This window comes from Schistocerca serialis, chromosome 4, assembly GCF_023864345.2.
Source record: "Schistocerca serialis cubense isolate TAMUIC-IGC-003099 chromosome 4, iqSchSeri2.2, whole genome shotgun sequence".
NCBI classification, from domain to species: domain Eukaryota; kingdom Metazoa; phylum Arthropoda; class Insecta; order Orthoptera; family Acrididae; genus Schistocerca; species Schistocerca serialis.
In genome coordinates, this window is record NC_064641.1 from 468,186,623 (window position 1) to 469,264,681 (window position 1,078,059).

Below are 1,078,059 nucleotides of genomic sequence, written 5' to 3' on the forward strand. Positions count from 1 at the left end.
ATTGTAAAGAAATACTTGCTACGTAAATACATATGTGCCAGATGAGACTTTCTGCTAACTTGTCCAACACACATTCTTACGCACTACCGAGTCACTACGTAGGAGATGAAACGAAATACGTCCCTGTGATATTTTACGTCTTCGAAACGAACGCTGAACTTAAAGTGTTTTATTTATACCCGGATATTATCGTCTCTCCAGTCTGTCTCACAATCATGCAGAATGCCAACTGGAATGCAGAATTCATAGCTCCGTGACTGCATGTGGAGCTGTGTTGCATCCATAGACTTTGGTAAGTTCCTCATCCAGGAGGTCACATTTTCATCCTCTTTGAAATATCACACTTTGTTCCATCCTTCTAGAGCAGAAAATGATGGGGGAGAGTCCCACAGTACCAACCATCTTACAATACCGGGCATATCTACTTCTTATTTCTTATACTTGGTTGCAACACATACAAGGAGTGAGCTGAAAGACGCCATGATCCCTCTCATGATGTCTGGCATTTTGTACTGCGTTCGGTTGTGTGTGAGTTGTGAGCTTTTTATGTTATTTCTGTGGGAGGAGCGCGCAAGACGTTCATCTCAAGACTGTCGTTTACTTTTATAAGGTAATTGAACTTATGCATACATTTATTCTAATTGTATTATTTAAGGACACTGTAGCTGTAAAACTTTCAAGACATCGTGTTTTAAAAAATACGCAATCGGTATCGTTTTTATCGTTTGTATCGGCCGGGCGGTTGTCTTCCAGTACCGACCAGGCAGCACGTTAGGGGAAAAATAATAATAACTCTTTCTCTTTACTTTTCAGAGTATAATGGCCGAGAATAAGGGACTGAAGAATATTTGAGGATGGGAATAAATAAAGTTATATCGGGGAATGTGACAGAAAGGAAGGCAGCTGGTTCTTTTCATATCCTAAGGAGCACTTTCGGTGATCAAATGAAAGACAAAGAGAAGAGAAAAGGATGTCAACAGAGGAATGCCAGACGCATCTAACAGAAGCAAACAAGTAAATAGTTCAAATAGTGATGCAGCAAATGCCAAAAGAAGCTGAAATTTAGTGGGGAAATTTTAACAACGGACGAGAGCACAATTTGTGTAATATGCTGTGAATCATTTGAAGAAGAATGGGTACAATGTACGAAATCTAAAGAGTGTGTACATTTTGGTTGTGTAGACCAAGAAAGTATATTGTATTTTATTTGTGATCGTTGCAGTAAGTGAACAATGGCATTTGAAATTAGTGAATTTTGTTCGTATAACAATGTGTTTCATGGTTTTCTTAGTTGTGTGATTTATCAGTTAGGCCTGAAAATCATCCTGTAGAGGCACTGTTCAGTAATTGAAGACAATTTTTGTACTGACTGTAAAAGCACCTGTTTTTACATTCACATGAACTGTTCATTTTGTAAAATTTCAGAAAAATCGTTCATGTATATCCATAAGGCATTAGCGCAAGTACCAGATTACAGTATTAAATTCCCCAAATTTTAAAATATTTATCATTTTACGAGTGAAAATGTTAAGGTTGCCGGTACTATAGGGCTCTCTCGTATATCTTTTTTTTTTGACCTGACATGCTTTGGATTAAGTATACAATACACCGTGGTGAGTGCACTAAAATAGCTCTGTCGTATAAAATTGATTGCAGAATCTGCAAACCAAGAGTGGTTTTCTTTTTGCACAGACAAATGGTAAAATACTGTAGTGTTTGGCTGTGTATATAGAAGAGGTGGCGTCCTTATGGGAATTTCAGACGGAAAACTGGCACATACTGCCCAACCACAATATTTCTGCCTCCCGTGGCTGTTGTCAGAAACACGCAGTGATATTACAGTAAACAAGTACAGTGGTAACGAAGAAAAACGCATCTCACTGTCTATACTTTCACGTCATGCACTGTGTTGACGAAAGTTATGGGATACCTCCTAATTGCGTCTCTTGGCGTAGTGCAGCAACTCAACGTGGCATGGACTCATAAAAACATTGGAGGGTCTCCTGTAGAAACAGTGAGTCATGCTGACTTTGTTGTCATCCATAATTGGGAATGTGTTGCCGTTGCGGAATTTTCTGCACCTCTCTATTATGTCTCAGAAATATTCGATGGGATACATGTTTGGCTATATGGATGGCCAAATCATTTGCTCGAATTGTCCAGATATTCTTCAAACCAATCGCTAACACTTGTGGCCCAGTGACGTTGCGCATTGTCATTCGTAAAAATTCCATCGTTGCTTGGAAACAACAAATCCATGAATGGCTGCAAACGGTCTCCAGTAGCCGAACATAACCATTTACAGTCAATGATCGTTCAATTGGATCATAGGAACCAGTCCATTTCCTGCAAAAACAGCCCACACCAGCTTGCGCAGTGCCTTGTTGACAAGTTGCGTCCATGGCTTCGTGGGATCTGTGCTACACTCGAGTACTAGCATCAGCAACTGAAATCGTGACTCATTCGAGCAGGTATCGGTTTTCCTGTCGCCTCGGGTACAAGGGATCAAGCGATATGGTCGCTAACCCAGGAGAAGTCGTGCTATTAGCACATGCACTCGCGTTGGTCGTCTTCTGCCATAACCCATTAACCCTAATTTCAGTGCACTGTCCTAACGAATGTGTTTGTTGTACGTCCCACATTGATTTCTGCGGCTATTCCCACAATGTTGCTTGTCTGTTAGCACTGACAACTGTATGCAAACGCCACTGCTCTCCGTCATTACGTGAAAGCCGTCAACCACTGCGATGTCTATGGCGAGAGGTAATGTCTGAAATTTGGTTTCGACAGCACTCTCTTGCCACTGTAGATATCGTAACATTGAATTCACTAAAGGTTTCTGATATGGAATGTCCCACGTGTGTAGCTCCAATTACCATTCGGCGTTCAAAGTCTGTTAATTCTCATTGTGCGGCCATAATCATATCGGGAATCTTTTCACATGATTCACCTGAGTACAATTGACAGTTCCGCCAAAGCACTGCTCTTTTACACCTTGTATGCTCGATTCTACCACCATCTGTATAATTACATATCGCTGTCTATCGCTTCCGTCATCTCAGTTTATACTGTCCGCAGCTCTTGGTCTTGCGGTAGCGTTCTCGCTTCCTGCGCGCGGGTTCCCGGGTTCGATTCCTGGCGGGGTCAGGGATTTTCTCTGCCTCGTGATGACTGGGTGTTGTGTGTTCTTCATCATCATTTTACCATCATTGACCGGCAAGTCGCGTCAACTAAAAAGGACTTGCAATACGGTGGCCAAACTTCCCCGCATGGGGCCTCCCGGCCAACAATGCCATACGATCACAGTATATACTGTCAAGTGGTTTAGCGTGTCGTCGTGAAATGTTGTCAGCAGTGAAGTGCAGTGTTATCCACAGTCATGAATATTTCTGAGAACGGAAAACAGATGAAAATGTCACGAAAAGGGCCACATTCAAGTAAAATAAAGTTTAAATTCAAGTTTTGCCAGGCTGAATAAGAGCAGAACCAGATAATGATACATCTACATAAAGCAATCTTGTCGACAGCAAAAATGATAGGAAAGTCGGAAAGAACAGTAAAAGATATTTTGAAAGCCTTTAAGAAAGCAGAAGGAACCGGGGTAAAGTTAAAAGTCCTAGATAACAAACACATTCCCGAAAAGTACGAGTAGCTTCTCTAGCTGACTTTGATAAAGCAATTTAGAAAACTTTGGGAGCATTACAAGAGGAGGAAGGAAATTGAAACACTGAGAAAGCTGCTTATATTTTCAAAATCTGAGGTAAATTGTCAAGCGGGTTGGGAAACATTTGGCAAAATTTTGATAGGTATGAGATTTCACACAAAAACGTGCAAAAATAAAAGAGCCATCCAAACAGATTGTTCTGACATTGTTGCAAAGCGTGCAGGATACTTCAGAGCAATCGGGAAATATAAAAAATAAACCAGTGGTGTTCACTGACGAAACGCAGGTGGATACACATTACAGCATGAAAAAGTTCTGGCAGCATGAAGAAGTTCCTAGTGTAATGACTAACAGCACTGCAGGCGAAAGAGCTATTGTCCACGGTGGAGGAGCAATGGGTTTCATAGAGGGAGTATAGTTAATTTATGATCCGAAATCTAAATACAAAGATTATCACGATGATATTGAGAAGGGATAAAGAAAGAGCGTAATTGAATGACTCAGTCAGTGTCACAGAAATGGACATGGCGGATGAAGTTGGAATGGACTCCAGTATAGCAGAGAAGAACTTGGCGTCTACGTCTCGTGTGATGGACCATCCACCATGGTTAGAGAAGTTTTCATTGCATGATTGTAGCTGTACCACCCTTCCTTCCCTCAGCAAACCCAATTACGTGCTGTCTCATGATAAGAAGCCGACTGAAGCGTCCCCAGTGCCTGGTGCAATAATTCACTGAGGCGACAAAGTCATCGGATAGCGATATGCACATATACAGCAGATAGTAGTATCGCGTGCACAAGGTATAAAAGAACACTGCATTGACGGATATTCAGATGATTCCTGTGAAAAGGTTTCGAAGTAATTATGGCCGCATGACGGTAGTTAACTTTTAACGCGGATTGGTAGTTGAAGCTAAATGCACGGAACATTCCATTTCGAAAATCGTTAGGGAATTCAGTAATCCGAGATACACAGGGGCAAGAGTGTGCCGAGAATACCACATTTCAGGCATTACCTCTCACCACGAACACTGCACTGGCCGACGGACTAGAGTTGTCAGTGCTAACAGACAAGCAACGCTGCCTGAAATAACCACATATCGGTGTGGGACGTTCGACGAACAATCTGTAACTACAATGTGGTGAAATTTTACGTTAATGAACTATTGATATGGAAAGGAGCCTAGGAGATGCGCATACGAACGACGCAAGGGCCTTTGCTAACAGCAGGATGTCGTATGTAGCACCTATCTGGGGTTCCTGTCCATATCAGTTCTACCCTAGACAACTGGATAACCGTGGCCTGGCCAGTGAGTCCCAGCTGTCAACTAGGCACCGTGAAAGTTGGTGGTGGCTCTATAAGGTGTGGGCAGTGTTTACATAGAATGGACTTGGTCTTCTGGTCCAACTGAACCGATCATTGACTCGAAATGGTTATATTCGGTTACTTGGAGATCATTTGCAGTCATTCATGGACTTCCTGTTCCCAAACAACGATGGAATTTTTATGGATGACAGTGCGCCATGCTACCGGGCCACAATTGTCCGCAGTTAGTTTGAAGAATATTTTGAACAGTTCGAGCGAAAGGTTCAGCCACTCATATCGTCCGACATGAATTCCACCGAACATTTATGGCGCGTACTTGGGGCATTAGCAGTGAATGGTTTAATACAGACCCAAGGCTGGTACAGGCAGTGCAAGATTTTCCAGTCTCTAGGAATAGTGAGGAGTTGCAATCTTGTTCAGGTTTAGTAAATTATTACAGGAAATTGGTATAAGGGTTCATAGATGTGGCAAGACCAATTACGCAGGCATTAAAGACAGGTGTAAAGTTCAGGTGGGCAAAGGAATGTCAGGCCACGTTTGACAAATTGAAAGAGCGTTAACATCGAGTACGGTGTTAGTTTTTTTCCAGACTGTGATAAAAAGTTTATGCTTTCATGTGACACTACAAGTCAGACATTGGGGTTTATTCAGAGTCAGGTTGTAAATGCTGAAGAACATCCTGTAGCATAGACTTCTCAGCAAGTGAACAGAGTGGAGAGAAACTACTTGACAGCGAAAAATGAAATGCTCAGTTTGATACATGGGATTACATATTTTCGATGTTATTTGTATGAGAAGAAATTTAAGATGGTAACCAATGATGCAGTTCTTAAATGATTATTAGGGATAAAGGACCCTTCTAGTAGGCTCATGAGATGGGCATTAAGATTGAGTTTGAATATGAAATTCTACGTAAGAATGGCAAGAAACTAGGAAACGCCAGCCTTGCACAATGCCAAGCAACACAGCACACTAAAGCTGGCTGATGCTGTATGTGATGCAGCTGTAGTTCATTGTATGTGACAGGTCGTTGTGAAAGACAACTACAGTGGAGTCATGTGTGATGTGTGGTAGTGCCAGATAAACTGAAGGAAGAAGTTCTGAAGAAAGTACACAATCCCATCTTGCCTGCGAATGGATGTTGTAGAACAACAAATGGAAGAGTAGTGGAGCGTTATCACTAGAAGACAAGGAAGGAAGATGTGACCAGTATGTAAGAAATTTTGCATAATGTGTGCAACGAGTGGATATGAACAATAAGCTGATACCATTGCAAAGGTTGTCAGAGGCGACTGAATCTTTTCAAATGTTTGGATGGATATTCTTGGACTGTTTAACCTGATTCCTACAGGGAACCGTTTACTATTAACTATTACTGATCATTTTTATCAGTATTTAGAAATGAGCAGCATCCCTAATCAAGAAGCAGCAACAGTGGTGCAACCGTTGGTCAACAGCTGTTTCCTCAAATTCAGTGTGCTGGAAACCATAATTGTGAACCAAGGGTCGAATTTTATGATGCATTTGATAAAACAACCACGACATTCGCTGTAGATTCAGAAATTAAGAACTAGTCCGCTTCCTCAAACAAATGTGCAGTTTACTATTGGTAGGAAGTTGAGTCACTACGTAAACTTGCACCATAATGGCTGGATCACTTAATTGTCATTTACTGTGAAGCATGTAATTCGAAGGTCCGTACTAGGACTGGGCTATCTCTGTATGGAACTGTTATTGAAGGAAGATGCCTTCGCCCCTTCACACTGTCAGACGCAAAATAAGAAAGACGGTGAGCCTGTTAAGAATTTTGCCAAACCATTGAGGCAGATATGGAGGCTTGTTCGGCGAGCAAACACTAAAGCCCTGGAACGCCAAGAGCAGATAGAAAATCGCTTGGGGAAATTACCACAATATAGGGTAGGGCAATGGGTAATGTTACCGAACCTTTATATCCTAGCCGCCCGCTGTGGCCGAGCTGTTCTAGGCGCTTCAGTGCGGAACCGCGCTGCTGCTAAGGTCGCAAGTTCGAATCCTGCCTCAGGCATGGCTGTTTGTGATGTCCTTAGGTTAGTTAGGTTTAAATAGTTCTACGTCTAGGGGACTGATGACCTCAGATGTTAAGTCCCATAGTGCTTAGAGCCATTTGAACCTTGTATCATGAAGGTTAATACCTAAAATTTTGTTACCAGGTACCTTATCAGATAACTGCAACAATGCCATCAGTTAACGACAAACTGCTGTTACCGACCCATTTAAAAATAGTTCATTTTGGACGCCTGTGACCGTCTCCAGGTGCCCCAAATGTAATAGCGTAATTATTGCCATCCAACAGGGAGAAAGTGAGGGGCAGAAGGAAGAAGATCGAGTGCGAAATCTTGCATGTCCTGCACATTCAAATTACATTCGTGTTGAGGTCAAAAAAGTAGGAAAGTATATTTGGTAAGGTGTTGTGCTCCATTAGGGAGTTAAGTTCAATTGTTTTTGGTTTTTTTCATAGCTATCCTGCCTTGGAATCCTTTCATTTTCAATACTTTTTCCCAAAAGGCTTCTCTGTTCTTTATGTCTTCTATTTTTGTAGTGTTTCTTTCAAAGTCCGTTTTTTTTCTTCTTTGACCCAGCTTGTTGTGGAATTCTTAGCCCACAAATATTTAACAATCTTATTACTTAATCTACTGTCTTGCATTCGAAATAGATGTCCAAATTACATGATTCTTCATTTTCTCATTACGTTTGAAAAATTGTCTATATACTTCAGCATGAATTCGTAGTTTCCAAGCTTGTGCTGTGTTTTGTGGTCCTAATATTTTCCTTAAAATTCGCCTTTCTACTACTTCTAATTTATCTAAATTAAAGTTTAAAGCCACGCATTTGGTTGAATATAGGCATTCTGGCTTCACTATTGTGCTGTGATGCCTTATTTTAGCATTTTTGGATAGACTTTCCTCTATTGTAGATTTTTCTAAAGCATTTTCTTGGATTATCTCCCCTAGATATTTGAATTTTCTTGCTCTCTCGATTTGTCCAATATCTGCTTCGAGAAATTTTGGAGCATCCTTAACGTTTGTTACAAATTTTGTTTTTCTGCAGAAATTCTTAAGCCAGTTCTGTTGCCTGTTTCTTCCAGGAGATTTGTTTGTGTTATAGCAGATGCCACATTTTCAGGAAGTATAGCAAAATCATCTGCAAATGCTAGACAGTTCGCTTCGATCTTTCTGCTTCCTCCTCTTACCCTTGTAGGTGAGATGTTGTGTTCAATAAGTTTTTCGTTCCAAAGTCTTACTATTTTCTCTAACACACTATAAAGAAGGATTTGGGATAGGCCGTCACCTTGTCATACACCTGTTTTTATTTTGAAAGGCTGAGAAACCTCATTCATAAATTTAATTTTACAGACTGTATCTGTAAGTGTTTCACAGATAAGGTTTGCCAGTTTGGACTTTGCACCAAATGCTCGAATTATTTTATCTATAGTTTCTCTGTCAGCAGAATTAAAAGCCTTTTTGAAATTCACAAGCATGAGCAAAATATCCTTTGAATTACGTAATCTGTGGTGAATTACTGACTTGCTATTAAATATTTGTTATAAGCATGCTAAAACCACCTTGACATTCACCTGAATTACTGTCTAGTGTTGTTTCTGTTCTGTTCATAAAATCTTGGAAAATACTTTATATACTACTGGCAGTAAGGAGGTTCATCTGTAGTTGTTTACATCCTGTTTATTACCTTTTTTGTGGAGTGGGTGTATCAAGGCAGCTTTCCATTCCTCTGGAATTTTTTCTGTTTTCCAGATTTCTCCAGAGAATAAATATAGCTCCTTTTCTATGTTTGGCAAGGATCACTTCAGAAGTTCAGCTGTAATAGAATTTTCTCCATTAGCTTTGTTGTTTTTGACGCTCTTAATTATTTCTTGAATTTCTTCTGTAGCTGGTAGTAAATTTCTTCCAGATTTTCATTAATATCTGAGAATTCAAATTTATGACTTGGTTCAGGGCAGTTCATAAGCTGATGAAAATATCTTGCTAGTAATTCACAATTTTCTGTATTGATTAACCCAATTTTGCTGTTTTCATTTCTGAAACAGACATTTGGAGTTTGGTACCCCTTTAATTTGTGCTTAAAAGTTTGATAAAAGTTACGAGTACTATATTTTACAAAATTTTTGTCTATATCCAAAAGTTTCTCCTTTTCAGAGGCTCACTTGGTATTTCTGTGTAACATATCTGTTCCCTTTCTTTGTTGTTTAAATTGATCATAATCTTCAATTTTCTTTGAGCATTTTCAGTTTTGCCACTTTTTAGTTCTAGTTCCTTGCATATTTCATTCCAATATTTTTCCTTTTATTTTTTATTGACCCAAATATTTTCTCTGCGGCATCATTAATAGCTTTGAATATTTCTTGCCAGTTGCTACGTTTAGTCACTTTAATTTCGTCTTGATAGTCATAAACTGATTCTTTTATTATAGCAAGTCTTGTCTGCATTATACTTTATTAACCTTTGTGATTTTCTTTGTTCTTTATAGGAGTTTGACTTTAATTTTAGAAAGTTAATGATCAGAATCAAATTCATCATTCCTTACTACTTTTAAATTCATAATTTCCATTGAACTTTTCTTGCGAAATAGCCACATGATCTAACTGAAATTCTCCAAACATTGGGTTGGGTGATGTCCACGTTTCAGCTTTTCTTGGGAGTTTCCTAAAGAAGATTGATTCTATTTGAGAGATTTGACACAAGTTGATTAGTTTCATACCACTTGTGCTGGTTCTTCTATGGGGTGGGTAGTGTCCTACTACATTTCTAAATTTCTTTTTTGTGCCTAATCGTGCGTTGAAGTCGCCTAGTAGTAATATGGTGTTCATTATTTGGGATTTTAGATATTTCAGTTTCTAAAAAGATTCCAGAATTCGTCTGTTTTTTGTGGATTTTTCCCGTTGTCTTCATTGTTGGTGCATGGCAATTAATAAGTGTGTATATCTTGTTTTTGCATTTAACTGATAGGAAACATACTCTGTCTGAGTTGAATTTAAATTCTGTAACATACTTTCATGAAGATAGAAAGCTGTACCCAAGAATGACATCTGATTCATAATTTTGATTTGATTGTCTGCCTTTGAAGATTCTGTACTTACAAGTATCTACTACATTTTCATCTGGGAACCTTGTTTCTTGAACTGCTACAGTTTGAATTTTGTTTTTCTCTAAAAATATTTCAAGTTCTTTTTGTTTACCAGTCTTGATTAGAGAATTTACATTTAAAGTGCTCAGAAAGAATTTCTTTTTGAATTTTAATTTAGAAGAATTAAAGGTTGCTCCGATTCAACCTTTTGATCACAGTTGTTGGGACCTCCCAGAACCCGTGGTCCCAATGCATTGTGCGACGCACTGGTAGATTTCTCTCTCGAGTTACCACCTGGGTTAGTGCTTTCATTTTGCGGTTTTTCCATACTGCAATTGATATTGTTTTACATTCAAAGTAAGGAATTGAATTCCAAGATAAGATCGTATTGTAGGTACGAAATCTGATTTGTTATTCATGGTTCATTCCACTAGGCTCTTCCGTTATCTCCACCGTTGGGAATTAAATCAGACCATTGACTGGGTTTCACCTGTAACCCTAGGAAGGGTACCTCACAGGATACTACCATCGGGAGCCAGATGGACCCAGGTTTTTTACCAAGGTTGCTACTCCTTTTCCTCCTCCTTCCCTGTCGCTTGCTAGACAGGGCCCCAGGCTTGGGACCGCTAGTAGCACAGTTGTTGAATTGTAATATTGATTGGGGTATGAAAATGTGTGTCACGAAGGTAACATGGGGTTGTGTGACAGAATTTGGTTGTGAAGGCTTAGGTAATAAAATTTTTTGTGGTGTGAGTACATCATTGCAGTTTTTTGTTTGGTGTATATTATTTTGGTTTCTGAGTGTTTAATTCTCGTAAATGGCAGACTTTTCGAAAGGTGGGAGAGAGTGTGATTACAGCTCCACGTTGTTGCAGAGCAGGGATGGAGATGAGAGGAATCCTAGTCATGATGGTGCTGAAAGGCGGCATTCAATCCCAACTTTCATGTGATTCGGAACCCTCCCCCGTCCCCTTGCCAGTCCACCAACTGAGCAACGCAGTGCGCTTGAATACGTGTGGCTCAGGTTGGACCGTCATTTAGACGGAAATTGGGACATCGTGCTCCTTCTTTCGATGTCAAGTTGAAGGTATTACCACAATTTCGCGACAGAGGATGCGTCTATCTTGAAAGAATAGGACGCGCTGGGAAATAAAATGAAGTGAAGATAGAGGCGATAAAGACCGCGTTACTGCTTCCATTGGAGCCTGTAGAAATCAGAGGAGAGAGCAGTTTCAGCATTTACATGAACTGTGAGAGATTCTACAATACCAGCAATCATTGCTCTGAACCCGATGCAGACTATCATGATCTCATAAAGCGGCATGTATATGTATTGGTATGGGAATATACCAAAAACCAGAAGAGAGTTTTTGCAACGAAATGGCAGTATGTTTTCTAGTTAGCACTCACCTTCTTCATGAAATACAAAACAAATGTAATGCTTATTACACTGTTTTCATCCAGACACTGAGCTGTTTTTCTTATAATTTTTGTTAAAGTACTTTTTTTTTGGTAGTTGACAGAGTATTCTCTAATCGAACTGCACAAATGAACTTGTTGCTGACGACGAAAGAGACTGTTTCTAGTTTTAAAAATGCTTGTTTTTTCCTCCCAGCTGATTTCTTAACATACATTTCGCCAATTAAATATTCGACACCAAGGCTGATTACTTTGATAAGGCTTATTTCTGTGATGCCTGCCAACAGATGTTCTCTTGGTCAGTTCGAGATGTCACCTTTTCCAAAAATACTTGAGATGAAAAGTATGACTGAACGATTTTGCTTAAGTTCCGAGCTCTGGTTTTGTGAGTAAAAACTATATATTTTCCGATGAAAAACGTTCTGAGGTTTCACTGTTCCAAGGCCGAATTAATGTTTAGGTCCTCGTGTTACTGTAATAACTGAATTCACTATGGCTAAGCAAATGTTGATTACTGGAAATATGCCAGCATTAATAAAACGGACAAACTGCAGGGACGAGTCCCTGTCTGTAAATAGAGGAAAAAAGGCCCTATGAACATGTGTCCAGAAATGAATGGTGTGCGTGCAGTGACTACAAATCGTCCCTGAACTTAATAGAGAGTTGCAGTGCATCAACGTCGCAGTAGATACTCAAAGTGGTATCCATCGGGTGCAGTGCATGAGATCACACGTCGCATCATGAATTGCTGTACTCTTTTCTACGTTCTTGCCTCTCTCTGAATAGCCTCAAGGGCGTCGTAAATAACCTGTTGAAGGGTCTGCACATAAGAAACTGGTTCATATGCCCCCAGAGGTAAAAATTAAAGGTGTTTAAGTCTGGTGATCTAGCATGCCTCTGCATCCTATCCAAGGTCTGAGGAAGATGTTGAGGTGTCATGCCGAGACCACGTAACCTATCGTATTGCCAAAGGCACGATCTCAAGCAGCCCAGGCAGAGTGTTCTGCAGTAAGTCAAGGTGCGTTCCTCCATCGAGGTGTTGTGAAATATAAAGCGGTCCAAGTATGTGGTCGCCAAGAATCCCAGCCCACTCACTGATGTTGAACTGATGGTGATGAGACACCTCATCATTTGCGGGGATTGTCTGTGGCCCATAGATGACGTTTAAGCGGATTAATGATGCCAGTTTTGGTCAAGATTGCTTCTTCAGTAAAGATGACTAATGACAGAAATCCCACAGTTGTATTGGTCCGGTGCAAAAACCATCGACAAAATCCTACCGTTAGAGGGAAATTCGCTGCTGATAATCCTTGCACTCGTTGCAGGTGATAGGGACAGTAGCGGTTCTCATGCAGGATACACTTAATCGTACTTTGGCTTACACAGTGTTGGCGGGCCATTTACCTGGAACTTTCACTAGGGTTCGTATCAATGTCCTGTAGAACTCGGACCTTCAAATCTGGTGTACGCACAATCCGCCGACTCTCTCTGCCTGAAAGGATCCGTGATCACACAAACGCCCAAAAAGGGCTTGAAATGTTGTGTAGTGTGGTTGATGTCTGTGAGGGTACTTCTTTTGCTATAGCAATGCTGCCTCTCGACCATTTCCAGCTGCTTGGCAGTACACAAACACAATCTCGGTTTGTTCCCGATATAAATATCGAACCATTCGGCTGCTTACAGTACGTTGCGTCCATCACACAACTTAAACATACAAGGAACACACGACAGAGCCATCTACCATGGCAACGATGCATTTCCGGACACATGTTCATAGGACCTTTTTTCGTCCATTTCCAGTCAGGAATCCCCACCTGTAGTTTGTCGGTTTCATTAATGTTCAAGCTGCCCAATAGAGATTATTTTATTTTCTTATTTATTATTAGGCTAGTAGCTGGTGCAAGCCGGTCATCAGAGGAACCTACATTAGAGAAGACAAAATAACTTACAAAATACATTTATCTCTAGTATATAGCATATTGTATTACTTATTGTGATTGAAGTTGTAATAAACTTACGGATGTATTTTATGAGGGAATTGAGATCTGTGAAAAGAAGGGAATAAGCAGTTATGATATGTTAATGAGTTTTAATTATTTAAAAGTCAATATGTACAAAATATTTCAAAGCAAGGCTTGATATATATGACATTTTGCCGTGGCTAGTGTGATATTAGTTCTTATCTCTTCCTTTAGTGTATACTATGTTGTCTCCTTCACCTTCTTGGCTCTCTACCAGGAGAAGCCTTGGACTGGGTTTACTTCCCAATGCTGCTGTCGATCAGTGGCGCTTGATGCTGCTAGGCAGCTGTTGACTCGGCGCGATCTTGATGAAGATTATTGACATTTACAGTTCTGAGTGTTCGATCATGAATGTCATTACAGGGTCAATTTCATGTTGCATTGTTTTGACGACAAACTGCTCATCCAAGTCAATGCCATGATGTGACGACATAGGTGGCCTTGTCCTTTATTGGTGTAGTTGCAATTGAGGTTGATGAATGTAGCCCCTCTTCAATTGCTGCAGTTAGATGTCCCCATTATGCATACTCTGATGATTTGACTGCCTTTGGTTGGTTTGATGGTTTGAATGAAATAACTGCCATAGTTTTGTTGGATATTGCTTTCAGTTGATTCTGCCAAATTTCATACTGGTTTAAGGTATAATATTTAGAAAGGAATCTTGCTGTAGTCTGCCCTTATCTTGGGACCCCTTCTTCTCTTCGTTTCTTGCTGTGTCTTCATGACTTCTTTCTTGGAACTTGGAACTTCTCGGGCATAGGGATAGGATATGTTATTCAGAGTAAGTTATCCCTTCTTCTCTTCGTTTCTTGCTGTGTCTTCATGTCTTCTTTCTTGGAACTTGGAACTTCTCGGGCATAGGGATAGGATATGTTATTCAGAGTAAGTTATTCAGAAGGATCACCAGTTATGTTGTCATGAGATATGGTCAAGTCTAAATAGATAATTTCGGAAGTGATATGTCTGTTTCAGTTATCAGCTTCTCAATTTGGTATTGAGAGAATTATTCCGAGTTTATTTTTTCAGGCGCTTGCACTATGGAGCTATTACCAAGGCCTTGCTATTGTCAGTCGCTTTTATTGTGTCGCCGCTAATGGGGTCGCTTCGCTTTCCTTGCAGGTGTGCGTCCTTTGTCCTTTGCTGCTGCTGCTCGTTTTCCCTGTCCTCTCGCTATTGAGGTGAGCTGTGGGACAATATTCTTCAAAATACACCTGGCTCGCTCTCCGCACTAATGTGAAGCATGAGTCAGTAAATTCCTTGTCGCCAATGCCCTACTGTGCAATCATATAAACTCTCACACTCAGGCTGTAGCTTCCTGTCGACTTTCCGTCTCTGTTGTTAGCTTGTATTCCTCCACCAGACGATTGTAGTGACGTGGCGCTGTGTCTATTTCACCTCATTACCACTACTTACAAGTTTCTTTATCTAAATTTACAATGAACTTTACTTTGAATATTTACATGAAAAATACAATGAATATGTAAATAGTTTTTTTCTAGCACTTTACAGACATTTATTATTCACTCCTCAAGTTATTCTATTTTATAACGATTCCTTTACTTCGTGAATGAGCATGGATTGATGATATGTAGGTTAGTTAGTATATCACGCCATTAGTTCTCGTTAATTTTTTTCTGACCTACTTTAACGATTTAAATGATTAGTATTATTGTACTTATATTTGAATATTTATATGTTTGTGGCTCATCCTATCTGTCTCTTGAAATCTGCTACTACCAGAAACATATCTATATTGGTTTGCTGTATCATCTGCAATCCAGTTATATTTTTGTTTTCATGGCTAATTGCTGTATGACCACTGCAAGAATTCCTATCCAATGTGCCTGTAGAACAACACATAATTCTTCAGCAAATAATGCTGACGAATGTCAACTGAGTTCTTGTCTTTCCACTTATGTTTGACCTTTAACACCTCTGGATCTTTGTTCTGTTCGAATAAGTCATTGTCATCATTGCAACGATTGAATAGAGGCTCTGATATCGCCATTCACTCACTCCCACTATCTACTATTGTGTCAATGACAATACCCTTGATTATTACATGCAGTATCGGACTTATCTCTGAAGTACTCTCGTCTTAGACTTCCTCTATTAGCATGTCCACAATTACTTCCTAATTTAACCGATGTATGTGTGCTTGTTCTCTCACTACTGGATGTTTATGGGCATCCACAGTTGCATCATCTTCCATCAACATTTGATGTTCTTTATCGAGAGTTTGACGAGAAGTATTTCCCTTTTTTAAATTGTTCTACTGTATTCTCGCTGCTTCTAGATCAGATTCTACCGTAACAAATCTAGGTTTTAAATCTTCATTTTCCTTTAAGTTTGTCTCCTTGTCACACATCTGGGTAATTGTGTTTAGTTTGGATTTTAGAGCCTGGCAAGTATTCTTTAAGTATGACAGTATTTCACACATAGATTCTGGGGAGTTATCAGATTCTACATTAGTGGGGACTGTACTCGCACCCTGATTCAACTCGTTATCATATTTGTTATCTGCCACTGAGAGTTTCGGATTGAAATTTTCGTCTGTGTCGTCATTTATTATGACGCTGTTTTCTGTGTCTGGGGTGATGATTATATAGTCTCGGTCATACTGCCGTAGTATGTCCTCATATGTGCCAAAATTGTATACCTTTGAATCTGATTTATCAAACTGTTCACATACTTTATAATCTGGTTCGTTTTCCGATCCAGACGGGATATTAGCCCTGTCATTTTCCTCTCTATTATCGACCTGTTCATCCCGATTTTGTTCGATTCCCGCTATCCACAACGTCTCAGACTCTTTCTGCTTTTCTTCCAATTTTTCGTGGAAGGATTTTAGTAGATCTTGTAGCGTGTCGAACTTTGATCAGGTGTACTTATCCGTACTTGCCTCTTTTTTCTATGACCTGTATTAGCCGTATTTTGTCGGTTAATCCTATCATCTTGATCAATCGTAGCGTTACAGGGTACAGTATTATTTGTATTATCCTGCTGAAAATCATTTTTCGTCTGTGCAGAATGAATCATCTGCACCATATATATTAATACTTCGTCACAATCAAATGGTTCATTACTAGGTAATGCTGGGAGTTCATCCTCATAGTCAGTGTCAATCCACTCTATCTCGTCCCAACATTTCAGTTGTGACTTCCTTCCTATTTGTAGTATCTGTACGGATACTTTTGATATCTTTCTGTTGCTTCTGTTCTCAATTCCAATTCTTGTACGTCACACGTTAACCGATTTATTGCTGTAGTCGCCTTGTCATCCGTTTCTGCAGAAAGTGTATTATCAGCTTGTACTCCTGCAATACCTAACGTCAGTCAATCCTCGCGTTTCCCAGGATTTGTTGGTCGTAATTCAACCTCCAACTGTCGTTCGTTTTTCTGGTAATTACCCAAAGTATTCGCCTGTGGCTGCGTTCTCGCACCACCTCCCCATCTGCTTCTCTCCATGGACCTGGCGATGTCTGATTAAAATCAGTCTGTCGGTTATCCCGAGTTCTCCAGTTTCCATTCCTATTTTCGTTTATATTCTGCCTGTTCCAACCACTATTAAAATCATATGCGTTACGCTGTGGTCTCGTGTTTCCACTACTCCCATTTCCGTAATTATTCCCATTTCGTCAAGAATTCAATGCCACAACCGGCCTACCATTGCTACCATTATTATTATTATTCTTACTATTACATGTTCTTTCAAAATTATTCTGCCCTGAATCACGAAGTCTTTGAGCGTCGTTTTCATACATGAATTCCACTTCTCTCAAAACACCTTTGAAAGTTTCTACATTATCGCCCCCACGTCCTATCAAGGCTTGTTGATACTTCATTGGCAGTTTCGTTTTGCATATTTGAATCAATTCTCTATCGCTGTATGGGTTATCTAAGTATTGGTTCCTTTTAGCCATAGTCTCAAAGACTTTGACTGCAGTTTTGTCACGCGAATTTTCGAATGAGACGTTTTGTAACAATCCATACTTTATTCTCATCTGAGCCTCTGGTGACCAATATCTTGCTATAAAGGCATCTCTAAAAGAATCATACGAATCGCAAGTTTCTGCTATCTCCTGCATAGTTCCAGCAACACTTCCCTCCATATGTGCGCAAATGAAATATAACTTATGTTTCAATGGCAAATGTGTCGGTATTCCTACTTTAAATTGGTCAATAAATGTACAGGGGTGGAGAATGTTTGCATTTTCCTTATAGTGCTTGTATTTTCGCACTGTAAGAAAGAATTTATCATCAAAACCTCTCGCTTCTCTCTGTGATGTAACTTCTGGGTTTTGAAGACTGGAATTCTGTCCTTGGTTTGCATCAAATCTACCCAAATGTGTGTAACTTGGTTCATTCTGTGATATTTCTGCCGTAGAACCACTTGCAGATCTCATTGCGCAATATGCCTGCATAACGCCCGCTACCGGCTCTATATCTTGACGCGTAAGCAATTCTGGATCGTTAGACGGCGTACTGTAACCCGTCGGTATTCGTCCTACATGTTGTGGCGTTGCGTAACGCGTCTGTATGGTTTGATCAGCGTTAAGTCACGCGTTGTGCTTGACGTACAGAACCTTGCTGCAAACCACACTCTTGCATTCCTGATTGACTTGTTATTCTTTCTTGAGCAAGTGGTCACAATCCACACTGTTCCCTACGGTTAGCATGATGTTCTGGCATACGCTGGTTTGGACTAATTTCCTGTTCGCTCTTTGCGGTTTCTGACTGACATCCACATGTGCCTTTCCGTCTTACGTCACACGTAACATCCGTACTCTCTCTGTTGTATTATCGGCAACTGTTGATTTTGCAGTCTTCACGATAATCTCTACCGACGCTAAAGTGGATTCGGTCGTCGTCTGCGACTCTTCACTAACGCTTTCTACGTCACCTCGGCTTTCGATCGAACGTAAAACTTCTGATCCCAGCCGTTGAAATTGCTGTCCGTTTCTCTCTTGTGTGTTTAAAATATGAGCATCAAATTTCTCTAATGCTGCTTTTGTCGCTCTTTTGTGAGATGTCGTCTCAGCAATAACACGTTTCACTTCCGTCGTCACTTTGATGGCAAAAGCTTCGACCTGTTGTTTAACCATTTTGACACTTTGTTGCGTAACTTCACGCAATGTAACCATGTGTTTTTGGACAGTGTCAGTGTCTGTTCTCAGTTGTTTGTGCCCTGTAACGAGCGTCTGAAGCGTGATTTGCGCTACCTTAGCTTCAGTTCGCTTTGATCTAATTGGCCTTGAATATTATCACTCGTTTTTTGTATTTTCTTGTTAGTTTCTTTCAACCCCAGTGTTATGCGCCCTTCTATACTATGATTCCTAAGATTGTTGTAATAAACGCCGCAACATTCCAAATATGTTGGCGTTTTCATCTACACCATTTTCGCCTGTTGCCATCTGATGTAACCGTTCCCTATCTCGTTTTTCGTGAACCATTTCCTTCATCTCCAAACATAGTGTAGGAGAACTAACACTCGTTCTTTCATGCAATTACAAACCTTCCTGATTCAATACGATTAAGTTTGGTTCAATATGCTGAAAATTACTATCTACAGACTCAGCGTCTGATTCATTAGCAACGCTGTTCTCATGTCCATTGTATGGACCATTTTAAACATCATGTGTTGCATTTTCGGTCTCATTCGGTATTTCTACGTGTTCTGACACGTGTTGTTCACGCTGATCTACATGTTGTGTGTCCAACTCGATCCTATCAAGATCTCCCATGACTTCTCTTTGTCTTAATATATTAATTTCTGTCATTTTTGAGCGTTTCACTAAGCGTTGCTGTTCGCGAATTTTCCGAACCTGACTACGCGTTAACATCTCAACATATGACTTGATTCTACCTCAAAATATCATCCACGGTCCTATATTCAATATTTGAACTCGTTTCCTCGTCTTTTACATAGCCTTTTGGTTACTGCAGTTGAGTCAGAACTCAACAAAACCCAATTCAACGCTGTGTTGCGCCAGCAAATAAGAAACACATGAATACAATTTTATCTACACTTACTACACAGTTGAGTCACATTTACATTTACATTTTTTTTCACTTTGCGTCAGCTTTTTATTTGGGGGGATTATGTGTTTTGTACCTTTCAAAAGCAAACGTTCAATCTATCAGAATGCTATTTGTGAGATGCGCAAATGAACAAAACGTCTGAACTGTCTTCTCAAGCCCAGGCTATTAAACAGACATTCTAAATAAATATAAACCTGGCCCATTAATACAACTAATATTAGGCGCAATTACACTCCTGGAAATGGAAAAAAGAACACATTGACACCGGTGTGTCAGACCCACCATACTTGCTCCGGACACTGCGAGAGGGCTGTACAAGCAATGATCACACGCACGGCACAGCGGACACACCAGGAACCGCGGTGTTGGCCGTCTAATGGCGCTAGCTGCGCAGCATTTATGCACCGCCGCCGTCAGTGTCAGCCAGTTTGCCGTGGCATACGGAGCTCCATCGCAGTCTTTAACACTGGTAGCATGCCGCGACAGCGTGGACGTGAACCGTATGTGCAGTTGACGGACTTTGAGCGAGGGCGTATAGTGGGCATGCGGGAGACCGGGTGGACGTACCGCCGAATTGCTCAACACGTGGGGCGTGAGGTCTCCACAGTACATCGATGTTGTCGCCAGTGGTCGGCGGAAGGTGCACGTGCCCGTCGACCTGGGACCGGACCGCAGCGACGCACGGATGCACGCCAAGACCGTAGGATCCTACGCAGTGCCGTAGGGGACCGCACCGCCACTTCCCAGCAAATTAGGGACACTGTTGCTCCTGGGGTATCGGCGAGGACCATTCGCAACCGTCTCCATGAAGCTGGGCTACGGTCCCGCACACCGTTAGGCCGTCTTCCGCTCACGCCCCAACATCGTGCAGCCCGCCTTCAGTGGTGTCGCGACAGGCGTGAATGGAGGGACGAATGGAGACGTGTCGTCTTCAGCGATGAGAGTCGCTTCTGCCTTGGTGCCAATGATGGTCGTATGCGTGTTTGTCGCCGTGCAGGTGAGCGCCACAATCAGGACTGCATACGACCGAGGCACACAGGGCCAACACCTGGCATCATGGTGTGGGGAGCGATCTCCTACACTGGCCGTACACCACTGGTGATCGTCGAGGGGACACTGAATAGTGCACGGTACATCCAAACCGTCATCGAACCCATCGTTCTACCATTCCTAGACCGGCAAGGGAACTTGCTGTTCCAACAGGACAATGCACGTCCGCATGTATCCCGTGCCACCCAACGTGCTCTAGAAGGTGTAAGTCAACTACCCTGGCCAGCAAGATCTCCGGATCTGTCCCCCATTGAGCATGTTTGGGACTGGATGAAGCGTCGTCTCACGCGGTCTGCACGTCCATCACGAACGCTGGTCCAACTGAGGCGCCAGGTGGAAATGGCATGGCAAGCCGTTCCACAGGACTACATCCAGCATCTCTACGATCGTCTCCATGGGAGAATAGCAGCCTGCATTGCTGCGAAAGGTGGATATACACTGTACTAGTGCCGACATTGTGCATGCTCTGTTGCCTGTGTCTATGTGCCTGTGGGTCTGTCAGTGTGATCATGTGATGTATCTGACCCCAGGAATGTGTCAATAAAGTTTCCCCTTCCTGGGACAATGAATTCACGGTGTTCTTATTTCAATTTCCAGGAGTGTAGAAGTGGTGCTGTCACGTAACTAGAAGGCATAAATTAATAAAAGTGAAAGGTTAGAATCCATTCTAGAAAGCCAAATAGCTATTCACTTTTACATTCTACATAAAATTTATCACTGTGCTTTCAGGGGTCAAGTCATACACAACAATCATATTCAATTACTTCTCACACTCAATAACAAAATATTTAACTCTTGTACATATTAAATTGGCGATTATTAAATCCGTTATCTCTACATATGAAAATTTTTATCACAGGCAAGAATGATTAAAAATCTTCATCAGCCAACTAACATCTATGATGGTGAAGCTGGTCAATGGACTGAGTTGGTGGAGGGTAATTTTACTTTTTAAACCAATGAAAAACTCTCAGATAATGTGAGGGTGGGTTAGTATCCTAGCTTTTGATAATCAATGGTCAAAGTGTATGCAAGTTCGAATGAGCAGAATCTCAGCTCAACATTTGCTGTGGCCTGATGGATTGGATTTTTTGGGGGGAGGAGACCAGACAGCGAGGTCATCGGTCTCATTGGATTAGGGAAGGACGGGGAAGGAAGCCAGCCGTGCCCTTTCAAAGGATCCATTACGGCATTTGCCTGGAGTGATTTAGGGAAATCACGGAAAACCTAAATCAGGATGGCCAGACGCGGGATTGAACCGTTGTCCTCCCGAATGCGAGTCTAGTGTGTAAGCCACTACGCCACCTCGCTCGGTGTGGCCTAATGCATGATGGTACTTTACCAATCGGGATCTGCAACGGCGTTGTATCCGTGCTGGATCTGAAATGCTAATTCCCTACTTTGGCCTTGTCTGAACTCACTCAGTCTCAACTTTCCTACGTTCCGTAGAATGTTAATTTTTCTCTAGTCGAAATAATGGCTATTGCACACTCACTAAGGGTTGGAGCGACGTGCACAATTTCTTTGCCCTCAAACGTTCCTGCAGGAATAATTAACTACCTCTTTGCTGTCGGTCTTCATGATACGTGAAGCATATCATCCACAATTCACAGAAGAAAAGCTCTCAATGCCCTCACTATTTTCCACACATTTGTGTGGTCCACCACGAGACGAGAGAGACCTTTTAGAAATTTTAGTTCTCAAAATGCTTTTATACAATGGGGATCTCCCCACGGTGTTGCTTCTGTGTCACCCAGTATGACTTCAGAAAATCGCTGTCTCCTTACAGTTGAATTTTATTTTTCTTGCCATGTCGCTACCTGGCCCTTTTAAAGCCGTCCAGCCACTTACCCTTGGTCCCAGCCATATTTACATTAAAGGGAATAATGTATTGTTCTGGCCTTATCCCTTTCTGCGCTGAAGCTCGCCATTCTCTTGTTAAGTGAGGTTTTCCCATGCCATTAACCACCTGCTCAGTTCGTCCCCAAAATGTGTTCATTTTATTTTACTTATGCATAACCCTGTCCTTATATTGGTAGATATTGTTCTGTTAGTTTTTGGTACATGAGATTACTGCAATTGCTTTTTGTTGATATAATTATTATTTTCTGAGGATGTCATACTGTATCGTACTATTTTTATGGCTCAAGCTCATGTAAGGTCTGAAAAATCGAGACACCTTACAGTTCACTAACGAGACAATTAGCAGGAAATAAAAAAAAATGTCAGCGCCATATATTTGTGACCAACACATATGTTCATCCAGAGAAAAGAAAATAGCTCACATACACATGTTCGTTAAGTGGTATGTAAGGCCTTAATTTCAAACATATATAAATGATTGAAAGCTGAATTCCTCCACACACACACACACACGCTGGCTGTAAGGAAAAACCTTAAAACCACTTGTAAAGTGTAATTTATCACTGTACATGTGTGTTGAATGGAATAGAGGGAGGCTTTTCAATATGTACAGAAAATCAGATGACATATAGATAACGCAAGGAATCGATAATTTATGAATCATTCTATACCAAAACCAGTGTTTACGGCATAATGAAGAAGCGCAAAATGAATGTGATCTTCCACTCATCGGCCAAGGTAGTTGCTCCTCTGGGATCTATAAAAGATGATATGTTATTACGAAAGGCAGCTATTTATTTTATTCTTAGTCAGTGTAGTAACATTACGTAGGAGAAACTGTACAAGACGGGTGTATCGTACACCAGTGACACACTCCCTTCCACAGCTCAAAAAATGTGCAGTGGGTGAGCATCGTATTTCCACTGGCCATTCCATGGATAGCGGGCAAGTCAAGACACCAGCCACAGCCTCGTCCTACTGGCATTCATGGGTAAAAGAAACTGTGGAAATAAAGGTAGCAGAGAACTTGCTGAACTGAGGCAAGGCATTCCAGCTTAACAAATCATGGAAACCACTCATTTTACATGTGCACTCTCAGAAAAATTGTTGTTCTGAGCCTTAGCTGCTTGGCATTGCAACACATGCTATCCATTTTGGTAGTCATCCACATTATTCATAAACACTGTGGATTTGCTCACTCAGCACTTGCTGTGTTTTATTCATTGGAGGGTAAAGTTTTATCTGTGAATAACACTCTTGTTGTCGAATGTTTTATATCTGAAGCACACACGTTTACACCACAGTATTTCACAGTCTAACATAAGTCATGATACTCTGGCTCTCTTTTGTTACCCACAGCGATAGCAGCGCGCCAAGCGGCCAGCAAGCGACACTTCTAAATACGATATCAGATGAATGCAGCTACCATCGCTTGTATTGATTTGTAACTTAATTTAAATAATAGGTAGTGTGTCTACTGCCATAAAAACCGACGATAACTAAAAAATTATCCCAAATGTGTCATTCTTAAGTTTCCTAAGCGCCCTAGGAGCCATGATACGGAACATTGCAGGACCTATTTACGATTATCTAATAAGGTATAGATATTTACTGAAGAATATCGTTTTTCTTTAGTAACAAAAATTGCTAGTAAACGCCGGAAGACCTGACCTTTCGCAGGACCTTCCCAACAACGCGAAGTTTTGTTAGCTTTGGCTCCAGCCAAATCAGTGAACGTGTAACGTAAAAAACACATTCACTGATTGTGATGATAAAGCGTCAAAGCAATAAAACTGCTTCTGAACGCAGAAGAAACCAATTCAACAACTGTTCTTCCATCTGAGCTACAAATGGCAAGAATCTACAACACACTTTTAAAGCAAAAGTAATTACATTTACAGAACTATTTGCGTATTGGAAAAATTGAGTGAAGTGAAAGAATGGGCGAATTATTAGACTCCATTAAATTTCTTTGCGTGGTAAAGAAAATATCTGTCATAACACAAACATACAACAACTGAAATATGTTCTTCTCATTCCTGAAATATATGTTTATATTCTCTTGCTATCAGCAGACTAAGCTGAAATTATACACATGTTCGTAAATATTTCTTTATGAGTAACTTGTATTTTATATAATTGAGTCAGTGAGATTCGAAATTTCCTACATTTATTTCGGAATCATTAATTTCTTCTGATTTTACAGAAGCACGTGGAGGCAAATCGGGATATGTATTTCGTAAATCACGTAAAAAAATGATTAAGAAGAAACTTTTCCATATGGTGCATGTGATTGTGCTTTCTCGCCGTTTGGAGCTTTGATGTCTTTCCTGTTGTCAAGTGGTAGCAAATTCCACAGAGTGTGTCGTGACTGTACATATTAGACTGTGGTATAGTGTCGATGGAGGTAAAAAAAAAGAAGGGAGATGGCGCTATAGATACGACACATTCGGCCTCGTTAATGTAACTTGTTTTTTGTTGATACATTTCGAATAACCAAGAAGAGAAGTATATGATGTGAAAAGATTCGTTTCATAATCTACACTCCTGGAAATTGAAATAAGAACACCGTGAATTCATTGTCCCAGGAAGGGGAAACTTTATTGACACATTTCTGGCGTCAGATACATCACATGATCACACTGACAGAACCACAGGCACATAGACACAGGCAACAGAGCATGCACAATGTCGGCACTAGTACAGTGTATATCCACCTTTCGCAGCAATGCAGGCTGCTATTCTCCCATGGAGACGATCGTAGAGATGCTGGATGTAGTCCTGTGGAACGGCTTGCCATGCCATTTCCACCTGGCGCCTCAGTTGGACCAGCGTTCGTGCTGGACGTGCAGACCGCGTGAGACGACGCTTCATCCAGTCCCAAACATGCTCAATGGGGGACAGATCCGGAGATCTTGCTGGCCAGGGTAGTTGACTTAAACCTTCTAGAGCACGTTGGGTGGCACGGGATACATGCGGACGTGCATTGTCCTGTTGGAACAGCAAGTTCCCTTGCCGGTCTAGGAATGGTAGAACGATGGGTTCGATGACGGTTTGGATGTACCGTGCACTATTCAGTGTCCCCTCGACGATCACCAGTGGTGTACGGCCAGTGTAGGAGATCACTCCCCACACCATGATGCCGGGTGTTGGCCTTGGGTGCCTCGGTCGTATGCAGTCCTGATTGTGGCGCTCACCTGCACGGCGACAAACACGCATACGACCATCATTGGCACCAAGGCAGAAGCGACTCTCATCGCTGAAGACGACACGTCTCCATTCGTCCCTCCATTCACGCCTGTCGCGACACCACTGGAGGAGGGCTGCACGATGTTGGGGCGTGAGCGGAAGACGGCCTAACGGTGTGCGGGACCGTAGCCCAGCTTCATGGAGACGGTTGCGAATGGTCCTCGCCGATACCCCAGGAGCAACAGTGTCCCTAATTTGCTGGGAAGTGGCGGTGCGGTCCCCTACGGCACTGCGTAGGATCCTACGGTCTTGGCGTGCATCCGTGCGTCGCTGCGGTCCGGTCCCAGGTCGACGGGCACGTGCACCTTCCGCCGACCACTGGCGACAACATCGATGTACTGTGGAGACCTCACGCCCCACGTGTTGAGAAATTCGGCGGTACGTCCACCCGGCCTCCCGCATGCCCACTATACGGCCTCGCTCAAAGTCCGTCAACTGCACATACGGTTCACGTCCACGCTCTCGCGGCATGCTACCAGTGTTAAAGACTGCGATGGAGCTCCGTATGCCATGGCAAACTGGCTGACACTGACGGCGGCGGTGCACAAATGCTGCGCAGCTAGCGCCATTCGACGGCCAACACCGCGGTTCCTGGTGTGTCCGCTGTGCCGTGCGTGTGATCATTGCTTGTACAGCCCTCTCGCAGTGTCCGGAGCAAGTATGGTGGGTCTGACACACCGGTGTCAATGTGTTCTTTTTTCCATTTCCAGGAGTGTATTTAACTCTACTTTTACTGTATTTGTATTGATATCAAATGAAGCTGGAACTCCAAAACCGATGATTCTTTGCTTACTGATATTGCTTCTTGTTCATTACATTTTCATAAATGTTCAAATATGTGTGAATTCTTCAGGGACCAAACTGCTGAGGTCATCGGTCCATAGCCTTACTCGCTGCTTAAACTAACTTATGATAAGAACAACACACACTCACCCAAGCCCAAGGAAGGACTCGAACCTCCCGTGGGAGTGGCCGCGTAACCCGTGACATGGCGCCTGAGACTCCGCCACTCCGCGCGGCTATATTTTCATCTTTCAGCTCGTATGAACAATATTTTTACTACTGACATTTCCAGAAAACTTACCAACGTGTTCTTTGTTAGCCCACACACGTGTGCAATGAGGAAAGAAGCAATGCATGCTATCTTATCTTGTGCATGTCAACAAAATGAACTATTATTGAAGTGTCAAACAAACAAAACAGCTTAGAAGCTTACCTCCATGCGGTATAGAGTTCTTGTTTTGTTAGATTGTCAGTGCATTAATCTCGATGTAGTTTACACATGTTCTCACTCTAAAATCTTATCTACGATACTTCAGTCAGTGTTTGGCCAATAATAGCAATTTACAGGGAAAAACACGATGTAATTATTTAAAACATGTTTCAGCATTGTGCAATATTACAAACGTGATTAAGAAAATGGTCTCAAAAGCTTAGACCCCGTAAAATATTGCTTGAACGGCTCCACGAATGAAATGTGATTCCTTTAGATTACAATCGGATGAATTACTATATACTGATAAAAGACTTAAATCTTGATAACCTGCTATTGCAGCAACAGTAACCGATATAACAACTGTGCCAGACACTTGTCTTATAGAGGCGTTGCCGACCGCAGCACCGTATTCTGCCTGTTTACATATTTCTGTATTTGATAATGCATGCCTCTACGAATTTCTTTGGCCTTCAGTGTGGAACAGTCTTAGCTAATTTACTTTTGAACATGAGCATAACTATGTAAATTACTTGCTGTGTGCGAAATACCAATTAATCTAAATTATATCTATTGGTAAACGAGATTGAATATAAAGAATGGTTAGCAGTGACGCTCGGAATGGCTTCCTTATAAAACAACCACACACAATGGCTAACTGTAGCGTAACGAAACTGTGCGCGGTTATAAAATGTGTCTACTGATTTATAAATGTTGCTATTGGTTATTGGTCCTAATTTACCCAAAAGCTTAACGCAGACCCTACAATTGTTTCTTACCTTGGAACGGATGACTCGACTCTACTCTGTCTGCACTCTGCAAGAATGTGAAGTTCTGAAATGCATGACCTGGAATAAACCGCTGCGCAACAAACTGCCTTATTTTATTTTTACTTTCGTAAGTTTAACTTTTGTTATGTGTCATAAAAGTACGATTCCATGTCCACGCAATAGTGCAAAGCGAGAAAGTGCTGGTTTTTCCAAATCTAATATGCGAGGACAATCCTCATAAAATAGTTATAAATAACAGAAGGAAAGTATTCTGAAATTATACTGAATCCTTTTAATGAAACAGAAATGAAACTCGAACTAGCATAAACAATAACTTTTTGTAATTGCCATATAACATAAAAACGACCTTTACACAGAAAATTTAAATTACGTAAAATTTACGCTTGCCTTTTAAAAGAAATACTTTTAACTAACGATAATGGGAGGAAAGTAGAACACTGAACACGTGACTGATAATTCACCCTGGATACCAACACGTAGACACTGTCAAACACAATGAAATCTTTACGCTACAGTACTTCGCTGTTAGTGCATGCTACCTTCTTCCAGAAATGTTGTGTCTCTGTAATGTCCTCTTAAAAATAATTCTTTTCCTCAGTTATACATCAGGGAGCATGTCAAATACAATTCCATTCTCTATGCGGTACGTCCGTCATCCAGGCTCCTAACTCCTCTGTGAAACAGTTTTAGAAAAGGACGTTTAGCACTTCGGCTTTTTCTGTGTAGTTCTCCGTTTCATTGCCATTATTGTGACAGAGTGTCCGGACAGATGATTTCGATCCATTTGCTGATTCTTACACCGAAATTTCTTAGGATTTTCTGTCACGTTGGTAGACAGAATTTTACTTTGGAATCCGTTGCTAGCTCCTCACACGGCTCTCCTTACACTAACTTTGGCTTTGTTTAGTTTTTGCTTAACTATGAGGCTTTGGCTACGTTTAAATCTACAGCGAAGCTCTCTTTGCTTTCGTAACAGCTTTATAACATGGCTGTTCCCATTCTTCACAACTTTTCTCGGCACACACTTGTCTAAATGTATTGCACATTGCTCTTGAGCTATGTCCAGTTAGAACTGGAGATGAAGTTTTCATGCTGACCGCTCAGATAGTATGAACCCCAACAAAACCGCACAGAATTGGACATTCTTGCCACAGTGACCACTGGGGATTAAGTATGTTGGTGGGATACACATATTACACTTGTCAAAAAAAGGGCTCATTAGTGTCAGTTATACTAGGCACGAATCGAGAACTGAAATACTCGTACGTAGCAAAGTTTAGCGTTTTGTGCGTTGTTTTACTTTCACTATAAAGTGATAATAAGTTTGGTGTGAAGCTAGAAGTGCGATAGCATTAGATTTGTGGTGAAGCAGTATCTTTCTATTAAACTATATCGTTTCGGCCTGCTATTGACCACGAACATTTTTATCTCTTCCCTGACTGTGTTTTTCTCTTTTGCCAGTAGATTTTCATTTTGGCTGACTGTGATTCTTTTCCCTGTGTTGACCATTTGCAGGCAGGACGTGGAACTGGCGTAGTAACCGAAATAAGGTTTTTAGTAATTTTGACTTTTTCTCTGAAAACTTCTCGATCCTGAATGTCATCAAATGAAATTCCAGTCTCCTGTAAATCCTTTTTAAGGTGGCTTACCAATTTTGAATACGATTTTGTTTTTGAAATTGATGAATGTATGCGATGAGTAAATCTTTGCGGGTTCATTCTTTCCAGATGACCAACAAATATCATTCTCCGCTTCCTCATGTTGGTAACAATGTCTTCTGTATGTTCGTATAATTCACAGTTGTGTCTTCGGTGGAAATCTCCGTTTTCTTTGATAGGGCCAAGGATTTTTCTCAAAATTTTGCTGTCCTTTATTTCAATTTTTCGTAGTGGTCCTTTCTTCGTCATATTTAAACATTCTGATGCATACAAAGCTGACGGTCAAATTACGGTGTTATAAAGACAAAGTTTAGGTTTAATGACAGGCTTTTGCTTTTGTATAAGTCTTTGCACAGATGAAAAACACCTTCTAGTATAGAACACCTACTTTCTACAGCTGCATCTTCTGAACCGTCAGGTGTAATTATTTCTCCAAGATATTTAAATTTCTTCGACTGCTTGATTTTCTCTTGTTCTATTTCAATATGAGGAGGAGCGTGTTTGATGTTTGTGATGAATTCAGTTTTGTTAAATGCTATTTTCAGGCCAGTCTTAGCAGCAATTGATTGTAAGTTGGACACTTGAACATTAGCTTCGTCAATATTATTTGCAATGAGTACCAGATCACCAGCAAAAGCCAAACAGTTTTCACTGAGGCCAAATCTTTTGTGGCCAATTTGAATCCCATAACCTGGCAGCACGGTTGTTTTCCACCTTCTGACTATCTTTTTCAGGACACAGTTGAAAAGCAATTAATTATTAAACAATATACAAAACAAATGTGTATTTGAAGATAATATTTATAATACAAAGGTTAATTTTATACGTTTGATTTATATAATTGATTACACTGATGGTTTTGATAGTTACTTTTACAGTTACATTACGTAGGAAGACAATGTTTCGTTTCCACTGCTCCACGAGTACTCTCATGGCTTCGCATTTGTCCATTACTCAATACCGAATACAGTTCAATTTCCCTGGAGCACAGACACTATGTACTCTTAAAGCAACGATCTTTTGAAAAATGATACTTTCGTGGCTACGACAGCTTATTTGCAGCTTTCTTACCGAGGCGATATGAAGAGCAGCGATTTTAATTACCACACTGTTATTTAATTTCAAGGATAAGTAAATATCGGAGCTAAAATGAGTGTTATACTCTGAGTTTATCGCTTGCTTCAGTACTGTGTATTTCAGGCTTCTGTATCAATATTTCAATTTTCCGTTTAACTGGAATGTGAACCAATCGACTTGCCGCAAATCGGATTCGTATATCTAAAACATCTCATTGCTTACAAAATGAAGCATCTCATTCCGAGCGGAGCGAACGGGGAAATGAATCTCCCCGAAACAGTGAAACGAGAAATGAACCTATGTCTCTGGTAGTGTTAACGTCGACTGATTGCGGAGAGCAAATTCCTTACAGACATATAGAGGCAGGAAGAAAAAGAAATAAAGCAAAAGTGTGGGGAGGGTTATTTTGAAGCTATGTTTCGTATTTTACTCTTATTATTTCTCCCAGTGGTGCTATTTCGGCATGCTTAACTTGTTAGTCAGTGGAAGTTAGAGAAGTGACAGAGTTTAACTCAGTGGACTTGTGTTCCAGAGTAGCAAGTGCAGACATCCCAAAACACCTCAAGCGAATGCTGCATTGCTTCAAGCAGTTTACAACCCCAGAACGAGTAGTGGGTGATTTAGTTAAATACAATCCCTCTGTCTGCATAAACTCGCGCCGCACTAGACTAGCCTTGTTTAGTGACCTCGGGTTTAATGGCATTGCAGCACCCTGTAGGCGACACTCTCGCCAACGAATCTACGTAGTCTGAAGTGCTACTCTTCATTTTAATGCTTTCCTAGAACTGTGTTACTGCATAGCTTACAACTGTTATCTTTTTGTTTACTTTATTACTGAACTAACTTAGACTGAGAATATTTTCGCCATTGCTGTACTATGTTTAATTTCCATTACTGCCCTCTCGTCTGAAGGCCATTCTCAAGCGACAATCTACAACACCAAAAGGAATCGTAAAAATGCTCCTACCTACATGAAAACAAAAGCTGTACAAGGTACCACTGAAATAATACAGCAAACCGTAAATACTCAGACGCACAATCAGATCATCGGCATTTGTCAACGAATGTGAGCAGCGTAAAGGCGTGGGCGTAAAGAAATGAAATGACTGTGTGGCGTTGTTGGAGGGTGGCCCCATTCAGGGAAGTTCGGAAGTCTTATTTCAGGCGACGCCACATTGGACGACTTGCACGTCGGTGACGATGAAATGATGATAACAACAGTCCAACACCACGAGCGGAGAAAAATCTCCAACTCGGCCTGGAATCGAACCCAGACCCGATGCATAGTAGGCAAATATGTCACCACTCAGCTAAGCAGTTGGGCGGCGTAACCGTAATTTGTTCCTGTTGGCACCGGCGACGGAAACCACGTGTATACTGAGGTGACAAAAGTAATGGGATAGCGTCCCCTCCCTTCCCCAATTTCGGACACCTTTGCTGAGAAACGAAAACAAACGCAATTATAAATGAACTGTGTTTCTTTTTTAACGGAACAATATGCATCTTTAACGGGATTAGGTTGCTCTTTGTGCACTGATATGCAACAATCAAATTCGCCAAAAATTTCAAAACACATGTGAAACTATAGTTTCTGCATCTACATCAATACTCTGCGAAACACTGTGAAGCGCATGGCAGAGGGTACTTTCCATTGCACCAGTTATTAGGGTTTCTTCCCGGTTCCATTCGCAATGGAGCGCGGGAAGAATTATTGCTTGAATGCCTATGTGAGTGCTGTAATTAGTCTAATCTTGTCCTCGTGAGCCCTGTGGCAGCGATGTGTAGGGGGGTTATAGTACACTGCTAGGGTCATCACTTAAAGTTGGTTCTAGGAACTTTCTAAGTAGGATTGCATGCGATAGTTTGCGTTTATTACCAAGTTCTTTCGTGACGCTCTCGCATAGGTCAAACAAACCTGTAACCATTCATGCTGTCCTTGTTCGTATACGTTCAATATTCCTTGTTAGCCCCATTTAGTATGAGTCCCACACACCTGGCAATGTTCTAGACTGGGTCGCATGAGTGTCTGTCATGGTCTCCTTTGTAGACTGACTGCATTTTCCTGGTAATCTACCAATGAAACGTAATCTGCTGCCTGTTTCATCTACGACTGAGCCTATGTGATCGTTCTATTTAATGTTCCCAAAAATTGTTACATGTAGATATTTGTTTGAGCAGGCCGATTTTGTGACTTACTGGCATTGTTTTTGTAATGCAAAATTTTACATTTTTTGAACCTCTGAAGCAAGTCTATCTTTGCACCACTTTGAAATGCTATAAAGATCTGAATGAGTATTTATGCAGCTCTTTCAGACACTTTACTTCATTATATACAAAGTGTCTGTTTTAACTTGAAACAACTAAATATCTAGAAAATGACGCGTTGTACGAAAGATAAAAGTTCTACGTGAAAAGTTAATATTAGCAAAGGGGACACCTGTCTGTGCTACAGTTAGCTGCCTCCTAAGCACCCTTCCCCCTCCCCCCGTGGGCGGAGTCGGCTTTGTATGAGGGTTGTCTAGAAAGTACCAATCGGTCGCTGAATGGAAACCACAGCGAAAATCAGAAACATTTTATTTGCAAGAGTTAGCTACACTTTCCTGATACTTCTCTACATAGTCACCGATACGACTTGGACATTTGTCGGGGTGTTATACCAAATTTCCAACACCATTGTCATAGAAGGCAGCCGCCAATGCTTTCCGATAATTCTCTACGCTCGTCTATAGCGCGCAGTATGCGCCCAAGTGTTGTCTTCGTATCCAGCGTTTCATGTGAATAGAGAGGATACCCAGGACGAGCCAATTAGGGCTGTGTTGTGGGTGATCGAACGCTTCCCATCGAAAAGGCTGCAGGAGCGTCTTCAGTGCCCCTGCAGAGTGCGGCTGAGAACTGCCATGAAGAAGGAAGTGCGTGGCAGCTGTGTTAGGTGGGCTGCATTCATTAAGGCGAAGCCTCTCAGCGGGCCCTCCTACTTGACGGGAGACATCGTTCTTCTAGGCACCTTTACTCGCTCACAGTGCGCTCACAACTGAAAAGAGCGTCAGATACTATCGACAGTCATACTAGAGACACTACCCAACACATCTGTGCAAAGCTCCATCAGGTTGTCACTGTGGTGTCCATTTCGCGACTGATCGGAACTTACTTTCTGGACAACACTCGTATTTTCGGATGGGAACCCTGCTGTCCTTGTGTGTTGCACGTTCAATATTCCTTGTTAGCCCCATTTAGTATGAGTCCCACACACCTGGCAATGTTATAGACTGGGTCGCACAAGTGTCTGTCGTGCAGTCTCCTCTCTAGACTGACTGCATTTTCCTGGTAATCTACCAATGAAACGCACCCTCCCATCTACTACGAATGGGAAACAATGTTTTAAGCAAACCATGTGTATTTTTTGATGTAGAATCCGAATATGTTACAAAAGGGTGTTCCCATTTGAAAATACAAAGTTGGTCCCTTCCACGCAGGAGGGGTGGTTAGGAGGTGGCCAGTTGTAGCACAGACAAGATATCCCCTTTATTAGTATTAACATTTCAACATTTCACCTACAGCTTTTTTTTCGTACTATGCATCTTCCCCGAAATATTTAGTCACCCAATATATAACCGTGTCATATGTGAAAGTCTACTATTAATATTCTCTGCAAGATCAGTAATATACATGATCAGCGATGGTCCCAACATACTAGACAAGTATAGATTTTAACCTTGACAACTACACATTTTAACTAAGTATTTCTAGAGATAAACGTGAATCAGGAAAATCTACTTAATACAGTATGTGCATATTCAATGTAACAAATGTACCAGACGCCACCTGTCGGTAATAGTTTTATAATTAATATAAATGACGTGCATTCTGCCAACCATTTTAATGTGACGCAGCATATGAAGGTTGCTGTGTGTGGACGGGTTACTCCTGTAATCGAAATTGCAGGTACGTTCTGGTACATTTGATGTTGATCGGATAGGAGGAAAAAGATTTACATTTGTGAAATAGTAAGTTAGTGTCATTGTCGTTTCAGATGTGAAGATGGTTCTAAAGGAACCGAAACCGGTCATGTGAATAAACATTTTTTCAATCAAGACGAATTATAAGTAACATTGTATCTCCATCCTGTGTTCCTCTTCCCACCAAGAAATCCTGAATCCAGTCATCAATCTCGCTCGACAACCCGTACGATCGTAATTTCTATAATAAGCGTATGTGTGGTACTGAGACAAATGTCTTTCGGAAGCTAAGAATTACTGAATTACTGTATCCACCTGACTACCTTGATCCATTACTTTCAGTGTGTTACGTCACAGAAGCGGGAGTTGGGTTTCAAATGATGGATGTTTTCGGAACCCATGCTGGTTGGCATGGAGAAAGTCATTCTGTTCGACATATCTCGTTACATCTGAACTCGGAATAAGTTTCAAGATTCTTCAACAAATGGATGTCTAGGATATTGGACAATAGTTTTGTAATTCATTTCTATTGCTCTATTGTAGATGAGAGTGACCTGTGCTTTCATCGAACTACTGGGTATAGTTTTGTGTTCGAGGAGTCTTCGGTATATTGTGGTTGAAATAGATGCTAGCTCTGCTACCAATTCGACATAGAATCTGATATAGATTCCACCAGTCCCTGGATTTTCGTTTCTGGAATATCTCGGTTCGTAAAAATGTTGGACTCATCAGCAGCACTTGCAAGTAGTTATCCGTTTACCTACCATGTCAACTGGTAAATCAGACCATTTCATTTGTTTATGAAATATTATGGATGCCCACCTTAATTTTTAACGCCGGGTAGAGACCGTTAATGGGCCTGCGAGTGTAGGCATAAACTTTGAATTATCACCGAGAAAAAATAAATATTGGTAATTTATTTTTTGTTTGCCTGCAGCACTATTTCACATTGAAATCCTCTCGTCGTAGTTCAGTAGTCCGTCGGTAGGGGAGCCAAAACAAAATGGCGAGTCTTATTGATAAAGTGTATCAGGTAGGAGGCTTTCTATCCTGTGTTCTTCTTCCCACCAAGAAATCCTCAATCCAGTCACCAATCTCGCTTCACATCCCGTCAGATCGTACTTTCTATAATAAGCGTGTGTATGGTACTGAGACAAATGTCTTTCGAAAGTTAAGAATTACTGGCATCCAGGACATGGTACCTGAGTGTTCCAAATAGCCGCGCGTGGAAATTTGATTTTTCGGCAGATCATGTCTCGGGTCCTATTGATCACAGAGATAACGGGTCACGTGTTTTGGATAGCCCTTGGAATAACGACAATTGTGTATGCTTATCGGAAGAACCGCCACAGTTTAGCTGTCCTACAGTGCTGGGTCAAAATTTAACATCCGACACTTCCCCCAGCCCAGGCAAAGTGAGAAAGTCGGTTGGTTCCTTTGCTTTAGGTGTGCTCTAAGATGGACCTTAGACGTTCGTTCATGGACGATTCCTGGGAAAACCACGAAAACCCTTGATTTTTGGGTACCAAAAGTACCAGTCGTGGGGATGGCCACTTCTATAATTTTTACTCGTGGCAAATCGTCGAAATGTGTACTATACGTTCTTAAGATGTCTTTGGGGAACCGTGAAACTTTTTTCGATATCATTATGCGTTACCTAGCTCCAGAGGTTCAATATTACTGTGCTTATGTACGTGAAATACGGTCGTAATATACGGTGTGAAGCGCACATATAGTTTTCACTGGCGTGGTGAACACACGGCAATGGTTATGGGGTCATCGCAAGGGCTCTGAGGTCACCAAACTATATTTTAGTCGCCATTTTTTCACCAGTAAAAGTTTATGACGTGCTGTCTCTGTGTAATGGACACTTCACACATACACAGGCAGTCTAGACCTGGAAATCATTCGATGGTGCCACCTGGCACCGTAAGAAGCTTACGAATAATTATTTTGTCATACGAAATTCTTTGCACTTGCAGAAGAAAGACTTCGTTTTTTTTAATATACTGTAGGTGTAGTGTAAAATGCTGTGCATTTTTGTGTAAAGTAGTGTAAAGTGAACTTGGTTTGGATGGGAGACCATTTTGTGTTAATTTTATAAACAGCCGGAACAAAATGAGTACACCCATTTAGAAGTTTCCTGTTCGCTCAAGATTTATTGTTGTAACAGTGCATACGGAGTACGTGAAATGATTACATTTACAAATGAATAGCACAGTTGTTCTTAGGTACGGGGTGTCGTCTCTTCCTGAAATACCCGTATTAGTACGTAGTGTAGCCTTTCACAGGCGGCACTGCAGGTGCTGAATCTGGCATCCAGTCAGTCGCATAGATGGCGGATACTGTAGTGGGATACGTTAGGCCGGGCCTGCTCGATCTGCTCACGTAGTTCTGTAAGAGTTGCTGGCTGACGAGTCACACGAGTCATTTCTCGTCTCATCATATCCCACACGTGCTAGACTGGAGACAGGTCCGGAGATATTTCTGGCCAGGGAAGTTGCTGCACGTTTTGCAGAGCACTTTGAGTTTCACGGGCAGTGTGTGGGCGAACATTATCCTGTTGCAACAACACACTACGTTTCTGGTGCAAGAACGGCAAAAGAACGGGTATAAAAAACATTCTGTATGTGCCGAGCGCTGTACAGAGTCTCCTCCATAAACACCAAAGGTGAACGAGAGCTGCAGCTTAATCGCACTTCACATCATAAGGACTGGGATGTGGCCAGTGTGCTCAAAACTGGTTCGCAAAAGTTCGTGTTGGCACCTGTGGCCTCTAAAGCCCATTTATCTGTGCAGTGGTAGCTGTCAGGTCTGCCACTACTTTCCTTATACAGGGTGGTCCATTAATGGTGACCGGACCAAATATCTCACGAAATAAGCATCAAATGAAAAAACTACAAACAACGAAACTCGTCTAGCTTGAAGTGAGAAACCAGATGGCGCTACGGTTGGTCCGCTAGATGGCGCTGCCATAGGTCAAACGGATATCAACTGTGTTTTTTAAAAAATAGGAACCCCCGTTTGTTATTACATATTCGTGTGGTACGTAAAGAAATGTGAATGTTTTAGCTGGACCACTTTTTTCGCTTTGTGATAGATGGCGCTGTAATAGTCACAAACATATGGCTCACAATTATTGACGAACAGTTGGTAACAGGTAGGTTTTTAAAATTAAAATACAGAACGTAGGTACGTTTGAACATTTGCACATGCATTGACAATGCGCTGACGCATGTTGTCAGGCGTTGTCGGTCAATCACGATAGCAAATATCCTTCAACTTTCCCCACAGAAAGAAATCCGGGGACGTCAGATCCGGTGAACGTGCGGGCCATGGTATGGTGCTTCGACGACCAATCCACCTGTCATGAAATATGCTATTCAATACCCTTTCAACCGCACGCGAGCTATGTGTCGGACATCCATCATGTTGGAAGTACATCGCCGTTCTGTCATGCAGTGAAACATCTTGTAGTAACATCGGCAGAACATTACGTAGGAAATTAGCATACACTGCACCACTTAGATTGCCATCGATAAAATGGGGGCCAATTATCCTCCCTCCCATAATGCCGCACCATACATTAACCCGCCAAGGTCGCTGATGTTCCAGTTGTCGCAGCCATCGTGGATTTTTCGTTGCCCAATAGTGCATATTAGGTCGCTTTACGATACCGCTGTTGGTGAATGACGCTTCGTCGCTAAATAGAACGCGTGCAAAAAATCTGCCATCGTCAAGTAATTTCTCTTGTGCCCAGTGGCAGAGCTGTACATGACGTTCAAAGTCGTCGCCATGCAATTCTTGGTGCATAGAAATATGGTACGGGCGCAATCGATGTTGATGTAGCATTCTCAACACCGACGTTTTTGAGATTGCCGATTCTCGCGCAGTTTGTCTGCTACTGATGTGCGGATTAGCCGGCGACAGTAGCTAAAACACCTACTTTGGCATCATCATTTGTTACAGGTCGTGGTTGACGTTTCACATGTGGCTGAACACTTCCTGTTTCCCTAAATAACATTACTATCCGGCGAACGGTCCGGACACTTGGATGACGTCGTCCAGGATACTGAGCAGCATACATAGCGCACGCCCGTTCGGCATTTTGATCACAACAGCCATACATCAACACGATATCGACCTTTTCCGCAATTGGTAAACGGTCCATTTTAACACGGATAATGTATCACGAAGCAAATACCGTCCGCACTGGCGGAATGTCACGTGATACCACGTACTTATACGTCCAGAAACTCGTCTATAAGTGTGAGAATGTTTACATGACCACTGATACCAGCATCGTGGGACACCTGACGCATCACGTCCAACTTGTCCGGCAGTTCTCCGAAAGGACCACCCCGCCACCCGGAGGGCCCTAATTCGACCCCTGTCAAACTTGTTCACTTGGCTATAGGATGCACAAGTGTGTCTCCAGGGCGTGGTTGCCTGCCTGCTTCACACTTTTGCACCACACTGAGCCTTCTGGCTGTGAACTTTCCCTATGAAAGAGTAGACACGGACGGTGCTCTGGTAGATATTCCACTATGCTATCTGTTGGCGGTCGACATTATCAGTACCCCTGCTATCCCCCAGGTAGCATATGCCGTCACCGGATTGAAATAGACGTTGTCTTTCCAGATGTACTAATTTTTTTCCCAATAGTGTATCATCTTTCCTTATTTATTGTTTATATGTTTAAAAGTGTGTAATTGAGTAGAAGTATAAATAAAATGTCAACATTTTACTGCTTTACAAATTTAGTTTCATACAAGCAGCGCACCCTACTGTATTGGGTAAAAAAGGAAACCAGCCTCAAAAATGCTCCCGTCAGAACACAAAAAATGGAAATATGCTCTTTTTAAAAGACTCTGAGAGTAAAGTAAAGAACCAGATGCTTCAATCGTCATTGCGCCTTCCTCATAAAAAATTATGGCATGCGAGTATATTAGCCCTTTTTTATGCTGAAAGAGAGTAGCACAGTGGAAAAGAGAGGGCACAGTGCGAAGGGGAGAGAAAGCGGGAGGAGACAGTGATGTGAGAGAGAAAGTGGCTGTGAAAGTGAAAGAGATGGATGAAGACAATAGCAGTGGGAGCCAAAGAGACGGGAGATAGTTATGGTCACTGAGAGACAGTGGACAGTAGGAATAAAAGAGAAAGAGAGATGGATAGAGACTGTAGCAGTGGTAAAAAAATAGAGAGGAGACAATGAAAATTAAAAATCAGATAGGTGGAGACCATGCATAGACCAGCGAACTTTAACACGAAAACATTTGCCTACTTTCTCCTATACCCTACACCCTTGTGTTTAAGTTTCCCAGTCTGGGGATCAAACCTGCAACCAAACCATACACAAGGGCATGTGTGGAGAGGAAACAAGGGTGGCTGAAGAGAAAGACAGTAGGCTGTAACCGAGAAAGACAGACAGTGCAATGGGACAGAAAAAGAATGGGACAAAGACAGTGGCAGTGGGACAGAGATACAGTGAAGGTAGAAGAGAAGGAAGCAGGGGTAAGGAAGAGTGAGAGAAAGGGATGGAGATAGTGACAGTGGGAGAGACACACAGGAGAAATAGGAGACAATGGAAGAGTGACTCATATAGACAGTGGCAGTGAGAGGGAGATGCTAAGTATGAATGCTTCACTACAAAGAGAGACTGGGTAGAAGGGTTTGGACATCGTGTGGTAAAAGAGTGCGAATGCATTCACATGTCTAACTTTTTGGTGAGAACACATAATGAGGATTGAAGCAGCTGGTTCCCCACTTTTCTGACAGAATCTTTTAACGGGGTAATATTCGCCTTTTTTTGCTCCGACAGAAGCATTTTTCAGGCGGTAGCCTAATCAAATTTTTTAAAGTACCACATTGGAAAAATGAAACTACATAATTATTTTTTGTTTGTTTGCAGTTCTGGTTCACAGCGAAATTACAGCCTCTACATATCGTAGCATGCCGCTAGAGACAGCAAAACAAATTGTCTCATACTATAGCCACTTTATTAATGTGCTGTGCCATGTTGTCCTCTGACGCCGTGCTACATTACTGACACACTGGAATTTCTCTGTGTGCCGGAAATACAGAAAAACAAAATTTTAATTACGTAAATTTTCTTTTTAGAAGGGATAATTAAAATTTAATGACAGCCCCTCGATTGATAGCGTTTTATTGCCTAGCACACAGCTATCAGCTGACCCACTCACAAGGGACCCTGCACTTTTGTAAGGCACAAGACGCCACTGTCTGTTCACATTAATAACAGAGCGTGAGACTTGAACTATCTGCTTCACATTCAGTCTATTGTTTTCTGAAGGCGCAAGTCATGGGTGTTCTCGTACGCGGCTAATGTGTGCGGACGACAATGTCCTCAGCAATGACGCTGAGTGGCCCGAGTACATATCTCTGTTTACTAGGTAAATCCTGTGTGTTATTGTCAAAGGATGTATAATTATTTTGACTAGGAGAAAGACAGATAGGACCAACGCCTACAGGAAAATTAAAAAGGCCTTTGGAGAAAAGAGGAGCAGCTGTTTGAATATCAAGAGATCAGCTGGAGAACCAGTACTAAGCAAAGAAGGGAAAGCTGAATGGTGAAAGGAGCATATAGAGGGTCTACAATAGGGAGATGAACTTGAAGGCTGTATTACAGATAGGGAAGAGGACGTAGATGAAGATGAGACGGAAGATATGAAAATGCGCCTAGAATTGCCGGAGCGCTGAAATACTTAAGTAGAATCAAGGCTGCTAGAGTAAACGAATTCCTGATGGCCTTTAGAGAGCCAGCCATGACAAAACTGATCCTTCTGGTGTGCAAGATGTATCAGATAGGCGAAATACCTTAGATTTCAAGAAGAATAAAGTGATTTTATTTCTGACGAGGGTGAATATTACCGAACAATCAGTTTAATAAGTCATCGTTGCAAAATACTAACACGAATTTGTTACAGAGAAGTAGCAAAACTGGTAGAAGTGGACCTCGGGGAAGGTCAGTTTGGATTCCAGAGAAACGCAGGAACACGCGAGGCAGTACTGACCCTACGAGAGAGCGAAAAGCTATTTACAACTTGCACAGAAACCAGACGGCAGTTATGAGTCGAGGGGCATGAAAGGAAGTGAGACGGGGTTGCGATTAGGAATTAAAGTTCAAGGAGCAGAAATAAAAACTTTGTTTGCCAACGACACTGTAATTATGTCAGAGACAAAGGATTTGGAAGAGCAGTTGAACTAAATGGATAGTAAACGAAAAGCACCAGTTTGCTTTTGTTCTACAATATTAGTTTAATTGTTAACCAGTTTTCGGCTTACAAGGCCATCTTCAGACAACCGGTTAACAATAAAAGTAATATTGTAGAACAAAAGCAAACTGGTGCTTTTCATTTATTATAATGTTGTTCTACCTAGAACCGACGGAAGATTCTGTTAATATGAAATGGATAGTGTCATGAATGAAGGATACAACACGAATATCAACAAAAGCTATCAAGGATAATGGAAAGTAGTCGAATTAAATCAGGTGTTGCTGAGGGAATTAGATTAGCAAACGAGACACTAAATGTATGGATGAGGTTTGCTATTTGGGCAGCAAAATAAGTGACGATGCTGACATAGAAAAGATGTGAAATGTTGACCTGCAATGTCGTGGGAAGCATTTCGGAAGAAGAGAAATTTGTTAACATCGAATATAAGTGTTGGAAAATATTTTCTGAAGGTACTTGTCTGGAGTGTTGCCATGTATGGGAGTGAAGCATGGACGGTAAACTTTCTAGACAAGAAGAGATTAGAGGTTTTTGAAATGTTGTGCTACAGAAGAATCTGAAGATTAGATGGGTAACTAATGAGGAGGTACTGAATAGAATTGGAGAAAGAAGAAATCTGTGGTATAACTTGATTAAAAGAAGGGATCAGTTGACAGAACACGTTCTGAGTCATCAAGGAATCACCAGTTTAGTACTGGAGGTAAGTGTGGGTGGTGAGAATCTTAGAGAAAGAGCATGAGGTGGATACAGTAAGCAGATTCAGAAGGATGTAGGTTGCAGTAATTATTCGGAGATGAAGTGGCTTGAACAGGATAGAGCAGCATGAGAGCTGCATCAAATCGTTCTTCGGACTCAACAACAACAACAACAACAACAACAGCATCGCCAAACCTTACAACATTCATAGTGGCGGTGTTTCTATTATCAGCGCAACAGTTTTAAACATCGCTGCAATGTAAGGTCTCCAGAGTCAACATAGCCTTTTACGTCCTACAGTGCACTGAATTGCAAATTTGCGCAGTTCATAGTACATAGATGCACTTTCGGTAAAGTTCTTCTGAGTGTGTAATGACTTCAGGATGTGAAATAAAAACCAATGTTTCGTATACCACTGCAAATGACTTCATCAAGCTGACCATGTATGCCACCGGTACTAGTGGCCGAAACGTTGAATCTTTTAATTTAAGCGTGCTTCCTTTAGAATAAGAAATCTGGGGTCTGTCTTCATCGTTATGTAAATGATACGTGTTGTGATTTATTTGTTGTTTCCTTTAATTCCTGATTTCACAAGCGTTACTAGCACAAGGGTATAAAAATGTAGGACATGTCACAGTCACTCTTTTTTGTAAAGTAAGAGTGGATGTAGTGTAACTTATGTCGGAATGGCTTATTGAATGAATTTCCACTGCCAGCGAACAAATGTCTCGTTGCATCTAACACTAATAATTTCACCGGACCAAAAATTAGTCACTCCTACAGAAATCATTACAAGTAGCTTTTAGTACCGTGTAATTATGTCGCTGGACTTGATAACTGCCTGGATTCAGTTAGGAAGTGAATCCATAAGATTCGCAGGTACGTCGCATCCAGGTTTAGCGACTCGCTGACAGCTTGATCGCACAGTTCCACTTAACTGCGGCGTACCCGCTGTTCCATGTTCCACAGATTTTCTACGAGGTTCAAGTCAGGTGATTTTGCAGATCAGTCGAGATGTAATAAGGGTGAGGGAATGTTCAGATAACCAGTCACATATTTAAACCAATCACATATTCTGCCAGCCCTGTGAACTTCTCTGTTGTCATCTTGAAAAATAGAGGTATCAATAGCATACTCATTCAAATGTTGACTGAAAGGCAATGCCTGCTCAATCACAACGTTTAAATAAACATGCTGGTTCACGTTAGTGGTCACCTTAGTGAGCGAGCCTAATTCATGATTAAAAAAAAAAAAAACACCCCAGAAACTCACAGATCCACCTTCGGCTTTAAATGACCTCGCTCACGTTCAGAGTGGAATGCTTCATTTAGCCTTCGGTGCGCCCGACGATATGCTTCGTTTGAATATAGGCAAAAACGTGTTTCTTCAAGCCACATTACGTTCCGCCAGTCAGCTACTGTCCATGTTCGATGATTTCTAGCCCATTGAAGATGCGCAGCTTTATGTACCTGTGTGAGCAATGCCCTCTTGCGAGATGATTTACTCAAAGTGTTCTTTGTCTGCAATTCCTGTAGGAATAACGTCTCACTAACAATTGGGGATGGACTCTCATTCACTGCCTGCAGCAATTCCTGTTGGGTTTCGACTTTCGAAGCGGTTTTGGTTCACAATCCGTGAAATGCATTTCATATCCCTCTCATCCACGATATTTTTCGGACCATAATTCTGACGTCGTATTTCGTGGTCACGTGTGTTACACCATTCCTTGTAGATACTTTGAAAGGTCTGCCGCGAAATACCAACAAACCTAGCAACTTCACACACAGTATGGCCATCGGTACGGCCAGACACGATTGCCCCGTTTTGCCACTCTCTTGTCCTTACATTTATCCGTGTTTACATACAGAGTCTCACTGATCGCCACTGCCTTGTGCTCACGTAGAGGGCCCATGTTTACGTACAAGATCCGCTTGAAAGACGTGTCTCAGTGGTCGCTACTACTTTATGCTTGGATAGAGGCATTGCGCACGCGGTCGAATACGTGGCTCAGTCACTGTGTCATCAGTAAAGGCTTGACGATTCGTCTGTGAGTGTGCACTAGGGTGGCTAATTTTTGGTCCGGTCAGCTTCTGGTGTACACATTTCTGGAGATGCTATCTTTTTTTCAGGCCTTACTGTTTCTCAGTGCTGACGTGATAAAGCAAAGCACACAACCTGGGAAATAAATGGGCTATGTACTTAATAACCCGACATCCGCTTCAAGTTCGTAAGCTTTATAGTTGCAGTGTGTCAAATGAGGCTACGAGGCAAGAGGAATCCGAATTTGAGATATACGCAATCCAGAGATCCCATTTCGAGTTCATGTCCATCTGATATTTTAATCTGTCACGAGAATTCATTTCGGCTAACACTCTACACGAGGGTGATAAGTGCCGTTTTTGATATCATGATCGTTTGATAATCTCACATGTTGTTCTCCATTCAAAAATGGTTCAAATGGCTCTAAGCACTATGGGGCTTAACATGTGAGGTCATCTGTCCCCTAGACTTAGAACTACTTTAACCTAACCAACCTAAGGACATCACACACACCCAGGCCCGAGGCAGGATTCGAACCTGCGACGGTAGCAGCAGCGCGGTTCCGGACTGAAGTTCCTAGAACCGCTCGGCCACAGTGGCCGACCTGTTCTTCATTACTAGAGTGCATGCACAAAGACACTTTTCAAGCAGTGAGCTGCTAACGAACAAAAAACGGCTAATACATAATTTAACAAATTCAATACACTGAAATGAAATGAACGGATCAATAGAGATAAAATAAATGAGGATGAAACTTCCTGGCAGGTTAAAACTGTGTACCCGACCGAGACTCGAACTCGGGACCTTTGCCTTTCGCGGGCAAGTGCTCTACCAACTGAGCTACCGAAGCACGACTCACGTCCGGTACTCACAGCTTTACTTCTGCCAGTACCTCGTCTCCTACCTTCCAAACTTTACAGAAACTCTCCTGCGAACCTTGCAGAACTAGCACTCATGAAAGAAAGGATATTGCGGAGACATGGCTTAGCCACAGCCTGGGGAATGTTTCCAGAATGAGATTTTCACTCTGCAGCGGAGTGTGCGCTGATATGAAACTTCCTGGCAGATTAAAACTGTGTGCCCGACCGAGACTCGAACTCGGGACCTTTGCCTTTCGCGGGCAAGTGCTCTGGAAGGTAGGAGACGAGGTACTGGCAGAAGTAAAGATGTGAGTACCGGGCGTGAGTCGTGCTTCGGTACCTCAGTTGGCAGAGCATTTGCCCGCGAAAGGCAAAGGTCCCGAGTTCGAGTCTCGGTCGGGCACACAGTTTTAATCTGCCAGGAAGTTTCAAATCAGCGCACACTCCGCTGCAGAGTGAAAATCTCATTCTAAATGAGGATGCATTGACATGAAATAATATCAGATCAAACTCTTCGGATATGTTGAACCAGTAATGTGATGAATATTTAGTGATAACCTATAATTTGTTCTTAACTTGAATTAGAACCTGGATTTCGTAGTTGTCGCCAGCAGCCACCTTAGCATTAGGCTATCTTGTTTTTACCTCTAGACTACAACTTTTACTTACGTTTTCGGTTTGTTTTGTTTATTTTATTTTTGAAACAAAAAATTTGTATTTGTTTGTCCTCTCAGAATTTTTCGTTGCTGAACAAAAACGCTGTAAAGTACATGAGTCCTCCAAAAGTGAACTTTCTGTGGTTGAAGTTTCGTAGTGGAAATTTCTGTAACTTGACGCTTAGAATTTTTTGATCTTCAGAATCTTCTTCACAATTCTTGACGTTTCAGCTGCTGTTGTGAAAATAAAATGGTTGGCCAAATAAACTCTTGTTAACCGCAAAACCTTACGATGAATTGTGATCGTCGCATGAAACACATATTATTCTTCTATCAACTGTTCGCTCTAATGTCATCATTTAAGCTGAAATGTTCTGAAGAAATAAATTTTCGATTAACTGATACTTCTGGTAAGGCCACATTTTATTTCATTTCATTTGGGTCTTGCAACCTAAATTTTCTTCAACATAACCCTTTAAATGAACAGTCATGGAGTTCAACAGCATACATTACGGATAAAATTAGTTTTGCGATCTACCTGAGTTCGCCTTCAGTCCTGGCTCAAACTTTCATAGTCACTTACGTTTCTATTATCCATTACATTGCAGTTTCTACGTACCTGAGTGGCTTGCGCTTATATTATGTCATACAGTCAAATATCATCGATTTCATCTGAATCTATCCATTGATTTCATTACATTGCATTTAATTAAGTTCAAGTACATACACAAGGTGAACCACCTCAGACTTATAACGCATATGCAGGGTAGTCCATTGATAGTGACCGCCGGCCGGTGTGGGAAAGCGGTTCTAGGCGCTACAGTTTGGAACCGCGCCACCGCTACGGTCGCAGGTTCGAATCCTGCCTCGGGCATGGATGTATGTGATGTCCTTAGGTTAGTTAGGTTTAAGTAACTCTAAGTTCTAGGGACTGATGACCTCAGATGTTGAGTCCCATAGTGCTCAGAGCCATTTGAACCATTTGATAGTGACCGGGCAAAATATCTCACGAAATAAGCATCAAATGAAAAAAACTACAAAGAACGAAACTTATTTAGCTTGGAGGGGGAAACCAGTTGGCGCTATGGTTGGCGCGCTAGATGGCGCTGCCATAGGTCAAACGGATATCAATTGCTTTTTTTAAAAATAGGAACCCCCATTTTTTATTACGTATTCATGTAGTACGTAAAGAAATATGAATGTTTTAGTTGGACCACTTTTTTAGCTTTGGGATAGATGGCGCTGTAATAGTCACAAACGTATAAGTACGTGGTATCACGTAACATTCCGCCAGTGCGGACGGTATTTGCTTCGTGATACATTACCCGTGTTAAAATGGACCGTTTACCAATTGCGGAAAAGATCAATATCGTGTTGATGTATGGCAATTGTGATCAAAATGCCCAACGGGCGTGAGCTATGTGTGCTGCTCGGTATCCTGGACGACCTCATCCAAGTGTCCAGACCGTTCGCCGAATAGTTACGTTATTTAAGGCAACAGGAAGCGTTTAGCCACGTGTGAAACGTCAAACACGACCTGCAACAAATGATGATGCCCAAGTAGGTGTTTTAGCTGCTGTCGCAGACAAATTGCGTGAGAATCGGGAATCTCAAAAACGTCGGTGTTGAGAATGCTACATCAACATCGATTGCATACGTACCATATGGCAATCTATATGGTGCAATGTATGCTGATTTCCTACGTAATGTTCTACCGATGTTACTAAAAGATGTTTCATTGCATGAAAGAATGGCGATGTACTTCCAACATGATGGATGTCCGGCACATAGCTCGCGTGCGGTTGAAGCGGTACTGAATAGCATATTTCATGACAGGTGGATTGGTAGTCGAAGCACCATCAATGGTCCGCACGTACACTGGATCTGATGTCCCCGGATTTCTTTCTGTGGGGAAAGATGAAGGATATTTGCTATCGTGATTGACCGACAACGCCTGACAACATGCGTCAGCGCATTGTCAATGCATGTGCGAACATTACGGAAGGCGAACTACTCGCTGTTGAGAGGAATGTCGTTACACGTATTGCCAAATGCATTGAGGTTGACGGACATCATTTTGAGCATTTATTGCATTAATGTGGTATTTATAGGTAATCACGCTGTAACAGCATGCGTTCTCAGAAATGATAAGTTCACAAAAGTACATGTATCACATTGGAACAACCGAAATAAAATGTTCAAACGTATCTACGTTCTGTATTTTAATTTACCTGTTACCAACTGTTCGTCTAAAATTGTGAGACATATGTTTGTGACTATTTCAGCGCCATCTATCACAAAGCGGAAAAAGTGGTCCAAGTAGAACATTCATATTTCTTTACGTACTACACGAATATGTAATAAAAATGGGGGTTCCTATTTAAAAAAACGCAGCTGATATCCGTTTGACCTATGGCAGCGCCATCTAGCGCGCCAACCATAGCGCCATCTGGTTTCCCCCTTCAAGCTAGACAAGTTTCGTTCTTTGTAGTTTTTTCGTTTGACGCTTATTTCGTGAGATATTTGGCCCTGGCATGATCAATGGACCACCGTGTATTGAGTAAATGGAAAGTGCTATTGATGTGCGGCTTTGACAGATTGGGTTGGTTGTCGGAGACTCATACTGTTAGCCAATAAACATATTGTAATAATACTTAGAAAGTGTATTTTTTGTGCAAACATACACTTTTTTAAATGGAGCAATGACTATTGACACTAACAAACAAAAGTAGGGTAAATTAGAGTATGAGTGGTGTATGTTGCAGGATTATAGTGGGAATCGCTTACATCATATTTTGAAATGTTTCCACACCGACACTTGTTTGTACCATTCAACCTGCTTAGCTGCTAGGTACCGTGTTGTTGTGTTTGCTTACGGTGTGCTTGTGCGTACCTTGAGTGCATTGCTACTTGTTAGTCAATTAGCGTGTGTAAATTGAAGCAGTAACTAGTGACAGGACGATGGGATTTGCCAATGCAGAAAAAGCTGCTATGCTCATGGTGTACGGAGAGGGGGGTTGGGATGTTTGTGGGAAGAGACCAAACTGCGAGGTCATTGGTCTCGTCGGATCAGGGAAGGAAGTCGGCCGTGCCCTTTCAAAGGAACCAAGCCGGCATTTGCCTGGAGCGATTTAGGGAAATCACGGAAAACCTAAATCAGGGTGGCTGGACGCGGGATTGAACCGTCGTCCTCCTGAATGCGAGTCCAGTGTGCTAACCACTGCGCCTCCTCGCTCGGTGGTGCACGGAGAGTGCAGGAAGAATGCAGTTCGTTCTTGTACGAGATGTGCGGTAAGATATCCCAATAGACGTCAACCATCTCGGCAGTTATTTATCAACGTCTTCACCCAGTTACATGGAAGTAGTAATGTAACACCTGGACAGTGTAACAGAAGGAAACAAGTGACGATAGAAGAGGAGGAAATTTATGTTCTTGCTGCTCTTGCAGTTGATCCACACGTTAGCTCCCGCGAAATCGCACGAGAAAGTGGCATGAATCAGACAAGTTACCCATGTATTCTCCATCGACGTACGGTAGATTCCATCTCCATCCCATCTCTCACCATGAAGAGCTGTATGGAAACAATTACGAGAATCGAGTTAAATTATGTGCATGTACATTAAGACAGGATACTCCAGATGTACCCCGTATCTTATTTAGTGAAGAAGCCACATTTACCAGTCATGGCCAGATAAACCGCCGAAACATGCACTATTGGTCTGCTGACAATCCCCTTTGGTTTAGTCAGGTGGAACGTCAGCGTCAACGGAATATAAACGTGTGATGTGGCATCGGAACCCTGAACGCGCACATGTATCACAGCCTTCTAACAGACCGTCTTCCCCAGATGCTATACGACGTTCTTCAGGGGGCTAACACGAACCTGTGGTACCAACATGTTGGCTGCTTAGCCCACAGTGCACGAAATACTACGTTGCATATCTTCACCAACTGTTTACAAATCGTTGGATTGGCCCGTTCCCTGGATTTGACGCCTATAGACCTTTTTCTGTGGGGAAAGCTGAAAAACTCTGTCTACAAGGACATACCAACTACACGCAACGACGTGTTACTATAGTCTGCTCGGACATCTCCGTTGAAATGCTAGCTTGTGTGCAACAGTTATTCAGTACCAGACTGGAAGCGTATTGCCGCTGCCGGTGATCATTTTGAAAACCACCTGTGATGGTCAATTGTCTCGTTACTGGTCAGAATACACAAACCAGTGTTTGCACTTGTGTTGTTCTTTAGTGTGTGCTACCATAAGTATTGCACAAGTGTCACTGTGGGAACTTTTCAAAACACGATATCTGGTAAACGACTAGCAATAGAATCCTGCAACAAACACCATTGACATTACAATTTACCCTACTTTTAGTTTGTTAATGTCAATAGGCATTGATCCATTTAAAAAGTGTGTGTTTGCGCAAAAAATACTCTTTCTATTATTACAGTCTGTTTATTGACTAACAAGACGAGCCCCTGACTACCAATCCATTCTGTGCTAACTGCAAGTGAATAGCACTTTCCGTTTCAGAAATTTTGCAGTGTAAGCTTTGGGTGATTCGCCCCGTGTACTGTATATACTTTGTGGCAGGATAAGCCACGAACCTTCAGCGGCTCCGATCCTCAGTAGTGCTATTCCAATGCATCCCGCGGGAAAAGTTCTGGTAGTAATGTTCGGAATGGCATATAGAAACAACAGTGAGAATAGAAGTTCGAATCACGCCTGGGGACATGTTGGTATAGCCCCAGGACATAGCCGGCCGAAGTGGCCGTGCGGTTAAAGGCGCTGCAGTCTGGAACCGCAAGACCGCTACGGTCGCAGGTTCGAATCCTGCCTCGGGCATGGATGTTTGTGATGTCCTTAGGTTAGTTAGGTTTAACTAGTTCTAAGTTCTAGGGGACTAATGACCTCAGCAGTTGAGTCCCATAGTGCTCAGAGCCATTTGAACCCAGGACATAGTGCAATAACATACTAACTGAAGATATCTTGGTATCAGGAGAAGACAATGCATTTGCTTAGATGATGGAGCCTTGACCCTAAATACGCTGTAGGTGAAATTGCTCGACTGCATTAACCAGCACGAACGGATAATTTTTAACAAGTGCGGGAATAACAGTTCATTAGTTCACCGCTACTGCCTTTGTATTAGCAGAGTTCCAACATGAAACAGCAAGGAGCTCATCAAAAACATGAGATCGAAATTACGCTATTACGGCAGATATTTCTCGATGCAGTGGATACATAGAGACTTGTGAACGAGTGCAGGTGTGACGAAAAGAAAATTCCGGGTTATGAATTATTGAGTTGGTGATCGTTCTAGATGATTCGGACAATATGGGAGCGAACCTATACATAAATCGTTAATTTAGAGCTGAATTTCCAGTTTATGAAGAGGCTCTTAATATGTGTTTTAGTTGTGTGACATGAACTTTTTCGAATCGAGGAATTTTATTTACCAGTAGAGGATTCACGTCGCGGATTGCTATTGGCCAATACACGGATAGGTGGCCACGGGAGCCTGATGTCCATTTTAAAGCCTTTAGCTAAAATTTTAGTTTTCAGAATCGCTTTAGCAAATACCTTTCTCTGATTTCGTGACAAAGTATTAGCGTCCAGTAAGGTTTAGTTGTTCAAAGGCAGCAGTGGCAGAAAGCTTCTTTTTACGAATGAGTGCGGTTGAGACTGTGAGAATTTTATGAAAATTTCGCTATTCTAGTACATTTTATTTTCAGGATGAATTTCGTTTCTGAAGTCTTGCTATTAAATAGAATTAGCACAAGAAGCTTTCAGTTGCCAAGAGATTCTGAATTCCTTTTGTCAAAAAAAAAAAAAAAAAAAAAAAAAAAAAAGACAGTTACTCATTGAGCAGCAGTAAATCATCAAGAACGAAGAACCTGTTCTACTCCAACTTAGCTTTTTTTCTGTTCTGTTCCACGGAGAAAGTCTGAATACGTATGAGGCACAAGACAAAATTATCTCTGAACGTAAAAACGTCCCTCCGAGGTGCCCCAAGCTAATTGACCGAGTGACAAGTAAAATTACACTAATTGAATATTTATAGAGGTCTCGGCGTTAAACAATGCGTATAACATTTTCTCACATGTGAAGATGTTTACGAGCGTGACGCAAGTGAACTGGGGGCCGGTCAAGGACGACGCCGTCTGTCACGTAAGCCGCAACACGAACAGGTACGCGAAAAATGAGGACGGACCGCGCACCCATACTGGGTGAGGAATCCACCACGTCTGGGACATGCACTACGTCACCAATCTTATGCAGCGTTCCGTGACACCCACTGGACGTACCGAGTGAGGTGGCGCAGCGCTGAAAATACTGGGCTCGCATCCGGAAGTTCCTAAAATCATTTTGAACGGATACCGCAATGGTTATTCCTGAAATTGGATGATTTTCTGCCCTATCGTAGCCCATTCAGAACTCAATCCGAAAAGCAACTGACTCAGGCGCACAAGAATGCGTATTAGTGAAGGAAATATCATATGGGGTATAAAGTGAGATTTTTGTGTGTCTTTGATTTTGATAAGGAAGCCACATTATTTTATCGCGGATAGAGAGTAGTAAATATATTGGGTTGGTGCATAAGTCCGTAACGTTTTCCCATAATGTTAATAACCACATAATGAAGACTTTACTCGTCAGTAATACACTACTGGCCATTAAAATTGCTACACGAAGGAGAAATGCAGATGATAAACAGGTATTCATTGGATAAATATATTATACTAGAACTGACATGTGGTTACATTTTCACGCAATTTGGGTGCATAGATCCTGAGAAATCACTACACAGAACAACCACCTCTGGCCGTAATAACGGCATTGATACGCCTGGACAAACAGAGCTTGGATGGCGTGTACAGGTACAGCTGCCCATGCAGCCTCAACACGATACCAAAGTTCATCAAGAGTAGTGACTAGCGTATTGTGACGAGCCGGTTGCTCGGCCACCATTGACCAGACGTTTTCACTTGGTGAGAGATCTGGAGAATGCGCTGGGCAGGGCAGCAGTCGAACATTTTCTGTATCCAGAAACGCCCGAACAGGACTTCAAACATGCGGTCGTGCATTATCCTGCTGAAATGTATGGTTTCGCAGGGATCGAATGAAGGGTAGAGCCACGGGTCGTAACACATCTAAAATGTAACGTCCACTGTTCAAAGTGCCGTCGATGTGAACGAGAGTTGACCGAGACGTGTAACCAATAGCACCCCATACCATCACGGCGGGTGATACGCCAGTATGGCGATGACGAATACACGCTTCCAATGTGCGTTCACCGTGATGTCGCCAAACACGGATGCGACCATCATGATGCTGTAAACAGAACCTCGATTCATCCAAAAAATGACGTTTTGCCATTCGTGCACCCAGATTCGTCGTCGAGTACACCATCGCAGGCGCTCCTGTCTGTGATGCAGCGTCAAGGGTAACCGCAGCCTTGGTCTCCGAGCTGATAGTCCATGCTGCTGCAAACGTTGTCAAACTGTTCGTGCAAATGGTTGTTGTATTGCAAACGTCCCCGTCTGTTGACTCAGGGATCGAGAGGTGACTGCACGATCCGTTACAGCCATGCGGATAAGATGCCTGTCATCTCGACTGCTAGTGATACGAGGCCGTTGGGATCCAGCGCGGCGTTCTGTATTACACTCCTGAACCCACCGATTCCATATTCTGCTAACAGTCATTGAATCTCGACCAAAGCGAACAGAAATGTCACCATACGATAAACCGCAATCGCGATACGCTACAATCCGACCTTTATCAAAGTCAGAAACATGATGGTACGCATTTCTCCTTCTTACACGAGGCATCACAACAACGTTTCACCAGGCAACGCCGGTGAACTGCTGTTTGTGTATGAGAGATCGGTTGGAAACTTTCCTTATGTTAGCACTTTGTAGGTGTCGCCACCGGCGCCAACCTTGTGTGAATGCTCTGAAAAGCATATCACAGCATCTTCTTCCTGTCGGTTAAATTTCGCGTCTGTAGCACGTCATCTTCGTGGTGTAGCAATTTTAATGGCCAGTAGTGTATATTCTGCTTCACTGTTTACAACGATCTGCCAAAGCTGGGGTAACTTTTCGATTCCGCGACTCTAGAAATCACGTGGTTCTCAAGCGAAGATTCGCCGAGCCATATTGCGAGAGCATTTTCGTCAGGAAAGGAAGGTCCTTTAAATCTGTTCGATATAGATCTGAAAAGGTGAAAATCTGAGGGCGCAAGATCAGGTGAATAAGGTCGAAATGATTTCCGAACCCAACTACTGTGCAGTGTTTTTTGTCAGTCTAGCTGGATGCGGACGGACTTTATGGACTAGCATCAGTTCACACAGTCTTAGTGGTCGTTGTTTTTGGATTGCCTCTGAAAGACGTCTGAGTTGTTGACGATAAATCCCAGCAGTGATGGGTATACCTCTGGGAAGCGGTTCGTTGTCAACAAGATCGGCGATGTTCCCCAGATGCATGACATTATTTTTTATGGATACGCACAGGTCATTTCAGTGGGAACTGTCGCTTTGTTTCGACTCAACCATCCCCTCTTTTACTTATGTTAGCGTAACGACACCATTTCTCGTCATCAGGATGGGTGTGGTCAGCGTTGTTGACTAGCCAGGCGGTGACGAGCGAGCAGAGATGCACGTATTGCCACCCGCTGATTTTTGTAATTTTGGCTTAGAGTATGCGGTACCCATACAACCGATTTTTGAACGTTCCCCATTGCATCGCATTTTCCAGTTCTCGAGTTCACTCATGTGGACCACTGTGCATTTAAACGATCTTCGTAAAACTCCGATGGTCTGCTTGAACGTGAAGAGTTACTAATGTCAAAACGATGTTACTTTAAACGAGAGAACAATTTTCTTGCCGTGCTCTGTCCAGTCGCAATATCCCCACACACGGCGCAAACGTTTCTGGCAGCCTCCGCTGCTGTCACCCCTCTACGGAAGTCAGAATAAAACATCGGAAATGTTCCGATTTCTCCACTTGGTACTCCATTTTCTAGCGTCCACAGCTCCACTCACTACCTTCAAATGACAAAATGATAATATGTGAACTCAAGTAACAACAATGAATAACAAATAAAAAATGACCGTGATACCAACATGCAAAACAAAAACGCCATATTCTCAGGCACCAACCTAATATGTAGAAGTAACTTCAGGCGTGCCCTAGGACACCTAAAGCAGTTGGGAACCTTCTATATGTTAGTAGGGCAATGGGAAACGGTATTGTTGACAAACGTAATTGCTTAAAAAGCACTCGTGCATATTATATTAAATCACTGTTTTAGTGTGTGGGATCCGCACTAAATAGATCATGGGATACTGAACGTGTACAAAGTAAGGCAGCACATATGGTCACACGTTGTGTGATCCACGGGAAAGCATCACAGAGACGCAGAGAAATTTGAAATGACTGACACTTGAAGATGGACGCCAATTGTTCAGTGTAAGCCTATTGTTCCGAAAAACTTCCAAGACTCAGCATTAAATGAGCCATCTAGGAATATACGACAAACATCTAAGTGTTGCTGCCGAAACGTGAGGACAGTAGTACACTAATTAGAGCACGAACTGAAGCATTTAAGCAATCATTCTTCCCGGGCTGAATTCATGAATGGGACAGAAACAAGTCCTAATAACTAAAACAACGGCAAGTACCCTCCGTCATACGCTTCACAGCGGTATCGGGTGCAGGTGCTAGCAGTGAGCAGCCATCCAACCGCCACAAGGTTAAACTATTGAATGAATTTGTTTATACCATGTTCGAAAAAAGGATTACTTCCTACAGCAGGAAGTATGGTCAAAACTAAAAGATAAGTTCCTATAACGATATGTCAGGAAACCAATACCCCTCGAGATACGGACCAATCTGTCCTTTCATTCCCATGTGTCTGTTACATAGAAGCAGACCCTATAGGCACTGCTACTAGCGGTTATCGCGTACCCTAACACATCCTTCAGCCCTCCTTCCCATTGAATCACGCACTCTTTCAAATACATTAGGCTCTGTTCGGATTGTTTTGCTTACATGCTACTCTACCGTCTCCTCATTGTGGATGGGCTGGGAATACATCAGTGATTTTTAATGTTTCCGCAGCCAGAAATCCAACGTATTCTGGCCTGGCGAGCGGGCAGGTCATGCTACTGGATCAACTCGATCAATTCATCGCCCACGAAACGCTGTGAAGTACTGTGACTTGATACATAGAAAACTGCGTGGTGCCCCATCGTGCATAAACCACAGTCGTCTCTCTGCGGGAGTGACATTTCACAGTAGCACAGGTAATTCATCGCACAGAACTCGGTGGTGCAAAGCACGTTTCTGTTTCCTAAAGTGTATGGTCTTATAAGTCTGTCATTGACTGTTCTTGCGCATACAGTGGTACTGAAGCTAAGCTGATCGCTCGAGCATTTGCACTTACAATCTTACACATAAAATTCGGCCGCCCGCTGGCTACTGAATAGGCTAAGTCGGAGTTGTTCACTTAAGGCAGCCAGTATAACCGGCCGCCCCTCAAAATCGTAGGCCCGGCAATATGCACAATCTGGTAGCACTCCGGGATGCGGAAATGTCTGGAGGGAGATGTGCCATTCTTCGCGAGGTGTTACGGAGCCATATCTGCACGTCGCGTCGCCTAGTGGCAGTGGGGCTTCAGCAGATGAGCAGAGCGGACGTGCGGTATGTTTCCGCCTGTAGAGCGCGAGCACGCTCGCCTTGTTTACTTCCTCTGGCCGACAACGACGCGACACCGTAACGCGGCAAGATCATGGCGAATCAACAACGAAAATCAACATTGAAATTCGGCTTCAGAAACGATTTTACTGGACCAAAAGCACTCGACGTCGAGCGCTTTTTAAAGGAGGGACAAAGATCCCGACTGTCGTGTCATATTATGCTTCTGAACACTAAAATTTTTAACTTCACCCTTAATACTAAAACAAGTCCTATGGCATGAGAAGAGGAAAGTATGTATATGATTCTGAGAAAAAATTAATTACTAGTGATCTACTACGTAGTACGGGAAAGCCCTTTAGTTCTTTTTGTGTGGTGTGTACATTTTGGTATCAGTTCATCTTACTTTCTGAGAAGTATTTTTTCCCTGGGATCAAAAGCGAGTAGACAAACTGTCACTGGTTAGTATTCTGATTACAAATGACGCGATACTGGTTCTACTTGCTCCATCGAATCTGTGAATAGGATTGCAAAATAGTTCGAATGGTTCTAAGCACTATGGGACTTAACATCTGAGGTCATCAGTGCCCTAGACTTAGAACCACTTAAACCTAGCTAACCTAAGGTGATCACACGCATCCATGCCCGAGGCAGGATTCGAACCTGCGAACCGAGGGAGGTGGCGCAGTGGTTAGACACTGAACTCGCATTCGGGAGGACGATGGTTCAATCCTGCGTCCGGCCATCCTGATTTAGGTTTTCCGTGATTTCCCTAAATCGCTCCAGGCGAATGCCGGGATGGTTCCTTTGAAAGGGCACGGCTGACTTCCTTCCCCATCCTTCCCTAATCCGATGAGACCGATGACCTCGCTGTCTGGTCCCCTTCCCCAAAACAACCCAACCCAACTCGAACCTGCGACCGTAGCAGCAGCCCAGTTCCGGACTGAAGTGTCTAGAACCGCTCGGCCACAGCGGCCTGCTGAATAGGGTTTCACATTGGGTATTCGACGAACGTGCCGATAGTGATATCTGCGCCGGCCGAACACACACACACACACACACACACACACACACACAGTGTTTGTGTCCGGTGTGGGAGATGAACATTGTCTGTTCGAACAACATATGCACCAATCCGTCCCTTCGTTGCCGTCAACTGGACGAGATTTCTCAGTTTTCTGGCAACGCAAGAACTGTGAGAAGGAGATTGAAATATAAAGGACGTTTATTCCGATGAGCAGCTTAAAGCAATGCTTGACTGATTGTCAGACGATCGACCGTATGGCTTTTACAGAAGAGTATTGTATCTCACTTATTTTGTTTGCGTCACATTGAAACGTCCCCTATAAAAAATTACGAGTATGTATGACTGTGCTATTAAACTTCTACGTTATTTGATTTTCAAACAGTTGAGAAAAACTGAACGTACTCAAGCATTTCTCTCTTTACTTATTCTGATCATCACTAAGCTGACACACATTATTTTCAGCGCAACGCAATCTGACTGTCAATAATCCCTACAAAATAATGGCCCTGACTAACAATAGCCTATACCTTTCATGAATCACTTACCTCACAAAAATCTTTGTTACTCGAACTACTGCAATACAGCGAGCGCCAATACTGCCAGCTAAATAAAAGATTCTAACTACTGAAGGTACTAACTACTGATAGTCATAGTTAGCAAATGAAAGATATTGATCGAGGACAAACAACGTATTTACCTTAATAGTGTTCAAAAGTCATAATATATATATATTAGTTCATGACATCCAGTCTTTACAAATTTCCTTTTTCTGACGGACACACGTCCAGTTCGTCCACTTGTAGCAACCTCTCAAAACTCGGGCATCTCTCTCTCCACATCCAGCACTGCTGGCGGCTCACCTCCAACTGCGCATTTCTATGCGCTGTTCCCATCCAAATGCCCAACACTACAATAGCGAATATTCCAACAATGCCAACCAGCCACAGACTGCACACAGCACAGTCAGTGATTTTCATACAGAACGCTACGTCGCGTTACCAACATATAAACCTAAAAAGCCTACTTACATAGCCCCCATGCTCCTCACAAAAAATTTTACAAATCGTTTTGGGCAGTGACCAACAATTATTTGTTAAATTTTTTTATATTACCGCTAACAAATATATCAAATGCACACACTTATTGATACAATGTTGGTCAAAAACAAAAATTTTTTGAGAGGGCATAAAGACAGTCCTGATAATTCATCACAGTATTAATTGCAGTTTTTTTTTCTCAAAGTGTGAGCAGTAAAAGAAAATGCACACGGATGTAGTAGATTTACATGCAGTCTTGAAGAAGTAGTGTTGTTCTTCCAACGGAAAGATAGTGCTGACTGTTGACATGCAGATAGGTAATGGGCCACAACACAGCAAATCCACAGCAGAGTTTTGAAGAACATTGGTAGGTAGGTCATCACAGAGCAGATCCACTGTAGTCCTGGTAGAGATTATGGTACTGGTGGGCCACCAAAGGTGCAGACCCTCTGTAGTCCTGGTAGAGATAATGGTACTGGTGGGCCAAAAAAGGTGCACACCCAATGCAGTCGTTGTAGAGGTGATGGTATTGGTGGGCCACCAAAGATGCAGACCCTCTGTAGTCCTTGTAGAGATGGCCAGCAGCCATCTGTTGCGACTGCGTCATATGAACCGTCCCCTTTGAAAAATTATGAATGACTGTGGTGGTAAGCCGGCCGCGGTGGTCTAGTGGTTCTGGCGCTGCAGTCCGGAACCGCGGAACTGCTACGGTCGCAGGTTCGAATCCTGCCTCGGGCATGGGTGTGTGTGATGTCCTTAGGTTAGTTAGGTTTAAGTAGTTCTAAGTTCTAGGGGACTTATGACCTAAGATGTTGAGTCCCATAGTGCTCAGAGCCATTTTTTGAACTGTGGTGGTAAACTTCTACGTTATTTGATTTTCAAACAGCTGAGAAAAACTGAACGTACTCAGGCATTTCTCTCTTTACTTATTCTGACCATCACTAAACTGACACACAATATTTTCAGCGCAACGCAATCTGACTTTCAATAATCCCTACAAAAGAATGGCCCTGACTAGTCAAAATTCATCTCTAGTAGAGGGCTTCAAGACATGGTTATTGCCTCTTGAAATTGATCCAGTCACATACGTCTATTTCTCAACCAAGAAGAAATGATAATGAATATCATTCTCGTCTAAGTTGGCCAACGTCTCTGCTTTGTTTCATCTAATATGCACCGGTGCCTGGCATAGTTGACACAGTCTTTCCTCTAACACTCTGATCGGTACAAATGCGGTTGTTTCCTGTGCTGAATCAAGCATTTATACCATTGCTTACCATATTTTGTTGCACTCTGTGGCCTGTTAAAGTTCACGCAACGATTCCCCGTCCCTTCTTTTTATCTGTCTGATTGTGTTTAAGTTGTAACAGCGACTGGACTTCCACACTGTCACTCACGGCAAAGGATCAGGTGCGATTAGAGTCGTCGTCCGTGCGGGTTATTCAGTGACAGTGCTTGGCAACTCCTCCCTATTCTAAACTTTTACTACCTTCTCTCCTCGTTGCTTTAATGCTTCATTATTCTACAGAATTTGCTGAAAGACGTTCTGTAGCAATTCAGTCTTGTAATATCATTTATGGCTTCCCACATTTGTGTCCAGTTCACTGGCGCAGCAGTTTTGCAGAGCATGTGTAAATTGTTATGCAGCTTGACTCTCAGTAAGTGAACATGGGGACTAGCATGGAGTACAGTTTACATGAGTGTTAATGTAGTAAATTAAGGGGGAAAATTTTATTTCAATATTCGATGTGAGTTTTGCCATTTTATTACTTTTCTGTTTGGATACGTACAGATGCACTCCGTCTGTAGATAAAAGCTACTCCAAAATGAACCATGTGTGTGGAGAAAATGCGGGTAGGAACATTATTGATAATGGTGTGGAGACTTTTTCTCAGAACGAGATAGTTCTTTCGGTGGACACTATGCAGTTAAGAGGATCTGGACGGAAGTTTGAACACCGACTTAACCACTACACATACTTAAGACTCCCCCTTGGTAGTTTTATAGGCCCTTTACTGTTCCGTATCTATATAAACGATTTGGGAGACAATCTGAGCCGCCGTCTTAGGTTGTTTGCAGATGACGCTGTCGTTTATCGACCAATTAAGTCATCAGAAGATTAAAACAAATTGCAAAACGATTTAGAAAAGATATCTTTATGGTGCGAAAATTGACACTTTAGGCGGGCGTTGTGGCCCAGCGGTTCTAGGCGCTTCACTCTGGAACTGCGCGACTGCTACGGTCGCAGGTTCGAATCCTACCTCGGGCATGGATGTGTATGATGTCCTTAGGTTAGTTAGGTTTAAGTAGTTCTAAGTTCTAGGGGACTGATGACCTCAGATGTTAAGTCTCATAGTGCTCAAAGCCATTTTTTGGCACTTTACCCTAAACAACGAAAAGTGTGAGGTGATCCACATGAGTGCAAAGGAATCCGTTATATTTCGATTACACGATAAATCAGTCAAATCTAAAGGACGTAAATTCAACTAAATACCTAAGAATTACAATTACGAACAACTTAAATTGAAAGGAACACATAGAAAATGTTGTGGGGAAGGCTAGCCAAAGGCTGCATTTTATTGGCAGGACGCTTAGAAAATGTAACAGATCTAGTAAGGAGACTGCCTACACTACGCTTGTCCGTCCTCTTTTAGAATACTGCTGCGCGGTGTGGGATCCTTACCAGATAGGGTTGACGGAGTACATAAAAAAAGTTCAAAGAAGGGCAGCACGTCTTGTATTATCGCGAAATAGGGGAGAGTGTGTCACTGAAATGATACAGGTTTAGGGTGGACATCATTAAAACAAAGGCATTTTTCATTGCCGCAGAATCTTCTCACGAAATTCCAATCACCAACTTTCTCCTCCGAATGCGAAAGTATTTGGTTGAAACCGATCTATATAGGGAGAAACGATCACCATGATAAAATAAGGAAAATCAGAGCTCGTACGGAAAGATAGGGGTGTTCGTTCTTTCCGCGCGCTATACGAGATTGGAATAATAGAGTTGTGAAGGTGCTTCGATGAACCCTTTGCCAGGCACTTAAATGTGATTTGCAGAGTATCCATGTAGATATAGATGTAGAGGGAGACGGCCCACATACAGTAGCGGCACCTGTCGGTCCCACGGAGCAAGCACAGGGCGAGTTCCATGAACCAAAAAACACACTCAGGGACGGCGTCGAGAGTAGCCTGGGCTATTAGGACTGTGTTTGACTGCAGCACTCCTAACAATCTAATTATACAGAAATCCAAGTTACAGAACGTGAATCTAGGAAGGAAAATTGAAGTGCAGAGTAAGTGCTCCTACTCGCACACAAGGTTCATTTTGGAACAGCTTTTAGTTTCAGACTGAGTGTATCCGTGCATACCCCAACAGAAAAATAAGAAAATGACAAAACTCACGTGGAATACTCAAGTAAAATTGTTTGCCTTTAATTTACTACATTAACACTCACGAAAACTATACTTAACGCCAGTCCCTATGTTCAGTTACTGAGATTCAAGCTGCATAAAAATTTACACACGCATAAAACAAACCTCCAAAATGCACAAGGAAAATACTACTATCATGTTATACAATGTCGTACCTCAACATTGTTTTACGCGAGTAAAATTTTACGGATTAGAGGCTTCACTGAATTAAACAGTTGCTCAAAAGTTCCTCGATATCTCAACTTCAAGGCAGGTGTTGCCATATAAAAGATGCCCATTAATATTTTTGTAATATTTACAGAATGCATCTTTTACCACATACCATCGTCTTTATGAAACCACTGTGCTTCTTAGCATGAGCATGCAACGTCTTTCTACTTGCAAGTTCCATTAAGTGCAGTGTTGTCTGAAGTCCTCCATAGAATTTAATAGAATATGGCACAGTGATTTATTTGTAATGTGTAACGGTATCTAACTAAACGACTTTAGCTTGACTGATTAAGAAAAGAATTTCATTAAATATTGGGAAAGACATCTCTGAAGCAGGGCAGCTATTGTCAGCAATCAAGGAGGTGGAAGGGAGTGGTGGAATGCAGGTGTGGGAAAACACTAACGAACTATATTCCACGGAGAGGACGTTTATTATCGAAAGGTGACTGCTCCTAGATTTTAGCAATCATTTAGTAAAGGAAGGTCATCTTGATAATATGGTTCCTTAAGGGTGGGAGGGGACAGGGCAAGGTTCTCAACAAATTCTCTCGACGTAATTCTCTTTGCAAAGGATCGTGTCATCGAAAGATGGGATATGAGTGTTCTTGAGAAGGCTTTATACTGAAACATTCACTACAGCTGGGACAGAAAGTTACTAGAAGGTACGTTCACTATACTAAAGAAAATGCTAGTAATTCCTACGAATTTCAAGCTGTTGCCGTTAAACCTGGCTGTGATAATTCATTATACTTAAGAAATATTGCATAGTACAAAGAAAAAATCCTAACATGAGTGGATAGTGAAATTAAGTCCCCCTTCCGAAAACTGAGTTGAAATCGATAAAACTGACACACCCAAAATTTAGCCACATAACTCCATTGATAACTGAAACTAATTACTACAGGGGTATGAAACGAAACGACTAACCTAAATCTGGAACAAAATGTTTTGTACTAAGTGTGTTCAAGAGCAGCACTACTTACTCACCACACTGTCAATCCACGACTAACTAACTCGGAAAATCTCCAAAATTTCCTAGACGCTATGGCCTGGTGCGGCGGACAGCCAGTCATCAAGAAATGTACAGCAGCGCCAGGCGCTTTGTCCCATAGGGTGGATGCTAAAATCTCCAGTGCCGATTGCTCAAGCTTCCCACCAGTCTACCGTGCAAAATTTGACAAGATTTCAGTGGAAATTTCCAAGGCTTCTGCATCACTCTATCGGACCAACTATAAGACGACCTTTTTGAAAAGAGTTGAACTACTGGGTCGAGCCCGGTCACGTCAGAAGCCAATTGTGAAAACTAAACTCAACAGACGTTCCCATACCTCTGCAACGACAAACAAGAAAGCTATTTTGACTCTGTGATTGCACAAGCACCTCAATCATTCACGTATTTATACATCACAGAACTATCTATGTTTAGAATTACGGATAACGGAAATATAAATTGCTGATAAGAAATAAAAAGGAAATAAAATCAATGAAGTTGGTTCCCTATGCAGTTGTAAGGTAACGGGAGATAATATGGAGCTCTTCCAAGTAGTTCATAATTTAAAGCACAGCAGCAAAAATAATATGTTGGGCTGGTGTACTTCAATCAAAATATTTCATTGTAGAATGAAGTTATAAAGATGTTTAGAACGACTCCAAAGTAAGTCGTTATTTTATTATGAAGACACCACTCACTTTCGATCTTTGTAGTGCCAAACAAGTATTTGTATATCTCATATTTCGTGCAAAGACGTCATTAAATGAAGGGAGAGGGTGACACTGTGCCAAAACATGGAGTTATTTCTAATTATGTAAATCTGACAGCATGTCATAAAGTAGTTCTGATTTTAATTTTCTGTGCTTAAGAATAAAATTATGTATTAAATGCAGAGTGAAAATAGTGTAATGCAAAATGGACATGAAAATAATTTTGTGTTTTGATGAACGTCGTAGTTCCGTTGCATAGTGTTTTTTTTTTTTTAAATTGCAACGAATTATAAAATTATGTGGTGATAAATGTGTGTAAAATTATATAATGTATTTAGGTTTAAGTATTTATATCTTATAAAAATTGTAAACGAATTGTGGCCATGTTTAGGAATTATTTTGATTAATGTAGTGTCACGTAACCCGACTCAGGACTGTGAATATCAGCAGGAAAATCGAGGTCTTTGGTCGTTGTCCGTTGTGGTGGTAAGTTCGGAGCGGCAAAGTGCCGCGAGTGTAAGCATGGACGCCAGTGTATGTGAACAAACTGTAAAGGAACAACGTGAAAGTGCGTAGGTCCCTGGCAGTAAACCATGTGTACGAATTGCACCGAATATTAATTATCCAGATCGGATCTATTTGTAAATTTAAAACTGCATGACCACAAAGTTAGAAGTGTTTTTTTTAAATAAATAAGTTTCAATCTGGACTTGTATAGTGTCCCTCATTTTGCGCAAGTCTGTGGTATAGACAACTGTGTATTCAATTCAGTGCTGTTCAAAGGCTATCCAATATATGACTCAGTATTAATGGCGCAAATGCAACCGTTCACTACCAACTCCCTTTACAGATGAGCCACGTGAAAAATAGTGAACGAGTCCGAGTACAGTTGCACAGTCCTTCTCCCAGGTATGATTATATGTCATGCAAGTAGCAGACAAGCAATCTGCTGAACTAAATGGAGCCAAGTTAATCCATAACAAGTAATAATTTCTTGAAAGGGGCCTGAAGCACAGGACTTTCAATAAATAATACATTTTGTGATCCGACATTAACTGTCATCAATTAAACCGTTTTATAATATGTTATTAAAGGAATATGTGTGATTGTCTGAATAGAGAAACTGATGCGGCAAGGAGTAATGTAGTACTGTCACTGCTAATATCTTCGTGGGAGGATTATAAGGCTGTACTTGTTGTTTATTTCTCTTGTTTATATTGTTTTTAATTTTGTTATATATGAAGTCAGTATTTCAGTATCATATTCATAGTACAAGCGACCTGTGGACCATCTGATATCTCGATATATTTTATTGTCACATCACCTGAAATAGTTAACATCGTACATAACGAAATTAAAAAGTATATAAAGAACAGAAATAAACCACATAAACAACCTGCATCCGATACGGTTAAGTACGCTCTACGAAAAGATATATGTAAAACACCAGATAATATTGAGCACATACTCAGGAGAAATGGGCTTAAAATTCCCTTCAGGACGTCAGATAATACAAATACACGAGTGCGTCGTAATAGAAGAATAGCGAATAAGAAAAATCTATGGTCTGTAAAATGTAATGTCGTGACTGTGAAAATAAGAGGACGACAGCTGAAAACGTCATTACAAAACTGAATGTCACATTCGCGAAACCTGTCAGCACCAAAATAACATGCAGGAAGCTGCATAAGCAGGGATTACAGGGCGGGCCGGAATTCCAAAACCATCACGGGACAAAGGACAGTCGTTTAATGAACGAAGCAAGAGCATGTGGACTATCAGACCAACTGTGTGATTGGATTGAAGAGTTCCTAGATAACAGAACGCAGAATGTCATTCTCAATGGAGAGAAGTCTTCTCACGTAAGAGTGATTTCAGGTGTGCCGCAGGGGTGTATCGTAGGACCGTTGCTATTCACAATATATATATAAATGACCTTGTGGATAACATCAGAAGTTCACTGAGGCTTTTTGCGGATGATGCTGCAGTATATCGAGAGGTTTTAACAGTGGAAAATTGTTCTGAAATGCAGGAGGATCAGCAACGAATTGACGCATGGTGCAGGGAATGGCAACTTAATCTCAACATAGACAAGTGTAATGTGCTGCAAATACACAGAAAGAAAGATCCTTTATCATTTAGCTACAATATAGCAGGTGAGCAACTGGAAGCAGTTAATTCCATAAATTATCTGGGAGTAGGCATAAGGAGTGATCTAAAATGGAATGACCATATAAAATAAATCGTCGGTAAAGCAGATGCCAGTCTGAGATTCATTGGAAGAATCCTAAGGAAATGCAGTCCGTAAACAAAGGAAGTAGGTTACAGTACACTTTATCGCCCACTGCTTGAATACTGTTCACCGGTGTGGGATCCGTACCAGATAAGGTTGATAGAAGAAATAGAGAAGATCCAACGGACAGCAGCGCGCGTCGTTACAGGATCATTTGGTAATCGCGAAAGTGTTACGGAGATGATAGACTCCAGTGGAAGACTGCAAGAGAGACGCTCAGTAGCTCGGTATGGGCTTTTGTTGAAGTTTCGAGAACATACCTTCACTGAGGAGTCAAGCAGTATATTGCTCCCTCCTCATATATCTCGCGAAGAGATCACGAGTATAAAATCAGAGACATTAGAACCTACAAGAGGCATACCGACAATATTTCTTTCCACGAACAATACGAGACTGGAATAGAAGGGAGAACCGATAGAGGTAGTCAAGGTAACCTCCGCCACATACCGTCAGGTGGCTCGCGGAGTATAGATGTAGATGTAGATGTAGATGCCATAAATCTGGACTGTGGAGCAATGGAAGAAAGTCATTTGATCGGATGGGTCTTGTTTCACACTGTTTCCAACTTATGGCCGAGATTTCGTACCTAGAGCAAAACATAGTGGTGGTCGGGTGATGTTTGAGCAGCCATATAGTGGTAATCCATGAGCTCATGGTTGCTCTGCAAGATTGCATTGCTGCCGAGGATTATGTGACGATTTTGGCTGATCAGGTGCATCCGATGGTGGAGAGTTTCTTCACCAATGGTGATGTTGTTCCAAGACGGCAGGGCTCCTGATCACACTGCTCGCATCGTCCATGACTGGTTGTATGAGCACCAGGATGAACTGTCGCATTTTCCTTGGCCACCACAGTCACCAGATCTCCATATTGTCGGTCCTTTGTGGTTCACTTTGGAGAGAAATGTGTGTGACCGTTATTCGCCTCGTTAACCGTTACCTGAACTTGTCACTATTTTCAGGAGGATTTCCTCGGGTATTCATTCCGAGACGACCGGAGGCTGTTTCGAATGCCAAAGGTTTCCTACGGCGTATGAGACATAGCAATGTGTTGCGTTTTTGGTGCTTCCATATTTTTGTCCATCTCCTGCATTTTTCATCAGTTTTTCACGCTCACGTTTCAGTTGGAAGTACTAGTGGTTTTCGGAGATACAGATAAACAGTACACACTTTTGTAGCATCGAAACGCAAGAGTGATGTAAATCAGTCGAGAAGGTGGCAGATAAAAGACCAGAGTATCTTCAAGATGGCAAAGAAACTTTCTAAAAGACCAAGTGAACATGTTTAAGTACATTTTCGATTTATGTACTCTTTCAGCAGTCTCTTTTCTTGTTTGTGAAATCTATGGACATGGGTTAATCAGAAATGCAAACAAAAATGATAAAATTTTATAGAAAATCCAACTGTTAAAGTATTTACATGTCTCTTTTTTGTATAATTATTTTTACCTCATTAAAAGCAATAATTTCGAACAGGTTTGATCACTAAATGGCACCACAGGCGGTGGGACCTGTGTGCATATCACTCCTCACATGTCAGTCTGGAACCGCTCGACCGCTTCAGTCGCAGGTTCGAATCCTGCCTCGGGCATGGATGTGTGTGATGTCCTTAGGTTAGTTAGGTTTAAGTAGTTCTAAGTTCTAGGGGACTGATGACCTCAGCAGTTAAGTCCCATAGTGCTCAGAGCCATTTGAACTCCTCACATGTATGTTTATTTCCTTTAAAATGATATCGAGCAGTATGTACTGAATGATATTATGCGGGTGTCGTTCAGGACTTATTTATTTCCATCTGGTTAACCTAAAACTAAATCCATTACATTCATACTGTTCGTTGGTGAACATGTTACGTGACCACTAGCAACTGCGGCTAATCCTAAATACCTGAATAAGCAGCGAAATATATAGAGCCACAAGAAACGAGACTGACGAGTTTGTGTAAAGCACCATCAGTATATTACTCAGATCTGCAAAATCGTCCATACATCTCGCGAAACGTACGGAAGCCTCATCTACAGCTACGTGACTACTCCAAAATTCACAGTTAAGTGCTTGGCAGAGAGTATCGAATCACCTTCAAACAATTTCTCTTGCGTTGCATTCTCGAACAGCGCTTTGAAAAACCCTTTAATCTGTCAGAGCTATCTCTGATTTCCCTTATTATACAATGACCATTTCTCTTATTATACAACGATCATTTCTCCAAATATAGGAGAACGACAACAAAATATTTATATATTCGGTGGAGATAACTGGTTACTGAAATATCGTGAAAACACCTTTGTTTTAATGATTGGCAACCTAGCTCGCGTATCATATCTGTGACGCTCTCTTCCCAACTGCGCGATCAGACAAAATGAGCCCTTCTTTGAACTTTTTCGACATGTTCTGTCAGTGCTGTCTCTTAACGATCCCATACCTCGAAGCACTATTCCAGAAGACGACGGACAAGCGTCTCTAGTAGACCTGTTGAATCTTCTAGGTGTTCTGCCAATAAAACACAGACTTCGGTTTGCCTTTCCTGCAACATTATCTATTTCATTGTTCTAGTTTAAGTACTTCGTAATTGTAATTCCCAGGTATTTAATTGCACTGACAGCCTTAAGATTTGTGTGATTTATCGTGTAACCGAATATTAATTCATTTCTTTTAGTACTCACATTTCGTTATTTAGTGGCGATTGCCAATTTTCGCATCGTACAGATATCCTGAGTGAATTATTTTGCAATTGGTTTTGCTCTTCTGAATGATTTTTCTAGACTGTAAATGACGGCATCGTCTGCAAACAATCAGCCAGCCATACTGGCCGAGCGGTTCTAGGCGCTTCAGTCTGGAACCGCGCTGCTGCTACGGTCGCAGGTTCGAAACCTGCTTCGGGCATGGATGTGTGTGATGTCCTTAGGTTAGTTAGGTTTAAGTAGTTCTAAGTCTAGGGGACTGATGACCCCAAATGTTAAGTCCCGTAGTGCTTAGAGCCATTTTTTGCAGACCATCTAAGAGAGTTCCTTAAATTGTCTCCTAAATCGTTTACATACATTAGGAACAGCAGAGAGCCTATAACACTGCCAGATATTACTTTGTCTCACTCAGCTTTTTCTGTCCCAGAGGACGCGGTGGACTCCCTGCGGACACAGTGCTATTCTTTGCAAATGTGCGTGGTGCGAATCGAAAGAAACCGGCTGTCTTTTGTCTCGTATGACGCCATGTCGGAGACAGCAGAATCACGTGACGGAATACTACACACGTATTACTCACATGTGATTCTTCAGTTTCTCCCGGCGGATTTGTTTTTCGCCAGTCCACTGTTGCACTGCCGGTTCACAGTGTCCGAAGTATTGTGCCTGTTGGACACTATGAACCGGCAGTACACCAGTGGACTGTTCGATCAACATATTACTCAAGACCCTCCAACAATAAGAATTCCATTCCTTACATTCTCTTATGTTTCACATTCTTGTCCTCACACAGTCAATAGCTGAGAAATAATTGTAACATTCCGGAGGAATGGGACATAACTACCCATCCAGCCAACCTGATTTTCTGTGATTTCCCCATTCGTCTCCACAGTTTTTGTCGCTAACAGACAACTATGAGATGAGGCTCGACTCGGAGCTAGTAGGATCAAATCTTGGTGCTGAGTGACTTTTTCATCGCTACTACACACATTAAAAAAAGTTTTGTATCACCTCGGTTCCCAGAGTTCCGGAACCTGTAGAGAAAATTGGAATATAGATCAACATAAACATCACTTACGCCCTTTTTATTGCTCACGAAAACCACACATTGCATGTTGTACCACCATACAGCGAGACCTTCAGAGGTGGTGGTCCAGATTGCTGTACACACCAGTACCTCAAATACCCAATAGCACGTCCTCTAGCAACGATGCATGCCTGTATTCGTCGTGGCATGCTATCCACAAGTTCATCAAGGCACTGTTGGTCCAGATTGTCCCACTCGTAGATCCCTCAGAGTGGTTGGTGGGTTACGTCGTCCATAAACAGCCCTTTTCAATCTATCCCAGGCATTTCGATAGGGTTCATGTCTGGAGAACATGGTGGCCACTCTAGTCGAGCGATGTCGTTATCCTGAAGGAAGTCATTCACAAGATGTGCCGATGGGGGCGCGACTGTAGTCCATGAACGAGGGTGCCTCGCCAATATGCTGCCGATGTGGTCGCACTATCGGACGGAGGACGGTATTTACGTATGAACCGTGATTTATTTTCAAAGAATATTCTTAAGAATTTATTTTATTTACTAGCGATTCATCAAGAACATTAACACATTTAATCACGCTATGGAAGCATGGAAGTAGTTGCCAGGGAGTAACTGATGAAATCATAACCAAATTCCTTTTAACAAATGGGAATTTTATTCACTTTAATAGTGCCTAAAAGCATTTTTTAAAAGAAACAGATTTAAAATTATAATCAGAAAGCACCCTCTAAATATCAAAGTTACTATTTATTCAGAGGCATAAAGAAACAAGTTTTGACTGTATGAGCTTTCGGGAACAGAACCTTGCCGCTCCCTTTTGACACGGCCGTAGTTACGTTCGCTCACAACAGCCTCTGAAAGACCAGACTAGTGCAAATCTGCAACACACCAGATAACTTTAAACTAAGAGTTTTAACAATTTACACAAGCACACAAATTATGCATCCCCCGTAGGAGGGATGGAAATGGTACAAAACACTAACAATTAAAAAATTAACCTTGCCATCGAAGGTGCAACTTGATTTTAACTTCTAAGAAAAGTTTTACGTTGAAAGGGTGGCAACTTTATATACTAAAATGATCACTTAAATAAAAGCCCATGAAATGCAATCTTGACAAACTGCCTACTGGCTTCTGTCTCGGGTTCTTCGGCCGACGTTCATCTAATGATTTTCTGACGTTTCGCCAGCACGAGTGGCTGGCATTGTCAAAGCTTCACCCTCCATTGCCGGTGGTAAACTGGAGCCAAGGTCACGGGCGCAGACTATATGTACCTGCCGCGCCAACGTCCGAGGGCTTCTCCGCAGTCATTTCCGGTGCAGTTCTCCTCTCGCTACCTGCGACGGTCGTTCGCTGCAGTACTGGCAGCCAGGATCCGTTTACCTTAAGGCTTTCCTCTTTCTTGTTCAAACTGTTCGCGTGTTTTTGTATTTCCACAGCTTCTCTGAACAAGCGCGTGTGATAGTGCTTCTCTACAGCCAGAACTTCCGTGTCGGCGAATTTTATTACGTGGTCGGTCTCATTCAGTGCGTGCTCTGCCACGGCCGATTTCTCCACCTGCCCCAACCTGCAATGTCGCTTATGCTCTTTGATCCTGGTGTTAATGGATCGTCCAGTCATTCCGACATAAACTTTTCCGCATGTGCATGGTATACGGTATATTCCCGAAATTGCAAGTGGGTCTCTTTTCTCCTTCGCCGATCTAAGACACACTTTGATCTTCCTTGTCGGTTTGAAAATCGTCTTTACGCCACGTTTGCGCAATATACGGCCGATTCTGTCCGTCACTCTGGGAATGTAGGGCAGAAAGGCCGTACCCGACATTTCTTTTTCTGGTTCCTTACTTCGCCGAGTGTTTGGCTCTGTTACACTTCTAATATAATTTGTGGAGTACCCATTGCTCCTCAGGACAGTTTCCAGGTGTATCATTTCTCGTTTGAGGTGTTGCGGCTCACATATTCATCCTGCTCTCGTTACGAGCGTACTAATCATGCCTCTTTTCTGGCTCGGGTGGTGGTTTGACAGTTTGTGCAGGTATCGGTCCGTGTGTGTCGGTTTTCGATACACACTGTGTCCCAGGTTTTCGCCGTCCTTTGTGACCAACACATCTAGAAATGACAGTTTCTTGTCCTTTTCTACTTCCATGATAAATGTTATGTTGGCATGGAGGCTGTTCAAGTGTCTTAGGAAGTCACCGAGCTGTTCTTCACCATGGCTCCACACCACGAAAGTATCATCGACGTACCTGTACCACACCTTAGGTTTGCAAGTCGCCGAGTCCAGTGCCTGTGCTTCGAATTGTTCCATGAAGAAGTTGGCCACCACTGGACTGAGAGGACTACCCATGGCGACGCCTTCCAGCTGTTCGTAGAAATCGCCATTCCACGTGAAATAGCTCGTGGTGAGACATGCATGGAAGAGCTTTCTGATGTCTTGCGGGAAAATGGAACCGAGGTGCTCCAGAGCGTCACTGAGTGGCACTTTCGTAAATAACGAAACAACATCAAAGCTGACCAGGATGTCGTTTGGTGCAAGTTTCAGTTTCTTAAGCTTCTCAATGAAATGTCCTGAGTCCTTAATGTATGTGTCGGTCTTCCCCACGTGTGGCTGGAGCAGAGAGGCCAAGTGTTTTGCCAGTTTTATATGACGGTGATCCAGAAGCGCTAACGATCGGTCTCAGTGGAACGTTGTTCTTATGGATCTTGGGTAATCCATATAGCCGAGGTGGTAGGGCTTCTGTGTTGCGCAGGTTTCTCTGTATGTCCGCCGGCAGAGAAGACACCTTGATTAATGGATTCGTATTCCGTGTGATACGCTGCGTCGGATCTGCGCTTAGTTTTCGGTACGTCGTCGGATCTAATAGGTCTCGGATCTTTTGCTCATAATCTTCGGTCTTCATTACGACGGTCGCATTCCCCTTATCGGCAGGCAGTACCAATATACTCTTGTCGGCGTTGAGATTCTTAATGGCTTGTACCTCTTCTCTCTTCAGGTTGCAAGCTGGTGGTTTTGCTCGGCGCAGTATCCTGGCTTTTTCAGTGCGTATTTCCTCTGCCCTTTCACAGGGAAGGGTCCGAATGGCTGCTTCGGTGTTGGTAATGATGTCCTCCATAGGTATAGTTCTCGGGATGATAGCGAAATTCCCTCCTTTTTGAAGAACAGACACTACCTGTTCGGTCAGTTGTCGTTCAGTGAGGTTGATCACTGTGTGTGACATGTCGAGAATCGCCTTGTCGGTCTGTTTCCTGCATCTTTCAAACTTTTTCTTCTGTCGCTCGGTGCAGCGCTCGAGTTCGTTCTGCATGCTCCTGTGAGTGATGCTGTCGATCTTGTCCCAGTCGTCTCGCAGCATTCTGCTCCTTAGTTGGCAAGAACGGATCAGGAACTACTGGACATTTTCTACCAACTAAGTAGCAGACCATTCGTATCTGATTCAGCCGATTGGTGTTAATGTGGCTCCCAGGAGGCTACGATTCTCATCATGTAATTGACTCGGTAAGCCACGTTCCTAATCGGACTCGTTCAACTAGGTGTCTCAACTACGACAGGACTTGAATTCCCAAATGCTATAGGAGATATATATACATTGTGCCAGTTACAAATATGTTTTTTAAAATACAAATAGATGAAATAAATAGACAACAATTTATTTACAGGCCCACAGTTCCATTTATCAAAGCAGAACTCTTCAGTATTGGTTTCAGGTCCAAGACACAGTAAACTTAACGGCGTTCGTTCCACGTTCGCCCGACCTATCCGGTAGAGAATATGTGGGCAGCGGTATCGACACAGGAAGACATAGACATACTGTAATTGTATGGATGGCGACTGAGCGAATACGAAGAGACACAGAGAGACGGAAAGCAAATGAGAAGAGTACACTTCTTGATCTGCTCGTACGTTTGACGAAGGGGACAAGGTGTTAGTTAAAGCTCAACATTTATCCAGGAAGCAAAAGTTCTTATGTAATAATTTCTTATAGTGGATCTTTCAGATCCGCAGAGTCCTTCACCAAAATGTGGTTGAATTGGAGACACGTGGCATATATCATGCATCAAGTCCCATGAGTATCTTGACGAGCTAGAATCTGGTAGGTAAATATCTAAGATGTGTACATCATTTACATTCTATTGATGCAGTGTCCATCGCCCTTTCATGACCTGTTGGAAAGTTATTAGTTGTCTTTTTTAAATATGTGAACACTAATTTGGCTTGATCCCAGGGATTCGTCGTTTTCATCTTTGTGATGGACTGATTCGGTCATGAAGAGGATTTTGTTAAAGGTAAAAGAAGGACACCTGAAACGAAGATATGAACTAGTCTATAGACGTGAAGAAAACGTTCCATTGATTTTAAGTGGCAGTTACAAGCGAGACCATTGTGCTAAATATTTGAGGTGAATGCCTGCTAATAGGTGCAGAGGTGAGCAGAATTGCTTAGATGTAGTAATAAATTTCCGGGCAGAGCAGGGATGAATCATACGACCGAAGCAGACACTGAAAACTTGTGACTAATATTCATGCTTTTTCTAGAGCTATATAGAGTGACCATGTGCGATAGAACCCATGAAAAGATCACCGGGACCACAACGTCGAAGATAAGAGATTCGGTAATAATCAAGAAACAGAATTAATCCCTGAAATGATAATGAGAGCCGGCCGGAGTGGCCGAGCGGTTCTAGGCGCTGCAGTCTGGACCCGCGAGACCGCTACGGTCGCAGGTTCGATCCTGTCTCGGGCATGGATGTGTGTGTTGTTCTTAGGTTAGTTGGGTTTAAGTAGTTCTAAGTTCTAGGGGACTGATGACCTCAGAAGTTAAGTCCCATAGTGCTCAGAGCCATTTTAATTATGAGAAACTCGCAAAATGTGAGCATACGCCGATCTGTTGAGAAGGGATCAAGAAGGGAAACGAATATCTATTAAAGGAAAAAGTATAATACAAGTAAAGAAGATGCATGTTAACAATGCTTATATCAGTTGTGGAATTGAGTGCAGTTTTCTATGAGTGCTCACAGATCTGAGAGCAAAAATAGGCCTGGTAATGATAGATCAAGCCAGGAAGAGTCTCGACAATGGATAGAATATTTTTCTTACATTTTTTGGTGTAATTTTTAGTACTACTCAGTACCAGTAGCTTTGATTGTTTTTGAGTAATTTGTAGATTTGACTCACCATGTGTAATTAGGTCAACGTCTTAGTTATTGACTTTGTGCAGCTATTAGAGGGAAAGGAATGAATAACAATAGCGACGACTACATAGCGTATTGTAAAGTTGGTAGTGTAGTCTGTGATTATGGTTTAGTGTGAAAGGTACAAGCAAAATGATGACACACTCCTGTACCACTGAAAGTCAGGTACAATGCAGTTACACAATATGTAGGTGTTTGTGACATCTGGATTTTTTTAATGATAAGTTGCATGTTAGTGGTGTTACGGTTTTGGTTTTATAAGTTTAAATTTCCGATCCTTTGTCCTAAGAGAGGCCCCACCATTCTGAGTACTGAATGTTTTTTATATACAAATATAGTTCAGGAATATAATTGAAAGCTGCACTTCTGAAGTAAATATGGAAGAAGAGATATTAGGGCACTAAGAAACAGATTGTGAAAATTTTTGTAACGATGCAGTCTGGTTTCAATATCATGTGTAGACAGAGCTTTCTTATATGTAGACTAGGTATTGAATTTTTATGTTAAGATGTGTTTCATGATGCGATGGGTAAGTGACGCCAGTATATGGGAGAAATAGAGGCTCCTGTAGAGGAGGCTACTCACACTCCGCCCCTGAGTCGCTTTTGCTGTTCTTAACGCTACGAGGGCGGGCCTAGTTGCAGTCAACTGACTCTGGGCGGTCCTAGCAGGCAACCTGCCAACTGCCCGAGGCCAATGCTTGCAGCTTTGACATGCTGAAGCTCTACCCCACCCCCCTCCCCACCCCCCGTTCCCATCTCCACAGGCGCACTTCACAATGGGCACTCTCCCTAACAGAACAACTTATAACGTCGTTGTCCATTAGAGTCACAATGAAATGTCGTTATCTGCAAATGCAGATGGATCTGCGATGCTAGTCGCACTGAGAAAAACTAGCCTACAAGTGATTTGTTGTGATGGGACAGTGCACTGGTGTCGAGTTATGAACTTTATGTAAACGCACACTGACGTTGATAATAAGAACACTGACTGACTGTGACCTCGCTTCATTAAAAAGACGTTCGCACAAATCGAGAATGTTAATGAATGTAATCCAATGCCTATCACGAAGGAGTAGTGTTTAGACAGTTAATGAACTTTCGAACTGTGGGAGTCATGGACACGATTTTATCGAGTGGTGGCAGCGTGTAGCCTCCAAGGACATTCTTCCTAGAGAAGATGGGGGTGGCCCACTGTAAACTGCAAAACTGAAGAGTTTTTTGACCATTTATTAATGAGACAATGTCATGTAGTGGTAGAAACAGCTGGTTTACAAAAGAAAGCTTTCAATCTGTGGTGGCCTGGAACTGATTTTATATGGGCCAAATGAGACTGCGTGAAACCTCCCAGTTATTCACTGTAAGAAGAGACGTCAACCTTTATGAACCTTCTCAGTGCCCTACCACATTCCAGTTCTGTGGTAGACATGTGAAAGGTGATGTGATATAAAAAGACTAGAAAATAAATATGATCAGAATGCCTTTGGAAATTGCATTGATTTCATAATGTTTTCTTTTTAGGTTAAATCAAGGAATTTAATTATTTGCTTTGTTATCTGTTTTTATGTGTTTTTCCTTATAATATGATCCAGATGAGGATGATTATTTGAGCACACACAACTAATAGTAATTCTGTGTTAAATTTTGCATAATGATCATCTTAACGATATAATTCATTTACAGAGAAGCATAGTTCTCTCTGCCGACCAATTTTTGTATAATGACACAGGTTAACATTTTCAGAGACACATTGAAACTTAGTGTGTTTATCTAATCTCTTGAATGCTGTTGTGAATGACCATAACAATTACTATACAGCAGTTAATTTAAAGTAAAATTTGTCTATCTTTTCTGACTATTAAGTTTTGTTAGTTTCTCTTCTATACTACAGTGAAATCAAAGGATAATGTACAGTGCCAGTAAACACATCTTTTACAGTGTATGTAAACATATATATGTAAACATAAGACATTGATATATGATCCATTATCTAGCCTTTTGTACATAATCAGTTTACTTGCTTTTGAACTTATATATCAAGGTACATTTTATTAGTTGGAATAAAGAACCCTTGTTTTGAATTGACATATCAAGCATTTTTCTAGTGAGAATGATGACTGAACTTTTGCTTTGTGAAATTATGAAATTAGTAGTATTTTATTTTCTTTCTGGACTGTGTACGTCCTAAGTGGGTGCAAGTGTAAATATCTTTTAGAAGATTATTCATGTAAAAATTTCATAAGGTATTCTGGTTCTGTTTGACAATATTATCAATATTAAAAAATAACTGAGAGTTTTTGTGTTGACCATAAGGAGTAAAGAAATGTGCTGCATGCTGTGGGTTAAAAAATGCATTTGGTTTTATTAAAATCAACATAACTACACCATTTATACATTTTATATTTCAACATACATTCATAAACTCTGTGGATAACAATACTTTCAACAAATATGTACACTATTGTATCATCAATCATCAGACTCTTCTTCGCCATTATTGCCCCATCAGATCTCTCTTTAACAACGATCTGCAAAACTTACTTTTCCAATCACCTTTTACATCCTCTTGATGCTCATATGTCATTAAGTGGCTAGAGTTCAAGATAGAAATGAAAGATTAACTATGTCTTGTGTCAATAATTTATCTGACTAATATCACATGGACAGTGCACAATCAGTGATATTTAATACTTGTAATCATTTCTTACGATATGTCTGACAAATGCATCAAAGATGCTGTTTTTATGAATTTTTAATTAGTAAAAAATATCTAAAGGAGGTTTAATGTTCAGGTATCTCACAATTTATTCACACACTACACAGAAAAAGTTTTTGTGCAGTGGTCATATATTATCCAATTTCAACTGCATGGACATATAAATTTTAATATGTAAATGTGACAGAGAAAGATAGAGTTTATGGTACAGTATAATAGTTGATCTTGTGATGCTGCAAATGATGCACTGCATATTTTAATCACATAGTCCTTCATCTTATGCAGAATTACGTTTCAGTAGAAACAATTAAAGGCGAGTAAATCTGATTGTTTATTATATTATTTTCTTGTAATTAATTGGAAAGTTTGTCACACACAAGTACTGAGGATGACAAAAATTCTATAACAGGATAGAATACTGTTTGTGAGATGTGTGAAAACGTTTACAAGGACATTATAATCAAACCATAGATAGTCCATATAATTTCACACAGCTATTTTTATTTGTGGTGCAAGCTGTCATCCTCTAATAAATTATTCTAACCTCAATTCTTTAAGCTTCACAGAAAAATAGAAAATGAGAGAAGGTATTTTCCAATTTGTACTATGTTTAAGACTGTCTCTCTATTAGATGATGTACTTGTATGTGTATTTTTTGTGTCTTAAGCCAGTCACAAGCTAATAGTATTATGATGAAATCAGAAAAATAGCTTTCACTTTGTATCATGCTGTGACCACAGCTACAGCTATGCTTAAATTTTAAGGATATTGATAAAAATAGAACTAATTTTCTTAGTGTTTCAAAATCTTTTCTGTTTGCCACATAAAAATTTATATTATATTTAAAATAACCTCTGTCTTGGTTCAGTGTATTCTACATATGCAAATAAAGATAGGAGGGAAGGTCAACAGAAGTTTGCAGTTGCTGTACAAATTGTTGACTACAAAATTTAAAAAGTAATTTATCCCTAATTATATAAACACTTTAATACAAAACACAAATAATTATATTTATTAAATTAGTCATACAATAATTCTCCAAGCAATGTGGAAGTCAAAAATAAATTATCTGAACTCTATAAGTTCATGAACCATCCTAGGATCATATAGCGAAACTTCATTTACATGAAACTTGTTGGTCGATTAAAATAGTTCGGTGGAGTGGGATTCGAACTCAGAACCTCGCATTTCTGTGGGAAAGTTGTCATCCACACATTACTTATAACCTGTTCTAACAGCATTGCTTTCGCTAGTACATCTCTCCTACATTCCAAGTGGAACTAAAGCTGTGAGGGCAGGCTGCGACTCATGTATGGATAGTTCTATTAGTAAGAGCATTTTCTATTATAGACAAGGTTCTGGTTTTGAGTCATGGTCATGCAGACAGGTTTAATCTTCCAGGTAGTTTTAAGAACTGTCCACAGTCGACTTCATAGTGAAAGATCCATCCTGGATTATTGACATGTCTCCAAGGTCTTGACAGTTATATCATATAACATTTAATGTTGCACTTTCTTCTTTCCTTTTCATTTAATAGAGATGAGGAGTATTTAGTAAATAACAGTAGCAGATAACATTATTGAAGGAACTAGGTAGAGGGAGCTTTCATTACACGAATTTAAGATGTTTCCCATAACCTCATAAACATGACAACAGTCAATAATTAATTATAGTAATGGAAGTAATTCTTTTTATGGTAGGTTGCTATTTGTTAGTCGATCTGATTTTCTTTAAGCAACCATAGAAGATATGTAACTGGAAATTTTTCAAGAATACGTGGAAATCTGTTTGAACATGTAAGTTAGATGTTTCCTACTGACATGATAGGTATTATATGTTTATTTTCCTTACATTCCTAAGGAAAACAAATTGTCAGCGAGTAACTGATGACTAAGAAAGCAAAGAGATTAAGCTCATTAAAGCTATAAAATTTAATATTCATTATTTGGTTTAGTTGTTCTTGTATTGGCCATGTTTACAGATAAAAAGTGCTGGATGTAAGATCTGGCTGTGTAAATAAAAATTTATGTTTTCCAAAATGAAATATTCACTCTGCAGAGGAGCACCTCACACAATAAAATTGTGTGCCATGAACAGACTTGAAATCAGTACCTTTGAAAAGACAAAGCTCTTGAATTTGAATCTCAGTCTGGCACACAGTTTTAATCAGGTAGGAAGTTCCAAAAATTATACTAATGATAACAACAAACAAAAAAAGTTTTAGATTTAGTTTTTGTGGATTAATTATCAGCTAAAACATCTTCAGGTTTTAGAGATTTAAATAAGGAAAACCCCACTGTAGTCAGCAAAAATGTGGTGATGAAACATGTTTGGTTTTATATGAAAAAACAGCGTTTTGCGTAACAGGTGGACTTCATATCCAATAATTATGAATAAAATGTAAGTTTCATAAAATTATATCAGTCACCATCTAAGGGTAAGTGTGTCATTGTATAAATGACATTTTCATACATAATACCATTTCTTTAATTAGTGCTGAAATATCTGATAAACAGCAGATTACTGCTTTCTGCCTGATAATTGAGTACCACTGTGAGTTTAGGATTATGTTTATCATCACATGAAAACATTAGTGTAAAACTGAATAGCTCTATCAACTGTACATTAGCTGACTATCTTGTGCCTATTATAGATTGCAACTGAAACATTTCATTTAGTAGACTGATGCACTCTTTTGTTACTATGAGAACATTAGAATATTTTGTTATACATAGTATTTGAAACTAACTCATGTTTTATATGAGAGGGATTAGCTTAATAACAGGGAAGCTAGTCATTAGAAGGCTCTGTGTTCTGAACAGGTGTCAACATTAAAGGAGATATTTTTGTTATGTAGCAGTGTGTAACAGTAATAACATTATTGATTTTGTATCATTGCTTTCCACAGGAACATATATTAATCTGAAATCTTGGAATTAAAAGTTAATAAAAGTTTTAAATATAAAGCATTGTTAACAAAATTCTTGATACCAAATTAAATATTGTATAAAATAATATTGATTATTAGCAAATTTATTGCATCAGTAGGTCTTTATGAGGGAAATTCAGATACCGCTTTGAAGAAAGTATTTGTAATACCTGACACACAGTGGAGGCAACACTGTGAAGGAGTTTGGAGCTTATCACATTTAACATTTTGCAATGATCAAAATTAAAAAAATTGTATTCTTGCAAACTCAGGAAAGAAGACAAATGAACTACTGAAAAATGAGACAGAAAATGCCAGTATTATTACAACAATGTATGCAAAAAAGCAATATAAATGTAAAAAAAAGTGTTTGATAAATGTTTCTTGCCTCTCATCAGAACATTAGTTTACCATCATGCTATCTGCAACACAGTAGTCCCTGAATATAAGCACAGTTTGAGTATATTCCTAACCCCCAGATAGAAAAAAATATCTGTGGGGGTCAGTTTGACATTTCTTCGCACTCAAGTTGTAGCTGTAGCCAAATAAGTAGAGATAAAAGAATATTTAAATACATACTGATATTCAGTGGTGTCTATGCACAATGAAAATATTGCTGTATGATGGTTTAATTGTTGAGATGTAGAAAAATATTGGATTATAGCAAAATCGAGTAAACAAGGAATTGTGATTAGTATCAGTAGTTGATTTTTCCCCATGATTTAACTGTAGGGCAGTTACATTTGCTTAGTTTTTTGAGGTTCAAATAGATATAGCAAAACACAAAAGCTCTGGAAATTCCTGCTTACTTCTTGTTTTGTCAATCAGACAAAAGATGTTCTCATCACATACTGAAATTGAATAGTGGCAATTGCCAGCAAGAGGATCTAACTTCTATTCTGTGGACATGGGATTTATTATTCATGTAAACAAATCCCCAAGTAGTAACCAAAATGTTTGTGTATATTATGAATCTTCTATCATACAACTGCAAAATAATTCAAGTTATACATGTAATATTGACTAAACATGGACCACTTCATAGAAGATGGTCACAAACTAAGTCAGGCGAAGCATAGTGTTTGTAAGAACGTGAGTTGATAACAATTCTACTTCTGTATCACTTTAGAGCAAATATCTGGTCCTGCACAACTCTGGAGCAGCCAGTTATGTTCATTTTCAACAATAGCTTCCATATTGTAAGATACACTTTCTTGTATACAGATTCAGATTTTCTCTATTCTATATAATTTACATCATCAGTAACAATACAGTATCTACCTCTCTGTAAGCTATCATCATTACTGTAACACCATTTTATATTTTTCTTCAAATGTTTTCTTTTGCTCCCTCTGATCATACGTTTCATTTTCTTTTTCTTTTTGCACTGTAGCTTTGATTAATTTCACCATATTATGATATCAAATATATATCACTATTTGATATGGTACAAAAATACACAATATTATATATTTGAATGTCTGTTAATGATGTTTGGTAGTACAGTAGTTTTAAATCAGATTTGTGAAGTTATTTCAATACATTCTATGGAAACTTTTATTTCATCACAGGTCACCAGGTCTTCAACGATAAAATTTTGGATTTAAATAAACTTTTCTATTAAAATGAATAAAAATCATAACAAATCTGTCATAACCACTTAACATGCTTTTATAAAAGGATAGCACTACCAATAAATCCTGAATGGCTTTTTAAGAAGAAATTTTCTGCATTTTCCTTCTGTCATGCAAAAAGCTTTCACTTTAACAGTTTATCACAATGATTCCTCCCATTAGTAATAGAATGTTCAGATGCAGTCCAGGTACTATATATTTAATATTCCTTTCCCTCAATACCTTTCTTTGTCATCAACATTTTATTCTTCTTTATATTTAATGGCATTCAATTGATGGAGCTGGATGTTTCAGAGATCCATCTTCTTTATTTTTTTCTTGTGATAACATCTCCTGAAAGAATATGGAATTCAATCTTTATTCTGAATCTATCATATTACACAAGGCATAGTGTCTCACAGAGATAGTCAAAAACCATATACTTTAATGTATTAAAATTTTGAATTCAATTTATTGTGGTCTGAGTGTAATTTTTGAATCTTTTTGCACTAATAGTCTCAATTTTAGAATTCTTTTATTCACTAAATATCATGTATGAGTAATAAATTTTATGTATTGTATGATCAGTGTTCAAAAGTATGATAAATCAACAAAACAACAGCTGTTCAAGGATACTGGAAAATTTGAACACATAGTGACTCAGGAGAAAAGGTGTTTCATCAAATTGTTGCAAAGAAAGGTTCAATGACTTTCATATCCCAAAAAAGTAGCAAAAGAATTTTTTGATGGCCATACAACATTCTTAAGGAGCATGTTATATATGCTTTTCATATGAGTCATTTATTTATCCCAGAACATTTTGTGAAACTGGGTATATAGTGATCATGGATGGTCCATACTGTGTAACCAGTGGAGAACTGGAATTTCTTTACCATAAAGGAATATTCAATCATTTGCGAGGTACCTATTAGGCAGGAGTTTTATTTCAGCTTTGATCTAATATCTGTCTTTTTATGCACATTTTTGTCTGTTCCTGCTGCCAACTTTGCTACCATATATCATAAGAATTTATCAGATTGTTGACAAAGCTGAAAACCAGAGCAGAATAGTCTGAATTCATGGAATTTCACCAGTCTTGTGTTTCCATTTATCATCATCAATATGTTTTTTCAGCACTAACAGAATATTTAGTAAAGGGACGCAACATTTATAAAAATAAGGAGGTACTGTTTCTGTTTAAACATAAATTTTCGTTCAAAATCCAACTGTCTTCCTTACGCTTTCTTTCTGAATTGATCACTGTTAAATCTTTATCTACATTTGATTCTAAGAGGTCAAATTTGTAGCTTTGGTGGCTACATAGCACTACAAGTTGTTAAGTCTGCAAAAGAAATATGGATATATGTGATGAACTGCTTCATCAGTATCTGGAATTTGCTGCACACAAAAGAACGTAAGGATAGCCTAACGTTTTTAACAATGCAGTCTGTTATTCCAGTTAGTTCTACTGATTACACCAGTAGAACGTCAGACTGTCGTAGATCAATTATTAGTTTACGATTTAATCAGAAAAAGTTGTGGGATATCTCCCAAAGATTTATAATAGTGAAGATACATCATGCAAAACTAAAGTTCGGCAGCTACACATGTTAAAATTTTATAAATAATTTCTTCAGTTGAGTGGTATGGGCTTTCTTCTTGGAGCAGCGAGGCTTATGCAGGCATGACTGACACAGCCTGAATAACATTTTATTTATTTGGCACTAAGAGTCTGGACGGACGCCAAAAAACCCATTCAAGCACGGGAGTTATTTATTTACAGGGTTTCTATTAATGTTACACCCGAGTATTTGTTTGAAATTGCTTGGATCAAAACAGCTTCGGCATCTAGGGGCTTATCTGCTGATTAAAATCCTCTCTTTTGTTAAGTGGAGAGCCTTTACGAAAGTGAGCGCTGAGCTTTAAAGAATAACTTTTCTAATGTCGTGACAAGTCGACAACATGGTTTGTAAGGTTTGTAATATACATGTGATCTAACGAGCTGTAGGATAACCAAAGAACACTGATGTTGCAGCTTACGCTACAGATTGCATTACAATCCGCTACCTTCGACGGAAACACGAGAATGATCTGTACTAAAAAGTAATATGACGTTTTATTAAGTTTGACGTGCTCTGCCAAAGCTGAAGTGTCAGATATAGCTGGCTTACTCTTCTCTGAGGTTCTCCAGAATGTGGTGTAATACTGTGAAAGTGCAACTGTGTGCAAACAGACCGCTTGACAGAAAAATGAGATAAGTATGAATTAAATTGAAAAGGATAGTTACATCAGCAATCTTGCTTTAAATTTCCTGGAGCCGGCATTCACATTAACAGGAGCATCAAATCTGTCCTTATGTTACTAAATGAACTGCTATTTAAAAATGCTGTAAATTTACAACATTCGTTTTTATCTATAAAGCTTTTGTACAGTGGAATACGATAGCTGGTGCACTGAAGTCGACTGACAACGTCATACAAGAGGGGCAACAAAGTATCACAGTTTATCATAACATCACTTTAACTACTGCAAACGTGCAACTGCTTGCAGCTAGTGAATGGCCTACATTTGTGTTTCTGAAACAAAAATTCTAAGATTTCGTGGACAGTACTGCTACTTTAGCTGAGCACCTGAAGGGCTTACAAGAATTATAGAACTAAACACATTAAGTAGTACACGATTCAGAGAAAAATGGCACTAGGGAGTGAATCAGAATCAAAGAAGCCATATGAGAAGATTGGAAATGTCGGTAAAAAGCCAGATCGAAGACAATAAATCTGTCAATGCTAGAGCGAACAAATTTGTGAAGCCGAGCAAATGTTGGTCAACGCGCATTAAAATAGAGTCGTAAGAAAGTAAAAGGGACTAGTGTCACCAGAAGGTTAAGTTCAGTGAGAAGAGTTGGAAATTAGGAAGAAAATTTGAAATTACATTATTTAAAATGTCTGTATGATCGCAGAGCACCTGAAATTGTCAGTTTTATTTGCAGTCACCGTTGCAAACAAATTCAACACTCGTTGCTGGTTTCGATAGTTATGTCAGAATGCCTGCCTTAATATTCACCTCTTGAACCTCAAGAACCGTTTAAGTATGTCGTCTTCAGTAATCTTCTGCAGCTGACCAGCATCACCGTGTTCAATTGGGTAAGGTTACTGATGACCACATCCCCAGAGAGATCAAGAACCACAACAGTTGGTTATGAAGATGGGATATCCAAAGATGATATAACCACCGTACTCGATAACACCTGTTGAAGTTGTTTGCGACTGTAACTGCAAATCTGATACAGTTTTTTCTTCGAAATTACGTTCGTAAGTCACAGTATTTTGAAACTAAAATGGGCAACTTCTGTAAAACAGAAAAAAGGTTGAATGGCCGTGACCTCGAATTCTAAACTCTGCAACGCGATTGAAGGGTCAGTTTTTCGAAATTCCGTAACTGTCTCCCATTGCAACGTAGAAGTTTGACATTTGGCGCAGAGATGCCTACGACCTACCTTCGTAATGGCGCAAAAGCAAGGCGCCCTGGAACGTCAACCTCGGTCTCGTCGACGCATCAAACCGGAAAGTGTCGATCCAAAAAAGAAAAAGCCAGAGCTCAGAAGTTCTTGTAGCGTGCAGGGTGAGTCAATGATGTCGCATTGGCACCAAATTTCGCTACAAATCTTCTCAACTCCACTGTGAACGTATCATACGTTGGGACGTTCCCCGTCTTGCCCACATTTCGCCTCTCTTTTTGACGCCTCTGCGATGGTGAGAACCACGAGCCCAACGTAGAATCACGTGGTTTTCTTATGAACGACCATGGAAAAAATTTCAGATACACCGCCTCAGGGATGGCGTAAAAGGCGTCAGTGAAACCTTCAGGCGTTGATACGTCAATTTGCAGTGTGAAGAGCAACAGCACAATTTTCTTGACAACCTGACTCCCCCAGGTCGATTAAACCCTTGTCTAAGAACATCGTGGGCCTGCACTCCATTGAATGTTATCACATATCTATGGAGTACGGCGCAAGTAAAATTTTTGCTCTGGTGTACAGTGTGGAACCACTAGGGACCATTTAAACTATTTGATGAAGTTTGAACATGATATGAAGCAGCAAAGGGTACTTATGCTTAGTAATGCTCCTGTTTCAGGCTGTCCTGTGGCGTAATCACTGGGGAGGGAGAAGGGCTGTGACATTGACACAGGCGTTAACAAAATGGCATTAGATAAGGTTCAAACCCCCTGCCCCTCTCCCCACCCACTTGCTCGCTAACACCTTTGGTGGCACCTGCCCACATTTATTGAGAATTTTAAAAATGTGCCTTTAATGAGACAGCCTGTTAAGTAGTCCTAGGCGCCTGCAAGCAGACGACCCCTCGACATCCCCTCCGATACCAAATACATGTTAGCAGGTGCCTAGGACCCTATCACGGTTTGTCTCTGTACAGGCGCACTTTCAAACTGCTCAACAAAGCAGCACAGGTGACACTGAGCATGGTGCCGAACTGGCGGATGTTAGAGTGGCACTTCATTGTTTTATAGACGTATGTGTCAATGTCGAACCCCCCTACCCCCTTTCCCCTCGTGATCACACCACAAGAGTGCGCAAAACAATACGGCTGGAAAGGCGTAAGCACCGTTTGCTGCTTCGGATCACGGTTCCTAGTGGTTCCGGCTTGTACAACAGAGCGAAGACTGCAGATTCAATACACTCGAAAGGGATCGCCATGGGGGTTTCAGCAATGTCAAAGGTTGTCAAGAATGTCGTTCTGTTGCTCATCCCTCTGCGAACTGTCGTTAATGAGCTCGAAATGCGTTAGAAACAACGCCTAAAGGAAAGGGGAAGTTTTATTGAAACCCTTCATGCCACCCCCTGAGAGGGCTTTTCGCGTCTATTCTGAGCTGCATCTGAAATGTTTTACAGGATGGCCGAATGGCCGATAGAATATTCATGCACCTTAAGTTAGGCAGTCTAACTTACGTCATCTCCACCCGGGGCGAATGACTAACATTCGCCCACTGTGTAGATGACGTAAGTTTGATTGACTATCTTAAGGTGCATGAATATTCTATCGGCCAGTTTTGTTGTTGTCCATACTGTACTATTGTTTTGCAAAAGAACGGCTGTATTTATTGAAGTATGTGACCCCACAGAGCTATCGATGTTGGAGTTCTGAAAATCCTCATCAGTTAGGTCAAGAGTTGCTGCTAAAATACATGCACAACCTGCAGCAATCCGCGAAACGGACCGGAGCGAATGCGGCGATCGGAACCTGCCTCTGTGGTATTAGTTCCTGCACAACGGCTGACAAAGTACTGGCGTAGCATGTGAAACACCCTGTACTACTGTGTGTAAAAGAGGGGAGTAATAGAAGCCTTTACGATGAGAACTGACAAAATAATATTTCTGCTAGGCAACCAGCTACCAGCAAAACACACTTCAGCCATTGTAGCGTTTTTCATCCATCCTAAAGCAACAGACTAAATAAGAAAAAGGAATGATGGGAAACAGAGGGAAAAGGTGTCAAACTTCACAAGAAAATATTTTAATAGCTAAGAACAAGTGAGACATTGGCAGAAGAACGGAAATCGGCCGCAATATGTCCTATATACTAGGGCTATCCGGAAAGTAAGTTCCAATTGATCGCGAAATGGTTTGAAAATCAGAAATATTTTATGTGCAACAGTTATCTACAGCTTCTAGCCACTGCTCTACATAGTCATCACTCCGACTTAGACATTTGTCGTTAGTGTTGTACCAATTTAGCAATACCTTCGTCATAGAAGGCAGCCGCCTGTGCTTCCCGCCAATTCTCTACGCTCATCTATAGCTAGTTGTCTGTGAGAAAATGTTGTCTTCATAGCCAATAGTTAATGTGAACAGAGATGAAACACAGAGGGAGCCAATTACGGGCTGTAGTGCGGGTGATCAAACACCTCCGATCGAAAAAGCTGCAGGAGCATTTTCATTGCCTCTGCAGATTGCGACCGAGAATTGTTGCGAAGTAGGAACCGTATGGCAGTTCTGTAACGCGAGCTGCATAACATCAGGCGAAATCTCTCACCAGGACCTCATGCTTGGCGGGAGACACTATTTGTACACATCTTTATGTGGTCACCATGCGCTCGGAACTGAAAAGAACGAAGTGATATAACCGACAGGCATACTAGAGACACTGTCGAACACATATGTGCAAAGCTTTATTAGATTTTCACAGTGGTTTCCATTTCTTGACCGATCGGAACTTACTTTACGAATATCCCTCATACAAGCAGGGAAGCATAATTGAATGTGTTAACAACAGAGACTTAGCTTGCTGAATGAAACCTGCAGTATACTCTCTGTCATTAGCCTTAGAAAAATAAAAAAAATACAAACAGGAATGTCAAAATGGTATTCGTTCAAACTGCTCGATAATAGATCACATTTTCATCCTAAAACAATTATTTGCAAAACACTGGGAATATGTTAAAGATATCTATAGTCTATTAGTTGACTATCAGCGTGCATATGAAATGATCCACAGGAATAGCCTATACAACGCACTACGTGACTTCAGAGTCCCTGAGACGCTAGTGAGAATGGTGGAAAGTTGTGTGGACGGGTCAAGTCACAGCAGAAACGTTCCAGACTGACACAGGTCTCAGACAACGGGATACTCTCTCATGTGTTCAGTTCAATGTCAGCTTGGAGAAAGTAATAAGGGAATGTAGGAAACAGGGATGGACTGGAGTGCAGACGAACGGTAACGTCAACTATCTCGCATAAGCGGATGATACAGTACTGCTAAACGAATCAAACCATGAATGAAAAAAATGTACCAGAAAATGGACAGCTATGCACAGAAGGTTGGGCTAAAGATGCATCAAGACAAAACGGAGTTCATGCAATTAGGATGAAGACAACAGCACCAGATAAATGGCGTGAGTTTCAACAGAGTTCACCACTTCAAATAGTTGGGATCTTGGTTTATCAGCAACAACAACATAGAAATGAACATCAAGGAAAGAATAGCAACGGGAACGAAGTGCATGTATTCCCTGAGGGAAACGCTCAGCTCAAAAACAATATTAGCGAACGCTAAGATGAAAATATATAACACATATATACGCCCAGCAGTCATGCAAAGATCAGAAACCTGGGGCATGAATAATCGACCAAAGGTAAAAACTACTAGTATTTGAAAGAAGAGTAATACGGAACATATGAGAACCGATCTCAGATAAAGAAGAATGATGGAGGTGGAAGAATGAGTAAATCTACCTCTTGATGCAACAACCAACAATCCTACAGACGTTGAAGAGCAAAAGAAACCAGTGGGCGTGTCATCTGGCCTGTACGCCAGAAAAAAGACTGGTGAAGAAAGCACTTGCTGGATGGAAGGCACTGCGGGCGAAGGACCAGGCAGTGCTGGGGACTGTAGACATCTGGAGGAAGCGAGCAGGAAACAGAAAGGAATGGAGGCAGTTTGTGGAAGCAGCGCGTGATTTGCAGGGCTTGTGATCACTATTAAGGAAGGAATGAAGATTGGCTTTAACATTCCGTTGACATCGAAGTCATTAGAGACAGAGCAAAAGATCGGATTATGTCACGGATGGGGAAAGAAATCGAGCGTGTCCTTTCGAAGGGATCATCCTTGCATTTGCCTGGAGCGATTTAGGTAAATCACGTGAATCAGGATATGTATTTTATACGTAACAACATTAATCAAAATTAGTATTTTTCTTTGTGACCTTTGACGGAATGTGATGTGATGTGCACGAGAGGATGAGGGGCGGGGAGGGGGGGAGGAAGGCGGGGGTGTTAGTCGACAAAGTTTTCTGAGTAGGGCCCCGCGTCGTAATGTAAAAAATTATACTAGAGAAACCAACGTTTCGGACATGGTTACAGTGACCTTCTTCTGGGTGTACTGATGTTCAGTAGATCCAGAAGAAGTTCACTGTAACCGTGGCCGAAACGTTGGTTTCTCCAGTAAAGTTTTTTTTATATTATTATGGGATACAGTATTCAGGAAACGTCTATGTCAGTGACTGGGTGGTTGTTAATGCATCGGTATTGGTTAGTGGAAATGGTAAAATGATGCACGTAATGTAAAGGTTGCCCATAGTGGTTCTATCTTAGCTGATTGTGGACGATGGTGTCGAGAAACAAAGGAAAAAGCGCGGGACCGTAGACGACAGGATCCAGATTATATTAAATTCTCTTATGAGAAACATTACGGAAGAAAGGAAATAAACACTCTTTGTTGCTGATGGAACTATTCTTTTCGGAATGATCATCTATGTAGAAATATTCCCAGTAACGAGTTCTCAAAACGCGTATAAAAAGCTAAGTGAGCAAGGACTGCAGCGGGGGTTCCCCACGGCAGCGGGGAAGAGACGGGCGGCGACGAGAGATGTCGCAGCGTGCAGTGGCGAGCGGAGGTAACGGGACGGCAGCGCCGCGCCGTGGCCGCCAGCTGTACTACGCAGTCCTACTGTGCACGGCGGCGGCAGCGGCGGAGGCGGCGGTGGCCGCGGCGGGCAGGGCGGGCGTCGGCGTCGGCGGCGGAGACGCGTGGCTGGCTACGGGCGACGGCGGCGACGAGCGGCGAGGCCAGTGGTGCGGCGAGGCGGGCGCCGACAGCACGACGGTGCCGCCCATGGCCGAGATGTCGAGGCGCGAGCCGGCGCGCGACGCGGGCGCCGACGTGTACGAGTGCAGGCCGGCCGGGCCGGAGCGCGGCCGCCGGCCGCAGCCAGACAGCGAAGACGTGCTGCGCGTGACGGCGGCCGGCGTGGGCGGCAGCATGCGCGGCGAGGGCGGCGGCGTGGGCCCGCGCGACCCGCTCACCGGGCCCGGGCCTGCCGACTTCCGCCGCAGCACGCTCCTGCGCAGGGAGCGGGAACTACGTTGGAAAAGGCGGGAGCTACACGAAACAAAATAAATGTCCACGTGATATGGTCACAGAATAGAGAGTATACGGAAAGGAAACTCGGCTGCAATCCGTGCGCCAACATTTAGTGCGCATGCGCGGTGTCTGCCGCATTGAAACCGACTGCTGTATCTAAAGCCAAAGGCTAACGGATACGTTTCGTTTTTTTTTTTTTTTTTTTTTTATTAATTGTACATTTCAGCCGCTGGGATTAACTACAAGTAAAGAGCTGTTTGATGTACTATTAAAAGTTAGAAATATATAATGAGCAGTAGGAAGACAAATGCCCATAAACGAAAGTAGTGTCTCCCCAATATCCTTTCTTTCAGTAGTGCTACTTCTACAAGGTTCGCAGAAGAGCTTCTGTAAAGTTTGGAAGGTAGGAGATGAAGTACTGGCAGATGTAAGGCTGTGAGGACGGGGCGTGAGTCGTGCTTGGGTAGCTCAGTTTGTAGAGCACTTGCCCGCGAAAAGCAAAGGTCCCGAGTTCGAGTCTCGGTGCGGCACACAGTTTTAATCTGCCAGGAAGTTACAAGTAGTGAGCGGTTCCCACGAAGCGGCTCATAGCCGAGTTTTCCGATTTTCTTGCTGGAAACAATAAAAGCGCATTAACCTGTAAAAAATACAGTATGTAAAAGAAGCGAAGCTACGTCAACTCCCGTAGTTAGTTTTTCGGTAGAGATTTTACTTTTCTTTTAAAAAATTAAAAGCGACTTGTTTCGTGTTTGTGCATTTTCTTCACTACTGTATATATCTCTCGTTCGATTTTTCGTATCACAACTCAATGACGAAGTCTTTATTTTTTCGATATTTCTGATTGTTATTGTCATACATAATTTACTAGGGCTCTGCAGCATAAAATTTGAAGGTTTTGCTGTGCAAAATGTGATCGTTGGCTTCTTTACGTTGGGTTCTTTTAATTGCTGTGTATTAAATGTAGCTAACATACAGATATCGTTTTTAGAGTTGGAAGGCAATCCACAGCTCACTACAGTATGGAGAAAATAGAAGTTCAAGTATTTTGTTTGAGTACACTAGAATTAAGCAGTCTGCTCCTCAATTGATTCATAGAACCAGATCCCTCTAAGCAATGGGTGATGGGTGATACAGAAAAAAATGAATGGTAGTTCATCTGCTTTAAAAATGTGTCTCTGGTGGCTGTACTGAGTGGAATGAAAATTCTGGAGTAGGCTGCTGCAGCGGCGCTTGGCGCCACATCCTTAAGAAAACGTTTCCCAAACTACAAAAAATGTTTTATAAACCATGTGCACATGTGGATTTGAACACTTTAGAAGCACTTCAAGCATATCTCTTCCATGAAAACAGCAGAAAATAAAGAAAGTTCCCTTTTTTTCAATTTATTTGATATCAGGCCGCTTCCACTCAGTCATCTCAATAGTAATGCCACTTACGATGGTACGGAAGTAAGCACAACACGACACCCAGTCTTCAAGTGGAAAAAAGAACTTCAAGAACTTCAACCCAGCTAACAATCGAACTGAGGACCATTTTACTTCGTAATCTGCCACGTTGAACACACAGCTACGTAGGCTAACGAGTAATTGTCGGTTTATAACGTTGCAGTAGCTTAGAAAACACTTCCAACATCATGTTTCCGCTCTTCATATTGAAAGAAAACCTCAAATTTCAGGGCTCAATAACCGTTTATATAATTTAGAGAAAGTTTTCATTTCTTATTCTTTGATTTAGCATCGTACACAGAATGTGTTGTCAGCGCTCATATAAGCTGCGGTCTTCAGTCACTGCGTGGCTGGAGCATATAGCAAAGTGACCCAGCCGTCACTCCCCTGCCAATAGCTTGGTGCTCCCACCACTCTCACAGATCGGACCATGAGCCATCTCACTAGCTCACTGATCCCTGCCACCTTGAGGAATCGGATCAGAAGGTAGCTCACTAGCTCCCTGCTCCCCACCACTTTTATGGATCGAACTGCAAGGTAGCTCGCTGCCCCCACCACTCTCACGGATGAGATCACACAGAGCAGATGACATGGCGACTTGAGGTGTCAGTTTGTTCTCTGCACTTTTGGCCTAACGATACAGCTTGCAGCTCACTTTCCTGAATAATGTTATGTCTAACAAATAATTTTATTTTAATATATATGTCCATATACACAGGTGCCTCAGGAAAAATGATCAATATTCAGGGATATGACAGGAACGATAATTTCAAGCAGAAAACTAGATACTGTCACTAGCCCTATCCCAAATTGTTTCTCAGATGGAACACATTTAAAGTTACTTTTGTATGTTTTTCTTGAATAACACTAAATCCACGGCCCCAAGCGAAAACATGTCGCGCTACAAAATTAAACAACATTAAATTTCCCATAAAAAGGCCCAATTAGTTTGTCTCTAATACTGCTAGTTTGCGTCAAGGAAACGAGAAAATAAAAAAAATCCTCCGCGACGTGCAAGCGCTGAGATGTAGGTGGGTTTTGTAAGTCAGATTGAGGTAGTTTTCTGACGTGATAGACCATGTTCTATATCAAATTATTCATCTAGACTTTGTGTACATTACAGTGGTACGTTGTAAACACTGACAATGCGCTGAATAATAAAGAAAATAAATAACAATGTAAATTAAATGTATTCTGTCCCTGAAACCAACCAGAATAGTGCATATGTCCACATGAAGTCTTGTGCTTCAAGTGCTCCTACCTGTCATCCCAGAATATTGACCTTTCATCCTGAGACAACTTGTATGTTATGTTTAATTTTTTAAATATTCATTTAACCTGGACAGATTAATGCCTTTAGGATCAGACCAGAGTTTTATATGTAATTACAAGACTTTTTAAAATCACAGTTAAGTAAAAAGTCGTAATACTTTTAATATGATATCTCTTCTTCTTCTCTCTGCGTCTATGATGTATTTGTCTGTTATGCCCTCTTGGTTGAAACTGTTGAATTTCTTCAATCTTCCTATATACATCCTGCGCTATGGGTGATAATATCAAGAATGTACCCTCTTACTCTTCTTAGCAATAGGAGCTCTAGTGCTTGTATTCCTATGGGAATGACTGTTTTTGCTGTATTGTCCAGGCAAGAGCGTTAAGATGCAGGGAGCAGCAGTTATAGCGAGCTGCGGTGGGTCACCAACAAGCTTGATCGTTTGGGCTGCAACGCCGTCCTGTACAGTAAATGTTGATTTGAAGGATTTTTCGATGGCGTCATCACCCCAGGACAGAATTTTACGTGACTACCGTCACTTACACTACAGGTCATTAAAATTGCTACACCACGAAGATGACGTGCTACAGACACGAAATTTAACAGACAGGAAGGAGATGCTGTGATATGCAAATGATTAGCTTTACAGAGTATTCACACAAGGTTGGCGCCAGTGCCTACACCTACAACGTGCTGACATGAGGAATATTTCCAACCGATTACTCATACACAAACAGCAGTTGACCGGCGTTGCCTGGTGAAACGTTGTTGTGATGCCTCGTGTAAGGAGGAGAAATGCGTGCCGTCACGTTTGCGACTTTGATAAAGGTCGGATTGTAGCCTATCGCTATTGCGGTTTATCGTATCGCGACACTGCTGATCGCGTTGGTCGAGATCCAATGACTGTTAGCAGAATATGGAATCGGTGGGTTCAGGGGGGTAATACGGAACGCCGTGCTGGATCCCAACGGCCTCGTATCACTAGCAGTCGAGATGACACGCATCTTATCCACATGGCTGTAATGGATCGTGCAGCGACGTCTCGATCCCTGAGTCAACAGATTGGGACGTTTTAAGACAACAACCGTCTGCACGAACAGTTCGACGACGTTTGGAGCAGCATGAACTATCAGCTTGGAGACCATGGCTGTGGCTACACTTGACGCTGCATCACAGACAGGAGCGCCTGCGATGGTGTACTCAACGACGAACCTGGGTGCACGAATGGCAAAACGCCATTTTTTCGGATGAATCCAGGTTTTGTTTATAGCATCATGATAGTCGCATCCGTGTCTGGCGACATCACGGTCAACGCACATTGGAAGCGTGTATTCGTCATCGCCATATTGGCGTGTCACCCGGCGTGATGGTATGGGGTGCCATTGGTTACACGTCTCGGTCACTCTTGTTCGCATTGACGGCACTTTGTACAGTGGACGTTACATTTCAGATGTGTTACGACCCGTGGCTCTACCCTTCATTCGATCCCTGTGAAACCCTACATTTGAGGAGGATAATGCACGACCGCATGTTGCAGGTCCTGTACGGGTATTTCTGGATACAGAAAATGTTCGACTGCTGCCCTGCCCAGCGCATTCTCCAGATCTCTCACCAATTGAAAACGTCTGGTCAATGGTGGCCGAGCAACTGGCTCGTCACAATACGCCAGCCACTACTCTTGATGAAATGTGGTATTGTGTTGACGGTGCATGGGCAGCTGTACCTGTACACGCCATCCAGGCTCTGTTTGACTCAATGCCCAGGCGTATCAAGGCCGTTATTACGACCAGAGGAGGTTGTTCTGGGTACTTATTTCTCAGGATCTATACACCCAAATTGCGTGAAAAAGTAATCACATGTCAGTTCTAGTATAATACATTTGTCCAATGAATACCCGTTTATCATCTGCATTTCTTCTTGGTGTAGCAATTTTAATGGCCAGTAGTGTACTTCCGTGAAATAATCAGTAAGTCTATGTTTTATTTACGATTGAATGACGGTTATCGCTGAAGTGAAGTACTGGTCTAGTTCCTTGGTTGGGACAAAGGGATCAGCTACAGCCTCTACTTCGCCTATACTTCTCTAGATCACAAAAGCTTTTCCATGGAGCATCTGGTCTTCATATTTTAGATTAATGTATTGGCATGCCTTAATTATCGTTTCTCTCAGATTGATTGAGTCTGTTTGCTTTCTGCTTGTAATCAGTTTCATTTTCAGTGGTAGGAGGTCGTTTGTAAGTCCGATATGCAATGTCTCCGAGATTCGTGAACTGCTTTTGCTCTTCCGTTAAACAAGGAGTAGGTTTTCCGTTCAGGTTCCCGGTCTTTGGGGTAGCACATTTAGTGTGTTATCGAGTTAGTTTGATAGTAAATCCATGGAGTTTGTCTTTCAAGTTCAGGAATGAAACGGAATGTAAGTCGTCTCCCAAATTATCTCTTGTGCCCCCACTACAAGTTCAGGTACAATGATACACTTAAAGTCTCAGTATGTTGTCAGTTATAGCTTATTACTAGGATATTTTAGAGAGTAAGTTACGAAAATGATGTTGTGAGCTGATTCCAGGTACGAATTTCTTTGCTTGTGGATTTTGTGGCAAATATACGTATGACATTGTGAATACAGGATGCATTATGGGCAGACGCAAACTGAAATACTGTCACATTTGAAAAAGAACCTACACACTTGAATTTCAAAGTGAAGGGGAAGAATATTTACGACTTGCATTATTTGTATGCTCGTGAGTCGAACCGAATTTTTAAAGGTCAGTTTTGAAACAGGCTATCCCGCCTCCTTACGGAGGCTATAGAGGACGCAGATTAGGCAGATTTTGTTAAGGGATGTGATATTTACGAACATATATTCGACTTGTTTGTCTTCATTACTATTGGGTGTAAGTAGCACAAGCCGGTATTAAGCCAAAGCTTTTGTATGCCGCTACTCCACCTCCTCATCTGTTACTTCTGTGGTGTCTTAGCAAAATGGAGTCTATATTTACGGAACTGGAGAGCATGCTTGGTTTGAGCAAAGTGTCCACGTTCATTAGAAGAAAGATACGCTGAAATATATGGCGGAGTTCGTCTAAATGAGTTGAAAGTGATGACCAATTATGTTCTACATAACAATACAGACCCACTGGTAGAGCTTGTCGCTTCATGAGTAGGCAAGTTCCCAGCTCCTAAAGCACAGGTTTTAGAATTCATTTGCACTGTTTTTTTTTCAGCCTTTTTCCGCACAATTGTCCTGTCATCTCTTACTCATACGCTATGGAGCCCTAATTCGGATATCACATCCAAAATTTCTATCTTTTCGCGTTTTATCAGACTTGTCTTCGCGAGTTCCTCAGTGACTATGACTGTTTCAGATCTTTTCGTATATTATACAGACTTCACGATTGAGAGTCTAGGTTTCGCAGATCATAACGCCCTACATCCTACTCTATAACTTCTGTTTGTAGAATGTGCTGCATGTATATTTATTTTCACTTTGGCTTTTACAATTTAAAATTTCTAAGTTAAGAGTGAATATTTTAATTTTTCCAGCATACTTTCCAATTCAGCACAATATGTTAACCACATTGGGCTTTGACTTGAAGAATTACGAGTGATGTACGGTACCGTTTCACTAAAATGGAAGAAAAATCAGCAGATAATTTCTATGACTTCTGGCTCAGCATCAAACCTGAAGAGACATCTAAAATCGAAGCATCCTACGGTACCTCTGGACCGATGTGGTTCAGAAAGCCGATCAAGATCGCCATCAATTGATGCAGGAATTAGAGAAATCATTTTTCGTGAACCGTCCTCAATCACGTCTAATTTCACCCCAGGTGGAGATATCCTCTCAGGAAGAAAAATTGAGTCTCAAGCTGCATACAGCACATCAGTGTCGTCAGGTTCAGGAATAAATTCTGTTTTATTTCCTTTTGTGATGCCCTGACTTCCAACTTCTTTCCAGTCATAACAACCAATAACTAAATATTTTGATATTCTAAAGCCTTTTGCATTAAATAAAAGTGTGGCATTATATGTACAGCCTTTAAAAATAATTTGCAGAGACATTCCTCCTTGCCCAAATTACGATTTACCAAGTCGAAAAACATTGTCAAAGTCTCTGATTCATAGTTTGTATCATGAGGTATTCGATAAAATTAAAAATGAATCGTTCACTGTAAAGGTAGTCTGTCTTACGTCTGATTCGTGGACGAGTGTAATAGTAACATTAGTTTCTATGCTCTCACTTCACATTTGATAGATGAGAGGAGTGAACTAAAATAATACCTTTTACAGTGCTCACAATTCGAGGACAGACGTACTGGAGATAACATCTCAAAGTGGGTGAAGTCTGTTATTGGCAAATACGATATAAATTTTTAAATAACATCCGTAATAACAGATAATGCGTCAGATATGAAATTATCTGCCATTCTTCTCAAACTCCCACATATCCCATGCTTTACTCATTCTTTAAACCTCACTGTGCAACACACAATTCAGAAGTCTATACACATAACTGTTGACGAGGTCAAAAGAGTTGTGTTCTTTAAGGAGAGACTCTTTGCTTTAAGCAGATTTGCTGAAATGCAAGAAAATTTAAAAAAGGACCGACTGAAACTGAAACAAGATATCCCAATCAGATCGAACTCCACTTACGAAATGTTGCAAAGATTTACTTTAAAGATGCCATAACTTCATGCCTCGCTATTTTAGGTGGAAAATCGATCAAATTAAATTTAAAAGATACAGACAGGAAGATAACGCAACAGGCTTTACAGATTTTGAAAGTTATTGAAGAGATAATCAAGTGGTGGCCTCAGAGAGAACAGTCTCACTTTCAAAAATGAACATCTTTCCAAAATTAATGGAATGGCAAATAAATCTTTTAAAGAGAGAAAAAAAAGAATTTCCTCAATATATAGTCATTGGTCTACAATTCACTTAAAGGGTTATCAGTGTGGTTTGGTATGATGTCTACGAACGGATTGATTGGTCAGGCAACGTTACCGGAACCCCGACTCAAAAGGCAAGGATTTTCAGCACACGAAACATTTCAGGATTGCTATATGAAGTCTATTGCAGAAATGAAAGCGTTTGTTGTTCAACAGAACAAAGACAGCTCATTTTTCAACCAGTTACCACCATAATGTATGAGACTTCTTCAACTTGGAAAGAGTTTATGAAACTATTGGTCAGCTTCAAGCAACTCTCGGCCTAGAAAGTGTCGCAAATGTCGAATTGGACAGATATTCAGAGGACGCGTATTTTCCTAGAAACAACGACACTTTAACTAGTGTGAAACAAGAAAATAACTGTGGGCAACGTTGTATCAATTGGATCTAAAAGTATCATGTATCACAGCAACATCAGTGACCTGTGAACGAATATTTTTACAAGCAGGACAAAGATGCACTGAGAAGAGAAACGGACTCACATAGGCCCAAATGGGTCAAATGTTATTGATAAATGACAATACTGATTAATTTTTTCCTCTTCAAACTTCAATTAAAGTTATGTTACAATTCTTATATTGTATTTTTTCCAGCAAAATCATCAAAATATAGCAAGAATCAGTCTTTACGCTTAAAATTTTTCCGCTTCAAATAAATATTAAGGATGTTGTTGTAATGTTTATAATTTTTACAGCAAAAGATATTTTAAATTACTTGGGACATAACACAAAATTATTACTCCTCTTTATACAGGGTGTTACAAAAAGGTACGGCCAAACTTTCAGGAAACATTCCTCACACACAAAGAAAGAAAATATGTTATGTGGACATGTGTCCGGAAACGCTTACTTTCCATGTTAGACCTCATTTTATTACTTCTCTTCAAATCACATTAATCATGGAATGGAAACACACAGCAACAGAACGTACCAGCGTGACTTCAAACACTTTGTTACAGGAAATGTTCCAAATGTCCTCCGTTAGCAAGTACACATGCATCCACCCTCCGTCGCATGGAGTCCCTGATGCGCTGATGCAGGCCTGGAGAATGGCGTAATGTATCACAGCCGTCCACAATACGAGCACGAAGAGTCTCTACATTTGGTACCGGGGTTGCGTAGACAAGAGCTTTCAAATGCCCCCATAAATGAAAGTCAGGAGCGTTGAGGTCAGGAGAGCGTGGAGGCCATGGAATTGGTCCGCCTCTACCAATCCATTGATCACCGAATCTGTTGTGGAGAACCGTACGAACACTTCGACTGAAATGTGCAGGAGCTCCATCGTGCATGAACCACATGTTGTGTCGTACTTGTAAAGGCACATGTTCTTGCAGCACAGGTAGAGTATCCCGTAAGAAATCATGATAATGTGCTCCGTTGAGCGTAGGTGGAAGAACATGGGGCCCAATCAAGACATCACCAACAATGCGTGCCCAAACGTTCACAGAAAATCTGTGTTGATTACGTGATTGCTCAATTGCGTGCGGATTCTCGTCAGCCCACACATGTTGATTATGAAAATTTACTATTTGATGACGTTGGAATGAAGCTTCATCCGTAAAGAGAACATTTGCACTGAAATGAGGATTGACACATTGTTGGATGAACCATTCGCAGAAGTGTACCCGTGGAGGCCAATCACCTGCTGATAGTGCATGCACACGCTATACATGGTACGTAAACAACTGGTTCTCCCGTAGCACTCTCCATACAGTTACGTGGTCAACGTTACCTTGTACAGCAGCAGCTTCTCTGACGCTGACATTAGGGTTATTGTCAACTGCACGAAGAATTGCCTCGTCCATTGCAGGTGTCCTCGTCGTTCTAGGTCTTCCCCAGTCGCGAGTCATAGGCTGTAATGTTCCGTGCTCCCTAAGACGCCGATCAATTGCTTCGAACATCTTCCTGTAGGGACACCTTCGTTCTGGAAATCTGTCTCGATACAAACGTACCGCGCCACGGCTATTGCCCCCTTCCTAATCCATACATCAAATGGGCATCTGCCAACTCCGCATTTGTAAACATTGCACTGACTGCAAAACCACGTTCGTGATGAACACTAACCTTTTGATGTGCTTCATGCTAGTACTGTAGAGCAATGAGTCGCAAGTCAACACAAGCACCGAAGTCAACATTACCTTCCTTCAATTGGGCCAACTGGCGGTGAATCGAGGAAGTACAGTACATACTGACGAAACTAAAATGAGCTCTAACATGGAAAGTAAGCGTTTCCGGACACATGTCCACATAACATCTTTTCTTTATGTGTGTGTGAGGAATGTTTCCTGAAAGTTTGGCCATACCTTTTTGTAACACCCTGTATATTCTTCCAAAATAGGATCAAACCAGACAAAAATACAGATCTAGCGACCTGAATTAAAAAGGCAGTGTGCCTTCCTGTTAATTATTTTTATGAGTGAGTCATGAAAAAGAACTAGTTCATTCCAATGAGTGACAGATTCTGATCTGATCTTTGAAAATAACAGTTTTGCCCATCGCTAGAGGACACAGCTTAATGGTGCCACATGCAAGTAGCCTGTAACTGTGTCATGAACAGTTTGTGCAAGTAATGCACGTTTCTCAAATTAATAGTTGCAAATAATTGTCGTGTTTATTGCTGGAAAAGAATGATGAAGAAAAAGATATTTCAGACCAACAGTTACATAATGAAAAAGCTGAAACATATCTCATAATTCTGACATAACTTGATAAAAGTGTCTTTGCGACACTTATCAATCGTCATTTATTGTACAAATATGATTCATATTACATAATATGTTAGTGCGAACTTACAGGTTTTGACCCAATTCTGAACATTTGTATACAATCAGTTCCACCAGAAACTATACGCCATCATTTTAAATACACTCCTGGAAATGGAAAAAAGAACACATTGACACCGGTGTGTCAGACCCACCATACTTGCTCCGGACACTGCGAGAGGGTTGTACAAGCAATGATCACACGCACGGCACAGCGGACACACCAGGAAACGCGGTGTTGGCCGTCGAATGGCGCTAGCTGCGCAGCATTTGTGCACCGCCGCCGTCAGTGTCAGCCAGTTTGCCGTGGCATACGGAGCTCCATCGCAGTCTTTAACACTGGTAGCATGCCGCGACAGCGTGGACGTGAACCGTATGTGCAGTTGACGGACTTTGAGCGAGGGCGTATAGTGGGCATGCGGGAGGCCGGGTGGACGTACCGCCGAATTGCTCAACACGTGGGGCGTGAGGTCTCCACAGTACATCGATGTTGTCGCCAGTGGTCGGCGGAAGGTGCACGTGCCCGTCGACCTGGGACCGGACCGCAGCGACGCACGGATGCACGCCAAGACCGTAGGATCCTACGCAGTGCCGTAGGGGACCGCACCGCCACTTCCCAGCAAATTAGGGACACTGTTGCTCCTGGGGTATCGGCGAGGACCATTCGCAACCGTCTCCATGAAGCTGGGCTACGGTCCCGCACACCGTTAGGCCGTCTTCCGCTCACGCCCCAACATCGTGCAGCCCGCCTCCAGTGGTGTCGCGACAGGCGTGAATGGAGGGACGAATGGAGGCGTGTCGTCTTCAGCGATGAGAGTCGCTTCAGCCTTGGTGCCAATGATGGTCGTATGCGTGTTTGGCGCCGTGCAGGTGAGCGCCACAATCAGGACTGCATACGACCGAGGCACACAGGGCCAACACCCGGCATCATGGTGTGGGGAGCGATCTCCTACACTGGCCGTACACCACTGGTGATCGTCGAGGGGACACTGAATAGCGCACGGTACATCCAAACCGTCATCGAACCCATCGTTCTACCATTCCTAGACCGGCAAGGGAACTTGCTGTTCCAACAGGACAATGCACGTCCGCATGTATCCCGTGCCACCCAACGTGCTCTAGAAGGTGTAAGTCAACTACCCTGGCCAGCAAGATCTCCGGATCTGTCCCCCATTGAGCATGTTTGGGACTGGATGAAGCGTCGTCTCACGCGGTCTGCACGTCCAGCACGAACGCTGGTCCAACTGAGGCGCCAGGTGGAAATGGCATGGCAAGCCGTTCCACAGGACTACATCCAGCATCTCTACGATCGTCTCCATGGGAGAATAGCAGCCTGCATTGCTGCGAAAGGTGGATATACACTGTACTAGTGCCGACATTGTGCATGCTCTGTTGCCTGTGTCTGTGCGCCTGTGGTTCTGTCAGTGTGATCATGTGATGTATCTGACTCCAGGAATGTGTCAATAAAGTTTCCCCTTCCTGGGACAATGAATTCACGGTGTTCTTATTTCAATTTCCAGGAGTGTATAACGTCCGCAGCGACAGCAGTGGTAGTGGTCTCGAATCTGTAACCAATGCGCCTTTGCATGGTCAACAGATAAACAGTGTGAGAGTTGAATGTTTCGTTTTGTCGATTGCAGTTTAAAATGGGTGCAAAATATCTGAAGCGTCACGAGGCAGTGTTCCTTGTAAATCATTCAAAAGAACCAAAGCTTTCTTATAGAAATTCGAAGACATTTGTTGCGAAGTGCGTCAAACGATTATTAGAGCTTGGAAGCGTGGATGATTTACCGGAGAGAGGGCTAAGGTGACAAGTTAAATCATTAATGGTGGCGATTAGATTAACTATGTGGTGACTGTGCAATTAGTAATAACATGTATTTTCATGCAAACATATATTTATAACAGTGTCTTTTATTTCATGCAGATAACGGCGTACACTTTCTTGTGGAACTGACTGTAAATTAAATTTTAATACACTCTACTGTCTCCGTCTAAAGTAATGCCTATGTTAAATCGAAATGAATTCGCTGACTGCGAATATCTTGGCATCTGCTGTGTTAGGTATAGATGTACTACCAGTTAGCGATGTATGAAAATTTGTGTTTAGGTGGAACTTCACGCCGGATTTCCCGCTTATCGCAAGCGGCCGCCTTAACCACTACGGCTATTCGTGCACGTCATTTCGAATTTTTGTCAGTCATCATTAATGACTGTTGATCCAGACATGCAATTAAGTAACACAGGGCTGTAAACACGAAGAAAAACTCCGGAACAGATAGGAACACTGAAACTCCTTCCAAGTTTCCCACAGAAGCTGTCTCCGTTGGAAGCGAAGTTGATTTATCAGCTCAAAGTGCCAGGAAAGAAAAATTAGAAAGTAAAATAATATTGCTGCAAGGATAAAACCGATATTTACAAAACAAAGAAGCTTAATTGTCATCCGAAGCCGAAAGCAGTGGCAGTTCACAGCTTGCACATGTGAACAGTAATGAATATACGTAAAAGCTTGTCTAATAAATTTTTAATTAGAGATTTATCATAATTAAATTCGTTTCATTAGCCTTTCCTTTCGTAAAAGTTTTCATTTAGTCGGTTAGATTACTTCCGTCTCGTACGAGCGTCCATTACACGCCGCAGTAGTAAGCAGCTATCGTTTCGCATTTACTCGATTGAGGTTGATTACCTACTGAGCGGTAAAAACAAAAGGGTTTGATTGTTCTTTTTTGTCACAAATCTAAATTATTTTTAACAGAGCGTTAAGATTATCCCTGCTCTCTAAGACTTTTATACTGTTAACATACGTTATCAATAACTATATATATTTTTTCAAATACTAGTATTAAAGGGGGACGCTATATGGTGGAGGTTATAGCTTGTGAAATGAATGTATGGACATCTTCTTCACATAGCCCGCCTATCACATGCATACTTTGTACGACACGTCTATGACAGTAAAACTGAGAAACATGCACAGCATGTTCTTGCAATATAGCCAGAAAACGCATCAAGCGTATTAGCATCTACTGGACATGATAGCATCACGGTCCAAATGATGAAACCTATTATTGACCCTCTTCTGCCGGCCGAAATGGCCGAGCGGTTCTAGGCGCTTCAGTCTGGAACCGCGCGACCGCTACGGTTGCAGGTTCGACTCCTGCCTCGTGCATGGATGTGTGTGTGATGTCCTTAGGTTAGTTAGGTTTAAGTAGTTCTAAGTACTAGGGAACTGATGACCTAAGATGTTAAGTCCCATAGTGCTCAGAGCCATTTGAACCATTTTTTGACCCTCTTCTCAATTACACGTGTGGCGTCTGTTCACTTGGACCAAGAAAACAGACATCAAACATGTAATTGTATAGATACGCCTTGAGGGGCATACGATTATTTCAATGTGGATGGATACCATCATTCGTCTCCTTGCAGGGATGTAGTGAGGCAGCGAGCAAGGGAGAGAGTGTGCAAAGTCACAACATTATTGGTGAGCAGCTCTTGGTAATCTAATGTGGACGAGAATCGTGCCCGGCTGACGAAGGAAGTTAAGGCAACCGTTCTAGAGAAGTAGAGCGTCCAAGTTCTTGTTCCGGTCTGGTCACAAATTTTCAAATGTAGCTGTTGAATTATTTCAACTCCCAAAGCTGCTACATCATACAAACTTCCCTTTAGTTACGACCAACTACTGCCCACTACAACAGATATCTTGAACCACTCCTTAAGCGCAAGTGTTTTTTCTGAGGCTGGAAACTGACTATTTAAGACACAGCACCCTCTGATTTCAGACCTATTTGCATTCTTCTTACATTGTCAGGTCTAAGAATATATAGTCCTGACCCAGCTAATAGCTACCTAACCACAAACAACCTACTAGATGAATACCGTTCAGGATTCCATAAACATCACAGCGCAACTTCTGCCTTAATAAAGGTGCCGACATGAAGCTTGCCATGGATGCACAAGAGGTAAACACCATGTGCTTCCTAGACTTCAGCACAGCCTTTGACGTTGTCGACTTCGACATTTTGTGTTATTCTTTGACATGGGGGGAAATATAGGATATGTTGATTTAAAACATGTGGATAAAATGCCATGTCAAGACCGCAAATTTTCTGTACTGATTACCGGTTTCGGCTCTTGGCCGAGACATCTTCAGATCGATCTAAAATGTTGTTCAGTGTGTGACATTCATTAAACGTCGTATTTTTAGTGCTAAGTCAGCCTATGTAAATAAAGTACTAAAGTAAAAATCTTAGTTGGTTATGTAAATTTTAGATTGAGCTGAAAATGGCTTGGTAATCAGTCGAAATCGGTAATCAGTAAAGAAAAGGTTTCGACATTTTACTTGCCAAACTTAGCAGCCTAAATTTCTCGCCCATACCCGACGTCTCGCCAGCAATCCGACACCGTAAAGTCACAATGCTGACAGGTAGTATCTGGCTTCCCCCAGGGTTCGATATTAGGTCCTATACTCTTTTCATTGGATGTCTATGATGCGTCATCAGTTTCTTCCTACTGCAAATACCACATGTATGCTGATGACCTTCAGTTGTGTCTAAGTAAAAAACCAATAAACCTGAAGACAGCTATCGAGAATCTCAGTACCGACATGTGTGCATTAACAAAATATGCGCAGAGTGTAGGTTTAAAGCTCATCCCATCCGAAACTTTAGCGGTGTTGGTTGATCATTCTAGGCTCATTAGCCTGAATCTCCAGGTTCAGAATTACAGTCAACTGCGTATTTACTAAAGCAGCAATAGAGATTACCATTGTCCCTGTACGCAGTTGTTATCCTTTTACACCATTATTTCCAACCAGACCTTCCTCGCTTCTCAGTATTCTTAGCTAGTCCAGTCTTCTGAAATTCCCTTTCTCCAGAACCAACTATGTCAGAAAAGATCTATTCTGTACACCAATAAATTCTTTTTGTATCTGCCACTGTCATTACTATTACTATTATTATTATTGTTATTATTATCAGCTGTAGCAGGCGATGCTTTGCTGTAGCTCAGTCTGCTTAAATAGAGAAGAAACAAAAGAGAAAGCACACGTTTCTAATATATATGGGAACTGGACGTACGTCCTTATCTCCTTCTCTCCCCTGTCTCTCTCCGTCTCCTGCTGCCTCCTCTCTTTCCACGCTCTCTGTCCATCACTTCCTTCCCCCTTTCCTGTCTATCTGCTCCATCCCCCCTCCCGTCTTTCTCTGTCTCCTCCTGCTCCCTTTCTCTATCCTTCTCGTTTTCTATGTCCATTTCCTCTCCTGCTTGAAGCTGACCAAATGAGATCAGCTGCAACGGGACTGTATACGGAATCAGTGGCTATGAGTGAAAATGTGCGCCAGACCCGAACTCGAACTTGGGATCTCCTGTTTATTAGGCAGTTGCATTAACCACTGTGCCCCCCCCCCCTTCCCGGACAGAATGTTAATCTTAATGCACGGACTCTTTCGGCATGCTTTTCAGCCGACCCACATTCCCAACTAGCGTCACCACATATCCACAGTCGCCGACCGCGTCCTCCATGCTTGTTAATTTTAGATTCCGGCTAGAGGTGGAACGTAGAAGTGTATCTCCTCTGGCAGCTGTAGATTCATAGCCAATTGAGGCGTATCAATTACATGAATGCATAGTGTCTGTAATATCAGACATGTTCAAAAGAAGAGACACCATATATTCATATAATTGTTTATTCCCGGCTGGGTAGGGGATTTTCTCCGTTCAGGGACTGGGTGTTGTGTTGTTTTTATCGTCATTGCATCCCCATCCGGCGTGCAGGTCGCCCAATGCGGCGTCGAATGTAATAAGACCTGCACCAAGGCGGCCCCGCAAGGGGCCTGCCTCCCGGCCAATGACGCCAAACGCTCATTTCCATTTCCATTGTTATGCAAAGACAGATTTTGTAGTAATATTCTGATCATAAACCAAAAAGCTGAAAAAACAACTTTCGTGTGTGCTAGCAATGTTTCACTATTGTACTTTTTATAAATGTATTTATATATTGAAAGGAGTCTAAGCGTTTATTACAGTAACGTGCAAAAATTTGAAGTAAATCGGAAAGGTACATTTTGAGATTTTCGATAACCACGTTTTCCCTTTATATATTAAAGAAATAGATAGCAAAAACGCGCCTGTATTAGAACGCAACGTTGTGCCAAAATTTCAAAGGACTCAGTTAAGAAATTTTGGAGATACACGATTCTGAACGAACGAACATTTACGTTTTTGTTTGTATAGATTATTGTTGTTATTATTACTGTCATTATCATTATTATTAGCAGCAGCAGTAGAAGTACTGCCAGTATTAACTCTATAAGTTCATAGCAAATATGTTAATATTTTTACTGACACTCTCAATACACATACTCAAATTATTTTAATAATATTTGTCATATTAAAATTGTTATTTCTTAGATTGGCGTAAAAAGGTACTGTATATGTGAAACCCTGGTCTGATGTAAGAGAGGGCATGATGGACCTAATCAGATCAGGTTAAATAAACAAAAAATTATCTAAAGAAAATGCCTTCTCCGAGTTGCAGGTAGTTCCGGCAATGGATCAGAAATAGATTCATTTGTAAGGGAACGGGTGAAGTAGGCAAGCGATCGTTCACCCTCCAGCGCGGTACACATATTTCCGCCACTGCTGATTCCGCTTTGCCGGTTCGCTGCCGCGCGAGTCAGCTAGCAACGCAAAATAAAAGTGGGTCTTTCTGCCGGCCGGGCGGCTGTTGTCACCAGACACGCTGCTGCGTCGTCAGACACCGGGCTTCCGCGTCGCGTTCGGGTCGGTAGGCTGCGAGGACACTGACCGCTTCTGAGTATGTATGTAATGAGTTTTTAATAAAAGTTAAAGTGAATTATTCGACCGCGTTCAAATGCTGATCACCGGCTCGCCCTAAGACCCTCACGCCCACTCGCCATCATCCTGACCAGTCAAATACCTTATACATTATTCACTTCACAACAGATAAACGAATTAATTGACAACACAGCGTAACAAATAACTACATATTGGCAACTACACTGCTGTAGGGCCTACACTGTATTATTATTATCATTATTAGTGGCAGTGGCCATACGCAAAACATTTGCAGCAGGGAGTCTTCCAATTTCTACCAGTTCAGAAGGAAACAGTTCAGCAATCAAGTGATTTACGAACAGTAAGTATAGTACACACATTTTCACTTGATTGATTTCAAATGGGACTGCGAGGGTGTGGGTGAAGTAAGGGTCCCTAAGGGGAGGAATGGTGCAGAGGAAGCACGTTTTGTAACACGTGTCTGCCCTCAGTGTGGTTCGTTAGATTTCTTCTCTGAGGGGGTTGTAGGTAGCATTGGCGATGCATTGAGAATTACTTCATCATTCTGTAAAAAAGAGTTGTGGGAAATAAGCAGTCCCAATTGTCTCACTGCCAAGGTAATTCGTGGTTGAATAAAACATCTTATAAATGTAATAACATTTAACTTTCGTCATTTTAAAAATAAAATTTTTTGGAGAAAATTGTTGTCCATTTTTGTTCATTTTAAAGCTTAGTTAGGCTATAATATTGATAAGGTGGGGAGAGGCGAGGAGGTACTAGCTAATATCTGATTGTACTCTGAGATAATGGTCTCAGAAAGTCTTGGAATCACAGGCCCAGAGGCATAAGGCATGCCTGGTAGCGGAAACAGTCTGAGTCCCGAAGCAGACCGGTGTGATATAACACAATTGCTCGAATGAAAGTGCAATAGTTTCTTGGCGTTTATATTCACATCTCACACCTCACGGCTGCGGCGCATGATACTTGGTGTACCAGTCTCACTGACCCCCTTTCTTGTCCCAGTGATGAGTGGCGCCCTGTAAAACGGCAGAGGTAAGCCTCCGTGTGGGCTCGGTGTGCAGACATTTGCCACGGCGGACATTTGCCACGATTTTACCTGCTCCGAAGGATTGGGTCCCTTGTCTCCCCCTCCTTCCCCCTCCTCACCATCGCTCACTGAGCCTTTCCGCTGGTTTACTTAACATAGGACCAGAATCTCTTTGGATTTTCCGCCACATTTCTAGAGAGACTTTCGTTGTGGAAACTATTAAATGCATCTCGAATTGAAATCCGCACCAAATTTCGGGTCTCAGTAAAACTTCGCCAATCTTGGAGATTTTGCGTTCGTCTAAATTATACGTGCCTTTTTCGGTGCTCCTGCGGCAGAGGGGGGATCAGTTCCGTCTCTTATTAATTTATTTGATATGAATCTTTCGAGTGCTCTTGATACTATTTCTTTGAACTTAAGCCACATATGGTCTTCACTTACATAGTTTGGAAGGATTGGAGACTGTCTCTTAGAAAGACGTCAACCGAATTTTTAGCTGCTTTTATAAATAGATATATTTCGCGTTTAGTTTTGGTGAATTTCTTTGTTACGGAATTGAGCCTCGCTCGATTGTGTGTTCACTAATCCCTGTATCCGTCGTGATGCTTAGGATTATTTGTGGCTAAGAGGTCAAGTGTGTTTTCGTAACCATTTACAATTTGAATGTCCTCGTGAACTAATTGTTAAAAATAATTTAAAAAAAGCATTTAGAACAATTACGGAAGTTGTTTTCTATCTACAATAGGGTCTGAAAATGTATTTTGTCAACATACGGAAGGCAGATTGAATTCACTGCCAACTGTCATTGTATGAGTAGCGTACCTATTTGTGATGAGACTCAAGTTTTCTTTGAACTGTTCAGCAACTGTTTCATCTGAGACCGGGGGTCGGTTAAAAAGAGCCAGTTATTAATTTATTCCGGTTGCCGAATATAAAGTCACAGGAAGTATCTGCTTCAATGTCGCTTATGAGTTCAAACACACATTACATTATTTTTCCTTAAGTTGTGCTCCTTGTTTCTGTTGTGGTGCAGATCATTACAATTACAGCTTTTCCCTCCAAAACCTAGGATGCTTTCTCTGCAACCCTGTAAATACCAGAGCTAAACGATGTAGAACAACAACGTACGTTACAAGCACAGCATTCTGTATTACTTCATTTCCTTATTTCTAACATTTTAAAATTGTACGTCGACTTTAGATGACGTGTCAGTCATAGATGTTCTTATCTCTATTTAGTGAACGTATTTTCAGTCATGTTTTGAACATTGTCCCGCTACACTTTATTAACTAATGTTTGGCCGCAAGGGATATCGGATTTTAGAGAGTAAATTAATATGGAGTATGTCGTTCTTCTTTCCAAACATTCACATTCCCATTTCTTCTTTCCTTATTGTCTTTTGGGCATGCAGTTTTAGTAATTAAAGTAGGCACAAATGCAGTGATCAAAAAGGAATGATTAGCGTACATTCGCACTCTCTTTACATCGTCCCTTTCTTGTTGTTCCCCTGCCGATGGACTATTTCTATCGCAATCAGTAAGCGTGAAAGGAAGCTGCCGTACAGACAGAGGGATCTATATTTTTAATTGGGAGAACTAATTACATACTGACATAATCGTCGATATTGCTTTCGTTTCCTAAAAGTTATAAATATTTCGATTTCGGGAAAGAAGCTCTGTATTTCGCCAAGATGTCGAAGAAGAAGGTCCCTTACGTACTGGTTGTATCGAGTAAAATGTGGAGACTGCGGTTTGAAAGCTGACAGAAGAAATACGAGGAAGGGCGTCCCTTACCTGAGGGATCGCTATTCAAGCTACCTGGCGAAGGGGCAAGTGTGGCAAATGTCCGGCGTGGCAAATGTCCGGCGTGGCAAATGTTCGGCATTCGTGGGTTCGAAGCTCTTTAATTTTGCCTTCATGGTCTCTTCGCGCGATATACGTAGGATGCTGCAATATATCGACTAATCTTCTAGGAAAGTACACTCTCAGAATTTTAACAGTAAACCACATCGTGAAGCACCACGGACCTCTTTTTGCGTCTACCACTGCAGTTTCTTGGTGTCTCTGTGAAGCTTTTGCGCCTGCTAAACGAACCTGTGACGAAACACGCTGCTCTTCTTAGGATCTTCTTTATTTCCTGTACCAGTTTTATTTGGTAAAGATCTCACAGTGACGAGCAATACTGAATTATTGCCTGTATGAAAGTTACGTGGATTACACTTCATTGGATTTCTTTCAGTGAATCTCAGTCCAGCATTACGATTAGTTTTATGTCGTCGTTCCACTCTAAATCGCTCCGTAAGAATACTCCCAGATATTTCATGGTTGCAACTGCTTTCAGTGATTATTCGGAATCGTATATGTTGTGACTAGACGAAATTACTCTCGTCCAGCAATAACCGTGAGTTCTTTGATTGCTCAGTGAGTTGGCACGTCAGAACTGTAAGTCAAGAAATGTCAATCCACTTTATTATATAAATGAGAAAAAGTTTCACGTAACTGTGACACACTGCTTTGGTGCAGATGTACTGGATAATTTACAGCTGTCATTTACCAGTAAAGCATCACTTGATGAACTAATTAGCAAAATGTTCTCGTAAGGTACAATACTCAATATTTACTAAAGCACATCAGAAACTTTAAATCACTCGTTAGTTCTAATCGATGATATTGGCTGCTTCCGCTGATGTCAGAAACTGGAGTGAGTTCTCGCATGCTTGGCACTATACTGACATCAGCTAGAGGGCGGTGCTATGCTGAAAAGGAGGCGTGGTCTTCTGGAGTGCCTCCTATTGGTTGTTGCGGACTGCAGCGAGCCCTCGTTAATGTCTGTGGTAACGATTTGCGTTGCCGGCTTTGGTGTGCCACCACAACCTTTGGGTGAGGCCACAATGTGTTAATTAAAAAACAGCACTTTCATTTATTTACTAGCAATACGTTAAGTTTGTTTATGTGGAGAGTCAGCTGCCAATCTCTGCACCTACAGATGCTGCAGGAGGGTATTCAATAACCCACATTACAACTGCTTAATAACATCCAGGGAAGATGTGCTATTTTATTTTCATGGTAATGGATCCAGCATTGCACGTTTACAGTCGTATGAATGGTGCATTGTGATCTTGAAAAATGCAATTCCTTGTTGTGCCACTGAAACAGCCAAGTCAATAATATCGTTTCTGTTCTGGCGTAGCCACAAGTGCCGGGACGAGGATGACGGACGCAAGACCAGAGAAGGCGGCGAGTAAACGTCAGCCAATAGCCCGCTGAGAAGGACCGCGATGCACCAGGAGCGCCCTCAGCAAGAAGTGAATATAAGCGCCGGTGCTGCCAGCCTCGGCCGCTCAGATCAGCTCCGTATACGGACATCAGTGGACGGTTGTAGACCAGCACTCGCAGAACAGATTGTAGCGATCCGTATCAAGTGCTTACTTGGACTTTGTCTATAGTGAAGACTGTTACTGTTTGCATGTCACTTGCGACACCGATGTAACTCCAAAGTTAAGTATTGTCAATTCTGCTTTATACAAATAAAACTACTAATGTTATTTCCTTGAACTGTTGTATAGCATTCCAAGGACGCTGCATCCCTTAGGCACCTTGTACGTGACAAGTGGGCAAGATCCAACAGTTTCATACACATTACCAGTTATGTTTTCTTCCAGAGTCGATACCCCTCACAAAATAGCATATCGTTACTGCTCAAACTATTCATACAACATGAAGACAGTCCATATTATACGATTTCTCTGGTCGTCTTTGTATGCAAATACATCCTGCAGTTCAGAACCGATTACAAATACACTCAAGTATTAAGGCAGTGTCAGTCCTGACATTGTTGAATATATCATACAGGACGCCAAGATTGCATTGGCAACTCTCTAGAAATTACGAAAGGTTATAGAGGTAGCATGACTCAGTATTTCTGCAGGGGACACCCAACGACTTGCTGAGTCCATGCCACGTCGAGTTTCTGCACTACGCTAAGAAAAAGGAGGTCAGAGGCGATATCAGGAGGTATCCCACGACAGTTTTCGCCTCAGTGTAAAAGGCCGTTCTGAGTCTATCACCAGTACCTGAATTTGCTGCCCCTTTGTTCTCACAATTTTATGTATCTTTGCTGAATACTTGCTAGCTTACAGGTTGTATCTTCACTCCAGATAAAAGTAATACCGAACCTCTGTTTGCCGAGACAAGACGATCCTGTCTATTTGAAAACGCCGTACGTTACATTTGTGTTTACGTTGAATTATATGGGGCATGAAGAGTTTCGATAACAGCGCCATCCACGTTTATTTTCAGATTTGCTTGTTTCCTGTGGAAATTATTCACATGTGTATGTCTTTCAGTAACCTAAGTATGTGAACAGATACAGTAACTCTCAGGCGCAGAAGGCCTAAAAGACAAGCAAAATTTATTCGCTTTGTCGGAAGTGTACGTCATCCCTTATTGCTATGAAGAAGTGGTTGTCTTCCTGATCAAACGTTCTGTGAACATTACCATCTCGCTCCAGGAAAGACAACACAGAAGGCAATAAACGGAAATCCTGCAGTGGCTTAATATATATTAGAAATGATCACTTTATTCATGAAATAAGGCATAAGTTCCAGAAAAATTGACTTGTTGTTAATGATGAAAGTTATAATGTTTTATTCGTTTACTTCGGAAGTTATTCACAATATGTATAGCAATATAAACTGGTGCGCAAAACATAGGGATGAGGTTGATAATGTAACGTAACATATAAACTACTCGGTGGAAAAGGATGAAACTGCAGGAATACGTTGGCCGAAGTCTCCCAATCGTGCACTGAAAGTTGGACCAACATGAGGACAGCGTGACTATAACGCAAAATGGGGCTGGTCCTACAACTCACGGCAGTTGAAGGAACGGAAGATGATAGTATGTGTCAATCACGGAACGGTTACAGTGCGCTGCAATGGCGTTCTCCATTACATCTGGGTCCGGTGACAACATTTGGATGACTACACACGGTGAAGAATGATTGGAAAGATGGAAGAAGGACGAAGTGTGACGAGTGTAGCCCAAGAGTTTGGTGTTGTTCATAGCATTCTGTGCGCTCCATTACAATAATTCGAACAAAAGGCACTGATGCCCGAAGAAGAGGAGGTGGTTGGCCACAGTTTACTACAGCAGCAGACGCCCGCTGCGCTGTGCAGCAGGCAAGGAAGGACCCAAGTCAAATACGAGGTGCATTCAAGTTCTAAGGCCTCCGATTTTTTTTCTCCGAACTGGAAAGAGATAGAAACATGCGCATTGTTTTAAAATGAGGCCGCGTTCATTGTCAATACGTCCCAGAGATGGCAGCACCGTACGGCAGATGGAATTTTACCGCCAGCGGCGAGAATGAGAACTGTTTTAAATACTTAAAATGGCGACGTTTTCCTTACTTGAACAGTGTACAATCATTCGTTTTCTGAATTTGCGTGGTGTGAAACCAATTGAAATTCATCGACAGTTGAAGGAGACATGTGGTGATGGAGTTATGGATGTGTCGAAAGTGCGTTTGTGGGTGCGACAGTTTAATGAAGGCAGAACATCATGTGACAACAAACCGAAACAACCTCGGGCTCGCACAAGCCGGTCTGACGACATGATCGAGAAAGTGGAGAGAATTGTTTTGGGGGATCGCCGAATGACTGTTGAACAGATCGCCTCCAGAGTTGGCACTTCTGTGGGTTCTGTGCACACAATCCTGCATGACGAAATGAAAATGCGAAAAGTGGCATCCAGGTGGGTGCCACGAATGCTGACGGATGACCACATGGCTGCCCGTGTGGCATGTTGCCAAGCAATGTTGATGTGCAATAACAGCATGAATGGGACTTTCTTTTCGTCGGTTGTGACAATTGATGAGACGTGGATGCCATTTTTCAATCCAGAAACAAAGCGCCAGTCAGCTCAATGGAAGCACACAGATTCACCACCACCAAAAAAATTTCGGGTAACCGCCAGTGCTGAAAAAATGATGGTGTCCATGTTCTGGGACAGCAAGGGCGTAATCCTTACCGATTGCATTCTGAAGGGCACTACGGTAACAGGTGCATCCTACGAAAATGTTTTGAAGAACAAATTCCTTCCTGCACTGCAACAAAAACGTCCGGGAAGGGCTGTGCGTGTGCTGTTTCACCAAGACAACGCACCCGCACATCGAGCTAACGTTACGCAACAGTTTGTTCGTGATAACAACTTTGAAGTGATTCCTGATGCTCCCTACTCACCTGACCTGGCTCCTAGTGACTTTTGGCTTATTCCAACAATGAAAGACACTCTCCGTGGCCGCACATTCACCAGCCGTGCTGCTATTGCCTCAGCGATTTTCCAGTGGTCAAAACAGACTCCTAAAGAAGCCTTCGCCGCTGCCATGGAATCATGGCGTCAGCGTTGTGAAAAATGTGTACGTCTGCAGGGCGATTACGTCGAGAAGTAACGCCAGTTTCATCGATTTCAGGTGAGTAGTTAATTAGAAAAAAAATCGGAGGCCTTAGAACTTGAATGCACCTCGTAGCTTGCAGTCACATCTAACAGGACTACAGCGCGCTAAATCTCCTACTCCATAGTAGCACGGCGACTGCATGGCTGCGGTCTCTTTGCCTGACGATCAGTATGTTACGTTCCGTCGACACTTCGGCGGCACCGTTCACAATGTTGCCAACGAAGAGGATGGTCGTGTGCTCTTCTCGAATCAGAGTAGTTTCAGTCTGAGTAGTTATTCTGGATGTACGCTCATACTGCGAGAGGTATGCATCCAGGAACATTGTCGAATATGATCGTTCTGGTGATCCAGATGTTATCGTGAGGGGAGGCATAATTTGCATGGGCGTACTGACCTTCAAACCTAACATGGTACACTCACTGATCAAGATTGTTGTGTGGCTGTACAGAATTTATAAAATGTCAGTTGTATTAAAATTGTATTAAGTAATTTCCTTCTTACGTTCTCGGCGAATGTAACATCTAACAAAAGGAATCAATGTGGAAAAGGATCTGACTGGTCAGAGGAAGACCGAGAAAATGGAAGGGTGAAAACAGAAAGAGAGACGGATGAAAAAAGCGTGGATTGTGTAAAAAATGATAGATATAATTTTAGACGTTGGGGTAACACTATCTGGCAATAAGCACTAACAGTAGGAAAGACCATAGGCATGAGAAGAGTTGAAGCATACTTTTATTCAAGTAATCTACAAAACAAGAGGATCCAGAAAATAGAAGAAATGGATACAGACAGAACTGACGAAAAAAAACACGTAAAATGTTAAAGCTTTTTTTAATGTTTAATCTACTAAACAAGAGGATCCAGAAAATAGAAGAAACGGATACAGACAGAATTGACGAAAAAAATACGTAAAATGTTCAAGTTTTTTTAATGTTTGATCTACAAAACAAAAGAATGCAGAAAATAGAAGAAACGGATACAGACAGATCTGACAAAAAACGTAAAATGTTAGAGTTTTTTATGTTTTGAACAAGGCTGCGTGGTCAGCGACCATTTACAAAGTAAAATTAACAGCAATATCAGCCCTTGGACGTAAAAAAGAAGCCTTTTGACACAGATTTCGGCTCTGCTATGAGTTCCTTCATAAGAAATAAAACTCTCAAATTGACATGCCACGTATTAAACTAAAAATACGTGACATGCTATTTTGAGAGTTTTATTTCTGATGAAGACACTCACAGCAGTGCCGAAACCTGGGTCAAAAGACTCCTTTTTTACGACCGAGGGCTGCTATTGCTGTTAATTTTACTATGTAAAATGTTGTTGGTATAGGAAGTTGTGCGTAACTTAAGACGTTCAGTAGTAGGTTATTCGATATTCGGTGGAACCATTTGAATGTAAAATATGCAGCGAAGGCGATGTTTTGCGCTGACATATCCCAAGATATTGGCTACAGCACATACAGAAGAATGCAGATGATGGTACAGTACATCAGGAACTCAATATCTCAATAAACCTGCTGCAAGATCAATATAAGACAAAATTCAGAAAATGTTTCCACCCAGCACTCGTGTTTGTCAACGTCGTGTCAAAATGTAATCATAGTTAACTGCGCTGATTTACACAAAAAGGAACAATCAGAAACTAAGATGTCCTCCGCTTAAAACTTGAACTATGAAAATAAATAAATTGTTCAAAGCAGAAATTTTCTCAATAAACTGGCGCAAGTATCTAAGATGGATTACTTTAGATTAATAATTGTTACATAAAGAAACATTTAAATGGCACTCGTTCCAGGACGAACAGGGGATTCGAAATTGTTACTTATCACAGGTACCGGTATTAGTGTTAGAGTAATAAAATAGGTTGAGTATTTATGGGAATACGGAAAATACGCGGGCGAAGTAGGGTGCCACACGTTGGGACTCACTGTGAGCTGAAAATGATAAATTAAATACCTGGACGTCATACTATATGATAACAATACTAATAACAATATGATGACAGTACTCGTCACGTAAGTACTTGCAAGATATGCTTTTGCACTCTGGAAATGCGTATTCCGAAAACTTATCAAATTAAATTCCGTCAATGAGGGTCGAATGTTTCCAACTCATATGAACGTCTTGAATGGAATAAATTAGGGACTACATATAGCAAACGTTGTGGTTTAGGAATAACCACAAATTCAAACTACTCAAGGTACGTCGAAAAGTCAAATCCGAGTTTTTGTGAATGAACTGGAAATTACGGGAAGTTGTTGTCTAGAAATACATCACTAACGTACACCTAAGTAGTTGTTTTTGTCTTGTACCACACTATTTTAAGTATGTTCTGGTATACGAAAGGACATTATAGTAATATGTCGTTACATCAATTTTTTAAATGTAAGCAATAAAAATTAGTTTAAACCGAGAAAAAAATCTGCCCTTAAATCTCGACGAATTTTCCTCCCCTAAATAGTTGAAAAATTAGAAATACGCTCCACATAAAGTGTTCTTTGGTTTTATGCTTCTCTAGTGGCTAGTACTACTCTAATCGGTACAATATTATTAGCTTTTATTGGACACATAACATGGCACGTATCTAACAAAGTGTACAAATGTAGGTATTAACAGTGTAGACAATCTTCTATTACTTATGATGGAACTGACGCGCACGAACAGTAACTTCTTCATCCGAAATTTGTTCTGATCTCTGAAGTGAACTTTTTGCAGTTGCTAAGTTCTCAAGCTTGTTGATAATGTCCAGGTAAGAGAGTTCCCATCTGTTATTGGAAAGCAAAGTTATGGGACCGGGTGTCGACTGACGTTACCGTGTCTTTCGAAATGCAAGTGGCTCTTGTTTATGGATGAGGTGTTTCATAACGCCACAGCACTGCGTGAGGCGCCAATTCTGCTATTGTCTGGCGATTGATTTGTCCGCTGCGCAGTCCCTACTGCCGGCTCGACGCAGTAAAAGTGCCCGTCACTCGCGCCTAGCGGCTCATCAACGGGAAACTACTCTCTCGCTTTACCGTGAAGTGCTACTGATTGCTGATCACGTCTGCCTGTGATTGTATATGCAGCAAAAGAGCTTAATGAAACACTTTTACGTCACTCTGACGCAGTTTTTATGCTTATTGTATTATACCCACCATAATTTATTCCGATCTGCGCTTTTGCCCCAGTGACTAAATTTAACGCCAACGCCAACTGATGACTAAAATTTCTCCATAATTAACTGTTTAAGCTCCTTAATGCACATACAAAGCACACACCTGTAAGTAAGTACGGCATTCTCAGTCGCTAGACATTTCTGTACTCAACAGTATAACCGGCTTCCTGTCCACGCTACCCTTCACTGCTGCCGTATGTGAACTTCTTTACATAATTTTGCGTAAATGAGAGAGAAACTTGAATAAGAAAGCGTATTAAGCTACAAAATTTATCTAGCGGAGGAATAATGTCACTAAGAACAGAAGGGACCAATACGGCACAAATTTGTGTTTGAATCTGAACTGTGTGTATAGTTTACAGTCGTATAAACTGTACTAATATCTATCGCCTTAAAAACGTTTTTGTCATAGTCTCATAGTTTTTTATTGCGCGAAACATGCAGATATACACTACTGGTCATTAAAATTGCTACACCAAGGAGAAATGCAGATGATAAAGGGGTATTCATTTGACAAATATACAGGGTGTTACAAAAAGGTACGGCCAAACTTTCAGGAAACATTCCTCACACACAAATAAAGAAAAGATGTTATGTGGACACGTGTCCGGAAACGCTTAATTTCCATGTTAGAGCTCATTTTAGTTTCGTCAGTATGTACTGTTCTTCCTCGATTCACCGCCGGTTGGCCCAATTGAAGGAAGGTAATGTTGACTTCGGTGCTTGTGTTGACATGCGACTCATTGCTCTACAGTACTAGCATCAAGCACATCAGTACGTAGCATCAACAGGTTAGTGTTCATCACGAACGTGGTTTTGCAGTCAGGCAATGTTTACAAATGCGGAGTTGGCAGATGCCCATTTGATGTATGGATTAGCACGGGGCAATAGCCGTGGCGCGGTACGTTTGTATCGAGACAGATTTCCAGAACGAAGGTGTCCCGACAGGAAGACGTCCGAAGCAATTGATCGGCGTCTTCGGGAGTACGGAACATCCCAGCCTATGACTCGCGACTGGGGAAGACCTAGAACGACGAGGACACCTGCAATGGACGAGGCAATTCTTCGTGCAGTTGACGATAACCCTAATGTCAGCGTCAGAGAAGTTGCTGCTGTACAAGGTAACGTTGACCACGTCACTGTATGGAGAGTGCTACGGGAGAACCAGTTGTTTCCGTACCATGTACAGCGTGTGCAGGCACTATCAGCAGCTGATTGACCTCCACGGGTACACTTCTGCGAATGGTTCATCCAACAATGCGTCAATCCTCAATTCAGTGCAAATGTTCTCTTTACGGATGAGGCTTCATTCCAACGTAATCAAATTGTAAATTTTCACAATCAACATGTGTGGGCTGACGAGAATCCGCACGCAATTGTGCAATCACGTCATCAACACAGATTTTCTACCGAGCGAGGTGGCGCAGTGGTTAGACACTGGACTCGCATTCGGGAGGACGACGGTTCAATCCCGCGTCCGGCCATCCTGATTTAGGTTTTCCGTGATTTCCCTAAATCGCTCCAGGCAAATGCCGGGATGGTGGTTCCTTTCAAAGGGCACGGCCGACTTCCTTCCCCATCCTTCCCTAATCCGATGAGACCGATGACCTCGCTGTCTGGTCTCCTTCCCCCAAACCAACCAACCAACCAACCAGATTTTCTGTGAACGTTTGGGCAGGCGTTGTTGGTTATGTGTTGATTGGGCCCCATGTTCTGCCACCTACGCTCAATGGAGCACGTTACCATGATTTCATACGGCATACTCTATTTGTGCTGCTAGAACATGTGCCTTTACAAGTACGACACAACATTTGGTTCACGCTCGATGGAGCTCCTGCGCATTCCAGTCGAAGTGTTCGTACGCTTCTCAACAACAGATTCGGTGACCGTTGGATTGGTAGAGGCGGACCAATTCCATGGCCTCCACGCTCTCCTGACCTCAACGCTCTTGACTTTCATTTATGGGGGCATTTGAAAGCTCTTGTCTACGCAACCCCGGTACCAAATGTAGAGTCTCTTCGAGCTCGTATTGTGGACGGCTGTGATACATTACGCCATTCTCCAGGACTGCATCAGCGCATCAGGCATTCCATGCGACGGAGGGTGGATGCATGTATCCTCGCTAACGGAGGACATTTTGAACATTTCCTGTAACAAAGTGTTTGAAGTCACGCTGGTACGTTCTGTTGCTGTGTGTTTCCATTCCATGATTAATGTGAAGAGAAATAATAGAATTAGGTCTAACATGGAAAGTAAGCGTTTCCGGACACATGTCCACATAACATATTTTCTTTCTTTGTGTGTGAGGAATGTTTCCTGAAACTTTGGCCGTACCTTTTTGTAACGCCCTGTATTATACTAGAACTGGCATGTGATTACATTTTCACGCAATTTGGTTGCATAGATCCTTAGAAATCAGTACCCAGAACTACCACCTCTGGCCGAAATAACGGCCTTGATAGGCCAGAGCATTGAGTCAAGCAGAGCTTGGATCGAGTGTACAGGTACAGCTGCCCATGCAGCTTCAACATGATATCACAGTTCATCAAGGGTAGTGACTGGCGTATTGTGACGAGCCAGTGGCTCGGCCACCATTGACCAGACGTTTTCAATTGGTGAGAGATCTCAAGAAAGTGCTAGCCAGAGCAGCAGTCGAACATTTTCTGTATCCAGAAATGCCCGTACAGGACCTGCAACATGCGGTCGTGCATTATCGTGCTGAAATGTAGAGTTTTGCAGGGATCGAATGAAGGGTAGAGCCACGGGTCGTAACACTTCTGAAATGTAACGTCCACTGTTCAAAGTGCCGTCAATGCGAACAAGAGGTGACCGAGACGTGTAACCAATGGCACCCCATACCATCACGCTGGGTGATACGCCAGTATGGCGATGACGAATACACGCCTCCAATGTGCGTTCACCGCGATGTCCCCAAACACGGATGCGACCATCATGATGGTGTAAACAGAACCTGGATTCATCCGAAAAAATGGCGTTTTGCCATTCGTGCATCCAGGTTCGTCGTTGAGTACACTATCGCAGGCGCTCCTGTCTGTGATGCAGCGTCAAGGGTAACCGCAGCCATGGTCTCCGAGCTGATAGTCCATCTTGCTGCTAGCGTCCTCGAACTGTTCGTGCAGTTGGTAGTTGTCTTGCTAACGTCCCCATCTGTTGACTCAAGGATCGAGACGTGGTTGCACGATCCGTTACATCCATGCGGATAAGATGCCTGTCATCTCGACTGCTAGTGATACGAGGCCGTTGGGACCCAGTACGGCGTTCCGTATTACCCTCCTGAACCCACTGATTCCATATTCTGCTAACAGTCATTGGATCTCGACGAACGCGAGCAGCAATGTCGCGGTACGAGAAACCGCAATCGCGATAGGCTAAAATCCGACCTTTATCAAAGTCGGAAACGTGATGGTACGCATTTCTCCTCCTTATACGTGGCATCACAACAGCGTTTAACCAGCCAACGCCGGTCAACTGCTGTTTGTATACGAGAAAATCAGCTGGAAACTTTCCTCATGTCAGCACGTTGTAGGTGTCGCCACCGGCGCCAACCTTGTGTGAGTGCTCTGAAAAGCTAGTCATTTGCAAATCACAGCATCTTCTTCCTGTCGGTTAAATTTGGCGCCTGTAGCACGTCATCTTCGTGGTTTAGCAATTTTAATGGCCAGTAGTGTAGGAGAAATCTCGCCAGAGGCCGTGACTGTATGAAACTTACGGTGATGGAGCTATTTAAAGGGTATTATAAGTGATACATGTAAAAGGTCAAGTGGCATAAATCGTCTGGTAGCTCGAAAATGTCAAAGCATGTGCTACGCAAAGAGTGCGTTAGATATTCGTCATAAGAGAGCACCTGAATTCCATGACAAACATATTGCAAGGTTGCTGTTTACGATTAGAGGCAAGTAAAGCATTTAAAAGCACTCTACATGCTTATAATTACTGTGGTGAGAATGGGATGGTGACTACTTGATAGAATGCCACCGCTCTTTTTTCACTTGCATCAATATCTTAGAAAATTCCATGAAACAGGCGCATTACCTGACAACAACTGGGCAGACAAATATCAAGAAACATTGATAACATTTATAGATGTTTTAGAAAAATTCGATTTCCGCCCTGAATTTTACTGATAGTCGTTGTTCCCGCACACCATTCGCGAAATCAGAAATCTCCTACGCCCTACAACCTGAGGTGATTAGTGGAGTGTACACGTGCAGAGGTTGGACAATTTGGAAACACGGCGAGAAATGCGTGCTTGAACATAGAAGCAGATGCCAGCTAAGCCCGCAGGTTATGCTGTTGTGTTTGACCACGAACGGCGCCTACATAGTGTCCTCAGTACGTTGCTAATGGTAGTCGTGTCAGAGCAGTGTTCTGTGTAGCCGTGAGTGCATTCATTATGTTGGGGCTGAGTGCATTCGAATGTGGGCAAATTGTTGGTGCAGGTATGATGGGTGCTTCCGTAACCTAGGTATCTGAAGTGTTTGGTGTTTCAAGACCCATCGTAACCAAAATTTATACTGCATACAAGGGAAGCGGAAAAACGTCATCATCTGCGCCACAACACGAACGAAAGTGTGTGCAGAGTGACAGTGATGTATGGTCATTGAAGAGGATTTTGACGAAAAATAAGTGGATGACAGCCGTAAAACTCACTGCGGAACTGAATGTCGAACTCGCTCACTGTGTCAGCACCAAACCAACACGAGGGGAGCTCCAGGAATAGGGAACTGCAGGACGACCTTGAATTTAAACACCACTCATCAGTGATGCAAATGCCCGTAACAGGAAAACTTGGTGTTGAAGCCATAAAATCTGGACGCTGTAGCAGTGGGAGAAAGTAATTTGATCGGATGAGTCTTCTTTCACGCTGTTTCCAACCTTGGCCGAGTTTCCGTCCCACGAGTGAAACATGGTGGGGTTCGGTGATGGTTAGGGCAGCCGTACATTGGTATTCCACAGGCCCCATGGTTACTGTGAAATGTCGCATTACTGCCAAGGAGTATGTGACCATTTTGGCTTATCAGCTCCATACCATAGTAGAATGTTTGTTTCGCAATGGTGATGGTATCTTCCAAGACGGCACGGTCCCTGTTGACGGAGATCACATCGTCCACGAATGGTTTACTGAGCACGAGGATGAACCGTCGCATCTTCCGTGGCCACCACAGTCGACAGATCTCAGTATGGTCGAATCTTTGGAGTCTAATTTGGAATGAAGGGTGCATGATCGCTACCCTCCTCCATCATCGTTAACTTAAAGTGGCATTATTTTGCAGCAAGAATGGATACAGGAGCTGTGCTTATCAATTCTGAGACGACTGGAAGCTGTTTTGAATGCCAATGGTTTTCCTACACCGTGTTTGGAACGGTAATGTGTTGAGTTTTAGATTTTCCCGTATGTTCTTCCAGCTCAAAATGGCTCAAATGGCTCTGAGCACTATGGGACTCAACTGCTGAGGTCATTAGTCCCCTAGAACTTAGAACTAGTTAAACCTAACTAACCTAAGGACATCACAAACATCCATGCCCGAGGCAGGATTCGAACCTGCGACCGTAGCGGTCTTGCGGTTCCAGACTGCAGCGCCTTTAATCGCACGGCCACTTCGGCCGGCTGTTCTTCCAGCCCCTGGAGGTGTAAATATAATAGTATTATTTACTGAAAAAAGGTTAAGTACCAAGAGATCTGAAGAAAATTCTGCAGCGCTACTTATCCTCCTCCAAGTAGAGAAGATAATGGCAGTCAACATTTCGAAGCGATAATGAAGTCTTTCCTAAGAACGCTAAAAACAAATGCTGACGTAGTATGACCACTTCAGCATTTGGAAGAAAGAGCGACGCACAATCTTGCCGACAAGCACCTCCGAAGATGTCCAGGGCAGCTCTGGACGAAACGTCAGGAACCGAAAAGTTTCTTCGACCACGGCCATACAGCCCGGAAGACTCATCAGCAACTAAGTATCCTGCACTGTTTAGTGTTTCCAAAACAAATATCTTATCTGTACGGTCATTATAGGCTATGAAATCTCTCAACAAGATGAACGGGTTCTTCCTGTACGCTTCCGCTTGAGACACCAAGGTAGATGCCACTCTCCCAATACCGGCGTTCAGGTATCGATGACAGGAAAAGTATACTCTCATTACTAAACTCAGTTCTGCACGATCCATATGTCCATGAATTTGTTCGAAACAGCTTTCAAGCCTGCGGATGGTCAATTTTTATCCTTTGATGTAGTAAATCTATTCAAGACCGTAGCAGCAAAAGAATCTTCTACAGTAAGAATAAAAAAATAATGTAAATTAAATTTTAAAAGCGGAAAGCAATTTTTTAACAGTTCGTACTCAAATTGGCAACGGACTCATCAGGATCCACTAGGCGAGCAGTATATTCTCATTTAATTCCTTCAGTTGCGTCTTACGCTACACCATGTGGTGTGTGAGAGGAATCGCGTCGAGAGATATCCAAGATAATGCTCAACACAGACATAGTCTTTCAGAAAGTCAGGTCATGGATTGAGTATTTGTGCTCAATATGACGCTAGCCAGTTTTCAGAAACCATCATTCTGTGCGCCTTCACCGATTAAGGAAACTAAAATCAAAATCTAACTTGCTAACGTGCTCGTAACGACGACGGGTCTTACGCGTCGTCACACCACAGACAGGACAGCGCGAAGTGGAAGACTTTTTTTTTAACAGCGTAAGTAATTGCATTTGGTAGAAAGCATGTGACAATAACCCACGTGAAATATGAAATCTGGAAGCCATGGGATGGTTCTTTCAACAATGGCGTGCACAAAATCTTAATTAAATTCATGAAAGCTGTGTTAGTGCATCATATCCAATAACATTCTTGTCGGTTGCTCCTTTTTTAACCATAATGTACCGTAGATGCCTCGAACAAAAAACAATGCCCAGCAGTCGGAAGAAAATATAGGTCACGCCCGTCTACAAGAAGTGCAGCAGAAGTGAACCGTAAAACTACCGTCCAAGAACCTTGACATTTATTTGTTGCAGAACTTTGGAACATACGAGGGGAAGTCAAATGAAAACTTCAAAAGTGTAATTAAAAATAGACATGTCACGCCAATGCTCTATAAGTTAGTAGTACTGTTACCGACGATGTAAGGTATGCCCTACTGGCGGAAATATACTACATACAAGCGAAACGCAGTGACAATACCAGCTCAAAATGGCTGCCCCGCTTGCAACATGCACCAAGGAAGAACAGTGATCTGTCACACGTTTTCTGAGCAGTAAAGGTGCGAAATCTATTGAAATACACCAGCGAATGGATTTTCAGTACGGTGATGCTTGTCCATGACTGCTGCAGGTGTATGAGTGGAGTAGGAAGTTCTGTGACAGGCGGTGAGCGCACGTATCAGGCACACTGCGTTGTGACACCAGAATCTGCCGCAGCAGTTGAAACCACTGTCGTGAAAAATCGTCGAGCGATAGTGGATGAAATAGCCACAAATCTGAACATTAGTCATGGCTCAGCACATCGCGTCATTCATGAAGTGCCTCAGTTTCGCAAATTGTCTGCAAGATGGGCGCCACAACGACTCCCTCTAGAACTGACACCTGTGAGGAACTTCTGTGTGACTATGAACCAGAAGGTGGTGACTTTTTTGCGAGGATCGTTACAGGAGATGACACCTGAGCACACTATGACGAATCCGAAACAAAAAGAGTAAGCAGGGAATGGCGCCATTCCTCATCGACAGAACCCAAGAAGTTCCGGACGCAGCCAGCTGCGGGGAAAGTTTTGCTGAGTCGCTTTTGGGATGAACAAGGCGTTATCTTCGAACACTACACAACTAGAAGAAATACCATCAGCAATGCGACATATTGTAATATGTTAAAAAATCTACTTCGGCCTGCAGTAAGATCAAAGCGACGTGGCCTTCTGACAACAGGTGTCATTTTGCAACATCGGACTGCTCGGTCTCATTCTGCCCGTGCAACACTAGCAACGATCGATGACCTACACTCTTGATAATCTGCCGCATTCGCCATGCTCATCAGACCTCTCACCGAGTGATTATCACATGTCTGAACAACTGACAAGGCGATGACGGAAATTTCGTTTCGATGAAATGGTTCAGAAGGCGGTGCACGAATGGCTGCGCACACGACCAAAAGATTTTTTTTTTTTTCAGAGGAACCTGTACACTTTCTTCATAGTAAAGACAGTGTGTTGAACGACGGGAAGACTAAGTCGAGAAATGATACACCTGTGTTCCACTTTTGTTCAATAAAAAAGCAAAAAGTATTTAAGGTTTCCATTTGACTCCACCACGTATTCTGAGATTAAATGTAATGAGGTAGATCGGAATGGTCTCCTCCATGCCAGCCAGCATGGATTCCGAAAACATGGATCCTGAGAAACCCAGCTCGCTCTCTTCTGACATGACATCCTAAAAATGATTCAAGGCAGTTTCGTGGATTCAGTATTTGTTGACTTACGAAAGTGATCTGTTGTTGTTGTTGTGGTCTTCAGTCCTGAGACTGGTTTGATGCAGCTCTCCATGCTACTCTATCCTGTGCAAGCTTCTTCATCTCCCAGTACCTACTGCAACCTACATCCTTCTGAATCTGCTTAGCGTATTGATCTCTTGGTCTCCCTCTACGATTTTTACCCTCCACGCTGCCCTCCAATGCTAAATTTGTGATCTCTTGATGTCTCAAAACATGTCCTACCAACCGATCCCTTCTTCTAGTCAAGTTGTGCCACAAACTTCTCTTCTCCCCAATCCTATTCAATACCTCCTCATTAGTTACGTGATCTACCCACCTTATCTTCAGCATTCTTCTGTAGCACCACATTTCGAAAGCTTCTATTCTCTTCTTGTCCAAACTGGTTATCGTCCATGTTTCACTTCCATACATGGCTACACTCCATACAAATACTTTCATAAACGACTTCCTGACACTTAAATCTATACTCGATGTTAACAAATTTCTCTTCTTCAGAAACGTTTCCCTTGCCATTGCCAGTCTACATTTTATATCCTCTCTACATCGACCATCATCAGTTATTTTACTCCCTAAATAGCAAAACTCCTTTACGACTTTAAGTGTCTCATTTCCTAATCTAATCCCCTCAGCATCACCCGATTTAATTTGACTACATTCCATTATCCTCGTTTTGCTTTTGTTGATGTTCAACTTATATCCTCCTTTCAAGACACTGTCCATTCCGTTCAACTGCTCTTCCAAGTCCTTTGCTGTCTCTGACAGAATTACAATGTCATCGGCGAACCTCAAAGTTTTTACTTCTTCTCCATGAATTTTAATACCTACTCCGAATTTTTCTTTTGTTTCTTTTACTGCTTGCTCAATATACAGATTGAATAACATCGGGGAGAGGCTACAACCCTGTCTCACTCCTTTCCCAACCACTGCTTCCATTTCATGCCCCTCGACTCTTATAACTGCCATCCGGTTTCTGTACAAATTGTAAATAGCCTTTCGCTCCCTGTATTTGACCCCTGCCACCTTCAGAATTTGAAAGAGAGTATTCCAGTTAACGTTGTCAAAAGCTTTCTCTAAGTCTACAAATGCTAGAAACGTAGGTTTGCCCTTTCTTAATCTTTCTTCTAAGATAAGTCGTAAGGTTAGTATTGCCTCACGTGTTCCAACATTTCTACGGAATCCAAACTGATCTTCCCCGAGGTCCGCTTCTACTAGTTGTTCCATTCGTCTGTAAGGAATTCGCGTTAGTAGTTTGCAGCTGTGACTTATTAAACTGATAGTTCGGTAATTTTCACATCTGTCAACACCTGCTTTCTTTGGGATTGGAATTATCATATTCTTCTTGAAGTCTGTGGGTATTTCGCCTTTCTCATACATCTTGCTCCCCAGATGGTAGAGTTTTGTCATGACTGGCTCTCCCAAGGCCATCAGTAGTTCTAATGGATTGTTGTCTACTCCCGGGGCCTTGTTTCGACCCAGGTCTTTCAGTACTCTGTGAAACTCTTCACGCAGTATCTTATCTCCCATTTCATCTTCATCTACATCCTCTTCCATTTCCATAACATTGTCCTCAAGTACATCGCCCTTGTATAAACCCTCTATATACTCCTTCCACCTTTCTGCTTTCCCTTCTTTGCTTAGAACTGGGTTGCCATCTGAGCTCTTGATATTCATACAAGTGGTTCTCTTGTCTCCAAAGGTCTCTTTAATTTTCCTGTAGGCAGTATCTATCTTACCCCTAGTGAGACAAGCCTCTACATCCTTACATTTGTCCTCTAGTGATCTATATAAAGTTAAATCCAGGAACTTAGAAACATAATTTTATGCGCACAACATTTCATTCCATTTGGAAGTTGTTTTCACTGATGGGGGTGGATATTAGGTGATGTATCGTTGAATGAAAGGCAGCATGTTTATGGATCAATGAATGTTGAGAATTGGCAAGTATTACAATATCTGTGGTAATATGTTTCCTACAAATCTTGGAAGTATGAATATTATCACATTATCACTGATGTCTATGGTTAGATCTAAATAATTTATGCAGCTACCCCCCAAATTCTATGGTGAATTTTATACAGTTGTGTTTAGAATTTAGCTGCTTCAGGAATTATTTTAAGTTGTCTGGTAGTAAGAGTACCAGTCCATAACCACAACCCATTTGTTGTGCTCTTGAAGTGGTGAGTAAAGTACAGGATCAAGAAGAGAGTGCACGTGTAGTTTCCGCTTTTTGTGGGACATTACCCGATTCCGCACTTAATACTGGTTTTTGAAACTTTTTAACTAGGCTTTTGTGAGATATATGGCTTCTATCCTCAGGTGTCTCCCAATTTAGTTTGTTCAGCACCTCCGTGAGGCTCTCACACGCATCAAACAAACCTGTGACCACTCGTGCTGCGCTTCCATCACCTTTTAGTTATATTAGGTATTGGTTGCACACGCACCGTCAATATTCTAGGATGTTTCGCACGAGTGATTTGTGAGCAATCTCCTTTATAAACTTAATGCGTTTCCCTATTATTCCACCAATAAATCTGTCTGCCACCTGGTCTAATACTACTAAGGCTGTGTACTAGCAGCATTTCATATTCCTACAAACTGTTACACCCAGGTAGCATTATGAGTTGGCTTATTCCAAGTGTGACTCTTTGATATTGTAGTTGCAGGTTACTATGGTTTTTTCGTATTGTGGTGTGCACATTTTTGTCTGACCTTGTAAACGCGATTCCTACGGGAGCGATAAGTAGGGGGTTGTTCATGAAGATTTCAGCTAGGACAGGACTGAGATCAGATAGGTAGATCATGCAACTGCCATTGAAACGGAAATAATTTTGTGTTAGGCACGATTGTGCAGTTAACCAAGTGTCATCTGAGATGCCCGATTTATCAGCTAGGTCTGTGAGAATGTTTAGACACTCCTGATCAGGCGGGCAATAAATGGTGCACAGTTCCCTATTTAAAAAAAAAAGTTTCATTGAATGTAGCCAGGTAGCTTAAATCCAGGAACTTAAAAACATCATTTTTTGTGCACAACACTGTTGGACACATTTTGCCCAGTAGTAACGACAGCACTCCAGTGTTAGAAAAGAGTGGAATATATAAAGTCACTTGTAATTCCGGCCAACTCTGTGTAGGTCAGTCTGGCATGGCAATATGTACCCTCCTGAAGGAACACCACAGAAGTTGGAAACTTAGAAATGAATATTCTGCTTTTGCAGGCTATCTGCTTAAAGAAGCTCATAGTTGAAAGGTGCAACATCAACTATTACTTCACATCCACAAAGCATGCGAGATGAAGTATTTCGAAATAATGGAAATTAATAAACGTACGTCCATCTGCCCAATATTAGTACTGACTGACCAGACTCTGTTCCTTTACTCGCCACTTCTAACGGCAGGTACTAGTCATAATTCCATCTAGGCCCCATGTTGTAAATTACACCTCTTACTGATATGACCCATTTTTCAGTTATTTCACTTACTATAATTTCTCTTGTGATGAAAAAATTTACTTTATTTAATCACAGCTGCTTCACTTACCTGTTTAATCTCACTAGTATATCTTATATGTTTGTAATTTATGTCCTATTAAATACGAGATTATTTTGTTCAGCCACATCCTTGGAACATGTCACCAAAGTTTATAGTTCAAGTTATGTTCTTCTATGGACTATTGCTGTAACTTGTGTTTAGCTCATTAGTTAATTTGCCACATACTGTATCTTAGTTAAATGATCTCTCATTGCATCTACACTGAAATAATTCCTCTCGTTTTATTCCTCAATCTAACATTAACGTTCTTCATATCTGGTATCGGAGATACTCTGTAAATGCACTAGTTATAATTTTGATCCTACAAAATTTCACTGCACCATATATTTATCTTTGTACCTGATATGGCGTAACAGCCGAAAACCGGTTTGTGAAACAAATAATAAATATTGTTGAATATTACACCAGTGTTGTGTGTGTTTTCATTCTAAATGTATAAAATATTGTACGAAGAACCGGCGGAACAGTGAATCAATGCATGTAACTTATTCTATTCGTCCTAATAATTTTACCGTGAGAACTGAGGTAAATAAAACACGAACTTCTGGAATCTACGACTGTGAAATCAGGCTATGATATGAGCATATTCAAACAAAGACTGCCTGTGTACTTTGGGAGAGCAGTTAACCTTAAGGACTTGGCAAGGAAATCAAGGGAAATAATAATTGACATTGAAAGTGACAGGATTTGAAAATGATTCAAATGACTCTAAGCACTATCGGACTTAATATCTGAGGCCTTCAGTCCCCTACACTTAGATCTACTTAAACCTAAGTAACCTAAGGACATGACACACATCCATGCCCGAGACAGGATTCGAACCTGAGACCGTAGCAGCAGCTCGGTTCCGGACTGAAGCGCCTAGAACCGCTCGTTCACAGAAGCCAGCTGACAGGATTTGACAGAGGTTTGTTGTGGTAATAGAACTACTCCTGAGAACTGGAAAATGTATTACCAGCTCAGTATTTTAGTATCAAAATATTGGAAAGAATGGGACTACTTCGAAATTACTGCTATGCTATCGGAACAAAAAGATGGATTTTTGTGGACTCAGTGACACTGCTTTATGACAACATGTTTTTAGTGGATCGTTTTTAGCTTGTCTGAATCATACGAAGATAAATATATTTCAAGAACAGGAATGAAACTGAAAAGGAAATGGTACAAAGAAAGCTTAAGAGGAGTGCCGACTGGAATGATCAGGTTGTGTGATAAATGTAGTGAGTCGCTAGAAGAACAGGTCTGATTATAGACAGCGCTTAAAGCCATCCTAGGTGTGGCAGGTTCAGCGATGATGGACGATGGAAAAGCTTTAGAACAAGACGTCTTGTGATCTACTATGCACTAAGCTTGCAGATTCTGGGTTAGACGTCGATACAGATCCGCCAATAAAATAAGCGTTATTCCAGAATGATTTAGAAGAAACGTTCTTCTTGGAGAATGTGTGCGATTTTTTTAGCTATGGGAAATAGCTGTTTAATCAAGAGCAACAAACATTGCTAACTTACATGTCGTCCATAATGGACTGTAGCTGATTAGATACAAACAATTATTGATGTACAATGCTTCACTCGCTTTAATTTTAACACCACTACGCTTTTCGATGATTGTGCCATCATATTCAGGTGAAACTTCCTGGCAGATTAAAACTGTGTGCCCGACCGAGACTCGAACCCGGGACCTTTGCCTTTCGCGGGCAAGTGCTCTACCAACTGAGCTACCGAAGCACGACTCACGCCCGGTACTCACAGCTTTACTTCTGCCAGTACCTCGTCTCCTACCTTCCAAACTTTACAGAAGCTCTCCTGCGAACCTTGCAGAACTAGCACTCCTGAAAGAAAGGATATTGCGGAGACATGGCTTAGCCACAGCCTGGGGGATGTTGCCAGAATGAGATTTTCACTCTGCAGCGGAGTGTGCGCTGATATGAATATTCAGGTGGATTATTTTATTTTTCTCGTCGTTGAATTCGTTGCGGCAGGGAAGTTGTGTATCATGTGCCACTGGTGGAGAAACGTGTGCGTTATTTAAATCACTGAAATTTTTTATACACTTTTGCATACATGTGCAGGGGGTTTATTTTCTAGTCCAGTGGTCTTTTCTCAGAATCTCACTGGATGAAGTTCGCTAGTCCCGATAGTTAATTATTGGTTTTTCAGCAGTCATAAGTTTAAGGGATGCAGCCTACTTTTATTTAGGTTTCAGTAATATTGCCGTGTTGAGAATTAATACAGATCCGCCAATAAACCTTTCCTTTTATGTCTCCTGAACACACGTAGTCTAATTTGTTCCGCGCGCCTTACAGATTCCTGAAACGTGTGGATCCCGGCCACAACCGCAAGGTAGGCTTTTCGCGATGCCACGGAAGCTTCGAGAAACAGACGAGTAGTAACATTTCAAATGGCAGAAACTATGTTCAGTCGACACAGCACAGTATCTCTGATCTGACTGAGGAGCTATTTGTTCGTGGTGCGCATGCAGAAATGGGAAGAAAAGAATAAGACGACAGGGACAGTCTCGAAGAAGTCAGATAATATACAGGGTCGTCCATTGATTGCGACCGGGCCAAATATCTTACGAAATAAGCATCAAACGAAAAATCTACAAAGAACGAAACTCGTCTAGCTTGAAGGGGGAAACCAGATGGCGCTATGGTTGGCCCGACAGATGGCGCTACCATAGGTCAAACGGATATCAACTGCGTTTTTTAAAATAGGAACCCCTATTTTTTATTACATATTCGTGTAGTACGTAAAGAAATATGAATGTTTTAGTTGGACCACTTTTTTCGCTTTGTGATAGATGGCGCTGTAATAGTCACAAACGTGTAAGTACGTGGTATCACGTAACATTCCGCCAGTGCGGACGGTATTTGCTTCGTGATACATTACCTGTGTTAAAATGGACCGTTTACCAATTGCGGAAAAGGACGATATCGTGTTGATGTATGCCTATTGTGATCAAAATGCCTAACGGGCGTTTGCTATGTACGCTGCTCGGTATCCTGGGCGACATCATCCAAGCGTCCGGATAGTTCGCCGGATAGTTACGTTATTTAAGGAAACAGGAAGTGTTCAGCCACATCCCACGACCTGCAACAAATGATGATGCCCAAGTAGGTGTTTTAGCTGCAATCGCTGCTATTCCGCACATCAGTAGCAGAAAAATTGCGCGAGAATCGGGAATCTCAAAAACGTCGGTGTTGAGATGCTACATCAACATCGATTGCACCCGTACCATATTTCTATGCACCAGGAATTGCATGGCGGCGACTTTGAACGTCGTGTACAGTTCTGCCACTGGGCACAAGAGAAATTACCGGACGTTCAAAAAATGGCTCTGAGCACTATGGGACTTAATTTCTGAGATCATTAGTCCCCTAGAACTTAGAACTACTTCAACCTAACTAACTTAAGGACATCACGCACATCCATGCCCGAAATTACGGGACAATGAGAGATTTTTTGCACGCGTTCTGTTTAGCGACGAAGCGTCATTCACCAACAGCGGTAACGCAAAACGGCATGATATGCACTATTAGGCAACGGAAAATCCGCGATGGCTGCGACAAGTGGAACATCAGCGACCCTGGCGGGTTAATGTATGGTGCGGCATTATGGGAGGAACGATAATTGGCCCTATTTTATCGATGGCAATCTAAATGGTGCAATGTGGGCTGATTTCCTACGTAATGTTCTACCGATGTTACTTTAAGATGTTTCACTGCATGACAGAATGGCTATGTACTTCCAACATGACGGATGTCCGGCACATAGATCGCTTGCGGTTGAAGCGGTATTGAATTGCATATTTCATGACTGGTGGATTGGTCGTCGAAGCACCATACGTTGGCCCGCACGTTCACCGGATCTGACATCCCCGGATTTCTTTCTGTGGGGAAAGTTGAAGGATATTTGCTATCTTGATCGACCGACAACGCCTGACAACATGCGTCAGCGCATTGTCAATGCATGTGCGAACATTACGGAAGGCAAACTACTCGCTGTTGAGAGGAATGTCGTTACCCGTATTGCCAAATGCATTGAGGTTGACGGACATCATCTTGAGCATTTATTGCATTAATGTGGTATTTACAGGCAATCACACTGAAACAGCATGAATTCTCAGAAATGATAAGTTCACAAAGGTACATGTATCACATTGGATCAACCGAAATAAAATGTTAAAAACGTACCTACGTTCTGTATTTTAATTTAAAAAACCTACCTGTTACCAACTTTTCGTCTAAAATTGTGAGCCATATGTTTGTGACTATTACAGCGCCATCTATCACAAAGCGAAAAAAGTGGTCCAACTAAAACATTCATATTTCTTCACGTACTACACGAATATGTAATAAAAAATGGGGGTTCCTATTAAAAAAAAACGCAGTTGATATCCGTGTGACCTATGGGAGCGCCATCTAGCGGGCCAATCATAGCGCCATCTGGTTTCCTCCTTCAATCTAGACAAGTTTCGTTCTTTGTAGTTTTTCGTTTGACGCTTATTTTGTGAGATATTTCGCCCGGTCACGATCAATGGACCACACTGTATATATGTGTGTATGTGAATGTGTGTGTGTGTGTGTGTGTGTGTGTGTGTGTGTGTGAAAGAGAGAGAGAGAGAGAGAGAGAGAGAGAGAGAGAGAGAGAGAGAGAGAGAGAGAGTGTTTGTGTGTGTGTGTGCATGTGTGTCGTAATTTATGCGTTATACTGTATATCATGATTAATAGAGAACATGAACACAGCTCAAAGAATATGTTAACGGAAGCAAAATAAAAAATCCAGTAAAATTATTAAAGGAGGCATTTTCGAGATAACTACGAATGTGCTGTAGTACGAAATACTGTCCTAGTTAGTACAGACGTATGTGAAATATAAGCTTCCCGTTTTAGCCCCCATCTAATTTGTGCCAAATTGTATCCTGGGCCCTCGGTAGGGAAATAATGCAGATGCATGACAGAACATGTTGTTGCTGATGTGCGTTAGACTCCAAGATCACTTGATATGGATCCTCAACATTTTTCTCTCTCGAATCAGTTTAAAAGTGTACTGTGCATCACGCTCGTTGATACAGTTGAAGAACTGAAGTAACGAAGTTTATTGGCTTGTCAGAATCTACGCGATGATCTGGGGGTGTCTGAAAGAATTCGAAACTCAGTGGAGAGACGAGTGCATCTAAATGTGAGAACGACATGTGAAATACTTCCATTAATAGTAAATTACAACACGGGACGGCGCCGAAACAATATTGTGTTTCTTACTAGGATAGCCCATCAGTAAACTAAAGCTTAATTGTGACCGGTTTCAATCTAAAATTTCACATTTTGTGTATATTTGCAATAACTAGGACACTATTTCAGAGTCAAGTCACGGGCTGCTCGAAACCACGCTTTCGTAAATAAATCTTGAGCGGCTCGTCTGTGTTTACTGGAACGTTTTTGCTCATACGCTGGCGGGAAAAAAATCATAATACCGAGAAGGATAGGCATCTTCCTACATCCGAAAGGTGATGTCTATTCAGATTTCTCGCCAGACGCCTAAAACTGGTGTTGGTAGCGCCACTACGAGGATATAAGTCAGGTTTGCTTGCTGTAACGGTCGTGAGCGTTAGTTGCGTTTGAGAGCGGACGTGGTGATTTGTGTTAGGCAAGAATGCCTTTAAGGCGACAATGGCGCTATTATCACCGGTAACAGGGCTACGAGAAGCTGGATGTTGCTTCTTCGATATTGCAGAAAGACTCGACAAGAATGTAGCCATTGTACATAATTTCTGGTAGCGCTGATCACGAGAATCAGAAGGGCGCAAGAGGACCGGGCTACTGACGGCCACGTGGCGCCACCGAGAGGGATGGCCATCGTGCCTGGCGTATGGCTCTGGCGCATCTTACTGCGTCTGCAGCTGCAGTTCGAGCAGTAGTTGGCACCACAACGGAACAGCCAACTGTTACAAATCGGTTACTTCAAAGACGGCTCCAATACAGATCCCGTGTAGTGTGTATTCCACCGACCCCAAACCGCCGCCATTTACGACGTAAGTACACTCATGCTCATAAATTAAGGAGAAAGTTGATACGTGGTGTGCGGTTTGCGGGTTTAAATCACCTCGGGGTATGACCAGACGGTGCATTTGACCTGCGGTCGTCGCACGGTGGCGCTGGCAGCAGTCCACATTCGCAGAGGTGTGTTCGTGCATGTCAGAGTACGGTGCAGCGAGTAAGTGTGCAGACGTTTCCAGATGTGCTAATGGTGACTGTGTGTTGAAAATGGCTCAAAGAACACATATTGATGACGTTATGAGGGGTGGAATACTAGGGCGACTGGAGGCTGGTCAAACACAGCAGGTGGTAGCACGGGCCCTCCGTGTGCCACAAAGTGTGGTCTCAAGATTATGGCAACGATTCCAGCAGACGGGAAACGTGTCCAGGCGCTACAGTACAGGACGTACACAGTGTACAACACCACATGAAGACCGATATAACCACCATCAGTGCCCGCAGACGGCCACGGAGTACTGCAGGTAGCCTTGCTCGGGACCTTTCGCAGCCACTGGAACAGTTGTTTCCAGACACGCACTCTACAGACGACTGCAAGGTGCATTCCACTGACCCCTGGTCACAGGAGAGCCCGTAAAGCCTGGTGTCAAGAACACAGTACATTGTCATTGGAACAGTGGTCCCAGGTTATGTTCACGGACGAGTCCAGATATAGTCTGAACAGTGATTCTCGCCGGGTGTTCATCTGGCGTGAACCGGGAACCAGATACCAACCCCCTTAATATCCTTGAAAGAGACCTGTATGGAGGTCGTGGTTTGATGGCGTGGGGTGGGATTATGATTGATGCACGTACACTTCTGCATGTCTTTGACAGAGGAACTGTAACAGGTCAGGTGTATCGGGACGTGGTTTTGCACCAGTATGTCTGCCTTTTCAGGGGTGCCAACTTCCTTCTGATGGATGATAACGCACGGCCCCACCGAGCTGCAGTCGTGGAGGAATACCTTGAAGCAGAAGATATCAGGCGAATGGAGTGACCTGCCTGTTCTCCAGACCTAAACCCCATCGAGCACGTCTGGACGCTCTCGGTCGATGTATCGCTGCACGTTTTCAAACCCCTACGACACTTCAGGACCTCCGACAGGCACTGGTGCAAGAATGGGAGGCTATACTCCAGCAGCTGCTCGACCACCTGATCCAGAGTATGCCAACCCGTTGTGCGGCCTGTGTACGTGTGCATGGTGATCATATATCATATTGATGTCGGAGTACATGCGCAAGAAACAGTGGCGTTTTGTAGCACATGTGTTTCGGGACGGTTTTCTCAACCTATCACTAATACCGTGGACTTACAGATCTGTGTCTTGTGTGTTCCCTATGTGCCTATGCTATTAGCGCCAGTTTTGTGTAGTGCCACGTTGTGTGGCACCACATTCTGCAATTATCCTTAATTTATGAGTATGAATGTAGTATCAAGCGAGAGCTCACTGGAGAACAGGGTGGGGGTCGGTTGCATTTTCTGATGAAAGCTGGGTCTGCCTCGGTGCCAGTGATGGCACGTTTCTTAGAGGGAAGTCAGCTGAGAGCCTGGAATCGACCTATCTGCTTGCTAGACACGCAGGTCCCACCAGGAACTATGGTCTGTGGTGCGATTTAGTATGACAGCAGGTGCAATCTCGTGGTTATGGAGTGTACCCTGAGCGCAAATCTGTATGTCAGTCTGGTGATTCGATCTGTTGTGCTTCCACTCATGTACAGCATCCTGAGGGTATTTTCCAACAAGATAACACTCGCCCAAAAACCGCTGTTGTAACCCAAAACGCTCTACTGAGTGCCGACATGTTGCCTTGGCCTCAGACACCAAATGTGTCTCCAATTGAGTGCATATGGGACATCAAAGGACGACGACTCCAGCGTTATCCACAAACAGCTTTAACCGTCGCTGTGTTGAGCGAGCAAGTGCAACAAGCATAGAACCACATCCCACAAACTCACATCCGGCACCTGTACAACACAACGGATGCACGTTTGCACGTTTGCGTTCAACATTCCGGCGGTTGCGCCGGTTATTAATGTACCAGCATTTTAAATTTGCAATGACATATCTTTCACTTACGTAAAACGGTGATCTTGAAATGTTTTTCACTTGAATATGTTACCTAGGCAAACGTATTTCCAAAATTTCATTTCTGTACATTAATTATTTTTTGGTATTGCGATTTTTTTCTGTCAGTATATTATCGTATAATTACACCTATGTCATTTTTCGCTATTATTCAGGATACACTTTGTATGTGCTCTCTTGTTAGCGCAGTGGCAAAAAAGGGATGAGTATTGGGATTACAATACTGGTAGACCATTAATAATGTAAACACGAAGATTAATTACACACAAAGCATGAGTTAGAGAAAAAGTTCAGCCAAACGCAGAGAGAAAGTAATAACAATAATAGTACTAGGATTAATATTTACAGCAAGAATTTATAAAATACAGAGAGGAAAGTAAAAAAAAATAAACAGTAAAATAACTCTATCCATTTTTTTACGAAAATCCCAGTATTCGGTGGTTTTGACTGCTGTTTTGTATCTGCAGCAAGAATAATAGTAGTAAAGGTATCCTGAATGTTCCTGCAGATTAGCAGTTGTTGTTGGTCCTGCAGGTCATCACACTGATAAATTTCGTCACCATTACTGGGAAGCCCTGTTTCCTGAGTTTGACTTTGCATCAGGACACCTCAGTGCCCAGTCTGTTCAGCGTCCTCCATTTCATGTAAGGCAACTGTGAACCTGCGGCTGGTTCCTCTCCGCGATCCGTGCGGTGTGCGTCAAGCAAAGAATCTCGCTAATGTGCCACTCGGAACTTTCCACGAGATGAAGTAATTATTGTACATATCTACGTGAAGTTCTTTTTCGATCTCAGTCTCGGTCGTTGGTGCTTGTGTCCTAACAATGGATGTCTGCGATCAGTTTCCTGTTTATTCTTCTCTACTTATTACGAATATTTGGTGGTGCTATACCCGTAATTTGGTACAGGTTACTGGCTGGAGTTAGTTGCAGACAGCCTGTCACGACGCGCCCAGTCTCGTTCAAAGCTGTAGCAATCAGTGTGGCATGTACAGAATTTTGAGAAGCTGGTGCAGAATATTCTGCTGCGGAGAAACAGTGTCAGAGCAGACATACGAAACACTTTTGTTTGAGTGCCCCAGATGGTTCCTGTAAGTCTGCGGCTAGTGGATTTCCATGTAGATTGAATTTGTTTCCTCAAAGTCGTTTTGAATATAAGGAAACGACCCATCTTCAGCCAAGGTATTTGGAAGTATTGCAGTGGAACAGTTGTTCTCCTCTGCTAGTGATGTCCAGCTTCCATTTAGCTTTCCTATTTCTTTAGATGAAATGCAAAAGTCTGTGTCTTTCGAGGATTTTCCTTAAGATATTTAGCCGGCCACAGTGGCTGAGCGGTTCTAGGAGCTACACACTGGAACTGCGCGACTGCTACGGTAGCAGGTTTGAATCCTGCCTCGGGCATGGATGTGTGCGATGTCCTTAGGTTAGTTAGGTTCAAGTAGTTCTAAGTTCTCGGGGACTGATGACCTCAGATGTTAAGTGTGGTGTCACCGCCAGACACCACACTTGCTAGGTGGTAGCCTTTAAATCGGCCGCGGTCCGTTAGTATACGTCGGACCCGCGTGTCGCCACTATCAGTGATTGCAGACCGAGCGCCGCCACACGGCAGGTCTAGAGAGACTTCCTAGCATTTGCCCCAGTTGTACAGCCGACTTTGCTAGCGATGGTTCACTGACAAATTACGCTGTCATTTGCCGAGACGATAGTTAGCATAGCCTTCAGCTACGTCATTTGCTACGACCTAGCAAGGCGCCATTACCAGTTACTATTGATGCTGTAAAACATGTACCGTCAAGAGCGATGTTCACCAATTATGGATTAAAGTTAAGTATTCCAGAAGCTACGTACCTTTTTTACTAGTCTCATTTCCGTGTCCTGTTCCAGACCTCACGCCAGCCTGCGTGAGCTTAAACGCGTGCCTTTCGGCTTCCTGTGATAGTGGATTGGCTGTCTTGCCGGTCCACAACATTAAGTTCGATAGTGCTCAGAGCCAGCCTTAAGATATTTATCATCGTAATTCTTGGCCAGGTCTTCGAGAGCTATCGTCACATCCATTTCTACCTTCTCAAAGATTTTACCTCGGGCATCAGTCGCTGTATCATCAGCACAAATAAACGCTTCTGTTCCACTATTAATTCCTTGGTCGTTTGTGTAAATGTTATACAACAGAGGGGAAAGCACAGTTCCCTGATGGAGGCCATCTTTGCAAGTCCTCCACCGGCTTTTCTTAATTTGCAGGCCTGCTATTTTGCATCGGACACTAGGTGAACTGGGTTAAGAGGCTCTCCTTTGTGACTGGAGATACTTTTATAAACAGATTTTAGCATCTGACTGTATCATAAGCTACTATGGGATCAATGACAGCCACATCGATAACTTGACCTCTTTCATACCGATCCTCAATGCCAAACTGTTCCAATCCTCATTCCGCCTTCCTCACTAAAAAGGTTGCCGAGCGAACGTACTCGCGCTCTTTTAACACAGAACATTCTAAATCCATCTACACAGTCTCTCTTCGTAGTAAAGGCTTCTCACTATCTTCCACTCAATGCCAATTTCTATATACACTGAGCAGCTGAAACATTACGATCACCAACGTAGTGTCGATACAAACCCGTCCAGGCGATTGCAGTGTCACATGGATAGGAATGATTGCTGGTCAGAAACACGCACGATGCATGTAGTGTACTATCAGTGAGCGAGCTATCCGTATGTAGAATTGGAAAGGCGAGCGGTCTATCTGAGTTTGACCGAGGGCAGATTGTGATGGCCCGGAGGCTCGGCACGAGCATTTCGGAAACTGCACGATTCGTCAGATGTGCTAGGAGACCTGTGGTAATTGTCTTCAACGCGTGTCGAAACCAAGGTGAAACCATGCCCAACGTCGTCGGGTTGTGCGCCACCCCTCATTATAGATGTCGACCGTCGTGGGCTGGGAGACTGGTGAAACAGAACAGGCGGCGAACTGTGGCGGAACTAACATCAGACTTTAATGCTGGGCAGAGTACGTCGAGCACTCCTAACGACGGTTCTCTGCTACCAGCTACCAATGCATGTGCCAATGTTAATACCACGACATCGACACCTATGACTAAAATGGGCACGTGACCATGCGCAGTGGACGTTGGAACGGTGGCGGAGCGAAGCAAGATCTGATGAATCCCGATATCTTCTTCATCACGCCGATGGGAGAGCGCGAATCCCTCATCTCCCAGGGGAACAGCTCTTTGACACCTCTACTGCGGGACGGAGACCAGCTGGTGAGAGCTCCGGTATGCTCTGGGGAACATACGCGTGAGCATCCATGGGTCCAGTGGAGCTCGTGGAAGGCACTGCGACGGCCAAGGAGTGTCGTACACTGGTTGCACACCACGTACACCCCTTCATGACGATCATGTTTCCTGGCGGCAGTGTCATTTTTCATCGAAATAATGCACCATGTCACAAGACCCCCCCCCCCCCCCCACACACACACCTCGCCAGATCTGAATCTGATCTAACAAATGTCGGATGTGGTTGAATGTGGCGACGTACCAGGGCCTCATTGCCTCCATACCACGACGCGTCTCCAATGTTATCCGTGCCAGAGATGGACAAACCGGCTATTAGATAGGTGGACATAATGTAATGTCTGATTAGTGTGCGTCTCTATTCCACTGTCACCTTTTTTCCCATTGATTTGCCGAATATCCCATTACCATTGTCCCCTCTCTCACTCTCAGTCTCTTTTTGTTTTTCTTTCCCAGTGCCACTGTCTCCACCATACTTCGGCAGCTCAAAAATTCTGGGATGTCCAACTTACTTTTGCCTCTATAGCCAGGTGTTTAAAATGCGCCCTCAATTTTTTTTTTTTTTTGGTCTTCCTCTACAGTTTTTGCCCTCTACAGCTCCCGCTAGTACCATGGAAGTCATTCCCTCACATCTTAGCAGATTTCCTATCATCCTGTCCCTTCTCCTTATCAGTGTTTTCCACATATTCCTTTCCTCTCCGATTCTGCGTAGAACCTCCTCATTCCTTACCTTATCAGTCCACCTAATTTTCAACATTCATCTATAGCACCACATCTCAAATGCTTCGATTCTCTTCTGTTCCGGTTTTCCCACAGTCCATGTTTCACTACCATACAATGCTGTACTCCAGACGTACATCCTCAGAAATTTCTTCCTCAAATTAAGGCCGGTATTTGATATTAGTAGACTTCTCTTGGCCAGAAATGCCTTTTTTGCCATAGCGAGTCTGCTTTTGATGTCCTCCTTGCTCCGTCAGTCATTGGTTATTTTACTGCCTAGGTAGCAGAATTCCTTAACTTCATTGACTTCGTGACCATCAATCCTGATGTTAAGTTTCTTGTTGTCCTCATTTCTACTATTTCTCATTACCTTCGTCTTTCTCCGATTTACTCTCAAACCATACTGTGTACTCATTAGACTGTTCATTCCGTTCAGCAGATCATTTAATTCTTCTTCACTTTCACTCAGGATAGCAATGTCATCAGGAATCGTATCATTGATATCCTTTCACCTTGTATTTTAATTCCACTCCTGAACCTTTCTTTTATTTCCATCATTGCTTCCTCGATGTACAGATTGAAGAGTAGGGGCGAAAGGCTACAGCCTTGTCGTACACCCTTCTTAATACGAGCACTTCGTTCTTGATCGTCCACTCTTATTATTCCCTCTTGGTTGTTGTACATATTGTATATGACCCGTCTCTCCCTATAGCTTACCCCTACTTTTTTCAGAATCTCGAACAGCTTGCAGCATTTTATATTGTCGAACGCTTTTTCCAGGTCGACAAATCCTATAAAAGTGTCTTGATTTTTCTTTAGCCTTGCTTCCATTATTAGCCGTAATGTCAGAATTGCCTCTCTCGTCCCTTTACTTTTCTTAAAGCCAAACTGATCGTCACCTAGCGCATTCTCAATTTTATTTTCCATTCTTCTGTATATTATTCTTGTAAGCAGCTTCGATGCATGAGCTGTTAAGCTGATTGTGCGATAATTCTCGCACTTGTCAGCTCTTGCCGTCTTCGGAATTGTGTGGATGATGCTTTTCCGAAAGTCAGATGGTATGTCGCCAGACTCATATATTCCACACACCAACGTGAATAGGCGTTTTGTTGCCACTTCCCCCAATGATTTTAGAAATTCTGATGGAATGTTATCTATCCCTTCTGCCTTATTTGACCGTAAGTCCTCCAAAGCTCTTTTAAATTCCGATTCTGATACTGGATCCCCTATCTCTTCTAAATCGACTCCTGTTTCTTCTTCTATCACATCAGACAAATCTTCACCCTCATAGAGGCTTTCAATGTATTCTTTCCACCTATCTGCTCTCTCCTCTGCATTTAACAGTGGAATTCCCGTTGCACTCTTAATGTTACCACCGTTGCTTTTAATGTCACCAATGGTTGTTTTGACTTTCCTGTATGCTGAGTCTGTCCTTCCGACAATCATATCTTTTTCGATGTCTTCACATTTTTCCTGCAGCCATTTCGTCTTAGCTTCCCTGCACTTCCTGTTTATTTCATTCCTCAGCGACTTGTATTTCAGTATTCATGATTTTCCCGGAACATGTTTATACTTCCAACTTTCATCAATCAACTGAAGTATTTCTTCTGTTACCCATGGTTTCTTCGCAGCTACCTTCTTTGTACCTATGTTTTCCTTGCCAACTTCTGTGATGGCCTGTTTTAGAGATGTCCATTCCTCTTCAACTGTACTGCCTACTGCGCTATTCCTTATTGCTGTATCTATAGCGTTAGAGAACTTCAAACGTATCTCGTCATTCCTTAGTACTTCGGTATCCCACTTCTTTGCGTATTGATTCTTCCTGACTAATGTCTTGAACTTCAGCCTACTCTTCATCACTACTATATTGTGATCTGAGTCTATATCTGCTCCTGGGTACGCCTTACAATCCTGTATCTGATTTCGGAATCTCTGTCTGACCATGATGTAATCTAATTGAAATCTTCCCGTATCTCCCGGTATTTTCCAAGTATACCTCCTCCTCTTGTGATTCTTGAACAGGCTATTACTAGCTGAAACTTGTTACAGAACTCAATTAGTCTTTCTCCTCTTTCATTCCTTGTCCCAAGCCCATATTCTCCTGTAACCTTTTCTTCTACTCCTTCCCCTACAACTGCATTCCAGTCGCCCATGACTATTAGATTTTCTTCCCCCTTTACATACTGCATTACCCTTTCAATATCCTCATACGCTTTCTCTATCTGTTCATCTTCAGCTTGCGACGTCGGCATGTATACCTGAACTATCGTTGTCGATGTTGGTCTGCTGTCGATTCTGATTAGAACAACCCGGTCACTGAACTGTTCACAGTAACACACCCTCTGCCCTACCTTCCTATTCATAACGAATCCTACACCTGTTATACCATTTTCTGCTGCTGTTGATATTACCCGATACTCATCTGACCAGAAATCCTTGTCTTCCTTCCACTTTACTTCACTAATCCCTACTATATCTAGATTGAGCCTTTGCATTTTCCTTTTCAGATTTTCTAGTTTCCCTACCACGTACAAGCTTCTGACATTCCACGCCCCGACTCGTAGAACGTTATCCTTTCGTTGATTATTCAATCTTTTTCTCATGGTAACCTCCCCCTTGGCAGTCCCCTCCCGGAGATCCGAAGGGGGGACTATTCTGGAATCTTTTGCCAATGGAGAGATCATCATGATACTTCTTCAATTACAGGCCACATGTCCTGTGGATACACGTTACGTGTCTTTAATGCAGTGGTTTCCATTGCCTTCTGCATCCTCATGTCGTTGATCATTGCTGATTCTTCCGCCTTTAGGGGCAATTTCCCACCCCTAGGACAAGAGAGTGCCCTGAACCTCTATTCGCTCCTCCGCCCTCTTTGACAAGGCCGTTGGCATAATGAGGCTGACTTCTTATGCCGGAAGTCTTCGGCCGCCAATGCTGATTACTTATTAAAATTTAGGCAGTGGCGGGGATCGAACCCATGACCGAAGACGTTTTGATTATGAATCCAAGACGCTAACCCCCCTTTTTTTTTAATCTCATTTTGTTCACTTTCCTTCGTTGCATCTGCTCGGGGCGGACGTCGTAAGACATCCGTTTAAGTTCGTTGTTGACCGATTAACTCAGTTTTTTATTACAGAGGGCAACTAACCCTCTCACCGAACACGCTGAGCTACCGTGCCGGCGACCCCTAGACCACGGGTTATCATGTACCAGCGTGTTAAAGTTTGCCGGTCTTAGACTGTACATCCCCTACCCCTCCTATGTTTGGTCTCCTATTATACGAATTTTTCATTTCTCTCTCGTCTCCTTCCTCTTTTGCTCCCACTGTTCCTGTCTCCGTTCATCTCTCTCTCTCTCTCTTTCTCTTTGTGATTTGCACTGCTACTATCTTCATATGTTTCCCTTTATTTTTCACTGTCCCTTTTTCTCTCCCACCATCACGGTCTCCTCTCTCTTTCGCCCTCAGCCTCTCTGCTACTGCTACTGTCTCTCAGCACAAAAAAGCGAGAATATGTTCGCTGGCCAAACGTTCCCACTAGTCTTTCAGAATCTTTTAAGGAGGGACATATCCACTCTTTTTTGTGCTCCGACAGCAGCATTTGTCCGCCGATTCCCTGCTTTTCCCTGCTACAGCATGGTGTGCTGCTTACGTAAAACAAATTCTGTAGGTTCAAATGGCTCTGAGCACTATGGGACAACATCTATGGTCATCAGTCCCCTAGAACTTAGAACTACTTAAACCTAACTAACCTAAGGACATCACACAACACCCAGTCATCACGAGGCAGAGAAAATCCCTGACCCCGCCTGGAATCGAACCCGGGAACCCGGGCGTGGGAAGCGAGAACGCTACCGCACGACCACGAGCTGCGGACCATTCTGTAGGTCAGCAAAGATTTGACGGTTTATTTATATATTTCGAGACATTTACATACTTTGACACAAAGAAACAACAAAAAGTACGCATAATATCAAGCTGACACAAAATCGTTTGCTTTAGATTTTTCCGGGATACTTTTGCTCTTTGATCGCAGTTCATCGAGAACGCCCGGCTTATGATTTTTTTTATTTTAAAAGAGTGAAAAGTTATTAGCAATATTTTACTAAAATTGCAGTGTTTCCAATTTTACATATTTTTTGGCATTCATTTTAAGTTCTTTTCATGCATATTAAGACACTTTTTAGCCAATTTTGTCACTGCAGTACCACTTTGGGCATATTTGTATAGGCGTGAAGTACCCATAATAAAGAAACAGCGAGTTACAGTTTTATTGGTGAAGAAATGCTGACTAAAAAGATAGTTTGTTGATTTTAGAACCCTCGCGATGACCGTAGAACCCTTGCCATGTGTTCACTAGGTCTGTTAAAAAGCATTTACGCATAAGCCTGAATATTACGAGTACATGTTAGATGTATAAGTTGAGTAGCTTGGAACCTCTGGATCTCGGTAACGGATACTGATAGCGAAAAAAGTTTCAAGTATCAGCGAAACATCATCTTCAGTTTTTTCTTCTTTTTTAGGCCATCAATCTTCTGGCTGGTTTGCTACGGGGCGCCACGAATTATTCTCCTGGACGAAACTCTTCATCTCGGAGTAGCATTTGCAACCTACGTCCTCAATTATTTGATGGATGTATTCCAAATCTCTGTCTTCCTCTACCGTTTTTGCCCTTTACGGCACCCTCTAGTACCAGGGGGGTCATTCCCTGGTGTCTTAACAGATGTCCTACCATCCTGTCCCTTCTCCTTGTTGGTGTTTTCCACATATTCCTTTCCTCTCAGATTTTGCACAGAACCTCTTCATTGCCTACCTTATCAGTCCACCTAATTTTCAACATTCGTCTATAGCACCACATCTCAAATGCTTCGATTCTCTTCTGTTCCGGTTTTCCCACAGTCCATGTTTCACTACCATACAATGTTGTGCTCCAGACGTACATTTTTAGAAATTTCTTCCTCAAATTAAGGCCTATGTTGATACTAGTGGACTTCTCTTGGCCAGAAATGCCCTTTTTGCCACAGCTAGTCTGCTTTTGATGTCCGTCCATCGTTGATTATTTTGCTGCCTAGGTAGCAGGATTCCTTAACTTCATCTACTTCGTGACCATCAATCGCGATGTTAAATTTCTCGCTTATTCTGCTACTTCTCATTACTTTCGGCTTTCTTTGACTTACTCTCAGTTTATTTTCTGTACTCACTGGATTCTTCGTTCCATTCAGTAGATCATACAATTTTTCTTCAATGTCACTCAGGATAGCAATGTCATCAGCGAATCGTGTCACTGAGATTCTTTTACCATGAATTTTAATTCCACTCCTGAACCTTTCTTTTATTTCCATCATTGCTTCTTCGATGTACCGATTGAACAGTAGGGGGGATAGGCTAAATCCCTGTCTTAACCCTGTTTAATCCAAGTGCTTCGTTCTTGGTCGTCCACTCTTATTATTCCCTCTTGGCTCTGGTACATATTGTATATTACCTGTGGCGTCAACAGTTACGATGCCACAACGTAGGTGCACGCTCTCGTAAGTTGGCACTACGAGAGAAGACTAATTACGCCGACCACAGCGCCCTCTGGCCGACGCTGTGGAGCTCAGGGAGTGCCGTCTTGATTTTGGCCCATTTCGTCAAGAGGAGACGGCCTGGAAATATCGCTTCTACTACCGAGTGGCTAGCTTGATATTGAGACTTTGTATTAGTTACGTTCAGTTAAAGTTTGGACAGTAACGAGTATTTGTTAGTTTTGAGATAAGACAGAACATTCATCCTAACTTCACAGGATTAGACATGGACTACGGCTTAACGCCTACGTGCTCGTCCTAGCCAAAGTTATGTATGCATTTGATATTTACATGTGTTTTTTTACTTTATTAAACGTGTTAAAGTTACATACAGTCCCGAAGTGCTTCACCTCTCCTGCTCCTACTCGCTTCTCCTGTATATTATTCTTGTCAACGACTTGGATGCATGAACTGTTAAACTGACTGTACGATAATTTCGCACTTGTCAACTCTTGCGGTCTTCGGAATTGTGTGATGATATTTTTTCGAAAGTCAGATGATATGTTGCCAAACTCACACACTCACACACTCACACACCATCGTGAATAGTCGATTTGTTGCCACTTTTCCTAATGATTTTAGAAATTCTGATGGAAAAGCTCTTTTAAAATCTGATTCCAATACTGGATCCTCTATCTCTTCTAAATCGACTCCTGTTTCTTCTTCTTTCCCATCAGACAAACCTTCTTCCTCATAGAGGCCTTCAGTTTACTCTTTCCATATATCCGCTCTCTCCTCTGCATTTAACAGTGGAATTCCCGTTGGATTCTTAATGTTACCACCGTTGCTTTTAACGCCACCGAAGGTCGTTTTGATTTTCCTGAATGCTGAGTATGTCCGTTGGCCCTTTCCCAGGCTTTCGAAGTGCTACTACTTTGACTTTGCACCAAATCTTGGGAATCTGCGATTTGGCAATACAGATTTCATATCCACTACTTTGTAGCAGCACCTTTTTTTCAGAGGTGTCATTTAATATTGAGGTATAGCTGTCGATATTAACCGCGGAGGTGTAGGCCATCCATCAAGCTGCATTTTACATAGTCGACTTACAAGACGACAAGGTGCTAGTACGTACTGAATCGATGAGTGCCCTATAGTTTCTTATGAGGGCAGTCGAAGAAAAAGGTGTTAATCCTTTGGCACACGATATACGGCTAAGTCTCAGTCGAGGAATGGAATTGCGTCAGTGGGTTCATCTTGAGACATGTTGGAATTAGATCAACTGGGGAAAGTGGTGCAGCATCTACTTCCCATCGACATAGGCCTACCATAAAGTGATTTTCGTAGTAGATTCACCAGACGAGCAAAACCGGATTGGACAAAGTTAGAAAACACTTACAACATCAAAGCCACATGCTGTTAGGCGATTCAACAACAGATTCCAAGCTACTCTTGACTTCTCAACTTAGCTCTCACGAAAAGAGAAACTATTGATCTTAACAGACTAAGAGCAGGTCATATGAATACCAATAAAACGAGACAAGTGTTTAAAATTCATTCCTTCTTCAAACTGTGATTGCTGCCTCATTGACGATGCTGTTGTACATGTATTCATACAATGCGATAAATACCATTATCCAAGAACAATTACTCAGTACAATATTTTAAAAATTAAGAACTGTTTTTCTGTCAGGGTAACTCTTGGTTCCACAAATAGATCCGCAGCCAAAAGCATTTGACATTTCATTCATCTTTGTGAAAGGGAACTTTAAATTTTGATGATGTCTTTAATGTTTCATTACGTACGTATAAAATTGGGTTTTGTGATAAAATTTCTTGCATTTTTATTGTAATGATGCAATCAAACTAATGTACTGTGTTGACTCCTTAAAAGCACTCCGTCTCCAGGCCACAAGTGATCCACCGGGATCATCCGACCGCCGTGCCATCCTCAGCTGAGGATGCGGATAGGAGGGCTCAAAGGGCTCTGAGCACTATGCGACTCAACTGCTGAGGTCATCAGTCGCCTAGAACTTAGAACTAATTAAACCTAACTAACCTAAGGACAGCACACAACACCCAGACATCACGAGGCAGAGAAAATCCCTGACCCCGCCGGGAATCGAACCCGGGAACCCGGGCGTGGTCGCGGATAGGAGGGACGTGTGGTGAACATACTGCTCTCCCGGTCGTTATGATGGTTGTCTTTGACCGGAGCCGCTACTATTCGGTCGAGTAGCTCCTCAATTAGCATCACGAGGCTGAGTGCACCCCGAAAAATGGCAACAGCGCATGGCGGCCCGGATGGTCACCCATCCAAGTGCCGGCCACGCCCGACAGCGCTTAACTTCGGTGATCTGACGGGAACCGGTGTATCCACTGCGGCAAGGTGTTGACTTCTTATCAATTGTATACTATATTTTGTAAGGAAATCAGACCAATGTCCTGTTTGTAGCATTATGTGGAATAATTGTACCTGGTGGAAAGGGCTCTGCCTGAAACCAAATAAAGTAAAATAAAAGTACGGCTCGGCGTTACCTCTTGGTGGGCGTGTTGCAGAGGCCGGTGGGACAGACGGTTCCGCGCGGGCAGTCGCCCTCGCAGATGTCCCTGGAGAGCACCAGCGACTGGTAGGAGCGCAGCATGGCCCGGCACTGCTGCTCGTCCTGCGCCACCAGCGCCAGGCTGGGAAAGCGCTCCTTCAGCCGGCGGCGCTCCTGGAACAGCACGCCAAGAGGCCGGATAATTTCTTGCTACCAGCGTTTTCAAAAATCGTGGCGAACAAAAGTATATAGGAGTGTAGGGGCACAGCCTAATACACGCAGTTTGCTGTCAGGCACGCAGGTTGGCTCGAGGAAAGAAGTATCCACAGAAAACGCTATGTTTTCTTTTGTGTGTGTGGCATTAGCTGGTCTAAACGATAGCTTGAGGGCAGCAGGTGTTTCCTTTGATTTAATAAAAGCATTGACTGTGCAGACCACACAATACGTCCCCATAAGTTTTAACAGTGTTGGATTGTCGAAAAAGCTCAACAATAGTTTACGTCATATGTGGAAAGGATGAAGCAGAGGGTTGTCCTCCAGTATCAGTCATTAGGGAAGAGGTTTGAATGTGACTGCAGTCATGTAAAGTGTGGATTACCATAGGGTTCTGTTCTGGGTCCACTGATTTTCTTGATACATATTAATACTCTGCCGCTTAACACACATACAAATAACAAAAAATTTTTGGTGAAATCGATCATTTTGAATGTCTAGGACTGAGGGTAGATGGAAGGCTTTCTTTGAAGTATCGTGTACAAGACGTTGTGCAGGAACTGGATGCTGCTATCTTCACAATAAAATTACATCGTCTCTGAAACTGGAGTGAGAAGTCTTTTATTACTTTCTCTCTATTATCTCGTTTGATATCATATTTGGAGGTATCTCTGTGTGTCCAAATAGAATATTTTTAATCCAGAAATGGGCGGTCAGACAGATCTGCTTTTACCTTTCGCGAACCTTGTGCAGGGCTTTAGTTAGGTGTCTCAGAATTCTAGCTCCCCTGTACATAGGGGTGTTAGAGGTGTAAGAGAAGAAATAATGATCTTGGTACCTGAATATGTACCCACGTCAATGTGATAATTATTTATTCTCTGCTGAAAAAAAAAATAATAAAAATGGTTCAAATGGCTCTGAGCACTACGGGACTTAACTTCTGAGGTCATCAGTCCCCTAGAACTTAGAACTAATTAAACCTAACTAATCTAAGGACATCAGACACATCCATGCCCGAGGTAGGATTCGAACCTGCGACCGTAGCGCTCGCGCGGTTCCAAACTGTAGCGCCCAGAACCGCTCGGCAACTCCGGCCGGCTCTTGCTGCAAACATTTCACATCATTTACTACCTGATGTTTTCTTCATGGACATAACTACACCTCTAAGTCAGTACAGATTCACCGTTTTGCGCCCACACTTTAAGACGTTTCCTCCTTTCCAGGAGAAAATAAGTATTAATGCGTTGCTCTTGCCACACGTGCTTGTAGGTACTAACTAACCTCAGAACATATTATTCCTAATATCTGTAATTATTAGTCTGCAAAAGAAGTAAATACTGATGTACCGTTGTTCAGTACACTGTCCTCAGCCACCAATCAAAATATTTGTAATTATACCCGCTAACACCCGCTTCCAATCATGGGAATATTTTTCACATTCAAGAGTCATTCAGAAGGAGCAGCAACATTCATTCAGTGCACTCTAGATGGAGAAAATTCACCTGGATAACAGTTTGTTACGCTTTGTACACAAAAGCTGTGCACTGTTCAGCGGTTTTCATTTTCAATAGGCTTCCAATAGAACTGAAAAACTTGAGTGGCAAACCACAAGCGTTCAAATCCAAGTTGGAAGATGTTCTTGTGACACATTCCTTCTATTCTGTACATGAGTCCCTTGCAGTAGTTGAGAAACTTTCGCAGTAATGTCGTTTTAATTTCTACAGTCTCTCACAATTTTTTTGTGTTTCTTTAATTTTAATTCTTTTGTTTATAAATTTTCTAATTAGCATTCCGTAAACTATGTACTGACTCGTTCCATGACCAAGTAGCTGGAGCTCTCATGGTCCCGCGCAACCTGATAAATAAATAAATAAATAAACATACAGCGCGCCATATTACACTACTGGCCATTATAATTGCTACACCACGAAGGTGACGTGCTACAGATGCGAAATTTAACCGACAGGAAGAAGATGCTGTGGTTTGCAAATGATTAGCTTTTCAGAGCATTCACACAAGGTTGGCGCCGGTGGCGACACCTACAGCGTGCTGACATGAGGAAAGTTCCCAACCGATTTCTCATTCAGAAACAGCAGTTAACCGGCGTTGCCTGGTGAAACGTTTTTGTGATGCCTTGTGTAAGGAGGTGAAATGGGTACCATCACGATTCCGACTTTGATAAAGGTCGGATTGTAGCCTACCGCGATTGCGGTTTATCGTATCGCGACATTGCTGCTCGCGTTCGTCGAGATCCAATGACTGTTAGCAGAATCGTGGGTTTAGGAGGGTAATACGGAACGCCGTGCTGGAGCCCAACGGCTTCGTATCACTAGCAGTCGACATGACAGGCATCCGCATGGCTCTAACGGATCGGGCAGCCACGCCTCGATCCCTGAGTCAACACATCGGGACGTTTGCAAGACAACAACCATCTGCACGAACAGTTCGACGACGTTGACAGCAGCATGGACTATCAGCTCGGAGACCATGGCTGCGGTTACCCTTGAAGCTGCATCACAGACAGGAGCGCCTGCGATGGTGTACTCAACGACGAACCTGGGTGCACGAATGGCAAAACGTCATTTTTTCGGATGAATCCAGGTTCTGTTTACAGCATCATGATGGTCGCATCCGTGTTTGGCGACATCGCAGTAAACGCACATTGGAAGCGTGTATCCGTCATCGCCATACTGGCGTATCACCCGGCGTGATGGTATGGGGTGCCATTGGTTACACGTCTCGGTCACCTCTTGTTCGCATTGACGGCACTTTGAACAGTGGATTTACATTTCAGATGTGTTACGACCCGTGGCTCTACCCTTCATTCGATCCCTGTGAAACCCTACATTTGAGGAGGATAATGCACGACCGCATGTTGCAGGTCCTGTACGGGTATTTCTGGATACAGAAAATGTTCGACTGCTGCCCTGCCCAGCGCATTCTCCAGATCTCTCACCAATTGAAAACGTCTGGGCAATGGTGGCCGAACAACTGGCTCGTTACCATACGCCAGTCACTATTCTTGATGAACTGCGGTATCGTGTTGAAGCTGCGTGGCCAGCTGTACCTGTACACGTTATCCAAGCTGTGTTTGACTCAATGCCCAGGCGTATCAAGGCCGTTATTACGGCCGGAGGTGGTTATTCTGGGTACTGATTTCTCACGATCTATGCACCCAAATTGCGTGAAAATGTAATCTCATGTCAGTTCCAGTATATTATATCTGTCCAATTAATACCCGTTTATCATCTGCATTCCTTCTTTTTGTAGCAATTTTAATGGCCAGTAGTGTACATACAGCTCTTAGCACGACATCCAGTGTCTCAGCACAGCACAGATTAACTCGGCACAACAAATAGCATCTCAGTACGAGATACATTGTACCGTCGCCACTTTCCAGTATCTAATTAAAAGTATCAGGAAATAGTGTATGTTACCACGGAAGGTGGTGTTTGCAAACTAGGCGGCCGCTGTGGTCGAGCGGTTCACGCCTGCACCGTAGCTCAGCGTGTTCACTCAGAGGGTTCGCTACCCTCTGTAATAAAAAAACTGAGTGAACGGATCAACGATCAACATGAACGGGTGTCATGAAACGTCCGCCCCGGACATATACAACGATCAAAATATAATAAAATGAGATCAACAAAGAATTAAAAAAAGCGGTTGTAGGCGCTTTAATCCGGAACCGCGCGGCGCTAAGTCGCAGGTTTGAATCCTGCCTCGGCCATGGATGTGTGTGTTGTCCTTAGGCTAGTTAGGTTTAATTTGTTCTAAGTCTAGGGGACTGATGACCTCGGATGTTAAGTCCCACAGTGCTTAGAGCCATTTGAACCATTTTGTTGGCAAACTACATAACTTAAAGAATTTAATCCCCTTAAGTGACGAAGTGTCTTTTCCATCCTAACAATGAAATACGTTGCAGCATGTGCTCTTTGGGAATAGCAATGAGTAAAACTGCTGCATTTATTTCCAGCATGAATTTTCACTCGCATCTCCTACCTTCCAAACTTTATTTTTTATTTCGAAGCCCATCATGAGACATGGGGCGGTAAATATTCATACCAATGAATCAGCATAAAAAATATACATGGTAATGTATCTAGAGTGCACTGAATGAATGTTGCTGCTCCTTCTGAATGACTCTTGAATGTGAAAAATATTCCCATGATTGGAAGCGGGTGTTAGCGGGTATATACACAGCCGCTAGTATGCTCTTAACAGCTCAACAGAATCTAATGGGATTTAAGGTGTCTGTGGAAGTTCCCACTGTTGCCGCAAGCGGCGACACTGGCCGACTGTTCGTAGAGAGCCTGTGTAGGGAGAGAGTGGCCAATTAGCCCATGGCCGCCATGTTTTTACCAGATTGCGCGGGACGTGCAATTAGGTAACGATGCAAGCAGAAAGCTAGCCACTTCACGAGAAAAATAAGGCATGTCTTTGACGCATGAGACCTAAGCAGATCTTCTAGCTTAATAGTCGGTACATGATTAAAACAAATGCCATTCGTCTATGTTTATATATGCCTAATAAATTTGAGAGCAAATGGAAGTATCGTGAAGCAATGTGTATGTCTTCCGAATTTCAACAGCTGTATTTTTTGACAACTGATTAATAAGAAAAAGAAGTTTCATTTAATGTATCTCAGAGTACATGGTGCTATTTCAGATTTTTCCGTGCGGATATTCATTGCTGAAATTGGTAAACTCTTGTCTCTTTCCGTCCCCACATAATGCATTTTAAGTGTGTGTCGATCTTATTTTCTTATGCTGGCAAAAAACGTCATTCTGTACACGCTTTTAGGAACTCTATACCACAGAAAAGTGGAAAAATGTCAACAATTAGGTACTATACTGAAACAGCAGAAAGTAATTGGTTCAAATGGCTCTGAGCACTAAGGGACTCAACTGCTGTGGTCATCAGTCCCCTAGAACTTAGAACTAATTAAACCTAACTAACCTAAGGACATCACACACATCCATGCCCGATGCAGGATTCGAACCCAGAAAGTAATTGAAAATAGTTAATTGAATATCCACACGATAATTATAATTTACAGGAATGTGAACAACCAAGACTACAGAGCCATTGCAAGTCGCCAGAGTTTTTGCAACCAACAGCGTAGCAACCAGGCATCCCTCTTGACTGTCCTTGATGATTTTGTAATTCATACTATTAGTGACGCTAAGTAAATCACTTTAAATAAAAATTTTGCCTCTAAAATTGCTGTGAAGTTCTAAAAGTATCGTCATAGATCCGAGACCAACAGAGTGACTGTAAGGTAATTTACGTAAATAGAACCGACAGAGGACATCCAAAAGTCCTTCAATACCTACCGTATTACAACCTGTACATAACTGTACAATGGAATTGGCGTTCCAAGCGTCGAAGAGAACCAATAGTACAGAACCACACACAATATCTATTTATACTCGTACCAAGTCAGCGTCAGTTTGGTAAAAACATGGCGTCCTCGGCTCTCAGCCAATCAGCGACGCTATCACCATTGGCCACTCTCTCCCTCTGGCTCTCTAACTGTTCCCAGCCTAATAGTATGCTACACGAAGGCATTATCGGACCGTATTGAGGAATTGTTATTGTTGGAATTACTTGTGCTTGTGCAGGACGTGAACAGTGGGTGATCTTATCTGTCTGTGAACAGTGATTTGCTGCATATTTGTTTTCGAGGATTATGATCTACCTGAAGTCATCTTTTAACGAAGATACAGTAACTGATACAGAAAGCATATACTATTAAAAATGTTGTAGTATTTCCAGTCGTACCGCAGTTCTACATGTTGCTGATAGGTAGAAATATGTGAAATAAAAGTACGTACCTACTACGCTTCTGCGACGTATAATAGTCTGAAAAGCACTAATTTCTTACAGATGCCATACTGCTGTGTACCGTTCTGCAAAAACGAAGGAGGAAAAACGGTTGGCATAAGTTACCACGAGTTTCAAACGTGGTTGAGACTGATTTCTCGAGATAACTTCATACCTAATACACTGTCAAACTCATCAGTAGTTTGCAATGAACATTTTACGGAGGCAGATTATAAATCAAGCTCCAAGACAAAGATTCTCAAAACAGGTAGCATTCCTAGCTGATTTCCTGATTATCCTTCCCATAAAATTCCCGTAGCAGTAATATCGAGACGAGAAACTGAAAAGGAGCGTCCAAATAGTGAGCTATCCCGTAAACGCAAAAGAAATTCAGACTCTGGGCAAGCAACCTGCACAAATGTTCCATCAAATGAAGCCACGTCAGCTGGAGTTCAGACAGAAGACGACGCGCTTACCAGACTGAACCTGTTAGAAAAATAACTAAGGTCACAGAAAACTAAAGCATGGAGACTAACAAGCAGACTGAAGAGGCAGGAACCTAACATCCGCGTGCTGTCAGAACGACTTTCACACTATGAAAATAATGAGTATCATAAATCCCTGGGGTCGTTAATATCGCAAGAAAGTAAGACTTTTAAAACAGAATTTTTGCTAGAGCAATGCAGGTGAAAAGTAGTCGCTCTGGGGCGAGAATGTAGTAATACAGTGCGTCATTTGTCAATACTGCTCTCCTAAAGGTTACAAATATGCCAGAGATTTTGTGCTAAAATTGCCCAGTAACCGCACTCTTTCTCGGTTTCTTGGTGGCATTTCACAGGAGACAGGAGTTACGCCTCTGATAAATTCGAGTTTGGAAGCAGAAGCTACCTGCCTAAACAAGGCGGAGTTGCTGTGTAGCTTAGTAGTTGATGAAATGTCAATTAAGCAACAACTCCAGCACGACAGAGAATTAGATCCATTTTTCTGAGAACGAGATGCAATGCAGGCGCAGTGGCTTGAAAATGGTAGCGAGTCAAAATAATATGGGCAAAGAAAATGACCAGTTCTGGCTAATCGCTTGTTATGTTTCATAATAAGTGGACTTACATCTAAATTCAGGTTTCCAGCAGCGTATTTTTTCACCAAACAGCTTTCTGGTGCAGAGCTGCATAAACTTACGTTGTCTGTGATTCAATGTGGCTTTTTTGTGCTTCGCGTCGTAACAGATAACCATAAAACAAACGTCGCAATGATGGAAAAGTTGTGTGGAAGTAAATCATTGTCTCGTAGAGTGCCACATCCAGAAAACTGTGAACGGCCGCTGTTTCTAGCTTTCTATCAGTGTCACGTTTTAAGAATCTGAGAGCTCTTTCTTTCGAAAGAGCTGTGTCTGATGGTGAGGGAGTGATTTCTGGGAAATACGTGAAACAGTTGTACGAACTACAGAAATTACAAAACCTATCAGTTTTCTTTCTAGGAAGCACGTTGATCCTACTAACTTCGAACAAATGAGCGTTAAGCGTTCCAAGCAGATATTTTCGCCAGAAATAGCTTCTGCACTAAAGCTTCTGAAAGACAATAGTCACATTTACGAGAAAGCTTCGGATTTCATTTCTTCGAGAGCTATGATAAAATACGTGGAGCACGTGTTAAAACGGCATACACTTCAAGATGTTAGCAGTACATCACATCATACACTTACTCGTAATGATGACGAAATGAAATACCTTGCAATTGATGATGAAACGCTAGAATGGCTACAAAATCAATTTGTGCCGTATCTAGACACTATTAAAAATGAAAGCACTAGAACTGAGAAGCAATGCCTAAGTAATGAAACATATGAAGCAGTAAAACTAACGACCATCTCAACAGTCGAATGCATCAAATATTTATTAAGTAATGGCTTTCACTTGTTCTCAGTCGCAGTTTTAACAGCGACTGTGTGGAAATGTTCTTCAGTGGGCTGCAACTAACAGCCGACAGTAACGACATGTTGGATTGCAGAGCAAAACAGCGGTGTTATCGGTACCTTCGTGTACCAACACAGACACGGACAAAAAAGCACTACCAGTATGGAGAAATTCACAAGCAAAACCATCAACATCCAACAGTCGCCGGCCTGTGTGGCCGAGCGGAGGCGCTTCAGTGTGGAACCGCGCGACCGCTACGGTCGCAGTCCCGAATCCTGCCTCTGGCATGGATGTGCGTGATGTCCTTAGGTTAGTTAGGTTTAAGTAGTTCTAAGTTCTAGGGGACTGATGACCTCAGGTCTTAAGTCCCATAGTGCTCAGAGCCATTTGAACCATTTTCCAATAGTCAAGAGAGAGACAAGGAGAAAGAACAGCTGCGTGGTCATATTATCCAGATACTAGCTGCCACGCGCTAAATGCAACGTAAGTCTTTGTGTGTATTAAGATTCTCTTATGCTCCTACCGTCATTAGAGCAATCTAGTACAACCTTCTTAGAAAGTAAAATTTCCTGCCTGCGATCACTTTTGCTAAGATTGATTTTTTACCTAAGCGTGCTAATAATGAATTTTATATTTTTCTAGATACACAGCTTAATACTGTTAAATTATCATAAATGGCGTGTGGACATAGGTGGACATGTCGTAAAGAAAGTATTAAATGAAATATTCTGTACGTCCTGCGAACTTTGTATTTCAGCGAGTTCGCAAAAATCTTCCTTATTCGCTTTAATATATTCTCGTGGCGTCACAGGAATTCTTAGTGACTCTGCTAAATACTGTGTCAGATTTTGTGGCAAGTGCTCTACCGTATTTGGGAACTAATGGTGTGAGAAAACATTTGGAAATGTATAAAGTGCCACAACTAGGAAAAAGCGGCTTGTTTATGTCGTAACAGTGGGGAAAATCATTCGAAACTTTATGTGTAAATATTTTTTACCAATTGTGCTGAAGCAGATAGCATCATTTACCACAGAAGCATACGAAAAACCAAAGTTCTTGAATTCCAAACCACTTAACCGAAAGGTGCTGTGTGTATAACACCATACAATATGACATGTAGAAAATTAGTGTCACACACATATATGTAGAATACCAGTAAAAACTGATTTAAACTGTTTTATAGAGAAGTTGTAATTTTTTTCGCCAATAAACAGAATTGGCGAAGCCATCCGTTACTTCTTTGTGCTCTAGTGTGTAAATGGTTGTGTGCCAGTTTCACTGAAGCAGGTACCTTCTTCTGCTAAAACACCTGACGCGAAATGTGCGGCGTGTTTAACACATAGAGTCATAGACGCTCCACACAGTAGAAGCTGGGAACAGTTAGAGAGCCTGTAAGAACAGTCGGCAGGCAGCACTCGGCGGCGGCCGACTGAACTACACGGTGTAACAAGCGAGAGATACGGAGTGCGAGGCTGTTACGAGCATACTAGCGGGCTTTAGTAAAAAGTATTTCAGGAATCAGAATTCAACGACAAGTTCGTGTAAATATGTGTCCAATTTACAATGGGTGTAATGGTACAGCTGTTTGAATTTAATATATTCAGTCCTAATGTGGACTGATCTGACATCATATACAGTAAATGCTTCTGTATTTGTATCGGAAGCGACTTGTGTACCGATACAAAGATCAGTAGGCATTACTGAATACAAATTCACCGTGACGCTCCATCGTTCACGTGTACCATCAAAGTCATCAGCGCTTGTGCGTCGTGTCAACAGTTTGTAGTGTGGATTGTCATCGAGTGTGAACGGCTTCATGTTTTTTATGTTCGTGTGTCTACTGTTTTTTCCCCGCCGTTTTGTTCCAACTCATGTGTCTTCTCTGTTTTACCATTGTAATATCTTTGGCTGAAATCACAATAAGGAAACAAAACTGAATACAAAAGAAAGACTAACCTATTCAGTCGAAGTCTACATAATAACGAAATCTCAACAATTAATTTTAAACTGCAGTTAAGAATTACACCAAAGGCCATACGTGTTTAACCCAATCATCATCGTTGTTGTGACACTGTATCAGATCATCTGCAAAGTACGTTCATGGGCACTTACAGAGGTGTTCCATTGTCTACGTTTCCTGCTTTCACAGAAACCATCTTATTCTGAAAACAGCCAGTTTCGAAGATATGCAGTGCATCTTCCAACGCCACAAAAGAGTTCATTGAGAGCCCTCCAACGCTCCCAGTTCGTATCTATACCAGAAGGGAGATTTTCCTTAAATTTGAAACATTCACTGTGTGCTGTAAATTGTCCAAGATGTGACTACGTAGGCTTTCCCGGTGTAATAAGTCTTGAAAGTCTTTTCGGGTTTGCTGCCGGCTCCTAAAATCAACTTGACTCGATATTTCGGCGATCCAACTGTTCGCCATCTTCAGGAAATGCTGCTTCTGCTGATGAGTCCCGCTGAGAACTGACGCAAGATTGCAATTCGACGTCCTATATAGGCCACCGTTCAGTACACGGCGCATGCGCCGCCCATCACGGTTTCTGACTTCCAAAACAGGGAGGTGGCGCCGCCCTAAGTGAAACACTGCTGGCAACGATATATCGCAATCAAGGCCGCACCGAAGAACGTTCAGTTTTGATGCGAGATAATACAGGATTCTACGTTTTGCTAAGAGGAAACCCATTGTCCCTGTTGATTAAATTATCAGCCAACCTAATTTCGATCGCCTCTTTATACACACTATTCCAAAAACCGGAAATGTTGGCAATTACAACAGTTTCCTCAAATTTCCTCAAAATTCAGTTCTCAGCGTGACTCATCAGCAGAAGCAGCATTTCCTGAAGATGGCGAACAGTTGGATCGCCGAAATACCGAGTCAAGTTGATTTTAGGATCCGGCAGCAAACCCGAAAAGACTTTCATGTCCAAGATGCAGTCTGGCCACTCTTTGGCTAATGGTTGTTGAGAAGTCTTCTTAAAGCTCTTCTGGGATTATAGTTGTGTCCTTAGATGTTCATGTCTAAAAAGATGTGCCTGGCTGTTCATTGCCTTGCTATATTAATATTGAGACGTATGATTATAACACACACAAGATGGCACTATGCTGGCCTTATAACAAAGTGTGTATGCGGATTTAGCTTTCAGACATCCATTTATAAATCCGCGTGAATCATATGATGCAAAATTACCCTGGTGTGCGTGTACAAGCTGATGCCTCATAGGGTTGAGATGTTTACTTGCTGAATAGCATAAGGATAAATGTATTTCCAAACTCTGAGGATGTGCACCCCAAATGGTCACCGACAGCACTAGATGAATTTTTTTAATTGCAACCTTTTCTTTGTGTTCAGGCAGAATGTCTTGTAGGCCAGGAATATGCCCAGATACTTTGGGGAAAATTATGTTCTGACTCACCTTAATACGAATTATTTTCCAGTCTCCTTACAACATACCCGTTTTTCAGATGGGAAGCAAAAACTAACTTCTGTGTGGCGTTCACTGGAAGTTGATTCTTTTTACAGTATTCGCACTGGTTTTTCAAAGCAACAAAAAGTAAATGAAATAATGTACTATACCGTATGCGGTCGGTATGTCAACGAAGACAGCTCCTCCTATATTTTTGGTTTTCAATCCATTTTCGAATACTAGGCTAAACTCAGTGCCTGTGATGCACACCAGTTCCCTGGCCTAAATTAATCTGTTCTCAAATAAGAAGTGCATAATTTCTAGCAGTTATTCCGTTGAAGGATGTATGTGGATGACAAAGCAACGAAATTGGCCGTAGGTCCCAGGATCAGCCAAGTCTCTTGGGTTTTCGGGAAGCTACAATTTCCGCTTTCCTCCATACTTCATGTATATTCTTGAGGTGCTGGTATTTGTTAAAGGGGCCGAGACAACTTTTTCATGATTTGCCAAAGCGTTAAAAACTAAAACTTTGAGACGTAGTGGTGTGGCTAAATTGATCAAATGACAAGAAAACAACATGGCCATGCATAAGACTTATAAAAAACATTGGCACAGCTGCCTGTCTTACTCGAATCTGCAAATTAAATTAATTTTCTGCAGCAATGGAACCATTTAAAGCATTGCATACGAGGAATTTGGCCACAATCAATGTTCACGATGAAAAATATGGCAAGGATTAGTTAACAGTAATTGTATCCTTGCATCTTTGGCGGTTAAAACACCTTTGTGTATGTCACGAAGTTCGACGATAGTAACTTTGTAACTCACTAATCGTCCATGAATTTCATTCATGCTATGCACTTATCAAACTACTTTCGCTCTAGGCGGCAACAAGACGCAAAGCGTCTCTGTGAGTATAAAGGGGTGTCAAATGAAAACGAAAGAGGTGGAAAAGAAACAAGGAAACTGTTTCTTCCATCTAAAGTAATCACCATAACGGTTAATACCTGGGTACAGTCATGGTTCCCCATGCAGCCGCAAAACATTTTTCCATCTTGCCTCACAGTTGGATAAATGTATGTAAAATTAAGGAGATTACGTTTAATGTAATAAACGGTTTACTTACTTTTTTCCATGTGTCTCCTTTTCATTTGGCTGCCCCTTATATGTGTAGTACGGACTAACCGATAGACAGATCATTTGACCTACTGCCTTATCGAATGCTCCAAAAGGGCTCTCATACATGGAGATTTACTGCAAACTGTGCTATTACTGCTACAGGAAGGTGTTACTTTGGCTGTGTATGATACGATATGGTTCAGGATAACAAAGAATCCGTCTATCCTATTCGTCAAATAACACATCATTTAAATTTTACATTCTCTATCCGACAGATCGACTGCACGTAATTATCTGAAGTGCTTATGGTAATCTTCCCAAGAGGATTGTAAACTGCAGTGAAGCTAGTGACGACATTTTTCAAAAATTCAATTTAAGCTACTGAATATTATTCATGCGTTTTTGCCATAATAAACTGCTTCATTTCACCAGTTTTATGAGATTTGCTTAATACGTAACATTCAAACAGTTGTAATACGGCCCCCCACTGGAAAATTAAAGCAGTGCAGAAATGTTCCTCTGAGAATAAAGGGCTTCTTGTTCCCATTATCAGCAAGAGAAAGGTAATGGACAGGGCCGGCCGGTGTGGCCGAGCGGTTCTAGGCGCTTCAGTCTGGAACCGCGCGACTGCTACGGTCGCAGGTTCGAATCCTGCCTCGGGCATGGATGTGTGTGATGTTCTTAGGTTAGTTAGGTTTAAGTAATTCTAAGTTCCAGGGGACTGATGACCTCAGATGTTAAGTCCCATAGTGCTCAGAGCCATTTTTTAAAGGACGGGCTTCAATGCCATCCTCTGTGTGGCAGATGCGTGACTTATCTTCAAGATCAGGTGTCAATGTTCTCCTCTGTCAGTGTCCTCCAACGCACAGGGGTCCACTGTTCTCTGCAAGCGACTCACTTGACCTATAACTTTTTTAACTCCCTGTCATAATTTATTGTCTAATTAGTGTAATTAATGACATATCACGTTTATCAGCGTTATTTATTACCCAATTACATCGATTTTTGTTCCAAAAACGCACACCTATAATTTTAGACCAGTTGTGTTAGTCTCATCACTTGTATTCTGTCCACCATAGCGCCGGGTTTCCGACTAACCTTCAGATGGACTCCCCTCTAATGTTCTATCTGGATATTTGTTTCACTTTTTTTCATCAGAGTGTCGTTCCCCGTGACATTTGTACAAGCACCTCACAACTTCCTTTCGTTGGTAGCTACTGTTTCGGAGCTATTTGTTACAGCTTCACTGATGTTACCAAAAATAAAATTTTTTGAAATCGCAAATGCAACGTTTACAATTCCTTCTCACTCTTGTTGTCTCTACAAAAACCCATCTGCACTCCCGACACGGGCCTCAGCGTTCTGTACATTATTTAGACCTTGAAAAAGGGTGCTGCCCCTCTTCCAGTTTTTTCCTTTTCTTCTCTCTCACTGTTTTTCTTTTCTTTAAAGCTGACAATTGTGTCCAAAAGCATTTCTGCACGCGTACCGACTTATGATCTTGCTATTTACAGTTTTTGGGGCTGTTTGTTATAATTTTGCTGTTTTTTTCCAAAGTGCACACGTTTTGAGGTCTTAAATACGAGAGTTTAAATGTTTACGAATTACCTCGGTGCGTTGTTGAACAATTTACTCTGACAATCTAGGTTTGAACAGTTGGCAGCCTTATTGGAGTCTCTTACAGTTTTGTTAACTTTTTTTCAAAATACACTACTGGCCATTACAATTGCTACACCAAGAAGAAATGCAGATGACAAACGGGTATTCAATGAACAAATATATTATACTAGAACTGACATGTGATTACATTTTCACGCAGTTTGGGTGCATAGATCCTGAGAAATCGGTACCCAGAACAACCACCTCTGGCCGTAATAACGGCCGTGATACGCCTGGGCATTGAGGCAAAACAGAGCTCGGATGGCGTGTACAGGTAAAGCTACCCATGCAGCTTCAACACGATACCACAGCTCATCAAGAGTAGTAACTGGCGTATTGTGACGAGCCAGTTGCTCGGCCACCACTGACCAGGCGTCTTCAATTGGCGAGAGATATGGAGAATGTGCTGGCCAGGGCAGCAGTCGAACATTTTCTGTATCCAGAAACGTCCGTACAGGACCTGCAACATGCGCTGGTGCATTATCCTGCTGAAATGTAGGGTTTCGTAGGGATCGAATGAAGGGTCGTAACACATCTGAAATGTAACGTCCATTGTTCAAAGTGCCGTCAATGCGAACAAGAGGTGACCGAGACGTGTAACCAATGGCACCCCATACCATCACACCGGGTGATACGCCAGTATGGCGATGGCGAATACACGCTTCCGATGTGCGTTCACTGCGATGTCGCCAAACACGGATGCGACCTTCATAATGCTGTAAACAGAACCTGGATTCATCCGAAAAAATGACGTTTTGCCATTCGTGCACCCAGGTTCGTCGTTGAGTACACTATCGCAGGCGCTCCTGTCTGTGATGCAACGTCGAGGGTAACCGCAGCCGTGGTCTCCGAACTGATAGTCCATGCCTGGTGCAAACGTCGTCGAACTGTTCGTGCAGACGGTTGTTGTCTTGCAAACATCCCCATATGTTGACTCAGGGATTGAGACATGGCTGCACGATCCGTTACAGCCATGCGGATAAGATGCTTGTCATGTCGACTATTAGTGATACGAGGCCGTTGGGATCCAGCACGGCGTTCCGTATTACCCTCCTGAACCCACCGATTCCATATTCTGCTAACAGTCATATGATCTCGACCAACGCGAGCAGCAATGTCGCGATACGATAAACCGCAATCGCGATGCGCTACAATCCGACCTTTATCAAAGTCGGAAACGTGATGGTACGCATTTCTCCTCCTTACACGAGGCATCACAACAACGTTTCTACAGGCAACGCCGGTCAACTGCTGTTTGTGTATGAGAAATCGGTTGGAAACTTTCCACATGTCAGCACGTTGTAGGTGTCGCCACCGGCGCCAACCTTGTGTGAATGCTCTGAAAAGCTAATCATTTGCATATCACAGCATCTTCTTCTTGTCGGCTAATTTTCGCGTCTGTAGCACGTCATCTTCGTGGTGAAGCAATTTTAATGGCCAGTAGTGTACAAACTTCCGTAGATCGTAAATGTAGCAGTTTAAATGTTTAATGGTTATCACACTGCATTATTTTAAGAATTTACACTGGTATCCTACGTTCACACAGTTCACAGCCTACTCCCATCTCCAATAGAGACCAGAGCAGTTTACATCTAAACATAATTTTCGGCTGCTTTTTCAACGTCATACAACTACACACTTTTTAGTGATGAAGCAAGAATTTTTTAAAATGGTAGGAACGACTGTGCGCGCTAGAAAACATTACTTGCACTTGTGATATCTATTTTAAATTTTTTAACAATTTCCCCTACTGTTCGGATAACATAGGAGTAATAGCAACGTCTTTATTTAATCAAACACCATACCGTGGAGTTCGCCGGCCTGAGTGGCCGAGCGGTTCTAGGCGCTACAGTCTGGAACAGCGCGACCGCTACGGTCGCAAGTTCGAATCCTGCCTCGGGCATGGATGTGTGTGATGTCCTTAGGTTAGTTAGGTTTAAGTAGTTCTAAGTTCTAGGGGACTTATGACCTCAGCAGTTAAGTCCCATAGTGCTCAGAGCCATTTGAACCATTTTGAACCGTGGAGTTCCGATGGCGGCTGTAGTCTCACAGCGCTGCTTCTGCTGCTGCTAATTGACGCCGTTATGACGAGTTTATGTGACATGAAGTCGTGCCTCCTGCCTCTCTGCCCGAAGCAGGCGCATTGTTGTCGTTCCTCGGCCCTGTGACACCCAGCTTAATTACGACGTTTAACTGCAACGGATCGCAAACCCCTAACACTTTTTTCCATATATTTTGCAGATGCTCTCTGATCAAAAGTATGAGGACATCGCTAAGAATGATACTGCTTCTGTATTTGCGATCGGATAATAGTAAAATAATAATAATAATAGTAACGCAAGATACATCTATGACACTCAATATCATTTCGTCTTTCACCTGTTAACGAACTGTATTACTTCTACTTGCACGTCTTTAACATGACCACGCGCCTACACGTCCATACTCCGGTCCCGGAATACACACTGTCGAGGCCAGCTTATGCCACATTAGGCGATTTTCACGGTTAGACAATATTTGCGGCTGAAATTGAAAAGTGCCATACTTGAAAGTATTATAATTGCAAAATTGCGGCTGGTAGGATAGCGCTAAATTGAAAATTGGACGTCACACTTTCGACAAAAGTTTGAGCCTTTAGCAGTTGTGCTATAATCAATGTGCGACACGCATCTTGCAATTTGAGCTCCATTCTCGAGTTAAATGGCTCTGAGCACTATGCGATTTAACTTCTAAGGTCACCAATCGCCTATAACTTAGAACTAATTAAACCTAACTAACCTAAGGACATCACACACATCCGCGCCCGAGGCAGGATTCGAACCTGCGACCGTAACGGTCGCTCGATTCCAGACTGTAGCGCCTAGAACCGCACGGCCACTCCGGCCGGCTCTCGACTTAAATACTTACCTACAGTAGCTTTATACGTTGTTCGCCGTTGCAGAAGACATAATCGTCTACGAAAACTGTGGATTCATAGAGTTGTTATGAATCGTCTGGGTAAAGGAAAGTATGTGTTGCCAGAGAAGAATGTTAGGGACTAAGCGCATAAATTCTTTGATATCAATGTATGTCTGTAGCACCTTTCGGCTTACTGTTATCCAATATTAAAAGTAACAAAAGAAAGAAAACTAAGTTATGTGATTATGTTGGTGCAGAAGAAACACTTGCAGTAATATTGAGGCAAGTTTTTGTTTCTAAGCAGAGACGTAATTTTTTTTTTTATTTCGTTACAGGCCAACTAAGGACCTCAAAAAGATAACTATTTTTTCTATTTTTCACCATCCTGCTACAACGCTGTCTCATTTTCTCAGCCTCAGCTCTCTTCCTTTCATCTAGCCATCTGACGCCAGCTACTTTTCTGTTTGTTTTATCGTAATGAAAACTTTTGAATATCTTTGCTTCTAATCTGAATGTGTCTGTGTTGACTAAGGTCTCCAATACAATCTACACTTCCTCTACGTCCTTTTCGTCTTGCTTCCCCACCCACTATCTTTGCCTGTTTTGGATGAAGGTGTGGATCTCCTTTGTTGATCTGTCTTCCTTCATTCTATCTAGATGGCCATTTTGTAACACGTCTTTTCCTGATCGCGTCTATTATTTTAGGGCAAAATTAGTATATTTCCTCATTTCAAAACCCAAGTGTCAAATAGGTGTTAAGAAGACGTAAAGTTAAAGTAATCTTTCGTCCTCCTTCCAAAATATTGCCACTTTTTGGCACCGTCAAATACGATTTAAAAGAGTTGCACAAGGCACGCATTTACAGTATTCCGTGCGAATGAGGCACATCATTTATAGAAAACACGGCGCGCACCGCGCAGGGCCGCTTTGTAGATCATCAACGGCATACTCGTCTCCTTCAATTCAACAAGTCCGCCATTACCAAACATTGCATTTCCACTGATCATTTGAAGAAATACAATGCAACAGAAAGTCTGGCCATATGTCAAACTTTTGGAGCTCCATCATCAATGAATCAGGGGAAATACGACTGTCTGAGTGCCGTATCAATCGGGACGGCGACTTACTGTTAAATTCTGCATGGGTTCATGTCATGCTCTGAGTTGCCACCGTCGTTCTGTGATTTTATCGTACGAAGACAATCGAGCTGGTATCGATACGGCAATAGTTGCCCACGGAGGGCGCCCAGTGCAGCTCACAGATCTGCAGTAGAAACGCATGCGCTCTAGTAGCACATGCGAAATGCCAACTGAACACACCACACACGTGCTGGCGGGGTCTTAAATACGTGAGATCAGAGGTCATAATTCCTGCGCATATTCCTCTTACTCTCTCCCACTCTGTACTACTTGTGCAACTACCCCACCAGCCTACCATTTGTGGTCACCCCTGGTGTCCCTCCAGTCTCTGAATTCTGCGCAGTGCTTAGTCATAATCCACCTCTGAACTGTTTCTAAGATATCCGGTTTCCTTCCTGAAAACAAGGAGCAGCTAGAAACATGCGATATGGCTTAAAATATGCGGGCATTCTTTGTATACGCGTGACACTGAGGCAAAGCCTTACTCATTAAGAACTGTAGCGACTCTGGCGAGAGTGATGAGTGATTTTGATACCACGAATGATGACCGTTTCAGTACAAGAGTAAACGTTAGTCTTCTCTACATTCGTTGCAAGTTGCGTTGTGATTGCGTTATTAACGTGAAAGCGTGCGTTCGTGGATGCGACAATTCAAAGGAGGCCGAACGTAATGAGACAACGAATCAAAACAATCTCCCAGTCCCCATCAAACACCATCAAGTCTGACGACACACGCTGTAAAAAAAAAAAAAAGAACTTTAGAAAAATTTGATGGTTTATTCAAGAGAAAGAGCTTCACCAGTTAAGCAAATCAGTAACGCTTTGCTCCACCTCTGGCCCTTATGCAAGCAATTATTCGGTCTGGCATTGATTGACAGGGTTTTTGGATGTCCTCCTGAAGATTAAAACATCAAATTCTGTCCAATTGGCACGTTAGATCGTCAAAATCCCAAGCTGGTTTGTGGACCCTGTCTATAATGCTCCAAACGCTCTCAATCGGGGAAAGATCCGGCGACCTTGCTAGCCAAAGTAGTGTTTGACAAGCACGAAGACAACCAGTAGAAACTCTCGCCGTGTGTGGGCGGGCATTATCTTGCTGAAATGTGTGACCAGGGTGCTTTACCATGAAGGGTGTAGGTGTACGTTTTAGTAACACAAAATCCTGCATGTCGACCCGAAAACACTGAAAGGGTACTACAAATGTGGGCCACGAATCCTGATAGACAACTTGACGGCTGCATGTGTGTAAATTTGCGAGATGATGTTGACCGTGAATGTGATTTTCTTTTCAACAATTGTGACTATGTATGAGACATGGATGCCGTTTCTGAAACCTGAACATAGGCGCCAGCGTATGTACACCTATCGCACCACCACCAAAAAAATTTCGGGCTAACACTAATGCCCAAAAAAGGGTTGGAACACTGGCGTAATCCTTAGTCAACTGTACTTCAAGGGGCATGCAGTGACAGGTGCGATTCCCACGATGATTTTATGAACAAGGACTTTGCCGGCACTGCGTAAAAAGGCTGCAAATGTGATCTTTGGTCAAGACAACGCACTGACGCATCAGGCGGACGCGACGCAGGAGTTTCTTCGTGAAAACAACTCTGGAACTGTCTCTCACGCTCCTTGTTCAACCTGACCTGGCTCACATAGATTTATGACTTTTTCGAATGATGACTGACACATTCTGTGGTGGAACATCCTCCAGTCGTGCTGCTATTCCATCAACGATATTCTAGTGGTGGTCAAGACAGACGTCTCGGGAAGCGATCTCAGTGCCAACTGAATCGTGGTGTCGATGTTGTGAATATTGTACACGGTTACAGGAAGGCTATATAGAGAAATGACAGATTTCAAATTTTGTGTGTGACTGTTTTGTGAGAAATGAAGTAAGGACTTTAGAATTAGAAGCTGCATTCATTTGTAAACCGTTTTTTTGTATCGTCTTCAACAACACATGATTCTAGATTCCTATGCACAGTGTGACCCAAAAGTCTGTTAACATTTGAAAATGTTCTAATTCACGGAATAATGTACGTAGAGAGGTAAAAGTTGAAAAACATGCCTGAAACGATATGAGGTTTTATTGAAACCAAAATCGAGTGCAAAACCGGCCAACAGGTGGTGCTGGACAGCAACAGTTCAATCATGCTGTATGAGAATCGCCTATAAAGTCACCTGCAGTGAGAGAGGGAGTCAGATGCACCAGCAATCGTGGCATGTTGATTTTACCAAAAAAAAGCACTATTAGCGAAGCTTTACTATCAGAATCGACAGTCCGATACTGCACCTTTACGATGTCGCCATAAAAAGGGTATTCGAGCGCATAAAGGTCTTGTGACAACCGTCACTGTAAAGAAAATGATTACAAGGTTCGAAGCCAAGGGTTGTTTAGTCGATTGGCTCCTTACTGAGTGACCAGACACAAGTGCTACTTCTGCTCGGACAGTTCAGGAAGCAATGGAGCCTTTAACGGGGGCAGCGTAGCGTGATGACGTCAGCGCTCGTGAAGTCGCACGTCGCAGCGGCATTCCACGCACTATTGTTTGGAGAGCGCTAAGACATTGCCTCGAACGATATCCGCACAAAATCCAGCGTCATCTTGAACCATTAGCCACCGAATTTGTGACGCGGAGAGCATTTGCGGCGTGGCACTTCAAAAAATTGGGGAAGATGACGATTGTTTGTCTAACGCGTTGTGGCCCGAATAGCCATTCACACTCCGATGGTCAGTCAACACCAACAACTGCAGGATTTGGGGTACCGAAAATCCTAGTACAGTCGTGGAAACGCCGTTGCATGACGAGAAAGTCACGGTGTAGCGCAGAATTATCAAATCAATTGTGACAGAACACCTTTTCTTCGAAGGAATGCGGCGTGGTGTTTTTCGAACTGTCAGTGTGGCTGGTGCGAGGTCCGCCGAAATTTTACAGAATTACATTGTCCCTAGCCTGGCTGATAAACACCTGCTGGAAGGTATGACCTTAACGTAGGATGGCTCTCCACCTCATATTGCTACACGTGTACAAGGTATCTTGCGCACATCGTTTGGTGAGGATCACATGCTGAGTCGCCACTTCCTTTGTGCCTGGCCTCCCAGGTCCCTAGACCTCAGTCTGTGCGATTATTGGCTGTGGGGTTACGTGAAGTAGCAAGTCTACCGCGAACGTCCGACTTCATTAGGGATGCGAAAAGACAAAATCCCACGGCAATTTCTCACCATACCTACAGTGCTACTCACAACATTGTCCCTCGACTGCAGGTGTTGTTGATATATATCTGTGTGGCGAGGTCCTCCCGTCGGGTAGACCGTTAGCCTGGTGCAAGTCTTTCGAGTTGACGCCACTTCGGCGACTTGCGTGTCGATGAGGATGAAATGACGATGATAAGGACAACACAACACCCAGTCCCTGAGAGGAGAAAATCTCCGACACAGCCGGGACCCGAACACGGGCCGTTAGGTATGACATTCCGTCACGCTGACCACTCAGCTACCAGGGGCGGACGGTGTTGTCATGAATGACTGCCGACACGTTGAACATTTGTTATCAAGAACATCGTCTTTGTTAAAAATCAACTGTTATACTCTTATGATAATTACTACTTCTGTAATGTTGTGCACTTTTTTTGATTTCAATAAAACCTCACATCATTTCCGTGAAGTATTGAATTTTCCAGTTTTAAAAGACTTTTAGGTGACATTGTACTATTTTGTTTTTAAACTGTGCTGGCAGTGTCTATCAAACACAAATATTCGCGAAAAAAGGAATTTCAAGTCTACAGAGTGAAACTTTCACACAACATAACACAAGCATGAAACTATTTAGTTCAGAGAAGGAATAAAAAGTCGCCAACTTTAGGCTAGCACTGGTGCCGGACTGCGGACTTACTGTGTGTGTTGGGAACCCAGTATAGTGACGGACCAAACGCACCCTCAGCCGGTCGAGACGAGGCCGGACTGCGCTTACCTCGGCCAGCCGGTAGGACTCGAACTCCTGCAGCTGGTGCTGGAAGCCGAAGTTGGGGTTGGCGACGGCGCGCCCGACACGCACCACCTTGAGCGCCTCCTTCCAGGAGAGTGACGTCACGCTCATGATGTACGCTACGGCCACCGTCACAGACCGCGACATGCCGGCCAGGCTGCAACACGGCAGACGCAAACATGTTACACCCAACTGTGTACTTTAGAAAGATACATGTACAGTCACCTCACACCATAAAACATGACACCCCCTTAACTCAGAACACTGGTCATTTTGGAGCGCCGTAGATTATGTAGAATCGTTCGTGTGACCCTACACTGCTGGAAAAACAGCTGTGAAATGGTTTGAATGTGCCAGCCGATTACATGGAATCGGTACAGTAAGATGGATCAACCTGGAGACATGACAGAATGCCAGAAAAGAACTATTCTGCTTGAACGTGTCCATGGCTACACAGCAAATAAAGCTGCTTAGCTTGTTGGCCTATCATTGCACACTGTCCAACAGGTGTACAATGCTACGGCAGGCGGGAAGGGAGAGGGAGTGGGGAGCAGCAGCGCCTAAGTGTTTCATGATGTCCACTTCTGACTCCAGAGTGGCGTGTGCGGGAAGCTGTGGGTATTGCGGCAAGAACTGGGTCAAAAATGTTTACTCAACAACAACATTCTTTATCATTCGATGCTCCCATAAGTGAGGTAGATGGCTGCGAACTAGGTGCTATCGGTAGCTAGGTAGCAATGATTAAATTATGCTGCAACAACTTAGCAGCTGGCGTTGACAGCGCCCTTCCAGGTGCAAGTTGGGTTCAAAATGGCTCTGAGCGCTATGGGACTTAACTGCTGAGGTCATCAGTCCCCTAGAACTTAGAAATACTTAAACCTAATTATCATAAGGACATCACACACATCCATGCCCGAGGCAGGATTCGAACCTGCGACCGTAGTGGTCGCGCGGTTCCAGACTGTAGCGCCTAGAACCACACGGCCAAATCGGCCGGCTGCAAGTTGGGTATTGCATGTTAGTAGAAACAGTCGACTTGCTGACACTTCCAGATCTATTACACACCATTTTTAATCAACATCTAATGTTTCAAAAAACCATTGTGATCTATTTTAATGGTACATATTTCAGTTAGTAATGGTAATTTACAGTGGCATGGAGTACACTGATTCGTAGCGACTGTAACGACTATGACAAGCTCCTTCTTTTTTGTAGTTTATTTACAGCTGTTTATTTTTTAACAATATAACTCTACTTCCTATCTTTTGTTGCATGTATTTAGCACAATGGCTAGTCGTGGTTGTCCTGACAGTTTGTTAAGTTTACAATGAGTTTCCTATTAAGAAAAGACAGAGGAATATTACATATTTGGTATAGAAAGTATAATTTCGTCACTTTAGAAATAAACTTAGTGATCGGGATAAGCTGTGGGTACCAGATCACGACGTGTGTACAGAAGATCGCAGAAAATGACGAAGGAAACAAACCTTTTGATTTACTGCTCCAATAATATGGAGAGAAACAGAAAAACCATACCAGTGATTAACTACTTTTGCAGCGTTAATGATACAGGTTTTACAACTCAGAAAACAAAGAGAAAGTAACAAGGTACCCAAATCTCTCGACTGCCATTTGGCTTGCGGGTAATGGTATACGTAATCCTGTTCCTAAAGCACTACAAGTTCTTGACAGCGATAGCTTGTGTAACTATAGCGGCATCCAACTTCATGCAGGTGAACAAGCTCATAAGTAGTTGACTTCCACTTCTGACATTTTAAAACCAAAGCTATATACATTTAACTATCCTAGACTAAGGAATTCGGACGTAATGAGGGGAAAAGCTCGACAACTCGGTTCCAGACTCGAAGAAAAATATTTGTTGTTGGAACATTTATATTCACAGAAAAAAAGCAGACTTTTGTCAATGTTTCAAAGAAGATTTGGTGCATAGTTCAGATATTATCGGTTTAATGAATGACTTTGCAACTGAATATAATAAAAGGAATGGGGACTGTTTCTGGATTCTTCTAAATGTTGTCTAAAGGCTGTTATATTTCACAGTGGTAATATATACGTGTATGAATTAGTAGTATTGCACATGCTGTAAATATGAAGGAAAATTACTAAAATCTATTTATAGTTAAAATAAATTAGTCTGCTCACACTTGGAATGTTTCTGGTAATTTAAAATTGCCCTATTTACTCCTTGACCAGAAAAGTGGCTATACTAACTGCCTTCCTTTGTTGCAAAAAAAATGGGATAGTAGGGATCAACATTGGTTTAGAGAAAACCGGCTTGCGAAATACAAAAAAATCTGTTAAGAGAGAGAATATTTGAAGTTATCCTGTGCTGTTCTGTCAGAAGCGAAATTGAAAGAGGGCGTGTTTGTTGGACCTGAAATTAAAAAAATAGTTCAATTCAAAATTATAGTAAAAGATGACAGTGACAGAAGGGTCTTTGGTATCATTCAAGGAGGTGAAGTTCTTAGGACGCAAGAGGGACCCATGTTATATTTCTGTTGTAGTCAACAGACAGTCTAATGAGCTTCGAGATACACACTTAAACAGCTACCTTCGATTTATTACCTGAAGATCAAGTGATGTCAGCGAGGAGCGTGGTGAACGCTTTCACAGACACATTAAAGTGGTGGTGAGACCTTGCTGCGGCGTGTGAGTGCAGACACGACATCTGAACAGTTCGCTACAAATCGATGTTTAGTGAACGCGGCAGTAGGTTGTGAGCTAATCGACTTTGAACGTGTGATGATAATTGGTGCGTGTCGCAAAGGCCAGTGCTTGTGGAATTAGGATTGTACAGGTCAACACTGTTCACGGTGGATCTACAACATCGCAGAGAGAATGTTGCTTCTCACATAAACCGCCGCACGTAAGGGACATCACGTCGCCACCACAGAGCCTAATGGACGTAAGACGGTCTACTGTGACTCAGATAGCCGCCCATCTCATTGTGGGGTGTCAGGAGAGTATTTCCACCAGGACTGTGTGGAGACAGATGAAACGCATAGATTTCAGCAGCAGTCGACCGACATCACATCCAATGCCTCCCATGACCTTTCTACATTCGCCGTAAATCAGTTGAATTACTTTCCCTTAGTTTTGCTATTCCGACACACTAGATGTTTCCAACTCATAGCTGGAAACATCAGCGGAGGAGTCCGGCGTGGAGGCATTCTCGGATAGCCTAATGATTAAGACAACAACTCATGAAAAGCAGCAGTCTTGATTTTGAGCCCTGGTCTGGTACAAATTTTCATTTATATGTGTACATCTGCATCTACATCTATACACGTACTTCGCAAAAAAAGCGTAGGTTTCCTTGTATCACTCGTAGCATTTCTTTCGCTGTTCCAACCGCAAACAGAGCGATACAAAAACGACTGTCTATATGCCTCCGTACGTGCCATAATTTCTGTCACCTTCCTGTTCTTACACGAAATGTACGTTGGCGGCGTTAGAATTGTTCTACAGTCAATTTCAAATGCCATTTCTCCAAATTTTCTCACTAGTGCTTCGCGAAAAGAACGTCGTCTTCCCTCCAGGGATTTGCATTTGAGTTCACAATTCATCTCCTTAATATTCGCATGTTGATCGAAACTCCGGATAACAAATCTAGCAGCCTACCTATCAATTGCTTCAAAGTCTTCCTTTAATCTGACGTGGTGGGGATTCAAAACACCTGAGCAGTACTCAAGAATGGGTCGCACTAGTTTCCTATATGCGGTCTCCATTAAAGATGAAATACAATTTCCTAAAATTCTCCGAATAAACTGAAACCTCCCATTCACCTTCCTTATGTGCTCGTTCCATTTCGTAACGCTCTGCAATGGCATGCCTAGCTATTTAATCGATGTATCTGTGTGAAGCAGCAAACTGATAATGTTGTATTCGAACATTATGGGATTGATCTTGCTATTCATCTGTACTACCTTACGTTCTTCTACATTTAGAGCAAGCTGCCGCTCGTCACAACAACCAGAAACATTGTCTAAATCATCTTGTGTCCTCCCACAGTCACTCAACGATGCACTTCCCCGTACACCACAGCGTCATCAGCAAACAGCCGCAGATAGCATTCCGTGCGTCAGATCACGTCTTATTTACATAGAGGACAAGAACAGTCCTATCACACGTCACTGGCGTGCTTCTGACGATTCCCTTTTCTGTGATGAAGACTCGCCCTCGCGAACAAAGTACTGCGTCCTGCTACTTACGAAGTCTTAGAACCACTCACTTACCTGCGTTAACAGTTTTCAGTGGGACACCTTGTCAAACGCTTTCCGGAAACCTAGTAATATGGAACCTGTCTGTTGCTCTTCATCCATGGTTTCCACGACACGTTCGTAACATTATAAATCACGTACCTCCATACAGAAAAGGAACGAAGTAGTCATTTGTATGGAACGATAACTTATATTTTGTTGTAAATAAGCGGCACAAGCTGTTTAAAGTTAATGTTTTACCTTTCTGCAACCAGTTTCAACCATTGGAATCGTTTTGATGGTGATCTCAAGATTGAAACAGGTTGCAAATTAGTAAAACAATACTTTTTAGCAGCTTGTCCCTATTGTTTACAACAAAATGTCTTTTATGTGAGGAACGACGCATGATTTTAGGAAAATTCTTTGGAACAACAACTTATCTATGCACAGTCTACACGGCAATTGTATCTTCCAGTTAGCAGATAGTGACTCATTTGCGCAAAAAGCCAATGACAGAAGGCAAAAAATATAGAAAATGTGACGGGTAAATACCAAAACAACAGGTGGAGAAGAAGCGATACCCCTATCACTGACAAAGCCATAGAGCAGACGCTGTAGTCTGTCGGGTAGCGTTTGTAAGACGTCTTACGTTTCACGAAAAGCGCCGTGCGTGTTGGCAACCATGTGCGCGTGGAAGAATGGCTGGAAGTCACGCAGCTAACTAAGGGCAGTGAGGTCGATGCACGGGACGTTAGGCGCATGTTCCGTAATTATCGCCTTCACGCGGCAAGCGTGGCGGGCAACAGCGGCAGTGACAGCCGCAGAACTGGTGACGCTGATGCCAGACAACAGCGATAGCACACGCGGCGGAATGAATACTACCGTCAGATATTTGCGTCTCACTGATGGCCGCAGGACTCGCCTTCCAACGCCCTCCTCGCAATGCCTACGCGTTGAGTAGACACAGACATCTCCAAAGATCGTAATGATCATTGACAGTGACCTTCCATCCTTTGTTCTATATCTTCTTCTCTTTTGTATACCTCCTACAATTATTTTGACGTGATGTCCGTCTTTCTGGCGGAACTTCCTGCCTTTCATTTAAAATAACGCCTTTAAGTTTCCCGTTAATTAATTGCTTACTGCGATTCCATCTTTTAAAAATTGCAGAAATGAAACAGTGGTATATAGTTCCCGTGAGTTACTATGGGTAGTGGCTGTACTTGACAACCGGAATAAATTAATGATTGGTTCGTTTTACCGACCCCCTGGCTCAAATGATTCAGTCGCTGAACAGTTCAAAGAAAACTTAAGTCTCATTTCAAATAGGTGCCCCACTGATAGTGATAATTTCCATCTATCCCCATATGTCGGCAATAATATACAGGGTGTCCATAATGTTCGGGAACACTTCCAATAATTTATTGCAGAAGAACCAAACATTGCACAGATATCATACATATTTCATTTTGAAGAGAAACCCTGAAAGTTTTTTCCATGTATACCGCCACAGCGTAGTTCGATAATTTGCCGATAGTCAGCGATAGTCACAAACATGGCGAGTTCAGGTGCGGAGCGAGCTTCCTGAGTGTTGGCGTTCGACACAAACAAGTGTGCTACATCTGTTCAGCGGATGTTTAGAACAAAGTACGGTAAGAAGTCACCTACAAGGAAGGCCATTTACCACTGGCACAACAAATTCGTTACGACGGGTTGCTTGTGCCCGGCAAAGAGAAGCGGACGTTCCAGTGTGCGTGAAGTGAATGTGGAGCGCGTACGAGAGACATTCATAAGGAGTCCAAAGAAATGGGAGCGTCGTGTATCCCGTGAACTCGAAATGGCTCCAATGATAGAGTGGAAAGTCCTACGACAGAAGCTGTTTATGAAACCATTCAAATTGTAGCTAGTGCAGAAGCACAATGGCGACGACAAAGACAAGCGTTTTGAGTTTTTTCGCAGTTGCAACAAGTGAATGAGAATGGGGATGACGTTGCTGATCGCTTAATTTTTAGCGACGAAGCCACTTTTCACACTAATGGGAAAATGAACAGGCATAACTGTCGAATCTGGGGTACAAAGCATCCACACGAATGCATTGAATTTGATGGTGATTCCCCAAAGGTAAACGTTTTTTGTGCCTTGTTGTTGTTGTGGTCTTCAGTCCTGAGACTGGTTTGATGCAGCTCTCCATGCTACTCTATCCTGTGCAAGCTTCTTCATCTCCCAGTACCTACTGCAACCTACATCCTTCTGAATCTGCTTAGTGCATTCACCTCTTGGTCTCCCTCTACGATTTTTACCCTCTACGCTGCCCTCCAATGCTAAATTTGTGATCCCTTGATGCCTCAAAACATGTCCTACCAACCGATCCCTTCTTCTAGTCAAGTTGTGCCACAAACTTCTCTTCTCCCCAATCCTATTCAATACCTCCTCATTAGTTACGTGATCTACCCACCTCATCTTCAGCATTCTTCTGTAGCACCACATTTCAAAAGCTTCTATTCTCTTCTTGTCCAAACTGGTTATCGTCCATGTTTCACTTCCATACATGGCTACACTCCATACAAGTACTTTCAGAAACGACTTCCTGACACTTAAATCTATACTCGATGTTAACAAATTTCTCTTCTTCAGAAACGATTTCCTTGCCATTGCCAGTCTACATTTTATATCCTCTCTACTTCGACTATCATCAGTAATTTTACTCCCTAAATAGCAAAACTCCTTTACTACTTTAAGTGTCTCATTTCCTAATCTAATCCCCTCAGCATCACCCGATTTATTTTGACTACATTCCATTATCCTCGTTTTGCTTTTGTTGATGTTCATCTTATATCCTCCTTTCAAGACACTGTCCATTCCGTTCAACTGCTCTTCCAAGTCATTTGCTGTCTCTGACAGAATTACAATGTCATCGGCGAACCTCAAAGTTTTTACTTCTTCTCCATGAATTTTAATACCTACTCCGAATTTTTCTTTTGTTTCCTTTACTGCTTGCTCAATATACAGCCTTTTACCTTGTGCCTTGTCACGTCGAAAAATGTACGAACCATCCTTCTTCGCCGACAGCACTGTCACTGGATATTCCTACTTGGACATGTTGCAGCAATGGCTGATGTCTCAAATGCAATCGGACTCTCCGTTCATCTCTCAGCAGGATGGGGCTCCACCCCATTTTCATCGTGAAGTTCGTGGGTACACGGAGCTGCCGCATCGATGGATCGGCAGTGCTACAGAAGGGGACAGTTGTTTCATGAAATGGCCTCGCCGATCACCAGATCTCACTCCGTGTGACTTTTTTCTGTGGGGACACATTAAAGACCTGGTGTATGCACCGCCTCTACCACGTGATGTAGCAGAGCTCCGGGAGAGAATACGGGAAGCCGGGAAGCGACTGCCACAGTCGGCGATGCCGTGCTGGAACGGGTATGGCAAGAATTCGATTACCGCATTGACGTCTGCCGGGTCACTAGTGGTTCGCATATCGAAAGTTTGAAAAAAAAAAAAAATAACTTTCAGGGATTCTATTCAAAATGCAATATATATGACATCTGTACAATGTTTAGTTCTTGTGAAATAAATAATTGAAAGTGTTCCCGGACTTTATGTACACCCTGTATGTTTAAAATCTGTGGTAGGCATAAAATGTTGTTGTTGTTGTGGTCTTCAGTCCTGAGACTGGTTTGATGCAGCTCTCCATGCTACTCTATCCTGTGCAAGCTTTTTCATCTCCCAGTACCTACTGCAACCTACATCCATCTGAATCTGCTTAGTGTATTCATCTCTTGGTCTCCCTCTACGATTTTTACCCTCCACGCTGCCCTCCAATACTAAATTGGTGATCCCTTGATGCCTCAGAACATGTCCTACCAACCGATCCCTTCTTCTGGTCAAGTTGTGCCACAAACTTCTCTTCTCCCCAATCCTATTCAATACTTCCTCATTAGTTATGTGATCTACCCATCTAATCTTCAGCATTCTTCTGTAGCACCACATTTCGAAAGCTTCTATTCTCTTCTTGTCCAAACTATTTATCGTCCATGTTTCACTTCCATACATGGCTACACTCCATACGAATACTTTCAGAAATGACTTCCTGACATTTAAATCAATACTGGATGTTAACAAATTTCTCTTCTTCAGAAACGCTTTCCTTGCCATTGCCAGTCTACATTTTATATCCTCTCTACTTCGACCATCATCAGTTATTTTGCTCCCCAAATAGCAAAACTCCTTTACTACTTTAAGTGCCTCATTTCCTAATCTAATTCCCTCAGCATCACCCGACTTAATTAGACTACATTCCATTATCCTTGTTTTGCTTTTGTTGATGTTCATCTTATATCCTCCTTTCAAGACACTGTCCATTCCATTCAACTGCTCTTCCAAGTCCTTTGCTGTCTCTGACAGAATTACAATGTCATCGGCGAACCTCAAAGTTTTTATTTCTTCTCCATGAATTTTAATACCTACTGCGAATTTTTCTTTTGTTTCCTTTACTGCTTGCTCAATATACAGATTGAACAACATCGGGGAGAGGCTACAACCCTGTCTTACTGCCTTCCCAACCACTGCTTCCCTTTCATGTCCCTCGACTCTTATAACTGCCATCTGGTTTCTGTACAAATTGTAAATCGCCTTTCGCTCCCTGTATTTGACCCCTGCCACCTTTAGAATTTGAAATATGTCCGAAATTATCCTGAACGATTTCACAGAAAATTATTTAGAACATTAGTTTAGGAGCCCACTCGAAGATTAAGGGATTGGGAAAACATACTTGACCTGTTACCTTCAAACAATCTTGAGCTAATAGAGAGCACAGGTATTAGTGACCACAAAACAGTTGTAGCGAGACTGAATACCGTAATATCCAAACTCACCAAAATTAAACGCAAAGTATGTCCGTTTAAAAGAGCAGGTAAAAATTCTCTTGACGCCTTTCTATCTTCCGATCTGGCTGTGTAGGCGTATATAGATATGGTTTAAATTCAAAGACATTGTATCGGCGGGATACACTGAAGCGCCAAAGAAACTTGTATAGACATACGTATTCAGAGATTTGTAGACAGGCAGGACACGGTGCTCCGGTCGGCAACGCTTACATAAGACAACAAGTGTCTGGCGCAGTTGTTAGATCGGTTACTGCTGCAACAATGGCAAGTTATCAAGATTTAATTGAGTTTGAATGTGGTATTACAGTCGGTGCAAGTGCGATGGGACACAGCTTCTCCGAGGTAGCGATGAAGGGGGGATTTTCCAGTACGACCATTTCACGAGTGTACCGTGAATATCAGGGATTCGGTAAAACATCAAATACACGACATCGCTGCGACTGGAAAAAGATCCTGCAAGAACGGGATCAACGACGACTGAAGAGAATCATTGAACGAGACAGAAGTGCACCCCTTCCACAAATTGCTAAATATTTCAATGCTGGACCATCAGCAAGTGTCAGCGTGCGAACAATTCAACGAAACATCATCGATATGGGCTTTCGGATCCGAAGGCTCGCTCGTGTACCCTAGAAGACTGCACGACACAAAGCTTTACGCCTCACCTGAGCCAGTCAACATCAACATTGGACTGTTGATGGCTGGAAACATGTTGCCTGATCGGACGAGTCTCGTTGCACATTGTATTGAGCGGATGGACGTTTACGGGTGTGGAGACAACCTTATGAATCCATGGATCCTGCATGTCAGCAGGTGAATGTTCAAGCTGGTGGAGGCTCTGTAATTGTGTGGGCCGTGCGCAGTTGGAGTGATATGGAACCCTTGATAGTCTAGATTCGACTCTGAGAAGTGACACACACGTAAGCATCCTGTAGGATCATCTTCATTGATTCGTGTTCATTGTGCATTCCGACGTACTTGGGCAATTGCAGCAGGGCAATGCGACAACCCACACGCCCAGAATTGCTACAGAGTGGTTCCAAGAGCACTCTTCTGAGTTTAAACACTTCCGCTGGCCGCCAAATTCCCCAGACATGAACATTATTGAGCAATTCTGGATACCTTGCAACGTGCTGTTCGGAAGAGATCTCCACCCATTCGTACTCTTACAGATTTATGGACAGCCCTGCAGGATTCATGGTGTCAGTTCGTTCCTGAACTATTTCAGATATTAGTCGAGTCCATGCCACGACATGTTGCGGCACTACTGCGTGCTCGCAGGGTTACTACACGATATTAGGCAGGTGTACCAGTTTCTTTGGCTCTTCAGTGTGTATAGCAAGTAAATCAATAAGCAATGGTACTGATCACCCCCGGTACACAAGCAGGTTGGAACACTGATTCAGAAGCAATGAAAAAAGATTTCCAGATTTAAAAGAACGCAAAAACCGCGAGATTGGGGAAGTTTTACAGAAACTCGAAATTTAGCGAGAACTTCACTGCGAAGTGCTTTTAATAGTTTCCATAACGAAACTCTGTCTCGAAATATGGCAGAAAACCGAAAGAGATCCTGGCAATATGTAAACTACACCAGCAACAAGACGCAATCACAATGCGCGATAACAATGATGATGTCACTAAACAATACCACTATGCAGAGTTAATAAACACCGTTTGCCGAAGTAAATATTTTAAATTCGACTCAAAGTATCACGATGAGTAACACAGAAATAGATAACCTAGGTGTGACAAGGCCTCCAGTCCAGACTGTATACCAGTCAGGTTCCTTTCAGAGTATGTTGATATAACAGCTCCATATTTAGCAATTATATACAACCATTCGCTCGTCGAAAGATCCGTACCTAAATACTGGAAAGTTGACTATGTCATACCCAGCGACCAAGGAAAGGAAACGGGTGTATTCCCTTGAATTACGGACCTATATAACTGACGTCGATTTGCACTAAGATTTTGTAACATGTGCTGTCTTCTAACGTTATGAATTCCCTCGAAGAAAGCGATTTATTGACAAATAGTCAGCACGGATTCAGAAAATATCGTTCTTGTGTCACACAAATAGTTATTTATTCTCGCAAAGTAATGATTGCTATCGACAGGGGATCTCAAATTGATTCCATATTTTTAGGTTTCCAGAGGCCTTTTGACACCGTTCCTCAAAAACATCTACTAATGGAATTGAGTGCCTATGGAGCATCGCCTCAAACGTGTGATTGGATTCGCGAGTTCCTGGCAGTCGCAGTTCATATTAACTGACGGAAAGTCATCGAGTAAAACCGAAGTAATAACTGGCGTTGCCCAAGGGAAATGTTGATCCTGTCACTTATCATCTTGTGAAGTCATCAGATAAGCGAAACCAATTGCAACTTGATTTATGCTAGATATCTGTGTGGTGCGAAGAGTGGCAGTTGATTCTAAATAATGAAAAGTGTGAAGACATCCACATGAGTACTAAAAGAAGCCACTAAATTTCGGTCTCACTATAAATCACACAAATCCAATAGCCGTAAATTTGAAAAAACTACTTAGGGATTATAATTACATAGATAATGCAGTGGGGAAAGCAAGCCAGAGACAGAGATTTATTGGCAGAACACTTAGAAAATGCAACAAATCTATTAAAGAGACTGCTTACGCCACGCTTGTTCGTCCTCTGCTAGAGTATTTCTGTGCGGCGTGGGATGCGCAATAGATTGGACTGACGGAGGACATCGATAAAGTTCAAAGAACGGCAGCTCGTTTTGTATTATTGCAAAATAGGGGAGAGAGTTCTACGGATATGATACGTGAATTAGGGTGGTAGTCATTAAAACAAAGGCGTTTTTCGCTATGGCAGGACCTTCTCATGAAATTTCAGTCGCTGACTCTCTCCTCAGAGGGTGCAAATATTTCGTGTGTGTGTTTTGAGGTTTTCGGGTGCTAAACAGCGCGGTCATCAGCGCCCAGCAAATATTTCGTTGGTGTCCACCCACATAAGTAGAAATGATAGGTGGAAATGATCATCATAATAAAATAAGAGAAATCAGAGGGCCCACGGAAAGATTTAAGTTCTTGATTTCCCTCGCGCCGTTCGAGAGTGGAATGGTAGAGAAATAGCTTGAAGGTGATTCGATGAGTCCCTTGTCAGGCATATAAATGTGAATTGATGAATAAATGTAGAAAAATGTAGATGTAGGCATTTTCCGCTGTACTTCTATAGCCATCTAAGGTCCACAAACTTCTAGTAGAACATATTCTGTGTGACTGAACTCCAGATTTGGAGTTGCTGTGACAGCACGAATTTTGAGCGAGGGAGACAGAAAGGACGTAAATAACGTGACGCTGTGGTACCACGGGGCTTTGTTACTACACACTTGAGGTTTTGCTATCTTCATCTACGTAGCATTTTAATTTACTTTATACAGTACTGATCGGTGCAAACTAACTGGTCCAACTAATTACTGGTCTACCATGAATTGTTGATTTGTGAAAGGATCATTTAGCTTGTCAACAATTATATCCAAGGACCGAAGACAATTATATAATGGCATCATAAGTAAATTACGTCTTTGGCAGTTAGGTTTTTATTGCCTGTAACAAGATATGTGGCATAGGAATTTCACTAATTGTCACAGGTTTACGAACAGGAAACAGAATCTTTATTCTCTGATGGAATAGTAGGAATAGCTAAAGTAATCTGTTTTAGTAAGCCAGACATTTTTAAGCTCTGGATTATACGCTAATAACTTGTAGACCTGGACAGCCATAGCTTTTCCGAGGCCAACATATTTCTATTAAAGGTTATAAAGCACTACCTTAGCACCCACTGCTTCGCTCGTGAAGACTAAATGGTCTGCACAGATTTTTTTAGTAGTTGTTTAATTGAATATGTATTTTTTGGCTCTAAGTGAGCGCTGTTCTACTTTTCCAATTTGAGTAGATGTTCAAACGTAGTGTCGTCAACTTCAATACACTTAGCCATCCGCTTTTCAAATGACCATACACAGGATAGAAGTATCTCCGGGAACGTCAGCACAGGCGTTTCTGATGCTGTCGACAACGTCTTCTCAGCTTTTTGGCACTTGCTTTTGCCTATTGTTTTAAATATCCCCACAGAAAAAAAGTCCGACGACGGCAAATCCGCGACCATGCGGGCCAATTAATTGGGCCACCTCTGCCGATCCAATGCCAAAAACGCCGGCTGCTGTGGCAGAGCGGTTCTAGGCGCTACAGAGCGCTCTGCTGCTACGGTCGCAGGTTCGAATCCTGCCTCGGGCATGGATGTCTATGATGTCCTTAGGTCAGTTAGGTTTAGGTAGTTCTAAGTGAAGGGACTGATGACCTCAGATGTTAAGTCCCATTTAAGCCATTTGAACCCTTTCTCTTACATCCTCCGTAAATCAGGATCATTTCAATATTTTCTTCTGTTGATAGAATTTATCGTCCATTTGCGCGTTTGTTCCCCAAATGATAGGTACGTATGAAAGCAATAAACTCTGCGCACGTTTTGTAATGTTTAGAGCGGCTATTTTCTCTACGTCTGCACGACACATGAGCTCGGGTGGCAGTGTACTGCCTGTTATGATACGTCGTAGTTCGCTACACGGCAACAGTGGCACGTTGATATATTAGAGGAATAGTCTTGCGAATAGAGTTTCCAATTAGACGTTATGAACCACTAGCCGGCCCTAACCTCGCAGAAGGGAGGTGAGGTCCCACGTGCCATTGGATATTCACGGACCATCGAGTAACAAGCATGTCGTTAAGTTGTTATTAGGGTATCCATTTAAGTTGCCACCCACTATCCACGCACAGGTTGAGGTGGGGGTCGAGTATGGTATTACTGGATGTCCCACTCCGAGACAAACCAATTGGAATTGTTACTTTTTTCATCGGATGTGTAGTTTTCTATGTCTTGAGTTAAAATGAACACCCTGTAATAGAGATGGAAAATTAAGAGTACTCTGCAGAGATTGTTTCATTATCCTCAAAAAAGGATAAACGAGGATGATGGGAAAGAGTAGGGAAGTTCCGAAAAGAAATAAAGAGAAAAGAGGCGAGATGTTAAATACATAAATACATACTCAGTCTGTTCAGACTGACAGAAAATGATCTAGAAAACTTTTCTTCCGCAGTTCAAGCTAGCCGTTTAGCCAAACATCCGTAAAGCTACGAAGGCAGATATATATTGAATCTCTTCAACATATTCATCAAATTGCTCTCACGAAGTACACAAAAGATGCTGAAACATCAATTTATATGTATAACCCGGCGTCGACCGTCGCATAAATGACTGTGACTCCTAATAAGAAAAACATCGATTGCTGCTAGTTCCATTCACTTGATATTATCTTAAGCAACAGTAATGAAGTTTCAGTGAGCGAAATAAGGAATTAAAAATCACCCATTCAATAGCAAAAGTATTCATTTTTAAATATTTTGCACTACAATTATTTCGTTAGATATAGTAATCTCAGTGATAATGACATCGATTCCGTATCACTGGAAAGTTAAAAAGCCGTCCGAGCTTATGTAACTACGATTCCGATCGCATAAAATTACAAGATTTGTTTTGCCATTTACGACTTGGGACCATCAAAAAACAGTTTGATGGACATTGCTGAATCACTGAACGAAAGAGAATGATTATGTTGCAATACCAATCATAGCTGTACGCCCCTATAAACATCAACAGAACATAGCAACAAACAGTCACCGCCGACTAGTCCGTCATAGAACTAATGAAGGAGAAAAATAACAGCACCGCGCAGCAGTACACGATCGCGTGAAGGGCAGTGCACTGTTGATAAATGCACTGCTTGCGACAGACGTATTCTGTTTATTGTAGTCTTGTTACGCCCATCCTTGATGGTTACCTTCATTGGCTGCCACGTGTTGTACAGGAATAAACGGATCAGCCAAAACATTATTACCACCGTCAATCCGAGACTCAATGTCGCTTAGTGGCGCTGCAGGCATATGACGCGGCACGGAAAATACGTTAGCGGAGCAGAGACAAATGAGGCACTCGGTCGTAAAACATGGTGTCTAACAATTTTTGCCAATTGGCGTTTTTGGCAACGTCGGACTCCTTACAGGTGATTTCATAGGTTGGTGAAGGAATCTGCGGGAGATGTGTACGTTGTAAGAAATTATGTTGGTATTATGTTATGGTAAGTGACAGCTGGCTGCAGGTAAAACATTGCAAGAAACAAACATGGCGGCCCGACACAGTCTGTTCCGTAGTGATGAGGAACTTGAATCGAAAGTTTCGAGCGCTAACAATAATTCTGACTACAGTTCTTCCTGTAATGACGAAGATGAAAGCCCAGAGTATTATCCTGTTTGTGAGTGCAAACAAATCGGATGCAAATTACTCCTTAAAAAGGTAAGAACAGATGCCTTTATTTCTTAATCTGTTTGAAGTAAAAGATGGTATGTACTGCACTTACCAAAAAAATGGCTCTGAGCACTATGGGACTTAACAGCTGTGGTCATCAGTCCCCTAGAACTTAGAACTACTTAAACCTAACTAACCTAAGGGTGTAACGACAACTGTACATATAATAATTTTTTTCTTTATGAATTTAGATAAATTAATGTAAGCAATGTTTTGAACTTTTTTTTCGGTTCGTATCGTTATGTTAAAGAGACTGTGAGCAACTTTTGAAATGAATATTATTATTTATGTTGGATTGCAAATAATGTGGTAATCAAAGGAAAGTGTATTTAATGTTAAAACTATTGTAAAATGTGAAAATTGTAATTTATACACTTGGTCCATACGTAGGTAATGCATTAGGATATGTGTAGTAGAAAACCTGTGGTGAATACCCTACCTGTAGGGGGAGCGGGAAAGGGTGGAGGCAGGCGAGGCGGGAAAACGCACACTGGCGCGGTTCGGTACAACGGGCACAGTATGACAGTCGGAGGCGAGCAACAGTCGGAAGTACACGTACTGTACCGAGGAGGCTACCCAGGAAAAGTGGATTCCATTGAGCCTCGGATGAACCGATTCCGACGACTACTTGGCATGGCTATATTCTGAGGCACAAAATTGGAAAGATTACGACGCTAAGAAGATGGAAAGTGCCGATGTTGTGTGAGCCTTAGCCGGGCTTGTATGTGTGCCGTGCTGCCCGCTATCTCGCTGCCCGCCAACCGTCGCACCGACTTGCACAGGTCAAACATTTATTTCATCTTTAGAAGTGTATCTGTGTGGACCAGTGTCGAAATTGTTTCTAACTGTTCAATAATAACGTGACTTTTACCAGAATTGCTTTAGCCATGACTTATCCTGATCACTGACCTAGACAGGATCCTTACCTCGTATTGTGCAACCCGAGTATCATAAACTGAAAGTTTAATGTTAGTGTTAATGAAAATTATCAGCATATTAATCTATGCCATAAAGGAATCTAAAGTGCTGTGTGTTATTGCAAATGTTGGTAAAGAACAAAAGCATGACTAAATTGGAAGAGAGTTTTTTTGAATTGAGTTAGCGATGTTATTTAATTAATTTGAGACAGAAATAATGACAGTTAAATTATTCAGAAGTAAGACAAAAGAGTAGTTATCCATAGATTGCTAAATTTGAGTGTAAATTTGCCTTCAGTACTTAATAGTTTCAGTATAACGACCATAACAGTTTCAGGCCCCCCCCCCCCTTTCTCTTGTCCATTCTTTCAAACCTTGAAATGTGTTGATCAGATTTGACCAGTAAAGCTAAATTCTATATTAATCCTAAGTGTATTAGTGTTTTTCCATCATTAATAGTGATATTGTGTGTGTACTTTCAAGATTGTCGATGCTAGGGCAATCTATGCCCGATTTCAGTCTGCCCAACATACAAAATGCAGTTCGTAGTAATCATTATTGTGTGGTGTTATGTAAATTTAGCTCGTCCAAATTAGTACAAAAAGAGAAAACTTTAGTTCAGTGGATCTTTCTGGTTCTAAACTTTGCCATATAACGCAACGTTATTACGTGTAGTTATGCTTGTACATGCACCCACTTGTACAAGGAAAAACTCACTCATTGCCTAAGTAGGCTGGCGACCGAATTATTAATTATAGGTAGCATCTACTGTGTGTACTTCTTGTCCATGCGAACGAGTAGTTATACTTCACATTTGCTTGATGCATCACTGTAGTTATTGACTGAGTATAAGTCCGATCTTGCTTCTATTAGGTACACGCGGTCAACTTATGTACTAAAATCCTTGTTTATAAGGTGAAGCCCGTGAACTTATTACAGTACAGGCTTTATAGAGCTAACGTACGACCAATGAGGGCGGTAGCGTTACAAGTGGCTTCCCGGTGACAGGACATCCAGCTGTTGTCGGTTACAAATTAATGTAAATACCGAACAGTGGATGTTCAGTGGCACGAATTGCAATAAAAGTCAGTAAAATAAACTGCAGTGTGAGTCAAGTACGGTAGTGTGGTGTAGCGTACATTCAGTATGGACGAGAAAGTAGACGGGGTAGATGTGCCGAGCGTAATGGAAGAGGCGCATGGCAGTAGCCGGAGGTTACGCGGCCAGATAACAGATGGCGTTAGCGAAAGACAGTTGGCGTACATACAATACCACGAACATGTCAATGAACAGATTGAAAGGTTGAGATCGCCGCGGACACAGCAAGGAATAAAACAGGAAGTAGAAGGTGACTTTGTAGATGATAGTGGTTATGTGAATGAATCCACTGACATGTTTGATTCTCCACAAATAAAGAAAGAACCGAAAGAAACTTTTGAAGTAGGATCGGAATACACCGATTCCGTAGAACAAAACAGTGTGAAAATTTTAAGCATAAACGATTTATTTGAACAATTAACCAAACAAATTTCAGGACAGAGTGAGCAGATCAAAACACAGAATGATCAGCTTAAAACACATGTTGATCAGCAGCTCAAAATACAGAACGAGCAGCTCAAAACACAGAATGAGCAGCTTAAAACACACGTTGACGAGCAACTCAAAACACAGGTGGATCAAATTAAAGCACAGGTCGAAGGACAGGGAATTAAAATTAGTAAAAAATAGTACAGGTAGAACAAAAAGTGGGTAATTTAAGTTCTGTGGTAAATACACTGAAACTAGAAATTGTTACCATTAACAAAAATATGGATACTATGCAGGAGGAAATTGGAAACATTAATAGTAGATTCGATGTTGAAATTCTCAACATCCAAGAGAAAGTAGAACCTCTGGTTGAAACTAAGGTAGACGAAAAAGTTTGCGGTCTCAAAACTGAGATCGTAAACGAATGTCAACATGGGATATCACAATTGAAAAAGGTAGTTTTAGACACTGAAAGGGATTTAAGTAAAAAAGTAACCGGATGTGTTCAAAATTGTGAACAAAATACTACGAAAATTCAAGGCAGAATTTTCGATCTGGAGAGCAAAATTAAAGATAGGCCTGGTGTTGTCTGTAATGGCACACCAATTACGAAGCTGTTAGAAGGCGAGGAACGCTTCGATCCAGCCAAGAAACATAACGGGTGGCATCCGTTAGATTTTATTAAAAATTGCGAGAGAGTATTTCCTGAGCACTTGTCTAATCAGGAAAAGATGAACGTTGTAATTAGCGCCTTAGCGGGTGATGCTAAGCGCTGGGGGATAAATTTAAATACCGAACGAATGACGTTCGAAGAATTTAGGCAGAGATTTACGGAAGAATATTGGTCTGAACAAAAGCAGTACCATTTATGGTGGGAGTTCATCATGGCCAAACAGCATGATAACAGGGGCAGGAATTCTTTGAAAGATTTCTGCGAGCATTGGTACCGGAAATTGACGCATTTAAAAGGACGAAGATCAGATTCAGAAATTATCTGCGAGCTATATAAAAAGCTTCCGGAGGATTCAAAGAGGTATGTAGGAAGCAATCATCGCAGCTTCCAAACATTTCTCGAACGAGTCGAAGACGAAGATCATTGGCGCGAAAGTCGTGCCAATTATCAAAATTTTGGTAACCATAATAACCGACGCAATGACGGACGAAATGACGGCGATGGATTTCGCGTCAATGTAATACAGAGAGGTAGAGGCAGAGGAAGAGGCAGAGTAAATTATCCAGGTCGCGGTCGAGAGTATACCGCGCAAAATAATAACGACACGGGAAACTAATTTCCGCGAACGTTGCGGGCCAAACGGAAGCGGACAACACATACAGGCCCCGATTTAAGAAAAGATATCGGACCGACCGTAATGTAATGAGACAGGATAGGGACAGTTATGGAACGCCGCAAAGTATTGTGGTGAAACAAGTGTCAGGTGCGAGCCAGAATGAGTCATCTCTGCCGCACAGAGCGCTACATGTTAACAGGCGAGTGGAGCATCAGAGGGCAACGGCCCTGCCTAGCAGAACATCTGTTCGGAAAGAAGCCGCTAGCAATACGGCAGCAGTAGGTACGAACGTAGCCGTAAGAGCTGAGGAAAATTTTACGAGTGATAATTCCGTGGCAAAGGAAACAATAAATGAAACTGTGAATACACAGAGAGGTGCGGTTAGCAGTGTTTGCAATGAGATAAAAGGCGAGGATAAATTAGCAGAAGTAACTGATTGGCGTGTGCAGATCGATGATCTGTACAAGGGCCTAAAGCAATGTGAGTGGGAGGATTTTAAAAGGGAGTATGAGGCGAAGAAATTAGTTGGTGGAAAGAGAGATAATAGGGACGTCCATAAAGTGACGTGGCCCAAATTTGAAGAGGGGAGCATAAATAGCGCCGCGCAAAGTACGCGTGCTGCCGATAGGGGGAAAGTTAATGATAGGAAGGATTTGGAGGATGAAATCCTCAGCATTGACGAAGAAATAACTTCTGCTAGCAGTCCGCCAATAGTACAAACTGCTACCAAGAGGTACCGTGGAGAAGGGGTAGATGATTGCCTGAAAGTAATTAAAGTCCACGAGGATTACACTAAATATGAAGTCACAGTAGATGTAAATAAAGCGGATGATGAGGCCGTTTTGCCAAAAGAGGAGATTGAATTAAAATCCAAGCCTGACGACAATACAGAGGAAGAACTTAGTGCCTGTCTCAGAAAAGCCTTTATGTTAGAACCTGAAAGCGATCAGGAATGGTCGGATTCCGACGATAGTTCAGATGATGAAAGGTACGAAAATACAAACAAAATTGAATATTCTAACTCTCCCTATTGTGCAAAAGTAGCGTACTTAAGTGAATCTGATGTTGAGGATGAGAGTAGTGGTGATTCTAGTGAAGATGAATTTTCAAGTGTAAAAGAAAGTGAATATACTTTTACTGAAAGAGGGTATGAGAAAATCAGTGAAAATAAAGGGGATGCAGTTAATTGCGATATTGTAACTAATGATGAAGAAACTTCAAAACAAAATCCAGACATTGAGACTGAACAAAGAAAGAAAGAGCCACCTGATGACTCAGTGTTTATTTTGCAAAGAGTTCAAGTAAGCAAAGACTTTGAACTCCAGAAACCGAAAAAGCCGCCAGATATAAAAGGTTCACAGGTCAGGAACGTATCTTGGGACGATGTCACAGTCGACCAAGGTGCGTTGCGGAAAAAAGAGGAAGGGGCATGATTTAGAGTCTGGGGCAGATTTATATCGGATTTTGAGAATGTCATGAACACATTACATCATGAAACTACAGGATTTCCACCAGAAGATATTTTGTTAGGCAGAAGTAGTAAAAGTTTAATTGAAGAAAAACTAGAGTTTCCACCTTGTACAAGTTTGGGATTGGATCAAAAGAAAGAATTGGTGATAAAAAGGGCAAAGCAAAAAGCTGAATCTAGATCTAAAAGACACAATAAAAATTTAAAAGTTTCAAAATTTAAAATTGGAGATTATGTTCTTTTAAAAACCCACGAAAAGTCTAGTGAACTAAACCATGAAATTTCAAAATTTAAATATATTTATAATGGACTATATATAATACAGAATATTCCACACGACAATGCTTACTACCTGATCTACCCAAAATCCAAAAGACCTTTAGGTGTAAGAAATATTGTGGACCTGAAACTGTATGTTCCTAGGAACGAGTAAATGTGCTGTATCTTATGCTGAACCCAAGTTATTCTAAATGTATCTAATCTTTGTAAATGTCTGTATACCCTTGAAAGTGTGCTAATGTAGTTATGTGAGTTTCAGATTACCAATTGTACTGTAACTGTAAAAATGTATGGAGAAAAGGACTGAAAAGAAAGGATAAATGCTATCAGCCAGATAAAAGATGGGACTGTCAAAAATGAAAATGGGCAGTGTATGAACCATAATATGAAGGACTGCCAAATACCAATGAAGGCAGATAAATAATCGATGGAAAATTGTAAATGTGATCCAGGAGATGTGACAATATGAAGTGAAAAGGACTGCCCAAATCCGCATAATAGGCAGCAAATATGTGTAGTTAATTTTCTGAATATATGTGTGTGTGTTTTGTTTAGTAAGTAAGAAAATGGACTGCTATTCAAAGCAAGCAGCGACAAATTATCTTATAGTGTATACAAAATATGCAATTGTTGTTGTAGTTAAATGTTTGTATTCCAGAATTTTAAATTATTTCTTTGAGAAATTTAGAAAAAATAATTAAATTGCTATTTTAGTGATGTTATGATAGGAAGTTGGACTGTGCAAAAGGCACTTGAGTAAATGACAAGTAATTATTCTTGATGTGTTAAAAAAAGTGTAAACCTATATACAGTGAGTAAAAGGAAATATGTAGTGTAAATCTTTTTGGACAATTAAGTAAGGATTCGGAACCACTGTATAATTGTAAGATTTAGTGTTCCCATAAAATTTGGACTTAAGAAAATTTTCTGGAAACAGGGGCATGTGTAACGACAACTGTACATATAATAATTTTTTTCTTTATGAATTTAGATAAATTAATGTAAGCAATGTTTTGAACTTTTTTTTCGGTTCGTATCGTTATGTTAAAGAGACTGTGAGCAACTTTTGAAATGAATATTATTATTTATGTTGGATTGCAAATAATGTGGTAATCAAAGGAAAGTGTATTTAATGTTAAAACTATTGTAAAATGTGAAAATTGTAATTTATACACTTGGTCCTTACGTAGGTAATGCATTAGGATATGTGTAGTAGAAAACCTGTGGTGAATACCCTACCTGTAGGGGGAGCGGGAAAGGGTGGAGGCAGGCGAGGCGGGAAAACGCACACTGGCGCGGTTCGGTACAACGGGCACAGTATGACAGTCGGAGGCGAGCAACAGTCGGAAGTACACGTACTGTACCGAGGAGGCTACCCAGGAAAAGTGGATTCCATTGAGCCTCGGATGAACCGATTCCGACGACTACTTGGCATGGCTATATTCTGAGGCACAAAATTGGAAAGATTACGACGCTAAGAAGATGGAAAGTGCCGATGTTGTGTGAGCCTTAGCCGGGCTTGTATGTGTGCCGTGCTGCCCGCTATCTCGCTGCCCGCCAACCGTCGCACCGACTTGCACAAGTCAAACATTTATTTCATCTTTAGAAGTGTATCTGTGTGGACCAGTGTCGAAACTGTTTCTAACTGTTCAATAATAACGTGACTTTTACCAGAATTGCTTTAGCCATGACTTATCCTGATCACTGACCTAGACAGGATCCTTACCTCGTATTGTGCAACCCGAGTATCATAAACTGAAAGTTTAATGTTAGTGTTAATGAAAATTATCAGCATATTAATCTATGCCATAAAGGAATCTAAAGTGCTGTGTGTTATTGCAAATGTTGGTAAAGAACAAAAGCATGACTAAATTGGAAGAGAGTTTTTTTGAATTGAGTTAGCGATGTTATTTAATTAATTTGAGACAGAAATAATGACAGTTAAATTATTCAGAAGTAAGACAAAAGAGTAGTTATCCATAGATTGCTAAATTTGAGTGTAAATTTGCCTTCAGTACTTAATAGTTTCAGTATAACGACCATAACAGTTTCAGCCCCCCCCGCCCCCCCCCCCCCTTCTCTTGTCCATTCTTTCAATCCTTGAAATGTGTTGATCAGATTTGACCAGTAAAGCTAAATTCTATATTAATCCTAAGTGTATTAGTGTTTTTCCATCATTAATAGTGATATTGTGTGTGTACTTTCAAGATTGTCGATGCTAGGGCAATCTATGCCCGATTTCAGTCTGTCCAACATACAAAATGCAGTTCGTAGTAATCATTATTGTGTGGTGTTATGTAAATTTAGCTCGTCCAAATTAGTACAAAAAGAGAAAACTTTAGTTCAGTGGATCTTTCTGGTTCCAAACTTTGCCATATAACGCAACGTTATTACGTGTAGTTATGCTTGTACATGCACCCACTTGTACAAGGAAAAACTCACTCATTGCCTAAGTAGGCTGGCGACCGAATTATTAATTATAGGTAGCATCTACTGTGTGTACTTCTTGTCCATGCGAACGAGTAGTTATACTTCACATTTGCTTGATGCATCACTGTAGTTATTGACTGAGTATAAGTCCGATCTTGCTTCTATTAGGTACACGCGGTCAACTTATGTACTAAAATCCTTGTTTATAAGGTGAAGCCCGTGAACTTATTACAGTACAGGCTTTATAGAGCTAACGTACGACCAATGAGGGCGGTAGCGTTACAATCAGTCCCCTAGAACTTAGAACTACTTAAACCTAACTAACCTAAGGACATCACACACATCCATGCCCGAGGCAGGATTCGAACCTACGACCGTAGCAGTCGCACGGTTCCGGACTGGGCGCCTAGAACCGCGAGACCACCGCGGCCGCACTTACCAAGTTTTACTGCCTGTTCCGTATTGAAAGTTTTCAAAAAACGGAAATTCTGAACGTTCCTTTCATCAAATATGAACTGAGTATGTGGTAACAAAACTTCGTAAAACATAAACACAATGCATTATATAGAAATAACCGAAACAGGTTTCATTTTGACTCGCAAATTATAAATATGTGCGAAGGTGACCATGGTATCTACTAGAGTTACCATGTTTTACACCCACTAGGTTAAATCACTCAGGATTTTTTTTATTACCATGGTGTAACTCGGCTCTTCAGAAGAAATGTCCACCTGAAACGTAAACACAACACTTTTACCTTACGTGTAGCGACTTAAGCGCTTGACTACCAAGCCAAAGGTCACGAGATTGAATCCTGCTCGGATCACGAAGCGTTTTCAGTTAATCTTCGGACCGATCGTTTTCAGTAAGATATGAATTACGCCAGATACAGCCGCGGTTCGGCTTCCGCGATAGACTAGCAACAGAATCGGGAGACACACGAGATTTTTATTACTATCCCTTGAGTTTTTCGATACAAGTATTCCTTGTTTTGTTTCAGAAATCGACCGCGCTCAATGTCAACCAGGATTGTGAATCGGAACCATGTACCAGTAGGTCTACAACCAACAGTCATGATGAAAACAAGGTCACCTACTGCTTCTGGAAAATCTAATCCGCCTAGTAGAGTCTGTTATGCAGCATCGTCGGTACCTCGTGAACAAAAGGATACTGTAGATGATCAGGAAAAATCAAACAAAAAAGGTAGAAAAAGGAAACGTGGGGTAAACCAACAGGAAAAAAAATAAAAAAATTAAGAAATTTAGGTAAAAGCTATTTGTCTTATCGAGGAAAAGGAAATCCACAAGCACCTCGAGAAGCAGGCCCAGATTGCCTTTGTAAGAAAAAATGTTTTTCAAAGATTGATGCTCACGAACGACACTCGGTGTTTGAAGAGTTCAATAGAATGGGAAACTACAACATCCAAAACCTTATCTATTTGGTTTAATAGATGTTAAAAAAACTAACAGAAGTACGAAAAAGAGTGGAAGTCCCTCTCGAAGAAAACTTACCATTACTTACAATATCTTGGTTGAAGGGCAAAAAGTAGAAGTATGTAAAACTGCCTTCCTCAACATCCACGGACTGCAAAAAAGTGGGGGGAGAGTCGAAATTTTGGTTTAAAAAAAAACACCAATGGCGCTCATACTCCACCATCAGATAAAAGAGGTGCACATGGACACCACAAGAAAAAGTATTCAGAAGACGATATAAAAAATGTGCATACTTTTATATCAAAACTTCCCAAATACGAAAGTCACTACACCAGCCGCAAAAATCCTTGTAAGATATTTATGTCCATGGAATACACAGTTGAACGTTGTTTTGAAGAATATACTCAGTTCTGTTCAGAAAGTGGTAGCAGTCCTGTATCTTCAGACAAGTTTAGAAGAATATTTACGGAAGAATTTAATATAGGATTCAAGTCCCCTAAGACAGACACATGTAAGGACTGCGACTCAATGACAATTGAACTGCAACAAGCCGAAGACGATAAAAATGACGCCAAAGTCCAATTTGGACACAAAATCGAGAGACTTATCCTACATGCTGCTGCCGGCCAAAAATTTTTGCAAGTTACCCCAAAGGACAAAGAAGCCCTTGTTCTAACATTTGATCTCCAACAGACGTTGCCCATTCCATAATTATCTACTGGACCTGCATTTCACAAAAGAAAATTGTTTTGCTACAACCTCAGCATTCATGATTGCTCCAATAACGTAGGGTACTTTTATTACTGGGACGAGGCTACTGCTAGGAGAGGAAGTGATGAAATTGCAAGTTGCATATTGAAACACTTCGACGGGAATGACATACAGTGCAAGAAACTGATAGTAATATCAGATAACTGCTGTGTTCAAAATAAAAACTGGACAATAGTCGCTCTCTGGCTTAAATTATTGGCAAATGGCCGTGTAAAACGTGTTGAACATGTTTTTCCAATAGTTGGACATACTATGTTGCCATCAGATAGAGATTTCGGCCGAGTAGAGCAGTATGTGACGGATCACATTCAGTATGTGTACTGCCCGGAGGAATGGGGACAGATCTTGAAAAACGCCCAACGTTCACCTTCCTTTAATGTGTACAGAATGCAGCAGGGAGATTTCTTTCAAGTTTCTTCACTGAATGCATTGTTTAGAGCACTCAAGAATGTAATTGCTGCGTCTGTCAAACTTCTGTTGGCCCACGGAGAACCAGATTCTCTGACTGTTTATAAATCATATTTCGGATCTGGTGAAGAAATATCATTGAAGCTGAAAGGTCGTCCTCTTACAGAAGACTTTCTGGGGAAATTTAACGTACCTCTTCCACTGCTGTATAATACACCAATACCAGTCAATAAGGAAAAATTGCGCGATGTCCACAGCCTGTTCAAGTATATTCCAAAGGCATATCACGGATATTACATGATCTTAGTGCCTGAGCATTAGATGTAAAATTATTGTACCTAAAAACTACTAATAAAACAATTGGTAATGCAACTTTTGGCTATTTCATTTTATTTCCAATGTTATTATCATGTTTGCACCACTGCACTGTAAACGTCCTGGTAAGGTTCCATCTATGTGGTAACTGCCACGTACCAGAAGTAACATTTAACGTCAGGTGAAACATAGTATCTGGCAGATAACAAGGTAGCAATGTCTCACACGTGAATGAAAAATATGGTATCTACGGGCATCTTTCCTCTGATTTTAGTTCTTATATTCGCAAACAAAATGTTATGAGGAGCAGCTAAGACGAATTTTACTTTTCAGTACACATAGAATATCTGAGCAACATAATTATGTGAGTTTTGTTAGGGCAAATTACTTGGTATTTTCCTCAAAACTTAACATCCGATTTCCCGTAAGTTTTCATTTTGTTGGTTACCATGTTTTACGACCGGACGCCTCAAATGGAAAAGCATTAGAGCTGTAAAACTAGCGTATGGTACCGCAGACTATCATAAGTAAGTGTAGACTACGGCAGTTTTCCTGGTAGCCTTGATCAGTTAAAATCATAACCGTGTTAGCTGTATGTTACTATGTTGCATACTAATCGTGCGTTACCTCATTTCGATCGCTTTATTTGCGTATGCGATCATCGTCTTATAGATGACCATAGAAACCACGAGCGTAGAACCGTCTAGAAACTGAGTTAGGATATACATACAAAGGGCTACGTAACCTAAGGAACATTTTTGTTCTACATAGTTATCCTCATATCTGTTTCTTAATATAGTTAAACTGAAATTGTGAATGTATATTCGAAAATTATTGATTTGGAACGTGAAACAGAGGGATGTTGTAGTAAAAACTAAAAAAGCACATATTTATCATATAGCCATACAGACCGATAAATCGTTTAAAAGAATACTTAAGAATCATTGCTTTAATAATTCATCGAGCTCATTTGAAACGTGTTTTTGTTATTTACAAACAACGTTCGCATTTATCAATAATAGCGGGTAACACACGCTTTTCGTCACTATGAAAAAGCTCTACTGACTACAGAATAACAACAATAATTATATAAAGATTTTACGTTTATGCACGTAAACTGTCCTTGCATCAAAAGTAACTGTTTTGGTTACATGGAAACGCAGAAGTTACACTGGCAGCTAATTTTTATTACTTATAGGATGCAATTTATATTTTGTAAGGATATAAAATACACAATGGATTAACACTGAATGATATGCAATTTTAATTATGTCCGAAACAATCAGACAAAGAGAAATCGTCGGCTCCCAGTTTATGTCTCACAAAGTAATTAATGTTTCGTCGGCTCCCAGTTTATGTATCACAAAGTAATTTATGTTTCTTTGCCTACCGATGCTACCACTACCACTGGTAATATACCGTTTACTAGGTGATTTATGAACTGTACAAAAACTACCGAACAATAGTGCGAAACCCCTAGGAGTCATTCATTCAAGTTAGCGATGCGGAAACGGGCAGAGGTTAGCGTGAGCGCGGATTCTCCGTTAGTGTGGCACTGAGTTACTAATATTTTCGGAGAGTGTTTCGGGGTTTTTGTCTTCACTGTCAACAGCCAGTGGCTATGGAAAGATGGTGTACTAATTGGTCATCCGAAGACGTTGTAAGAGCTACGTCTTTATGTTACGTATCTTATAAGTCATTGTGTTTTTCAATAAAGGAAAATCCATTTGTTTATTTAGCTAATAAATAAGTAAATTGTAATAATAATAACAATATGCCATAACACGAAAATTCCGGTTGTATTCACAGCTATGTATTTGTTATAAATATGTGTGCACTGTATGTCTGCTATTCGGTGCAATGAGGCTGGCCGTGTCTCGCGCCAGTAAAACGCCTGGCGGCGCTTACTTTTCAGACCGGAAATTAACATCACATGACCGTACCCACTTGGCACCAGAGAAAACCTAGCTCTCTGTGTTCTACCATTCTGAAAGTAGCTGCTAAGACCTGTGCTACGCTCGCCTACTCTCATGAAGCTTGTTTATTCTCATTTCGCTTGCCTTCTTTGTTATTTTTTTGTTTTTGTTTCTGCTGTTTTGTATTTGCGGCTGGAATCTACTTATTTCTTACAACTGACAAGGATGTAGGTTGCACTAGTTATTTGGAGATGAAGAGGCTAGCATGGGGTAGAGTAGCGTGTAGAGCTGCATGAAACCAGTCTTCGTACGGAAGTAACAACAACAACAACATTGTTATGGTGTTGATTGTCACTGTTTAAATAGTCTGTTATGCATTGCCCATTACGTTAGTTTTTAAAAAAACGAGAGTCTCCATAATGTAAATACACGGTAAGGATAGAGCACCTAAACACTTAAGCAGGGGCTTACAGGAGTTTCTATGCTTAACATTCTTTATGGTTTTAATGGTCTTTTTTGTATTCTGAAAACTCGCTTAACTGCTGTCAAATCACCCCAGAAATCGATCCATATTTAAAGTGGGAAAGAAAGGAGGCAAAGCATTGAAGCTGATGCAATATACATTTTCCATCACAAACTCAGTAACTCAGTTAATAAGTATGCTCAGTCAGACGGCTAATCATACACCTAGATCTCAAACTGAAATGGTAAGCACACACTCACTAGGTACACTGTAAGCTATTAAAAGTGGTTTCATCCTTAGTAAAAAACGGTTGCTTACATGTTTCACTTTCTTCTGTTAACATTTTCTCGTTTGTATTAGTCTCTGTAGGAACTATACTGCACACTGACAGCATTCCCGTGGCAAAAAAAGAGCTATCAAAGGATTGTTTAATATCGTACGTGACTGAATCATATTCGTCGCCCAGCTCAATGATTTACAATATTAATTGTGTTACCACTGTACGGTAAAAAATGCCTCGTTCCGAGAATGAACAAAAGTTGTTTGAGTCATTATGACAAAGACGTGAAAAGATCTTAATAGTTTTAAGTTCGTTGGGATGAAGTTGTCAATGAACTATCATTACCAGCGATACAGATGCCTAGAAAAATATGAGGATTTCGTGTCATACATGAAGCACTAAGAGTGGAGGGTTTATGAAATTTGAAGGTTTTTTACTTGGTGTAGACAAACAGTTATACAACATGAAAGTAATTTATGGGCTTAGGATCCTAATTACATTTAAATACCTGTATAAATGTATTTAAGGTAATATCCAATGTTCCAGTAGCGTATGGTATGGTCTTGTATTGATTTTGCGGGAAAATCTGCAGTATTTATCAGGCCGGAGTGGCTGAGCGGTTCTAGGCGCTGCAGTCTGGAACCGGGTGACCCCTACGGTCGCAGGTTCGAATCCTGCCTCGGGTATGGATGTGTGTGATGTCCTTAGGTTAGTTAGGTTTAAGTAATTCTAAGTTCTAGGGGACTGATGATCTCAGAAGTTAAGTCCCATAGTGCTCAAAGCCATTTGAACCATTTTTGCAGTATTTAATGCGCAATGATAATTTACTTGATTATGTACTTCACAACGAACGTTGACTACTGTTTAATCTTGAGTCTACTTCTACAACGGAGCCACACTGTATGTTACAAAAATAACAATCACGTGCTTTCTTCCTGCCAGGCGAAAGTTTTTAAGCACAGCCGAAATGTAATAGGCACAATATTTTCCCCTTTACTAGAAGTAAGCCGTTTAATGTGGTTGCTGATTTGTTTAGTGCATGTTGATAACTGAGGATCAAAATGAGGAAAAGTATTCGAAGTTTATAGCTACGAATATACAAGAGCTCCACACCATCTGTTCATCTGTCATTACAGCCAGGAGTGTACAGCAGCAAGTCACGTGATGCTGATACGTGAACGCAGCCAGGCATTTTACTGGTGCGAGACGCTCCCCAGGGAGACGAAATGGTCAGCGGTGACGTCAACTCTCACAGCACATGTGCGCGTGATACCTAGGTATGTGGTATGTTCGAACCTCTGTAAACCGAGTTGTTGTTATCGGACGCGTGTTGCGTACAAGTCCAGAGTACTTGTATTGTAAAGCTTATAGAGCTGTTATTTGGGATGCTTGTTAATATTACTCCCTTCAATCACCGACTGCCGAAGTCATCGATCGACAATCGAAATCCAATTGGCTATTAAACTGCAGTAACAACCGACTGAAATACGAGACTGGCGGAGCAAGACTTACGGGGCATAAAAGTCGAAACTGATGTGAGCTCTCGTCATTCTCACCGTAGTTAAGGATTACGCAGATGATCGATATTATTTACGTAAAATGGAAAAACTGTATGACGTACAGGAGAAGTCAACTGAGTCACTACAGTAATTACTCCGTTAAAAAAAGAGCCAGTATCTGCTTTTGTACTTTGGATCATATGTCAATATCTGATCTTGTTTGAAACCAACTCATGAACGGGGTTTTGTTTCAGTTCTGGCCGAGTTCGCCGGGGCCCATCCCCGAACTCGGACATGCCAGAAGTTCCGTTATGAACAGCTGGTGTCAACGAAACTGATAGCACAGCTGCGGACGAAAATACTATTGTAATATAGAGCGATTTCGTTAGTCGTGATATGACCTCGAAGTTATCCAATCACGACGTAGAACATCGAAAATCTGTGATCACATCTACACATTGACAGGAAGCTGACGAAAGCATATAAGGAACCGCGATATTTTGTTTTTGTTTTTTATTTTTTTTCAGTTTTAGGTATGTCATCAAGTATTAACAAATTTTAAAAGTGATTCAGTATAATGAGCAGATGGGTAGAGTCCGCAGCTCGTGGTCGTACGGTAGCGTTCTCGCTTTCCACGCCCGGGTTCCCGGGTTCGATTCCCGGCGGGGTCAGGGATTTTCTCTGCCTCGTGATGACTGAGTGTTGTGTGATGTCCTTAGGTTAGTTAGGTTTAAGTAGTTCTAAGTCCTAGGGGACTGATGACCATAGATGTTAAGTCCCATAGTGCTCAGAGCCATTTGAACCCAGAAGGGTAGAGGTTTGCAATGAATTTCAAACAGTAATAAATTTGAAGTGTTATGTGACAGAGCTCCTCGCAGTTCATTTAATAAGTTGTGAAAACTTTACAGGGACCACTGAGGGTGACTAATTTAATATTCAGGAAACATTAACGTGAAAACCATGTTCAGTCATCTACGATTATTATAAATTTTTTTTGGTACTCAAGTTTTTTGGTTTTGAAGTTCCTCCGGGTATTTGCCCTAATAAGCTCTCCGAGTGATGCATTCGGACTTTGACATGTTTGTTTATCACGTGAGTACGAATCTTTTTAAACACAAGCTACGTATGTCTAAAGAAGTTGAATATGAAGCGCGAAACGTTTTTGGGTATTTAGACTTACATGGCTCGATGGTTGTGTGCAGGCAAATTATTTAAAAAGCGTTTGCGAACTTTATAGTCGAGCCTACAAAGAGCGTTCCCAGACCGATGTTTTGTCTTTGACGTGCGCGTATCTATTGAGAATGTACTACAACAGAATTGTAGGTGGTCAGAGACATTATCCAACTACAAACGACGTAATAGATTGGATTATGAAATCCAAAATAAGAGTGAGGTTGATCACAAAGCCTAACGACCGATTGCTGCCTCACAGCTTGAAGCGATAAGGCGTTTGTGTGTCAAAAAATCGTAGGTAAATGTGAAGTACGTTCCATTCCTGTTATATCAGCACCCTTTCCCTACACAACATTTAAAGCAGAAAAATATAACACTCCGAACATTTATAGTATATACACAAGTACTGTTGCACAATGAAAATAGTCCGCTGCTTAAAAAATCCTGTTATTTCACGTAATACACGCTGTGCTACTGAGGACTGAGACCACGTGAGAAAAAACAGCCGCTGGAAATTCCAGTCATACTACTGGTTAGCAGAACGGTTAAACACTGCAGATGTTTTTAACTTAAATTACCCAAACGTAAATACTTCTTTCCATCGTTATACTCTACTGGACGACAGAGAAATTAACTACTCACTTTTCAGTTAGGAAGTGCGCAGCTTTAACGACGAATATAGGACTTAAAATAAGTCAGTTAGGCTGTGGTGAAATGCAGGGAACGGTCAGAGTAAATAAGCTGGTATATTTGTATCTACGAACTCGCGCAGGCGACAAAACATTTTTTCATAGGACTGAAAAGGTTTAACGTTAAAAATTAGAAAAAATTAAATTGACCCTTACGACAAAATCGGCACAAAAGTAGGGACTGTGACCATTTAGAACTTTTGCTATATACAGAGCCATTTAAAACACACCAGGGTAGCAGGTTTCGAGAGTATCATCTGACATGTGACAAAAAAAAAAGAAAATACAGACAAGACTACAGCACCAGCAGAGACAGTGTGAGCGAGAAGAAAATGAAAAGTAGAAACAAAGTAGAAACTGCTGCTCACAAAAACTAGTCAGCACTTTTAATGAAGCTCATACTGCTAAGGTTATTTACTATTCAGTTCAGTACGTTGTGGCATTTCAAAATTTCAAGTCGTAATGATAGCATATTGAGAACTAGTTCTGCAGCTGCTAAGAATTTAAGTAATGATAGATCGTCAGTTCAGGGTGTCCAGAGACTGAAATAGCAAATACATCTGGACTTTCAGATGTAACCACGAGGCTAACTAAACTAAGAGTGCCGCATGATAATGCTATTTTTACAGGTAACATGGTCATTATTGTTGCTGAGGTTAATTTTTGTTCTGTAATTTGCTCGAACGTCGTTTGAGGAAGCACACCTCCTGTTATAAATTACACTTTCTGAAGAGAATGCCCCTACATGCTCCATGTGTACTCATTATCATTTTGCCATCCGTTCAAGTCACTTACTGCACTATCCAGTTGTGGGCCACTTCATTGTTACTGTATATTAGACACACTAAGTGTTTCAAAGAAACAATGATAATATTTGTATTTCAGTAGTTATAATGATGTCTATGTAGTATATTCACACTTATATGGGAAAAGTGAACCTGCAGGTATGATTGTTAATAGTTTTGTGAATCAATACTTTTTATACAAAAGAAAAATTTCATTTCCGACTAAACGAAATCAAAGCAGTGATTCGCGTGCGGTATCGGCGCACCGATCTCGCCAGTTCTGAGAGTAAACAAGTGCATAGTGTGCGTGACATATCCCGTGTCAACGATGTACTGGTGATATTTGTTATGTCTACGGTTGCGTGGTCACAGCGATCGAAGACCGACCGTGCCAGCCTAGTATGACGGTATCATTAAGACCAAACAAAACCAAACTATGTGCACCCACTGTACTCCTATTCTACAAGTAAGGCAGATAATGTTGGTATTATGCTATTGTACCGAAGCAGAGTCAGTACAGTTTCTTCTTCTTTATCTTTACTTCAGATATTAGACGGATAACTCGTCTGGCTTTACGCCTTGATCCATTTTCTGCGTAGTATCCATGCATTGCTCTTCCTCTAATGAAAGTTAATGCATACTGGGTTAGCTTGTAACGAATCAGAATTAGGGGATCTTTGATCAATAGTAGATTACATTACTAAGCATGTATTACGAAATGTGAGATCCCATTCTTTTTTCAGCTACGTTTTACCTAAAACTGCAAATCTGAAGTATAAGAGAGGGTTGGGTTGTTCTGGCGGGAGAGACCATACTGCGACGTCATCGGTCTCATCGGATTAGGGAAGAACGGGGAAGGAAGTCGGCCGTGTCCTTTCAAAGGAACCATCCCGGCATTTGCCTGGAGCGATTTAGGGAAATCACGGAAAACCTAAATCAGGATGGCCGGACGCGGGATTGAACCGTCGTCCTCCCGAATGCGAGTCCAGTGTGCTAACCACTGCGCCACCTCTCTCGGTTCTATAAGAAAGGAGCCTGTGATGTCGGTGTATTATATGGAAATATTTATTTAAATTTCACGCTTTTCCAAGTTTTTCTGAAATTCTTTGGAGTATAATTTTGATTTTTTATTTTAAAAGAAGTTAATTATTCTATAAATTCCATTTGTTTTTTCAGTACATATTGCATATATTTTGAACTTTATAATATTTTGGTTACGAAATTTCTCATAACATTTTATTATCTATTAAATCAAGGACTAGTTTATCAACAGCAAACCCAATTTTTCATAAAAAAAAATAGTCATATGAGAGCAAATATAAAATGTTTATTATATTGGCGATGTGGCATACAAGATCCATTACAAAATTATGTATAATAACATACAATTAATTTTATTTTTATAAATTTTAATAACTTTAAGAGGCGCATATTCTTTGTAACTGTTCACTCATGTATGCAGAAAAATATGCACAAAAGCAATTTAACCAACTACCGGTTCTAGAACAATCTAGAACTCCATGATGTAACATGCCGTAGTCGTAAGTTAGATTTTGTGCTGTCGACAGAATGTGCGCCAAATACGATTTTTAATGTTCTGCACTGTAATTTGTATTTAAAATACATTCGGAATGTCTCACGAACCTGTTGACTGAGGACAGTATTCATTATGATTTCTGTGTATGCTCGAAAGAAGAATTTATTTAGCGATATGCAGAAAACTGATGCAGAAATTTCATTGTTGTCCCATGTCTGGATGGGAGAGAAAGAAAATGCGATGAAAATGAGAATAAAGTATCATCACTAATGTTCGACAAAACTGGATCTTTACATCATCCCCTAGAGAAGAAGTATGGAGCCACAAATACGTTCACGAAATAAGATTAGTGTTATAATTTTTGCTGATTCCATCATCCAATTTAGAAATGTTTTTTAACATTGCTGTTTCCCGTACTATAAAACTTGGCACTTACGTAGCTATATGACTAGTTGAAAAAATTTAATTAATTATCACCGAATATCGTAACAATGAGTTTTAAATTGCGATGCAGTGCAGCAGTGTTAGAAGGTGATCAGTCTTCATCTATTAGCTTTGCAGGGCTGTCAAACTTCCCGCTCTCTACCTTAGTCCCAATGCTTTACTTTCGTCTGTCTTGTCATTACGGCTACTGCATATGCTGGACAGGATACTGTCTGATCTATAGCCAGAATTCGTGACTGAACATTTTATTTCCCGAGGTCTGTTATTTCCCGTCCTGGATACGACAGGTACATTGCCCATTTCGCAGTGTATCGCTGAAGTTTTACAATGAAGTCCACCGAAGGTTTTTTAAGTTGCTTGTTGACTCCTCAACAAAGGCCAAGAAATGTTCATAGTAAGATCTTGTACTCACTTTCTTTTCAGAAGGCGTCGTCGCAGCTCCGGTCCTTTTACCACTCCATTCTCACTTTGTACGAGGTACTTTCACGGTCAGCCATGTAGCTGACCAATCACTTTACCTGTGGTCTGTACTGATTCTAGTAAAACTGCTCTGGTTGATATTTTGCACAGGGGCCGCTGTTTACATAAAGTACTTATGTGCCTGTCGTCTATATGGTTTCTGCAACATACTTACAGATGCTGGAACAGATGACAACTATGCCTGTTTATGGGAAGAGTAATTTTCTGCCATTCAACTGTAGAGCTGCTTGCATTCCTTACTCCTTAAGATGTTATAACTCGTGTACAAACTTAATATTTTTGTAATAAACGGCTGAAAATATATAAAACGCCCATTACAGTGTGACGAGAACCGTCACACTAGCGCCTACACCGCTCTCCCCAGAGGACCTCCCACATTGCAACACGCCAGGCGCATCAGTTGCGGACATTTAATCTAAAGCCATAATTCCTCTGTTTCTCCGCCTATTTAGCGGAGTGAATCCTTTCACTTGCTGTTGGAATTTCATTACAGCTGCCTTCTTTTTTTCCGAACCATAAGAAGTACCAGCACAATAATAAAACTCCACGCACATCGCACTTCAGCCGCAGACACTCAAAACTAATCAATGACTGATGAAACTCACGTGGCTGACATTTTCAAAGAATGGTATTCTGAGGTATGACTAATTATTAGGCAAATTCGAGAGCAGTTATATCAACATCTTGTTATTTAGTGGTGGTCAAATAATCTTTTGTGAAGATGATGTTCAGAGGGCACTCTCTCAACTATTGAATACTGATTCATATTTCATGGAACCATAACTATCAACATCTTATAATTTTCAGTACTCTGCATATTTCATTATGCTCACCCCATGTTGATCATTTCTTACACAGTTCTTGTTCCTTATGAACTAAATAATTAATTATCCGTTGTTAATGAGGATAATGCAACAAACTACTAAACTTTGACAAAACCTGGGTTGCAGTAAGACTTCCTCAGGTGAGACACTGGAGGAAATATTATCTACAAATACGTGTTTCATACAAGGAGTTATTGCTATAAACTGGACATGACTATACAGCAGTCTACAACACTTCGAGATTTTCACGCTACTTCCATTACCTTCTGTAACTTCGTCAGCATTCAGAAAAGTCTTGGGTAATGTATATAATGTAAATATTCATGATGTGCGCTATATTGAAAAATCTGACATGATGAGAGTATGGCTGTATGAAAATACAGTTTGATTCTTACAAAAACGTGAAAACACCACTCACCTATTGTTAATAATTCTGTTTATTAAACCAAAGAGCGCAGTTACAGGCTTCGGCTTCACAAGTTCATCCTCAAACAGCCTTCCACAATGGGACGCAATATTTAGGTGTGTGTGTGTGTGTGTGTGTGTTGTAAGACATCGTGGTCTCCTGACCTTCATTGCTTACATATTCCACCCTCACAATCATATTCCGCACATCAAGACGCTTTATTCGAACCCATACTCGATAAGATAAAGTAAATGTTGTATGAATTCATGTAAACGATATGCAAATAACAAGTAAATCGCAAGTGCACATCGAGATTGAAATACTCGAGGCTGGCATACACACACACATTCAATACACGACGGTCACAAAAGCTTTTAGTTCGGGAGAGGCAAACCACATCCGAGGTGGCCGGTCCCTTCAGAGGACAACTCAAACTATCTACGTCGGCTGGCGACCGCCCGTAGAGCAGACAGCATTTGCCCGAGTGAAAGGGAGAATGACCCCGTGTTTGGCTTAAAAGCAAATTCCGCTACATTGTGTGGGAGCACCGAGCCTACGCATTCTTTACAAATATAGCACGCAGTTTAGAGGTATTCACAGGGAGACAGCAAACGCCAAATGCCGATGCTACAGATTTCTGGATTGGTCGCCTTAAACAAAACGTCGTTCTCCTGTTTTAGAAGAGCAATGCTGATTGGCAGATGATATTCCTGACGCCTTGAGCTTAAGGAGTAATGGAAGAGACCAAAAGATATACCCCTTCATGTCTGGCATGGAGAGGGGCAGTTCCGTTGTCGCTCTTGGAGCGAGAACACGTAACAAGAGCGTGTGCACTTGTACGTGTACTCAAAGAGCGAGGAACAAGTCTCTCCTCAGTACTTCACTGGGAGAGCACCTTTGTTGAGAGCGAATCGGAGTGCAATTCTATACTGAGTCCTTGCGATTAAGTGTTGTTCACTGTGTTGGCCACCACACTTATTGTGCGGTGTGAATGGGCAGAGTTATAGTTAAGCACCTGCGAGTGAATGTTTGAGTGGCATCGTGGTGGACTGGTTATCTGACCAGTGTACCACGCCAGTAGTTAGACTAAGGGCGAATAGGAGTCCTTGACTTCATCAAGGCATAGGGAGAGTTTGATTGGCGAAGGTCAATCCAGATAGAACCAGAGTTATCTTATTTGTCAGCAGCGAACGGCGCAGACAGCAGTCATCGCATCTTATGGTATTGTTCGCTACAGCTCTTGCAAGCCCCATATTTCCTCCACAACAGTACACTTCACTGCATTTCACACACGACAGCCTCGACCGTACCTAGCAACATTCTAACGGATAATTATTCAAGTTGAGTAGGCGCGGCTCTCAGCCATTTTGCCAAGTCAATAACAATCTTAAACTTTGCATAGAAATTTCATTAGCGAATCCTATTCTTAAGAGGTAACTTCACATTCCGAAAATAACCTGGAAATAACTTGTTCAGTTCATAACTAAAAGTGTCATGGTGATTTCTCAGAATTTCTGCAAAAAAAAAAAATAAATATATATATATGTATATATATATATATATATATATATATATATATATATATATAATAATTTTCGTTAGTTTCATGTTTTTCTTACACTAACTAGCACTACTCCAGTACCCAAGTATCCCACTAGTTACGTAAGAAGTTTTGTGAAGTTTTGTGTCATTTTCTTACAGTGGACGACTCCAGAAGATATTTATTGCTGAAAGTTTTTCAGGCATTTCTCTTCAGAACGTTAGGAGCGTCTGTCTGACTTCTGTAGTAGTTTGGGGGTGGAAATTGCATCTTGCAGGAGCCACAGGGTAAAGGGTACATCTCAGATTAATCCGTTGTGCAGAATGACAGAATAGTACCCACACGTTCACCACAGTGTGTGTGTGTGTGTGTGTGTGTGTGTGTGTGTGTGTGGTGCTCAGCCCTGTCAGTAACTACAAATTAAAAAGAAAAAAATAGTGTTTATCAATAGTTACAATTGCGTGAAATAAGAATTTTTTCAACTGCAGTCTATAGAGCTACAAAACGACGCAGGATTTTCGAGTTCAATAACATAAATGTAACATAGAAAGATATTGTTTTATTAATTGTTAGATTCAAGCTCAGTAAAGCAGTTCGCCATCACGAATAACAGTCAACGTCAACAGTCAACTTTAGCACCACAATGAATATTAGACGAAACTAGCAACAAAAATATGCACAACAGTTTCCTTACGCGAGTTCTCTAAAGAGGCAGTCGTCAAACGTGTTTCCTATGTGCCTCGTCAGTTACGTGCTAGAACCAAATAAGATGAATAACGATATCCGTAGAGATAGGAAATAAAGGAAAGCCATGATAGCCGAAAAGTTACCATAATGCGAACGTTTATCGTGGAAGATCACGCGACTTCCCGGTATGCGGCTCTGCCTGGCTCCACCGTCGACGTTGAGGGCTTTTTATAACTTTTATGGTGTTGCGAGCTTCATCATGCTCACTGTACACTATTTAATCAAAAGTATCCGGATACAATTGAAAGAAAACAGCCCTCGGTCACTAATTTTTAACGATTTAACCGGGTTTTAACACTACTAGAAGTGTCTTCCTCAGATTTTAAATTAAAGAATGGTCTATAACATGATCACAGAATTATTACTAAAAATGTATGATACAGAGTATAATAAGTACGGGATCATCGTGAAAGACTGGCAGTACTTATATGTCATTTATAAAATAATAAATATGCCAAAAGGGCCTTAGTCACAAATATATTTAAGATAAAAAAAACTGTGATGGCGAGCCACTAAGGGCTGCTCGTTACTAGTGTGGTGCAGGTTGTAAACGGACGTTGTAAACGGACTGAAGTGCCCGCGTTAACAAAAAATAAATAAAAAATAAAACATATAGGGGTAATCCAGGAGTAATTCTAATAATAATAAGAAAATAGGAGTGCTGGTAAGCTGCTATTAACAGCATAGTGAACACACTATCATAGCCAAGACAAACGCGAAGCCAACACAGCAGTACAGGTGTATATGTAAACTATCTCCGTAGCTGATGATGAGACAGAAGATTTTCATGATGAGATAAAATAAATTATTCAGATAGTTAAGGGAGAAGACATTTTAATTGTGAATGGAGACTGGAATTCGATAATAGGAAAAGGAAGAGAAGGAAAATAGTTGCTAAAAATGGACTGTTGGAAAGGAATGAAAGAGAAATCCCCCCAGTACAGTTTTGCACAAAGTACAATTAATCATCGCCAACTGTTTAAGAATCACCAAAGAAGAGACTTGGAGATACCAGAAAGTTTCACATTGATTATATAACGGTAAGACGGAGATTTCGGAAACAAATTTTAAACTGTAAGGCATTTCCAGGGCAAGATGTGGACCACAATTTGTCAGTTATGAACTGTAGATTAAAACTGAAGAAATTGCAAAAAGGTAGGAAACTAAGGAGATAAGACCTGGATAAGTTGAAAGAACCAGAGGCTGTTGAGAGTCTGAAAGGTAGCTTCAGGCAACGAGTGACTGGAACGTGGGAAAGGAATACAATACAGACCGAATGGGTAGTTTTGAGAGATGAAATAGTGAAGTCAACACAGGATCAAATAGATAAAATCACAAGGCCTAGTAGAAGCCCTTGGATATTACAGGAGATACTTAATTTAAATGATAAAAGAGATAATATATAAATGTAGCATATGCAGCATGTGAAAGGCAATGCAAACGTCGTGAGCATCTACAGGCATGTGTCACTAGGGGAAAGATAGCTACCGCCTACAGTAAAAGACCTTAGAAGAAAAGAGAAATAGATATATGAACATCAATAGCTCAGATTGAAAACCAGTACTAAGAAAAGAAGGAAAGGTGGAAGGAATATATAGAGGGGCTGTGCAAAGAAAAAGCGAAGCAGACACGGATGGAGGATCACCCTAGAGATGATGTGGGCTGCAAATGGGGACATTCATTGAGATAAGCGACTTTGACAAAGGACAGATTATTATCATGCAAAGCCTGTGAAAGAGTACAAAAACGGCGAAGGTGGTAGAATGTTCACGTGCTACTGTCGTGAGCATCTACTGAAAGACGTAGGACAGTGAAACTACCTAAACTAAAACTAAACTAAACTCCTCCCGAACAGGTCATGAAGGCCCAAAGGCTCCGACCGGCCACCGTGTCATCCTCAGCCAACAGGCAAAGCTGGATGCGGATATGGAGGGGCATGTGGTCAGTAGACCGCTCTCCCGGCCGTATGTCAGTTTCCGAGACCGGAGCCGCTACTTCTCAATCAAGTAGCTTCTCAGTTTGCTTCACAAGAGCTGAGTGCACCCCACTTGCCAACAGCGCTCGGCAGACCGGATGGTCACCCATGCAAGTGCTAGCCCAACGCGACTGCGCTTAACTTCGGTGATCTGACGGGATCCGGTGTTACCACTGCGGCAAGGCCGTTGTCATAGTGAAACTACCACTAGGCGCTAAATGGTTGCACGTCCACGACTCTTCACAGAACGTGGTGTTTGGAGGCTTTACGGCTCTGTAATGTGGGATTGATGGTGATCTGCAACGTCTCTATCGAAAGAGCACAATGCTGGTGCACGAACAAGTATTTCGGAGCACACCGTTCATCGTACATTGTTGAACAGGGAGCTCCGCAGCAGACCACCCCTACGTGTTCACACGTTGACCCAACGAAACCGTCCATTACGGTAGGAGTGGACAAGGGACCATCGGTATTCGACTGTCGATCAATGGAAACGTGTCCGCTCTTCCGGTGGATCACATTTTTACTGCACTAGGTCGATGGTCGTCTCCTCAAATGCCGTCACCGAGGTGAATGGCGGCTCGAAACTTGCAGCGCGCCACGGACGCAGGTTGGTGGGAACAGTATTATGTTATGGGGGATATTATCTCGCTCTTTCAAGGGACCTATGGTAGTAAACGAAGACACGCTGACAGCTGCGAACCACCTGCATTCCTTCATGCTCGATACCTTCCCGGATGGCGATGTCGTCTTTCAGCAGTATAAGTGTCCGTGTCTCGGAGCTATAACCGTGCTACAATGATTTGAGGAGCATTGTAGTGAGCTCGCGTTGATGTCTCAGAAACCATCTGGGTCGCTATCTGGCGCTATCAACGCGTACGCAAATCAGCAGCCCGTTATTTAAGCGAATTACATGACCTGTGCGCAGATATCTAATGACACATACCTCCACAAACCTACCAAAAAACTGCCGAATCTCTGGTACGCAGTATCAGTGATGTATTTCGTTCCAAAGGCGGACAAACAAGCTGTTAAGCAAGTGGTCATGATGTTTTAGCTCATCAATGTGCATCTTGTCGTAGCTACAACTTTAAAGAATATTTTAAGCAATTTCATTATCCTATAGTATTTATATTTATCGTCTTTAAGTCGTTTAAACTCATAACGTCAGAAAGATTCTTATATGATATCATATCGTCGTAGCGTACCAGAAATATCACTATTTTTTTCAGTTTGAAGAACCATTGTCGTCTTTGCTAATTTTGTACCATGACCCCATCTGAAATTTTAAATCATAACCGAAAAACCTTTTTCGAGAAAAAGGGCTGGTGCAGTATTTTTGGAATGCTTGGTATGAGGCTAACATTGGGTCACTCTACTTGTACTCTCTCGTATACTTATACAATACAAAGTGCTGTTACTCATAAATGTACAAAATTCAAAAAGGTCATACTGCAGATGGTAATACCCCAAATTGGATCGCAAGTAAGACAGTTTCGTGTGCATATCCGCTGTATGTTTTGTGACTTCTCCCGACTGAGAACTATAGGAACACAGGGACAAAGAACCAGAGGAAGGTTACAATGGGAAGGTGAATCCGGCCGTCACCTCAGCAGTAGTAGCGGCCAACAATGGCGGTTTACGGCGGCGCCGGAGAGACAAAGGGACGCCGCGGGGGGACGAGGAGGCGGCAGCCGCCGCCCAGCAAACCGCCCCGGGCGCCCACCGAGCCCTGCCCGCCAGCCCTGCGCGGCCCGCTCTGGCTGCTGGAAGCAGAGCCTTGCTTCAGCAACTAAGCACTCCTCGAGCAATGGAAGTAATTTAGTTTGCCGTCAGTCCCACTTTCAATGTGCCATGTTTGAACGTGATTACATTAACAATAACAATAATAATAATAATAATAATGACATATGGGCGCCGGTGTGGCCGAGCGGTTCTAGGCGCTTCAGTCTGGAACCGCGCGACCGCTACGGTCGCAGGTTCGAATCCTGCCTCGGGCATGGATGTGTGTGAGGTCCTTAGGTTAGTTAGGTTTAAGTAGTTCTAAGTTCTAGGGGACTGATGACCTCAGATGTTAAGTCCCATAGTGCTCAGAGCCATTTGAGCCAATGACTTATGTACAGGGTGAGCGTTAATAAAACTGATAAACTGCATGGATGGATTTCTGACTGCAGAAGGAGCGAAAAAGGTCCTATGAACAGATTTTGGAAGTCAGGTTTATGGCTCAGCGGTTCCCTCCACTCTGGAAATACTTGATCCTATTCACCATTGTGGGGTACATCTGGCTATTGGTGCCTTTCGCACTAGTCCCATTGACAGTTTCCTCACAGAAGCGGGGAGTCCCCTCTGAAAATATGACGAAGCTTACTCCTGTTCCTTAGGCAATCGCCATTTGCAGATTTCTTGACCATCCCGTGAACCCTGTCCTCTTTGCAAGCGAGGGACGTCTCTTTCCTGATCATTCCCCAAGGATGGGGGTGCCGGTTGGGATGCGCCTCACTTCCCTATGTCAGTACCTCCACCTCCATTCACTGGAATTCATTCCGTGTATTTCGTCCCATACACCCCCTGGAAATGCATCAGTTTCATTGTTGACGGCGCCGACAAATGATAGTTCCTCTGAGCACGTGTATTGTGTTCCTTTTGCGTTTCTGGCTGTCTAATTGACGCAGCATACTGTAATCACCAGAATGGTTCGGTATTCATGTCGGAAACAAGCCGAGATGGTGTTTGTGTACGATAGAGAGGCAGGGAATCTTGGTGACCAGATACTTGGACCGGTTATTATTCCACAAAGCCTCGTCGGAGGTACGTACTTGAACCTCCTGCGGAATACTCTGCCTGGGCAGTTAGAGAATGTGCCTTTGGCAATACGACAGGTTATGTGGCTTCTGCATGACGGAGCAGCATCCCATTTCCGCATTACAGTTCGTCGACACCTCAACAAAATTTTCCCTGGGCGTTGAATAGAACGCGGTAGCCCTGTAGCAGCCTGCTAGATCACCGAACCTAGATCCCTGGATTTTTACCTTGCTGCGGGGGGTGGGGGATGAAAAGCATTACGTATGGTGAACTAGTTCCTGATGTGCTGACCCTTCAACTGGTTGTTCATGGTGCCTTTGGCGCTATTGGGAAAGAGACTGGAACGTGCAAAAGATTGCGGCGATCTATAACTCGAAGTGTAAACACGTGCATTGCATCCCTTGCAGGCCACTTAGAGCACTTGTTGTGACGTGGACGCAGTGTAGCTCTGTACTGTGTTACGGGACTATTTGTTGTCGTTTCATGCTCTGTCCATACCCGTTCCTAGACATTTTTCCCACATTTCCAGTCAGAAATCTGTCTTTGGAGTTTGTTGATTTTATTAATCTTCACCCTGTATAAAACGTATCAATCTGTTGAGTACAATAATCACAATAAATTGTTTACATCACTGCTTAGTACATTTCTTTAGCGTAGCTTGGAAGAAGTTTACACTCAGGGTATGATCGCTTTTGGAAAGTGTTTGGCCGTCGCCAAGGTAGCCGCTGCAAGCCGGCAACACATCTAACACGACACAGGGCCGAGGTTGCCTATTCCCAAAGGCGTAAGCAATGGTAAACATCGGCTGTTTTGGAAACAGACATTCCGTGTACTACTTCCTGCAGAGAGAGGTCGAGATGGCCTGCAGGACGTATTACTACACCAACATCCGATTGGCTGGCGAATACTATTTAAAGGCTAGAACCAGCACCGGACGTCAGTTCACGCCGAACACTGACCTCTAGGACGTCTCCACGGAAAACTACGTCTTAAACATCGGATTAGGACTCGGAATTAAGTGTATGTGTTACAACGGACTCTTGTGGGAAACTTAGAAGTTATCTTTTGTTGCCTCTAGTAGGAAATTATTACTGGCTTTGTGATTGTGACTTTTCGTTGTTATTCAGTCATTTCCATGTAGACTCACGTAAATAAAAGTTGTGTTGTCAAAAACGTTCGAATTGTCAGTCACAACAGAAAGCATTCGTCCGAACCTGTTAGAAGTACTTATTTCATGAAATTATTTTGAGAGTTACTTTACTCTTTCTGAAAATTACAACACCAAGATGGAGACATATGATTACAATGAAATTTATTCCACAGATTATGGACAACAATACACATATGACTGTAATTTCAGAACTGGGCGTGTATAAGCTGCTGGGATACACTCTGCCATGCGGTTTGTAAGCACATCGACAAAGCATCAGTAGTGTTTGCAGGGGGATCAGAACAAAACATGTTGCCGACCGACCATATGCTATATATGTTCCATCGGTGACATGTGAGGCGAACGTGCAGATCAGAATAGCAGAGGTTCCCGTCATTCCTCGCTACTTGTGGGCATGCATTGTCCTGCTGAAATACGGCATATGGAGATACCTACTGGAGCGGTGCTACCTGGTGGTCTAAGACTTCTCTGACGTAGCGGTTGCTGTTCAGATTGCTCGTACGTATGAGGTGAGATAGCACATAATAGACAATGGCACCCCAAACCATCACACTTTGTGTCTGTCAGCTACACCACTCAAAATGTAGTCTGCCCAATAGCTGTCACCACGGTCTCATCTAACACGTATGCTGGCATCACTTTAGGACGAGATGAAGCGGGACACGGGTGAAAGCACTATGTTTTGTTACTCAGCACACCAGTGACGGCGTTCACATGCCCATAGCAGTCTGAGGCGTTGGTCTCTCCGGACAATGAAAGCCGTTTCCTTGGCATACGTAGGACCTGTCTAGTCTTCAGCAGAAGCAATCCAACCGTCGACAAAGACATGTCTATACCCTTTGCCGTGCTCCATCGTCGAATCAACGCTGCAGATTAGGCTGTTCTTCTGGTTACGGCCACGCGGACGAGATGGCGGTCATACCTCCCTGTGGTCACGTTGTTTCTGGCCACTGGTTCGACACACACGTCGCTGTCAGAGCAGCGTGTCCTGTCAAGATACGACAAACTCGTTCCCGGAAATTAATCATTCTGTCCTGTTCTAACTCATTGACGTCGACCAATCATACCGGCACTTACTTGGTCGTTTCCACTTGGTTTCATTGCTCTTCGCTGACTGAGCTTGGTGTGACACTGACCTGGCTGGGTATAAAAAAAGCGGAAGCTGCTGGGCCTAAGTGCACGCCATCTCTGTGCAGTCTTAATCGCTCATTACGATTCCACTGTTCTACACATCCTCCAATTTGGGAATTATCGATCCCATTGCACCTGGGTGAATTTCTATAAACAGTAGTGTGTAATAACAATATACTCTCATAATTTTGACGACATCAAAGTGTGCACGATATAAAGTCGAAGTGAGCATTCACCATTGTTAGCATTCGTGCATCCCTGACTAGGGACCAGTCCTCTCATTCCACCAGCCCTTACCTATCATGTCTTCATTGTACTTTCTCTGTCACATTTATTAGTCCTACTTGGTAAAGGTCTCAGACTCGTGAAGAATACTCAAAACTGGTCTAACGAGTGTTTCGGAAGTCAGTCCTTTCGTGGATGAGTTACAGTTCTTTAGATACTCCCAGTCAATATCTGTGGCATCTGCCTTTCCTATTGTTTGTTTTATGTGGTCATTCCACATCGGATCGCTCCGGATGGGTTACTGTTACCAGCAATTCGCCACCAACAACGTAACCGATTATTAGTGGATTTATTCGCCAATTTACGCGCATCATGTTACATTTATACAAGTACATGGCCAGCAGACAATTGGTAATCCAGTTGTCTATCCTGTGCGATCTTCCTGCATTTCCCCACAGTCTTCTGGTTTAGCAGCTTCCCTATAGACAACAGCTTCGTCTGCGGATAGCCTCACGCAGGCTCCAATGTTACCCACTAGATCGTTAACATAAACTGTAAACAGTAGTAGCTCTATAACACTCCACTGACGTTTTCCCGTAGTTATCTTTACATTTGTCGATTTTATACCATTAAGAACGACTTGTTGAGATCTACCTGCAAGGACGTCCTACATCCAGTCACAACTTGTAAACGCGAACGCATGACAGCGTATTTTATTTACTGGAAGAATGGCTCGTTGTGTCGATCACTATACGGAATGAGTTACATTCGAGATATGCCAATATTCTATTAGCAGAGTTCATGCAATTAGCGAATTTAGGCGGGTTGACGAGGTCCTTTCACAGAACTAACCAACATCTTAGGCGTGAGGTGTCAGCAGTGAATCAGTGTTGGCGCCCAAGGTGAATGGAATGCCCATTTTTTCGGCGTCTTCATGCACACAGCCGTATGCGTGAAAGAGCATGCTTTCGGGATGCGGGGGGCGGCGGGCCCCGTTCGGAACATTAACGACAAGAGCCGGTGTGTTGGCCAGCCATGAGGTGGTTTTCAGGAGGTATCTCACATCTCGCTACTTGATTGCAATACTACCATCTCCCGTCTCGGAAACACGTCACGGAAACATTAGAACCGCTTTCTCAGACATACAAATAGAATTCCCTACTGTAGACGTCCAGTGTCGGCCAGTAGTACCAGGTGCCATTTTAGGAAGCTAGAATATGAGTAGAGGTGTCACTGTTGGATTCTTTTCTTTCATATACACGTAATGCATCCGCACTCCAACTTGAGACTTCACAAGGGGGATCCTGGGGGACCCTGGGGGGATCCCCTGATTCTACCTATTGCTTCGCGTCCAGCATCCCTCACGCTATTATGCTAGACAGCACACATTACCTTGCTTGATTACAGGATCACAGTACAAAGAAGAGCTCACAATTTCATTGGACAGGTAACCGAAGAGGAAGAGACAGCTAACTTTTCCTGATCAAAAATGAAAGCAGATTCAAAAATCAAATAAGCCAAGAATAAAATCTACGGAAGAAAAAGTGAGTAAACCTATCTTCGTCTGACGACTTATCTAATGAGAATGAGTCTACCCTAGACGACGAGGAAAGTGATTTCGAACTTTCTGAAGACCGCACGCCTTCTGGGACGAGTGTATCGCGCATATCCTGCGACAGCAGATTTTCAGCGGAAGACAGCGGCGAAATTTGGATTCAGTGAATCTGGTGCCGTATGTGGGCGCATGCTCAGTGTGCAGGGATGCACAATGCAGTTTATATTTGTGATTTTTGCAAATAAACTTGCACTTCAAACTTGTTTTTAAGTATTTTTTCCTTCATGTTAAAGGTAACCCATACTTAGATCCAACAAAAAAATCGGTGTTTTGTATTGTTTTTTAAATAAATTATCTAAAGTAAGATGAATGTTTTTTAATTGTTTGACACCCCATAACTTTGAAGGGCACATGTTATTGTACCATTACAGGATTTCTTCAATAATTAAATCATTAAAAGAAAAAACGTTACTGTGTAAAAACCTTAGCTAGCCTATATTTGGACCTTCTCCTCTACAGACTTCGTCAACCACAGGCAAACTGAGCACGTCGGTTGCTACTTTTGCATCATGTTGTAAAGTTACACGTATGTAGGCCAGTGATTCGGCACTCAGTACTGGTATCGGGTGAGATTGTTGTACGGCTGAACGCTAGTGGGGTCAGTATTGAGGTGGCGCTGCAGTAGGTCCGATAAGGTAACCGGTACGGGCAAGTCAAGATACAAAGACGAGCATCGTCGCCGGAAACGGGTAAATCTCAAACCTGGGTGAATTTGGGTGGTTGTTCACCTCACGGCCTTTGTGCAGGAGATGCGCCGTAAATGGCGGAGTGTCAGACAAACAGAAAGGTGGCTTCTTACAGCTCTTTGAGAATTCATAATAATTCACAGACAAGTATTAAAGGAAATCTGCATACAGCTGCGACCTCGGAAAAATGAGGTACGTCCTGTGACATAATACTATTTCAGTATCTTTAAAACTAGAGAAATTAATATTTTACTGCAAATAAACGTTTTCACAATGAAGTTCTGAATTAACAGCTTTTAAATGCTTCATGCAAATTCAACATACAATATCTCAAACGATAGCTTCGCACTGTAGCTATCATCTCGGAAAGTTACATATCTGTATCTATTTTATTTCTTGATTTATTACGTTTTTGTATTTTTCACTATGCAAATGTTTGTCAGAACATCGTATACGCTGCAATTACACAGCGAATGAATACAGTATGAATACCTCAAATTTTGTCATAGTTGTGTATTTATTTAATGAAAAGTTTAGTATTTTGCCAGTAACTTATTAATTACAGTTCATAATATAAAACCATGGGGTAATTTAAAAAGAGGTCAATCACATCTGGTAGCTGACACCACCTTTGTAAGTGTGTGCCAAAGTACACATCCGACAAGCAGGTCTAAATAACAGTTTAAACAATATTTAACAACAATCTGTTGTCATTCATCGTGAGCGCACTTGAGCAACAATATGGACAGGCCTTTATTTATCTTTATTGTAAATGGTCTGAGTGTGACCCGATATTTATAACATTTATTTATTTAACTCTTGTTGTAATACACTAGTTTAGTCCAGGAAGTGGTGAAGTTGTGTCAAATAATGTCTGTAGAACGTAAGACTGATGAATTTTTGGTGGGGATGGCCATCAGCCAATGGGAAAGCAGACAGTAGCGGAGCGCTGTGGGAACCAAGTGGAGACTAATACTTTTCGAGTGAAGAGCTCAAGGGAGCGAATCTGGGCATTTTTACGCGAGTTCTGGAAGAATACAGACCTGTCTGTGGTAACGAGCAGTGCTGATTCTCTGCGGTGAACGGCTACTACCGTATTCTGGCTTCGTAGGGAGGTCTGAATGTGCTCCATAGTAGGCCTCTAACTTTTACCTCTTTTGTTATCAAATTGAGGGTAGACAGAGTATGAGTTATTATTCTTTGCATCACGTGTAAATATTTGTGGAACATCATGTTGAACTATGAACTGTTTTGAGCTGTTGAATATTTCATGTATTGTGACCACGAAATGGATTAGGCTTCGTGTATCTTTCGTAACAATGTAGTATGTAGACTTTTCTACCATTCTCATAACGCTCCCATTGTAAGTTTACTGTGTTTGATAGGATACCGTCTGTGAGTATTTTAACTGAATATCGTAGTACCAATTCCCATTTCTTTGTGGTGTCCTTTCTTGAATAAACATTATTCAACATAGTATGAAGGCTTTCACGACCGGATGACATATCTTCTGGTAAACCTTCCGGGATGTAAGGTCGTGGTCCATGAAACTCTTCAGCTCCTAACGTTTCGTCCAGAGCTGCGCTGGACATCTTCAGAGGGGTGTTTCTCCTCCGGTGAGTCTTGCCTCTGAAGATGTCCAGCGCAGCTCTGGACGAAACGTTAGGAGCTGAAGAGTTTCATGGACCACAACCTTACATCCCGGAGGGTTTACCAGAAGATATTATTCAACATAATTTTCTGTCGTTTTTTAGAGACATTAGAACAGAACTCTTGTTAATAAATTATTCATTTAACTTGTATTTTGCATTTCTGTGTATTTTATTAACTCCCTGTTCTAGCCAGTGCATAGACTATCTGACTGCAGGACAACGGCTACAGGTTATTATTTGCAACGAATTAGCCCCGATTATTAATGGTACAAGTAAATTACCAAATCCACCAATTATAATAGGCATTACTACAAAGAATATTATTGCGAATGCGTGAGCTGTGATAATAAGATTATACATTTCGTCGTCACCAATTAGTGATCCTGGTTGACCTAGTTCAGCACGAATACGTATGCTTTTTGATGTTCCTACTATTCCTGCTCATGCTCCAAATAGCAAGTATAAAGTGCCAATGTCCTTATGGTTTGTTGAAAATAATCATTTTTGCGGTAAGATGGTTCAAATGGCTCTAAGCACTATGGGACTTAACATCTGAGCTCATCAGTCCCCTAGACTTAGAACTACTTAAACCTAACTAACCTAAGGACATCACACACATCCATGACCGAGGTAGGATTCGAACGTGCGACCGTAGCAGCAGCGTGGTTCCGGACTGAAGCGCCTAGAACCGTTCGGCCACAGCGGCCGGCTGCGGTAAGATAGCTGAAGTTATAGGTGGTAGACTGTAAATCTACTGATGAGATATTTTCTCTCGTATCATTATTGGTCTTATATTCAATTATGATTCTAGATTGCAATTCTAGAGGTGTAAAGTTTTAATAAGGCCTAAAAGATTATTCTTTTAATCATAAGTTTGAAGGTCATTAGTTTAATTAAGTCCTTAGTGTATTGAAATTAGGGATGATGTTGAAACTAATTTTGTTGTTGAAATTATAACAGTTATAGGAAGAATAAATCTTGATTTTTGGGACTATTTTATTGATCATGCGCGGATCGACCCTTTGACTACATCGAGATATTCTTTTTAAACAAGGCCATGCATAGCCCAAGTAGGTAAAGACAAGTAATCACAGGCAAAGACTCAACTTGTATGCTCACATGGAATACTATTGGGAAGAGCAACTGCACTTAGCTGTACCCGTTAGGTAATGTCACAAGGTGTGATTAAAATGGTTCAAATGGCTCTGAGCACTATGGGACTCAACTGCTGTGGTCATCAGTCCCCTAGAACTTAGAACTACTTAAACCTAACTAACCTAAGGACATCACACACACCCATGCCCGAGGCAGGATTCGAACCTGCGACCGTAGCAGCAGCGCGGTTCCGGACTGGAGCGCCTAGAACCGCAAGGCCACCGCGGCCGGCAAGGTGTGATTAAGGGTGGGCCTTAGCCGGCTTATAAAAGCACCATTAGTTCATGGGCGGTTCCTGAGAAAATTGTGAAAAACCATGACTTATGGGTATCAAAAGTGCCAGTTCTGGGGATGTCCACTTCGATAATTTCTATTCACGCCAAATCTCGAAATTTTTACCGTTTGTTCCTGAGATGATGTTCTCAAGGAACCTCGAAACGTGTTATCCATTACCGATATACAGATGTTAACGTCCATACGCAGATAAAATTTGCTCGTAATATCAGGTGTGAGGCGTAAATGTTGTTTCAACTAACATAATAAGCACATGGCAATGGTTCTGAGGTCATCGCAAGGGTTCTGAGGTCACGAAAGTATGTTTCAGTCGCCATTTTTACCAATAAAACTTTGACTTGCTGTCTCTCTACAATGGGCACTTCGTTCCTATACAGGCCGTCTTGACCTGGGAATCATTCGATAGTACTACCCGGTGGCGTAAGCTACGTGCAGAACACTCTTCTCTCGTAAGAAATTCTTTATGTTTGCAAATCAAACACTGCAATTTTTGGTATACTGTAGGTGTGGCCTTAAAAATGTTGTGCGCTTGATGTAAAGTAGCGTAAAGTGAACTTGCATTGAATGATACATGACTTTTGTTGGCATAATATTATGTGTATTTATTTGTTTTTTTTACATGTGTAAAAATATGTAAATCTGTCGAAGTATATAAAAAAATTGTCAAAACTTTACTGACCTAAAGAATTCGTTTATATAAGCAGCACACCCCGTTGTAATACGGAAAAGAAGACTCTGACAGGAAAATGGGGACGGAGCTGCCTCAGTCCTCATTCAGCCTTCTTCATGAAAGATTTTGGCATGCGAACATTTTCGCCTTTTTTTGTGTTGGAAGAGAGTAGCTGAGAGACAGGGACGGTGAAGGAGAGAAGAGACAGTGGCATGGGAGAGAGAGAGTGAGAGAGAGAGAGAGAGAGAGAGAGAGAGAGAGAGAGAGAGAGAGAGTGAAGACAACGGTGGTGAAAGAGAGAAAGTGGCAGTGAAAGAGATAGATGAAGACAGTAGAGGGAGCCATAAAGAGAGGAGACAGTGGGGGACAGTGGAAGTAAAAGAGAAAGACAAATGGATGGAGATAGTAGCAGTGGGAGTAAAACAGAAAGGAGTGGAGATGAAACGAGGGATGAGTGGAGACCATACATAGGCTTGGTGGGTGGGTGGTGGGAGGGTGGGTGGGTGGGTGAGTTGGGGGAATCTATACCCCCCAGACCAGCGAACGTAAATACGAAAAAATTTTCCACGTTCCCCCATCCCCTACACCCACGTGCTAAATTTTTCGGTCTCTAGGCCAAACCCCGAGCAAACAATCCTCAAGGACATGCGTGGAGGAGGTACAATGGTGGCTGAAGAGAAAGACAGCAGACTATAAGCGAGAAAGGAAGACACAATAGCAGTGGGAAAGGAAAAGAATGGGGCAAAGACAATGGAAGTGGGAGAGAGAGAGAGAGAGAGAGAGAGAGAGAGAGAGAGAGAGTGAGTGAATGTGCCAGAGAAGGGGCAGCGGTAAGGAAGAGCGATAGAAAGGGTTCAAGACATTGCCAGCGGGAGAGACAGGCAGGAGAAATTGTCAGTAGGAGAAAAAGGAGATAGTGGGGGAGAGACATACGTAGGCAGTGGCAGTCAGAGGCACGTGCCAAGTATGAAGGCTTCTCTACAAAGAGATTTACGCATAATTTTTGGTGAGGAAGCCGGAATGAGGATTGAGGAAGCTGGTTCCTTATTTTTCCGTCAGAGTCTTTAAAGAGGAGCGTATTCGCCTTTTTTGGGCTCCGACAGTAGCATTTTTCAGCCGGTGTTACTATCCATAAAGCAGTTAATAAATGCTTAATAATTGATATAACCCATAAGCTAATCACGTTGAAGGGAAGTGTGCTTTTGTTGTTGCTCGCTTGTGAGCAACATTAGATAGCCCTACTTCTGCAGTTCCGATATCTGCTTGGCAGATCTCAGATCGGAAGCAGTCGAAATAAAATTCCAAAGACAATAAGCATGTTAATCAATTTCTCTAATATTTTACAAACACAAGAGGTGTCTTTACGTCGGCTCATTCCATTATTAACAATGAGTCACACGAAACAGAAACGTCGGTGTAAATGAAATTAATTTATTGAGTCTAGAACAATGTGTCATTAATATCTTATACCTAAAGCGCTTCGTAACATTGACTAAGACTAAGCTGTCGAAGTATGTAGAAACGACCTGACCCGAGGTGTGTCTGTACGTTCGGCGGATACTATAATACTCTAATTACTGATCCTGTGTATACATTGTCAGCCAATTCCGTAGTTAATGATGTTGAGTGGGATGTGGACATTAGAATTCATCTACACCACTGGACAGAGGTATATAGCAACGCGTGAAGCGCAAATGTCAATACAGGTGTAAGTTATGACCCTCCGTATTACAATACATGACACGAGAGTGATAAATTACCAATGTTACGGAACATTGCATTCAGACGTGTTAGCCACGCTACGTTGCCCGTATAATGTGCGGATGACTCGAAGGCAGTCAGAATTTCGCCGTTTCCTGTTGAACCCACATGAATAGTTTAAATAACTGGTGTAATTTATGATGACGTACACTTTGAAAAGGTTTACATACCTAAGCATATGTAGTTTCCAGCAACTTCATTATAAAACAAATATTTTATTTTGCAAACCATAACGAGCATTACTACAATGAAACAACATAGCGGTATGTTGGAAATAGTCAACGTCTCCGCCCTACTCGATGCTCAATAGGGAAAAACTGAAATAACTGATGCACAACCGACGTTGAAGGAGCCAGGGACTGATTTACGACCCTAGAATTCCTACTGGCTCGTAATTCTGTCAAGTAAAGGGTAGCACACTCTCACAATAATGTCCTTGAAATAAATCTAGATCATTGCTATTTATGTAAAATAAAATCCTGATAAGTGCGAGTAGGAAAAGCGCATCGAAGGTTACGTATAAACTTCATTACGTATATAGGTAGTTCATTCATCCCGGAAATCGATAATTTCGAAGATTTTTTACTGTTAGCGGTATCTATATTGGCAAGATATCAAAACATGATACACAAATGGCCGCATCTTTTGAATGCATTGACATATAAGCTTACACCTTTTACAGTGCCGAGCACCATAGGCCTTAGTATGTGACATGCTTCATACGGCTCCCCGTTCCTGAGAAACAGGTTTCTTAACAGACGGCCAGACAGATGGATAACAAATGACAAAAAACGTTTTTCGTGTGATGTAATTACAAATTAACAGTTTTCCTTTTTTCGTTTAGTTGTAGAGTTAAACCTTGCTTCTTGCCAAATTTGATGATTCGAGTTCGACGGCAAGTAGCCTGTTGGTTCTGGTGAATGGGTTTGCTATTATCATGTGACATGAATGGTCGCACCTTTTGATTGCATTGTCTCAGAAGTTTAATTTTTTTTACACCGCCAAGGGGCCATGTGCCTTAGTATGTGACATAAATTTCAACTTCATGCGTCTGCCTGTCCATGAGAGAAATGGTTCTTAACAGTCGGACAGCCAGACAGACAGACAGACGAACATAGTGATTCTGTACGCGTTCCGCTTTTAGTGATTTAAGTACGGAATCCTGAAAACGAACAAATAATATTCAATTGTTAGACATATTAAAATGATAAATCGAATAAAATCACGATGATGAATGCCACAGTATGAGTTATTGAATAATGTGCAGTTTATTTAATAAACCATGAATTGGAACACTAATAAATCCGGATATGTGTGTGAAGGACTCGCGCGCCGAGCGTTACAAATTACTTAATTATGTGTATATATATATATATATATATATATATATATACATTCACATATACTTCACCCATCCAGGGATTCGAGAATTTTGCCTGTTATCGATATCGGTACTGGCAAGATATCAAAATATGTGGCACAAATGGCAGTATATTTAGACCAGAGAATGTGGCATAAATTTCCACTTGAGACGTCTACCCGTTCCTGAGAAAAAAGAGATCTTAGCAGAAGGACCGAGAGACTGGCAGTCGGATTACAAATGACTATAATATTTTTCGTGTGACATAATGATACATTAACAATTTTCGGATTTTTTCCTTACTTGTACTGTAAAACATTGCTTCTTGTCAAATTCCGTGATTCTACGTCAGCGGGAAGTACGCTATAAGTTTTAATGGGTGAGTTTGCGAGAATCAAAGTATGTGACATAAGTGACCGTATCTATTGATTTAATTGAGTTACAAGCTTCCATTAAGACACTACCAAGTGACGTTAGACCTTAGTATGTGACATAAATTCCAACTTATTACGTCTACCGGTTTCTGAGAGAATGGGGTCTTAACAGTGGGACAGACAGTCAGACAGACAACAAAATGACCTTGAGGCGCGGAACTCTAAAAATGTTAGGAAAAGCCAATCAATTGGGTTGGACCTTAGAATAAAACCCATAATAATTTTAAATACAGCTCCTCAGTTGCAGTTGAAACCAGACAAAAGCGAGATAAAATTGCCATAAAAGTTCGTCACACTTCCGAGCAAAATGGAAGCTGGATAGCGCTTAACATGCATAAATACTAGAACTAAATCTGAATTGAATCAATTTCACAGTTTATTAGTTTTCTCTAAGAACCAGTTCTCCTCGCTAGCAGCACGTCTTCGTTTTTTGAGTCTGAAACGAGAGCGGCTATAGCACCTCCCAGAGTTTGTTCCGTGTCCCAGGAAATAGTTTACAAATACTGAAACCTACCGACCACAACTGAGCTGCACTGAGCGAGCTGCACGGAACACAGTTATTCCGCATCGCTGCTCCGAAGCCAGGATCCCCTGCCGCGACCATGTCTCGTGAACTCCCGTCCCCAGACCAACGTAACTGACGTCTGCTTACATAGTAAAATATGACTTATTTTACAAATACATGAGAACCACTTGATATGCTATTCAATGATGGAATTTTACGGTTTTCATGACAGTATGGATACCTCACAAAATATTATAAGTATGTATTTAGTACTATTAATAATTAAAATACGCATTTCTTCAAAATGTGTTCAGTGAATCAAACAAACTCACTGAAATTTTACGATAGTTACACCTGTTCATATCGGAATCAAGCAGTTTTGAACGAGCTTTCACGTGTAGTGATTGTTTTTTTTCCTGTGGGGCACTTTTTATTACAGCTGTTTTCATTATCAGCCCAAGTAAAAAATAAAATCCTTATTTACACATTGTAAACATCCTAAAATAAAGCAACGTGCATACAGGAATGTAGGAAAAATATTCCGAAATTATAATTTGTTTCATAGCATGATTACAGGCTGAATTAAGAAAACCACCAGTACTTAATTACATTATTCAGACTTAAACCTTAATGCTGAACAGTTCAAGATCTCCGTTTGATATAAATTACTTCTATATCTTACTTCTGACATACAGCACGCTTATGTGCGACCAAGTATATAATTATAAGGGTGTTCAATAAGTTTCGGTTTGAGGCCGATACTGCAGCGTATATGCAACTCATCGCATGGGTATATAAGCATCGACATATAGGCAACGGGTTAGTGTAGCCTTCGAACAGACACTTTTTCATCGCCCCTTGTATAAAAGAAATAGACGCGAGGCTAAATATCTACTCTGCCCCCACAGCTCAACGTGCGGCACTCTGGGTTGTGAGACAGCGAGGTGAGCCAAACCTGGACAGATTAAGGACCGTGGGCTGTTATACCGGGAAGCCTGAGTGAGCCTTTTAGGCGGTTTCCGGCGATCGTTTCACAAATCCTGGGCTGCTCCCCACAGTTCGTCTCTGAGGATACGATAAACAGTTGAAGAACGATAACACATAGGACGAAGCCTACACGAGTCACAGACAGAGGGCTTACACGACTTCCCTCCGTTACGGTACCTCAGGAACTTCGGCGTCAATAGGGCATCCCCTGTGCTAAACGGGAATAATGCCAGCTAAAATAAAGAGAAAAGGCTTAATAACTACAGTAGAAATAATATACCTCGTAGTAGCTCAGTTCAACTTCCATGGTAACCTCCACCTTAAAAACCATCATTTGATATGCCTTCCTGTTGGGGATATGTGAAAAAACATTTTCCAGCGTGCATAGTGGCGCACAAGATACGATGTGCAGAGTGCATTAGACTCTGTGGAATATACATGTTCCGTGTTTGTTGATGGGCAACGAGATACGAGGTTTGTCCAGAAAGTAAGTTCCGATCGGTCTCGAAATGGAAACCACAGTGAAAACCAGAAACGTTTTATCCGCAACAGTTACGTACACATTCCACCTACTTCTCTACATAGTCACCGCTCCATCTTCGAGTGTTGTAGTGTTGTATCAACTTTCCAGTATCCTCGTGATAGAAAGCAGCCGCCTGTGCTTTCAGCCAGTTATCTGCACTGGTCTGCAGCTCGTTGTCTGTGGAAAAATTTTGTATTCATAGCCAGCGGTTCTTGTGAGCAGAGATGAGACTCAGGTGGAGCCAATTACGGACCGTATTGTGGGTGATCAAACACTTCTCATCGGAAACGCTGCAGGAGCGTCTTCATTTCCCCTGCAGTGTGCGGCCGAGAATTGGCATGAAGAAGAACTGCTCGACAGTTGTGTTATGTGAGCTGCATCACACAGGCGAAATCTCTAACCAGTCTCTCATACTTGGCGGGAGACGCTATTCCCTACGCATCTTTACGTGCTCATTTTTCACTCAAAACTGAAAAGGGCGACGCAACACGATCGATGGACGTACTAGAGACACTGCCCAACACATCAGTGCAAAGCTTTACCGGATTTTCCCAGTGGTTTCCATTTCGCGACCATATTAATATGTGTCGTGCGAATAAAGAAAAATTTTATTTTGTCCCTTAAATAGTTGTTACTTGTCATTTAGCTGCGTTAATCTGCATAAACTACAACACTTACTTTTCTGTAGATGAGTTGTTTAAGGATTTTTCAATTGGTACCTTTTGCCTGTAATATTTCCTTCTCCGCTAGCGACCGTCAGTTGACGTTGCGCTTTGGAATTCCCCAGTCATGAAATTCGTGGAAAAGAGTGCAGTCCTAGTCGTAATGCGGAAACGGAGCATGATCATTGGCTTCTGGGGCAAGAGTAGAAGCATTTCCTTAACGGCTAAGTCTGTAAACCGTTCGCGTGCTGCCGTAGATAAAGTACTCGTATAGTGTAAGTGGCAAAATGGCGTTATCTAAAACTGGGGGCGAGGCAACTCTCGTGCACCAAGAGCCTTAGATGACAGAGATGATGGACGGCACCGAAGCTGTGTACAGACGAATAAATGTGTAACTGTTGAGCAAATGATGTCCAAGAAGAACTAGGGAACTACCAACAGTGTCTCCTCAACGAGGAGCGAGGACCGAATCATAAAGTTTTATTGGTAAAAAAGGCGAATAAAACATACTTTGGTGACCTCAGAAACCTTGCATCAGTTAAAACAGACTTAATATTGAAATGGAAATGAAGTCCCATGCTTCTTGACAGAGCGTAGGGGAACGATGCGGGAGACCCGCACCGCCGTACTAGGCAAGGTCCTAATGGAGATGGTATGCCGTTGCCTTCCTCCGACCGCAATGGGGATGAATGTTGATGATGATGGTGAAGACGTCGCAACACAACTGAGTCATCTCGGGGCAGGTGAAAAATCCCTGACCCCGCGGGGAATCGAACCCGGGACCTCGTGCTCGGGAAACGAGAACGCTACCGCGAGACCACGAGCTGCGGACAGACCTGATATTACGTGCACGTTTTAAGTACCTAAGTATGTTAACTTTGAATCTCTGCATATCGATAACGGATAATAATATCGAAAAACGTTTCGAGGTTCCCTGGGAACATCATCTTAGGAACACACGGTAAAAATTTCGAGAATTTGCCATGACTAGAAGTTTTCGAAGTGGACATCCCCAAGATTGGTACTTTTGCTACCGAAAAATCACGGGTTTTCACAATTTTATCAGGAACCGCCCATGAATGTTGCTGCATATCGGAGTCCGCAGCAGGCGCATGGTTCCTGCACCTATGCTGACTGCTGTTAATTGGGCCGCAACTGGAAGTCCACTGAATGGTGACAGGACACCTTTTCAGATGAATCACGTTTTATGCTCCATTGGGCAGGTTGCCGGTGGCATGTACGACTTGAAACGTGTGAAAGAAACACTCTGCGACAATGGTCGAAAGGGTTCGGGCCGGAGGAGGGAGCGTTATGGTTTCTGGGAAAATTTTTGTGGAATTTCCTGGATAATCTCGTCATTATGGAAGGTGCATTGGATCGAAACACTATGCTTGGGGCAGGTGATGGGATGGCGAGGCGCGGCGACTCGAGCGCACCGAGAATTCCTCGAGCCTCTAGTTCTCAAGCAATTCTCGAGAAGCTCACGAGAAACGGCTCGGCGGCGTTTGCCGCTGCGCGCCAGTTGGCTGCGACAACATACGCCGCGCCGCTGTTGTTTTATGAACTGAATGCCGCCGCTAGACAAACACGCTCGCTGCTCGCTGTGCTCGTAACTAGTACGTCTCAGGTTTCATTCGAGTAAAGTTGTTATTCAAATGAATATGGACACTCGAAAACGAACATCGTGGTGCTGGCAATACTTTACGGGGGATGGAGAAAACGTTACTTGCAACATTTGTCGTAAAAATCTCCGTAATGTATCAAAAAATACAACGGACATGATTAGACATCTTAAACTGCACAATTTATCGAGCAATAAAACAGCGACGTCCGTGGATACAGAGGCTCATTCTTCCAATAGTGCGAGGCAGACAAAATATCCAGGTACGTATGGTACAAAAGGTGAATTCCGTGCAAAAGTTCAGACAGTGTCCGAAGCGGTCCGCCACGCTTAAAAAACATTGATTTTTTTAATAGTACTCCGATAACATACAACACAACCCAAAATCAAACCTATACTATCCTAGCTTTTGCACGATACGATATGTAATTTTATTGGACTAATTGTCGAGCATAACGTTTCCCCTTGCAGAAGCATGATCTAAATCTTACATTTCTCTTCATAGAGGTAAGTAAACTGCAACAAGACCTAGATGAAGCACTAGTGGCCATGATAACAGACGATTTTCAACCGCTTTCAATCGTCGAGGACACTGGTTTCCGACGTTTTGTTTCACTGTTGGATCCACAATACTCGATACCAAATCGTAAAAAGTTGCGCCTCATGATTGAGGACGATTACCATAAACAGAAAGAGGCTGTAAACTTGGCCGTGGAAGACTCTACTTGTGTTTCTTTAACGACCGATATTTGGACCTCACTCAATAGTGAGGCATATATTGCTGTCACTGGTCATTTCATTAACACTAATTGGTGGCTGAAAGCTTTAGCTCTCGAGACATTCCGTTTCCCGGAAAAGCATACAGCGCTAAGTATTAGTGAGGCGTTAGATAACGTGATTTCAAAATGGAACTTTGAAAACAGTTGTAAGCAACACAACTGACAACGCCAGTAGCATGACGGCAGCAGAACAACTTATTTACAGTGGCAACATAGATACGCAACATGTGCCTTGTTTAGCACACACCTTCAATTTACTTGTGAAAAGTTCTTTGAACAGCAACAGTGAGATCTTCATAATGCGATAAAATGCCAGAAAAATTATAAAAATTTTAAAACAAGTTGCAATGCTAATGAAAAACTCCATGAGATCCAGGATCTAATGAAAAAACTTGTTCATAAATTGATTCAGGAAACCGAAACCCGATGGAACAGTAAGTTTTATATGCTACAACGTCTAGTGGAGCAAAAGGAATGCATTGCAGCCTGTTTATCATCTTTGTATTCAGGTGTAGAGAACCTCACAGCTGACGAGTGGCGAATTTTGAGCGAATGTTTATGTGTACTGGAGCCATTTGAAGTGGTAACAAGTGAAATCTCAACTGAAAACTATACCTCTCCTTCGAAAGCTATTCCAATAATCAGACAGCTAATCCTAACCGTATGCAATGGGAAGTGGGCTACCACGACAGCGCAAGAGCTACAGCAACATCTGCACAACTCACTAATAGCCCGGCTAGGATTAATAGAAACAAACAAAGTACATGCCGTTGCCTCAGTTCTCGACCCAAGATTCAAAACGTTACCATTTACGAATCACATTCATTCAAAACATGCCGTTGCAAGCCTAATTGCAGTGTGCACAAACGTGGTAGAGACCGTACGATCTACTAATTCGGCTGCTAACGACACTAGCCACGAGTACCATTTCGTACAAAACGGCAGTAGTTCCTTATGCGCATCTTTCAATGAAGAGGTTTCCAATAAAAATCTAATGAAAAGCGGTTGTGATAGCATAGACCTGGAGGTACAACGATATTTGGAAGAACCGTACCTACAACGCACGGATAATCCTTAACACTACTGGAAAAAAATGAAAACAGTTACCCAAGTCTAGCTGTCGTGTCAAAAAAAAATCTTGCAATACCTGCAACTTCTGTTCCCAGTGAAAGAATATTTTCGAAAACAGGACTACTTATAAACAAAAAAAGAAGCAGACTAAAAGGCCAATTGGTTAATAAAATCATGTTTCTAAACAAAAATCGACAGCAGTGCAGCAACGGGATGTGAAAATACCTTATGCTGAACAACTTTTGTTTCCTTTCTTTCTTCAGTAAGTAAACGCATGTACGCAGTTTCTGTATATAAAAGGCTATAGCGCTTCTCTTTTACGTTTAAGCATGCATGCATACATGCAGCATGTACAAGGTAATTTATTTTGTAAGAATAAAGCTTCTGTTTCATGCGAATTCTGTGCTTTGTTTTAAACAATAATTCTATGATTTTTGTCTTATGAGACATATACTAATGCTTCAGGACACATTAATAACGGTAGTACAGTTGATATCAATCATAGAATTTCAAAGTTTTCCGTGCACGTACATACAACGAGTACGAGCGCTGCGGCTCAGTACTTCGTGTACTCTAGGTTTGCGCAATTTCTCAGAGAGCGCAGCACTGTCAACTTCTCGAGCGTACCCGAGACATTCTCGAGAAATTGCCTTCGCGTCGCGCGTTTCTCGAGCGCGATCATAGCCCATCCCTAGCTTGGGGAACACGTCCACCGATAATGCAGTTTCTTTTTCTTTGGCAGGAATGGTATCTACCAGCAGGAGAAAGCACCGTGTCAAACAGCTCCCTTTGTGTGTGCGTTGTTAGAACGCAAGAATGAGTTTATCGTACTCCACTGGCCACTAAACTCACCCGATTAAAACACTATCGAGAATCTGTAGAATAACCTCGATCCAGCGGTTCACGCCATGGATCCTGCACTGAGAATGCAACACAGCTGACCACGACACTGGAGTGGAAATGGCTCCACTTTAGTGTCGGTATCTTCCAGAACTTCCGAAGACTCTCTTTCTGCCCTTCTCTCAACGCTGCAAAAGGTGGTTATTCAGGTCCTTGACAGGTGGTCACATAAATGTGACTGGATAGAATATAAGAAAATCATGGAGGATGCGTAAAGAAACGCATAACGTCTTTCCACAGGCTGGTGTAGTACCTAATGATTGATTGAAAGTGCTTATTTCTTAACTAAAGCTACCAGTTGCAACCCCATTAAAAAGTCTATTCTCTTGCATACAGGCCTCCTCTTCGACGAGTGTCAACTCTTGTCTCCAAGATCACAAAATTCTGCAATAGTCTCCTCACTCCTGCAATGTACAGTGGAAGAAGATACAATTCGCCATTGTAACTTAAACTGGTTTAGGTCATATGTGGAAGAGCATACAGGGTGTCCCAGAAACTTCGAGGGGTTATAGTGGGTGTCTTGAGGAACAAATCGAGGTTTCGGAACCTGTGTTCGAAAACGTCATCCAACGACGCTACAGAGCATCGAAGTTGCCGGCGCCGGTCACTCGCCTCGCAATGTTGTTTGTTATTCAGTGACTGCTACGATTGTCAGTGGAGAAAGAGATAGCTGCTCCACAGAAATGTCTTGTCTCCTATGAATACTATGCTGTTTCCAACACGGGTTTCCACCCACGGTTTGTTTTTCTCCTGAAACATTCTAATATCTCCATTGTTCTTCGATATACAGGACAAAAAATCACGGATGGAAACTCGCGTCCGAAACCATCATCACCAAACCGACAAAATATTAGTAGGAGACAAGATCTGCCCATGCAGAAGTTAGCTCCAGCTTCTCCACTGACGATCGTGGCGATCACTCTTGATCAGTGAATAACAGAAAACACTGTGTGACGCTCCGCCTACAGCCCGTCGTCGTACAAAGTCGCGTTTGCTGCCGAAGGGGTAGCCTAGTAGCAGGCGCCAGCGCCTATAATTCGACGCTCTGTAGCTTCGCTGGATGACGTTTCTGGACAAGGGGTTTATATCCTCGATTTGACACCTTCTGCAGGCCCTCGAAGTTTGTCGCGCCATTCCTGGGACACCCTGCGTAATATTGGCACAGGGTAGGCCGTTCATACTGAGCTTATGCCGTTGACCTAGAGAATTTTACGAAAGGAATTCTTCACAGAAGAGTTTTTGGGAACAGTTTTGTACTGGTTTACAGCAGGCTTATTCCGTATACTATAGTACTTTGAGTTTAGAGAAATGTTGTCCTTGGTAGTGGTAAGTATGTGGACTGGCTCTTTCTGTAGAGTACAGACCTGTATCTTAAATTTCATTCCGTAACGATGCGCAGTAGACGCCAAGACTTGACCAATACCTATCCCGAGAACTACACGAGATAAATGTTACTGTTGCTGCTTATAGGGTGTTAATCATGGTGTCCTTGATAAATTAACGAGTTTTCATGCTGAAACTGATCTCGCTGAAGTCTACACCAGAGTTAATGCTTTTCTGGAGGAGTGTACCAAAATTCTTCACAGATTTTACGTCTGTGTTTGTTAGACCTCTCACAGCTCCGTGACCTAAAGCTCGTCTTTTTGAGGGGTGGTATTTACGAGGACGGAGACTGGTGCCGGGTCAGGCGTCGTTGTTTTCGCAGCGGCCCCACTGCTGTGCGGGCAAAACAGGGCGCCACCTGGCGCCTGGCGCCAGCGGCTTCTGCGAAATGAGACGCGGCGGGGGAGTGCTTCGTTTGTCTGCAGGGCCCACCGGGCGAGCAGCGCCGAGGCGTCTGCATTACCGGGATTGGAAGAGGGGCGCCGCGACTTACGCGCTGCGTCCTCTCCAGCCGGCAGCGCGCGCTCTGTCTTGGTACTGCTTCCTGACGAGAGGACACATTCTGTTCTGGCCGTTTGCTAGTCCATGTTACTCACTTACGCAACTCTTAAAGACAAGATTTTATTTTGGTTACCGTCGAGTAAATACCGAGTGTCTACTCGTATAATTAAAGTGCAGCTATTCAACGGTGGTCCAGAGTGGACTATGATTATCGTACACTTGGTAAATAGGCTAATTGTTAATGCGGAACTGATTCACGCTGGAAAACAAATTAGTGCCAGTTGTAGCCACCAGGTGCAAATTGGCGCTGTACACTTTTTATATGAATCTATGGCATCCATGCTCTCGTCTGACTAGCTATAACGTGAGTGAACAGAATGGCTGTCGACAACGGAGACAGTGTGGAGTTAGTGCAGCAGTGACGGTGTATCGCCGGTTGAAAGTTCTGAGGAGAGGCCCAATGTCATTCAATAGTCGAAAAAAGATCCTAATAAAATTCGAAAATACGGAAGATATTGATGACGTTGCTGTATCTGACTATGCAGCAGATGCCCCGGGTAATGCTAGTGCTCGTACAGTGTCACGAAAAATTGTCCATCCTATAGTTAACAGTACAGAAAGTTTTATGTTCTATTTTACTCTGTCATCAGTGCAAGATCCAGATAGTGCAGTAACTGAAAACTCATGATCTGCAGTAACGTTCTGAATTTGTTCTTCGGTTCCTAGACGTGGCCGGGTAATACACTACTGGCCATTAAAATTGCTACACCACGAAGATGACGTGCTACAGAAGCGAAATTTAACCAACAGGAAGAAGATGCTGTGATACGCAAATGATGAGCTTTTCAGAGCATTCACACAAGGTTGGCGCCGGTGGCGACACCTACAACGTGCTGACATGAGGAAAGTTTCCAACCGATTTCTCATACACAAACAGCAGTTGACCGGCGTTGCCTGGTGAAACGTTGTTGTGATGCCTCGTGTAAGGGGGAGAAATGCGTACCATCACGTTTCCGACTTTGATAAAGGTCGGATTGTAGCCTATCGCGATTGCGGTTTATCGTATCGCGACATTGCTGCTCGCGTTGGTCGAGATCATATGACTGTTAGCAGAATATGGAATCGGTGGGTTCAGGAGGGTAATACGGAACGCCGTGCTGGATCCCAACGGCCTCGTATCACTAGCAGTCCAGATGACAGGCATCTTATCCGCATGGCTGTAACGGATCGTGCAGCCACGTCTCGATCCCTGAGTCAACATATGGGGACGTTTTCAAGACGACAACCATCTGCACGAACAGTTCGACGACGTTTGAACCAGCATGGACTATCAGCTCTGAGACCATGGCTGCGGTTACCCTTGACGCTGCATCACAGACAGGAGCGCCTGCGATGGTGTACTCAACGACGAACCCTGGTGCACGAGTGGCAAAATGTCATTTTTGCGGATGAATCCAGGTTCTGTTTACATCATCATGATGGTCGCATCCGTGTTTGGCGACATCGCGGTAAACGCACATTGGAAGCGTGTATTCGTCGTCACCATACTGGCGTATCACCCGGCGTGATGGTGTGGGGTGCCATTGGTTACACGTCTCGGTCACCTCTTGTTCGCATTGATGGCACTTTAAACAGTGGACGTTACATTTCAGATGCGTTACTACCTGTGGCTCTACGCTTCATTCGATACCTGCGAAACCCTACATTTCAGCAGGATAATGCACGACCGCAAGTTACAGGCCCTGTACGGGCCTTTCTGGACACAGAAAATGTTCGACTGCTGCCCTGGTCAGCACATTCTCCAGATCTCTCACCAATTGAAAACGTCTGGTCAATGGTGGCCGAGCAACTGGCTCGTCACAATACGTCAGTCACTACTCTTGATGTACTGTGGTATCGTGATGGAGTTGCATGGGCAGCTGTACCTGTATACGCCATCGAAGCTCTGTTTGACTCGATGCCCAGGCGTATCAAGGCCGTTATTACGGCCAGAGGTGGTTGTTCTGGGTACTGATTTCTGAGAATCTATGCACCCAAATTGCGGCGAAAACTAATCACATGTCAGTTCTAGTATAATTTATTTGTCCAATGAATACCCATTTATCATTTGCATTTCTTCTTGGTGTAGCAATTTTAATGGCCAGTGACAACGAAAATGTTATACCACTGAGTGCAGTGTACACACGGAACAACCGAAGTTTGGGTACTGCTATGCCATGCGCTCTTCGTGTGGGACTGTGTTGTGGATTCATAAGCACCTAAATTGTCGGTCCGTTGGTCTTTCTCTTAAGAGAATACACCCAGAGGGTCTTTCAGATGCACGCTGACTTTTTCACGTTACCGTGACCGTCTTGAACAGCAAGTGATTTCTGCTCTGGAACAGCGCAACTGTGTGGAAAGCACGGTTTCTATCGAAGATGGGGTAACACGTCATTGCGCTCGACCAGCGAAACATCTGTTTAATGCAACCTTCCATGAACGTGTTATTCCAGAGGTTTTCCAAATGCATGGCCTGCAAGATCAACTAATCTGAATTTATGTGACTTTTTGGCTCTGGGCGTATGTAATAGAACGCCTTTAGAAGGGACGCGTTCGGTGTCTACGAGATCTGAAGTCCAGTATACACGAACACTTTGGTCTCATTCCATCGAAAATGCTGTATGCAACTACTGATCACATCGTTTTACGGACGCAGCATCTCGTCGACGTCTCTGGTGCTCGTACTGAACAAATTATGTAAGCGTCGGTTAATAATAAAATCGACATTATGCCTTTCTTACTTGTTTGACCTTTTGCACCGACGTCCAATTCCTAATCCATTACAGATGTAAACATTTCTACATGTCTTTCTTGCATTCACAACGCCGGATTTGCAACTAGTGGCCTAAATTGGAACCAATTTTTTTCAGCGTACATCGGTTCCGCATTAACGTGTGAGAATATCTACAAAGTTACACTGCTATACGGTAACAGCCCACACTGGACTAGAGGTGGGAAAACTCGTTCATCTTTGGGAACTAGTTCACTGGTGATCGCTATTTTTTGGGCACCGTTCATTTTTACTCGTTCACCGTTCATATGTGCATGGTATATGGTTCTTACGAAAAATTGAAAATTATTAGCATAGGTGAATGAAGATGGAAGACGCTTGCCCCCTCCCCCCCCCCTTTGGAGTACAGAGTTTTTTATTCATTACAGAATTCTCGCACACTTGAAGAAGTAATTTTCTCGATTCTGCAAAACTTCTCGTTAAGCCAACTGTAGCGTTATGTGGCTGATCGCACTGAAATAATATAAGGTGCCGCACGAAAAACCGGCCCCGAGTACAGACTGCTCGCCAATTACGCACGATTTGTTGACCGCTACGAGCAGACCAGATAAACATGTAATAATCAGGCAGTAAAGAAATAACAAACAACCTAATGCAAACAACTGCTTCGAAACAATAGATGATTGGTGGGCGACAGTAAGCGTCTAGTACTCGGGGCCGATTTTTCTTGCGCCACCCTGTACCACTGAAATAATATTGTAGAAGCTATCATATTCTCTTTACAAAATGTGACACAAGACACTCGATTATGGAGCGCGGGCTTCATTCAGTTGTAAGTCGGTCTTCCTTCCATAATAACGAACGTGCTGTTTCATCTTGCATCAAAAAAAGACGGAAATTGGCCACTCGTGTGTGCCGTGCTGACTTCCTTTGCATGTGTAATAGCAAAAAAAACTTGTCTTTTTGTATGTCTTCTGCTGTCTGTCGAAATAGTGAAGTAAGCTGATATGCCCTTTTGTTACCCGAAAAGATATATGTATTACATACCACGTAATTTTTTATGTAATTTACGTAATGGAGTATGGTGGGGAGTTCGTGGGTCCAGCCGTAAAGGCATTGACAAAACCCCGAAACTCTGTTTCCTCCAGGTACACAATGCTGTGGGGCAAAGAACGGCATCAACGAAGTACAGTTTGCAAAGATCAGAGCATTATGCGTGAGCGCGGCATCTAGGATCCTTCGCTTGCTGGTCCACTGTAACGACAGCTTGCAGACGTAGGCGCATCTCGAACCTCTGTCGCAGCCACGGCCTCCCGGTCACCCTGACGGTCGCCGTGGTGGCCTCCCTCGCTGCAGACGCTTACCCGCCGCACTCTCACTATTTAAATCCTCATCTGTCTTATTTTATGTATGGTCTTATTTTCGGCACACTCTTGACACTGCGGATCTCGGAAAATTGAATTCCCTAACGAATGGAATGTTCCATGCTTCTAACGCCAACTACCGTACCGCGTTTAGAGTCGTTAATTCTCGTCGTCTGGCCATAATCACGTCCGAAACCTTTTCACATGAATCACCTGAATAAAAATGACAGCTCCACAATGCAGTGCCATTTTACACTGTGTGTGCGCTATACTTAAGTCGTTTGTATTTGTGCATATCGCTACCCCATCACTTTTGTCACCTCAGTTTATGACCAAATTGTAATTCCGACATTAGCCGCATTCGGGAATCGAAATAAATTCTATGGTGACAAGGGAAAATTTTTGCCGATTTCCCGTTTTACTCGAGCGGTCACTTTAACATATATGAACTGTTTAAAGTTGTGAATACAATTTTGCGACACTCTAACGACAGAGCTTCCTGAGAGAACGAGATATCACATAATTTGGTGCAAAATTATTTTATGCGATCTCTCGTTGTTTTAAAAGTATGGACTTAACGCCACTTTGAAAACGAAAGGTCACTATAGTAAAGTAGCATTTTAATACGACCACCGCCCAAAGACGAGAAGCAGGAGAAGCGGTGCAGCCAGTTGAAATAAAGCATGAACATACGCGGCGCCCCAGAGTGTGAAACACAATTCTTAGTACCAGCATGACCATGTTAAAAAACAGGAATGTACGTAACACACGCCTGAGTGGTGCTGCTTGACTCGGAGGGAGGTCGGTTCGAATCCTGGGTGCTGTACGAAAGTTTCACTGCCAGTATATGGCCGGCATGGGGAGCAGAGGTGGTGGTGTTCTGTTCATCATCAGCAGTATTTTCATCAACGTTCCGGATTAAATTTCAAACCTCTTCACAGCATCTCGTGAAGTAAGGGCATGTGATACCATTGATGATTATCAGTCCATGGTATGGGGGTATTAAGCTCGGCGGCCTCCTTGGTGCTATCCAAGAGGGGTGGGCTGTGTACCAACAGCAGAATCGTCATCGACAGCAGCACGCAACGGAAAAGCCACGGACTGCGTAAGTGCACAGGCGCAACCACTGTGCGTTGAGACTGTATAACTCAGCAGTCTTTTTTGATAACATTGAAGGAAATAATTGAGAGACTAAATATAAAAATCATAAATTTAAATGTTACCATTTTACTACTAACGTAGTATAGATGCAAGGACAACAAGGTTTCGCGAAAAAATGAAAAACGAAGTTTAAATTTTTGTCAGTATTGAAGTAGCTACTGGTTGCACACTATCTTGGTCTCTCTGTGACCGATGGACGTCGGTTGACTTTGTGCCGCTCTGGAATATTTACGCTCGTTGCCAGCCTTACCTGCGTAACAGAATTGTGCGCCGCTGCAGTAAGTAGCCATTGTGAATATAGTGTTGATCTGTGTGCGGTGTTGTGCGAATCGATTGTTAATATTATTTACAAAAATGGGTGAAGAGGCTGTACCTGGTCCTTCTACCTGGTCCTTCTAGCGACTCGTCGTCAACGTTCGTGTCACTTTTGCGACCAGAAAACCATTACGTGTTCGTTTCTTTCATAAGCTATAAGTTGGCTACTCCGGGAGAAGGAGGAGGCGTTGATTGTCTCAGCTCCCGATATGCTACGAACCGATCGCAAGCTTATGCACCCAGCATCCTCTGCTCAGCGGTCAAGTAAAGGTGTTTGATCAGTACTGGCGGAGCGCTAAGTGAAATGGGCAATGACAGTGCACGGATTCTGCCTCCGTGTTGTAGAATAAAGCTTACCATCCTTCACCTGAACGGAAATCGAGATGGCCAGAGGGCTAATCTCACATTTGGTTGAATCGAAGTACACATACCTGACATGCCATTCTGGATAAGTTAGCTCCTGGTTCTCCTAAGTTACTTAAGCAAACGCTCGCATGTCTTTTAAAAGGACACAGCCGATTTTTCCTCATTATTCTCCAATCGGGACTTCTATTCCGTCACTAGTGACCTTGACGCTTGTGGGATTTTAAATCCTAGTTTTTATTTCTTCCTTCTTTTGTGACAGTTACAGTATAAATACATTGTTAATTTAAGCACATTATTTGCAACAGCTAAAAAGTGTATTTATTTATTTATTTTCGATAGCGATGAAGAAACACTTTATAAACTGTATAAAAGGAACTTTAATGAAGAACCGGGTGGTTATAATTGAAGCGCAGCTACTAACAGAGGTCCATCGAGGGCTGTAGTTATCGTATGATAGCGATGCGTATCAGATATTCCAGTGCGTTAAAGCGGAACCTACGTAGCTGAAAAAAATTGGTTCCAATTTTGGCCACCACATCCAAATCTTGCACTGTGAATACAAGAAAGACGCATAGAAATGTTTTCGTATGTAACGCATTAGGAACGGAATGTGGGCAAGAAAGATCAAACAAGTGAGAAAGGCATAATGTTTGATTCTATTATTAACCGCCGCTTACACAATGTGTTCAGTATGAGAGCTGGAGAAGTCGACGAGATGCTGTACAGCGCCAGATTTGCACCTGGTGGCTAAAATTATTCTTATTGGGATATCTACCACGTTTCGCTGACATACTATAATTACAGCCCATACTAGACCTCCGTGAGAAGTTGCATTTTAATTATAACCACCCTGTATATTTAAAAGCAATCGGAGTCCAAGATCCAGGCTTAACTGGTAATGTTCATCTCCTACTTGTTCTTTCTTTATAGCCAGTTGTAGAACACGCTGTTTCAACCGTGTCTTTACTTAATATGCAGCACAGTACTCTCTGCTTTGTTTCCTGTGAGACTCCTTTCTTGGCTTCTCTGGCTTTTCTTGGAAACACTGGAGTGATCCCTTCTAGAAAAGATCATTTCCTGAGGATTTTCATTTGTGAGATCCACTTCTCGAAGATGTTCAAACTCAGTAAACCAGGAATAATTCGTTTCTCTACTCAGAAAATATCTGAAAACAGGCTTGCTCACTCAGTTTGGGTTCATTCGTGTTACAAGACCACAGAAAGAAATCTATCTTTCCCGCAAAGTGTCTAATACCTTTTGCACATGCAAGCAAATATAGTTCGTTGTTCACTTTGCTTTTTGTACTCACCATTTCTCTCTTATCAGACCTGGATACTAAATTCTCGTACATTTAATTCCTGTTTATTGCGACACATTCTTAGGCGTAAGGAGCCTCCGATTTAATGAAAGGAAAATAGTGAATGAACTTCGCCGTACACGAACCTGGTCGTTCGTTTTAAACATCTTGTCAGTTGGGATGCCACTTTTCTCTTGTTGATCCTAAATGTGAAGTCTCCTGTCTCAGGAAGTTGGATTCTCTCCTCTCACTTGAACTTCCTTGCCAGCCGGATTTTTCCCTGATCTTGATGTAGCTACCTGAGTCCTGAGTTGATGTTAGTCAAAACTTCCGTTTTCTGAAATGAAATCTAGAGGCTCGCCTCTGTACATCAACGGATGTAAGCATCAAAAACAAACGAATTCTCATAAAGAAATTAAGAGGTATTCAGAATATAATTTATGGCATTATAAATGAACACCAACAATAATTTAATTACCACAGTGAGTACATTATATGAGTAAAGGGAAAAATAAGACCTCAACGGCAGTGAAGGCGGAGATGAAGATCATCGGAAAGGCGGAACTGGCGGTAGAGGTGAAGATTAACCAACGGTCCAGAAGGCGGAAGAAGACACTATATGTCCCAACGGCTTTTGGAGCGGAAGAGTTATCTTCAATCAGCAGCGTCTGTACTTCAGAGAAGCGGCTGCGAAAGGCGTCTGTACTCCAGAGGAGCGGCCTGAATTAACTTCTTAGTGTAGCGAACTAAGTCTTAGTGGAAGGAGGTGTATACCTCTGGAAACAACAGCTTTAACCAAGTATCAGAAATGGAAGGTGCAATGAGAAAGTTTCCTCCCCGTGGTGGTAATACCGCCGAAGCTGGGCATTCGGATCCGGGGGCCCAGCATCATTGCGCAACAGACCAGTCGGAGGGTCCTAGGATCCCTAACGCTAAACATAGGAACAGACATCAAACGTTCATAGGAACACTGAACGTGAACTCAATGCTGAGAACAGGTAAACAAAAAGAACTGACAAAACTAATGGATGAACACAAACTAAAAGTTCTGGCTATACAAGAAACAAGATACCCAGATGAGGATACAGTACAGGCAGACCAGTACAGGATTTATAAAGGGAAACCAGCACAGATAGTAAAGAATACAAAAGGTCTTCGGGTATATGGCACAGCATTTGTGATACATAACTCATTTTCTACTAAGGTACTAGAATTTAAATCTAAATCACCAAGAATATCATTGATAACATTCAGAAATAAAAATAAAAAGTACACACTTATAAATGCCCATGCACCAATAAATAAAGACAACCAACAAAATCCAGAGAAAGTGCAGACATTTTGGGAGGAACTGGAAGAAACAATAGGGAAGATCCCTGAGCAACACACTACAATTCTGTTAGGAGACTTTAATGCACAAATTGGAAGAAACGAATTATCAAAAAGCACAGGGAGGTTTACAGCACACACTAAAACTAACATGAATGGCCAGAGATTAGTAGAGTTTTGTGAGAAATTCAAATTGAACATTATGACAACTAAATTCCAGAAGAATCCCAAAAAACAAACAACATGGAAATCACCGAACAAATTACTTGGCGAGTTCCAGATTGATCACGTGGCAATAAGTTATGATAATTCAAGGGACATCCAAGATGTACAGGTGGTGAAAGGGGCCAACTTTGATTCTGACCATTATCTGACCAAAATTAAGATGAAATTAACACCAGAAAGAAGTCACAAGAGTGACGAAACAAAAATAGCCAAATACAGAGTACAGGACTTAATGCTCAATCAGCAAGTCTTAGACGACTACAAGGAAAAGACAGATAAAATCAAAAGTCACAAATGGGAAGAAATTGCAACCTCAATACGAGACGCAGCAGAACAAACAATTTTACTAACCAAAAAGAAAAAGCATCCCTGGTGGAATGAGGTCTGTGAGAAAGCACTACAGAAAAGAGCCAGAACTTGGGAGAAATACAACTCAACCAAAAGGCCAACTGACTGGGAGCAGTTCAAAACGCAAAGACGTGAAACGACGAAAATCATTAAAAGTGAACGAAGGAAATATGACACACAACAAATACAGAAAATACAAGATGAATTTTCTAAGAATAATACACGCAATTTCTTTCAAACATTCAGAACTACAATAACAAGATATAAACCACCGACACTCTGCTTCAAAGATGAAAAAGGAAATCTGATCACCAGCGTGGAACAAAATTGCCAACACCTAGCGAACTACTTTGAAACGCTGCTAAGCTGCAAAAGACCTGATGAAACCTTGACATTTGAGAAGCCTAAGAATAAGCTACCAGACTCTGAACCACCTAATAAAGAAGAAATTAAAGAGATCTTGAAAGGATTGAAAAACAATAAAGCATCTGGTAAAGATTCGTTAGTCGCGGAACTACTGAAATACGCAGGAGAAAACTTAATAAATAACTTCGAGGCGCTGTTTGAAGAGATTTGGAATACAGAGAAGATTCCGGAGGAATGGAAGACAGCATTGATTCATCCGTTACATAAGAAGGGTGCCAAGACAAATGCAAATAACTACAGAGGTATCTCATTGTTATCAGTGGCCTATAAGATCCTATCCAAGGCACTACAAAACAGGATTGAAAATCAGGTAGAGAAAGAACTGGGTGAATATCAGGCTGGGTTTAGAAAAGGAAGATCATGCAGTGAACAGATATTCAGTCTACTCTCCATAATACAACTTCGCGCACGCACATCGAAAAATCTAGTAATTACATTCATAGACTTCAAAAAAGCATATGATTCTATTGATAGACCAACTCTGATTAACACATTAGAAGAATTTGGGATTGATGATAAAAGCAAAAGTCTAATCCAGGAAACCCTTACGGGAACAAAATCGCAAGTGAAGTTTTTGGGTAGATTGTCACAACCGTTTGTAATTGGAACAGGTGTTAGACAAGGGGATGGGCTCTCCCCGCTGTTGTTTAACATTGTCCTTGAAAAAGTGGTCAGGGAATGGAGAAAGAAGATGGCAGAAGCTGGAGTGAAAAATGGGATAACGTTAGGAAGAAATAAAACAAAAATTGAATGTCTGGCATTTGCTGATGACATGGCAATATTGGCAGATGACATCGAAACAGCAAAGATTCAGATAGAAATGCTGCATGAGATCGCTGAGAAGACAGGTCTACAAATATCGTATGAAAAGACAGAACTGATGATACAGGACAAAACAGACCCAACACAGACATTGCAAACTAAATATGGAATAATTAAGAGAGTTCATAAATTTAAGTATCTAGGGGAATGGATTACACCGACAGGGTTACCAAATGTTTCACTACAGGAAAGAGCAATAAAGATGGAAACGGCATACCAGCTATGCCGAAATGTATACAATAAAAAGTCGATCTCCATCAATGCCAAGCTCAGGCACTACAATGCGGTAATAAAACCAGAAAGTTTGTATGCGATTGAATGCATCCCACTGAACAGAAAACGTCTGTTGGAGAAATTGGAAATAAAAGAGAGAAAAATACTGAGAAAGATCTTAGGACCTAAAAAGGATGGACAGGATTTTAAATTGCGATCCAATAAAGAGTTATACGAGAAAATTGAAAAACTGACAACATCCTTTAAAAAGAGAAGACTGAGTTTCTATGGGCATGTCAAAAGAATGGCACCAGAAAGAACGGCAAAGAAAATCCTGGAATACATGGAAAGCAGAAAGACACAAATTAACTGGCTGAAAGAAGTAAAAGAAGACATTGCAGAAATGAACATTATACCAGAGACAGTTTACAACAGAGTGGAATATAGGAATGCCATCAACAAAATACAGGGATTCAAAGACCGAACGCAATCAAAGAAGACGGGAACAACCTGGTCGCAAGAACGTAAAGAAGCCCACTCAGAAAAAATGAAGAAGTACTGGGAAGAACGCAAGAAAAAGCACAAGAAATGACTGATGCTTAGCGTAGTCCAAAGTTGACTGTAACGAATAATAATAATAATAATAATAACTTGCTATCAACGCTAACGCGAGAGCAGAGCTATTAATGCTCTTGTGACCGTGCTTCTTCATAGTGCACCTACTGCTTTAGCCAAAGTTTTCCTCTGAAACAGTAGACTTTTCAGAATACGTTAACGATTGCCCATAAAATAGGAATGAAACCACTGCAGAATTCGCAACCATATCGTCTCTGAAAGGCCAAAAGACTTTATTATGTAATGACGCATGTCACTGACGCATTATCTTTCATTCATAATTAAACAGTCTGTAACACTGGACAATGTCACTTCACCAATTCGGAGACACATACTTTTTGATTTCTGATGGCTAACTACTCAAGAGGGTAGAAAATGTGTCGTTTCCAACAACATCGGGTGGTTGAAGATTTGTCCGTGGCGCTACGAATTTTTTTTTACATCCGCCTTTACTCACATATTCACGAGTATTTCTCTTCAAATTCCGACACTTTTCATAAAATTTCAAGTTCTTCATCGAATAATTTTGAGATGGGATTGCAGTCATGTTTTGTTACAAGCACCTTTGAACAAATTAATCAAATTAACTGACAAGTGGAGACCACGACTTTGGGAATAAATGTTAAGGACTGGCAAGTGGGCGGGGTATTAATAGCATGTGACCAACTTTTGACACCGGTATATGATCTGAAACCACTGTCAGTGAAGAACGTCTGTGGTTGATGTCTCTCTACCCATCAGCGCACGGACCTACGAAAAATCGTTCTTCACTGAATCAGACGTGAGACGACAGCAGGTGGCTGGTTTCCCGGTAAGCGTGCCGGGCTCCGCCCGGAGTGGCGCTGGCCTGATAGGGTTCAGCTGTGTGGCAGCAACAAACGACGTCGGACGCCCGTCGATCTTGGCGGCCTAATAGAGTATCGCGGCGCATAATGGCGGCGGATCTGTGGCGCCGCCTGGTACACATTGTGTGGGCTGCGAAGGCGGGGGTCACGTCGGGACAGGTCGCGCTGCCGCACGCCAGGGCACCGCCCTGCAACGCGACAAACCTGTACCCTTTTCGCTCATTTTCCTTCATGCATGATATCCTGCGAAAAGTAGATTAGGTTACAATGAAACTGTTCAGTGTTACACTCCAATTCTCTACTGAAGAACACGATATGCCAGTCTAGTAAAGAACACGATAAGCCGTTCTAGTAACGAACACGATCTGATAAATCTTCACGTTTTCTTGCATTCATGTTTAAAACTATCCTGACATTTACAATATGTTCACATATGTATCAATAGGAAACGGACATAGAAATAGTGCACGCTAAGACTATAAAAAAAAGCACCGCGATGGAATTACCCGAATGAGACGGAAAGCTGTTGATGTGACGTACTTCTACAGATTTAGGAAACTCGGATTTTTTTATACAAGAGAAAGTGCTTCTCAAATTGAGCAAGTCAATAACGAATTGGTCCACTTCTGGCCCTTACGCAGGCACTTATTTGGCTTGGCATTGATTGATACGGTTATTGGTTGTTCTTCTGAGGAACGGCGTGTCAAATTCTGTCCTGTTGAAGCGTCAGATTGTCCCGAGATGGCCAGAGAGCCGCCACGCCTATAATACTCCAAACATTCTCAAGGGAGAAGATCCAACGACTTGGTGGCCAATGTAGTGTTTGACAAGCACGAAGACAAGCAGTAGAAGCAGTAGAAACTCACCGTGTGCGGTCGGGAATTACGTTGCTGAATGTAAGCCCAGGATTGTTTGCCATGAATGGCAAAAAAGTGAGTAGTAGAATATCGCCAACAAACCGCCGTCCTGACGGCCACAGCGGTCCTGTGCTGTAAATAAATGACACCCCAGACCATCTTCACTCCTGGCTGTCGGGGCTTACGACTGTCGACAGTAAGTTGGTGCCCCATCACTATTCGCGGCCCCTCCAGACAAGTCTTCTCATTTACTGGAGTAGAATTGTCTTCAGAGATGAGTCCCACTCAGAATTAAGCCCCAAAGACCTGCGAAGACGTGGCTGCAGACGTCTCTGACAGCGGTGCGATGCCAACCTGACTGTCGCACGCTATACAACCCGACAACTTGGACTGATGACCTAGCTTGCTATTTCATTTCATATTTTATATATTTGGGTGTCATCTGCGGGTCCCTTACATTACAGCGGTACGTCGATGATATTCTACGCTCGTTTTGTTGTCCTTCTCGAGAAGCCATCCTGAGCTTACGCTTCAGTAAGATAATGTCCGCTCGCATACGGAGAGAGTTGCTACTACTTGTCTTCATTCCTGCCAAAAGCGTCTCTTGGCCAGAAAAGTTGCTGAAACTCTCACCAATTGAGAACGTTTGGTGCATTATGGACAGGGCCCTCGAACCAATTGGAATTTCGGCGATCTAACGCGCCAGTTGGACACATTTTGGTACGATATCTCTCAGGAAGACATCCAACAATTCTAGCAATCAGTGCCAGCCCAAATAACTGCTTGCTTAAGAGCTGAAGGTGGACCAACGCGTCAAAATGCTCAAATTGTGAAGCTCTTTTCTCTAGGATGAATCGTCCTGTTTAACTGAAATTGTAATCATTTGTTTGTCTGTACATGTATATCACATTTTCCAGTTTCCGTCACATTCGTTTAATTCTATCGTGGTGCATAATTTTTTATTCTCTAAGTGCGTATTTTCACTTAAATGGTATTAATTAAAAATTACTGCGTTAGAAATTATTATTTTTAGCAGTAGTAATACTGATTATTGAAACGTTTGGAAATAATTACTCAAAATTCATGCAACCGAAATGATTTTCTGTTCACATGTTACCATTGAAACTACTGGAATAACTTGGGCAGCAGCAATAGCATTACATTGAGAATGTTCATGAAGTGTGTGGTATTTGCACTTCGTGTTGTTGGTATGTGATCATCGGAGAGAATTTCCACTGTTGTGTGGAAAGTAGAAACAAAATCCAGCGAAACTTCGTTTTGTTGTGTATGGACACATTCAAAACCGTGAAATCGATTTTGCAAGTAGGAATATTACGACTTCAGAAAAAAAAAAAACAGTGCCTTCCACCAGAGCGATTAGTAATGGATAACGAACAGAACACAAGTAAAAGGATATTTTGATAATTTTATCTTACATTCATGAAAATTGCTAACCTTTCTTCTCACTGTATCAGAAAAATGAACGCAAATCACATTACTTTAGAGCATAGTGAGGTTTCCTATACACTATTAATGCAATTATTTCCGCATAGCGAAAATGGAGAGATAGGTTAGAACATGAACAGGTACATTCTACCTTTCTTGATTTTCGAAAGACGCTCGATACTGCGTCACATCATCGTCGACTGATAATCAACACACAATCATACGGAGTATCTTCGCGGAATGTTTGAGTAATAAAACCCATTTCGTTACACAGGACGGTGAATGTTCAACTGAAAAAAAAAATCATCTAATGTGCTCCTAGGAAATGTAAACAGCCTGAAATGTTGTCCATATACACTGTGACGAAAGTCATGGGATACTTCCTGATATCGTGTCGGACCTCCTTTTGCCCGTCGCAGAGTTGCAACTCGACGTGACATGGGCTCAACAAGTCGTTCGAAGTTCCCTGCAGAAAATTTAGCCATGCTGCCTCTACAGCCCTCCATAAGTGCAAAAGTGTTGCCGGTGAGGGATTTTGTGCACGAACTGACCTCTCAGTCGTGTCCCATAAAAATTTTATGCAATTCAGGTCGGGTGATCCTGGTGACCAAATCATTCCCTCGAACTGTCCAGAATGTTCTTTAAACCAATTACGAACACTTGTGGCCCGGTGACATAGCACATTATCATCCATAAAAATTCCATCGTTGTTTGGGAACATGAAGTCGATGATTGTCCGAACATAACCATTTCCAGTCAATGATCGATTCAATCTACATCTACGTCCATGCTCCGCAAGCCACCGGACGATGTGTGGCGGAGGGTACCTTGAGTACCTCTATCGGACCAGAGGACCCAGCCCACGCCATGTAAACACAGCTCACTCCATTATGGAGCCACCATCAGCTTGCACAGTGCCTTGTCGACAACTTGGGCCTATGGCTTCGTGGGGCCTGCGCCAAACTCGAATTTTACCATCAGTTGTTATCAACTGAAATTGGGACTCATCTGATCAGGCCATGGTTTTCCAGTGTCTAGGGTCCAACCGATATGGTCACGAGCCCAGAAGAGACGCTGCAGGCGATTCCGTTCTGTTAGCGAATGCATACACGTCGGTCGTCTTCTGCCATAGCCCCTTAACGTTAAATTTCGGTGGACTGTCCTAACGGATACGTTCGTCGTACGTTACAGAATGATTTCTGCTGTTATTTGCGCAATGTTGCTTGGCTGTAGCACTGACTACTCTACGCGAACTTCGTTGCTCTCGGTCGTTCAGTGAAGGCCATCGGCCACTGCGTTGCCCATGGTGAGACGAATTGCCTCAAATGTGGTATTCTCAGCACGCTCTTGAAATGTGGATCTCGGAATACTGAATTTCCTTCGATTCCCGAAATGAAAAGCGACGTACACGTACAGTCAGTATCAAGAAAGATGAATGAAAGACTTGGATTTGTTGGCCGGTACGAAAGGTTAACAGTAATGTTGGAGAACTCAAATGGGAATGCTTGGAAAACAGATGTCGTAGTTGCCGCCAGACACTGTAGGGTAAATTTAGAGAATCCGTAATGGAGAAGCAATATGCGACCATTCTGCTGTGCCCATCGTATTCCTCATCGGGATCGGGATTGGGATTAGGGAGCTCATTATGCGAAGAGGGTAGAAAATCGCTAGCATTGGTATGAATTACTTTGCGCCATGGACTATATAGTGGCTTGCCAACTCTATATGTAAGAGTAAATCAGTCTGTCAATTGAAGACATCAAATCTATAAACGATTCCACGATCTTATTTCACACTTCATTCGTAATTGTCCGTCATGACTGCACATTCTTATAGACTTCACAATATTACCGGCTTCGGCTTACAGCTATCATCAGATCTATAACAAAATAGGAAAAAAACTCTAGTGTAACAATAAAAGGTAAAACGTCTGAGCGTACATAACCAGGTGAACATGGCTGAGAGCCATCGCATACGATTAGGAGTATTCTGATACGAGTATCAACACTAAATGCTTTTTACACGTAGGTACAGGAACAAGTGCTAGCGATGAACTGAGGAAGTTCTACACTTTTTCGAACACGGTATGTAGCCGACGGAGGGCCCTAGTAATAAGTGTCCAGCATCATGCATTCAGTAGTTTAAAATAGAATGTTCATAATTTTCAACATTAATATGGTTACCCATGGCTAAAGCGTGTGCCTAACAGTGTAACATATTATTAATGTAATATATACTATATTTACGAAACCAGGAGCTACAGCCGGTAGAGGGCGCTATAATGTAGCATTAGGGCCCCTACAAAAGCACCGATCGACCGACCGACCAAGCAGTTTCATGATAGCCTACACAAGTCACGACCGATTGCACTCAGATATTGCAGCGCCGCCCTATTGTGATTTGAAAAGTTTTCGGTGGCAATGAGCCACTGTCATACAGTATTTTTTGGAGGAATATACAGCCATTTAACTAAATAGTTCTGTATGTTTCCTGTGTACAATCTAGAGTTCGGCTTTTACACCTTTATCGAATACAGTGTTAAAAGCATGAATTTTTCTATTTTTTGTTTTATGTTTTACTATTCGCATATCCTTGCTTTCAGCATTGTATTCGATAATGGTTCGACAGCCGAAGTCTAGATTGTATACAGGAAATATAGAGAAATATACAGTCAAATGGCAGTGTATTCCTTTTAAAAAAACTTTTGTCATTTGTTTATCTAATGTTCATTGCGTTTATGTTTTACGAGATCCCCTTTGTTTTTGCACAGTAACAAAAACTGTGTTTTGCCTTGGCAGTTTTAGAGGCAACAAGGCCAAAACAGCTGAGAGGAAGCTGTGGAAAAAGAAGTGGCTAATGCAAAGAAAGAAATCCACCCACGCTCTGTTACTTAGGAAGCTGAGAGCCGATGATTTTCGTGATTATCTATGAATGGATAAAACATGCATTTCTGAGCTGCTGAACGTCGTCAAAAAATTCGTAACGGGAAAGAATATAAACACGAGAGGGGCTGTAAGCTGCGAGAAGAGGCTGTTAGCTACGTTACGGTTTCTAGCCACTGGTAGAAGTTAAGAGAACCTAAAATTCAGTGCTGTTGTATCCCCACAATTATTATCTAAAATGATTCCTGAAACCCGCAACGTGATTTATAGTTGCCTGAGAAAATAAACTATCGCAAAACAAAATAAATACGTGTTCAAAGTAAATAAATGTTCATGGAAGCTTTATTAATTAATTTATGTATGAAGCATACAAGATGCTAAAAATAAGTTCAAGAAATTCATTTCAGATGAGGAGAAGAAAGACTGCAAATGGTGGTGGCACACGTCGTATACTAAATACAACGCCACATTTACGATGTGAAGACAAATTGCCGCACATGGAGGTCGGCATGCGATTCCTCATCCAGTATCAAGACAAAAGTTTATGTAGTATAATCGTATCTAGTGCATTTTGAAAACTCATATTTGAAAACGAGGAGATAACAACACTGTCATATCATGCATCGCAACGGAATGTGCAGAGGGAACGTGTAACTTGCCCGCCATACGATACCAGTCGTCGGAGATCCCTGAGTAAACTGCTCGGATATCAGACCCTCATCCACCACAGAGCTATAGTTATTTCATAGACGTCCGTTCCCTTGTTCTTCCCGTTTATAAGCAGGACATCATTTTATCAGATGGCAGTGGGATCCATTAAGCTGCATGCATGTGTCTGCTACCAACGACCGTGCCGCAATGGTAACACTGGTTCCCGTCAGATCACCGCTGTCGGTGATGGGCTAGCACTTGGATGAGTGACCATCCGGTCTGCCGAGCTCTGTTGACAAGCAGGATGCACTCAGCCCTTGTGAGGCAAACTGAGGAGTTACTTGACTGAGAAATATCGGCTCCGCTCTCGTAAACTGACATACGGCCTGGAGAGCGGTGTGCTGACCACATGCCCCTTCGTATCCGCATTCAGTGATGCCTGTGAACTGAGGATGACAAAGCATCCCAGCATCCGGTCGGCCTTGATGGCCTGTTCGGAAAGAGTTTAGTTTAATATGTGTCTACTAAGCACGCAGTGCACAACCATAACTGGTCCTGTCAAGTTTATGTACGGCAGCTTCCCGAAGGAGTAACCAAACGATGTACACGTCGATATGCTTCTGGTGCTGGGTGCATTCGACAGTCAAGTTGTTGATGCTGATCATGCGTATGCTGCACGGTACCATCAAAGGCACCATCCTGATTAAAAATGGTTTTCGTTGCCAAGAGCGATGCCTTCGAGAAACCAGTAATCTTCATCTACAAGTAATGGGCAGAGGTTCTCCAAGGACTAGACGTACTCCACAAACAGAGGGTGAGATTCTTGAAACAGTTCACTGAAGTGAAGTACCCGTCATACTGCAGGGTAGTTCCAAATATCTCAAAGACTGGTTGTTGAAGTGTTGCCCGATGAAGAACTGCATTGGTATCATTACACGTTAACACCAGCGGTCAGAAGACCGCACTCGACAAGTACAGTTTTGTGAATGGCTTTTGCACCACGAAGAAGATAAACATTTTATAAATAACATGATATGGACAGACGAATCTAGCTTCATTCGTGAAGGTATTTTCAACCTCCACAACAGCCATTATTGGTCAGAACATAGCCCACATGTCAGGCACGCTTTGACATAAATCTGTGCGCTGGAATTGTGGGAGGAGTGCTTTTGGGCTCTTACCTACGAGGTGGAATCCAAAATTTTCGGGACTGGTGCTGCCATCTGGAAAGTAGGAGTAGTAGATCTTTGCAGCGCTAGGTGGCGAGAGCTGCATATCTGCTGAGTCAGTGTGCGGAGTGGCATGGCATTCAGTTGGGAGGATGTGTTGCGTGTCCACAGGGATTTCCGTAATACTCTGTGTTTGGTGTGTGGCCATTTTACGATGGATCCGCGAACAGATCGGCGGGCATGTATCAAATTCTGTGCGAATCTCGACAAAAGTGCTACGGAGACCCTTGCAATGATTCAACAAAGGGGGACAGAGCATGAGCTGTTCAGATGTGTTGGAGTAGCATGCTCAGTTCAGGGCCGGACGTACAGACGTCGAAGATAATGCTCACACTGGAAGGCCCTTTAGCCGCAGAATGCCAGACATTGTTGCCAAACTTCAACAATTGGTTCCTGTGGGTCGGTGTCGAACCATTCATGACCTTGGAGATGAATTGGGTATTGGTTATGGGACATGTCAACGAATGTTGACTGATGAATTGGGCATGCATCGTGTCGTAGCAAAATTTGTACCAAGGTTCTTCACTGCCGATCAGAAGGCACAGCTTGTTGAAGTGTGCACGAACCTTCGTCAGACCGCATCTCATTATCCAACCTTCTTGTCACGGGTTATCTCCGTCGACGAGAGCTGGATGTATGGTTATGACCGACAGACAAAGCAACAATCGTCGCAGTGGAAGAGACTGGGCTCTCCAAGACCCATAAAAGCGAGACAGGTGAAGAGCAAAGTGAAGAGCAAGGTCATCGTTTTCTTTGATACCAAGGGAATTGTGCACAAGAATTCGTCCCACCCAACCAAACAGTGAATTCCGCATATTACAGTGACGTTTTGCGATGGCTACGTGAAAACGTGCGGCGATGACGGCCCGAACTTTAGAGGCAATGTAAGTGGCTGCTGCAACACAACAACGCGCCCTGTCACACGTCCTTGCTCACCAGGACCTTTTTGGCAAAAAAACAACATGGTGATTGTACCCCACCCACCGTAATCGCCAGATCTGGCACCTTGCGACTTCGCGCTGTTCCCAAAACTGAAACTCAAGTTGAAAGGCCGTCGGTTTCACACTCTAGAGAGGTTTCAAGAAGCTTCGCTGGCGGTGATAAACACCCTCAAAGAACAGGACTTCCACAAAACGTTTGACCAGTGGCAGAATCGCTGGGACTAGTGTGTACTTGCGGATAGGAACCACTTCGAGGGTGATGGTGACCATTAGTCCAAAGGTTAGGTTTTCAACAGATGGCAGCACCAGTCCCGAAAATTTTGGATAGCACCTCGTATTGCCGGACAAGTTGAATGCGCCCCTGGATCGTAAGTTTCTTTGCAATGCTTTGCCTGACGCATTAGAAAACGTTCCCCCTGGTGTTCGGCAACGCCTGTGGTTTCAGTATGAGATGAATGTAACTGTTTAAATGAAGCGTTTCCATGGAAATGGATTGGTCGTAGAGGTCCAATGTTCTAGCTTCCACGTCCCCCAGACCTTAATCCACAAGATTTTTATTTGGGTGTGGGGGGCACTTAGATGAACAATTTTATAATACTCCACCCATGGAGGCACACGACCGAATAGCTCGCGTGCATACCGCTTCGGAAGTGGTAAATGCAGGGGTGTTGATTAGGGTCCAGTAAAGTACGATCCAGCGAGTGGTAAAGTGTTCGCCGATGCATGGTGGTCAGTATGATTATCTTCTGGAAATTAACGTTGCTCGTGCTGGACGTCAAATGTACAAAAATGAATTATTGTGCATAGCATAAAGTGCAGTATAGTGTAGCTAACGTGTTGTGTTTTTTGTTCCTCACTGGTTACAGACGATGTTATTGACTCCACTATTATTTTCTACTGGCTTTATTTGTGTCGTGGACGAAACAAAGTGGTCGTTTATGTCCCTAAGAATTTCACATTATATCTTAACATTTAAATAGAGGTAACAACAACAGAAAGAAATACACAAGATACCTCATTGTGGCATTGTAAACTGGATACAGTTTTACGCTGTAATTGAAAAATGTTTGGCGCGAATGCGTCTCGAACATCGGCGAGTCTGCATATCTGTTCTTTACAGCACTGCCGCGTCTCACTGAACTAATGGGACAGTTCCAGTACAGCTCAGAGTTCATGCTGGCTGTTCTTGGCCACCCTGCACGCCGTTACAGCGTTGCCAGAGTCTGTTTTTTTTAATCGCATTTCTATAAAAGCCACTGGCGGGACTACGTTTTGTTAGGTAAACTTTCAGAAAAATCCAACACTTTGCTTTTGGTAGCAGAAGGTTTGGATATAGGCTGGACTTTTAACAGTTATAAGAATGAAGTAAGTATTTTTATGAGTAAACGTCTATTGACTGTCTTCTTAGGTTTTACATCCTATACGTATTGGAAATAAAATGTAAGATCTAATCTGTCTGTATGTCGGTTCTCAAATTTCATTTCCGATAAGCATCGGAAATAAGAACCAAAAACCGAAACAGAGAACGGCGACAGACTTTTACTTTCTCTGTATGTGCCACATCAACCATTATGAATTCGTTGTCATTGAAACAAGTACTTCATTTTTTGCATTTTCAGAGACTCTGTGAACGGTTCGTCCACTTTGGTTCTCTGTAGAACAGCATTTAATCCCATGTGCTGTGACAGAAGACGAACCTTTGTCAGGCGGTTGGCACGACAGCGCTATACACGACACAATTTGTTCGATCGAGTGGTGGGAGGGTGGGAGGGGTCTCTGCTGTCGTGTGGTCCTACCCGCCCTACGTCCCGACAAGGAAAGTTCATCGGTCGGTCGGTCAAAGCGCCTACACACGTCCAATTTGTTGGTCTTTCGGTGTGTGCGTGTGTAGGGCCCTTAAGTGTCCATCATCACAGATTAAATAGCTTAAAACAGAATATTCGCAGTCTTAATTAAAATGGTATCACACGAATAAAGAAAGAGTGTGTCAAACAGTAAAACATAAAATTTGATACAATATGTTGCAAAAAAGTCCATACTTGAAATCAGAATGAAACGTATCAAAATGGTTTACATGTACAAACAAAAAATCTTTTAGCATGACAAAAGAAATACATCATTGTGTGAAATGTGGCTCAATAAAATAGTAACTATTTCATTAAAAATCTCATTGGTCATAGTGCACTCAGAGAGCAGCCCATCCGCTGCTTCTTGCCCCCCCCCCCCCCCCTCCCTCAGCAGTGTTTTGCTTTCCTGTGGAGCTGTTCGTGGCGGCAGACAAGCTCAGGTCGGCCGCTGTGGCCGAGCGGTTCTAGGCGCTTCAGTCGGGAACCGAGCGACCGCTACCGCACGTTCGAATCCTGCCTCGGGCATGGATTTGTGTGCCGTCCTTAGGTTAGTTAGGTTTAAGCAGTTGTAAGTTCTAGGGGACTGATGACCTCAGATGTTGAGTCCCATAGTGCTCAGAGCCATTTGAACCAGACAAGCACACTATCATGTCGGCGCCCACTGCACGGGGCACCGTGTCCAGTTGCTGCGGTGCGCGACGCTGTTCGGCAGTAGTAAGTTCCTAAACACATCGGAATAGGCTTTAAAGTTAAAAGCACTCCGTTTGCCGTTTATTATGTATGTACAATCCATTACTTCCAGTAAGTTTAATAACTGTCCTTTCGGTGCCCTATGCGATGCTTTTAGATTATCCTGCTCATTTCCGGCCGCATGATTTTCTTTATAAAATGCGAACCGAAAGCACTTTTAATTTGACTGCGCATTGAGTCTTAAAATCCCTTCCCGTCTGATCAAGACAGAACCTTCCACAGTACTGGCAGTTGATCTTCTAGACTCGGGATTTCAAGTATTTATTGATGTTGTTGCCAACTTTGTGGAGTAGCCTAGAGCCAGTTGTGCTTTCTGCCTGAAACTCTATCTTAACTAATCTCTTCTGAAAGCTTACACAACTCTGTCGGAAAGTGCACATGGCAAGAAACCTCTTGTCGACTTGAGCTAAGTTCTCCTCCTTGTCACGTGCTCCTACTTCAGTTTCTTATGTAACTTTGTTACATCACGGTCCCTATATCCGTTCACACTGGCTACATGTATAATACCGTTCAGCTCTTCCGCTTCGTCGTTTCAGTCGACCGGTCATTTTAATATTCAGTTAATCATGAAAATAAAATATGCCCATTTAGGGTAATAAGAGTTTGCATGTCAAAAACTTTACCACTAAAAAAATTTTTTTTCAGTTCTCAGCTCACGTTATTCGGCAGGCGGCTCAGCCGGCTCGAGGAGAAGGAAACAAATACGAGACTGAGACGGGAGTATTCACAAAGACGGAGGGATGTATAGCCTGTCCCTAAAAAAAGATTCGCCACCCCATGTGCACAACAGCTGCAGCATCTCGGCCACAGATCTGCAACAGCCTGCTCCACCAGCAGTATTGCCGTGTCATATACACGCATTGCCGGTATTACAACCATATTGCTGCAACGCTGGTGCAATATTATTGCAACCGAACATTATCGTGAAATATGACCAGTGTTCTCGCACCCTTAGATACAGTGACACCTTGCTCGGTAGGTGGAGAAGGATATGGAGAGGGAGGAAGACATTCTCACCTAACATTCACGACTACAGAGTAAGAAAACTGCTGAAGTCATAACTGAAAATGTTGTAAGACAAATGATACCTTACATTATCGAACATTGATAAATATTTTGAATCCGGGCTTCGCCACTATAGGCACTGGGAGATACTGTAAATATTATGCGTTCGACGTATTTTTAGTAAGTATCTCTTGTGTAACACTACGGCTTTATTCTAACTGCTGACGGTAGAGGAAATATTAATCAGTGGAAATCTGACTTAAAACTGATGTGTTACTGCAAAACTTTAACAACTGCATCAGTTGTTCAAGTGGTCTTCGTTAAATGTTCTGAAGAACGTCACGTTAATATCGACAAACGAAAAGATGAATCACTTTAGTCTGCTACTGGAGCCGGCCGAAGTGGCCGTGCGGTTAAAGGCGCTGCAGTCTGGAACCGCAAGACCGCTACGGTCGCAGGTTCGAATTCTGCCTCGGGCATGGATGTTTGTGATGTCCTTAGGTTAGTTAGGTTTAACTAGTTCTAAGTTCTATGGGACTAATGACGTCAGCAGTTGAGTCCCATAGTGCTCAGAGCCATTTTTTGCTACTGGTTTTGATCACAAATAATCTTTCTGAGACACATAAGTCATCTCCTTGGCGCCGGTATTAGAGTCCAATCACAACGGAAATGCCCATACTGTGCCGGTAGTAACATTAGTGCAAAAATGCAAATGGCTCTAGAGCACTATGGGACTTAACATCTGAGGTCATCAGTCCCCTAGACTCAGAACTACTTAAACCTAACTAACCTAAGGACATCACGCACATCCATGCCCGAGGCAGGTTTCGAACCTGCGACCGTAACAGCAGCGCGGTTTCGGACTGCAGCCCCTAGAACCGCTCCGCCACAGCGGCCGGCATAACATTAGTAACCGAATAAAAGTTCACATTATATCATGAATGTTATTAAGCCCTTCTTCATTATAATAAAGGAGTATACACTAAACTTTACTATCGTCTACAGGTCTTCGTCGAAAATTAAGATGAAAATGTGTCGAAGCATCAATATTTTGTCACGTGGAGTGGCCGCGTGGTTAGAGGCGCCATGTCACTGATTGCGCAGTCGCTCCCGCCGGAGGTTCAAGTCCTCCCTCGGGCTTGGGTGTGTGTGTTGCTCTTAGCATAAGTTAGTTTAAGTAGTGTGCAAGTCTAGGGACCGATGACCTCAGCAGTCTGGTCCCATAGGAATTCACACATATTTGAACATCAGTATTTGAAAAGCAATACCTTCCGGTGTACTGCAGAATACCATAATACCATAGTACTCTAGACTTTACGCCTTAACACCATTGGTGTTGATCGTTGGTTTTTTTTTTTTTTATTTTACAAATAATCACCACAGTGGCGGGCTGTTGCTTATACTTTACAAAACCAGTCTACGTTTTCAAAATGAGTTGTGTATTTGAAAAAGAGACATAATATTCTACACAACAGGTCTGTAATTTAACAAATTACAGTATGACTAATATTGTTCAACATATTTTTGATATTAGGTATTATTCTACAGTCAGAAAGACATCTGTAACACGCTCTATAACAATTACAGGGAGCCGTCCGGGGTGGCCGAGAGGTTCTAGACGCTACAGTCTGGAACCGCGCGACCGCTACGGTCGCAGGTTCGAATCCTGCCTCGGGCATGGATGTGTGTGATGTCCTTAGGTTAGTTAGGATTAAGTAGTTCTTAGTTCTAGGGGACTGGTGACCTGAGAAGTTAAGTCCCATAGTGCTCAGAGCCATTTGAACCATTTTGAATTACAGGGAAAACACATATTAGCTATCGGAAGGGACAAACAGTTCTACTCTCAGGAACAGCGCCAGTAATTTGAGTAACAGTGTTTTGTTTGAGAAAGAAATAACTGAAATGCGTCAATGAATGCACCTCTCGTATAATTTTGTTGTTCTGCCTTATCAAGCTCGGCAGGGTATCTTTTCTCTGACTGCATTTCTTATATTTTCCATGACAGGGAGAAAAATCAGACTGTGTGTGTTTATTCTCATCTTAATTACAACTGACAGCTGGCAGAACACGTATCTACAACCACCTGTCCTAAACATGGATGATTGCACGTTTTAAATGAATATGGCTGTAACTACAAAGGTGTGCAACTACACTAATTCTGGTGGAAGTTCTCGGTTTAAATTTGCAATAGGAGCCTGGGAAGACAGTTGAACGTAATCCTGGAAGCCAGCTCTGGTGACGACAGTCTGTCGCAATACTCTGTCGCCATTCGCGGCTGAGCGTCCTTATACGTACGGCCACGCGATTTCTCCTTTAGAATCCAAGCGTACCGACGTTCTCTTCGAAATTGCAGCCGCTGAACGGAGTGGAAAATTTGAGATACACAAAACCAGGAGTTCTCTCTCCTATTTTCTGACTGGAGGAGACGCCTGTTCTTAGTAGCAATAGCATCTTGGTGATTGGTCAGTGCGCCCCCACCAAGATTGTTCGCTCTCTGTACGCAGAGGCGAGGCATTTTAAATTTTGGAGAGAAGTCACTGGGGCGCAGAGGCGTAGAGTCGCAGCACCAGTGGCTGCTCCTTGGTCAAATACGACGTGTTATTTCTGTACGCACATGAACAGTGATTTATCGATGGAAGTTAGTTCGATTTTGAGTTAGGATTCTATATAACAAATTAACTATCGATAGGAGCACTGCGAAATTCTTTCGAGTGATGGCCTCAGTATTGTTTTACGGAGATTCTGACGCAACCGAACTTGGTCCTCAATTGGACACGATTCACTTCATGCATCGTGCGCCCAATTTACTTTCAGGATTCTTTTCGCTATGAGTCACGAGCTCACTTTAATGACTCACTTATTGATAAGAAGTGGTGAATCTTGCTTGCGATTATTCGATGAGTTCGAGTTGCTGTGTATGAGTGATCGCACGTCCATGTTGCGTTTCCTTAGTCCCCAAATCGTTGCTGACTATCAATGATCGGGACGTTATTTTCGTCTGCTCGTATATAACCAAAGGATTGTTATTATTACGTATGTTCTATGTAAATACAGTTTCAGGAGTACGCTCCATCTGTTAAATAAATTGTTCATTAAGGCTCTACTTAGCTCGTTCAACATTCCCCAATGTATGGAACTCTGACGATTTGGCTCTCAGAGGAAGGTTTTTAGTGCAAAGGATAGCGCTCAACTACGGAAAGTTCTTGCTATAAGTAGAAAGTCAGTCGCACCATAAAGCGGAGACAACTTTAACAGAGAGCGAGAAATACATGCAGTATAAATGATTGTAAACACACTCTAATCAGAGGTGGCAAGCAGCGAAAAGACCAACCTGGCAATGTTTCAAGCTACTTATTTCGATACAGAAAAAGAAATGGATTATTTTGTACCACTGAGAAACTGAAAAACATGTTATTTACTTGTTTAAAATTTGAGAAATAGAAGCCGCTTCTAGTATTGCGAGCTGTTAATGCATCTTGTGGGACTTCTGATCCGGAGATGTGTGTAATGACAGCCACTTTCCATAAAATACAACTATAATATACACAAACAGTCATCCTAAGATCTAATATGAGAATAGACAACAAATCAGTTACAACACTACCATACTCCTAAGCAGAATGTGTAAGTAGAATGTGCATCACTTGACAGAGCTCTTGCATTCAAGAACCACGGTAAGAATAACAACATGAAAACCTCCATATGAAGCAGCCTGATTCGATAAGTGGCTGGGTAATAACATCCTCGATGCCTCACCAAAGACACTGTAGTGAGGCACTCGTAATCGCATGCCAGATATATAAATACAGCATACGGCTATTCGATAAATCTGCAGACCGACTGGAAGTTGCTTGAAGTCCACACCAACACATAACTTCGTTACGTAGCCGGAATAGCGCCACTGCCAACCAGTAAACAAGGTGCTGCAGACGCTACGAGTATTAACAGTATGCGAAGGATGTCGAGAGAATCGACTTTCAGTAAACCAGACGTGAACTGTGGCTATGTAAAATGCTAAGTCACACGGTTCAGTGCCCACCCTCCAATCAGAGGTGGCACGCGCCGAACACCCTGCAGGCATTCAAGCCACTACCAGTGGCTTCGATGTTATTAAGTTGTGGTCGCATATAATATCAAGGGACACATGAAATCCCACCTACGAATATACAGTATGTAACGCGTGTAAGTACAGATATTTTTGTTGAGGGCTAACTACTGAACGACATTATCAGTATTTACGTAATTTGCAGACTAATAATTACAGTTGTAGGAATAGTGTGTTTATTAGGTTGATTAGCACCTCTGAGTACATGTGGCAAGAGCAAGCTATTGTGCGTATTTTCCCCTCAGTAGTAGGTCAGGTGTTGAAGTGTAGACACATGGATGCTAAACGGTTGGTCTGTATTAACAAGCGGAGTCCGTTTAGTGGTGCAGTTATGGCCATGCAGAAAACGTCAGGTCGTAAAGTTTGTGATGTGTTGGTGGGAAAACTGTTAGACGCAGAGAAAACACAACAGAACACAAGTACCGCATATAAAACATCGGTACTGATACCTGCTACACCCTGTATGTTTATTAACTTTTATATCATGTGCAAATTATTTGGTTACAACTAAAAAATAAACAAATGAAAAATCATGTTCAAATGTGTGTGAAATCTTATGGGACTTAACTGCTGAGGTCATCAGTCCCTAAGCTTACACACTACTTAACCTAAATTATCCCAAGGACAAACACACACACCCATGCCCGAGGGAGGACTCGAACCTCCGCCGAGACCAGCCGCACAGTCCATGACTGCAGCGCCTCTAGACCGCTCGGCTACTCCCGCGCGGCGAAAAATCATGTGACACAATAGCTGTATGTCACACGTAAAGCAGTTCTCATTTATTCAAAAAATAATACATAACCTATAGTAGCTAATGCGCCACATCATGATGTTTCAAAAATATTTAAAAAGTGTAAACCATTGCACTTTAAAACAATGTCAACAGATAGATAAATTAATTTGAAAACTTTGATAACCGTCTGACTAAGCTCATCATTTCGTTTCAATACACCAATGAAATTTTTATTGCCTAGATTTACAGAAGAGAGCAGTAACGGGGTTTTTGTTAGAAGAGATGTTTGGATGAGGCATCGATATACTTGCAGTATCACTGGAGCGTAGCTTGAATCAACGTGTACCATCTGCATCTTAATATCATTCTAATTGTTTAAGAATGAACAGTGTTTTCGTATCAGGGAACGTTAGTGATATAAGCTTAAGAAGAAATTTATAGATGTGTCAGACACATAAGCATACCTATACATTAGGCAAAGACTAAGACACAGCTACAGCTGCATATTTTTACGAGGGCAGTTCAATAAGTAATGCAACACATTTTTTTTCTGAAACAGGGGTTGTTTTATTCAGCATTGAAATACACCAGATTATTCCCCAATCTTTTAGCTACACAACACTATTTTTCAACGTAATCTCCATTCAATGCTACGGCCTTACGCCACCTTGAAATGAGGGCCTGTATGCCTGCACGGTACCATTCCACTGGTCGATGTCGGAGCCAACGTCGTACTGCATCAATAACTTCATCATCCGCGTAGTGCCTCCCACGGATTGCGTCCTTCATTGGGCCAAACATATGGAAATCCGACGGTGCGAGATCGGGGCTGTAGGGTGCATGAGGAAGAACAGTCCACTGAAGTTTTGTGAGCTCCTCTCGGGTGCGAAGACTTGTGTGAGGTCTTGCGTTGTCATGAAGAAGGAGAAGTTCGTTCAGATTTTTGTGCCTACGGACACGCTGAAGTCGTTTCTTCAATTTCTGAAGAGTAGCACAATACACTTCAGAGTTGATCGTTTGACCATGGGGAAAGACATCGAACAGAATAACCCCTTCAGCGTCCCAGAAGACTGTAACCATGACTTTACCAGCTGAGGGTATGGCTTTAAACTTTTTCTTGGTAGGGGAATGGGTGTGGTGCCACTCCATTGATTGCCGTTTTGTTTCAGGTTCGAAGTGATGAACCCATGTTTCATCGCCTGTAACAATCTTTGACAAGAAATTGTCACCCTCAGCCACATGACGAGCAATCAATTCCGCACAGATGGTTCTCCTTTGCTCTTTATGGTGTTCAGTTAGACAACGAGGGACCCAGCGGGAACAAACCTTTGAATATCCCAACTGGTGAACAATTGTGACAGCACTACCAACAGAGATGTCAAGTTGAGCACTGAGTTGTTTGATGGTGATCCGTCGATCATCTCGAACGAGTGTGTTCGCACGCTCCGCCATTGCAGGAGTCACAGCTGTGCACGGCCGGCCCGCACGCGGGAGATCAGACAGTCTTGCTTGACCTTGCGGCGATGATGACACACGCTTTGCCCAACGACTCACCGTGCTTTTGTCCACTGCCAGATCACCGTAGACATTCTGCAAGCGCCTATGAATATCTGAGATGCCCTGGTTTTCCGCCAAAAGAAACTCGATCACTACCCGTTGTTTGCAACGCACATCCGTTACAGACGCCATTTTAACAGCTCCGTACAGCGCTGCCACCTGTCGGAAGTCAATGAAACTATACGAGACGAAGCGGGAATGTTTGAAAATATTCCACAAGAAATTTCCGGTTTTTTCAACCAAAATTGGCCGAGAAAAAAAAATGTGTTGCATTACTTATTGAACTGCCCTCGTAATACGATGGGAACCTGTCTAACTTTCTTTGAGGAATATTCCACTTCGTAGTCACACCGTAAGGAATTTCCTCTTAGTCCAGTAATGAACGTTATAGCTAGTGTGGGGAAGGCTAATACCACATTATACATTTAAAGTAATCGCAAACAGACCATTGATAACATTGGCAGGTAGGCAGCTGTCAGCGGTAAAGTACTCAAAAAAAAGATGAATACTTACGTGACATAGAATGATGAATCCGCCAGTTTATAAGGAGGATTAAGTCGCTCTCAGCTTGTGAAACGTTATTGAGATTTATGTGAATGCGCAGATGCAAGTGATATTCAAAATATCTCAAAAAAGGTATGTCGACTTGCGACTAACTTTCTGTCGATATTGGGGCCATTAGGGACGGAGAGAGAGTCTGCGTTGAGCGTGCATGGGGATCGAAAGCGCCCCTTCTTCCAGACATTGAGAGTTTCTTCGTGTCCAGACAGGGATCTCAGACTTGATCGTCCGACATGCTAGACCAGTATCAGAACCACCATGTCACCTCGCTTGGAAAATAGACGTTAATGTTGTTACATTTATGACTCACCCCACAGACAAGAAATGCGACACCTGCTGAAAAACTCATTTAGAGATATCACCCGGTATGAAAATTCCGGCAGAGAAAAATATGTAGATCTCTAACGTGATCGATCAAGTACAGATCTTGCAGACCTTGCATAAACTACTGAGCAAAGCTGGCGAGCATGTCTTATCGTCCGCATGTGAGAACCAAAAAAAGTATTGTCCGTTTTTTAGTGGTCATAAGGACAAGTGCAAGTCACAGGAAATATGTGGATTTTTGTAGAGAAAACTATATACATAATAACAGCTCAAAAACTCCAGCTGGTACCGGTTACATGCAGAAGACTCTGCTTTTCCACGTTTCAGTTAATCAGTGAACACTTGTTCAAATCGAAATTATCAACGCAACCATGTGTGAAACATGACAGATTGTTTAGTATTTCTAACATTGTTGTGAAAGACAAACTGAAATTTCGTAAAGGTAAGGTGTTAAAGCCTGACAGAGCCGAACAAACTAATAGACAGTCAAAGGATAATGGCATACTTTAGTGGACTAAAGTACGCAATTATCATTTGGCTGCAGCTGGCTGCAAAAAGGCGTGACTGTCTTTTAGCTCGACTGCTAAATGAGTCCTTGGAATACCACGCTGTGACAGAAATATAACACTATTTTATGAATTGGAAGCATAATTGCTCCAAATAAAAGAAAAACATGTAACATAGTCTGTGAAAAATGGCTTGTGTCGCTGATCTCGTATGTGCAAGGAGTCTCTTCCAAGTGAAATACTTTGCAGAGATGATCGCTTCTGTTAACTATAGAAAAACAATATACAATTGTATCGTTTAATACATGAGCCACGTTGCAAATGTCAGCCCGTTCCACAGCAATGAATGCCTGAATGTTGCGATTTACATCCATGAAGGGAAAAAACAGTTAAAAGCTTCAGTTGAGAGGAGCTCAAAAGAGTCGAGTATGAAACTCCAAAAATTTTTCTTTAATACGTCTCCCCCTAATTCCCACTTTAGTACCAATCCATTACCGTCTTCTTTTTCTCCTTCTCCTTCCTACTTCCCCCTGCTTCTTCCCCTTTTGTCTTTCTCCTTTTTCTCGCCCGTCACAAACCAGAGCCTTCAACGAAACAGCAATCAAGGCACGCGACCTCGGCTGCCATACTCTACACAGCATTGCGTGTGGCATCAGAAAAGTTTCTTGAAGGATGAACATAGTAAAGTTTGACCCGTCAGGGTTTTGGGCAACTTCCGATTTTCTTCTGGTGCCAATAGGCTTGCCAGTTGGTCACGTGAGTTTAAAATGGAGTTTGAAAGGAAGGAAGCAGGACAGCACGGCAGTCACAAGATACGCTCTTGCGAAAGTGAGTGAGAGGGAGATCGGTCCTGTTGCCAGTGCTAGTGTTACGTGACTGTGGTGTCCTCAGATCTTGCATTGGCTGTCAGTGTGACTGTCAGTGTGGCATAGGAGTGCAGGATGGGCAAGAAGTGGCACATCAGCACGTTCGATCGTGATTGGATCGTGAATAGCCGACCCATATGACACTCCATTACTGAGGACGTGGAGGCAGTGGTCTTTTTATGTGTCAACATTGCATCGTGAGTGCGGAATTTGTGAAAAACCACCTACTAATGGAAAGTCATACCATGCATAGTGTGAAGATACCAGCGCTCCACAGGTATACTCCCATCACTGCACGGAATATGGCTTGGAGACAACGACAGGGCTAATGCCACACAGGATGAAACAGACTAATAATACGTCTGCCATCATCCCTCGTTGACAACCGACACATAACCTGCAGCTCGAACCCGAGCTTGTGCCTTGAATGTAGCGTGCTAAAGGCGACTTGTACACTCAAACGATAATGAACCACAGCATAGCTCCAGTGGGGCCAGCGTCGCTCTCTAAAGCACCTGATTCGAGTCCTACTGAACTCATCTGGGACGCCATCACGCGACTTCAGCATACTTATAAATAGTTCAAAGTCTCGTCTGTTCAGCAAGGTTACAGATTTTTCGTGGTTCGTCCAAATTACTTAAGGCGCATCACGGGAGGGTTTCATTGAAAAAGACACAGCCAACTATATTCTGCATCCTCCCAAAATACTTCAATTCGACCTCCAACGACCTTACCATCGTCGCTACATTAATCCTAATGTGCCTGCCTATCTACCAGTTTCCGTACATGGTGCGGCGCAGTTGTATAGTCATGATTGTGTAGTCATGGATCAGGATGGCTTCCCAACACTTTCGCTGCTTTGATATTTACCTACGCTCGTACCAGCTTTCCTTCTCTGCGAACTTGAGTGGCTGTGGAGCAGGACGGCTTCCCCAGCACTTTCGCTGTCGTGCGTATTGTCTTTCTAATGTCCAAGAGCCATTAGCGGTAGTTAAGTGGTCATGGATCAAGTTGGTTCCCCATCACTTTCACTGTCTAGCGTATTGCCTGCCTTCCCTCCAATTTCGATGTGACATCGGCAGTAGCTAAGTGGCTATTGATAAGGATGACCCTCCAGCGCTTTCGCTGTCTCGGAATTCACTTATTTTCTTACCAGTCTTCACGTGCCGTGGATAGCAGTTGAGCGATCATGAATGACGATGACTCCCTAACGCTATCGCTGTCTCAGATCAGCCTGTATTCTAACGAGTCTTCGTGTGTCACATTAAGTTCTTTTGTGATGATGGAGCAGGATGGCTCCCTAGCGCTTTCTCAGTTGTGGAATTTGAATATTTTACTACCAGTCTTCATATGAAGCATGTAGTAATTGTGTGGTCATAGATCAAAGACGTTTCTCAACGCATTCATTGGCTTGGAATTTGCCTGTTTTCCTACCAAGCTTCAAGAGTTGTGGGCAGCATCAGGATGGCTCCCCGGTGCTATCACTGTCTCGGAATCAGCCTACTTCCCTGTTAGTCTTTGTGTGTCACGATCAGTCGTTTAGTGACCCTGGAGCAAGATGACTCCCCAGAGCTTTTCCTGTCTCGCAGATTGCATATTTTACTACTAGTCTTCATGTGTCACATGTAGCAGTTGAGCGGTCATGGATCAGGGAAGTTCCCCATCGCCTTCACTGTCTCAGAATTTGCCTATTTTCCTACCAGTCTTTAAGATTTGCGGGCAGCATCAGGATGGATACCAGTACTATCACTGTCCCGGAATCAGCCCACTTCCCAAGCAGTCATTGTGAGTCACGATCTGTTATTCAATAATCATAGAACAGAATGGCTTCCCAACTCTTTCTCTGCCTCGGAATTTGCATATTTTCTTACCCATCTTCATCCACCACGTGTAACAGCTGAGCAATCTTGGACCAGGGAAATTCCTGAACGCATTTATTGTCTCAGAATTTGCCTATTTCCGTGCCAATCTTCAAGAGTTGAGGGCAGCTTCAGAATGGATTAGGATGGCTCCCAAATGCTATCACTGCCTCGGAATCGTCCTACTTCCTATTAGTCTTTGTGTTTCACGGTCAGTTGCTTAGTGGTCAAGGAGTAGGATGGCACCCCAACCCCTTTTTCTGTCTATTAATTTGCATATTTCTCAACCAGTCATGTGTCGCATGTATCCTCAATGCATTCATTATCTCGGAATTATCTCTAATTTCCTTCCAGTCTTTGTGTGTCACAAGCGGTGGTTGGGTGGTCATAGATGAGGATGGCGCTGTAACGCTTTCGCTCTCTTGGAATTTGCGTACATCCCTATCAGTCTTAGTGTGTCAAGGCCGGTTGTTTGGCGACCATGGAGCTGAAGGACTTCTCAACAGTTTCGCTGTCCCGTAATTTGCCACTTTTCTTATCACTCTTCATGTATCGTGGGCAGCAGTTGAGCGATCACGGATCACGGATCACGGATCACGGATGCTACCGAGTTCTCGCCCAGTTTATGTCGCACTACGCACCACCACAGGCATCAGGACGTTTGGGGTTGCCACACGCCACTAGGTAAGTCTGTCCTTATGCAATTACTCGTGTGTGTGTGTGTGTGTGTGTGTGTGTGTGTGTGTGTGTGAAATGCGTGGAGAAGCTGCACGCATGCAGTGTTTGCGACACTGCTGCGAGGGCAAAGCGTCTTTGTTGGTGGTATTTTTGGAAGAAGCTGCAAAACAGAGCGGACCGGCTGCCGGACGCACCAGTGGATGAGGACGTTGCCACCGCGCAGCCTGGCCGCGTGGATGAAGTCGTTGCACAGCGAGAAGTACTGCGTCAGGTTCTGGTCCGGCGTGTCCGACGCCATCACGCACAGGTAGTGCTTGTCCTGCAACACACGGGGCGCGGTCTCACTCTCCTCTGTCCTCTCCATGTAAACCACCTGGTCACGATTCGTTAACAACCGAAAGAAACAGTATAGATATGATGGGATTTGTGGCTCTGACTTGATGCAAGAAAAGGGTTTTTTATCACCAAAATATTTGATCAGGCGAACACCAACTCAGCAACATGTCAATAGAACAAAAAATCTGCTTCAGTTACCAGTAATTTCTAATTTATCGCACCACCGGTTTCGAGGCGTAAGGCTTCGTCTTCAGGTGCCACCAAAGAATTATGGCAACATAATAATCGCCACACATTTGTTTTTCCATAATTCTTTGCTGGCACCTCAAGACAAAACTTTAGGCTTCCATATCGGTCGTGCGGATTTTTTATTCTTTATTTTTTATCAAAGTGGATATAAAAATCTCATATAGTGTATCTGTAGAAACGTTATCAGTCAGGAGAGAAACTAAATGTAGTGTGACAATTTTAATAGAGCACTACAAATGAAATTAACATTTGCTACTTGTGACTTATGATTATAGGACGTAAAGGAAATATTATATTAAATATAAAAGTATTCACCCACTGCTCTGAATCAGTGCTCCTGAAAGAGAATACATAAAAGCAATTCTAAAACTTTATATAATTCGTTTTCATTTAATAGCTACTTCCACTCCTAATATATACACTCATGCTCATAAATTAAGGATAATTGCAGAATGTGGTGCCACACAAAGTGGCACAAACAAAACTGGCGCTAATAGCATAGGCACATAGGGAACACACACGACACAGATCTTAATGTCCACGGTATTGGTGCTAAGTTGAGAAAACCGTTCCGAAACACATGTGTTTCAAAACGCCACTGCTTTCTGCGAATGTACCTCGAAATCAGTATGGGATATGATCGCCACGCACACGTACACAGGCCGCACAACGGGTTGGCATACTCTGGATCAGGTGGTCGAGCAGCTGCTGCCTCCCATTCTTGCACCAGTGCCTGTCGGAGCTCCTGAAGTGTCGTAGGGGTTTGAAGACGTGCAGCGATACGTCGACCGAGAGCATCGCAGACGTGCTCGATGGGGTTTAGGTCTGGAGAACAGGTAGGCCACTCCATTCGCCTGATATCTTCTGTTTCAAGGTACTCCTCCACGATGGCAGCTCGGTGGGGCCGTGCGTTATCGTCCATCAGGAGGAAGGAGGGACCCACTGCACCCCTGAAAAGGCGGACATACTGGTGCAAAATGATATCCCGATACACCTGACCTGCTACAGTTCCTCTGTCAAAGACGTGTACGTGCATCAATCCCTCCCACACCATCAAACCACGACCTCCATACAGGTCCCTCTCAAGGACATTGACGGGTTGGTACCTGGTTCCTGGTTCACGCCAGATGAAAACCCGACGAGAATCACTGTTCGGACTATACCTGGACTCGTCCGTGAACGTAACCTGGGACCACTGTTCAATGACCATGTACTGTGTTCTTGACACCAGGCTTTACGGGCTCTCCTGTGGCCAGGGGTTAGTGGGATGCATCTTGCAGGTCTCCGGGCGAATAAACCATATCTGTTCAGTCGTCTGTAGACTGTGTGTCTGGAGACAACTGTTCTAGTGGCTGCGGTAAGGTCCCGAGCAAGGCTACTTGCAGTACTCCGTGGCCGTCTGTGGGCACTGATGGTGAGATATCGGTCTTCTTGTGGTGTTGTACACTGCGGACGTCCCGTACTGTAGCGCCTGGAATTGTTGTCATAATCTCGAGATCACACTTTGTGACACACGGAGGGCCTGTGCTACGACCTGCTGTGTTTGACCAGCCTCCAGTCGCCCTAGTATTCTACTCTTCATAACGTCATCAATATGTGTTCTTTGAGCCATTTTCAACACACAGCCACCATTAGTACGTCTGAAGACGTCTGCAAACTTACTCGCTGCCCCGTACTCTGACATGCACCAACACACCTCTGGGTATGTAGACTGCTGCCAGCGCCACCGTGCGACGACCGCAGGTCAAATGCACCGCATGGCCATACCCCGAGGTGATTTAAACGTGCAAACCGCCCACCAGAGCGTTGTTTCACCCTGAATCAGCATTATCCTTAATTTATGAGCATGAGTGTATTTTAGCAGATAGTATCTAAATTACCTGTGCGTGGCCTGCTCTGTGTCAGTGTGTGTGCGCGTATGTTTTTTGCTATTAATAACTTTAAATACGGACTATATTCTTTATAATTATGAGGTAATACTGAGAGTGGAGGGTTATCCACACCTTGTGCAGAAAACAAATTCGGTTAAGCAAATAGAACGACAGCAAAATTAGGCAGTATTTGGGAAAAGAGTGAATTGATTATAGCATATCACCTTTGTCGTTCAGTCTCTACATTAAGACGTACAGGAAATCAACGATGAATTCATGGAGAAATAATAAAAACTTTAACGTTTGCCCATGACATAATAATTCTGTCAAAAACCTTGGAAGATCAGGAGAACGAAAGGGACAGTGCCTTGAAAAGAGTTATGAACATCAACAAAAGTATAAAAAAGGTAACGCAGAATAGTAAAATCTCAAGGGACACGGAAGAAATTAGGAAATGAGGCACTAAAAATAGTGGGTCGAGCTGGCGTAGCAAGAAACCTGATTCATCAGATCACGCGACACCTTTCCATTGATCCACGGTCCAGCCTCGATGATCCCGTACAGTCAGCAATCGTTGGGTCAAAATACGGAAACATAGGGAGCTGCGAAGCCCCTGTTCGATTATGCCCGCTGAATGGTGTGATCCGAAACACTTCCAGCTGCGCCAGCACGGCTACTATCTCGTGAGATATGCCGCAGATGCAGTCTGTTCTACGTTACAGAGCGAGCAAGCCTCTCGTATCCACGTTCTGTGATGAGCCGTGGACACAGCACACACCGTCGGCTGCTCGTGGTCTCACCGACCTTCAACTTTCCGTCGATGCTTCGACGTGTGCAGGATGCTCATTCCCAGACGTCAGGCCATAATAATCTATTCTTTGTGAAAGACGCTAATGTCAGTGGATATCCCCATTTCATCTACATCTACATCTACATACATACTCCGCAAACTTGTACTAATACCAGTCTCTTTCTATTCTATATGCCTCCATACGAGCCCTAATTTCTCTTATCTTACCCTCGTGGTCCGTACGCGAAATGTATGTTGGCGGCAGTAGAATCGTTCTGCAGTCACCTTCAAATGCAGGTTTTCTAAATTTTCTGTATAACGTTTCGCGAAAACAACGTCTTCTTCCCTCCAGGGATTCTCATTTGAGTTCACAATACTTCTCCATATTAGTCACATGTTGATCGAACCAACCGGTAACAAATCTATTAGCAGGCCTTTGAATTGCTTCAATGTCTCCCTTTAATCTGACCTGGTGGGGATCCCAAACACTCGAGCAGTAGTTAAGAACGGATCGCAACAAGTGTTCTATAAGTGATCTTTTTTACAGATGAAACACACTTTCATAAAATTCTCCAAATAAAGCGCAGTGGCCTATTCGCCTTTCCTACCACCGTAGGACTATCCGTTCCACTTCATATCGCTGTGCAACGTTACGCCCAGATATTTGAAGGACACTGCTAATGCTGTATTGTTTTTCCGACTCATCCGCATTAGTTTACATTTTTAGACATTTAAAGCAATCTGCCATACATCACACCAACCAGGAATTCTGTCTAAGTCATGTTTGTAGTGGTTAATAAAGAAGAAAAAAAGAGAAGAAAAAGTTGAAAATGTGGGAAGAAATGGTGAATAAAAAGGGGGTTTTAAAATCGTAAATGACCGTGAAAAAGGGAAAGAATGAAAAGCAAATCGGACTTCGTATTACAGAAAAGCTATCGGACTCGTGATTCGGAAAAGCTATTGTTGGGGTCGTCCTTGTGGCGTTTTTGAGCAAAAGTTAAACCAATTTCCACTACAAAAATTATTGGAAAAGAACAGAGACTAACAAAATGTAACTGACAGGGGGAAATGGCGTAGATAAGAGTTCATCCTTTACCAGGTTAAATGTCTTCTTTCGTGCGGCGTCCAGGTCTTCAAAAATCTCCTCCATTTCTGCGTGAAAAGTCTGCTCCGAAATCTTGCAATAAGTTTCATTGTCCAGGAATTTCTAATGCATCCAAAACCGTCTTGATATTAAAGGCAATTTATTTTAGTTGCTTCTCTCCGTCCTCCGAATTTCATAACAACTTCCACAATGTCTACACATGAATTAGTTTTTTTTGTCTTAATCAGATCACGTCTGCATTAAGCGTTCGCTCTCGAGAGACAATGAAGAACCGGATCGAAAAACAAAAAGAGTTACAATTTTAGTATTTTCTCTGCCGTCTAGCGCTCATACCGCTGCGACGGTATAATTTTTATCTGAGGGAACGAGTGTAGCGCGACGAAATTCAAAGTCCCGCTACATGTTGTATCCTCCTACGGTCAGTTACGACAACACCTTTCCGTACACCACAGCATCATCAGCAAACAGCCGCAGATTGATGCTCATCCTGTCCGCCAGATCATTTATGTATACAGAGAATAAGGGCGGTGCTATGACGCTTTCCTGGGGGCAGTCGTGGCGATACCCTTGTCTCTGATGAACACTCGCACAACGTACTGGTTTCTATTACCGAAGAAGTCTTCGAGCCACTCATATAGCTGGGAAGCTATTTGACGTACTCACAGTCTCTGGACTGATTCGCCATTCGCCTCTACTCTACTTTTATACTTACCTTGCCACGTCACGTGCCCGCAACGCTACAGGGCGGTATTCAGTATCGCGGTGGACAGGGGTTATACTTTTGGTTCACCAGGGTGTTTCAACATTCAATATAAGCTTAAGCTCTTTTCTGATGATAATTTTGTGGGGTATAGCTTTAAATGGGTGTGAAACGCGTGAACCATAAACAGTCGAGAGAAGAATAGGAGGGTTACAGAAGAATGCTATAGATTCGTAGACTAGATAAGCAACGTGAAGGTATCGGACCGAACTGGGCGTGAAAAAATCATAATTGCACAACTTGTCTGAGAGAAGGGATTGATTTGTAGGAAACCTTCTGAGGCACCAAGAGTAGCTAAATTGGTAACGGAGGGAAGAGTGGGTGTGAGGTGGTGGGGAAATTGTAGAGTGAGACCAAGGCATGAATAGAGTAAGCAGGTTCAAATCGATGTAGGTGACAGTACTTATGCACAAGACGGACTAGCTTGGCTTCGAGAGCTTCATCAAATCAGTCATAGGACTAAAAACCACAATAAAACAACAACTACAAAAGCAATTTAAATATGGACATGATGAATGGAATAGGCATTTTACTGCGTAACTAACATACTGTTTAGTAGCTTACAAGTCTGTGGAAAACATTAGGTTTCGCCTCCCTCTAACTTGTGGAACAAGCAATCAAACTAGTTTTGTGATATACACGGATTGACGTGTAATCCAATCATCGTGCGATTTGGTCAGTCGTAAGTCACTGCGGCTTTCGGGAAAATTCCAAAACCACGCAACGATCGAACTCGAATCTTTGCACTTCTAGTCACACATTTACATACATGAAAACAATTCGGCCCAAAAGACTGTAAGTTCTCAAACTCCCAAATATTTCTGGTGGGAACGGGAACAGTGGATACTTTGACACACACACACACACACACACACACACACACAGTAGCACCACTGGTTATCACGATTATCGGGTTGACTATTTTGCTCCCTGCAGAACACTTGTACTGTAACCGTCACGATTTATTTTTATGTACGAATAAACCAAAGTAATAGAAAGAGCTAAACGTGCCCTCACTGTTGGTATCAGTGGAAACGGTAGATATGTAAGCTTTGGGCGCTATAAATCCACACTTACTTTGCTAGCTGCATACATAAAATTCACATTCACCGCATATTAGTGTAAGGTGATTTTGCGTGAACGTCAGCTAATCCCATTTTTTGTAACCTCATCATAATCTGAGAGTCACGCTATTAGCACCTTCTTCCAAAAACGTGTAACACGATATCTTTGTAGCGTAATTTCAAGAACGTCCTCTAGAGGCGTGTGCAACGAACTGGGAATACTACTACTTTCGAATACGCTTAATCATTAATGAAACCTGTCATCAACAGCACTTTTCCAAACCTACAGCTCAGATTATTGAATCAGTTCTAGAAATAAAAATAATCTAAATAAGGATTTACAGACACTTACATTGGCCTAGAAAAATTTCTATTATTGAGGAACGAACATTCCAGTAACTTTCCAGTAGCCATAAAAGTTTAGCTAGTAATAAAGTACAGTTTAAAACGAGCTTAAAGAATTTTTTGGTGACCAAATTCTTCTGTCCCATTGACGGTTTTCTTAGTAGAACCATATAATGTGTGTAAGTAAAATTATTATCATCAAAGAACGTGGAAGTTATGTTTTGCTGAAGCTCGCACTGTTTTTGTTGATTTAATCAAGCTGGTACCACTCTGTGTCGATGGAGTTGATGAGGTGTATCCTCACTCTGGCGAAACAGTTTTACAGTCACAATACTCCAGCTCATGTTTGTTATACTCTGCGTCAGCGGCCAGCAAGCTACACTTGAATACGAGATCCGATGTGTGTGAATAGTATAGTTTCTATTATTTGTAACTTAGTTTTTTACAATAGGAAGCGTATGCAGTGCCATAAAAATCGACAAAAACTAAACAATGAAACCATATTTGTGTTTCTTTGGTTTCCTAATGACTCTGGGAGGCACGAAACTGTACACTAAAGAACGCCTTATTTACGATTCTGTCGTGAGCAACAGATCTTTATTGAAGACTGTCGTGTTCTTCCAAGAACAAAAAAATGGTTAGTAAACAGCAGAAGACCTGACCTTTTGCAGAAAAAAGTTGCATATCTACTCAACAATGAAGTTTTCTTCACTATACTCACTGTCAAATCAGTGAATGTTCAACGTAGTAAACTTATATGGAATACAATGCCTACAGCATTTGCAACATACCAAATAAACCACCACAACTATAGCTGAAAGGAAAACCACAGAGGTTTGATAATTAAACGTCAATAGTAATAAAAAGATTATTCAACACAATCGCTTTTGAAGCAAAAATATTGAAGCAAAAACATTCGTGCAATGGAAAGTCGAGTGAAATGTTAACAATGTGGGAATCGGTAGATTGCATACAAAATTGTTACGTATCAAGGAAAATGCCTATCATACAAAGAACAGACAACAACAGAAATATATGCTTCTCATGCGAGAAATGCGTGTTTATTACAACACCCGGCTCCCATAGTTGAAAGATGGTGACCCTTCACACAATCCTCGTAACAGTCTGTCTCTATTTTTCCCGGTCTTCTGCATCTCGTAACAGTTGGCCCCATGTCTTCTCCTTTATCTGACCTATCCATCATGTCGGTGGTCTTCCCTTCAGTCCTCTCCGTTCGACTTTGCCTTGAATGATCATCTTTTCCAAGTTACCCTTCTGTCGTCGAATTATGTGACTAAAGAATTGCAGTATTCGCTGATAACAGATACTGGACAACCTCTTCTCCACCCTGAGTCCTTCAAAGATTGATTTGTTGGTCCGTTTGTCCATCCATGATACTTTCAGCAATAACCTATATGTTCACATGTCAAAAGCATCAATTCAGTTATTGTCCGTGTTTCAGCGCCATAAAAGAAAACTGGAAACACTAGACATTTTAGAACTCTCAATTTAGTATGTCTGGTTAGGGCTGGGTCTTTCCAAATAGCTGTCAGCTTCGATGGAGTATCCTTACGCAGAGCAATGCTACGTCGTATTTCCTGTGTAGAGCCGTCCTCTTTCTGAACCACTGAGCCCAGGTAGACAAAGTGATCAACCTCTTCATCCTGACAATATATCAGTGTCTGGTAGAGATCCCCCCCCCCCCCCCTGTCAGTTATCATGATCTTGGTCTTTTTCTTATTAATTGATAATCCCAGTTTCTCACTTTCTTAACTCTATCCACTACTTCATTCGTCCTTCAATTCGGATACCTCCAGCTCGGCCATAAAGACTTTTTCTCACAAAATATTCTCCATAGATGTTAAATTGAACGGGCGACAGAATGCACCCCTGTCTGACGCCTTTACATGGTTCAAAAGGACTTATCTAATCTGATCATGACCTTACTATCAGAGTAGAGATTACTGGTAAGAGTAATAAGATGAGTAGGATCGCCCATTTCTGCTCGTAATGTTCCACTGTTCTTTCCATCAAACCCAGTCGAAAGCTTTGCTATAGTCCAAGAAACAAAGAACTAATGGAGTATGGAATTCCCTACGTTTTCAGTTAGCTGTCGGACACTGAGTATCTGCTCGCGTGTTCTTTCATTATGCACAAGCCCAGCTTGCTCTGGTGGTATTTCTTTATCTAAATAGGTTCTCAGGCGTTCGTAGATGACATTTAGAAGACTCTTGCTGGCAAGTGAAATTAATGAAATACCTCTGCAGTTTTCACAACGCTGTGAATTTCCTTTCTTATGAAATGGAATCATTACTGACATGGTCCAGTCTTCTATCCATGTTCCATTATTCCATATGGAAAATGGATAGAAGACTAGGCCATGACTGTAATGATTCCATTTCATAAGGAAAGAAATACACAGCGTTGTTTACATTCTCTCTATTTTAGCTGGGCCGTGCAGGAACGTGTCGATCAACCAATCGCTTTTAAATATAATGAAGTCTAATTTAATCTGAGTGCCTTTTCACTGTAATCATTTTAGTTAAGCATTTGTAAAACATTTTGGTGGGGTGGATCTAACCAGAGTGCCTTTTTACTGTAATTATTTTAGTGAAGTATTTTTAAAACATTTTGGTAGGATTGTAAGCTGACCCGCCATTTTCTGTGGTAAATTATGCTACAATAAGAATGTTCTTTTCCACTTCAGTGGTTACGGGTAGCCTGGTAAACCAAATTTGACATCTGAGATTCGGTTGGTTAGCTATTTGAAATAGTGAACCTTACGTTAGTAAGAGCTGTCAGATTCGTTAGTGCCTTACTTAAAAACGTATTAGAAGTCAGCGAGTTTGAATTTTCTTCAATTTCAAAATAATGTTTAATTACTGTCCCTGCTACATAATTAATACAAGTAACTGTTTGCCCGTTAATTTTGGAGATACTAAGCCTTATAGGTTTTCTCATTACTGTAAGCAGAGTTCTACCCATTTGTTACTTATCACCATATTCCCTTGATTGGGCAGATGTTTTATTTATTTATGTTTGGCTCTTAAATGGTAATATAATGAAATATGTGTCGTCCTCTGTAAAACAGTGCACTGTTACAAGCTTCTTCATCTCCATCATTTAAGATATTATATATAAAAGTCAACTGAAAAGTTTTGTAAATATTACAGTTTTTGACCAACTTCAGATACCTGTTAATGTTTGAAAAATTGCTTAATTTCTTAACTGTTTAAAAGATCTTTTGCTGGCGTCAATTGCTTATCTCATTTCCTCATTAATATTCGTCACGTTTTTTAATTTCTTACTTGTTTTTAAAAGCTATTTTGCTGACGTCATAAGATTGTTGGCATTTATTTAAATGAAAGATGACGCATGTTTTCAACTGTGAACGCTGCTTTCTTCCCTTCTGTCCAGCCCTACCGCTGAACAGCGTATTAAGCTGCTAATATATAACTACCTGCATAGGCATTTTCGAAAGTATTTCTTCATGAGTAAGTTGTGGTTTGTGGCACTGAACCAGTGAGATTCGGCTGTTTTTACGTTTATTTCACGACCATTTATCTCTTTCGATAATTTACTAGTGCTTGGAACGCAAAAATATAATAATTATTTTGTCGATCAAGTGGAAAAGTAATTAAAACGAAGTACTAATCATAGGGCTGGTGCACCAGTGTCGTTCCACCTGTCAGCAGTGACTGTCGCGGATCTAGATGTGGTGATACGTCGCGACTCCGAGCCGCGCTGTGGAGTTCTCTGTGAGCCGGGTTGGGTGGTGTTGAGTGCGGAGAGCGCGAGGCGACGGGCGTCATCAGCAGAGGCAACCTCGTGCGCTGTCTGGCATTGTACACGCATGGCGTTTTGGAACGTGTGTCTAGCCAGTGTGGAATGTGTACTTGGGGCTGAGATTTCGGATATTTTGGACAAGGTACGTTACTGCGTAACCCGCGAGTGAAAATGATTAGCTGATGCCTGGAGTGACTGAACTGCTTATGTTCACTGCGAGCGTTTGTAACGCGTTAGACGAACTGGCCGTTAGTAATCAGGTTACATGTAGCAGTGGATGAAGTTGCCACTGCGTTTATTGATTGCAAATTTTCAGAACCAGTTATTGTTTAAACTGATTTTCCTATACGTTCAGTGACCAGTGGGTATCCATACAAACTTTTTATGTGCTGTTAGTGATACAAGGGAGGTAGATACTGAATGGCTCAACGTATGACTAGCATCCAATACTGAATAGTCTCAGATACACCTTTGACTAACGGTTAATTTGATGCAAACTATATGCACGGATGATAATTGATTGTTCAGTCTGAATTATGATGTAACCAATCCCCACGTGCAACGGAACCAGGTGGATGTTTAATAACAGCCAGGTTTGAGCAACATTTTTGGGAAGCAAACCCATAACCATCGAAGTTTCATTACTGAAAGGAAAAAATTGTCTTTCTAAAATCCTTTATTTTTAGGATTGTGTAATCATTCTGAAGTTCGGTTATAATATCCTTTTTACCACCATCAAATGCTTGCTTTTGAGCATGTTGTTTTGACATTTGTCGCTCGGCTAATCCCGCGCGGATTTGCAGAGATGCTCTAAGGAGCAATCTGTTCGTGCCGTTGAGATTTGTTACGTATTTGAAAGGTTGTTAATCTTTAAATAAATTTACATATTTTTGGAATTTTTAAATCAACACAATAGACCGCTTCCAACCCTTCATGCTACTGTCTAGTACCGCCACAATATAAAATATGAATTCTGCAAATCTTCGCCGGCCGCTGTGACCGAGTGGTTCTAGGCGCTTCATCCCGGAACCGCGCTGCTGCTACGGTCGCAGATTCGAATACTGCCTCGGGGATGGATGTGTGTGATGTCCTTAGGTTAGTTAGGTTTAAGTAGTTGTAAGTCTAGGGGACTGATGACCTCAGATGTTAAGTCCCATAGTGCTTAGAGCCATTTGAACCATTTTTTTGCAGATCTTCAGTGCAGCAAATAACGGTTGTAAAGTGTACCTCAAGGCTGCAGTAGGCTAGAAATTATACTAAGCACTTTACGTTACATACATCTGAATGTTTGTGACAAATTTCTAATTTTTCAGTGAAGGTGTGTTTAGATTCTAAACTGTTCGGCATTCTTGCGGCCGGTCCACATGGGACCCGTGGCAGGAGCAGGAGCAATGGCTCACCCATTACTCTGTAAGTCTGTAATACATATTTCTGTGATTTGTTGTACTTTCTCAAGGATCATCTCACCATGGACCTACGGAACGAAAAGTATATCTATCTATAACTCGTCTTCCTGTTTTCATATTCGATTTGAAAGTTACATAAATTCATTTAAAACGGGAAGTGACTATGACTCGAACTTGGACTCTTGTTGTTCGAAGACTGTCACGCTTGTCTCACCAAACTTTTTTCTTGCGATATCTCTGTCCTTTTCTCCTAACCACACAAGGCATGGGTCTCTGTTGCAAAACAAATACGGAGCAGAACCTCCTTTGTAGCTGTCTGTAAACGACGCTGTGCACAGAGTGCCACAATGAAATGGTGGACAACTATCGTATGTGACGTATGTACCAAGGCAGCGATTCGAGCCCGTCTCTCCTGCTCTCTAGGCAGATGCGCTAACTACAAAACTTCTACGTCTGCATCAACTAACTCCTGAGATGCTATCAATTCACATCCATAAAGTTCCAATTCGAATCAAAAGTCAGTTACAGACAAACGAGCTAAGCTCATGTACGCTTAGAAAACTTCTTTCTCGGGCAGCGTCAGTTTCCACGCCCCGAGCGGTCAAGATCTTAGAGAGCGTCACAAGAGCAGAAGGGTTTCCGTCTCATCGACACAATGGCACGGCTAACAGCCAATAAAACGATTCTGTTCCCCTAAAGCTGATACTTTCTTCTTAATGAACATATTAGTCCTTTTGTAATACAAGTCATAGCTATGGGACTGTCAACTGTCAATCTACCACTCTGAGGCGAGCTATCTTAGCGAGCACGTACTTTTATAGGCAGGGCAGCGCAAAAATGTTAACCTATGTTCAACTAGTGGTCAATTGATTGGGTAAGCGCGGAATTATGGTCATCACCGAAATTATCAGGTAGACTGTTCTACCTTTGGCAATTTATTAATATACCATAGTTTCTGTGATCCGTTATGGAAGGAAGTTATCTACCCGTGCCAAAAAAATATGGACGTTAAGGTAGTGTTACTGCAGCAGTAGCCAAAGCGCTGTATGCTATGAACAGTCACTGTGAGAATGTAGTCGATATGGAAGTACGGCGCCTAATAGGAACAAGCCGGTAATGTCTGAAAATGGGACTGTTATTGGGGTAAAGGTTCCCGCGAAAAATAGTCTCACAAGCATGTCAGCAGAAGGTGTTTCCACTCAGACGAATTTGAGCAATATGGCGAGAAAAATAATTTTACCATTAGTACAACCCTCCTTGATATATAATCTGTTATTATCGATAAAGACGAAAGATAATCTGTTATTATCGATAAAGACGAAAGAGGAGAGTAGAGGATAACGAAACAAGGAAATAATATTAATAAATATGGGTCTGGCAACCAATGGGTTCCCCGATACGAAGAATCAACAAGTGCAGTCATACCAAGATTACAAAAGTGTTGATGTCAAATGTTGCATTAATTTCGAAACAGCGCAAGTCAGGTGTAAATTACAAAGTGGTAAACTGCTGTAGTTTGATTTTGTCGTCATAGCGGATACCTTGGTACTAGTAATTGTCATTTCGAAAGCAAGTGTATCGCTCGCGGCTCGCTAATACCATGGTTACTACCATGAACCTTTCCAATTTGTTGTGGGGGGAGTATTGAAAAGCTTTTATTTAGTCCAGTCCTGTTGATAGTGTCCATGAACTCCGGGAACGCGTTGAGGATGGTTGTCAATGCATTCGGAGCATGGCTGGATTTATGAACGTGTACATCCATTGATGAGACGAAGTTCTGAACCCGCCTTCACATAAACGATCGCCATGTGGAACATTTGTTGTAATGTGTTTGTTCTCAAGTGCATATCTGCCGTCTGGATCCTTGTGGACTCTATTATAAGGCGTCCATGTAATCAGTCGCAATACGTCGTTCCGGGGAAACCATTGCTATCGGGACCTATTTTTATTATGATTATTTGCTCATTTCTTTCCCTTTAGTCTGCACCTATATACGCTCTAGCTAAAAACAAACGTCTAAGGGGCGAACGTAGAGTTTACGTTTGAGGGCGCTGCCGTAGTGTATATACAAGTAGCGCAACTCCGATGAGTGTATCTAATTAGTGTGTAATTCGTGTCTTTCCGACGAGGGTGCAGTGAATGCGGAAACGTGAACTACGGAGACTTTATTACAAAATGTGTCCAAACAGGACCAGCGTGCTGTTATTCTGTTCATGGCTGCCGAAGGACAATCGGCTGTAGACATTCACCGGAAAATGAAGTTATGCCTACTCAACTGGGGGACACTTGAGCACCCGACCTATAGTCCCCATGCGATTACCACACCTTTAGTCCTTAAAAAAGGTCTTGAAGGGTGAAAGATTGCTATTGGACGAGGACGTGCAACAAAGAGGTAAAGACTTCTTCATACAGCAGAATACGCTGTTTTACCAAACGAGTATCTTCAACCTGGTGCGTCGGCGGGATGGTTGCCTCAATGTTCACGGAGATTTTGCGTGATTGTCACACCGATTCTGGACTGTACAACTTTCGAATCGAAACTTTTTGATCGTTCCTTATTAAAAAAATGATTATGGCCCTTTTTGTGTTTGTTGTTCTTGCGGTCTTCAGTCAGCAAATCGGTTTAATGTAAATCTCCACGTACGTATATCCTGTGCAAGCATCTGCATCTTTGTATAACTACTGAAACTTACATCCATTTGAACCTACTCAGTGTAGTCAAGCCTTGGTTTCCCTCTTCAGTTTTTACTCTCTGTCCCCCTATCCTTCTGATGTCAAATAGATGAGTTCTTAATGTCTTAAGAATGTCCTATCAACTGGACTATTCTTTAAGTCAAATTGTCCCACGAATTTCTTTTATCCAATTCGATTTAATGGACCCTGTTAGCAAAATACAGTCAATTCAAATGTAAAAATAATATATTTGGCTCATTCTGGAACTAAAGGCAAAATAATTAATAATCCTCTATTCGGAAAAATTCATTCCTACTTGCATGGTAAGTAAGCGAGGTGTTATTTCAGGAGTAGCTTTTGAAGTTCACGAGCAGGAAATGCTATCTGTCACTGAACCGGTTGTTGAAGGTGTGAACGTGAAAAGATTCATCAAGGAAACAATCAGTGAAAGGAAATTAACTGATAGCAAACTTCAGACTTTGTCTAATTTTAGACTCGTAGATAATTTCCGTGCACATTATTTGTATGGCACTAAACCCGAAGTGCAGCCAAATATGCTTCCAGCGCAATGTAAGCAACGCGGTGTATTCCCTGTGTTCGTCAACGTCATAAATGCCTCAGATTCCAGAATAACATTAGCCAATGCTGCAATGACGAGCGGTGTGCCAAACGTGGAGAAGATACATCAAACATAGCTACCTGGCTACTCATATAAGGCGAAGAAAGCCTTCTCGCTAAGGAAAAGAACTGCCAGTCTTAATTAGGAAGCACAGAGAGAAAGATGTTGCTGTACTCAAGAACAGCAGTTCAAAGACGGTAAAGTCATACTCACTGAAGCTGTGGTCGCAGCGTCTCTGACAATAGACACAAATATATATACAGTTATCATGCTCACAATGTTATTCGATGTATGGTATTACAGATAATTCCGTCGGCTTCACCAATATGTTCGTCAGCAACAAGGAGTCATTCCCCCACTAATACTTCTAGAACTTCCCAGAAACAGGTAAAAATAGGCCCTCTTGGAAATTTCTAACACAGACAAAAAAGAATGTCAGTCTCATTCTAGAGGAAAAAATCCTCATGTTCTGTTTCAATACCACTCGATCGATAGTTCAGTAAATGTATTAGTTTCCAACCCTAGAAAGTTTAATCTCTGTCCTTCGAAACGATGGTATGTGTCGGAAGTTCTATAAACATAAATCCTTGCCGTATTCCTGGTCGTGCCTTTGACATTACAGCACACACCTTTATCAATAACAACTGCCTATCATCAAATGTGAGACAGTTAACAGAGCAGAGCAGAATTAGACACCACAGATTTAGCGAACAAATTTGTATTATTTCGAATAATGGTCTTCAGGATGTGGAGCGCTCAGTCAGCTAAGATGCCTCCAAACGCAAAAACATGCCTTCCTGAAACATGATCCCAACAGAACAGACTTATCCTCTTTAAAGCATTCTCTGTCATCAGGTAGAATAGGGCAGCGGCCATTCTCACGTGGGTAGATATTACATTCTCATAAATGTGTGTTAACATCTCCCATTGCCGCGCGGGATTAGCCGGGCGGTCTGAGGCGCTGCAGTCATGGACTGTGCGGCTGGTCCCGGCGGAGGTTCGAGTCCTCCTCGGGCATGGGTGTGTGTGTTTGTCCTTAGGATAATTTATGTTAAGTAGTGTGTAAGCTTAGGGACTGATGACCTTAGCAGCTAAGTCCCATAAGATTTCACACACACATCTCCCACAACAAGGTCGTGCGAATTCGTTTACGGACTATATGGTTCACCCTCTTATCGGTATACGGCACGCCAAAGAGTAGGATCAGCGAAGTGTAATGGAAAGCCGTGTTGTTCCAGCTAGAAGCACGCCTGGTGATTTCATCGCACACAGCCCAAACTGAAGGAACAGACAGTTCAGGATAAAAAGCAGTTACTATAATAGGAGACAATGAGCTGGTAACACAGAACAAAGAAAAACAATTTTGATTACTTTTGCTTTGGTGATAGTTTAATAGTATGTGTTTCTTCAACTTGAGTCCGTATCTGGCCCTGGTTTTTTGTATCGTGTAGTTTTTCTCATAATTTCACTTCGTTATGAACCAGAAAATTAGCAAAATCTAAGTAATTGTAATGAAAAATGATTTAGTTTTTTCAATACAAGGGAGGTTTTAGGGTCAGTATAAACATGAAAAAATAATTACGTATGCCCTTGCCTATATATACTTTTCTTTAAAGGAAACTAATACAGATTTTTCTCCGAAAAACTGGCTGTTGTACGTCTCGGTAAAATGACGTACTGGTATTCTAGCGGACCACATACCGTCGTTTCATCGTTTTGATGTGGTCATAAACGTGCTCGCCTTGTTTCTGATTGACATCACTCCGAATGTCAGGGCAAAAACGAGGTGACTGTTCAGAAAGTGCACGTGAGGCTTATCAGTCTGGTTCTTCAACTTTTCCGGCATGTTTAATACAAAAGACACATAATGAGTCCGTTTTCTGCTTAAGAACTTAGGAACCACCTCCTTGAATGATACCGAGGCCACCCAGTCACGTACGCTCACTTCTTATTCAGTCGAAGTGAAATATTTTTGGAATTTCAGCTGCAATAAATAGGGATTCTTCAAATTTCGTTTCTAACAAATGAGAAAAATTCTCGCAGGCACCTGAAATATTCTCCGTCTTTAGGTAAGTCGCTCACAAATTGTTTCAGCAAACCCAACTTAACGTGTAAAAATGGTAATATATTTTCTTTCAGAACCATGAGGTTTCACTCAACAAAAAGTTCTTCTACTGGCTTCAAAGATTTTCTTGTGGCTCACTTTATCCTGAACCAATGTTGACCCCTTGTCCTACTAATCCACTCAGGGGACAGATAATTATTTTTTGAATCTGGTGTTCACTACTTGAAATTTTTGTTCCCTCGGAGCGACGCAATTTTATTAATTGTAAGAATTACATGGATGCAAATTTAGAGCTTCAGGAGGATCCGTTGCACATAATGAGGAATTTTTATCTTAGGGTCCTTTTATGGACAGTTCACCCAAATCAGAACAGCAGAACTTAAATTATATAGGAAGAGAGCCCTCGGGAAATCACGACTGGACTTTCATCTGTGAAACCCAGTATTTCAGGCCATTCAATACGAGGTCTGGCACACAGTCTGCGTCATGACTTCCCAAACGGAGGTCAGAGTTACAACTGGATTCAGCAAGTCCAAGCCGTGTGTGTGAATAGAATAGCAATAACTACTCCCACAAGTGATAATAACTAAGCCATAAAATCTGCAAACTTATGCAAGATGTATGACGATGATGAGGATGATGTTTGGTTTATGGGGCGCTCAACTGCACGGCCATCAGCGCCCGTACAAAGTCCCAGTTTTTACACAGCCCAGTTTTTGTACACAGTCGAGTCTAACCACTGTCACGAATGATGAAAGATGTATGCATTTCATGCCCTAGAAAACAATTTGTATACCCTATCTACTAGTGAAGTTTAATGGAAATAGTGGCCCATATGTACTTTCATAATGATGCGAAACTAATAAAAGTGGCACTGCGTAGATACTAATTTGAATATTAAACAGCGACTACTGACTTACATAATGGTGAAGCAAAATGAAAAGTGTGACTTTCTGCTTAAAGAGTCCATGAAGCTGTCTCCTCATCTGTGTAAACATGTAGATTTGGTGAGCAAAAAAGTTGTATAATCTCAGTAAGTATCTAAATCCTGATTCTCTCTCTTACAAGAACAGGATTACGATGTAAAATGCCTTTCAAACAGCAGTCAGCAAAGCAGTATACGTCGACCTACCTTTATCAGCACCTAAAACCTAATAGCATGCAGAACAAAATTTTTGATTACTAACCAGCTGACACACCCAGCGTTGCTTGGGTACTTATTTGTAGCTGTGCCCACGACGTCGTACAAATAGAATTTATTTTTTATTTATAAATCTACTTTGTACACAACGTTCGAAGTTGTATGATTTGGGACATGAACGTAGAGCGTGTTAACTTCACTAACATGGGAACAACAATTTATGGTCGGCTATGCGAAAAGTGGCTGACACTAAGGCCCACGCCTACAACACACAGTGTCTGGACTTCTGCTTTGTTCATGGTCATGGTGTAACACAAGCTCATCAGGAAGTCTACACGTTTAAATAGATATGGTAAATCGTTAGGCATAAGTGATATTCGGGGTACAAAAACTTGATCGCCTGCATCAATTCCCATCATCATGTGTGCATCTATGATGTTACGTTGGACAGAAATAACTTTCAGCCTCTGTGAGTGAAAGGCTCTGAGGAGCAAGATAATGCTTGACGATCTCGATCAATTACATTGCGCCTCGCTTTTGGAAGAAGTTCTCAAAGAGCAAGTTAAAGCCAGATGTTCTGGAGCTACAGCAAGTCTCGCCTGACGATCTTCATTGGATTCTTGAGACCGCTTAATCCTCAGTGTTTTTACCCATCTGGTGTATCCAGAACAGCTCGGCTGTTTTCAAGACATTTTTATTCATAAACAAAACGAAATCAAAATGTAATGTGTAGGCACCAAAATCACAAAGCAAACTCAATACATTCGTTTTTCCTAGCAAAGAATATAAATAACAACTATTGAAAGAAGCAAAGCAATGTCGCTACGTTTTTAATACATGAAGGAAAATCAGTGAATCTGTATAGCGTAAACAAGTAAATTGGCTGTTAGTTTGTATTCATAAAGATAAGAGTGCGGCGCTTAATTCTGAGATAAACGACAGATGTAAACGACAGAAAATACAACTGCCACTGAGTTAAAAACTAACAGCACTACCTATTGGTTCTTTGTACCACAAAACTAACAGTGCCATCTGTTGATTCTTTGGTGTACTTCTCTGTGGTGATTATACGCATTAAACAGCTGAACTATTAAGTTGAGCTGATTATCTTAGATACAACTTTAAATTATGATATCTTTCTTTTCTGTGCTCCGATTTTGGTTAAATAAAGCCTTTATGTTGCCCTTAGCTACGCTCAAGTTACCTGTGAAAATCCCATGAAACTTTGTATAGTAGTTTTGCAAATTAGTGTATACAAACATACAGACGTGGCGGTTCGAATAAAAATTTAAATTACGATATATTTTTCTCCTTGGTACGATTTTGATTACATAAAGCCTATACGTTGCCCCAAGCTATGCGCAAGTTACCTGTCAAAACTCCATGAACATTCGTCAAGTAGTTTTAGATATTAGCGTGTTCAAATACACACGATGATGTTACAGTTTTTCTATTAGTATTATAAATATAGATATTACTCACAAGGGAACCTCCCCATCGCATCCCCCTCAGATTTAGTTATAAGTTGGCACAGTGGATAGGCCTTGAAAAACTGAACACAGATCAATCGAGAGAACAGGAAGAAGTTGTGTGGAACTATGACAAAAATAAGCAAAACATACAAACTGAGTAGTCCATGCGCAAGATAGGCAACATAAAGGACAGTGTGTGCTGGTGAGCGCCGTGGTCCCGTGGTTAGCGTGAGCAGCTTCGGAACAAGATGTCCTTGGTTCAAGTCTTCCCTCGAGTGAAAAGTTTATCTTTTTATTTTCAGACAATTATTATCTGTCCGTCCGTCCGTCCGATGCGATGTAACTGCGCCGTAGTATGGGGACGTTGTATGAAAACGTTAAAAACGTATGTTTTGACAGAGCACAGGGAAAACTGTGCGGCTGTGAAACTGTTGCATTCATTTGTTGCAGTTTATGTGACAAACTCTTATGTTTTCATCACTTTTTTGGGAGTTGTTATCACATCACAAGAAAACCTAAAGCGGGCAAGGTAGAAGAATCTTTTTACCCATTCGCCAAGTGTACAAGTTAGATGGGTCGACAACATATTCCTGTCATGTGACGCACATGCCATCACCAGTGTCGTATAGAATATATCAGACGTGTTTTCCTGTGGAGGAATCGGTTGACCTATGACCTTGCGATCAAATGTTTTCGGTTCCCATTGGAGAGGCATGTCCTTTCGCCTACTAATCGCACGGTTTTGCGGTGCGGTCGCAAAACACAGACACTAAACTTATTACAGTGAACAGAGACGTCAATGAACGAACGGACAGATCATAACTTTGCGAAAATAAAGAAAGTATACTTATCACTCGAGGGAAGACTTGAACCAAAGACTTTTTGTTCCGCAGCTGCTCACGCTAACCACGGGACCACGGCGCTCCTGACCTTACACTCTCCTTGATGTTGCCTATCTTGCGAATGGACTACTCAGTTTGAACATTTTGCTTATTTTTGTCATAGTTCCACACAACTTCTTCCCGTTTTCTCGATTGATTTGTGTTCAGTTTTTCAAGGCCTATCCACTGTGCCAACTTATAACTAAATCTGAGGGGGGTGCGATGGGGAGGTTCCCTTGTCAGTGACAGATCAACAGGTGATAGTCTGTCCATCAGAATGCATATAAGTCGTCTAGTTAGCTCATGTGAAAAAAAAAAAAAAAACAGGATGGCTGCCATGCGAAGTGACACAGATTCCAAAGACTGAATATAAAGGTCGGCAAGGAATTTTGAAATAAAGTCATACGATGCAGATTAGTAAAGGTGTGCATGAGTATTATCTCCTCACATAAGTAAGTAATTTTACAAACCAGCACAGACATTCAAACCCTCATTTACGTCTCCATCTATACGATTACTACTCTTCAGTTGACATTTAAGTGCTTGGCAGAGGGTTCATCGAAACACCTTCAGTGTACTACTCTACAGTTCTACTCTCGATCAGCACACGGGATAAAACGAACACTTAATCTTTCCGTCCGAGCTATTATTTCTCTTACTTTATTATGATGATAATTTCTCCCTATGCAGCTGGGCATCAACAAAATATTTTCGCATTGGGAGGAGAAAGTTTGCGATTGAAATTTCGTGAAAAAATTTCGCCGCAACGAGAAGTGTCTTTGCCACACCAAACAGCGTGTCATATCCGTGGCACTCTCTCCCCTATTTCGCTGTAATACAAAACGAGCTGCTCTTCTGCGAACTTTTTCGATATTCTCCATCCATTGTATCCGGTAAGGACCACTTAATGCGCAGTGCTACTCCAGAAGAGGACGGATAAGCATAGCTTAGGCAGCCACTGTAGCAGATATGTTGTGTCTTACAAATGTCCTGACAATAAAAGGCAGTCTTTGTTGCGCTTTCACCACAACGTTTCCTATGTGACAGCTCCAATTTTTTTTTCGTAATTGTAATCCCTTACTCTCGATAAGCAAACGAAACATCACGTTCGATATCACAATTATTAACAAGCGAAAAACTACTTTTTTCTTCAGGGGAGAGTAGCAATCTTAAATTTTCACCACGACTAATAGAAAAAAATAATTCTCTGTGCTATAATCAGATTCAATTCAGTTAAATATGTTCAACTTGTAAGCATCCATTTTACTGCACGTAGGAATACGGCCACATGCCTGAGCGCGGCGTAATCACAACTAAGCAGTGCCAGTCTACCCTCGACTCTTGCAATATCTTTCATCGCAGGAATGAATGGAAGTAATCTCTCCCAGTTCTTTGTTCATTATAGTGTCTGCAAAATAGCATAGACCAGACGGAGGTAGTCTTTCTCTCAACCTCGGAATCGTCGACTTCAGAACGCAGTCCAAAGTGGAACCAGAACAAAGAGTGGCAAAGATTGGCGTAGTTACACATCCAAGAACCTAAACAATTGCTAGGAAAACAAACCCACTCACAAAAAACACAGAACCCTACAGTAACTCTGGAAAGAAGCTGCTGCAGGGTTTGTATTGATTAATAGAAATTAATTATAGCCAGTAGATGATACTAAACTAAGTTTTCGACAAGTAGCGTACAGAGAACGTTTACGTGTATCTATACTCCCTTCGGCGAGAGACAGCTGTCAGCGTTCTTGCAAGTTTTCAACTGCGAAATGCAAAATAGTGCTGCAGCACTGACCGAAAGTCATGGTTGCCTGGGACTGGGGCAAAACGTAGTCGTATTTATAACAATGTAAAACAAAGTTTCTTAACATGATTGGTCGTGGTAGATCCGCGGAATAGCCACGCCAAGGGATCTTTTCTGAAATATAGGTAATAAAGTAAGTATGTTTTTGCATAATACGGTATACTTTATGAACGGAATTTGAGAGTTCTTGTAAAGAGGGGTACTGTGATATATAAGACTTGATAATATTTACCGTAAATCATTTGCAAATAATGTCTAGAAATGTGATATATATGGTGGCCAGAGGTGGCGGCACAATAACAGATGAACTGACTCGTGAACACATGAAGTATAGATGTTTATAGAGTGAGCATTCAGATGTGCAGAAGGAGAATTCTGTTTTTAACATCTGCTGCATCTCAAGTCACGTGATTTTGGGACGACGAATTTTAGTTCATATAGCGCTTGGCGTATTTTGAGTGTTATTACTAGATAAATCGCCCTCAGAAGTAACGCGAAACTTTGTATTCGCGTTTTACAGACATATTAACAGTTTGATTCCAGGAATTCAAGTTGTTTTAAAGATGTGAAGATTCATCTTATTGTGCTTTTTAGCCGCAGTATGTACCATTGCAGGATGCAATGATACATAGGTGATAATCTGAGCAGCCCCCTTAAATTGTTTTCAGATGACGCTGTAATTTACCGTCTAGTAAAATCATCAGACGATCAATTCCATTTACAAAATGATCTAGAGAGAATTTTTGTATGGTGCGAAAAGTGGCAGTTAGCACTAAACAAAGAAAAGTACTTGGGTACTAAAAGAAATCCGATAAATTTTGGGTATACAATAAGTAGAGGAGTTTGTGGCACAACTTGACAAGAAGAAGGGACCGGTTGGTAGGACATGTTCTGAGGCATCAAAGGATCACAAATTTAACATTGGAGGGCAGCGTGAAGGGTAAAAATCCAGAGGGAGACCAAGAGATGAACACACTAAGCAGATTCAGAAGGATGTAGGTTGCAGTAAGTACTGGAAGATGAAGAAGCTTGCACACGATAGAGTAGCACGGAGAGCTGCATCAAACCAGTCTCAGGACAAAAGACCACAACAACAACAATCATAGTTCAGATTCCACTTTATTTACGTGTTTTCGGTAACAGGATAAAAATAACAGCCAACAATATTTGTTTATGTTTTCTATTGCAGTTATTCATATTGTCGAATCTCTGTTCTATTTAATTACCTTACAGTGACACTGTAGACGGCACCAAAGTGCAACGAGAAAACAGCACATTTGTAACTATAAAATTGTTACAAGTAAACACGGCAGTGATTTGCACCACCTGCCTGTCCATTATTATTTTTAATCGAATGGGACGGAAATCGGTAGATGTGATGTACATGTACAGACAAACAAATGATTACAATTTCAGAGAAATGGATGATTTATTCGATATAAAGGGCTTCACATATCGTGGAAGTCAGTAACGTGTTCGTCCACCTCTGATCCTTATCCAAGAAGTTACTTGCCTTCGCACTGATGGTGTTGCTGTTTCTGATTTACATAAATGATCTAGGTGATAATCTGAGCAGCCCCCTTAGATTGTTTGCAGACGACGCTGTAATTTACCGTCTAGTAAAATCATCAGACGATCAATTCCAATTACAAAATGATCTAGAGAGAATTTCTGTATGATGCGAAAAGTGGCAATTAGCACTAAACAAAGAAAAGTACTTGGGTACTAAAAGAAACCCTATAAATTTTGGGTGTACAATAATTCGCACAAATCTAAGGCCTATCAATTCGACTAAATACCTAGGAAATACAATTACGAGCAACTTAAATTGGAAAGACCACATAGATAATATTGTGGGGAAGGCGATACAAAGACTACGCTTTGTTGGCAGAACACTTAGAAGATGCGACAAACGCACTAAAGAGACAGCCTACGTTACACCTATCCGTCCTCTGCTGGAATATTGCTGCGCGGTATGGGATCCTTACCAGGTAGGATTGACGGAGGACATCGAAAAAGTGCAAAGAACGGCACCCCGTTTCGTGTTATCGCGCAATAGGGGTGAGAGTGTCACTGATATGATACGCGAGTTGGGGTGGCAGTCGCTGAAACAAAGACGGTTTTCTTTGCGGCGAGATCTATTTACGAAATTTCTCTTGCGAATGTGAAAATATTTTGGTGACAACCACCTATGTAGGGAGAAATGATCATCATAATAAAATAAGATAAATCAGAGCTCGAACGGAAAGATTCAGGTGTTCTTTTTTCCCAAGCGCCATTCGAGAGTGGAATGGTAGAGAAGTAGTATAAAAATAGTTCGATGAACCCTCTGCCAGGCACAAAAGTATGAAGTGACCATGTAGATGTAGAAGTAGATGTAGATGTTCTCTTGAGGGATATCGTGCCAAATTATGTCCAACAGGCGTGTTAGAGCGTCAAAATTCCGAGCTGGTTGGAGAGCCCTGCTCATAATACTCCGAAAGTTCTTAGCTGGGGAGAGATGCAGTGACCTTGCTGGCCAAGGTAGAATCTGGCAAGCAAAAACACAAGCAGTAGAATCTTTTGGCGTGTGCGCGAGGGCATTATCTCACTCAAATGTGAACCCACGATTGCTTGCCATGAAGAGCAAAATCGCAGGGCGCAGAACATCGTCAGCGTACCGCTGTGCTTTAAGAGTACCGCGGATGACAACCAAATCGATCCTGCTGCGAAAAGAAAAGTAACTCGAGACCATCTGTTCACGTTGTCGGGCCGTACGGCGCGTGACAGACAGGTCCGGGGCGTCTCCAGATACGTCTTCGGCCTATAATCTCACTGGAGTAGATCTGTCTTCAGTGATGAGTCCCTCCTCCAACTGAGGCCTGATGAACAGCGAAGACGTGTCTTCAAACACCCTGCGCAGCTGTGGGATACCAATCTGACTATTGCCTTCCATACGGCCCAACAACCAGGAGTGGTGGCTTGGGGTACAACTTCCTTTCATAGCAGGAACCCTTTGCTTGTCATCCGCGATACCCTTACATAACAGCTCTATGTCGACGATATACTATGCCTCGTTTAGTTGTCGTTCATGCCAATCTACCCTGGACTTGCATATCAGCAAGGTACTGCCGTCCTGCACACGCTGACGGTTTCTAGTACTTGTCTTCGTGCTTGCCTAGCCCTACCTTGGTCAGCAAGGTTGCTATATCACTCCCCAATTCGGAACGTTTGGAGTATTATGGGCAGGGCCCTTCAACCAGCTCTCGATTTTGACGATCCAACGGGCCAACTGGGTAAAATTTAGAATATCCAACAACTCTGTCAATGCCAAGCCGAATAACTGCTTGCATAAGGGCCAGAGGTAGAGCAATGCGTTATTGAGTTGCTCAATTTGTGAAGATTTTAAATCATCCAATTTTTCTGAGCTGTAATCATTTGTTTGTCTATACATGTACACCAAGTCAACAGATTTACGTCCCATTGGGATAATTTGTTCATGATGCGTTGCATTTTTTGTCTTAGAGTGTATTTTACATCGATTGCAGACGTGAGGATCGCGGAACAGAGCTGAAAGTGGGCTGCACTGTCAATATCTCTCTCCTTTACAGTGCACTTTGCATTTCGCATGCGATGTATCTCTTCTTTTGTGTGCATCTATAATGATATTAAAAACCTAATTGTTACATCAATCAGTGTCAGGGCGAGTTATTTGTATATTTTCATAACTACTTTAAGCTATTAATGCCAGAGGAGGAGAGCAGAATGCTTTAATAAGTGAGATTAATGTGTCGTGGTGAGAACGGAGGTTGCTTCATTCTGATAAGACAGCGTGTGATACAAATTGTTCCTACTTGTGTTGAATGACCCGCACCTTTTGTCAGTCTGATATCGATTGCAAGCTGTCGACCTACATTTATTCAATTGCATCAGAAGAAAACTCATGTGTAAAATATTGCTTAAAATTTTAAATAATAAAAGTAGCTTCTGATGTGCCGTAACAGACCCTTTTTGGCCACTACATAAAATTACTTGAGATTATCCGTCTCTTTCCATATTGATATGTTTACTTGCATTTTCTCACTTAGTTTTCTTTGCGTGATTCTAGATTTCCTATATGGTTTCTCTTTACTAACATGTAGTGGAGGTCAGAAGCGCCTCTCGTTTACAGTGACTTGGCAGGTTTTGTGGGGGACAGCTTCCGTGAGCTATAACCCCACCAAGGCTGTACGAGGGAAATAGTCGTCTTCATTTTGACACTATTTCAGAAAAGCCTTTCGAAGCAACTCAGGTCTTTCAGTCATGATGTCCAAATACTTTGGCTCCGATTACTAGTTTCACTGAAATGATTATGTTCTAAGTATTGTTGATCAAATATCTATAACTCTATTCTTCCAAGCCCTATCCTGCCTATGGCAGAGTTAGAATGTCATCGACAGATCTTGGATTTCTAATTTGTTCTCTGGGAACGATAATTCCCTTTCCAAATTTCTCTTTGGTTTCCTTTACTGCTTGCTGAGTACACAGATCGAATAACGGTAGGGATAGGCTACAGCCGGCCGGGGTGGCCGAGCGGTTCTAGGCGCTGCAGTCTGGAACCGCGCGACCGCTACGATCGCAGGTTCAAATCCTGCCTCGGGCATGGATGTGTGTGATGTCCTTAGGTTAGTTAGGTTTAAATAGTTCTAAGTTCTACGGGACTGATGACCTCAGAAGTTAAGTCCCATAGTGCTCAGAGCTATTTGAACCATTTTTGATAGGCTACAAATCTGTCTCACTCCCTTCTCAACGAATGTTTTCCTTTAATATCTTCCGACTTTCATAACTGTAATCTGGTTTTTGTGTAATTTATAGCAAACGTTTCGCTCTCTGTACTTTATCCTTTAGAATTTTAAAGAGTGTAACCCATTCAGACATTACTGGGATACATTATCGAGACACCGCTTCTGACCTCCTTCACAAGCAGATAAAGATTACACATTAAAGCATCCCACTTCTCTCGATAATTCCAATTTCGTATCCTTATCCTAAAATTTCCCAAATGTCTATGGTTATTTTCCTATAGAAGTTAAGCTGAACTGTGGCAACAATTTAAAAAAATCGAAAGAAGTACAGAAATTGTAATTGTTTCGCGATTTCCGAAATCACTACAGACGAATAGGGCTCGTCACAAAACCACGACTGACTTTGTCAGAATGGCAGCAATCCAAGGAGACGTTAAGTGTAAGTACTGGTTAGTGTTTTGTGCACCTGTACGTACTATGAGGGGCGTTCAATAACTAATGCAGCACATTTTGTTTCTCAGCCGCCACCGGTTAAAAAAAATTGGAATTTGTTGTGGGACGTCGTGCAATATTCCTCCTTCAGCCCCTATAGTTTCATGAAGTTACGGTAGGTGCCAGCGCTATATATTTCTTTCAAAATGACGTCTGTAACGGAAGCGCGTTCCAAGCAGAGAGCAGTCACTGACTTTCTTATGGCGGGAAACCAGGTCATCGAGACATTCTTAGGCGCTTTCAGAATCTCTACGGAGACCTGGCAATGAACAAAAGCACCCTGAGTCACTGGGCGAGGCGTCTGCATCATCGCAACACTGTGCCGCCCGGCCCCACACAGCAGTGACACCCGCAGTGTTGGAACGTGCGGACGCTCATTCGAGGCGATCGACAGATCACAAAGAAACACCTCGCTGCTCAACTGGATATCTCTGTTCTTAATACTGACACACCCGTCCACCAGTTGAAGTACTAAAGGGTCAGTGTCCCTTGAGTTCCTCGCCGCCTAATGGAAGACCATAAAGAGGATCGAAGGCCATCTGTGAGAAGGTGCTTGCGCGTTACGAGGCTAATCGTGACAATTTTTTGTCGAACATCGTCATTGGCGATGAAACTTAGGTTCACCACTTCGAACCAGAAACAAAACGGCAAGGCATGGAGTGGCGCCGCACCACCTCTCCTCTGAAGAATTAGTTCAAAGACATACACTCAGCTAAAATCATGGCAACGGTCTTGTGAGACCCTAAAGTGGATATTTTGTTTGATGTCCTCCCTAATGGTGCAACCATCAAAGTTGAAGTGTATTGTGCTACCCTCATGGAATGCAAGAAACGACTTCAGAGTGTTCGTCGCCGCAAAAATGTAAACAAACTTCTCCTTCTCCATGACAACGCAAGGCCTCACAAAATTCTGCGCTCCCGAGTGAAGCTCCAGTCTACAGCCCGGATTTCGCAAGTGCTGACTTCCATTCTTTGGCTCAATGAAGGATGCACTCCGTGGGTAGCAGTACGTGGGTGATGGGGAGGTTATTTATGCAGTAAGATGTTGTCTCCGACGTCGCCACTAGAGTAGTACCATGTGGACATACATCCAAGGCGGTGTAAGGCCGTCACATTGAATGGAGATTATGTTGAAAAGTAGGATTTTGTATCCAAAAGAATTAGAAATAGTATGGTGTTCTAAATCCTGAATAAAATCAATCTGCTTTCAGAAAAAAAAAGTGTGTTACATTACTTAATAAACGCCCCTCGTATTTCTGCTGTTCATTGTGGCGGAGAAGCGTCAGGAGGGAAATCTGTTTAAAGCTGGACACGAGAGCGTGTAGCGGGTGAACCGACGTTAAAGGTGCGGCGCAGCATCCGGGCGCTGCGGGTCTGCTCTGAGCTAAGAATACCGAAGCGTGGGCGGCGGGGCGGCACCCAGGCCGCAGTCAGGTCGCGACTCCCTGCTCCGCCGCGAGGGGCGCTACTGTCGCCGGTTGACAAGCGAGCCCGCGAGCACAGCAAACCACCATCAGCACACACTATTAGTGTCCATCTTTTTTACGGCTTGCGTCGAATTTGATCTCTTTATAATACAATTATGTTGCCGGGCAATTTGGGTAGCAGATACGAAACAAATCTTGACCAGATATAGAACTAACGACTCCTTAGCAAACATAATTTATCTGATTCTCTATGGGAAACATCGCTGCAAGCCAAAGGAGGTGCTCGTACAATTGTTTGTATGCACTGTGACTATATTTCGTTCATCATAAGAGTAAATGTGATGTAAACAAACACAAACGCGATGATTGGTCAACAGCCATAGCACACGTATGCTGATGGTGTTATGCTCTTGGAAATGGATCCAATTTATGTAGTGGATATCTTATTAATATATCATGTAAATGAAACATTAAGATATTCTAATGTTCTTGTAGAAATAGTAAACAGCCAGTCAGTTGCAAATTGGAAGATTTACTAAAACTATGGTTTAGTAAAACTATGGTTTAGGTTTACTAAAACTGTGGTTTCAACGTTTATGAGTGGTTCTACATTGATGAGGAAGTACCATATGGTAACAATCATGTTGTGCATCTTTTAATTTAATAAGGAGGTGAAATTTTATATTTGACGATGCCTTTCTGCTACATTTTAACGTACTTTCCCACAACATGTAATCCAGTTGTCCATATTTTGCTTCTGAAGAAGACGTTTTTATAAATGTTGAAACCATAGTAAAGGGGTTTTAATAAACCTTCCAATTTGCAGCTGACTGGCTGTTTGTTATTTCGGCAATAATATTTGATTCTACGGTTGCTGCTCCAGCCTTGTACAACATTTTAAAATATCCTAATCTATTAACAGCCATCATCGTTTTTCTTAATCATACTTTAGCTTTATAGTTTTCATTTCAAAAGTTGTATACAGTCGCAATCTCTGCAAACGCTAGATGTGATCTGATTGTGTGAAAATAGTCGACACTGTTCCCTGCTATCCTGCCTCGTAGTGAAATACGCGCGAAACTCCGTTAAAAATGGCTAGGAACATGTCGTTCTTAATGTTTTTAATGAGACTGTAGAGAAAATAGAGTTTGAAGTATTTCGACAAACTGTATTTACTAAATGTAAGGCAGATGTGGAAGGAAAGAAACATCGGTACCGTGGGAATCTAGTAAGCGAGTATTGTGTGGGTCTCTGGTTCTATTCTCGCTGTGATCTATCATTTTTCCTTCATTTCTAATTCTTACATAATTTAAATATGAAATTCATCAAACATATGCTAATTAACACATAGTTAATCATCACTTTTATGAAAAATGCACATCTTATTGTTTCTAATTACGTATCGTACTCAAATATCCAGTTTTCATTCTAAAATTAAATTCTTGACTATCGATGTTTTATATAAGGTTGTTAATAAAGATTGTTTAAGTTAAGAAAACATTACATACTTAAATTTTTGGAAAAAATGTAGGAAAATCATATACTCTTTTTTCGGACAACAGATGTGGTCTCAAATGAACCAGAGTAATAAGTGTCGTAGAAACACAGCATCGAGCACACCGTACAAATGCAGTTTTATAGCTGCCACCATTCCATTGCAATCTGAACTCAATAGAATTGATCTGGGGTCACGTTAAGGTATTCGTAGCGAGAAATATCGAGTAATGTAAACTCACGGATATACACGAAGCTTTGTCACACGTGACTGCTGAACTCTGGCGAAATGCAGAATAGCATGCCATTAAAGAAGAGGAGAAAACGTGGTTTTTGGGTGAAATCGTGGATTCTGTTGTTGATCGACTCGTTACCAATGTAGCAGACCACGGTTCCAGTCTTGAAATGCATTCCTCGCATCTGGACGTGGAAGGAGTTCAGAGATTACTGGGCGACTGACTGCGGGTGATACCTTCCATAGCCTCAGTATTTATCTATGTGGCAAAATCCCTGCAATACGCTTGTACATCACACATACCTCATGTATAAAAGTTACCCTGTGTTTAAGTTAGGAATTTTCATTGCTCTTGTTTTTAATTATAATCCTATGTTAGTTAAAAACGAGAGCATCTTATGTTTTCCATTTGGTCATCTAAGAAGCGGATTGCACAAGTTTTTACATATTTTATTTCACTCTATTCAAAAAATTTAATCACATTCGAAGCTATATAGTTTCTCTGCTCGTCTCTTTTTACATCTTAACTGCAACTGTTCAAATCACTGCACGTTAGTTGGACTACTTGGATGGCCAGTGCTGTTCAAATTAAACGCGTCGGTAGAGCTGTTGCCCCGTATCATAGCTGAGTCGATATGTGCGTAACGCACAGAATAAGACGTATCCTTAGTAGCGTAGTTGACTGCACTCGAAACAGCGTCAATTCCGCTCCAAGTGAAAAGAAATCCAGTGAGAGAAGCGTAATGTTTATATCAGGTTTACTGTTACGATGAGTTCCTTAGCGTGGCGTATTGGCGTCGGGGAGACCAATCGGCGAAAGGGCCGTTACTACCCACTTTATAAATACTGTGTCCCAAGCTATTAGGATTTTTTACTCATGAGTACTTTCGGCATGATTAACTACTGCAAATAAATGTTTAGTTTTTCATTGACAACTTAGAAGATAAAGTGAAACAGACAAATCTACATATGTTGTACATTTAGAGAACGCTTTTGACAATATTGACTTCATATACTCTCTGAAAACCTCAATGTAGTATGGATGAAATACATAAAACGAAACATTATCTACAACTTGTACGGATACCAGACTGTTGTAATGAGAGTTGAAGCACATGAATAGGGAAGCGGTGATTCAGAATGGAGCGAGACAGGGTTGCTGCCTAGCCCCAATGTTATTCAGTTTGAGCATTGAGCAAGCAATGACGAAAATCAAGCTAGCGAAGGAAATTAAAGTTCAAGGAGAAGAAATAATATATTTGAGGTTTGCCGATGACATTGTAATTACGTCAGAGTGTAAAGTGAACTGGATGAGCAGTTGAAGGAAACGGATAGTGATTTGAAAAGAAGTTATAAGAAGTAGAACACTAACAAACTTAAAACGAGAATAATGACTGGTCGAGTATTTCACGTACGCGGTGCCGGTTCATAGCGTCTAATGGATGTGCTGTAGTGTGTGCTAGTTAACGTCGATGGCTGGTGTGCTGCAGCTCGCAGAGAAGTTCTTGAAATATCTTATGTTTTGTATGTTTGGAATGTCTGATGGTTGCATAAATATGAGTGCGTGCTGACAACTAATACCTCCTAATTTTTTATGCGACAACTCTTAACTTTTTAAACAAAACGCATGTCATTAACATTCTACATCTTCGTTCTTAATGTCTAAATATTTATATCTCAGCATGGTTACCGTGGCAACGAACACATTTCTTCTAGCAAGAGGCCAGTTTGTTATACCTCCACTGTGCAATGCCTGACTCTGCTGACGGACCAACAAACTCGCATTTTCATCGCTTCATCACTGTCAAAGTGAAATCTTCGACGGTGTTCTTTACGTTTTGGAAAGTGGGGTCAAGATGGGATTGTATGAAGGATGATCGATGACCGTGACTATAGTACATGTCACAGCGCTCGTGTGTCGTCTGGCATGCTCCATGTGTGGACGAACTCTTCGAATTCGTGCTTCGGTAACAGCACGCTGTTGTTCACGCACCGCTCTTTTTCACGCACCGAAATAGTTACGTTACACATCGCCATGTTACAGACCACAAATTCGGAGACCTCTAGCGGCAAAAGATTCCAGCCTTCATCAACGAAGCGGAAAACTCGAACGAGTAACGTGCATCACATGTAATCAATCATCCGATACTGAGAGAAGAATAAAAAAATTCAGAATGCCCTCGTACTAGCATTCTAGAATTTCCGGTGTATGCATAAATAAATACCATCTCTGTCCGGGAGATCAGTTCTTTTCTGCCTGCACGTGGATATCAGTTATACACGTGGTTTTACCTGTATCCGTTGGACACTAAGGACCGGCGTACACACTTGAGCTGTTCCATCAGGTAATAATTTGGAAGAAAATGAAGCATCACAAGGGTGATGATATGTAGTTGAATGAAATCACGCGGTATTGAGGGAACTAGATTGGGAAATGGGAAACAAAAATATTAGATGAATTTTGCTATTTGGGCTATAAAATAACTGATGATGGTTGAATCAAAGAGGATATCAAATGGATATTGGCTATAACAAAAAAGTATTTTTGAAAAAGAGAAATTTATTAACATCCCATATGAATTTAAAGGTTACGAAATCTTTTCTGACGGTATTTGTCTTGAGTGTAGTCTTTTAACTTCCAATGTGAACGATAAGTAACTCAGACAAAATGAAACGTAGAGCCACAGAAGAATGTACTTAAATCGTGTAACTAATGAGGAGGTACTACATAGAACTGAGGAGAAAAGAAATATGTGGCGCTATTTGACCAAAAGAAGGGATAGGCTGTTGGGCGACGTCCTGAGGCATCAAGGAATAATCAGTTTGGTAATGTAGGGAAGAATCGGGGGATTAAAATTCTGTAGGGAGACCGAAGCTTGGCTGCAGTGAGCAAATGGGCCAAGGTGGCAGCAGTTACGCACAGATGAGGAGGCTTGCACAATTTAAATCATCGTACAGAGCTGCATCAAACCAGTTTTCGAACTTGAGTTGACAACGACAATCACAACTATTTGGACCCGTTTACAGTGACACATAAGGGTACGGAAAATCACGGAGCTCTCACTCAAACATCCGTCTTGTCTGTTGCATAGTGATACTGCCAGCTATGGCCTTAACAGTCAGTTCCTTTTAGGGTTCTACTGGCCGCTCATACATCAGATGCTTTATGTAACCTCACTCGAAAAAGTTCATTGGAGTGAGATCATGCGATCGCATGTGCCATAGGTCAGGCGCTCCCTTTCCAACCTGAGGACGAGGAAATCTGTTCAAATGTATGTGAATTCCTAAGGGACCAAACTGCTGAGGTCATTGGTCCCTAGACTCACACACTACACACCCATGCCAGAGGGAGTACGTCATCCGAGACAACTGCCTGTAGACTTGGCAACAGCGCAAGACGTCATCGAAGATGGCGGCAGGTCCAACTGATGACGTGAGTATCGTTATCGAAGATGGCGGGTTTTGATGGGAAAGTGGCACGTCCCCCCTGGTAGAAAGTTTGAATTTTGGCGGGAAATTAAATTACGTGCTTCTACGGGTCACCTGCCAGTCCCCCACCAGCTTTCCAGAGATGTATAGCGTCCACTGCTCACATCCTGTTGTGGTTGGCAGGAGAGCCAACGCCGTTTTACTAAAGGAGGCCGAAATGCACGCGTTTTAGCTCACGCAGGCTGGCGTGAGGTCTGGAACATGACAAGGAAATTAAAATTTAGAAAAATCGGACGTAGCTGGTGGAATACTTAACTTTAATCCATTAATGATGAACGTCGGTCTTGACAGTACATGATTCACAATATCAATAGTAACTGATAATGGCGCCTTGCTAGGTCGTAGCAAATGACGTAGCTGAGGGCTATGCTAAACTATCGTCTCGGCAATTGAGAACGTAAGTAGGCAGTGAACCATCGCTAGCAAAGTCGGCTGTACAACTGGGGCGAGTGCTAGGAAGTCTCTATAGACCTGCCGTGTGGCGGCGCTCGGTCTGCAATTACTGATAGTGGCGACACGCGGGTCCGACGTGTACTACCGGACCGCGGCCGATTTAAAGGCTACCACCTAGCAAGTGTGGTGTCTGGCGGTGACACCACACATCCGATCAGGGTTCAGAAATTATACTATGCTCTCATCAGTCCTATATAAAATGATCGTTAGTCACAAAGAATACCTCTAACAAGGAAACAGATAAACGCAAAGCAGCAGTGTCTGAAATGTGAAATTACACTTCATGCCATCACTAACTCTGTAAACAGGACATCTGTCAAGCAGATGTATACATAGGGATTGCACTGTCTCACAAACACCTATCTTTAACTTAGAATCATCTTAATTATGAAACTGAAGTATCGATTTTATACCCAAGATGCAACAAGGGAATGGAGTACATCACATAAATCTCCGTCCGTTTAGAAGAATGTACCTAAACAGCATGGTCATTTTTCATCGCACATGAGATGAAAGTCCTCTGATGACGGACAGGTTTGCTGTTAACGATCGCAAGTAGACAGCACTCTAAGTCAAATACAGAACACGTGGCTGTATATGAGTGGAATGCAAGCTATATCACAGGACTGATGCATCCTGACAGAGCAGCGGAAAAAAATGGTCAAATGACCTCCGCCAACATCCCCCTCCCTCTCTTGAATGCATCATCAGACCATCTCAATCGATCACCCCATCCACTCTCTCTTATCCTTTAATGCAGATGCATGTAACTTCAGAGGCAGATGGTTCTCTGTTTTCCTGGAAAGTGTCAAATACAGTAGTCAACTCGTGTGTATCACTGTTGCCTCAGGGTCAGGGATTTTCTCTGCCTCGTGATGACTGGGTGTTGTGTGATGTCCTTACGTTAGTTAGGTTTAAGTAGTTCTAAGTTCTAGGGGACTGATGACCATGGATGTTAAGTCGCATAGTGCTCAGAGCCATTTGAACCGTTTGATTTGAACTGTTGCCTCAATAGACATACAGTAGAATGCTACCTCGACGGAAAAAAACGTGACTGTTTCCCTGGACCCCTTCGCTTCCATGTCCACGTTTCTTCGGATTCCTCTTGCTGTCGCATGCTTGTTGCCATATACAGGAATCGTTCTGCGCCAACCAGAACACACTCAATTACTTCCTCAATTCCTCCGCATTTCAGCTTATTTTCGCTCAATTTATACGTATTTTCCATTATTTTTCGCAATTCTATCGATTTTTTATCTAACTTCTATCCATGCGATCATGACATAACCTCTCGTTCTATATTTTAAAACTGTTTGTAAATGTAGAACGGCTGCCAACACCTAGCGCAAATCCACTATTTTTCTGATCGGGAGACGTGGTATAGCACTGTACTCGATTGCATCCAGTCGCCTCCACCCCGCATATTCCACATTTGCAGTGCGTTTGCTCTGTATTCTTTATGTCTGTGTATGTGCATGTGTCGCGAGGCTGCTGGTGGAGTAGCTCCTTCCCTCCCTCCATCCATCCATCCCATAGGTGGTTGGAAAAAGGGAGGGGGGAGAGCCTCGATTTTCGGCAGTTTGCGATTGTACATCAAGGAGAACGCCCGTTTAACTACTGCCTCCTCTGTAGTCTTTTACGAAGACGATTTTCCCCTGTACATGTGCTGCATTATGACCCATTCATTACAAATGCTGGTTTTTTCACGACAATTTCGAAGTTTAATTAGAACTGTAAGGCATTTTTTTCCATGAGCTGTGATTGCGTGTATTGGCTTTGGTTAGCTGGTTTTTAGGGTGATTTTTAGTAGGTGTTTGTAGCGAACTCCTACGTCAAACAACGATAGATGCTGCATGTTTACAGGTAATATACTTTTTAATCTCCTCTCTGTCCAACACCAGCATCTCGTCAGTTGAACATATTTCTCGTCGTAAAGAATAAAGATAGTACCTTACACCCCAGCCTTTTTCCCGCCAGCTCGTAGGTATAGGGTAGATTTTGAGTGTTTCTGTCGTTGGTTTAGAGTGATATTGCGAAATTTCTTCCCAGCAGGAGAACACCAGTTGTATGGTATCGTCAGTTTTTGGGCTGTATTGCGATTTTATGCCGTCCTTGTGCAGCGCTATGCAAATAGTTGTGTAATGAGAGCCGATCTTTGTGATTAATTAAGCAAATAGGATCGATATTTGTGTCACTTTCCAGACCAAAATAAATAAAGTACACTAGTCTAACCTTCCTCTCCTGCGATCAGACGGTTTCCGTGTGTTAGGGGATGCACTTGGGCTTTCCATCCAGGAGCACCAGGATTCGAGTCCCAGAAAGGACACCGCCATTTTTAATTTCCCGTCAATTACAAGCGCCTCTGGTGGTTTAATTGTGTGTGGGGGGGGGGGGGGTGCACTTCGGTTCAAATGGCTCTGAGCACTATGGGACTCAACTTCTGAGGTCATTAGTCCCCTAGAACTTAGAACTAGTTAAACCTAACTAACCTAAGGACATCACAAACATCCATGCCCGAGGCAGGATTCGAACCTGCGACCGTAGCGGTCTTGCGGTTCCAGACTGCAGCGCCTTTAACCGCACGGCCACTTCGGCCGGCGTGCACTTGGGCTTTCCGTCCAGGAGAACCACGGTTTGACTCACTGATACATTGCGTTTTCTTACGTGCACTGATTGTTTGTATAATGCGTTGCTTTCGGGTGTTTAACCGTTGTGAGCGTGTTTGTATAACGCTACACAGGCATTATTTTGGTGATCCAGGAGTAGTTAGCACGTCTGTATGCCGTGTACTGGATTCTTCGGTAATTTACGAGTTGCTTGCGTCTCTGCACATCAGTGTACTGCATTATTTACGAGTAGTTTCCAGGGCCGTAAACTGTATATTGTGGCCCAAAGTACATTAGGGTGAGTGTTTTGTATCAGTGTAATAAATAAACTACTCGAAGTCCGTCCCTAAATAAATTGTGCCAAAAATAAATAAAGTACAATCCTTCCTCTCTCCAGCAGCACAGAACAGACTGAGTCCTTTTCCCGCCATTTTTCCCCTTCAGACCGCTGGGGGATGAGGAGCCTGTGGCACACGTGCCACTGAGAAAAACACGTGACATCATCATCATCATCATCATGCTGTGCTCCTACTGACTGAACTGAAAGACTATGTGACCTATCTCAGTGCCCTCTAGCAGTGAACTCACGAACTAGCTCAGTTCGTTTGTTTGCTGGATCGGAGGCAGTTGTCTCTTGTGGCGTGGTAGCTGATACGTAGGTTTTAGAAATGACAGACAGTTCCAGCAGAGACAGATGTTTCCAAGCATTGTGTAATGCATCTTTAATGCATCTCGATGCAAAGCATCTTTTTACAGAACCGTAATCTTCCTCTTCATATGTTCAAGCGTTAATGCTCACTTCCATTCTTCACGCAGTGAGCTTTGGATGCACTCCTCGCCTGAATGAATGCATGTGATACTGCTATTAAAACTCTCCCTGTCTATCACCTACATCTCACTAATTGAACACATGCTCCTTCTACACTGATAGCTCAACATGCACTGATATCTCAGCCTCTTGTGGTGGTAACACCACACTAAACCGCTAATGCTGTAGGTAGATAATAAATTTAAAGAAATTTAAACAAATTTATATTCGAACTGAATGACATCAAGAGCAGTCCCTAGTGGCGTTAACACCATACTAACTCCCCTCAGCTGCAGGAGTAATCTCTTAAAGTGAATTCCCTCCAAAATTCCAAATTCCCGCCATTTTGCAAGAGGATAACGCGACATCATGTTTCAAAACGAACTGATCTGCACCACGCAAGTAACGAGCAGCCCTTAGTGGCTCGCCATCACAGTTTTCTTTATCTTAAATAGCTTTGTGACTAATGCCCGTTTGGCATATTTATTATTTTATAAATGACATATAAGTACTGTCAGTCTTCTACGATGATTCCGTACTTATACCCTATCATACATTTTTAGTCATTATTCTGTGACCATGTTATAGAATATAGATCATTCTTTGTTTTAAATTCTGAAGAAGACACTCCTAGCAGTGTTGAAACCAGGTTAATTTGTTAAAAATATAGTTACCGAGGGCTGTTTCTCTTTCAGTTGTAACTATTTACAGTCTCTGAACGTGCAGCCCTGTACAAAAAATATTGTAAAATGTGTAGCGGAGAACTGTCAATAACTATATGTATGTAGAAAAGATCATGAACAACATAGTTGGGTATTAATCTAGAAATATTAAAAGTGATAAGGGAGCAGCACCCAGGTAGTATGAACGCTTTCCCTTGGATGGGACACAAGTCATCAACGAACGCGCACCACGGAAAAAGAACACACGGACACATTGGTATAACGGACCTGACGCTTATGGCGTCATGGTGGGGGCAGAAGAAGAGTTTCAGTATATTTAAAACAGGGAAACAAGGTGTGTATGAAAGGGCAACGGTCTGAAGTATAAGTTATAGCAATCAAGATCAACATAACTGCTTTTACAGCCGGCCGCTGTGGCCTAGCGGTTCTATGCGCTATATTTGGGAACCGGGCTGCTACTATGGTCGCAGGTTCGAATCCTGCCTCGGGCATGCATGTGTGTGATGCCCTTAGGTTAGTTAGGTTTAAGTAGTTGTAAGCCTAGGGGTCTGATGACCTCAGATGTTAAGTCCCATAGTGCTTAGAGCCATTTGAACCTTTTTTTGCGTTTACTCTGACGAGCCAAACTATTATGACCACCTATTAAAGTGTAGGTCTTCCTCTGGAACGCGGTGCAGCAGCGATGGAATTTACAAGTCAATTCTTATGTTTTTCGACGTGTGTAGCATCATATGTCTTCGTACAATATGTTCCATTGGGTTCAGATCAGGCGGATTTACTGCCCATGACAGCAACGTGTGTTCACTATTATGCTCTTCATACCACTGACGTAGATCCTGGCCTCGTGTGTCACGGATCCTGCTGGAAGTTGCCACCACCATCGGGTAAGCCGTGGCGCCATTGAGGAAGTAGACTGTTCTGTCTGGCACCACTGGCTCAGGTGTAGTGTCGACTATCCCTCTTGCGGCCCCATTGCCAATATCTATGAGGAAGAGCTGGTATCTGTGGGTTGTGTCCTTAGAAGGTCATTGCTTTCCGTTATACTGGGTGATCATAAAGTCAGTATAAATTTGAAAACTGAATAAATCACGGAATAATGTAGATAGAACGGTAAAAATTGACGCATATGCTTGGAATGACATGGGGTATTTTTAGAACAAAAAAAAAAGTCACACAAAACTTCCGACAGATGGCGCTGGACAGCAAAACGTCAGTGACTGCGCATGACAATCGTCATGCTTGGCCTCCCAGGTCCCCAGACCTCAGTCCGTGCGATTATTGGCTTTGGGGTTACCTGAAGTCGCAAGTGTATCGTGATCGACTGACATCTCTAGGGATGTTGAAAGACAACATCCGACGCCAATGCCTCTCCATAACTCCGAACATGCTTTACAGTGCTGTTCACAACATTATTCCTCGACTACAGCTATTGTTGAGGAATGATGTTGGACATATTGAGCATTTCCTGTGAAGAAGATAATCTTTGCATTGTCTTACTTTGTTATGCTAATTATTGCTATTCTGATCAGATGAAGCGCCATCTGTCGGACGTTCTTTGAACTTTTGTATTTTTTTTTTTTTTTGTTCTAATAAAACCCCATGTCATTCCAAGCATGTGTGTCAATTGCACCTCTCTATCTACATTATTCCATGATTTCTTCAGTTTTCAAACTCATACTGACTTTTTGATCACCCGGTATATACGGGGTTCGCTGGCGCGAGAGTGAGGCACGAAGTTTGAGGATTGGCGGTAGCGTCGCGATGAGAGGTGATCAGGAGGTCCGAGCGGCCGAAGCCACAAGCTGCGTAAGGAAGGCCTGCGCAAACCGAAGATACCGGGTTACTTCACCGGGGTCAGCGTCGACTACAAGCAGCAGGCCGACATCCCGTCGGCTAGTTGGCAACATTCGTTTCGGACAACCGCTCGTGGCTCGTGGCTGCCCTCTTCTACCTGGCTTTCATCGGCATCACTCAGTAACCGCTGCGACACATCGTGGATTCATGGGACTGCTTGCTGATAGAGGAGAGTAACATTCTATAAACCTCGTGGTGATTTGTTTCTTTGTCTGCCTGCCCTCCTTATTATTTTCTGGTTTGTACCCGACCCTCAGAGGTTTCCTCGGTCGGCTCTTCGGTCGTAAATATAGGCAGTAGTATTGTACTAAGACACTAGTTGTCGTTTAAAAATTTGGCCCGCTATTATATTGCCTTTTCTTTCTGGTTTGTACCCGATCATTAATGTTCTAATTAATCAGCTTTTGGTCGTAAATACAGCCAGAACAGTTGTACTAGGGCACAGGTTGCCGTTAGACAAAAGAGAGACTTTGTGGTTAGATTTAGCTGTTAACCGGTTCTATTCTTTCGTTGTAATTGCATTTCTCACTCATTAGTTATAATATGAACAGCCTGTTGTACTAAGCTGTTCGTTTCTGTGTTCGGGTCAATATTGGTGTATTTTAGCTGGATCTTGTGGTTCCGCAGAGTGAGTTACTCTTGTAATAAGTGTTCATCAGCAATGTTTTAAGACGTTCCTTCAGAGCGGTCGTAATAACTGACAATCAGTTTAACTTTGAAAATATTAACAGCCAACTGTAACCAGGGCTTTGGTCAAAATAAAATTGTCAGCAGGGACGGTTTGGGATCCAGTGGCACCTAGGTTGCCGATTGAAATTAAGAGGTTGGTTGCTTTGAAGTAAGCCTTATTTATCATGGTCATATTGTTTGCTAATCTGTTTAATGCACTGGTGCGCATCTTAACCCTGAACCATTCGACATATACCTTTCAAATTAAAAGTTAAGTCATTTGTTTTGAGTAACTGAATCACTCTTGTCATTACTGTTGCTTATATAGTTTTCATGCGTTGTAGAAGGGCATTCAATAAGACAGACTGTTCCCAGCGTGGTAGTAAACATCGCTGTTTCAGCCGTTAATGGGCGGGCTGCAGGTCCAGACGTCAGGTAACCATTGTCATATTGTTTGCAGTTTTACAATACAGAACTTCAGGTTTCTTTTGCAAAGATTAAAAGCTTATTCAACTTAAGGTTTAAGATCAAAAGAATTCTGCAAAATTATTTTGTAAAGAAATTTTTAAGGTTAAATGCTTCGATTATCTGTAAAACAGTTTATATATTGTTAAATAAACAGGTTCGGTGAAAAGAAAGTTATATTTGTGGGTCCTCCCTTCCACGTTTCCCTTAATTCCAATGAGTACCAAGTATCATTGAGGAAGACATCAAGCAGGTTGTCCGCAATAATATTCACGTAACCCCTTCGCTGTCGCGGAGGCTCCACGAAATCCCAGGCGAATGTGCAACACAGTACAACACTGTGGTCTGATTCCGTGCCACAGTGCTTCATTCGAACACCTGTTCGTATGGATGACGGCGTATCTGGAAACGACCTTCGACCTGGTGTAACAAAAAATGTGATTCATCTGATCAGGCGACACGTTTCCATTGATCCACGGTCCAACCTCGGTTCACCCCACGCACACTTCTAACATTCATGATATCGCCAGGTCAACGTGGGAATACGTAGTATTCGTCTTGCTGCAGAGTCCCACATCCAACAAGGTGCGCTTTGGTGAGCTCCGAAACACTTGTCTGCGCTAAAGTGCGCGTCATTTATGTTGGCGGCCGAGTTTAGGTTCGTTCTGCGCATCTGACGTCACAAAACACAGTCAGCCAATGAACAGAGAACGACGTTGCGAGATCTCGACTACAGAGCAGAGCACGGACGAGTGTCTTCAGTTTTAGAAACTTTCAGTCATAAATAAAGTAATAGAACAAAAGCAATGTCTTGATAGCAGCCTTTCTTTTATAGAAAGTTTGGAAAAAGCATTCTTTATACCAATTGCTTCATATTCTATTAATTAATTAAACCAAACAAGCAATAAGACCCCTAATTCAGGCGATAGGGAGGAAAGGTGTTTGTATCAATCTCACGAACCGTTTTTTCGCAATAAAGAACAGCGGTAATTGTTTATTTCCTATTGTAATTCGATGAAGTGTGAGTAATTCATAATCATACCAACAGTGTTTGTCAGTATTTTGCGTAACCTGTTAAAGTCTTCATGGAGCTGTGCAGTTGAATGAGCTGCGTTAGCGTAACGGTTAAGGCATTGGGTTAATAACTGAAAGGTGAAGAGTTCGATCCTTGTGTGGTGCTTTGTTTTCTTTATTTAAAAACAATATCGAAGTGTCTTACTTCACGAATTTTATTCGTTTGAATGCAGTTTTTGGAAATTTCTAGTGCTTTGTCTCTTCATTAACCCTTTCGCTGCTACAGAGACGTGCTCCCCGCATTCCGCGCTGTGCGCGATTTTGTCATCACTGCACTGCTCGCCTGTGCAGACGCATGGTGTTCCCACTGCTTTGACACACTTATCATTCGATTTCACAAAAACTATTTGGCCCAAAAATTAGATTTTTACACATCTTCTTGACTGATACCTTCCCCCCATAAATGACTTAATTGTGTTTCGATGTTCAACCCAGTTATTGTGCAGCGTTAAATGTAGTAAACCATTGCACGAAATTTTGAAGAGTTTGCAGAGGTAAAAGTCCATAGCGTATACTTTCCGTATGGTTGATTTTAGTTGCCACAAAGTTGAGAATGAAATGTGGACAAGATAACTAAATTTCATATGAAATTTACTGTATAACAATATCTCATTTAATTTAAGTACCACATAGGTGTCGTATGTAATATTGAGAAATATTCCGTATTTCGCGACTGTAATAAAAGTTTTATTTACGGGCGCATTTGGCTTTATTTTAAAGCACTTCAATCAATGAAAGGTATGGCACATACACAATGGTACTCATGTTCTCTTTCTTGTTTTTGTTCCACAGTCGCAGTTTTACCAATGGTATTGAAATACATTCCTCTTCTGCAACTGTAATAAGCGACTTATTTAGACCAGACGCGTTTCTCTCTTTTGAAGCATCTTCTGTGGACAGTATTTTGTCTCCTCCATTGCCAAGTCACCTTTCGTAGTTTTGTGCTGCGGTAACACAATATTCAACGTTTGTGTCGGCTGATCAGTGTTTTAGCAAATAAATGCTGTTTGTGTGTGCCACACAAAAAAATTATTTGACATAGCTCAGGGCACTTCACTTATAGACGGTATATTCAAGTCCTAATGTTTTTGTAAGTCCACAGTTTTGTTTAATATATTTTGTCTACTTCCTTTTGGTTGATTGAAGTGCTTTAAAATAAAGCCAAACATGCCCGGTGTAAATAAAACTTTTGTTACAGTCGCGGAAGACGGAATATTTCTCAATATTACATACGACACCTATGTGGTACTTAAATTAAATGAGATATTGTTAAACAGTAAATTTTATATGAAATTTCGGTATCTTGTCCACATTTCATTCTCAACATTGTGGCAACTAAAATAGACCATACAGAAAGTATACTCTATGGACTTTTACCACTGCAAACTCTTCAAAATTTCGTGCAATGGTTTACTATATTTAATGCTGCATAATAACTGCGTTGAACATCGAAACAAAATTAAGTCATTTATGGGGGGAAGGTATCAGTCAAGAAGATGCGTAAAAATCTAATTTTTGAGCTAAATAGTTTTTGTGGAATCGAATGATAAGAGTGTCAAAGCAGTTGGAACACCATGTGTCAGCACAGGCGAGCAGTGCAGTGACAGAATCGCGCACAGCGCGGAATGCGGGGAGTACGTCTATGTAGCAGTGAAAGGGTTAATGCGGCCGTGGTGGCTTTACTTCATGAACTGCGCGCTGCCCCCTAAACGTAAGTTTGCGAACTATACTATGGCGCTGCTTCTCTTGGCGCGTGCGTCGTTTGCAACTGGCAACGCAGCAGTCTCCCGCGTCTGGGCGGGAATACGCAAGCAGTCAAGATAAAAGAATTCGACTATAGGAGTGTATCCTGACGTCAGATACTCCACAGAGACCGCCTGTCACGCCATACAGAGCAGGCAAGCCTTCGAACTCTACGTTCTGTGACGATGAGTCGACGTCCACACCTTGTCGCCTACTCGTGGTTTCACATTCTTTCAACGACATAGACTGCAACACAGGTACCAGGCGTCATTCAATCTGGCGGTGGGCACTGATCACAATGTTTTGGCTCACCAGTATATATCAACATTGTGGAAAAGTACAGTGTCTGCCATAGGTAGTTTAATGCTTGAAAAAGTTGTAGCTAAATATACGTGGAAGAGTCCGTAACAGGCTGTACGAGTTTAGGATGATGAATAGTTATTGCCATGGTACGTCAAGTAAAATCCAATGAATATTGCAGGAGGAAGTCAATCTCAGGATCAAAATATTTTATACACCCCAGTGATCTTCCAGTTTTCCAAATTTGACCGAAGAAAGCACCATATCGCGCAAAGAGGGCTCATCGTCGTTCCAAGTCACAAAGAGAGTAGTGAAAGTCCTTTTGACAGTAATGTAAAAGGTCGTGTGATCATGACAAAATTGTTAGTGGTTTTAAAAGAATCAGGAAGTGTATGAGCACAAACTGGTCTATTCCTTGTGCTTATTTTCATTGTTTATTAATGGAATTTTCGTGTCACCTTAATAGCATGCTAATACTGGTAGCACAGTTTTACTGTTCAAGTGTCATTTAATAAATACATCAGAATTGCCGAATATTTAGTTCAAAGATAAGCTTCAGTCATAACGGGCCGTGGGCAATGATAGTTGAAGGTTAGTGAAATCTTCATTACATGGAATGCTCATTCCTTGACATTAAATTCAAGTGTGCACGAGAGTCAAAGCCATTTTGTGTTACGTTTTTAATAATGATGTCTTTAAATGAATGGTACATTGTGATACATTTTTCAAAAGCTCTTGAATAAAAATATATGGTGCTATTTAAAAAAGACGTACTGCTGTTCGTATCTTCGTAATGAACAAAGTTACAAGAAAGGCAATCATGTTGGTTAATGTCCCTCTGATAGGTGAATAACATTCACTTGATACATTTTATTATTTTGCTCCAAGGCCAAAAATTGTTTAGAATGATCAAGATAAATGGGGCACTATGCATATTATAGAAATTATCTAGACACCTGTTTCTGTACATTAATATGGGACGTGACCATCCTTCGCCTTTATGACGCCTTGAAGTCTTCTGGAGACACTTTCAATGAGGTGTCTAAATGTCTGTGGAGCAGTGACAGACCATTCGTCCTCAACATCCGAAATCAGAGAAGATGGTGATGTCAGACACTGGGGTTTGAAACGAAGTCGACGTTGTCATCCCAAAGGTTTCCATTGGGTTCTGGTCGGGACGCTGGACTGCCCAGTCCATTTCAGCTAGGCCATTGTCCACAGATCATTACCTCACAGGTGCTGCTTTACACAGACCGCATTGTAATGCTGATAGAACCAATCATCGTCTCCGAGCTGTTTCTTTACTGTACACAAAACACAATGATGTAAAATATGTTCACATTCGTCCGCATTTAGCGTTTTCTTGGTGCAATAAGGAAACTACACCCTAATCACGAAAAACACAACCATATTGTAAAACCACCTCCTCTCATCTTCAGTATTGGCATTACACATGACGGCAGGTAACATTCTCTAGACATTTGGCAAACCCAAACCATTCTCTAGGATTACCACAGGTTATAGCGTGATGATTCATCACTCAGAATGACTCGTTTACAGTTATCCACTGCCCGGTGGCATCACTTACCACTGGCTACAGAAATGTGTGGCCTGCGGGAAGCTGCTCGCCCGATGCACACCATTCTTTTTAACACACTACGCACGCTTAGCGCTTTCGAACTCACGAGTGATTACTTCCGCTAATTTCATGGGATTTCTTATGACACCCCCCCCCTCCCAACGCCGCCCTCCACAATGCTGTACAGCTACTGTCCGTCAGTACATGAGGTTTGACTGGTCTTTATCTAACCGTGGTTGTTCCTTCTCGTCCCCTCTTCACAGTCACATCACCACCAGACAATTTGAACAGCGGCAGAAGGGGTGAAATGTCCTTGACAGATCTGTTACTCAGATGCCATCCAATTGGTAGTCCACACTGAAAGTCACTGAGGCCTCTTGACTCATTGTGCTGTTACTGCTCCTCTACTGGCAACAGAATACTCCCCGCCTCGTTTATTATTGGCCGGTCCGTCTTTCAGGATATCAGGTAGGTTACACTCGATACTTTTAATGGAAGGCTGGCTCTCGATGTACAGTGCAATACTATTTTCGGCTACATCATTCGTTTGGGAGTCAGACTGCTTAATTTAGGCGCTTTTGTTTCGTGTCTTTCTAGGATACCAGTTGCGCTCATCTTTACCTACCAGAGCACACAATACAGACGACTACGTGAAGTACCTTAACACAGGGTGACCCAGAAATGTTAACAAACTTCGGAGTGTTGTAGAGAGTGTTTTGAGGAACAAATCGTGAGTAGGAACCCACGTCCAGAAATGTCATCCATCGACGCTACAGAATGTCAAAGATATAGGCGTGGCGCCTGCCACTAGCCCACCCTTTGGCGGCAAGTATGACTTTGACATACAGGACATAAAATCCCGTCTGAGGCCTGCGATCATTATGTTAATAATTGGCAACCAATGCTGTACAATAGCAATAAAGTCATGAGTTCTTCAACTGACTCTTTTATTAGAACGTGTTACGCGTTTCGGGATTACACCCATCTTCAGATATCACAAACTTCAACTCCTTCCCAACCAAGCAGGCGTACAGCCTTGACAACTCAAAGAAAGTGTCGAATAACATATGACAATAGCTGCGACACAAGAAGTCTTGAAGCAGAGCAATCTGCGATTGTGCAGCATTGGTTGTCAATTATTAAGCATGACTTTGTATCATGACGGACCTTAGGCGGAACGTGTCGCATGTTGAGTAACACTCAATGATGGCGACTGATCGGCACAATCGTTAGTGCAGGAGATGGAGCTAGCTATTGCACAGACAGGCCTTATCTGCCACCAACGCGACGCCCCATAGTCTTGGCGATGGTTTCGGACACGGGTTTCCAGCAGCAGTTTACTTTTCCCCTAAGTACCGAAAAACATTTGTAGTTGGAAATCCTTGTCCGAAGCAGTCATCCACCAAGGCAACGAATCATCGTATTCAGGAGACGACACCTTTCTACGCAGGAACTAGCTCCATCTTCAGTGGTGATCGTGGAGATCAGTCGCGTTAACCGAAAAACAATAAACACTGTGAGAAGTTCCATCTATGGTCCACCAGCGTACACAGTCATATTTGCTGCCGAAGGGGAGGCCTAATGTCAGGCGCCGGCGCCTGTAACTTCGGTGGTCTGTAGCGTCGAGAGATGACGTTTCCGGACACGGGTTCCTATCCCTGGGGACGGCCGCTGTGACCGAGCGGTTCTATGCGCTTCAGCCCGGAACCGCGTTGCTGCTGTGGTCGCAGGTTCGAATCCTGCCTTGGGCATGGGTGTGTGCGATGTCCTTAAGTTAGTTAGGTTTAAGTAGTTCTAAGTCTAGGGGACTGATGACCGCCCATAGTGCTTAGAGGCATTTGAACCATTTTGTTCCTATCCTCGATTAGTTCCTCAGGAGACCCTCTACAATCTATGGAAGTTTATCGCAACATTTCTGGGACATTGTGTATAGAAATACTGGTTAATTTCTAAGGAACTGGCATGTTTTGGCGTAAGACGTGCTGCAACAAGCCTATTGTGGGAGCTGCGGGCCGTGTGGAGACGCGGCGTGGCGGCTGCCTTTGCGAGCGTAGAGACAAAGGCGCGCTGCCCGCGGCGGCAGCTCTCGCCTCTGCAGCTGTGCAGCTGACACAGGCAGGCAGGCAGGCAGACACAGACAGACACAGCCAGACACGCGGATCGATGCTCACTGCCTGCGGGCCTCCACCTCCACCTATGAGCGCCGACTCTTTATTTAGCGCCCTTTCTTCTGACTTACTGGCACACATCGGCGTTTCTGCTAGCTTGTTGACCAACGTGCAAACGTAAAGGAATCTCTCCTCCATTTTTGAGTGTAAAATATCCCCAGTCCCTCACACTTCTTTTGCGAGACAAACTGTCTTTCGAAAAAGTGGCGTTCTGGTTAGTCTCAGATGGTGTGGATGCATATCAGGAGAATGTGAGTGACAAGCTATTCATCAAACACATTATAGAGACAGTAATGAGAAAGCGTTTGACATACTTCAATATTACAGACTCTTAAGGAATATCTGAACTTATGGAAAGGGTTCTTAGCTATGTAACTGGTTCGGAGACAAGTAACAGAACCCTGTACGTTCCTGCACGGCGAGTGATCATCAGAGACAAAGGTATCGTCTGAAGTGCCCCAGGGAAGTGTGACAGAACCACTTCTGTTGTCCATATACACAAAGGATCTGACCGCTGCTGGTTACTCACGATGTGGTAGATGGGAAAACATTGTCTTTAGGTGACTGCAGAGGGATATGGGAGATAGAACTTCTGTACGGTGTGAGAAAAGGCAGCTTCCTCTACACTTGGAATCAATGAAAAAATCCAGCAGAATTGTGTCATACTAAACAGCTATGTACAGCTACAGCAATCGCCAAGAGCCCAGAATACCTTCAAAAATGTTTAAAATGGCTCTGAGCACTACTGTACTTAACGTCTGAGGTCATCGGTCCCCTATACTTAGAGCTACTTAAACCTAACTAACCTACGGACATCACACACACCCATGCCCGAGGCAGGATTCGAACCTGCGACCGTAGCAGCAGTGCGGTTCCGGACTGAAGCGCCTAGAACCATTCGGACACAAAGGCCGGCCAGAATACCTTCACAGAACAAGTCCATTACTCTTTCATGGCTATGGGCGTCAACTTCATTGACGCCTTGGCACTCTCATCGAAATCCAAGGCACAATAATGACTACTGTACAAAGATAAATGGGAATTGTTCAACAACATATCAGTCAGACGTGCAAACAAGGTGTCAGAACTGCTGAATAGTCGTTCTCTCTACTAACAACACTAGCACATCTGGATCCCGAAGCCAGGAAATCAGTCCCACTGCCATGAGAGCCAAACACGGAAATGGTAGAAGCAACCATACCAGATCCATCACCATGCCCTCCTGAAGATGAAGCAAAATTAGTATCGGTAGGAAACGGCAGTATCAACAGCTGCACCAGTAACGGCACCTTCAGACCTCAGGCCACATGAACCACAGCAAGACCTCGAGTAGAATTCTAGCAGTGACTGGAATCTTTGGGGAACTGAGGTACAATATTTTTGCCATCGATGGACAAAGATGTATCGATAGTAGAGATCGTGGACATTATAGTTTTAACGGCTCCGTGGCCCGTGACCGTCGGCCACGCAAGTCTGCTGCCTGGGAAACAATTAAAATGGCAATGTAATTGGCCGCAGAGCCAGCAACAGCCCTGTTCTCTTCGAGGATCCACCTTACCTCAACTAGATCATTCAAAGCCTCTCTGTAACAGTCTTCTCGCTACCATAGCCACTGGACTCTGTTTACGACACTGCTCTGATCGTTGAACTCCGCCAAGTTCGTCGATACGCCCTGTTGTGCTGCCACGCCGCTGTGACTCTCTCAGAAAAGCTCGATTACAGATGGTAGACTGTGAAACATTTCCTCGCAATATCTGTGCTACCCTGTATGCTGCCCTATGTCGCAGAAACCTTTAAACTTGTTCATATTATTATCAAATGTCACTGATTGCATCCTGCGATGTTGTAGCTGTTGTTGTGGTCTTCAGTCCAGAGATTAACTTGATGCAGCTCTCCATGCTACTATATCCTGTGCAAGTCTCTTCATCTCAGAATAACTACTGCGGCCTACATCCTTGTGAATCTGCTTAGTGTATTCCTCTCTTGATCTCCCTCTACAATTTTTACCCTTCACGCTTCCCTCCCTACAGAATTGGTGATCCCTTGATGCCGCAGAACGTGTCCTACCAACCAGTCTGTTCTTCTAGTCAGTGTGCTACCCATTTAATCTTCAGCGTTCTTCTGTAGCACTATCTTTCGAAAGCTTCTATTCTCTTCTTGTCTAAACTACACTCCTGAAAATGGAAAAAAGAACACATTGACACCGGTGTGTCAGACCCACCATACTTGCTCCGGACACTGCGAGAGGGCTGTACAAGCAATGATCACACGCACGGCACAGCGGACACACCAGGAACCGCGGTGTTGGCCGTCGAATGGCGCTAGCTGCGCAGCATTTGTGCACCGCCGCCGTCAGTGTCAGCCAGTTTGTCGTGGCATACGGAGCTCCATCGCAGTCTTTAACACTGGTAGCATGCCGCGACAGCGTGGACGTGAACCGTATGTGCAGTTGACGGACTTTGAGCGAGGGCGTATAGTGGGCATGCGGGAGGCCGGGTGGACGTACCGCCGAATTGCTCAACACGTGGGGCGTGAGGTCTCCACAGTACATCGATGTTGTCGCCAGTGGTCGGCGGAAGGTGCACGTGCCCGTCGACCTGGGACCGGACCGCAGCGACGCACGGATGCACGCCAAGACCGTAGGATCCTACGCAGTGCCGTAGGGGACCGCACCGCCACTTCCCAGCAAATTAGGGACACTGTTGCTCCTGGGGTATCGGCGAGGACCATTCGCAACCGTCTCCATGAAGCTGGGCTACGGTCCCGCACACCGTTACGCCGTCTTCCGCTCACGCCCCAACATCGTGCAGCCCGCCTCCAGTGGTGTCGCGACAGGCGTGAATGGAGGGACGAATGGAGACGTGTCGTCTTCAGCGATGAGAGTCGCTTCTGCCTTGGTGCCAATGATGGTCGTATGCGTGTTTGGCGCCGTGCAGGTGAGCGCCACAATCAGGACTGCATACGACCGAGGCACACAGGGCCAACACCCGGCATCATGGTGTGGGGAGCGATCTCCTACACTGGCCGTACACCACTGGTGATCATTGAGGGGACACTGAATAGTGCACGGTACATCCAAACCGTCATCGAACCCATCGTTCTACCATTCCTAGACCGGCAAGGGAACTTGCTGTTCCAACAGGACAATGCACGTCCGCATTTATCCCTTGCCACCCAACGTGCTCTAGAAGGTGTAAGTCAACTACCCTGTCCAGCAAGATCTCCGGATCTGTCCCCCATTGAGCATGTTTGGGACTGGATGAAGCGTCGTCTCACGCGGTCTGCACGTCCAGCACGAACGCTGGTCCAACTGAGGCGCCAGGTGGAAATGGCATGGCAAGCCGTTCCACAGGACTACATACAGCATCTCTACAATCGTCCCCATGGGAGAATAGCAGCCTGCATTGCTGCGAAAGGTGTATATACACTGTACTAGTGCCGACATTGTGCATGCTCTGTTGCCTGTGTCTATGTGCCTGTGGTTCTGTCAGTGTGATCATGTGATGTATCTGACCCCAGGAATGTGTCAATAAAGTTTCCCCTTCCTGGGACAATGAATTCACGGTGTTCTTATTTCAATTTCCAGGAGTGTATTTATAGTCCAAGTTCCATTTCCGTTCATGGCTACACTCCATACAAATACTTCAGAAAGGACTTCTTGACACTTAAATCTATACCCAATGTTAACAATTTTCTCTTCTTCAGAAACGCTTTCCTTGCCGTAGCCAGTCTACATTTTATATCCTACTTCTGTCCTCATCAGTTATTTTGCTCTCCAAATAGCAAAACTCATATACTACTTTAAGTGTCTCATTTCCTAATCTAATTCCCTCAGCATCATCTCATTTAATTAGTCTACATTCCATTATCCTCGTTTTGCTGTTGTTGATGTTCATCTCACATCCTCCTTTCAAGGTACTGTCCATTCCGTTCAGCAGCTCTTCCAGGTACTTTGCTATCTCTGACAAAATTACAATGTTGTCGACAAACCTCAAAGTTTTTATTTCTTCTCCATGGATTTTAATTCCTATTCCAAACTTTTCTTTTGTTTCCGTTACTGCTTGCTCAATATACAGATTGAATAACTTTGGAGATAGGCTCCGCCCTGTCTCACTCCCTTCCCAACCACTGCCTCCTTTTCATGCACCTCGACTCTTATAACTGCCAACTGGTTTCTGTACAAAATGTAAATAGCCTTTCACTCCCTGTATTTTACTTCTGCCGCCTTAGAATTTGAAAGGTAGAATTCCACTCAACATTGTCAAACGCTTCCTCTAAGTCTACACATGCTAGAAACGTAGGTTTGCCTTTGAAAAACCTATTTTCTAAGATAAGTCGCAGGGTCAGTGTTGCGGAGGGTGTTCCAACATTTCTACGGAATCCAAACTGATCTTCCCCGAAGTCGGCTTCTATCAGTTTTTCCATTCGTCTGTAAAGAATACGTGTTAGTATTTTGCAACCGTGACTTTTTAAACTGATAGTTCGGTAATTTTCTCACCTGTCGACACCCGCTTTCTTTGGGATTGGAATTATTATTTACTTCTAGAAGTCTGAGGGTATTACGCCTGTCTCATACATCTTGCTCACCAGATGGTAGAGTATTGTCACGGCTGGCTCTCCCAAAGCTATCAGAAGTTCCAATGTAATGTTGTCTACTCCGGGGGCCTTGTTTCGTCTCAAGTCTTAAACTCTTCACGCAGTATCGTATCTCCCATCTCATCTTTATCTGCATCCTCTTCCATTTCCACAATGTTGCCCTCAAGTGCATCGCCCTTGTGTGGACCCTCTATATACTCCTCCCACCCTTCTGCTTTCCCTTCTTTGCTTAGGACTGATTTTCCATCTGAGCTGTTGATATTCATACAGGTGGTTCTCTTTTCTCTGAACGTCTCTTTAATTTTGCTGTACGCAGCATCTACCTTATCCCTAGTGATATATGCATCTACATTCTTAAATTTGTTCTCTAGCCATTCCTGCTTAGGCATTGTGCTCTTCCTGTCGATCTCATTTTTGAGACGACGTATTTCTTTTCGCCTGGTTAATTTATTGCATTTTTATATTTACTCCATCCATCAATTAAACTCAATATCTCTTCTGTTACCCAAGGATTTCTACTAGCCCTCGTCTATCTTCTGTGCCTTCACTGTTTCATCTCTCAAAGCTACCCATTCCTCTTCTACTCTATTTATTCCCCTATTCTTGTCAATCGTTTCCTAATGCTCTCTCTGAAGCTCTCTACAACCTCTGGTTCTTTCAGTTTATCGAGGTCCCATCTCCTTAAATTCCCACCTCTTTGTAGTGTCTTCTGTTTTATCTGCAGTTCATAACAAATAAACTGTGGTCAGAGTCTTCATCTGCCCCTGGAAATGTCTTACAGTCGAAGACCTGGTTCCTAAACCAGTGTCTTAGCATTATGTAAGCTATCTGAAACCTTCCAGTGTCTCCAGGTCTCTTACACGTATACAACTTTCTTTCATGATTCTTAAACCAATATTAGCTGTCATGCTCTATGCAAATGGCAACGCGACAGGTATGCAAAATTCTACCAGGTGGTTTCCTCTTTCATTCCTTACCCCCAGTCTACATTCATCTACTGCTCTTCCTTCTTCTACTATCGAATGCCAGTCCTCCACGACTATTAAATTTACGTCTCCCTTAACCATTTGAATAATTTCTTTTATCGCATCACACATTTCTTCAGTCTCTTCATCACCTGCGGAGCTAGTTGGAAAATAAACTTGTACTACTGTGGTTGGTATAGGCTTCGTCTATCTTGGCTACAATAATGCGTTCACTGTGCTGTTCGCAGTAGCTCATCCGCGTTCCTATTTTTTATTCATTATTAAACCTACGTCTGTATTACCCTTATTTGTTTTCGTATTTATAGCCCCGTATTCAGCTGAGCAGAAGTCTTGTTCCTGCTGCCACCGAATTCACTAATTCCCACTATATCTAACTGTAACATATCAATTTACCTTTTTAAATTTTCTAACCTACCTGCCCGATTAAGAGATCTTACATTCCACGCTCCGATCCGTAAAACGCCTGTTTTCTTTCTCCTGATAACGACGTCCCCCTGAGTAATTCCCGCCCGGAGATCCGAATGGGAGACTATTTTACCTCCGGAATATTTTAGCCAAGAGGACGCCATCATCATTTAACCATACAGTAAAACCGCATGCCCCTGGGAAATATTGCGGTTGTAGTTTCCCCTTGCTTTCAGCTGTTCGCAGTACCAGCACAGCAAGGCCGTTTTGGTTGATGTTACAAAACCAGATCAGTCAATCATCCAGACTGTTGCCCCTGAAACTACGAGAAAGACTGCTGTCCCTCTTCAGGTACCACGCGTTTTTCTGGCCTCTCAATAGATACCCCTCCGTTGTGGTTGCATCGACGGTACTGCTGTCTGTATCGTTAAGGCACCCAAGTCTGCCAACGAACTGCAAAGTCCGTGATTCTTGGGTGGTGGTGGTGGTGGGAAATGGGGGGGGGGGGCGGAGCGCCCTGTGATAGACGCTGAATATCTGGAATTTCAAGTTCCAATTTCTTCTACTTCGCTTATTTTCTTGTGGACTTTAATTTTTCTGGATTTCAAAGATTTGTCGATATAATATGGTTAACGTTTGCTGTCCAGTAACTAAAATAACCGTCACAGCAAATAGACTACTACTTGTCACTTACCATACAGCTGTAGAACGAAGTGTTCCACTTGCCATGTAGCGTCACTTACCATACAGCTGTAGAATGAAGTGTTCCGCTTGCCATGTAGCTAACAATAATTTTCTGTATCTGAATTTTATTAATCAGAATATTTGTTCAAGAGATACATGTTTTTAATTTTCTTTGGAATCAGTAGGGATTTCTTATTTCTTTGTTTATGTTGGACGAGAGCGTTGAATACCTCTGTAGCAGACTACGTGACTAAATGATGAACCGTGCATAAAGAGGCAAATTCTCCATGACAATTTCTTTTCTCTTGTATTGTGATTGTTCATATCACAAAGCAGCCGACACTAATTCTTATTATTATCAGTAGAAGATATTAATCATAAGTTTTCTCGAAAGTGATTTTATTCATTTCATGACCCTTAATGAGGCCTGCGTCTTCAAGATGTGTAGATATTTGCTTTAGAGACTATCCATGCAGCTCGTTCCTGCTGGATAAATATTTTATTTACTTTGGTGCACTGCCCCATAAAACACACAGAACCTACACCTGGGGTTGAGATCTGGGGTGCGATTTCATATGACAGCAGGAGCACTCTCGTGGTTACCCTACGCGTCCTGACTGTAAAATTGTACATCAGTCTGGTGATTCGACCTGTCGCGTTGCCATTCATAAACAGCATTCCAGGAGGTGTTTCCCAACAGGATAACCGTAGCCCACATACCGCTGTTGTAACCCAACATGCTCTACAGAGTGCCGATCTGTTGCCCTGTCCTGCCCAATCATCAGATCTGACTGCAATCGAGCGCATATGGGACATCATCGGACGACAACTCGAGCGTCATCCGCAAACAGCATTAACCGTCACTGTACTGACTGATCAAGTGCGACATGCGTGGAGCTCCATCCCACAAACTGACACCTGTACAACATAATTAACGCATAGTTGCATGCTTGTATTCAACATTCTGGCGTCTACATAGGATATTAATGTACCACTAGTTCACAAATTTCGGTGGTTCACCTCGCGCTCACATTAATCTGTCATCTTGCAATGTTAATCACATTAATGTATTACCTAGACTGATGTGTTCCAGAAATTGCGGTGTTGGCCGTCGAATGGCGCTAGCTGCGCAGCATTTGTGCACCGCCGCCGTCAGTGTCAGCCAGTTTGCCGTGGCATACGGAGCTCCATCGCAGTCTTTAACACTGGTAGCATGCCGCGACAGCGTGGACGTGAACCGTATGTGCAGTTGACGGACTTTGAGCGAGGGCGTATAGTGGGCATGCGGGAGGCCGGGTGGACGTACCGCCGAATTGCTCAACACGTGGGGCGTGAGGTCTCCACAGTACATCGATGTTGTCGCCAGTGGTCGGCGGAAGGTGCACGTGCCCGTCGACCTGGGACCGGACCGCAGCGACGCACGGATGCACGCCAAGACCGTAGGATCCCACGCAGTGCCGTAGCGGACCGCACCGCCACTTCCCAGCAAATTAGGGACACTGTTGCTCCTGGGGTATCGGCGAGGACCATTCGCAACCGTCTCCTTGAAGCTGGGCTACGGTCCCGCACACCGTTACGCCGTCTTCCGCTCACGCCCCAACATCGTGCAGCCCGCCTCCAGTGGTGTCGCGACAGGCGTGAATGGAGGGACGAATGGAGACGTGTCGTCTTCAGCGATGAGAGTCGCTTCTGCCTTGGTGCCAATGATGGTCGTATGCGTGTTTGGCGCCGTGCAGGTGAGCGCCACAATCAGGACTGCATACGACCGAGGCACACAGGGCCAACACCCGGCATCATGGTGTGGGGAGCGATCTCCTACACTGGCCGTACACCACTGGTGATCATTGAGGGGACACTGAATAGTGCACGGTACATCCAAACCGTCATCGAACCCATCGTTCTACCATTCCTAGACCGGCAAGGGAACTTGCTGTTCCAACAGGACAATGCACGTCCGCATTTATCCCTTGCCACCCAACGTGCTCTAGAAGGTGTAAGTCAACTACCCTGGCCAGCAAGATCTCCGGATCTGTCCCCCATTGAGCATGTTTGGGACTGGATGAAGCGTCGTCTCACGCGGTCTGCACGTCCAGCACGAACGCTGGTCCAACTGAGGCGCCAGGTGGAAATGGCATGGCAAGCCGTTCCACAGGACTACATCCAGCATCTCTACGATCGTCTCCATGGGAGAATAGCAGCCTGCATTGCTGCGAAAGGTGGACATACACTGTACTAGTGCCGACATTGTGCATGCTCTGTTGCCTGTGTCTATGTGCCTGTGGTTCTGTCAGTGTGATCATGTGATGTATCTGACCCCAGGAATGTGTCAATAAGGTTTCCCCTTCCTGGGACAATGAATTCACGGTGTTCTTATTTCAATTTCCAGGAGTGTAGTTTCGTTTTGTGTACGACGAGTTATGTCCTCTTTGTTACTAGCAGGTCGTTTTTGCTTGTTTGAAATAGAAATATGTTTGTCTTAAGCATTTTAAAAATTAAACTGTTTGATATGAACCGTTTATAGGCCTGTTCAGCTATCATCTGAGCTTTGCATGGTAAGGCTGAGCTTGGACCCTTGATCAACAAACTTTGCAGTTTTCGAATCCTCCCTGAAGGTCAGTGGAAGATCACTCACGTCTTTCGCAGTCCCGAACCTTGCGGGACCGCACATGTTAGGTTTCTCCATTCTCAGATGTTTATGCATGCGACACGGTATGTCATTGAGGCACCATGTTATCTGTTAAAAAGGTAAGGCAGCATCCACATAAGATGGATGTCATCAGTGACTAAACACTTCAACTTACAAAGAAGAATTTTGTGATCCAACCTGTCAAATGGTTTGTTAAAGTGAAAAAATACGCCAACACGATGATTTTTCAAAGCTCAGCCAGAATATCATTTGTGATGTCATGATCTTATTAAAACTGTCTCTAGTTCCTTTATGAAGCGTAAAGTATTTCCTGATGGTTGTCTGTTAATTATCAGTGTTGTATATATCTTGAAAAACTGTTGCGGCGCAGCATTCAAATAGCTGTTCCGTATCATATTCATCTACCTGAAGGTCCTAGGAATTTTTGCATGCGTATTCGCTTCCCATCCTTTCTTCTTACAGGTTTTACAGTAATATAACATTAGGTTGTATCAATCAAAACATATCTATAAAATTTTCAATAATATACGCTTGGTTGTTTGATAAGCACAATGCATCTACTGATGTATTGACCTTCCATCATGCAAATCCATTGCTGGAAAAAATGCAACATCCTTAATGACTATGTTCAGTGGCACCAGGTTATAATACGGGCATGCTGAGTTTTAGCGAGTCATTTGCCACGATCATCGGCGATTAGACGACGCTAAGAGGCTTGTCCTGGTACCCTCAGTTTTGACTCTACAGGCACTAATTGTGTTTAGAGGTGAACAGTGTTAGCAGTATTCGTTCCAGAGCATAATCATCCCCCAACTACGAGTACAAATTGCAGTTGAACAGCTTCATCTATTTGAATGGAGTCGTAATGTGGGCCTGCAGGACGCTCCACTAACGTACCGGCGGACTGCTGTGCATTTTATTCACAGTGTATCGGAAGTGTCGCTACTTTCGACAGCGGTCTGTGGAATATTGGACGCACCGTGCGAGCAGTGGTGGTCGGGCGAACATCACTGAGGGACGAAATCCGGCCATGTGTTGCACAAGTTGTGTCATCAGGAGCCTTTCCGGAACGTCTGCTTGCAGAAGGATTAACACCACGACTTCCTCTGGCCGACACTACGTCACTGCCAAGCCTGGCTACTCTGGTGTCATGAAAGTGTTGACTGGAGAGTGGAGTGGCTCCTTTTGTCTTCAGTGACGTCAGTAGCCTCTGTTCGTATGCGAATGATGGATGTACACGTGTGTGGTGTACACCTGGTGAGCGTCCTATTCCACTGTGTATTCGCCCACAACACGAAGGCCCCATCCCCGGTTTCATTGTATGACGGGGAAGGGGACATCACTTACAACTCGCACTCGCATGGGTGTTTCTGCAGGGTAAGGTAATCACTGTCCACTACATTGCACAGGCTTTTGTCCTCGTGTTGCTGCCGTTTCTTCGACAGGTAGGTGATGTGCTTTATCAGCAGGACAATGCACTTCCACACACGGCTGTTGTGACGGAAAGCGCTCTCCGTGGTGTACAACAGCTTCTCTGGCCAGCAACATCACCGGATCTCTCAGCAACTGAACACGTATGGGACATGATGAGTTGGGAACTTCATGTGTGCAGCAGGGCCTGCACCAACTCTTGGCGAATTGCTACAAAATGCGCAAGGTTCCTGCGAAAATCTGTTGCAGAATACCATTCGGCGCCTTTATGGTTGTTGGATTGCGAGAATACACGCCTACGCTGTCGCCAGAGGGGGGAGGCTTACATTGTGTATTGATATGATTGCTTCGGTACACTTTACTGTGACATGTGTGTTTAATTTGATCTGAATTTCATATCATGTACTCCCACAATGATGAACTGCTTGTCACCTCACTTGTCAATAAATGACCTTGTCATTTTTTCCATTGCACTTTATCCTTTTTATTAATGAGTCTTGTGATACAGTGTTGGCCACTAAAATTGCAACACTCCGAAGGCGGTACCCTATGAATATCAACTGCAAGTAGTTTTCTACACGTTTGGATAGGCAGTGATTAGCATTTCAGCACAACTGCATCAAATCAGGTAGAACTAATACCATTTACATTCTGTTCACAAGGAAAGAAATGCAATGGACTTCTCATTTAGAAATTACATTTGAATATTGGCGGTTTATGAGAACATGGTGTCTTGCCTCGCATGACGAGGATACCATCTATCAGCAAGTGTCGGAATTCGACAGCGGCAGGATCGTCGCTAGCGAGCCTCCGATCTATCGTTCCGCGATGTTTCAGCTCGCATTTGTGGTGATCACACGACTGTTAAGCGAAACTGTAATCGATGGATTCAGGAGAGCCACAGTCAACGCCATTCAGGATGTCAACGACCCACATGACTGGCGCCCGGGAGGACAGGATCGTGCAAGATCGCCCAGCCGTGTTACGTACCTGAGAGTGAGAAAATGGGCTTGTTTGCATCACGAAAGGTGTGTGCGGGCACGCTGCGATGACGTTTGTAGCAACATGGTCTGTTAGTGCGGCGACAATAGTTTCGGCTTTTCTTGACGCAGAAGTAGAAGGAGAAGCGCCGACAGCAGTGCGCCCAACAACACTGGACATAGGAGTTTCTTCATACGAGCCCCAGCTCAGTGTAATGCATCAAAATGCAAGCGTCAACGAACGGAGGCTCTGAGGAGAGCAAATGTTATCAGATTGTATTCGTCGTGGAGATATGGACGTGACAGTATGCGGTGCCGTAACGTACACATGATCACCTCTGGTCAGCATAGCCGGTAATTTGAACAGTATTTGTGACGCGTTAACGCCAGCCGCTGAGCCCCATCTTCGGTGTCTGTGACGTTCTACATCTGCATCTATCTACATGGATACTCTGTAAATCACATTTAAGTGCCTGGCAGAGAGTTCATCGAACCACCTTCAAAATTCTCTGTAATTCCAATATTGTATAGCGCGCGGAAAGAATGAACACCTATATCTTTCCGTACGAGCTCTGATTTCCCTTATTTTATCGTGGTGATCGTTTCCCCCTATGTAGGTCGGTGCCAACAAAATATTTTCGGATACGATGGAGAAAGTTGGTGATTGGAATTTCGTGAGAAGATTCCGTCGCAACGAAAAACGCCTTTCTTGTAATGATTTCCAGTCCAAATAGTGTATCATTTCTGTGACACTCTCTCCCATATTTCGCGATAATACAAAACATGCTGCCCTTCTTTGAACTTTTTCGATGTGCTCCGTCAGTCCTATCTGGTAAGGGTCCCACACCGCACAGCAGTATTCTGAGAGAGGACGGACAAGCTTAGTTTAAGCAGTCTCCTTATTAGATCTGTTACATTATTTTCTATGTGTTGCTTCCAATTTAAGTTGTTCGTAATTGTAATACCTAGGTATTTAGTTGCATTTACGGCTTTTAGGTTAGACTGATTTATCGTGTAACCGAAGTTTAACGAGTTCCTTTTAGCACTCATGTGGATGACCTCACACTTTTCGTTATTTATAGTCAACTGCCTCTTTTCGCACCATTCCGATATTTCTTCTAAATCGTTTTGCAGTTTGTTTTGATCTTCTGATGACTTTATTAGTTGATAAACGACGGCATCATCTGCAAACAACCGAAGACGGTTGCTCAGGTTGTATCCCACATCGTTAATATAGATAAGGAACAGCAAAGGACCTATAACACTACACTGGGGAACGCTAGAAATCACTTCTGTTTTATTCGATGACTTTCCGTCAATTACTACGAACCGTGACCTCTTTGACAGGAAATCACAGATCAAGTCACTTAACTGAGACCATATTCCATAAGCACGCAATTTCACTACGAGCCCTTTGTGTGGTACAATGTCAAAAGCCTTCCCGAAATCCAGAAATACGGAATTGATCTGAAATCCCTTGTCAATAGCACTCATCATGTGAATAAAGAGCTAGTTGTGTTTCACAGGAACGATGTTTTCTAAACCCATGTTGACTGTGTGTCAATATATCGCTTTCTTGGAGGTAATTCATAGCGTTCTGTAGGGAAGCAGCCTACTTACGCTGTAGTAAATTCACATCAGTTTCCATTGTGTGCCAGTCAGTCTGCTGTAACTAGCTCTGACGTCATAAATGTTGCGCAATACCTTAAAAATCAAGCAAATGACCTAAAACTTTTCTAGCATGTCAGGAATAATACTAAATTAATATGTGTTAAATATCAGTTCGATAACTTCAGCCATTTTCGAAATTTGGACGTTTTTCTAAAAAAATCATTGGCGCAACAGAAAAGAGCTAGAGACTTCAAAATTTATATTTAGATTCATCTTTCAGATTGATTTAATAAAAACAGTACTTTGGATTTCACAAATTAAGATTTTAGTGGAAATTCATGATTTTCTGGTTTTCGTCTCAAAACTGAAGGAAGCAAGATAGATTAAGTAGGCTAATAAATAAGGCTAGGATGTTTAGATTTAAATAGGTTGGAGGTCCGCTATAACTATGAAGATGTGAAAAGTTTCTTTTGAATACCTATAAAATTATAGCGATAGCGGATCTCAAAAGGGCCAGTTCAGAGCTCATGTACTGCGTGCAGTGTAATTTAATTAATTATCTCGCCCAAAATATTTAACTTAGCCATGTCAAAATTTTATTATCAATACTTACCTGCGTGCTGAATGCACGTTTAAATGAAGAGCTTCATCGGCCATCAGCAAAAGAAGCTATAATTTATTATGTAACTTGAAGTGGTGCGTTACTAGCCCAGCGGCTAGTCGGGAGAGCCGATTTGATCAGGCGTTCCCTTAGCCGTCCGCACCGCGGCTTTATATATAAGAACGCTGCGCGAGGAAGGAAGGCCCCAGTTCTCTCCAGACGCTGAATGACACGCCATCTGAGTCGGGAGTCGCGTCGCATCGGTATCACTGCTACAAACAGCCTCGGGTGCCGTATTAAGTTACTAGAGATACGCGGAACCATGAGAACATTTCAAGTGAAGTGTTAATTCTGGGATGATTTTCATTATCTAGCTTCAGTTTGCGTGTTGTCGTATTTTCACGTGCCGTCGCGGGACAGACATTCTACCAAATATTTAGCGTGGCGTTTGATGAAATATTTTCATCAAATTATGGCGAGCATTCTTTTTAACATTTAATTCGGACATTTATAGTTGCATCAGCGCATTAGACTCTGAACTGCTCTGTTAGTTAGGTTGTAGGGATGCTTGTGTTTTTTTATCAGTGAATTTCAGAATATACTCAACTATTTTGGAAAATCGTTTTTGATTAGAAATCCCGGACAATCTCCTAATTCCTCAGAGCTATAAGCTGCAGCTATAATGGTATTCTCAGATGAAGTGGCCACTAGGAACTCTATTTACAGGCTTCACGTTTGTTAAATCACTTTCTGGGTGCTAAAAAAGTAAATAGAGAGCCAGTGTTGAGAACGGCGAAAGACAGCATTAACAACATTCTAAAAGCCAGAAACTGATTCAACATGCAAGCATTTATACAGCAATTATTATTTTTACAACTTACTCGCCGCCCCACATATGGTGCATCGGCCGGGAAATCCAACTAAGTGAAAGTGATTTTTAACTATTCAGATTCGCGAGTGGAATGCGACACGCAGCTGAGTAATAGAACAGTGAAAGTGTTACGTGTGCATGTGGACGACGCAATTGGTTTAACAACGCATCTGGATTGACGGAGCTGGCACTGAGGCTAGCGGTGCTGCCGGCATCGCGAGAAGCCAGTCTCGCCGCACCGCAGTCGTCCCCTGGAGCAGCCGGCGCAGAGCCTGCTTTTGCGGGCCACGCAAACACACAACAGCCGTCGGAGAGTCGTCTGCAGTTCAACGTGCCACGTCGCATCAGGAATCCTGGTACGCCGCGCCGGCAACGCCATACGTCGTGCAGAAGGAACTAAGTTAAGTGAAAAGCTGTTAAAAATTTTACTAACCTGCACAAAAAGACTGTTGGCGATGGAACCGCCAAAAGAAGCTGAGGTTAAACTTAAATCAGAACCTATGTCTGTTGAGGGAACTGTAAATCCAGACAACGGTTCAAGTGTAAACATGCATGAAAGTAGTAATGTTAAAGTGAAATATGAAGTATTGTCTCCGGACAGTAGTGTGGGAAGGGGCAATGATTCAATAATAGAGACCCCTGTAGTAAAGCAAAAAGTAGAAATTGTAAATTTATTGGATGATAGTTTCACTGATGAATTAAAAATGAAACAGTCTTCAGAGATGGTAGAATTTAAGAAGGAGCAGTTAGATATGACTAATCAATCAGAAGTTTCATTTAGTTTTGATGATTCTGGTGTTGGAGCTAGTTTTTCGTCACCTGAGTGTGATAAAAAGCCAGCTAGTGAGCAACCAAAGATGCTGGGGCTGTTGATTTAAATGTTATATTACAAGCAATAGCTGCCAGTTATGCAAAAATGTCAGCCAGTAATGCACAAATGACAGCTGAATTAAAGTCTGAAATGGTGGCCAGTCAAACAAATTTTAATAAACGGTTTGAGGCAATGGACAATAAATTAGAATCCAATAATGCTGAATTAAAATCTAATATAATTGAGGTAAATAACAGGATTGTGGCCAGTCAAACTAATTTTAATAAACGATTGGAGGTAATGGACGATACCTTCAAGTCTGGTTGCAATAAGTTGAAAGAGGATCTGGACAGTTTGAATTATAAAATTGATTACAATCATGAGGATATTAAGAAAAAGGTTGCTCAACAGTTTTCTGAAATGTATAAAACAGTTAAATCCGAAGTTGCTGAGGTTCGCAAAGACTTCCAAATGGAAGATGAGAAGCTGGAGCACAAGTTAACAGAAAAGATCGAGGCGGAATCTGAACTGTGCTCAGATAGATTTAAAGATGTTAATATAAAAGTAAACATATGTCAAGCAGATGTAGATGCAATCAAAACTGATACTATTCATACTGTACAAAGAGTAGAAAATGTTGAAATGAAAGTAGAAAATATCAGTACTAACATTGCTAACATTGAGAGTAAAGTAGCTTCAGTAACTTCTGGTAATGGTAGTATACAACAAGTTGTAGCTGCAAACGCCGCTTTTATCGGGTGTCGGCAGTTCTTGCGGTTCGATCCAGATAAAAATATCCATCCGCTAGATTTCTGGAACGATTTTGAAGATGTGATTCCACCAACTTGGTCTGAGCGAGAGAAAATCTCATTTGTAAGAAGCCATTTAGCAGGTGACGCCATGCGTTGGTCAGCTGATGTTATGTTGAAGTGTAAAACATTAACGGAGTTTAAAACAGCTTTCATTAATGAGTATTGGTTTAGCAATAAGCAAAATGAAGTGTTGAGAGAATTTTGGAGTGGAAAACGCTTCAATGCAGGCAAGGAGTCCATTAAAGAGTTTGCTAGGTCATGGATTTCACGTTTGTCACATTTGGACGAAAAGCTGAAACCTGAAATGATAATACTAGGTCTTGAAGCCAAACTGCCATGGTATTGGCAAACTAGAATTATATCAGCCCCTAGAGACAATCTGGATCGTTTCATTGAGTATTTGGAACGTGTAGAACGTGTTGCTGTCAATGAGGAGCAAGCACGTAATAACCGAAATGCCAATAACAATAATAGTAATTTTAGGAACGAGCAAAATGGCAATGTAAACATCAGAACAGTAGGTGTTCGCCATCCTAAGAGAGGTAGGAATTGGGGAAATAATTATCAGAACCAACAATGGCGTCCAAGGGATAATAATTTTGTTCCAAACAGAAATATGCATGTAAACAACAGTACGGAAAGTAATGCTGTGCCAGTCAACTATAATGAAAATAAAGGAAACAGTAGTAGGCCGAGGCAGGAAAACTAGTTCCCGTCTATGAGGCCTCTGGCGCTCACCAGGCGGTTACTTTTCCTAAGCCAGTAGTTACGGGAATTGGTAAGACAGATCAGAATACTCAAACTGAACAGGTGGATGAAGTGTCGGTAGCATCTAAGGATACAACAGAAATATTAGATCACTCACAGTATTTGATAGATACCGTATTAGAGACGCTTTCTAAGTGGGAAGAGAAAGAGAAGGCGCAGCAGTGTAACGATAGGTACGAGCTACAAAATACTGAATTGACAGGTGAAGAAGCAGAAGAAATTCATGCTTATATTTACGATGAGGATGATGTGCTCTTATCTAAGGTGCCTGTGCAGGATGTTGATAATGTACTAATAGATTTAGGACAGGAGGTAAGTGAGAATGTAGAGGGTAGCCTGTTGGGGGTCGATGAACCCAGTAGCTGTGACCAGTTGTCACTTGAGAAGGAAATCGACGATAATGGTAAAAGTGGTTTAGCTGTAACTAGTGTTATGCCCGGTCTGGAGGCGCAGAATCGCTCAGACTACAGTAATTTGGGTCATGTTCAGCAAACTAAATGTAATGAAGTCGTGCGGTGTTTCGATTTAAAATTAATAGACCGACTGGAAAAGGCAGCTGAAAATGTAATTCAGGAAACCCCTACACACTGTGACCTAAATGTAATGAAGACAGATGTCGATCACTTTAGTTGGAGACAAATCCAAAAGGAACTACTAGATGAATTTGAGGAACCACCTGTACAACCTAGAATAAGCCACCCTATAATAATAGTGAAAATGTTGGGTATCAATGTACGTTGTCTCTTAGACAGTGGAAGTGAGGTGAGTGCAATATCTCAGTCCTTCTTTGATGCATTACCTGGTAAAGACAAGCTTACAGTCATGAGGGTATCAGGACTAAGAATAATTGGTGCTACTGGCAAGGTTTCAAAAACGGTAAAGCAAGAAGCTTTACTACCCTTTAACATTAATGGTAATTTAATTGATCATCCATGTTTAATTGTAAACAATCTCAGTATTGAGGTTTTAATTGGCATAGATTTCTTGTCAAAATATCAGAGTGTTGTTGACTTTGAAAGAAGCCAGTTAAAAATGGTCTTGCCAATAACCGGAGTAATTATAGTACCTTTTAGTGGTAAACATGTAGTAACTGATGATGAAACTTGGGAGCTGCCTATACGAGTTCTGAAAAATAGAAGGTATTGGGACGAAGGTGTTAATCTTAGTACGAGTAAGCTAAAAACAGAAGAAGAAGAAGAAGCAATTATTGTGGACAAAATAGAAGCTAAATTGCAGGAAATCGATAAGATTTCAGACAATCAAAAGGAAGAACTGAGACAGGTTCTAAAAAGGCATCATAAAGTATTTTCAGATCGACGTGGCGTGGTCAAAGGTTATGAATGAATGCTGTAGGGAGGAGGTTGTTCTGTAACCTCTACACAGTGTGTCAGCTGTGCAGTCCCAGCTGTGTGAGATCTTCTTTCCCATTTCAGATCTCACTCATTCTTCCTCTTTCCTGTCCTCAAAAATTTCGACCTCTTCTTTCATACATTAAATTTTCCGGTATGGTTATCCATACAGCATTAAACCAATGAATGCTGTGGGGAGGAGGTTGTTCTGTAACCTCTACACAGTGTGGCAGCTGTGCAGTCCCAGCTGTGTGAGATCTTCTTTCCATTTCAGGTCTCACTCATTCTTCATCTTTCCTATCCACAAAAATTTCGACCTCTTTTTTCCAAATACTAAAATTTTCCGTCATGGCTATCAAGCCATGAGCTCTGTAACCATTCTATCCACCGATTAGTGAAGAAAATACCTAATGTGACAAACCTAACAGTGACATAAACAACAGAGAAGTATGATGAAATTAAGATAAAATGTATTTGAGTAACAATTATGTATAGTACACTGGTAATATAGTAAGTACAAAGTGTTGTTTTATTGGAAATGGTCTACCAACAGTAATTTAAAAAGATATATGAATTCATGTACAAGCAAGATCTGAAGTGGTAGTGAAACCTAGTGTATGCATTAGAGCTAACTAAGAAATAGTAAAAGAGATTGCTTAGTGTTAGGAAAAATATGCTGATAAGTTGTAAGATTAAACTCACCTGGTGTAGCAAGGAAAGGCAGTGTAATAGAATTGAGCAGTGTTTGTGGTTGAGACGTGAAGGACACGTCCCTGAAGTATTTATAAGGTTGGAGCTGGCCATTATTTTTGTGTAGTGTGTGACAGGATACACCTACACGTATTGAGGTTATGAGTTGGAGGCGTGAATGCGACCATAGGTACCCTTATGTTAGATGAGACAGAGCAGCTCATGGTGTCCTATAGGTTTAAGGAATTTAGCATTACGCTCGTCCATATTTACTTGATGCACTTTAGTGGTAGGTCTGAGAGAGACTACCTGAGGTTTCAGCGTCCGATCGAGTGGAAATGGATTGCCACGTGAGCAAACTAATCAGCTGCAGTACACTATGAATATGAAATAAATGTGCTATCCTATGCTTTAAATATTAATAGAGTGAGTGTTAAATAAGTACATACACTAGCAAAATAAGTAAATGACATACTGACAGACGTGAAACATTATTTTAGCTCAGCATAAATACACTTCAAAGTAAGTAAGTACCTAATTGCAGATGTGGAACTGACAACAGCAGAGGACCAATAAGTGGATTTAGTAGTCAACTAAACGTAGTGTGTTTTGAACACTCACAACTGTACTATTACCAAAAGTTACTCACATGTACAAAGAAGCTGAGAAAACAACCACTAATCATACTCATACTATCTCTAAGAATAAGGTAATCAAAGATGAGTCAGTTAAGTGCTTAAAATACAAATGTATCAGGAATGTACCGAGCATTGGTTCTTTGTTCCGGCCCAGAAATAATAAATTCAGATTAAATATGATTTATGATTGTATGCCTTACAAGCATAAATTTTCTCTAATACATGACTAAAGGCGTTTTGAGCCATTTGTTTAACGATTTTATGACAGTTAAGTGACCGTGAGAGTAATACTGAAAAAGCTCTGTTAACTTTGTTCCAGCAAAATATAGAAGGATAAAATGTATATATCCCCATTTCATTGTGACCCACCCATAGATATTAAGTGAACAGAGTCTGAGGCACTCTTTTTGTTTGTTCTACAGGACAAACCAGATAATGGCAGCCTGGTAGCTGCGTGAAAGCGTGGAGTGACTTGGACACAACTCACAGTGACCCCTCCCCTTTCCCCCATGTAATTAAGAGAGAACATGAAGGACGCACACCATAGCAACTTCCCCTCCTCTGCCCTTGTGAATGGAAGTGTAGGACGCCAGCCAAAGCGGCTACAACCACGTGTGTAAAAATTATTTGTGAACTTTCTTTCAGGTTTTGAAAAGACTGCTAAGAGATAATCATCTGTTTATGTATCATGTTATTTTCTTTGATTTTGTGTATGTAAAAATGTACTTAATGGATCTAAGATTTTCATAATTTTTCAATTTGTATGTGTTTGTTTGTCTAAGGCAATATGTATGCCAAAATATTTCATTGACTTTGCTTAAAATTTTGAGTAATGACATTCTTTAAAAGACAGTGAACATGCCTACAATTTAAATAATTAATGTAGGTAATCAGTTTTCTTTAATGTTTCTACAGGTTTATATTTCAATTTTGATTTTTCATAGGGAGTTAAACTGTACTCTTGCTTCCCTTTTCGTAATTAAATTTTTTTTTCATTCATTAACATTCATAAACAAAAAAATTTAAGTAGAGGGTGATGTAGGGAAGCAGCCTACTTACGCTGTAGTAAATTCACATCAGTTTCCATTGTGTGCCAGTCAGTCTGCTGTAACTAGCTCTGACGTCATAAATGTTGCGCAATACCTTAAAAATCAAGCAAATGACCTAAAACTTTTCTAGCATGTCAGGAATAATACTAAATTAATATGTGTTAAATATCAGTTCGATAACTTCAGCCATTTTCGAAATTTGGACGTTTTTCTAAAAAAATCATTGGCGCAACAGAAAAGAGCTAGAGACTTCAAAATTTATATTTAGATTCATCTTTCAGATTGATTTAATAAAAACAGTACTTTGGATTTCACAAATTAAGATTTTAGTGGAAATTCATGATTTTCTGGTTTTCGTCTCAAAACTGAAGGAAGCAAGATAGATTAAGTAGGCTAATAAATAAGGCTAGGATGTTTAGATTTAAATAGGTTGGAGGTCCGCTATAACTATGAAGATGTGAAAAGTTTCTTTTGAATACCTATAAAATTATAGCGATAGCGGATCTCAAAAGGGCCAGTTCAGAGCTCATGTACTGCGTGCAGTGTAATTTAATTAATTATCTCGCCCAAAATATTTAACTTAGCCATGTCAAAATTTTATTATCAATACTTACCTGCGTGCTGAATGCACGTTTAAATGAAGAGCTTCATCGGCCATCAGCAAAAGAAGCTATAATTTATTATGTAACTTGAAGTGGTGCGTTACTAGCCCAGCGGCTAGTCGGGAGAGCCGATTTGATCAGGCGTTCCCTTAGCCGTCCGCACCGCGGCTTTATATATAAGAACGCTGCGCGAGGAAGGAAGGCCCCAGTTCTCTCCAGACGCTGAATGACACGCCATCTGTGTCGGGAGTCGCGTCGCATCGGTATCACTGCTACAAACAGCCTCGGGTGCCGTATTAAGTTACTAGAGATACGCGGAACCATGAGAACATTTCAAGTGAAGTGTTAATTCTGGGATGATTTTCATTATCTAGCTTCAGTTTGCGTGTTGTCGTATTTTCACGTGCCGTCGCGGGACAGACATTCTACCAAATATTTAGCGTGGCGTTTGATGAAATATTTTCATCAAATTATGGCAAGCATTCTTTTTAACATTTAATTCGGACATTTATAGTTGCATCAGCGCATTAGACTCTGAACTGCTCTGTTAGTTAGGTTGTAGGGATGCTTGTGTTTTTTTATCAGTGAATTTCAGAATATACTCAACTATTTTGGAAAATCGTTTTTGATTAGAAATCCCGGACAATCTCCTAATTCCTCAGAGCTATAAGCTGCAGCTATAATGGTATTCTCAGATGAAGTGGCCACTAGGAACTCTATTTACAGGCTTCACGTTTGTTAAATCACTTTCTGGGTGCTAAAAAAGTAAATAGAGAGCCAGTGTTGAGAACGGCGAAAGACAGCATTAACAACATTCTAAAAGCCAGAAACTGATTCAACATGCAAGCATTTATACAGCAATTTATTTTTACAACTTACTCGCCGCCCCACAGTTCGAATACAATATATATTCTAAAATCCTGCTGCATATCGACGTTAACGATATGGGCCTGTAATTTAGTGGATTACCCCTACTACATTTCTTGAATACTGGTGTGACCTGTACAACTTTCCAGTCCTTGGGTACGGATCTTTCGTCGAGCGAACGGTTGTATATGGTTGTTAAGTATGGAGCTAAAGCATCAGCATACTCCGAAAGAATCCTAATTGGTATACAGTCTGGACCAGAAGATTTGCTTTTATTAAGTGATTTAAGTTGCTTGACTACTCCGAGGATATTTACTTCTACGTTACTCAACACGTTTTCTTTCAACATGATAACGCAAGAGCGCACATTGCCCACGCTCTCCTGACCTCTCTCGTTACAAAAGGTGTTGAAGTGTTGTCCCTTGCCATAACGCATCACACGCTCACACTTTGCAAACATCGATAGTGGGCTGCCGAGAAACTGACACGCCTCTACTAGCCAGCCACTACGACCGACAAACTGTGACAGAGTTGAAGCGTGAATGACGTACCCACATTTGTTGCTGAAGTTCATTTCGCCTCGATGCCAGTCAGGCTGCAGTCGTTGTTGCTGCCGGACGCGGAAGCTCTATATTACATCTCGCACCCTGCATACCTCGAAATCACCTGCGATGTTAATCATATATTTATTGACCACGACACTCATCCTAACAGACGCAGCAGACCTTACCTTATTTTAGCAGGTAGAGGATCCCTTCCACTCCCTCTCAACCCTAAACTACCGCCTCTTCTCCCAGCTGATGCACAAAACAAGCTCCTAAGCAACGGAAACATTAGCTGACTTTAAGAGAAGCAGGTGTCCCTCAACAGACTACTCTCGACGTCTTGCCACCCTGAGATTTTCCTCGAATGTAATCGTACTCGTCCCCGTAAGTTAATCTTCGCGACACACCAAACACGACGATCAGATAAATGTCCTTGCAACATTATGACACGTGACTCAGCGATACATATATGAGGTGTACTGATAAACCGATCATGGGCTGTGCATTAAATGTGTGTGGTTATTTGTTTAGCGTCCACCGTGGTACGCCGAATGGCATTAGTGGTGCTACTTTCACAAATAACACACGATAGTCTGAGATTTGTCCGCAGTGCAATATGAAATTTATGAAAAGATGTCGAAAATGAACCATTTCTCGTTAAGGGCAGCTTGAAGACATGCATTTTATATATGATGCCTACATCTACATGACTACTCTGCAGTTCACACGTAAGTGCTTGCAGAGACCACCTTTAGACTATTTCTCTAGTGTTCCACTCCACAATAGCGGAAGGGAAAACTAACATTTACGTATTTTCGTGCGAGCTCTAATTTATTTTATTAGGATGATCATTTCTCCCTTTGCAGATTGGTCTCACCTAAATGTTTTCGCATTTGCCGGAGAAAGTATGCGATTGAAATTTTGCGGAAAGGTTTCGCTGTAATGAAAAAGTCTTTGTTTTAATGATATCCCGCCGCAACCCGCGTATTATACTCCATCAAATTCTCTCCTCTATTTCGCGAGAGTACAAAACGAATTGCCCTTCTTTGAACTCTTTCGATGTTCTCCATCAACCCTGTCTGGTAATAATCCCATACCACACAGAAATGCTCTAGCAAAGGACTAACAAGCGTAGTTAGGCAGTCTCTTTAGCAGACCTGTTGCATCCTCTAAGCGTTCTGCCAATAAAACGCAGTCTTTGGTGCACCTTCCCCACAACATTATCTATGGAATCGTTCCCATTTAAGTTATTCGTAACTGTGATCCCTAAGTATTTAGTTGGATTCACAGCCTTTAGATTTTTGTGATTAATCGTGTAAACGAAATTTAGCGGATTCCCTTTAGAAATCACGTGAATGAATTCACAGTCTTTTCTTATTTAGAATCAGTCGACACTTTTCGCACCATTCAGATATATTGTCTAAATCATTTTGCAGTTGGTTTTGATCACCTGATGACTTTACAAGACGGTAAATGACAGATAATGTGCAAATAATTAAAGAGGGCTGTTAATATTGTCTCCTAAATCGTTTAGTTAGTCAACAGCAGAGGGCCTATAAGACTTCCTTGGGGAATATCAGATATTGCTTCTGTTTTACTCGATGTCTTTCCGTCAGTTGCTACGAACTTAGACCTTTCTGACAGAAAATCACGAATCCAGACGCATAACTGAGATTATGCTCCACAGACACGCAATCTAATTTGAAGCTCAAAATCTAAAAATATGGAATCAGTTTGAGATTTCATTTTGATAGCACACATCACTGCATGGGAATAACGAGCTAGTTGTGTTCCACAAGAACGGTATTTTTTGAATCCGTGCTGTCAATGGACCGTTTTCTTCGAGGTAATTCATAATGTTGGAACAAAGTATACGTTCCATAATCTTACTACAAATCGATGTCAGTGATGTGGATCCGTAATTCAGCGGATTACTCCTATTTCTTTCCTTGTGTGTTGACATGTGCAACTATCCAGTCTTTAGGTACAGAACTTTCGTCGAACGAGTTACTGTATCAGCATACTCGGAAAGGAACCTAAATGGGATACAATCTGGACCGGAACATTTGTCTTCATTAAATGGTTTAAGTTGCTTTACTACACCGAGAATGTCTACCTTTTTAGTTATTCATGTTGGCAGCGGTTCTTCATTCGAATTCTGGAATAGTTACTTCCTCTTCTTTGGTAAGGCAATTTTGGAAAACCGTACTTAGCCATTCCGCTTTAGTGGAATTTTCATCGTTAACGTTACCACTACTATCCCGCAGTGAAAGTAATGATTGTGTCTTGTCACTGGTGTACTTTATATGCGACCAGTATCTGTTTGGATTTTCTGCCAGATTTCGAATAGTTTCATTGTGTAAAGTATTAGACACTTCTCGCATTGAAGACGTCCTAACTTTTGAAGTTCTATAAAACATATCCAATCTTGGAGATTTTATGTTCTTTTAAATTTGGCTTGCTCTTTTCGTTGCATCTGGAATATTCTAACATTTTTGTGTGCCATGGGGGATCAGTTCCGTCTTCTACAAATTTATTTGGTACAAATGTATCAATTGCAGCCGATACTATTTCTTTAAATTTAAGAACATCTGTTCTTACATAGCTATTTTGTGAAGGAATGGAAACTTTCTCTTAGGAATGAGTCAAGTGAATTTTCATCCGCTTTATAGATATAATTTGCGTTTATTTTTGGGGTGGATTTGGTTATTATCCAGTTTTGCTACAACGACCTTGTGGTTGCTAATCCCAGCATGCGTCATGACAGTCACTATTTTATCAGTATTATTGGTTACTAGGAGGTAAAGTATGTTTTCGCAACTATTTACACTTCGAGTGTGCTTCTGAACCAGTTTCTAAATATAATTTTCGGAGAAAGCAATTGGTACAATTTCGGACGATGTTTTGTTCCTGCTACCGGCTCTGGACGTGTATTTTCGCCAAGAAGACGAGGGAAGATTTAAGTCATCACCAACTATAATTATATCAGTGGGCAACCTATTTGAAATGAGACAGCAGGATATACCCTCTGGACATAAATCCCAATAAACAGAATTAGCGAGACATATATGTAAGTGTCGAAATTGCAGAAAATTTCCAGAAAAATATTAAAAATTAATGGAATCTGAAAAGGCCACCAATCTGGGGACTGAAACCCAAAAGCTTCCAGAAGAAAATCTTCGATTGAGGAATCGAATAAGTTTATTATTTTGAATTTCTGCCAGGGGGAGGTAGCAAAGAATTGGGGTGGAGGAGTGGTCTGGGGGAGGGGGATGGAGGGAGACTGATGGCATAACTGAAAGTAGACCAATTTGCTTTTAAGTCATTTCTACCCGTTACTATCCTGACTAGAGTCGCATACTTTGCTTTATCGAAGCATCACCATCATGAATCAAAATTAGAGCCCCATCTAACTTTTTTCTTGGTTCCTGTTGTCCTAAACCTTCAACACCAACAAGCGAGGGGAACGTTCTCAGCATGTCACATTTGCCTGGCAGTTTGTTTGTAGAAAGGCACATCAAACTAACATGTTATCTAGGCAGAAGTATCTTCATTGAGTTACGATCTTCTGAAACACAGCAAAAAAAGAGCAGAGCCAATAATTTATTCGTAAAATTTGAGACACTTCATTCACTATTTTAAAATAAGTAAATAGTAATAAAGGATCAATGGTCAGTTTTCGTGGACCACGGCACCTGTCAAGCTCTGTGTCAACCTCTGGTCAAGACGTGCGTAACGACGGAGGTGTTATTAATGCATTGAAATTGGTCTCGAGTCCTCCTCAAAGTAATCAGACACGCCGGGAACTCTGCTACAGTAGCAGAAAATGATATTATTCTGCATGTAACTTCGAAAAACGGAAAATATTATTTTGCACGGAACTTTGCACAAAAAAAGGAAAACATACTGATTCTTTGGACCACAGTTGCAGAATGATACAGAGTACAGACACCTTTGGGAATTTTAACATAGTTTTCAGATGCTTAACCTACATGTCGGAGATATATTTTACTCAATTTCTGCATCGCTTTCCCTACACAACACCTTGAAACTTATTTTCCAGTACTGTAGAGAACATGTCTTGTATTTATTTTACAACGATCGTTAATTTAATTGTAGTATTAGGCGGAACGATCAAAAAGTTCCTGTTTGAAGGCGATGCTGTAGCGTATCTGCAACGTAACACGACTCCTATCGGGTATACAAGCACCAACATGTAGGCAAGGGATTAGTGAGACATTCAAGACTTTCTCATGTGCATGCGGTAAATGTGGATACGTGAACTATGGTGACGTTATTACCAAATTCGTCCAAGCAGGGCCAACATGCTGTTATTCTTTCTTGGCTGCCAAAGTGCAAACACCGGAAAATGAAGAATGTGTACGGGGCAGCAGGTGTGCCAAAAACTAGCGCTGCGGAATGAGCGCTGCTACTTCATGACAACGCACGTCCCCGTATTGCAAATTACGTAACTAGAAGTTACGCCAACTCAAGCGAAACACACTCAAGCACCCGTCCTATAGGCCTGGTCTCTCCCCATGCGATTATCTTGCCATCAGTCACTTAAAAAAGGCCTTGTAGGGTCGACTGTTCTTGTCGTGTCGGACGAGGATGTTCAGCAGGCAGTTACGGACTTGTTCCGGCAGCAGGACTCGGGGTTTTACCAAATGGGTATCTTCAACCTGGTGCCCCACTGGGGTGGTTGTCTCAACGCCAACGGTGTTTTTGCCTATTTGGCATATCGTTTCTGCACTGTATGGCTTTGGCTAAAATGGTTCAAATGGCTCTGAGCACTATGGGACTTAACTGCTGAGGTCATCAGTCCCCTAGAACTTAGAACTACTTAAACCTAACTAACCTAAGGACATCACACACATCCACGCCCAAGGCGGGATTCGAACCTCTGACCGTAGCGGTACTGTATGGCTTACTAACGAAAAATTTTTGATCACCCCTTATATATACCTTCTGTTATCACGTGCACATGTCCTCTTCTGTTCAGCCCTTTTATGCATACCAACATTTATAAAAGCGCCATTTATGGAATACTCTTGAAATTGTTGCCTATTTCGATTCAGGTCTGGCATGATTTTTCACGTATTTTGTCCGCCTCTCCTTCTGCCTCATCCTAACGCGTGTGCGCACAGATTTTTCAGTATCTAGCCTCAAGGGTTTCTGGTGCGTTACTTAAACATTTATTTACTGTCTAGCTTGAATATTTTAATATGTTCAATTGTCCTGTCGTAGGTGACATTTTCTCTATATTTACATCTAACTCATTGTTTGTAAGATTTTTTTAAGTTGTTAATCAGTGTTGTTTCCTTTATATAGACGATAGTCAGTTACTCGGCTAACTAAATAAATTAATGCTATAGAACATCCACATCGTTTCTTCATTTATAAAAATAGAATAAAAAACGCGACCAAATGCAAGAACCGAATAAATCATACGAACTACAGATCGTTATTATTCTCTGAAGCATAGATAATGGGAAGGAAACTGGCGAGAGAGCTACGTATGCATAAAACTCCCAGCAGCCATCAGCACTAATGGCCGCCAGCTTGTTGGCATGTATCCATGCGGATAGCCAATGCATTTCACAGTTTAGCGGCAGCCGAGTCTTCACAGCAAAAATCCGCATTACTAGCGCTGGGCGGTAAATTAAGTGCTGTCATCAGTTTCATGAAAAACCATGAAGATCATTTTTGCCGGTACGAAACGGGATTTCAATATACACTGGAAAGAGAGAAAATGTGACTCGAGCGAAAATCGCTATCACTTATTTAAAAAAAAAAAAAAAAAAGACGTAAATTGGGTTAATGACCAGTATTACGACGATAACAACCAAGTCAAGAGAACGAAGAAAAGATAAAAAAAGATAATTGCAACAGGATTAATTGCAACACGCTTATTAGGAAAAGACTGTTATGAATTTTGTGAGAACTGGGGAGAAAGAAAATTGTTTGTGACATTGTTATAGGTTGGGACCATTACGTGCTTTTACGCTCTGTACAACCGTGAATGCCCAAGAACAACAGACACATACTAAAAACTGTAATAATTTGATTAAATGTCGCGAGTTCCTGAGTGCAGTTGATTTCAGTGGAAGAATTCAAAGTAAAAGCTGACTCTTATTTCGATTCGATCTCCCACCAGCAGCGATAACGACAGGGATGGCATGCCTCCTGCTGTCCCAGAGGAACTGGAAACGAGTCTTCTTCTGACCTTGTAGCCGCTGCACGAGACACCTGGAAGTCTATCAGTCGAAACATGCAGTACATAAACCAATGTTGTGCTTTTTTACAAAAAACCTTATAGGTATCTGAGATTTTCATTGTAACATTAGGATAAAAGCGGCCAAAGATAGACGAAGGAAGTATATTCGTAAGAGGATAATGAATGACAGACAGTGATGGAAAACGATTTAATGGATAACGGCAGCAAAACCCTCTCACTCAATTGATGTATTTCTGCGTTTAGTAATAAAGCTAAAGTTATATCGCTGCAAGGGTGCATTGTTCTCCAAATATTATTCGAGGAAGGATTGGTATGTACTAAGTAATATGCTGTGAGCGCTGTTGCCTAGCGTCTTTGGCTTTAATAAATGAATCTTCATTAATAAATTATGTGGAAGTATGAAGACATTAAAGTGTTTGTCACCAGTTAATGTTTATTTTGAGGAAGATTTGTGCTAGTTTGTTCAAACTCCTTACTTTATGTTCTTAATTGTTATACGAATGTCAGGAAGACACCAGAAGCGGGTAACGCAACGTCACCTAAGACGGCACTATTACAACGCGCAACATGGATATCTAAACTATGGTTGCTTATAATTTCGCACACCCATCATCACTGTTTCCTTTAAATTAAGTAATATGATATACGGCTATGTGACAATGCTGTGAATTTCTGAAGAATGTGATAGTGCAGCTTCCAGCTGAGGACAGGCGATGTGATTAAATAGCTTAAATGGCTTAGTAAAGTAAACGTCAAATCAAAACACCTTCAGTCATCTATATTTCAAATTTTATTTTAATTATACTTCCACTTTCGGCGAGTCACTACGCCATCTTTAGGCCCCCTGACCGACGTGGGGGAAGAGACCCATCTCATCTGCAATCGGAATAGGGGCCAGTATTCAGTAACTGGTATACGTACATTAGTTTTTAACAACGCGGTCCCTTCGTTCATCGATAGTGTTTTTGGTTTGAACAACCGAAGGCCCTTAACCAACCTGTTTAAAGATGTACTTTCAGATGGTAAGGTATTGTCTTAAGGTTAAAAACAAAGGTCACAACAATGCAACGTGGAAAATCGTCGTATCAACAGCACTGCTGCTGGTGCCAAAGAGAATTTCAAAACAGAATAGACCATAATACGAACCACAATTTTATTTGTAATACGATTCTTGGGAAGACAAGCGTTTTGGTGCCCACAGATGATAAAACATCAATGAAAATCGAGTTCAGCTGCAGACGATGTGTACCTACGCCGTTGTAAGTACATACATACATACATACATTAATCCTTGTTCCATAGATCATGAATACGACATTTCGTAATGATGTAGAACGTGTTACTTTAACATAGGTTTTCTTTACATAAAATAATTAATTTTTAAAATTTTTCTTTTTTACTTCATGTAGCGTAACCATGTATGGAAGTGAAACATGGACGATGAATAGTTTAGACAAGAAGAGAATTGAAGCTTTCGAAATGTGGTGCTACAGAAGAATGTTGAAGATTAGATGGGTAGAAGATATAACTAATGAGGAGGTATTGAATAGAATTTGGGAGAAGAGAAATTTGTGGCACAACTTTACTAGAAGAAGGGATCGGTTGGAAAGACATGTTTTGAGGCATCAAGGGATCACCAGTTTAGTAGTGGAGGGCAGCATGGAGGGTAAAAATCGCAAAGGGAGACCAAGAGATGAATCCACTAAGCAGATTCAGAAGAATATAGGTTGCAGTAGGTACTAGAAGCTTGCACAGGATAGAGTAGCATGGAGAGCTGCATCAAACCAGTCTCTGGACTTAAGATCACAACAACTACAACTACAACTTCATATCTAAGAATTCATCTACTGAGTAGAAGGAGTTGCCTTTCAGAAATTCTTTTCATTTACTTTTAAACGTTGGCTGGCTATCTGTCAGACTTTGAATATTATTTGGCAAATAACCAAAGATTTTTGTAGCAAAGTGAGATTAAATCCAGAATAGAGAAGATCATTCTTTCTTCTGGTGTTGTAGCTACGCGCTTTGCTGTTATTTTTGAGTTTGTATGCCTTATTAACGACAAATTTCATTATTGAATATATGTATTGCGAAGGTATTGTGAATATCCCGAGTTCCTCAAATAAATGTCTGCAAGGTGATCATGTGTGGGATCCAATTACAGAATCATTCTGATTACACGCTTTTGTGCAATGAATACTTCCTCTCTTAATGATGAATTGCTCCAAAATATGATGCCATATGAAAACAGTGAATGGAAATAGGCACAGTAGGCTAATTTACTGATATGCTTATCACCAAAATTTGCAATCACACTAATAGCATACGTAGCTGAACCTAACCGTTTCAGCAGATCATCGATGTGTTTCTTCAAATTCAATTTCTCATAAATACACACACCCAGAAATCTTGAGTATTCTGCCTTACAAAAGAATTCTGTTTATAGGCTATATTTATCAATGGTGTTATGCCATTTATTGCACAGAATTATATAAACTATGTTTTCTCAAAACTTAGGGAGGGTCCATTTGCAGAGAACCATTTAATAATTTTCTGCAAGACATAATTTGCAATTTCCCCAGCTTCTTGGGTGTGATTACTATACTTGTATTATCATAAAAAAGAACTAGCTTTGCATCTTCATGAATATAGAGTGACAAGTCGTTAATACATATTAAGAAAAATAAGGGACCCAAGACAGAACCCTGTGGGACATTTTGTTAGTACTTCATTTTTACAAATATGTGCTGCTATTCTTGAATACATTACTTTTTCAATAATTTTGGATAAAGCTGTCAGAAGTGAGATTGGGTGGTAGTTGTTAGCATCTGATCTATCCCCATTTTTATGCAATGGTTTAACAATAGTGTATGTCAGTCCATCTGGAAAAATGCCCTGTTTCAGTGAGCTACTACATATGTGACTGAGAATCCTAATTTTATGTTGGGAACAAGCTTTTAGTAATCTGTTGGAAATGCCATCAATTTCATGTGAGCTTTTACTTTTGAATAAATTTATTATTTTCCTAATTTCAGCAGGAGAGGTGGGTTGAATTTCAGTTTTACCAAATTGCATAGGTACTGCTTCTTCCATATACTGCCTTGTATTTTCTAATGAATTGCTGGATCCTATTTCCTCTACAACACTTAAAAATTGATTATTAAAAATATTTTCCACGTCTGACTTCTTGTTAACAAACTTCCCATCGTGTTTGGTAGAAAGACAGTATTCCTGTGCTCTCTGTTGCCCTGTTTCCCTTTTAACAATATTCCAAATTGTTTTAATTTTATTATCAGATGTGCTAATCTCAGACATAATGCACATACTTCTGGACTTTTTAATAACTTTTCTTAATGCAGTGCAGTAGTTTTTGTAATGTTTGGCTGTTTTGGGGTCATTACCCCTCGTATCTATAAGATTAATTTCCATTTTCTGTTTACAAGATATTTTTATCCTTTTAGTAAGCCATGGCTTTTTAGATGGTTTCTTACAATTATATTTCATTGTTTTCTTAGGGAAACTTTCAATTATACTCATGAAGATATCATGAAATAGATTAAATTTTAAATTAGCATCATGTTCCCTGTACATCTCGTCCCAGTCTAACTGTTGCAAGCTTACCCCAAAATTTTTAATTTTTAGATTGTTAATTGACTGTCCTATTTTGAAGAATTATTTTGCATTACTGTATGGAGCTATATCATGTATTGTAGCTAGCTGTGCATCATGATCAGACAGACCATTCTTAACAGGAAAAGTTTTTATTTTTGATTAAATTTATCTTGGTCTATGAAAACATTATCTACTAGTGTGCTGCTTTCCTGTACTACCTGAGTAGGAAAATCAATAACTGATGTCAAATTGAAAGAACCAAGTAATACTTCAAGGTCAAGGTTTCTATCGGACTCTTCCAGTAAATCTACATTGAAATCCCCACAAAAAGTAATTTGCTTCCTTCTGTCTGACAGATAGCACAACAAAGAATCCAAGTTTTTCAAAAATAGTTGAAAATTTCCCACTGGGGACCTATACACGGCTACAATAATAAAAGTGCCATTATTTAATTTAAGATCACATGCACATGCTTCTATATGTTGCTCTACACAGCATTTTTTAGTTTCCAAATTTTTCACACTATGACAGATTTTAACGTATATGGCGACTCCTCCTCTCTCCATAGTGTCTCTACTTACATGTGCTGAAAGCTTATATCCATCTACATTTACCATTTCCATACCTGTGACTATATGATGTTCAGACAGGCATAGTACATCTATTCCACCCTCAGTTTCTAAATCTTCTAAACAAACAAGAAGCTCATCTACTTTGTTTTTTAATCCCCTGATATTCTGAAGCAACACATTAATATTATTTTTCACTGTGCTTTTATGTGAATCTTGTGACATACTAACATTATTTTTCACTGTACTGTTATGAGAATCTTGTGATATTTTCATGTCTCTAGTACCTGTCTCTCATGAGTGGTTCTGTTAGGTAAGTACATAAGAAGTAGTAGTGCTGAGTGCGGTTGGTACGACGACTTTCCACGTTATATTGTTAAGATCCTGGTTTTTGAACCTGAAGACAGTACTTTGCTATCTGTAAGTCCATCTTTCTACAGGATGGTTAAAGGACTTCGGCTGTTCAATACAAAACGTCAGAAAAAAAACACTTGCTATTGATGAACGAAGGGATCGCGTTGCTAAAAAGTAATCTACAGATACCAGTTACTAAATACTGGCCCCTATTTCGATCTCGCATGAGGTGGGACTCTACCCACACGTCGGCCAGGGGGTGCGAAGATGACGTAGTGAATCGCCGAAACTGGTCGTATAAATAAAATAAAATTCGAAATACATATGGCCGAAGGTGTTTTGAATTGACGTTTACTAGGCCACTTACGCTGTCGTCCAGGTACATTGTAGAACGGATGTCACGGCTATTAGTCTCGTTTCGGACATGAGTGTTGCCTCAAAGGGGTGTTACTTCAAAGGGGTTGGAAGAAAACTACCCTCATTCGAATGGGAAGCTCGTAATTTAATAACCACAACTCCACCTTGCTCTATTAATTAATGGCTGCGTTTTGGAAACGCCATACGCACATTAAAAATCGGTGCATGAAATCATCCTTATAAAACAATCGAAACACTGTTATTTTATCAGTGCTGGCTCTTGTTAAGCTCCGTGTCAGTTATTCGGTCAAGGACTGTTAAAGGAGAAAGCACGGAGCCACAAATTCTCTTAAGAAGCTTCATTTTAGTGCCCTGACCGGTTTCGGGTATCGCGTAGGTCTCCAGATGGGTGAGTTTTTTTCTGCAGTGCGTCTCCTGCTGCTGTACTGTACAAGAAGTTGCGCTAAACAGAACGGGATCAGATGTCATACTATTGACGAATCTAATACTTTAGTAAAACACGTGTAGCGATCTAGAGATGGCATGATAGCCCGCAACCAGTCAGGTCACTAAAATATAGCTTATCAAACGAATCTGTGTCTGGCTGCGTTTGCCATCAGCAGCACTTGATCCAAAAAATGCTACTATAATGGTTTTTGCCTATTCTTTTCTCGGTATTTAGCAAATCCGGCACTACATAAAGGTTTTGTGCCAGTAAAGTCCTCAATTAACAGAAACGCTACGTTACTAAAATGCCCATATCATTTACTGCATAGGCCTTTAACGGTCGATGATCTAATACCACTGTGATCTTTCTGCATCTATCCGTTGTGCTTTATATGGATTATTTTAGAATTTAGTGCAGCCACGTTTGAACTCTGGCAGTCATTTATTTAATGTTGAAAAAAGAAAGGGAACTTGTAACACTTTCATGCCGCTGTGCTCTTTGACCATTTATTATTGTATATATACTTCCTTCTATCTTTATGTATATTTGTATGTACACGATGTATGAATTAATTTGTTTATTTTGCTGTATAATAAATTATGTATATTATGTAAACATCGCTGAGTAATCGCTGAGGGAATGTTAGGGAAACGTTAGGTTTTTGTCAACGAATAAGTACCGTTGGAGTAACGGCGTCTCTGAACGCGGGAGGATGTTACGTCAGAGCGCGCACTACACGGGGAGAGAACTGGTGTGAGACTTGGTGAAGTGCGGACGCATGGATGGCGTGCACTGTACTGGAGGAGTGACTATTTAGCGGCACGTGGCAAGTGATGAGCGTGGGCGGTGGAAATATTGGCTGCAATAACATCAAGAACCCGCCACGCCAATATCATTGCCAGAAACTCCCGTGCTCGCTAATTATCATGGAAAGGAGCCAGCAACAGTATCGTCGTCAGCAACTTCGTCACGGCGAGAATGGACTGAAGTAAGATTGCTGCATCACAACTTATTGTCAACTAGTTTTGTAACGGCGTTACTCAGCTTGCGTGTTTTGCGAGTGAATAATGACCATAGTTTAATCAAAACTGTTTACTCGTGATTCTCCTAAAATCATTCACCAAGTAGGTTCCTGTCCTGTCCTATTGTTACAATAATCCGAGTACCGTTTACGAAAAATGAAAATTGCAGTGCCAGTTAATTTTGCTTATGAACTAAATGTTTCAGTTAGATTAAAGATTTGAACTTAAAGCATTCGGTAATTTCAGTCTCACTAACTTTAAATTTGAACTTTAATCTGAGGCGATCTAATTGTTGCAAATAGTAAATCAACTAATCAAATTAAAATGATTCCTGGCGCTATGAACAAAAGCACTAATTAGAATTAATGACTGAGTGCAAATATCAGTGATTATTGTAATTTGTTGTTACTAAAGTTATGGTTCACATTTTGACTTGCAGTCGTGCTAAAGTATAATAATTACCTTTTGATACAGTAATTATCAATTTCTACTTCCCTGTTTAGAAGCAATAGAGTTTCTTTTAATTATTTTTTGCCATTTTCCAAAATTAGTATGAAAATAGGAGACGTTATTGTGAGATAGCGTCATTGTCACTTAAAACAGTAAGTATCCATTAATCTATGTGTTATCTTGTATGTTTTCAAAATTTCAGCTCTATTAGTTAATTATATTTCGATTGCAAACTATTTTCTTTCTCACTTTATTACGTAAATGTTTAAATTGTTTTTGCTAACGTGCGTGCAGCCCACTGTTGCCGCGCGTTTTCGTGTAATTCTTGACATTGACTGTTCGGCTCATTAATTCGCCTACCGAACAGAAATTTTGCCCAATTGGGCTGGCGACCGTATTTCATTTAGCTATAATTATTTCAGTAACTCTTATTATTCTGTTCCGATCCACGTGGTACCCCTTCTCGTTGGCACAGTACGTGAATGATAGAACAAACCTTTCTAACAACCATACTAAATTTTACAGTAATTAAGTAGGCGGAATAAGTTGTCCTAGAAGGTATTTTGTTGTTAACCTCCCCCTCATTTATCGACTTTTTATTGAATCTTCGGAACGATAGCCTTTTCAAAATTTTATTCCAATTATATTAGAACAAATAAGCCCTCGGTCACAAATATTAAGTCAAAACTGACCAGGTTTCGACGCTACTATGAGTTTCGTCTTCAGAATTAGACAACTGTTCTAAAACATATTAAGTATATAATAGATTAATAAAATTAAAGTTTGTACTGACTGGAAAAATATGCAGTACTTACAAGTCACATATTAAAAAAGATCTAAGCCGGAAAGGCGACGTCATGAATAGTTGTAAGTAAGATGGCGAGCCGCTAAGGGCTACTCGTACTTAAGTGAACAAGGGTTGCAACAAGAGTTGTTGCAACAAGTCTTATTGCAACAAGAGTCTTGTTGCAACAAGTCTTGTTGCAACCCTTGTTCACTAAAGTACGAGCAGCCCTTAGCGGCTCGCCATCTTACTTACAACTATTCATTACGTCGCCTTTCCGGCTTAGATCTTTTTTAATATGTGACTTGTAGGAACTGTATCTTTTTGGCTCAAAATGGCTCTGAACACTATGCGACTTCTGAGTTCATCAGTCGCCTAGAACTTAGAACTAATTAAACCTAACTAACCTAAGGACATCACACACATCAATGCCCGAGGCAGGATTCGAATCTGCGACAGTAGCGGTCGCTCGGCTCCAGACTGTAGCGCCTAGAACCGCACGGCCACTCCGGCCGGCGCTGCGTCTTTTCCAGTAAGTACAAACTTTAATTTTATTAATGTAGTATATACTTCATATGTTTTAGAACAGTTAGTGTAATTCTGAAGACGACGCTCATAGTAGCGTCGAAACCTGGTCAATTTTGACTTAATATTTGTGACCGAGGGCTTATTTGTTCTAATATAATTCTGACACGGTCACTGAACCCTAGCAGCTATGTTCAAAGTTTTATTCCAATTGTTAAGGCACATGCGTACACGGTCATATATTTATAACATTGTCACCAATTTTGCAAACAAACATTTTTTAATGACAGTAAAGTGTTTGAATTTATCCACTGAATAAGCCGCACGGAACCAACACCGACTCAAAGGAAGGCCTCGGCGCTTGTTGGTGACGTCACGTCAGCTAGGCACGGCCAACGCCAGGTCTGTTGCAGGCAGAAACGCCTGGGCGTGCTTATCACCATAAATCTCTTATTTTTGGACAAAATGTTTGGTATTTTTTTGGATTCTGCAGTTTTATTTAGATGAAAGGTTTTCTTACTATCGTAAAGCTACAAAGGAGATCATAGTTCTGTATTACTGAATTCTGTCGAAACAAACGTAGATCAGTATGAGAAGATGCTTTTCCCCATTGCAAGCTTCGGAAATTTTACATTCAAGTAACTATATTTACTTAATCCATTTTGTTATCGAAACTTACCCCAACCCCCTTACAATGAACTCGTTTCTTTTATTTATTTATTCATCTTCGTTTGACATCGTCACTGGAAACGTGAACTAATTTGCTTGTGTAAATGTCCAACTGTTGCCAGTCATTAGATTACAGTCGTTTTCAACGAAATAAATTCTGAACAGGAAACAAAATAGCTTCATACATCGAAAATACTGCTGAGCTTAAACTTTTTTAAACATGCACATTAGAAAATATAAATATTCCCCTCTTGCAACTGAAAGGTGAAACTTTATAAGATGAAAAAATTTTATTTGATAAAACAAGTATCTCTCTTTTGCCTCTTCTTCTGTCCCCCACCCCCTTCCCCAACGTCTACAATCGTAAGATATTTCATTAACATCCAGTGCTCCTCTCCCCATAGTCAAGCAAGATACCTAAAGAAGAGCACCAATATGTTCACAGTTTCTTGTAAAAGCAACCCAGTACAAACGCAACTTCCTCAGATTTACAAATAAGGTAAAGAAGCACTCATTCTGTTGCTGCTGGACCATGAAGTTGTTTTTGTATGTCAATTCTTAAAACAGGTGGAAATTTAAGTTCAGGAGTACACTATTTGTTAAGAATTGTAATGAATTGCACAATTAACTGATTGCAGAAATCTCTCAGAACCATGTGTGTTGGTCAACTACCGCAATAGTTTCACATTTTCCTGTGTCAGAGATGGAGACACCACCATTATGAGCATGCCTGCAACAGACCTGGGTTCGCCGTGCCTAGCTGACGTGACGTCACGAGCAAGCGCCGAGGCCTTCCTTTGAGTCGGTGTTGACGGAACAGGACTACTCTGAAAGTCATATAAATAAAACTATTGCGTAGCTAAAGTTGAAAGTTTACTTTTTACGAAGAAATAATTAGTCATTCCCAACAAGCAAGGCGACAATACTATGGAAATAAAAACTATATCTAGCCTTAGTCTTACAAAGAGTACTCCAAGGCATTTGCCCCTAACTTAGCTTGTATTTATCTCTAATCTCTCGCCCAGCGCGAAGCCCCAAGCGACTGGAAAAAAGGACAGGTGACTCATATATATGAGGATAAAAGAACGGACCCTCAAAATTACAGACCAATATCCCTAACATCGGTTTGCTGCAGAATCCTTGAATATATTCTCAGTTCGAATATAATAAAATTTCTTGAGACCGAGAAGCGTGTCCACGAATCAGCACTGTTTTCAGAAAGCGTCGCTCGTACGAAAATCAGCTTGCCCTTCTCGAACCGTGATATACTGAATAATATGAATGAAGAGCAGCAAACAGATTCCATATTTCTAGATTTCCGGAAAGCATTTGACATTGTGTCCCATTGTAGACAGCTAACGAAGGTAGAAGCATGTGGAATAGGTTCCCAGATAAGTGAGTGGTTCAAAGATTTCAAGAAGTAAGAGAACCCAGTATGTTGTCCTCGACGGCGAGTGTTCATTAGAAACAATGGTATCATCAGGAATGCCCCAGGGAAGTGTGATAGGACCGCTGCTATTTTCTATATACCTACACAAATGATCTGGCCGAGAGAATGGCCAGCAAACTGCTGTTGATTGCTGATGATACTGTGGTATACGGGAAGGTGTCGGCGTTGAGTGAGTGAGTGTAGGAGGATACAAGATGGCTTAGACGAAATTTCAGCCAGCTTTGAATGTAGACAATGTAGACAAATGCGGATAAAAGTAAGAAAAACACACCTGTAATGTTGGCATACAGCATTAGTAGCGTCCTGCTTGACAGAATCACGTCGATTAGGGCGTAACGTTGCAAAGCGATATGAAATGAAACGAGCACTTAAGGTCGGTAGTGAAGGATGGAAATGTTGACTTCAGTTTTTTGGGAGGATTTTATGTAAAACGCTAGTGTGATCTATTCTTGAGTAATGCTCAAGTGCTTTGGATCCGAACCACGTCAGATGAAAAGGAGACATCGAAGCAATTGAGAGGCGTGTTGCTAGGTTTGTTACCCGTAGGTTAGAAGAACACGCAATGTTAGGGAGATGGGTTGGGAACTCAAATGGAAATTTAAATTCTTATGATTAATTTATTCAGTTCACTAACCCATTCTTTCAATTACTTTATCAATTGGAAAAACGGATGAATTAAACAGGCAAAAATTGGTAAATTAAATTTTTTTATTCAGGCAGCCAGAGCTTTGTACAGCTATCACAATCCTTTATTTAAGCACATGGTTATAAGAACATGTTGTTGTGGAAATACATTCTTTGTTCCAGCACTGAATACATGTTATAAAGGTGAGTTTAGTTATATGTCGAGAGAAAATTTGTGTGAAGGTATTTCGGAACTGAAAAGGAAATTTCCAGAGCACTCAAATCCCTCCACAGCATTTCTACATTAACTCCAATTCTCCATACGACGTCGAAATTTGTACCGAAAACAAATTTTGTAATGGACGCTGAGGGATTATTACGAGGGCAGTTCAATAAGTAATGCAACACATTTTTTTTCTCGGCCAATTTTGGTTGAAAAAACCGGAAATTTCTTGTGGAATATTTTCAAACATTCACGCTTCGTCTCGTATAGTTTCATTGACTTCCGGCAGGTGGCAGCGTTGTACGGAGCTGTTAAAATGGCGTCTGTAACGGATGTGCGTTGCAAACAATGGGCAGTGATCGAGTTTCTTTTGGCGGAAAACCAGGGCATCTCAGATATTCATAGGCGCTTGTAGAATGTCTACGGTGATCTGGCAGTGGACAAAAGCACGGTGAGTCGTTGGGCAAAGCGTGTGTCATCATCGCCCCAAGGTCAAGCAAGACTGTCTGATCTCCCGAATGCGGGCCGGCCGTGCACATCTGTGACTCCTGCAATGGTGGAGCGTGCGAACACACTCGTTCGAGATGATCGACGGATCACCATCAAACAACTCAGTGCTCAACTTGACATCTCTGTTGGTAGTGCTGTCACAATTGTTCACCAGTTGCGATATTCAAAGGTTTGTTCCCGCTGGGTCCCTCGTTGTCTAACCGAACACCATAAAGAGCAAAGGAGAACCATCTGTGCGGAATTGCTTGCTCGTCATGTGGCTGAGGGTGACAATTTCTTGTCAAAGATTGTTACAGGCGATGAAACATGGGTTCATCACTTCGAACCTGAAACAAAACGGCAATCAATGGAGTGGCGCCACACCCACTCCCCTACCAAGAAAAAGTTTAAAGCCATACCCTCAGCCGGTAAAGTCATGGTTACAGTCTTCTGGGACGCTGAAGGGGTTATTCTGTTTGATGTCCTTCCCCATGGTCAAACGATCAACTCTGAAGTGTATTGTGCTACTCTTCAGAAATTGAAGAAACGACTTCAGCGTGTTCGTAGGCACAAAAATCTGAACGAACTTCTCCTTCTTCATGACAACGCAAGACCTCACACAAGTCTTCGCACCCGAGAGGAGCTCACAAAACTTCAGTGGACTGTTCTTCCTCATGCACCCTACAGCCCCGATCTCGCACCGTCGGATTTTCATATGTTTGGCCCAATGAAGGACGCAATCCGTGGGAGGCACTACGCGGATGATGAAGAAGTTATTGATGCAGTACGACGTTGGCTCCGACATCGACCAGTGGAATGGTACCGTGCAGCCATACAGGCCCTCATTTCAAGGTGGCGTAAGGCCGTAGCATTGAATGGAGATTATGTTGAAAAATAGTGTTGTGTAGCTAAAAGATTGGGGAATAACCTGGTGTATTTCAATGCTGAATAAAACAACCCCTGTTTCAGAAAAAAAATGTGTTGCATTACTTATTGAACTGCCCTCGTATATACAGTTAGGCTACATGAACGCTTTAATGAAGAAGAAACAATACATTTTGCATTCCAATTCAGAAAGTCCCACGAAGACTGATTGACATAGCCCCTTTCCGTTATTACTTTTTAAGTGTAAGCAGTTGCTCAAATTTATAATATATGCCACTGGTTGTCTTGTTGAACGATCTGGTGAATCCTATACAACTTGTAGCGGAAAGATTTATAACTAGCGTTCATGTACTTCACGAATTTCAACAACAAACTTATTTCAAAGCTACTTAATATTTCTTGGCGGATTGTAGCAAGCAGTATTGCCTTACCTCTACAAATTCCTTCTGGACGATTGATGGTCTAGCGACGGTCTTGTAACATGATGATATGCGAGCTGCGCACACGCGCTGGTCAGTAAAGTGTTTTCTTATTTTTACCCACGCAGACCCATTATTCAGAAAGCCCCACCCTACGCCATGTTAATTAAATTTTCATAGTTAAATAACGCTAGGTTTTATGTTTTTAATGGGTTTTCTTAAGCATTCAAAAAGAAAAGGCATCGTTTTGTTTGGGTCAGGTTAAATTACAATAACCCTGGTTAAACGACCCGCCAGTGCAATCGATGATTTGCATTGTTTGAGGAAAAACAGCGACTCGTCTGACGACACTAGTCGCCTCCAGGCATCTAGTGCCCAGTCTCTGTGTAGTTTGGCCCTCAGCGGACATAGAGCTTGGTGTTCGTCACGAGCAATGGCCCTTTACGAGGTATCCGACTCCAAATATCCATTGCACGACTTAAGTTCGCGTTGTTCGCTCTTAAACTAGTTGAGACTGACCTACAGTCATTAGCAGCGAAAATTCCTGTCTGGTTCAAAACTGTCACTGACGTGTCGTGACACATGTGTCCGATCCCTGTCAGTTAGCGCCTCTCCTAAGCCCTGTTACGTGCCTACCAGTGGTACGTCATTCTTTGTATACGTATTGACACATGAAAAAACGGGCAACTTAATTCACGTTGTAGCATATTGACACGTCCAAAAACAACAGCTACTTAATGCCGTTTTGTCACGTTCAAACTTCGACACATCTTAGTACTCTGATTCTATGCAACCGTCCGAAGAACGAGGTCCCATATCAATGTTGGTACCTCACGAAGGAACCACAAGTTAGAAAAGTCTCTGTCTAACGAAGCAACTAATGAGAGACGTCGGCGTAGACAGGCCTTCAGGAGGATCCACACGCCGCTGCTTATGGAAGAGCACTTGAGGAGGAACGACACGTTTGTCGAAAAAATTCGAATTTTTTTATTTCGGAATTCAAATTTATATACGTTGAAGAATTATTCCCCAAAATGTTACGTGCGAACTCCAAAAAGTAACAATTCTAGGAGCGCTTGAAGCCGAGCACGCACGGCACGCCTCGGCGTTACAGAGCCGGTTCCGCACTCACGCTTCTATTTACATCGATTTGAGTAAACCTAATTTGCTGAAGTGTTGTTTGGACCGTTTTACAATATTGAGATACGCTTCAAAAATAACATCCAGCCGAAGCGAAATTGTCAACACTGCTTCAAATTTGGCCGTATGTCTATTCAGTGTAGGCCATACTGCGTTAATGCCCCTACAATCAAAATCGGCGATGAAATGCACAGATTCTGTGAGGGTAAGAGACGCCAGCGGCGATGCGCTCAGCGACGAAAAGGGCTTTGAAGGAGAAAATGAGGGCTTATCAGATCAAAGTACCAGAAAGCGGCTATCCACTAGTCGGGCGGACAGTTATTAAGGACCCAGGCATCGTGACGTTCCGTAAATTTAAAGCTTTGTCCATTTCTTAATATGGTAAATACTTGTCAAACTTAAAACGCGCCTTTCTCAAAACCATGTTTTTCGACATGGTTGTCGTCGCCCACGCTACAGTTTTCATCCGATTTTAATGGTTTTTGGTCTCCCGTAAAGTAAGTTTAATTCTCTTCAGTTCGCCGTAGTTGTTTTCTCTTTTTTTTATATTTAGTATTTCTTTCGGTCATAAAAGAGGGATCCAAAAACTGTCATTTTCTTTCAAGTATCCTTAATCTCGCCAAAAAAATTATTTGAGCTAATCCCTAAGGTGAGCTAAAATTACATCTGTAAGGATCAGCGTGATATGTTAATTTCATGTTTCAGATAACCAGAACCGGAGTTACAGCGACAAACGTCGATCTGTCTGCTTTCAGAGCTGCCTCGGAAAAACCCAAATCACACAGTGAAGCTAGTAAGAACTGTGTATCAAAGTTGACAGACAACGGCCCACTGAGGTACTATCATCCTGAATTGTATCGAGCGATAAGTTTAAGAGTTCAGTGACAGTAAAAAATACCATATGTTTCAAAAAGAAATAACACATTTCAACTGTTTATTTGAGACAAACTATAAAAGGTTCAGCACGAATCCGCCTTTGTACAAGCAGATTTATGAGTGACATACAAAATTCTTTGAAGCTGGTTGCATATGCAAAGCGAAAAGTACTCGACGGCCACGCACGTCTGAAGAAAATGCTGAGCGTACCAGAGGTCCGTTCACACAGAGCCCTCGGAAGTCCACAAGACGGGCAGGCCACGAATGTCAACTCCACCAAACAACGGTGTGGCGTAATCCCCAACGACGACTACATATGAAGCCTTATAAGTCGCAGTTACTGCAGCAACTGCGTCATAGCGCCGTAACAGAAGGTACGAGTTTTGGATTTCAGATCTCCAGGATATGGCAGAGAACACTTTCTCCGAACGACTGATGTTTTCGAGCGAATCAACGTTTCATCCCACGGGTAAAGTAAGCCGTCATAATGTAAAAATTTGAGATCACAAAATTCTGGTCTCGCCTTCGAACATGAAGAGCCCCGCCGAAACTGAATTTGTTTTGTGCCATTCTGGTCACAAATATTAAGGATCATTCTTTTTGCGGAGGGAACTGCGAGATGGAATGGCATACCTGGAGATGCTGCAAAATTGGTTGTTTCCTCAATTTCACGAAGATTCCAATGATTTTACTTTTATGGTTCAAATAGCTCTAAGCACTATGGGACTTAACATCTGAGGTCATCAGTCCCCTAGACTTAGAACTACTTGAACCTAACTAATCTAAGGACATCATATACCTCCATGCCCGGGGCAGGATTCGAACATGCGACCGTAGCAGCAGCGCGGTTCCCGACAGATGCGCTTAGAACCGATCGGCTACAGCGGCCGGCTTACATTTCTGCATGACGGCGCCCCGCCTCACTTTCACCTTGAGGTGCGGCGTCATCCTAACAACAACACCCCACACCGTTGGATTGGAAGAGATGGACAACTAATTCCTGTTCATTGCTTTTGGCCGTCCAGATCACCAGACCTCATACCTTGCGATTTTTGACTGTAGGGGTTCATGAAAGACAGTGTCTCTGTCCCACCACCCTTCATGAGCTGAGAAATCGAATTGTTGAAGCTGTCGATTCGTGTGTGGAATGAAATGGACTAATATGCAGATGTCTCTCGAGCAACATATGGTGCTCAAGTTGAGTGTATGGTATAAAGTCTGTGCGACCATAAAACTTTGAACCTGGCTCTATTCAGTGATATACACAATGCTTTTGTCTTTCATAGTTTGTGTGTAACAAACAATTGAAACCCGTTCTTTCTTTTTGACTCAGTCTGTTCATAGAAATTTCTGTTTAGATGGATTGTCTCCAAGTTAAGTAGTACATGTTTTTCAACTCTTAGTAAAGTGAGCTAACATTTCGTGCGTGTTGCAGTATCAGCTCGATCTCCCCTAGAAGTAAATCTAGGCTTGCTGGAACCCACTACAGCGCCCAAGCTAATGTCTCAAGTGTATTTTTCGTCCAGCACTATGCGACTATCAACACCGTTCACTGTCATGAGGAGTACGTGGAGGGTTACGTGAGCGCCGGGTACTAGATCTGCACCACCGAAGCGCTCCAAAGCGACCACGCTGGTCTTTTAAGGTGCACTAATGTTTTGTGCGCTGAGCTTATTTTCTCATCCACCGATAGCGGTACAACTCCACTGTACACTAAGGTCATAAATGTCGCAGCATACTTCCTAATACCGCCCAGCATAGTGCAGCAACTCGACGTAACATGGACTCAACATGTCGGTGGAAGAAGTCCCCTGCAGAAATACTGAGCCATGCTGCCTCTACAGCCGTCCATAACTGCGAAAGTGTTTCCGCTGCAGGATTTTGTGCGCGAACTGACCTCTTCATTATGTTCCATAAATGTTCGATGGGTGGCCAAATCATTAGCTTCAATTACCCAGAATGTTCTTCAAACCCATCGCGAACAACTGTTTCCCAATGACATGGCGCATTGTTATCCATAAAAATTCCACCGCCGTTTGGAAAAATGAAGCCCATTCATGGCTGCAAATGGTCTCCAGGTAACCGAACATAACCATTTCCAGTCATTGATCGGTTCAGTAGACGACAGGACCAAGTCCATTCCATGTAAACACAGTCCATACAGTTATAGAGCAACCACCAGCTTGCACTGTGCCTTGTTGACAACATGGGTCCATGGCCTCCGTGGGGTCTGCGCCACACTCAAACCCTACTACCAGTTCTTACCAACTTAAAAGCGGGACTCATCTGACGATGTCACAGTTTTGCAGTCGCCTAGGGTCCAGCCGATACGTCACAAGCCCAGGAGAGCCACTGCAGGCGAGGTCGTGCTGTTAGCAGAGGCACTCGCGGCGGTCATCTGCTGCCATGGTCCATTAACGCCAAATTCACCGTACTATCCCAACTGACACGTTCGTCGTACGCCCCACATTGTCTTCTGCTGTCATTTCACGCAGTGTTGCTTGTCTGTTGGCACTGATAACTGTATGCAAACGCTGCTTCTCTGGGTCGTTAAATCAAGGCTGTCAGCCACTGCGTCGTCCGTGATGAGAGGTAATGCCTGAAATCTGGTACTCTCGGCACACTCTACGCACCATGAATCTCGGTCTATTGAATTTCCTAAGGATTCCCGAAATGGAATGTCCCATGCGTCTAGCTTCAACTACCATTCCGCCTTCAGAGTCTGTTAATTACGGTCGGGTGGTCATAATCACTCGGAAACTGTTTCAAATGGATCATCTGAGCAGAAATGACAACCCAGCCAATGCACCGCCCATTTATACCTTGTGTACGCGATACTACCGCCATCTCCATACGTGCACATTGTTGTCCTGTGACTTGTCACCACTGTGTACAGCGGGACTGCGTGCATCAGTGTAGCTTGGAGCGCGTGAACCGCGGCACGGGAGTGCTTTCGCGCCGTTGAGCAAGCGAAGCGTATTGTTACATATGACCAGCATTTTGAAAACACCATTTCATTGATATCAATACCGTTGCCTTCACCTGATCACTTGCTTTGAATGTAGCAAAGGTTTCATTACATTTGCACATTTCCTGACTGTTCACGAACAGTTGGGAAGAGTAGAATTCCTAGGACGTGAGGACGCTGGCAGATGGGAAATCTGGCGACGCTTCTTGTGAGCTGGCGGTAGCGGGAGGCCACGTCGCACTGCGTCAGAACGGCGAGCAGGCCACGCCCTCCTGCCTGACAGCTGACAGCTGGCCGCCACAAATCTCTGACGGCGCGCCTTCATTGCAGCTGTTCTGCTCACTCGCCGGCTGAGGCTACAACGAAACACGGGCTCGCTCTCTGGAGCGACGCCCTCTGCACTGGTTATCATTTACAGCACACGTTTCTTGCAATCAACGGAAACCAACGAGGAATCACTACCTGCCTAAACTCCCTTACACATAACACTCGATCCGTGTTCATAGAGCATCCTATGTCGATATTTCCTTGTTTCTTTATGTCAGGGGTCCACTAGCCCACAGCTCGCCGACCAGTGGTTAGCGTCGCTGCCCCTAGCCCAGGGCAGTCACGAATTTGGCTCGTGAGCCGCGTCGTGGCACGAGTGCCTTAGCACTCACCCTGCCTGTACTTCGGCGCTACCGCCAGGGCACCCTGTCTGACCGTGAGGATGAAGAAGATGGGAAAACTGCTAATGCGTCGCGTTTAAACGGCAATGCAGATACACTGCTTATGACTTCGTTTTGTATTTCACATTTCTAAACAACAAAGATCACGGAAAAAACAAATTTTGATTATTATTTTTCTTTGACGCGCTCACGACGTTATATAGTTTTTATCTACACTACTGGCCATTAAAATTGCTACACCAAGAAGAAATTTAGATGATTCATTGGACAAATATATTATACTAGAACTGACACGTGATTACATTTTCACGCAATTTGGGTGCATAGATCCTGAAAAAATCAGTACCCAGAACAACCACCTCTGGCCGTAATAACGAACGGCCTTGATACGCCTGGGCATTGAGTCAAACAGAGCTTGGATGGCTTGTACAGGTACAGCTGCTCATGCAGCTTCAACACGATACCGCGGTTCATCGAGAGTAGTGACGCGTAATGTGACGAGCCAGTTGCTCTGCCACCATTGACCAGACGTTTTCAGTTGGTGCGAGATCTGGAGAATGTGCTGGCCAGGGCAGTAGTCAAAGATTTTCTGTATCCACAAAGGCCAGTACAGGGCCTGCAACACGCGGTCGTGCATTATCCTGCTGAAATGTAGGGTTTCGCAGGGATCGAATGAAGGGTAGAGCTACGGGTCGTAACACATCTGATATTTAACGTCCACTGTTCAAAGTGCCGTCAATGCGAACAAGAGGTGACCGAGACGTGTAACTAATGGCACCCAATACCATCATGCTGGGTGAAACGCCAGTATGGCGATGACGAATACACGCTTCCAATGTGCGTTCACCACGATGTCGCCAAACACGGATGCGACCATCATGATGCTGTAAACAGAACCTGGATTCATCCGCAAAAATGACGTTTTGCCATTCGTGCACGCAGGTTCGTCGTTGACTACACCATCGCAGGCGCTCCTGTCTGTGATGCAGCGTCAAGGGTAACCGCAGCCATGGTCTCCGAGCTGATAGTCCATGCTGCTGCAAACGTCGTCGAACTGTTCGTGCAGATGGTTGTTGTCTTGCAAATGTCCCCACCTGTTGACTCAGGGATCGAGACGTGGCTGCACGATCCGTGACAGCCATGCGGATAAGATGCCTGTCATCTCGACTACTAGTGATACGAGGGCGTTGGGATCCAGCATGGCGTTCCGTATTACCCTCCTGAACCCACCGATTCCATATTCTGCTAACAGTCATTGGATCTCGACCAACGCGAGCAGCAATGTCGCGGTACGATAAACCGCAATCGCGATAGGCTACAATCTGACCTTTATCAAAGTCGGAAACTTGATGGTAAGCATTTCTCCTCCTTACACGAGGCATAACAAGAACGTATCACCAGGAAACGCCGGTCAACTGCTGTTTGTGTATGAGAAATCGGCTGGAAACTTTCCTCATGTCAGCACGTTGTAGCTGTCGCCACCGGCACCAACCTTGTGTTTATGCTCTGAAAAGCTAATCATTTGCATATCACGCCATCTTCTTCCTGTCGGTTAAATTTCGCGTCTGTAGCACGTCATCTTCGTGGTGTAGCAATTTTAATGGCCAGTAGTGTAGTACAAAACTGTTGACATACAAACAGTTGCAGACAGTATCGCAGTTTTTTGCACTCACATTGCCATCTAATAGTCAGTTATTTAGTTTTTTAATTGAAAAAGGGTCTACACACACACACACACACACACACACACACACACACACACACACACACGTTGGCTGAAATATTGTAGCACTTCTGCAACCTTAGTACGGAAAAGTGAAAACTGTGCCTGAGGAAAACAATGTAGACATCCTGGACAGTTTGGAGGTAAAAAGGGAATTATCTCTCAGGTCAATCAGTTACATCTGCACGCGCTCAGGGCTGCTTTCAACTGAAATGGAAAATGGACTCTATTAAAGCTAGCCAACATATGTAAGATGGGCACTGTCCTCAAAACGTCTACAAATCCATCCTTGTAATTCTTTTATGGTCAAAATTAATTCTCCAGACCTCTCATTTTCTTTAACGGCAATCAGCTTAGGGAAGTGGACTGTGTTTGTCAGAATTCGTCCCTTCCACAATGTGCTTTCTAGTGCGTTTCTTTTTAAATGCATCCCCATCAAGTCAGAAATAAGTTGTTCATTACCTTGCGATGTCCTACTGTGAGCAGTGTGCAGTCAACTCCACTTAAAATGTGATGTCATCAATTCATTCTGGATGTTTTAATTTTCTTTCCTGCGCTCCTGTTTCCTTCATAAATTCTACAATAGTAGGTTTCACTCGATTAATCTTTCCTGGCACGCCCCTTCACTTAACCAACGAATTTCGCAGTAAAATATAAATTCTCCATACTCTTCGTCCAGTTACAGCAAAAACTGTTGCAGCTGATAGCGGAATAACGCGTGCGACTTCAAAAATTTTACTATCCGTACTGCCAATTTCTTCACGTGCTCCATACCAACAAATTTAGCACAAAGTGCTTCTTGACGTACAGAAGAATTGCTTCCGTTTGTCAGTCATTGTAATTTTTTGCTCTCTCACAGTCAATTAAATGTCTGAATTCGTTTAGTACAGTATTATAAGAGCACTTGATAGGAAATTTGCAGTACCTGTCGATTATGCGACTGAATAATGAACATTAAAATTTCTTATCCCTAGAATTTCTCGTTGCCACTCAGTTTTAAAGGTTTGTGACGATAGATCGCTATGCTGCCTCTTTTCATGCAGACAGCCATTGGACCTGTAAACGTCCTTCATAACATGAACAAATAGCGAAGGAAATAATAACTAATCGAAATCCTCAGCTTCCAACTGGTGTTTTTGCTATACCGCAATGGGGACAGCTGAAAATGTGTGTCCCTACCGGGACTCGAACCCGGGATCTCCTGCTTACATGGAAGACGCTCTATCCATCTGAGCCACAGAGGGTACAGAGGATTGAGCGACTGCAGGGACTTATCCCTTGCACGCTTCCCGTGAGACCCACATTCCCAACTGTCCACAACGTAGTTACTATATTCATATAGTTAAAGGCTACCCGGCCATTTATCTTCTTCAGTGCGAATGCGCACACCTTGTCCGAACTCTTACGCGAATCGTCACCTTAGTTGGCGCGAGTAATGCGTGAATGAGCAAATATCCTTTAGGAACATTACGAATGTAGGTTGTTGACAGCTAGGAATTGGGTCTCACGGGAAGCGTGCATGGGATAAATCCCTGCAGCCGCTCATCAGATGGATAGAGCGCCTGTCATGTAAGCGGGAGGTCCCGAGTTCGAGCCCCAGTTGGGACACACATTTACAGCTGTCCCCATTGAGGTATATCAACAACAACTGTTGGCAGCTGAGGGTTTCGAATAATTAAAATTTCTTTCTAGAGAAGCTGCATGGTCATCGTTGGTATCTGTTCTTTTGGAACAGTTACTATCTTCAAATAGCGAAGGGTTTAACAGCGTCGACGTCACGATCCTGCCGAACAGAAGAGAATAATTCCCATCGTAAATGCCTCACCGACTACTCAATGAAACGTCGTGCTGTACGGCTTCCTCCTGGGAAGGATCCAGCAAAGCTGAGACAGGCCAGCCTCTGCAAGCACACAGTCCGCATAACCAACATACGGGAAGTTTGCCACGCCGTAGCCAACCCTGATTTAGATGCTGGGGTTATGGGTTCAATTCCTCGCCGAGTTGGATATTTTCTATGCTCGGAGACTGGGTGTCGTGTTGTTCCCATCACTGATGTTCAAGTCCCCCAAGTGGCGTCAAATAGAAAGAGTTGCACTAGGCAACCGAACAGTCCAGATGGGGTCTGCCGGCCTCTAATGCTATACGATCATTTCACTAGTAGAAAGAACAGTATCTTCGACCAAAATACGCTATAATTGAAAGTAGTTTACTGTGGTGTGCGTACTGTAAGACCTTCAGTACACACACCATCAGATTATTTGACTAGTCGCTCTAACGAAGTAGGCGAGTGTCAGCTATATGTCTCGTGGTCTTATCGTGGCGTGTTTATCTTCTGCCGTTAAGTCAGTCGATATAAATACCACTTGCACGCTCAGAGTAGCAGATTGACGGTGACCAACTTTAAACAGAACTTTATTAATTTTCATATACATTTGTTAAAATAATAACAAGCATAAAAATTACTTAACTTGGTTCTGGATGCTATTTACAATTGACAATCTGAAGTTCCTTTGGTATTGGTACGTTAATCTTATTCTCACATATATCTCTGATACTTGAAAAAAGTGTCTATACATTTATCTTCATGGCTATGTACAGGAATATGGTAATCTTATTAGGCGCAGACTGAAACTTGACTATAGACTAGTACAGACAAATGTAGAACTCGTACAGATTGGTACAGACTAAGGCAGACTGGTACAGACTGATGCAGACAAATGCAGACTGACTAATCGGAGGTCTGTACACTTGTTATAATACCTCGCGCGTTCATGTATCACTGCGCGAGTGTGATCCGCCAGGAGGAAAGGTTCTACGTTAGCAGCAATCTCATTGGCTGCATTACATATTAATACGCGGATCAGCGGAAGCAGAATTTGGTCCGTCTCTATGGTAGCCCCATCTCGTAGTGCGGAGACAGACGAGCGCTGCGCCTGCGCTGTTGTGCTTAGCGGGGCGCGCTCTAGTGGGAAAGTTGTGTACGCGCTGACTACGCGGAACTATGTACACAACATTTACATTAAATGGTAGCTCATGCCGATTTGCCACGAAAATTATGAAAACAGACACACTGATAACACCAATTATCAGTAAAAAAAATCATAAGAAAATGGAATCAACAAGTCAGAGGAAGACTCGAAACCCTACCGTTAATAGAAAGGAATGTATACGCAAATTGCGGATACTATTAGACGTCAGCTATACAATTTGTTAGTGACAGCTGAAAATTTGGGCTAGACTGGCACTCGAACTCAGATTTCTCACTTAACTCAAACAGTCGCCTTCCAAACCTCCATATGCCGCAGTCTACGTCCCTTAGTGCTTGGACAATTTCCGTAATTCGCGTGATTCGCGCCCAGGGAGAGACAATGTAACTATCTTCGGCTTTGTGTGTCTTGCATGTAATAAAAGTTTGCAATGTTTGTAGTTTTGACTATGTGTATAAGATTATGCAGTGTCTCTCAGGTATGTATTTACATATTATTGATAAGTAGGTGCATGTCTGAAGGACAGCATAGTACTATAGAGACACTGAAAAATATAGGCATTGCAACTTGGTATTACAGACAAAGACAGGCCACAACGGCAATATTAATATTGTCTCTCCCTGTGTGGGAATCACGAAAAGTGTGCGAGCACTAACAAACGTACACACTACGATATTTGGAGATTTAGATTAGTCCGGAAGACGTACACATACAGCCGAAGTGGTTTCGTTCTGTTTGTGGTAGAAGTTATTGGAGCTTTTCTTGAAACGGGCCAACGCCTGAAGTCGTGCAGCTTTTCTTCATCTACATCTACATCTACATGATTACTCTGCAATTCACATTTAAGTGCTTGGCAGAGGGTTCATCTCTCTACCATTCCACTTCCGAACAGCGCGCGGTAAAAACGAACACCTAAACCTTTCTGTTCGAGCTCTAATTTCTCTTATTTTATTTTGATGATCATTCCTACCTATATAGGTTGGGCTCAACAAAATATTTTCGCATTCGGAAGAGAAAGTTGGTGATTGAAATTTCGTAAATAGATCTCGCCGCGACGAAAAACGTCTTTGCTTTAATGACTTCCATCCCAACTCGCGTATCATATCTGCCACACTCTCTCCCCTATTACGTGATAATACAAAACGAGCTGCCCTTTTTTGCACCCTTTCGACGTCCTCCGTCAATCCCACCTGGTAAGGATCCCACATCGCGCAGCAATATTCTAACAGAGGACGAACAAGTGTAGTGTAAGCTGTCTCTTTAGTGGACTTGTTGCATCTTCTAAGTGTCCTGCCAATGAAACGCAACCTTTGGCTCGTCTTCCCCACATTATTATCCATGTGGTCTTTCCAACTGAAGTTGTTCGCAATTTTAACACCCAGGTACTTAGTTGAATTGACAGCCTTGAGAATTGTACTATTTATCGAGTAATCGAATTCCAACGGATTTCTTTTGGAACTCATGTGGATCACCTCACACTTTTCGTTATTTAGCGTCAACTGCCACCTGCCACACCATACAGCAACCTTTTCTAAATCGCTTTTCAAGTGATGCTGGTCTTCGGATGACCTTACTAGACGGTAAATTACAGCATCATCTGCGAACAACCTAAGATAACTGCTCAGATTGTCACCCAGGTCATTTATATAGATCAGGAACAGCAGAGGTCCCAGGGCGCTTCCCTGGGGAACATCTGATATCACTTCAATTTTACTCGATGATTTGCCGTCTATTACTACGAACTGCGACCTTCCTGACAGGAAATCACGAATCCAGTCGCACAACTGAGACGATACCCCATAGGACCGCAGCTTGATTAGAAGTCGCTTGTGAGGAACGGTGTCAAAAGCTTTCCGGAAATCTAGAAATACGGAATAAACTTGAGATCCCCTGTCGATAGCGGCCATTACTTCGTGCGAATAAAGAGCGTTGCACAAGAACGATGTTTTCTGAAACCAAGCTGATTACGTATCAATAAATCGTTCCCTTCGAGGTGATTCATAATGTTTGAATACAGTATATGCTCCAAAACCCTACTGCAAACCGACGTCAATGATATAGGTCTGTAGTTAGATGGATTACTCCTACTACCCTTCTTAAACACTGGTGCGACCTGCGCAATTTTCCAATCTGTAGGTACAGATCTATCGGTGAGCGAGCGGTTGTATATGATTGCTAAGTAGGAAGCTATTGCATCAGCGTAATCTGAAAGGAACCTAATCGGTATACAATCTCGATTGAAGACTTGCCCGTATCAAGGTATCTACATCTAAGAAACTCATGCTAGCAGCTGTTCGTGTTTCAAATTCTGGAATATTCCATTCGTCTTCCCTGGTGAAGGAATTTCGGAAAACTGCGTTCAATAACTCCGCTTTAGCGGCACAGTCGTCGGGAACAGTACCATCGGCACTGCGCAGCGAAGGTATTGACTGCATCTTGCCGCTTGTGTACTTTACATACGACCAAAATTTCTTCGGATTTTCTACCAAATTTCGAGACAATGTTTCGTTGTGAAACCTATTAAAGGCATCTCGCATTGAAGTCCGTGCCAAATTTCGCGCGTCTGTAAATTTTAGCCAATCTTCGGGATTTCCGTTCTTCTGAACTTCGCATGCTTTTTCAGTTGCCTCTGCAACAGCGTTCGGACCTGTTTTGTGTACCATGGGGGATCAGTTCCATCTCTTACCAATTTATCTCTCAATTGCTGTTGCTACTATATCTTTGAATTTGAGCCACATCTCGTCTACATTTGCATAGTCAGTTCGGAAGGAATGGAGATTGTCTCTTAGGAAGGCTTCTAGTGACACTTTATCCGCTTTTTTAAATAAAATTATTTTGCGTTTGTTTCTGGTGGATTTGGAAGAAACTGTATTGAGCCTAGCTACAGCGACCTTATGATCACTAATCCCCGTATCAGTCATGATGCTCTCTATTAGCTCTGGATTGTTTGTGGCTAAGAGGTGAAGTGTGTTTTCGCAACCATTTACAATTCGTGTGGGTTCGTGGACTAACTGCTCGAAGTAATTTTCGGAGAAAGCATTTAGGACAATCTCGGAAGATGTTTTCTGCCTACCACCGGTTTTGAATAAGTATTTTTGCCAACATATCGAGGGAAGGTTGAAGTCCCCACCAACTATAACCGTATGAGTGGGGTATTTATTTGTTACGAGACTCAGATTTTCTCTGAACTGTTCAGCAACTGTATCATCGGAGTCTGGGGGTCGGTAGAAGGAGCCAATTATTAACTTAGTTCGGCTGTTAAGTATAACCTCCACCCATACCAATTAGCACGGAGTATCTACTTCGACTTCACTACAAGATAAACCACTACTGACAGACACAAACACTCCACCACCAATTCTGCCTAATCTATCTTTCCTGAACACCGTCTGAGACTTCGTAAAAATTTCTGCAGAACTTATTTCAGGCTTTAGCTAGCTTTCTGTACTATAACGATTTCAGCTTCTGTGCTTTCTATCAGCGCTTGAAGCTCAGGGACTTTCCCAGCACAACTACAACAATTTACAATTACAATTCTGACTGTTCCTTGATCCAAGCACGTCCTGTATTTGCCATGCACCCTTTGAGATTGCAGCCCACCCGCCCAGTCCACGCCACACAGCCTCCGCTACCCGTGTATCCGCCAGCTGAATGTAGTGAACTCCTGACCTATTCAGCGAAACCCGAAACCCCACCACCCTATGGCACAAGTCAAGGAATCTGCAGCCAACACGGTCGCAAAACCGTCTGAGCCTCTGATTCAGACCCTCCACCTGGCTCTGCACCAAAGGTTCGCAGTCGGTTTTGTCAACGATGCTGCAGATGGTGAGCTCTGCCTTCATCTCGTAAGCAAGACCGGCAGCCTTCACCAAATCAGATAGCCGCTGGAATCCAGAGAGAATTTCCTCAGATTCAAAGCGACACACGTCATTAGTGCCAACATGTGCCACCACCTGCAGCTGGCTGCACCCTGTGCTCTTCATGGCATCCGTAAGGACCCTTTCCACATCAGGAATGACTCCACCCGGAATGCACACGGAGTGCACACTGGATTTCTTCCCATCCTTAGCCGCCATATCCCTAAGGGGCCCCATTACACGCCTAACATTGGAGCTCCCAACTACCAATAATCCCACCCTCTGCGACTGCCCGGACCTTGAAGGCTGAGAATCATCCTCTGAAACAGGGCAGGCAGCTGCATCTGGCTCAGCCAGAGACAGTGCCTGAAACCTGTTTGTCAGATGCACTGGGGAGGCTTTCTGATCAGCCTCCGGGGACGTCTTTCGCTGCCTGCCACGCCTTGGAATGACCTCCCAATCAAATCAACCACAGGTGAGGGCTCAGCCCCACTGTGGGCAGCAACCGGGGCAACCACAGCGGCAGACCGATCTGGGGACAGACGGGACGAGGTTGACATCCCCGTGATACCCAAGTCTGGCTCCCCACAGTGGTGCCCATTGGCAACAGCCTCAAACTGCGTGACCGAAGTCAGCGCCGCCTGCAGCTGTGAGCAAAGGGATGCCAACTCAGCCCTCATCCAAACACAGCAATCACAGTCCCTGTCCATTCTAATCGATGTTGAACAACAGTTACTGAAACACGAGTCCGTGCCTAGATAACGCAAGGGAAACACGCAAAGAAAGTATGAACTAATCTACGGCTTCCCAACGTGTGGTCCGCGGACCCCTTAGTGGTCCGCCGGCTCTTTCTAGGGGGTCCGCGGCCACCTTTCACCAAATCGTGTAAAATAATGAGTAAAATTATTGAATAAAAATGTGAAAATCAAATTCATCATTATTTTTTTTTCGTGTGAAAACATTTGTACTTTTACTTCAGGTCATATTCCCAAACAGCCTTTGCGGTTCCTAAGTGAGAACGCATATACAGTTTAGTGCCGGAGAATGCGGCTTCTCTGATCGACTGTTTCGCAACAATACGGGGGTCGTTTGTACGCCGGCTCACGGCGCTACATGCACTGAAACCTTTTACGAATGCGCGGAGCGAGCTTTGTCGACCAATCACAGCGCTCGCTGGCACGTATGCGGCCCCAGGCATCATTAAATGTTAAACTTGCCTTGTCAGTGCACTACCTATTTCATAAGTCGATTTTTGACCCGTTTATTACTTCTAATATGGATCGGTGGCTGAAGTTAGGATCATTGAAGAAGGGTGCAGTTTCTCCATCGCCTTCACAACAAGGGAAATTTCCAGTTGAAATGAATGAGGAGGGAGGACGACCAAAGGAAGAACAATCACAAAAAGCTCCACAGCCAGATTTTTACGTGAAAACGCTGCAAGTACTCCATTGGTTGCAATATCCTGTGGAAGTGGAATAACCAAGAAGTACAACGAAAGAAATGGGCTTTATGGAGACAAAGAAGGGTAAAGCTCAGTGTGTAATTTGTGCGTAAGTCCTTCCGAGCAGTTCAATGGTTCCAGTTAAATTGCGCCGTCATTTCGAAGGTACTCACCCGGATTTCCAGGCTAAAGACATCGATTTTTTCAAAAGCAAGAGTGCTGAACTAGCTGTCTCTCAGCATTGCATGAAAACTCATGCAAAAACAATTAATGAAAATTCATTAAAAGCTTCTGTCTTGTTAGTAATCAAGTTGCAAAAACAAGCAAAGCTCATACTATTGCAGAAAATCTCATAAAGCCATGTGTTAATGATATTGTTTCTTGCATGATAGACGAAAAGGCAGTAAAGCTTGTATCTTCGGTGCCATTATCAGACAATTCTGTCAAGAGAAGCATTGTTGACATGTCATATGATGTGAAAGACACTCTTGTTTCTCGCATCCAACACAACTCACTTTCTCTGAAGATAGATGAATCCACCAATGTTGCAGGATTAGCGATTTTATTGGCTTTTGTCGGTTATGAATATTCTGGATGTTTTGGGGAGGACCCCTTCTTGTGCAGACCACTACCTGCCAACACAACAGGTGCTGAAATATTCCATCTGTTGGATAATTTTTAAGGACTAACGAAGTTTCATGGTCTAATTGCATAGATGTGTGCACCAATGGTGCAAAAGCTATGACGGGTCCAACAGTCGCAGCAATAACGAAAATAAAAGAAAACGCCAAGAATTGCAGCAGTAGTCATTGTGCTCTTTACAGATACGCTTCAGCTACGAAACAAATGCCTGCTTCGTTCAAGAAAGTTTTAGACGAATCCATTCAAATCATTCACTACATAAAATCAAGGCCGTTGAAGTCAAGACTTTTCACAATACTGTGTGAAGATATGGGAATCCTTCATCGTTCCCTGCTTCTCCACACAGAAGTGAGGTGGCTCTCACGTGGGAACGCACTCTCTCGGTTGTACGAATTAAGATTGGAAGTCTTAATTTTCCTTTTTGAGCATAACACGAAATTAGCAGACATTAACGACGAAAATTGGCAGTGTATACTTGCATATTTGTCAGATATCTTCTCCAAAATGAACGAAATGAATATTTCACTCCAAGGGCAAAGTGAAACAAACGTCACTGCTATCGACAAAGTTCGAGCATTCAAGAGGAAAATCAATTTTTGGGCAGAGAGTGTCGAGGAGGGGGTGGTCGAGTGTTTTCCTCTTCTCAAGGAGTTTTTGAAAACCAAAGCATTGGCACTTGGGAAGAATTTGTTTCATCAAATCCTGGAACATCTCCGAAGCTTGATGTCATTGTTGGAGCATTATTTCCCAACAGCTGAAGATGAGAAGCTGCAGAAATACGAATGGGTGGTCAACCCATTCACTGTATACAAAAAGCCGAACATCCTATCATCAAATGTATATGAGTTGTTGATAGAAATTGTCACAGACCCTACCTTGAAATTAAGTTTTGACATTGACGGTTACTCACACTTTTGGATCCGTTTTGATAACAAGGAATACTACCCCCTTGTTGAAAAGGCAAAACGTGTACTTCTTCCGTTTGCCACAACATACATGTGTGAATCTGGATTCTCGATCTATGTTGCCCACAAAACTAAGTACCGAAGCTGTATAGATGCGGAAACAGACATCCGTCTCCAGTTGTCAAGAACTGAACCCCAACTTTTCAAAATTGTGTCAGCAGAAGCACCCTCAACCATCACATTAGGATTCCATTATTATTCCTACAAACTCAAGTATAGTAAAGAAGAAAGCATTTTTCTTTGTAGATGCTCAGTGAACGTACCTGAACTATAACTATGTAGGAATTTTGTTTCTGTCTTCTATCATTTACAAAATAATTATTAATAGAATTCTGTTGGCATTCATATTTTTGTTACGAAAATTAAAATTATCTCTAAAGCTAACTTCTTTTCTTTATAATATATTCCGTCCTCTCAGTTAAAAATATTGCCTGCCTATACTTCAATTACAGTTACTTGCTGACACTATATTGTGGCAACTGGCTACGAGCGTAAACAAATGAGGACTTTTCACGTGCCACCTTGTAAAATGTAAACCTCCTCTGGCAGAATTGTTTTCTTTGAGAAAAAAAAGGTCTTACGTACTGTGAAATGCTTTGTTATATAGAAATAAGAGAGTCTGTTTGTTTTCCTAATTTGTTTACAGTCGAGGCTGACTGCCACGATATAGTGTCCAAGTAGAAGTTGTCAGCTGTGGCTAAACTGTTGTCATGCCGCCTGCCAGTTGCCAGCTACCAACTGCCGTTCAGTAGATACGGATAGACGTAAAAATAACTAGACTTTCCAACCTGTTTACATGGGCACGAAAATCGATTGCGGAACTGGAAAAGGCTTTATAAAAGCAGATTTTGAAGTTTTTCCCTGACCAACCAAAAGCGGAACTGGGACATCGTTTTACGAAATCCGGTTTTGGAAACGCATGTAAAGTGGGTGAATGTATCCCCATACATTGCACAACAGATGTCACAATAGTTCTTTAAAGGCAATTCCTTGGCCTCTTTTCTTTCTTGATGTGTTTGTATCCCGAATTATGGGTCTGCCTCTTTTCTTCACAATCGCGCGGAATGGCCGCGCATCTCAGGCGCTATGTCGTCGTGGATTGCGCGGCCGCTGGCGCCATAGGTTCGAGTCCTCCCACGGGCATGTGTGTGTGTGTGTGTGTGTGTGTGTGTGTGTGTGTGTGTGTGTGTGTGTGTGTTTTGTCCTTAGCGGAAGTTAAACTTAGGTTAATAGTGTGTAAGAGTAGGGACTGATGACCTCAGAAGTTAAGTCCCATAGGCTTTACATACATTTGAACATTTTTCTTCGGATTTCACGAAAAACCACACACACACACACACACACACACACACACACACACACGACTGTTACGAAATATGCATGCTCCTTACACAACAGTAGCCAAAAGCGGCAGCTTGTCAACAGCGAACAGCTTGGACGTGACGTTGATTGCTCTTGGAGGAAGGCAGCTCCAACATGCGAAATGTCAATTATCAAGTAATTTTAATCAGGCTATTGTGTGTTGAACAAAGGGAGTAAATCCACTAGTTAGTGTCTCGATACAGTGGGAATTCAAACTGGATCGATAATTTCAAGTTGTTTTCATTCATCTCTAAATCGAAGACCATTGATACTAGGGAAGGGGGGGGGGGGGGGGTCAATGGGAACATGGTACTTGCATTAAGAAGCTTTCAGTTCACATGGGTTTCACTCTGAAATTTAAAGTTACTGTGCTCTGGACTGCCTAGGGGTCCGCCATGGATTTTCGAATGAAGAAGGGGTCCGCCAGATGAAAAGGTTGGGAAGCCCTGAACTAACCTGAACAAATGCCTAACGACTGCCCTACAATCTGCCTGAATTTACGATTACAGTAACTAAAGCTCGAAATTACACCTCCTATTCGAAACTCACACGCAATTTAAGTAAGAATCTACGAAGTAAACACAGAAAAGAAGCTATATACGTATCTTTCTGCGCTGTCGATGTGGACCAACTGGGACCTCAGGCTACACTGGTCTCTAAGAGCCTACTAGACAGACAAGTACCACTGACGTACCAAAACAAAACAAATGCCTAACGACTGCGCTACAATCTGCCTGAATTTACGATTACAGTAACTAAAACTCGAAATTACACCTCCTATACGAAACTCACACGCAATTTAAATAAGAATCTACGAAGTAAACACAGAAAAGAAGCTATATACGTATCTTTCTGCGCACCAACTGGGAGTTCAGGCTGCTTCTTAAAATTTTAGGCTAAAAGTGGTGGTAGCATTATCTTCTCCTCTTTTTGTAGTTTTAAGTATTTCATGTCTGCGATGACACAAAATCTAAAAAATAAAAAAAAGTAGGTAACTCACTTTAAGCGGAAAATTCGGGTTCGAGTTATGTTTGGCGCAAATTTTGATGTGTCACTAGTTAATTTTATGGCTGATGTCTAATCGTATTCGCAATTTTGGATACATTTCTCCTGTTTCATACGGCTGTAGATCGTCAGCAGACTTGCATGCTAACATGCTTGCATAGTACTACACAGACACTGAAAAATAGAGACATTGCAGCCTTGTACACCACTAATATTTGAGACATTGTTGGTGACTGTTAGGTTTCCCTGTTCTTATACCCAAACTCAAAGGACGAACTTACAATGTGTTCTTAGACAATACTCTACCTGCTCCGTTAATTTAGTAGTAAGGGGCCATTGACGATTGTGTCAGTGCTAACGGAGGGCATTTTGAATTCAGTGTAATCCTTCTGTAGAGTGTAATGACTCGGTAGCAGACGGCTTATTTTTATGTACTGAGAGTGGCTTTTAGAGACTAACAGCGAAAGCAGTTCAAGAGTTGTATGACTGCCACAATGTTTGTAAGCTCTGTTACGCTCATCATCGGACATTACGAGATTTTGTTTTGTTTGCACCATTTTTTCTTTCTTTTGCCTTTCGGTTCAAGCAAACCGTTTTTTGACCAGTTTAGGTAATATTCACAGTGTTTAGGTTATTTCTCAATTTTATCAGTATTGAATCAAATTTCTTTCGAATTATTGCTGCTAATATCTATGAATTTTGTACAGATGAAACAGATTACATATTGCAACAAATCAATAAGTATTACGGCTTTACATGCACTCGAAGATAAAAAAAATGGAATTATCCAAATGGGACGGAAATCGGTAGATGTGATGTACATGTACAAATAAACAAATTATTACAGTTTCAGAAAAAAATTCACGATTTTCTCAAGAGAAAGAGCTTCACACATTGAGCGATGTCAGTAACGCATTAGTCCACCTCTGGCCCTTATGCGAGCTGTCATTCGGCTTGGCATTGGTTGATAGAGTTGTTGGATGACCTCCGGAGGGATATTGTGCCAAACTCTGTCAAACTGGCTCATTATATTGTCAAAATCCCGAACTACTTGGAGGGCACTGCCCATAATGCTCCAGACGTTCTTGCTGGCCAAGGTAGTGTTCGGAAAGCACGAAGCAGAGCAGTACAAACTCGCCATGTGTGGATGGGCATTGTCTCGCTGAAACGTAAGCCCAGGATAGCTTGACGTGGAGGGCAACAAAACGGAGTATGGAATATCGTCGACGTACCGCTGTGCTGTACGGGTACCGTGGATGACAAACAAAGGCGCCCTACTCTGAAAATACACTACTGGCCATTAAAATAGCTACACCAATAAGAAATGCAGATGATAAACGGGTATTCATTGGACAAATATATTATACTACAACTGACATGTTATTACATTTTCACGCAATTTGGGTGCATAGATCCTGAAAAACCAGTACCCAGAACAACCACCTCTGGCCGTAATAACGGCCTTGATACGTCTGGGCATTGAGTCAAACAGAGCTTGGATGGCGTGTACAGGTACAGCTGCCCATGCAGCTTCAACACGAGTAGTGAGTGGCGTGTTGTGACGAGCCAGTTGCTCGGCCACCATTGACCAGACGTTTTCAATTGGTGAGAGATCTGGAGAATGTGCTAACCAGGGCAGCAGTCGAACATTTTCTGTATCCAGAAAGGCCCGTACAGGACCTGCAACATGCGGTCGTGCATTATCCTGCTGAAATGTAGAGTTTCGCAGGGATGGAATGAAGGGTAGAGCCACGGGTCGTAACACACCTGAAATGTAGCGTCCACTGTTCAAAGTGCCGTCAATGCGAACAAGAGGTGACCGAGACGTATAACCAATGGCACCCCAATGGCAATGGAAACGTGATTGTACGCATATCTCCTCCTTACATGAGGCATCACAACGTTTCACCAGGTCAACTGCTGTTTGTGTATGAGAAATCGGTTGGAAACTTTACTAATGTCACCACGTTGTAGGTGTCGCTACCGGCGCCAACCTTGTGTGTATTCTCTGAAAAGCTAATGATTTGCGTATCACAGCATCTTCTTCCTGTCGGTTAAATTTCGCGTCTGCAGCACGTCATCCTCGTGGTGTAGCAATTTGAATGGCCAGTAGTGTAACTCACACCCCAGACCAAAAGTTCAGGTTGTCGGGCCGTACGGCGAGCGCCAGTCAGATTGTTATCCCACTGCTGTCCAGGGCGTCTGCAGACACGTCTTCGCTGCTCAGCGGGCCTAAATCTCAAGCGGGACTCGCGGCTGAAGACAATTTTACTCCAATCAGTGAGGTTCCTGGCCGGAGACGTGTCTGGAGACGTCTCGGACAGAGGCGTGAATTCTAATACACTACTGTATGTAAAAAAAAAAAACAAGTAGAAGCAACAGTCTGCAACGTGCCACGATAAGAGGACGTGTAGAACAGTGGAACCTTGATTAGTGATTTAAATGGCAGGGAGGTGGCGTGCACATAAGTCCAACAGCGCCCCCTTTTATGTGACCAGAGAGGTCAGCAGTGTTATGCAACGCTCAGTCGGTGCCGTCGCACGAATTGTAAACATGTAGCCAAGTTCCAGTACACCTCGTCGACATCACGGGGTGGAATATCGGCACGTGAGTGCGTTAGAACGGAGCAGAATGATTGTTCTCCAGGAGGCGAATCTGTTGTTCGGTGGCAGTGCGGCTCGCGAAGGGCACGCTACTTCAAAAGTGAGGCATATGTAGAAGCATACATAGCGCCGACGAGGTACTGGACGATATAATGTGACCAAAGCGCCAGATGAGTGCCGTCTTGCCCACTTGGCTGTAACGGACAGAATAGCTTCGTCCACAGTGTTGGCACGATATTGGAACACTGCGACGGGTGTTGACATTTCTGCGTCGACGTTTCGACATCGTCTGCTGCGGGCTGGACTGGTGGCACAAATGCCATCTCATCAGCTTCCATTGAGCAGAACCCATCAACAACGCAGACTGCAACGGACATATGAAATTATTTAAATCATGAAATACACCTGAAGGCATTTAAATGGATCTCGTAAATACTTCTCGCCTTATTCAGTGGTTACTTGCTTCGTTTCTATATCTTAACACTGCTACACGACCCTCGCAATGCTGCGAACATTCAATAAATATGTACCATCTGATGATGAATCGCTAGGTGATTCGAAACCATTCGTAGTAAATAGAAACTGAGGACACACAAAAAGCTACTGCTTGCATTTGTTTCTAGAAACCTTTAAAAGTATTGTTTAGCTAACTGGCACTGCGTGAAACAACCAAAATTTTTTTTCATAGTAGATTTTACTTTCTAAGAGTAAGTTTTTACTTTAATTTTTATTATATTGTAAATTTAATGTATAAACTGATTACATTCGTTTGTGTACTACAAAAATAGTACCTTTTCTATTTAAAATCCTGTATTTTGTTGTATGGCCCATACTATCCGACACTTTTATGAACCTGTCGAGTTTTCTTGCTGAGTGTTTGTTTGGCTAGAAATGTTTTTTTCACCGTTAATCCTAAAACATATCATCAGATAAAGGTTTTATTCACTTATACCCACTTCAAAACAACATAAAAGTTTTATACCATTTTTGGCTTCTAGCGTTAGCTACACTAACCACCGTTCTCGTAAGAGGTTGACTTTTTCCTAAGAAACCTCATACTACAACAAAATGATAGGTGGCAGAGCGCAGGTTCTGTAAACAGCCTGCCGGCCGCTGTGGTCTAGCGGTTCTAGGCGCTCAGTCCGGAACCGCGGGACTGCTACGGTCGCAGGTTCGAATCCTGCCTCGGGCATGGATGTGTGTGATGTCCTTAGGTTAGTTAGGTTTAAGTAGTTCTAAGTTCTAGGGGACTGATGACCACAGATGTTAAGTCCCATAGTGCTCAGAGCCATTTGAACCATTTTTTTGTAAACAGCTGTTGGTTGATTTGGGGGAGGGGCCCAAACAGCAAGATCATCGATCCCATAGCATAAGGGAAGGATGCGAAAAGAAGTCGACCGTGCACTTTCAAAGGAACCATCCAAGTATTTGCCTGAAGTGATTTAGGTAAATCACGCAAAACGTAAATCAGGATGGCCGGATACGGGATTGAACCGTCGTCCTCTCGAATGCGAGTCCAGTGTGCTAGCCACTGCGCCACCTCGCTCCGTTAAATTGCTGTGTGTCCAATATTTGACGTTTCCATTTTCGGTGGCGGCAATAGTTTCTGTGCTATGGCTTGTGAAAAGCTTTCACAAAGGAACTGATGAATTATAGATCACTCTTTCTGTCCTACTCCACTTCACTGAATATTTGTATTCACTGTCCTGCCTAACTAGTGAACGTACGCCGAAGGGACTGGTAGCTGAGTGTAAAGCATATCTGATAGACGAGCTCGATACAGGCACTTTATCCTAGTGCAGTTATCGTTAACGGCACTTCATTCTAGTTCGCATTTATACTCTCACATTCAACGTAGGAGCTGCAGAGTTGGAAAACTTTTGTTAATGTTCCGTTTTTCTGCACGCAGTTAGTTTGTGAGATTTATTTTATAAATTAAAAGCACAATTTTGTTTATGTTCTACATGATAAACTTTTATTTTATCACACGGTTTTCGGCTTGCAAAGCCATAGTAAGACTAGCTGTCGTCCTCAAAGAAGTTACAGTATTTGTAAACACCTTTGTAAAGGATGTCACGCATCTCAACGAACGCACGAACACACAGTAAAGGCCATTTCTGGTAGTGCATCGGTAATACAGTTTAAAACGTAACACTTTGATCAGGAACAGTAAATAAATATAAAGGGAGCAAATAAGAAAAACCATTAACACCAAACTCGAAAAACAGTACCTATTAGCTTTGTTATACAAGCATTGTTGTTCCTTGTTTGCCCTCTGTATACTTATTTCCTTTTGACCTTTTTATCCGTATTACCGCTGCACTGCTAAAGATGGCATTTACTGCGCGTTCCTGCTTCAGTCACAGACATCCCACGCGCTGGCTTCAGTGATCAATGACAGTGTATATGCTATTGCGCATGGAAGTAAAAAAAAGAAGGGAGGTGGCACTACAGACTTACGCTGTACGTTGTTTTGAAATCAGAGTGGGCTGGGCACCCCGTCATTTTAAGTGGCCCAAAACATTAGCAGACTACTGTATACGAGTGGTTCTTCTTCAGTATATATGTCGTGTGTGCGTAAAGGTTTCAAATACTAAAAATTATAGAGCTTAGATGAGTAACATAGCGTCAGAAAAGCAATTTTGAAGGTTTTTCTGTTCTTGATTGCGTATTTACTCTAGTAATACGACACAGTCAGAGTGACGTCAGGGGAAGTGTCACCGCGGTGAACTATGGGGGTAAGAATGCGGCGAACCTAATGCTTTGGGCCAGCTAAGATGGCGGACATCGGCTTCAAGTTTGTGACGTAATGCCACCACCTCCGTTCTTGTTTTACCTCCATGGTATTGCCACTCTAGTAATATGTCTGTGTCTTCAATCAGATGAGTAACATCTTTTGCAACGTCGTTTACATACATGTAACTTCTTCGGCGACGATAGTTAAATTCTGATCATGGTCTTGTAAGCCGAAAACCTGTGAATTAAATAAATTAATCCTATAGAACATACACAGTATTTTGTTCTACATTTACAATTACGTTGTTCTACTAGCGGAATAATAGGCAAGAGGGTCCACTCATCGAAACCTTGTTATTGTAAGCCGACACACACTATCGTTCTCAAGGACCTAGGGACAGACTGCACCATTCTGTTGCCTGTCGATGTACACGAGTCAGACTAAGAGAATTCATTTAACAAGCTTCCTCTGGTGGCTACTTCCGTAGCAGCTGTATATAAATAGCAGTAGTTTACAGAAAAACGCCTTTTGTACACTGCACATTAATTTTTATTTCTATTTTGTTTATGCACCCAGACGCGTTTCGACCTTTCAGTAAGGCGTTTTCAGTGGATTTCGTGGATATTAGTTGATTTTTGGTCACTTTTTGCTTATAGATTTAAAACAGTTCGTGGAAGTATTTTACAATAAAATGGAAAAGTACTTAAAGATCGGCGTCTAATTCATTATTTGAGAACCGAGCAGCTTCCCCTCATGAGAAGAACCAGTTGAAAGTCTCCAATTTTTTGTATGGTCACTGTATTTCCATAACATAACAGTTTAATTGCCATTTCCTGTGTCTAGAGTGTTTTATTCCTATAAGTGTTGCCAAACTTCCGGCTTTTTCATTTTAGTTGTTTTAGTTTTTTATGTATGCCTTGATGTCAGTTTTGTGTGCGTGTGTGTGTGTGTGTGTGTGTGTGTGTGTGTGTGTGTGTGTGTGTGTGTGAGAGAGAGAGAGAGAGAGAGAGAGAGAGAGAGAAAGAGAAATCGAGTTTGAGCATTTACTTTTTTTTAGGAATATACTTAGTAGGGGAATGGGATTTGTGATTAACTATTGGGATGTTTGCCCATTATATAATCATTTAGTGTAAACAGTGAGTGCTTAGTCATATTCACTTGGTGCTTTAGTAGTAGCTTATTTTCTGCCTTTGTTTCGCATATTTCATAATATTCTTGGAAAAATGGCAGGTTATTCTATGTTCTACAAAAGTTAAGTGGCTTGTCCCATGTTTCCATTCTCTGATTTGTTCTTTGTATCGGGTGTAGAATGTTTGCTGAAGTGGAGGAGTTGGTTTTACATCGGAAAAGAAAGTAGAACAACGCATAATCAGCATCTGAGTATACAATGAGCGAATAACCAAGGTTGGAATCGGGGCAGAACTCACGGATATTTGTTTCTTCTGGCATATATACCTACCTCAGACTGATGCAGACTACCAGGTACAAACAGTTTACGAATGGCTCGAAGAAGCTGTAATGAAAAATTTAGGAAGGGACAACATCGTCATTCTCGATTCCTGGAATATAGTGATATGAGAGGGTACAAAAGAAGGCACAGCAGGTAAATATGAGTTTGGGTCAGGAATGAACTGCTGGAATTCTGCAAAGGGCACACCTTTGTTGTGGCACACACATTACTCAGGGAGCCGAAAAGAACAAGATGCGCTTGGACTGCACCAAGTGACTGTAGCCGCTACCGACTGAATTACATATTAGTAAAAAACAGAGGTAAGAATTAAATAAAAGATGCTAAAAACTTAACTGGTACATTCAGACCATAATCCGCTTGGCGTGGACAGTCAGTTGCGTTCCAGTAGAACAACTATACACGCCAATATCAATAACACAGATGCATTTGACACATTCGAAAATATGACGGATGAACTGATATGCAAATGCATGGATGAAGACAGCATGCGGAAAAAATGGAAATCGTTTCAATGTGCAGACAGCAAGAAAATGCTTTGGGAAGGAGAAAATCTTTTGGCAAAAGAAAACATTCTAAACATGATAAATGAAAAGGGAAAAAAAACGAAAAATAGCAAGGGATGAGGCTCGAGGTAGGTGTTCGTGAAATACCATTAACAGAGAGACGAAGAAAGCATGCGAAGAATGGATTGAAAATAAATTAAAATAATAGATAAAAACATTAGTAGTACAATGCTACGTATAACATGCATAATTTTTTTATTTTTAAATGAACACACCGCTATTTAACTGTATTGTCGTTCATTTAATTACGACCCAGATTTCGGCCTCTTATTTCATTTTCAAGTGACTGAGTTTGTAGCATTAACATTCACTTTAAAATGGCATAAAAGGCCGAAATCTGGGTCGTAATTAAATAAATAATAATACAGTCAAATGGTGGTGTGTTCATTTAAAAATTAATTATATAGGTTTCTGCCTTTTATGCCATTTTCAAGTGACTGAGCTAGTGTCATGACTTGAAAATGACATAAAGGGCCGAAACCTGGGTCGTAATTAATCAACAAAAAAATCATTGTATGACGGTTTGTCAGCAACATCAAAATCTGTTAACATCCATGCTGTTCTGGAAAACGTGAATGAAGTTGACGAAAATGAACTAGGTCCACAAATATTGAGAGAATTCAGTGGAGCATTAAATGCTAAAAGATCCTAAAACTCCAGGAGAACATACCAGTAGAAAAACGTAAAGACCTGAATGATGTGTACATGAAGGAAGTAATACCGCACGATTTTGAGCAGAGAAGTATGATATGTATTAAGAAGATCATTAAAGTAAGAAAGTGCAAACAATACAGAACACCCAGCCTCATATTACATACCTCAAAAGTACTAATCAGGATTATCTGTCTTCGCATGGAGCAGAAAGCAGAAGACTGTTTACAAAATGACCAGTACGGTTTTCGAAGGAAACGAGAAACACGAGAGGCAGTATTCATTTCACCATTAGACACATATTTCAGGCTAATCACACCAGTCTTAATCGCTTTCATAGACATAGAGAAAGCGTTCGAAAATATCAACTGAAATAAATTGTTCAAACAGAGGAAGACCATAGGAAACTACATCAATAACAAAAGAATAATTCTGAACCTCTACAAGAATCGGAATGCTATTATATGGGAGGATCAGCCACAGGCTAAGATATTAAAGAGTCTAAGGCAGCGACATCGTTTGTCTCCGTCATTATTTTAATTTGTACATAGAGAATTCTCACAAACGAGCAGCAATTGCGTAGTACTTAATGGAGCATGCTTCAAAACGATCCGCTTTGCAGATGACATTGCCTTATTAGTCAGAAATGAAGACAAGCTGCAGAAAGCGCTTCGCTAGATGAATGAAACATTAACAGACGTGCAAGATGAATATAAATAGAAAAAAAGAGAAATTAATGGCGTACATGAGAAATGGAAAGCAGAACACAGCCATGGACCTTTATGGCGAAAAGCTGTCAGTAGCTTCAGGTACTTCGGAAGATGTCTCACTGCGGGTGGTTCAAGTGTAATAGATGTTAACGTTATAACACCCCTGGAAAAAGAATCACTTCTCCCAAAAGTATATTACTGATGTCGAACAGTGTCTCCTTGACTCCCAGGAAATGATTCTCAAAGAGCTACGTTAGGAGTATATGATTGTTCGAAGCAGAAACTTGGATGCTGAGGAAGACGGGAAAGAAAGAACTGCTTGTTTTCAAGATCGGGTGTTCAACAAGAAGAAGAGAGACGAGGTAGCTATGATAAACACTCACTGCTAAGAGGGGCGACGTGCTGAGCTATCTACATCGCCATTCATCCCATTTCACTATTCCGATTAAAGATATGATGGGGGGAAGATGGTAGGGACGAGGGCCTAGTCTAGAGTTCATGGATGAAATTAATGCTGGCAGAAGATGCGAGAGCATCAAGAAGAGAGGAAGTATGAACAAGTTCACCAACTTTTGTCATTCCTGAATCCCGCTTTTAACAGGCGGGAAGCTGGTACATGTTCAGTATCGCCTACTGTAACAATGGAGGTAACGTGCGTAGAACAATCTGAGGCTTTGAAATAATTCTGCTTTCGCCTCCACGGATCTTCAGTGGAGCCCTATGCAATGTTATAGGAATCCTATGGAGAGTCTGTTCTTCCGTACATCAACTTTGGCTTAAATGTTTAAATACGGGAGAAGATAAATAATTTCAAAAGAAAGAGGAATCGGCGATAAAGTTACTGCTCTGAAGAAAACATTAACACCGCAACTCTCATTGTGAGAGAGGATCGACAAATAACCTTACGAATCCTTTCTGAAATAATAATTTTATTGACTGCCAGTCACACTTTGTTGACAGAAAATTTGCACATGAGACGTATTTGTGCGCGATGGGTTCCAAGACTGCTTATTCACCCCCACAACGTTAAATTTCCAATATGTTGAAACACGTATTTCTTTATTTCTGACCGAGAAACCAAGCACCAATTTTCGTAGGTTTAGCTTCAAAGTTGCCTTAATAGCGACTTCTTCTTTATTATTATTTTTTTTAATCCTTCATCCCCTATTTGAATCCATTAAGGTTGGACCTTTGAAAAATCCCTTCTTAAACAACGCCTACAGTATAAGATCCCCACCTTCTCCAATTTCAAGTGTCTATCCTTAACTGCATAAGAAGTCGCCCTCATTCAACCAATGTCCTTGTCAAAGAGGGCAGAGGAGCGGACAGAGGTTAAGGGCACCCTCTTGTTCTTGGGGTGGGAAACTACCCCTAAAGGCAGAATAAACAGCAATGATCAACGCCATGAGGATGCAGAAGATAAAGGAAACCTCTGCATTAAAGAAACATGACGTGTATCCACAGGACATGTGGCCTGTAATTGAAAAAGTGTCCAGATGATCTCTTCATCGGGATAAGATTCCGGAATAGTCCCGCATTCGGGTCTCCGAGAGGTGACTGCCAAGGGGGAGGTGACCATGAAAAAAAGATTGAATAACCAACGAAACGATAACATTTTACGAGTCTGGGGGTGGAATGTCAGAAGCTTGAACCTGGCAGGGAAGCTAGAAAATCTGTAAAGGAAACGCAAAGGGTCAATCTAGATATAGTAGGGGTCAGTGAAGGGAAAAAGAAAGAACACAAGGATTTCTGGTCAGATGAGTATAGGGTAATAACAGCAACAAAAAATGGTATAACGGGATTAGGATTCGTTATGAATAGAAAGGTAGGGCAGAGGGTGTGTTTCTGTGAGCAGCTCAGTGGTAGGGTTGTTCTTACAGAATCGACAGCAAATGAACACCGACAACGATAGTACAAGTATACATGCCGACGAAGATGAAAAGATGAAAAGAAAGACAAAGTATATTGAGATATTGGAAGGGTAATACAGTACGTAATGGAAAATGAAAATCTAATAGTCGCAGTAAACTGGAACACTATTGGGTAGGAGTAGAAGCAAAGGTTACGGAAGAATGGTAGGCTTGGGACAACGAATGAGAGAGGATAAAGACTAATTGAGTTCTATAATAAATTTCAGCTAGTAGTAGCAAATACTCTGTTCAATAATCACAAGACGAGGAGGTATACTTGGAAAAGGCCGGGTGGTGCGGGAAGTTAAATTATATCACGGTCCGATAGAGATTCAGAAATCATATACTGGATTGTAGGGCGTTCCCAGGAGCAGATATAGACTCAGATCACAATGTAGTAGTGATGAAGGGCAGGTTGAAGTTTAAGAGATTAGTCAGGAAGAATCAATACGCAAAGAAGTGGGATACAGAACTTCTCTGAAGCTATAGATTTAGCACTAAGGAATAGCTCAGTAAGTAGTACAGTTGAATATGTATGGATATCTCTAAAAAGGGCAATCACAGAAGCTGGAAAGAAAAACATAGGTCAAAGAAGGTAACTGTCAAGAAGCCACGGGTAACAGAAGAAGTACTTCAGTTGATCGATGAAAGAAGGAAGTACAAAAATGTTCAGGGAAATTCAGGAAAACAGAAATACTGATCCCTGAGGAATGAAATAAGTAGGAAGTGCGGGGAAGCTAAGACGAAATGGTGCATGAAAAATGTGAAGAAATCGAAACAGAAATGATAGTCGGAAGGATGGACTCAACATATAGGAAAGTCAAAACAACCTCTCAGTGACATTAAAAACAAATATGGAAACATAAAGAGTGCAATGGGAATTCCACTATTAAATGCAGAGGAGAGAGCGAATAGGTGGAAAGAGTAAATGGAAGGCCTCTATGACGGGAAAGATTTGTTTGATGTGATAGAAGAAGACAGAGGAGTTGATTTAGAAGAGATAGAGGATCCAGTATTAGAATCAGAATTTAAGAGAACTTTGGAGAACTAAAGATCAAATAACGCAGAAGGGATGGATAACATTCCATCAGAATTTCTAAAATCATTGAGGGAAGTGACAACAAAACGACTATTCAAGCTGGTGTGTAGAATGTATGAGTCTGGCGACATACCGTCTGACTTTCGAAAAAATATCATCCACACAATTCCGAAGACGGAAAGAGCCAACAAGTGCGAGAATTACCGCACAATCAGCTTAACAGCTCATGCATCCAAGTTGCTGACAATAATAATATAGAGAAAAATGGAACAGAAAATTGAGGATGTGCTAGATGACGACCAGTTTGGCTTTAGAAAAAGTAAAGGCACCAGAGAGGCAGTTCTGACGCTGCGGCTGATAATGGAAGCAAGACTTAAAAAAATCAAGACACGTTCATAGGATTTGTTGACCTGGAAAAAGCGTTAGACAATGTAAAGTGATGCAAGATATACGAAATTCTGAGGGAAGAAGGGGCTAGCCATAGGGAGAGACGGGTAGTATACAATATGTACAAGAGCCAAGAGGGAATGATAAGAATGACGGCCAAGAAGGAAGTGCTCGGATTAAAATGGATGTAAGACAGGGATGTAGTCTTTCGCCCCTACTGTTTAATCTGTACATAGAGGAAGCAATGGTGGAAATAAAAGAAAGGTACAAGAGTGGAATTAAAATTGAAGGTGAAAAGATCTCAATGATACGATTCCTGATGACATTGTTAATCTGAATGAAAGTGAAGAAGAATTACATGATCTGCTCAATAGAATGAACAATCTAATGAGTACAGAATATGGCTTGAGAGTAAATCGAAGAAAAACGAAAGTAATCAAAAGCAGCAGAAATGAGAAAAGCGAGAAACTTAACATCAGGATTGATGGTCTTGAAGTAGACGAAGTTAAGGAAATCTACTACTTAGGCAGCAAAACAACCAATGATGGACGGAGCAAGGAGGACATCAAAAGTAGACAAGGACTAGCAAAAAGAGCTAGATATATTGAATTTAATTGATGATAGGAGAAAATATAAAAAGGCAGTAAATGGAGCAGGCGAAAAGGAACACAAACGTCTCAAAAATGAGATCGACAGGAAGTGCAAAATGGCTAAGCAGGGGTGGATAGAGGACAAATGTAAGGATGTAGAGGCTTATCTCACTAGGGGTAAGATAGATACCGCCTACAGGAAAATTAAAGAGACCTTTGGAGAAAAGAGAACCGCTTGTATGAATATCAAGAGCTCAGATGGAAACCCAGTTCTAAGCAAAGAAGGGAAAGCAGAAAGATGGAAGGAGTATATAGAGTGTCTATACAAGGGCAATGTACTTTAGGACAATATTATGGAAATGGAAGAGGATGTAGACGAAGATGAAATGGCAGATATGATACTGCGTGAAGAGTTTGACAGGGCACTGAAAGTCTTAAGTCGAAACAAAAATGGTAAAAATGGCTCTGAGCACTATGGGACTTAACTTCTGAGGTCATCAGTCCGCTAGAACTTAGAACTACTTAAACCTAACCAACCTAAGGACATCACACACACACCCATGCCCGAGGCAGGATTCGAACCTCCGACCGTAGCGGTAGCGCGGTTCCAGACTGTAGCGCCTAGAACTGCTCGGCTACCATGGCCGGCAAGTCGAAACAAAGACCCAGGCGTGGACAACATCACATTAAAACTACTGATAGTCTTGGGAGAGGCAACCATGACAAAACTCTACCATCTGGTGACTAAGATGAATGAAAGGGCGAAATACCCTCTGACTTCAAGAAGAATATAATAATTGAATCCCAAAGAAAGCAGGTGTTGACAGATGTGAAAATTACCGAGCTATCAGTTTAATAACTCACAGCTACAAAATACTAACACGAATTCTTTACAGACGAATGGAAAAACTGGCAGAATCCGACCTCGGGGAAGATCAGTTTGGATTCCGTAGAAATGTTGGAACACGTGAGGCAATACTGACCCTACGACGTATCTTAGAAGATAGATTAAGGAAAGACAAACCTACGTTTCTAGCATTTGTAGACTTGGAGAAAGCTTTTGACAATGTTGACTGTAATACTCCTTTCAAGTTCTCAAGGTGGAAGGGGTCAAATACAGGGAGCGAAATGCTATTTACAATTTGTACAGAAACCAGATGGCAGTGATAAGAGTCGAGGGGCATGAAGGAAAAGCAGTGGTTGAAAAGGGAGTGAGACAGGGTTGTAGCCTATCACCGATGTTATTCAATCTGTATATTGAGCAAGCAGTAAAAGAAACCAAAGAAAAATTCAGAATAGGAATTAAAATCCATGGAGAAGAAATAAAAACTTTGAGGTTCGCCGATGACATTATTATTCTGTCGGAGGCAGCAAAGCACCTGGAAGAGAAGTTGAACGGAATGGACAGTGTCTTGAATTGTGGATATAAGATGAACATCAACAACAGCAAAATCAGGACAATGGAATGTAGTCTAAATAAATCAGGTGATGCTGAGGGAATTAAATTAGGAAATGAGACACTTAAATTACTAAATGAAGTTTGATATTTGGGGAGTAAAATAACTGATGATGCTTGAAGTAGAGAGGACATAAAATGTAGACTGGCAATGGCAAGGAAATCTGTTAACATCGAGTATAGATTTAAGTGTCAGGAATTCGTTTCTGAAAGTATTTGTGTGGAGTGTATCATGTATGGAAGTGAAACATGGGCGATAAATAGTTTAGACAAGAAGAGAATAGAAGCTTCCGCAATGTGGTGCTACAGATGAATGTTGAAAATTAGATGGGTAGATCACATAACTAATGAGGAGGTGTTGAACATAATTGGGGAGAAGAGAAATTTGTGGCACAACTTAACTAGCAGAATGGATCGGTTGATATGATATGTTCTGAGGCATCAAGGGAACACCAATTTAGTATTGGAGGGCAGCGTGGAGGGTAAAACTCGTAGAGGGAGACCAAGAGATGAATACACTAAGCAGATTCAGAAGGATGTAAGTTGTAGTAGGTACTGGGAGATGAGGAAGCTTGCACAGGATACAGTAGCATGGAGAGCTGAATCAAACCAGTGTCCGGAGCACACCTCGGTTCCGAGAGTTCCGCAGCCTGTACAGAAAATTGGAATAGAGATCAACATAGACATCATTTCCGCCTTTTTTTATTGCTCAGGAAAACCACACATTGCGTGTTGTACCACCATACAGCGAGACCTCCAGAGGGTGGTGGGGGGTCTAGATTGCTGTACACTCCGGTACCTCTAATACCCAGTAGCAATGATGCATGCCTGTATTCGTCGTGGCATACTATCTACAAGTTCATCAAGGGACTATTGGTCCAGATTGTCCCACTCTTCAATGGTGATTCGGCGTAGATCCGTCAGAGTGGTTGGTGGGTCATGTCATCCATTAACAGCCCTTTTCAATCTACCCCAGGCATGTTCGATAGGGTTCATGTTTGGAGAACATGCTGGCCACTCTAGCCGAGCGATGTCGATATCCTAAAGGTAGTAATTCACAAAATGTGCACGATGGGGGTGCGAATCGTTGTCCATGAAGACGAATGCCTCGCTGAAATGCTGCCGATATGGTTGCACTATCGGTCGGATGATGGTATTGACGTATCGTACAGCCGTTACGGCGCCTTCCATGACCACCTGCGGTCTACGCCGGTCCCACACAATGCCACCTCAAAACAGCAGGGAACCTCCACCTTGCTGCACTCGCTGGACAATGTGTCTAAGGCGTTCAGCCTGACAGGGTTGCCCCCAAACACGTCTCCGACGATTGTCTGGCTGAAGGCATATGCGACACTCATCTGTGAAGGGAACGTGATGCCAATCCTGAGCGGTCCATTCGGCACGTTGTTGGGACCATCTGCACCGCGCTGCATGGTGTCGTGGTTACAAAGATGGACCTCGCCGTGGACGTCGGGATTGAAGTTGTGCATCGCACAGTCTGAGTCGTAACACAACGTCCTGTGGCTGCACGAAAAGCATTATTCAACATGATGGCGTTGCTGTCAGGGTTCCTCCGAGCCTTAATCCGTAGATAGCGGTCATCCACCGGAGTAGTAGCCCTTGGGCGGCCTGAGCGAGGCATGTCATAGACAGTTCCTGACTCTCCGTGTCTCCTCCATGTCCGAACAACATCGCTTTGGTTCACTCCGAGACGCCTGGATTCTTCCCTTGTTGAGAGCCCTTCCTGGCACAATGTAACAATGCGGATGCCATCGAACCGCGATACTGGCCGTCTAGTCATGGTTGAACTACAGACAACATGAGCTGTGTACCTCCTTCCTGGTGGAATGACTGGAACTGATCGGTTGTCGGACCCCCTCAGTCTAATAGGCGCTGCTCATGCTTGGTTGTTTGCATCTTTGGGCGGGTTTAGTGACATCTCTGAACACTCAAAGTGGCTGTGCCTGTGATACAATATCCACAGTCAACGTTTATCTCCAAGAGTCCTGGGAACCGGGGTGATGAAAAACTTTTTTTGATGTGTATATATTACTCTTAGGAAATCAAATATCAGTAAAAATATCTGTAAGTGATCTTGGTGAAACTCATTTTTTAAGAATAACATAACAATTCAGGTCGACCCCAAATGTTGACACACTGTCAAACATATATATAGTACTTTCAAAACAGTCTTAATTTTAAGTTTGAAGTCGGATAACAAATGGCAAAAGAAATATTTTTTCGTGTTATATAACTACAAGCTAATAATTTCCTGGTATGTTTTCCTTTACTGTAAAGCCTTGCTTGTTTCAAATTTTATTACTCCAGGTCGATGTAAAGTACCCTACAGGTTTTAACAACTGAGTTAGGGAGTATCACAATATGTGACACAAATGGCCGTGTCTATCGATTTTATTGACTTACAAGCTGAAGTTCATCATACCGCCAAGGAATGGCAGACGTTAGTACGTGACAAAATTCAACTCAATACGTCTACCTGTTCCCGAGAGTAAGGGTTGGTAACAGTCGGACAAACAGACATACAGGCAGACGGACAATAAAGTGATCGTGTAGGAGTTCCGTTTCTACATCTTGTGGTACTGCATCCTAAAACAGCCATATGCCACATATTTTGACAGTTGCAAACTCATTCCTCGAAACTCATACTGTATTTGCCTTTGATCTATAATCATGAAATTTGGCAAGAGGAAATATTTCACAGAATAAGTAAAGGAAAAAATCCAAAATTGTTATTTTGTAATTATATCAAAGAAAAAAATGCTTTTGTCATTTGTTTCAAGCTTAAAACTTAAAGTTAAAACATTCCTGTGAAGTCTTAGACTTCCTGGAAGTGATATCTTAGCAGTATCAATATCGATACCAGGAAAAGATCGTCGAGCTTCTTGGTTCCCAGGATGGATGAACTATCTATAACATAATTAGGATTGAACGGAATGCGCAGAGCGTGATTCCTACTCACTCTTGGCCAATGCTTTTGCTCATGTTCTCTAGCGACGCGCACTGCGCTCTTCGTCTGCTTGTTGGATCTGTGGGGCCCTAGAAGAATTTGACGCTACGGCTCATCTCTTAAGCCGCTGCGAGTGGAATGCCATCGACCGTAGCAACACCACTAAGTGTCCAGCGGACGTCAACTGATATAACACACGTGCACCGGCCCTAATTAAAATGTTACAGGTTTGTCTCGATTTCTCAGAATTCCGTGTATATCTCATTGCCAAGTTAGTCTCGCAGAATTATGTCACAACAATCAGACTGTGACATATTGCAATGCAAAAGAGGCTTGTAAAGTCTAAAGAAAATTTTAATATTGAGTAATACCGGAGTTACTGATTTCAGGAAACGATCATATAAACGTGAATTATATTTTACGAATGACAATATACTCGTTCTATACAAACATCATGCATGGAGGAACCCAGAGTTATTTTCTTGTGATGTATGTGCTTAGCTGTGTTTAAAGACAGACAATAATTTTCTAGTCCGGCTAATCTAAAAGCTAGAAAACTTTGGCGAAATGCAGAAAGACCTGCAGAACATGGACGACTAGTTCTGCGACTGGCAGTTGGCTCTCATTACAAATGAATGTAATGCACTACGCGTGAATAGGCGGGGAGGTAGATTAATGTTCGATTATGCTATGGGTAATATGTCACCGGAAACAGTACCAACAATAAAATACCACGCAGTTACGTGAGTGACCTAAAGTGAACAGAAAAACATATGCCAGGATAATAGAAATTGGAAGAAGCGTATGGAAGTAGTTTACAAAATAGTCGTTCCACCAATCCTTGAGTTTTCCTCGCCAGTCTGGGATCCTTACCAGGTAGGATTGATTGAGGTTACAGAGAGGGGAGGTATATTTCGACGTGGAGGAGACGTTCACCAAATTCCAGTGACAGACGCTACAAGTGAGGCACACGTTAACTGTTAAAATTCCGAGAGCGTACATTCCAAGAAGACTCAACCAACATACTAACTCTTTCCAGATAATCTTCGCAAAATGACAATTCCAAGGAAATCGGAGAAACTAGAGCTTATACAGAGGCTTAAGCGAGATTCATTCTTGCCACGCACCATTCGTGAATAGAACATGAAGGAGGGAGAAATGATGGAGGTACGAGAAGTTCCCTCGACCATACACCGTAAGGTGGCTTGTAAGGTACACAATCTAGAAGCAGGTAGCAAGAGGCGACCATCTCCAACAAAGATTGAGATAATACGCGGGAAACTCAGGTGCTTATTGTTCAGACAGTCTTGATCCACGTTTCGACTGTCCATTTGTAACTTGTACTCTTTGATGTGCAGTTAGCAGAGAGGAGCGTCGGGGACGATATTTCAGCTCGCCTGTAATGGGAAGAATCTCTGATATTGCTACTGTCTTCATGTTCAGTGTTGAAAGGACAATTATTTGCTACACTTTGGGTCGTCTGTTGCAGAAACATGTGTGTGCAGTGACACCTGTCATTCATATACAGTTGACCACGATAGTATATACTGTGTACAGTGGATACTGAGAATAGTCTGTGCACGTAGTGACCATCTGGAAGCCTTCAAGGCTTTGAAGATGGAGTGTTCGATGTGTGCGGCGCGATGATCTGTCAGCAGTCTAATGTGCCGAGGTTTCATGTGGCACTTGATTTCGGTTCAGGCCCAGTGCAGCATGGGCCACACCAGAACAATTTATTCCATTAGGTCATGTGAGAAGACCATTTTCTTTCAGATGTGGTAAATATCTTTGATTCAGTTGCTTAGTAGTATAGATCAAATTACCAAATAAGTGTTCTATACGTGGCTCAAGAGGTACACTCCAGTCACACGAGGGACCATAGCTGGTTCCAAATGGCGTTCGCTATTCGGAACTACCTTCCGCTTCCCCCACCATGCCCATCAGCGTCTCATACACTATGACCGACAGTATTTCCAGCCAGCAGAGAGAGCGCTCTCAACAATGGACTACTTCGCTTCTGCCTGGTACTGGCAAGGTGGAGATTCTTCCGCTGACGCAAGCAAAAGACAACGCGCCGCCAACAGTGTAGTTCAGTAGAGCTCACAGTGCCACGATTTCCTGCAATTATGTTACGGAGCACAGTTCTACAAGTTCCGTTCAGAAGACAACATTTCCGACCTACCATTCGTTAATTACGGAGTAGCACATACAGTAGACTATGAGGTTCTGTATTATAATTTTAGTCCTAGAAACAACGTCTCAGATTGCCAAGAGACAGTGAAGTTATTTAGATTTCATTGTATGGACATGAAGTGCTCACATCAAACCGTTACCGAAGTCGAGTACTTTTTTGTATCATCATTCGAGCCCCGATTTTCATGCACTATCAGATCGTAAAACATGCATGCATTCATGCAGTATCATATCATTAAATATGAACAGTGTGCCATCAAGACAATAAAATATGCAAATCAGAATTGGGTTCTACATTTATTTCTATTTCCTTCTAAAATACGACATAATAACCAGTTTCTCTAAATTTTCTTCACTTAAGCCCATGCATTTGTCAGACAGAAGATTTCTGTACGTAGAAAATGACCTTTCTGCGTCACAATAAGTGACAGGTGCATACTTAAGTGAACAAATTTCGGAGAAAGTAAAAAAAAGATGAATGCGTTTTACATTTTCGCCAAATTTTCTTTTTTGTCATCTTCATAAACTCAAAATCAGGATGTGATCCGATAACTTTATTCGTCCTATCTTTTGCTGCAATACCCTGTTCTCCGTAGAATAACTGCGAAGATTTTTCAAACTCTTCAAAGATTATTAGAGATTCCACCGTTTACCTGTGGCAGGCATGTTCACAAAACTTAATTTTATGTATATCAGGTCTTGCTTCACATCTGTTTTCTTGACTGTCACTTCCACGTCTTTAATGTAGGCCACATTAGAGGCTTCGAAAGTATCTACGACGCAAAACCGGAAAACTTAATGCTTTTCAACAGAATGAAGCAAATGGATGTTACCTTCAATAAATTGGCGGGAGTTTACGATCCCTTACCTACTTAACTCCAAGATTAGTACAGAAAAAGCTGGCAGCATTCGTCCAGTTAGTCCGACTGGTTGAAATGTAGTTGTAAAGCTTAATTTGGTCGTATATCCGTAAATGCGGCAAAACGGATAGTGATTTCAAGAATACCTTCAATAGAAAAAAGTGTAGCAATTATTAAACGTTTATATTTTGTACGTCTATTTACCTTGTTTGTGGAGATATTAGACGAATTCACATTGTCATATTTTAGACGTACTGCTTCAGCTTCTCGATGTAATGGGTGGGCTACACGTTTGGTTCAAATGGCTCTGAGCACTATGGGACTTAACATCTGAGGTCATCAGTCCCCTAGAGCTTAGAACTACTTAAACCTAAGTAACCTAAGGACATCACACACATCCATGTCAGAGGCAGAATTCGAACCTGCGACCGTAGCGGTCACGCGTTTCCAGACTGAAGGTCCTAGAACCGCTCGGCCACACGGGCCTGAGCTACACATCTGCCGCGCGGGGTAGCTGCGCGGTCTTGGGCGTCCTGTCACGGTCTACGCGGCTCACTCCGTATGAGGTTCGAGTCCGCTCTCGGGCGTGGGTGTGTATGTTGTCCTTAGCATAAGTTAGTTTAAGTTAGACTAAATAGTGTGTAAGCTTAGGGACCGATGACCTCAGGAGTTTGGTCCCATAAGATCTTACCAAAAATTTCCAAATTTTGCTTCACATTTAACATGCTTTAGGTTAGCATGCTATTCATTTTTGAAACACAACCTACGAACAGCTTAGAGACAGAAGTGATGACACCTTCTGCAGGACCTGACCATCATTTTGCGCTCGAACTGTCAACACAACTGGCACTGCTACGAGTATTCTACGACTTCCATACAGCTCGCAACGGGTTACACACAATTCTGGTGACTACTGTGAAGGTCAGTACAACTTTGAAACACGTATCTATTTTGTACGAGCTGTAAATAAATAGTTGCCACTATTAAAGTTCCAACGCTCGTACATTGGCGACAGATAGCTTGTATTCTGTATGGGAACCAAATATGCGCTGTATTAGCGAGGCGCGTGCACAGCCTCCGAAGGGAGGAGCCTCTGCGGGTCAAGGGCATGCAATCCACATGGCGCGTATGCTTTGCGAAAAACTGGTGTGGCCGACGAACGGTCACGTGTTAGAGAGGCTGACGAAACAACAGGGTGCGGCGCTTAAATCCAGGTAAATGAAACATTTTTAAAAGCAAATTTTTGTAAAAAGTGAATATCCTTGTACATATGAGTAGTGGTATCTTTCAAGAGTAACATTGCTCGATGTAACCCCCTTCAGCAGCAATGACCGCCTCCAATTTTGTCCTGAAGCGCATGCTGCTTAGACAGCGGTGCTTAGAGAAGCGACATTAGGGTGCCTCGTCTTATTAGTACCTCTTTCTAATACGCTCCAAACATAGTAGTCGAGAGGATTCAAATCCGGGCTTTTCGGGGGCAGAACTCCTTTCACCAAAACACGTCAACGTTATCCGAGAGCCAGTTTTGGACTAAATGGCTCGTATTTAGGTCCTCCTCTGCCATCCGACACGTTATTCGCTTGCTGACATTCAATACTGACGCCAATTTCCTCAGCGATTACCCCGGGTCTTTCGAAATCATCGTCTGAGATTTTTCGATGTTTGCAGCAGTCCGTGACGCGCGTTTCCTCGAATGATGTTTCCTCGCCGGGTTAGGGAACCTTCCCCAGACTTCTCCAAAGCATTACACTTGACCACAACATCGTAAACAGTTGATCTCGGGTATCCGAAGAAACGAACTACACTGAAGAGCCAAAGAAACTAGTAAACCGGCCTAATATCGTATAGGGCCCCTGCGAGCACGCATAAATTCCGCAACACGACGTGGTCTGGACTCGACTAATGTCTGAAGTAGTGCAGGACGGAAATGACAACACGAATCCTGCTCTTCTGAATAGCACGTAGCAAGGCATCCCAGATATCCTCAATAATGTTTGGGAAGTTTGGTGGCCAGCGGAAGTGTTTAAAATCAGAAGAATGTTCCTGGAGCCACACTGGACGTACAGGTTGTCGCACTGACCTGCTGGGAATTGCCCAAGCCCATCGGAATGCACAATGGACATGACTGGATGCAGGTGATCAAAGAATATGCTTACCAATGTGACACCTGTTAGAATGGTATCTAGACGTATCAGGGGTCCCATATCACTCCAATTGCACAGAGCCTCCATAAGCTTGAACAGTCCTCTGCTGACATGCGCGGTCCAAAATTCATAAGGTTGTCTTCATACTCGTGCACGTCCATTCGCTTGATACAATTTGAAACGAGACTCGTCTGGCCAGGCAACATGTTCGCAGTCATCAACAGGCCAATGTCAGTGTTGACGGGGCCAGTGAGGCGTCGTGCAGGCATCAAGGGTACGCGAGTGGGCCCTCGGCTCCGAAAGCCTATATCTATGGTGTTTCGTTCAGTGGTTTGCACGCTGACACTTGTTGATGGCCCAGCATTGACATTTGCAGCAGTTTGCGGAAGGGTTGCACTTCTGTCTCGTTGAACGATTTTCTTCACTCGTCGTTGGTCCCGTTATCGCAGTATCTTTTTCCGGCCGCATCGATGTCGGAGATCTGATGTTTTACCGGATTCCTGATTTTCACGGTACATTCGTGAAACGGTCGTACGGGAAAATCCCCACTTCATCGCTACCTCGGAGACGCTGTGTCCCATCGCTCATGCGCCGACTATAACACCACGTTCAAACTCAATAAAATCTTGATAACCTACCATTGTAGCAACAGCAACCGATCTAACAACTGCGCCAGACGCTTGTTGTCTTATTCTGCTCGTTTACGTATCTCTGTATTTGAATACGCATGCTTATACTAGTTTCTTCGGCGCGTCAGTGTATTTCAGTGGGCGAACGCTCAGCGCAAAGACCACTTGTCCGTAACATCTCGATCATTTCGAGGTTCTGACTGTTTACTAGATGCCTATGGTTTTCAAGAACGCCAATCGCGACCTCCGTCGGGACTACGATGTGGCGGTAAATTCGACTTGAAATTTGAGCGGATTTAAGTGCGGCACCCTGTACTGCTGCAGGTAATATGTCTCATGAAATGATGATTTATTGCTGCATGAATTCAGTGTAATGAGTAGAACTGGAGCTAAGGAAGCGAGGAGCAGAAACAACGAAACCATACCGAGTGCAGCTTGCGTGCGGCGTCGTGGATGGCGACGATGTGGGTGATCTGGAAGCGCTCGAGCTGCGCCGCGTCCTTGGAGTCCCGGTAGTTCCCCACGTACAGCCCGGGCAGCACCTGCAACACAGGGAGACTTGAGTCCGGTGCGTCACAGCTGTGACGTGCTTTCGCAGCATTCTGCATTCTCTGAGAATGGCGCTGCGCGGCATATCAATCTTGTGACAACTGGCCGCCGCGATGCTGTTCCATCCACAAACATTTAAGTCTAGAAAACACTGTTGTGTGAATCTTGCAGCAAATTACTAGCAGACGAATAACATACTGTTACGTCACAGACAGTCAATGGTCTCGGTAAATGAAACTAACTGTAGTAAATAAATATATATATACAAATTAATACATCTGAAATATTTTTATGTCAAGATATCTATGGTGTACCAAGTTGTTGTTGTTGTGGTCTTCAGTCCTGAGACTGGTTTGATGCAGCTCTCCGTGCTACTCTATCCTGTGCAAGCTTCTTCATCTCCCAGTACCTACTGCAACCTACATCCTTCTGAATCTGCTTAGTGTATTCATCTCTTGGTCTCCCTCTACGATTTTTACACTCCACGCTGCCTTCCAATGATAAATTTGTGATCCCTTGATGCCTCAGAACATGTCCTACCAACCGATCCCTTCTTCTAGTCAAGTTGTGCCACAAAGTCCTCTTCTCCCCAATCCTATTCAATACCTCCTCATTAGTTATGTGTTCTACCCATCTAATCTTCAGCATTCTTCTGTAGCAACACATTTCGAAAGCTTCTATTCTCTTCTTGTCCAAACTACTTATCGTCCACGTTTCACTTCCATACATGGCTACACTCCACACAAATACTTTCAGAAACGACCTCCTGACACATCTATACTCGATGTTAACAAATTTCTCTTCTTCAGAAACGCTTTGCTTGCCATTGCCAGTCTACATTTTATATCCTCTCTACTTCGACCATCATCAGTTATTTTGCTCCCCAAATAGCAAAACTCCTTTACTACTTTAAGTGCCTCATTTCCTAATCTAATTCCCTCAGCATCACCCGCTTTAATTCGACTACATTCCATTACCCTCGTTTTGCTTTTTGTGTACCATATGCTGATTTAAAACGAACAGACTACGAGCGAACGGATAACCTGCCCAGCTTTCTGATTAGACTGAAGAGTACCTAGCAAACACAAGAAGCATGCCTTTCTTAATGTGGAAAAATAACTTGTTACGTATTTGAAAGAAGTGTCAGAGGACAATGACAGTTCAAAATATATGCAGGGTCGTTCCGTCATGATGTTACAAAGTTTCAGGGATGATGGATAAGTGTATATGTATCTGTTTGAGATAAGAGACCCTGCTCCAAAAACGACCGAGACGGAAATTATAAGCGAAAATCGTTCTCTTACCTCCGACCTCTTCTACTGCAAGCTCTTTGCTTTCCGTATTTTTGAAGCAGGTAGTATGGACCAAAACAAGAAAAAAAAAGTCGAGTAAACATTGTAAGTAGGCTGTTTAGGTTTTTTTATTGGTAACGCCACCTCTGTATGAAAATCACTGGCTGTGCTGTGTGCAGTCTGTGGCTGCTTTGCATTGTTGTAATACTCGCCATTGTAGTGTTGGGCAGCGGCAGCTGGATGTGAACAGCGCGTAGCGTTGCGCAGTTGGAGGTGAGCCGCCAGCAGTGGTGGATGTGGGGAGAGAGATGGCGGAGTTTTGAAATTTGTCATGAACTGCTATATTTATATATGATGATATCAAGGTAAATACATTGTTCGTTCTCTATTAATATCTTTCATTTGCTAACTATCCCTATCAGTAGTTAGTGCCTTCCATAGTTTGAATCTTTTATTTAGCTGGCAGTAGTGGCGCTCGCTGTATTGCAGTAGCTTGAGCAGCGAAGATTTTTGTGAGGTAAGTGATTTGTGAAAGGTATAGTTTAATGTTAGTCAGGGCCATTCTTTTGTAGGGAATTTTGAAGGTCAGATTGCGTTGTGCTAACAAAATATTGTGTGTCAGTTTAAGCACAGTCATATATCAATTGTTCAAAGGGGACGTTTCATATTATTTCTTCTGAAGGCATTCAGCCGGATCCTGAAAAGTTAGAAGCAATCAGAGCCATTCCAGTTCCATCCACAAAAAGACAAGTCCGCAGCTTTCTAGGTCTCGTAAATTTTTACCGTCGTTTTCTGAATATGCAAATTCTTGTTACACCAAAACTTTGTTCTCTGACTGGAAAAAATACTATTTGGAACTGGGACGAACAAGCACAATTGGAATTCAATTCTTTGAAAGAAGCGTTACTTCACGCGCCAATCTTAGCTCATCCAGATCTGTCACAAGATTTCTGCCTTAGCACGGATTCTTCTAAAGTCGGTCTTGGTGCCCATTTATTTCAAGAAGCCATAGAAAATGACACTACCATTCAGAAAACCATTGCTTTTGCTAGCCGAGTGCTAACAAAATCTGAAAAAAATTATTCCATTACTGAATTAGAAGCTTTAGCTATCGTTTGGGCATTTAACAAATTCCGTTTCTTTCTTTCTGGTAAGCACGTAAAAGTATACAGTGATCATCGTGCATTACAATTCCTTATGTCTTCAAAATTAAATCATGACAGGTTAAAACGTTGGGCATTGTTTCTGCAAGAATTCCGCTTCACAATAGTCTACATTCCCGGCAAGGAGAACGTCGTTGCGGACGCACTGTCACGCGCACCGGCTGGGCTTGAGAAAAGTACCACAGAAGGCAACCTCGAGAAAAATTTCAGTATTCTTTACATTCAGAAAGTCGCCTTTGAAAACTTCATCACCACATCTTTAAAGGACATTGCTCATGAACAAGATAAAGATCCGATTTGGAAAGACATCAAGAGCAAATGGCATGAAAAGACACACACAGATTCGGCATTATTATCTGGTTAGAAACAACATACTGTTCAAACGCTGCACTGTTGATGACAAGCTATGGGTACTTTGCATTCCTGACGATTTTGTTAATAGGCTCATTTGGTACATTCATTTCAGCTACGCACATTTTGGTCCACGAAAATGTTATCATATTTATCGAACGACTTGTCATTTTAACAATATGGAAAAAAGAATTCGAAGAGTCTTATCTATTTGTAAACTTTGTCAAAAGGCGAAACCATCTACTGTCTCACATCGTGCTCCGTTGTTTCCTATTATTCCTTCTAAATTAAAAGAATTTGCTGCTGTTGATCTCTTGGGACCGCTTGTCAGAACATCCCATGGATTTTCGTACGTTCTAGTCGCTGTTGAACTTACTTCAAAATTTGTTTCTTTCACTCCGTTACGTAAAGCCACTGGACGATCTGTATCCAACGCCTTTGTTAAAAATTTCTTACGTGAAGTTGGCCACGTTGCTAAAGTCATTTCAGATAACGGACCGCAATTTAGATCTGCTGTTTGGTCACGCACGCTTCGGAATCATAAAATCAAACCTGTTTTTATTTCATTGTACTCACCACATTGCAACCCGTCTGAACGGATTATGAAAGAAATCAATAAGCTTTGCAGACTTTATTGTCACAGAAAGCATCAGCATTGGGACGGATATCTACAATTATTTCAAAATGTGCTGAATGAAATGCCTCATGATTCCACTGCTTTACCACCTACTCTTGTACTGAAGAATGAAGAACCACCGAACAGAATCAGAGAGCTTGTACCTTTCCCGAATACACGTAAACTTCGACACAAAGACATAATTGATTTGGCTCTTAAAAATATAAAATCTGCAGCAGACAAAAGGAGAGAACTACACGGTAAAGCAAATGCAAAGAAATTATATATTGGTCAGAAAGTTCTCATTAAAGCTCATTCATTGTCACATAAGAAGAAACACTTGAGTCACAAATTCTTTCTAGTTTACAATGGACCTTACAGAATCCGACGTATACCACATGATAATTGCGTTGAAGTTGAAACTCTGCGTACTAGGAAGAGTAAAGTTTTACACCACATTTCACATGTAAAACCGTTTATGGAAAGATAATCTGCTTTTTAACTTTGTCATTGCCATAAAACTTTTCACTTTACATTACTAGTATGCTTGTCAGACTTAGAATCTGTTAACATGCAACAATGTTTGAAGTTAAATATCCAGTCAAGAACCAAGAGAACTTATTGAAACAGAAATGACGAATGCATTGTTATAGTGAACAGACGTCACAGTGTTGTTGTGTGTGTACATTCTTGCTTGTTTGTTGCACGATTATGGAACGACTATAAGGCTTACATACTTAGAACATATACCAGTACTGCTAATGAGATTTTAATGCAACATTTTGGTTTACTTGAAAATATATTCTGGGTTTAAAGTACTTTCTGTGAGATACCAGAGGACACAGTGGTTAGTTTATGTGACAGCTACACGATGTTATCATGACGCTACTAATGAGTGACAATTTACAATGTTGCTTTTGCGGTGTATCTGTTTTATATCTGCACAGTTTTTCTGAATTATTCTGGAAAGTAAAACATGTTTTAGTAGTAACTTTTGTGGTATAGCTACAATGAGACTGCCTTTTCCGTAGCACAACAATACGTTACAGCACAGTACTTTCCTCATCACGGCAATAAGCGTAATAACTAAGACATTTATACGCAAAGCATTTCACTTTTGTGTATTATGAGGTAAGTACATTGACTTCTGCAGAACTTAGCTTTCGGAGGACGATAACTACGACACTTCCACACAGATTATGTTGCAACAAGACGCACATTTAGCGCTACAGTACATGTATTTGAGTGATTAATTGTGTACTTAAAACATTTATTTTTAAAGATTTTTGAATTACAAAGAAAGTTTTCCGTGATACATTTCATTCCATTGCTGTAATCTGTAACACCTGAGGGTATAATTACATTAATCCTCAGGGGGGTACACGCTTACTTTGTGTACCATGTGTGTGGCAACCACAAGGAACCCTAGCTAATATGGTATTTGCTTATACAACTTTACACATCGGTACCATATTTCTCTAACACACAAATTACACAGCTATCTGATCATTTAACTGAGAGATAAACTTTTTTACTACATCAGTGACACATGTTTACGCAATTTCACAGTTGGGTAACTTCACACTTACGAAATTGTATTTTGTCTGTACTTTGAGAAATGCTCACATTTTTTCGGATTCATTGTGATACTATGAGAGCTTTGAATGATGTATTTGGTATGGATTCATGATTTTTAAAGTACGTTTGAGGCAGATGACACTTTTGACATGAGCAGAGAATTTTTTTAGGCTTAGAAATTATTGGAGGAAGCTACGACGATTTTGAGATTTGACTGAGGTGTTATGATGTTATTTTTACGACGACGATGTGTATTATGCTGCTCAGGTATGTTTACGATTAATAGGCTGAGGCTATATGAGTTATTTGATTATGCTTCATATTTATAATGACGAAATATTGAAGAAGTGTCGACGAATATGTATATGTATAATGAGGTAAGGAATAATGAGTAGTGTTTAGGGACTCTGATTTATGAAAAGGATGTTGGAAACCAAGAAACGTACTTCAAGAGTTATGAAATGTGTGACTGTATCACAATGCTGACGAATATTTTTTTTGGACACTTATATTTATAGGATTTTGTTTCTACAGATTTGCAACGCTAATTCTTGACCTGTGAAATATTTTTATATGAGACTGCAACGGTAGCAGAAACTGCTGTCGTAAATATTTCCGTACGAAAGTTAAGTGACCACCTGCACGTAATGCGTCGCGGGCACCCAGCTGTGTCAGACGCCTGGAGAAAAAGCCATTATTGCGAGCCCTTTTCAGCGGCACAGGTAGAACAAAAAAAGAAAGGGAAGGCCATTGTCCGCGCTACTGACATCTCCTTGTTGAAAGCATACTGTGGAGCTCGTAATTTATGATATTTACTGAAATGCCTAATGAAACGATGAGAAACATTTCACAGCTATTGTCTTGCTAGTTAAGAAAAATGCCATATGGCTTGCTTTATGTATTTATTTACACATTTTGTTTAATATCAAGTTTCTAGCTGCACTGCAGCATTGGTTAAAATAAAATTTAATATATGTACTAATATAAATATTTTCTGCCTACAGATCGAGTAAATAATAATTTTTTTCAAAAAATGAGGGAGCACAAAGCGACATTTACCTTCACAGGAACTGCATTCATAATTTTCTTTTCAAGTACTTGGTAATTTCTTTTGAAGAATAAATTGTGATGCATCACTCTAGTGTTAAGATGTGACATAGGTATTAGACATGGCCATTTTTAGTGTAATATTTTTTTCTGCTTGAGCTATGTCATGTTTTGATATAAGTTATTACATTTGCTGCTGCTAGCTTTGCCAATCTGTATTTTTTGTCATTGCTGCTTGTGTTAATTGTTTTGTGCTGCTGCATTGCCTTGTCCCTTAGTTTAGCATCTGAGCTCAGTAGATTTAAGTTAGCTTAAGATGGGGTAGGCTATATGAGAGAACGAGTTGTGATGAATTATAAGAAATGCATTGAGAAGCTATCAGAAAATGGCCTGGCAAAATAAAAAGGATACTGTACAGTGGAGAAAAACTATTATCGACAGAGGATGTGAACAGAATACAGAAAGCAGAGAGAAAAACTATTTTTGACAGAGGATGTGAACAAAATACAGAAGGCAGGCTTAGATAGGACTTTTGGGAATAATGATGAATGAAGGGAGATCTCCAAGAAGTAAAGAAAGTTTTGTTTGCAAAATACTGCAGTACAACAAACCCTGTCCTTTCCTTTTGTGTTATCCCACTATATGTTTGTGTACCCTTGTGTATTTGTTTTCTTCCTGTCTCTGTGCAGTTTCATAGAATTTTTTCTTCTTTTAATATTAAGCTACATTCACTATGATGAGGAATACTGTTATCCTCGAATATAATTGGCATTAATAATATGTTATTTACTTTGTAAAGATGTTAGATATTATTTATTCTGTTTTGTTTTAATGCTCATGTGTGAAGTTGATGTTTCAAAAGTTATTGTGATCTTTTATGTATGTACTCATGTCATAATTCCACTGATGTATATGTTAGTTCGATTCTTTTGTAAAGCCTGTACTACAAATGTTATCTGTATTGTTATGTTCTTTAATGATGTATTTTGTACCTTTGTAATTGTATTCTCATGTTACCAAATTGTAATTGTTACCAGTTCTTCAAATTAAGTAACGTTTCACTGCACACGTTTCTGTTGGTCATAGTACATGGACAATATGTGAGAAGTAGGGACTGATAGTGTTTGCACGTGTGTTAATAATTCAGCAAGGGACTGGATAACAGCATTGCTGGTTCTAAGGACAATTCCAGAAACTTTGTGAGTGCACAAGTGGTGGTTTATGGACTTGCTATGTTCTCCGCAAGACTCTTCGATGGTGAATGTGCACCTGCACAATCGCAACAGATGGCTGCTGGATATCTCTACAAGGACTACAGTGGGTGTGCATCTTTGCTGACTCACCAGTACCATTATTTCTGCAAGGACTGCAGTGGGTCTGCGACTCTGATGGACCACCAATACCGTAATCTCTACCAGGACTACAGTGGGTCTGTTCTGTGATGACCTACCTACCAGTATTCTTCAAAACTTCGAATGACTCTGCTGTGGGTTTGCTCCATTGTGGCCCATTACCTGTCTGCATGTCGAGTCAGCACTGTCTTTCCGTTGGAAGGACAACACTACTTCTTCAAGACTGCATGGAAATCCACTACTTCTGTGTGCATTGTCTTTTACTGCTCAGACTTTGAGAAAAGAAACGGCAGTTTCACTGTGATGAATGATGTGGACTGTCTTTATGGACTGTGAGAAATTTTTAGCTTTTGACCAACATTGTATCAATAAGTGTGTGCATTTGATTTCTTTGTTATTGTAATTATAAAAAATTTTATCAAATCATTATTGGCCACTGCCCAATCCCATTTGTAAAATTTTTTGTGGGGAGCATGGGGGCTATGTAAGTAGGCTGTTTAGGTTTTTTTATTGGTAACGCCACCTCTGTATGAAAATCACTGGCTGTGCTGTGTGCAGTCTGTGGCTGCTTTGCATTGTTGTAATACTCGCCATTGTAGTGTTGGGCAGCGGCAGCTGGATGTGAACAGCGCGTAGCGTTGCGCAGTTGGAGGTGAGCCGCCAGCAGTGGTGGATGTGGGGAGAGAGATGGCGGAGTTTTGAAATTTGTCATGAACTGCTACATTTATATATGATGATATCAAGGTAAATACATTGTTCGTTCTCTAATAATATCTTTCATTTGCTAACTATCCCTATCAGTAGTTAGTGCCTTCCATAGTTTGAATCTTTTATTTAGCTGGCAGTAGTGGCGCTCGCTGTATTGCAGTAGCTTGAGCAGCGAAGATTTTTGTGAGGTAAGTGATTTGTGAAAGGTATAGTTTAATGTTAGTCAGGGCCATTCTTTTGTAGGGAATTTTGAAGGTCAGATTGCGTTGCGCTAACAAAATATTGTGTGTCAGTTTAAGCACAGTCATATATAAATTGTTCAAAGGGGACGTTTCAACATGGGCTCTAAAGAACATACCTTATGAGCTATGAGCAATTGATTATCTTTGCTACTGCGAAACACATCCCTTGCACGGGACAAGTGTTCTTAGCACATAAGGAACGCACTTTAGAGCTCATGTTTACTTGACGGTTTTTTCTTCTTTTGGTCCATACTCCCAAAATATGGGAACTGAAGAGGAGCTTGCAGAAGAAGAGGTTCACTGTCAGACGTATCAGACGATCTTCGCTTATAACTTGAAACTTGATATTTTCCAGACCAGCGTCATTATCTAAATTTGATACATTTAATCTTCTTCATCATCCCTGGAAAAATGTAACATTATTACGGAATCACTCTATCATTCTGGATACAGCTCTAGTGGATGGCGTAGGAAGCAAAGTGACACAGTTATCGGATGATTCTGGTGTAAGCATTAAAGGTACATCAGTAGAACATTGGAATTACGTACAAGAAGAGTTGCAGACGATCAACACCTGGTGCAGGGATTGGCAGTTGGCCCTCAACAGAAACAAATGTAACGTATCATGCATGAACAGTGAGAAAGACTTGTTGTTGTTGTTTGGTTGCATGATTGTCAAACAATAACTACAAGCAGTCAAACACATATTAGGACGCATGCTTACTGAGGAATTTAGAGTGCACTGACTGCATAAAACCAGTCACAGGAAACAGATTCATTGTCAGAAGCTTCGGAAGTGGAACCACGAAGGACATAGCGTACAAAACCCTAGTTAGACTGTCACGTGAGTATTTCTCATCAGTCTGGAAAACTTACCGGGTAAGATGGACGCTGGAAATGGAGGAGATCGAAAGAAGAGTAGCGCTTTCGCCACTGATACATATGAAAAGTGCGAAATTCCAGAGTCAGACGTTACATGAGAGATGTTCTGCATCAGGTGTAGTTTAGAGTAACTTAACATACACTAGTCAACGCAGTAAAATACACAGATATAATTCACTTCTTCGCACAAGCACGTGATAAGAATAAGTAAAATAAATCCTATGCATAAACAGAAACTTCTGCTGCTCCTGGTAAGTCCGCTCCATGCCCCGGCAGAGGCTACACAACGAGCCCACTTCGACCGCAAATGCTGCCAATGTTCTGAAACGTAAGTAGGTTCAAGGTGGTCACTAAGTGCGGAACCTGGTACTGATCCTGACCAATGCCAGTTTTTGTTCCTGAAATCGTAGATGAGTGTTTAACGTTTGGATTCCCGATTGCTCAGAACAACCTTTTCAGATACCTGAAGAAGGTGTTTTATAATTCCGAAGTCGACCTCTGTATAATTTGAACAACGGTATAAATAACACTGCTGAGATGATAATATACCTGACGTTGTAAACAAAATGTACCTGGATGGTTCTTTACAGGAACTCGCCTCCTGGACGGTTCCTCACGGCTTTCATCACGACAAGTGTACAACTAGTGGCTATATATTGGTTCCTAGTTGCGGACGTGAAATTATACGACTGTCGCAGATGCTGAGGACCAACTTAAAACCTGAAACTGGTATATAATATATAGGGTGGTCCATTGATAGTGACCGGGCCAAATATCTCACGAAATAAGCGTCAAACGAAAAGAACGAAATTTGTCTCGTTTTAAGGGGGAAACCAGATGGCGCTGCCATAGGTCAAACGGATATAAACAGCGTTTTTTTAAAAAATAGGAACCCCCATTTTTTTATTACGTATTCGTGTAGTACTTAAAGAAATATGAATGTTTTAGTTGGACCATGTTTTTCGCTTTGTGATAGATGGCGCTGTGACAGTCACAATCATATGACTCACAATTTTAGACAAACAGTTGGTAACAGGTAGGTAGGTTTTTTAAATTAAAATACAGAACGTAGAGGCGTTTGAACATTTTGTTTCGGTTGTTCCAATGTGATACATGTACCTTTGTGAACTTATCATCTCTGAGAACGTGTGCTGTTACAGCGTGATTACCTGTAAACACCACATTAATGCAATAAATGCTCAGAACAGCGTCCGTCAACCTCAATGCATTTGTCAATACGTGTAACGACATCCCTCTCAACAGCGAGTAGTTCGGATTCCGTAATTGACAAACGCTGACGCATGTTGTCAGGCGTTGTCGGTGGATCACGATTGCAAATATCCTTCAACTTTCTCCACAGAAAGAAATCCGGGGACGTCAGATCCGGTGAACGTGCGGTCCATGGTATGATGCTTCGACGACCAATCCAACTGTCATGAAACCGACGTTTTTGAGATTCCCGATTCTCGCGCAATTTGTTGGCTACTTATGTGCGGATTAGCCGCGACAGCAGCTAAAACACCTACTTGGGCATCATCATTTGTTGGAGGTCGTGGTTGACGTTTCACATGTGGCTGAACGCTTCCTGTTTCCTTAAATAACGTAACTATCCGGCGAACGGTCCGGACACTTGGGTGATGTCGTCCAGGATGCCGAGCAGCATACATAGCACACGCTAGTTGGGCATTTTGATCACAATAGCCATACATCAACACGATATCGACGTTTTCCGCAATTGGTAAACGGTCCATTTTAATACGGGTAATGTATCACGAAGCAAATACCGTCCGCACTGGCGGAATGTTACGTTATACCACGTACTTATACGTTTGTGACTATTACAGCGCCATCTATTACAAAGCGAGAAAAGTGCTCCAACTAAAACATTCGTATTTCTTTACGTACTACACGAATATGTAATAAAAAAATGGGGGTTCCTATTTTTTTTAAAACGCAATTGATATCCGTTTGACCTATGGCAGCGCCATCTAGCGGGCCAACCATAGCGCCATCTGGTTTCCCCCTTCAAGTTAGACGAGATTCTTTCTTTGTAGTTTTGTCATTTGATGCTTATTTCGTGAGATATTTCGCCCGGTCACTATCAACGGACCACCCTGTATATATAAGGCTTCTTTTGGTTATGTCAGCCAACTGCTGTTATGCAGGCATTGACTGTACGAAGTGTTCCATTGGACGAGGACTAAAGCAGGATGATCCTATATCCTCTGAACTGTTTATAGCAATCCTTCTATTTTAACAGAAAGGGTAATTAGAAAAAATAGGAAAAGAGTCTCTAACTTAAGAATTGCGAGCGATGTATAATAGCCCTAGCCAAAGAATTCAAACAATTGGAAATCGTCTACAAAGAATGTACTAGATAGTTCAGAAAAAGTGGGTCTTAAGATAAATCTATTCAAAACACGTTCCACGCACAACAAGTGAGTAACTGCAAGATAAATAATACTGAAAAACAACTCTCTATAAATGTTAACGAATATTTTGATATGGGACAGTTAACTGGTATTCAAGGAGACTGAAGTTTTTCACCGAATAAAGCTAGGTTAGATGTTTTATGGTAGAAAAGCGACCTTCTTAAATGTAATATCCCGACAGATTTAAAATAAGTTGATTTTAAATAGTGTGTTCTTCCCGTCCTAAAATATGGGTGTGAACTTGGATTTTTAACTGGTTTGTCAAAATGAAACTACGAACAGCTCAGAGAGCTATGGAAAGGTCACAATAATAAAGATCGGAAAAGAAGTGAATACATAAGAGCAATAACAGAAATTCAGGATGTTCTGAAAAGGGCAAAGACTTTAAACTCGAAATGAGCCGGATATATCACCCGGAGAAATGACAGAAGATGGACAAAGGCAGTGCTAGTGTGGAGTGCCAGAGAAAGACAAAGACGAAGATGTCTTCGAGGTAAAGAAGAGAAGAAAGTCGCAGGCTTCAACTGGCAGAAGACAGCAGGAGACGGAGAGACATGGAAACAACGATTGAAATTATGTTTCTTAGCTTAAAATTACAGAGGTTGCACCTTCTAAAGGTTGAATTGGTTGATAAATACAACGGAACTACAGTAATTTCTGCTACTAGTATCGTAGTTCAAAAGAGACGAATTCAACACAGTGTTACTGTTCCCAATTCGATTAATTCTTTCGGAGTAATTACAATATTTAGATCTTAATATTTATGTGTTGGAACGCGAAAACAGTTGATGTGTTAGGTGAAATATCGTAATGTCATACAAAATAAGGAAATACGTCACGTCGGATGGAGGAGTGTTTCACTGCCGCGATACCGTTATAGAAGGAGCACATTGGATATGCACGTCTGACTTTGTCTGCGTCGTCCATATGCGCCAGTTGATGGTTAGTCTGCAAAAAAGTCTTCCACTAAACCGAGAGAAATTATAAATACCATTTCTTTATGGAAATTGCAGTAGGAGCTGGAAGCGTACGGTTGAGTTGTACGCGCAAAGGTTTCCCAACAGACAGTGTCCAACGAGAATGACAATTCAGCAAACGTGGAAAAACTTATTATTGGATAGGCACTGGAATATTACACAGAGGGTAAGAAGCAAGCAAGCAAAGAGCGGAGAGAACGGAATAGATCTTCTGCTTACTGTTTCAGATAGTCAAAAAAAGTTCAAATGCGTGTGAAATCTTATGGGACTTAACTGCTAAGGTCATCAGTCCCTAAGCTTACACACTACTTAACCTAAATTATCCTAACGACAAACACACACACCCATGCCCGAGGGAGGACTCTAACCTCCTCCGGGACTAGCCGCACAGTCCATGACTGCAGCGCCTGAGACCGTTCGGCTAATCCCGCGCGGCTTCAGATAATCCGCACGTTTGTTCCAGAGAGACAGCGAGTGCCTCGGGGGACAAGGAAGGAGCCTCCTAGAAGATTGTACAAGTACAGTCGGGCGTCCCCTGGGCAACGGTAAATACCGGCAGATCCTTCCACACACTGAGCTACGTCTAAAACGACATGTATTCAGAATCTAAAGCGTAGGAAAGACCCTTTTCAGAGCCATGTTGGACAGTCATATCTCTCAACATCGAGGGCATATCATCTGGAAAAGAAGAACTTATATCCAACACATGTAAACTTCATTCCTGCGACGTCCTGTGCCTCCAGGAGACACATAGAGGGCCATCACAACGCCGTCCAAATATTCCTGGGATGACCTTGGTGAAGGAGTGCCCTCACGACCAATATGGAAGTTCTCTGTTTATTCGGCCTGGAGTCAAAGTATCCAACATTCAAATTTACACCGTTAACAACACGGAAATCATTTCTGTTACTATCGGAAGCATTACGGTGTCGTCAATATATAAACCGCCAGGGGAAAGGTTTGCTTTCAGCCAACATGTCTGTCACCCACAGCTAATAATGGGAGACTTTAACTGTCACAATAGATTGTGGGGCTATCAAGACACAAATGAGGATGGAGAACTACTGGAAAGCTGGGCAGAAGAACACGAGCTGAATCTCATCCATGATCAGAAACAGCCTGCGTCATTCAACAGTGCAAGATGGAAGAGAGGGTATAACCCAGACCTCATATTTGTTTCCAAAACCTTGTCCGGGTCATGCAACAAATTCGTTCTCAACCCTATCCCAAAGACCCAACACAGACCAATCATGCTAAAGTTTAGACCAGTAATACTGCCACAAAAAGTACACTTTAAAAGACGTTTTAACTTCAAAAGGGCCAACTGGAAAAAATTTGCGGACACCTTAGACGTGGAAATGGTAAATTTACCATCAAACACTGAAAACTACGGAAAGTTCGTCCAAGCTGTTAAAAGATCAGCAAGACTCAGCATACCTAGAGGCTGCAGAACACTCTACATTCCTGGAGTTTCCAACGACATGAAACAAATATATAACGAATACCTGGAGCAGTACAGCATGGACCCTTTCAGTGAAGAAACCATAAAACTTGGGGAACAGCTAATTGAAACTATAAGCAAAGACAGACAAGAGTCCTGGAAACATACGTTGGAGAGTCTTGACATGAAGCACAGTAGCAGAAGAGCTTGGAACCTCATAAAGCGATTGTCCAGCGACCCGGCAGCCCCCAAGGATCAGGTTTCCGTAACAGCTAACCAAATCGCACATCAGCTCCTTTTGAATGGTAAACCAACCAGGAACAGTAAGACTGCCACCTCATATAAGAGGCCACAAGTGACTGAAATACCACCTGAGCCATACTTCACTTTAATAGAACTGGAAGCTGCTATCAGTTCCTTGAAACCCAGGAAGGCCGCGGGTCCCGACGACGTCATTAATGAATTTATACAGAACCTAGGGCCCATAGCTAAGGAATGGCTTTTAGAACTCTATAATCTCTGCTGGTCAAACAAGACGATACCTAAGCTATGGTTGAAGGCCAAGGTAGTAGCTATCCCAAAGCCAGGTAAACCAAGAGATGATGCTAAGAACTATCGTCCAATATCGCTGCTGTGCTGCCCTTTCAAGCTATATGAACGTCTTATCTTGAATGAAATAGCGCCACAACTAGAAAGGCAAATCATTCCACAACAAGCAGGATTCAGACCAGGTAAATCTTGCACTGGCCAGGTCCTCTGCCTAACACAATACATAGAGGACGGTTTTGAGAAGGGAGAAAAAACTGGTGTGGTGTTTGTCGACTTATCAGCAGCTTACGACACGATAAACCACAAGATCCTCCTGGGAAAAATTTTCAAAATGACGGGAAACTACCACCTTACTGAAGTTGTGAGATCACTGATCTCCAACAGAAGATACTATGTGGAATTTCAAGAACAAAGAAGTCGCTGGGGGAACCAGAAGAACGGGCTCCCATAAGGTAGTGTTTTGTCCCCTTACTTTTTAATCTGTATACAAATGACCAACCAGTTGGACCGACGACAAGAAGCTTTATCTATGCTGATGATGTAGCCATTACATGCCAATCTAGATTAATCAAATAGATTGAGAGAAACCTAACAGATGCCTTAGAAGAACTAACTGAATATTACAACGGGAACCAGCTTCGACCTAATCCAGCAAAGACGCAGACTTGTTTATTTCATCTAAACAACAAGGAAGCAAACAGGGAATTACAATTGTAATGGAACTCAGTTAAACTTCAACACTGCCCAAACCCAGTTTATCTTGGAGTCACGTTAGATCGAACATTGTCTTACAAGAAACACGTAGAGAAAACTAGAGCGAAAGTCAACACACGGAACGGCATAATCCGTAAACTTACCAACTCACACTGGGGAGCAAACCCTGAAATTCTACGTGCATCATCCCTGGCATTGTGCTTTGCTCCAGCTGAATATGCATGCCCCGTCTGGAGAAGATCGACACATGCTCAGAAGCTAGACGCAGCACTGAATGCCTCATGTCGATTAATCACGGGATGCCTGAAGCCTACAAACCGTGATCTCCTTTATATGTGTTCTGGAATAGCCCCTCCACAGATCAGACGGCAAACGTTGGCGATGGCCGAACGAAGCAGGCAGTGCGAAGATAGAAGACATCCCCCGTACGCACATCAGCCAGCGGATGCAAGACTTAAATCTAGGAAAGACTTCATAAAAGTTGAACGTCCACTAACCGAAAGTCAGTCTACAACTAGAGAATCAATGTGGAAACAGAAATTGGATAAAAGCAGTCTGAAAAGTTGGAACATTAAAGAAAAACTTCCTGCTGTATCACAATTGGAATGGAGAGTCTGGAAGAGCCTAAATAGACTTAGATGTCAAATGGGAAGATCACAGGATAACCTGATCAAGTGGAGATACGCCGAAGAAGAGCCCTGCCAATGTGGAGGAAAACAAACCATGACACACCTGCTGACCTGTCTATCTTTGCTGGTCCCATGCACTTTCCAAGACCTGTGGTTGGCCAACGACACTGCAGTGAAGTGTGCCGAACACTGGAGAGAGATATGAGCCTTCCTTTAGACAATAATGACGACTTAGAAGATCATGAATGTATATATGAATGAATAACTATCATTTACTTGTATTTGTAATTTAGTATATATAGCGTATTAATTAATAACAGATGTAGCTCAGACACGATTAATAATAAAAAAGCGAGTGCCTCTGGAATATGTCAGCCCAGTGGTGTTCGCCTTTTACCACATACAGTTTTCATCGTATCGTGTATCACTTCACCAGCAGATTAACCACCGGGTGTGTAGAAGACGCATGGAATTCTACGATTCGGTTCTGATGATGCGACATCAGGACAGTCGGTTTTCTTTTCCCTCAAAGAATTTCTCTACCGATGAAGCCACCTTTATAAATCATAGAAAGCATGTAAGAAATATGTGTTATTGGACCGCTGAGAAACCGCACCATCTGAGGCAAGATGAACATCAGACGCAGTGAACGTTTGCTGCAGGGCTATTGGAGACTAGGCGATTGTGTATCACACATAACTAGAAATTACAAAATACCTACCAAAACAAAGAGCATGGCGTACATGTCGTATTACCAGCTAATTTTGATCTATAGATCAGAATGTTAGACAAAGTATGATCCCACCAGAACGTAAGCAACAGAAATGCGCTTTCTACGAGCGATCCTGGGTAAGACGAGATGAGACAGGATAAGGAATGAAATAATACGAAACACCCTACACATCAACCCCTCAAAGAAACTATGGAGAGTATCAGGCTCAAATAGCTTCGCCACATTAGAGGAATGGGACCAGAAAGACATCAGAGAAGAATCCTAGAATGGACAGAATATGGACGAAGACCAATTGGAAGACCACGAACAAGACACAGAGACCAGGTGAAGGATGATGTAAAACGAAGAGGACTGTAATGGGAGGGAATGCTAAATGATAGACTGTGGGGAGAAAAGAGAAGCTTAGAAGAGGCTCTGTGAACGACCTGCCTAAGAAGAAACGTTTCAGAAAGAAGAAGAATAGGGTGACTGAATGGGACAAAGGTACACAAAGTTTCTTGCCGAAATAAGAATAAGGTGACTGAATGGGTAAAAGGTACACAAAGTTCCTTGCGGAAATGTTTCTGGCTCTCCTAGAGAAAGTACAACTTGAAATACGTACATGTGTCTGTGGTAGAAGTACGATGAGGCCCAGCTCACCACTAGCTTGTGGCTAGGATAGCACGCTACCAGCCCTTTCCTGGTCGCTCCACTGGACGCGAAGACTTAGTCAGTTGATGTACGCGTTCCCCTGATTTGGTGTCACTGAACTTCTGTCTCTAAGGTAAAATCAGTGATGAAGACTACGCACAAGTTCCGACGACCAAAGAGGACTTAAAACACCACATTGTTACAGCATGTGAAATTATATCGAAGGACTCTCTTCAGTGAGTCCAGAAGTATTTGCGTCAGCGACCGCAAAAGTGTAGTGCAGTACGCGGTGGGCATTTCGAACACTTACAGCATAAATGAAATCTGAACTGTTTATGACTAAATTTTTTGTGATTTCTTTTCTGTTGCTCTTGCTGGTGTAAAGTTAAAATTTAAGTTTGTTCCTCGACATTAAATTTCTGTAATGAAGTTATTATTTAACAATCTGTAAAATTTAATTTCCTCTTTTCTCTAATACATTCAGTTTTTGGCACCTTCCTCTCTAGATTCTGTCAGAAATAAGAGTAGAACTGTTACCGTACTTAATTGGTGAATCGTTCTCGGATGCCACGCTCTACGCCCTCCAGTTAGTATGTCATTCCAACTAGATGTAGCGAAGTGTGATTAGTTTCGGTTTTAAGTTAAACTTTTCTTCCCTATTCCGCTTTTGTAGCTGGAGCGCTTGATGAGCCTGAAACTACAGTTGCGTACTGTGCAACAACATGAACTTCCGCATAAAATAGCAATCGGTTTCACGTTCAGTACAAATAATAGCTCAGTTCTATATTGTAATTTCCCTGTAACATTCTAGGATTTTGAAGAGTGAAATACCGTTTAATTTGTTTCGTTTAGAACTGCGATATTAGCATCAGAAATTACCATAGTTTTGTTAGAAAAAACGAAATTGGTAATGACATGTCGGTAATTAATACAGTTATGAAAAGAGGTTATGACATTTAGTGAGGACTTTCTCACAATTCATCTGGCTCAAAAAAGCATTACGATATCGTACACGGATCCGGAAACATCTAAGGTAAACAACTTAGCTGAATCATATTGTACATAGAGATACCGCTGATTAAAGTAGAAGAACGAAAGAGGCGATTAGTACAGGAGAACCTGAAGTCTGAATCAAAGAAAGTGCAATTTAGAGCTGTGATTGTAGGCTAGTACAAGTACTTAGAACAGAACCGTCTATCCATACACTCACATGTCGACGTGGTACTTATGCCTGCTTGATAATAAGTACAGTTTTCTAGCCGCAAAATACCTTTCATCAAGTTTACCGATACCAGACAAACTTCATAAACCGTTGCGGTATCCAGCTTGGGTTGCGAAACGTGTGGAATGTGATGAAGTAGAAAAATAGTTTTCACTAGATAGAGTAGTCCTATAAAAAAGCACTCGGAAATTTTTTTAACGTGTCAGTGTTCCCCTGGGCGAACATCACGTCATTATCACGAGTATATTTTTCATTATCAGTGAGGTCACCACCTTCGTGCTGGCGGAGTGTGTCGAAGATCAAAATTTTATCAAAGGGCAATGGCAAATTGCTGATTAATTTGGCTGATACTGTTCAATGATGAAAGTAAATATAGACTTGACGTCAGTAATAACGTCAGTAACTCACACCGGTGATGGGACGAAAACACACAAGGCCGTTGTGAGGTAATTTCACATAGTTTCTGGGAAGTACGGTGTGATAAACTATTTGTTAACTGATCATGTCGATTTACCAAATCATTTGAGGGACTGAAATATAGAGATGAGCTGTAGAATGAGCCACTGCAGTTAATACAAAAGGTCATCTTGACTAGGTGTGTTCTTTCAGCATTATGGTGCTTAGCATATTTTGTCACTCAAGAAGTGTCTTAGATCTTACTTATATGACTGATCAGTCGCCAGCATCCGTCACGGATATTGGCCACGAAAGTCGCCGGACACTATATCATTAGAGATTGCGTTGGCGCACTAAAATTGTCAACTCGAATAGATAGCACAGATTTTAGCGAGGGCTCGCTGCAGTCCGCAAAGACTCGCTGCAGTCCGCGCGCCTGAAAACGACGCCTCCCCAGTCAGCGCTGCAGCGCCCTCGCGTTGAGGTCAATATACAGTCGAGCATTCAAGAGCTCAGACCCCGTTCGTGGTCTCATCTGAAGGAGTCAACATCATATTTTAGGACCAACGTGATAGTCGAAGTTTCTGATGGACATGTTCATTCAAATGTGGAACACTGTACTGCAAAAGAACAGTTTGTTAATCTATGCATCAAATGATGTTTTAATAGTCAATATCAGAGCGCTGTCAAAGAGAAATAAGTCTTTTATTCTTTTATGTAATAAAGAGGTGGAATACTTTATGTATTCCAGTTTAACGTGCCACCTGACTGAGCAATCAAAGAACCAACAGTTGTGGCCGGACCACGGTAGTTTCATCTGGTCACAACACTAGTTACTACGAATATACACTGGCAGCAAAAAATATCGCAACGCTAAGAAGCATTGAAGCGACGTAAACGAAAGCTGGTAGGCGTGTTGCATGTCTAAAAGATGATGCCTGTTCAAATTTCGCTCCACTCGCATTAGAGTGGCGCTAGCTGCACCACTATCAGGATTCAAATCATGTTTGTTTTAAATACACGCTGTAACTGCCGTGAGCGTGAGTTACCTTTGAGATTGGACGCGCTGAGTTGGTGACAGTCAAGGATGCCTTTAAGGCAACAAACACGTCATTATCACTGAGTTTGAACGAGGTCGTGTAATACGGCTATGAGAATCTGGATGTTACTTCTGCGATACTGCAGAAAAACTTGGCAGGAGTGTAGCCACTGTACATGATTTCTGGCAGCGGTGCTCACGAGAAAGTACGGTCGCAAGAAGACCGGGCTCCGGACGGCCACGTGGCATTACCGAGAGGGAAGATCATCGTGTTCGGAGTATGGCTCTGGCGCATCGTACTGCATCTGCAGCAGCAGTTTGAGCAGCAGTTGGCGCCACAGTGACAGAATGAGCTATTACAAATAGGTTACTTCAAGGACAGCTCCGAGCCACACACCCTGTAGCGTGCATTCCACTGACGCCAAACCATCACCGTTTGCGACTTCCGTGGTGTCACGCGAGAGCTCATTGGAGGACAGGGTGGAGGTCTGTTGTGTTTTCTCATGAAAGCTAGTTCTGCTCCGCTGCCAGTGATGGCCATGTTCGGTTAGGAGGAGGCCAATTCAGGACCTGCACCGAACCCGTCTGCGACAGTTTTCGTTGTTAATTATGATACAAACTTTATCAGGATAATTATGCTACGAACGCAATTTTTTTTCTAATTCTTAGCCGGCACCCGATGAGCAGCTAGGGATACCGCAATAAGTCGTCGCGTAGGGATGCTGGTTATCGCTGAAACAACCGGTTTTCGGTTGTATCGTTTCTTTCCAAAACAAATAGGCAAATAAAAGAGAACTTCGTCTGTGCATTTTGTCTATTCTCGAAAACTGCTAAGTGGTTGAATACTAGCAAAAATCGCTAGTATTATAGTACTGATCCTAATTCTGCTCAAAAGTCATGTTGTAATCAGGGATCACATCAGTATTTGGATATTACGAAAAGTCAGTGCTACAGGATGAAAACTGAGGTTGACGAAGTCTGTTTTCGTGTTAACCTGTCAGTTTTCAAGCAGATACGTGTACATCATGTAGACAACGGAACAGATCAGCTATTTTCTATATTTATTGTGCGTTATGAATGAATAGTTGTTAAATTTTTAATTTGTTCCTGTTGCCATAATCTCATCTTTTATTATTTCATAGAAATGAGAAACAAATTTTCAGGGTTTTAAAGCAAACGAAGAATTGCACTTCATTGTAACCTTATTTCGTAAAAATACTCCCAGATTAAGTTTGGTGCCATTCTGCAATCCAATGGATGTCCACCGACGACAGCGAGAAACTACCGTACAGAACAGGTGGGGGCAAGTCTCATGCACTGCACGTAGACGCTCCCACGAAACACGGCCACAGGGACGCTACTGTGTCAGCAGTACCGTATCAAATCTTATGCCACGTGTTTCTTCCTCGTTTCTGTCGGCAGTGTTACTAGCATACCACTGATCGCTTTTCCCACTTTCTGTAAAACACACTACTCCAAAATAGTGCAAATTTTACATATAAAAATTACTTCTTTTTTTAAGAAAGCTTTATTTAAAAACGAAATATTTCAGCACTTTTACTACGACTAGTTGATATTTCGTTTTTTACTCGGTTATTAGCAAAAAATAAAAATACATGTTATAAACGAGACCAAACAAATACCGAAGAATACCCGGTATTTGGAACTAAAGTACTGGTATCAGCTTAACCGGTCGCTTTCTCCCATCGCTACCGGCCGCGGCTGGAGGGTGCGGTGGCCCTTCATGGCCACAGCTCGCACCGGCCGCATGCGTTATGCAGCAGGCACGGCGTTTAGGACGACCACCCCACACCACGGCGCGCTGCCTTCACTGCCGACCGATTTCACCTGGCCCCGGGGGCTTTCACCTCCTTTACAGCGCGACGCTGCCGAGGGACAGCTGAGGGAGTCCCAGTGCCACGTGACAGTAATGATGATGAAGATGATGATGACGGCGTCTGATCGATGATTCTGTGTAGTGCGCTCAACGGCAAGGTTACCAGTACTGTTAATCGGCCTGAATAAATACATTCTATGAAGCGAGGCAGAAGTCTTCTCCTACGAATAATAAAACTGTATTGGTGTACCATGGAAGTACTCGTATGTAAGATTATAGGCTTTTTCGATGCAGTGACAACATTCAGGACGAATAGAGATATCTTTGGGAGAGAGAAGACCCTGCAAATCAGATCAATGCCAACACTGTCCCATTCGAAAATATCTCAGGTTAATAACCATACTGGACAATTTAGCCAAAAATTCTGAAAACTTTTAAATAATTAAAATTGTTTAACTTTATAGTAAAACAAAGTGGAACTACACCTTATTTTAAATATGTGACGATGCTATGCTGATTTTGTATATATTTTGTGACGGTACCACCATGCCTTTATTGTATTAGAGCATGTTGTAACACAGGTATGCCTAGTCATACCTTAAGCGCATATTTTCACATCCATGAAAGTAATAATTTTTAGTGAGGGCACATTTTATTGTTGTAACACACAATCTGTTCACTACTTGTACTTCATTTCCCATGTATTGCTGCAGATCTGAAGATGGTCATTGTCGACCAAAACCGGTAGTCAAAGGACCAAAAGTTTTGTGATCATTGCCAGAAATAAAAGAAATTCATTCTACATTTCTTGGATCACTGTTTTAATCCGTGACCAAGTCGCAACTTGTGGTTTCAGGAGAATTTCTTTAAAACACGGAATTTCTCTTAGACCTTCTAACAACCCTACCACAACAAAGGTCAAAAATTAATTATGATTGTAGTGTTGCTCACGCTGCTAAATATTGCATTTTCGGGCAACAACAAAGTTATATTATGTGGCAGGTGTCATTAGAGCACTGTTAACAAAGTCATTTCTTGAAATAATGGATAAACTAGGCACTCATCTTTTCGTGTTTCCCACGCTGGTCTCGTTGTGAACTCATGGCTCAATCGTCGAAAATCTAGGTAGTGATGATTCCAAGCTCGGATGCAAAGAGGCCTAGGTGTTATTCTGCGATATTCAAAAGTTTTATAGATGTGTTTCATAAACCATTCTTGAAGATTAAACTTTTGCAAGTTAGTACAATGGTTATGTAAAAAAGTAATCAGCACTCCGAATAAGTTACACTTCTTTTTTATTACTTTTGTTGCAACATCACTTCACAATATAAAACATACTTGGAAATATCTCCCTCACTGTTAAAGTTCACATTTCATAAACTGACTACAATTTGCGTCTTTGCAACATGACGACCAAGACTTGACTCTCTAATAACCGCTTACGCGCCCAAAAATCAGAGTTACAAGTACGTCAGAGATCATAATGACAAAAGAAAGAATATACACAAGAATAATATCATTGCAATATAAACATATCGATGTATCAAAGTACCTCTACATTAATGAAATCAAATCTGAATGTTGTCACAGAAATATGTTAACTATTTTACAGAAACACAGCAGAATATTGCTGGTATCGAGAGGTTGAGGTGAGGTGCCGTAATGGTTACGTAATGCAGGTACCATTACAACCTTCAAGAACACACCAAAGGCCAGTCAAACCGCATTATTTGCTTCGTAGTATTGGTCTCAATGGTACCAAGAACTGGAAATACTTGCAAGGCACTTCGTAGACATTTGGAAGTGTTGAAAAAAGCCGGCCGCGGTGTTCTAGCGGTTCTAGGCGCGCAGTCTGGAACCGCGCGACTGCTACGGTCGCAGGTTCGAATCCTGCCTCGGGCATGGATGTGTGTGATGTCATTAGGTTAGTTAGGTTTAAGTAGTTCTAAGTTCTAGGGGACTGATGACCACAGATGTTAAGTCCCATAGTGCTCAGAGCCATTTTTTTTGTTGAGAAAATATATAATAGTTTCGAATTGAACCATAATGGGTACACTCATAGTCTAGACGCGAACAGCCAAATGCTTTTCAGAATTTTTGCAGACGGGACATGTCCACGTCCTAGGCCTGCAGCACTTCACAATGCGTACAGAACGAGGCAGCTAAGACAGGCCACCCCAAATATATCCAGAATGAGTAAATAGATCGATGTGAGGTTTTAGCCAAGTCATAGTGGACAATATGGCGAATTTCCTGACGTTCGCAAGTAATTTTTATCGTTTATAGTCGCCGAATAGCGACACAGACTTCGTTTTTTCTAATTGCTACACGATAGAAAGTGATTCTGGAGGAATAATATAGCACATTAAATTTTATCTCTGGAGCGGACGGCGTGTTATAAGGCATTTCATGTCTTCAGTAGTCGCCGGTGTTTCCTAATAGACCGCCCTTTTTAAATTTCGCCACAGATAAAAGCATAGATGTGTTATGTTTGACGAGTGTGCAGATCATTCTGTTTCCGGAACGACCGTTCCAATGCTCTCCAAATGTTCTCTTAAGAAGGTCTGTCATTACATGTGCGGAATGGGATGGACATCTGTCACGTAGGTGGCACACTGCTTGTCGTATGTCCAGTGGGCTCTCTTCCAATAACTGAGGCAGCTGCATATCTTAGCAGGTCGAGAAACTTGAGCGTATTTAGATTCTCATCAGTAAAGTAGGGACCAATGATGCGGGTCTTAAAAAACATGCACCAACCGTTGATAGACAAAGAGTGTTGTTTTTATCCGCTTCTTTGATTCAGCGTGACGAGTAGTGCGTATTGTGAAGATATATTTGCCCACGGTTTGTAAACGACGCTTCTTCCTTAAACAAAATTTTGCATAGTTATGTCACATTATTTTGCACTTTTCGGAGAACTGTAACGAATTTTGAACGTTATTGCCGTGAAGGTACGACGCGAAATGTGGTAAGGATGAAATTCCATGGAAAATTTGTTCGCAGACCACTCGTTCGGTTGATCCCTCTCGTACTTCCGAGGTGCCCCTTAGTGACATTTGCATTGTGTATTACTGCTGCTAAAGGGTTAGTTTCATTTCTTTCATCAATAGCTCTTCTTTTTGCTTAGCGAATTTTATTCTCCACGCTTCCAGTTTCTAGAACTTTTTTGTAATATTTGCAAGGACAGCTCATGAGTGCTTACCACGATCTGGACATTCTTCAGCATATAACCGTACGGTAATTTTAATGGATTGGTGACATTTGTCATAAATGATATTCGCTTTTCCGACTGTTGAATATACTGTGAATGTCTCAATAACTTTACGAGCTAGTTACCCGATCGCTACAACAGCAGAACGCAGATTGATGGGCTTCAAGGGAAAGGTAAACACAAGAACCATACCTGAGTTACGTGTTTGGTTACATCTGGTTAAATAGGGCAGCAGTCTGTAGAGCCTCTTCTCCTGAAGGAGGGACAGTGGTTTGCGGCGCTGTTATCTTGATACTATTTGATAAAGTCCAATACATGTTATGTCGTTGTGGTTCTCTTAGAAATGTCCTTGAAATGCCACAGAAAAAATTATGTAATTCCATTAGAAAAAGATAAAGTCTCTGTCGTAATTCGGCAACTATAAACGATAAAAATTACTGGCGAAAGTCATGAAATTCGCCATATTGTCCGCTACAACCCAGCGGAAACCGCACTTCGATACATTTATTCATTCTGGATATATTTGGGGTGGACTGTGTTAGCTGCCTCGCCCTGGATGAGAAGTGTTAAATATATATCCATAAACGAAATAATACACTACATACATTGGGACCGCTGTATCAAATGGGCCCACCTCTGCAAATCAGCGGTCAGCCTGTCTTGCTGGTCTGTTGTGTATCAGTTCAATTCTCGGTAGCGCCACAGACTTTTCCTTGGTGGGAGGCCTGGAACGGGCTGCATGCCAATTCGTGATGCCTACTCAGGAGCTACTTGAGTGAAAAGTAGAAGCTAAATGATCAAGAACGCCTACGAAGACCGGGACAGTAGTCAGCTGACCCCACGACACTCCATACTACAACCTAATGACACCATTCCCAACGTAGTCAGGCCCCACAGAGTCATCTGGGACAGAAAGTGAAGCTCTGCTTATGTTTACTATCGAAAGGCCACATACAGTTCCACGCTAAAAATCATTTTGCTTACGGTCAGAAACAAACAGATGTTTTCCATTTAAAGCAGCACGTCGCATGAAACACCTAATGGGCAGTATTTCTCTTGGCTGATTCCACATCTCTAATATCGGAAAGAGACCGATATACAGACAACAATACTAGCTGTACGTTCTTTTCATTACAGGTCTCCCTGACTGACAAGAAGCATATGTTTTACTGATGATGAAGAGGATTGGCTAATAACGAAATCCTTCGTGTTCATTAAGACTGATTAAATGGGGATGATTTTATTGATGTAACAGCAAGTTCTCCAGAATGTTATAAACGGTTCAAATGGCTCTAAGCACTATGGGACTTAACTGCTGAGGTCATCAGTCCCCTAGAACTTAGAACTACTTAAACCTAACTAACCTAAGGACATCACACACATCCATGCCCAAGGCAGGATTCGAACCTGCGATCGTAGCGGTCGCACGTTTCCAGACTGTCAGCATGTTATATTTATTGACATTACATCATTCTTACGCAACCTCCAGACGGATCTATGCATTTCGCTCAGAGATTAAATAATTTATTGAAACCGTCATGGAACGTCATCTTCTGATAGCGTATAGAAACACGGAGATTGAATTTCATTGATATACACTGAAGCGTCAAAAAAACTGGTATAGGGAAGCGTATTCAAACACAGAGATATGTAAACAGACAGTATACGGCGCTGCGGTTGACAACGCCTATATAAGACAACAAGTGTCTGTTGCAGTTGTTAGATCGGTTACTGCTGCTACAATGGCAGATTATCAGGATTTAAGTGAGATTGAACGTGGTGTTATAATCGGCGCACGAACCAAGGGACACTTCATCTCCGAGGTAGCGATGAAGTGGGGATTTTCCCATGCGGCCGTTTCACGAGTGTACCGTGAATATCAGGCATCCAGTAAAACATTATATTTCCGACATCGCTGCGGCCGGAAAAAGATACTGCAAGAACGGGACCAACGGTGATTGAAGAGAATCGTTCAACGTGACAGAAGTACAACCCTTCCGCAAATTACTGCAGATTTCAATGCTGGGCCATCAACAAGTGTCAGCATGCGAACTAGTCAACGAAACATCGATATGGGCTCTCGGAGCCGACGGCCCACTCGTATACCCTTGATGACTGCACGACACAAAGCTTGATGCCTATCCTGGGCCCGTCAACATCGACATTTGACTGTTGAACACTGGAAACAGGTTGCCTGGTCGGACGAGTCTCATATCAAATTGTGTCTAGCGGATGGACGTGTACGGGTACGGAGACAGCCTTATGAATTATGATCCCTGCATGTCAGCCGAGAACTGTTCAAGCTAGTGGAGGATGGAACCCTGGTACGTCTAGATACCATTCTGACAGGTGACACGTATTTAAGCATCCAGTCTGATCACCTGCATCCATTCATGTCCATTGTGCATTCCGACACACTTGGGCAATTCCAGCAGGATAATGCGACACATGACATGTCCAGAATTGCTACAGAGTGGTTCAAGGAACACTCTTCTGAGTTGAAACACTTCCACTGGTCACCAAACTTCCCAGACATGAACTTTATTGAGCATATCTGGGATGCCTTGCAACGTGGTGTTCAGGAGAGATCTCCACCCCCTCGTACTCTTACGACTTTATGGACAGCCCTGCGGGATTCATGGTGTCAGTTCCCTCCAGCACTACTTCAGACATTAGTCAAATCCATGCCACGTCGTGTAGCCGCACTTCTGCGTGCTCGCGGACCCTACACTATATTTGGCAGGTGTACCAGTTTCTTTGGCTCTTCAGTGTATATTGGGCTTGGTGGTCTACTGGTAAATTGGATGCTTGGAAACCGTAAAGTCGCGATATCGAATCCCGTAAGTTTCAGTCGAACTTAACGCTAGCCTTTACCTATCACTAATGCGAACATGTGCCAGAACCAAGTCGTGATTCGGATTTGACTTTAAACTGTAGGTCCCCTGTGCGCAGTAGGTTTATTGGGTAACCTAAGGACACGCAAGTCGCCGAAGTGCTATCCAATTGAAAGAACTTGGGAACAGGCAACTGAACATCCCTTTTAAGGGATTTCCAGCCAATCATGCCATACGAATTTATTATGTTGTTGATATCATTGGGATCAAAAACTGAATTATTCAAAAGATAGGAATCAAAGTACCAAGTTTGGGCTGAATGATGGTTGGGATACGATACTTCGTTTCAGCTTAGGTTACCCATGGGGGCCTGGTGTTGTCATCTTATAGCTCTATCTTCTCTCTGTCAATTCGAATTCTCCTTAACTATGGTCGTACAGCCCTTGTTTCATTTTAGTGTTCATGCCTAAAAATTTTCTTTCCTTATTCATATATCATCTTCTCCTTGGGTGCGCGCTATCCGTTCATCTGCCTGAATATATGCTCCAATAATAGTAATATGATAGAGCATGCTGAATTAAACAACAGTATTCGGCAACGCCTTTGAGAACTCCCAAAAATAAATACTGAAAGTTTGGCAAGGGAAACTATTAAAAAGTGTATGAAGAGGATAAAACGGAAATTTTGGTGGGACATATGTCATAATGGCAACGGCCTTGCCGCAGTGGATACACCGGTTCCCGTCAGATCACCGAAGTTAAGCGCTCGCTGTCGGGCGTGGCCGGCACTTGGATGGGTGACCATCCGGGCCGCCATGAGCTGTTGCCATTTTTCGGGGTGCCTCAGCCTCGTGATGCCAACTGAGGAGCTACTCGACCGACTAGTGGCGGCTCCGGTCAAAGAAAGCCATGATAACGACCGGGAGAGCGGTGTGCTGACCACACGCCCCTCCTATCCGCATCCTCAACTGAGGATGACACGGCGGTCACATGGTCCCGATGGGCCACTTGTGGTCTGAAGACGGAGTGCTATATGTCATAATCATGTCAGCAGTGAAGATGGGAGATAACACAATAGCTAACAACGGAGATAAAATTGAACAAGCATTCGATGCTTTCTTTATAAGTTTCTATAGTACAAGATATGAACTGAAACACAAGAAATTAATAATGAAAATAATGACAATCCATATGTAATTCCAGATGAAGTACATAAAGCCGTTTGGGGCATGAGGAAAGACATTTGAAGATAATAGGATTTTAAAAGAAATGATTAAAGCTGGAGGTAAAGTAACACAAAAGGAAAAGGGAAGATGAGAAGTTTACCGCGAACTTGACTGAAACGAAGTTGTGGTGTATATTTCAGTGCGTAACGGATGAGGTGTATATTGTGGAACAATCGATTATTTGACAATGGTAGTGTGATGGCTGGTCCAAAACCCACGCTTGCAGTGGACAGCGTACTAGCAATCTGCTGTAGCCCCGCTGCTGTGTCATTAAACGCCGTGCAGCCGCTCGTAAGTTCGCCATAAAGTTTTCAGGCCGTAGCACTGGCCCTGCCTTTTCAGGCAGAAAGTTGCATGCTGCCAGAAATTAACATGGGATCTACCTAAGTCTCGACTGTAGAAGGCAACATGGTTCATACTTGCGTCTCAGTTAATTAGGAGACCACAACACTAATTAAAACAGATTAAAGTTTAACAATGGCGCACACTCTACTACAGCCGAGAGCAACCTTCATTGACAAGATAAAAGTACTAGCACACGAAGTAATCAGAGAAAGCAGGAATCAACATAATTAATTATTAAAAGATATCAAACAACAAGTGCATTCTTCACGAACTCGAGGAAAGTACTGAGAGAATCCTACATGCTAGAGAGAGAGGTGAACCCATGAGGTAGCGATGGACGTGAGGTGGTTGTGATGACTGCTTACCACATGGTGGAGGGGGTCGCCTCACTGCAACAGCACCATGAAAAATGAACACTTTAATCTTTGTGTACGTGCTCTGATTTCTCTTATTTTACTACAATAATCATTCCTTCCTATGTAGGTTGGTGCCAATAAATTTTTTTCGCATTCAGAGGTGAATGTTTGTGAAAAGGTCTCGTCGCTACGACAAGAGCCTTTGTTTTGATCACCACCTGCCCAACTCGCTTATCATATCCGTGACACTCTCTCCTCTGTCTCGCAATAATACAAAACGTGTGGCCCCTCTTTGGATTTTTTCGGTGTCCTCCGTCAGTCCTGTAGGGTACAGATCTCATACCGCACAGCAATACTATAGCAGAGAAGGGACAAGGATAGTGTAGGTAGTCTCTTTATTAGACCTACTGCAGCTTCTAAGTGTTCTGCCAGTAAAACGAAGCCTTTGGCTTGCCTTCACAACGTTATCTATGTGGTCGTTATTTGTAACTGTAATTTCTACGTATGAAGTTGAATTTACCTCCTTTAAGTTTGTGTAATTTAACGTGTAACTGGCGTTTAACGGATTTGTGTCAGTAGTCCTGTGGATGCCCCTTCCACTAAAGCCAATGAAGAGGCAAACTGTAATCCGACTCAAGGCGGCAAGTATCAAGAATACATCACGTTCGCGCCGCAGTCGTCTTGTTACTGCCGTTGGTCTGAAGAGAAGCTAGCAAACTGGAGCTGGGGCAGCTGTACTCTGAGGTTTCATGACTTCCGAAGGTCCCCGGTAAAATTCCGACCTCAAAAAATTGTGCTAGCACATATTGCTGGGAGGTGCGATTACCAAAGACTGACTTCTGCGACTTACCAGAATATACAAAGTTTTCCGGCCACGAAGGTTTCACATACTGCCTTGGATCCACCGAAACACAGTCGTCTTTTACCATTGCGCCGCTTCGAGAAAGAAGAGAGGTTTCAATTTTTGCCTGAATTTAATGGTTGCCGCCATTTTGAATAAATAATTAAATCTTCTCAGAATGGTCACATCTGATTTCAGATTTCGAAATACTATACTTCAGCATATCAGAAAGGGTCTCTTTTGTCTCCAAATTTTTAATAATGAGTAAATTTGCTTTTAATGTTTGGGGAACCTCAAGATAAAATTAATAATACAATAACAAGTTCATCAGCGACTCAGAGATTAAGAATGGGTCCGTAATCTGCAATGACATATGTTGATTAGGGATTATCTGGGGTTCTATTTCCTCGCATGTGGTACCTCACTAACATGCATGTTCGACTCCCGACGCATGACGGCTTACTGGTCGTTGCGTTGCAGTGTGAACTAGAACACGCGCAGCTATTCACTAGTGTATTGCAAGCCCTCACCATCTACCAATAACTCCGTGCAGTTCGCAACAAATACTATCACTCATGAAAAGAGAGATTAGTGTTTAATCCTTTGTGTCCCACTAACAAAAAAATTTAATGATCATAGTAAGCAACAAATACAACACGAAAATCGCAAAAAATTAAAAATCAATTGTTTTTGGTAGGTGGTTACACTTTGGAATTCCTGAGATATATTTGAAACCTATTTCGCATTTTTCCTGGACACAATCCCTATCCTAGAAACCTGCATGGACTCTTGATGTTTAAAAAAAATATAGTCCTAAATAACGAGCAAAAATTTGCCTAAAATTTAATACATTTATATCAAAACTGTCCCTGTAGTTTCATTTGCAAATCAATTACAAAAGCAGTAGTACAGACTCAGATTTCCACTAAAATACCTTTAGATATACTTACTTTCACTATCAATAACCTGCTCAGTACGATCAATTAAAAACAAAAGCACCTGTCACAATCTCCTACAATGACGTGACGTGATCTCCAGGCCGAATGCAATTGAGTGCTATAATGCACTAAATTCGTTGAAGTGCCACAGTGAACCGCTAGATGTCTCTGTCTTGCAATAACATCGGTCGCTTCACGCGAAAGACGCTGGTATTTCAAAACAAAATTAATAAAATAGTGGTTTCAGGCAGAAACCACTGATATTCAAAGGGCTAACATAGTGCTGACGGCGAGAGCATTACAAGGAGTTTATCTTCGGGTTCTGCAAGGATGGGGATGAAAATTGTCCAAATCTCAGCATTCGCGTTTAACAAATTAAAAAAAAAAACTCGAGAAACCTAAATCGGTATGGCCGGACGAGGATTTGGTTCCCACATCTCTCGACAGCGAGTCCAGTCTGTTAACGGGATCTGTGAGAAAGACAAGATTAGTGAAATGTTCTACCAGTATAGAAGGGACGAAAAATAATCTATTAAAGGTTTTCATCTCAGTTGTGATCCTAAATGAACGTAAGATTGTAACTCTACCCATAAAAGAACAGGACGCTTTCAAAGTTTTGAAACCGTGGATGTGCCCAGACTAATAGATAAAGCACATAACAAACAAAAGCAGCCTCCAAATTATCAGAGAAAAGAAAAACAAAGTTTGTGCGCAGCTGATGTAGACGTTATAGCTAAGTTGCAAATCTACATGTAGGGAAAAATTAATGACTGTCTCGTACGATGAATAGGTGACATAAGATGAAATGTTACAGTGCCATGATCTGAAAAGGATAGCATGAAAAATAAGGGTGGTTTTAATTAAACATTCTCTACTTCAGCCAGTGTATATGGAAAACTATTTACTGTATCGGTACCCAATTTTATAAGAATGATGTTCAGTGTGTACGCTGCATGATTTGCTTTGTTAGTAGCTTTAATGTAATGACTTGTCGATAGTCACCGATATTGATACGCGATGTAGAGCTGAAACACGAGCATCAGGGTGCATTACAGTTGCAGTCAGTCTGGACAAGGTGAGTAGGGCTTTGATTGATTGATTGATTTTAACAGGGAAGCTGATACAGCTTAGGTCTGACCCGCCAATTCCCGCACCGAAACTAGGTCGCTCCCTGTGTATCTAGTAAAGCCAGCCAGTGCCCTAAAATAGTGCAAGGAGTCCCTCTACTAGTGTTTTGTTAGACACAATTTCTTCAGGTCTAGTAGTCCCGAAGATTCTGTATCTTTTACTCTCCAATGCCATGTATTGGAAGATTAGGTGTGATGCAGTTTCTTCACCCTCATCACAGATCCTACATTTAGGGTCCTCTTCCGTTATACTCATTGTGTGTAGGTGTTTTTTGAAATTCCCATGGCCGATCATCAGTCCAGTCATGAGTTTGATCTCCTTCCTGTTTAATCCAAGGATTACAGAGCTGCTTTTAAAACATGGCTTGGGCATTATAACCTTACCATGTTTTTGTTTATGGACCTTGGTCCGAGTAGGGCTTTACTCGTAAGGGTCTTTTATCAAAACAACAGCAATAGCGCTGCTGCTTTTCGCGAGTATCGACACATTAAGGGATTATGGAGAGATCTGCTTTCCGCATCAGGGTTGAAAAAAATGATTCGTAAATTCGAATGAACTGACGATTTGGGAATTGCTCCCGGGAGAGGCTGACGGTCAATTGCGCCACAGATTGTTGAAGAAGTTCCTGTTGCCATGGCTGAGAATGCTGGACGCAGTGTACGATCTTCAAGCAGTGCGCGAGCTGTGTCAGGACAGCTGAACATTTCACGGTCCATCGTGCGAAAAGCACTGCGAACAATTGTGAAATGGTGTCTCTAGTACGGTTTCAGGCTATCGTCACACAGAGTAACGTTTGTAGCCAGGAACGTAAACATGGTACGCAATTAACAAATATTATCTTCTCACGTGGAAACTAAAATATGTATTTTCGTCCGCATGTCCTTACAACTTTTTCCACAAAGTTTCATTGTCCTATTACCATTGTATTTCCATGGAGGCCCTCTCAAGTAGCGAAAGTTTCATTATAGACACCCTCTGTAGTATTGTTTCAACACAGAAAGTAAGTTAAAGGCCAAACTGTCAATATGTCTTCCTCCAACCCTGAACTGACTTACCCAGTAAGTTATAGGGGGAGCTAGAATTTAATGTGGACTCTGGATCACGGTGCATTCAACATTTTTCATATTAACGGTCACTGTCAGTGGTGAAAGAAGCGGTATGTGATAAATAAACACCCCAGGAGTGACCAGTGGTCGAACCCGAAACGTCCGTATCTATAGTCTGGCACTTTTCCACTTTTTAGCACTTTTTATAGAGTTACAAGACAGTATAAGTTTATTTACGTGTAAAAACCAATAATAATAATAACAATCATAATCATAAGTCTAGTATTGTTGTTGCTTTTTTGATATTCAGTCCAAAGACTGGTTTAATGCAGCTCTCCATGCTTCTCTATACAGTGCAAGCCTCTTCATCTCCGAGTAACTATTGCAGCCTATATACCCTTCTGAATCTGCTTGGTGTATTCAACTCTTAGTCTCCCTCTACGGTTTTTACCCTCAACGCTTTCTTCCAGTACTAAATTGGTGATCCCTTGATGCCTCAGAACATGTCCTACCAACCGATCCCTTCTCCTAGTCAAGTTGTCACAAATTTCTCTTCTCCCCAATTCTATTCAATATCTCCTCATTAGTTATGTGATCTACCCATCTAATTTTCAACATTCACATTTAGAAAGCTTCTATTCTATTCTTGTCTAAACTATTTATCGTCCATGTTTCACTTTCATACATGGCTACACTCCATACAAATGATTTCAGAAACGACTCCCTGACACTTAAATCTATACTCGATGTTAACAAATTTCTCTTCTTCAGAAACGCTTTTCTTGCCACTGCCAGTCTACGTTTTATATGAAGGGCTTATTTCAATAGTGGTACAAGTCCATTACCGCCACTTTTCTGCCAATAATGCTTCTGAAATTAATGATCCAAACAAACAGAAAGAAAGGTTCAACTCTAGCAAGAAGCCATATGCTTGAATATTTATGGTATCTCAACTGCAGATTTTTCAGTAGGACTCTATATCTCTAAATGAACAAAAACGGACTTGTACCACTATTGAAATAAGCCCTTCATATCCTCTTTACTTTGACCATACTCAGTTATTTTTCTGTCCAAATAGCAAAACTCATCTACTACTTTAAGTGTCTCATTTCCTAATCCAATTCCTTCAGCATCATCTGTTTTCATTCGACTACATTCCATTATCCTCGCTTTGCTTTTGTTGGTGTTCATCTTACGTCCTCCTTTCAAGACGCTGTCCATCCCGTTCAACTGTTCTTCCAAGTCCTATACTGTCTCTGAGAGAACTACAATTTCAATGGCAAACCTCAAGGTTTTTATTCCTTGCCCATTGATTTTAATACCTACTCCAAATTTTTCTTTGGTTTCCTCTACTACTTGTTAAGTGTACAGATTGAATAACATCGGGGATAGGCTACAACCCTGCCTCACTTCCTTCTCAACCACTGCTTCCCTTTCATCCCCCTCGACTCTTATAACTGCGATCAGGTTTCTGTACAAATTCTAAATAGCCTTTCGCGCACTGTATTTTACCCCTACTACCTTCAGAATTTGAAATAGAGTATTCCAGATAATATTGTCAAAAGCTTTCTCTAAGTGTACAAATGCTAGAAACCTCAGCCGTGCACAGGTGTCTGAACTAACAGCCGCGTGGGAGACTGCCTGGTTCATGTTGACAATACACGGCGGATACACGCAAGGAAAAGTATGCTACATTCGGTCGATGACATTCTCCAGGTAGCGCTGACAGCTGAACCCGTAGACCGTACATACAATGTTTTCTAAGTTGCGGGCATCGTTTCCTTGAATGACGACTAAACGTCTTCGTGCACTTTGTGACTAACGTACTTTGTTTAGAGAAGTAGCTGCGTGAAATCAACACTGCCTGACAGAACAAGTGAAAGGTCTCTGTTGGATTCCTTTCATGTTAATTTCTTAAGTCTGTTGTCATTTACGGCATAAATTCCTCTTCTAAATTTACTGTGGTGTTTCTGACTATCTGGGAGGAGACTGAGCAGTGAAACATGTTACTTGTACGCCTAAACAAGAACGATCTGTCACACTACTACACTTTAAAACACAGTTTATATGTAATTCATGTCACACAGTCTCATACGGAACCTACATCCGCTTTCTTTTATATACTGTATATGATAAGCTACTGTCATCCCCCTTCCCTTCTGTGTGAGAGGATGAATGAGCAAATGTATTTCTAGTTGCATGCTTGAGGGTAGCAGACAAGGCTGTCTGCTAGAGAACAGTAGGACCAACGTCGGAACAGGTAGCTACGCTTTCTAAAAGCAAAGAGGTTTCTATTCTTAGTATGTTCCTGGCCGTCCGTTGTCATGTTGGTATAGGAAGCTGCCCCTCTGGCCACTTCCATTGGTATTTGGGAAGCACGCTCGGTAGGAGCGTGGCGAGTGTCTGAAGTGGTAAGATCTCCGGCTAAGCGCGTGTCTGCTAAGTCCGTAGGACAATGGATTTCTTAAGTTCAGCCTAACTGAAAATTTAATCACTTTTATTTCAGGTTTAGCTCTAAAATATCTAATGTTATCTTAAATTGCAGCGCAGTGTAATCCTCGTGTGAAGTTCAGATTATTTTCCGGTAGTTGCTTTGTCACTACTTTGTGAGTAAAGTGGAACCACGTGTTGATCAGTAACTGTTTGACCCATCAGGTTAATAGTAAGACGTTAGTAACCAGTTCGAGGTTTTTATTTTGTAAATTGCTTTTCGATCTAATTTATTTTAATTATCAAAATTATTGTGGAGTTATACGCTTTGTGTAAACCAAGTTGACCACGTGAAGCATGTGGTGTAAACATCAAAGTAGCCCTCAGCTATTCTTTTTGGGAAGATTTCACAGAGAGTTGGTATGAATTTAGTATACCAGTGTGTGGTAATTACATGACGGACAGGATTGTGCTACGAACGTAATTTCTTTGGGTGAAAACTGAATCTGTTGGTTGTGGTTAATTTCCTCTTGCTTATGTTTCAACGTTCTTCGTGTGTTATTTTATGAATGCAGTGTTGTATGCAGTCTCCCAATCTTGGCTCCATATTTTATGTGTTCCGTAAGATTACAATCTCACATTTTCACAGTCCTAAATAAGGCACCAGCTCAGTTATAACTCACGTTTAATATGCTGAAATTTCAATCTTAAAATAAATTTCCAAATATAAACTGATTTCTTTCTTTTTATTTAAATTCTCCTTTTATATATATATATATATATATATATATATATATATATATATATATATATATATATTACCGGTTGTTGTATGACTATTAAAAGATTATAATCAAGGTTAGTCTGATTGGGACTTTGGTAAACCTAGACTAGTTACATGGTGAAACAGTTGCGCAGTAATGCACGGTTAACTTCCCCAGACAGCTCACAGCTTTTAACCCGCTTTTATTGTACCGCTTTCATCATAGCAAATTAAAGTAACAACATTACACAAGTAAAGCACACAGAGGTCATGGTCGGATGATAATGCAGCTAAGTATGCGTACATGCCGTCGCCAGTTAGTGATGTTAGTCTCAACACGAGGTAGAACGGTCACCAGCGTCCATGGCATTATTCGTATGTAGTGTTGTTACCAGGCCTGGTAGGTTGTATTAGAGACGTGAACAGTGTCAGACAGCTTGATCAGTGTGAAGGACGCAGAGGTGTATGAGACAGCGTTAACAGAGAGTCGCAGGGATCTCATTGTACGTTTCCATTTGTTAGGTTGGTCGAATGGTGTAATATGCAGATTTGTGGGCTAGTGTGATGTGTCAGTGACCCGGTATTGGAGGGGGGTGGGGGAGGGGGGGGGGTGGAGAGGGTGCAGGGGGGGGTGTGGATGGCAAACCGTGGCAAGGTGCAATAGACCGCGCGGCTACCCTGCACGGCCTCTGGTGGTCTCCGCATCGTAATGGTAGCACCAGATCGCATGTTCAACAACGCATGACCACGGTACTTTGAGTGATTCCCAAAAAAGGTTTTGCTGACAGTTTGCAACAGCCTTACAACAGATGTTACAAATGTTTTGTAACTGATTGTCATTAATTTGAAGGATAGTAAAGGTGTTTTGTTTGTACCTCTTGTGTCCTTTATTTTCCAAGACCATTCACCGAACTTTTGAGACGCACTTTGTATATCTAACGGGACAACGGTAAGTAATGGACATCCTGCATCTTTATGTATTAACTCACATGCGAGAGGGTCGCGTTGCATTTTTCAACAAAAGAACGCGCGTCGACACATGGAAACTATCTCTATGAACTGTCTGCTTAATGTTGAGTTACTCCCGTAGTCAACAGAATCTCCAGGTCTGTCCCCGATAGAAAGTGTCTGGGTCGATCTCGGACGTCAACTCCTTTTCTGCGCCAGTGTCCATGATATCAAGCAGCAATTACAACAGTTGTGATATACCTTGTCCAGAAGAGAAAACAACAGCTTTGTTAAACTCTTCTCAACCGAATTAGTCCATGCATCCAGACCAGGATGCAACTTCATACTAATTAGCAGGTCCATACTGCCCAGTTACCTATAAATTAGACTTTATTTTGTAATAGCTGAAATAACATAACGTACCCTCTCAAACCGCGAACTTTCATTTCGAATCCTCCGTCCCTCCTGGACGCTTCGGTGTTTTGGTAGGCAACATCTAAACGTGGTCTTTTACATATGAATTAGTTTTACGTTTTTCTGACTTGTCGTTTCTTAGCAACGAAAAAGTAGCGAGAACTATGCAGATAACGTTTTGCGTGGAAAATGGTACGAATACGTAACTTTTTGAGTCCTTTCAGCACGCATGTCTTTTGATTTTCCGTGCACATCGGTAAGTCATCCAGTAAATGCAAGTCAATAGCAAAAATCTTACGACACTATCAAACGTGTCACGATATATTTACTGATTATGGTGCACTGATGATGAGCGACATTTCTCGTGGAAAGCTTCTGTCATGTTTCAGTTCCAAGCGACTATTATTATCGTAGAATTTCTTCATTTTGTCTCCAAACTGCTACATTTCTGTCACTCTAATTACAACTCCATACACAGTTGACAGTTTCTTTTAGTGTCAAAGGAAGAGTCAAAGGCAGTTCCAGTTTTCTTCTAGTTAGAACTCCATTTTCTTTAGTGAAGTTGAAAGTAATGAGATCTTAGTTCCATGCTGGCAATAGCAGATGAACTACTCAGTCAAAACGAGCCCGATAGAGTTTACAGAAATACTAAATGTGGATCTTTGATCTGGCACCATAACCGAGTAAGAGCGCAAGGTATTAACACATAGCAATTTTCTCGGAAACACGGCAAAAATACGAAGAAGATTTAGTTGGGATTGTCTGGCTTTTATCATACTACAAAAGTGCTGCAAAAACATTTGCTGAACCTGCGATGTCGATTTTTAGTTTTCCGTCCGGATGTATGACGCCGTCACTGACTTTGACTGTTCTGACCTGCTACGAAATTACTGAGTGACAATATGCTCTTCTGAATTAACATATTCAGGAGGCGATGACTGTTGGCAGAGGAGAACGAACAGAATATGGCAAGCAATCTTCAAGCAAGCTGAAATAAATTGGTTTTGCTAATGCTGAATACATTGTCTAGTACTGCACGTATCGATTGCTGACAGCAATAATATGGAAATTTGAGGGGCAATAAACTTCGTTTCCATACTGACTGAGACTAAAGCGTAACTTCAAAACCGTGCGAACCCTGTGTCTCCCTCAGCAGTCACGCTGCTTTCTTGCCCATATTGAATCACCAATGAATGCAACCCTTAATTTTTAACAAATGTGAGCTTTCTTTAAGCATTTGTAGATGGGTTTGTACATGCATCCGTTTCAGAATTCTTTCGCTTCTGCAATAAATAATTAAATCTGGCTCGTCTGTCCCAGCTGCACCAGCGACGTAAGTGTCTGCTACGAGAGATCAACTGATGTGTTCATTATTTGTAACGATACATATACCGATAGCGCTCCATGTATACTCTGAATGCTGCTGCATCACTCATTTGACTTCAATATTTGGTCACTCGGATATAATATGCTGAAACATGAGACAAATTTAGGAGCTTCTAGATGCAATACAGTTCAACTGAGAAATTAATCTAGCGCGTTCAGAGGTAATAATTCGATATTACTAATATATGACATGAAGCAAACAGAAGCATGTCCTTAAACCGAATCAGATCATATTTGCTCCAGACGCATGGTATTACGACTCGGACGCTTATCAGCAGATGTATCTGTCTTGCGTTTCCCAGGTACGACCGAGCGTAAACACACAATTTCAGAAACAGTATAAACATTGTAACAAACTGCTGTAAAACTACATTCGGCACCAGCCCTACGACTTGCTGCTTTCAATGCCACTTCGAATTTCTTGTCATATTCTCCAGCTGCCTACATCTAAATTTTATAAGACTGTTGCAAGGAAATGTACATTCTCAGCGACAAATGTCTAAAAGCTGCCAGTACTGCATCTAGAAATGCTCAGAATCTGCATTCATCGAGGTAGCGTACACTAAGCGCGTGTGGCCAAGAGCATTCGCAGCAATGTGGTAACTCTTTTGCCGGCTGGGGTGGCCGTGCGGTTCTAGGCGCTACAGTCTGGAGCCGAGCGACCACTACGGTCGCAGGTTCGAATTCTGCCTCGGGCATGGATATGTGTGATGTCCTTAGGTTAGTTAGGTTTAATTACTTCTAAGTTCTAGGCGACTGATGACCTCAGAAGTTAAGTCGCATAGTGTTCAGAGCCATTTGAACCATTTTTGGTAACTCTTTTAACGTAACAGGGTAACTACACCGCCAGTCCAGAAAGTTTCCAAAGTTATTTTATCCCACCGTATAAGCGACGTCAGCTCGGGAACAACAGTGGCAGCTTAAACTAATAACTTTAAACAACAAATGTGAATTCGACCACTCAGTTGTTAGCAGGCAGTATTAAATAGTGGACGTGCGGCATGTATTGTGTCAACGTCGGCTCACAAATGGTAACAGAGCAACTTTTCTAAACAAAATGTTCAATATATTCTCCAGGATGTTTTGAAGAAGAGAGAAAGGTGTGCCAAGTGTCCTGCACCACCTGACTCTCGAACGAAAACATCGACGCTTGGACATCTGCCGCCATCTGGCTGGAATGCAAAGCGCTGACAAGTCTTTCCTGGAAAAATTTATACGAACCTACCACAGAACGACGAAGCGCTGAAATTCACATGAAGGGCCAGCGCTTCGACGACATAACCGTCATTCACGCCAATGTGACGCTTTTCAAAAATGGATCAAATGGCTCTGAGCACTATGAGACTTAACATCTGAGGTCATCAGTCCCCTAGAACAGAACTACTTAAATCTAACTAACCTAAGGACATCACACACATCCACGCCCGAGGCAGGATTCGAACCTACGACCGTAGCGGTCACGCGGTTCCAGACTGAAGCGCCTAGAACCGCTCGGCCACAGCTGCCGGCAAGCGCAACTTTACCAACATCCAATGGAAGGATTTCTCAGAGTTTTACATAGTTGTATGAACGTTCTGTGCGTTGCAATCAAGTGGAGGAAGACTATGTTGAACACCTGAAGTATTAAAACCACCAGCTTAACTCTCCTCCACTTTTTATTAATCCATCCTCGAATCATTTTGGGCTAATGAAGTACTCTTTTAGTAAGATAAAATAAAGTGAGTAGCTGAAAAGTCGAGGGCAGCCTGCCCTGTATCACGCCTGAATGTTGCAACTACATGCGGTGAACGGTGCGAGTCTGGATACAGTGCCCGAGCGGTTTGTTACAGACCGCTGCGCAGAGAACGTGGTAGCGCGTCGCGAGACGACCACCCTTGAATGTGAGACTGTAATCGGGTCCAGCGTATCGGAGATTACACAACACTAACAAGGGTGGGTTCTCCGTCAGGCGCTGATAACGTTGTCTCACACGAGTATACCGTACTTCGTGTCCTTCACAGGGATCGCTCAATATCTGACGCTGTTCACGTTCATTATATAACCTATCACGCTTGTTAACACCACTAAACACGAACGACACTAAAGCAACCTGGTTGCCGTTCTGCCTGTCACAGACGATTGCAACTCGAATTATTTACAAACCAACCGATGTGTACGTGAATCAAGTTACAATGACATCTGACCATGTCGTTCGGGTGCTCACTTTTTTTTCTTGTCAGGCAGTGTATGATGTGTGAAGTACGACGCGGCACGGCAGCACAGTTCTGGACTTGCGTGGAATCACAGTGGCTGCCACTCTCCAGTATTACCGCCACGATACGATAGCGCCTATTCGTTCACAGCGAGTAGCCACGTCTGCCGTATCAGCCGTTGTGCAGCTCTTTCGGTCACAGTTTCCCTTCTATGGTTCTTTTTCCACGACCACACTGCTAGAGGGTGGATGCTGGCCGTCTTCCAAAGGGCGCCATTTCCGCTCACCTTCTTTCAACACATTTCTGATCCTCGATACTGGCATAAAATCGCTCACCAGCCACTGGCCGTCTCGCCACCTAGTGGCGGACTCGCCACCTATCCGCCGGTAAAATATTTTTACGATATATCCGCACGGTACCGACATTTGCTCATTATACTTGAGCATAACGATCTGTGAAAGCAAGAATATTCTGATAGACTCATACGAAAACAATCAATATCTTCGACATCGGCATTTTTATGCTTCCCATTACCTGTCAGATTTCATGTGCTCTGTTGGGCCATGCCTTATTTCACCACTTTACGCCGGCCGGAGTGGCAGAGCGGTTCTAGGCGCTACACTCTGGACCCGCGCGACCGCTACGGTCGCAGGTTCGAATCCTGCTTCGGCCATGGATGTGTGTGATGTCCTTAGGTTAGTTTGGTTTAAGTAGTTCTAAGTTCTAGGGGACTGATGACCACAGCAGTTAAGTCCCATAGTGCTCAGAGCCATTTGAACCATTTCACCACTTTACTACAAGTCGGTATCCAGCCAGTGGCTGGTGAGCGATTAGCTTTCTTTAAATGAAATTGTAACACATGCTTTGAAATTCTAATGACAAAGTTTTAGGTGAGAAGTCACAATTTTCAATCACAGTGTCCTCCCTGGGTAGCTGACAGCATTAAGCTCTATTATTGTTCCGTACAAGAATGGAGTTCTGTATTTCTTCCCGAAAAATGAGTTCTATAATTCTGAAAGTTGTTTTCGCAAGGTGATCTAAATATCGCTGAAAAATTTTTGGTCAAGGTCAAAGCAGTTTCTCAAGCTTCGGCTTGGGTATAGAATTAGAAAACATACAGTATCAGCATCAGTATGGTTATGTGGAAATTTCTAGGAGTGCAGTGGACGTCAATTGATTGATAATGATACCTCTCATTAGTTGTTGTTGTTATTGTGGTTATCAGGACGAATAGCGCTCTGGTGCAGCATTCCACACAGTCTCTCGTGTGCAAGCCTCTTTCTCACTACATTATTACTGCAATCTACGTACACTTGAACCTTCTTACTGTATTCAAACCTTGATCCCCCTCGCCTGTTTTATCCCCACACCTCCCTCCATATCAGAACTGACTGCTGCTTCAAGTCTCAGGCTGTGCGCTGAAGACCGATCCCCTGTTTTAGTCGAGCCCTGCCATAAAGCTCTTTTTTCCCCACTCTGATTCATTACCTCTTCAGTATTTACGCAGTCCCAAATTTAATCCGTAACACTACATTTCAAAACTTTCCACTCACTTCTTGTCTGACTGTTTATCGTCCACTTGCTTAAACTTAACATCTCTTCCTAAATCACTGAACCGATTTCAACCAAACTTGGTACACGTATCCCTTACTGTCAGTCAACGTTTGCTATAGAGTAACAACCATTTACCTATCATAGTGCAGGAGATATGACGTCATGAACACTGAGATGCATGAAAAACTGCCGCATCATCATGACGTTTAAATTTATTACGTCTTTGCTACTAACTATATTCGCATCATGTTTCGCAGTCAGTATCCGCACATGCCGCTGAATGTACCTACTCAAATACATCATTTTACGACACGTAGTTCGAGAGATAAGACGTCATAAATGCTGATATCCGTGAAAAAATGCTGCATCATGCAGAAAGTATATATATATATATATATATATATATATATACTACTATGAAACTTTCTGTTGTCGAATCAAGAAAATCCCTGACGCCGGGCAGCGCTTTCCGTAGCTATCAATCGCAAAGCGCAAACGTCTGTTGGCGAAAACAATACACTACGAAGAGGCGTTGCCGTAGAGACGTTTACAAAATCGCGTTGTCCACATGCGAAGCAGCTTCGCCTAACGTACAGAAACTGACCGGGATCATCTCACATGGATTCTGCTGCATAATTTCAAAGCTGTTTTAACGAATAGATGGAAATGAATTTTTCTATATTACGCTACAAACATAGTTCATTGTTTGTTTTCGTTTCTAATACAAAACTGACTAAATGAATACCCAGCCAATACTGAGTTTGTCAGCTATTTACATTAAACGTTAATACCTTTGTTTCAGAAACACATCTATTGTTCTCGTTCTCAATTTTATAGCCTCTCAGCTTCGGCCACGGTCTATTATCTTGCTGTACCAGTAGCAAAAGTCTTCTATAACTGTTAGTGTCCCATTCCCTATTCTAACTCCATCAGTATTACTTTACTTAATGTTACCGCAATCGATTACCTTTTATTCCTTACATTCAATTGTCCTTATTTTACATTTGTTTACGTACACTTTATAAACTCTTTTCAAGACACTATCCATTCTTTTCAACCGATTTTTCAAATCCTTAGCCTATTTAACAGAATTACCTGAACATATTTCTTTCTACTCCCTGAAATTTAATTGTCTTTCCAAATATTCACATTTCTCTTTGGTTTCCTTTACTGCTTGCTCAATGTACAGGTTGAAAAACGTGGACGAACTGCTGCCTCCCTATCTTGTCCTTCAGCTCATATATCAACAGCTCATATAGAAGTCTAGTTTCTATAAAAGTTATGGATAGCCGTTAGGTCACTGTATTTTATACGTAATACCTTCAGAATTTCAAAGAGTGTGTTATGATCTATATCACCAAAACCTTCCTCAAAATCTATTAATGCTGGAAACGTAGGTTTGCCTTTCTTTAGTCTATCATATATAAGGGGCAGGCAAGAAGTTTCACTTCGGAGACCGTACAGTCCAGAATCAGTGTGCCAAACAGGCAAAATCGTCGTGAGAACTGAGGCAATCATCCCACGGAAACACCAGGTTGAAGGCACCCATTTGGTAAAACACTGTGTCCTACTACGTGAAGAAGTTCGTAACTGCTTGCTGCACATCCTCGTCCGACGGGAATCACCGATCCTTCAAGGCTTTCTTTAAGGAACCGAAGGCGTCATAATCGCATGCGCAGCCATTAGGACTATAGGGCGGGTGCTCGACATTCGTGAAATGAGGACGTGCGTTATCACGAAGCAGCAGCACCTTTTGGCGCAGTTTTCCCGCACGTTTCGCCTTAATTGTAAGCCGTAATTTCTCCGGTGTTGTGCAGTACCGTTCCCCAATGATGGAGATACAAGGTTCCTTGAAATCGCAATTGGGCCCTGTAATCAAGGAACACTTCTTGGGACGAGTGGACAATGGATGTCACACTACATCGTCGACGCTTTCGACTCCGGTTCCAAGGGGTGGCACTAGCTTTCGTCGCCCGCAGTAATGCGCCAAGGAACGTGTTTTCTTTAACATTGAAACGTATCAGGTGCTTCAGGCAAACAGCCATCCGGTTTGGTTTTTATTCGGCATTTAAACCCCAGGGTATCCACTGGCTGGCAGACCTAGCCTAACTCCTGCCGGAAAGTGCGCAGTTGATGTCGAGGTCCTTTGCTAGCCCACGAACGATTGTGTACCTGCCGGCCGGGGTGGCTGAGCAGTTCTAGGCGCTGCAGTCTGGAACCGCGTGACCGCTACGGTCGCAGGTTCGAATCCTGCCTCGGGTATGGATGTGTGTGATGTCCTTAGGTTAGTTAGGTTTAAGTAGTTCTAGGTTCTAGGGGACTGATGACCTCAAAAGTTAAGTCCCATAGTGCTCAGAGTCATTTGAACCATTTGATTACGCACCAGTCTCCCCTAATCATATCATCAACCGCCCGCTTGTTGTTGTCCGTAATGGCCGGCTGCTGTACCCGAGTGGTTCTAGGCGCTTCAGTCCGGAACCGCGCTGCTGCTACGGTCGCAGGTTCGAATCCTACCTCGGGCATGGATGTGTGTGATGTCCTTAGGTTAGTTAGGTTCAAGTACTTCTAATTCCAGAGGACTGATGACCTCAGATGTTAAGTCCCGTAGTGTTCAGGGCCATTTGTTGTCCATAATGGATTAGGCTCCCAGATCGACCGGTGTCTTGTGTCGAATCGTAACCATCACGGAACTTGGCGCATCATTCGCTACAGCAAAGGGAAAGAGGGATGTGAAAAAGGTATACGAAGTAACCTCCGCCGCACATCATAAGCTGGCTTGCGAAGTTTAAACGTTCACCAGGTGATGTTTACGACACGTGACCCGGTAAGGTAAGTATTCAAGTAGAACAGAGACGAATGTGGCATCATCCTAGGACAGATTGTTGTAGCTCGCTGACGGCGAATTTGGTCTGCTGGTCGCATGACACTGAAGTGAGCGTCAATGAAAAGTAACTGGAGGCGTCTGAAACCGCGAGGTGGCCACGAGGAGTGTCTGTCCACTCCTCAACGTAGAACGTGGATGTCGGAGGCTTGCCCGCTCTGCAAAGTAGCATAGGCGTCGACCTGTGGCAGACCTGATGGTGCAGGTACCAGTGTTTCAGAACACCCCATTCACCGCACATTGCTGTACATGGGACTCCTCAGTAGACGACACTGTTCCCTTGTTGACCTAACGACATCGACATTTACGATTGCAGTGCATGCAGGATCATCGAAATTGGGTCGTGGATTAATGAAAATGAGCTGCGTGGTCGGATGTATCGCATTTCTTGACACATCACGTCTATGGACGTGTCCAGATACACCATAATCCACGCGAACAGCTGCTCGAAACATGCATCGCGCCACGGACGCAGGCGGTTGGGCACAGCATTAGGCTGCTGGAACGATTTACTTGAGTTTCCATGGGACCTGCGGTAGTGATCAAGATTCCATGACAGCTATGGACTACGCGAACATTATTGCGTTCCGCATGCATTCTGTCATACTCAATGTCACAGAACCAGATTTGCACTGCAGCGCTTCCAAGAGATAATAGTAACATCACGTTGATATCTTTACCAGCAAATTCGTGAGCGCCCATAAGCCCCAACACACCACCACCAGCAAATTCGTTTGATGCAAATCCAATGGACCGCGTTTTGCACGCTTTCGAGCGCCAGCTACGCAACGTCAATCAGCCCGTAGTTTACGGGAACGACTCGTCCTGTGCGTGGACAGCTGGTGCCACACACTGCGTAGCGTCCATTAAAAGCAACATTTCTATATCGATGATCAGCATCTGACTAGATCCAAGCACGGTTCTACGGACACCTATATATGTATTACGCAGTGGTACAACCCATCAGTATTTCAGAGATATTCTGGTGTGGTTCGATTAACAAAAAACTTCTGTAGGCCACTAACGGCCAGCTCGTATTCTTATATTTGAAAGTAAACATTTGAATATCAGACATTATTATTCATACGTGGACTAACAACGCCATACCACCTGAAAAGAATAAGAACTCGGCAGGCGCAACCTTGCCGTCTGGCAGCGTGACTTACCTTACTTTTATAAAGCTGCCCTGATGTACGACTATGACTCCTCATAGACGCCGTTCTGAAGGAGCAAAAGTTAATAACACCTACTATCGTTAATCAAAAAATATTTACTGACTATTATTTTAGAAAAAACATGAGATGGGAGCATTAGTCTGGCCGAGGTAAAGAAATTGGAAAATTTATATATAAGCTTCTGGTTTATTAGAATAATTACTGCAACAAACTATCTCGTAAATCAATATAACACGTATCGTCTGCTACACGTAATACAGCAATACATTCGGCTTGATTGCTCAATCGGCAATATTAAGAAAATACACAAATATTTCCCATCTGTTTGGTGAATGAAAACAATGGTTTACTAACTTCCGATCGCGGGTTAAATATTGGGCGCGATCGTAACCATTGCTGAATACTGACCTCAGACTTGACGTCGCTCTGCTACGTGATTTATCAGAATATCTAAAAAGTCACCCTGCCACCAGATACATTCCGAGTCGTAATAAAAGGGAATCAGTTGAAACGTCCCCTTTGAACAATTTTACATGACTGTGCTTAACCTGACACACAATATTTTTAGCGCAACGCAATCTGACTTTCAAAACTCCCTACTAAAGAATGGCCCTGACAAACATTAAACTATACCTTTCACAAATCACTTACCTCACAAAAATCTTCGCTGCTCAAGCTACTGCAATACAGCGAGCGCCACTACTGCCAGCTAAATAAAAGATTCAAACTACTGAAGGCACTAACTACTGATAGGGGTAGTTAGCAAATGAAAGATATTAATAGAGAGCAAACAATGTATTTACCTTAATATCATCACAAATCATAATATATATATATCAGTTCATGACGAATTATAAATCTCCGCCATCTCTCTCCCCACATCCACCACTGCTGGCGGCTCACCTCCAACGGCGCAACGCTACACGCTGTTCACATCCAGCTGCCTAACACTACAATGGCGAGTATTACAACAATGCAAACTAGCGACAGACTGCACACAGCACAGCCAGTGATTTTCATATTGAGCGCTACGTAACGTTGCCAATAAGAAAACATAAACAGCCTACTTACATAGAGAAAACATAAACAGCCTACTTACATAGAGAAAACATAAACAGCCTACTTACATAGCCCCCATGCTCCCCACAAAAATTTTTACAAATTGGATGGGGCAGTGGCCAATACAGATTTGAAAAAATTTTTCATAATTACAATAACAAAGAAATCAAATGCACACACTTATTGATATTATGTTGGTCAAAAGCTCAAAATTTCTCACAGTCCATAAAGACAGTCCACATTGTTCATCACAGTAAAAATGCAGAGTTTTTCTCAAAGTCCAAGCAGTAAAAGAAAATGCACATAGAAGTCGTGGATTTCCATGCAGTCTTGAAGAAGTAGTGTTGACCTTCCAACGGAAAGACAGTGCTGACTCTTGACATGCTGACAGATAACGGGCCACAACATAGCAAACCCACAGCAGAGTCAGTCGCAGTTTGGAACAATATTGGTAGGTAGGTCATCACAGAGCAGACCCACCGTAGTCCTGGTAGAGATTACGATATTGGTGGGCCACCAGAGGTGCAGACCCACTGCAGTCCTTGTAGAGATAATGGTATTGGTGGGCCACCAGAGGTGCAGACCCACTGTAGTCCTTGTAGAGATAATGGTATTGGTGGGCCACCAGAGGTGCAGACCCACTGGAGTCCTTGTAGAGATAATGGTATTGGTGGGCCACCAGAGGTGCAGACCCACTGGAGTCCTTGTAGAGATAATGGTATTGGTGGGCCACCAGAGGTGCAGACCCACTGGAGTCCTTGTAGAGACGGCCAGCAGCCATCTGTTGCGACTGTGCAGGTGCACAATCACCCTCGAAGAGTCTTGCAGAGAATATAGCAAGTCCATAAACCACCACTTGTGCACTCACAAAGTTTTTGGAATTGTCCTTAGAACCAGCAATGCTGTTATCCAGTCCCTTGCAGAATTATTAACACACATGCAAACACTAACAGTCCCTACTTCTCACATATTGTCCATATACTATGACCAACAGAAACGTGTGCAGTGAAATGTAACTTAATTGGAAGAACTGGTAACAATTACAATTTGATAACATAAAAATACAATAACAAAGGTACAAAATACATCATTAAAAACATAATAATACAGATAACATCTGTAGTACAGGCTTTACAAAAGAATCGAACTAACATATACATCAGTGGAATTATGACATGAGTACATACATAAAAGATCACAATAATTTTTGAAACATCAACTTCACACATGAGCATTAAACAGAATAAATAATGTGTAAGCATATTTATAAGGTAAATAACATATTATTAATGCCAATTATATTCGAGGATAACAGTATTCCTCATCATAGTGAATGTAGCTTAATATTAAAAGAGAAAAAAATTCTATGAAACTGTACACAGAGACAGGAAGAAAACAAATACACAAGGGTACACAAACATATAGTGGGATAACACAAAAGGGAGAGGACAGGGTTCGTTTTCAGTGTAACATGTGGTACTGCAGTCCAACCCAAAACTTCATATATCTTTCCTCTTATTTCATCCTTTGTTTCCACCCAAAAAATTCTATCTAAGCATGCTTTCTGTATTTATATGTTCATACATTTCTTACCTCAACATTTATTTCCAAGAAAATCCTACCTAGACCTGTTTTCTCAATGCATTTCTTTACCTATTCTCCATAGTCAGTTTCTTATATAGTCTACCCCCTCTTAAGCTAACTTAAATCTACTGAGCTCAGATGCTAAACTAAGGGACGAGGCAATGCAGCAGCACATAAAACAATTAATATAAGCAGCAATGACAAGAAATACAGATTGGCAAAGCTAGCAGCAGCAAATGTAATAACTTATATCAAAACATGACATAGCTCAAGCAAAAAAGATATTACAGTAAAAACAACAATGCAGATAAGGGAAATGTATATTCACATCTTAATGTCTAAGTAATTAAAGTGGTGCACCACAAGAAGTTATTCTACCAAAAAGTTACCAATTACTTGAAAAGAAAATTATGAATGCAGTTACTAGTTCCTTCTTATTGTTCTTTCCTTTCCAAGTGCTCCTTTTTTTAAAGAATGTGGATCATAAAATAATTATTTAATAGATCTGTTGACAGAAAGTGTTCACATTAGCAAATGCATTTTATTTTATAAAAGCAATGCTGCAACACAGCTGGAAAACAGATGTCAAATGAAATAAGCAACTATGAAAAGCAAAGCATAAAAATATCATTCAGTAGTCATGTGACATTTCATAAGTTAGTAGCTCTCAACTCTCGTAGAAAGACGCTTGTCGTAATCAGGTGTGCAGATGTACGAATATTTCCCATCAATTCATAAGCATTTCAGTAATTAGCACAAAGTGCGAGTAATCATATGTTTTCAAGTAACGAGGGTGTCGCATTAGCGATGAAAGGCACACCCTAATGGCTTGTTCTCCAGGTGTTTGACACGTCCCACGTCCCCTTTTTTTCTACCTGTGCCGCTGAAAAGGGCTCGCAATAATGGCTTTTTCTCCAGGCGTCTGACACAGCTGGGTGCCCGCGACGCATTACGTGCAGGTGGTCACTTAACTTTCGTACGGAAATATTTACGACAGGAGATTCTGCTACCGTGGTAGTCTCATATAAACATATTTCACAGGTCAAGAATTAGCGTTGCAAATCTGTAGAAACAAAACCCTATAAATATAAGTGTCCAAAAAAAAATATTCGTCAGCATTGTGATACAGTCACACATTTCATAACTCTTAAAGTACGATTCTTGGTTTCCAACAACCTTTTTCACAAATCAGAGTCCCTAATCACTGCTCATTATTCCTTACCTTATTACACACATATATATATATATATATTCGTCGACACGTCAATCTTGCGACGGCACTTCAATATTTCATCATAATAAATACATAGCATAACCAAATTCCTCATATAGCATCAGCTTATTGATCATAAACATACCTCAACAGCATAATACACATCGTGTCATCTGCCTCAAACGTACTTTAAAAATCATGAATCCATACCAAATACATCATTCAAAGCTCTCATAATATCACAATGATTCCGAAAAAATACGAACAGATCACACACTACAGACAAAATACAATTTCGTAAGTGTGAAGTAATCCAACTCTGTAATTGCGTAAACATATGTCACTGATGTAATAAAAAAGTCTATCTCTCAGTTACATGATCAGATAGCTGTGTAATTTGTGTGTTAGAGAAATATGGTACCGATGTGTAAAGTTGTATAAGCAAATACCATATTAGCTAGGGCTCCTTGTGCTTGCCAAACACATGGTACACAAAGTAAGCGTGTACCCCCCTGAGGATAAATGTAATTATGCCCTCAGGTGTTACAAATTACAGCAATGGAATGAAATGTATCACGGAAAACTTTCTTTGTAATTAAAAAATCTTTAAAAATAAATGTTTCAAGTACAAAATTAATCACTCAAATACGTGTACTGTAGCGCTAAATGTGCGTCTTGTTGCAACATAATCTGTGTGGAAGTGTCGTAGTTATCGTCCTCTGAAAGCTAAGTTCTGCAGAAGCCAATGTACTTACCTCATGATAAACAAAAGTGAAATGCTTTGCGTAGAGATATCTTAGTTATTACGCTTATTGTTGTGATGATGAAAGTACTGTGCTGTAACGTATTGTTGTGCTATGGAAAAGGCTGTCTCCTTGTAGCTATACCACAAAAGTTACTAATAAAACATGTTTTGATTTCCAGAAGAATTCAGAAAACTGTGCAGATATAAAACAGATACACCGCAAAAGCAACATTGTAAATTGTCACTCATTAGTAGCGTCGTGATAAAAATCGTGTAGCTGTCACATAAACTAACCTCTGTGTCATCTGGTATCTCTCAGAAAGCACTTTAAATTCAGAATGTATTTTCAAATAAACCAAAATGTTGCATTAAAATCTCATTAGCAGTACTGGTAAATGTTCTAAGTATGTGAGCCTTATAGTCGTTACGTAATCGTGCAACAAACAAGCAAGAATGTACACACACAATAACACTGTGACGTCTGTTTACTATAACAATGCATTCGTCATTTCTGTTTAAATAAGTTCTCTTGGTTCTTGATTGGATATTTAACTTCAAACATTGTTGCATGGTAACAGTTTCTAAAGCATACTAGTAACGTGAAGTGAAACGTTTTATGGCAAAGACAAAGTTAAAAAGCAGATTATCTCTCAATAAATGGTTTTACGTGTGAAATGTGGTGTAAACCTTTGCTCTTCCTAGTACTCAGAGTTTGAACTTGAATGCAATTGTCATTTGGTATACGTCGGTAAAGAATACTGAAATTTTTTTCTCAAGGTTAGCGTCTATGTTATTTTTCTCTGAGCCACCTGGCGCACGCGGCTGCCTGCTGTGCGAGTCATTTTCTGTCTCTTTGTTGGCGCGCGTCGTTATTGGGATTAGGAGACCTAACTTCTACAAATTCGCCTTGCCGAGAGGGCCCAGCCGTGTTAGAATCCCGCCAGTTCTGATGCAGTTCAGGTCTATCGTTACGATCATATCGTCTGTCGTCATGTCGGTAGATGCCATAGTTTCTTTCTTGTCGGTCACGTGGTGGAGAATTTCTCCCTGAATCGAAACTGCGCGCTGGACCGTTGCGTCTAAAGTTATTCTGTCTCCCCTGATAATATTTATTTTGGTTCCCATATTGTCTGTTTCTCTGATTGTCTCTGTGATAGTCATTACCACGGAGAGGTGATCTTTCCCTGTAGTTATTACTACTCTGCCAACGGTTGTCATACGGGTGGTGTCTATTTTGGTCACGATTTGTGTTGTGAGAATAGGCTTGTCGTGTCCAGTTATTGCTTCTGTCATCACGGAATTGTGACGGATGTGACCTGTAGTGATTGTTTTCCTGTTTTCGCATCCCGCGACTGTCTGTGTCAATTTCTAATTCTTGTAACAGTCCCTGAAAAGCTTCAATGTCGTCTTTGCAACGTCCTGCCAAAATAATATGTCGTAAATGTTCAGGTAATTTGATTAAGCAAATGCGGATGAGTTCTGAGGGGCTGTATGGGTTTGACAGGTACTGATTCTTGTGCAACATGTCTTCAAAATATTTCACAAGACTGGAAAATTCAGATTGTTCGAAGTGTTTCATCATTATGATGTTATGTTTTACACGGTCTTGTGTAGCTTGAGACCAATATGCTGAGAGGAAGGCATGGTAAAACTCTCCTTCACTGTGGCAATCGTGAATTACCGATCGCATTCTTACAGCTGGTTCATTCTCCAAGTAGCCACACATAAATTCTAATCTGTGTTCTAACGACCAGTTGGGAGGAAAACAATGAGAGAATTGATGGAGCCACGCTTGTGGATGAATGTCGTTGCCGGAATTCTTAAATGTTTTGAATTTACGTGTAGTAATGAACAGCTTATAGTCAAAATCATCATGTCGGCGAGTCACATATCGGTCATTGTTAGGTCGTGTCGGCCGTTCCATCTCAAAATTCGGTGCACATTGCCAATTTCTTTCATAACTTCCGAAATGCCCTGTGTTATTATTTTGCGGCTTTTCCGTGTTTCTAATTCCCTCTTCCCGTGTTGGAGCGCGAGTGTCTTCTGAAATACGTAATTCTTGTATTACCTGTGTCAGCTGATCTTGTACTTCCCGGATTTCTCTTTGGTGTTGCGTATCAATTTGATTCAGATTTTGTTTCAGTTTCCTAATTTGTGCGTTCTGTTCTGTGTCATTAAAGACTACCGGTTTTGCGTCATTCAGATTATCATCTACCTTCGCAGATAAATTATTTAGCTGATCCGAAAGTTCAACTACTTTCTCTGATAATGAACACATTTCCTCAGTGTGTTTTTCTGAACCAAGTTTCAGAATGTCCATTTGTGTTGAAATCGAATCTACTGTGTCCTTTAAGTTATCCTGAGTTTTTGCAAGTTGCGTAACCGAATCGGTAGATGCAACTGAGTCGATTTTAGCTTGCAAGGTGTTGTGATTTTCATGAACAATAGTTTGCAGTTCTTTTATGGCTGCTTCGTGATTCTGTAATGCATTTTCATGACGCGAAAAAATAGGTTGAAAATGCTCACAAATTTGAGTTTTTACGTCATTACAGACTTTTTGACATTTCGATTCAATGTTATGTAACTCAGCAGTTAAATCCTCACGTGTTTGTTCGAGAGTTTGTTCCAATGAGTCTAACTTTTTGAGATTTTGTTCCACTGTGTCTAACTGTTGCTGTGTTTGTCTCTGGTGTTGTTCCATTGTGTCTAACTGTTGCTGTGTTTGTCTCTGGTGTTGTTCCATTGTGTCTAACTTTTCAAGCTTTTGCTGTGTTTGTCTCTGATTTTGTTCCATTTGTTGCATTAATTGCAATAATAATGTATTAGTGTCTGGAATCTGTTTCTCTACGCTTTTCGGCAGTGCATTTGCACCGGCAACATTCACATTTTGACAAGCAGAAAATGCGTCTTGACTTATTTGAGAAAACGGTGATAACCCAAAACCTGAATCTACAGTATTTGCGAAATTGTGTCCTGTCATTTCGGATTCCTGAGGCGAGCTGTTGCCGACCGATCGATCGATAATGCTTCCCTGTTCTCTACATGTTTCAATGTCTACACCATTGTTTGCAGCCCGCTCCATTTCCCTATTCACAATTACCAAATTACTACTTTGAACATCAGTTAATTCATTACTCTGCGGCGCTAACACACTGCCTTCGTCTTCACTGTCATTTCTCAGTTTACTTTGGAGCCTAGTATTACGTTTTTCACACGCCATTATTGTCACAGTATTTCACACGACAACACAGAAAAACACAATTTGAAGATCAAAAATAAGAGAACACATTAACATAGCACTGAAAATAATATCTAGTTAATTGCAAGCGCAGCTGCGAAATACTTGCTGCAAATCTACATGCATGCCACAACTGTTTTACTATACAACAATGAAAGACTGCAACTACAAAGGAAATTCTCTCTACAATTACGCGCTAGCAATAAACAAAAGCTACACTAAATACACAAACTACAAGAAAAAATCAGAAGATTCCAGTGAGGTATCCTAGGCTAAGGGTCGACATATGAAACGTCCCCTTTGAACAATTTTACATGACTGTGCTTAACCTGACACACAATATTTTTAGCGCAACGCAATCTGACTTTCAAAACTCCCTACTAAAGAATGGCCCTGACAAACATTAAACTATACCTTTCACAAATCACTTACCTCACAAAAATCTTCGCTGCTCAAGCTACTGCAATACAGCGAGCGCCACTACTGCCAGCTAAATAAAAGATTCAAACTACTGAAGGCACTAACTACTGATAGGGGTAGTTAGCAAATGAAAGATATTAATAGAGAGCAAACAATGTATTTACCTTAATATCATCACAAATCATAATATATATATATCAGTTCATGACGAATTATAAATCTCCGCCATCTCTCTCCCCACATCCACCACTGCTGGCGGCTCACCTCCAACTGCGCAACGCTACACGCTGTTCACATCCAGCTGCCTAACACTACAATGGCGAGTATTACAACAATGCAAACTAGCGACAGACTGCACACAGCACAGCCAGTGATTTTCATATTGAGCGCTATGTAACGTTGCCAATAAGAAAACATAAAAAGCCTACTTACATAGAGAAAACATAAACAGCCTACTTACATAGAGAAAACATAAACAGCCTACTTACATAGCCCCCATGCTCCCCACAAAAATTTTTACAAATTGGATGGGGCAGTGGCCAATACAGATTTGAAAAAATTTTTCATAATTACAATAACAAAGAAATCAAATGCACACACTGATTGATATTATGTTGGTCAAAAGCTCAAAATTTCTCACAGTCCATAAAGACAGTCCACATTGTTCATCACAGTAAAAATGCAGAGTTTTTCTCAAAGTCCAAGCAGTAAAAGAAAATGCACATAGAAGTCGTGGATTTCCATGCAGTCTTGAAGAAGTAGTGTTGACCTTCCAACGGAAAGACAGTGCTGACTCTTGACATGCTGTCAGATAACGGGCCACAACATAGCAAACCCACAGCAGAGTCAGTCGCAGTTTGGAACAATATTGGTAGGTAGGTCATCACAGAGCAGACCCACCGTAGTCCTGGTAGAGATTACGATATTGGTGGGCCACCAGAGGTGCAGACCCACTGCAGTCCTTGTAGAGATAATGGTATTGGTGGGCCACCAGAGGTGCAGACCCACTGTAGTCCTTGTAGAGATAATGGTATTGGTGGGCCACCAGAGGTGCAGACCCACTGGAGTCCTTGTAGAGATAATGGTATTGGTGGGCCACCAGAGGTGCAGACCCACTGGAGTCCTTGTAGAGATAATGGTATTGGTGGGCCACCAGAGGTGCAGACCCACTGGAGTCCTTGTAGAGACGGCCAGCAGCCATCTGTTGCGACTGTGCAGGTGCACAATCACCCTCGAAGAGTCTTGCAGAGAATATAGCAAGTCCATAAACCACCACTTGTGCACTCACAAAGTTTTTGGAATTGTCCTTAGAACCAGCAATGCTGTTATCCAGTCCCTTGCAGAATTATTAACACACATGCAAACACTAACAGTCCCTACTTCTCACATATTGTCCATATACTATGACCAACAGAAACGTGTGCAGTGAAATGTAACTTAATTGGAAGAACTGGTAACAATTACAATTTGATAACATAAAAATACAATAACAAAGGTACAAAATACATCATTAAAAACATAATAATACAGATAACATCTGTAGTACAGGCTTTACAAAAGAATCGAACTAACATATACATCAGTGGAATTATGACATGAGTACATACATAAAAGATCACAATAATTTTTGAAACATCAACTTCACACATGAGCATTAAACAGAATAAATAATGTGTAAGCATATTTATAAGGTAAATAACATATTATTAATGCCAATTATATTCGAGGATAACAGTATTCCTCATCATAGTGAATGTAGCTTAATATTAAAAGAGAAAAAAATTCTATGAAACTGTACACAGAGACAGGAAGAAAACAAATACACAAGGGTACACAAACATATAGTGGGATAACACAAAAGGGAGAGGACAGGGTTCGTTTTCAGTGTAACATGTGGTACTGCAGTCCAACCCAAAACTTCATATATCTTTCCTCTTATTTCATCCTTTGTTTCCACCCAAAAAATTCTATCTAAGCATGCTTTCTGTATTTATATGTTCATACATTTCTTACCTCAACATTTATTTCCAAGAAAATCCTACCTAGACCTGTTTTCTCAATGCATTTCTTTACCTATTCTCCATAGTCAGTTTCTTATATAGTCTACCCCCTCTTAAGCTAACTTAAATCTACTGAGCTCAGATGCTAAACTAAGGGACGAGGCAATGCAGCAGCACATAAAACAATTAATATAAGCAGCAATGACAAGAAATACAGATTGGCAAAGCTAGCAGCAGCAAATGTAATAACTTATATCAAAACATGACATAGCTCAAGCAAAAAAGATATTACAGTAAAAACAACAATGCAGATAAGGGAAATGTATATTCACATCTTAATGTCTAAGTAATTAAAGTGGTGCACCACAAGAAGTTATTCTACCAAAAAGTTACCAATTACTTGAAAAGAAAATTATGAATGCAGTTACTAGTTCCTTCTTATTGTTCTTTCCTTTCCAAGTGCTCCTTTTTTTAAAGAATGTGGATCATAAAATAATTATTTAATAGATCTGTTGACAGAAAGTGTTCACATTAGCAAATGCATTTTATTTTATAAAAGCAATGCTGCAACACAGCTGGAAAACAGATGTCAAATGAAATAAGCAACTATGAAAAGCAAAGCATAAAAATATCATTCAGTAGTCATGTGACATTTCATAAGTTAGTAGCTCTCAACTCTCGTAGAAAGACGCTTGTCGTAATCAGGTGTGCAGATGTACGAATATTTCCCATCAATTCATAAGCATTTCAGTAATTAGCACAAAGTGCGAGTAATCATATGTTTTCAAGTAACGAGGGTGTCGCATTAGCGATGAAAGGCACACCCTAATGGCTTGTTCTCCAGGTGTTTGACACGTCCCACGTCCCCTTTTTTTCTACCTGTGCCGCTGAAAAGGGCTCGCAATAATGGCTTTTTCTCCAGGCGTCTGACACAGCTGGGTGCCCGCGACGCATTACGTGCAGGTGGTCACTTAACTTTCGTACGGAAATATTTACGACAGGAGATTCTGCTACCGTGGTAGTCTCATATAAACATATTTCACAGGTCAAGAATTAGCGTTGCAAATCTGTAGAAACAAAACCCTATAAATATAAGTGTCCAAAAAAAAATATTCGTCAGCATTGTGATACAGTCACACATTTCATAACTCTTAAAGTACGATTCTTGGTTTCCAACAACCTTTTTCACAAATCAGAGTCCCTAATCACTGCTCATTATTCCTTACCTTATTACACATATATATATATATATATATATATATTCGTCGACACGTCAATCTTGCGACGGCACTTCAATATTTCATCATAATAAATACATAGCATAACCAAATTCCTCATATAGCATCAGCTTTTTGATCATAAACATACCTCAACAGCATAATACACATCGTGTCATCTGCCTCAAACGTACTTTAAAAATCATGAATCCATACCAAATACATCATTCAAAGCTCTCATAATATCACAATGATTCCGAAAAAATACGAACAGATCACACACTACAGACAAAATACAATTTCGTAAGTGTGAAGTAATCCAACTCTGTAATTGCGTAAACATATGTCACTGATGTAATAAAAAAGTCTATCTCTCAGTTACATGATCAGATAGCTGTGTAATTTGTGTGTTAGAGAAATATGGTACCGATGTGTAAAGTTGTATAAGCAAATACCATATTAGCTAGGGCTCCTTGTGCTTGCCAAACACATGGTACACAAAGTAAGCGTGTACCCCCCTGAGGATAAATGTAATTATGCCCTCAGGTGTTACAAATTACAGCAATGGAATGAAATGTATCACGGAAAACTTTCTTTGTAATTAAAAAATCTTTAAAAATAAATGTTTCAAGTACAAAATTAATCACTCAAATACGTGTACTGTAGCGCTAAATGTGCGTCTTGTTGCAACATAATCTGTGTGGAAGTGTCGTAGTTATCGTCCTCTGAAAGCTAAGTTCTGCAGAAGCCAATGTACTTACCTCATGATAAACAAAAGTGAAATGCTTTGCGTAGAGATATCTTAGTTATTACGCTTATTGTTGTGATGATGAAAGTACTGTGCTGTAACGTATTGTTGTGCTATGGAAAAGGCTGTCTCCTTGTAGCTATACCACAAAAGTTACTAATAAAACATGTTTTGATTTCCAGAAGAATTCAGAAAACTGTGCAGATATAAAACAGATACACCGCAAAAGCAACATTGTAAATTGTCACTCATTAGTAGCGTCGTGATAAAAATCGTGTAGCTGTCACATAAACTAACCTCTGTGTCATCTGGTATCTCTCAGAAAGCACTTTAAATTCAGAATGTATTTTCAAATAAACCAAAATGTTGCATTAAAATCTCATTAGCAGTACTGGTAAATGTTCTAAGTATGTGAGCCTTATAGTCGTTACGTAATCGTGCAACAAACAAGCAAGAATGTACACACACAATAACACTGTGACGTCTGTTTACTATAACAATGCATTCGTCATTTCTGTTTAAATAAGTTCTCTTGGTTCTTGATTGGATATTTAACTTCAAACATTGTTGCATGGTAACAGTTTCTAAAGCATACTAGTAACGTGAAGTGAAACGTTTTATGGCAAAGACAAAGTTAAAAAGCAGATTATCTCTCAATAAATGGTTTTACGTGTGAAATGTGGTGTAAACCTTTGCTCTTCCTAGTACTCAGAGTTTGAACTTGAATGCAATTGTCATTTGGTATACGTCGGTAAAGAATACTGAAATTTTTTTCTCAAGGTTAGCGTCTATGTTATTTTTCTCTGAGCCACCTGGCGCACGCGGCTGCCTGCTGTGCGAGTCATTTTCTGTCTCTTTGTTGGCGCGCGTCGTTATTGGGATTAGGAGACCTAACTTCTACAAATTCGCCTTGCCGAGAGGGCCCAGCCGTGTTAGAATCCCGCCAGTTCTGATGCAGTTCAGGTCTATCGTTACGATCATATCGTCTGTCGTCATGTCGGTAGATGCCATAGTTTCTTTCTTGTCGGTCACGTGGTGGAGAATTTCTCCCTGAATCGAAACTGCGCGCTGGACCGTTGCGTCTAAAGTTATTCTGTCTCCCCTGATAATATTTATTTTGGTTCCCATATTGTCTGTTTCTCTGATTGTCTCTGTGATAGTCATTACCACGGAGAGGTGATCTTTCCCTGTAGTTATTACTACTCTGCCAACGGTTGTCATACGGGTGGTGTCTATTTTGGTCACGATTTGTGTTGTGAGAATAGGCTTGTCGTGTCCAGTTATTGCTTCTGTCATCACGGAATTGTGACGGATGTGACCTGTAGTGATTGTTTTCCTGTTTTCGCATCCCGCGACTGTCTGTGTCAATTTCTAATTCTTGTAACAGTCCCTGAAAAGCTTCAATGTCGTCTTTGCAACGTCCTGCCAAAATAATATGTCGTAAATGTTCAGGTAATTTGATTAAGCAAATGCGGATGAGTTCTGAGGGGCTGTATGGGTTTGACAGGTACTGATTCTTGTGCAACATGTCTTCAAAATATTTCACAAGACTGGAAAATTCAGATTGTTCGAAGTGTTTCATCATTATGATGTTATGTTTTACACGGTCTTGTGTAGCTTGAGACCAATATGCTGAGAGGAAGGCATGGTAAAACTCTCCTTCACTGTGGCAATCGTGAATTACCGATCGCATTCTTACAGCTGGTTCATTCTCCAAGTAGCCACACATAAATTCTAATCTGTGTTCTAACGACCAGTTGGGAGGAAAACAATGAGAGAATTGATGGAGCCACGCTTGTGGATGAATGTCGTTGCCGGAATTCTTAAATGTTTTGAATTTACATGTAGTAATGAACAGCTTATAGTCAAAATCATCATGTCGGCGAGTCGCATATCGGTCATTGTTAGGTCGTGTCGGCCGTTCCATCTCAAAATTCGGTGCACATTGCCAATTTCTTTCATAACTTCCGAAATGCCCTGTGTTATTATTTTGCGGCTTTTCCGTGTTTCTAATTCCCTCTTCCCGTGTTGGAGCGCGAGTGTCTTCTGAAATACGTAATTCTTGTATTACCTGTGTCAGCTGATCTTGTACTTCCCGGATTTCTCTTTGGTGTTGCGTATCAATTTGATTCAGATTTTGTTTCAGTTTCCTAATTTGTGCGTTCTGTTCTGTGTCATTAAAGACTACCGGTTTTGCGTCATTCAGATTATCATCTACCTTCGCAGATAAATTATTTAGCTGATCCGAAAGTTCAACTACTTTCTCTGATAATGAACACATTTCCTCAGTGTGTTTTTCTGAACCAAGTTTCAGAATGTCCATTTGTGTTGAAATCGAATCTACTGTGTCCTTTAAGTTATCCTGAGTTTTTGCAAGTTGCGTAACCGAATCGGTAGATGCAACTGAGTCGATTTTAGCTTGCAAGGTGTTGTGATTTTCATGAACAATAGTTTGCAGTTCTTTTATGGCTGCTTCGTGATTCTGTAATGCATTTTCATGACGCGAAAAAATAGGTTGAAAATGCTCACAAATTTGAGTTTTTACGTCATTACAGACTTTTTGACATTTCGATTCAATGTTATGTAACTCAGCAGTTAAATCCTCACGTGTTTGTTCGAGAGTTTGTTCCAATGAGTCTAACTTTTTGAGATTTTGTTCCACTGTGTCTAACTGTTGCTGTGTTTGTCTCTGGTGTTGTTCCATTGTGTCTAACTGTTGCTGTGTTTGTCTCTGGTGTTGTTCCATTGTGTCTAACTTTTCAAGCTTTTGCTGTGTTTGTCTCTGATTTTGTTCCATTTGTTGCATTAATTGCAATAATAATGTATTAGTGTCTGGAATCTGTTTCTCTACGCTTTTCGGCAGTGCATTTGCACCGGCAACATTCACATTTTGACAAGCAGAAAATGCGTCTTGACTTATTTGAGAAAACGGTGATAACCCAAAACCTGAATCTACAGTATTTGCGAAATTGTGTCCTGTCATTTCGGATTCCTGAGGCGAGCTGTTGCCGACCGATCGATCGATAATGCTTCCCTGTTCTCTACATGTTTCAATGTCTACACCATTGTTTGCAGCCCGCTCCATTTCCCTATTCACAATTACCAAATTACTACTTTGAACATCAGTTAATTCATTACTCTGCGGCGCTAACACACTGCCTTCGTCTTCACTGTCATTTCTCAGTTTACTTTGGAGCCTAGTATTACGTTTTTCACACGCCATTATTGTCACAGTATTTCACACGACAACACAGAAAAACACAATTTGAAGATCAAAAATAAGAGAACACATTAACATAGCACTGAAAATAATATCTAGTTAATTGCAAGCGCAGCTGCGAAATACTTGCTGCAAATCTACATGCATGCCACAACTGTTTTACTATACAACAATGAAAGACTGCAACTACAAAGGAAATTCTCTCTACAATTACGCGCTAGCAATAAACAAAAGCTACACTAAATACACAAACTACAAGAAAAAATCAGAAGATTCCAGTGAGGTATCCTAGGCTAAGGGTCGACATATGAAACGTCCCCTTTGAACAATTTTACATGACTGTGCTTAACCTGACACACAATATTTTTAGCGCAACGCAATCTGACTTTCAAAACTCCCTACTAAAGAATGGCCCTGACAAACATTAAACTATACCTTTCACAAATCACTTACCTCACAAAAATCTTCGCTGCTCAAGCTACTGCAATACAGCGAGCGCCACTACTGCCAGCTAAATAAAAGATTCAAACTACTGAAGGCACTAACTACTGATAGGGGTAGTTAGCAAATGAAAGATATTAATAGAGAGCAAACAATGTATTTACCTTAATATCATCACAAATCATAATATATATATATCAGTTCATGACGAATTATAAATCTCCGCCATCTCTCTCCCCACATCCACCACTGCTGGCGGCTCACCTCCAACTGCGCAACGCTACACGCTGTTCACATCCAGCTGCCTAACACTACAATGGCGAGTATTACAACAATGCAAACTAGCGACAGACTGCACACAGCACAGCCAGTGATTTTCATATTGAGCGCTACGTAACGTTGCCAATAAGAAAACATAAAAAGCCTACTTACATAGAGAAAACATAAACAGCCTACTTACATAGAGAAAACATAAACAGCCTACTTACATAGCCCCCATGCTCCCCACAAAAATTTTTACAAATTGGATGGGGCAGTGGCCAATACAGATTTGAAAAAATTTTTCATAATTACAATAACAAAGAAATCAAATGCACACACTTATTGATATTATGTTGGTCAAAAGCTCAAAATTTCTCACAGTCCATAAAGACAGTCCACATTGTTCATCACAGTAAAAATGCAGAGTTTTTCTCAAAGTCCAAGCAGTAAAAGAAAATGCACATAGAAGTCGTGGATTTCCATGCAGTCTTGAAGAAGTAGTGTTGACCTTCCAACGGAAAGACAGTGCTGACTCTTGACATGCTGACAGATAACGGGCCACAACATAGCAAACCCACAGCAGAGTCAGTCGCAGTTTGGAACAATATTGGTAGGTAGGTCATCACAGAGCAGACCCACCGTAGTCCTGGTAGAGATTACGATATTGGTGGGCCACCAGAGGTGCAGACCCACTGCAGTCCTTGTAGAGATAATGGTATTGGTGGGCCACCAGAGGTGCAGACCCACTGTAGTCCTTGTAGAGATAATGGTATTGGTGGGCCACCAGAGGTGCAGACCCACTGGAGTCCTTGTAGAGATAATGGTATTGGTGGGCCACCAGAGGTGCAGACCCACTGGAGTCCTTGTAGAGATAATGGTATTGGTGGGCCACCAGAGGTGCAGACCCACTGGAGTCCTTGTAGAGACGGCCAGCAGCCATCTGTTGCGACTGTGCAGGTGCACAATCACCCTCGAAGAGTCTTGCAGAGAATATAGCAAGTCCATAAACCACCACTTGTGCACTCACAAAGTTTTTGGAATTGTCCTTAGAACCAGCAATGCTGTTATCCAGTCCCTTGCAGAATTATTAACACACATGCAAACACTAACAGTCCCTACTTCTCACATATTGTCCATATACTATGACCAACAGAAACGTGTGCAGTGAAATGTAACTTAATTGGAAGAACTGGTAACAATTACAATTTGATAACATAAAAATACAATAACAAAGGTACAAAATACATCATTAAAAACATAATAATACAGATAACATCTGTAGTACAGGCTTTACAAAAGAATCGAACTAACATATACATCAGTGGAATTATGACATGAGTACATACATAAAAGATCACAATAATTTTTGAAACATCAACTTCACACATGAGCATTAAACAGAATAAATAATGTGTAAGCATATTTATAAGGTAAATAACATATTATTAATGCCAATTATATTCGAGGATAACAGTATTCCTCATCATAGTGAATGTAGCTTAATATTAAAAGAGAAAAAAATTCTATGAAACTGTACACAGAGACAGGAAGAAAACAAATACACAAGGGTACACAAACATATAGTGGGATAACACAAAAGGGAGAGGACAGGGTTCGTTTTCAGTGTAACATGTGGTACTGCAGTCCAACCCAAAACTTCATATATCTTTCCTCTTATTTCATCCTTTGTTTCCACCCAAAAAATTCTATCTAAGCATGCTTTCTGTATTTATATGTTCATACATTTCTTACCTCAACATTTATTTCCAAGAAAATCCTACCTAGACCTGTTTTCTCAATGCATTTCTTTACCTATTCTCCATAGTCAGTTTCTTATATAGTCTACCCCCTCTTAAGCTAACTTAAATCTACTGAGCTCAGATGCTAAACTAAGGGACGAGGCAATGCAGCAGCACATAAAACAATTAATATAAGCAGCAATGACAAGAAATACAGATTGGCAAAGCTAGCAGCAGCAAATGTAATAACTTATATCAAAACATGACATAGCTCAAGCAAAAAAGATATTACAGTAAAAACAACAATGCAGATAAGGGAAATGTATATTCACATCTTAATGTCTAAGTAATTAAAGTGGTGCACCACAAGAAGTTATTCTACCAAAAAGTTACCAATTACTTGAAAAGAAAATTATGAATGCAGTTACTAGTTCCTTCTTATTGTTCTTTCCTTTCCAAGTGCTCCTTTTTTTAAAGAATGTGGATCATAAAATAATTATTTAATAGATCTGTTGACAGAAAGTGTTCACATTAGCAAATGCATTTTATTTTATAAAAGCAATGCTGCAACACAGCTGGAAAACAGATGTCAAATGAAATAAGCAACTATGAAAAGCAAAGCATAAAAATATCATTCAGTAGTCATGTGACATTTCATAAGTTAGTAGCTCTCAACTCTCGTAGAAAGACGCTTGTCGTAATCAGGTGTGCAGATGTACGAATATTTCCCATCAATTCATAAGCATTTCAGTAATTAGCACAAAGTGCGAGTAATCATATGTTTTCAAGTAACGAGGGTGTCGCATTAGCGATGAAAGGCACACCCTAATGGCTTGTTCTCCAGGTGTTTGACACGTCCCACGTCCCCTTTTTTTCTACCTGTGCCGCTGAAAAGGGCTCGCAATAATGGCTTTTTCTCCAGGCGTCTGACACAGCTGGGTGCCCGCGACGCATTACGTGCAGGTGGTCACTTAACTTTCGTACGGAAATATTTACGACAGGAGATTCTGCTACCGTGGTAGTCTCATATAAACATATTTCACAGGTCAAGAATTAGCGTTGCAAATCTGTAGAAACAAAACCCTATAAATATAAGTGTCCAAAAAAAAATATTCGTCAGCATTGTGATACAGTCACACATTTCATAACTCTTAAAGTACGATTCTTGGTTTCCAACAACCTTTTTCACAAATCAGAGTCCCTAATCACTGCTCATTATTCCTTACCTTATTACACATATATATATATATATATATATATATTCGTCGACACGTCAATCTTGCGACGGCACTTCAATATTTCATCATAATAAATACATAGCATAACCAAATTCCTCATATAGCATCAGCTTTTTGATCATAAACATACCTCAACAGCATAATACACATCGTGTCATCTGCCTCAAACGTACTTTAAAAATCATGAATCCATACCAAATACATCATTCAAAGCTCTCATAATATCACAATGATTCCGAAAAAATACGAACAGATCACACACTACAGACAAAATACAATTTCGTAAGTGTGAAGTAATCCAACTCTGTAATTGCGTAAACATATGTCACTGATGTAATAAAAAAGTCTATCTCTCAGTTACATGATCAGATAGCTGTGTAATTTGTGTGTTAGAGAAATATGGTACCGATGTGTAAAGTTGTATAAGCAAATACCATATTAGCTAGGGCTCCTTGTGCTTGCCAAACACATGGTACACAAAGTAAGCGTGTACCCCCCTGAGGATAAATGTAATTATGCCCTCAGGTGTTACAAATTACAGCAATGGAATGAAATGTATCACGGAAAACTTTCTTTGTAATTAAAAAATCTTTAAAAATAAATGTTTCAAGTACAAAATTAATCACTCAAATACGTGTACTGTAGCGCTAAATGTGCGTCTTGTTGCAACATAATCTGTGTGGAAGTGTCGTAGTTATCGTCCTCTGAAAGCTAAGTTCTGCAGAAGCCAATGTACTTACCTCATGATAAACAAAAGTGAAATGCTTTGCGTAGAGATATCTTAGTTATTACGCTTATTGTTGTGATGATGAAAGTACTGTGCTGTAACGTATTGTTGTGCTATGGAAAAGGCTGTCTCCTTGTAGCTATACCACAAAAGTTACTAATAAAACATGTTTTGATTTCCAGAAGAATTCAGAAAACTGTGCAGATATAAAACAGATACACCGCAAAAGCAACATTGTAAATTGTCACTCATTAGTAGCGTCGTGATAAAAATCGTGTAGCTGTCACATAAACTAACCTCTGTGTCATCTGGTATCTCTCAGAAAGCACTTTAAATTCAGAATGTATTTTCAAATAAACCAAAATGTTGCATTAAAATCTCATTAGCAGTACTGGTAAATGTTCTAAGTATGTGAGCCTTATAGTCGTTACGTAATCGTGCAACAAACAAGCAAGAATGTACACACACAATAACACTGTGACGTCTGTTTACTATAACAATGCATTCGTCATTTCTGTTTAAATAAGTTCTCTTGGTTCTTGATTGGATATTTAACTTCAAACATTGTTGCATGGTAACAGTTTCTAAAGCATACTAGTAACGTGAAGTGAAACGTTTTATGGCAAAGACAAAGTTAAAAAGCAGATTATCTCTCAATAAATGGTTTTACGTGTGAAATGTGGTGTAAACCTTTGCTCTTCCTAGTACTCAGAGTTTGAACTTGAATGCAATTGTCATTTGGTATACGTCGGTAAAGAATACTGAAATTTTTTTCTCAAGGTTAGCGTCTATGTTATTTTTCTCTGAGCCACCTGGCGCACGCGGCTGCCTGCTGTGCGAGTCATTTTCTGTCTCTTTGTTGGCGCGCGTCGTTATTGGGATTAGGAGACCTAACTTCTACAAATTCGCCTTGCCGAGAGGGCCCAGCCGTGTTAGAATCCCGCCAGTTCTGATGCAGTTCAGGTCTATCGTTACGATCATATCGTCTGTCGTCATGTCGGTAGATGCCATAGTTTCTTTCTTGTCGGTCACGTGGTGGAGAATTTCTCCCTGAATCGAAACTGCGCGCTGGACCGTTGCGTCTAAAGTTATTCTGTCTCCCCTGATAATATTTATTTTGGTTCCCATATTGTCTGTTTCTCTGATTGTCTCTGTGATAGTCATTACCACGGAGAGGTGATCTTTCCCTGTAGTTATTACTACTCTGCCAACGGTTGTCATACGGGTGGTGTCTATTTTGGTCACGATTTGTGTTGTGAGAATAGGCTTGTCGTGTCCAGTTATTGCTTCTGTCATCACGGAATTGTGACGGATGTGACCTGTAGTGATTGTTTTCCTGTTTTCGCATCCCGCGACTGTCTGTGTCAATTTCTAATTCTTGTAACAGTCCCTGAAAAGCTTCAATGTCGTCTTTGCAACGTCCTGCCAAAATAATATGTCGTAAATGTTCAGGTAATTTGATTAAGCAAATGCGGATGAGTTCTGAGGGGCTGTATGGGTTTGACAGGTACTGATTCTTGTGCAACATGTCTTCAAAATATTTCACAAGACTGGAAAATTCAGATTGTTCGAAGTGTTTCATCATTATGATGTTATGTTTTACACGGTCTTGTGTAGCTTGAGACCAATATGCTGAGAGGAAGGCATGGTAAAACTCTCCTTCACTGTGGCAATCGTGAATTACCGATCGCATTCTTACAGCTGGTTCATTCTCCAAGTAGCCACACATAAATTCTAATCTGTGTTCTAACGACCAGTTGGGAGGAAAACAATGAGAGAATTGATGGAGCCACGCTTGTGGATGAATGTCGTTGCCGGAATTCTTAAATGTTTTGAATTTACGTGTAGTAATGAACAGCTTATAGTCAAAATCATCATGTCGGCGAGTCGCATATCGGTCATTGTTAGGTCGTGTCGGCCGTTCCATCTCAAAATTCGGTGCACATTGCCAATTTCTTTCATAACTTCCGAAATGCCCTGTGTTATTATTTTGCGGCTTTTCCGTGTTTCTAATTCCCTCTTCCCGTGTTGGAGCGCGAGTGTCTTCTGAAATACGTAATTCTTGTATTACCTGTGTCAGCTGATCTTGTACTTCCCGGATTTCTCTTTGGTGTTGCGTATCAATTTGATTCAGATTTTGTTTCAGTTTCCTAATTTGTGCGTTCTGTTCTGTGTCATTAAAGACTACCGGTTTTGCGTCATTCAGATTATCATCTACCTTCGCAGATAAATTATTTAGCTGATCCGAAAGTTCAACTACTTTCTCTGATAATGAACACATTTCCTCAGTGTGTTTTTCTGAACCAAGTTTCAGAATGTCCATTTGTGTTGAAATCGAATCTACTGTGTCCTTTAAGTTATCCTGAGTTTTTGCAAGTTGCGTAACCGAATCGGTAGATGCAACTGAGTCGATTTTAGCTTGCAAGGTGTTGTGATTTTCATGAACAATAGTTTGCAGTTCTTTTATGGCTGCTTCGTGATTCTGTAATGCATTTTCATGACGCGAAAAAATAGGTTGAAAATGCTCACAAATTTGAGTTTTTACGTCATTACAGACTTTTTGACATTTCGATTCAATGTTATGTAACTCAGCAGTTAAATCCTCACGTGTTTGTTCGAGAGTTTGTTCCAATGAGTCTAACTTTTTGAGATTTTGTTCCACTGTGTCTAACTGTTGCTGTGTTTGTCTCTGGTGTTGTTCCATTGTGTCTAACTGTTGCTGTGTTTGTCTCTGGTGTTGTTCCATTGTGTCTAACTTTTCAAGCTTTTGCTGTGTTTGTCTCTGATTTTGTTCCATTTGTTGCATTAATTGCAATAATAATGTATTAGTGTCTGGAATCTGTTTCTCTACGCTTTTCGGCAGTGCATTTGCACCGGCAACATTCACATTTTGACAAGCAGAAAATGCGTCTTGACTTATTTGAGAAAACGGTGATAACCCAAAACCTGAATCTACAGTATTTGCGAAATTGTGTCCTGTCATTTCGGATTCCTGAGGCGAGCTGTTGCCGACCGATCGATCGATAATGCTTCCCTGTTCTCTACATGTTTCAATGTCTACACCATTGTTTGCAGCCCGCTCCATTTCCCTATTCACAATTACCAAATTACTACTTTGAACATCAGTTAATTCATTACTCTGCGGCGCTAACACACTGCCTTCGTCTTCACTGTCATTTCTCAGTTTACTTTGGAGCCTAGTATTACGTTTTTCACACGCCATTATTGTCACAGTATTTCACACGACAACACAGAAAAACACAATTTGAAGATCAAAAATAAGAGAACACATTAACATAGCACTGAAAATAATATCTAGTTAATTGCAAGCGCAGCTGCGAAATACTTGCTGCAAATCTACATGCATGCCACAACTGTTTTACTATACAACAATGAAAGACTGCAACTACAAAGGAAATTCTCTCTACAATTACGCGCTAGCAATAAACAAAAGCTACACTAAATACACAAACTACAAGAAAAAATCAGAAGATTCCAGTGAGGTATCCTAGGCTAAGGGTCGACATATGAAACGTCCCCTTTGAACAATTTTACATGACTGTGCTTAACCTGACACACAATATTTTTAGCGCAACGCAATCTGACTTTCAAAACTCCCTACTAAAGAATGGCCCTGACAAACATTAAACTATACCTTTCACAAATCACTTACCTCACAAAAATCTTCGCTGCTCAAGCTACTGCAATACAGCGAGCGCCACTACTGCCAGCTAAATAAAAGATTCAAACTACTGAAGGCACTAACTACTGATAGGGGTAGTTAGCAAATGAAAGATATTAATAGAGAGCAAACAATGTATTTACCTTAATATCATCACAAATCATAATATATATATATCAGTTCATGACGAATTATAAATCTCCGCCATCTCTCTCCCCACATCCACCACTGCTGGCGGCTCACCTCCAACTGCGCAACGCTACACGCTGTTCACATCCAGCTGCCTAACACTACAATGGCGAGTATTACAACAATGCAAACTAGCGACAGACTGCACACAGCACAGCCAGTGATTTTCATATTGAGCGCTACGTAACGTTGCCAATAAGAAAACATAAACAGCCTACTTACATAGAGAAAACATAAACAGCCTACTTACATAGAGAAAACATAAACAGCCTACTTACACAGTGTACCATGTTACCTCGAATCGCTGTGCAGAATACAGAGAGTGGGGCGACATTTGCTTGTAGAAATCAATTTAAAAAACTAGCTTGCTCTCTTAAAACTAATACTTCAGCCACTCTCAGTACCAATACCAATAGCATACACTCCTCTTCAACTGGTTGGCAACAGAATTATCAGATCACAGTTCGTCCGGTACAAACAACTTCCAATCGGCCTCTTCCGGCTTAGCACTGCCTGCTTGCACCAACCCTTAATAACATGCAGTTCGGGCGCGAAATAACCTGCACCGCATTTTACGGAAAGCACATTTAGGACTGCACACATCCGACAACAACAGGCTGACTGCCTCAGTACAACTGTTTCCAAACAACTGACTCTTCACAAGTGCCACCTTGCAACTGCTTCGTTTCCTTCCTTCAAATACAACGCGCTCAAGTGGCACTACCACGCCCTAGGTGTTCATTGGCTCAGAAACTCACTCCAGTAAAACCTAAATATTTCCCATGTTGCAGAGAGATATCGAATTCGAACAGCAAGTGGTCCGAAAACATACCTGTGAACTCTCCCGTAATTGAAATGAAGGGTGGCTGAATCGGCAGACACCTTTCAGTACCTCCAGAAACGTACCTAAAGCCTTTCGAATCCATGACACACGGAACTGCTACTTTATGGCGCCACAAAGGTGGACCAACACGCTCCTAAGCAGGTGATCATAATGTTTTGGCTCATCGATGAAGATGAAAATGTAGAAGACGTCTTAGGGATGACGGTTATTACTGAAGCAACCGATTTTCGGTTATATCGGTTTCTTTCCAGGCTGGTTCAACCCGACTGCTAAAAGATAATAAAATAACCGGTTTCTGAAGTAACGTTTTTCGGTTTTTTATTCCTATTATTTCCTAAAAAAAAAGTGTATTTTCGTGTCTACAGTCGCAGATAACTTAGTTTGCATACTGGCTACCGTTTACGGTACACAGTACCATCCTCAAGCTATTTCGTGAAACGCATGTGTCACGCTTGCTTCCAAAATAGGTGCCTCAAATACAAGTCAAGTTTTTGATACACTTATCTGGGAAGATTCAAATGGTTCAAATGGCTCTGAGCACTATGGGACTTAACATCTATGGTCATCAATCCCCTAGAACTTAGAACTACTTAAACCTAACCAACCCAAGGACATCACACACATCCATGCCCGAGGCAGGATTCGAACCTGCGACCGCAGCGCCTAGAACCGCACGGCCACATCGGCCGGCTATCTGGGAAGGAAGCGTGATGTCTGTTTGCCAGTGGATGTGCTGTCTACCGAAAACGGTAGCCAGTAGTCAAACTAAATTAACTGTGACTGTAGATACGAACATACACTTTTTTAGTACCGTACTGGTCACTGTTAGACCGGGAATATGTAGGGAAATATATAGTATTCTACCTCTTACTGCCGCGGGGTAGTGGTGCGGTTCGAGTCCTCCCTCGGGCATGGCATGGTTGTGTTGTCCTTAACGTAAGTTAGCTTAAGTTTGATTAAGTAGTGCGTAAGCCTAGGGACAGATGACCTCAGGAGTTTGATCCCATAGTCCTTACCACAATTTTCCTATGTTGACCTGTTATTTCCTGTAATAAACGTAGAAACCGAACAACGACTGAAAAATTTTGACTCCTTCAGTTTCAAGACACATAGAATCAAAATATAAAATTTAGTAAGCAAATAAAAGAAAACTTAATACCTCTATCGTTCGTGTCCGCAGCTCGTGGTCGTGCGGTAGCGTTCTCGCTTCGCGCGCCCGGGTTACCGGGTTCGATTCCCGGCGGGGTTAGGGATTTTCTATGCCTCGTGATGACTGGGTATTGCGTGATGTCCTTAGGTCGTTAGGTTTAAGTAGTTCTAAGTTCTAGGGGACTGATGACCATAGATGTTAAGTCCCATAGTGCTCAGAGCCATTTCTATCGTCCGCTCATTTTTTCTCGAAAAGTTATAAATGGTTGAATACCACAAAAAATTACCAGTATTCTCCTGTGGTTTCTAACTTTTTGAAACTCTGCTCATAATATCAGGGATCATACCACTATTTGGGCCTTAGGAATAAGCAGTGCTAAAGGGTGAAAACTGAGGTTACAGAACTATGTTTTTCATGTTAATTTGTTTTTTTCAATGGCTACAAGCAGACACGGGCAACAGATTAGCTACTTTCTATTTTTACTGTAAACTATGAATGAATATTTGTTAAGTTTTTAATTTATTACTGTTATTATAATTTCCTTCCTCTTTTATTATTTCATAGAAATGCCAGACAAATGTTCAATCTTTTAAGGCAAATGAAGCATTGTATATGCCATTCTGATCTACAGTGGATGACAGTGGGCAAATATCTTACAGACCAGAAGGGGCAAGTCTTGCACACTGCGTGTACACACATAACATAAGCCACGGGACACCAGCTCTGGAATCACTTCCCTAGACGCTCATGCGGTGGACCTCTTTGACGAGGCTTCCCCCATGACAAGACCTGCAGTAAGGCAGAACACAAGGTGAGTGAGCTTTGCTCGTTTCTGTCGGGCTTTGTTATGAAGACAGCACTGATCGCTTTTCCCACTTTCTACATAAATGCAATATTTCAAAGCAATGCCAACTTTCCGAATAAAAATTATTCATTTTTAAAAATGGATTTATTTAAAAACGAAAAAAATTTTCGCTGATATTTCTTTTTTTGTCCGATTATTAGTAAATAATAAAAAAATACCTGTTATAATCGAGACCAAACAAATACCGAAAAACAGTGGTTATTGAGAACTAAAATTCCTGTGTCGGTTTTTCCCATCTGTAAGCCGCAGCCTGTGGCCACCGCCAGCGCCAGCGCCGGGTGGCGGCCCTCTCGCCGCGGCTGCAGTCTGAGGACGGAAGCGCCCCAGGGGGAGGCAGCCGGTCCTCCAGCGCGGCCCTCGCCTATCGATTGTGGACTGCGAGGAAGCCAGCTTCGCAGGGTCGAGTGCCGCCGCCACAGGGAACCAAAACATTTGCGGCCGGCGCCTCAGCCGATACAGCCGGCTTCTTCTGTGCCCCCTTCGCTGCCTGGCCTGCAATTATCTCAACTCTCGATTTCAAACACAGCGGTCCGCCCCAGCGGCTGGGTATGCAGCGTCTCAGACTGCCACATGAAGGGCGCGTGTTTGACCTCCCATACTGCTACGGTGCGAGTGTAAGTACTAGAATCGGGTCTACTCACACTCACAAGAACTAATGAAACACACTAAAATTGAAAGTAGCAGATTTGGTTCCTGAGACGAGGACAACGATGTGCTGTCCAATGTGCTGTCCAATGTCGCGGTAGGCTGACTGTGAAGGAGTGCCCCGTGTGTAGGACCGAATAGACTTCTGTGGCTGATCGTGGGCTTAAGTTGTGCTGTACAGCCATAATTTGATCGTAACACAACACAGGTAAGAAAAGTGTGTTCAGCTTTTCTGCCTGTTGTGACAGTTCACTTTCTTACTTACTCTACTGTTCGTAATAACGTTCCAACATTCACCGGTGATGTTATTACTATGTAATCATTTGGTCAGAAATCTCTGTTTTATTTCCTTTCCACTTGACTAATCCCTACAACGTTTTTTTTGCTTGTTCATCTCTCTCCTTTCAGATTCTCTAGTTCTTCTACAGCATTCAGACCCTTTACATCTACATCCACATGATGACTCTGCAACTCACAATTAAGTGCCTGGCAGAGTGTTCATCGAACCACCTTCAAGCTATTTCTCTACCGTTTCACTCTCGAACGGCGCTCGGAAGCACTTAAATCTTTCCGTGCAATTTCTGACTTATCTTATTGTGTGATTATGATGATCATTCCTCCCCATGTAGGTGGCGGCCAAGAAAATATTTTCACCCTCCAAGGAGAAAAATAGTGACTGAAATTTCATTAGAAAACCCTTCCGGAAAGAAAAACTCTTTCGTTTTAATGACTGCCACCCCAGTTTGTGTATCATATCCGTAGCACTCTCTCCCCTATTTCGCGACAGTACAAAGAGTGCATACTCTTCCGATGCCCTCCGTCAGTCCTAACTGATGCGGATCCAACATCTCACTCCAATACTCCGAAAGAGGGCAGACAAGCGTAGTGTAAGCAGTCTCTTTAGGAATCCTGTTGCATTTTCTAAGTGTTCTGCCAATAAACCGCAGTTTTTGGTTTTCTTTCGCCACAACACTATCCATGTGATCCTTTCAATCTAAGTTATTCATAACTGTAATCCCTGGATTTAGTTTGTTAGTCTAATTAGTGGCTTATTCGTTCTCCTTCCAATATGTGCGCCCTAAAACACTAATAATAATCATCATCATCCTTCCAATAACCCCCTCCAGCGCAATCTCCACCCGCAGATCGGAACAAATTTTGTTCCAAGGAAGTCACCAGGAGATTATTTTTGGAACACCGTGTGTCTTATGGATACACTTAATTTGTATTTAATGAAGTGGTTTCCAAAGCCTTCTGCATCCTCGTGCCATTTATCATTACCGATTTTTCGCTTTTAGGATCAGTCCACCGCCCTATATGCAAAACGGTACCAAGAGGCTGCATTCGTTTCCTGCATGCTCTTTTGACAAGATTTTTAGCAGAATGGGGATAACTTCTTATACTGGAAATCTTCGAATGTAATACCTGACTTAAATTCTAAGCAGTGACTAGTATCGAACCTGGAGCTTATGACCTTAGGAACGGTGGTAAAAATCGCTGTTGCTATAAAACCGCTATTGGTCATTAATGATTGTTTTGCTCAAGTAATTCGTGACACATTGACCAGTACGTAAGATGTAACAAGTGCTGCTAACTGTAGAAAATAGTTAGATTCAACAAGCAAACAGAACTATTACTACAAAATACGAGGGTCAAATTGATGTAGATATGAAACAGTTTGTAGGAGGAGATTTGTGCTATCATAAACTTAGGTTGGCATAACTGGGATGAGCTGAGAACAGCTGACGGATAAAAACTGTTTTGTTTATAAGCTCAACATTCCATAAAACGATGGCGTGCTCCTTGAAGTTTCCACAATATTTGAACGGCGTTCAGAAATTCGTTTTTGGTTTTTGAAGTTTAAAAACCGGACAAATATTTTCTCGGATAATTTTACGGTATGGTGAAAGTTGTATGAACAGCGGGAAGTTTTATAAGTGGGCAGAAGTGTTCAAAAACTCTAGGACCTCTGTGACCGCCGAGCAATATTCTAGCCGGCCATTTGAAGCTTCAATTCCTTCACTTGAAAAATGTATTGAAGACATTATTCATGAAGACCGACGTGTTGTAGCTGAAAATTTAGCAAAAACTATTGCAGTAAGTGTTGGCACGCTCGAGTACAGCAAAACAAGTGCAAGGTGCGTTCCGAGAGAGTTAACGCAATAACATGCGGAACCAAGACTCAAAGTGTATACAGACTTGAAAGAACGCTATGAAAGGGCAGGTGATCCTTTTTTTAACAAGACGTTCGTTTGTCTGGTACACTCAAAGAGGCATTGCGAGGAAAGTTCAACAACAACGAGGAGTTCCAAGAATTTGTGGGAAAGTGACTCAAACAACAAGATGAACACTTCCGCGCATCAGGTATAAAAAAGTAGCTCATCCTTGGGACAAGTGTATTAATATTCTTGGAGATCATGTTGAGAAATAGTAAAAGTCTCATTCTGTGAAAATATAGTTTTTTTCAACACCGGCATCTACATCTATACTTTACGAACCACTGTGAAGGGCATGGCAGACGGTACGTCCCAATGTACCAGTCATTAGGTTTTCTTCCAATTCTGTTCACATATTGAGTGCGGGGGGCGGGGGGGGGGGGGAATGATTGTTTAAATGCCTCCGTGTGTGCTCCCAAAATAAGCATTTGTAGCCGGTGCTTAAAACTTCGTATGTAGACTTCCTCGGGATACTTTACGTCTACCTTCAGGAGTCTGCCAGTTCACTTTTTTCATCTCTTTGTCCCACGGGTCAAACAAACCAGTGACCAGTCGTGTTGCCCTATTCTGTATACGCTCAATATTCCCTGCTAGTCCTGTCTGGTAAGGGACCGACATACTTTTTCTACATCAGTTTGTCTCTTTAATTATTGAATGACCCTCGCATAGTGGCATATCGTTTCTATAACAGACACCAGTTTCATATTTTCAGTTAGATAGTCTCAATAATTAACAGTCAACTGAACTCAGTATCGTGTCCCATAAATGTCTTCGTAAAAAAACCGAGTGAGGTGGCGCAGTGGCAAGACAATGGACTGGATTCGCGAGAGCAAAGCTTCAAATCACTCCCAGCCACCCAGAATGAGATCTGCGCTCTGCCTACACCTCTTGAAGCAAATGCCAGGACGGTTCTCTTGAAAATGAGACGGTCAAGTTTCATCAGCATCCTTCTGCGACCGGGGCCTATATTCCATCTCTAACCACACCGTCGTTGACGGGACGCTAAATTCTCTTTGCCTTTGCCTTTGTTCGTAAATAACGAATATTGGGCCGAAGCCACTTTTACCAAGTGAACTGTTAGATATGTGCCAAATCCCGGCTCAGACCCTTAACCTTGCAGCAATTCTTTCGTTTCAGCGCACGCTCCATTACAGACTGAAGGATGCGTTGATCCATAGTTCGTGATCAGATCATTCCTTCATCCCAGAGGTACTAGCCCAATACGATAGGAGCAATGGTTTGTGTAGTTTGAAAAATTACTAGCGGACTGAAGCTTCGAATCGGAGCGCATTGGATGCTTGAATTTATCTGATAGTAAGTGCGGGGCCCCTCAGGATCCAGTAGTCGAAATTCCGATCGAGCACAGAATTTCAGTCTGTGATTAAGCTCTTTGCAGCAAGCTGCTATTGGCGTCGAGAGTCGTGGCTTCATGTCGTCTGGGTGGTATCGGAATCGGCCTATCAAAATGTCCCTCTCCTGACAGGATAAGTAACTCAGATAATAAAATATGTACGAAATAATTACAATAGGATAAGACGTACATGGCATAACGAATATCCCGAGAGTGTCAACAGGCTGCTATTTTCTGAACTTCGGGATTCTATTCGTTACGCCGCGCGTGAGTAGCCGAGCGGTCTCAGGCGCTGTAGTCACGGACTGTGCAGCTGATCCCGAGGGAGATTCGAGTCCTCCCTCGGGCATGGGTGTGTGTGTTTGTCCTTAGGATAATTTAGATTAAGTAGTGTGTAAGCTTGGGGACTGATGACCTTAGCAGTTAAGTCCCATACGATTTCACACACATTTGAACTCTTTTCCTATTGATTACTTTTATAACATAACATAAACATCTCGTCGCAATATTTAATTCGTGCCTCGTAGCTCCTGCGTTAAGGTAAGGTCTGTGAACAATGTGCAGCAGATATTCTGGATGTCTTGCCTAATTTCTCTGTTCTTTAATTCTCCATCCATCTTTTGCAGTTATACACCCTGTGGCGTTTAAAATCTGTTGTTATAATCTTCAGTCTGAAACCTGGTTTGATGCAGATTTCCATATTATTCTATTCATCTCCGAATAAAACCCGCATCCTACATTCATTTGAACTTGTTTACTGTATTAATTCCGTGGGCTTTACTTACAAGTATTACCTCCCATACCTCTCTCAGTTGTCAAGTTGATGATTCAGTCGCGTTTCAGAATGTGCCCTACCAACTCATCCCTTCTTTTAGTCTAGTTTTGCCATATTTTTTTGTCTCCAGTTCGAATCAGTACCCACTCACTAGTTACTCTATTTTCCCATCTAATCTTCAGATTTCTTCTGTAGAGCCGCATTTCAAAGGTCATTGTCCGGCATAGGCTGATTTATTTTTGTAATGATCACTTTATTTCATAGCCCGCCCGGCTAGCCGCGCGGTCTAACGCGCTGCTTCCCAAGCGGGAAGGCGTGCCGGTCCTCGACACGAATCCGCCCGGCGGATTAGTGTCCAGATCCGGTTTACCGGCCAGCCCGTGGATGGTTTTTAAGGTGGTTTTCTATCTGCCTCGGTGAATGCGAGCTGGTTTCCCTTATTCCGTCTCTCAGTTATACTGTGTCGGCGATTGCTGCGCAAACACTGTTTCCACGTATGCACACACCATGATTACTCTACCAAGCAAACATTTGGAGTTACACTCGTCTGGTATTGGACCGAACCGCACAATAACACTGGGTTCGGTGTGGGGCGGCGCGGCGGTGGGTGGGTGGACTGCTATGGCCTGTTGTAGAGTTGTGAACCACTGAGGGCTACGGCGGGACGAAGCCTCTCCGTCGTTCCTAGATCCCCGGTTTATTACAATACATGACTTTATTTCATTATTTTGCGCTATTGGCTTCTCAAGCTGTGTGTTACTTTATGCTTAAATAATTGAAAACCACAGGTATTTGATTCGCATGTTTTTTCGCTGTAAAGTTGAACAATTGCAATCAACTGTATGTCACGTAGGCGACTTACATGTCCCTAACCAGCTACACAACCGGGAAAAGTGAGCGACAGTGTAACATGGAATACGAGCCACTTTTCATTTCAGGCGAATCTCCACATCAATGAGACGTGAGTACTAGGTCTAAAGGTAGAGTGCAAGAAAGGTAAGCTAGTCACATTTGAGCCTACAAAATACATGCTTCTGGCAAAAAGTTCTACGACTTTTTTTCTCTTTTCTTCAATGAACCTTCCTGTCTCCCGAAGGGAGATGTAAGGGCAAAGTGGACTAGCCGAGGCCTGGTCACTATGTCCCATTCCCAACCTGCAGGAATAAAGTAGTGAAGATTATGTTCATCGTCCCGTCGAAATCGAGGTCATTAGCGACCGAGCACAATCACGGAATGTGTTAAGTATGGGGAAGGAAATCGACCGTGCCCTTTCAAACGAACCCTCACCGCATTTGCCCCGAGTGATTTAAGTAAATCACGGAAAACCTAAATCTGGATGGTCGGAGGCGGGCATGAACCGTCGTCCTCCAGAATATGAGTCCAGTGTGCTAATCACTGTGCTACCTCGTTCTCTACCATTAGAACACAACACCGCATACGACTCTGGTCACGCTTTCTGCTACCTCAACGCACTGCGGCTCTCTGGAGTTACGGCGGCTGCTCAGTAGGTGACAAAGGTATCGTTTTCACAAATCCGTCCATGAATTAGCTCCTTACCAAGTTCATATTTATCGAGAAGTCCTTGATAGTCGAATGAAATGCCTCCCGTCGGGTAGACCGCTCGCCTGGTGCAAGTCTTTCGATTTGACGCCACTTCGGCGACTTGTGCGTCGATGAGGATGAAACTATGATGATTAGGACAACACAACACCCAGTCCCTGAGCGGAGAAAATCTCCGACTCAGCCGGGAATCGAACCCGGGCCCTTAGGATTGACAGTCCGTCGCGCTGACCACTCAGCTACCGGGGGCGGACGATAGTCGAATAACACCGTGTGACTGAAAAAGACCACAGGTCATTCCCGTTTACAAAAAGGGCAAAAGGTCAGACGCATAGAATGATATATCAGTATGGATGACGTCTATTTGTTGCAGGGTACTAAAGTATATTCTAACTTTAAACATTATGACGGTCCTGGAGGAACGCTGCTGAGCTCTAGGTTTCCCACGGCCTGAAGTAAACTTCCAGACTAGGCGACAGCCAGGCGCGCAGGGGAACATCAAAACCTAACTGGCAGCTGTAAAGTACATTCCCACGAGATGGCTAAGATGTTTACCGGCAGTTCGTGCAGCTTAACTGTGTCTGTCTTGGGCTACGTCCAGCTGATTTTCGCACTGCGCCCACAGAGCATCTGCTGGCCACGGTGGTTGGCAAAACTGCGAACTGCGCTCCTGAGTGAAACGCTTGGGACTCATACCGTGATATTCGCTAGCGTTCTCAAGTTGCAAGCATAACTTATCAAGCTGCCGTTCCAGCGACCACCCTACACTTTCCAAGAGTCCGACACCGTGAACTAGCAACCCTGGGACACTTAAGCAACAGCGAGCAGCTACGTCAGACAATCCGGCGCTGTCTTCTCGTCAGCTAAGCAGGTCCCTGCAATCCCTCTGGCCGTGCCGCCGAAAGTTGCCACTTACTTTCTGGGCAACTCCCGTAGTCTAACTCAACCAAGGCTGTTAGAATAAAGGGAGGTGGCGTTTGCTATGCTGAGAACAGGCATTGGCTGAAGTGAGTGGGCGGGGTAGTCTGCCATCTCGATAACACCAAAACAAGGGTATCTCCCTTAACACTCTCGGTTAAACCTGACCTCTGTATTTAAAGACATTGAATTGACAGTCACATCTAAGTACGTACTTAGATAACTCATACATTCGTAGTGGCTTACTCATAACCAGACAGTTGAGAATTTTATCTGTGAACACGAAATTTAATTCGTGAAGGACTGAGTATACCGCGGCAGTTTAAGTCGAACTGTTTCTTGTAATACACTGGAGCACCAAAGAAACTGGTATAGCCATATGTATTCAAATACAGAGATATGTAAACAGGCAGAATACGGCGCTGCGGTCGGCAACACCTATATAAGACAACAAGTGTCTGGCGTAGTTGTTAGATCGGTTACTGCTGATACAATGGTAGTTTGTCAATATTTAAGTGAGTTTGAACGTGAAGTCGCCACAAGAGACATATCACACGGCATCTCCGAGGTAGCGATGAAGTGGGGATTTTCCCGAACGGCTATTTCACGAGTGTACCGTGAATATCATGAATCCCGTAAAACATCAAATTTCCGACATCGCTGCAGCCGGAAAAAGATCTGTAAGAACGGGACCAACGACGACTGAAGAGAATCGTTCAACGTGACAAAAGTGCAACCCTTCCACAAATTGCTGCAAATTTCAATGCTGGGCCATCAAAAAGTGTCAGGGTGCGAGCCATTCAACGAAAGATCATCGATATGGGCTTTCGGAGCCGATGGCCCCCTAGTGTGCCGTTGATGACTGCGCGACACTAAGTTTTACGCCTTGGCTGGGTCCGTCAACACCAAAATTGGACTGTTGATGACGGGAAACATGTTGCCTGGTCGGACGAGTCTCGTTTCAAATTGTATCGAGCGGATGAATGCGTACGGATATGGAGACAACCTCGTGAATCCATGGACCCTGCACGTCAGCAGGGGACTGTCCAAGCTGGTGAAGGCTCTTCAATGGTCTGAGGCGTGTTGGAGTGATATGGAACCCCTGATACGTCTAGATACGATTCTGACAGATGACTGATCACCTACATCCATTCACGTCCATTGTGCATTCCGACCGACTTGGGCAAATCCAGCAGGACAATGTGACACCGCACACGTCCAGAATTGCTGCAGAGTACCTCCAGGAACTCCCACTTTCATTGGCCACCAAATTCCCAGACACGAACATTATTGAGCATATCTGGGATGCCTTGCAACGTGCTGTTCAGAACAGATCACCACCCCCTCGTATCCTTACGGATTTATGGCTAGCCTTGCAGGATTAATGGTATCAATCCCCTCTACCACTAATTCAGATATTAGTCGAGTCCATGCCACGTCGTGTTGCGGCACTTCTGCGTGCTCGCGGGGGCCCTACACGATATTAGGCAGGTGTACCGGTTTCTTTGGTGCTTCAGTGTACTTAACAGTACGAACAGCACAAGATCCAATCATTTAACTACCAAAATGTACGATTTTCAGAATGTTAACACTAAGAGGAATGCGAAAATATTGTATGAAACTGATTGATTGAGCGTACGTGCATTAAGCATTACCTCTTAAATCAAAAGCCAATATCTGTCCCTCTCTCTCTCTCTCTCTCTCTCTCTCTCTCTCTCTCTCTCTCTCTCTCACACACACACACACACACACACACATACACACACACACACGAACACGCTCACACACATCCCCCCCCCCCTTCTAAGGATGTTCAGGTCATTCTACGCACTACCACTTGCTTCTGATAGTTTTCACGATGAGGAACATACAGGGTGTTACAAAAAGGTACGGCCAAACTTTCAGGAAACATTCCTCACACACAAATAAAGAAAAGATGTTATGTGGACATGTGTCCGGAAACGCTTAATTTCCATGTTAGAGCTCATTTTAGTTTCGTCAGTATGTACTGTACTTCCTCGATTCACCGCCAGTTGGCCCAATTGAAGGAAGGTAATGTTGACTTCGGTGCTTGTGTTGACATGCGACTCATTGCTCTACAGTACTAGCATCAAGCACATCAGTACGTAGCATCAACAGGTTAGTGTTCATCACGAACGTGGTTTTGCAGTCAGTGCAATGTTTACAAATGCGGAGTTGGCAGATGCCCATTTGATGTATGGATTAGCACGGGGCAATCGCCGTGGCGCGGTACGTTTGTATCGAGACAGATTTCCAGAACGAAGGTGTCCCGACAGGAAGACGTTCGAAGCATTTGATCGGCGTCTTCGGGAGCACGGAACATTCCAGACTCGCGACTGGGGAAGACCTAGAACGACGAGGACACCTGCAATGGACGAGGCAATTCTTCGTGCAGTTGACGATAACCCTAATGTCAGCGTCAGAGAAGTTGCTGCTGTACAAGGTAATGTTGACCACGTCACTGTATGGAGAGTGCTACGGGAGAACCAGTTGTTTACGTACCATGTACAGCGTGTGCAGGCACTATCAGCAGCTGGTTGGCCTCCACGGGTACACTTCTGCGAATGGTTCATCCAACAACGTGTCAGTCCTCATTTCAGTGCAAATGTTCTCTTTACGGATGAGGCTTAATTCCAACGTGATCAAATTATAAATTTTCACAATCAACATGTGTGGGCTGACGAGAATCCGCGCGCAATTGTGCAATCACGTCATCAACACAGATTTTCTGTGAACGTTTGGGCAGGCAGTGTTGGTGATGTCTTGATTGGGCCCCATGTTCTTCCACCTACGCTCAATGGAGCACGTTATCATGATTTCATACGGGATAATCTGCCTGTGCTGCTAGAACATACGCCTTTACAAGTACGACACAACATGTGGTTCATGCACGATGGAGCTCCTGCACATTTCAGTCGAAGTGTTCGTACGCTTCTCAACAACAGATTCGGTCACCGATGGATTGGTAGAGGCGGACCAATTCCATGGCCTCCACGCTCTCCTCACCTCAACCCTCTTGACTTTCATTTAAGGGGGCATTTGAAAGCTCTTGTCTACGCAACCCCGGTACCAAATGTAGAGACTCTTCGTGCTCGTATTGTGGACGGCTGTGATACAATACGCCATTCTCCAGGGCTGCATCAGCGCATCAGGGATTCCATGCGACGGAGGGTGGATGCATGTATCCTCGCTAACGGAGGACATTTTGAACATTTCCTATAACAAAGTGTTTGAAGTCATGCTGATACGTTCTTTTGCTGTGTGTTTCCATTCCATGATTAATGTGATTTGAAGAGAAGTAATAAAATGAGCTCTAACATGGAAAGTAAGCGTTTCCGGACACGTGTCCACATAACATATTTTCTTCCTTTGTGTGTGAGGAATGTTTCCTGAAAGTTTGGCCGTACCTTTTTGTAACACCCTGTATATTTCAACCACGATTTTAAGTTACCATTATTACAATCACTAGTGTACACAAATTTAGTTATTATGTCTGTAAGAAAGGATTTGAACAACAAATGGGTTTTGCGCTTAAACGATCTTTTTGTATGCAACAATAAAAAAACTCCAGTGCTTTGTGAAATTAAACCTTTATTTTACTTTCACAAAATAATTTTGCAACTTATTAACCAATGCACTTTATTACAAATCTAGTTCACTGTTCTTTAAATGCAAATAGACCGCTGTGTTCACATTCACTTTTGTTTCTGTGAGCAAAGGTTCTCAGCATTCTCACTGCATGAGCCGTGCTGAACTTTTAGTACCCAGTGACAATAAAGTGACCACTGATGTCTCGCGTGAGCACTCGAGGTCACAAATAAAATCTTGCACAAACACTTGTAACTTAGCTAACGATTAAATCACCGTAATTCCGTGGACATATACGTATCATCACTTGTGAAACAAGGTGGCACACTTTGCTACTCCTTACTGTTCTAGAATGTAGCAAGCTAGTATCAAATATAACCCTGAGACAATCATAATATACTCTTGTAGAATAAAAGTTATGTGTTGATGCAAAAGATCCCAAAGCTCAGCCACATTTTTGTAAGAGTGACAGAACATGTTCTCTTGACAAACTGACGTGACAACTCTTCGTTTACACTGGGCGAACTGTTCTGCACTGAAACACTCTTCACCTGTGTAGTTCTTCTTCTGCAAGACCTTCATCGCATGATTCAAATGACTATTTCATTGCTTGAGGCTGCTGAAGAAGCTTGGTTTTCTTCCTGTTTTGCACAATTACTTCACACACAGTGTACAACTTTCTCTTGATATGAACAACAGTGTCATAGGATGGTGCATCAAGGTCGAGGGGAAGGTCTTTTCGCAACATTAGAAAACAAACAGACGCATAAAATTAGTATTACATGTTAACGTTATTGATACACCTATTATTACTTTCTGGAACAGAAGTTCCCAAAATACAGGAAAATCTTCCAACATAACAATTAGCAAAGAGCACAATTTAAGAGCACAATAAAGTATACAATGCGTAGACAGCTTTTGTGACACCTGCTGCCAACAGCAAAGGAATACGAGTTTAACATCAAATTCTGTCAAAAAATAGGTATCATACACTGAAACATTAGTCATTTACGAAAAATGGATGCAACTTACATTCTGCATATACGAGAGAAAGGATGAAAAAATGCAGGACTGATGTGAATGCATTACGTTGAGGTTAGGCCAAATAGCTCCATGGAAACATTTTGATTATATTGCCCTGTATTTTACTGATATGCTACACTTCTTCGCAAAACCTTGATCCACAATCGTTTCCTTGCGCTGTCGTTTGTGAACCTACATATTGTAAACATTAGCCAGTGAGTGAAAACGACTAAACAAACAGTCGATCTTTTAAGTAGAAGTGTTATTGTAGTTAAAGCATTTAACTGTAGAAAGTAACAGCAGATTTATCGCATCTGTTTATGCGCCCACAGATAGCACGAACAGTAATTTTTACAAAATTTTACGTTTTTATTTCATTTAATAATACTATAGACATACACTGTTCACAATGTTTTGGTCGCAAACATATGGCGGTTTGCGTAAGTCGCTGGGTTCACTTTTTCGGAGTTATCTCCAAAGATTCTAACCTCGTTGAACTCAGCACACGTCAAACAGTAGGTACGCCGATCTGCCGCGTCAACGGAAGGCCTGTAAAATCTACTCCGCTCTCAACGTGTTAACGGACTCGAACGCCTTTCAGTTCTGGTTACGGAGATACCTCGCATTCTGAGCCAGATACTGACGCGTATACACGAACACAATACTAATCCAGCCTTCACAATATTCGGGAACACGGTGGGACATCCGAAAAGAGTCCACAATGATCCGATGGGTGGGCGATTGCTTTGCATCGTCTGGAGGCCATTCTGATCGAATTCTGCCTTTACATTTATACACGTGGTGTACGGTGGGGCTAAATGAATCGTTTCAACTTTTTGGGCCCTAAAGTGCTTGTAAATATTTAAATACGCAGGTTAACCTGTAATGGTGAATATACACTCCTGGAAATTGAAATAAGAACACCGTGAATTCATTGTCCCAGGAAGGGGAAACTTTATTGACACATTCCTGGGGTCAGATACATCACATGATCACACTGACAGAACCACAGGCACATAGACACAGGCAACAGAGCATGCACAATGTCGGCACTAGTACAGTGTATATCCACCTTTCGCAGCAATGCAGGCTGCTATTCTCCCATGGAGACGATCGTAGAGATGCTGGATGTAGTCCTGTGGAACGGCTTGCCATGCCATTTCCACCTGGCGCCTCAGTTGGACCAGCGTTCGTGCTGGACGTGCAGACCGCGTGAGACGACGCTTCATCCAGTCCCAAACATGCTTAATGGGGGACAGATCCGGAGATCTTGCTGGCCAGGGTAGTTGACTTACACCTTCTAGAGCACGTTGGGTGGCACGGGATACATGCGGACGTGCATTGTTCTGTTGGAACAGCAAGTTCCCTTGCCGGTCTAGGAATGGTAGAACGATGGGTTCGATGACGGTTTGGATGTACCGTGCACTATTCAGTGTCCCCTCGACGATCACCAGTGGTGTACGGCCAGTGTAGGAGATCGCTCCCCACACCATGATGCCGGGTGTTGGCCCTGTGTGCCTCGGTCGTATGCAGTCCTGATTGTGGCGCTCACCTGCACGGCGCCAAACACGCATACGACCATCATTGGCACCAAGGCAGAAGCGACTCTCATCGCTGAAGACGACACGTCTCCATTCGTCCCTCCATTCAAGCCTGTCGCGACACCACTGGAGGCGGGCTGCACGATGTTGAGGCGTGAGCGGAAGACGGCCTAACGGTGTGCGGGACCGTAGCCCAGCTTCATGGAGACGGTTGCGAATGGTCCTCGCCGATACCCCAGGAGCAACAGTGTCCCTAATTTGCTGGGACGTGGCGGTGCGGTCCCCTACGGCACTGCGTAGGATCCTACGGTCTTGGCGTGCATCCGTGCGTCGCTGCGGTCCGGTCCCAGGTCGACGGGCACGTGCACCTTCCGCCGACCACTGGCGACAACATCGATGTACTGTGGAGACCTCACGCCCCATGTGTTGAGCAATTCGGCGGCACGTCCACCCGGCCTCCCGCATGCCCACTATACGCCCTCGCTCAAAGTCCGTCAACTGCACATACGGTTCACGTCCACGCTGTCGCGGCATGCTACCAGTGTTAAAGACTGCGATGGAGCTCCGTATGCCACGGCAAACTGGCTGACACTGACGGCGGCGGTGCACAAATGCTGCGCAGCTAGCGCCATTCGACGGCCAACACCGCGGTTCCTGATGTGTCCGCTGTGCCGTGCGTGTGATCATTGCTTGTACAGCCCTCTCGCAGTGTCCGGAGCAAGTATGGCGGGTCTGACACACCGGTGTCAATGTGTTCTTTTTTCCATTTCCAGGAGTGTATCATTACAAGTTTTCTGTGATAAAGGTACACTGCTTCAAAATCTATTCTTCTTCATTGTAAATAGCAGAATTTAAAATGTTGAAACAACGGAAAAATTAAAAATTTGTGGAGCTATTAAAGTCGTGAATAGTGCTACGTAAATCACTGAAATCTGTCATACAATTAAATACACTACGGAAGATAACACTTTTTAACTGTTCCAGTAGTTGTTACATGCTTTTCCCACAGAGGAATTGTTTACGACCAGCTACCCCTTCACAAATTTCGTGAGCCGCATCTTGAACTTATCATATTTGATCCATTCCGCTTTCTTCACAAATCTAGATACGTAATATTTGACTTTGCAAAAACTACAAGGTACGTTTTGTTCCTCCGAGTCAGCTTCAGATGATTATGAAGATGAATCTTCCTCTGGACTTGAAAGTATCTCTCGAATATCCAGAGAATTCCTGCAACCCTCGACTTCCTTTCTTTGGGAGTTATCAAAATGCAGTTTTCCCTTCCCGCTCGTAAGATTGAGATGGACTGGAGAAGTCAGATGGCAAGCTGAATTTCTCTCTCTCCTCGCATATGTGATACCGGGGGTTTTCGTTAGAGTTGGCAAACCAAAAGAAAATTATAATGATGTTGCTGAGCTCTGGTCTTTCGAATTTATTGGGGGATTAGGAGGAGTTGCAGAGTCTGGTTAACAGGATGGAACTCGTTATTTAAGAATGTGGAAGAAGGAAAGAACTTGTATGAGACTTTGTTGTGACTGAAAGCGAAAACTCCCGTGCTCTTAAAACCCTTCAGAGCATTTCCTACATTACCAACACGTCTCCGGGTGACGTCGAAAATTTTAACAAAAACAAATTTTGTAATGGATGCTGAGGGATTATTGCGTATAATTAGGTTACTCGAATCCTGCAACAAAGAAGGAAGAATTCATATTGTATTGCTATGCAGAAAGCCCCACGAAGATTGATACATCTAGCCCATCCCTTACTACTTTGTAAATGTAATCAGTTGCTCAAATTTATATTAGATTTCGCCAGCTGTTATGTTGACCGACTTGGTGGATCTTATACAACTGGTAGACAGATTTATAACTAGCATCCGTGTATTTCAAACACATGCCTCGTTTTAAACAGACTTCATATAGCACGGCCGATTGTTATCAGCAATACTGTCTACATTATTCCCTTCTGGATGATTGCTGTCTGGATCAAATATACACTGGTGATCAAAATTAAAGCAACAAACCGTAGTTTTGCAAGGTTGTGTTTATTTTGCTACAAAACGGTATAATCAGACCATAGTAAAGTAGAAACAATATAAAGAACATAGAACGTAAACAACTGCAAAATACATAACGGTAGACAAAAATGTTCTTTTTTCCAACTTGACGGATTTACACACACATTCCGACAATTGATTAATGCACTCAATATGAGATGTGACCATCTCTGGCAGCAATACGGGCCTGACAAACGACGGGGCATGCCGTGAATGATGTCATCAATCTCATGTTGAGGCAATTACGCCCACTCTTCCTGCAGCGCTGTTCGCAAGCCTTGGATGCTGGTGGACGCCGTCGTGATTCAACCCGTGTCCCTATTGCATCCCAGACGTGCTCTATGGGATTCAAATCTGGAGAGCGAGCAAGCCACACCATGCGTGCAATATCTGCCGTTTCCAATAAAACATCAACCACGCGTGGTCTATAAGGTCCAGCATTATCGTCCAGCAATAGAAAGTATGACCCTCGGGAGAGCCTGTAACTCCTAGAGGGCGCGTCCCCAGGTGGCGGATCGGGGAACGCCTCCCAGATATGGGTGGTAGGAGGGAAATCAAATACCTCCCGCGGACCAACAGGCCGGGCAGAGCAAGTTCGTTAGCTGAAGTGAAAGCAACTGCTCTAGGGGTAGGCATCCCCGAAATCAAGACCCTGGTCCTCCAGGTTGGGGGTTGTGCTTAGGGCCAGCGACCCTATCACAGGATCCTGTAGGAGAAAATGGATTGCTACGAATCAGAATGACAAGAATGCTGGGCCACCAAACTTGATGACGAACTTGCAAAATTTAAAGGTTATGAATATGGGAACATGGAATGTATTAAGTCTCTATAGATCAGGATCACTGATAAATGTCATACAGGAACTTGAAAGGTATAAAATGGATTTAGTTGCAGTACAAGAAACCAGATGGACGGGTAATGGAAGTATAAACAAAAATAAGTATACAATAATGTATGGGGGAAATGATACACAAATACATGCACTAGGGACAGGATTTATAATAAACAACAAATTGTTACCTTTTATTAGGAAATTTGAGGCAGTGAATGAAAGGATATCTCACATTACGATTCAATGCAAATATAAGACTTTAAATGTTATAAATTGCCATGCTCCAACAGAGGATAAAGAGGACAATATTAAAGAAGAATTTTACAACAAATTGGAACAGGTATATGATACATTCTCGAAAAATTCAATTAAAATAATTCTAGGAGATTTCAATGCCAAGTTAGGACATGAAAATCATTATAAACCTACAATTGGACCTCATAGTCTACATCAGCAGAGTAATGAAAACGGAACAAAACTTATTAGCTTTGCCACTTCCAAAAACATGTTGATCAAAAGTACATATTTTGCACATAAAGATATACATAAACAAACATGGGCTTCAAGAGATGGCATCACAAAAAATCAAATTGATCATGTATTAATCGAAAAACAACATCATAAATGCATACATGATATCAGAAGTCAAAGGGGAGCAGACTGTGATTCGGATCACTTTCTTGTAAAAGCCAAGTTCAAGATCTCACTCTCAAGACATAAATGGTCTAAATTAAATGGTGTTCCTAGGTTTAATACAATGAAACTGAAAAACCCAAACATTCTCAACCAGTACATTAGAGAATTAGAAACACACAAACCTGAAGTGGAAAGTAAAATTGACAATGATGATACTAATCAAGCCTGGAACGCTCTGAAAGAAAATATCACACGAGCAACTACCTCAGTTTTGGGACATTTTACTACAACTAAGAACCCCTGGTTTGATGCCGAGTGCTCGAACGCTATCGAAGATAGAAAATTAGCAAGGGAAAAATTCCTACAAAAACCAATAACACAAAACAAACTTATTTTTGAAGAGAAACAGAAACTTGCCAGGAAACTCATTAGGAAAAAGAAAAGGGATTTTATGAATTACAAATTAAAAAGAGCTGAGAATGACCGTACCACAGACTCCAGAGGATTTTTCAAGAGCATAAATATGTTTAAAAGTGGGAATATAAAAAATTATGGACAGTTCATAACAGACCCAGATGGCTCCTTGCTAACAGAAAGAAGTGACATTGCTAACAGATGGAAGGAATATTTTAATGAGTTACTAAATGCTCCAACTATAAGCGTCTCTCAGGAAGATGACAATGAATATCTTACTGCTGACCCATCGGACGAAGAGCCCAGCTTAGCAGAAATTAAAGAAAGCATCAAGAAGCTGAAGAGACATAAAGCTCCTGGAAGTGATGGTATAGACACAGATATATGGAAGCTCAGTAAATTTCCTTTTGTAAACTGCTTACACAAAATCATCACCAACATCTGGAAGCAGGAACAGGTCCCACATGATTGGAAAGAAGTAGTTGTGTGCCCTATATACAAGAAGGGGGACCCAACAAATTGTTCAAACTACAGAGGAATTGCGTTACTAAACACAACATATAAAATTCTGACAAATATACTGTTAGCAAGGATAAGCCCTTACGTTGAAGACTCCCTAGATGATGCCCAATGTGGATTTAGACCTAACAGATCGACTATTGACAATATATATGTCCTAAGGATGTTGGGTGAAAAGAAATATGAATTCAATCAAAATGTACATATGCTTTTCATTGATTTTAAAAAAGCTTTTGACAGTATCAACAGGGAATATTTATGGAAGTGCATGAGGCAGATTGGCATCCCTAACAAATTGATAAATTTAATAAAATCTTGCACTTTAAACTCAAAATACAAAATAAAAGTAGCTAGCAAACTTTCTGAAGACTTTGAGGTTAAAACTGGAGTCAAACAAGGGGATTCACTCTCACCAGTTCTTTTTAACATAGTAATCAATAGAATAATCCAAAAAGTAAAGCTACTACAAATTGGAGCACAACTGGAAAGCAAAATTAACATTGTAGCATACGCTGATGACATTGCATTATTATCTGACAGTGAGAATGATTTGAAGCTTCTTACAGCACAATTAATTAAAGCCACAAATGGCACAGGCCTCCAGCTGAATACAGACAAAACAATGTACTTTATCTTATCCCGCTATCCATCAAATAATAATGTACTGCAAATTAATAACACAGCTTTCACAAAGACAAATGAATTTAATTACCTTGGTACAATAGTAACCTCTGACAACTCCATAAAAATTGAAATAGAATCACGAATTCAGAAGGCTAACAAATGCTACTATAGTCTCTTGACAGTTTTCAAAAGCAAGTTAATTTCTAGGAACACCAAACTACAAGTATACAAATCATTGATTATACCAGTACTCACCTATGGATCTGAAACCTGGACTCTCACAAAAAAAGAGGAAAACAGATTAAGAGTATTTGAACGAAAAATTTTGAGAAAAATATTTGGACCCATAAGAGATAGGATCAGTGATGAATGGAGATTGCTAAATAACAATGAAATTTACAAATTATATAAAGACTCCGATATAGTGGCCAAAATTAAAGCCAAAAGACTGAAATGGATAGGGCATGTCATCAGAGCACCACCAAACAGGACCATCAAGAAAGTGACTGAAGAGATTCCCACCGGAAGACGACCTCTTGGACGCCCACGCATGAGATACTTGGACAATATTCAAGACGATCTCAGAAAACTAGGACATGACAGACAGTGGCAAATTACTTGTAAAGACAGAGCAAAGTGGTTCAACATTGTCCATTCTGCAGCAAAAAGCCTTCATGGATTGTAATGCTTAATAATAATAATAATAATAGGAAGTATGAGCCCACAGCACATTGCAACAACCGCACTTAAAGTTCCAAGATCTCATCACGATTCCTGTCAACAACTAAACCTTGTCGATTTAACTGTGCAACTTCATTAACAGGTGTTCGAGTGGTCAACGTAATCCCTGCCCACACCATTAGGGATAATCCTAGTTATTAGTATCTTTCGACAATGGTTGGCTCACGAAATCGTATTCCAAGTTCCCTCCAGCTGCGAATCCGTCGAGAATCACTCCCCACGCCAAATCGGTACTCATCTGTGGAAAGAACATTGGCCCAAAGCTCGAATGTGCAGGTATACACACAGCAGGTCTGCGACAGTAAAGCCGGCCGGAGTGGCCGAGCGGTTCTAGGCGCTACAATCTGGAACCGCGCGACCGCTACGGTCTCAGGTTCGAATCCTGTCTCGGGCATGGATGTGTGTGCTGTCCTTAGGTTAGTTAGGTTTAAGTAGTTCTAAGTTCTAGGGGACTGATGACCTCAGAAGTTAAGTCCCATAGTGCTCAGGGCCATTTTGCGACAATAAAGGCTACGCTGCTGAAGCCTTCTGTACACAGTTTGCCTCGCCACAACTCGTCCAGTGGGTGCTGCGAGGTCAGACGCCAGTTCCTGTGCAGCACTAAGGCGGTTCTGTCGTGCCCTTACAGCCAAATAACGATTCTCTCTTCCTGATGTTGCGTGGTCGGCAGCGCCCTGGTCTTCGAGATATAGTTTCGATCTCTATAAACTGTCGCCACATTCGAAAAGTAGCAGAACAATTCACAGTAATCCATCGGGCCACATCAGTCTGTGGTTGTACATCTTCTATTCTTCCCACAGACCTCCACTGCATAGAGCCTGGTAGGTGTCTTCTCTGTGCCATACTACACAGTCTGTGACTGTGTACACAGCGATTGTGGATGCGGCACTACCCTGCAAACACTATCTTGCCCTGACGTCATCGTCGGCGTGATTGTCCGCTGACCAGAATCCAATCTTCCGTGCAGGACTCGATCGTACGCATATCTGTTGACGGTTTGTATGATTAGATCGTATATTAGACAGAGGACGGGGAAATACGGTTTGTTGCTTTAATTTTGGACACTTAGTGTATTTGGAAAAAGCTTCGAGCTGCTTGTGCTCAGCTTATCTAACAATAGTCCTGTAGCAGAATGGCGTCTGAGTTGCGCGCACTGGCTCATCAGTAGAATATTTCAATATTTCCTTATTTCTGTCCACATATCCCCACAATTCAGAAGGCTCCACCCTAACCTAAAGCAGATGGAACTTCTGGTACAAGTATCGTTTCCATTCTATCATTTGTTGTTTCATTACAAAATGGCGTGCGGGAAGAACGAGAGTTGGCTAAGCCTCCAGACGAGCTCTAATTTTTCTTAGTTTCTGGTCGGGTTCATTTCACGACAGGCTTAATTGGGAGGAAGTAATACGCCGCCAGCTCTAAAGCTCTCCAAGAAGCGCGACACCTGTCTTGTAGCGTTTGCCAGTGGAGTGTCTTAAGTAAGTCCTTAACGATTGCGCACTTATTTAACGGTCCTGTGACAAAACGCACCGCTCTTCGTTGAGTCTTCTGTATCTCTCCTGTTAATCCAACCTGGTAAGGGTTCCAGACTCATGATCAAGGCTCAAAAACCTTAAGAGCTTCTTCCACTGAATCTCAGTCTGGCATGTGCTTTTCCTACAACTAGTTTTATGTGGTCATTCCACTGTGGGTCGCTCCTGGGGTTTATTCCTAGATATTATATTGTCGTTACCATTTCCAATGACTTATTACCAACGGTGCAGTTTTACAAGGCTGAACCAACAGCCAAAGTTCTGTAGTGGCAAACAATGTGTACGCAAAGTGCAGGAAGTCCTGTTTCCTCATGAAATTTGTACATTTAGTTTTACACTGAGGTGACAGAAGTCAAGGGATACGATATGTACATGTGCAGATGGCGGTGGTATCGAGTACACAAGTATAAAAAGGCAGCGCATTGGCAGAGTTGGCATTTGTACTTTGGTGATTCATATGAAATGGTTTCCCACGTGACTATGGCCACGACACAGGAATTAACAGAATGTGAAGCATGCGAGTGCCTTAACTAACAACATGACATCGCCTGCAGCACATTCCCTGGGCTCTTGACCATGTCGGTTGGACCCTAAACAACTGAAAACCATGGCCTGCTCAAACGGGATGTTAGGGTTCATGTGTGGCGCAGACTCCACGAAACCATTGTCCAAAAGGCACTGTGCAAGCTTGAGGTGGCTCTATAATGGTGTGCGCTGTGTTTACATGGAACGGACTGGCTCCTCTGGTCCAATTCAACTGATCATTGAGTGGAAATGGTTATGTTCGGCTACTTGAGGACCATTTGAAGTCAAACAACTATGTAATTTTTATGGATGACGATACCCTATATTGCCAGGCCACAGTTGTTCGCGACTGGTTTCAAGAACATTCTGGACAATTCGAGCGAATGAATTGGCCACCCGGATCGCCCGGCATGAAATTGATCGAACATTTATGCGACACAATCGAGAGGTCAGTTCGTGCACAAAATCCTGCACCGGAAAAACTTTTGTAATTATGGACGGCTCCCTCAGGGGACTTCCAACGACTTGTTGAGTCCATGCCACGTCGAGTTGTTCCACTATTCCTGGCAAGAGGAGGTACGACACCATATTGGGAGGTACCCCATGACGTTTGTCACCTCATTGTAATTCACCTTGTATATATTGTACCGAGAGAATAGTTAAGGTCTGTATCGATAGTTGAGTTATAACACATCATTCCTAGCCTTAACGTTCGGTCATCTTATTGACTGTTGGAGAATCCAGAATAAGTTTCTGGTACCTGGTGAAAGGGGGCTTTGTACACTTTGTGGGGGTCGGTCAATCTTTCTGTAGTCCTTCTATGTGGTTTGCAGTTGTACCCTGCTAGTCTGACTTATGTACTGGCGACTTTGCTATGAAGGTAAGTGTTTAGCTGCATCTATTGGACATAAGTGTAAAGTGGTGATAGGAAGAAACACTTTGCGGAGGAGAGCATGTGAAGATCGACGAAAAATGGCTGCATTCTGCTGCTGAGTGTGATTGTCTAAAAGGCCAGAATATTAAAACAATTTTGCGGAGTTGTATGGAGTTCACGGAAAAGGAGAAAGCTAGCAGCCTTCGAAGGTGCAGGAGGCAGGCTGTGCGTCCTCCAGATAAGAAAGATGCTCTAAGGCGTTTGACATTTCTCAAGTCGAGAGTTAGTGACACTTGGTGGTCAACAAACTTAATTTTCCAATAGGGAAAGCGTACAAGAATCTGAAAGTGAAACATCAGTTTGCTGGAACTGATATGTAGTATAAGATGACTGGCTGAGGTCTAATGTCATTAAATTAATTGCATTTTAATTAAAATATAATTTGTATGTGTTTTTTGCTTATTGACTTCAAACTTTCTACCTGTTTTGCCTTTGTGAAGATTTTAGGCTTAAGTTGTTCCGAACCGAGCGGAGGAGGTATGCTGACTACTAGCAGCGTACTTTTGCAGTCCGTTGTTCGGATCTCGGGATATTGCTGAATGTAGTCATGTACCTTCATTGGAGCAATGACCAGATTAACCCTAAATTAATGTTTCACTCAAAATCGGAGTATGCTCTGTTTTGAAACTTCTTGCCACATACAAACTGTCTGCCGTGTTGTAACTTGAACCCAGAATGTTGTCTTACGCAGTAAATGCCCATACCAACAGGGCAATAGAATCAGTTATATCCCCCGGCCACTGTTGTAAATGATAATGAACTTAATCCAGAAAATCAACAGTACAACACAATCACCAAAATCAAAGCACGAGAACAAAACAAAAATATAAATTAATGATAGGAAGATAAAAACCTTAATCTTTAGCTTTAGTCATTAAAGATCAAATTCAAAAACTTAATAATATAAAATAAGCAAAAAGTATTTAACACTAAAGTATTATCAAACAACATTTAAACCAGCATAAGAATAAACTCAAATTGTAGAAATCAAAAATGGACACAAACATCAAAGAATTAATTAATCGTCAAGATTTATTTAATAAACAAAGAGAAATAGGAAATTGCGATGAAAAATACTCTAATACTAAGACAAGTCACAAGAATTAAAAAAAAACAGTGATTATGAGAACAGATAATGGAAATTAAAATAGGGAGCTCCAAAGTGCTGTCACAACCAGAATAAAAAAAAAAAAAACCGGACGGTACCAGTAGGACTTATGCTCTGAGGTTCGTACAAACTTATTTACGTATATAGATGATAATAATAATAATAATTTCATGTACTCAGTGGTCTGGTGCAAGCGCTCCTGTTGGACACCATTTCGGTGACTTGCGTGTACCCTATCCCAGTTATCCAACAGGAGAAATGGGACCTAGAGCTTAACCCGAATCACATGTTGCTTCTGGTGACTCCTCACATGACTAAGAAGTGAAAGCCAGATTAAAACGAAGACTGCAAAACCCGTGGGACAACGGAAATTCAAAACCGCCTCCTCTCAGTTTCCATGCCAGCCTTAATCGCTAGACCATCATGCCCGACATATGTATAGAGACTTCATTCATAGGTTTTCATGAGTGATTTTGCGAGTATCAAAATATGTGTCATACATAGCCGCATATTTGGATTGCACTGACGTACAGGCTCAAATTAGTTACGTCGCCAAGGGACCGTAAGAGCTGGTTATAACTCACGTTTTAACTTGACATTTCCACCTGTTCCTGAAAAGAAAGTATCTTTACAGACGGCCGTAACTTCTTATTACATTGACAGACCTTAAATTCCTCACACCGCCAAAGGACCATAGATTTCAGTATTTGACATAAATTTCAGCTCCGAGTTTCTGAGAAAAAGGTGTGTTAATAGACGGACAGACAGACAGACAGACAACAAAAGGCAAAAAAAATGTGGTATAAATACAGATTAACGAACTTCGGATTTTTTCTTTAGTTGTGCCGTGTCGCAATACTTCTTGCTAAATTTCATGGTTGTCGGTCAACGAGAAATACACTATAGGTTTTGATGAGTGAGTTTGCAACAAAAAACATTAACGTAGTTGGCAGTGTTTTTTAACTGCATTGACATAGAAGCTTAAGGGACCGTAGAACTTAGTGTAAGACAAGCATTTCAACTTGATACCTCTACCCGTTCCTGAGGAAAAAAGGTCTTAACAGTCGGATGGACAGACAGACAGACGAACAACAAAGCGATCGCATAAGGTGTCCGTTTTCACCGACTGAGGTTTGTAAGCCTTAAGAAAGAAAAACAAGAAAAAAAGGAAAAATAATCATAACTGAAGTCAATAAGAAAAATAATAATCAATATAAAGAAGGAATAACATATTCCAATCTTAATACACGTGTTTTCGTTTTAAAGGAATAATGTAAACACCATCAAAATAATCTAGTAAAGACGTAAAAACAGAAAATATAACAATAGCTTTTAAAAAACATCTGTACTGCAATTCAGACGTAAGGCTTGCCCCAGTTCTTCAAACTTCAGGTATAGGCAAGCATTCCTGCCCTCGATCCTCGCCTTTATACGTAAATAAACCGCAACCTTGAACTGACTAAAATTATTATTATAGTACAACCAAATGTTGTAATTACTAATTTCACGAAGGTAAGACACGCTGTATCAGAAATACCTGAACTGTTCTGTCGGTAAGAGCACTGACCATATAAGGCAATGTTCTGGGTTTGAATTCCGATCAGGTGCACTATTTTAATCTGCCAGGAAGTTTCAGGGTTTACCCAGTCAAGTTAGTTTGCGACCCTTACTTAGAGTGAGTTTAATAGGGTAGCGGTGCTTAAAATTGACCTCGGTCCGCCAATATACATTTCCCACCTAAACCCTCATGTCTGTGCGTAGCGTGATTTGCCCCGCCCGACACCAGCACGCGGATTCCAGCCGTGTGACGCAAAGGAAATGCCGATAACGAGGCCGAGGAAGATTCGCCCGGACAGGTAATTTATCGGCCCTTTATCAAGTCTTTAATTTCTTTCTGTTAACGCATCTGAGGCGCCATTCAAACGCTCCGTAGCGGGTCACTGCAAAGTGCGGCCGCTTTCGGTGGGTTGGGCTGGTTGGCAGAGAGCCGCTGCCCAGCTGGCCTGCTGGCTTCCTGACGGACTGGGCCGCGACTGCGACGAGCCCCCCCGTGGGCGCGAAATCAATACGCCCCACCTCGCTCCGCCCTCACCCCTGCGAATCTCGCGGCCCACTAAACGCCACTCGCCGCGCCTCACGCCCCACGCACCGGCCTGACGCAACCGGAGCGCCGGGGCACGGTCAGGGTCAGCATCCGACACGTGCTCACCGCGACTGCGCACGGCTCGACAGTGGCCTGTGTACACTGTCAAGGTATCAACTTAAACAAGCTGAGCCGTGTATCGACTCGTGCGACACCTGTTTAGATTGCATTGGTTTTCCTCTGCTTCCCCTGACATGTTTGTTTGGTATGTTGTCTGTCATTAAATGGCTGCTTAGTTGTCTTTTCCCTCGGCTATCGATATCTGCGTTTTTGCTTCCGGGAAACTGCTATCGCGGAAGTGAGATCTTTGACCGGTGGTAACTTTGTGTGGTGGCGCGGAAGTAAGGGCGTGCGCTCCGAGAGTCTGGTGGACACGGGAGGGCAGTGTGGTTCGCCAGCGCGGACCAGGCGTGGTCGGTTGTACCGAGTCGCCACGTGATGTATGTCGGTAGTGTGTAACGAGCGGGTCGAGTTGACGGAAGAGCTCCCCGCGGGTTGGTTGTATGCAGAATCGCCCCACGAGTAGTTGCTGTTCATTTCACCTTGGCGGGACATTAACAAGCTTCTTTAAATCCTCCGTTTCAACACTGCTTAAAAAGGAGACACTTAACATGAAGGAGCGGCCACTACCCGTCAACGTTGCGGAGACGACGTGAACTCCGGTGACAGAGCGTGTTGTCGCGTGACCGTGGCGTGTTGGGTACACTGGCGGCGCGTGCGCGGTCGGATGTGTGGATCCTTGCATCGGAGGTCGTGTACTGCCTGTTCGAGCATAATTGCAAGTTAAGTTAGTGGAAGGTCTAATCATTAAGTAATAAGTTTGCGTAACCAGTGTCTCTTCTGCCTTGTGGCCTCCGGCGATCGGGTTTTCTGTCCCCGGCACCGGTGTAATTGAAGACAGTGATCTTTCCTCCTCCTCTCGTTACTGCCCGATGGGAGGTGTAGTTTTGGCAGTTTCATTGTTTCGCTATTCTGTCGTGTGTTATGAGTAAATTCGTGCTTCTTCTTGGTTGATCATGTGGTCGCTCATTCAGGACTGTGTGGTAATGTTTCCTTGCACGAGGTTAGCTCTAATTCTGTCAGCAAGTTAAGCCATCTTATTACAAGTTTTCGCTGGCTAAAAGTCGGTGCAGTGACCAGCCTGAGAGTGGCAATTGTGTTTACGGGCGTATTTGAATTGGTCAGTATTCTGCCTAGCCTGAGCATCCCTGAGTGAGTGCGTGATTTGTAGCCGCCTTACACGTCCGTCATATTTGTGACGTTCTAATGATATTCCAGGACACTTTTGTTTAAAACTTTTTAAATTCCTCCATTCCTTTATTGCCAGTAATCGTGTGTTTGTTGAGACTTTTGATTTTTTTCAAATGGCAGTCTTGGCAGCTTCACTACCTCACCGTACTTTATCAAAAAAGTTCTGTAATTACTTTAGTAGCCTGTTTACTAATGTTCTTAAATTTTTAAAACTGTTGTATTGCTATAAATTACTTGATTGCCGTTAGCGGCGTGTTTTGAAAGGCTGTTATTGCCGTACCGTTAGCTTCTGTGTTTTTTTAATAAAAAATGAAATTTTAAACTGTTGTATTGCTATAAACGACTGGATTGCCGTTTTTAAAAGAAATTTTTAAACTGTTGCATTGCTGGAAAGGACTTGATTGCCGTTAGCAGTGTGTTTTGAAAGGTTGTTGATTGCCGTACTGGTACTTCTATCTTTTTTTTTTTTAAAAAAAAAAAGAGAATTTTAAAAAATTGTTGTACTGCTATAAATGATTTGATTGCCGCTAGCGGCGTGTTTAAACGATTGTTTATTGCCGTACTGTTAGTTTCTGTAAGATATGGATAAAACATTTGTGTGTGAAAATCTCAACTCGACGGTAAACTATTAGAAATTTGGCCCCGTTTCCCAACTTATGGTGTAGCTTGTAGTAACCGTAACCACTGTGTGTGTCACAAGCATGCATTCGGTATTGTACCATCTACTCTTTACAAGCTATTTACTTCTCGTTACATTTGTTACACGTAGGCGCATTGTGACTGGCTTTGTATTGGAACTTGTCAACACTGGATCATTGCAGAACAGTTTGCTGACGAGACTAGGATTGGTTTGCAAACGGACAATAGACGTGTTAGGGTTTGGAGAAGTGCTAGACGACACCAGGAACGCCAACACGTTCAGGAAGTCCATCCGTTAGCAGGTGGAAGTGGAATGTTCTGGGCAGCAATAATGGTGGTACGGCGGACCTCTCTAATTCCCATCTACGGTAATTTGACTGGTCCTCGATAACTCAAAGAGGTCCTACAAACGATAATGACGCCCTGCAGACGTGAAGTCGGTGACAACTTCATCCTAGTCGATGAGAACGCAAGACCGCACCGTACTCTAGCAGTGTCTCGGTATCCTCAAAGATGCAACATCAACCGAATGCGTAGCACAGTACCCAGACGTGAGTGCAATTGAGCATGCATGGGATCTGTTGAAGGAGACCATTGAACAGCGTCCAAATCCACCTGACAATCCTCAGGACTCCACGGAAGCTGCCATTGAGGAGTTGGACTTCATACCCCAAGATAAACTTGATGGTTTCATCCAGAGTTTGCCATGCAGAGTGAAAGAACTCATCCGTGTGTGGGGTAGACGTACAGACTACTAAAGACTGATAATCATCATCATGGGATAAAGGTTTTCGCTATTTTTGTTTTAAAGATATGTAGTTGGGAAAGTGCCTGCTTTGTTTTGTTATGATTTTCTGTGGGTAAGCAAAATCTTCGTTGTTTTCAAAAGAAATTAAGTTTAGTTTGTTAAAAAAGTGTACAAACCTATTAGAAGTCATTGTAGTAAACTCTATGATATTCCAAACTTTTATTGAGGTGTGTACAAAATTACGGTATACACATGCTGTATCAGAAAGAGAACAACATACATTGCTGCAAATGAAACGAGCAGCAATCGTACTAGTAGTCTTACTTTTCAGAAATAGTTAGTTGCGATCGAATTCTTAACACCCCTTTCGTAAATTTGTCATTCAAGGCAAAGATCGCACCACATGTGACCGCTTTCCGACTTCAGTCGAATGCCAGACGCACTTCCGAGTTTTAGTCGCTCTTGGCCACAACACATTTATGAGCAGTAGAGAAAGGCCTCTCTATCTTTTTCAGTCCAAACAAGAACTCTCTTCCTCCTGTAGCTGAAAACTGGCAGTCGCGACTACAACAGCGAACAAGGCTAGCGCAGATGGGCGTCCAGGAAGAGGTATGTTTCAGAATGTACACATTATAACAGTACCAACTACTACTAAATTAGCAATACACCGATAACGTTACCGCTGTGAAAGGATGCTTACTTGACCGTCATCGAGCGTAATGAAAAGGTATCGGACATTTCTTTCTCATAGGATTTCTGTTGAAGGAGATTAGTAGCAGAACAAACGGGAACCGAACCAAGGTTCTATTATTAATAAACTACAGTTACGTAAAACGAAACGGTCGCCAGCCTAATTAGGCAAAGTTGTACCACGTACTGGCACAGTTCATAAACAAAGTTAACTGTTGGGACTGACTTAACTCGATACTGAAATTCTATTTTGTTGATAAGATACAAGGCAGTAGCGCGATTTATCAAGTAATGTACCAGTGGTTTGACATGAACTACACAGGAGGAGTATTAACACGTTTAGCTAACAACTGGTTCTCAGTAACACTATCTGCACGTTACAGAAGGTTCAAATGGTTCAAATGGCTCTGAGCACTTGGGACTTAACATCTATGGTCATCAGTCCCCTAGAACTTAGAACTACTTAAACCTAACTAACCTAAGGACATCACACAACACCTAGTCATCACGAGGCAGAGAACGTTACAGAAGGAAACTAATGATAATTACTGGTTGATGATTACTAGTGGTGGAGCACTACTAAACTGGGCGAGAGGGTCTTTTGTCAGTTTAGTTATTGGAGATTACTACCTATGAAATACTTTTCAAGTAACTGTATCTTTTGTAGTGATTATTATTCTCAAGGAGCATTCACTTCCTTATACTATTTAACTCAGATGGAACATGTGATATCTGAATACAGTATAATTTGAATAGTTGTAGCTATTCGTTGACTGTAGTATACGAAAGTTATAAGAATGAAAGTTGTATTTCTTAAGTCCTGCTATTGTAATATGAAATTTAAATCTGGCTCAGCTGTTAGCATCGGGACCCAGAGACTAGACTATCAGTAGACTCGCATCTAGGCTGCACATTTTTAGTCACAACACAACATAAAACATTAAATTATAGTTACTGTTATTTCAATAAGAAGAATCTTTAAACTGAATACTTTAAATCTTCTCTTAGTACTTGTACTTGGATGAAACTTTAACTACCGTTTTATGAAAAATATGTGGAACACTTCAAAATTTACGCTCACTGAGTAATTATGAAATTTAATATTCCGCAAGTTTTATTAGCTGTAATGAAAGCTTATAGAAATGACTTTTCTTCAGCTTAAAATATAGGATACAGGGAAGTATCGTAGCACTTTGGATACGATCCTGTCTAGACAAACGACTAAAGGTAAAATACGGGCGCTCGATACAAAGTTTACAGAACACAAGCTTGTTATTGAAGAAGGAGCTGCATAACTGCTCCGCGCTATAATACAGTACTCAACCGGTAACTTGAAGTGACGGTGGAGGCAGTGTCGGTCTCCCTGCGCCATTCAGAAAAAGGCGGCAAAAGTATCCACAGCTCTCGTTGTGCAAATTGGCTCTGAAAATTCTCTTCTTAGCGTCGGATTTTCGTAGTACAGAGTCAGTCAAACCATGCCATGAACGACAAGCCAAATAACGTCCACATCGGAGGCTACATTATATGGTCTTGCTGTTCTTGCCTCGTTCAGCTCACAAGATGCGAACACTTTGCCTGCTAGCCACCGACTGACTCATGCTACAAGGGAGCCCTGCAGTTCAACTCCCAGATGAACCTTTCAGCTTCCTTGCAGACGGACTTCCATCCAAGTTTTACATAACTGAAAACCTGCTTTCCTTGTGCGTGAACAAGTAGCACAAGTAAAATGGAAATTCGTGGTAAGGTCTTATGGGACCAGACTGCTGAGGTCATCGGTCCCTAAGCTTACACACTACTTAAATCAACTTACGCTAATGACGAGACACACACCCATGCCCGAGGGACGACTCGAACCTCCGACGGGGGGAGCCGCGCGGACCGTGACAAGACACCTGAGACCGCGCGGCTACCACAAGTAACGTTTTAACATTTCCATTCCTTTACAGCACATTGCTTTTGAGAAAATCATCCATACATTAATTACAGTTACATAAATGGTCATAAATAATGAATTCAACACTTACACAGTTGCTACATCATCTAGCTTGGTGGTGCGGAAGTCACATTAAATAAAAACAAAGAAGTTAAATAAGACAGTTATAGGACGTATCGATAATAGTGTTACAACATAAGCCGCGTTATGTGAGTCTGTAGATTGCAGCACCATGAAAGAACAACTAATGGTGACGAAGACACATAACATTACTATGCAGCGCAGATAGAAGATATATGTCGTTGAGCTGCTACAAACAGGTTTGCGAAGATCTTATCTTGTTTTTTATGGGGCGGGAGAGGGGTCGGCCGTCCCAAGACCGACCCAAAGAAGGCTCTTGCCGGCAACCGTGATAATGTCGGAGGTCACGCTGAAAGCATGTGGGATACACGGTCGACACTCGCTGCCTTTCAGTCTTCTTTAGCAGTCTTTAACAACTGCCTGTAGCTTTGGACAGAAGCGTCTCTAATGCGAACATGACTTGTGGCAGCGTCGCAGTCGTATTCACTCGAAAATTTATTTGCTCATTCGTGTTGTTATTGTATTTTCGAAATAAGCTTTACAAATGCTTCAAATGGCTCTAAGCACTATGGGACTTAACATGAGGTCATCAGTTCCCTAGACTTAGAACTAAAACCTAACTAACCTAAGGACATCACACACATCCGTGCCCGAGGCAGGATTCGAGCCTGCGACAGTAGCAGCAGCGCGGCTCTGGACTGAAGCGCCTAGAACCGATCGGCCACAGAGGCCGGCTAAGCTTTACATTTTCTACTGTTTTAATCCTAATTCGTCGAAAAGCTACGTAATGAGACCTGCCTGTTTGAAATATAGGTGGAGTCTAACTGAATGCAAAACAGTAGCAACCAACCACTGCCAGTTAGTTTATCAAAGAAAAAGCGCTGTTTCGCTCTGATAGGTTCACGTCCATACGGCGATTTACACTTACTTCGAGTCGTTTCTAATATTAATGAGTTTTAAAAAAATAGTACGATCATCTCAAGGTGAAGTTCGAGCCTGCGAACGATGATACATTTGTTAGGAATAGAGTAATTAACGGTGCATATTGGGCTTTTTATACTTTCAGTACAAGTCCATCTCTCTTTGCTATTAATGACGCAAGCTTCTGACTCCATATATCGAGTGACTGGTTAATTTGTGTCGTCCCCATTTCTCTGCAACATAAACTCACCGGGCAAAAAATGAGTCACCCCTAGAGAACTCGTTACAGGTAACATTTAATTCGGTGTAAAAGCGCCCGTGGACTGGATAATCGTCTGGATTCGTTTAAGATGTGGATCTGTAAGTTTGTACAGGTATGACGTATCCAGGTTAAGCCTCGCGCTGAGGATTTCATCGCTCAGTTCCACCGAATTGTGTAGACGCTGATACAGGCATTTTACTCGCTGTTCCGACATGTGTCACAGACCTTTTATGGTGTTCAAATCAGGTGATTTTGCAGGCAAGTCGAGATGTAATATGGCGGGTGGAGTGTTCAGAAAACCACTCGCATATTCATACAGCCCGACGAACTTCAGGCTGTTGTCGTCTTTATGTGCCTATGTGAGCAATGGCCTCTTGCGAGGTGACTCCAAATATTCATTGCGTGCTGTTGCCGTCACAGTATCTTCTCACCGAAAAGTTGGGATAAACCTTCACTCACTGCCTGCACCAGTTCCTGTCGTGTTTGGAAGACGGGTCCGAGATGGCGGTCCAATATGACATTTGAGTACCCGTGGAGAAGTGCGCATAACCCGAGCGATGTGGCGCAGTAGTGGCCAGCCACTGGAGTCGTATTTGCGACAACTGTGGTTCAAATCCACGCCCGGCCATCCATAACAGGGTATTCGTGATTTTCTTAAATCGCTTAACGCGAATTCCAGGGAGGCTAATTTTACAGGTATGGCCAGTTTTCCTTCCTCATCCGTCCTAATTTCGAGCGTATGCTCCTTCTCCGCTGATTCCATTGTCGATGGGACGTTAAACCCTAACCTTCTGTTTGAGTGCTCAAACTTAGAGGAAGCACTGGACTAGGAATCGCACAGATTAGAATACCGGAACAGCAAAGTTTTTAATAGTGACATGTGTCACCTATACATAATATCACTGACAACCTCGAGAATGCACGACAACGTTGTAAAATGTAATGACACACTCAAGACAAGTTGATAGACGCATTTGTGTCACTACGGAGTTTTGTGTCATAGGCTTATATTACAAAATCTGTTCAGGTATTGCCGCTTTCGGATTACGAACAATCCTTTTTCATATCTATTCTTGTTACAAAGCAATCAAGTTAGCACCTAAGCAGCGTCCATACATCAAACAAGGGAGAGTTCCTTTGATATGGGAAAACTGTTTAACAACTAAATTGGGGTGCTTCTTTGTAAAAAATGAAGGTGGTTTGTCTGTAATCCGAAATCGGTAATATTTCAATAGTTTCACGCTCTCAAATAGCTAATTAAAAACATACCTTGACACGGAAGTCTTAAATCTCCTTATAACTGTTGTTGGCGTTTTCTTCCGTTTGAAGACTGGTTTTAATATCAACTGACATTATGTTATTGTCTGTTATTTTCTTGCCCAAATAGAAAAACTCATCTACTACTTTTAATGTCTCGTTCCCTAATTTAATTCACTATCCATCACCTGATTTAACTCGACTACAGGGTTCTTATTACTATATGAAAACGTCTGAATTTTGCATTCATGTCATGCAACTGGTGACGACAGCCTTTCGTTTCATACAGGCTGCATAATTAAGAACATAACTCTCTCATGCAATGAAATCTACGTTACAGCAGCTGTTTGTACTCAGAAGACTGACCACAGAATGTGGTTTTGTGTAATGTCTTTGGAATGTCTTAGTGATAACATGAATGCTTCATTTTTGCATTCAGGCTGCATTTATGTAGATTTCTTCTCTGTTCCACAATGAATTCATATAAAGTGTGCCATAAATGTTAAAATATGTTAAAACAGCTATTTTCTGCATGGGAATCTGGCGCCTCCAAGCACTCCAATGCAACCGATGTAATACTGTCATGCCGACGGATTGGGGTTCTGTTAATTTCTAATAGTATGACAGAGGACATCAAAATCAACTAAAATGTTACTCTCAACAATATATCTCCTCGTAACATGATTCGTTTGTGACAAACAACCTGAAAGCACGTGCTTCTCTCGCTTCTAGTTAAGTTGTGATTCCGCTTAGTTTTTATACGAAGTCCAATATGAGTGCTTGAAAACGACAAACAAACGCATTTCTACGGATAGAAGAGCTTCTAAAAGCAATGCCAGTCGTGCAAAAAGCCTTTGGTTGGTAAACGGAAGCCAATTAATCAATATAATTTCGTCAAAATGAGAGTTTTTCGACATCGGAGAAAGAATGGCCAACTCAAAGGTGTTGGCATTGCCGATCAAGGGTTTTGAAACTTTAAACTCTTGTTTTTCAGAACAACGTTTCTCAAGTTGGCGAGAGCTATACCTAATGAAATATGCACGCAGTCACCTTTTTGTAACTTGTGAGTCGGCGTTTTTTCTACTGTAGTACGTAGGATTTTGCTATAGATTTTAAATTCGATTTTTGGTGCACGTTTTTATAACGACATTTTTGTCGAAAAAAACGTTTATTGCAGAGTCCGAGATTTTCTTAAAAACCATTCTTTTAAATATGCCTAGGTACTAAGTTAGACAATCTCATGAGTTTCAAAGCAGTTTTTGAAATTTTATTTTTGGTTGAAAACTGGCGTTCAGGTCTCCCGCCAATCGTCCTCTCACTCCGCGAAGGTCTTTCGTCGATGTCGTGTCCTCTGGGTGCGAGTTTCAATCTTAAGCGTGTACAATAAAAGTCTAAAGTCAGTCTTGTAATTTATTTTACTGAAAGAAACCATGAATATCTGTCCACAATCGAGCGTCACCCAGGTCTGCACCCTTAAGTATGAAATCGACAGCGTATGCACATTACCTGCTTCCGTCCGTCTTGGTTTTCAGATCGTTCTGTTTTTGATGTTTTATCTGATAGTTGCTGCAGATATGCCTACACCAATTGTGTAACGAAGAAGCAGTCTAAATAAATGCAACCTCAATGGAAAAACCCCCGCTCTTTAATACGTTTTTGGCCGTGGTATCCGTCATGAAAAAGACGGCTTAGCGATTCGCCGGCTATAGTTTGAAATCGCATTTAGAGAGTGGTGAAAGCAGCTGCCGTTGTTGCATGCGTGTGAATCGGAATATTCATATTTAAGGAACACAGCGAAGTCCAAAAGTAGGAAGTATGTTTTCGCTCGCAACGGCGATTAGCAACAAACATGCAGAGAATTTGTAATATCTTGTGTGATCAGTAACGTCACACTGAGACAAAATTGTACAAGTTCTGTTTATGACCGATGGTATGTATCCAACTCAGCAAATGAATGTCTCTATCGACTGTATTATCTGTTTACCTTAACAGGCGTGGGGCACATGAATGCTAATCCGAGATCCAGCAGTAACGTACTGAGACGTTTTTTTGTAGCGATGATCAAAGAAAGATGTTTATGGAAAAAGCATAAATCTTGAGCGAATAGCTTGCAACACAGTTTGATGTTCACAGTAATACACCGCACCGACACGTCGTAATCGGCATTTGTAAGTGTTCCCTTTGGTGTTTGATGCTTCAACAGCAGGCGAGTTTGCAGAACCCAGTCCTAAAATTCGATAAAATGCATCAAAATAAAACGACGTTGCAGACTCTCGAGGCTAGTAATTTTACTTATCGAAACATGTTTCATTTTGAATGTGTTTTGTCAATAACGCTCCAGATAAAACAGCGTGGTGAGACGTAAGCGTAGCCTTCTGCGGTATTTATCACTGTGGATAAAATTCTAAGCATAAGGCCGTTTGCACCAGTGGCAACGATGTCGGAGAGCTTTATACAGGGTGTTTATAAATGAATATCGGGGTTTTAACGCTTTATAATATTTATTACATTAAACTTACAGTTATAAATAACATGTCAAATGAAAAAATCAACTCAAACAGTTTTGTTGGGCACCAGTGCGCATGTGCAGCGCGCAATGTTTCCTCTGCAATCCGCTAGACAGCGATAGTAGCGAAGATGGCGACTAGTGAACAGAAAGCGTTTTGTGTTTTGCAGTTTGCAAAGATAGAATGTGTAGTTTCTGTACAACGCGTGTTCCGGCTGAAGTTGGGTTGTGATCCTCCGAGTGATAATAACATTCGTAGATGGTATCATCAATTTGAAGATACCGGCTGCCTTTGTATAAGGAAGAGCACAGGACGACCAAGATTTAGTGAAGAGACTGTTGAGCGAGTGAGAGAGTCGTTCACTCCTAGCCCAAAGAAATCAATCCAGAAGGCTAGTCGTGAATTACAAGTTCCTGTGTCGACTGTTTCGAAAGTTTTAAGAAAATGCGTGCAACTACGTCCTTACCGTTTACAGTTATTACAGGCTGTAAAGCCGGCAGACCATGGATTATGTGCCAACTTCGCAAACGAAATGTTATTTCATGACGATGAAGATTTTCTGGATCATGTTGTCTTCAGCGATGAATCGACCTTTCACCTCAGTGGACATGTTAACACTCACAATGTGCGCATCTGGGGCTCAGAAAATCCTCACGAGGTGGTACAATTGCAACAAGATTTCCCTGAAGTGACTATTTTTTGTGCCGTATCCTGGTGGAAAGTTTCTGGGCATTTCTTTTTTTGTGAACCTACTGTAACTGGCACTTCTTACCTTGATACACTAGAGCCAGAGAACTTCATTTTCCAGCAAGATGGTGCGACACCTCACTGGCATAGTGTAGTACACTATTGGTTGAACTTCACTGTACCCAAGCGCTGGATAGGCCACAAGGGGCCCAATGACAGGTCTTGCTTTGCATGGCCTCCACGTTCACCTGACCTAACGCCATGCGATTTTTTTCTTTGGGGCTTTATCATGGATCGTCTGTACGTGCCTCCGCTACCAGTAGACCTCCCTGAATTAAGAAACCAGATTGAAGCAGCTGTTGCTACAATCACTGAAGACACACTTATTAACGTCTGGGAAGAACTCGGCTATAGACTTGATGCGTGTTTTGTGACAAATGGTTCTCACATTGAACTTTTATTAGGTTCTTGGTAAAACTATTTGAGTTGCTCTTTCATTTGACATATCGTTTATAACTGTAATTTTAATATAATAAATGTTATAGAGCGTTAAACCCCAATATTCATTTATAAAAACCCTATATATTAACAATGAGGTTACATACCCTGAAGAATTTTATTGAGATTGTGCTGAGACACTATGTTGGAAACCAGGAACAGTAGTTAAATACGAGCTGTACACGATTCCTGCAGTAACAAATCATCGTTCACCTCGTCAGCCATTGTAAGAGTTCTTTTGAATTTATTTTCCCCACCAGTTTAGAACCCTCTATGCATTTAGGGAAATTCACGTTCAGGTTATTTCAATCTTCACAGAAAACTTATCAAAGCTAATTAAAAACTGAGACACATTGATATTAGTGTTCATAGAATCTTTCTCTAATGTAGAATGTTTTCTCTGTATGATTCTTTCTTATGAAACGAAATGAAGGCAATAAAATTATCATCTGCCTCACTTCATTAAATGCTACCACTTTCGGAAGATTGATTTGCCATCTTCAGGCATTTGACCATGGACAATTAGTGACAGACAGGAATAACTATCATGGTCCATGCAATTGAAAGCTGGCAGCCCATCTTATGCAGTCCGGTTATGTATGAAGTCGAATGCCTGAAACTGGCAAGGTGCCAGACACAGCCCGTCTCGCATTCGGGATGACAGTGGTTCAGATCTCTGGCCATCCATCCGGATTTGGATTTCCTTTCGTTTCTCTAAACCGCTTAACGCAAATATCCATTTCTCTTTCCCCCTCCCCCCCCCCTCCCCCCCAATCCGAGATTGTTCTCGGTCTGTAATGACCTCTCCGTCGATAGGAGGATAAACATTAATCTTTCTTCCTTCCATAAAAGAGTTAGAGATGGGAGATTAATCTTGCGAAGCCGGTAGCCTTTAATAAAGGAAAGTGTGGCGGTGGTGCATTTTATTTACTGGCCTTAATAACTGGCCAGGACGGGTCACGATGAGTAAACTTCCATAGCTATAGTTAAAGTTTCATAACCAGTGCGACAGGAATCCTCAAGTAAGTTTACAGAACTTACTGTGTACATCTTAAGTTTTTGGGACCTTTTGAAATGAAATATGGCTAAGTCGCACGCAAGTACCTAATGCGACGGTGTAAAAAGTTACCGTGCGTAGAGTTTCGTCCGCAAGCCTGGAAGAAGCGAATATTCGGGTTTAATGCCCTGTCATTAGAATCGTGCCCACAAATGTAGAAACTACTGCAGCTTGCTTCTCGTCTGTCTAGCGTATCAAAAGAGTCATATTTTTCTTTTCTTATTAACATAGAAAAATGGCTCTGAGCACTATGGGACTTAACATCTATGGTCATCAGTCCCCTAGAACTTAGAACTACTTAAACCTAACTAACCTAAGGACATCACACAACACCCAGTCATCTATTAACATAGACTATTAAATTTTAATTTTACCTCGTCTGCATCTACACGAATGCTCTGTTGTTCACAATTAAAAGTACCTGGCCGCCTAGATCGCTCATGCCGGTTTATGCAGTGACGGTCGATCTGAAAGTACTGGGTTCGAGTCCTGGTAGCAGAAGAGATTTTCGTCGCCAGTATTTAGCCGGCAAGAGTAGATTAGGTGCTAGTGAAAAGTTGTAACTTCCCCACTTCGTGTTTCTTTATGTAATTTAGCCCAAATTTACCTCCTACTCTATAAAACGTCCGTGTATTACAACAACTATGTATTGACATTTAACATTATTCAAAATTTATATTGTTTTCGCCCTTCAATATATACATCATATTCATTCTTGCTGTACTTCACACAGCACTACCGCTACATCCACCACCTACCACACGTCAACCAAGAATGTATTAGATTGTGTAACAGTAACATAACTTGCTCTCTATTTCTCTCTCTGTCTCTCTCTCTCTCTCTCTCTCTCTCTCTCTCTGACGTACACATCGATAACTTGAAAAATCAAAATGTCATGCCCGCTGAGGCAGATGGAAAACCGCCTAATAACCATCCACAGAGTGGCCAGCTCACCGGACCTCGACACAAGTCCGCCGGGCGGATTTGTGCCGGGGACCAGGCGTTCCTTCCCAATCTGGAAAGCCGTGCGTTAGAACGCATGGGTAACCGGGCGCGCTGAGTCACCTTAGGAGTTTACAGGATCATTTTGTAATGCGTCAAACGCCTTCAGATCGAAAACGCGCATCACTTGTTAACATCGTCTCAACTTATTATCGTCTTTAATGTTTTGAGTGAACGAAGAGACTGTTAAAAGGTTTGTAAAGTTTTCTTACATTTCTTTGTGTTAAATGTTGCAGATATGTGACACCTAATTTTAGAGAAAAGCTTTGTCCTGTCAAATCAGCGAGTTTGCTACGCCAAGCCGACTGCTGAAGCGCGACGTGCAGCAAAGATAGCAACTACGATGCAGGTGACCAGTACGAACGTTTGCCGGCGACTGCTGAGAAGGAATACGCATTGTTAAAGAGAGAATTAGCGTGGTATGTTTCTTCACAGAGCATGGTTCTTGGCTTGTCCTTTTAGAATTTTAGTTCAGTACCCGAGTACTGTTTGAGTAGTGAGCCTGGGGAGAGATTATCTCAAGAGTGTGATGAGATCGGCTCACACGTACGATACGTGAATTAGTCTGCAACGGGGATAGAACTCAAGCGTGGTCAAAGCAGTTACAAGTCGTTTAGAAAAATATTTTGTGAAGATTGTCGGCTTGTTTAGAAAGTGATTATTCCGTCGATTTTAGTAAAGTGTAGACTCACCAGGTATAGGAAAAGCTCCGATTTATTGAAGTGTGAGATTAGTTTCTCCTACTTGTGACTAATGGTGCGCTGTGCTGCTTAATAGTCACGTGTTTGTAGGGGAACCGTGTTTCAATATTTTTTGGGAGATTTTCGGTTGGATGGTGTATGTGAAGAGATGTGTTCACGCCAATTCGTTTAGTTATTTAGTGGTTGAGGATTAAAGCACGTCCTGAGGAATAGCAGCGTTGCAATGCATTATTGTAGCTGTATAGGTGTGGTACTGAGGCGTAATGAATAGCAATATGACCGAGCGGTTCTAGGCGCTACAGTCTGGAACCGCGCGACCGCTACGGTCGCAGGGTCGATTCTTGCCTCGGGCATGGATGTGTGTGATGTCCTTAGGTTAGTTAGGTTTAAGTAGTTGTAAGTTCTAGGGGACTGATGACCTCAGCAGTTAAGTCCCATAGTGCCCAGAGCCATTTGAACCAGCCACTTAGCAATATTTGGTTAGAATTTATTGTGTGACTGAAGTGCAAGCGTCGTAATATAGTACATACCGGAAATCTCGTTGAGTGAATGTGTAGGCTATATAAAAGAGAACGGTCTATGTACGTAATAATTATTAATTGAGAAACAATCGGAAGTTAATTGAGAATTTGACAACTTTTCCCCTCGTCCCTAAGCGGCAAATCAAGAACCATTTATTACAGAACACGCTAATTGTCTGTGTTTTGAGTTTTAAATATTAGTGGGTCGCGGAAGTCAACGCCTGAAGTGGTTGAGCTTTGTTTGATTATTTAAAGTTCATATATTTGAAAAGTGGCCGTGACACTCAGGTTTTTTGTTTATTATTATTATTATTATTATTATTATTATTACATTTCCGCTTAGTGGAGTTTTTAATAGAGAACTAACACTTGTCAAGTAAAACGCTGACTTTTAGCTGTGAATTAACTAATGGTAGGAAATAAAGAATTAGCTGTTTTAAACTGAAAAAGTCAGTACCCGACTTGTCCTTCATCCATAAACTATTATAAGGAAAATATTGAAAATTCTGTGTCAAAGCAGACTAATACCTTGAATACATCTTTTCGTATCAAAGTAGATCCAACTTGGTAAAGCAAAGTTCAAATAAATTAAAAGATTAAAGAGAAGGGCTAGTATTTCTCAGTTAATAACTTTCAACAAAAAGAGAAATAATTAATCTTTATTTAGACAAGGAAAGCAAGTTTACGTTATCAAAAGTTATTCCATTTAATTCCAAAAGGCTGAGATTGCCGATATAGTTTATTACGACAAAATTTCAATAAAGTCAAGGATATTATTGTAGCAAGGCGCTACTTATAGAGGTTGTCGTTCATTGACAACGAAACATAAATAATATTAAATTATATCTTTACCTTGTGAACGTATTCTCCACTTTACGTAAAAATTTATAACGTTCACAGTGATTGCTTGTATGTACCATTATTCGTTGAAGCTTTAAAAGAGGAGCAACTATAAGAGGCAACGGATCTATATGACGTATTCATCAGTTATATACGAAAACTGGTGTTTCTGGTACCTACGTTGTTGATAAAGTGTTCAGTTGTGCTGTCATAGTACTCAGAGTATTCTTCGCTATAGGTTGCTGTTATTGGTAAAGTAAATTTATCATTCCTACTCCCCGTAGACTCTCGCATTTGGTATTTTTCTGGTGACTGATGCTAGTTTTGGTGGTAGTTTGTCTTTCGAACCTAGTGAACCCTGATAGTAGCGTTGTTGCAATTAACATCTAGATAACTACCATTGACCCCATTATACCACGAAGACTGTTACTGTGTCCATCTTTTTGCAAATAGTGATGTCGTAGCGGACTGTAGTGTGATTTATAGCGTGAGAAACTGAGTATCAAATCTTAACGTGACGTCGTCGTTTTAGTACAGACGATTATTTCAAGTCACACAGATTATGTCGTTGAGTGTAGGCAAGGTCTTGTCATACAGATTATTGTAGCATTACGGGAGTGAGCTACATTGTCAAATGTTGCTTCTCACCTATATTATGCTGTGCTGTTAGAGCATGTTCCTACGAGTTAGTGGTATCTAAAGGGTGGCGCAGCACAACTTTGATGGAATTTACATTTGGTGTGATGAATGACAGCTTACTGTAATTGTGAAAAAATGAAGGTTGCTCAAGATGGGTAGGAGAAACAACCCTATGGTGTACGAATACAGTATCAATGGTGTGCTACTGGACAGACACGTCCCGTCCATACTAGGCGTAACAGGCCATAGGAAATGAAATGAACACATAATGTCGGTTGTAGGGAAAGCTATGGTCGACTTCGGTTTGTTGGAAAATTCTAAGAAACTCTAGCTCATCTATAAAGAAGACTGCGTAAAGAAGATTCATTCCTCCCATTTTGAGTGCTGCTCGAGTGTTTGGGATCCTCACCAGGTCAGATGAAAGGAAGACGTCCAGGCAATTCACAGGAGTACTGGTATATTTGTTAGCCGTAGTTTCGATCAGCATGTGATTGTTACGGAAATGCTCCGTGAACTCAATTGGGAATCAGTGTAGGGAAGAAAACGTTCTTTCCTCGGAAAACAATTGAGAAAGTTTAGAGAACCAGCGTTTGCGGCAGACTGAAGGACGATCTTACTGCCGTCAACATCAATCTTGCGTAAGGACCACAAACACTAGAAACACAAACAAGGGTACGTAAGAAAGCATATAGATAGTCGCTTTTCCCTCATTCCAATTGTGAGTGGAACAGCAAAGAGAGAATATCTAGCAGTTGTACAGGGTACACTCTGCCATGCACCATATGATGGCTTACGGAGTATGTATATAGATGTACAGTAGCCGTTGGAGTAATTGTAGAATTAATTAACATTTTACTTTGTGTATGATATTCAATACCCTGTTTGTTTTGTATATTTCTTCTAATACTTGTTCATTAGCTTTCCATTCAATGAAGGGAGTTTTGTGACTCTTCTTCACATACAAATCTCTGTTGTTTCTAATTTTTTAGTTTTTGTACTGTCGCCAGAGTAAACTCATCAAAACAACAGTATAAAATACTCCAATAAATTTCTTGCTCTCAACTAGACGAGAAATAAAGTTAACGTTGCAGTTATAGAAACGACACTAAGCATTGCGACGAAAACGAAAAAGTTTAGGAATTAGTCTTTTTGACGTCGAGGGCAGTAGAGGGGGAATTCTAGTCCAGTTGTATAAGTAATGAGGCGCGAGAGGTGAGGAACCAGAAATACATTCGGGAACACGTGAAACCAGATGGCCCAACGAGGAACCAGGTGCCTAACAAATACGTTGTTTTTAACGATTGTACTCTATTCATTGTTGGAATCTGCAAATTCCATAGCATTCTGTTGATTAGATGAAATTATGTTTAAGGTTGACAGATCTAGGGGTAGCGTCTTTGACTACTAATCAAAAAGGCCTGAATCTTGGGTTCGATTTCCCCCACAGCTTAAATTCTGAAATAAAAAAGAAAAAAATCAGCAGAAGATGTCCGGCATAAGGTAGCACCTACATTTTGCCAACGGTCTTGTCAAAGAGAGCGGTTGAGCGGACAGAGGTTCAGGGCGCCCCTAAAAGGCGGAAGAATCAGCAATGATCAACGGCATGACGAGTCAGAAGGCAACAGAAACCACAGCATTAAAGGCACTTAATGTGTATCCACAGGACATGTGGCCTGTAAGTTGAAAACAGTCATGGTGATCTCTCCATTGGGAAAAGATTCCGGAATTGTCCCCCCTCTGGATATTCAGGAGGGGATTGTCACAGGTGAGGTGACCATAAGAAAAAGATTGAATAACAACAAAAGGATAACATTCCAAGCGTCGGAGCGTGGAAATCAGAAGCCTGAATGTGATAGAGAAGCTAGAAAATCTTAAAAGGGCAATCCGAAAGTTCAGTCTAGATGTAGTGGGGAGCAGTCAAGTGAAATGGAAAAAAGATAAGGATTTCTGGTCAGACTAATATAGGGTGGTATCAACAGCAGCAGAAAGTGGTATAACTGGAGTATAATTCGTTATGAATAGGAGGCAGGGCAGAGAGTGAGTTACCTTGAACAATTCAGAAATAGGCTTAGTCTCATCAGAATAGACAACAAACCAACGACAACATCAGTAAATGAGGCACACATAACGACGTCACAAGCAGAAAATGAAGAGACAGAGTGTATCAGGACACTGAACGGTTAACTCAGTATCTAAATGGAGATGAAAATCTAATTATCGTAGGCGACAGGAACTCTATTGTGGTGAAGGAGTTGATGGTATTGAGGGAGGATGTAAGGCCGGTAGTAGGAATGTGAGAGGCGAAAGACTACTTGAGTTCTGTAATAGATTTCAGCTAGTAACAGCGAATAAGGTGTTCGAAAATCACAATAGAAGGAGATATACTTGGAAAAGGTTCTAAGACGGGGGAAGATTAGAGATCGATTACATTATGGACAGACAGCGATTCCGAAGTCAGACATTGGATTGTAAAACTGAGGAGAAGATATAGACTCCGACCAAAATTTAGTAATGAAGAACAGGCTGAAGTTCAAGAGACAAGAGAAATAAACGTAGAAAGAACTGGGATACTTGAAGTGCTGCGGAATTATAATTTGTATCTGAAAGCCTGTAACGCTGTTGATACTGAGACAATGAATACCATAGTAGACCGTTCAGTTGAATATGAATGGATACCTGCAAAGGAGAGAATCAAGGAAATTGGAGAGAAAAATGAAGGCACAAGGAAGGTAGCTGTGAAGAGATCTTGATTAACAGAGAAAATATTTCAGTTGATCGACGAAAGAAGTAAGTACAAAAATACTCATTAAAAGACTGGAACGCGACAGTATAAGTCAGAAATGAACTAAATAGGAAGTGCAGGGAACTTAAGGCGAAATAGTTGTAGGGTAAATAAGAAAAACTTTAAAAAAAAGGAAGGATAGATTCAGCAAATTGAAATGTCAAAACAACCTTCGACGAAAGTAAAAGTGCCGATATTAACTGTGCACGTGGAATTTCACTGTAAAACGTAGAGCATAGAGTGAATACGTGTAAAGAATACACTGTAGGTCTCTGTGCTGGAGAAGTCCCGTTGTCCGCTTTCGTATTTCAAGAAGAATTTGAAGTACTTTTTCAAGATAGAGCATCTAGTATTAGATTTGGAGTTTGATAGTGCTTTGGAAGAACAGCAATGAAAAAATGTTTAAGGAATAGATAACATTTCTCTGGAATTTCTAAAATAATTAGCGGGCGGACGGGTGGGAATGGCAACTGAACAGCTATTCAGATTTTTTTGTATAATCTCTGAAACTGAGGATGTACCATCTGACATTCGGAAAAATATTATCCACATAATACCGAAGATAGCAAGAGCAGGTAAACGCGAGAATTATCGTACAAAAAGCTTAACATGCAAGAGTAATATACAGAAGAGTGGAAATTAGAGTTGAAGATCTCTTAGTTGACGACCGGTTTGACTTTAGAAAAAATAAAGACACCAGTGCGGCTATTCTCGCGTTGCACTTGATAATGGAAGCAAGAATGAAGAAAAGTCAAGTCATGTTCACACCATTTGTCGAAGCTTTCGACCATGTAAAATAGTGCGAGATGTTCAAAATTCTCAGAAACATAGGAGTAAAACTATAGAGAAAGAGTGGTAACATACAATATGCAGAAGGGCCAAGAAGAAACGAAGTTCTCGCCTTGAAAAGAATGTAAGAAAGAATTCCAGCTTTTACCCCTCATTGTTCAATATGTATATCGAAGATACAATGACGGACACAAAAGAATGGTTCAAGAGTGGCATTAAATTTAAGGTGAAAGAATATCAATAACAAGATTCGCTCATGACATTACTGTTATGAGTGAAAACGAGAAGAAGAACAGGACACAGTGAACGAAATGAACAGTCTACTCAGCACAGAATATGGATTGAGAATGAGTCAAAGAAAGACGAAAGTAATGAGAAATATCAGAAATCAGATTAGTAATAAAGTTAATATCAAACGAGAAGTAGATGAAGTGAACGAATTCTACTGCCTTGGAAACAAAATAACGTACGAAGCATGGAGGACATAAAAAGCAGACTAGCGCAGACAAAGAGGGCTTTACTAGCTGAATGAAATCTATTGGTATCAAATAGTGACCTTAATTTGAAAATTTCTGAGATTGCACGTCTGGAGGAAAGTATTGTTTGAAAGTGCTTAACATGGACTGTGGGAAAACAGGAAGAGAAGAGAATCGAAGTGCTTGAAATGTGGTGCAAGAGAAGATTGTTGAAAATTAGGTGGATTGCTCAGACAAGGAATGAGGAGGTCTCCACAGAATCGGCGAGAATAGAAACACATGGAGAACATTATTAAGAAGAAGGGATGGAAAGACAGGACGTGTGTTAAGACGTCAGGTAACAAGGTCTGTGGCACTAGAATCAGTTGTAAAAGATAAAAACTGTGGGGAAGACAGAGATTTAAATACATCCTACAAATAACTGAGGACTTCGGGCGGTAGTGCTACTGTGAGACGAAGAGGTTGACGCAGAAGAGAAAGTGGTGGTGGGCCGCATAAAATCAAGAAGATGACTACTGATCAGTGTCAGATTTACATATAGGCCCACTAGGCACTGGCCTAGGGACGGCACCTTAAGGGGGCGGCATTTTTTGCTCTGTACTCATTCTAACCTTCTACGTTTTAAAATAACTACGCTTACAAATGACAAAATTTTTTAATATTGTTAAACAATTTGCTAGCTTAAATAAGTCTTAAGAGCCAAATTCAACAATAAAAGCTTGGAAATATACATAGTTTACCTGGTGACTAAATAGAAATTTAACATTTGGTTTCTGTCTGGTATCATCTTCACGATTGTTCAAAATATTTTGGACTAAGCTGTCAGGACAGCAACCTACAATACAATGTTTGAAACGTTATTATTCCGAGAATGTTGTCGGCTTCTACTTAACCCTAACACATTTTCGCCATGAAAATACCGGGACCCCTGAAAAGCTGTGATAAACTAATAAGCAGTTTCTTAAATACTGTAAGATGTTTGGGCATCAGTATGTATAACCCGACTCTACTTAAATTTCTTGTAGAAATTACGGGAAGTATTTAGTCGACCCTTCATTACAGTAATTAATGTGAAAGCTCTGTGGTCTTCAATATCTGAGCTTTGATTTAATGACACCCGTTTAACAAAACATGTTGATACTGGGAATGTTTTACATTTTTAAACACATGTTTGCACGAAAAGAACATAAGCAGAATCTCTAATAATGTGTGAAATACACTTCACAACAGTTTAAAAATTTTATTAATTTATTTACTTAGTTACTTTTTTGGCGAAAATGAAGAAACTAACTTTCGTTTTTCTCATTTATTGTGCTGCAGCCTGCATTATATCAAAGTTCCCACTTTGTGTAATCGAATAGTACGTGGCTTTGCAAATTTTATGTTAAACGTCTTAACTAAGCTTTTTTCTTCGAGGAAAGGCTATTTTTATTTTATGTTGGAACAAAATGTGCATTTGCGTGTAGACATAACAGCAGTGTCCACACAAAGGACAACACACCACCTCAACTGCCAACAAGACTACTTAAACTTTGTAGTCTGTCTTCTCTGTCCACAGAAACCGTTAAAATATTATGAGAATAAGTGGGATAAGAGTCGATCCAGCACACCTCACTACGAGAAATTGCAAAATTATTTGTTTTTTAAATTAGAAAGACTGTCAAGAATATTCATAACATATTTGCATCCCAGATAAAATTCCGGCGACACGGAAAACCGAAGCCAAAAAAGGGACTGTCCCGTTTTCTTTACGACACAAATTCCAGCCAGCAGGTGTGCTTCTACTGTTCACTGACAACAGAGCAACAGGAGACAATTAAATTAAATTATTCTGCATTGTCGTTCTTTCATAGCACAGTTACGTCGAGTAATCCGAGTTGGTCAGTTCATCGCTCTGTGTTTAAAAGAAAAATCTTTGTGCTCGTGTGCCGTGTTTAAAGTATAAAAGCTTTGTGCTTATGTGCGGTGTAGTACGATTGGAACTGGCTACAGTCTTTATTTCCGTTTACAATTTTTTTTCTTTTGTTTTAAATGTTGGTTGACAATTTTGTAAGTGCCTTAACATGAATAACAGTGAAAAAAGCAAATCTACTAAATTAAGTGGGGTGACACTTTGTAAATTATCGAAGGAAAGGCGAGAACGAGAAGCCAATGTTCCAAAAACGCTTGGCAGAATAGATAAATTTTTCGAAAAAAATGTTGCTGGTTTGACTTCGAGTTCAAGTAGTACAGATGACATTTCTGGCACACATTTCTGGCACTGCAGCTGTTGTAAAAGAAGAAAATACAGACGAAACAAAAGTTAAAAATGTAGAAAAGCAAATTGTTCCTGATTTCGAGTTTCACGAAGAACTAAGTGTCGAGTCAGACATTGCAAAAAGAAATAACCTCGTTAATGATGATCCTCCAGAATGGTGAGTCAATGAATCAACAATCAACATTCTCTTACAATGTGGCATTAATCAAAATTTTAACGGTGATTTTTCTAATTGAAGAAGATCAGTAGGCGATAAAACCAGATATTTGAACAAAAATGTATTTTACCGTAAACTTTCAAATGGTGAACCAACTTTGTGTGATTTTCTAGTATACTCCTGTAGCACTGGCGCTGTTTTTTGTGCACCACGTAAATTGTACGAAGGTAAGGCTGCGATTGCTACTAATGGTATTGCAGATCGGAAAAATGTTTCTAATATTTTATCTCATCATGAGATTTCACTTGAACACAAAAATTTTGAGTTATCACTTTTAACAAGAAAAAAGTCACTTGCAACAATAGAAAACCATTTCGAGTCATATGCTGAGACAGAAAAAATGTACTGGCCGCAGTTTGTTGAAAAGGTTGTTTGTAGTAGTAAATAAGCTAACAAGTCGTGGACTTCCCCTACGTGGACACGCTGAAAGATTCTATTCATTACATAATGGTCAATTTATGATGTCTCTTGAACTTATAGCCGAGTTTGATCCTTTTCTCGCAGAGCACATTGAACGATATGGAAATCCATGGCAGGGACACACAAGTTATCTTTCTTCAAAAATCTGTGATGAAATAACAGAGCTTCCTTCTGAACGAATAAAAAGGATTATCATAAGCGAAATAAAACAGGCCAAATATTTCTCTATAATAGTAGATTCTACTGCGGACATTTCACATATTGAACAATTATTTTTCATATTAAGATATGTGAAGAAGAATGGTGAATCTGTTGTACGTTGCCTTCTGTTTTTACCAAACCCGGGACACAAGTCCGAAAACTTAGCTGAGGCCGTACTAAAACTTCTGTCTACAAATTCCATTGATATTACTGACTGTACAGCCCAGTCATATGACAACGTAAGCAATATGTCAGGAACCCACACTGGTTAGCAGGCACGCATTAAAGAACGGAATCCGAAAGCGCATTATGTGCCCGCAGCACATTCCATGAATTTAGTCGGCACTAGTGCTGCAAGCTGTTGCCGGGAAGCATGTTCATTTTTCAACGTAGTCAAAAGCCTTTATAATTTTTTCTCTGTTTCTACACAGCGCTGGGATAAACTTCTTTCTTTCATAAAATCAGGAAGCAAAACGGTAAAAAGTTTATCAAAAACACGTTAGTCAGCAAGAGAGGAAGCGTGTGTAAGTCTATATGAAAACTGGGAGGATGTTATCAATCACACATATTGCCAATAATACGTTTGAAAAACGACTTGTGTAAAATGAGGCTTCAGCTTTATTGAATCAACTCAGTAGACTAGAGACAGTATTCATGATGACAGTTTGGAAGGACATACTCCAGAGACTTAATAGTGTAAATCCGAAATTGCAAAGTCTAAATATTGATACTAAAATAGTGCATGAATTATATGAATCACTTGTAGGATTTATTGCATCTATTCGCGCTATGTGCGACTATTATGAAAATAAATCCCTGATTATTGTGACTGATATAGACTATGAATGCACCTATAAAAGATCACGAAGACGCAAACTTCGTGATGACGAAGATGTGGACTCTGAAGAAGTTTTTCTGACTGGAAGTGAAAAATTTAGAGTCGAAAAATATTTTCCAGTACTCGACAACTTGTACGCCGAATTAGTGGCAAGGAAGGAAAGCTATAGAATACTGTTGGACTTTCTTCACAGTTTTCAGTAACCTTAAGAATAGTCCACCTGACGATATTGCTGAACGTGTAGCAAAACTCCAAGCGTCATATGACACAGATTTAGAACCTTCCTTCCCTAGTGAATGTGTACATTTCGCGGAACTTTTGAAATCTTTTGAGATTAGTGATATACCAGTCGAAATGAGTAAATTTTTACGAAAAGAGAGGTTACAGTCCTTGTTTCCGAATGTTGGAATTTGCTCTTAGAATATTTCTATGTATGGCACTTACAAATTGTTCAGTAGAACGCTCGTTTTCGGTTCTTAAAAATACCGAAATCGTACCTACGTTCTAAGTTGTCTGAAGAGAGATTGAACGTCGTGTCCTTTCTTTACATCGAAGCCGACCTCCTAACTGATAATCGTCTGAACTATGAAGATATGATCAACGAGTTTTCTGCCATCAAAGCCAGATACAAACTTTGCTGACTGGTAAGTTTGTTTATTTATTCGTATTAGTTTAAAAAATTTAAGATTATAATTTGATTTTTATTATAACTTAGAGCACGTTCATTGGATTTACAAACTACATATTACCTGTTTATTTTACAATTGCCGATGGCAGAACGCGGAACTAAACCTCGTTTGCGTGCAGACGCGACCGGAGGCGCCGGACAATGCTAAACAATACCCGAATCACCCAGGCCGCTCGGCGCTGCACAGTCAAGTCATACTGATACTGTAGTATATTACAACTAATGCGTATGCTTGGCGTCTGCAGAAATGTATGGTTATCGCGGAAATATACGTCATCGGAGAGTACGCTCAGTCGAAAAAGTGTTAATAAATAACGTAGTTCAGTTCTGTCGATAAATATGTAAACGCTTTGCTAATATCGTTAAAAAGAGCTATGGTGAGAGCAGTAGCAACAGTACAAAACTGTTCAACCGCTACATGCGTTAAAGGTATTGTGTACACTTACTATACAGCATCTAGCTACACAGACCCTAATGCTTTACAAGTTAACTATTAGATTATAAAACAAATTTGACTTCTTCACACTAATCGTAAAATTATGTAATAGCAAATCCAGTTCTGTGTTATTCGTCTGTATTTAGTTGTTAGTTCGTGCACCGAAATCTCTACCTTATTTTCATTTCTTACGCATTCCTACAGATTCATGTATTAATACCGAACGTGTATTTTCATCTGCTACACATTAAAGTTATTAGATAGTAAAACGACAGTTTAATTTTAATTTTGAGCACATCTCTGTAAAAGGACATATTAATTTCTAATGTACGATACGTTCGCTTCAATTTTTAGATCGTAACACAACATTTTTATTTTCATTTTCAACGGTTTCGTGTAAAAGAACATATTAAAAGTGAATGTATAACAAAAATCCGTTGTCTCCTACACGGTCTGCTGAATTTTTAGGCCATAAAAGAAAAGTTATTTTCCTTTTGTTCGTTTCTTTCGACAGAAGAATGTGTTAACACAAAACGGTTTTAAGTTTGTTTTATCTGCTGCCGTACACCAAGTACAGTTCAGGAGCCATATCACGTTTTGATTGAGCGCGACTAGACCGCTGACGCGTCCTTCAGAACAACGAATAGCAGAGTACGGAAACAGCTCACAGCGCTCCCACCCAAAACCGCAGTTGTGAAGTGATAGGTTAATAGTCATTATCTAAAACATGTTTTAGATAATATAATATGGTGTGCCTAGGGGCGCAAAATTTTTAAATCCGCCACTGCTGATGATTAAAAAAAGTGACATAATACGCAAATATCACACCCGCACATATCAGAAACGATTCTTGGGTAAGCGTAGTCAGAACACCAGACATTAACGACAATGCGTTGCTCAAAAGTTCTTTTCAGCGGCTTCACCGTATAGACAGAGACAGCTAACTTCGCAACTCTGGTGTTACCATTTTTTCCGCTAACGTCCGTTATTGGGATCTATTGATTTCGTTCCTTACATTTTGAGCAAAAAATAATGGAGTGTTATCTTTTATCCGACTGGTTATCATTGCTCTACGATATCACAGTGTTAATTTGTCTCTCGCTCTTGGATAAATAACAAGAAAAAGCAATACGAAGATGTAGCCCTTGTGATCGCGGAAGAGTATTACAATTTAAGCGAACAGTAATTTCATTCGAGTCTTTTAACTCTGTTGATATTTTTAGGATTTTTCGCAATAATCGCATCATTTTACAGAAATAAACAATGTTGATTGAAACTAAATTCATGAACTAGAAATCCAAAGTGAACTCAGTTAATAAAGCGAGACAAACATAATTCGGCGCGCACTCCGCCGTTGAGTGCAAGCAATTGCAGCCGGTTAAGCGTCGCTATTGTTTGCAAATGGGTTTCGATCTGCATCGGCGAGCTGATTTACAAATAAATCCCGCACGTACAGAATGACCTTAACACGGCGGAACAAAGGAGAGCACTTTCCAACACCAGGAAACCCTACTAGTAAATCCACGTCGGAGTGTGACTTATATTTTTCTCTTACACTGTTTGGTCTACTGATAACGCACACATGGTCGTCCTACTTATAAAATACGTCAAGTATGTGACTGGCGTAAGTTTCGACGGCGTAAGTTTTGGCGGCTGGAAGTTATCCTGCATTCTTATCGGCAGCTTTGCGCCTGAAAAAAGAGAAAAGGAATGTAACTTTTGCTGTACTACATGTTAGTGTGATAGTGGCGCACACTGCCTTCAACATACACGGTGTTGTACGACAGTGTATTTAGGTCTTCTTGGCTTTATAGAGGACTGTGTGATAAGTGGTGTATTGTGGAACACAAGGGTCACAAATATCGAGAAGAAATAAAGGACTGGCCACGAAGATTGTAATCCCGTTTTCTTTTTTTCCAGTTGGGGTAGACATTTATCACACGCTTATTTGATGACTCGATTTAATTTTTGTGGTACTTCCTGATAATAGTTTTCGACTTTCAAAAATTGAAAAATAGCGACTTCTTTACAATCAACTTTAAGGTGTTTCGGTATGAAATTATTACCCTCAGAGTGCTTCATATTCCTACAAAGAACTATAAAAGTTTATCTGAAACATCATGTGTATAAACTGTTCATTAAGTGAACTGTGAAGCACTCATTGTTCACTGACAAAAGCTGTGGTTTAGAGAAAGTTATTAGGAAAGAATTACAGAAAGAATCGGACAATTTTTTTGTGTAGTGAATAACAGGTCGATTTAAATATAAATAAATGCATCGCGTCCATAAGAGGGAGCAAACCGTCAGTAAAGTTTGATTATGGCATTAAGTCTGTGTTTCTGAAGACTGCAGAATCTAAAATTGCTCATGTCTTGCAGGCCACCTACTAAAGCTTGTTTTTGAAGCGGAACCTTTACATTACTGACAGTATTGTTCAAGTTCTTGGATTTAGTTTCCTCCGCAAACCATCTACTAATAATGTAAGTAACATAATACGAACTTGCGATGGTACAGACACAGATTAAAGATATAAGAACTATAGATCCATCAGCCCTTCGCCGTACTACACTGCACTGAAAAACGTAAAACGACGTGAAAGATAATGTTTAAAAATGTTCAAATGTGTGTGAAATCTTATGGGACTTAACTGCTAAGGTCATCAGTCCCTAAGCTAAATTATCCTAAGGACAAACACACACACCCATGCCCGAGGGAGAACTCGAACCTCCGCTGGGATCAGCCGCACAGAAAGATAATGAACATAACATATTAACTACCCTATGGAACGAATGAATGTGAGGGAGCATGTTGTCGGAAGTCTCCCAGTTGTGCACAGACAGCCGGACGTTTACATCTACATGGATACTCTGAAAATGGCATATAACTGCTTGGCAGAGGGTTCATCGAACCACCTTCACAATTCTCTATTGCTCCAATCTCGTGTAGCGCGCGGGGAGAACGAACACCTATTTCTTTCCGTACTAGCTCCGATTTCCCTTATTTTATCAAGGTGATCGTTTACTCCTATATAGGTCGGTATTTTCGCATTCGGAGGAGAAAGTTGGCGATTGGAATTTGGTGAGAAGGTTCCGTCGCTACGAAAAATACCTGTGTTTTTATGATGTCCATCCCAAATCCTGTATGATTTCAGTGACATTCTCTCCCCTGTTTCGCGATAATACAAAACGTGCTGCCCTTCTTTCAACTTTTTCGATGTACTCCGTCAATCATACATGGTAACGATCCCACACCGCGCAGCAGTATTCTAAAAGAGGACGGACAAGCGTAGAGTAGGCAGTCTCCTTAGTAGGTCAGTTACATTTTCTAAGCGGCCTGCCAATAAAACGCAGTCTTTAATTAGCCTTCCCCACAACATTTTCTGTGTGTTCCATCCAAATTAAGTTGTTCGTAATTGTAATTCCTAGGTATTTAGTTGAATTTACGGCCTTTAGATTTGACTGATTTATCGTGTAACCGAAGTTTAACGGATTCCATTTAGCACTCATATGAATGACCTCACACTTTTAGTTATTTAGGGTAAATTGCCAATTTTCGCACCATAGAAATATTTTTTCTAAATTGTTTCGCAATTTGTTTTGATCTTCTGATGAATTTATTGGCTGGTAAATGACAGGATAAGGAACAGCAAAGGGCATATAACACTACCTTGGGGATCGCCAGAAATCGCTTGTATTTTACTCGATGACTTTTCGTCAATTACTACGAACTGTGATCTCTCTGACAGGAAATACCGAATATAGTCACATAACTGAGACGATATTCCTTAAGCACGCAATTTCACTATAACCTGCTTGTGTGGTACAGTGTCAAAAGCCTTCCGGAAATCGAGAAATACGGAAAAATCTGAAATCCCTTGTCAATAGCATTCAACACTTCATGCGAGTAAAGAGGTAGTTGTGTTTCACAAGAACGATGTTTTCTAAGTCCGTGTGGGCTGTGTGTCAATGGACCGTTTCCTTCGAGGTAATTGGCTTGGCTTGAGCTCAGCGTGACTGTAGCGCCAAATAGCGCTGACCCCGCAATACAAGGCAGTTGAAGGTACGGGAAAAGGCAGCGTATGTCAGTCGGCGAGCAGTTGCGGTCGAGTTTTGTGGTGTATTTCATTACATCGTGACGCAGAGACAGCATCTGGATTACTTCGCACAAGGAAGAATCATCGGGAAACTAGAAGATGGACGAAGTGTGGCGAACGTAGCCCAGGAGTTTGGTTTTCCTCACAAGTTTGCTTCACGTGCGTGGGGAGCGTTCCGAACCGTAAGGACTGCTGCCCGAAGGAGAGGAGGGGGTAGACTATGGTCAAATAGAGCAGCAGATGACTGCTAAATTGTGCAACAGCCAAGAAGGGACCCATGTCAAAAAGCGAGTGCAGTTTCAACTACTTGTAACAGTGCTCTAAGGTACGCAACCTCACGCTGCACAGTGGCACGGGGACTGCATGGCGGTAGCCTCCCTGCCCGACGATCCGTGTCTTGTGTTCCACTGACAGCCGCACTTTGGCAGAGCGTTTGTGAGGGTGCCAAGAGCAAAGGACTCTGGCCACTGAGGAGTGGGTTCGCGTACTCTTCCCGGATGAGAGTATATTCATACTGAGTAGTGATACTGGACGTACCATTATATGGCGAGAGGTGGGAACACGTAATGGACCCAGGAAAATTGTCGAACATGGTCATTTTGGTGGTCCAGGTGTTACGGTGTGGGGTGGCATTATGTTGCATAGGCTTACTGACATCCAAATCTTTGAACACGGAACACCCGCACGTCAACGTAATTCTGACACTGTACTTCTTCAACATGTGCGGTTTTTCAGGGGTGCATTCAACCCTGACTTCATTTTTATGGATGACAACGCGCGACCGTACCGAGCAGCACGGGTGGAGCAGCTTTTGGAACGCACGACTGAAATTCCATCCAGCGCGTACAGATTGCTTTGAGGGGATGTACTGCAGCACGACCACATGCACCAACGACCATCCACCAGTCGTCAGTCGCGCTGGTGGAGGAATGGAACGCCCTACCACAAGAACTCCTTACAAACATCGTGGCCAGCATGGGAGCTCGTTGCAGAGCTTGTATTGCCGTCTGTGGTGATCACACATCCTATTAAGAACAGTGTCCTGCCTTTTAAAATGTCCATGGGTACATCATAAATTACGGCGAATTCAGTGTAATTATTAACTTTCAACAAAAGTGTAGTTTCTGTTCGACTCATTGTGTATTTCTTTTAGTTATCTTATGTTCTGTACTATACTATACTACAGAAGTTGTTTCTACGTATGATCCAAGTTTCATCGAGCTGTATTACTTGGCAGTGACACAACACGAGGAAGTTACTTTCGTCCTGTAGTTTTTCACGCCAGTGTATTAAACACATTAAATAGTTTGTAAAGGAATCCGAAGCTTCAAGCACTTTTATACATGGGAGTTCGATGCTTGTCAGAGTTTGAAGTTCGTAATATACATCGGTTTCTCTTAGCCAGCAAACAGTTAATAGAATTGAGCAATGCACACAGAGATTATTCGTCACTCCCACGTGAAGGATACTTTGTATAAATGTGCAAATTCTGAAGAACGTGAAAAAGGAAAATTGTTTAAATATTAAGAGCAAGCGACTTTCGTCATCTTTATAGTTCACCGAATGTGTATCACTATCGTTTTTCACAGCGAAATTTCACCTGGAAATCATATGTTTTGATAAAGGTTTTGGCTCAGTTTAAATTAAATCCGCAATGAAAACGTTTGAGAAACAGGGCATTTAATCAGCCTTTATTAGTATACCGAAAAATACAAAAATCACTGCTCTAGCCTCTATTTGGCTTCATCAGGATAGAAGTAAATTAAGAAGCCAAACACAAGGTGATTCCATATTAACAAAATTACTCTCAACTGTCCAGCAGAAAGGTTCTTAAAGAGAGAAAGACCTTTTGAATAAATGCTTCGGGAGTTTGTCAGTCTCGAGCTTTCGACGACTTCCTCCGTCGTACCGTCAGGAGATTTCAGTAAGCCGTTAGCTACCAGTTGGCTGAATTATGTCATGGAGCAGTCAAGAAGTCACGGAACTTCCTTAAGCTACCAGAGATTCCATCGCAGTATGTGACTGAAGACACTGGTAGCGATGCTGACTTCGTTAGATGGTGGATGACTCAATTGATTTCTCTGTTGCATCAAGCACCAGTTTCCATACCATGCTTAAAGTTGTTGTTAAACATTCTGATCTCAACGGCTTCTTTGATGGTAGAATCCCTTAGTGCTGAAGGACAACGGAGAAATTAACTGAATCATTCACAGTCTAAGGAATTCAGTATCGGTACCATTGTTCTTCAGTCGTAGACATAATCTCTGGTAGCTTAACGAAGTTCCATGGCTCCTTGACGACTCCGTGACATAATTCGGCCAACTAAAGTATCTAACGGCCTACTGAAAGCTCCTGACTGCGATGACAGAGGGAATCGTCGAAAGCGTGAGACTGGCAAATCAGACGCGGCAAGAACTCCGTGAAACACTTGTTCAAGAATGTCGCTGTGAAAAATTACATAGTCAAGAGTACCTGTTAACTGAATGTACATGAAACCTTACTGTCTGCCTCCGGTGGAGACAGACTAGCGCTACTCTAGTACCCAAGTATCCCACTAGTTACGTAAGAAATTTTGTGAATTTTTGTGTCATTTCCTTACAGCGGACGACCCCAGAAGATATTTATTGCTGAAAGTTTTTCAGGCATTTCTCTTTAGAACGTTAGGAGCGTCTGTCTGACTTCTGTAGTAGTGTGGGGGTGGAAACTGCATCTTCAAGGAGCCACAAGGTAAAGGGTACATCTCAGATTAATCCGTTGCGCAGATTAACAGAATAGCAGATCAACTCCACGCTCACACCATTTATTGTAAAACGACGCAACATCGCTATGTGGCTTGCAAGTGTCTAAAGATCGTGAACTTCTGCTATTAAGCTACAAGATTCGATGATGACAACACAGATCTGCCGAAACCGGTAGTCAATAACAGATCTACAAGTGGTGTACTTTATATTTCAGAATAATTCCAGTGCTAACGGTTTCTCCGCCTAGTGTTCACTGAACGAATGTTGCAGTTTCTTTTGAATAGGTCAGTATTGCCTACAATAAGTCCCATCGTGGACTACATGTAAAGGGATGGCAGGGATAGAGTTTAGAGACACCTGAACAACAGGCTGCACGAAATTCGCGTACTGACACCGCAGATTAGTCAGACTGCCCGTTTTGGGCTAAGAATATTCTTGGCGACAGCACAGTGTTAACCAAAATACAATGTGTTTCAAAGTCTTTGTATCAAACGTTTAGAGGGGATGTATAACATAACGGGGTGCAACATTTGTTAGAGATAAAATATTCGTTGACGCTTCCCGGCGATGTTAGCTATTACTAATTAAGGCCCTGAGAGGCAGCTGGACATAGGCACTGTGCGACGTGCGAGTGTAAGGTGTGTTGCATACAATCCTGTCATCTCCTCTGCTTGATAGGCAGTAGTCTGAGCAAAATTAACGTTCCTGGTTCACTTCTAAAATACCTTTCTACGTTTAGAGACACTCATTCTGAATGTTTTCTTTTTTAAAATCACTCTGTCAATTTATGCAGTATGCAGGTGTAGCACAGAGCTGGTTACTAGATTCTCCTCGTTCGGTGAAAATCTCGTCGTCTCATGGCCAGTGAATTCAATAAAAAGACGCAAAAGTCGTCCCCTACGATATGACCTATCACTCCTAGACGTGTGGTGCAAAGACTTAGACATACCTCGCAAAACAACACACGAGATAACACAATGAAAGTAAGCAAAGGAAAATAAGCCCTCGTATTTCTCTCTCAGATACAAGGAGATTATCTTCATATTGAAGATACCAGCGTTCAGTTTCTGCACAAGATCTTGAAAGAGATACTTCCAAGAAAGCCTTCCATATACCCTCATTCCATAGAAATTAAAGTGGTCGACTTCACTGACTGTTTGACCACCTTGGGACAGTAAAATTTTGCTTTTACAAGAGTTCCGTGTCAGAAACCGTATGCACTGCGTTTTGATACAGTTAAACATCAACCTGTTCTTTGAAAGCCACATACTGATGTTACTGACTATCCTGTCAGCCACATCATTTATATTACACTAACTAAGTACTCGGCGTTGCCCAGGTATGCATTTATTCCATAATCCATCTCTTCCTTCTCCTCTCCCTCTGTCCATCTACTCCTCCCTCCTCTCTGTTCACCACCTTCTCACCCCTTTCTCAGTCCACCTTCTCCATCCCCCCTCTATCCCCTCCTGACCCTCTCTCTGTACATCTGCTATCCCCCCACTCTGTCCATATGCTCCTCCCCACTCTCCATGTCCATCTGCTTCTTCCCACTTTCTATTCCACCTGCTTCTCCTCCTTTTGTCCACCTGCTCATTCTCCCTTCACACATCTCTCCCCCCCCCCCCCCCCTTTCAGAATCCATCTCCAACTGTCCTATCTATCGCCTTTTCATTCCCTCTGTCTCCTCCTCCCTTTATCTCTGCCCATCTTCTCCCCCTCTCTCTGTTCATCTCCTCCTCCCCCTCCTCTCTGTCGATCTCCTCCTCATTCATTTGTCCATTTTCCCTTTCCCACGCCAATCTCATCCTCCCTCACATCTGTCATCTTCATATCATGTCCACGTTCCCCTTCGCTGTCCGTCCATCTCTTCCTTCCCCCTTCTATGTTATCACCTCCGCTCTAATGGTGCGTTGCTTTCCAGGAAGTACGTAATATTTGTACTATGTTTGGTAGAAATCGATTAAGGAGTTTAAGAGAAGTTTTTTTACCCACAGCTTGCCCACATACGTACATGTCTCATACGTTACACGTATATTTGTACATACATTTCAGCCGTATCTCTAGCAAATTTCGCTTTTTCGTTCCGTTTTAACGCAGCTCAATGGTTATGACTGCGGTTATGAACTATGTGTCGTAAAATAATATAATTTCGTAGACACATTCAGCGGTATATACTAATCAGTCAGAACATTAGGACCACCGACCTACTATCGATATAAACCCGTCCTGTCGATAGCAGCGTCACCTGGCGAGGAATGACTGTTAGTCAGACACAGGTATAGTGCCTGTAGTATCAGTGAGCGTGTTGTCCGTGTGTAGGACGGTGAAGCCGCGCGCTCTATCTGACTTTGGCCGAGGGCAGATTTTGAGGGCCCGGAGGCTCGGCACGTGCATTTCGGAAACTGCACGCCTTGTCGGGTGTTTGAGGAGTGTTGTGGTGAGTGTCTTCAACACGTGGCGAAACCAAGTAGAAACCACGTCCAGACGACTTGGGGTTGGGCGGCCACCCCTCATTACAGTTGTGGGATGTCGTAGGCTGGACAGACTGGTAAAATAGGATGGCGGTGAACTGTAGCGAAACTACCATCAGACCTTAATGGTGGGCAGGCTACAAGTGTGTCTGAACACACAGTGCACCGAACATTCCCAACGATGGGCCTCCACAGCCGACGACCCACGCATGTGCCAATGTTAACACCACGACATCAGCAGCTAGCACTGAAATGGGCACGCGATCATGGGTACTGGACGTTGGCGTAGTGGCAGAGCGTTGCATGGTCTGATGATCCCCGATATCTTCTTCATCATGTCGATGGGAGGGCCCCAATCCGTCGTCTTCAGGGGAACAGCTCCTTGACGCATGTACTGAGGGGCACAAATAAGTTGGCGGCAGTTCCATTATGCTCTGGGGAACATTCACGCGGGCATTCATGGGTCCAGTGGAGCTCGTGCAAGGCACTAAGACGGCCAAGCAGGACCGTGCACTTGTTGCAGACCACGTACACCCCTTCATGACGTTCATGTTACCCGACGACAGTGGCATTTTTCGACAAGATAATGCGCCCTGTCACAAGGCCAGGAGTCTATGGTGTGGTTCGAGTTTCAATTGATGTGCTGCCCCCCAACTTGCCAGATCGGAACGCGATCGAACACATCTGGGATGTGACTGAAAGTGGCGTCAGAGCTCATCACCCCCTCACCGGAATTCACGGAAATTAGGTAACTCGGCTCCCCCCCGCTCCCCCCGCCCCCCTCCCCCGGAGGAGGTTCGAGTCCTTCCTCTGGCATGGGTGTGTGTGTTGTCCTTAGCGTAAGTTAGTTTAAATTAGATTAAGTAGTGTGTGAGATTAGGGACCGATGACCTCAGCAGTTTGGTCCCATAAGACCTTACCACAAATTTCCAAAAAATTCGGTAAATTATGTGTGTAGATGAGGTGCCACCTCCCTCCAGCAACCTACCAAGGCCTCATTGCTTCCCTGCCACGACGCGTCGCCGCTTCTATTTGTGGAAAAGATGAACACACCGGCTATTAGGTAGGTGCTCATAATGTTCTGACTGATCAGTGTATGTGGATACAATCTGCGAAATATGTTCGAATAGAGTTAGTAGCAAATAATAAGCATGATGCATAAACAGTGAAAATGGAGTAAACGATAAACGTTTTCCCTTTCCTCATTTTTAAGGGGTTGTCACCAAGAAAAACTTTCGTTAAGGTTTGAAATCGTAGGTCAAGTTTGTTGCAAGTCACTAAGTGCTCTGATTCGCGCGTCGTGGGCTACACTTCTATTTTACCTTCCCCTCCTCCCTCCGCCTCCACCCCTTTGACAGTTAGGTGGTTCTTACTACCACAGGATTTCTTTGCACACAGTAAATTATATGCATACTAACTTTAGCTGAAATCGGCCCAATGGTTTAGGAGGAGACGTAGAACATACACACAAAGATTTTTATAATATGTATGGATTCCACGTCTTTCGCAATAACACTTAAGTCATCTGTAGAGAGAACATTTTTTTTTCTGTCATTTTAGTGGCAGATCATTGACAGCAGTTGACCCAGAACAAAAGCTTGTTGCCCCCCTCTTTACGCTTATGGCTGATTCGTTCTTCGTGATTAATCGAAGAGAGTACCAGTTGCCGCGTGTGTTTCATTTTATTTCACATTTCAGTACCTATAATGCAGGCTGAAAGATACAATAATTCTTGTGGACAAGAATATGCTATTGCGAGGTGGCATTCGACCTGTAATCGAAAGTTGTTGAGGAGATAAGTGTGTAAAGCCGAGAATTTCATAACTGCGCGCTGAAAAGCTGTTTCAATAGTCATCTTTATAACAGTTAAGAAATTTCCGTCTGTCCCTCTTAAGTTTTTCATGAGTTACGAAATCCCGGTCATCTGTTTCGTTTGTTCAGCATGGTACTGAACCAGTTGTGCTTTCGGTTTCAGTGGCCCATTATGTCTCATGAAGTATGAATTTGGTAAGGATACAAATCAGTGTCAGTGCTCGAATCAACCAGTACAGCAGTTGCATGACCACTGAACGCTATCTGCCTGTGTGTCGGCCGTAGTGCACGAAGTTCAATGATCCACCTTATTAAGGCGGTTGCTACACGCCCCATATGGAACCAGTGGATTTTTCAATTTCTTATCAGCTAGCTTTTATTTGCGACTGTTCTCACATATGAGTAGTCTTGTTATAAGCTACTGTACGTGCAGTTAGGTCAGCTACTCTGACATGTCTGCCTGTTCTGGTAACCACAGCTTCAGCTTCCCAATCTGCCCCAACACCGTCGCTGCCGGCCAGTGTGTGCAGACCGGCATGGGGAGGAGCGGCACCTCTGCGTCGCACTGTTGAAGTAGCTGTGGCTGTACACCGAGGTGACAAAAGTCACGGTATAGCGATATGCACATATGCAGTTGGCGGTGGTATCGCATAAACAAGTACAAAAGGGCGGATTAACAGACTTTGAACGCGGAAGCTAGACGCATGGGGCATTCCATTTCCCAAATTGTTTGGGAATTCAGCATTCCGAGACCCACAGTGTCAAGAGTGTGCCGGGAAAACCGTATTTCAGGAACTACGTCTCACAACAGACAACGCAGTGGCCGACAGTTTACCACTTCACGAGAGCAGCGGCTTTCACGTAGAGTAGTCAGTGATAACCGACAAGCAACACTGTATGAAATAACCGCAGAAATAAGTATAGGAAGTACGATGAACTTGTCCATTAGGACAGTGCGGCGAAATCTGGGGTTAATGGGCTATGGCAGCAGACGAACATCACGAGTGCCTTTGTTAACAGCGCAACATCGACTGCAGCGCCTCTCATGGGCTAATGACCATATGGGTTGAACCCTAGACGACTGGAAAACATGGACTTGCCAGACGAGTCCCGATTTCAGTTGTTAAGAGTTGATGGTAAGGTTCGACTGTGACACAAACTCCACGATGTCATAGTCCCAAGTTGTCGACGAGGCACTGTACAAGCTGGTGATGGCTCCACAATAGTGTAAGTTGTATGTACATGGAATGGATTGGTCACTGGTTATGTTGGGCTACTTGGAAACTATTTGCAGCCATTCATGAACGTCACGTTTCCAAACCACCACAGAACTTGTATGGATGACAATGTGCCATGCCACCGGGCCACGATTGTTCGCGATTGGTTTGAAGGACATTTTGGTCAGTTCGAGAGAATGATTGCGACATTAATCCTATCGAACGTTTACGGGACATAATAGAAAGGTCAGTTTGTGCACAAACTCCTGGCCCCGGCAATGCCTTCGCAATTATGGACGGCTATAAAGGGAGCTTGGCTCAATATTTTTGCAGGGAACTTCCAACGACTTGTCGAATACACGCCACGTCGAGATGCTGAATTACTCCGGGCAATAGGAGGTCCGACAGGATATTAGAAGGTATGGCATGACTTTTGTGGCTTCAGAGTACGTTATACAACGTGTATATTACGCAACAAACTTAATAATTTTGTAATATGGTTTATGTTGACTGATGTAAGAAAAGAAAGTTACATCCGCAGCTCACACTGTTAGGGGTCCATTTATATATATATATATATATATATATATATATATATATATATATATATAAAGTAGCCTGTACTCTTCCTCAGGGTTCAAGTTTTCTTCATACCACATTTCATCTAAATCGGTCCAGCGGTTTGGTCGTGAAAACATAACAGACAGAGTCACCTCCGCATTTATAACATTAGGATGGATGAAACGTTAAATTGCGATATCTTTTTTTTCTGTGAAAGACCATGAAAATTCGTCAGCTAGTTTTTGGAGATCAGCGTGTTCAAACAGACAGACACGGTAGTTTTACAGTTTTATTAATAGTAGATTGATATAGTTAAATAGATTGATTTATTTTACCATTGTATGTTTTACAAAGCATATTGTTTTGATGTAGGTTAGAATAGTCTGCAAATAGTATTGCAGACAGCGTTTTTTTTTTCTAACCACATACAACGTTTTCAATAAACATGACTTTCTGTGTGCTCCCTGCTAACTGTATGTGTTATCCAGACCTTTTACTTTTTGGTTCTCAGAAAGCAGTCCTTCTGGTTCCAGAAAGTTTCAATCTGTCTTCAGCATATGGTGTGCCTTTGACGCTTAATGTCAATTATAAGGTAATAATCGAAGAAAATATTATCAGAAAAATTAAGTAAACTAAGAGAAAAAATACTAACGCTGCCATTGCGAAACGACCTCCAGCTCCCATTTTTTGTTACGAATGAAAAACAAAGGTTTTCCAGTATTTTCTTTCGGAACTGATCCACACGCTGCAGCTGTGTTTCTCTCTGGCACACTGACAGTGAAATGCAGGACGTATGAGCTAACGACCTCCCTTAACACGAATGTGGCTGGTTTGGTCTCGCCTTTCTTCACGTTCTACAAATAACATTGCAGAGACATCCCGCGACTGAACCTGCCTAAGCTGCTTAGTGTGTCTGGAAGCACAGCTCCATGACGTTCCACGAGAAATCCCAGCTACAACCCATGTCCACGGAAATCCTCATGCAAAGTCCTCTGCTGCTATTTCATCACCTGCCTCATCTGTCCCCACTCTCGTTAGTCTTACTCCGACCACCTTCTACGAAGTGCCCACCTGGGTTTCGGCGGTGGGTGCTTCAGTTCTTCTTTTTGTTCTGTTAGAGTCCTTTTTTCTTCAAGGAGAACTTATTTGCTACGACGGATGTTCCGAAAGGATGAATGACGCATTCGCAGATCGCGAAGAAGAGAGAGTAGCAGCACATCGGCGTGCCCGATGTTATTCGAGAACACATCACGATGATAGATGGACATGTGCTGGCAACGTGATCGACAATGGAAGTGTGTGTTGTTATCCGGTATGAAAGAACACTTGGAAATTGTGTGTTCGTCATCCCATGAACGCCTATGCACCTTGTATGGTGAACAGGTCATGGCTCGTCAAATGGTAGGTCGCTGATGTTGCATGTTCAGAAAAGAAAGTCAGAGTGTTGAGGATGAAGATCGGAGTGGGCGTCCGTGCACATTCACGATTGAAAACAACATTTCCAGAATGAGATATTCACTCTGCAGCGGAGTGTACGCCGATACGAAACTTCCTGGCAGATTAAAACTGTATACCGGACCGAGACTCGAACTCGGGACCTTTGCATTTCGCGGACAAGTGCTCTACCATCTGAGCTACCCAAGCACGACTCACGACCCGTCCTCACAGCTTTACTTATGCCAGTACCTCGTCTCCTACCTTCCAAACTTTACAGAAGCTCTCCTGCGAACCTTACAGAACTAGCACTCCTGAAAGAAAGGATATTGCGGAGACATGGCTTAGCCACAGCCTGGGGGATGTTTCCAGAATGAGATTTTCACTCTGCAGTGGAGTGTGCGCTGATATGAAACTTCCTGGCAGATTAAAACTGTGTGCTGGACGGAGACTCGTACTCGGGACCTTTGCCTTTCGCGGACAAGTGCTCTACCATTGGGCTACACGAGCACGATTCATGCCCCGTCATCACAGCTTTACTTCTGCCTGACTGTGGCTAAGCCATGTCTCCGCAATATCCCTTCTTTCAGGAGTGCTAGTTCTGCAAGGTTCGCAGAAAAGCTTCTGTAAAGTTTGGAAGGTAGGAGACGAGGTACTGGCAGAAGTAAAGCTGTGAGGACGGGTCGTGAGTCGTGCTTGGGTAGCTCAGATGGTAGAGCACTTTCCCGCAAAAGGCAAAGGTCCCGAGTTCGAGTCGCGGTCCGGCACACAGTTTTAATCTGCCAGGAAGTTTCGAAAACAACATTGCTTCGAGGACAGGCCGTGCGACAGTTCCTTGCATCGCAGAGCACTTATTTTTACCAGAGTGGTTTCTTCAGATTTACTGAACCCTACGACTGATGTATCAATGTCGGTCGGGGACTATGTGGAAAAATAGTGCAAGGTGTATAGTTCATGAAGCCATGATGTATTTGTTTCCGTGTGAGAAACAATGAAAAAATTTACTTTCGGAGAGTCCCGCGTATTTAGGTAAGCCCGTCCAGCAGCCTTCCTTTTCTCTACATAACAGAGAATCGTATCCAGACTACGCGCAGGACTGGATCTGCCTGGAGGCGCGCACGTGTCTGCGGCGGTCGCGTGCCGCGCCGGCCGGCCGCTGGCCTTATCGCGGCTGCCGGCTGCCGGGTCACAAAACTCTGCGCGGCCCTCCGTACCGTTCAGTGACCGCGCCGCGCCACCACACCGCGAGCCAACCTCCAGGCCGCAGCGTTTCGCCGCTTCCATCAGTTTCATGCATTCGCGGAAAAATGCTCCTGTCGGCGCAAAAAAAGGCGAATTGCTCCTGTTTATTAATCTGACTGAAAAGTGGGTTACTTGCTGCCTCATTCTACTTTCTCAGCGCCTTCAAAAATTTTCACAACAATTGTGGTATGCGAGTTAAGTGCAACTCACCTCTCACACCGGAAAGCTCCTCTTACTGTAACTCACTCACACCCACAAGTCGCTCGTACCCATCCCCTCCTAGCCGCGGTGGCCGTGCGGTTCTAGGCGCTCCAGTCCGGGGCCGCGCTGCTGCTACGGTCGCAGGTTCGAATCCTGCCTCGGGCATGGGTGTGTGTGATGTCCTTAGGTTGGTTAGGTTTAAGTAGTTCTAAGTTCTAGGGGACTAATGACCACGGCAGTTGAGTCCCATAGTGCTCAGAGCCATTTGAACCAGCCCCTCCTACTATCACATTCTCTCTCACTCATTCATACCAACTCACTGTCATTATCTCTTTGTGTCTCTCTGTCACTCCCCTCCGTCTCACAGCCGCAGCCTTCTTCATTCATTCCTGCTAATACTGTCTTCCCTCACTGCCACTGTCTCCCTCTCGCTCTTTGTTACTCATTCATTCCTTCCAACTGCCGCTATCTCTCTTTTCCTCGTTGTCATTGTCATAGAGTCCATCTCTCATTATAACTGGCTCTCATCCGTTTCCATGTTCTTCTTCTCTTCAGTCCTCTCCCACTGCCACTGTCTCCTTCACTCTTTTCCTAGCAATATTCTTTCACTGTCAACTATGTTCCACTGTCACTGTGTCCCTCTCTCTCACATACGTTGTCATTGCCTCCTTCACTCTTTCTATACGACAATCACTGCCTACCATATTCCAGCAGGTGTTACTCCCTTTCCTTCTCTATGAGCACAAAAAAACGCTAATATGTTCGCATGCTAAAATTTCTGGAAATTTTTAAAGGTGTTGAGAAAGGTAGAATGAGGCAGCTGGCTTTTCAGTAAGACTCTTTCAATAAACAGGATTAAATTCGCCGTTTTTATTCTTCGATAGGAGCATTTTTCCGCTGGTTCCCTTCCTTTCCTTGCCACGGGAGGCGATGTCACTCGTCGTTTACTTACATGAAAACTATAAAAATTTTACATCTCAGACCGGATTTTGTGTACACAATGTTTTTGCACGTGCTTCGGTGCTAAAACAACATACGGTTCCCAGAACACTTCTGATGACAACTTTACAGCACATTTCTCCTCGCTAGATCACTTTATAAACTACGTTTTCGCCTCACACCGGATTTTACGTGCGCATTTTCAGTGTACAAGTAGGATAAATTTGAAACTCTGGAACAAAGATATAAAGAAATTTTCAAAGTTGTTCGAGATTAGCCATTTTCTGTGCGTAGCCGTCTTGGAATCCGCGGCTCGGTTGTGGTACCCAAAAAATCATGTTACCGGGTTTTCTCAGTAACCGCCCGTGAACCGAACGGTACATCCGTAAGCCCCTTACGGCACACCGTAGATCACATCTAACCAACCGATTTGCTCCATTTGACTAACCTGGGATAAATGTATAATATTAAACGTTGACCTTGAACTGTAGGATACTTGCGGTGAGACGATCCTGAGTTGGGTGTACAACTGATCCCTACCCCAAAGGTTAACCAAAACGCTTGATCTTGCCTCTCTATCACCAGTAGAACCTGGTGTATGAGCCCAGGAAAAATCTCGTTTTTATGAGCGTCGTTTGGGAACATATTAGATAGCGCATTCTATCGCATGCGCACCGATATGCGGGTACGTCATTGCACGCCACAGTTCATCAATAGCAGTGGCTGGCGAATAAAGGCGCGCCAGTGTCTCGGCAACCCATGGCAAACTGTTACCAGTGGGCGAGAGACCTGGAGAACGAGCTGATCAGGGCAACAAACGAAAACACTTTGCAGCGAAGAAGATCAGGAAAAGACTGGCAACATGAGGTCTTGCGTTATTTTGTTGAAAGTTAACATTATGGAGACCTCGAAATTAGGGCGCAGCCACCAGTCTTAACACGTTAGAAACGTAGCGCCTGCTGGTCGAATTATCGGCTATGCACAGGTGTTCGTGTTGTGCACCCAGTGGTACCCCATACCAACATGCAAAGTGTTGGCCCTCTATGACGGTGAAAAATGCAATCTGCCAAGTTCATTCTCGTCGGAGCATCCACACACGGATACATTCACCACGATGCTGTAGTCACAACTGGAACTCGTATGAGGCGAGGATTTGATGTCACTCATATATTAACGGTTGTTGGGCGCACAACTGTTAGCGCGTCTCTCGTTGTTGCGCAACAATCGCCACTTTGCTGACAGTCCGTCGCGTTCCAGGCGTCGTGGCACTGTCCGTGTGGATACTTGCATTGGTCCAAACAAGCCCACTTCTTGACTCAAGGTACGTGACGCGACTCTAAGAGCCTTCACGTGGGAGCGAACGGTATGTACGTCATCTCGGGCCAAACTCTTGTAGCTGACATGATTTCTCCATCTTGAGTGTCGAATCTAACTTTTAGTGCAGTTGATTCTGATAAGTTCACATACAGCTCAATGTTCTGCTAACGTCATTGTCGATGATATGATGCTGAGGAAAGATGCTACCAATCTAGTAACGACATTGTCTCCACTAAGTCAGTCCTCCTTCGTCTGGTGTATTGCTGTACAGTAGGAGATCCCCGTCAGGTAGGATAGATGGACATAGTAAAAGTTCAAAGAAAGGCAGCTCATTCTGAATTACGCGAAATAGGAGGGAGAGTGTCAGAAATACGACAGCGCGAGTTGAAGTTGCAATCATTAAAACAAAGCCGTTTTTTGTTGCTCCAGATCTTAACACGAATTTTAAATCACCATCTTTCTCCTCAAAATGCGAAAATATTTTGTCGACTTCCGTCTACATAGAGAGTAAAGGACATTGCATAAAAAAAAAAAAAAAAAAAAAAAAAAGAGAAGCAGAGCTCGTACGGAAAGATTTAGGTGTTCATTTTTCCATGTGTTATTCGTGAGTGGAACGATTGAGAAACAGTCTGAAAGTGATTTTATGATCCTTCTACCAACAACTCAAGAATGAACTGGAGGGTAATCATGTACATGTAGATTTAGATATGTGTGTACAGACGATGGAATCCAGTGCCGATCATGCTCGTAGCGTACTCATCTAGGAGAACAAATCAAGTACCATCTATCAAAACTAGACATGATTGTCTCAATGGGAATTCCGCGATCGTTCATTAAATAAAATATGGCGTTTCAGTCTTCGATCGCTATTCTTTATTTTCAATTACCGGTTTCGGGCTGGCTGCCCATTTTCAGATTTTACTTTATGATGCCGTTGATTTGTCGAGCGGCGTCATTTAGCGGTAAAATAGCGCACAGATTGATCTTCTTGCCATACGACAACCAGTAACAAGGGCCCACATTACTCTTGATGTTATTATTATTACTCTTGATGTTATTATTATTACTCTTATTATTACTCTTACTTATTACTTATTATTATTGCTCTTTCTGCATTTGTACTTTGCCCAATATATGCCCCACACGTAGCTTGCCAATATCAAACATCCACCAAAATGACCATTTCAATTTTCACTTCTCCGCACTTCGGAAACAGAGTTTTATCTCCGCACTTTTGCATAGCCACACCAGAGAATACACACAACCAGCTAGCCCGAAACCGGTAATTGAAAATAAAGAATAGCGATCGAAGACTGAAACGCCATATTTTATTCAAGTACCATCTAGGTTAACGTCCTCATTAGACGAACGGATAACCATCAAAAGTGTCACATGCTCTCACCACATGGGACACAAGCTGTTGGCGCCCAGTCTGTTGCTCTGGAATCTTACGTCATTACTCCCATTGAGGCTGATCCCTCACCTGTGGTAGAGTGGGAGGTCGTCTCAAGGTGTGGCAGGGGGCGAAAGACATTCCGGAGGGCTGAACGGAAGGCCTCTCCAGTTTGTCTGACGAACCGGTTTCAGGCTCTGTCTCAGGCTGATACTGATCTTCGGCCTGACATGGCTGCTTGTCCTGTTCCAGAGGTTGCCCCTCAGTCTGCAAGATCCGGGCGGTCGCAGAGGGTGGGCTTACTGGTAGTTGGGAGCTCCAACGTCAGGCGCGTAATGGGGCCCCTTTGGGAAATGGCAGCAAGAGAGGGGAAGAAAACAAATGTGCACTCCGTGTGCATACCGGGGGGAGTCATTCCAGATGTGGAAAGGGTCCTTCCGGATGCCATGAAGGGTACAGGGTGCACCCATCTGCAGGTGGTCGCTCATGTCGGCACCAATGATGTGTGTCGCTATGGATCCGAGGAAATCCTCTCTGGCTTCCGGCGGCTATCTGATTTGGTGAAGACTGCCAGTCTCGCTAGCGGGATGAAAGCAGAGCTCACCATCTGCAGCATCGTCGACAGGACTGACTGCGGACCTTTGGTACAGAGCCGAGTGGAGGGTCTGAATCAGAGGCTGAGACGGTTCTGCGACCGTGTGGGCTGCAGATTCCTCGACTTGCGCCATAGGGTGGTGGGGTTTCGGGTTCCGCTGGATAGGTCAGGAGTCCACTACACGCAACAAGCGGCTACACGGGTAGCAGGCAGGGGTTGTGTGGCGTGGGCTGGGCGGTTTTTTAGGTTAGATGGCCTTGGGCAAGTACAGAAAGGGCAACAGCCTCAACGGGTGCGGGGCAAAGTCAGGACATGCGGGGACCAAGCAGCAATCGGTATTGTAATTGTCAACTGTCGAAGCTGCGTTGGTAAAGTACCAGAACTTCAAGCGCTGATAGAAAGCACCGAAGAGATAAATTCTGCCGAAATTTTTACAAAGGTACAGACGGTGTTTAGAAAGGATAGATTGCATGCAACCGGTGGTGGAGTGTTCGTCGCTGTTAGTAGTAGTTTATCCTGTAGTGAAGTAGAAGTGGATAGTTCCTGTGAATTATTATGGGTGGAGGTTACACTCAACAACCGAGTTAGGTTAATAATTGGCTCCTTTTACCGACCTCCCGACTCAGCAGCATTAGTGGCAGAACAACTGAGAGAAAATTTGGAATACATTTCACATAAATTTTCTCAGCATGTTATAGTCTTAGGTGGAGATTTCAATTTACCAGATATAGACTGGGACACTCAGATGTTTAGGACGGGTGGTAGGGACAGAGCATCGAGTGACATTATACTGAGTGCACTATCCGAAAATTACCTCGAGCAATTAAACAGAGAACCGACTCGTGGAGATAACATCTTGGATCTACTGATAACAAACAGACCCGAACTTTTCGACTCTTTAAGTGCAGAACAGGGAATCAGTGATCATAAGGCTGTTGCAGCATCCCTGAATATGGAAGTTAATAGGAATATAAAAAAAGGGAGGAAGGTTTATCTGTTTAGCAAGAGTAATAGAAGGCAGATTTCAGACTACCTAACAGATCAAAACGAAAATTTCTGTTCCGACACTGACAATGTTGAGTGTTTATGGAAAAAGTTCAAGGCAATCGTAAAATGCGTTTTAGACAGGTACGTGCCGAGTAAAACTGTGAGGGACGGGAAAAACCCACCGTGGTACAACAACAAAGTTAGGAAACTACTGCGAAAGCAAAGAGAGCTTCACTCCAAGTTTCAACGCAGCCAAAACCTCTCAGACAAACAGAAGCTAAACGATGTCAAAGTTAGCGTAAGGAGGGCTATGCGTGAAGCGTTCAGTGAATTCGAAAGTAAAATTCTATGTACCGACTTGACAGAAAATCCTAGGAAGTTCTGGTCTTACGTTAAATCAGTAAGTGGCTCGAAACAGCATACCCAGACACTCCGGGATGATGATGGCATTGAAACAGAGGATGACACGCGTAAAGCTGAAATACTAAACACCCTTTTCCAAAGCTGTTTCACAGAGGAAGACCGCACTGCAGTTCCTTTTCTAAATCCTCGCACAAACGAAAAAATGGCTGACATCGAAATAAGTGTCCAAGGAATAGAAAAGCAACTGGAATCACTCAATAGAGGAAAGTCCACTGGACCTGACGGGATACCCATTCGATTCTACACAGAGTACGCGAAAGAACTTGCCCCCCCTCTAACAGCCGTGCACCGCAAGTCTCTAGAGGAACGGAGGGTTCCAAATGATTGGAAAAGAGCACAGGTAGTCCCAGTCTTCAAGAAGGGTCGTCGAGCAGATGCGCAAAACTATAGACCCGTATCTCTGACGTCGATCTGTTATAGAATTTTAGAACATGTTTTTTGCTCGAGTATCATGTCACTTTTGGAAACCCAGAATCTACTATGTAGGAATCAACATGGATTCCGGAAACAGCGATCGTGTGAGACCCAACTCGCTTTATTTGTTCATGAGACCCAGAAAATATTAGATACAGGCTCCCAGGTAGATGCTATTCTTCTTGACTTCCGAAAGGCATTCGATACAGTTCCGCACTGTCGCCTGATAAACAAAGTAAGAGCCTACGGAATATCAGACCAGCTGTGTGGCTGGATTAACGAGTGTTTAGCAAACAGCACACAGCATGTTGTTATCAATGGAGAGACGTCTACAGACGTTGAAGTAACCTCTGGCGTGCCACAGGGGAGTGTTATGGGACCATTGCTTTTCACAATATATATAAATGACCTAGTAGATAGTGTCGGAAGTTCCATGCGGCTTTTCGCGGATGATGCTGTAGTATACAGAGAAGTTGTAGCATTAGAAAATTGTAGCGAAATGCAAGAAGATCTGCAGCGGATAGGCACTTGGTGCAGGGAGTGGCAACTGTCCTTTAACATAGACAAATGTAATGTATTGCGAATACGTAGAAAAAAGGATCCTTTATTGTATGATTATATGATAGCGGAACAAACACTGGTAGCAGTTACTTCTGTAAAATATTTGGGAGTATGCGTGCGGAACGATTTGAAGTGGAATGATCATATAAAATTAATTGTTGATAAGGCGGGTACCAGGTTGAGATTCATTGGGAGAGTGCTTAGAAAATGTAGTCCATCAACAAAGGAGGTGGCTTACAAAACACTCGTTCGACCTATACTTAAGTATTGCTCATCAGTGTGGGATCCGTACAAGATCGGGGTGACCGAGGAGATAGAGAAGATTCAAAGAAGAGCGGCGCGTTTCGTCACAGGGTTATTTGGTAACCGTGATAGCGTTACGCAGATGTTTAATAAACTCTGCAAGAGAGGCGCTCTGCATCGCGGTGTAGCTTGCTCGCAGGTTTCGAGAGGGTGCGTTTCTGGATGAGGTATCGAATATACTGCTTCCCCCTACTTATACCTCCCGAGGAGATCACGAATGTGAAATTAGAGAGATTAGAGCGCGCACGGAGGCTTTCAGACATTCGTTCTTCCCGCGAACCATACGCGACTGGAACAGGAAGGGGAGGTAATGACAGTGGCACGTAAAGTGCCCTCCGCCACACACCGTTGGGTGGCTTGCGGAGTATAAATGTAGATGTAGATGTAGACTAGGATTGCAACTATCTCTGAATAGGGGGCTACCGTAGCGCAAGTAAGAGATTTGTGGAAGAAAGGTTAAGGCTTGGGAGTCTCAGTATAATTAGTAATCAGCTACACAGTTTTTCATTGTCACACATCGGCAACAAGAGAAACGACTTCGAAGCCCATTGTACAAATAAGGAAAACACCACTCGACATCAGTTTCTGGCCAACCAATGGTCTACAACTGTAGCGAACTATAAACAAAAAGTCTAAGTTAATTTAGTTCAAGATATCTTAAAGTAACAATTTTCGGTTTATATAAAGGCTGAAAGATGAGCAGAACACGCTCGAAACGGTTTTCAATGTGTTAAATTAAACATAAAACAAAAAATTACAATAACTGACAGCAGTGATAATTTTTCTTTGCAAAAGTAGATTGCTTAAGTTCTGCTGTTGTCATTAAATGGTTTTCCGCCTCAGAACCGGGTGAAATGTGTTGTCAGAATGGACGGCGGTGCATTATGGATCTACTTGAGATGCAGTGTGTCATGACCTAGTGTCTGTACTCTCTGTTCTTTACTTGTGCTCTCCGAAGAGGAGAATAATGGGTAATGATATCTGCACGCAGTACTCTAGAGCCCTTCAGAAAAGACATCTTAAAACCGTCAAAAGCTGTTATAGCAATACTTTTTATTATTTCCGGCACTGACAGTGCGCCCTCTGGGGTGGTGTTTTCTTCATTTACTTTCAGTTCATTTCACTTCGCTTACCTGTAACTAGTACTCTTAAAAAGTCTTGAACAGCAATTCGCCGTGCGGACGTATTTGAGGCTTTGGTGGTTTATGGTTTCCCGACATTTATTCAGAGCCACTTTGCAGCTTTACAATGGACGTGGTTGCCTGTTCATTAGATGTCAACAAACTGAACTGTAATGTAATTCCTCGATGCTTGCTACAGTGAACACAGATGTTCCACACCTGTGTTGTTAATATAACAAGCCATCTTCACATGTTATAGTGATAATTTTTATTGACCTAAAAGTAATTTGGTATCGAAGGTGATCTAAAACAATAAAATTAATACCGTAACAGTTCTGGCGGTTGTAAGGTTTATTCTATGCATGATGTGCACATTTGAGGTAGGGCACTATTTTTCATTTGTGCGACTCTGCTTCCTACCGAAGTGCAACACGACACAGTGTTGCCCTCAAACACAGAAAATGAAGTCTTTTTGACTAGTTCTACGTTATTCAACTCTTTCACGTGTAAAGGCAAAAGAGGCGGCTGCCAAGCAGAAGTCGTAGAAATGATAAAACACTTCCTGTCGGGCAGCCGTTTTCAAAGGAATACTCACAAAAGCCGTCTCCACCTAACATGTGGGCAGCTTACAAATTTTACCTGGAGTACACAGAGGAATGAATGCCGTATGAAATCTGCAGACATAAGCAGCGTCAACTCTCTTTGTAGGGTGCACATTCTGCTATTCACTTCACTTTGCGTTGTCAGTTCTTGCTGTTTTATAATCCTATATACGAACTAACTTAACAGCTAAAGACTTTTCTCTGCAATGCACAGTAAATATTTCGTAAATGTGTAAAAATCCAATACAAATTCTGTATCATGACATACTGTCCGTATGTTTCCCATAGTGGTACATTTAATGTCGTTTCCAATAACATTTTAGATAAACCAATAACCGGGATCGGCCGGATACTGTTACAATGTGATAAGAATAAATGGTCCTTGCCAAGCAGTCATAAGCCAGTTACTACACACACAGTCCAGATGATTCTGTAAGGGTAGGCCCTTTTACGTAGATGAGCAAGAGATCCGAGAACAAGCCTAACGAAACAGAATCAGAAAGCCAGACGAGTGAACACACAACAGGTGTCTGGAGAGCCGATACGCCCACTTAAGCCCTACGAGACATGAGCGCTTTACGCCTCGTAAGGTGCCGGCAGTGCAGTCGGCCATTTTTCGCGAGAGGTGCTGTCGTAACTGTTTCTATTGCCCGTTGTCAGAGCCTATTTAGATATTGGGCGGGGCTACTAAAGTATGAATATCTCATTACTATTAAAGTGATAAGTCGCTTATTCATGGTGTACAGCCGGACTTGGTATGGTTACGTTATCCACGTCTGTGTGCAGAGCACTATACTGTGGCGGAGGGCAGAAAATATTTTCATCCTTGGAGTGTTCCATTGTGAGTAGCATTCTCGAACAATTATCTGCAAGCCACAGGAAAGACTTAAATTATGATTGTAATGAGACGCCGGAATACAATACAGAAAAACCGGTCGATAACGGGTACTCATATTTACCTCATACATATCTAAGATGGAGATTCAATTTCTCTCCCGTCGCCGCCTACTGGTGTGACTGTGTGAGTTGGTGGTCAAGTCCTGGGGCAATTTTAAAACTGCGATGCAGTGTTGCACGTACTGAGGGAAAGAACATTCTCAATAATATATCACTCACATGGAGCTGTTTAAGTTCATTGATCCCTTAGTGTCCTTAAGAGGAACTGATCATGAAAGATGTTCTCTCTCTTCCATTCTCTATTTTCGCGAACTGAGTACAGCATAACACTGTTTCTCCGGTACAATCGTTGTGAAATGTATTGCAATACTTCATTTTTCCTAGTAAGGTGTTGAAAACAACCTATAACGTGAACTTCCTCAGGAGACTCAGAAACTGCAGCGTTGCCTACCAGACTCATTTACAGATAAGGGTTTAGTTCTTTAACAGCCAGATTATAGCTGTTCTGTGTTCAATAATCACAAAGTATTTGCGTTAATGCTGTCATGTCATTTACGAGAATTCTCCATAAGGCTTCAGAAGAACAGAAAAACGAAAGTGGTATGGTACTGATGTCCGCCAGTTCCTAAGAACGCCTCCTGGCATCTGCTTGGGACAGATTTCTGTCCTTCCAGGTATTGGTCCCTCAACACCAAGAAATGTATTGTTGTGCTGTAAGTCTTTCTGACGGTGAAGAGTACATAAACAGTCGATTCTTGTTCTAAATGTTCAAATGTGTATGAATTCCTAAGGGACCAAACTGCCGAGGTCATCGGTCGGACTTACACTCTACGTGAACTAACTTATGCTAAGAACAACACACACACCGATGCCCGAGGGAGGACTCGAACCTCCGGTGGGACCGGCCGCGCATTCCGTGACATGGCACCTCAAACCGCGCGGCCACTCCGCGCGGCGATTCTTGTGCTTCCGTTGTTGAGACAAAGCAGGGAATAAAACCTGTTCGCCGGACCTTCTTTAACAGTACCGCAGAGGTAAGGCACGAGACTCGATTCCAGGAGGACAGCAGGTCAGATATCCGTCCGGCCATCCGGATTTATATCTCCCTAAATCGCGTAAGTCCAATTGCGGGATGGTTTCTTTGAAAACGCGCATCCGATGACCTTCCCCACCCCTCGTCAATGCCAGCTTCTGCTTTGCCTCTAATGACCTCGTCGTCGATGACAAGTTAAACTTTAATCTTCCATCCTCTTTAAAAGTACCAATGGGGCGGCCTAGCTTAGTATATCAGACGAGTAAGAATCATCTCTCCGCCTCCGGTGTGCGAACCACATACCTCTTTGTTCCGCAAAGAGACCCACTTAAAGAAATTTAAAACGGAACATATTTCTGTAACAAAGAATTTTTGGTTTCCAATCAAAAAGCAAACGTGTATTCCGTTTACAGTAGAAACTCTGCTCAATGAGCGTATGAAGCTCATTTTTTATTATTATTTTGGCATCTAAGCAGGACGCTTACAGTCACCATATAAAGTTCAACGCAATGAGGAGCAACCTACACATTGAACTTAATCCATTACGCATCACGATAAAGATCAAATTATAGTAGAAACATATCAAAAGCTGACCTGTGCCTCCAACAGAAAGGTGTATAAAAGGCGATATTATCTCAAATCTTCCAAGCAGAGCAGCACAGTGACACATGTCGGCAAACAGCAACCGATGGTGACGAGACGTCGTAGGAGTTGACTAGTCGCACTATATCTGTTCGTGCAACCAGAAACAGATGCGGCTGACATCTCCTTTTTCACCACAGTCGCGTAATTGGGATGCGACCAGACCACTATGATGAGTATTCAATATTCAATGCTCTTAGAGGAGGCCTAACAATAGAATACTATTAAAAGTAATTGCAGTACTGAAAATCAGTCGAAAAAAGGGCAGTAAACTCTAGAAATGTGCGCGATGCGCCGATTCGCGTCGTGTGTTTTGGAAACATGGGGATTTTTGCAGATTTTAAAATTAAGGAACCAGTCCCAACAACCAACGATTTTGTTAACAGACCTTCCGGTAGTACAAGAGGGCCTGACGCAATTACCTGTCCGGATAGCCAAGAGGAAGAAACAGCACGGCTGTGTTTTCGCCGCCAAGATCGGTCGAGTTCGGTGTGGTGCAGCGGGGAACCCCCGAGCATCGACCAGCGGAACACGGACACGGGGTCGCGACCGCGCCGTGCCCTGCTCCGCTCATCTGCTGCCGCCACTGTGTATATCGCGAGACCAGCTCTCGATCGATAACTGCGTCACGCCGGGTTACACCTGCCGCTTCGCACAGACCGATACCCATATAGAGTTAAAAGGACGACAATAGAGTTTGACAGAAAATCCATCCGAAACGTTGTTTTCTCCCAATTGGTATGTGATGTAATTTCTGACTGGACACTGCCCCTGTCCGAAGCTCCTATATATAACTCAGCGATGTCAGAGAGGAAAATGCAACTGTGGCAAATTTGGGACCCCGTAACAGTATCGAAAATACTATATATTTAGAACTAAAGATGATCTAGACATTATTCGGAAAAATTATATACCAACCCTGTTCTGAGGGATTATGTCAAGACTGCAGAGTCAGTCAGAAGCCCCTATAATTGAGTGTTAACATGAAAGTGTTAGTGCGTCTGAAACAGACCTATTCAATATCACGAGTAGTGATGTACTATGTACACAAATGCATAGCATGTTGTCAGCTGCAAAAGTGTTCGTTCCACCCCCGACCTCTTCCCCCCCAACACCCAGCCGGCACCTATCGCGTGTGGTATGACGGGACAGCATCTGTATAATCATCGACGGCATCATTATCAGTGCAACTCGGCTGCCAATAAGATACAGGCTACTGTGTCACGAATATGACATTACGCTTATACATCCGTATTAACATAGATTTAAACTGCATCTGAGGTTAGATATGACTGTCTAAAAACTATTCGTGTAGCTTGAAATCTGCTTACAGGAGAAAGATTAGATCGGTGGGGTGAGGTTTCAAATCAAAAATATATATATATATTAGTACGCTTCGTACGGCTAGGGAAAAAAGCTAAATTTTCGTATTCCATGAGACACACTAAACCAGCGTATTACGCACAGATTTTAAAATACGGTAACAATATTGTTTAGAATTTTTTTACAGTGTTATTTTGACTGCGATTTACTTTATCAGTATTTTTTTCTAATAGTCATATCTCGTTCAGTAGTTTCTTGGAAAGCTGTGCTGTACAACATTCTGATTTAAGTATTGATAATTGAACATGTGTTATTCTACCTATAAATATCCTAAAAGTAACACACTATGGCCCACTTTAGGGAACCATATGGAGAACAAAAAGAAATTGTGACAATAAACAATAACAAGAACGGCAAAATATTCGTCACTCTTGTTGGTCGTTACTGTTCCTCGAAACAGTCCATCGCCTATTTCCTTTCACCTCCAAAATTCATCTCATAAGTCACTCCGACTCCGACGGTCAGGTAACTTCGAGATCATTGTTTAATTCTTATTCTCCTTCCCTCCCTTCATTCGTCCTTCGTGTCCCACTTCGTGATTAATGGCACATATGCTCTTCAGACAACGACCTTATTTTGAACATCTGCTTCATATGGATTACGTTCAAGTGTATTGTAAAGAGGATATTTGTGAGGGTTAGGGGTATTCCTTTGCGTCCTGTTCATCTCCACTGCTTGTCTGTTGGCAAATCAATCACCTACTGTACACAAGAAAATACAAGTAAAAAAACAAAAAATATAAATAAGTTACTGGTTTTTCAAAAGTCTGACATCATAAAAGTTGTGGAATGTAAAGTAACTAATTCTAGCTTAAAAAGTTCAGATCATTGCTTTAGTGCAGCGACGTTCAGTGTAGACAGTTTGTGACACAGATATAGCAAAGGCAAAAGATGACCAAATAAACCGATGAGACCAAAAATGTTAAATTTCCAGGTGAGGACAATTCAGTGCGTTCGATCATTCAAACTCAAACCCAAGAACCAGTCTTGAGGTGCTTTCGGCACACGTACTTGCACTTACATTCCTCACACACCCCTTGCCGAGCTTTGACCAGCTTTTCAAGAAAACTATGCTCACTTTCCACAGAACGTAACAGCGTCGCACATCATTTTTTACTAAATGTAAAAAAAAAACTTCCTTAAATGCGAGTACGAAAACGCGACCGCTCGGACACACACACACATACATACATACGCGTACACAGGCACACACACCCACCCACACACACACACACACACACACACACACACACACACACACACACACACACACACACACCTGGTGAGAGCTCGAACAGATATTATATACTCGTGTATTTGGCAGCTAGCACTCAAAACTTAATAGAAAAGAAGAACGGTAAATATAGAGAAAAGATTAAAAACGAGGAATTTCTTATCGTTGTCGGCGTGACAGATATGAGCTATAATATTTTTTATTTATTTTTCAACATACGCACCTTGTTAATCAGTACATTTAGTCCAACAATTTTCCAATCTTGTTAACACCCCAATGAAAAGAGAAAATGTCCCATTGTTCAAAGTGAGGCTCAGTCACAGCTTCATCCTGATTCTATGATGTAATTTTTTGTCTATCCAGCCATTTCTCCAGTGCTAGGAACAAAATGTAATGGCTGAAAGCGAATTTCAGAGATCCAATTGAAGCGAACATCGTGCACTTTTGAAGCAACACTCCAAGACATGGGTGAAAGCACGTTGTCGTGATGCAAAATAACTTTCACAGAAATTTAGCTATTTGCTTGAATGCCATCCTTTCATTTCTGACGTAGTCACGGTTCTGTCCTTGTGGAGGCAGTCTATGAACACCAGAATGTGAGGATCCCATAAAACAGTTATCACGACTTTTTCTTCCGCTGGAGACGTTTCTGCTTTAGTACACGTTCAGCGTTTGTCACTCACTGTTTCGTTTGTTGGTTCGTCTGCAGAGAGTAATATTAATACATTGCCGGCCGGTGTGGCCGTGCGGTTCTAGGCGCTTCAGTATCGAACCGCGTGACCGCTACGGTCGCATGTTCGAATCCTGCCTCGGGCATGGATGTGTGTGATATCCTTAGGTTAGTTAGGTTTAATTAGTTCTAAGTTCTAGGGGACTGATGACCTCAGATGTTAAGTCCCATGGTGCTCAGAGCCAATAGAACCAATTAATACATTTTCCCTCTACTGTTATGAAATATCGAACAACCTCACTGGAATTTTGTGCAAACAAGCCTAATCCCCTCCGAATAATATTTGTTTACACAGGGTGTTTCCGAAAGAGCGTGCAAAAATGTAACAGGACTTAGAGAAAGCTCCACTGAACAATTTGAGGTAGGGAGCCTGGGAATGAGGAAGCCAGCAGGTATGGAAGTAGACTTGTCTACCGCTTTGTCTAGCATCACTGTCCTCCAGGTTATTTACAACTAACATGTGTACAAGTTTGCACGTACTGCGCTGTTTATTTACTTGTACATTATTTATTTCGTGCAAGTAAACAAAGAGGACGAGCCTCCATATCTTCTACCTGGCCGTCTGAATGGCAACCTGTACTTGAGGTTCGTGCAAAGATTTCTACTTGGGTCGTTGGAGAACGCACCCTTGGCTGTTCGTGAGAGAATGGGGATACAATATGACGGTGCACCGCCTCACTTCATTGTGAATGTCCGCAACCAACTCAGTGCTGTATTACCTGCTTGCTGGATTCCCTATTCCATGGCCTGAAAGGTTACCTGACCTGAATCCCCTTGATTATTTCCTAAGGGAATATCTAAAGACGTGTATGAGAGCCCAGTGGATACGGAGGTGGAATTAGTTGCCAGAACTGTAGCTGCCTGTGATATACTTCCAAACACACCAGGGTTATTTGTCAGGATGTGTCTGAATCTTGTTCGCCGATGTTATGACTGCATTGAGGTTGATGGTCGCCAGTTTCTTTGTAGTTTGTAAGATTCAGTACAAATGTACGTTCACTGTGTCAGTGATGGTATTTGCAGTTAACTGTAACTTATGTAAAAGCCACACAGTAATGTGATTTTATTCCTATTATCTCCTTAAGCTAGCTTCTCTGACCCCAGGTTCCCTACCTCAAATTGTTCAGTGGAGCATGTCCTGTTAAATTTTTTCCACGCTCTTACGGAAACACCCTGTATATGTTTCCTATCCATCGTTAAATGCCTTGACATCCATCGAGAGGATAAATTGTCACATCCAAAAGGACGTGGACGAGGCCTATCCAGGTCTCTGGAACAACTCAGCTACCTTTAATCGACGATAAATTAGCGAATTTTTACCACAATCCTGTCGATCTGACAGGCATTTCTCTGTTGATTCCTTGTGGATGCGGGTTAGCGGCTGGTCAAATATTTAACAAGGAAAATCGTGAAACAGCCGTGCATTTTGAGAAGTTACTTAATGTTATTTTCACAACTAGTTTCGCCCAATCAATGTGCCATCTTTAGGCCCCATACGCCCCTCGCGTACAGACTCCCAAACGTATCGATATTGGCATACTGGAACCATCATTTTCTGGATGTTGTGATTTCGTATTTCAAGTGCTACCTTCGAAGACCTGACTTGGAGCTGTTGTTAAGTCTTCGAAGGAAGCACTTGAAATACAAATTCACAACATCCAGAAACTGATGTTTCCAGTATGAGAATATCGATACGTTTGGGAATCTATACATGAAGTGCATATGGGGCCTAAAGACGGCGTATTGAATTGCCGAAAATGGTTGCAAAAATAAAATAACTTCTCGAACTGCAAGGATGTTTGGGATTTTCCTTGTTAAATATAACAAGCTTTTGGACGTTGAGAGCGCTTATCGCCTTAAATACATGCACTTCCTTGCTTAATTTCAGGAGCCCATTTCTTACTAGTCGTAAACAAAGGAGATCTAATCTTTTTTTTATTTTACTCTCCAAGATTCAACCTTATGAAGCCAACTACTCTATCTCATTTTAAATGACTTTCAAACGATGGAGCACAGCAATGACTCATCCTTTTCTTGTATGTTTTATTCGGAAAATGCAGATTTCGTTTATTTCAATTCGTAATACAATTTCATCCAGTAGCTGACTTTTTATGATTTCCACAAACAAGCACGTCTCTAGAGCCGTGATAATCAACCTGATGCCAACCGTCCACGCGTTCCAGCTTTCAAGGTAGGCGTTAAGCGGTTGCGGCCAAAGATATTTTCTTTACGTTTTCATAAAATTTTGTAATTAATTATTGTCATATGCTTCAGTTTGCTACAGCTCTGCTTCATAAATTTTATAATGTAATGTTACTGTCTTATTTTATAATCACTGCGAGGGAGCGAGAAGTCTTGTCTTACGACTCGTATATTTGGCTGGGCAGACACGAAGTTAAAATTCGGTGAACCATCGAATTTGTGACACAATAAAATCTGCAACCGAAAAAGATGGAGTGAATTCCAAACGATAAAAAATATTCCGAATGCATATCACACACATTATCAGATAAAACAGAATGAAGGTAGGCGTATAGCTACCATCCTTTGCGAGTACAAAATGCACAAACTGTCTGGAGAGAACGGATGAGAAAGGTGGACGTAGAGAGAGAAAGAGACGCATGCAGAGAGTGAGAAAGTGATGGATAGGGAGGGAGAGAAGGAGAACAGGTGGAAAGGAGCGGGGGAGAGAAAGAGAGAGAGAGAGAGAGAGCGCGTTAGAGACAAATAAATCATAATACTGCCACGGTCACCCGATTCCACATTTGTTTTCTTCCCTTTGACTCGCTAATTCAGACACAACCAATTTATTCACCCTGGGAGTTGTAAGTCAGTCGGCGGCTTTTATTTGATCTTTTTAGCTTCTGTAATACTTATAAGGATTTAAATCTAAATGAAGTAGTCCACTTTGGACTCATCAGTTTTGTTGTTTGTGTATGTTTTCCCAATTCTTTGGTCATACAGCATTTGTCTTGACAAAAATTCCGTCTGTAATTAAATTATGTAAAGCGCATCTGGCAGCATCCCAGTCGAAACGGAAGCAGTGTAATTCCATTGTCTTTATTTAGCCCGACACCTAAGAATGAGTCTGAGGACAGAGTGTAAGACGCAAATGAGCATCGTAATCTATTCGGTACGAGAAAAAATATGCGAGCAAAAATAAAGATAATAAAGATGAAGTTGCTAGACGGAATGATTTAGTTCGAAGCCGGAGGAGATACGTCACGTGCGGAAAGAGAGGGCGAGAGGGTGAGTGAAATGGAGAGAGATTGAGGGGAAAGGGGAGAGAGAGAAAGAGAAAGAGAGAGAGAGAAAGAGAGCAAGTGAGAGTGAGAGAAAGTGAGAGAGAGAGAAAGAGAGAGAGAAAGAGAGAGAGAGAGAGAGAGAGAGGGAGAGAAAAAGAAAGAGAACGAGAAAGAGGCAAAACGATCGTAAGTTTGCAATTAAAGTAACTCAAAATAAATGTCAAACCTCTTGACACTGCCTGTTGACGGATACAAAAGATCCAGTTTCTCAGCGTTACATCAGGCATCCTGTATTACAACTTGTAGATTATCCACCAGCATGCGTGTAAGCTACATTTAAAGCCATGCTACGAATACGTTATCAACGTGTTTCACTGATACAACGAGTTTCGCAGGTTAGAACTGCTTCAGCTATTGTTTCTTGGCGGAAGAATCTTTTAATTGCAGCGGCGACCCGTAGACGAAGTTCTTGGTGTCACTGCTTTAAGAAATTCCTGGGAGAGTTCAGACTGTAAAAATTTATTGCGAAAACGATATCTCCCCTGGCCCAGTGGACTGCGAAATGAGCCTATGCGCCGCGGCCGTTTACTCGGCTGCCCGAGGCGTTCCAGTCTCGACAGCACGACTGCCCTGACATCACTCGATAAGCGTGACTCACGGGGCGTTCGTGACTGTGTTCGTTCACCCCACCTGAGAGCGCGTGGAATTCATTAGTGCTTCTTTGAAATGCGGTCGAACTGCATGAAATGTAATAAATGTCGCGTCGAGATTTCTGCGGAAGACTGAAATGGCGTATTAAGTTCCAGAAATGGCATGATCTTCTCTTATTATGCAATTATTTTTATCTCTTCGAGACGTAATCACAATTACACCCTTTTAATCGAAAGACTTTGGGCATCTTTTGCTATTGCAAACCTAGAAGCATAAGGTTTCTAAAGGTAATAGACGTATGACAGAAAGTGCTAACCATTCAGAGAGTGTTACTGTAACTGTGCGTAGAAGAAATACTAATTGAAAGCCCATAGTAGAAAATAATTAGTCACTCCAGCAGAGACTTCGCGTCCTTGATAAAGGCCACAGTTCAGCGAGAAAAAAGAAGGCTATAAGGTTCTTCAGGTCTGCCGTACCCATCTGATGCAATTCTATGGTTATTAGATCCCTTGCTACCACATTGTGCCTTTGTCCCTCATCGGCACAGGTTCAGCGTGGATGTTAACGGATTGGCATGTTCAGCTTAAGGGGTAGCAGCATGCCTTTCTTGTTACCATTCTGTTATCCCCTGGGACGGAATATGTGTACCCCGACTGTCTGCGTGGAGAGTTATTCATGTCAAACTAAGAGAAAATTTCTTGTTTACGAATCGTGTTACTGAGGCGCAACTTGGCTACCAGCCCGGCATTCACTTAGTCGGAGGTGGGAAACCACCTAAAGACCACAACGAGGCAGGAAGGCACAGCGGTCCTCCTCGTTAATCCTTCGGGTGGATACGCTCCGGGGCCGGCGCATCTCCACGTCCCGGGAATGGCGCTTAACGTGCACGGCTATCCAGGTGGGGCCATTACTGTGTCTCATCCGCTGCTCCCAATAGTCCCAGACGTTTTCTGTGGAATAAGGAGCAGGTGATTAAGCAGGTCAATCCTGGTGTCATGAAGTGCTAGAATACTGTACGAGCCAGGAATATATGCATGCAGGTTGTTGTCTTCTTGGAAGAGGGGCGTGTCGACTGCCTACTACTCATAAAGGTTTAGAAACAAGGGCAACGCATCGTCACCGAGAATGTTGGTTCATGTTAACGAGAATGAGTGAGTCGTTGTACAAAATATCACAGAATCACCTCCAGGCCGAACTACAGTCTCCACCCATTTTGAGCTAAGTGGCTAATTTGAAAAGTTTCAAAATGGCGAATCTTCGGAATACGCTACCCTCCTTCAGTCAGCTACAGTCCACTACCAGTGGTCGGCCTATTCAAGATGGGCAGTTTATATGAGGCTGTAAGTCATCGCCTTTTGCGTATACTCCCTCTTACTGTCGATCGCATGTTCTTCCGTTAGTAACGTTCGCTCGGAAATTGGTTGAAATGGGTCTGCACTCATTGGCAGCAGCGATCCCAACCGTGTACGAAACCGACTGTCATTGACAATTCGTGACGCCCGTCTCCGGTCCCTGTCTGTCAAGGTCTTCTTGCGAACACTACCCTCACGCTGCGCCACAGAGCTGTGAATGGTAAACCATCCTTTGAAAATAAGTTGAACATCCCACACTGATGCACCAAAAAGTAGTATAACGTCAATAAGGATGGTCGTGGACATGCCTAACACATTAACTTATTGGCTCTGAGCACTATGGGACTTAACTTCTGTGGTCATCAGTCCCCTGGAACTTAGAACTACTTAAACCTAAGGACATCACACACATCCATTCCCGAGGCAGGATTCGAACCTGCGACCGTAGCGGTCGCGCGGTTCCAGACTGTAGCGCCTAGAACCGCTCGGCCACAACGGGCGGCCAATTATTTTCTATCGCAAGATATTTACTTTGGTAATAGAGTCGGATACGGGTACAGAAAAAGTATGAGTAGACAAAGCATTGTTTCAGGAAACTAATTTCAAGAGCGTGAGCCGTGGCGCGGCAGTTCGATTTACCTTTGCGCGAATATTCTCTTTGCCTCATATATTGATAGTGGTCAACTCTCTGGTTGCGACCTACGGTTCGATTTGAGGATGTGATGGATGGGATCGAATGCTCAGTAGAGCTCGCGACCGGCAGAAAAAAACAAAACTGGATGCCGTTCGTTGAGATAGCATGAGCGCCGGTGCGTTCCTTGTGTGTTGGCACTGCACTTGCTGCGAGTGGATGGAGCACACTTGCACTGTCGTGGCGTTCCGAAGTGCGTCGCGGCGAGAGAGTTCGCTGACCTGGGGCATAGCGGACGGAAAAAACCTCCACTGTACGCCTTGGGATGAGCCATGGCAGTTGTGATACGGCGGTGCGATGGCGACTTCTCACTTGGATAGTGAACACTCTATGGATCCGGCTTGATTTGTCAGTTTGTTGCGAGGACTCCGTTTAATAGTGAGGTCTGATAAATTTCCTTGTGAAACTGTTAATCTTATGGGGGTACCTGCCAGCCTTATCGAAATCTCGGCGTCTACCACCATGCAGAGGAACTCCAGGAACAAGTTCGGTGCAGTGATCCGGGCTGTGATAAATTTTTTCCTGATACTTGTGAAGTAACTAAAGTGTGCTGAGCACGGGCGAGACTTATATTGTCGCAGTGGTTACATAACTACCTAATTGTGTCAGACACTAGTCGGAGCCTTTGATACATTTAAATTGTTATTTTGAGTCGGTTCTTTAATCAGCACTTTAGCTGCTTAAGGCTAAGTAGTTAAATTTTGTTCATTTGTGGAAATCCGAACGGGTTCTTTTTAAACAGTGTTTGTTCGTTTATTGTGACCCTGTGCTTATATTTTTTACACGTGTTCAAGTTGGCTTAATAACTATACTTGTAGATCCTAGAGCTTGTACTGATGGCTGTCGAGCGCTACGTATGCTATGGCTTGGTGGTCTCTTGTTACCGCTACCCAATGCTAGCAGTTACGCCCGCTTGCTCTGAGGGTGATGCCTAAGTATGTTATTACTCTAATTCTTGGGACACCGTGCGGCCTTACTGGTGTGTAAAATTTAATTCTTTGAGTGGCTCAGAAAGTAATTCATTTAACAGAATAGTGTGTAAGGTTTTAACTGGTTTTAACCTTCGTTAGTGTCTTGCAGTTTTAATTTGGTCACTAGCAAATTTATGTCACAGTACCAACTCTTTGGCTTGTAGCTGAAGTAATTGTCTGGAGTTTAGAGTTAAATATGCGCTTAAAGCTTTAAATGAGAAGTTGCGATTGGGTTTTCTTCTGTAATGCTTGCTTGTTTAACCCCATTGTGAAAGTGATCAATTAAAGATGTAATTAAGATCCTGTTTATCCTCTGGGAAATTTTATCTGTAATGAATGTGTTTTAAAGTATTATGTGTTTGTTAGCTAATCTAGCCCCTCACCACTCCACCACCTAGCTCCTGGCTATTGCGACATTTGAGAACGCTTGGTAAACCATTTCTGTTTATAACATTGCTGTTACAAACACTCCAGCGTTAATTTGTTTCTGAAAATTTAGTTTCAAAGAGAATTATTGCGTCATTTTTCTTTCAATGTATATCCGAGTCCAATGAAAATGTGAGATTTTTTAATAACCTGTTTCTCTAGGAAACGAATGCCGAAACAGCAGTAGGAATAGTATGCATATTCTGGTAACGGTAGAACATTTTCTAGTTGTTATGAAACGGTAACGGCATCAGTTACTATGTGGTGCAGACCAATTACTAAGCTCGTAACGTAAGGAGCCGTTGCTGAGTAAAACCTAGTGAAGGCAGCGGTGCTGTCGTCGGTTTCACTGAGTCTGTAACATACGTATGCCGAGCGTAAACGCGTTGGTCAAGTGCAATGCGTCCCGGGTTGTGAGCAAGCGAAGTAGCAGCACAACTTGTGGACCAGTTCACAACAAGAACAAAAAGATGAAGTTGGCAAAAGTCAGCAAATAACAGTCTGACACTTCACTTAAGACTTTCGGGCTGACAGGCCGTGGTCGATGTGCTAAACTTTCCCCTGACGGTTCGACTCCGGCTGGGGGAGACATTCTCGGAGGTAACATGGCGAACTGCAATCAGAACTCGAGGGAGCGTCGAATATTCGAATATGTAGGTAGTATAGAGGGCACCACAGTCCATCACGATCGAGCGAGGTGGCGCAGGGGTTAACAACTGGAATCTGAAAGAGCACGGCCGACTTCTTTCCCCATCCTTTCGTAATCCGATGAGACCGAAGACCTCGCTGTTTGGTCCCCTCCCCCAAATCAATCAACCAACCAGTCCACCACGTTGTGCGTCTACAAGACTATCACTGGTAGTGCCAGGATTCTCGATTGAACGTAATCGATTGTCACTCTGTCGGTGAAAAGACGACAACCATATTTTATCTAATCTGACACCTTCCTCATTCCTGGTAAAATTATATCGTATTTACAAATCTCAACAGCCTCTCTATACAAGCGCGCATGATAACGCGATAAGGAAGGGGAAGCAAATATAAGTCAGTCGCAATCCCATTAGTTATTATTATTCTTGTAAATCTACATTTTGGCTATAATAGCCATCTTCAGTGCATTTTCGTTACAATTCACCATATGTTGTTATAGGTGTATACGCAGAAGGACACTGAGACGACTGACTGACTGACTGGTGTGTGCTTCTCCTTCCTTACAGTCTACGGCCGCTGTGCACCGTGGTTCTTGATGGAATGAAAGTTAGTTTCATAATACGATGTTTTTGACACGACGCTCGTCTCTCTGAATTTTATATTATGATCACCCTCTTGGTACACATCTTCTGCTGCGGCCGATTTATCTCTATGTCCCACACGTCAGTTCCTCTTACGTTCAACTAAAAGAGTGTTAACACTTATATTCGAGGTTGTAGTACATACTAACCCACAAGTGCTAGGAATTTTATGTATGTCCGTTGTAACCATTGGATATCGTTTATCTTTTGCCGTTCTTAAATGCTCTTTTATCTTCCCGGTATGTATGAAAATAGGTAGCATAACACTCTCGCTATGCAACCTGTAATCTTGCCGGCTGCGGTGGTCTCGCGGTTCTAGGCGCTCAGTCCGGAGCTGCGCGACTGCTACGGTCGCAGGTTCGAATCCTGCCTCGGGCATGGATGTGTGTGATGTCCTTAGGTTAGTTAGGTTTAAGTAGTTCTAAGTTCTAGGGGACTTATGACCACTGATGTTAAGTCCCATAGTGCTCAGAGCCATTTGAACCAACCTGTAATCTTACTAATAAACGAAAGGAAAAGTTTCCCATTGGGTGGCCGTTGTTCCTCGTTGATTCTGATTTTCTCCCTAGGGCGAAGAGCTCGAGCTATCTCCTTCTTAAAATAAACCACTCTTCATACAGGTCGATCGTAGGTGGTTAACCTCGTCTTGTAAATGAAATAGTTGCTAATTTTTGTTAGCCCCGTCCATCAAAGTTTTAATAACACCTATTTTTGTCGGGATTGGTGGTTATAATCCTTATTAAGATAACAATCAGAACGTGTGGCTTTTCTGTACACTCTGTGGCTCAACATCCCATCCACCCATAAGCTTCCCCTTACTCTGCACCTCCATGGTAAATTGGATTTTGAGGTTGCTATTATTAAGATGTACCAAAAACGCATCCAGCTCTTCAGCACCATGTGTCCACAGTACGAACGTAACAGTAGTGGGACAAACTATCTTCCACGCCACTTTTGATAACAAACTGATACTCAAAGTAATTAAATTGTTACAGCTGACTGAATTATGACCTCAACCTATTGTTCTGCTAAGTGGTTTATGACACCCTGAGGGCTGGGAATAATCCGTCTTTCTGGAAAGGCGCCCCACTCTTCCTCCTCCTCCCTCTCCACCTGGAAACAACCAAACCCCCCACCTCCCCCACACTGATATAAGCACGCAGGTTTCAGTTATTCGGATAGCTCCCTCCCACTCTATCAATTTGATTGACTAATTAATTAAATCAATAAATTAATTAACCCCTCCACCTCTGGTAAATCCCCCAGAACCCCCTTCCCTTTCCAAACTGGAAATTGGCGGGAAAAGGACTCAATCTGTGCTGGAGAGGAAGGATCTCTTAACAGGAAATTCTTTTACATTGGAAAGGATGTATTGTTTATTCACAAAATTCAGTTCGCAGGGATCTCTCTTTTATTTGGCGGGAAAAGCTCATCATTCTCTGCTCCGCTGGAAGATGTAAAATACACCGAAAAGAAGTAATTACATCGATTGCTTTTTTTGTCATCACGCAAGGAATAACATCACGAAATCGACTTCAACAGGTAATCTTCTGAGCGCGTCTTCGCACCGACGGTAGGGCAGACGTGCTGGGAGCTGCACCAGCTGAGACACTGCAGGCCCACTCGCCAACCACCTACCATATTGCAGCACGTGCAGTGCAGGCTCGTGAGGTGTGCTGACCAGAATTCGCGCTCATCCTCGAACAAAGCGCCGTCATTCGTGTTCGTATCGAACTGCAAACAAAGCAGCGTTTACCTGGGAATCCGTCAAGTCTTTCCCTGTGGGTCATCATTCTCTGCTGTTTCGGAAGATGCAGATCATGTAAAATACATTGAAAAGAAGTAATTAAATAGATCGCTTTTTTCGATCACACAAGGAATACTGTCATGAAACACTCATCACACGCAATTACACAATCGCAGATCGCGCTAAACAAATCTGGCGGAAAAAAAATCCCGATCACGTCGCCGACTGCCAGGTTAGCCGTACCACGCCGCGCACACCACTGGTCAGGGCCCGCCGCAGCTGTGGGACGGCGTTAATCCACCACAAGCAAATCATCCGATAGCGGCATCCCTTTTAAATTTGATACCAGGCTCACTTCCTGTCCCTCTCCCTCTCTGTCTCAAGCGGTTGCTTCCTGTTTGTGTGAACCAATGTATGCAAACACACACAGGCCAAGATGCCTCCCCACCCCTCCTCCCTTCCATCCCCATACTCAGCCACCCTCGCCACTCATGGAGACCTGACGTTGGTAGTCAGTACACGGTACATCAGTTTGTTCTCACTCTCACACTGGTATAGATACTTGTAGCAGATGGAACAATGATATTCGAGAGGTAGGTAGCGTCGGTTGTGTGCCACACTAACCCCACTTTTGTCCTGAACAAAGTAAATGGTACCCGGTAAACACCTATCTGTGGATGTCTTGCAAATATTCCATCACTCTATTAGATTGATTGACTAATTAATTAAATAGATATCCTCTGTGTACGGCCAGTTTTTCCCTGCTTCCTATTGGCGGGTATTAGGACAGGTATATTTGGAGAGATTTGATCCCGCAATTGTCTTGTTTCCCAACCCTGCTCTTCTCCCTTCCGCATTGTTCCCCTTTCCTTCCTATTGGTGGATACTGGCACAGTTGTGTCATTTGGCAAGAAGTCCATTACATTGGAAGTAGCTGAAAATTTCAGATTTCAGCTCAATTGGTTGCTACGACTTTAAACAATCTCTGGAGGTCGGCCGCGGTCGTCTCGCGGTTCTAGGCGCGCAGTCCGGAACCGCGCGACTGCTACGGTCGCAGGTCCGAATCCTGCCTCGGGCATGGATGTGTGTGACGTCCTTAGGTTAGTTAGGTTTAAGTAGTTCTAAGTTCTAGGGGACTGATGACCACAGCTGTTAAGTCCCATAGTGCTCAGAGCTATTTGAACCATTTGAATCTCTGGAGGGGTTTAATTGGTGTGTTCGCTCGCTGGAAACAATAAATTGATTAACTGAGAATCTGATGTGATTGTTCTTTTAAGGGACTATACAATTCCTAAGATGATTCACTCAGCTACACCAGGACGAAGAAGGAGGCCAAAGGGCCTGCTATGGTTAAATGATGATGGCGTCCTCTTGGGTAAAATATTCCGGAGGTAAAATAGTCCCCCATTCGAATCTCCGGGCGGGGACTACTCAGGAGGACGTCGTTGTCAGGAGAAAGAAAACTGGCGTTCTACGCGTCGTAGCGTGGAATCTTAGATCCCTTAATCAGGCAGGTAGGTTAGAAAATTTAAAAAGGGAAATTAGTGAAGTTGGTGGCAGGAGGAACAAGACTTCTAGTCAGGTGAATACAGGATTATAAATACAAAATCAAAGAGGGGTAATGCAGGACTAGGCTTAATAATGAATAAAATAATAGGAGTGTGGGTAAGCTACTACAAACAGGATAGTGAACGCATTATTGTGGCCAAGATAGACACGAAGCCCACACCTACTACAGTAGCACAAGTTTATATGCCAACTAGCTCCGCAGATGACGAATAGATTGCTGAAAGGTATGATGAGATAAAAGAAATTATTCAAATAATGAAGGGAGACGAAAATTTAATAGTCATGGCTGACTGGAATTCGATAGTAGGAAAAAGAAAAGAAGGAGACGTAGTAGGTGAATATGGAATGGGGGTAAGAAATGAAAGAGGACGCCGCCTGGTAGAATTTTGTACAGAGCATAACTTAATCACAGCTAATGCTTGGTTGAAGAATCATGAAAGAAGGTTGTATACATGGAAGAGGCCCGGAGATAATAGAAGGTTTCAGATAGATTGCATAATGGAAAGACAGAGATTTAGGCATCAGGTTTTAAATTGTAAGACATTTCCAGGGGCAGATAGGGACTCTGACCACAATCTATTGCTTCTGAACTGTAGATTAAAACTGAAGAAACTGCAATAAGGTGGGAATTTCAGGAGATGGGACCTGGATAAACTGACAGAACATGAGGTTGTAGGGAGTTTCAGGGAGAGCATTAGGGAAAAACTGACAGGAATGGGGAAAACAAATACAGTAGAAGAAGAATGGGTAGCTTTGAGGGATGAAATAGTGAAGGCAGCAGAGGAACAAGTAGGTAAAAAGATGAGGACTAGTAGAAATCCTTGGGTGACAGAAGATACATTGAATTTCATTTATGAAAGGAGAAAATATAAAAATGCAGTAAATGAAGCAGGTAAAAAGGAATACAAACGTCTCAAAAATGAGATCGACAGGAAGTGCAAAATGGCTAAGCAGGGATAGCTAGAGGACAAATGTAAGGATGTAGAGGCTTATCTCACTAGGAGTAAGATAGATACTGCCTACAGGAAAATTAAAGAGACCTTTGGAGAAAAGAGAGCCACTTATACGAATATCAAGAGCTCATATGGAAACCCAGTTCTAAGCAATGAAGGGAAAGCAGAAAGGTGGAAGGAGTATAAAGAGGGACTGTACAAGAGCGATGTACCTGAGGACAATATTATATAAATGGAAGAGGATGTAGATGAAGAGTAGATGTGAAGAGTATGACAGAGCACTGAAAGAGCTAAGTCGAAACAAGGCCCTGGGAGGCGACAACATTCCATTAGAACTACTGACAGCCTTGGGAGAGCTAGCCCTGACAAAACTCTACCATCTAGTGAGCAAAATCTAAGAGACAAGCGAAATACCCTCAGACTTCAAGTAGAATACAATAATTCCAATCCCAAAGAAAGCAGGTATTGACAGATGTGAAAATAACCGAACTACCAGTTTAATAAGTCACGGCTACAAAATACTAACTCGAATTCTTTACAGACGAATGGAAAAACTGGTAGAAGCCGACCTCGGTTAAGATCAGTTTGGATTCCGTAAAAATGTCGGATTACGTGAGGCAATACTGACCCTACGACTTATCTTAGAAGATAAATTAATGAAAGGCAAACCTACATTTCTAGCATTTGTAGACTTAGAGAAAGCTTTTGACAATGTTGACTGGAATACTCTCTTTCAAATTCTAAAGGTGGCAGGAGAGCCAGCGAAAGGCTATTTACAATTTGTACAGAAACCAGATGGTTCAAAAATGGCTCTGAGCACTATGGGACTTAACATCTGAGGTCATCAGTCCCCTAGAACTTAGAACTACTTAAACCTATCTAAGGACATCACACACATCCATGCCCGAGGCAGAATTCGAACTTGCGACCGTAGCGGAAACCAGATGACAGGTATAAGAGTCAACGAACATGTAAGGGAAGCAGTGGTTGGGAATGGAGTGAGACAGGGTTGTAGGCTGTCGATGACGTTATTCAATCCGTTTATTGAGCAAGCATTAAAGGAAACAAAAGAAAAATTTGGAGTAGGAATTAAAATCCATGGGGAAGAAATAAAAACTTTGAGGTTCGCCGATGACATTGTAATTCTGTCAGAGACAGCAAAGGACTTGGAAGAGCAGTTTACGGAATGGACAGTGTCATGAAGGGAGGATATAAGATGAACATCAACAAAAGCAAGGAGGATAATGGAATGTAGTCGAATTAAGTCGGGTGATGCTGAGGGAATCAGATTAGGAAATGAGACACTTAAAGTAGCAAAGGAGTTTTGCTATTTAGGGAGTAAAATAACTGATGATGGTCGAAGTAGAAAGGACATAAAATGTAGACTGGCAATGTCATAAAAGACGTTTCTGAAGAAGAGAAATTTGTTAACATCGAGTATAGATTTAAGTGTCAGGAAGTCGTATCTGAAAGTATTTGTATGGAGTGTAGCCACGTATGGAAGTGAAACATGGACACTAAATAGTTTGGACAGGAAGAGAATAGAAGCTTTCGAAATATGGTGCTACAAAAGAATGCTGAATAGTAGATGGGTAGATCACATAACTAATGAGGAGGTATTGAACAGAATTGGGGAGAAGAGAAGTCTGTGCACAACTTGACTAGAAGAAGGGATTGGTTGGTAGGACATGTTCTGAGGCATCAAGGGATCACCAATTTAGTATTGGACGGCAGTGTGGAGGGTAAAAATCGTAGAGGGAGACCAAGAGATGAATACACTAAGCAGATTCAGAAGGACGTAGGCTGCAGTACGTACTGGGACGTGAAGAAGCTTGCACAGGATAGAGCAGCATGGAGGGCTGGATTGAAGACCACCACAACATGTTCTCACAGCGTGGCGCTTGCGGATGGGGGTAAGAAGATGGAGGAAACGAGCAGAAGATCGTAAGGCCAGGCTGTAGCGCCGGCCGGTGTGGCCGTGCGGTTCTAGGCGCTTCAGTCTGGAACAGCGTAACCGCTACTGTCGCAGGTTCGAATCCTGCCTCGGGCATGGATGTGTGTGATGTCCTTAGGTTAGTTAAGTTTAAGTAGTTCTAAGTTCTAGGGGACTGATGACCTCAGCTGTTAAGTCGCATAGTGCTCAGAGCCATTTGAACCATTATTTTGACCAGTTGTCAAACCGTCAGAAAGAGTAGAATTTGCAAACTAAGACAAACGGAAGCACGTAATACGAATACACTGCCATTTTCGTACGCAAGAGACCCCCGTTTTGTAGCCAATATTCGATAATGACACAAAATGAGGAAACTGACTGTGGAATGAAGAATAAGTTTGAATAAATACGGCCTAAAAAGGCAAACGCTGGATTGATTTAATAAATTTATGGCCGTAGTCTAACTATGAAACAGAAGACTATTAAATCGAAAACACGAGGAACTATGATTCATCTCTCGAAACGGATAGCACACTAAAATAAAAAGTGAAAAACAACAGAAAAAGTTTTAATCATCAGTTTTTTTTTTTTTTAAATCATCCATTACGTAATGGAACGGGTAAAGTTACGAATTGAGATGCCAGCACCGATATTTGTGGTATCGGTCGTTTTGAAAGCAAGAATTATTGTAAGTAAGTGCGTTCGTTGCGACATCTGAATGAATGTTAGTGCAGAAGAATACTGAGCGGAAAGAAGATTGTAGTTTGTCTTCCACAGGTGCGGGGCGGCGCGGCGCGCTCCAGCGGCAGCGGCAGCAGCAGTGGCGCGGTGAGTGCGAGGTGCGCCTCAAGCACGGCCCTCCTGCCGCGGTGAGCAGCCCTCGACCTTGTGGCGCTAAACACCCGCCAGCCGCCTCTCCCTTGGCGCGCCGCCACCGACGCAAATACAGCTGCGCGCAGCCGCTACACTAGCGGTATACGCAATGTAAATCTGGAGACCTAGCGACGCTCATCCGTACTAGCAGAAACCTTGATGTTCACTGGCTGCACGATGTATCTGTGAGCTATGTCAGAGTTTTGAAGGAGAGGTAACTGGATTAAAAAAGAAGATATGCACGTCCGCATGTCTAAAGACATTGCTGAACAACGTCAAACTGCCATTGCACATTAACGTGATCACTGCCTATGTTCGACGTCAACGTGCAATAACCACTCACACACGGCAGATGACAGCACTAACAATGGAGGGCTTATGAAGCGAGACCCACCCGGGAATGGAACCCGGGCGCGCTGCATGGCAGTCAGATGTGCTGACCACTTTTTTTTATCTCATGTTGTTTGTTGCATTTGTTCGGGGCGGACGTCCCATGACACGCGTTCAAAGTTCATCGTTGATTCATTCTGCCAGCGTTTTGATAACAGAAGGCAGCTAACCCTCTGACCTAACACGCTGAGCTACAGTGCCGGCAGCACTCAGCTATGGGCGGACACAATACCTACAGATGTGATCAGATAATGATAGCGAAATTTATGTCGCTCCACTGAGTCGTTACATGCCACTGAAAATGGTAATAAGCGTTATGCTAATTATTTTGCTGCGGGATATTCTCAGTGTTGAGAAAATCGCGATTGAGAGGATAACGTGATAGAAGTAGAGAATCCTTTGGTGGGCAGTACCAGACATTATTTCATTATCCTGAAGTTTAATTAGTAAGATCCTGCATGCCAGAATATTTTAACCCATTACTGGCCATTGTCCCTTTTTTGGGACGCGTATATTTTACTTATTTCTACGTAAGCAATGGAGCTTTTAGCCTTTATTGTTGCACCTGTAGGTTCAACTAACTGCTATAATGCCTGTAAATGTAAAATAAATAACTTTTTTCTAAGTACTTCACGTCAGGAAAATTATAAACTTGCCGATTTTTTGTTCTCGCACTTGGCAGCACTGTATGTCTGCTGGTAGTTCCTGGACGACAATGAGCTGTGATTTAGTTGTCTGGGCGTGTTTGTTATGAGCATATGGATGTCCATGTAAGATTAAGTATACTTCAGATTTTGTCAAGTAAGTGCAATATCGATATATTTTATGCGTCCCAAAAATAGCACAATGGCATGTTACACTATCATTTATTGTTGATGTGCCCTATTCTTGTATACACGTATTATACAGAGAAGAATTGCATTTTACGTTCTTTATATCTGCTTTTTATCATGTTCTATTCGAATTTTAAGATTCCAACAGGATAAAAACATGCCGCGTGGACTTACACTTGAAGAAATTCTAGCACAATTAACGAACCATCAAGAGAGTGACGATGAAGATGATGACGTAGAATCGGCGATTATTCCACCCGATGCAGATGTAATAACAGATGAAGAAGACATTGACAAAAATGTATTGAACAATGAGTCTGTTGTACAAGATGTAGACGGTACTTTAGAGAGAAGCTCTCACTTTTGGATGTCCGACAGAGAATAGTGATGTTTTACCTATCAAAGAAAACAGGATCAGTACCAAAATGCAGAGGACCACAAGGAAGCAAATTGATGGGAGGACGAGTGAGCACATATGTACGACTAGACCCAGGAAATCATTTCATTGTGTCAAGTAAAACACAGAAGAGAGTAAAACACAGAAGAGATGTGCTAACTGCAAGGAAAAAAAAAAAAATTGTGATAGATGCAATGTTGGTGTACACAAGTGTCTTGCTTCACTTCACACCGAATAGACGTTCAATAATATTAAAACATTCTTTATTTATTGTTTGTGTTGTTTCTTACAATATTATGCATGGAGAATAAGATTCTGAATTTGGATAGCGCATTTGGCCAATGTCCCAAAAATGGGATGGTCTGTAGTTTTTGTTCTAGTAAACTGAAAATTTTCAAAACAACTTTTTATTCAACTAATGACTCAATGTAACGTATTTATGTATAAAAGTTTGCAAAAAATGATCCGATAGAGTTTTGGCCAGTAATGGGTTAAGTGGCATCGGTAAATGTGTGAAAATAATGCTCTCCCATTTGTTTTATTTCCCACGGGTATCGTGAGTTCGTAGAGCGTACTTTGAGAAGGTGATTACCAAGAATTAGCGGCTCCCGTGAAGGTTCCTTGAATTCTTATATTACATACATATCGCTTTGATTCGAAATATGGCAGGAAGACCGGAGGGACGCGTTTACGCACGGGGCACTCTTACGCAGAGCACTTTTCCCTGCAATTGTTCTTGATAGAGGCTACCGACAATGAACGAGTAGTACTGCCATTTACTTAGGATTCTCACGAACATCACGGCACCATTTGAGTGAACGTCTTAGTGCGAAGAATCTACAAGTATTTATGTTTCTGTGCAAAATGAATAAATTTTGTTACACAGACATCGAAGCTCTTAGGAGGCATACCTTTTAGAATTGAAAATACATAAATATTTGTTCTTTGCGGGAGATTATTCTACTTTACTATGTGCATTTGTATAATTTGAACATGGCGGTGGGGCACGTTTACGCTCTATATGCGTTGCAATCCTAACACCAGTTGGGAAGGCAGTCTAAAAAAATTACGGCACTGGAGAATAAAAGGTAGCGGTTACTATAAAAACTATTTGAACTTAATGAACCTTAAGCATAAAGAATTAATTCGATGGTAGCAAAGACTGTTAAGGACAAGAAATTGCTCAATGCAAGAACACGAAAAAATTAGTGTTTTGCCGAAATACAGGTGTTGACTCGGTTAACTCCTCATGCTCTCCTGCCTTCCGCCATCCTCTTCAGGTCCGCGTCATTTCCGCTCCACTTTATGTCGCCTATCATCTTGTATCTCATCCTTCCTTTCAATCTCCTTTCACAAACTAATCCTTCCAAAGCGTTTGTTAGCAAACACTTCCTTCTCAATGAATGTCCCATCTAATTCTTCTTCCTTTCTCTTATAGCCTGCAGCAATCTGATGAAATTCTTTCAAACCAATCAAAAAGAAATCAAGATTGGGTCCAGTGCCTTAAAGGTAGAAGGTGGGCCCAGGATGACTGTGCCACCGGTAACACATTATTTTAGGTGTACATTAATTGCAGCTTATGCTAACAGGAGGAAGTTCGCCAAAATATTTGTTTACTGCTAATAAAATTTCTGTATTTTACCATGTTAAAAATTGGTACAACTTTGAAATATGGAAAGGTGTTGATCGCACTGTTCTTTACTAAGCGTTAAGCGTTTCAAAATTTCACTAGTAGAGAGAAGGTGTGGGATGAAGTGTACAAAGGAATTAACGACAGCAAATATATACGTACTAACACAAGCACACATATTAGTGATACATACACAGACTTTTCAACTAACATCATACTTACATTTAAATCAAACTTTAGTGAAAGGCTCACGAAAATGAGTACATAAACTGAATTTCATATAGATCTCTTCTCATACTGGCATATTTGACAGTGCCGTTGTCTATTTGAAGAGAACAAGTGGCAAACTAACTGTGTTGTCTAAGCTATCTAAGAAGTAAACGGCGGCCGGAGGTGGCGCTAACATTCACCATAGAAATGAAATCAGAGAGTAACTTTACACAGAAACCTTACATGGCGACGAACTATTTGTCAGTACTTTGTGGACAACTTGACAAAGATACATTTATGCTACTTAAAGAGAAGAAACTCATACCGATATTACATTTTTTTTTTTTTTTACATAGCAAGAAATGTGCGTCATAAGATAACATCCTGAACGATGTAACAGAGATACTCATTAGTCAATAATCGAAACAGACAACATATTTGCAACCACTACAGTCCAACGTTTTACCATTACCCTTTTTTTAAGAAAATTAAATCCTTTTAATTGAATATTGGCTTCTATTTTATTTCGAGATGTTGCCACTCACCTAGGCTTACATAAATGGTTGTGTTGTATGTCATTTATTTCAGGTTCGACTACTGTAATAGGACTAAATTTGGTCATACTCATGCAACATTTTAGCTTGTGATGATTTTGGATGTATTCTCTCACAACTTATGTACTATTTTGTGATAGATATAGGTTTTATGTTTACATTGTACTACACCAGTTAATGGTTGCAATAACATTTTCTGTTTCGATTGTTGACTAAAGAGTGTCTCTGGTAAGTCGTTCACGATGTTACCTATGACGCACGTTACGGTCTATGTATAAAAAAATTATCTAAAGTCAAATGAGTTTCTTCTCTATATAAGTAGCATAAATGTATCTTTGTCAAGTTGTCCACTATGTACTGACACATAATTCGTCGCCATGTACGATTTCTGTGTAAAGTTACTCTCTGATTTCATTTCTATGGTGAATGTTAGCGACACCTTCTGGCCGTCGTTTACTTCTTAGATAGCTTAGACACCACAGTTAGTTTGCCACTTGTTCTCTTCAAATAGACAACGACACTGTCAAATATGCCTTATGAGATGAGACCCGTATTATATTCAGTCTGTGTGCTCATTTCGTGAACATTTTACTAAAGTTTAATTCAAATTTAAGTATGATGTTCTCTGTATGGATCACTGATATGCAAATTATGCTCGTAAGCATACATTTGCTGTCGTTAAATCCTTGGTACGCTTCATCCCACAGCTTCTGTCTGATAATGAAATTTTGAAACGCATAACGCTTCATACACAACTGTGCAATCTAGGTCTTTCCATATTTCACAGTTGTGCCAAACCTGAATGGTCTCCTGTCTCTACCATGGATGTATTTCTGCATCAAGTAATGGTAGTTAAAAATTGGTATAAAGAAGAATGTAATTTTGTTCACAGCCAATGAAACATGGTTTGAAAATTTTGCTATTGTGTTTTCTTTGTCATTATTGTGTTCTGTGGTATGCATACAAACATGCCCCGCACTTGTGTAAAACTGCCCCATACCCAGGCCCGTTTACGCCCTTGACTTGAAACTATAAAGACTTATTTTGCACTCTTAAATGTAAGTTGAGTTAGGAGCATATATACCAAGATATAATTTAATAACCATGTTATAAGATGAAACAAATATAAACATGATAAATCTGACCAAAAAAATTCCGAAAAGAAATCCGCTTTAATGTGTCCCAATCTCCCCTACTTATGCGTACCAACTTACACAGGACCTGTACAGTATAATATTTTTTAATAGACACGTTTAGTATTTATTTGCTGACCAACCAAGCTGTTAACTGGCCTAATATTGAATTCGAAGTATCAGAATACTTCAGCCAGAAAGAGTGCAAAGAGAGAGGAGGCAATGAAAGCGAAGCAGGTGAGTTTTTCAAGATGCAGGTCATTAAACTCTCAGACTCGTCCAGCAAGAGAGGTGGGTATGAGTCAGAGTGTTAAGGTGCGGGACTGCAGCTTGTCGATCTACCACTGCAGAAGTCCCTTTTATAAAGAGGCGCTGTACTAGTACCTTTCAGTCAACAATGGCAAAGTTTGTAAACAGGTAAAAAATTCCATGTGGTGTGTCTAAAGACAACACTGGACACAGGACTTAAACTCTGTCGTCTTTTCAGACGAACGCTGAAAATCGTAATGGACAAATCCACGTGTGGCGGCTACGAGGAGTTCGACCACTGTTAGAAGACATTCGTCATACGGGTCCAGCACCTGGCCTGACCCTCCGGGATACACAACATGGTCGCCGCTGCTCCGAATAGCCGATAATCTGGACAGAAAGGGTTACATTTCTGATGTGTCAAGGTCAGTGGTTATGCCCTATCTTCGAGGTCTCAGTGCTGTTATCTTTCAACAAGATAATGAAAGACCACGTGTTCCTGTGCTGTACCTACAGGGCGACAATTGCCGCGCGGAGCGGCCGCACGGATTGCGCGACCTCTCCCGCCGGGGAGGTTCGAGTCCTCCCTCAGGCATGGGTGTGTATGTTACTCTTAGCATAATTTGGTTTAAAGAGTGTGTAAGTCTAGGGACCAACGATCTCAGCTGTTTGATCCCTTAGGAATTCACACACACACACACATACAGTGTGACAATTATCGAACTATACGAATAGCGAAATCCTGCATTACTCTCTGAAGTGTCTGAACATCGATGCTGTCGATGACCTCCAGAATGGCTGTTTTCAGCTCAGTATTGGTTTTAGGGTTATTGTTGTCCGTATTGTCTTTAATAAAGCTCCACAAAAAGAAGCCACTTGTGTTCAGATCCGGGGAATATGGCGACCAATCGAGGTCCATGCCAGTGGCCTCTGGGTACCCTAGAGTCAGAATGCGGTCCCCAAAGTGCTCTCCCAGGACATCAAACACTCTCCTCCTTCGATCTGGTCGAGCTCTGTCTTGCATGAACCACATCTTGCTGAAATCAGGGTCACTTTGGATAACAGGGATGAAATCGTCTACCAAAACCTTCACGTACCGTTCGGTAGTAACTGTGCCATCAAGAAATGTCGCACCGATTATTTCGTGACTGGACATTGGGCACCACAGAGTCACCCGTTCGGGGTGAAGAGACTTTTCAATGGCGAAATGTAGATTCTCAGTGCCGCAAATGAGCCAGTTTTGCTTATTGAGGAACCCTACCAAATGAAAGTGGGCTTCGTCGCTAAACCAAACCATATTAATTACCGTCATGCCTTGCGGCCAACCGTACACTTTGAACGTCCTAACGCAAACCGTTAAGAAGTTATGACGATTTCATTTCGTATAGTTCAATAACTGTCAGCCTGTACCTCAATACAGAGGGGATCGACTGTCTCTGTGGCCAGCACTTTCTCCAGACCTCTCATTCATTGAATACATCTGGTCATGGCTTGCTGCGACTGGTGTGTCACCACACACAAGCCACTGCAGTTGTTTATCTCTGGTACAGAGGTGAAGCTGCATGGACTGACTCCTGTCATCCAAGTTCATTTCGACTCTGTGCTCGTCATTGTTAGACCCATTGCTGCTGCTAGAGGTGGCAGCTCCGGCTGCTAAGTTTTGCACCCTGTACGCTCACCAATCACATACAAATTTCATCAGGTATTCTGCCTACTATACCATCTACGTACAATCAGTAAAATTTCGTTCTTCGCTATTCTTCTTCTTGTTGAAATTGTGATGGCCAACAGTGTAGTTCCTTAACCCTGTCGACATCATGAGATGTGAATGGTGCTGATAACTTGAGTGCATTACAGGTTCGTTGGTTTGTGGGATTGAAGGGATAGTGCTTTACGCTTCACATGTTACGACTCTTGTGAGGGGAACACAGGAGTTGTGCTGTGTCAAGAGACTGAAGGCATCATGGGGCAGTGGGTGAAGGGTGCAGTATAGCATAGTTATGAATGCAAGTATTACTTTGGTATACGAATAGATAAAGGGGCTGAACACTTGGGCGCCATTTCCTGTCAACAGAACTGCATTTATAAAGCGCCACATGGTCATCAGGCAGACCCTCTGGCCCTTCCCTATTACATTCTTCCAGCGAGGACAAGAAACAAGCAGTTAGCACGCTGTTACGCATATTGGCATGGCATCAACTACATCTACGATATGGTAGGCACCAACAGTTCCAGACATAGCCAAGACGCCTTGTAAGAGGTCCGAGCAAATGTAATTTCGATATATTAGAGGTCCGAGCAGATGTAATTTCGATGTATTGCTCATGCGCTGCCTGCGGTATGCAAGGTCTCTGACCAGAGAGCAGTGTTGACTGCAGTAGGAGCTGTGTAGCCGTAGCAGTAAGTTGTTGTTAGTCTGGAGTCTGCTCTGGTCTGGTATGGTGTATCGTGTTGGCTGGCCCGGTCGCGGTGCAGCGATGTCGGAGCCTGAGTATTATTGTATAAGGTAAAAAGCAGCCTCGCGCATATGTAGTAATGTTATCTCAAGTCGCATGTAAATGTTTTAAAACTCTCGTAATAATAATCTTCCTCATAAAAAGTAACTTTTAACAACCATTCATTTCAATTTAAAGAATTTACTAATTTCTCCCATCCATGATCATCCCGATTATTGCAATAGAAAAATCAGTTGCTTCCTTTCATAAATGACAGATAGGTCGGCCAGCATTGCACAGAGCTGTGCCGGAAAAAATTTATTGTAAGAGCAGATATATCCGGCGACTTCATTGAGGTAAGAATTTTTCCTTTTTTTTATTCAGAATGATCTTTCAGGGCCATGACGCAGCACTGCTGTCGTCCAAAATTTACCAGGTTAAATTCACGGTGAATTATTGAAAAGTCATAAGTGAGCGACAATTTAATTGAGAGGGTAGTTACATTGTTTTATTACCAGGTTACTGAATTTATTTTTTAATTGGGACGTTACACTGAACGTGAACGACATAATTATAATTTTTACTGTTGAGAGGTTTAGGAATTTTTCTGTTTTGAGGTTACGGTAAATGTGAATGAATTTTGAGCTTAGATGAAATGTAAATGAATTTTGTTTTTGAGGTTACACTAAATCAGAATCATTATCCATAATATTTATTTTATTTTGTGGGGAGGTTACACTTGGCGACAACCGGCCAGGATCGTATTTCTTTGTGAATCTCTGAGAAGTAGTAATATATCTGCTCTTATTTACTTAAATGTAGTTTGCATCTGGCGCAACGCATTTACTAATTTGTCACTCTTTCTTTTACAGATCATCGGCAATTTATTGCTCTTTGTTGTAATTGTGCTTGTTCCATTTTTTGCTTTGTCTTTGTTTCATTTTGTGCTTAATTTTGATTAGTGAAAATGCCACGAAAAACTATTAACAGTGCATCGCTATGTGCAATGAGTGAAATAGCCGACTCTAATAATTTGACAGATAATTCTTGCGACTCTCAGTGTAATAGTGATAATCCTCTAATTACAGATAATCAGTGCCTGCCGATCACTAGTAATGATTTTAATTCTAATTATGGGCAAACAAATTAAATTATGTCCACAGTAAATTTAACAATTGATGACGCGGCACGTTCCGATTCAATGAACGCTGCCCAGTTTGACACACCCGGTTTGCAAAATTTGAATTATGAACAGATAAATTTTTCTCACGAAGATGAACAATGTAATCAGAATACGTCAGATTTATTTGATTCCGGTGTAGTGGCCAACAGTGCGGTTCTAGGCGCTGCAGTCTGGAACCGCGAGACCACTACGGTCGCAGGTTCGAATCCTGCCTCGGGCATGGATGTGTGTGATGTCCTTAGGTTAGTTAGGTTTAATTAGCTCTAAGTTCTAGGGGACTAATGACCTCAGAAGTTGAGTCCCATAGTGCTCAGAGCCATTTGAACCATTTTTGAACTAACAGTGCACATCCAATTGGCGAACGTTTTCAAGAATCAGAAAATGACCAAATGGTTACACAAAACGCGACAAATGCAGATACATCGTCACACAGCACAGAGAATAGAGTAGGTAATATTGGCATGGATCAAGTTATGGCATTATTGCTACAAATTAGTCAATCGTACAAACAACTTAATGAAAAACTAGACAACAATTCCAAACAGTCGAATGAAAAACAAGACAACCTAAGTGAACAGAACAAACAACTTAGTGAACAGATTACAGCCGTTGCCGTGCAATGTCACGATACTAAAGAACAATTACGTGAGGAAATTAAGGCTTGTGCTAGGAACAGTAGTAAAGAAATTAGATCTGTTGCACAATAATTAAGTAATACACATGCAGCCACAACGAAATTACTTAGAGATGAAATTAGTGCAGTCGGTAAACAATGTTCTGAAAACGCAACACAGTTCCGCGACGAGTTTAAATTAATGTCATCAGAACTTTCACGCACACTGGATGCGAAAATAGATATGAAATTTGAACAACAAAACAGTCAAATTGACGAACGTTTTAATCACCACCTACACAACAGTGAAACGCGTTACAGTAAATTTATACAGGAACAGAATAAAGTAAACCAACAAGTCATGGAAACAAATACTGCACAGAGACAGGAAGATAAGCGTAAATTGCTTACGAAAGCAAAAACATACGTAGACAACAATATTGCTTCAGTATCGGACGAAATCAAACAGTTGAACACCGAATTGCATGATGAAATCTCCGATCTTAAACAAAAACAGACACACAAACATTAGACTTTCAGACAATGACCAACAGACTTGAAAAGTTGGAACTAATACAGGATCCCGATGCCATCAAAGTAGACGTTAAAAAACTGAACAAAACCACACATAAAATACAAAAACAAATTAATGCTTGTGATACTAAAAACGATGAACAGGTAAAAGCACTGACTGAAAAATATGATGAATTGGCCAGTCGTATTGACGTTATCGAAAGTAATAATGACACCAAATCAGACGATACGTCACCAGTTTCGTTTAATCAAACATCCGAATTCCAAAATTTACAGCAGACAATCAGTGAGATAGGTTCGTCTAATAATACATTACGTAGAAAATTGTCATCTTTGCAGCACGAACTGACGGAAATGAAAAATGTTTCAGTAATTAACACGTCACAGCATATGCCACATTCCGAACATTTGTCACACTCACACAGCCAATGCAATTTAGGTAATTTACAGAGTGTACGTGACTTAGATTCCGAACAGTCACAGATAAACAGATTATCATGCAATCGTGAACCAGTTCACACATTCAGAGACGATAACGTTGATTATAAGCAATTTTTATCCGTAAAAAAATCTAAGGTATTTAAAAATGACAGAGCACAGGTACACGCTTTGAACTGGATACGACAATTTATTTTTGTACTTTCTCCAGCTTGGCCTGTAATGCAGAAACTAGAATTGGACTGGATACAACAACTTGCTTTTGAATTTTCACCAGCATTGCCTGTAACGCAGAAACTAAAATTTATTTGCAGCGTGTAATCGACCTCAGGGGATTCATTACACTTCGATGAATATGTGCCGTAGCGTGCACAGGGCCCCAAGCCGTAGTAGTGCTGTTTCCTCTTTAGTTTTCTGCACTGCTGCCTTCTCTTCTACTATCCTTTATATCTATCAAAACAGCTCTTCAACTATCGGTCTATCTAGGATTAAGAATGAGTAAAGAAAACCTGATACGACAAGTTTTATCTAAAAGTGATAGCTTTCATTAGACACTCCCGGAATGAAAAGAACTAACAGCATAATTTTAATAACAGACAAAATTTTAATTATCAGTATCATCAAAATCAACAGCAACAGCAAACACATTTTGGCAACAATAGAGGTTTTTCCCAACAACAGCAACAAAACCAACCGGTTAGCATACCTAACCAACAATGTAATGTGCAAGGTCAACCAAGCTTTAATGTTTCGCCGCCTACACGTATAGTGTCGGCCACACCAAATAGTAATGCACAGCAACAAGGAAATCAGTACGTACAGAAAACACACCATTTTAACTCATATCGCAATGCACCGTATAGCAATGATTATTATGACAGACGTAAAAGTAATGAGCACAATTTTCAGCGTAACAGTCGGTCTTCCCAGCAGCATAATCATACGCAACAACAGATTATCATGAATGAACCAGACAGTCGGTATCATTCCGAACATAATACGTCAGGAAGAAATAACAGAACAGTACAAATAGTCGAAATGCCACAGCATCCTCCCGCAAATAATAGCACGTCAGATAGAATTTGACTAGATACAGTACTGGTTGCATCTTCCAGCAACGCAAGCAATACTTTTGACACACAGAATCTTGTTCACGAAAATGTTATTACTTTTGACGACATCCGAGACACTCTTTTCCAGGAAAAACCAGTTATTCAAAAAACCATTTCACACCCTGTCATTGAAGTAAAGATTGGATCATCCAAATTTTCAGCAGTAATCGATTCTGATGGACACGTATGTTACGAACAAGAAACATCTCTCCGATCTATATATCCAAGTATCACGCTTCTTCGAACACTTGTGAATGACTAATGAAAGAAATTGATAAACTATGTAGAATATACTGCCATAAAAAAACATATTGATTGGGATACACACATACTGTCATTCCAGGATGTTATTAACTCAATACCAAATGAATCTACTATGCTATCTCCGACTGTTATACTGAAAAATGTTGAACCACCTAACAAAATTAAAGAATTAGTATCCTTTCCTACATCTCGTCGACTACGACACCATGAAATAATTGACATTGCGCTGAACAACATCAAACGTGCCGCAGAGCGCCGGAGAAGACAGCGAAAACAGGTTTGTACACGCCGTGACTTTCACATTGGACAGAAGATATTATACGTACACACTATTTATCCAACAGAGGAAAGAGTATATGCAGTAAATTTGAGCTTCTATACTCAGGTCCATATCGAATTCGCAGCATTCCTCACCCCAATGTAGTACACGTCGAAACTCTGAGAACCAGAAAAAGTAAAGGCAATCACCATGTCTCCAATATTAAACCCTTTATCGAATGAATATACTTTATGATTTATCACACTGCAATGCCATTTGCAGATATTTATATGAACACTTACTGATGATTATCATATTTTTTCTTGGCAAGTGCCCAGCAAGGTAAGGTTAGCGGGTCGCTTTTCTTGTCGTTACACATCAGACCGTGCACATTTTTCCAGATAAACTTATATATTTTATGACCAGTTATGCAATTCTATCTAGTGACATATTAATTTTATCAAATTCTTTGTCCATTAAAGTCTTCAATTCTCGCCTCTATCAACTACACAACATACAAGCTGAACACAAAGAAAGTCATTTCTTGTCGTTATACATCAGACCGTGCACATTTTCCATTTTTCGTGTATGTATGATTGTTTTCCTGTTTTGTTTGTATGCACTACGAAATCTTTAAGATATAACAAACACCAGTTGACTTTAACATTTTTCCACATGATATCAATGATGTCAATATCTTGACTTTTCTACACTTTTGGCTACTGCATTATGAGACTGTGTGTACATTTTTGCACGTGAACACTGTCTATGTTATTGACATAATACGTTTTCTGTCATGCTATGCTGTATGCTTAATTATATCACTAGAAACAAGTTTTTATTTAATGGGTATATGATTTAAATGCAAGATATTAATCCTTATTCATCATTTTCAGAAAGCAATAACGTGTAAAAGAAATAACTTAAACAAACCACAGTGGATTACTATGAAATGGGAATTTCACCTTCGGAATGAACGAAAGAAAATGGAATACCTTGTGATGAAGAGTAAATGGATCAGAATTAACAAGCATTAACAAGAATATACTATACACATCGTAGAATAGCAGTCTTAACTAATAATTTTTCTTTCAGAATACGAGGCGATTGATGCAGGCTGTCAGACAGAACTACACATCTTAGTTTTAGTGATGAAATATGCTAGAAATAAGAAACTCTATACCATGAATAGTTATATGAAGTAAATGGCAATATGAATAATGAAGTGTCTTTTTTCAGACGGTAGTGAAGAATATGGTAACATGAATAATGAAGTTTTTCTTTGCAGGTGATGATAGTAATGAAGTTATGGTAATATGAATAATGAAGTTTTTCTTTGCAGATGAGAGAAGTTTTTTTCTTTCAGAATACGAGGCGACTGATGCAGGCTGTCAGACAGAACTACACATCTTAGTCAAAAGCAAATATTTTCATGCCCCAACAATTAATTATCGATCCCAACGCAATGCATTGCTGGCACAAAAAAAAGTATTACCAGTCCCAAATGATGCTACTAGTTTAAGAGGTATTTATAGTACTAAATATAATGCAAATTTCTCAGATGTATTATATCTATGTATTATTGGACCACAGACCTTGAGTAATAGTTACGTAGTGCTACATTTTAAATATGTCCTATGTTACTTGAATGATGAGTTCTGAGTAATACTGAATGATGTTTTGTAATAATGCATAAATGCTATGCCAATAATTTCTGTAAATAATATTTTTGTTATACTCTATAAATGCTATGCAAATAATTAGCTCTCATTTTGAATTATGACTTCTGAATAATGTTTTATAAAAGTATATGAATACTTTGTAACTGGCCAATGAATGCCACTGTTTTTTTATATTTTTAAATTTGTTTTATATCACTTACATGATATCATATATGAACACCAGTAGCTTAATGCTACACTCATTAACTCATGTTTTGAATGATGACTTCTGAATAATGCATAAAAATGGTTTGTAACTGGCCAATGAGTGCCAATGATTACTATAACTAGATGAATTATGTTAATGCTATGCCATTAATTAACTCTTGCTTTGAATGATGACTTCTGAACAATGCATAAGTATGGTTTGTAACTGGCCAATGAGTGCCAATATTTAGTGTAATCAGATGACTTGTGAATAATGTTCTGTAATACTCCATACATAGCACAGAAATGTTTAGTAACTAGGCAATGAGTGCCAACAATTACTCAAATCGGTTAATAGACTAGTGTAATTCTCAATGATGACTAGCATAAGACTTAATGTCCTTCACCTTCTGACCTAATTACCAGAAATTATTGCAATATCCGTTTGTCCTGTCCATCCTCATGATCATGGAGCACTATATTTGGTTTTTGCACTAATTCTACGTTGGTGTACCTTACAAGAATGTGGTGTTGACACATCATGCTGTCCACCACCTTGAACGATGGAGATGTTATTATGGTCCCATTGTTTGGTGTCTCTAATGCACTACCAAAATGATAACATTCAATATTAATACGACATTTCAGTGTTATGGCTACACTGATTAATACTTCAGGGAAGAGAACTTCAGATTGTCTCACTTGGTGTTGTGCTTCTGTAGAAAGATATGGACTTCCAGTGCAGCTACGTGCAACCTACTGTGCTATAACCATGATGCAATCCTTCCCTTTTCTTTCCTAGTTCTTATAAAATGGTAAAAAATATATACAGTGTGTGTGCACTTTATGTCATTTATTAATATGTTTTGTACTCATTGCGTATCTTAGTTCTTGTAAAATGGTAAAAAAATATATACAGTGCATGTGCACTTTATGTCATTTATTAATGTGTTTTGTACTCATTGCGTATACGTTTTGTCATTGCTTGATATGTTCTGTACTCAGTGCATGTGCACTCTATTTCATTTCATGTTCTGCACTTATATATATATGTATATACTCTGTGACTGTAAACTTAGTTAATTAAGTAGATTTTAGAAAAATTTGTTGCTAATGGCAAGTCCAATTCACTCACCATCGCTGCCAAATTTCCCCCCCCCCCCCCCCCCCCCCCCCAGTGGAGGGTTATGTACGAGGTCCGAGCAGATGTAATTTCGATGTATTAGAAGTCCGAGCAGATGTAATTTCGATGTATTGCTCATGCGCTGCCTGCGGTATGCAAGGTCTCTGACCAGAGAGCAGTGTTGACTGCAGTAGGAGCTGTGTAGCCGTAGCAGTAAGTTGTTGCTAGTCTGGAGTCTGCTCTGGTCTGGTATGGTGTATCGTGTTGGCTGGCCCGGTCGCGGTGCAGCGATGTCGGAGCCTGAGTATTATTGTATAAGGTAAAAAGCAGCCTCGCGCGTATGTAGTAATGTTATCTCAAGTCGCATGTAAATGTTTTAAAACTCTCGTAATAATAATCTTCCTCATAAAAAGTAACTTTTAACAACCATTCATTTCAATTTAAAGAATTTACTAATTTCTCCCATCCATGATCATCCCGATTATTGCAATAGAAAAATCAGTTGCTTCCTTTCATAAATGACAGATAGGTCGGCCAGCATTGCACAGAGCTGTGCCGGAAAAAATTTATTGTAAGAGCAGATATATCCGGCGACTTCATTGAGGTAAGAATTTTTCCTTTTTTTATTCAGAATGATCTTTCAGGGCCATGACGCAGCACTGCTGTCGTCCAAAATTTACCAGGTTAAATTCACAGTGAATTATTGAAAAGTCATAAGTGAGTGACAATTTAATTGAGAGGTTAGTTACATTGTTTTATTACCGGGTTACTGAATTTATTTTTTAATTGGGACGTTACACTGAATGTGAACGACGTAATTATAATTTTTACTGTTGAGAGGTTTAGGAATTTTTCTGTTTTGAGGTTACGGTAAATGTGAATGAATTTTGAGCTTAGATGAAATGTAAATGAATTTTGTTTTTGAGGTTACACTAAATCAGAATCATTATGCATAATATTTATTTTATTTTGTGGGGAGGTTACACTTAAATCAGAATCATTATTCATAATATTTATTTTATATAATTTTGTGGGGAGGTTACAGCCTGTACATCGACTTCAAGGGCCCATCCTAGAAATGAATGCGGATGGTGGTGACACCAGCGTGACATATTCCCCGGGAGTCATTCAGATGTCCTCCACATCAGCAGAGGCAAGCATTATGGTATTGGGGAGTATATGTGCAATTGAAAGCATTACAAAATTTATTGTACCTGACAACAGGCCTCAGTGAACAACGAACGAGTTCTAGAAATTCTGCCCTATGAATGGTATTCGGCATCTTCTAGCAGCGCTGTTCTTTTCATTATCAATGACCTTGCAGTATGATTGGTGTGGACTTTCACAATGCAATAGGACTCCATACCTCAGAAGGCAATCCCTGAAGATGCTGTCACCAGATCTCCTTCATGAGCAACATCCCAGGACAGTACAGGACAGCCTGATAAGCAGCAGCTATTATTGAGAGCCCAGCGTATGTGCAGCCATCCGTGGTATGCATTCCTTGTCTGTGGATTTGGGCACGAACGCCTCTTCAAGGGACAGGTATGACCACTGTCGATACCAAATGGGAGCCATCTAGAAGCAAATCAATCCAATGTGCCGCCGTCTATACAAAGCTACAGCTACTGCTATGACTGGGTACCATCACCATTGCCACAGACAGAGTCTCACCTCAGCACCAGTTTACTGCCACTACAGGAAGATGACTCGGGGTACGAGGAATCTAATATCTATGCTGTCGATGGATTGCAAGCATGTGTTTCACTTGTTCGCCACAGGTGGCACTAAAAGTAGAAGAGTGAAGTCAGTCACATCGGTTGGCCACCAGAGAAAATACCAATGGCCTACTATATAAGTAGCCCAAAGATAAAAAACAGCAAAACCTTCAGACCGCGGTACGTGACGAACCAATCAGCGCTCCACAGACGCGATCACCGTCTTCACTGGCTCTCTACACAGTGCTCTCTTAGCGAACATCACTTCTTCGTGATTCCATTGCCCTGCTCCCGGTCACCGACATCGCCCGGAAACAGGTCTCGCCTCACAGCCTTTGTCACTAAGCAACTCCCAGTCGACCTGCAGGAAGTTGTATAGCCACCCATTCTCTGAGGAAGAGTTAGGCGAAGAAGCTCAAGTCTAGGAGCAATTTTGTTGTAACTTTCTGTTATTTTGTGCCAATTTTTTAAAAGTAAACTTTTTAATTTATAATGTGCTACTTGTTAGCTGTAACAGATTGCATCCTGCAACTTCTGAAGAGACTGGCGCCCATTATTTGGGACTATCTTCTTTATCTCCTCTATTATCCGAAAAATGTGTGCACTGTTTTGAGCCGGCCGAAGTGGCCGTGCGGTTAGAGGCGCTGCAGTTTGGAACCGCAAGACCACTACGGTCGCAGGTTCGAATCCTGCCTCGGGCATGGATGTTTGTGATGTCCTTAGGTTAGTTAGGTTTAACTAGTTCTAAATTCTAGGGGACTAATGACCTCAGCAGTTGAGTCCCATAGTGCTCAGAGCCATTTGAACCATTTTTTTGCACTGTTTTGACATGAATGAATTTGCTCCAGCTGGTTTCTCAGGAGGATTATGCATCACAGGTCTGCCCGACAGTTGAGTGATAATGCTGCCAGCTGCACGTCTGGGACAATTGCACTGAGACAGGTGTCTCAGTGACTGAAACGTTCCAAGATGTGATACTGTTCTGCTATAAAGCTCCTGGATGCGTTGCCCACCTTGCTGTTCAAGGTTTACAATACACGCTGGATTGTATCATCTTTGTTTGGTTAAGGCAGTTCTTTAAACCACACGTTTTTTAATTGTTCCTTTCTTACGCTAGCTGCTGAGGGGTAAACAGAGCGTTTGTTATTACAATTATAATTTACAGGGCTCAACAAGTGTCATGTCTAGAGGTCCAAGATGACCAGACTCAAACACAGATAGAGCTTATTGAGGTCTCCCATCCAAAGAAAATATTTGGGTCGCCAACAAGCACAAATTGAAAAGTGTCAACAGTCTAAAGCAAAAGAGAGTGAAGCCTTTGAAAGTAATTAATATGAAGTTTTTCATCTGTAAAGCAGGCTATCGAAACAGATTTTAACGGTTTATAGCAAAAGAAATATACCTGATGGACATGGTATAGAAAGAGACATTCTCGGAGAGTAAATGTTAAATAAGAATGACTTCAACGTATAAACGATTAAGTAACAGCAAATGGAAATATGTGCCACTATAAAAATGTGAAATAATGTTGGATGACAAGCAAACCTCACATGAGAGGAAACTGTAATTGTAACGAGACACCTAGACGGCTCTTATGAAGTAACTTCTTCCCGTAATGTTAAGCAACTACGGTGCTGCTGACATTGATTTTTGTTACTTTTTGTGTTTAAATACTTCATATGGTCTACAGAGTGGAATGTGTCTGCGTGATGTACACAGACGATAATTGCGACGCCATTACCAATAGTGGTCGCCTGGCGATCAGTTAACAAGCAACAGTCAGTTTGGAAATATGGTACGCACTTCTTAGAACACGTATAACCGACGCCTGTCTTTCAGGAGTTACGTTTCGAGAAGGCCATTAACATAATGAAGTGCGTCAAGGAAGCACTACCTTTCATCGCACCTGAATGTCAAGATTTAAAAAACGTTACTTAGAGACAGCTAACGACATTTTGCTCGAGTTGCAGAAGTAAGACCCTCTGTATTTCTTCTCCATCATATAATCCATTATCTAAATGCATCAAACGCTTGACAAAGGAAAAAGCTAAAGAACATCACATTTACACCGCACAATATGTTTTTCAGAGCGGCGCTAATTGCAAGTGGCTACATTCATTACTGTAAGAGACTTCTCAGAGCTACTTTATCTTTGTCTTACATCATGATTCGGATTCTTGAGTAACGAGGTAGTCTGACAAGCATAACCTAATTTCAGTACTGTTCCACGTGTAATGTTAATTCGCAACTTTGAAAGTTGTTTTCCCGATGCAATAAAGATACTTCATGCATAAAAAAGAAGAAATTTACTCTTGTTTCGAGCAGCAGATTTTTAATAGGCAAACTTTTTTTTCTATGAAAGTTCACTGGGTAAGAGTTCCAGTTGACACGAAGTTGGTGACAGCAGACCCTGTACTTCACAGCGTCTTGGATACTGATAAGTCTCTAATAACATTGAGGTAATCGATGTGGCGATGACGTCAAACGAGCTACCGCCACTGCTTTTAATAGAAAGATAGAGTGTTGTGCTCGGTAACATGCCTCTCGCCCTAGAAAATAGTTTATCCTCTAAAGACTGGGAGTCACTGTTCAGCAGCTGCAGATAATAACGCCTGAGATGACAAATACGTTAATGTTAAAGCAGCGTTAACAACTGAAGAGATGAGCGACGCATGATTAAGATGTTTCCAGCTCGTCCTGTCACGTTATTATCGTATATCATTGTAGCAGGCAGATTATTATCCTCAGATTTCTGAAAGGCATTCAAAAATTCGAAACCGAACTACAGAGTCGATGGAGAACAAAGATACGATCGTACGTATTGTCTTCGCAAATATGATTCACTCAAAGAATGTTTGGTCGATAAAATTAAATACAAGCATCTCTCTTGACCTTTAACTGACGATGCAGAAATTTTATCTGTGCCACTGTTTGGTCTTTGGTTCCTTGCGTCACTGCGTATCGTACAAAAGTTGTGACCAAATGTTCTGAAAAGCGGTACCATGCTGCTGAAACATATTTAAAGAATATTTTCGTAGGCCTACACGTGGCAGCGGCAACGACGGTTAAAGCCATAGAACAAGGTTTAAAAATATCACACAGAGTGCACCGTAAGGTTCCGAGGCTCTTCCCTATTCGCTCTATGAAGTGTGTTCTCGATAGTATTTCACCCATTCAGTAAATGGTAAATGGTTTGCTGTCTGAGACTGTCTGAGGAATCTATTCTGCTCAGAATGTTGTATTTCTACAAGAGCAAACCACATCATTTTTTCAGTTATTGTAATAAATTGCTGGAACCAGTCATTTATTTCCATTTCTGACTCATTGACTCATATTTCAACAAGACATATCATACTTAAAAGTGTCGTCAAAAAATACAGCTTTTTTTTTTTAACAGACGTGTTTATGCAGTTCAGAAATGAGAGGTTTGAGTTGGTAGTTCTTGGAAGTTACGTAGACATTTCAGACTGTTAACACAATGTGGTATTGGTGTGTGTGTGTGTGTGTGTGTGTGTGTGTGTGTGTGTGTGTGTGTGTGAGGTGTGTGTGTGTGTGTGTGTGTGTGTGTGTGTGTGTGTGTGTGTGTGCGTGTCAGTGAACTCTAACGACAAAATTTCGGAGGTTGTTCGGGGTATAAGTGACCCGTGGTCTTCGGTGGCACGTAAGAAAATACAGTAATCGTAACATTATGATTTATTCGGTTTCTTACCCTAGTTACTTTGTTTTTGTAAAAATGGGTTCAAACCAGGGAAGAAGTCCATAATATGCGATCACCGAAACGTACGACAGAAAGAACTGAGTAATTCAACAATCATCAGACGTCGCAAAAGTACCTTGCTGTGGTCGCCATATTTACGGGAACAACACGTTCTTCTACTGCATTCAGTAAAACCATAAACGTGGTACATATAGCAGCCGTTAACGTATAAATTAGTTCAATGTTATTAGACATTACTTTCATATATTACACGAAAAAATAATACACTATAACCTCGTTAGCACGAACTCGCATAACTCGCGGTTAACGCGAAAAAAATATTGGTCCCGCCAGGAATACATTAGTTCTTATGGTATGTTTTACCGGTTGACACGAATTTCGGTTAAGGCGAATTACGATCTATGTTTCAGTTCCTAGCGTAATTAAATTTCACTGTAACACAAGCTTCCGACCTTAGAGTATTCTAAAGCGTAATTTTTTTCCGAAATGAATGTAGGAAATGTAGCTACAAAGCTAATTATACTTATTGTTGATCGTTTTTAACGTATTGTAGGCCGGTAGCCGCGATTATCACCTCAACGATCAGCGTATGCTGTACATTGTAACACATTCAATAATGTGTGCAGCAGCATTTAGGAATGTACTCAGTGCCAGATTTGACAGGTGTTCTGTTAGTCGTAGCCGCATCGAGTTGGAATACCGAATAAAAACTACAGTTACAACCGTTACCGTAGCACGCGAAAATGGCAAAGAGGAAACAGACAGCTCTAAATGTACAGTTAAAGCTTAAGATTCTAGATGAAGTGGATCGTGGTACCAAGATAACAGCAATTGCAGAGCAGTTTGGAATACCTAAATCTACTTTTTCTACGATTATTAAGAATCGAGAAAAAATTATTAATGCTGCGGCATACGGTTCTGGAAACAAATCTAAACGACTTCGTACCGCCAAGTATGAAGACATCGAGACGTTACTGCTAGAATGGTTCAATCATATGGATGCATCTAACATACCTATAACTGGCCAAGCAAATGATATTGCTAAATATATGGGCATCGAAGACTTCCGTTGTTCTGCTGGTTGATTGTATCGGTTCCAAAAGAGACATTCAATTTCATCTGTACAAATTTGCGGTGAAGCAAATAAGGTTGATGAAGAAAGTGCGAACAGCTGGTTGCATGAATTCAACCGAGTGAGAGTAAAGTATGCCTCGCGTGATGTCTTTAACATGGATGAAACTGGATTTTTCTACAATCTTTTTCCAAATCACACCATGGGGATAAAAGGTGATAAGTGTCACGGTGGAGCACGAAGCAAACAACGTGAAACTGTTGTACTGCGCTGTATTGCTGACAGCAGTGTCAAGTTTCGTCCCTAGGTTATCAGTAAATCCAAGGAACCACGTTGTTTTAAAAACGTAAATATGGACACTTTACCTTGCACCTACTCTCACAACAAGAAAGCTTGGATCGACGGCACATCATTTCACAAGTGGCTTCTTCGTTTCAACAGTCGAATGGTTGTTCAAAATAATGGTGTTCTTACATTGGACAGAAGTACTGCCCATAACGTTCATGATCTGAACCTATCCAACATAAAGGTTCAGTTTTTTCCACCCAACGCCACAAGCCGCCTTCAGCCTTTGTACCAACGCATAATCTCTCTCATAAAGAGAGCTTACCGTAAGCGACTTGTAAGAGCTGCAATTAGTGCTGCTGAAAACAATAGTTCAATCCCAAATTGGAATCTGCTTGACGCAATAAAAGCCATCGCAGCAGCCTGGAACTCAGTATCGTCACATCATATAGGGAAGGGCTTTAACAGAGCTTGGAGGCATAGGAGCACTAAAGATGTCCACGAGTTAGAAGATGCCACTTCACCTGATTAATGGACAGTTCTGCAGGACGTTGCGAACCCTGGGATTAGTTTCGAAGAATTCATTAGTGTTGACGACAATGTTGCCGTATGTGCTTCTGTGGAATCGGATGTGCCAAAAGCTGTGAACGAGATGCAAGAAGGGCCATCAGAAGAAAGTGAAGAGGAAGAGAATACAGATACCATTCCACCTACCCGTCAGGAGCTGTTTACAGCCTTGGACTGTTTAGAACGGTTCGCTTCAACACCCGACGTCACTGCTGGGTTTACGGACGCTATCATTACAATTGGTTGTGAAATTACAAAAAATTATCGTTCCCATGAACGTCAGCGAACGATGACCGAATTTTTCCAAGAAAGTAACGTATATAATTTGTGAGTACTTGGATTTTACAATCCCTTTATAGTGTTTAAGTCTAGAATAACGTGATTGATAGTGTAGTGTATTACACATTAGTGTACTGCTACACATGTATACTTATTAAAATCTGTGTTTTTCACTTAACACGAATTTTTTTAACACGAACTCCTGATTTCTCGGTCCCTTCGGATTCGTGTTAACGAAGTTTTACTGTATTTTTAAATAACACGAATACATATAAAAAGAGCCCCGCACTACCTTAGTGCTATGGGTTTCACGCTTGCATAAACCGACTCTGCCTGTAACGATTCGAAACTTAAACGAAAATTAACAGTTCATTGAGACACGACTAGCAGTTATTTGTGCCTACAGTAGTTCTAGTGTGGGCTACTGTAACGATGTTCGAAAACTTCCACAATGGATTACTATATTTTTACTATATTTATCTCGTTAAAACAAATATATAGCACGCAATGGTTCGTATTTTGTTTAATTGCAGGTCCCTTGTCCTTGCTACAGTTGTCTGAAGCATACATTTCATATTTAACAACCCGACTGGGAAAAGGTCAACGACAAGTTCAGTTTTTATTTGTATTAAATCATTCTCCTAACATCTTTTAACATTACTGTTCCTGCTAGTAGCTGAAAACCATTTATCGGAAATAGTCGAACTTTCGAAAGGTCCAGTGTTCTATACATTATATTCTTACACATTTCTATGAGGCTTTTCTAAGACATTTTGTCAAGATCCAATTACTCGCCGCACTAATAATAAAGTCTTATGAAGAAGAACACTTTTTCTTGTCTCGTCTTGTGTCGAGGACGTTGATATATTTGTCCTACCAAATGGGACAGTACCGCTTCATAAGCTTAGCGGACGCCACAATTTAACTTAGAATCTATGTTAAGTGACATCTTTATGTCGAGTTTTTTGTTTTTGTTATCCATTAAGTTGTCCCGACACAAGGTGACACTATGTACGATGCACTTATGGATGCTGTTTTGGTCCTCAGTTCTTCCGATGTCATTCTGGTGCTTTATTTGATGTCCTCTAACCACCTTTTCCTTGCTTGTCGCCGGCCCGTGTGGCCGTGCGGTTCTAGGCGTTTCAGTCTGGAACCGCGTGACCGCTACGGTCACAGGTTCGAATCCTGCCTCGGGCATGGATGTGTGTGATGTCCTTAGGTTAGTTAGGTTTAAGTAGCTCTAAGTTCTAGGGGACTGATGACCACAGATGTTAAGTCCCATAGTGCTCAGAGCCATTTGAACCATTTTGAACCTTGCTTGTCCTCTACGTCTTTCACGCTCCTTTCTTCCGAACAACTTTTTCTAGTGAGTCTTTTGGTCTGATGATACGCCCAAAGTACGTCAATTTCATCTGGAGTATTTTGGCCTCCAAATATAGTCTGGGTACTACTTTATGAGGCACTCTTTTATTTTTTTTTACTTTTTGGGCCATAAAATCCTCGGAACTCTTGTCCAAAAGCATCGATTTTCTTGCGGACCATTGTTTTCGTTGTCCACGATTCACATCCGTACAAAACTATGGGTAAGATCGAAGTTTCCACCCGCTTTTACTGAAGTCAGTAGTGACAGTTTCATTTCCTCTAGCAACTTTGACGTAGTGTTCGGCGTATAAAGGGTGAGTCACAGATCCCGGGGTGGCAAAGCGGGCCAGCGCCTGGGTTCCACACCACATACGTAATGATCGATCTATCGGCACGGACGTCCCCAGTACATCAATCAGCTGCCTCTGCTCCGCTACAAAACCATGAGGTCGCGCAAAGAGGGATCCCACTGGGGTGGATGCAGAAAATAAATCGCTTCTCTCAGACGTGAAAATGAATATGGTATGTCAGATCCATCATGTAGGAGTAAATATGAGGAAGCACAAAGTTGGTTTTGCTCCCAGAGAATGGACCCTTAAAAAAAATTAAAAAAAAAACGACTACTAGTAACTATGTGATCGGTCTGTAGTCGTCTTCAAAGTCAGTTTCGCTGCGTTGTCACTTGCTCTCATTATCAGCTTTATCTTCAGATACTGTCTGACAATCAAAAAATATTAAAACTCTTGCATATTATGTACGAGCTTGTTTTGGAATTTTTTGATAGCCAACGATTTCGTATAACAGAAGGACACGACCATGTGAAGACACGACACCATAGGTGCTTTGATACAAAGAAAAGAAAAGGAAGGAAGATTAGGAATTAACGTCCTGCCGGCGAGGTGATCACTATGAACAAAGAGGACGGATTAGACAAGTATATAAATGGTCTTGTCTCTCAGAGGAATGATGTCGGTATTTATCTTAGGTGATTTAGAGAAATCTTGGAGAATCTGAGGCTGGATCTCCTTACGTGTGAGTGAACACCACTCTTCCTGAACACGGGTTCAGTTTCGTAACCACAGCAGTACATTGCTCGGTCTTGGGAATAGTATTTTCCTGGAACGTGTCAAAACTAGATCATGAAACAGCTAATTAACAATAAACCAAACATCTGAAAGTGAGGTCTATAATGTTCAACATGTAATCCTTATCAAATTCTAGAATCAGGTAAAACTGTCTTTGGTAAACATACACCTTAATTCCACACATTTCAGAAAAATTAATCCGTAATTGGGTTCCACGTTACGTTCTTTTCGACTATGAACAAAAAATGACTTCTAGAATCATTTTAGACGCACACACAAAAGTTAAATCTACGGTCCCCGATGCCTGAAACGAAGCAGCTGGTAAGTCTGCCTCTTTATATTCTCTTTTTTATACTCACATGCGGACAACTTATTAAACATTGTTGCATAAAAATACAAAACCCTCCACCTCACTTAAGCAAGGGAGTAATTTTTTTCTGGAACTTATTTTTATGTTGATATTGTCTTAAAATAGTAACTAAAGCCATATGTCAGTGTAAATGGCACTACAACATTACGTATCAGAAGAAATATCCGCGAAGTTCAGTTTATGATTTTACATAATACTCTCCTTACCATTTTCTTTAGCAAAATAGTTCCGTTACATTATGTTACTGCCTTATTCGTCAATACTATAAGACAGCAGAACTGAGCATATCTCAACAATAAATTATTATTTCCTAAAATATTAAAACTGTGCGCTGAAACGAAACTAGAATGCAGGATTTGGTTACTGATAGTACTAGTTTTGCAACTGCTGAAAAGTAATATCTCGGATTTTTTTTGTGAAAACTCTTAAAGCTTTTTATATAAGACAAACATTATTAAAATTCCGTATCTTTATTCTTCATTTCTACGTGATTATTTACAGCCCTCTGCCGCTAGAGGGCTCCGAATTATAGTGTGTAATACGCTGTTGTGTAACGTAACTATGTTGGTGCGTGAGACACAGTCTACTGTAATCGAGTATCGAATCACAAGAATTCGTCCACACATGTAGCACCCTCTCCTTCAGCATGATAATGCCAGCGTTGCAACATCTGCAACAACCGTCGTCATGAGTTCATTATCATCGACCATCCTCTATGCAGTCCCGACTTGGCCCCATGCGACTGTTATCTATTTCCAAAACTTAAAGAACACCTTCTAGGAGTTCAGTCTGATAGTTACGAAGCGATGTAAGCAGAGGTCTAGCATCTTTGGTTGACGAGTGGCGCACATTCAGAGCTGTTGTAAGGATAAGTGTTTAACTGAGTAATAATGACTAATAAAGGCAATATTACATTATAAATAAATTAATTAATACCTAATTTAAGCTATCAATTGAAGGTTTCACATTTTTTGCGTATTTCTCGGAAAAAGGAAACATTTGATAGGCGCGAATTTTGAACTAGGATTTGTTTACGTTATCGTACACTGTAAGTTACGTGATTATTTCAGTGAAGTAAAGTTTGTTTGTTAGTGTATTCTTACACGCTATCCATTTGATTCTCTAGTAAGTAGCCGAAGTTAAAAGTTTGTATAGCGTAGGTTCAGTTCTTTGTTTACTTTTTGTTCATGTAAACAATAAAGGTTAAACTGTTTTTGTTTCTCAGGAAGTTTTGAATTAGTATCCGAACTTTAGGGCTAAACTTTCTAAGAAATGTAATATATTAATTGAGTAGTCTAGGAATTTATTCTTGTTTAACTTAGACTAAAGCTAAAATTTGTTTGCCATAAGTGAGAAGTGTATGACTCGCCATAAGATTCTTAGTTCTGGGGTGTGGTGTGAGGGCTGTTGCAGTTTCTTTCTGTGGCTGACTGTAGTGGCGTGGGAACTCATTGGTTATGTAGGATTTTCTGTAGAGACAGGAAGACAGTGGAACATGAGGAGAAGACTGCTACCCTTCAGGCTGAACTTGATAAAGCGAAACAAGATTTGGTAAGGTTAAGGGGGATAAGGGAAAAGAGAGGCGGGAAGTGACAACAGGTTATAGAAGAAATAGGAGTAGGATTTTCTCAGAGAGTGTTGTTGTGAATGTGGAAATAAAGTTTGATCTGTTGTCACATTTGGAAACTGATGAGCCAGAAGTAGATGTAGGAGTAGACCGGACACAAAAAATTTTCAAAAAGTGTTTGAAAAGTAAGAAATCAGAAAAAGTTGTGAAGAAGAAAATTTTGTTGTTAGGCAGTTCACATGGTGGAGGTGCTGGCCAACTGTTGCAGGATGAACTAGGGTCAGGTTACCAGGTCACAAGTTTTTTTAAACCTAGTGCAAGTCTATGTTATGTGATAGAGGATGTAGGTTCACTTTGCAAAGATTTATACAAAGGAGGGCACTGTGGTAATGGTGGGTGGGGCGGGCAACAGCAGACACAGGAACCCTAATTATTCAATTGAGGGTGATCTGGTAAAGATAGATAGCTTCAGCAACGAGACATACTGGTCTTGGACTTGTGGCTGTTCTGAGGTGCCATGACTGGCCTCATTTAAACTCTTCTGTTAGGACAGTTTATTTAGAGGTCGAATGGCTGCTTGGATAAGGTATGGGGTCTCATATCAGTGTGGTTCATGTTGACTCTATCAGCAGGTGGGACTATACTAGGCATGGCCTACACCTCAACAGGAAAGGGATGGGAAAGCTGTCTGGGCTAATAGCAAATAACTTAACGTGGGGCACTATCACAAGTGGTAAAGCACAAGTGCCTACAAGTGATGGAACAGCAGGTTTTTCACGGCAGGGAGGGCAGAAACAAAAGATGTTCAGAAACAGGTCGAAAATGACATTCGCACTGATAAAACAAGAAACCAGAAAGCAAATTTTAATGTACATAGTTCATGTAGACAGCCTCTGATTGAAACTAGAGATACTCAAAAAAATGACAGTTGTAATTCAGCCACTGCAAAAAAGTCAGTTGCCCTTATTGAATTAGAATATTCGAGCACTAAGGGGCATATTAATAAGTTGCTTATTTCTGTTGAAGAATTAGAGTTGGGCAAACCAGTTGATATAATCTGCCTCTTTGAACATCATGTGACCACTGGTATAGATGTGTTACATGTTATAGGATTCAAGTTAGCTTCTTACTTCTGTAGAGAAAATAAGAAGAAAGGAGTTGCCACTTTTTTCAGAAACTGTTTTGATTTCAAGAATACTGATATTAAGAATTTTTTCCCAGAGCAGCACTTAGAAGCTTGTACAACAGAAGTAGTATTTCATAATAAGTCCTTTATAATAATAAGTATATACAGATCACCTTCAAAAAACTTTAACCTCTTCATAAAAAATTTGAAATCTCTGTTGTCCCATCTCACAGTACAAGGCAAGGTAGTTGTGGCTGCTGGTGATTTTAATGTGGATTTAGTGAAAATGTCAGTGAACTATTACTGCTATCAGCGACACTATCATTCTATTTAGTTCCTACTATGAACTTTGCAACTGGGATATGTAAATGCTCTGAGACTGCTATTGATAATATCTTTGCAGACAACTCTAGCAAAGAAAAGTCGTATCACAAAACCAATATTAAATGGGCTATTTCATCATGATATGCAGCATCTTGTGTTAAATGTTGAAACTTTTCAGGATTGAAACTCTATTAAATCTGAGTACAGGAGGGGTATAAATCATTCAAAAATTGAGAAATTCGGGAAACTGGACATCAATACTTCTGACTCAAATGGAAAATACAAAAAACTCATTAATAAGGTTACTTCCACTTTTGAAAATTTTTTCCCTTAAAGGTAACTCAAATCACACAGAAGTCAAAAAATAAACCATGGATTACACAAAGAATAAAGATATCATGTGGGACAAAAAGGAGACTGTATCTACTATCTAGTAAAAGCTCTGATATTACCATTGTAATAGATTACAAAGAATACTGCAAAATATTGAAGCAAGTACTTCATAAATCAAAGTATTTTTGTTGAGAGAAAAGATAGTTACATTTGGCAACAAAACAAAACCTGTATGGGATACAGTGAAGACAGAGAGAGGTGAGGCCAAAAAGGAAGAGGAACAGATAGCTTTAAAAATAAATGAGACTTCAGTAATAAGTGCATGTAGGGTTGCAAACCTCTTAAACAAGTACTTCATTTTTGTTACTGACAGCTTGGGGTTATCAAGTTTGGTGAACAGCGCAATGGAGTATCTGAGACCAGTCTTTAAAAAGTAACTTCAGTAAAATGGAAATGAGACTCACGTCTTCCAAAGAAGTAGCATTCATAATAAAATCCTTAAATCTAAGTATTGTAGTGAGTATGATAACATATCAATGAAGTTAATCAAAGAGTTGTCATGTGAGTTGAGTTCTGTCTTATGTTATCTCTTATCAGCATAACATTTCCAGAGTGGCTAAAATATGTTGAAGTTAAGCCTCTTTACAAGAAGGTGGATAAAGAGATACCATCAAACTATCGACCAATTTCACTTTTTTCAGCTTTCTCAAAAATATTTGTAAAGGTTGTGTTCAGCATCTCGTTAAGCATCTGACTGAAAATAATAAATTGTCCAAGTCACAGTTCGGGTTTCTTAAGGGTTCTGAAATAGAGAACGCTATTTACATTTATAGTGAGAATGTACTTAATTCATTAGATAATAAATTACAGGCTACTGGCATTTCCTGTGAGCTGTCAAAAGCCTTCAACTGTGTGAACCACAGCATTCTCTTCAGTAAATTAGAATATTGCGATGGCGCTGGGAATACTGCAAAATGGTTTGTCTCATCTAACAGGAAACAAAGGGTGTCACTGCGAAATACTTGTGCAGTAAGCACTCAGTCTTCATCTGATTGGGAATTAATTACATGTGGTGTTTATGAAGGTTCGATCTTGGGTCCATTGCTTTTTCTTATGTAGATTAATGACCTCTCGTCTGTTACAGTGCCAGATGCTAAGTTTGTTTTATTTGCAGATGCTACAATCATGTCAATAAGTAGCAAGTCACGTACAGATTTTGAAATAGCTGCTAATCAAATTTTCACTGACGTTAAGAAATGGTTTATAGCTTATTCACTGTCATTAAACTTTGAAAAGACCCACTATATGCAGTTCAGAACCTGTAAGAGATTTCCTTTCAGCATGTGCATAACATATGAAGACATGCAGAACGAAGAGGTTGACAGTGTTAAATTTCTGGGCTTACAACTCAATAATAAATTCAGTTGGGGAGGACATAACACAGAATTGTTTAAGAGCTTAATTAAGTCTATATTTGCAGTGAGAATGATGTCAGATGTAGGAGATACAAATATAAACAAATTTCCATACTTTCCTTACTTTCAGTTTATTATGTCATATGGGATCATAATGTGGTGTAAGTCACTAAACCGAGCAAAAGTTTTTAGTGTGCAAAAAGCGTGTAATAAGAATCATCTGTGGTGTAAATTTAAGGTCATGTAGAAACCTGTTCAAGGAACTTTGCATTCTAACCACTGCATCTCAGTATGTTTATTCCTTAATGAATTTTGTTGCAAGTAATATATATCTATTTTCAACCAATAGCTCAATAGATCATATCAACACTACGAATAAGAACAATCTACATTAAGACCTAATTGTCCAATAGGGGCCCAATATTCAGGAACACAATTTTCAATAAATTGCCAGCAATCATTAAAAACCTGGTTTCAGATACAGCACGGTTTAAGCAGAGTCTGAAAGACTTTTTGATAGGCAACTCCTTCTACTCTATAGAGGAACATCGTAATGGGGGCTGTTAGACCAGCTTAAATAAACATGTCTGTCAGATTTCAATTTTGACAGCACTTGGTTACAACAGGTAAGATTAGGTATTTTACGAGGGCAGTTCAATAAGTAATGCAACACATTTTTTTTCTCGGCCAATTTTGGTTGAAAAAACCGGAAATTTCTTGTGGAATATTTTCAAACATTCCCGCTTCGTCTCGTATAGTTTCATTGACTTCCTACAGGTGGCAGCGCTGTACGGAGCTGTTAAAATGTCGTCTGTAACGGATGTGTGTTGCAAGCAACGGGCAGTGATCGAGTTTCTTTTGGCGGAAAACCAGGGCATCTCAGATATTCATAGGCGCTTGCAGAATGTCTACGGTGATCTGGCAGTGGACAAAAGCACGGTGAGTCGTTGGGCAAAGCGTGTGTCATCATCGCCGCAAGGTCAAGCAAGACTGTCTGATCTCCCGCTTGCGGGCCGGCCGTACACAGCTGTGACTCCTGCAATGGCGGAGTGTGCGAACACACTCGTTCGAGATGATCGACGGATCACCATCAAACAACTCAGTGTTCAACTTGACATCTCTGCTGGTAGTGCTGTCACAATTGTTCACCAGTTGGGATATTCAAAGGTTTGTTCCCGCTGGGTCCCTCGTTGTCTAACCGAACACCATAAAGAGCAAAGGAGAACCATCTGTGCGGAATTGCTTGCTCGTCATGTGGCTGAGGGTGACAATTTCTTGTCACAGATTGTTACAGGCGATGAAACATGGGTTCATCACTTCGAACCTGAAACAAAACGGCAATCAATTGAGTGGCGCCACACCCACTCCCCTACCAAGAAAAAGTTTAAAGCCATACCCTCAGCCGGTAAAGTCATGGTTACAGTCTTCTGGGACGCTGAAGGGGTTATACTGTTCGATGTCCTTCCCCATGGTCAAACGATCAACTCTGAAGTGTATTGTGCTACTCTTCAGAAATTGAAGAAACGACTTCAGCGTGTTCGTAGGCACAAAAATCTGAACAAACTTCTCCTTCTTCATGACAACGCAAGACCTCACACAAGTCTTCGCACCTGAGAGGAGCTCACAAAACTTCAGTGGACTGTTCTTCCTCATGCACCCTACAGCCCCGATCTCGCACCGTCTGATTTCCTTATGTTTGGCCCAATGAAGGACGCAATCCGTGGGAGGCACTACGCGGATGATGAAGAAGTTATTGATGCAGTACGACGTTGGCTCCGACATCAACCAGTGGAATGGTACCATGCAGGCATACAGGCCCTCATTTCAAGATGGCGTAAGGCCGTAGCATTGAATGGAGATTACGTTGAAAAATAGTGTTGTGTAGCTAAAAGATTGGGGAATAACCTGGTGTATTTCAATGCTGAATAAAACAACCCCTGTTTCAGAAAAAAAAATGTGTTGCATTACTTATTGAACTGCCCTCGTATGTATGATAAATTTATTAAAAGTGCGTAAGAATGTTTCATTCTGACAGCATATTAATTCTGTAAATGTTAGCGGTTACAGTTTACTGTAACGTATTCACCTATTTTGACAATCTCCTGACAAATAACCAGGGTAGCAAGTTTTATATTCAAATGTTTTATGTTTTTTATGTTATACTTTCTGACATGTTTCATAATAGAATCATCTCATTTTCGTGTCTATGGAACGAAAATTGAATCTAATCTCTAATTTGTGGCTCCATCAACGAAGTCAAACGTTCAAAATGACGATATCAATAAAGTGGTCTCTCATTGGGAGAAATATGTTAGACACCAGGGGGACTATGTTGAGTAATATATATGTAGACATGAAGAATAAGGATGTACAATGTTAATAACGTTTGATTTACAGGGGAGATTCGGAAAGTAATGAACAAACTGTCACGAAATAGAAACCACAGTGAAAATCAAAACCGTTTTATTTGCAAGAGCTAGCTACACCTTCCCGCTACTTCTCTACATAGTCTACGCTCCGACTTAGTCATCTGTTGTAGCGTTGTATCAACTTTCCAATACTGTCGTCATAGAAGGCAGCCTCCTATGCTTTCAAACAGTTTTTTACACTGGACTGCAGCTCGTTGTCTGTGCCACAATATCGTCACAGCCAGTGGTTCATTCGAGCAGAGATGAATATCAGTGGGAGCTAAGTCCAGGCGGAATGGTTGTCGATGAAACACATCCCATTGAAAACTCTCAAGGAGCGTGCTCATTGCCCCTGCAGCGTGCGGCAGAGAACTGTCATGGAGAAGGAACTGCATGACGTTTACGTTATGTGGCGTTGCATGAAATCAGGCGAAATCTCTCAGCAGGCACCCATACTTGGTGGCAGACCCTGCGTCCTAGGCATCTTTAAGCGTTCACTGTGCATTTAGAACTGAGAAGACCGACATCTACAGGCATACTAGAGACACTGCCCAACACATGTGTGCAATGTTGCATCAGATTTTTATTGTGGTTTCCATTCCACGACCGATCGTACGTTACTTTCCTAACAGCTCTTGTATCTAAAAAGCTTCAAGAGCTTTCACACAAAAAATTCGGAAGTATTACTTTTCAGCACGCCCTCTTCGTAAATATGGGCTCCATGTTTGCCACGAACTACTTATTGGCATGTACACCTATTGTTATGACTGTGACTAGCTCTACATCTACATACAGGCCAATACTGCTGATGCCAAACAGTACTTCATACACCTACTGGCAGTCTTATGCCCCATTCCCGAGCGAGGGGGAAATGCCTGTCTGTATATCTGTGCACTGTATCCTAATCTTCATATTCTCATCATACCTAGACATACATGTACGACAGTTGCCGCAGTTACTCGTTCTTTCTCCCTCGAATACTGCCTCTCTAAATTTCCTCAACACGTTTCGGTGACAACATCTACATCTACATCATACTCCACAAGCCACCTAATGGTATGTGGCAGAGGATACTTTTTATTTCTGATACCATTAACTGATTCTCCCTTCCCTGTTCTACTTGTGGATGGTGCGTGGGAAGAATGACTGTCGGTAAGCCTCTGTATTAGCTCTAATTTCCAGAATTTACTCGCTGTGGTCATTTCCTGAGATGTACACTGGAGAAAGTAATATGTTGGGAATTCTTCCCAGAAAGTGCTCCCTCGAAATTTAAGTATCAAGCCTCTCTGTGATGCTCAACGCCTTTCTTGTAACGTCTGCCCCTGGAGAGTGTTGAGCATCCCTGTAACGCTCTCGCTCCAGCTAAACGGTTCCGTGACGAAAAGCGCAGCTCTTCACTGGATCTTTTCTATCTCTTCTGTTAGTCCTGCGTTGTCTGTGCCAAAAATTTGTCATCACAGCTTGTGGTTCATTTGAGCAGAGATAAAAATCAGAGGGAGCCAAGTGAACAACACTCAAGAATAGGTCGAGCAAGAGCCTTGTAAGCCACTTTCTTCGTTGGTAAGTTACATTTCCTTAAGGTTTTTCCTACGTGTCTGCCTGACGTATGCCTTTCCTTCTATTTGTTTTATGTGGTAGTTCCACTTAAGGTCGCTCAGGGTAGTTACTCCTAATAACTTTTCGGTAGATACTGTTGTGAGGTATGTATATTGCTTTAGTCACTCTGTAAATTCTGTTTCTTACGTAAATATCGATATCTGTGGCTCACACAAGGCAAAACCATCCAGCTGAGTAATCTTTGACTATTGTTGTAATATCTTTGTGCTGCTAAACCACTTCTACCCGAGAGCACTAGCGAAGTACACGCATTGTAAGGTGAGCAGTGTTGTGTAGCAGACATATGTTGAAGAATGGTCAGGAAATTTTCTGTACAAATGTGGTATGAGGCTGGTGGAATTGGTATGAATATTTTTTATGCAACTATGGGAGAAAAGTTAAAGAGATTATTTGTGGGCTTTTCTGGAATGTTGAGAGACGGTGGTAAACATGCAAGTGTGTAGCATTGTTGTGTTACTGAGACTGTAGTAATGAAGCTCAGACAGTAGGATTGTTATATGGATTGCTCTGGTAGGAAGATGAGATCCCCCTTTGCTTAAAATTATTTCTTAAAGTCATGTTATGTGAATACTATTTTAAACATTCAGTTAATTTTTAAAGCAATACATTCGGATATAGAGTTCCATTTTAATTTTGTCAGCAGTCATTTCTTACCAGTTAAAATACCCACCCTTCATTCTGTTCATTATGAGCATACGCATATCGCACTTTGTGGTGTGAAATTTTCAGTGGTAATTTTTAATGTTGGTTCGCTGCTGTTTGTGTGACGGTGCCTAATGGTTACTGCTTGAGTAGTTGCTCTTCCTAAACAGCATCCCATATGAACAAACCAGTTGCGTCTCTACCTGTGGTTACTCGTACTTCAGGTACTTTGACTGTGCACGGCTCTCTTTAAAAAGTGTAGCTCGACATAGTCATAGGGTCGAGCCACGCACGTGTTTCATGCCCTGCAGCTAATTCGCCGTGAATAATAACCTGTATATTTGATCCAGCAGTCAAATAGTCTATGCATTCACAAGAATTGCGAATTAATACAATACACAAAAATGCAAAAAAGAAAGGGTTCTATTCTAACGTCTGTAATTGATGTAGACGACAGAGAATTATACTGAATAATGTTTATTCAAAAAAGAACATCTCAAATACACGGGAAGTGGCCCTATGATATACAGTTAAAATACAGACAGAATCAAATTCAATTAAGTCATGTTGAGAGCTTTAAGAGAATGGCAGCAAAATCCCAAAATTAAATAGTTATCGAAGACACGAGAAGATTAAGTCCATTTCTTAATCACAATACACGCAATATTCACCAGCTCGAAACACTTCAGAGTTCATCATGATGATTCACAAATTAACACACCCAATACACAGAACAGTGACTCATACTCTGTCTATTCTCAGTTCCGTAATACAAGCTCCAGTTCTGTAGCACATGCAGACCTCTCGAAATATGAAGTCTCTTCAAAAGTTAAGGTATGGTAGCCGCCGTTCACCTCCCAGAATCAATAACTTAGACGACATAATCGGAGCTATTGCTCTAGATAGGTCTGCCTTCTTTCAGAACTCGTGTAAAAGTGTCCAGAATCGTTCCCTTGAACTCTTCACTCGAGAAGTCGCAGTCTGCACTTGGCTCCCCTAGTGTTCCGCTACTACCTGGTTTTCCATTTGCTGAAGGCCATCCCCCCAAAAAATACATCATCCTTAACCTCTACTGACATAATCTGATTCAAGCTGACCACTTCCCAGACTAAACTAATATATTACAACAATATTTAAATAAAGAAATCATATAAATATTCGGTTACACTCAGATCATTTCCAATAAATATAAGTAATAGCTGGTTCATAAATAAATAAGCCAGCATTCTTGCACTAGTGTGCTCATAATAAATGACTACCGGTTATCTGTAAGTATTGTATTGATGCCTTCTTGACAGAAGCGTGTTTTGGTTCTCTTTTCAGTCATGATGTTCGCTAACACATACTACTGACAACGTATAAATTAGCACAGTTTTCAATAGCACTTGCAGTCAACATTTAAGTAAAGTTACTGGCAAAATAGTAAGCTGGGCATTAAATAACTACACAAGTATGACAATGTGAGGTACTGATTCTGTGTTGTGACGAACATTTGCATAAATAAACAGACATAAAAGAAGTCAGAAATCAATAAATAAAATAGATACAGATACGTGGCTTTCAAGGTGGTAGCTACAGTGCAACGCTATCATCTTGTTGAAATCGCATGAGGCGCTCAAAAGTTGTTAATTCAGAGGTTCACTGTGCAAATGTTTATTCATTGTGAAATATTAACTTTGTTGTTTTAAAGATGTTGAAAGTACTGTTGTGTCATTGGATGCACCTCATTTTTCTGGGATTGCCGATGTACTTAGATTTGATTAATATTTGATTGCAAATTATTATAGATTCTCAAAGAATTGTAAGAAGCCATGTTTCAGTTTGTCTCGAGGCCCGCCATTGTTAGGAGCATAGCTGGCCCTCCGAAGCAATAGGCGCGTCGACCAAATTCCTCAGTCTGGGATTTTCCCCATTTCCGACGAAGCCTTTGTGCCCGCACATGCGTTGACCAGCAATGGTCGCTGTCTCTGGAATGCCTGTGGCGCTTTGACGGCCCTGGGGTTGTCCACCAGCGCTCAGCCGTACAATCAAATTCACCTCCTGCCAATATTGGGCGGCCTATTAGCGCGCATAAATACGCGTAACGTTTTATATGCTGTGCACTGCTTTCGAGAAATCTGCAAACATATTTGTCAAGACACGAGGTGACCAAGAAACAGTTTAGGGCCAGGAATTTCTTTGTAAATTCAGTTGCGCGTTTACTTCAGAGCTCAGGTTGCGCTCAGGATAGCATTGTATTTTTGTTGAAACAGTTACCTCCTTTTTGTAGACAGTGTTTAGCAGATCATATTAAGTCGTTGTATAATTCGGTGTAATCATTTTTGCACAGTATATGAGTTTAGATTACGAAATAGTTTGTTTGGTAATCATTTTTGAGAAGTTTTGGTAGACAGTTTTAGGAAAATTCACTCAGAAAGAGAGAAGCAGACAAGCGGTTAAGTTACACCGTTTCCAGTAAATATCTTTTACACCTTCTAATAGCTACTGCATTTTGTTACGGTCCTAGCAGAGCATCTTTGATTCTGTTCGTTGTATGTTTTTATGTGTACTAGATAATGAGACAATGTGCTGAAGATATTCTTTAGAATTCATCGCACTAGCATGTTGTAAGCGATTTCCTTAGTGTATCCAGTGCATTTTCCCTTAACCAGTACAACAAACCCGTGTCCTTCATTTGCTTTTTCTGTAACACACTTTAACAGATTTTAAGCATTAGTCCCATTCAGTGTCGCTTTTTAGGGTAGCGGAAATATTGAAACGACATGGCGTGCTCTGGATGACAGTCTTTTTCGTTTGTAAAAAAAATAAAACGCTAAAAAAAGTACTCAGTAAGATTATCACTAATCTTGCAATAGGATACCATCGAGTTCCTTCTCTTCGTAATGCGCATTATCATCTATTTACGCACATCTACAGACAGTTGCCATTTACTACAACAAGTTACAATAAACAACAAGTATGCACTTTGTAGCGTAGGTCAAGGAATCTACGGCCAAACTCGTGACGACTTAACCTGTCTTAGAACCTCGGATCCTGCTCACACAGTTCTGATCAGACCTCAGAAATATGCTAGCGAGTGAGGCTAGCTCCTCCCCAACTACCGCCAGTCACGACAGGAGTCTAGAATGGTCCCATATCCCAGGCGACAGACATAGGTAGCGCTGGTATGAGCTACGAAAATGGTTCAAATGGCTCTAAGCACAATGGGACTTAACATCTGGGGTCATCAGTTCCCTAGACTTAGAACGACTTACGGACATCCATGTCCGAGGCAGGATTCGAACCTGTGACCGTAGCAGCAGCGCGGTTCCGGACTGAAGCGCCTAGGACCGCTCGGCCACAGCGGCCGGCACGAGCTACAATCTCCAACTGACTTCAGCGCGTGCACTCTATTGGTCCCGGGATGGCATTTTCCGCATGACGGACTTTGCCTCACGGGATTACGGACGGCGTGCACATTTCATTCGTTCTCCTCCCGCGTCCGCTAGGTTCTACACGGACTCTTCTACACGGGGCTCTACACGGACCACATTCGGTAGCACGGGTAGCCAGCAATCACCGTGGCGCTTTTGCAACCGATGTTTGTAGGCAGGCGTCTCGGAAAATAAATATGTAGATGTAAATTTTTAGGTTAATATGCATTTGCATCTAAAACACTCCTCTGCCACTCTGAGTTAAGTGCCTGGTATAGGGTGCTTCGAACCACGTTCAGATTATTTCTCAGCGTTTCCACACTCTGACAGCGCATGGGAAAAATGAACGCTTAAATCTTCCTATACGAGCTCCGATTTCTTTTATTTTATTACCATGATCATTTCTCCCTAAGTAGTTTGTCGACAGTAAAATGTATTCACTTTCAGAGGAGAAAGTTGGTGGCTAAAAGATTTCGTCACAACGAAAAACGCATTTGTTTTACTGATGTGCACCCAGACTCGCTTACCACATACGTGATACTCTCTCCCCTACTTCGCGATAATACAAAACTAGCTGCCCTTCTTTGGACTTTTTCAATGTCCTATCAGGTAAGAATCCCACACCGCACAGCAATACTCTAGCAGAGGACGAACAAACTTAGTGTAGGCAGTCTGTTACTAAACATGTTGCATTTTCTAAGTGTTCTGCCAATAGAACGTAATCTTTGGTTTGTCTTCCCCATAAAATTACCTATGTGTTCGTTCTTTAGTTGAATGGTCGGCTTTAAATTTGTGTGATTTATTGTGAAATCGAAATCTGGCATTGGCTCATTCTCGCCTCACACATAATTCAGGCCTACACAGCACACAAGACTACACCATTACCATTTTCAAAGTTTTAGTATACCAGTGTTAAATATTACTATTTAAAAAGCAGTCGTAGGGTGCACAGGGTTCTTTATTAACTCAAGAACGACGCATTTCGCTCGGATGTGGCACTATCAGGTTATCTGAAAATAAGGGGGCAACGACATTACAATAACTCCGGCGTCGTACTATCCTGGATCACTATAAAAGCAAAATAAGCTTTAAAAACAGGCCCAATAAAATTACACACAGAAATGTAACTCACGTTAAAAAAGTCAGACATTTTCTCCCAAAATGCATCCGTCACGAGAGACTGATACTTAATGAAATGTACTACAAGTCAAGACGAGAAGGACTCTTAAAATTAGATTTCAGGAGCATTTTCTCACAAAGAAGTGACACGTTAAGCATAATTGTCCCTTCGCTGAGCATCTTAAATCCAGTGGCCACCAGCCACCTACACTCGGGAACTTATGGGTTTTGCTCCATACTCCCAAAGTAAAGAGGCTCAGTCTATTTGAAGAGATCGAAATTGTTAAGCATTCACTCGCTAAGAATGATACGTTACTCAAAGATCAGTTATCAAGTTTTCTATGGGTGCATGGTTCCCATTTTTAAACGATTTATTAGTTTTTATTACTAGGACCTTAGTCGTTTGTCATGTGTACACAGTTGTATTTTCTCTTTTTAGCATTGTTACCTTATATATGCAGTCTAATCTTTATTTTATTGCTCTACATACTTTACTTCTCTATTCTTTTACACTGCTTCTGAGCGTAGGGGTTTTCTACGTCTCTGTACATAGCTTCCGATCTAGCATGTCCTGCATTGTGTATATTCCCACATGCTCTATTAAGTTTTTATTTATTTTGTAAGTAGGCTGTTTATGTTTTCTTATTGGCAATGTTACGTAGCGCTCTGTATGAAGATTACTGGCTGTGCTGTGTGCAGTCTGTGGCTAGTTTGCATTGTTGTCTGCCATTGTAGTGTTGGGCAGCGGCAGCTGGATGTGAACAGCACGTAGCGTTGCGCAGTTGGAGGTGAGCCGCCAGCAGTGATGGATGTGGGGAGAGAGATGGCGGAGTTTTGAAATTTGTAAGACTGTCATGAACTGCTATATATAATATGACTATTAAGGTAAATACAGTGTTTGTTCTCTATTAAAATCTTTCATTTGCTAACTATGCCTATCAGTAGTTAGTGCCTTCCTTAGTTTGAATCTTTTATTTAGCTGGCAGTAGTGGCGCTCGCTGTATTGCAGTAGTTCGAGTAACGAAGATTTTTGTGAGGTAAGTGATTTGTGAAAGGTATAGGTTAATGTTAGTCAGGGCCATTCTTTCGTAGGGATTTTTTGAAAGTCAGATTGCGTGGCGCTAAAAATATTGTGTGTCAGGTTAAGGACAGTCGTGTATAATTCTTCAAAAAGGCGACGTTTGATATGTCGACCCTTAGCCGAGGATACCTCACTGGAATCTTCTGATTTTTTCCTTGTAGTTTGTGTAATTAGTGTAGCTTTTGTTTATTGCTAGCGCGTAATTGTAGAGAGAATCTCCTTTGTAGTTGCAGTCTTTCATTGTTGTACAGTAAAACAGTTGTGACATGCATGTAGATTTGCACCAAGTATTTAAGTAGACATTATTTCCATTTCTATGTTAATGTGTTATCTTATTTTGCTCTTCAAATTGTGCTTTTCTGTGTTATCGTGTGAAATATTGTGACAATAATGGCGTGTGAAAAACGTAATACTAGGCTCCAAAGTAAACTGAGAGATGACAGTGAAGACGAAAGCAGTGTGTTAGCGCTACCGAGTAATGAATTAACTAATGTTCAAAGTAGTAATTTGGTAATTGTACATAGGGAAATGGAGCGGGCTGCAAACAATGCTGTAGACAGTGAAACAATTAGTGAACAGGGAAGCATTATCGATAGATCGGTCGGCAACAGCTTGCCTCAGGAATCCGAAATGACAGGACACAATCTTGCAAATACTGTAGATTCAGGTTTTGCGTCCTCACCCTTTTCTCAAATAAGTCAAGACACATTTTCTGCTTTTCAAACTGCGAATATTGCCGGTTCAAATGCATTGCCGAATAGCACTGAGGAACATGTTTCAGACACCAGTGCATTGTTATTACAATTCATGCAACAAATGGGACAAAAGCTTCAAAAGTTAGACACAATGGAACAAATTCAGAGACAAACACAGCAAAAGCTTCAAAAGTTAGACACAATGGAACAAAATCTTCAAAAGTTAGACACAATGGAACAAAAGCAGAGACAAACACAGCAAAAGTTAGACACAATGGAACAAAATCTTCAAACGTTAGACATGATGGAACAAAATCAGAGACAAACACAGCAAAAGCTTCAAAAGTTAGACACCACACTTGAACAAACACGTGAAGATTTAACTACTGAGTTACATAAAATAGAATCGAAATGTCAAAAAGTCTGTAATGACGTAAAAACACAAATTTGTGAGCATTTCCAACCTATTTTTTCGCATCATGAAAATTCACTACAGAATCACTTAGCAGCCATAAAAGAACTGCAAACTATTGTTCATGAAAATCATGAGACCTTGCAAGCTAAAATGGACTCAGTTGCATCTACCGATTCGGTTATGCAACTTGAAAAAACTCAGGAAAACTTAAAGGACCCAGTAGAAAGACACATGGAGGAAATTAGTTCATTATCAGAGAAAGTAGTTGAACTTTCGGATCAGCTAAATAATTTATCTACGAAGGTAGATGATAATCTGAATGACACAAAACCAGTAGTCTTTAATGACACAGAAGAGTGCGAACAAATTAGGAAATTCAAACAAAATGAGAATCAAATTAATACGCAACAACAAAGAGAAATCCGGGAAGTACAAGATCAGCTGACGCAGGTAATACAAGAATTACGTATTTCAGAGGCCACTCGCGCTTCAATACGGGAAGAGGGACATAGAAATACGGAACAGCCACAAAATAGTAACTCAGGGCACTTCGGAAATTATGAAAGAAATTGGCAATGTGCACCGAATTTTGAGATGGAACCGCCGACACGACCTTACAATGACCGATATGCGACTCGCCGACACGATGATTTTGACTATAAGCTGTTCATTACTACACGTAAATTCAAAACATTTAAGAATTCTGGCAACGACATTCATCCATGAGCATGGCTTCATCAATTCTCTCATTGTTTTCCTCCCAACTGGTCGTTAGAACAGAGATTAGAATTTATGTGTGGCTATTTAGAGAATGAACCAGCTGTAAGAATGCGATCGGTCATTCACGATTGTCACAGTGAAGGAGAATTTTACCATGTCTTCCTCTCAGCATATTGGTCTCAAGCTACACAAGACCGAGTAAAACATAGCATCATGATGATGAAACACTTTGAACAATCTGAATTTTCCAGTCTTGTCAAACATTTTGAAGATATGTTGCATAAGAATCAGTATCTTTCAAACCCATACAGCCCTTCAGAACTCATCCGCATTTGCTTAATGAAATTGCCTGAACATTTAAGAAATATTATTTTGGCAGGACGTTGCAAAGACGACATTGAAGCTTTTCACGGACTCCTACAAGAATTAGAAATTGACACAGACAGTCGCCGGATGCGAAAACAGGAAAACAATCACTACAGGTCACATACGTCACAATTCCGTGACGACAGAAACAGTAACTGGACACGACAAGGCTATTCTCACAACACAAATCGTGACCAAAACAGACACCACCCGTATGACAACTACTGGCAGAGTAATAGTTACAGAGAAAGATCGCATTTCCGTAGTAATGAATATGACAGAGACAATCATAAAAACAGACAATTTGGCAACCAGTACTATTATTATAACGGGAGACAGAATAACTTAAGACGCAACAGTCCACCGTGCAGTGATAATTCAGGGAGAAATTCTCCACCACTTAACCGACAAGAAAGAAACTACAGGAACTACCGATATGACGACAGACGATATAATCATAACGACAGACGTGAATTTCATCAGAACTGGGGGGTTTCTAACAGGGCTGGGCCCTCTTGGCAAGGCGAATTTGTAGAAGTTATGTCTCCTAATCCCAGTAACGACGCGCGCCAACAAAGAAACAGACAATGACTCGCACCGCAGGCAACCACGTGCGGCCGCTGGCTCAGGGAAAAATAACATAGATGCTAACCTTGAGAAAAATTCCAGTTTTCTTTACCGACGTATACCACATGATAATTGCGTTAAAGTTGAAACTCTGTGTACTAGGAAGAGCAAACGGTTACACGACATTTTACATGTAAAACCAATTATTGGGTGATAATCTGCTTTTTAACTTTGTCTTTGCCATATAAATTTTCACTTTACATTACCAGTATGCTTTGTCAGACTTAGTATCTGTTAACATGCAACAGTGTTTGAAGTTAAATGTCCAGTCCAGAACCAAGAGAACTTATTTAAACAGACATTACGAATGCATTGTTATTGTGAACAGATGACACAGTGTTATTGTGTGTGTACATTCTTGCTTGGTAGTTGCACGATTACATAACGACTATAAGGCTTACATACTTAGAACATATTCTGGTACTGCTAATGAGATTTTAATGCATCATTTTGGTTTACTTGAAAATACATTCTGGATTTAAAGTACTTTCTGTCAGATACCAGACGACACAGTGGTTAGTTTATGTGACAACTACACGGTTTTATCACGATGCTACTAATGAGTGACAATTTACAATGTTGCTTTTGCAGTGTTTCTATTTTATATCTGCACAGTTTTTCTGCATTATTCTGGAAAGTAAAACATGTTTTAGTAGCAACTTTTGTGGTATAGCAACAATGAGACCGCCTTTTTCGTGGTACAACAATATGTTACTGTACAGTACTTTCTTCATCATGCCAATAAGCATAATAACTACGATATCTATACGCAAAGCATTTCACTTTTGTTTATCATGAGGTAAGTACATTGACTTCTGCAGAACTTAGCTTTCGGAGGACGATAACTGCGACACTTCCACAGAGATTATCTTACAACAAGACGCACAGTTTAGCGCTACAGTACACGTATTTGAGTGATTAATTTTGTACTTAAAACATTTATTTTTAAAGATTTTTGAATTACAAAGAAAGTTTTCCGTGATACATTTCATTCCATTGCTGTAATCTGTAACACCTGAGGGTATAATTACATTAATCCACAGGGGGGTACACGCCTACTTTGTGTACCATGTGTTTGGCAAGCACAAGGAGCCCTAGCTAATATGGTATTTGCTTATACAACTTTACACATCGGTACCATATTTCTCTAACACATAAATTACACAGCTATCTGATTATTTAACTGAGAGAGACAAATATTTATTTTACTACATCAGTGACAGATGTTTACGTAATTACACAGTTGGATAACTTCACACTTATGAAATTGTATTTTGTCTGTACTTTGTGAAATGCTCATATTTTTCCAGAACCATTGTGATACTATGAGAGCTTTGAATGATGTATTTGGTATGGGATCATGATTTTTAAAGTGCGTTTGAGGCAGATGACACTATTGAAATGAGCAGAGAATTTTTTTTAAGTTTTGAAATTATTGCAGAAAGCTATGACGTTTTTGAGATTTGACTGGGGTGTTATGACATTATTACGATGACGATGTGTATTACGCTGTTGAAATACGTTTATGATCAATAAGCTGATGCTATATGAGGAATTTGATTATGCTATGTATTTATTATGATGAAATATTGAAGAAGTGTCGACGAATATGTTTATGTGTAATAAGGTAAGGAATAATGAGTACTGGTTAGGGACTCTGACTTGTGAAAAAGTATGTTGGAAATCAAGAATCGTACTTTAAGAGTTATGAAATGTGTCTAAATGCGTGAATGTATCACAATGCCGACGAATATTTTTTGGACACTGTTATATTTATAGGATTTCGTTTCTACAGATGTGTAACCCAAATTCTTGACCTGTGAAATATTTTTATATGAGACTGTCACTGTGGCGGAAACTGCTGTCGTAAATACACTCCTGGAAATGGAAAAAAGAACACATTGACACCGGTGTGTCAGACCCACCATACTTGCTCCGGACACTGCGAGAGGGCTGTACAAGCAATGATCACATGCACGGCACAGTGGACACACCAGGAACCGCGGTGTTGGCCGTCGAATGGCGCTAGCTGCGCAGCATTTGTGCACCGCCGCCGTCAGTGTCAGCCAGTGTGCCGTGGCATACGGAGCTCCATCGCAGTCTTTAACACTGGTAGCATGCCGCGACAGCGTGGACGTGAACCGTATGTGCAGTTGACGGACTTTGAGCGAGGGCGTATAGTGGGCATGCGGGAGGCCGGGTGGACGTACCGCCGAATTGCTCAACACGTGGGGTGTGAGGTCTCCACAGTACATCGATGTTGTCGCCAGTGGTCGGCGGAAGGTGCACGTGCCCGTCAACCTGGGACCGGACCGCAGCGACGCACGGATGCACGCCAAGACCGTAGGATCCTACGCAGTGCCGTAGGGGACCGCACCGCCACTTCCCAGCAAATTAGGGACACTGTTGCTCCTGGGGTATCGGCAAGGACCATTCGCAACCATCTCCATGAAGCTGGGCTACGGTCCCGCACACCGTTAGGCCGTCTTCCGCTCACGCCCCAACATCGTGCAGCCCGCCTCCAGTGGTGTCGCGACAGGCGTGAATGGAGGGACGAATGGAGACGTGTCGTCTTCAGCGATGAGAGTCGCTTCTGCCTTGGTGCCAATGATGGTCGTATGCGTGTTTGGCGCCGTGCAGGTGAGCGCCACAATCAGGACTGCATACGACCGAGGCACACAGGGCCAACACCCGGCATCATGGTGTGGGGAGCGATCTCCTACACTGGCCGTACACCACTGGTGATCATCGAGGGGACACTGAATAGTGCACGGTACATCCAAACCGTCATCGAACCCATCGTTCTACCATTCCTAGACCGGCAAGGGAACTTGCTGTTCCAACAGGACAATGCACGTCCGCATGTATCCCGTGCCACCCAACGTGCTCTAGAAAGTGTAAGTCAACTACCCTGGCCAGCAAGATCTCCGGATCTGTCCCCCATTGAGCATGTTTGGGACTGGATGAAGCGTCGTCTCACGCGGTCTGCACGTCCAGCACGAACGCTGGTCCAACTGAGGCGCCAGGTGGAAATGGCATGGCAAGTCGTTCCACAGGACTACATCCAGCATCTCTATGATCGTCTCCATGGGAGAATAGCAGCCTGCATTGCTGCGAAAGGTGGATATACACTGTACTAGTGCTGACATTGTGCATGCTCTGTTGCCTGTGTCTGTGTACCTGTGGTTCTGTCAGTGTGATCATGTGATATATCTGACCCCAGGAATGTGTCAATAAAGTTTCCCCTTCCTGGGACAATGAATTCACGGTGTTCTTATTTCAATTTCCAGGAGTGTATTTCAGCAAGAAAGGTAAGTGACCTTGGCGTAATGCGTTTTGGGCGCCCAGCTTAGAGGTAGACATCTGACAAAAGAAAGCCATTAGGTGCAAAAAAAAGGGAGGCCATTATCCTCGCTATTGACATTCCTTTGTAGAAAGCATCGCAAATACGACACGCTCGAACTTGAAAACATATGATTACACTGTGGAGCTCTTAATTTATGATATTTACTAAAATGCCTAATGAAATGATGAGAAACATTTTACATCCATTGTCTTTCTAGTTGAGAGATTGCAAATTTTGTTTAATCTCTAGTTTCTAGCGGCACTGCAGCATTGGTTAAAATAAAATTTTATAGATGTACTAATATAAATATTTTCTGTCTACAGATCGAGTAAATAATAATTTTTTCAAAAAAATGAGGGAGCACAAAAAGACATTTACCTTCACAGGAACTGCATTCATAATTTTCTTTTCAAGTACTTGGTAACTTTTTTGGTAGAATAACTTCTTGTGGTGCACCACTTTAATTACTTAGACATTAAGATGTGATTATACATTTCCCTTATCTGCATTGTTATCTTTAGTGTACTATTTTTTCTGCTTGAGCTATGTCATGTTTAGGTATAAGTTATTTCATTTTCTGCTGCTGTTTGCCAGGCATAGTGCTACTGAATTTTAATTTGTGTTACTCTGCTAAGCCAGATTTATTTTTCTTGTTTGCTGCACATTGCCTTATATTAGTTGTAATGTTGCAATTGCTTTGCTAATTTCTATAATGCTGCTTCCTTTGCAAATCTGCATTTTTTGTCATTGCTGTTTGTGTTAATTGTTTTGTGCTGCTGCATTGCCTCGCCTCTTAGTTTAGCATCTGAGCTCTGTAGATTTAAGTTAGCTTAAGAGGGGGTAGACTATATAAGAGAATGAGTTGCGATGAATTTGAAGAAATGCACTGAGAGGTTATACGAGAAAAATACAGAAAGCATGCTTGGATAGGATTTTTTTTTGGTGGAAGCAAAGGTTGAAATAAGATGAAAGATCTATGGAATGAAGTTTTGGGTTGGACTGCAGTACCAAATGTTACACTGAAAACAAACCCTGTCCTTTCCTTTTGTGTTATTCCGCTATGTGTTTATGTATCCTTGTGTATTTGTCTTTTTCCTGTCTTTATGTGTTTAGCTAATAAGATTTATATTGTAGAATTTTTCAAATACTATGTTATTTTCTTTGTAAATATGTTAGACATTATTAATTCTGTTCTGTTTTAATGCTCATGTGTGAAGTCGATGTTTCAATGATTATTCTGATCTTTTATGTATGTACTTATGTCATAATTCCTGTAACACTGATGTATATGTTATTTCGATTCTTTTGTAAAGCCCATATTACTACATATGTTATCTGTACTATTATGTTCTTTAATGATGTATTTTGTACCTTTGTAATTGTATTTTCATGTTGTAAATTTATAATTGTATAGACACCAGTTCTTCAAATTAAGTTACATTTCACTGCACACATCTCTGTTGGTCATAGTATATGGACAATATGTGAGAAGTAGGGACTGATAGTGTTTGCACGTGTGTTAATGATTCAGCAGGGGACTGGATAACAGCATTGCTGGTTCTAAGGACAATTCCAGAAGCTTTGTGAGTGCACAAGTGGTGGTTTATGGACTTGCTATATTGTCCGCAAGACTCTTCGATGGTGATTGTGCACCTGCACATTTGCAACAGATGGCTGCTGGCCGTCTCTACAAGGACTACAGTGGGTCTGCGTCTTTGCTGACTCACCAGTACCATTATTTCTACAAGGACTGCAGTGGGTCTGCTCTGTGATGACCTACCAATACTCTTCAAAACTTCGATTGACTCTGCTGTGGGTTTGCTCTGTTGTGGCCCATTACCTGTCTGCATGTCGAGAGTCAGCACTGTCTTTCCGTTGGAAGGACAACACTACTTCTTAAAGACTGCATGGAAATGCTCTACTTCCGTGTGCATTTTCTTTTACTGCTCAGACTTTGCGAAAAACACTGCTATTTTACTGCAATGAACGATCAGGACTGTCTTTATGGACTGTGAGAAAATTTTAGCTTTTGACCAACAGTGTATCAATAAGCGTGTGCTGTTTATGTTTTCTTATTGGCAATGTTACGTAGCGCTCTGTATGAAAATTACTGGCTGTGCTGTGTGCAGTCTGTGGCTAGTTTGCATTGTTGTCTACCATTGTAGTGTTGGGCAGTGGCAGCTGGATGTGAACAGCACGTAGCGTTGCGCAGTTGGAGGTGAGCCGCCAGCAGTGATGGATGTGGGGAGAGAGATGGCGGAGTTTTGAAATTTGTAAGACTGTCATGAACTGCTATATATAATATGACTATTAAGGTAAATACAGTGTTTGATCTCTATTAAAATCTTTCATTTGCTAACTATGCCTATCAGTAGTTAGTGCCTTCCTTAGTTTGAATCTTTTATTTAGCTGGCAGTAGTGGCGCTCGCTGTATTGCAGTAGTTCGAGTAACGAAGATTTTTGTGAGGTAAGTGATTTGTGAAAGGTATAGGTTAATGTTAGTCAGGGCCATTCTTTCGTAGGGATTTTTTGAAAGTCAGATTGCGTTGCGCTAAAAATATTGTGTGTCAGGTTAAGGACAGTCGTGTATAATTCTTCAAAAAGGGGACGTTTCATAATTTCTTAATTTATCCATTATTATTTGAATTTTACGCTCACCATTATCACACTGTACACCCGACGGCAGCGCGGCATGGCACCTCTCGCCACTACTAACCCAATATTTTGCATGAGCTCCCGTCATTCATATGCATGCACTATGTAACTACGGACGGGCTTCTGACGCCGTTGTACCGTACGGCTGAGTTTACAGTTTGGGCGCGAGGTCCTGTTCTGTGTTCCGACGCCTGTCGTCGCCTCCATGAGGTAATACGTATTGTTCAGTTTCTCCCTCGTTCTTCACTCATGCCTGATCCCAGGGATTTTATTTAATTCATTTTCAATATTTCTTCTTACAGGTTGCCTTTTAATACGTTTTATGCGGTATCATGCCCTTCACGGATGCTTTTCGGTAGGAAATTCCTGATTTTTTAACATGAGTTACATTACGTTTCTCTATATAAATTTATTCATCCGGTTTTTGGAGCTTAGTTTGCTTTTATAGTAGTCCATGACAGGACCACTGCGCAACCTATGACTGTTTTTTAAATAGTAGCAATAGAAGGTTGCTGTACCACCGTGCCAAGATCGAATGGAACAATTTTTGTGTTAAATACTAATTTTATCTTAAAGAATATGTGTTGATGAGCTTTACGCATCGGAACGCTTCGCACGAATAACATTTAAATTCGCAAATTGTGACTGGCAGACACTGCTCTAAAATATTTGTTATCTACACGCGGCTTCATGGTGGAATCCTGACTGGGCACTTGGACTTCAGCATCGGCAGAGTTTGGGTGTTCGTAGGTTTGCAGGCGTGCTCTGTCGCTTATCAGAAGGACTCGCTTTCATTTGAGCAAAGCTTTTTATCTGCGGCTGTTGACTGTCGGATTAAAAGGATACACACGGGACGTATGTCGTGAGTGAGCGTGCGTGACTCGCACACACACCTGCTGCTGGGGCACAGCGAGACGCGGCGATCGATGCGCGCCGCGCAGCGCGGCCGGCGGACCTCGCTAATTATTCGCGGTCGGAACGGTCACAGCGCAATCTGTTGAGCGGGCGCAGCCTCCGGCGCAGCGCGCACTGCAATCTCGACGATAGTGCGCCACTCTCGGCCGAAACGCTTCCTAATGAGAAACCCTTTGTGTGCGTCCACTTCGCGGCGTCCCTAGCGAATAAGAGAAAAACCGACTTATAACGATTCACAATGCTTCGAAGTTGGTGCAGCACAAATGATATTTTCTACAAGCTAAAGGTTGTTTACGACAAATTTCATACACTAGATATGTGATGAAATCTCTATAAGTCTCTACTGCATTGTTTTGATTGTTTTCCCTCGCTGTATCCCCTCTTCTCTGTGCCCCTCCCCCGCCCCTCTCTCTCTCTCTCTCTCTCTCTCTCTTTCTCTCTCTCTTTCCCTCTTCCTCTCCCTCTCCCTGTCTCCTTCACTCCTTCAACCCTCCTCATCTCCCTCCCTCTCAGTCAATTACGCTTTCTGTTCCCAGCTTTGGCTCCATGTTCTTCTTGACAACATCTCCACCATCCCTCTCTCCATCACCAGTCCTATTTAATTCCTCCCCTTTCCATTTCTCCTATTCTCTCCACCTTTCTCACCCACAGCCTCCAAAACACATCATTCACTGCAACTCTCCCTGTGCCTTTCCTCACTTCTTCCCATCCTTCTTCACATTCCCTCTATCCCTTGTGCCTTGTCCTCCTCTTACCATCCCTCATTCTCCTTTCACTTCTTCTTCTTTCTGCTGCAACACTTCCTGTCCCTTTTCACCTCTGTCTCACTAAAACATACACATCAGGATGACTAGGTGGGAACTTCAGTTCTTACTTTTCTTACTTACTTTACTTTTGCAAGCGTTTCCATTTATCAGCAGCTGTCTGTTTTCAGCTGCCACAAACTTCTATCCTGCCAATCTTCTTCCGGTAGACCTCTTCTTTCAATGGCTATAGTCCACTTTCATGTTGCCCTCGGCCTCCCTCAGCTTCTTCTTGGCGGAGATCAGTTGAGCAAACACTGCGACCATATCACTACAGTGCTCGAGTGTCAGTTCTATCTGTGACTGCTTCCACCGCATCCATCTCCATTCTTACAAATTCATTGCGCAGTCACATCCTCCGCCGTAACCTGTAGATGGCCACAAGTTCAATTAATTATCGTATAAGAGAGGAGCACTTGCTCGCTTTGAACGGCATATTCACGCCTATACTGCCACATCACACACCATTATTGACTGCACAGTAGCCAAAGACAAATTGTGATCTATGTCAGTTAGAGTCATCCCGAATCATTTGCTGGAAATTACTCCTGACCGCGGATGTTGATCATCAGGCTTCTTCCTCAACCTCGTCGCTCTGCTTCCCGCTCCAGATCTAGTAGAAGAGCTAACTGAGTGGATAACAGGTGTGTTTGCTGATCAAAATAAATCCTCCCTTGAGCTCAGTGATGGTTGTTTCTGAGTCGGCTGGGTTGATGATTATTTGTCACTGCCAGCTTCTGCTAGGGCAGCGGTATGGTCCACAGTGCCGACTCAAAAGTAAGTTTTGCACCTGCCTCTTGACTTACCGCTTGCGTTGTTTTTTAGTAGAACGTTCTTCCTCAATATTATTCTGACCAAAGGTAGTCACTATGTACGACCTGGCGTGTAATGGAGTACAATATCAATTTCCCAGCACGGTGGATTGCGAGAAAAAGTTGGATGAGTGGCGTCAGGTTCTCGACGAGTGCAAGGTTTGTCTGACGCCTGGTAATGGTCGTAAAAGCGTGTGAAGGCAGTCAGGTACCAATCCACGGCTCAGGCAAGCTGTCTCACGGGTGATGTTTTCGGGAGGTGTCGCATATGGATGTCCGACACGTTTCATTGTTACTGAGGGACGTTTGAGGGTTATGTAATATCAAGACAGATCATACAGTCTATGTGAACTTCTACCTCCAGGAATGACCTGTGATATCTACTGACATGAGCCTGCTCCCTACCCTCTCGAAAGTGTTTCGGTTATACAGGAAAAGGCTGATGCAACACATCACTCAAGAGACTGTCATACTAGACGAACAGTTTAGATTTCGGAGCAGCTACTCCACCTCTCAACAGCTGCTGCGATGAGGACACTGGAAACAAGGGAATACCTTGCGGCGGTGCTCCTCGACGTGTCCAGGGCCTTCGACTCCATGTAGCATGACTGCGTCACGTACAAACGCTTTTTCCACGTGATTCGGACGTCACACGTGGTCCTTCTTCTGTCCTACCTTGCTTGGACGACCTTCCAAGTGGGGATAGACGATGGGTCATCCAGCGAGCGCCAGATACGTGCAGGGGTCGGTGCCCCGCCACTTGGTGTACTCCATGTACATCGCCGACGCATCGCGGATGGCGCGAGTGGGGCTGGCGCTTTACGCCGACAATACAGCGCTGTTCACCCCCAGCACAACGATGAGACGCGACCTCCAGACCTGGTGCGTCTCACTCGGTTCATAGACGACGAAGTGGCGCCTTAAACTCAAAGTCGCCAAGAGCCAGGCATTAGTCGTACCCGAAGGATGCTGCTGCCAGAATGCTGCCTGTCAACGTCCTGGTAGGCCCCATTCTATGGACGAAGACCGTGAAATACCTCGGGGTCGTCGCCGATCGCAGCCTCTCATACGCGCCGCATATACGTAACGTCAGAAGCAGAGCAGTGGGGAGCCTCCGCGTCTTATCTCCACTGTTTAATCCCTCGTTATCGCTGCCTCCGCGCCAAATTATTACGCTAACCCCGGTCAGATTAGTGTTAGAGGACGTGATCATGCTGTGGAGAAAAGCCGCCAACACTCACGTCGTACTGCTGTAGAGAGTGCAGAATCGGGCTCTTAAGCTGGCTCTGCGCCTTCCCAGGCTATATTCAACTCTGCTGCACTAATAGGTAGGCATCCCGCTGCTGCGGGAGAGATTCCGACAGACTGTTGGGCATTGTACGAGAAGGCGCGCCAATACCGCAGTCGGCACGTCCGGGAACTGGGCAACCAACAACACCGCAGGCCGACAACACGTTGGCCAGATCTGCTGCGAGGATAATTTTCTCCGAGGCAGCTTGAGGACAATTCACCCTTACATCATTTGAGGTTAGTCATTCTGCGAGAATGTTTTTCACGCAACAGTATCTCCACATCAACTGAGGCCAATCCAATAAGTCAGGTAATCATAACACCACAGCAATAACCTGCATACATGCCGGGCAAAAAGTGCTCGCCGGACAGGCGACTCAAGCTGACATGAGCCCGATTGTATGTGCTTGGTGCCAGTTGAAACTTGTCGCAGGAATGCTCCTCAGGCACTGGATGATCTCGGGACGATGGCGGTCGAAAATTGGGACAGGCTCGAGGAGAAACGTCTTCACCACCTTGTGAATAACATACATTTCACAGTGCACGAGTTGAATCAACACGCTGCTGAATGTTACACTGTAGCAGACTTTTAGTTTCACAGATGACGAAGGAAGTTGACTTGCAGAAAGGTTTCCTTTATTTTCGTAACTGTTTTGTTTTTGTTTCAGATTAAAGTTAGTTTTTCGTAATTAATGTGAACAGTTTGGATAAGACAATGATAAGAGGTCTGTACTAGCGAAAGCAAATAATATGCAAGGTGAACATTAATAAAACCGACAAAATGCAGGGACGGGTTCGTGACTGGAAATGGAGGAAAAAAGGCCCTTTGAACATGTGTTCAGCAATGCATCGTTGCTACGGTACATGGCGTTGCCGAACGAAAGCTCTTATGACTTCGTGCCGTGTGCTCCTTGTGTGTTGCAGGCTGCGTAACTGACACAGCATACTGCACGCAACAGAACCGTCCGGTATTCATGGCTGGAACAACCCGAGATGGTGTATGTATACGGCCATGCAGATAGAAACTCTCGAGAGACAATTAATACCGTCACAGACACCAGCCACATCACACAACATTTCAGGCGATATTTAGGCGTGTGTGTGATCATGGGCTCTTTCAGACAGACGAACCTGCAGGGAGGTGGCAGACTGTGCGTGCACCAGATTTGGAGGACCGGGATCTACAGCATATTGAGACGACCCTAGTACAAGCTCCAGGCAAGTGGCTCGCCAATATGGTGTAAGCCAAAGTACAACTACGCGCGTCCTGCATGACAACCGCTACTATCCCTATCACCCGCAACGAGTGCAAGTATTATCAGCAGTGGATTCCCCTCTGCGGGCAGGATTCTGTCGATGGCTTTTGCACAAGACAATTAGAATTATGGGACTCTGTCATCAGCAACCCATGATGCGACGTGTGCATGCGTGCATTGCATCCCGTGGAGGCCACTTTGAACATCTGTTGTGACGTGGATGCGACGGAGCTCTGTACTGTGTTCCGGGACGATTTGTTGTCGCTGCACGCACACCGTCCATTTCCGAACACATGTTCACAGGACCCTTTTTCCTGCATTTCCAATCAGGCACCCGTCCCCGCAGTATTTCGATTTTATTAACGTTCACCCTGTAGACAGAAGATGAAATTGTAAAAGTTAGCCGGCCGGTGTGGGCGAGCGGCTCTAGGCGCTACAGTTTGGAACCACGTGACCGCTACGGTCGCAGGTTCGAATCCTGCCTCGGGCAAGGCTGTGTGTGATGTCCATAGGTTAGTTAGGTTTAAGTAGTTCTAAGTTCTAGGGGACTGATGACCTCAGATGTTAAGTCCCATAGTGCTCAGAGCCATTTGAACCATTTTTTTGTAAAGTTAAGAAGGTAAAAAAAACTAATCAAATAGATTTCCCGGTGGAATCCACATTCCCTCAACAAAATACATTTGGAGGCGATGCAGGGAAAGTACTGCGAACCACGAGGTCAACAGCTCATGGCCTTGTGTTTAGCGTTGCTGAATCTCTATCATGGGCCCATGGGTTCGATTCCGAGCTCGGTCGGGAATATTTTCCATTCTGGGCTAGAGTACTCCCAGCCAGTAGTGCCATGCGTACATTTCATTATTTTTTATGTCTAAAATTTCGAGAGCAGACGATCCAAGGGAAGGAAGGTTGGCGTTAAGAGTTCTGTCGACAACGGCACATTAGAGACGGGGCACTAACTTGGACAACACAAGGGTGAGGAAGGAAACATGATTTGTAGTTTTCTAAAGAACTGTCCTAGCAACCAAGGAAAATCTAAATAGAGATATCCGGGATGTCTGGGATTTGAATCCTACTCCTTCCGAAAGCGAGTCCATTATCTCCCACAAAGTGTCATGAAACATTCATTCTTCCAACATACATTCGCCACTAGGACAAAATTAGATACATCTGAGCTCATACAGAGAACTTCCATAATTCTTCCCCCTTTCCACCTACGATTCGTATAGGAAGGGGTAAATTAATTATGAGATGTGATGTACACTTCAGTGCACACCGAACGAGAGCTATTGGAGTATAAATATACGTGTCGATGTAGATAAATATGAGGAATGCTTCAATGGCTCACTCGTCCTCTGCAAATAAGAGGTGTAGAGAAGTAACTTCCGCAGTCTCCTAAGATCGGCTGCAAGGCCATACATAAGAAACTACCTGGCAAATCAAAACTGCGTGACGGACCGAGACTCGAACTCAGGACCTTTGCCTTTCGCGAGCAGGTGCTCTACCATCTGAGTTACCCAAGAACGACTCACGCTCCGTCCTCACAGCTTTACTCTGCCAGTATCTCGTCTCGTACCTTCCAAACTTTACAGAAGCTCTCCTGCAAAACTTGCAAAACTCGCACTTCTGGAAGAAAGGATATCTGGAAACATCCCCCAGGCTGTGGCTAAGCCATGTCTCCGTAATATCCTTTCTTCCAGGAGTGATAGTTCTGCAAGTTTCGCAGGAGAGTTTTAATCTGCCAGGTAGTTTCGTATCAGCGCATACTCCGCTGCAGAGTGAAAATTTCATCCTGGAGGGCATACCTAGATATAGCAAACCCGAACTCACGTGTAATTTTTTAGTATTTTGGTGTAAGGTATCCACGATCTCCAGTGACACATTACGCAGTAACAATGTAATTATGATTTACTCGGTTTGTTGCCTATCTACTCTCGTTTCTGTGAAAATACCTTAACAGTAGGAAAAAGCCTGTAATACGCTATCACCAAAATGTATACAACACAGAACACATGTCGCATGCTTAGAAAATGCAATGAACAGAAACCAGAAAGATTAAGTTTTTTTAGAAAGTACTCGGAGTACAAAGGCGACGCCACAGGAATAGTAATGGCTTGGGCGCTGGCCGGCAATGTTACGTGGACTGAAGAGTTATCATATGAGAAAAGCCACAAGGCGCGGCAAGGTGTTGGTGAGGACCATAAATGGGCACATGCGAAGTCCCAAAGGACGGTGGCCAGAAGCGCCAAAGTAGTAGGGGCGATGCGGCCTGCCACGCCGATAAATGGCGGGAGCAACATGGCAGGCAAGAGAGTTCGGTACAGCGGTCCAGGAAGGACAACTGCGTAGGTCAGGCCCAGGTCCTGGTCTTGCAGTATTCGTTTTGGCGCCACTCTCTCTCATACTTAGTCGCACACCTCCCTCCATGGGATTTTGCAATCAGGAGCAGTTTCTTTCTTTCAAGTCATTATGCAATTCTTGCTCAGACGAGCAACATTGTAGTTATTCAAGTCTTGCCTATTTGTTCGATTATTTCCCCAACGAGCTCCATAACTCTTTCGAACTTTCAGTTAGTCACCTCCACGTTAGCTGACTTGACGGACCTCTCCCAGTCTACAATGCCATTGGGCATCTAGATCGCTCACTGGACGCGACACGGAGATCCTTTTTTTGTGTGTCAGAAGTGGGGTTGGTCATGGATTAGCACGCACAGCATGCAGTTGTCATGCCAGGCGATACCTGACAATTTGTCCCTGTTCGGGCCGCAATATAAAATGACTTTTTTTATAATATGAATATTTATATATGTGTTTGGAAAGAGAGAGAGAGAGATTTTTGATTGCGATTTTTACTGGTACCTGAATTTTGGTTGGTGCCTCCTTGAATTATCAGCTTCCACACCAGTTGGTGATGTATTACAATTTGGAGGAAGTTATTGTTCTTTAAGGTTTAAAATACGACTCTATTAGTTACTTGGCCGTATTGCGGATAGCTTTGAGCCCAAGTATTGGTAGCTTTTCATACCTAAGGGACCACTGTTGTAAGTAAATAAGATCAAACAGCAATCTGCTTTTCGTGAGAAAAGGAGATTGCTTAGCACACAAACTTCCTTCAGACTACACGTCCTGCTACATCAAAATTGATCAGTGGAGTTCAGCACCATACTATTGTACAAGAACATAATCCAATTACTGTAATTAAGAAATTATGAGAGGTTGTTACTTATTGAATGAAAACTATAGAGAACGCATTTATTTTCCTGTATTTTAGTGAACTTACTTACAATTCTGGTGGTTGATGGACGGAGACGACAATCAAGTTCACCTCCTTTTCGAAAAACAAGATATTTCTATTCTTCACTTCCATAAAATTTGTATACATAAATGTTTGGCAACTCTTACACATACTTTACTCGGTTTTATCACTAAAATATCAAAAAATGGTTCAAATGGCTCCGAGCACTATGGGACTTGACTGCTGTGGTCATCAGTCCCCTAGAACTTAGAACTACTTAAACCTAACTAACCTAAGGACATCACACACATCCATGCCCGAGGCAGTAGCAGAGTCAGGAGTCAGGACAGAAAATAAAGAGCGTTCTTCTCTCGCGTTGAGAAGAAGAAGAAGACACACAAATAAAGAAGAAGAGACTGGGGCTAGCCTAGCAACAGACGGCGCTTGGGGACAAGGAAGACATCCCGGAAGGCGGCCAGAGGCGGTGTAGTCTCAGTAGCAGCGGACGGACGGCGCCCAGAGTCGAGGAGGACGTCCTGGAAAGCGGCCAGGGGCTGCCGACGTCAGCGGGAGGACACGGACGACGGCGCGAGTGTAGCTGGCAGCCACGGCGGGCAGCGTTCGCTCGCAGACGCCACAGAGGCAGAGCACCGGCACCGGCAATGACAGGCGGCGGCGCGGGTCACACGCGGCGTGACGGCAGCCAGCAGCGGCCGCAGCGCAGACTGACGGACCAGGTCACGGGCGGCAGCGACGGGCGGCAGTGCAAGGGCAACCCTTCACACCACACGGCACACAAAAGTAACTGCTGCAGTGAGATTCTACATCTAGATACATACTCCGCAATCCACCATACGGTGCGTGGCGGAGGGTACCTCGTACGACAACTAGCATCTTCTCTCCCTATTCCACTCCCAAACAACGAGGGAAAAATGACTGCCTATATGCCTCTGTATGAGCCCTAATCTCTCTTATCTTATCTTTGTGGTCTTTCCGCGAAATGTAAGTTGGCGGCAGTAAAATTGTACTGCAGTCAGCCTCAAATGCTGGTTCTCTAAATTTCCTCAGTAGCGATTCACGCAAAGAACGCCTCCTTTCCTCTGGAGACTCCCACCCGAGTTCCTGAAGCATTTCCGTAACACTCGCGTTATGATCAAACCTTCCAGCAACAAATCTAGCAGCCCGCCTCTGAATTGCTTCTATGTCCTCCCTCAATCCGACCTGATAGGGATCCCAAACGCTCGCTCGAGCAGTACTTAATAATAGGTCGTATTAGTGTTTTATAAGCGGTCTCCTTTACATATGAACCACATCTTCCCAAAATTCTACCAATGAACCGAAGACGACTATCCGCCTTCGCCACAACTGCTATTACATGCTTGTCCCACTTCATATCGCTCTGCAATGTTACGCCCAAATATTTAATCGACGTGACTGTGTCAAGCGCTACACTACTAATGGAGTATTCAAACATTACAGGATTCTTTTTCCTATTCATCTGCATTAATTTCCATTTATCTATATTTAGAGTTAGCTGCCAATCTTTACACCAATCACAAATGCTGTCCAAGTCATCTTGTATCCTCCTACAGTCACTCGACGACGACACCTTCCCGTACACCACAGCATCATCAGCAAACAGCCGCACATTGCTATCCACCCTATCCAAAAGATCATTTATGTAGATAGAAAACAACAGCGGACCTACCACACTTCCCTGGGGCACTCCAGATGATACCCTCACCTCCAACGAACACTCACCATCGAGGACAACGTACTGGGTTCTATTACTTAAGAAGTCTTCGAGCCACTCACAATGGCGTCTTAAAAGACTAGCTGGCATGTCACGAGATGACGATAACGTTTCCGGCACAGGCTCTGACGCACTTCAGTCACGAAATATGCGATACGTTAGTTTGTCAGATGTGCTAAAATTAATACCAGAGTGGTTTGATGGCACTAAGAACACTCTAAATGAGTTGCTTGACAATTTTGATCTTGCGTATGAACTTATAGATCTAGAGCAGCATGATACCCTTTTGAAATTTGTTAAACCTAAAATAGTCGGCTCAGCACGAAGCAAGTTAGACTAGACCAAAGTGCCACTTGACGAAACGTGCATTCCATATTAGTACAAAACTATGCTAGTAAAAAGACACTTCTACGCATGACACACGTTTGCAAGTTGGCTAGAACGTGAGAAAAGTATATCTCAGTGTGGCTCGAGGTTGGATACCATGCACCACCAGTTCAGGGAAATAATCAGAGGTACCATGCGAGAATCGGAGCTAGAAGGCAGCCTTGCTCTCCTTTGGAAATTAAGCCGAGCAATGTTCACCCAATGGATTTACGACGACAGGATAAAGATAATAGTGCATGCGCGAGGTGAGCAACTAACGTTAGGAGAAGCTATAGAGATAGCTCTGACACAAGAGAGTGCGATAGCCTCTGCCCGAGAAAAGATGGTCGCTCGAGGTGGTGGTGTAGTGCTGGTGACCGAGCAGAAGGCCACCAAGTGTTTCACGTGTGGGAAGCCAGGCCATATGGCGCGAGAGTGTCGTGCAAATGAAAGAGTAAGAAAGGTGGGCCCGGTTGTGGCAAGAAAAGGCAGGGAAGCGGACGAGTAGCGAGGCGCTCACAATGTAATTCGCGAAGTCATAGAGATCCGTTTGTCCATCTGAAGTCCGTAACGTGTTTTAAATGCAAACGAAACAGTCATTAAGCAAGACACCACCCAGAAAGCGTTCGCCATGCACAGAATGCACACAAGACGAATAAAAGCCAGGAAAACTAGGTAACGGCGCAAGAAAGCAGTCGCCTTACGCCTTACCTGGAAAGATATTAACAGTCGATCGCGAAAGTAAAAGTGAGTTTGACAAGTGGAGTGTCAGCACAGCATTACTAATTGCCTGAGGTTTCTTGTGGATAGCGTTTCGCAGATGAGCCTAATTAGGAGTAGTAGTTTGAGAAACGGCGGAAAGCTTAATCCAACCAGATGTGTTCGGATTCGGGGAGTCGCCAATACGGTTACAAAGACAGACGGAACTCAAACCCTCGAATTACTGACGAGAAACGGTGCAAGTGAGGCATCGTTTCCACCTAACTGGGGAAGATGTGGATCTTCCATCTGACTGGTTGTTGGACCGAGACTTTTTCAAAGAACATCGAGTCGTAATCAGTTATGCCACTGGAATCCTGTGGATCCACGGGGAACGGATCAGAATGAAGACGGGGCGAGAGTGTGAGTTCCGCCCGGTGCAGATTGGTATTAGAAGTCGAAAGCTTGCTAACACGTGAAGAAAGGTGAGAGTGAATAGTGACAGAAACGAATTATCTGTTGGAAGGCAACAGAGGCAGGCAACAGGTAATGCCGGAGAGAAGCAAAAAAGAGCGCAAACATATTGTTTCAGCATTAACAATAGGAGTCCGGGAGGAACGGGTGTTCGAATAAAAGTAGAGCCGAATGGAACGAGAGATGTTATCATTCCAAAAAAAATAAATCAACAAGGGCATGTATTTACCTGACACACTACTATCAGTAGACTCACGAGAATGCCTAAAGAGCGTACTGAACGCTATAGACGAGTGTGTCAGTAGACTGCCCACGGCTGGTAGCAGAAGCAGTTCCAGAGCGGACATTCTTTCTGCAATCGTTCAGTGTGAACCGTGTCAGTAAAAATAAGCCACAACTGAAATCAAGTGTAAGTGTACTCAAGGAGAACATCGTCATGAGTCTCTGAACGTGGAAGAGAAGGCAACAATCACAGAGTTATGCTCCATGAACAGCGAGACACATTATCTTATATGGATAGTATCAGGCACGAAATTAAACTGCTACCGGAAGCAGAAGATAGAATGATAAGTCCGCGATCCAACACAGTACCGCAAGCACAAAAGGAGGTGCATTAATTGAAAATTAGAAAGATGTTAGGGGGTGACATTACAATACCAAATAAAAGTGGGAGGAATTTTCCCTTGACTTTAATTCCGAAAAAGGTGAATGCCAGCGGAAAGCTAAAGTGACGAATAGTCGAGGACTATAGGGGACTTAATGAGATCTTCCTAAAATCATTGTATCCATTGCCAAAAATAAACAAAATTCTTGACAGTATATGAAAGACAAAGTATTTCTCGACCTTTGACTTAGCGAAGGGCTATTATCAAGTCTTGTTGGATAACAGGATCGAGAAATGACAGCTTTCAGTATGGGCATTGCGAGTACAAACGAATGCCCACGAATCTTAAAACAGATGCTAGTAAATTTCAGAATGAACTCTTTTCTGACAAGGTGGCAAATAGTTTATCTATTTGGATGACGTAATAATATTTGGCTCGTCCTTAGAGAAACATAATGTGCTGCTGATGCAGATATTTGAAAGGCTTAGGCTCCACAGCCGGCCGAAGTGGCCGTGCGGTTAAAGGCGCTGCAGTCTGGAGCCGCAAGACCGCTACGGTCGCAGGTTCGAATACTGCCTCGGGCATGGATGTTTGTGATGTCCTTAGGTTAGTTAGGTTTAATTAGTTCTAAGTTCTAGGGGACTAATGACCTCAGAAGTTGAGTCCCATAGTGCTCAGAGCCATTTGAACCAAGCCTTAGGCTCCACAAATTAAAGCTACAAGTGGACATGTGCGAGTTTTTGCGAAAGGAAGTGTGGTATTTGGGTCATATTCTATCAGCCCAGTGCTTGAGATTCACGGAAGATCAAGATGATAACGGAGTATCCACAGCCCAAAACAACGAAGCAATTAAAGCCGTATTTAGGCCTTGTAGGATCTACCGACACTTTATAAGCAACTTCAACAAAATCACAATGCCGCTACATTAGTTATTGAAGAAAGAAGTGCTTTACACCTGGGGCGTCGAGCAAGAAAACGCTTTTCAGCATTTGAAAGAGAAGTGATCAGTCTGCCTGAATTACGGTACCCGGACTTTGAAAAGGGCTGGATAATTACCACGGACGCTAGGCAGTCAAGTATTGGGGCGGCTTTAATTCACAGAAAAATCTGAAGCAACTTACCTATCGTGTGAGCCTCGAGTATGCTGAACAAGGTAGAAAGAGGATACAGTACGACTGAGAGGGAGATGTTGGCCATTTTTTGGGCAGTGAAATATTTTAGACTGTATGTATTTGGAAGAAAGTCCCTGATATGCACTGGCCGTAAAACCCTAACATGGGTAGGTGGTATATCAGATCCGTCAACCAGATTGATGAAATTTAGGTTAAAACTGAAGCAATATGACTATCAGATCCTGTACAAGAGCGGCAAACAAAATCAAGTGACCGACACACTCTAGTGAATGAGAGAGGTCAGAGCGGCTGGTGCTCGACCGGAAGGTGACAGTAACCTAGGTCAGGACACGGCGGAAACGGAAGTCGTGGCGCGGGTCGGGGACCCAGCGTCTCTGGGCGCACGCGACCAGGCAGCAGGTGCGGCCGAAACGAAAAGGACACAGGATACAAAACATCTGATCCGAGAACAGTAAGATATTACTCAGGAATGTGAAAACTGCATCAAGGATATAGAAAAGTATGTCCGGAAGCAAGACACAGCTGAGTCGGGAAAGATGGAAGAAATAAGTGTAATTTAAAAAGCCACAATATTAAAACAGTTTCACGATTCTCCTATTGAAAGACGCCAGACATAGGAAAAACGCCACATATTAAAACAGTTTCACTATTCTACCACAGGAGGACGCCAGGCGTAGGAAGAACTTACGAGTGAATAAAAAAATTTCGAATATTTTGTTGAAGTTGCTTATAAAGTGTCGGTAGATCCTACAAGGCCTAAATACGGCTTTAATTGCTTCGTTGTTTTGGGCTGTGGATACTCCGTTATCATCTTGATCTTCCGTGAATCTCAAGCACTGGGCTGATAGAATATGACCCAAATAGAGAAGAAACAGACCAGAAGTTACCACGCTCGAAATAAGAATAAGCCCACTAGGAAACACATAAAGATGCTTCTAGAGATCACGAAGAGGCCTGATCACGTTTTCGAAAGGTGTGACATTGATATAGTAGGTCCATCAAACAAGATGGAAGATGGTACGAGCGTATCCTTACGTTTCAGGATGCACAAGTTTATGGTACCTGAACCCATTGAAGGGCAAGGTGCCGATACAGTAGCGAGGGTGCTAGTGCAGAACATTATTCCGGGGTAAGGAATACCGTCAGTATTGTCAAGTGACGAGCGAAGTAATTTCATGAGTGAGACTATGAAAAGAGTATGTAAATTACTGTGTATAGAGAAGAAACAGACCAGAAGTTACCACGCTCGAACAAACGGAGTGTTAGAGAGGTTGCATCGAACACTAACGGAGAAGTTGCGACACTGTGTAAATAGAGCATAGGCAAATTGGGACACTTGGGTTCTATTCGCAGTGTTTGTGTATAACTCAACACCGCATAGTGCGTCACGTTATACGCCACATGAACCGTTCTTTGAAAGAACATGTAACATTCCAGGGATACTATAGAAAGATCCGGCTGGAGTGAGATATAATTTTGATAATTATGTGGCAGAGCTAACGGCGGGCATGCAAAAAAAAACTATGTGCAAGAACACATAATGTCAATGTAAGATAAAAGATGAAGAGTAATATGATAGGACATAGAATCCAAAGGAATTCCATTGTGAGGATAAGGATCTGTTGTTTGACGAGAGCATATGATGAGACAGATCAAATAAGTCAGACACACAAAGGCGAGATCCGTACTTGATTGTATGAACAAATGGGCCTATTGTTGTAGTCTGTCTGAAACGAAATAAAAATCTCACAGTTCATGCAGACAGACTGAAAGAATTTTTCTAATTCCAGATGCCGGCGTGAGACTGCTTTGTCGGTGTTATCATATTGCTCATTGGTGTAGAGAATACCAGACAAAAACCTTACATTCAAGTAACGAAGTTGCAGTCATCACCGGAACCGTAATATGAAAATATGGGTCGAGTGAAAATTTACAGTGTAGCGTAGAAAACTATGAGTTAATGTAGTTTAATGGAACTGAGAGAGAAATTCGAGTGCACTGAGGTTCTTCCAAGGTGAGCAATCGGTTATTGTAAGGACAGGTTGGCTTTACTAAATATGTGTTAAATGTCCCGCTAGTCGAGAACGATGTGTATACTACCAATACCGTCGAAGTGGACTGAACGAGAAATCCATTTACCAATATTTCCCCAGAGAAAGAGCTACTGCTAATGTTAATTTATAAGGTGAAACATCAGTATGTGAAGTTCAATAACGAGCTGTTACAGTGTTACGATAGATCAGAGCTCCAGAATATGCAAGTAGGTGTCAAAACCTTTGTGTGAGACAAGATACTGCAACCAGTGCGAGGAGTTCCGAAGGGTTGCTAGCAGAAGCGATTAGTGTTAAAGGTAAGTCTGTGGACACCACTAAGTAATAATGAATGGCTGTTTATTGCCGAGATAGATGAAGGGATTACTAACATCTGTCATGACAGGATTCCCGCCGACATCATACTCCGAGGCATAGGGAAGATAAATTTTTTAGGTAAATATCGTTTCTATACGGCTCAGGCGGCAACGTGTAATATGAACAAATGTCTCCAGTAGTGATATTGTGCCTAACTTAAGCATGGAAACAGACTGATGAGTAGTGAATAATGAGAGGAAGAACATAAGTGAAATTAAGCTGGAACTGCCATTAGGCAGCCGGCCGAAGTGGCCGTGCGGTTAAAGGCGCTACAGTCTGGAACCGCAAGACCGCTACGGTCGCAGGTTCGAATCCTGCCTCGGGCATGGATGTTTGTGATGTCCTTAGGTTAGTTAGGTTTAACTAGTTCTAAGTTCTAGGGGACTAATGACCTCAGCAGTTGAGTCCCATAGTGCTCAGAGCCATTTGAACCATTTTTTTGCCATTAGGCATTAGAATATGTAAGAATAATATTAAGCGTGAAATGTAAAAATGTAAATATTTCCCTTACAAGAAAAAATAAATCTATATGTATTCAGTCACGGACAGTTGTAAAGCAGTTATGTGTCTTTTTGAACATTATTGTCGCTGAGGAAAGCCCCTATATAATTAGAAAATGCAACGAATAGAAGCCGGCAAGAATAAGTTTTTCTAGAAAGTACTCGAAGTGCAAAGGCGACGCCACAGGAAGGACAGTGGCTTAGGCGTTGGCCACCAATTTTACGTGGTCTGACGAGGCATCATGTGAACTCACGTGGAGAAGCCACTATGCACAGCAAGGCATTGGAGGGTGTGGGTGTGGGGGGGGGGGGCAGTAAAGGGGTCACATTCGATGCCCCAAAGGGCAGTGGCCGGAAGCGCCAACGTGGAAGGGGCGACGCAGCCTACCGCACAGATAAAAGGCGGAGGTGACGTAACCCGCAGGAGAGTTCAGTACAGACAGCAGGCCAGGAGACATATTCGTGTATGTTAGGCCCGGGGCCTGGCCTTGCGGTATTCGCTCCGGCTCTGCTCACGCTCCCTCCACGGGATTTTGCAATCAGGAGTAGTGTACTTTCATTCAAGTAACTATCCAATTCTTGCTCAGACGAGCAAGATTGTAGTTAGTCAAGTAGTTATTCAAGTCTTGCCTATTTGTCCGATTATTTCCTGACCGAGTTCCATAATTGTTTCGAACTTTCAGGTAGCCTCCTCCACGTTAGCTGACTGGATCGATCTTCTCCAGTGTCCAGTGTCACTGAGTGTCTAAACCGCTCACTGGACGCGTAACGTAAAAACCCTCAGACGAAACACCACACTTAATCACAATGTGTTCACTCTGTTCTTTCAGTATATGGTACAGTAGGGCCATCGCAACAAATGCAAAATTGTTCCCTTACACATATTGTTCAAAGTGTCGACCAACACGATTATGGCGAGAGGCAAGAATAAGAGTCGTAAATACACTGACGCGAATTGTACAATTCGTGCCCTGAATCACCAGCCCGACGTTTACTAAATTGTGTGCTGTGGTCATCACACCATGTGTATCAAATCGCTAAACTTTCATTCCTTTCGATACGTACATCCATCATCATCATCATCAGTATGAGGTGTGACGCCATCGACTGTGAAAGTGAGGTGTTGCATTATCCTGTTGGAATATGTCAGGCCGAACAAGTATCATGAAGTGTATGACAAACGAATTTACCACTGTTGCTACATACTACTGAGCATTTAGCCTCCCTTCAATAGTTACCAAATCAACCCTGGTAAATCCAATACCTTCCCACACCATGACTCCAATAGTTGGAGACATACGAGGGTAGTTCGATAAGTCCAGTCAATAAGCAATAAAAAAATGTTTGTTTAGAAAATAACTCACCTTACTTCTCGACGTATTCTTTTTTAAGGGATGTGCACTTTGTCTAACGATCATCCAGCTTTTTCATACCATCGGTAAAATAGTTTCTGTGAAACTCTGCAAAATACTCGTTCACTGCAACTATCACTTACTCATTTGGTGAAAATTTCTTCTCAGCAAGCCAAAGCTTCACGTTAGGGAACAGAAAGAAGTTACTTGGGGCTAATTCTTTTGAATAGAATGACGAGGAATCAATTCAAAGCTCAATTTATGCACTTTCGCCATTGTTATCTCTGATGTGTGGGATGGTCCATTATCCTGATGAAAGAGCACTGCAGCCGGCCGGTGTGGCCGAGCGGTTCTAGGCGCTTCAGTCTGGAACCGCGCTACCTTTACGGTCGCAGGTTCGAATCCTGCCTCGGGCATGGATGTGTGTGATGTCCTTAGGTTAGTTAGGTTTAAGTAGTTCTAAGTTCTAGGGGACTGATGACCTCAGAAGTTAAGTCCCATAGTGTTCAGAGCCATTTGAAGCATTTTTTTTTTTTGTAATGTCGGATCCAGGTTTCATCAACAGTCACAAATCGGCACAAAAAGTCTTGCGATTTGCGAATAAACATCACTCGACATTGTGTTGTAATGTTATGGTGGATGCTCTTTTGGTCGACTATGAGCAATCACGGCAACCACCTCGCACAAAGCTTCTCCATACCTAATTCTCCCCGCAGGATATTATGCATTCGTTCACTTGATATGCCTACAGTCTCAGAAATTCACGAATTTTTAGCGTCGGTCTTCTTGTATTACCATGTCATAGGTTTTGTCAATAGTTTCCTTTGTAATGACCTTATCTGGACGGCCAGAGCGCGCTTCGTCTTCAGCGCTTGTCCGACAACATTTAAGCTCATTAATCCAAAAGTAAATGGTCTTCACTGATGATGCAGAGTCCGTGTAAATATCACCCAGTTGAGTTTTGATTTGTGTGCAGTCCAACGCTTCAAATGCAATTTTGCAATAACTGCACGGAACATGGTTTTCTCCATTTTCAGTTGCAGTAGTACACTGACCAATTCAGATGGATGTCAACAATAAACCGTAAGCTGTACATTGATTTAATTCTTTAGACGATCCTTGGAATGATTAAGCTTACCAATTACACTGAAGCACCAAAGAAACTGGTATAGGCATGCGTAATCAAATACAAAAAAAAAATGGTTCAAATGGCTCTGAGCACTATGGGACTTAACATCTGTGGTCATCAATCCCCTAGAACTTAGAACTACGTAAACCTAACTAACCTAAGAACATCACACACATCCATGCCCGAGGCAGGATTCGAACCTGCGACCGTAGCAGTCGCGCGGTTCCGGACTGAGCGCCTAGAACCGCTAGACCACCGCGGCCGGCAATCAAATACAGAGATACGTAAACAGGCAAAATACGGCGCTGTGGTCGACAACGCCCATGTAAGAAAACAAGTATCTGGCGCAGTTGTTAGATCAGTTACTGCTGCTACAGTGGCAGGTTATCAGGATTTAAATGATTTTGACGTGGTGTTTTAGTCGGCGCACGAGCGGTGGGACACAGCGTCGCCGAGGTAGCGATGAAGTCGCAATTTTGCCTTACGACTATTTCACGAGTTTACCGTGCATATCAGGAATCCGGCGAAACATGAAATCTTTCAAATATCACATCTCCTTGCGGCCGGAAAATGATCCTGCAACAATGGAACCAATGACGACAAGAAAATCTTTCAATGTGACAGAAGTGCAACCCTTCCGCAAATTGCTGCAGATTTCAATGCTGGGCCATTAACAAACTATACAACGAACTATACAACGAAACATTATCGATATGGGCTTCGGAGCTGAAGGCCCACTCGTGTACTCTTAATAACTGCACAACACAAAGCTTTACGACCAGCCAAGGACCGTCAACACCAGCATTGGACTGTTGATGACTGGAAGCATGTTGCCTGGTCGGACGAGTCTCGTTCCAAATTGATTCGAGCGGATGGACGTGTACAGGTATGGAGACAACCTCGTGAACCCACGGAATCTGCACGTCAGCAGGGGACAGTTCAAGCTGGTAGGGCTCGGTAGTGGTGTGGGGCGTGTGCAGTTGGAGTGATATAGGACCCCTGCTACGTCTAGGTACGACTCTGACAGGTGACACGTGCGCAAGCATCCTGTCTGATTATCTGCACCCATTCATGTATACTGTGCATTCCGACGGACTTGGGCAATTGCAGCAGGACAATGTGACACTCCACACGCCCAGAACTGCTACAGAGTGGCTCCAGGAACATTTTTTTGTGTTTAAACACTTTCGCTGGACACAAAACTCCCCAGACATGAACACTGTTTAGCATATCTGGCATGCCTTGCAACGTGCTGTTCAGAAGAGATCTCCACCCAGTCGTACTCCTACGGATTTATGGACAGCCCTGCAAGATTCATGATGTCAGTTCTCTTCAGCACTACTTCAGACATTCGTCGAGTCTGTGCCACGTCGTGTTGCGGCACTTCTGCATGTTGGCGCAGGCCCTATACGATATTAGGCAGGTGTACCAGTTTCTTTGGCTCTTCAGTATATGAATCACAGGAAAAATGTTCCATTCTGTCACGGAAATTTACCAGACTTGTCAAAGTAAATGGTCCATTGGCACAAGAGAGGGATTCGTGGCGGGCCGCATCAAACTAGTCAGAAGACTGGTCACCCAAAAAAAATCAATGTTCTCTCGTATGTACCTCGAGAATCACTACTTTCTTGGACCTTTCTCTGGGTCATCTACGGACACGTTGGTGTCGTTCAATGCGACAGAATGTCGCAGTTGACTCTCGCCCTACACCATGCAAGTCTCTGTTGTGCGTGTTACGTGGTCAGCGGTAAACGACGCATAGCAATGCGAGATCTCAACCCAGCTTGCAGTAATTTGTTACCGACGGCTCGTGGTGACACTCTGTCCGTATCCACTGCCAGAATTTCAGCTGTTGAGATCCGTGTTTTTGTCAAAGACAGTTAAACTTTCCTACTATACCGACCTGGTGTAGTCCTCCTGGAAGGACCTGTGCCTACTATTCTTGCCGCACAGCTGTCCTGCGCCCATCTCACCACCATTCGGTCTGCCACCATTGCAGTTTAGCTAACTGTCTGTGGAGTCTGTCGGTATGACGCTCCCATGACTGTCATGCCAATCGGTAGAGCGTTCTCAGTTTCCGAAAGGTAGCGATAGTCTGCACGTGCACATTCTGTGGATATGCTGTGTTGCGATTTCCACCTGCAAAGTTCGAATAAGGTTAGACTCAACCAATAGCCATTATGTACTAATACCGTTCTTCATATGAAGGGATGTACTGAAAATACTAAATAAGCTCGCATAAATATGAAATGTTTTTAAAAAATATCCCACAGGTATGGAAATAATGAAGCACCAGTTCGCTTAAGGTGTCCATCGTGAAAGACGATTCATTTCCATCACGGTACAGCAGTGCGTTGAAACAGTATGAACAGTATGATCTTTGTACAGCGCTAGAGAGAGGCACGTCCGCCGCATAGCAGCGTTCTCTTTACTCGCTCCTTGGTGGGACTGGCGTTGACTTCCTCCACGCGTCCCAAGCTTGAAAATCAGGCATCTTAGCTCTGGTCGTAAATCATGGATGGGAGTTACATACACCGTCCAGTCATATTATTGAGACCACCGTCTACGTTCGACGTCAACAACCTCTCACAGACGGCAGTTGCCAACATTAGCAGTGAACGGTATGTAAAGCGCATCTGGGGGGACACCGAAAACAATGTAGTCATTGTCGTAATGCTGAAACGGAGCTATTTATCTGACGTGCAAACTAGAATGACCATTGTCTTTCGCGCCAAGTGTGGAAGCATTTCCGAAACGGCTTAAAAGTACATCGTGCACGGCAAAGTGGCACCATCCAAAATCTGCGCCAAAGCAACTGTGGTGCACCGTTAGCCATAGGTGTCAGGGCTGAACGACGACTGCGAATATATGTACGAGCGAACAAATGTTAAACTGTTGAGCAATTGACCGCTCAGATGAACCAAGGGGCTACCAACAATTCTTCCTCAATGGCCGCTCAAAAACTTAGAGGCCTCCGCAGGCGCCTGGTTCGTGCACCCATGCTGACTGCTATTCATCGGCGATTATGCCTGGAATGTCCACTGCAGTACCGCAACTGGACGTTCATTGAGTGGCGACAAGTGACCTTTTCAGATCAATCACTTTTTAAGCTCCACTGGACGTGAAATGTCTGCAACAATCGCTGGAAATGTTCAGGCCGGAGGAGGGAGCGTTTTCGTGGTATCCTTGAAAAGTCCAATGGATTAATACAGGTATGCACGACACACGCAGTTTAATTCTCCTCTACACGATGGCATCTATCAGCATGACAATGCAACGTGTCACGCAGCTCGCGTGGTTCAAACAACACCAGAATGAGTGTGCCGTACTCTCCTGCCACCAAATGTCCCGGATTTAAGTCTAATCGAAAACTGCTGGACCACCTTGATCGTGCTGCTCGAGCCACGGATTCTCAAACGAGAAACCTAGCGCAGCTGGCCACGCCACTGGAGACGGTACGGCTCTACATCCCATTGGTACCCTCCAGAACCTCACTGACTCCTCCTGCACGTCGCACAGTGGTCCGCACTGCAGAAGGTCATTATTCAGGCTTGTGACAGGTGGCCACATTGGTGTGACTGGACTGTGTATCTAAAAGCTTTGTTGTGAAACGATCAATGGTCTTTCGATCAGCGACTTTCTTCTTCCTCTCTTGCCAAGTTTCAAAGTACAGATTAGATTCCTTGCACATTTCTGCTACATTTCCAGTTTATTACAGAGTTAATTAGATCTGAAAGCGCCACTTTGATGCAGTGTGCGGGCCACTTGATAATATTAACCGTAGGTGCGTCTGTCCCGCGAGGTGTCGTAAGCTCTGAAGCGGAGACAGCGGACGCGGCCCCCTTTAGGAGTGACGGTAATTTCCCCGCGGACGGCGGAGGAGAGCGCGCCTGCGGTGCCGAGGTTAATGTGCGGCCACGAGCCGGATTTAGCGCCGTTGAATCTTTCAAGGCGTAGCGGCCGTATCTAGACACCGGATGCCGCCCCACTGCATACCTCTCGTCGAAAATCGCCTTATAGCCTTATGGCCTGGCGGGCGAAACACGTACTGATTGCTAACTAGTACTGATCGTAATTAGTGACTCTCTTCTCATTATTTTTCAGTGGCTATGTGGCTTGTACTGTTAGTATCCATACATACGAATATTATAAAAATGTATGTCTGAACGTATGTTTTTCCCCCATCTCCTCCTAAACTACTTGATCGATTTGAACCAGACTTGGTACACATATCACTTACTGTCTGGGAAAAAGGAGTCGGGGTGGCGATGGAAAAGAAGTGTAGCCCATTACCCGCAAAAAACGAGATTTTATTCACCCAGTACTTGAAAAAGAGAGCACTCATTAGTCTCTTGCAACAAACTTTACACATAATTTCAAACCTTTACGAAACGTTTTTTTGCTGGCATACACCAACCTCCCAACTTCTGCAAAATGATAAAGGGAAAGAATTTATCGCTTACTGCACTTTCGCTGTTCATGGGCTAAAACTACCGCATCACGCTTACTTCTTTTTTACTAATACATTTTTCAGACAATATCCTGTAAAATTTCATCATTGTACGAAACCTAATTCAGGAGATTAGATGACAAAATCATTGAGCTGCGTGAAAATGAAACTTCAGGGCGGAATTTGGTAAACATGCAGATGAAATATGTGTACAAATATATGTTAAACATTGTGAAGTACATCCGACATGTGCGAAGCCGTGGATAAAAGGCTCCTCCTAAACCCCTGGATCGAATTCAGCCAAACTTGGTACACATGTTACTTACTATTTGGAAAGAAATACTGTGGGAAAGAACCAACAATCTTCTACTGGGATGGGGGTGATGGACATGGAGGATTGGGGGAGGAGTAGATAGAGAGGCAGAAAAGGGGAAGAAGGAGATAGATAGGGGAAGGAGGAGGTGGACAGAGAGAGGAGGAGGAGGAGGAGGAGATGGACTAACAGAAGATTTGACTAAATAGACACCCGGGCAACGCCAGAAATCAACTAGTTCAGACATGAAAGTGGAATATCGAGAAATACAAGTTGTCGCCTTTGACTGGTGGTGCCTGACGAATTTCACTGCGGTTTTTTCTATGGAGGAGCCACCTACCTTCCCTACAGCCTCTATAGGGCTCATTATTTTTTGCCCTCTCATCTTGGTCTCGTTTGCCATTATCTTATGTATTTGCAATTTGGTATTTTTGAAGTTAATCTTCTACTCCTGTGAAAGGAAATTTCTTCTCTCCTCAAACAGTGATATTCTTTAGTAAAAAAGTCTCAGTTTCTCCACCAAAAGTTCTTCCTTCTTGAAATTTGATGAAAAGGATAACATCTGCAATTATTATCCTTCCTGAAATGAAAAGAAAACCATGTGTCGACCGATGGTCACACGCCAATGCAAAACATTTTTTAAAAAACCACACGCCGCAGGGATACTGCAGTAATCGATCAAAAAGAACTATATATTCCAAGTCCATGAATGAAAATAAAATTCTTCCACAGAACTGTTCATTTTGAAGTGAAGGGAGATCGTGAGCCGAACATCACGCCGCTGGCGGCATTCTGCATTGCTCCGGCACAAAACAGTTAATACCAGTACAAAACCATAGTCTGAATTAAAACAAGACACTAAAAAGAGGCTAATAAGCCAACTGGAAAGCTTACATTAGGTAGGGTGAGATATTGCCAAGGAAAGGGAGGGTCGAAAATAGGGTAATGGTTCAAATGGCTCTGAGCACTATGGGACTTAACTGCTGAGGTCATCAGTCCCGTAGAACTTAGAACTACTTAAACCTAACTAAACTAAGGACATCACCCACATCCATGCCCGAGGCGGGATTCAAACCTGCGACCGTAGCTGTCGCGCGGTTCCAGGCTGTAGTGCCTACAACCGATCGGCCACCTCGGCCGGCTAGGGTAATGGTGGTGATGGAGTTATTCAGGGCAGGAGTAAAACAATGCGGAGGAAGTTGTTGAACAGACAGCTATAACTACAGAATAAAATTCAGTCATCAGTTGACACTGGTCAACAATATATTTGTTTTAAAAATCTATCGCAATCCTTCAAATCGCGGTATATTGGTTAGTCTTCTATTGCTTGACGAAAATTCTGATATTTAATTATTGAAAAATGATCACGATATATACAAGAAATTAACTGACATGACCCTCAGTTCAGAAATCTACCCCCCAGGAAATGAAGGCGTCTTGGCAGCACTGTAGATGAGTCATGCCTGAACACACAGAATCATGTTGCGTTTGTTGTGACGCGTCTCGGCTTTGAGAGTTCTGACAATCGTTGGAAGTAACTGCTTGTTGCTCCAACTTCATGAAGTTCGTGGTTTGTGTTCTGTGTTAATTCAGTAGAAGCACTGTCTCGTAATTGCGTGAATAAAGCAAATTCTTTTTATTATATCTGTGGCAGTTAACTATAAAACTGCAAAAACAGAAACTTAATCTCCTTGCTAGAAACCCTTACAAATTTCACTTCGGGTGCAAGGTTGGCGACCGGGACAAGAACTGGAACAAGCCACATAAGCTGTGTTCTGACATGCTGTATAAAAGAATCACATTGCATGATCTAGACAGAACGGCCGGCCGAAGTGGCCGTGCGGTTAAAGGCGCTGCAGTCTGGAGCCGCAAGACCGCTACGGTCGCAGGTTCGAATCCTGCCTCGGGCATGGATGTTTGTGATGTCCTTAGGTTAGTTAGGTTTAACTAGTTCTAAGTTCTAGGGGACTAATGACATCAGCAGTTGAGTCCCATAGTGCTCAGAGCCATTTGAACAATTTTTGATCTAGACAGAACCAACGGCCCAAACAGTAGAGAGTTATTATTGTTCGCCAAAAAGAGTGCAATATCACTGAAAACTATGCAATATGCTAACTTCCCACCTATCATAAGGCCTTTACGCCACAGTGAAGGATTGCTGATACCAGTGCCTCTTGAAAACGTGACAGTGAGTGAATACGAATACACACACACACACACACACACACACACACAGAGAGAGAGAGAGAGAGAGAGAGAAAAGAGCGAAGGAGATATGCTTGGCGACCCTACGTTTGGAGGCCACCGTGAATCAAATGCGCCGCACTTTTCCTCTCAAGGGCATCCATCTCACCAGTGATTTAAATTTGTCGAAACAACAGGATGTGCTTCTAGTTTCGTGATTAAAAAGATAAAATCTTCTTCTTCGCAATCGTGAATGTCATGCTGTTTTTCTCTGAATAGTCCTCTGTAGTAAGTGGCATGATTGTTTCGTTGCGCCTCTAAAAGGTGTCATGGGCAAATGCAAAATTTTCTTAATGTTTTCTCCAACCAGGGCTAAGACAAGTCAAAGCAGGCCAGAACGCCGTGTAGCATTTAGAATGACGAACAGACAGCCGATACTTCAGATATTATGGCACACCCCGGAAGCTATTGCATAACCGCGCTCGAATGAGAAGTCTTAATCGTTAATTGAGCGACATGGCCTCACTGACGAGGGCTCTCACAACACAGTTGTAAACATTTACGAAAACGGTCATTACGTGAAAACTTCAGCTGGATCTGGATTCAGGGTCGAATTAAGCTCCAGATCTTCAGATTCTTGAGGGTTTGAGAGACACTTACCGGAACTTTCGAGTATGGGCGTCAGTTGTGAATGCATTAACACAAAAAGATAACAGGCAGGCTTTTATAAGACCTCTTAGGAGACGTGTAGCCTTCGATAAAATATCTTCATCTTGAATTCTGTGGAGGTATCGCTCCCGTATCGACTAGTTTCTTTGATAAACGGCGCACTGAAGCCACTGTCATCCGTAACGTGTAGTAGACAATCGCAGTCTGTTCGGTCATTAGCTTTGTCGCGATTCAGAAAACGTATGACCATACAGGTTGTGCCGACTCAAAAGTTGCCACTGCTGCGATGCATATCGAACTCCCGAACAATAAGAAATTAAATTATAAAAGTCAAACTCTTTTGTATTTCAAAAGCTGTGAAAACAAATTTGGGTCATCAATGCTCATTCCGTCTGTCAGTGTGTATATAGCAACAGTGATCTCTCTCGCAGATGTTTGATATATGGACATTGTGTGTACATCGTTATCTATGCTCAGGTACCGTGCTTTAGTAAGCAAACTTGTGCTCTCCGTCAGGGCGAATTAGATCTGGGCTTAGTAGTCTGGACAGCCATACGAGGGACGGACAAAAAATGGTTCAAAATGGCTCTGAGCACTATGGGACTTAACAGCTATGGTCATCAGTCCCCTAGAACTTAGAACTACTTAAACCTAACTAACCTAAGGACATCACACAACACCCAGGCATCACCGAGGGACGGACAGTTTTGGTAGACTGCAGGTGAGGGCCCTGTCCTAGAACAGTCAGCCCGCGTCTCCCGAGGCTGGGGCTATGGCACACAGTTCAGGGACAGAACTAGAAAACGCGAGTAGAATTTGCAGGCTACTGAATCATCCTATCTCCACTATGCAAAATTAACGTTCTACACGCCAAACAAAAAGCCTGAGAGAAAACAACAAATCTGACCCAAACACATCGACCGAATCTCAACAGTCACCAACCGACCCCCAACAATCTTAGTCCGACCCACAGCCCGGTACTCATTGTCAAACCAACGATTCTCCTCCTGAAACGGAATCTCTTGAGGTACATCAGGACGAAGGTTCTCAAAAGATACGGTCCAGGCGGAACTCGAGACGAAACTCTACTACGGCCACAGAATCCGATAATAATCCAGTAAAGTTTGATCTGGACATTCAGGTTAGAATTTTTATCATTGAAAATCTGGACACCAAGGAAACCGCACTAAAGCAGTTCAACATAGCACAGTTTGCGATTGACATGAATTTCAGAAGGAGTGTCAAGCTCACCATCTACCAAACTGACTTTGAAACCAAACTAAAAACACCCCCTGGCACCGTTTACATACCGGAAGACAATAAACCCACGCAATACTGCACATCCTGATTGGAAACCACATGGACCCTTCCTAGGTGTCGTCATCACTAATGTCGATCACGATGTCACCAACGAGGAAATCTGAGAGGAACTTAAGATGCAGGGATACCAATTAAAGAAGCAACGCGCATCTATTCACGACTCACAAAACGAGCCATTAAAAAACAAAAAATACATGTCATATGGTCACAAGGGAACCATTGACAAACTTGTTGCACATCACTTCAGAATGCAATGCATACTACAATAAAGTGGAACCATCCAACCCACTACTTCCGCAACCCACAAAATGCAAACAATACAACCGTTTTCAGCACACCTCCGAAAACTGTTGTAACGAACCCAGATGTGGGAAATGTACTGGATCTCACCTGATTTTCAAGTGCAAATTAGATTCTAAATCGGAAACACCTAAATGCAGCAGTTGCAATCGTACTTACCTCGCTATCGATCCAAACTGCTCAGAAAGATAGAGGCAACTCTTCTTAGCCCACAGAACAGAGAGGATTGGGTTCATTGATGAACCAACTTACTACGTTCAGGAATGTTCCCAAATTTAAAACTTTCTGGATGCATTCACGACTGCACTACTCAGCATTCTTCCGGAACGTGGGTCCCTCATTACTGAAACGATAAAAACGATTTCCAGAACGTTTCTCCGGCGGGATATGGAAATTACTCACGCCTGGAACAATATACACATCTACATAAGCAAGCCGAGAAACTCATCTGCCCAAGTCATACCTAGTGCTACACTCTACAAATGTGGTAATCTTTTCATATTTACGTCCAGAAAAGACACTACAGCTATATGCTTTGCCAACGCAAATGGTTTCTGTGCTAAAAAGAAGCTCCTAGAAAAACAAAACATTACAATTATTAGAAATCCAGGAATCAAATGATTCGGTAAAGACATAAGCTTCTCGATTATGTATGCCACAGGTTAGACAAACCCTAAACAGGCAGAGGAACATGTTCACAAGGAGGAGTCGCCATATTTCACACGAATCAGCTGGCCGCCGTAAGACTTGATTTACCAGGAAAACATAACATCCACCAAGCAGTTGTCCTAGGTATAGTAGGAAAATACAGGAAACCGATCTTCGCAACTGCATATGTACTGTACACCCCAGTGAGGATCTAAGAATAGATCTCTTTGATTAAATCTCTACACTTGGCCGAGAAATTCACACAGGAGACTTTAATGCCGGATCCACTGTTCTTATAAGGAATAAAACCGGCTATCACCACATTGCAGCTCTAAACGACAGTCTGATCCACGTAGAAAATAATTAATCTATTTTCGACAAACATACTGAACCTCCGTAGTCGATCACATTATTTGTACACCGAAAAATGCTAGTCACTGCAGTGAAGTGGAAATAAGTAATAGTATTTCCAGCGACCACCATCCCATAATATAAAAAACGGCTATTACCCACGTCAAAAATGAGAAACACAATAGGAAAACTTTCATCGACTCCAAAAACTTTGATATAGAAAACTTAAGAACAGAATTTTTAAGCAAAAAGCCCAGTACGACAGCCATTAATACCTGGAAAACAATAATCAGCTAATCATCCAAACGATACAATCAGCTGTCTCTAACAATGCACCAAAGAAAAGCATCATAGAACATAAGGACAGACTACCTAAACGTATTCTTAACCTAATCAAATAAAAAAAGAAAATTATGTAGACAAATTAAACGACAACGTAATGAAAGTGCAAAAAAAGGAATAGAACCATCTGCATAATAAAGTTAGATAAAACATTCGTCAATTCAGAACAAATAGATGGAAAAATTAGTCACAAGGATTTGACCCACGTAATCTTATTCTCTTTTGGAATTAATTCAAGAGGATAACGGGCAAAACTGGCACCTAATAACCGGCTTTACAAATCGATGACCACATCATGGCGGACGAAAGGTAGAAGACTGAAATATTCCGCGATTTACTCGAAAAAACACACGATCACGCACAGGACCCAAAATCTGATGACAATCGCGAAGAAATTATACTAGGGAACTGCATTCACTTCTGTATAAAAACACCACAACAGCCGATCATCCACTATTGGAAGAAATAACAGAATATGAGATAGCCCCTGCCATACCGAGCGGCAAAAGTGCAGCTCCTGGAAATGACGACATTGGACGATTTCATCTCAAACTACTTCTACTATAGGGACTTGCTCAAACGCTAAGATCTTTATTTAATGCAGCCTTAACTCAGAAAACTGTACCATCCCAATGGAAACATGCACATATTAGAATGATTCCGAAATCACATTTCTGTTTGTTTTGTTCTTAATGCAAGAACAGTCATTCGAGTCATTCAAGTTATAGTATAGTTAAAGGAAGTAGATTAATAGAACTAAATTAAAGCTGACTGCTGGTTCCGGTACTTTGCCGGAACTTGTGACACGTCAACAATACACACAGTACGAAAAGTCCTGTATGAATGCGCGGTGTACGTTTTCTCGGACATGCGCATTCATATAACTGATTCACCTCGATGGGCAGTAAATCCACCACCTTCAGTGCGAAGGCACAATTACGTCCGACCTCCTGCGGAAATCTCAAAGTAGCAAGCATGGATGACATGGATAGGACTGCGGATACGTGGCGCTGGGTGGGACTGTGAATTGGCTCGGAGGCGTGCCCAGACAGTCCGCGCAACTGCGATAAACACTGTACCCGTATGGCGCAATGATTAACGTAATTGCCTAGTAAGCAGCCGACCCCAGATTTGAATCACGATCCGCGACATATCTTTACTCGCCGCCGCTGATTCTGCATAAAGTCCCGATGCAGTTGTATCACTGGTTCCTTCCCTTTCGTTTCCTTTCCTTTCTCTCCGATCCACGTTCAATTTCCATTATAAAAGCAGTCCGCCTTACGGCGAAACCGGCCTAATCTCGTGAGTGTAAGTGCTGTGTACCAGCAACAGATGGCGTGAATGCTTCGTGCGAGAACTGAATGTACCCGACATCAGTTAGTTTGATCTCACTACGTCTCTTACAAATTGTTCAATTTGATTGTAATATTCCATCTGGTCTGTGCTGAATGGAAGGATTAGGTCTACTTTACAACTCATTACACTATGAGTCCACTTTAACGATAATGTAATACATTTTCTCATTGTGTAGTGCAATCATTACGCAGCGAAAAAGAAGCAAAATTTGTAACATTTCTCAGTTAAGCAGTTAAGAAATATAGCAAAATGTTATTCGTGTCGGCAGTCATGCTCAGACAGACAAGGGTTCACAACAAACTTAAAAAAATAAAACAAAAAACATTTATACAAAATTTCGTTCGGTTACGGAAATAACGAGTAATGAATACTTTGTAACGCGTATGTATCTCGACAGTACCGAATACATATGATACAAAGTTTAGTTATTACCTTCCCAGCTCTATACCGGGTAGCAGCGAGCGATTCGCGTATACAATCAGCTTTGACGGCAACAGTGGATGGCTCCGTGGTACAAGAGGTTGTGACAGGCGTTAATCGATGGGCCATGTAGGAGACACCCCATTAATTTCAGCTGTGTAGGAAACACAGCATGTGAGACCTGCACATGTCGCTGAGGTCCAGGGGAGCGGCATCGCACACCCAGTTACGTAGTTACGTGGGGCGCCGCCATTTGCTCAAATACAAACTTGACCTTCGTAAATTACTAACTCTTTACGAATATCAATATTAACCTAAGACAGTTAAGGTCTTTTCAAGTTCATACGTAAAATACGAACGCTTTATAAACATTGAAGTAAGCTTTTTCATACTCCTTTTCCTGATTTGTCTGGTGTACTACATTATAATGGAGTAGATCCTTTTGTATTTTATATCTTCATATAGGGTGGTTATAATTAAGCTTTTGTTACTTGGACCACTGTAGACACAAAATTATTTGCCGTATAGGTACCAATTTACACAGATGAAGTACTGACTGTGAGCTGAAGGAATTGCGTTGTTAGTACCGTTACTGTATGACTCGCCGCTAGGCGCTGGCACTGCTACGGCGACATTGGGTTGAAACACTAGCATTAGTGCGCATTATAACTGCAGATAGTCAACTTGGGTCTGGACAAGGTGAACGGGGTTTACCTTCGAAGCTGTTTTATCAAAACAACAGCAATAGTGTTGCTCCTCTTCGCGAGTATTGACGCATTAAAGGGATACGGACAGTGACTCTTTCCGCACAGATGTTGGGTTTGAATTAACTGGTGATTTGGGAATTGCTTCTGGAAGAGTTCGACGGCCAATAGCGCCAAAAACTGGCTCAGAACGCTGGACGCAATAAGCGATCCTCAAGCAGAAGACGAGTTGTCTCATGGCAGCCGAGCAGTCCATGGTCCAGCGTTCGAAACTGTGCTGCGAACATTTGTGAAATGGTATCTCTAGTGCCATTCCAGTCTGTCGTGGATGCACGTCGCTGTCACATATGTTTGGTTTGTGGGGCGCCCAACTGCACGGTCATCAGCGCCCGTACAAAATCCCAGTTTTCACACAGTCCAATTTATACATAGTCCAACATAGCCACTGTCACGAATGATGATGAAATGATGAGGACAACACAAACACCCAGTCCCCTGGCAGAGAAAATCCCCAACCCCGCAGGGAATCGAACCGATGGCTGTCGCATAGAAGAACGTTTGTAACATGGAACGTGAACATGGTACGCAGTTAATAAACGTTACCCCTCATATGTTTCTTTAAATGGTTTATTCGTTGTTTCTCTTCCGCACGTCCCTACAAACGTTTACAAGAAGTTTCATTGTGCTACGCTCACTGGTTTTTCACGGCGGTTCTTTCAAATAGCGGAAGTTTATTTACAACCACCTTGTATATAACCCCAAACCTTTGTACATTGCATGGCGGAGGGCACTTTGTATCAATATTATCGATATTTTGTCATTTTCCGTACCCTTGTCAAGCGGGAGAAACATGGCCGTCTATATGTCCCTATACACTGAGGTGAATTAACAGACTGACTGCAATATGCCTGATAAAGCCAGGGACAGGGGACATCCAATTTCGGAAATCGTTAGAGAATTCAATATAGAGAGATGCACTGTCTCAAGTAAAAATATTTCTGTTACTGATAAATCAGATATATGTACAGTACTTAACAATCATTATATGAGCTTTGCTGGTGAATTAAATAAAAATTTAGTTTCTAGAGGGAATCATATAACTTTCTTGGCAAATGCCTTTCCGAGATTGATGTCTGAAATACTTCTCTGTGATACAGACAAGAGGGAGATTGAGTCAATAATTAAATCACCGAAGACTAAGGACTCTCATGGTTATGATGCAGTGCCTAGCAGAATATTAAAGTACTGTGTTGCACATGTTAGCCATGTATTTAGATATATTTGTAATTTTCCTTTAGGAATGGTCGGTTTCCTCAGCGATTAAAGTACTTAGTAGTAAAGGCGCTTTATGAAAAGGGAGAAAGGGATAATGTAGATAATTTTAGACCTACTTCTATACTATCAGTGTTTGCGAAAATTGTTGAGAAGGCTGTGTATGTAAGGATAATTGATCATTTTATATCACACGATTTGTTCCCAAATATACTGTTCGGCTTTAGAAGTCGTCTAACAACTGAAAATGCTATATCTCTTTTCTCTCTGAGGTACTGGATGGGTTAAATAAAAAATTTCGAACGCTAGGCATATTTTTCTATTGAACTAAGGGGTTTGATTGTATTGATCACAAAATATTGCTCCAGAAGTTGTACCATTACAGAATACGGGGAATAACTCACAATTGGCTCACCTCTAACTTTAATAACAGACTAAAGTATTTCTGTTTGCTGATGACACTAGCTCGGTAGTAAAGAATGTTGTGTGCAACATTGGCTCGGTTTCAAATAGTGCAGTTCATGACCTAAGTTCATGGCTTGTAGAAGATAAACTAACGCTAAATCACAGTAAGTCTCAGTTTTTACAGTTTCTAACATACATTTCAACAAAACCTGACGTTTTAATTTCACAGAATGGGCATATGATTAGTGAAACTGAGTAGTTCAATTTTCAAGTTGTTCAGATACAGTAATTTGTCGTGGAAAGCCCACGTTCAGCATCTTGTTCAAAGACTTAATGCTGCCATTTTCGCTACTCGAACGGTATGTGAAGTGAGTGATCATTTTACACGAAAATTTGTCTACGTTGCTTATTTTCATTCGTTTATGTCGTATGGTATTATATTTTGTGTAACTCTTCCCATTCTAAGAGGATATTTTTGGCTCAGAAACGGGCGGTTCAGGTAACAAGTGGTGTAACTTCACGAACCTCTTGTCGACCCCTGTTCACGAGTCTGGGTATTTTGACATTGGCCTCTCAATATATATATTCCTTATTGTCATTTCTTATTAACAATGTTAGCTTATTTCCAAGAATAAGCAGCTTTCACTCAGTTAATACTCGGCAGAAACCAAACCTGCATTTGGATAGGACTTCCTTAACTCTTGTGCAGAAAGGTGTGCAGCGTACTGCTGTATCCATTTTCAATAAGCTACCCCTCGAATTTCAAAATCTTAGCAGTAATCCACACGCTTTCAAATCGAAACTGAAGAGTTTCCTCATGGGTCACTCCTGCTATTCTGTCGAGGAGTTCCTTGAAAAATTAAGCTGATTCTTGTAGTATTGTTGATTGCGTTTACTTAAACTTATGGACTGACCTTTTTCGGGTTCCTAAACATTTATTTTTATCTGTTATTACTTTTATGTTGTAATTTCATGTAATGACACATTCCATGACCTTGGAGATTAGCTCCTCAATTTGGTCCTACGGAGCTTGACGTGTAAATAAAAAAAAATAAAAAAAGAGTGTACCGAGAATACCAAATATTGGGCATTACCTCTCACCACGGACAGCGCAGTGGCCGACTGCATTTACTTTACGACAGAGAGCACTGGCGTTTGCGTAGAGTTATCAGTGCTGACAGACAAGCAGAAATCAAGGTGGGACGTAGAATGAACGTATCCATTAGGACAGTGTGGCGAAATTTATCATCAATGGGCTACGGCAGCAGACGAGCGACGCGAGTGCCTTTACTAACAGCACGACATCGCCTGCAGCGCATCTCCTGGGCTCGTGACCATATCCGTTGGACGTAGACGACTGGAAAATCGTGGATTTCATTTGATAAGAGCCATGGAACTTCAGATTTACAACAAGGCATTGTGCAAACTGATCGTGGCTCCGATATGGACTGATCCTCCGGTCCAACCGAGCCGATCGTTAACTGAAAATATGTTCGACTACTTGGAGACCATTTACCGCCATTCATGGACTTCATGTTCCCAAACAACGATGAAATTGTCACCTGGCACAATTGTTTAAGCTTGGCTTGAGGAACATTCTGGATGATGATGATGAGCGTTTGGCGTCATTGGCCGGGAGGCCCCTCGCGGGGCAGGTCCGGCCGCCATATCGCAGGTCTTATTACATTCGGCGCCACATTGGGCGACCTGCACGCCGGATGGGGATGAAATGATGATGAACACAACACAACACCCAGTCCCTGAGCGGAGAAAATCTCCGACCCAGCCGGGAATCGAACCCGGGCCCAGAGGACGGCAATCCGTCACGCTGACCACTCAGCTACTGGGGCGGACATTCTGGATAATTCGAGCGAATAATTCGGCCACGCACGTTGCCCGACTTGAATCCCATCGAATATTTATGGGACACAATCTAGAGGTCATTTCGCGCGAAAATCCAGCACCGGCAACACTTTCGCACAGTTATGGACTGTTACAGCGGTAGCATGGCTGAATATTCCTGCAGTGGACACCCAAAGTCTTTTTGAGTGCATGCCACATGGAGTTTGTGTCTACGATATTAGGAGACATCGCCAGCCGTTGTGGCCAAGCGGTTCTAGGCGCTCCAGTCCATAACCGCGCTGCTGTTACGGTCGCAAGTTCGAATCCTGCCTCGGGCATGGATGTGTGTGATGTCCTTAGGTTTAAGTAGTTCTAAGTCTAGGGGACTGATGACCTCAGATGTTAAGTCCCATAGTGCTCAGAGCCATTTGAACCATTAGGAGACATTCCATGGCTTTTGTCACCTCGATGTGTGTATCCTAAATTCTCTTATTTACAATACATCTTTTCAAGACAACTACAGCTTCTTGCTTCCGTGGATACGCATTTAAGTTTCTCTAGTATTTCCAGGGAAGCCACTTTTCGGTGGGTAGTGGAGTGTACATTGTGTAGCAGTGTGTCTTCACCTTCTTCGCGTTTGGTTCGCCAGAGGAAAGAAGGATCCTTTATTGTATGATTATATGATAGCGGAACAAACACTGGTAGCAGTTACTTCTGTAAAATATCTGGGAGTATGCGTGCGGAACGATTTGAAGCGGAATGATCATATAAAATTAATTGTTGGTAAGGCGGGTACCAGGTTGAGATTCATTGGGAGAGTCCTTAGAAAATGTAGTCCATCAACAAAGGAGGTGGCTTACAAAACACTCGTTCGACCTATACTTGAGTATTGCTCATCAGTGTGGGATCCGTACCAGATCGAGTTGACGGAGGAGATAGAGAAAATCCAAAGAAGAGCGGCGCGTTTCGTCACAGGGTTATTTGGTAACCGTGATAGCGCTACGGAGATGTTTAACAAACTCAAGTGGCAGACTCTGCAAGAGAGGCGCTCTGCATCGCGGTGTAGCTTGCTCGCCAGGTTTCGAGAGAGTGCGTTTCTGGATGAGGTATCGAATATATTGCTTCCCCCTACTTATACCTCCCGAGGAGATCACGAATGTAAAATTAGAGAGATTAGAGCGCGCACGGGGGCTTTCCGGCAGTCGTTCTTCCCGCGAACCATACGCGACTGGAACAGGAAAGGGAGGTAATGACAGTGGCACGTAAAGTGCCCTCCGCCACACACCGTTGGGTGGCTTGCGGAGTATAAATGTAGATGTAGATGTAGATTGTTGGTAGGCTTCGAGTGGGCTTGAATCTCTCCAATTTTATCTTGATGTTCTATTCTCAAGATATACGTAGGAGGAAGAAATATATTACTTGACCATTCTAGGAATGTACACTCTCGGAGTTTTGACGGTAGACCATACTGTGATGCAGAACGCCTCTCCTGCGGCTTCTACCACTGCTGTTGACTGGAAATGGAAATGAGCGTTTGGCGTCATTGGCCGGGAGGCCCCTGGCGGGGCAGGTCCAGCCGCCTTGGTGCAGGTCTTATTACATTCGACGCCACATTGGGCGTCCCGCGCGCCAGATGAGGATGAACTGATGATGAAGACAACACAACACCCAGTCCCTTAGCGGAGAAAATCACCGACCCAGCCGGGAATCTAACCGGGGCCGTAGGACGGCAATCCGTCACTCTGACCACTCAGCTATCGGGGCGGACGCTCTTGACTAGCATCTTCGTGACGCTTTCGTGCTTACCTAATGAACCTGTAGCGAAACGTTCCTCTTTGGATCTTCTCCAGTTCCTCTATTAGTCCTTCTGGAGCGGATTCCAGATTGACGAGCATTATTGAAGTGCTGGTCGAAAGAGTGTATTTTAACTTACTTTCTTTGTTGTTCCACTGAATTTACGCACACTCCTAAACATTTTATGAAAGTAACTATTTTCATTGATTGTTCTTCAGTCGTGTAATGATACAACGAAGTGTTTTCTCTGTCTGTATTTGCAATACTATATGCTACTTAAGGACGAAGCATTTAGTCTTGTAGTTCCGCAGTTTGACTGGACATTAATTCAAAGAACACGTAATTTCCACCAGGCGCTGAGTTGTATTTTATTAAGCACTTTTTTATTAACTGGAGGTGGAGGCGGGGATGAAGAGGGGGCGGGGGAGGTGAAGAAAAGAAGGAAAGGGAAGGTGTTAATGACATGAGCTGCATGGGAACTTTATGCACAATCAGCGGCGACGAGTGAAAATGTGTGCCAGACCGGGACTCTAACCTGGGATCTCCTGCTTACTAGGCAGTTGCGTAAACCACTGCACCAGGACACACTGTTTATCGAAAATGCGGCGACTATCTCTGCACACTCCCCGGTCCACTAACGTTCCCATCTGGCACCACTTATCAGCGGTCCCAGTCCATGTCGTTCATGCTCGCTAATTTTAAATTCCCGCTGGTAGTCGAACGTAAATGTGCATCCACACTGAAAGTTGTGGATTCAGAGCGCATAGTCTATTAAGCACTACCAGCCAGATTCTGATACTGCACTTTCCAAGAGCCCTTACAACAATTATAAGTCTCTCATCTGCTTTCCCTAATAGTAATAGCGCATGGTCACCCCATTTCGTATTACTTCTTAGTATTATCCCTAAATACTCTGCGCAACACAATTAAAGGATCATTTTCTTGAAATTCAGTAACTGTCTCCCGTATTGCGACGCAGAAGATTGAAATTTGGCTCAAAGGTGCCTATAGCCTTGCTTTGTGATGGTTCAAAAGCGTGGCGTCCTGCGACGTCCCGCTCGGCCTCGGCAATGCTTCGAACAACAACGTACAGACACATGCGAAACAAAGCCAGAGCTCAAAGGTTCGTGTGATACGTAAAAGGTGTTAATGATGTCTCATCGACGCCAAATTTCTTCACAATTCTGCCCAACGCCTTCGTGGCCGTGTCACACGATGAAAGGGTCGTCAGACCCCTCTTACCCACTAAGCACCCCTTCTTTTTATGCCTCTGCGATGGAGATCAGAACAGCAACACCCAGCGTTGAAATCGCGCGGTTTTCTTATGTCATCATAATCTTCGTTTCCCCTCTATCCAACATATGGTTGGGTTGGGGTATGGTCGAGGAAAATGTTTCAGACACACCTCCGCTCAGAATTGACACGAGAAGGCCTCTGGGAGTCACATAACGGCCTCTTTTCTTTGGGGTGTTGATTCCCACACATTTCGTGGTCAAAAACGACAGCTTGCAGTGTGATGAGCAACAGGACGTCGTTTTGACCACATTTGACGCTGCTGACACCCTCTAGACGACGCAGTCCTCCTCTAAGGACATCGTGGGTCTGCACCCTCACTGAACGTCACCGCACCCCTTTGGAGCGTAGCACAGCAAAGGGTGTTTATGCTTTTTGAGCCCTCCTGTGGCGTGACAGTGGAGAGCAATGGGGTGGTGGGAGCCGGGGTGGTGGGGGGGGGGGGAGCGGGGGGGGGGGCGGGAGGTCCCGAGAGGGTGCGACATGGACACAAGCATGGATAAAACGGCAAAGGGTCCCTCTAAGATCATCCAAGTTCAAGTTCAGCAACACCCTTGGTGCCATCCAGACACCTTTTAAAAACGTACCTGTACAGAGACAGTCACTGAATACTAGTCCTCAGTGTGACAAACATCCGGGGCAGGCGAGAAAAATTGGGCTCCGCAACGAACTTATGACATCGCACTTTTTTTTTTTCGTTATTGATCGTTGTGTTTGGTCGTTGCGGACGTCGCAAGACATCCTGTTCAAGTTCGGTGCTTGATCCTTCCACTCAGTTTTTTATAACAGAGGCCAACCGGCTCCCTGACCGAACACGCTGAGCTACCGTGGCGGTATTAGTCTGCTTGCCCGCCATACTTCGTGAACTCTCGTCTCCGTGCAATATCCATGGGAAATCAATAGGTCAATGAAAAGGTACCCACGTAGGCCTTAACTTTGTCGTGTGCTCTCGAGAAGTTGCACTCATTGAAACGCGCAGCTAAGAATTATTAAACTGGTCTGAAACGGTTACTCGCTCCCCGCCGGCGACGATTGCTGGCACTCGTAAGACCTGAAATGCCACGCGCTGTAACCTGTCTTTCTCGTGGGCCACGCAGGCAACCCTTTCGACATCCTTTAGATTTCGCATGCGGCCAGCAGTTGCTAGTTAAGCGCTCCCTCTACGATTTTTACCCTCACGCTTCCCTCCAGCACTAAACCGGTGATCCCTTGATGCCTCGGAACGTGTCCTACCAACCGATCCCTTCTTCTGGTCAAGTTGCGCCACAAATTCCTCTTCTCCCAGTTCTGTTCAGTACCTCCTTAAATTACTTACGTGATGGAAGATAATTACGGAAAAAGTGTCCCTTTAATTGTGGTGCGTATTGTAGTTATGCGATGTGACACACTCAAGATGTTTACATAAAATCTTGTAATCGGTTAGCATAGATTATTTCTCTTTGTTGTATAAGACATACCGTATATCGAGGCGTTGGGCATATTTTACACTCTTAGAGTGCAAAAGAACACATTGCGGCATAAGATATTCAAAATTTGTTGACATGAATCAGTATATATGATGTAACTAATGTAACTGTGCACGGCACGTGACTTCCGATATCGACCTGGTTACAACATGACAACTGAAACTGTATTGTGTTCCCTGTTTCAACAAGTGGAACTCAGTCACGACCGTGCGGCGTGATTTTCTTCGAGATTTCGCGCAGCCTGAATGGTGGTCTTGCCGTAAGTGCCGTATGGATCTCGCATTCCAACACAGGCCTCCAAGATCGCCTGATCTCATGCCGTGCGACTTTTTTATGGGGTTTGTGAAACCTTCCGCCTATGTGTCTCCGTTCCAACGACTTTGGCATAAATGTGTATCCACATAGCATTAGCAATGAATACTATAGCTCCAGACATGCTGGAAAAAGTATGAGTCTAAGTGTCATTGTACATTTGGTTCAAATGGCTCTAAGCACTATGGGACGTAACATCTGGGTCATCAGTCCCCTAGACTTAGAACTACTTAAACCTAACTAACCTAAGGACATCACACACATCCATACCCGAGGAAGGATTCGAACTTGCGACCGTAGCAGCCGCGTGTTTCCGGACTGAAGCGCCTAGAACCGCTCGGCCACCGCAGCCGGCAGGCCACTTGAGTATAAATGGTTGCAAAAACATAGTTGACAGCAAAAAATCATCCTGAACAAATCTGGAGCATCATGATGGCTACAGGGATTAGTGTCCACAAAGTCATCGTAGCGACAATGAATACCGTAACATTTATATCCACCAAAACTAAATGCAAAATATATCTGTTTAAAAATGTAAATACAAATTCGCTTGATGCCTTTCTAAAAAGACTCTTTCCACTCCTTCCAAACTAACTATGCAAGCGTTCACCAGATGTGCCTTAAATTCAAAGAAATAATATGGACGTTAATTAAGAGATGTATACCAAATAAATGAATGAGAGACTGAAATGAGCCCCCTTGGTACACAAAACAGGTAAGAATACTGTTGCAGAAGCAACTAAAAAAGCTCGCCAGATTTAAAAGAACTTCAATGCAAAATGATTTTAATAGTTTCTACAATGAAACTCAAAATCTGGCAGAAAATCTAAAGAGATTCTGACATGGAGCAGCTCTTTCTTGGGCGTCCGACGGGCCCCGGTCCCATTAAAATTTTTGTGATCTAATTGTACTTCGAAGAATTTTTTCGATGTTGTATCAGTTTGAGTATGACATGATTTTTGTGTAGTACGACTGTTAAAGGCCGTAGGTAATTAGGTAATTAGACTCAGTTTCCACAGCTCAGAGTAACTGAGCTGCCAATAGCCGGGCCAGGCCTTGCCGCTACCTCTCTCTCTCTCTCTCTCTCTCTCTCTCACACACACACACACAGTACACACACAACTCATCGTATCCTTCTATACTGATGAACCTGTTTTCCTGTCCCCATTTTATATATCCAACGCCTAGGGCCAGCATGAGTTAATCCTTACTCCCTCCACACCCCAGTCTCTTAAAATTGCAGTCACAGTGACACGACCAAGCGGTTTCCCTTTCTCCGCTTCGTTCGTCGCGACAGCATAGCTTAGGGCACACTCAGGAGTGCCTGCTGGACGGACCGGTTGACACTTATCCCCTGACCCTGTACCCTTAAGAACGCTGCTGCCTCTCTCTCCTCTTTGCCCATCTGTCCGCTCATCTACAAAATGTTTGGGGCCCATAGCCAGAACTGTACCGAGGTGATCCTGTGCCCTGGCAGAACTGCCAAAGCTGAACTCCTCCTCCTCCCCCCCCCCCCCCCCCACGTCCCACCAAGAAAAAATTAATTTTCTGCGATTATTTTTCTACTCACATAAATAGAAAATTTTGTAATTTGTAAGTTAGGTTTAATTAAACTGATACGTTACTGAAAACTATCAATTAAATAAGACATATATATAAGGAAAAAATTACACACAAAAAATTAAATATATAATTGTAGTAAGTAAATTACAAATTTTACAAATTTTCTAACAGAATTGAAAGTAAAACAAAATCTATGTGTTGTTGTTTGTGGATTATTCCGCATTGACTTTATGATGATGTATAATAACGAACAGTTTTATTTGTTCCTATTACACTATTCACAGTGAATGAATTATTAATCTCTGCATATAAAAGAAAAGTCCTGACTGACTGATCTATCATTGTCCAGCCCTAATCGCTGATGATAGAAACTTCAGACCGGCAGAGGGTGTTGATCTTGTACTATAAGCGTCGTTTAAGAAAACATTTTTCAAAACGCCACCCCTAAAGTGGTGAAATAGGGGATGAAAGATTCTTTTGAAAATATGTCGCCATTAAGGCAATTTTGAAGATAGAACTACGAAAATTGGATTTTGGTCCATTGATCAGAAATAAAGAAATATATGTTTCCCTATATCTGGAAATTGAATTCCTACGGGGGTGAAATAACGGGTGAAATTTTTTTAAAACTAGATCTTTATTAAAGAACTACTAAATCAGTTTTAAAGCTATATGTATGATGATGGATATTTGACTTTCCGGTTAGAAATAAAAAATTACATTTTTCAGTGTTTTTGTTACTACAGGGCTAAAATGTGTGATGTAAAGCTTTTTAAAACTATATCACTGTTAAGGCAATTTTGAAGCTAGAATTACGAAAGTTGATATTTAGTTTCTTGGTCAGAAATAAAAAAATACGTGCTTCAACATTTTATAAATTCAACCGCTTAGGGCGAAAAATAATGGGCGAATGTTTATTTGGAAAATAAATCATTATTTAAGTACCACTAACGCATTTCCAAAGCTACATCTATGAAAATTCCTATTTGACTTCTCGGTTAGAAATAAAGAATATATGTTTCAGTGTTTTTGGAAATTCAACCCCTAAGGGGGTGAAATTGGGGATCAAAATTTTTATGAATTATTTCATCAGAAAACATTTTTAAAGCTAAATCTAAGAAAATTTGTATTTGGCGTCTCGGTTAGAGGTAAAAAATACATGCTTCAGTGTTTTTTGTAAATTTAACTCCTAAGGGGATGAAACAGGAAGTTAAAATTTTTATAAAAATGTTTCTTTATATTAAAACATATTTAAAGATAAATCTATGAAAATTGGTATTTGACTTCTAAACAACTATGTGTTAGGGAACGAAAGTTTTTATGGAAACATCACCACAAGAACTAACAAGACAGGATTAACAAAGACCTCAGACTCCAGCTATCAGAATAGCTTTTTCGTCAGAAGTACATTCGAAAAAGACCATACTTCTATGACGTTAATTAGCGTGAAAAGCTTAGAAGATGTTACAGTTTGCTAACAACGTAAAAATTCGATTAAAGAAAAACAAAAAATATCCATACAGACCATACAGTTTACGTGAGCGAAACAGCGGGCGCTAAACTAGTAGCAAATAAAAGAAAAAATATCATAATGAAGTGATGAGAACACATTCCTTTCCAAGTATAGTATTCTTAATATAATTTTATTTTCCATTTTGTTGTTTTGATCGCAGCAAACTCATTGACAATGTCACTGAAGTCAAATTTGGCAGCTATATCTTATCTACCGACAATATAGCAAGATAGCTCATTTTGACAGTCTGTTTTACCTGTACTCGGCGTTAAGTAGTTTTTTATCATCTTTAATTTGCTGAAACTGCACTGAAAATGTCATCAGTATCCTCGAAGTTATTTCGGTGTTCGTATAAGCATCTCATAATCCATATTTCGAAGAAAAGGAAAGGAAAAAATCAAAATATCCACATAGGAACCTGTGTCAGTGCTCTTCATCAACTCCTTTGACTGGAATTTGAAAGGAGCTATTTTGTTAATTAGCTCTGCTGTATCGATATTTCGGTTATACATGGCATCAAAACCTGCTAAATATTTTTCAAATTAAGATACAGAGTTCTTATTTAACGCTTTCCTGGCAGGAAATTAAAATGAGATGAAATGGTGTTTTACAGAATATGTGAAATCTGATTTCCCATTCCACTTCACTAGCTTCAATTTTCAATTTCCACTCACATCATTTTACGAACCTACCCGTGGCCGCTGTCACGAGTCTTACTGCTTTTCCCCTCTATAACGCCCCCCCCCCCCTCCCCGCACTCGGCCACCGCCCTTTCCCACTGCCATTCATTGACCGGGAACAGTCCGCTCCCGGTAGCTGAGTGGTCAACGCGACAGAATGTCGTTCCTAAGCGCGCGGGTTCGATTCCCGGGTGGGTCGGAGAGTTTCTCCGCTCAGGAACTGGGTGTTGTGTAGCCCTAATCATCATCATTTCATCCCCATCGACGCGCAAGTCGCCGAAGTGGTGTCATATCGAAAGACTTGCACCAGGCGTACGGTCTACCCAACGGGAGGCCCTGTTCACACGACATTTACATTATTTTAACCGGGAATACCGCAGACAGCAGAAAGGGCCTTCTCTTAGCAGTGTTCCGTATTCTGGAGCTGTGTGTGGAAACTCGAGTATTCTTACAGTGATCTTAAACTGAATAAAGATGATGTTTTGCAAAAAACGGTCTAGATCTATTATGTAAGGAAGAGAAGCTAGAAATCAGGCGGTTACACACACAACACAAAAAAGATGAGTTCACTTCTGTATAGACTATTATTAGCTACAGTATTTCGTGGATTAGGCCTAAATTTATAGCTGTATAATTACCATATTAACTATTTTGCTAGTGTTAAGCAGTATGACTTAAATGAAGGTTATATAAGAAACAGTACGGAGCAATTCCGTCATAAAGTTTGTTGACTTTCTGTCTGAAACGAGCACCAGCCACCAATGGCTTCACCTGCCGATGTCACTAAAGAGAAGTTTAGAAATTTCTTCACAGAAGAAAACTAAGTAAATACTCCAGAATTCGAATAAAGTGCTACTGTCAACATGAGCAATTTAGAAGCAGGTATTCTCGGTGTGGCGAAGCAGCTCAGATCACTTAATAAAGGCAAGTCTTTCGGTCCACAAAGTATACCAGTTAGGTTTCTTTCAGAATATGCTAATACAATAGCTCAGCACTTAGCAGTCGTATACAACCTCTCGCTCGACGAAAAATCTGTACCATGAGACTGGAAAGTTGCACAGTTCACTACTCAAGAAAAGACATAAGAGTAATCCGTTTATTACAGACTCATATCACTAACGTCTACTTGCAGCTGGATTTTGGAACATTTGCTGTGTTCAAACATTACGAATTACCTCGAAGAAAACGACTTCTTGATATATAGTAAGAGCGGATTCAGGAAATGTTCTTGTGAAACACAACTAGCTCTATATTTACACGACGTTATGAGCGCTAGCGACAGGGGATCTCAAAAGTGATCCCATGTTTCTTGTTTTCCAAAGGAGACTTATAATCAGATCTGGTGTCTATGAAGTATCGGTCAAATTGTGCGACTGAATTCATGGTTTCCTGTCAGGAAGGCCACAGTTTGTAGTAACTGACGGAAAGCCATCGATTAAAACAGAAACTGTAACTGGCGTTCCCCAAGGAAGCGTCATAGGTCCTCTGCTGTTCCAAAACTACATAAACGATTTAGGACACAATCTGAGTAGCACTCTTAGACTGTAGATGATGCTGCAGTGTACCGCGTCGTAAAGTCATCAGAACATCAACACATATTGCAAAATGAATTAACCAAGATATCTGTGTGGTGCGAAAAGTGGCAATTGACTGAATAATTAAAAGCGTGGGATTATCCACGATAAATCACACAAATCTAAAGGCTGTCAGTTCAGCTAAATACCTATTGATGACTATTACGAACAGCTTAAATTGGAACGATCATATAAATAATATAGTGGGGAAGGCGTTTTATTGGCGGCGTTTTATTGGAAGAACACGTAGAAGATGCAACAGATCTGCTAAAGAGGCTGCCTGTACTAAGCTTGTCCATCCTCCTCTGGTGTTCTGCTGCAGGGTATGGGTTTCTTCTTACCAGGTGGGATTGCGGCGAACACCAGAAAACTTTAGAGAAGGGCAGATCGTTTTTATTATCGGGAAGTAGGGGAAATAGTATCACATATATGATACGTGATTTGGGGTGGCAATCATTAAAACGAAGGGTTTTTCGTTGCGACGAAACCTTTTCACGAAATTTCAATCACCAATTGTCTCCTCCGAATATGACAATATTTTTAAATGCCCACTTACGTGGGGAGAAATGATCATTATAATAGAATAAGGGAAATCAGAGAAAGATTTAAGTGTTCATTTTGCCCGCGCGCTGTTCCAGAATGGAACGGTAGAGAAATAGCCTGAAGGTGGTTCGATGAACCTTCTGCCAGGCACTTGGGTGTAATTTGCAGAGTATTCATGCAAATGTAGATGCAAAGTTTCCCATAGTTTCTCCAAATCAAAGCGAAGCAAACGCTGAGTTGGTTTCTTTCAAAGGGCACAGCTGATTTCCTTCCCCATGCTTCACCAGTCCAAACTTGCAATCCGTTTGCAATGACCTGGTCAACCGATTTCATACATTCCGAATACTTGCAACCTTTATTTACCCTTCTTAGGTCTCTGAAGCATTCTAACCTTCGCGCCTCAGTAAAATCGCATCATACAATGATGTGATTTCGCACGTTTCATAAACTTGCAATTTTTATTTGCCTTTCTGAGGCCCCTCGAACATTCTAACCTTCGCACCTCATTAAAATCGCGTCATACTGCGACGGCATTAAGATATATTGCGCGTATCGCAGTGATCGATACAGTTACATCTTGACGACAAGCGATATCTTTCGAGCATTATCAGCCATCAACGTCAAATCACTTTTCAAAAACGTATGTAGCCGACGCGGTCGCTAATAACTGATTGACGTCTTTGGGACAGAGGAGCAGAAAAATCTGCCACAGTGCTACTACAGTTGTTTTAGTAGCTAGTGGCATAGTACCTGAAGATATTCAAACACGTTAGAAGCAAAAAAAGGAAGATTAAGATTTAATACCATTTGAGACGGAGTACAAGCGCGGACAAGGCAATGATGGAAAAGGAAATCGACGCGCCTTTTTCTAAGGAATATAGGACGTTTAATAATTTGTTACAATATCCTTCCTCCTCCAGATGTTGCCACTGTACCCACGACACTGACCTCGTATTGAGACTGGACGTCGCAGCTAGATCTTAACGCACTCGAATAAAAAGCAAAAATTCTCTAAACTGCACTGAACTGGCGTTTTCACTCCAAGTGGCTGGCCTAACGCAACGTAAGACGAGGAGGCTGACCTTGATTAGGCACTGTTGGCTGAAATGAACTGCTTTTATACGTGACTTAAGATATCCAGGTATCAGGCTGTGACGTAGCCAATCTCAAAAGGATGAGAGTTATTTTGCTCACAACGCTGGCGTTGGTCAAATAATAAAACCACTGTGGGCAAAGTCATGTGCTCAGTTCAAACGCAATCTGCAATGCTTCATATATGCTTTTCATGTACAAATTAATAATGAATAAACATTCCTGATATGCAGTTTTTCTTCGTTGCTCGCAGACCCCACCATCACGCAACTTCACTAGCTGCCAGCAAGGCTCACGATTGCTTCCGGGGCGGATCACTTACTTTTGGCAATGTTCTATGACAATCGGACTCTCTACAAAGTGATTAGGGATATTAATAACTTTTGTTGGTTTTCAAATGTTATACTCAGACTATTTTTATAAGTGCGTTCTAATAAATACACTGATGAGAGGCTTTTTACCCTCAATCAGATTCCTATTTGTCCTCTTGTTTAGTTAGCGAAATCCATAATACGTAACATCATAAAAATGGACGGATGTTCCATTTCATGTAATTAAATTTGAAGTGGTTTGCTTCCCTTGAAATGTTTATATGTAGTTCACATAGATGGCGTCATGTAACCAACCGATGTGTTCTCCACACAGCCCGCCTTCCGCAAACATTAGTATTCAATTAACTGCGGACGAAGCCCGACCTAGAGGCATTACATGCATTGATCAAAAATGATAGTGGTATGTAATATACAAACCATATGAATTAACAATAAATTGCAACTTTTTTATGACATCATCTAACTATGTATCTGTTGTATTCATAGCATTGAGAATGGCTAGTTTCTAGCTGAAATCTAGATCTGCCAATAAAATTTCAAAAGGACGACTGATGGCTGAAATCTATTATTTACATTTTCAAGGACATCAGCACCTGGTCGTCACACTAGCCACGTATGACTGCAAGTGGTCGTATGTGGAGATTTTTGTGCTCATTCAGTATCCTGCAAGGACTGAAAACTAAAAGGAAGTCAGCACCTTTCGAAACGATGAAGCTCATTATTTCCCCAGATATATATCCCATACACTTGTTGAACGGATGACGTATTCAGTACTGCTTTACGTAAATGGGTCCTTCACAGCGGCCAGTATACTTTGACTTTCTCCCTTCTTCCTTCTAAGCCATGCTATGCAATTTCCAAACAAGAACAGTGGAAGTGAAGGGTTTGGTTGTTTAACTAGCGACGTAACCTACACTCAGGCGCCAAAGAAACTGGTATGGGCATGCGTATTCAAATACAGAGATATGTAAACAGGCGGAATAAGTTGCTGCGATCGGCAATGCCTATATAAGACAAGCGTGTGACGCGGTTGTTAGATCGATTACTGCTGCTACAGTGGCAGGTTAGCAAGATTTAAGTGTGTGTACATGGTGTTATACTCGGTGCACGAGCGATGGGACACAGCATCTCCGAGATAGCGATGAAGTGAGGATTTTCCCGTGCGATCATTTCACGAGTATATTGTGAATATCAGGAATCCGGTAAAACATCAAATCTCCAATATCGCTGCAGCCGGAAAAAGATCCTGCTCGAACGGGACCAACGATGACTGAAGAGAATCGTTCAACATGACACAGGTGCAATCCTTCCGCAAGTTGATGCAGATTTCAATGCTGGGCCATTAACAAATGTCAGCGTGCGAATCATTCAACGAAGCATCATCAATATTGGTTTTTGGAGCCGGAGGCCCACTCGTGTTTCGTTGATGATTGCACGACATAAAGCTTTACGCCTCGCATGGAGGATGGACGTGTACGAGTATGGAGACAACCTCACGAATCCATGGATCCTGCATGTCAGCAGGGGACTGTTCAAGCTGGTGGAGGATCTGTAATGGTGTGGGGCTTGTGCAGTTGGAGTGATATGGGACCCTTGATACGTCTAGATACGACACTGACAGTTGACACGACTTAAGCATCCTGTCTGATCACCTGCATCCATTCATGTTCATTGTGCGTTCCCAGGGACTTGGGCACTTCTAGCAAGACCATGCGACGCCCCATACGTCCAGAATTGCTGCAGTGTGTCTCCAGGAACACTGTTCTGAGTTTAAACACTTCCGCTGGACACCTAACTCCCCAGAATTGAACATTATTGAGCGTATCTGGGATGCAACATGTTGTTCAGAAGAGATCTCCACCCGCTCGTACTCTTACGGATTTGTGGACAGCACTGCAGGATTCATAGTGTCAGTTCCCTCCAGCACTACTTCAGACATTAGTCGAGTCCATGCCACGTCATACTGCGGTACATCTGCGTGCTCGCGAGAGCCCTACACGATATTAGGCAGTTGTACCAATTTCTTTGGCTCTTCAGTGTAAAAGAAGGTGTTTACACGGAACACAGTTTCACTTGTGCGATCTGCTTCCCCTTTACCAACTCTATCACGGCAACTGCCAGTGAAGTCTATGCGAAATTTACTACGTCGTAATAAGTAAAATTTTCAACTTAAATGAAACTAAAAATCGTGTTAAACGTATTCCCGGTGGATCGAGTTTATCAATCAGGGAGATTTACGCACAAAACAAGCAACGCAGAAAATTCGCCTAGAGTTCTTAGTGTCCCGCACTTAGCAGTAACTAACGTCAACAGATTAATATTACAGGCTGGCATGCCTCCGAGAACAACATTGCACAAAATTTATAGCTCACCACGCAATCACAGAAACTAGACAAAATTTTTTAAAAAAATGTGTCAAGGCACTGTGTACAATAAAACTTGCTGCAAAGAATTTGGATGAAATAAAGCTGTTTTGCTCAGAAGTGGGAAATCATTTGGATACCACTACTTGCTTTTAAGAAGCAGGCATACATGCCAATGACTGATAATCTGGAAACAATACAACCTCACTGAATTTTTACTTAAACAACCTAATCCCACATTTTTCACGATTCAGAATCTGATTTCTATATCGCGTGTGATCAACCTGTTCTTGTCGCACGGCGCTGGCACAAACGTGTAATCGAGCGAGGTGGCGCAGTGGTTAGACACTGGACTCGCATTCGGGAGGACGACGGTTCAATCCCGCGTCCGACCATCCTGATTTAGGTTTTCCGTGATTTCCCTAAATCGCTCCATGCAAATGCCGGGATGGTTCCTTTCAAAGGGCATGGCCGACTTCCTTCCCCATCCTTCCCTAATCCGATGAGACCGATGACCACGATGTCTGGTCTCCTTCCCCAAAACAACCAACCAACCAACAAATGTGTAAATCTTTGCACACAAGTTCTACCGTTTCGTCTCAAAGTTGCAGCTTAAATAAGATTTGAAAACGATGTCATCTCCCATATTAAGCAATCAGTTAGTAGCAAGTGGAAGCATAATTATAATTTCAGTCTGTATACTTCACAGTTGGTTGATGTCTAGCCCTTAGAAATTCCCTGACAGGAACACACCGATGAGCCAAGACATTATGACCACCTACTTCAGAGCATGTGGGCTCGCCTTCAGTATTGAATACAGCGGCGATTCTACGTGTAACGGATTCGACAAGTCCTTGGTAGGTTTCCGGAGATACTGGCACCAAATATGTGACTGCAGGCTTTCTCGGCGTCTTCCAGTTCTCGGGTGATCAGCAAAGTGGTGACGTGGTCTTGTCGCAACGTTCCGATGGGGTTTGTATACGTTGTCTTGAGACGAAAACTTCACCAAATGTCAACACGCAAGTCGTGCAGTGCCCGTAGTCGGTGATTTGTGGATGCGGATTTGGCTCCCGGTAGCCTTCTAGATGTCATCCATGAGGTAAAGATAAGGCAAATTTTGTGGCCAAGACATGACGCTCCTAAACCGACTGTAGACCGATTCAGACTCTGTGACAGTAACAGTTATCCTGCTGGAAGATGCCACCGCCATAGGGGAAGACATCATGTATGAAGGGATGCAGGCGGTCCCCTGGAGTGTTCACGTAACCCATCACTGCCCAGATGCCTTCGATTACTACCACAGGTCCCATGGAAGCCCAGACGAATATCCCCTATAGCATGATACTGCCTCCATCGGCCGGCGTCCGTGGCGTGTTGCACGTTTCGAGCTGCGGTTCTGCTGGATGGTGGTGTATCTGGATATGGCCATCGGCATGGTGATTCGTACCACCAAGTGACACGTTTGCATTCATCCACGGTCCAGTCTCGATGATCCCGTATCCACTGCAGTCGTAACTGACGGTGACGTTGAGTCAACATGGGAGCCCGTAGGGGTCGTCTGCTGAGGAGTCCTATGTTTAAAAATGTGTACTGAACTGTGTGTTCAGAAACGCTTGTGCCTGCCAACAACAGTATTCTTGTAGTCTGTGGCCAGATCTGGTTCAGATAGACTATTACCTTGCCGTACAGAATGGGCAAACCTCCGACCTCAACGATCTGTGATGAATCGTGGAAATCGAACAGCCGGCCGTGGTGGACGAGCGGTTCTAGGCGCTTCAGTCTGGAACAACGAGGCTGCTACGATCGCAGGTTCGAATCTTGCCTCGGGCATGGATGTGTGTGATGTCCTTAGTTAGGTGTAAGTAGTTCTAGGTCTAGGGGACTGATGATCTCAAATGTTAAGTCCCATAGTGCTTAGAGCCATTTGAACTATTTGAATTTGAAATCGAACACCTTGTCACTTACTTCCGGTTTCACTCTCCTTCGACCACTTTCCATAGATCTTCACGAACGTAGTACGCGAACAGCCGACCGACTTCGCGATTTGCGAGGTGGTCGTTCCCGAGCCCCAGTTCACAATAGTCTGCTCTGCGCCAAGTGGCGCTGACGTCAGTGGATTTATTTGGGGCCTGTGTCGCTGCTGAAATGATTACCCATTTGCCTCTGCTCCCCTTCCACAGTTTTCTTACCTCGTCACGTGCTCGCATTTAATCTGGCTGTGAGCAGTGGACATAATCTTTACATGAATAAGTTGGATGAAAGGTATGGAAAGGAAATAGGACATGAAAGAGATGGGAAGGAAATAATGACTGCCAGCCACACAGAGCATTGCGGCAATGACACAAAGAGAGTGAGAATTAGTGCCGAACCGGGACTCTAACCCAGATGCTTCGCATCTTTAGAAAGGTCTTCTTAGCCCCCTCGGCCATATGGACCCGCTTTACGGTAGATGCAAATTTCCAACTTATCGCTCACCGCACCGCATGCCCCCCCCCCCCCCCCCTCCATTAACCCCCTACTCGCAGATTTGACACCACTCACATGTATAATTCCATGGGCGCGATGACTTTCGTTGAAAGCCTACGGGAGTCTGAGTGGGGGGTTAATTGACGGGGGCCGTTGCGGTGCGGCGCGCGGGGAGTTGGGAATCTGGGTCTGGTAGAAAGCGGCTACGGAAGGCCGAGGCGGCTGAGGTCACTGTTCTGGGGAAGCAGAGCATCCGGGTTCGACTCCCAGTCCAGGAGAAATTATCAACTCGCCGCTGCATTCCCGCAATGCTCTACGTGGCTGGAGGTCATTATTTCCTTCCTACTTCTTTCCCATACCGTTTCCTTTCCATTCCTTTCACCCAAATGTATGTGTCCTGGTTGCTTCATCGCGAGTAGTGTCTCTTCTGTCGGACATACCAATAGCTCAGTCATAATGTTTTGGTTCATCAGCGAATCCCCGGAAAGTAAACGATGAACATACACTACAGAATCATCTTTATAGCCTCGGAAAATCGTTGCTGATAGTAGTCTTGTCGCAATACAAATTGCGTACAATTAAGGTTGCCATCCGTCTCGATACATAGGGACCGTCACCGTTATGGATCTTCTTGACCCGGCATCCGAACAAGACCCTATTTTGTTCGGATATTGCAAAATTCTGTTACGAGCTTCGCTCAAGTACTGAAGTAACACCATCTGCTAGTGCAACGTGTAAATGCAGCCTCGGTTAGTTTTATTTTTGTCAACAAGTGCATGCTGACAGATGGCATTGAATGTTGCGAATCTGTATCGCCGATGCAAGCAAGCACCTTCTATATCTAGCGAGATCATTGGAGAAAATACCAGACTTCTCCAGCAGTTCAGGGCTGGAACTATTTAAGCCGCGCCACAGCGAAGGATCGGGCAGTTTCCATTTGAATAGCGATCTGATAAGACGATTGTTAATAAATGTAATACGAACAACGAGTGCAATTTAGTAATGTTTCAACTGCTTACTGCGGGTATATAGGGCGTGAATCGTATAGCGACGTGTACTTCGATGACGAATGTGTTATTGTCGGCTGTTCACCGTCCAATAAACTCATCATAGCTTACGAAAATGCCTAAGGGTAGAAAGAGTAAGTGTCGTTTTTCGGATGATTACACAAAAGAGCGGTCTTTCGTTAAGAAACGGTGGACGGACGGATTGGAAGTGTTATGTGAGATTTGTAGCTGTTTCGTCTCAGTAATTCACGGAGGTAAGGCAGATGTGACATATCGCTTTTCGACGAAGAAGCATAAAAGGCGATTCGCGGTAGCATCGACATCAAAGCCTATTTTTATATTCATGATTAAAGAAAATGCCAAGGGAGAATTGCTAGTTACTGCCGCAGAACTAACAACAGCTTTAAATTGTGACGCATCATCAATTGTTCAGTTCTCTTTCCTGTACCGTAAAACTAAATGCGCTATCTATCTTGACTCCAAAGTCGCCATAAAACCATCAAGATCCAGGACCAAAGCTACAGCGATTGTTAAAAATATTCTTGCACCACACTCCGTGTTCGAATGCATAAAACACTAGCAAGAAGTTTTATGTTACAACATAGGCACCAACGCTGCGAACCACAAGGCTGAAAATATGTTCCCTTTAGTTGTTCAATACTTTACTAAAACTGACAGAATCCAGCAGAAGCAGTTGAAGTTTGATTCGCTGAATAACAAAACATCGGAGACAATTGCAAAGTTTTATTTAGACACTTTAAGACAACTGTATATCTCTTTAGATAAATTAATCGCTTTTTGTGGAGACAATACCAATACCTATTTTGGAGGGCTTCATCGACACGGCCAGCGGAATGTGTTTCACCAAATTAAAGAAGAACTAGGAAAAAATGTAGAAGGAATTAGATGCCCTGCGCATAATCTCCACAGTACTGTATCAAGCGCTGCTAGAGTCTTAACTCTCGACACTGAAATAATCGTCACACAAATATTTAATTATTTTTCAATATACACAGTAAGGACAGAGAAGCTGAAAGAGTTCTACTTGTACTTTACGCTGAAGTCAGTCATCAGACTCATCAATTTCACTCAAAAGCAACATAGCTATCGTTAATGCCCGCAGTTGAGAGAATTCTTAAGCTTTGGATTCCATTAAAATAATTTTTTGACGCCAAAGACAAACCACCTAAAATAGTTTCAAATTTTTTTCACTAGTGCAATCATTGAAATTTACTATATGTTTCTGCAGTCAAATTTGGCTCTGTTTGAAGAAAACTTAAAAAAGACGTGGAGAACATTAAAGCCCTGATAACTGAAATAATAAATACATTAATCGACACTCAAAGGTGCCAGAATGCAAGATAGACCACCAATTTTATTGGTATGCAAACCAGGATGAATTTCAACAAATTAAAAAATGAGAACCCTAACTAAGAAATAATTAATTTGATTGCGAAATTTGAGGAAGAGACAATGAATTTCTCTACCACTATTACTTACAAAAATGGGCTATTTCTTTTAATAAATATCAATATTTTATTGGATGACGCTATCTGAAACTCAAGAAAGGAAATCGAAAATCCTGAACGCAAATGCCAACTGCTAAAACTGTGCGAGTGTTTGTTTTTTATTCCTGCACACAGCCCCACTGCGGAAAGAGTATTTTGCTGGTGTTGGCACAGTGAACTAATGAAAGAAACTGACTGCTGCCAGGGACTATGGTAACAATCTTATAGTGCTAATTTAACTACAAGCTGACTTTTAGGGAGTTTTATAAATACGTAAAAGGGGAAAAAACTTGCTGAAAAAGATGAAATTTTTCGAAAAATATAGTGTACCAACTACTTCTGCCGCAACAAGTTCCATGTAATTGTGTTCTAAATAAAAAGTTATTATGTTAAATAAATTTTTCACTTCATTTCTACACCCCCATCTCACAGTGTCACGATGAGGTCCCAGCTAGATATAGCAACCTTATGTACAATGGACTTGTCTCAAGAAGAGACTGCATACCGTCAATTAACAACGCTTGCTTCATTTCGCAGTCTTTTCTATTTAAAAGCTGATGTGATTTTCTTTTATCTCACAGCTCAAGAAAGAAAAAATACTTCGTAGTAGTCGTTGACTCTTTCTTGTCGATCCCTTGTCATGTGAAAACTACTGTTTCTTATTTCACAAGAGCTGGCATACGAGTATATCTGAACAGAATTCTGCGCTCATCACTGAACAGAAGCTACCGTTTGCGCGATTAGTTTGCTGTTTGCTTCCAAGAACCCTACAGTTAACGCTTTCAGCTACAATCAGCCGACTTGTTTTAATGTCATCGTTGATACACCATCTCTCTTTCCAGTATTCTTAGCTGGTGCACTATCCTTAAAATTCCTTTCCGCGAAACTCCCTATATCATAAAATATGTATGAATTCATTTTATATCTGCCACCATTATTATTATTATCTTCTTTCCTTTCTCAGACCTTAGGTCTGGTTAAAAATGGAAAGTGACGTGGACCTTGATCAAGCGTGACTTCCTTTTAACTGTATGGTATATGTTACATTGTATTTAGGAACTTTCGGGTAATTGAACATGTATCAATAATTACAGATTTCTGTAGTTGTATATATACGTTTGGATGTAGCTGTATTGCGTTGATGTACTGGTGGATATTGTGTGGTATGACTCCTGTAGTTGATAGTATAATTGGTATAATGTCAACATTATCCTGATGCCACATGTCCTTGACTTCCTCAGCCAGTTGGATGTATTTTTCAATTTTTTCTCCTGTTTTCTTCTGTATGTTTGTTGTATTGAGTATGGATATTTCGATTAGTTGTGTTAATTTCTTCTTTTTATTGGTGAGTATGATGTCAGGTTTGTTATGTGGTGTTGTTTTATCTGTTATAATGGTTCTATTCCAGTATAATTTGTATTCATCATTCACCAGTACATTTTGTGGTTCATACTTGTATGTGGGAAAGTGTTGTTTTATTAGTTTATGTTGTATGGAAAGTTGTTGATGTATTATTTTTGCTACATTGTCATGTCTTCTGGGGTATTCTGTGTTTGCTAGTATTGTACATCCGCTTGTGATGTGATCTACTGTTTCTATTTGTTGTTTGCAAAGTCTGCATTTATCCGTTGTGGTATTGGGATCTTTAATAATATGTTTGCTGTAATATCTGGGTTTATTGTTTGATCCTGTATTGCAATCATGAATCCTTCCGTCTCACTGTATATATTGCCTTTTCTTAGCCATGCGTTGGATGCGTCTTGATCGATGTGTTAGATGATACGGGTGCTTGCCATGTAGTGTTTTCTTTTTCCAATTTACTTTCTTCGTATCTGTTGATGTTATGTGATCTAAAGGGTTGTAGAAGTGGTTATAAAATTGCAATGGTGTAGCCGATGTATTTATATGAGTGATTGCTTTGTGTATTTTGCTAGTTTCTGCTCGTTCTATAAAGAATTTTCTTAAATTGTCTACCTGTCCATAATGTAGGTTTTTTATGTCGATAAATCCCCTTCCTCCTTCCTTTCTGCTTAATGTGAATCTTTCTGTTGCTGAATGTATGTGATGTATTCTATATTTGTGGCATTGTGATCGGGTAAGTGTATTGAGTGGTTCTAGGTCTGTGTTACTCCATTTCACTACTCCAAATGAGTAGGTCAATATTAGTATACCATAAGTATTTATAGCTTTTGTCTTGTTTCTTGCTGTCAGTTCTGTTTTCAGTATTTTTGTTAGTCTTTGTCTATATTTTTCTTTTAGTTCTCTATTCCTATTTTTTGTCTGTATCCTAGATATTTATAGGCATCTGTTTTTTCATCGCTTCTATGGAGCCGCTGTGGTTATCCAATATGTAATCTACTTGTTTACTGTGTTTTCCATTGACTATGCTATTTTTCTTACATTTGTCTGTTCCAAAAGCCATATTTATATCATTGCTGAATACGTCTGTTATCTTTAGTAATTGGTTGAGTTGTTGATTTGTTGCTGCCAGTAGTATTAGATCATCCATGTATAGCAAATGTGTGATTTTGTGTGGGTATGTTACAGTAATATTATATCCATAATTTGTATTATTTAGCATGTTGGATAGTGGGTTCAGAGCAAGACAGAACCAGAAAGGACTTAATGAGTCTCCTTGGTGTATTCCATGCTTAATCTGTATTGGCTGTGATGTGATATTATTTGAATTTGTTTGGATATTAAGTGTGGTTTTCCAATTTTTCATTACTATGTTTAGGAACTGTATCAATTTAGGATCTACTTTGTATATTTCCAATATCTGTAGTAACCATGAGTGGGGTACACTATCAAAAGCTTTTTGGTAATCAATGTATGCGTAGTGCAGCGACCTTTGTTTAGTTCTAGCTTGATATGTCACCCCTGTATCTATTATCAGTTGCTCTTTACATCCTCGTGCTCCTTTGCAGCAGCCTTTCTGTTCTTCATTTATAATTTTGTTCTGTGTTGTATGTGTCATTAATTTCTGTGTAATAACTGAAGTTAATATTTTGTATATTGTTGGTAGGCATGTTATGGGGCGATATTTTGCTGGGTTTGCTGTGTCTGCTTGATCTTTAGGTTTCAGATAAGTTATTCCATGTGTAAGTGTATCAGGGAATGTGTATGGGTCTGCAATGTAATTGTTAAATAATTTAGTTAGATGTGAATGTGTTGAGGTGAACTTCTTTAGCCAGAAATTTGTTATTTTATCATTTCCAGGGGTTTTCCAGTTGTGCGTAGAATTAATTGCTCGGGTGACTTCATGTTGCAAAATTATCACTTCAGGCAGTTGTGGTATCATCTTGTACGTGTCTGTTTCTGCTTGTATCCACCGTGCATGTCTATGATGCTGTACCGGGTTTGACCATATGTTGCTCCAAAAGTGTTCCATGTCTGTTATGTTTGGTGGATTGTCTATTTTAATGTGTGTGTTATCTATTGTCTGATAAAATTTCTTTTGTTTTGTGTTGAATGTTTGGTTTTGTTTCCTTCTATTTTCACTTTTTTTGTATCTTCTAAGTCGTTTGGCCAATGCTCGTAATTTCTGCTTCTTTTCATCTAATTGCTCTATCGCTTCTTGCTGTGAGATTTTACCTAACCTTTTTCGTTTTTTGTCTGATATTTCATTTCTTATAAATTGTGTTAGCTGTCCGATGTCTTTTCTCAGTTTTTCTATTCTGATCTGTAGCCTGTGTTGCCATGCTGGTTTTGTGGGTTTCTTCTGTGTGTTGGTTGGTTCTGATCACTACCTGTGTGTATATTTAGTGTAGTGAGTGCTCCTACATAAACCAGTAGTTGTAACTCTTCCATAGTTGTATTTTCATTTATTTTGTCGTGTATGATTGTCTTGATAGTTGTTATTGTTGTTTCAACTTGTGGGTTATTTGGTGGTCTATGCAAGAATGGTCTAATGTCTGTATTTGTGTCTTTGTATTCTATATATGTCAACTGAAATTTTTCTTCTATATCTAACTTGTGTGTCACTTCGTGTTCTATTTGTGCTTGTTCTGGTGGCTGTCTTAAGATTTCGTTTTCCTGTGACTGTTTAATTGATGCGTGTTGTTCTTTGTTTGTTTGCTCTGGGATGTTTGAGTCCATTACTGTATTTTCTTCTTCTTCTGATTGCACATTATTTTGTTCCAGTATTTGTTGTACTTGTTGTTTGATGTTTTCTAATTCTGACAGGGGTATCCTGTTATTTTTGATTATTATACGGATCTGATCAGCTAGTCGTCGTTCTGTTAAAAATTTTAATTCTGGGTATCTGATAATAAATGTTGTGTATACTTGCGATCTGTATCCAGTTGTGTTGGTTCCTAAGTTTGTTGCTCGGTAATAACAGAACGTGAGGTGTCAGTTAACTTCATCTGACCATCTCATCCTCTGCCTTTGTTTTCCTTCTAGAGTGGTTGCTGGAAGCATATCCTGCAAAACACCTCTATTTGGATTTAAATCATTTTCCGTGTGTCGTTACCATTGTGGACGGGCATAGGGTTCAAGCGTCGTCCCCGACCATGACAGCGCTTCTCCGAGGCTTCATTAGTTCTGTCCTGAACCAACTAATCACACTAAAAGGGGGGCTAGCCCTATTAGTGGTTTGTTCTTTCCGTCGCCTTTTACGACTGGCAGAACATACCGGAGGCTTATTCTTTTCCCGGGCCTCGACGGGGTTTATTATTATTATTATTATTATTATCATTGCTATTAGTGGCTACAGCTGCAGCACCCAAGTACTGTCAGTATTAACTCTATTAGTTCATAGTCAGTATAATGTAGTCACAGTGCCACTTCAGACACTCAGATCATTTTAATACTATTTGTCATATTAAAATTGTTATTTTCTACATCTACATCTGGATACTCTGCAAATCACACTTAATTCCCTGGCAGAGGGTTCATCGAACCACATTCACAATAATTTTAGGAGCCTATGATGTCAGTAAGCACTACATGTGTGGAACCCTGGTCAGATACAAGGGAGGGTCTCACAGCCCTAACTAGATCAGATTGAATAAATGAATAAATAAATAAATAACTGGAAACGTTTGTACACATCTTTCTTTCCAACACACTGCCAATATTGATCTACATGCATTTTGGAAATCAGATTAAAGACATTACAAGAACAGAACTGACGATTGTTTTTGCTAATTGTCTTTTTTCTTTTAAATTCCTAAGGGACCAAACTGCTGAGGTCATCGGTACCTAGATTTACACACTACTTAAACTAATTTATGCTAAGAACAACAAACACACCCATGCCTGAGGAAGGACTCGAACCTCCGGAGGGAGGGTGTTAATTGTCTATTACGTCCCTCAGCCATGGGATCATCAACGAGATACTGGACGTTTCGATATGTGTGAATAACGGAAATACAGACGCAAAGAGAAACGATACCTTCTCTTTACAAATGGTGTTGATTTCTTCAAACAATTTTTGAATTACTTTTGTGTTGTGTTGTTCTACTGGATCAACTGGACACACAATGACAACAAAATATCTGAGAATGCAGGCTTTCTCGGCGAATCTCGATGATAAAATCTTCACGGGTTGACAGCCGAGTCAATGTGTTGTTCTCCAGCTGGAGATCGGCTCGGCTGTCAACCCGAGAACGTTTTTATCAACAAAATATCTTTTGGCAATGTGAAAATCGAGGTATTTCAAGTGTGAATTCTTTGAAAATTCACCGAATTCATTAAGCGTAGCACATTCTGAATTCCGCCCATTCTCACGTATGAAGACATTTGTGACTGGAATACGTTTTGAGTCTAGCGACTGTGACAGGCGTAGATGGGTTTCTTGTAGGCTAGTACTCCTAGCCATGAAATCTACATATTTCAAATATACTCTAACATGAATGACGTACTAGAACGAGCGTAGCAGATCATTTTCTAAAGTGGTCACATATGTGGTCACATACGACTTTCTTATTATTATTTACTACGGCCTGTTTGTTGCTAACTAACAGGTCCTTTCTCTGCTGTACGTACGTGCTTAGAGGAGCTTTTTGTGTGCTCATTTCTTCACGACTGTACCGCGTTGAAGTTATATTTAGTTATCCCATGTGGAAAATCACCACCAAAAATCTCCACCAAAGTCGCTTCAATAATAAAAATGTGAAAAATATACGGTACACAAACAAAAAGGCTTTTGCTTAGTCGCAGAGCCCGACATTCGATACTAAGTACATCATAATGATCAAGTTAGCTTCTAAAAATAGGATGAGAGCATATGTACACGACGATTGCGAAAGGTCGTCTCTTCCGATCAGGCGTTCCTTTTCAGTCGGATGATATCAATTGGGTGTGACAGCTAAAGTTGGCAGCTAATCGTTTCATCAGAACTAGATTTCTTCTGCCAGCTGACGTCTGGAATACGCCCATCATATGATGAACCGGTACACTACACATGTAAAGAATGTGAATGCCGTTCCCCCTACTTATCCTTCAGCTCCTCCGTCAAGTGCAATTAAATGCAATTCAAAACTTATGAACTCTAAAACACAATAATGTTAAATTCGAATGATAATGGATGGCAAGCGCTAAATAAATAGTGTTTTACAGCATTTTATAAACGTGAAACAAAATGATCTTTCGCTACCTTCCGTGTGCAACTGAGGAGTGAATATACCACTGTGAAAAGTGTGGATAGATTTCGTGGCTGATGAGTCTAGCAACGGAATTTCTGAGACGAAATAAAAAAAGGTAACCATGGCGATAAACGTTTCTATCACGTGATTTCGGAAGTGATTGATGGTAACCGAGTTAACTATTCCATTTTTTTTAGAACATTCCGACAACTAAACTAGTGGTCTCATTGAGTTGCTGTTCGCCGAAGTCACATCTTTAGTTCTTCCTTGTGCGGACACTGATGCTTCGACAGCACTCTGAAAAGCCTACACAGTGCCACGTGCAGGTGTGTGTGTGTGTGTGTGTGTGTGTGTGTGTGTGTGTGTAAGTGTGTATGTGTTGCACTCTGACAGACTGCGGATAATAGTTTATTTCATGATATCCCTCGTTACTCAGATGACTACGTGAAAATTTTGTTCTGTCCTTGAAGCAAGTCTCAGTTCACCCCAACATTGTTGGGAAGGAAACATTAGTGTGTTTTCACTTTGCTTGGATATCCAACTTTTGAAAGGTTAACAGGTAACGTGACTTGCAGTTTTTAGTATTTAAATTGCATTTGATACAAATATACAAGGTGTGCGAGAAAAGCAATGAGAGTGACGACTCTGCGGACGATGTGGCAACGCCGCGTTGTTCTACTTATGTAGACCGGTGTTCATCCTTTCCAGATGCTCAGTCGGAGTTTCAGCTCCTTACATCCATCATGTGACTCTTGACAGCGCCATCAGTGAAGTTGTATTTTTGTTGCCTATTACGAAAATGGAACAGCAGAATTTAGAGCATAGTTATGCCATCAAGTTTTGTGATAAACTTAGGGAATCGGCGAATGCGACCTTCAAAAGTCTTAACAGGTCAATGGGGAGCATTCCTCATCAAGAGCATAAACTTTCCGTCGGAACAAATCATTTTTGGAAGGCCGAGAAAACGTTGAAGATGAGCGTCTCTCGAATGAGCAAATCGAAGATCAAAACAATAATGATCTGCTTTTTTGACAGTAGGGGTATCGTGCTTAAAGAATTTTTCCATCCAAGACAGACTGTCAATCAAATGTTTTACAAAGGTTGTCTTAAATGCTGAGGAAAAGAGTGGCTTGAGTAAGGCTGGATATTGCTGGCAAGTGGATGCTGCGTCATGACAACGCCCCATGTCACACGGTCACTTCCGTCACGGGATTTTTGTCTTCAAATGGCATTCCTGTTTTTCCACAGCCCCCATAGTCACGTGATCTGAGGATTTGCTACGTTTTTCTTTTCCAGAAATTGATAAATACCTCGAAGGGACGTCATTTTGGGACTATAGAGGAGATTTAAAAGAATGTACCGACTTGTGTAAGGGCCCTACAGTTGAAGCCTTTCAGCACTGCCACCAAGACTGGGAACAACGACGGCGCCGACGTACAGCTATCGAAGGGAACTACTTTGAAGGAAACGATACTGTTATTTGAAAAAAGATAAAAACTTTGGTAGATTAAAAATCAATCTCAATATTTTTCTCACACCTCGTATATTTTTCTGTATTAACGTGAAAATGAGGGAGATTCCGCATCAAGGTTTTTAACTCTTTAACTACATTAGTATCTAGATACGGTCATAAGGATGTTAATGATACCTTGTTCAAGTCCCTTTGTAGCTAGATACCATCACTACCGTCATCATTCTCATAATCGATTCTATGAAACATCCGATGCAAGTACTAGCATTGCTTGGCCGAGAGGAAGCCCAGTATAACATTTAGCTTACGTCAGCTCTGCTTTCGCTGTAACTTTGCCTTTAGGCATTGTGCTACGTTCGTGTTTTAGTTCGCGGGGAAAAGCTGACACAGCAGGCTGCATATTTCATAAACAAGAGCGCTGAAAAATGAGGAGCAAGGGCAATGTTTACTCTTGCACGATACTGAGTTGCCTGTCGCTTCCGCAGCTTATATTTACAGCTTTAAAATCTTAGTGGCGTACAGAAAACCATAAACGTAAAAAATACTGACAGTCACTGAAGAAGTAGCATGATTATTTCAATAAGTGGAACAATCATGAAATGTCTCGTTCAATATTTTATTGACCTGTTTGTTTCATTTAAAGCTTTGTCAGAAATTGAGAAAACTGTCCCCTTTTACAAAAATTACTCGAAGTTCTCTTTTGAGTCGTTGTTTTAACGTCTTTACAATAAAATGTTTTGTAACACACACTCGAGAGTAGCTGCGTCGTTACCATTTTTCTCACACCTCGTATATTTCTCTCTATTGACGTGAAAATGAGCATTCAATAACTTTCGTAACAGTGACATATTTACGAACTGTTCGTATTAAGAGATTTCACGCAAAGACTTGCTCGTGTTTTTAGGAGGCCATCGTTGAAACTTCTTCGCATAATTCTGCAAGACGATATGACTCAGAAGAGAGCGTTACCCTGAGAGCTACTGAGCGAAGGCACACTTGCGGGCTGTTTGGAGTGATCGATGATGGCGGATGCATGCAAAAGCGACCGTGTCCGCGCTGATAGGATCGATCAGTGGTTGTGATCTCAGCACGCAAATACCGACTGGTAAGGAAATAGGTTGATGAAGAAAAGCGCCATTCGTCTCGTGCAAAAATTTATTTTTTAATATCATCTGTTCTACAGGATGCGAGTTTGTGGTTGTTAATAAATTCAAACACACACAATTTTTTTTCACATTATGTCTGTTAGGTGAACGCTGATAATTACTGAAACGTCCTTGCAGATTAAAACGGTGCGCCGAACCGAGATTCGAACTCGGAATCTTTGCTTTTCGTGGCCTAGTGCTCTCCAACGTTTTTTTCTGATCTTGTTTTGTTCTGTATTGTTCGTTGATTTTTTTCAGGGCGGACGTCCAATGACACACGTTCAGGTACTTCGTTGATCCGTTCACTCAGTTTTTTATTGCAGAGGGTAGCGAAACCCTCTGAGCGAACACGCTGAGCTACCGTTCCAGCTAAAACTGAGCTACTCAAGAACGACTCACGACTCGAGCTCACAGCTTTACTTCCACCAGTATCATATCTCCTACAGTCCAAGCTTCACAGAAGTTTTCCTGAGGAAGTTGCGGTCCTAACACTCCTCGATGAAAGGTTATTGCGGAGATATGGCTTAGCCACAGCCTCGGGGATAGTTAGCATTAAGTATTTCATTATTTCGTGTCCTCATTATAATATTATATTATTTATATTATTGTCTCTATGTTGGTGGCTGCGACGAAAGTGGAGAGAATTATCCTCGACCCCTCTCCCTTCCCCAGTAGTTTATAAAGCAGATAAAAACGTGATTGAATTTCCTCAAAGGAAACGATCAATTGACTCAATCAGCACGGATTCAGAAAATATCGCTTGTGTGCACCACAGTATTATCATGAAGTAACGAGTGCTATCAACAGTGAATCTCAAATTGATTCAATATTTCTAGATTTCCAAAGGCTTTTGATGTCGTTCCTCACAAGAGGCATTTAATTAAATGACGTACCTGTGGAGTATCGCCCCCGTAGTGCGGCTGCATACGCCACTTCCTGTCAAGAAGGTCGTACTTCGTAGTAATCGATGGAAAATCGTTGATTAAAACAGAAGTGATAGCTGGCGTTCTCCAAGGAAGTGTCATAGGCCCTCTAAAGTTCCTAATCTATATAACTGATTTAGGAGACAATCTGAGCAGTCCTCTTAGATTGTTTGCTATATAACTCATGTAGGAGACAATCTGAACAGCCCCCTTAGATTGTTTGCGGATGATGCTGCCACTTACCCTCTAGTAAAGCCATCAGAAGGTCAAAACCAGTTGCAAAATTATTTAGACAAGAAATCTATATACTGCGAAATGTGGCTCTTGATCCCAAATAATGAAAAGTGTGAGGTCATCCACAAGAGTATTCATTTACACAATAAATGACACAAATCTAAACGCCATCATTTCACTGTGATTGAAACACAACGTTAGTGTAACATTCTACAATATTAGTCATTTGTTACACGGCCCAGTTTTCGGCTGTTACACCATCATCAGCTACAAAGATGTGTATGCAGTTAAATGAAATTTTATTGGATCAAAGAATTTAATCTAGTGCATCTACCACAGATGTCTGTGGCATCTCCATTTCCGGAGATGAAAAAGTTAATTTTAGAATTAGGAATAAAACGAGAGGGATTATTTCAATGTAAAAGAGATGTAAAATTATTCAACTATGCAAAAATATGCGACACATTAACTAATGAACTCGAGACAAACTAAAATAGTTTTACATAGAAGAAAATAATTGAACAATAAACTTTAGTTACATATTCCACAGTTGTGGCTCAACTAATTAATCTTGTCTTTAATAGGTCGTAAATTACACACAGGTAATATATAATAGTAATAGTGACACTATGCAGATGAGTGAAGCCGTTGTGATAATTTTTTAACACAACGAGATAAATTATAGTAACTGAAACAAAGGGAACTGGGGCATTTGAGTAAAAGAGGTAGTGGCGAGTAAGGGAGCTGTGTCTGGTCATTCAGTACTAAGTTTGGGTTGGTGAACATGCGTTTATTCATTTCCATTATATCAAGATAGTTCATCTTCTTTGATTTATGGATATGATGCAATACTTCATGTTTCATGTTGTAACTATGACCTTCTTTGAGCATGTGGTCTGCAGAGGTGGAGTCTCCTTTTCCATCTTTCCAATTTCTATGGTGTTCCTTCACGAGGGTAAATATTGCCCTGCTAGACTGACCTATAAAGAATTTGCCACATTACAAGTAATTTTATGTTTTCCACTCTTCTCCAAAACTGAAGTGCTGTCTTCCCCTACCAGTGGGAAAGAAGTATCCAACAGTGTTGCGCACATCAAATGATGTTTTTACGTTCCTGGATTTAAGATTTCTGGCTTCGTCCAGTGAAACTTTTCCTAAGTATAGAACTGTGCATCATTTATTGCGTTCTTGAGGTGTTGGGTCACGGAAAAGGTAAAGAAGAAAGTGCACCTGTTGTTTCTGCTTTTTGTGCATTATGGAGTTCACTAAGATAGGAGAATAGCCATTGTTTGATGCTATTTGCTTGACTGCATTTAATTCCATGTGGAAGTTGTCTTCTCTAATGGGGATGGATATTATGCGATGTATCATTGAATGAAAGGCTGCATGTTTATGAGACACCAGGTATTGAGAATTGGCCGGTATTACCATATCTGTTGTGGTAGGCTTCCTATAAATCTTGTAAGTATGAATGCGGCCACTGATGTCTGTGGTTAGATCTAAATAAGTTATGAAGTTATGCCCACACTCCTTTGTGAATTTTATACTGTTGTGTTTAGAATATACTTGCTTGACGAATTTCTGAGGATGTCTGATAGTACCTATTCATAAGCACAACACATCATCAATGTACCTAAACAAGTATCCAACCTTGGAAGAGAGTGGATTATTTTCCAAAAACTGTGTTTCAGAATTGTCCATGAAGATTTCAGCAAGGACTGGACTGAGAGGGAATCCCATAGTTAGACCATCCAACTGTTTCTGTATCCTGCCATTGAAACGGAAATAATTTTGTATTTCTGTATCTAACCTTACGTCATTTGTGACAACTGGGTTAACTCTCTGGCTAATGACCTGACCAAGATCAAAACCAAGTTCAAACCTTGTCATGGTATTCTTAATTCAGTTGCGTTAGTGAACAAGTTAAAAGATATGCAAATCCCCCCCCCCCCCCCCCGTGTCAGTCTGGTTCCTTTCGATGTTAGCAACTTACTAATATACCTGTTCAGGAGAGCCTAAACATTCTTACAGAGTTACTAGATAAATCAGGACTTAAACCGATTGTTACAGATGACATAAGGTTAGCTACAGAAACTTATCCGGCCAATTCTCAACAACCAGTGTTCCATAAACATCCAGCCTTTCATTCAATGATATGTCGTCTAATATCCATCCCCATGAGTGAGGACAATTTCCAAAGTATGCAATCAAGAAAATAGCATTAAACAATGGCTAACCTCCTATCTTTGTGGAAACCATAATGCACAAAAAGCACAAACAACAGGTATACGCTCCTTTCTACCCTGCCCTTCACCTAACACCTCAAGAACGCAATAAACGGTGCCCAATTCCATACTTTGGAAAAGTCTCATTGGATGTAGCCAGAAAGCTTAAATCCACGAACGTAAAAATATCATTTTATGTGCACTTTTTGCCCATTGGTAAAGACAGAACTTCAACTTTGGAAAAGAGTGGAACATATAAAATTACTTGTAGTTGTGCCAAATTCTATATAAGTCAGTCCGGAAGGGCAACAGGTACCCGTTGAAGGAACACCATAGAAGTTGAAAAGTTGGAAAAGGAGACTCCACTTTTGTAGACGACCTCGTTAAAGAAGTCCATATTTACAAGGTGAAAAATGAAAGTTTGCATCACGTCCATAAAGCAAGGAAGATAAACACTCTTGAAATAATGGAAATTAATAAACACACGTTCATCAACCCAAGCTTAGTACGGAATGACCAGACAGAGATCCCTTACTCGCCTTTTCTAACTGCAGCTACTACTCATAGTCTCATTCATGCCACGTTGTAGACCATATTCCATTCCTGCTGTTCTAGATGCTAGAGCTAAATACTTCCACTCTACGGTCAAGAACAATGCATTCAAATAACCTCTAAAACACTTGTCTGCCGAGTGCAAGCGACGCGTAGATATCTCAGGCTATTAGCTTCCAAGAAAACTTTTAACATTTGCGTTATCATAAATAATTTCGACTTCTTAGATAAGAAAAAGGTGATCAACGACCAAAGTATTTCTTTTAAGTACGTTGGTAAGAAGCTTTTCTTACGCAAGGAAGAATTACGTCGTTGCCTTAATCTCTGCGAACATATATTGCCATGCAACTTCCCTTCGAAATTTAATGAATGAAACATTCTGTGCACAAAAGTAAAACGCCTCAGGGAACTATACATTAAAATTAGTGATCCTGGGACTAGTAAAATGTAATTTAAAAATTCCAGAGGCACGACGTATTCCGATTTTAGGATTCCGTACCTCAATCGGGAAACAATGAACCCTTATAAGCTCGCTTTTTTGTCCATCTGTGTCTGTCGGACTCTTAAGAACCCTTCTTCTCAGCAACGGGTAGACATATCTATTTGAAATTTACGTTACCAGACAGCAGTCAGTCCGCACCCGCACCCGCACCTCACCGCGCAGTCCCCCAAGCCAGCACTTGACGCGATCCATTACACAAACAAATCGTGGGCATTTGCTATACAGTTGTAAATTTTGATTTTGAATGGACAAACAAATATTACTCTCCTAACAGGAGACTGTACAGGGAAGGAAACAAACATTCGAAATGTTTAGAAGCCAAGCCGCAGCAATCTTCCAACACATCTGTCACATCAATGATACTCAATAAATGCATCACTACAATTGTGTAGGAGTTACTCGCGGCTTTTATAGAGAAAAGTTTCTCGGTAATGGAGCGATGGAGCGTACTGAAACACCTTCCACAAGAAATAAAGAATTTCCATGTAACTATGAGTTGGCCAAAGTTCAAATACTCTCTTTCGCGCTGTCTACGTAGGTGTGTTTCACAGCCTAAGAATTTATCTACCTACGTATTACGCACGTAGACCGACTGCGCGTGTAAAGATAAGTTCTGCAACACAGTGATCTTATCTTTGTTTGGCCGTAGGCAGTCCGTCAGGGTCTCGCCTAGGCCAATGAGTGACGCACTTTGCGAACAGTTACATCAAATTATCGAACGACGGGTTAATATAAAAAAGGCCACGTCTTGACCCTCTAATTAGCTAATAAACTTGAATTATCGTTTGTTTGTATTCACTGTTTCGCAGCAGGAAACGCACTCCACTATCAGGAATTGCTATCTGTTATATGCTACGAAGATCCTAAAGCACGTAAGACAATGGTTTTCCTACTTTAGTAAATAATCGCTACAACAGCGATATCTACAGAAACTAGAAAACAAATGATAGGAAAGTATTATCACAATGGTGAGGAACAGAATTACGCAACGCAATCCGTTTGCTTCGGCTGCACAAAGAAAATGGCGGAATACTTCAGGCGTGCGCTGTTTGTGGTGTGAGGAAAGTAGATAACAGTTAAGATAAGTAAATCTAGAGAGGCCGAACAAGCTGTGATGTAGGGCAATTGGCCGATTAATGGTAGGCCGTATTAATTTCGAGATAGCAAGTTGCTTGAATGGTTTTCCTGCTTATTTTCATAGAGAATAACAATAACATGTACACTCCGTAGATTTAACAAAGGGCTGCAAGGACTATAAGATGTCGCCGATAGGTTGGTATGTATGACTGTTGTACCAAGGAGGTGTCATTCAAGTAGGCTCTATAAAAAATGATCAAAAAGTTTCCGTTCGAAGTCCGTACTGTCCAGAATCGGTAAGACAATCAAGTGAAATAGTCGTAAGCATTGTAGCAATCATGCCACCGATACGTCAGGTTGAAGATCCCCGTTTGGTAAAACCCTGTGTCCTTCTGCGTGAAGAAGTCCGTAACTACCTGCTGCAAAGCCTCGTCCTAAAGGGTTCGTTGACCGTTCAAGGCTTTTTTAAGTGACCGAAGGCGTGATAACCGCAGGGCGAGGGATCAGGACTATAGGGCGTGTGTTTGAGTGTCTCCCAATTCAGTTGGCGTAACTTCTGCGTTACGACATATGCGATATGGAGATGTGCTTTATGATGAAGCAACAGTACCCTTTCCACAACGGCGGTTTTCGACAGACAAGCTGCCCATGCACATTCTTCATTCTACGATGGATGTCTACAGACATTTATCCATTGCCAGCCCAGAAAAAAATATATCGGCTTGTTGGTCCCGTTTCGACGCATTTGGTAATAACGTCGCCATAGCTCGCATTTCCGTATTTACCGCACGCACGTCAGATGGACACGAATGCCACACACTTGTCTACATGTCAGTGCATGTATACCCACTACATTGCATATACGCGGCAGTAACTACATCAAACGGAATCCGTCTGGTCGCCCCTTATGACTAAACGGCTTTGTCCCATCTGTCCTCTGGTCTTCCTCAAGGCCTCCGATGCTCTCTCGGATTTCACTCCAGTACTAGCTTCGTCCATCTGCTGTCTTTTCTTCTCGTGACTGGGGTAGCGTTCTCGCTTCCGGCGTCCGGGTTCCCGGGTTCGATTCCCGGCGGGGTCAGGGATTTTCTCTGCCTCGTGATGACTGGGTGTTGTGTGATGTCCTTAGGTTAGTTAGGTTTAAGTAGTTCTAAGTTCTAGGGGACTGATGACCTGAGATGTTAAGTCCCATAGGGGTCAGAGCCATTTGAACCATTTTTTGAACTTCTCGTGACGTGGCCAGCCCACTGCCATTTCAAGGAGCCTACTGTCTCTAAGATGTCCTTAACCTTCGACACAGACCGGAGGCCGTCTGCTCTTGTATAGCCCAGCATTGATCTTTCCATGGCTCTCTGTTTCCCTTTTGTAAATGAGTTCAGTGTCCACGTCTCGCAACCATACGTCAGCACAGGAAGAATGCATTGATCAAACACTGTTTTCTTCAGGTTTACTGGTATTTTTGATCTGAATACTGTTGAATTCCTCCCAAACGCTTACCAGCCAAGCTTGATGCGCCGATAGATTTCTGATCTTACATCTCCCTTCATATTTATAATCTGGCCAAGGTAGATATATTCACTGACCTCTTTTAATGGACTGTCCTGGACTTTCACATCTCCAGCTGGGACCCATTTGCTGGACATTACTTTTGTTTTCGAAAGGTTCATGTTCAAGCCAATCAACTGACATTTCGATGCAAGATCTGTAACTAAGTCTCGGAGCTCTGCAAAATCGTTGGCTAGTAAGGCAATATCATCAGCGAATCTCAAGTTGGTAAGCCTTTTTCCATTAATTCTAATTCCCTTACCTTCTCAACTCAGCTTTGACATAGCCATTTCCAGTACAGCCGAGAACAGTTTTGTGGAGATGTGATCGCCTTGCTTGACATCCCTCATGACGCGGAATTCTTGAGTTGATTCGCCGATATTAAAATAAGCTGTAGAAGTCTCGTAGATATTGCTGAGCACTTCAATGTACGCTGCTACCACTCCATGCTCACTCAAAGCTTGGAGGACAGCTATATGGCTAACGGAGTCAAACACCTTTTCAAAATCAACAAAGACAATACAGAGAGGCAGTTGGTATTCATTTGCTCCGCTTATCACTTCACTAACGGTTATAATGTGGTCAATAGTGCTAAAATTGCTTCGGAATCATGCTTGTTCTACAGGTTGGGCTGATTCTAGGGTGATACTAATTAGATTTAACAGAATCTTTGTGAAAAATTTGTACAAAATTGAGAGCAAGCTGATAGGACGATATTTTTTGAAATTGTGTATACTCCCTTTCTTGTGTATCAATATAATCTTTGCACTGTTCCACGATAGTGGGACTGAAGCATAGTGAAGGCAGGAAGTAAATACTTTTGCCAAGTGATTTATTGTTAGCTTTCCTGTTAGTATCAGGATGTCAACACTCAGCTCATCATCACCAGGCACTGTTCCCTTCTTCATGCTGTCTAGAGCACACTTGACTTACGACAGCAGTATGTCTGGAACACTAGGTACTTCATGTAATTTAGATACACTCAAATTTTCCCTTGGTTTCCTACAAAAATTGCTATAAAAGTCTCTGATGAACTTCAAACCCTCCTCCTTTTCAGTGATTCGACTGCCATTTCCATCAAGTGCTGTAATCTGCTTTTCACCGGTTTTGAATTTGCGTTTGGCTGACTTTAAACTTGTCCTGTTCTCTAAGCTTGTTCGTAAGGTGTCTTTACTCAATTTCCGTATGCCTTTTTTCATATCTCTTGGCACTGCCTTACATCGTTCGGAATACGCGACCATGTCACGATCGGTTTCGTTTTCATTTCTCTCCTCTGTTGTAAAAGGTTTTCAGTTTTGGCACTGAATATTCTTTTGGCATAGGCCACCAACTTCTTGTGCACTTGAAACAATCATTTCCGCCAAATCTCCATACTTAGTTACATGGAACTTGCTTTGGAGGACTTCTTGGAATTTCGGCGAATGTTCTTCCAGGTTTTTGGCCGGCCGGGGTGACCGAGGAGTTCTAGGCGCTACAGTCTGGAACCGCGCGACCGCTACGGTCGCAGGTTCGAATCCTGCCTCGGGCAAGGATGTGTGTGATGTCCTTAGGTTAGTTAGGTTTAAGTAGATGTAAGTTCTACGGAACTGATGACCTCAGAAGTTAAGTCCCATAGTGCTCAGAGCCATTTGAGCCATATTTTTCTTCCAGGTTTTTGAGGTTGATTACACTTCTCTTCCCTTTCATAAGTTTATTCCTTTCATCTCTTACACTGAGTTCGACCCTTGTTCTCACCAGACGGCGATCACTTCCAGTGTTGAACTAATTTAGTACCGATACGTCTTTTACAATCTGCGGAATGTTTGACAGAATGAAGTCTATCTCATTTTTTACACAGAAATTTGGGCTCCTCCAAGTCCGTTTTCGGCCAGGGTGTTTCTTAAGGAACATATTCATGATGGACATATTGCTGTACTCAGCGAACTGTACTAATCTCTCACCTCCATCATTTCGGTCATCAATACCATAGTTGCCCACCATTATGTCAACTTGTTTCTTGGTGCCAGCTTTTGCATTTAAATCGCCAGTAACCATCTGGAAGTGACAATCGCTACCTTTTTTACAGGTGCTATCCAGGCTTTCATAAAAAGATTCAATTTCTTCGTCAGGGTGGCTTGAGGTGGAAGCCTACACGTGAACAATCTGCATTTTATACCTATTCGACACCTTAAGGACAATTCGAGCTATCCTGCTGGAAGTTCTTTCAAAGACAGATACTCTATCAGCGATATTCTTGTTAATTAAGAACCCAACTCCTTTGACTTTTCCTTACGGGTCGCCACAAATGTAGAACAAGTTGTCAGAGTGTAAACTGAGACAGTCTTCCCCTTTTCGGCTTACTTCGCTCAAACCAACAATACTCCAGTTGATTTTTGTAAGCTCGATCTTTTCTAGTGTGTCGTTGCCTATTAGAGAGCGACAGTTATATGTACAGACTTGAAAAGTCTGCATCTTCTTCTCAGCACATCTTAGTGTTTGGGACATCAAAGAGATCCGACAGTGGGGCTATTACTCCGGAAAATTTAACATTAATGTCAACACATCATACTGAAAGGTGACAAGCATAATCGTCACGCTTGCTTCAGAACGTATTGGCGATATAATTTCCAGGCCGCCCCTGACGTGGAGTGTTGACGCCTTTGGTAGGCCGCTTCACTAGAGTACGGATGCCACCACGTTGCTAGTTTTGGTCCACCCCGGGTATTTCATTTTCCCATTTCCACCTGAGGCGGCGCCCGATGGGGGACTAGCAACCCCACACCCAATCGCCTACATGAAATTACAAATGGTTCAAATGGCTCTGAGCACTATGGGACTTAACATCGGAGGTCATCAGTCCCCTATAACTTAGAACTACTTAAACCTGACTAACCTAAGGACATCACACACATCCATGCCCGAGGCATGAAATTACACACGACCTAGTTGCCATGTAGTGAAAGTGAAAGATCCAAAAGACAATCAAAAGTTTCCGTTTCAGAGCGTTCCTGCAGCGTATATGAAATATAACGCAGTTCCAATGCACGTATGTAAGCACCGACATGTGGGCAAGGGATTAATGTGGCATTCGTGTCTTCCCGATGTACATGCGGTAAATGCGAAAACATTAACTATGGCAACGTTATTACCAAATGCGTCCAAATAGGACTAACGTGCTGTTATATTTTTCTAGGCTGCCGAAGAACAATCATTGGTAGACATCCGACGGAGAATGTTAACACGCATTCCCACACCGCAAATGTCGTTTTGCAGAAATTAGGTCAACTTGAGTGTGAGAGTCTCCAGGACCCGCCATTCAGTTCTGGTCCTTCTCCATGCGATTATCGCGCCTACAGTCCCCTAAAAAGAAGGGCTTGTAGAGTCGACGTATCCCCTCTGAGAAGGGTTGCAGCAGGCACTTACAGACTCCTTCACGCAGTGGGACACGGTGTTTTACCAAACGGGTACCTTCAACCTGAAGCGTCGGTAGGATGATTGCATCAATGCTCATGGACATTTGGGCTGACTGGCATACCGATTCTGGATTGCATGGCCTGCAAACGGTAACTTTTTAATAGTCCTTATACTTTGATTTTCGATCACACGACGAAAAAGGAATACGTACCATCAATAGTGAACAACACCATCGACAGACTTAAACTCTCGATATATCGATAGTGCTATCTGTTATCGCCTATTCCTATTTTAGCCAAGACCAGCAATTATACAATTGCTTTGTTGCTTTGTTAATCAGTGCAGTTGAATTTACTGTCAGTGCTGCCGTTTATTGTTTGTGCTGTGTGCTGTTCTTATAGTTTCTGATTATGGATAAGTTAGTAACAAGAAAGAAGAGGAAAACCTATTTTGATTCGTCCAGCAGCGTTATGGTAACGTAAAAATTTGTACGCCGTGGCGACTGGCGCTAGTTATGTTCCACTTGCGTCGCTGATATCGATACTCGTCTGGTCTTGTATCTCTGACTGTTCCGCCTTTTGGTTTTCCGGCTTGGCGTATGACCGGGGCCTCTCCCCGGTCGGCGTTCGACGAGGCAACATTGTTTTGAAAGGAAGCCTTCGTCTCCACCAGCTGTGCCTGAGCCTCGCCGTCTTCGTCGTTTGGCCGCACGCCGTGTGTACGGTGCTGATTAGGCGGGGCCTTTGCGTGCGAAACCGTGGCGGGTCCGTCGTCTCATGCTGGACATCTTCTCATCGCGTAACTGGAAGCATTAAGTTACGTATGATTCATATTCTGACGTTAACCGGTGAAGATGTGTGAGACTTACAGTGGCATGTGGTATCTGCCGGAGATCAGTTAAGCATGGTTCTGAACTTGGTTCCACAGTGGCTTATTCACTGAGGCTAATGTACTGCTTATTCTGCTTCAGGGCATGTACAGTGTGTGTTATTTTAATTGGTTTACATGGAAATTTTAATCTGATTTAGGACACACTGTCCAGCCTGAGCTTGGCTGGGACTGTGTATGTGTCCACCAGCTGTAGAATTAACACAATTGGCTCTGGGTTGGTTTACTCACTTGATCCAGCAGCATTTGGTATAAATATTTAATGCGGGAATTTCCTTAAGCCGACTGTAAGTGGTGTCTTAAATTTTTGCTAACTTCTTAGAAGACTGTTAATTTTCCAGGATCGCTCCGTAAGAATTTGCATTAACTCTTGGGAGGGTAAATGTTGTTGATTATAATCTTGGCTGTGACTGGAGCTTGCACTTATTGGAATTTATTTGTGCTGCAGGGAATTTTGTTAAGACTGCTTGTGCTCCGAGGTAGGTGCTGTTTACGACCCTTGTCAGGGCTACTTATGTTGCGCCCAGCCGGATTACACATCCGCCAGTTTAAGCGGTCCTGTACACAACTTTAGGGCAGCGAAAGCTCACGCTGTCTGTCTTCCGCAGTGTTATTTTTTTCCAAGTGCCGTTATGGCCTTTAATGCTGCTGTTTAAAGTTAAGTTGCGATTTTAGAACGATTTCGAGTCATTCCATTTATTTGTTAAGAGAGGCTATCTTTTTATAACCTTAGTGCTTCTGGAAGTTATTTAAACATTATACTAGTGGTTGAGATAACATCCGTCATTCTTATTTAACGTAAATTTTAAGTATTTGCATATTGTTGGGGAACGCTGTAACCCTTGCTATCATTTCTGTTTGGTGAGGTTTTCAACTCCGTGTTCTCCTTCTTTAGCCACCTTGTGTTTTAGTATAAGAACTTCTGGAGTGTGGACTATTATGTGGCCGGTTCAGTTTTATTAAAATTTTACTTTTCTCTTGTGCCTATGAAATTTTGGTGATTTCATGGCTATTTAAATTTGGCTTGAATCAAATTAATTGTTTAATTAAATTCTTAATTGTTTAATGTAATTATGTTTCTGAAAAATAAATTTGTACGTTGTGCCAGTAAAAAAAGGAAAAAAGGGGAAAGGAGCAGACGATTAAGCCAGTTGTAATTTCTTTAAGAGGACGAAGGTCCGAATTAAATTTTTATATTGCCTTTTTTGTGGAGTCTGTAATGTTGTTATAATGAAATTGGTTCTCTAGTCAAAATAAAAATTATGTACAACCACAAGTTTGTCCATCCACAAAGATCCCTAGCTTCCTATTTCCTTGAATAGCTGTGTAATTTGAGCCGTAAGCGGCTCACTACGATCATTGCCTAATTGTCTTTCTATAGTAGCTTATTGTTATCACTTGAGTCGTTCTTTGGAGACGGGTAGAATTTTAACGTTGCAATATTTCAGTATTTCACAATGCAGCGGAGGGGCTAACAACATTACAAATAACAATAAATTAAAATCGGTGCATAAAAACACCTTCGATTTCCTTTGTACTCCAAATATCGCGTTGATAACAAAAATGCCGCCCGAACGGCCATGGTTGCAGTTCTTTAAAAAAAATTCTCAAAATTGTATAATTATTTGCCCAAATGGAAAAATATCGCCTAATCTGATCACCCAGGCGATACTCAGTTACGAATATTGATTCCGATATGGAACCATGGGGAACAGTTTGCGGAGTGCGGATGGGGCGTACGTGATAAACAGCACATTCTATGGTACGTCCGTTGCTAAAAGATTTTTTCAGCAGACTGCTTGAATTCGTCCGAGATGACTGTACCCTACATCCCCCCCCCCCCTCTTTTCGTCCAAATTCTATTTACGCTTTTCTAACACTACAATAACTGAAGCTACGAATTACCTGCACAATTAAATGTTAAAATATACAATATCCAAATCCCATTTTTTGTTGTAATCCATTTTATTTTATTTGGAAACAATGTACAACAACCAATTTTTCCAAATTCTCCACCGAGCCGGGTACTTCTTCACCTTGAGGCACTGAGGTAAGAATCCCAGGATTCGCGAGGCGAAGTGTTTCGAATCCATCCCCCGGCAACATTGAAAATTGTTTTCTATGGTTTCCCATTTTTAATTTAGGCAAATGCTGGGATTGGTCCCTTACTGTAGGCCACAGCCGATTCCATCCGAGTTCCTTTCATTCCTGACAAATTCTACTCCCTTAAGGATGCAGCCTTCCTGCTTATATGAAATCGAAGGCAAGTCGCACATCTCTTCGGAGACTTCCGGCACTAAAACCCATGTTTATATTGGAAGTCTGCTAGCGATTGTCATTTTGCACTATGTATCTGTGCATAAAAATGGCTCACTTGTGGGATGGCTATATATCATGTCTTCAAGTTTTACCACAAGAACGATGTTCCACTGTGAAATGTCTTATTCGTATTATCCTTGGAACAATGTGTCTGACTGTCACAACAATAACGTACTCGTATTTGTCAATAAACGTCATATAAACGACAACGTGTGTTGCATGTCGTAGAAGAGTTTATTGGCATCAAAGGCTGTAAAGCATATTATCATGCACAAATATAAAATCATTTATGAATTCGCATACATTAGAAGACTAGTTGAAATTAATGCATGACTCAATCATAAGATCCCAAAACAGTGGTCCATAGTATATGTGTATTACGTTTTGTCTTATAAATAAATTTTCTTTTAATAGTTTCAAGTTGACCGTTGAAATAATACTTTTAAAAAAGTTCTGATCACTTTAAGAAACTGAAAGATTTGGTGCATAAGATGATAGCGTTTTTGTCTTGTATGTTGATATTCAGATTGCTATGGTTTTATTTATCGATTGTCATTTTTTATTTGTAGTTCACTGTTGCTATCTGAATTTACATATTGCGATTTGGATATATATATTGTGTGTGTGTTTGTGTGTGTGGGGGGGGGGGGGGTGGGTGGGAGGGGGGGGGGCGCTACGAAGTGATAGAGCCTTAACATTTTATATTTATATAGTTTTTGTTGATCTTTCTATATTTGATAATTTAATGATAATGTGCAGAAATTGGAACATTTCTTAGTTTATAAAGATGAAAATCGAGGGAACTGTGGCTCGTTTTAACGGCTGCTGCTCCAGGCAGTTTCAATTTTGTGGGTTGTTTTATGTCTGCAAAATAGGCGCTGTTGCTCTCTTAAGCGTTATGTTTCCATCTTCGAGCTATTTTAAAAACGTGATCATGAAGTGCGGAACGAGATAAAAGTGTAGGGGAGAGACGCCACTGTTAATCGGCGAAAGAGTGACTAAAAATGACCTGTGACGTGGTGATAAATTTAGCGCCCGACACGTTCTCACGCAGGCCCAGCCGAGCACTGCAGCGCGGCGTTGCATCACGAAGGTGTTAAGGCATCGCGTCACCACTAATCTTCTGGCGTACAAGCGACGTCAGCGCAGTAATTCGGTGGTAGCTTGAACTAACAACTATAAACTACAGATGTGCATTGGACCAGTCATCTCTGAGCAGGCAGTGTTAAGCAGTGGACCTGCGGACGTATTGCGTCAACGTTGTTGTGTAACAAATCACAATAGGCCTATAGCAACGAACTTAACATCTCTAAATCAAGTGTTCCAGACATTCTTCAGCACGTTGTGAAACTTTATTCTCGAACAACAATGCCTCCTGTGACTTGATTGAAACGAAAAACGCTGACAATACGTTTCTGGAAAAAATCATCACAGGAGACGCGATTTGTTATTACCAATGCGAACCTGCCACAGAACGACAAAGCCGGCCGAAGTGGCCGTGCGGTTAAAGGCGCTGCAGTCTGGAACCGCAAGACCGCTACGGTCGCAGGTTCGAATCCTGCCTCGGGCATGGATGTTTGTGATGTCCTTAGGTTAGTTAGGTTTAAGTAGTTCTAAGTTCTAGGGGACTAATGACCTCAGCAGTTGAGTCCCATAGTGCCCAGAGCCATTTGAACCATTTTTTGAACAGAACGACAAAGTGAAGAAGGGTCTATGATGGCTCGCCAAGACTGCCCTCAGTGCAGTCTTCATATTATTCAAAACATGATTACAGCTTTGAATTAGAAAGGAATTTAAACAACCACGTTATGGAAACTTCGACATTTCAGTAGTTTATAACACTTTGGGGAGAAATCATATACGATATGACCACATTTGCAGTGCGGGCCGCTGCGAGACGTGCAGGAAGAGAACCAGTGAAGTTCTGCAAGGTACCGACAGGCATGTTGAGCCATCCCGGCTCCAGTGCCGTGGCCAGCTGCGCCAGGTTTCTCGGAAGAGGATCCATGACGCGAACAGCCCGAGAGAGGTAGTTCCACAGATTCTCGATTGGATATTAATCTGGGGGTTGGTGGCCAGGGGGTACAGTAAACTCACCCTATAGTTGAATTCTTTTACCTTGGGGGCTCGTGCATGCCCGCCCAGACGCGGAAGATTGCTGCGTTGCCAGTTGCAAACGACGCACGCTCCAAGAGAAGCAGCGCCATAGTATAGTATAGTTCGCAAACTTACGTTTAGAGGGAAGCGCGCAGTTCATGAAGTAAAGCCACCACGGCCGCATTAACCCTTTCGCTGCTACAGAGACGTGCTCCCCGCCTTCCGCGCTGTGCGCAATTTTGTCATCACTGCATTGCTCGCCTGTGCTGACACATGGTGTTCCGACTGCTTTGACACCCTTATCATTCGATTTCACAAAAACTATTTGGCCCAAAAATTTGATTTTTACACATCTTCTTCACTGATACCTTCCCCCCCTAAATGACTCAATTTTGTTTCGATGTTCAACGCAGTTATTGTGCAGCATTAAATGTAGTAAACCATTGCACGAAATTTTGAAGAGTTTGCAGAGTTAAAAGTCCATAGCGTATACTTTCCGTGTGGTCGATTTTAGTTGCCACAATGTTGAGAATGAAATGTGGACAAGATACCTAAATTTCATATAAAATTTACTGTATAACAATACCTCATTTAAGTACCACATAGGTGTCGTATGTAATATTGATAAATATTCCGTCTTTCGCGACTGTAATAAAAGTTTTATTTATAGCAGAGTCATTTCGCTTTTTTCTAAAAAGTTCTGATTAAAACAAAATTTGGGAAGTACACAAAACTGAATTGTGGACGTAATGAAACATAGAAACTAAAATACATTGTCAGTGAGGTGCAGTGTGCAGACAATTTGTGTTTGTCACAATGGACATCAAATACTTGCCAAAACATAGATCAGTTGACGAAAACATTGAATATGATGATGTTGCCAAAGCAGCGAAGCAAAGAATTGCGGCAACGTACGAGCCGAAATTCTGCTCTAAATAATACTTTCAATACTGTCGCAAAGAATATATCTCAATATGAATAGTAAAACAGTGACTGCGGAAAATAAGATATACAAACAAAACAGATAACATGAATGTTGTATGTGTGCCTTTTCATTGTTTTTAATTGCTGTGTAAAGAAATATTGGAGGACCAAATTAGAAAAACCGAAAACTTATTATGATGATAATGAAGAGACAAAGCACTAGAAATTTCAAAAAATTACATTCAAACGAACAAAATTCATGAAGTAAGACACTTCGATATTGTTTTTAAATAAAGAAAATATTAAGCACCAAACAAGGTCTGAACTCAAAACATTTCGCGTAGCAGCCAAACACCTTAACCATTACGCAAATGCAGCTCCTCATTCAAATGGGCTTTAAAACATGACACAAAATACCGACAAACACTGTTGGTATGACCATGAATTATTCACATTTGGTCAAAGTACAATAGGAAGTAAACAATTACCGCTGTACTTCACTGCGAAAAAGCGGTTCGCCTGAATTAGGAGGTTTATTGATTGTTTGGTTTAATTAATTAATAGAATATAAATCAATTGGTATAAATAATGCTTTTTCCAAACTTTCCATAAAAGACAGTCTGCTATCAAGACATTGCTTTTGTTCAATTACTTTATTTATGACTGAACGTTTCTAAAACTGAAGCCACTCGTCCATGCTCTGCACTGCAGTCGAGCTCTGGCAACGTCGTTCTCTGTTCTTTGGCTGACTTTGTTTTGTGACATCAGGTGCGCTGAACGAACCTAAACTCAGCCGCCGTCGTAAATGACGCGCACTATAGTACTCTCCCAACCACACACATACACTGTAAGCTGCGACACGTTGCCCTGTCCTCCTGGCAGATGCCATCCTGCCGATGAAAAAGAGCCGGCCGGTGTGGCCGAGCGGTTCTATGCGCTTCAGTCTGGAACCGCGCGACCGCTACGGTCGCAGGTTCGAACCCTGCCTCGGGCAGGGATGTGTGTGAAGTCCTTAAATTAGTTAGGTTTAAGTTGTTCTAAGTTCTTGGGGACTTATGACCTCAGATGTTAATTCCCATAGTGTTCAGAGCCATTTGAATCATTTGATTTTGATGAAAAACAAAGTGCATGTAGGGGTGGACATGATCCCCCGAGGATAGATGCACTGACCCACTGTGATTTTCACAAGGTCGAGATCAACCAAGGAAAAGCACGAAAACATTCCTCAGACCATAATTCTCCCTCCTCTGGCCTGAACCCTTCCGACGACTGTTGCACAGTTGTTCGTTTTCATACGTTTCATGCCGTACATGCTAACGACCATATGTCACCTGAATAGCTCACCTTCCGCCACTCGGTGGACGTCCAGTTACAGTACTGGCATGTAAATTTCACCCTTCGTTACTGGTGAATAACAGTCAGCACCGGTGCATGAACCAGGTGCCTTTTGCGGAGGCCCATACGCTGCATTGTTCGCTGAAGTGTCATCGAGCGGACCCTGTTGGTAGCCCCTTGGCTCATATGAGCGGTCAGTTGCTCAACAGTTGCGCGCCTATTCGCCCGTACACATCCTACAGCCGCCGTTCACCCCTGCCATCTATGGCCCGTGATGAACCATAGTTGGTCGGCGCCGAATTTGGATAGAGCCATTTTGCCACGCACGGTATACTTCAACCACGGCTGCACATGAACAGTTTACAAACTTACCCGTTTCGCATACGCTTCCATCCTTGTGCCGAAACTCAATGATCATGGCCTCTTGGACGTCAGATAAATCGCTCTGTTTCTGCATTACGACAGCGTGTGTACTGTTTTCCGCATTCCCCAGACACGCTTTATATACCCTCAACTGTTAGTGATACCATCTGCAGTCTGTGAGTGGTTATTGCACGTTGACGTCGAAGGCGGTGGTCACACTAATGTGACTGGACTGTGTAGTTCAGCTTAGTGTTGAATGCCGCGTACGACTTGAAGTTTTTGAAGAACGAGCGAAAGATCAGGATTTAACGTCCTATCGCTTAAAAATGAACTGTTTAGAATTCTTACCTGTTTATCAGCAGCTTGTTGAAAGCAAAATTTGCTACATTTTGGGATATAAAATGACAAAGTGGAAACTATGTGGTAAAATTAACTTTTCGAGTGAGAGCTATGGGTTTTAAGATTGTATGGAGACTTTGATCTTCGGCTTAAGATCTTTGAATGGGGGTCGGGATTTTAGCGACTTTCAGGGATGGCTCATCGGTTTATAGTTTTTGGTCAGTTATAAATTCCTGATTCAGTATTTTAGTCTCCATTACATTTTTTAAAAAAATTGCTGGGCCTGCTAAGAACTACATAAAATGACTTTTCGTCTTTGTTTTCTCCTTTCGTTCTTTCCAATAGTTTTTCATTCTTTCCCTGTGTTTTCCTCTTTGACTTCTATCCATGTTGCACTTGTCTTTTTCTTTATTTTCTGCTGGAAGCCCTCGAAACTTTTTACTTTTCCTCTTAACTTTTCTCTTTCTTCTATTCCCTCCCCCACCCCTTCCCGCCACCGCACCCACCCCCATTCCCCCCCCCCCCCCTCCCAGTTATTTCAATTTCAATCAGGTAAGCTTCTTCTTTGATCCACGTCATTGATCTCTCCAAAAAGTTAAAAAGTCTTTTATTCCCCAGTTCTTTTTAGGTGTCCATAGAATTCTACTGCTCTCTTTCTCACTGTGTCTAATATTCCTTCTTTCTTTTCATAAACCTCTTTATTACTTCTTAATTTCCATTTGCCATTGTCATATTTCAATCCCAAGATTTTCCTGGTAATTTTCCTTTCCTTCTTCAGTATTTCACCTATATGTTTGGCTGTATTCAACGAAAGGCAGCCAGAAGTGTGACAGCATTCTGGTCCAATCACAGTGTTGTAGTACCAGAGTTTTGCATCCATGAAAATAGATTTCTTGTTATATAGTTTTTTTTGTTAATTGAAAAGACACCTACATTTTCCTTGCCCTTGCTACGTCACCTTCTTTGTCCAAGTTTTACAAATTTCACCTAGATATTTATATACTGTAGCCTTTTTTTACTCTCCCATAATCTGTTCCCATGTATTTCGGTGCCTCCTTCGCATCTGTCACACTCTTTCGTTTTTCAAAAGATATACATAGGACTGCTTTTGAAGCTGTCTCTTGTAGGAGATTTGTATGCAATGTTGCATCCTCTATAGATACAGCTAAGATGGCAAAATCGTCTTCAAAAATCAACTCTCAGATTATCCCCTTTTCTCCCAAGCGTAAATTTTTAAATTTTTTCTTATTGTTTTCTTTTCCTCCATTCCCACATTATATTCTCTACTACACAATTGAACAGCAATGGGGACAAACCCTAAAAGTTTAATTTTGCATTTTATATTCATAATGTGTCTTTCATGATTGCCACTGATTCATTGTCAGCTCCAAACTTTTTTAACGTGTTGAATAATGTTTCCCTGTCAATCGAATCATATGCTTTTTTGATGTCTACGAATCTTTTTGGTTCTTGTTCTTCTATACCCGATTATAAATTTGAGGTTTAGAATTTTTTCCACGTATAGGATCGTCTTTTTCTAAGCACTCCATGATACTCTCCTCATTGCTGATCCAGTTGGCTTTCCATCCTGTTTTATAATCCTTTCGAAAGAATTTTGAAGTCACTGGCAAGAGGAAAATTTCTTTATATTTGTTGGGGTCAGTTTTACCTCAATTTCGTGGACTGGGTGACTTAACGCTGTTTTCCAATCTTCTGGTATAGGTTCCGTTTTCCAGACATTTTGAGAGTACGTGTAGATCTCAACTGTTCCAGCACCTGCAGTTTTACAAATTTCAGCACTTACTGAATCTTCTCCAGGGGCACTATCATCCATCAAACTTTTAATGATATTTTGTATTTCATCCGTGCTGGAAAGGGGGGGGGGGAGACGGGGGTTCTGAGTTTGTGTAAGTGCATCCTGGATTTTGTTCTCGAAATTTTACTGTTGCTTTCTCACAATGCAACCACTTCTTGAAATAGCTTACTAGTATTTCACAGTTTTCTTGGTTGTTTAGGGCTAATTAGCCGTCTTCATTTCGGAAGCACATGTTAGATGGCTGGTAAGTTTAGAGGCTTCATTTAAAAGTTTTGTGGAAGTTTCTGATACTGTTCTTTTGGAAGTCTTCCTCAGTGAGAGCTGGTTCCTTTCAAACTTACATTTGATTGCCCTTTTAGTTTTTTTCGTGATGTTTGAAACTTTGTTGTTTAAAGCTGACGCAGTCTTCACTTCTTTTGGTGAAGTATCATTTCTACCAGGCCTGTTTTCTTAGGAGTAATGCTTTTCCACACTGTTCCTTCCACAATCTGTGCTTTTTGTGCCTTTTGAGTGGTGCTATTTCAAGGGCTGTTTCAACTAATTTTGTTTCAATCTCCTCCCAGTCTTCTGAGCCTGTATTTAACCGTTCCTGATATTCTTGTTTTTTGCTTTCAACGATTCAGTATCAGTTTTATGAATCCTATGCCCTTGTCTTAAAATCTTTGTTTTTGTAATAAATTTCATTTTTATTGTGGTTAGATAGTGGTTCTTTCTATATTTGATCATTTCTCATTTTTTCGTTTTTTATTTCTTTTTAATTGTTGTTTAATGGTCGATCTGAAATTCTCTAAGATTTGTATTAGACGATTTCCAAGTTTTCTGTCCCTTCGGCAGTTTCTTAAAATTTCTGATTAATTTGAGGTTGAAGCCTGAGCAAAGTTCTAATAGTCTTTCTCCAGTTTTGATTTTTTTCGTTTGTGTGTTGGACGTTTTCTAATAGGTTTCCTGAACTTTCTTTCTTTTCCATTATTTTTATCGTATCTTAACAGCATATGTTGCACAATGAAAACATTAATAAATTTAGCATTTGTGCTTTTCAGATGGCATGTGAGAAAATTATGAATGGGAGTAGGAGAGAACAAGGGAGATTTTAATTATGCTTCTATCTTCTCAGGTAGTATCTTTATAGCCTCAACCCACAGTTCCTGCCCAATATTCTAGTGGAACACCTAATAACCATGCTGCTGTGTGTCTGTTTTAAAGGCATCGCGATTAACCAGCCTGTTTTTATATTGAATTACTTGCTGTCATTGTTTTCCGGCCCACGGTGCGTTCAAATTTCCCTGCAAGAGGGATCACAGTCCTTGAAAACGGTTCTATATTTACCTGATTTGGTCCCAGTGGACTTTATGCTCTTCCCCAAATTCAAATCTTCCCTCGAAGGGGTGTAATTTGCAGACTTTTATTTAACTCAGAAGAAAATGACGGCAATTTTGAACAGCATTCCAGTCAAAAATTTGCCAAGGTTGGCGCCTGACCTACGATCATTGCTGCGAATGTGTGTTAATGAAAGTTTACGTTGAGAACTAAACGGGTAATAATATTTGTAACATCATTTTGTATTGAATTTTTGAGGAAGTCCCGGAGATCATTGAACCTACTACGTACATTGTCTATTTTTAGAAGACAATTAAAATATCTGCGCTTAAAGTCTTCGAGGAAAATTGTCGGAGCACAATGCAGCTGCATCGCGTGTAAGTAAGTGATGCATCGCGTGCCCAAATGGAATGTCGCCTGTTAAGCAGGTCGGCATTCCTTCTGCACTTCTTGCCAGTGCACTTTTGAACACATCTGTTAAATACTGCAGCTGACGTACTCAAATATCCCTCCAAAAATAGAGCTAATCAAATCCTCCAAGTATTGGGAATGTTTCCCTACTCGATGTACAATTACAGGAAAATTACGTGGGGAAGACACACTTTTTTCACTGTTTCACTGATTACTTATTATTTTTCCGACGTATGTTTCGGGTTAATACTAGCACGCCGTCTAGCGTTACTGACAAAGATGTTAATACGTTATTTTCGATATCGGTACGAACATAAACAAAGCAAACACTTGACAAAATATAATACCGAAAATACAATAATAATACATCCTCTGTTGTAAAGTACTAAAATAAGCTATTGTAAATTCTTTTTACGATGGGGAACAACTTTATCAACTTGGATTGGGAAACCACTTAGGTTTTTGCCTAGCTATTTCAACAGCATCGCGGAATGAAAAGTAATTTGCTCACTCATGAAGCTCCAGCATGTTGCAGGAAAAATGTGTCAGCAACTTATTTTTATTAAAACTACTATTTGTAATTCTGTCGAAGTCGCGATGAGAAATATCCTTCATTAGGGGGTGACTACTTTCGAACACGACGTCCAATATCAGATCATACTACGATGTAGGCGATGGTTTAAGAATGGACGTCCTGTCCATAATTACTCACCGCAAGTAAAAAATATTTCTTATTGCAACATCGGCAGAATCACAAACCGTAATCTGTTTGTTCATTTATTAGCTATTCAGGATAGTCCTTGTGGTGCAAACTGATCTATAATATTTCTGCAGAGAGAGTTTCCGGCCCTTCTGCTCAGAGTGCAATATAATATAACAATATATTAATACATAACGATAACTGAGTATGGTTTCCAGGCAATGCCGCCCAAGGTTGGAGTCTGCTTTATGTGCGAGAAGCTAGTCACTCAAATGCTAGGTCTCAAAGATAACAAATAATCAGTGAAACAGTGGTAGAAAAGTTTTTTTGCTATTATCACGTTTACCAACACTTATGTCAACAGAAATTTACTATAATCCACAATTTTTTAGCATCCGTTCACAGGATACATACTACAGTAAATTTTTACGCGAAGCTCCATCTTTAATCTGAATACTGTTTATCCGCAGTGATTTCGTTCTCTCAGTACTTTTATTCGGTAATTTTTTTGAAAAGGGGGGGGACCTTCATATCCCCGTCTAGCCATCCTACCTCGGTACCTAGTTCGTAATTTCCCATATCACTTGAGATAAATGCCGGATCGTTTTCGGAAACAACCTCACGACCGATTTCCTTCCGGATTCTTTTCCAAGCAAAACTTTCACTCTGTCTCTAATCGCCCCAACATTGACAGGTCGTTAAACTCTAACTTTACTTTCACTTACAGAAGGAGGTCCTTCGGAAAAAAAGACACAAAGCGGTTAGAGACTGACTGATCGCTGTATGTGGCCAGACCTAAATAATCGAGTGTATACACAGAGGTGACAAAAGTTGCGGGATGGCGATATGCACATCTACAGATGGTCGTAGTATCACGTACATAAAGTGTAAAATGTCAGTTCATTGGCGGAGCTGTCATCTGTACTCAGGTGGTGCATGTGAAGAAGTTTCCCACGTGATTATGGCCGCACGATGGGAATTAAAAGAATTTGAAAGCGGAATGGTAGAAGTAGCTAGATGCATGGGGCATTCCGATTCAGAAATCTTCAGGAAATTCAATATTCCGAGATCAACAGTATCAAGAGGGCGCCGACAATATCAATTTTCAGACATTATCTCTCACCACGGACAACGCTGTGGCCAACGGCCTTCACTAAACGACCGAGAGCAGCGACGTTTACGTACAGTGCCAACAGCCAAGCAACACTGCGTGAAATAAACCCAGAAATCAGTGTGGGAGTACGACGAACGTATTCTTTAGGACACTGTGGCGAAATTTGGCGTTAACGGACTATGACAGCAGACGAGCGACACGAGCGCCTTTGCTAACAACTCGACGTCGCCTGTAGCGCCTTTCTTGGCCCCGTAACCTTGTCGGATGGACCCAGACGATTGGGAAACCGCTAGAAAACCGTGGAATGGGCAGATGAGCCCCGATTTCAGTTGGCAAGAACTGATGATAGGGTTCGAGTGTGGCGCAAAACCCCACGAGGCCAAGAACCCAGGTTGTCAACAAGGCACTATGCAAGCTGGTGGTTATTCCATGGTGGCGTGGGGTGTCTTTATACGAGGGCAGTTCAATAAGTAATGCAACACATTTTTTTTCTGAAACAGGGGTTGTTTTATTCAGCATTGAAATACACCAGGTTATTCCCCAATCTTTTAGCTACACAACACTATTTTTCAACGTAATCTCCATTCAATGCTACGGCCTTACGCCACCTTGAAATGAGGGCCTGTATGCCTGCACGGTACCATTCCACTGGCCGATGTCGGAGCCAACGTCGTACTGCATCAATAACTTCTTCATCATCCGCGTAGTGCCTCCCACAGATTGCGTCCTTCATTGGGCCAAACATATGGAAATCCGACGGTGCGAGATCGGGGCTGTAGGGTGCATGAGGAAGAACAGTCCACTGAAGTTTTGTGAGCTCCTCTCGGGTGCGAAGACTTGTGTGAGGTCTTGCGTTGTCATGAAGAAGGAGAAGTTCGTTCAGATTTTTGTGCCTACGAACACGCTGAAGTCGTTTCTTCAATTTCTGAAGAGTAGCACAATACACTTCAGAGTTGATCGTTTGACCATGGGGAAGGACATCGAACAGAATAACCCCTTCAGCGTCCCAGAAGACTGTAACCATGACTTTACCGGCTGAGGGTTTGGCTTTAAACTTTTTCTTGGTAGGGGAGTGGGTGTGGCGCCACTCCATTGATTGCCGTTTTGTTTCAGGTTCGAAGTGATGAACCCATGTTTCATCGCCTGTAACAATCTTTGACAAGAAATTGTCACCCTCAGCCACATGACGAGCAAGCAATTCCGCACAGATGGTTCTCCTTTGCTCTTTATGGTGTTTGGTTAGACAACGAGGGACCCAGCGGGAACAAACCTTTGAATATCCCAACTGGTGAACAATTGTGACAGCACTACCAACAGAGATGTCAAGTTGAGCACTGAGTTGTTTGATGGTGATCCATCGATCATCTCGAACGAGTGTGTTCGCACGCTCCGCCATTGCAGGAGTCACAGCTGTGCACGGCCGGCCCGCACGCGGGAGATCAGACAGTCTTGCTTGACCTTGCGGCGATGATGACACACGCTTTGCCCAACGACTCACCGTGCTTTTGTCCACTGCCAGATCACCGTAGACATTCTGCAAGCGCCTATGAATATCTGAGATGCCCTGGTTTTCCGCCAAAAGAAACTCGATCACTGCCCGTTGTTGCAACGCACATCCGTTACAGACGCCATTTTAACAGCTCCGTACAGCGCTGCCACCTGTCGGAAGTCAATGAAACTATACGAGACGAAGCGGGAATGTTTGAAAATATTCCACAAGAAATTTCCGGTTTTTTCAACCAAAATTGGCCGAGAAAAAAAATGTGTTGCATTACTTATTGAACTGCCCTCGTAGAATGGGCTGGGTCCTCTGGTCCAACTGAACTGATCATAGATTGGGGTGGTCATGTTCGTTTATTTGGAGCCCATTTGCTTCCATTCGTGGAAGCAAATGGGAACATGTCGCCAGGCCACAAATGTTTGGTTTGAGCCAGCTGGAGTGGCCAAGCGGTTCCAGGCGCTTCAGTCTGGAACCGCGCGACCGCTACGGTCGCAGGTTAGACTATTGCCTCGGGCATGGATGTGAATGATGCCCTTAGGTTAGTTAGGTTGAAGTAGTTCTAGAGGACTGATGACCTCAGATGTTAAGTCCCATACTGATCAGAGCCATTTGAACCATTTAAAGACTGGTTTGAAGAACCTGACCACTCAGATCCCCCGACATGAATCCCGTCGAACATTTTTGAAACATAATCGACAGGTCAGTTCATGCATACAATCTTGCACCGGCAACATTTTCGCAATTAGACTTGTTGAGTCCATGAAACGTCAAGTTGCTGCACTACGCCGGGCAAAAACGGGGTCCGACGATGTTAGGAGGTATCCCTTAACGTATGTCACCTCAATGTATAATGCACCTGCTGTCAAAACAATTAATTACCAAACTAGGTTTGACGAGCGTTAAGGACGACTTCCGATATTGAACCAGACCAACGTGGTGTAGCAAACTGGTACTGATGGAAATGTATGTTCCTCTTTAAATAGTAGTGAACCTTGGTCAGCTACTGGTGCACGTTTCGTCTAGTGCCTTCCAACCGCTTCACTCATTGCTACTCCAAGTTGAAGTATTTTAGTGTGCAAGAGTAACCTTACAGGAAATGGGCTATAAGACTTATATTACCTGTCTGCATATTGAGGTAGTTGCGGATCGAGGTGTCTAGCTCCCGTCTGCCCTCACTTATTTTGGCTTTCTGTGAGTGTCCTATCGGCAGAGGCGTCGGGAAATTTCTTTTCTCATTTATGTACAGTCCGAACCACAGCAACGATGCTAATGACCTTATCTACACTTACATCTCTTAAATACTCCACAAGTCACTATACAGTGAATGGTCACATTGTACCAAAATTATCGATTTTCTTTCTTATTCCATTCGTGCCCTTCGCGAGAAAAATGACTATCTAATTACCTCTGTACGTGCCCCAATCTCTCTTATCTTATTCCCAGTGTCCCTGTGCTAAACGAACGATTGTGGCAACATAATGGTACACTGTCTTCTTTGAATACAGATTCTCTGCACTTATTCAACAGAATTTCGGGACACTTGAGTCGTCTTCCTACTTAATTTCCCCTAGCCTTTCTGAAGGTGGTAGGGGTAAAATACAGGGAGCGAAAGGCTATTTACAATTTGTATAGAAACCAGATGGCAGTTATAAGAGTCGAGAGACATGAAAGGGAAGCAGTGGTTGGGAAGGGAGTGAGACAGGGTTGTAGCCTATCCCCTATGTTATTCAATCTGTATATTGAGCAAGAAATAAAGGAAACAAAAGAAAAATTCGGAGTAGGTATTAAAATCCATGGAGAAGAAATAAAAACTTTGAGGTTCGCCGATGACATTGTAATTCTGTCACAGACACCAACGGACTTGGGAGCAGTTAAACGGAATGGACAGTGTCTTGAAAGGAGGATATAAGATGAACATCAACAAAAGAAAAACGAGGATAATGGAATGTAGTCGAGTTAACTCGGGTGATGCTGAGGAAATTAGATTAAGAAATGAGACACTTAAAGTAGTAAAAGAGTTTTGCTATTTGGGGAGCAAAATAACTGATGATGGTCGAAGTAGAGAGGATATAAAATGTAGACTGGCAATGGCAAGGAAAGCGTTTCTGAAGAAGAGAAATTTGCTAACGTCGAGTATAGATTTAAGTGTCAGGAAGTTTTTTCTGAAAGTATTTGTAAGGAGTGCAGCCATGTATGGAAGTGAAACATGGACGATAAATAACTTGGACAAGAAGAGAATAGAAGCTTTCGAAATATGGTGAAGATTAGATGGATAGATCACATAACTTATGAGGAGGTATTGAACAGGATTGGGGAGGAGTTTGTGGCACAACTTGACTAGAAGAAGGGATCGGTTGGTAGGACATCTTCTGAGGCATCAAGGGATCACCAATTTAGTATTGGAGGGCAGCGTGGAGAGTAAAAATCGTAAAGGGAGACCAAAAGATAAATACACTAAGCAGATTTAGAAGGATATAGGTTGCAGTAGATACTGGGAGATGAAGAAGCTTGCACAGGATAGAGTAGCATGGAGAGCTGCATCAAATCAGTCTCTGGACTGAAGACCACAACAACAACAACAACAACAACAACAGCCTTTCTGTTACACTTCCGTACATAGCTACCATTTACGGTTGTAGCAACGTGTCCCTCAATTCGTCCGACGCCTCTTGTCGTAACTACTTGACAAAGTCTCCAAACACTGGAACAATACTCTAGAATTAGTCGCAGTAGCGTCTTGTGTGCCGTTCCCTTCGCAGATACATAGCATATTCCCAAACATTTCCCCACAAAATTGAGTGTTCCATTCGTCAGCCCTAACACAGATTTTACGTGTTCGTCCCATTTCTTATCGCTTCTTACCATTACCCCTTAATACGTAGACGATTTGTGGTGCTCAAGGTATTTACCATTAATCTTGTAATAAAATATTATACGGGTCTTTCTATTTTACATAGTCACTAGCGAACCCGGCAGTGCTTTGCAATTGCTAATATGTATGGGAATTCAATACACGTCCTAATCCTCAGCCTTCCCCTCTCTCTGTCCATCTCCCCCTCCCATTCTGTCCAACTACTCGTTCTGCCCCTGTATCTGTCCATCACCTACTCCTCCTCTCTCTGTCCATCTAATGCCACTCCCCTCTCCCTCCATCTGTACCCCCTCTGTCCATCTCCTTCTTCTCCCACTCTACTTTTATTTCCTCCACTCCCAATCGCCCATCTTCTGTTCCTTGCTCTCTCCGACCATGACCCTTGGTCATAGTTATGGCAAATTCAGATTCCGTTACAGTATTCCAACCATAAGCTGATAAGCCATAAAAACAATTTTCTTGTTTTATGTGATATCCTACTTCGACGAAGGAAAAAAATCACACATTGTTATGTACACAATTTTGTTTAGAAATATATATAATGAGGAAGAACATATATCAGAGAAAAAAATATGCTTAATTGTAAATAAGGTTCTAGCATCACTGCTTAAAACATTTACTGATTATTACGAAAGCTGTTTCGGAAGATTTCCATTTTCAAGTACCTTCGTATACAAAGTTTGACAATTACCAGGTGCTACAGTTCTACAGGAATTTTAGACTTAAATTTTATAAGTGACGAATTTCATGAGTTATTGAAATATAACAAGAATTGCAGTCGCAATTTTCACTATCGCGAATTACACGAACAACTTTGTTGCAATTATTTTTATATTTTTAAATTATGTAAGGAAGAGGGAGACTTACGTGTACGTTGTCTTGACGCACACATAACATGTGCTGTGACTGTATCTGGTGGCTGTTCTCGTTGTATTTCGCACGAAATTCTAAAGTATCGATTTTGTACCGTTTTGTACAGTGTGGCGTAATATTTTGATGTAATATTGTAGATATTTACTGTAATTTTTGACAGTTCACACCATAGACCTTTTGTATTTACATAGTAATAGACTGTGGTCAGATGTGATTATATCTTCAGGTACCTCAAATATGTGTATCTTATCTTTGATTCTCAACTTTATTAACTTAATCGCTCAAGTTTGAGAGAGAAAGAGTGGATACACATGGCATAGACGCCTGAAGACATCGTCATCTCTGACCAAAGTCTGTTTTCACGTAAATATAATGAAAACGTCTGGGGTGACAACTGTGATAAATTACACTAAATATTTACGATTTTACACTAAAATGTCACACCCTGCTGTATTAGACCTAGCAGCATAAAATCAACGTGACAACAAAATTTCTTAAATTTCACATTATTTGTAGCAAGAACAGCCACACAGGTATTATTTACAGGTCAGAAAAACGTTGAAATAAGTGGAGAACCAAAGATAAGATACATATACTTGAGATACCTAAAGACACCTCTGACCATAGTCTATTACTACGTAAATATAAAACATCTATTGTGTGGACCGTCAATTACGGGAAATATCTACAATATTATATTAAAATATTACGCCACACTGTATAAAACAGTACAAAATCGACGTGAAATCGGTATTTTAGAATTTCACCGGAATTGCAACGAGAGCAGCCTCCAGATACAGTCACACCAGATATTATACATACATCACGAGAACGTACAAGTATGTCTCCCTCTTACCTACGTAATTTAGAAATATAAAAATTAATTACAACATAGTTGAGACGAGGGCTAATAGAAATCCTTGGGTAACAGAAGAGATATTGAATTTAATTGATGAAAGGAGAAAATACAAAAATGCAATAAATGAAGCAGGCAGAAAGGAATACAAACGTCTCAAAAATGAGATCGCCAGGAAATGCAAAATGGCTAAGCAGGGATGGACAGAGGTCAAATGAAGGGATTATTTCATCAGTGGTACATTTTTGTTCATTCTGAGATACAAGAGTCCTAAAATTGCAGTTGAGATACCAGAAATATTCAAGTATATATACTTCAAGTATATATCCTTGAATATATCTGGTATCTCAACTGCAGATTTTTCAGCGGTCTTTTAACTTTACGAGCCGGCCGCGGTGGTCTAGCGGTTCAGGAGCTCAGTCCGGAACAGCGGGACTGCTACGGTCGCAGGTTCGAATCCTGCCTCGGGCATGGATGTGTGTGATGTCCTTAGGTTAGTTAGGTTTAAGTAGTTCTAAGTTCTAGGGGACTGATGACCACAGATGTTAAGTCCCATAGTGCTCAGAGCCATTTGAACCATTTTTTAACTTTAGGACTCTGTATCTCAAAATGAACAAAAATGGACTTGTACCACTATTGAAATAAGCCCTTCAAATGTAAGGATGTAGAGGCGTCTATCACTAGGGGTATGATAGATATTGCCTACAGGAAAATTAAAGAGGCCTTTGGAGAAAAGAGAACCACATGCATGAATATCAAGTGCTCAGATGGAAACCCAGTTCTAAGCAAAGAAAGGAAAGCAGAAAGGTGGAAGGAGTATATAGAGGCTCTATACAAGGGCGATGTTCTTGACGACGATATCATGGTAATGGAAGAGGATGTAGATGAAGATGAAATGGGAAATATGATACTGCGTGAAGAGTTTGACAGAGCACTGTAAGACCTAAGTCGAAACGAGGCCCCGGGAGTAGACAACTTTCCATTAGAGCTACTGATAGCCTTGGGAGAGCCAGCCCTGACAAAACTCTACCATCTGGTGAGCTAGATATATGAGACAGGCGAAATACCCTCAAACTTCAAGAAGAATATAATAATTCCAATCCCAAAGAAAGCAGGTGTTGACAGATGTGAAAATTACCGAAATATCAGTTTAATAAGCCACGGTTGCAAAATACTAACACAAATTCTTTACAGACGAATGGAAAAACTGCTCGAAGCCGACCTTGGGGAAGATCAGTTTGGATTCCGTAGAAAAGTTGGAACACGTACAAAATAGGTTAAGGAAAGGCAAACCTACGTTTCTAGCATTTGTAGACTTAGAGAAAGCTTTTGACAATGTAGACTGGAATATTCTCTTTCAAATTCTGAGGGTGGCAGGGGTAAAATACAGGGACCGAAGGCTGTTTACAATTTGTACAGAAACGAGAGGGTAGTTACAAGAGACTAGGGGCATGAAATGGAAGCAGTGGTTGGGAAGGGAATGAGACAGGGTTGTAGCCTATTCCCGATGCTATTCAATCTGTATATTGAGCAAGCAGTAAAGGAAACAAAAGAAAAATTCGGAGTAGGAATTAAAATCCATGGAGAAGAAATAAAAACTTTGAGGTTCACCAATGACATTATAATTCTGCCAGAAACAGCAAAGGACCTGGAAGGGATTCAGATAAGGTCACTCTTGCATTGGCCAAGTAAACACCTTGAGGCTAATAGCTAGACATTCATATGAATACCAGTCGCCGCTTTACATGCTGTTTGTAGACTTTGAAGAGGTCTTCGACAGTACAGTTACAAAAAAGTATGGAGCTCACTGCAAACTTTTGGAATTCCCAAGAAAATAATTGCTCTTGTCAAGTGCATGTATGAAAACAACACGTGCCAGATTCAACATCAAGGTCTGCTTTCACATCCATTAGCAGTGAAAACAGGAGTTAAGCAAGGCTGCATGCTGTCACGAACCTATTTAACATAGTACTGAATCTCGTAATGACGCCAGCAATGGATAAAGTAAGAGGAATCAAATTGAGCAATGGATCACATCTAAAAGACCTAGATTTTGCAGATGATATATGCTTTCTATCCCACGGCCTCAACGACATGAAAGAGAATCTAGAAGATCTGAAATGTGGAGTGAAGAAAGTCGGTTTGAAAATTAGTGCCAAAAAACAAAAGACATACGGGCAACTGATAACAACACCGCAAGCTTAAGCTTCGGAGCCAGGTAATTGAAAGGGTGGATAAGTTTTACTACCTTGGAAACATGATTACACCATATGGTGGTGAAAAAGAGGACATTAACAGTCACATCAACAAAGGCGCTTTTACAACTCTCCGCTCTATCCGGAGAGCGAAGGAAAAAACATTGAGGACCAAATTGAGGATATTTCGAAGTAAAAGCTAGCGATTTCTTCTACACGGATGTGAAACATGGAAAGTGACGAAGCAGCTAATCCGTAAGCTATAGACTTTCAACAACAGATGTCTGAGGAACATCCTGGCGGTATGGTGGCCAAATGTCAAATGGTTCAAATGGCTCTGAGCACTATGGGACTCAACTGCTGTGGTCATCAGTCCCCTAGAACTCAGAATTACTTAAACCTAACTAACCTAAGGACATCACACACATCCATGCCCGAGGCAGGATTCGAACCTGCGACCGTAGCAGTCGCACGGTTCCGGACTGCGCGCCTAGAACCGCGAGACCACCACGTGTGGCCAAATGTCATCTCTAACAAAACACTCTGAGGAAGAACCAGCCAGAAGCCAACTGAGCTGCAAATAAGAAGCAGGAAGTGGAGATGATTAGGACATATACTTAGGAGGCCAAATGAGCGTATTGTGAAGGAATCACTTTATTCGATCCCGCATGGACGACGGAGACGGGGCAGGCCCAAAATGACGGGGAGACGATCAGTTGAAGCAGAAGGGCAACAGCAAGGAATAGCATGTGAAGAAGTGAAAACACTAGCAGAAGACAGCACAAGATGGCGAGCCTTTGTTGTAGCCCTATGCTCAACATAAGGAGTTACAGGAATTAATAATAATAACAAAAATCATCCAACGATCTGAAGTAAAGTGGTCAAGAACTTTTCGAGACTTTTGCTAATAACGTCGAACATTTATATAATGTATATGCACTTATACACCATATACATTAAAAATGTGGCCTAAGTCCGTTTGAAACCTTATTAGAGTATCATTTAAAAATTTGAAGTAAACTGGTCTAGCACTTTTCGAAATTTATATGTGTGTGTATGTGTGTGCGTGCGTGTGTGTGAGACCTATGTCTGTCCGAACATCTATTAGCATATCGCGTAAAAATTTGAAGAAAATCGCTCAACAACTTTTCGAGATTTTTGCTAATAATGGCGATCTTATACCATTTATATTACAAAAATATGTGGCCCATGTCCGTCCGAACTTTTATTAGAGCATCGTGTAAAAATTGGAAGTAAATCGGTGGAGAACTTTTCGTTATTTATCTCATTTTTAAAGTGTGTTGAAATGTGTAACTACAAGGGAGGGCAGTGACTCCAATCGAGATTTGTAAATTTACCGTTTCTAAAAGTGACTCACTCCAGGAAGAGTTCGGCTCCGCGTTTGGGAAGACATACTCGTGTTCAAATGAATTACAGGTGGCTGTTGCCTGGTGTGAGCGCGTTCCCATCGCCACCGTGAATAGAACATTTCGACGTGCCACGTGGCTGGGATATCGTCAGACCTCGTGTGGCGTTCGGGCGCAGGAATGGCGAGGCGCGGGATATCGGCGCATTTGATGGCTGCCGTATCGGCGGTGCCTGGCGCGAGGGACACTCCATTTCCGAGGTAGCAGCCGCGGTGGGGTTTCATGTGACCCCGCGAGACTGTCAGCAACTCGATTTGGCGAAAACCGCTGCCTCTGGTCCCTCTTCAACAACGAGCTGACGACAAAAGTCAAGGATTCGAATAGCAGATAGATGAGCCACAATGAAACAAATCAGATTCAGTGCCGGACAACAACAGCTGACTACCCGTGCCGTGTCCTCGCTATGAGGTACAGAGGGATACTGTTAGGGTTGTAAACCTACGGTACCCTATCATCAGTAAGCGTAGACTACAGTACCTTCTCTAGTAGCTTTGGTCATTTAAGATCGTACTCACGCCACCTATACGTTAGGTGTGTTGCATACCTATCAGGCGTTACCTCATTTCGATCGCTTTGTTTGCATATGCGATCATTGTCTTTTTAGATTACCATAGAAACTGGAACCGGTGAAGCATCTAGAAACCGAATGTGGATATATAAAAGGCTGCATAACCTACGGAAAATATATGTTCTATGTAGTTACGCTCCTGTCTGTTACTTAAAAATAAACTATTTATAACAAAACCTAAACTTTATTATTTAATTCGAAAATTGTTGGTTTGTAACGTGAAACACAGAAATGTAGTAGTAACAATAAAAAAAACACAGATTTATGATATATCACTAGTAAACGCAATTTCCTAAAAAGAAGGTAAAATTAAAAAAAGTAACCAAAAATAAAAGCATGTGAAACATCGCTTCAGTGCATCGTCGAGCTTACATAAAACATGTTTCTGTTACTGCAAAACCATTTTCGCACTTATCAATTACAACAGGAAATTCTTACCTTTGATCATTCTGTAGAACGTTCTATTAAGTGCAAACTCACAACAATAATTTACGGATTTTTGTTTTGTTTTTGAATGTAAACTGCACTTGCATCAAAAGTAATTGTTTTCGTTACATAAAAGGGCAGAATTTGGGTGAGCAGCTTATTTGTTTTTACTTGTAAAATGCAAATTATATTTTTTAAGGTTGTAAAATACACAACGGACTAATACTGAACGATGTGCTCTTCTAATCATGTGCAAAACACACAAAGAAAAGCCGTCGGCTCCCAGTTCCTCTCTCATGCATTCATATGTGTTTCTTTCCCTACCAGTGCTACCAGTACTACCGGTAATCCTACAGTTTACTCGTCATTTATGTACTATACCAAAACTACCGCCGGCCGGTGTGGCCGTGCGGTTAAAGGCGCTTCAGTCTGGAACCGCGTGACCGCTACGGTCGCAGGTTCGAATCCTGCCTCGGGCATGGATGTGTGTGATGTCCTTAGGTTAGTTAGGTTTAATTAGTTCTAAGTTCTAGGCGACTGATGACCTCAGAAGTTAAGTCGCATAGTGCTCAGAGCCAGAGAGCCAAAACTACCGAACCGTAGTTTTGGTAGAGCCCAACTATAAATATTACTATCGATAGTGGTATGGCTTAGTAAATCGTAGTCCTTACGCATCGCTGGTTGCCTGGAACTTTAGGAGCTGACCGTGCCTTTTCCAGAAGGTGCACTGTCTTGCTGTTACGTTCCACAGTGCCGCAGCGCTACCGGTCATGCACCATAAAGTGAGATGGGGAGACATTGTTCGCGTTCTCGCGGAGCGGTCGCGTGCAGCTGAGCAGCATCAAACGTTTTTGAACAGTTTGCTGATGAATGAAATAAGTCTTAAAATTTTTTATCGACTGGTACGGCAACGGTGAATAAGTATTCGATTTATTCGCGGAGGGTGCGCGTAATTACACACGAAATCAGTGGATAAATCAGTATCATTATTATACATCAGTAGTATCTGTTGACGAAACATAATATTAGGTGAACAGATATAAAGGCTACCGTGGACTGTCACAGCGTAAAAAATTAATCCGGAAAAGTAAAAAGCAATCTAAACTTTAGTGTAAAAGTATAATAAATTCAGTTGCTAATGCGAGCATAGTTTGGTCTATACTTTGTTTCGAAATCAATAAACGAAGTAAAAAGGTATGTACTGTTCCCCTTTTAAAGCAACTTTTTTCCACCTAAAATTGAGAAACTTAAATATTCGTTATATGTAATATTTAGTCTACGCAACACGATCAGATTTGCAACAAAAAGTGTTCTCTCTGTTAAACACTACGCTCTATTAAGCACCGCTAACTAAACTGTTGAACTGAAGCATGAGCACAAAATATAGAAAAAGGGAGCTTGTAGTTGGAATACTGCGAAAGACCTTTACGCTGAAGAATAGTGTCAACAGTGAACTTTGGAACACAATAATGAGAAACAATTACGAACAATACACAATGAGGTACAAGTGCAGAGAGGGTAAAAAAACTCTGCTGTCGCCGAAAAAACTCATTTCCGCGCTGCTTGTTTTGGTTGGCACGAGTTTGTTCAATTCGACAGAATCGTAGTGTTAGCACTGTTTATTTCTCGCTGTTTCCTAGTGGTATAAAGGATGTTCACAGGTCCAGTGGCTGTTTGAGCCAAAAGAGGCAGTCTAGCGAGCTATCGTCGCAGTATTTGGGAATCACAGAGGATAAAGATGACAATTCTCATTACATAAGGGGTGATCAAAAAGTTACCCTTCGAAGGTCGTACAGTCCAGAATTATTATGCCAATCAGGCAAAATCGCCTTGAGTATTAGGTTAAATATACCACCGACGCACCAGGTAGAAGATACCATGTCCTGATGTGTGAAGAAGTCCGTAACTGCCTGCTGCACATCCTCGTCCGACACGAATCGTTGACCCTTCAAGGCCTTTTTTAAGGGGCCGAGGGCTTCATAGCGGCAAGCGGAGAGATCAGGACTATAGGGCGGGCGCTGGAGTGTCTCCCGAGTTGGTGTAACTTGTGCGTTACAACATATGCGATACGGGGACGAGTATTATCGTGAAGCAGCAGCACCCCTTGTCGCACAACGGTGGTTTTCGATACAAATGCTTCCCCATGCGCATTCTTCATTCTCCCATGGGTGTCTACCTGCGTTTGTCCTTCTGCAGCCTTTGCTAATAACATCGCCGTAGTTCACTTTTTCGTATTTGCCACACGCACGCCGAAAGTCACACATGCCACACTAATACCTTGCCTACATGTCACTGCCGGTCGTTGTGGCCGAGTTGTTCTAGGCGCTTCAGTCCGGAACCGCATTGCTGCTACGGTCGCAGGTTCGAATCCTGCCTCGGGCATGGATGTGTGTGATGCCCTTAGGTAATCGTAGTTCTAAGTCTAGGGGACTCATGACCTCAGATGTTAAGTCCCACAGTGCTCAGAGCCATTTGAACCATTTTTGGACCTACATGTCACTGTTTAGTGCAGAAACGCCCTCAAACAAACATTTTTTGACTGTCCCTTGTTCAAATGGTTCAAATGGCTCTGAGCACTATGGGACTCAACATCTTAGGTCATAAGTCCCCTAGAACTTAGAACTACTTAAACCTAACTAACCTAAGGACAGCACACACACCCATGCCCGAGGCAGGATTCGAACCTGCGACCGTAGCAGTCCCGCGGTTCCGGACTGCAGCACCAGAACCGCTAGACCACCGCGGCCGGCGGACTGTCCCTTGTATATTTTATTCTGAGTCAACTCTTCGAGTAATATGTTGTGTTAGTTCGCGAACCTCTTGTCGACCCCTGTTCAAGAGTCTGGAAATTCTAATATTGACCTCTCAATATATATCGTCTTCAGCGTCGTTTGTTGTTAACAATATAAACTTATTCTAAAGAACTAGCAGTTTTCACTCAGTTAATTCTAGGCAGGAAACCAATCTACATTTGGATCGTGACTGTAGTACAGAAAGACATCCAGTAATCTGCTGCGTCCATTTTCAGTGAGCCACCACAGATATTAAAAAATTGTACCAGTAATCCACGCACCTTCAAGTCGAAACAGAAGAGTTTCCCCAAGGCTCACTTCTTCTATTCTGTCATGGAGTTCCTGGCAACAACATTAAGCTAATTCCTGTGTTATATTGTTGATGACGTGGTTACTTGTCATTTGCATAGGATTCGTTAACATCTTATTTCATCTGTTAGCATTTTTCTGGTTTTAATTTCATGTACCGAATCTTTGCATAACTATGTAGATATACTCTTAAGTTTGGTTCTATAAATGTAGACGAGTAAAACAAATATCTATCATGTAGTTGCATAATCGACAGCTACCGCAAGTCTGCTATTAAACGCTGTTGCAGTACCATGCAGAAAGAATTTAAAGATTTAGTTGACAATGGAAAAGCTAAAAATTATAACGTTCGACAGACGATTTGAACAGGATTCGTTGTTATGTATCTCAAAAAGTACTTTGTGCTTGATAAGCAGACACTGAACTGGTGATGCGAACAGCAAATTTTCTAAAGTTGCACACATTATTACATCGTCAGTTCAACAACTTTTGATGGATTCGAACACTGAGTATGGAGACGTTACACAGGGAGTTTGGAGTATACGTGCAGATATTTTTGTTGTTGACTGAGGCGAGTGTATTGAACAACATTACATAGGTATCTACTTCATTTGTAGACTAATAATTAGGAGTGAGGTGTTTGTATAATGGTTAGTACCTCCAAGTACATGTGACAAGAGAATGACATTAATGTTTATTTCCCATTGGGCAGCAGGTTAGGTGCTGAAGTGTGAACGCATGAAAGCCAAACCGTTAATGTATACTTGAATACTGCCAGGGCTAGTCCATTTAGCGGTGCTGTTACGACTATGCAGAAAACATTAGGTAGTAAACTGTGTGACGTGTTTGCAGGGCCTTCTGCTGTTCCTGATTTACATAAATGATCTAGGTGATAATCTGAGCAGCCCCCTTAGATTGTTTGCAAATGACACTGTAATTTACAGTCTAGTAAAATCATCAGACGATCAATTCCAACTACAAAACGATCTAGAGAGGATTTCTGTATGGTGTGAAAAGTGGCAATTGGCACTAAACAAAGAAAAGTGAGAGGTCATCCACATGGGTACTAAAAGAAATTCGATAAATTTTGGCTATAGGATAAATCGCACAAATCTAAGGGCTGTCAATTCGACTAAATACCTAGGAATTACAATTACGAGCAACTTAAATTGGAAAGACCACATAGATAATATTGTAGGGAAGGCGAAACAAAGACTGCGCTTTGTTGGCAGGACACTTAGAAGATGCGACAAACCCACTAAAGAAACAGCCTACATTACACTTGTCGGTCCTCTGCTGAAATATTGCTGCGCGGTATGGGGTCGTTACCAGTTAGGATTGACGGAGGACATCGAAAAAGTCCAAAGAAGGGCAGCTCGTTTCGTGTTATCGCGCAATAGGGGTGATAGTGTCACTGATATGATACGCGATTTGGGGTGGCAGTCACTGAAACAAAGGTGGTTTTCTTTGCGGCGAGATCTACACTCCTGGAAATGGAAAAAAGAACACATTGACACCGGTGTGTCAGACCCACCATACTTGCTCCGGACACTGCGAGAGGGCTGTACAAGCAATGATCACACGCACGGCACAGCGGACACACCAGGAACCGCGGTGTTGGCCGTCGAATGGCGCTAGCTGCGCAGCATTTGTGCACCGCCGCCGTCAGTGTCAGCCAGTTTGCCGTGGCATACGGAGCTCCATCGCAGTCTTTAACACTGGTAGCATGCCGCGACAGCGTGGACGTGAACCGTATGTGCAGTTGACGGACTTTGAGCGAGGGCGTATAGTGGGCATGCGGGAGGCCGGGTGGACGTACCGCCGAATTGCTCAACACGTGGGGCGTGAGGTCTCCACAGTACATCGATGTTGTCGCCAATGGTCGGCGGAAGGTGCACGTGCCCGTCGACCTGGGACCGGACCGCAGCGACGCACGGATGCACGCCAAGACCGTAGGATCCTACGCAGTGCCGTAGGGGACCGCACCGCCACTTCCCAGCAAATTAGGGACACTGTTGCTCCTGGGGTATCGGCGAGGACCATTCGCAACCGGCTCCATGAAGCTGGGCTACGGTCCCGCACACCGTTAGGCCGTCTTCCGCTCATGCCCCAACATCGTGCAGCCCGCCTCCAGTGGTGTCGCGACAGGCGTGAATGGAGGGACGAATGGAGACGTGTCGTCTTCAGCGATGAGAGTCGCTTCTGCCTTGGTGCCAATGATGGTCGTATGCGTGTTTGGCGCCGTGCAGGTGAGCGCCACAATCAGGACTGCATACAACCGAGGCACACAGGGCCAACACCCGGCATCATGGTGTGGGGAGCGATCTCCTACACTGGCCGTACACCACTGGTGATCGTCGAGGGGACACTGAATAGTGCACGGTACATCCAAACCGTCATCGAACCCATCGTTCTACCATTCCTAGACCGGCAAGGGAACTTGCTGTTCCAACAGGACAATGCACATCCGCATGTATCCCGTGCCACCCAACGTGCTCTAGAAGGTGTAAGTCAACTACCCTGGCCAGCAAGATCTCCGGAACCGTCCCCCATTGAGCATGTTTGGGACTGGATGAAGCGTCGTCTCACGCGGTCTGCACGTCCAGCACGAACGCTGGTCCAACTGAGGCGCCAGGTGGAAATGGCATGGCAAGCCGTTCCACAGGACTACATCCAGCATCTTTACGATCGTCTCCATGGGAGAATAGCAGCCTGCATTGCTGCGAAAGGTAGATATACACTGTACTAGTGCCGACATTGTGCATGCTCTGTTGCCTGTGTCTATGTGCCTGTGGTTCTGTCAGTGTGATCATGTGATGTATCTGACCCCAGGAATGTGTCAATAAAGTTTCCCCTTCCTGGGACAATGAATTCACGGTGTTCTTATTTCAATTTCCAGGAGTGTATTTATGAAATTTCAATCACCAGCTTTCTCTTCCGAATGCGAAAATATTTTGTTGACACCCACCGGGAGAAATGACCATCATAATAAAATAGGAAAAATCAGAGCTCGAACGGAAAGATTTTGGTGTTCCTTTTTCCCACGCGCCATTAGAGAGTGGAATGGAAGAGAAGTAGTATGAAAATGGTTCGATGAACCCTCTGCCAGGCACTTAAGTGTGAATTGCAGAGTAATCATGTAGATGTAGATGTAGAAGAGAAGACGCAGAGAGAAAAAAAACAACTAACGCATTGAAATTTTGTACATATTAAGGTACCTGTGATCAGAATATCTGCTTTTATGTTCCTAACACCCAGAACATTACTACAAACTACGGGGGTTAAGTTAAAAGACATGCCTGCAACGAGTTTTCGATTTAAGATTTGCTATTGAACAAATTTCTGAAGGAAAAGAGAAAGCAAGAAGAAAATTAGAAGACCTCGAATGGATTGCAAACCTTGTATTTTAAACGGAGCTGACTGGAGACTGCCCTCTGTAAGACACTGCAAGGTGAGAAACAAGTGATTTCTGATTTCATGGTGAAAGTGAGCGCATTTGAAAAGAAAATTGCATTGTGGAAGGGACAACTTTCGACAAGGAACATCGGCATTTCCCTAAATTCACTGGCATTAAAGAAAAAGCGAATTTCGAACAATCCATTGTGGTATTGAAAGAAATACAGGAATAAATTTCTAAACGTTTGAGGACAGTGTCAAATGTACATCTGTTTTTGAGCTGGTGGCCACGTACCATTTCAGTTGAAAGCGCCCCTGAGCATCTGCTGATGAAACTGGTTGAAATGCAAAATAATTCCCGTTTAAAAGAAAATTTCTCTTACATTAAAACTGTCCAGGAGTTCTGCCTTGTTTACCTCAGGAAGAGTTTCCACTTATCCATAGTGAGGTAGCATATGTGACATCACTATTCCCATGTTAGTGTGAAAAGCTTTTTTCGACTATGAAACTAAATCCATCGCAATTACATGGCAACCTGAGTGACGAAAATCTTCGAAACTGTCCACATCTTCCATATACCGACAGTTCGTGGCAGATATGACTTTGATTATGTTTTAAGTGCACCAGAAAATAATTACATAATACTAAAAATTTGTTCTTTTGTTGAGAAGTATGAAGCAAAACCACATGCCGCTTATGGCACTTTCTCTGTTTCAACCCCTGCCCCCTCTTCAGACTTCTACAGCGTGTTGTGGTAGGGGGAGGGGGGGAGGGGAGTGTGAGCCTCGGCGACGGACATCGAGATGCATGCACGAGCACCATGTGCAAGCTGAGTTCTTGGCAGTCCCTGGCCTACAGCATATTGTATCATAGCAGTTCGAAACAACTTGCACAACAACGCGGCAACGGCCTTGCCGCAGTGATAACAACTGTTCCCGTCAGATCAACGAAGCTAAACGCTGTCGGGCTGGGCTAGTACTTGGATGGGTAACCATCTGGTCTGCCGAGCGCTGTTGGCAAGTGGAGTGCAATCAGCCCTTGTGAGATAAACTGAGGAGTTACTTGATTGAGAAGTAACGGCTCCGGTCTCGTAAACTGACATACGGCCGAGAGAGCGGTGTGCTGACCACATGCCCCTCCACATCCGCATACAGTGACGCCTATGGGCTGAGGATGACACGGCAACCGGTAGGTACCGTTGGGCCTTCGTGGCTTGTTCGGGCGTAGTTTAGTTTTAGCTCAACAATGCACAGGGAGCGGCGTAGTTTCAGCACCACATCACTGCACAAGCAATAACAGATGCAGAAACGAGAGTAAAGAAGGAGAGGGACACAGCAGTCAGCTGCCATCCCATTAGCTTTTATTATTCTTGCAAATATAGATTTCGGCTATAAATAGCTATCTTCAGTGGATTTTCGTAACAACTCAGCAGACTCTCGGCAGTTCATATCATCATACGTTCTTACAGGTGAATAGACAGAAGTGTCCATGACGTCAACTGCCGTTTAGTCTGTTGAATTGTTATGAGAATGCACTGAAGATAGCCATTTATAGCCGAAATATTTGCAAGAATAATAAAAGCTAATGGGATGGCAGCTGACTGCTGTGTGCTTTTCCTTCCTTATAGTCTACGGCCACCGTGCACAAAGGTTTCTGATGGAATCAAAGTTGTTTACGAAAGGAATGTATCACAAAAATGTGTATAGCGTGTTGTATGCAAAAGTTTTGAACCACTTGCCATATGAGGAAACCTGTGTACAGCTAAACATTTAGTCTTGTATTCTACAATTTTGATTTTCATCTGTGTGTGTGTCAATCAGTTGGATATATTGGTGCTATTCAACATGACAAAGGAAGGCCTAGAAAAACCAATGAATCAGAAGAAAGACATGAAGGAGTTAAAAGTATTTAAGAAAAGTCAAGAGAAAACTGCAAAAGAATTGAAATCATAATTTAAGTGAAGTCGAGAGAAAAACACGAAGGAATTTAAGAAGAAATTAATGGAGAGTTAGGAATAAACCACAATAGAGCTTAAAGAAAGTCAAGAGAAGTTAATGGAGCTCAAACAGGAGCAGGAAGAGAAACACACAGCCAAATGGGAAACGGTCACTGAGGCCGAAGGAACATAAACACTTCATACGCCTTTACGTAGAGCAAGGCGCTGAAGAGTACGCCAGAAAACTGGCCGAGATGGAAGTATGGCACATACTACAAGACAGGAAGAAGTAATTCTACAAGTAGGAGATGTGAGAAGATAGGTAGATAAGCTAAACATAGAGGGCCGGCCGAAGTGGCCGTGCGGTTAAAGGCGCTGCAGTCTGGAACCGCAAGACCGCTACGGTCGCAGGTTCGAATCCTGCCTCGGGCATGGATGTTTGTGATGTCCTTAGGTTAGTTAGGTTTAACTAGTTCTAAGTTCTAGGGGACTAATGACCTCAGCAGTTGAGTCCCATAGTGCTCAGAGCCATTTGAACCATAAACATAGAGGTAAAGGAGATACTGCAGAATATTGGTAGCTGTGTTGCACAAACGAATAGCGGTAAGCTAAGAAGTGAGCTGTACTGCCAAGTCATACTGAAATCAGGGCCAAAGGAGACACGCAAGCGGAATTTGTCAACCATCTGTAAACCCAAAAATTTCAGTTCGAACGGCAAATTACACCTAGTTGGTTTCATACACGATTTACAAGACCTACCGCCAGAAATGTGGAACGACATGACTAAAATTACTTACGTCGTAAATCAGATGGACGACGAGGCTTAAAATTGGAGAACACGGTCAGGAAAGAAAAGTTCGTCGTACGCAGAGTCTGAGACGATGTTCCTGGCAAAACACTGGCCTAACAGCAGGCAAGACAAAATTTTAAATTCAGTTTGAACCGTCGGTACAACCGCAGATATGAAGGAACGTACCTCGAATTTTTGAAAAAAGAACGAAACAGAAATGATTATCAGGAAGTGGCGTGTGAACGCCACATTGTACACAATGTGGTGCAACGCCTAGCGCGCGAAGTTTGTATTCACCTGATTAGCATGTCATTTATGGTTCTTCTTACTACAGACAGAGGCACGGAACGGTGTGCAATGACGGGAGAGCTCCAGCCAGAGGTCAACCACGAGCTGACGCGAAGCTTAACAGCCACAGCTGAACAGATTACGTAGAATGGAGGCAAGACAACTCGAAAATGCGCCCAATGTCAAATTGGTACGATTCTAGATACATGGTGGGACATGCAAATTATTAGTATTTCAGCGAAACCGCACAAAGTAAGTATTCGTAACTCCATATACATTTAGTATGTAAGATAGTACACCTCCGCAAAAAGAAATTAGTACACCTGGAATGGACGTTCACGCAGCACAGACCCCGGCCACGATTGTCGTATTGTAAGGACAGCAGTGTAGATCGTACAGCTACCACAGCACAGATAGGACGACTTGTTAGCCCAGACGTGTCAACACGAACGCTTGCGAACCGGTTATTAACAGTGCGACTACGAGCACGTTCACCTCAAGTCCGTCTTCCTCTCACGCCACAGCATCGACGTGCACGGGCTCGACTGGTGCCGTTAGAGAATCATTTGGGAAATGCAATGGCGCGCCGTGATCTTCAGCGATGAAAGCAGAGTCTGCCTGTACGCAAGTGATGGTCGTTTACGCGAACGACGTAGACCTGGTGAGCGCTTTCTCGTAGAGTGCATTCTTTCAAGACATCCTGGCCCCACCGCAGGCCTTCATGGTCTGGGGTTCGATAAGGTGCAACTCTCATTCACCAGCGCTCGGTACCTGCAGAATGTACTTAAGCCAGTTCCTTTGCCGTTCTTGCAACAGGAAGGTGATGTGTTGTTCGAGCAGAATAATGCTCGCCCACACAATGCCCGTGAAACTCAATGTTCTCTACAAGATATGCAGCAAGTTCCGTGGCCAGCACAATCTCCGGATTTGTCTCCAAACGAGCACGTGTGGGATATGATGGGACGAGAAGCGACTGCGGCAGGACGGGTTGGTCTCTCACTGTCCTTTAATCAATCAGTCCACCTATTATGGATAGGCTTCATGTTGTCTGCCACTTCACTCTGTGATAGTAGATATTGGTTTCGCCAACTAAAGCAGCGTTGACGAAAATTCGACCAAAGCTGAAAGTTAGTTAAATTATCGAGCGTTCGGATCTCTTGCATGAGTCTTTTGAGAAAAGTCTTAAATTTTTAGTTGGTTTACTGTCTTTAAAGCAAAGAAAAAGGCTATCAAGTCCATATTTAATATCCCATCAGTTACGCAATATTACTGACTGACAAGTTCACATCCAAAAGCAGCCGGATGATATTTGGTCCGACACAACATTTTGTACGTCCTAAATAGTCACTGACCCACGACTAATTACGAGTTAACACATTCAGTCGTTCAGTAGGCTTCTTGTAAAGAATGCTCACCATAATGTCTCGTAATCTGTACAAAGCCTGCCATGCGGAGTTTATATACGACATGAACGGTTCACAAGCGAATATCTCATAAAATAAACCACTCACAATGCTCAAACTTTCACAGAATACTCAATACTGTAGTCGTTTTTCGTCAACGACATGAGAATAGCACAAACACGAGAAATTCTTCAATTTCGTACAAATTTGATCAGCGCGGTTTAACATAACGTTTACCACAAGATGGTTCCCGAGTGACTCTCTCGACTCACAGATCTGAGGCCCAAAGCCTTACTCAAAATCGCGGGAAACTCTGAATTCCTATTGGCTAATAGGTTAAGCAGCCGATCAGGTAATCTCGAGCACTTCTATACTCGCGGTATTTCTACTGTCAGGCAGCCAAATTACCAAAAGTAATTTAAACTAGAAATCTCATAATTCCGAAACCAAATAAAATTTAAGGAAAACAAAATACGATTCCTTTCCACAAAATAAGTTACTAATAAATTTTATACTCAACGTCCCTTCTGGCTTCCTTTTGCATAATCTAGCTCACACGGACATACGTCACAAATTCCCCTATTGCACAACAACTTTCTCACGCATATATTTACACATTTTTAATACAATACCGTATTCTCACTTTACGTATATCCTCCATTCACTCTCTCAGTCTTTCCGAAACACTCACGCAAGCAAAACACAATGAAATAATAATTTTCCAATGTATTGTTAATTACGTCAGACATATGTGCTAATGAAACTAAAGAAAATTCCAGTAAATTCGATTAAGTGAACTTATCCGCTTGATTGTGTTTCAGTTGATGCTACAGATGAGTACATTTTAGTCTCTAACTCAAATTTCACAATGACAGTACGATTATTATGTGTTTATTGTAAAAATCTATGTATCTCCAAAAGTACTTAAGTTATTAATTTCAAATTTTAACAGTATGGTTGTGTTATCCATAGACTTTGGTACACAAAGTATGAAAAAGATCGATTAATATTTAATAGTACTTTTCAGATTCATAGAAAGTATGTCTAATGTACTGCACGTCGCATTAAGCAAATATACGGCTCGCGCGGTGCAGTGGCCAGCGTCAACTGTGCCAACATCAAGGTGCGTTTACACTGCGATTTGTATCGGCACATGTATGAGATACATGTATATACGACTTTGCGACATGTATCGCGACTTGTATGAGTTGACAAGTATCAACCTCATACATGTATGAGCGTGCGTTTACACTGGTTGATATGTATCACTGTGCGATAGCTTCCGACGACGATTTGGAAGTTTTCACATTTTTATGTGCTGATACACTTGCTCTTTTGAAAGATGATAGGAAGAAAAGGCGGAGGAAGCGTAGAATTAACGCCATATTTTAGAAATTATGTTAGGATGAGTATGGAGGATTTCCGCGGTTTGTTATCACTTGTGGCTCTTCTTGTGTCCAAAACCAACACAAACTTTCGGGAAGCGATTCCACCAGAGGATCAGTTGGCAGTAACACTCCGTTTTTTAGCCACTGGGGATTCCTCGTAAAACGAAGATTTCATGACAAAACATTTGCATTGTCGCGCGATTGCTAATGCCGACGTCTCACACACGATTGTCGGCATCCGTTGCCAACATTATCACGCGAGGCCGCCCGAATAACAGCAAAACATTGATATACGTGCCAGATGCATGAAAAAATTATTTAATGTATGACATACTCTGATATATATAAAACTTTTACCTTCACTTCTTGGGATAAAACTTGCACAATGGCCTCGCAAACACGAAGAATAATGTTGCATATGGCACTTTTTGATATTTTATGCAGATACATTAACGTCGAAACGACAGTCGGCACCTTCAAAACTCAAACAGCCGCCAAAGAGCCTGGTACTACGCATGCGCTAATCGTCGAAATAAGCGGCAGTCGACAAGACGACAGGAAATGATAGTACTGCGCATGCGCGAGTTCTTCAAATGTCGCTCATACATGTCGCGTATATGGCCAAAAAGCGATATACAAAATGTATACGCGACATGTATGAGCTCGAGGGTCCGCATACAAGTTCCGTGAATTTTTGTATGAGGTGATGTATCGCGACATGTCAAATTGACATGTCGCTCATACATGTCGCGATAGATGTATCCCAGTGTAAACGTACCTGAGAACCAAATCTGCTCTCCTCCAGCCACCACGACAAGCTACGCTTTCTATGCGAAATGACAACTAGTAATAATTTGCTACGTTGCAACTCGTGCGACTCGTCAGCCAGTAACTCTTTCAGAACTATTTGAACAGGTCTATCAGGTATGTCATAACTATCCCAGGAGAGTATTTGCTATCCGTACGATCGACTTGCATTGCCTGCCGTGGAGGCTACACGTAATAATAATGTGAGTGTTTCAGCACAGGTCGATACCTGGTACCTCAGAACCGTTTGTTCTATTGATCTGTAAATGTAATCATTCACTCACTATTGCAACTATAAATCGTGAGTGAATTGGAAGCCTTTAAGAGAATGTACTAATTTTTTTCCAGCAGTGTATCACAAACCGTATTTGAATTTTTTTTACTTTTATTTTTTATTTTTATTTTTGTGAAAAGGTAGTGGTGTGCCTTATGTAAGAAGGAAAGAAGTGTACCAGCACATTTAATTCAACTGTAATAGGATTGTTCCGTGATACTGCTACTCGCATTGCTTGGGTTATGAAGACATCTATATGAATATCGACATGCGATGGGGGGAGGGCCATGCTGAATGCCATGAAGAATCTCAAAGGCCCCATGCGACTAGCGCGTGAGAGGACAGAAATATGGTTGGCAGAAACACAAGTATCAAGGTAGACAGTGGGACGATGTCAGGTTAGGAGTACCACGGATTGTCAGCTTCCCTTGAGGCGACAGTAGGGAGAGGAGCATTGACAGCGGGACGCCCAGCGATAGCACTGGCCACAGGGTTGGCATCTTGCCGACTTTTCAGACGAGCCCCGGTTCTTGATATAGCATTACAATAGACATGTAAGTGCACGAATTGCATTCATCATCATCATATGGGCTAGCATCTGCCGTGACGGTGTGGGGCTACACTGAGTACGCAATACGACCTCCTCTGGTCCGCATAATCGATAATTTTGAAGCAGCTGTTACCTTTCTGACATGTTAAGGTCGGGACTGTGACACATCCTCGAGGTCTCCAAGACGTTATCTTCGGTAGCGCAGTAGCGCATGGTGCCGTGTCGTCCTCACCTACCTTGACACAGAGGGTGCTCGTCTGTTGCCCTGCCCAGCACCCTCTCCAGATGTCTCATCCACTGATTAAATCTGATCATGAGTTGCTGAGAGACTGGCGACACGGCACTCCACAGTCACTACCATGGATGATTTCTGGCTCTGAGGTGAAGCAGCATGGAATGACGTACCCACATTGCCGGCACGGTAACTCAGCGTGTTCGGTCAGAGGGTTAGCTGCCTTCTGTAATAAAAAAACTGAGTTAATGGAACAACGACGAACTGAAATGGGTGCCTTGCAACGTCCGCCCTGCGCAGATACAGCGAACGAAAACGAACAAAAAAAAGTGGTCAGCGCAACAGAATGTCAATCCTAAGAGCCCGGGTTCGATTCCCTGCTGGGTCGGAGATTTTCTCCGCTCAGGGACTGGGTCTTGTGTTGTCCTAATCGCCGCCCGGAGTGGCCGTGCGGTTCTAGGCGCTACAGTCTGGAGCCGAGCGACCGCTACGGCCGCAGGTTCGAATCCTGCCTCGGGCATGGATGTGTGTGATGTTCTTGGGTTAGTTAGGATTAATTAGTTCTAAGTTCTAGGCGACTGATGACCTCAGAAGTCAAGTCGCATACTGCTCAGAGCCATTTGAGCCATCCCCATCGACGCGCAAGTCACCCACCGAAGTGGCGTCAAATCGAAAGACTTGCAGCCGGCGAACGGGTTAGCCGACGGGAGGCCCTAGACACACGACATTTACATTTTTTTAGTTCGACTCGATGGCCAGAAGGGTTGGAAGTACTGTTGTTGCTCTGTGTACTAAATTTCACACCATGTTAGTTCCGAAATTACCTACAAATTTAATCATATGTTCTTCGTAATATACTCTATATGCGCAATCAGAAAAATTTTGGCATTTGCTATCTTTCCTGCTGCTGCAATTCCAATGGCCAGGAGTGTAAATTTGTATATCGGACATGGATTTCAACGGATTGCAAGTCGAGTGTTGTGCCACCTCCGTTGGAACTACGTGTAAAATGTCAGTCACAAGAGCTGGGAGTGTTGCAGGCAGAACAAAGAGCTGCTTGAAGTGCGTGGGCGAGGGTCACAAGCAGGAGAGCTCTGGGCGAATGCCAGGGGGCGTCACGGCGTCCGTTAGAGTGGAGTAAAGTGGCAGAAATTACCGTGCGGCTGCAATTGCAGCGTCCCATGGTCACACACAAGAAATGTAGGTCTGAAACATACCAACCCGTAGCGCTGCGCTTGCTCCAGCCACCACAACAGCAGGTGCCCTTACATACACTTGGGCGCAAAACTTAAAGACGAAAGGAACTTTTGCATGATTTGTCACTGCCAAGTAACATAGCTCGATGAAACCCGGCGGAGGTTCGAGTCCTCCCTCGGGCATGGGTGTGTATATTTGTCTTTAGCATAATTTAGCTTAAGTAGTGTGTAAGCTTAGGGACTGATGACCTTAGCAGTTAAGTCCCATAATATTTCACACACATTTTTGATGAAACCCGGAACACACGAAGAAAAAAACTGTTACAGCTTAGTAAAAACGATAGCTGAAAGGAACATGCAATGATTCGAACAAAAAGAAATGACACTTTTGTTCAAACACAATAATTTTATTACACTGAAACCACCGTGATTTTTGACGGCCCCCGGAACGTTATAAAAACCGGGACTTGGTTCTTGATAGGGAAGATCACCACGGACCGCAGTGTATGCTCTGCAGCGTGCTCTAATGCTGGCCACAAGGTTGTGTGGGGGTACGCCACATAACACGATAGAAATGATATTGAATAACTTCGCAAATATACCAAAACTGACGTCGTAACGAAATAAATATTATCGCAGGAAAAATAACAAAGACTCTGTACTCAATTAATATGATCTGCGAATGTAATTGCAATCTCTGTTCTTTTGCAAAAAGCTCGCTCTCTCTTCCCTTTTGTCTCTGCGTAGTGTTAAGAAGCGATTTTGTGACGAGGCACAAAAACATGTAAGTTTCATGTAATATTTAGCCTAAATATAATCAAATATTACTTAAAAGTGTCGCTAATGTTTCTCTGTAACAGCTTCTATATTCATGAAGTGATGATTTCAATACTGTATGCAAATTTTATGTGGGAGCATTGGTGCAGAGGTCAGCGCCATTGTTCTAAATGATAACTGCCCAGAGTCGTAATAAGGATCTTAGTATTCGCCAATTTTGATAAGTAAAAAGAAACGTAAATGTAGGAGAATTCTCTTGATTAGCAGTTCTTCCTTTGAAACAGTAAAAGTAATCCGTTTATTCAATATTGATTCATATCTGAGTAAATTCACTTAAGTAAAATATTTCGATCCCCGCTTGACAAAATCGGGAGAATGCACTAAGCATCGCATGTTCTTAAAAGTTAAAAATAATTTACTAAAATCGATTTTTAATCAATATCATGCCGTTATATACAAGTTCTGTCTTTTAATATAAAAACATCGTGTCGGGCAAACTAACTGCGAGAAGTACCACAACTGAGTCACTGACGTAAATAAATTTCCTGTTGTGAAGCAGGCAGAATAACTCCAGCCCGCCCGGTTAGCCGTGAGGTCTAACGCACGGCCTTCCGGATTGGGAAGGAGCGCCCGGTCCCATGCACGAATCCACCCGGCGGACTTGTGTCGAGGTCCGGTGAGCCGGCCAGTCTGTGGATGGTTTTTAGGCAGTTTTCCATCTGCCTCGGCGAATGTGGGCTGGTTCCCCTTATTCCGCCTCAGATACACTACGTCGGCGATTGCTGCTCAAACTAGTTCTCCACGTACGCGTACACCACCATTACTCTACCACGCAAACATAGGGGTTACACTCGATTGGTGTGAGACGTTCCCTGGGGGCCGAACCGCACAATAATCCTGAAAGAGTGGTTCAGTGTGGGGCGGCGGACGGGTGAAGTGGACTGCGATAGTCGTCGTGGGGTTGTGGACAACTGCGGCTGCGGCGGGGACGGAGCCTCTCCGTCGTTTCTAGGCCCCCGGTTAACATACAATACACTAACTCCAACTTTTCGTAGCATATAAATACTAATACATAAATATCCACAACAGTTGGTAAGGATTCCTTGTGGTAGGGCGTTCCATTGCTCCAACAGCACAGTTTACAACTGTTGTATGGTCGTCTTCGATGGGATTTAATCAACGGAACGCGCAAGCCAGCCTATTCGTCGATTACCCTCTCGTTACAAGACCTCCCCCACATGCGCTGTTCGTTGCGGTCAGGCATTGTCATCCATAAAATGAAATCGGGGCCCTGACAAGACGCACATGAAAAATGAGTAAAGTGTCACAGTAACACTGACTGGTAAGTCTTATGATTTTCAAATATGGCTCTGAGCACTATGGGACTTAACATCTATGGTCATCAGTCCCCTAGAACTTAGAACTACTTAAACCTAACTAACCTAAGGACGTCACACAACACCCAGGATTTTCAAATATATGGGGGTCAGTACGCCCATGGAACATTATCCCTCCCTCCACCTATCTCCCTAAACACACACCATAAGACGTGGAACACCAAAAAGACCATGTTTGACAATGCTGGACATACCTTCCTGTGGCGTGAGGTGGTAACGTACGATGCACCCAGGAATATAGGTGAAAAAGATTCTTTTGTTGGTCTAGGTGTTGCGGTGTGGGGGAACATATTGTTGCATCGGCGTAATGACGCTGTGACTCTGTAACACGTTCCCATCTGCATCTTTCCCAGAGGTGCATTCGGCACTGTCCTTGTTTTTATGGATGACAGTGCGCGACCGCATCGAATAGCGCAGGTGAAGGAGCTCTTGGAACAAGGGGATATTCGGTGAAAGAGCTGCCTGCCCCTAAATCCCATAGAGTACGTGTGCGATGGCGTGAGGACACAAACTGCAGCAAGTTCATATACGCCAACGCCTATCTAGCAGTTATCAATCACGCTGGGAGAACAATGGGAAGCCCTGCTACCAGAAATCCTCGTCAATCTTGTGGCTAACATGGGAGCAAGCGTAGCTCTCCGTGGTGACGATACACTCTACTAAGAACCATGTCCCGCCTTTTGTCATGTCCAGGAGCCTATCATAAGTCGCGGTGACGGTACTGTAATTATTGTATTTGAATAATAGTGCTCGTCTCTCAGCATGTTTCTTTCAGTTGCCTTTTGTAATATAGTGTAGCAGTTCTTTCTGTGTATAGTCCAAGTTACAAATGGTTCAAATGGCTCTGAGCACTATGGGACATAACTGCTGTGGTCATCAGTGCCCTAGAACTTAGAACTACGTAAACCTAACTAACCTAAGGACATCACACACACCCATGCCCGAGGAAGGATTCGAACCTGCGACCGTAGCGGTCACGCGGTTCCAGACTGTAGCGCCTAGAACCGCTCGGCCACTCCGGCCGGCAGTCCAAGTTTCATATAGCTTTATTACTTGACTGTGACACACCACGCGAAAGTTACTTTCCTCCTTATGTTTTGCACACCAGTGTATATTTAAATTTTATAAAAGCTCATAGGACTTGAATAATTGTTAAGAAATTAATTTCTTCAGAATATCTTGCCTTAGAAGATAGACTATAGACTACAGAAAGTCAAAATTGCGCGTATATCATTTGTAGATTTATGAAAAGCTTTTGCCAATAATGGCTGGAATACAGCATTTGAAATTTTGAAGGTATCAGGGATAAAATACAGGGAGCGAAAGTTTATTTACAACTTGTACAGAAACCGGGAACTGGTAGGACACCATAGATTGTAGTTTAAGGCAAAGAAGTATGAAGTGATGTTGACAACAAAAAGAGTAGCAATGGATATAATATTAGAGGGGAGGCACTAGAAAAGGTGGGAAGTCTGAATGAAGAACCTCTGGGGCGTAATAGAAGACAGTGGAAGGAGATGAGGAGATCAGTGAAAGGGGAAGGCAAGCACATGGGCTGCTGCAGAGTGTGAGGAGGCAGGTACGGAGCAAGGACGCTCCACTAAAAAGCAGGCAAATGTTATACTGATCATATCATGCTCCAATAGCCACGCATGCATCGGAAGCGCGGGTAATGAAGAAAAGGCTGGTGAGCAGGATACAGCTTGCGATATGAAATTTCAAAGAAGCGGAATAAGACTAACTAGAATCGCTAGAGTGAGGAATGAGACAGTGAGAGGAATAGTGAAAGAGAAACCCATACAAGAGACCTTACAAAAGACAATATGAAGGCAATATGGACATGTTACAAGAATGGGAACCGGCGAGATACCAAGAGAGGTGCATGAAATGAACATAGGAGACAAGATACTTAAAGGAAGACAGGCAGACGGATGAACCGTTTGGGTGAAGGAATGTTTGAAGAAGAGAAGAGAAGACTGGTAGATGGTGGGAGCACAGAAAACGATGGAGATGCTTATGTTCCATGCAACCCCAGCCAGGGGCTGGCAACTGTAGAAGGTGAGAATGATGAGAGAAAGCAGACTAGAATTACAAAGGTCGAAGGACATGGTAGGGAAGCAGTAGTTGTAACGTATCTCTGATGTTGCACTATCTTTACACTGGGCAAGCATTAAAGGTAACCAAACAGAAATTTCGAAAGGGAATTAAAGTTCAGAAGGGAGATACAAAATTTTGCCGATGACATTGTAATTCTGTTAGAGTCGCAAAGGAATTGTAATATCAGCTGAATGGAATGGATAGTGTTTTGAAAATAGATTATAGAATGAACATCAACAAAAGTAAAACAAGGGTAACGGAATGTAGTCTACTCACGAAGCTGAGGGAATTAGAATACGTAATGTAAAACTGAAAGTAGCAGATGATTTTTGCTGTTTGGGTAGCAAAGTAAACATCGATGTCCTATGTAAGCACGTTATAAACAACGGGCTTGTAAAAACAAGAAAAGTGTTTCTGAAAAAGATAAATATGCTAACACGGAATATTAATATAAGACTTAAAAAGTCATTTCTGAAAGCATTTGTTTGTAATTTAGCCCTGAAACATTGCAACCAAGAAGGGAATACATAGTAGGTTGTGAAGTGTGATACTACAGAATAATATTGGAGGTTGGGTGGGCAGATCGGGTAGCTACTGATGAAATACCGCTTCAAGCTCACGTCCGTAAAGGGGACTAAATACGTTCAGTACTTATTGACAATTCTAGTTTGTCAAATCTTTAATATATTGAAGCGACCTCACACTGTCAACAACATTGACAAAAATTACCAGTTCACAACGTGATTTTTCAGAGTTAAGATTTTGAATACCCAAAAGAAATCGTGTGCTGCAGTTACATTACATATAGCTTACAAACAATAGAAAACAACGAAAAAGGCGAAATGGGTCCGAGAGTGGTTGAAAAAAAGGAGCGACTGGTGACGTGTTAATTTACTAACTGAAGTCCGAACCATGGACCCAAAAAGTTTCATAAATTATTTTGCGATGAGTCCTGCATTGTACATCAAGTTATTATCCCTGATACGAAATAAAACACAGAGACAAATTACGCTAATCAGAGAGGTAATTGCAAACGACAAGAGACTGGGAGTAACTTAGAGATTTCTGGCGACAAGTAGGTCATTCTAATGCTCGAAGTTTAGTTCTGTAACATCAGCTAGCACAATATTAGTAAAATTCTGTGGAAACCTGTGAAGCAATTATATCTGCCTGGCAAGGACCTGTTCTGACAATTAATATCAAGGTTTGTTTACAGTTTGTGATAGTTTGGTGAAACTGACATGTATTTCTCAGATCTCTTGTAAGTCACTACAGATATATGATGTATTTTTCGAAATGGGAGTGTTTTTTTTTCAAACTGCTATCTAATACATCAATCTACACTATATTTTCAAATTAATGAAGTAAGCAGCGTCATCGGCAGTCCTCCGTTAAAGTGGTATACACAGTGATTACCCTTGCATAGGCCTATTAAAATTCTTTTGTGTTAAAAGACTCTTTAAAGCCGGCCATTGTGGCCGAGCGGTTCTAGGCGCTTCAGTCTGGAACCGCGCGACCGCTACGGTCGCAGGTTCGAATACTGCCTCGGGCGTGGATGTGTGTGATGTCCTTAGGTTAGTTAGGTTTAAGTAGTTCTAAGTCCTAGGAGACTGATGACCTCAGATGTTAAGTCCCATAGTGCTCAGAGCCATTTTTTGAGACTCCTTAAAAATTGAATCTGAAGTATGATGTATCTACACGATGGCGTATTGATAAATAAACAGTGCACACTAACGCCGCGTGGCTGGTTCCTGAAGCTCTGTCAACATCTGTATACTGTCAGACCGTCAGTACTTGACCTCACACGTTCAGTACGTATTGACAACACACAATATTTTGAGGTCCATCAACACTGCTCGTAAATATTTCTAGTATTGACAATGCGTCAATACGCGCTCTCAGTCGTTTAATATACTGCCAGTGTCAAGGCCACTTAACTGATGTTGCAAAAGCACGCCTGTGTGGTGGCGTTCGACTCGGAGGTAGCCTGTTCGATTCCCGATGGTGAAAGAATCTTACAACATAAGTATCTGACAGGCATGGCGAAAAGTTTTGATCATCACACTTTGAGTTAATGTTCTGAATTAGTTCCAATACTATCCGCAACGTCTTAAGAAGTGAGGATATGTGACAATGTTGATGGAGAACCGTCCGTCGCACAGAGACATTAAGTAAGGTCGTGGTCCCCTTATTGCTGTTCCAGAGTAGTTGGCTATTCGTCAGCCACTTCCTTCTGCCAGCGCCATCATACAACACGAACATGACACTACATTATACACAAACCTATTACAGTCACCTACATTCAACAGATATATTTACGTAACTCTTATACACTAAGTGGAAAAGGACCATAGTGTGCGAAGGAAGAAAACCCTTTTCGTTTAGGCGGCTGAATCAACACATCACTGTCTCACAGCCAACTATATCATGCAAACCTTTCTGGCTACTTTTACTGTATCGAATCGGTAATGCATGTCGCGACTTGACTACAAGAAGGGATAGGTTGGCAGGACATATCCTAAGGCACCAAGTAAGGTGGGCGGGGGTGATGTCTAACACCTGTAAGGGGAGATTACGTTAAGCAGACTTGATGTAGGTTGCAGAAATGAAGCGAATTCACAAGATGGACTTTCTTGGGCCGCTGTGGCGCTGCTGCTGTGGTCGCAGGTTCGAATCCTGTCTCGGGCATGGATGTATGTGATGTCCTTAGGTTAATTAGGTTTAAGTAGTTCTAAGTCTAGGGTACTGATGACCTCACATGTTAAGCCCCATAGTGCTTAGAGCCATTTGAACCATTTGAACAATTTTGGAGAGAAGCATCAAATCAGTTTTTGGACTGAAGTCTACAACAATAATAACAACGGTTACATGCTTGTTATTGTAAATGTGAAAAGAAATGCGCCTTAAAAAGGCGCTATTATGAGCTATTCAAGGCCACTTTCTTTAAATGTCTGCATTTAGGAGGTTAATTTTTTTTTCCTGTTAGTCAGAAGACTAGCCGTAGGAGAGACTTTCTCACAATGCATGTTTTCTTCTGTTTGTCAGCGTGAGAAAATTACAAAAGATGTGAAATGACTGTCTATCTTGAAACTATCTGGTGTTGAGGAAAAACCAGCTATCAAAATTTTCAAGACATTCTCGCTTAATAAACGTTATCGCCTAGCAAAAAGTCACAGCGTACAGTTGTGTCTTCTCCCATTTCGTCATATGCTTCAAGCTGACCTGCCAAATTGATCTTTATCATGAAATTACTGTGTCGCACTCACGATAGCATCTCCTTTAGAAATAAACATCTTGTGCCTTCCCTTACAAGTAAATATGAGAAATGTTTATGGGAAAATGAAGAGAGAGCATTACGTGGGCGTGCTAACGAGTGGTGCGTGAAATGTGACAGTTTCCGAAGCTGTCAGTATGAAGGTCGCTAACGTGTGTTCTAAGTTGTCCTCTTCATCCTTCACTCGTCACGGCCCCGTTTGATGGCTAACAGCAGAAACTTTACTTGTAAAACGTAATCACTAGCTGTACTAAAAGGATAAACTGCTTTAAATCACATTCCTGAGCAGGCTACTGGAAACGGAAAGTATGATAGCTATCGCTGTAAGCCCAATTTGATATTTTATTTCTGTGTACACAACTTCGCAGTCAAATGTCAGATTATCCCGAATTTGCATTACAATATTCACTCAATAACGTTGGTATATCTATAAATATTTTCATGCAAATATTTAACCATAATCGTATATGGACAGGTGTTTCCTCCTACTGGTGGATTCAGTATTTTACAGCCAAGTTAAACGTGCGAAACTGACAGTTAAACGAGACACCATCAAATTCCGACTCATTGTTATCGGATTTATCATCAGCTTCACGGGTTCTGTCGTTCTTTCATAGCAGGGACAAAGGACCTTTTCTTACTTTTGAGTACTCTTCAAGGGCTGTTGACAGATCCGATACAAGACAAGGGCACAGGAAATCAATTCAGCCGTAAGCCTGCGACATCGTTGCTCGGAGGCGAACATTGTATGGTTACTACGTGGAGGAGATAACGTCGTGTTAGAATGAGTTCCCTTAATTACTTTTACTAGCATGCTGAAATATTAATGATATAAGACTTGTGATACCATGTAGGGCCGTCTTTGTCTTTCTTCGTTAAACTGCGGCCGGAAGAATAGCTTGACCATCCGTTTTTAATAAAAGGCAATCACTGTGTCGGCCACAATTAACAATGCGGGGTATTATCTGCTTCAGACGACGTCATTACCTTCATCTTCCGTTGTCTCGGAAAGCCGTGAACTCGAATCTCGCGTGTAAATGGATATTGGCTTTTGATAAGCCATTCCTGTCTAAATCCTGTGTATAAATGAAAACATAAGTCTTAATCAAATGGTTCAAATGGCTCTGAACACTATGGGACTCAACTTCTGAGGTCATCAGTCCCCTAAACTTAGAACTACTTAAACCTAACTAAGGACATCACAACATCCATGCCCGAGGCAGGATTCGAACCTGCGACCGTAGCGGTCTCGCGGTTCCAGACTGTAACGCCTAGAACCGCTCGGCTACTCCGTCCGGCCAAGTCTTAATCACCACTGTCCTAGAACTTCAGACGAGATATACCAATCGTTTCTGAAAACGGTCTTACCAGGAAGATTACACGCCACTGAAAAGAGCTTTATTACATAAATGAAGTACAAAACAACAAGCACATGATTATATTACGGAATTGTAGAACCCGGATAAAGCTGAGGAACCTCACTCCATACGAAAATATCAGCGCACATTCCGCTGCAGAGTGAATATTTCGTTCTGGAAATATTCCCCAGGCGTCGCTAAGCCATGTCTCCGCAATGTCCTTTCTTCCAGGAGTGCTTCCCCCTGCAAGTTCCGCAGGAGAGTTTCTGTGAAGTTTGAAAGGTAGGAGATGAGGTTCTGGCAGAAGTGAAGGTGTGGGGAGGGGCCACGAGTCGTGCTTGGTTGCTCACTTGGTGAGCACTTACCCGCGAAAGGCAAATGTTGCGAGTTCAAGTCTCGGTCGGGCACACAGTTTTAATCTGCCAGGAAGTTCCTCACTCCATATGGTTTGAAAGCAATGATAAGACGGTTTTCTTTTCTTTACGATCTAGGATATCTGATTCATTATTTCCAATAATCATTACTGGAGGGTGCAATGCAATAGCACTATACTTAAATCTATTTTTGTTACATTTTGCTTTAGAAACGAAATATATAAAATAATTCAAGTAAATCTACGTGTGGTGTTGCAGTGACGTCTTCAACCTATTTGATACACTACAAACTATTATAATTGATAAAGCAATTGCAATAAAGAAAAGTACTTGTAGCAAACTACCTGCGACAAACTAAAAGTGTTTTAAGTTATTATTACAAATTTTCAGATCAAGAATAAATCATTTGTGAAAAGAAACTATCAAAAATCTGTTTAAAATAAGTGATTTACTAGTTTCTTTGCGATCATATATTTTGTAAGTGTATGCATAGTAGAGGTGATCAATGGACAGAAGAGGAACATGACACCGACAACCCACTGCTGTAACTTGTCTGGAGGAGGAGTAAGCGGTAGGAAGCTTGTTGTGGTGAGTAATAAGGTACTGTGCCAATAAAAGCGTAAAAAATTTTAACGAGGTACCCGTGTGTACAGCAACCTGGACCACCACATCTGAATGTCTCGCTGTATGGTGGTACAAAATGCAATGTGTGGTTTTCATGAGCAGTAAAAAGCGCGGAAATGATTTTTATGTTGATCTCTATTCCAATTTTCTGTACAGGTTCCGGAACACTCGGAACCGAGGTGATGCAAAACTTTTTTTGATGTGTGTATTAAAAAAAATAAAAAAACAAGGAATTCCAAAATTTTAAAAATGGTCAAGCCCTTCAGGAAAAAAAGGAAAAAAACGGTATTTAAAGCCGGCAGCCAATTATAAGTTTATTGTAATTACTTAACATACACAGACGATACTAGCAAAGATTTATCTCAGTTTGTTTAACCAGAGGGTACCACCATCAACGGCTACGAACAATCAGGCTTAGAAAAAGCGCCTTAGAGCAATAACAAGCAAAAATGGAGTAGCAAATACAAGCCGCTAATGGGACCTTACAGAGAAATATTTAAGTTAAACGCCTTCTGGCACCAAATTAATAAATCAGGTAAAACGCCTTGCGGCAAGAAGCAAATTATAATTTTTAAAAATAAAAATAAGTCCTTGGTAATAAATTCATACCAAAAAGCTTAACACTTAACGGCACTGAACGGCCAGAAGCAGTAAATAAAAAATTCCTGAAATTAACTTTCGCGCACTGGGCAGCAATCGGTGTCAGAACTATAGATAACAGCACAAAATGGCGGTAGTGTCACAAAGGGTCGAGTTCACTTGAATTGTGGCTCAAGCGTTCAGAAATTACGACAGAAGCGCACAAATTTAACTAGCTAGTCCGTTGTTTTAATGAAAGGAGACCGATACCTGTATTAGACACTGTATTTAGAAATTAAACAATACGTCAAACTGAGTAAGCTGTCAATTGAGGCGACTGAAAGCAGCCTCGTAGGACTATAAAGCGAAGCCCCCTTTCAGTCTTCTCTACCATGTACGGACAATAACAATATTGGTAATAATCCTACGCTCCCCTGCAGCATATGATGTTATATTAATGAAATTCCTACTGCCACTAGTACACACGGTCAAATCAGCTTAACAGTACATGGAAGGACGTAAGATGTAAACCCAGCAAGGAAATTTTAAAATAAATCTCTTAAGAGCACAGCCCACTAAAAGAATAACTACATAACAAGCAAAGCTACGAACCTTCAATAAATACGGCAGCGATTCTCTTGATGCAATTAATGGAAAAATGTAGCAATTTGCGAAGCATGTTCAAAACGCCCACAAACAGACTACGAGCGCACTCTCCTATTTGTATGCAATGCACAGAAAGCACACTTGTGAGGTGCAACATTAGTCAAGATGAGGGGAATATCGCCGGGCGTGGTGGCCGAGCGGTTCTAGGCGCTTCAGTCCGGAACCGCGCGACTACTACGGTCGCAGGTTCGAATCCTGCCTCGGGCATGGATGTGTGTGATGTCCTTAGGTTAGTTAGGTTTAAGTAGTTCTAAGTTCTAGGGGACTGATGATCTCAGATGTTAAGTCCCATAGTGCTCGAGCCATTTCAACCATTTGACCGAGCGAGGTGGCGCAGTGGTTAGACACTGGACTCGCATTCGGAAGGACGACGGTTCAATCCCGCGTCCGGCCATCCTGATTTAGGTTTTCCGTGATTTCCCTAAATCAATCCAGGCAAATGCCGGGATGGTTCCTCTGAAAGGGCACGGCCGACTTCCTTCCCCATCCTACCCTAATCCGATGAGACCGATGACCACGCTGTCTGGTCTCCTTCCCCAAACCAACCAACCAACCAACCAACCATTTCAATCATTTGATGGGGAGCTCAGAACAACTGTTTATCAATTTCAAATCGCTGCCCGATTAAAGAGGTAGATGCTCACCACAAGGATTCTACCAGTCTTCAGGTAAGAAGTAATTCCTGGCCAGGTTCTCGTCCATCAAACGATTGAGTGGCTGGTGGCTCGAATTCAAAGAGGCGTCTCACACCCAAACCTCCAGAAGACACTCAGATCGGTACCAAACGTTGTGTGTCTATAGAGTATAAACCAAAACTCATATTCAGTGCGCGCTGTGTGCTGTTGTCCAGTAGAACATGTGTAAACGGTAATTGAAAATAACACCATAACTACGTAGTATTGCAAAAATGCATCTGTGCGGTTCAACTGTCAATATCTGTGGTATGTAAGTTGCCAAAGCGTCAGACCGTCCTACTAAAGGTCCCGCGTTGAAACCCCGCTGACGCCGACGGTTTTTTTTCTTTTTTTTTCTTTTTACAGCTTACGCGTGAAACTGTTATATGGCAGGGCATTTCTCTGACATGTAAAAAGGACGTTTCGAAGTTTGTAGCAATATTCTTTTGGCAGACTTTAGCTGAAAGTAGTAAACCTATGGAGTACATTTGTACAGATAGTTGTGGTGTTACCTGTACAAATATACGCTATAGGTTTGCTACTTTCAGCTAACGAAGCGAAAGCAGACTACCAAAAGAACATTGCACCAAACTCCAAAACGTATTTTTAACGTCAGAAAAATGTTCTCCCATATAACAATTTCACACGTAAGCTGTTAAAAATAGAGAGATAGGTCGGCGTCAGCGGGTGTTGAAGGCGGGACCTTTTGTACGACGATCTGACATTCTACCAACTTTTTTTTATTTTGATCGTTGTATCTGGTCGTAGCGCACCTCACATGACAATCTCCTCCATATCCGAACAACATCGCTTTGGTTCACTGCGAGACGCCTGGACACTTCCCTTGTTGAGAGGCCTTCCTGGCACACAGTAACAATACGGACGCGATAGAACCGCGGTATTAACTCGAGCTGTATACCTCCTTCCTGGTGGAATGACTGGAACTGATCGGCTATCGGACCCCCTCCGTCTAATTGGCTCTGCTCATGCATGGTTGTTTACATCTTTGGGCGGGTTTAGTGAAATCTCTGAACAGTCAAAGGGACTGTGTCTGTGATACAATATCCACAGTCAACGTCTATCTTTAGGAGTTCTGGGAACTGGGGTGATGCAAAACTTTTTTGGATCTGACTAATTCCTTGAGGCGTTCAGGTTGTTACTAAGCTTGTGTTTGTCTGTAATGCGAAAAGAATAGTAGCCAATTGTTTTTCTAAATTACTTTCTCGGTGGAGAATTGCAATATTCATTTATTCTGCCTTGCAAGGCGCTTTCTCGAGAACTGTAAGAGCTTCCACATGAAATGTTTACTATTTATCTATGCGGTGACTCTTAATGTCAATAAACTAACCTTAAAATTTTATACGCTTTTATTGGTACAGTACCTTATCACTCACCATAAAAATCTTCCTACCGCTTCGCTCCTCCTCCAGACAAGTTATAGCAGTGTGTTGTCGGTTTCATTTTCCTCTTCTGTCCATTGATCACTTCTACTACGCATACACTTACAAAATATATGATCGCAAAGAAACTAGTAAATCACTTATTTTAAACAGATTTTTGATAGTTTCTTTTTCCAAATGATTTAATCTTGATCTGAAAATTTGTAATAATAACTTAAAACACTTTTAGTTTGTCGCAGGTAGTTTGCTACAAGTACTTTTCTTTACTGCAATTACTTCATCAAATATAATAGTCTGTAGTATATCAAATAGGTTGAAGACGTCACTGGAACACCACACTTAGATATAATTGAATTAATTTATATATTTCGTTTCCAAAGCAAAATGTAACAAAAACAGAAGTTCGTCGTTGATCCCTTCACTCGGTTTTTTTGTTATAGAGACCAGCTAGCTCTCTGACCGAAAATGCTAAGCTACCGTGCCGGCGGACCAACTCACCTACCACAAATATTGACATTTACACCTCGCAGATGCGCTTTTGCAATATTCCGTAGTCCTGGTGTTACTTTTAATTATCATTTACACATATTCTACTGGACGACAGCACACAGCACGAACTAAATCGGTGCTTTGGTTGACAATCTATCTACACACAACGTTTGGTGCTGATCTGAGTGTCTGACATCTGGAGGTCTGGGTGTCAGCGCCGACAGTCCTCAGGCTAGGCTGCCGCTTCTGCCCCAGTGATCAGTCCGCCTGAAATGTAAACACATCTGCAGCAACAGCAAACCTCAAACAGCACACTGTGTCTCCAATAAGCCACCTCTATTAACGTATGCCATGCGCGCCCATATAGCACCACACAGCGCCACATCGCTGACTCCGTGCAGAAGCGGCAACCACCCGTTACCGAGCAACCGGCCAAACACGTTCCCACAGAGCGGCTGTTATCAATGTTGCACGCACGCGGCTCAGATATGACTCGTGCATGACTCAAGGAACTATGATGGTCACGAAGTTTATCTCCACAGATCTGCATTTTTTATTGAGTCATCAGTCTGCTGACTGGTTTGACGTGACACACCAAGAATTTCTCTCACGTGACAACCTTCTCATCTCAGAGTAGCAATTGCAACCTACGTCCTCAATTATTTGTTGAATTTATTCCAATCTCTGTCTTCCTCTACAGTTTTTACCTTTACAGCTCCCCCTATAAACATGGAAGCTATTCCATGACGTCTTAACAGGTATCCTACCATCCAGTGCCTTCTTCTTGTCAATGTTTTCCATATATTCCGTTCCTCGCTGATTCTGCGGAGAACCTCCTCATTCTTTATCTTATCAGTCCACCATATTTTCAACATTCTCCTGTAGCACTGACTCTCAAATGCTTCTTCGATTCTCTTCTGTTCCAGTTTCTCAACAGTCCATGTTTTACTATCAGACAATGCTGTGCTCCAAATGTACTTTCTCATAAATTTATTTCTCAAAATAATGCCTATCGTTGATACTAGTAGAACTCTCTTGACCAGGAATGCCCTTTTTCGCAGTGCTAATGTGATTTTCATGTCCTCACTGCTCCGAGCATCATGGATTATTTTCCTGCCTAGGTAGCAGAATTCGTTAACTTCATTTACTTTGTGATCCCCGATTCCGATGTTAAGTTTCACGTTGTTCTCATTTCTACTGCTTCTTATTACTTTCATCTTTCTTCGTTTTGCTCTCAATCATTATTCTGTACTCATTACACTGATCATTACATTCAACACATCCCGTAATCCTTCACTAAAGATAGCAAAGTCATTATCAGATCTTATCATTGATAGCCTTTCACCCTGAATTTTAACCCTTCACTTGAACCTTTTTTTTTATTTCCGTCATTGCTTCTTTGATGTATAGGTTGAACAGTAGGGACGGATGTTTACATCGCTGTTTTACACCCTTTTTAAGCTGAGGTCTTCGCTCTTGGTCCTCTAGTCTTATTGTTCCTTCTTGGTTCTCGTGCATACTGAATGTTACCCATCATTCGCTGCGCGGGGTAGCCACGCTGTCTATGGCGCCTTGCCACGGTTCGCGCGGCTCTCACCGTCGGAGGTTCAAGTCCTCCCTCTGGCATAGCTGTGTGTCTCGTCCTTTGCGTAAGTTAGTTTAAGTTAGATTAAGTAGTGTGCAAGCCTAGGGACCGATGACCTCAGCAGTTTTGCCCCATAGAAACTTACCACAAATTTCCAAAAATTTACCCATCTTTTCCTACAGTTTACCCCTATTTTTCTCAGAATGTAGAACATCTTCCTACATTTTGCATTGTCGAAGGCTTTTTTTCTAAGTCGACAAATTCTATGAACCTGTCTTAATTTTTCTTTAGTATTGCTTCTATTGGCAACCACAACGTCATAACTGCCTCTCTGGCTTCTTTATCTTTCCTAAAGCCAAACTGATTGGCATCTAACAGATCTTCGATTTTCTTTTCCATTCTTGTGTATATTTTCTTGTCAGCGACTTTGACGGATACGCAGTTATGGTGATTGTACGACAATTCTCGCAGTTGTCGGCTCTTGCTACCCTCGGAATTATTTGGATGATATTTTTTCTGAAAGTCAGATGGTATACTGCTTGTCTCATACACTCTACAAACCAACGTAAATAAGCATTTTGTTGCCACTTCCCCCAATGATTTTAGAAATTCCGATGGAATGTTTGTTGTAAGGCGAGATGGGCTACAAAGTGGTGCAGCAGCTGTTGCCGTAAGGAAACTGGACAGGGGCGGAAATGATTAAGCGAACACGAAAATACAGTAAATAGAACTTTTACTTGACTTGTAGCTTTTTCCAACCGTTCATATTAACTTTACAAAAGAACAAACAGCAACAAAGTCCAGCTATTACAAGAAGCAACTTGCGCACATCACGCAGCGTGGGGTTCCCGCTACTAATACACGAGCGAACTGTCTGACTCAAGACTGTCGAAGACTGTGAGTAAGACGGACCGTGTAGATGCTGCTGGCCATTTTGTATCGCGGCGGCAGAGAGGCGTTTGTAGTCCGAGTCACTGTAGGTGTGGCCCAGCAGGTGTGGATCATTGGATCCGCTTGGGTACCCACGCGACCGCTATCGGCGTCTGTCGGAAACATGTGTTGTCATCGCCTGCTGGAGGCGCTGGTGAGGGTGGTATCAATCTATCATAAGTCGTCCAAAGCAGTTTTAAATTCTTATTCTAATACTGGATTCCCTACCTCATTTCTGTCGACTACTGTTTCTTCTTGTATCACGTCACCAGACAAGTCATGCCCATTATAGAGGCCCTCAGTGTACTCTTTCCTCTGCATTTAACAGCTGGATTTCCATTGCACTCTTCATGTTACCGGCCTGGCTTTTAATTGCAGAAAAAGTTGTTTTGACTTTTCTACGTGTCGCATCAGACCTTGCGACAATCATTTCCTTTCGATTTCTTTAGTTTTTCATGCAGCCATTTCGCCTTAACTTCCCTGCGCTTCGTATTTACGCATTTAATTCCTAAGTGACTTGTATTCCTGTTTTCTTGAAGTTCCCAGAACATTTTTTTTGCGTCCTTGTTTCGTCGATCAACTGAAATATTTCTTCTGTTACGCATTGTTTCTTCGCAGTTACCTTCCTTGTAGCTATGTTTTTCTTTCGAATTTCTGTGATTTCCCTTTTTAGAGATGTCCATTCCTCTTCAGCTGAACTGCCTACTGAGCTATTTACTATCGTAGTGTCTATAGCCTCAGAGAACTTCAAGTGTTTCTCTTCATTCCTTAGTACTTTCGTATCCTACTTCTTTGCACACCGATTCTTCCTGACAAATTTCTTAAACTTCAATCTACTTTTCAACATTGCTAAATTGTGATCTGACACCATATCTGCACCTGAGTACATTTTACAATCCAATATCTGACTTCGGAATCTCTGCCTGACCATTATTTAATCTAATTGGAATCTTCCTGTATCTCTCACTCTTTTACAAGTATACATCTTCCTCAAATGATTCTTGAACAGAGTATTCGCTTTTACTAACTGAACTTTACTGCAGAATTCAATTAGCATTTCTTCTTTCTCATTCCGGGTATCAAGTCCATATTCTCCCGTTACCCTTTCTTGCACTCCTTCTCCTACAACCACATTCTAACTCCCCATGACTATTAAATTTTCATCTCCCATTATTACTGACTTGCCCATTCAGTATCCTTATATACTTCCTCTATCTCTTCATCTTCTGCTTGCGTCGTAAACATATACACCTGAACTGTTGTCGATCCCTTAGGGAAATGGCAGCAAGAGAGGGGAAGAAAACCAATGTGCACTCCGTGTGCATACCGGGGGGAGTCATTCCAGATGTGGAAAGGGTCCTTCCGGATGCCATGAAGGGTACAGGGTGCACCCATCTGCAGGTGGTCGCTCATGTCGGCACCAATGATGTGTGTCGCTATGGATCGGAGGAAATCCTCTCTGGCTTCCGGCGGCTATCTGATTTGGTGAAGACTGCCAGTCTCGCTAGCGGGATGAAAGCAGAGCTCACCATCTGCAGCATCGTCGACAGGACTGACTGCGGACCTTTGGTACAGAGCCGAGTGGAGGGTCTGAATCAGAGGCTGAGACGGTTCTGCGACCGTGTGGGCTGCAGATTCCTCGACTTGCGCCATAGGGTGGTGGGGTTTCGGGTTCCGCTGGATAGGTCAGGAGTCAACTACACGCAACAAGCGGCTACAAGGGTAGCAGGGGTTGTGTGGCGTGGGCTGGGCGGTGTTTTAGGTTAGATGGTCTTGGGCAAGTACAGAAAGGGCAACAGCCTCAACGGGTGCGGGGCAAAGTCAGGACATGCGGGGACCAAGCAGCAATCGGTATTGTAATTGTCAACTGTCGAAGCTGCGTTGGTAAAGTACCGGAACTTCAAGCGCTGATAGAAAGCACCGAAGCTGAAATCGTTATAGGTACAGAAAGCTGGCTTAAGCCAGAGATAAATTCTGCCGAAATTTTTACAAAGGTACAGACGGTGTTTAGAAAGGATAGATTGCATGCAACCGGTGGTGGAGTGTTCGTCGCTGTTAGTAGTAGTTTATCCTGTAGTGAAGTAGAAGTGGATAGTTCCTGTGAATTATTATGGGTGGAGGCTACACTAAACAACCGAACTAGGTTAATAATTGGCTCCTTTTACCGACCTCCCGACTCAGCAGCATTAGTGGCAGAACAACTGAGAGAAAATTTGGAATACATTTCACATAAATTTCCTCAGCATGTTATAGTCTTAGGTGGAGATTTCAATTTACCAGATATAGACTGGGACACTCAGATGTTTAGGACGGGTGGTAGGGACAGAGCATCGAATGACATTATACTGAGTGCACTATCCGAAAATTACCTCGAGCAATTAAACAGAGAACCGACTCGTGGAGATAACATCTTGGACCTACTGATAACAAACAGACCCGAACTTTTCGACTCTTTAAGTGCAGAACAGGGAATCAGTGATCATAAGGCCGTTGCAGCATCCCTGAATATGGAAGTTAATAGGAATATATAAAAAGGGAGGAAGGTTTATCTGTTTAGCAAGAGTAATAGAAGGCAGATTTCAGACTACCGAACAGATCAGAACGAAAATTTCTGTTCCGACACTGACAATGTTGAGTGTTTATGGAAAAAGTTCAAGGCAATCGTAAAATGCGTTTTAGACAGGTACGTGCCGAGTAAAACTGTGAGGGAGGGGAAAAACCCACCGTGGTACAACAACAAAGTTAGGAAACTACTGCGAAAGCAAAGAGAGCTTCACTCCAAGTTTAAACGCAGCCAAAACCTCTCAGACAAACAGAAGCTATACGATGTCAAAGTTAGCGTAAGGAGGGCTATGCGTGAAGCGTTCAGTGAATTCGAAAGTAAAATTCTATGTACCGACTTGACAGAAAATCCTAGGAAGTTCTGGTCTTACGTTAAATCAGTAAGTGGCTCGAAACAGCATATCCAGACACTCCGGGATGATGATGGCATTGAAACAGAGGATGACACGCGTAAAGCTGAAATACTAAATACCTTTTTCCAAAGCTGTTTCACAGAGGAAGACCGCACTGCAGTTCCTTCTCTAAATCCACGCACAAACGAAAAAATGGCTGACATCGAAATAAGTGTCCAAGGAATAGAAAAGCAACTGGAATCACTCAATAGAGGAAAGTCCACTGGACCTGACGGGATACCAATTCGATTCTACACAGAGTACGCGAAAGAACTTGCCCCCCTTCCAACAGCCGTGTACCGCAAGTCTCTAGAGGAACGGAGGGTTCCAAATGATTGGAAAAGTGCGCAGATAGTCCCAGTCTTCAAGAAGGGTCGTCGAGCAGATGCGCAAAACTATAGACCTATATCTCTTACGTCGATCTCTTGTAGAATTTTAGAACATGTTTTTTGCTCGCGTATCTTGTCATTTCTGGAAACCCAGAATCTACTATGTAGGAATCAACATGGATTCCGGAAACGGCGATCGTGTGAGACCCAACTCGCTTTATTTGTTCATGAGACCCAGAAAATATTAGATACAGGCTCCCAGGTAGATGCTATTTTTCTTGACTTCCTGAAGGCGTTCGATACAGTTCCGCACTGTCGCCTGATAAACAAAGTAAGAGCCTACGGAATATCAGACCAGCTGTGTGGCTGGATTGAAGAGTTTTTAGCAAACAGAACACAGCATGTTGTTATCAATGGAGAGACGTCTACAGACGTTAAAGTAACCTCTGGCGTGCCACTGGGGAGTGTTATGGGACCATTGCTTTTCACAATATATATAAATGACTTAGTAGATAGTGTCGGAAGTTCCATGCGGCTTTTCGCGGATGATGCTGTAGTATACAGAGAAGTTGCAGCATTAGAAAATTGTAGCGAAATGCAGGAAGATCTGCAGCGGATAGGCACTTGGTGCAGGGAGTGGCAACTGACCCTTAACATTGACAAATGTAATGTATTGCGAATACATAGAAAGAAGGATCCTTTATCGTATGATTATATGATAGCGGAACAAACACTGGTAGCAGTTACGTCTGTAAAATATCTGGGAGTATGCGTGCGGAACGATTTGAAGTGGAATGATCATATAAAATTAATTGTTGGTAAGGCGGGTACCAGGTTGAGATTCATTGCGAGAGTGCTTAGAAAATGTAGTCCATCAACAAAGGAGGTGGCTTACAAAACACTCGTTCGACCTATACTTGAGTATTGCTCATCAGTGTGGGATCAGTACCAGGTCGGGTTGACGGAGGAGATAGAGAAGATCCAAAGAAGAGCGGCGCGTTTCGTCACCGGGTTATTTGGTAACCGTGATAGCGTTACGGAGATGTTTAATAAACTCAAGTGGCAGACTCTGCAAGAGAGGCGCTCTGCATCGCGGTGTAGCTTGCTCGCCAGGTTTCGAGAGGGTGCGTTTCTGGATGAGGTATCGAATATATTGCTTCCCCCTACTTATACCTCCCGAGGAGATCACGAATGTAAAATTAGAGAGATTAGAGCGCGCACGGAGGCTTTCAGACAGTCGTTCTTCCCGCGAACCATACGCGACTGGAACAGGAAAGGGAGGTAATGACAGTGGCACATAAAGTGCCCTCCGCCACACACCGTTGGGTGGCTTGCGGAGTATCAATGTAGATGTAGATGTAGATGTAGATGTTGGTTTGCTGTCGATTCTGATGTTCACAGTAACTCACTCTATGCCCTACCTTCTTATTCATGACGAATCCTACTCCAGTTTTGCCATTTTCTGCTGCTGTTGATATTACCCTGTACTCGCCTGACAGAAATCCTTGTCTTATTTACACTTGACTTCACTGTCCTCCACCATATCTTGACTGAGCCATAGTATTTCCTTTTTCCCATTTTCTAGCTCCCCTACGACGTTCAAACTTCTGACACTACACGCCCAAACCCTTACCGTAGAAAATAACTCTTTCATGGTAATTCAATATTTTTCTCGCGGTCACCTCCATCTTAGCAGTCCCCTCCCAGAGATCCGAATTGACAACTAGTTTGGAATCTTTTACCAATGGCGAGATCGTCATGACACTTTTTCAATTATAGGCCACATATGCCGTGGATACACGCTATGTAGTGGTTTCCATTATCTTCTGCATCCTCATGCCGTCGATCTTTGCTGAGTCTTCCTCTTTTTAGTGTCAGTTTCCGACCCGAGGGACAAGAGTGTGGCCTGAACCTCTGGCCGCTCCGTTGTCTTCTCTGACAAGGCCGTTGGCAGAACTAGGGTGACTTTTTACCCCAGAAGTCTTCGTCTGCAATTCCTGATGGTTTTTATTCATAATATTAGCAGTGGCGAACCTTGAATTCGGGAACCAGGGCCTTTTGATTATTAGTTAAAGCCGCTACCCCTAGACCACGCGTGAACTCTTCGCACAAATAGAAATTATAGTTCCTATAGATAAAATCATTCCTTTAACATTTTATTTATGACACTTTCCAAGCATATTCTATGCTTACCACAAGGTAGTTTACTTATCAGGGATTAGTGATATCTCTGCTAGGTAGATAATATTTGCTTGTAAACAAAAACATTATGTGTTAAGTACGACTGTTAAGCAGAATATTGTGATATGCTCGTAAGCCACGTTTCATTGCGTGATATATGTATATTGTTTACGTTTGATCATGTCGTACTTCCTCTCAAAAATGTATACAACCACGAGTATCACATGTTCTTCACGCACGTACAGGTTTTTTTTTGTTATTCTCTTGATTATAGCTGGTAAAGTGATTTTGCAAAAATATTTTTTGTATTGATTATTGTACGAGAGTACGCGTATTGTATGATTTTTAGCCATTAATGTAAAGTTACTTCTCTCAGCATAGTTTATAGACTGTGTAAGCATTATAACGCCAGGAAAGGAAGACTACGGGGAAGTGTCCCCGCGTCAGGTAGGGGCAAAAGCGCCAAAGTAAAAGATGGACATGATAAAGTGACTGCGTGCCAAGCCAGTACAGCCAGTAGAGTTGTGGCTGCTGAAATGCATAGTCTAAAGGAATGCTAGCTGTCAATCAATAAAAGTTGTATTGTGAACTGCCAGTCCATAAAGTCGTGCCACGATATGGTACCGTCAAATCTACAATCCGCAAGCCACCTTACCGTGTGGCCGAGGGTACTTCTGGTACCACTTATTAGTCTCACCTCTCCTGTACTATTTACGAATGGCGCGTAGTAATGAGTCCAGACTGATGAGCAAAAGTCAAGAATCAGTCGAACAAGTAGTTTATAAGCTACTTACTTCGTGCATGAATTACGTTTCCTTAACATTCTTCCTATGAATCTCAGATTAACATCTTATTTACCTACTTTTCGTTTTGTGTTATCATTCCACTTCAGTTAGTTGCTGTTTCCAATAAGTTTTCACCATATAACAATGGATTTCTCCGCCTACTTATGCGCAATACGTTACGTTTATTTATGTTCAAGCTTAACCGGCAGTCCATGCACCAGCCATTAATGCTTTGCTGATCTTCCTGTGTTTAGCTACAGTCTTCTGGCGTTTCTACATGCTTTTAGACGAGCGTATCATCTGCGAACAGACTAGTGGAGCTTTCAAAGTTATCCACTAGATCATTGTTATATAGGGTGTCTCAGCTGCCCCTACAATGGGGCATTATGCAACCCGCAACGCCTTCAAAAACCACGTGCGAGATTTACATATTCTCCCATTCACTACGTGCAAACTACTAGCCCCACAGAAAAAAATGAATAGGAAATTCCTGTAGTAAATTTAATAGAGCTATATTTTGTACTGGGTTACGTCTTCGCTGGAGGCCATGGTTTAAGAATAATAAAAAAAACGCTTTTGAAGGTAACTTTCGTGTGTTTTTCTAGAATAATTTGAAAACTACAGCCTTTACGAAGTCCTGAATCTTGTCACAAATGTGCTCTGACACTCGGTAAGCAAGTACCTTTTTTATTAAACGACGGTGCAGAAATGTATGAAATGCCTTCCTGGAGTTAAGGTACACAGCATCAACCTTGGCATCGATATCTAAGGGGCTCTCGATTTCATGGAGGAACAAAGTGACATCAGACATCATCTCGGCCTATAATTGTGAGCATCCGTCCTACGACCCTTCTTCAAAACGGAAATGACCAGCGCGTTTTACAGTTGCTCCAGTGACCTATGATAAAGTACTTCTAGAAGGGGAGTACTCATACTTAGTGTAGGACAGAAAGGAGCGAAGTTTCAGTCATTACAATCTTCGACGATCTACCGAGCGATAACAAGGACTTAGCAGATGACAAAACTAGTTCTCTCTCTCTCTCTGTGTGTGTGTGTGTGTGTGTGTGTGTGTGTGTGTGTGTGTGTGTGTGTGTGCGTGCGTGCGTGCGTGCGTGCGTGTGTGTGTGTGTGTGTCGTACTATACGTGGTTAGACATTGTTTTAATTGCCACCTCAAAAAAATATAACAACGTGACTATGTTCTTGTAGGTACATGCCTGCAATCCCAGTACTCGCTGAAATCCTCGCGTCACAGTACCACAGCACGCCACTAGAGGAAACAAAACAAATGCGCTGCCTATTGATAAAGTGGAGTATCATGGGCCAATTTGTTTTCGGTGGCAGAGGGAATGTTACAGCTGAGTAAAATCAATCCAGGCGGTTAAAGAAAAATGACGAGCTCATGGCCTATTTCTATTTCATTCCGATTTCCGACAACTGCAGAGCAGTTGCGCCCAACCATTTGATTTCATACTATTTCGAATACGTATATTTTTCTTGTTTAATGAAGTATTTTGTGACATAACACCTAGGACAAACACAGAGTGCACATTTGACCTTTCCTGTTCAGTAACTCTCTTTCCTTAAGAGCATTCTCCACAGCCTAACGTTCGCAGCGCCGGTGACTAACGGTCGTTTATATCGTTTTACGTCTGCTCCTCAGCAAGCGATGCAAGTTCCACCATATGGTGACTTCTTGATGTTAGATCGGGGTTCTTTGCGTTCCCCGTTTCCAACAGCAGAAACTCGCGAACTCTGTGAAGCGTTTGTTACACTAGCAGACCGCTCCGTCACTCCACACCAGCGCAGTTGGCAGCGAGAATATGCAGATGGTCGACAGTTCTCAATGCAGCGCCGGCCGCGGTGGCCGTGCGGTTCTAGGCACTACAGTCTGGAACCGCGGGACCGCTACGGTCGCAGGTTCGAATCCTGCCTCGGGCATGGATGTGTGTGATGTCCTTAGGTTTAAGTAGTTCTAAGTTCTAGGGGACTGATGACCTCAACTTCTGAGGTCCCATAGTGCTGAGAGCCATTTGAACCATTTGAACCCAACGCAGCTTCCAGATGTTTACAAAGTCAATGAATTTTTCTACCAGTATCTTGCAACAGCGAAAAACCCGAGCCATATCTACTGTTGAAACCCACGAACACACGAAACTGTCAAAAAGAAGTTGGCGTTTACACACACGCAGAAGTACGTAAAGAAAAAAACTAAGCGCAGTCCACAAACTTTGTACTGTGGCTGATGCAAGCAACACTATTGGAAATTACTGCTAACTTTACGATATGTACACATTATAAGCTTCTGTGCCACGATCCTCTACTGCTGGCAACAGGTGAACCAGTGCCATGTTAGCTACAGCCTTCTAGTGTTTATTTTGACAGCCACGTGTAACTGTCACGTTTACTTTGATCTTATCAGCCGAATGTTGCATACGACAACGTAAAAATCACTGCTACACTGTCTAGTCATTATTCCTTAGACTTGAAGTCTATAGCAAATAGTCGGCCGGAGTGGCCGAGCGGTTCTAGGCGCTATAGTCTGGAACCGCGCGAGCGCTGCGGTCGCAGGTTCGAACCCTGCCTCGGGCATGGATGTGTGTGATGTCCTTAGGTTAGTTAGGTTTAAGTAATTCTAAGTTCTAGGGGACTGATGACCTCAGAAGATAAGTCCCACAGTGCTCAGAGCCATCTGAACCATTTTTCATAGCAAATACTTTACACATGAGGTATGCCATTTGACATATGAAATGGCGAATTACGCATAGAAGAACTCTGAAAGGATTTGTTCCCCCGCTGTTGGGGGTAATGGGCGCAATTGCTTAGGGTTGGTGAAAGAGGACATCATTCGCAGTCAGGCCACTTTGAGGAAGGAACTTCTGAAACGGTAAAGAAAAAAATATTTAAATCAATTGATATAATGATAACCAAGACGAAAGCGTAACATCCTAATAGCATCATTAAATTCGCTCATTGTCCCTCGTATAGCTCGAAACAAGTTTGTTAAACATCACAAACGTGGAAATATCACACGGGGAAAAAAATGCAAGTTAATATTTACACAACGAATTTCACTCATTTCAACTAACTTACCTTTCAGTTTTAAAAGGGATCCATTTTACGGTAATGTTATCGTACTGTATGACTATCAATAAAGCACAACGTAAATATTCCAATGTTGCGGAGTGAATTTAAAAGAAATGTGGTTCTCGCTGTAGCGTGTTCGCCAACCACGAAACTTATTCGCATGTGCACCCGAAAACGAAACATCAGTTGTAGTCTGTAACAATATACTTTCAATAAGTTATATGCTGTACAAATGAGACGACTGCCTGCACATTTTTTTACAAATCAGAAAACAGAAGGAGAAAAAGACCAAGTGAACCGGGTCCTTTTCAGCTATCCTAGTACTGAAAGTTGAATACTAGAGTTCTCAAACTGTTTGCCATATACATTTCACAGTAGAAAAATTGTTACTTTACATTGCCGGTTCTCAGTTATATGCAGCACTTCCACTCTCTTTCGCCAAGCAGTTCGTACAGAATCGCGTAAATCATCGGAAGCGGTACCACTGTCGTCTGTCGCGGAAGTTGTGAATCCCCTGACAGGTACGAACACCCTGAGACGCAGGTAGTATGACGTCACTCGTTCCATTCCGCATTGGTGAAAAAAATACACTACAGATCAGAAGCTTTCGATCACCTATCACAACTATGAGTTTGTGGTTAAAACATGGATTACGTTTTGAATATTCTATCATATACCCATTCTGATAATGAAACAAGCATAAATATGTAAAGACTAAGCGCCTCTGTTATGTATTTGATTTTTCGCATAGAGGGTACTGACGAGTGTCCACAATAACACTGACGTGTCTTTACCTAAGACAGTTCGAATAGGTCTCATTCTTTCCACTGTCTGTGTAGCAACCAGCTTGCATTAATTGACAGTACATTGTGTGCTTGTCAGTTTCATACCATATTACCTCCTATGGGACGGAAGAAGGAGACTGTAAATTAAAAATGTGCTGTAATTGTAGCTCTGCATCCGGAAGGCATTTCTGTTAGGACAAGAGCAAAAAACGTTGGCGTGGCCCAGTCTACAGTGATGTATACGTTGCACCTGTTCAAGCAAACTGGTGCCAATGCAAATGTTCGGTGGTCTGGAAGTCCCAGAGTGGCATCATACAAGGAAGATCAATTCATAAGTGTACAGAGTAAACGCCAGATGACTCGTACTGCCCCTGAAATTTGCGAGGAAGTAAATAATATGCCAGCAGCTCGAGTCCCTTTTTCAACAGTGCAACGCGTCCTCGTGAACATGGTTCAAAAGCGTGCATAGTGGCAAAGAAACCTTTATTGCGCAAACAAAATAAGGTTAAAAGACCGCAATGGGCACAGCAAAATAAAGAGTTTGGAAGCTATCGTCGAATGTTTATTCGTGGAGAACGTATGAAGATTCAATGTACGACACCAATGGTGAAGCATGAAGATGGCAGCTCATGGTGTTGTGAACTTTTGTTTGTGATAAAATCAGTAATCTTGTAACACTTGATGGAACATTAAAGAAGAAAGAATATCATAGGATACTAATCAACAACGCAGTTCCATCTATCATGAGACTTTTTGATAGTGGGTTTGTTCCGCAGCAGAGCAATGATCCCAAATATGCTTCTAAACTGTGCAGAGGGCATGTTAATAGAGAAGAGAAATTAGGGGAACTGAAGAATATGATTTGGCCAAATCGATCATCTGACGTAAATCCCATTGAATTCTATGGGGTAAATCTGACGGGGAGGTCAGAAGATTGAGGCCATCTAATGCTAAAGGTCTGCGTGTGGAATAATTTACAGACGTGTTGGACTCAGTGGCGCATTTACAAATTTTGCGCGCCTAGGCTCACCATATTATATGTGCTCCCCCCCCGCCCTCTCCCAAAAAAAACATGTTTTAAATAATAACTATTACCACATCACTTCACAATAACCGTTTTGGGTGGGAGCGCTGTGAGCTGTTTCCGTACTCCGCTATTCGTTGTTCTGAAGGACGCGACAGGGCTCTAGTCGCGCTCTATCAAAACGTAGTATGGTTCCTGAACTGTACTTGGTGTACGGCAGCAGATAAAACAAACTTAAAACCGTTTTGTGTTAACACATTCTTCTGTCGAAAGAAACGAACAAAAGGAAAATAACTTTTCTTTTATGGCCTAAAAATTCAGCAGACCGTGTAGGAGACAACGGATTTTTGTTATACATTCACTTTTAATATGTTCTTTTACACGAAACCGTTGAAAATGAAAATAAAAATGTTGTGTTACGATCTAAAAATTGAAGCGAACGTGTCGTACATTAGAAATTAATATGTCCTTTTACAGAGATGTGCTCAAAATTAAAATTAAACTGTCGTTTTACTATCTAATAACTTTAATGTGTAGCAGATGAAAATACACTTTCGGTATTAATACATGAATCTGTAGGAAAGCGTAAGAAATGAAAATAAGGTAGAGATTTCGGTGCACGAACTAACAACTAAATACAGACGAATAACACAGAACTGGATTTGCTATTACATAATTTTACGATTAGTGTGAAGAAGTCAAATTTGTTTTATAAACTAATAGTTAATGTGTAAAGCATTAGGGTCTGTGTAGCTAGATGCTGCATAATAAGTGTACACAATACCTTTAACCCATGTAACGGCTGAACAGTTTTGTACTGCTGCTACTGCTCTCACCATCGCTCTTTTTAACGGTATCAGCAAAGCTTTTACGTATTTATCGACAGAACTGAACTACGTTATTTATTAACACTTTTTCAGCTGAGCGTACTCTCTGATAACGTATATTTCAGCGATAACTATACATTTCAGCCGACGCCAAGAATACGCATACTACAGTATCAGTATGATTTGACTGTACAGCGCCGAGTGGCCTGGGTCATTTGGGTATTGTTTAGTATTGTCGGGCGCCTTCGGTCACGTCTGCACGTAACGAGGTTTAGTTCCGCGTTGTAAAATAAACAGGCAATACGTAGTTTGTAAGTCCAATGAATGTGCTCTAAGTTATAATAAAAATCGAATTATAATCTTAATTTTTTAAAACTAATATGAATACATCAACAAACCAGTCAGCAAAGTTTTCGTCTGGCTTTGGTGGCAGAAAACTCATTGATCATATCTTCATAGTTCAGACGGTTATCAGTTAGGAAGCCGGCTTCGATGTGAAGAATTGACACGACGTTTAACCTCTCCTCAGACAACGTAGAACATAGGTACTATTTCAGTCTTTTAAGAGCCGAAAATGAGCGTTCTGCTGAACAATTTGGTAAGTGCCATACATAGAAATACTCTATGAGCAATGTCGACAATCGGAAACACGGACTGCAACCTCTCTTTTCGTAAAAATTTACTCATTTCGACTGGTATATCACTAATCTCAGACGATTTCAAAAGTTCCGCGAAATGTACACATTCACTAGGGAAAGAAGGCTCTAAATCTGCGCCGTATGACGCTTGGAGTTTTGCTGCACGTTCAGCAATATCGTCATGTAAACAGTTCTTAAGGTTACTGAAAACTGTGAAGGTGTTCAACAGTGTTCTATAGCCTTCCGTCCTCGTCACTAATTTGGCGTACAAGTAGTCGCGTACTGGGAGAAATGTTTCGACTCTAAATTTTTCCCTTCCAGTGAGAAAAACTTCTTCAGAGTCCGCTTCTTCGTCATCATGAAGTTTGCCTTTTTGTGATCTTTTATAAGTGCATTCATAGTCTATATGAATCACAATCTCCATAGATTTATTTTCATAATAGTCGAACATGCCACGAATAGATGCAATAAATCTTACAAGTGATTCATATAATTCATGCATTATTTTAGTATCAATATTTACACTTTGAAATTTCAGATTTACTCTATGAAATCTCTGGAGTATGTCCTTCCAAACTGTCATCATGAATACTGTTTCTAGCCTGCTGAGTTGATTCAATAAAGCTGAAGCCTCATCTCGCACAAATGGTTTTTCAAATGTATTATTGGCAATATGTGTGAGGGGATTGGTAATGCCCTCCCAGTTTTCATACAGACTTACACACGCTTGCTCTCTTGGTGACCATCGTGTTTTTTATAAACTTTTTGCCGTTTTATTTCCTGGTTTCATGAAAGAAAGAAGTTTATCCTAGCACTGTGTAGAAGCAGAGAAAAAACTGTAAAGGTTTTTGACTACGTTGAAAAATGAACATGCTTCCTGACAACAGCTAGCAGCACTAGTGCCGACTAAATTCAAAGAATGTGCTGCACAAGGCACATAATACGCTTTCGGATTTCGATCTTTAATGCGACATAACGTTAGCGACAGCCCCGGACGCTGCCCAAGTCCCGCCCAATCACCCTCCTCCACAGCAATCCATATCCTAAGCTCCGCCCATGGTCTGCCGCATGTTCCAACATCAAAGTTGTTCCTATTACAGATATGCCAGCCATAACAAGGGAGAAAATCAGTAGTTACTACGAAATACAGTTTTTCCGGTACTATTGTGAAAAGAATTAGAAATACGTTCATTGAATATGCAAGTTGAAAAATCGTCAGTAAGAAAGAAAAATAAAAATGGTATCCACACTGTCTTTTTTTATTTCATGAGCTTTCATCTGCACTATATAAAAAAAATCTGATATTTGTTAACTGCAGTGAGCGCAAATTTCCGTCACCTCGCGTAGTGTAAGAAATTCTGTTGGGAAATATTAATTGGTAGTATCACCAAGGATGCTGTCCATTATCTCGATTGTCTAAAGTCACTGTTGTGCATAAACAAGGCAAAGTCGATGTCTTGGTTTGTTTCTGATTACCTCATTAAGACTAAAGGATATAAGAGTGGGATAATGTAGAAATGTGTAATGCAAGCAGTCAGATATTTATACAGTGACATTCTTCATTAATATTTGCCTGTGTAATGGGTGAATTTTTACTTGTGAACTCTTATGACTACTTGCTTATAGCAGACACGAGATTACTTTGAGTTCTTCTTCAGTGTTTGAGAGCTTTAGAGCTGCCTATTGTTAAACATATGTATATAATTTCGTCAGTGTCATTCCAACATATCTTATCGTACTTTAATGTTTGTTAGATATCATTTTTGACAGCAGTTGGCCACAACAGTTAAGATTAGGTACCTTGTGTATGATAACTTTATTGAGAGTGCATATCTATGTTTCATTTTAACAGTATTACACAAACTGCTAAGAAGTACTAACAGCACAACACTGCTAGCATGAACAACCGCGGTAAAACCGGTAAAACAAAAAACAACGAACAAAAACATGACAGCGACGAGGACTACCAAAGATCATATTGATGTGCTTTTGGTTGGTGTGGTGGGGGGGACGGGGGGGTAGGTGTGGAGGGGGGTAAATGGGCGGGGCTTGTGCAAATGTCCGGGGCTGTCGCTAACGTTTCCTTTAATGCGTGCCTGCTAACCAGTGCAGCCTGACATATTGCTTACTACAGTCAGTAATGCCAATGGAAGTTGTAGACAGGACTTTTAGTACGGCCTCAGCTAAGTTTTCGGACTTGTGTCCTGGGTTTGGTAAAAACAGAAGGAAACGTACAACAGGTTCACCATTCTCGTTCACATATCTTAATATGAAAGATAATTGTTCAATATGTGAAATGTTTGCATTAGAATCTACTATTATAGAGAAATATTTGGGCTGTTTTATTTCACTTATGATAATTCTTTTTATTCATTCAGAAAGAAACTCTATTATTTCATCACACATTGTTGAAGAAAGATAACTTGTATGTCCCTGCCCTGGATTTCCATATCGTTCAATGTGCTCTGCGAGAAAAGGATCAAACTCGGCTATAAGTTCAAGAGACATCATAAATTGACCATTATGCAATGAATTGAATCTTTCAACGTGTCCACGTAGGGGAAGTCCACGACTCGATAGCTTAATCACTACTGCAAACACCCTTTTCAACACACTGCACTGTTACATTTTTTTCTGTCTCGACATATGACTCGAAATGGCTATCTATTGTTCCAAGTGACCTTTTTTTTTTGTTAAGAGTGATAACTCAGAATTTTTGTGTTCAAGTGAATTCTCATGCTCATGATGAGAGAAAATATTAGAAATATTTTTCCAATCTGCAATACCATTAGTAGCAATCGCAGCCTTATCTCTGAATAATTTACATGGTGCTCAAAAACAGCACCGGTGCTACAAGAGTACACTAGAAAATCACGAAAAGTTGATTCACCATTATAAAGTTTAAGGCAAAATACATTTTTGTTCAAATATCTAGTTTTGTGGCCTATTGATCTTCTTGAATTAGAAAAATCACCGTTACAGTTTTGATTAATACCACGTTGTAAGAGAATGTCGATTGTTGATTCATTGACACACCATTCTGCGGGATCATCACTAACGAGGTTATTTCTTTTTGTAATGTCTGACTCGACACTTAGTTTTTCGTGAAACTCGAAATCGGGAACAATTTGCTTTTCTTCATTTTTAATTTTTGTTTCATCTGTATTTACTTCTTTTACAACAGCTGCAGTGCCAGAAATATCAACCCGTACTATTTGAACTCGAAATCGAACCAGCAACATTTTTTGCGAAAAACTTATCTACTCTGCCAACCGTTTTTAGTACATTGGCTTCTCGATCTAGCCTTTCCTTCGATAATTTCCGAAATGCCTCCCCACTTCATTTTGCACGTTTCCTTTTTTCACTGTTTCTCATGTTAAGTCACGTACAAAATTATCAACCAACAGTCAAAACAAAAGAAAAAAATTGAATAAGGAAAGAAGGAAAGACTGTATCCAGTTCCAATCGTACTACACGGCACACGGGCGCAAAAATTTTCTCTTTAAACACGGAGCGATGAACTGACCAGCTCTGATTACTCGACGTAACTGTGCTATGAAAGAACGACAATGCAGAATAACTTAATTTCATTGTCGCCTGTTTCTCTGTTGTCAGTGAACAGTAGAAGCACACCTGCCGGCTGGAATTCGTCTCGTTAAAGAAAACGGGACAGTCCCATTTTTGGCTTAAGTTTCCTGCGTCGCCGGAATTTTAGGTGGAACGCAAATATGTTATGTGTAGTGTCACCGCCAGACACCACACTTGCTAGGTGGTAGCTTTAAATCGGCCGCGGTCCATTAGTACAGGTCAGACCCGCGTGTCGCCACTGTCAGTGATCGCAGACCGAGCGCCACCACACGGCAGGTCTCGAGAGACTTACTAGCACTCGCCCCAGTTGTACGGACGACTTAGCTAGCGATGCAACACTGACGAAGCCTCGTTTATTCGCAGGGAAGATAGAATAGCCTTCAGCTAAGTCAATGGCTACGACCTAGCAAGGCGCCATAGCAATTGATAGTTATCGTATGAAGCATGTCTCATCAAGAACGATGTATACAAATGATGGATTAAAGTTAAGTATTCCAGCAGCTACGTACTTTTCTTTATAGCATTCATTACGTATCCTGTTTCAGACCTCACGCCATCCTGCGTGAGCTTATAGCGTGCATTTAGGCCTTCTCTAGCAATATAACATTATGAATGTTCTTGACACTGTGTTTCTAATTTAAAAAGCAAATAATTTTTGAAATTTCTTGCAGTGAGGTGTGCTGGATCGACTCTTATCCCACTTACTCTTATAACATTTTAGTGGTTTCTGTGGGCAGAGAAGACAGACTACAAAGTTTAAGTAGTCTTGTTGGCAGTTGATGTGGTGTGTTGTCAAGGGTGTCATTAAATCAAAGCTCAGATGTTGAAGACCACAAAGCTTTCACATTAATTACAGTAGTGAAGGATTGACTTGATACTTTCCCGTAATTTCTACAAGAAATTTACGTAGAGTAGGGTTTTACATACTGTGGCCCACACATGTTACAGTATTTAAGAAACTGCTGATCAGTTTATCACAGATTTTCAGGGGTCCCGATCTTTTCACGGGGAAAATATGGTAGGGTTAAGTAGCAGCCGACAACATTCTCGGAACAATAACATTTAAAACACTGTATTGTAGATTGCCGTCCTGACAGCTCACTTCAAAATATTTTGAATAGTCATGAAGATGATACCAGACAGAAACCCAATGTTAAATTTCTATTCAGTCACCAAGTAAACTATTTATATTTCCAAACTTGAACTGTCGAATTTCGTTCTTAATGCTCATTTAAACTAGCAAGTTGTTGAACAATATTAAAAATTTTTGTCATTTGTAAGCGCAGTTATTTTAAAACGTGAAAGGTTAAAGTGAGTACAGAGCAAAAAATGCCGGCCCCCACCCTTAAGGTGCCGTCCCTGGCCCCGTGCCTAGTGGGCCTATATTTAAATCCGCAGTATCTGCAAAAACACTGCAGAATCTAATCTCCAGAATGTCAAGAGTTTGTGCAGTTGTTCTAAGGACAAATGGTGGATACTTTGAAGAGGATTAAATCCAAACCATTTTATATTTTCCTTAATGACAGTGAGAGAAAGTATTTATTTTGTTGGTCTATTTAGTTTGTACGATGTGTTTGTACACTAAAATGAAGTATATACCGTAACTTTTATCATGGGTGATCAAAAACTTATGACTGGCAGTGTAGATGCCGTAGAAACTGCAGGGTCCGGCGTCTGTTGATTTGCTTGTGGTTCAGAACTTTCTCAGAGACTAAACGTGTAGGTTCCAGATCTTTTGCAGATGTAATGATGTTTTTTTCCCAACGTGACAGAAGACAAGCACCACCAGCGCAAACGCGCCGCTCCGCCTCACCGGCACGTCGCCAGCCAGTTCAGGTTCACAGGCGCTCTGGCTTAACGTTAGCGGCCTTTTATTTCACAGTGCTCTGACGTTTTCATCAGTTTGATCCAAGGAGTATTTAATGTTAGAAGCACATCCAACGATCAGTGCCCGCGTCATGTTTCTTACAAGGAGACTGCTTTACCAACTTGAGCACATTTATTGCGACGTACACAGGGCGATACGCACACGCGTGACATCTCACGCTAATCGAAACTTCAAAATTTGAACAGTGTTAATAATCCAGTTCAGAATATAAGCCACGTTAGTGTGGCGATCCTCGACTCACAGGTATCCTCTTGGAATTTCAGTTTTGTAAGAAATTTTTCTTAGTGGTGTTTGGCTAGTTCGACCTCAAGTCCTAGGATAAAACAGAAACATTTCGAAATGCTTCACACATTGAGTTAATATAGTGATGATTAAATGTCAGTGCGAAGGAGAATTTACACAGAAGTGACAAAAGTTATGGGATAGAGACATGCACGTATACAGATGGCGGTAGTATCGCGTACACGAAGTATAAAAGAGCAGTGCATTGGCGGAGCTTTCATTTGTACTCAGGTGATTCATGCGAAAAGGTTTCAGACGTGATTATGGCCACACGATGGGAATTAACAGGCTTTGAACGCGGAATAGTAGTTGGAGCTAGACGCACTGGACATTTCATTTCGGAAATCGTTACGGAATTCAATATTTCGAGATCCACTGTGTGAAGAACGTGCCGGAATAGCAAACTGCTGGCACTAGCTCTCACCATGGACAACGCAGTGGCCGACGACCTTCACCTTACGACCGAGAGCAGCAACGTTGGCGTGGAGTTGTCAGTGGTAACAGACGAGCTACACTGTTTGAAATAACCGCAGAAATATGTGTGGGACGTACGGCGAACGTATCCGTTAGGACAGTGCGGCAAAATTTGGCGTTAATGGGCTATGGGCATTAGACGATCGACGCGAGTGCCCTTGATAACAGCGCGACATCGCCTGCACCACCTTTCTTGGGCTCGTGACCATTTCGGTTGTGCCCTATACGACTGGAAATCACGGACTGGTCAGATGAGGACCGATTTTAGTTCGTAAGAGCTAATGGTAGGGTTTGAGTGTGGCACAGCCCCATGAAGCCATGGACCCAAGTTGCAAACAAGTCACTGTGCGAGCTGATGGTGGTTCCATATTGGTGTGGGCCGTGTTTACATGGAATGGACTGGGTCTTCTGGTCAAACTGAACCGATCATGAACTAGAAATGTTTATGTTCGGCTATTTTGAGACCTTTTGCAGCCCTTCATGGACTTCATTTTTATGGATGACAATGCGCCATATCACTGGGCCACATCTGTTCGCGACTGGTTTGAAGAACATTCCGGACAGTTCAGGTGAATGATTTTGGCACCTGGATCGCCCGACATGAATCCCATCGAACATTTATGGGGCGTAATCAAGAGGTCAGTTGGTACACAAAATCCTACACAGCCAACACTTTCGCAGTTATGGACAGCTAAAGTGGTTTAGATTTCTGAAAGGGACTTCCAACGACTTGTTGAATCCGTGCCACATCGAGTCGCTGCACTACGCCGGGCAAAAGGACGTCCACAGTGGTATTAGGAGGTATCGCATGACTTACGTCATTCAGTGAATGTCTAGAAACCATCAAGCTATGCGAAAGGTGTAGACTTTATGTCTTCTCTCTTCTCTCATCGCTGTCACATACACAATGCCACGCTCTATACGCACACAAAAGCGTAGAAGGATATCTGTGATAAGTTAGATGAAGAGAAGGCCTGGAAGCCCTTATCCAGGTTCGCTGATGACATTGCTACCCCGTAAAAGCGTTGAATAATTACAAGACCTGTGAAATGGAATGAACAGTCCAAAGAGCAAACAATGTGAAATTGGAGACGACGAAACAGACGAAATGAAGCAAAATAAAATGACGAACGAAGCAGGCAGTATATAAAAAGCAGGCTGGCACAGACAAAGACAGCAGTTCTCGCTAAAAGAAGATTACTGTTTAATTTGAAGAAGAAATTTCTGAGAAAGTAAGTGTGGAGTACAGCATTGTATGGAAGTGAATCACGGACTGTGGAAAAATCGTAAACTGAAAGAATTGAAGAGCTTGAAGTGCTGTGTTACAGAAGAATGCTGACAGATAAGCCCATTGATAAACTGATAAGCTAGGGGATTGTCCGCAGAGTCTGTCAAGAAAGGTATATGTGAATAACACTGACTAAAAGAAAGGACAGGAATAACTTCTATGGCACTAGAGAAAGCTGTAGATGTCATAGACCACAGGGGAAGACAAAAAATAACCCTTAAGCATAAACACAATGACTACAAAACGTGAGATAATTAATGTCTTTATTATCAAATATTTTGGAGAGCAATGTGTGCTGCAAACAATGTGGAAAATGTGGGTTTCGCTGAAAACGAACGTACATCAAGGACTTGCTTGTGAATTAGAGTTCACATGCAAGTATTGCAAACACAGAGGTTTTTTTCTGTTCCTCACATGTTAGTGCAATACAGGTAAACTGTATAACATTAGATTGGTTTATGGATTACGGTCTATATGTAGGGGCAGTGCTGGAGGCTCCATGTTATGTTGTGTGATGGATCTCCCTGCTCCACCCTCAACATTTGATAAATACATCATTGCAATAGTCTTCGGTTGAAGACGCACAGGAAAATATGATAGATGCTAGTGAGCAAGCTGATGTTGAAATTAATAACAACTGGACTTATCTACAGCTTTATATGGAAGCTAGCAGAAGAGAGATCACATGTCTCTGAATAGTGTTACAACAGCTGCAAGTGTGGATACTGGCAAGATAGTTGATGTGGCAGTATTTTCCAAGCACTGCACATGCAAGGATAAAATGAAAATGAACATGAAAAAGAGTGCATAATAAATTATTATGGCTTAAGTGGTGGTATGGAAGTTGGTGGAGTAAGAATTATTTATCAGCACTCAGTAAAGTAGTACAACGTTACATACACGAATTGTCTTGGAGATGATGATTCAAAGGCATTCAAAGAAATTTAGGAACTGAGGCCCTATGGGAACAATGTGAACATTTGCAAACTAGAGTGTGTTGGCCACGTTCAGAAAAGAATGGTGTCAAGACTTCGGTGGCTCGATGCTAATATGAAAGGCGAAAAACTGAGAGCTGGAAAAACTTTAGATAGGAAAAACAGACTGACAAATGCTGGCCTAAACCCCATTCAGAAGTGCTATGGAGAAACCCCACGTGGGCTATGTGCGCAAGGTGGAAGATAGATGGTGCAAATAGAATACAGGCAAGGTAACTAATCAAAAATACAATCAACCTTAACACTTGCACCTGCCATAATGGACGAAATAAAACCAATATTCCGAGACCTCGCAGATATATGTCTACTACAGAAATGACTTCAAGGCCGGACTCAAAAGCCAAATGAATGTGTGAACTCTGTGATGTGGAACAGACTATCTACAACTATGTTTATGGGTGTAAACACTCTTCACTTCGGCGTTTATGATGCTGTTTCATCAATCAGGGCAGTATAACAACGTGCAAAGTTTTGCAGAAGCTGCGGCTCTGCGTAGGTTTACGAACTATTGCAGCTGTGCTTTGTTTAGAAAAGGAACGGCTCATGTCTTCAGACAATGCAGAAAGAATCTATTCAACGACGACTAGACAGCATAGGAGAGGAAGATGTTGGACAATTCTGGTGATACTAGCTATGGATCAGGTACGCATCGGGGTAAAATCTTTGAAGCTCTTTTCCCATAACTTTAATTTTTTTGTATTAAGGTATATTTTCTCAGAGTCTATTTATAGCAAAAATATGAAATTTTCGGGAATTGTTCCTTAAGGTCCTCCAACATTTAGAAAAAAAATGTTGTTGTGGTGGTTTCAGTCCGAAGTCTGGTTTGATGCAGCTCTCCAAGTTACTGTATCCCGTGCAAGCCTCTTCATCTCCGAGTAACTACTGCAACCTACATCCTTATGAATCTGCTTCCCGTATAAATCTCTTGGTCTCCCTCTACGATTTTTACCCCCAACACTAGAAAAAAGTACGATATCTCGAAAACTAAATTTTCATTTTCAAAAATGATTAATTCTGTACAAAACATGAATATTTGTCCGCATTTTTTGAAAAAAATCAATATTATAGTTTCAGTAACTCACGAGAAAAATTTTCCTAACTTTTGGCTCAATTTAACATCGTAAGGATAGGGCTTTCCGTATATCCCTAACTACTGCGCTTTCTTCACTCAGTCACACCTTCTTAAGATGAGGTGAAAATGTGCTAGAAAGAAGGAGTCCTTTCTGCCATGAAACTGAGCTGCTATTTCTTTTCTGTTTAAGTTTTGCAGATACTATAATATCTACGAAAAATTACCAGTTCTAATTTTACATATTACTGTCATATGATAGGTGTACGCAATTAAGGTGCCTCTAGAAATAGCAAGGGAACGTCAGTCGAGAAGTGGAAATAAAGTGGAACACCTGTTTTTACGCTGGTAACTACTGTTGTATGAGAACCCAAAAGAATTTCTAAATAATCTGGACTTAGAGTTAGCTCATGTTCTTGCCGGCATTGCGTAGTATGTTAACGAGTACGGGGAACCCAAACACTGTAACAGGTACCCTGGAAAATATACCAACCGCACCAGATGAATTTTCTCATCACCCACGGTCCGGTCGGATAGACTGTAATGGAGTACAACCTCTCTCAGGGTAATGGAGAGGGAAGGAAATGGGCCGTGTACTTTCAGAAGGGATCAACCTGACTTTTGCCTTGACTGCTTACGGAAATCACGGGAAATCTAAAACTGGATGATAGTACTTAGAAATGGATACAGTGTTTTTTTTTTTAAATAATCTGTCGAGTCGTACGATGCTGTCCTCCATCTCTTCCTATCTTTTTCTAATCTTTTCGTCGCTATGCAACTACTATACCCATCATCGTGTGTAATTTATTTCGGATATTCAATAGTTTGTCTACTCCACTGCTGCTCCCTGAAACGCAAAATTAACTATTCTTGGATGCTGCATCAGTTGTCGTGCTAACTAATAACTTTCTCTAATTCAAATTCTTCAAATGGCTCTAAGCAGTATGAGACTTAACATCTGAGGTCAGCAGTCCCCTAGACTTAGAACTACTTAAACCTAACTAACCCAAGGACATCACACACATCCGTGCCCGAGACAGGATTGGAACCTGCGACCTTAGCAGCAACGCCGTTCCGGACTGAAGCGCCTAGAACCGCTTGGCCACAGCGGCCGGCCTTCCTCTAGTAAGGACCTTCCACAGACTCCTTCTGAGTTATTGTTTTTAGTTTCTCTTCACTGCATACTTTATCTGATCACCTATTTTGTGACATTCTTCGATAATAACACATATCAGATGGCTCCAGTTCCTTCTTCTCCACATTTCCGATGGTCGACTTTTCCCTTCCATGTTGTAATAAGGAAGTGAATAGTAGACTTCAGCAGAAACAGTCTAATGAGCCTTCGATAGCAAACTGTAGAAAGCAGACATTCATTTAAATATGACAGGGTAGTGAAAATCAGTTTAAACATATTTGATAATTTCACATGCAATAATTTTGACTGAAACTGAATGTGTAAATGTTATTTTATATTTTTATTTCTATTCGTATGTTTTTTTTCTGACAGAAATTAGTTTATCCTTATTTTAAGTGTTTGAATACGTTTGCTTGTGTTCAGTCGATGATCAATCTGTATTTCACAGATTCAAAAAGAGCAAGTCTTGTAGAACGAAGTAATCTGACGATCTTACAAAGTTTTGAAAGATGATAGGCCTTCTTCACGACCGCGTTCACGTTCTGGAAGAAGAGGAATTCGCTGCTTATTATCAGGTGCTACAGTAATTTCGTAAAAATGTTTTAATTCGCTCTTGCTGAGAAGCTTAGTGGTTTAGAAACTAATGAGATCTGTTGTAAATAACATTTTCAGAAGTTTTGGGATTTTTACAGAAAATTGTTTCTTCCTTCCTGTGAGCTAAAAAATTCCTCATGGCATACTATGTGGTTGTAATTCAGAAACTTCACATTACTAATTAATGGTGAACTGTATAGTACTGAGTGAGAATTCTAAACTGATAAATGTAATGTTTAAAGCTGCAATTCTTTGGACAGCAGGTGTGGACGGAAATTACCAACTATGAGTAGGTATGGTTATATGTCAGGGTGGACTTAGTAGTGGCTTGAGTATCGTTAAAGTAATAGCACATCACTGCAATTTTAGCCAAAAACTGGTTTCATTTTGTAGCTTTAGTTGGGCCAAACAGAAAGAAACTTCTTTTCAGTTATAAAATACAGCGTTTTATGCAACCAGCTCACACGTATAGTGCAGCCTTTCTTTTAAACAACTTTTCCTGGTTGAACCACATTACACGTCGCTTCAGGGCAGGCAATGATTCTAAGCAGCCCAATGAGATAAGTGAGTAAATTCCAAGAAAAAAAGCACACACACACACACACACACACACACAGTTCTGAAATACGTTCTTTTTTAATTCGTCTTTATTCGCGTGGAGAAAAATATCATGAAAACTTCGATCAACATAAACTACATTTCTCGAGAGTTAATTTTGGTGCATATAAGGAATTTATGTTGAAACTATATTCTACAGGATAAACACATTTCACCATCTAAAAAGTTCCCATCGCACTTTGATTGAAAAACAAGAGAAAGATGTTCCTCTTGTTTTATTTCACCAACAGAAGGCATCCTGGCCAGGGCCAGACGCATTACAGGTCGACTGCTAACTTATGAAAGAGAAGGAGGAATTACAGCTGGGAAACCCCTTCCACATACCCCTGTTGGAAGCCCTCTGCTCCGATCTCAGCTCGCTGACATTTGACTGAAAAGAACTAGCTTCTGCAATGGATCATATCTCAGACAGAGAAAAAAACCGAACAGAACCGAAACTATGTGTCGGCATATTGCACCTCAGTGTTAAACTCTGATAAACTGTGTATTGGTTTTCAGCCGTTTCTCCGTGCTAGTTTATGCGAGTGTTGTGTACACTGCCTTTGTGAGCCTGATGAAGATATGAGAAAATCAGATGAAATGAGAAAATATACAGTACTCAGAAATAAAATAGCAAGTACAGAAACACTTCTATGCACATTCAGTCGTCCAAACGTTGCAACATCTGTTATCGGAAGCTGATACGAATCAAAGAAACATACTTAGAAACATATCAGGGCATATCTATACTAAGGCTGATGGAATACGACTGCTCGTATTAAAAATGAAAAAAGTTCTGTCATTACTTGACAAATATCAGCAACATATCCACATAGCGCTAAGATTTGTTTTTCTCTTTTTCTTAGGCGACCCCACAAAATAATTCACATACAAAACAGAACATGCACGAACATAGTCGATAGCTAAATTTTTGCAGGTTCTGTGTTCAGAATTCTTCGTTCAACACCTGTATCTACCTCCATATTCTGCATTCACTGTAAAGTGCATGACGGGGAGTAGATGTTGTTGAATCACTAGTCATTAACTATGGCTGTGTTCACATATCAGTAGTATCGTTATGATGAATGATGGTGAGTAAACAATTGCACTTGCAATAACGTCAGTTGCCCTCACGTGTCTGTCTGTTTGGGTAAGCATAGCTCGTGATGCGCGCAACCCCCCCCCCCCACTCTTTCACCCCCCCCCCCCCCCCGTCCCCCATGTGCCACAATGCACGACGTGACGACGCGCGCAGTGTCGCTGGTGAGAAGTGCGTGCAAAGAGGCGTGGGCAGAAGCATGCACCTAAGCAGTTTGCTGTTGCAGTGGCTGGACATTATATCAGCTGTACATTACGCAGCTAATTTAATACTTTTTAATATGGCTGATGTTCACTGATGCAAAGGAAACAAGGTGTTCCACCCCTACTTCACCGTCTTAGGTGCCGATTCTTTTATTTTTTATCCTATGTCCATCTTCTGAGCTCAAGCTATCTCCATACCAAATTTCAACGAAAACGGTTCAACCGTTTAGTCGTGAAAACGTAACAAACGGAGTTACTGACGCATTTAATAATATATTCCAAGAGAAAAAAGAAAACGATGCACCACGTAGGAATTATCGGAATGGGATGGAAATCAGTAAATGTGGCGTACATGTACCGACAGAAAATGATTACAGTTTCAGAAAGAATGGTTGATTATTCAAGAGAAAGAGCTTCACAAACTGACCAAGTAAATAACGCGTTGGTCCACCTGTGGCTCTTATGCAAGCAGTTATTCGGCTTGGCATTGACTGACAGAGTTGTTGGATGCCCTTCTGAGGGACACCACGCCAAATTTGCGCAACTGGCGCATTAGATCGTCAAAATTGAGAGCTGCCTGTAGGCCCCTGACCATAATGCTCCTAACGTTCTCAACGGGTGGCGGGGGGAGTGGGGGGGGGGGGGGGGGGGAGGAGATTCGACGACCTTGCTGGCCAAGGTAGGGTTTGGCAAGCACGAAGACAAGCATTAGAAATCCTCGCCGTGTGCGTAGATCATACAGGTATCACCCAATAAAAACATTTCCACAAATACGAGAAGTTCAAAAGTCAAAGAGTAAATTGCTTTTTCAAGGGGTAAATATGCTTCTCCACTTTGCGTAACATCGGTCAAATCAATAAATATCATCTACTACACAGTCTCTAAAGTAAACAGTGTTCTTACTCAGCGTTTAAGCTACACTATGTGATCAAAAGTATCCGGACACTCTCAAAAACATACGTTTTTCATATTATGTGCATTGTGCTGCCACGTACTGCCAGGTACTCCATATCAGCAACCTCAGTAGTCATTAGACATCGTGAGAGAGCAGAATGTGGTGCTCCACGGTACTCATGGACTTCGAATGTGGACAGGTGACTGGGTGTCACTTGTGTCATACGTCTGTACGAGAGATTTCCACACTCGTAAACATCCCTCCGTCCACTTTTTCCGATGTGACAGTGAAGTGGAACCGTGAAGGGACACGTACATCACAAAAGCGAACAGGCCGACCTCGTCTGTTGACTGACAGAGACTGCCAACAGTTGAAGATGGTTGTAATGTGTAATAAGCAGACATCCAATCGCACGATCACACAGGAATACCAAACGGCTTCAGGATCCACTGCAAGTACTATGACAGTTAGGCAGGAGGTGAGAAAACTTGGATTTTATGGTCGAGCGGCTGCTCATAAGCCACACATCACGCCGGTAAATGCCAAACGACGCCTCGCTTGGTGTAAGGAGCGATTGACGATTGGACGATTCAACAGTGGAAAAACGTTGTATGGAGTGACGAATCACGGTACACAATGTGGCGATCCGATGGCAGGGTGTTGGTATGGCGAATGCCCGGTGAACGTCATCTGCCAGCGAGTGAAGTGCCAACAGTAAAATTCGGAGGCGGTCGTGTTATGGTGTGGTCCTATTTTCCGTGGAGAGGGCTTGCACCCCTTGTTGTTTTGCGTGGCACTATCACAGCACAGGCCTACACTGATGTTTTGAGCACCTTCCTGCTTCCCACTGTTGAAGAGAAATTTGGGGATGGCGAATGCACCTTTCAATACGATCGAGCACCTGTTCATAATGCACGGCCTGTGGTTGGAGTGGTTACACAACGATAACATCTCTGTAATGGACTGGCCTGCCAGAGTCCTGACCTGAATCCTATAGAACACCTTTGGGGTGTTTTGGAACGTCGACGTGCCAGGCCTCACCGACCGACATCGATATCTCTTCTCAGTGCAGCACGCCGTGAAGAATGGTCTGCCATTCCCCAAGAAACCTTTCAGCACCTGATTGAACGTATGCCTCAGACTATAGAAGCTGTCATCAAGGCTAAGGGTCGGCCAACACCATATTGAATTCCAAAGTTACCGATGGAGGGCGTCGCGAACTGACTTACAAGTCAGTTTTAGCCAGGTGTCCGGATACTTTTGATCACATTGTGTGTCTCCATAGCAAATCGGTTCAGCTGTTTACTCGTGAAAGTGTGAGTTACTTGCGCGTTTATAATATTAGTATGGGTGTACTAAAATTCCTCTCGATTCCATTTACGTATGAAACACGAGAAGAATCTTTTCTTTCCCGAGTCTATACGATGTATTATTTGCATTATTTTATCTTCGCAGTCTCTAAGGGCGCGATAATAACGATTATTGTAACGTTCGTAGATGTCGCTCACGAATTTTCTGAATACGTTTCTGTGAGATTATTGCGAAGGAATGGGAACAGTTCAATGCGGCGAGCCCTTTTTACACATTATGGGGACAAGCATTCGTTAGCCGCCCCAGTTTCGTGTGTTAACAGCGGCTTAGAAGAATAGTCCCCAGTGGACGCTTCACAATGGCGACATGGACAGCAAAAGCTGCAACAAGCGCGATAAATACGAATCGTGTTGGCAGCAGCACTGGCTGGAAGGAGTCCAAAAGCCAATTTCGTACCGAAACAAGAAGAGAGACGCAAACAGCGACAAAATATTACAGCTGAAGCAGCACATTTGAAACTTTGACATTCGCAGCAGAGAATGCTGAAAGATAGTGTGTGTCAGCGAGTGACTAAACGCCCCCAATCACGAAAAATAAATTACATTTAATTACAGACTTGTTAGTCGTAGAAACTGTAGCAATTGTTTCTCCATACCACGGTTTCCTCTTACAAAGGGATCATCAGATCTACTAATCACGGATTTTGAAGAGTCTTCGTTATGTTGTAAAGGAACCTGTCCATAGTATCTGAGTAGCTGCTTTTTATACCTCAGCCCCTAGTTTCCGAGAACGTCAGTGTTGAAGTTTTATGGACAGTAATGTTAAAATTGCTCCTACCAAATCGTGAGTGGCACAGCGGCTAAGATTTACGGCTACCATACTGGCAATACGTGTTCAAATTCTGCCTGTGTACCTATTTTTCAGTTTCATCGTCAAAATGTCATTAAATAATATACGTCATTGCAGATAAAGACGAAAGTACTCATCCCCAATTTTGATCTGGATTATGTAATTAATACCAACCAAACCGACTGTCAGGGCCACTTGACATACAACAGACCGCTTGCGGAACAACAGGTGATAACCGCCCCGCGCAGAAAAATTTTTTTAACAAAATTATTCATTTCTTCACAGCATAATATAGTATAGCTGCGTCAGGGGAGATATGCCTTTACTGTTTCTTATGTACGCTAGAACCATCCACGAAATTTGATCGGACTGTTAAAAAAAAAAATGTAATTGTGACATGCACAATGGCAGCGAAGTTCACGAAAGTATCGTACGAAGAGATTTAAAATGAGTGATTCTTCTGAACTCGGGACAAGAAAAATTTCTCTGACTTATTGGTTTTCGGAAGGGGCAGACTGATCAGACACTTTACGATCAAATCTTTGTAAATGAAAGGAAAGCATGTGGCACGTGCCTGCACCTTAAAAATTATCCCAGCCAAATACACTCCACTTTTCCAAACCTGTAATATTTGTTTTTACGGATAGGATAAAATTTTTAAGAAAGAATTCAAAATGCTCCCGATTTGATAAAGACTACTAGAGAAGTCGCTTCGAGGGAAGATTCCATAAAAATACATTCTTTAATTTTTACATGACTTTTGTGCACCTGTTTTCCCAGGAATGATCAAATACTCATGGTTCGCATCGAAGTTGCTCGAATATAGAACAATTTTTTTTTTTGTAATTTCAACAAACTTTGCTTTCCTGTATCACTTTTGAAAAATCGGTATGCCTGCAAGGCAATAGCTTTCATTAAATTGCATGGTGCTCCACGAATTTGTGTTTCGGTTGCCTCTACTACAAATACTCTCTGTAATTCTGTTCTAGCACAGCAAGCGATAGTGAGTGAGACGATTTCTTAGTCTATTCTGTAACAAACGAATTACACATTTGAAGAAAGTTTGCTGTAGCGATCGATTCATGAACGAAAAAAGTCACTACAGCGAAAATGACTCCATTTGAATAATTTTGCACGACATACTATTTAATGATATTTTGTACGATGAAAGTGAAGAAATAGGACTTGGGGAGGATTTGAACCAGTACTGTCAGCGTGATCCTTAGCCGCTGCGCTGCTGTCGCTTGGTCGAGACATTACTAACGTAACAGGTATAGAAGGTACGAATAAAACTTCAACATCGATTTTCTTGGAAACTAGGGGTCGTCGCATGAAAAGCCTCTATCCAGGTACTCAGAACAGGTCACCCTACAATGTACCTAAAGAGTCTTTGAAATCCGTGATTAACAGATCTCATGGTCTCCTTGTTAATAACACTCAAAAGAGAATAAAGTTTCTGAAGATGTAATCAACATATCTCGCACCATCGCAATCTTCTACGCTGCCAGTCGGCGAGAGTGCAGTTAAATCCCCGTCTCCCATAGCAGTTCGGGGTTTCAGTAGGAGTCCTACATTAATTAAGGCGAATCGACTCTTTTAAAACGAAAAGACTAGTTTCCCTAATTGTCATCACCGTTGTTAGCTAGCAGTCAGTTTCTATTTACTTTACAATATGTGGCGAAGGGTACTTGTGGTGTCAAGTTAATTTCCCCACTTTGCTGTCCCATTCTCGAAAAGTAAATGGGGAGTACGGCAATCGGTAACCTCCAGAATGAATTTTCACTCTGTAGAGGAGTGTGCACTGATATGAAACTTCCTGGCAATTTAAAACTGTGTACCGGACCGAGATTTGAACCCGGGACATTTGCCTTTCGCGGGCAAGTATTCTGTTAAGTCCACACTTCAAGGCAGATGTATTGGCGAAAGCAAAGCTGAGAGAAGGGGTCGTGAGTCGTGCACGGGTAGCTGATCTTGTCCCCGGCACGGTAGTTGAGCGTGTCCAGTCAGAGGGTTAGCTGCCCTCTCTAATAAAAAATAATAATAAAAAATAAATAAAAAAAAAGCTGAGTGAACGGATCAACGATGAACTTGAACACGTGTCATGGAACGTCCACCACGAACAAATGCAACGAAACTAGGTCCGGCACATAATTTTAATTTTCTAGGAAGTTTCAATCGGTAACCTCCTTATGAGCTCGAAATTCTTTGATTTAGCAGTGATGGTTATTTCACGAGACGTATGTGGCATGAACTAATAATGTGCCCTTACTCTTCTAAGGACGTGCGCTCTCATAATTTTAATAGCAAAAGTCCCAGTGATTCGCAACACCTGTCTTGTGGAGTCTGCCATTATAATTTGAAGAATATTTCCGTAAAACCCTCGCGCTTGCTTAATGAAACCGTGATGACACGCGCCGCCCTTCTTTTGATCTTCTCTATTAACCCTGCTTTTTGATAGTGTCAGACTGGCGAACAATACTTAAGAATAGGTCGATCGAGTGTTTGAAAACCTCTTCCCAAGTGCGTCATTTAATTCTCCTAGCACAGTGGATGCTAATCTTTCTGAGACCATTACCCTAAGTGCAATCAGTTATGAGCTACTACCCTCTCCTCCCCCCCCCCCCCCAACCCACTATCATCACCATGAGCACGTAACTAAATTTTAAAATCAAAAAGAATTTTCTTTGAATATTTACACTTTTAAAATGATGTAAGGTAAATAACATATAATTTTTGTAAGTGTTTTATTAACCTCGAACTAATGACCCAATAAGACAATTGCTACTGGTCATTTCCAACTACCTTTTTTCATAGAATGATGAAGCAATTCTCAATGCATCACAGCTGCTACCTTTAACTCCTTGTCAGCAAAGAAAGCTAGCTATCCGCATTGACGACAGACACTTGTTACAAAATATGCTTCTTTCGCACCACTGCTTCACCCACCATCATGCACATCCATTTAAAATCAACCATATTAAAATGTTTTGCATTATTTTTGAGCCTATGTCTGTAAATCTCGTGATTACTGATCTCCTTACTTCTAAACTGATAGAACTGGAAGACTTCCGTGTGCCAATGCTTTGTGTCTGACCATTGCCACTAATAATAGTAATGATAATAATACAGCGTGGAACCAACAGCAGTGTGGTATATTATACGGTTTCTGTAATGATGTGCTGTCATTTCCCTCATTTATTGTAACGAAATGAACAATGAAACAATATCTGACCTACTGCAGGAACTACCTACAACTCGGAGAAGATAATTTCATATTGAAGGATATATCTCAATTTTATTGTCATAGATGCATGGTACAAAGTACTACGTACGTGTGTAGCTGGTGCACCATATGGGGAAGATGTTCTTCATACATTCATTTCACAAGCTATATCCTCCACCACATCGCGTCACACATTAATGCTAGTATTCGAAAAACAAAAAAGTAATGACTGTTAAGTTACGTAATCAGTATTACATTCTTACGAAATAAAGAAAATTAGGAAATTTGTGTTAAGATCCTATGGGACCAAACTGCTGAGGTCGTCGGTCCTTAAGTTTATACACTACTTAATCTAACTTAAACTAACTTACTCTAAGGACAACACACACACCCATGCCTGAGGGGAGACTCGAACTTCCGACGGGAGGAGCCGCGGAAACCGTGACAAGGCGCCTTAGAGCGCGCGGCTATCCCACGCACGAAATAGTCATAACAGTGATCTACGCCGTACGTGTATATGTGTGTAAGTTCCACATCTCCTCCTAAACCACCGGACCGATTTCAACCAAACTCGGTACATATCTCTCCAAAATTCAATGTGATTTGTACAGTTTAACGGGAAAAGGTGTACGGTCCATTTTTCTTTGGCGAGAACACTGTTACAGCAAGCGCATATCTCGATATGCTTGAGAATTTTGGCTTCCCACAGTTGGAGACTGATTCGAACGACTTCATGTAGCAACAGGATGGAGCATCGCCACACTGGCATATGGAAGTGCAGGAATTTTTAAATAAAAGAATTACTGAACGATGGATCGGTCGCACTGGACCAAATGATTCAGCCTTACATTACTGGCCTCCAAGGTCACCAGACCTGACTGCATATGATTATTTCTTATGGGAGTTTATAAATGGCCTTGTTTATTTGCCTCCGTTACCAACACCATTGAATGAACAGAGACGTCGCATAACAGCAGCTGTGGAAGTTTTAGCTCAAGACAGGTTCGCTGCAGTGTGTGAACAGTTTGAATATCGCATTGACATAAGCCATGTATCTCAAGGGGGGCATATTGAACACCTGTGAAAAGGTATGAAAAAAGCATCTTGAGTTTCTCGTTCATCAAAAAACAAAATTCATTTTATATATTTATTAGTTTCAAAAATGTAGACGTTCTAAATGGGATGATTCTTTTAGGTACACCCTGTACTTTCTCAACAAAGCGCCTCGTCGACGTCAAAGGGCGAAATGTCAGCACCTGAGTAAGTTCTAACGGGACAGGTGACTGGTCTCTGGAAAACGAATTTGTGGTACCGCGACTTTGCTGGTCGTACGGGGCACGTTACAAAGACGGTGATGCGTATGTGGAAGCCGCATGCAGATGAGGTCGTATACGGCGACGAGTAGATACCGGTCCACAGAATGTGACCTCAGCGCGATATGTTTACAGTCTTGTCCACGTGTCCGATACCGATGGAATAGCGTCGTCCACAGCGTTGACTCTACTTTGGAGCACTGAAAGGCTGTGCGCATGTGTGCGTCGATAGTCTGACGGCTTCTGCTGATTATTGTACATGTGACACGTATACCATTACTTCGGCTACCACTGACCACAAACCATCAATGTCTCAGACTGTCATGGGCACGGAAATGCCTTCACTGGCGTGCTGAGTGGCGAAATTTGGTGTTTTTGTATGAGTTCCGCTTCAGCTTATCCAACAATGATGGCAGCGTACTTGTTAGACACAACCGTGTTGACAGCTATCGAGCAGACTGCGTTGTTGAGCTGATAAACGGTAAGTGTGATGATCTTGGGCACCACTGGCTACAGCACGAGATCTCGCCCCCGACGTATTGACGGCAGTCTTAACATCAACCGCCGGCCGCTGTAGCCGTGCGGTTCTAGGCGCTTCAGACCGGAACCGCGCTGCTGCTACGGTCGCAGGTTCGAATCCTGCCTCGGGCATGGATGTTGTGATGTCCTTAGGTTAGTTAGGTTTAAGTAGTTCTAAGTTTAGGGGGTTGATAGTGCTTAGAGCCATTTGAACCATTTTTTTAACAACAGCCGCTACATCAGGTACATCTTAGAGACCGAGGTAGTGCCCCTCTTGCAGACAGCCCCACATGCCACGTTTCAGCAGGGCAATGCCCGGCCATATGTGACGAAGAATATGCAAGCCTTCTTCGAAAGAACAATGGCTACCCCTGTGTCTCTGACCTACACGTTCGCCAGATATATCATCCGAGAAACATACATGGGATATGATTATCAGCAATTTGTTCGTTCTCATTCTCCTGCAGCTACTGTCGATGTTTTGTGGATGCACCTAGGAAACGCATGGCAGCGCATTCCTAGCAGCGTGTCCAGTCCCTTTTGATCCCATGGAAAGATGTCTAGGGCTTCAGATTAAAGAACCTGTGATTTCATTCTGCACTGAATTCTCTCTACCATAGTTCCTGTGCAGTTCTGTAATTCCAATCATTTGTGTACTGTCATGTTGCTAAAATGTGGAATAAATTTCATTGTAATCATGTCTCCTTCTCAGTGTTACAATTTCCACAGACAGCCGTGTGGAACAACATCACTCGGGAAGAGCATCACGGAGCTTCTGATGTCATCCATCAGCTCATTTACTCCATGGAAAGTAATGGTCGTGTAACTTCCATGTGATACTTCCAAAGTTACATTTACATCAGACAATTGTATCCGTTACGAACGACGTGTTCAGTCTATCTGTTTGGAAGTCTGAAACCAGTCACGAAGCTGGTCCAATATCCGTAAGCACGTATTTTGTTCACTAAGTATATCACAAATCGATTGTCTTTCACGAATCAAAAAACACTGCATCAACCTGGACGCCGTTGTATTGAGTTTCTCGATCTCAGAATTTTCACAAGATGGCTGTTTACAGAATGCATGCTGACTCCTACAGAAGAGATTCCACTCTCCAACAGGACCACAGTATGCTTGTATAAAACCTCTTCATAATTCTTCGTGGGACCAACGCCAGCAATACAGTCCTGCCATTATGCGCATCTGGCAAATCACTCTTCTTGAAAATGGAAGTGAACTGTCCCTACTCCAGTCTATTGGAGTCCTTCGCTGCAACAGAAACGTGCGATAAACCTTTGCTAGAAGATAAATGTAAATGTCGTGTGACTAGGGCCTTCCGTCGGGTAGCCCGTTCGCCGGGTGCAAGTCTTACGATTTGGCACCACTTCGGCGACTTGCGTGTCGTTGGGGATGAAATGATAATGATTAGGGCAACACAACACCCTGAACGGAGAAAATCTCCGACCCAGCCGAGAATCGAACCCGGGCCCTTAGGACTGACATTCTGTCGCGCTGACCACTCAGTTTTGCGGGGGTGGACTGCTAGAAGATGAAGAGGTTTTTCCCATAGCTATGTAGAATCACTTGATGTTCAATGCCCTTCTTCCGTTGAGTGTCATTACATGTTTTTTCGCTCTGCCACTATTTATCTCAGTACCTGTCATTTTGCGTTTATGCGATAATTAAAATGAGGAACCGTTTTAGTACTTTCGCAATGAAACAATTCCCAAGCAGCGAATAATTTAGTACGTTTCGGCACCAGTATGAGTGGTATGATAGATGGTTCTGATCTGTTTACTAAATGTACTTAAGACTGAACCTTGTTAGGATGTTTCAGTTAGTCGGGAAAATTATACTGTGTTCATTGAACGCTTTTTCGCATTGATCTCGTCAGGTTCATTTTGGCTTCGTTTGCCGGCCGGTGTGGCCGAACGGTTCTAGGCGCTTCAGTCTGGAACCGCGCGACCGCTACGGGCGCAGGTTCGAACCCTGCCTTGGGCATGGATGTGTGCGATGTCCTTACGTTAGTTAGGTTTAAGTAGTTCTAATTTCTAGGGGACTGATGACCTCAGATGTCAAGTCCCATAGTGCTCAGAGCCATTTGAACCATTTAGCTTCGTTTATCTTTAGTTTGTTAGAAAGGCTTTGACTTCGATTAAATATGTGAAGAAGGTTTCTTTGCATTCGCAGCAGTGCTTAAGCCAGCTGCTGAACAAAGACAGGTATTTCCGATCCGTCATATCACTTTTGAATATTATGCATTGATCATATTTTCAACCACACAAACTAATATTTGATATTGACTGCCCAGATAATCTGTAATCTGTTTCCTGTCACATTTTCGAAACAAAAATTTCCTACTTTCTTAACGTTCTCTTAAATCCCGAAGTCAATCACACTACAACAGTGCCATGATCACTGATTCCCTCATCTACATTAGTCATTCAAAAAGTTCGGGTCAGTTTATTGTTAGGCGTTATCAGATGTTGCCCTCACTGATCGGTTCTCGAACTAACAGCTAGAAATAATTTTCATGCAAGAGGTTTGTAGCAGTACACCACAATTCTGTTCTTGGCTTCACTATTATTCGTAAAAGCATGACGCTCTATTGGTGGCAAGCTGAACTCTACCCAGCCAACACCACGATAAGGAAACTTACCAGCGATATTCGTCGGTTTTCTCTGATGTGTATGCCACTACAGTCAAGTATTGGAGTTAGCCCTATACAAATGAATGGTTTCACAGCGATACACATTGATAAAATTCTCTCGATCTTCTGGCCGCCTCAAGTGGTTTAAAATCCACGAGCTTTCGGTCGAGTACGTCTCGGCCATTGTTAAGTGGTGTGTGTCTTGTGGTTTGCTGCTACCTTTCTTGTATAGCCGCACTGCCTTCTATGACGTCACTGTTCCTCGCTTGAGCGCCATACGTGGCAGTGTTCACGTTGCGCGCCCGCCGCGCCCGCTTCAGCCTTCCGATGGCTGGTCCGAAGATGCGCTTAGCTGGAGGCAGCCGTCTTGATTGAGCTGCTGTCACATATTTTTATCTGAGAAACTATTAGTCCGTGTTACAACAGATGTCTCGTCGAATGCAATACGATATCCGTTTTCTAGAGCGTACTCTGCAACCGCTGATTTCTCCGGGTACCAAAGGCGAAAACATCTCTTGTGTTCTACACAGCGTTGTTCACCAATACTCATCGTCTGTCCGGCATAAAACTGTCCGTAGTAACACAGTATTTCATACAATCCTAGCGTTCTGAGGCCTACATCGTATTTCACAGGCCCCGTGGGTTGTCGAATTTTTAGTGGAGCCCCGAAGACCGAGTCCATTTTATGCTTCTTTAGAAGCCGGGTAACATTTCCTATTATTGAGTCACTGAACGGCAATAATGGAAAATTCTACTTGTCCCCCTCGGGGACCTTCTGCTTACGTGTTTTCGAAAAGATGTCTTACGAAATCTGGCAGTCATTGCAGCCGATTTCCTTGAATACTTTCCGTAAGTGGTTGTCGAATTTTTAGTGGAGCCCCGAAGACCGAGTCCATTTTATGCTTCTTTAGAAGCCGGGTAACATTTCCTATTATTGAGTCACTGAACGGCAATAATGGAAAATTCTACTTGTCCCCCTCGGGGACCTTCTGCTTATGTGTTTTCGAAAAGATGTCTTACGAAATCTGGCAGTCATTGCAGCCGATTTCCTTGAATACTTTCCGTAAGTGGCTCAGTTCTTTCGGCAGGTTTTCAGTGTCTGAAACGGTTTCCGCCTTGGCACCAAGGTCCTCAGAACAGAACGTTTCTACGACAGATGGTGATAACTGTGTGCAGATACGGTCCGAGTGGGTGGGTTTCCGGTGAACACTGTGCCTGAGACACGCATTAAGTTTACAAAGGACGAGGACTGTAAATTTGATGTTGTCATCGACGCAGGTGCCATGTCGGTTCTTAAAGGTTTTATTTCTTTGTCTTGAACGTCAATTCCCTCTCCAAATTTCACGTTAGTTTTCCTTGCTGCTGGCTCAGCGTACAGACTGGATAACGCTGTGGATAGATTTCAACCCTGTCTCATTCCCTTGTCAGTTACTGCCTCCTATTCTTATAACTGCAGTCTGGTTTCTACACAAGTTATGTACAACAGTTGCTCACTATATTTTAACTCTGCATTCCTCAAATTACAAAGAGTGTGTGCCAGTCAACATTGTCAAACGCATTTTTTTTTCTATATCTATAAGCTGCGTATATATGGTTCGTCTTTCTACAATTTATCTTCTGAGATAAATCATAGGGGCTACATTGCCTCGCACTGTGCGCGAGCAGTTACGGTACACTATGATGTGTTCTTCATTATGACATGGATCGGAGATAGTATTTGGATGATTTCATACGGGGAAGAATCATCGGGAAACTGGAAGAAGAACAACGTGTCACTATTGCAGTTCAGGAATTTGGTATTACTCACAGCAATGTTACACGTGCATAGAGAGTGTTCCGAACCACAGGCACTGCTGCCCGAAGGAGAGGAGGCGATCGACCTCGGTCATCGACAACAGCAGATGACCGCTACATTGTGCGACAGGCAAGAAGGGACCCACGTCTAAAATTTAACAAGATTTCAAGTCATGCAATTTCACGTCCCACAGTGGTAAGGCGACCTCATGAAGGTGGCCTCTTTGCCGGGGACCAGCACGTTGTGATCCGTGGCACAAATGCATCGGCGGCACCATTTGTAATGGAGCCAAGAGCGTAAGACCTGGACCGACGACAAGTGGAGTTGCGTGTTCTTCTCAGATGAGAGCAGATTCAGTCTGAATTGTAATTCTGGACGCACCGTCATATGACGAGAGGCAGGAACATGTAATACACCCAAGAACATTGTCGACCACGACCGTTTCTGGTGGTTCAGATGTTACAGTGTGGGGAGGTACAACTTTGCATCGATGTACTGACTCCCAAATATTTGAACAGGGTACAGTCACCGATCAGAATTATTGTGACACTGTACTCCTTTCACATGAGCGCTTTTCAGGGGTACATGCTGTCCTGGCTTCATTTTTATGGATGACGAAGCGTGACCTCACCGAAGATTGCAGATGGAAGCGCTGTTGGTATGATGGGATGTTCAGCGGGCGGGGTGGCCTGCCGCTTTCCCTAACTTAAATCCCACCGAGCACGTGTGCGATGCGTTGGGGACACGTACTGCAGAACGTCCACATGCGCGAACGACCATCCAGCATCAATCAACCGCGCTAGTGGAAGAATGGAACGCCCGATCGTAAGGACTCCTTACCAACCTTCTGCCCAGCATGGGAGCTCGATGCAGAGCATGCATTGTTGGCTGTAATGATCACGCACCGCGTTAAGAACCAAGTCCCACCTTTTGCAGTGTCCAGGGGACCATTATAAAACGCGGTGACTTCAGTGTAATCACAGTCTTTGAATAAGAATCACTTCTGTTCGTGTCATTGCATATTTATTTTAGTTACTTTCGGCACTATACTGCAGCAATTCTTTGTACGTGTATTCCAAGTTTCATCGAGCTATGTTATTTGGCAGTAATACATCACGCGAAAGTTACTTTCGGGCTTGAATTGTGCATACCAGTGCTAAACGGCTCTCTCGGTCCATGGTTCATGGTTCATCAGCCCAATTGCAGGTTGCCTGTCTAACGGCTCCTAGCGGCACCGAAAACGGATATTCAATATTTCGTGTGACTATTGACTGAATTCAAAAATTTAAAATGCTGTCTTGATATACTCAGCAAGAGGCATAATCTTACGAATGTAATAAGGCAAGTATTACAGTTACGAAGCAACTGACTGTGAGCAAATACCTAGACCATTTTAATCCAGTATTTGAGAATATACATCTACATACATAGTCGACAAGGCAATATGCGGTGCGTAGCGCGGGGTACCCTGTACCACTACTTGTCAGTTTCCTCCCTGATCCACTTGGAAATAGAGCGAGGGTAAAACGACTGTCTGCATGCCTCCGTATGAGTCTTAATTTCTCGTATCCTTTGTTCGTGGTCCTTACGTGAAATGTGTGTGTGTGTGTGGGGGGGGGGGGGGGCAGTAGAATCGTTCCGCAGTCAGTTTCAAATGCCGATTCTCTAAATTTTCTGAACAGGTGTGTGCGTTTGTCCTTAGGATAATTTAGGTTAAGTAGTGTGTAAGCTTAGGGACTGTTGACCTTAGCAGTTAAGTCCCATAAGATTTCACACACATTTGAACATTTGCCGGCCGCGGTGGTCTCGCGGTTCTAGGCGCGCAGTCCGGAACCGCGCGACTGCTACGGTCGCAGGTTCGAATCCTGCCTCGGCCATGGATATGTGTGATGTCCTTAGGTTAGTTAGGTTTAAGTAGTTCTAAGTTCTAGGGTACTGATGACCACAGCTGTTAAGTCCCATAGTGCTCAGAGCCATTTGAACCATTTTTTTTTGAACATTTTTCAACACTTCCGTGTTGTTGGAACCTACCGGTAACAAATCTAGCAGCCCGCCTCTCAATTTCTTCGATGTCCTCCTTTAAACTGATCTAGTACGGATCTCATACACTGGAGCAGTACTCACGAACAAGCCGCCCTAACGTCCTATATGCGGTTCCTTTGCAGATGAACCACACTTTCATAAAATTCTTCCAATAAACCGAAGTAGACCATTCGTCTTCCCCACCACGACCCTCACATGCTTGTTCCATTTCATATCACGCTGCAACGTTACGCCCACATATTTAAAAGACTTAACTTTATCAAGCAGGATCCTACTCATGCTATATCAGAACATTATGATTTTGTTTTTCTTAATCATCCGCATTAATTTACAGTCTTCTACATTTCTACCGTTCATCATACCAACTATAAATTTTATCGAAGTCATATTGTATCCTTCTACAGTAACCCAACTTCGACACCTTCCTGTACTTCACAGCATCATCAGCAAACAACCACAGATTGTTGCCCGCCTTGACCACCAGATCGTTTATGTATATAGAAAACAATAGCGGTCGCATCACCCTCTTGACGACATCCTTGACTCTGATGAACTCTAACTGTCAGGGACAACACACTGGGTTCTATCGCTTAAGAAGTCTTAGAGCCTCTCACGTATCTGAGAACATATTCCATATGCTCGTACCTTCGTTAAGTCTGCAGGGGGCATCGTATCAAATGCTATTCGGAAATCTAGGAGTGTGGACTCTGCCTGTTGGCCTTAATCTATAGTTCACAGTATTCATGTGATAAAAAGGAAAGCTAAGTTTCGCACGAGCGATACTTTCTAAAACCGTGCTAATTCGTGGACATTCATCACACCTTTCTAAGCTTTTCGGCTTCAAGCAAATTTATGAGTGCACTTAGTGACTTACAACAAACTTTACACCTTATTTCAAACATGTACGAAACATATTCTTCTCTACTGGATTAAACCTCTCCCTGGCGTGCAGCCCCTCTTGTCGTGTTAGAGTCTGATGACCATCTCCGTGACGATCTCGCGGTTACTCAACCAACTCCTGACGAAACGCGCTGAGCTCTTTTGTACGCTCTCTGTCTCCACTATTATTTATTCCCAATAAGGGTCACACTCTGACGAGTGAAATACAAGAATCACAGAGGGAAAGGGCGTAGTCGAGATTTTGTCAAAGGAGGGGTTCGATTTGTTAAAGAGGAACTTAAATACGCAAATGTTTTTCATTTTATTCTGAAAACACCTTACCGAATGTGCAACTAAATACTTATTATTTGACAATATGGTAACTTCATTGTGCTACCAAACGAATTAAAATTCTTTGCTAACATAACACAGACCACCTTTCTAACATAAGTTTCACTGTAGCACAGCAGAAGAACCTTATTGGTGGGTTGAATAACTTAGGAAGTTAAACGCATTCAGATCTCCTTTTTCAATAGTTGTCTTTCTCCTACTAAAATCTTGAATTTAAATTGTACTACTGAAACGAAGTCAACACATTAAAGCATTCCAGTACCTCAATTCAAATTTACATTTTATTAAGTGCATTAAAATTCTTCAATTTCCCTAATTGTTCAAGGATATTTTTTAAAATAATTATTTCAGCAGTCAACTTGAAACTAGAGCAACTAAATTTATGTATACACTAAAAGGAATACTCAAATACTATGAGGTTCAGTATTGAGATCTTAATATTATTTCATGCATTAATTTCAACTAGACTTCCAATACATGGGACCTCATAAATGAGTTTGTTTTTGTCCCTGATAATATGGTAATACAGATTTTGATGCCAATAAACTCCTCTATGATGTGAGACATACGTTGTCGTTTACATTTTTATTTACAGATGCTTGGACTTTTAACGGCTGGATGCACGGCAAGAACATAACGAATAAGACAATTCACAATAGAACATCGTTCTTGTACTAAAACTTGAATACACGAGACAGGGTGACAATTATTGAACTATATGAAAAAACGTAAATTAGTTACAAACTACGGCGTGCACATACTTAATTCAACATGTAAACGTCACAACAGATATTCAGATTTAGGTTATCACATGTTCGGTATGCCTGCCAACACAGGCGATGATGTGGCCAGACGAATAACGAAATATTGCAAGACGCGCTGAAGTGTCGGTACATTGATGCTGTCGGTGACCACTTGAATGTCTGTTTTCTGCTCAGCAATGGTCTTGGCGTTATTGCTGTACATCTTGTCTTTAATATAGCCCCATACAAAGGAGTCCCATGTGTTTAGATCCGGAGAATATGGCAGTCAATAGAGGCCCCTACCAATGAGCTTTGGGAACCCCAGAGGTAGAATGAGGTCCCCAAAGTGCTGCTCCAGTACATCAAACACACTCCTGCTTCGATGAAGTCGAGCTCCGTCTTGCATAAACCACATCTTTTCGAAATCAGGGTCACTTTGGATAATGGGGTTCCAAAACCTTCACATACCGTTCGGTAGTCACCGTGCCATCAAGGAATATCGCAACGATTATTCTGTGACTGGACATTGCACACCACACAGTCATTCGTAGAGGAAGAAGAGACTTCTTGATCGTGAAACGCGGATTCTCAGTCCCTCAAATGCGCCAGTTTTGCTCATTGACGAAACCATCCACATGAAAGTGGGCTTCGTCGCTAAACCAAACTACTCCTGCTCATGCTAATTCCCATCATGCCCCGTGGCCAACTGTGCAGTTTGAACGTCCTAACGCAAACCCCTCGAAAGTTATGACGATTTTATTTCGTATAGTTCAGTAACTGTCACCCTGTATATATCGCTGTTCCACAAGTGAGCCATCCTTATGCAAAGACACAGAGCACAAAATGTCGATCGCTAGCCGCCTTCTTATGTAAATATAGCTTTTAGCTGCCAGGGAACAAAGGAATTCAGAAGGAATTCGCTCTAGCCAATAGTAAAGGACCAACCCCAGCATTTGACTAAACTGAAAATGGGAGAACACATAAAATCATTTTCAAGGTTACCGACGGATGGATTCGAACCCCCTTGTCTCCTGAATCCGTGGATTGTTAGCTCAGCGCTTCAAGACGCAGAGCTACCCCAGCCGGTGGAAACTTCGGAAAAACTGGTTGTTGTACGCTTTTTCAAACAACATAAAATGCACATGAATTCTGATATTACATATTTTTCCTTTAATTGCGCATGTTTCGTCATTTGATAATGTATGAATTCAGGCATATTTTAAGATTTAATTGTGCAGGGAATTCGTGGTTCCAGTTATCGTAGTATTACAAGGGCGTAAATACATTTTGGACGGAAAGGGGGAGGGGGTGGGAGGGGGCGGTAGGGATGCAGGGCTCAGTCGAGTCGGACGAACTGAAGCAGCCTGCTGACAAAATCTTTTAGAAACGAACTATACAATGTGCTGTCACACTTACCCCTTCCGCTCTTCGCAAAACCCCTCCCCCATCGTACCGTATGGGAACCAGTTTTCATAATTGAGTTCTGCCCTGGTGACCAGATTGGGCGATGTTCTGCCGTTTGGGGGAATAATGATAGAATTTTGAGCAGTTTTCTTTTTAAAGAAATGCACCATCGTCGTTTGGGTTATATTTTTGTCGATCATAACAGTTGTATTTTTATGCACTGATTTTAATTTAATATTATTTGAAATGATCTCTACCATTCCGTTGTCTTGTGAAATATTGAAATATTGCAACCCCTAAGTTGTACCGTTTCCAAATAATGACTCCAGTGCTAACATTAAACTGCTTTAGATAGGTAATTAGGCTATTGTAATAGTACCTACATTCTTTTAACTTAGCAGAACGCTAGCTGATGAATCAAAATCGCTTTTCCACTTCTTTTTTGTTACAGACTTATCCATAATTAGAAACTATCAGAACAGAACACAGAACGAAAGCAAAAAATGGCAGCACTTATATTAAATTCAGCTGTAAGTAAGAACTGAACTGATTAACAAAACAACAATTAAACTCAAGTAAGACTATCAATGTACAATCGTGGACAAAACGAGCGAGACCCCTCGCCTTTTCGTTATGCTGATCCGCACAGCTTTAAAGCCTGCTACACAGCATAGCAGGCAAGGCGACGAAGTGCTACCAACATACTATGCACTTCGCTCAGCTGATGTGCTGAGATAGCTAGCACTGAGGAAACTCGCGCTTCGAAGACGCCACACCATCGTCTGCCACGACTTCGTGAAAAACGAAATACCTCAAGTATAAGCCAATGCGTTGTATTCGCATATCTGGGACTATGACTTGGATCTAAAGTGTGGTTATGCTTAGTACGTATGCTCAGATTGTGAATCTAACATCATGAATAAAGACAAGGGGAAATGAATTAGGCGTCCTTCCTCTTCCGTAACATCAAATATATTTTAGTTATTCTTTCTTAAATGAACCGCGCAGAAAATCATTCACCAGAAGTGAATAACTTTCTAGTAACACCAGATGATATTAACAGCTTGCCGGCGCGGGTTAGCCGTGCTCTCAACGGCGTCATATCGTGGACCGCGCGGCTCATTGCGCCGTCAGTTCGAATCCTTCCCCGGGCATGGATGTGTGATAGGTTCGGTAGGTTGAAGTAGTTGTAGGTCTAGCGGCCTGATGACCTAAGCAGTTTGGTGGCATAGTTCTTAGAGTCATTTTTTGACCTTCCGCGTAAATTTTCTTGACATAAACGGCCGTATCTTTAGATTGTGTTGACATGGCTCACTTTTTTACACCACCAAGGGACCGTATACCGCGGGATGTGCGACACATTTCCGCTTATTATGTCCACCCGTACTCGAGGTAAACGGGTTTTAAGGATTGGGTAGACAGATAGACGGTCAAGAAAGTGAGCCTACTAGGGTTCCATTTTTACCGATTTACGTGACGAAATCTTAACAACGAAAATAGCTACCACAGTTACTGAAGATGAGGGCCGTATAATAATTTCCCCTACTCTTTATTCGAAATGTTCCAGTTGCAGTCGATACATCATGATATTAATCGTAGCTGCGCTTTCGATCCAAATCACGTTTACAGGAATGCAAATAAAATCCATTTGCCTATACACGTGGTAATTCAAATCCTACTATTGATGCCACGGCGTTTTAGACATGCGAGCATTCCTGTTGCTAGCTACCTTAAGGAACACTTTGGCTAATGAACGTTTTCTGGCTGTGGCACGTCTAATGGAGAATTCGAAACATTGTAGAATACTTTTCGCAGCTACGTCGCCGTTTACTTCCTGTGGTAGTGCAGAATTATCATACTAAATTTACTTGCTAATAACAGTTTTTTGTTAATTCGATAAGCATCCCGAATGATTGTCACATAAACGGTGACATAAAGGTAGACAATTCTTGTTTTTGAGTCGAGAAAGCTCTGTGCAACAGAAGCTGCAGATAATTTTACCATTTTAATTGCGAAATTGCCGGTTTATTCATGTCTGGCGTAATAATAGAGGGCTGTTTGTCTGGGCTGTCTGCTAGCGTAGTGAAAGGTGTTTGCTAATGCAAGGGAAGTCTGGTTTGTTTTCGGTTCTAATCTCGATGGAGGCAGATAGAAGGTCAGTAAAACTTTGAAACACTTATCTATTTTGTAGGAGCTGTAAATAAATAGTTGCCACTACTAAAATTCCAACCCTCGTATATCCTCTCGTTAAGGTAGGCGTCTGGTAATCACGTCCCTTGAAGTTTCATGTAGAGATGTTTTGTACGAAAATAAAAAGGAATAAGCCACAAGTAAAATTTTGCCGAGAGATATTGGTGCAAAGTGGGACTGACATGTTTCTTTACGCCTCGAATTTATTCATAAATTGTGTTCTGAGTAAATCTATAGATCTCTGCAACTGTAGATACATAAATATTTCTGTCGTTACTACACTGTTACCTTTAAAAGATTGCCATTTGCGCAACTAAGAGAGCACATACGGTTGCGCCAAAAGTATTTCGCTTTTTATTGTGAAAGGGTTCCAGTCATGATTTGTGTTCCACCCACCCCGCATTTCACTTCACGCCGGCTGCGCTACAGGCTATAAGCTTGCAGGCGGTAGTGGTATGCTGCACAGTTTATTTGCTTGCAAAATATTACCACGGGCTTTGATGTTTTGATTCAGGCTGGGTTCTGAAACATACACAGAGGGGTCAAGAAATTTAAGAACTCAGAGGAAAGCGCAAATTAATCGACGCGTGGCTGGCGTCGTTAAGTGTAGCGCGACCTTGCTAATTCGAAACAGCGTGGCTGCTACTTTCACTTATAATGGTGCAATATATTCGGTGTAAGTGAAAAGCTCTAATCAGCTAATGCCGATACGAGGCAGGAGTAACACACATCGTCACTGGTCATACATCTGAGACAAATCTGAGGGCTAGTATTAATTTATCCGCTGGATAAAAGACGGATACTACAAATATTCACTTTGCCTTTACCATCAAAGAGGAAACAGAAGCGGCCAGTACGTCAAAATGTTTTTTGTTTTTTTTTATCTTTTGTCATAAATGTGGCGCACACATTCAAACAGTGTGAGGATTACACCAAAACTTTTATTAGTCATGCATTACACAGAGGTCTAGGAATATCTCCAGAATTCAAAAATAAGTGAGGTAATTACAAAATAATCAGTGTGCATCTGTTGTCCGTTCCTGAGTCTTTCTTTTTTATACGGCCACCGTCCCCCAGACAACCCGTTGTTTGCCGGTTATAAGCAGCTTCCTGTCGAATTTTTAAATTCTGTCTGTTCTGTTTACGACCTTTTCTACAATTCTTTTTTTGCTTGCGGTTGTTTTGTATAGCAAAGCAAACTTGTACACACAAACAACAAACAGTTCAACTGCGATACAAAAATTTGTAACTAAGACGTAATAAAAATCTGGAGGCACAACTGCTCCGGGAGGTGTTTCAACCATAGTAAAATGTGCCTAGCGAAAATTTCTTTGATGTCAAAAATACTCAAAGTTATATTGTTACATGAAGCGAGATGCTTACCGTATACGCTTCAAAAGCGATTGGCAATTGTGCAGTCGCAGAAAAGGTTCCAGTTTGCAAAAATCTGTGACTCAAGACCAATACGTTCGCGTGATTTCAGCTTTAAATGACTGCGAAAATCGTATTGTACTGCCATCAGCTGCTACGAAAAGGTTTTGCGATACTACGGTTTTGGATTATGTGTGTGATGTCCTTAGGTTAGTTAGGTTTAAGTAGTTCTAAGTTCTAGGGGACTGATGACCTCAGAAGTTAAGTCCCGTAGTGCTCAGAGCCATTTGAACCATCTGAATCGCACTTTTACTGTGAATTTCTCGTTCGTGGTGAACAATTGCAACGAATGTATTTGTGTGCATACCTGTACAGGTAGATGAAAAAGATGAAAAAGCTTGCACAGGATAGAGTAGCATGGAGAGCTGCATCAAACCAGTCTCAGGACTGAAGACCACAACAACAACAACCTGTACAGGGGGAACGGTCAGTATTCAGCGCTATGGCAGGAACGATCATTCGAAGCATAAAAATCTACCGAACATGGGCTGTAAAGTGCATGAGCTTGTTCGTCTTCCCTACAGTGAAACACATCTGTTCTGCTGAACAAGTGCTGATAGCTTGAAAAGTATGCATTTTGGAGCCCATATTGTTTGCTTCCAATGATCGTTTCTGTCATGTCCCTCAATATTGACCATTGCTTCTAGGACACCCTTTATGTCGTTCAGTCCTGCTAAACGTACCGTCTAAAACGCGTTAATTGAAGATCAAAGCTACATATACAAAAAATCTTAAAGTCCTATATTTGCTTTTCTGTATTAGATTCTGATGTGCAGTTTGCATTTGTGACGTTAAGTGCGGTGGGTCTGAACGCCGTATCGGTATCCACACAATTACACTGACTGAAAAACTACCTGTGTCTGACAGTGATTAGTGCCAACTGAAGCTGCTGGCAATAATTATCTGCAAACTGCGAGCAACATTTATTGAAGTTATTTCACTAGGAGATTACTCCTGGTATAAATACAAGAGTTTTTTTTTGTACTGTCATTATCTTTGGAAGCAATCGAAACGCGTAGAGGTACAACAAGCGAGTGACTGTCGCAGATGTAATTACCAGTCGTAGTCTTCAAGACGCTGTCCTTTGCGAAACAATATTCAGCTCCCCAGAGTTTTAATCACGTGTTTACGAGCCACAGACTTCTAAAATGTCGGTACGAATGATTCAAACATTACCAATAAGCTCCTAATATTCTCACAGTTAACAAAACAATAACAGAAGCTGAAATGCATCCCTTTCGCTAAATTTCTATGCTTATTAGCGGTCTGGAAATTTAATTAAAGGTAATCGTGTGTTATTTGGTTGGGGCGGAGACCCGACATACAGGCAAACAACGAAGTTCAAGCTCTGTGACACTGTCGCGAGTAACAATCCCACGTCTATGTTTCGATTCTAACGCTGCCCGATTATATTGCAGTTTCATAAATGATATGATGTACATAGTTAACATTCATTTATTTTGATGATAGCCACTGTTCATTATACAACAATTTCGGTGTAGCAATATTCCAGTCCGTACTCGCACTCGCTATTTCTGTTGCAGTACTATATGCCCCAGGTTAGTGTCATTCTGGAAAATACCCCAGGAAAATTGCCAAATTTCAGCTGAAATATCGTATAGCTTAATTACCGTTTCTCCTCGTGTACATGCGACAGTTAAACACTTAAGGGACTTGGATATAAATGAACTATCGTAATGACTTCTTATTGCTCTCTTTTTCTAACTACTTATTCCTCTTATCGTAGTTCCAGTTTTTTATCTTCCGTCGACGTTTATCTCGCTTTGATATTACTAGTATTTAATTTAGCACTTAACTCACGTGGTGCCTTTTCCGTGACGTACGCAATGTGCTGTGGTCGGTCTCTGGTACTCCTATGTTTAAACCTGTAATACTTATATTCGCGCCGGCCGCGGTGGTCTAGCGGTTCTAGGCGCTCAGTCCGGAACCGCGCGACTGCTACGGTCGCAGGTTCGAATCCTGCCTCAGGCATGGATGTGTGTGATGTCCTTAGGTTAGTTAGGTTTAAGTAGTTCTAAGTTCTAAGGGACTGATGACCACAGATGTTAAGTCCCATAGTGCTCAGAGCCAGCCACTTATATTCGCAATCATATAAGAGTTGTTTAAATACTCAACGTTGGTTTTACTGCACTGGCTGAAGCCGCAGTATTTCTTCATCACATCAAATCACATACTTTTGTATGGTTATAAATAGTACACATAAACAAACTGTCAGAGAGATGAATTTTATATTCTGAAATATTATAATATATTTGTAGCAAGTAAATTTACACATAAAACTAATTTCCAAGGCTTAAAGTTGATACAAAAAGTAAGTCTGCAAAACTGATATCAGACCACGTCTGATCGTAGCTAACACTTCAAGTATTTTATTGGAGAAATAGAAAGGTCCCATACAGTTGTCCTGAAGTTGTTCCTGTGAATAATATTGCGCTAGCAGGACTATTTAAAATAGCTGTCTTTTCCGTCTATTTCTTGATCTTTATCACTTCCTTCCTCCATCCAACGACTAAAAATTTCGACAAGCTCAAGATCATTAAAACTGACATATTGCTGCGGCACATTTTGTAGTATACCGAAGAAAACAGGTACGTAGTTCACGAGGCGCGGTGTAAGAGACCACAAACACGTGCCAGTAACAAGTGACAACAACAAACAAGGAAGGCGATAATGCAGTCGAAGAAATACATTATAGGGTTGGTGGCTTAAGGGAGGAAAGGGGGGTGGTTATAGAAGCTTTCCGCCAGAGAGATCTTGGAGAAAGAGTTCGAAAATTTTCGCGCCGCCTAAGAGACAAAAGCAAAACAATGATAATGGTATGTATTCAAATTAAATCAGGTGGTGCTGAGGGAATTAAATTGAAAAACAAGACACTTAAAGTAATAAATCAGTGTTGTTATTTGGGCAGCAAAATAACTGATGATGTCCGAAGTAGAGAGGATATAAAATGTAGACTGGCAATGGCAACATAAGCATTTTTCAAGGAGAGGAATTTGTTAACATCTAATGTAGATTTGAGTGGTAGGAAGTCTTTTATGATGGTATTTGTCTGGACTGTATGGAAGTGAAATATGGACGATAAAATTTGTTAACATAGAATGTAGATTTGAGTGGTAGGAAGTCTTTTCTGATTGTATTTGTCTGGACTGTAGCCATGTATGGAAGTGAAACATTGACGATAAACAGCTTAGACAGGAAGAGAGCAAAAGCTTTCGAAATGTGGTGCTACAAAAGAATGTTGAAGATTAGTTGAGATAGACCACATAACTAATGTGAAGGTACTGAATAGAACTGAGGAGAGAACTTGACAAAAAGAAGCGATCAGTTGATAGGGGACATATTCTGAGGCAACCAGGGATTACCAGTTGGTATTGGAGGGAAGTGTGTGTTTGTGGGGGGGGGGGGGGGAGGGGGAGGATTGTAGAGGAAGACCAAGAGATGAATACAGTAAGCAGATTCAGAAGGATTTAGGTTGCAGTAGTTATTCAGAGACGAAGAGGCCCGCACAGGATAAAGCAGCGTGGAGAGCTGCATCAAAACACTCTTCGGACTGAAGACCACACCTGGTGGGTTAGGAGACAACTTCGTTCCAGTCACGGTACTGCATACATTCGCTCTCGAGACGACCTACTGGTTCCCTGTCCTACACTCCTCTCTTTACTATTTTCTTACTCGAAATCGCTCTGGTGCTCACTCTGACAAGCTCACATTGTCAACACGACAACGCCCAGCGAATGTCCGCCTCTCAAATCAGTTGACCCTCTATGTAAATCGTACTGTCACAAGATGCATTACCAGCACATCACCACCAGACAGGTCGCGTACATTCGACGAATATGTGAAAAAAAGCCATTGCCAGCTCGGTATTTCGCAGCAGCGAGCGTGGCGAGGATCCGGCAGTGGTGCCGGCAGTGCACGCCCCCCAGCGGCTGCAGCGGCGGCGGACTCACTTTGTTCATGCCGTTCCCCATGGCGGCGGCGGCGGCGGCGGGGGCGGTGCGCGCGCTGCCGGCGGCCGCTCACATGGCAGGCGGGCGACTGCCGGCTGGCCGGCCCGCCGCCTGCGCCTCGCCTCGCCAGCCCGGCGGCCGCCGCTCGATACTGCGGCAGCGCTCGGCGCTCCGCGACCACGGCACACGGGACACGCGCGCCTGGTCAGTGCGCTGGCCTACTCCTCGGCGCTCGCACCGGCCGTCAGCCAGTCACTCCGCGGAAGCAGTCACTCCAGCTTAAGGATTGGAATAACCGATACCTGTACTGCAGTCCTGAATAACTGCTACTTTTCGGTATTCGATTGGTCTCGATTACAAAAGGTGTTTTTTTTTCTAATAACCGACTAAAAAAACGAAATATAGACCAGCCATAGCAGCAGTGCAGAGTCCTCGTTTACAAGTAAACCTTTTTGAAAAACAAAAATCAAATAATTATTCGTAAAATTAGCGTCGTTCCATGGAAGTAGGCAATTTAGTGCAGGGAGGGGAGAAACCGATCGCTTAAAATCGATACTTGTGTCGTAGTTCTGAATAACCGGTATTTTCCGTTTTTCGTTTTATCTCGATTGTAACAGGCGTTTCTTTTTTTGTTTTCTTTTTTTCTAATAACAGGCTAAGTTTTGGAAATTTGTGGTAAGCTTCAATGGGACCAAACTGCTGAGGTCATCGATCCCTAGACTTACACACTACTTAATCTAACTTACGCTAAGGACAACACACACACCCGTGCCCGAGGGAGGACTCGCGCGACTACCGGCGCGGCAACACACACACACACATATATATATAGGGTGTTACAAAAAGGTACTACCAAACTTTCAGGAAACATTCCTCACACACAAAGAAAGAAAATATGTTATGTGGACATGTGTCCGGAAACGCTTACTTTCCATGTTAGAGCTCATTTTATTACTTCTCTTCAAATCACATTAATCATGGAATGGAAACACATAGCAACAGAACGTACCAGCGTGACTTCAAACACTTTGTTACAGGAAATGTTCAAAATGTCCTCCGTTAGCGAGGATACATGCATCCAGCCTCCGTCGCATGGAATCCCTGATGCGCTGATGCAGCCCTGGAGAATGGCGTATTGTATCACAGCCGTCCACAATACGAGCACGAAGAGTCTCTACATTTGGTACCGGGGTTGCGTAGACAAGAGCTTTCAAATGCTCCCATAAATGAAAGTCAAGAGGGTTCAGGTCAGGAGATCGTGGAGGCCACGGAATTGGTCCGTCTCTACCAATCCATCGGTCACCGAATCTGTTGTTGAGAAACGTACGAACACTTCGACTGAAATGTGCAGGAGCTCCATCGTGCATGAACCACATGCTGAGTCGTACTTGTAAAGGCACATGTTCCAGCAGCACAGATAGAGTATACCGTATGAAATCGTGATAACGTGCTCCATTGAGCGTAGGTGGAAGAACATTGGGCCCAATCGAGACATCACCAACAATGCCTGCCCAAACGTTCACAGAAAATCTGTGTTGATGACGTGATTGCACAATTGCGTGCGGATTCTCGTCAGCCCACACATGTTGATTGTGAAAACTTACAATGTGATCACGTTGGAATGAAGCCTCGTCCGTAAAGAGAACATTTGCACTGAAATGAGGATCGACACATTGTTGGATGAACCATTCGCAGAAGTGTACCCGTGGAGGCCAATCAGCTGCTGATAGTGCCTGCACACGCTGTACACGGTACGGAAACAACTGGTTCTCCCGTAGCACTCTCCATACAGTGACGTGTTCAACGTTACCTTGTACAGCAGCAACTTCTCTGACGCTGACATTAGGGTTATCGTCAACTGCACGAAGAATTGCCTCGTCCATTGCAGGTGTCCTCGTCGATCTAGCTCTTCCCCAGTCGCGAGTCATAGGCTGGAATGTTCCGTGCTCCCTAAGACGCCGATCAATTGCTTCGAACGTCTTCCTGTCGGGACACCTTCGTTCTGGAAATCTGTCTCGATACAAACGTACCGCACCACGGCTATTGCCCCGTGCTAATCCATACATCAAGTGGGCATCTGCCAACTCCGCATTTGTAAACATTGCCTTACTGCAAAACCACGTTCGTGATGAACAGTAACCTGTTGATGCTACGTACTGATGTGCTTGATGCTAGTACTGTAGAGCAATGAGTCGCATGTCAACACAAGCACCGAAGTCAACATTACCTTCCTTCAATTGGGCCAACTGGCGGTGAATCGAGGAAGTACAGTTCATACTGACGAAACTAAAATGAGCTCTAACATGGAAATTAAGCGTTTCCGGACACATGTCCACATAACATCTTTTCTTTATTTGTGTGTGAGGAATGTTTCCTGAAAGTTTGGCCGTACCTTTTTGTAACACCATATATATATATATAAAGGGTGAGTCACCTAACGTTACCGCTGGATATATTTCGTAAACCACGTCAAATACTGACCAAACGATTCGACAGACCGAACGTGAGGAGAGGGGCTAGTGTAATTGTTTAATACAAACCATACAAAAATGCACGGAAGTATGTTTTTTAACGCAAACCTACGTTTATTGAAATGGAACCCCGTTAGTTTTATTAGCACATCTGAACATATAAACAAATATGTAATCAGTGCCGTTTGTTGCATTGCAAAATGTTAATTACATCTGGAGATATTGTAACCTAAAGTTGACGCTTGAGTACCACTCCTCCGCTGTTCGATCGTGTGTATCGGAGAACACTGCAACATACATCGCGATTCTACAGAATGATCTGCCAACGTTGCTCGAAAATGTCCCACTTTCTCGGGATAGTTTATCTTCAAAACTCTGCCAGTTCAGTTTCTTCAACATCTCGGTGACACTCGCCCACAGATCAAACAAACCTGTGACCTTTACCCACGACTGAGCCTGTGAAGTCTTACATCCAGGTATTTCTATGAGCTAGCCGATTCCAACATTAACTCATTGATCCCAGAATGAAATTTTCACTCTGCAGCAGAGTGTGCGCTGATATGAAACTTCCTGGTAGATTAAAACTGTGTGCCGAACAGAGACTCGAACTTGGGACCTTTGCCTTTCGCGGGCAAATGCTCTACCAACTGAGCTGCCCAAGCACGGCTCATGACCCGTCCTCACAGCTTTAATTCCACCAGTACCTCGTCTCCTACCTTGCAGGAGAGCTTCTGCGAAGTTTGGAAGGTAGGAGACGAGGTACTGGTGGAATTAAAGCTGTGAGGACGGGTCGTTAGTCGTGCTTGGGTAGCTCTGTTGGTGGAGCACTTGCCCGCGAAAAGCAAAGGTCCCGAGTTCGATTCTGGGTCCGGCACACAGTTTTAATCGGCCAGGAAGTGTCAATTCATTGGTATTATAATCATAGGTTACTATGACTTTTCGTTTTGTCTAGTGCATAATTTTATATTTCTGAACATTTAGAGCCGGTGTGCCCAACCAGCGGCCTGTGGGCCGCATGCGGCCGAACAAGTAGATTTGTGGATCAAGAAGTGAACATCAATCACACCATCGGTGAAAAAAAGTCCCATAAAACTCTGTTTACGTAAAGTTACGATAAACTGAATGTTTTCAATTTGGAACTCCTGCCACGCGATGCTATTCTCTCACGGGCCCATCTTCTTTTTCTTTTATTTTCTTTTTCCTCTCAGGGGCTTTTGTTAGTGTTACCTCATACTGTGTGCGGCTCAAAAATACTAGTCTTCTTCCAATGTGGCCCATGAAAACAAAAAGGTTGAACACCCCTATTTAGAGCAATGCCACTGTTTGCAGCACTCTCAAATCTTATCAAGATCTGACTGGGTATTTATGCAGCTACCTTCAGACAGTACTTCATTATAGAGAACTACATCATCTGCAAAAAGTCTGAGGTTACTATTAATCACAAGGTGTCCCACCACATTTCCCTGGGCACTCCCGAAGTTATTCCTACGTCTGTCGATGAGTCTCCATCCAAGAAAACTTGCTGCGTCCTCCATATCAAAAATTCCTCAACCCAGTCACAAATTTTGCTTGATACCACACATGGCCGCCATTTTGACAAGAAACGTATGTACAGTACTTACTCAAATGCTTTCCGGAAAACTAATAAATACTGCGTTTACCTAACTGCCTGATCCAAAGCTTCCGGTAAGTCCCATGAGAAAAGTATGAGTTCATTTCGCATGAACGATGTTTCCTGAATCCATGCCGGTTGGCGTAGATGAGGTCCTTCTGTTCGAAATATTTCATTATGTTCCAGCTCAAAATATGTTCCGAAATTCTGCAACAAATCTCTGTCAGTAGGTTTGTCAATCCCTCCTACTAACCTTCTTGTAAACGGCTGTGACCTGTACTTCCTTCCAACTACTGGGCATAACTTTTTTTCCAGAGGGATCTACGATAGATTATAGTTATAATCTAACAGGGATTACATCGAGTCCTGGAGCTTTGTTTCGTTTTAAGATTTCAGATTTTCTTAATATCTTTTACCCGAACACTTATTTCACTCATCTTTTAAGTAGTGCGAGGATTAAATTGGGGCAATTCTCCTCGGTTTTCCGTCGTAAAGGAACATTTGAACAAGGAGTTAACATTTCAGCTTTTGCTATGCTACCCTCAATTTCAGTTCCTGTCTCATTCGCTAGTTAATGGACATTATCTGTGGTATCACTAACAGCCTTTACATACGATCAGTACTTCTTTGAGTTTGGTGGAAGATCATTTGGTAAAATTCTTCTATAGTAGTCATTGAAGACTTTACTCATTACTCTCTTCACAGCCTAACGCGCTTCATTCAGTTCCGGTATTTATCTGTAGCTCTGTAGTTTGATTTACACCTGTTATGCAGTAGTCTCTGTTTCTTAAGAAGTTTCTTTAGTGGGACTGTATACCACTGAAGGTCATTGCCATCACGAACGATTCGACTGGGCACAAATCGGCCCAGTGCAAAGTCAACTACTCTTTTAAACATGAGCCATAATTCCTCTACATGCTCTTTTGCGCCGGGAGTTTCAAGTTCCTCGTCGAGATATGTTATAGCATTTTAGCTAGTGTGCGGAATATATATATCTATCTACTTTTCATATCGTTTCACTTCAACACAAAACGAAGGGCGTCAATAGGAAAGAATCATGTGTTAGTCATCCTCCAACATGGAGCTAATTATTGTCGTATCCCACACGATTCTTTCTTAGAGCAATTACTTTTTACGTCAACAACTATATCCATACTTAGGAAAAAGTTTGTGAAGTGTATGGACGAAGGTACTTCTCAATGTGCCAGTTGTGAGAACATCTTCCCGTTCCACTCACGTACGGAAGCGGAAAAAATGATTGTTTGAAAGCCTCTGTGTGCTCTAGTCTTGTGCTTGTGGTCCTTACGGGAATGATTCCTAGCAGCTGCTAGGTATTGTGATATTCAGTCCGAAGACTGGTTTGGTATTTTTCTCCACGCTAGTTTTTTATCCTGTGCAAGCCTATTCATCTGTGCACACCTACCGCAACCTGGGCTTATGTGAACGAACTTACTGAATTCAAGCGGCAGCTCGTAACTCTGTTGCCAGCTTTCAAGCGCTAACGGCTGCAGACGAAAACAGTTGCCATCTACAGAGCTGTGAAACACTGAGGCGTTGCCGTAGAGACGTTTACAAAATCACGTTAAGTTACTTTTTGAGGTGGGCCCGCGAAAGCTGCCGTGCCCAGTCCACTGCAACTGTCACGGATCAACTTATGTCGACTGAACTGCAGGTCTCCTTTTAAATGTTTACCCACCACGCTGCCTTCCAATATCAAACAGGCAATTGCTTGATGCCTCAGAATGTGTTCTGTCTACCGACCCCGTCTTTCAGTGAAGTTGCACCATAACGTTCTTTTTTCCCCAGTTCCATTCAGTACCCATCTAATCTTCAGCATTATTCTGGAGCATCACATTACAAAAGCTTCTATTCTCTTCTTGTCTGAACAATAGGCTTATTGTCCACGTTTCACTTCCATACAAGGCTACACTCCAGACAAATAGGCTTATGTTCTAAGATTGTACAACAAACCACTGGCAGTAGTTTTGTCGATCCCTTCTACTACCCTTCTTGTAAACGGTTGTGACCTGTGCTTCCTTGCTAACATTTAAATTTATGATGTGTATATGCAGACTGAAGCAACGAATGAAAATTTGTACCAAGGTGGGGAATCGAACTCAGGTCCCCTTCTCAAGAGGTAGATACACTAACCACTACACAACCTTGGCACAGCGGCTCTCCACAATTGCACGGACTACCCTACCATGCTTCCCTCCTCAAACCGAATTCTCATTCACACTTCAACCCACTATGTGTTCCTCACAAACTCGAACAACACTGCAGGGGCTCTCCAAACGTCTATCTAGTGCAGCAAGCAGTATACCTACAGTGCATGTGCTTATGCTGCCTGTCTTCGCGGTTGTAAGAGGTCCATGACTAAGGAATTTATTGCTAGCGCACTCGAGCAGATGTAATTTCGATGGATTGCTCACGTGCTGCCTGCGATATGTAAGCTATATTAGCATCGCAGACCAGACAGCAATGTCGGCTGCAGTAGGAGCAGTGTCGCCAATAGTGGTGGTAGCTCGCAATCGGGCGGTTGGGCTGGTCGTGCCTGAGCAATGTAGTATAAGGTAAAAACAGCCGTGCGCATATCTAATTTGTTACAGCTAAATTTGTACTATCTTATATCAAGTCCCATGGAAATGTTTTAAAAAAAATATTTTAATAATAATCTTTTTTATGAAGTTAACTTTTTGACAATCATACATCTGAATATAAAGAATTTACTATTTTCTCCAATCCATGGTCATCCCTATTGTCGTAAAGAAAAATCAGTTGTTTCTTTTAATACATAACAAATCTAGTGGCCAGCATTGCACTGGGCTGTGCCAGAAAAACATCTTATAGGAGCAGATATATACACGTTATCCGGCGACTTCATTGAGGTAAGATTTTTCAATTTATTCAGAATGAATTTCCAGGGTCATGACGCAGCATTGCTGACGTCCAGATTTACCAGTTTAGGTTCACAGTCAGTTAATTATTGAAAAGTTATATGTGAGCCACAATTTTATTGAGAGATTAGTCACATTTTATTATTGGTATGTTACGGTATTTATCTTTTGGGAGGTTACACTTGGCGTCAGCCGGCCAGGATCGTATTTTTTTGTGAATTTCTGAGAAGTAGTCAGTTATATATCTGCTCTTATTTACTTAATGTTAAATGTAGTTTGCATCTGGCGCAATGCATTTACTAATTTATCATTCCTTCTTTCACAGATCATTGGCAATTTATTTTTTCTTGTTGTTGCTGTACATGTTCTGTTTTTGCTTTGTCATTGTTTGATTTTGTGCCTACCCTTCTGAACGACTGATGAAAGAAATTAGTAAACTATGTAGAATATACTGCCATAAAAGACATATTGATTGGGACACACACATACTCTCATCCCACGATGTAATTAACTCCATACCAAATGAATCTACTGTGCTATCTCCGACTGTTATATTGAAAAATTTTGAACCACCCAACAAAATGTTTTCCTACATCTCGTCGACTACGCCACCATGAAATAATTGACATTGCGCTCAACAACATGAAACGTGCCGCAGAGCGCCGGAGAAGACAGCAAAAACAGGTTTGTACACGCCGTGACTTTCACATTGGACAGAAGGTATTAGTACGCACACACTATTTATCCAACAGAGGAAAGAGTATATGCAGTAAATTTGAGCTTCTATACGCAGGTCCATACAGAATTCGCAGCATTCCTCACCCCAACGTAGTACATGCTGAAACTCTGAGAACCAGAAAAACCAAGGGCAATCACCATATTTCTATTATTAAACCCTTTATTGAATAAACATACTTTATGATTTATCACACTGTAATGCCATTTGCAGATATTTACATGAACACTTACTGATGATGATTATATTTTTCTTGGCAAGTGCCCAGCAAGATAAGGTTAGCAGGTCGCTTTTCTTGTCGTTATATATCAGACCTTGCACATTTTCCATTCTTCTCTTATGTTTTCCTATCGAAAGTAGAATTTTTTCTGTATGCACTATGAAATCTTTAAGATATAACAAACATCAGTTGACTTTGACATTTTGCCTTATGATATCCCAATATCTTGACTGTTCTACAATTTTATTTTTGCTACCACATTATGATAGTGGGTGTACATTTTTGCACTTGAAAATTGTCTATGGTTTTGACCTAATACGTTTCCTGTCATGCTATGCTGTATGCTTAGTCATATCACTAGAAACAAGTTTTCATTTAATAGATATAAGAATTAAATGCAACATATTAATCCATATTCATCATTTTCAGAAAGCACTAATGTGTGAAAGAAATAAATTAAACAAACCACAGTGGTTTACTATGAAATGGAAATTTCTCCATCGGAATGAACGAAAGAAAATGCAATACCTTGTCATGAAAAGTAAATGGATCAGAATTAACAAGAATATACTACACACACCATATGATAGCTGTCTTGACTAATTATTTTTCTTTCAGGATAAGAGCCATTATTTCAGGCTGTCACACAAAACAACACTTGTTAATTTTACTGATGAAATATGCTAGAAGTAAGAAACTCTATAATATATGAAATAATTAATCATAATGAATAGTTGTATGAGGAAAATAGTAATATGAATATGAATAATGAAGTGTCTATTTTTTGCAGATGATAATAAATGTTGATGAATAGTTGTATGAAGAATATGGTAATATGAATAATGAAGTATTTCTTTGCAGATGATGATAATGATGAATTTTATACATTTTCTATTAGTTAAGCGATGCTATGTAGTTATTTAAGTATTTGTTGCAGTTCTTTTTGACAGTATGTCATATGTTGCATAGTATAATGACTGAATGTTTTGGGAAAGACAGCTAGAGCATATACATATTAAGTACACGTTTCATTACCTGTTAATTTGAAGTTAACTACTTTTCAGTATAATATACATTTCTTCCTTCAGCTCAATAATCCACTTTGTATTTTTCCAGGAGAAGCATTTCATGATATTAATATACTACAAGCACTTAGTTATTAAACCTGTTCTAGTACTTGCATTTTTTTTACCCAGTTGTATGTATCATTCATGAATGTGATCACATATACTCTACTTGTTTCATAACTTTGCTACAGCTGACTCATGACGAATTACGTTATTAAGCCTTATTTCCAGCAATAAGTCAGAAGAAAATTTTTTCATGCCCCAGCAATTGACTATCAATCCCAATGCAATGCATTGCTTGCCCAAAAAAGAATTATTATTACCAGTCCCAACTATTACCAGTATACAACTAAATAATGCTACCAGTTTAAGATATATTTCTAGTCCTAAATATAATGTAAATTTTTCTGATGTATTGATTCCATTATGTCTATGTATTATTGGACTAAACACCTTGAATACTAGTTCCAATGTCCTACATTTTATACAGGATGTTACAAAAAGGTACGGCCGAACTTTCAGGAAACATTCCTCACACACAAATAAAGAAAAGATGTTATGTGGACATGTGTCCGGAAACGCTTAATTTCCATGTTAGAGCTCATTTTAGTTTCGTCAGTATGTACTGTACTTCCTCGACTCACTGCCATGATTTCATACGGGATACTCTACCTGTGCTGCTAGAAGATGTACTTTTACGAGTACAACACAACATGTGGTTCATGCACGATGGAGCTCCTGCACTTTTCAGTCGAGGTGTTCGTACGCTTCTCAACAACAGATTCGGTGACCGATGGATTGGTAGAGGCGGACCAATTCCGTGGCCTCCACAATCTCCTGACCTCAACCCTCTTGACTTTCATTTATGGGAGCATTTGAAAGCTCTTGTCTACGCAACCCCGGTACCAAATGTAGAGACTCTTCGTGCTCGTATTGTGGACGGCTGTGATACAATACGCCATTCTCCAGGGCTGCATCAGCGCATCAGGGATTCCATGCGATGGAGGGTGGATGCATGTATCCTCCCTAACGGAGGACATTTTGAACATTTCCTGTAACAAAGTGTTTGAAGTCACGCTGGTACGTTCTGTTGCTGTGCGTTTCCATTCCATGTTTAATGTGATTTGAAGAGAAGTAATAAAATGAGCTCTAACATGGAAAGTAAGCGTTTCCGGACACATGTCCACATAACATATTTTCTTTCTTTGTGTGTGAGGAATGTTTCCTGAAAGTTTGGCCGCACCTTTTTGTAACACCCTGTATATGTCTTATGTCACTTGCATGATATCAAATATAATCACTAGCAGCTTGATGCTACAAGCAGTAACTTCTGTTTTGAATGATGACTTCTGAATAATACATAATTAATGCTTTGTAACTCGCCAACAAATGCCAATAATTACTGTACTGAGATGACTTATGATGCCAATAATTATTGTAATGAGATGACTTATGAGTAATGTTTTATAATACTACACAAATGCTTTGTAACTAGCCAACGAGTGCCAGTGACTGTAATGAGATGACTTATGATGCCAATAATTACTGTAATGACATGACTTATGATTAATGTTTTATAATACTACACAAATGCTTTGTAACTAGCCAATGAGTGCCAATAATTATTCAAATTGGATGATACACTAGTGTAGTTCTGAATTATGACTAGCATAAGACTTAATGTATCCTTAACCTTCTGACCTAATTACCAGCAATTACTGCAATATCTGTACGTCCATCCTCATGATCATGGAGCACTATATTTGGTTTTTGCAATAATTCTACGTTGATGTAAGAGTATGGATTCTACAAGAATGTGGTGTTGACATCAAGCTGTCCACCACTCTGACCAATGGAGATATCATTATGGTCCTACTGTTTGGTGCACCTACTGTACTACCAAAATAATAACATACAATATTAATACATTTCAGTGTCTTGGCTACACCGATATATAGTTCACGGAAGAGAACTTCAGATAGTCTCACTTGGTGTTGTGCTTCTGTAGAAACATATGGACTTTCAGTGCAGCTATGTGCAACCCACTGTGCTACAACCATGATGCTATCCATCCCATTTCTTTCCCAGTTCTTATAAAATGCTAAAGACTTATACAGTGTGTGTGCACTTTTATTTCATTTCTCAATACCCTTAAATTCTTGTAAAATGGTAAAGACTTATTTATTTCTTAGTATGTTCTGTACTCATTGTGTTTACACTTTGTCATTTCTTAATACATTCTGTACTTATATTATTTATCAATAATTTTATATATATATATATATATATATATATATATATATATATATATATATATATATATATGTATGTATTTTCTGTGACTGTAGACTCAGTAAACTAAATAGATTATAGAAAAATTTGTTGCTCATGCCAAGTCCAATTGACTCACTATCACTGCCAAATTTTTACCCCCTCCCCCCAGTGGAGGGTTGTGTAAGAGGTCCATGACCAAGGAATTTATTACTAGCACACTTGAGCAGATGTAATTTCGATGGATTGCTCACGCACTGCCTGTGATATGTAAGCTATAATAGAATTGCAGACCAGAGAGCAGTGTCGGCTGCAGTAGGAGCAGTGTCGGCTGCAGTGGTGGTAGCTCGCAGTCGGGCTGGTCATGCCTGAGCAATGTAGTATAAGGCAAAAACCACTGCGTGCATATCTAATTTGTTACAACTAAATTTGTACTATTGTTATATCAAGTACCATGTAAATGTTTTAAAAATCTTTTAATAATAATCTTTTTTATAAAATTAACTTTTTGACAATCATTCATCTGAATATAAAGAATTTACTATTTTCTCCAATCCATGGTCATCCCTATTGTCATAAAGAAAAATCAGTTGTCTCTTTTAATACATAACAAATCTAGTGGCCAGCATTGCACTGTGCTGTGCCAGAAAAACATCTTATAGGAGCAGATATATACACGTTATCCGGCGACTTCATTGAGGTAAGATTTTTCAATTTATTCAGAATGAATTTTCAGGGCCATGACTCAGCATTGCTGACGTCCAGATTTACCAGTTTAGATTCACAGTCAGTTAATTATTGAAAGGTTATATGTGAGCCACAATTTTATTGAGAGATTAGTCACATGTGGGAAGTATCTAGTGCAGCAAGAAGTATACATACAGTGCATATGCATATGCTGCCTGTCTTCACGGTATATGTACGAGTGTCTGGCAGTCTATAGCTATACGCATGATGCAAAAAGGGTTATTTTGAATGGTGCGGGATATGAACTGTGTGTTTACTACATCGACATGGTTTGTGATGATATATTGTTGGTTTGGAGATTGGTTTCACGCTCTAATATATAAACTTCTGTCCCCAGTGGCAGAGCTGTATAATTGAGTCAGAGTCTTTCCATATTTGATGATCTGTAGGCCACTTTGCAGGGTTTAATTCTCAGTGCAATATGGAGATCTGTAAAAAATAGTTAATTGCCGCTGAGAGTTTCGTCTGCAGAAAAAAAGGTGGGCAGTGCTTCCACAACTGCAGCATCAGTATTTGGAAGGTAAATTAAGTAAGATCCAATCAGAATGCTCCATTCATTCACAAGACATCCTTCATGCTGGGGCATAGGAGTGTCTACAAGGTGATTCAAACAAGATGGGGGCAAGGTATCCCATGGAAAGTTATGAGAAAGCAAGTGTTCAAGTACATGTTGAAGCAGACCATCTATCTATGGTGGGGATGCCATCACTCATCTGCCTCTGTGGAATTAGAACATCTTCAGACCATAAGCTGTAGGACACCAAAAATTCAAGCCATTTTTCTCCTCTATAGGACAGTGCTTCGAATTCTGTTTGCGTAATTGTTTCCCATCTGTGCTTAGACAGTGCTGTCTTTCCAAACAACAAGAATGCTTTTATGATTAACGGTGATTTCACGAGTGTGCACAGACATGATGAGGGCTTTTAGTGGTGACAACGTTTACTGCTTCTGAGATGTATGTTGATCCAGGAAGCGAACATGTGATGTCTCGTTAGGACCATCAGGAAGAATGCATTCAGTGTTATTGTGAGCTATTTTCATAAACAGGTCCTGTTAGGACAAGACCTTCCATGCAGACAAGTAGAGACATCACGAAAGCTCCTACAAAAGCGATTGTTAACTATTTCCGTGAAACTTTACAGTTTCCGAGAGTCGACTTGGCTGTTATTTACATAGCCATATGACGTCCATATAAAATTGAGAACCTTTTAGATGTGCTTGTGATGGTGAGTCATTACCCAAACAATTCGCAGTGATGAGCCAGCCTTGCTGGGTGGGTAAACACGCGTGCACAGCTAGATGCAGCTCGCATGTCCCATTAGGATCGCTAGGAACAATGCACCCTGTGCTATGCTGGGAAGCATTGGAACAGATTTCTACAACCTGTGACGTCAGTATCCACAGGTAGAGAGGCAAGTGACAGCAATGGTAAACACGTGCGCTTAGCCCAGAGGGTGACTTGGCTCTTATTTACATAGACATGAGATGTCAGTATAACACTCAGAGGACTCTAACTGTATACCCAAAAACAGATGCGACTGTCACCTGCTGGCTGCCATTGGCAACAGCCTGAGAGCAATAGCTTGCACCCCTGTATTCATCTGTCCAGCGGTGGCTTGTGGCATCAGCACGTGCGCGCTATGGAACAGTTTGCTGAGGGTGATCCACTATGCAAACATCTCGCTGGACCGCAGAAACAAAGGACATGTGTCATCGCACTAGCAACAGTTTCTATGTGGACACATGTTTCGAAAGGAATTTCTCAGGTGTCAAGTATGAAAGGGATGCCGCTGCCTCATGCTCGCGGGACCCGAACTGACACCTGCAAGTGGTTCGGCAGCTGACAGCCGCATCTTCAATTCCTGGGGGCCACTGGTGCATCCCGACTCTTAGCAGCATGTGTGGTGGTGTTCCACGCAGTCTAGTGGACAGAGGATGGCGGGTGGTGTGTGCTTTGCGATCAAAAGATTTGCAGTGTAATTACGTGTGATAGGTGTTTCATGATGGTATCCCTTGCACAATCGGAATAAAAAAAAAAGCAGCCATCGACGTAGTTACTTCTTACAAAACCAACATCTCTATAAACAGCAAAGAATAATGAGCGACAGAAATCGAACCCCTGCAAACTGAAATTTTGCAAATAAACAATATGCCCTTGAATTTCTTGTTATGAGATCCTTCCTCTCCACCACAGAGCAGCCAATTTCCAGGTAGGGGTGGAGAGAGAGGTGAGTGGAGTTACTAGAGAGGAGGGGTTAATTAATTGATCAATCTAATTAAACAGTCATTCAAACTGATAAGAGTGAGAGGGGCTATTCCAATAACTCAGACATGAAAGTGTACATGTAGCAGCGAGGGGGGAGGGAGTGGGTGGGTGGGTTGGATGTTCCCTGGGGGAGGGAATGGGAAGGTGCAGGTTAAGGACCTGTCAATGAAAAGGAAGTATCCTTTTAGCAGAACAAAAGGTTAAGGACCTGTCAATCAAAGGAGAACAATAGGTTAAGTACCTGTCAGTCAAAGGAGAACAATAGGTTAAGTACCTGTCAATCAAAGAAGAACAATTGGTTTGCCCCTGAGTGCATACCTGTCCCTGGTGTATGCAGCCTGCACTAACAAAATGGGCTGAAACGAACCTTGCCCTACTACTTATATGATAGGTTATTGGATTACACAGCATTCAAGAGATGTACAACCAGGAACATTGTTCAGCAAATAATTGCAATGCCCCATTCCGGTATGACTTTGCATTACCTAGTTAGGCTTTGCCAGACAATGAGTTACATTTGCTGGAATTGCCTACATTTGAAATCTCCACTGAATGTACATCGTCCACCATGCAAGAAGCGATAGTGACTACACTGAGAAGCGAAAGACACGATTGTGACTGTTTATTCGGATTACCTGGAAGTGAAGATGCATGGATCATCAAAGACAATGAGTTGCATTTGCTGAAGCTACCTCTGCCTTTTGAAATGAGTGAATTTTGCAACACAGACAGTGGCTCCTACTACCATCTGAAAAGTAAGTAGCTCCCTCCATCCATTATTATAGTTAATATTATTATTAATAATATATTTCCTTATACTTATGTTATTGTTTCTTCACCAGCAGCGAAACTACAGAACCAGGACATGCAGTGGAACAACAACTGTTCTCACGATTACCATTTGTCAGTGAAAATAAGTCAGTGGATGTATTTTAGAGATGATGAATTACTGCAACCAGTGTATGGTTGTTACAAGTGCATCAAATAACATTAATAATATAGTATTTTTGTACAAAATTGTATTATCTCCCTCAACCCCATCCTGTAGACAGCAGCTCTGTGAAGGAAGTATAATAATAAAATGATTAGTCATTCATTAACTATCCTTAGCAAACAGCTGACATACAGGGTGTTCGGTAATTCCCGTTACAAAATTCTAAGACTTGTAGAGGAGAGTGAGTATGTAATATTTTGAATTGAAACCCATGTCCAGAGACGCGTCGTATCGGTGCTACATCTGTTTGAAAACATGTGTGCTAGATAGGTATGCAACAGGGTAGTCATAGTTGGGGCGGCTACGTCGGATCAGTTGATGCCATTTGATATTTATTCACCTCTCTGAACTGGTTTGAAACTCATTCACGTGTCTCTAGTGTTAGGGCAGTGTGTTGGGGTATACGTTTGCAGAATACATCGACATGATTCTCCTGAACGGCGAAGCTCACGGTAATGAAGGAGCTGCTCGTCGTCTTCATTAAGATAGTTCTTCACAACGTCCAACTCCATCGCATACACTCTTCCCCATAATTACACAACAGCTTCGAGAAAGGATACCTTCACTGTCAGCAGGCGTGACTGTGGTGCTCCAAGAAGACGCTTCACACCGGATTGAAAGAGGCCGTACTGTGTCACATTTGAGAGAATCCGTCAACGAGTACACGAGCAATTTATTTGGATATTAATGAGTGGGACTGTAAAACAAGTTATGTATAGGGTCACGCCTAACCAATTACTTGTGAAATGGTCGCGTTACCAACATGTTTACAAATGGTTGTAGCATTTCCGGACATGGTTTCCAATTCAAAATTTTATGTGCTCACTCCTCTCAACAGGTCCCAGAAATTTGAAACGGGAATTTCCGAACACCTTGTATGACTATCAATGAAACAGAGCGATTGCATGAGTCTAGAGAGAGGATCAGAACGGCATAAAGGTTACCATACGTAAACTGGCTATAAAATTGTTGGGATAGACCGAAATGCAAATTTTTGCCGTCTGTCGTCAACATAACACATCAGTCTTGAGCCCCCCAAGACAATTAATTCCAATACCTGTCAATAACTATTCGCCCACCTTCATTACTATGTGTGTAGGCCGTTATACTTATGGCTTTGTTGTTATTACAGTGCTAGCAGGTCACAAAGGTGTTCCACATCTAATGTACACATCACAGCAGCAGCAACAGTCCATAAGTGCGTATTTACAGTTTTCTGTACCAGAACATGAGAATTTATTTGAACTCCCAGCAGTCAGGATCAATATCGTTCAATAAAATAGTTAGAAGGACTAATAAATTTGAATGCTAGAAGACAAGTAGACACACTCAGTGCAATCAATTTTAGATCAAACCCCCACTATTGATGCAGTATGTCCAATAATAATAACTTTGTAAGGAAAAGTGGACAGAAAATCCCGGTTTACTTGTTGCTGCAATCGATCTATGTATGTTAATGAAATTAAGATATGAAGCAAATAGACATAATAAACACCTGCCAATATACGTTGTGCCTTCAAGTACGAACCTGTGTGTGCCAGCAGTAATAACTTGTTGAATTTGAAACGAGGGGCTGTGCAGCATCAGAGACTTCTATCAGCTTCTGGCGGTGGCACAGTACAGTTTTTCTAGCTGTATCACGTTAATACAGGATGTATTCACCTTCATACATCCGTAGATTTGAATGCTACTTGAAGACAAGTGTACACAGCACAATCAGTTTATAATAAGGGTTCGAACTTGTGACTGTTTAGTAAAATGACAGTAAATATAACTTTTACCAAAAAAGAGGCCATGTACCAGCTCTCAAGTGACATCATTAGCTTTCTGCAACTTGCTCCGGTTCTGCTGCAATGTCGCATGTTGTGTGTTCATCTCTTCTCCTAGCAGATCTCTGAGAGATGGCCTATGATCGTCACCACAGTGGGTTTGGTGAGGTACCATACACATGTGTCGCAGAACCTCTGATATATCCAGTGCATGCAGACGAATGTGTCAACAGCTGTCTTCCACCAGACTCACTGCTGTTCGCCAAAGTGAAAATAAAATCATTCAGCATAAACTGTCAAAGTACTCGAACTGTTTGTTTTAAATAATGTACTGCGGCGGAATACCGTCGTAATTTTTTTTATATATAATATGCTATGTTAACTGTCCATCATCAAATTTACATACACACCACACAACGTGCGTGGGTGTCTGTGAGGCAACACACACAACACCGTGGCAGCATATTGTGATACCTGATCCATCTGCTGGAGTGATAAGGCCACCGCTCGTCTCTTGTTCCACTTCATGCAGTACAAAGAGAAAATTCTACTAGTGGACATTAATAAAAGAGGTGGTCATGTTATACATAGGCTCCCCCCCCTCCTCGCTGATTAAACATTTCCTGTGTTGTGGCGTTAACTTAGTCAAAGCACACTGCAGTGTGAATAGCAACTACTTCCCAGTACCTTTGCATCAAGGTATAAACCCCTATGAGAAAAGATTTCCTCTTGTATCAAACAACAGAAGCTGTAGCCAGCAGGCTTCCAATATTAAGAGTTTTCAGATTTATTTCTACAGCATTATGCAGAATATCACAGTTCATCTTCTTCTGCTTTCGTGCTGCTTACAACATAATGTGTGTTCAACGGAAGGAATAACCATCTGTAATAGAATGCAAACCCTATCCTATAAACAATACATGATCTGGACATTAATATGAGATCTCTTAACAGAAGGCATTGCCCTACATGTGATCTAGTGCGGAAAGGCCACACATGCATAGACAACGAAGACCTGTATGTAGTTTCTTAATTGCTCGTGATTCTCTCAGCAATGAGACGTTATTTTTTGGGTCATAAGTGTAAGCCAACCACCTAAAATAAAAAAGCTCATTCACATTTGATCCGTTTTTTCCTCGTTTAAATTCCGTAATGCTAATAATGTCATAGTGATTTGGAGATTTATAACCACACTAGTATATTATGACTACCAACCTACGCTGGTCAGCCAGAACATTATGACCACCTACCTAATAGCTGGAATGTCCACGATTGTTACAGATAGCAGAGGCGACACAACATGGCATGGAAGCAATGTGAGGCCTAAATAAGTCGCTGGACAGTGCTAGCACCAAACCTGCACACGAAAGTCACCTAATTCCCCTAAATTCCGTGGAGGGCGGCAATGAGCTCTGACACCACGTACAATCACATCCCAAATGTGTTCGATATGGTTCAGCTCTGGGAATGTGGGGAACCAGTACATCAATTGGAACTCGCCACTGTGTTTCTCAGACCATTCCATCACACAGCTGCCCTTGTGACATGGCGCATTATCTTGTTGAAAAATGGCACTGCAGTTGCGAAACATGATCGACGTGGAGGGATATACGTGGTCTACAACCAGTGGATGACACTCCTTGGCCGTCCTGGTGCCTTGCACGAGCTTCACTGGACCCATGGATGCCCACGTGAATGTTCCCCAGAGCATAATGGAACCGACGCCAGCTTCTCTCCGTCCTGCAGTACGGGTGTCAAGAAACTGCTTCCCTGGAAGACGGTGGATTCGCGCCCTCCTATCAGCTTGATGAGGAAGGTATCGGAATTCATCAGATCATGCAAAGCTCTGCCACTACGCAACATCCAGTGCCGACGATCACGTGCCCATTTCAGTTGTAGTTGCTGATGTTGTGATGTTAACATTGGCAGATGCATGGGTCGTCGGCTGTCGAGGCCCATCTTTAGGAGTGTTCGGTGCACTGCATGTTCCGGCACACATGTACTCTGCCGAGCATTAATGCGTGACGTTAGTTCCGCTACAGTTTTGTGCCTATTCTATTTCATCATTCCGCCCAGCCTACGACATCTGACATCTGTAATGAGGGGTGGCCGCCCAACCCCACGATATCTGGACATGGTTTCACCTTGGTGTCGCCACGTGTTGGAGACACTCACCACAGCACTCCTTAAACACCCGACAAGTCTTGTAGTTTCTGAAATGCTCGTGCTGAGCCTCTGGGCCATCACAATCTGTCCTCAGTCAAACTCAGACAGATTGCAGACAGCACAGTCACTGGTACTTCATGAACCGCGTGTGTGTGTCTGACCAGCAGTCATTCTTCGCCAGGTGAAACTGTTATCGCCTGGACGGGTTTATATCGATAGTAGGTCAGTGGTCATAATGTTCTGTCTGAACAATGTATATGTCTGTTTCTGGTTATCCATGGAAGGAATTCAAAGCAATTTTCGCGACAATTCTACCCTCAACATCATATTCCTCGCACAAACCCTACTCTGCTGCCACACCTAGTGTGCAAAACGCTACACGCTGTAAGGTCTGCAGCACATGACACGAAATATTACAACAACCAGTCTGTGGCACAAAGTCCTGCAATCAAAAAATACCTCTCAGTCCGCTCTCTACCATCGTTTACAGCGATGGTGCTGAGCATATTGTACTGTCATCCTATAGACAACTGAAGACCTATGAGCCAAATGTCGATGGTAGATATGGTGCATACACGCAAGTCAAGAAACACACTCACGCACGCACAAACACACACACACACACACACACACACACACACACACACACACACACACACACTGTAATAATTTGGAGTTACATCTATTAATACAGTATTAATTTTTTTATTTATTTTTGTATACAAAAAAATCATTTGTCATGAAGAACAATCCTAGGCTTGTTTCACACGGTAAAACATCCGTTATGTAGGTGTGTGTGGGGGGGGGGGGGGCTGGAAGGGGGTGACTGGGAGACAACAGCAGCTGGTGTAGGGATGGGTCTACACGTATACATATAAACCCACCATCTCATCTAGTCGCCAGAGCAATGCTGCTGTTCACCAAAGCACTTAAACTACTGGATTGTGTGACAATGTATAGAGTATTGTTAAAACAGCGAAGTGTTTTAAGCATTTGGTTGTTATGGGGTGCGATATGTTTTGCTGCCGATCAGATACAACCATTAAGTGAAGCTGTAAAGAATGTGTTCGATACATTGTGCAACATCGCCCATGTGTTGGTTGGTTTCATAAAAGTGCATGACAGGATTCCATACATGTTGAATTTAGTGTATATAAAAATAACTGTTTGGTAAATACTGCCATGTGGCAGATGGTTTTAACGTAGAAAAAATAAGCATGTGTTAAAAAAGCCCTCATACGTGAAAAAATGTAATAAATTACCATCTTTTTTAAAAGTTACAGTACCTGTATAATTTCCTTCATTAAAAAGAACATACATTTTAAGCTGTGACTTGTAACTACGGAATATCGGTTGTCCAAGTTTAACTCTGTGGAGAGTAGCCTAAATGTGTTACTGACATGAGAATCCTGCATTACGAAGCTGTAATAAATCGATATTTCTTTCTACAAGTTGTAATATGTAATAAAATATTATATGTAATAAACGATAATTAATTGAAAACGTCAGCTACCGACAGGTGTTGTTGATATACCTCGACGGGGACAGCAGAAAATGTGTGCCCCAACCGGGACTCGAACCTGGGATCTCCTGCTTACATGGCAGACGCTCTATCCATCTGAGCCACAGAGGACACAGATTAATAGCACAACTACAGGGACTTATCCCTTGCACGCTTCCCGTGAGACCCACATTCCAAACTTCCCACGATCTACATACGTAATGTGCCTAATAGATATTTTCCCATCCACTCATTACTCACGCACACTAAGGTGACGATCCCCATAAGAGTTCGGGCCACTTGTACGCATTCGCACAGACGAAGGTCAATGGCTGGGTAGCCTTTAACTATATATATATGAAGATAGTAACTGTTCTCGAAAGAACAGATACCATTGATGACCGTGCAGCTTCTCTAGAATAAATGATAATTAATGCGAATGCGCACAGATTGCCCGAACTCTTACGGGAATCGTCACCTTAGTACGCGCGAGTAATGAGTGGATGGGCAAATGTCTACCAGGTACATTACGTATGCAGATAGTGGATAGTTGGGAATGTGGGTCTCACGGGAAGCGTGCAAGGGATAAGTCCCTGCAGTCGCGCTATTCATCTGTGTCCTCGGTGGCTCAGCTGGGCCGGCCGCGGTGAAAGAGCGGTTCTAGGCGCTTCAGTCTGGAACCGTGCGACTACTACGGTCGCAGGTTCGAATCCTGCCTCAGGCATGGATGTGTGTGATGTCCTTAGGTTAGTTAGGTTTAAGTAGCCCGCCCGGTTGGCCGTGCAGTCTAGCGCACGGCTTTCAAGGCGGAAAGGAGCGCCTGGTCCCCAGCACGAATCTGCCCGGCGGACTTGTGTCGAGGTCCGGTGAACCGGTCAGTCTGTGGATGGTTTTTAGGCGGTTTTCCATCTGCCTCGGCGAATGCGGGTTGGTTCCACTTATTCCGCCTCAGTTACACTATGTCGGCGATTGCTGCGCAAACAAGTTCTCCATGTACGCGTACACCACCATTATTCTACCACCCAAACATAGGGGTTACACTCGTCTGGTGTGAGACGTTCCCTGGCGTGCCCACCGGGGCCGAACCGCACAATAACCCTGGGTTCGGTGTGGGGCGGCGGAGGGGTGAAGTGGACTGCGGTAATCAAATGGTTCCAATGGCTCTGAGCACTATGCGACTTAACTTCTGAGGTCATCAGCCGCCTAGAACTTAGAACTAATTAAACCTAACTAACCTAAGGACATCACACACATCCATGCCCGAAGCAGGATTCGAACCTGCGGTAGTCGTCGTGAGGCTGTGGACCATTGCGGCTGCGCCTGGGACGGAGCTTCTCCGTCGTTTCTACAATGCAATAGGTTTAAGTAGTCCTAAGTTCTAGGGGACTGATGACCTCAGATGTTAAGGCCCGTAGTGCTCAGAGCCATTTGAATTAATTTGGCTCAGCTGGATAGAGCGTTTGCCGGGTTGGAGTCCCGGTCGGGGCACACATTTTCAGCTGTCCCCATCGAGGTATATCAACAACAACTGTCGGCAGCTGAGGGTTTTAATTAATCATCATTTATTCTAGAGAAGCTGCACGGTCATCAATGATATCTGTTCTTTCGAAAACAGTTACTGTCTTCATATTTATATATAACAGTCTTGAACACATAAAAACATTTTTATTCATAAGTGGTGATGGGTTTTGACCTGCTGTGGATCATCTTCAGACCATACTCTAGTGATGACAGGTGAAGATGATGCCATGGAGCAGGAACTGTGGATACCACCCACTGATTCGACATCAAGGTAACAGATGCGACATCAGTGGGTGGTATCCATAGTTCCTACTCCATGTCATCATGTCAATCTTTCATCACTGGAGTATGGCCTGAAGATAATCTATGGTACGTCAAAACCGATCACCAGTTATTTATAAAAGTGTTTTTGTACTACCAAGAGTCTGCTATATAATATTTTATTACTATTCATTGTGTTCACCGCTATGTTCAACACGTTTACAAAGGTTATCAATGTACACTACTGGCCATTAAAATTGCTACATCACGAAAATGACGTGCTACAGACGCGAAATTTAACCGACAGGAAGAAAATGCTGTGATATGCAAATGATTAGCTTTTCAGAGCATTCACACAAGGTTGGCGCCGGTGGCGACACCTACAACGTGCTGACATGATGAAAGTTTCCAACCGATTTCTCATACACAAACAGCAGTTGACCGGCGTTGCCTGGTGAAATGTTGTTGTGATGCCTCGTGTAAGAAGGACAAATGCGTACCATCACGTTTCCGACTTTGATAAAGGACGGATTGTAGCCTATCACGATTGCGGTTTATCGTATCGCGACATTGCTGTTCGCGTTGGTCGAGATCCAATGACTGTTAGCAGAATATGGAATCGGTGGGTTCAGGAGGGTAATACGGAACGCCGTGCTGGATCCCAACCGCCTCGTATCACTAGCAGTCGAGATGACAGGCATCTTATCCACATGGCTGTAACGGGTCGTGCAGCCACGTCTCGATCCCTGAGTCAACATATGGGGACGTTTGCAAGACAACAATCACCTGCACGAACAGTTCGACGACGTTTGCAGCAACATGGACTATCAGCTCGGAGACCATGGCTGCGATTACCCTTGCTGCTGCATCACAGACATGAGCGCCTGCGATGGTGTACTCAACGACGAACCTGGGTGCACGAATGGAAAAACGTCATTTTTTCGGATTAATCCAGATTCTGTTTACAGCATCATGATGGTCGCATCCATGTTTGGCGACATCGTGGTGAACGCACATTGGAAGCGTGTATTCGTCATCGCCATACTGGCGTATCACTCGGCGTTATGGTATGGGGTGCCATTGGTTACACGTCTCGGTCACCTCTTGTTCGCATTGACGGCACTTTGAACAGTGGACGTTACACTTCAGATGTGTTACGACCGGCGGCTCTACCCTTCATTTGATCCCTGCGAAGCCCTACATTTCAGCAGGATAATGCACGACCACATGTTGCAGGTCCTGTACGGGCCTTTCTGGATACAGAAAACGCTCGACTGCTGCCCTGGCCAGCACATTCTCCAGATATCTCACCAACTGAAAACGTCTGGTCAATGGTGGCCGAGCAACTGGCTCGTCACAATACGCCAGTCACTACTCTTGACGAACTGTGGTATCGTGTTGAAGCTGCATTGGCAGCTGTACCTGTACACGCCATCCAAGCTCTGTTTAACTCAGTGCCCAGGCGTATCAAGGTCGTTATTACGGCCAGATGTGGTTGTTCTGGGTACTGATTTGTCAGGATCTATGCACCCCACCCAAATTGCGTGAAAATGTAATCACATGTCAGTACTAGTATAATATATTTGTCCAATGAATACCCGTTTATCATCTGCATTTCTTCTTGGTGTAGCAATTTTAATGGCCAGTAGTGTAATATGTTTGTTACTGTTTCTCTGGGTATATGTCTACTTTCTCACGATATATATAATAAAATAATGGTGATGCCTACAAAAATCCTGTTACTCTAGCTGGAACAGGTCTCTGGCAAAAGACACACCAGGAAAGCGAAGGTTCAGATTTTTCACAAGCAGTGATATGTCTACACACAGGTGAATATCACTCCTTCCTCGAAGCAGAGTTTACACAGGTGAGCATTGCTGGAAGTTTCCACAGTTACATGGAGTGCTGATGCTGCTTTCAGAAGATTTGATGGGGGTTTAATATTAGCTGTATCCCTTGCAGTAATTTCTGGATCCTTGTTCTGCCAAATATTATCCGCAAAATTTTCACCTTACCCCCTTGGGTTACTTTCACATTTCGAAGAGTCTCTCACACGGTTGGTCTGATATGAGGAAGTCAAGTAAGACGACATGAAGCTGAATGCTGGTTTTTACAGCTTTCACGCGTTCAGTCACCCTACTTCCTGGCAGATGAAAACTGCACACCGGACCGAGACTGTAACTCAGGACCTTTACTTTTCTGGGGCAAGGTAAGTTCTCTACCGACTAAGCTACCCAAGCGGGCTACCGAGCGAGGTGGCGGAGTGGTTAGCACACTGGACTCGCATTCGGGAGGACGACCGTTCTATCCCGCGTCCGGCCATCCTGATTTAGGTTTTCCGTGATTTCTCTTAATTGCTCCAGGCAAAATGCCTGGATGGTTCCTTTGAAAGGGCAGCACGGCTGACTGCCTTCCCCGTCCTTCCCTATTCCGATGAGACCAATGACATCGTTGTTTGGTCTCTTCCCCAAATAATCCAACCCCAACCCAAGCACGACTCACGACCTGTCCTCACAGCTTTACTTCCACCACTATCCACAACTAAATCTATTTCGGTACTCCACAATCGACCCTACGGTGCGTGGCGGATTGTACCCCGTACCACAACTACTCATTTTCTTTCCTGTTTCGCTCTCAAGTAGAACGAGGGAAAAACGACTATCTATGTGCCTTCGTATGAGCCCTAATTTCTCGTATCTTATATTCGTGGTCGTTAGGCAAAATGTATGCTGGAGGCAACAGAACCGTTCTTCAGCCAGCTTCAAATGCCAGTTCTACAAATTTTCTCGGTAGTGTTCCTCGAAAAGAATTTCGCGTTCCCTCCAGCGATTCCCATTTGAGTTCCCGACTGTGACAGTTGCGTGTTGTTCAAACCTATCAGTAATACATCTAACAGTCCTCCTCTCAATTGCTTCGATGCCTTCCTTTAATCCGATCTGGTACAGATCTCCTACCTTCCAAACTCCACAGAAGTTCTCCTGTGAAACTTGCAAGATTAGTGTTCCTGGAAGCGCGCGCACACGCACACGCACACGCGCACACACACACACACACACACACACACACACACACACACACACACACTGCCTCTATCCTTCCCTTCATATTCACCATGAATTATTTTAGTTATTCGCATGTTTCTTTGATATTTCCTAAATGAACAGTTGACTTTTCTAACTTACAAAACTCAGTAGATCCGCCCAAAAAGCAATAGTTTGTACCCTCCGCAGTTACAACATGTAACAGATTTAAGCTTAACAAATCCACAGCTCTGGGATAACAAAAACTTTGCTCTCTTTCTGTCACCCCTTTCATCCTCTATCTCTGAATCCCATTCTAATTACTTATTTGTGTATAATTTTACCACTGTTGGCAACATAATTATTGCACTTAATGTTTACAACATGTCACCTGATTACATAAATGAGTACAAAGATTAAGCGATATAAACTTGACAGAAAAGATTTCGTTACCACTTGAAATACTTATCCCAAAATATCTGTTCATCTGTTTTTTAAGACTAACTCTGAAACACTAGTTTTGCATTGTTCTATGTTTCTTTGCACTTCAAAACAGTGTTTCTGTTTTTGCTGTATGTTCTCTGCAGCTATCAGTTTCTACACACCGTCTACATGTGAAGTATTATGACAGAGAAAGGAGACTGTGAGCACTGAAGTTGTTCAATTGTTTAATTTGCACATTTACATTTATGTTCCGTTTTTATTCAGAAACCTTCACAGAGCCATGTTCTGAAGAAGCGTTTTGTTTCTCTACAAGACAGTGCCATAGGTTACCCCATAATCGTAATACAACACACACATCATTTCGATACACATAAAAACGCCTGATGCTGGACGTGTACACCTTTGAAATGCATAGTGGAAATAAATTAAACAGTGAGTGGTAGTTTTGGGAAAACAAGGGTGTCACCTCACACTATGGATTACATACATTCAGAGGCAAGCAGTTATTCAGGGGCAAGTTTGATTTATTTATGACCCCTCTCCTCCCCGCATAACCTATTGTTATGCTGACTGACATATGAACCCCTGGGGGTTAATTTATGAACCCCTGGGGATAATCTATCTTTCTGAGAAACCTCTGTCCCTCCCCCTCTCCATCCTCCTACCCACCCCTCTGGGAAATCCCCAACCATTCTCCCCTTCCCCTCGCCGATATAAACACACTTTTGATATCAAAATTAATTGACTAATTAATTAAATTAATCAATTAATTACCAACTCACCCTCTGGGAAAATCTCCCAGCACCCCACCCCCCGCCACGCCGGCCGCGGCGGCCGAGCAGTTCTAGGCGCTTCTGTCCGTAACCGCGCGACTGCTGCGGGTTCGAATCCCGCCTAGCGCATGGTTGGGTGTGATGCCCTTAGGTTAGTTAGGTTTAGGTAGGTCTAAGTTCTAGGGGACCGATGACCTCAGATGTTAAGTCCCATAGTGCTCAGAGCCATTTGAACCATTTGAACTCCCCTCCCCTCCCCCACCCCACCTCCTCTCTCCCATCTGTAAAGTGGCGAGAAAAAGACTCACTCTGTGTTGGAGAGGAAGGCCTTGATGACATGAAATTCAAATCAATGTCAATAATTGCATATTCTTTATTTAATCAGTTTGCAGGATACAGGGCTCCCCCACTTGGGTAGAACTCACTTCTGCACCCCCCTGCCCTTCTTTCCATGACATAATAACTGTAAGCACCGAGGAATGGAATGGAGTGCAGTATAGTAGCCGCCGTTTGGAGTCTCCCGCTCGTGTGTCGATCGTTCGGTTGCTGCCACGGAGGTCAAAGACCGCCCAATGTCCTAATTATAAGAATCCAGTGGCGGCATTCTGTTGATTGGGAAATTCCAGACTCGCTTCCTGTTTCTGTCACTCTCAAGAGGCTAATTCCTGTTTGTGTGGGTGAACCAATGTCTCCAAATAGGCAGACGGAGGTTTTCATCTCTCCTCAGAATAAAGAGTTCCTACTGGCTAATCCTGAAGACAAAGAGAGAGCAGATGCAATTTCGATATCAAAAATAGAGGGAAATAGCCCATTTGCACTACTCTTTCAAATTAATTACTTAACTACACTCCTGGAAATGGAAAAAAGAACACATTGACACCGGTGTGTCAGACCCACCATACTTGCTCCGGACACTGCGAGAGGGCTGTACAAGCAATGATCACACGCACGGCACAGCGGACACACCAAGAACCGCGGTGTTGGCCGTCGAATGGCGCTAGCTGCGCAGCATTTGTGCACCGCCGCCGTCAGTGTCAGCCAGTTTGCCGTGGCATACGGAGCTCCATCGCAGTCTTTAACACTGGTAGCATGCCGCGACAGCGTGGACGTGAACCGTATGTGCAGTTGACGGACTTTGAGCGAGGGCGTATAGTGGGCATGCGGGAGGCCGGGTGGACGTTCCGCCGAATTGCTCAACACGTGGGGCGTGACGTCTCCACAGTACATCGATGTTGTCGCCAGTGGTCGGCGGAAGGTGCACGTGCCCGTCGACCTGGGACCGGACCGCAGCGACGCACGGATGCACGCCAAGACCGTAGGATCCTACGCAGTGCCGTAGGGAACCGCACCACCACTTCCCAGCAAATTAGGGACACTGTTGCTCCTGGGGTATCGGCGAGGACCATTCGCAACCGTCTCCATGAAGCTGGGCTACGGTCCCGCACACCGTTAGGCCGTCTTCCGCTCACGCCCCAACATCGTGCAGCCCGCCTCCAGTGGTGTCGCGACAGGCGTGAATGGAGGGACGAATGGAGACGTGTCGTCTTCAGCGATGAGAGTCGCTTCTGCCTTGGTGCCAATGATGGTCGTATGCGTGTTTGGCGCCGTGCAGGTGAGCGCCACAATCAGGACTGCATACGACCGAGGCACACAGGGCCAACACCCGGCATCATGGTGTGGGGAGCGATCTCCTACACTGGCCGTACACCACTGGTGATCGTCGAGGGGACACTGAATAGTGCACGGTACATCCAAACCGTCATCGAACCCATCGTTCTACCATTCCTAGACCGGCAAGGGAACTTGCTGTTCCAACAGGACAATGCACGTCCGCATGTATCCCGTGCCACCCAACGTGCTCTAGAAGGTGTAAGTCAACTACCCTGGCCAGCAAGATCTCCGGATCTGTCCCCCATTGAGCATGTTTGGGACTGGATGAAGCGTCGTCTCACGCGGTCTGCACGTCCAGCACGAACGCTGGTCCAACTGAGGCGCCAGGTGGAAATGGCATGGCAAGCCGTTCCACAGGACTACATCCAGCATCTCTACGATCGTCTCCATGGGAGAATAGCAGCCTGCATTGCTGCGAAAGGTGGATATACACTGTACTAGTGCCGACATTGTGCATGCTCTGTTGCCTGTGTCTATGTGCCTGTGGTTCTGTCAGTGTGATCATGTGATGTATCTGACCCCAGGAATGTGTAAATAAAGTTTCCCCTTCCTGGGACAATGAATTCACGGTGTTCTTATTTCAATTTCCAGGAGTGTATTTACAGGAGTCAAATAGATCACTTAAAACACTCACCACCACATTCGGATGATATTTCTTTATAGTTAACACATATTTTCAACGTCTGAGAATCACAACAAACATTTTGCAAATCAAGTAATTAAATTTCTGTCACAAATAGATCGTAGTGCTATACAGGGTGTTACAAAAAGGCACGGCCAAACTTTCAGGAAACATTCCTCACACACAAATAAAGAAAAGATGTTATGTGGACATGTGTCCGGAAACGCTTAATTTCCATGTTAGAGCTCATTTTAGTTTCGTCAGTATGTACTGTACTTCCTCGATTCACCGACAGTTGGCCCAATTGAAGGAAGGTAATGTTGGCTTCGGTGCTTGTGTTGACATGCGACTCATTGCTCTACAGTACTAGCATCAAGCACATCAGTACGTAGCATCAACAGGTTAGTGTTCATCACGAACGTGGTTTTGCAGTCAGTGCAATGTTTAAAAATGCGGAGTTGGCAGATGCACATTTGATGTATGGATTAGCACGGGGCAATAGCCGTGGCGCGGTACGTTTGTATCGAGACAGATTTCCAGAACGAAGGTGTCCCGACAGGAAGACGTTCGAAGCAATTGATCGGCGTCTTAGGGAGCACGGAACATTCCAGCCTATGACTCGCAACTGGTGAAGACCTAGAACGACGAGGACACCTGCAATTGCCCGCATCTCGTGGTCGTGCGGTAGCGTTCTCGCTTCCCACGCCCGGGTTCCCGGGTTCGATTCCCGGCGGGGTCAGGGATTTTCTCTGCCTCGTGATGGCTGGGTGTTGTGTGCTGTCCTTAGGTTAGTTAGGTTTAAGTAGTTCTAAGTTCTAGGGGACTTATGACCACAGCAGTTGAGTCCCATAGTGCTCAGAGCCATTTGAACCATTTGAACACCTGCAATTGACGAGGCAATTCTTCGTGCAGTTGACGATAACCCTAATGTCAGCGTCAGAGAAGTTGCTGGTCAGCGTCAGAGAAGCTGCTGCTGTACAAGGTATTGTTGACCACGTCACTGTATGGAGGGTGCTACGGGAGAACCAGTTGTTTCCGTACCATGTACAGCGTGTGCAGGCACTATCAGCTGCTGATTGGCCTCCACGGGTACACTTCTGCGAATGGTTCATCCAACAATGTGTCAATCCTCATTTCAGTGCAAATGTTCTCTTTACGGATGAGGCTTCATTCCAACGTGATCAAATTGTAAATTTTCACAATCAACATGTGTGGGCTGACGAGAATCTGCACGCAATTGTGCAATCACGTCATCAACACAGATTTTCTGTGAACGTTTGGGCAGGCTTTGTTGGTGATGTCTTGATTGGGCCCCACGTTCTTCCACCTATGCTCCATGGAGCACGTTATCATGATTTCTTACGGGATACTCTACCTGTCCTGCTAGAACATGTGCCTTTACAAGTACGACACAACATGTGGTTCATGCACGATGGAGCTCCTACACATTTCAGTCGAAGTGTTCGTACGCTTCTCGACAACAGATTCGGTGACCGATGGATTGGTAGAGGCAGACCAATTCCCTGGCCTCCACGCTCTCCTGACCTCAACTCTCTTGACTTTCATTTATGGGGGCATTTGAAAGCTCTTGTCTTCGCAACCGCGGTAACAAATGTAGAGACTCTTCGTGCTCGTATTGTGGACGGCTGTGATACAATACGCCATTCTCCAGGGCTGCATCAGCGCATCAGGGATTCCATACGACGGAGGGTGGATGCATGTATCCTCGCTAACGGAGGACATTTTGAACATTTCCTGTAACAAAGTGTTTGAAGTCACGCTGGTACGTTCTGTTGCTGTGTGTTTCCATTCCATGAATAATGTGATTTGAAGAGAAGTAATAAAATGAGCTCTATCATGGAAAGTAAGCGTTTCCGGACACATGTCCACATAACTTATTTTGTTTCTTTGTGTGTGAGGAATGTTTCCTGAAAGTTTGGTCGTACCTTTTTGTAACACCCTGTATACAGGGTGCGTCAAAAAAATGTATACACACTTTGAACTGTCATAGACCATTTATTTCCCATTCTACAAGGTTAAATATCTGTGAGAAAGTAATGTTATGTATCTTCAACAGGTGGCAGCAGTGGCAATGAAGTAACTCCAACGTGGCGGACGTGTGTTTGAGCTTTGAAGCGCGGAAGCAGATAATTAAGTGGCAGGTACTGGAAGTTTGAGAATGTAGCTGCGGTTCGAAGACAGTGGAGAAGTGAGTATGGTACAGAACCACCTTCAAGATTAACAATTACGCGTCTACGAGACAAATTCGAAATTCGTGGAACAGTGTGTGATGTGCATAAAGGTCGATCAGGACGACCTCGTACAGCTACAAGTGATGATTCCACAACTGCAGTCTTGGAATTGTTTCAGCGTTCGCCTCAAAAATCTTCAAGGCAAGAGGCACGTGAGAGTAATGTAAGTGCTAGTAGTATGCCACGCATTCTGAAGAAAGGAAAGTCTCGTGTGTACATTCCAAGGCTGGTGCAACAGTTAAATGATGACGATCCAGATCGAAGGTTAGAATTTTGTGAATGGGTTCAGGAGATGGTGAGGCGTGAACGGCGATTTATGGGTAGCATACGCCCAATTCAAACTCAATGGAACTGTCAATAGGCACAATTGTGTGTACTGGTCTGAAGATAATTCTCACATTACAGTTGAAAAGTCTGGGAATTTGCCTGGTGTAAATGTGTGATGTGGTTTGTCTGTAAGGGGACTCATTGGGCCTTTCCGCTCTGAAGGTACTTTTACTGGAGAAATGTACCTAACAGTGCTTGCTGACTCCATATTCACTGCCATTCGTGCATTATACCATAATGATGAGTTTTATTTCCAACAAGATGGCGCCCTGCCGCACTATCATAGGAACGTACGAGCATACCTGGATCACAATGTGCCAGGCCAGTGGATAGGATGCAGGGGACCAATCGAGTTTCCTGCACGCTCTCCAGACCTCACGCCACCGTATTTCTTCTTATGGGGCACAGTAAAAGATGAGGTGTACAAACGTAAACCACGTAACCTGGACACACTTTGGAATGAGATTCAGGCAGTGTGCGCAGAAATCTCATTGGACACTTTGGTACGATGTACGGAGGCAGTGGTGACTCGTACTCAGAAATGTATTGATGCTGAAGGCCACCAGTTTGAACGTTAATCACATTTGCAAAGTATATTTATTTTTCCAATTGGACTTTAAGCTTTCCATTTCCAGAAATTTAAAATTGTAGAATGGGAAATAAATTTAAAATTGTAGAACGGGAAATAAATTTTCTATGACGCTTCAAAGTGTGTATACATTTTTTTGACGCCCCTGTATATGCGAGTTCTTATATGCACCGACATGTGACAACAGAAGCACCCTTCTCCACCAAAATGCTTCCACTAAGCATATCTGATGAAAAAATCCTATGAATCACACACACTTGCGATCACGAGGAGCGTGTCATCTACCGCCGCGACCAGAGCACACTGCGGAGAAACAGCTGTGCCTCCAGTGGTGACCGCACTGGCTGGTAATCAAAAATTCGAATGCTTGCCGTACCAGATGCTCAGGGGCCTGAGAGAGTACCAGTGTGGCCTCAGAGCCATCAACCAATCAATTTACATGAAGGGAAATAATTGTCTAGCGCAAACATTGGCCATATTGATTATTCTGACGCAACACAGGTTTTAAATTGTGAGACATTTCCAGGTGCAGATGTGGACTCTGATCACAATCTATTGGTTATGAAATGTAAATTAAAACTGAAGAAACTGCAAAAAGGTGGGAATTTAAGGAAATGGGGCCTGAATAAACTGAAAGAACTAGAGGTTGTACAGGGTTTCAGGGAGAGCATAAGGGAACAATTGACAAGAATGGCAGAAAGAAATACAGTAGAAGAAGAATGGGTAGCTTTGAGGAATGAAGTAGTGAAGGCAGCAGAGGATCAAGTACGAAAAAAGACGAGGGCTAGTAGAAATCCTTGGATAACAGAATAAATACTGAATTTAATTGATGAAAGGAGGAAATATAAAAATACAGTAAATGAAGCAGTCAAAAAGGAATACAAACGTCTCAAAAATGAGATCGACAGGAAGTGCAAAACGGCTAAGAAGGCATGGCTAGAGGACAAATGTAAGAATGTAGAGGCTTATCTCACAAGGGGTAAGATAGATACTGCCTACAGGAAAACTAAAAAGACCTTTGGAGAAAAGAGAACCACTTTTATGAATATCAAGAGCTCAGATGGAAACCCAGTTCTAAGCAAAGAAGGGAAAGCAGAAAGGTGGAAGGAGTAAAGAGAGGGTCTATACAAGGGCGATGTACTTGAAGACAATATTATGGGAATGGAAGAGGATATAGACGAAGATGAGATGGGAGGTATGATACTGCGTAAAGAGTTTGACACAGTGCTGAAAGACCTGAGTCGAAACAAGGCCATGGGAGTAGACAACATTCCATTATAACTCCTGACAGCCTTGGGAGAGGCAGTCCTGACAAAACTCTACCATCTGGTGAGCAAGATGTATGAGACAGGCGAAATACCCTCAGACGCCAAGAAGAATATACTAATTCCAATCGCAAAAAAAGCAGGTGTTGACAGATGTGAAAATTACCGAACTATCAGTTTAATAAGCCACGTCTGCAAAATACTAACACGAATTCTTTACAGGCGAATGGAAAAACTGGTAGAAGCCGACCTCGGGGAAGATCAGTTTGGATTCTGTAGAAATATTGGAACACGTAAGGCAACACTGACCCTACGACTTATCTTAGAAGCTAGATTAAGAAAAGGCAAACCTACGTTTCTAGCATTTGTAGACTTAGAGAAAGCTTTTGACAATGTTGACTGGAATACTCTCTTTCAAATTGTGAAGGTGGCAGGGGTAAAATACAGGGAGCGAAAGGCTATTTACAATTTGTACAGATTCCAGATGGCAGTCATAACAGTCGAGGGACATGAAAGGGAAGCAGTGATTGGGGTAGGGAGTGAGACAGGGTTGTAGCCTCTCCCCTATGTTATTCAATCTGTATATTGAGCAAGCAGTAAAGGAAACAAAAGAAAAATTCGGAGTAGGAATTACAATCCATGGAGAAGAAATTAAAATTTTGATGTTCGCCGATGACATCATAATTCTGTCAGAGACAGCAAAGGACTTGGAAGAGCAGTTGAATGGACAGTGTCTTGAAAGGAGGGTATAAGATAAACATCAACAAAAGCAAAACTAAATCAAGAGCATCATTGATCCCTTTCTGTTTTTTCCCCTACAGCTCCTACACAATCATCATCTAAGGCACCATTTCATATATGTTACAGTTGAAATGTCAGATTAGGCGGTACAGGAAGAAGAATTACAGCAGCAACATGGAGCTGGAGATAACCTCTCACGTACATACAGCTGTTACTGTTGTTATGCTTTTCATTGTTTGTGTATGCATGATCTAAGTATTAGTTCAATATGTTTCAGGTTATCTTATAGAAATAGATGAAGCACCACCTAACAAAACAGATGCAGAACACAGACACCATGCAAGTGAGAGATATGCTGACAGTACCTTAAGTGATGAGAGAGTCTTAGACACACAGGGCGTTACACGATCCATGTTAAACACTTCTAGAGGTTGTAGAGGGGACTTAGTACATAAAGTTTTACTTATGATCCCATGTATGGAAATGGTTTGTTCCCATGTTACAAGAAAAACAAGACATACATATATGAAGTCTTCATGGGTTGTCAGCGAAGTAGCGTCGTCATCTTGTAGCAACGTTTCGATGGAATGCGTCTCCATGATCTTCAGGCGAAGTGTCGGGATATCGCTCTCTCTCACCTTTTACTTTCCCCTCCTTGGGGAAGTGTATGGAGGAGTTTGTAGCTTGTTGGCTTTTACTCCACAATGTGTGTTATGGGCATGTGATTGTCTTTGACTGTTTTGGCTGTCTGTGTGTTGTGTTGGTGTTCTGCTGGTGTCTAGTACTTGCCTGAGGTTGGCAAGATGTTGAGTATTTTAAGGATTAAGTATTAGGATTTGGAGATTTTTGGGATTTTTGTCTTCGACTTAGTCGTCGAAGATCGTCATGGGGCGTTTATGCTTACCGTGGGACGTGTCATACTGACCGAAGGAGTGGATGAGTTTATTTCCAGATCTGGAAGAGTTCTCATAGAAAGACCTTGCTAGATTTTTGAATCTTTCTTTGAGGAGTAGGATTTCGGCAGCGGCGTGCAGATCGTCAGTGGGGAAACCCATGGGTAGGTGCAGTGTCCTCCTGAGGGCGCAGTTCTGCAGCCTCTGCAATTTGTCCAGGTGCTGCTTCGCTGCGCATCCCCAGACAGGGCACACATACTCCATTACTGGCCGTATGAGGGCCTGATAGACTTTTATTCCTACAGAGCAGGGATGGGAGCTGGTTGTGTTGAGGACTGCGTATAGGATGGACATTCTGGTGGACACCTTCCTGTGGATCTCGTCTATATGGAGTTTCCACGTTAGTCTCGAGTCCAAGGTTACGCCGAGATACTTGGCGGATCTAGGAGGGAGGGGGCGGGGGGGGGGGGCGGTGGCGTTGAGGGGGTCCACGTCTCCCGAGTCTCCGTGTGATCAGCATAGTCTGTGTCGTTTCAGGATTGATAGTGATGCGCCAGCATGGGCCCAGGTTTCTGTGTTATCAAAACACTTTGTAGCCTACAAATGACCAGGTCCTTATTCACATTACGAGTGTGAAAGGTGGTGTTGTCAGCGTACTGTGCGGTGTGCACCAGGGGGGCCGTGGGAGTGTACACAGTGTACAGACTGTACAAAGCGGTCCCCAGGACCGATCCCTGTGGCACCCTAGCACGAATACGCCTTTTGGTGGAGGTTGTTGATTCTACCTTGACAGAGAAGGGTCCTCGGAACTGGGACAAAGTTTAGGCCCTTGAACAGCACCTCTTGTGTTGGCCCATCCAGTTCCTTGTTTGTTAGATTAATGACCACCTTGTTGGGAGATGTTTTTTCTTTCTGTTGTCGCACTTACGGAAGTCAAAGGAATTTCTTGCACTGCCTTTCTCTGGCTTTCTTCTTGGACCATTCGCCATTGGCAGAAGAGAACAGAAGCTTACTTTTTCTGGATATCCTGATCACAAGGAACATGGACGGCACGCTGGGACACGCAGTGTACAGAAATAAAACACACACGGACATCTATCTTAATGCCAACAGCTGCCACTACCCTGCGCAACGCAATTCTGTACTCAACACATTAATGCGCAGAGCCAGGTCCATCTGCGATAAGGCAAGTTCGCCAGGAGAATTGCAACGCTTCAAGGACACCTTCAAGAAAAATGGATACAGTGAGACACAAATAAGGAGAACTCTGAAGACCGACGACAAGAAGAGAGAAGAGAGACTGGATGAAGACAAAGCAATGGGCTGTGCGTTCTTGCCATACGTGGGTCCTCCAAGTGGCCAAGATCGCGAGAATTCTCAAGAAACATAAAGTTAAGACCTTCTCGGTTCAACCAAGGATCCACTAGGTCTGACGGCACCTAGTGTGTACAAGATTGGATGCGGATGTGGCATGCAATATATAGGACAGACACAGCGTTGCATCTCACAGCGCCACAATGGACACATCAGGCATGTACACTTGGGTCAGACCAACAAATCTGCTGAGTTGGAACATAGTATTGACGAGAAGCACACCTTCGATTTCGAGGACACAAAGAAAATATGCAGTACAAACGGATTTTGGGACTCAGTTATCAAAGAGCCCATAGAAATACGGTTACACGACAACCTAATCAACCACAACAGTGACTACCATCTCAGCACAGCCTGGGAGCCTGCAAACAGGAAAATCAGAGAAGAACGTTCCGTTCCACCAAGGGCCACGGACGGAGCAGACATAGACGGACGCCGGGACACGAACCCCGCACACGCGTCCCCACCACCACCGGCCGCTCCAGGCGCATCGGGCGATTCCGCAGGCTCGTGATTGGCCGGCGGCGGGAAGCGAAGAGCGGTCCAGAATAGATATCAGCACGCGACCGACGATATCCCGACACTCTCGAGCACTTCAGCTGCCGCAGAGCTAGGCTCTGCCCCCCCCCCCCCCCCCAAATGTTAGGGAAAATGTGGGACAGGACCTGGCAGTCGGCCGCGGAACCGCAGAGAAGGTTTCCGAAATAGGGGCAGCAATGCAGCCGGGCCACCTAACGGTGTCAACGATGGCTGTAACTGGCACCCCCTTGGCAGCAGCCCCACTTTCCGCTCCCGACATGGCGAGAAATACACCAAAAAAAGCAGTCATACACAGTACGCCGACAACGAAATACATCGTCAGTACTTGCGATCCCGCCCCTCCTAAACTCGTCCTAAGTCCGCTCCTGCTTGCCAACGCCACCGGCACACTTCCCGACTACATTTCGTCCATGAAGAATAGCAGGCAGATGACCCGTCTGCCGACCAAAATCCTCCCCAAACCCACCCCCTCGTCTCAGTCTTCCACCCATTCCAAATACCTTAAATCCCCCCCCCCCCCACACACACACACACAAGTCCACCACATCCAACCAGCGGCGTGTAAGGAAGGACAGGAAGGAGAAACACTCCAAGGGGAAGAAGCACTCCACAATCCCCACCCCAACCACTTCCACACCCTCTGAGGAGCCTGCGCCCCTGACAGCACCTGTCGTCGCACTGGGAGGGGACCAGGAAACACCGGCACTGGAAGGGAACCACGTAACCGGGCAGGATTTGGATGGTTTCATGCTGGCGAAGAAAACGTTTCGCCAGCCGAGGCTTCCGCCAGCCCAGGGAGTGGAACCCATCCCGAACAGATTTCAGGCGGTTGCTGATGAGCCAGAGACAACAGAAAACACAACACAAACACAGATCCAAGTCGCTCACCACCTCCCCCAGATTGTTTTCACAAAGCTATGAAGAGCTCTTCGAGCTGTTGAAGGCAGAAATCGGGGGCGGCAGTTTCCAGGCAAAACCTGCTGGTGGAGACAAAATTAAAATCACACTACACACACTTGAAAACTACACCACAGTCAAAACCCTTTTAAATAACAAAACCATACCCCACTACCCGTTCCCCACAACTAAAACAAGAAACAGAAACATAGTGATAAGAGACCTCCCCCCAGGCAATCAAAACAGATTTGACTGCCCAGGGGTACGTCGTCAAGGCGGTCCAGCAGATGGGCAACATCAACAGCAAGTGGCCACTATACCAGGCCACATTTCCGGACATCCGCCAGAACAAAAGGGAGATAAAAATGGTCTTGGCTGTGCCTGTCACCCACTGAACCGCTGCTCCGTAAAAACAAGACGGTGCAGTGCTTCAGGTGTCAGAGCCTGAATCACATCGCCGCCTACTGCACCATGCCAGTAAGATGCAGGAAGTGCGCCGAGGCCCACGAGACAAGAACATGTACACTACTACACACGGACCCACAAATAAGGTGTGCACAGTGTGACAAAAACCACACAGCGGGTTACCAAGGTTGTGAGGTCCACGAACGACACACACAACAGACAAAGGGCGCAAAGGCCGCCCCCCACACACGCAAACAAAACACGATAAACCCATCCAGACACACAAGAAAACAAAACATGACAACACACATGGACAAGGCCTGGGTAAAACCAAGGCCGGACACACCAAGGGTGACTTATGCGGAAGTGGTTTCTCCTCCGAGGAACCATGAAAGCGTGGCCCAATCATCACAACACCAGACACTATCACAAGAACAACACGGGGAAACACACAGCAACAATGACCAGGTCCACCATGACAGAGGAAGCTCTAGGGAACCCCACACACACTCCCCCCCCCCCCCCCCCCCCATGGATCAGATCAGTTGTTAGGAGTAATGGTGCAGACCATGAACCTCGTCATGGAAATGATGAAGGAATTCAGGGAAACCCAGAAGCAGAACACACAGATCCTCGTCGCCCTTCAGGCAACAGTCCTGCAGTCACTCTCCTCTACGACTTCCTCAGTAGTATCAAAACCCCATCATGAATAAACGACCGAATATTCAAGGCCTGACAATGTGTGTCTTTAACGCAGACGGCATTGTTAATCAAGAGGTCGAGTTCAGAGAATTCATGAAGGAGTTCTCCATCGACATATGCATGATGGGGGAAACCCACCTAAAACCGGGAATAAAAGTGACAGTTCCCAACTACGTTAGCTATCGCAAAGACAGGCCAACCCAAGGCGGAGGAGTGGCCATATACACACAAAGAGGGACCCCCACCACCAGGTATTCTTACCAGCTACCAATGAAGTCGAAGCAGTGGCGGTGGAAGTAACCACTACCACTGGACCCCTAACAATTGTTGCAGTCTACCGACCCCCACATGACCAGATAGATGAGGGAGACATAGCTGCTCTAGGGCAAATTGAAGGCAAACTCATAATAGGGAAAGACTTCAATGCCAAACACTCTGATTGGAATTCTAGAGTAACCTCCAGAGCAGGCGCCAAACTGCAACAACTAGCGTGCACCCACCACTTCAAAACATGGGGTCCAGTCGAGCCCACACATTTTCCAAAAAATGAAGGCAGGCCCGACGTGTTAGACATAGGTCTCACTAGGAGGATCGCAGGGTTTGTGGCCGCAAGGACAATCAACAGAATGTCCTCCGACCACAACCCAGTGATTCTGGAGGTCGATGTGGGAGAATGGGTAGCACTCCCACGGTACCAGACATCGTACAAACGTACAGACTGGGAGTGATACCAAGAAACTGTCGCCTCTGATATCGCTCGACCTCCGCCACCTACTGCCGAAACAGTAGATCAAGCGCTACAAGACCCAACAGGCACCATCTTGCAGGCAGCGGAAGAAGCCACCCCTCCAAAAAGGGATGGCCCACCGCCGAAAATACAGCTCCCGGAACACTTGCTAGATCAAATTCGACATAAGAACAGAGTGGCAAAAGAGTGGAAGATCACCAGAAATCAGGCCATCAGGAGGCTGCTCAATCGTCTACAGAGAGAACTGAAGGTAGCGCTCAATGAGCACAGAAACCAGCAATGGCAAAACCGCCTCATAGCTCTCAAAGTAGACGATCATACACTATGGCAAGCAACCATACAGTTCACAAAAAGACGTGCTAGGATGCCGCCACTGCACGGCGAGTTGGGACTGGTCTACAGCCATGCTGGGAAGGCCAACGCCCTCGCCGACTCCTTCGAGAAGCAGTTCCAAGCGGCAGAACCGCAAGACGAAGAGCATGAAGAGGTAGTCAGTCGTCAACTGACTGTCTTCCTCAATGCCGAGGAGGACCCAGAGGACGAACCCATACTTTTTGCCCCCGAGGACATGGCAAGAGTAATTAGGTCCCTACCTACAAAAAGGGTGCCAGGGCAAGACATTGTCACTAACCAGTTAGTCAAAAATCTCCCACCCACAGCGATTACACACCTCGTCAACGTCCTCAATGAGATTACTCGATCCCGTGAGTTCCCAGCTTGCTGGAAACATGCAGAAGTGGTTGCGATACACAAACCAGGGAAAGACCCTCTATTCCCGCAGCACCACAGGCCGATTAGCCTCTTGCCAACTCTCAGCAAGATCTATGAGCGCCTCCAGCTAAAACCCATACAGGAATGTATTACCAGAGAGCAGCTCCCGCCGGATTTCCAATTTTGGTTTCGGCAGAACCACTCTGCCCCACAACAGGTCATGAGAGTGGTTGAAGCAGCCACAGAAGGCTTCAACCACAGAGGCTACTGCGGGATAGTGCTACTAGATGTAGCCAAAGCCTTTGACTCAGTATGGCATAGAGGGCTGCTCTACAAGTTGCACACTCAAGGATTCCCCGGGAGAATAGTTAAGCTGATCAAAAGCTATCTCACGAATAGGACTTTCTCTGTCAATGTAGAAACTGCCACCTCCACCAAAAGCCGTATTCGTGCCGGGGTGCCACAGGGATCGGTCCTGGGGCCAGTTTTGTACAGTCTGTACACCTCGGACACTCCAATGATCCCTCTGGTGCACACTGCACAGTACACTGACGATACAGCCTTCAACACGAGAAACGTGAACAAGGACCTGGTCATTTGTAGGCTACAAAAGGTTTTAGATGACACAGAAACTTGGGCCCGTCGCTGGCGCATCACCATCAACTCTGAGAAGACACAGGCTATGCTGATTACCCACAGGCTGGGAAGGTGCGAACCTCCTCAACGTCCCGCCCTTCATCTTCACCTAAATGGAACCCTACTCCCCTGGCGCAGAACCACCAAGTACCTTGGCATAACCTTGGACTCTCGTCTCACGTGGAAACCCCACATAGACGAGGTCCACAGGATGGTCTGCGCCAGAATGTCCATCCTATACCCTATCCTGAACTCAACCGGTTCCCTTCCATGCCCAGTAGCAGTAAACGTGTATCTGGCCCTGATCCAGCCAGTCATGGAATATGCATGCCCTGTCTGGGGATACGTGGCAAAGCAGCACCTGGACGAACTCCAGAGGCTGCAGAACCGCGCCCTCAGGAGGGCATTGCATTTACCCCTTGGATTCCCTATAGATGACCTGCACGCCGCAGCTGAAATCCCACTCTTGAGAGAGCGCTTACAAGATCTGGCAAGGGCTTTCTATGAAGGTTCTTCCAGATCAGGAAACACTCTCATCCACTCCCTAGGTCGGTATGACATGTCCCGTGATAAGCACAAGCACCCTATGACGATCTTCGATGATTAAGTCGAAGAGAAAATCCCAACACCCAATCCCTAATCCTGTTCCTTCCCATATAACACCAATCACCTCGCTTACCTCAGGCAAGTACCAGACACAGACAGAACAATCATCACAAAATCACAGACACCAAAAAAACTATAGAAAAATCACACACACACACGTTCACAGGGGAGTAAAAGCCGAAAGGCTACAAACTCCTACTTCACACTTCCCCAAAGAGGGGAAAGTACAAGATGAGAGCAGCACGATATCCCGACACTCGCTGAGTGGCAGTCAAGGGTTGATCATCGCTCCTCTGACTAGCACACTGTCAGCCATAGCCCCTCCCCCCCGCCCCTCCGCTTGCGCGGGAGTACAAACAGAAGTGTTTTCCGGCTCTGTTCTTATTAAAACACTGACGGGCACTTGCACTGAGGTCTTAGCAAAAACGGCACTTTGGAAATTTTGCATGGCGTCACCTGACAGCAGAATTGTCGTGTCTTCTAGTCGAGGTGGTATGTCGAGCTTCGGTGGTGCCTTGGGGTCTTGGCGGTCTCTTTCTGCTGACGGCACGAGGTGCGTTTTCTTGTTGCCGCGGGCCGGGCGGCCGGCCGTTTCGAGCACTTTGGCTGCCGCAGAGTTAGTCTCTGCCCCCCCCCCCCCCCCAAGAATAGGGAAAATGTAGACCAGGACCTGGAAGCGGGCCGCGGAACCACAGAAAGGTTGTCCGCCGCCTCCATCCAGAATTCCACGTCTGCCATCGTTCTCTTAGGGTCAGCAACGCAACCGGAAAACCCAACGGTGACAACAAAAGTTGCAACTGACACTCACCTAGCAGCAAGGCCCCTTTTCGCTCCTGACATGGCAAACACACTCCAAACACAAACAAACAAAGACATTGTCAGTATTTGCGATGCCCCCCTCCCTCCCCTCTCCTTAGCCCGCTCCTGCTTGCCAACGGCCGTAATCGCCTCGCCGAACACATATTCAGCCTAAGTGGCAAGCAGAAGTCCCGTCAACCGACCAAAATCCTTCCCAAACCAGCAACTGCTACTGAACCCCCTACCCGATCACAGTTCCTCAAATCCCCCCCACTGAAGTCCACCTCACCCAAACAGCGGCGTGCAAGGAAGGACAGGAAGGAGAAGCACACCAAAGGAAAGAAATACTCCACAACCCCCACCCCAAACACTCCCTGTGAGGAAACTACGCCCCTGACAGCAAATGTTGTCGACCTGAGAGGGGACCAGGAAACAACTGCACTGGAAGGGAACCACGTAACCAGGCAAGACTTGGATGGTTTCCTGCTGGCGAAGAAAACCTTTCGCCAGCCGAGGCTTCCGGCTGCTTGGGGAGTGGAACCCACCCCAACACGTCTCAGGCGGTGGCCGATGAGCCAGAGACATCACATAACACAATCAGGTCACCCACCACCTCCCTTCGATTGTCGCAGAGTTTACCCAGAATTATGAGGAGCTCTTCGAGATGCTAAAAACAGAAATTGGGGGAGGCAGTTTCCTGGCAAAACCTGCTGGTGGTGATAAAATCAAAATAACAGTACACACACTTGAGCACTACACCACAATCAAACAGCGGCGTGCAAGGAAGGACAGGAAGGAGAAGCACACCAAAGTAAAGAAATACTCCATCACCACCACCCCAACCACTCCCTGTGGGGAAACAACAAAAACATACCCCACTACACATTCCCCACAACAAAGACACGAGACGAATGTCCCCCCCAGGCGATCAAAATAGACTTGACAGTCCAGAGGTACATCGTCAAGGCAGTCCAGCAGATGGGCAACATAGGGAGCAAATGGCCCCTGTATCAGGTCACACTGCCAGATATCCCACAAAACAAAAGGGAAATAAAGATGATCCTGCCTGTCCCTGTGACCACTGAACCACTGTGCCGCAAAAACAAGACGGTGCAGTGCTTCAGGTGTCAGGGCCTAAACCACATCGCCGCCTACTGCACCATGCCAATAACATGCAGAAAGTGCACAGAGGCCCACGACACAAGGACATGCACATTACAACACACAGACCACAAATAAGGTGCGCGCTGTGTGGCAAAAACCACACAGCGGGTTACCAAGGTTGTGAGGTCCATAAACGACACACACAGCAGACAAAGGGCGCAAAGGCCGCCCCCCACACCTGCAAACAAAACACCATGATCCCATCCAGTGACAGAAGAAAACAAAACACGACAACACACAAGGACAAGGCCTGGGTTAAACCAAGGTGGACACACCAAGGGCAACTTACGCAGAAGTGGTCTCTCCTTCGAGAAGCCATGGAAACGTAGCCCCATCACCACAGCACCATACACCATCACAAGAACAACACCGGGAAACACACAGCAACAACGACCAGGTCCACCATGACAGAGAAAGCTCTAGGAAGCCCCACACACAGCCCACACCCTCGGATCAGGTGTTAGGCATTATGGTGCAGACCATGAACCTCGCCATGGAAATGATGAAGGAATTCAGGGAAGCACAGAGGCAGAACACACAGATCCTCGTTGCCTTTCAGGCAGCAGTCCAGCAGTCGCTCCCCTCTACGACTTCCTCAGTAGTTTCAAAACCCCATCATGAATAGACGACCAAACATCCAAGGCCTGACAATGTGCGTCTTTACTGCAGACGGCATTGTTAATCAAGAGGTCGAGTTCAGAGAACTCATGAAGGAGTTCTCCATCGACATATGCATGATGGGGGAAACCCACCTAAAACTGGGAATAAAAGCGACAGTTCCCAACTACGTTAGCTATCGCAAAGACAGGCCAACCCAAGGCAGATGAGTGGCCATATACACACAAAGAGGGATCCCCCACCACCAGGTATTCTTACCAGCTACCAATGAAGTCGAAGCAGTGGCGGTGGAAGTAACCATTGCCACCGGACCCCCACATGACCAGATAGATGAGGGAGACATAGCTGCTCTAGGGCAAATTGAAGGCAAACTCGTAATAGGGGGAGACGTCAATGCCAAACACTCTGATTGGAATTCTAGAGTAACCTCCAGAGCAGGCGCCAAACTGCAACAACTAGCGCGCACCCACCACTTCGAAACATGGGGACCAGTCGAGCCCACACATTTTCCGAAAAACGGAGGCAGGCCCGATGTGTTGGACACAGGTCTCACTAGGAGGATCGCAGGGTTTGTGACCGCAAGGACAATCAACAGAATTTCCTCCGACCACAACCCAGTGATGCTAGAGGTCGATGTGGGAGAATGGGTAGCACTCCCACGGTACCAGACGTCGTACAAACGTACAGACTGGGAGTGATACCAAGAAACTGTCGCCTCTGATATCGCTCGACCTCCGCCACCTACTGCCGAAACAGTAGAACAAGCGCTACAAGACTTAACAGGCACCATCTTGCAGGCAGCGGAAGAGGCCACCCCTCCACAAAGGGGTGGCCCACCGCCGCAAATACAGCTGCCGGAACATTTGTTAGCCCAAATTCGACATAAGAACAGAGTGGCAAAAGAGTGGAAGATCACCAGAAACCAGGCCACCAGGAGGCTGCTCAATCGTCTACAGAGAGAACTGAAGGTAGCGCTCAATGAGCACAGAAACCAGCAATGGCAAAACCGCCTCATAGCTCTCAAAGTAGACGATCATACACTATGGCAAGCAACCATACAGTTCACAAAAAGACGCGCTAGGATGCCGCCACTACACGGCGAGTGGGGACTGGTCTACAGCCATTATGGGAAGGCCAACGCCCTCACCGAATCCTTCGAGAAGCAGTTTCAAGCGGCAGAACGCCAGGATGAAGAGCACGAAGAGGTAGTCAGTCGTCAACTGACTGTCTTCCTCAATGCTGAGGAGGACCCAGAGGACGAACCCATATGTTTTGCCCCCGAGGACATGGCAAGAGTAATCAGGTCCCTCCCTACAACAAAGGCGCCAGGACAAGACATTGACACTAACCAGTTAGTCAAAAATCTCCCACCCACAGCTATCACACACCTCGTGAACGTCCTCAATGAGATTACTCGTTCCCGTGAATTCCCAGCTTGCTGGAAACATGCAGAAGTGGTCGTGATACACAAACCAGGGAAAGACCCTCTATTCCCGCAGCACTACAGGCCAATTAGCCTCTTGCCAACTCTCAGCATGATCTATGAGCACCTCCTCCTAAAACCCATACAGGAATGTATTACCAGAGAGCAGCTCCCGCCGGATTTCCAATTTGGGTTTCGGCAGAACCACTCTGCCCCACAACAGGTCATGAGAGTGGTTGAAGCAGCCACAGAAGGCTTCAACCACAGAGGCTACTGCGGGATAGTGCTACTAGACGTAGCCAAAGCCTTTGATTCAGTATGGCATAGAGGGCTACTCTACAAATTGTACACACAAGGGTTTCCCGGGAGCATAGTTCAGCTAATCAAAAGCACAGTATGCAGACGACACAGCCTTCTACACGACAAATGCGAACAAGGACCTGGTCATTTGTAGGTTACAAAGGATTTTAGACGACACAGAAACTTGGGCCCATCACTGGCGCATCACCATCAACTCTGAAAAGACGCAGGCTATGCTGATTACCTGCAGGCTCGGTAGGCGCGAACCTCCTCTACGTCCCCCACTCCACCTTCACCTAAACGGAACCCAACTCCCCTGGCGCACAACCGCCAAGTACCTTGGCATAACCTTGAACCTTGGACTCTCGTCTTACGTGGAAACCCCACATAGACGAGGTCCACAGGAAGGTCTGCGCCAGAATGTCCATCCTATACCCTATCCTGAACTCAACCAGCCGCTTTCCCTGCCCAGTAGCAGTAAATGTGTACCAGGCCCTGATCCGGCCAGTAATGGAATATGCGTGCCCTGTCTGGGGATACGCAGTGAAGCAGCACCTGGACAAACTCCAGAGGCTGCAGAACCGCGCCCTCAGGAGGGCATTGCATTTACCCCTTGGATTCCCCATAGATGATCTGCATGCCGCAGCTGAAATCCCACTCCTGAGAGGGCGTTTCCAAGATCTGGCAAGGGCCTTCTATGAGGGTTCTTCCAGATCAGGAAACGCCCTCATCCACTCCCTAGGTCGGTATGATATGTCCCGCAACAAGCACAAGCACGCCATGACGATCTTCGACGATTAAGTCGAAGACAAAATCCCAATACCCAATCCCAGATCCTGCTCCTTCCCATCTAACACCAAACATCTCCCCAACCTCAGGCAAATACCAGACACATACAGAACAGTCATCACATATCACAGACACCAAAAAAACTGCAGAAATAATCACACACACAAGTGCACAGAGGAGTAAAAGCCGAAAGGCTACAAACTCCCCCTTACACTTCCCCAAAGAGGGGAAAGTACAAGATGAGAGCAGCAGATAACCCCACACTTCGCCTGGAGATGATGGAGACGCATTCCACCGAAATGTTGCTACGAGACGACGACGCTACTCGGCTGACCAGACTTCATATATGAAATTCGCTGAGAAAGCCTGCACTCAAAGACGTACATATTTCACTCTTATTTACTGTGATATTACAACATCTGTTCGATGTGATGACCACCGAGTTCGGTGCACAGAGTGTATCAGTGCAGTAAGTTTGCATAAACTCTGTCCAACATGCGTGGTGTACGGTTAATCACTTCTGCCAAAGCCATGATCCATTGAATCGTATCTTCCTCCGATTCGACAGGGGTCTCGTAAACAAGACTTTTCTTGTTGCCTCACAAAAACTGCGCCAGAACTTATCTCAGGAATATCAAGCACCTGGCGCCCATCAGATGCGGAGGAAGACATGGCCCAATCACACGACCAATGCAAATACCTGCCCTGACATTGATGACAAGACTCGTACATTCGTGTCCACCTGGCTTTGGGGTTTTCTTGATCCAAAATATGACTATTTTGTACGTTCAGAACACCTTCCCTGTTGAAATGCACTTCGTCGGTGAACAAATTTCACCTTGGAAACTGAGGAAAATCCACACATCACTGTAAAAATCATGTACAGAAATTGACACATGGCACAAAATCCATCAGGAGCTTGGCTTATAGCTTCTGAGGGCGATATGGGTGGAATTGTAGTTTGTGCAGAACACGCCAGACAGAGGAGTGAGACATGCACATTGGCTCTAGCACTCGTCGATGGTTCTCTTCAGCTTGATGAAGCTCTTTTTTTCCAATACGACAGTGCGACGCCGTCTTGGAACACCACGTTTTAGTCTATTGTTTGTGAATTTCACATTTTCCCGCAGATGCTGTTCAGTTCTGGCAAACGTTGGATGAAATAGAGTCACACCATTTGGAAAGTACTCTCCTTTTCCATTACGACGAGCTTCACCAAAAATTTAACAATATATCGGTGTACTCTGCGAACTTGTACTGAGACATCCTGTTACTGAAGTACTATTCACCGTAATGTCCACTGACGTATCACCAGGAAGGATGAAAAGAAGACGGATGGAAACAGTGGACATCACATGACATCGTGTCATCGTTCCATTCACTAGTGTGGATAGCCTACTATAGCAGGCGAACTGTGTAAGAAACATCTATCACACGATTGAGTAGCTCACGTTTTCCTTGTAACACGAAATCGAACCGTTTCTGGACGTGGATTCCTATGTAAAACTTGATATACTAAGTACCCTTACAATCTCTAGAAGTGTGTAACATGAATTTTGAAACACCCTGTAGATAGCTGCATTAGATATGAAAAGTCTCAAGTTATTATTAGTTATTATTAATGTAGCAAGATGGCCAATAGTTGACAACATGAACAGCAAGGATCCCAACACACATCCCTGGAACACACTTGACGTTACTTCTACATCTTTCGACGATTCTCCATCCAAGCTGACGTGCTTCGTCCGCTTCTCTAAGTAATGAATCCAGTCCAAAATTTCACTTGATATCCCATACAATCGTAGTTTCAATAACGTGAGCAGGTGTGATAATGAGTCAGATTTTTTTGGACGTCAGGAAATATTACATCTAGCTGCCTTGATACATGATTTGCAAGAGGTCAAGTGAGAAAAGTGCGAATTGAGTTTCTCGGAATCCAGATGGGTTGGCATGGAGGAGGTCATTATATTCAGATACTTCATTACGGTTTCCTTATGTATTTTTAGTGACTTTTCCACACTACATAAATTGCAAGACGCTACACAATGTATGGCAGAGGATACATTGTAAAAATGTTACAGATGTTCTTTCATATTCCGGTCACTTACTGAGCGAAGGAAACATGATTTTCTGTATGCCTTTGTATTTTCGCTAATCGCTCTCACCTTGTTCTGCTGGTCCCTGCGCGTTTGTGGCAGGATAGTGGTCCTCCGTAAGTACCCCGATCTTTTCTGCAACACTTACCGTTTACGCATGAGCTACACCAACCTGTTTCAATTCTAGTAGTACGTCTCCGAATTTGTTTCATGTCTATTGCCATGTCTACTTGATAAGGACTACAAACACTGGAGCATTGCAGTAGTACTGATCACTCTAGGGTCTTGAATGCGATTTTCATTACAGCTGCATTTAATTTTTCCAGTGCCATTCTGATTCTTTTATTTCCCTGCCCTAAGGCTGAGTTCACATGATTGTACCATTTCGTACCGCTTGTTAGTGTTATCGCTACTAAGTACTTACACAATGCGAAGTGCTCAAGGTATCCACTGCTCGTCTTATACTCAGATGCCATTGGGTTCTTTCTCCTTACACAACAGTATAGTCATCCACCAATCTTATACTGCTAGTGATCCTGTCTGACTATTCGTTCAAGAATCGGGTGGTTATAATTTAACTAATGGTGTTCCAAGAGCTTCAGTGCGGACTGTATACACCACAGGACACTGAAAGATCATCTGTATGTTCATTAATCGGTGCGCTACGGAGTATGCTGAAAAAAAAAGGTTGCACTTACTGCCACCAGGTGAAAACATAACGCTGTCAGCAGTCAGAATGTGAACTGTTTCCTGTTTTGACTTCAGTGTGATGTTTGTCGCTTCGTGGCACATGTTGATTTCTTTTGTGAAGTGACTGTTGGTGTAAAGGATTAAGAAGGTTGAAGTTTTCGATATGCAGCGCAACGGTTATTGAGAAGAAAGACCGTGCACTGCTGGTAACGTTGCTTTATCAGAACGGCAGCAAATAGCAGTGCTGCACTGTGGGAATATCTCCAACAGAAACAGCTCCGAAGAGGCTCCATGTCAATAAACGAGCTGAAGAATATGATCAAGGAATTTAAAGTAACGGTTGAGTTGGGTGATGCAGTAGGGAGAAGCAGGTGGCCCATTCCCATGGCAGTTGTTGAAGTTGCTGTAACTATAGCCGATCATTCAGCACATGCTTCAAATTCCGTAGCCAGTGATGCGGCTGTGTCATGGGAATTGTTTCTCCCCCAGTCTGCAGTCCAAAAGGTTTTGCGAAGCATTTTACATTGCTATCCCTACAAGATTCAGAATGTACCCCAGGTGAAGCCACAAGTTAGGCTACTACACTGCGACTTTTCTTTTTTTAGCATGACATATTCCTCTGATGGACGAGGTACATTTTATTCTACATGGTGCCGTGAATGCGGAGAACTGTCACATGTGGGGATCCATTCCTTCACATATTGTTTAGGAACGTCCACTGCACTCATCTTCTGTGGTGTGGTGTGGTTCCACAAGATCCTTCATTCTCCGTCTAGTATTTTTCCCGAGGACATGACACCTCGTGGGCCTGTTAGGTGTACAGTGATATCTGCACGTTATAAGGATCTCCTCGTTCAACAAGTTGTTCTAGCGTTGCAAGAATGCAGTTGTGTCCACAGCACTATTTTCATGCAAGATGGAACGATATCAGATGTCGCTTGCCAGGTGAAAGATTTGCTTCGAGAAACTTTTGGTAATGTCCGCACCGTTTCTAGGCAGTTTCAGGATGTATGGCCTTTCAGATGCCCAGACCTAAAAGTATGTTACTTCTGGTTGTCGAGATATATGAAAGAACGTGTCTATCAATGAAGTATCGGATCTGAAGGAAAGCACACAACGACATATCGCTCTGTTCACACCAGATATGCTGCAAGCAACTGTTGACCATGCCGTATGATGTATGCAGTATGCTGCTGATTTGGAAGACCATACAAAACACATGTTTTAAGTTGTAACCATAACCTAATAAACGTGCCAGAACCACCGCTATTGTGTGTTTGATCGTTTCTCCCCTTTTCCTGCACCCACACCACGTTCTGACAGCTTAAAGAACCATATTTCCAGACGGTGGCGGAAAGTGGAACCATTAATTTTTCAGGATACTTCGCAAGCGCAGCGATTAACGAACATACTTACGATATTTCAGTGTCCTGCGATGTTTACTACCACCTCCCGCCCCCCCTCCACTGCACACTCAGAATACCGTCATTTTAATTATAATACATTGAGAACATTGAAGATCATATAACGCATCTTAGAGGCGTGCCTGGTATCACTTTCCTTTCTTTGGAAGAGTACAAGGTACTGGGAATTATCAAAAAACTGTTCCTCAAGCAAATCAAATATTGGCGGGGATGCTCCGTATGGTCATATAGTCAGTAGTCGAGAATGCAGAAGTCTAGGAAGACGGAATCTACCTCTTCAACTGCCTCTGTCTATGAGAGATGTCGCATATGAACAGAGCAAGCTATATTTCACACGAGTAGTTTTCCCTTAAACCTCGCTGCTTCTTTGAGAGAACCTTGTTTTTCACCAGCAACGTCATAATGTTTGCTCTTACAACAAGAATATACTCTACACTGAGACGACAAAGGTCGCAGGACAGTGATACGCTCATATACAGATGGCGGTTGTATCGCATGTACAAGGTATAGAAGGGCAGTACACTGGAACAGCTATCATTTGCACTCAAGCGAGTCATGTGGCAAGGTTTCCGACACGTTTATGGCCGTGCAACAGGAGTTAGCAGACTTTGAATGTGAAATGATACTTGGAGGTAAATGTATAGGACATTCCATTTTGGAAATCGTTAGGAAATGCATTACTCCGAGATCCATAGTGACAAGAGGGTGCTGAGTATACCAAATTTCAGGCATTATCTCTCACCACAGACAACGCAGTGGCCAATAGCCTTCACTTAACGACCGAGAGCAGCGGCATTTGCATAGTCAGTGCTAACAGACAAGCAACACTGCGTGGAATAACCGCAGAAATCAATGTGGGATGCAGGACGAGCGTATCTGTTAGGACAGTGTGGCGAAATTTGGCGTTGATAGGCTATGGCACCACGTGACTGACGTGCGTATCTTTGCTAACAGTGCTGCTCCTGGGCTCATGACCATATCGGTTGGACCCTAGGTGACTGGAAAATTGTGGCCTTGTCAGACGAGTTCTGATTTCAGCAGGTAGGAGCTGATGACAGCGTTCTAGAGTGATGAAGACCCCAGGAAGCCATGGACCCAAGTTGCCAACAAGGCACTGTGCAAGCTGTTGGTGGCTCCGTTATGGTGTGGGCTGTATTTGCATGGAATGGACTGGGTCCTCTGGTCCAACTGAACCAGTCGTTGACTGGACATGGTTATGTTCGACTACTTGGAGGCCGTTTGCAACCATTCATGGACTTCATGGTCCTTCATGACGATGGAATTTTTATGGATGACACTGTGCCGTGTCACTGTGCCACAATTGCTCGCAACTGATTTGAAGAATATCCTGCACAATTCGCGCAAATGATTTGGCCAGATTCTCCAACATGAATCTTACCAAACATTTATGGATGTAATCCAGAGGTCGGTTCGTGCCAGATGGCTATCGAGGCAGCATTGCTCGATATTTCAGCAGAGGAATCCCAACGACTTGTTAAGTTGATGCCCCGCCGAGTTGCCGCACTACACCGGGCAAAAGGAGCTCCGATATGATATTAGGGGGTACCTATGACTTTTGTCACCTCTGTGTAGTTAAGAAGGTGAAGAAGATCCCTGAGAGCTCGCAGTGCTATTGCCAGCTTTCATCTGTGAAGTACTAACGGCTGTAAGCGAAAGCAGTATCCGTCTACTGAGCTGTCGCAACACTGAAGCACTGCCACAAAGATGTTTACAAAATCGTGGTACGTTATTGGTTGAGGCAGTCCTGTGAAGCTGCCAAGCCCAGCCCACTGCAGCATCAACTTCCGCCTACTCAACTATAAGCACCTGCAACAGACCGACTCCAGCGATACAGTCTGAAAATTTGTGCATCTTATGTTTTATCTCTTTCATTCTTTTTGTAAATAGGAATGACCAGCGATCTATATATATATATCTGATGTCACTTAACGTTTGTCTGTAGTGACATAGGAAGATTTGTATACACGAGTTCTGGCCGGTCACCACATCGACCCGCTTTTGTAATGAATCTGTACTGTTCTGTACATACAGTATGCTGGGCGCTTTTTGTTTTGGGGTGACGTAAACACACAATGTTTCAGTGTTAGTAAAAACTTGTTTGATTAACTGATAAATGAAAGTTTCTTTTTGACATGGGTTTCTATTCAAAACATGTACTCACTCCCCTTTACAAGCACTAGAAGTTTGTAATGGGGGTTTCCAAATACCCTGTATATGCTCCACCCAAATTACATTTTTTTTTTTCTACCGAGCGAGGTGGAGCAGTGGTTAAGACAGTGGACTCGCATTTGGGAGGACGAGGTCCAAACCCACCTCTGGCCATCCAGATTTAGGTTTTCCGTGGTTTCCCTAAAGTGCTTCAGACAAATGCTAGGATGGTTCCTTTGAAAGGGCATGGCCGACTTCCTTCCCCATCCTTCCCTAATCCGATGGGACCAATGACCTCACTGTTTGATCCCCTTCCCCGAACCAACCAACAAAAATTTTTTTCTGTCTCATGGATTAAACTACACTTGTTCTGCCTAACTGTATCATATACTTTACACTAGTGGTCGTCAAACTTTGCTGTTCCAGAGACAATACTTACTTTGTGTGGCAGCACCTCGATTCGCATGAGTACCGTGCCAGTCTTACTTGTTGATTAGTAAACTACATAAATTAGTATCTTATGAACCCCAACAGACTATCTGTTGTAATGGCGTGATAAGCTGACCACGAGCCCCCAAGTTGTTGTTGTTGTTGTTGTTGTTGTTGTGGTCTTCAGTCCTGAGACTGGTTTGATGCAGCTCTCCATGCTACTCTATCCTGTGCAAGCTTCTTCATCTCCCAGTACCTACTGCAACCTACATCCTTCTGAATCTGCTTAGTGTATTGATCTCTTGGTCTCCCTCTACGATTTTTACCCTTCACGCTGCCCTCCAATGCTAAATTTGTGATCCCTTGATGCCTCAAAACATGTCCTACCAACCGATCCCTTCTTCTGGTCAAGTTGTGCCACAAACTTCTCTTCTCCCCAATCCTATTCAATACCTCCTCATTAGTTACGTGATCTATCCACCTTATCTTCAGCATTCTTCTGTAGCACCACATTTCGAAAGCTTCTATTCTCTTCTTGTCCAAACTGGTTATCGTCCATGTTTCACTTCCATACATGGCTACACTCCATACAAATACTTTCAGAAACGACTTCCTGACACTTAAATCTATACTCAATGTTAACAAATTTCTCTTCTTCAGAAACGATTTCCTTGCCATTGCCAGTCTACATTTTATATCCTCTCTACTTCGACCATCATCAGTTATTTTACTCCCAAAATAGCAAAACTCCTTTACTACTTTAAGTGTCTCATTTCCTAATCTAATCCCCTCAGCATCACGCGATTTAATTTGACTACATTCCATTATCCTCGTTTTGCTTTTGTTGGTGTTCATCTTATATCCTCCTTTCAAGACACTGTCCATTCCGTTCAACTGCTCTTCCAAGTCCTTTGCTGTCTCTGACAGGATTACAATGTCATCGGCGAACCTCAAAGATTTTACTTCTTCTCCATGAATTTTAATACCTACTCCGAATTTTTCTTTTGTTTCCTTTACTGCTTGCTCAATATACAGATTGAATAACATCGAGGAGAGGCTACAACCCTGTCTCACTCCTTTCCCAACCACTGCTTCCCTTTCATGTCCCTCGACTCTTATAACTGCCATCTGGTTTCTGTACAAATTGTAAATAGCCTTTCGCTCCCTGTATTTTACCCCTGCCACCTTCAGAATTTGAAAGAGAGTATTCCAGCTAACGTTGTCAAAAGCTTTCTCTAAGTCTACAAATGCTAGAAACATAGGTTTGCCTTTTCTTAATCTTTCTTCTAAGATAAGTCGTAAGGTTAGTATTGCCTCACGTGTTCCAACATTTCTACGGAATCCAAACAGATCTTCCCCGAGGTCCGCTTCTACCAGTTTTTCCATTCGTCGGTAAAGAATTCGCGTTAGTATTTTGCAGCTTGACTTATTAAACTGATAGTTCGGTAATTTTCACATCTGTCAACACCTGCTTTCTTTGGGATTGGAATTATTATATTCTTCTTGAAGTCTGTGGGTATTTCGCCTGTCTCATACACCTTGCTCACCAGATGGTAGAGTTTTGTCATGACAGGCTCTCCCAAGGCCATCAGTAGTTCTAATGGAATGCTGTCTACTCCTGGGGCCTTGTTTCGACTCAGGTCTTTCAGTGCTCTGTCAAACTCTTCACGCAGTATCTTATCTCCCATTTCATCTTCACCTACATCCTCTTCCATTTCCATAATATTGTCCTCAAGTACATCGCCCTTGCATAAACCCTCTATATACTCCTTCCACCTTTCTGCCTTCCCTTCTTTGCTTAGAACTGGGTTGCCATCTGAGCTCTTGATATTCATACAAGTGGTTCTCTTCTCTCCAAAGGTCTCTTTAATTTTCCTGTAAGCAGTATCTATCTTACCCCTAGTGAGACAAGCCTCTACATCCTTACATTTGTCCTCTAGCCATCCCTGCTTAGCCATTTTGCACTTCCTGTCGATCTCATTTTTGAGACGTTTGTATTCCTTTTTGCCTGCTTCATTTACTGCATTTTTATATTTTCTCCTTTCATCAATTAAATTCAATATTTCTTCTGTTACCCAAGGACTTCTATTAGCCCTCGTCTTTTTACCTACTTGATCCTCTGCTGCCTTCACTACTTCATCCCTCAGAGCTACCCATTCTTCTTCTACTGTATTTCTTTCCCCCATTCCTGTCAATTGTTCCCTTATGCTCGCCCTGAAACTCTGTACAACCTCTGGTTCTTTCTGTTTACCAGGTCCCATCTCCTTAAATTCCCGCCTTTTTGCAGTTTCTTCAGTTTCAATCTGCAGCTCATAACCAATACATTGTGGTCAGAATCCACATCTGCCCCTGGAAATGTCTTACAATTTAAAACCTGGTTCCTAAATCTCTGTCTTACCATTATGTAATCTATCTGATACCTTTTAGTATCTCCAGGATTCTTCCAGGTATACAACCTTCTTTCATGATTCTTGAACCAAGTGTTAGCTATGATTAAGTTATGCTCTGTGCAAAATTCTACAAGGTGGCTTCCTCTTTCATTTCTTCCCCCCAATCCATATTCACCTACTATGTTTCCTTCTCTCCCTTTTCCTACTGACAAATTCCAGTCACCCATGACTATTAAATTTTCGTCTCCCTTCACTACCTGAATAATTTCTTTTATCTCGTCATACATGTCATCAATTTCTTCATCATCTGCAGAGCTAGTTGGCATATTAACTTGTACTACTGTAGTAGGCATGGGCTTTGTGTCTATCTTGGCCACAATAATGCGTTCACTATGCTGTTTGTAGTAGCTAACCCGCACTCCTATTTTTTTATTCATTATTAAACCTACTCCTGCATTACCCCTATTTGATTTTGTATTTATAACCCTGTAATGCCCTGACCAAAAGTCTTGTTCCTCCTGCCACTGAACTTCACTAATTCCCACTATATCTAACTTTAACCTATCCCTTTCCCTTTTTAAATTTTCTAACCTACCTGCCCGATTAAGGGATCTGACATTCCACGCTCCGATCCATAGAATGCCAGTTTTCTTTCTCCTGATAACGACGTCCTCTTGAGTAGTCCCTGCCCGGAGATCCGAATGGGGGACTATTTTACCTCTGGAATATTTTACCCAAGAGGACGCCATCATCATTTAATCATACAGTAAAGCTGCATGTCCTCGGGAGAAATTACGGCTGTAGTTTCCCCTTGCCTTCAGCCGTTCGCAGTACCAGCACAGCAAGGCCATTTTGGTTAATGTTACAAGGCCAGATCAGTCAATCATTCAGACTGTTGCCCCTGCAACTACTGAAAAGGCTGCTGCCCCTCTTCAGGAACCACATGTTTGTCTGGTCTCTCAACAGATACCCCTCCGTTGTGGTTGCACCTACGGTATGGCCATCTGTATCGCTGAGGCACGCAAGCCTCCCCTCCAACGGCAAGGTCCATGGTTCATGGGGGGGGGGGGGGGGGGGAGTACTGATCGTTAAATGCCAGCCCCATTTGGAATGTACCATGTCAACTGTTCTCTGTTTGATTGCTGCCACCCCTATAATTGTCTGATGAACTGGTATTGTTTTGTCCATGTGACTGGATAATTAATTGATTAATAACAATAACTGTACTTATACACTGCCAGAAAAAATTAGTATACCCTGTTAGACGTTTCCACTTCATTCAAGATTTATTATTGCAACAGTGCATATGAAGAAGATGATATCATTAATTTTCAGATCAATAGCGCAAGCGGTTCTGAGATACCAAGTCTCGACCCATGGTGAGACATCCTTATTAGAACATGGTGTAGCCCCCGTCAGCAGCAATGCAGGCGCTGATTCTGTCATCCAGTCGATCGTACAGATGGTGAATGCTTTCCTGGGATATGTTACGCCACGCCTGCTCAACCTGTTCACGTAGTTCTGTAATAGTTGTTGTTTGACGAGTCACACGAGTCACTTCTCGTCCCATCATGTCCCACACGTGCTCGAATGGAGACAAGTCCGGTAATCATGCTGGACAGGGAAGTTGCTGCAGGTCTTACAGAGCACATTGAGTTTCACAGGCAGTGTGTGGGCGAGCATTATCCTGCTGGAACAACACATCGTTGCAATAATGGCAACATTCTGCACTAACAGTGCTAGTTAGCATCCTCTTCACAAACACCAAAGTTGAACGAGATTTGTAGCTTATCATACCCAGACCATAAGGTCTGGGCAGAGGCCAGTGTGTTTTGGATGAATGCACTCTACGAGACAGTGCTGTGTCACATGCAGAAAGGACCATACATGCTTGCAGGCAGAATCTGCTTTCATCGCTGAAGACAATGGCGCGCCATTCCATCTTCCAAGCAATCCTCTGACGGCACCATTCGAGTCGCGCACGCGGATGCTGTGGCGTGAATGGAAGAGGGCTAGTTAGAGCCAATCTATTGATTAAATCTCTAACATCATTCATCAAAACATACTGGTTTTTCTTTGTTTCTTTAATAAACATTCACCCATTTTTTCGTCTGCACTTGAATCTGTATCAGCTACTTTTTCTCTTCTTAAGTTTCAGAATTTGTCATCCAGAATTTGTTTTATCAAACCTTTATGTTTTTTTTACCTCTACTTCATTTGATTTTATTTGGATTGTTATCAGAATATAATGCACCTGAATGGTACATTACATCTGCATAATTAGATAAATCAACAACATCAAATTTTTTATCCATATCATCTACAGTAATTAGTTAAAAGATTCATTAATCAATCTGTAGCTTCATATAGTTTATGACCTATAGCTTTTTATCATAACTGAAATTAATTGGTAAACTACCAAGAAATTTAAATTGACCAAAAGGTCGTAATCCAGTAGTAGTATCTTCACTAATGTTGATATACTGTACTTGTCTTTATTTTTAACATCATCATCTTATATTTTTTTAGCAGCACCTTTCTCCCTTCTTCATATTTATTCATTGCATCTTGTATTTCTGATTCACTTAATGTATAGCTATATTTACTAATATCATTTCGAGACCAATCATGTAGTTGTCTAATTGGTGATAAATCTCCAAAAATCTGCTGTATGATGGCGATATTGAATCATTTGCTTTACAACTTCTCTATTTTCTTCATAGCTTTTAATACATTATCACCTAATCCTTCGATTCCTTGTCTTACTTGTTCAATAACATTGATAACTGGTTGATCTTCTTTTTTATGTTTTTCATATTCTGTTCTTGTTTTGTCCAAAGCCTGAATTGTTCTTTCAATTCTTCAACTTCTTTCCTATTTTGTTTGGCTTTTTTAACAACTTATGGCTATTTTGCAAACATTTATTAGAGATGAAAAAACATTAATTAAATATTTTAACATTTAATGTTCATGTTTAACATTCGTGATTAACGATTATGTTATGTTTAACGTCCTTGTTTGGCGTTTAAGTTATATTTAACCTTCTTGTTTAACATTTATGAAACGTTACATTCTATTTCTGAACTTACCTTCATTTTAGTTTGTGTCATATTGTCTGAAGAGATTTTAAATTAATTATTTTGGTATTTTTTAATATGTTTGTGAAAAATAAAAATCTATTCCTTTATGTCTACCTCTACTAAAATATTCTGTAACTACATCTTGATTTTCGAGAATGAAATTATCAAATACTACTACTGAATTACCTAGACACTGATCTGATGGAATAATTTCATCATTTTTTCAATAAAAGTAGCAATTCTTTTGTTATGCTTATATTCCAATTTTTACCCCTTTTTATAAATTCTGAGTATTTTGGCTGATCCAAACTGTTTGAATAAACATACAGATGATTAATTTTATTCCAATCCAACCATCCTGGAGTTCAAATATAATTGTCAATCATTAATGTAGTTTTTTCACTACCACTTGGTCCAATTATTGCATATCGAATAGAATTTGGTAACAGTTTACCATGTTTATTTATTATTTATTCTCCTGAATTCTTATTTTTCATTCCAAATATGTCATTTACTTAAATAAATCTTTTTTAGCACAAATGATTTGTCTATTTCAGGTAAGTGATAAGTCACCTACTTTTAAAAAAGGTTAATTGTTCCAACAAGAGAAACTTATAAAAATATTACATTCATTAGTTTTACAGTACTTTTTTAACTCCAAACATTACATCAAAAAATAATAAACTGTATTGTGCTGGAGAAACAATAACAATTCCTGTTGATCAGCATACCTTAAAAAACGTGGAAAAATTTATTCATACGAAAAATCCAAGAATTCACATTACAGCCAATGAAATTTTAAATAGAATTACTATTTAAAGTGATCTAAAATTGTATATGGTTATAAAAGATAGCACTGCAAGTGTGCTTGGACTTAGTGGACAAATTGTTTTGTTTGTTTGTGTTTGAGGTTTACGGGCGCTAAACAGCGTGGTCATCAGCGCCCAGACAAATTGTTGAAGCCAACAAAAAGACTGTTGGTAACGATGTTCCTAAAATTATTGCATTCAAATTAATTAATATAAATTTTAATCTAGCTGGCTTTTGCTTCATTCAAGCCTAATGATTATTTAAAATAATTAAAAGGGTAATGTATGACAGGCTAGCTGACTTCCTGAATAAAAATAAAATACTTACAAATGCTCAAAATGGGTTTAGAAAGAACAGATCCACAGAAACAGCAGTCTTCCAATTCATGAAAATGGTCCTAAATGCCTTTGACCAGAATGAATTAAGCTGTAGGATATTCTTAGATTTATCTAAAGCATTGATCTAATCAGCCATGACTTATTGCTTATGAAACTAGAATTTTATGGTGTCCAGGGACTTGCCTTCATATGGTTCAACTCTTATCAACAGAAAATACAAATATGTCATGAAGGCAAAGAGTATCTTTCAGATTTCAAAAAACTGGCTATGGAGTGCCCCAGGGTTCTGTGTAAGGCCCTCTGTTGTTCTTGGTGCATATAAACAATTTGCCAAACCATCTGATAGTCACAGAAACGGTGGTGTTCGCTGATGACACTAGAATTTTCATAAAAGGATGCACCAAGGATACTCTACAGCAGTGTCTCTAGGGCAATAAATGAGGCAGGAAAATGGTTTAACAATAATGCTTTGATCATAAATAAGGATAAAACGGTATTGATGAATTTCAGCAATATTAAAAGTAAAGCTAGAAGAAGTGTAAAAGCTGAGTTAGAGAACTATGTTATTGCACAAGCTCCATACACAAAATTCGTAGGTATATGGGTGGATGAGCACTTGGTATGGGAAAAGTATCTAGAAGTTTTGAGTAAAAAGCTAAGTAAATGCTGCTATGTGCTAAGAATAATTTGCAACACTGAATCATTGCTGTGTTCCTATTATGCTTACATCAACAGTTTGCTTAGATGTTCTGGGAAAATACAGGTATGACAAAACAAGCTTTCAAACTTCAAAAAAGGACTATTAGAATAATTAAAGGGGTCCCTGTAGAGTGTCATGCAGGGAAATATTTAAATAATATAAAATAATGACTCTTCCTAGCTTATACATCTATGAATGTGTCCACTTTCTGAAAACTCACCTGGAATTTTCAACATTAAACAATCAGGTTCATAAGCATGAAACAAGGAACAGAGATGATTTTCACAGAGACACCCACAAAGCAGCACTCTTCCAAAAAAGTGTAAACTACCAGCCCAAAATACTTTTTAGCGCATTGCCTGCTACAATAAAGAAAAGTAAAGAATTTCATAATTTCAAGTTAGACCTTAAACAATTTTTACTAACACATAGTTTTCATAACATTGAAGACTATCTGAATATGGAAAAGTAATATTGTCTACATACACTGATACGAAATATTTGTATTTATTACCCAAATTTTTGAAACAAATCAATTATAAGAAATTATATTGTAAATGACTACATCCATACAATGTATATCATTAATGGATGAATAAATAGACTGACTGAGTGATGCAGAATTTGGTGAACCAACAATTTATGAACCCCATTATCTTGTAAATATGCCTATTTTTGATCCTATTCAAAATTTAGAAATTACTATAACCGATGAAAATGACAGTCTGATTGACTTTAATGGAGCTTGTGTGGCAGTTGTTTTAAAAATGTCATAATAAATTTTATCCTTAATAAATCATGAACAATAGCGAAAGTTACTAGGTTTACTCATTCACTGTGAATGAGAAAACAACAAATAATTTAAATGCACCCAGCAAGGGTACAGAGATTGAAATATGGTACATATTGGCGACAGATGTCTTCATCATAATCATGCACAGTTTTACATGAACTTTAGAACTACTGCAGCTAATCCTGATGGTTCAGAATCATACTATGAAATGTATGATGGAAAATACAAGAAAAAATTAATGGATAATTATGTGGCAAAACAGTTTGATTTTATAATCATAAAGAAGGGAAATAATACTTTATCTAGAATTGAATATCTTTTTACTTTTTCATCAGTTCTATTGAATTTGACATCATGTTTTGATAATTAAATGAACTTGGAAGGGCATATTCTTAATAATGGAAAAAATAAGGAGTAAGAAAGATGAGGTACTTTATCCACTTGGACTACTTGGTGGATTTTTTAAAGATTATAAAGAAATTATGTGGGAAGGTGACTTAACAGTAATTTTTACAAGGTCTTCTAAGCTCTGGGGATGCTATTCATAGATGGTCAGATAAAAATGATGCCTAAGTTTAAAAAAAACACACTTCCTAAGGAAGGAAAAATTGTAGTAGAATCGATGGAAATTTGTGTATCAATTGTTAAATACGAACCAAATTACGAAATAAAACAACGAGAACATATTCTTAAAAATCCAAAAATCCTGATATCTTTTTATGAATTACAAACTGTAGAAGTTGCAGGCTTGAGAATTAAGCTAAATTGTGAACTTGATATCACAAATTACTATAACTCTGCAGAATTTGATAAGCCATATTTCATATTTGTTATGTTTCAGACAAATCGTAAAAGTAATCAGTCACTTTACTTTTGTTAATCTATGTATGTATTTGAAATATGGAAGACACGAAATTTTCTAAAGAAGATGTGGAATATTAATCCTCCAAATAATTTTCTCAAAGTATTTCTCGATTTTAAACGAGTTACACTCCTCAAATCAGACAGCTACCTGCTGAAATGACATACCTGAGACATTCGACTTCTACCACGAGGCACAAGACACTGAAGATCAGCTTTGTAGTGGTAGCCCGTGGTCAACAACACCAGCTGACCACAGCTCGAGCTCTTGTGGTTATCGCTGCTGCCTCTTGATCACAGGGTCCCCAGTTCGATTCTCTGCCAGTTCGGAGATTTTCTTCACTTGTGGGACTGGGTGTTCACGTCGTTCTCATCTTAATCGACACGAAATTCGATGAAGTGACATCAGTTAGAAAGACTTGCACCAGGTGACCAAACAACCCCGCATGTGTTCTCCCAGTCAGTAAGGTACTATGATCATTTCAACACCAGCTGACAGATGCTAACTGCAGACTGTGTGTCATATGTGTCCCAAGGAGACTGCAACAGAAATACAGGTTCTCTTTTTGGAGGCAACTAAGGGGACTGTGTCGACCAAGCAGTGAGCAACCGTCTCCAGGCCATGCTATCAACTTGGCCACCAAGCGACCATCACAAACAATAGTACAAATCCCTGCCATTGCAGGAATCCTCCTCACACACTAGGTGGCCTCAGGAGGACCTTAGTCGCAGAGTAGGAGAGCGGCAACATTTCAACCACCTTATGAACGTTTATGGAAAATCTCTTCCACAAAAGTCAATATGGATTTCGCAAACACAGAACCTGCAAAACTGAACTTGCTCTGTTACTCCAAGAGTTCCATAGTGCTGTAGACAATGGCGCTCACATTGAAACCGTGTTCTTTGACTTCAGGATGGCATTTGACACCGTCCTGTACTGCCGCTTAGTGAAAACAAATATGAGCTTACCGAGTATCAGAACGGATTTGCGACTGGATTCAAGACATACTTGCAGACTGAACTCGACACGTTGTTCTTAATGGAACAAAATCGAAGGAAGTAAGATAATGTCTGGAGCACTGCAAGGAAGTATGATAGGACGATTACTTAGGTTTGATTCCACGGGGAAGCACTTGTGCCAAGTGGCTGTATTTATTTCAGGTAGTAAAAGGTACATTTTATTTGCGACTCATTGCTGTACCCTTATGACTGGTACTAATGTATATAAGTGATCTAGTAGAAAGCATCGGAAGCCCTTTAAGACTGTTTGAAGATGACGTGGTTCTCTATAAGAAAGCAGCAACGCCAGAAGACAATATCGAGTCACAGAATGACCTGCAGAGGATAGCTGAATGGTGCAGGCTCTGGCAGTTGACCATGAACGTAAATAAATGTAACATATTGTCCATATATATAAAAGGAAATCTATTACTGTGCAACTAGACTATTGATGACAAATTTCTGGAAACAGTATCTATCGTAAAGTATCTAGGAGTAACTATCCAGAGCGACCTTAAGTGGAATGACCATTCAAACAGTAGGAAAAGCAAATGCCAGACCGAGATTCAAAGGAAGACTCTTATAGAAATATAACTCATCCACAAAGGCGTCTCACAAAGAGATTGTTAGACTGGGTCTTGAGAATTGTTCATCAATATGGGATCCTTACCAGGTAGGACTGATTTCGTTTAGTTGCCGCGAGGGAGTTACAGAGATGATCAACAAACTCCAGTGCCCCAGATGTTACAAGAGAGGCATTGTGCATCACAGAGTGGTTTACTATTCAAATTTCGAGAATATTGCTTCCACCAACTTACTTATCGCATAATGACCATGTTGAGAAAATTCAAGAAATTCGAACTAATACAGACCTTACTGACAACCACTCCTCCCATGTGCTCCTCGCGAGTTCAAAAGGCAGTGAGGGCTCATTCAGTGGGACCAAAAGGCTTGCGGAATATGATGAAGATGTAGAAGTAGATGTGCACAGAGTGGAGCTACATATTGAACTGATGACCTCCTCAGGATATCAGCCGAGGGACAGCTTCATCTTGTAGAAACATTTTACATGGATTTCCTTCTCGTGACCTTCAGGCGAAGATGATGAGTAGGAAACTCGTTGAAATGTCTATCTGTTTCTCTGAACACGTTTCTCCAAACAACTAAACGAATTTCCATAGGGTTTTTGCAGGTAAATTCAGCATAGTGTGGGGGCATCGTATAGACTTTATTTCATCAAAATCGGATCACAGAATAAACGATAATGTAAATGAAAGTTTTATCCATACTATAAGTAGTAATATTATAAATGTGGAACTAACTCTATCAGTTATGTTTTCACAACTAACCTGCAGAATCGATTTTGATGAAATTTGGCATAGAGATAGTTTGTGTCCAGAGAAAGAACACAGACTACTTTCAAAAGTGCAATGTACAAGATACTTATTCATTTGAAAATATTTTTATGAGAATCAGGGAAACACATTTACTTTTCCATTTTTGTCAGATTTGTGAAAATGCTTTTATTGGTTGATAAGCTGATTTGTGATGCGATTCAAAATAATGAATACAATGCTTATACAATCTTCATTGTGTTTAACCCCTACTTTATTTGTTGCACAATGTACAGACTGCATAATGTATGGTTACTTCAGTACCATGATGCATAGATGCAGGCTCCTGCCCACGCCCCTCTGTAGCCACTGCTCAGCAGCGACACTGTGCACGCAACGCACTTTGCATTGGAGCATCCTAGGTAGGAGGGAAAGTGGGGCACACGTTACGAGCTATGCTTACCCGAACAGGCAAAAACATGAGGGTAGCTGATGTTATTGCGCATACAGTAACTTACTTACACACCATCACTCTTCATAAAAAAACTATTGACATGTGAGTGCAACTAAACTCTGCCCGAATAGGCCATGAGGCCCATCAGCACTGACCAGCCGCCATATCATTCTCAGCCTACAGGCATCACTGCATGCCTCTGTGATGCTCTGCATGATGTATTTAAAATGCTTATATTTTCCCCATTACATACAATTTCTTAAACAACCTTGCCCATAATTGCATTGCTTCAAAGGTGGCCACCTTCACAAAACAAGTATACAACAAAACCAGAAGTAAAGAATTACAATAAAGTTTAATTATGTATTTAGTGGATGCGATCAACTTCTGCATTTAAGCAATGCCACTAAGTGTTGACATTATGATATAACCAATCTCAAGTGGATCAAAAATATGATGTTGAATTTATTAAAATTCTCAAAAACTGTCTGTGTGTATCAAACTATATTTGTACTGAGGCCATACCTCTATTAACTGCAAGAAAATCTCTATTGCTGTATGCACATTACATTTGTGCATCAAGCGATAAAAATATGAATTTATTCCTACGGTTTGAAATGCAAAAGAGTTTAGCTTAACACTGTTCTAGTATGTTTTAAATTATCAACTGCAAAGAAATCATCATCAGTATGGTCGTATCAATGTTTTGGGTTAAGCTAGTGGCGGTCCTTTGAGTTGGAGCTTCGACAGTGCACTGCCAATGGATGCGATTTCTGCATGTGCCACCTTTGAAGACCACATGCAAGTGCAGTATGAGGGAAGAGGGTTGTAACAAGTAGATTGGACCGAAGTGACTCCTAGCAGCCGCAAGTACATGGAGATTGTCCATGGCGTAGCAAGTGCTAAAGCGGGAAGGCGGCAGGTTTTCCTCTTCTGAGGTGGCTGTATGCTGAGTGGCCATGCATAAAGTCGTCAGTTCCTTCATGGCATTTCCATTGCTGATTTGGATCATTTCCAGGAGGAATGTTGCCATAAGAGTACTTTACTGAGAAGTGTCTGCTGCAAGAACCAAAATATCATCGTACAATGGCCATTAATAGAGAGCTCCCATCTGTTGTACTACGTAGTTGGCCCACAGGTTAGTGAACATTGTACTGGTGTTTATGTTTGGGCAATTTAAATTTATCTGTATCTCTTGGACCACCTGGGTGGTATCTTTCCCTAAATGGCTTTTGTGTTAAGCTGCCTGAGCTGACATGGAGTTTAAACGTTGTGTCTCAGCCATAGTGCCCTTGTAGTTAAGTATGGACCATACTGATTTGGATAATTGCATTTATGGTGTCAAAGTGTGCTAGAGATGCAAAACTAATACCTTCTCTTAAATTTTATGTCATTTTTGGATGTAACGGTAGGTAATAATGTGTTTTTTGGGGGGAGGGGGTGCTCTGAACTTGTACCTTTAAACCCGCTGGGACCTGTGCCAAATGCAAATATGCTTATATTATCTATTGGACTAAGTTTTCCTGAGGAGACCTTGACGTCTATCGTCGATTACTAGCCAGAGGTTTCTGACTTGTTTCATTCGACCTGTGTTACTGAAATTCTGTCTGTGTTTGTTCTGATTATTAGTGTCTGTAAACTACTTTGTTAATAGTGACTTCCGTTCCAGTTACTGGCACTTTCAAATAATTTTGATGTTAAATAATATGCTTTTAAAAAATGCTGTTAAGTAGATAATTCAATTAGTGGCTCTTTTAAAAATTTGTTTAGGTGTTAACACTGCCAGGTCTTTACACTGGTGCCTTAAATCTTCTCACATTTATAGTGCTGGGGATATTGTTGACAGTTTACTAAACATACTCAGATTTCAGAACACATTTCTGAGAATCACAGAACATAATGGATGGATGCTTCTCTAATCTTTCTATTTTGTTGCCGTGTGGAAGTAAAAAACCTGCCAAACAGAATAATGACTGGTGGCAATACATACGTTCCCTATGCTAAAGTGTAGAAAAAGGAGCAGTCAGTAGTGTGGACACACTCCATTTTTCTCAAGTCAAAAAAGGACACTGTAGTCTTGTCAATCAGAAAATAATTGCTACCTTGTTTTTGGACACTAAAGAAATCTAATTTGTGAATTTTATGGAATGTGGAAGGGAAAATTGGATCTGGACAGACTGTGAGGCATTAAGGAAACTGAGAGACAACATTTAAAGCAAGGAAAGAGGTCTCTTGATTACTGGCGCTAGATTTTGCATGACGATGCTTGGCAGTAACACTGCAGAATAATTGCACAGGCTGGGATAACCGAGACAGTGTCCAGCACTCCCTCATGCCAAGGGGCTATAGCACTCATAGAAAGCGAAGGAAAACAAACGAAAAATGAAAAAGGAGAGAAAGTGGATATATTAATAAAATCCAGTCAAGTGAAGTCTTCTTGACATTAAAATGGTCAATAATGGTTCTGGGGGCCCTTCAGAGACAAGCAAATTTATCCAGGTTGGAGGTCAACTAACCATAGGGCTTGAACAACTGTTGAATCTTTACAACGAAGGGAACTAGATGTGAGCAACTGTTACAGTTGCCATATACAATGTTGTGCAAAAAAGAATAAAGCCACAATTTAAATTTAGTCCTGAAAGATGCTGCATAGACTAATCTAGAAACTGTTTTGAAACAGTTATATACTTACAGTATTTTTTTTGGCCCCAGCATACGAATTCAAGTCTGAGAACTTCCTTTGAGGGTTGATTAATACAGTCTTAGACATGAAGGTTTAAAATTAAGCATCCCATATGTGTATATATTGGCAACTAGTTACTGCAGAACAAGTGTTAAATATAATACTGTATCTTTTGTGTGTTAAAAATGATGTGAACAACTTTGAAGTTATGAATACAAGTGGGTTACAGGAAAAGACAATATCTAAAGTTGCAGACATAAAATCGCATCCAAACCAGCTGTGCTGTATAAGACCAATAAGAGGTTCTGCGCAGCAGGGCGCTGCTGGTGTGGATGTCAAACTGCCCTGCTCTGTGCAACGAAGAACGATTTCCTTGCAGTGTTGGTACAGCAAAGGTTTTTTTTGTGCAGCTCTGTGTAGTGAGCTGCTGTGGCTTAACCTTAGCAATATCAATGTGTACTACCAAAGGAGGGGGAGGAGGGGGGAGGAAGCAGCATTTTGGCCCACTAAAGAAAAAGAAAGTTGTGTTTTGTTAACTTTCATTAACAACACACTTTTTACATAAGTACTGATGTATATGTAGGGTCCAGAACTAGAAAACATATTTTAGTATTTTCCATAATGTTCTGAGAGAAGGGGTACTTTATGACCACCACCAAAAATTAAAAAAACACTACCGATTTCACTAATTGTCATTGAATTTTACTCACTACATAACTTTCAAACATATCTAGATGGGAAGTAGGGTACCGAACTTGAAAATATGACTATGACATTTGTTGTGAAAAGTCACATCTCCAGCTAAGACTTAAATTTTTGGGTTACATATTACTGAAAAATTCAAATCAATTACGTAATTTGGTATAAGAAATCATTAAAAACAATAAATATTTTTTTCAAAATTTTAAAATATGAAGTACATGGCTAGATAATGATGTTTGCAAAAGATGGGCACAAAAGTATCCTACCCCACCTTGGTGCTGTGAGGGTTAATGCTCCTGAAGCTGGAAATTATACCTGGTATATCCTCCCTCTTCCCAACCCCTGATACTCTTCCAACTTAAAGACTGGATTACATTGATGTTTGATATCAATACAGACAGTCTGAGAATAGAAATATTAAATATATACTAATTACATTATAATCTCTTAACTTCTGTTGCTTAAATAACAGGCTCTCAAAGCAGGCAAACACAGCATCATATCGATGGCAGGAAGTGAGAACCTTGCACCTCCATTTTGTTACATTTTGCAGGTGAAGCAAAAATACAATTTCACTTGGTCATACTAAGCTTAGTTGATCATAAGGGACTATGGGTCAGACAAAGTCTACTAGTAAAACAAGCTGAACCTGTACTGAACACTGATGATCTATATGGCCAATTAATAATAAATAACAAACAGTACATATCTAAGGAAAATAAGAATTGGGATGCTACTACATTATCTGATCAAAAGTATCCAAATATTTATTAGTATAATGGAAGGAAACATTCCACGTGGGAAAAATTATATATAAAAACAAAGATGAGGTGACTTACCGAACGAAAGCGCTGGCAGGTCGATAGACACACAAACATACACACAAAATTCAAGCTTTCGCAACAAACTGTTGCCTCATCAGGAAAGAGGGAAGGAGAGGGGAAGACGAAAGGAAGTGGGTTTTAAGGGAGAGGGTAAGGAGTCATTCCAATCCCGGGAGCGGAAAGACTAACCTTAGGGGCAAAAAAGGACAGGTATACACTCGCACACACGCACATATCCATCCACACATACAGACACAAGCAGACATATTTAAAGACAAAGAGTTTGGGCAGAGATGTCAGTCGAGGCAGAAGTGTAGAGGCAAAGAAGTTGTTGAAAGACAGGTGAGGTATGAGTGGCGGCAACTTGAAATTAGCGGAGATTGAGGCCTGGCGGATGACGAGAAGAGAGGATATACTGAAGGGCAAGTTCCCATCTCCGGAGTTCGGATAGGTTGGTGTTGGTGGGAAGTATCCAGATAACCCAGACGGTGTAACACTGTGCCAAGATGTGCTGGCTGTGCACCAAGGCATGTTTAACCACAGGGTGATCCTCATTACCAACAAACACTGTCTGCCTGTGTCCATTCATGCGAATGGACAGTTTGTTGCTGGTCATTCCCACATAGAATGCATCACAGTGTAGGCAGGTCAGTTGGTAAATCACGTGGGTGCTTTCACACGTGGCTCTGCCTCTGATCGTGTACACCTTCCGGGTTACAGGACTGGAGTAGGTGGTGGTGGGAGGGTGCATGGGACAGGTTTTGCATCGGGGGCGGTTACAAGGATAGGAGCCAGAGGGTAGGGAAGGTGGTTTGGGGATTTCATAGGGATGAACTAACAGGTTACGAAGGTTAGGTGGACGGCGGAAAGACACTCTTGGCGGAGTGGGGAGGATTTCATGAAGGATGGATCTCATTTCAGGGCAGGATTTGAGGAAGTCGTATCCCTGCTGGAGAGCCACATTCAGAGTCTGGTCCAGTCCCGGAAAGTATCCTGTCACAAGTGGGGCACTTTTGTGGTTCTTCTGTGGGGGATTCTGGGTTTGAGGGGACGAGGAAGTGGCTCTGGTTATTTGCTTCTGTACCAGGTCGGGAGGGTAGTTGCGGGATGCGAAAGCTGTTTTCAGGTTGTTGGTGTAATGATTCAGGGATTCCGGACTGGAGCAGATTCGTTTGCCACGAAGACCTAGGCTGTGGGGAAGGGACCGTTTGATGTGGAATGGGTGGCAGCTGTCATAATGGAGGTACTGTTGCTTGTTGGTGGGTTTGATGTGGACGGACGTGTGAAGTTGGCCATTGGACAGGTGGAGGTCAACGTCAAGGAAAGTGGCATGGGATTTGGAGTAGGACCAGGTGAAACTGATGGAACCAAAGGAGTTGAGGTTGGAGAGGAAATTCTGGAGTTCTTCTTCACTGTGAGTCCAGATCATGAAGATGTCATCAATAAATCTGTACCAAACTTTGGGTTGGCAGACTTGGGTAACCAAGAAGGCTTCCTCTAAGCGACCCATGAATAGGTTGGCGTACGAGGGGTCCATCCTGGTGCCCATGGCTGTTCCCTTTAATTTTTGGTATGTCTGGCCTCTAAAGTGAAGAAGTTGTGGGTCAGGATGAAGCTGGCTAAGGTGATGAGGAAAGAGGTTTTAGGTAGGGTGGCAGGTGATCGGCGTGAAAGGAAATGCTCCATCGCAGCGAGGCCCTGGACGTGCGGAATATTTGTGTATAAGGACGTGGCATCAATGGTTACAAGGATGGTTTCCGGGGGTAACAGATTGGGTAAGGATTCCAGGCGTTCAAGGAAGTGGTTGGTGTCCTTGATGAAGGATGGGAGACTGCATGTAATGGGTTGAAGGTGTTGATCTACGTAGGCAGAGATACGTTCTGTGGGGGCTTGGTAACCAGCTACAATGGGGCGGCCGGGATGATTGGGTTTGTGGATTTTAGGAAGAAGGTAGAAGGTAGGGGTGCGGGGTGTCGGTGGGGTCAGGAGGTTGATGGAGTCAGGTGAAAGGTTTTGCAGGGGGCCTAAGGTTCTGAGGATTCCTTGAAGCTCCGCCTGGACATTGGGAATGGGGTTACCTTGGCAAACTTTGTATGTGGTGTTGTCTGAAAGCTGACGCAGTCCCTCAGCCACATACTCCCGACGATCAAGTACCACGGTCGTGGAACCCTTGTCCGCCAGAAGAATGACGATGGATCGGTCAGCCTTCAGATCACGGATAGCCTGGGCTTCAGCAGTGGTGATGTTGGGTGTAGGATTAAGGTTTTTTAAGAAGGATTGAGATGCAAGGCTGGAAGTCAGAAATTCCTGGAAGGTTTGAAGAGGGTGATTTTGAGGAAGAGGAGGTGGGTCCCGCTGTGACGGAGGACGGAACTGTTCCAGGCAGGGTTCAATTTGGATGGTGTCTTGAGGAGTCGGATCATTAGGAGTAGGATTAGGATCATTTTTCTTCGTGGCAAAGTGATACTTCCAGCAGAGAGTACGAGTGTAGGACAGTAAATCTTTGACGAGGGCTGTTTGGTTGAATCTGGGAGTGGGGCTGAAGGTGAGGCCTTTGGATAGGACAGAGGTTTCTGATTGGGAGAGAGGTTTGGAGGAAATGTTAACTACTGAATTAGGGTGTTGTGGTTCCAGATTGTGTTGATCGGAATTTTGAGGTTTTGGAGGGAGTGGAGCTGGAAGTGGGAGATTGAGTAGATGGGAGAGACTGGGTTTGTGTGCAATGAGAGGAGGTTGAGGTTTGCTGGAAAGGTTGTGAAGGGTGAGTGAGTTGCCTTTCCGGAGGTGGGAAACCAGGAGATTGGATAGTTTTTTGAGGTGGAGGGTGGCATGCTGTTCTAATTTACGGTTGTTGTGACAGGATACTTTCCGGGACTGGACCAGACTCTGAATGTGGCTCTCCAGCAGGGATACGACTTCCTCAAATCCTGCCCTGAAATGAGATCCATCCTTCATGAAATCCTCCCCACTCCGCCAAGAGTGTCTTTCCGCCGTCCACCTAACCTTCGTAACCTGTTAGTTCATCCCTATGAAATCCCCAAACCACCTTCCCTACCCTCTGGCTCCTATCCTTGTAACCGCCCCCGATGCAAAACCTGTCCCATGCACCCTCCCACCACCACCTACTCCAGTCCTGTAACCCGGAAGGTGTACACGATCAGAGGCAGAGCCACGTGTGAAAGCACCCACGTGATTTACCAACTGACCTGCCTACACTGTGATGCATTCTATGTGGGAATGACCAGCAACAAACTGTCCATTCGCATGAATGGACACAGGCAGACAGTGTTTGTTGGTAATGAGGATCACCCTGTGGCTAAACATGCCTTGGTGCACAGCCAGCACATCTTGGCACAGTGTTACACCATCCGGGTTATCTGGATACTTCCCACCAACACCAACCTATCCGAACTCCGGAGATGGGAACTTGCCCTTCAGTATATCCTCTCTTCTCGTCATCCGCCAGGCCTCAATCTCCGCTAATTTCAAGTTGCCGCCACTCATACCTCACCTGTCTTTCAACAACTTCTTTGCCTCTACACTTCTGCCTCGACTGACATCTCTGCCCAAACTCTTTGTCTTTAAATATGTCTGCTTGTGTCTGTATGTGTGGATGGATATGTGCGTGTGTGCGAGTGTATACCTGTCCTTTTTTTCCCCTAAGGTAAGTCTTTCCGCTCCCGGGATTGGAATGACTCCTTACCCTCTCCCTTAAAACCCACTTCCTTTCGTCTTCCCCTCTCCTTCCCTCTTTCCTGATGAGGCAACAGTTTGTTGCGAAAGCTTGAATTTTGTGTGTATGTTTGTGTGTCTATCGACCTGCCAGCGCTTTTGTTCGGTAAGTCACCTCATCTTTGTTTTTATATACAAATATTTATTAGTGATCTTTAATACCGAATTTGTCCATCCTTCATCTTTATGAAGGTTTGAAATCTGGTGGGAGCTCTTTCAATGAGGAGTCTGAATGTCTGTGGAGGAATGGCAGCCCATTCTTCCTCATGGGTCAAAATGAGATGATGATGTTTGGTTTGTGGGGTGCTCAACTGCGTGGTCATCAGTACCCATACAAAGTCCCAATTTTTACACAGCCCAATTTTTTGTACACAGTCCAATCTAGCCACTGTCACAAATGATGATGATGATAAAATGATAAGGGCAACACAAACACCCAGTCTCCGGGCAGAGAAAACCCCCAACCTGGCTGGGAATCGAACCCAGGAACTTGTGATCCTGAGGTAGCAACGCTAGCCACCAGACCATGAGCTGCGGATGTCAAAATCAGAGAAGGTGGTGATTCTGGATAATGAGCCTGGAGTGAAGTAGACATTTTAATCCATCCCAAAGTTGTCCCATTATGTTCAAGTTGGGACCCTGGAAGTCTTGTCCATTTGAGGGATGTTGTTGCCTCACAGATGCTGATTTATGATGGGGTGTGATGCTGTTTTATATGACAGGGTGCATTGTCATGCAGCTACAATCAATCATCATCTCCAGACTCTTCCTCTAGTCTACACAGTACACAATGCCGTAAAATGTATTCATATACTTTTGCATGTAGTGTTTTTTGAAGTGCCGTAAGGAGACCACACCCTAACCACAATCCCATACCACAATACCACCTCCTCAGTACTTCAATGTTAGCACAACACAAGATGGCAGGGAACATTTTCCAGCCATTCATCAAACCCAAACCATTCCACTGGATTGCACAGGGTATAGCATGGTTCATCACTTCATATCAATTGTTCGCACTAGTTCACTTGTGAACTTGGAACATTTATGGCTTTCGATGTTGGAAGAACGTTGTGAGAAGATTTTCAAATTGAGTTCTGTTGAATGATTATGATGTCAATCTCCAATTGAGAAACAATACAGTCAAGTGACAGTCACTTGTATGTAATCAATTCTCTTCACCAGAGCTTGGCAATGTACTGAAATATGTCTGATGCAAATCAGGATATTTAGAGGATCACCTATGATAACTTTTATATTGTCTTCTCTGTCGTGTATATTACAAAGAAATTTCGCTCATTTTATGTGCATGAGGTAAAAAATTGTTATGTTTTAAGCATTTCCTTACAGATTATCATTATTGCAATTATTTCCTGTCACATTAATGAGTTACTTATTATTTTCAGTTAATAAAATACACATGTAAAATGGTAAACTAAAAGATGATGAATGTAAAATGTAAAGTAAGAATTTAAAACTTAAAAGAAATATAAGTAAAACAAGTAATTAGAATAGTAATGAATATTCCGATATTTCAAATGTTGCAAATACTCTGGCAGCACATTGTGTACAGCTTATTTTCCCAAAAATCAGAAAAAAATGGAAATTTGTGGTAAGTTCTATGGGACCCAATTGCTGAGGTCACCGGTCCCTAAGCTTACACACTACTTAACATAACTTAAACTAACTTACGCTAAGGTCAGCACACACACCCATGCTCGAGGGAGGACCCAAACCTCTGACGGGGGGAGCCGCTTGAAGCATAACAAGGTATCTCAGACCGCACGGCCAAAAATTAGAAATCAGCTTTATTACACGAGAATGTATGTGGCTCGAAAGCTTCTTTAATATATGTTCTAAAAAGAATTTTCATTTTTCAGAATTAATTAATGGTGGTGTGGCATTTTCCAAAATTTCAAATTATTACACTTACTATTACTGTTTTTTAGCGTATGTGAAAATCCATTCATTTACAACCGTGTTTTATGTGGGTGTGTTCTGCTGTCACTTGGTGAGTAGATCCTTTTATCTATCCAATTAAAATTTTGTCAATAATTGATTGTTTTTGTTGTTAGATTACTGCAAAAGCTGATTATACAGTTTTCAAGAACGTTACTTACTTATCAACTTTTATGTGAAATCATTTTTTATGTATCATCAGTTCTAAAACTAAAATGTCAAATTCCTTTTCAGGGTGTGTTTTACCCCTCAAAATGAAACTGTGCACAAACAAAAAAAAAATATATGTATTGTACTATTTCTCCCCCTCTACACACCCAACAAGTTTCATCAAGATCATTTATAGACACTTGAGAATGTTCCCTTATAAGAGACAGAACTGAATCAAAGTCAGCATGTTTACTACAAGTATGGTAGATACAGTTTTCACTCTTATGATGAGTATTCAAGTAAAACCCACAATTCAACTAATAATAACTTAGTCATAAACAAGCAGTTTACTCTTCTCAGAATCTAAGTCAATTTGTGGGGCACTAGCTTGCAAGCCCTGCAGACGTGGTTGTACCACAGAAGGTACAGTGCCAAAGCGGCTAAAACATGGCACTGTTTGACTCCTTTATGAGAAAGATAGTTATTGACTGGTCTCGCTACTTGTGTCTTTCTCAAAGGTAGCTACTGGAAAATGTTACATATGGAAAACTGTAACACACATCTTTCAAAATACAATACTTCGAATTTATTTAGTAGTATTGTGTTTACTCCTGTTCTACACCAATAACCAAGATTTCTGTATGTTTTTCAGCCCTTTAAAGTTGTCAAAAATGGTCAGTTTTGTGAGGCAGCAACTGCATACCAAAAGTGTGCCATTGTTTTTCACACTTTAATTCTTGTGAGTCTAGCCTGTAAACCACGTTCTTAATGGAGTCCAATCATCATCAGTGATGGTGGCATTGGTGTTGTCATCAACATATTTATTATTATTATTATATAAATCTTTCCAATGAAACATAACAATAATATGGTCTTGTGTCACCAAACTCACTACATTCCAACGACTTCTGGCTTTGATTACTGGGTAAAAGAAATGGTACTCTGCAGAACTTCTCATATTTAATTAAATGTTTTCTCCCTCTTCTTGTTAGCAACATAATGCAACCTTCGTCCATCAACATTTTACTTTTTTGCATAAATTTCAAAAATCAACACTGAAAGAAGGGAAGTAACATTACAACATGTGTCACTGTCACTTCATCATATCCTGCATGAGAATCACGGAATGACAGACCCTCTTCTAGGAAATCAAAGATTTTGCCCCATTCACATCCAGTCCCATGTTGATACCAGATTTCTCCATCTCTCTTATTGGGTGGAAAATTTTAGTGCTCCCCTCAGTAGGTCAGGGGAGAAGTTACTTAGGTTAGAGGAATCCCTCCACAGAATCAATGATGAATTACCCACTGTAATTGGAGGAAGATCAGCCAAATTATTCTTGGAAGAGAACTTTCATCCTGAAACTTCCTGGCAGATTAAAACTGTGTGCTGGACTGAGACTTGAACTCGGGACCTTTGCCTTTCGCGGGCAATTTCTCTACCATCTGAGCTACCCAGGCATGACTCATGCCCCGTCCTCACAGCTTTACTTCCGCCAGTACCTTGTCTCCTACTTTCCAAACTTCACAGAAGCTCTCCTGCGAACCTTGCAGAACTGGCACTCCTGGAAGAAAGGATATTGCGGAGACATGGCTTAGCCACAGCCTGGGGGATGTTTCCAGAATGAGATTTTCACTCTGCAGCAGAGTGTGTGCTGATATGAAACTTCCTGGCATATTAATACTGTGTGCCGGACTGAGACTCGAACTCGGGACCTTTGCCTTTCGCAGGCAAGTGCTCTACCATCTGAGCTACCCAAGCACGACTCAAGCCCCGTCCTCACAGCTTTACTTCTGCCAGTAGCTCGTCTCCTGCTTGGGTAGCTCAGATGGTAGAGCACTTGCCCATGAAAAGCAAAGGTCCTGAGTTCGAGTCTCGCTTCAGCACACAGTTTTAATCTGCCAGGAAGTTTCATATCACCGCACACTCCGCTGCAGAGTGAAAATCTCATTCTGGGAACTTTCATCCTATTTGATTAGTATGAGAAAATTTTAATGTGGTGTTATAACTATCGGAACACCCATAGTAATGTCCCAGAATTAGTCTCGCTTGTGAAAATTACTAATGCCCACACAATATTAGGAACAGAAAGCTGTCTGATAACAGAAATAAAAAACAATAAAATCCTAAATTCAGATTGGAATCTACATTACAAAAAGAGGCTGGATGCTAATGGTCAAGTGACAGATTGATTAACTGAGATGGGTTATGGGACCAAACAGTTAGCATCATCAGTCCTGTGTTTCCGAAGTTAGTCACAGAAGAAAGAGGGTCCGCTAAAAGTGGACGGATCCAGTCAGTGGAGTCAAATTATAAAAAAAATAACCATTAAACACACACAGTAAAACGCATACAAGGTGAGACCAAATCTAAAAACTGGAAGAAATGGGCAGTCATGGGGTCAAAGACCAAGAAGACTGGAAAAAAGGTCCCAACCAGAACAAACCTGCCCCTGCTCCAAGACTGATGTAGAACCTTATACCTGGAAATAAAAACCACTTTCATAGAGGAAACTGCGGACCAGTTCAACCATCCATGAATCATCTGCTGATATTAAATTTAAGCGATTGGGAAAACGATACATAGCACAAAGACTCAAGGGAAGGGGACAGACCACCAATAATGGGATACTGTCAGTCTGGCTCCACAACAACATTGTGGGGGTGGGTCATGACATAGGAGGAAACAGGAGGTGAGCCTGGTATTACGAATGCGTAGACAGCATAAAACAGTGAACTCCTTCTAAGAGGAGAGGAAGAAAGAGTGCCAAATTGCAGTAGACTCCTTGATTGTGCAGAGTTTACTACCGTAAAGTGTAGCGCATTCGATTTTTGGGCAAAGAGAGATTTGATGTAGATCCGCATATCCACAGCTGGAATCATGAAAGGAAATTGGGGATAAGTATCTGCTTCTCTCGCCAAACTGTCAGCAAGCTCATTCCCTGGGATGCTGGGACCAAACGGTGAGGTCATCAGTCCTGTGATTCCAAAGTGAGTCACAGAAGAAAGAGGGTCTGTTAAAAGTGGTCGGATCCAGTCAGGGGAATCAAATTATAAAATAATGATCATTAAACACACACAGTAAAGGTATAAAAGGTGAGACCAAACCAAAAAAACTGGAAAAAAGGGGGCGGGCATGGGGTCACAGACCGAGAAGACTGGAAAAGAAGTCCTAACCACAACCAACCCGCCCCTGCTCCAGGACTAAAGTAGAACCTTGTACCTAGAAATAAAAATCACTTTCACGAAGGAAACTGAGGATCAGTTCAACCATCAGATGCTAATATTAAATTTAAAGAATCGGGAAGGCTATACTTAACATGAAGAGCCAAAAGAATGGGACATTCCACCACCAGATTGTGGGGGTGGGTTGTTGCGTAGGAGGTAACAATGGGTGAGCCGGGTATGATGAATGCATAAATGGAGTCTGAACAAATTAAAACACTGTGGATGGAGGCCTGAGAAACAGAGGCAGGCCCTGTGAGTCACTAGACGCTCTGCTGTGAACCATGATCCTAGCAATAAATGGTGTTTGAAGCCAGTAGGAAACGTGAAAGTATATCCCACCTTATTGATTGTCTTAGAACCATCAGCGTAAAAGATCATGGAACTCTGAAGCTCTGCAAGGATGGCACATACAAGACACTGGTAAACCATAATAGGAGCGACAGAGGCCTTAGTACTGATCAGTCCTAACCTGTGATCTAGACACCATCCACGGGAGGGGGGGGGGGGGGGGGGGGAGGGGGTATAGGAGGAAAGACACAGGGAATTGGCTAATGGCAGTTATGTAAGAAACCAGGAGTTGGCTCCACTGTATGTGTAGAGGGGGAATCCCCATTTTTGTAAGGAGACTATCAACAGGACTAGTGCGAAAGCCACCAATAGCCAAGCCAGACGCACCCCACAATGGTGAACAGGGTCAAGCAGTTTTAAAGTGGAAGGAGCTGCTGAGCCATAAACCTGACTACCATGATCTAGTCTGGACAAGACCACAGCATGATAAAGATGGAGAAGATGCATGGGCCATGAGGCAGAGTATTAAGCTTCCACACACATGTAGTCTTTCGGTGGTGAATGTGGGTCAGCCCTGTCAGCTTGTTATCAAAAATAAGACCCAAGAGACAGGAATGTGCTACAACTGTGCTGGTCACCTAAATAAAGTTGGGGATCAGGATATACTGTGGGTCAATGACAAAAATGCATAACCCGCATTTTGGAGGGAGAAAACTGGAAGCCATGGGAGGTGGCCCACAGAGAGGCCCATCTGATGGCACCTTGGACGCAGCACTCAGCAGATGCTACTGAGTAGGAGCTGCACCAGATGCAAAAATCGTCAACATAAAATTCTGGGGTAACCAGAGGCTTAACAGAGGTCACAAGCCCATTGATGGCAATGAGGAAGTGTGTGACACTTAGCACAGATCCCAGTGGGATACCCTTCTTCTGAATCTGTAGGCCACTGAGTGAAGTGCTAACTTGAACCTGGAAGAGCTGGTGTGAGAAAAACTCATGGATAAAAATTGCAAGGGGACCATGGAAGCCCCAGTCATGGAGGGTAACTAAAATGTGATGACACCAAGCCATGTCATATGCTGTATGTTGATCAAGCTGCTGGTGGTGATTAAAAGCCTGTCGGATGGCCGATTCCAATCGGCGTACATGGTCAGTTGGAGATCATCCTGCCCGGAAGCCACACTTATATGGGGACAAAAGGCGCCGAGATTCAAGTACCCAACTTAATCTGAAGCTGACAATCCTTTTGAGCAGTTTACAAAGTACATTCGTCAGACTAAGTGGGCAGTAGCTGTCTAGAGATGATGGGTTCTTCCCAGGCTTAAGAACAGGGATAACTTTACTGTCTCACCATTGTGACAGAAAAACGCCCGTGAGCCACATGCACTTGAAGACCTTAAGGAGATGATGTCTCTGCGCAACGTCCAAGTGTAGGATTGTCTGGTTGTGGATGGAATCCAGGTCTGGAGCTGTGTCTCATGAAGAGCTAAGAGCCTACAACAATTCCCATTCAGTGAAGGATTCATTATAGGGCTCAGCGTGGTGCAGAGTGAAACAGAGAGGGGTCTGTTCAACTCTGCATTTCTGCCGGAGAAAGATAGTAGGGTAGGAAGAGGAAGCCAATGCTGTCACAAAGTGTGTCACAAGGTGTTCTGCAAGGACCAATGGATCAGTGCACAGAGCGCCTTGGAGGTTAAGATCCTGGACAGTTGACTGTCGCTGGCGGCTCAGAAGGCTGTGGAGCTTGGACCAAACCTGTGATGAAGAGGTATACATCCCCACAGAGGAAACATAGCACTCCCAGCATTCCTTTTACTCTGCTTAATAAGGTTATGAGCCTTAGCACAGAGACGCTTAAAAGTGAGGGGGTTGGTCTATGAAGAGTGTCGCTTAAATCACTGCAGCACTCATCGGCAGTCCTGGACAACGAGTGTGACATCCTTTGTCCATCACGGTATCAGTCAATGACAAGGGGAACCTGTGGATAGGGGGACAGCAGTGCCAGCAGCAAGAAGAATAGTGGCAGAGACGCCTTGTACGACTACATCAATGGAATTCGGGAGGGAGTTGTCGAAGTGTACCTGGTGAATGCCCAAAGTGGGGGCCTGTATGCCTGGCGGCAGCAGGGGAATGATAGAATCACTGTCACAAAGGTCATCATAGGATGACCAATGCAGGAAAGCCAAGAGGGCAGGAGAGGAGATCATGAGATTGATAGCAGAGAAGATGCCATGAGCAGCACTGAAGTGGGTAGGAGAACCATCATTGACGAGACACAAATCGAGTTCCATGATAATTTGGTCAATTAGGATACCCCTTCATGTTGAAGTGACACTGCACCACAGTGGATGGTGGGCATCAAAGTCCCCATGAGCAGAATTGGGGGGCGGGATTTGCTGGATTAAGGTAGACAGTGCAACGTAAGGAAGTGGCCTGCCTGGAGGGAGGTAGACATTGCAAATGGTGATTGCCATAGTCATTCGCACTCCAACCACACAAGCACCGAAAGCACTGCTTCACGTCACATCCATAGCACATAACCTTGACCTTCTATGGGATGGTATCCCCCTCGAAAGCCAGAATGGAGGCATCAGTATTGGTGCAATTGTATTTGTGATCCTTCTGCAAGAGTCGAACAAAATGAATGCCTCGCAACTCCACATTAGCTCGGATTTCCTCATCTGTTTGCAGGATGAGGTCCTCATGAAAAATAAGATCAGTGATGCATAACAGACATGGGACATTGCCACGACTATCACAGGCCCAAAGAGCTATGGATTGGGTGGCAGGAGAAGCTTTGATCAAAATGGAGCCTGATCACATCTTACTAAGAGGCTCCATTTCACCAAACTTGTCCTCGATCTTCTCCACAAAAAACAATGGCTTTGTGAAGGTGAATGTGTCTCCATCTGTCCAGTACAGACGAGGTAATGGGGAAAGGGTTTCATCCGAAGATGGTGAGCCTGGCCCTCCTTCCACGGTGTAGCCAGGGAAGGGAAGGTTGCCACATCTTACAAAGCAGCATTCAATGATCCTTCACCATTTGAAGAGACGGATGTTTGAGAGCAGCAAAATTTTTGCAGCTTGATACGCTTCATGCACCAAGCATCTGCCGTGATACCACTCACTCTGACCAGGGGCTCTCCTCATGGGCACCAGCCAGCCAGAGCAAGGGCTGTCTGGCACAGCGGCCATTCCCAGGAGTTCCAATGCTCCAAGAAGACAAGCGAACACTCCTTGGGATTCATGGGGAGAGAACAGCTCAGGTATCAGTAGCGTAATCCATGTGTTGTCAGGGGGCTCACCATATGGGTACATAACAACCCCACCACACGGACTGACTACATGTGCTGGTGACCTAGCTGGGTTGAAGGGGGCTACAATGGGGAAGGGAGAGGAGAAGGAAGGGGGAAAAGGAATCCACACAGTAGATGCTAGGGAGGGAGCTCTTCCCCAAATGGCTCAGACTAAAAACAAGAAATTTTGAAGTGGAGGTCAAACCTCAAGCAGGGACTTAAATGCTAAAAAAGGATGAAAGAACAGGGAAAAGGAACAAAATTGTAACCAATACAGGAAATCAGGTGCATAGCCACGTCGACATAAATCAGAACGTCGAGAGAGGGGAAGGAGGGGGCAACACGAAAGGAGTGATAAGAGGGAGGGAGGGCAGGGTGAAGGAAATGCAGCCAGGGAAGGAAGCATGGGCTGCAATAGCTTGGGACTCTGTGTACACCATGCACAAACTCACAAAAGAACCATGAGCCCTCGGGGGGTGGAGGGGATGCTAATGGAGTTAACATATTCGTCACCATAAGGAACTCAGTAACATCTAGTGTAGTTATTACATGTTCTGAATGTAAAATAATCTCAATGAGTGGAAATGTCATGAATTCGAGTAATAAGTTCTCAATAATTTTTCTCAAAAATTCTTTAAGTGATCTCTAAGTGCCTTAGACCTAGTAACAAACAGGCCAGAAGTCATGAAAGTCTCTTCGGGTTTGCTGCCGGATCCTAAAATCAACTTGACTCGATATTTCGGTGATCCAACTGTTCGCCATCTTCAGGAAATGCTGCTTCTGCTGATGAGTCCTGCTGCAAAGTGCCAAAGACACATAACAGCTAGGAATATCTTGGTCTTGTTTACTTCAACACATTGACTGATAGTGCCTACAAGGTGCCAATAAATAAATTTAAAACTAGCATTTGCAAAATGTATGAAAGGTAAAGAGTTTTTTCTCTGCTCATGCATTCCTAGTGTGTGACACAATTTATCTGCATTTCTGATGAAAATTAACTATAAATAATCTTAATTCAGGCTATATATCTATTTTATACAACGAGTTTACAGAATTCATGGGATACTTCCTAACATAATGTCGGACCTCCTTTTGAACTGTGTAGTGCACCAATCAAACATGGCATGAACTCAACAAGTTGTTGGAAGTTCCCTGAGGATATATTGAGCCATTCTGCCTCTATAGCCATCCATAATTGCAAAAGTGTTGCCTCTGCACAATTTTGTGCACAAACTAACCTCTTGATTATATCCCGTAAATGTTTCATGGGATTCATATGGGGCAGTTTGAGTGGGCAAATCATTCACCCAAATTGTCCAGACTGTTCTTTAAATGAATTGCAAGTAACTGTGGCACAGTCACAATGAACACTGTCATCCATAAAATTCCATTATTGTTTGGGAACATGAAGTCCATGAAGAGCTGCAAATGGTCTCCAAGTAGCCGAACATAACCATTTACAGTCAATGATCGGTTCTGTTGGGACAGAGGACCCAGTTCATTCCGCGTAAACATAGTCCATACCACTATTGAGCCACAACCAAAGGCCAAAGTGTTCCAGTCATCTAGGGTCCAACCACCATGCTCACAGTCCCAAGAGAGGCACTGCGGGCAGTGTCATGCTGCTAGCAAAGGGAACTGCATCCATTGTGTGCTGCCATAGCCCATTAACACCAAATTTCACCTAATTGCCATAATGAAATATGCTCATTGCCTCACATTGATTTTTGTGGCAATTTAATGCATTTTTGCTTGTCTGTTAGTAATGACAACTCGATGCTAACATCATTGCTCTCAATAGTTAAGTGAAGGCCATTGGCTCTCAGAATATTGAATTCCCTAATGATTTCTGAAATTGAATGTCCCAAGTGTCTAGCTCCAACTATCATTCTGCATTCAAAGTCTGTTAATTCGCATTGTGTGGCCATAATCACATCAGATACCTTTCAACGTGAATCACCCAAGTGCAAATGACAGCTCAACCAATGCACTGCCCTTTTATACCTTGTATATGTGATACTACCACAATCTGTGTATGTGCATATTGCTATCTCCTGATTTTTGTCACCTTGGTGCATAGTTGCCTTGTAATTATTGTTGTTTACCTAACTGGTTAATTATTTATCATTTTTGCCTTTCACCTAACTTGCATTTGGAGGTGTAGGTCAGGTGGTGGGAACAAAGTCAAATGTTCATGTATTCAAACACTGAACCAAAACAAAGACCTTCTGACAGAATGGAAACTGAGTATGTGATAACATAAAAGCAGACATCTGGATGAATATGGTATTAGACTCAGTCTGAAAACTGAGTAGATGACAGACTGCCATGTCTCCAGAATGAAAAGTCTGAATGCTCTGTACAAAAAAGCATGTGAATTAGTCAATCTCCTATCAACTGAATCTGTCCTCTGAAAGAATCGTGGATGAAGTCTTCAGAAAGAACCCATGAATGTCACTGCCCAACAGTTTTGTTCTTCATGCCCCCTCCTGTCTGTCACAGTCTTGTCATTGGTGGGCTAAATTCACAATGTCCCCCAATAAACAAGTGACACTGGGTAAGTCCATCCTGTCAGTTTTCATTACAGGGTGCCAAACTTCCTGACCTTGCTTTAAAAAATCCTTAGATGGCAGCCTGGTGGAGCATTTGAACTCTGATTGCAATCCAATGGTGGTCCCACACCATCTCACAACTGGTGGTTAGTATACTTTACAGAAGTTATCTATTGGCTAGTTGTTTGATAGTCCTAACAACGTTATTTGGAATATTGGTCTTGTACTGAAATGTTTTCTTTTTAAGACTGGAGATTATAGAGAGTGGATGATAGGTGGTGTGGGCAAGAAACAGAGAGGGCGAGGCCAGTGGGGACAGTGGATGAGATTGTACATTGTAATAATTCACCACATTACTTGTAAAAGCATGCACGTACAAACTCCCAGTATGTACCAGGGATTTTTATTCAACTACTAACTGTGTCAGGAGGTAATAGAGGGTAGGCAATTGCTTGTGTTTTGATATTTTAATTATTGTATATTATGATATCTTTGTGCAGCTGTACCCACAGGAAAAAAATCAAAAATCCAATGAAAGATACATATTGACTGATTTCTAGTATCCAGATGGCAATACGCGGCATCTTACTATGATTCCACGGAATTACAAAACTATCAGAGTTGCACAGGAGTTTGTTTATACTTATATGGTGACCAGTGTTGGATCTAACTCACAGTCACGTCATCATGCAGGACTGATAGTATCATGTTACAATTAAATATACAATACATAAAGTCAACCGAAGTACAAGAACATTTGACAAGATTTTCAAATAACTTCCGGGAATTCAGCCAGGTAACACTTTCAGCGACCGCCAATATTTCGGCGGGAGAACACCCTGCCATTTTCAAGGCAAACTGCAATGGACAGGCGGCGTACATGCAAATTTAATACCTCGGTTCTTGGACAGAAGCAGGAAAGATAACACACACACACACACACACACTGAACACTAGTGCCACCAGAGATGACCAAAGTCAGAGCTATCGATAGTGAGGCTATGAATTCGCAGGTGAGGCAGCATTGACTCTGTTCCTCCGTTTTTTGACGAGGGAGAGAGCCGGATTCCAAACAGAGTTTAAACAGAAACCTCCATCCCTGTTAACGAGGTTGCTCACTAATTTAATCTCAACTGCCTCCCTAATGACACTGTCCCAATAGCTGGATGTGCATGCCAATATCTCGGTGTTATTATGTAACATGGGGTGACCAGTATCCAAGCAATGTTCGGCAATAGCAGATCTATATGGCTGCTGTAATCGTGTGTGCCATTTATGCTCAGTACATCTGTCCTCCACGGTCCTGATAGTTTGACCAATATATGCCATGCCGCAGCTACAAGGAATACGATATACACCCGCCTTACGCAGTCCAAGATCATCCTTAACGGAACTCAAAAGTGCTCTAATTTTAGATGGAGGTCGAAAAACACATTTCACATCATATTTCTGTAAAATACGACTGATCTTATTGGACGTGTTTCCTACGTAAGGCAAAAAGGCAATAGACTTAGGTGTTGACTCACAATTATCATCAATCACCCGATGTACAGTTGGTCGATAGCGCAATGCACGCTCAATCTGTCTATCACTATAACCATTTTGACAAAATGTAACTTCAAGATGGGACAGCTCAGCTGGCAAAGTCTCAGCGTCAGAAACGACATGTGCCCTGTGTACCAAGGTACGAAGTACCCCTTCACGCTGAGCCGAATGGTGACAACTATTAGCTTGTAAGTACAAGTCGGTGTGAGTACGTTTCCTGTAGACTGCATGTCCCAATGATCCATCATCCTTCCTCCTAACCAACACGTCGAGAAAGGGAAGGCAACCATCCTCTTCCACCTCCATCGCAAAACGAATGTTCGGGTGGACCGAGTTCAGATGTTCTAGAAAGACATTCAAATTCTCCTTACCGTGAGGCCAAACAACGAAGGTATCGTCAACGTATCTAAAGAAACAGGCGGGTTTTAAAGGCGCCGACTCCAATGCACGTTCCTCGAAGTCTTCCATAAACAAATTTGCGATCACAGGAGACAACGGACTACCCATCGCAACTCCATCTGTCTGCTCGTAATACTGGTCATTAAATAAAAAGTAAGTGGATGTCAACACATCAGGACCGTGGAGGACAGATGTACTGAGCATAAACGGCACACACGATTACAGCAGCCAAATAGACCTCTGTGTGTGTGTGTGTGTGTGTGTTATATTTCCTGCTTCTGTCCGAGAACCGAGGTATTAAATTTGCATGTACGCCGCCAGTCCGTTGCAGTTTGCCTTGAAAATGGTGGGGTGTTCTCCCACCGAAATATTGGCGGTCGCTGAAAGTGTTACCTGGCTGAATTCCCGGAAGTTATTTGAAAGTTGTATACGCCAGGAGAAACTCAGGTCTCACATTTGACAAGATGATTACATACCATGTAAGTCCTCCCATAGAACTAAAATGTGGGTATGCTGGCCACATTGCTTGTATGAGTGGCTAAATGCAAGATACTACTTGCATATGACAGTCCAGTGCTGCATGCAGCAATATGATGTTGAGTGAACATAGAACATCATTAGATAAACTGAGGTGGGGGTGCTGAAGGGAGTGTGCCACAGGGAGGTTGTTCGTTTTATTTTACGAAGTTAAAGGATAATGGTTATGTATGACCATACATAATGTCCCTTTTAGCTTGATGTTAAACACAGTCACAAAATAAACGATACATGTACAAAAGAAATCTAGTAAACATGTAAGCATCACACCTCACAGTGCCACCAGTGGCCAGTCAATATAACACTAAAAGGACTGTAGCTTACATAATAGTACACAATTCACATTTTTATACGAAAAACTAAATATTTAAGTCACAATATGAAAGGCAGCAAGAACAAAAACAGTTTTACGAACAGTTCCATGCCATACCTCATATCGCCACAAGTGGCCAGTCGGTATAACAATAAATGAATGTATGATGATACACAGACAAATGGACTCCACGGCATTCTTCATAAATTTTTAATACTTGTTCTGACCTATTTTATTTTTGGACAATGGTTGGAAGATTGTTAGTAGGGTATTAATAGCATGATGCTTATGTGTTTGCAAGATTTTTTTGTACATGCATGTTTTATACTGTGATTATGTTTTAACATCAAGCTAAAATAGATATTATCTATCTATGGTCATATGTAATCGTTATTCTGTAATTTCATAAAAAAAAGGAGAAAAAAAAACACACACACAAACAACCTCTCCATGATCCACTCCCTACAGCACCCCATACCTCAGTTTACTATAACGACGTTTAATGCTCACACAACATTGTTTTGCTGCACACAGCACTACATTGTCATATGCAAATAGTACCTTGCACTTAGCCACTATTACAAGCAAAGTGGCCAGTATACACACATTATGGTGTTATGATAGAACTCTTATAGTATGGAATCATTTTGTCAAACTTATTTGTACATTTATTGACCGTATATATTGCATATGTTAATTGCAATAAGATAATTCTGTTCGACAGGACAGATTAATAATAGAGTAAGGTCCGGAACTGGTCACCATTTAAATAAAAGCAAACTTTTGTGCAATTTTGACAACTTTGTAATTTCATTGAAAAGGTACATATGCAAACAATAAACCCAAAGTTAGCAATGATACAAAGTGTTGAACTACTTTCAAAGTATATCCTGCTTGGATTTAACAAGATGTAAAAAAATTTTAAAACTATGCTGATAATTCAAAATATGATAGTATCAAATCATTACACTAGTTAATATGCACCTGAAGTGGAAAAAAATATTTACTCTCAAGAAAACAAGATTCAGTTACTAAATGTATATCCATTTGGGAGAATTTTATGTCAGATCATGAGGTACATGGTGAAACCATGAAGTGGTAATGTGGAGGCACATATGAAACAAGTACAATCATTTTTTTTTTTTTTTTTTTTTGGACTGTAAAAATCCTCTGGAATGCTGTACATCTTTTTCATGAAAAATTTGTTTACATCTGACAACTCTCAACACTACTGGGCATGTGCGATTACTAGACTTACAAAGTATTAGCATATCCTGATTTCAGTTATTTCACACAATTAATGAGTTACTTAATAACCACTAAAGGAAAACTTTCATCCTCATATTACAAAAACGAAAGACATAAATTTCTCTAACAAGTTATTATTTTAGTTTACTCTGCAAATTCTCATTACTTTCATACTGGCATATGAGCAACAAGCCCACCAGAACAAGAAATGTACCTGTCCACCACATTAATGAGGTAATTTCACCAAAGAACCAGAATCCTGCCATGGCCTACGAAGAGAATAAAATGAAGCATTAATATAACAAGAAGAATTCACATTTCTGTACATTTTCTCTGTGAGAACTGTGAAATGACTTACAGAACATATGTAATTTGTTGCTGAACTTGCCACAGTAGGAAACAATGATGTGTCTGAAGAACGGAGGGCTTTCACAAAAAATGTCCATACTGCAGCATTAGTCACAATCATTAAAACCATAAACACTGTTGCTGTAACTACAGAAACCTGTAAATACAATGTATCCTATAGCACAAAAAAGGTCAATTGTGAAGATAATAACTACATGACAGTAATTCATTCAGAACAAACATATGAGAATAATCTGGCAAATAAAAGAATAATAATAATAATAATAATAATAAATGCATAACCAACTAAGATGATGTGGAGTGAGAGACAATTAAGATATTTATATGTATATTAATTATAATTCACAACTTAACAGATATTACAGTATTACTAATAAAACAATAAATCGTTATAACCTTCAATCGCCATCATCAGTATGTTTATAACAATTTAACATACATTTGTTGTCATACTACTGGGCAATCAGTCCAGCAACACAATTACAGTAAAAATACATATACACACTACAGATTGCCTGAATGAAAATTACAAGTTCTACATAACGTAATGATATTAACATTTGACAGTTATTGGCCAGTCAGTTCAGCAACTCATTTATAATAAAATACATATCCACACTACATAATGATTGAGTGAAGTAACCAAATTTACATGAAAAATCAACAGATTTGAAATGGATAGATTGCTACTCGCTGTAAAGATGACCTGTTGAGTTGCAGACAGGAACAACAAAAAGAGTGTTACACATTATAGCTTTCAGCCAAAACCTTCTTCAGCAGAAAATACACACATTCACACAAGCAAACACACCTCAACACGCATGAGCATGACCACCAGCAGTTCCGACCAGAATGCAACTGTTACATAAATTGCGATGTGGAGGAGAGTGGGGAATGGGTGAAGGGCATAGCAGGATACAGGTGGGGGCAGAGGGAAGCGTTGTCTGGTGGGGCATGGAAGGACTAGATCATGGGCTGATGAGACTGCCATGTGCAGTATTAGGAGGTAGGGTTTGATGGGGAGGGGGATGAAGGGGAGGGGGGAAAGGGGGAGTGGAAAAGGAGCAGCACACACTGAGAGTAGGGGACATGAAAAAGGAGGAGGTAATAGCACAGAGGGGGGCAGAAACTATTGGGTAGAGGGTGTGAGGACAGTAGGTTACTGTAGACTGAGGCCATGATAATCACGGGAGAGGAGAATGTGTTGTACGGATAACTCCTATCTGCACAGTTTGGAAAGTTGGTGGTGGAGGGGAGGGCTCACATGACCCGGGTTTTGAAGCAGCCACTGAAATCAAACATGTCATTTCCAGTTATCTGTTGTGCCACAGGGTGGTCTACTTTGCTCTTGGCCACTGTTTGGCAGTGGCTATTCATCCTGGTGAACAGCTGGTTGATAGTCATATGAATAAAAAAGTTGTGCAATGGGTTCAGCAGAGCTAGTATACAAATGGATGCTTTACAGATGACCCAACCTTTGATGGGATAAGATAAGCTTGTGACAGAACTGGAATAGGAAGTGTTGGGTGGGAGGATTGAGAAGATATTGCACCAGAATCTTCCACAGGAATCGGATCCCTCTGACAAGGCATTAGGATTGGGAGTGGCAGAGGGGTGGACTGGAATGTTGAGTGGGTGACAGAACACTACTTTAGGAGGGGGTGGGGGGAATCTTGTGTAGGGTGTATCTCATTCCAGGGAATGATGATAGATAATCAAAGCCTTGATGAAGGGTGTGGTTCAGTTGTTCCAGTTCAGGATGGCACTGGGTGATGAATGGGACACACTTTTGCAGCTGTCTCTTGTTAGAGGTTATGGGAGGGTTGTGGGTGTGTGGGGAAATGGCACAGTGTTGTGGATTAGGTCTGAGTGATAGAACCTGTCTGTGAAGGCCTTGGTAAGACTTTCAGCAAAATAGGAAAGGGAGACCATATTGCTGCAGATATGCCATCCCCAAGTGGCCAGGCTGTATGGGAGGGATTTTTTTGGTGTGGAAGGGATGGCAGCTGTCAAAATGCAGGTACTGTTGGTAGTTGGTGGATTTAATGTGGAGAGAGGTGTGGATGGAGCCATCAGAGAGGAGGTGGTCATATATAGGAAGGTGGCATACCGGGATGAGAAGAACCACGTGAAGTGGAAGAAGATATCATCAATGAATCTGTCCCAGACCAGAGGTTTGGTGTTCTGTGAGGCTAGGAATATTTTCTAAGCAGTTTGGCATAGGAGTTTGGCATGCAGGTGCACATGGTTGTGCTGCAGATTTTTATTTTTCCCTCCAAAGGAGTAGAAGTTATGTGTTAGGATGAAGTTAGTTAGGCGTATGAGGAATGAAGCAGTGGGTTTAGAGTATGAAGGATGCGGGGACAGGTAGTTTTAATTGTGGCGAGCCATGAGTATGAGGGATGGTGACCTACAGGGAAGTGGAATTAACAGTGATCAGTACAGAACCAGGAGGAAAAAGGGTTGGAATGAGGGAGAGTCAGTGAAGGAAGTGGTCAATATCTTTGATGTGGGAGGCTAGATTATGGGCATGTGGCTGGAGGGGTTGGTCAATGAGGCCAAAATCCTTTCAGTGTGGGCACAATAACTGGCTGCAATGGTGCACCCATGATTGTTAGGTTTGGCTCCCTCCTATACTATCCTGTTTACCAGGCATCTAGAGGAAATCTTCCTAGCCTCCCAAAACCCCAAACCCCTTGTATGGATCAGGTAGACTGAAGATATCTTCATGATCTGGGTTCAGGGCCAAGGCACCCTAGCCTTATTCCTTCACAACCTCAACATATTTCCCATCACTTTATCTGGTCCTCCTAAGCCCAGCGTGCCACCTCCTCACTCACGGCTCCATCCACAACTCTGTCCACATTAAACACACCAACCAACAACAATACCTGCATTTTGACAGCTGTCATACCTTTCACACCAAAAAATCCCTCCCAAACAGCCTGGCTACCCAGGGACAGCATATCTGCAGTGACAAGAACTCCTTTCCCAGTATGCTGAAAATTTCACCAAGGCCTTCAAAGACAGGCAATATCCCCTGGACCCAGTCTGCAAACAGAATTCCCCTACCATCCCCCCCCCCCCCAAATCACCCCCAAGAACAGCTACAAAGGAGTCGCCCCCTTCATCACCCTGAACTGGAACAACTGAACCACATCCTTCATCAGGGCTTTGATTAACTATCATCATTCTGTGGGATGAGGAACATCCTATCTAAGATCCTTCCCACACCCTCCTAAAGTGGTGTTCTGTCACCCACCCAACCTCCACAACATCCCAGCCCACCCCTCTGCCACTCCCAATCCCAATGCCTTGCCACAGGGCCATACTCATGTGGAAGACTCTGATGCAAGACCTTCCCAATCCACCCACCCAGCACTTCCTATTCCAGTACTGTAACAGGCTGAGCAACCACAAAAGCAGCCATGTCGTGCACCAGCTCTGCTGCAACCATTGCACAGCTTTTTATACCATATTATTACCAACCAGCTGTCAACCAGAATGAACAACCACTGCTAAACTGTGGCCAAGAGCTAAATAGACCTCTCTGTGGCACAACATGCAGCTGAATATAACATGTTTGATTTCAATGGCTGCCCACAACCTGGGTCATATGGAACTTCCACTCCATCGGCAGTTTTTCTGAATTGCACAGGTGAGAGTTATCCTTGCAAAACATTCTCCACTCCTAAAATTATCCCAGTCTCAACCTACAGTAATCTATGTCCCCATACCCTCCACCCAACTGTTCCTGTCCCTTCTGTCCTATCACCACCTTCCTTTTCACATCCCCTACCCTCATGCAACCACCTGTCCTTAGTCCTTTAGTCCGTCACCGATCCTCTCCTTTTCTGATCCTGCTTTTCTCCCCCCCCCCCCCCCCTCCCCCCACACCTCCTGACACGGCATGTGGCAGTCTCGTCATGCTGTGTCCAGTCCCTACATTCCGCACCAGACAGTGCTCTTCTCTCCCATCACCTGTACCCAGCTATTCCTGCCCCTTTTCTGCCTCACTCCATATTGCTATTCACGCGGTGGCCACAATCTGGTCGGAACTGCTGGCTGTAGTGGTCATGTGTGTATAAGTGCTTGCTTGGTTGAATGTGTATGTGTTTTCTTTGCTGAAGAAGCCTTGGGCCAAAAGCCGTAATGCATAACAGTATTTTTGTTATGCCTGTCTGCAAATCAACAGGTCATCTTTACAGTGAGTATGATTTTCTTAATATTGTTGATATTCCAGTCTGGAGTTTTCACTGTTTAATCTACATGAAATACTTTACAACATTTGACAATCACAAAACTGTTTGGTTATGTCATTCTTAGGTAAGCTCTCTTTCACAAATTCCTGAACAGTGAAGCATGTGTGACTCAAGAGAAACTAGTCTACTATACTTTTGAAAAGGGATTCACTCTTCCTTAACTTTTTAAGCTCAGTGGGAAGATGGTGGCAAATATTTACACCAGCATACTCTGCACCTCTCTCTTTACTAGTGACATTTTTTGGCTGATAGTGAATTCCACTGTTATTTATAGTGTCATGCATGTGAACTGCTGAGCTGTTTACAAAGAGAATGGGGATGCTTTATCACAAAGCACACAAGAGGAAAAAAAATGTATTGAGAAGCATTGGTAAGTAGCCCCAGCTGGTTAAGTAATTTGCAACAGGACATTCTTGGATTTACTCTACATCTGAATAATCTCTCTCTCTCTTCCAAGTAATGAACATTTTTTGAGTAAGATGACAGTTCCCTTAGAAGATATTTCCATAACACACAATGGAGTGCACATAAGCAACATAAGCAGCCTTGATGAGCATTTGGTCCCCAGCACGAGACAGTAATTCATAATGCGAAAGATACCGAGTTCAATGTCTTTGCAGTTTGATGAAAAAAAGTGGTATTCCCAGTTTAGTTTTGTAGTCTCTGCAAATGCCCAGGAAATTGGTACTGTCACATTTGCGGTTGTTGAGAGTCACTGAGTATTGTGACTATCTAAATTGCAAAAAAAAAAAAAAAAGTCTTGGTTTTGTTTGCAGAAAGACTTTGATATAAATGTCATTCGTGAATGTTTGACAGATTTTCTGTTACAATGCTGGTGTCATTTGCAAACGGGGTAAGTTTGCACACAGCACTATTCACAGCTGCAGGGAGATCATTAGCATAAATCAGAATCAATAAAGGACTCATGGCAGAGCCTTCCAGGACTTGATGATGAATGTTATTGCAGATTTTTGATTGACAGCTTCCAAACTTGCTTTCTGCTTCATGTTGGTAAGACAGGATTGTGGCGGCTTACCTAATGGGCCCTGATGCCATGCTGCTGGGTTTTCTATGCCATACTACTGGGCTTTCTCAAATAGTAGTTGATGATCCACACAACTGAAGGCTTTAGTAAGATCACAGAAGATACTGATTGTTGTTTAAAGACACTAGGATGTCTTCCACAAAGGTGAAGATCACCTGTTCAGTCAATAATTCTTTTGAAATCCAGACCATCTTTTATTTAAAATTATGAATTTTAGAAATTCCATGGCAATTAAGCTTTCAAGTAAAACTTGTGATGTAAATGTAAGTAATTTTAGTAAAGCGTTGTTTACTAACCACGGCATGATCTGAAACAAGTCATGCGAAAAACATTAGGTAGCCTTTTAAATGCAGCAATTATAGAAGACGGAAAAAAATAACACACAGCCAGAACTTACTTGCCTTAAATGGCTCTGGCAGTCTCCTCAGGTTAATTCACAGACTCAAAATATCCCAAGCTCTTCCAGAGCCATCAGACACTTTTTCAGGTGCAGTTTTGAATTTTCATCAAATACCAGAGTATTTACAATCTTCTATAAAAATATAATAGGCCTTACAAGTAAAGGAAATGAAATTTCTGTTCTCTTAGGGGATCTACCATGATGTTTTACGCTGCTCAGAACATTTTGTTGCAACCATCACCAGCTGCCACCAGATTGTAAACCGTATGCTAGTAGGGTAGTAGCCTCATACAGTATTTTTTTTTTTTTTTTGTAGAGGAGAGAGGGGGGGGGTGGTTGCAAGTAGGAGTATTTGTAAATATGACATGCCCTTTCAAAGCACTTGCAATTCAGAAATATTGGTGATTTCAGGTATTTTATCAAACAGTTTGAGCATTTGCTGCAGCATCATACAGGAAAATTAAAGGATATAATAGTTCTAAGTGATTTTACTTCCATATCTACAACTTACTCAACAAGCCACCTAATGGGGTGTGGAAGAAGTACTTCTGGTGCCACTAACTGATCCCCCTACCCTGTTTCTCTTTGGAATGGTACGTGGGAAGAATGATTGTCGGTAACACTCCGTATTGGCTCTAATTCCTGGAATTTTCTCATTGTGGTCATTACATGGGATGTAATACATTGTCCTACTGTTCCAGAGAAGCACTCTCTCTGAATTTCAATAGTAAACCTCCCCAAGAAGCACAATGTCTCTCTTGTAATGTCTGCCAATCTCTCTCTCTCTCTCTCTCTCTCTCTCTCTCTCTCTCTCAATCTCTCTATACTATCAGTCATACCTGGTAAAGATCACGTATTGATGGACAATACTCAACAGCAGATCGAACAGGCACCTTATAAGCCACTTCCTTCATGGATGAGTTAAATTTCCTGAAGACTCTTCCTATGAATCTCAGTCTGGAGTCTGCTGTTCCACTTAAGGTTGCTCTGGGTAGTTATTTCTAGATATTTGATGGTAGTTATTGTTTCCAGTAGTTTGTCATCAATAATGTAGTTGTACGGTAGTGGATTTCTTTTCCTGTATATGCACAGTATGTTACATTTATTTAAATTCAGGGTCAACTGCCAGAGCCTGCACCATTCATCAGTCCTGCAGATTGATACTGTCTTCTGGCATTGCTGCTTTCTTATGCACAAGTGCATAATCTGTGGACAGTCTTAAAGAGCATCCAACGCTTTCTAGCAGGTTATTTATACGCACCGTAAACAGTAACAGTCCCATCACACTTCCTTTGTGTACTCCAGAATTTACATTTACCCATGTCGATTTTGTTCCATGAAGAGCAATGTGTTGAATTCTGTCTGCAAGGAAGTTGTGAATCCATTTGCAAATCTGGTCCTATGATCAATAAACTCTTACTTTTTTCACTAACTGGCAGTGCTGTGCAGTGTCAGATGCCTTTTTAAAGCCAAGGAACATGGCATTAATCTTAGTGCCATTGTCTACAGTGCTTTGGATCTCATGGAAGGAAAGTTTTTTGCAAGATCTCTTTTCATGAAATCCATGTTGAATTTTATAGAAGAGATTTCCGTTCTCCAAATGTATCATAATTCTTGAGCATAAAATACGTTCCCTAATTCTCCAATAGACTGACAGCAACAATGTAGGTGTATAATTGTGTGCGTCTTGTCCTATAGCCTTTCTTAAAAACGAGAATGATCTGTGCTTTTTTCCAGTCGCTAGGTGCCTTTAATTGCTCCAGCAATCTACAGTAAACTGCTGCTAGAAGGGATCAAGTTATTTCGCATAGTCTTTGCTGAAACTTTTAGGTATCTCACCTGGCCCTGATGTCTTTCCAGTACTAAGCAGTTTTAGTTGCTTCTCTATACTGCAATTGGTTATCTCAGTATCTGCCATTTTGGTGTTCATATGATGATTGAAACGAGGAACCATGTTATGATCTTCTGTGGTGAATGAGTTTTGCAAGACCGAATTCAGTAAAAAAATCAGATCCATGCGTCCAGACACTCAGCGACCATAATGGCATCAAAACAAGGATGACAAGAGGTCAGATTACTAAGACTCATTTTTCTACAACTGTTTTATTGAGGAAGATTGTACTGAGCAGCTTCCTTTAAATTGTTGCTCAAACATCAAAATGAAATATCAAAATAAGTGAAAACAGCACACAAAATCAACTGAAATTGCTCAACAGAGGAAAGACCGTGGGATCTGGTGAAACAATACCATTAAGAGTCTCTGAAGAGTATGTGAATTAGCTCCTCCTCTATCACCAGTGTACCACAGGCAATCAGCGGACTCAAGCATTCCTAAAAGCACTAGACATTCCCGTTTTCAAGAAAAGATAGTCCAACACAAAATGATACGCCTGTTTCAGTTTGTTGCAGAATTTTGCAACATCTTTTACATTTGCATATTATGACATCTCTGGATATTGAAAATATTTTCTGTGGAGAACAAGAATTCTACAATGACTGTATGTAACCCAGTTCTCTCCATTCATACATAAGAAGATATTGGTGCTCAGCATGACACCATGTTCCTTGACTTCCAGAAAACATTTGATACAGTTTCGTACTGCATCCTAGAAAACAAAGTATGAGCCTACGAAATATCAGGCCAGTTGTGTAACTGAAGAGCTCTTAGCAAACAAAATATTTCCAAGGTTGTTATCTATGGTTATGACTTCTTATAGGTGCTGTACCATAAATAGCTGCTACAGGCTTCCTTTCACAGTGTAGCTTTCTGATTGTGGTGTTTTTTTTCCCCCCCTCTCTCCATGAACTGCTCCTTGACTTAAGACCACATGAAACCTTTTCTTGGGGCTATTCAACTTTTTTGACAAAGTCTGACAACTTACATAAAGATGAGTAACAGTTGACAAAAAGGAAACTGTTTGTGATTCCCATATGAAACGAATCTGGGTGGGGGGGATTCTGGTTACTCAAGTACTGAACGTGATAATGTACTTCATTCTTCTCCTTTATTTGTAAATAAAATCGTACATCGGGAGCAGGAAATGTGTTTATGTATTAGAAAAGTAGCAATTTGTTATTCAATATCTGTCACAAACCTGGAGGGTCTAGTGCAGCAAGGGATACAACCCGTCGGCTTTGGACAATGACGTCACAAGTCGCCAGATAGCAGTTTACCATTTTCGCTTTTGCTGTTATGTTTCAGTTTCGTTTTTTTACTGATTGCTTAATAAAGTGGATCTGTTTATTCTATCTCGTGAGATTTTTTTTTTAAAAAAGCCAAAAAACACTTATCAGCCACTGAAGGAAGCTACAACACTAAGAAGAATCGCTTCTCGATTGGCGACTTGTGACGTCAATGTCCAAAGCCGATGGGTTGTATCCCCTGCTACACTAGTCCCTTAATGGTAGGGTCTACTATACAATACATCCCAATTTATAAATACATTGCCAGTGGAGATAATATAACGTGGGTTCAATCTGGCATTGTATTTCAATAAGGTACAAGTGCTTCATGTCTTTAATGACGCACATGTATCACACAAGCGTTTATGGTTATTTTGCAGGTTCATAATGTAGAGTATATCGACTTTGCTATCGGTCACTATAAAAACATGTAATAGTTACATCAAAATGTACATACGCATTTACATTCTTGATCGAAAATTTGTTCAAACTACAAGTGTGTTGCTAACGTATTTTCAGGAACCTTTGAAAACGATTATTAAGTTTACACACAACCAGAACTTCAAAATGAGGCAAACCATCGAGTGTAGGTCTTCCTTCCCGGCCAATTTTCCGAATAGACTGGCTGCACAAGCACAGAAGCCAGAACATACTGCATAAAAAGCGCTTTCACGATCGCGTAGCATTTTACAAATCCATCTGCTTTAATGCTAAATCGGAGACGGCCACAACAGTTGTCTCGCTACCGTAACGTCATCATCCGTGAGCCACGGACATACATTTCTTATCTCTCCTGCCACCTCCTTTCTGTATTCCACTTTGCGGAAAGCAGCTGACTGCACTCACACTGCTGGCAGACAGTTTACCTGTCACATCAACAAGGTTACATGGAAGTTCTTTGAAAGTGCAGTTTTTTTAATCCGTTGATACAACCTAAATGAAAAACAACAGTGAAACCATTTTCAACATAATTTTTCGCGTGTTGCTGAAATTTTCTAGAGAATCAGACTGTTATTTTCGATTAACTAGCATGCCGCTGCGTTTCTGCAAGTAAAAACATCGGTTCGCCGAGCTCCCACTCCCAGCAGTGACCTACATTATGCAGACTGCTGTGCGTGGAAGATGTAACACTTGTAGAAGTCGCGATAATTCCATAACTTTCGCAAAATAAACTTCAAGTGACAGGAATACGTGATGTGGAAGCTAAGTCGAACAAAGCCGTGCGTAGTCAAAATATACTTTTCATTCACAACGACAAGAAATTAAAATGGGAAGCGGTATCTTATCATTGTTTCCCAGGAACAACAGGTAGGAAGCATAAGCCACGAAAGAATGACCAGATAAGTCGGCCTAATAACAGCAATGTGTACCTGACATAAAAAGGCCTATGCTTTATATGGGCAGAAGCGCCCATACATTTCGTGGACTTCAAATGACAACAAATTTGATTTAAGTAACGTTCAACAATTGCAGTGAACTCCCAGATACAGGTATTGTTTTGGTTTGTATACTTTTTAAATTTTAGAATTTCATAAGTCAAGATTTTTTCATCGCATTCGCTTGTGTTTATATGGCCTTTAGAAAGATGGAGCATGCAGATCTTGTTGCCGAAATGGCTCATGTGGAGCACTTGAGCACTCAGGAACGCCTCCATCTGGCTCGTCGGCGGAGGCTACAACAGCTGAAACTATGGAGCCAGCGCGAGAAAGAATGGATGAGGCACAGGGGAAACTCCAGAGAAATCAGCAAGTCATCAAAGCGGCATATATATTTTAGTGACAGTGTAATGCTGCTAGAAGCAGCAGCCAGAAATGATATAGATGAAGGTATACCATATCAAACATTGTAGATGAAGACAAGTCTGTTTCAATTCTACTTTTTAATCCAAAATTTCTTCGTTCGAACGAAGTAGGCAAATCAAATGATCCAGCATCTGTTATAGTAAACCCAAATTGTACTGTCATTGGAGAATTATATTGTAAATAGCTTTAGGTGTGAATATCTGAAAACTCGGGGGTCAGTAATCTGTCAGAAAACTAGATAATTCATGTAAAGCAGGATACTATACTACAATGTATGAAGGACAGCTTGGGACTTGTTTTTGACTTGATGGTATGATACTCCTTAGCACAAAAATTCGTACCAGTTTGAATTTGAGGTAATGTGATCATTTGTTTTGCAGTGAGAAGACTTTTAATGAAAGGTGTTAGTCCTGACTCAACAAATGAAGATGGCCTTACTGCTTTGCATCAGGTAATTAACCATGTCCTCCTTCGCCCAGTATTTTCCATGTATTTTGTACATTATTGGTCTATATTATCATGTGAGTGAGTGAACAAAGTGCTTCATATCAAGCCCTGGTGGACAAATTAGATGAAGATTAAATCCACTCTCTGGTCATGACTGGTAGTTTAGCGTAGTATACTATAGTAATTTAATAGCCTTTGGGCCATTCTCACAGAGACACAGAATTTATCATCTTAATAATAGTATATATTGATCTTTCATGAGGGTAGAACAAGTGTGGTCTGTGATGGTCTTGTTGGAGGATCCATCTTGGCATTTACCTCAAATGAATTAGAAAAACATGTCATGTCAGGATGGCCAGACAGAACCTATTAAATGACTTGGAAGTAGCTTTTTCTTCCAGCACACATTCCGATGAAGGTGTTTTCTGGGCTCATTCTGCATTTTTTAAAATCATTTCAGAAAAGTTCTGTGAAGCCAGCAAGCTCCCAATATTGATACAACTTGTGTTTGTACTGCAGTACTAAGGAGACATCTGTTGTTACTGCTGTCACTTAGTAACTAAACCCATGCAACATGTATGTTTAACACACTTTCCTCCAGTGGTCCTAGAATTTATTTTCTTCTTCCCTCATGACAAAACTCTGTAACAGCTAGTTTAAGGCATTGTGCATTGCAGTAGATGCTGTGGGCACTCACATATTGTGCTCCATAATCCCATCACGACACACCATATATTAACAGGCCACTTTAGAAAACACATGTAAAATACATCAAATTATGACTCGTGTTAACCTATCACACTAATAATTGTAGGAATTACTTTGTTAAGAGAAAAGGAGCTACTTTGAAAAAGAAAAAAAGGAGAAAAATATGTTGCTGCTTTGTATTTGACACTTCTCAGCTACTGTTTTCATCTACTATTTCATACTACACACTTGTGTAACTTTACTAATTTCAGAGACTGCTGTCTACTGTCTGTGGCCTGTAAAATTAAAAACACTGTTTAATATGAACACTAGTGTTAACTGAAATTTACATTCTTCACCCGCCGTACTCCCCCCAAATACAAATATTTAGATAAATTATTTGGGACTTGGCTGATGAGGCTTCTTCACAAGAATACAAGGGTCATTTGAAACTACTTGTACTGTATGAATGTAGTGATCACTTAGACTCAGTTGTGGGTGAAGCATGTGGTAGACTTCGGTTTATTGGTAGAATACTGGGGAAGTGGAGTAAGTCTACAGAGGAGATGGCGGAAATACGGAAGCGTTCGATCCCGCCCGACTGCTTTGACCCATGACATCACAAATATGATGGAAACGACCATAAACCACGATTCCATTATGGCGCATATAAAGTCGTTACGTACACATTATGAGGACGAAAATACGTCGAAAAACACACACACACACACACATTCCACATAAAGCCTAATGACACTAACGGGACAAGTGCGGGAAATAGGGGGTTTTTGGGTGGGGACAAGCTAAATATAAACAAATTTAAACACCCACCCCCATACAAAACCACGCAAAACGACGAAAAAAACCGACATCACAAAACTCCCCAAATACCACTAAACACAATATCATCTGAAATCGAACACTTCCCTTGACCTATATAGCTCAACAGCAGCTCCCGGTCTCATAAATTGGGATCGAACACTTCCCTTGACCTATTATCCTTACGACATCTCCACATACAGCCGTCCCTGGTCCGAGACGCTGGAACTTTAAGTAAGCCTCATTTCTTCACAACATACGGAACACTTCACAACTTCATCCAAAAATCTGAATAGCTGAAGAAATTTTATTAGAGACAACACACTGTCCCCCATCATAGCCAACAACCGAAAACTGTTGACCCTGTCAGTCATATGCATACCTACCAAAGACATAAAAAAAGCAATTTACCAAAATTCACACACGAGACCACACTCGCAATCTAAACCAAAAAAATCACCTAACACACCACCTGAGAGCACCACCGATCGCATCAAAATGACACCTACAAACACGCCACTCTTACAAACTAAATTCCGCGCCGTCGTGGCGTCACACACCACAACAGCCTTATGTCACGGGTCAAAGCCGACGGGTGGGATCGGATGCTTTGGTCGACCCGAGATTGCTTACAGATCACTTGTGTGACTGGTTCTGGAATATTGCTCAAGTGTGTGGTATCTGCACCAAACTGGAATAACAGGGGATATTGAACATATACAGAGAAGGGCAGCATGAATGGTCACAGGTTTGTTTGATCCATGGGAGAGTGTCACAAAGATACTGAAGGAACTGAACTGGAAGACTCTTGAAGAGAGATGTTTACCATCCTGAGAAAGTGTGTCAGCAGAGTCTCAAGAACTGGCTTTAAATGATAACTCTAGGAATACACTAAAATGCCCTACATATCACTCACTCAGGGATCATGAGGATAAGAGTAGATTAATTACTGCATGCTTAGAGGCATTCAGTCAGTCACTCTTTCCACACTCCAAACATGAATGAAACAGGAAGAAACCCTAATAGCTGGTACAATAGGACATAACCTCTGCCATGCACCTCACGATGTAAATGGGTAATGAAACCGAACATGTAAAGTTATAAGCACTCAAACAGAGAGAGAATAGAAAACATAATATTTCTTTTGTGTGTATATTGTTTTTTGAAACGTAGGTTGTGGTGATAAGTTTATCTGGTTTGAAGTGTATGTTAGGGTAGGTTGGAAGGTGACAGTTTGGTTGTGAGTTAGCAAAGCCAACATCTGTTGCATATCCTGAGATCTAGGTTATATTGAAAGATGACACTTCGGTTGAGAGTGGATGAAATTCATCCATCATTTGAACCTGACAGGTGAATACTCAATTTTTCCATCTTATCTGGTTTTTTCCCCTTTCTATTTTTAACTATTTTTTAAAACAAGTATAATGGAAAAAATCATTTATTTTGTGAATTTTATTTTGTTTTTGAACAATTTCTCAATGTACAATAACAAAAGTATAATCCAGACAAGTTCATAATTAGTAACATGTTTGCGAGTGATATAAACATGTGCAGAGCGTGCATATTAACTGCACCAGAATTCATCAGAAACTTCTGAACAACAGGCAGAATTTTTGGCACATGACTTAAACATCACATAAATGCCCTTGTTGTATTGTGAAAGATTGATAATCTGCATTGCAAGCCAATGAAAGGACACAGATTACTTTTTGCTGTGTCATTATTACCAGCAAAAAGTATTTGTTTTTTATGCCATCCACATTGATCCCACGGAAGCAAACTACAATTGGGCAGTGTTGAGTCCTCCAGGCTTGTAGCACAAAGCTGCTGGCAGTGTCAATTTGTTCTTTAATTTGATTGTAAAAGTCACAATTTCTGGCTTCTTTGCTTCTCCAATTCTAGTGACACTCTGATCATTGAAATGCATACTTTGTTTGTCTTATTTTTAAGAATGTAGGGTTGAAATTAAAAGGTACGATGTAGAAAATCTGGCAGAAGAAAAAATAAAAGAAAACTTTAGGAAAGAAATGGAAATTAACCTATCGGAATCTAGACTGACACATAGTGACCAGCAAGACGTGGAAAGTAGATGGAGACACCTCAGAAACAGTATTCAAGATGTAGCTTCCAAAACTATAGGTAAAAGAAAACGAACTAACAAAATCTGGTTTAATATAAAGTGCCAAGAAAGAGTACTGGAGAGGCAAAATGCGAGGAAGGCATGGTTACAAGACATGGACAATATTACACTAAAGGAGAGATACTATAAAATCCGCAAGGAAACACAACGAACTCTAAGACAAGAGAAGAGAAAACACTACAACAACATGGTAAGAGAAGCGGAGGATGATTTCAAGCATCACAGAGCAAGGCAGATGTACCAGAATATAAAAAAGTCCTTGGGAAAATTCACTAAAAGGGAACAGTTTATAAAGGACCATAATGGGAAAATACTTACAAACAAGAATGACATACAAGAAACATGGAAGACATACTTTACACAGCTGCTCAACTGCAATGATCCACAATATTACTTTACATTTGAAGAACCAGATACAGTTGATATACAAGTCACCACCCCATCAGTAAATGAAATAAGACAAACAATAAAGAAATTAAAGAACAACAAGGCCTGTGGGGAAGACCAAGTATATGCTGAGCTTTTAAAAAATGGAGGACCACAATTGGAAATAGAACTACATTCCTTAATTGAAACAATTTGGGAGACAGAAAACATACCAGCCGATTGGAAAACTGCAATTATATGCCCCATCTTTAAGAAGAATGATCCCCTTGTCTGTGATAACTACAGAGGAATTGCCCTACTCGATGTCACGTATAAAATTTTGTCGATGTGTATACTACACAGACTGATTCCCATAACCGAAGAACTGATTGGGGACTACCAATGTGGTTTCCGCACTAACAGATCCACTTTGGATCACTTATTCACATTGAGACAAATAAATGAGAAGGCATGGGAATTTAATGTAGATATCCATATTCTATTTATAGACTTCAAGAAGGCCTATGATAGCATACACCAACAGACACTCTTAAACACCATGAAAGAATTTGAAATACCATTAAAATTAATCAAATTAGTTAAAATGTGTTTGGAAGAAACCATATGCAAAGTTAAGACACCTGCAGGAGAAACTGAAAATTTTAGGGTGTACACTGGACTGAGACAAGGGGATGCCATCTCACCTATTCTATTTAATATTATCTTAGAGAAGATTGATAGAGAATTCACCAAAACTAATCCACAAGGGATCCAACTGCAGGGACAGAACATTACAAGACTTGCTTATGCAGATGATGTAGCCTTAATAAGCACTTCAAAAGCTGAATTAATCAGGATGATGCAAAATTATTACAAAATAGCTGAGAAAGCTGGACTTCATGTGAATGAAGAAAAGACAGAATGTCTAGTCATAAGTAAAAAACTCCAAAAGAATACACCACTGACCGTAAATGGTCTCACTTTCAAGGCAGTTGACCACTTCAAGTACTTAGGGAGTCTTTTTAGCAGAGACAATAGAGCAGAAATAGAAATAGACGCCCGTCTAGCAGCAACTAATAGAACTTTTTACAGCTGTATCAAAATTTTAAGGATGAGATCACTTAGTACTGAATTCAAAATCGGTTTTTATCAGTCAACTATTGTACCAGTAGCATTATATGGATGTGAAGCTATTACATTCAGGAAAAAAGATGAAGAAAAACTGTTGATATTTGAAAGAAAAATACTAAGGAAAATATTTGGACCAATCTTCGATGAAAATGTCATGGAGTGGAGGATAAGGAAAAATGAAGAACTACGGGAGCTGTACAAACATAGTACCATTGTGGAAATGTTAAAGAAGAGAAGACTGAACTGGGCTGGTCATGTAGCAAGGATGCCGGAGAACAGACTACCCAAAATAGCATCCACTAAGAAATTAGAAGGAAAGAGAAGAAGAGGAAGACCTCGAATTAGGTGGATGGAGAATATCCGGGAAGATGCAGCTAGGATGGGCATCAACTCTGATTGGACAACAATTTCCCTGGATAGAAATAATTGGAAGAGGCTCGTAGAGCAGGTGTATGGTCGATAAGGCCTTAGCCACGTGTAAAGTAAAAGTAAAAAAGTAAAAGGCCAACAATGTATCTTCCTTTGTGAAGCTGAAAATGCTTTTTCTTCTTGCTAGCCCACCTATTTCCACTCTGTGGGTATCTGCAAATTTGTTTTTCTTGGCCCACATTATAGAACCAATTATCCAATGTAATATGATGCCCTGTGTTGAATATTGGTGCAGAGAACCACCTTACATTGTCAATGTTCTTTTAGTAACAACAAAAGGTCTTTCTGGTTGCTTACCAATACAGGTACGGCCAAACTTTCAGGAAACATTCTTCACACACAAAGAAAGAAAATATGTTATGTGGACATGTGTCCAGAAACGCTTACTTTACATGTTAGAGCTCATTTTATTACTTCTCTTCAAATCACATTAATCATGGAATGGAAACACATAGCAACAGAACGTACCAGCGTGACTTAAAAAACACTTAGTTACAGGAAATGTTCAAAATGTCCTCCGTTAGCAAGGATACATGCATCCACCGTCCATCGCATGGAATCCCTGATGTGCTGATGCAGCCCTGGAGAATGGTGTATTGTATCGCAGCCATCCACAATACGAGCATGAAGAGTCTCCACATTTGGTACCGGGGTTCCGTAGACAAGAGCTTTCAAATGCCCCCTAAATGAAAGTCAAGAGGGTTGAGGTCAGGAGAGCGTGGAGGCCATGGAATTGGTCCGCCTCTACCAATCCAATGGTCACCGAATCTGTTGTTGAGAAGCGTACGAACACTTGGACTGAAATGTGCAGGAGCTCCATCGTGCATGAACCACATGTTGAGCCGTACTTGCAAAGGCACATGTTCTAGCAGCACAGGTAGAGTATCCCGTATGAAATCATGATAACGTGCTCCATTGAGCATAGGTGGAAGAATATGGGGCCCAATCAAGACATCACCAACAACGCCTGCCCAAACGTTCACAGAAAATCTGTGTTGATGACGTGATTGCACCATTGCGTGCAGATTCTCGTCAGCCCACACATGTTGATTGTGAAAATTTACAGTTTGATCACTTTGCAACGAAGCCTCATCTGTAAGGAGAACATTTGCACTGAAATGAGGATTGACACATTGTTGGATGAACCATTCGCAGAAGTGTACCTTTGGAGGCCAATCAGCTGCTGATAGTGCTTGCACACGCTGTACATGGTACGGAAACATCTGATTCTCCCGTAGCACTCTCCATACAGTGAAGTGGTCAACATTACCTTGTGCAGCAGCAACTTCTCTGACGCTGACATTAGGCTTATCGTCAACTGCGCGAAGAATTGCCTCGTCCATTGCAGGTGTCATCATCGTTCTACGTCTTCCCCAGTCGCGAGTCATAGGCTGGAATGTTCCGTGATCCCTAAGACGCCGATCAATTGCTTCAAACGTCTTCCTGTCGGGACACCTTCGTTCTGGAAATCTGTCTCGATACAAACGTACCGCGCCACGGCTATTGCCCCCTTCCTAATCCATACATCAAATGGGCATCTGCCAACTCTGCATTTGTAAACATTGCACGGACTGCAAAACCACGTTCGTGATGAACACTAACCTGTTGATGCTACGTACTGATGTGCTTGATGCTACTACTGTAGAGCAATGAGTCGCATGTCAACACAAGCACCGAAGTCAACATTACCTTCCTTCAATTGGGCCAACTGGCGGTGAATCGAGGAAGTACAGTACATACTGATGAAACTAAAATGAGCTCTAACATGGAAATTAAGCGTTTCCGGACACATGTCCACATAACATCTTTTCTTTATTTGTGTGTGGGGAATGTTTACTGAAAGTTTGACAAACACCAAGGCAAATATTTTAACACCACATTTCACAGTTTTGGAAGGGGTATATTGGTGAAAGGAACATTTTCCACAAAACTCAAGCTTTTTGTCAGTTGTTTGAGAATAGCAGCTCTGGTGGTCCTGGACAGCTGCCAAATTATCAGATTTCTTCTTTTGAGATCGGCTCTCTTTATCATTAAATCTGATGTACCTCTCATAATCCTCAGGTGCTTCAGGCACATTGTGGTGTCTCATATATCATGTGAATTCATCAAAGATTTTCAAAAGGCCAGACACAAGAGACCGATAAATGCGTAGATCTCAATGTGGTCAGTAGGAAGAACATTTTGGGACCTAGAAAATTGCTCTTTTAGAAAATCGACAAATTGAGCAGTGATTGTTACTAGTCTGTTGAGCACTGACTCATTCACAAGACAATGCCAAGTAGCAAGGACTGTTTCTACATCTTTAGCTAACCTTTCACACCAGGATGATGTTTTTGGTAAGCTTTTTTCTTTCTTGTTGCATGCAGCAGTATGCTCTTCCATTGTAAGGTATCTGTGACTCTCCTTTTCCACATTTTTACAAGCTTTGTAAGTTGTTTCGTTAAATTTATCATCTTCTTTCATTTCTTCATCGTTTTCAGTATCACTTTTCTCAGTGCCACTAGCTTATTTCCTTGTATCTGGGAGCAGGTCTTCTTTTGAGATCGGATCTCTTTGTCATTAAATCTGATGTACCTCTCATAATCCTCAGGTTCTTCAGGCACATTGTTAGCCTGAGTATTTCCCAACCATCAGTAGCATGAAAAAGAGCTTCAGGCACTATTGCAACATCTTGAGTATTTGCTCTCTCTAATATTTCCTTTAACATTATCATCACGAAATAGAATTTTTAAAAAACGACACTTGTATGCACCTCGTAGGTAAAAATTATGCTTTGAGAGAAGTAGTGATGAATTTTACGAATGAAATCACTTGGGTAAAAGTGAAAACATGACAAATAGTAATACAATAAGTAGACATAGTAAAGAGCCCTGAATTTTGCGAAATGAGTATGGGAAGCTACCAGAAAACCATCCAGGCTTATTGCTTACTGGTCTGTGAGTTACGCGATGGACTGAATCTGAGCCTGTCCCTAAGGGAATATTAAGCTGCATATTAAACTTCCTGCCATATTAAAACTGTGTGCCAGACTGAGACACAAACTTGAGACCTTTGCCTTTCAGAGGCAAGTGCTTTACAGACTGAGCTATCCAAGCACAAGTTACAACCCATCTTCACAGCTATATTTCCGCCCATACTTCATCTTCTATCTTCCAAACATCATAGAAGTTCTCCCGAAAAATTTTCAAGACTAGCACCCCTGGAAGAAAAGATATTGCGGACACATGACTTGACCATACCATGGGGAATGTTTCCAAAATGAATTTTTCAGGCTGGAGTGGAGACGAGGTACTGATGGAAGTAAAGCTGTGAGGATCGGTCATGAGTTCTGCTTGGGTAGCTCAGTTGGGCAAAGGTTTCAAGTTCAAGTCTCAGTTTAGCACACAGTTTTAATATGCCAGGAAGTTTCATGGCAGTGCATGCTCCACTGCAGAGTGAATAATTCAGTCTGGATTAAGCTGTGTACTTTTGCTTTCAGTTCTCTGTTGTTAGATCTGTCATTTTACTGATTAAGTTGCCTGTACTAAGTACATTTTTCATGTCACTACTTCACAGTGAGTTGCTTAACAAAAACATTTGAAATAAGAAAAAAATGTTAGTTACTCTTTTACTTATTGAAATAAAATGTTATACTGGAATAAGTTCATTTGTATTTTAGTGCTGCATAGATGACAATGAGGAAATGATGAAACTGCTTATAGAGTATGGAGCAAATGTGAATGCAGAAGATAGTGAAAAATGGACTCCTCTTCATGCCGCAGCTACTTGTGGCCACTTACATCTTGTTAGATATCTCATTAGTAGGTAAGTTTGTGTCTTTAATTTTGGATATTGATTATGATCAGAATATTTTAAACTGTATAAGACACTTTGTACTTGAGTGATATCTTGTCACCTTGGTCAGTTGTACAAATTTAATCTTTTGTTTCATCAAAATTTGAGATATAGATCATGAGAAACGTGCATTGTTCCCTGTGTACACAAAATTCTGGGATGCATAGGCTTGGTTGCAGAGAGTATATTTTATAATATAGTTTAGGAATTTTTCCACTGCCACCTCTTACCGTCACCTCATAAGCAAAACAAATCTAAATACAATTTTCATTCAGTGTTCCGTTAAAGTTAAAATGTTTGAAGTGGTAAATGTCAGCATACTATCTAGACATAAGTAGGAGTCTGTTATTACAGAAATTTTCTGGAACTAGTCATAATTATTTTAAGCCGTGGTCTCATAGAAAAAGTACACTGCATTTTGAGTTTAAAAAATTATAATTCATTAATATGTAAATAACAGTTTTATTGACATAGTTTTAGGCCTAAAATGAGTCAGGTAAGGCCATTGGACATGATTGAGTAAAACTGGAAATTAGGACAGTCATATTTATTTGTTTTGTTAATAAAGCTCATTACTATCAAAGTGATTACAAGTCTGAAACAATAAACACTAGATTGTTGTTGTTGTTGTTGTGGTCTTCAGTCCTGAGACTGGTTTGATGCAGCTCTCCATGCTACTCTATCCTGTGCAAGCTTTTTCATCTCCCAGTACCTACTGCAACCTACATCCTTCTGAATCTGCTTAGTGTATTCATCTCTTGGTCTCCCTCTACGATTTTTACCCTCCACGCTGCCCTCCAATACTAAATTGGTGATCCCTTGATGCCTCAGAACATGTCCTACCAACCGATCCCTTCTTCTGGTCAAGTTGTGCCACAAACTTCTCTTCTCCCCAATCCTGTTCAGTACTTCCTCATTAGTTATGTGATCTACCCATCTAATCTTCAGCATTCTTCTGTAGCACCACATTTCGAAAGCTTCTATTCTCTTCTTGTCCAAACTATTTATCGTCCATGTTTCACTTCCATACATGGCTACACTCCATACGAATACTTTCAGAAATGACTTCCTGACACTTAAATCAATACTGGATGTTAACAAATTTCTCTTCTTCAGAAACGCTTTCCTTGCCATTGCCAGCCTACATTTTATATCCTCTCTACTTCGACCATCATCAGTTATTTTGCTCCCCAAATAGCAAAACTCCTTTACTACTTTAAGTGCCTCATTTCCTAATCTAATTCCCTCAGCACCACCCGACTTAATTAGACTACATTCCATTATCCTTGTTTTGCTTTTGTTGATGTTCATCTTATATCCTCCTTTCAAGACACTGTCCATTCCATTCAACTGCTCTTCCAAGTCCTTTGCTGTCTCTGACAGAATTACAATGTCATCGGCGAACCTCAAAGTTTTTATTTCTTCTCCATGAATTTTAATACCTACTCCGAATTTTTCTTTTGTTTCCTTTACTGCTTGCTCAATATACAGATTGAACAACATCGGGGAGAGGCTACAACCCTGTCTTACTCCCTTCCCAACCACTGCTTCCCTTTCATGTCCCTCGACTCTTATAACTGCCATCTGGTTTCTGTACAAATTGTAAATAGCCTTTCGCTCCCTGTATTTTACCCCTGCCACCTTTAGAATTTGAAAGAGAGTATTCCAGTCAACATTGTCAAAAGCTTTCTCTAAGTCTACAAATGCTAGAAACGTAGGTTTGCCTTTCCTTAATCTTTCTTCTAAGATAAGTCGTAAGGTCAGTAATGCCTCACGTGTTCCAGTGTTTCTACGGAATCCAAACTGATCTTCCCCGAGGTTGGCTTCTACTAGTTTTTCCATTCGTCTGTAAAGAATTCGTGTTAGTATTTTGCAGCTGTGACTTATTAAGCTGATAGTTCGGTAATTTTCACATCTGTCAACACCTGCTTTCTTTGGGATTGGAATTATTATATTCTTCTTGAAGTCTGAGGGTATTTCGCCTGTTTCATACATCTTGCTCACCAGATGGTAGAGTTTTGTCAGGACTGGCTCTCCCACGGCCGTCAGTAGTTCCAATGGAATATTGTCTACTCCGGGGGCCTTGTTTCGGCTCAGGTCTTTCAGTGCTCTGTCAAACTCTTCACGCAGTATCATATCTCCCATTTCATCTTCATCTACATCCTCTTCCATTTCCATAATATTGTCCTCAAGTACATCGCCCTTGTATAGACCCTCTATATACTCCTTCCACCTTTCTGCTTTCCCTTCTTTGCTTAGAACTGGGTTGCCATCTGAGCTCTTGATATTCATACAAGTCGTTCTCTTATCTCCAAAGGTCTCTTTAATTTTCCTGTAGGCGGTATCTATCTTACCCCTAGTGAGATAGGCCTCTACATCCTTACATTTGTCCTCTAGCCATCCCTGCTTAGCCATTTTGCACTTCCTGTCGATCTCATTTTTGAGACGTTTGTATTCCTTTTTGCCTGTTTCACTTACTGCATTTTTATATTTTCTCCTTTCATCAATTAAATTCAGTATTTCTTCTGTTACCCAAGGATTTCTACTAGCCCTCATCTTTTTACCTACTTGATCCTCTGCTGCCTTCACTACTTCATCCCTCAAAGCTACCCATTCTTCTTCTACTGTATTTATTTCCCCCATTCCTGTCAACTGCTCCCTTATGCTCTCCCTGAATCTCTGTACAACCTCTGGTTCTTTTAGTTTATCCAGGTCCCATCTCCTTAAATTCCCACCTTTTTGCAGTTTCTTCAGTTTTAATCTACAGGTCATAACCAATAGATTGTGGTCAGAGTCCACATCTGCCCCTGGTAATGTCTTACAATTTAAAACCTGGTTCCTAAATCTCTGTCTTACCATTATATAATCTATCTGATACCTTCTAGTATCTCCAGGGTTCTTCCATGTATACAACCTTCTTTCATGATTCTTAAACCAAGTGTTAGTTATGATTATGTTGTGCTCTGTGCAAAATTCTACAAGGCGGCTTCCTCTTTCATTTCTGTCCCCCAATCCATAATCACCTACTATGTTTCCTTCTCTCCCTTTTCCTACACTCGAATTCCAGTCACCCATGACTATTAAATTTTCGTCTCCCTTCACAATCTGAATAATTTCTTTTATTTCATCATACATTTCTTCAATTTCTTCGTCATCTGCAGAGCTAGTTGGCATATAAACTTGTACTACTGTAGTAGGTGTGGGCTTCGTATCTATCTTGGCCACAATAATGCGTTCACTATGCTGTTTGTAGTAGCTTACCCGCATTCCTATTTTCCTATTCATTATTAAACCTACTCCTGCATTACCCCTATTTGATTTTGTGTTTATAACCCTGTAGTCACCTGACCAGAAGTCTTGTTCCTCCAGCCACCGAACTTCACTAATTCCCACTATATCTAACTTCAACCTATCCATTTCCCTTTTTAAATTTTCTAACCTACCTGTCCGATTAAGGGATCTGACATTCCACGCTCCGATCCGTAGAACACCAGTTTTCTTTCTCCTGATAACGACATCCTCTTGAGTAGTCCCCGCCCGGAGATCCGAATGGGGGACTATTTTACCTCCGGAATATTTTACCCAAGAGGACGCCATCATCATGTAATCATACAGTAAAGCTGCATGCCCTCGGGAAAAATTACGGCTGTAGTTTCCCCTTGCTTTCAGCCGTTCGCAGTACCAGCACAGCAAGGCCGTTTTGGTTATTGTTACAAGGCCAGATCAGTCAATCATCCAGACTGTTGCCCTTGCAACTACTGAAAAGGCTGCTGCCCCTCTTCAGGAACCACACGTTTGTTTGGCCTCTCAACAGATACCCCTCCGTTGTGGTTGCACCTACGGTACGGCTATCTGTATCGCTGAGGCACACAAGCCTCCCCACCAACGGCAAGGTCCATGGTTCATCTGTTAAAAAAAACACACACCAGTTAGTTCACTGTAGATTTTCATTTATTGAGTCTCACATTTGCTAATGATCACTAATTATTGGCACTTACCGTTAATAGTACACATTTCACAGTGCCGGTCTGCAGCATAGGTAGTGGCAATCTGTCTTGTAGAAAGAAATGGAAAATAACACTGAAAAAATAATGAAATCAAACAACGGAAAATCCAGGATGGAATGTAACAATATTATGAAAAGGCAGTTGTCACTCACCATACAACAGAGATGCTGAGTCACAGATAGGCACAACAAGAAGATTGGCATGAATAAAGCTTTTAGCCCATAAGGCCTTTGTCAAAATTAGATCTCTCTCTCCCTCTCTCTCTCTCTCTCTCTCTCTCTCTCTCTCTCTCTCTCTCTCTCTCTCTCAAACACACACACACACACACACACACACACACACACACACACACACACGACTGCAGTCTCCGGCAACTGTAGCCTCACTGCGAGCAGCAGCAACGGTACATGATGGGAGTGATGACTTGGTGGGGTAAGGAGGAGGCTGGGGTCTGGAGGGGGATAGATAGTAGGGTAGGGGTGCCAGACAGTGTAGTGCTGCTGTAGAGCATGTAGGGATGAGGTGGAGAGAGGGAAGGGCAGCTATGTGCAATGTGCAGTCGGGAGGTTAGGCGGATGGCAGCAGAGAGGTGTGTGTGTGGGGGGGGGGGGGGGGGGGGAGCGGATAATGAGATAAGTAAAAAGACTGGGTGCATTGGTGGAATGAGGACTGTATGGTGCTGGAATAGGGACAGGGAGGCTGGATGGGTGAGGACAATGACTAGTTAAGGTTTAAGCCAGGAAGGTTACGGAAACATAGGATATATTGAGTTATTGCAGGGAAAGTTCCCACCTGCGCTGTTCAGAAAAGCTGGTGTTTTGGGAAGGATCCATATGGCACAGGCTGTGAAGCAGTCATTGAAATGAAGGTTGGCAGCATGCTCAGCAACCAGGTGGTCCACTTGTTTCTTGGCCACAGTTTGTTGGTGGCCATTCACGCGGACAAGACAGTTTGTTGGTTGTCAAGCCCACATAGAATGCAGCACATTGGTTGCAGCTTAGCTTGTAGATCACAGTTTTCAATTAATCAGGAGAAAATCATTTATAAAAAGCTACTTCTGTGTGGTGCAGGATTCAGGCATTAAGGTAAGCAAATGAAAGTTAATATAGTTTCTGAATTGCCAGTTCTAAATCACTATTTTCAAGAATAGTAAAGGTTAATTTATAATACATTACTGACTAGGACTGGTGACAAACAGAAAATGACTTGGGTTAATTACATACACAACTCCAAAAATAGTTCACTTTGGAAATATATATTAAATTTTCATGCAATTGACAGGAGCACGTACAATTTACATACATGAGAAAGTTGGCTGTAGCAATATCACCTCCCAATAGCTTGCAGTCCAGATTCATTCATGCCATCCCACTTGAGCAGGATTTGCCATTTTTTCTGGGGTGCTTGCTGACAGTTTGTGAGAGTAAAGGGTAGATTCACTCCCTAACTAAACGTGAAGACATGAGGGTAGAAAAACAAACACCTTTCCACTAACTACAGGTAGTAGCCGTATGACAGTGGACAATCACCAAGGTCAAGTCACAAGTGGACTAACTGAAACGTCTAACATAGAGAAAATTCATGCATATACGTCTCTAAATGAGAAGAGACTATTCTTGTTAATTACGTGTACTACTCCTTGCGAATCCCTCATCACCAGCTCAAATCAGTTGCTTTAACAGTGCATCAGTTATCTAATTACCAAGTCAAGCAAAATAAAATTGTGGCAACAGTTTGTGAACACAATAAACTATTCCGCTACAGTGTGGTATTGAATAAATGCTTCACAGATTCTTGCTGTGGCGGATTAGTTAATCTCGAGTTTTCCGCGACATTCAACGTTATTGTTAGGAGATTAGATTTCAGTAGGCCATCAAAAACTAAGATCTCGTAATGTGTACAGTTGTTTGGGAAACGGTCATGGGAATACATGAGAGAAGTGGAAGGTGCCCAGTTTCTGCGGAAATGTTAAATTCAGTATAAGTCTGCAGACCACTTCGAGAGACATAGTTCATATGATAGCAGATCATTTCAGCAGTTGGAGTATAGTGTTTTAGTATTACAAAATTGCTACTGAGAGATGCAGTTGGGGCTTTGGCTCCACCAGTGCTGATGTATACAGGTGCCCTTTGTCCATGTGGAAACTGGGTCTGCAAGATCTGGAGCCCATCTCACATTTACACTCATGTTCAGAAAAACCGAACACCTTGAATGACTAGAGATAGAATGTTCATATTCGGAGGACATGTACATTAGTATGTTCTGCCGAAATGATTAGCATTTGAGCCATATCGGCCTGCAGGTTCAAGGTCAGCATTGACATTGCAATGCCAACACTGCCTTCCAATAAAATGTGCCTGTTGCTGTAAACTGAAGGTTATGGATCAGTGTGGCATATGCACAAAACATACTATCAAATCAAAGAGTTTGAAAGAAGGTGCATTATTGGCATGAGAGAATGTGCTGGATCCATCCAGGAAATTTCTGCCCATGTGGGACGTTGTGTTTTGGCAGTGCAATGGGTGTGTGTAGAATGGTTTATGGAAGGCCGTAGAACACAATGAGATGGGTCAGGTTGCACCACCCAGATCCGCCACTCTCAAGAGTATCAACACCTCATATGAATGACATTGCAGGACAGATCTGTGTCCTCATCATCTCTGGTGCAACAATGGAACACATTGTATACTATCAGGGGTGACTTTCTGTCACCATTTATTACTGCATGAGCTGTATATGCATCGTCCACTTCTCTGTCTACCTTTGATGAGTGTGTAGAAACAGGCTAGATGGCAATGGTGTTTGGAATGATGTCACTGAGGCCAGGAATGACATCAGGTAGTGCTTTCAGATGAATCCACGTTCTGTTTGTTTGAAAATGATGGCCGCATTTTGGTTCGCCACAGACAGGGGAGGGACATCACAGTGATTACCTTTGTACAGTACATACAATGCCACCTCAAGGTCTTATGTTGTGGGGTGCTGTTTGGTAAAACCACAAATCACATTTTTTTGTTACTTATCCCGTGCACTGTGACCAGTTTGACCTATGTGAATGACATCCTGCGACACTTTAGCCGTACCCTTTCTGCACAACATCCCAGACACCATTTTTCAGTAAGACAACGCACAACCACGTTCTGCACGAACACTTGCTTGTTGGTGTCGCAGGATGTCAGCCTTTTTCACTGGCCCGCCAGATCACCAGACTTGACACCAATCGAAAATGTGTGGGGTATGGTGAAACAATGGGTGCAGTACAGTGACCCATTGCCAACTATGACAGATGAATTTTGGAACCAGGTGAATGCAGCCTGGATGGCTATACCACAGGATGCCATTCACGCTTTATATGCATTGATGTCGTCACGCATAGAACAAGTTATCAGGGCCCATGGCGAACCCTGTGCCCACGAGGCAGCAGGACACATGCTGGACCAAGGTGACTGAAATGCTAATCATTTCTGCAGAACATATTAATGTACATGTCATGTGAATATGAACACCCTATCTCTAGTGATTCAAGGTGTTCTGTTTTTTCTGAACATGAGTGTAGGTTTTGATAACATACATTGCAGGGTGTTGTCCACCTCAGAGGGAGAAGTACAGAATTCTGCTCCACACTTTTTAAATTTATATGGGTGGTGAGATAATTCCTGCCTAAAGGAGGAAAGCAATTTCAATACTCCTCTTCAAAGCTGAGAGTAGTGTAGAGATGCTCATAGCTGTTATAGTTTTGCTCTTGTCATTTGCATATGGATGATATGGAGTGGATAGTCAACATTGAAGGGAACGTAGATAGACTTTTGAGTGTTTGGGTATGTATATTTTCCTGGTGTAATAAATGTTGATGCTCTTCACGGGTGTGCAGCTGGATTTCATCACCCTTATGACACAATATTCCAATGGTCCAACTGGCAGGTGAGACTGCAGGTGCACACTCACACCAGAACTAAGGTAACATCAGATAATGGTAGCTCCTTTATATTCTCGGAACAGGCTCAGCGCCTGCATGAGAAGAGGAAGGGCTGTCCTCTGCAAAGCGAAGAATTGCAGTACCGGTGAAGGAGAAGCTAACAAAAGTGATGAATTGCAAATTAAGATGCAGCCAGTCGAAAACCAGGCCATTTTTGTTTTCTATCTAATAAAATAGGATTCCACATTTTGTTTAAAGGGATACCTGTATCTCTACTAATAATGTCTTCGGATAATCATATTTTGATGGCTTCCTTAAGTACACAATCCTAGTAATGGAAAGCCAGAGCAATAATTTGCATCTCTTTAAATCACATATTATGCCCTTCATTGAGATACTGTTCAGAAATGGCAGATTTTCTTCAGCCTGGAGCAAACGTGTGTCATTGATGTTCCGCACATCAATCATGAATCGTATAAATAGTCTGTCCAGTATAAACCTTTCTGCAGTGACACGGAATTTTATACACTCCAGGCTTCCTCAATCCCAGATTGTCTTTAAGACATCCAAGAAAGGCTCTAATTTTGGCCGAAGGCAAAAGGACACTTTTAATGTTGTATTTTCCGGGGGGGTTTGAAATTTTTGAAGAAATACTGCCCGCAGAGAATAAAAAAGCAACTGACTTAAAAGTGCTCGTTTTTTTCACATGGTGGTCCAAATTGGAATGCATGAACAGTTTGGTGATTAGTATATGCATTTTGCCAGAAAACAACCTTAAGATAATCCAGTTCCTGCATTAAATTATCAGAATCTGAAACAGCATAAGCTCTCTTGACCAGTGTACGTAAACCTCCCATGCGTTGATATGGTGGATGACAGTTAGTAGCATGGAGATAGCAGTCTGTATGCATAGGTTTAGGGAATGCATTGTATCCCAAAGTCACATTTTCTTTTTTTGTGCACTAAAACCTCCAAAAAAATTAATTAATTTGCCATCTTTTTCAATTTCCATTGAAAACTCGTTGTGTGGATGTAGGCAGTTAATCTAAATACCTATGAGGAGCTTACATTCCTTGTTTCCAAGTGATAAAAATGTCATTACCAATCTCAAAAAACATTTGAATTCAAGAGTAGTAGTCATGAAAGTGGTACCTTCAAAATCTTCCTGTTGCTGCCAATCTTTTCATGGAAGATTTTGAAGATACTGCCTTCCGTGCCATCGCCAATCACAGTCTCAATGTCTTTTAAAGATAAATAAATTATTGTTCCAGCTTCCTGTTAGTGGAATTTGCACTTAAATCAGAGGGCAGACCTTCTGCTTCTCGTGCATGTGCAGCGGCCGATTCCCGGCGTATAAAGTAGCCGGCATATCTGATGTTATCTCAGTTCCAGTGCGATTGTGCACCTGAATCTCACCTGAAGATGGCAGCTAGTTGGACCATCAAAGTATCGTTTCTTCAGGATGATGAAATCCAGCTGCTGCATACCTGTGAAGATCATCAACTGCTCTTGAACACGTTTTCTGAAAACTATCTTGAGCAGCTAGATCAGCAGCCCAGATGCAATGGAAATAACTTAGACCTTATAGCTACAAACAGTCTAGACAATATCGATAGCACCATTATAGGGAAGGGAGATTAGTGATCATCATGTCACCATAGTGACTATGGCTACGAAAGTTAATAAATCTGTCAAGAAGGCTAGGAGAGTGTTTCTGCTTGAAAGAGCAGATTAGCAGTTGTTAGTATCTCATTTAGACGATGAACTGCAGTCATTTACTTCCATGATGATAGACATAGAGGAATTGTGGGCAGAGTTTAAACAGGTTATAAATCATGCCTTAGACATGTATGTGCCTAGTATGTAGATTAAGAACAGAAAAAACCCGCTGTGGTTTACTGATGAAATTAGGAAAATGCTGAGTATATTCTCAATTCAAAAGAGAACGCGCAAATGACAACAGGCAAAAGTTAGAGATTCGTGCATCTGTGAATACATCTATGTGCCAAGCATCCAATAGCTACCACCGTCATACCGTAGAGAAATTTCTGGCTAAGAATCCAAGAAAATTCGGGGCCTATGTAAAATTGCTAAATGGGTCTAAGGCTTCCCTCCCATGTCACACATTGACCAGTCTGGTATGGCAGTTGAAGATAGCAAAACAAAAGCTGAAGTTTTAAATTTCATGTGTAAGAAATCATTCAAACAGAAGAATCATACAAACATACCGTCATTTGACCATCGCACAGTCCTTTATGGGCGATATAGTAATAAGCACACTAGGCATAGAGAAACAACTGAAAGAGTTGAAAACAAAGAAGTAACTAGATCTGGATAAAATCCCAATTCGGTTTTACAAAGATTGTCTGTGGCATTGGTCTCTTATTTAGCTTGCATTTATTGTGAATCTTTTGCCTAGCACAAAGGTCTAAGTGACTAGAAAAAAAGTGCAGGTGACTCCTGTGTGTATAAAGTGTAAAAGAATGGACTGACAAAATTACAGACCAATGTCCTCAACATTGGTGTGCTGTAGAATTCTGGAACATATTCTGAGTTGGAACATAATGAATTTCCTAGAGACTGAAAAGCTTATATCTGTGAATTAGCACAGTTTTAGAAAGCATCACTCATGTGAAATCTGCTTGCCCTTTTCTCACATGATATACTGTGAACTATGGATGAAAGGCAGATTCCATATTTCTATATTTCCAAAAAGCATTTGATACAATACTCCACTGCAGACTGTTAACAAAGATAACAGCATAAACAATAGGTTCCCAGATATGCTAGTGGCTCGAAGACTTCTTAAATAATAGAACTCAGTATGTTGCTCCCGACAACGAGTGTTCATGTTCATCAGAGACAAGGGTATCGTGAGGAGTGCCCCAGGGAAATCTGATAGGACCAATGTTATTTTCTGTATACATGAACGATCTGGTAGACAGGATGGCAGCAATCTGCAGTTGTTTGGGATGATGGTGTGCTGTGTGGAAAGGTGTCGAAGTTGGGTGACAGAAGGAGCATACAAGTTGACTTAAAGAAAAAATTTCTATGGCAGGTATCTCCAGTTGTAGAAAAATGTGAATGAGTAGGGAAAACAAACCCATAATGTTCAGATACAGCATTGGTAGTGTCCTGCTTGACACAGTCAGGTCATTTAAATACCTGGGCGTAATGTAGCAAAGTGATTTGAAATGGAACGAGAATATGAGGATTGCGGTGAGGAAGGCGAATGGTCAACTTTAGTTTATTGGGATAATTTTGGGATTGTGTGGTCTATCTATAAAGGAGACCGCATGTAGGACACTAGTGGAACCTATTCTTGAGTACTGTTCAAATGTTTGGGATCTGCATGAGGTTGGATTAAAGGAAAACTTGAAAGCAATTCAGAGGTGGGCGGTTAGATTTGTTATTGGTAGGTTCCAATGGCACACAAGTGTTACAGAGATGCTTCGGGAACTCAAATGGAAATCCCTGGAGGGATCTTAACATTCTTTTCAAGGAACACAATTGAGAATATTTAGAGGATTGGCACTTGAAGCTTGCTGTAGAATGATCCTATTGCTGTCAATATACATTTTGCGTAAGGACTATCAAGATAAGATATGAAAAATTACGGCTCATATAGAGGCAAATAGTTGATGGAACATTAAACCTAATCTTCCTTCCTTCCTTCCTTCCATTAAATCCAATATTTCTTTCTCCCTCCCTCCCTCCCTCCCTCCCTCCCGAGGCACCCAGACAGTCTTTTGTGCCTCGCTTTGCGAGTGGAAGTGATTAGTAGTGGTACAGGGTACCCTCTGCCACACACTGTACAACGGCTGGCGGAGTTTATATGTATATATAGATGTAGATGTAGACATAATCGCTTTCAGGTTGGCTTGAGGGACTGTGACTCCACCATTGATAACCTGATCCTGTTGGAGGTAGCTGTATAACTGACTTTACTGTATAGGCATCACCTCATAAGTATTTGTTTTTTACGTTAATATAATAGAAGGAAACATTCCACGTGGGAAAAATTATATATAAAAACAAAGATGAGGTGACTTACCGAACGAAAGCGCTGGCAGGTCGATAGACACACAAACAAACACACAAAATTCAAGCTTTCGCAACAAACTGTTGCCTCATCAGGAAAGAGGGAAGGAGAGGGGAAGACGAAAGGAAGTGGGTTTTAAGGGAGAGGGTAAGGAGTCATTCCAATCCCGGGAGCGGAAAGACTTACCTTTGGGGGAAAAAAGGACAGGTATACACTCGCACACACGCACATATCCATCCACACATACAGCCACAAGCAGACATATTTAAAGACAAAGAGTTTGGGCAGAGATGTCAGTCGAGGCAGAAGTGTAGAGGCAAAGAAGTTGTTGAAAGACAGGTGAGGTATGAGTGGCGGCAACTTGAAATTAGCGGAGATTGAGGCCTGGCGGATGATGAGAAGAGAGGATATACTGAAGGGCAAGTTCCCATCTCCGGAGTTCGGATAGGTTGGTGTTGGTGGGAAGTATCCAGATAACCCGGACGGTGTAACACTGTGCCAAGATGTGCTGGCTGTGCACCAAGGCATGTTTAGCCACAGGGTGATCCTCATTACCAACAAACACTGTCTGCCTGTGTCCATTCATGCGAATGGACAGTTTGTTGCTGGTCATTCCCACATAGAATGCATCACAGTGTAGGCAGGTCAGTTGGTAAATCACGTGGGTGCTTTCACACGTGGCTCTGCCTTTGATCGTGTACACCTTCCGGGTTACAGGACTGGAGTAGGTGGTGGTGGGGGGGTGCATGGGACAGGTTTTGCATCGGGGGCGGTTACAAGGATAGGAGCCAGAGGGTAGGGAAGGTGGTTTGGGGATTTCATAGGGATGAACTAACAGGTTACGAAAGTTAGGTGGACGGCGGAAAGACACTCTTGGCGGAGTGGGGAGGATTTCATGAAGGATGGATCTCATTTCAGGGCAGGATTTGAGGAAGTCGTATCCCTGCTGGAGAGCCACATTCAGAGTCTGGTCCAGTCCCGGAAAGTATCCTGTCACAAGTGGGGCACTTTTGTGGTTCTTCTGTGGGGGATTCTGGGTTCGAGGGGACGAGGAAGTGGCTCTGGTTATTTGCTTCTGTACCAGGTCGGGAGGGTAGTTGTGGGATGCGAAAGCTGTTTTCAGGTTGTTGGTGTAATGATTCAGGGATTCCGGACTGGAGCAGATTCGTTTGCCACGAAGACCTGGGCTGTAGGGAAGGGACCGTTTGATGTGGAATGGGTGGCAGCTGTCATAATGGAGGTACTGTTGCTTGTTGGTGGGTTTGATGTGGACGGACGTGTGAAGTTGGCCATTGGACAGGTAGAGGTCAACGTCAAGGAAAGTGGCATGGGATTTGGAGTAGGACCAGGTGAATCTGATGGAACCAAAGGAGTTGAGGTTGGAGAGGAAATTCTGGAGTTCTTCTTCACTGAGTCCAGATCATGAAGATGTCATCAATAAATCTGTACCAAACTTTGGGTTGGCAGACTTGGGTAACGAAGAAGGCTTCCTCTAAGCGACCCATGAATAGGTTGGCGTACGAGGGGGCCATCCTGGTACCCATGGCTGTTCCCTTTAATTGTTGGTATGTCTGGCCTTCAAAAGTGTAGAAGTTGTGGGTCAGGATGAAGCTGGCTAAGGTAATGAGGAAAGAGGTTTTAGGTAGGGTGGCAGGTGATTGGCGTGAAAGGAAATGCTCCATCGCAGCGAGGCCCTGGACGTGCGGAATATTTGTGTATAAGGACGTGGCATCAATGGTTACAAGGATGGTTTCCGGGGGTAACAGATTGGGTAAGGATTCCAGGCGTTCAAGGAAGTGGTTGGTGTCTTTGATGAAGGATGGGAGACTGCATGTAATGGGTTGAAGGTGTTGATCTACGTAGGCAGAGATACGTTCTGTGGGGGCTTGGTAACCAGCTACAATGGGGCGGCCGGGATGATTGGGTTTGTGGATTTTAGGAAGAAGGTAGAAGGTAGGGGTGCGGGGTGTCGGTGGGGTCAGGAGGTTGATGGAGTCAGGTGAAAGGTTTTGCAGGGGGCCTAAGGTTCTGAGGATTCCTTGAAGCTCCGCCTGGACATCGGGAATGGGGTTACCTTGGCAAACTTTGTATGTGGTGTTGTCTGAAAGCTGACGCAGTCCCTCAGCCACATACTCCCGACGATCAAGTACCACGGTCGTGGAACCCTTGTCCGCCGGAAGAATGACGATGGATCGGTCAGCCTTCAGATCACGGATAGCCTGGGCTTCAGCAGTGGTGATGTTGGGTGTAGGATTAAGGTTTTTTTAAGAAGGATTGAGATGCAAGGCTGGAAGTCAGAAATTCCTGGAAGGTTTGGAGAGGGTGATTTTGAGGAAGAGGAGGTGGGTCCCGCTCAAAGACGAGAGCAGACTGCAGAGAGATTTAAATGTTAATACTTTATTGTAAGATAATTTCTGTTGTTTGTATCTTAATTTTTAATATACAAAACATACAGGAAATGTAAGCAATTTTTACCCATTCACTGAAATGTAGTAAGAACATACAAAGAAAACAATTTCCAATTGGAGCATCACTTCACAAATGTCAGGTGCCTTGGAGTCCATTAGTTGCAACATCCTGTGATAGTGTTGTTAGGTGTCACAGTTAGAAATTGTTTCCTTTCGCATCCCGCAACTACCCTCCCGACCTGGTACAGAAGCAAATAACCAGAGCCACTTCCTCGTCCCCTCGAACCCAGAATCTCCCACAGAAGAACCACAAAAGTGCCCCACTTGTGACAGGATACTTTCCGGGACTGGACCAGACTCTGAATGTGGCTCTCCAGCAGGGATACGACTTCCTCAAATCCTGCCCTGAAATGAGATCCATCCTTCATGAAATCCTCCCCACTCCGCCAAGAGTGTCTTTCCGCCGTCCACCTAACCTTTGTAACCTGTTAGTTCATCCCTATGAAATCCCCAAACCACCTTCCCTACCCTCTGGCTCCTATCCTTGTAACCGCCCCCGATGCAAAACCTGTCCCATGCACCCTCCCACCACCACCTACTCCAGTCCTGTAACCCGGAAGGTGTACACGATCAAAGGCAGAGCCACGTGTGAAAGCACCCACGTGATTTACCAACTGACCTGCCTACACTGTGATGCATTCTATGTGGGAATGACCAGCAACAAACTGTCCATTCGCATGAATGGACACAGGCAGACAGTGTTTGTTGGTAATGAGGATCACCCTGTGGCTAAACATGCCTTGGTGCACAGCCAGCACATCTTGGCACAGTGTTACACCGTCCGGGTTATCTGGATACTTCCCACCAACACCAACCTATCCGAACTCCGGAGATGGGAGCTTGCCCTTCAGTATATCCTCTCTTCTCGTCATCCGCCAGGCCTCAATCTCCGCTAATTTCAAGTTGCCGCCACTCATACCTCACCTGTCTTTCAACAACTTCTTTGCCTCTACACTTCTGCCTCGACTGACATCTCTGCCCAAACTCTTTGTCTTTAAATATGTCTGCTTGTGGCTGTATGTGTGGATGGATATGTGCGTGTGTGCGAGTGTATACCTGTCCTTTTTTCCCCCAAAGGTAAGTCTTTCCGCTCCCGGGATTGGAATGACTCCTTACCCTCTCCCTTAAAACCCACTTCCTTTTGTCTTCCCCTCTCCTTCCCTCTTTCCTGATGAGGCAACAGTTTGTTGCGAAAGCTTGAATTTTGTGTGTATGTTTGTGTTTGTTTGTGTGTGTATCGACCTGCCAGCGCTTTCGTTCGGTAAGTCACCTCATCTTTGTTTTAATATATAATGTTTTTTACGTTATGAATGTGTATCTACTACTTGGAAGTGTAATATCTTTGTGCAGCTCCATGAATGGGTCTTCCAAGGACTTTTTCAGTCTTGATAGTTTCTCCCCTGCCACATTATATTTCAAATATCAAAATAGCAATATCATGTCTGATTGCTTTGAATGAGAGATCAAAGATAGTGGTTGAAGCGAGACTGTATTTGATATTCCTATGAACAGCAAGCGTGGAGGGTAAAAATCGTAGGGGGAGACCAAGAGATGAATACACTAAGCAGATTCAGAGGGATGCCTGTTGCAATAGGTACTGGGAGATGAAGAAGCTTGCACAGGATAGAGTAGCATGGAGAGCTGCACCAAACCAGTCTCAGGACTGAAGACCACAACAACAACATGAACAGCAAAACCTCCACATTTAGTAGTTCTGTTCACTGTTCTTGATTTGCAGCTGATTTCTCCATTTGCTGATTTCCTTCATCCATGCAACAACAATATGTCAGTTTTACTTGACAGATGGATTGCTGGAAGAATAGACTGAGAACAGACATTTTGAGTTCCGTACAGAGGTATGTCTTTCCAACAGAATTCATTCCCCCCCCCTTTCCCTTGTTTGAGTTGTGTGAACTGAGAATAGTAGACATTGTTCTACATTTCAAAGAAATTGTGAGGCTCCAGGATGTTTTTATTTGATTTTAATGTTATCTGTTTGCTGTATTTTAGGGACTTGAAAACATTGTTTCTAAAAGCTGTAAATATTTTCAAAATGTGAGTAATACGAGGGTTGGAACGTAAATAGTGGCAACTATTTATTCACAACCAATACAAAAGAGTTATATGTTTGCACCTGGTAGTGTCCTTCAAAGTAGTCACCAGCGGTGTGTAGAACCCTTCGCCAGCAATGTGGAAGGTGTAGTACACCGTTAGCAGTGCCTGTTCTGATGATGGTGCGAATAGAGCAGTCTATTGCCTAGGAATCTCTGGAACAGTTCTGAAGTGAATGCCACGAAGTTGTTCCTTCATCTTTGGAATCAAATCAAAGTTACAAGGATTTAAGTCTGTGGAGTATGGTACAGTACTTACCAGCCCCATCAACCGAACAGAGCAGCCACAGCTTGCGCTGTATGCGCCTGCGCGTTGTCCTGCAAAATGATGGGTGGGTTGTGCAGAAAAGTGTCGCCGCTTCTTTCGCAAACCTAGTTGCAGGTGATGCTCCAAAAACCAACAGTAATACAGTGCATTGACGATCTGATGTGGAAGAACATAATTCGTTACGATAACACCATCACAGTCATACACGAGAATCACCGTAACTTTAGACCGCTCCATTTGCACCTTCAACAGAACAGGCTCTGCTAATGGTATACTACACCTTCCACATCACTGGCAACAGGTTCTACACAATGCTGGTGACTACTTTGAAGGACAGTAACAGTTGCAAACATGTAACTCTTTTGTATCGGTAGTGAATAAATAGTTGCCACTATTTAAGTTCCAACCCTCGTATTTGATGACCAGACACATGGCAGCTGCTCCAGTTTCATAAAGATTGTGTGTGACCTCAGGTTTTTATAGATATATGATCTATGGGTCCACCAGACCTCCCTATTTAAAAACTTTGAATATGGTGCAGCATGAGGAAATTAGGCTGTCCTCTGGGACTCACAAGATCAACCTTGTTCCCAGCAGGGAGACTGGTGAGCTGCCACTCGACAACAGGAAACATTTCATCATGACCTTGCAAGCTTATTAAATACTACCCACACCTCTAACATCTGCAAATAACACTGTTGCTCACCCACCAATGAAATGAATTTTTAATAATCATCTGCAAGCAATGTGACCTTTTGAAATATCTGTGAGAATGTTACCTTTTAACGAAGATGTAGTTTATGTTAATGTTTTACACCAAGCTTGAAGCAGATGACCACTTGAACAATTTACAAGACCAGAATTGAAGAGGTGGACAAAAATAAGGAACACCAAAAACTACAACACATTACCATGCCTTGTATGTTGTAAGAAAACCACTGGCATTCAAAACAAACTAGAGCTGTATCAGAATGGGTAAATACATGTATTGTATGGTTTTCAAGGGAATCTTTTACCATTCTTGCAAAACAGTGACAAGTTCAGATAATGATGGTGGATGTGGATAGCGATCACGCACCCTTCTCTCCAGAGTATGCCGCAAATGTTCAACACTATAGGAATCTAGTGACTGTGGTGGCCAGGGTAAATGTGGCAGTTCATCCTTGTACTCACAAAAGTCATCAGGGAACTGTACTGAGCTATCTGCAGGCACTGAAGTAAACTGACTGCTGGTTTGTAACTGTCTGAGCATCCATGGTGCCTCGTGTTTTGTGCCTGTTGGCAGAAGAATAACCATGTCCACTCATACAAAGCGGAAGCAAAATAGTCCACAGCTAACAGCGTTCACTATTGGCTGCTGTTCACTCTATTGATGGATGAGTACAATGCGCTGTAAGAAGTGGTGTGAAGCAGAAAGAGGTGCAGGCTTCTGAGTGCCATCTGGAGTCTGTGCACAGGACCGAGAGGCGCCAGGTGATCGGTTGTGCCTGCATGGTGGCAGTTTTTGTTGTACACTAATTGCTTCATACACAACATAAATATTCCATGATATTTTAGACAGTAACCAGGTTTGTAATGGACCCCTTCACCCCCACCCCCACACCCAAATATCAGGATTTACCTTCCACTGAATTTATTTTATATAGTACAAAATTGTATGAGGAAGCAGTAGGCGAGAAAGCTTACAGGAATATTAATGTCACATATTGTATCACACTTGCCGTTGAATCAAAGAGCTGAGCATCTGTATGATGGGGATTGGCACTGGAGGACAAGAATCTTTGGTTGGTGAAGCCAGCTTCCAGCAGCAACATGCCTCTTACTGGTCAGTCCAGAGGAGCGAAGTTGACCTGACCATCATCTGAATTGGATGCTGTCCATTTATGCATGCCTTTCTTCTCCGGCAGAAGGATCCTTACTTTATTGTGCTCACAGTGTGTCACATTTTCACAGTGTGTGCTTTATGTTTTCATGAGAGCAGAAGAAAGTTTAAGTGGGGGACTACTCTAAATTTCACTTGATGAGTGAGTGTGTGATAACACTTTTAAAGTTTTGTGTATTGTCCAGATTTCAGTCAGAGGCTTTTTGCTGATTATTTTTGTAATGTCTTGCTGCAGAGTAACTGGTTCATCCTTTTTTAAAAAAAGATCGGGCAGCCATGTTTTCTTGATTTATTATTTTAGATTCTTCTCTGTGGAATTTAAATACTTAAGGACTAAAGGAGACCGCTCACCGAAAAGCAGAAATGTTGAGTTGTCGATAGGCTCACACAGAGGAGAGAAAATTTGCTACATTTTGGAGTTATCACTTATACACCCACACGCCTACACGTGCCTATACATCTGTAAGGAGGGGCGCAGTTCCACCCTATAATGCTGTTCCAGTCATTAAAAAAGAAGGGTCTGTCAATAATTACTACTCAATTAGAGAACTGCAAGGTGGCAACCATGTTTAATCTCTGCCATTCTCTTTTTTGTTCTAAGATAAATGTTTTGGGAAATGTAAACCGCACCACAGCTCTTAAAAAACTCAGTATAATTTTTCAGTAGTTGTTTTCATAAAATTCTAAAAATTTCAAGAAAATAAATGTTTTGTTTATAATCGACACAACTTCTATAAGAGAGATGAATTTTTATTTACAGTTTCTGTTGAAACAAAACATGGTGTTAACAACAGAAAATGAACATTATAGTATCTAAGTAAGTAAGTAAGTAAGTAAGTAAGTAAGTAAGTAAGGATCTAAGTTGATAGCAACTGCATTTTTCTTTCTCTAGCAAAAATCGATCAAACAACGTGTTCTTCAATTTTTTGGCCATAGGGCTAGGTTCTGGCCCGTCCGGCCGGTTAGCCTGCTAGTTTGCTATAAATAATGCACAACGATATCGTCAATGCTGAGATGAAACGATATTTATTCGCCCGTTCGGCAATTAATGCAGGACGTCTTTTAGACTCGGTGTACGACAAGGCAAGGTTCGTGCAAAAATGAACAAGTGACTTCTTTGCTGGTTACTAAAGAACTAAGTATAAAAAAGTACTTAAGAATTAACATGGAGAAAACAAGAACATGGAAAAAACTGTATAATAAAAATATATGGCACGAAGTAACAGACACAACACAGTGCTCCTGGTGGCCCGCGTGAAACTGATTTATCCGTGCAAAATAAAATACTTGCTATGTGACAATGGGTGATGCACTCATGAACCGATCTGCACTGCACTGCTAATTGTGGTAGCTACAACAGCCCCCTCGGGGTGCCATCCAGTAAGTGCGCCAGGAAGTGGATGCGCCGACCAGACCTTGTGGTGTGCTGGCCCCTGGAGCTGTGGTGTGCTGGTCCCCTGGAGCTGACGTCCTGGTCGGTGGTGGTGCTGGAGCCAGTGTTGCCGGACCAAGTTCTGGGCAAAGCTGTGTTCGCCGAGTCTCAGTGGGGGATGGCTCGTTGAAGATGTAGGCTGGTTTGACCCTGTCAGTTGTGATAGTGGCTCATTTTCCATTCACAAGAACATCCAGGGTGCAATCTCCCCAAGTGATGATTCGATGTGGCCTGGTGTAAGGTGCTGGGAGGGCTGGTTTGATGCCATTAGTTCATAACATAACATGAATGCATGTCCTCATGTCTTAAAGGTACCAACAGTTCTATGCCTGGACGGTTGCGGAGATCGGATTTTTCTGACATGATCACGAAGGTAACTGACGAGGGTAGACAGGTCTATATCAGGCTGTGGAGTCATATCTACAAACTCACCAGGAAGTCGTAATGACTCTCCTTACTCTAGTTCTGCAGGGGAACTGTCTAGATCAGGCTTGTATAATTTTCGTAAGCCAAGCAGGACCATCAGGAGAGCTTCTGTCCTCCTGGTATCGTGGCACATCGGGGTTGCTTTCAAAGTGCGGTGCCAATGCTCTGTCATGCCATTACTGGCTGGGTGATAGCTGGTTGTGTTGTGGTGGATCTTCCCACAGAATGCTGTTAGCTTTGCAAGCAAATTAGATTCAAATTTTTTACCGCAATATGTGGTGATGGACAAAGTACAGCCAAATCATGACACCCAGTTTAATATGAAGGCATACTCGAAGGTTTCTGCTGAGACATTGTCCACTGGGGCCGCTTCTGGCCAACGCGTGAATCAGTCAATCATTGTCAGCAAAGATTGATGGCCATTTGAAGATGGTAACGGTTCCATGACACCGATGTGTACGTGAGTAAAACAGGTGGTGGTTTCAGGAAAGTTTCCGATAGGCGCGTGCACACGCCGGCTGACTTTCCAGCGCTGACACTGTATACAACATCAGGCCGACTCAACGGCAGTCTTTCTTCATCCCTGGCCACACGAAGTGATCTGAGATTGGGCGTATTGTAGTTCGTGCTCCAGGATGGCACAGGCTATGCAAAAATGTAAATGTGTTTTTCCTGAATCTTGCGGGTAAAAATGGTCATGGTTTGGCTGCAGACACGCCACAGTGTGACTTGATGCCTGTGCCAGGAACGTTGACTAACTGCAGATCCAATGTAGACTTGTTTTCCTGCAACAGCTCTTGTATTTCCGGATCTGTAAGTTGTGCTTCTGCAAGTTCCATGCAGTCTGTGATGGAGACGCTGCTGACAAGGGAGAGACAATCTGCTACTACATTCTCAATCTCGGATATATGCTGGATGTTCATGCTGAATTATGCGATATACAGTAATTGGTTGTGCTGCCTTGGTGAACAGTTGCTATTGTTCTATCAAAAGGCGTATGTCAGCAGCTTATGATCTGTGAATATGGCGAACTCACGGGCCTCCAGCTGAGAACGGAAGTATTTGATTGCCTCGTATATCGCTAAGAGTTCTCGATCGTAGGTGCTCAACTTACATTAAGCTGGCGACAATTTCTTCGAAAAGAAGGCTACAGGTTACCACGCGCCATTGTTGTTCCTGAATATCCGCTGCATGAGGTAAACGCCTGCAGTAAAAATTCCACATCCCCAAAAATTGCCACAGCTCCCTAGCTGTGGATGGATGTGAGATCTGTAGGATGGCTTCCACTTTGTCAGGTAATGGTAGTGAGCCAGACAGATAGATTCGGTGGCCAAGGAAATCTACTTTTGGTTGACCAAAAATAAATTTTGCTGTGTTGAGAATGGTGCCTTATTCGTCTAGCCGTTTAAAAACTTGTACAAGATGCTGGCAATGTTCTTCTGGCGAGACTGGAAATACCAATATGTCATCAAGGTAGGCAAAACTGAATGGCAGACCATGCAGCAGTGAGTCAATAAATCTCTGCCATGTCTGTGCACCGTTTCTGAGGCCAAAAGTCATGAATTTACTTTCAAATAGCCCGTATGGCGTCTTCTTCGGTGACAGGCATCAGTGTGTATGCCTTGGCACAGTCCAACACGCAGTAAAGGCGGGCACTGCTCAACGCGTAGTTATAATCGCAGAGCAACGGAACTGGGTAACGATCGGGTACTGTACAGATGTTAAGTGCTCTATAGTCCCCACATGGACGCCACGCACCACACTTCTTAGGTACGAGATGTAACGGTGATGACCAAGGACTACTGGAGAGTCACATGACACCCTCTCGAATTTTACTATCAAACTCGGTCTTGGCGATAGCTAACTGATCGGGGGCTAACTTTTAAATTCTACAGGATAATAGTGGCCCATCTGTGGTCTTTATATAGTGCACTGTGCTATGCTTCACTACTTTAGGCATACCTGGAGGTTTTGTCAGCACTGGAAAATCCCGAAGTAAGGCAGTGTACTCACTGTCTGCTGCTTCAGTCAGCTTGGCAGATTGGATGGTTGCGTGGCACCAGAATCCTGCAGCCATCAGTCCAGTGGTTTGGTCGACCAGGTGTTTGCTGGCAATGTCAAGCATAAGGTTGTAATGAGCCAGGAAGTCCACTCCTATTATTGGCTCAGCGACGTCCACGATCATGAAGTCCCATGCAAATGCTCGGCATAGGCCTAAATCTATTTCTAAATGATGTGTACCATAGGTTACAATAGAAGAATTGTTTGTGGCAGCTAGACAGAATGATGTACGAGGCCTATACCATTGTAACATTGTTCGCAGGAAAATACACATAGCCAGTGTCAATCAAATATTTCTTGCCTGTGTGCTGATCACTCACAAACAGATGCTGTGGCACAGACTGGCAATCAGATGAAGTGTCTACACCCAGTGGCATTTGGGTATGTGCAGAGTTTGGTACAGTGATGAGCTTGATCACCAAATCTTCTGTGATACCAGCATATCTCCTGCTGTGTTTCAGTCACAGGTGCAGATGAGGCCATTGATGATCTGCCACAATCACTGTTGGTGTTACACGGAGACATCAGTTGGCTGATCTGTTGTGTCAACACATCAACCTTTGCTGTCAGAGCACCATAGTCGGCACACGAAACTGTGGCTGACGTGCTCACGCATTGCACAGTTGCTGCACTAATAGGCGCAGGTGAGATAGCATCCTGTACCTTGTCTGCTAGCTCTGCCACCGTGTCTGAAGGCATTTCCGACTGCAACGCTATTATTGCTTTGATGACAGGAGGCAACCCACAGCTCCAGATGGTTCTCAGCAGGCTATCATAGTACCAGCGTTGACCTTACTTCGTAGGTGCTTCAAGTACTGTGGCAGTTTACGATCTCCAATGTCCTCCTGCGTCAGAACTTGGTGGAGTTGTTCTTCTTGCGAAGCTGATTCTCTGCGTATAAGTTCTGCCTTGAGCCGGTCGTAGGTATTAGTCTCTGACGGCGCAGTACCGTATTTACTCGAATCTAAGCCGCACCTGAAAAATGAGACTCGACATCAAGGAAAAAAAATTTTCCCGATCTAAGCCGCACGTGAAATTTGAGACTCGAAATTCAAGGGGAGAGAAAAGTTTTAGGCCGCACCTCCAAATCGAAACAATGTTGGTCCATTGTAATATGAGACACAATTTAGGTCGAATGAATTACGATACAGCTACAGTAGTTTGGTTTGAGTCATAAGCTTAGCAGTTAAGCTATACTAGGCAGCCATTGCTATGTGTCAGGCACTCCGTCCGTATTTATACGGGTACCCTTCCTTTTTCACGTGCTTTGTCTGGTTTGCATTGATTGCTTATTTTTCTTTGATATGATAAGTGCCATTCTCTTTGTTATAGGTGTTTACGTCACTCTAAGCAAAAAATGTATTACTATACTGTGTCATGCATTGTTTGTTGCATTCTGTGTTTACGGCCTGTTGCCGCTCGTGGCATGGCTTGCTTTTGTGACCGCCGCTTACAATTAAAAGAAAAAAAAGAGAGAGGAATCGTCTCATTAGCAAAACAACGGCAAGAGACTGCTATTTGTTGTTACTTACACTGGTGCTTTCTTTGATAATGATCAACAAAAACCAAATAATAGAATGCGTATGATAGAAGATGTTCTGAACGAGAGTTTAGCGAAAAATTTTCTCCGTTTGAAAATCTTTGCAGACGCCTCTTTAGTACATTACATTCTGCACAGAAATTAGAGTATCTTAGATTTAAAAATCTAGTCAATTGCCGTGCGTCATTTCTGACTGTATCACTATTAGGCACAAGAATAATACGAGTATAAACATGACATGATATGTATATTCTTCCGCGTTTGCTGTTGTCTCACTCTAAGGCAGACAGGTTTTAAATGAGAAAGCAGCAAACACGAAAGAATACATGGCAAAATGTTTATATACGTATTATTCTTGTGGTGAAGAGAATATTGTATGTGATTCACAATTCATAAAAGTTCCTATTAGCAACCATCTCTTCTCACAGGTAAGAAAAAATTCAGAACATAGAGTTGGCCATGTTGACAAACATCCCAAACAGTCTTGCCAGTCGGATTTTCGTAGTACATTGAAATGCTGCTAAATTCGAAGATGAACTATACTTAATTTGTATTTATTTCGTTGGATAATGTATGAAAATGCAGTGGTCGAAACTCGGAGCGGAGACAAAAAGCTCGTCTTGACCCTTTTTTTAATTTATTTACTGACACAGACGTTTTGGTGCCAGTATTTATCTTTGTGCCTGCAAAGCATGCCTGCGTAGCACTACATATATTCGATGGCAGAAGTTAGTTGTGGCGGCACCTACCAACATTTTTCAGAACTTCCACTTGCTTTGCACTCGATTCTAAGCCGCAGGCGGTTTTTCGGATTACAAAAACCAGAAAAAAAGTGCGGCTTAGATTCGAGTAAATACAGTAATCACGTCTTGCACTTCCACTGCATACTGACGATCGATGACTAGTGCAAACTTCGTAGCATCAGTGGTTATTCCTAAGTAAAAGAAACTAGCTTCAACTTGCACAAACCACAACGCTGGATTCTGAGGCCAAAAGGGTGGTAGTCTAACAGTGAGTCTGGACACAGCAGGGTCGGTCGCGGTTAGATTTTCTGTCATCTTACAGTATCACTTTATTTTGTGCATAACGCAGGTGATAAATCATGTCAGGGTCACCAGTTTGGCCATAGGGCTAGGTACTGGTCTGTCTGACTGGTTAGCTTGCTAGTTTGCAATCAATAACGCACAACGATATCTGCAATGCTGAGATGACAAGATCTTTTACGTCAAGGCAAGACTCGCATAAAAATGAACAAGTGACTTGTTGGCTGGTTACTAAAGAACCAAGTATGACGAAGTTCTTAAGAATTAACATGTAGAAAACAAAAACATGGAAAAAACGATGTACTAAGAATAAATGGCACAGAGTAATGGGCACAACACAGCGCTCCTGATGGCCGGCGCAAAACTAATTTATCCGTGCAAAATAAAATACTTGAGATGTGACACATGGGTGATGCACTCGTGAACCGAACTGCATTGCGCTGCACTGCTCATTGCGGTCGCTACAGTTTGATCTTTTGTGAGACCTATGGATGAGTTTGATACCGATCTCTACACACTACCATTTTCTGACTTTTTTAAATTCCTTGTCGAAGAAGTAGATGATGATAAAAAATCTGCTGTAGAAAGTTGCTTTACCCGTACAAAAGACAAAAAAGAATCACTTGTACTAATATTGTGCATCTTCAATTTACATTTTTCTCATTCTTCTTCACCTTTGTCTGCTTGCACCATAACTTGTGCCATGTTTGCCTTGACTGCTGTTGGAACATAAGCATCAAATGGTGATGTCACAGTTTACCAGCATCAAATAATGATGTCACAGTTTCAGGGACACACTAGAGATGGCTGGGAAGGTTTTTTCTTCCCTCCCCGCAGCAGCCTTACAGGTTTGCAGGAACATTCTGATAATTTATCAGTTAACTCATGAACCGGAAACCAGAGTAAGATGATTTAACTGCTTTTTATGCCAGAAGCCCAGCTTGTAAGTACAGTCAAGCAAGAAATAAACATTTTTTTCGTAAAGAGTTCTTCTCCGCTTGAGATAGTTGAAATTGGTCTTTAATGTGAAAATGACCTTTGTAATTCATCTAGTATGATTTACACTTTCTGACATTTTTTAAAAAAGAAAACAAAAGAAAAGAGGCCTCATATAGTGCAAACATTGGGACTTCACAGAGTACCTGATTTTTGTATTGCATGATTGATATGAAGCATTGTTGCCATCTATAGTGAAAGTATCACCCATTGAAATCCAAGATCTTAATTTAGATAATAATTTCGATGCAACAGGAGGCACTCCTAACACAAAGAGTCATGAAATCTTAAAAATTAATAGTTGGCATCCTTTTCCTTGGCGCAAGCACTCCGTAGTTCTGAATCAGTAGAGCTTACTAGTAGTCATAAAATTTCAGGCTGTTGGTTTCTTGTGTGGCCCACTTCCAGTCTAGACAGCACACAAAGCCCTTCTCTACAAATAATAATGGCTACTACAATGTACACTCAGTATTGTTATTACCCACTTTTCTTTTGACAACTGAAATCTCCAACCTTATAAAATTTAGCAGAAGCGTGTCCTTCATAACCCAACTCAGACTGCAGTTAACAATGTTTTATTGCTGTAGAATCTGATTTTTAGAGATAATTTACTTCCTGTCTTCAACTTTTATGGTAGATCGGATTTGGATACATTTCTAAGAGTCCGACCTACTAAGGATGTGGGGAAATTTGAAGAAGGGCAAAAGAGCAGTAGTATGCAGTTTTATGTGGTAAATATATACAGTAATGATAAAATGAAATCTATCAGAGCTGACAGTGTAATTCAAGAACATTTACGTGCTTGCAAAAAAACTGATCAGCAATACACACATTACAAAGTCACAAGAAATTGATTACTCTTGACACAGCTTGATGATAGAATAATACTTTCCATCCAGTAGTTTATTGACATGAGTAAGTGATGTGTGTATTTTTAGTAACAATATCTTGAGGTATTGCCAAAGATAAAGGTATTACTTTTCAGGGGTGCCAATTTACTGGCTGTCAATGCAGATGGAAATATGCCATATGACATTTGTGAAGATGAAGCTGCACTGGACTATATAGAGAGTGAGATGGCACGAAGAGGTGTTACGCAAGAACTTATTGATGAAACACGTGCTTCCACTGAAACTCAAATGCTACAGGATCTGCAGGAAGCTGTTGCCCTTGATCTGGATATTGAAGCCGCTGATCAGCAGGGAGCCACACCTGTAAGTTTAACAGAAGATAAGTCCTGAAATCTTACTAATATGGAAAAAGGTTACACTCAAAGCTTTGATCCTAATACAGTAATCTTTTAGTCGCATAACAACATTTTCTGCCCTACACTTTCTAGCTCACGTGGTGTACTTGATGAGCTTTGCTTACAAATTATTTATAAAAAGCAGTTACAAACAACTGATTTCAATATGGGGACAAAAAATAAAAAGTGATGGAACTCAACCTCTCATTTGTAAATCAATATTGGATGCTGCTGACGGACGGACGGACGGACGGACGGACAGACAGACAGAGAGAGAGAGAGAGAGAGAGACTATGATTACATTGTTACATTGGCTACTAAACCTTGTTTTCTGTGTTGGTCAAGTACAAATCATTTATAAAAAGCAGTTACGAACAACTGATTTCAATATGGGGACAAAAAGTAAAAAGTGATGGAACTCAACCTCTCATTTGTAAATCAATATTGGATGCTGCTGATGGACAGACAGACAGAGAGAGAGAGAGAGAGAGAGAGAGAGAGAGAGAGAGAGAGAGAGAGACAGACTATGATTACATTGTTACGTTGGCTACTAAACCTTGTTTTCTGTGTTGGTCAAGTAAAGACACCAATTAAAATTGTGGAAATGTAGATTTGGTTGCTGAATTTCAGCTCCCAGTTTTCTGTCTGTGTAAATTCTGTACCACATTTGCCTCATGATTAGGTTCTTGAATTGCTACTTGCTTTTTAAAATATTGATTAATATGGATGAAGTGATATTGAGCATAATGAGAGAAAAGAAGAAGATTGGGCTGACCAGAAAGTTACTAATTTTCTTTATCAAATTGAAAAGAAACGTGTTATGTTTGTTTAATAAAAAAAATATCTACAAACGCCGATATCTGTTCTGAATTAACAAAATCAAACTTCTTATCAACAACTATGTATTATGTTGGTGCATAAGTTCGTAGCATTTTTCCATACATTTAATAAACACAACAGATACATATAACAGAGACTTCAGTCATCAATAATATAGTCCCCTTCACTATTTACATCAATCTGCCAATGCTGGGGCAATTTTTCAATTTACTGTAGAAATTGTGTGATTTTGAGATGAAGAACTAGAGTCCTGTTCAGAGCATGTTTTCATCTAGAAAGCAAGTCTGTTGAAGGTCATTCAGTAGAGAGTAGAAAAGATGAAAATCGGAGAGCACAAGATCAGGTGAATAATATGGATGCAGAGTGACTTCCCATCCCACCTTCTGTATTGTGTTTTTTGTCAGTTTTGCAGAAAGCGGGCAGTTCCTGGTCATTGTTCTTGGACTGCATCTGCAAGATGTCTCAGTTGTTGACAATAAATGTCAACAGTGATGGTTACATCTCAGGAAGCAATTCGTTGTACACCACACCACTGCTGTTTCACTAGATGCATCACATTATCTTCTGTGGATGCACACAGGTCTTAGTATGTGGGGTGTTGCTGCTTTGTTTGGGCTCAATCATTCCATTCTTTTTGGTATGCTAGCATAAAGACACCATTTCTCATTACCAGTAACAATACAGGATAGGAATGGTCAGTGTTGTTTACATGCCACCTGATGATGAGCAAGCAGAGATGCATATATGATCACCAGCTGTTTTTTGTGATTTTGGCTTAGAGCATGCAGTAAAATACACAGGGTGTATACGATCCCAGGAGATCCGGGAAAAAACCCGGGAATTTTTTCATCTGGGAGGAAATGGGAAAAACCCGGCAATTTTTTAGAATTCTGGGAATTTTTCAGTGTTTTAGTTTTCTGTTAAATTTTTGTAACTTTGACTGGTAAGAACAGATACTCTAACGAAGGATATTACTGTATCCTGCTTCTGCAGAATAACACTTCAACAATAAAACATAAATGACAGAAAAAACAAAAATAACTTAAATTGCAAAGGAAATGTGCCATATACAACAATGACACAGTGTTCATGCAAGCGTGTGCCAACAGCAAAATGTGTCAAAGGCTTTAGGAAGACTATGCAGCGCTTCATAGCAACAAACTGCCTCCGATGAATGTGAAGTGACAACTGTTTACATTAGATTCGCTTTAGCAGTTAAAATGGGCTCATGCGCATGCGCAGCTGAGTTGCGTTTGAGCAGTATATTCTCCCGCTTCTGGCTACAGGAATGTGGCTCTTGGCTGTGCAAGCAGTCACAGCAAGCAGCTAGATGCTACAGGGAAAAAGAGGGCGCCAAATTCGTATACTTGTGGGGGGGGGGGGGGGGGGGGGGAACCTTGTTTCACAAAGCACCTAGCATCCAGCGAACGTTGGTCTATTGATCATTCATATGATTTTGAAATGCATCCCTTTAGGTTTTTGAACATTTTTGAACACATTTTAAGTTGATTTCTGAATGAATCATAAGTTGATTTTTGAATGCATGCATAGTGTACGTGATGTCTCTGTCAGGAGAGCCCACGTCGCATCTAGAAATAAACTTTCCTCATACAAAAGGGGCGGGGCCATACGAGCTGAGTGGATGAACGCCAATCGCTGTCTGATTATGTGGTTGATTGGGTTTGCAAATGTTCAGCGTTGTTATAATTACTAGTGAAATCCATAGATTCAGACTACCAGAGTGGAAATAAATGTCTAACAGGAAAGATTATGTATTATCTTCTCGGTGTATCCAAGAAAATGAAATTTTGACAGAAAATTTTTGGCCAGATCGCTACACTAGTAAGGACCAGTTGTACAGTCCCCGGCTAGCAGCTGCTTAAGTTCTATTCTGGAAGTAATGCGGAAAACGTTTGGTACGAATATGTAACAACATCTAACCGGAGGATAATCGCTGGGTAACTAAACCTGTGATTCTGACAGGGTTTGTGAAGTTAATCGGCGAACAAACTTTGACAATGGCAGGAAACAGCTACAGAATTCTTGATGACAAGATTGTTAGAACCAGGAAGGAGAGAAAACGGCAACATCACACAAATTATGGAAGAATAAGACGATTACAAATTTAGATAAAAATTTCGAAATACTACTTTTCGATCTCGTGCTTGAGAAACTGGTGTGTATGAATGAAATGTGAAACTATTTCCTAACATAAAGCTTTTTGCTTGTAGTAGGCCGTATAGGCATTTGATATTGGTACTTCGTGAATTATATTTTGTGGTGTTATAAAAATGACCATTTGTGCCAAAACAGTCTCGTTTATTTGGTGTGTGTTACAAAATTGCTGCAATATTAGAAAGGCCTATTTTGTTTTATCTAGCAGACAGTGACAAAATAGATGTAATCAAAATGAGAAACCAGACCAGTCTTGGGTATATTATGTATTAACAGCTTTTTCAGTCTTGGATAATGACATTTCGATTCTTCATGTAGCAAAACATTTGATGAACTTTGATGAGGTAATAGATTCTTTTGCAGAAAGGAAAGCACACCATGCAAAGCTGTAGCAAGATTAGATTGAAAAAAATTCTAGGAGCTAAGGATTGAAGAAATATGTACTTTCTTGCTTGCCTCTTGTCTTTATTGGTTTTACGTATCCTATATTTAATTTTATGTCACACAAAATAGCAAGTTATTAGCTAATAGACAATAAAGAGTGCAAATTTTCTGAAGAGTTCTTGTTCTCCCGATTACAAATAATCCCATTCGCTATTAATTGCAAGGGTCTTTAAAAAAAACAAAAAAACAAAAAATAGAGAGAGAGGAGAGGGGCAGGCTGTCAAACGGGCTGACTGAGAGCAGGGTAGGCACCACAGGACATTTCAATTTCCACTGTCCTGTTTAGGTTTGATGGCCTCCATGACAAAATATACACGTTTCAATTCCACGGAGCGACATACAGTGATGTGCTATAGAACAACACCGTATGAAGAGGTGTGGCACTGCACTTTGGAACACTTAAGGCCAAATAACATGTCTTACATTTCCTCGAACACATATGTTTTAGAATTTTCAGAAAGATTTGTGCTACAAGATGAACATATTTTTGAAAATTCTGTTTTTTTTTTAGTATTGACCCGGTTCGCAAATATCGTAGATCTGGGGCTGATGCACAGAGCAGTCTAAGTTATAGTGGGTAGTCTCCACGAGACCCGTGTTTATATTTCGTGATTCTGCTGTTTCCTCTTCATTTACTCTCGCGTCAAATGAAAACAAAATTGATATCTGTGGCCGGGAGCTATCGAGTGAATTAAAATACATTCACATAATTATGGAAGTCTAAAATATGTTAGTTCCAGATTTTATTTTATTTCCACCTTTCTGACAGTCAAGCATTAACTGCCTTGTACAACAATGAAATTATGTTAGTCTGTTTGCTAAAGAAATTTGACTTTAATTAACCTTTTCCGCAGAGGCAGTCAATGTATTTGAAACAAAATGTTCAATTCCACAGTACTGGCTAGTTTCAACTGTTTGCTGCATTTCAAGTGCACGTTTTCATCTTCTAGCACATATGGCATTATGCCACAATAAAGAACCAAACATGATAGAATACAGTACTGGTGCTCCAACAAAATTTACATCCCGAAAACCGCACTGAAAAGCTTAATATCAGGTTGAGGTCTACTTCATTGGGAACCTGGCCATACGCATGTGCACTTTAAGTATGCACTTTAAATGTGCACATTTTGGTATTGTTCACAAAATTCCGATGCTCTTGCAGTATCCTCTGATGTCTTGTTTCTTTTATGACATAATGTATGATCATTCACTGTTTTACACGTACATACATACGGGCTTCCTACGTCATGGTAGCTGCGCAAGCGCAGTGTCGCCTATTATCTGCACTTTCTAGCAACTGCTGAAACGAACGTATTCCTAACAGGTCGCGAGAAAATATTGTGAATGGTAGTTTGAAATACGTTACTTCCAAAGTAAATATCCTTCTACGTAAGTTGAACTTTGTGTGAGATTGTACCATGAATTTCTTAAATCAAAGAGTGTTTGACTCTCATTTAAAAATCAACTCTTTGATGATGAGCCATTTAGAAGAATTTCGAACCCTGGAGATCAGACATTTATGTCATTATTAAAAATTTTACTGGCACATTTGTGTGATATATCTTAAAGTGTAACACACGCAAAAAAAAATTAACATTATATGTGAAAGCTTAGCTTCTCTTACAGCTTATTAACCTTAGAGACCAATTTCATATGTGAAAGCTTTACTTTTCTTGTAACAACACTATGTATATTAATTTAAACTATTATCTTTCCCTGTTTGTGTGTTTGTGCTACTTAACAGTGATGTTGCTGTTAGCTGACTACATCACTTGTCCTATGCTCTGAATATCCGCTGTCATCGACTGGCAAGATCACGCAACATGAGCTATGACAGGCTTACAACAGCGCATCACAATCTTGATTTCAATGATTTGGAAAGTAACATGCTGTGTTTGGTGGAATTCCAATGTATACTTTCGTAATACGAAAATACACAGCGTGCATGTTGCTGCACATCAAAGATATTTCCAAAACGTGTCTTTTTCCCTATTTTTCTAAGTGCCGGGAAATTCTACGCCCGTGTATAAAACCATAACCATTCAAAGGATTGATAAGTTTTGCAGTTTCGAAGGTAAGTTTTGCAGTTTCGAGGGAAAATATACGTCACTTAACACGGAAAAAGTGTGTTTTCACCCGGGAGAAAGGGTATTTTTAACTGGGAAATCTGGGAAAAATCCAGGATATTTTTTTTTTTCCTTGTGCACATATACACCCTGCTGTTGTAGCTAACAATGCATAGAGTCCTCACTGGCTAGATGGTACTGGGGATTTTACTCCCACACTTTCCGAGCTATCCATTTCTTCTTGTGCTTAATCATGCACAGTGAAAGACACTGGGTGTGCTCTACAAAATTTAGGTACTGCTGATTTATTTAAAAATATATGGGCTTGAAACCCTGTTTCACAACCTAATGTAGGTTCAAACAGTTGATTATGCTGTGCATATAACTATCAAGTTCTTTGAATGGAATCCTGATTGAAGCTAGACCCATTTGTGCTTGAATTTGGAAACGAAAATGCCCCAAAATATCTGAGCCAAAAATTTTAGTTCTTGTCCAAGATTATTTCTAACAGGTTTAGTTACCTAGTTAAATCTTTATACTGAACTTGGACTATGAGCCAACTCCACAGTGGGATAAACTGACTGTAGTACGTCCCCACTCTGCGCTGAGGTCACTACAGCTGTGATGAGCCGATGCTTTGGTATATGTCTACATTAATCAGATGTTATTGCAGTATCAAACTGGAATTGTGCCATTTCTCCCCTAATTTCCAGTTGCAGATAGTTTCTCCAGCATGTCTGCTGCTGCTATTGGTATCGGCAAGATAAGAGTGCAGCAAGCTGGTGGCTGTTGTTGTTGCTCACTGACCAAGGCAGACACTTGCTAGATGCTCCAGTTTGTGGCATGAAAAAGAGGTAATGTCATGGAACAGGCAGTGACATTGTATCAGATGACTCTAAAGCCTTCTCACTAAGTTATCTATCGGGAGCTAGATGTATGATAACGTAACAGATTAATGATTCCATTTACAATGTGTCATACTGTTTACAGGAAAAATCTCACTTGCTTGTTAAGCCCTGCAATTCAGCAGTGCTTGCTGCACATGTTTGCTTACATTGCTTAACACATCGGTTGAATTTAAGCTTAGAGTTTGGTGACTGCAATAGTCAGTCAGCAAAATACAAACGTCAGAAAAGCTCAAACAACTGGGGTCCAAGAGTGGAAGAATGCATGTAGCTTTTGCATCACTTCATACAATTTATCACCAGAAAACAGTAAAAGTGCACGCTGATGTTAAAGCTTTGTTATTTGATTCACCTTGCAGTGAAGAACAAAACAATGTAAACGTACTTCCCAACTCTTGTTCGTCTTCTCAAAGCAGGTGTTTGACTGAGGGCAAAGTGATCTACATCTACATATATACTCTGCTAGCCACCAAGCGGTGTGTGGCGGAGGGCACAATTCGCACCAAAGTCATATTTCTCCCCCTCTGTTCCACTCGCAGATCGCGCGAGGGAAAAACAACTGTCGGAACGCCTCAGTATGAGCTCTAATTTCCCTTATCTTTGAATGGTGATCATTGCACGTTTTGAAAGTTGGTGGTAATAATATGTGCCTCCAAATCCTCAGTGAAGATCGGATTATGGAATTTAGTGAGCAGCCCCTTCCCTTTAGCACGCCGTCTATCTACAAGTCCGTCCCACTTCAAACTTTTTATGAGATTTGTAACGCTCTTGCGATGGCTAAATGTACCAGTCACGAATCTTGCCGCTCTTCTTTGGACTTTCTCAATCTCTTGAATCAGACTCAACTGGTAAAGGTCCCATACGACAAACAGTACTCTAAGACTGGACGAACTAACTTATTGTAAGCTATTTCCTTTGTTGAAGGACTGCATCGCTTCAGGATTCTACCAATAGACCGCAATCTAGAGATCGCCTTATCCGTTACTTGTGCAATCTGATCATTGCATTTGAGATAATTTCGAATAGTCACACCCAGATACTTGATGGATGTTACCGCTTCCAAAGACTGGGCATTTATTTTGTGCTTGTACATTAATGGGGATTTTTGCCTTGTTATACGCAGTAGGTTACACTTACTGATATTGAAAGATAACTGCCAGTCATTAAACCACGCATTTATTTTCTGCAAATCCTCATTGATTTTTTCACAACTTCTGTGTGCTACTACTTTCCTGTAGACTACAGCATCATCGGCAAACAGTCTAATGCCGCTGTCAATACCATCAACCAGATCGTTCATGTAAATCATAAAAAGCAGTGGACCCATTATGCTGCCCTAGGGCACACCTGAAGTTACACTTGTTTCTGTTGAAGTCGCCCCTTTCAGGATGACATACTGCTCCTTGTCTGTTAGAAAACTTTGTATCCAACCACATATGTCATCACATAGACGATAAGTGCGCACTTTTTGGAGCAAGCGGCAGTGCAGAACTGAGTCGAACGCCTTTTGAAAGTCGAGAAATATGGCATCAACCTGGGAGCCGATATCTATAGCGTGTTGTATATCATGCACAAAGAGGGCCAGCTGTGTCTTGCATGGCCACTGTTTCCAAAAACCTTGCTGGTTTCTGCAGATGAGCTTCTCAGTGTCTATGAAGGTCATTATGTCTGAACACAAAATATGTTCCATGATTCTACAACAAATTGATGTAAGTGAAATTGGCCAGTAATTATGTCCATCCGATTTTCTACCATTTTTATAGATTGCTGTGACCTGGGCCTTCTTCCAGTCCCATGGAACTTTCCGATGTTCCAATGATCTCTAATAGATTATGGATAAGAGTGGTGCTATATTTGTAGCATAGTCAACATAAAATCTTTTGGGGAAACCATCTGGGCCAGATGCCTTCTTGGCATCTAAGGATCTTAACTGTTTTACAATCCCAGATACACCAAACACTATGTCAGTCACCCATGCGTTTGTTCGATAATTGAAAGGGGGAATGGTGCTGCAGTCCTCTACCGTAAATGAGTTTTTGAAAGCTAGTTTTAGAATTTCGGCCTTCTGTTTATCATCATCAGTTACATTACCCATACTGTCAGCAAGAAAAGGTATTGAATTATTTGTAGTGTTCATAGATTTTACGCTCAACCAAAATTTTTTGGGGTTATTTTTAGAATCTGCAGATAAAATATTGCTTTCAAATTCGTTAAAAGAATCTGTTTGCCAGCGGGGCAGTGACTATGTTTAAAATGACTGTGCAAAATTCTCTGCTTTCTCAGCAACTTCCTAATATGTTTGTTGTACCAAGGTGGATCCTTTCCCTCCCCTACATTTTAGCTAGGCACATACTTCTCTAGCATATGGTGGACAATACCTTTAAATTCTGACCAAAGATGCTCAGTATGTTTGTGTCCTGTGGTGAGTGTTTGGAGCTGACTATGAAGATATTCATTAATTACACTTTTATTTACTTTCCCAAACAAGAAAACTCTACGCTGTTTCTTTGGTTTTTTTGCAACTTCCACTGACATAGAAGCCACAACGACATTATGGTCGCTAATACCTTCTTCTAGATTAACTTTCTCAAAAAGATCAGTTCTGTTTGTTGCCAAGATTTCTAGTATGTTCCCATCTCAAGTTGGTTTTCTAACCAATTGCTCAAGGTTGTATGTTGAGAGCATTCCTAGAATAACTTCATACGAATCTTTGCTTCTGCCCCCTGTGAGAAACGTGTAATTTTCCCAGTCAATGGATGCCAGATTAAAGTCTCCACCTATAACTAATGGATAATTTGGATATTTACTTCCTATGTACTGAAGACCATCCCTGAAACGTCCTGCGATGTTTGTTGCCTATGCTGGTGGTCTATAAAAACATCCTAATGCAATGGTCAATCCTTGTCTGATTGACAGCTTTATCCAGACTATTTCACAGTCCGACCCAGTATCGATTTCAACTGCGTTTAAACAGCGTTTAACTGCAATGAACACACCACCTCCCATAGCATCAGTCCTGTCCTTCCTAAATATTATCCAATCAGAGTTTAAAATTTCACTGTTTTTTATGTCTGGTTTCAACCAGCTTTCAGTACCTAATGCAATATTGGCATTGCTACTGTTTATTTCGGAGAGTAACTCAGGGATCTTGCTACAGACACTTCGACAATTTACTAACATGAGATTGAGCATATTTAAATCCTTTGGAATGACCTGCTTAGGAAAACTAACAATTTTTACTGTTGGCACACCCACATCAGTGACATGAACTGGTAATTTTTCAGGACAATGGTTTGTTTCGGGAGGGGTGTCCTGTAACCTTCCACCCCATAACGTATGTCAAGGAATCTACAACCATTTTCGTCATAGTCGATGTAGCCTCTGGTTTAGATTTCCCGTTCGACTCTAAACAAGAGGACCCCGGTCCACCCTGGGTACAATGCTGAAGATCGTCAGTTTGGCTTCCACTCCTCGAGAGATGAGGCCGCCTTCGCCAATGTAGCCAGCCATCAAAAGTACCCAAGGATTTCCTCGGAACCCCGACGACAGGCATCGTTCGTGCCGACATGTGCAACAATCTGCAGCTGGCTGCACCCCGTGCGCTCGATCATACTGCTTCTGCAGACTGAGTGTCATTTTGCAGTAGTTATAATGGCAGTTTCTGCTATTGCTGTAGGCATTCTCACCGCTTCTGTGGCAGCTGCTGCTACAACTTTAGGAAATCAGGATACATCCTTCACAGTGAATAGTCATAACTTTTCCATGCTACTCAGCATATGTGAAACACAATTTATGAGCAATCACACTGGCAGTGACATGGGGACTTGGAGCAAAAGGTGGTTCCTGTTATCAATGATGATGGAGTTTATGAAGCAAATGACTAGCTAGAAGCAACGGCAGTGACATGGAGATGTGGAACAAAAGGTGGTTCCTGTTGTCGATGACGATGGAGTTTTCAAAGCAAATTGCTAGCTAGAAGCTAAGCTCATAGAATAGCAAAAGCAATTGTAAGCATGCACAGACAGTTCAGGGAGCAATCCAAATCAAAAACATAAACACAAGCAAGGTCACTCACTCTACTATCAATGGTATGTACCAAAGGCTTCAGGGAATAATGAGGAATTTAGGGACAACTGCGGGGCCACAGTGTCTTCTGGTATTCATCTCAGTGGGTGGGCCCACATGACATGCCCGTTGTGACAGCGTCCCCAGTGGGAGTGAGCTGCGACCAAGTTACAAAACATGGGTATCTTTGACTTTTCCTCTAAATCGTAAGCAGGGTGTATACGACCCGGGACAACCGGGGGATCCGGGAAAAACCCGTGAATTTTTTCATCCGGGAGAAAACCGGGAAAAACCTGGGAATTTTTTAGAATTCCGGGATTCTTTTGTTTTAGTTTTCAGCTAAATTTGTCATTTTGACTGGTAAGAAATAATATTCAAACAAAGGATATTACTGTATCCCGCTACTGCAGAATAATACTGCAGCAATAAAACATGAACGAGAGAAAAAAACTGAAATAAAACTAAGTTGCAAAGAAAATGTGCCATGTACAACAACAAAACACAGTGCTGATACAAGCATCTGCCAGCAACAAAATGTGTCAGAGGCTTTGGGAAGACTATGCAATGCTTCATAACAACAAATTGCCTCCGATGAGCGTGACGTCGCAACTGTTTACATTAGATTCGTGTGAGCAGTTGCGTGCGAGCCCATGCGCATGCGCAGTTGCGTCGCGTGTGTGTGGTACCTTCTCCCACTTCTGGGTACTAAAGTGTGTCTGTTAGCTATATAAGCAGTAGCAGTAAGATCAAGATGCTATTCGGAAAAATTTTACTGTCGCACGCAAGCTGCCATATTCACTAGGAGCGAATCGGGGTATCTGCCCCGGGCGGCAAATTCAGTCAGGCATTAATCGCCTTGCACAAAATGAAGTTATTTTTGCCTGTTTGCTAAAGAAAAGTGGTTTTTATTAATCTTTTCCACTGAGGCAGTCAATTTATTTGTAACAAAATGCTTAATTCCACACTATTGGCTAGTTTCAACTGTTTTCTGCATTTCAAAAGAGCATATTTTTGTCTTCTTGCAAGTATGGCATTATGCCATAATAAAGAACCAAAAATGAAATAATACAGTACTGGTATTCCAAGAAAATTTACAACTGAATCTGGACGTATGAATGTACACTTCAAACCGAATTACGCATGTTATTATGGTTCACGAAATTCCGATGCTCTTGGAATATCCTCTGATGTCTTGTTTCTTTTATGACGTAACGTAAGATCTTTTAACGTTTTACATGTACGAACATACGGGCTTCTTGCGTCATCGTAGCTGCACAAGTGGTGTGACGTCTGTAATTGGCGCTCTCTGGCAACTGCTGAAACGAACCTCTTTCTAACAGGTCGTGGGAAAATATTGCGAATGATTGCCTGAAAAGCGTTACTTTCAAAGTAAACTTCCTTTTACCCAAGATGAACTATGTGCAATGAATTTCTTTAATCACAGAGCGTTTGACTCTCATTTAAAAATCAACTCTTTGAGGATGACCATTTAGAAAAATTTCGAGCCCGTTATTAAAAATTTTACTGGCACATTTGTGTGATGTATCTTAAAGTGTAACACGCGCATAGAAGATCAACGTTATACGTGAAAGTTAAGCTTCTCTTGCTGCTTATTAATCGTTGATACCAATATTGTATGTGAAAGCTTTGCTTTTCTTGTAGCAACACTATGTATACTAATTTAAACCATTAACTTTTCCTGTTTGTGTGTACGCGCTACTTAACTGTGATAATGCTATTGGCTGACGACATGACGTGTCCTTTGCTTTGAATATCCGCTGTATTGGGTGGCGAGATCACGTGACATGAACTACGACTAGCTTACAAATGCGCATTGAAATCTCTATAAATTGATAAATTTTACAGTTCCGAGGAAAAGTATACTGTCACTTAACACGGAAAAAGTGTGTTTTCTCCCGGGAGAAAGTGTTTTTTTAACCGGGAAATCCGGGAATTTTTTTTCCTTGTACATGTATACACCCTGGTAAGGCTTGGCAGGTTGTCTACGTTACTTTCAGATACTAAATTTTGCATGTCTGTTTTTAATCTTTATTGACATTGCCTTTCAAATAAATGTTTAATATAGTACTACTTTACAGAGATTTTTGTTTTATAGACAGAGAAACTTTTGTTACAGCTACACATTGCTGCGGCCAATGGATATCTAAGAGTGGTGGAATATCTTCTAGATCAACATGTTTCAACAGAAGTCAGAGACAGTGATGGGTGGCAGCCTGTCCATGCAGCAGCCTGCTGGGGTCATGTAAGTTCCTCCTGACAAGTGGTGTTGGGTACTTAAGTAGAACATTATATGTCGCGTGTACATTGTTGAATTTCACTCTATACTAATTTACTAATTCCTGTTGATTCTGAATGCATGTCTCCTAACATACGTGTATGTGTGTGTGTGGGGAGGGGGGGGGGGGGGTGGCAGCGGTGTGTGTGTGTGTGTGTGTGTGTGTGTGTGTGTGTGTGTGTGTGTGTGTGTGTGTGTGTGTGTGTGTGCTTTTGGTTTTTTTTTTTTTTTTTTATAATAAATTACAACGATTCGGGAGTCAGTTGATTCATGAAAATTGGAATAGCTACATACACTACTGGCCATTAAAATTGCTACACCAAGAAGAAATGTAGATGATAAACGGGTATTCATTGGACAAATATATTATACTAGAACTGACATGTGATTACATTTTCACACAATTTGGATGCATAGAGCCTAAGAAATCAGTGCCCTGAACAACCATCTCTGGCCGTAATAAAGGCCTTGGTACACCTGGGCATTGAGTCAAACAGAGCTTGGATGGCGTGTACGGGTACAGCTGCCCATGCAGCTTCAACACGATACTACAGTTCATCAAGAGTAATGACTGGCGTATTGTGATGAGCCAGTTGCTCGGTCACCATTGAGCAGACGTTTTCAGTTGGTGAGAGATCTGGAGAATGTGGTGGCCAGGGCAGCAGTCGAACTTTTTCTGTATGCAGAAAGGCCCGTACAGGACCTGCGACATGCGGTCGTGCATTATCCTGCTGAAATGTAGGGTTTCGCAGGGATCGAATGAAGGGTAGAGCCACAGGTTGTAACACATCTGAAATGTAACGTCTACTGTTCAAAGTGCCGTCAAGGTGACCGAGACGTGTAACCAATGGCACCCCATACCATCATGCCGGCTGATACGCCAGTATGGCAATGACGAATACACGCCTCCAACATGCGTTCACCGTGATGTCGCCAAACACGGATGCGACCATGATGATGCTGTAAGCAGAACCTGGATTCATCCGAAAAGATCATGTTTTGCCATTTGTGCACCCAGGTTCATGATAGTCTATGCTGCTGCAAACGTCGTCGAACTGTTTGTGCAGATGGTTGTTGTCCTACAAAGGTCCCCATCTGTTGACTCAGGGATCAAGACGTGGCTGCACGATCCATTACAGCCATGCAGATAAGATGCCTGTTATCTCGACTGATAATGATACGAGGCTGTTGGGATCCAGCACGGCGTCCCATATTACCCTCCTGAACCCACCGATTCCATATTCTGCTAACAGTCATTGGATCTTGACCAAAGAGAGTGGCAGTGTCACGATACGATACACCGCAATCGCGCTAAGCTACAATCCGACCTTTATCAAAGTCGGAAAGTGATGGTTCGCATTTCTCCTCCTTTCACAAGGCATCACAACAATGTTTCACCAGGCAATGCCGGTTAACTGCTGTTTGCGTATGAGAAATTGGTTGGAAACTTTCCTCTTGTCAGCACGTTGTAGGTGTCGCCACTGGCGCCAACCTTGTGTGAATGCTCTGAAAAGCTAATCATTTGCATATCACAGCATCTTCTTCCTGTCGGTTAAATTTCGTGTCTATAGCACGTCATCTTCGTGGTGTAGCAATTTTAATGGTCAGTAGTGTAAGAGATTTGCGAAAGGCAGAGAAAGTTAATAAACTAGCATGATACCTATGATACTAGGAAAAGAAAATTAGATATTGAGGGAGTTAAAACCAAATAAAGATAGAAAGTAGTCACCACTCCACCAACCATCCCAGGACACCTCCTGCAGAAAGGCTTGATTGAGGGCCAAAGGAGTGGTGTTCATCATCCTTTATTAAGGTTAACATTAGCTTTTCTCCCTGAGGCCCCAAAAAGTTTATCCAACCCATGTACTGCTTGCCCTGACACTGTGAAAGATTCGTATTAACTTTACTGACTTTTATGTTTGAACATTTCTACATTTTAGTAGAATTTTCATGCGTATATAGAAGTGCCATAATTCAGTTCTGTGTTCAGTTGTTTATGTGTTACATTCATGTATGTTAAACTATTATTGTACAAGATTTCTGCTTTGTGTTTTGTATTTTTATATACCAGCTATTTTAAGAATTACTTTATGCAGCCACTAACCAAATAACATATTACCTGGCAACGAGAATTCAAAGAATCATTATGATGATCCAGTAGAGCAATGGCAAAACTCACGGAACTGATTAAGATGTTGATGCTCCAAGAACAGTAGTTTTTGGAACGATGACAGGAAGCATCAAAATAATGACATGGTTTGTAAAAACTGCTGAAAAAAATACAGCATTACATTGTTAGGTCAAAAATAAAGAGATGCACTTTCATATTTGAACATGACTGCCAAGAGATTACTTATACTGGCAGATCAATCACAGTTGTCACTATACTGCATACCCCTCATAATACCATGTGGAACGCAGCTCTGCAGTACACCAGTTCTTCACTTGATGATGTTTCGAAAATTGATGAAGCATACAATGCTGTCCATTGAACTGTGACAACAAACAAGTGTGAAAATACAGGAGTGTCACTGGAAGTTTTTCAAATGACCTGCCACTACGAATAGAGAAGGACATAATCAGGAAACTCTTCAAAAGAAATGAACCCTAATTGGGATAAACATAAGTCTTGGCCGAAGTATGATAGCATATTCAGAAATGTGGTGTGCAATATTTGCTAGAAGACAGGCCACATATCCACCATCTCCGTGCAGGGAATTCTTTCACTGCCAAGAAGCATCAACATTCAAACTAATGGACCAGTGAAACACAGAATGAAGCTGTATCAGCTGAAGAAGTTAGCTGTAATGAAATCAGCAGTAGTGAAGATGCAAGAAAAATTTATATATTGCTGGAAATCAATGGTTGTACAGTGAAAAACCTTTTGGATACTGGTACAGCTTGCTCACTAAACCTGGATGCTTATGAATAGTTGGGATCAGCAGATACTTCAGTTCAAGTTCAACACTGAAAACATTTATTCAAGCCCAGATTAACTTAAAGGGAAAAATTATTGAAGTGGTAAATTACAATGGAACAACCAAAATGTATCCATTGAAGATGGTCAACTCATAAAAAACAGCCAGTCTCTTTGACATGAACTGGTTTGGTACCTTCAGTTTCAATATTAGTGAAAATAAGTCAATGATTGCAAACATGGTGGATCAAAATAAAAGCCAAGAAGCAACTATGGCAGGATCATGAATCTCTTTTCTAGCCTGGCTTAGGCACAGGAAAAAGCTACAAAGCAGTCCTGAAATTAAAGTTGAGAGACACACCAAAATTTTTTCAGGTCCAGACAATTACAGTTTGCTGTGATGGATAACGTTAAATAAGAAATTGAAAAATTGACCAAAGACACAATCTGTAAGCCCAGCGAATGGACTGCACGAGTTGTGGCTGCATCAGAACCAAATGAATTGGTAAGGAAATGTGGAGATTTCATATTGATTGTAAATCTACAGCTGAAAATAGATCAGTACCCAATTCCAAGGCATTGAGGAGGTCTTTCAGAAAATCAGATTGGGAGTTGTTCACAGAAATAGACTTATCAGATGCATATATCCAGTTGGAACTGGTCAAAGTATCCAAGATAATGACAGCTGTCTATACTCCAATTGGACTGTTGGAATACCAGAGGTTACCACTTGGTATAGCAAGTGTTGTTGCAGTGTACCCTCAGTTTGTGGAACAAATCACAAGTACCAAACCTGGATTTGTCAATTACTTGAACAATATAATTGTCACAGCCACAAATGTGGATGAGCTTGTGAAGAATTTGGGCATGCTTTTCACATAAATGGAAGGAAATTGACTCAGATGTAATAGAAAGAAATGTGAATTCTTTAAAAACAAAGTAGAATACCTAGGTCACATCATTGTTGCAGGTGGAACCCAACCATTTGAAGCAAGTGTGGAAGCAGTGAAAAAGCTGCCTCATGCAAAGAATATTCAGGAACATGAATCTTTCATTGGACAAGTAAATTACTACAACAAATTCATCAAAGGATTTGTTGTAATTTTCGGACTGTTGAATCAACTCAGAACGAAAAGAAGACAGTATACATAGACCAAGCAACAAGAGTGGCATTTTTTAAGCCCAAGAAAAAATTTATCGAGGAAACTAAATTAGTGCATCTTCATATGGAATTGCATCTTCATATGGTATTGTCTCTCAAGTATTCAGATGGAGCAGAAAAAACCACCGCCTTTGCTTCCAAGGCTTTCCAAGGCTTAAATAGATGAACATCAGGCCAGATAAAGCCAGACTGAAAAGGAAGCACTATCCACTTCACTGCTGTAGTGCTTACACAGTATTATTATTATTATTATTATTATTAGTGGCGATCTTCAGACACAAAGTGCTCACAGCCTGAAGTTGTCCATTTTCTGCCAATTCAGAAGTAGGGAGTCCAGCAATCAAGTGATTTTCAAGCAGTAAGTTTAGCACATGAATTTTAATTTGTTTGGTTTTAAATGGGGTTGCAGGATGGTGTGGGTGAAGCAAGTGTTGCTAGGGAGAGATGTAGCGCACAGCAAGCAAGTTTTATAACAAGTGTCTACCCTCAATGTGGACTAGTAGCTTTCTTTTCCGAGATGGAGTTGTAGGTAGCAATTGCAATGCACTGAAAATTCCTTCAGTATTCTATAAAATAGCAGTGTTATAAATAAGAAGTACCAATTGTCTTATTGACTCATTAGTTCATGGTTTAATGAAACAGCTACAAACACTAAATATCATTTATCTTTCGTCATTTAGATATGAAACTGTTTAAAGGAAGATTAGTTAGGTGCTTATGTTGGTTGTTGATAGTGGTGGAGGTGGGTGAGCAGTGGGGATGGGGTACTAGGTAATATGTGATTGCTCTAAGGGATAATGGTCTCAGAAAGATTGGAACCACTGCTCTGCATGCTCCTGCCCTGTGATGAAAGTTTCAGGTTCCTCATTGAGAGATGACACTAATGATTTTTTTATTGAACTTGCTGAACGTACATATCTTTCTGCTTGTTTTGCCACTGATATTTGTTCCGACATGGACACCCTCAAAGAGGTCAGGTCTATTTGTTGCCATTAGAGTCAATATATTTCTGTCATGAGCGGGATTCTGATCTATCTGTTCTAGGTAGTTTTCAGAGAGGACATTTGTTACTGTTTCACAGGATGTCATTATGCCTAACAAAAGTGTAATTTTCCCAGTTGATTGTTGGATGATTAAAGTCTCCAACAATGATTACAGTGTTATTGGGGAACTTATATACAAGTGAACTGAGGGTCTCTCTCTAAAGTTTTTGATTACATTAGGGGATTAGTCTGGTGGGCGATAGAAGTATCTGATTGCCATTTTATGCCCACCTCTGATACTGGTCTTGACCAAACAAATCGCACATGCAGCTTCAATTTCTGTCTCAGTGGATTTGAGGTTCTTGTATACTGCCACAAATACACCACCCCATTTCCGATTTCCCTCTCCTTTCAATGTACACTTAAATTTTCCCCAAAACTCTGAGTGCTTTCGAATTCAGTGCAACCTGTTTGCACAGTCGACTAAGTATTGTGGTACTGTGCATCATAGAACAGTAAACTATCACCCCACCAGCAGTGGGATGATACAATGCTGACATGTATCACTGAAAGCAGTCCTTGATGTACCATGATGCAAGTTGGAGAACAGCCCTGCCAATTGGTTTGCTTGATCCGAGGAACACTTACAAGCTGAATTTGGATGCTTCAGCTGCCGAACTTGTGTGCTGTGAAATGTTATGCCTACCAGGGGAGTTTGGGGATCCACAGTCCTTGCAGCTACCCAACTTCACTCATCATTTTATTTGCCCGTTGAGAGAACATATCTCCCACATCCGGCCCTGGCAACCATCCAGTTATAGGACTGGGGCTATGTATGTACATCAAGACATTCACAAGTGCACACTTATAACGCCATGCTCTGATGGCTTCATACCCCCGTTACTATCGCCTTACTCATGAGCGTGTAAAGTTTTGCACAAGGAAATCACACCTTTGATGTTAAATTTAATGGCAAAACCTCTACTGTGACATTGGACCACATGAAACCTGCTACCTCTTTGAAGAAGAAATTCCAACGAGGACAACACAGTACAGTCCTGGCCCAGTTCCCACTGCTTCGTCACTGCCGGTTCCGACAACCGTCAACACAGAGAAACCTCCTGGACACACGACACAATCAGGTCAATGAGTCCATTTCCCTACAATGTTTTTGGACACTGCTCTGCTTTCCCTGTGAGGGCTGATGTAGCAGATGGAAGTGGCACTACAGTGTAGTGTAGTTTGTGTGGTTTTCAAGCGTAATTTTTTAACACTGTAAAAGTGCATCTGCTTCAGCTGCCAGAAGCACTGAATTCTATGATGCTAGTGTGCTTACGGTTAGAGTAGTTGTTGCATTCCATTTTTGCTTTCCATTGTTTATTAGTTAGAGAATTGTTTTTGACTGTTGCATGTTCTAGTTTCCATCTAAAACTCATCATCTGTCATCTGTCATAACCAACTCTCTGTGTATTTAAATAAAGTGTTACTGATTTTGATGTGAAGAGTCTCTTTTGCTATTTTGGCGGTTAATAGTACATGCTCAGTAATTTATTGAGATGGCCACAGACACAAGGCCACTCAGAGATCTTCAATGAGCTGACTACTTGCTCAGGTGGTCTATTAGCAAATAGATATTTTCTCTCATACCATTCATTTGAAATTTTTTGTCCTCATTCAGTTCATATTTTGGATCTAATCATAACATAGTTCCATTGTCGCATAATAAATGCCAAAGTGACTAGCCATAACTACTTTTATGGCTGTCTGTATCCTAAGGTCTATAAACTTGTTAGAATACAATATTAATCTCATTTCAAAATCTACCCAATAGGAATGGAAAGCTCTTCCCTAATGTCACAAGACTTTAACAATTCACTGAGAATGTAACAAGTAGTTTCGTATTTGCTTGGTAGACCCTACAGAAAAAGAATAAATAAAAAATCTGACCAAAATAAGACTCTGTAAATCAAACAAAATTAGCAGACAACAACAACAGCCACAAGTAAGGTGATGTAGATTCCAACTCCTCCCACACTAGAAAGCTGCAGTTGGCTGCTTTTGGTGGCTCAGTGTTGCACTCAGCAGAGGCCATAGCTCCAGAGACTTGGTACACATCTGAAGGTATAGGCTGAAAGCCTACACAATGTGACAGTAGGCCATGGGCCATGATGATTTTATAGCTGAACCTGGACAAGCCAGTCTAAGAAGTGCCTAGATGTAAAAGTGCATACAATAGAACCTCTTACCATGCTAGAGTGGCCCTCATTGTCATAGCCTGCCTCTGGGAAAGAAGTACGTGTTACAAAAAGAATATAAGTGCACTAGATCCTCTTCTCTTCAGGTGTTGATGTCCACTGTTGCTGCTTTCTATTATAATACAAAGCTAGACAGCTCCTGCTTCTCCATTGCAGAGTTACGTACCATAATCCAATATTGCTGAACTTCTTAGGAAAGCACTGTTCACACAAAATAATCAGACTTGTCATATTCATATTTGCTATTTTCGTCTCCCAATGGAAAATCCAGGACAGAATAATGACAGTATTATGAAAAGCACAGATTACTACTCACTATATAGCAGAGTTGCTTAGTAGCAGATAGGCACAACCAAAAAGATTGTCAAACAAGTAAGCTTTCGGACAAAAAGGCCTTCATCGGAATTAGACCCCCCCCCTCCTCTACACACACACACACACACACACACACACACACACACACACACACACACACACACACACACACACAAATACATGACCACAGTCTGGCTGCAGAGGCCAGACTACGAGCTGCAGCACGTGATGGGAGAAGCAGTCTGCGTGGTGGGCTTAAGGAAGAGGCTTCGGCAAGGAGGGGAGGGGTAGCAGGGTAGGGGTGCGGCATGGTAACTGCTTGTGGGAGCATACAGGTTCAAGTTGGAGAGAGGGTAGGGCAGCTAGGTGCAGTCGCATTTGTGTCCTCCACCATGAATCTTTGCTCCTTCCATCTGCGTCAATACAGAAAAAGTTTCCTTGTTGCTAGCTAGAACCCAGTCCCACATACTGTTCCTGCAGTGATGCTTGGCTCATGTGCCCCCCCCCTCCCCTCCCCAATGGCCTTACCGTCAAATTACCCATCACAGCCTGCAATTCCTCCTTTCACAACGACCTCCATCTGTTCAGATTCCACCAGTCATTAACCCTCACCAACATAGTCCTGCAAAACCATGTCAGCGAGGCCTAAACCTCCTTGAAATATGTCCTCTCAGTCTGTAAAATTCTCCTGCTATGCAGTCCTGGATACCATATCACACATAGAAACTCTTGCCCTGCAGGAACTAGAGCAGCATACACAATGCCACCTCAAAAAAACTCTCCAACCTGTTCACTTCCTACTCCCGCCTTGAACTACCACTATCGACCACCTCTACAACAACCTGCAAACCTCCCCCAATATAGCTGACAAACCTTGCCTTGCAGTCCTACTACATTTACCCCACTCTCATACACTCCCACCCATTACCATACAGAATCCAGAACCTAAACAGACACGCAACACAGTTATGAACTTTTCCTCCAAATGCCTTAGCCCCACAGAAGTATCAGTCCTTTCCCATTCCCAAATTCAGTCATGCAGGACTCATTCAAGACCACCTCTCCTTCTCCCGGTCTCTACAGTGGAAACACTTTTTCACCATCAACCCTACCAGTCAGACTCAACTAAAGACCATTGTTGAATCCTGCCTGACACACTTCACTCCTCCCTCCAACCATATCCATCCCCACTGCCCCCAAAATACCCCCTGTTAACTTTCCAGAATTTCTTGATGTTGAACCTTGCCTCACCAACACCCTCCAAATCCCTGAACATGCAAGCTGACCTTACATTCGCAGAAAGAACCACAATCCACTACCTAAAAACTTATCTCGACCTTATAATCCTACTTGCTGACAAACGCTCTGCCACTGTTGTTTTGAACCATAAGTATTACCTGGCAGAATGACTCTACCAGTTAGGCTCATCCCAGAACCTCTCCCCAGTGTCCATTTCTCTCCTCAACCCTACTGCTCCCCACACTCCTACCTTCTACATGCTTCCTAAAGTGCATAAACCTAACTACCCAGGATGCCCCATACTGTGCCCCCAATGAGAGAATCTCTGCTCTCTTAGACCAACACCTTCAGCTTGTTACCCACAACCTACACTCCTGTATAAAAGATATCAACCATTTTCTCCACTGACTCTCCACTGTTCCTGTTTCTTTACCACGTGGTACCCTGCTCGTCACTACTGATGCACCTCCGTTTACTCTAACCTACCTAATGCCCATGGCCTTGCTCCTTCTGAATACTACCTTTGCCAATGCCTGATTGATTCTGTTGTGTACATAGTTCCGCTAGTCAGCGCGTACACAACTTTCCCACTAGAGCGCACCCTGCTAAGTACAACAGCACAGGCACAGCGCTCGTCCATCTCCGCACTACGAGATGGCGCTGTCTTAGAGACGGACCAGATTCTGCTTCCGCCGATCCGCGTATTAATATGTAACGCAGCCAATGAGATTGCCGCTAACGTAGAACCTTTTCTTCTTGCGGATCACACTCGCACAGTGATACCTGAATGCACGAGGTATTATAACAAGTGTACAGACCTCCAATTAGTCAGTCTGCATTAGTCTATAGTTAAGTTTCAGTCTGCGCCTAATAAGATTATCATATTCCTGTACATGGCCATGAAGATAAATGTATAGACACTTTGTCAAGTATCTGAGATATGTGAGAATAAGATTAACGTACCAAGACCAAAGGAACTTCAGATTGTCAATTGTAAACAGCATCCAGAATCAAGTTAAGTAATTTCTATGCTTTTTATTATTTTAATAAATGTGTGTGGAAATTAATCAAGTTCTGTTTAAAGTTGGTCACCGTCAATCTGCTACTCTAAGCGTGCAAGTGGCATTTCTATCGTCTGACCTAACGGCAGAAGATAAACACGCCACGATAAAACCACGAGACATATTGCTGACACTCGCCTACTTCGTTAGAGCGACAAGTCAAATAATCTGATGGTGTGTGTACCGAAGGTCTTACAGTACGCACACCACAGATTCCCTCCTAGTCGCCATGACCAACTATATCCTCAGTCACAATTACTTCTCTTTTGAAGGCATCACCTACAAACAAATCCGGGGTGTAGCAGTGGGCAGCACCCAGAATCCCAAACCCCTCACCTGTTTCAGATTCACTGATGACATCTTCGTGATCTAGATCAAGGGTGAGGACAACCTATCCACATTCCTCCAGAACTTCAACACCTTCTTCCCCGTTTGCTTGACCTGGTGCTCCTCACCCCAACTAGCCACCTTCCTCCGTGTTGACCTTCAGCTCAGAGATGGTTACTACATCAGTACCTCTGTCCATATCAAACATATAATATCTCCTCTTTGACAGCTGTCACCCATTCTATACAACCTAACCATGTATGGCTGGTGCATCTGTAGTGATGAGCAGTCCTTCTTGAAATATACAAAGAGTCTCACTGAGGTCTTTGTAATTACTCTCTCAACCTTGTACAGAAACAGATCCCTCTTGGCTTATCTCTCCAGTCACTTGCCACTTCCCAAAGTCCCACTGTCCGGCCACAGAGGAGCATTTCCCTTGTGACTTAGTGCCACCAGGACCTGTAGCAAATGTATCACATTCTCTGCCAGGCTTTTGACTACCTCTCATTGTGCCCTGAAATGAGGAATGTCCTACCACTATCCTTCCCACCCCTCCCACCGTGGCATTCCGCTGCCTATCAAACCTACACAACACAATATCCTCGTTCATCTCTACGCAACTCCTTCTCCAAACCCCTTGCTTCACGGCTCATATCCGTGTAATAGACTATATGCGAGACCTGTCGCGTACATCCTCCCACCACCACCTACTCCAGTCCAGTCACAAGCTTCACTTATCCCATTGGAGGCAGGTCTACCTATGAAACCAGTTATGTGATCTACAAGCTTACCTGCAACCACTGTGCAGTGTTCTATGAGCGTATGATAAACAACAAGCTGTCTGCATGAATGACCACTGACAAGTTGTGGTCAAGAAACAGCTGGACCACTCAGTTGCTGAGCATGCTCCCCAACACATTCTTCATTTTTATTACTGCTTCACAGCCTGTGCCATCTAAATCCTTCCTACCAACACCAGCTTTTGTGAATTGTGTGGGTGGGAGCTCTCCCTGCAGTATATCCTACATTCCCGTAATCCTCCTGGCCTCAACCTTTGTTAGTCGCTGTCCATTACCACCTACCCTCTTCCTTGTTCCCATTCCAGTACTATGCAGCCCTCTGTTCCACCAATGCACCCAAAGTTTTTGTACTTTTCTCTTTGTCAGCTTCCCATCCCTCTGCCCTGTGTCTAACCTCCTGATTGAACTTAGCTACTCTGTCATTTCTCCACCTCATCCCTGTATGCTCCCACAAGCAGCACTTTGCTGTCCCCCACCCCTATCCTGTTATTCCTCTCCCTCCCTGCTGCAGGACAGTGTGTATGCAAATTGAAGCGGCCCACCAGATGCAATAAGTGTCAGTTGTTCTCACAGCGTGGGTGATGGTGCATGAGGCTACACAGCTTTTGGCTTGGGTTCAGTACTTACTATCAACCCATGTCCAATTTTTGTATCACACTCTTGTTCGGTTTTAAGAAACTAAATGACGAACACATTTAGCATCACCTTCTCTGGCGGGCAGCTTGAGTTTGCGCGCACAGTGGCGTGACAAGCTAACTTCAGTGCGAATTAATTTGGAAATGGCACACTGTATCAAATTTTTTACTTAACAATTATTTCTCAGCAAAGCCTGTCTGTCAGTTTCAGACCAAGCTGTATAGAAAATGAGTTTTCTTGCCAGAACATCATTTGTTACTGATTCTCACTGCTATGTACAGTTTTCTTTCATCTGTGAGTACTGTGGTGGAAACTGATAAAATTTATCAGGTGTTAAAATCGTGGTTGCATTGTAGCATTCTTTTTTCTCACTTTTCTTCCCCAGTTCCCTATAGAATTTTCCTACTGCCAAGATTGTTCAATATGCAGTTATGTTACATAAGGGACCATTCACAGCAGCCAGTTTTTCTTCCATCTTTTTTCCAGTGAGTTCAGTTGTAAAACTGCCTATTGGCTTCTGTCTCGGGTTCTTCGGCCGACGTTCATCTAATGATTTTTCTGACGTTTCGCCAGCACGAGTGGCTGGCATTGTCAAAGCTTCACCGGCAATGGAGGGTGAAGCTTTGACAATGCCAGCCACTCGTGCTGGCGAAACGTCAGAAAAATCATTAGATGAACGTCGGCCGAAGAACCCGAGACAGAAGCCAATAGACAGTTTGTCAACAAGTGGCCACGAAAGCCTTAACAATTTTGTAGTTCAGTTGTAATCATGCTGAAAACTTATTTTATAATGTTCCACAAGGGTTCTAATTCATTCTCATTCCAGCTTATTTCTTGCACTTTGATTCTGTTCTAATCTAGGGTTTAAACTGATATTTTGTTCCTTTCATCACTTGCACATGTTAGCTGTCATGCATAGTTGGTGCAGGGTATAGATTGTTGGCTTAGCATGCAGGAGGTCATGGGTTCGATCCTGGGTTGGGATGCATTTTTTTTATTTGCTAATTTAATTCTGACATTTCATACTGTAATATATGCCGTTTCTTAGGTCATATGTATCCTAAATTTACAACATTTTGTACTCTGAACGTAACAAATACGTGGTTAGACAAATAAGAAATAGACAGTTCGAGCAAATGACATGTCATAGGACAGAATAACTACAAAAACAATATCAATTTCGAGATGCTAAAGCTGCGCCTGTTACATGTAATGCGCATTACCCCTCTGACAGAAATTGTTCTGCATCATTCATACTGACATTTCTAATTCTGAAATGTTCTGTTTGGAATTACACTGTGTCCCTAATGGTAATAGATGTGATGTTTCCACAGTCCCATCGATAGAATAGTAGTAGTAGTAGTAATAATAATAATAATAATAATGCATTGAAATATGTACTAAACAGCTTGTGGTTACCAGACTCAGTGTTGAAAGGCATAGGACCATGGTGATAACACATACAAGTAGTAACCGAGTTTGGACATTATTCGCAAAGCATATTGGTAGTCCTATTGGCAACATAATGCCCTAACGAAATATATGAACCTGAATGAGACAAGAATAATAGTTGCTACTAAACTCTGGGACCACTGGAGGAGGATACAAAGAAAAGAGGTTTCGCATCTAGTGGATGAGGTAATTGTGACATTCCATGACATGAAAAGGGCTTCTTTCAACCTTCCATTTCTACGATTGTAGTATGCGCAAGTGTTTTCTAAAGGACACGCTGCAATCACTGTTGATGATTAAGATGCCAGATACCATACCACATGCACTACATTTACCAAATAAAATACATATGCCTCAACCCAGGATCGAACCATCAACCTGCTGCATGCTAACCCAAAACTCTTATCCACTGCACCAACTGTACAGCAAAAACACTGTGTGCTGACGGAGATAGTTACCATACATGTGGTTATAGTGTTGCCAGATTGCCACACTTTAACGTCCTTTTTCTCCCAGATGTACTCGCCGGCCGAAATTTTGTGACAGACAATTTTATTTATTTATTTATTTATTTTTTTAATTTAAATTGCTGGCATGTGAGGAGTTGCGCTGCAAAGCCTGAGTGCACGAATTTCACTTCACCCTGTATGTCATATAAAGCACTGCTTAACTATGTTGCTTTAACCATTCTGACTGTGCTAGGTAAAGCCCACAAATCATTTGTGAGCTAAATATGAAGGGAACTAATGATACTGAATTACTATTTATCCTCCATCACACACCATGCAATAAATATGTTACAGAACACAGCTGTAGATGCACATCTAGATGTAAAATATATATATATATCTATGCTTATTTCGATTTTTTATTGTTGCTGGGTTCAGTTCCAAAAATTTGACCTGGTATTGTGGCACAGTAGAATTTCTGTGACTTATAATTACACATTTCAGTGTTTTTCAGCAATTATTACAGTATTGTTAAGGCTTTCATGGTCACTTGTTGACAAACTGCCTATTGGCTTCTGTCTCGGGTTCTTCGGCCAACATTCATCTGATGATTTTACTGACGTTCCGCTAGCATGAATGGCTGGCATTATCAAAGCTTCACCCTCCATTGCTGGTGGTGAACTGGAGCCGAGCTCGCTGCCGCAGACTATATGTACCTGGCGCGCCAACGTCCGAGGGCTTCTCCGCGGTAATTTCGGGTGTGGTTCTCCTCTTGCTACCTGCGACAGTCATTCGCTTCAGTACGGGAAGCCAGGATCCGTTTACCTTAACACTTTCCTCTTTTTTGTTGAAGCTGTTCACGTGTTTTTGTTTTTCTACAGCTTCTCTGAACAAGCGGGTGTGATAGTGCTTCTCTACAGCCAGAACTTCCGTGTCGGCGAATTTTATTACGTGTTCAGTCTCACTCAGTGCTTGCTCTGCCACGGCCAATTTCTCCACCTCCCCAATCTGCAATGTCGCTTATGTTCTTTGATCCTAGTGATCGATCGTCCAGTCATTCCAACGTAAACTTTTCTGAATGTGCATGGTATATGGTATACCCCTTGTAGTGTCAGGAATATACCGTATACCAAGCACATGCGGAAAAGTTTATGTCCGAATGACTGGACAATCAATCAACACCAGAATCAAAGAACGTAAGCAACATTGCAGGCTGGGGCAGGTGGAGAAATCAGCCGTGGCAGAGAATGCACTGAGTGAGACTGGCCACATAATAAAATTCACCGACATGGAAGTTCTGGCTGTAGAGAAGCACTATCACACCTGCTTGTTCAGAGAAGCTGTAGAAATACAAAAACATGCGAATGGCTTCAACAAGAATGAGTAAAGCCTTAAGGTAAACAGATCCTGTCTTCCTGTACTGCAGTGAACAACCGTTGCAGGTAGCAAGAGGAAAACTGCACCGGAAATGACCGCGGAGGAGCCCTCAGACATTTGCTTGCCAGGTACATATAGTCTGTGGCCGCGAGCTCGGCTCCAGTTCACCACCGGCAATGGAGGGTGAACCTTCAACAATGCCAGCCACTCGTACTGGCGAAATGTCAGTAAAATCATCAGATGAACGTTGGCCGAAGAACCCGAGACAGAAGCCAATAGGCAGTTTGTCAATTCTTACAGTACATCTGCAATGGACGATATTTGCTAGCCCTCTGTCTTAGATGTCCTCAGTTCACCATATGTACTATCATATGAAATAGCACAGTGGTTACAACACAGAACCATATTTGGAACAAATGAAATTCAAACCATCAGGCACCCCGAAATGACATCAAGTGAATACCATTGTAACTACTTCAATAAAATGATGGTCAAATGACTCTCCCACCTTATCTCAATGGATTACTTCTCTACCTCAGATGATCTCAGTGTTAATGGTGTATTTAACTCTGTCCCTTAGCTGCCATGTTATATGTTAAATGTAGAAGTTATGATGAATAAAGGAAAATGGCTAGAATGTGCTTTTAATTTCAGCTGGAGGTTCTGGAAATGCTGGTACAGAATGGTGCTGATCTGAATGCGAAAACACACCATGATGAAACTCCTGCAGGTATGAAAAGATTACTTATGCATGCTCTTCATGTTCTCATATTTGTGCATGGGGAAGAGAATACTTTCTGTAGTAGATAAAATGGCTTATGTTGTAAACAATATGCAATAAGGTCTGAAACTAACTGAAAACACTAAAACAATATAGTAGTTTCGTAATATCTTCTATCTCTTAATCAAATGAGCCCTAGAAATCAAGGCTCCTGATGTGGGATATATCCGTCTCAAATGGATAAAGTAGAAGAAAGATTATTTTAAAATATGGAGTTGTCCATTTTACAGCCAGGGCCATTGACCAGTAAAACACTGTGCTTTGGTACAATTGAAGTTTAGAGGCTAATTAATCTTAAGACTACAGGAGTATTAGTTGCTCATGAAACAATGCTGTGTAACAGACAGTTATAATCAGCAGAAATTTACAAAAGCAGTAAGTGATAAAGGAAGTGCTGCAAGACAGAAACTACTGGAGGCAGATAGTGAGAGCAGCACGCCATTGTCACGTCAAAAAGAACGCAATGGAGTTATTTGCTGTGATCATAGCAAGTGCGCGTTTGGGTGTCTATGTGGTTACGTGTGTGAATGTCTGTACTTCATACAGAAAAAGAGCATGAGCTCAAAAGCTAGTGTGAATGCTGTTTTGTATTACTTGTCTCTGTGCTCCACGCATCGATCTGCTAGAGGGGAGTGGTTGCCTTTCCCTTATTTTATGTACAGTCAAACTTTGATATAGCGACCCTAAATATATCGAAGACCTGTCTGTATTGAATTTTTTCTTCATTCCCCTTGGAAGCTCAAAACCATGATTTTTCAAAGAAAACCTGTCATTATGTCAAAGTTTCTGGAAGGCCTGAGAAGGACTGATTTTACCTCTGTACCTCGAAGTTCAATGGACAGAAACTCTTTGTATAGAAGTCACCATATTTGTCGAAGTCTTTCATATGGTACCTCTGTATACCGAAATGTGCACAGGTAGGGGAATCCCAGTCCCTCCCTTCGCTGCATCGATACGTCAGTGAAATCTGTGTCGCATTGCAGTTCCCATGCCCTCCAAGCAGGTACAATTTTAGGTAGTGTTTATTTTGACTGAGAGTGAGCTGTGAGTATCAGCCATGGGCTCTAAGTGGATATGTCTGACAATCGCCGAAAAGCAAAACTTAAGTGACAAAGTGAAAGGAGGAATGAAGAAAAAGATAGACACAGCTGGTACCTTGGACTCAAGCCACACGATCATCCAGTGCAACTACAACGGCTGCTATTGTCACCTACCAGAAATGCAACGTCTTGTCTCTCTCTTATTCTGCATTCTGTCTTCTCCAAAAAATGCATTTCCGTGATGACCACTCTCCCAGTTTACGTGGTTATCGAGCATTCTGTCGGAACCGTGCTGACCCTGGGATAGCATCTGGTGGGGTCTGCTCTTTGGTTCGCTCCAATGTCCTTAGTGACTGGATCCCCCTATGTACCACCTTGGAAGTGATAGCGTTTAGAATGCAAACGACTCCAGCAATCACCATTTGCAATGTCTACCTCCCTCCAGATGGGCTGCTTGCTTATGTTGCACTATCTACCTTACTTCAGCAACTCCCGACCCCCGTTTCTCTCCTTGCGGATTTCAGTGCCCACCATCCACTGTGGGGGAGTGTTACATCAACGGCTCGGGGTATCCTAATCAACCAACTTCTCACGGACTTTGATTTGTCTCTCCTCAACAATGGTTCCCCTACCCACTTCAGTGCTGCTCATGGCAACTCCTCTGCTATCGATATCGCAATCCCCTCCCCTGCCCTCGTAGCTTCCGTACATTGGCCATCCCATGATGACCTTCGTAACAGTGACCACGTCCCAGTAACACCATTGTTCCCCTGCTGCTGCCAAGCAGACAGCTCCCCATGTTGGGCATTCTGCAGGGCCAGCTGGCCTCTATACATATCTGCTGTCCGCTGTGACACCTCCCTCTTGAATTCCATTGATTTAGCCGTGCAAGGCATCTCTGCTGTTCTTCTTCATGCTGCTGGCACCGCTGTCCCCCTATCCACAGATACCCCTCGTCATCGTCCGGTACCGTGGTGGACCAAGGACGTTGTAGTAGCTGCCCAGGACCACCGACGGGCACTGCGACAATTTGAGCCACACCCCTCCCAGACCAACCTCCTCATTTTTAAGCATCTTGTGCTAAGGCTCATTACATTATTAAGCAGAATAAAAAGGAATGTTGGGAGAACTTTTGGGGACATATGCCTCTTTATCTCAGGTTTGGTCAAAGGTCTGTAGCGTTCTGGGCCGCCAGCAACAGTCCACTGTCCAGGTTCTGAACATCCAAGGAGCTCTGTGCACTGATCCATTGGTCCTCGCAGAACACCTTGCGACACACTTTGTGATGGCATCATCGTCTGCTTCCTATCATCCTGCTTTTTGCCAGCAGAAACACAGAGTTGAACAGGTGACCCTCCATTTCATCCTGCACCACGTTGAGCCCTACAATGCTCCTTTCACTGAATGGGAATTGGTGCAGGCTCTTAGCTCTTCACGAGACACAGCCACAGGGCAGACTCTATTCACAATCAGATGATTCAACACTTTAATGTTCGCCAGAGGCAACAGCCCCTCTGGGTCTTCAATCACATCTGGCTCACGGGTGTTTTTTGTCACAATGGCGAGACAGTATAGTTATCCCCGTCCTTAAACCCGGGAAAATGCCAACGTCTCTTGACAGCTAACGCCCTGTTAGCCTTACAAATGTGCTTTGTAAACTGCTTGAAAGGATGGTCAACTCGAGATTTTGTTGGGTACTCGAATCTCGGGGCCTTTTATCACCATGTCAGTGTGGTTTCCGGGCAGGGCAATCTCCAACTGACCGCTTACTCTGATTGGAATCAGCCATCCGACAGGCTTTCACTCACTGCCGGCACCTTGTCACAGTGTTCTTTGACCTACATAAGACATATGACATGGCTTGGCACCATCACATTTTATTTGCCCTCCGTGACTGGGGCTTACGTGGTCCGCCTCCGATTTTTATCTGCGAGTTTTTATCTTACCGGCTCTTCCATGTTTGAGTTGGCACTTCACTCGGCACCCCTCAGATTCAGGAGAACGAAATCCCCCAGGGTTCAGGGCTATGTGTCACACTCTTCCTCATTGCCATAAATGGGCTTGTGACCTCTGGTTACCCTAGCGTTGTACGTTGACAGTTTTTGCATCTGGTACAGCTCCCACTCGGTGGCGTCTGCTGAGTGCCAGCTCCAAGGTGCCACCCGATGGGCGTCTACGTAGGCCACCACCCATGGCTTCCAGTTTTCCTTCTCCAAAATGCAGGTTCTGCATTTTTGTTGTCAACCCACAGTACACCCTGATCCAGAACTTTATTTAGGCAACCAGCTCCTTGATGTTGTAACAGAGTTCTGTTTCTTGGCCTTATTTTTGATAGCAAGCTGACATGGTAGCCCCACATTCATCACTTAAAGACTACATGCATGCGGAAGCTTAATGCTGTCCGCCTCCTAGCCCACACGTCTTTGGGTGCAAGCATGCGGAAGCTTAATGCTCTCCGCCTCCTAGCCCACACGTCTTTGGGTGCTCACTGTTCCACTCTTCTCCATCTTTACCATGCTCTGGTTTTGTCCAGACTCGATTATGGTAGTCACGTTTATGGCTCAACAGCTCCTACCACTTTCAAACTCCTTGACCCTGTCCATCATTGTGGGGTGCATCTGGCTATTGGTGCCTTTCGCACTAGTCATGTTGATAGTCTCCTCACAGAAGCAGGGTTCCCCCTCTACACATCCGATGGAGCCAACTCCTTGTTTCTTACGCAGTAGCCATTTGCCAATTCCCTGACCATCCTGTATACCCTGTGCTCTTTGCCAATTAGGGATGTCACCCTCCTAACACCTGCCCATGGGTGGGATTGCCGTTTGGCATGTGTCTCACTACCCTCTGCCGGAATCTCCATCTGCAGTCACTGGACTGCGCCCTGTGTCTTTCCTCCCATAACCCCCCCCCCCCCCCCTCCCCCCGGGTGGTGCCTAGACCACGGATTAGGACTGCTCTCTTCCAGGGTCCTAAGTTCTCCGTTGCTCCTATGATTTACTGGCATCTTGTGTGTGCCATCCTTGCAGAGTTCCAGGGTGCCACCATCCTTTACACTGATTGTTCTAAGACTACTAATAAGGTGGGATACGCTTTAACATCTCCTTCCAGCTTCGAGTACCATTTGTTGCCTGGATCATGTAGTGTATGTACAGCAGAGCTTCTAGCCATTTACAGGGCCCTCCTTTTTGTTTCTCAGAGGCCTCTCTCCATAGTGTTTTAATTTGTTCCGACTCCAAGAACATCCTTCAGGCTATCGATCGATGCTACTCTCGTCATCCCCTGGTCTCTGCCATCCATGACCTTTGCTCTGCTCTCAAGTGTGCTGCCTGTTCAGTCATCTTTCTCTGGGTCCTGAGTCATGTGGGAATCCCAGGGAATGAATTGGCTGACCGTTTCGGTAGAGAAGCAGATACTTACCCCCTTTTCCTTTAACGATTCCAGCTGCAGATATGCGGATCTATGTCAAATCTCTCTTTGCCCAGCAGTCGAATGCCATCTGGAGCACTACTGCTCATAGTAATAAACTTTGCACAGTCGAGGAGTCTACTGGGGTTTGGGGCACTTCTTTCCACCCCTCTCGGAAGGAGTCCACTGTTTTATGTCATTTACGTAGTGGCTATACCCGGCTCACCCATTGTTTCCTCCTACGTAACGACCCATCCCCACAATGTGTTTGTGGCGCTAGACTGACGATATCTCACATATTGATGGCATGTCCCCTTCTTTCAACCCTTCAAGCAAAGGGTTCCTTAAATTTAATAGTAGCGGACGATCCACGGATGGTGGTCCTGGTCCTTGGTTTCCTCCGTGAAAGTGGTTTTTATTTCCAGATATAAGGTTCTCCTTTCGTCTTGAAGCAGGGGCAGGTTGATTGTGATTAGGACTCCTTTTGCAGTCATCACAGTCTGTGACCCCATGACCAGACCCCCTATTTCCAGTTTTTGTATTTGGTCTCACCTTTTATGCTTACACTTTGTGTGTTTAATGTTCATTCTTTTATAATGTGACTCCTCTGACTGAATCCGTACACTTATAGCAGACTCTTTATTATGTAACCCCCTTTGGAATCGCAAGACTGATGACCTCGCCATTTGGTCCCAAAATCTCCCAATCAAGCAATCAATTAAAAGACACAGCTGCAGAGTTTGGGATTCCGACAAGCACACTGTCGACAGTAATCAAGAATGGAGACTGCATGGTTACCACAGATGAAGGGACAGATCAGAAACAATGAAAGAAGGGTGATTTCCAGATTTAGAAGAGTATTTAATACAGTGGTCCTGACAACAGAGGAACAATGATGTGAACATTGGTGGAGTTATTTTGAAAGAAAAGTCAGATTATTTTGCAGCAGTGTTGGGTACAATATGTTTTGTGAGAGTAACACATGGTTAGATAATTTTAGGAAAAGACATGGTATTGTCTTCCACAAAGCGAGTGGGGAAAGTGCCAGTGTATATAGCAAAATTCGTGATGAGTGAAAATTATAATTGCAGAGGATCCTTCAGGATTACAAACTGGATGATGTTTTTAATGCAGACAAACTTGGACTTTTTTACAAATGTCTTCCAGACAAAACTTTGACTTTCAAGGAGAAAAATGTCATGGGAGAAGCTGAATAAAGACCATGTCACCATTCTTTTAACAGAAAATGTGACCAGCACATAAAAACTCAAGCCACCTAAGAAACCGCAATGTTTTTCCAGGTGTAAGTTGTTATCTGTGTGGAGTACTGTACACTGTGAACAAGAAAGCCTAGATGACTTCAAAAGTGATTTCCAACTAGTTAAATATTTTTAATAGGAAAATCACTTAAGAAAATCAACAAGTTGTCTTGTTTGTGGACAATTGCAGTGTGCACAATGCTATCTCTCCATTAAAATCTCTGGCAGTACAATTTTTGCCACCTATGTAGAAATTGTAGCCCTTAGATCAAGGAATAATCAAAAACGCCAGAGAAAACTGCAGGTATGAAGCGGTTCAAATGACAATCCACAATATTGACGATGACAACCCTGAAAGTATAAACATTTTAGATGCGGTGAGAAAGCTATATAAAGTGTGGAGAAACATGATGGAGGAGCAAAGAGTCATCAGTTGTTTCTGAACATGTGGATTTTTGACAAGAGATGAAAATTAGCAGCTGGTGGGTTTAATACTTGAGCATGTAAAATCTTAGTTTGATTCTGCCACTGGTTTATGGGGATTTTGATTAAAGCTTTTATTTTATACAGTATTTGCAGGAGACACCCTGTCAGTATCCTAGAGTCCAAATGGGCGAAAGTGGTGACTCACTTTAACACCATTCATGTTCGTTTTGAAGATTTCCTGGATGTGGACAGTGATGTCACAGTAGCAGGATCACTAACAGAAGCTGAGATTGTTGATTCTGTGAAGACAGTGAACGAAAAAGAAGGCGGCAATGATCATGAAGAGGAAGGGGAAGAGGGTGAGGGGGATGTCGAAGAAAGCACTGGCAATGATGGCCAGGCAGATCAAACTGGCCTTCAGCACAACCAAAGTGTTTGTGGAGAAGTAGGAGGTAGAGGATAATGTGTTCTGAACTGTCTTATTCATAGACAGTGAAATTGATTCACAGGTGACCAAAAGTTTAAAGCAGGCCAAAATTGTGGATTACTTTTAACTTCTGGAAATTTTTATTTATGTACAGTGTATTCTGCTACTGAATTTAATTTATTTATGATAAATATTTTATTTAAAACTTATAAATTGTTTTCTGTTTCAAAAGAAAAAAAAAATATGCATAACAATAAATCTCAATTTCTTCTTTGTGTTATCAGAACTAAATCTAGGCGTATATCACACATAAACGCAAAAAAAAAAGATCACAGTACAGCAGCACAGTAATAAAAGAAAATCAAGGGTTGTAAACAAATTCACCACAACCACCACCACCAACACCACCCTCTCCCCCTCCTCCTCCTCCTCCCCTCTCGTTCCACCTGGAAACCTCATTATGTTGAACCCTCCATATATAGAATGAATTCTGTCTTCCTTAGAGATTCGATGTATTGAGGTTTGACTTCATGACTCCACCCAAGAATTACCATTACTGTTGATCTTTAACTCAGTTAACTTCAGCAACGATGAATCTGTCCAGTTGTTCATAAGAATACTATAGCAAACTTAGATTTTCATTGGAATATCAGTTCTCCAGCAGATATTATCAATAGTGTAACACTGAATAAATATGTATTATATGAACCCATTTTAAATATTCTTAATCCTCTGCATCCAAAGAAAGAGCTGGAAATATGGGAGAAATGTATTTCGCTCACCCCCCCCCCCCCCCCCCACACCCCTTGTGGAGTCTGTTATGTATCGAATGTGCATTGAACTTTCAGCTGTATATTTCTCAAAGGAAACTACATACAGAAATAACATATTACATTTGTAATTTTATCTGTAGCCAATAAGTATTTCAAAAACAATTCAGTTTAAAATTGAGTTACTCTCATACATCATTCTGAATTACTGCAAATCTAAACAGTTAATTGTCTCTCTAGATATCTGTGAAGACCCAGAACTCCGAGAACGCATCCTTCAGTTACGTACTGAACAAGAAACAAAACGAATGCAAGAAGCAAAGAAGGGTCGTGTAAAACGTTCACAGTCAAATACGCGTACACAGTCTGTGAGAAGAACATCCATCCGTGATAAAGTTCTTACCACAAAGAAAGACGCTGTTGAAGAAGCTAGGTTGAGGTTGCAAGCCCGGGAAGTAAGTACAATGATCATATTTACTGTTGCTTATTAATCCAATTGAGTAGAGAGGAAAAAGTAGCTGCTAGTTCACTTTTCAGTTGATTTTGTTTGGTAAAAAATTCAGCTTATTTCTGCAATGATCTGGTTGTATAGGTGTTTGCTCCTCAACCGGATGATGGGGACTCACGTGCAGCTTCTGATGTATCAACAGAAAACTTTGTCAATGGCAATGTAGCACAAGAAGTTGTGCCAAATGCTGCTCGACATGCACCTGATGGCAAGGATGATTCTAGTGGAATGACTGCTGTTGTAGAAGCCCAAGATGTGAAAGGTCCTCCATCAGCTCTAGGTTTGAATTTCTCTGTTTACCTATGCCTTTTGAAATGTTTATAAAATTTCCATTAATAGAGAATTCTATGTACATCATGTTCCTTGGACTAAAGAATTAACAATTAAAATTTTAAATTACTGTGGACTTGTATGTCATTTATTGGCTTCTTTTAATACTATGTTGGGCTAAATCAGTTTTAGTAGTTAAATGCAAATCAGTACATTAATATTTTGTCAGTTACTTCATGTTAAAATTGCTTAATGGGAGGAAAATGGTATGAATACTGATTCACAGTGTCAATTATAAGTCATCAGATCACAATTTTCACCTCCAAACGCAGATAACATGCACATGGATGTTTTTTTCTGATTACATAGGGCTCAGTCTTCACAAGCAGCTGTGCAGTGTGCTGAAATCTAATTTTAGCAGTAGAGTAAACTACATAAAATAATTTTTTGTATTTGTTGTTTCTATTCTTTCCATCAGTGTAGCCAATTGCTTGTCCTCTGTGGTCCTTTGTAGGTGTACAGCAAGATTCTATAAACATGGGTCATTTATGAGGGGCATTCAATAAGTAATGCAACACTTTTTTTTCCAGCCAATTTCGAAAAAGTGTGGAATTTTTTGTGGGACATCGTGGAATATTCCCACTTCAATCCCAATAGTTTCAGGAAGTTTTGATAGGTGGCAGCACTACACATAGCCTTCAAAATAGTGTCTGTAATGGAGGTGTATTCCAAGCAGAGAGCCGTCATTGAGTTCCTTTTGGGAGAAAACCAGAGCATCTCAGATATTCATAGGGATTTGCAGTTTGTCTGTGGAGACCTGGCAGTGAACAAAACCGTGGTGAGTTGCTATGTGAGCCATCTATCATCATCGCAACAAGGTTGCGCAAATCTGTCTGGCCTCCTGTGTGCCAGCTGGTCACAACAGCTGTAACTACTGCAATGTTGGAATGTGCAGACAGACACTCTCATTTGAGATGACTGGTGGATCACAAACGTCTCACTGCACTGCTGGACGTTCCTGTTGGTAATACTGACAAACTTGTCCACCAGTCGTGGACCTCAAAAGTGTGTTCCACTGGGTTCCTCACTACCTAACAGAAAATCATAAAGAGCAATGAAGGACCATATGTGCAGAATTGCTTGCATGTTACAAGGCTGATCGGGACAATTCTTTGTTGAACGTCATCGCAGGTGGTGAAACATGGGTTCATAGTTTCAAACTGGAACCAAAATCACAATCTATAGTATGATGCCACACCACCTCTCCTCTGCAGAAAGAGGTCAAAGCCATATTCTCAGCTGGTAAAGTCCTGCCCATGGTCTTCTGGGACTCTGAAGGGACTATTCTATTTGATGTCCTCCTTCATGGTGCTACAATAAACTCTAAGGTGTATTGTGCTACCTTCAGGAAATTGAAGAAACAACTTTTGTGGAACATTTTATCTGGCTGCATCATTTCAGTAATGTGCCCTGGTCACCAAAGTCATCAGGTTTGTGTTGTGGGGGTGAAAGAGTTTGTCTTTGTTGACAAAACCTAAAATTTAATAGAATTGAAAGCTGCCATCACAGAATAGATGGGTTTGATTGACAATTGCCTGCTTCTCTGAATTGTGAGTAACTTGTAGTAGAGAGTTTAAATTGCATTCAAGAGAATGGCCATCACTTGGTTGATATGATCTTTCGTAAGTGACCCTGTAAACAAAATAGAAGATATTAACCCATGATTTTGGATAAATAATTTTTCATTTGAAAACCGACTGTTTCCTGTAGGTCATGCTGTATTTAGAGCTTCTGAATGTTCAAAATATGTAGTTCATGCCTCTATGTTTGCTTCTGTTTGTATGGATTACTTGAATACATTTTATTACTAGTGCATAAATTGCAAGTGCCAAAATATTTCATAATCACAATGTGTTGTATTTGTTGCATTATCTTTGAGAAAACAGAAATAAAACTATTATTACAAAGGATAAATTATGTAAGTGTGCTACAATTTATTTTCAGAAATACCTGCAGAAACTAGTTACGTGACTGAAGGAAATGGTAAAATAAACATAAACGTCACAGTGACAATCAATGCAGGAACATTGGCTGACTTAAAGAAACAACGAGCACAGATTAGAAACAGCAGTCCAACAGAAGTGACTGGTGGTTCTGCACCACTGTTACTATCTCCTGCATCAGTGACAGGATCTGACATGCTACTGACTGACAGCTCTGCCTCACCACCTGTGAGGCGTTTCACTGGTAACACTAGTGAAATTGTTGGTGATCCACGTACCCGCCGTTGCTGCATCATCTCGTAAGGAATGACCTTGTGTGTTTAGGCAGCAGAGAGAGAGAGAGAGAGAGAGAGAGAGAGAGAGAGAGAGAGAGAGAGAGAGAGAGAGAGAGAGAGAGATTGTGATTGTGATTGTGATTGCATTGTGATGCAGAAATATCTGAATGTTGTGTTCATATGCAGCTGTATTGATGTATTTCAAAACCAACATCTATTTTTTTAAATGTTATTTATATTACTGTTATAAGAAATTATACACAAAAGTTGAATACATGTCATGGTATGATGTTAATCTAGCTGTTCCGTGTGTATTTACTGTTGTTCTTGAACACATTCATGTTTACCTGTTTAAGGAAATAATTTTTACATGGAAGAAGAATGTGTTATAAGAGGTTACTGATTTTTGTACATGTGAAATAGGGATGCAAGAACACATGATGTATGTTCTTTAGTAATTCACATCTTTTATTCACTTTATGTCATCTCATCTCTTGAAACCCATTTGCCCTTTCTCAGTAACAAAGTCATGATTGAGTAAATGATGACCATTAATTAATTAGAACATACAAGAGTGCAAAATATCTTAAGTGACTTTCAGCTATACTCTTCAGAGTAGAAATAACTGTATACATCAGTAGGAGAAAATTATTTTTGATCTTTGTAAACAGTATGTTTAAGGTACCGAAAATGATGGATGTAATTAACTGCAGATAGAAATATTAATTTTCAAGTTTTCCTGCAGAACCAAGCCTTGGACTCAGGGCCATGTGCAAATATCTTATTGGCAATATTTGTGTTATTTAGTTTGTTGCCATCATCAAGTAGTACCGAGATTACAAGAAAGTGCCCCATATATTCACAGTGTAGTTAGCCCCTCCCTTGTACTGCGTTTGATAATCTGTACAATTCTTGTTGTCTGCAAATACACCTTGTATGGTCCATTAACATATTTTTTTAATGTATACCTCAAGTCGTTCTACATTCCTGAAGGTTTTCCTTCTTGATGAGATGGACAGAACATGATGAATGAATGAATGAATGAATCAATCAATCAATCAATCAATGGTGTGCACTGTTTGTTTCCTACCTTCTCATCCAGGTCTTCAGTAATCATTTCACTCCTATAGCTGGTGGTAAGATTCCAGGCATACACTTTTCAGTCTGATTTAGATATCTTGTTGTTTCTGTATGAAGACTGCTCACACTGCAAATGTAGGGAGTGTAGGTAGTATAATGGCAGTCTGTGCATAGTCTAGTCTGATTCAAAGTGCCAGGAGTTGAGAATGTTAAAATTCTCAATGTGCTCCTGAGTGTTGGAACTGGCATTAAATGCTTATCCCTATTGATCTTAATTTATGCTTCTGCTGTTATAATTAAAAAAGCTAGTCTCTTTTGCATTGATTGCCTTATTGTTGAACCTAAACCCTGCCACAACTGCTATCCTACTGGGCTATGTGTTTGCTAGCAGGTTGTACAGAGTTGGTGTCCAGCCTCTCTATTAAGAAGCTTTTCTGTCAGTTTTTATTCTATGGTATCCCTTATTACGGTATCTTATAACTGTCAGATGTGAGCCAAAATTTGAGTCTCGTTATGACTTGTCTCATGTTCTGTCTCTGATGACTGTGCTGCTAATAGGACATTAAGACTAATTTTCCTTCCTTCATCTCTTGTTGTAGTTGAAGGCAATGCTCTGCTACAGTCTATTTGCTAGACACTATGAGGCTCATGTGTCTTTGTAGTCTTCCTCATCACCTAGTTTACTCTTTCACATAGATTATGCCAAATTCACAAAAAAAATTAATAAATTCCAATATAACAACGAAAACAATCAATTATTGTCAAAATAATTTAACTGGATAAATAAAAAATCTACTCACCAAGCGGTGGCAGAACACATAAAAAACAGTTGTGATTGGAAGGCTTTTGGAGCTGGTGGCTCCGCCTTCAGGCAGAAGGGTTGAAGGGGAAGGAAGAGGGTAGAAGGAAAAGGACTGGAGAGGTCTAGGAAAAGGGGTAGATTTTGGTAAAAGTCACCCAGAACCATGGGTCAGGGGAGACGTACCACACAGGATGAGAAGGAAGACTCACTTGGGTTTACAAAAATCTGAAATTTGTTGCCATCCTTGTGAATGTGGTATGACCTCTCTAAGACATACAGTTGGAAATACTGAGATCTCATATGCAGGATGTCAAAGGCTCACAATGAGACTGGGAGTAAATATTGTGTTAGTGAAAAACACACACACACACACACACACACACACACACACACACACACACACACACTCTTTAATTAATGACTTATGTAGATAGAGAACAAACATACACACTTGTTCAGTGCCTTAGCTAGAGATGATGATGTACATGAGAGGAAGGGATTCTAAATATCTTATCTTTTACACTGATTTATTTCTGGATTTTAAATTCACAGTGAAATAGCTGGATATCACACCATCAAATGACTTTTAACTTCATGCCCATATAATTCCAAAGTTTCTTAAGATAATTTCTAGGTGGCAAAATATTTTGAACGACTTACTATAATAGAAATATGCCTGTTTCCTCTGTTTAAAATAAGAAATTTTTCAGAGAAAAATTTGTCTATTTCTTTCTGCTTAAGTTTGTCATTTTTTCTGCAATCTTGTGGAAACTTTTGTCTTGGTAATTTCATGATGGGGTGTAGTAGTTTTCAGTGCATAGTCATTAGACTAAGGAAATGTGTTTTGTTATGTGTAAGCCAAGAATGTGAATCATATACTCCTGAATGTGACTTTTCACTTTGTGTACACTGTTGTGAAAACTAGATCATAATCAGGATTGGAACATTTTTTCCTGTGTTGTGGGCCATGAGAGATATCTAAATAGCTCACTCAGTAAGAGCTTTGTCAAGGGCATGAGGAACAGATTAAAGTACAAGTGCAGTACACAATTTTAACCTATCAGGAAGAAGTACGACAGCATTCCTTACTGTAGAATGAAAGATTTAGTTCTCATAGACTGTTTTGTACAGGTGGTGTAGTGGTTTTCAATGCATAGGGGTTAGACTAAGGATACTTGTTTTGTCACGTTTAAGTCAACATCATGAACAATGCAGATCAAAGCTGCATTGTAGAGTATGGTGTGTCATAAGTACATTAGGCTTATAAAAAGTAAAAATTTGAGTTCCATACTCAGTCTGGCACACAATTATAATCTGTCGCAAACTTTCATAAAAAGATCAGACAGTTTTTTACATAAGAAATTTCATAGTTAATTTCAAGGTATTGGCATTAAGCTGCTAGTGTTGTTAACATTTTAAGCAGGTTCCATTGCCTATTTGTAGTACTAATCTGAGAAATGAAATGAATGTGACATCTATCTTGGTGAGGGTACTTTATAATTTCGAGATCTGTAACCGCAGAGAAAAATTTGCAAGACAGTCATCATAAACAGTTATATGTTGCTGCAGAAGTCTAACACGTGGTTGCAGCTAAGATTTTTTTTCAAGCTGTGTTTCCTTGCATGGTTTTCGCTGTGCTACGCTCACTTCCATAGAATGTCAGATGTTAATAGAAAGAAGTTATGAAGGAAGATTAACATATTTTTGTAATGCATAATAAGGTATAACTATTATATTAATTATATCTATCTGTCTAATATATCACATTTATGCAAAGTTTTAACACAATTTTTGCCACTATGTTTTGTTCCCAGTATGTTAAATTCAATCCAGTTTTATTTGGATATGGAACCTTTAACTATTAAATTATACAGACATTTGGTAATATTATTTACAGTCAAAAAAACTGGACATAAAAAGCGACCTTTCTCTTTTAATCAAATTAAGCACCAAGGAAAGTGGTGCAGTGGTTATAAGGCCCTGATTCCCATTCGGGAGAAGCAGAAATCAGATGACACAAAATTTAGGTTTTCTTTGGTTCTTTTGTAAAGGCCTTTCCTTCTTCATTCTTGTCCAATCAGACCTAATGCTTCATCTGTGACGACTTTGTCATTGATGGGATGTTAATCCCTAATCTTTCTTCCTCCCCCTGGAAAAGAACCACTCAGTTTCTCTATTGCTACTCTAAACAGTTATGTTCTCTTTCTGTATTTAATTGAAGCTAAACTGGTGTTATAGTGAGGAGATAACGTAATGGAACTTTTAAATAATGAGGTAGGAAGCTGTGGAGATGCATTGAAATTTTTTTTCAGCAGTCCCTGGCATGTAAATTCTCTTTCATTGGTTGTTTCATCCTCCTAAGAGAAATTTCTCATTAGCTGACTTACGTTTCATTAAGTACAGTACATTAAAACCAAATTCGTATATATATATAAAATTTTACTGGCATATGTTCTGCTCCCATAACTAATATCATTGTTTTCATGGGCAAGCACAGTTTATCATTAAATCATTAATTACAAACAAAATTCTTAATAGTTCAAAATAAGAGCCCCTTGTTCATTGTGTGTTGAAAGACCTGCCTGTTCTTTCTTATTTGTAATCATTTTGAGTTTTTTTGTTTAAAATACACGAGTCATTCTCAGAAGTATTAATAACTATGCAATAACATGTCTATAAATATGCACAAATGAGGCCTGTCTAAAAATTATCTGACCTTTGGCTGAAAAAATGTTTCGAGAACATGACGGGGTTGGGATCCTAATCGCTTTCAAAGTAGGTCCCTTGTGCTTGCACACACTTAGCCCACCAATCCGTCCACTGCCAGAAACACCTCTGGAAGTCTTCCTTTGGAATGGTGTTCAGCTCTGTCGTCATGTTCTGCATTATCTCTTCTCTATTCTCAAAATGGGATCCTTTCAGTGGCGTCTTCAATTTTGGAAACAACCAGAAGTTGCAAGGAGCCATGTCTGAAGAGTAGGGAGATTGGCGAATTGCTGTAATTCCATGTTTGGCCAAGAAATTTTGGATCAAGTGGGATGAATGTGCGGGGGCGTTGTTGTGATGCAGTTGCCAGTTTTTCGCTGTCCACGTGTCTGATCTTTTGTGCTGAACTGCGTCACAGAGTCGATAGAGAACATCTTGATAATACTCCTTATTCACTGTTTGTCCCTCCAGTGCATATTCGTAATGCACAAGTCCACGGACATCAAAGAAGACAGTCAGCATCACCTTGATTTTGCTTCGCACCTGCCACCCTTTTTTTGGCCTTGGTGACTCGGGATGCTTCCATTGCGATGGCTATCTTTCTGTTTCTGGGTAGTACCCGTACACCTATGACTCATCTCCAGTTATCACAGTGTTCAGAAGCCAAGGATCAGTGTTGGTGGTGTCCAGGAGGTCCTGTGAAATGTCAAAACAGAGGTATTTTTGTTCTGGCGACAACAACTTGGCCACAAATTTCACAGCCAGTTGAAGCAAGTTCAAATCGTCACGAAAAATTGCATATGCAGAATCTTTACTCACTCCAACCTACTGGGCAACCTCCCGCACTGTCAAACAACGATCTGCCATCACCAAATTTTGCACCTTCTCAGCAACAGCTGCACTCCGAGCAGTCTGGGGCCTGCCAGAATGCTGGTCACTCTCCGCTGATGCGCAGCCATTTTTGAATTGGTTGAACCACTCCTTAATTTGTGTTACACCCATCGCATCTTCTCCAAACACCTGCTGAATCTTACGAATTGTTTTGCTTTGAGAATCACCAAGCTTTTGACAAAATTTGATGCAGTATCTTTGCTCAACGCATTCAGTCATCTTGAGAGAATCGGTAATCTGACGAACATGTTGTGTAGCACCTCACTCAGCGACTGATAGGCAGCGACTGATGCGCTGGAAGGCAAGGACAAAATTCACGCATTCGCAGAAAGGTATCTTCTTTTACTGTGTACAGTGATGCTGTGCTGTCGAGACGAAAATCGAAGGTCGGGTACTTTTTAGACATACCTCGTATCTTATTGAGGGCAAATGGAAGAAAATGATGGCATAGAACTCACAGTTATCAATACTATACACAAATGTTATCACGTTAATGAAAAGTTTAAATAATTATCAGGTTGATAAACATGTTTCTTTGAAATTTCAAAGTACTCCATTAAGTTCTGTGATTGGAGGAATACAGAAATAAGTAAGGCTAACCCATTTTATGACTCACAAGAGAAATATATAGATCTAGCTTGGGAGAGAAGAATATAATGACAACATTGAATCTGCTGAAAGGTTTAGACAGTTTGTGTGGAAGCATATAGTTTGTTAGAGACTCAGTGCTGTGTGACTTCTTTGCCTTAATACTAGTTTGTAGTCTGAACTTCAAAAAGATGTTTACCTCCTTGAAAACCACAATATTTGATTGCTGTAACATTGCAGAGTAAATGCTTTTGATGTGTCCATGCTACAATTCCGAGAGAATTGTTTGTGACTTTGTCACAGTTGAAACAAATGTATAGTTTGTTATAAAGTTGACTGTTTATCTCTCACAGTTTTGAGTGTTAGATTCATGGAACAGCTAGATAATATTTTTATACAATATTTTGTGTACTTATTACTATTGTTTTCTAATTTGTACTATTGGTTGTGGATTGTACTTACTGTGACTGGATAAAGTTGTGGCTATTTTTACTTATTTATTTTTTATATTTTCCAAGGTCTGAAGGCCTAAGTAAAGAACTGATGTTAACGGAGATCTATATAGAAGATGTTACAGGCCTAATTTAATTTTTTTATTATATCATACATCGTATGTATATCGTACGTAGTAATTGACTCCTTTGAATAGAAGGGACACAACAAAAAAAGGAGAGGGGTGTGTGTGTGTGTGTGTGTGTGTGTGTGTGTGTGTGTGTGTGTGTGTGTTGGCACATTTTAAACTGAAGATGAAATAATATTTCAAGAAGACTGCATGTGTGTTAATTATTTACCTTTATTTGTATGGAATGGGTTTCATTTCTTCTAATACAAAATAACACTGTCCAAACTGTGATTTTATATAAACATTCCACTTAAATGTTTTATTTGTACTGCATACAGTATTATTAAAGAAAAACAGTATTTAATGATAAATTATGGCACATACAGTGTAAGACATGGGCAGTGATTACAGAAAACATGCATTTTTATTGAATAATTTAAATATCTTGTATTATACACTAACATTTTTTTTTCTTTTTTCCTCATATAATTTATGTTCTGCTGGCCACGGCTGTATTTCACAGAACATTGATGCATGGTCATAATTGGAACATCAAACACAAAATATTTCGTTTTTGTGGCACATTTAGCAAATGTTGTAAGTGCTGTGGTTAAATAATGAAATTAATATTAAACTATGAAGGTTGGCTGTTTACACATACAGATTTACATTTACATTCTTTTCATAGATCTATTGCATGTTTGTACCTTCTTTATTGTCTGTCTGCTTCATGTTAGTCACCGATCCCGTGAAGAAAGTAAACACAGGCTTGAAAGCAATGTACTCATTGTTACTGTTGATTTGGACATACATTTTTCACTACACACATGTGTATGTCATTTGGTTTTCTTGTTTGTAGTTGTTATTTCACTTCATTGTTTTAGTTTATATTCTGCGGATAATGATACCTGCAAAGGAAAAGCAGTGGTAGGATTTGTAACAAAAAAGAAAAACTCAGATCCTTCAGTCTAGACATTTTAAAAAAATATATAGAGTTCCTGTTCGAGACATCAGAAAAATATTTTGGACACTTTCTTAAGAATGTATGACTCTCACATTAAAAAAGTGCAATTGGAATACAGGAGTTGGACTAGTGGTCTATTACAGTGCAAACTTAATGTAGTATGTTTTTTCAAAAGAAATGCTGCTCCCAATCAGAAATTTTTGTGTGAAGTATTTCAAGAAATTGTCCCAGTCTAAATTGGCATTTCTTATTTGATGAGCACTGCCCAAAACTAAGCTGATAAGCCTTAGCACTAATGCAACCTATATGTTTTCCTGCCACTTTCCAGAAAGTGTCCCCAACTGCATTGTAAACACTTGTAATAACACACTGACAAGTGTATATTCCATGTGCAGATTCCAGACTTGTAACACAATATTGAATCCTCACCATTCTCATTCCAGATGTTCAAATACTGATTTATATTCAGCCGTTACTGTCTTATTTATATGTTACTGCTTTGTTGTTACTGTTGGAGTATTTCATATGAGATGCAGTCAGTAGTTGTGGTATCTTAACATGTAAAGATGATCAGTCAATGTAATGTATAAACCTTCTGTTGCACTTGTAAAATAAATATTTGAGGCAGAACTAGAGAAGTGAGCAGATCATGGAGGTTAGTTACAAATTATATCTGAGATGACAGCATGTCTTTCTATCTCTCTGGTCTAATCCTGTGCAAGGGTGTAGTGCCATTACATGGTAAGCAACCTGATGACCCATCTACATGAAGGTCTGTCTTGGCAAGGTGACCTGCTTGCTGCAAGCCCACCCTGGTCAAGATTTTAATCTGGCCTATCCACCTTAATAGTGCACCTCCTCAGAGTCTTCAGCTGTCGACTGTTACATCTATCATTGTTATTCTATTGACTGTTCCCTTCTGGCGATTGACCAAAATATTTCAGTTTGTTTTTGGTTGACAAGGGTCAACAGTCTTGTTTTGATGCCGAACTGCCTCAGGATCAATTCATTAGTACAATGTACTATCAATGTTATTTGAAGTAATCTTCTGTAGCACTACATTTCCAGAGTATCAGTCTTGCAGCAATCTGCCATCTTCATCATCCAAGTTTCTGCTGCATTTGTCATGATCGAAAAGTTTAGCATTCGGACAAGGGTGAGCTTTGTCTTGTCAGTGGTGGAGGTGATACAGATGCTACCAAGTTTTGCTGTAGAGTTCCTTGCAATCGAAATGCACCTACTGATCTCTGTCTCCAGTATCAGTGACAACAGATCCTAAATAGCATAACCAGTCATAATTGAAATCTGATTTAGAACTGGCATGAAATTTTCTATTATAGAATCCATTTACATAACATTAAAAGATTGCCTTATGGAATATTATAGTGTGCAAAAATGATAGTCCATTTTAGAAGTAACTTATTACTTTTGATAGTAAAATAGTATGCAGCAAAGGTGATTTCAGATCATTTTGCAAGCAATAAAAAAGTGATTGCAAGCAGCTATTTCCTCTTGATCTTGTGGAAAAGAGAACACTACTGGTTCTAAATAACATTATCCCAATACAGAAAAATGAACTTGCACAATTTATTTTTTCAGCAAATAGAAATACTGTTACTAGTTGTTAAGAGTTTAAATTGTAATGCATCCCAATTTTTTTTAAAATATTTTCTTATAGAGTAGAGAAAGTGAATAATTGCTGTTAGAGGCCAACAGTGTTTGTGTTTAAGATTTGTTGTGATGTACAAGTTTTCTAACAGAAAATAAATACAAGAATAAGCTGCATTTAGTAGATATGTATTGAGTCACAGATGACCATAGAAAACTACCAAACCTGAAAAGACTGTCATTGTGTATTAAGAATAAGTCTAGTGTACTGCTAAGATGTTCCTTTATATGTGACATAAGAGTTACTCATAAAACAAGTTTACTGTACAGTAACAGATTAGTTATATAAACTCATGCAATTTTAAAAAATTACGAGACAGCGTAATTTTCTGCTGTACGATTTTAGTTCCGTATTCTTTGTTGGCACTCATCAGTTCTAAATTGTAACAGATTGGCCTAGATTGCAGACACTGCTATATTTTTTGGAAGCCAGAATAAAAAAAATATTTGTGACTTGGTAATTGGAAGGCATTTTCTTTAAAAAGAAAAAAAAAAAAAAAAACACTCACACAGCAAAATGATACAGGAGCTCTGATTTAATATTTTTGTAAATGCTAAATTTAAGTCTTCCTACTGGGCATATCATATTGCATTTTTTAATTTACGTGCAGTTAAGATGTTTCCTGTGAGTGTTTCATTGATGGGGAAAAAAAACACAGTAACCTAAAAGAACCTTTCTGCAAGTATGATGTTACAGTACTAGGATTAACTAATTTGCTTCACAAGATAAATGTGCTCTTATGTAGTAAATAGTATTGCAGAATGATGGAAAAAGAAAATAGCAAAAAATCCCTAATATGTGATAATACGGAGGAAATGAAGCACAGCACGCTGTGCAAGTGCAATTGACACATTCCAAAACATGTTATCTTTGATAAATCATAAAAATTCAAGTCTAAAAAAAAAGGCCTTGGAAACAAGCTTCCTAATGAACAAAATAAGGAGTACTAAGTATTGTCAGCCACCATACATTTTGATTATAGCTGGTGTTTACTATACAGCCAATCCATTCCAAGATTGCTATCATAAGGCTCTAAATGTCATCTGTGCCTTTAATTTCATTTCCTCTCTTCATTTGAGAGAATTATAACAACCTTAATATTATTGTCGTTTTTGTATAGTCACACAGGTAATCTTTGTCTTGTATTAAATCTTAAAGTCTGATTTGTCCTTAATGAAAATCCACATGTGTAATGTCACAACAATGCCTGTCTAGGGCTGCATTAAGTGGTTGTTACTAGCTGTAATGTAAAGTATAAGCCAATTTGTGTCTAAAATTTTTCTAAATTGATTTAGTTACGGTACTTTTATTTCTATGAACTAAATAACAGTATTTGCTTTGTACAGATGCTAATGTGATACGTAAATGAACAATATTATTTAACAAAATGTGCAATCACCTACAAGCTAGCAAAGCCAGTTGTCAATACATGCCGGCCGAAGTGGCCGTGCGGTTAAAGGCGCTGCAGTCTGGAACCGCAAGACCGCTACGGCCGCAGGTTCGAATCCTGCCTCAGGCATGGATGTTTGTGATGTCCTTAGGTTAGTTAGGTTTAACTAGTTCTAAGTTCTAGGGGACTAATGACCTCAGCAGTTGAGTCCCATATTCCACAATTCATTCTGTTTATATTGTTTTATCAGCAATCTTATGTTACACAGTCTAAGATGGAGTCTTCAGTGTGTGTAAATAAATGCAAATCTCAGCTCGCTGTTGTAATGTCTGCATGTAACACTATTCATAGTACAGCATATCTTTGAAGATGGTTTAAAAAAAAAATGGTATAATACAATAAAATTATGGGTGAACAAATCCACTCATAATAAAATGACATCAGAATCTCAATGTAAACTACTGCTGTGTAAATACGTGAAAACAGTATTTTACCACTTCCAAACTATGTATAATATTATTGACAAAAACAGTTAGAACTGATCATTTTAATCCGCATTCCTTTGTTATTTCAAAAAGGAGACTTTCAAATATACCAGAAGTTACAGAGATTCACTTTGGATGTACTATTTTTAACAAATTCTGCAATCCTGGTACTCTGTTGTTTTAAATCCACAACTAATATATACAGACTGCTTTATACAAGTTGACTGATAATAATGGAAAATACGCATTGTACAGGTTTTGTTACTGAATTCACATTTTTCAGACATATTGAATCTAGTTTTAGGAATTACATGAAATGTTCCAGAGTTTTAAACATGTAAGGTTAATATTATGCAGAAGTGTTTCTCAGGTCATCAGTCCTCAAAAGTTTGTCTTATTATGAAATCTATGGCTCTTATTCCAATCACTTGGCTCTCATTATTGCTCATTATTGTTATTATCATGCAATACATATTTTTGTATAGTTCAAGATTTAGTCTTAAAAATACATTCCAGTGGCAGCTTGCCTAAAAGTTTGAATTAGTTTTATAATTGTAAACTTGGTGTGTGGCTCTTGTATAAAGTACAATCAAATTCGAATTTGTATGGTGTAAGGCATTAATTTGCTGTAATTGTGCAATATAAATGTATTATAAAAAGGTTAAAATATAATTTGTCATTTGAAGAACTATAAATGTGTTATAAGAATGTTAAAACATAGTTTCTCTTTTGAAAAAAGTGTAATGTTGAATTGTTAATAAAATAAGTGCATTGAATTTCTGGAACAAGTCCGCAGATAGAGCCTAGTCTCCGTATGCAAATAATCTCTATTTTGCAAGAATACATAAAACTTTTCTAACTTTATCATGTTAACACTTACAACTCTTCACTAAATATTAAATTATTATTGCTGGTTGGTTCACTGTACTTAAAATGACACTGTATTTCTGTTAAGAAATGTTTTACATTTACCGTATTTACTCGAATCTAAGCCACACTCAAATCTAAACCGCACCTGAAAAATGGGACTCGAAACCAAGGAAAAAAAATTTTTCCCGAATCTAAGTCACATCTGAAATTTGAGACTCGAAATTCAAGGGGAGAGAAAAGTTTTAGGCTGCACCTCCAAATCAAAATAAAGTTAGTCCATTGTAATATGAGACACAATTTAGGTCGAATGAATGACGATACAGCTACAGTAGTTTGGTTCGAGTCGTAAGCTTAGCAGTTAAGCTTTACCAGGTAGCCATTGCTATGCATCAGGCGCTCCGTCTGTATTTATATGGGTGCCCTTCCTTTTTCACGTGCTTTGTCTGGTTTGAATTGACTGCTTATTTTTCTTTGATCTGATAAGTGCCGTTCTCTTTGTTATAGGTGTTTATGTCACTCCAAGCTGAAAATGCATTATTGTACTGTGTCATGCATTGTTTGTCACATTTTGATTATGAGTGTTTATGACCTGTCGTCGCTCGCGGCATGGCTTGCTTTTGTGCGTGTTACCGCCGCTTCCAATTATATTAAAAAAGAAGAAGAAGAAGAAGAAGAAGAAGAAGAAGAAGAGAGAGAGAGAGAGAGAGAGGAATCGTCTCATTATCAAAACAATGACAAGAGACTGCTATTTGTTGTTACTTACACTGCTGCTTTCTTTGATCATAATCAACAAGAACCAAATAATAGACTGCGTGTGATAGAAGATGTTGTGAAGGAGAGTTTAGCGAAAATTTTTCTCCGTTTGAAAATCTTTGCAGACGCCTCTTTAGTACATTACATTCTGCACAGAAATTAGAGTATCTTAGATTTAAAAATCTAGTCAATTGCCGTGCGTCATTTCTGACTGTATAACTATTCGGCGTAAGAATAATGTGAATATAAACATGGCATGATATGTATATTCTTCCGCGTTTGCTGTTGTCTCACTCTAGTTTCGTAGTTTATTAGGCAGACAGGATTTAAATGAGATAGCAGCAAACACGAAAGAATACATGGCAAAATGTTTATATTCATGTTATTCTTATGGTGAAGTGAATACTGCATGTGATTCACAATTCATAAAAGTTCCTATTAGCAACGATCTCTTGTCACAGGTAGGAAAAAATTCAGAACGTAGAGTTGGCCTTATTGACAAACGTCTCAAACAGTCTTGCCAGTCGGATTTTCGTAGTACATTGAAATTCTGCTACATTCGAAGATGAACAATACGGAATTTGTATTTAATTCATTGGCTAATGTATGAAAATGCAGTGGTTGAAACTGGGGGCGGAGAAAAAATCTTGTCTTTCACCGTTGTTTTTTTTTTAATGACGCAGAGGTTTCGGCGCCAGTATTTATCTTTGTGCCTGCAAAGCATGCCTCTGTAGCGCTACATATATTCAACGGCAGAAGTTAGTTGTGGCGGCACCTACCAACATTTTACAGAACTTCCACTTACTTTGCACTCGATTCTAAGCCACAGGCGGTTTTTTGGATTACAAAAACCGGAAAAAAAGTGCGGCTTAGATTCGAGTAAATCGGTATATATAAACCAACAAAATCAAACACATCAACTATTACGAAAAAATGTGATGCTTTTGAGGAGAAAGACAAGACACTCCTAAACATACTATTAGGCCACTAGAATCGAAGTAGAAATTTAAATTAAATGTGGATGATAAACAAAATAGAGTGTTTTAAAAATCACTCTGGTATTCTCCTGTATTGATATATGGAAATAATGGTAAAACTAATTGAGAACAGCTTAATAGTAATTTAAATCCTACTCTTACTGAACACAATTTTAATGTATTAGTCATTGCTCCAGTTGACTCAGAAATTGGTTTGAACGATCAGAAGTGAAAAAAAGTTTCTATACCAAAATAACACACAAAACATCTCAACATGCTATAGAAAAAACTGATGCCTCTAGAACTTCTCTACCATCAAAACGTATGCTTGTGGGATGAGTAAATTCATCAGACAGCATGCCTGATGCAACAAGCACCACATACTTGATACATTTTGCACTGAATAGTTGCTGTTGGGGCGTGACTGAAGTGAATTACCTTTATTCTTATAATATGGCTTGACTATATATTTTTCACCAAACTGATATTTCCCAGAGCAAATTCAGAAACCGAAACTAATTTTTGGTGATCAAAGAATCTATGCTTGAAAACTAGGCCACCAACAGAAAGTATCTTTAACTTCATAAAGCGGGTAGAGACCATTTCAATAAAGGTCTGCAGATTTTACTGGGAAATAATTGCCTGAGAATACTTTAATGTTGATTTTCTGTCAGAAAGTGCTGATTGCAAGTACTTAGTTGATGTCTAGTTTTGGATTTTTTCCACAGTACAGTTCTTAATAACGATGTTTTGAGACTCAACAACCTGCAGCATTTTAGCTGTAAAAACAACATTCAATAACTTATTCAATGTTAATAAAATATACTTATCAGTTAGGGCATACCATCAAGGAAAAGTTTTGTATCACTGAATATAAACAATTATTCAATCATGGTATTTATAGAGAAATTTATAAAGTACTCTTTGTAGATGAAAATGTAGCTCTTTCTTAAACATTTTCTTATATCATTTTCAGTCTTGCTTTTTCCTAAATAACAACATTACGAGAAGGGAAGTTGCACACACACACACACACACACACACAAACGCAACTCTCACACACAACTGCAAATTCACGCAACTGAAACCACACTGCGAGCAGCAGCACCAGTGCATGATGGGAGTGGTGACTGGGTGGGGGTAAGGAGGAAGCTTGTGTGGGGAGGGGGAGGGATAGTATGGGGGGGGGGGGTGATGAACAGTGAAGTGCTGCAGGTTAGATGGAGGGCAGTGGTATCCCGCCATCCACCGAACCTACACAATATACTTGTCCATCCTTACGCAACCCCTGCTCCCAATCCCTTACTTCATGGCCCATACCCCTGTAGTAGACCTCAGTGCAAGACCTGTCCCACACATCCTCCCACCACCACCTACTCCAGTCCAGTCAATTAACGTCACGTATCCCATCAAAGGCAGGGCTACCTGTGAAACCAGTCATATGGTCTGCAAGCTAAGCTGCAACCACTGTGCTGCATTCTATGTGGGCATCACGACCAACAAGCTGTCTGTCCATATGAATGGCCACAGACAAACTGTGGTCAAGGAGCAAGTGGACCACCCAGTTGCTTAACATGCTGCCAAAAATGATATCCTTCATTTTAATGACTGCTTCACAGCCTGTGCCGGGTGGATCCTTCTCACCAACACCAGCTTTTCTGAATTGTGCAGGTGGGAACTTCCCCTGCAATACATTCTATGTTCCCGTAACCCTCCTGGTTCCAACCTTCGTTAGTCACTATCCTCACCCATCCAGCCCCATCCCTGTTCCCATTACAGCACTAAACAGACGTTTCACTGCCACACTGAGTCTTTTAATTTCTTTTTATTTCTCTCCTTTCCGCTACTTCCTCCCCCCGCCCCCCTCCCCACCCCACCTTCTCTCCCACCCTCCGTCTAAACTGCAGCACTTCACTGTCTGCCATTCCCACCGTACTATACCTCCCCCTTCTGCGCCAGCCTCCTCCTTACCCCCACCGAATTGCCACTCCCATCATGCACTGGTGCTGCTGCTCGTAGTGCGGCTACAGTTGCCGGAGACTGCAATTGTGTGTGTGGGGGGGGGGGGGGGGCGGGGTGGGGGGGTGTCTAATTTTGACAAAGGCCTCATTGGCCAAAAGCTTTATTTGTGACAGTCTTCTTGTTGTGCCTATCTGCGATTCAGCGTCTCCGTTGTGTGGTGAGTGACAACTGCCATTTCATAAAATTGTTACATTCCATCATGGATTTTCCATTGTTTGATTTTTGCCTGATGGCTATTCTTCGATCCTAACCCTGTGCTGTTTTCCTTTGTCACTACTTTCTTTTGCATCGCTATACTCAATGTCCATCCTTCTTTTCTTTCCTGTGTTTCTCTTGTTGCCTTACAAACCGCACTGCACGCTACTTACGAACCACACTGTATCAACCGTCTCGGCCGCGTGTAACTTATAGCCTCATGGAGCATCTTTTGTCCCACATTACTCCCACCTATATAATTAATCCTATACTTTCAAACTAATCACTCTTCCTGCGTCAGTTACCATATTTTTGCATGTTATCTCCAAAACCTTCCGGTGCCACACGATCTTGTATTTCTACCTACGAAACCCTCCTCACCCCCCACACTTTCTCCGTTCTATCCCTGTTCGCACTCACTAAATCCGCCTCATCCAGTCACATCTGTAGCCCTCCTTACCTGCTACCCCAAGTAATATCCATATATTTATTAATTGTTCTCTGTTTTGATCCTTGTGACTTCTCGCCAATTTTAGTGAGTTGTCACCTTCCGCTATCATCGCCCTCATCAGATTTCATCTCATTTTTTCCCCTTGTGCATCCATTTCATCTTTTCTGTGATTTTTCACAAGTATTTGGGTGTATTTTTGCATAATTTTTCGGTCGTAACTCTTCTTTTTTACGTAATTTTTCGCATTTTTTTCACCACCATGGATCCTTGCTCCTTCCATCTGCATCAATACAGAAAGTTTCCATATCCAGATCCCAGTTCCACATAATGTTCCTGCTTTGTTGCTTGGTATAATGAATTCTACCCTGTAAATGATGAAAGTCTATATGAATGCAGCTTGCCGCTAACTTGGTGTAATGTTTTGTCTGTACAGAAGTGTATCTGTCGCCTTTATCGCTCTTTCACCCTCACACATAAATCGGTACAATAAAGTCAGGGCTTCGTGTTTTCTTATTAGGCTGATCCGTGAAAAGACAGACAAACAATTATGCTAATGGAGGATTCTGAGTAATTTCTCGTATTTCATTCGCTCTCTCTCTCTCTCTCTCTCTCTCTCTCTCTCTCTCTCTCTCTCTCTCTGTCCTTTATCTGTGTACAGTTTAACTATATTATTTACGTGAAATCAGCCTAGTAGAATCTCTGGTGGAGCCCTTCGTCTTAATATTCAGCGGCTGGCTTGCTAGAAAAGATCTTTACATTTGTTATTATTATTAAACGCTGCATTCAGTTGGGAAAATCGATTGTTTGAACAATTCGTTCAGTTTACGACAGATCTAAAATTTCAGATGCGGACGAAGCCTTTTTGGACGATTTCAAAAAACTCAGAGATTGCAGGCTCTCTTCGTCACAGCTGAAACTTCCCAATTAATTACAGGGCCCACACAATCATCAATGATTCAGACAGAGAACTCATTCGTCATTCACTCTAGAATAAAATGGTCACAAACCTTATTTCTGAAGAAAATTGTATATTGAATCCATTTTCGTACATGTTCCGTTTTCTGTTGGTTCCAAGTCTCATGTAATTTTCTTTTACAGGGTTTTCTTTCTCTTTATATATCACGCTAGCGGCACAAACTTCCTAGCTTGCTTTAGCGCGAAGACGAGTAAATAAATCTCTTTTAGCAATCCGATAATCTTCCAACCGATACTTCCGAAGCTGTTCCTTTTTCCCACTATAATAACCATGGAGCATACATTTCTGTACCTCTGTTGTTCCAAAGAATAAACGTGCTAGAAAAATACCTTGGCGTCGACGAGCTGTCGGCGCATATATTACTAGAAAATCTGATCAGATACTTTTCAAACGTAAATACATGTGGATGATTTGGTTGACCATTATTAATTATTGCGTGGTAGAGGGTAATTTTCCGTGGGGAGATTACATTGGCTCATGAAATCCCCCCTAATGGCCTTACCACCAAGTTACCCATCTCTGGTTGCCACCCCTCCTTTCACAATGACCTCCACTTGTTCATATTCCGCCAATCCTTAGCTCTCACCAACATAGTCCCGCAAAACCATATCAACCACGCCCAATCCACCTTGCAGTACCTTCTCTCCATCTGCAAAATTCTCCTGCTGTGTAATCCCAAATTCCTGGAACACGTAACACACATTGAAACTCTTGCCCTGCAGGAACTGGAGCAACATGCACAATGCCACCTCAAAAAACTCTCCATCCTGCTCACTTCCTATTCCCACCTCAGAGTACCACCGTCAACCACTTCTACAACAACCTCCAAACCTCCCCCACATCCCCCATAGCTGACAAACCCCTGTCTTGCAGACCTACTACACTTCCCCACCCTCCAAAACTCCCTCCCACCACCACACAGAACCTAGAACCTAAACAGACCCGCAACACAGTCATGAACCTTTCCTCCAGAAGCCTTAGTCCACAGAAATATCAGTCCTTTCCAAAGGCCTCACCTTTTGTCCCACTCCCAAATTCTATCATGCAGGACTTGTTAAAGACCTTCTCTCCTTCTCCCGGTCCCTACCGTGGAAACACTTTTTCTCCACCAACCCGAATAGCCAGACTCAACCAAAGACCAATATTGAACCTTGCCTAACTCAGTTAACTCCTCTATCTAACTGTGATCCACCCCCAGTACCTCCAAACCACCCCCTGTTAACTTTCTAGTGTTTCATCAGGTTACCTTCCATTCAGAGGCTGTTGCACCCAGTGACTTTTATATTGACTTGTAAATAATAGATTTCAGCTATCAGTCGTCCTTTTGAAATTTTATTGGCAGATCTAGATTTCAGCTAGAAACTAGCCATCCTCAATGCACTATCATTTTTGATCAATGCATGTAATGCCTGTTGGTCGGGCTTCATCACAGTTCAGTGAGCTGTGATGCATTGATCAAAAATGATAGTGCATTGAGGATGGCTAGTTTCTAGCTGAAATTCAATGAATTGTGCATGAAGCCCGACCAACAGGCATTACATGCATTGATCAAAAATAATAGTGCATTGAGGATGGCTAGTTTCTAGCTGAAATATATTATTTACAAGACTTTCCAGAGTTTCTTAAGCTCGAACCTTGCCTCACCATCATTCCCCAAATCCCTCAATATGCAAACTAACCTTACATCTGCAGAAAGAACCGCAGTGCACCATCTAAAACCTGATCCCGACCTTATGATCCTACCTGCAGACAAAGGCTCCACCACTGTTGGTTTGAACTGCAAGGATTACCTGGCAGAAGGACTCCGTCAGCTGTCAGATACTTCCACCTACAAAACTTGCCACAGTAACCCCATTCCGGTAATCCAGCAGGATCTCCAGCCACTACTCAAATCCTTAGGCCCATCCCAGAACCTCTCCCCGGAGTCCATCTCTCTACTTACCCCTACCACTCCCCGCACCCCCACCTTCTACATGCTTCCTGAAGTCCATAAACCCAACCCCCCAGAATGACCCATTGTGGCCAGTTACGGTGCCCCAACTGAGAGAATCTCTGCTCTCGTAGACCAACACCTTCAAACTATTACCCGTAACCTATCCTCCTATATAAAAATACCAACCATTTCCTCCACCAACTCTCCACAGTTCCTGTCCCTTTACCACATGGTGCCCTGCTCATCACTCTTGATGGCGCCTTCCTGTACACTAACGTTCCTAATGCCCATGGCCTTACTGCTGTTGAACACTACCTTTCCAGATGCCCTATGGATTCCAAACCAACAACCTCCTTCCTAGTCTCCATGATCAACTATATCCTCACCCACAATTACTTCTCCTTTGAAAGCATTACCTGCAAACAAATCCGGGGTACGGCTATGGGCACCTGCATGGCGCCAACCTATTCATGGGCCATCTAGAGGAATCCTTCCTAAAAACCCAGCATCCTAAACCCCTCACCTGGTTCAGATTCATTGACGACATCTTTGCTATATGGATTGAAGGTGAGGACACCCTATCCACATTCCTCCAGAACCTCAACAACTTCTCCCCCATTTTCTTCACCTGGTCCTACTCAACCCAACAAGCCACCTTCCTAGATGTTGATCTCCGCCTCACAGATGGCCATATCCATATCCCTGTTCATATCAAATCTACTAACCATCAGCAATACCTCCACTTCGACAGCTGCCACCCATTCCTACCAAGAAGTCCCATACAGCCTAGCCACTCGTGGTCATCGCATCTGCAGTGACGAGCAGTCCCTCTCAAAATATACCAAGGGTCTCACTGAAGCCTTCACTGACCATAATTATCCTCCCAAACTCGTACAAAAACAAATCTCCCATGCCTTATCTTTCCAGTCTCCCACCACCTCCCAAAGTACCACAATCCGGCCACAGAGGAGCATTCCCCTCGTAACGCAGTACCATCCGGGACTGGAGCAACTGAATTACATTGTCTGCCAGGGTTTTGAATACCTCTTGCCGTGCCCTGAAATGAGAAATGTCCTGCCCACTATCCTTCCCACCCTTCCTACAGTGGTATTCCGCCGTCTACTGAACCTTTACAAATACTCGTCCATCTTTACACAACCCTCCCCCCCACCCCTCCCCATGAACCATAGACCTTGCCGTTGGTGGGGAGGCTTGCGTGCCTCAGCGACACAGATAGTTGTACTGTAGGTGCAACCACAACAGAGGGGTATCTGTTGAGAGGCCAGACAAATCTATGGTTCCTGAAGTGGGGCAGCAGCCTTTTCGGTAGTTGCAGGGGCAACAGTCTGGATGATTGACTGATCTGGCCTTGTAACATTAACCAAAACGGCCTTGCTGTGCTGGTACTGCGAACGGCTGAAAGCGAGGGGAAACTACGGCCGTAATTTTTCCCGAGGGCATGCAGCTTTACTGTATGGATAAATGATGGTGGCGTCCTCTTGGGTAAAATATTCCAGAAGTAAAATAGTCCCCCATTCGGATCTCCGGGCGGGGACTACTCAGGAGGACGTCGTTATCAGGAGAAAGAAAACTGGTGTTCTACAGATCGGAGTGTGGGATGTCAGATCCCTTAATCGGGCAGGTGGATTAGAAAATTTAAAAAGGGAAATGGATAGGTTAAAGTTAGGTATAATGGGAATTAGCGAAGTTCGGTGGCAGGAGGAACAAGACTTTTGGTCAGGTGAATACAGGGTTATAAATACAAAATCAAATAGGGGTAATGCAGAAGTAGGTTTAATAATGAATAAAAAAAATAGAAGTTCGGGTAAGCTACTACAAACAACATAGTGAACGCATTATTGTGGCCAAGATAGTCACAAAGCCCACGCCTACAACAGTAGTACAAGATGACGAAGAAATGTATGATGAGATAAAAGAAATTATTCAGATAGTGAAGGGAGACGAAAATTTAATAGTCATGGGTGACTGGAATTCGATAGTAGAAAAAGGAAGAGAAGGAAACATAGTAGGTGAATATGGATTGGTGCTAAGAAATGAAAGAGGAAGCGGCCTGGTAGAATTTTGCACAGAGCACAACTTAATCATAGATAACACTTGGTTCAAGAATCATAAAAGAAGGTTGTATACCTGGAAGAGTCCTGGAGATACTAAAAGGTATCAGATAGATTATATAATGGTAAGACAGAGATTTAGGAACCAGGTTTTAAATTGTAAGACATTTCCTGGGGCAGATGTGGATTCTGACCACAATCTATTGGTTATGAACTGCAGATTGAAACTGAAGAAACTGCTAAAAGGTGGGAATTTAAGGAGATGGGACCTGTATAAACTGAAAGAACCAGAGTTTGTAGAGAGTTTCAGGGAGAGCATAAGGGAACAATTGACAGGAATGGGGGAAAGAAATACAGTAGAAGAAGAATGGGTAGCTTTGAGGGATGAAGTGGTGAAGGCAGCAGAGGATCAAGTAGGTAAAAAGACAAGGGCTAGTAGAAATCCTCGGGTGACAGAAGAAATACTGAATTTAATTGATGAAAGGAGAAAATATAAAAATGAAGCAGGCAAAAAGGAATACAAACGTCTTAAAAATGAAATCGACAGGAAGTGCAAAATGGCTAAGCAGGGATAGCTAGAGGACAAATGTAAGGATGCAGAGGCTTACCTCCCTAGGGGTAAGATAGATACTGCCTACATGAAAATTAAAGAGACCTTTGGAGAAAAGAGAACCACTTGTATGAATATCAAGGGCTCTGATGGAAACCCAGTTCTAAGCAAAGAAGGGAAAGCAAAAAGGTGGAAGGAGTATATAGGGGGTCTATACAAGGGTGATGTACTTGAGGACAATATTATGGAAATGGAAGAGGATGCAGATGAAGATGAAATGGGAGATACGATACTGCGTGAAGAGTTTGACAGAGCACTGAAAGACCTGAGTCGAAACAAGGCCCCAGGAGTAGACAACATTCCATTGGAACTACTGACGGCCTTTGGAGAGCCAGTCCTGACATAACTCTTCCATCTGGTGAGCAAAATGTATGAGACAGGCGAAATACCCTCAGACTTCAAGAAGAATTCCAATCCCAAAGAAAGCAGGTGTTCACAGATGTGAAAATTACCGAACTATCAGTTTAATAAATCACAGCTGCAAAATACTAATGCGAATTCTGTACAGACGAATGGAAAAACTGGTAGAAGCCAACCTCGGGGGAACATCAGTTTGGATTCCGTAGAAATATGGGAACACGTGAGGCAATGCTGACCCTACGACTTATCTTAGAAGCTAGATTAAGAAAAAGCAAACCTACGTTTCTAGCATTTGTAGATTCGAAGAAAGCTTTTGACAATGTTGACTGGAATAATCTCTTTCAAATTCTGAAGGTGGCAGGGGTAAAATACAGGGAGCGAAAGGCTATTTACAATTTGTACAGAAACCAGATGGCAGTTATAAGAGTCGAGGGACATGAAAGGAAAGCAGTGGTTGGGAAGGGAGTGAGACAGGGTTGTAGCCTCTCCCTGGTGTTATTCAATCTGTATATTGAGCAAGCAGTAAAGGAAACAAAAGAAAAATTCAGAGTAGGTATTAAAATCCATGGAGAAGAAATAAAAACTTTAAGGTTCGCCAATGACATTGTAATTCTGTCAGAGACAGCAAAGGACTTGGAAGAGCAGTTGAACGGAATGGACAGTGTCTTGAAAGGAGGATATAAGATGAACATCAACAAAAGCAAAACGAGGATCATGGAATGTAGTCGAATTAAGTCGGGTGATGCTGAGGGAATTAGATTAGGAAATGAGACACTTAAAGTAGTAAAGGAGTTTTGCTATTTGTGGAGCAAAGTAACTGATGATGGTCGAAGTAGAGAGGATATAAAATGTAGACTGGCAATGGCAAGGAAATCGTATCTGAATAAGAGAAATTTGTTAACATCGAGTATAGATTTAAATGTCAGGAAGTCGTTTCTGAAAGTATTTGTATGGAGTTTAGCCATGTATGGAAGTGAAATGTGGACGATAAATAGTTTAGACAAGAAGAGAACAGAAGCCTTTGAAACGTGGTGCTACAGAAGAATGCTGAAGATTAGATGGGTAGATCACATAACTAATGAGGAAGTATTGAATAGGATTGGAGAGAAGAGGAATCTGTGGCACAACTTGACAAGAAGAAGGGATCAGTTGGTAGGACATGTTCTGAGGCATCAAGGGATCACCACTTTAGTATTGGAGGGCAGCGTGGAGGGTAAAAATTGTAGAGGGAGACCAAGAGATGAATACACTAAACAGATTCAGAAGGATGTAGGCTGCAGTACGTATTGGGAGATGAAGAAGCTTGCACAGGATAGAGTAGCATGGAGAGCTGCATCAAATCAGTCTCAGGACTGAAGACCACAACAACCTTACACAACCCCTGCTCCCAATCCCTTACCTCATGGCTCATACCCCTGTAATAGACCTAGATGCAAGACCTGTCCCATACATCCTCCTACCACCACCTACTCTAGTCCAGTCACTAACATCACCTATCCCATCGAAGGCAGGGCTACGTGCGAAACCAGTCACGTGATGTACAAGCTAAGCTGCAACCACTGTGCTGGATTCTATGTAGGCATCACAACCAAGAAGCTGTCTGTCCACATGAATGGCCACCGACAAACTGTGTCCAAAAAGCAAGTGGACCACCCTGTTGTTTAACACGCTGTCAAACATGATATCCCTCATCTCAATGACTGCTTCACAGCCTGTGCCATGTGAATCCTTCCCACCAACACCAGCTTTTCTGAACTGCGCAGGTGGGACCTTTCCCTGCAATAGATTATACGTTCCCGTACCTCTCCTGGTCTCAACCTTCGTTAGTCACTGTATTCAGATATCCAGCCCCATCCCTGTTCCCATTGCAGCACTACACAGCCGTCATTTCACCGCCACACCCAGTCTTTTAATTTCTTTTTATTTCTCTCCTTTCTGCTAATTTCTCCTCCCCTCCCCTCCCCACCTTCTATCCTGCCCTCCGTCTAAACTGCATTCCACCATCCCCACCATACTATCCCTCCCCCTCTCTGCACCACACTCCTCCTTACCCCCACCCAGTCACCACTCTCATCATACACTGGTGCTGCTGCTCGCAGTATGGTTTCAGTTATCGGAGACAGCAGACGTGTGTGCAAGTTGTGTGTGTGTGTGTGTGTGTGTGTGTGTGTGTGTGTGTGTGTGTGTCTATTGCTGACAAAGGCCTTAATGGCCAAAAGCTATAATTGTGTGAATCTTTTTGTTGTGCCTATCGCAACTCAGCATGTCCGCTAAATGGTGAGTAGCAACTTTCCTTCTCTAATATTGTTACACACTTGTAATAGACCTAGATGCAAGACCTGTCCATACATCCTCCCATCACCACCACCACCACCACCACCACCACCACCACCCACTCCAGTCATGTCACAAACATCACGTATCCCATCAAAGACAGGGATATCTATGAAACCAGTCATGTGGCCTACAAGCTAAGCTGCAACCACTGTGCTGCATTCTTTGTGGGCATGACAACCAACAAGCTTTTGGTCCGCATGAATGGCCTTCGACAAACTGTTGCTGAGTATATTGCCAAACATGAGATTCTTCATTTCAATTACTGCTTCACAGCCTGTGCCATCTGGATCCTTCCCATCAATGCCAGCTTTTCTGAATTGTGCAGGTAGGAGCCCTCCTTGCAATATATCCTATGTTCCCATCACCCTCCCGGCCTCAACCTTCATTAGTCATTGTTATTGCCAATCCACCTCATTCCATGTTCCTATTCCAGCACTACGCAGCCCTCTATTCCACCAATGCACACAGTCTTTTTACTTTTCTCCTTTTCCACAACCACCTCTCCCCAGCCCTCTATCTAACCTCCTGGCTGCACATAGCTGCCCTACCCTCTCTCCATCTGGTCCCTGCATGGTCCCCAGCAGCACTTCACTGTCCCCTACCCATACCCCCTGCTACTGCCCCCCACCCCCTCCCCCAGCCTCCTCCTTACCCCTATCCAGTTGACTCTACCATTACGCGCTGCTGCTGCTGCTTGCAGTTCGGCTTCAGCTGCCAGAGGCTACAGTGGCGCGTGCGTGCGTGTGTGTGTGTGTGTGTGTGTGAGAGAGAGAGAGAGAGAGAGAGAGAGAGAGAGAGAGAGAGAGAGAGAGAGACAAAGGTCTTGTTGGCTGAAAGCTTATTTTGTGACAGTCTTTTTGTTGTGCCCATCTGCGACTCAGCATGAAACTGAGCTTCCAACCTGTAACTAAAATTTGAAATTATGTCAACACCACAGAGCTGTTGCTCATTATTACAGAGAAGCAGCAACACTTCAATTGACAAGACAGTGTCACAGGCATGAACCTAACCTCAGAATAGGGGTAAATAACATATGGGATTGTTATTGGAAACACCCTTGTCCTTAAACTACATAAATGGTTTTCCAAGAAATTTAAAAGCTGCTCAAAAACTGTAATGTTTGCTGATGACACAAGCATACTAAAAAAGTGTCCAAATTCAACTCTGCTAGACACAACTCGGGTCAGAGCAGAACAGCCCTACAAGTGGTTCATTACCATCAGTTTGCATGTATGCTTACATCCATACTCTGCAAAGAGGCTGATGTGTGCTTTGTAAAGTAGATTTGCTCAAGTCAAGACGGAGGTGTGCAGGAGTTCATGGAGAGCAGATGTAATGAGGAGAATGGTCATCAGTGTACCGAATCATACATATAACAATCAAATTTGACAAAAAGTGACTTTAAGCCAAAAAATGTGTTAGGAGGAAATTATTCTTTTAAATAGCAAGGACTAGTGGATCATCTTAATACTGTGGGACATTGATCCAATAAAGGATTATAATGGTATTCAAACAATGAAGATTGTTCTGGATGACTACACAATTAAAATATGACTGTATTCCCACTTCTCTCAGTTAATTTCTTTTACATAGCATTCTACATATGCTTTACTGTTTTGAATAATGCACTAATTTTAGATTATTGGTCCAATAGTTGTAAAATTGGGAAGTTGCAACCTCATGCTTCACTAAAGGTATCTCTTTATCTGAGGAGTCACCTTATGACATGGTACACACTGCAGCTTATTGTTAACGCCACATAAAGATTGGGCTCCTGTGATTCACTTGTCTTTTATTGATGTATACCTTGACACATTCCAGATCACTGATCATTCTCCTCTGTGATGAGTTCTACAGAAAATGGCACATCAATTAATGGGGAAAAAAGAATGAATCTGTTGGGACTAGAAAGGCATATGACTCCATTGGTTACAAACCCTAATTTGATACTCTAAAAGTAAGACAAGAAACAGAGTTTCTCCAGTATTTGTTGCCTAATACTTTCTCAACCTTAACCCACCAGTCCCATTAGGCAAAACTAGAGATAGATGATCTTGCATTTGCAGATGTTGCGGCAATGTCTCAGACACAAACAGCTGGAATGGTACAACAGGGGCTAGAATGATCCAGAGTAGTGGGAGTGATTCTCTACCTATGGATTCCAATAACTTAGCCCACTTATCTATGGGCTTACAAGGGGGTGGATGGTGGAGGCAGCATAGGACTGCAGTTGGCAGCGCAATAGGTGTTAACGCGGGTGTCATGTCCCTTTGTCAGAAGTGGTAAGAAGGGGGGGGGGGGGGGGGGTGCAACTGTTTGTGAATTTGTGAATGCAGTCGTGGCTGGAGCTGGTTTTAGTGGTGGCTCATAGTCTTGTGGCCATTCACAATGTCAAACAGCTGACACCTTCCATGGCTTCCGTAGGTCCACCCTAGGTACCAGCCAAATGCACAAACCCAGATGCAGGCACCTTAGCGTATGTGGAATTGTCCTTGTTCTGGGGAAGCTGCATGGAGGGCCAGCAGGGTTCAATACCAGCCCCCTTGCAATATTTCAGCCAGAATTGTTCTGTTAACATGGTGAAGTAACTATGTAGTCCTTCCTCAATCGATGATATCACCAAGGCTTTGTGCATTTGTGTATTGAGTGTTCTGACCATCCACTCAACTTCTGAGTTTGAAAATGGTGGTGGTCAGGTGTTAATGCTGTCACAGCAACAGAAGGCCATGAACTGTGATGACATAAACTAATGACTACTGTCAGACACTATTGTGTGTTCCACTCCCTTCATTGCAAAAAAGGGATGTTGGAGAGAGCACCCACCACAAGCTATAATACAGTACAGCTCTTTTTCTCCCCCCCCCCCCCCCAAGCTGCTCACGGAGGTCCAGTGTAGGCTGTCATTATCATATGACAGTGAAACTCGGTAGATATTCTAATGCATTAGGGAGAGAATGCATGTGAAATTGTGGTCTTTGAAAAAAACCTTATAAATGCCAAAATTTTCAAGACAATGTAACTAAATTTGGCACAGTTGTTAAGAAATGATACTATTATGAGAAGGATAGATTGTTACTCACCATGTAGTGGAGATACTGAGTTGCAGATAGTCACAACAAAACAACTGCTAAACAAAAAAGCCGTCAGTCAAAATACCTCCTCCTGAATTAGACGACATACACACACATTCACACGAATGCAACTCACACAAACATGACCACTGTCTCTGACTGTTGAGGCTAGATGTTAAGAAATGTTATAGACATACACATGTAAAGTTTTGTACTCATCAATGTTAGATGTTTTTAATTACAAACAATTGAAATTTTTTCTATGGGGTGAGCACAAATGCTCATTTTTTGAAAAATCTTTCAGAACAAAATTATTGCATTTTTGTACAGAGTCTGATATATCATTTATAGTGTAGAATAGAATTCTGACATCTTATTTTGCTAAATTTTTACAGTTCCTCAAATATCTGTGAAAAAAGCACCAAATTTTAGGGCTTTTCTCTTACATAAATGCTTGATTATTGTGTTAAGTGAAAATTCCTTTCACAGCATATTTCACTATAGTACTGACTAGTTGCCTGTCAAATTTAAGTACTCTAAACTCAGTTACATAAACGTAGTTCATTTACATAAAGGCACATAAAGTTCCCAGAATGTAAGTTACAGGAAACCTAAATCAAATGTTTGACAGCATTTGTATATGCCCTACATTATCTGGGTGAACTGGTGCAAATTGTATGCGTAATCCTCTTCATCCTCATGTGGTCTTTTCTTTGCTTGTCTTCTTTGGTTAACCTGATTTTCAGACTGGGTAGTATTAATGTCAGCTGCAGCACAAACTGGGTAGCATTAATGTCTGCTGCAGCAAGTCTCCTGTTATTGATTTCCTTCAATATCGACAGTGTGAAAGCTCCTGGATCAAATCCAAACCACTGCAGAGTTCACAGTTAAAAACTAAACAAGTATCAAATGCTGCAATTTCAACAGCAGCTGTGGAAACAAATGTTTTTGGGCATGGTTTACATGTCAGAGATCTGTAATTTTAGTTAGGATTTTGAGTTTTTCCATGCACACACTTTTGTAGAAATTCTGGATCTGCTAAACATCTAAATATTCCCCACATAGTGATTGCATAAAATTGGAAGAAAACACCATAGCAATAAATAATATGAAGAAATGCAGAACAAGAACGGGGTGTGGTCCCATGCAAGCTTTTGCCAGTTATTATTTTTATCACACTTAGGAGTGAAATTTCAATGCCTTGTAGTAAATGAACAGCCATTACAAAAATTTTCATAGTTTTGGTCATGTTCATGCCTGTCCCCCCTAAATGCAGAACCGATTTATATTGCAAAAAAGTTAGTTCAGTCTTGGCCAGCAAGTGCAAACATGGTGCTGTGAATGCACGGAAAACATATAGAAATGTTGCCATATGTAATGGATTAGGAATGGAATGTGAGCAGAAAAGATGAAACAAATGAGAATGGAATAATGTTAATTTTATTATTAACCGTTGCTTACACAATTTGTTCAGTATGAGAACCGGGGCATCAATAAACGACACATTAACAAAACAACATGATCAACAGTTGCCCTTATCAGTTTCAGTGGAATCTAAGCAATGTATTCCTGTATACTGGCTGACCTTCAAATCAGGTAGAGACCAAATGTGTCCCTGGTAAATGTGGACTTTAGGGTATTCCCAGAGTCAAAAGTCATATGGATTCAGATCAGATGATCTTGCAAGACATGCATCTGGAAAACTTCTGGAGACAATACATTCGTGGAAGCTTGTATTAAGCAGGATCTTTCATTGGGTGAGCAGCATGAGGTGTTGCCTTGTCTTGCATTAAACGCACCGTAGCCCTCTTCCAAAGCAGGAATCACATGTTGTACAATGAAGACTCGATAACATGCAGACATCACAATATACCTGACAGACCTGCTGGGTGTATTCTCTTCAAAGAAGAATGGACTGAGGAAAAAAGCTGCTTATGAATCCACACCACACAGTCACAGATGGTGATTGAAATGGCTATTTGTGCACAACACATGGTTTAACATTATCCCAAATCACTGGGCCACATGTGATCAACTTTGATCTGTGCCAGTAACCAAAGAGCGAATTCAGAACATTGCTGCAAATTATGAGGTTTCAGTTGCTGCACCGTCGATTTCTTGTACAGGTACCATTGTAATACAGACCACAAAACTTTCCCTACTGTTGACCATGGGATCGACAATTCCCATGACACTGCATGAGAAATAGAAGTAGCACTACCTGTGGCACATACTGCATGTTCAGTTAGAGCAACAGCAACTTTTCAAATCTTCTTTAAACCATTTAATGACATCAGGCTTTAGTCAGACCTTTCAGTCAGCGATGCTCTCTCAATGCAGCTCTGTAATTGCTGCTATTGACATAAAAAAGTTTCACTATCAGTCCACTGCCTCTCTTCTAGGTAGCGATACTGTTCATTCACATTATGGGTTGTCAAATGACAGCGTGGATGTCATACAGCACACATACCATGTACAGCGCCAGATTTGCCTGGTGGCCAAAACTGAAACTCTTTTTTTTTTCCAGAAAAAATCCATTCCATGTTAATGCATTAGCATATCTACCAAGTTTTGCTGCCGTATGATAATTACAGCCCACATTGGATCTCTGTGAGTAGCTGCACTTTAATGATAATCACCCCACTCACAGCTATATGAAATGACCTGGCAAAATCAATGTGTGCTTCGTCACTTGGGTGGTCTGGGCAGGTGTGTCATGACAAGATGTGCAGTGCCAAGGCTGCTTGGTTCAGGGTGAAGGCATGGCAGGAGCAACATGCATGTTCAATTGCAATGTTGATACCAGCCCAATATATGTGCCGCAGCTGATAGTAAGTTGTCTTTTATTGCATTGAACCCATGCCACATTGTAAAGTAACTACAATATGTCAGATTTGTTTTTTACAAAATGTCAGATGTGTGCTCTGACCTCTCTGTCAGCACCACTGACAAGACCTCTCTGTCAGCACCACTGACAAAGCTATGCAGTACTGAGTCACAGTCCAGTACCATGGCCACTTTGTGCAGCCAGTGAAAACTCATTCAGATACTGTTGCAGGTCTTGCATAAGCACAAACAAACTGTTTCCTGGCAATCAAACTCAACATCATTACCAACAACAAGGTGGCACGGGGCATATTGGTGGGGCAAAAATGGGTTTCATACATCCACTCAAAAACAACACCCACCCCCGTAGGTGCTGCACTGTCTTTTCTGGGAGCTTAGAACAATGCCCAAAAAGCAATGTTATTAGTAGGTGGAGTTTGCAGCCGTACAAATATACACTCATTGCCATAAATAGCTGCAACCAGTGCACACCATCAGCTATGCCAATGATTTCTTTTGTATGGTTGGCCATGCACTAAGACATTGTGGATGAGATCATGGTGTCATGTGCATTGGTTGATATAAGAGGGCCCCAAATGGCTGTGCCGGTCACTGTGACAGCAGGTAGCATCACTAAAGCATCACCTGAAAATGCACAATGCCTAGGTGTCTGATTGCAGGTTGCCCAGCTTGACAAGTTCCGGAGGGTCAGCATTATGGTGCTGCAGGAAGTTGGGTGGTCGCATCATCATATTGTGCACCACGGACAGCATCATTGCCTGTTGTTGGTGGCAATGGATATAGGAAGGCACACACGCATGACATGTAGGATGTGGATATCCGAGATGCACCACAAGGAGGGGGCATCAAAGGATTGTCCATCACATGCAAGCAGATCCAATGGCAACACTGGGGGCCATTTAGTGGGCTGTCCTGCCTTCTACGCAATATCCTATAAGAGTTAGTGCCATTGGCAGGTGGCTGCACTGTCTTTTGTGACCAACTTTTATGTTGTTTTCTGGCCAACTTTTATGTTGCCTGCCACTCACATCCCCACAGCCTCATGTCCAACTATCTAGGTGTTGGCAACAAGAGACATGGGGCCCTGCAGACTGGCAGCAGGTCATCTTTAGTGATGAGTCCCACTTCTGTCTTGGATGTGTCGAACAGCAGGTCTGTGTCTAGAGGCACAGTAGAGAGAGCCACTAAGAGCAGTTTGTGGTCTTCCATCACATGTCCTGCCAGCCTGGTGCGATGGTGTAGGGAGCATTATCCTGTGGTTCTCATTCACTGTTAGGGTTCTTAACAGGCTCCATGACAGCCGCATGGCACGTGGATGATATCCTGCAAGTGGTAGCTCTACTTCATGAATGCCTACACCAATGCCTTCTTTCAACAGGACAACTCTCATCCTCATACTGCTACCACCTCCCGATCGTGTCTTGCACCTGTGGATACTCTGGCATGGCCAGCCACATGGTGTAATCTCTTCCCAATTGAGGATTTGTCGAATGCCATGAAGTGTTTTGTCAGGATTACATCTCCACCCACCAATCTGTAGATTCTGCATGCTCAGGTGCATGCATCATTGGATACAGTATCATCACACAGCTACATCCAGCGCCTGGCCATTTCCATGCCACACATCTTGATGCTTGTATTCACATGATGGGTGCCCAACACAGTACTAGCATGTACATTTTGTGGACATGTAGCACAATAAATGTTGGTCTGTCCAAGTTGAAAGTGTAATCATTTTGCATGTATGGTACCATCTACATGCCTACCAACAATGATCACAATCCACTTTGTCCTTCTGGGTGCAGCTCTTTTTATGACAAAGACCATACATGAACCTTCTTTACACCATAAATTTTCACCCTTTTTTTTTCAATCTGGGAATTGTATAATTGCATTGAGCTCATACAACATTTTATGAAACAGAAAGATTCCAATACCTCATTGTGATGCATGATTCCAAGCATCAACCATACCCCTGATGTATACAGTATAAGTGTTATGTTATTATTAGATAGTCTTTAATGTGCTGAAAAGTTTACTGACATGATGTTGACAACACAAATTTGATTTCTCTTTTCTTTTCTTTCTTTTTTTCCCAGCTGATTTAGCAGGCGTGCAATTTGTGCTGCCTGCGGTATAAACTTAGCATAGTAGGTGATTTTGTTAATAAAAGACTGCAGTGATTTCAGGTTAGTGGGTGTCAGCAAGTTCGTTACCACATCCACATGGTCACTCAGGAGTGTGCTGCTGTGAATGTGCCCCAGGTATTAAAAAAATTTTACCATTGTCTAATTGACAGTGTAAGGCATTTTCTGAGAGTCATTTGAAAAGAGATTCTAGGTTCTTAATGTGTTTTACATGTTTCACCCCCCTTTTGCAGTGATGTCATCTAACAATAGTTAGCGCACTGTGGAATACCATGAATCAGTTGTACTAAGTATTTCTGAAATATGGCTCAGGTGCTAGCAACCCAGTAAGGTAAGCCATTATACTGTTATTTGCTGAATGGTTTATTTAAGGTTAGTAACTGTTCTGGTTCACTATTTAATGGGAGTTGTTAATATGCAACTTTAAAAATCAGCCGCTCAGTCTGAGGTGACTTTTCATGGTCCGCACGGCTCTCCCCGATGGAGGTTCGAGTCCTCTCTCAGGCACGACAATAAGAATGTAAGGACAGCACAACACCCAGTCCCCAAGTCGAGACCTTAGCATAAGTTAGTTTAAGTTAGGTTAAGTAGTGCGTAAGCTTAGGTACCGATGACCTCAGCAGTTTGGTCCCATAAGACCTTACCACAAATTTCCAAAAATTTTAAAAATAAATTTTTTTAATAATATTGACCTCCAGACAGTATCATTAACAACTCTTCTGCATGTAATACAAGACTGAAATCAACATTGGATTGAACATTCATATTTGCTCTAATGTGGCCACGGAAGCACTAAGTTTTTTAGTGACAGTCTTTGGTATTGCGCTTTGACCGATTAACAGAGGTCAAATGATGCCTAATTCCCAGAGCTGTTTACACTCAGCCTGAACACCATTCTTAATGGCAAATGGTAGAGACCAATCTCCACAAAATTTCAGTAATTCTGATGGTTTTTTAGATGCATAAACAGTAACATTTGTTGCACAACCTAGTGATGCTTCAGTAATCTCCTCTCAGAGAGAGGATCGAAATCAGTAAACGGCACTGCTTCAGACACTAAGTTCATGTTATATAGTATTTTGAAATCAAATTTTGTACAGGCATTAAGCCAAAAATGTTAACGGTCTTAAGTGAATCTTCAACTAAGAATCTTAGTAAGTGTTCAAAATTTTTGCACTTAGCTGTAAGTGACAGTTATCTTAAGTGAAAATTGTCCTTTAGTAGTAAGACGAGACCTGTCACTGAGTCCATTTTAGAGGAGGTGAGCTGAGCTACCTATGCGTGTCTTCATTGATTAATGACAGCTCCAGTGTGTATCTGGAACTCCTCTGATTGACTACAAATGGTGAGAGCCAACATTAGCTTCTATGGTGCTCACTGGACTATCTGCTCAGCTTATCTGACCAGGTGAAGAGGCACACCTTCACCGGGACATGTTGTTAAGTGAGACCAGGGTGTGGCTTATAGACAGACAGCTGCCAGGTGACCACATTTGCCACAAGCCCAACAGTGAGCAGTGTGTTTTGGGCAGCTGTTTCTGTATGAAGTCCATACTCTCAGCATGACTGGAGCTTCATTGACATGTGTGATGCATGCTTTAAAGTCAAGATTGGAAGGGCATTTCTGACTCACCCATGTAGTATTAAAAAAAGGGTTTACTTGACACTAAGGGGGAATCATTATGATCAATGTACTTAAGTCTCTCATAAGACGTGGCAGTCTGACAATTGTGAACTCTGATTAGACTTGGGGTCATAGCAAAAAGATGATGAGCCAGAATCATCAGCTGGCTGCTGCTCACAACAGTGATTAACTACTTTTGATATATGAATTTCATCAGTGAAGATAACACTGAACTTTGGAAACAACATCAAAAGGTTTGCCAATCCTAAGAGCTTCACTGAGGCAGAGATTGGATGTGTCAATGCTGCAGCAATGACATACCAGTCAGGACTAGGCACACAATCACATTAAGAATCAATGATTCTGCATAGGAAATTTTCCAACTCTAACAAATGAAACTGCACTCTCATGTGAGACCATGTAAATCAGCAGACCATGCTGCATAGGATTGTCCCTGTTGTTTCTGATACTGATTAAACTTTAACCTAGCTGCTACAAGATGAATCTGAAACTGTAATATTTGGTTAACAGAGCACATAATTCATTGGAAGATAAAACACCAGAGTCCACAAGTGGTTGCAATTTCTGCACCACTTTGTACAAATGACTGCTAGAAGACAAGAGTGAAGTACTTTTCTGCCTACCTGAAATGCTACAAGCAAGTCAATGCAGTTTTTTTTTAATTTCCCAGGTTTTATTTCTGACCCAGTCGGGAATCGAACCCTTCACGTAGTGACCTGTTGCGCTGACCATGTAACTACTGAGGTGGATGACTATGCTGGAAGTATGTTTCCCAGTTCTCTGAAGCCAGATCAAAGCAAGTGAATGATGGTGGGACTTAGCTGTAAACTCCAACACACGATTTGCAGGACAGCAGCATCTTATTCTTGCTGTTACAGCTTCAGTTATTCCTGGTGCTGCTGCTTCTGCAGTAAAAGCTATTGTTGCAAAGATTGAGAAACTTGGCATCCATAGTATCAGCACTGAGTGTGACTGTAAGACTAACACACAACAGAGAAAGTCTTTGTCACCATTTTTCTGTTCACTCCCAATAGAAAACTATAAACCAAACAAGTTAACTGCACACTGAATGTACACCCACAGAAATAACCATATAGTCCAAAAGCAGGCAGAGTCACTGTAAATGTAGTGATATGATGGTAGACTAAACACATCCTACAGCCTACAACTATTGCCACTGCTACTTGCTCTGCTTATATCTGTGTTACTGGTGCTGTAGATTTGACACACCAGGCTCAGAAATTGAGGTTTCGTTAAGTTAGTACAGACCACGTGCTGTGGAGTACCAACAGCAGCAGTGGAGATGAGAAACACTTTTGAAGCCATAAAAGGTCTTGAACCTCCAGCAGAAGAAGCCAGTGCTGGAAAATAACAACAACAAAGCGACCTTCAGAAGTTACCGCTGAAACTCCATCAAGACTACAAAATCCTACGTTATTTTTTAGTTTTTGTAGTCCTGTCAGCCTCTGTTGTCTATAACATTATGGTATGGTGATAATTTTTACTTTTGGAATAGCACTGGGGAATTTCAAATGGCAATTATAAGAAGAAGAAAAATGCCAAAAATAGAACAAAAACACAACAGCATGAGTGTTTAAAAAATAACTGCAAATCACCCTTTACCAATAAGCATGGTGAAGTGGATCAACTCTCACCGTGTAGGAATATGTAACCATCATGAACACAGTTGGCACCAAAAGCATAATGAGCTTTACCTTTTTCCTGATGTCACCATCTGAGGTATACCACTCAAAATGACTGAAGATACAGTAAAGGAGGAAACTGAAGGTATTGGATTTACTGCAATGGTAGTATAATGTATGATTATGTCTGGCACTCAGTGCATGATTCTGCTAAAGGTTTATTGCTGTGTACTGGCCTGCAAGAGTACATTTTGACAATTTCTCAATGACACTCAAATAAACATATGTCTTTTGAATGAAATGCACTTGAATTGTGGACTATGCATGACTACTCATGCTTTATTGCTGTGTACTGGCCTCCCTCCTGCAGTTCCAAGGCAAGATCTTCATTCAGGAGACTTGAACACGAAAAACCTGGGGTGGCATTCACACATACCAACATCAGTGACAGTAAACTCCTGAGAGCTGTTAGCAGACATCAAGCTCAAGTTTATAGAACTAATGAGCCAATTATATACTCCTTTGTTAGAGGAAGACTAGATATCCTTGATAGTGCAATTGACAATTAACTGGTCATTGGCACTTACATTAGTCATGCATTTTCTTCAGACCATCTACCTGGGGTCTTCAGACTCATGATGGAGACACTGTACATGCAGTTGTGCCTAATTATAGAAGAACCAAATGGAAACTACTTTTTTTTCAAAATGTCTCTTGATAAATTACAATAGTGCTGACTGCAGAAGACACAAATGTTAAAGAAGCTGTCACCACCCTCAACAGTCATCACCAATCACCAACTCTCTGTACCATGTGACTATGTTGAAGCACATGCCCAAAAGAGCTGCCCTGTACTTCCACAGGAAATCACCCAATTTATACAGGAATGCAACTGTCTCAACAGAGAGTGGCACATTATGTGAAACCTGGAACAAAACACCATGGAAGCATATGATCATAGTTGCAGTGCTGAAAGCAGGCAAAGGTCATCGAATCCAACGTGCACAATATTTTGATGATCAGATATGTCACCATTGTCAGATGCACTGGCATACTGACCTCCTGGGGACACTCACTTGCCCCCTCCAACAACTCCACATGTGGTCAGCAACCAAGGGCAGCCACTGGAGGCATAGAAGACCACTGTGTCAGCATCAATGGCAAGTGATGCCCAGTGTGGTGATCCGACTGCAGATGCATCCATGGAGGCATTGGGTTTGTCATGGGTGCAAGCTCATTGTGTTTCCTAGGTGCCTTCTTAATTATACTCAGTGCTAGCTTCCAAGCTTTGCTGAGACTAAAGCCACATCTCTCTTGATGAGATTGTCCCTGACCACCTCATGACACTGTTCCAGTATTTCAACATTTGTGCTAAACACCTGGTGTGTTAGTATTCCATTGCATGAGCCTTGGACAAGCAGTGCTCTGTGACCACTCACTTGTTAGGGTACAATAGTTGATCATGCTGTTGGCAGTCTTGGGATCAGTCTTCGATGGTGCACACTGTTTTTCAAATATAGGCCTCGCCACATTGGCGTGGAATTGAGTATACCTCTGCCTTCCATAAACCGAGGTCATCTTTGACACACTTCAGTAACGCTCATGTTTCATTGACAGGCAAAAGACAGTTCTTGGTGCTATTTCAGTATGAACCTGATTTTTCCTGATAGTGGCCAGTGTCTGGTATGGAAAGCTCCATAGCTTTGTAGGTCTCCAGAGGTTATACTGCAGTGATAGCGCCCAGAGCATGCCTAATCTGGTATTCTGAGTAACTGTTTTTATGGAACACTGTCCTGAAGAGTTTCAGTTCCTAGGGGGAGACACTATGCATCTGATATGGTTCAATAACTGTTTACTAGTGTTTCAAGCACCCTATTCCTGTGTGCGCAGTGGCAGTATCTATATGCATGCAAGTATAGGTCAGTTTGTATTTCCTTCCAATGTACTCGTACATTGTGGCCTAGGTGCCCTCTGTTTTTCTTTTGACCATGACATCCAATATTGATAGTCCTCCTTCTGCCTTGATCTCCATAGTGAATCTGGTGTTGTGATGCTTGGTGTTTGAATGTGTGAGGAAGTCATGAAATTTGTCTCTTCCATGGGGCCAAATGACAAACATGTCATTACATTTTGGAAAAAGCAAGTTGGTTTCCATTTGGATGACTTCAGGGCTTCTTCCTTAAAATTTCCATGTACAGATATGCAACTACAAGTGAAAGTGAGCTGCCCATTGCAACACCATTTGCCTCCTTCACAGTGGAGGTCAGGACGTGTCTGAAAAGGTTGGTGGTCTTCGTGTGAAACTGCTGACCAGTGAGTTCTAATGACTATCGTACAGGCACACTGGCAAATAGATATCTGGCATCAAAGCTCATCAGAATGCCTGAGTTCTTGAGCCTGAAGTTGTTGAGGCATTTCACAAAATCCACAGAATTGTGGACGTAAAGTGGACATTTACCCACATAGGGGCTTAGTTACCCAGACATGGCCTTAGTACGTCTTTGTATTTTGCCAGTTAATATGTAAGACACCTGATTTTTCTGACAGAGGAGCGCAATGGTACCCCCCTCTCCTTTGACCTTTGTGAGTCCATAAAGGCACAGTGGTACAGATCCTTGTGGTAACAATGTCTTGATAACCCCTTCTAATAATATGAGTCCTTCCGAGATATCCTGGTCTTGTTCTCCAGCTTCTTGATGGGGCCAGCTTTAGTCTTCATGTAGGTGTTGTCATATAGTAGTGCCTACCTCTCTAAGTGTGAGTCCTTGTGGGTAAGGACAAATATAGCATTACCTTTGTCAGAGTCTTCCAGCACTGTATGTGGAGAAGTTGGTCAAGTATCAGAAACAGGTTATAAAACTAGGAAAGGAAAATGCCTACACTCTAGAACAGATCAGAAATTCTGACAAGACTTCTTTTTCTTTTAACATGCCATCCAGTACAAGAGTTGAAGAGAAAGGTGCCAAAAGTGTACTGGTTTGCACTAAGGACAAAGAGAGATCATCAGTCACTGTGATGATGTATGCACTTGCCAAAGGGACAAGGATGTGACACTATGTCATTGTCAGTCATAAAACTATGCCAAAAGAAAAGCTGGGACATGGCATCATATTTCACTGCAACAGAAAAGTGTAGATGACCAGTGATTGTCTCCACACAGTCTGCAACAGGAGGCCAGGTGCTCTTCCAAAGATTCATGGGGTATTGATCCCTGATGCTTTCAAGGGTCATCTGACAACAGCAGTGAAGGCAGAAATCCTGGACTTAAAACACAGGTCTTGTTGTCATTCCAGGAGGCATGACCTCACAACAACTGCTAGATGTGGTGGTGAATAAGCAATTTAAAGGCTACATGAAGCAGCTGTACAGCAACAGGTCACTTCAAGTTGGTCAAGCCCTGAACCCCTGCCGGCAAGCTGAGGAAGTCTTCAGTATCTCTTATCATGGAATGGATCCATGACTGAATGGAAACATAAATTGTGAACAGCTTCAAGAAGTGTTGTGTAACAAATGCATTAAGCAGGAGTGAAGACAGTCCAGTATGGGAAGAAATGCAAGATAACCCTGACAGTGGCAGTGACACTGCAGATTCTTTGGACCATACCAGTGAGGAGGACAAAATGGCATCTGCATCTGACTAAGGGAGATCTCTGTCTGATTTTATTTTCTGTGCACCAGTACTTTTATTGTCTCCTTCGGTATCATAAACCTTTCAGTGTAACAACTAGAAGAAGGGAGCAGTGGAAGAATGAACACCGATTCCATTCAGGAGATGTAGTATGGTTTACTGACAGGTTGAAATCGATGAAAGTGCTGAGGCCAGAGAATACAGAGAACAGCCTAGACTACAGAGCGCAGTCTCTCTAGCGAAACTGGCCACAGCATTTCAGACACAAATATCTGACATCAGAGTGTATGCAGAGGAGAATTTGCAAAGGTGCTACTAAGATTGTAGCATCTACAATTACTCAGACAGCCAAGCAGCTCTGAAATCTCAATAAGCCCCTGCAATGAGGTCAAAGATTGTTGCAGAATGCCAAGAGGTCCTTGGGAAACTGTTGGAAAACACCAGGTTAAACTGCTGAGAGTCCCTAGTCACTCAGGCATTAGCAGCAATGAATAAGCTTATAGACTGGCCAGAACAGGTGCAAGCCTCCATTTATTGGACCAGAGAACCTGTCCTAACGATCACAAAGGCAGTGGTAAAATTAAAACTATGTAGTTAGATCAGGAGGCAACACATCGAATATTGGACTACAGTCAAAAATGTCAGTGGGAAAGAGATATAAACGGATTGAGTGCCAAATAGGAGGAACAAAGTTAGAACAGGTGGACGGTTTCAAGTTCTTAGGATGCATATTCTCACAGGATGGCAACATAGTGAAAGAACTGGAAGCGAGGTGTAGCAAAGCTAATGCAGTGAGCGCTCAGCTACGATCTACTCTCTTCTGCAAGAAGGAAGTCAGTACCAAGACTAAGTTATCTGTGCACCGTTCAATCTTTCGACCAACTTTGTTGCATGGGAGCGAAAGCTGGGTGGATTCAGGTTACCTTATCAAGGTTGAGGTTACAGATATGAAAGTAGCTAGGATGATTGCAGGTACTAGTAGATGCAAACAATGGCAGGAGGGTGTCCACAGTGAGGAAATCAAAGAAAAACTGGAAATGAACTCTATAGATGTAGCAGTCAGGGCGAACAGGCTTAGATGGTGGGGTCATGTTACACGCATGGGAGAAGCAAGGTTACCCAAGAGACTCATGGGTTCAGCAGTAGAGGGTAGGAGGAGTCGGGGCAGACCAAGGAGAAGGTACCTGGATTCGGTTAAGAATGATTTTGGAGTAATAGTTTTAACATCAGAAGAGGCACCAATGTTAGCACTGAATAGGGGATCATGGAGGAATTTTATAAGGGGGGCTATGCTCCAGACTGAACGCTGAAAGGCATAATCAGTCTTAAATGATGATGATGATGATGAAGATGATGATGAGTCAAAAAACAAAATATGACCACACAATGAAGGTAAGGTCATGTTTCAAGAGAAATTCTGTAATTCTGAACTTGACCAGGAAATAGATCAAACACATGGTAGGACTCATGTCTTGCCATGTAAACTTTAAAAAACACCTATATGTGAAGAATACAGAGGAAGAAGCCCTTCAGTACAGACTATGTGGTGAGGAGGATTAAATCGGATCACAACAATCTTCCAACACAAAGCTCTGGAGGGCAAAGACATAGAATATTCAGTTCAGTAGAGCCTGAAGTCTAATAAGGAACCAGTAAAGGATCTCCATTTATTTATTAAGGGTATTGGTTGTCTTTCCTACAATCACAGGACATGAAACCAACCAATAGATTCAGTTTCAGTGTGGGCAACAGTGGGTTAAGACCACTGTTGTTTTTGTCTCCCTCCATAAATCAAATCAAACAGGCTGCCAGTGTGCCAATGCGAGCCACGCACTCTCTAGGGCTTGCCGTTTTCCTATTAGCAGTTCTGTGGATGCCATCTTCTATTTCTACTCACGGCATGCAATGTATCTGCCTCGCATCATTTTAAGATGTTGCACACTGAGTTCTGCCTCCAGATCCAAGTGATTAAGATTATTGTACACACAATTCAATGATTGATTGTATGAGAAACAGGTGGAACTGACAACAAAGAAATCTCAGATATTTCCAGCAATGAGGTCAGATTTCAGAGCATTGTCAAAATAACTGATCTTTTCTGTTTGCCTTTCTATTACATTCACATTTGTATTTAATTTTTTTGTATGCAATGGCAACCACTGGAGAGCAAACACTCACTGCACTTACTCAGTTTCAGAATCAACAAATTCAAGAATTATTGTCTCACACAACTCGACTGCTGAGTTCACCACAGGCCCAGCAGCCATCTATGAGTGAAGCATAGAATACCAGTGGACAGGAGCCGCCTCTTTCCTACTATTCCTTTGATTAAAACAAGAGGTGTGGGCAGAATATAAACTTAGATGGAGCAGCACTTCGCAGCTTACAGAATCATACGTGACACATGGCATTCTTTCTTTTTTTCTTGGGTAGGAGTGCATATTTTTCATTTGTGTAGCAAATTGTTCCTGCCCCAAACCCTACCCTATAAGGAAGTCATACAGAATGTAGATGAATTTTTTGAAGCTCAGATTCATGTATCTGCTGCTCGTTTCAAAATCATTCATAAGCATCATCACAGTAATCACTATTACAAAGCATGGATCACTGAACTCAAGAGTATGGGTAGCAATAGTAAATTTAAATTAAATGACTGTGGAACTTCTTTTCATGACAAAATGTTTATGATGTAGTTATTCAGAACCTTATTGATCACAGAGACTGTCAAGCATCGTGATCCTGGTCTCACTGCCGTACTTAATGTAACTAAATCTCAGGAAGTGCAAGACTTTGTGGAACTAGACTCTGATGTACCTGTAGTTGCAGTGCTGACCACAGTTAATTCTAAGTTACCCCAGTCCTGCTAGGCACATGTTCACAATGGCTGCAAGCAACAGCGTAAGAAGTGCACACGGCAGCCAGCCAGTTTCCCAGCAAGTTTACACATTATGAAGTGTAGTGTTAAGTGCTATGAAACACATGACTGCAAACATAGATTTTCCCAATAAGTGGAATATCGACACACAAAGTGTGCCTGAAAAAGGCCCACAAAGTAGAATCTGTTCCACGTAAACCTAAAACTGAGAAAATGGAAATCAATACCTCACATTCTGATTTGACAACATTCCTAGCAATACTCACAAATCTACAGGCATAGTGCAAAGTTTTGTTTATTCAAATCAGATCACCTCAAATAGACAAACAGCAAAATATTTGTCATTCACAAATCAGGCAAGGTCAGAACTGACAAACACATTCAGCAGAATAGCCATACACTTTACAGATTTGCAATCAAACTGCACAGTTTCAAGTAGAACGGGTGCATCAGTCACATTATTTAATCAGAATACATATGAGCAATTGGGATGTCCAAGCTACAGACATTATGTCTGTATCTCGCGGTCTACAATGGCGAAAGTATGTCTGTTCTTGGGACATGCACTTTGCATGCAAAATATAAAAGTACAACTACATTAGTGCCCTTCAAGCTGCTTCAATCACACTCTAGTCCCAATATTTTCGGAATGGACGTGTTTGATTTGTTTTGTTTAGATATTCAAGGTAATTTGCCAGCTATAAATACTCAAGTTTCCCATGCCAGCAGACAATACCTGTGTGATAAATATGGATATTTGTTCAATTGTAAATTGGGACAGGCAAAGAATTTTCAAGTGCACATTACATTCAAAGACAATGCTCAACCAAAATTTTAGTGCGCACATCCAGTACTGTATGCCATTTGTGGTGAAGTGGCTTCTGAGCTCCACAGATTGGAACAAGTCAGTATTTTGAAGCCCATTTCTGTCAGCCAATGGGCATCTCTTCTACTTATAATGAGAAAATTGAATAGAAAAATCAGACTTTGTGCAGACTTTAAAGCCACAGATAATGGTTACACAGTTATTGATTTTTTACTACTTCCAGGCATTGAGGAGCTTAGGGATTTGATTCAGCTGATGCTGATATTCAACTTTCCATCAATGAGGACACAAAAAAATTTTTGTTGGTCAGTATCCTGCTCCGACTTTGTTTCAGCTCTTTCTGAAACAAGTGACATCAAAATTTCTGTCCTATTCAAACTATTTCGATGGCATCTTGGACCAAACGCCGAGACAGCATCTCAAAAACTTAGAATTCCTTTTTCAAGTTTTGACATAAGACTCAAGTGGAATCTGCAAAAATGTTTATTTTTTAAAAATATGCTTGCAGTTAATGCTTCATGACATGTAATAAGGACAGTTTTAACGCACAAAGTTGGAAACTCTCAATGCCCCAAAGTATTCACATCCAAGATGTTGAACAAGGGCCAAGTCAATTACAGTCAGCTGATAAAGGAAAGCCTCAACCATATGTGGCAAAACAATATTCCATCAATATCTGCACAGGAGAAATTTTTTTCTCATAAGTGATCATAAGTAGCTGATTGCTCTGTTTCACTCGGTGAAAGGTGTACCTGACCATACTGCATGGAATCTGCAATATTGGGCATTACTTCTTTTGAATTACTATGGCACAGCATGCAAACACAGACACACTGTCTTGCTTGCCTATGGGAAGTGATCCGGAATTTGATGCATCAGAATCTTCTTTGTCTTCAAATTGATCGATCCGATTCACAAGCACTGCTTTCACGCTGGTTGTCGGCAGGTTGCACAAACTACTGAATGGGATCAGTTACTACAACTGGTCAAGTACTACATAGCCTCTTAATCCAAACTCAATTTCAGGTGCAGTAGTATGAAAATACTATGCTCATCACAACCACCTTTCTATTCAGGATGGTGTAATTTTATTGCACACTGATAATGAAAAAATCATGAAATCCATATCACTGCAGCAAAATGTTTTGAAACTTTTATACACAGCACATTGGGGAATCATTAAAGCTAAGCAGCCAGTGCTCCAGCATTATATATGGCTTGGTTTGGATAAGGAGACCAAACATATGACTGTTCACTGCCATGCATGTGTGGACAACCATGCAACCCTGTCCAAGAATTTTTCAATTGGCCATGACCTGATACTCCTTGGCAATACATCCACATTGATATTGCTGGTCCTTTCCGGAACACACAGTGAGTAATTATAATCAATGCATATGTCAGTTATCCTTTTGTCATTCCTGTGAATTAACAACTAAAGCTAGTGAATTCAACAACTAGTGCACTCATTTCTGCCTTTTGTTTAGAAGTTTGCCACAAACTATCATTTTGGAAAATGGTCGGCAGTGTTCTTTATTGGAATTTCAACAGTTTTGTCAACAAAGTGGGATTCACCATGTCCAAACATCGCCGTCTCTCCTTAATTAAATGGTTAAGTTGAACATTTTGTTCACAACTTCAAGGCTCAGATGTCCAATATCATGCTTTGTACTCAGGGAAAAATGCTTTTGTTGCTGTTTCTCAGCACGTATTGCACATTGCCTTTTCAGGGCACTCCACCAGCAGAATTATTACACGGTCATTGTCACCATATTTTGGCCCTGCTTCAGATGCCAACTTCACTAAGAAGTTCAGTATGAAGGACAAAGTTGTCTATTGTGTCTGTAACATGCCTCACAAATGGGAATCTGGCATTGTCACTCAGATGGCTGGCGAAGTTCATTATAGCATTTGTGACAAAACAGGCACCTATTAAACTAACTTTGCACTAAAGACTACTGTGATCCTATGATACATTTTCAATTTTCAGAAATGCTGTCTGCAACCCTAACTGTTGTTCCCAAGCAGTCTTCGTGGGTGCCTGACATTCAGGTACATTGGTCAACCGATGACTCTGCCTTGGAGGTTGACTCCTGCTCCCCTAAGCAGCCTTGTTGCAGCCACTGCGTCTGTCACTGTTCACAGCAAAATCAGTCATGGACATCGAGCCTCCATCAGCCTCACAGTTTTTCACATCCTCCACAGAATCATTAATACACCCACCTGTGTCATTGGATGGACATCTTACCACAAGTGGTTCGCAAGATGAATGTCAGGATGCAGGTTGGTTATTGCCACCTGCCATCACACATCTGACTTCATCAGCTGCACCATGGCAGAGACCTTCCCCGTGTCCTCATCTCCACACAAATATGTGACAATAGTGCACAATTTCCAGGGCAGGGGGGGTGAGGGGTGGGGGGCACTGGAATGCAGTATCAACAGTGTCTTTGTTGACTGCACATGGGGCATCGCTCGCATCACATATGGAGCATCATTCACATCTCCATAGATGAAGACGCATTTAAACAGAACACCAGTATGCCACATTCTCTCCAGGGTTCACCATTTTCCTATGGGTAGTGCTACAGATGCACCAGAAGACATCATCTACGCTTCTACCTACTGCACGCAATGTCTGCCATGTGTCATTTTAAGGTGTCACACATTGAGCTCTGCCCCCAGATCTCAGAAGACTTGCAGTGAGACAACTACATACTAGTATGATGCTATTGATATTCAAGTGATTGAAAATGTTAGCAAGTGATCAGCACTGTACAGGCAATTCAGTGACCAGAACCAGTGTGGAACAGACAACTTTGTGCACAGTGTAAATAACTATGTTCATGATTTATTCATTTATTAAAAGTTTGTGGTGTTCTGTGCCACCTCGAATCAATACCAACACAACAATCACAACTATTGTGTATGATATCCATCACATTTGTTTCAATATTTTATTTGTTTTTGAAAGCATTAAATTGTTTCTACTTTATTTTTGTCAGACATTTCTCTGTGAAAAATAAATGCATTTTTCTGTTACCCTTGCCATAAAAAGACAAAGATTTATTAAAGTCAGATGCCACGGGTATTGTGGGTTTAACGGCACTACCACAAGTGGCAGTCACACTGGCCACACAAGTCAGCCACATCAGTCTGCATCTACGATAATACTCTGCAAATCACTATGAACTGCATAGCAGAGGGTACTTATTGTGCCAGCTATTAGGACTGCATCCAATTTCATTTATGTGTGGAATGTGGAAATAACTACCGTTTAAATGTTTCTGCACATTCTGTAATTAGCCTAATCTTGTCCTTAAGATCCCTATATGAGTGATACACAGGGAACTGTAGTATATCCTGGATTTAGCATTTAAAAATGGTTTCTGAAATTTTGTAAGTAGGCTTTCTTAGAATAGTTTGCATCTATTTTCAAGTATCTGCCAGTTCAGTTTCTTCATTATCTCTGTAACACACTCCCATGGGTCAAATAAATTTGTGACCATTCATACTGCCCTTCTCTGTATATGTTTAATATCTCCTTTTAGTTATATTTGGTATGGGTCCCACAAATTTAAGCAATATTGTATTATGGGATGTGATTTTTAAGCAGTTTCCTTTGTAGACTGATTGCATTTCCCTAGTATTCTAGCAGTGAATCAAAAGTCTGCCACTTGCTTTGCTTACAACTGAGCCTATGTGGACATTCCACTTCACACTACTACAGTGTTACACCTGGGTATTTATGTGAGTTGACTGACACCAACTGCTGATGCTGTAGGCATAGGATACTGTGCTCATTTTTACATTTCTGATCATTTAAAAGAAACTGCCAATCTAGCATCACTTTGAAATCTTATCAAGATTCTGTTTAATATTTTGACAGCTCTATTCAGGCAGTTCTTCATTATTGATAATAGCAGCATCTGCAAAAAATCTAAAGTTACTATTAATACTTCCTGGGGAACTATAAAACTGGCAATATAACCCGCTGCAGAACAGGTGGCTGTGAGTTGCTTGAGGGTAGCTACCTTAAACAGCTCATCACCAGCAATGCTAAGCCTCATTCTTCTCAACAGAACTGCTGCTGGACACTTGATTACATTATAACATCATACTGTTTTCGGAAGACTCTGTTAAATATGTCACCTCATCCTACTTTTCTGATGTGAAACTTTCTCTCTGTCGGCAAATCTTGACTATAGGTGACACACTCAAAAATATTTCCTCTCGTTATCAGTCCTACCATTGCCTACATCATTTGAAACATGCTGAACTTGCTAGAGTTAAGTCCAATGTCACTGATTGTGTCGTGCGACAGACACAGAAATTCCGGAGTTTCAAGTGTCAGTTACATCTAGTTTATTTTCTGGTAGACTTTAATTTTTCCTGGATGATTTATGTTGTATCAATGTTTGATGGGCAGTAAATGCAGTAACTGTAAAAGTGTTTTTTTTTTTTATTACTTTAGGTTACAGTAATTTTTAACAACAGTACAGGACTTTAAAGTACAGATGGTAATGTAGATTCAACTCTGAATTACAGCCAGTCTTCTGAATTACATAGAGTTCTATTTTGCTATGGCAGAATACTTTAAACCCAGGTGTAATATCCTTTTTCCCTAACTCCATTTAAATTTATCCTAGTCATTTTATGGGATGACTAAGTACTGTAGGAATATGTTTAAGAACATGTTAAAATTTCAATTTACAGTACCTACTTTAAGTTCTCTTTCAAGTTTTCTCTTAATACTTTGAGGGTGTAATTAGTTATGATTCTGTTTTACACATTTTTCTTTCATAATTGGAATATTTTGTGGTTAGTATTGTGCCACCATTGCCAGATAATTTTTTTAATTATGGCTTTTACAACTAAATACTAAAATAAGATGAGACCAGAAAGATGTTGTCAATGCCTTTCATATTGTGCGCATCAGCTATAGCTGTGTATTTTATGGTGAAGAGAAGTCAGCTCAACAAATCTATTCCTGTGCATCTAATGAGCAACCTTGTGGAGTCATAAAAAGCTAAACTAGTAACTCAAAAAAAAAAAAAAATCATAGTTCAAACCCTTGTTGATATACGTAGCAGTTTCAAATTACAGAATGATTTCTTCAATAAAGCTTCAATTAAGTATGACCACATCATCTCTTTGTTAAGCCAGTTTACATCCTTGTGTAATGACTAATTAGCATAAGGACTTACAGAAATTGTGATATGGTATCAAATAATGTATATTGTATCAAATAGTAGATACACATGTAATCTTTCTTTATTTGACAGTAGTTTTGGGATATCCTTTCCTTAACAAGAGTTCTATAATGAGCTGCTGAACCAAGTTACAGGCACAACTCTGCCTCATTATAACTCTATTCACTGAGGAATAAATCATAAAATAAAACAGAAAATAAAACTTTTCTTATTTATAAGAAATATGGTTTACAATATTCCACAATATTCACTATATGAAATCTTACTTATTTAATATTATTGATGTCACATTCTAGAATGAGACAAAAGACTAAAAAAATGGAAATACAGTCAGTGTAATTTGCACAAACTTCATAAATGGCTATTTTTCTATTTATTATACACTATTTTCTAAAGGAAACAAGAATTTCTATGCACTGTGTTTAACTATTACTATGTTTTGAGCATAATTTCTACATCATATTGTTTAAATCATTATTGGGGTCACATTAAGAATACTTCTCAAATGTGTCCAGGAGCTTATGATTTGCTTGTATCTTATTATGTGGTACAGTGTAGTAAGACTGTCTCTGGTGAACACACAAACTTCACTTTATTTACTGTAGTAATATTCTCCTCCTCATCAGGATTTTCTGCACTCTGCAGTCAGGAGCCTTCTAAGTGTAATGTAGATATACTCTCAGAATCCGCTCTGATGAAACATAATAGCTGAAACACAAATGATGGAAAAACACTGATTAGAAAACACATACACTAGTGAGAACCAAAGGGTATCAAGAATTCTTTTCGTGTGGCTGGAAGAACAGTAGTGACGTGTTCCCCCCACCTTCATTTTTTTAAATTTTATTATTTTTTCCCCCACCTCTACAATACATTGTCCTGGATCGTCCATGGTGAAGAATCAATTAGATCAAACTACTTGCTTTTTGCAAACACTGTTTCATGTGCTCAACAACTTCTACATTTGCAGGGACAACAAAATGACATCCTCACGTGAAGTTCTGTTTCCTGTTTGGAAAAATGAGCAGCATCAATTGCTTGGTATGACCCAGAGATGGAGCAACAAATGAGCCAGTGAAAGACTGTTTCATCACTACAACTGAAGAAACCAGGACTTTTGAAAACAAATGCTGGTTTGCTTTTTCAACATGAAGCTAACAGTCCACCAGAATTAGTTACCAATGGTATCAGAGTTAACCCCCATTAATATCTTCAAATTCTAAGGCAACTGTTTGAAGTATAGGGTGATTAATAAACTTTCTCTATTTGAGAGGGCTCCCATGAAATGCAAGTGATTGCAAGACAGTGAAACTTTGTGGAAACATTTGTAAGGACATATGAAAGACAAATAACGAATAAAGCATTGAAAGAAACACATTCTAATTCCCATATGAGATGGTAACATTTGTTAACTGTGTGCTTTTTATGTTCCAGGTTACAAAAGTTGCTCAATGTGATGAGCCTCTACATCCATGACAGCTTGGTGCTGCACTAGAGATACTTTTTCACTACTGTTCGCATTGCTTTATGGACAGCTGACCACGGAATGTTCAGCTGTTGTGACACAGCTTGTGCACTGCTTGAAAATCACACACTGCATACAGCATACTCAGCCATGGCAACAGTAACTTCTTCAACAATTTGTGGCGCAATTCCCTGTTGGTCTCTCCCCGGAGCAATTCCCAAATCGCCAGCTAAATCGAACTTCCGCATCATGTTCATCAACCCTAGTGTGGAAAAGAGACCTCTCCATATTCCTTGAATGCGTCAAAACTCACGAAAAGCAGCAGCATTATTGCTATTGTTTTGTTAAAACAGATTTACAAGTAAACTCCTGCTCGCTGTGTCCAGATCATGTTGACTGCATACAAATGCTTGTGTTTCAATCCTACGTTGCCATACCAGCACCGGCACCTAATGGCAAGTCATGACACTAACACTACTAAAAATGCAAATCCTGCAGTGGACAGTTTGAACATCATTCCTATAATGTTGGGCACCAATACGGTGAATAGTTTTCCATATACACTGGCTCAAAAAGCAAAAGTTTAATTATAACCAACATGAACTGTAAAAAATTCCCTAAGCTGTAGCAATCAATGGACTGGCTCCTCCACCATGCTAATCCTGTCAGGCTCATTACATTTAAAATCACCCAAAATAAATATATCTTGTTACCATCATGTCACAGATATTTGTAAAAATTTAGTGTAAGAAAGTACATAAATAGAAAGTGATAAAATATTTTTTTCACACATTTTAGATCAAAACTGTAGCCGGGGGCTATTTTGAAATATCTAGCATTTTCTCCATCTGGTAGCAGTACGAAAGGTAGGTTGAAATTTTTTAACTACTATAACTCCATTATTTATAAATCAATTTTAGTCAATTTGGCGTCATTAGAAAGATAAAAGTACCAACTATATCACTAAACTATAAAAATGCTGCAACTGTACATATAAATATGTGAAAATCTGTAATTAATGTCATATTTCAAAATATTTTTTTACATACTTCATGAATTTTTTTCGTCAAAATCACAAGTTTCACCATTTTAAATTTTGTCTCAAAGAATTCCTATTGTCATACATTTCAACATAAATAAAAATCAGAAGGGTGTTTGTTCTGTTCAATCATTTAAAACATACAGAACATAAATAATAATATACACATTTCCTTTTGTGACTCTTACCTAGTGGTCACAAATGATGATCAGTTCTGATAAAACACATTCATAAAATTATAAAAAGCATTGATTCTGTCAACCAAGTTTTCAATGGACAATATTATGTCTGATTCAAAAGTATATAAACTACCAGTGCTTGTGCTTGCACTAGGAGCAGGCAATGTCATTAAAATGTTTTCATAAGGTATCTAGCAAACATCAGTGTGAAGTGGCCATGAATAACTTGAGGAAGGGCCACTTGGACTCATGAACTTGACTTTTGTTCTTCACTTATCTCTAGAATTTTTCCAAGCCACCAGTGGTTATCGTAGACAGCTGCAACATATGTTTCTTCTGTAATTGTGTTGGAGGCAGTGTTTTGAATTCCATGAGACACTTGAATGAATTTAGTAGATGATGAAATACACTTTATCAGCAACTTATTTTCATTCAGTGGTTTGAAAATGATTCACTCTTGTCACAGGAATGGTAGAACCAGTCTCGCATCGTTTTTGTAACATGTTTGTGAGCTTTGTTATCTCCTCTTTTGTAACATAAACATGGAACATGAGTTTTGGCAGATGTAAATAGATCTTTTGGACTTAAAATGTGACTGTCATATGGACACTGTAAACTTGTTCTTGTTGCTGAATGTTTAATAGTACCACCAACTCCATCACATGCATTTTTGCCATGACTAGTGGCAAAAAAGTTCCATTCTGCAGTTACTCCATGATCTTGCTTCTGATGGCACAAATTTAAAAAAGTTCTTAAAGTTTTTATATTGTGCAGAACTGCCATCACTGAAGTACATAACATGCTGGATGTGGCATCCTGAATCAAACGGGTATAGTTCTTTGCAAAATCCATTATGATGATTCATGTAGTATCAGAGAGGGTTTCTTTGCTTGGTTTGAAGTAGAGACTCTGAGATTTTGATACATAATGATGTTGTGTCAAGTTTTGAAGTTTTTGCATGAGATACTCAACAAATTCATTGGTCGTCTTCATTAATGTCTCCAGTGTAGGTCGATCAGTTTGCATCCATTGTTTGAATACAACATTTTCACAATCTCATAAGGACTCCAGCTCCATTAAAAAATTGCCCAGTTCATATTTGTCAGCACACCGAGAACAGCGATACAACATGCACTCCTTGTTTTCCAGATTGCACTCCTTGTTTTCCAGATTGCACAAAAGTTTTTGTAGAAGTTCAGTGTACTGTTCTTTCACATGTGCAGCATGCATTAACAGATTTACATTTTGGTGATACACGCATACACATATGTTATGCATTCCACGACTGTTTACAGTAACACATTCTTTTGGCCTAAGTTCACAAAATTTAGTAAAAACAATTTTATCTTCAGGGTATCTTTCTCTGAAAGCTAAGTATACATCTTTCAGATTATGTAAAATTAGTGTTTTTGCCTTATACACTCTTTTGCCATTTTCTGAAGGGACAGACAGACAGTCTTTTTTATTAGCAGAAATGCGACTTATATCATCTTCACAGTAAAGATTCTGGACACATTTTTCCACATCCTTACCTATTCCGTTTCCCACTTTATAACTCCCTTTTGACAAAATACCATCTTCTTTAAGCAATACCCTTGATTTCTTTACCATACATTGGGTAAAAAACATTTGGAGTTTTTCTTTATTCCATGAAGCTGGTGCTGAGGCAAGTATTTATAGTTTTTCTTTAACAGAACTTCTGCTGAATTTCTCTTTAAGTTTTTGCATTAAAATATTACAGTCTGTACATTCAGCACTGCCAGTTTCTTCAGACACATTTTTCACTGGAATATGTAGCACTTATGATGCTGTTTGCTGGAGTTTTGAAGCTAAGCGATGAGACTTGGATCAAATGTATTCTGGACGCCTGTCTTGTGCTCTCTTGGTAACCTGAAATGGTGAAATTTCATGTAGTTCACAACTTTCATTAAGTTTTTGAAGAGCTGTAGATGGATCTGGTGTATATTCTTAATCTTCAACTTCACATTCTTCCATCCCTGGAAGGTTATGCCCCATAGGAGATAAAATGTCGTTACAGCATGTTATGCACAACTTGGTACCTGGGTTAAGTCCAAGGGTTTTATATTTCCTTGCCATGGTTAAAGAAATAGGTTTCAAAGATTTCTTAGCAGTCTTTTTATCATTCTCCTTAAAAGGGTCACAGTAAATTCTTTGTCTGTCTTCAAATGTTCCCAAATAGAGTCTCTTGTGAGAAGAACACACACACTCAGTATTTTCGCAGGTGCTTCTTAGCTTCAATAATTCAATACCAGCTTGATTCAGGCTTGACATATCTATTAAATCAAGCTCTTCACTGCTACTACTTTTCTTCTGACACAACTGCTGCCACAAAACCTAAAGAACATTTGTTTTACATTGTGATTTTTAATCAACTGTGTATGTTTCAGAAAACAACTGGATGGTTTGAAACTTTTTCTTGTTCTCTAATTACCAGACAGACTGGCTGCTTATGTAAGAAGAACAAAATCAAGACAAAAAAAGTCCTTCAGATATATAAAGTGCACAGGCACACAAAAACCTAACACACACAGCCTGTGTTGCATGTGAGTGTTGCTGCTAGACTGAATTTTTCATTGTTGTTTCATGTATTGTTGATTAGCTATTTGTAGCAATTAATTATTCCAGCATTATTGAAAAAGTATAAGTTCTAACAATAGCGGACAAACACCCTTCTGATTTTTTTTTATGTTGAAAAGTATGGTAGTAGGAATTATTTGAAACAAAAATTCAGATGGTGAAACCCGTGATTCTGCTGAAAAAAAAAAAAAAAAAAAGAAGAAGAAGAAGAAGAAGAAGAAGAAGAAGAAGAAGAGGTGAGAAATTACATTAATTACAAATTTTCAAACATTTGTTGCTTAGACAAAGCACTTTAATACTTTTTTTATTATAGCTCTCTATTCTTTTACTTTCCAATGACACCAAATTGAATAACATTGATTCATAAATAAAAATGTTATAGTGGCTATAAATTTACAAGGCACTTCGTTTCTCAATGCCAGTTGGTAGAAGGGGCCCACATTTCAAAGTGGTCTCCTAATTACAATTTTGGTCAAAAAATTCCAGACAAAATATTTTAACCCTAACTCATTATGTACGTTCTTACACCAAATTTTCAGAAAAGTCTGTGACGTAAGGGCAATGGCCACTGGGTGATTTCACATGAAATTACCCATAAATAATACAGCACTTAGTACCTGGCAGTTTGTTTTCACCATATCTTGTGCCTTTTTGCATCCCCTATAACAAAGAAGGACATAAAAGGAACATTTTTCACAGCATAGAGGGTGTAAAACAAAAATCAGCAGAGGGTACTAAGCGGAATGACTTCACACTTAAAATAAACGGTTCTTTCAATGAGTCAAACAATGGGCTCAGTGCATTATGTCCAATGGAGAATTTTGTTGGCAATGCAGCTAAATGAATATATACACTAAATATGAAATATGTAATTAAACAATCAGTTCTGGGTCCTCCAAATGTCCCAAATGAAAACTGAAAATAAATACTTCTGCGAAACTATGATCTACAGATTTTTTTTTTTTTTTTTTTTTTTTCATTAATGCTGTTTCTGTAGTTTTAAGGAGCATAATTTTGGTTCCATCAGTTTTGTTAAATACAAGGGACACACTACAAATATTTAGAGAATAATAAAAATTACTAGAATGAAATGTTTACTCTGCAGTGGAGTGTGCACTGATATGAAACTTCCTGGCAGATTAAAACTGTGTGCTGGAGCGAGACTGAAACTCAGGACCTTGGCCTTTCGCAGGCAAGTGCTCTGTCAACTCAACTACTCAAACACTACTCATGACCTGTCCTCTCACAGCTGTAATTCCACCAGTACCTCATCTCCTATCTTCTTAACTTCACAGAAGTTCTCCTATCCAGAACTTCTGCAAATCCCTGTCATCTTCCCGTCTCTGCTCCCCAACCCTCCTCCCTTCCTTGCAGCATTATCTTCACTTTCTATTCCTTTCCCTTGTTAAATTCAGATATTCATAGATAATATTTCCTGTGCTCATTTCGTCATTTACCTATTTTATTTCATCTTCTTTAGGACACCTTTTGTCATTAAAACAATGCTCTTTCCTTTTTATATTTTCATTTTACTCGTCTTTTTCATTTACTTCTACTGCTAAGGTGCCAAAGCAATGGAGGTAATGAAAAGACCACAAAAAGACAGCCATTTCATATGAATAAAGTGAGCAAATTTAATAATTTTTTTTGTGAATTGCAGACCAACATATTGAGTGAATCTTCTCTCATATTAGATTACCTTCTCACTCCACAAGATAAATACAGCAAATGCCAAGACTGTACAGAACAACTTTAATACTGAAGTGTACTTTTGTTAAATGTTTTTGTATTGCTGTTTTTGTATAGCCTGAAGATCAGATTTCTCCTCAAAATGTGTTGCTTCATGAAATAATTTAAATAGTCAACAAATTTTGTGACTAGTAGCAGTCTCTGAAGCATCTTTTCATCTTTTTGAAACAATCATGGTTGATTAACAGTCAGTATGGAATTACATGGTTACAATATTATACCATGGATGGTGGGTTGAGAATGCGCTAAAGTACGGAAGTATGTGCAGTCATTTTGCCTGTCTAACAGTGTTTGAAGACATCATAAAAGTCAAACAACTATTTTCCCCTGGCTAGAGAGTGAGATTAAAGCAAGTGCCAATATTATTGGAAAAGTAAATTTGAATTAGCCAGATAAGATTCCAGCAGTATCCACACTGTAGGTGATGTGGACAATGCTGACTGAATGGAGGGTAACACTCGCTCTGCTGATTGAGTCAGCTTGGATTACAAACATGGCCAAATGATGTAGTAAAAACCTAAAGTATTGTATATTTCTGTTCAGAAGACAACTCTAAACCAAGAAGCAGTTACAGTTTTGATTCTGAAAGAAGGCAGCAAGCAATGAATTTGGACTTCTCCAGGCAACTGTATATCAAAATAATAATAATAATAATAGTAATAATAATAATAATAATAATAATAATGAGGGACACTACAGAGTAGTTCTCCAACATCGCAGCGGACATTAGAAAGAGGCGATTAAAATTTTATGGACACATAAGCAGACTCCTACAGGCCAAACTCAGCAACGGAATCCTCAGGTACATCCAGAGACTCAAGACCACTGCACCCTGGATGACCCAAGTCAAAATTGATCTGGAAAGAGCTCAGATAGATTCAGTGGACATCATGGATAATGACACAAGGTGTACAAGTGGGAAGTGATGCCAGAGAAAACAGCACCTAAAGCCCAAAGGCCAAAGTGGACGGAAGAAAGGAAGAGAGCCTTTAGTGAATGAATGAAGTAGTACTGGAAGAACAAGTAGTCATTAATGTTTTGCGTGGTTTGATAAAAGACCTGTAATGTGTGTAATAATAATAATAATAATAATAACAAATTATTATTCTCTAGTAAGCATCAGACTAAAATTTCAATGGCCCAAAGTTCTCCTCTGACATTCCTAAAATTTTTCCCACAGTTGTCTGCTTCCTTCACATCTTGCAATAATTTGTACATGTAAAAATAGCCTAGTTGCATTGTTGTTTGGTGGAAGACAGTGGAATACGATTATACTGGATATGATTAAGTGAAGCAGAGCAACATTTTTCCATTTCAATTCCATATGCAGCCCGGGAAGAATGACTGCTTAAATGTATCTGTGCATACCGTGATTCATCAAATTTTATTTTTATGGTCTTTATATGAGTGACACATCAAGAATATTTCTAGATTCTGCAATTATTACTGGTTCTTGAAACTTTGCATGTGTGCTATCATGGTATATTAGTACCCATTGTCAAGAGTCTGTCAATGCAAGTTTTTCAACATTCCAGTAACACTCTCCCATAAGTCAAAGAAATTCCTTGATCATTTGTGCCACCTTTCTTTGTATTCTGTCATTTACCAGCAGTAAGTCTGATGGACCAGCAACCTGCAGATAGAGAAGTATTGCGCATCTGCATACCTCCAAGGTGTCGCCTCCCAGGAGTGTCATATCACAAATGATAAACAGTGGGGCAATTGTAACCAGAGGTCCTCCTTGCTGGGGATCTACTTCCCTCTGCCAAGTCATGTGCGCAGTAGTAGATCCAGAAGTACAACTCTGCACATCGCCTATTTGCAGCACCACAGCTCCTACCATCAGCAGTTCTCTGCCAACACTTTGGGACAACTCATGTGCCGGCTAATACTAGTCCTTCAATCGCAACCTGGTTGAAACCACTGCAGTGGGACTTTGGATCTCTCCAACGTTGCCCCCAAAAAGTATCTTCGGCCAGCTGTTGCTGAGTACTCTCTCCTTCTGCCCAGTGGGAAATTTAATTGGATTAGTCTTTATGTCCATTCATCTTAATTAACTTTGATGTCTTCTAGATGAATGCCTGATCGATTTCTGTGAGAATTTGATATTAAGTTTGTAAGAAGTAGTTTTCAGTTTAGCTAGCATACTGTTGTGTTGTAATAAACCTTACTTTTGTTGAATTGGAGCGTCCAGTATCCCCTATTAGTCCCATCTGGTATGGGTTCCACACATTTGTGCAGTATTCTAAAATGGGACATTTGTAAAACTTTGCAGACTGATTACATTTTCCCAGTATCCTTCCAAAGAACCAAAATGGTGGATGCAGTCACTTTGTTTCAGGAACAATAAACCAGGTTATGAATATTTTTGTTAGAAAGATTTCATTATTAAATGTAAACTTAAATACTGTATGGTGCCAGATGGATGGAATCATGCTGTTGACACGTCCATTATCAGTATTGCACCACCTAATAGTGAAATCCTCCCAGATCATCTGCAAACTCCATGACCTCTGCTATATACTTGTTAGGTTCAAAAATGCCCTTAATTGTGTCCAAACAGTTGAAACTCCAGGTTGGAATATCAACAATATTAGGAAAAGGATAGACTGCTACTTACTGTAAAGATGAAACGTTGAGTGGCAATCTGTCCTCTCCTTGCAATCAGTTACTCCAAGGCATTAGCTTCTAGGAATCACAGTTTAATGCAGTCTGCCAGTTTCACACATTCCACTACCATTACTAGCAAAATATAGGTCACAGTATAGGTGCACTATGAATGCACACAACAGACCTGCCGAACTCCTGTAAGTTTTTCCAATACTGTGAATTGACATTGTTGCCACCAATATCTGCCAAAATGAATTGCTACAAATAAACTGTCTGTAACACTAACAGCAACACCTTACTTAGTGTGCACGTTGTAAGGATCCTATATTATCACATGTCAATTTATGGAACTGCTTAATCAAAGTGACTATGTTACAACTACCACTGGTCTCGCCAATTTAGAATTTTAAACTGCCAACTGGCAGTGTTTTGATAAAGTCTGATTGTTGTCGCTGAGCACCAGTGTTGGGCGGCAGGTGACAATCTGCAGTAAAAAAGCAGTGCAGTGCTGTATGAGCTGGGTAGTAGAGTTTCTCAACTCAACTATGTACTTGCCGACCCTTTTCGGATAAAGTTGCTCATCTGTTTGGTGTATGATTATTTGCACCGTGTTATTTCATTTGAGAGTTTCGTAGTGGAATGACACAAGTCATACAGCAGTGTGTGGAATGTTAATTAATTGTGAATGTTTCAAAGTATTTGCTTCGACAATAAACTGTACCATTTGTGACCTCGTAACAAAAGCTGTTCTTCATAGTACCTGTCAGTACCTGCTTCCTCAAAGTATCTATCATTGGATTATGTCTGTCTCTTAATGAATGGAGCTGAGAGCAACAGCAGTATCATTGTCATTATAGTGCATCACCCAGGCCATGTTATACATGAAGCCTAGTAACAAGGACTTCACATCCTGCAATCATCTTCAGATCTGGAGCCCAATTGCCAACATCAACATACAGTAAGTGAATCTGACATTTTTCAATTGCACCTAATTTCCAGCAACACTGGACAGCAAAAGGATTATAGACAGTGAACAATTATTCTGATTGTAAATTGTGTATGTGCAGTATACATTTGAGTAACAATGGCTAGTCAAACAGATAATAGTAGCATTATTAATGGTGAGGACAGTGTTAATCAGGACATTGTTGATATGGAGCTTGTTAACAAATCAGAACTAATCAGTAGAATTCAAAATGTAACTACGGTGGAAAATGGAGAGTCAACTTTGAACACAGGTGTTGAACAACAAGTGGCAAGAAGAGATAATAATCCTGTACATGCCATAGGAAGATAGCATGTTTTAGTACAGTTTTTACAGCAAAATGAACTCGAATTTGAGTAAAACACTCAATGACAGTATTCAAAACTTGAACAAAAAACTTTATGACCATAAGCAAAAACTGAACAAAAAACTTGAACACAGTGAGAAACTGGACAAACTTTTAGATCAAATAGCAGATATTAGTAATGACTTGCAAGAACTGTGCACAGATTTCAGAAACAAGATTATAGGACCAAAGAAAACTGAAAATTACGGTGATGTTCAGGACAGTAAGTAACAAGACAAAGATAAAGAAGTCAGAGCAACAATAGATTCATCAGCAAACGTCATATTAAGAAAGCAGTGTGGAAGATTAGTTGATTTTTGGTGTACAAAGATGTTCTACAAAGTTTGAAATTAACGTTAATGAGCCGTGTCAGTTTGTCAAGGCCAAGTGTAACTACAATGCTGACAATTATCAAAAATTGACACAAGAAGATATTGATTTGTTGATACAAAAAACTTACAATGAGTACTTTTATTTCAAAGTGATGAATTTTGCTAGCAATGGACATTTTAAAGTTTTATGTTAAAATCTTAATGTTGTAAGTAATATGGGTTTTTGTGCACAGCAGATGCATGCTGGTGGCTATATGGCATATAAGTTTGGCGTGGCAGACGTTAAAACTTTTACACAGTTCAAAATAGCATTTTCAAGTGAATATTTATCAATGGACCAGTAGAACAATGTACATAATTTATTAAGCCATGGAGAGTATGTACGGGATTGCGAAGAATTTAAACTGGAACAGTAGGTAGAACAGCATGCAAAGAGGAAAATGAAGACATGTATGATCACTTTGTGAAGAAGAGGAAGAGAGACAAAAATGACTGGATATGGAAGAGGAAGAAATTCCATGTTTACTCTCAAGTGATATCATGTAGTGATGATTTTCAAAACTTTTGACTTCTGTATCAGTTTATTAATGTTTTCGTGAGTGTGTTCATTTAAAGTTACATTGTTGCACTATTTCAAACTGACATCTGCATGTGACTGTTAATTTTATGATGCAGTGGTGTGAGCTTTGGTTAGGAGTGATTCTGCCATGTGCCTTCTCTCTATGTTCATGAAGTAACAGCAGGCAATGCTACATCACTGCTATGTCAGAGCATGCAAGCAAGTGGCTCATGGCATGGGAGATGACCAACATTATAGCATGTGATGTCAACAGTGCATGAGTTTTCCGCAGGGCAGTGCGCCATGACATCCTGCCTATGGTGATGGCCACCACTGTATGCAACCAGCGCCACAACTGTGGCCTCCCCCCTCCCTCCCCCCCTGCCCCCAGCAAGCAGCCTCATGGCCATATCAACACTGCCACATGTGTCAGAGAGGCAATGTGAATTTACAAGTTAATGTGACATGTTTATAGTGTCAGTTAGGATTATAAAAAGTAATCTGCAAGTGCAGTGAAAGAGTATTATACAAAGGTGCAATGTAAAAATGTGAATATTTGTATATGTCAAATGTAAAGGTACTTATGTATTCATGTAACTGGACGTGTGCACTGCATGACACTTACCGAATGATGTCTCCTCCTCTTATATTTCTTTTTTTACATCTCTTCTTTTATTAGTTGTTAACTTTAGTGTATTTTGATTGGAAACATTGATCTTTCTGTACATACCTGCATTTATTTGTCTAGGTAATCATTGTGATTTCACAGAGGAAGATTGCACTGTAGTTCCTTCTCTAGACTGTCGCACGGATGACAAAATGGTAGATATCGAAATAGACGACAGAGGGATAGAGAAACAATTAAAATCGCTCAAAAGAGGAAAGGCCTCTGGACCTGATGGGTTACCAGTTCAATTTTACACAGAGTACGCGAAGGAACTTGCCCCCCTTCTTGCAGCGGTGTACCGTAGGTCTCTAGAAGAGCGTAGCGTTCCAAAGGATTGGAAAAGGGCACAGGTCATCCCTGTTTTCAAGAAGGGACGTCGAGCAGATGTGCAGAACTATAGACCTATATCTCTAACGTCGATCAGTTGTAGAATTTTGGAACACGTATTGAGTTCGAGTATAATGACTTTTCTGGAGACTAGAAATCTACTCTGTAGGAATCAGCATGGGTTTCGAAAAAGACGGTCATGTGAAAACTAGCTCGCGCTATTCGTCCACGAGACTCAGAGGGCCATAGATACGGGTTCACAGGTAGATGCCGTGTTTCTTGACTTCCGCAAGGCGTTCGATACAGTTCCCCCCAGTCGTTTAATGAACAAAGTAAGACAATATGGACTATCAGACCAATTGTGTGATTGGATTGAGGAGTTCCTAGATAACAGGACGCAGCATGTCATTCTCAATGGAGAGAAGTCTTCCGAAGTAAGAGTGATTTCAGGTGTGCCGCAGGGGAGTGTCATAGGACCGTTGCTATTCACAATATACATAAATGACCTTGTGGATGACATCGGAAGTTCACTGAGGCTTTTTGCGGATGATGCTGTGGTGTATCGAGAGGTTGTAACAATGGAAAATTGTACTGAAATGCAGGAGGATCTGCAGCGAATTGACGCATGGTGCAGGGAATGGCAATTGAATGTCAATGTAGACAAGTGTAATGTGCTGCGAATACACAGAAAGATAGATCCTTTATCATTTAGCTACAAAATAGCAGGTCAGCAACTGGAAGCAGTCAATACCATAAATTATCTGGGAGTACGCATTAGGAGTGATTTAAAATGGAATGATCATATAATGTTGATAGTCGGTAAAGCAGATGCCAGACTGAGATTCATTGGAAGAATCCTAAGGAAATGCAATCCGAAAACAAAGGAAGTAGGTTATAGTACGCTTGTTCGCCCACTGCTTGAATACTGCTCAGCAGTGTGGGATCCGTACCAGATAGGGTTGATAGAAGATATAGAGAAGATCCAACGGAGAGCAGCGCGCTTCGTTGCAGGATCATTTAGTAATCGCGAAAGCGTTACGGAGATGATAGATAAACTCCAGTGGAAGACTCTGCAGGAGAGACGCTCAGTAGCTCGGTACGGGCTTTTGTCAAAGTTTCGAGAACATACCTTCACCGAAGAGTCAAGCAGTATATTGCTCCCTCCTACGTATATCTCGCGAAGAGACCATGAGGACAAAATCAGAGAGATTAGAGCCCACACAGAGGCATACCGACAATCCTTCTTTCCACGAACAATACGAGAATGGAATAGAAGGGAGAACCGATAGAGGTACTCAAGGTACCCTCCGCCACACACCGTCAGGTGGCTTGCGGAGTATGGATGTAGATGTAGATGTAGATGTCAACATTTAGTATTTTCATATGATTAGGACAAATATGAATGTTTGTTCTAATTCAGACAAAGCTAGTTAATTTTCATGAAAATTCTTTAATGAGTAGATGTAGATTTAGAGTAACAGACAAAATATAGTGAAATATGCATATGAGTTCTTCAGTGAGAAAACATTTTAATTGCAAATTGGTTGATACATCATTAGTCAAAAACATGGTTGAGTCGCAAATAAATTTTTTAATAAATGAAATATACATTTTTGATGAAAACAAAGAGATAAAGAATTGTGCACTACAGATTTGCCTTTTAAGTTAGTGGCACTTTTTCTTTGTGGTTGCAACCAACACCAAGTGAATATTTTAAAACTCTGTCAATGTAAATGAACATATTTTCATTCTGTTGTGTCTTTCCTACATACAAAGGAGCTCTTCCTGAGTGATCAATTTCACAATGAAACTTTACTTCGCTATTCTTCATAGCACCCATCGTTATCTGCTTCCTTAAAGCATTAATGATTGGATTTTATCTGTTTCGTAATGAATGGAACTGAGAAAGGCAGCTTATCATCATAATTATAGTGCACCACCCTGCTCGTGTCATACAGTGCATAATCAAAATGTAGCAAATCAAGGCTGTGCCAATTCAGCTTTAAGTAAGCGAACCTGCTACAGAGACTTTTCATATGGTCTATGAGTCTTATGAGGACTCCACAAAAATATAAATTTGAAAAGACTAGGCTAGGCTAAGAGGCTTCAACTTTGTACCTATTTGTTTCCTCGGAGTTCAACACTCACTGTGACTTACCTCCACATTAGGAGTACTACTTTGATTACAAATGTTGTTTCACTTTTTTTTCTTTTTTTTTTTTGTGTAGTGTGCCTCTTTGGATCCATTCTTGGGATGATTTTGGTATCCTTTCAGCACCTCTTTTTTTACCCAGCCTGTTTATTGTTGAGTCATCTTCATCCTAATGAGAGGATTCAAATGTATATTCCATTCATTATATTCTCTCTCTTTTTCACAGTTCTGTTCCAGTTGTTCATGTTTTTGTGTCTGATTCATAAATATTATTTTTCTGCTCTAAACCAAGTTAGTATTCACACTTATGTATTAAGAGCAGTTGTTAATAGGTGCAATTGCCTAAATAGTTGTATACGGGCAGTCAGGGGATTATTATTCTTAATGTGAGTTAAGTGCAATGAATTTTAAGCACCAAATTGTCCCAAAATATTTTATTTGAAATTGTTTTTTTCTTTTTTTTAAAGTAGAACATCGCTTATAATGGATCAAAGTAGATGCTTAAAGACACTCATTGTTCACACCCAAAAATATCGCTCACCTATCTGAGACACCTAGATAATATGAGAAACAGGGTATATTGAATGTGTACAAAGAATGCAGCACAATTGGTTCCAGGTTTGTTTGAGGCACCCAAAAAGGCGAACACTTTGAAGTGGCAGATGCTTCAAAATAGGTGCCAAATATGTACCCCATGAAGGCCCACTTACCAAGTTTCCCAAACCAGTATTAATATATTACAAGCCCGCTATCTATAGATCATTCAGGCACCTCAAAGGCAAGATTAACACTAATTGGGTAGCAAAACATAAGCAAAAATACTGAACACTGCATAAAAATGTTCCTTTACAAAGTAATACAAAGAAGTAATGCACAATTTAATTCTCATCCCACTGCAAATATGAGTGATAAAGGTACTAGTATCAATAACATTGAGAGTCAGAAGAAATTGGTAAAATTAAACAAGAATCCAGGGCTGAATGGAATCCCTGTCAGATTATAAACAGAATTTGCATCTGACTTAGCTTGCATTTTAACCATAATATACAGTGGGTACCACAAACAAAAAATGTTACCCAATCATTGGAAGAAAGCACAAGTCGCACCTGTTTACAATGACCTTCTTGATTCCAACATACTTGGCTTCCAAACACATTGGTCAAGCGAAAGATGACATCCTGAAGCCCAGGAAGCAGGTGAATATAGAGTTGAACTTCATACCACACCAATGTTTATCAATGTTTAGAGTATCTATATCTACATAGGTACTCGGCAAGCCACTGTATTGTGCTTGGGGGAAGGAACCATGTACCACTAGTAGTTGTTACTTTCCCAGTTTAACGTGCAAACAGATCAAGGGAAAAGCAACTGTCTATAACTCTCCGTACAAGCCCTAGTTTCTCACACCTTCATGGTCCTTATGTGAAATGTACTTTGGCAGCACTAGAATTGTTCTGCAGCTGGCCTCAACTGGCAGTTCTCTAAATTTCCTCAGGCTTTTTCTTCCCTTCAGGGATTCCCATTTTGGTTCACAACGCATTTCTGTAATACTTGGTGCTGATTGATCCTACTGGTCACAAATCTAGCAGCACACCACTGAACTGCTTTGAAGTCTTCCTTCAATCTGATCTGATGGGGATCCCAAACACTCGAGTAATATTCAAGAATGGTTTGCCCTAGCATCCTCTACACTGTCTCTTTTATAGATGAGCAACAATTTCCCAAAATTCTCTCAATAAAACAAAGCCAAGCATTTGCCTTACCTACTGTCAACCTGATTTGCTCATTCTATTTCATATCACTCTGCAACATAATGCCTAGATGTTTAATAAATGTGATTGTGTCAGGCAGCACATTACCAGTGATTTATTACGATGTTACAGAATTGTTTTTCCTACTCATCTGCATTAACTTACATTTTTCAACATTTAGAGCTCGCTGCCATTCACCACACCAACTATTAATTTTGTCTAAGTCATCTTGTATATTCCTACAGTTGCTCAATGACAGCACCTTCCCATACACCACAGCATCGTTAGTAAGCAGCCGTAAATTGCTGCTCACCCTGCATGTCAGATCATTTCTGTATACAGAGAATACGAGCTGTGCTATCACACTTCCCTAGTTCACACCTGATGAACACTCTCCATCAAGGACAACATACAGGGTTCTATTTACAGCTGTTGGTCTTATTGCATGGACGAGGGATTCAGCTGATGATATATATTAGAAAAAGTACCACCACAGATATATCTTGAGAATGTCTTTATATTATCAAACAACTAGTTTCAGCAGCACATTACCCACCATCCTCAGGCACACAGCCAAAAGATTATTTAATTTCCTTGGCGCATTTACTGTGGAAATCAAATTCTCTTCTGGCAGTGGGCAGATGGTGGTAACGTGCCTCCAAAACTAGATGTGTTATAGTATAAAGACATTCTCAAGATACATGTGTGGTGATACTTTTTCTCATATATTCTCATGTACTATAGTTCAATTCTTTTATCTTGGCAGCTCGCGCATGCCCGCCCAGATGCGGGAGATCGCTGCGTTGCCAGTTGCACACGGCGCACGTGCCGAGAGAAGCAGTGCCATAGTATAGCATAGTTCGCAAGCTTACGTTTAGGGGGGAGCGCGCAGTTCATGAAGTAAAGCCACCACGGCTGCATTAACCCTTTCGCTGCCAAAGACGTGCTCCCTGCATTCCGTGCTGTGCGCGATTTTGTCACTGCACTGCTCGTCTGTGCAGACACATGGTGTTCCGACTGCTTTGACACTCTTATCATTCGATTCCACTAAAACTATTTGACCCAAAAATTTGATTTTTACACATCTTCTTGACTGATACCTCCCCCCCCCCCCCCCCCCTCCAAATGACTTAATTTTGTTCTGATGTTCAACACAGTTATTATGCAGCATTACATATAGTAAACCATTGCACGAAATTTTGAAGAGTTTGCAGAGGTAAAAGTCCATAGAGTATACTTTCCGTATGGTCGATTTTAGTTGCCACAATGTTGGGAATGAAATGTGGACAATATACTTAAATTTCATATAAAATTTACTGTACAACAATATCTCATTTAATTTAAGTACTATATAGGTGTCATATGTAATACTGAGAAATATTCCATCTTTCGCGACTGTAACAAAAGTTTTATTTACACCGGGCACGTTTGGCTTTATTTTAAAGCACTTCAATCAATCAAAAGGCAGTAGACAAAATACATTAAACAAAACTGTGGACTTACATAAACATTAGGACTTGAATATACTGTCTATCAGTGAAGTGCTCTGAGCCATGTCAAATATAATTTTTGTGTGTGGCACACACAAACAACATTTATTTGCTAAAACACTGATCAACCAACACAAACATTGAATATTGTGTTACCGCAGCACAAAACTACGAAAGGTGACTTGGCAATGGAGGAGACAAAATACTGTCCACTGAAGATGCTTCAAAAGAGAGAGACGCGTCTGGTCTAAATAAGTCGCTTATTACAGTTGCAGAAGGGGAATATGTTTCAATACCATTGGTAAAACTGTGACTGTGGAACAAAAACAAGAAAGAGAGCATGAGTACCATTGTGTATGTGCCATACCTTTCATTGATTGAAGTGCTTTAAAATGAAGCCAAAAGCACCCGGTGTAAATGAAACTTTTATTACAGTCGCGAAAGACGGAATATTTCTCAATATTACATACGACACCTATGTGGTACTTAAATTAAATGAGATATTGTTATACAGTAATTTTATATGAAATTTAGGTATCTTGTCCATATTCCATTCTCAACATTGTGGCAACTAAAATCGACCAAACGGAAAGTATACGCTATGGACTTTTACCTATGCAAACTCTTCAAAATTTTGTGCAATGGTTTACTACATTTAATGCTGCATAATAACTGCATTGAACATCGAAACAATATTAAGTCATTTATGGGGGGAAGGTATCAGTCAAGAAGACGTGTAAAAATCTAATTTTTGGGCCAAATAGTTTTTGTGAAATCGAATGATAAGTGTGTCAAAGCAGTGGGAACACCATGTGTCTGCACAGGCGAGCATTGCAGTGATGACAAAATCTCACACAGTGCGGAATGCGGGGAGCAAGTGTCTGCAGCAGCAAAAGGGTTAATGAAGAGACAAAGCACTAGAAATTTAAAAAAATTGCATTCAAACGTATAAAATTCGTGAAGTATGGCACTTCAATATTGTTTTTAATTAAGAAAATATTAAGCGCCGTACAAGGTTTCCACTCATAACCCTTCGCGTAGTAGCCCAACACCTTCACCTTTACGCTAATGCAGCTCGTCTGTCTATATAACTCCTTGAGGACTCTAACATGTCACGCAAAATACATATTAGACTGTGGTATGACTATGAATATTCACGTTTCATCGAAGTACAATAGGAAATAAACAATTACCGCTGTTCTTTATTGCGAAAAAGCGGTTCGTGAGATTGATACAAACACCTTTCCTTGCTATCGCCTGAATTAGGAGTCTTATTGCTTGTTTGGTTTAATTAATTAATAGAATATGAAGCAATTGGTATAAAGAATGCTTTTTCCAAACTTTCTATAAAAGAAAGTCTGCTATCAAGACACTGCTTTTGTTCTATTACTTTATTTATGACTGAACGTTTCTAAAACTGAAGACACTCGTCCATGCTCTGCACTGCAGTCGAGATCTGGCAACGTCGTTCTCTGTTCATTGGCTGACTGTGTTTTGTGACGTCAGATGCGCAGAATGGACCTAAACTCGGCTGCCAACATAAATGACGTGCACTTTAGATTCTATTACTTAAAATGCCTTCGAGCCACTCTCATATCTGTGAATCTAATCTGTATGCTTGGACCTTCATCAAATATGCTCAGGCCTTCATCAACATTCTGCAGTGGGGCAATGTGCCAAATGCTTCCGGGAAATCTGCGAATATGGAATCTGCCTGTTGCTCTCAGTCCATGGTTTGTAAGATATCATGTAAGAAAAGGGTACGCTGAGTTTCACACAAGTGATGCTTCCTAAATCCATGCTGATCTAGGGACTGAAGCTTTTCTGTCTCAAGGAAATTCATTATGCTGAAAGTCAGAATGTGTTCCAGAAATCTGCAGCGAACCAAAGTTAAGAGTATTGGTCAGTAACTACCTGATGTAATCTGTGACTTGACAGAGGATTTCTTGGTAGGGAGGACACACCATGTTACCTTGGATGAGAGTCATTGACAGAAATAACTTCAGAAATACCACAGGGAAATTTATTGGGAGTATTGCTGTTCATGTTGACCTAACAGACAATATTAATAACAACTTCAGACTTTAGGGAGATGATGCAGTTATCTACATCTACAGGTACACGACTAATTTGCAACAGACACTTAAGTGCTTGGAAGAGTGTTGTCAGAACCACATTCACCCCGTTTCTGGATGACTCCACTATCAAATACCATGTGGAAAACATGAACACCTAAGCCTTTTTGCTTGAGCTCTGATTGCCCTTATTTTACTACAGTGGCCAATCACTCTGTGTAAGTGGAAGTCAACATAATAGTTTCATTTTTGGAGGAGAAAGTTGGTAAATGAAATTTTGTGAAAAGATCTCGCTGCAATGAAAAACACCTTCATTTTAAGAATGGTGACTCCCAACTGATGAATCAAATCTGTGACACTCTATCCCCTACTTAACAATAATAGAAAATCAGTTACCTTTCTTTGAATTTTTTCGACGTTCTCCATCAACCTTACCTGCTATGGATACCATACTGTACAGCAACACTCCAGAAGAAGATGGAAGAGTGTAGTGCAGGAAATCTCTTTAGTAGGTTTGTTGCATCTTCTAAGTGTTCTGTCAATAAAACACAGTCTTTGGTTTGCCTTACGAACAACATTTTCTACGTGATAGTGCCAATTCATGTTGTTTGTGATCCTAATACCTCAGTATTTAGGTGAATTGACAACTCTTTAAATTTATGTGATTTACTGCGGAATCAAACATTAATGGATTTTTTTTTTTTTTTTTTTTAGTACTCCTTTGAAGGACCTAACACTTGTTATTGTTTAGGATCAACCCCCACTTTTTGCACCAAGCAGATATGTCTTCTAATAATTTAATGATCATTGAATAAAGTGATTCTTTATATTAACAAAGTGCTATCTGGAAAAGAACTGCACAAATATCAATTCAAATATTGATAAGATTTTGAAGTGGTGCTAAAGCTGACAACTTGATTTAAATTTTCCAAAAATAATATTTTGCACTAAAAAAAAGTAAACACGAAGTATCCAATGTCTCCAATATTAATGAGTGCAATTAGAATAAGGCAACTTATACAAATAATTGTGTATATTCCATGGTCCAGTTGGGAGTCATCATGGAATGACCACATAGGCTCAGCCTTAAATAAAATAAGTGGCTGATTTCACTTCACTGGTAGGATACTAGGAAGGTACAGTCAGTCTGCAAAGAAGATGGCTTACAAAACACTTGTTTGTCCTGTTTTAGAATATTGCTTAAACAAGTGGGACTAATACCAAATATGATTAACAAAGGATACTGAACATACACAAAGAATGATGGCAAAAATTTTCATAGGTTTTATTTGACTCATGGGAGAACATCACAGGAATGCCAAAAAATCAGAATTGGCAGACTTTTGAAGACAGATTGTAGTGTTTCAAGAATTTCAGCGTAAATTTTAGAACCACTCGGCCTTCTACCATCTCGAACACACGATATTTTAGATGTGAAAGTAGGATGATAGAATCCTACATATTGCGCGTCGCATGTTTGTGTGTGCAGGTTTGAAGTTTGTCATGAGAAGACTGTAGACACGGTGGTCAAACGGCACCGACAAGTACTTGTCGGTTGATACTTGGAAGTCATAGTGAAAGAGCAAGGAAGAACTATGGAACTTCTAGGTTATTCTGTGTTAATCATATCAGTGACCATTGTTATACATAACATCAACATTTGAGATTCGGAATTCTGAAAAAACTCTTTCTTGGACTTGCTGGAGACAAGACTTTTTTACAATTTGTTTGTAATAGAGTAATGGTTGCTAAGCCAACTCTCTTCTAAAATGTACTTAAATCTTTTTCTAATGTGAGACGATACAAGTGACTTACGAGAAGTCAAATGTTTATATGCAAAGTGTGAATTTTGTTCTTTATGAAGCTCATATATATCGGCAGTTGTTGAAAAGTATTCTTCGCAGTACCTAAATATTTCGCAAGTAGAGAGAGAGTCTTTAAGGTTCCTGTAACTAGCATCATTCTTCGGAGACGAAGGTTACAGAGATTCCAGAAGCCGACTATCCAGAGAAGAAGATCGGCTATGTACACCAAGTAAGTCAACTTACATAAGAGAAGTGGGAAGTCTACACTTACACTTCACATACTCTTAGTCATCAAATCGTTAGAATGTGGAGACCAGTGTGAAAGGACAGAAGAAAACAGGAATTTTGAGACAAAAATGAGATAAGAAGATATCATGTGTTGCCATAGCAACCGAGCATAATGAGACGAAAGAATCATTCCAAGAAATTGAATTAAGCTCAAAGTATCAGATGGAGAAAATTTGTGAACGTAAAAAAGGGGAAGATGTAAGAGAGTCACAATGTTAAAAACCGGAGAGAAGATTTTGATGTATTAGACTAAGAAGAGATACGCCTAGGACGATTTAACCAAGAAGATCCAGTGCGGGGAGTATACAGCTCTAACACACATCACGGGGATGCAGACGTGGTAACCAACCTATATCCACCGCCACCTGCACCACCTTCTGTTCACCGGTGCTGACCTGCCACCACATCTGCCCACCCACAAAGCAAGAATTCTATGCCGGGTGAGCGTGAAATAAAAACTTAATACTCTAGTAAGAAGTGTTACAAAATACTTTGGGGTGAACTTTTACTGTGTAATTGGTATAATTGAAATTAGTATTAAATGCTCACAAGAGCTAAAGCCTATAGAAGCATGGACAGTATACAACAAGTTAGAGAAACTTCAGAATCAGCCATGGCTATGAAAATTAGCAAAGAAGGTCCTGACTGGTCTGAGTTAGTACATCTAATTAAAGGTCAGAGTATACAATTAGGCTTGATGAATTCTCGATTAGAAGATCAAAGTCTTAAATCAGACTCAGTAAATACTCAGTTAAATGATAAATTATATGATCAGAGTACAACTTTAAATGCTCAGAGTGAAGTTCTAAATAACCAAAGTGAAACCTTGACTAGTAAAGCAACCAATCTAGGTTTATTAAGTGCCAACGTTGATGCACAGAGTAGAGAATTTAGTAATCCATTCGAAATCACGGATGCTTTAAAGAATGAATTTAACACGCTAAATGGTAAAGTTGAAAATTGGAAATTAGATTTAAAGAAGAAACTAACTGATTCTTTAAATGTTCATGTAAATCAAATGTTTACTGGCTTCAATCAAAAACAGAAGGATAATTTTCAGGATCTGACAAAAAGATTAGAACTGAAGATTGATGAGAAATGTAACAGTGTAGAATTAGAGGATGCATGTAATGCTAAGTTTAATGTGGTAAAGCAGTGATGGCATGCTTTGAAAGAGAACGTTGATAAGCATAGCGAATTAATACTGTCATTCAATCGCAAATTACAGGTGTAAGTACATGAGTGGATAATGTAGGAAAAAGCTTTAATGAGAAAATAGCAAACTCTGATATTGTAAATGTAAGTAGTTTGGAAGAACAAGTTGAAGAAATTATAAAAAGAAACGTTACCGAGAGGATAACATCCAGGAATGTGTACCCTATGGCTTCTACTGAACTTACTGATACCAGGAAGGGCATAGACGAACTCTGGAGAGAATTCAAATTTATGCAGGAACAAGTAGAAAAACGAGTAACTTCTCCTAATGTGGTGTTAACCAGTGAAGAAGTTACTGACTTGCAATGGAGAGCTCATTTGGAGTTATTGAGACAATTCCCTAAATTTAAGCCTGATGGAGAGGTACATCTGACACATTTCTTCAAAGGTCTAACCAAGCTTTACACTGAAAAATTGGGACGATTCTAAAAAGATTGAATTTGCTGTGGGTTACCTTCTAGGAGAGGCCTCCGAATGGGGAACAGTAACAATTGAGAACTTTTCCTCATGGGAAGACTTTCAAACAAAATTTATCAAGAAGTACTGGTTGGCACTTGCTCAAGTGAAGTTAATATCAGATCCATGGGATCCGGGCGGAGTTATAGGGATGTTAATGTTCCGAGTTAATGGGTGGAGTGATGACCATCAGATCCCCGAGTTGTTTTCGGTGTTCCTTCTATAATAGTTTTCCTGCACCAAATTCCTTGCAAATTTTAAACTATTCTATCATCTATTTACAAAATCTTAAACTATCCTATAATCTTATAACCTAGAAAATTGGTTATGATAATAAAATTAAAAAAAAAACAATCCAAGAGAATCACAGAAAAAGAAAGAAAGTGATATTGGCATAAAATGAAATGAATAGAGTATTTTGTGTGTGTATAAAATATAATATAATACGAAGAGCTAAATAATATTTTACAGTAGCATATGGATTTTTTATATTTTGTATAGAATATTGATACCTTCTATGAGATGTGATGTAAATGGGAGGGTTTGTACCAATTTTGAAAGGGATGGGTATCGTAAAGCATGATTTACAACAGCAGATAAATCATGACTAACACAAAACACACACCACACTTTTCAAACAGCCCTCACAAAACAAGTGTGCATGATTCTTAATCACTTGCCATTTCCATAGGGTTGCTAAGATTTCCTTAGGGGACCTCAAGGGTGAAGGTGGGAATGTCCATTCTGTAGGAGATGATTTAACACCAAACCTCCTCCGGCGTCTCACTCAAGTACCTGCAAGGTAGGGATCCTGGGGATGCAGGGTGGGAAGGGTTTCCTGTCTTTGGGGCTATCTTCTTCCTCTTCTTTGATCTTAGCAACCATTTCTAATTATTTCCTTTCTTACTTCTCATTTGAGGGCTTATCTATTTTTCCCCTCTTTCCATATTCACATACTTCTATCACAGAAGTCCTTCCTGGTTTCCGTGGTTTACATCGAGTGTACATAGGAAGGAGGCATGAATAACGAAAACAAATAAATAAATAAAAATAAAAAGATGCAAGCAAAATTGGAGATAAACATGATGCTTATTTAAGAAAAGTCAGTATAATAAATACTCTGGAAATTGAGGAATAGTATGATAACAGGACTTGAATTATAGGTAGACATAGTACCTACCAGAGTATAGACGTTGAGCAGTAGAGGAGGACTCTAGGGATTAAATGATATATTAAGAAGTGAATGTGAAGTGTAGAGTAGATATGTAGCTTTACCAGAAAATACTTAATTATACTATACATAGAAATGTTAGGGTAGTGAACCGTGAGGCCTACTCAGACAGGATAAGGGGGGGGGGGGGGGGCGTTCCTGGCATTTACTAAGTACAAAGGGCAGGCGTATCTATGTGGAGATAGGATGACCTGTGGCCTAAGAAATGGGAATGTTTTATAAAGGGGCTTGTGTCTGTGTATGTGCAGATGGATATGTGTGTGTGCGCGCGAGTGTATACCTGTCCTTTTTTCCCCCTAAGGTAAGTCTTTCCACTCCCGGGATTGGAATGACTCCTTACCCTCTCCCTTAAAACCCACATCCTTTCGTCCTTCCCTCTCCTTCCCTCTTTCCTGATGAAGCAACCGTGGGTTGCGAAAGCTTGAATTTTGTGTGTATGTTTGTGTGTCTATCGACCTGCCAGCGCTTTTGTTTGGTAAGTCACATCATCTTTGTTTTTAGATATATTTTTCCCATGTGGAATGTTTCCCTCTATTTTTATATATATATATATATATATATATATATATATATATATATATATATATATATATATATATATATATATACACACACACACACACCCACACACACACACACCCACGGTTGCTTCATCAGGAAAGAGGGAAGGAGAGGGAAAGATGAAAGGATGTGGGTTTTAAGGGAGAGGGTAAGGAGTCATTCCAATCCCGGGAGCAGAAAGACTTACCCTAGGGGGAAAAAAGGACAGGTATACACTCGCACACGCACACACATATCCATCCACACATATACAGACACAAGCAGATATATTTAGAGGCAAAGAGTCCTTTTTTCCCCCTAAGGTAAGTCTTTCTGCTCCCGGGATTGGAATGACTACTTACCCTCTCCCTTAAAACCCACATCCTTTCGTCTTTCCCTCTCCTTCCCTCTTTCCTGATGAGGCAACAGTTTGTTGCGAAAGCTTGAATTTTGTGTGTAGTTTGTGTGACTATCGACCTGCCAGCTGCCAGCGCTTCGTTTGGTAAGTCACATCATCTTTGTTATACATATATATATATATATATATATATATATATATATATATATATATATATATATAGTCTTTAAATATGTCTGCTTGTGTCTGTATGTGTGGATGGATATGTGCGTGTGTGCGAGTGTATACCTGTCCTTTTTTCCCCCTAAGGTAAGTCTTTCCGCTCCCGGGATTGGAATGACTCCTTACCCTCTCCCTTAAAACCCACTTCCTTTCGTCTTCCCCTCTCCTTCCCTCTTTCCTGATGAGGCAACAGTTTGTTGCGAAAGCTTGAATTTTGTGTGTATGTTTGTGTTTGTTTGTGTGTCTATCGACCTGCCAGCGCTTTTGTTCGGTAAGTCACCTCATCTTTGTTTTTATATATAATTTTTCCCACGTGGAATGTTTCCTTCTATTATATTGATATATATATATTATCATGTGTGATATTATGTACATAATGATTATGTATAAAATATCATGTGTTCGAGCTGAGGGGGGAGGGGGAGAATTTCGGCGTAAATTCTAGAACCACTCGGCCTTCTACCATCTCAAACACATGATATTTTAGATGTTAGAGTGGGATGGTAGAAGCCTACCTACTGTGCGTTGCATGTTTGTGTGTGCAGGTTTGACGTTTGTTGTGAGAAGACTATAGACACGGCGGTCAAACAGCACCGCCAAGTACTAGTAATCAAATCATTAGAAGATGTGAAGTGTACTCACAAAGTTGCAAGGACTAGTATTAATTGAAAAATGTAGAGACATTCCTGAGCCCCCTATGTTTCACTCCTGTATGGATCTTTAAAACAAAATTTGATTAATTGCAGTACACAGAGAGGCACTTACATAGTATTCTTCCTGTGTTCCATAAGCAGCTGTAATGGGAAAAACATTAATGTGGTACTGTGCTAAGTATCTTCTGCCATCAATTCATAGTGATTTTCAGAGTATGTGTGTGCATTTAGATTTCGCTTCCTAATTCTCGTGTTTAGTGGGAAGATGTTACATTTAATTTACTGATTCTGTTGGAAGACTCAGAAGCTCTCTGTTACTTAACAATACAGAAGATAAGAGGGAGGAACACCTGTTTAAGTGGTAATGTTGATGAAACAGAAAGCTGCTTTGCAGGCAGGTTGTTGTAGAAATAACTTTCACATAATAAGAAATTGTTACCTTTATGGTGAGGACATCCCAATCCCATATCTTGAGGTTATATGAAATAAGAGTAACAGGGAACCCTGAACATTTAAAAAAAAAAAAGATATCACAAATGGGCACAGGTATGTCTGACCCAAGGCTGAGAATCATGAAAATGCTGAAAAACCTTAGACAGTGCATACTTGAAGATAGGTGCACCTTAATAGATGAAGGCCAGCTTAGAAGACTTCAAAAACCAATGTTAAGAGAAGAATCAAGAAATATATTTCAACCCCTATGTATCTCTCCTGTAGCGGGATGAAGACGCAATTAGACTAATTACAACATGCACAGAGGCATTTAAGCAGTCATTCTTCCTGTGTTCAATACATAATTGAGGAAAATATCCCTAAAGTGATATAATGGGAAGTACCCCTTCTATGCACTTCACATTGGTTTACAGAGTATGTATGCGTATTGCAGGGATTCTTACTATTGTTACCAGACAATGTGAAGATGGTTCCTTTTATAAACTGATTCACACATCATGACACAATTTTCTGTTTTATTACTTTTGCTATTTAATTAGTAGTTTATCGTGATCTACATGGTCAAAAGTTTTTATTAAGTATTAAAAGATAATAAATGTCTGCAATTTTTTATTTTGATAACATTAATATTTTTCAGGCAAAGAGACAACTGCCATATCAATTGAGAAATTTATGAGGCCAGCTGCAAGTCTATTGACAAGTTACGCTTAGTGACATATACTCTACTGTAAATAGATCATTGTAAATAACTAACTCTTCTATCACCCTCCCTGCCTCATGCCTTCTCCTTATCCCCAGGACCCACCTCTGATTGCTGCTCTATCAGATGCAGTCACAGTTGGGCTCTAGCAGCCTGAGACAGTGGCCGTGTGTACGTGAGCTGTGCTTGTGTGAATGTGTGTGTGTTTTCTACTGCAGAAGAAAGATTTTATCCTAAAGCTTTAATATTTTAGCAGTCTTTTTCATTGTGCCTGCTTGTGACTCAACATCTCCTCTATAAGGTGAGTAGCAATCTTTTCTTTCCATATTGTTGCTATTGTAAAAAATTGACCATGGAGGCAATAGAGAGAAAGGAGACCACAGACAAAAATTATTCTAATGAGTAGCTATAAATTTTGTCTACTCCCATTTCTTGTGAAGAGACATCTCCATTGAGTATTGAAGTGCATCTGGGGAAAGATCTATCTGAAAGGCTGAAGGTGTATGTACTGCACTGACACAAAGGAAGTGGACTGCTCGCATTACTATGGAATTGTTAGCTATCGCTTATTAGTGTGTAAGGCTACTTTTATCTCACAATGTCCACTTACGCTGTCACAAGTTTCATCAAAACTGATCAACTTTGTGATACTTATGAGCAATTTATGACTGAAATATTTTATGTCTCCTGGGTGAGTCCTCTAATCGGCTTGAACAAACTTACAATTTGATACTGTTGTCCTACTACAACACTGTAACTAAGCAATGAAAGTACTCATTCAGTGCATGGAATATGCAGACTGACTACTTTCAATAATCATATTAAGGCTTCGATCTCATCAAAATTCTTGTAACTAAGGGTATGTATGACACCAAGGACTGTTAACCAGTTTCAGAATTTCCTTCTTTTTCACATTCATCTACTGCCTATGTTCCGTACCTACTTTCAAAGTCTGCTGCACCTTCCATATAGTTTCATCTACTTTAGACACCTCTCCTCTTCATTTTTATATCCGATATCACCATCATATTGAAAGTATCAGAAAATTATCTGATAAAGTCCTTTTTCTACCAGCTCTCGTCACAGCTGTCATTCTGGATCTCTTGCCTGGCCCTGTATCTCCAAATGCGCCTAAAGGACAGATGTCTTCTCTTACTAGTCATGTTTGGTCCCACATCATGTTCAATAATACCAAGAGACTGTCACTGAGCTTTCTCCAGCATTAACTCTTGTCTCATGCACTGTGCAGCACCACTCTATTAATAAACCCATAGTGACTCCTATACTTTTCATCCATCACTGTCAGTTAATTACTGGCCTGGCTAACACTATAATCATCATGCTTCTAGCTCCAACAAAATTTTTCCAGTTCATCCTGTAGTTTATCACAGCTGAAGAAGAAACAATCAACTTCCAGTTTTTATGTAAATAACTCCATTATCGTGTCACATTCTCTGGTAGAACACTATGAAATTCCTAATGTGATCACCACATTATTTGCGATGAACATAAAGCATAATCAACTTGTACTGTACCATGGCACAAAGCTTGAACTTTCTGCAGATGATACACATATATGAATAACAAATAATGCCATGTTTCTTATGAAAAGACACACAATGAAATACAGAGAGCTCACAATTATATGGTTTGTAGATTATCCACACAGTTCATGGATTGCTAAAAAAACAAAAATAATGATGCCTATGAACAGGGTCTTGAGTAGCTGTGTAATAAAGACACAGTGAACCAAGTGCATTTGGTAGAGAGAGACAAGGTAATCAAAGAACCTGATATTACACATACTGAGGCACTGAAATGCACTAGTCTGCTATTTGATTATGTAGGACACAATTCATTTGACTATACCAATATTTTGATTCTCCAGAAAATAAGAACCTTTATCAGAGGAAAAGCGAATGAAAAACAGACAGAAAAACCAGTGAGTAAAATGTGACATGTAGTATGTTTTATAAATTTAACGAACAGTAAGTTTCGGTAAAAAGACATTTATATTTTGTATTATCTGTGTTTTTCAGTTGTATGTGCACAATTGGGTCTGTATTAACACGGAAAATTAAATCTTGCTGTCTTTGAAAATATAAACACATCATTGCAGGCAAATGGCTTATCATTCCATTTTTGGTAAGTCTAAGGTGCGCATTCATTATATTACTTCACAAGGAACTCCACAACATTTGTATGTAACTAGTTGAACAATGAAATAAAGCAAGTATGTAACATTCATTATTACTATTATATACAATTAGGAGCAAAATCTAACTCTACAATGACTTCATTAGTTTAACTTTAGAACAGAAAGGAGGCCAGTACAGGATTACAAATGTAATCAACAACCACTAGACTCATCAGATGACATTAAATATCTTTATGTTATGATGTGCATGATACTCAATTAAACAGCTACCTGTTCCTGCTCCACAAAAGAACATCCTTCCACACACTCTTAAAATTTATTTGTCAAATCATAATATAAAAGATACCATGATTATAATATTATCCCTGGTCATTAGTGCTATAGTTCTCCCCTTGTTACCTGGAAAAGTTTTTTGCTGCAGCACAGGAATTCAGGATTCTGTCATTACGCCACCAGCCACAAAAACAATGCGAAGCACTTTTGTGATGAACAACTGTGAATGCTGGCTGAACTGATGGTGGCTGTTAGGGAAGAAACTGAGTTTAGGGTAACTAAAGTGGCAACAACACTGATAATTTTAATTCATTAAGAGTCTTGAGGCAACGGGGAAATCATTTGGTGATGGATAAGGCAGGTAAGATTGACGCTATCAAAGAAAAAGTAATCCTATGGAAAGTTCATGACATGGAACATTTCCAGTAACTCAAGACAACCATTTGCGGACAAGACATGACCGACTAACATTTCAGTACTTGAAACATTTCGTCACAAATCCTCAAAGAGATTCTAACACATTGCATGACGGATGACAGATTTCGATTTATTTATCAGACTGCCCTAATTTTTTGCTGCTAATGTACCTCATTAAGTATTTCCCACTTGAGCTGATTGACATAAAGTGAACCACCCAGATCAATGATCATTTTGTTCCATCCAAGAATTTACAAATTTTTTTATAAAATGTTATCCCAAGAACAATATCCTCAACTGCACAGAGAAGCTAAGAAGTTATTTCAATGTTTTGTTAAGCATGTAAGTGCAAACTCTTTTTTTCTGTTATGATATTGACAAAATCCCACCAACATTCAGGTTCAACATATTTTAATCTGCATAACTCTATGTCTTGACTTTATTATGAACCACAGTTCCAGATGTATCACATATTCTAAAATCGAAATGTGTATAATTTATAAATTTCATAACTTCATCCTAAATGTCAGTATGTAAATCTTTTTGTAGTTCTGCTCATCGTACTAATACAAACTATGGTATTTATTTAACCAAGTAGTAAAGCTAATCCCATTGGCAGAAAAATAAAAAGTTGAAATTAAACACATGTGATAAATCCATCCTTATAAAATAGTGACATTCCATTTACCTTGAAGCTTTCTTCTTTCTTGATGAAAGTATTGTCATGTTCAAAAATTTCATGAACTGCGACATCCTCTTATCTTCTTCACCTGTTTATAAATAGTCTTTACACCACATCTGCCCAATATATGGCCCTAAAGTCAGATGCTGGAACGGTGAATGGCAAACTTCATTTACTATGAGAATTCTAGGAAAATGTAACGCATCTATAAAGGAGACTGCATACAGAACACTCGTGTGACCCTTCCTGGAGTACTCTTCAAGGGTTTGGGATTCCCACCAGGTCAAATACAAGGAAAAACACCATAGCAATTCAGAGGAGTGCTGCTAGATTTTCACCAGCAGGTTTGATCAACATTCAAGTATTAAGGAAATGCTGCAAGAACTCAAATGGGAAGAAAAAGTTCTTTTTGAGAAACACTACTGAGAAAGTTTAGAGAACTGGCATGGCGACACTGCAGAGTGATGATACTGCCACCAACATACATCTTGTGCAAGGAACGAGAAGACACGATACGAGAAATCAGGACTCGTACAGAAGGATACAGGCAGTCGCTTTTCCCTCGCTTCATTTGTGAGTGGAACAGGAAATGGATTGATCAGCAGTGTTACAGGGTATACGCTGCCAGGCACCATATGGTGGCCTGTGGAGTATGTATGTATACATACAGGAAGAATACATTTCAAGTATTGCATCAACATCCAGTGATCTACAGCTTTCATATTTGTCATGTATGTTATGAGCATATTAATGACATCTCTTTTCTTGCTTGGGCGATGATCTGAAAGTTTGTGCAAGTACTGGCATATTTGTGTCAGTCTATGATAGTCATTGTGGTCCACATTCTCACCTTTCCTCATAACCATCATGACTAGACAGGCTAACTGTTGCTTCTTTCCTATCTCCACAGTAAACGTTGACAAGGGGATCGTCTACGTGTCTTAGTGAGCTGTAGCGCTGTTCCTCACTGTGGCTTGACATGATGAAGGTGTCATCAATGTACTTGTACTACAGCTTATGTTTACAATGCGGTAAGTCCGGTGCCTGTCTTTTAAAATGGTTGATGAAGAAATTGGCAACCATCAGACTTAGTGGAATACCCATAGTGATGCCTTCCAGTTGTTCACTGAAATTGACATTCACAATAAAGTAGCTCATGGTAAAACATGCATGACGTGGCTTGGTGATGTCTGGTGGAAAAATTGAACCAATGTGCTCCAAAGAGTCATTGACTGGCACTTTGCTAAACAAAGAAACGGTATCAAAGCTGACCAGGATATCATCTAGTAAAGTTTTAATTTCTTCAACTTCTCAATGAAATGACCTGAGTTCTATTGTACCTGAGTACTCATTGTTCCCTAGAATGCATTCCAGGTGTTCTACCTTGCATTCAAGGTGTAGTGGCTAACATATTCAGCTTGTGCACATTAAGAACTTATTGATCATACCTCTTTCTGTCCTGAGTGATGATTTGAATGTTTACGATGGTACCAGTCCATGCAAGTCGTTTTCCATACAAGCTGCGACCCAAGTTCTCACCAATGCAGAAGCCCTACCATCTCAGCTGTATGGGCTGCCAAAAATTCACAAAGACGGCATACCATTAAGACCAATGGTAAAAGTTCGTGGCCCACTGGCATATAGCTGGCCCCTCTGCTTCAGCCAATATATATCAGTCTTCCTCATGCATGGCTAAGGCAGAGAGGCCAAGTGTTTCACTAGTTTTTAGGTGAGCCAGGAACATTTGTCATTGGTCTTAATGGTACACAAGCTTTGTAATTTTTGGCAGCCCATACAGCTGAGGCAGTAGAGCTTCTGCATTGGTGAGAACCTGGGCCACAGCATGTACAAAAAATGGCACACATGGAATGACACCTTCACAAACATACAAATCATCACCCAAGTCAAAAAAGTGGTATGATTACTAAATTCTTAATGTGCTCAAATTAAATATGTGAGCCACAGCACCTTGGATGCAGTATGGAACACCTATGCATTCTAAGGAACACTTGAGTACTTCTCCAGTTATATAAGAAGTTTCACAAAACTCAACATCAAATGAAGTAACGCATTGGAAAAAGAAATCAAGGATACAGCCTTTCTGCCATACATCCTCTTCTGATGTACAGAATCCACTGTATATTGCACAAACACAGCATAAAGACTATTTCCAAACTGACCCAGAAAATCAGATGGTCTCAAAATGGCAAAGGAAGATGGGGACCCCACTTGCAATGTCAGGAGTATACAATATACCCCGAACCCGTGGAAAAGTTTATATTGGAATGACTGGATGATCCATAAGTATATGGATTATTAAACATAAATGGCATTGCACAACATGACAGGTGAAGAAACTGATCATGATGTACAGCCAACTATGTAATAAAATTCTCTGACACACAGGTTCTCGATGTGGAGAAGCTCTACTACACCCACTGTTTTCTGGGAAACCTTTGAAATTTATGAACATGACAACAGTTTTAACAAGAAAGTAGAAAGACCCAAGGTAAAGAAATCCTGGATTCCTGTTTTGCAATGAACAACTACTGCACAAAATGAGGGAAGAATCACACTTGTAATGAGCACCCAGGGAAAAGCCCTCAGACGGTAGCGGGACACATACATATAATGTGCCAGCAAGATGTCAGGAAAGGCACTAAAGAAATGTTGGCCAAAGATCCTAAGATAGAAGCCAACAGACAATTCAGCAACAAGTATTCAAAAATAGATCAACAATTTTGTACTGTAATGCTGCTTAGGTAATTTGAGTGTACTGCCCTTAAACAAAATGTGAATACTTCTGAGTGATAACAGATGTATGAGAGAATGATCTTTTTGCTGGATCTGAAGATGTTAGTAAATTTAATAATGAATATGAAAATAGGAATGTAGGTAAGCTACTATAAGCAGCATAGTGAATGCATTATTGTAGCTAAGACAGATACTAAGCCCATACCCACTACTGTAGTATAAGTTCATATGCCAACTAGTTCTGCAGAACTCCTCACGGGACATCACCTTAACGTAGCACTATCATGCAGGAGAGAAGGTTTGCGTGCTCTGGATCCGGAGGGCTACGCCGGCAGTAGCGTAGTTACCAGCAGGGTCACCCATGCCGGACAGGCCAAAGGGGAGGAGCCAGATGAAGTGTGTACCACAATGATCTGTCATTGGCCTGTCTCCTATCCTATCCTATCCTAAACCACTCCTTTTTCCTTATCATTATCAACCCTTGCCAGGGATATGGTGAAGTCCTTAAGGCAGCTACAATGGAGAACATCTTTGGTATGGCGCAGCTGGTGGAGGAGGCACCCTTTCCCCCCTAAGGGCAAATGAGAAGTGGAACCACTGTCTTGTGGTGAAGAGGGATCTTCAAAGGCTGAGGGAGTAAACCCTGAAAGAAAATCCTCAGATGCGTTAGGCTTAGCAAGCCAGCAGACGAGAGAAAGTTGTTATTGTTTTCAATCAAGGAACGAGCCTCAGATTAAAAATATCTTATGTAGACAGCACTTCTTGTACCCCTGCAACGAATGACAGCTCTTCACAGCCTGAAGAAAAACCAAGGAACACAAGAAGATACACTAAACAAGAACAGAAAACTAGAACCCGACAAAAAATGAGCTGAGAGTGGGAACATTAAATGTAATAACCTTGACAGGAAAGACTGAAGAGATGTAGACACGATGGAGAGGAGAATTATTCATATCCTTGGATTGAGTGAGACCAAGTGGAAGAGAAAAAAACTCTAAATTGCTGATTTGTGGGTACAAATAATACTGGCAGGGTCACAATAAAGAGGCAAAATATGGAGTGGGATTTGTGTTTCACAAAGACATTGACCCATTTACAGATGTGAGCTTTGTAAGTGGAAGGATAATTAGAGCAAGAGTGAACTTGGGAAAGAATAGCTTTATTATACTCCAGGTGTACGCACCTCAGCAAGGGTGCAGTGAGGAAGAAAAAACGAAATTCCTTGAAGAACTTGAAGACCAAGTAAGAGAAGATAACATTATGATAATTGGGGATCTGAATGCTCAGATCGGCATGGACAGAAATGGATATGGGGTGGTGATGGGCCCTTTTGGATACGGAAGACGAAATGCTGAGGATGAAGAAATTCTAAATCTGTGCATAAGGAATCATCTTTTAGTGAAGAATACATTTTTCAAGAAACAAGATAGCCATAATATTACTAGATATGGCTGGGATGGCAAATCTAAGACAGTTATAGACTATATACCAATGTACAAATTAAGTAGAGGAAAAGTAAGGGACACAAAAGTCATACCAAGTGAGCACTTGGATAGTGACTGCAGGGTCATTCCACATCAAATCACCCAATAAAAAATAAATCTTACACCCACCTCCTTAGATTTTCATGAAATTTGGCTCAAATGGTTCTAATACTATCCTGACAACACCTGCAAAATTTTTTTGCTGTATCTCTTATAGTTTTTTTTTAATAAATTTTTTAAGTTTTTATGTTTTGCGTTTTCCGAACCTTCCGAAATGGTAAATTTAATTTGTATTCAAAACTTTAAAATTGCTTATCTTAAAAACTCTTCTAGATAACATCATGAATTTTTGCAGCAAGTTTATTTATTATACATATTTGAAGATAAAAATGATGCTATTAAAATATATTAATATTTTCCATGAAAAAATATATATATATGTATTTTTTTCTTTCCTTTTTTTAATGGATGTTTTGTTTTATAAGAATTGCAATATCTAGAGTCTCAGACCTGATAGAATGTTCAAATTTGTTTTAATTTAATCTTAAACATATAGGCTACTTGATAAAACAAAAATAATGATGGCTTTTTAACATGTTTATTAATTATAGTAGATTACATTAGAATTATGTACAAAGATAGTGTACTTATGACACTTATGTATAACCCAACTGATTGCTTGAAACATTGAATTTTTTGAGTAATTTTATCTTTTTAATAAACATTAATGCTGATTCAACTTGTTTTTCCACTTCATCCAAGAGCTTTCAGTTCTTTTGATACAGTCTTTATTGAAGTAATACATTCTTCCAGTGCCGCTTGATTGAGATGCGTCTACTACACAGACTATGTGCTCCAAAGGCACTATGCAAGAATCTTCTCTTTCAGGCCAATAAAATGATGCAGCTGGTCCTGAAGGATGTAGAAATAGAATTTCTGCATCTTCTTCATCATTGAATATTGTTTTTACCAGTCCAAAGTACCAGTTACCATCAGAATTTACAGCCACATAGCTATTTATGGATGGTTCAACACGAACCCAATCAGAAGATGAATGGAAAGAAAAGAGTAAGGAGGGTTTTACACTACCTGCAGTCCTTCTAATTTCAAGGTTTTTTGTTGGAAGTGGTTTGAAGTTATGAAAACTTGTTGTTCCAGGAATGGTTCGGGTTGCTGAAAAACGGTTTTCTAGTTTTAACCGTAGCAAATCAGCTTCTTTTTTGTCAATAAAGTGAAAATGAACACACATCGATTACTGTCATTATTTGTTCTTTGTCTGAAAGCTGTAGACTAGCTTTCCTTAAAATTATTTTAATAGTTCCTCCTAGGCCATCACAAATTGACTTGCCATGACTTGTTGCAAAAAAAGTGTGTTGGGCCTTCAAATTAAAGTCTCTCAAGTGTTCAGTCAAATTTTTAAAACTGTTTCTATTTTTGTACTGCCCAGCACAACCATCTGTAAAGTAGTGAACTGAGTCAATGTCAGTATGATGTGATGACAGCCACTTTGTAATTTCTCTTTGTACAAAGTTAACAACACCAGTATCACGTTCTTGGTCATCACTAATAAAACATTGGTTGGAAACAAAAACATTGTTTTCCTCATTTCTTAGAAAAACTCCAACTGGGTGTAGAGTACAACCACCTCTATTCCAGTGGTAACTTTGGATCTCATTTTGTATAACAAAGGAATAATTTTCACTGAAACCCATCACAATAATTGCTGTTTTGGGTGGTGGGTCTTCTTTCAATCTTTTAAAGGCTGCTGATTGGGATTTTGCTATAAACGAGTGCGGGGTGAGCTTTTCCAATGACCTAACCAATAAAGAAATGTAGTCTTCAACACTGATAGACTGTTTGATCATTTCTGCCCTGTCTGTGTTAACCCACTGACTGATTACAATTTCTTCTTCTAAATCATAATCTTCACTTAGTTTTTCAGATAAGTACTCAGTTAGTGCAGTATTTGCAGTACAGCTGTCGCTATGACGTAGCATGCAGTTTTGGTTTTCCGTGTTGCACACAAGCATCTTAATTAGGTCTTTATAATGGAAGGAAACATTCCACGTGGGAAAAATTATATATAAAAACAAAGATGAGGTGACTTACCGAACAAAAGCGCTGGCAGGTCCCCCTAAGGTAAGTCTTTCCGCTCCCGGGATTGGAATGACTCCTTACCCTCTCCCTTAAAACCCACTTCCTTTCGTCTTCCCCTCTCCTTCCCTCTTTCCTGATGAGGCAACAGTTTGTTGTGAAAGCTTGAATTTTGTGTGTGTGTTTGTGTGTCTTTCGACCTGCCAGCGCTTTTGTTCGGTAAGTTAATTAGGTCTTTATAAGATTCTTCAATTTTCACAGCATCCAGTAACAGTTTAACATTCTGGTGGATACTGCATACACATACAGTGTGTGTGCCTGCAGCACCAGCAGCAAGGATACACCATTTAGGTCTCAAGAAACAAAATTTTGAAAATCCTACTTCTACCTCGGGATTCTCCCATTAAAAAGAATAATAGAGTTCTCTCAAGTTACACAAAATGAGTCTTTTTTGCATGTACACATTTTTTTGAACACTTACTTTGTCTTTTGTTCCAGGTAGCACTCTGGAACTTTCATCCTTTTCATAAAAATCTGTTACAAGTCTTACTGTATTTTCAGAAAGAGTTTTACCTTTTTTTGGACCAGGAGTTTCCAAAATACCCTTTTCAGATTTTAGCTTTCTAGCTTGTCGCACCATGTACTCACTTACATTAAATTCTTTCATCACTTTATTTTGACTCTGAGAATCTGGAGCCAAGGTCAGAATCTGGATTTTTCTAGACCTCCCAACAGATGAAATCTTCTCTTTCATAAGAGAAATCATTACATCAAAATCCTTTGCGTTCTCAACCACACTTGTATCTTCTTCGACATCATCAGAACTTGGTGCATCATATTTTAATGCTTTTGAAACCGCCTTTTTTGCAGTCTTTTCAATACTGCTAACCTTCCTTTTAAAATAAGACCCTTTACTTTGTTCTGACAAACCAAGAAGCTCTATCGGTGTTAAACCTAAATTATCAAGAGCAATGTTTGTTTGTACGAGGGATTCATTTCTGGATTCCTGTGATTCTAATTCAACCATGATTTCATCTGTTTCACTTCCATTGACTTCAACTCTTAATTTTTCCTCACAAAAGTTACGGCATGTTGAGCAAAACTTTTGTCCAGATTTTATGCTAATATTTTTTGTCAGTAATTGTTTAGAAAGATCCAAGCCTACACTTCTCAATGATTTTTTGATGGGCTTTTTGTGTTTTTTTAGTGGGTCTACACATGTTGTTTGATACTTTTCAAAAACGTTTAAAAAGTAGTAGCTGTGGTATGAACATATATTCTTAAATTCACACAGATTAATTCCAGATCGTAAGTGGATCAAATCTTTTTCTTCCTCGCTCAATTCAGATACCGGCTGTAACTTTTTTGAAGGTGTGTAGGTTGTTTGGAAACAGTCAGATTTTTTAAATAACCCTACGCTACAGGTTTGAATATCTGACATACTGATTTCAGTTTTGGTCTGATTACTGTTCTGGTTACTTTTATAGGATATTGGAAAAGAATCTCTGTAAACTAAGTACAGTACTTACTGAAAGTTCGAATAAACTTAATAAAATACTATCCAAGCACTATTTAACACTGTAATAATTTTTTACTTCAAAACACAGGAGTAACAAAACAAAATCCAAGCGTACATTGTTACTTGAAGAAGACAAAAACTTATTTTTGGTGTCTAAGTCACTTGGTACTTTTTATTTTTAAAATATAATTAATATTATTTTAAAAATTAGATAACTATTAAACAGGTTAAAAAGCCAACATAATTTTTCTTTTATCTAATAGCCTATACAATTAAGAGTATTTTAAAACAAATTTGAGCTTTCTATCAGGTCTGAGACTCTAGATATTGCAGTTTTTGTAAAACTGAACATACGTTAGCTAAAAAAAAAAAAAACTTGTAAATTTTTATTCATTTGAAAGGTTTTAATATATCTTTATGGTAATTTTTTTTAACATTTAGATATAATACACAAACTTATTCCAAAATGTCGTACTGATATCTTGAGTATTCTTTAATATACAAATTTTTTTAGTTGTGAGGATACGTTTAAGTTAAGATTTCCGACTGCTGAAACAACGCCAAATCTAAAAACTTTAAAAATTTATAAAAAAAACTATCAGAAAAAGAGCAAAAAAATTTACAAGTGCTTTCAGGATGATAAAAGAAGTAATTGTATCAAGTTTCATCAAAATCTGACATGGTTGGTGTCAAGGCCTGGGTGACTTGACATGGAATGACCCCGCAGGTTACTAGTAGCTGATCTAAATTACAAGAGGAAAAGTTTGAATGCTGTACAAAGAATGACAAAAATTAAGGAGTGGAAGTTGAAAGAAGAAGAAAATAAGAAAAGTTTCCAAAATATAGTAGCACAAAAATTGCCAAAAACTGAAAGGGCTAGTGTAGAGGAAGGGTGGAACCTATTTAAAACATCAATAGTTAACAGTGGTGTGCAGATATGCAGCAAAACAAAGGGTAAAGTGAAAGACAAAGAAACCAGTCAGTGAAAAGATAGAGTAAAATACGCAATTAAAAAATGTAATATGGCAAAGAAACACATGGAGTTTGAAAAAAGAAATCAGAACCACGGGCTGGTGCCAAAAGATGAACACAAGGTGACAACACTGGAGAAGGAATACCGACAAAAGAAACTCCAAGCAAAGAGAATTGTGAAAGAAGAAAAGGAGAAGAGTTAGGAAATATTTACCCAGAAACTAGAGCAGGAGAGCAAAGGGAACCATTATCAGGGACATGGAAGGTATCAGAGAAGAGATGAAGAATTATTTTGAAATCTTACCGAATGGGGAAGGTGCACAAGAAAGTGACACCGAAGTCATTGAATTAGAGGAGGAACAGGATCCAATCTCTTGGTTAGAAACTGAGAATTCCCTGAAACAGATGAAAAGTAGGAAGGCAGCTGGAGTAGATGAGCTGACAGCAGATATGATTAAAGCCACAGGAATCCATGGAATACAATGGTTACATCAGGTGCTGGGGATGATAAGGAAAGAAAACAAAGTGTCAGATGAATGAAAACAGAAATTATAATACCATTGTTCAAGAAAGGTAGTAGAAAGAAATGCACCAACTACCAAGGAATCACACTGTTATCACACTGGCTTAAGATAATGGAAAAGATCATAGAAAAAACATTGAGGAAAATTCTAGAGGAACAGCAGCATGGGTTCAGAAGTAATAGGGGAACAACAGATCTCATTTTCTTCCTCCATCAGTTAATGGAGAAGTATTGGGAAAAAAGGAAAGGACTTGATAGTAGTATTCGAGGATTTGGAAAAAGCATATGACAGAGTACCAAGGGATAAAATATGGGAATGTTCCTGATTCATTAATTAAAAAAGTCCAGATGGCTGTGAGAGCAGTGTACAAGTAGGAGGTGGAAGATAAAAAAAAGACAAAGAGAGGTGTTCAGCAAGGCAGTTCGCTCTCCCCCTTACTCTTCATTACACTTCTGGACACAATCATGAAAGAAATCAAGGAAGAAGAAAATGAAGAGCTCAATGCTTTTGTTTTTGCTGATGACTTCACCATTTGGGGAAAGATGGAAATGGAGGTTCAGAGGAGACTAGATTACTGGAACACAAAATTTAAAAAATTCAAGTTAACTGTGAGTAGGAACAAGACAGTGGCAATGAAGATGAGCAGGAACCCACAGCTTTTCAAATCATACTGGAGGGGGAGAAGGTAGAATGTGTGAAAAGTTTCAATTATCTGGGTAGCATCACATCATGCGGTGGAAGTTCCAAACTAAAAGTCTTAAACTGAATAACAAAGTACAAAATCTAATCTGGGACAAGGAAGTTTCTCAAAGAGCCAAACAGACCATGTATAAAACTTATCTCCTGCCAATGATGATGTATAGTCTAGAGGCTTGTGTCATAAATAAGAGAGGCAGGAGTCAAATACAAGCATGTAAAATGAAGTTCCTTAGGTCAGCTCTACAAAAAACTAGGACAGACAGAGCCAGGAATGATTATGTAAGGAGAGACCTGCAGGTGACATTGATTACAGAGGAGAGGATGAGTGCTTTGAGATTGAAGTGGTTCAGTCATGTGAAGCGAATGCACCCGACTCGAACACCACGCCAATATTTGGAGATGGAGACACCAGGAAGGAGATCTATTAGGCAGCCTAGAAAGAGATGGACCGACCAGGTTAAGGAAGATCTCAAGAGGAGAGGAGTAACATGGGACGTAGTGGAAAGAGAAAGGCTATACCAGGACAGAAACCAATGGAGGCACATTGTTCACCAAGTTCCTACCCAACTCGCTGGAAGGAAATCCTGATGATGATGATGATGATGATGATGACGAGCTCTGCAGATGATGAGGAGATTCAAGAAATGTATGATGAAATAAAAGAAATTATTCAGATTCATTATTTAATGGCAAGTCAGAGATTTCAGAATCAGATTTTAAACTGTAAGACATTTCCAGGGGCAGATGTGAACTCTGGGAACAATTTACTAGTTATGAATTGTAGATTAAAACTGAAAAAAAAAAAATTTTTTTTTTAAATGTAGGAAGTTAAAGAGATGGGACCTGGATAAGTTGAAAAAACGTGAGGTTGCTGTGAGTTGCAGAGGCAGCATTCGGCAATGACTGTCTAGAATAGAGGAAAGGAATACAGCAGAAGAGGAATGTGTGGATTTCGGAGACAAAATAATGAAGGCAGTAGAGGATCATATAGGCAAAAGGACAAGGCCTAGTAGAAATCCTTGGATATCACAGGAGATACTGAATTTATTTTGAAGAAAGAAGAAAATATAAAAATGCAGCAAATTAAAAGGTATACAAACATCTAAAAAATGGCACTGACAGGAAGTGCAAACTGGGCAGGAAGGAAAGGCTTGAGCACAAATGTAAGGATTTAGAAAAATATTACATTACAGGAAAGATACATACCACCTACAGGACAAGCAGCTGTATGAATATTAAGAGCTTAGACAGGAAAACCGCATTTAGAAAAGGGGAAAGTTGAAAGTATACAGTGGGTCTATAGATGAACTTTAAGGCAATATTTAAGAGAGAGAGAGAGAGAGAGAGAGAGAGAGAGAGAGAGAGAGAGAGATATGAGGACACAGCTGAAGATGAGATGGGAGATATGATACTGCAAGAAGAATATGACAGAGTACTGAAAGACCTAAGTTGAAACAACGCCCCTGGTGTACACAACAGTCTGCCACAACTACTGATAGCCATGGGAGAGACAGCCATGGCAAAACTATGTATAAGACGAATGAAACACCCTCAGACTTCGAGAACAATTCCAATTCCAAAGAAAGGAGGTGCTGACAGGTGTAAATATTATTGAACTATCAGTTTATAACTCATGGCTGTAAAACACTAAGACGAATTTTATAACTGGTAGAAAAAACCG

The 1,078,059-nt window shown here is 41.8% G+C and overlaps 3 protein-coding genes and 1 pseudogene across 3 annotated transcripts; 2 read left to right on the forward strand and 2 right to left on the reverse strand.

Annotated features, from left to right (window-relative positions):
• Window positions 1-90,971: 90,971 nt before the first annotated feature.
• On the reverse strand, window positions 90,972-809,879 carry LOC126474542 (uncharacterized). Its single transcript, XM_050102015.1, has 6 exons — window positions 809,859-809,879; window positions 407,238-407,354; window positions 273,737-273,861; window positions 173,640-173,811; window positions 151,487-151,665; window positions 90,972-91,377 (listed from the first exon to the last, which is right to left on the reverse strand). The coding sequence occupies exons 1-6, from the start codon at window positions 809,877-809,879 to the stop codon at window positions 90,972-90,974; spliced, it is 1,020 nt and encodes a 339-aa protein (XP_049957972.1).
• Window positions 435,943-436,064, forward strand: LOC126476148 (5S ribosomal RNA; annotated as a pseudogene).
• Window positions 809,880-898,801: 88,922 nt separating the features above from the next.
• Window positions 898,802-908,862, reverse strand: LOC126475116 (transmembrane protein 42). Its single transcript, XM_050102703.1, has 3 exons — window positions 908,525-908,862; window positions 899,046-899,192; window positions 898,802-898,956 (listed from the first exon to the last, which is right to left on the reverse strand). The coding sequence occupies exons 1-3, from the start codon at window positions 908,630-908,632 to the stop codon at window positions 898,822-898,824; spliced, it is 390 nt and encodes a 129-aa protein (XP_049958660.1). The 5' UTR covers window positions 908,633-908,862; the 3' UTR covers window positions 898,802-898,821.
• Window positions 908,852-986,040, forward strand: LOC126475115 (protein phosphatase 1 regulatory subunit 16A). The gene is made up of 10 exons (XM_050102702.1): window positions 908,852-909,436; window positions 909,528-909,772; window positions 910,129-910,199; window positions 919,426-919,571; window positions 946,779-947,007; window positions 959,675-959,800; window positions 975,461-975,536; window positions 983,155-983,369; window positions 983,507-983,702; window positions 985,697-986,040. The coding sequence occupies exons 2-10, from the start codon at window positions 909,532-909,534 to the stop codon at window positions 985,996-985,998; spliced, it is 1,602 nt and encodes a 533-aa protein (XP_049958659.1). The 5' UTR covers window positions 908,852-909,436; window positions 909,528-909,531; the 3' UTR covers window positions 985,999-986,040.
• The last annotated feature ends 92,019 nt before the right edge of the window (window positions 986,041-1,078,059 follow it).

What these genes read in the sequence shown, in the direction of transcription:
- LOC126475115 (XM_050102702.1), top strand. Translation starts at nt 909,532, where the DNA reads ATGGAGCATGCAGATCTTGTTGCCGAAATGGCTCATGTGGAGCACTTG. An exon ending in GCCTTACTGCTTTGCATCAG is followed by an intron (nt 910,200 to 919,425) that starts GTAATTAACCAT and finishes TTTGTATTTTAG; the next exon opens with TGCTGCATAGATGACAATGA. An exon ending in CAGCAGCCTGCTGGGGTCAT is followed by an intron (nt 959,801 to 975,460) that starts GTAAGTTCCTCC and finishes TTTTAATTTCAG; the next exon opens with CTGGAGGTTCTGGAAATGCT.
- LOC126474542 (XM_050102015.1), bottom strand. Translation starts at nt 809,879, where the DNA reads ATGGGGAACGGCATGAACAAA. An exon ending in CCGCACGCAAGCTGCACTCG is followed by an intron (nt 273,862 to 407,237) that starts GTATGGTTTCGT and finishes CGTGTGTTGCAG; the next exon opens with GACAAGCACTACCTGTGCGT. An exon ending in AGTCCTACCGGCTGGCCGAG is followed by an intron (nt 151,666 to 173,639) that starts GTAAGCGCAGTC and finishes GTGCTGTTCCAG; the next exon opens with GAGCGCCGCCGGCTGAAGGA.
- LOC126475116 (XM_050102703.1), bottom strand. Translation starts at nt 908,632, where the DNA reads ATGCTACGCGATCGTGAAAGCGCTTTTTATGCAGTATGTTCTGGCTTC. An exon ending in AGGAAGACCTACACTCGATG is followed by an intron (nt 899,193 to 908,524) that starts GTTTGCCTCATT and finishes TTGTATTTACAG; the next exon opens with GTTTCTGTAGTTACAGCAAC. An exon ending in CAACAAATTACATATGTTCT is followed by an intron (nt 898,957 to 899,045) that starts GTAAGTCATTTC and finishes TTCTCTTCGTAG; the next exon opens with GCCATGGCAGGATTCTGGTT.